General features: G+C 33.1%; 27 protein-coding genes and 7 long non-coding RNA genes across 84 annotated transcripts; 18 read left to right on the top strand and 16 right to left on the bottom strand.

Moving 5' to 3' along the window:
- Nucleotides 1–874: 874 nt before the first annotated feature.
- Nucleotides 875–11,428, top strand: LOC107998335 (protein phosphatase 1B). 4 transcript variants are annotated; one of them, XM_062075597.1, is made up of 7 exons: nt 888–1,057; nt 1,591–2,516; nt 3,153–3,270; nt 5,442–5,553; nt 5,835–5,889; nt 9,257–9,332; nt 11,052–11,428. In XM_062075597.1, coding segments are annotated over exons 2-7 (1,176 nt in total). In that variant the 5' UTR covers nt 888–1,057; nt 1,591–1,703; the 3' UTR covers nt 11,054–11,428. The 4 variants fall into 4 exon arrangements, with proteins under 4 accessions (XP_061931584.1, XP_061931583.1, XP_061931581.1 ...); XM_062075600.1 differs by lacking the exon at nt 9,257–9,332 and having other exon boundaries at nt 875–1,057; XM_062075596.1 differs by lacking the exon at nt 11,052–11,428 and having other exon boundaries at nt 9,257–9,549.
- A 1,166-nt stretch (nt 11,429–12,594) lies between these two features.
- On the bottom strand, nt 12,595–16,370 carry LOC107998336 (beclin 1-associated autophagy-related key regulator). 2 transcript variants are annotated; one of them, XM_017057537.3, is made up of 10 exons: nt 16,187–16,326; nt 15,757–16,069; nt 15,388–15,493; nt 15,152–15,233; nt 14,846–15,083; nt 14,574–14,755; nt 14,344–14,500; nt 14,066–14,242; nt 13,857–13,986; nt 12,595–13,774 (listed from the first exon to the last, which is right to left on the bottom strand). In XM_017057537.3, the coding sequence occupies exons 2-10, from the start codon at nt 15,954–15,956 to the stop codon at nt 13,610–13,612; spliced, it is 1,437 nt and encodes a 478-aa protein (XP_016913026.1). In that variant the 5' UTR covers nt 15,957–16,069; nt 16,187–16,326; the 3' UTR covers nt 12,595–13,609. The 2 variants fall into 2 exon arrangements, with proteins under 2 accessions (XP_016913026.1, XP_016913025.1); XM_017057536.3 differs by having other exon boundaries at nt 15,757–16,370.
- Nucleotides 16,371–18,291: 1,921 nt separating this feature from the next.
- On the top strand, nt 18,292–22,149 carry LOC107996527 (probable cleavage and polyadenylation specificity factor subunit 2). The gene is made up of 10 exons (XM_017054603.3): nt 18,292–19,103; nt 19,181–19,340; nt 19,454–19,805; nt 19,884–20,194; nt 20,280–20,539; nt 20,626–20,811; nt 20,892–21,261; nt 21,509–21,703; nt 21,782–21,919; nt 22,013–22,149. The coding sequence occupies exons 1-10, from the start codon at nt 18,955–18,957 to the stop codon at nt 22,103–22,105; spliced, it is 2,214 nt and encodes a 737-aa protein (XP_016910092.1). The 5' UTR covers nt 18,292–18,954; the 3' UTR covers nt 22,106–22,149.
- Nucleotides 22,150–22,296: 147 nt separating this feature from the next.
- Nucleotides 22,297–24,637, top strand: LOC107996534 (uncharacterized). The gene is made up of 2 exons (XM_017054614.3): nt 22,297–22,455; nt 22,673–24,637. Exon 2 carries the CDS (start codon nt 22,769–22,771, stop codon nt 24,065–24,067), a length of 1,299 nt encoding a protein of 432 aa, XP_016910103.1. The 5' UTR covers nt 22,297–22,455; nt 22,673–22,768; the 3' UTR covers nt 24,068–24,637.
- LOC107996579 (NSFL1 cofactor p47) lies at nt 24,446–26,588 on the bottom strand. Of its 2 annotated transcripts, none has more exons than XM_017054697.3 (5): nt 26,448–26,588; nt 25,601–26,033; nt 25,233–25,521; nt 24,946–25,149; nt 24,446–24,867 (listed from the first exon to the last, which is right to left on the bottom strand). In XM_017054697.3, exons 1-5 carry the CDS (start codon nt 26,547–26,549, stop codon nt 24,738–24,740), a joined length of 1,158 nt encoding a protein of 385 aa, XP_016910186.1. In that variant the 5' UTR covers nt 26,550–26,588; the 3' UTR covers nt 24,446–24,737. The 2 variants fall into 2 exon arrangements, with proteins under 2 accessions (XP_016910186.1, XP_061931579.1); XM_062075595.1 differs by lacking the exon at nt 26,448–26,588 and adding an exon at nt 26,417–26,433 and having other exon boundaries at nt 25,601–25,936.
- Nucleotides 26,448–38,496, bottom strand: LOC114577363 (dynein axonemal heavy chain 7-like). Its single transcript, XM_028666105.2, has 2 exons — nt 36,399–38,496; nt 26,448–34,307 (listed from the first exon to the last, which is right to left on the bottom strand). The coding sequence occupies exons 1-2, from the start codon at nt 38,494–38,496 to the stop codon at nt 26,944–26,946; spliced, it is 9,462 nt and encodes a 3,153-aa protein (XP_028521906.2). The 3' UTR covers nt 26,448–26,943.
- Nucleotides 38,497–38,862: 366 nt separating this feature from the next.
- On the top strand, nt 38,863–44,342 carry LOC107996576 (spliceosome-associated protein CWC27 homolog). 2 transcript variants are annotated; one of them, XM_017054694.3, is made up of 8 exons: nt 38,863–39,546; nt 39,763–39,972; nt 40,045–40,245; nt 40,416–40,555; nt 40,627–40,881; nt 40,985–41,143; nt 41,237–41,790; nt 41,967–44,342. In XM_017054694.3, exons 1-7 carry the CDS (start codon nt 39,505–39,507, stop codon nt 41,754–41,756), a joined length of 1,527 nt encoding a protein of 508 aa, XP_016910183.1. In that variant the 5' UTR covers nt 38,863–39,504; the 3' UTR covers nt 41,757–41,790; nt 41,967–44,342. The 2 variants fall into 2 exon arrangements, with proteins under 2 accessions (XP_016910183.1, XP_016910182.1); XM_017054693.3 differs by having other exon boundaries at nt 41,237–44,342.
- On the top strand, nt 42,491–54,139 carry LOC107996573 (uncharacterized). 2 transcript variants are annotated; one of them, XM_017054688.3, is made up of 7 exons: nt 42,491–42,633; nt 44,644–44,861; nt 44,988–45,169; nt 45,275–45,422; nt 45,511–46,269; nt 47,105–47,334; nt 51,427–54,139. In XM_017054688.3, the coding sequence occupies exons 1-7, from the start codon at nt 42,600–42,602 to the stop codon at nt 51,572–51,574; spliced, it is 1,719 nt and encodes a 572-aa protein (XP_016910177.1). In that variant the 5' UTR covers nt 42,491–42,599; the 3' UTR covers nt 51,575–54,139. The 2 variants fall into 2 exon arrangements, with proteins under 2 accessions (XP_016910177.1, XP_016910174.1); XM_017054685.3 differs by lacking the exon at nt 51,427–54,139 and adding an exon at nt 48,208–49,506.
- Nucleotides 53,926–57,316, top strand: LOC107996577 (uncharacterized). Of its 2 annotated transcripts, XM_062075594.1 has the most exons (4): nt 53,926–54,067; nt 54,622–54,849; nt 55,441–55,652; nt 55,888–57,316. In XM_062075594.1, exons 1-4 carry the CDS (start codon nt 54,065–54,067, stop codon nt 56,588–56,590), a joined length of 1,146 nt encoding a protein of 381 aa, XP_061931578.1. In that variant the 5' UTR covers nt 53,926–54,064; the 3' UTR covers nt 56,591–57,316. The 2 variants fall into 2 exon arrangements, with proteins under 2 accessions (XP_061931578.1, XP_016910184.2); XM_017054695.3 differs by lacking the exon at nt 53,926–54,067 and having other exon boundaries at nt 54,145–54,849.
- On the bottom strand, nt 56,877–59,918 carry LOC107996520 (serine/arginine repetitive matrix protein 2; the record flags this gene model as incomplete). The annotated part of the gene is made up of 4 exons (XM_017054595.3): nt 56,877–58,137; nt 58,212–58,465; nt 58,712–59,013; nt 59,398–59,918. Coding segments are annotated over 4 exons (1,752 nt in total), but the record flags the coding sequence as incomplete, so codon positions are not given.
- Nucleotides 59,096–66,884, bottom strand: LOC107996575 (uncharacterized). 3 transcript variants are annotated; one of them, XM_028666106.2, is made up of 10 exons: nt 66,743–66,884; nt 62,076–62,348; nt 61,634–61,897; nt 61,307–61,476; nt 61,110–61,181; nt 60,733–61,019; nt 60,433–60,594; nt 60,258–60,368; nt 59,971–60,155; nt 59,096–59,903 (listed from the first exon to the last, which is right to left on the bottom strand). In XM_028666106.2, exons 2-9 carry the CDS (start codon nt 62,169–62,171, stop codon nt 59,971–59,973), a joined length of 1,347 nt encoding a protein of 448 aa, XP_028521907.1. In that variant the 5' UTR covers nt 62,172–62,348; nt 66,743–66,884; the 3' UTR covers nt 59,096–59,903. The 3 variants fall into 3 exon arrangements, with proteins under 3 accessions (XP_028521907.1, XP_016910180.1, XP_061931576.1); XM_017054691.3 differs by lacking the exon at nt 66,743–66,884 and adding an exon at nt 64,084–64,386; XM_062075592.1 differs by lacking the exon at nt 66,743–66,884 and having other exon boundaries at nt 61,634–61,909; nt 62,076–62,214.
- Nucleotides 66,885–67,221: 337 nt separating this feature from the next.
- Nucleotides 67,222–84,195, top strand: LOC107996574 (putative ferric-chelate reductase 1 homolog). Of its 2 annotated transcripts, none has more exons than XM_017054690.3 (12): nt 67,222–67,363; nt 73,847–74,169; nt 74,626–74,717; nt 77,088–77,247; nt 79,628–79,825; nt 80,000–80,095; nt 80,493–80,646; nt 80,726–80,952; nt 81,773–82,013; nt 82,104–82,216; nt 82,845–82,958; nt 83,046–84,195. In XM_017054690.3, exons 1-12 carry the CDS (start codon nt 67,354–67,356, stop codon nt 83,184–83,186), a joined length of 1,869 nt encoding a protein of 622 aa, XP_016910179.1. In that variant the 5' UTR covers nt 67,222–67,353; the 3' UTR covers nt 83,187–84,195. The 2 variants fall into 2 exon arrangements, with proteins under 2 accessions (XP_016910179.1, XP_016910178.1); XM_017054689.3 differs by having other exon boundaries at nt 80,490–80,646.
- A 635-nt stretch (nt 84,196–84,830) lies between these two features.
- Nucleotides 84,831–250,159, top strand: LOC107996592 (pikachurin-like). 3 transcript variants are annotated; one of them, XM_017054734.3, is made up of 15 exons: nt 84,831–84,987; nt 86,408–86,692; nt 127,920–128,036; nt 153,068–153,312; nt 155,634–155,937; nt 203,650–203,851; nt 211,559–211,703; nt 224,235–224,421; nt 230,990–231,129; nt 235,732–235,955; nt 240,224–240,473; nt 242,115–242,398; nt 242,616–242,861; nt 242,989–243,092; nt 244,203–250,159. In XM_017054734.3, exons 2-15 carry the CDS (start codon nt 86,578–86,580, stop codon nt 244,349–244,351), a joined length of 2,712 nt encoding a protein of 903 aa, XP_016910223.2. In that variant the 5' UTR covers nt 84,831–84,987; nt 86,408–86,577; the 3' UTR covers nt 244,352–250,159. The 3 variants fall into 3 exon arrangements, with proteins under 3 accessions (XP_016910223.2, XP_028521923.2, XP_016910224.2); XM_017054735.3 differs by having other exon boundaries at nt 84,837–85,329; XM_028666122.2 differs by lacking the exon at nt 242,989–243,092.
- A 1,266-nt stretch (nt 250,160–251,425) lies between these two features.
- LOC107996519 (sorting nexin-29) lies at nt 251,426–262,651 on the top strand. Of its 5 annotated transcripts, XR_009829938.1 has the most exons (13): nt 251,864–252,402; nt 252,930–253,192; nt 253,531–253,832; nt 253,910–254,035; nt 254,111–254,357; nt 254,423–254,552; nt 254,638–254,879; nt 254,956–255,171; nt 255,251–255,407; nt 255,497–255,637; nt 256,158–256,297; nt 256,422–259,055; nt 262,242–262,651. XR_009829938.1 is itself a non-coding variant. In XM_062075851.1 (12 exons), the coding sequence occupies exons 1-12, from the start codon at nt 252,400–252,402 to the stop codon at nt 256,504–256,506; spliced, it is 2,052 nt and encodes a 683-aa protein (XP_061931835.1). In that variant the 5' UTR covers nt 251,426–252,399; the 3' UTR covers nt 256,507–262,651. The 5 variants fall into 5 exon arrangements, 2 of the variants coding, with proteins under 2 accessions (XP_061931835.1, XP_061931836.1); XM_062075851.1 differs by having other exon boundaries at nt 251,426–252,402; nt 256,422–262,651; XR_009829939.1 differs by lacking the exons at nt 256,422–259,055; nt 262,242–262,651 and having other exon boundaries at nt 251,862–252,402; nt 255,480–255,637; nt 256,158–256,190.
- LOC107996598 (protein FAM117B) lies at nt 259,442–268,175 on the bottom strand. Of its 2 annotated transcripts, XM_017054742.3 has the most exons (9): nt 266,758–268,175; nt 265,601–265,761; nt 265,332–265,429; nt 265,021–265,160; nt 264,768–264,934; nt 264,450–264,579; nt 264,014–264,094; nt 262,699–262,834; nt 259,442–262,435 (listed from the first exon to the last, which is right to left on the bottom strand). In XM_017054742.3, the coding sequence occupies exons 1-9, from the start codon at nt 266,996–266,998 to the stop codon at nt 262,255–262,257; spliced, it is 1,335 nt and encodes a 444-aa protein (XP_016910231.1). In that variant the 5' UTR covers nt 266,999–268,175; the 3' UTR covers nt 259,442–262,254. The 2 variants fall into 2 exon arrangements, with proteins under 2 accessions (XP_016910231.1, XP_016910232.1); XM_017054743.3 differs by lacking the exon at nt 264,014–264,094.
- Nucleotides 268,176–271,319: 3,144 nt separating this feature from the next.
- Nucleotides 271,320–279,013, bottom strand: LOC107996604 (tripartite motif-containing protein 2). Of its 10 annotated transcripts, none has more exons than XM_028666103.2 (12): nt 277,780–279,013; nt 276,401–276,547; nt 274,723–274,885; nt 274,466–274,639; nt 274,186–274,389; nt 273,876–274,124; nt 273,577–273,763; nt 272,993–273,429; nt 272,724–272,906; nt 272,524–272,631; nt 271,634–271,772; nt 271,320–271,564 (listed from the first exon to the last, which is right to left on the bottom strand). In XM_028666103.2, exons 1-12 carry the CDS (start codon nt 277,797–277,799, stop codon nt 271,326–271,328), a joined length of 2,250 nt encoding a protein of 749 aa, XP_028521904.1. In that variant the 5' UTR covers nt 277,800–279,013; the 3' UTR covers nt 271,320–271,325. The 10 variants fall into 10 exon arrangements, with proteins under 10 accessions (XP_028521904.1, XP_061930571.1, XP_016910244.1 ...); XM_062074587.1 differs by having other exon boundaries at nt 276,274–276,535; XM_017054755.3 differs by having other exon boundaries at nt 276,401–276,535.
- LOC107996532 (chymotrypsin-2-like) lies at nt 276,145–282,888 on the bottom strand. 3 transcript variants are annotated; one of them, XM_062074592.1, is made up of 6 exons: nt 281,902–282,888; nt 281,627–281,786; nt 281,294–281,543; nt 281,026–281,163; nt 280,898–280,933; nt 276,145–280,554 (listed from the first exon to the last, which is right to left on the bottom strand). In XM_062074592.1, exons 1-6 carry the CDS (start codon nt 281,951–281,953, stop codon nt 280,405–280,407), a joined length of 786 nt encoding a protein of 261 aa, XP_061930576.1. In that variant the 5' UTR covers nt 281,954–282,888; the 3' UTR covers nt 276,145–280,404. The 3 variants fall into 3 exon arrangements, with proteins under 3 accessions (XP_061930576.1, XP_016910100.1, XP_016910101.1); XM_017054611.3 differs by lacking the exon at nt 280,898–280,933; XM_017054612.3 differs by lacking the exon at nt 280,898–280,933 and having other exon boundaries at nt 282,683–282,888.
- A 136-nt stretch (nt 282,889–283,024) lies between these two features.
- Nucleotides 283,025–287,442, bottom strand: LOC107996560 (DNA polymerase iota). Its single transcript, XM_017054670.2, has 3 exons — nt 287,106–287,442; nt 286,737–286,913; nt 283,025–286,619 (listed from the first exon to the last, which is right to left on the bottom strand). The coding sequence occupies exon 3, from the start codon at nt 286,528–286,530 to the stop codon at nt 284,833–284,835; it is 1,698 nt and encodes a 565-aa protein (XP_016910159.1). The 5' UTR covers nt 286,531–286,619; nt 286,737–286,913; nt 287,106–287,442; the 3' UTR covers nt 283,025–284,832.
- Nucleotides 287,443–287,930: 488 nt separating this feature from the next.
- Nucleotides 287,931–292,737, top strand: LOC107996561 (E3 SUMO-protein ligase PIAS3). 3 transcript variants are annotated; one of them, XM_017054671.3, is made up of 9 exons: nt 287,931–288,742; nt 289,693–289,859; nt 290,105–290,203; nt 290,356–290,497; nt 290,610–290,900; nt 290,982–291,083; nt 291,197–291,437; nt 291,514–291,930; nt 292,045–292,737. In XM_017054671.3, exons 1-9 carry the CDS (start codon nt 288,719–288,721, stop codon nt 292,251–292,253), a joined length of 1,692 nt encoding a protein of 563 aa, XP_016910160.1. In that variant the 5' UTR covers nt 287,931–288,718; the 3' UTR covers nt 292,254–292,737. The 3 variants fall into 3 exon arrangements, with proteins under 3 accessions (XP_016910160.1, XP_016910162.1, XP_061930574.1); XM_017054673.3 differs by lacking the exon at nt 287,931–288,742 and adding an exon at nt 289,975–290,012 and having other exon boundaries at nt 289,764–289,859; XM_062074590.1 differs by lacking the exons at nt 287,931–288,742; nt 289,693–289,859 and adding an exon at nt 289,990–290,031.
- On the bottom strand, nt 292,563–296,237 carry LOC107996562 (acetylcholine receptor subunit beta-like 2). Of its 2 annotated transcripts, none has more exons than XM_017054675.3 (12): nt 295,916–296,237; nt 295,592–295,749; nt 295,483–295,527; nt 295,314–295,423; nt 295,016–295,196; nt 294,711–294,867; nt 294,510–294,637; nt 294,258–294,433; nt 294,015–294,167; nt 293,828–293,940; nt 293,353–293,465; nt 292,563–293,203 (listed from the first exon to the last, which is right to left on the bottom strand). In XM_017054675.3, the coding sequence occupies exons 1-12, from the start codon at nt 295,965–295,967 to the stop codon at nt 292,997–292,999; spliced, it is 1,593 nt and encodes a 530-aa protein (XP_016910164.1). In that variant the 5' UTR covers nt 295,968–296,237; the 3' UTR covers nt 292,563–292,996. The 2 variants fall into 2 exon arrangements, with proteins under 2 accessions (XP_016910164.1, XP_016910163.1); XM_017054674.3 differs by having other exon boundaries at nt 293,828–293,952; nt 295,916–296,220.
- A 97-nt stretch (nt 296,238–296,334) lies between these two features.
- LOC107996518 (nephrin) lies at nt 296,335–715,812 on the top strand. Of its 12 annotated transcripts, XM_062074575.1 has the most exons (24): nt 296,335–296,565; nt 297,504–297,960; nt 298,250–299,370; nt 329,978–330,161; nt 330,437–330,539; nt 330,906–330,976; nt 350,988–351,038; nt 351,140–351,308; nt 396,709–397,204; nt 649,476–649,608; nt 660,848–661,056; nt 664,175–664,291; nt 669,027–669,230; nt 669,728–669,879; nt 670,536–670,680; nt 676,393–676,523; nt 680,499–680,658; nt 694,606–694,899; nt 697,508–697,828; nt 704,017–704,358; nt 710,830–711,117; nt 711,362–711,456; nt 711,768–712,040; nt 712,474–715,812. In XM_062074575.1, the coding sequence occupies exons 9-24, from the start codon at nt 397,099–397,101 to the stop codon at nt 712,549–712,551; spliced, it is 3,048 nt and encodes a 1,015-aa protein (XP_061930559.1). In that variant the 5' UTR covers nt 296,335–296,565; nt 297,504–297,960; nt 298,250–299,370; nt 329,978–330,161; nt 330,437–330,539; nt 330,906–330,976; nt 350,988–351,038; nt 351,140–351,308; nt 396,709–397,098; the 3' UTR covers nt 712,552–715,812. The 12 variants fall into 12 exon arrangements, with proteins under 12 accessions (XP_061930559.1, XP_061930561.1, XP_061930555.1 ...); XM_062074577.1 differs by lacking the exon at nt 350,988–351,038 and having other exon boundaries at nt 704,017–704,328; XM_062074571.1 differs by lacking the exon at nt 350,988–351,038.
- Nucleotides 484,803–485,659, bottom strand: LOC133666065 (uncharacterized). The gene is made up of 2 exons (XR_009829620.1): nt 485,192–485,659; nt 484,803–485,119 (listed from the first exon to the last, which is right to left on the bottom strand). It is a non-coding gene; the product is annotated as an uncharacterized LOC133666065 (long non-coding RNA).
- LOC133666064 (uncharacterized) lies at nt 512,677–515,949 on the bottom strand. Its single transcript, XR_009829619.1, has 2 exons — nt 514,245–515,949; nt 512,677–513,725 (listed from the first exon to the last, which is right to left on the bottom strand). It is a non-coding gene; the product is annotated as an uncharacterized LOC133666064 (long non-coding RNA).
- Nucleotides 521,568–554,389, bottom strand: LOC107996568 (uncharacterized). Of its 4 annotated transcripts, XR_009829617.1 has the most exons (7): nt 553,052–554,389; nt 552,202–552,962; nt 549,302–552,107; nt 548,996–549,119; nt 543,816–544,492; nt 539,144–539,870; nt 538,922–539,063 (listed from the first exon to the last, which is right to left on the bottom strand). It is a non-coding gene; the product is annotated as an uncharacterized LOC107996568 (long non-coding RNA). The 4 variants fall into 4 exon arrangements; XR_009829618.1 differs by lacking the exons at nt 538,922–539,063; nt 539,144–539,870; nt 543,816–544,492 and adding exons at nt 521,568–522,725; nt 536,410–536,536; XR_009829616.1 differs by having other exon boundaries at nt 548,996–552,107.
- On the bottom strand, nt 574,683–642,903 carry LOC114577367 (uncharacterized). Of its 4 annotated transcripts, XR_009829613.1 has the most exons (6): nt 642,678–642,903; nt 610,616–614,926; nt 610,063–610,199; nt 576,681–576,969; nt 575,990–576,573; nt 574,683–575,927 (listed from the first exon to the last, which is right to left on the bottom strand). It is a non-coding gene; the product is annotated as an uncharacterized LOC114577367 (long non-coding RNA). The 4 variants fall into 4 exon arrangements; XR_009829612.1 differs by having other exon boundaries at nt 574,683–576,573; XR_009829614.1 differs by lacking the exons at nt 574,683–575,927; nt 575,990–576,573; nt 576,681–576,969 and adding exons at nt 595,082–595,875; nt 595,952–596,858.
- Nucleotides 715,813–719,321: 3,509 nt separating the features above from the next.
- LOC108003943 (kinesin-related protein 4-like) lies at nt 719,322–769,338 on the bottom strand. Its single transcript, XM_062075579.1, has 9 exons — nt 766,258–769,338; nt 765,484–766,155; nt 736,494–736,546; nt 736,334–736,403; nt 732,119–732,171; nt 731,959–732,028; nt 727,744–727,796; nt 727,584–727,653; nt 719,322–719,357 (listed from the first exon to the last, which is right to left on the bottom strand). The coding sequence occupies exons 1-9, from the start codon at nt 769,336–769,338 to the stop codon at nt 719,322–719,324; spliced, it is 4,158 nt and encodes a 1,385-aa protein (XP_061931563.1).
- A 1,278-nt stretch (nt 769,339–770,616) lies between these two features.
- On the top strand, nt 770,617–784,678 carry LOC108001411 (uncharacterized). 2 transcript variants are annotated; one of them, XM_017062407.3, is made up of 9 exons: nt 770,617–773,623; nt 774,489–774,711; nt 775,662–776,148; nt 776,589–779,309; nt 779,614–781,489; nt 781,802–781,915; nt 783,161–783,372; nt 783,639–783,674; nt 783,763–784,678. In XM_017062407.3, exons 2-9 carry the CDS (start codon nt 774,671–774,673, stop codon nt 784,069–784,071), a joined length of 5,796 nt encoding a protein of 1,931 aa, XP_016917896.3. In that variant the 5' UTR covers nt 770,617–773,623; nt 774,489–774,670; the 3' UTR covers nt 784,072–784,678. The 2 variants fall into 2 exon arrangements, with proteins under 2 accessions (XP_016917896.3, XP_061931554.1); XM_062075570.1 differs by lacking the exon at nt 770,617–773,623 and having other exon boundaries at nt 773,683–774,711.
- A 279-nt stretch (nt 784,679–784,957) lies between these two features.
- On the top strand, nt 784,958–788,025 carry LOC108001412 (uncharacterized). The gene is made up of 5 exons (XM_062075572.1): nt 784,958–785,454; nt 785,789–786,095; nt 786,749–786,904; nt 787,074–787,229; nt 787,822–788,025. The coding sequence occupies exons 2-5, from the start codon at nt 786,048–786,050 to the stop codon at nt 787,966–787,968; spliced, it is 507 nt and encodes a 168-aa protein (XP_061931556.1). The 5' UTR covers nt 784,958–785,454; nt 785,789–786,047; the 3' UTR covers nt 787,969–788,025.
- An 8,202-nt stretch (nt 788,026–796,227) lies between these two features.
- On the top strand, nt 796,228–802,191 carry LOC108001423 (probable cytochrome P450 6a14). The gene is made up of 5 exons (XM_017062424.3): nt 796,228–796,736; nt 797,496–798,018; nt 798,222–798,443; nt 798,652–798,903; nt 799,017–802,191. Exons 1-5 carry the CDS (start codon nt 796,398–796,400, stop codon nt 799,187–799,189), a joined length of 1,509 nt encoding a protein of 502 aa, XP_016917913.2. The 5' UTR covers nt 796,228–796,397; the 3' UTR covers nt 799,190–802,191.
- A 732-nt stretch (nt 802,192–802,923) lies between these two features.
- Nucleotides 802,924–848,645, top strand: LOC108001403 (hemicentin-1-like). Its single transcript, XM_062075568.1, has 10 exons — nt 802,924–804,028; nt 804,160–805,347; nt 836,203–836,547; nt 837,840–838,151; nt 838,618–838,769; nt 838,867–839,011; nt 840,105–840,398; nt 840,586–840,975; nt 841,770–842,087; nt 846,319–848,645. The coding sequence occupies exons 2-10, from the start codon at nt 805,263–805,265 to the stop codon at nt 846,870–846,872; spliced, it is 2,595 nt and encodes an 864-aa protein (XP_061931552.1). The 5' UTR covers nt 802,924–804,028; nt 804,160–805,262; the 3' UTR covers nt 846,873–848,645.
- Nucleotides 813,683–817,493, top strand: LOC114577966 (uncharacterized). The gene is made up of 3 exons (XR_009829890.1): nt 813,683–816,608; nt 816,936–817,139; nt 817,274–817,493. It is a non-coding gene; the product is annotated as an uncharacterized LOC114577966 (long non-coding RNA).
- A 4,420-nt stretch (nt 848,646–853,065) lies between the features above and the next one.
- Nucleotides 853,066–856,259, top strand: LOC108001326 (uncharacterized). The gene is made up of 3 exons (XM_062075578.1): nt 853,066–853,129; nt 855,654–856,003; nt 856,103–856,259. Exons 1-3 carry the CDS (start codon nt 853,066–853,068, stop codon nt 856,208–856,210), a joined length of 522 nt encoding a protein of 173 aa, XP_061931562.1. The 3' UTR covers nt 856,211–856,259.
- Nucleotides 856,260–891,544: 35,285 nt separating this feature from the next.
- LOC108001316 (uncharacterized) lies at nt 891,545–895,105 on the bottom strand. Its single transcript, XR_001766673.3, has 5 exons — nt 894,999–895,105; nt 894,856–894,921; nt 894,209–894,321; nt 894,042–894,073; nt 891,545–893,959 (listed from the first exon to the last, which is right to left on the bottom strand). It is a non-coding gene; the product is annotated as an uncharacterized LOC108001316 (long non-coding RNA).
- Nucleotides 895,106–897,303: 2,198 nt separating this feature from the next.
- Nucleotides 897,304–899,865, top strand: LOC114577983 (uncharacterized). The gene is made up of 3 exons (XR_003698514.2): nt 897,304–898,170; nt 898,446–898,602; nt 899,701–899,865. It is a non-coding gene; the product is annotated as an uncharacterized LOC114577983 (long non-coding RNA).
- The last annotated feature ends 33,599 nt before the right edge of the window (nt 899,866–933,464 follow it).

Below are 933,464 nucleotides of genomic sequence, written 5' to 3'. Positions count from 1 at the left end.
CAAATGCCAAGAATATATTACATGTCTACTTTTTAATATTTAATACAATTTTCAATATAATTTTGTAAAATATATTAAAATATTTAAAAAAGATTTTATTTATATAATTAAAATATATAAGTATATATATAATATAATATTTTCTATATTATTTTCTAATTTTTTATATCATAGGATATCAAATTAAAGTACTTTTATTGCCCGCCATTTTTATTATAAAAATATACGATTATGTAGTAACATTTCATGAATATAAGATCTATTTTTATAAATAGCAAGGGAATTTTTTCTTGACACAAATTCAAATAATTTATTTAAAAAAAAATTCATTAAAATAAATCGTTTATATAGAAACAGTAATAATTTTTTAAATTTTATAATATATTTTATATCTATGATATTTAGATAATTTTTATATCTATGTATTATCTACATTTATGTAATATATAGATAATTTTATATAATTTTATGTAATAAAAAATAAAATTATATTAATTAAATAATAAATATTATTATAAAATATAATTTTTTATATAAAATTTCCGATATTATAATTAAGCCAATAAAAATTCGTTAAAATATATTTCAAAAAATAAATTATATATATATGTTTATAAAATTTCGAAATTTAAATGAGCTGCGTTTATAGACTATAACAATATTGATAAACGCAATAATCAGTGACAGTATAATTTATCATCGACAAAAACTTCATGTTTTTGTTTATATACTTGTTAGTGAGAGTTAATGCTAGTATCGCGCGCGAGTTAATTTTACTTCAGGATCTTATATGATTACCCAGGTTTGAGCGGAAATCGTAGGCTTTTGATTGGCGGATTATGACGCCACAAAGCATACTATTAATAACCGACGCATGCGCAGAAAATTACCTAGTGTATATCCGTCATTCATGCAAGTCGATTTCGTTGGTTCTGTGTGTTGAGCCTAGCAAAAGAACATGGTGATAGTGATATGAAACAAGTCTATTAGCAATACCACGCTCTACACATATATATTTTCGCGAAATAACGATGATATTTGGTCACGATCTTCCTACGTAAGTTTCACGAATATGTAGACTGAGGTATAAACTATTTTAGTCGCAAAATTTGGCATTGCCAAATAATTTCTCATTAGAATCTGATACAGCTTACGCTCGTGAAATATTCCATTTCTGTATTCAATTAATTTACAACATTGATGAGGCTACTATAATTATTATATACTGAATGTAGTTACATATAATTCGAATGTTTCATTTATGTAAACGTTACCGTGTTTCGTTTGAAATATTTGTATGTTGAGATTATCTTGTACGTTACGTTAGATATTGGAATAATGTTGTATTTTAATTATCTTCTTTCTTTGCTTAAATTAAAATTATAATTATAACACAAAATAGTGTTGTGATAAATTTATGTTATAAAACGATAATCAGAAGAGAAATTCTAAGTAATATTATAATATATACAATAAGTTAAATGTGATATTGTTTTTTTGCTTCCAATTTAAATTTTCATCTAGAAATATTTAATCTTAATTCTCTATAAGAAACTAAAGATTTCTTTATCTTTTTTATTTTAATTTTAGGTAAAACTTAAAAAAGTGTCATTTGAATGATCAGTTAAAAGATGCTGATCAAATAATATCCAAAAAGAAAAACAAATTGATTGAGCTAATATAGCAATTACTAAATAAATACTATGGGGGCACTTTTGGATACTCCAAAAACAGAAAAATATAATGAACATGGTTCTGGCAATGGACTACATTATGGTGTTGCCAGCATGCAAGGATGGAGAATGGAAATGGAAGATGCTCATAGAGCAATAACTGGTTTAAAAGGTGGTCTCTCAGATTGGAGTTATTTTGCAGTATTTGATGGTCATGCTGGTGCATTAGTATCAGCTCATAGTGCAGAACATTTGTTAGAATGTATAATGCAAACAGAAGAGTTTAAAGCAGAAGATGTTACCAAAGGAATACATTCTGGCTTTCTTCGACTTGATGATGAAATGAGAGAATTACCAGAAATGAGTTCTGGAACAGAAAAATCTGGTTCTACAGCTGTTTGTGCATTTATATCTCCCAGAAACATATATATTGCTAACTGTGGCGATTCTCGAGCTGTACTTTGTCGAGCAGGGGATCCAGTTTTCTCAACAAGAGATCACAAACCTGTCTTACCTGCTGAAAAAGAAAGAATTCAAAATGCTGGTGGTAGTGTAATGATTCAAAGAGTTAATGGAGCTTTAGCTGTATCTCGTGCATTGGGAGATTATGAGTACAAAAATTTGAAAGATAGAGGCCCCTGTGAACAGTTAGTGTCTCCAGAACCAGAAATATTTGTTCGAGATAGAGACGATGAACATGATGAATTTCTAGTTTTAGCATGTGATGGTATTTGGGATGTTATGAACAACGAAGATCTATGTAATTTTATACATTCAAGGCTGTTGCTTACAGATGACCTAGAAGCAGTTACGAACCAGGTCATAGATACCTGTCTGTATAAGGTAATGATATCTAAAATTTTTTATGTGTATTTTTTTATAATAAATTTTTATTACTAAAGTATAAATATATAAATTTTAAAAAATATACATTTTTATTTTTATTTATTTTTTTATTTGTTTCAAAATTTAAATTTTAATCTTAGAATTTAATAATGATAATGTGATAAATAAATGATTTCAAAAAAATAAATTATTTTTCATATTAATATAATTAAATTTATATATTAAATAATTCATTTCATAAATTTTTAGCTACAATTACTTAATATATGTTAAGTTTTACATAATATTTTATTTTTATTTACATATTATATTATATACTATTTCTTTTTTATGTATTTATTGAATAGTTTTAATTATATTTGATTAATAATATATTAATATAATATAATATAATAAATAAATAATATATCAATATATACACCAAAAATATATATTAATAAAATATATTTTATTAATGCATATATCAATCATATGTCTAATAATTATCAATTATCAAATTTATAAAAAATTTTATAAATTTTTATAAATATATTTATAAATAAATTTATAAATAATATTAATTAAATTGTAAATTCTATTTTTTTTTATTAATAACTAAAAATATTTTTTCAGATTTATTTTTATTTGTTGCAGGGTAGCAGAGATAACATGAGTATAGTTTTGGTAACATTTCCTGCTGCTCCAAAACCAAGTCCAGAAGCACAGAAAAAAGAAGCAGAGCTTGAAATGGCCATTGAAAGGAGAATCAAAGGTTCATTCACATTTCCATATTCACATCAATTATATTCTCTCTGTTGTTGCATTAATACAAAATCACAATATCATACACATACTTGACATTCTAATAGCTCTTAAGTAGAGCACAATACTTAAATATATTATTTAATAATTTTAGTACAATTCAAAATACAATCATTATAGTAGTATAAAAGTTACAAGTACAAATATATTATCAAATTTGTATTTCTTACAAGTTTGGTATTCAAATTTTGATTCTCATTTTTTTAATATCTTTAAATATATTTAAAAAATATCTTTTAGATATATCTTCTATTTCATATATAAAATATATTAACTTAAAATGAAAATATTAAAATATAACAAATATTTCTATAGATATTAATCTGAGTATGAAAATACGTTGTTTATCTTTTTAACAAATCATTACTTCTTATAATATAATATTTTTAATAGATCAATTATTTATTATATACTATTTAATGATGAAAATATTTTTATAAATATATCACATATTTTTTCTAAATACTTCTAAATCTATGTCATTTTAATTGTCTAAAAAAAATGTATATACATATATATACATATATATGTATACATATATATATAAATGTTTATATTAAGAAATGTCAAAAATTTATTCTTATGCAATGAATTATTTTATTATATGACTTATATTTTTAAATAATTAACATTATTCCTTATAAATTTAATATTTATAATTACTGAATATAATTTAACAGATAAAATTATAAAAAATATATAATATAATTAATTATGTAAATTGTGTATATTACTAAAATAATGAGTACATTTATTATTGATACTCTATTTGTCATATTTGTGCAATATAAAAAAATATTTTCAGTATAAAAAAAAGATCAATAAGTAATATTCAAGTAAAAGATGAAGGTTTATTTTTACAGATATATATTTGTTTTATTTTTAATTCTTTATTTATATAGTATATGAATAAATTCTAATTTTTTTAATATTTAATTGTTGATTTATATCATTATATTTTAATATCAGAATATTTTTTTCTTTTTGTGTGTGTGAATTTAAAATATATAAAATACTTGTAAATCTAAAAAAAATATTTGATACAATTTTTGTTTTAATATTCATTAAAATATTGTAAGCACATACTATGTATAGCATTTTTGATCATTATTATACTATCAATATAGAATCTATTACAGTATTATTAGATTCATTAGAGTATTAACAATTGCGTTTCTTATTTAAATTGTTAAATAGATAGCAAAATTATAAATATATTGGTAGCATCTATATGTAATGATAATTTTCTCTCTGTGTGTGCTGTCAAATTGTATTAATTGTTTTTCCTTTAAAATTAAACTCTTTTAACATCAATCATTATTTTTACTCAAAAATGCATTCCACCCTTGGAGTTGGTATTCTTTTAAACTCTTTTGTAAGTAAAATTTTTATTCAAAAGTTGTTTGTTCCTCTTTCAAATATATTTAAATGCTATCACAGGTAGGTGAACATTTTTTTTATGAAAATTTAGAAATATTTTACCTATTGTATCTTTTTTTTTTTTTAATAATGCATTTCTTATGGAGGAACATTGCAACAAATATATATATTTTTTTATATGTATATATATATATATGTATGCATATTTGCGTGTGTATGTATGTGTGTGCATGTGTGTACATATATATATATATATATTACATAAGATTATACAATTCCAATGGTGGATAAATCTAATAGAGTTATTAAAAATATATTTCTTTACATAATCTATACACAAATAATATAGATACCAATGTATCTACTTAAGACCGGATTTTGTTTCCAAGATTTCCATAAGAAATGTAAGAAAGCACTAATTTTTCCAGTCCTAAGTAGATGCATGTATTTGTAGTCATTTTATGTGTTTATTATTTATTTCAATAACAATATATTATAAAATAATAAAGTTATAACAAACAATCAAAATTTTTACCATATATCAAGTACAAGAGTGCATTTGATTTTTTTTAAACAATATTGATCAAATGTTTGCTGCACAAATATGATAGTATATGCACAATATGTTCTAATAATATAGTAGATAATATTTTTAAAGCAGATATTTAAAATAATGATAATTAAATTATAAATAATTTTAATTACTTAATAAATTGTAATAATTTTTTATTATATTTATAGAAATAGTTGCTGAACAAAAGGATAAAAATGAATTTGATTTTTTGCAACTGTTACAACTTCTTGTGGACCAAGAATTTCCTAATCTTCCGCCTGGTGGTGGTCTTTCAGCCAAGTATGTATATTTATAAATTATTATATTTTTATTCTATCATATTTTTCATTTTAAGTAAGCATAAATTAAATATAAACTCATATTAAAGTTAATGTTTTTGATATTAAAATTAATCTATTATTTAATTTTACTTCAAAAATTGAATTTCATTTTCTCATTTGTTGTTTTAGAATTTTATCTTATTATAATTATATTTAAATAGAATTATTTATAAAATTATATTTTAAATTTAAAAAATTATATTAATTTTTAGTATTTAATAATTATATTTTTTTTTCTAGACAACCTTTCATTGAACAAGTGTTTCGAGAAGTATGTCCCAGCCGAGCGGATAGTGTAAGTCTTGGATACGATTTCCCTTCGATATAACTAACCTTTGACTTTTTTGTATACTGCATCAAATGTACAACTGTAATCATTAGACATGTTCCATAATCATATAACGATGCAGAAGTTTGGAAATACGTTTATTTTATTGATCTCTTTTAATGTAAAAAGAGATTCATTTTTAACTTGCAAGAGAAGTACACTGATATATTATAAAGGAAGGATATATTAAGGGAATCCTAAACTAAATCTGCAAAACATAGGCAGATTTTACATTCTTGCAGTGCGTTATTGTTGGTAAAAATAAATTAGAGTTTAAAACTACATTTAAAAATCCTGATACATTCACCCATTCAAAGAAATAAGTACATAATTTATATTTCAAATTTCTAAATAATTTCATATATCCAATGATAATAAGAAATGTTAATTTTGCATTTGGAATTACTTATTTAAAAAAATATTTTAAAAATGTATTCATGATATTTAATAATTATTATTAAAAAAACATATTTCTTTTATCAGTTATATTTAAAGTTTAAATAACAAAATTAATTAATAATATAAAAAAGAAAAATAATTTGTTTTGTATTGCCACCTTTCTGAAAACATATTATAGATTATAAACTGATTAACAAATGTTAATATTCAAACAATATTTAAGCACTGACAAATATTTCTTGATATATTTCATTATATAATTTGAAAAAAAAATATGAAAAATGAACTAAAAGTATATCCTACAGCTAATTCTAATCAATATTGATATTGATGGTTTTCATAATTATCACTATCTATTGTTGGATTTTATAAATTCTTCATCCAAGGAGTAAAAAAAATTATATTACAGTTATAAGCAGAGGATTTAAAAATATTCTATCAAGAACACATGCATATAAATATACATATATTCTATGAAAAATTAGATAATGTGAAAATTTTGAAATTTAATGCAATAAAATTTAATTAACTAACTTTATGATTTTATCTTCAATTATATCTTAAATTATTTAATTTTTTTATATTTATTGATTATATTTTTTCTACTTATATATACAATATATATATAATATAAAAAAAAAGATTATTTTCTATTTTTAAATAATAATAAAAATAGAATAAAAATAATAAAATTTTATCAAAATAATATTATATAAATTTAAATTATTTCACAAATCTAGTTTTTCATTATAATTAACACTTGATAGAATATTTATATCATATCTTCTTGCTATGTTGATAAAAACTGCATAATATTACTATAAACAATTATATATTTTTGTAGCTCTAGAGAACTTGCGCTCAGAACAATTACTTCTTAGGTCAGTTTTTCATGCTCTTCCTTAATAAGTTTTAAGTATAATTTATAGCTATTCATTCTATATTTTGAAGTCTCAAATTTTGTCACGCGTTAGAAGAGTAGAAAAACTGATCATTTAGTTTTAGAAATAATATGTATATACATAAAAATTATGTCCAGGAAATTATGTATCAATATTTTATTTAGATCATTTTAAAAATCAAGCAGTAGGAATATAATAAGGAGGCCTTGATTTCAGTTTCTTTAAAAAAAAATTATATTTATATTTAAATTACATTATATATATTTAAATGTGAGACCAAACTTGAATTGATAAATTTAAAAAATTTTAATTATATAGAAATTATATAAAATAATATTAGTTAAAAAAAAATTAACATTAAATGTTACATGAGTTATAAACAAATAAAAATCATTAAGATGCATGTTTCATTATATAAACATAAATAATGACAAGTAAGTAGTACTTAAGATATATTACCAAAATAGCATTATTGATTTCTGAAGACATTAAATATAATAAATAATATTTATATAATATTTCTACACAGAAATTTAACTGGTTAATGAAACTGCATATATCAGGTAATCATATATTTATTTTTATATCTTGTTATGTGATTAATTTTATACCTTCAAAAATTTGTGTAACAGAAACTTGTCAAGGCCATCCTCAAATTTAGCATACATATACCAAAGTATATATTACCGTTCCTGGTTAAAAGAAAGGTCCTGAAATTAACAAACGTTAACAGTCTATTATCGTTTTAAAGTAATATATTAAAATAAATAACAAATCCCTTAGAGTTATCTCCTCTATTTTTACTAATAATGAAATATGGAGTGTATAAAGGTAGTAACATATTTTACTGATATCTTAGACCATTTACTTTTGTAGGTTTTGCTCAGATATTAATTTTTATTTTGTATATTTTTGAAAATGTTAATTAGTCATTGTGAATTTATGACAAAATATTGAAAATATACAAATTTATTCGTCTATAAATAATTCAAAATAAAAAATTAGGTAGTTAAATAATATATATACATAATAACAAATTTAAAAACAAAAAATTTGATTATTATCAAAATTCTTGTGTATTTTTAATTAAAAAGTAAAGTATTTTATCTTGATAAAAATTATAAGTTTATTATTAATCTTTTATTGGATATCATTTATTTAAATATTAATAATAACAAAAATAACAGTATATTCCTGATAATGATAACAATGGTTATGAAAATAAATCCAAAGTGCATTTTTAACACACGTGTTTCTACTACTTTTCTTTTTCTACTTGTAGACCTATTTTGTATTCATTCGTTCGTTCATTCATTCATTCATTCGTTCATTCATTCGTTCGTTCGTTCGTTCGTTCGTTCGTTCATTCGTTCATTCATTCATTCATCTATTGTCTCTCTCTCTCTCTCTCTCTCTCTCTCTCTCTCTCTCTCTCTCTCTCTCTCTCTCATTTGTTTCAACAATAAATTTATTTTGCGTTCTGTATTTGTTAATATTAATATATATAGAATATTATATTAACTAATTAACTAATTAATTATAAAATATTGTTAATATTAATATTAGACAGAATATAGGGATATCAATTTATAAATATGATAATATTCGCATTTATAATGATTATTTATTTTTTTGGTTTCTGTATACTTATATATTTATAATTTTTTTTGTGTGTTTCTTCTGATTTTGTTTTTAAAAATATAATAAAATATACTTGCATAATAATTTTATAACAAAATAATAATATTTACTTTAAATAATCAGCATTTAAATATTACATGATGTATTAAATGAGCAGAAGTAAAATTTCTTTAATATTTGTACCTGAATTATTTTCTTCTTCATATTATTGTAAATTTCTTGATTTCGTTTAATATATATTAATATTTTAAATCATACAATATTTATTATTCTGATTTTTAGATCTTAAATTACAAGCAAAACAATTTCTTTAAAAATTTTATCATAAAATCATTAAAAATTCATCTTTTTATTATTTTATAATCCTTTTATATCCTATTTTCATTCTTCAGATTACATTTCAACAATACTCGAGTCCTTTCCTGCAGTCCAAGTTGAATTCTCCGATTACTGATTTCAATAATAACTGTTAGTATTTGAATCTAATTATATATATTGCATAATTTATTTTACAAGATAAAAAAATGATTGCAAAAATAAAAGATTCTCTTGTTTTAAAATAACATCTAAACATGTTAAATAGATATAAAATGATATTGCTTTCTGTATTCTAACATTAACATCTATCAATAATAATATGTATAAATTAATAGTACACTTGAAAATATAAAATTCCTACATATTATATAATCTTTTTCTTTTCTTAAGGGAAATGCTTTTATTATCCGCATATATTTTGTATATGTAAATAAAAACAATCCTTTCCTCATTTTTCTGAACTAATAAGATTTCTTCTTAATTTTTACAGTGTAGTACTTAATGCATCATACAATAATTTTGGAATGCCACATGCATTGTGTAAAATTATCTATTTTAACTGCAAATATCTCAAGATTTTAATCGTTAAATTTATTATTTTATTATTAAAATATTATTATCTATAAATATTCATTTAATATTATATACATTTACATAATTATATATAAAAATTTATAAACATGTAAATGTAAATATATATTATATGCAAACAACAATTAAAATCTTGAGATAAATATTTTATATTGAAAATTTTGAATTCAATAAAAAAAAAAATTACAATTTTATATGTAATGCAGTCATATAGATTTATTGATCAAGATTATTTATCTATAATATTGTATATAATATATATAATTAAACATATATTTCACGAATTTAATCGTTATTATAAGTATGTATGTTTTGCGAATGTTTACTTTTATTGCTAAAATTTTTTTTTGAATTTTAAATAATTGACATATTTTATTATGATTGGCATTTTACAGCTTTTAATATTAAAAAAAATTTTTTTGATATATTTATTGTCATTTATTGTTATGTATCTCTTAGATTACTTTAAAAAAAATTAATTTAAAATTTTTATTAAATATTAAAATACAATAATTTAAATATTTATGCAATTTTGCAAATGTATTAATCTAAATAATATTGTTGTTTTAAATTTTGATGCACAATTTTTTTTATTAATAATAAATAGTTTTATATGAGAAATAGCAATTATAAATTTTTCTAATTTTGAAATTTGCAAAATTTATTTTCTATTAATTGTGATTGTAAAAAAATTAATATATTAATTTTAAAAATACATAATTTTTATAAATTTTAAATAAAAAATCAAATTATTATTATTTGAAAATTTAATAAACAAACACAAATTGATTTCATAACTATATTTATATATATATATATATTATAAGATATTTTTAATCAATTTCAAATACACATTTAATCTAAGAGATAAAAAAAATTTTTTAATATAATTTATTTCAACATTTGCTATACTTTCTAATATTTCAAGGTAATCATCTTTGTTTATATCACTAGTGTAAGTATATAATATATTTTTAGTTAATATTATCTATAGTTATTTACTATTTTAATATATAAATATATTATTTATATTAGTTCAGTAATGAAGATTTTAAGGATAAAATATTTAACATGTGTTTATTATAAAATAAAACGGTCTATAATTTTATATTTTTTAAAATTATAATATAAAATAAATAATATTTTATTTCTTTATAAACAAATATTAAGAAAAATATTTTTTTGTTTTTTTTTTTAAATTAACTTATAATAATATTTTATTGTAAATCAAATATATGTACATAAACATTAAAATACTATATAATGATATGCTTACAGAATTCTCAAGCCACTTAGTGTACACAATATGTATACAATTTTATACATGTGATATACATTAAAACTGGTGAACCCAAAAGTCATGAAAATGAGATACCAACCAACAAGAACTACTGAGGAGTACTACACGAAGAGAGACTGAGGAATGGTGTTACAGGCATATTTAATTTCTAATTAAATAATTTTTGGAAATTGCATTGTAATACTAAATTCAGTTACAAAATTTATTGTACAAAGCATTTTAATTTTTAAGTAAATATAAAAAAATCTGATCAAGTTCTCTATAGCAATATATTATAGGTTTTTACTTTGAATATATAATTAATGTTGTATATTATTATCCTTCTATTAAATAAATATTTATCAATTATATTTTATTAATTTTCTATTATTTATACATTCCAAAAATATACAAATTTATTTAAAATTGCATGTTGCACATTCCATATTCACAATATATATATTACTTAATATTAAATTATAAAATATAAAATAGAAATAAAAACATAATTTATTTGTGATTTAACAAATTAATACATATTGTTTTATATAATATATAAATTCTATATAATTAATTTATATTTACATTACTTATTATATTAATTAAAAATATTTTTTTGTTTAAAAGAATATTTTATATATATAATTGAAATTTGTACATTTTTATTTTAATTGAAGTACATAAACTAAAATATGTTATTGAATTTTTTAAATTGAACAATTATAAATTTTTTATTGATTTATAAATTTTAATACATAAAATTTTGTAATAGTATTCAATCATAATTGCATAAAACTATTTAATCAAATATAACTGTATAATTTTATTTTTTTACATGTAATTGAATAATTACATTTTATTTTAGATTTAATGCTAGAAGAGTTAATTTTATTTTCATACAAAAAAAATTCAATTATTAATAAATACACAATTATCATTACTTAGTTATTATTGTAATTTATTTATTAATAAATTACATTGTTTAATTTTTTTTTAAATTAATTTTTATATGATTGATAAAATTACATTTCGTTCTTATATATATATATATATATATATAAGATATTAATAAATAATATAAAAGTTGGTATATAAAAATATCGATTGAAAATTATTTTTTAAATTATAAATAATTTAAGTTTATTGATGAAGCCAAGCAGACAGAACGAAATATGACAATATATATAATGAATAATATAATAAAAATAGAATAAAATAATTCTATATTTGTGTTTTTTCGTCTAACTCAAATTTCAATTATTAATTTAATTAGTAATTTAATAAATAAACTTCAACATTTTTGCATATCAATTTTTATATTTGTTTTGATCTCTAAAATTGATTTTCCAAAGATTTTACGAATATATTCTATATAACTTATGCATGCCAAATAGTTAATGATTCTAATTTTACAAAAAGAAATATTAATTAATTAAAAAAAATATAGATAATTTAATATAAGAATTAATACAATACTTATTTTTAAAAAAATACAATGGTATAATTATACTATGTCGGTGAATTTGTGCTTAAATATAATAATTACAAGTTATATTTTTTTTTATTTTTTGCTAGATTTACATAATATACTTTAACAACACATCAAATACAAAATTTGTTTTAATGTTATATATGTTATTCTTAATTTTAACTTAAATTAAAAGTCATTAATCCAATACAACCTTTTTTACATTCATATTATATATTGTCAGATATGAAGTGTTTAACAAGATATATTCTTTGACATATAATCAAAAATATATATGAAATATGGTATAATCATATTTATACAAAAATGATAACATTTTTAAGATATGATTTTTTATCAGAAACATTATACCGTTTAAAAAACATATTTAAATAGTTTTAAACATAGTTTTAATAACAAATTTTTTGATTTATCTAATTGTATATATTTTATAGTAAACCAAAATATTATTTACCTTAAAATGTTATATTAGAATTGTTTGATAACTTAAAAATACATAGATAATATAATGATAATAATGACACTATTAATGCGAGGAAGTATTTTATGTATATGTTAACAAATACATAATTACACGAAGTGCAGTGAGTATAAAAAAGGCAGTCGTTTTAAACTCACATCTTAATAATGAATCGTATTAAACAATTATTATTTGAAAATGTTTGCGTTTGTTTGTATGTGTGTATGTGTATTCAAACATTTGTTTGTACACTTACAAAATTTGTACCATAGAATTACGATCTATTATGAGCGTCCTAAAAATATTTGGAATTATATTACAAGTAATAGCACAAATCAGTATGTATTGCATAAATAGTTTAAAATAAACTAAATCGTCAAATCTTACAAAATTTGTTATCACGGAATTAAACTATTTCATGTATTATATATAGTAAGTAATAAATTCATATTTACAGTATATTATATTTTTAAACATTCACTCCTCAACTTAGTGTTTCACATTTTACAAAGAATTATTAATTTCTTGTCTTGTCTTTTCTTACATATGTTTTCACATATGTAAATACGATTTGTATAAAAAGAGATTTGTTATTTAAATAGAACAGTCTATTTATTTGTCGTCCAACCACGCCAAATAGAAGCTATACTAGCTGCTGCACTCGTAACTAAACCTCCAGCAACACTTTGATTCACTTGCATACTAGATGATTGTTGACTAATCATTGCACCAGGGATGGGAACTACCATTTCAGGACAAGCAACATTTGGAACCTAATAAAAATAAAATATTTATATAATATTAAAATATTACATTATATAATAATCATTAATAAATAAATAAAATAAAACTCACAGCCTCCCAATCCCAATTAAAAGTATCTTCTTCTTCATCAGAAGCAGAATCATCACTATTTTCTAAATCGGGAACTAATTGACTGTGCAATTTTGCTACAATATTTGAATCTACTTCCATTGGACCAATTCTATTTCAATATATAAAATATATTATTATATGTGTGTTATTGTTATATGTTACAATAACAATAATAAATAAATATATACCTTCCAAGATCACTAATTTCTGTATTGAGCAAGTGCATTAAGTTTTGTAAAGTATGCATTGGATGTAGAACTGCAATTTTAGTATTTTGTGTAAAACATAAATGTAATACATTACTATTAAGCCTTGCTACCTTTTTGGCAAATTTTTGATCTGACATTTCATTTCCACAAAATTCTCTAAAAATATTTAAAAATTAAATTTTTATAAATAATTATTTTATTTTTATTTCAATATTTAATGCATTTGCATAAAAAAAAATGAAACATTTTTCACATACCCATAAGCAAGCTTATATGGTAATCTTACATTAACGTAATAAGCAATAATATTAACCAACTGTGTTGCATATGTTAAAGCAGCACTGATATTGTATGCTGGATTGTGCATTGCAGTCTCTTTATTTGCACCTGGAACTCCATCTTTGTTTGCTGCCACTAAAAAATATGCTTGATATTTATATAAATCATATAATTCATTAAAAAAATATGAATCAAATAATTTATATACCCCATAAAGAATAAGCACTATAATCTCCACTTCCTGGTAAAGTTGGTGCAATTATACGGTGCTGAACTTCTAAAGCATTTTCTGTATCATTAATCCATCTACCTCTAACATATGATGTTCCAGATGCATCTGCCAGTGCACAAGTTACATCTGAACTAGTATCTTCCTCACTACTACATAAACTAAAAATAAGTAAAAAATATTTTTTAATAAATATTTTAATATTCTATAAATACTAATAATCTTTTAAAGATAACCTAATTAATTATTACCTTCTATTAGGTTGCACTTTGGATAATGGAAAAATATATTGAATCAATTGTTTTGCAGCAGTTCTAATGACTTTTTTCAACTGTTGTCTTTTCCTATCTACTGCTTCCTTTTGTTTTTCTTGTTTTGCTCTTAAACCAGTTACATATCGATGTAATTTTTCAATTCGTTCTTCATGTCTAGGTAATCTAAGAGCTAATTGAGAGTTTACATCTTTCAGAACATTTAAACGTTGATTACCTATGCATTATTAAATTTTTTTAAATATACCTATTTTCTAAATATTAAAAATATTAATAGAAATATACCTCTGTTTATACTTTGCCTTGTTTCATTTACTAATGATTGAAGTAGTCTAACTCTCTCTTTACAAGTATTTATATCACATATCTACAATCCAAAGGATAATTAAATATAATAATAATAATAAAAAGGATAATTAAATATAATAATAATATAAAAATTTATGTAGTATTTATATCTTTCTTTAATAATTATTAAATAATATCTAAAGCATTAAATATAAAATAAAAATATAAAATACCAATTTATCCCTTTGTTTATATTTTTCAAGAGCTTTTACACATTTTTCTTCTAATTGAGCTCTGGCAGCTTTCAACCGTAAAAGTCGCAATTGTTTATCTGCAAATCTATTTAGATGTAAATTAGAATAAAATATAATTTTTTATTGATTACTTATTAATATATATTTATTAATAAAATAAATCTTTAATAAATAAGATATTTTAATAATTTTCACAATAAATTTTCTTTTATGATTTAATAAGAATAAAAATTATATTACATTCAATAAAATTATAAAAAATATTTAAAGAATATTTGATGCTAAATAAAATTTTAATACATAAAAATAAATGGTCATTAAACATCTAAATTATAAGTATCTATTTACCGTTCAGAATAAACAGAAGTTGAATGAATAAAATCTCCATTTTGAATACACTGACGACAATAAAAAATTCGACGACTATTATGGCACAGTGGGCACTTCAATAGATTCACGCTTAAACGATTCGAAACGTCTTCCAATTCTGACGAAAGCTGAAAATCTGCAGGTGCTGTACAGGACCCATCAGAACTGCTTGTCGCCATAACCAAGACCAAGAACAATAAGCTTTCGTTTGTCTGTTGTCACTCATCAGCTGATCTGCTATTTACTTATAATCTCCCGCCACTTTCTATATGATATTGTTTTCATTGCATATCTGTATTTTTATATTTATTCATATTACATACATAAAATCTAATTTCACCCAAAATTTCGTATAATTCGATGAGTAATTCTTAAATTATAGAAAAAACAAACTTAAATCTCTACTTACGTATCTTATAGCTGTACCGTGACAGCAATCACGTTGAAAAAATCCCGTTATGCTATAAGATAAAGAGAGAAAGAGACAAAAATTGAACATATAAATTTTAGAAAGATTTATAAGTATAATTAAAATGATAAGTATAATTAAAATGATAAAAATTAATTTAAATAATATTAAAGTTTTATTTATTTCAAAATATATGAAAATCATTAACAAAAAATAAGTTATTTATATTATATTATATTTATTTATTTATTCAAATTGTATATTTTATGTTGATTTTTAATTATTAATTATATTTGCTAAAATATATGTATATATTTTTCATAATTTATACATTTACAATTATATAATTATAAAATATTAATTATAACCACAGACTAGATATAGAAAAGATTTATCATCCAATATATTTTTATGTCATATAATCCAGTGTTACATACATAACATTTATTATCATTCTCTCATCCGATATTATCGATTTAGAATAGAAAATATAGAAAAATATGAAATAACAATGTAAATTATTGTAAGAAAAAAATTATGATTGAATTGTAATAATTAATTATATTAATTTGACATAAAAATTATTAACAAAATATCGATCTAGTAATATAAAAAGCATATGATTCTATATAAGAAAATATTAACATTTATGCATCTATTTAAAAAAATTCATAATATCAAATACACTTTTTTTAAAAGCATTTTTTAACTGTTCAATAGTATTCATATATAGTAATAAAATATTTTTGGATTATTTTATTTAATTCATTATGAAACTTGCTACATATATTTACTTATTCATACTTAAAAAGAAATATGAAAATATATATAAAATATGTTTTTTTTTTCATTGAAAAAAATCTTAGATCTTTTTCATTCATAAATCTATTAGAAGTATTATTTATTCTTACAATTTATAAAATAAGAAAAGCAGTAATGGAAAAAAAATAAAGGTAAAGCAAGAATTAATTATTAGCGCCATCTCTTTGATATCAAAAAATTTTTATGCCATCTCTGAAAAATATACAAACTTGAAATATATTGAGCATTCAAAAGATGAATGCAAGTCATCAATTTTATATCTTTGTGCATAATTTATTTTTTTTTCTTTATATTAGTTTCATTTGTTAAAAATAGTACTAATTCAAATTTTTATATTATTTCTATTTTGCATTATACTCTATATGCTTGTACTGTAATATAAATTGTAACAAATTTGAACTTGTGATAGCTTATATATATATATATATCAAAAATATCAATTTTTAATAACATAATATATATTTGTATTTTTATATATCATATATATAATTTATAGAACATATTTTTGTCTCTCTCTCTCTCTCTCTCTCTCTCTATATATATATATATATATATATATATAAGTATATAAAAACTAAATATATAGAAGGTAAGTATATTATTTTTCATAATTAGAATTAATTAGAATTAATTAAAATAATTAAAAAACGAGAAATGATACCTATTACTAATAAGTTAACTTAAAGAATAAATATATATAAAAAATAAATACATCAAATTTCACAAAAATTTTCATGCTATCTCTTCTAAATTTATATTTTCCTGAAAAATCGAAAATTTGAACAAAATTTTTCCAAAAAATTGCATGCCACTTATTTCTCGTTAAATTATATTTTCTTAATACAAAATTGTAAATTTTAATAAAAATTTTTTAACATTAAAAATTTCAATTTTATATTATATAAAATATAATATAATTTGAAAAGAAATAGCAAAATTTTTAAAGAAATCTTAAAACTTTTTATCTAAATTTTTGATTTTATTATTTAGAAGAATATAATTCGAAAAGTTTCTAGTATTTCTAAAAGTAAAATATGATAAAATATGATTTTTTATATACTTATTTATGATGAAATATTTACTATGTGCATATTTATTTCTTGCAATAAGAATTATTTTATTGTAAATATGAAACATTTTTCAATAATTTTTTTAATTTTAAAGAATTTAAATATATTGATATAGTTGTTTATATGATTTGCTTTGTACAATCGTTTTTTTTGTAGAATCTGTGATTCTACACTAGCTATATTATATACCCATAGTTATATTAACTATCTATTTAGTATAATATATGTAGTATATACCCATAATATCCATATAATAACTCATTTCAATTATTATTAATAATAAACATTAATTAATAATTAATCTTAATAAATCTTGTAAAATTAAGTTTGAATTTCAATCCAATAATATTGCATGTGACAAAAATAGCAAAAAGATAAGATAGGTTTAAAATTCATAACATAAAAAAACTATTTTTTGTATCTCATCTGTGCCATATAATAATAAGAGAAATTCATTCATAATCTATATTTTATCTATTTCTAACTCATATAACATTGACATTATTTATTTTTTTTTATTAGAAAATACTGAGATATTATCTAAAATTCTATTGTACCGTTTGTTGATCATTTTTCAAACTTAAAACATTTTAAAATGTTTCTTTTTAAAATTTTTTTCAAATACTTTAAGTAATTAAAAATAAATAAATTAATCTTAAACAATATAAATATTATCTTTTAAAAAATATTTGTAATTTTTTAAAAATCATAAATTTAATTTTAATTGATTAAAAATCAAAGGAATATAATTATAAATAATAGGTTAAATTGTAAATATGTTTTGTAATTAAAAAATAAATTAAATGAATTGAAGATATTATATATATTATTATATATATTTTATATATATTTTAATAAGTGAAAAAAAAAGAAACAATGACATCAATTATAAAACTTCATGCTGTTTCTGGAGCTATGGATGAATCTCCTCCTTGTTATATATTGCAAGTTGATGAATTAAGAATATTACTTGATTGTGGATGGGATGAAAATTTTGATCAAGAATTTATAAGAGAATTAAAACGGTAGATAATTATACGATATTTTAAAAATTATAAAGTAAGAAATTTAAGAATAATAGTAATATATATTATTCTTTTAGACATGTTCATCAAATAGATGCAGTTCTCTTATCATATCCAGACCCATTACATTTGGGTGCTTTACCATATTTAGTTGGAAAATGTGGTTTAAATTGCCCTATATATGCTACTATCCCTGTATATAAAATGGGACAAATGTTTATGTATGATATGTATCAGGTATATATGTATCTTGAAAAAAATTTTAATCAAATTTTAATACTTTTTATTGCTTTTATAATTTCATTAAAATGAATTACACAGAATAAATTATTATTTATATATTTTTGTAGTCCCGTCATAATATGGAAGATTTTGATCTTTTTACACTTGATGATGTTGATGCAGCATTTGATAAAATAGTTCAATTAAAATATAATCAAAGTATTTCAATGAAAGGAAAAGGATATGGAGTTACTTTAACACCTTTACCAGCTGGTCATATGATTGGAGGTACTATTTGGAAAATTGTGAAAGTTGGTGAAGAAGATATAATATATGCTGTAGATTTTAACCATAAAAAAGAACGACATTTAAATGGTTGTGAATTAGAACGATTACAAAGACCATCTTTATTAATAACAGATGCTTTCAATGCTACATATCAACAAGCAAGACGTAGAACCAGAGATGAAAAGTTAATGAGTATGAAAATAAATTTTTATAATTCTATTAATAATATTTTATAATTTATATTACTTAATATTTAATAATATTTTACAGCAAATATTTTACAAACTCTACGTGGAGGTGGAAACGTTTTGGTTAGTGTAGACACAGCTGGCCGTGTATTGGAATTAGCTCATATGTTAGATCAATTATGGCGCAATAAAGAATCTGGTTTACTTGCATATTCTTTAGCTCTTTTAAACAATGTTAGTTATAATGTAGTTGAATTTGCTAAATCACAAATAGAATGGATGAGTGATAAATTAATGAGAAGTTTTGAAGGAGCTAGAAATAATCCATTCCAATTTAAACATTTACAATTATGTCATAGTATGGCAGAATTAAATCAAGTTCCTAGTCCAAAGGTTAGAATATTTGTTATAAAATTATTAATTTATATGAATATTAATAAATATTATAAATGAAAATAGATTTATATATGAATTCAAGGTTGTACTTGCAAGTACTCCAGATATGGAATGTGGTTTTTCAAGAGAATTATTTTTACAATGGTGTGGTAATCCCCAAAATAGTATTATATTAACTAGTAGGACATCACCAGGAACACTTGCAAGAGATTTAGTAGAAAAGGGAGGTAATAGAAATATTACATTGGAAGTAAAACGAAGAATAAAATTAGAAGGACTTGAGTTGGAAGAATATCAAAGAAAAGAAAAATTAAAACAAGAACAATTGAAACAAGAACAAATGTATATAATTATAATACATTATATCATAACATAAAAATTGATATTTATAGATATTATTTCTTATTTAAATACTTATTATATTTCAGGGAGACTGCTGATGTAAGTTCTGAATCAGAAGATGAAATAGAAGTTGGTGGAGGAAGAGGAAAACATGATTTGTTAGTAAAACAAGAAAGCAAACCAGGTTTTTTTAAACAAAGTAAAAAACAACATCCTATGTTTCCATTTGTAGAAGAAAAAATTAAAATTGATGAATATGGAGAAATTATAAGGTATTTATTATATACATTTATAATATTTTAAATTAATGATAAGAGTATATAATTTTTTAAAATATTTAATTTGTGTATAGACCAGAAGATTATAAAATAGCAGAAACTATGCCAGAAATAGACGATAATAAAGAAAATTTGGAAACAAAGCAAGAAGATACTGCTCATCATCCAGAAATACCTACTGATATTCCAACCAAATGTATCCAAGTTACACGTACAATGACGGTTAATGCTTCTGTTACATACATAGATTTTGAAGGTAGATCTGATGGAGAATCATTACAAAAAATTTTAGCACAATTAAGACCAAGAAGAGTTGTATTAGTTAGAGGGTCACAAAGAGATACTGAAATTCTCGCTCAACAAGCGCAAAGTGCAGGTGCACGTGTATTTATTCCAGGAAGAGGAGAAACATTAGATGCTACAACAGAAACACATATATACCAAGTAATTAATATTTAGTTTATGTTAATTTAAATAAATGCATTTTTATATAAATGTATTAATAATTTTATATATTTTATATAAATGCATATAAATGATTACATAATATATTATATAATTATATAATTTATATAAATATATTAAATTTATATAATTTTATATTTTATATATTATATAAAATTATTATATAAAATTATTATTTTATTAAAATTATATAATAAATATAAATTATAATTTTGTATTTAATTAGGTTCGTTTAACTGATGCACTTGTTAGTGGTTTAAACTTTTCAAAAGGAAAGGGTGATTCTGAAGTAGCATGGGTTGATGCAATGATAACTGCACGTGATCAAATATGTCGAGATGCTGTTGCAGGTACTGAATCAAATGATGCAATAGATCAAAGTGATAAAATACTCACACTGGAACCTCTGCCATTAAATGAGGTATTATAAAAAAAATAAATAAATAAAAATTTTATATTTACAATATAAATGTATTATGACTATATTTATGATTCATAGGTGCCTGGTCATCAAACTACATTTATAAATGAATTAAAATTATCTGATTTTAAGCAGATTTTAAATAAAAGTAATATTCCTTCCGAATTTAGTGGAGGTGTTTTATGGTGTTGTAATAATACTATTGCTGTCAGAAGGGTTTGTATTTAATCAATTTATTTAATTATAATTATTATTAATGATATAATTAACTGATAAAATAAGAATTTTTTAAAATTTAATGTTTTTTAGCATGAAGCTGGAAAAGTAATATTGGAAGGTTGCATTTCAGAAGATTATTATAAAGTACGTGAATTACTGTACGAACAATATGCAATTGTATAAATTATTATCTTTATACTATAATAAATATAAATTTAATATAAAAATTTATTGTATCTTAATTTTTCTTATTACGTAAATTATTCAAATATTATGTTAATGAGACAAAATAAAGATATAGAAATATTAATAAATTTAATTCAAATGAATAATAAATATTTTTTATATATATATTTTATATTTCGATCATTTCAAAAATTGGCGCGAAAATTTACTAACCTCATACTTTTCATTTAGTTATCGAGCATTTAAATTAATCTTTAGTAACATTTTTTAACGAAAGTTATTAAGATTATATTCTTAATATTAAAACAGTGTAAAAAATATAAATTTGTTAAATCATAAATTCAATGGTAAATTATAAATTAAATTAAATTATATATGAAATATTTCAAAAATAATATACAATATCTCAAAGTCTATCTCAATATCTATAATTTTTAAATATATCATTTTTAATAAAATATTTAAGTAAAAAAATTTAAATATATTATTTTTAATAATAAATTTAAAATTATAAAATTCATATAATAATAATATCTAATTATTTGAATAAAATTTTTGTTTCAGAATTCTATCAATGCCTGAGATAATCTAATAAATTATAAAGTATTGTATATTAATTGATAAAATTGTTTTATCATTTCTTACATTAGATTTTGAAATATGCGAAAATACTATCAAGCTGCACTTGTAATAATTGCTATAATGAGTCTTGTGTCTTTATTATTTTATAGACATGAATATAACAAGTTAAGATATGTTTTAGAAGTTTTTAATTATTTTGGTAAGCCAAATCAAAAAAATGAAATAAATTGTACAAATAATATACCAATATTTACAAAACTTGACATGAAATTTGAAGAACCACTTTCTTCTTGGCAAAGATTAGATAATGATTTATATGTTTATTCTGCATATAATATACATGATAATGAAATTCAAGTAATAGGTTTTGGTTCATCAAATAATATTAAGAATATACAATGTGCAATATTATTTGAAAATGAAACTAATTCAGTTTTAGGAGATTTTAGTTATCTCTTAATTGATGATAATTTAAATATTGCAAATATTGATAAAAATTTTAATTATAATGGATATCATTTTTATTGTGCATACACTAAAAATAAAATACCAATAGGAATAATGTTTTTTATAAAATCTAATTCAGATCTTAATAATGTGCCTATATTACCAATAAAAAGTCAATCACATACTTTAAATTATGCTAATACTGCAATATGCATTACACCACCATTGACAAAACCAATACAACCATTACAAATGATTGGTTTTGTAAAATTTCATGATATAATTGGTGTGGATAATTTTATAGTATATGATTTTGGTATTCCAAATGAATATAATAGTAAATTTAAAGAATTATCTAAATCTCAAAACCCATATTGGAAATTTACATATACAGTAGTGCCATGGAATTTTCCTTTTCCCAATGCTCATCCTACTATAATAAAAAACTTGATACAAGCAGATTGTTTGTATCGTACATATAATAAAGTTATGTATATCATTATATTATCTTGGGATGAATACATAGTTTTAAGATATCATCATTCCCTTACAGACCTAATGAGAGATTTTAAAAGATCTAGATTAAAAGCTGACCGTTACAAATTAAAGACATTAACTTTTTGTACAGAACAAACAGATAATCTAATCAATAGAAATGTAACATTAATGATATTTAAAAAATTACATTATGATTCAAGTATTCCTGATAGTCAACCAATTTATATCTATAATATGCATGAAGTATTAAAAAAAAAAAATATATATACACGAGCGATTGGAAAAGATTTAATTACGTTAAATCGTTATCAATATTGTTTCGAAAAATCAAATTCAGAAACAAATGTTGAAGATACTTCAATTTTAAGATTCATTGAAGATATACAAAATTCACAATTTAAAAAATTTATATTAGAAAATAAATTCTTTTAGAAAATAGCAAATGATTTAATATATTTATAAAATAAATTTAATTTGAAATTTAATTTTAAGTCTCATTTATACATATCATATATAAATGAATATATAAAAATATAAAAATATCATATATATAAAAATTTATTATATTGCATAATTATTGATTTTTCAATATTTATGATTTATATATAAATATTTTTTCCTAATATTATTTTTTGTATTAAATACTTTTCACATGGCAATACATTTTTTTTAGTTTAAATATTTTATTTATCAAAAGAAATAGTATAAAAACATTTTCATAACTTATTTAGTACTATATTTAAAAAGAAATTTTATATGTTTATTACTAAGTGCTAGTTATTCACACATATAAAAATTATATATAATAAATACATATAAATTGAATGATTTTATTGCAAACTTTACAAAGGTTTTGTAATTTTACTTTATATTAATTGAAATTTTAATAATAGATTTGTTTTTAATAAAATATTTTTTGTATTAGAAAAAATAACATTATACAACAAAAACTGTACTTAAAATTAAAATAAACGATAGTAAAGTGCCATTCAATTACTAAAATGTGTTGAAATGTGTTTTTCAAATATTTCAATGTATATTTAAGAATTCTCTAATCAATACATCACTTAAACTTCCATAATTAAGGCTCTAAAGAAGACATTTACTTCAGTCGTTGAATTATTGTTGTATTTTGTAAACCAGCTTCTTCAATAGTTTTATCTTCTGTGAGTTCCTTAGTAGGATACATTGTTAATAAATTAAATTCTCTCATAGCATATTGAGGTCTCATACTAAGAAAAGATTAAAGAATAATATATAAAAATAAATTAATTTTGTTAATATGAATGAAATTATATGAGAAAGGATACGTTATTATATATTGCCTCAAATCATTAATAGTATGAGTTAAATTAAATTGAGCTTTTACACTAGTCCCATCAGCAAGACGAATTTGTAATGTTGTCACAGGTTTTGATTCATCTAAATTTAATTTTTGTTTTGCCTGAGATTCATTTGCTGCTTGATCTGCAAGATCTGTTGGTATTGTCATACCAACTGTAGCTGGAGAAGGACTAGAAAAGAATTATCAAAAATATATAAAAAATAATTTTTCTAAAGTATACTAAAAAATAATCTTTTCATGTATATTATGTACCTTCCTAACATATGTCCTTTTCCACTAAAAGCTTTCACTTTAACTTTTGGAGGAACATATGTTTCATGATGATGATCTTCCATATCAAGTCGTGCTTCAGTACCTTGTATCTCTTGACGTATTTCTGCTGGTATTTCACCTCGTTTTATAGTCTCAAGAAATTCTCTATTTTCTGGATCAGTATACAACCGAAGTTCAGAATCATTTATAGTAAATCCATCTTTCCATAATTTCAAAGTAATTAATCCAGAATTTGTCTGTTGATTATTAGATGTTGTAGCAGTAACAACTGTAAAAAAAATATTTATTTTAACATAATATAATTGTTAAAATAATTATTTACTTTATTGCAAAATAGTTTCATTTACTTTCAGTATCTGAACTAGTTTGACCTAATTTATATCCAGTACCACTAAAGGTATTTGGTCTTTGTTGTCCACTTGGTTTTGATTCTACAGCAATTGATTGTCTCTGACAAGATTTAAACATATCACTAACAATATCCTTTTTCTTTCCTGGTCCTAGAATTTGTTGTCCAGTATGTTCAGAACCACCAGCATAAAATGCTTGACCTTCTTCATCCTCAGGACTACTCTCTCTATCTTTAAGATCACTAAGCATTGCAAATTTAGATTTTGGTTTTATTTTTTCTTTTGATGATTTTCCTTCCATTTCTGATGATTTTACACTTCCTGCGTTTTTATCTGAAATATCAGTACGTTCTTCTTCTGATGTACCTTCAGTAGGTTCATTAGACAATGAAGGTAAAGCAAGAGGATAATAAAATGTGTCAAGAGCAACCTAAAATATTTTAAATTGACAGATATATTAAGATATATATAATAAAATATTTAACAATAAATTCTATGATTAATAATTGTTAAAGAATTAATTTTATGACAATTAATTTTTTTTTAAATATATTAACAATTTCTAAAATAAAAAATCTAATTACTTTAATTATATCATTGCAACATTATTATTATGTATTTATATGTTGTGAAATATATTTTAATTAAAACAAGCCTTTAAAACAGTAACAAAGCAATAGTTATGCTCTAAAATATTATTAAAAGTACAGAATTGTGAATTGTAAGAATATTAAAATTTAATAAATTTAAGGTTACAAAGCCAATATTAAAGATCAATAAAAAAATATAATTATAATAGTCTAAAATTATAACCTTCGTATTAAAATAAAATATGCTGCCTCACCTCAAGCTGCCAATTAGATAACTCAAGATAAAATCGTGCTTCTTCAGGTTCAACCCCAGTTGTATCTATAAATTGCGAAACTAACTCGTCATGGTTCTCCATTGAAAGGAAATATTAAACCACTCGTAATATATAGCAATATATGCTTATGATAATTATTGTAGCTTTTAAAATCCTTCTTGTAATAATTTCCTTTGTTCAGTTAATTCAACTTTACGTCAATTTCTTCAATTTACCTGTCATTCCTTCCATTTATATGGAACTGAACCGGATATATACACAGTGAATGAATCCGCGAAATGTTTAAATATATATTTTAATTTACTTTTAATTTTTTAATTATTAATTTAATAATTATTTTTACAATTATATCATTTTCATATAATTTAATTTATTTTGTTTATTGTATTTTAAATATATTAGTAAATATTATTATAAAAATTATACATATATATTAAAAAAATTTTTTTTTTATTTTTTATATAATTATTTAACATTATAATGTATGATATTTTGGTATATGACAAAATAAAGCTGTGCCGCATTTTATAAAATGAATTGGAGATATATTAGTTTTCAATGGTATGCTAGTTATATAATTCTTTGAAGAAAGTTCAATACTATCAATATGTTGACCAGCAGTTATATAAATAGGACATATATATGTTTCTTCTATATTTTTTTTTATTCGTGAACATTTAAGATATATAGGTGGCATATTTTGCCAGATTTCATTTGAAAAATTTTCGACTAACATATTTTTTTCTAAACTCCATCGACCACCACATATATACAATCCACAAATTAAATATGTATCAACATCTTCTTCGATTTCTTTATTCGTTGTTATTTCAAAATAAAAAGCAATTTCTTCAATAGGTATATTATACTTTTTAGAAAATGTAAGTAATATTGCAGAAAGAAACATTTTGCAATTAAATAATGCATCAAACCAAATATTTGTAGGACGTCCTTGATTAATCCAATTTTTAATAAAATTTGAATGTTTTAATAAATTATCGATGTATTGTGCTAAATTTTCAGCAAAAATATTGATTTGTATCTTTTTCCAAATTTTTGGAATTTTATTTTTATAGATTTCTTCAGCAAATTCTTTTATTGAATTCGTAAAAGGAAGATAACCATTCAATGTTAATTTTAGAGTATTCAATGTTTCCATTATAATTTTTAAAATATGTTTTAATGACTTAATTTCATAAAGAAGAACTATTTGTAAATATTCTTTAGGCATAGAAGTATATTTTTCTTCAATTTCATTAATTTTAATCGAATCATATAATTTATCACTAATATCATTGATTAAAATTAATATTTCATTTTCATGTATTTGTTCATCTAATAAAGAAATTGGAAAATTTATATATGAAAGAAATGATACCAATTCTTTAGCTATCATAGTATTTCGAGTAATAATACTACTTTTATTATATTCAAAAATTTGAGATAATAAATCTGATGGAAATTTCTTAATATGTTCAATTATATGAAAATATTCACATCTTTGTGGTATTAATTTTTGTATACTATTTGAATGCATATATTGTCCATTTTCAATTATGTTAGAATTACAATAATCATTTAAAAGATGTTTTAAATATCTGCTGTCAAATTCATCTTGAATTTTTCCTCCATAATTACATTCTCCAATAAAATATAAAAGAATATCAAAAGGTACATAGTTTGTATTATTTATGAAATTTTTTAATTGCATAATAGATATTTTAAGATCAGTATGTTCAAAGATATATGGTACATTCCATCCTTGAATACTAAAATATTTTTTTTCTTGTATAATTACATGAAAAAGACATATTCCAAAAAGAAGTTTTAAAAAAATTTTATCTTTCCCAGGACAACCTTCAAAAAATTCTTTATTTATTATAGGTTCACATTGATAAATATTCAATAATGCTTCTTCGATATTTAAAGGATAATCATGCATGATTTTTATACTGTTTTGCAAAATATTAATTGGAAATTTGTTCGTACAATAGCTAGATAACCATAATCGAAAATTTAAAGATACATTGAAAGTGCTACAACTTTCATAAATTTTTTCAAGATAAGATATCCAATGAGTTACTAAATGACAATTTTGTAAAAACACCCAATTTCCCTCTTTCTGAGCTTTTTGTATGAGAAATTCAGCTTTTTCTTCTTGACCTTTACTCATAGATAAGGAAATAAATTTTGATAAATAGCCTTTAGTTTTTGCATATGTAGAAATAAGAGCTAATGGTGTTACACAAGCAGGTAAAATAAATAGAAGTGGAGTTAAATAATTAGATTCTGCATATGATTGAGATATTTTCATTTTAAGAGAATAATTTTGTATATTTCCTAACATATTTTTTATCATTTGCATAATTTGTATTATAATCTTATCAGGATGCAAAATTTTTACAAGAATAAGTTTTTGAAATGTAGATAATGTACTATTCCAAGGTTCTGGTATCAAATGATCTTCAAGTGATTCAGAATTATAATATTGTTCCCAAACTTTATTATTATAACAAAAATCATCTGCAAGATTGAAAAAAGAAGGAAATGTTTTACTTAGATTATAAATATTTATCCAAGTATTATATGGAAGCCAATCAAATTTAAAATTTGGAACTGTATTAATATGATTTATGCTTGGTCTTATAAAATATTTAATTTCTTTTTCAGTTGTTTGTTTATTATTCAATAGAATTTTAGAACATAATAAGAAAGAATATAATATTTTATGTTTTTCTGATAAAGATCTACAAATACTTGAATAAAAACTATGAGTAAAAGAAGATTTCAAATATTTTAATCGCTTTTCAAGAATAGTACTCTTATTTGAATCTTTAATTGATTCTCTATATAGTTGCATAAACCATGCAAAAGAGAAACGATACATATGATTTATATATGGCAAAATATTTAATATATCAAATAAATCTGCACAATATTTAACAAAATGTACATAAGCATTTCGAAATTTATTTATTTTCATTGACATTGTTTTTGTTATTTCTTGTTTTTTCATAATACTTAAAAAAAGATTTTTTGATGTATCTAAACTTTTTATAGCAATTTCATCTTCAAGAATGTTTGTTGTTGTAGAAGATAAAATGTTTAAAATAATATCTTCCTGTTGCTTTAATACTTTTATATTATTGGCATCTTCTATGAGTAAAGCTTCAAATTTTTCTTGAAATTTTGGCTTTTCTTTGGAAATAATAAAATCAAGAAGTCTATCTTGAAGAGCTTCATTTGTAATAGAAAAATTAATTATTGTAAGTTTGCTAAATGTCTCATATGAATATTGAGGATTGAGCAATCGCGTTGTAATATATAATCGAAAATCAAAAGAATATTTTATAATACCAAAACCAGTATCTAAATATGAAAATTTTTCAATATTGTAAATTTTTTTTAAAAGAAAAGGATCTAATGATATTTCTAATTCTTCTCCTACATTTTCAATTAATGTAGGAATACCATTTTCAGCATTATATTGAATAATTGATAAATAATTAGAATCAGTAAGTTTAATAATTTTAAGATCATTTTTTTTTTCAATTCTTTTAATCCATTCATTTGCTTGATTTTGTGAATCAATAAATAAAGACCATAATTTGGAATTATTCATAATAATTGCATTTTCGACTGAAAAATTATTTTTAGGTAAACCTGAAAAATACCAATAATTTATATTACTATCTTCTCCAAGCATATTTATTAAATTATAATTTTTACTATATGATATTTTTATATCTTCTATGTATTGTTTCCATTGTTCTACAATTTTATTACGAAATACAATATTATATGATGCTATATAACTTATAATTCCACAAGTTAATATCATATCTCCCACAAGATTATCATAATTTGTTTTAAGATTTTCTGCAAGTTGCATCCAACGATCTTTTTCTCCTTCTAAACTTGTTATTAAATTTTCTGCTTTATGAAGTTTAATAGTACAGTTTTCTATTTCTTTTTCTAATTTTATTTTTTGTTGCAATGTTTCTTGAAGACTATTATTTAAATTACCAAGTTTAACATTTAATGTAGAAAGAGTTTTTCGTTTCTTATTTAAAAAAACTTCAGCTTCATTACATTCTTTTTGTGCAATAAGCAATTTCTCTTTCTTAGGAGCAACTGCCTTTGCAACTTCATCATAAGATACCATTGCACATACCCATTTACAAAGACCTTCTGCAGCACTTGATGCTTTAGCAACAATATGTGGTTTAAAATTATTATCTGTTATATATGTTTTTTTAATAATTTGTATAATATTAGATGAAATATTATCTTTATCATAGTCTTTCAAAATTTGTAAAAAGTTCATATCACTTAAAATGCGTTTACTTGGACTCCAATAGTCTACATATTTTTTACCTGTAATTGTATCAATAGCTCTATCTGGAGGAACATTAAGCATCACACATATTGCAGCCATTACTAGTTTAACAGTATCAGGAGGATTTTTCATAGATTTAACCAATGTAATATCTGTAGGTTTTAATGTGTTTAATGCAGCAATAGCATCTTCTAAGATTGGAATTGCTACAGCTAGATCAGCTTCACATTCTAATTTCAATTTTGAAGCAATTTCTGTTTTTTTATTTGCTATTTCTTCTTCTTCTTGTACAACAGCAGTTGCTTTTTCTATACTAATATTTTCATTTTCCACTTCTTTCATTGTAATAATCATTTTCTGAGCAGATGATTCTAATTGTGGTTTTAATATTGTTAATGTGGTTTTCATTTTTTCTACTTGTTGGGCTGCTAATTTTATCTTTTCTAATCCTATTAAATATCTATTTTTCATTGTAATGATATTTTTTTGTTTTTTACATATCAGATGAACATATAATTTCAACATATGTAAAAATGTAGATAATGTAACATGAATTTTTGTACCAGTTTCTTTATAATATATAATGCTTACTTCTTCTGCATAGTTATGTAATTGTATGCAAGTTTTAATTACATTTGATTTTATATTTTCTTCAATATCAATATCTTGAATATATTTTAAACCTATTTGCATAAGTGTATCTGTTGGCCACATTTCATACCAATTTAATGTACAATATTTTATTAATTCTGGATACTTATGTAAATATAATCTTATTTGATTGTTTGTTGTAGCAAAACAAATTATAATATGAAGTTTACTTTTACATTGCTCTAAAAAATAATTCATTACAGCACAATTACTTATTTCTTCATTTTTATTCTTATTTTGAGCATGTAAACGTATCATTTCAATAATATTATATTTTTCTTCATTAGAAAATAGATTAGGTATTTCTCCAGTAGCCAATAAACAACAAATATCATGAAGAAAATTTTCTCCAATTTGTTTATCTTTTAAGAAAAGTGTAAAATCTTGTTTTAAGTTAGCAAACTTTTGTAAAATCATTTTTATATCTTTTCTCCACATTTTAAAATTACAATAAGAATGTATAGAAGGTTCAAATAATTCTTGTTGCTGCATATAAGCAGCAAGAGTCACTAAGGATTTTCTCCCAGATCCTAAGCTAGAAATGATTAATAAATTACTACCTGGTATGATCAAAATTCTTGAAATTTTTATCAAACATTCTAAAACATATTGTGATATTACAATATCAATATGTTTTTTGACATTAATATTATTATATTCACTTAAATAAACAATAATTTTATTTTTTAATTTTTCAATAGAATTAATTTCTTCATATTTTTTATTTCTATCTTTTTTTGTATCTATAAAAGAACCAAACATTAAATAGTAAAAACTATCTTTTGTAATTTTATTATCAAACTTTGGTAAATAATCGAAAACTGTTTCAAATGAATCTTTAAAATATTGTTTGCTAATTTCTTTAATTTGTAGAAAGAGCCATTCTTTATCATTATTATCTAATATTCGATCACCAAAAACACGCCATATTTCATGAGCCCAAAGCCGCATAAAAGTAACTTTAGTTTCTATTGATTCTTTTTGAAGAAGACTACATCCATTGATAACTTTAGCTATATCTCTTATGCTAAATTGATATTGAAACTTAGTAGGTATTGGTCTTAAAATTTTAATTATAAAATTATACATATCAATTGTAGCATTAGTTATACTAGTTACAGTACTTAATATATCTGCAGTAAAATAATTTTTTTTTAAATTATTAAAAAGTACATTCGAAAATATTCTAAATATAGTATCCACAGAAGGTTCATACATAGTGTACAGATTAAAATATCTTAAAAATCTAGGACATATTTTAATTGTGGTATTAGAAATAATTGATAGTGAAAACATAATATCATGAATAAAAATTTTATCAGGTTCATTAATATCATACAAATAACCATAATTATGATATTGTCGAATAAGATCTAAAATATTATTTATTTCTGATTTATATTCATATTTTTGTATATTAAGATCCTCTATAAAATTAACACAAAATTGATTTTTTGGAGGTCCATAATGTTTTTTCCTAATTTTATTTAATTTTGAGATTAATAATTGCTGTGTTTTGGCAGCTGTACTTAAAGAAATAAAATTAAATAAATTGGAACATATTCCTTCTGGTAATTTATTTTTTAATAAAATTTTTATTAAATAAGTTTTTCCAATAGATACATTTCCACAGATAATAAAAGGTTTTTTGTATTTTATATGTTTTAAAATTATATGATTATATTTCATTGTATTAATTGTTGGTACAAAAATTTCACTACAATCAGAACTTTCTAAAATTTTTTCACTCTTTAATATATCAATATTTCCCCAATATTTCCAATTACCAACACCTTTAAAGATATAAAAATTATCTTGTATTAAACCTTCATGAGGTAATGTTACTTCAAAATTCTTTATTATTTCTGGTTTTGGGTATTCTTTGTTTATTCCACTCCAAAGTGAAATACAAAAATTATTAAATTTAATATGAGAATCTATATCTAAATTTCCTCCTAATCCCCATATTACAGATAATATAAGTGCAACTTGTGCCCATGTTAAAAAATGAGTAATTTTTTCTTTTTCTTCTGTATTTTCTGATAGAGCATCTCTTAAATACATTTCAAATAAATTTAAAGTTGATATTACATAATGTAAATGACTAATAGCTAAAGTTACAATACAATTTTTTTGAATAAATTCCAAACAAGGATTTATTATCCAATCAAAGAGCTCATATAAAATTTCTTCATATTTATCATAAATATTATGCTTAGAAAAATATGTTTTAACATAAGGTCTCCAATCAATAGAATTTGATTCAATATAAATTATACCACAAGTTGATAAAATAGCAGGAGAAATATCTTCCATACTTATTGTTTCAAAGATAATGGATATAGAATTTTGCATATTAATTTTTTCATCTGATGTTAAATATAATATTTTATTTGTATCAAGAATTGAATATAAATTTTCAATCCATATAGTATTTAAAGATCCATCAAATATTATCCATCTTTTATCATAGGGATCATTTTTGGAGAAAGAATTAAATATTTTAGAACATATTCCATTCTTCCAAATTTTCATCTTTTTATCAAAATAACCAAAAAGATAATTAATATCAATTGTAGTTGGAATTATTGTTTCTATTTTTATATTAATACCAAATTCAATACCTTGTTTATATAAGAATTGTAAAACAATTTGAAGAATATTTAAAATTTCTGTTTTTCCAACAAAAGGATTGCCAACAATCATTAAAGATTGATGAACATGCATTAATTCAAATACTTGTATAATTTTAAGTTTGAAAATATCATGAACATAAATAGATTTGGATATACATACATTTTCAAGAGTTTCTAAAAATATTGTATAATTAGGAGGCAACAGCAAGATATCTGGAAACATATAGTGAATTATATTTCTAAAAATATGTATATCTATATTGCAAAGTTTTGGAAGATTAATATCAATTAATGAACGTAAAAGTAATACAATTTCATTTTCATCTGGAAAGTTTCTCTTTAAATAAATTATAGTTTTAATAATTACTTTTATAGAATATAAATTAAAAATGTTACATGAATGACACCACAATTGTTCAGAAAATATTTTATATAATGTAATTAATTTTGAAGCTAATAATTTTGAATTAGATATACCACCAGAAAAAAGTTTAACTTCTACAATTCTATTCATATCTGGTATCATCATAGATACTGATCTAAATAACACTTTTAAATTATCTGGTAAATTAGAATATTTAAAAAGATCTAATTTTGTGATAATACAAACATGTCCAGTTTGATTTATTTTTAATGAAGAACCTTCAAATATTACGACTTTTAAGTTTGTTGCTATAATTTGAAAAATAGAAGTAAGAGTTTGTGTAATTCTTGATAGAAAATCAGTTTTTAATGTTTCAAAATTTTTAAAACAAAGCCATGCTCCAGAAGAAATGTATCCCTTAAATATTTGAGATAAAAAGTCATAAGATATTATATTAGTACAATTAAAAATATGAAATTGTACTGCAATAGCTTTTGCTAAACTCTTAATTGTTTCTGATTTTCCTGAAGCAGGTGGTCCTACAATAGCTCCAAAGAAATGATATTTATATGCTTGCATAAGAGTATGAAAACATCTATCTGTCAAAGGAGTATTAATTATACATTGTTTGTAATAACTATATTCATATCCATATTTTATAGTTATATCAAAGGTTGATATTTCTATACAATTTTCTATTAAATAATATTGTAACTGTGCAATCCATTCAAAATCTGTAGATTTTGTAATATTTTTATCTAATAATAATTTAATGATGTCTTTTTGTTGAATTAATATAACAATTAAAGTCATTAATAAATTTCTCAATCTTTTTATTGAATAATTTTTTAATTCATTAATTAAACTATTTAAATGATTAATATATTTTGAATGTAAAAAATTTAAAACTTTAAAATCAAATGATATAAAATATTTGTATATTTCACTAGTCCAATAAAGCTGAAAAGAACAAACAATTGCCATACTTGGAAAATTTATAATGCTATTGTATGCAAATGTTTTATTAAATATTTTATAACATTGTAAAATATTATTTTTTATTGTGGAATTTATTTCTTTTTCAAAATATGTCAACCATTTCTCTTCATGATCATATTGTATATTAAGTAAAATTGATTTCTCTAAATGTAATTCTTCATTATAATCACCAAAAATAGAATAAATATAGTTTTCTTTATTAATTTTTATTTTTTGTATATTTTCAAAACATTTTTGTATATACATATTTGATGTTTGTAAACTGTAAGGTTTAAATAATATTTCTTCTATTTCATTATCAGAAAGAAAATAAAATCTTGGAAAACATAGTCTTTTAGTTTCTATATAATTTTTTAATTTTTGATATATACATTCAAGTGTTTTAATAATATCAAATAAAGATTTTGAAATTATTGTATTATTAATTTCTGCAAAAATGGGAGTTTTTGTGAGTTTATCTTGAATATTTTTCAAAATTTCTTTGGTCTTTTTATATAAAAAAAATTCTTCTGATAAATGTACTTCTATACTAGGATGACAAAAAGTAGAATTTAAAGAAAATAACAATATTTGTATATAATCCCATTGATTAATAATTTCTTGAATTTTAGTAAGAGATATAAAAAAATCTGTCATTAGTGAAATTATTTGTTTAACAAAATTTGAAGTTTTCATTTCTTCTATTATTATAAGATGATCTTCTAATAGTAACTCTATGTCATTTAAATTAGAAAATATATTTATTCCAGTTTGTTTATCAAAACTTATTTCAAAAGAAATTTTATTCCATTCTTTGATCATTTTCATTAATTTCTCTTGCATCTCTAATTCTTTGTTAGCACTTATACTAATAGCTTTATATTTCTCAATATCATTCATTAAATTATATGAGATAATCTTTCTTAAACTGGTTCCTGCATTAGGCATAAGATTAAACTTACATATTGCAGACATTTCTATCCAATGTCGTTTTTGTAAAGCCGGATTACACATACATATTATTAATGGTAGATAATGTTTAAAATCATTTATACTATTAAGTGCTTGCCAACATAATTTTAATGGTGCAGGTTGTTGCATTGGATCTGGATCATCTGCAATTCCAGAAAATTTAAAATGTTTGTTCAATGTTGTATCCATTTTAATCTTTATTTTAAATGTTTTGTTCATTTCAGTAATTTTTTCAAAATAATTCAATGTTTTGCTTTCTATAACAAGAGTATCCAAATATTCAAAAGGGCCGTCTAACCATACAGAATGATCTCTTTGCCATTGATAAATAATATAAATAAGATCATAAAATGATATAATTATTTCATGTAGTTCAATCACATTTAAAAACTCAGTTTCGGAAAATTTAAATAATGTTTCTTCTTTATTAATTTTTTGCATTTCATAATTAATTTGATTTATTTGTTTAAGAAGATTTTTATAATATTCAACATATTCTTCAATTTTATTTATATCATCCATATTATTTAAAACATCAAGTTGAGGAATAATATTTTCAATGTTAATATTTAGGTTATTTATTCTTTTTTGTATATCATCTTCTAATTCATTTTTCATTGCCTCACACAAAGTATTACTTTGTTTAAATATTGGCTTAATTTCATACAACCAATTAATAGTTTTTTTATTTAATTGAATATGATTATGTGATAAAATTGTTATTTCTGATAATATGTTTAACATATATATTGAATACTGTATTTTATTTTCTAATTCTTTCATTAATATTTGTGATGCATATGAAATATAATCAATTAATTCAATTAAAAATTGTGGATTTTTTGGTATATTTAATGCTTTTGTTTTTAAATTTTCAAAATCTGAACAAATGGTTTGATTGAATTCTTGATGGTACATAATAAGTTTATTTAGCAATATATTTTTAATATCATAAAATTCTTTTTTTAAAGATTCTTTAGCTTCGCGTTGTTCTAATTTTCCTACTATATGATATGTATTTTCTATCATTGCATTTAATTTTTTTAAATAAGTGTTATATTTCTGTATATGTTGAATATATAAATCAAAATCTATTTTCTCTGATATGAATGATAATATTTCTTTTTTTAAAATAGATGTAGAAGTAGGATAAAATTTTTCAATTATATTTTTTATATGATTGTTTATACTTATAAATAAATTATCTAGAATAATTTGCAATTTCTTATGAGATTCTTGAATATAAGAATCTGGTAATTTTATTTTAATGTATTTATGTAATATTTTTATATTAAACCATTTCTCAAATGGTATTAAATCTTGAGCAATTATTTTAATTTTTTCAATTATATTGTGATATACGGAAAATATTTCTTTAATAGAAGGACTAAGAAATAATTGACCATCTTGCATAATTAGTTGAAATTTGATTTGAGGACAATATTTATTACTCATGATATTTAATATATGATCGATAGATCGAATCATAAGATTTAAAATTTGTTGTACAAAAACATGTGTTATACATCTTATAATGTTAGGTAATTTTTCTTTATTAATTTTTTTTAAAACTTTATTTTTTACGATAGCTTTTAATATCTCGTTATAAAATTGATTTGTTACTGCCAATGATCCTTTTTTTATATCATTGTTGATCGTATTTTGAAAATCAGTTAATGACATAAAACCAAAATGGTGAAATTTTTTAAAATTACAAATAATTATTGGAAATTTAACTTGTGCTTGGTTTATAATAATTTTTATTATATTTAAATGGAGATAATATTTTTTATTTAATAATTTACGATGTTTTAAAAAAATATTATTTTTAAAAATTTTTTGATCATCTATAAATTTGTAATTTGTATAAATTATCTCAGGAAAGTAATTTTCATTCTTTTTATGCTTTGATAATATAATTTTACTCAAAAAATCTTGCATATCTTTAATATATATATCTTTTACTTCTTTTAATATTGATTTTATTAATGAAGAATATTTCTTTTTATATTTATTTGGTAATAAATTTAAAATATTCATTTCCCAATCAATAGGAAATTCCTTAAAAAAATTCAAATACATTTTCATTTCATCACTTATTAAATTATCATTAATAATAAAATATTGATATTTAAATTATTTAAATAATATATATTTACCATATTTATATCCATGTTGCACATAAACGTATAATAATAATAAAAATATATATATTTTTTAAAATTTAAGTTTACACAGTGAAATGGACAATAAACTCATACTGTGGATAGAAAATGTTTTATCAATACTTAAATATTAGTGTATTTTTTAATAGATATAAGTGTTATTAATATCGTTATTGAAAAATATTTGATAATTTATGATTTCTAAAAATTTGTTATTAATTATTATATTAATTATGAAATTATTATAAATTTATTATAAAATTTAAAGTAAAAAATAATAAATCTTTATAATACAATACTTTATTATTCTTAACCTTAAAATATATAGCATACATACATTTTGATATTTTGAATAATATAAATAATATTAAATACAAATATTAAATACAAAATATTAAATATTAAATACAATAAAATAACTAAATTAATTAATTTAATTTTAAAATAAATATTATATGAAAAATATACATTGCATATTAATATTATTAACTAATATTTAACTGGTTATATTGTATATTAATATAATATATTAATATTTATCTAGATTTATCTTATATATTAATACAATTAATGTCAATATTTAACTATGATTTATTTTATAAAGATATTTTAAAATTTTATTTATAGTTCTCTTTCATGCAAAAAAATATAGTAACATATACGATAAATACATTTTTAAATACTATTTCAGTTAATGACATTTATTAGCTTTATACAATATTTTTATTGATAAGAATTTTACGATAATTTTCTATTTATTATGTTATTACATTAAGAAACACATTTCATTCGTTCATTTGTATAAATTAGTATTGTACGTTTATATATATATATCATATATATATATTATATATATATATGATTAAAAATTTATTATGAAATATTTTTATTAAGAAAGAATTGTTTTCTTAAATAAATAAGATTTACAAGTATGAGTAATATTTATATACAAGAACCACCTACTACTGGTAAAGTAAGTATTAATTCATGATATTTTAATAAATTGCATATTTGTTTTTAAAAACATAACCTATATATATATATATTACTTATTTATTTTTGTACTTCTATATTAAATAATTTATAATTTACATAATATGATAAATTTTATTTTATAAAAATATATTTCATATATTAAAAAATACATGTATTTTTTAATATATATATTTATTACATTATATTTAAATAGGTAATGATGAAAACAACTGTTGGTGATATTGATTTGGAATTATGGACAAAAGAGGCTCCAAAAGCATGTAGAAATTTTATACAATTATGTATGGAAGGCTACTATGATAATACTATATTTCATAGAATTATTAAAGGATTTATTGCACAAGGTGGCGATCCAACAGGTACAGGAGAAGGTGGTGAAAGTATATATGGGCAACCATTTAAAGTTAGTTTATATATAAAGTTAAAATTTTATTTGATTTATTAAAAGAATAACTATAAAATATATGTGTATTAGGATGAATTTCATACAAGATTACGTTTTTGTCGACGAGGTTTAATTGCTATGGCTAATGCTGGAAAAGATGATAATGGTTCTCAGTTCTTTTTCACTCTTGGTTCTACACCAGAATTACAAAATAAACATACAATTTTTGGAAAAGTTACTGGAGAAACTATATATAATATGCTGAAACTTGAAGAAGCACTTGTAGATGAGGTGAATTTAGTAGATTTACTTTTTTATAAAAATTTATTATATTTTTATAAATAATAAATAAATAATAATAAATTTTTTATAAATATATTTAATATAATTTTATTATTATTATTATTATTATTATTATTATTATTATTTAAATATACTTAATATAAATATAATTTTTTTAGGATGATAGACCATTTTATCCACCAAAAGTTATAAAAACAGATATATTGAACAATCCATTTTCTGATATTGTACCAAGGATAATAACAAAAAAAAGTGAAGAAATAAAGGATAATTCAAAAACTAAAACAACAGGAATAAAGTAAAGAGATAAATGATTATTATATTTCATTGCATTAATAACATTTTTTATGATAAAATCTTTTATTACAGAAATTTTAATCTTTTATCATTTGGTGAAGAAGCAGAAGAAGATGAAGAAGAATCTGTGATATTAAATAAAAAATTTAGTAATAAAGGCAAATCAGCCCATGATCATCTAACTGATCCAAAATTAAGTGCAGAACCAGCTATTGAACCAACTGGACCTCCAAACAAAAAAAAAAAGGAAGATCGTAGTAGTGATTGGGAAAGTGATGAGGAAATGAAAACTCAAGAAGAAATGGAAGTTATAAAAAAAGAAAAAGAGTTGAGTTTTATTTATGCTATAATTGTGTTTTATATTATGTTTTATATTACATATGGTTTATATTAGATATGAATTTTATTTATAATATTGTATTTTTTTTAGAGCAATGAAAGAAAGAATAAAAAGTAAATTGAGAGATACGAAAAAAGAATCTAAAAAAATAGAAAATTTTAAAATAGATGATGATGAAGGTGATAAGGATATAAAGGATGATGAATATTATCTTGGAAAGGATAGAGATGAAGAACGTAAAAAAAAAGTGTATGTTTTATATTAATATTTTTTATAATATTAATATTTGTTTATGATTCATATTTAAGTATTTAATTAAATATTATACTATTATATGTATAGAGAAGAAATAAAAAAAGAAATTCGGGATTTAAAACGTGATGTTAAAAATGAGAAGAAAGCAAAAGAAGAAGATAAAAAAATGAAAGAAGTCCAAAAAGAAAAGAAAGAAAAAAAAGTAGAAATTATGAAAGAATACATAGATACTCAAGAAAAATATAAAGAAGCAAAATTAAAAATACCTAAAAAAGGAAAAAGCCGTGAAGACTTTACAATGGAATTATTAAATAAATTTAAATCTAAACTTCAAAATGCTAAAGAAAGTGTAAGAGAAACATCACCAAGTCCAATAAAAAAAGAAAATATTAAAGATGAAGATTTTGATCCAACCGATGAATCTTGGATGGTACATGCATTACATTGTGAAGAAAAAATACCTGTTCTTGCTAAAGATGCGAGTACAAAAGATGATGATTGGTTTGAAATTTATGATCCTAGAAATCCACTTAATAAACGACGAAGAGGAGAAAAATCGTCCAAGTCAAAAGATAATAAAAGTAAACGTATCGTCTCTCGCAAGTAATCATAAATAGTATTATAGAAAGAGAACATTATATGTAAGTATAGAAGATAATTCAGTATAGAATATAATATTTTTACATAATTTTTTTTGTGTACAGAATTATGTGTGAAATATATATTAAATATATCTTCTTTTTTTAACAAAAATTGAAAAATATATTTATTGAAAATGTTTTCAAACATTAATTTTTTTATTATTTTTAATATTTAGCATTTTGTAGCATTGTAGTAACTAAAAAGAAAGAATTACATATATTTCTCTCGTATCATTCCGTATGATAATGTTTATCACACTTTAAGAGATAATTTCAATATTTTGATGGTAAAGATGGATAACGATGTACCGTGATTTTGAGCAAATAGATGTATAGATCATAGCTTATCCCTGGCACAGTAAAACTTGATAAGGCACTGATACAAAGCATGACATATTCCTTTACTGATTCAGTTTATCTGTTGACGGCGAACGATACACATCGTGCATTTATATACGTATAATTTTGTGATCAAATAAATAAAATTAACTAATGAATTATATATTTATTAAATATCAAAGAAAGTAAAGTTAAATAATTTTTTTAAAAATAGAATAATTTAAATAGTTTTTTATTTATAATAAATAAAATAAAAATTAAATTTTTATTATTAAATAATATTGTTTTTTATAATCAATTTTTTATAATCACGTTTTTTTATCTTTTTTATCTATCAATCTAATCTAATATTTTTATTAATAATTCAATGAATGATTTGTGCTTGTGCGTTTTATAGTTTTTAACATTATTCATATTATCGTGTGAAAATAGTGATTTTAAGTGTTTTATGCCGCGCTTCTTCAAGAAAAATGCCAACGACGCCATTAAAAATAGATATATTTGGTACGCTTTATTTTGTTTATATATTTTATCAATCATTTTTAAAAATAATAATTACTATATTTCTTGATAAAATATTTCGATTTTATAAATTTTATAAAATCATTGTCTTAAAATAAATGATTTATCGTGTATATGTATTTATCATTTATTATTTTTGAAATTTAATATATTGCCAAGTTAAATTGCGTATTTTATCTACTAAATCTTTTATTATGTAATAACTTCTTACGTTTTTCTTTACCACGTGGTGTCATGAAATGTGCACTTTACGAAGTATATATACATACTATATCGTAGTAATCAAGTAGTAGAGCTTTAAGCACAGAGCTTTATCAAAATCGTTTTAGCATTGATAGGTGAATTAACTAATTATACAATTTGACAGTATTTATTTAAACCACTGTAAGTAGCCAGGAAATATATTGTCCTTTGAAACGAAATACATATAACACATTCACTCTTTAATTGTATATTCTTCTTTAATGTAGCTCATTTAATTGCACAATAATAGCATAAATAATTCTTTCTTGTGATAGAAAAAATTTTATCTTTAAATTTTTATTTCTCTCTTTTAAATCTATATAAAAGTTTTAATATGCATGCACCACAATAAATAAGAATAGTATTGGAACAATTTGATGTAAATAAAATACACAGATGTGCACTGTAAATAGCGTAAAACTGCGCCATTTTTTATCATTCAGTATATTGAATGATAATGATTTTATCGAATATGATTCTTTTTTATTCTATATATTCAATAAATAGTTATGTATAACATTCGTACATTTTTAATTACGTAAATAATATCAATATTATTCTTGTATATATATATTTTATTTTATTTTTATTTTTATATTTATTTTTTTATATTTACATATAAACGTATAAAATAAATTAATTTTTGTTATTTCTCTTCATAATATATTTTATATTGTTTTTATTTTTATTTTATTTATTTTATATATGAAAAATGATGGATTTTTTTACAATAAATTAAATAAAATTCGAAATTACAATTATGTATTCTACTTCTATATGTTTGTTCATAATTTATTCGATAATTCTATTATAGATATTATAAATTTACGATACGAATGTATGTCGTCATAATTGATTACTATTTATCGCGAATGTATTCAAAATATACTTTATTTGCGTTGTTAAAGTCGGTCTCAATAAGATAGCGACTTGAAATATTATATAAATTGTTGTTATTCGTCGGCTTCGTATCAAAACGTTGCATTTTTAATTGTAAAGAAAATCATGGAATTTTTCATTATCTCTATAAATTGTTGATTTTACGTATATGTAGAATGTTCTGTAATTATTTAAATAATGAATCAAAAAATATATACATATATGTTAATCTTTTTTGAACATATATCATAAAATCGACAAAGAAAAAGAATTTATTATATTTGTTTTATGTGTTTAAAAATATATATTACGTTACAATCTTCATAATCATTTGCCTTCAAAACCATTTTGAATTTTTAAATAATGATCAAACACAAATCAAAAATTATATATTTAATACAGAGTTATAAAAATAGCATATTAATATGCGCAATTATTATACGATGGAAAGAAAGAATTACAAAGAATTGTGCGGTGTAATTTAGACGTAAGATATTTTGATATCTAGTTAAATTATTTATAAATACTCATGTATCATAATAAATAAATAAATGAGTACTTTTTTCGAATTATTTATTTATTTACCTTTATATCAAAAATGAATTTTATAAATATATAAATATTTTATAAATTTTATAAATTTTAATAAATAATTTTAAGTTTTTTGGCAAAAAACTATTAAAAAACTATAATAAATAGAAGTATAAAATACAATATATTCGATCGTAATTAAAGAAATTGTAACATTTATTGAAGTAGTTTAAACATCATTCCTGCATTAATCGTTTTATTTGCTGCTATTCCTTTTTCGCAATTAATTCAATCAATAATTGAATCAAAAAATTCTTATAAGAGTTTTATAATTCGTAGACGACGGTGTTCGTCCAAGAGATTGGCAACCACGTAGATCTCAGTACAAGGTTCCTCTGAGATTATTTCGATTGTGTTTATTGGGAATGTTTCTTCCCGCGATATTAGTAGCAGTGCCGATGTACTTACGATATCGTGTCTATTCCGAGCAACTATACCCTTTAACCGTCTCCGATCAAAGGCTTATCGACGCAAAAGTATCTACTACTTGGTGTCAGGTACGTCAATTTTTTTATTTTATCTCCAGATATTTTCTTCTTATTCCGTTTTAATCCGTTCTACGCCTCGGTTGAAAATTTGTAAAATAAAATACGATTATCAATACGAGAAACGATTCTTCGCAGAGTCAGATGATCAAAGTTAATACCACATTTAATGCCTATTTGATGAATGACGAACCAAAAGTGAAAAACGAATTCCTACCTGTCTCTATGACGAGACATTTGATTTTAGAGGACGACATGAAGGAATATTGGGGTTTCTATCTTCTTCGGGGTAGCAGTGTTACCGTGTCTACTTGCGTGAGGTAATATAGGTGATAAAAATAAAAAAGCAATCGCGTGTAAAATTGGGAGTATTGATTAAAAAAAAAAAAAAAAAAAAAGAATTAGATCTATGGATTTTATGGTAGATGGCCTGGCGCTTCTTTAACCATGATTCGTGGCCACAAACATCTTCACGAATGCGCATTCATCGGGGATGATAGTAGCGAAGAATTGGAGGAACTTTTGGAAGTTGCTAAAGAGACTGGTTTTCTTGCGACGAACAATTCGTTTGAGGTAATTTCATTCTTTATTCGCGACATTGTCGAGATTAAGGAGAATGAAGAAGAGAGAGGGAAAAGTAACGGAGAAATTCGTTTCGTAGAACGAGAGTCCTAGCAACGAGCCGGAAAAGATGAAGAGGGTTCAACAAGGTGTACAGTTTCATCACAAAGATCATCTCTCGAACAACTCGAAACATACGATGAACGCTATGCCGCATCATTACAACAGTCACGAATTAGATGCCAAGGCTATGAAAGTGATTCTCACGGAACTTTTTGCCAAAACTCTCGATACAAAGAAGAAGCAAAAAGAGAATCCGCACCATCATTACGAAGGTACTTTCGTAGAAACGGATAATATCGATAAACCGCCTATTCAATTTTCTACCGATACGCAAGAGGCCAGAAATAAACAAATGGAGAATAAATTGATTAAAACTTTCGAGGCAGTTTTGAGGAGGCAAAGCGTAGCGAGTACCACGGCCGACGATACTGGTGAATTAATAAAAAAGCATGGAAAGTTTATGCACAGAGATGTTGTACGAAACGAGACGAGCGAAAAGGAAACGAAGGAAATCGAGTCTAAGGAGCCAACATCCGGGGAAGTGTTTCGAGATGTTTTGGAAAAGATTAATTCGTTGGGTTATCGGGGTAAAAAGATTCTGAAGAAACTGATGGACGAGATCGAGAAGAAAGGTCCGGAAGGGGAAGCTTTACGGCAGGCGGTGAACAAGACGATGTACGATCACACGCTTTCGAATGCTGAGAAACGCAGAAGACGAAGAGACCTGGTCTTATCCTCCCCTCTTCACAAGGAATTAACGGAGGAGGACGAAGATGACGATGCAGCTCTCGAAGAGGTAAAACAATTTGTGTTATCGATACGTATTTAGAAATCTATTCGATCGTATATAAACATTTTTTTTTATTAGGAAGATAAACTTTAAACTTTAAAGAGCGCCATTGAAGATTGTAGGAAATTTTCCGCTAATAAATAAGCGGCGGCAAATTTCCATTTTGGCTCCAATAAAAAACAGCTGCAAGCATTATACTTATTACGTTACGATAAGGTTTCGGAGCAATATTAAGTACGAAGGAGTGTGATATCGTTTAAGCGTTGACTTATGCTTGGATTAAATTTAGTTCGGTCGTTAGATGGAACATTATTGTCAATTCTGTAAATATTTGGATGTCAGACTATCGATAACTATCCAATTTAGATCATAATTGACGTTTTATCGCGCGCATGTACATAGTTAGCAATATACGTTATATTTGTATTGTTCTCATTAACGATTAGCAAGCCATATAATTGCTCGATCTGCGATATCTCTTAATTACTCACGTGGATTTTCATCAGGAATGTACGAGAGTTTTCTTATCGGAATATTTTCGAGGCAATGCTAATATTTGTATCAGGGATACTTTTGCTTGGGAACGTGGAAAAAGAGAGAGGACGAATCTTCTTGTTTTGAAAAAGTATTTTCTCGATATGCTTTATTGTGCAATATCAAGGGTGGAAAGGGAAAAGAATGAAGATTATAAAAGGATTAGGGAAAAGACGGATATTTGTTTCGTAAGAGGATAATATGATAACGTGATTTTGTGATATCGAAAATTCGATTGATTAGAAAATTCTCTACGATAGATTAAGATTTCTAAATTATTTCTATATAATATTTACTTGCATATCAGGATATGTTGAATCCGGATGGCATAGCCGAGGACAGAGGCACCGTGAACGAGACAACGTTGAACGATAGAAGCAATTCCGAATTTTGGAGCTCGTTCAGCAGTTCCGAGGAACGGCTTCTTGATTGCAAAGGATTGATTCTAAATTTACCTTTAACACCACATAGACAATGTACTCCGAGACACGAGAGCGAACATACGGTCGCTTCGTTTGCCAACACGATTACATATAGGTATATATACATATAAACTTTTATAAATATTTATGAATACTTGAAGCGATAACAAAGATAAGCTTTTAATTCTTAAAAGATAAATAGCTATTTATATAATGGTTCATTTTTGAAAATATTCGCCAAACCCGATGATATTATTTTTGAAAAGTAAAAGTGCTAGTTTTAGTAAGTTAGTTAGTTAATAAAACTATTAATTTTTTTAATTTTTGCTTTTAATTCAACGGATTTATCAATAGTTTACAAATGATAAAAGCGTAGTTTCGAGGACTTTGCACTTCAATATTTATAAAGATATATAATAATAAAAGTGTAAAGTGGAATGCGATTTAAAAGAATAAAAAACAGAAAAATGTTAAATAAACGTTAACAGACACTAGATAATGTAATAAAGATTTTTGATAACAAATAATATAAAAAATATATAAAATTACGTAATAAAAATCTAAAAGTTTTAAATTAAAAAAAATGTTGAATAGTCTGTGACACGTGTTACAATTACGTATGTACATTTTTATACGTACATACATAATTGATAAATTATTCAATGACCTTAGTGAAACTTGGATCTCAATATTATACTTTATTACACTTTTTTAAAATTTAATCGTTCTTTTTTTAAGGAAAATTTAATCATATGAAAAATAATATAGAAATATATAGATTTCGATACTTGACTCAAGTGATTAACGATCTTATAGATTTTAATATTTTAATATATAGATATATATAAACATGTAAATTGTGATAAGCATTTTAATTGCGATTCTCATTCTCTCAACATTTTCTCAAACTGTTAAGCATCTGCGGAGATAAAACTTTAATAGATCGATGCGATTATATATCAAATATAAGCATCAAATATATTTTCAGAGTGCCTACAAACGGATATTATTTCTTCGTGTTCAACTCTGAAAACGAGATTCAACCCAATTATCTAAGGGTACGATTCGATCTTTTGAAGACAGTCTACAACATCTCGAACCCGGTACACGTCTGCAAGAATAGCACTATGGAATGTTCGTTGCCTTTTAAAATCTTCAGTAATGAGAGGACTGTGTTGGAATTGCCGTTGAATGGCAATGACTCATTATGGAACGAGGAATACGTAGTGGTATCCACGTGTGAACCAAGAACGTCTATTTATTTGCTATGCATTATATCGGTACCTTTGCTTATCCTTATATTTGCATTTCACTGACAACATGACGAATCGTGTGAGGAAAAGGACAGTATTTTAATCTCACAATAAGAACACTCGCATAAAATGCTCACTTGTAAATATTTTTTAAGATTAAGATGCGAAGACAAACCATTGTTAAAATGGTGATAACGCGACAGTATTTTTTTTTCTTTTTTTTTTTTTTTTTGTACGTACCTTTGATCGGCGGCTATACAATGCTTTATTGTATATTTAGAATCTATCGATAATTCTAACGGACTTTTTACATCACAGAAAATTAAAAAGCATCATGATTTAATGTAGAAGTATACATTTACATCAAAGATGCATATAAATAATACGAAAATGACTAATAAATTGTTAATGGGAAATTAATATAGGCATTTGTTAATATCTCTTGACATTTATGAGATATGTTATAAACATATATATATATATTGTTAATAAAAAATTAAATTTTTATGTAGTATCTGATAGATTAGGATCGTATGTTTATTACGTCAATAAATAGTGAGATATGTTTTGACTCTTTCTTCTTATCAGCGACAAAAAATCATTTTGCTTTATTATACTTTATTTTTTTCAATTAATAATACAATATGATCGATATCGGTAATTTTTGATCAATTTGTTTTCTCAAGTGTTAAATTACTAGTCTGCACAAAAATTACCAATCTTTAAATCGATTATTCTCAGATAAACGGAAAAATTTTCCATTGTTTCAAGTATCGTATCGAATATTATATACATATACATACATATATATATATATGTATAGATCTAAATTGTTTATTCGATAATCATTTATCTTATTTATTATAGTCTAATATATTGTAATTTATATATGTATCATATTAGAAATTTTGCATAATTTATAAATTAGCATCGCGATTCCTGTTCTTTATGAGATTAATACGCAATCGATACAAATATATAGAGAATGTAGAGAAAATTTATATATTTTCAATAAAAAAAAACGAAAAAACAAACCATATAACCGAAATATTCCATCATTCGTTCCCATTTCCAAAAGTACGATCGATGAAGGATAACTTGGTATAACAAAATATAGGTTCGCCTGCATAGAAATAACCGAAGTAGCGTGACCGAAACTGATGCTAATTAAGGATATCAGGATAATCCTTTACCTCTTTCAACGTCTTAAAAATTAATCTCCTATCTGTCCTTCTAATCCGTCAGATTAATACTTCATGCCGATGCAAGAGACTCCCGACAACTTGACCCTACGATTCCATCCCCGTGGGGGTGAGGGAGGACGATTCTGGGGGTTTCGAGGGCGGAGCATCCCTTATCAGCACCGAACACTCGTGCTCCGCGCAGCCTCCGTGGCTTCAATGACTTTTTGAAGCGAATTCACCGACTCACGGCCTCTCGTTCTTGGACGTGGACGTCCTTGTTCGATACCCATCTTGGAATATTACCGAAGGATATTTTATCTTTTTCTCTTCTTGTAACAAGAAACTCGATTTTGATAAAAAAGAAAAGAAAAGAAAATAAGTTTGTCTTCTTTACGATAGCAGCTTTCGTAAGCTTTGACAAGGTAAAGGGATTAGAACGGAAGACTCGTGCAGAAAGGAAGATCGATCGCATGAAAATGTTACATTTTTAGAAGAATTTATTTACAAGAAATTTCCATATAAATTCTTGACTGAATTTCTTTGGATTTTTTAATGGATTAAATATTGATATGGATATAAATATATTTAATGTTTCAGTTATTTCCAATAAATTGATTCTTTCATTTTTCCCTTCCTTTAATTTCTTGTGTACCGGAACTTGGATAATTTCGAAACGAATCAACGTTTGGAGACGCACGTGGAAAACAAACACTAATAATGGAATTAATATAGGGCGGCTGGTTGACAGCGATAACGAAAATTGATTTCACCCTCCACCCTCTGCCCTCGTGTTCCTGAGGCTCGGTTTGGTACGGGGGTCCTATTTGAGCGTTGACGTTTCATGGGACACTGCGCAAACCGGCCGACACGCCTCTTTTCTATTAGAGCGGACTGCCGACGATAATTCTTCTGGCTCGTGTTCGACCATATTCCATTCTCGGTTAGATTTTCCATGCTACTTCAACCGATATCTTATAATAATACGTATACAGTTCGGGATATCACCGATAACACATTATCTGCGATTTTATATAATACACATTCTTGTATTACAGGAAGAGGAGAATTTCACTGTCGATGATTAATTAAATGATCGATTTAAAATTATATTTATATTTATTTATAATCCGAGTTGAGGAATTTGGATGTTGGAACGTGACAGTCTATTTTTCCTTTCCAATTTATACAAAAGAAAAAAATTTATGTAACTCTGTGTGAATGGAATGTCAAATATGGATTTTTTTCAAATAATTTTTTTTTAAAAAGATAGACAATAATTTTATCGATGCTCGACCACAGGGATTATACTTTACAGGAGATAATGCTAATACTTGATTCGTATTCGTCGGCACGCGCAAATTAAGCCGTATGTGGGAAACCGCTACAAAATGCATTCCAAATGATTTTTCCATCACAAAAGAATTTATCGAAATAAGTCTTGAGCCAGCGTTAAAATCAATCACAGCGAGAATCAAGTATAATTTATATTTTTCTTAACCTTGTTTTGCATAAATTGTAACGGATATAAGAAATTTGCTAACAAATTTTTATTTTAAAATTACTCATTGACGGACGATGAGTACGATTGAATTCAAATGATTCAGAGATCATAAAACAAGGATAACGTTGACTAAGAAATTTGAAGAATGATGATTGTTAAATAAATACATCGGTGAAATGCACGACAAATATAAAATATCCATAAGAAACGAATTTATCTTGTGTATCAGACATTATTTATTCATATTTTACCACATTTCTCTGTTGCAGAAATACCATATGCGGCCGCAATAATGGATCAACGAAGAATGAGAGAAAAAAATCACCCCTCAAATGGGGTGGCATCTACGAACAAGGCACGCGACTCCATTCAAGGATAAGGCACGTGCCATTTATACGCTTTTTATCTTCAGATTAAGGTGTCAGATAAAGTTAAAAAGCGGGATCCTAATAACGGCATTAAAAGATATACCACTACGCATACGGTCTTAAATCACGCTCTTAATTCGTGAGATCATTTTTTTTTTCCTTATAATCGACATATTTCTGGGAATTTTCAAAACCGCAATTGATATCCCAATTTCTTTTTTTTTTTTTATATATATATTAACAACAATAGCTCAACAAATTGCTCGAGTATCTATCGCAATGAGCTCTTTGTTCCATCATCTGGTTCTATAACAATGGATAAAGAAAGAGTTTCAATGAAGTCGTTCTTTTGTTATCGGTGCGTCATGTGCATAGAGGCTCATGACTAAATCTATCTCCACCTTCTTCCTGTTTCATCCCGCTAACATCTGACTCCAAGATGCCTCCTACACAATTAAACAGCAAATAACATCAGACCCGTGTCCTATCTAATCGCGAACGTTATCAAAAGTATACCGAAGTTCATTTTTTCTTTCTTTCTTCCTTTCTTCTTCTTCTCTTTTTTTTTCTTTTCGTCTTGAACCATTCATCTACGTAAACATTCTTTCGCTATAATGTTCTTTACACGAATTAAATCATTGATATTTCAATAATATTGCATTCAATAACACAATTATCTAGATTATCTAACAAAATATATTTATCCACAAACTAGTACGGTATAATAACCGGTCGATTCTGTGAAATTATACAATTACATTATACAATGATGCAACGTGACACGTAATTGACATGCTAAATTACGTTCAATAATTTATTGCGTACGATGTTTAATTTAATCGTTAATTTATCTATAGTCACTTCGAGTTTAGACGAAATTATCTAGCTCCCACGCAGATTGGCCGGTAATAGCGCTCGAATGAACACGATCGGAGATTTAATCATTTAATCGGGATCGCACGATGACACTCTTCGATTCATCCCGCTGGAAAATCTGTAGCACCCTTCGGAGGTGTCACAATAAAACAGCTCGTGGCTGGTGGCCACTTGACAACTAGGCTAGGGGCTTCTCAACCCCTAATGTATATTAAACAAGGCTCCTCCCTCTCCCTTTTTTTTTTACACCTCCCCAGAACCCCCCGTTGACTCTGCGGGATTCGGCTAATAAGAATCTAATTGTTTGGGAACTTGGGAGAAAGAAACTTTTCCATGTAAAAAAATTTTATCGCGGAGATATTTTTTTTAAATATTAAATTATAATTGGAAACTTTAGTGTGCTCAATGTAGAATAAAATTTTCACACGTATAAACATCGATTCGATCTTTTTCTCTATTTATATTGATTTGTTTGTTGTTAATGTTATCTTCAATTTCTTTCGTGATTAGAATGATTTCATAAGTGAAAATATATGAAATCATATATTTTTCTTCTTTCTGTTTATAGAATTGAAAAGAAAAGATGGGTTTGTAGCAGCTACATATATTTAATTATAATAATTTGATTCAAAATGAACGAATCTAGAATAATATTTCGAACAATTTCTATAATAAATATATTAAGAAGTGGTTGTCTTATTCCACATTCATTTATAAGACTATTCTAAAACAAAATTTAATAAATTGAAGGAATTAACGGATAATAAGCAAGGCATCGTTTACAAATATAAACAAAAGCAGAAATAATCTATATCAAAAACCGTTGAATCGAGAATTACACATGTATTGACGGTCAAAATTGTTTATTTCGAAATTGAAACATTATTTATATTTATTTTGAATTTTTATTACACTTATTTTATTGATTTAGTTTTTCATCTTTCCAATTATTCTATATAATAAATTAAAATTTCAACAAGTTGTAACAAATAGTTCCTACTATATCACATTAACATTAATTTTCCTTGAGAAATTATCCCTTTTTTTTTTTTAATTATTATACATTATAGAAATACCCTATAAGATATGTGTTAGAAAATACGTTAAAAGATATTAAAAACTTTTTAGATATTATTAGAATCGCAATGAAAAGGAAGAAGTTTCGTTTTAACCACGAAATAATTAAGTTACGTAATTTTAATTCATTTTTACTTTAACACCGTTAATACAATTTCATGACCATAGATATCTACATGTTCCAATAATTTTTTTCATAGTGGAGCCGTGAACAATCAATATTTCTTTCTTCTCGTCCTGGTACCTAGGGGTTTAACAGCGACCTAAGGGTGTTTGGGGGGATGCTGGATACGCATGGAACAGTATGGGACGGTCCAGAGAGGAGCTCCACCCATGAGGCCTGCGCTCCGCCTTCGCAAAATTCATTTTCTCGGGGGTTGTACTACACTTTCTATTAGTTAAATCGTCCCGTTTGAACTCGCCAGTCGGTTTAACATCATCAACGATCGTGTCCTTGGCAAAACTGTTGACATCCTTGAATTCTCGTAGTCAGTTTTAAGTTAAAGTGACAACGTTATATCAACGTATCGCGCATCCCAAATGAGACAGTGTTAAGGTGAAAGTGAACTATAATCGACTTTTCAAAATGGTAAGGATCTATCTTATTAACCATTCGTTTCAATAAATATTTTACGAGTGAATATTTCGTAAAAATTATTACGAATTAATTCTTTTTTATTGTGATTCAATCTTCCGAAAATGTCCAACCTTCCAGTGTGTTTTCTTCAAAAAAAAAAAAAATCTCGAAACATTGTTCATCAAGACGCGTGCACCGAGTATCTTCTTTCTCTTTCTTCTCATAAACAACGAACGAATGTTCGAATTAATTGTAAAACATAATAATATAGCTCATCAACGCCTATTGGCCTAATGAATGTCAGGGACGAAAGCTTGGAGAGAGGTTGCGATAAGAGCATCCTGTAGGCGCCTATTTAATCTAATTTTGTTCACGATAATTCATCCGGATTTCCCGCATCTTTTGTCACCCATCCTCTTCTCTCTCGTCTCGATCACATTTAACTCACATCGCTCGTTATATCCAACTCATCGAGCACGATCGTGCAGGTTTCGAAGGTGCGACGCGAAAAAGTCGGGACGAATATGATCCGAGCGAAGTCGAGACGATTAATTAATAAATTGCAGTCGATGCTGACGTACAATGGTTGTGGCGGAGGCACGATAGAAACGGAGAACGGTTCTCCGGCAGACTCGCTATTGTCCGGTGAAGGAGAACTGGCGGAGGAAGTCGGCGATTCCCCAGGCACGTCGAGGGACACGGAGGAGGAAGCGACGCTCTCGGATGAATTTTATTCTCATGACACCGACGAGGAAGAGGAGCAAGGAAAGAAACGGCGAGATCGAAACAATTCCGTGAGCAAAATTCTGATAATTGATCTTAATAGCTGATGTCGATGATTATTCGATTATTTATTCGGATCGTTGTGCGTTTTGTGAAATGACCGATATTCCCAAGTGCGTGAAATCAATTTAATAGGCATTGCGCGTCGATTTAAAGATAATTGATATACGAATTGTGTATATAATTGTAGTTAATTGTTTTTTGATGATAACAACGCGAATTGGTTATTGGATACGTGATAACATCGAATTCGAGTGATTTTATTATATAGATTTAAAATTCATTGTGGATGTAAAAAAATAGAGGTAATATTAATAGAATCTTTTAAAAAGATTATGTCCTGATTGGTGAGAATTCTGATTGAAAAATTTAAATACAAATATTAAAAATAGAGGAGTTGTAATTTTAATTTTGCTTTTCCATGGACATATTATGAACATTTTTAAACAAAACTTCGATCGATATTATTTTTAAGAGAATCGTAAACGTGAAATGTCTTATTAAGAACTCGGTCATTTTATCCGCAACAATTTATAATAATTTTTAATAAAAAGAAATTGGAAGGTTGAGCTACATTCTTAAAATTAGCAATAATTTCGTAGCTAGATGGTATTTCGTCTTCCGGAGGTGGTCTTCTTGGCTCGCCTACATCTCGAGTAGGGACTCTGGGTGTTCGAAAATTGTTCACGAACAGTCGTGAACGTTGGAGGCAGCAAAATGTTAGCGGAGCTTTCGCCGAGCTTAGAAAATTAGTCCCTACACATCCACCGGACAAGAAATTGTCGAAGAACGAGATCTTGCGTATGGCGATTAAGTGAGTTTTAAAACGAATCTAATGAACCTCTTAAACAATGAATAGATAATTCTTCTACGTGACTTAAATACGAGCATGATCGCGTTCAATGACATAAATATATCTTCGTACAACATTTTTTTGAAGATCTTACTCATATGATGAATTATTTAACAATTGTCAAAAATAATTTAGTTAATTTTAATTTTATATAATATTTCCTCGCAAAACTCTCTAAAAATTCCGTATTCACCAGGTACATACAGCTGCTAAGCAACGTTTTGGAATGGCAAAAGGCGCAAGAGCGAAACGAGGGGATGCAACACGAGGTCAGGATAAAGTGCGAGCCCAATCTGAACGGTCAAAATTCAACGAGCCATCACGGAAAATCGGCAGTATACTTGAAGCAAGAGAAACAAATGAACGAAAATCAGGCATATAAACCGAGCTTCACCAGCCAGAAACAATTACAGCATACGATTTCTCACATTGTGTGTGATAAAAATGGTAATAACTTGTTAATGATAGCGCCTTCTGGCCATAATGTACCGAATTCTGTTTGCAAAAAAAGTATAACACCATCAATGACCGTTGCGCAAAATTCTCTTACGGCGAATCCATTGAGCAACGGAAGCCTAACGCGACCCCCTGGCTCACGATCTTCGATTTTTCCAAAGTCGTCTCAGATAAACGTACAGGTTGTAAGTAGCTCGAGTATTTTGACTTGTTCAAGTGTGCCTGTAACGAGCAACGCATCCACCATTACCGGAAGTGTAGCAAATTGCGGGCAGAAGAGGGTGTCGAAGATCGAGAAGGAGGAAGAGGATCAAATGTCCGGGCAAAGTAGAGATTGCAAAGGTTTGCCATCTCCGGTGCACGGTGTGCTCACTAGGAAAAGAGTGAAGGTGACGTTCGTTAAAGAGTCGAGTTCAGGGTTTCGAAACGTGGAGAGGAAGTAAGGACGTGCATATGAATTCTTAGGTATAATTCTTTTCGATCAATAGAAATTGTTTCTAACGAGAAATGATCGATCGAATATAAAGTAGTTTATAATTTTAAGAGAGAAGTTCAATTTTGAGACTTCCTGTTGTAAAAAAATTAAACTTTATTTGTTCATTATTTGATTTAAGAGAGCTGATTTAATATTGCATAATATTTTAACAATGCAATCTTAGTTAGATCGAATAGTTTTATTGAATAATTTTATAGATTGAGTGATAGAGTCTAAGAATCTTTAACTTAATGTTCCTTTGTAATTAATCATTCTTAAAGAATATTTTTATTAGTTATTGAATCGTATTACATGATTTGTATGTACGGCACATTAGGTATATTTTTTTAGCTACACTTTCATAATTTATGTTCAATTGTACGTCCTTTCAATCGATCAAACATTATTTATCGAAAATTTCGGTTCAAACTTTGCACGAGATAGCGATACATGCATTCCTTTCGTAATCATAATCGAATGATTCAACAATGTCGCTACAAATTATACAATGATCCTTTATATATAAAATATCATCTCCGTACAACACACATATTAAATTTGACACTGAACAAAAGGGAAGGATTTTGGGTGCTCGTTAAACTTTCGATTACGTGTAACATTTGATTAAAATAATTGCCTCGGTAACGATCACAGGCTAACGAAATAAATGATCCATGAAAATTCACCAAACGCACGTATTATTTTTTTTTTTCTATCTACCTTCGACTCTTTCACAATTAAATTCTTACCAGCCCCAAAATCGAATGTCAAATCCTCGTTACGATCGATGGAATTTTATGAACACATTTACATCACGAATGAAAAAGAAATTCTGGAAATTTACGTCAGGTACACTTTATATCTCGTACTGTCCCTCTTCTGGCGTTCGGATATCTGTTTGAGACGAGCAGCCGCGTAACGATCGTCGTTCCACTCTATCGGTGGGACAGGAGTCGATGGCCTCTCCTCCGTTTGACTGAAAGCCCTTCGTGGCGGAAGTTCCACCATTTTTCTGTTGCTTTTACAGTCCACGCTCGCTCGTTTGCCGGAGTAATTGGCGATGCTAGCGTAACTCGCATCACTCGCACGAGAATCTCTCTTCGTGGGAGTTAGAGGAGCCACCTCGGCATAGCTTCCCCTAGATTTGCTGCCAGCATCCGAAGACCTCTTCTTCTCACCCTGGGATCCACTTTCTCGCGTGTCTTCCGTGCGCGTCGATCGTGTCGACCGAACCGAACTTACTGTACGCGTCGATTTTATCGAACCCTCTGTACGAGTCGATCGCGTGGAGGCTCGACGAGATATCTCGTCGTAGTCGTCGGAGTAGGTTCGTCTCTCCTTGATCTTTGGCTTGGCCGTACCAAGATCCTCGCTGAACCGAAGCTTGTCGTTGAATTTTCTTAAACGTTCCTCGTATTCGCTGTTGAAAGTATCGCTACCCTCTCGATGCTCCTCTTTCTTTGACGTTAATTTAGGTCTTTGATGATCCGTCGATTGAACCCTCGTGTCTTTCAGCTGCGGCATATTTTTAAATGTAAAGAAGTTGCAGGGAAGAAATATAAAGAAGTCACAATTTATATGATTATCACCTTGTTCATCCTATCGTTGAATTCTAAATCCTGGCTATTTCTACGAATCGATAGACTCGCCCTCTCCTCCTCGCTGCTACTTTTACTGATCCACGTGTTTCCACGCCGAGCGTTCGTCGCCCTCTTCGGCCACTCGTTCTCCGTTTTGAAATCGTACAGATCCCGCATGCGTTGAGTGAGCCTTTTGGATTGCTCGTTGGCATCCGGGGAATACTTCGTCGACGATGACAACTCTCGATTCGACCCCGTCTTATCTGCAATTAGATATGTAAAATTTAAGAATATTCGGAACAACGTCAATTACTTCTGTTTACACGAGGCAAATATTTTATTTATACATCTTGTAATATACAACCAGGTATTTGGATAAACAATTATTACACCGAGATACACGATTCGCAGATTAATAAATTATTGTTCATTCATCGCACGATCATCCGCAGAGATATAATATTTTTTAAAAAATCGTATAGCAGTAGTATATAAAATTCATTGTTCACCTTGTTTTTGGCTACTTTCCGTGTCAGACTTGGACGCCATTGGCGCGAATTTTCGCAATGGTTCCCACTTGGGCGATTCTGTTTTACATTTTTTAATCTGGGAGTTGTCAGTCGCGTGACACGCTTCCGCCGCGGAAGGCTTTCTTTCCGGGTTCATTCGCGGTATCGGGGATGGAGACGGATTCTTGACGAACGTCATCCATCTGGTCGCGGCGTTTTTCGTGATTTCGCAGCTGTTGCTGATCCTTGCGAATGGAGATGCATCGTAGCGGAACCTTGAGGTGTTAATTTGCGGTAGCCACCTAAAGGTATTTGGTATCAGAAATCCATTGTCGAGACTCGATACATTTGTTTAAGCGCCAGAAATGGTCAGTTAATCAACGGTTTTCTTTTTTTGTTTTATTGCTTTTTTTTAATATATATATATATATATTTTTATATTTACCGAACAAACGAAAACTGCGTTTTGTTTTGGCATTATACATTTTCTATCCACACAATGACCAACATGGAATTATTATTATTATTATTCTATTTACATATAATTTGCATGACGACATAGTTAATCTCTAGTGATCGATTATTACAGTTAGTGCAACGTTTCCGGTACTTATCACGAGTGTACGCGATCTTAATTCATTCATGGCATCGGTTTCTTTTTGACTAGGAAAATGTGCTCTGTCAACCTCGTCGCGATCGTTCTGGGGTCGCTGCATTCCGTATTCCTTCGTTCCTCGACCAGTTTCTCTTTCTTTATATGGGTGACGTCCGCGCTATGACTCCTGCCGGCCGTCTGCCTGTACGTGATTGGCGTATCGTTTTTCTGCCCTTCGGAGCCCTTCGTCGATTCTTCCTCCTTCGTAGGAGATAATTTCTTTGGCGTGCCCTCGTTCGTTTTTCTACCGACATCCGTTACGATTTCCTCAGCCTCGCTCGAACGTCGTTTCTCTTCGTCTCTCGATGGCTGCGGTGACTTCTTTAATGCCGGTTGGATCCGCGTGATATTTTTCGGCAGTGGTATCCACCTGGAGGGATCGAGTTTGCTCGTGTCCGGTATCTCTGTGTGCCTTCTTTCCTCGACACGTCTCTCCGTGTATTTCTTCAAACAGTCTACATCTGCGCTGCGACTTCTTTGGCTACGAGGAGATCGAGATGGTCTTCGTTGACTGGTGCCCAATGGGCCAGCCCTTTCCTGGGTTAAAAATCTCCGTTATTACTATGCTTGCTTTAAGGATAGTTATCCATTAAGAATTATTCACCTAAGCAAGATGCAACTTTGCGTAATCCGATATGTGCAAAATACCATGCTGGGCAGATGCAATGTGCAAGCTGGCTCCGCATGCTCGAGGATTTATTCTGAATGTGTGTAATTCTGCGACTTGTGTACTGCACGCTGTTGCAGTGTCCCCGCTAGATGATAATTTTCTAATCCAGAATTCGTTCCCTATAATTTAAACGACTGATTTTAATAAATAAATTTTGTAAAAATAACCTTTTACGAAATATTTTTAAGGATAGTTTTAATTAAAGTAAACTGTTGTAAAACCTGGCAACGCGTTTCCATCCCATGCGTATGTGACCACGAGAAGTTTGTTCGTGTCCGAGGGTCTGGTCAATTTGCTGTGAGGTTCTCTGAGAGCGAAGTGAATCTTTATATCTGAAAGATAACGCGTCGATTATTTGTAACGATTGAAATGAACACGTTAAAATCATCAACGAACCTCCGAGATAGTCGCCGTTTTCAGCGTCGCCGCACTTTTGCTGATGGAAATACGCGAACATTATGTCCGATACGTATCTCAGTTTCTTATTCATCTTTCTGAGAGCGATCTCGAATGTCTTTAGGAAATATATCTCTTGATCTTGAATTACTTTCCATACACCTGAAAATATTTTTTCACGCGTGGAAATTTACACAATTATTCTATAACGGATAATAAATTATGAATATTTCTACGAGGTAAAATAATGTTTCTTGTAGATTAAATTTCTTAAATGTAAATGGGATACTTTAAACTTACCCAGCCCAAAACCTACGACGTGTAAGAAAGCAGTTGTGTTTTGCTTCTCTGCTCGTGTGTTCGCTTCGAGAAGTATGATTTCTACAGTGAGCAGTGTTCTTTTCATGTAATTTTCGATGTCAAAAACTGTTTGATTATTTATCGAAAGATATCTTTTGTTGTCTTTTGCTTTAAGTCGCTTCACCGCTTCCTCGTAGAGCGGATGGTATTCCTCACCATAGAATTTCGCCCATAAAACGCGCAATTCGTGCTTTTCTTCCGAGCTTCCACTTGTCTGCGACCCATATCTATTGGACGTACAATCTTTTATCAAGTACTTTACAAAACATTTTTGTATTTTAAGATACATTCATTATAATAAATTTCAAATAGCTCACCCATTGTCGACGGTGTTTTGTTGAGGAGTGATAAGAATGTCTTGATATTCCATAACGCTTGGTCGTTCAAATCTGCAAAAAACAAGGCAAAAGAAGTGAAAAATGCCATCTTTTGCAAAAGATCAAAACGCATTTATATTTAAAAGAATTCCAATAAGCATCCAATAGTTTTGTTAAATAAACATATAATAAAAAACCTTGATCCCACGACACCTATAATGACTCCTCTCGGCTGTACAGAGTCTGGATCGGTACTCACGACGCCTTCATTGTCTCGTGAACCGTTGTTTATGAATTCCGTGTGGGAGGACATCGCCATCATCGCGGATAATTTGATCTCGTCGTACGATAAACATTTCGTTAATACCTGTTGGCAACAAATTCATATATATATATATATATATATGATCAATTTTGTATTATTCTCAAAATAATACAGAATTGTTCTTTAATACGATTGAAAGATACAATACAATATTTAAATATTCGTTAAGAAATTGATACAAGTATGATAGATAACTAACCAAAGGTTCTTTCTCTTGATCCGTTCCAACGTTCTCCCATCCGTTCACGCCTGTTTTGCCATCGATTAGTTTCCACGAATCGACAGGCTCATAAAAATGTACAGCTCTCTTCTCCAGTAAACGATGAATAAATTGCACCAAACCCATATCCTTGTACATGGCCCTCTCGATTGCACTGCCGTATAATCGTTTGTGTTTTAACCATCGAGCCAGTAATGGTAACATCGCCTCGTGTATCAAAGGGTACACCGAATTCGCGTTCATCTACAATTAAATCTGGGACCTCAAATGTTGAATTTGAAATGAAATTAATGATACTTAGAATAAGCAACTTAGGATATGATTTTATTACAAAATGTATGCATATGATTATTATTAATTGTAATTCTTTTATATTCGATGAAGAGGAAAGGAAATATCTAAGAAATTTTAATCGTCTAACCTCGAGGATGTTTGTGCTAATTCCTCTTTCTTTCAGAGCGGAACATCTTACGGTGTTAATTGGAAAATTTATAGGAAAGGCCTCGCTTCGTTTCATGATTTGTGTCAGGGTCGTAGGTGTCGATGTCGACACGTCGATACATCTTCTCAGAAGTTCCTTCGTGTCGTCATCAAAAGGAACACCATCCGGTGCTCCAAGCGTATTCTCCCACGATATTTCCGGTGGTTCCTTCAACAACGCCTGTTGACGGGTGTCATCCACTTGTGGTTGATTCTGTGAAGTCGTATAAAATGAAAAAAATCGAGAAATATCGAAAAAATTAACGACGATTTCTAAATTTTTACTTCGAATCAATACACTTGAAGTCTATCAAACAGGGTTAAAAAAAAAACGGTTCGAGATAAATTTAAAACTTTATATATATAGAACGTTGATCGACGGAATCCCTCGATCAAAAGATAAGATAAAATTTATATGATAATAAGATATTCTCAATATCTATCATATTATAGAATTAAGAAATAATAATTTCCAATTCAATCTTTGAAAACGACATATTCACTTTTTTATTTTTTATATCGCTTATTATTATATATATTAATGAAAATAAGTTTCTTCTTTTCAAATTTCTTTTTCAAATTGAGAAAACTCTCCGTTATAAATAATTTAAAAATATCTTTTTTAACAAGTATCAACTTAATAGTTAGCAAATAAGAAAGTGAATAGAAATTGGGACGTTTACCTTACATCGCGACTTGTACGGAATAATAAAGGATCCTAAGAAAATTTACTAAAAACTAAAGTCGTGTTCTATTAATACAAGCGCTGATTAGAGCAAGGACGCGATCTCTTTGATACTTGAGCATGAAATCCGTTAAGTAGCGGAAAATGTATCCGTTCACCCTAGCGAGTTACGTTGAACATGCTCCCAGCCCCCGGCAACCCCGTAACGCGAAGTTAACTTCATTTTTCTGTTTACCGATTCTGCCACCTGAACGACAGGGGTGAGCAAGAATTAAGGCTAGCCCGTGGCCATGGAAAAATCGACTCAGCACTAATTTTTTATATTTTCTGGTAAACAATTGGTTTCATTTTGTATCCTTATTTAACATGTATTTATAGATAATTGTGAAATTATTTTATAAAAATAATATGGAATGAAAATGAAGGATTGAAAAAAACTCTTCATGTAAAATTTCATTTTATTGATGGTTATTATTATGATGTTGCTATTTGCTTGAGATATTAACTCATCTCCATTCTAAGTTAATTAATCATATAGAATGAGGAAATTTTAATATTATTTCCAAATAAATTGATGAACTAAGATCTTTCTCTCAATTATCTATTTTTATAAATTGAAATGCAAAGTTTTGTTACACTTGTTCTTTTATTTTTGGATTTAAGTAATTACTAATATACATTTTTTTTAGATTTATTATTTTGATTTTTAGAAAAAAATAAATAAAATCTTCAATAGAAGAATATTTTAAAAAATTATATATACGAAATTTAAAAATTTAAGTTTTTTTTCATAAAAGTAAGAATAAATGATTAATTAGAAAATTGCAATAACTTTAAATTAAATATATGTGCATTAATATGCTTCATATTAATTGGAATATTGAGATATCATTAATAAATGTGTAATATTTATTTATATACATATTTCAATTATTCAAATTGAAATTATCGTATTCAATTATATTATCCTATATATATATATCTTTTATTTATAAATGTTTAAAAAACTTACTTTTATCATAAAGAAAAGAAATAATTATTAATAATAATTTATTAATATTTATGTAAAAAAATAATATCTTCTAATTATTTTAAGAAGAAATATAGAAATTGAAATTGAATACAAAACACTTCATATTTCATATTATTATTATTTTTACCTGTATTAAAATAATTCGGATTTGTAATATAGTTGATTTTCGTCAATTTTTCTTAAAAAGTTATACAACAATTTAATAAATACGTCGGGAATACAAAAACTTACCCGACGTATGCAACATGCGAATAGTGACATGTCAACAGCTTCGAAGACTTGTTGCAATAACGTATATGATCGGTAACGGAAAATTTCGTCCTTGTCGATAATAGAATACAGTTTTTGAACTATTTCATTCGCGTTTTCCTTTGAAATACGCAAAATGCTAGATTGAGTTTCGCGTTAGAATTAAAAGATGCGTCCGCATGAGACAAGTCGTGAAAGGAAACTTGTTCGACTCGCACGATACAAAATACACATGCGTAACTTGTGTATTTTCGCGCTCGCGCACATTTCTTCACAGAATGGAAGGCTTAGGTATGATTTGCGGGAAATTAGGATAGATTGATTTATCAATCATTTGATCTTTTCAAAATTGCTTAGATAATTAAATGTCTAAGTAATTGTAGTTTATAAATATTGAAAAAACAATAGAAAAAATTTTAAATTTTAATTTTAAATTTTTAATAATGTAGAAAATATTCATAAGTGAAATTTGAATCAGATCTCGCATGGCCTATAAGTTCCATCTATCGACAACTATTATAATTATCAATCAATAGATAATATCACTAGTGAACATACCGATAGTTTCAATAAAATCGTTATCAAATCTCTAAAGAAATACCTTTGACATTCAAAAGATGGCACTAATGATCAATTTTTACGCTATTTTTATCTATTTTGCTTCTATCTATGGCACTCTGAAGATGGCGCTGATTTTCATATTTTTATTCTTTTTGTTCTCTTCTTCTATTTATTTTTTTTTGTCTATATACTTTGTGAAATTTACATATTTAAAAGATAAATTTTATTTATTATCTTCTTTTCATGAAATTGTTATATAACATTTACAACTAACATTTATTTAATTCCTAGTAATATATATATAAATTCAGTTTATCTAAATTCATTTAAAAAATCTCATAAATTGATATTATTGTATTATAATAAAAAATATAAGTATAATTTTTAATTCATAAATAATTCAATACATATTTATATGAATCTGTCACTACTACTTATAACATTTAAAAGAACTATGAATCCAATATTTATATGAGAATATTTAGAATATATAAAAAAAATTATTTTTAAAATCTGTTAACTTTACTAGCTTTTGTGATTTCACTATGTAATTCACAAATGTAATTCTTGTATTTACTATTTTAAATTGTAGAAAGCATTTTTAAAAAAAAAAAGCATTAATTTTTTTCGCGATCGGTATTTCAGAACATAAAACACAGTCATTAGATTAAATTAGATTTATCCTTTACATTCTTATATCCTTCTTTGCGCTTTCATTAAAAACATATTTATAGATAATTGATTTTTATGATTCTTTTAAATTAAATTTTATATTATATAAAATTTATAAAATATTATATGATGTATTATATTGAAATGGTATATATATATATATATGAATTGCAAATATAAACAATTTTGTATATTATTATAATATTATTATATATTATAATTTTGTATAAGAACAAACAATGAAAACTTGCCTGAAATCAATCTTTCGTAAATATTCCTATAAGTTTTGAAGAACACATCAACTCGAATCAATTCGCATGGTATAGCAGAAATTTTTTGAGGTCGACATAGTTATCGGTTGAGAAATAGAAGAAAAGTATGCAATATACACATAAGCGAACATAGGACATTACGAGGGGAGAGGAGTTTGTTGGGAAAAAAGAGAAGGAACAAGAAAAATACGTCGATAAAACTGAGGTGAATGCTGCACGGTGAACGTACGGTACGCCGAACCCCCGTTTTGGAGGTAAGTAGTTAGTCCCTCTCTCTTTACAACTACTCAGGGACGGCCCAAGACGAGTGTGTTTGAATGATTTCTTAAGCAAGTACGCTGAGAGCTTACTAATTATTCACTGCTGGGCATAACGGGTTTTTTAAAAAATTTATTTCCTTCGAATATTAATAATTTATAACATTTCAATATTTTCACATATATATTATTATAAAATAATTAAATTAATGTTAAACAATAAATTATATTTAATTGTGAATAACCTAAAATAATTTTATGAAAGTATAAATTCAATGAAAGTATAATTATATTTTTTGATATTAATTTTTGTATATAATATGTATATAATATAATTTTATTTATATGTATTTATATTTATATATATATCTAAATTATTTGTGATAATTTATAGGCTATTGGATGTCTGTCCTCGTGCACTTCACCTTGATATTTGATACTTTCTTTGTCAAAGATCAAGGCACGGCATTTTAATATGTCGCACCTTTCTTTTACTATTCCCCCAGAATAAAACTATGATTCTTAATCAACATTGCAGAATGTAAGGTAAATCTAGATGTAATCAAATACTTTTGTAACGTTTTTCAGCGTTTTTATTAATATTTTGAATTATTTAAAACAGAAAATTTGATATTTAATAATATTTATTTTTTTCTTGTAAAAGATACTTGTCAAAATCAAATAAAATAGATAAACTGAACTCAATCTATGCATAGAAAGGAAAATTGAAAATATTACTCATATTTCTCTATTATACTTAATTATTATTTTTCTTCCTTTATTTATTACTTAAAAGTTAAAAAATTTTGTGCAGAATATTAAAGTCGGAAGAAGCGTGAATCGATTGTGTACAATGAGCTTTGTATGCTAGCTACGTACCTGATGTAGTCTCACGGGCGAGGGCCTTTCAACTCGATCCGTATATTCACTATAGTCTCTCGTAAGGTGTGGTTCTCAGCGTTCTGGTCAGAACTATGCTCGTCCGGAATCAACAAGTGCTTCTCGAGACTACGTCGGGAAAACACTTGACCTAACTGAACTTAGTGAATACCTTTTTCTTCGTAACGTCGTGTGCAAGAGAGAATTCGAAGAGACCGCGCATAGGTGGCAGAAAGAGTCACGGAAACTGACTGTGTATATAGATCGATGTGAGTTCACGATCTTGAAAATAAATATTGTGACATCGGTTCGAGTTGATCATAAAGATCGATCTTTCCGTATTAAGATTCGATTGCTCAAATGCGAGACCGGAATCGCCGACATTATGTGTACTTCGTAGTGATCAATGACTGGATAAATTATTAGTTCTTCTACGTCGAGATGCATTTATGACGCGCGTGTTCTTTCGTCAAGATCGACAAGAATTCTATGTGTATACCGGAGTTACGCTACACGTGACTTCACGCCTTGCCGACCGCGTGTTTATTATATTGCAAATATAATTCAATAGCCAGTGTAAAATTGAAGTTGACGAGGGAAAATCATCAACTATGAAGTACTGTAAGTACCAATCTTCAATTATTTAGTAATTAAGGATGTGAAATAAGAGAAATGTTAGATGTAGATGTGTGTTATATTTGTGTTAAAATTATCGACTGTACATATAATGATTCTAATTTTCTATATCTATCGAAAGATAGATTGTTCTCTAGAATCATTTGTTTTTAGACTTCAATTTATGATTCTTATTTATTTGACAATTTATCCTATCGATGATAGATAATATTTATTAATAGAAACGTTTAATATTATTAAACAAATTCAGATTGCGAAATATGTGACTTTGAAAGAAATAGATTTATATTATGATCGAAAAATGAAATTTTGCATAGAATTTATTCGATGAAAATCAAAATAACTGTTGATAAAATAAAATCATAACATAATTATAGTCGTACTTTATTCTAAATTCTATAAAAGCTGTTTAAAAAACAAATTTCATGATACACTTGTCACTAGAATGCTTTTATATTCCTGTACGTAGTATAATAGAACGTTTCATCAAAAGAATGAATTATTATTCGAAATTGATTTTATTTTAATACATAATATATGTTTTATAATTAATAAATAAGAATTACGATAATTTTTTAGAGAATTAACTTTATGTTTGAAAGTTAGTGAACTTTGTCACATTGGTAACTGATTCTGAATCGATTATCGATAGATACTGTAACGGATTAAATTAAATCGTTAGAAGTTCTTCGTAATAACCTATTCTAAAATTTTGAATTTAATTTAAATTTTATTTTTAAAATATTATTTATTAATATACAATATCAATATATATTATATTTTAAAATATTCTAGAAAAATTTTTTTTTGATTTAATTTTTTAATATACTTAATATTTAAAATATACATTTTTTATACGTAATTTAATTCGTAATTTATTTTGAATTATAATTATTTATTTATAATAATTTAATTTATCATTCATTTGAATTTATTACAGAAATGAATATCTTAAGCATGTTAAATGTTAATTATTATGAAATTTATTATTATATTATTATTATAAATCAGTATAAATTCGAAATAATATTCGAGCTAATGTTTTTATATTTGTTAGTAATATTCTGTTAGTGATATTTTTTAAATGTTTTTATATTTGTTAGTAATATCTGTTAGTAATATTTTTTAAATTTGATTGTATAATAAATTCGTTTGCGATATAATGTATTAACATAAGAATTTTCGAACAATATTAGATGTGGGGAATTTCTAGAACAGGAATGCGGATATAATAAAAATATAAAATAATAAACCAATATATAATTTGACATATTATTGTAGAAATCTACTCAGTTAAGAATTTCTAGGACAGAAGAATAACGTTACTATGGTGATTGGTTCACCAAACACGAACATTACAACACCATTCTATCGAAAAATATTTGAATATATGCATACAAATTCTAGATAAAAAAAATTTGGTTGGAATATATAATATTTATATTTGTAAATATTTTTTCTTTGAAAATCCGAATGAAATGGAATATTTAATTTTGTATTATATTAATAAAAAAACAAATATAACAATAAAAATATTTGTTTTTATTAAAAATCTTAATTAAATTTGATATGAGACATTTCATTATAAAATAAAATTTTGTATTAAAAAAATAATTATAAATATTTATTCCAAATAAAATAAGATTTTTAATAATTAAAATCAATAATTAAAATTAAAATATATTTAATGTTATTTTGTTTATACAAATAACATATAATATATAATAGCATAATTGACTCATAGTACAATATTCCATCATGTATAATTCATGTGTGCATGATCGTATCCTTTGATATGACTAATCGTATGTATCTTCGTATTCTTATTTTTAGGTTTTCGTATAGGGCAGTGTTCTCACATTACGAAAATGTCGAAAATGATTATATTTTGAAGAATATATAAAATATATTTACTTGCATATAATTTTCTTTTTATCCTTATGTATACATACATTTATCATTAAGTACGTAATAAATAATTTATGAAGCTGGTATAAAATATAAAATTTATAAATTAAAAAATATAAATATCGCATAAAAATATATTTTCACATTGTTATTTTTATTCATTCAGATATTTATTAATTAAATTCAAATATATTGAATTTTATCATTTGAAAGTATTATATTCCAAATGCGAAGAATCTTTATTCATAGAAACGAGATATAGAGGTAAATGAGAATTTAAATATTAATGAATTTAAATTATTTTAATTTAAAAACATAAATGTGGGCAAATATTTTTTGAGGCTCATTACAATCCTGTCCAATTCACTTTTGTTTTTATTTCAGATTATACACTTTCCATAAATCATATCGAACAATAACGAGTATAATAAAACGAACGGAGAGGGAAGAAAGAAATTGAATTGACGTCTCTTTTACTTCAGAAAGTACCAATAGAAATTTCCCCTCGTCTGGTTGCAACGGGATCGAACGAAAGCGCAATTCTCTGGATTAACTCGGTCACAACATTGTGCATTCTCTGACAGGCTTGTTGGCTATACGGTCTCTATTGCAAACCACGATTCATAGATCGGTGCGTGAGCAGCGTTCGGTTATTCACTCGCGCGCGCGCGCTTGTACATCGTGGAACAAACCGCAAAACGCGGGAAACCTTGTGCTCGTTGTTTCGAACAATACTATAATGATACATGATAATAGCCGGCGAAGCGTGATTAGCGTGCTTCTTAAATTCCTCTATCATTCAAACGTTATTTTTAATGAATGGATTTTTATTCCCTGATTCCCCCATTATAACCGTCATCGAAAAGAACAATGTCCCTGTTTAAAGCTATTGTACGTAACATGCGTGCATCAGAATGTTCGGTGCATTTTGTTTTGTGACAAGGTGATATTTAAAATATGTAAAAGATAATATTTAAAATACGTATTCATCGCGTTGCTCGAACGAAAATTTGTTAAAAATTTAATTATCGTGATAATATTTGTTAAACATTATTAATATAAACTGTCAAAAATTGAGGACATTGTAATGTTAGCACGTTGGTAATAATTTATGTATATTTAAATGGAAATGTATTATGTTTATATGTGCATCAATTTTTTTTTTTACTTATAGTTGAGCAATTACATATTCTCAAGTTTTCTATTTACATTTTATTACAAGTTCAAAGTGTTCTTTCTTCATTTCCATTCGTAAGAGAAAAATATCTCTTATTGAAAAAATATGCGAATAAGATATTTATCATTCGTTATTATATGTAATTAAATATACTAAAAACTTGATAATTAAATGAATTACACGTTCAAATAACTACACGTTACTAATGATGATGGAAAAAATTTTGCTATTGTTTCAGAATCAATGTATAAATCGCAATACAATTTTAGGTATAACAATAATTATAAAATCATATTTACTCGTACACACGATGCTTTATAATGATTTTTTTTTCCATTTAACATCACATCAAGTATATAAGCTATATTCCATTGTTGTTAGTATTAGAAATGCTCATGACAATGCAGACTCATATTTATGCTTTTATAATGTGTGTATTATTGTGTGTGCATTACAGTGTCAAAAGTCAAATGGTCACGTGTATAAAAAAAGATTTCATTTCAAGATTTCATTTTTTGGCCTAAATTAAAATATTTGTTGAGCAACGTAGTGAAAAGATCCGAAAGTACATAAACAATAGTTTTTATATTGTCACTTTCATTGTAAATTAAATTCGTTAGATGAAGTATCATGCATGAACAAGTTAAGATGTCTTTGTATTATATATATTCAAGTTTGCTTGCAGCTTGGAGATTTCTCTTTGGTTTCACTCAGTGGAGATTGGACCGTTGAAATATTAGTGGTAACAAACTCTTGCTTACTTTCGAGTTACGCTTTCAAAAATATAAATTCAAGAAAATATACATAAAATAGATCATATTTAGATTATAAGATTCGATTCTTGAACTTGTGGAATTTTATATCTATAAAATTTATGACCTTAGATTGATAGGATTCAAGAGTTTTGAGCTTCAGAAATTTCAAAAAATTTATGGAAGTTTTTGAAATCTTAAATTTTCATTTTCATTTTCTTTCATGTTGAAAGATTTTTTAGTTACTGGAACTTTTAAAAAATTCTGTATTATTTGATGTTTCGATGATATAAACAAATTCAAAATGTTTCTCTGCTCGATTCAAGAAATCTTAGAAATTTCTCTAAACTTTTAAAATTAAAATTTTTAACATCTTCATATTAGATCCCATTAATTTGGAAATTTTATTATGATCCTTATTATGAATCTTTTCTACCAAGTTAAATAATTTTAAGACTATTTTATATTATTCTGTTGTGTATTTCAGATTATTCTAGACTTTTCCCTTTCTAATGAATTCTTAATATTGGGGAACAGGTTTATGTTATGTCGTGATTTGTTGCAATAGCGTAAATGGATCATTAGACAACCATCGATTTTGTCTTGATTGTCTCTTGACTGCAGATATAAAATAGCTTTCATAATTGTCTCTAAAAGTACAATTGTTCTTCTTGATTGCGGTCATTTGTTCGATATAATAAAATTGTAAGAATACGATTTCTTCGTAGATGAAGAAGGAAGAATCGTGAAAAACGTTTTCAATTTAAAACAATGTGTATAATGAGAGCTTATTATATGATTACATCGAATAAGATTGCATCTTCGTAAAATTTCACTTCAAGAATTATTCGCATTATCAATCGATTGAAATATTATATGTATTTGAACGAACGCAAAAAACATTTGAAATTCAATTAATTGAACAATGAATTGAAATTAATCGTTTCATTATTTATCTATGATGTAGAGTGAATAACTAATGAGTTAGTACATAGTTGTGCGCAACCCACTCAAGATGTTGACTTTCACCTATTGAGCTCTACTATGAGATTTCATTGCTTGACATCATGTCGTTTATATTATATAACATTTTAATCATATCCCACTGTTGTTGAAACATTATTATAAAGTTGTTTGACAAAAAAATACGATTTATTCCAAAACGAACAATTGAGGAAATTTTGTTGAAGTAGATCAACGTGGCATTTATGGATTTGCGTTTTGCGATTTGCTTTGTTATTATGTACCATAATTGCATCTGAACAGCTGAAACTATGACCACGATAATGTTAAACGTATAAACGGTTACGGCAATTGATAACCAGTTCGATGCCCTGTGTATTCTATTCTTTTTTTTTTATTGGTCGAAAAAGAAATTTCTAAAGCGATCCCATATAATTTAATACAGGAAAGCACGAATCTTTTTTATTTTCCCTCTGTTTAAACTCTTTTCTCAATTTCTCATTTTATTTTACCAGATTATGGAAATACTTGCGAGAAAGCTCGCGTACTTTGTTTGTAAGGATAACGTAGATCAAAATTTCCAAGCTTTTAGAGGGAATCTGATTAAAACCTGAAAAGTGCAAGTTCTAGTTTTTAATCTCGCTGCTCATTTCATACTTCATTCTTTCTATATTTACCAATTGATATTATGAAAAGCTCAAAAACTTTATTGCAAAGTAACAAAAATATGTCTAAATGAATAGTAAATTTTTATTCTTCTTTTTAGCAAACAGTATAAAATTTGTACTGGTTAAACGCTGGTTATACGCAATACTAGCTAATTAATTTACTTAGAGAGGGAATAGTAGGAAACTCTGAACTAATTTAGAATGATGACTAATACGTTGCTGACATTTCAGTATTAAACTATTGCAAATGAATGCGGGTAACGCACATGGAAAAGAAGACATATTTATAAAGTTATATCTATGATCTCTCAGCACGCAATAAGCACTTTATTAAATGATATAACAAGTTTATTTTATTATGCATATAGATATTCTTGGAATGATATCCCTGTACATGGTATTCTCTTCGCAATTATTCCTTGGCCAGGTCGCGTAAAAAGCAGATTGAATAATGCGTATTCGCCTCGTATAAGGACAGATCGTCGGTAAGATTCGTTTCTCTGGAGGGACTAGTCTTGTGAGTTTATGCGTTCGCTTACGTGATGCTACTTTGATGTTCGATCATTAGTATGAAATCGATCAGGTCGAAATGAAAAGTCAAAAAAAGGAGAGGAAAGAAACGTAGAAATTGAAATGGAAGCATATAAAGTTTAAAACATTTTAACAACGTTTCGTGCAAGAATAGAAATATCAAGTTACGTTATTAATTTCTATAATTCTTCGATTATTTATTCCTGCAATATTACTAATATTACAATTTAATAACTTGAATGTATTATAAGAAAAAAAATTTTATTATCTTATGATATTAGATTAGATTAGATTAAATTTAATCTATTTATCTGAACGGGAATTCCCTTATTCAGCAAAAAATTTAATCGTCAAAATATCACTTATATATATATATGTGAACTGTTCCTATAATTAATAGTTTTGTTACATTTTACATTGGAAAGAAGATCGATGTACGAGAAAGATTTGTAAAATTCGTGTGTTACAGTAATGAAGGGAACGATTCTAATTTTTCTAAGTGTTCTCTCAACGAGAACGATGGGTTTGCCAAACGGAGCACCGGTAGATTCATGCGAAGATCTGTTGCCTCGTCATCCTGGAGTTACGAAGCAGGAAACTCAGCCTCCTCCTTACCAAGTTTTACCAGCTGCTGGACAAGGTAGAGTCCGCTTAATTCTAGGAAGCCCTCACGGTCTTGCCTACGAAGGTTTCATGATAGTTGCACGTGACTCTGAGACCGGTGAATTCGTTGGAGAGTTCGCCAACTTGCCCGATTCAGCAAAAATCGTCGAGTGCACACCAGGTGTAAAGGTAAAACCGCATTGTTGTTTTGTACGCGTAAACTGTTTTCGAGTTAGTTCTAATAACGTATAAAATAAATAACAAGTAACTAATAGATAAGATAAAAAATTTACAGATACGTATTTGACAAGTTTTTGGTGTTTTTTTTTGTTTTAAATGAAAAATTTATTCAATCTTTTCGATATATTTTCATATGTAAAATTATTTTATTCTAATGATAGGAATAATAGTTATAATAAATGAGTGACCTATCGATCATTTTATCGATCAATATTTAAGAGGTAAATAGTTTTTAAAGATTCGATACTATTTTTTTCTGATTAGAAGTTTAATGATTTGCAGAATCGTGCGTTCGATCTTAGTTAACAAGCTCCTCAAGGCTGTTCGATTGTCATGAGTTTTCCGAAGGACAGAAGCAAAATGTTACACGACGATTAAATAGTTTTTTCTTTTTCTTTTGTTAAGAACGCGGTGACTCATACGAATACCAGCAAGAAACACAATCTTGAATTTGATTGGGAGGCACCTGTGGATTACGAGGGCACTATTGTATTCAAGTGAGTATTGAATGAAACCAAATTTATCAATTTACTTTTGATTTAGTTAAAATTCTCACTGGCAATTTTTTTTTTTATTGAAAAATGTTTTGAGAATTTCGGCAGTGATTGATTTAAATAGAAGGTAAATCTTAATAATATTCATATATTTAAATAAAATGAACTTATTTTAGTTTTATTCAATAATACATTCTATGGTAAATGTATCATGACGATAGTTGGGCGAGCAAAAAAATAATTCATAGGAATGCGGAAGCAAGGTGTATCGAATCACAAAAATCATGTGGTACTTTCACGTTAAATATTTTTATAATATTATTATGATTTCTTTTCGAAATCAATTTAAAGATTTCAATGATATTTCTATCTAATTTTAATTGCAATTATTGAATTGTCTTTATTTTTTTTTTTTATAAAAACTTTTCATTTCTTTTGAAAATATTATCTTTAATTTATAATATATTTCATTGTAATGGATTAGTCATGCTTTTAACCAGATAAGAAGTTATCCGGTAGAGACTTCTTATAAAAAATTCATTCACAGAATATCGATGAGTCACTTTATCAATTTTTAGAATAGAACTTGTGGTTTTAGGATGTATATTCTCGTTCATAAATATATGAATATTTTCTACTTCCAATGAATGAGTGATATGTGATATATAAATTATATACGATGTTTTTTTGCTAAATTATTTAAATTTTAAGAAATTAATGATTAGAATATCAACTAAAAGTTATAATAACATATACAACAGACGTATACATCAGAAAATTTTTGATAACATACTTTCTTGAATATAGTATAAAATAAATATATAAAATTTAATGGAATTTATTAATAACTTTATAACTTTCTCTAGGTAATTGTCACAAGAAAGATGTCTGCACGCTTATGAACAAGATATATGTATGTATATAGCGTACGCACGTAATATGCTACTGTCTGTTCGCATATGAATTACGATTAGGAACGAACGTAGGTAAACCCCGTGCCTCGTGCTACGGGGCTTACCTACTCTCGTGCACGGAATACAATATAACGTGCATAACGGTGAACTGCGAAACGGTTTGGACATTCGTTATAAACTTTTCCGTTGGTAATCGGTGTCATTGATTATTCTTGAATGTTCAATTAATATAGGGGATAGCGCGGGCTCCATTAAAATCTTCAGAAATTTATATCGATAGCCATAAATAATCATTTATTCTATTTTTGACATATGGTATTATTCACTTATTTTTGTCGTCTCGTTATTTTCATTCGTTGATTCATTCGTGAATTCGAAACTCATTTTTACTATCGAAATGATTTTTCAACATTACAAGCTCGCTCGTTATTCGTTCTCAACATTGTTATCTTTTGTTCCCACGCCTGCTACTAATGGGTTGCATCACGTTGACCCGGAAGATCGTAATTTATACACGTTATCTGTCGAGATGTTGGAATCGACGTTCTTCTATCTCCTTTTTCTTTTTTTCTTGTTGTGGAAACGTAAGGAAACGATTACATATTAGTCGTGGAACATCACGAACAAAGCAAACTCGAGATTTTTCAAGTTTTACTATCTTCTATTCTTTTGATATAAAGAAAAGACGACATATGTAATCTGCGAATGCGATTATTTTTAGATTAAAGACTTTCCAATTTCACTTGATATTTCATTGGTATTCAAAAGTTTGCACGCCATTCATTTACATCCAGAACTGTTTACTTAAACTTTCAGACAGTGGGAACTGTGAATATTAAACAAAAGATTTCTATACTTCAATGGATCGGTTATTAACCAGTTACCTAGTTTCAGGTGTAAATAAATAGTATAAGATATATATTTATTACTTTAAATTCCACGAAAAGAAATGAAAATAAACTCGATAAAAGCTGAAGGAAACTGATTAATACACACGACATAAATTACCATTCTAAATACCCAATAACAACAACAATTTTTCCGAAGTAATAACCATTAATTCTCATTAAAGTTTTACTATACTATTATTATTACTACTTATACACTAACGCAATTACTGCCGTATTAATGATTAAAATGATTTATATTGCAATTAAGAAATTGAAAGCGTGGAATATTTTCAAATATAGATAAAATTCCTTGTAAAATGACGAAAACTTTTGTGATTGATGATACATGCTTCCGTGCATCAAATTCACGATATTTCTTCGATCCACTTGTTCAAAGAACCAAGATACTATCTTAATTAATCGCAATCGATACAAGTGTACCATATCCTCGTTTTCTATCAGTCATTCATACCTCGTTCAAATACTCTTATTTCCCTTCCACTTTCCACGGATCGATTCACGCTTCTCTCGTTCATCTTTCATGTCTGATATTTTCCATGCTTTTCTAGGTCCACGATCGCGCAGGATTACAGTACCTATTGGGTCGAAGTAGAATCGCCGCAAGTTAACGTTCGCAAGCGATCCATCGACGTATTGACCTCATCTACCTCGATCACCACGTTGAGAACAACCACACCGCCCTATTACAGCCCGACCGTCGATTACGAAGTAAGTATTCTCCTATTAAGTCCCGACTGCTGATCACGAGGCAAACGTGCTTTTCACACTCGATAATCATAGCCACGACCGATCATCAACTGTGCACAGGTGGGAGGAGAGACAAAGTGAAATCGAGCTGTAACATTGAAATATTCAATCCTGTCTCTTTGATGTCTGTCTGTTTGCGAATCGTGTCTGCATCTTCGAACAGCAAATCCTGGCACGCGGATGATTGGTTTCGAGTTGTTCGAATTTGAAGAGAAATTTAGGAACGGATTTCACATTCTGCTTTTAAATCGTTCTTTGAATAATGTGTAACCGTGTTTGGAAATCAATTAACGATCTCTTATGACAAAGTATTTATTTTTTAATAGATTAAGAAAAAATTAGCAACAATAATGAAGAAATATTGAAATATATTATACAAGCAAAAATAAAATGAAACTTATGATTCAATCGAATATTTTCAGATCAAATTATATCAGATCAGTTTCGATTTCTAATATAAAATCCCGCATATTTTAAGATAAAAAATGCGAATAGAATATTTTCCTACGTATTTAATGGAGAAATTTGAGAAATTCTTTGAAATACCGATTTTCAAAGAAATCTATAATGAACAGATTTCACGATAATTAATGATATTTATAAATCAGAATGAACGCGGATAAAAGTACGAAGATATAATTAATCAAAAAACAAGATATAATTAATCAAAGAGCAAATTGATAATGGAAAGGGTATAAAATTACGAATCGAAAGTACATTCGTGTTTCGACGAATATTGGCTTGCAATGTGCGCTTGCACATATGTATGTGCATACATATTACGTATTCATACACGTGCACGCTAGTTAGCCTCGCACAAATGCATAATTTCCATCTAGCGGGATACGCTCTCGGCTTTATGCTTTATGTACTTTCGCCGTTCACTTTCGTGTATCGGACGATCCAACCGGGCCCCGTGATTTTTGCCAACGTCCGCTCCATTGTCGATTTATTTCCACGGGACTTTATCTTCGTTCTATCAACGCGCCCGAGGACTAAAGTGGGCCAATGGCGAAACGGTGAAACGCCGTGAAACAAAAGGGGGGGGACGATAAACGACCAGAGTCGTATTTTAAACGATTCGAATGAAACGTTGTACTTCTCTTCTTTTTTTTTTTTCCAGGATTCTACCTCTGGATATCGAACGTGTAAAAAATTTGTTGAGTGAAGAAGAATGAAAAACTGTGTATCCTCTAATATGGTTACGCGTTTGCCTTATTTTTGTATAAAAGTAAAATAATCACGAGTCTAATTAAACCATGTGCACATTTAACACTTCAAATTCTTTGGACACGTGCATACTTGTAGAGTAAATTCTTCGGCACAACGAGATCAAACGAGAAGAGAAAGGGGTGTGGAAATGCATCAGGAGTGGTAACAAGTCGGTTGTTGGAGTGGCAATTATTCTGTTTCGCGAACTGTGTCTAAGTTGAAGGCCGGTCGTCACACTTGCTATCTTTCCTCTCGAGACTTCGATCATTCCGCGCCTCCTTTGTTATTCCGTGGCCATTTGTATTGTATTTACTCATCGATGTCTTTAAGAGCTCAAGTGTTGAATGTTGATTACACTACGTTTCGAACGTCGCATCATGAATGTTGTTGTTTACTCTCATCGATAATCTCGGCTCGAGTATCGCGCACCTGTGAAGGTGCAGAATTCATATAACACCTCGATGAATGAAAAGATACAGGTCGATGTGTTTTTTTAGGTATCGTCCTCGATACCGGTCCGCTTTCCAAACGAGATCGACGTGAGAAAAGATGGCACGCGAATGAATTCATCAGTTTCTCCCTTGGAAACTTTATTGAAGAGCTCCCTGAGTGACTGAAACTACTCCATTAACCAGCTACGACGTAAAACCACTTCTCAGCGCACATATCGCGGTGTAGGATTTCTCGTAGTAGAAATATCTTGTTATTTTGGATGAAAATAAATCTTTGGGAAATCTGTCGAAAGTTTCTCTTGGCAGACCAGATCATAATGCGGTTGAGGGATACGTTTGTACAAGGATCCAACAGAAGTATTAATTTTATGCGTTAATGTTTATTCATATACATTACGTTGCTTTACTTTTCTTGGATTATTGGATTATATTAAAGATAAGATAATTGTATATATCAAATATCTGAAGGTTATCGACGCAACGAACTTCTATTTCCACGTGGAAGATTTCTCTTAGTGAAATTGTAAAAGTTATCTGAAGTAAAAGTTAATCTCCATTCTTGATTCTTCTTGTACTTCAGGAATATTGTTTTACTGTTTGCACGATAATTTATTAATTTACTCTGTATATTCATTATGTAAAAGTACAATTTATCAGTGTAGTTATTTATTTTTCAGCCGACGAAGACTGAGGATCCCTTTTATTCCGGATGTGGTTCAACGAAAAATTGTTTCGGTACTCCATCAGGATGCATAGAAGAAAAGAATTGTATCGCGGCGGTGACAGTACTCGTTCATGGAGAGCGATATCTGTTTGAATTGCAAGCACGTGACAGTAAATACGTCGCTGTCGGTTTATCTGATGATAGTAAAATGGTAAATTTTATCGATAATAGAAATATTTTTATACATGGATTACTAATTTTATTTTTCACTTATCTATCTTGGATGACGTAATTATTTCTGATTAAGAGATTTAACGACCACGTACAATTTCAATTAACGTAATTTTAAAGTGAATGATTATTTAATCTTTCATATATATCGCAGGGCGATGACAGTGTGGTTGAATGTGTGAACGAAGAAGGAGAAATTGGATTACACATGTCTTGGAACTCTGGAAAATCGAATATACGTCAGCCTATGGTGCGTATTCCACTATTTATCATATTTATGGTGCAGAATACCAAATGTTGCATAATCATACCAAAAGAGAGAAATGAATTTTATTCCGTAATTAATTATATTTAAAAAATTTGTTAAAAATAAATTTTATATTAATTTTATTTGACATTGAAAACATATTTAAGGACCAAAATTAACACGAAAGAAGAGATTTCTATTCGTCTATTAATATCGAGGTCAATATTATGCGAATATATGAAGGTGAAATTAATAATACGATCTTGATCCATCGAATCTCGTGGTGGTGGCTGACTTTCGCTTGTGCGTAATATAGTTACCAACCAATCATTCCTTGATCTGCGGTTTATTAGAGAAATCCATCATGACCTTGCTCTATTTACGATTTCATTTGCAGCAGGAAGGAGCCGTTGGATTGGAGGCAAGTTCGATCAAAGATGACGTAATCTCGTGCAAATTTTGGAGAGAGAAGATGACTGTCGTTCAAGGCCGCGAATATGATCTCGTCAATACACCGTACAATCTTCTTGTGGCTTCTGGTAAAAATTTAAAAAGTATGCAACGTTTTAATTTCGTTTAAAAGTGTATACAAGTACACGATGAAAGGAAATAACGTTTAAAAAAAAATACTAGCTAATGGTGTCGGATATCACGACGTGGCACGCGACGCTACGGGTGGCGCAAAGTTATTATCCGACGTTGGTGATTTTACTACGGCGAGCAACATCTTGATTCGTGTTCACGGTGCTCTAATGCTAGCGTCTTGGATCGGTACAGCGTCCATTGGCATGCTTCTTGCTAGATACTACAGGCAGACATGGGTCAGCTCGCAGTTGTGTGGAAAGGATCATTGGTTCGCCGTAAGTATCCAATTTTTCCCGTAATCGCGTGCACGAAACAGAAACTGCCGGTAAGATCTCGATCCAGTGAAACTAACGACCTCAGGGTTGTGTGTGATGGCACCTATTTGGTGGGTCGATGCGCCTGTCTGTGGGTTCATGAGTTCGATCGAGGTTAATCGGAGGAACCACGAATAGAAGGGCAATTTGATAATGTCGCGGAGTTGCTCTTTTCGAAAATTAACAATCGACGCATGGTCGCGTGATTGTAATTTATATCGAGTGCATTAATCATTTTATATAATCAGATTTTAATTGGGAGACACTGGAAATTGTACCGATCGTCGTGAGAATTGTTTGCTTTGTGACGTACAGTCTGGATAATAAATATATTGGTAATATTTCGTTCATAATCACGAAATGACAAGAATTAAATTGCCATCCTGTGATTCCTGGAAATTCGTTAAGCATATCGATTTTATGCGATGATTGGATATTTTTAATTTAATGGATATTTATATTAATATGGCTTTTACTATGCAGCGCACGTTATATTTTTTAAACAGTTATATAGTAGCTGTTATATTTAACGTTGTTGAACTCGAGAGTGTAAACGTTTCAGAAGAACACTTAACTTTGGCTAATATCCAAAGATAATATTGAACATATCTTAGATAGTTGAAGGATACTTATTAACTTTAGAAGATTATTTAGTATCAAGTTTTAGTATTCGTATGAATATGATAATATCATCGTTTATTTTACCATTTTTAATTTAATATCGTACTTACTAAATATTAATTATAAGTAAAATATTTTCTTCTTTTTTTGTTTACTCAAGTGGCATAGATTTTTCATGATATTGACGTGGTCGATGACTATTGCTGCCTTTGTAATAATATTCGTTGAATTGGGTGAATGGAGTTCCGAAACGATACACGCGTCTTTGGGATTAGCCACCACGATTTTAGTTTTTATTCAACCATTTATGGCAGCTGCAAGACCTCATCCAGGAGCACCACGAAGATCTCTTTTCAATTGGGTGCATTGGTTTGTTGGAAATGCGGCGCATATCTGTAGTAGTAAGTCTTTTTAATTTTTGAATACTGTGTTTCGTTTTTTCCCCATTATTTCTATTAACAATGGATTAATCATTGAAATTCCTTTTACAGTAATTGCAATGTTCTTCGCGGTTCGAGTGAATAAGGCCAAACTCCCAGAATGGGTAGACTGGATTCTGGCCGCCTACGTAGTATTCCATATTCTGACTCACCTTATTTTGACAGTAAGAATGATATTTGATAACTCTAAAGTAAAATTGTTTTATATCTATTTGATATATATGAATTTGGTAGATATATTTTAACTACAAAGTATGACCTATTTTAATTTATATTATAAATGAATATTTTGAAAAAATATAATAAATTGATTGAAAAAAATTGAAAAGGTCATCAGAGTTTTACGAATGAATGAATATATATGTCAAGATTTGAGGTCAATTATATTATTCTTAACAGATTTTTGTTATTAGTCGTTCTATTAATCTTTTTTCAAAATATTGCATTATTTTTTTTATATATCATTTGAATTATAATTATTATATAATATTCTTGCTCCAATAATCAGAAATTCATTGCTTTAAACATTCAATCTATTTCTAAAGAGATTAAATTTCATATTAATTCACGACTGATTATTATTTTAGAGAAATCAGTCTAACTTCTCTTTGATCTCATATGTAATCCATATGTAATCCATTTAATATACTTCATGTTTGATTATTACTGCTGAAAATCTTTTTAATTATACAAGAGTGAATATGAGACATTCAATATTCTAATTGTAGATTAGTTCCTATATTAAATTGATTATTTAAAGCATTATTAACGAGGAAAATCAATATATTCTAGTTCGTTGGATGTGCCTCTGATAGACAAGCAAGTCAAAGGGTGAATTCATTTCCGATGAAAGATATGCACTCTCGTGGTTCAATGGTCCATCCAGATGCAAGGCAGGATGCTCCTGTAAGTTTCTTACTAATAAGAATCGGCGTGATGTGCCAGGAATTTCTGAAAATCTTCAGCGGATTCATTTCTTATTCTGTTCAATAGCATGCTGGGATCAGAAAATTTATCTTTGGCATATACTTTGTTGTAATCATCCTACTCGCTGCGGCTCTTATTGTAATCACGGTATTGGCGCCTATAGAAGAATCATGGACTACTTTCACGAAAACCATAAAAAATTATTAAGCTGTTATTTAAGCTGATATTTAAATTAAACATGAGATTTGAATTGTCATTATGCAATTCAGTTGTTGTGTCAACAATATATATATATATAGGAAGTTCATTATTCCGCGTGAGTGACTATTTATACGTAAATAAATATAATAAAATATTGAGTCGAAAGAAAGTTAATTATTGTTTACAGGGAAAACTTCAAAGCGTGAATATATAGTAATATATAGGTATATATTATTTTATATATTGAATGAGAAAAAAACATATTACTTTAAAAAAGTAGAAATGCGCATTAATATTACCTTGTTACGAACGAAAATATAATGAATATATGTATCAATTTCTTTCATCGACTCAGAGATCTTCATTCACTTCTAATTTCTGTTTTCTCTTACTTAGTAGACTGACTTTTGACAATTGAATAAACGTTCGTGCAAATTATTCGTACAAATGTCCGTCCAAAATAAGAGTATATATGGTATATATGTAAAATATAAAAAATTATATTATTATTATAATTATTATTATAATATATTTTATTTCTTTTTTTTTTTGAAAAGAAAAGAAAAGTATAGTTTAATGATATTGTGTTCGCAATATATACTTATTGTTAGAAGTTCTTTAAGAATGTTGTTTGCAAGGTGCTTTTATATTTAAGTTTTTCTTCGATAGGATAGTACATAGATTATCTATATTTATAATGTAACGTTTACAGTATTAGCATATTTTCGATTTTTACACATATTTAGATTTATTTTGTACTACGATAAGTGTTGTTCTATACATAATATACAGACAAAAGTTTGTGAAAGTATTATGGAATTGCGCTTAATTAACCAGTATAACAGTGTTTTTCGTATGTTATTGATTGTTAATAAATAAAAATATATACAGAATCGCATATTGTATAAGAAATAATGTAACTTGATGAATTTAATTCAAAATTTGATTTATATTTAATGATTACAGAAAAAGAATTTAAGAAAAAAAATAAAAGTATTCTTATTATTTTTCTCAACGTGCAATATTTTTTAGTCCTATCACTATAATTTTATTTCGTTTTATTCTTTCTGATTTTCGTCGTTTAAGTTTTCTACTGCAAAGATTATCCGTTTATCGTTAAAATCCTATAGAATATAAGGTAGTGGTTGAATTCGATTAACTGCAAGAGGTTGTTGTTAATCGGTTTAAACTGAATTTAAATTAATGATAAGTAAAAGTCATAAGTCAAGCATGTTATTTATTTCATCTACATTGAAAACCTTGCCATTATCTTTAAATCTTTTTACTTCTTTCAAATTGAAAATATCATGTAAAAAAAAAAAAATCTTTTACAGTAAATTTTAACATGTTTTACATTTTACTATTAAGCTTGATATATATATAAATTTCGATGTACATATTTCCTATAATGATAATAATATGTTTATAAAGTTTTTTTTCAATTACATATATAAAAAATTATATATTATATAATTGATTTTTTTCTATTCTCAAAAAATTTACGGTTCTGAGTTCCGATCGTTTGAGGTGAAATGTTTTCAAGGGGTTAGTAACGCACTTCAAAAAAAAAATGGCGGCCGATCGAAGGCGGTGGCGTTATGACGCATGCTACACGGCCAAGCTCGGCGTCCCTCGGCGGCGCCACCGTCGACTAACCCCCGCAGTTCGATTGGAGACACCGGCCGGCATCGACGGCTGTTGTGGAGCTCCCTTCACTTTCGTGTTCGCGCGTGTGTTAAAGTATCTTTAATAATCATAGCTTTCTTTCTTTTGTCTTGAACAACGATCGTGAGATCATTCTTGACAGGTACAACGTTTAAACGAATGTTTCCGATCGTTACTTTTTCGTGTTCTTTTCCTATCATTCTTCTCTACCTTCCTTTTCTATCGCGGTGAAATATTTCTTTTACGAGTGTCTTTAATAAGCTATCTTATTGAGTTTTTCTTGTAATATATTAAATTAATCAAATAATCGTAAATATATCGCGAAAAGTGGTGTATATACAGTTTATTACTTTCTGTGATTTCAAACGTTCGTGCCGTTGTTCGTGGCGTTGTCGATCGTATTGCGTAGTTCCGATTCGTGTGACATAACTATGGTTTCAAGCAGTTCAATTGTGGTCATTGAACTATATGAAGATTAAGGAAGGTAGAGAGTTCAGCGTCTGTTCGACATATTCGATAGTTTATATTTGAGCTTAAATCATCCGGTAGTGTCAAGAAGAATCGCGTCGGAATAAGATAGTTATCAATTTTCTTTCGAGAAAAGCTGCCTTTGCTACGATCTTCACCGGGCCTGCTATTTAAACTTTCTGCTTTTAATAATGCTTTCAAAATACGTTATCATAAAAATTGCTATGATTGGTATAAATAAACAATAATTAGTTATTTAAATATATTTTCCATTGATTTTTTTCCTTTATTCTCGATATTATTCTTGATATTATTTTCGATATTATTCTCGATATTATTTTCGATTTATTTAAAATTATATATATATTTATTAATATATATATATTACAACTTTAATAATATCAAAATTAATTTTTATCTAATTTTAGTTCAAAATTGTATTAAAATTTCATTATTTCTTTCATGTAATTTTTTTTTTCTTCTTTTTTTCACAAAAAGTATCTCTCTTTGAGTATAAGATATGTATATCGATCAATATCGATGCAATATCGATCAATATCGATATGCATACGTAGTGAATTTGCATCGGATATCATCCGGGAAAATAAAGACCGATCATTTGCCGACGGGTAACAAGTACGACAAATATAGGTAAGAGATCTCATTATACGCACAATTGAATGTTAAACTAGACAGTGACATGAAAAGAGCTCTCTACCAATAGAGGACACACGGTACGAAAGGACATAGGTTAAAAGTACGCGATTGTGCTATGTATTAGTGTACATTCACGAGTAGCTGGCCCGGCATGCTTCGGCATGTATACACACGCTGAAAGTGGAAGGCAGACAATTGTCCACTTTTTACGCCGTAGCCGTGTTATTATTGCCATATACTCGATACGATATATGTCTCCTTGACACGACCTGGTAGTTCTCTCAGAATGTTTCGGTTGTATACGTTCGTGTTTCGAGACACTTGACCGAGTGCCTTCGCATTGTCCATACAAAAGAAAAAGAAAGAAAAAAAAAAGTGTTCCGCGCTACCTAGTGTTATTATACAGTGATTTTCATACGCGTTTTTTTCATTTATAGAATCAATTCGAATCGAGAAGTGTCGCTGATCGATCGAAACGCGATATCAGTGTGTTCTCTACGCGACGGTGAACTCGCGATTAATCGATAGTCGATCGAGAAGTTCGATTTGCGAGAAATGCGAAAGTGAACACAGTCGGGGCGAACGCGTGCATGTACATCGCAGGACGATGGCTGAACTTCGTGTTTATCGGTTTTTCGTGATCCTTGTTCATCTGGCAGTTGTCTTGGTGCTCGCTCAGAATCCTATCGAGGAGAAGACCACATTCGAAGCTGCTTTTCAAGGTAAGATTGTAATCAAGATTATAATTAATCATATTTATCGAAGTCAATGCCGACCGCCGACATCTTTAAAGATGTATTCGATCAATTTGGAGGGAATGCATGCATTTCTATTGCTTATCGATTTATGTTTTACTTTTTCGTTCTTAGTAGAGTATATATTTATTATTCGAAAGTATACTTGTTTATTTTTGATATGATGATGATTTAATTATCAAATAATACATAAACGAATCAAAAACGATTTTACGTTTTATTATTTTGTGGTTATATATTGTCAAGTATTATGGCGCGGGAAAAAGTGACATCTAAAGATGGCGTTCGTAATTATTCAAATTTTTTAAAAATTCTTTATTTGTAACTATTTAATTAATTTTAAATTATAAATCAGATAAAAATAGATAAATATGCACGTTTTTATGAATATTTTTAATTCTTATAAAACTATATACGTTTCGTATATGTATTATTTAATTTTAATTTTAGTTATATATGACTATATATTTTTATTCTTTTTAATAATTATAATATATAACATATATTACATATAACATGCCAAATAATTTGTATTTAGACAACAAATATATTTATAAAGCAATAAATGCTTTTCGTTTTTTACAATCGAAACATTTACAATCATAATTAAACAAATTTATGAATAAAAATTAAATTTTAATTTTTAATTTTTGTCGTGTGGAATTTTAGATTTCATATGTTCCATTCCACATTTTGGAATTTAAATTGAAAATTATTTTAAAAATGATGACTATAGTATATAGTAATTTTTTCAAATCGATATCCTTACAAGTTTCAAATTTTCTCTACATATTACATCGATACGGTATCATAAATTTTCAATAGAATGTAAAATAAAAATTAAATAGGACAAAAAATTAGGTCAAAAGGAATTAACGTTCATCAATAGTCGATTACCTTCGTCAAATGGCAATTCGGTAATAGAAGAACAGATAGTAATCGAAGCGAAAAATAAAATTTGATGAAATATTGCGTTTATGCATACGTGTAATGTTCACGTTTAGTGAGTTTCCGTGCTGTTAATTATTACTGTAAATTTTCCCGGTAAACGTTTCAATACATTGAATACATTTGTATTACACTCGAAAATTTATTTCCATTTCATCGAGTGTTTTTATCGACGCGATGAAAATTTCAACGATGCTCGCCCGAATTACATCCTCCGTCCACCCCCTTACCATTTGTCAACGTTGGCTTTATCCATTCGGGTAACATTTTTATAATGCGTATACGCATATCCTTCGCACATACACCGCCGAGTCGAAACTTAATTAACGTTTGTATATTTGTGTACCGGGTTTTGTCGGTTGGCAAATGAATCCATATCGACAAAATCGACTACGAATGCATTAGCAAATTTTCGAAAACTATTTTGAATACGCAAATCTCACTTTCGTGGGCTATAAATATGTAGTTGCGACAGAAAAAGCGTTTGTCATACGTAACATTTACCATTTCGAAACATTTACAATCGGAAACATTTTCAATACGGATACGACGACGTTTTCATTCGTTATTTATACGATATCAATTCAACGAATATTCTGAATTAACTTTTTTGTACACACGCGAATGAAATAAAAATCATATTATATTCTTAGTCGTCTCATTAATGAGTTTATGATACGTATGATATCTTCGTTCATATCTTAAATTATTGACTTATCCTCGAGCAATGTTCAACCAACGGATTACAATTATTTCTGAAAAGTAGCCTAACAATACGACACCGTATTCACAAATCCTAGTAGTAGTTTCAGACGAATTAACCCACAAGAGAGGGGTCGGCCAAGAGTCGGAATTAACCCTCAAGATTAGCGAGTGAGAATTATGTCTCGAGTTAGGTTTAACTTTCTCTTGTGCGCTATCTTCACCACACGCACATCCACGCATTTCGCGTGACGAACAATGTCGCATTTTCCGGTTCCGGCTGCGCGCGATTTGAGCGCGTGCACGCGTTGCAATGGTAACGTGCCAAGTAACATGGCACGTTGCGCTAATGTTAATGGCAAACGGTCGCACAGGGGATGGCCGCTCCCTTTGCGAGATCTCCGTGGACCCATTTGCTAATAGCCAGAAAGCAATTAATATCACGGTCAGTTACTGCCCTTTAGACATCACGGATGCGTACTAAGCTGTTTAACGAACACGACAAGTTTCCCTTAACCTAGAAATATCCTCCTTGAACGATAATTGTGAAATATTTCATCTTTGTATTGCGATGCAATTCGTAACGAATTCATGGACGAGTATAAATTCCTTTCCTCGTTATAGATTTATTTGAATTTCGATTCGAGAAGATACGGAGACACGAATATTGGCAGGATTTTAGTTACAATTTCGTTTATTCGATGAAGAATTTATTGAATGGTGGTGCTTGTGTAGAAGATTCTTTTTTAATCGTCTTCGAAATTGCTATTAGATCGTTCGAAAATTAATCGATCAATTTTTCGCGGTACGAATTTTTTTTTATCTGGAATAAAAATCCTTGCAATTTATATGATTATTTCAAAGTAGTATATAAAAGCTTAAATATTCTAGGATTTATAAGTTCTTTAAAAAATTGATTGTGCTTGTTTACGAAAGAAAAGATTAAATGATTAAAATAAGCATTGAATTCGTACATTATACAAGGACTATATTATTTAAACTCGATTCCTCACGGATCTTCATCCCGTTTTTACATCGGTGAATTCCTTGGACGATATTCAAAATCATAATTAAATTCAATCCTTGCAAGGAACCAAAGTACGTAATTCACCGGGCACTGAACTTGGAAGGAAAAACGATTTCCTCCGCTTTCAAGCCCCGCTATCTCAAACAATCCAGTTGTACAACAGAATCCATTTAGAAAGCGAAAAAAGGGCGGTTATTTCGGACGAAAAAGGGGAACAAAAGGCTTATCGAATGGCCAATGTATCTTTAACAAGAGAGTAACTCGAGGAATTAAAACGTGGTGAAGGAAATCGCGGTGGAAACAATACGAGTTAGAAAAGACGCATTAATCCGTTCATGTATTTGAGCTACGTAATTCTCAATAGGGACAATAGGGAGAGAGGGAAATGGATTAACGATCGATCGATCTCCCCGTAAACAAAAGCGAATTATGCATTCTCAAGTAGAAAAGGCGAGACACCTCCTCCCGTCACTAACGAATTTCCCTCATTTCCCTCTCCTTTGCTCCCGTTTCTCCTTCGATCCTCTCTTGCACCTACTTGCTTTCTCTCCTTCCCTCGTAAAAAAGACAACCTCGTCCTCCCCGAACATGACTCCCTCCCTTTTTCATACCCGTGCTTATTTTTTTTACCCCTTTTCATCTTGGAGAGGAAGGTTGCTTGGTTGCTCGTCATACCCCCTCCCCTCCCCTCGGGCGCGAGAAGCAATCATCGGCTCGCAAATGCACTCGAGGAGAGTTCCATCGGCGCCGCTGATAAAATCTCTTATGAGGCTGCCGATCGAAGGCGGCGATAAAAATGCAGTGGCGGAGCCGAGCCGAGCCGAGCCGAGCCGAGTCGAGTCGAGTCGAGTTATGGGAAATTTTATACGGTTCCATTTCGATGAATAGGGGTGAAAAGGAAGACTATTCGCGGATTGACGAATGGATGGAATGCGGCTGGGAATCGTGGAAAAAATCGTGAAAATCGTGTTTCGGTTGGACGAATTGGTGAGATTCGTAGATTTGAACGTGGAGATTGTTGTTGGGCGGGGATGGAACGTGTGGAGGAATTTATCGGACGAGAATGACCCCGTCTGGGGGAGAGGGTTGAGTCTAAAGTAAATTGGAGGTTTCTTGGTTGTTGGGTATGAAAAGGTTTTGTATGGGATACATGCTTGAAAAAGTTATTTTTATCTCGTGGAAGTGGAGATGGGTATTATTTTTTTGAGATTTTTGAGACCTCATTGTAGATTTTTATGATTTGTATTTTTATTTTTGTTGATTTTTTTCACTTTAGCGTTAATTGGAGAATGGAATAGAAGTTTGATATATATATGTATAGTCGAAAGAAGAAATGATAGATTCATAGATTAAATTTTTGCAGATCGTCATTGATGTTCTGTCATTCAATATTTTTAGCATACTCAAAAGAATGGTAAAAATAAATATTTAATCCCGAATTAAGATAAAAAATTTTGACGGTATGGCATTGATCGACACTGTCAATTTCATGACGTAGATATCGAATTTTCGTAAAAAAAAAAAAAAAACCAAAAATATGACTTATATCTTTTTCGTGCAGTTTATATTATCTATCTACATACATATACGTTTATAATTGAGTAACTCCAAAATAAAATACTCGTCTATTTTTTTACGATTATATTAGATGTGAATCCTTTTTTTTTCAAACATAAAAATAGAAATTCTTCGAATAGAAAACGAGTGTTCGCGTTTCAGGGTATTCATAAATGAAGATTAATTGAAAACTCGGTCAACCATCGTATTTTTTTACAGTTTGTAAACGTGTTTCCCTGATTTCATCTCGCCAAGTCTATAAATAATCATACCAACCATTTAATCAAGTGGAATTGGAGTTTTCCCGAATATTTCACTTGATTTTATCGAATATCTGTCTGCATTACGTATATTTCTCGATGGAATATTTAGAAGCAATAAAAATGTAGGGAGGAAAGAAATATAGACGAGACGATACGAGTACGATATTTACGAACCGTGCCACCGGAGAAAATCTGCCTTAGGAGAAATCGAATCGATTCCTCGATGTTACACGTCAGCTTTGTAATTGTACTTATTGCTTATTCCATTCTTCGTTTTGATCGACGTATCGATAAAACTCGAAGTAAAAAGCGACAGAAACAAATTTCCCTTATAAAAAATTCCAAAGTAACTACTTATCGATCGTTCGCAGCTAAGAAAATCGAGCCTTTTCGATATTTTTGTTTCGAGATTTTTTTTTTCACTCATTGAAAAATATTGCAATCAGTCTCTTTTCGGTTAACGACGGTGAAACGAAGAAATTGGATTTGAAAAAAAAATGAATGCTTCTCTCGTCTCTTTGATAACGTTCCTATGGATTCTTCGATTCTTTGTGCACGTTATGAACAGGACGAGTGAATAATGGAATAGGTTGTTCTAAGAGAATTTAAATTGCGTTCCGCTGTTTCGCGTTCATCACGAGCTTATAGTCGGCAACTCATTTGACCTTAACATGCTTGCAGAGAAATATACTTTCGAGGGGAAGCATTCCTAGAGTTGGAATCATTATGCCCCTAGTTTTCCATGGAAATATTCCATTTCTTCGAATCCATCCGAATTTCAAATGATGTAGTTCAGTGAACTGAAACATCATCAATATCAAATAATTACGAATTGAAGTAGTCAAATACGTATTAGAATACATTTTTTGAAACTTATATATACATATCTAAACACTGAATTATTTTAAGAATCGTTCAAATTTCGATCCGAGATATGCTCAAAAGACAAGACGTAATATGTTGAAATTCGAAGACCGAGAGATCTGGAAGACAGTGTTGCAGATTCGAGGGAAAATATTTGTTCGGGATAATTTCCAAGGGTTAATCCATTCCAATTATTTATAAAGCACTAGCGATCCGAGCGTAGGGGGAATGCGTGATTAATGCCTCTATTCAATTATTTAACACATCATCTCGGTTCGTTTGGGTCTATTTACGATTCAACGTTGATTAATGGCTTTGCACCGCGGATGCGTCGGCCCACGTATGGGGATCGCATCGTAGAAATACCTATTAATCACACCAAGGATTGTCTATTGTACCGAAACAACAGTTTGCGGGCCGCGTTTAAGTACAAGCTGATACTTGGGACGGCGGGTGCACAGGTGGCACGGCGTCGACAATGCGATGCGTGGGCGTATTTGTACCTGCAGCCAACTTCAACATCATGTGTGCATTCGTACCGGTCGAGTCAAACAGGAAGCCAGGTCGAACTTAAGGCAACGGTACACAATTTGCGCTTCTCATGTACTATGCATTCGCAAGCTTGCCACACTGTATACACGAGTATAACTTGCGTGTGTACCTTTTGATTGGTTGATTCATCTGTATACTATATATATATATATATGTGTACGCGTGGCGATTAGATTGTGCTATCGCTTTTTGTCAAGGAACGAATCGAGGGGATGACTTCGTTAACGACACTCGATTCGATATTCTTGCTCGACGTATTTAGAGATTGAAATTCGAAATTTCGATTGATTTAATAATGTTGATAAAATCCTCGAGCCCGTTGGGAAATTATCCCGTTTGAAATCTTGAAAATATCGGCCAGATCGTTATCGTTTCGATTTGAATAGAATTCCAGTAATGAAACGGATCTAATTCGAGCTCGATCGGTGTAACGGTTATCACCGTGGAAATTAAAGGTTATCGTATTGCCCTTATTGCATCGTTAATAGTATTACTTTCAATTTTTCTTAAACCGACAAAAAAAAAAAAAAAGAAACGATTTAAGGGATCAGATTTATTTTAATTTTCATTTGGATGTATTAATCTAAATCTCTATGGTCAAAAATCTTCTATCCTGTAATATGTAATCTTCATTTCGCCGATTTGTCCGAATTACCCCTTAATCGTTCAAATATTCTCGAAATCATTCAGAATGGGGCCACGCGTCGAGATTATTAACCATGCAATGAAACACACTTTAATTGCACATATTTATCGTGTATTAAAACGCTTCTCATCGTGGAGCAGCCGTGTTCATGTACCGGGTGACGAGTTTCGCCTCGCCCATTTGAATAATTTCACAGTTATTACGCGATAGACTCGTTCAACCCTCCTCCCTCCTTGTTTTATTATCGCGCTTCACGAAAATCGGGCTTTTTATCCAACCGTGCCGGTACGGTTTCCATACGAGCCATATTTTCCAACACGTCGAATTATTCAGTTTCGAAGGGTAAACGGCCGGCGGACCGGTTCAGCGACAACGGGGCATCGTTTACACCCGGCTGGATCGTCGGAAAATTCGATCGATATAAACGTTCAACCGTCCTTTCCCTTGCCCGGAAGCGGTCCGTGTCGTTGTTCGTAGCCTGCAATATTAAATGGGAACGCAACACAAGTTTTCGCGCCCCAATAGGGGGAAAATCGAAGCCACGATATTTTTCGCGTGTTTTCCCTTTTATTTGAGCGAACAGCTAAATGTCATTTAAGAAAAAATTGGTGTAGATTTAATAATAAAAATATAAGAAAAGTTTTTTTTTTTAATCTTCAGGGAATTTTTTTTATATCGAAATCGGCTAGATTTATCTTTGCTCCCCTGGAAAAATAAAGAAAAGGGACGTGAGAAAGGAATCTCGAGCGCAGTTATTTTGCAAAAGCATTTAGTTTAGAGTGACCCTAGTCTACCGTGGAGGGGAATAGTTAGCTTTTAATTACGTCCGAGGATCCGTTTAATCGCAGAGAGGAAAAATATATGCGCGCGGTTGTGAAACGAGGCAGTGGTGGTATTTGAGAAAAGTCAGCCGAGCCTCAACCGTGAAAGGGAAAGGGTCACGAGATTTGCGTGAATAGAAAGAGTTTAGAGTGGCAAAATTATATTTCACAATTATATTCAAATTATTTCTCTTCTCTCTCTCTCTCTCTTTCTTTCCTCACCATTTTTTTTTCCACAAAAAGCACAAGTAAAATTCGCCCACAGTTTTGTTCTTCACCCTCTTCTCGTATCTTTTCTATATTTGTCTTCTTTTTTTTTTCATTTTCCTTTTTTCCTTTTTTATGAATTATTCCAAAGAAAAATACGGTCGTGGACAAGTGAAAAGTTTTTAAATCGTTTCGCGGTAACGAAGGAGGGGGCCGAGTTGTTAATACAAAAATGGCCGAGTGTTTGTTTCACTTTTTACAATTGATTCACCGCGTTCAAAGCGTATGAATGAAAAATAAACACTCGTTAGAAATTTATACCTTTCGTAATTTCCTTTCGACATTTTTCTCGGTGCCTCGTTTGTTGTATTTTGCCACTCACTTCTCCGCGGCGACACCGTTTCGTGATCATTTTTTCGCTTCGAAATAACCAATGAGTCGCGAGAGCACAGATGTAAAAAATGTAACGGTGGCGTGCGACGAGAATGAAAAATTCACAATTTTTGATACGTACTTCGAAACATTGCCTATCCATTAATATCCCTTGAATCTTTTATCGATCCATCGGGAATATTTTTTTTTTTTTTTTTTGAGTTTACTATTAAATACACTATTGGAAATTCGATATTGCGTTTACATTGATTTTATTCCGTAATAGATTTTTATTTGATCCACGTTTGTTAATATACAATGCGATTTCATTCTAGAAAGAGGATAACATTAATTCAATTACGTTAATCCGTACGAAACAGATTATTAACTTTGACTTTTTTAAAAAAGATTTATTATTTTTTTTTTCACGAGTATAATTCGATTCAATCGAAAAAATCGATTACTAAAAATTTAATCCTTCGATGCCATTCTTCCTTTGAAATCCCATCCCCAATTATCTACAATATCGATACATCTCAATCGATGATCGGCAAAGTAATTTGTATTCCATTCTTCGATGCTTCCTGATTTCTCGTGACATCCTCTTTCATCCCTTCGCTGATAAATCTCGTGGCGGAGAGGAGAGAGATAATCTCAAACTTCTCTTTCGCTCCATTTTTTTTTTTTCCTCCTTGAATTTTCGCCATCGACACCCATTTATCCCCTGGAATCGAAGAAAACGAGGCTAGACGAGTAAATAAACGGGCGAGAATGAGCGGCACGGCGATGTTTTGAGGTAATAAATGTCCGTGCCGTTTCGTGGACAGCCAATCTTTTTCCTTATTTCGTTGTCACGCGGGGCCCTTGAAAAAGCGCAATATCGTTCGACGTTTAATGCGAGCATCGGTTGGCGTGTAATTAAATAGAGAAGTGGAGGAACGAGCGTACAGGATTTCCAATTAAATTCCAACGTTATACGATACTTGGAGGAGGAGACGCTTTAATCAATCGTACAGGCTCGCATTTCTGTTGCTTCTTCGCGTAGGTAATTAGATATTGATTCGTTTACGTTTGGTTCATAAATTAGATAGAAATGAAGATTTATCGAGTGAACTTAACGAATAATTTATTGGATTGTGTGCGTTTGATGTACACTCGCATTCGAGTCTAGTTTATAATTTAACCTTATCTCGGCCACGTTTTTCCAACTATTCTAATTGCAAAGCTTGCGCGTAACGATTCGCCAACTAATAATTAGAATTTGTAAGAGACTTTTGTCAAATAATTATTATAAAGTTTTGTACCTTAATTATTGAACTTGTTACTATCACGTAAGAGAATCTGTACATCAGAGTATTGGAGTAATTTATTATTTATGTCGATTGTGCGTTCATACGATCCCGCACGAAGTCGTGTAATGCGCATTTCGAGATCGATAAAACCTTGCTCTTAATATTTCAGCAACGAATCTCCCTCGTCAAGATCGATCTCTGTTCGATTTGTTTTCCAATTGCGCCGTTTCGTTCGAAAATCTGGTTCGCCTGCTGGAGAGATTTTTGAATAATTGCGCGACCGACTCTCGTTTCCATTTTTATCCAGATAAATGCCGCGCTGTATAATATTCTAATTGAACCGATCTGACTGCTCGAATACGCGATCGAACGTGTAATTAAGTCTATCGCGGCTAATAAAATATAAATCTGATGGAACGAGAAGAAAAGGGGGAGAAAAATGCATCGGATCGGATCGGATATCGAGTAAGGATCGATTCAATAAGGAATATACATTCTTTTTACCTCTGATTTCGATACACTCGCGGGTGTAACGCCCTCGTGCATGTAGGTTATTCCATTCAGTATCTTTTTCGGGCGTAGTAATATCGATTCTCGAGCGAGGAACACGTCGATATGTAGCGTGGAACACGTCGAATACGACTTCAGAATAGAATATTACACCCGTTGTTAGAGAGAGAGGGGGGAGGGGAAGAAACAGTCAGATTCCTCTCGCCAATATTAGCATCCACGTCGGAACGAACAGCTGTATAAATCCAAGAATAAATGTAATTCATCGTGTGTATAACGAATTCATTTGTGTTCAATTTTTCTCAATCTGTGCCTCGTTGTGTTAGAAAATGATTCTCAGAAGACGTTTATATACGTAGTTATTATTCTTTTTATCGATCGAAATAAATAAATTATTCCCAGAGGATTCGACCAATCTTGCGAATCGGAGTTTCGTTAAAATAACAAGAATACATATTCCTCTTCAACGTTTCTCGAACGATTAATAGTTAGGCAGTTGAAAATATATAATCGAAATTTTCCGTTGCATTTCCATCAGCCAGTGGCTCGTTTTCTCGTCCATCGAGCTGGATTGGCTTGGTCGAGAAATGTAATTCGAAGACAAGAAACGGAAGAAGAAGAAGAAACACTTTTCTTTTTTTTCTTTGCGCAGATCCATCGATCGGTGGAAGGAAGAAGAAGGTAATGACCAAGCCCTGCGCCGATCGATGGCCCAGACCTCGTTTCTTATTCGCCTCGTGGAAAGAAACGAGTCCCAAGAACCCAACTTTCCTAACTCGATCGGTCGAAACTAATAGAAACTCGATGCGCCCTGCGGATAAAGAACTCGTCCTCGAGGAAAGTAATGAACCGTGTAGATAGATATTTGTTGTTTCACCCCGATATTCCTTGATCATATGATGGAAGATCCTTGTCAATTTTTAAACGCGTCCAAGATGTTGGATAACAAATAACAACTATTTAAATCTTCCCTGCGAAATTATTCTGTACATATTGAGGTATAAACTGAGGATGGATAACAGATGCATTTATAATTCACGATGTTTCGAATGTTGGAACCATCGTCTGGAAGGAAAGTTGGAGGAAACTTTTTCCAACTACGCGAAACTATATCTTCCTGTCATTCTTCTGTCACGGAAACAATTTTAGTTCCTCTTACCATTTCTATCTTGAAAAAGCATTTTGTAAGTTTTAGTCTCGAATGTAATTTGACTGGACGAAAAAGAGTATCTACTTCTAACGATTATGTTTCCTGTTATTAATCCATTTATTATTTTCGCAATGTTTCACTTGGAAAACGAAGAGATTAATTCTTTTAAAAACAATTTAGCATATTTTCGTTCTACATTTTCGAATGCATTATTCGGAACACGTGTCTCTTTCATACTCGATGTATATTTTGTCATACCTTTCTTTGTTCGAACGTTGTCCATTGTCTCCATTATTATCTCTATATATATGTACACCGACCACTTTAAAGAATATATTCATCTCTCCTACGTGCATACACGTGAAATCCTCTTATTAATCAGCCATTGACCAATCAAAGAGTTGTAAATTAAAATTCTCTACCCTGTAACGCGATATTAAATATTAGACACATTAGTTCGACAATGGAAGTGTAAAATATTCGCCGTGTCTCTCAAATTCGAATCACGAAAACAAATCTGTGATTTGTGTCCCGTAAGATTCGTAAAATATGTAATGCAATGTCGGTCCCCTCTCCCCCCATCAAGAGTAATATTGAGGAAATATTACAGAACGAAATTCATTACAGACGAATCACGAACATGATACGCTCCCTCGAAGAATCAATTAACGAGATCCATTCTCGACGCAGGAATTAATCGAATCGAGCTTTCGACCATTGTTGTTAAATAGAAACCGATGAATTTCCGATGAGAATAAAAGAGAAGCAAGACAAAAACAGGGAGTAAGAAACGAATGAAAAATTCATCGTCTTTCTTCTCCCTTCCCTCAATCGATGTACATCCTTTTGCCGGTTAATTAACGCGATTCGCGAGAGTTTTCGTTTCTTCGAAACTTGCGGGGTCGCGGAGGATGGAAATTTGCCCGTGAAAAGGCGAAATTAAGTGCTCCATCCGCGACTGTATCTCTCCTCCGTTCGTGGCGTGTTCGAGGTATATAAAGACCGTCGGATGAAGCGGTTTCCGGGGGTTGATTTCGGGCGCACCAGGATTTATATGGCCTGATGAAAAGTCTTAAAATTCGAGAGCCGAACGACGAACGTGGGTCGATAGGAAAACTACCGATCCTGGCGAGGCGTTTAATTGAAAAAGATGAAAAAGTCACCCGTTGCTGGACGAATGATCAATTGTAGTATATAATTATTGTAACATAGTTATCGAGAATTTTGTATAAGTTCTTTGATAATTGTTAAAAACAATTTGAGGAGGGGGAGAGAAGGAACGTTTCATTTTTGGATGCATATGAACGTATCCTTTTTGTGCTTTGGAAATATTTTAATGAATATTATTATAAGGAAAATTGTGCAAGATTAAATAAATTTAGAAATTTATATTGAATAATAACGCTTTTTTCAACTTTGCTGTACTCCGTTTATGTTTAATAAACTTGATTTTCCTAAGTATTTAAGCTCTCGAATGAATCTTAGGGTAAAAAAAAAAAGAAAGAAACTTGGGAAGTTGGGAAGAAGAAGTTGAGGGAATGGAGAAAGTTGAGAATCTAGTAAGGATTAATAGAGCATGTAGGAAAAGAATTAGTGGAGACAAGGGATTGAGAAGTTCGATTATGAGCGCATTACCTCGATTCTTTCTTGTGTAAAAAAAGAATTTTATTTCTCCGATTAATATCGAATTAGAACAACCAAGTAAATTATTAAATTTAACGTAAACGATACGTTCGAACAGAATATCGCGTTACTTCGAATTACGTGGACCGAGCAGGGTCCATAAATTTTGATGTTGCGTATAAAGCTTGTAAACAGGTATAATAAATCGGTCATTTTGCATGTAATGCAATATCAGATCTAATTATTCCTGTCGTTCGCAATGGCAATTATATTTTCTCATCATATTTAAGCAACATTCTTCAACGTTTAAGCGATTCTTTCTTCCATTCGATGCAGTTTACTCTTTATTATTGAAACAAGTTGATACATAAGAACCACTCTTTTAGGCTAACGACGTGTATCGTTTTAAAATTAATTAATGCCAATTAATGGAGTGTCAGCTCCAAGTAGATTTAACGGATTAAAAATTTTAAGAGTTTTCCGCTTTAGGCTCGATTACCAATCGTGAAAATTTCCAAAATTTCTTGCAAACTGCCTAGTAAACCTACTAAACCTACTGAAGAAGAAGTTGAACTCTCGAACTTTGGATAATTGTAAAAATCGTGGATTCTCTGCCAGGTTTTCTTTAATTCCAGCTTCATTAAGGTTTGGTATTAAAGAAAATATTTTCTTGTCTCGAAATGTGAAATTCTCTCGCGTCTGAAACAATCTTCTATTATTCATCAGTTACGTGGAATTATATCAAATCAACACTTCCAATTATTAACAAAGAAACGAGAGACACTGATAGATTCTTCTTCATAATTTCCAAAAATTCACGCCGCGTATCGTTCGACTTTTGTCCCATTTCTAGATAAAAAAGCAAAAAGGAAATTAAATTATACCTTACCTTTCAAACCACCCTGCTCTACCTATTTACGTTTAATTTTACAATTTCACGGGTTAAATCGCGGATTAAGAAAAAGTAATCGACTCGTTGTCGAGTTCCGAGTTGAACTCGAAATCGAAAACGTGCCGTTTACGAGAGCTTTTCTTCTCGCGCGTACACGAGCAACTTTCGGAATCGCGTTACGGAATAAACGTTCACGCTTGCAGTTTGCGCTCGAACGCTAGTTGAATTACGGCGTAAAGGAAGGGTGGTGAAACGCGAGGATCCGCGAGGCGATGGATTTTCGAATTTTCGACCGAGGATAAAGCGATAAACTCGCGGTGACGCGGTGTCGCAAGAGCTCGTCGAAAGCGAATTACAAACAAAGGATTTCCAGGAATCCAAGGATATGCGTCTACCTTCCATCTCGTCTCGAGTCAATCTTTCATTTATATCGGATGATAAAACGTTTACAAACGTGTTCGAAAGACGTTCGTCTTTTGAAATTATCGTAAAGCGCGGGTTGTTGAATTAATCGAGAGCGACTTGTTTTTCGCCAGAGATGGAAAATAGGGGCGGCGTTGAATTTAATTTTCGACAGGAAGCGTGTCAGATAAGTAGGAAAATCGCATTACTCGAGGTGATTGCTCGAATATATCGTTGTATTATTAGGATCTTTTGACTGAAAGTTTCCAATTAAAATCCAGATTTTTCTTCCGAATCCGAGGAAAAATTGTATTAATCACGCATTATCGACAAATGATCACCTTTCTGATCTGATGCATTCGAGTAAAAAAACGAAGAAGAGAACGAGGAATTCGGACACTTTTCGCCGTATGAATATTTACGAAAGCGACGAGTGGTCGCGTATTTTTGTATATCTCCGCCAACAATCAAGTGGAAAGCTTCTTCTCCCCATTCTCTCCACTCGTCCCTGTTATTCTAATTTCCCAGGCCAGGTTAAAGGTAACGATTCAAATGATAACGAGAGGCAGAAGCCTCTTTATGCAATAATATTTCTCCGAGGACGGAATTTTAATGGAGGGGGGATGGAGCTTTCTTTATTTACAACCGCGACCTACTTCGATTTATAAAAGGCGGCACTGGGATCGCTCATCCCGGCCATTAGCGCCAGGTAATTAGACGGGCTGGCTTCCAGTTTTCACCGCAACGACCAGTAGTGTAAAACGCGCCAACACCGGGGTTTACCTTATACAAATGTCGTCTTATCTCTGCTTCGAAAAAAATTACGCCGCAATTTGTGAAAATTCCGGAGAGGAGAGGAGCGGCGATTTAACGGGGGGCGAGTTTAATTTGTCGATGATTAAACCGGATGGAACGTGCCAATCTTCTTCCTCTTTTTTCCTAATTAACGATCAATTCTATTCTAATATTCGAATAATATTTTTGAAATTTCATCGAAGGAAGCTTTCTTTGTAACGTATGATTTTAAATTCTCTTCTGCGAAACTTTAAACGAATTCTACCTTCCTTTTTTGCTTACGAAATTGCTTTACAAATTTCATTATGTTTTTAAGTATCGTCGAAAACAACGCGGTCAACGAAGGCTTGCTTCTCTAAAGATAGAGAAACTGACGGGATCGCTTTTTGGTCGCAATTCCAGGAAATGTCCTCGAATTAAAAAAATCGACGCGTAAAAAGTGGAAATTCGAGGGGTCGAAGAAAATCACGTCGAATCGGGTATCGACATTCTGCGGATGTGTAATTGATCGCGACATTATTCCCACCAGTGCCACCATGTATATATATATATATTTCTCTCGTTCCTCTGGGGATTCTACTCCCCTCCTCTCTCTCTCTCTCGTTATAATTAGAGAAGATATTTAATGAAACTCGACGGAAGTCGATCGCGCGCACGACGCATGAAAACGATTTTAATTAGTCACCGCGGGGTGAAACTGGCTTAATTTTGTACCCCCCCTCCTCCCCCACTTAACATCAAAATTGAGCAACCATCGTGACTTCCAGTCTGTGCCTCATTAAGAGAATTCAGATCCCAAAGTTTCTTTATCCCGCAATTCCGCTCTTTGTTGTTACACGGAATGAAATTCGAAGCCGTTTTCTTTCCCTCCTCTCTTTTCTGTTGTACTAATTGATTTTCATCGCTTTGAAAATATAACCGAGTTCCAGCTAGTGTTATCATACCGATGCTTCGTTACTGATTTAAATCGCCGTTAATCCCTTTGTCGTGAACAGCATTTAATGCCTCTTTGATCTCTTTGTGAAGATTAATCGAGGATTAAGGATAATTATTTCGTCGATTTTTCATTTCTGTTAGTTTTTTTTCGAGAGTGAAAAGGGGGAAATACGGAGATTCTCGAGTTAAGAAGCGAGTTGGAGGAGGAATTTTTAAGTCGAATTCTTTCATATCTCTTTTATTACTATCTCGTTCAGACACGCATACGAGTATGAAAAGATAATCGTCGTATGATAAACATTGATTTCACGATATAGTCGAAGGATTCTCCTAGCGAGAGTAGATTTCAAGAGGCGTTTTCATTTTCGCTGTAAGAAAATCCAGCCATTCCCCATCGAGAAAACCCCGAGAATATTCGAAGCAAAGTTTTAATCCTTGTATCGCGTGTCTAATCCAACGCCTGATCCAACGTTTTCACCGTAATCTCGCTAAATAATATATACGAAGCTTCTAAACAGGCACGTTAACACAGTTTACACACGGGTAATATCCGGGACGTGGCTCCACTCGGACGATTTTCAACCATTCGTATCCACGCGCGCCACCTCTTCTTCTATTATTCTATTCAGCCCCGTTTGCATATTACGGATCATTTATATGCATACACGGGGCACACGCGGGCGTAAAAGACGCCACGGCGGCGGTTGCCAAAGCTCCAGCTTTCCACCTCTAAAAACCGGCCACTGTCGTTCTCGTTTTCGTTTATAACGCTACCATTCCCATATCCATTGCCCCGATGTCTGGCTCCCATCCAGGCGAAATGTTGCGGCAAACGATCGAAAGTAAGGCGATAGCGTCGGTGAATTTAACAAGCAAGGAGCACCCGGTTATCCCGGCTGGGGTTAATGGGTCAAAAATTTCGATCGTATTCCTCCGATCGAAATTCCCTCGCGATTCTCACTCGTCCTTTGAAGGCACGGGGCACGCGAGAGGGTTAAGCCGGTTAAAAATCGTTCGGTCGAGAAATTTCGTCTTCTCTGAAACGCTCAAAAGTGCCTCCCCGACGCGTCACCGCGTGAAATCGGTACGGTCATCGGCTCCGGAGGGGTAATTAGCCGATGCGACCTTTTACACGTTCGGCCACGTGAAGAATAACACGGATTAATAATCGTGGAGGGTATTGGAAGGAGAGCGCGGTATAACAGCCGGCCAACTTTATAATGGGATACTGTGCAACCGTGTTGGACGGCCACCTACAGCTCCAGGCCATCGCCTCTCCCTCCGACGAATGAATCCTCCCTCCTAGCGGTGATGCAAGTATTTCTCGATATTCCCTCGCTTCTCTTCGATGGAGATAGAGTTTCTCGAAAACTCTCGCAGAGAGTGGAGGGAAAGAAAGAGAACTTCCTCGAAGGAGGTGAAACAAAAGGAAAGAGGAGGATGAAAGAATAAGACAGCCAGGAGAGATGTCGCCCGAAGCGGATTGCTTTCAGAGGGAGAACAGGCGTTGACTTGCCAAGGATGCGAAACAGGAAGGGGAAATTCGGATCGGGGGAGGGGAACGAAATTGGAAAACGCGACAGGCCGAGGTCTGACGGTTGCCGCGTCTGGGACAATAAACGTTTGCGCTCCTCTTTCCCATTTTTCTTCGAAGGAGCGCAGGGAAGGGAGGAGCAAGGATACTCGCTTCGGCGACAGGGATGAAAGCGACAGGAGGGAATTCGACGATTCGAATTCACGGTTCAACAGAGTGTTTAATTGGGCTACGATGAATCAGTGAAGTTTGTTCAGTCGTGGTTTCGCGTCGCGCTCGAAACGGGGAGAGAAACGCGGAGGGAATCTCGATCCTCGGCCGCCACCCCTCTTCAACCTGGGAATCGATCCTTGTGGCCGATTACGAGGATATACGAGCTTGATTTCTGCCCCGTATCAAGCGATATCTTATCCAATGGAATTCATTAATCTTGATCTTTCCGCGGATAATTGCGGACCCTCTCTTTCTCTTCCTCCATGTTTTAACGAGATTTATCTGTTATTTTACGTTACTCGACGCGTCCCATTTAAAGGCGAACTGTTTTCAATACCGGACTCGTCCAGTCGATCGAATTAAATTACTTTCTATACCCAATTTTTTGTAATCATTTTCCTGTTGACGCTTCTACCTTCAGAATCCACTTTCTAACGTTTGTTAATATTTGTCGAGGGGGTTGAGAAACGAGGCGTGCATTTTTTCTCGAGGATCCTTTCAGGATCTCTCGCAATACGAATTGCATTCGAAGGAGAGAAAGAGAGAGAGAGAGAGAGAGGAACGAGTACTTTGTATGGAAGACTGACAATGAGAGAACGAAGTTTCAGGTAGTCGGTTGTTCGTGCTAAAACGTATGAATAGCGCCGTGAAACACGGCCCTCCGTTTCACCCAAAGAAACCGTACAAAACGTATTTATACGCTGGTGGAACAATCGCAATAATCCCACGTCGCGCGGCTATATTACTACACATGTCGTCTCCCTTTTCTAGCGCGCACCATCTTGGCCAGAAGTATGCATCGTGCACACACACGCGACGTGCACGCAAGTTGAAAAGAACAGTTAAACACGGATGCACGAGCGACTTTTTACAACTATTTGTTAACTCGAAATCGTTCGTGCCGGAAAACTTTTGAGAAGCGAAGCTGGAGGGGTGGCTTTGTTTTCCCACTGTTTTCTCTTCCATTTGTTCTGCGCTGTTTTTATTTCTCTTCGAGATATATATATATTTTTTTTGGAACATTCTTCGAACGTCATCCAGCAATTTTATCGCAACTTTTTTTTTGTTTATTCGATATCTGGAAGTTTAAGGGATCTTGATTCTTCAAATGGGATGTTTCTCCTGGTTTTTGTTGGACGATAATTTTAATGTTTGGTATTTTTAGATGGCTTATGTGTTTATAAATACGAGTCAACGTTGCGGAACGATTCCATTTTCTGTAAAAAAGTTAATAGCGCGAAAATCGTTTTGTCAATTAAAACGATGGAGCGGTGATGATTGACCGAATATTTTATGCTACTCTATTTCGAACCAGCATTTCACATCGCGAAATGAACTTTTAAATATAACGAATGATTTATCGAATGATTGATCTATTTTTCGATGCTAAAAATTGAACTGTTTCCTTGTGTTTGAATTATATATATACTTCTATTAATCTATGATTGGCTGGATAGGGGAAACAGAAAAGTTCGAGTTAAAAATCGGTGTGTTTGATCAGAACGAAAGTGAGCGAAATTTGCCGGGGGAATTTGCCTTATCGAAAATAATTCTCCCTTTATCCCTTTATTTTCACATTATTTTATATATAAAGATTCGAATATTATCGATGACATCTCGCAACATGAAATTGACACAGCGATACACTTGCAGTGAAAATAATAATACACGGCCTTCCCTCCCTTCCGTCCTGTTACTCGACATCGATGAACCAATTTTTTTCACGTGCGCCGTGTGAAATACGGCAGAGGGATGCGCGCATACCCGGATATTGGAATTTTCGGTGGTTGTCCCGTTCCGACTGGCGGTACAACCATGAAAGTACGGTAGATAGAGATGCGACGAACCGCGTGATCCGATCCGATCCGCTCTGCCCGATCGAGCCTCCTCGTCGGCGATCCTTGCCCGCTCTCCATCGATCGTGTATTCGGGCATTGGGTTAGAAATCGGGTCGATTTAACTCCTCCAATTTAATAAATTCATATACCGTCGATCTTTCGTTAATTCAACATGCGATTATTTAAATAATTTGCGAAAGAGTAACCATTTGTTCGAAGACAAGATTCGATGAACTCGTTCAAACATAAAAATATAAAAATGGTTCAATAAAATCTGTAGATACGTTAGTTAAAGATGGGATCGTGGAATAAAACTGGAAAAGAATCGGTGAAGAATGCTTTGAATATGTACAATTTTGTTATTGGTTAAGATCCTTAAGATCCTCGGCCTCTTGAAATCTCATGCATAAAGTCACTAGGATCCTAGGGGTTACTAGTCTTGCGTTTCGATTTTTCTTCGTCGAATAAGATCGACATCACATTCTCTCAATATTCATAAATATACAGAGAGCTCGATTAATTTTCAACTTGGCTGGTGTCGAAGGGAGGGTGGAATTGCAGGGCGAATGCTCCTCGAATTTTAACGGTCGACAAATTGTCTTGATATTATATTATTAGAAAACGTCGGGTTCTTTTTCGTATATTTTTTCTTCTTCGACGATGGAAATTCATGGAGAGATTGGTAATTATTGGTGAAACGAGGCAACGCGCTTGATTAACAGCGTTTCTCCCCTTTGTTCGTTCCTTGAACGAGGATGAATTTAAGGAGCAAATTAACCGTTTGATTATCGGAGACTGAGTTTTCAGCTCCCCGCCATCTTTTTATTTCCATTTAATTAATTTATCTATCTTTTCAGCGATTCGAAAATAACGGAGTTTTATATTATTTATACGCAAAAGAGATTGAAATGCCAGTTGAAGTTTTATAATTTATTCCAACGAAGAGAATAAAATATTATTCTTACACTTAATCAAAGTAACAGAAATCATTTCGTACTCCATATTCTTCCAAATCCAAACGAATTTAACGAATCCACGAGAGCCAATTGAGAGCCAAAATATATTCGTCGTACTCGCATGTCTCTCCCTTGTTGCACAACGCGTGACAGAAAAAAAAAAAAAAGAAAAATAAAGCGTAACCAAGGAACAAAGGGAGCGAAGACCTTAATTCCATCGTCAAACCTCGCTTCTCTGTAGTGGGATTGTCTCTTGCAGATAATCTCTCGCAAAAGTCGGACCATCCTCGATACGAGGATGGTCGTTGTTAAGCAGTTTAGAGGCAGAGGCGTTCTCGAGTTTCATTGTTCCTGAAGATCTCTCTCTCTCTCTCTCGTGTTTGTCCTCTGGCTTTCGCCTTCTTTATTCCAGTTATTCCCGAGCGAAGATCAAATGTTGAAGCGAAGGGGGGGTCCAATATAGGAGGAGGACCGTCATCACCGAAAATCCACGTGTCGAAATATTATTGCACTCTGCCGAGCGAGATTCCTCGAGGATTTTTATTTTTGAAACGGTTTCGAACCCGATTCTCGCTTAAACGCATGGAATGTTGGATGTTGCGTGTAAAAGTTTCCAAGATCTGATCTTTTGACGTTACGAAAGTTTATGTAAGGAGATATTGTTACGTTGGAGACGTTTAATTTATTAAATTAGGCCTCAATTTGTCGGGCGTTATGTAAAGCTCCATTTTTAAATCAGTTTAATTATATAATACATTGGCAAGTTTTAGTAATTTGTTTTTTAATAAATATGGAAAAATTCTCTTCTCCAAGTTGTTATATGCAAAATCGAAATCGAATTTTCGTTTTTGAACAAAATTGAAAGGGATGGCGAGGAGATTGCCTCGTGGATTGCTCGCGTGTTTCCTTTCTCCGTCCTTATTTTTGCCTTGTTATAACTTCATTTTTATCGGACGTACGTATTGGATCTCCCCTGACGTCTCAATTTGTTTCTTGTTCTTCAAAGTCGGGGCACGTCCGACACGTATTTCACCACAGTAGAACAGCTCCAGGCCCAATGGAGTTATAATAAATATATTATCGAAACTGCGAGCATCAAACTTTTCTCGCGTATAATTCTACGTATATTTCGTCCCAATATTTCTATTCTTTTCCTTTCGAAACGCGATAAATTTAAACGTTTGAAAATTGTAATAAACGGGACGAGCGTAACGATACATTTTTCCACTAGTCTTCAGCCTTTATCCCTCTCTGTTTACGCAAAATCCTTTCAAAATCTCATCTCCCTCGATAAATTTTAATCACTGTCCAATCACTCACACCTGTAGCCACACCAATTTCTATCTAACGAGAATCGCGTTTACACAGCGTTTACAAAGCAACGCCTGTTACACCAATAAGATCTAAAGGATGGAAGCATCAAAACAGAGGACAAACCATCCAATTTTCACACCCAATAAACTCTCACAAATATTACATCTCGAACGGGATATCCACGTCTTGGACGATGCACGAACCGCCAGGGATTTCCTCGCGATTCATAAAATCCTTTTTAACGACGCTCGTCGATATATTCTCTCGTTCCGTTCCCAAAGGGCATCGTTGACCCGGATACGCATATTTTCTCATGTACATCGACAGAGGTAAAGATTCGAGGATGACCAATCCGCCCTTATCATCTTCTCAAACGTGATATTCGAAATGATCTCTTGTTGCCATCCAATCTATTTGATTAATAGATAATCGTGGATACATGGCTATTTCGATTTACCGTCGTTCTTGTTGTAATTTAGAATTATATCTATATTGATTATAAAAGTCGTAAAAGGGATGGAAAAACGGTTTTTGTTCTTAAGTGATCGCCCCTTAATTACGAACTCACGGTTCATTGGCCGTGAATTCAGTCCTAGAGGCTTAATGCGCGACTTTTTACGATCGATTTCTACCTTCCTTTTTTTTGTGTCGCTCCGTTTCAAAGGATCGTTGAATATCGTTATTAATGAGAGTAATTTGAGAAGGCTAATTTGTATTAGATCGAGTTTATCTCGTGTCGCTTCCTGAAAGAATTCAATTATGATGTTACGATTTAAAAGGATCGTATCGATTTTACCAAAGTGTCTCAATTATTTATTCATTCTTTTTTTCATCCGCGAACAAATTTAAATCTTTCCTCGTAGAAGACGGAAATTAAATAGAATCAGAGATTTTGTGTTCGAAAAATTATCTCTTTCTTTAATTTTGCGAATCGATCGATATCATAAAAATTGCATCACAATTGTATTGGAGAAGAAGTTCAGCATCGATATCCGATAAAAGTCATCTGCTTGGTATTCAATCCTCGCTGCGTTATTATTTCCTTTGCGCTTTCCTTCGAGTTTTCGAAAATAAGTAAACAAATAACTGGAAGAAATATGAACGGAATTCGAGCATCTTCGCGCAAAAATTCACACTGTTCGTCGATAGATTTATTTATTCAAGGGTGAACTGGTTAATTATTCCACAGCCCCCTTTTCGATTCTCTTCTCCGCAGAAAACGCAGACCCCTTTGGGAGACAAGGTCAATCTTGCTCCTCGTTTTCCAAGGCGACTCGCGTCTCCTTTCATCGGACAGCTGGCCGGAAAGGGAGGGCCTCGACGCAACAAGTTTCGAGCAACTTCCGTTCCACCGCGCCCACGATGAAAAGGAAAACGACCGACAGACACTGCTTTACACCCGGTTAAACTCATTCAATCGGGCTCGAGGAGGAGCTTCGTGATCCTCTGAAAGTAACGCGTTTGTAAACAGTCAAAAAAGAACGGTGATCTCGAGGAATGCGAATTTTCCAGTTTGCTCACAAATGACAAAAAATTTCATAATTGAGTTCAAGTATCGAGAAAAATTGTAAAGGCAGTATTAAGTTGTCAAGTTTTGGTCGATCGAGAAAAATACAGATTCGAGTCGATTAAAATTTACTTTTCTCGTAATAATATCAGATCGAACCCTTTTTATATTTCAAGCGGGTTAATAATCTTCGAACGAATCCAAATCTCAAATTATCTTCCACCTCGGCTATTATCGTCCTCGAAAATTTCATCAATGCTATTCTCGTTTCATCATCTCAATTTTCCAATCTGGTAATACGTAACTAGATCGCGAGGATTTATCTTTAAAAACTTCCCCTTTATTCCCCCTTTTACTCAAACGCTTATTAAACGATTTCCAACTTTTCCCTGCTTTTCGTTATCATTTTCCAAGAATTAAATACACACCAATTCTATAAACAATGCTCGAATCTCAATAAACAATGTATCATCGACTTCCAAGGATCCAAGGTATCTTAAATCTTAAAATTTAACACGAATGTTCAAAGAATCATTTCCAATTCGGATAAATAAGCAAATTAAAGAACAAATTCGATTGTAAACTCGACGGAACACATCCCATGTATCTCATCTCATCGAAGCGTGGCTCGAGGGATCCACTTTGCCAGCGTGAAACGCGAAAAGGATTCGAAGCGGAGAGGCCGATGGATAAAAAGCAGCCGGGTTTAATGGCCGAGCGGACTCGCGCGAGCCAACGACAGTGGCTGTCGTCTGTTTAACATGGATCGATAGTCGGTTTAGCAGTCTCTGGCGCGGCGGTTACTTTCTCCAGCGTTGGTCAGCGTGCAATTAATCACGCTGACGTTCGTTCGACTTCTATGGAACGTGGTACTTTCTGTGAAAACGTTGTCAAGTCTTTTAAGCCGGGGAAAATATATCGTCCCTGCTCGACGGGAGCGTGCATCGGCAAGAACGGCGATTTGTTAGTAGCCTTTTTTCTTCTCGAGGGAGGAGAAGGCGTTCTCCACTTTGACTTGGCGATTCTGTTTTCGTTTGAATACCCGCTTTTGAAAATGGTATGCACGGTCATTATTCGGCGAATTTGAACCTTTTCAGAAAGGATGATATTAGGTTCTTTTATTGATATTATTGAATCGTTCGTAACTTTGATTTAAATAACATTCCAAGCTCGGATATTAATATCGGATGAATTTAATTTAACAATGGAATAATGAGGATCAAACCAACATGTCCTCGGGATATCGATCGACATTATTTTTAATATTACACATGATATATGGAGATCTTCTTATGATGTCTATTTAGAAAATTTATTTTAGACAACTAATTCACGATATCTTCTCGCGACACATCCCTGTTTCATTTCGCGAGTGTCATGCTTTTTAATTACAGATATTAGTTCCCTCCCCTCTTCTAATTAAAAACTAATTACTCAAGGCTGGATTAAGGCTGAGCCTCAACCATTTTCTCCAGACTATCCACGTCATCTTTCCTCTCACATAAACTTTCACCCCGCATTTCTTTCTCCCCGAAAATTATAATTTTCCATATTTTTAAAAATTAATCTAATCTCTCTCGTATTTTATTTCCAAATTAGACAGGTATTCTTTCCAGAATATAAGTCGCAGTGAATATCCCTTTTCTCCAAGTTCATAAAAATTTATACAGTTGTGCGTGAAGAAGAAAGATGAGAAAAATCATTATCTCGCGACAGATACGGAGTCAGCGTGATGAAAGTCACTCTAAAGTTCCTCCAATCATCTGTGAATCTCCCATTTTATACCCTTACTCGTATAAGGATCGATGATAAAATTTTATCGACCGATAAATCGAGAGAGAACGCGTGCCGCGCAGAAATCTAATCCAATCGAATCCTGGACCATTCGGTTTTTAATTTCTTTCTTCTCTGGAAAGATCAAGGGTACAACGATGATTGCAAAGGTGTTACACTGTTTCACTGCAATACTTCTCTTGCATATTAATTCCAAACTTGATTAAAATTTGCTAACATTTCTTCATTCCACGAGATTAAATATTTTAACATTGCGTCTCTTAACTTTCAAAGTAAGATTAGAAAACTCGAATAACGTTTCTTTACTGGTCTAGAATTTTTTCAAACTGAAGATCAGATTCACGACCAACGTATTTCAACTGAAAGGAGTATCAGAAATATTAATCAATAGATAATTTTTATCTTTTATCTTCAAAGACAGTATATCTCTTGACAGCGATCGATCATCCTTTTATTCTCTTATTTCTTATACTTCTGAGTGAATTACCTTATTCTTCCATTCGAGATGTGTGTACTCGACACCAACTTTGCGCATTATACAAAAGTGAGACAAATTTCCGTATGGCTTCTCGAGGTTTTCAATTCTCGTGGAAACTTTTGCTTCACGCTCGGTATCTTCCGGATCGTATCTTCTTTTTCTCTTTTTTTTTTTTTCCCCTCTCCCCCCATCGTAAAGAATCTGACGTAGAAAAGTTTTGGATTCGCGCGAGTTCGAAATTTTTCAAACATCGGTAAACTTTGCCGGAGAGAATGCGCGCGAACCTGAAATATCCACGAGTGAAAGACCGCATTGTTCTCGTTTTACGGGAAACAAATTTCTAGGTTTTACCTTCCCTCCCCCTCTCCTTCCCTTTTTTTTCCTTCTTTGTTTATTCCCCCATTTTTCTCTGCTATTTCGCGGTATTTTTGACATTTCGCTCCACCGTGAAACACACAATCTGTCCGGGAAAAAATAACTGGATCCATTTTTTTGTTTTTAAAGTTGTTTAATTGCTATCTCCCACTTGTCACTGCCATTTTCGAAGATTATGCTTATGGAAATATCGATACTACAGGATGCTACAGTGTCGTAAATATTATTTTTTTTATATAGATTTATATTGTAGGTTTTTAGAAATGTGATATTTATTTAAATGTATTTTTTTTTATACCTTCCGTCGTTTACGATTTATATCAATCTAGTAAACAAAATAGTAATTTCAATCGTTGGGTAAAATATTTCTCACAGTATAAATTGTTGTCTAGTAAATGTAAATTAAATATTTTCGAAATAATTTATATCTTTCTCCCAAAAAGAAAAAAAATTCATTTCTTATTCTATTTCGAGTTGATTTCATTTCAAATACTTTTCACAAACGTAGAGCACGTCCTTTCTTATATAAATGAAAGATCAACGGATTATTCTGTCGGATTACCTTTACGTTCTAATCTCATTCGTAAAAAATCGCCTTCGAACGATCAAATATTCCTCAACCAAGTGCAAGTCCAGTTGCAAACAGGTATCAAGATTGACGTGTCAATTTATCGTATCCGTGATGCACGCACGTGAAACGTCGAAACAATTATCCGCAATGAAATATAGAGAACATGCGATGAAATTAAACAGTTTAATCTTTACGAGTTGGGAATTCGAGCGTGAATCCATATTTCGAGCTATCGTCGAAAATAATACGGTGTCGTTATATAATAATTAGGGATATAATAAATAGGGATTTATTATATAATAACAATGATAGCTCCACTTTGAACGTCGACGGTATTAAAAACGTATTTACAACGGTATTCGAGTAATAAGCTAAATAAGAAGAGAGGTCGAGTTAAATAAAACGAAATAGAAAAATACCTTCTCGAAACCTATATATAACGTTCCACCGTTTGATTAAATTATCCCCATTTATCCCTAACTTTCTATCTTCCTCCATCGCTTCGTTCGATCGAAAACCAATCCAGAATCATCATTCTTCGCATTGCTCGCCTCTGCAAAGACAAAGCAGAAACAATCATCGTCGACGAAACACACCGCGCGGATCGTAAATATCGTTGTGGCCATTCCCCACAGAGGAAGTAGAGCGTGACATTGGACCGATTTTACCACCGATTTCGGATCGTCCGTGCAATATTCACGTCACCTCTTTCGAGCCCTGGCGGGGTCGTGGCCAACCCCTTTCGGCGATTAACGCGCGCTAATGTGACTTGTTGCGACGATAAATCATTCCTCTTGGATAATTTGAACCCTCCCCTTCCACCCCCCCAGTGACGGGTCGCAGAGGAATCGGATGGCCGTGGTAAAAAAAAAAAAAAAAAATATCGGAGAGACGCGCGGAATGACTTTATGACGGGGATAATTGGGGTGGAAGTGGAATTTTGAACAGCGGGGGCGGAGGGTGGGGCACGTTTCGCAATTGAGGTGGATTCGCGAATTGAAACGTATTTCGTGGGAAATGAGTTTTTTTTTTAGATTCGTGAAGGGAATTGAGGTTTTTTTTGTTGGTAATTGAGCGGAGCAAGGATAAGTGATACATCTTTAATTTCGTCGAATTCTTTGTAATTGGAGATAGATTTGCGAATTATTCGACGAGTTTTTGATGCTGGATTGTTTCTCGAATTTTGTCACGGAACAGAAATGGGATATTTTTGTTTTAAGACAGTTTTTTAATTGGAATTGTTTCAATGGGAATATGTTTTTAATTACGAATTTATTTTTTATGATATATAGAAGTAGTTAACAAAATTATGCGATTATGTATTAAGGATAATGGGGATTTTTAATTGGGATTGGCTGCTTCAAAGGATGAACAAACGGGGAACAAGAGATAGCACGAATGATAATTGAAATTGTGACGAGTAAAATTGACTTTAGAACTTAACAGAAGATAAAATACTTTTCTTGTTTGTTAAGAATAATGCTTTCCAACCATTTCGTGTCGTGACCTCGTTCGTAATAGTCAAGTAACATGTAAATACCGAATATCTCTTCAATGAATCTTTTCACGAGAAGTACTTTCAATTAAGAATAATCAGTGGGTCGCGACCCAGAAAGAAGATAAAACATTTATCATTTTATGTTTTACAATAGAATTTAAGGCAGGAACATAACCGACGTATAACGTAAATTCATAATTGAGAATCGTGGAAACAATGTAATACAGGAGATTGCATTACATGCATATTTGAAATGGAAACGAAAGATTTTGCTATACGTAATACGTGTGCAGTTTAGATTCGAAATTGAGATTACTGTGTGGTGGAAACAATACAGATTTGAAACTGGAACGATAACGTGTTTGGAAGTATTCGAAATATTTGAGTTTGCGGGATGTGGAACAGGATGTGTTTGTTTAATAATATATATTATGTGGTGCAAAATTGAAGAGGGTAGTTAAATAAAATGGATCAAATGGATGGAGAAACTGAAAGATTTTAAAAGTATCTTCTTCTGATTAAATGGTTGAAAGAGACAAGTGTACGATTCTCGTATCGATACTTTCTTCCTTGTTGAACGTCGTCCTCGATATTTTTAAAATTTATTTGTTTAAAACAACACGTGAATTTTGTTGTTTGTTGAACGTTCGTTCGTTTGGTACAGAGAAACGAGTCAGAAAAATTTTCTAGCAAGCAAGGGGGGAAAAAACTTTTGTCTCTTTCAACGTTGTTTAACAATTACGATTGCAAGAGGAAATATAAAGGGATGAAAATTCCGGGACAATCTCGAACGATAACAAGATTTCATTCAAAATTTAATTGGCTTATCCTTTCTTTTTTTTTTCTCGAATTCGTCTATGATGGAATATAACGCGGTTATTGTTTTTATTTTAAATTTATTTAAAACCTGATTATCCTACCCTTTCAACTCTTAGATCGATACTCGGTCAAACACATTTTTCTCTTCTCTTTTTCTTTAGAATTTTGTCAAGCATGCTGAGCATACAAACGATCACTCATTCAACGTACTTTCAAAAATCTCTTCAGATTTTATTAATAATATCGCTCGAGTACTTAGGAGAATTGAAGGAGAGAAAAGTTGTTGCTTTCAATTCATCATTCCGGTTCCAGTTGGGGTAAATCTTATTCCTTTATCACAATTGACATCTTTATTCTACGGTCGTGTTTCGGATTGATTCCGATAATATTCTTTATTATCAAATTTCAATGTTGGATAATAATTATTTCGCAAGTAACAAATAGCCCGTCTTTTACTTCAAGTTTTAAAAATAGACAAAAATATTTTCCACTCCAAATTTTGCCTCCTTAACGATATTTCCAAATGTTGTATTGAAAGAAACACATTGGCAAAAGAAATAAAGGCAACTTCTTATTCAATCAGAAAGAAAATTGCGATGGCTCGAAGGTGGTAAGAGAGGAAACCTTTTCAGTCGTCTTATCCAACGTATTAATAAATCCCTTCTCGACGGAATTAGCTTATCCTCTTATCAAATAATTATTGCACGGGCAAACAACCAGAGATGTTTGTTCTTCCTCCCCTCGCAAAGCACAGGCATTGCAATTTCACGAGATGGATCGATATCCTGGTAAGGAAGCCGAAGTCTCCTCTTCCTTTTTTCAAATTATTACAAATTCATTCCTCCTCTGTGACATAATATAATAACTCATTAATTCTCGAATCCATCGATGACACGAAAGCTTCGTCCCATTCAAAGTATTTACCCGATTGCAATTGTCCAGGATGATTATCGATATTCAAAATTTACTCATACTCCCCCGACAAAAGTATATTTTTATACATTGATTAATAATCGAAGACAAACATTTGGTTTGCCGCGTTTGCACTTCAACGGAGTCGGAGGATTATTCGGGAAATAGTCGTAATTGGATACGCACGATAACAAATGGATAATGATAATTAATATAACCGTTTATGAGAGGCAGAAATCCTGATCACCGATAATTTACCCCTCGCTTTTATCCACAATCCTTTCTCCATCCCTTTATAATAATTTAAACTATTCGAATTGGAACCAAAAAATTCTTAATTCTCCAATTTTCCTATCCGCAGACTGCGAGTGATGATAATTTCACGCAAATCGAGCAGACTGTTGTTGTTGAATCCATTAAGTTAACGCGATCAGAAACTTAATTCTACCACGAGCCCTGTCGCAATAATTTCACACAATTCACAGAGTTGTCCAAAACGGTTCCGGTCCACGCGATTCCTCCACGGTTCGTCGGGGATTTCCCCCTGTAATTAAAATAAACGGTTAATTAGCCGTGGAAACGTGCATCCTCTCCTCTATCCTCGCCAGACGAGGATCTGCACTTTTCCAACCCGATCCTCTGGTCGAAAGAGCAAAGGCCATTTTGCCACTCCCCCCACGTGTCCCCGTTTTGTGCCGCGCCAGTGTCCTCGCACTTGTTGAACCTCGTTAACCCGAGATTCGATACGAGCATTGAATCGATCTCTTTTGCCGCACAACGTTTCGAAAAATTAGTTATTCTAGAATTTTATTCCTCGATCGTGGCACGTCGTTCATTGATCATTGATCATTATAGAAGAATCTCGTTTGCTTTCTGGATTAGTAGTTGCATATTTGGATGAAATAATATGCAAATAGTAAAATGGTAAAGTTGGAAGACGGATCGCTGGATTATGTAACCTCTGCTCTGTTCTTTCTTTCTTCACTCGAGCTTTTCACCGTGCGAGCGGCTTATCCGTTTCATTTTCAACAGCTGGCGTATGTTCGATAGGGTGGGGGCCGATTCATCGTTTCGTTCCGCGCCGGTGAATTTTTCACGATCGCATCCACGCGTTTCGCCACGTTCCTCGGATCGCGAGGCAACTTTGCGCACGCACGTGCGTGCGTCGCACATGCGGGATACGCGACACGACGCGAGAATCGATCGGGAACAACGCGTGATATTACGGATGGTGGAATTGCGAACTCTGCTTGAAAGACCCTTTGTGTCTTTAGTTATTAATCAATTTGTTCGATAAAGTAGGATAAAGATGGTTCCAATTTTTTTTTAATCTTTTTTAAATACTCAGCCGCGTAATTATGTACTTTTAGAGGGGATTTTAATTCGTTTAGAAATTTATGGAATGATAGGTAAAAATATTCGAAGAGAATATTGCGATATTTAATTAAAGCGAGTTGGACAGATTGCTATCTGCGATTTAATTGTTCTTGTTTCGGTTTCATCGAGATAGTTTGAAAGTTGAAACGTCGTTAATGTGCTTGATTGTATTGAATATTAAGATGACGAGGAATATTGGCGTACGAAAATTTTGTAATAATTTAATTTTGCACTGGAAGCAAATGAAATGGAAATGAAATTTAATTTTCATTGAATACGATTGAATATATCAATTGTTTAAAATTAAAATTATTAAACTATACAAATTAAAATAAAGGGGATGTAAATTTTATTACACATTGTTGAGACATTTGATCGAAAACGTTGAACAAAAATTCGTTTACTATTATCGATACATTTTTGTCACAACAACGTTCCTTATTATTTATCAATAATTGCATCAAATTGGAAAATTATTTCATATACTTGTGAGAAAATCCATTCCTCTATTAATTATATAAATCATCCGCGCGAGAAATGGATTTTTTTTTTTATTTTTTTAATTTATACGAAATTTTTATTCCGATGGATAGATTTTTGACATTGCTCGTCACTGAATTTCAATAACAGACGGCCAACAATAGGGAGGAAAATATTTTCAAGCATCGATGATAATATTAGTCGATGCAACTTCGTGACTAATTTGTGTATCTGTCAATGAACTTTTGTAATCAAATTTCGTACCTTTTGCATCGATTATTGATCGTATATCGACAGATTTATATATAATCAAAAGATTCATATTTAAAAGCGAATATCAGCAATCTTTGTTTAAAAAAGAAAAATCGCCGACTGATCCTCGCCACCAATTTTCCACAAAAAAACAAATCGATCAATTATACTTCATTACCAGAAATCACGATTGATCAATTTATTATCCAGTAGTATTATATTCGTGATATAAAATTCATAATTCCAATTATAATCCCGTATAAAGAAAAAATCGATATTTTACCAGTTTGATATTCCAGAAACGTTACATTCAACGTGGAATAAAAAAGAAAAAAAGAAAGAAAGAAAGAAAAATAAGTAAAACCTATCGTTAAAAGATTAAAGGATTCTCTTGATTTTATCCCAATTTTATAAATTTTATAAATTAAATTACCGCGGGTAGAGAATATTTTTTTTTAGAACGAGTTGTAAAAAAAAAGCTCGAATCCAGTATTGTTCCACGATCCATTCGGAATACAAAAGTGGTCCTCGTTTGCACGAATTCGAGAACAAATCCTCGTGGTGGAGCGGTTAATCGCCGCACGCCTTCCGAGATCCGGGATTAACGATCTGAGGTTCTAAAACAAACATTCCGGCTCGTCACTGTGCCAGTGGTACGTATATGACGATTGAACCCGTGTCTGACTTGCGACGCTCTCCATCAGGATTTTTCTCGTTTATCGCGGCCGGATCCCAAAATAAGACTCCTAAGTTTTATTTATTTCGGGTCCAACAATTCCGTTTCTATTCTTTAAACCGTTGCTTTCTTCTTGAATGGAAGGAATTGAATTTTCTTGGATGCTTTCTTCTTGAATGGAAGGAATTGAATTTTCTTGGATATATATATATATATTTTTTGATTTTCGCTTCACGAGGATTTGATCATTTCTTATTATAAATTTGTTTAATTAATCGTTTATGGTATTACCGTTACGTATGCAGATTGTAATAATATAAATATGAAAATGTGTTTAGATTTTCACTCGTACGTAATGAAATTATCATAATTTTATCGTCATTAATGAGAGATTAATACGAACTTAAAAAAAAGCCTTCCTTTTCTCATCTCCTCGATCAATAATTATCCTTAAACTACTCGAGCAAAAGTGCACATTGCGTGGGTAACATCCGGTGCTTAAAACTCTAGAAACGCGGCGCCTCGTATTCGAGAGATTTGAGGATTGCAGAAAGCTCGTGGGAGTACAGATCTAAATTCCGAAATTTTGCGCTTTCGTCGCGTAAGCTGATTACAGGCTGCCACCACCACCACTGGACGAAGCCGAAATTTGCAGCGAGGCTTCGGTGTTTAACCACCGATCGATATCATCCCCGTTTCCCGATACACCTGTCGACCGTTCCGCGCGAAGGAAAAACAGAGCGACTCCTCTCTCTCTTCCTTTTTCTTTTCCATCCTTGGAGGGTGGATATCGGGGAAGAAAAATGGAAAGGGGAGGAAGAGAGAAATAATAAAAAGAAACCGAAACTAATCGACGACGGCGTCCATCGGGCGGAGAGTTTCCTGAATTTCGCCCGATTTCGAAATCGGACGATACCAGCAGTCGTTTGAGTGGTAGACGACGTGTCCGAGAGTAGCTCGTTGCTATAGAAACCTACTACCCCCCTGGTTGTGGTATGGGTGGCGGTGGGCTACGTCAGAGGTTCTCAAAACGCTGTGTGTGGATTCTGCATGTGTATATGGGGTGGCGTGGCAAAATGACCGGCGGAAAAAGTGCGGAAATGCGATGAAAGGATGGGGCGGAAGAATGCTTGGGGCCGAAGGTGACAAAGGGGCGAGGGAAAACGAAAGGGGAAACGGTATTGAGAGAAGAAAAAAGCGTATACCAGGGAAGGCTGTACTCGATTTTTTTCTTCAAAGGGTGGATTATTTTGAGAGTGTTCCTTTCGTTGATAACTCGTTTTTGGATACATTAATTGGAAATCGTCTCGAGGAATGTTCGTTCATGAAGTTTGGATGGGAAATTTGTTCACGGGATCTATATTCTTCTTCGTTCGAATGCTTTAAAGATAAGGGATGAGATGTACTGACGCGGAGGAGCGTACATGATGGTGTACATGGTAACGCTTTAGCGCGGAGGCCGTTGAACTTTGGAATGCGTATAACCTCTGGTGCTCCACCTATATATCGATAAATCAGATTCTCTATGTTTGTTTTTATTACTATTATTGGATTGATCCGCTGGAAATATCTACAGTTGTTCCACACAATCGTTTTATGGCGCGATGAAATACATTTTGAATACGTTTCGAAGGGACGAAAGCGATGATATTATAATTTCGAAACTTGGGCGGACAAAGAATTCCTCGATTCAAAGGAAAAAAAAAAGAAAAACGAAATTAAGAATTATTTTCGTTCCAATATTATCTCCATTCAACAGCAAACACCTCCTTTCGAATAACACGTATCAAACAAGCATCCAATACGTCCGGACCCCGTATAATTTTTCTATTTATAATCCGATATCGTCGGAGAAATCAAATGCGCCCCCCTCCCCAATCAAATCTTTCCAAGAAAATAGCAAGAAATATCGAATGCGGGGGCACGTACGCCACGTATATATTCCTCGGTGAAGAACTGGGACAAACTAGTCAAATATCCGGCGGAAGTGGCAGACATTTCCTCGAATACGATGCCCCTTCATCACCGTGCATTTCCCACGATTCGATGAAATTCCTTCGGGAAGGAGAGCGGGGCCGATCGATTTTCCCCTCCATAAAATTCCATTCCGAAACCGAGCTCTCTTCCAAACCTGTCAATGGTAACGATCACGATGATCTCTCCCTCCCCTCTTCGAAAATTCGACTCGTCCTCGTCGCGGTGGATAAAAGATTGGGCGTTAAGCCGGTGGAAACGATGGATCGATTTCCCCGGGAAACCATTGCCGGCCAATCTAAATGGAGTAGGGACAGGAATGGATCGTCGTGGACTTATTGTTAGAGTGGCTTTTGACCCCGAGGCAACTTCGTGTACCGCGATAAACCCCGGAGATGGAAATCGGAACCCGTATTTACGGATGCGATGCGGAATTTGTTCCCTCGTAAAGAGGCAGATCGACTTTCCTCTATGCACGTCCACTATCCCCCTCGTGTTTCTAGTTCTACCTCTACTTGTTTGTTTAACCCTCCTTGCTTGTATTCCTTCCAGTTTATATTTCTTCCGTTTCCCTTTCGTCCCTCTTGTGCGTGGATTCTCGTTTTTCGATCGATTAGAATTGGAAAGAGTTAACATTCGTTAATTTAGCCTGATTGGAGAGAGAATGGAAATTGTACCAATATACTTTCCTTGATGTATTTATTCAAAGAATCGTTCCTTGGTGGATTAATAAATTGATCCGCAATATTATAATTTAGGATAAATGTGGAAAAAATAACTCCATTTAGCCTTTGATGGGTGAATGCTTTTAAAGAGCCATACGAAAATATTTTTTTCTCTTCTCCCGTTTGATTTCTCGTTCGATTTGCGTTTCGCTGCCATTTTTTCATATACAGTTTGAGCGAAACAGGTCGTTGAGCGTGAAAATTATGGGGGAATATAAATTTCACGGGAAATAGACACGGAATATGTCTAGTTGACATTCTTGTCGATGCACATTGGGATTGATTCGTCGTGATGGTAACCCATTCGAAAGATTGAAACTTTCTTTCCCCCTTTTTGTATCCTGATTTCATTTCATTTCAATCGAATCTTTTATTGGACGAGTAATATTTGAATATAAAACGACAATTTTCTTTTTGCACGAAAAGGAAAAGAATATTTTTATCATTGGAAAGTTTTTTAAATTCGTCTCGTTCTGATACAATAATCAAAATATCGTTACCTTAAAATACCTTATAAATGATTCTCGTGGATGGAAAACAAAAGGGAGCATCCTCCAAATATTTTCCTTCGTTTTATTCGAATTCGACGACTGATTTAGATCGAAGGCTATTACCTCTTGGATGATGCATCATCATTATCGCTAAAATGTTGTCTAATAAAGATGCATGTGCATTCTTGTTGCCTATTAATCAGATTCCTGCGCAGGACGTCTCATTACGAGTTAGGCGACACAACTGGAGCAGCTTTGGGCGCGTTTACACGCGTGTCACTAGGCTAATGTGGGTTAATCAGCGCATCCATTCCACGTTTGCCTCTCTCTGACGTTTAAACTTGCGCGATGATCCAAACCACTCGAACCACTATTAAAAATATTGGACGAACTTTTTGCGTGTTTGATGAAAAATCTTCTCGTTTTAACTTTAAATAACTTTTAAAAACGATATCCCCGAGACATTCTCTAATATGTTCTAGCATAATAAAATAATTGCATCGTTGTTAGCTGAGCGAAGTTGTTGATATACGAAGAGAGATAAAATTGTTTTTGAATGGTTTTCGTGTATTCACCAGCGTGGAAAATTTAAATCGGGCTATCAATGGATTCCTGGACACGTTTGAGCATATAACCGGCCTCAGGATGGCGATGTGAACATTCATGGAACTTGGAGATTCAATACATACGATTTCGGGCTGTTGATAGCCGATATGACCAATTTCGGTCCCCCGGGACTCGGCATAAACGACCAGAGGTCTTGTCGACCCTGACGCGACAGATGCTGGACATTGGGAACGCGATAGCAATAATTCTAAATTCATAGGATCCGATACAGACGATTCCGGATGTGCAGATTGATCTAGGACGAACTTTGACAGAGAGAGAGAGAATCGACAGACTATTTCGATTACGTAGAATCGAAATTTAGACGGATAGATGGGAGATAGAAATCTTGGAACGTGATTAAATTTGAATAAATAAAATCTCACGATGCTACATTTTTATTGGAATAATATTATTGAATTCTGAATTTGTATAAAGTAACAAAGTAAGATTTGATAAAAGGTTTGTTAATTATATTAAAAAAAAAAAAAAAAAGAAAGAAAAGAGAGTCGATATAACAGTGTCGAATAAGAGGATGTCTGCAAAGACATGTCAGAAGCAGAATTTAATCATTCCAGTGCAATGGACTTTAATTATTGTACGCGATCAAAAGCCTTTGAGGCCTTTCAAAGGTTTCGCCAAAGTATCCAGGAACTTGGTGGTTTCCAAAGATGTCTGAGGATATTACGATATCTGGGGACCTCGAGATGGCTAGGCTACCCCCAACAAACATCTTAGGATGTTTTGAGGTATCGGGATATTTAGGATTATTCGAGGATATCCAAATCCTCGATTTAGGACAATTTAAACAGTTTCGATATCCAGTGATATAAGTGCAAGAGGAAACTTTTGAGATTTCAAGAGGTATTGTCATCGAATTTCTTTAAGTCTTCGAATAAGACTTGCCTCCGGCTAGTCTCCAGAAGCTCTCTCCCCTGAAACCTTCCATCGAGGCCTTTACAATCCCTGAAACCTTTCCAATGCTCTGGAACTGCTATCTCACAATTTGCTATTGTAAACTTGAATATTTTAATCCTTTCTTCGATCAAGTTATCCGGATTATATGTGACATTTTCATGTCAAATTTTATCTGTTCTGATATAATAGAATTTATTTCTCATTTCAAAGAGAAATTCTTCTTATTTTTTAATCTTTATTTCACGCATTTGTTGTGATTTAAACGATAATGAATATCTTCGAAATACGAGTCTGAGAAAAAAGAAAAGTAGCATACGATGTCTCTCGTACCGTTTTATAGCATCTGAAAAGAAATGGCACTTTTAAATCCTAGGGTTCCAAGCAAATTTAGTTCACGGTAATATTTTAATATAAGTGGTACGATACAAAGTACAGCACCATCCGTGAGAATATAAAGAATTATTGGATCTCGCTAATTCTTTTATCGTAATTTTTCATCATAATTAAAAATTTTCATTAACCTTAATGACTATATATATATATTAAAGAGAATCAATTAATTGATAATAATTTTTTCCAGATAAAATTTATATAATTGTTAATCGATTAGATTGTTATTCTTTGTTATTGGATAAAACTTTATCGATTCCACTTACGCGATGTAGAAATTTTTAAAATTTTTTTACATTACCTAATTGCAAGAACTCAAAAACTGCGTCCCTTTTTTGCTACCAACTTCTCGACTTTCAAAATTTAATCAACTTAAATAATTTCTATTTTCAAATTACTTCTGTTATTCTCTCCATAAACTCGATCACAAACGTTATACTGTTGTATAACCTTTCAATTTTTCCTCGGATGAAAAAGTCAACTAGAAAAATTTTGCTAAAATTCCAAATCCCTCATCACGTTGATCCCCATCGCTTTAATTAACGTTGATTGATCTAGTAACTTTCCCCAGATATTTCGAGAGTCAATTAGAAAAATTGGAACAGTCTCGAATAAAATTCCAAATCTCTCATTTAATCTTACCCCTCTTCCATAAATTTAACCAAAACACAACCCCCGTCGTGTAACAACCAACGTCGCTATAACTCCTCTCTCGTAACGTGCCACGCTCCTATTATCCATTTTCGTGTTTCCTAAAAAAAAAAAGAAAAAAAAACACGTTCCCCAGTTTCTCGCAAAGACCTTCTCGAGGCGGAATGCGGGTCACGAATGCACACACGAGGAAGAGAGGGGGAGAAAGTTTCGCGGCGTTTACACGATATTTCTCACACGTGGGAATAATGGAAGCACTTGGCACGAGTGACGACGCAGCTGACGTTAATTATCCTAATGAATGAGAATCCCTCCACCTTCGTGAAGCAGAATCGGTTCACTTCCTTCGCCGACACAGTAAAATTCTCGAATCTATCGGAGGATAACGCGTGATGATTACAATCTGTTCTTAATTTTAATTTTTATAATTAAATCGCAAGTTTTAACTCTCGTGATTTAATTTTTATTTATTAAAAGATGTATTATTCTGCCAATCGTGGAGACCCTAATTTTGCGATTTTGTATAATTTCGTGTAAAATTTATTGTACGATTGTTACACGCGAAGATAAGAGTGTTTCTCTTATTTAAAACGAGCAGACAAATTAATCAATTTACGAGGAACGCTCGTTTACCTTCCATATATGTATTTCCAATTATTTCAAGTAATTGCATAAAATTTCGTTCGTACGTTAAACGTGGAAAATTCGTAATCTTCCTTCCAATGATCGTATCTCGTTGTTGCTTCCACTCTCTCGTTGTTGTTGCCATCCGGCCCAGTTTTCCCCGCACTTCTCTGGACCTTGGCTGAATTCGAGGAAGAGACAAATTTGGATTCGAGCAGGGGGAGGGGGAATGACGCGGCGATAGCCGAGCGAGTGGAAATGTTTGAACGAGTTGGAACAATGGGGAGAGGAGAAGAATGGCGCGTGACACGGAATTTAAGGGAGTAATCTCCGAAAATGTTGCCGACGGTGGAACGCGTAAAAGTAATCACATATTTTCTTGTCACTTTTTCTTTCTTTCTTTCTTTCTTTTTTTTCCCCCTTTTTGTTAGGAAAATGAGGGTACGCACAACCTTCGCCTCGGTATCGTTTTTTGCCTTACGGCTTTTCTCTTGCAACGCGACTTCTTAACGCGAGAATGCGATCCTCTTGGGTGGATTTTAATACGGAGCGTGAAGAGGATTAAAAAAAGTGGAAAACGGGATATTCGGTAAACGATGTGTGTATGCGAGGGGTTGTTTTTTGTATTTTCTTTTTTTTTTTTTCTCAGAAACAGTTTTGTGGTTAACGAACTTCTTGATGTTATGAAATTTTTTTTGTTGAAATTTACGAATTCTGTGTTTTCTTTTTTTTTTTTTTTGGAAGAATTAGAGAGGTAATGAAATTATTAGGCTGGAAAATGTAAGCCTCGAATAAAACTTGAACTAGTTTCCTCTCCGCTGCGTGGCGCGTTTAATTAATTACATTAATTATTTTATCTCTTGTCTACAAACTTTCATTATTGCAGAATAGAAATTCTTCTTTGATTAAATTGTTAACCAGATGGGGAACTTGGAATTCTGTTATTTGGAATAAGACGGAACTTTGAGGCAAAAATGCCAAGCTTCGAAAGAACGTTCAAATTCAAATCCTCTTGAATCTTTGTTCGCAAATTATTTTCACGCGGAAACGTTTCTCGATCTTCCGAATTTTAATTTTAATCGAGAATAAATCGACGACAGTTCGAAATATCAATCAAACACGCGCGTATACGTATCATTTTTCAATCAAGATCAATTTTAAATCACTTCCACGCTCCGTAACTATTGGTGATTCTTGGAAAGTTTTTGGGTTTATCGTTATTTATTATGCGAGCATGGCGAAAGACGAAAGGTGGTAAATAACGAAAGTTATTTCAATGTAGGGGGCCGTAAAAGGGATGCAAGAGGGTTGACTCGGAGCCGGAGTTAGCGAATGATCCATTTTTCTTCACTTCGCGAATTTATGGCGCATTTACGTGGCCGAGACTTTTCGAATAAATCCACGGCCGGGGATGATAATGGAGAACCGTGGACCATCCCTGATCCCGTGGAAACAATGTAAAAGCCCGGTAAAATCTTGTAAACAGAATTTCTGAAATTTCTGAATCAGCAAATTTATAGGAAACTCGCAGAAATACTCGAAACGCGATTTTATTTTAAGATCGAAAGGATACACGATATAATATTCTTAGAAAAAGATTATTCGACAAGAATAATTTCGATAATGGTTAAAAATTATCCTGAACTCGGAGGAGGGTTCCTAATAATCGAGCAGTCCATCTCGAATTTATTAAATCGTGTTTCGGGGAAGGGGTTAAAGATAAATCTCGGCCATTTTCTCGTCTATGCCAATGGAGGAGAGGAAAGCGCTTCATTTACCTTTGAATTATTCCGTCGGAACGCTGGCTCAGCGTCTCTCCCTCTTTCCGCCTCGCGCTTTAAGGATTTTCCACCAACACCGGAATAATTCACATCTCAACCGCCAACTTCCTGCAGGATTACAATTTCCTGGACGATCGTCGATCCCCGTATCCTCTTACCTCCTCGACCTTTATCGTCCTCCCAATTCTCAACCATCGTGAAGATACGACGATGACCGTCCTCTCCAGTGGGGGAGGGGAAGCTCCTCGATCTCGCCGCCAGGTGTGTGATCGTGAATTCTAGACTCGTCTTAAATTCAATTGGATGGATTCGTTGCGCGGGAAACAGGATTAACGTGAACTGGATATGGGGGTGGACGAAGGGGAAAGAGACGTTGTCGAGGGCGGAGTTGAGTTACAGTTGTTTTTTCCAAGTGGGAATTTTTTAATCTGAGCTTTCATCTTTCGACCTGCGCTAGCCTTCGCTACAATATTTCCAATTTTGTGGTGTTTCAATTGTCTTTTCTTGCCGACTCGACTCGAATTGTACAAAAATTATTACCGATAATTATAAGCGAGGCACAATCCGTCTAATGGCGTTTTCGTCGTGGAAGATGTTTTATCGTGAATCTAATTTAATTACTCAAAGATCAGATTATATATTCTCCTTCAATTTCTCTAATAAAATAAAGTCGAATTCAATTCGTCAATTCTTTAATAGTATCAAATGTTAATATAATTCATTCGTACATTCGTAATTAAAATTTTCCAACTAGATCAGTACTGACTATAGTCTCGGATTATTAAGTTCAATTTTCTAATTTCCAAGCAACGATCACCTCATCTTTTCGAAACTTTCAATTCGTATCCATTCGCGTCTAATCATCTTGCCTTGCATTCCAGGAAGATGCGGCCACGGGTCTCCCTGCGAGCAACTCTGCTACGAGCTTCACGATGGGATGTACGAGTGCGATTGCAAGGACGGGTACATCCTTCATAAAAATGGATACAGCTGCGCCGGTGAGTTCACCTTCTCTGCTTATAATTCTCCTTTCTTCGATTCGTCGAAACCTCCTGAAATTGCTTCCAAGTGAAATTTCGTATTTGAAAATCTGTGAGAGCAAGGTGGAGCTCTCTATATTTATTAAATTCAATAATATTTTATTTCTTTTCTTCTTAGAAATCTTAATTAGAGATAAATAGAGATAGTAATTCTTCTGTGGAAGATTCTTTTTTTCGTATTTTGAGATTTAATTAATTATACTTAAATAATTATCCCCTCGAAATGTTACGTAAGCATCCAGGAAAAATCCTTCGAGCGACGCGTGCCACGCTTCAGACTTGATATCGCGTCGCGAGGATGGATTTTTTTCTCCCCCCGTATCAAGAGTCTCTCGACACCAGGAGAGGGGTAACAAGGGAGAAAGGGTCCATACGTTGGGGCGGGAGATCCGTTAGGGCGCGATAAACGCACGATTCGACGTTCAATTTCATCGCGAGCCTTCAGTTCGTCTCGAGACGCTCGACTCGTGTTCCAGCTTTTTTCCTCCAGCTTATCCCCGCAATTCAATCCTCGACAAAATCGTATACAGAATCGAATCGTGTTCCTCTCACCCTCCCGTGGAATCTCTCGCGAACGATTGTTCACGATTTCTTCCCCGCGCGTATAAATTCGTTTTCGTTTTCTGCTATTGTCGAGGATAATTGACGGAGAAATTTTCCAAGCTATTATATAGAAATACACGGGAATTCCGATAGTGTTTTTCGTGCTGCGATGTATCTTTTATCTCTCAACGTTCGGCGAGTCGTTACAAATTTTTGGAATTTCGAAACGAAGTTCTCGAGCATCTTTCGAATCGGTTTCAGAAAGTTCCGAATTCTTATACGAATATTAAAAATTTCAAATCTAATGAATTTTCTCGCGTCTCACCCTCCCGTTCGAAAGTTTGAATTTTTATGAATTTCAAGAATTGCGAATCTGATGAAGTTTTCGTGTTCGCAAACTTCGTTTTTCTGCTTCGAGAAAAAGGAATATTTGCACGATAAAATTGCGAGCACAGAGAGAATATTTTTATATTTAGAGAGTTATTTGTTTGAAGAACGAACGCAGCAACAATGAACGCGTTAAATTTCTAAAGAGATATACGAGGGAAGAGTATCTTGTACTATAGCTTATTCCACGTGGACATGTTTTTCGTCGGTGCGAAAAGAAATTTAATGAAATGGGCGAAACGTGGAAATATCAAATTAAAAGTCGGCTTAATTAATGTAGTTTTAAAACGAGTTTCCGTTGCTTCGTCGTAAACGTTGTTCCCTGTTTGTATCAAAACGAACGTACCATCGATGTAAAAATCTCTCCTGAAGAATATTCCTGATTTTCTAAAGATAAAACTGATATTTTCAAATTTTTAATTCATCCAATTTAAGTCGGTGAAACAAAAGGTTATCGAGACGAGATAATTGTGTTATTGAATTCGTAATTTTTTCTTTTATTAAAATTCGAAGAAGTAAAATTAATTAGAATTTTAGATATTATTTTCTCGATGAAATAGGAGAAAACACGAAATATTCGAGTTTTAATGCTGTTACGAAAAATACTTGCAGTTGAAAAAAAGAATGAAAATTGAGATTTCGCGCTTCCATCGAAATTATTCCGTGGGAAAATTTTTAATAAAATCAAAATTTTCGAAATACGTGAATTTCCTTGCAAAATAAATACCTCCACGAATACTTGTGCGATTTACTTCTGTACGCACCTAAAAGTGAACCAATTCCACGATTTCTATTTAACGAAAGGAAATTCTGGTAAAATTATTAATTCCAACAGAACAATTTTCAATCGTCGTTTGATTATTCATCGATTCCCATGCGCAATAAAAAACATTTAACGCGACGACGAAGGGTAGAAATGTCTTCTCGGCAAAACCAGTTGAAAGCACGTACTCTATGAACGTGCTGCAATAATTCACTCGTCTCGTCGCGTTCCGTTTTGGCGAGAAACAAGAAAATTGCGGGGGTGAAGTTACGTTGCTTGGTTATTATTAATAACGAACTCGAAAACCCGACTGCTTCAGCTTCGTTGTCCAAAAACGATCTTTTCTCTCAAAGAAAATCGGAAATAAACCTTCGGTCGACGCGAGAATTATATCGTATTTTGGGACGAAAAACTGACATTTCGACAAGATTTCGCGCAGCGTAAGTCAATATCGTTTGATGATTTAATCTAACTTCTATTTAGTCTAACGATAAACCAGTGAACTTGCCTTAGACAGACTACTGCTTAAATTTACTTAATAGGATCAGTAGTCTGTTCGTAGCTCCTGAGAATTCATTGTTCGAAGAGTTTAATATTTAGTTGTTCAAGAGAATTAGAATCGAAGAATTATCTTTTTGAAACCCAATTTATTCAAAATATTCGATCTCGAACAATTCCCTCTCCTCGAGGATCCCAAATAAAATTTCCCAGAGTTAATTATTCGAAGTTGTTTACACACAGCAGCCAGCCCCGTTTCGAACGAACTGTTGGAATCGCATTTCCCGTAAATGCATAAAAATCCCCGGCACAGTTTCCAGTGGCGCAATTTCAATATTCTCTATTTACCAAATGCATATATGTACAAATATATCGCGGTAATACAGAGAAGAAAACGCGAATCAAAGGGGAGGGGGAGCAGGCTCGTTCGCGCGTGAATTGTGCAGCAAGCAACGTCGTTTTGCAAACCGGTTCAAAGATCAGGCAGCGTGCACTGAACGCCGTCCGCCTTGATGCGCCTCTCGGTCTGCCCGCAACTCGGCGGAAGTAGTTACAGCCCGATGGCCCTGGAGGAGAGCGTGGTCGTTGGCTAGGTCCTTTGATGGAAAGGTCTGGTTGCTCGTTCGAATCGAAAACGAGCCGCACAAGTTCGAGGCGGGTTCAACAGTTTGGAAATAAGTAACCGAGTTTCTGGATTAGATGTTTTCAAATGTGAAATATTGAATTACACGAGATCGCTCGAAAGGAAAGGTACAGACGATGGATTTTAGGTTGAAATTATGTATGAACGTGCCGAATTTGTGGATACGAGGGGAAAGAAAATACGAATATGCATAGAAATTTTGTCTTGTTTTCTAAACGCTACGCCGAATATTTTTCATAGTATCACAAACGTAACGTATTCGATGGATTATTTTCGAGTAACGAAACTTTCGAATATCGAAAGCACGTGCTATTATTCCAGGAAAAAAAAAAGAGAAAGGAGTGACTTCGAATTTCTTTCCCTTCCAACGCCATTCCGACTTTCACGAGTATCGAATACATCAATCTCCACGAACGTTCTCCGAATTTTACATCCCTTTCTGCCTGTCATCCCTTCGAAAATACGAAAATTCCCTCGACTCTGTTACTCGTGCAAACTCGTCACACGCCCCTCGACGAGGAGCATTCCATCCGGACGATGGTGGAAAGATGGATCGCGTTTGTTGTAGACGAGCGAAAAAAGAATGAAAAAAAGAAAAAAAAAGACATTCGAATCTGTCTTGTACGCGGATGAGGGGAGGGGAGGGGTGGAGAACTCAAGCGTGGAGCCTCTGACAAGGGATCGTTGTATGCATATATGATACGTACGCGAACGGAACCCCTTTTGCCCGAGCAAATCGACTCCGTTTTGCACGTTCATCGCGCCACGCTCCCATTCAAATAACTGTGCACCAGGCTGCTTACTCACGCCGATACGGGACAACGCCATTGAAACTTACACGGCGCGGAAAGATTATCGGAGAATCGTTTGCTCGATCGCGATCCAAAGCGTTGAATATTAGATCTGGCGAAATTATTCTTTGTTACTTGTGTTTTATCGATGAATAGATCGAGATAATATCTTGTTTATTTTTGAAAGTTAGAGAAAAGTGGAGTTAGAATAATAAAGTTCGTCGCAGGAACCAAAAAGGGTGTACATAATCGATGAAAGAATTACTTTGTAATTTCTCTGATTTATCTTTTCTTGTAAAATCATCCCATGAAGTATAGTTGTATGTAACTATAATTTGAATATCTCTTTTAGTATAAACGTAATAGCTTGTGAGATGCAGACGAGATCACGTAACCCTATATGCATTAATCCAATTCAAAAATTCAAATATTCTACTCGGAATAAAGTGATAGCTCGTTGGCCTGTCTTTTTTTTCCACGTAAAATCATCCTTTTTGAACGATATTTCGTTCAGTCACGAATTTGAATTTTTTACATCGGTGTTCACCTCGAAGAGAATAATTTGAATATTTTGGAAAGAAGTTGGAAATTAGAAATTTTATCATTCGAAGAAATATGCGTTTCGAAATCAATCGTATATTCGACTAATTCCAAATATATGTAGAAATTATAATATTATAGAATATTAGCCAATTTTCTTGGATATTCCATATTCCATATTTTTATTATCCTTGTTTCTCGGGTTACATTATTCCAAATATTCCTATTTATATTATATTATATTACTATGAATTATTGAATAGGCTAATAAAAGTCTGTTCCACCGTCACATTCAATTCCTTCCCAAATAAAACGCCCCACTTTTCCAACACATTTAATTCCCTTCGAACAAAATAACCTATCTTCTCCATCCAGCTCAAAAGAGACAGTTCCACACCACAAAATACCATCATTTTTTGAAACGCTTCCCTATTCAAACAATTTTCTCACATTTTCGAAAACTTCCAACGATTTTTCCCTTCCGCATTTTCCAATGGAAACAGCGATGCAATCCTTCAGAAGCATCACGGTTCTAAAGGGTTCTAAGCGACGTATTAACGACACCATTCGATTAATACAGACCATCCAGACGATTCGACTCGACGTCGAGCAAGAAGAGGCAAGCTGGAAAAATAGTGAATATGCAAGCACGACACCTGCTAATGAGTGCACGTTGTCCTGACGACGACGTAGCAAGGCCACTTGACGCCATCCAGTCGAAACGCGTACAATGCACTTGGTCCACGAATATATATATATCTCTTTTTTCTCCATTTTTCCTCTCTTTTTCTCGTCGTATCCTTCCTGTTCTTTTATTTAACGCCTCTGTTGGACCTCTATCGTGTCGTTAATGTATAATTCTAAGGGGTGGAACGGGGTGTTTTTAGCTCGAAACTATGTGAAGGGTGGATGAAAAGGGCGAATTAAAGGGTTGTAGATTCATAGGGCATCGAGAAATTCGTTTAAGGGGATTCTGTTTGCCGGGTTTGAACGTTGCTTGGAAAAATTGTTACTGGGATTTTGAATGTAAAATTTTTCAACATTGTGAAGAATGATATGGAGTAGGTTTTTGAAGTTTCTGAATGCGTTGAAGCTAGAAATTTTTCGTATTTCGAAGTTTTTCGAACAATTATTCGAGTTGATTTTTAAATTTTCAAACGTTCAGAGGGAAGAACGTAAGAAAATGGAGGAAATTTTTAGTTCGAAACGGTTGTTATGCAAAATTAAATTTTGGCAGAAAAATTTATGTACTTTTTCCAAGCAAACATTAAGACGCGTTTCCATACGAAGGGTTGGAAATTCATAAATGAAATTGCCTGGATATTCGAGTTACCAAAGTTGCGAAGCTTAAAAAATACGACAAATGAGAACATTTTTAATTTCAAAAGATTGCGTGTAAGATTAAATTTTAGAAAACCTTTCTACTTTTTTCGCGCGATATTAGGAAATTAAAAATATCACGCATTCCAATTTTTTTCTAATAAATTCTTTCTAAAAATTTCAATTTCCTTTCATAAAAATGATAGATAAAAATCACGTGGATAAACAAATTCTTACGTTTTATCATCGTTCGCGAACAACGTCGTTATAATAATATTCTCCACGTAAAAACCCGTCAAACTTTTTTTTAACTTCTCGTAACACGTCTGCTGTTTCTATTCTCCTTTTGTGCCGCGAATTGTTTGCGTAAGAAGTCTCCAACGAATGAATAAACTTTGTTCAATAATCGAACAAAAGAATCTAGACGGATGTATCAGTTTTCTCGAGCGAGTATCGTGTGGAATATTGGAAAGGAAGCTCGACTCGCGAGCGAAAAACTGGCGAGAAAGGGGTGAGAAACTTATTTACTCGATACTATCTCCATTCGTGATAATCCAAATTCGCGTGAAACTCTCTTGATAACGCTTCTTATATAATGTACTGCGAGCATTTCTTTTTTTTATTTGCCGAATAATTAGGCATTTGAAAATTGAGAAGAAGATTTTAGATAAAATAGAATCGAGATAGTCTCGAATTAAATTTTTCATCTCTTTTATTTTCGAGATTGAATTTTTTCTCAATTATCTTTAAAATATTTCCAAATCCATTTCGATCGATAGTCATTCGTTGCGTTTAGATTTTTCCGAACCGAGAAATTCTACTCTTATTAATAATCTTCTCCAAGGCGAAATCGATTTCATTTTTTTCTTAACTCGCCCAATCCGATCCGACCAACTCGTCACGAGAAATCTTCGTTCGAAAGTTATAGCAGAGGCTGATAAAATTACAGAATTTCAAGTCGGATTCGAATCTGAGCCTAGATTCAATTTCATCGAATCCTCGCGGAATTTCGTTTCGAGCTTCGATAACGTCCCTTCCATATCGGAATCCAAAATAATAGGACGAGTCTCTTGGAGGCAGGCTCTTTATAGAATCCCGTTAAGTGGTTGCTGTATGACGACGACGAGTCTGAATCAACTGAGGATATTATTCTCGATTTCCTTCAAAGTTTCTTCGATTAAACATTGCCTTCCGCTTCCTTTCGCTGTTAATTCCAGGGAAACAACGAATTTTTCAGATAATGAAACGATCCATCCAACGAATGCGATTAATTATGCGCGACATATTTATTCGCGACATTGCATTGGAAAGTGTTTTTATACGTGGAATTGTAATTGAAAGATGTAATGTTCTTGTAAAATAACCAACACAGTGGCATCAAGTAACCGATTATTATTAACGTTTCGATAATCACTTGGATTCATTCGTTCCGTATTCACGAGGAAAGGTATCGATAGATTTCCCTCAAGTGAAATTTCGATCCGCGGAAACAAGGAGGTTCCCATGAATCGATCCAGATTAAACTACATCCAACGAAATTATTGGATTCGTACCGTGCCGGCTTCCGTTTCCCAGATACTGTTGCAAAATTATGCCCATGGGTTGAACCGGTGATAAAGAGGCCGGATCGTATCCTGCCTCGGATCGAACATGCCTCTCGGCTTAACGGTTAAATTACTATCTCTCGAGGTATGGTATACACGCGTCGTACGTAAACGATTACGATTCGCGTTGGTTGGGGCTGCGAATGAAGAAGCTGGTGTCGACGAAGGAAAAATTAATGATCCCCTTAGCGAATTAATTATTTCGTTGCTTGGATCAATTTTTTTTAGAAAGAAATTCGAGAATATACGCAGAAATATAATCTCTTCGTGTTTCTTCGGTTCTGGAGTTAGCTTCGTTATTAGTTTATTGTGGAGGAAAAAATGGAAATGTTTCTTCTTATCCTGGAAAATGTAAGAGTTAGTTGGGGGCATTGTTCTTCGAATTACAACTCGGGGAAGAGTTTTTGGAAATTATAAGAAGATATTATTAAGTTATTATTCTCATATTGGATCAGCTAAAGAGAATTGTTCGAACATAGTCATAGTTCGATTCTCTTAGCTTGAGATTTCCCTGTAGAATTTATCATTTTACGTATCGCACAATTTCATTGAATCCAATATAAGAACAGTTTAAAAAATATTTACTTGGCAATTTATAAAAGAAAGTTTCACAGAAAAGCCCAAGTCACCCTCAAATTTGCGAGCAGAATGAATTGTGATCAGGATTAATGGAACGAGTTTCAACGAAACTTTGTTCAAACCTCATTCACACACACCCAACACTTGTGATCATCCAAACATTCGAAAACAACAATTTTCAAAGTTGAAATAGAATCCGATCAAACTGAATCAGACATCGGGTATTTAATTAACAGAAAAAGGTTCTGTTGCTTTAATTAGTATTCCAAATGCCGACGGCGATAAGTTTGATCCAGTAGCTTCAACCGACGAACGCCATTATACACACATACACGTACGCCTCCTCTTTGATGTTCGATCTCTCGTTTCACAAGCGTGCCCCTGCGTTTTTTCAATCGATCCTCCTCTTATTTTGTCTGGCCCCTTCTACCCTCGCTTCATTTGCCCTGACCTTCGACTCGATTAGTGGTTCATTAATCCTTCCATATCCGCGACTTCTACGCGGATTCCTTTCCCCCCTCCCTCCTGTTTGCACCTTTGTCCGTGCTTGGAACGTGCCACGCGACGGCGTAATTAATTTTTCACCCTCCTCCCCCTCCTTTTCCTCCGGTTCCTTTCGTCCCAACTGATGAAATTTTAATTGAAAGTCCAGCTAGAAGGAGGAGACGGAAGTTCCCATCCATTGGCGTGTTGCGTTTTTGTCCCTCGTTTTCTGGAAACGAAAATTTTGTTGGAGGATTGTACGGCGCGTCGTTTGATCTTGGTTAGGTTTTAATTAATATTCCATGTACCCCTGCAGAATGTATTCTCTCTTTCTCCGGTTTTACGTGCTTTAACGTTAGCTTTGTCGCTTTTGTTGTCGAAATTGAAAATTGAGGCTTGGGGATTAGTTCATTGGCCGCGGGAGGAAGGCGCGAGAAAATTGGTTTTAGAATGAGTTTGAATATAAATCGTCGCGTGGAGTAATCTGGAAAAAAATGTGTTTTAGTAAAAACATATTTTGTTTAGGAAAGAGATACGTAGCAATTGTAATTGAGGGATGGATGATACAACGAGAATGAAGTTCGAGGAAGAAGAAATCGGGAAAAGATTCATCATTCAATAAAGGAGAGGAATGGACAATTTCCAGAACGATAATTTTTTTTTTTTATTCGCTTATATCGATCGTTCGACAGTTGCCTTTCCTCGACGACAGGCAATATCGATAAAAGACAATCGTACATACAGCGTAAAATGTTTCTGGTTGAGAGTGGAAAAATAAATGTTTCACAGCGAAGTTATTTGGGATACAGTTTTGTAGCAATGCGTTGATTGATTTCGAGTTTCGAGAATTGTGAATTGAAGCGTTTGCTGAAATTCGAGAATGAAGTGCTACAGAACGAAATACAGTGTATTTGATATATAACGGAATCGGCAATGTGAAGCAATTCGAACGTGTTAGTGTTTAAAAAAAAAAAAAAAATCAATCGCTCGTTTGAAAAAACACGCGAAAAATTTTTCGAATAGTATTTTCGAAATAAGGATTAAAAAGATCCGTAGAAGAGAATCGTATTTTAACGATTAAAAGCGAATATTTGTCCGGTATATTATGTAATTCTATGTCTTTGATTATGATACGCAATTAGAACGAGATCCTCGAGATCTTGAATAGGACGTTATCTGTATTATGTAGATGTAGACCGATACCTCTCTTGGAAAGTTTCCTAGAACGGTGTTGGTATATACGCAAGGATATTAGTACTCCAATTAAGATTTCTCCGGAGATATCTTTCTTATTAAACTTTCTTGTTTATATAAGTTCGAATCAGAAAAGATTTCAATTTTAATAGGTTCGATTAACCGCTTGCATAATAATAGTCATCGTGTCATTAGAAATTATTTTGAAACTATATATATATTTTAGCGAAATTTATTATTTTTCTTATTTTTCTCTCGAATCTACTTTCGTAATTTTGTTTGAAATTAAAAGATAATTTGATTAATATAATTTTCATCTTTTATACTTTTATATCGATAATTTTTCATAAGTTTTCCATTCTACTTTCTTTTCCGATTTCGGAGTGAAAGATCTTGGATTTTTAAGAGAAATTATTTTAAGAAGATCTTAAATAATATTTTAAAAAAGTGGCGTAGCTAGGATACTTTAATTAAGTACGGTTCCATCTAATCTGTCCATCCATCTCTCAATACGATTCCTCCGTGAATATCAGAGGATATACTCTGGGAGCAATGTTGAGATATAATCCAGTACGTATCCATCGATTAAACAATTAGATCTAAAGGTCGAACGATAAATATTTGCCATAGCGGAAGCGGCAGTGTTTCGACCAGTAGTTGGCATTAATCACCCAGCAATATTTGCATAGCTTTGCAACGGCGAAGGCGCGTTTCTGCCCCTCTCTGTCACTTTCATCCCTTAATGAAACGACACGATAAATTATGCAAAAGCAAACGGCGCAAACGAGAATCGAAATCGAATTATCTCTTTTGACTCTTTCCGAGCAATTCTAATTCTAAACTCTCCCCTATTCGTCTATCTCGTTTATCCGCTTAACTTTATTTAATTATTTATACCCTCGTCTATTCTTCCTATCTTAAATTAAATCATAGGGATTGAAATTATTTGAATTAAGAACGATGTGACAGGATGAGATGGAAATTGGAAAATGTTGTTTCGATTTTCTTGTGATTATAGCTTTCAACAATGATGATAATAATTGACTAGTGTTTCTAGGAGACGAAACAAAAACTGAATTCATTTGTTCCGAGCATTTTTTTATTGGAAAATTCGACGATAACCGTGTCACGAATGGTGAGAATATATTTTAACGAGTCTTTCTGAGAAACGATGGTCTTGATTTTTTTTTTTTTTTTTTTACCAATAATGAGGAATAAATTTTACGTATCGAGACATCCGCAAATGAGAAATACCTACGATGGCGTTCATTTTTAATAACGAAATTGCGGCCAACCTGGGAATCCAGCCCAGTATGGGCATCATTTCTAAATCGAGCCGGCAATTGCATTCCAATCGGAATTGTCAGAGCATCTCGCATACCCGATCGATTACCAACATCCTCGCCGCGAAGTTTCAGAAATTTTTGAATATAATCGTCGCGCGACCGCCGTGTCTTAACTATGTCGCGTGTTAATCCGAATATTTCTTCGTCTAGGAATTTTTCTTTGGCAAAAATCGAGGAATGGAATAAAAAAAAATTTGTCTCTTTTTTCGTATATGCTTTCTTTTTTCTTGCTTTTTCAGTTCAATTTTTTTTTTTTTAACGATCTTACTCCAAGTTTCCTTTCGCTTCTTATTTCTTCGCTCAAGGATTCCTCCCTCCTCCCTCCCATCTTTTAAACTTTTTATTCTCCTATTTTTTAACAAGTTTCAACCCCTTCTTATTATCCTTTTTACTTTTTTACTCGATACATTAAATTCATTAGAGTTTCAATTACTTTTTTCTCTAGTGACTCTTTCTCAGTTTAATTTATGATTATTTTAAAAATTCTTGCCTAAAGTTTTCGAAATACTCCTCCCCCAACTTTTTTTCCCCTCGACTTTTTTCTATAATTTAAAATATCTTCATTTTTTCTCTCTCTCTCTCTCTCACTACATTCTTAAAAACTTATTCTCTTAACGAATAATCACCGAGCAATAAACATTTTACAAAAATATTGCCCCATCTTCCGAATTTTATTCAATCTCCGCAAATTTATCCTTCACAAGCGTAAAACGAATATTTCCGCAATATCTCAAATTTTACACCTCGCACATCTGCTCGCGCGCCATTTTCAAAAAAGCATCGCGCTTCCAGCTGCGGTGTTATGCACCGACTTTCACCGACCGAGCTTCACCCCGTGAACTCCCTCTCCCAATTGTTTCTTCCCTCGGCTCTCGTGTTCGCCGCGTAGCTTCACAACCGCCAGAATTTATGGGCAAAGTTTTCGCGCACGTAGCCTCTCGAAATACGATACACCCCTTTTGCATATTCCACCCTCCCTGCGTTTCTAGCAGAAAATTCGCGAGAAAATTATTCTTTTCTTCGTGTCCAGTTTGTCCCATTACGAATGAAGAAGTTTCGTTCATCTCTTCAACCGAGACGTGTCTCGAAGGAATTGCGAGAAAGGGAGATCGGATATTTCGTTTCACGTTGCTAAGTATTAAGGGGTGAGATTCGTTGGGGGTATTGGGGGGTGTATTGATTTTCGAATGAGATAGATTAGAGATTTTTGGATTATATGATACATTTCAAGTTTCTTCTGCGTGTTCTTCAATGTACTTGAGATTGGTAACGCGATGTGGGGAGGAGAATTTTCCACGTATCCTTTTTTTGTGTATTATACGTGTTCACTCTGTTGGAAAATTAACTCTAAAAGTGATCAACTTGCGTATTCCCGTGTGCGAAAAAGGATTTGTAATTATCATTAATTAAACGCGTTACAGGGGGTGGGATCGATCAGTGATCCTGATCACTTTTCACTTCCATTAAATATCAATAGTTTCCCTTTAACGCGTGCAACGTGTTATGTCATGTTAACTAAAAAAGAAAGAAAAAAAGGATTAAATATTTAACGAAAGAAGTGAAAACTAGCATCGATCCTGAAATATTAATCCTTTGCGAATTTCTCTAGATTATAAATTAAATATAAATAATAAAGAATACGAATATATATCGTTGTATTTGAAACTTAAATTTCATTTCGTCTTAACTGTAATTTGGAAAGTCGTTGTAGCTGCGATATCCGAAGGGTTAAAGGAACCGAATCCACTCGATTCTAAATTTAATACACGAAAGTTGCATGCATTTAAGGAGGGGCCAGCGAATGCGAAGACTCGATTCGTCGTCGATGGGACGAGTTTTCCAATTCAATCCGTCGAAATTCTTTCTTTTTCCACGGTTGTTCGTGTTTAAAACGATTTCATTCCGCAAAATCACCGATACAAGGGTACAATTTCGTAGAATGGAAGGGAGCCATCTTTAAACGGGAGAAAACGTGGAGGGCTGCTTACTTCTCTGATGAAAGCTCCTCTTTTTACAATACATATGTGTCGAATCTCTTTGTTGATTAATAAAAACACTCAGCGGTTGTTCGTCAAGTCTATTTCTGACTTTTTGTTTTCTTTTTCTTTCAAATTTATTCGAATCACGGCTTTCGATGATTCTTTTTGGAAATATCTTTCATAACGAAGATAAATAATTTGCAAACCTTTGCTTCATATTTTTGCACGAAAGCCAGGGGCACGATAGAACAATATTGGAACAAATAATTGTTGAACAATCTCAAGTAATTGAACTAAAAATCATCCTTTGGTAATTACAAGTTGCATTTGAATTATTCTTGGAACGATTCTAATTAAAAAGATTATTTTAATTCGTTTAAAAAAAATTTTAAATAATATCCATTTCTTCTTTGAATAAATAATAAATAATAAATTCTCATTTTTCGTCGTTGTTCACTGTTGAATGGTACATTTCCTTTATCTAACACGAAGAAAACAGGTGGATATTTTAGAATGTAAATTATATATATAACACGTAACAAATAATAGAATATAAAGTTGTTACTCGTATCGGATTTTCAATACGATGAAATCACATTGTTGAACTAGTTCTCTAGTATCCAAACATGTTGTTTACATTGTCTAATTTGTAATTCTTTCGTGTTATGTTCGCTCATGTTACTATTAAATGTAACAAGCATCGCGATCATACAGCAAAGCTCGGCGATGTACATACATGTATTGTTTTTTTCCAGCATATTGTGTTAAATTACAATTTATTATCTTTAAGTTTCTTTCCATTCAATCCAACTAAAAATTCGGGATATAAAGAATTTAAGATGTTGATTATAATTTTTAATATAATTTTTAAACGAAAATTATCGCGATTTAATTAAAAATAAATTAAATGTATAAACAGACTTCATCGAGAAATATCCAATTTAATCCAAAATAATTAAATTATCATTATTATAAAAAGCACAATTCTTTTTCAAACCTTCAACACAAACTTCAAATGCACACGTGCATGCAATCTCCACTAAATCGTCGATTACAACAAACTTGCCACGAACCACTGATTATAAATTAAACGATATATATCTGTCGTTTAATTGTCGGGTTGAAACGACGCCTGATTCGCGTTTCTCCCTTAGAAAAACCTAATTATCCAAATTTATTTCGCGGGAAGCCTTTTACGAATCGCTTGCAATATTTACGCAGCCCCACAACCACCTCGAATTCGCCGATCTGCGGATGGCCGCATCCTACCTTTTCGTATTCAAATCCGGTGTATTACGCGTCTGCCAATGCATACATGCCCACGCAACACACGTTCGAATTCCTGCAATTTTAATCCACCGCTCGCTGCATATATTTTTGACGGTGGTTTCTTTCTTTTTTTTCATACCGTTTTCGAAAGATGATTTTAATATTCCCTCCTAGATTTTTTTTCTTTTTTTGCCATAACTTGTGCGCACTATGGAAAAATGGAAAAATATTCCACCGTGTGTTTTTATTTTATTATTCTTTGCGATGATGTAGCTCGAAATATCGATCTTGAATACATAATTAACGTACAGTCGGTTTATAAAGTATTTGCTCTTCACTTAATATCACGAATATCGCGTAACGTTGCGAATATGATAAGGAAATCGCGTGGAATTTAATCGCGTGGAATGGAATCCGCATGGAAATGAAAATTTCGAGAAGAAGGAGCGATTGCGCTATCCAAATTTTCTGTCGTGTTATACGGAAAAGCAGGAACGATCGATCGCTCTCGGTTTAAATAAAGGTGTCGGCAAGCGAGCGTTCGATTTGAATTCAATTTAGAAACTACATTAATCTCAACAAACGTGCAAATCCTAATCGAGTCCCTGCTCCGAAAGGATACTAAATCTCACACAAGCCGGGTCAATCTCTGAAGTGTCAGGAACAATCAAACTTCGTGCATTAACAGTGTACCTTGTTCCAAAGTCAACTATGCTCGCTGCGAAGCGAGTTGAAATCTCGTTGAACCTTTGTTGAATATTACTCGATAGGCCGATCAATCTTTCCCACCACGCAAATTTTCTTTAAAATTTATCGATTCCTGAAAATTCCAAAATTTCCCAATTAAAAACAATTATTATTATCAAATAATAACATAGAATTTATCGAAACTATTACGATAAATATTCTGAGTAAATATTATAAAGCGATTGATAGTTTTTAAATTTTTCTAACAAATATAGCGGTGTGCAAATATTTTTTTTAATCACTCTACAGAGTCTAAAAATGCTGAATATTACTATCTCTCTTTTCTAGAAAAAAAATATTTACCTCAAATAAGACAGAATTTCCATTGCGTAATAAATAAATATTTCAAAGATGCGTAAAAACAAGCCGAAATATTTATTCCAAACAATTCAATTCCTTCCTTCCCCCTCCATTCAACCTAAGCATCAAACACCCCAATGAAACGTCCGGTGAATTGGATCCAACCCCCGTCACGTCCACATTGGCGCGTCTCTGACCGAGAATACCACGATCGCGCGGCGCTCACCGATAATAAACCAATTTTCGCCACGGTCTTTGTGACCTCGTGTGCTTAATTTGCCCGGGGTCGGTTCATTTTCCTGTGCCGAAGATTTAATCGACCGACAGAGGGAAGGGGAAAGGGTTGGCACGAGGAAGCGGTCCAACGACGACCGCATCCCTGGTTGTGTCCTCCACCGATATAACAACCCCTGGTATCCGCGACCCTGTTACTCGACGTGTCGCGCGCACCAGGGGGGGGTTAGGTGCTAGGCCGTCAAACTCATTTGCGGATACGCGTGTACTCGTTCCGCGGTGAACGCCGGTGAACCACGTAACACGACCGCGAACCCATCGAACCGATTACCCTTATTCCAGATTTCCCAGCAAAATTTCAACGATTCGAGTTAAGAAGAGTCAAGGAGATTCGATTGGCGATTTGTTCGAGCGTTGGTTGTTTTGATTAATTAATTCGAAGGGGTCGAAATGAATTGAGATTGAAGTGATCTTCGAATTGTGCAGTTTCAAATGTATATTCGTTCAACATTTTAATTTCGTTGAAAATTTGACGTGAAAATTCGCGTCTTCTCGCTAAGCCTTTGCCTTCTACGTTGTACTAACACCGTAATTAGCTTCATCAGGTGTCTGATAACATTCTGATACTCAACCCCTGATGAAATTACCAACTGCAATGTTGATGAAACGCCAGAACACCCTTGTAAGAAGCTTATGCCAGAAAGCTTCTAACAGTCATGAATGCAAGCCATCGATAGAATTTGTTAAGATGTGCGAGAGAGATTTACTCGATTGATACTTTATTAAAAATTGCAATAATGATATCCAGATTGTTTTCATCAAGTGAAACATCGAGATTATTGATTTTCCAAATGTAATAATCTGGTATCTGGAGGCTCCCACATCAAAGAAAAAGGAGCACTAACAAGGAGATTCCGTGGCATAACGCGTGTAAACCCCTTGCCCGGGGCTCGCAGCCACGGCTTCCAATAAGATTTTCATATTTTCCCTATGGGTAAATCGTTCATCGAAAGACGAAAATAAATGATTCTATTTGTTTTCCTCGATTAACCGAACAACCATGTAATTAACTGAAATAAAATGATGGAAACGGAACGAAGGAAGCACGTAACTCTGCCAACAATACATTCTCAATGTTCAGTCTCACGAAGAGAATTTCATTCCCGATACCATTGCGCACGAAAGTTATACGAAACTCGCAAATCAAACGATAAACCTCGTTCACTGGAATTCCATTAGCAGTTGTGTTCGAGGGCGACCTCGCAGAGCGGGGGCGAAGTTTTATCGCGATCCAGTTGAAACGCGATTCCACTTTTCATCCACTGCTTCAACATGGTAAATTTACCGAGGAACAGGACGCGATTATCCGTGGTTAATTGTTCCCGCTTCAGTTTCTGCAAGTAACGCATTCATTCGCCATTTCGAAGTAACTTTCGAAATGGTGGAGAACATCATCCGCGGGCTGATAAAACTGATATCGCGAGCTTTAACGAGGAGAGGTCGCGAAAATATTCGAAACTCTGGTCGCTCGTTAAATCGAATCCGGACTTGGCTGGATTATGGAACGAATTATTCTCCTCTTGTCTGCTCTTGACAGCGAGATTGGAAAACGAAGGATAAAGATTATGACGGGGATAATTGATATTTTTAACATTTTTACGAACGCGATTTAATTAAAATACACTTGCTTGTTCGATAAGTGGAAAGGAATTGTATATTTTGTGCTTATTGTTTGATTCATTAAATCTTTTAATAAGCATATAAAGCGTGTTAATGAAATTATCTCGATTAATACAAGAAATGTTACGAAATTGAAGAAATCTTAATTGCACATCTTTGAATTTTATTTTCTCTGTCCAAGAACGCGTGCAATTCTGTTTGTTAAAATATCAATCTATGCAGTCGCTTGACTCAGAGAGCCTTATATTTCTTTTACCAAACCCAAAACTGTTGGAAAATATTTTCACACAATTGTTACAACATCACATGTTATTATATGATAAAGAGACTCATTGATAAATTCGATTAACAAAAGCAAAGGACATGTTCAAGTGACGTATATATTGCGACAAATTTGAAATTAACGTTGAATCATTTCTTCCAACTACGAGATATTTCGTTCACACAAGTATGTATTATAATTTCCAGCTTGGTCTCGAACGAAGATTTTCCCATTTAACAATAATTCGGATAAAAGACAGCCTTCCTTTGCCTTTTCTCATCTTCTCCATCCATTAGAACTCCGTACGATAAATCGCTCTTGGGCCATTAATTTGTCACGAGCATATCGATCACCGGCTGTCTTCGTTTCATTCCGCGAATTTTAATGCTTAATGAAGATTTCTTCGACCCTGTTGATTCTTTGAATTATCGCATCTTTTATAAAATTAAAGAAAGGAGTACTTCTTTCTTTCCTTTCACTTTTCGATAAATCTCCAATTTTTCCCTTTCAATCAAATTTTCTACGATGGAATTGTCGTGTAAACTGTGTCGTTAGAACTTTTTATAAAATTGAAAAGAACGATAAAATTTGTAATTATAAAAGTTTCAAATCTCTGAAAAGATTAATACATATATAGAAAAGAAAAGAGAAAAGCAGTGTAAAATATTCAATTTTATATATACTTTTCAAATACTTTTTCTATCTCTTCGTCAATCTACCATCCGGATAAAAGTCGGACAAGTCTAACTTCAATATTTTCAAAACTGTACCGATATCTTTAATAATAATCCTCTTTCTCCTCCTGAAGAAATATTTTCGTATTACGACGATCCTCTTACGTACCTCATAGAATCCTCCTCAGAGATTCTCTTCATCCAGTGTGGGGCAAGGAAAACCAAAGTTACATCGTCTTTTCCCCTGTTACGCTACATCGAAATTGGTGGTTGTTCAAAATCAAGCGCGACGCGTTCGGTTTACAACAACGTTTGCCGAGTCGTTTTCGTTCACGAGCACTGGATACACGTCGTGTCACGTTTGTGAATGCATTTGCATGCCGGTTAAAGAGGGCGCGTATCAGTTGCTCGATCTGATTTCGTTCCAAGTCGAAGCGGGTCAAGTGAAACCATTCACCCAAGGAATTCGACGTTGTATCGCATTCGTAACCAGGATTGTTAACTAACCGCTACTCTTCCATACCTGAAATTGTTTAAAATCGGAGAATTTGCAATTTGCAGTTATCTCCAATCGATACACCGATTCTACTAAAAGTAATAATATTCCAAGTGTCGAGTTAATTTCTTCTCCAATGTTTGCTCATTGCCTCTTAAGACAGTTTTCCATTTTTTGAAAAGAATTTTTCGTATGAACGAATCATTATCGTGATTCACTTTTAAGATTCGTCGTCGAGTTATCTCGATCGAATTGAATTTATGAGTTAAACCTGGATGCACATTTTCAAATATCGAAATAAATTTGTATAATCCGAGAACTTTGTTGCGTTACTTTTAAGACCACACCTCGTCGAGTATTGTTCGTCGTTGGAGGAGGGGGGTAGGGGAGAAGATCGGCAAGAAAGGTGAAAGGGGGATGATGAGTGGTGCAGGGTTTCAAGGAAATGCGATAATTCTTCTGTTGAGGGGATGGGTATTAATGGGATGAAAAAGTGGAACGTCTTGTCGAGGGTGATTAACGGGGAGGGGGAGGGGGAGGATGGATTTTGAAACTTGATAATAATGGCGATGCTTCGTGAGTTGTGGAAATACGATCTCTTTTTATCGTGCGTGTTAATGATAGGGGCGACTTTAATATATCCACGATACTATTCGAGGGATTTAATAATAATTAATTTTTAAAAAGAATTGCAAGGGATGTTTTTTCTATATATTTTTCTCACGCTCTCGTTGGAATTTTTGTTTCGTGGAATTAAATAGTGGCCATTGTCTTGTGCTATTGAACGGTGAAAAATCCGCTTATAACAGGTACTAATAAAATACCATGGGATTCGAAGCTCTATTGTGTTCCTTTATGGGAGAATTCCGATTGATAATGAGTTTAACGGTGAATGTACGGGCGCCGATCGAGTGTGTTTTGTTTATTCTAATAACGGGTCGAAAATAAATCGTCCATTGTGAAAATGGTCGGAGAGTAAAAAAATTTGATGAGTCCGCTTTTATCGATTTCTCTGTATTTCGTAGCTCGCCTAGCAGCTGGAAATAGAATAGCCTCGTTAATATGTCGAATGATTCTCAAAATGTGAAAAAGTTGTATAAATTTGGGAAAAGTGATCCTATATTAATCCTCGAGATCCTCATTTAACACGATCGAACGATAACGTTGCCACTCTTGATTTCGAATGAAGAACGGATCGAAAACATTTTCTGCGCTCTTTGTTTATCGTCGATGAATAATTCCACATTCATCCATTCCACGATTACGTCTTCAATTTTTTTACTCCCATTAACGAGTTCTACTCGGCCATAATTTAAGTGCCTTCTCCCCCTCCTCTGACACAACGATTTACCACGTCCACAACCGTGATAATGGTAAATTATATCCGCGGTTGATGCACAGCACGCGCCTATTTTCTCGCCTCGCCTCGCTTAATTGTAAATTTCCCTTTGGAGCAACGCGTTAAATCTAGCAGATAAGTAATGCGCCCATCCGCCGTTTAACTGTTCAAGGGAAATTTACCGTACGTCTGTTTCGTAAATGTTTCAATTAAACGCAAAGTATCGAGCCACGGGGTGATGCGTGTCACGATAATTGACAAAGATGCGAAAAGGAGTGGTTTATTTTCCGCGGCGAGATATTTAAAAGGAAAAGAAAACTCTGTAAAATGCAAAGTTTAAAAAGTCTTTGGAAAATTGGAAAATGGAAGAAAGAAATTTCTATTTACAGGAAATAATACAAGAGGATAGAACAGAAGATAAATTTCGGAATTCGAAGGAGACGAAAAGATCAGACGTTTTTTTCACTGATTAAATTAAAAGAAATTCTGATTAGATTATTCTACCAATCTTTTCATTTCGTGTAAATTATTCTGCCCCGCGATGAAAGAATAAAAGAAACGTTAAACTTTGTGCTCTGGAAAATCTGTGATTGATATGTGAAATATGGAGATGATAGAAATTGATGGAAACCAGAGGGGGAAGAAGAGGAGGAGTTTTGTAAGTTATCGTCATGGGAATGGAAATTTCGCGCGAATATTCAAAGCGGGTGGGAAAGTTTGGAGCGTTGGGAGTATGAAACAAGGATGTTTGTACTGAATGTTTGAGATTAGGGTGCGAAAAGGAGTGCGTGGCTATCCAAGGTTTGGGACGAGACTGTCTGTGGAGTTTGCCTGGATTAAATGGAAGAAGGGGAGAGAAAACGTACGGATGGAAAACTATAGTTTATATACAGTTTGCGTAGCAGATTATATCATATATCGATTGTTGTATCAAATGAAAATCTTCAGCTATTCTTTTTTTTTTTTACAAAATCAAAGAAAAAAATTAGGAACATTATATGGAACTGTTACAAACAATATTATTCAAGAAAATTGATTAATATGGCGGAGTGTATTCATGAAAAGAAATGGAAATGCATTGAACGGCAAAAAAATTCTCGACTCGAATTCTCAATTTGCCAAGGATTGTTTGAGGAAAGTGTGATGAAAAACGTCACTCAACCAACACGTCCACGTAGTTTCGCGAAAGTTTGCGGACAGGTTATATGCGGATCAGCCTTGAAGCACTAACCTTGTCACTTTGAAAGAGAAAGATATTCGAGACGAAAAAAGAGGAAACGAAGCTAGCTCGTAACAACGAACCTTGGCTGCCTCTCTCGTTTTAAATAAGTACTCAATTGAGACGACAAAATGTGAATTCCCTTCGCGAATTATTAACATGTCGAATCTATTTTTTCTATACAATAATCGTCTCTATCTCTCTGCTTTTTCCACTTCGAGAAATAAGTTATACATAAATTCTCCTATTGTATTTCATACACGGCCTCAAATTCGAGCCAGTGGTCAATTATTAAAACCGTGCGCGAAAGGAGAGACAGTATATCAGGTTGAAGCCCGAGGAGATGAAAAGGAACCAGATAAAAATGGATCGTCGAGGAGTTTTCATCTTTCTCGACCACTTCTGGGAGAAGCTGTTGAAATTCATGCAAATTTTACGAGCCGACTAAATGCACCAGATTAGCCCTACGCTCGAATAAACGTCAGCTTATACACGCTGGACCGAACGCTTTCCCCGAAAGATTATCGTCGAAAACTCACCCCTGCCGCTACTTTGGGATCACAAACTTTACCCTCTCCCCTTTTCTTCCTGCGACTCGACTTTCTCGTAGTCGCTCGACTTATCCATCGACGCGTCTGACCATCGATGGAACTTTCCACTCGGGATATCGAGAAAAGTCGACAACGATAGCCGATGATCGTTTCCAAGGTTATTGGCTTCGTGATTTCAACACTGTTTCGTGACAACGTTTACAGTTGTTTTTAATTTTTCTTGTTCCTTTTATGTTTTTGTGTACGTACGAAGTCGCGTATTCTTTTTACGTTCTATAAAAGAAACGAGTTTCATCTCGGAAAATGAAAGATAAGAATGGTATTTTGGGTAAATTCTTTTTTAAACTTTTGACGGATTTAATTAATGAAAGTCGATATGGAAAAATTTGAAACAAGTCACGAATTTCAAACTTTTTTCAATTTTCATATTTCCGATTTCGGGTTTGAAATAATAATCGAACGTGAAATTTCGATATTCACGAGTTATTCGAGTTTAAGAGAGAACTGTGTATCCCCGATTTTTATTTTAATTTCAAACTTGAAATATCGAAAACACTCTTAACACTCCAATTCCATTTTATCCCGATTGTTTCCTTTATCGTCCCGATTATCTAAGCTATAAAAAACGAATCCAATTTTCGTCGACCTCGTTCAGCACAAGTTTCCAATAAAACCGATTCCCATACAACTTGTACACATCGTATCGCGTTAGTTTTAACTCGAACAACCCTGCAGTTTCGCCATTCTCGAGGAGAGGAACCTCTCCCTTCTCTCTCCTCCAACTTGCTCTTATAACGCGAAACATCCCATTCTACGCTTTGCCGGCAATTCGGGACAGAAGAGAATTATCCTTAATTCCTCGCAGTCGATAACACCATTTTGGAAGTTGGAGAATTCCTGTCAGACTTTGTCGCCTCCTCTTTGCAGATTCGAGCTGTTCCACTCTTTGTTTTCACGAGACATTGTTGTCCGGTGGAAACAATATCGACGTAAAATTTCCATTTAAGAGGGTTAAATGCTCCCGAAGGGGGAGATTTAATTGAGAAATCATTCGTTTCTTCTTTCTGCTCTTTCTCCGTGAAACGAATATTAAGTAAGATGTTTGTATCCTTAAAATGGATAAGATGGATTTTTTTTTTTAGTTTGTTAATTTTAAAATAATCTAATAATCTTTCTAAATCAATTTTCAATTCGTTCTTCGCGCTATCAAGTATGAATTTTTTAAGTTAAATCGAAACCAAAATTTCGGGAAATAGATTATTTCTTATTATATTTTCCAAAGTTCGCAAGTTCGACGAATTTAAATCCAATTCACGTTTCACGTTTCGAAACGAATTATCAACACTTTATTAATAAATTACGAAAATATACGACGTAACACATATATTGTCTCGATATCGTTTCGATGAATTTCTTATTTACGAGGCAGTTTCTTATCCAAGAAACTCGTATAAAATCGATTTCTCGGGAAGATAAAACTTTCGACGCTTTTCTTCTTCTACTTCCTTTCGTTCGTTTCTGTCTTCCCTCTTTCCTCTTCCTTTTTCTCTTTCCCCCCTCCATTACATTTCATCAAACGGTCACGCTCTCGAGCAAGAATGACAGAGCAAATAAATTCGTTCAGGTAGAACGAATGTTGCAAATTGGAAAAAAATGACAATCCCTTTTTAATTAACGGATGCAATTCTCATTAATTCGTCGCGATTTTGCGCGCCGTTTATTTATCGAAATTAAAACGCGTTTCGTTAAACATCCCTCCTCTGAAAGCAAACTCAAAGCTTCCCCGGAAGCGAATCAAAATCGAATTCGACACGATATTTCGGTGGTTAGAACGGAAGAGGGTTGTTTTCGGGGGTAGTTTCAGGCTGTTTCTGAATTGGCGAACTAATTGTAGGAGACTTGTAGACGGGCGTGGATCTTGGAATCGCTTCAACGGATAGAACACCCTGGCCTCCTCCTCCTTTGTTTTATGGCTTTAATCTCTTATCCTCGGCAAGGAGGAGGGAATTATTAGAAGAATTTTTCATCTCCTGATGAAATTAAATTCATTAGGAAGATTCCGTTGAGAAGATTGAAGAAGATAATTATTATATTTTTTTTTTACTTCTCGGATCTAACAGGTATCTATTTAAATTGTTTCCTTTAAATCGTGGTTTTTGGGAGGAGCTCAAGAATTATTTAACGGGATTTTCTAATATTCTGATAAATATTATTACGTATCCTGGCAGACTTCGTAATTCATACTTTTATCATTCTAGGAATACCTCGAATCACATATTAAGAGGATCAAAAATTAATCGATCATCGATCATACAATACAATGGAGAATCTGTGTCCTCTTTTATTATTCGATTAAAAAATTCTCATATAAAAATATCCAAATACTCTCGCTCAGGATAATAAAATTCTTTCTATCTTTGGAACAATTCGTTGTCCAGGTTCCGTGCAAATCGGCTCGATCGCCAAGCCAATCGAGGGGATCCCAGTGATTTCGACGAGTCGAGAATGTCTTTGGAATGATTCTTTCCCAGACGATTATTCGAGGACGATTGTAGCAATTAGTGCTTAATTGCCGCTGTGGCTAGAACAGTCCTCGAGTCCTTTCCCCCTTTCTTCTCAAAGGGGTGGGCCATGATTTTTCCCTCGATTTATCGTGCACAATATAGCCGGGGTTATCCAGGATTGTTCGTAAAAAGGGGCGAGGACACGCCGTTAATCCGGCCACTTAAAATTTAATAAGCTTATATCTCTCTCTCCCTTTCGTTCTCTTTCCCTTTTGGCATGGATGCAGCGTTCGATTTTAATAATAATTTTGCGTTGAAGAGATCGGCTCATTGCCGTTTTAATCCTCGTCCTCGAGGATAGTGAAGGACTTTTCGAGAATTTAATACCTTCCTTCGTGACGAAGAGGTGATCGAATGTCGAATTAATCGTCACTTGAAATAATTCCGAGAGAAAGGATCGTTTTATCCAAGATCCAATGATAAAACTCGTATACGTTTTGTATAATTGTAACATTCTCTCTCGCATTATTTGGTGATCAACGAAAAATTTAATCGATCTATTCGCCTGTTTATTCTTGGCCGACTGTGAAAGTTGGAGATTCGCCACTTTGCATATTGACGCAGCATAAAACTACGAATGAATTTGGTTGCTTGTTTACGAATCGAAGGATGCGTAAATTAGTCTTTTAGATCAACAGAAATTAACTTAATTAAATTGGGAAGAACGAAAAAGCAAGACACTCTTCCTTTTTTCCCCGCTAATTTCTTTCCTTCGATATTCTTCGTTTTCGTGGACCTTTGGACGCTCTGTGGAAGGAAAAGAATCACATTACACATCACAAGCTTCGAGATTATATTATTAGTTGAAGAAAAAATTACGTACCGTGATGTTCCATTTGCTTTTTAACAAAGTTCTAGATATACTCGATATTTATTTTGCTAGTAATTCTTGAATTAAACTCTTTAATTCGTATATTACACTTTGCGGGAAAATTGTCGGGTCAACAGGACGTGGGTTTTCTTTAGAATTGTATTTTGTTCCAGAGCTGAATTCGACATCGCCGTCGACAGGCGAGCTCGGCGAGTTGGTGGAAGACGTGGAGAACGATGAATTAAACAAAGACACGGACGACGATGAAGATGCCGTCGAGGACATCCTTTATATGCGCGGTGCATCGTTCACGATACACTTGGATCCTCCGCCAGAAAATTCCACCACGAATTCCAGCAAAATTATCGAGGAAACTAGCCCACCCGTCGATCGAGTTGAACTACGAGCCACGTCTCAAGTGTGTATAATAAAATTCTCCATTTTCAGAATTAAACGAATAATAAAAAAAAAAAAAATGGAACGACGTAATTTCGAGAATTCGATTCAATAAATAATAAATTAGTTAATAGAATGAATATCGATTAAATCGATATTGTATTAAATTATTAAATTGGCAAAATGTTCTCTAGAATTCGATGTATCGAAGGATTCGTGGATTGTATAACTTTGTCACGATTACGATCGTTTTAAGGAAAATTTGTATTTCGAACATTGAAATAATAAATATTGGCTATCATCATTGGAAAATAATAACATATTCAAATTTATTGTGTATGTAAAACTTGTTCTATTTTTCACTTCCATATTTAGTTTATAAATCGAAATCTCTGTTTACGTTTCACGAATTATAAGTCACGATACACGCAGGAAAAAATTGTTTTCGTCTAAAAATGCTCAAAGCTATCTCTCTCTTTTTTTGTCTTTTTTTACAATCCAGCCCGGATTTCTTTGCATCTATCTCGAATGATCGATCCAGCAGCCGTCGATTTATCCGGAAGCGTTCGAAACGCAATTTCACGAGTTGTTTGTCATTCCATCCATGTCTCCTCCTTTTTTCCATTTCTTTTTTCTTATTCTTTCCTTGTCCTTTCGTTTCTTCCCTTTTTCTTTCGTATTCTTTCTTTTCCTTATAAACGTGAAATATCTCTTGGTTTAAGGATTAAGAGAGATAATTGGAAAATTGTTATACCGGATGTTCGATCTTAACTCGCGTCTCAATAAATACGATTCCCTAGAAACCCTGAAAATTCGCAATATCATCGTTCAATGTAAGAATATTGATTTTTGGATTACGAATAATACAAAAAAGAAATAGATGGAAAGGAAATAGCGTAATATTATTCTCCGACCGAATTTTTAATAATACTCGAGAATTATTGAGATTACTATTTTTGCTCGTTTAAGCTTCATAAGCTGGATATCCGCAGTTAGAAGAATAATAAGAATTGAAATTTTTTTATAAACGTATCGCTACGCAAAATGATATATCTTAATCGAGAATAGAATTTTTATATGTAGAAGCAAGTATAAATAACGATATCTTTAAATATAAATGAAATATTTACGTAAAGTTAAATAGGTCAGTTTGGTTAGTCGAATATATGGATTCGTGAAATTTCGGGAAATTAGAACGCTCGATGAATCATTTTCAGTTCCAATATTTAAAATAACATCTAGAAATATCTATACTCTTACGTTCCAATTTCTTTTTATAATTAATATATTATTGCATCGCACGTGCCAATTGAATTCAAAGAAAAATAGAAGAATAAAATATTTGTTTCTTAAAAATTAGAGAGTTATGATTTGATGCTTTCTTCCTAGAAAAAAAAAAAAGTCTCTCAAATCATATTTTATGTCCACGTTTCTATTCGCTATTCTATCTAATCTCATTCTACTTAAAAACGGAAAAAAAAAAGTAGGATTGTTTTGGAAAAAAAAATTGTGCTCGTTTCTATGCAATCCGGACTTCTTTTAGCCTGATCTTCCGGATAAAAACGTGCAACAGGTCCTTCGAAAAATCAGTTTCTACTCCGTTTCTGCCATCTCTCGAATTTTCTCTCGACTAACAATAAGGGGAAAAAACTTCCTATATTTTCTTTCAAATCTGCACCGACAGCACCAAATAATTTCCTCTTTCTATTTCTCTTCTAGAAGAAATACACCGGTGAAAATAATTTGACGTTTCGGTCTTTTCTTTTTTTTTTTTTTTTTTTTCAAAGTTATATCAACGTCAAAGAATTGATTTCCTTTTTTCCTTTGATTCCAAAGATGATAAAAATATATCTAAGCTTTCTTCCATATTTCCTTTCAAATTTACATTAGCAGGAAAAACAATTTTCTTTGCTTGATTCTCAAAGCCACGTAAAAACTTGTTGCTTTCTTATTTCTTTCTCTTAGAAAGAAAGACACAATGGAGATATATCAATAACTTTCTATTTTAACTTCTTTCAAAGTTATAGTATATACTAGTATTAAAGAAACGGATACTAGTACCAGAACAATTCTCCTCTCTCTCTTCTACATCAATAAAAGAAAACACTCCAGTTTTACTATAACTTTTTCCAAACTTGTACCAAGATTAAAGGAAAACCTTTCCTTCTAAAATCCCTAAAATTAAAATTAAATCAAAAAACGACTATTTTCCTTTTATCCTCGAATCTAACAATCAGCAGAAAAGAAAAAGAATAAAAGTAGAAGCTTAATTTTCCAATCTCCAAGACCAGAATCCCCTCGAAAAGCAAAACCATTCTATCTAAAATCACCCGTTTCATCCAGGGCCCCAATTTGGAACAAAAGCTGCCTTCCACGATGGAGAGCATAGTGAGCACGGAGCCAGCGTGCTCGTTAGACTGTGGCCCAGCCGGAAACTGTTACATCGAGCAGAGCCACGGCGACGACGTCGATCTGATCGACGACGACGACGACGACGACGACGACGACGACGACGACGAGACGGGGGGCGACGCCTCGATGGCCATGGATCTCGAAGGGAACGACGTCGCACCGAGACGGAAGCAAGGGTCCTTCAGGCAACGGTGTCAATGCCCCCTGGGAAGGGGTGGCGATCGATGCCAGCTCGGTGAGTGATATTTCTCGATATTTCATTATAATATAGCTCGCGTGTCTTCCTCCTGTTTTTCGTGCGTTCGAGGATGGGAGGGTAGAGTAAGTTGGTCGAGGGTTGGGACCCTCAACGCCCTTGGACGAGAGCCAGTGTTCTTCCAGACTCTCGAGATTCATCGGCGCGCGACGCTCGAGAGATCGATCGACCCTTCGAGGATCTCGAGCTAATATTTGATTATTCGACCTTTTTGCCGGATGCTGTAGGGATTGTAAAGGATCTAGGTCGAGATTCTGTTTGGGTTTCCTTGTTTTTCTCTTTGCCTCTGATAATTATCGATGCTTAAATTTCTCGACAAGCCTGATATCGTGTTCGATTTCTTCTTCGTGTCGCTTCTTTAAATTTATGAAATTGTCGAAATTTGTTAAGGAGTCCTCTGTCGATCTATACAGATTTGGGAGGCGGATCATCAGGGGTGGGAAAGGGTCACCAGTTACTGTTTGCACGCGTCTGCGAATTGGAAATTCAGTTCACTGGGGTTCCTCGCAACACTTTGATCTTAGACCCATTACTATCGCCCAAGTACGGATGACACAATTCGATTCAGGCCAGGACCATCGTGCAATTAGTGTTCCACCGTGGTAACGCAATTACACCTTCCCCTCGACGTTTAACTTTGTTCTGACACCCCTCCGCGCCGATCCGAGAGATGATCGTTAAAAACGATTTTCTAAATCAATACCTTCCCTCTGCTGTTCTGGGAATATTTTTCTCCTTTTTTCTTCTTCAGAAATCACTCATATTTTGGTTAAGGTAGCGAGGATTTAATTTTCGATTTTCGACGATCGAGGAAGTAGTGGTTCTTCGTTTCTTTGAATTTCTTTTATTTGTAGTTTTCGTGGAAATTCGTTCTATTTTCATTCGATTTTTTACTCTTTTCTTTTCCCGCAGTTTTAACTTGATTGCAGTTTATTTGAATTGGAGCTTTATCGGTTGAAGATGCAGTGGTTCTTTCTTTCTTCCAATTTTTGTGTCTATGACGTATTCGATATGGAGAAATAGTGATCTTTTTATCTTCTTCTTCGATTTTCATACGTAATAACGTGTATCGAATTATTTTCACCTCGTTGAAAATTGTTGAAAATTGTTGACTGGAGCCAATCTTTTAGAGTTAAAATTAGAAATTGAAATTTTCTTTTTTTTTTTGATTGTGATATCTATTCATAACAATTATTCACCAAAATTCACGGCTATCTTTCACTTTAAATTGTAATGTTGCTCGATATAATAATAAAAAAAACGTTTAACTATAATTTTACATTAAATTTATCTTAAATTCTTTTATTCTGGAAATGTCGATTCCGTTTTCACAGGCAATACATTTCGATTGGCAATAATTCATCGAAATTTATGAACGCGATTTAATCCGGCGATTTCTTCGTTAAAAATTGATTTGATTTACGAGAAACTTTACCCAAATTATTCTTCTTTTATATCGAATCGCCGCGTGTCGATTCCAGCTTTACGAACGATCGATAGACCTTGCTTTTACGAAAAAAAAAAAAAAAAAAAAAAAAAAATCGAATATCATAGCGAATAATATTTTTGCTTTTGCCGAGATACGACTAATTTTTCTCCCTCTCAATTCCGGTGGAAAGTCCCCGATTGGTCGCTGATTCATCGCATCGATACCGTGATAAACAGTTTTATTTCATCGAACATCGTTATTCCGTCCAATATATGCATTTTTATTTTTCATGCTGACTAAAATAAATGGCAATGCAGATTCCTAGATAGGATCATGTACGTACATAAATATATACGTTTGCATAGAAATTTTTAGACTAGGAGAAAAGTAAAAAAAAAAAAAAAAAAGATATTAGATACATATTCGAGTTTGCTCTCCAAATTTAAACCATTTATTGGTTTATCGAGCAAAAGAAAAGAGGAAAAGAGGAAAGAAATAATTCGAAAAACCTTATTTAATCATTTCTCGATTCGATTAAAACAAAAATATTTAAAAATTTAAATATAATTAAAAAAAAAAAAAGATTGGAAATTTTAATGTATAATTCTTGCCGAAATTTTTCCTTATATTAATAACAGGATATCAGGATTGATCACCGAACAATTTATCGTTGAACCGAAACAAATGGCCGGTTGAATTTCCAATGAATCCTAGTTTGCTTATCATTTATTTATTTTCCGCGACGTTTATCGCCGAGCAACGAGATAAACGAAAGAGAACGTATCGGCGAAAGCCGGATGAAGCTTGAAAGCACGATAATCGATGAGGTGAGCGAATTCTTGCCATTCTCTCTGAGAACAACCCGCCAACATAAGCAGATGATCCCTCGATTCAACCTTCGATTTGTATTTTCCCCAAATGCATTATATGGAAATTATTCGAAATATATGAATCGGCATAGCGAGCGAGTTGTAATAAAATAAAATTGTATTAAAATAAATATATCCAGGAAAAGATATTTCGTACGAGAAATTTTGTGGATGTGGAGGACGTATGATTTCGTTTTCGAAATTAAATCATAGCGTGGATTAAAGATTAACTTCTTTTTTGAATATCTTCTAAAGATTATCTTGTTCGTGATTTCTCTCTACAAATGATTTAATGATTTCCTTTATTTTATAATATATCGATTTAATAAATTGAAAAATTTTTTTGATTCCATTTGGAAAGATAAAGTTCATATGCTCTTCATGAAAATGCATTTACAAAAGGAAATAAAATTATCGAGTTACAACTCTTTTTTACATATCATACTCTTTCATCCTCAACATTTTCTTTTATACGAATAATTTTTTAAACCACTCCGTCATTCACTTTGTATAGTATATCTCGACCGATCTTCTTATGATTTTTGTGATATTTTTTCAACAGAGAATAATAGTTAAAAATATATATATATATTCTTGTGGGACATGTACACGAATAGTCTTGATGTTCACTGTGAATCACGTCAAACGAGATTTATTTATCGGCTCTTTGGAACCGCCAGGGGCACAATTTCTCAGCAATGACGATCGATAAGCTGACGAACTAACGGCTATCGTCACCGTATGAAGATTTGTGAGTTTTCCTGCCGTTTATATCGAGCGTGGAAATGTTTTTTTTTTAGTGACGTATGGTTTAATCGATATCTAGAATATCTTTTGCTCTTATAATTTATATTATTAAATTGCTTCGTGTCGGTATGGAATTTTATTATTTGATTTTTGATCTTTAATTTCTGTTTTTCTTTGTTTCCACAAAGGTATGAATCATGCCAGATTTTAAATTGTTTCTTTCTTCTTTGTAGAATTTTTATTTTATATTTATTTTATATTTTATTTTTAAACCGTGTAATAGAGTAATAATTGAATGAAGCACTGAAACGAAAAAAGGAAAATGTTTTTATTAATTTTAGTGAAGTTCGTTTCGAATTATGCTTCGTACGATTTTTTCGTGATATTGTTCCGTAGAACTGTAACGATAAAATCATGAGTGATATTCAAATATAAAAAAATATTCACATTTTTTGCCCTCTCAAGTGGTTAAAAAACCGGTCCCACAATTTTTTTTTACCAGATTTCGATGGTCCACCTTCCAAAAAATAACTCTCCCGACAAAAAGTTGGCAAATTCGTTTGATGGTGGTTTTAAAAAATCGGAAAATTCGTAAAAAAATTTATCAAAAAATTCCCTCGTTGATACAACCAATAGGCCACCTCTCTGTTTCTCGATCGCCTAATTTTAATTTCACCCGGAAAAACTTGATCCAAGCAACAATAAAATCTAAAAATATCACAATACTCGCTAACGAACGCTATCTCGTTAAGAAATACCGCAATTTTATTCCATTTTTTTTTCCCTCCCCCTTTTTCTCTCAACATGCGAATACATACACAACTGTTCAAATCATCTAATATCAACAAACGAAACGAAGTTTGCCCGCCTTTATTGGCTTATTCCGAGCATCGGGCTGTCTCTCTCTCTCTCTCTCTCTCTCACAGAGATTCGAAATCACGGGACAAGGCCGTACGGATCCCATGGCGATCCTTGAACAACTGAATTCCCTCGAGGGCCCAAGGTTCGTGATGGAGTTGGGCCGGGATTTAATGAAACTACAATTTATTTGCGTTAAACTGTTGTAACGACTATGAAACTCCTACGGCAAATATTTGACAAACATTAGTTCCAACTTTTACCCTCCTCTCCCCTACCCATGCACCCCCTCGGCTTATTTAATTGTTGACAGCGGTGTATAAATCACGAGTCCAGGCTTACGACAATATATGGCTACTTTTCTGAGAAACTCCTTTCTTATATATTGTATTTAGAAAAGGAGAAAGGGGTAGTTGGAAGGAGAAAGCGTTAATTGTTCGAGCGGACGAGATTCTTCGAATTCGTTCGAATTTTCAAATTTGCGGCGCATGGAACTCGGGGATTGAGTAAAAATTATTCGAAGATGTCGAATAATTTAAATAAGAATCGAGCATCGTTTCTTTAATTATTCCACAATTTTTTGTTCGATTTTTTTGAACGTGCGAGGAGCATGACGACGTGTAAAAAAATATATAGAATTCACCGCGGTTTGAATAATATCCATGATGGCCAGTTATAGTCGTATTGGAAAATCTTATTGGATGGAACGGGATTTGTTGGAGATCTATTTGAGCGCGCCAAGATTTTTCTTGCATTTAAATTTGTTTCGCCCTCCTTTCTTCCACTCCGAATTTAATTCGAGCGAATTAATAATTTAAGCCATGGTTTAATTCGAAATTCTCCGGGAGAAAAAATATTATATCATATCGAGCGTGGGAATGAAATTATTGATGGAGGAAAAACGAAACGTTTATCGTTATCTCCTTTTGGGAAAAATCGGAAATAGTTTTATCAGAGATGTCGATTTATGTGAGTTAAATATAAAGGGATATATAAATGGGATTGAAACCCAGAAATATCGGAATAATTGAATGAATTTCTTCTTTGATTTACCAAGATATCAAGATTTTTATCGTCGTTAATTGATCGAAGAAAATAACAGTTATATAATAAATTAAATTCCAACAATTCTTTTTATCTTTCTCCGTGAAAATTAGAAAGTAAATTTCTAAAAATAATTACTCGTTCCCAGTCTCGTTTAATTATTCTGTGAATCTTTCTTACGTGAATTTGATCAAATCCAAATTTAATATTTCATGAAACTGATTCTCTGCTCTGAAATGGATAATACAATACAAGACGAACCATTTTAAAAACAATCAGATTTATTTCAATCACACTCACTACATCTCTTATTTTATCTGTCAAAACCGGCAGATACAAATTATTAATTAGATTCGCTTCTCAACACTTCTCGAACTTGCCTTGTCAAAAAGGAAGTCACACAATCTCCTTCTTCCATTCCCCTTTTAATCATCCATCATCCTCATCCAAAATGTGATGTGTACTTTTGCGCGTACTTTTGACACTTTTCATCTCCCCGAACGTATTATGCCGTCATGGAGATAATGGTTAGCATAATCGTGTCGCGCATAATCTCTCTCACTCAACTCGATCGTATCGCTCCCCTTAAACTTAACCTTAACCCCTCTTTGCGACGTGTCTCAAACAGGTTTCGCACGATGTGCAAGTTGGTTTAACTCTTGGAATAGTAGACGACATCTCCGGGGATCGGGAAGCTATCGAACCGTCCATGATCCGAGCCTTCGATTCGTCACACGGATATGGAAATCGATCGATCGTTCCAAGATATTAATCGAACCAGGAATCCAGAAACCGCGGGTCGATTATTATAGTTTCTCCGCCCCAAGGGGAGTCGAGTTTTTCAATTTTAGAATTGGTAGGTTGTTTCCTGGATGAAGGATGTTTGTTTGCTCGGGAGGAGAGATTGATCGGAGATTCGAGGGTTTGTTAGCGTTTGATTTCGTGATTGGATCTGCCGATTTTTCGCCATTCTTTTATTATTAATTATTAGATACATTTTCGTTTGCTATGTGACAAGAAAAGAACAATACTTAGCTCAATTAAAATAATTAGAAACATCTTTCTTTTCGAATCGTCCTCCTGTTATCCAACAAACCTCTCCTTTCTGGAAAAGGAAGCGAATTCGAGAAAGAACGTTCCTCTCACATTCATCCTTAAAAAAAGGTATCTGAATACAAAGGACAACAATTTCACAAACCTGTATTGGCCGATAAGAATTATAAAGAAGAGGATCTCTTTCTTTCCAAACCCTCCTCTCCAATTCGAAGAAAGCGCAATTACCTGTCTCGAGCTCGTCGTCGAATTTCCACGAGAAGAGCCGATAAAAGAGCGAGTACAAACTATCGAGCCGTGGATATTGGAGGAAAAAATCCTACGTGTGCACCGAGAACGGAGAGAGGAGTGGATGGGTTTCCGATGGCGGACAGGAAATTGCGTGGATCGACCATAAGGCAAACTTTCTTCTCTCGTTGTTGAATCGAGCAAAAGGAAAGGAAAAGTTGCGAGCCAATCTTTTTTTTTTTTTTAATCGAAAGAGCAGAGCTTTTCTTAGGAAGATTCAGACCAACGACTCGTGGAGTACGTACATCAATTGGATTTAGTCCTATTCTTATTTGTATATTACGGATGGAATTATAATATTTTTGATCGAGATTTGTGAATTATTCCCTTCGATATCTTCGAAATTGCGAGAGAAAAAAGAGATAATGGAAGCATGAACGAATTCGGGGGGGGTCCTGAAACAGAGAAGAAGAGATTAGTGAAACCGAAAGTGAGATCTATTTCGCGAAATTGCATCGAAAGCGAAAGTTTCGCCTCGCGCGAATCGTTCGAATAGCTCTCGCGATTAATCACGTACGTATATAATATTTAAAAACTGTGTTCACCGCTGTCCATAACGGATAAAAAAAAAAGAAAAATGAATATTTTATTTCACGCGTAAAACTGTCTTCCAAAATGACCATGCTCCCGTCCAAACCAGAGGCGGACAAATAAAATTTCCGCGCTATATGATTCGCAACTTCAAACGTCCCATCGAGCCCCTAATTGGCACCGCAGGACGTGTCCGGAAAATTGGATTTTCCACGCGCGTGTCCCCGAAAAACGAACGCTTCCACGAGGGGTGGACAGTAATTAATCTTTCCTGTGTCCGAGGCCCTGGCCTCGAGGACAAAACCGGCGAGTTTTGTCTCAACGTGTCGAAAACACGGCCGGGAACGACAAAACAGAGAGAGAGAGGAAGGGGAAAAGTTCGGTCGATGGCTTTTCGAAACTGGATGAAAATCCGCGTGCAGAAATCTCTCGAGTTTTCGAAACTTTCGAAGGCAAAATATCGGAGCATCGCTTCGAGTTCTAGAAATCTGTTCTCGATTCAGTCGCATGCCACTTTTTCCCCTTATTCTCGAATTGTTGGAGGGGGAGATTGGGAAGTAAGTGCCTCGATTTGGGAGGGGAAACTAGATTATCTCGAAGTTCTAGGGATGGATGAACGAAAAGTCTACGAGTCCCTTCCGGATTTTTAACGACGAAGGTTTGAAGATAAGAATGGAAATCTTTATATTAAATGGATTAAAGAGATGTATAATTCAATTTTCCAAGTTTCGTTCAAAAATTTCCTACGAGAAGATTGATTTATAATTTCCTTCAAACACACTTGCGTCCTCCTCTTTGACATTCTACGTATCAAAACCCGCTTGCATTTCTATTCAACAGTTCAACTTCCAAACTACCTTTGACCACGAACAAACGCAAACGCCAAAGAGAACTCTAAATAACACACGCAAGAGTTATAGCAAAACTGCGCTATGTATTATACACACGGATACGAATTCTCAGGAAACTAGTCCGCCATCGAACGAGGAGCCAATTAGCATAGCTGATTTAAAAAAAAAAAAAAAAAAACGGAACGAACCAATTAAAAAGAAACGGTAGGAAGTTTTTACTCGTAGCCAGACGGGCATGAGAAAAGTTTCCAGCCGACACGAGGGGACAATTAAAGAGACGAATTTCACCGAGGTTGGCCATGCTTGGATGGAACAATGCAGTTGCTTAATAATTTCCAAAGGTACGGAGGGAAAGAGAGAGAGATATCGAACAACTTTGATTTCTCTCAGTTTGCTATTTTCGGCTTTCTGTTCACCGATCGAACGTCTCGTTTCGAAGTGAAAAGAGACGGGATGGGGGTTGAGGATGGTTATTGTACAGCACGGTTCGTTTCTTCGATTTCTTCGTTCTTCGATGCTTTCCCTCTTCGTCGGAGGTAGGAAAAGTTTAGTTTCGGTCGGGGGAGGGGGAGGAACAAGCGATGATGTCTCGAAAGAAATATCGAAGGGATGGTTCCAAAGGGTGAAAAGTTGGGCGTTACGTGTTCGCTCGTTTGGAGTAACTTTTTTCTTTCCTTTTGTAAAGTGTTGATAGAATTTCGTGGAGAAATCTGAAAATTATTCAAGCAGAGGATTAATCTTATTTTGTATTGCAATGTCCAAATAGAGATATACAGAGATTTGGATTCGGCCCTTTTGTTGGAAATATTGGAATGCCGGTTCGATAAAATTTTCCTGTAGTTTAGTTGATTAAAATGATTAGGATAGCCTTATGAAATGTTATTGCTGCGATAGGCAAGAAAATTGGCAAAGGCGTAACGACGTGTGTGAATAGAATTCTTGACTACGAGAACGATGCCAGGAGCTGCGGTGGTCTCGAGATAACGAAAGGGTCCAACCACTGACGCCTTTCCAAGTTTTTTGTACTTTAATTTTTTTAAAAAATGTTTATAACTTCTACTTGAATTATTCAAATAATTTCGAATTCTACTATCTATAAATTCATATCATTTTCAAAAATAAATTCTTTATGAGACACTTTTATAACATTCTTTCTCAAAAGTAGCGAAAGTTATTCGTATATTCTCAACCTTTTCCTCGGAATACTATTCTCTAAATTCTATCTATTCATCAATTTTCTCCATTTCCAAGATTCTTTCTTAAAATTCGAGAAACATTACAAAACCTAACCTACCACTTCCAATTTTCGAATCCCAATTTTCACCTCGCCGATTTAAACGATCTCTCAAGATGCTCCTCCACTTGGGGAGGGGGTACAAGTCGCCCCGGCAAAGTTTCAGAGAGCTCCCTCGAGCGTTTCGAACTTAAATCCGGGAAAAGTTGGGACCCCGGAGAATCTGGCCGCACCTTGAACGCCACACCGGAATTTCCTCTAATTGTCCTTTCAACGGGGGGAGGAAGCGAACAACTTCTGGAGCATGTCCAACCGATAAATGATCCGTGACCGGCCCTCAACCGCCCCACTAATAAGTCTAATTCGATCGATTCGGGGATCCCCTATGCAAATCCAGGGCGAAACAATTTCGAGGGGCTCGATCCAAAGTTCGACGAGCGTCCAAGCACCGATTTTCGATCAGAGGTTTCGACGACGGAGGGAGAAAGGGACTATCTTTTAACCGCTTTACGAATCATTTTCGTGCCCCGATCAGAATTGGAAACTTGGGGACGATTCTCGACAAAGGGATGACAATTAGAACGTTCCATCTCTCGATTGTTACTTCGTTCTTCGGAAACGAAGCATGTAACACAAGTTGTTCAAAAAAGTTTTAACTTTTTTGGATTTTGAATATCCATTTAAATATTTAATAATCATTAAAAATGATTATATTAAGTAAAGTAAAATATAATTGTATTTCTCTCGCAAATATTCTTATTAACACGAATCTCTTGCTCTTGAAACTCGTTCAATTTTTCGATTACATATTTTTGTTCCCGAATGTTGCTCAATTTTCAAGGATAAAAACAGTCGAAAACGGGAAAATTGAAACGAAACTGAAATGAAACAAAAAAAAATGAAGAAGAAGAAGAGGAAATATCCAAGAATTTCACCCTGATAAAATTTATAAAAATAGTTTCAACGATCGCGCTCTCTAGTCTACATGTCTGTTGAGAAGATTCTTCAAAAAGTATTCCGTTCAACCGTGATAAAGAGGCGGAAGACATCTCGCTCATTGATCTGTTTACATTTACTTACTTACGCAACGGATTCGCGGCAGGGCGGAGACGCCGTGAAGAAGTTTCCAGGCGCATTATAGCGTCCGAGGAAACTTTCCACCATCTCGAAATCCTCTTAAGATCTTTTTCGGTTCTACACTTTGTTCTACTTTACCGTTCTTCTCCGAGATCTCTTCCTTCGACGACTAAAATGTTACCCTCCCCCTCCCTTTAAAATCCTCTTCGACGTTACAACGATACGGGAAGAAAAAAAGAAGAAAGCAACTAGGAAATAAAACAGTCCGAGGGAAAATAAAATTCGATCTCGAACGAAAGTTTCAACTTTCTTTTCTACATTTCTTTGCTCTCGCGTATATTTTATGTATTTCGCAAAAAAATTAAGAAGAATTAAAAATTCTCTTTATAGTTATAACGTATTATTGCAAGTATATCGAATAAAATTTGAGATTTATAATAAGAAATTTTCTTCTCTGCCAGTCCAAGGAAAAAGTTTCGTTATCGTTGCGTGTTATCTGATCTTACGCCAGGCATTCTAGATTAGACTTATGACTTCTTCCTTACTTTGTGTTATTCACTTCCTGTGCTATTTTTCTTTTCACGTCACGTAGACGCTTTTTCCACATTGCAAGATAAGTTGGATAGGAAAAAGATGTCGAAATACACGCTCTGTGGATTTGAGCAAACATTACCTTTTTTAACTTGTTCCTTGTGCATGGCGTAATATAATATTCTATAATACAATGTATCGTAGAATGTATTATATTTTATATGAACGGTGTAGATTCTTTAAAAAAGTCGATTTAAGAATCTTTTTCATCAACACTCTCATCGTTAAAAGAGATAATTTAAAACTTTATTCAAACTATAATCTCATCCTTTAAGAGGATTTGAACGTAAAGCATTAAATAAATTAATTCTCCTCTCCTTTTTTATATATTTTCTTCTTTAATATATATCACGTAAGAAAATACACAGTTTCGTGAATTCTTTTCAACATATCCTCGATGTGTATTATTACCATCAAATTAATTAAGCGAAAATGTGTGCAGAAAAATAGCTTGCATAGACAGCAAATTGATGGTTTTAACATCCATTAAACCTTAGTGCGTGACACTGGCACAACATAGAGGCAGCTTTAATTTTGCAAAGTGCGGGACAGTCATAATTTCGAAATAGCTCGTCGTCCACTTCCGTGTAAAACGTATGTCGGCTCGACTGTGATTCACATTACGACTGAGACACGTCTGAAACGCGGTTGAAGTTTTTACACGAGTCCCACATGTTAAATAGCCCGTTCGAATCATTCATCGACCGTTTCAAATTTCTACAATTCTTGAAAATTATTCAATAAACACCTTCCTTGGGATTTATCTCTTGCATTTATTTCACGTACTATGCAATGTATATTTAATACATTATAGTTGAAGAGGAAGAAATATGGAACGCTAAATTTCCACAAGAATAAGATAAATATATCCATTAAAATTAATCACGTTTCATCATCAGATATCCAGAGATCGAATTCGATTTCTTCCGCGATTTAGTCCGATTTCTTCGACTCCACGTGGAATCGCGCGAAACTGGAGCACTTCCCCTCTCCCCCGATCTATTACGAGTCCATTTACCTCGAGAGGAAACCGTCACGGAAGTGTCGAGGATGGAACACCGCTGTTTCCGTCCGCCACCGATTTGTTGCCTCCGAATGGCGGACAGTCAATCGTCCTTTCCTTTCCACCTGATTCCCTTTTGCGGTAACACAATTTCGACGCAGAGTTTCGCGCGTGTATGTATGTGTCTCTTTCTCTCTCTCCGTGAGAGATGGATGGATGGAGAGGGGGAGTTGGTGTTTTCGAAACGAGTGATACGAGGTCTGAAATTCGGAGGGGAGCGATGGCCGAGAGCTCGATCGATAACAGCGGGCAACTGTTATCTTGCCGGTATTAATGTTGATCTTTGGTGTTTGCTAATTTAGAGGAGGGAGGGGGAACACTCTGTCGCCTGTAACGCTTGTTGTAATTGCGTGGACGTCGATCGAACGATGAAAATGGCTGAAAATGGTGGACCAAGAATTACTCGGCGAAGGGGTGTTTGCTTTTATTCTTCTTCTTCTTTTTCTTTACTGGAAAATTTTCTTTGGCAACGGTTTTTTTTCGGGGTTGCGTTATTAAGTTTGGAATTAATTTGTTCGATAGTTTCCTTTGATTTCTTTTTTTTTTTTTTTTTTTAATATGTATTCATCCAAAGTTTCCAGGAGAAAAATGTATTCGAACGAGATTCTGGGGTAGGATTTTTTTTAATTAAGGGAAGAAGTTTGTAGAAATTTGATAAATAATTAAACACTTTTACAACTATGGATTCTTTTTGTCCCTGCGATTATTAGAAATATTGTTATTTAGATAACGATATAATTCTATCTAATAAATAGTTTCATATCTTAACCTAAACTTTCAGATAATACTAATATTTCATTATTCAAATTACAATTCACTAAAAAATACGTTGAATTATTTTCAACGTATCATCAACCATCACTTTTTTCGTATAAAATATTAATACAACCCTAAACATTTCTCTTTAAACGATGGTGGCAAACGCGTGTTAAAAAATATATTACTGACTGTTTCGATTTTATTGGTTCGATTCTGACCCCGACCTAAGAGGTGGAAAGTAACGATGTAATCGTGGGTCCTCGTAATTGTATTTTCTTTCTGGAACGGCTAGAAGTTAAGGGAATTCTTTTGCACTTTTTCGACTTGGGAGAAGATTGGCCGGAGATGGACGGTGTCCCGAGGAGTCGGTTGAAATTTTCAATAAAGATGGAAATGAGAAAAGAATAGAAGAAGGGTTTGGAAACTTGGACGGTTTTATATGCGAGCTCTGAGCTATCATGTTATAGTTAACTTGGTTGTTTATTGCACGCGACTATCCATAGTTATGGAATATAAAAATTCAATATCCGAGAGGTTTATGATATCTAATTTAAATTGGAAAGAAAAAATTAATCTGATATTTTAGCTACTTAATACTATATTAATACTAATATTAAACACAGCATGTAAAACACGGCTTGTATTTAATAATCCTCTCCCGTATCGACAATAACTAAAATTAAAGTACGAATTAAACTTTCGTTGTTGAATTATAATCCGTGATATGAGTTTAATTCCATGAGCTGACCATATCAGTAACGATACCATTGAAAATGAACGTATATTTTATAAACTTATATCTAATCCTCGAATCCAAAGTTTAATATAAAAAAATAAACCAATAACCTTTCAATGAACAAGATTTGCTTCTCAAATTTCTCACGGATTGACAAACTGTTGATATTATTATTTTCAACGAGACTAAATTTCAAAAAAGAAAGATAAAAAAAAAAATCGACGATTCGAACGAAAGGAATCTATGGAAAGAGCAGAGATAAAAAAGTAGAAACATTTTTCCACCGTGAAACACGAGAAGCGGGCAGCAAAGCCCACGATATCAAGAATGATTTCGAGTATACATCCATAAAAATGGCCACCGCCTGTAACAAGATTGCCACTACTGCGCTTTTCGACTCGAAACCGATTTATAATCCCCGAAAGGGCGAAGTTCGAGCGTAGCTCGCATTAGCCGCAGCGACGAGTAAATAATTGTCCACGTTGAAAACGTGACGGCGTGTTCGGAAAAAAAAAAAAAAGAGGACGCGGCTGAAGTTACAGTTTCATTACAGTTGGCCGCAGAACGGTGAAGTTGAATTATCGCCGTTGAATTTCCCGCGACAAAACGCGTGGGCTCCTCGCGAAGACGCGCGCGATGCGAGGAACCGTGAACCGCCTGTTATAAATCAGTGGAATTAGGTCGAGACGAATTTATGGCCGTGATTACTATGACCGATCGTGTACAAGTGGCATACACGAGCGAGAACACGATCCGGGAGGAAAAGGAAAGAAAATAGAGGATAGAAAATAAGTAGTTTTTACGGGAGGAATGGGAAAGTTTGTGGCGCAATTTCAATTTAATTGAAATTGTATTTTATGCGAGGGAAATTTTTCTGCCTTTCATTTTGAGTATCGTCTAAATGGAACCCACTGCGTGGACGAAGTGGAAAATTTGATTTTGTATAATAATTTAAATCGAAACTCAATTATTCGATAATATTTGGAAAACGATAGGTAGGATAAAGTAAATTTGTACTTTGTATCTTTGTGATTTTTTTCAAGGTAATTTATGAATCGATCAATCTTCGTTCTTAAGTTGCGACGATTAAAATAATATTTTTTTCGCATCGTATCTCTTGAATAATGCGTTTTTATTTACAATAGTCGCGATAATAAATTAACTTGTAATTGTTTAGATTAATTAATTTGTTAAAAATATAATATTCTCACGAGGAGCGTCGACCGACACGTCCGCACCGCTCCGTGTTCGAAAGACGACTACGGTTAAGTCGATATTTTGAAAATCGACTTTGTCGTTTCTCCGCGCCGCGGTTCGCATAAACCATAACATTCCATTAAATTATCGATACCAAAATACGTTTTAATTTATAAATTATAAAGTGATGTCGACAATGCATTTATCTTAACAATATTTTGTTAAGATGTTATTAACAATAATGTTTATCTTAATAGAACAACATTATATTTTTTATTTTATTTTTTATACAATATAAAGGAAAATTAATAATATTTGACCGATAAATAATGAAATATTAAAATATAAATAATATAATCTTTTTTATTTTTATATAAAAATATATATATAATTAATAATAGATAAATTATAATTTTATAATAGTAGAAAAGAACAATTCGCGTAAAATTTTTCTTTAACTTCGCATATTAATAAAAATTATTCCACTTTTTTTTTTTTTCGTAAACAATGCGAAAAAGCTTTCAGTGTCTTTTTCGTACAAGGCAAAAAGAGTCGGAATTTGCTTAATGGAGGCCACACTTGAGCTCTTGATCTCTAGTTAACCGGCGTGAATAATCAAAAACGGCTGACGAAGTCAATATAACGGGAATACTAAAAGATTTGAGATTCGATAATTTATTCATCGATATTATCCATCGTATTCTCGATTCAGAATCGTCGTTTTAAATTGGTCGATCATAATTTTTCAAATTTTTATAAATAATTTTGGTAAGACGCTCGTTAAATTTCCTTCCTCCCGTTTCATAAATTAAATTCGTTCATTATAAAACATCTGATGCTTTGAAATATCGGTAGGAATTAAAAAAAATATAATAACAGCTCTTTACTACTATCTTAATAAAAAATTAATATCAGCAATATCGAGAAATCGTTCCTCAAATTTACGAATTTAACTGACTCACACCTACAAAAAATAATTTCAATTCCTCACAATTGCTCTTTACCACCTAAGAGACCTCGAATATTCAGCGAAATAAAATACGAAAAAACAAACCATCAAGAGAGTCATCATCGAAAAGGAAGAAACCTTTAAAAATCAGACGAGCTGTAAAGAAAATTAAAACGCGTGTTCCACGTACATAAAACGGAGAGAAAAATCGAAGGGACCTAGGGGTAGGGATAAACCTCTCTTTCTCGGGAATTTTCGTGATAACATTATCAGGGGGGAATTATCGATAAGCCGGTAAGCTTTGTGCGTGCCGTATCGCTGGTTTCGATGAAAATGGTAATAAGCCGGGCCAAGTTGGACGTAGCGGGCAATGGAGTGCCGCTTTGGACACGCGAACTCGTGAAATCCCTTTGGTCACGGAACCCCTCCTTCTTCGCGTGTGATAAATCCATGCACAATTCGGTCCGCCTTCTGGAATGGCACTTTTACGGAGGCCACGTGAAACGAAAGGAATATCGCGAGCTGGATCATCGTGGATCATTGGAAACTCGTTGGCAATTTTTATTTGCCTTCAAAGTATTCTTCGTGTAAGGGAAGGGGGAGATGGAAAATCGTTCTTAGAGGAATTCGATCGAGGAGTTTAAAAGTTTAAAAGGGGGAGTGTAGGAGTGTCCTCGAGATTGTTAGATTTCGTGGATAATTTAATGGATGATTTCGTTGGATAGGAGCCGTTTGGGATATCGTGAATATCGGGTGTTGAATTTCTTGGGTCGAATTGGGAATTTTACGTTGGCTTTATTTGAAATAAATATTCATTATTCCGGGAATATTTAAAGAGCTGTGTCTTTAAAGAAAAATGAGTGTTTAGATGGAAGTAAGAAATAAAATGGAAAATAATAAAAACATCAACTACTTTTATCTAATATAAATAATATATATAAATATTAAATAAATTAGAAACAATTTATCTTTCAATTCTCGTTAAAAACGCATCGAAGCATCTTACCCTCCAAACCATATCAAATGAAACGAAATATATGATTTGTACGCTCAAAACCATCTATTCACCGTCTCCCCCCAAAAAAAGACGAGCGCAAAAGAAAATAAAGGAAAGGAGAAAGAAACGATGTTTCACGACTCCATTTCGCGGAGGAAAGAACTTTTGCGACTTACCAAAAATGGTCGAAAGAAGAGATTCGAACGAACGAGGGAGGGAGAAACTTGTTCGTTATCACGAGACGCTCGTAAACGTCCGCCTCCGCCCCCTGTGAAAAAATACAAGGGGCGAGGTGAGTTACACGCGAGACGACGGGCAAAGGGGTGGAAGACCCTTCTTCTTCTTCTTCTTCTTCTTCTTCTTCTTCCCCGACGCCGATACTTAGCCTCGACTTTCGTACGTCTTCCACGGGGAGGAAGGAGGGAGGGAAGGGGAGAGGAGGAGGAAGAGAGGGAGGGAATGAAACGGTGTACGTACCGGCATGCGGCGTTGTAAAACACGCGCGGAACCATGTTTTTTCCACGACGTTTCGCGCGATGAAAGTGGCCCGACTGCCAGGGGCGCGAGATACATCTAGACCCTTGGAGCGGAAAATTGAAAGGACCGGCTTCCTCTTCTTGCGCCTCTTTTTTTTTTTTTTCTTTTTGAAGCCCTCGCGATTAATTTCAACGCGCGAGGATTGCTCCCAAGCGGGCACGAATTCATGTTTTTTCGGCGTGTAAGGTGAACGATAAATAGTGGCGTCTGTTTTTGGTTTCTTTTTTTTTTAATCCGAATTTCCGGGGATGGAAATTGTTGAATATTTTCGAAAATCGCCTTTTCTTGGTTGAGGAGATAATTATTATTTATTCTCTTTTTTTGAAATACGTTGTGAAAGATTGTTGAATTTTTAATTCTTCGAAAATTTTATTTCGAAACTTGAATTAGTCGTAAATTTATAAAGTATATATATTTCGCGGAATTTTATATTTTTTAAATGATGTTTGCCGACATCGAATCAGTATACTATTTTGCTAAGCAATAGTGTATTCATATCGTGATTCCATCGCCTGTATAAAATTACTGTATAAAACTTGGCATCGGGACAAGCCGTCGGTGCAAAAGCATCTCAAATATCGTGAGAATCTCGAGAGGGTTGAATTAGAAAATGTCAGGGAAGATTCACTGCCAGCTCGGAGAACAGAATAGATACCGCAACTGTATCCTTCGAAAATACGATCTTTCTGGTCTTGAATTTTAACCAATCCTTCGTAGATAATAATCAACCCGAATATCACTCTAACATACTCGAGTACAGTATAAATTGGAAATTATTCTTTACTCTCTTGTATAAAAACTTCAAAATTAAACTCGTCCTTATTTCTTTCGCAATAACGTTTGACAACGGCTCAAACAATACAAATATATATATACGAAATAAAATAAAATCGAATCGATCGCATATTCCCCGCGTAGAAACCGCAAACAATAAAACTTCTACAGCCTCGATAAAGCTGAAACCAGCCATCGAGTGACGTAAAATCCTCGACATCCGATACATTCACCCCCGAATCTGCATACGTTTCGATCAACCGAGCTCTCCGAACGTGTTCCAAAACGTATCCATCCCCTTTTGCCCCACCTATCTCGAGTCCTTCGCCCCTTTTTCTCTCCGTTGTAACGATGTAACTTCGCTACTGGGCGCGCGCGTGCCTAACGAGCGGGCAAGCTGGAAGGGAGAGGAGCGGTCCTCGCGCTCGTTTCGCTCTGGAAACTCCGTGGACGATGCGAGGGTAATTTACCGAATAAGTTGGCAGCCGTGCACAGCCAGTGGGAGGTGTAATTGCGCGACACCGTTTTTCCACCCCCTGGAAACCAGGCCTGGACTGGTGTGAACGAGGCCCATCTCTTTCTCTCTCTTCAACAAGTTACACCATGTCCTTCTCCAGGGGCAGCAGCTTGATATAAGTTTTTGGCCGAGCCTTCGGGTAGTTTATAATCCCTCGGGTAGTTTATGAAGCCGCAAGGATAATCGCGCGTATGCCAAGGGAGTTGTTGATATAATGGCGAGGAAACTAAGTTGGAGGCTTGATTTTTATTGCGTTGGAATCGAGGGAGGAGTTTTATGGATTCTAAGTGTCGATTGGATTTTTTAGAAATCGAAGAGGAGATGTATAGTATCGCACGATTGAAACAAGATTCCCATTCAACCAACTCGAAGTGGCATCGATCCTTTAAAGTTGACGTTCCGTACCCTTTAGATTCTCCAAGGTTTGCCCGAAATACAAGAGGAGGAAGGGCGACAAAGAGGTTCGGAGTCATCAAAGCCATCGACCCTTCACGGTGGTTGATTCTTCTCGTTGCCACAATACGAGGCATTGTTTTTTCGTTGAGAAAAGGCAGACACGATAACCGGAACATTCAGGAGGCCGCCATTGTCGCCGCCTCCGGTGTCTTTTTCGCGCCCCCTCCCCCCTTTACCACTTGCCGTTATTCTCTGCGGAGCCCTCGATTATTTTCTATTCAAAGCCACCGAGTTCGTCGAGCCTCGCGTATCGCCCCACGATGTTCAACTTCCTCTCTTTTCAAACGTCTTCCCTTCTCCTCCCTTTCTCTTTCCCTCTTTTTCCTATCTTTCTCTCGGCTAGTTGCAGCCATCTTACACGTTGTCTCGTTTGAATATCTTTCGAAAATGTGCAACATGAATTTCTCTCTTCGCATTTTCCCTACTTTTCTTTCATTCCCTTCTTCCCTCCTGCTCCGTTGACCCACATAAGACGCGATACCGAATTGAAACGAAGATTCTCGGCTTTGGCTTCCATTGTAGCGTGCATTTCTTCCGGTATCGTGGCTATTGGTGTCTGTCGAAAATGATAAGATGAATCCTCGGAATTATTCCTTTTATTTTTTTAATAAGGAAAAAGGTGTTTTTCTTCTGTTACGATATGTATCTTGTAACATTTGTGGATCGACCAATTTGGTATTTTATAATTTACGTCCAGTGTTGATACGAACGATCGAAATTTAAAATCTTCTTCGTATTTCAATTTCACTCTTCGATAAACCGTATTCAAAATTCATTTCGTGGAAGGAACGTTTTCAATTGAACAACGTCAGGATTCATCCCACCAAACTCCCTACGTGCATTACATCCATAGATCACTTTCCGGAATAGGAACGAGTCCTCTTCGAAACCAAATCCTCGCGATCTTAAAATATCGAGAATCTTAAAAACGGGAAATCTCTCTTCTCCAAAACTCGCGTCTTCCAACTTTCAACCCCCTATCTTTGCAACATGACGAAGTTATGTGTTCTCGACGCCACGTCTAGGGAGAATCTAATAAATTCAAACGAGGTCTGCGATCCCTGTAACTCGCGAAGGAAGAGGCAAACTCATTGCCAACAACGACATCGTTCTATTCTTACTCCCTCGTCGAAATAACGTTTGCTTTTTGTGGGTGGAGGAGAAAGAGGTGGCATAAATTCCCCTCCAACGTTCTTCGAACCTTTCGATTTCTATTTCTAAAGCTTGTACCGTATGCCACGAAATCTTCGTCATCGTTTTACCGTATTGTTTTCCACGTTTTAAAGGGCCAACCGACTCAAAGGTCGGCCATTGTTGCGACTTTGTCTCCCTGCAACGATCTTTTCGTCGCGAACGATTGCTACTTTTCGTGATTTATCTTCTGTTACTGAGATTATCCTATTGGGATACATTTCGGAATCTTTTTCAAGATTAAAGATGGAGTTATTGGCTTTCTTTTGTTGAGGAAAATTCGACAAATTCGAGAGTAAATTGAAAGCAAATGTATCGAGCGTGAAAAGGTAAAATCGAAATTAAAGATATTCTGAACTCTTGATCGACATCAGCATTTAATTCACTGTTTAATTCTTCCTTAAAAGAAAAATAACTGTGAATTTTCAATACTCACGTGCATCAGATGACTGGACAAATTTCTTAATTCATTTACAACATCATTTTCAAGGCGGGAAATCGGCGAGATTCGCGCCGGTAATTCGTCGGAGGATATTCGTCGCGAGAAATTTCATTCCGCGAGATTTCAATTCCTCCCCCTCAACCCCCGACGGAACTTCGATTGCTTTCATCGAGCCTAACTTCTGCCCGAGATATGTCTCTATTTATGCCACCAGTCCTCCTTCCTTCCACCCTTCTCCCGTCCAATATATGTAGATTCGCCGTAAACAACGCCAAGTTCGCCTCGCTGGAAATTTTCACCCTCTCCAATCCGCGAAAAGTTGAAGAAACCGATCTCTCTGTCTCTCTCTCTTTTTCTTTCTTTCGTAATTCAAAGAAGGGGATCGAGAGTTATTACAAGTCACTTGTTGAAAGGGTTACTTTTTCACCTGTTCACTTCCCACGCCCCTCTCGAGGGATTATCGTGATATTTCCTCGTCATAGCTGCCTCTCCCAGAAATCTTGCGAAATTACCGCCCATTCCTTTTTCGTGGAACTTCTCGTGGACGTATTGCACGTTGGGGATGGAATATTGGCTCGAGGGCGGGGCTATTTCCCCGATGACTACTTTGGAGAATTATCGTCGCGAGGTCGATGGATGAAACTTGGATCGAGTCGATGTTTGTTATTTGTTATTTGCTCTATTGTTGTTATTTGTCGCCCCCTTCATCGGGGGATAAGTTATCAAGGATTGTAAGAAGGAACGGTGTTCGTTCTAATTGGCTTAATTAGAACCGTTCCCCTGTTCAACGAAATTTCTGTTTAATTCTTCAGCTTTGTGCCCCGTACTTCTGCCGGTGTAGTGCTGAGAAAACCGCCTCAAAGAAACTTTGCTTTTAAGGCTTCGAAGTTCCTTGAATTCTGAAACCATGAAGCAGCCCCTTTGCACCATTATATTTAAGCCCTAAACTTCCTCTCTTCAATTTCTTATTTTATCATCAACCGGGAGAATCCCTTGTTTGGTTCGATTAAAAAAAAAAAATTTCATTTTACGTCTCATCTCTCTGAAATTTTTATTCTCCTCTGTCCTTTCTCTCGCTCTCCGATAGAAATTTTCGTTTAAATGTTGCCTACGAATAATATGTTGATCCATAGCGTGTATGTGCACGAATATCAAAACAGTTAACTGCATACATAAACATAATATCCTATAGTATCGAGAGGATAAACACAAACAGTCGACTATATGCTTTAATCTTACTCGCACATATTTAATATCCCTCGACTAAGATACATCATTTCAATTTCAAAACTGGTACATCAGCTCATAAATATACGACGTTGGAATTTTGAGCAAGCAAAATATGACTTAGATCATAGACTTCTTCCTTATTGCTTGCTCCAAATACTGCAACCCTTATTAAAACGAATAATCGAATAGAAGATCAAAGCCACGTATCTAAAGAGTAGTAAAATAAATCCATACTTAAAAAAAGATTACAAATAATCACCTAATAATTCACGAAACCTTATATATAGAAACTGTATATATATAAAACTTTGATTCTGCCAAGTTCCTCGGTTGGTCCCAGCGTGACTCTCGATGCGTCTAGACGACTCCAAGGACAGGAGGGATGCGGGCCAGAGGCGGTCTGTTGGAAAAGAAAGGGGAAGCGTGGACAAGAGGGCAGCGGGTGAATGACCTCTTGCACCGGTCACTTCCTGCCTCGAGTCGTTTCCTTCCAGTGTGTATAGAGCCCGGGTATCATCCGGTAAGCTGGAACAATTGCGATCGTTCGTGGGTTCGACAGGTCGAACGAAACGAGTACGAAACGATACGTTCGTTGTTCGTTCTCCGTATTTTGTGGATTATTTCGTGCCGGATACAACCAAGTTCGTGGCATTGTGCCCCGCCGCATTATTCAGATATGCTCGTTCGTATGAAGCGTTATCTGGTAAATGAACATGGAACGTAGCTGGTTATATCGTGAGTGTTATTCGCTCCACGATCGTGATCCATTGTGCTCGGGGATGGTGATAGGATGTATGGAATATTTCGGCTCCTTTTATTTTATCGCGTCACGAGTCGCGAGAGAATTTATAGTTTCGTTTGTTTTGGTTTTTTCCGACATCCAAAAGTTTTTAATTTTACCTGGATTTGGATTAATTTCTCATATCGTAATAAATGAAAGAGGAAAAAAAGAAATTTTTGGTAATTTAGTGCTGTCCCAACAGGAATTAAAGTATTTAGATGATTAGCAACGTATCATGGATCAAAATTAAAATTAAATATCTCAGTTTTATGATCTTTAGGTTTTATTACATTATTTATATATATATATTATATTAAGCGCGTGTTATATGTTATTTTTGTTGCAATATCTTTTTTCTTTCCTTTTTTTTTAATGTATGAATTTAATTCAATTTATTATTTTGTAAAAATGATCTCTTCGTTCAAATTTTCGATCTTCTAAGTTCCAGATCAATCAACTTAATATCAAAGTGTCGAAGGAATTATTGATTTGATTTATTGGAATATGTACGATTTCTCGAACTGACATTCATTATTAAATTTCTACTTAAATCTGAAACATGTTATGACACTTCGCTCGTACCATTCGAATCTCGTGCATAAAAATCAATTTCCATTTTTACTCTCAATCGAAACACAATCTACCACGTCTTCCATTACGAGCGGCTCTTCCGTCAAAATTCTCGAAGATCCATCCTTTTATACCCCTTATTTTCAATCTCAGTTTCTCAAAAGGGATCACGTTAAGCCTCTCGGACATCCAATCTCGATCCATGCGACCTATCCTCCCGCGTCGCCTAATCATCGTAACTTCCCCTCTAACGGGGCACGTGCTTCCTTCTTACGCCAAGGAATTCGAATGCTCGAAACGTGGTACGCGCCGATATCCCGACCGCTGGCTTCTCGTTAGGTCGGTGGATAATTAGGGGCGACGTTTCGCTCGCAGCGGTGCGCTTCTTCTTCTTGCGCCAACGCATCCGCCATACAAAGAGCCGGGGCTCTTTTCGATTCGACCGCTGCACTTTTTGCCCGAAAACGCGTCAGGGTATCTTTCTTGCCCTGGAGGCAAGAAGACTCTAATTTTCGCTTCGAGCTGGAGGGGGAAATGGGGCGCGGACGCGGATGGAATTCTTTTACACGGGGTATGGAACGAGACGAGGGAAAAAAGGGGGTCTCTAAATGCAATTTTAAATTAGACGACGGAAATTCGTAATTGCGAGTCCTTGCTCCCGGTTTATTATTGCGTTTCTTCTTCTTCTTTTTGTTTTTTTTTAAGGGAAATACAGTTTGGATCTCGAGACGTTGAGTGGAAAATTGATTCTTGAGTTTGTAAGAAAGGAGTTTTTTTGGTAAAAAAAATTATGTTGTACGTATTAATAGCGGTTTCGATTAAAAGTATTCGATTCAAATATATAGAAGTAATTGATTAAATTATTTCGTGTAAAATTAACTTGATTTCTCGACTCGAACGTAATTAACTTTGACAGGGTAAAATATCTATCAAGCGTGAAATTAGTGTATATTGTACACATAACAATATCGTGAATTTCACGTAACTATCGGCGCATATTTCAAAGGTATTAGAATGATACGAGTTGATGATGACAGCGTTATGAGCTGATAACACGACAGCATAGTAACGCCTATATATCGCTACCCTAGAGCGTGCACTTAACGAGAAAGACAATGTTCAATATGTAAGATATATGTGTAGAAGATCATGTACGTACGTATAGAACACTGTGATAAAGTTCGTCACACGTTTATGGTTCCAGTCATTCCATTTCATTCCACATTAGCCACTCATTCTCACAAGTGATATAAAATTATTGATGGATTATAGCATATTATTTATTATCTGTAGATGAATGTATTTTTTATGTATTTCAATCTCGCTATTTACAATTTTTACGATTATTATTCTCGTTTTGCTTTTTCGTACGAAAATTTCCGACATCGAGAAGAAGAGGAAAAATAAAGAATTTCCTTAAAATATAAAAAGGATCTCTTTGAAATTCTTCTCCGAGAGACACTTTGACGTAACTTATTACGCTTTTCACAGCAATTTAATTTTTTCCCCCGCGTATTAAATCCTCCAAAAATTGCGAGATTCGGTCCATTTCACGAAAGATCGAGTGAAATCGTTACAACGTAATTCAATTTATCAAAGAGAAAGTCAAATTAAACCTATTCTCTTCTTCCTCCGTAAATAAAACACGCGATTTTAACTTTCTAAGTAATAACTTTTCGCTGGTCTCGACACGGTATTACACAGATTTTCTCTAGAATTTTCTCTAGAACATAAAGAATCGTTGCCACGAAGCAAGTATTACCGAAAGGAAACATTTATGAATACAATATGGCGTCGTTGTAGAAAAGTTGCAGCGGCTCCAAACAACTTTTTCGTGGCAACAAATATGTTTGAAACAATATGTTTTCAAACTTTGCGATATTTTATGATTTCCCGTTTTACCTCGTGCAAATAAAATTAATTTTCTACTTAACGACAGAAAAGATGAAGCGAAATTACTCCTGCAAATAAATAATTTGTCTCCCTCCGTGCAATGAAAATCTCCCTCAAACAAGGGAGAGAGAAAGATAATAAAACTGCGAAACTGGAAGGAAAGAACTGTTGCAAACTGTTCTAAAGAAGACGAACGGGTGGAACTGTTCTAAAGACACGAAACGAATAATGGAAAACGTCGTTCCTTCGTCGCTTGGTCATTACTGGACGTCGTGGAACGCCAGTTAGGGGAGAACCGACGACGACCAATTAAATCGCCGGCAGGATTGGATTTATCGACAAACGGGCGAGCAATTACTAACATTTAAACTTGACGAGGAGGGGAGAGAAGCGGGGAATGCGCGCGAATTTCTCGTTAAAAGGCGGGCCCCATCTGGAGAAGGGGGGAAGGGGTAGCTCGTTCGATTTTAATCGCGCCGCTCCCGTTTATCAAATTTCGCCGAGCCGGCCAATTTGCGGTTTCCTTGGACCAAGTGGGTGGGGACATTTTCCGGTCTTCTGGGACGTCTGGAACTGAGATGTCGGGGATAATTGCTGGGAAAATTGTTGATGGATTGTGCATTGTCTCGCGATATTGGAAAAGAAGTGACGACGTAGTTGCAAGGCTATTGATCGAAAATGCTAAGATCTTGCGTTCTGAAGCTCGAGAAATCGAGTCGATGGAAAGTTGTGTGAGAGAAATTTGTGTTGGTATTGATTGATTTGAACGAATGGATTATTATTTGTACCGTCGATTGAAAGAGGAAATTGATATATGTGCCTCTTAGAATATTTTAAGATATCATTCGTGCAGACCAAATGCGCCAATTGAATGTATATGTTTCACTTTCCTCTCGATCGGGGAACAAACGAGGCTGTCGTGAACATATTGCCTTCACTCGCACCTGTTCCTCCTCCTCCTCCCTCCTCTTTAACGTTAGAATCGTGTCAGAAACAGGAAATGCAACCACCAGAACAATGTGTCTTCACCTCCAATTGTACTCTCTCTCTCTCTCTCGATTGAAGGAACAATTCAATTCGGAACAAAAGTGATAAAATTGATTTAAGAATCCACAAGAAAACCAATTTCCTAGCAGCTTCGATTAAATAAACTGAACGCATTGTATCAAGTTAATAACATATTCTTAATTAATCTCAGCGTACTCGACGTAAGACGTTAACCAAAGACGTAAATTCGTTTAACCTGGCATCGTAGAAATCGATGTTTTGGCCGTTGGCCAAGCAACCCGGATAGTCCTTCGGGAGTCGGTGAAGTTTGCGGCCATGTCGTAATAAGGGCATAGGATACCTGTCCTCCAGGACAGATCCATGATCCAGTTCTCGTTCCAAACCTCGGCCATGTTTCTTTTTATAGCCAGGAAGCTGTTCAACCGCACGTTCGAGAGGTTAGGGAATAAAAAGCTACGCTGAGCTGGAAGACAGTTAGCTTTGACAGGACTTAAAATCTCGTTGAGGGCCTGTGAAGGTGGAGGGTTGTTTCGCTGCACCCTGCAAAATTACATTATGGAATTATTCTTTTTTTCCCTCTTTTGACTGAGAGATATTTCCCCTTTTCTTTCTTTTTTTTTAATAATAGGAAAGTGAGTTTAATTGCCACGATGAAAAAATTGTATTTAAAGGTTTCTCAGCCTCTGTGAGAAGTATCACTCTCGAAATAAAGTGATGTAATTAAGTAGCGTTCGATTTAAGTCCGTTTATAAAAAACTCTTCACCCATTTTGTTTCATTATCAACCACTGTGAGGGGCAATATTCTTTTTAAAGTTAAGTCGCAGTTAGAGGCGTTTCTTTTAGGAAAGGAACCGCTTACGATGGCCTCTAAAAATCGTATTTCCATGCTGTCCAACCTATTATACCCTGCGTCATAATAAGGGTGGTAATAAACATGGTTTATTGCCCCGCCGTTATTATAACTCGCCCCTCAACTACGCGATGAAAGTTGGTCACTGTTGAAACGAACGGCACATTAAAATGAAAACGTGGCTTCGAAACATAAAGGGGGAAAAAATGTCAGAGTACGTAAAAAGCTGGTCGTAAAACATAAAGAAAAAAAAAAAATGAATAATAATTTGAACGTTTCTCCCGAGATATTTAAAATAGAATGATTATAATTTCAACTTTATCAAGTTCTCGACAAAATTGGAAAAGAAATTTTGAAAAACATTTTTATAAATTGGAATAATTTCTATCGACCTTAGTTCACGAGTTCCTATAATAATATTTAATTAGATAGTGCAATTTTATAAAAGAAAAAAAATATATTATCGAAAAATATAATTTCAATCGAGTAATAACACGTTTCAAAAGTCACGTTTTCAATTCTTCGCCACGTGATAATATAGAAAACGTACGTGAACAATTTGTCCGTATATTGGAACAAGCGTGTGTGGATTTTGCTAAGCTTGTTTCCCAATGCAAAACGCGAGCTGGAAAAATGATATACGGGTACATGTGCAGATGTAAGATAAGAACTGTTTCGACCGGTGAATCCACGAAATTTACCCCATATATTTCCGTGCGCCTCGATAAACCCACCGATTTCGTAATCTCGTCCAGAATTAATCTCGATCCGTCTCGTAAAATTTGTACATTGTTTCTTTTCCTTTCTCGTATTTTTACACGCGTATCGTTCAGCATACGCGCAACCTCTTTCTCGTGAAAATACATAAATTTTGATGAGTCTCTCTCTCCCTTCCGATTTTTCTTTCACATAAATCATCCTTCTAATTATCCTGTCATTCGTTTTAAAATTTAAAAATTCCCCAACCTGATTTCTCGCCAATCTTAAATAACTAAAATGAAATATCCTTGACAAATTACAAACAAACGTGGAGAAAACGTATATAGAATTTTAATCACTTTCCTTACATGTTTTCGAAAGTTTGACAACATCGGTGTCGTTTTTCTCTCTCAATGATAATACAATAAAAGAGAGAGAGAGAGATGATGATTTTATCAACGTTAACAATTCCACATTCGCGCCCCTCATCCATCAAAATTACAACGACACGCGACTTATCTTTATAAATTCTCCTTACGCTCGGCCATCGATCCATCCTCGCGTTGATACGTTCGATCCATCTTCCCGAATAGAAAGAAGTTAGCCGTTTGTCGAACAAATTTGACACGGACGAGCTGCTCGGTTCGTTAAAATCCCTGGCAAAAGAATCAGCACCGTTCGTTAATCCCGCAGTCCGCCTATGACACTTAACTATTCCGGGTCGTGAACGACTTTGGTGAATGAACTGGCAACGAAACGAACTTCCAGACGAGCTTGTAATAACGCGGGAATAATTTGAAAATTTTTCCTCGTCTCCTCTTTCTATCTTCCTCCTCTTTCTTTTTTTTTTTATTCAGCAGTATCTCCGCCACAAAGGTTAGCGACGAAACTTTTTTCGACGACTCTTTTTCACGGCGCGTAACACGTTGCTCGAGGAAATGTTGGAGAAAGTGGAATTGGTCAGTCATTGTCACGATGAGCAGATATCCGCATCAAAATCCTGTTGCTTTTTATAGGATATTGTGATCGTGTAATGGATGTGTTTTATTTATGTACGATATGTAAATGTATTACAGGCGAAATTGGAAAGTGATTAGATGAAAGTATGTATGAGTTACAATTACACGGCGGATATTAATTTTAACTGTGCACATTTTTAATCTGAAACTTGTAAATATAATGGACTCGATCAAAAATATAAAGCGTTTCTCAAAGGAAAAGAAAAAGTGGTAAACGAGATAAAAGGAAAACACGATCACATCCCTTTTAATTCGACGAGAAACAAGAGCTTGTATTATTTATACACATCGGGTCCGGGCGAACGAGAGCCGCAAGAAAACTCGATTTGCCGGAAACGTGACTAAAGCTAAGAAAAACGATATTAAGTGGCGCTTCAGCCCTGGTTACCAGCGTTAACTCAATTTAAAGAAACGCGAGCACCGATGTCGTTAACCGGCAATGGGAGAGAGAATAATGGCGCGAAGATTGGGGGGAGACGCGCGCCACTTTCGGCCTAATGCAGTTGAAAAGCGCACCCTCCGGCGTTTTCCTTGCCGTTCGACCCTCTCACGCTTCCACCTTTGTTTCGAAAATTTTCAAACCCGAAAAATCGAACCGGTTCCAAAATTTCCCTCCCAAATTATATAACGATTCTTTCTCCCTAGGAAAATTTAATTGTGAGTTTATCTTCTTGTTAAAACGCCTCGAAAAATAATTTCTCCTTCAAATTTCTTCCTTCTTCCATTGTATCTCACGTTCCACTATGTCGGTTTAACGACAGAAACATCGTAACTTAGAACCCTACCTTCCTGTAATTCTATATAATTGAAATAATTTGTGGCGTATATGCTTGTTGTTTGTATATATGCATATTCTGAAGAGAAATTGCGCAAAGTACACGTCTCTACGTTATCGTTACATTGTCATTAACGAACGGAGGGGGAGAAAAAACGCGGTAAATTGCCAAGGCAAATGGACGAGAATTCTGGGAAATCGCGTGACTCGGCCGCTTTCGAAAGCGTATCGACGAAACGATTATCGCACATACGCATGAGACACGTTTAATACGGGAGTTGACATACGTAATTTATACAAGAGAATTCGCGGTATCTGTTTGTGAATAGCGATGGTAATTTTTTACTCGACTATTCGTTGAATTTATTCTGAACATACTTCTACTACGTAATGATTCATGGACCTCAACGCACGTCCAATTCATTTTCCAAGTATCCACGTCTGCCGAAGCGAAAGAGCATCCGACACACAAAAAAATAGAGAAAGCATAAATAAAAATTGCAACTTTTGGACAGTCACTGATTTCACAGATGCACAGCTCTGTGGCGGGACGAGTCTTGGATCCTTGATTCGAGCGAAAGTTCGCGGGAAATAATCGTGGATTCCCGTTGAATATTTATGGAGAGCCGTGGTTCCAGCCCTGTCTTTCGCGACGGCCTAGCGGCAATCACGAGTTTTCTCGTCTGATTGCGAGAGGGAACTGCTGTGTTTGTGTTTGGCGAGGATCGATCGAACGAGGAGTTCCCCCGAAGTAAACAAATCAATTGGAAAATTTTTGTTTCCGATCTGATATTAATGTCTATCGAACGTTAAGTTTAATATAAATAGCCAATAAGAGGAAGAACTTTCTAATATATCTTTCCTCCGTTTCATCGTAAAATATCATTTCCCATCGTTCTAGTGACAAACGCGATCCACTATTCCCCCCTATTACAAAAACCCCCTATTACTCTTCGTTTTCTCTCTGGTTCTCTTCTAATCACCTTCCATCGATCCACAAAATCCCCGCAATATTTACTTGCGCCCGTCGTTTCAACCCAAAAATCCAGTAGCCTCGCAAATCCATATCCTCCTGAAAAAAAATTCTTCCACACGCGTCACAACGCTCTCCCTTTCTGTCCTCTCTCTCCTTTCGCATTACGAGGATCGTGTTTCCCTGCTGGACCCTCGAGGCGAGAAACCCGAGTCGGCTCGTTGGCTCGCGTGATCTCGAACTCTTCCAAGGAAGGGGGCGGGGAAAGGAGAGGGAGAAAGAAAGGGGTTTAGAAGGGGGAAGATACAAAGGATAAGAGGGACGGCACGGCGTGGCATTGTGGCCGGCATAATGCGGCAACGCTCGTGCAAACACAATTTGTCGCGTCACAGCGGATGGTCAATCGATTAGGTACGTGATGCAGGCTGCGCCACAGGTGCATGTGCAGTACACGCGGCTCCAGGATTACGCTTGTCCCAACGACGCTCACAGTGACCCGTAACTTCCACATCTAACGATGCATTGTTCTAATTAAACGTTTATCCGCGTCACCTTTGCGTATGTAATAATCAATGTCTTCTTAGTGAATCTGAATGTGGAACTTACGTATCGGCTGGAAACAATTGGTGGTGATGGAAATAAGTTCCACGATGCGAGGAGATTTTACCTTTTGAAAAATAATCAACGACCTCTTCTGTCGCGAATTATTATTACATCCATGCATTAATTTTTTTTTTAAATGTGTATTTAAGAAAATGAGCGTTGAAAATTTCGTTTCGAATAATGGAGTATCTGTTGATCATTTTGGCGTCGTGATGAAACGTTTTTAATTTCCAAGATCGTCTCCCCCTTTCTTTCGCGCGACATTGGAGTAGTCTCTCCAATTGGGATAAATACGAGGTGTAAGCTGTCGCGTGGGATCGATTTCTTTTAATCGATATAGAATCTTTTGCGCGTGTCTGATAGATAATACGACGCTTTAAAAAAATATTCTTTCGTTTATCAAATTGCCACTCTGCATTATCCCGTACAAAGTCATAACATACTTGCAAAAAGAGGCGAAACCTTTCTTACACCTTTCTTTCTCTCTCGATCGAAAATTTTTATTAACGAAACTACGTAAAGAAATGACGCGAGTGATCGAATCTCTTCTCCTAATCGAGTTTCAAATCTTTGTAAAATTTGATCCCGGTCAGAAATCTGGAAGCTTCATAAAATTCCCTCGCGCGCAACAACCTATCACGTTCCTCTGAAAAGAAAAAAGAAAAAAAAAAAAAGAGGAGAGCGCGGCGGCGCTTTCCAAAAGCGCAAAAAATTCGCCCGGCCAGACGGCGGCCGCCGCCCCCCGCCTCGTTCCTCTCAATTTTCGCTCTTCAACCGAGAGGCAGCGAGTTGATCGCGTTTGTTTTTCCTCGTTACGAGGCTGGCTCGAGGGGCGATGCGCGGCCGGGGGGAACACGCTCCAAGGGGAAAAACTTGGAAACTCGCCGCTTTTTCGAGCCATCCACGCGAACTTTTTCGCGCGGTGCATCGTTCAAACGCAACTGGTGCGGCTTCTTGGCTCGAAGGGGAATATGAAACCGGAAACGACGGGTTTGGTCCACCAAGAACGCGACCATCGGGGTGAAAATTTATTCTCTCCGACGCGGAAACTTCGTTCCGTTTGGTGGTACTTTTTTTTTTTAAAAATTCGTCATTGATCTCTGTCGATCTTTTTAATTTTTCCACGATGCACGATTGTCCAATAATTTTTTTCAATAACAATTCGAGTTTGTAAATTTTATATGTATATATTTTTTTATAATTCATGAAGCAGCAGCTTATAAATTTATGGAATATTAAATTTGTTTATTCTATATAAATTCCATTTCAAAGGATTATGAAGTTATTCACGTTCCTGTGCATTTTTTAAATTTTATTTAAGGGATGGGAAACGTTTCTATCCATCCTATTAGTCGTATTTTATTTCTTTTTTTTTTTTCTTATCGTGTTCATGCCTTCATCGTTACATTGAACTATATTGGAACTCTCTCTTCCCCATTTCTCATGAACGAGTAATCCATCAAGTTGCCGGCTCGACAACGACAACTCTACGTACACTGAGAAACGCGGCATTAATCGCGAAAAAACAAATTCCATTTTTTAAATCAACACTGTATCGTGTCTCGACGTGATCCCGGATGTATGTCAGAGGACGTAAAGAAGAATCTATCGTGGAAAATAATTAGAATTCTCTTTGTACCATCGATACGTTCTTTTTTATTAATTCTTAAAAGACTTATGATTATTTGCACGTTTATTTCTCCCAAAGTATGTGTCGATGTATAAATAAATTGTATAAATAAAATTAGCCACATATATTCGACTCTTTTTCCTTGTAAAGAAAATATATCGATACTGAACTTGTCAAAAAAAAAAAAAAATTGTCAACTCCCCTTATTTTCACTCACATCCACTTTATTTACGATTCCACTTCATTCGCGTCACAGTTATCCGCAAATAGATCGTTTGCATATTTTCACACCGCGAGCGTAAATAAAGAGGCAGGATCGTCTAACAACCGGTCATACGTAGAATTTAAATCGACTTCCTTTCTCGAACCGATGCGACAAATTAAACGGAACGTGCCACGTGGACGACGTGACACGTACTCGACGAAAAGTCATGAACGTACGTGCCCGTGGAAAACGTACAATTCCCCCTCTTGATTGCAAAATCGATATCAAACGAACAGGCGACCGTCCACCACCGATGTTTCACCGTTTTCCCTTCCGACGATTCGCGTCCAAACGATTTCGAGGCGTTCGCCGTGTGCCGTTGATTCCGTTTTAATGGCCAGTCACCATACATCCCTTTCGTTCCATCTCGTTGTTAATTAAATTTCTCCCTTCCCGCGAAGAAAATTTCTCCCCCGTCGTCGTATCCCGCGTTTTTATTAGCGACGACGAGTCTGTTTGCTCGAATTTATATTTTGGTCCAGCTTCTTTCTATTTCTTTTTTTTTTCTCTCCATCTTCCTTTGCTTTTAATCGAGAGACCGCTGCTAATGAGGGCGATTTATTACGCTCTCTAGCGCAGTTTGGGGGTAATTAGGGAATAGATGGGTACGTGTGGCTTGCGAGTTAATTAGATTCGTGGTGGAGGGGGATAGAGAGGGATAGAGAGGGTTCGTGATGCTTCCAGATTGATGAACGTTTGATTTTAGATGCTCGTTTCTTTTCTTTTTATTTATATCGCGTTATCTTCAACCTCGTTATTCTTGCGTCCTTCTCGTGGATTTTTGAAAAGTTTGTGATACTCGCCAAGATTTCTACGTGTCGTTTCTTCTCGATTTAATTGAAAACTTGTTATTATTTAATATAACACGATAATTTTCTTCCCTTTCGTATATAAAATATTATTCAAAAAATAAATATAAATTAGAGAATTGTAGCTGACAATGAGTGGACAAGATATTAGCACTCCTATTATATTCCAAGAAAAGCTGAGATCGTAGAAAATAGGATAATCCTAAGACACGTTCCATTCGTTTCAAGATTTCCTGATTTAAACGGATTAAACGATCCCTGGATGATAACAATAGAATTAAAGTTACTGTTAATGTATCACTCGAATTGTACGAGTTTGCAACGTGTTGCATCTCAAAGGGAATAACAATAAATCCACTTTAACGAAGCAGGCAGTTACGTCATAAAACTCGAATTCGAGGTAATCAACAAGGATCGATTTGAAAATCGAATCAAAGCAATCGCAATTTGTGCATTTGGCGACGATCCTCGTCGATTCTACCTTCCCATCCTCCTCCAAACCAGAGCTCGACGGATCTGCAAACGGGTACGATCCAATTTAACCTCGAATCGTTACCTAACCTATCCAATATCCAGAGATAAGAAACTTACCGGAAGAGAAAGCCGGATGATGATCGCCTCCCCCTCGAGATCAATTAACGGATAACAGTTTTTGCGTTATCAAATTGGGGTAATAATATAATATTCGGACGGGTCCATGTTCAATCAATAACTCGAGCGGGATAATTGGAGGCAATAATTTTCGGTGGTGTAAAAGGGATGGCGTGTGTTTCTAATGGGCCATCGATTTGCACGGTACGATTATTGGCGGTGTTCGTGTCACGGACCGCCTCCAACCAGCCTGTTAATTGTCAGACGCGAGTGGAACTAATTATGAGAGATTCCGGCTCGCTTCGATGCGGGAATAATACTGATAACGCTTGTTGTTCGTCGTCGCCCGGCCCAAGGAGATCCACGGATTATCATAACTTTCGCCTAGTTTTGTTTATTTTGTTCCGTCGTGTGTATACGATTTGCGTTCGACCGTGGGAACGATGAATAATACGGGAGTTTAAAAGGATATTATTGGGCAGATATATATTTTGGAAATTGGTTTAAAAGAATTTTCTTGGAATTTTTGTGAAATGGAGTATCTTTTTAGAGAGTTACAAATCCCATCAAAGATTCATTTTATACAAACTTTTAAACTTTCCTCGAAGATTATTCTCGCAAGGATTATTCTTGACATGTAAAAGAAAAAGGAAAAAGTAGGTTTGACCGTATCGAAGATTTTATTCCCGAAGGATAAGGACGAGAGGTATTATAAGGTTTAACTTTCGAAAACGGCGATGAAGTCGGATTTTTGTTATAAACCTAACTCACGTCGTAAAACTTGACACGTATTAAAGTCCACCTGTCCACTGCCTGATCTCGGCATTAAAGATGATTAAAATCGTCTCGTGGACGGAATAATAGCGGGTTTCTTTTATCGAAGAGGTGAGTGAATGGAAGAAAAATGGTTCAAAATCGAAGAGGATCGATAATTGGACGTGGTCGAAGGTTTGGCAGTTGGCCAGAAGAAACTTTTTTCCGGTCAATTTGAAGTTATTTTAGTTGTTTCGAAATGTAAACCTGGGAAAAGGTTTTCTTTGCTCCGAAGAAAATTACATCGCAGACACGTATTCGGTAAAAATAGGAAAAATCCATCGATAAAAATAATACGATTTTTCGAAAACATTTTTTGAATTTCATAAATATAAATTTTAGAAATTGCAAGTTATTTGACGGTCTGTTAGACAGAACTGATGGAAAAATATAATCTACAAGATTCGTCCAGGAGGCCAGGCACATGTGTTACACATATGCGAGACGTAAAAAAACAGTTTGAGCAACAGTTTTTTCCTTTTACCAAAACTACGCGAGGAATCTTCCATAGAAATTCCAATTTTCGTGAATGAGGCAAGCTTCGATCCACCATTCCTTATTTACGCTTTCACCTCATTCCTCGTGCATGCCTCGCGATCCAAAGATAATTCCGCAGAATATTGTCGTCCATGATAAAGCCATTCCACAACCTCGATTCAAAAATCTAGGAATCGTGGCAAATAATTAATCTGATGTTTCGTGGGTCGAGCGGGTGAAATTCTAACGATATATAATTCCAAATCGTCATTATTCCAATCCTGGAACAAAATTTTAAACATTTTTATTAGACTAATTGCCCGATACGCTCGATTAAGCCTGGCCCACTTCACTTTCTCACGAGTTAATAATTCGAAGGGAATATACCCCTTTGTCGCGATAAATCTTTTTTAAACTCCAACAATATTACCGCCACTCCATTTCTCTAAAATTCTCTAATAACCTCAAGAGTGCTCGTTCACCCTCTTTTCTCAAACGCTCTTCATTCACACCCCAACGCTCGTCCACGCCCTTATCCCCCTTCCTCTCGTCAATCACGCCCGTTTAAAAGCCAAAGATAATTAAAACCTGGCGCGAAAATGCGAAATTCAATTCGATACAACATCATATCCCCTTCTCCGCTCCTTGGACGACCCCGGAAACAAAGGTCCGGGGAGGGCAAAAGTGCACTTTCGCGCGGGGGGAACGGGGCGCAAACACGTTCAAAACCATTATCAACCCCGCCGGAATAGGGTGGCATTAATGGAGGGGCGACCCTTCTTCGCCTGGAAATATATCCCACGCTCTTTTTCCGCCGCTGCATTTTTCATTTACACGCCCCCGCGACGTGAACACGTGAACGCGCGGCCACTTACTCCCCTCCTCCTTCTCCTGGACGGATCCACGCTCCAAGCACGAAACTCGCCAACCCCCGTCTGCGTTACACCCTTGCTCCAGAGTTGCTGACTCCAACGCGCGTGTTTTATCTCTCGCGTTTCAAATTTCTTTGTCTTCCGTTGCTGATCGGGGATGCGATAATTGGATTTTTATAATAATAATTTTCGACTTTTCGTCGTATTCGAAAGGAGAAAATCCGCTTTGCACTCCAATTGATCGCGGTATTTTATCGGACGAATGGAGGAAAAGAAAGAAAAATAATTCCTTTTCTGATTTATATAATTGATTGTAAATGTTCGATTGGAACGGAGATTGTTATTACGTTTGAATATATATATATAACGTAAAAATCAATGATTTCAATTTTGTTTGTGTATAAAGTGCTTTAGAAAAGTAATTAACCGGATATTAATAATCGATAATATCGAATAAATCTTTCGGTTTTGGGCATTAACAATTTTATTTTATAATCTTGCATCGCAGTCACGTCGATGATAAACATCCCTTGTATGTTTTTGGGTCTTATAAGCGTTTTAATAAAATGAGGAAGGGTTTTTGTAATTCTACGTACGATCAGGGATAAGATAATTCCGTACAATTTTCTCTGGGGAGGGTTAAATTAACTCTGCGTTTATTTTAGCCAAAAATTAATCTCGATCTTTATTAGATTTGGATTTCCTCTTGGATTCCTTTAAATTCCATCGATTCACACACTTTATATTAAAATTCCTTTCTTACGTTCTCCAAAAATACATATGATAAATTTTCGAAAAATTTCGCAGAAATGTTTTAAGGCGCGTTAATTATTCACTCAGGTATTTACGCGTTTGGAGGAAGATAGGGTTAAAAGGGAGGCGAAGTAATCCGGATTAGGGTGGCGCGCGTAAAAATGGCAGGCGCATTGTTTAAATTAAATTGAGCAAAAGCGGGAAATACGAGGAATCCTGGAATAAGAAAAAGAGATTGACTTTATTTACTGCCACGCCGGTTTTCGAGAATCGGTCCCCATTTATTTCATACGCTTTTTCCCCCGTCTCTTATTTCGCCATTTCCCTCTTCAACCCCCGTTATAATTAATTTTTCTGGATTTTCCGCGTGTACACCTTACTTATTCAAAACCCTTTTTACAAATGTCCATGATTTAACGGTTTTTCAACCATTGGCGTACCGAATCTTACTTTCGTGGCGAAATAAAGAGCAGAATATCGAACGTAGCGCATCATTTTAATATCGCGTTAATATCGTCGAGGAGAGTGTCGAACTTTGATTTTAATTTAATGGAAATTAACTTTCCAAGGTAAACACGTGTGCTTTTATCGTGTCGTATCATACATTAATAATACATCGTGCAGACATACTCGACAGATACTAATATGCAATTTTATTGTTTCGAGTATAATTAAGCTTGAAATTTATTTTCCTTTTCGATTCGTTCCTGAAGGATTGATATTTAAATTTTGACCTTGTGCATTATTCCAATGCACTCGTGATGAATTTATATTTCATCAGAGGGGGAGGAAAGATGATTATTTCTTTTTTTTTCTTTTTTATCAAAATTTAAATCTTCTTATCCTGCTGATTCGACGCGGTGCAAAGGGGCATTAAATTCATATATCCACGTAGGCGTCCTGTAATCATAGTGTATGCGGTGTAATTTTCGATAAACCGGCTAATTTGACGCGCGTGGAGATCCGATCGAAACGAGAAAACTCGTTCCCTGGCGGTCTCGCTTTTGCATAATTACACGTTTCCATCGAATCGTTACTTTTCTTTTATATATATACACGTTGCTCTCCAGGGTATTTTCCCCTATTAATTCGTACGTATCGAAGCTGTCAGCTAATCTCTTTCTTCGAAAAGTGGGGGGAGAGGGAGAGGAGAAGAAAATAAGGAAAAAGGATCGAGAATTTTCATCGAAATAAAAGAAAAAAAACTATAATTATACCTTTCCTTCTCGAAAAGGAAAAGCTTTCAGACGTTCAACAACGATTCAAACTGACGATATAATTGTTATACTTTTCTCCGTAGGAGAAAAATGGAAGGGAAAAAAAATAAATAAATAATAAAGAAAGAAGTCTCTTTCGACGGAGCAAAAATCGAGGTTCAACTTTGGCAGCTGTTGCGTTAAAAGTTCTTCGAAAACAGTCGAAATCGAACGAATTCCACGTTGTTCCATCGATCTTCCACCCCCTCGTTCCCCTTATTCCTTTGCACATCCGGGAAGATGAACAAAATATGCTCTTCCGCCGAGATGCTTCGCGATCATTTCATTCTGTTTCGCAGAGCGGTCGGCTGCGTTTCGACCGATGTTCCTCGAGGAATAAAAGGGTGACCAAATTGCTGGCCATACCGAAAACCGATGGAATACATCCTTGTGAACGTTGGATATTTTTCTTGGAACGAGATTGTCGAGCTTTGAAAATTCTTGCATGCAGACGGTGTCGAGAGAAAGAATAATTGGCCTCTCTTTACTGTTCTATAGGCGGAGGGGGTTGTAAAGGAAATTGCGGACGTTTGAGAAATTTTTTTCAAGCGGATGGATGAATTGAAATTATTCAAAAGGGGTGGGATACCGATACCTTTCGAATCGAAATGGAAATCTTTGCAAGAAAAATTGGATTCTTTCTACAAGAGTGTAATATTTTCAGGATCATAAAGTTTAATTGTCCGTTTGTCGTTGACAAAAATCAAATGATAATGATATTATCCCTCATCCTCGTTTCGTTCTTCCTCGTGTTCCAACAATTGAATGTCTATCCGCAAATTCCAAATTCCCTGTAAAGAATGCAAAACAATGGAATATCTCTAACAGAACGAGAGTTCGGTTAACGTGGCGATTTAAAGAGCGATGTATACGGGCAAACAAAAGGGCGGAAAATAAAGAGAAGAGAGAGAGAAAAAGAAGAACGGAATGTTGGAAAGCGCGAGAAAAGAAACGTAACGGGTAAACTGAGCCGTATAAAAGCGGCCGTTAAAACAACCGAGGTAGAGAAAATCCCGAGACCACGGTTGGAAATACCGCAGACCGGAAGTAAAGAGTTTCGAGGGAGTGGGAAAGGGCATGCACTCGAAGAAAAGAAGTTGAAACAGAGGAGGAGGCGAAGAAACCGGTGGAAAGAAGCGAGCAATTAAGGGAAGAAATTGACGGAGTAGCAACGTCGACCGCAACGAATTGGAGGAAAATCAGAGAAGGGAAAAAATAAATAAATAAAAGAGAAAGAAAAAAAGAGGAGAGAGAAAAGGAAGAAAGCAGAGACGAATTTTATTAACATTCTTCGCGACGCGAACGTAAAACGATGACGATTGTTTGTTTAGTTTGCGAGGAGGGGATCTCTTCGTAGCAATAATTTGCACAAAGGCGCCCCTCCCGTTGAAACGATCGATCAAATTGGATGCACGTCGTCCTTTTCAAGTCGTGGGGGACGAAACAGAGGGGGAAGGAACATCCTCCTTGCGATTTATACACTCGAGACAGTCTCACGCCCCGATGAATCTTAAATTGACCGCGGTTTCGTATCGAGAATCGTATTAACCGGTGGAACTTCCGCTTCTGCTCGACTGTGTCTGATAAACTGGGACCGATTCGCATGCAAATGTGTATATACGTGTATATAACAAAAATATTCGAATATTTACATTACTGAATTGTGTGAAATATAAGGATTAACTGAGATTGTTTTCCTTTTTTATATTTGAAATGTAATTTTTGAAAAATATTTTGTATTAGAATGTTTTATAATTTAAAATTTTACTCTGTAAAATTATAGATTTATTGAAGGAATGAACAAAATATTGAAAATTTAGAGCTTGGATTTCTCTGCTCCATTTTATTATACTTTATATGAAATAAAATTATATAAGTATATGAAGATATACTGAATACATGCGTGTATATGTAAGATTATTATTAACATCGTATAGAATCTTTTTTTGTCTTTCTTCTTCTTTCTTTTTAGAGAAGGGGAAGGGAAAAAGAAATGAGGGAAGGTTGTTGAGATCGTTAGAGCGAAACGAGCTGAAAAAGATAGTCGAAGCAAATATTCTAATGAAATTATTCGAGAGATTGTTGAGATGCTGAGAAATGTACGAAAGGAATGATACGAGAGTAAGTTTAAAAAAAAAATATATTTATAAAAGATTTCATAGCTTATTGAATATTTTTATTCCAAAAATAAAGTTTTGATTTTCACAATGAAATTGACAATTGATTTTTATCGTTCTTAAAAATTTCTCAAATCTCTTATTTCGTAAAGAAATATTAAATTTCGTCTGGAACGATCGCGAAATGGTTCAAATAATGGTTCGATGGATCTCGTATTCGACGATATTATATTTTGCGATATTATATCACCAGATGGAAGCTCGATCAGCGATACTTCTGTTTGGCATAGCTTGCAAACCTACACGCGCGATAAATCGCGCCTCGTGGCAAGTGAAGTGGTTAATTGAGGCCCCAGCGAGGAACTGGTTTTGGCGGTGGGCCAAAGTGACTGATCATACACGTGGAACAGAAAGGTTACCGATCCCGTCGACTCGATAATTTCGATCCTCTCTTTCTTCCATTTCCCTCCTTTGTCGCATCTTATTTCGAGAACGTGTTATTATGTCCTCTGGACGGACGATAGTGATTATCAATTCGACCTAAGTTTTATATCGAGTTTGGCGTGTTTGGAATTTTTTGGGAGGGAATAATTTATTCAATCGTATTTTAATATCGATTTATAAATAAATAATGTAACGAGTTTTGGAAAAAATGAAATAAGGTTAATAGGGAAAAAAAATCTTCAAAGTATTCTCTTTAGAAGTTTGCATAGTTAATCCAACGTTTCTTTTGCTTTTTAAAACGAATTACAAAGTTTCTTCAAAAGGCCATTAACTGTCTAACTGAGAGACGTTACTCTTAATTTTGCTCATAATTTGAAATTTTGTTTTTAAACTATGAAATTTCACGAAGGATTAAATGAAATTTGCTGACTTAAATATTTTAAATATCAGAACACTTAGAACGTTTGTTTAAAATTACAATTATAAATGTGAAAGTGATTAAACAAAATTTTTCGAGATTATAATATATTGGGGATATTTCTGGGGCAGAAGATTTTAAATTTTCACCATGGAGAAGTAATTTCAACAGGAATTTAACGAAAATGATTTGATCAATTATAAATTATGGAATAATTAAATTTTGTTGATCAAAAACTCTTTGAATTATAAAATTTATTCATTCTGTTCTCCATTTTCTCTTATTAAATTAAAATACATAACCAATTTTCTCGAATAAACTACATTTAAACGAATCTAAATATCAATTAAATCCATCTCTCCAACAATCGAGAAATTATTCGAAAAAATATCGTGTCCGAAAATACGCATAGTTAGAATTGAATTTTCAAAAAGCTGTAAATAATGTCTGTTCAAATCATTGCCTCAAGCGATCGATCCTTTTCATCGTTTTATCAAGAAATTATTTAATGTACGAAATATTAGATAACGAAAAAAATTGTGACATTTTTTCGCCAAAAGAATATATAATAAAAATAAGTTTTTATTTACTTTGCAAATTTAATTTAAATAAGAATTACATATATATATAATCCAAAGAAAAAAATAACAAGTAACAACAAATAAATTGAACAAGAAATTTTGTGATAATTTTTTCACAATAACTATAACTAAACTCAGAAATAATTTTAAATTTCAATAATTATTTGCAAACTCTACAATATAAGTTTACGATAAATAATTCTTTTATTCTAACATATTTCTCTGTCATAATATAAAATTTTCTTTCTAATATTTATACAGAGATCGAAAAAATCTTGAAAAATGAGTCGTAATTCTTCACAACTGTTTCAAAGCTTTCGTAACTATCGTCGTTAAATGTTTATTTATCAGAGGGTAGAAGAAAAGCATCTTCAGCAGAAAAGTTTCGATGAATCCAGCTTGCTGAAACTTTCATGTCTTGATTGTCCGTTGTTTACCGTGGTCTAAAATGGCTTCAATATTCGCGTAAGTCCCATGGGGGATGCAACTTTAGGTAAGAAGCTTTTACGCGAAATTTGCGGCTTTGAAATTTTTCAAAAATTCACCAACTCCTGGTCGAGTGTCTTTCGCGTTTGATAAACGCGATAAACGTTATAAGGATCGGACAATGGAATATTAAGCCCATGAAATTGCGATGGAAACCGAGGGTGTAAAATATTAGGTCATCCCCCGAGTAATAAAATTTTTATTCAGAGTCGAGGATGAAATGACAAAGCTCCTTGCCACAGGAAATTTTGTGAAAGATGATACAGAGGATGTTTATGAAGTTTGACAAAAAGATGATAAATAATTATGAAAATTATGGAAGTAAAAAATTTTTTTGCAAGAAAAACGAATCTTATCTTTGTTCTTTTTTTTTTCAATTTTTTATTATAGAAATATATTCTGACATTTATAAACGAAATAAAATCAATTAAACTGCAAAGAAAGTTAAACGTATATTTCACGCATATTTATTCATAATATTAAATTTTAATTGAAAATTATCCGCATAGAAAATATTTCTGTGTTTTCAACAGATGTATATATTAATTGGAATAATGTAGATTTATGATTTCACATTGGTTTGTTTTTCATTTGGAAATAATTGAAAATTAAAATGAAATTATATCTGCGATATTATGGAAAACAAAGTGTATAAAATAGTTCTATATTCCCAGCATATAACTGAAATGAAATTTAAAATATTTAATTGGTTTGTTCTTGATTTAAAAGAAAAATCATTTGGGACATAAATCTTATTTAATTCAATGGAATTGTTGATTAATTCAATGAAATTAAAAATGAAGTATGAATATTAAACTGGTGGACTTGTTGATTCGGTGAAATTTACTTGAACGTGTAATAGTGTCATAATTTGGAAACAAGTTTGTTTAATTGCAACAAACTTGAAAACTACAGTGTGTATACCCCGTAAGTTTCTCAGGTTGTTTGCGTTTGCTTTAAAGCTTTTGAAGTTATATGTAACTAGAATATTGTTAATGGAATGAGCAATCTGCAGCGAGCTAGCCAATAAATAAAATATTCGTCAAATATCATAGAAAATTAAAAATTCAGATTAAAAATTCGATGCAAGCAGTTATTTAAACCTCTCCAAATACTTTGATTAATTAAATTTAAACGGGATACAAACGTTTTGAAATAAAAATTATGTTGCTTCGCAACAAATCTTAATTAAGAATCGAAGATAACTTTGAATCGACTTAGAATAATTTTTAAATCGACTCACAATCATCAACACACCAGTAACATAGTTACAAGCAATATTTTCCCAGAAATGATCACGTGATTTACCTTAAAACTCGTTCAAATCCTATTGAAATTAGGAAATTTTTAAACCGCTATAACTCCGAAGATAATGATTTTTAATCGATGAGTCGAATACCGTTAGAAACGGGGAACCTTCCACTTTAAAACCCTTTTTGATTTATCTCGATACGACTTCCGGTTGCCGAGATATCGTCGTGTAAAGAGAAGTGTAATTTTCGATCATTTACTATCGCCGTCCTTATCGTTTACTCGGAACTCTCGCTCGCGCCTCGTCTCACTGACCTATCCCAAACTGCAGACAAGCGTCAGACGCGATTCCTAGAAATGCAGTAGTACTCGTTTCCAGGAAAAAATATAGATGGCGCCTCCGTTCATATTTCCGCACCATTTTAAGCGCTACGTGGATACTTTCAACTCTTATATCTCGGCAACCGATTGAGATATCGGGATAATTCAAAAAGCAGCTTCAATTGCGCGTTTCCCTCTATTTTCCAACAGCATTTCGATGACAAAATTTTTAATTCATTCCCGTGTTTCTCACGTTAAAATATCGAAGTTTCCGATTACGATTACGAATTTAAATTTATTCAATTTCATTCGCTTTTTATAATTATTATTTTAACTTTATAATATAATTTGGATTGATCTCTTTTCGTGGAAGGGGAAAAAATGACAGGAGGATACCGACCCATTGAATTCGTGGTAGGTCAGTCACAGGTATTTCGTGTATTTCGTCGATAAATGTGCCGTGGCACGATCACGGAAGTGTATCACACGTACGTGATAACAGTGAGTTTCTGTCCAAGATGCGATCTTTTCGCGCAAGATAAATTCTCTTTTTATCGCGTATTTAGATTAATATTATCCCCAAACGCGGGATTGTTGAGGGAAGAGGAGAAGAATTTATCGATGTATATATTAAAGTTAAGGAAGATCCAATGAAAGTCGGGGAATAATACCGGTTGAAATTTTTTCGCGCCACCGGAATACAAATAACGCGATTTTCCGGTTCGTTATCCGCCAAGTTTCTATGCATGTATTATAACGGCGACGTTTCTCGATCGAATTTCGAAATCTGGATGTTCCTCTTTATCTGGATAATATAATTTGCTCCATAATCGACACGAAGGATACATCTTAATAATTCTTGATTTTAATACAAAGTAGAAATTTACTTTAAAAAATATCCTCCTTGATCTTTATCACTTTTTTCCTTTCTTTTAAATATTCCACATCGAAATTGAATATCGAAAATTAATATTGGAAATTATTCTTGTACTAGTAATATCGAACATTGGAAATTAATGTTAAATATCAATATCGAGGGAAGGGAAAAAACCGATTAAATAATGTAATCGTCCATTATATCAGAATTTCAAAGGCAAATTTAAAAGCGTAGCCGTCAAATTTTCGCCCGTTGTCAACTTCTCGCCAAATTTTTGCAGAATTTAAAAGAAAACAAGCAACGACTGACTATTTTCTGAATGCGATTCAAAACGAAATCAAAACGTTTCGCGGCAACAAACAAACCAATCGAGATCCAGTAATAAACAAGTGAATAATTCAATCGATGTCAATAAACGGTCGGATTAAGCGGTTTAAACGTATAATGAAGTAACTCGAAAACGTTGAAAATCGTGCAAGCAACAAATGTGTCCAATTGTAATTCGACGCAACTACTACAATTCGAAATCAAAAATACACCATTACTCGCTGTGACATTTTCGTTCTCCGCGTTTGATCTCGTGTAAAGAAGTTAATTCGAAATAACTTGAAATTGAAAAGCGGAGAAAGAGAAATTATCCAATCGAATTGTTCGATGTTATAATAAATTTTAGAAGCAGAGAAATTGGTAAATCGTTAATCCCCTGTGCTCGAACACGAGATACTCGTGACAAAGGATGATATCTGAAATGTTCGCGCGAATTCAACGCGGTTTTCCCGATTCTTTTTTTTTTTTTTTTGCCCACGGTTTTCCACGACACTTTTACACAACCGTTGTACGTGGAACGATATCACGTTGCAGCCTGTCGACCAGGTTCTCCAGATGAAAAGACAATTCTCGCGACATTTTTCATCGGATCCGCTTTATCCGTTAACATCGAATTATTGCAAAACAAAGCTTTGATACTTTTTTATTGCCATTTTTGCCTCCAACGATTTTTTCTTTTAAATTAGCTGCGATTGCGTATCTCTTCTTTCAATTCTGTTAGCTCGTAGCGATTAGCCTGTGGATTTTTTGTGATGAAGAAAGAATTGAAAAGAGATGGAACTTTTATAAAGATTCCTCTCATTTTCGCGATATATACGTATTCTACAATTTATAATAATACGTTCTACTGGTGAACTTTAAATAATAAAAAATTGTATATTCTTGTTTACGATAATAGAAATAATAATAAAATAATAAAACAGTCTCTCGACACGTTTGCCAAATGTATATCAAAATTTATTTTATTATTCGTCCGTTCAAACGAATAGAAATTAAAAAAAAGGGAGAAAGAGAAATTAAAACGTCACAATATGAAATTTTATATAATTCATTTTAATTAACCGTGTTATTGAAATATATATATATATGAAAAATTTCATTGTCCAAATTAAATTACTTTTTCTTTCTAATACCGTTAAACAGAAATACAATTTCCAAGAAAGATAAATGCGAAAATGAAATTTCGCTCGCACGATATGAAATTAATCCTGTATCCACGCTTCTCTGATTCCCTTTCAAGTCTCTTACTTTGATTCCACCACGGGGAAAGGTACAGAGGAAGAGGCACACTTTCCACAGATTTCCATAGGTGAAGCTTATTGAAAAAAAAACTTGAGAAAATAAATTTTAACGAAATCGTATTAATAATAATCCGCATAAGTTATTTTTGATACGATCTTTAATCTACATCGAGTTAATTGCAACGAACAACTGCCAGATCCATGATGGCGGTGGCCAATTAAACCTGGAAATCGAGTTAACCTCGTATTCTTATTTCCCTTCCCGGATATTGACTTACCTGAGATAAAACCGCGAGATTAAATTGACTTAACTCGCTCTCGTCCTCGAGCACTCGTGTATCAAATACATTTACATCCTCCCTTTCGCTCTAAACGTTGTAACACCGTGCCGTGGAAAACGTACGGGTTCGCCATCGAAGGAAATTCGTGAAGGCCGAATTTTAATAATCGAAGCGAAAAATTAAATTAATCAAATATCTTCATCGTCCACGATTTCGATCAAATCAATTATTCCAAAAGTTATTTTTGTATCAAGTTCCAACTTCTATCTATTTAAAGTGATTAAAATTCTCCTTTTTTGAAATAACAATGTGTACAAGATTTATATAAATTTTGTCAAAGTTTCCTGAAACAAAAATTAATTTAAATAATGGAATCATGCGAAAGTTTATTAAATTATGTTACAAAAGGTAAGTTTGTTTATTAATAACAATTTCATTACTACTACATGTCGAGTATATTTTGTTATAAAATCGAAAGATCACGAGCAGTTATTCCATTCCTCTTATGGACACAAGTTTTTCCATTCCAGGATTTATAGGCCACCCTTCAAATTACGTGTACGACGAGCACTAGAGCACCCTTCTTTTTTCCTGTACTATACTGTATCCTTTGGTTGGATCTGTGTTAGCCAAGGTGAAGGACGTTCCACTATCCTGTCTCAGAAATTCTCGATTCCCAGCTTTTCCTCTATTCCACCACCCTCGAACCATATTTCTTCGTTCCCTCGAATGGGCGGGGACGAAAAAGGGAACGAAGACGGAGAGGTTCTGTTTTCGCAGTCCAAGGTTTATCGATATATGGGGCAATTAGTTTGAAGGGGATAAGTGGGTAACGAAATATGGGCCACGATTCGAAGCAACCGCTTTGTTTCCAATGTATCTGGATACTCTGGCTTTTATTTACGTTCTCTCGAAACGAGAATCGTTTCTATCAAGATTTTAATACCAAACTGAAAGAAAACATCGTATTATTTGACGTATGTACACAAATATTATACCTTCCTTTGTGCAATGGGATATTTATTCAAATATATTATCAGTCAAATAAAAGATACGAGTAGGACAATCGAGGAAAATAGAATGAAATTATTCTTTAAGAATTTAATTCTCTGTCCGCTTCGTTTCTCCAACGAAACTAAAGAAATTAACTCTAATTAATAAAATTTATTCTGAGATCCGCCAAGAAAAAATAAGCGATTTTGTCAACTGTCAATCATTATCGAATCTATTAAACATTAATAATAACAACAATTAACTTTCTAACGGTGGAAAACTTTTTACTTTTGCAGAGGCCGAGGTAAGATCGCCCAGGTTCACAGGTTCCGGTTGGCTTGCGTTTCCCGCGTTGAAGGCCGCATACAAGCACGTCCAGTTGGAACTGGAATTCCGTCCCGAGGCGTGGGATGGTATCTTGCTTCTGGCCGGGGAGAGGGACGATCTTCAGGGTGACTTCATGGCCTTGATTCTGCATCACGGATTCATCGAGTTCAGGTAACGATATTACGCCTCCTATATCGCGTATAATTCGGATAAAATGTAAAATAGCTTGGGTGGAAAGTGGATTGCTGATCGATCGAAGTGTGATTATTCGAAAGGGTTGGTTGAAAAATGGGAAGAGGAGTTTGGAAAGTGAGTTAGGAAGGTTCTTTATTACCCTGTGCGGTTAGGTGAGTGTATTTCTCAAGTTTGAGAAGGATACTTGATAATTTGCTTTTTAAAGATTTTTTAAAGTAGTTAATATTGTTATTATACAAGTATACGTATAACTTCATTATTATGAAATTAAAAGCGAGTAGATTGCGGGTATTTATGCAAATTTAGATTTTTATGCGCACAGAAATGGAACTAAAAATACGTTTCACCCTTTCATCTCGTACATTCTGCAGAGCATTGTACATTTTATTTAAATTTCCACGATCTAGTGATGAAAACATATTGTACATATTTTTTTAAGTACCCTGAATTAATTAACCATTAAATCATTATAATTCATTTCCCATGCAATTCTTACGAAATTACATACACCTTCCTCCCTCCATAGATTCTACGAAAATTTTTACAAAAATTTAAATATCTCGATTTATTTGTTAGAATCAATAGCCATTGCTATCGTTCGATTTAATAAATTTGTAAATCCGAAAGGTTAGTTTAGAACAGATGTATCGATGGAAAGTTGATCGATAGGGGGAGCACAGCGAATCGAACGGTTGGCCGCAAATTGGGTGCATCCCTGTCGATGACATATATCACCAGTATTATGCCAACTTTCCATAACTTGCCTCGATATGGCGGAAGTTTGGTCGAAAACCTCATTGCCCTATTAGCGGCGGGACATCAAAGGATTCGCGCGAAACCGCGATTTGCTTCAATTTACCGCGAGACACGTTTCCCTATCGGGAGGGGGAGGAGGAGCGCGTGATCGATAAACTTGGACGAAACTCGACTCGAAGACACGCTGGTCTGCTCTCGAAGGGTTAATTTTCATCCTTGAGACGCCTGTCCCTTCTCCATCGCGTGTATAACGGTCCTTGATCCACTCTCAAAGGAACTCTTTTTGAAGGCAGAAAATTAAAATTATTTTTTATTTTAGTAAAGAATCTATGGAAAAGAATTAATGGGGAGAAGACGTTGATATTGTGAAATTATTGAAATTTTTTTTAATTAGACGAGAAACGAAGAACATGATTTTCGTGGGATTAATCTTCGTTTAAAGTTTCGGGGGTAGTTATTTTAAAATTTATCGTCTTTTTTAATCCTCTCTATATACAAACAGGCTCGAAAAGTTTAGTTTGTATTTATCGTAGCGTGTTGCTCGTTGCGTGCTTGCACTCTGCTTCTCAGCGAATTTTTAATTATCTTTGCCAGAATTCTTCTTTTCGTTTCTCCCGTGCTATATGCATTTTCACTTAATTATATAATTATTACATTACGATAATAACATATGCGGATATCAATGCAATGCGTACAAAATTCTAATTAGCACATATTTTCAACTACCGCATAATTCAACCCCGTAATTTATACCACAAATTTTGAAATATACTTCAAAGTGTTATTAATTTAAACTTGCAAAATTGATAAACGAACAGAACAAACAATATTTAAAATTAGATGAAATATCCCTAAATAAAATAAAATTTACAAATTAAAATTTATCAATATCGTAACATTTTTAAGTATCTCGTAATAATTCTACTATAAACTTACACTTAATAATAAATTTCTCGACGTATATATTCATCACGAGAACTCAACCAATAAGTAACAAATTAAAAACTTATCGTAAAAATTAAAAAAGCCTTAAAATTCTCTCTTAAATGAATTTCATCTCGTAGGAACAAACCTTCTTAAGATCTCGCTATAAAGTATCGCGTTGATGAACTTGGCCGCCACTACATTTTCTTAATAAGCGAAGAAGGGACCGAAAAGAAGTTTTCCCGGCCATCTTTCACGGTATACACTCACCAGCAATGACTATGTGGCCATTTTGTGGTGTAAATTTGACGGGGCCATTAATTAAGGATTCCAGTTCGCGGCTAATTTTTCGTTTACAGCTTAATAACTCGTGGCGACCAGCCGATTTATGAATCCGGAAGTTCGACTCGTGGCGGAGATTGTCCACGTCGACGAGCCGTGTTTTTATAGTTAATGTTGCCCTTTACCTTCCCAAGTTTTCATTACCATGGCCTAAAGGGCCACTTTGTAAAGTTTTTGGCGAAACTTTTTCGTTGTGATATTTCACGTTTTAATTCCACGTCGTGAGTGTAACAGCAAAGTTGGAAGAAATATCGTGGTTTCATCGTTGTAATTGAAATTGTGAAAGAGAAAATATTCGTCAATATATTTTAATATCATCGTATAACATTTTTGGGGAGGGGATAAGAAAAATATTAAATAATTTAATAAATTTATCCGTTGCTAAAAATTTCAATTTTCACTTATTTATTGAGAACTAATTATTCCTTTTTTCTTCTCTTACAGAAAAAATTGATATTATATTTGAATATATTTGATTTGAACAGCTTATGAAAAATAATATAAAGATAGAAAATAATAGCAGACTAACAACGTGCGTAATGTAATGAAAAAATATAAATGTACGAGCAACGAGTTCTAAACACGCGACATGTTCTTTTGTTTGATCCGTCTTTCAATCTTTGTATCGTTTTTTCATTGTCCCCTCAACACATATGTACATATGACACGTGTCATAAAAGAAAGTTGTGCAAGCCATCGAGAGAATAACGAGAGTCATTAAAATAATCGAGAGAGTTGCCATAGTTTTTAGTCGCACTTTAGTCCGCTCGTTAATGCACTTTGTAATTACTGAATATTTAACGTTACGTGCCATCAACATTCATTCATAATAATAAATTGTTATTTATGGTCCATAATATTTATCTTCTTCCAATATATATATATATATATATAAAAGTATCTTCAAAAGTATACAATTTAAAATTTAGAATTGTAGAAAATATCTTATAGAAATTTATAACAATATATAAATACGTCTATTGCGTTTTATATATCATAATTTCAATATCAACTAGCATTCAATTTTATTATCAATAAGCCTTTGTTCCGTTAAAATGACGAAGCCTTGAAATATGTTTTCCTCGAAAACGGAAATTTCTATTTAATTATGGAAATAATCGGGCCGAAAGAATAAAAGCCTCGTCTGAATGTAATTTATTCAACGATGCCGTGATAATCGTTCGCCGATTTCATTTCCATAATTCATTAACCGTGCGCCAAATGATCAGTCGTAGAAATTTATTCGCACTGGACAAACATCGTTCGAATATTAACCAGTCAAAGAAAAAAAGAAAAATCTCTAGTCTAGAGGCTAAGTACTCGATCGAATTTACTTTCTGACTCTGATATCGATCTTTACAGAAACCTTTTGTGAAAATCAATCTTCGAAAAGAAATCTTAAATACGAATATTACATTGCTTCTAATTTAATCGAAGACTTTGCAAAAGAAAATTATATATCTTTTACGTTACCAACATTATTTACATCTAATCCCAAAATATTCCATCATCAACGTATTTTTTTCAAATTACATCATCGAGATCCCTTCGAACGAATTTGAAAATATTCCCCGCCTAATCCCAATCGAACCCGTCGCTCTGACGACACTCGGGTTACACCACGATCATCCCTCCCCAATTCTCAGTACGTCGCCACCGTAAAATATTTCCTTTCCAAGCGTTGAGAGATGGCTGAAGATTCGCTTTCGGGCGAAATGAAATCTTCTCGCAAGTCAGCCGGGGCTGAAATAAGAAGGAGAAGAAGCATGATCCTATATCTGTGCCCGTGTAGTTACCGTTCGCTTTCAACGCTGGAACAAAGTCTCTCGCCACCCGAGTTTTCCGGCTTACCTATCCAATCTGAGTGGTCTTTTCTTCGGTTAAGCCGCGTTCACGTAACCCATCGTGCTCTGTGTCTTTCGACTGGGGATAAAGAGGGAGAGAGGGTGGAAGGCTCAAAGAATCACTTTCACGTACACGGATGTCCGCATTACGGTTACATGCACGGTCGAGCGACGAGCGCGCTCGAAACGGAAGTAATATCGCGTGAGCCCGAGGATCGAGACAAAAATAGGAATTGAGTCCTGGACGGTGTCCAAAAGATTCTTTCGAGGGGACGTGTGTTCCCGTTTTCTTCTCGATCTCGAATATGCGGGGGGTAAGTAACTGTTTTCAACACTTGACCCGTTAAGGTTTCCAAAAAGGTTTGGCTTTGATATTGGGTATATCGATGTGAGATATCAGGTTTAGGTTTTTACTTTTGAAGGATAGATATACTTGTTTTCCATCTTCCGTTCTATTCACGATTAAATTTAATTCCCCATTTGATTCTCCCTCCGATTAGTTTGATTAAATATATTTATAACAAATTTCCATAGAATACAACGCACGTGTATTTTCTTACCGAATCGTCTTTCGCTCAACAACAATCGTCTCAATTTCGTTCTTCGAATATCGAACCCGATAGCGAACTACGTGACTTTTCTTTAATGACAGCATGTGCATCTAAAAATGTCAAGTGCATCTCGCATGCTGGGGGTCACTATATCGCGAAGAACAAGGCCAGGGTCACGATCCTCGTCGTCATCTCCCCGAGGGAAATTCTTAATTATTTCACACCGGGCGAAAATTGCGTCACTTTTTTCTTTTTTTTCTTTCTGTAAAGATAAAAATCGTTATTTTACACTCCTTTTATTTTTCCAACCGTATTACATTCACGGATGTATATATATATATATATATATCTCGTAACAATGGCCGAAATTGAATTTCCGTTTCGGGTATCGTCCGTCGGCTAATCGGCTTTTCTCGCGATTGCACCCTCGAACACGCTAACTTTCATCGCGGTTTAAATTGTTTTAAATACCGTACTTGTGATAATAACTCGTAGATGGATATCGTTTATGAATATTTTTTTTTGTTAACGTATATCTCGCTGAGCGAGAGAAAGAAAGGAAATTTTGAGATATATCGCGGGAGGAAATTGCAAAGATTCTGCTTCGTTAAGCTGCTCGGGGATGGATCGTTACGGGATAACGATTTGCAAATAAGGCGAATCGTTTACATTTAAAATGATTTTATATTGTTCTTCTTTGTATCTCGGGCACACGTGAGCGTGTTTGCGTTTGCAAAAAATTGTGTAAGATATTTAAAATTTCGGAATTGTGATGGAATGCGGTTTAAAAAATTACGCGCACGATCGATAGAATAGAACGGGAAATGATAATAATATCTATTTGATACAAATTCAATCTTTCCTTGAAAGTTACAACATTGATCTGTTCCATTGTTAATTCATTCAAACCTGATTTATCGAACAAACATGGAAAAGAGAAGAATAACAAGCCTTGATAAAAATTTCGTTTGTATAATTCATAAATGAAATGAAATCTACTATCGTGATTTAATAAAAAAAGAAAGAAAAAGTAAACACTCGAGGATGGAAAAGCAATTTTTGCGTAAATGAAACGTAAACTGAAGAAGTGTTCGTGGTGAAACGAAAACGTGGTGCCATTATAATTCTTAGACTGAAATCGACGAATTGGCGAGCTGCGTGTAGAGGGCGAGCTTTAAAACTTGAAAATAGCACGCGCGTGCCCCAAGCAGCATGCTATTAATTACGTACTTCGGTTGTACAGGATTTACGCTGCAGTCGGCATAACTCGTTAAAATTTCTCATTACCATGTCGTTTACCCTCCGACAGTGATAATTACCGCAACTTAGAATCCAACCCTTGCCTCTACTAAGCACGACCCCTTTTCCATCCTTCGTTTCGCTTGGAACGAATAAATAATAAATAGAATGGAACATATATGAGAAGAAGTATAATGGAGGTAATAATAACTGGAGGAAACAGAATACTATAATGAAACAAAATGAATCTTTTTTAAATAATTAAATTAAATTAAATTATTAACATATTTAAAATTACTATTTTTTTTCCCGGAAGGAAGTTATCTTATTGTTAATCTTGAATATATTATTTTACAACTTTCTCTCTGCTGCATGGTAAAATGATTTAATCCTAGTCACAACAAATATTATCTGTCTTACTGAAAAAGATACGCGAAATATTTTTTAATTTATAACATTGCATGATTGTCGTTACATAGCTTTGCATATTTTTCAAGAATTTTGAATTTCTCTCTCCTCCAAGTTAGGTAATGGTGAATTATTACTTTCAGTGCAGTACGGCAAAGTTTCATGTTACCTTCGTGGTCGTTAATCTCACGTTTACAGACACTGATTGACATCCCCGTTATGGAATAGTTAATAGATATAATGCTTTTTCATTTCCCCGTCGACGCGCACCTGATTTTCCGTATTATCCGAGGGGACGAGGGAACCGGAAGCGGTGTTTAAGAATGCGACGAGATTTCGAAACGAGAGATCAACTATTCTGTTCGTCGCTACATTGAAATTGGAAATGTTTTGTTCATTATGGTAATCAATCGAACGATTGTGAAATGTTTTCGATCGGAAAATGTTTTTGGGATAACAATTGATCGTGTGTACCTTATTCCAAATTTTATTCCAAATGAGCATATGAATAAATTATGAGTTATGAATTTTCCAAGCCTTTACGAGTATTCATGAAATATGTAATATATATTTTTCCATGAAAGTTTAATCTATTGAAGATTTTATTTATCCTCGTTTCCTCTTAATCTCTAATTTCTGTGATTTTTATTTATAATATTTTTATTCCCCATTATCGATTCCCCAGAGGAGATAAAGTTTTATTAAAAAAAAAAAAAAATATGAATGGAAAATATAAAATACTTGAAATAAAATATTTTACGTGTAAAAAAGAAAAATGTGTAAAAAAATATTCTATACAAATTTTATAAAATATACGTAATAGTCAATTCTTTTTCGATTTAAAATATTCAATGTGAATGAAAAACATATTTCAGAGAATAAAAAATTTAATCGTCTATTTTTGTTATTTTTTAAAATACCTTTTTTATATACTTAATTTCGTGACCTGTTCCAATATAAATCGATTTTACATTAATTTCATTCTAAATCTCGAATATTTCAATTCGAAATATTCAAAACTCTTGAAAGAAATTTTTCACTGTATTATTCCGTAAATAAATTTTTTTCTTTTAAACAAACGATTCTCGACTCGATGAATCCTTACAATTCAAGATATTCGACCGATTTCGTACGTTTCCACGTTTCGCGGCGAACCAGACTTCCTGCTAGTAGATGAATGGCATTGCGTGAACAACATGGAAAGCTTAAATTGGAAAAACCGAAGAGAAATATTAAAGAGGGAAGAAATTTAATGGCAATAATCGGATAAAATACCAATCTTTCTAACGATTGTTAATAAAATTCTTAACCTTAAATTATTAATCAGCATACTCTCGCTCTTATATTTTTCCATTTCTTTAATCGTCAAAAATATTTCATTCGTCATAATTCGTTCCACTTTAAAGTAAACGATTAAATTATTAAAGCCAATTTCGATTCTCTTTCTTGCCTCGAGATAAAAACACTTCAAAAAATATTTTTAATTATTCATTCCTGTACAAAATCAAAATCTAGACCATCTTTTCATCGATCACAATTCCCTTTTTAACCTCGCCTCAAAAAAATCATGACTCCATAAGCCGAAAGGAACTAAGCCTAATCCAGGTATTTGTTCGAAGGTTCGATTGTGGGAGCGGAGTCGGCACAGTGAGGAGCACGCAAACAGTGAGGTTGAACGAATGGAACACCCTGACTGTCTACAGGCATCGATGGGACGCCTGGATTCAGCTGAATCAAGAGAAACGAGTCGAAGGAAGATCGAAGGTAAGAATGAATTTTCGACGGGGCGCGTATGTAGCCGAAAAAGGGAACGATCGATTATCGATGAAAGGAGGAGGGGGAGAATAGATTTGTCGACGTGCCACGCAAATACTTAATCGCGGCCCCTCGATTCGAATTAGAATTATCAGGATTTATGCGGGCCGGAATTGAAATCGATGACCGCCTATTCCGAAAACGGACACGTTCGATTAATGGTTTCGTGAATTTGGTACGCCTCTGACATCGGAAATTCAACGTTTAGAGGATGATTTGGAAAGTAGGATAATTGTGAGGGGATTAAAAGATAGGAGAAACAAGGGAGATAAACGAGGAAAATGTACGAGCAGGATGAAAGAATTACGATGGTTTGGATGGTTGTTAATAGATTATTCGAATAATTAAATGAACGTGATACGGTGTTCGAGCATTTTATAATTTTAAAACGATTCGAAGAGAGACAAATTGAAAAATCGATTCTCTCTCGAATATCGTAAAGCAATTGTATAATAAAATAAAAAAAAAATTAAAACTAAATTCACACAATCTGCACGATCTCTGCTCCCAATATCGAATCTCTAAAATCACAGTGGTACTGCGCACAATTTCGGCAAACAGAAGTTATTAAAACTTGGCTCACCGTTAAAATTTCATTCTGGGACGAACTTCAACCCCTCTTTCGTCCTCGATTAAAATTCATGATCGATATCATAGAGCGAAATCCCAATGACAAATTCTCATTGGCAGTTATAACCGGCTTGTCACGGATTGTTGCACAGCCGACGTTGATATATAAATCCGTTTTTCCCTCGTTCTCGTAATTTTCCGCCTGTTAAAAGGCGGCGTCTCTCCTCTTAGACATCTTCCCCCTTTAAAATTCCGGGCCGGCTGACGTCTTTGGTCGACGAGAGACGAGCAAATCTTTTCACGACTCCGCGCCGACGTCATCGTTATTCACATGCGCGCAATTCCATCCACGATACACGTTTCTCGCCGAGAAAAACGTTATTTTCCAAGGAAATCGACTGTCTAACGACCAGCCAACTCCTTCTTTCCGAAGAAACGAACTTGCTCGCATTAATTATCGCGTTTCTTTCGCGCGATTCAACGTTCTTCCTCGATTTCTTTTTCTTTTCCTTCTTGTTGCGAGAGTTGCTATCGATACGGGAATTATCGTTCAGTGGACTCAATGCAATATCCATTAGCAAAAACTCTCGAGAGGATAGTTTTATTTATAAGTGTGTGTTCGAATCCTTTTAAGGTCGAGTTAGTATTTTATGGTAAGGGATCGAAGAAAGAGAAATTCTTGAGTATCGATATTTCTTATTCGGGACGATTTTAAATTCTAACAGGAGAAAATAAAAAAACAATATTATTTCGAATCGCGAGGAGAAATTGCTCCTCTGTTTCAAGTTTGTATAAAATTCTATTCCATTTTTCCTATTCCATACAATGTACAAAAAGAATTCAATAAGAAAATCCAGAAAGAAAATAGAAAATGGAAAAGATATTCGATCTAAAATATCGGCGCGTTTGGAGGAATCTTTCAAAGGGATAACGAAATAAAAAAAGGAGAGAGATCAAAATTTCGAAAGAAACTTAAATAACCATCGATCAAATTAATTATATCTCCTTTCTAAACTTGCGAAAATAACATATTCTCTACATGTGTGTCAACGTATACCAAACTATCCTTACCGATATGCAAAAGACCCGATCGAATCAGATCAAAGAGCCAGCCTTCTCGATAGAAGAAGACAAAAATGCAATGGTCGATCGCATTGGAAAATTGACTTACATTGAGCATTTTCTCGTGGATGAAAGACAAGCCCTCTCGTTTGAAAAATACGAGAGGGAAAAGAAAGAAAGAAAGAAAGAAAGAAAAAAAATAATACTCGTGAAAAGAATACGAGGAAAAGAGAAACGAGTGTGTGTGTGGAACGAGAAGAAGGGAGGAGAAAAAGAAAACAGAGGAGAAGAGCAGTAACGTTGACCCCGTGCAATCGCGAAAACCTGTGGAGCACGGAATAAAACCGAGGAGTGACTAAGTGCAGGAGCATGATTAAAACGGGGAACAATAGATGGCACCCTGTGTACGTTTGTTGTTCGAGTCGGAAAAAAAAATTTCCTAGAGGATTCAACCCGCGTCAAAGATTTTCCGCTGTTTGCCTCGAAACAAGAAGGTTGTTGGAATATTACTTTCGATCGGTTTGAAAGCGACAGGCCGCGAATTACCCGGCCAAATGGAGCGTGAAAACGAATAGAGACGTACATGGATCCATTCTCTCGCGGACGTGTCCCAAACCGTTTGATCAGGCGCCAATTAAATGGCCGCGTTTAACGCTTCGACAATCGCTCGAATTATGAAAGAGTGGCTCGCTTTGCGCGCTCCCTCGTATCGTTTTAATTTCTGGATTGAATTGGGTAGCTCTGCGAGTCGATTAATCCATGCTTCTTAATTAATGTTTCTTTTTTTTCTGATTTTAGTTCGAGATTGAATCGTTTTTCGATAAGAATAATAAATTTTGTATTAGTTATTGGGGGTTGTTAAGTTTATTTTTGTTATTTTTTTTATTTTGATAATTCGTCTCGCAGGAGAATATTCTATTCGAGTTTGATTGCGACAGTATATAGTGACGTGTGATAACGTGTGCAAGTATTAAATCGTAGAAGCACAGGAACGAGATAATTAATAAGTGTAATGAGTGTACATTGTTTAATTTCAATACAATCAACGCGAAATTGGCATCGTGGAAAATGGAAGAATAATAATAAAAAAAAGAAAGAAAGACACAAATTAAGGTAACGCATTATAAAATATACTCTTGCAAAAATGAAATTCAATTCTTAAAAATTCATTATACGAAATTATACGCATGTAATTAAATTCTGCTAAAAAAGAGCCAATCGAGCTTTTAAATAGAACAGTTGATAAATTAATTAATTCAAGAAAAATATATTTTCATATATTAAACCATGTTACCATATTCTCGAAAATTTAAAAACTTGTGATAAAATCCTCTACCCTTTCTCTACTTATCTCTCTGTCTTAAAAAAAAGAGAAAAGAAAAAAAAGAAATTCATACATCTCTATCATTTTTCCACCGAAATTCTCATATACCTCGTATAATATTTCAAGAATATACGATGTTGTACATCAACGGGGGTATCCATTACTTCGCTTATTTGCCAGAGGAGAAACGCAAGGCAAGGGACGAAATCTTGTTCTTCGAAAATAACGAAAAACTAGACTAATGTCCATTACCATTCCCTCTCCCTCCTCCCCGCAAAAATGATCATCCCACACGCGACGAAATCTCCCTAGATCGTACCCCTCATAATACGATCGCGTGAAAGGTTGATGCATTTTCAACCCTCTTCCCGTTACATTTATGGTCAGACGTATAAAGACAGATGGCCGGCTTTGTCGACGATGAATAATCGAACCACGCCCATCTGGCCACGCCGCACACTGTGTGCAATCAGTAAAATGCTCCTATAAAACAGTTTGCTCGATTAAGCAAATTCACCGATCGCGACGTCGTGTTTATCGATTTTCCACCCTTCTTTGTACATAAGGCTAATTTTATCCTAATTCACGTACGCCGGATATAATGGAAATTGGGTCGGTGTACGACGTTTGTCGCGTACGATGTTCCCATGCCTTTTCATCGAAATTTTCGTGACTGTTCGCGTGACCAACGCAGTGGAAATGGTCGATCAAATGGTTGATTAAAATTTAAATGCGATTAGGCGCGTGATAAATTTATTATCGCGTTATAAAGGACACGTTTCTTGGTTATTAACGATAAGGTATCGTCAAAGATGGGTGGGTTTTATCGTTGCGAAATGGTTGAAAATGGAGGTTGTTCTTTAACGTGTAAGGGACTTTGTTCGATATAGGCAGAAGTGATAAGTTATGATTGATTACAGTTTCAACATGGGAGGAGATATGGGAGTTAATAATTGTTGTAAACAGATTGCTTAATAAAGGATGAGAGAGTAAAAAATTCTTCTCGTCGGTAATTTTAATAGTATTTGAAACTACTGTACAATATTGGGAATAAAAATATTAATACATGAATTAATGTGCTATTGGATCGTTATTAAATCATGAGTAACGTTTGTTTTAAATTTAATTTACATTATTTAAATTTCTCAATTTTACATTGAATTACATATTTTACGAGATTAAGATTTCAATAAGTACATGTGATCACAAGTTAACAATCTCAAACCATCCAACGATTCTAATTAAGTATTAAAATACGAAGCTAATCCTTAAAGAATAAAACGAGCACATATAATATAATATAATTTTAATAAATGTAAAAAACTAATAATTCACCGGAAAAAACTTTCTTCCTTTTATTTCAATATTTATTACCTCCAAATATTTGACTATCCGCGTATTTTTTGTTTTTCTTTTTTCGTTTATTCTCTTTCATTTTCATTTCATTTCAAAACAACACATTTACCATATAACAGAGATACATTTGCTTCAAATTACACCGTGAAACTGGCATTCTACTCTCGAATTAAAAGTCTTTAAAAGCTGCCTTACTTTCCAAACCTCCGTCTCTTTCTTTCCTCCATCAGTCGCTCCTCTTTTCTTCTCCCTTCGTTCTTTCTCTCTCTCTCTCGACCACTCTCATAAGACTTGCAAATTGTTTCGTAATAAGTTAGTACGCCGTCTTCTTCGCGGCGAGAGAAAAGAGACGCTACTTTCTTCGACGAGGGGAAGAGTGGTTTCGAGTGCTCCTTTTTAAAAACAGAGCCAAGTTCGTCCACGGCCAAGTTTCGCGAAACAATCGGAGAATATTGTTTGGTCACTGCGAGAAAGAAATCTGAGACTTGGCCGAGATATCGCGCGATTCTTTCTCGCGCGAAAGAGATGCCTCTTATCAGTTAATAATTGTACATTCGCATGGAAAAACATGGTCGTTTTTCATTTCTATTTAGACTGAGAGGATCCTTTAGAGCCTTTTATAAAGAGATTGGATTGTTATTATTTCTTTTTCCTTTCAGCAACATCCAATTTTATAAATTGCTTTCAAGTCATTGAATTTAAGATTAAAGAAGCGATATATTCGTTATATTAATCAATTATAAATATATATATATAAGTTTAAACAAGTTCATTGAATAATTCAAAGTAACGAATAATTTGTTCGTTTCTATTGATATTCCTATTAATTCACTATTTTTTTTAGAAGATATTCTCTTCGTTAATAAAAGTGTATATAGTTAAATAAACAGTTAAATAAGAAATAGAAATTCATATGTGACTGAACAAATAGAATAGGTTAAAATATAATCAGACGAGTGGAATAAAGCTCTGTACAATGGCTGAAAGAGAGGTGTGTATAATCAGTTTAGTAAAACATATAACACAGAATTAGAACAGTAGAACAATTTGCATATATAATCAGTCAACTAGAAGTTACGTATATTATCAATTTACCAAATTGGATAATACGAGTTCGCAATACAGGATAAATTCATAATATCGTTACTAATCAATGAACGTAATTATTTTCATAAAAATAGTAATCAAAATATATTTCCAGAGAACGAAGAATGAAAAGAAATTATCCCGTAACGTCTATAATTTGAAAAGAAAGAAAAGTAATTAGTTTTATCGTCTTATTTTTACATATTTATATATAAATTTTTCAAAAACTATAACAGCAATAAAAATTTTCATTCGAAAGAAATAATCATCATCGAATCATCCTATAATATTCTTCCCATAAAAATCAATAGGAAAAATACTCGAAATTAATTTTTAATCGGAAAAAAAAAAAACTTTATCCCAGACACGTGATCGAAAAAGACGTTAATCGACGAGCGGTTTCAAGGATCAGGCCACGGCTCGAAGACAGACCGTCCGTTTTCCCAGGGGAGGCGAGTTTAATTACCTTTAAAATCGGTGGACATCGCCGGCAAATGGGTCCGCGAGCCGAGCCCACTTTATCCCAAAGTGCCATTAAGTACTCGGTGTCCTAACGACAGCGTCGTAATTAGAGGAGCCGAGATCCCCCTTTTTTTCGTCTTTACTTCCGCTTCTTTCCACCTTTCTCATGGATCTTCTTCTTCCTCTTCTTCTTTTTTTCTTCTTCCTCGTTTTTTTATTTTTTTTTTTCTTCTTCTTCTTCTTCGGCGACAAAGTCGACTCGGCTCAAAACAGAGGAGGAGCCCCTTCAGACGAGTCCCTTCTTTCTTTCCTCCACTTTTCTTGATATTTCACCCGTGTCTTCCGGTATTCTTTCGCAGCTGATTCGTGGAAATTTATTTAATTGTAAAGAGAAAATTCGAAGAAGAATGTTTGAATAAAGATTTGTGAAAGATGAACCTTTCAATTCAATGTAATGTATCGATTCTTTTGGGATAGAAATACAATTGGGTTTCTTTTTATACGATTCACAGTTACACGATTTTTTAATACGTATATTATATTACTGATATTTCAACATATTTCGTTTCATTTTGTTCGCATGTTTTATTTACTTTTATAAATATATTTCAAACAATTTTAAAAAAGTATTTTTTTTTATTTTTCCTTGACATTTTTATATGTTTGTTAAATAAAATGTTTTTATCAAATGCATTTTAAATTGTTTTTTATATTACTTTAGTTTAACGCAAGTTTTATATTTCATTGTAAATTAATTGTTATATAACTTTTTTTTTACATACTACGCATTCATCCTGCAAAATCCAGATATATTAGATAAAAATTAACCGTTTAACCGTGAATAAAAGTGAATAAACAACGATACGATTAGAACACGCAAAGATTAGAATTATATGATCTTGTTTTCGAAAATAAAAACTTGTAGCACTCTGTGATGCATTCTAATATAAAAATTCAAAAATTAATAAACCTGTTACTCACTAAATCTTGAAAATATTTATTTTTTCAAATAATTAAGAAAGATATAGCATATAATCTTTTTAAACTTTCATCTCCAACTAGTCTTAAATAATTATTCTCAACGCAAAGTAAAACGAGTATATCCCCTTGAAATCGTTTGATAATGAAAATTTCTCCCCCGCGATAATTACATTTTTAAACATTCCCTCGACGAAACCAGTAGCTCGAACGATATCTTTATTTTGCCTCTGTTGACCGAATAATATGAGCTGTAATAATCTGCTCTGGACACAAAGCACGTTTTCTTGACCATCTAATTTTCCCGACTTTGTAACGGGTCGGAGAATAACTGGAACTCGTCGCAGTTGCTTTAATTTGTTCCCACGTTCTTTATTTTTTTCCCCTTCTTTTTCTAACTAGACAGTGGCTACGTTTGCACGAGAACAAGCAGAAATGAGATTGTAAAAGGGTACGTCAAACGTCTGTTTTCCGCACGACTACGATTAAACGTTGATATTCTTCATTTTCATCACGCTTCAGAAAAATATATTTCTCGCTTCGTTTGATCACGTACTTTATAATTTCTTCGGTTAATTCTTCAAAAAAACCTGCTCCACTTTCAACCTATTTTTATTGGTCTTTCAATCCGTTCGTTCGTGTTCTCTGAAATGGATAACGGATAGATAAAAGCGATTGAAAATTTCGCGAGGCAAACTCAAAACACGTAGAGAAATTTTCGAATTTTCAATATATCTCCTACGTTCATACAATTCAAAGAGGAAGAGACACCTCTAATCACGAAAAAGGAGTAAAAGATAAAAGAAGAAGAAGAATAAGCATGAAGCGCGATACATCTGATATTTTGACCGCGAAGAGACCGAGATTAGTTGATAAAAAGTTCTCTACCCTCGTTTTCCGCGCGCCCTTCCGTAAAACCCTCGAAGTCGTTGAAAATTAACCCCTTCTCTCCTCCTCCCCCATCGTGCCAGTGGGCAGATTAACCGCGTCTGAGGACTACTGTCGTGACGAGCACGGTAAACTCGGTGTTCCAGAAAAGAATGGAAAAGAAAAAAAACAATGAGAAATCGGATTTCATCGTGTCGTTCTCGCGAAATCGCTTAAAAACCACGGATCATCCTCTCTCTTCAACGACCACGTACCTGTCCCTCGACCCCAACTCGCGGTTTCACGTGAAAAACTGGGTCTCTGGATCGACTCTGGATCGAGGAAAGGATAAACTAAATTTTACGTTGTTCTCCAACTTTCCCCCCTCCTGGTGAAGAATTCTTTGGGGAAAAGGGGAGGAAATGCGTGATCGATGATATTGGGTGGATAAAAATAAGACGGTAAATTGGAGTCACCTATTGGAAGGAAGAGAAAAAGAATAGAGAAGGGATGAAAATTAATTTTGAATCTTGAAGCTTGATATCGGATGGAAATCTCGTACGATTCGCCTCGAATTTCTAATTAAGTGACTCATTAGACAGGATCAAATATATTTCCAAATATAATTTCTAGAACGCTGCTTCATATTTTTAAAGCTTCGTGTCGAACAATACGAAAGATTTATCAGATTTCAAAAAAAAAATAAAAAAAGTGAATATCTCGCCCGGTTATTAACAGAATTTCCCGCGTGATAGAAGCACGAGTCGCAAAACTTTTCATCGCGTGATCGATACAATGAAACGGAAACGGGAGGAAGGTGAGAGGAGGAGCTCCGTTGATCGCATTTCCTCCCCCCAAAAAACGTATCCTCTCGCGCGAAACAATGAAACCAGGGTTGTTAATAACAACGGCGAGGGAAACCGTATTTCCTGCCGGATTTACTGCGTCTTTTTTAAAAAGGGCAAAAGCAAAGATGCAAAAAGGGGAATCACGCGTTTTCGGAAATGAATTTTGCCGACCGAACTTTCGGCGAGGAGAAGATCAAAGAGGGATCCGGTTAAACCGGCGTTTTTGAAAGAGCGTATCCTTTCACCGTGGCTGGGAATCTCATTTGCTCTGATAGGCGTGTGCATTTCTCGTGGTGGCTCGATGTTAATCGTGGCCCGTTTCGCTTTCATTGCGCGTCAATAAGCGAGATTTCATCCCGCCCTTTTCTCGCGACCTCTTATTTTCGTAATGGCGGAATCGTAACTCAGCCGAGTCCATCTCGTGTCGCATTGAAAAGATTCCGTCACTTTTTTTCAAACGAGTTGAAACACGAGTTTTTTGAAAATCTTTTTTTTCTTTTTTTTTTTTTAGTATATGAATTTGTCATTTATTAATCATTTTACGATATATATATCAGGAATGTAACGATATACGTTTCGTAATTGATGGGAAAAGCGATTGAAGAAAGCTTTTGTTCTTGATTCTCTGCGATTTTTGAGAATCGTTGAATTAAAACTCCAAATAAACTAATCCAGAGGGATATCTAAACAAATGGAGCATGCTCGAAACTTTTATCCATTTGACAAGCTTAGTTCGTTTTTTTTTTTTAAGAAAAAGAAGAGATTCGGTTCCGAAAAATCGAAGTTAGCGAAAAAGTTTCGAAGTAGGACAGGGATTGGACGAAATTAAAAGTCGAAAGTCAATTACGAGTTATCATTACAGGTCGCGTTACGAAAGAAAAATGCAAGGATTCATTCCAGTTAAAACAAGCATTAGTAAACTCTCTCGTGATAAAAAACAGAATTTATCGCAGCTTTCTCCATTTCTTTTTCTTTTTTTCTTTTTTTTCCAAAGTAAAAATGTTTCAACTCTTTGTTTAATACATTCGAGATTCGTGCAACATTTGTGCACCGTGGATATTTCCTATTTTATAGCGATTGATGTACGCGATATGAACTTTTCCAAGGAACGTGAAAAATAAAAAAGAATTCTCCGTATGATCGATTTTCGTTTTGCCCGAGAGTATCTGTATAAATGTCGTCGTTAGTATGCACAGCCATTTCGAATCTTGTAACATCATTTTTCATCATTTTACGATTGTTTTTTGTAGTTTTGCACGGAAAATCAATATCCACCCTCTTCGATTTTTGTCCAGGTCTCGATCCAGATGTATTAAAGACACGAAATATTAAAGATGATTTAATCTGAACGATACGATTTCGAAACGAGATATAAAGATATAATTAGCTCGGATTTAATGAGGTTTTATCTTTAAATTTTATCCCGTAGAAAAAATTTTAAAAATTATTGATAAATACTCGAATTTCCATTAACGAATGTATTCGATCTTATAGGACAGGTAGAGATTGAATTTAATAAATATTCAAAAAAGAAGTTGAATATTTCATCGATGCTACCTCTTTGATCTACACTAGACTTTCTAATAAAATTCCTACATAACTACAAGGCTCTATAATTGGTATACGATCAAAAAATGACCAAATACCATTGCCATTCTACGTGTAAAAATAAATTAAGAATTTGCCATATAATCGAAAAATAAATCTCCCTTTTCAAAAAAGGGAAACTAAAAATCGAAACTAGAAAAAGATTACCTATCTCAAAATTTTTAATTGGAAAAATACTCTTGATCTCAACAAAACAAAAGATTCGATCAAAACTTCTTTTCCGCGCTATCGTATCAATCGATAGGTCTTTCCACGAGTTTTCCAACGAGTAGAAAAACCTTTTAAACGATCTTACAGATGATTCCCAGCCCCTTAAAGTTGCTTCTCCCAAAACTTTCGAGACTTCTGTAAGTGCATTAACTTTGAAGGCTGAGGGCTAAGATTTGTACATGTGTACATCCATCTCTAGTTCCACCCTTTTGCTTGTATATCACGATACGTACACAGAGATACGCCCAACACCCGCATAAGGAGGGATGAAAATACAAGAAACTCTCGGCAGATATATTATTCAGACGCGAGGTGGTTAAGCAAATATGGGCTACATTGGGTGCATAATCCACGTAAATTGCTGCAACACCTATCGTGTCGATGCTCGGTTGAGATGTTCCTTCTGGATGTTACGCATTATACGTGGTTACTTTTTGGGAACTGCGTAGGAACGAGTGCCTATTTTGGATGAAACACGATACCCTCGAGAGAAGTATCGTGAATCGCGGCAATTGTGCGATTTTCGAGAGTGTTGAGAGTGAGTTAAGATGTTTGGATAGGGGAGTTTATATAAGGGATTCCAAGATTTGGGCAAAGTAGTAGAATTTTTGAGGGAGGATATTTTTTTATGAAAAAAATGCCTTCCCTTTGAAAATCTTTTAGTGGAATTAGTATTTTGCTTTCTTCTCCCTTGTCCTTTCTCTCTTTCTTTATTTATGAAAATACAATTTTTTTTTTGGAAGATGTATCTTTGTATCTTAAAAGAAAAAAAATGTAGGGAAAATATTTTTTGTTTGGTGAACGAAAGAAGATTTTCAAGAAGAAAGAAAGAAATTTCTTGAACAAAGGAATACGTTTCTTATAGAAAAGAACAAAACTTACTGAGATAGAGATTTTTCTTTTGTCAAAATAACTTGTTTAAAAAGAAGTAAGGAAATTCTCCGTTTTGAGAGACTCTTAAATAAATCTTTAAAAAGAGTGTATCGTAATTAATCATCTGTGCAGGTTCGATCATTAATTACGTCGCCATTAGCGAATCTGTTAATATAAACGTTTATTTATTTATTCTTTTTAAAATATTATTCTTCAAATTGTTTCGAAACTTAACGAGAATTCAAACTTTTCCATCCGTGAATTAATTTTATATTCCGCGCCGAATCCCCCAAATTTAACGACGTTTCACAGAGTTTAATTTTACAAAATTTCCAACTGTTTGAAAATTCAGGCGAATAGGGACAATTGGTCGATTCATTGAAATGCGCAAGAAGTGTGCCAAATCAATTTTATTCATCGCGTCAAGCACACTCGATTTGCCGGAAAGATGTAACGTGCATAGAAAGGCGAATTTAACCAATGTGAAATGTAACTACGAAATTCATCGAGCTATCACGAAGTCGAATGCTTCTCCTTCCATCAATATTAACACGCGTCTCTCGCCGGTGCTGGAATCGAATTCCTTCGTAATTACTTGTTCCTGTGAAATAATTTCCCTATCTACAGGAACAACTACGGGATACAACGGGATGGAAACTGCTGGTATATCTTGGTGAATAGAATACATACTTCGCATAATTGCTTGATGATACGTCGACGTAGAATTTACTTATTATCAAGAAAAATTAGGAAAAAATATTTTCATATTACTTGCGAAAAATGAATTAATATCGCAACAATGCAAGAAACAGACATTTTTCTAGATGTATCTTTGCCAGTAATTATTACGTATTATTCTCAATTACGAACAAAACAATTCCTCAAATACTCAAATGCAAATAATAAAGCATAACAGTATCAAAGAAAAAAGGAAACATCCCTTAAATTCCTCATTTGCCAAATCCCCAGAATTCTCAAAACTCTTTCAACAAACAATCTTCCCGAAAGATCGCTCTAACCTCAAAGAGGTGGAAAATTTCGTTGCGAGGATCAGACTGAAAAAGAGGAAAGAGAAGAAGAAGAAAAAGAAGAAGGAAAAACAGAGAGAAAAGAAAAGAAGACCGTATTCGAAACTCGATGCGAACACAGAAAATGGATAAAGATTCTTTTTTTTTTTTTGGTAGATAAAAATTTTCCACAGATGCGTGAACCAGGTCGTTCTGGGTTTGATTGCAGGGCTTGTTTGCGAGAATTACCTTCCGCGAGCCATTATTCGTCGGCGGACCTGGAAACACAACCGGCCTCGAGCGACTTCCGGTGAGGACCGGATTTAAGGGTTGCGTCCGGCATCTGGAAGCCAATGAACACCGTTATCGCTTCCCTCTCGCGCCACAGGGGGATGCTGCGAACGGTTTCGACGTGGGTGAGTACAATTGATTAAATTGTTTTTTCCGGATCTGGAAAAAATATTGTGATTTATTAATTGTGGAATTAATTGTGATAATAATTTTCGTGACGATAACTTTGAGTAAAGGAGAGAACTGAATTTTGGAAATTGAAAATTAAAAGGATTTTTGTATGAAATTTTAGGAAATTGAAACTTGTTACTTGGTATAATTATATTTGATGTATCAAGGAAAAGTAAATTTTGGGAAGGATTTCTCATTTTGAAGTGAATGTTAAAAGCGGTGCTTGTTCTTTGTTGGAGAGAAACGAATTTACAGCTACAAGGGAGATCCGGGTTCTTTTCTAAACTTTTGTTCGAAACAGTAACTCTATGCAGATTTTAATTTTCTCTCTTTTTAAGAGTAAAGTAACACACTTCTTTAATTACGTGTTGCAAACATGAAAAATGCATGGAAACTCTGATAAGTAAACATCGATTCCTCGCACCTCCACAGATTCCTAACACAAGCAAAACCATTGGTCAAGACGAAAAACGTCGATTAAACTTTCCACGTTTTCTTATCTCGATTCGCGTTGAAACGGTGTGAGTGAGAGCCGGTCTATCGACTGTCAAATCTCCATTGAACCCCTTCGAGGAAATGCGCGTAATCCCCTGAAAATGTAATCTCATAGAAGATAAGTTGTAAGAGCGTTTCTAGATTTCCAAGAGGCCGATAAACGTTCGACCACTCTCCACGTCTCTCTCGAACGAGGATAGTGCAGAATGCATCAAAGGATCAAATTCCTCGGGACCATTTTTTGGTCGTGGACCAGTGGTCCACTGGTTTAAATTCCTTGCAAACCTTGGAACGTGGGGTGTCGTTGAAAAACGAATCAAAGGGAGAGAGGATTCTTGAGGATGATATCAAAGCAAATCGTTTCGACGACGTTTTCTCCATTCGTTTTGTGAACACTCTTGGAAAATATTCTTTTATACTTTATTTCTCGTGTGTCTAGTTGAAGAAACGTGGAAGTGATTGATGAATTTCTTATTCCAATATTTGTTTTTATAAGTATTTTAATAAAGATAATTGTTACATATATCTTATATTTTTTTAATTTCCTTTTTTCGTTTGTAAGATTCGAGAGTAAGAATTAAGATTTTATTAAAAATTCGTATATAAATTTTTCTCTTTTTATATATATATTAAATCTTTCGTATTTGGTAAAATTTCAACAGAATTCTTTCCGATATTTAATATAATTCTCTCGACACATTGGTCAGGAATCAATGATGTAACGTGTAAAATAAAACGTGACAAGCTGAAATCACTTTATCATATTGATTCGCGGTCATTCGTGATTCGAGTAATAATCATAACGATAAAATACCACAATCCATAATTAGGAACGCTGAAGTTACATTTTGTTTGGATGGAGAGAGCCGCACGATATCGGGTGCTCGAATTAACCTCTATATCGGCGAACACACAACAGGTGTCATATGAATTTAGTTAGAAAATCCTCCAACGCACGCCGTATAGGATCCTCTGATTTAGTGGAAAATGTATTCTCGTTCATTTCTCTTTTTTTCCCCCCTAAATATCAATAGCAATTGAATTTTTAAAAAATGAAAAAATGAAATACATTTAGACGAATCATGGATTATAAAATATTCGAAACTTGTGAAACGAAACGAGTTGATTAATAAATAATCAAACAGAGATCCGATTAAACGCGAATCGATATGGACAATTTCTGATAGTGCAACACGACATTATTTCGATAATAAATTAGAGATACGATATTAACGAGTTTTAGAAGTGCGGGGTGGATTCAAAGTTGAGAGTATTGGGTTTCATTAGACTCGAAATCAACTGAATCATATCCCAAAGGTATTAAATTCTATGGAGTTTGAATCGATAATATCAAATCTTATTGCAGATCCAATTGAACGTTAAAATTCTTCTATATCTCGAAATCAGTGATATTTCCAAAATTCTATACTAACTATTCAAAATCAATAAATATCATTCTTATATTATAATTCCATGAAACTTTAGCATAGTATCGATGAATTTGAATTGAAGAAATAGATAAAAAAGAATCGTATTTCCCAAAGCGTATTTTAAATCAAAATAAAAAATATATTGATAAAATGATTTCAAATTATTTGTATTTATAATTTTAAACGAGGCTAATTTGATCAATCAAATGAATTCCTGATTTAAACGTTGATCGAACTATTGATTCATATATTACATTTTTATTCATATTTCATTCATTCTCTATACTTTTACTATCAATTCTCTATTCATCCGATAAATTAAAATAGATTAAAATATATCTCATTTTTAATTCATTTAAAAAAATTCGACTGCACCAAGTTTAGTTCATAAATCACGACAAATACCGAAGAATAAATGATCGAATTTCTTCGTTCCTTGAGGATCATTAATTAACGTAACACCGGAGAAAATCGCAGAGAATTCATTTGAGTGAAATTCCAATGCCAAGAGTGTGTTTTCTGTTTCTTAATTAAGTTAACGACGAAAATCGAGAGAGAGGGAGAGAGAGAATCCAGAATCGAGGGAATGGTGATGTAAATCGAGAGCTACGCGTTAATTATCAAGTGTTAATCAATTATCCACCGCGGTATCGAGATTCCTTCGACAACGAGGGCCATAAATGACCTGTCACCGCCATCGTTTTTATCACGTGTGATATGAACCTGAATTATACGAGACTACATCGTCATGAGAGAATAATTAATTGATGATTATCGTATCTGTTAGAGGTAAAGGCTGAATATTTAATTCTATTCTCTTTGTACGCTCTGAATATACTTGATTATTTTTGATTAGAATTTAATTGTAATATTTTGTATTAGAATAGATTCATATAGGAAATATAATTTATATTGTCAAGTTAAAAGGATTTGCATTGATTTTATTTTTTTCACTGATTAATAAAATTATCGTGATCAAACAAAGCAATTTTATATTTAGAATCGATGATATTAATTTTATACAATGTTTTTTTGTCAATCACGTAAAGTAACAGATATTATTTCGAATGATTGATCTATAATTAATCTATAATTAATACATCCTTTTCTGCATAATTGAATCTCAACATAAGAAATTCAGCGAAAAAAAACAAGGTTTGAATGAAAGTGAAACGAGCACCACTTAAGAATGGAAAATCAGAGAAAAGGGAGTTTTTAAAAATATATAAAAAAAAAACTCGTCGTCATGGAAACGACGAAAAATCGATAATATAGTAAAAATAAAGATGTACGATATTCCAATCCCATAAAGATGATCTCGCGAAAGAACAAAAGTTTCTTTGATATAAACTTCATCTCCTTGATCGAATTGCCTACACACCGAAATATAATTCAAGAAATAATAAAGGGAAACTTGATTCGATAGATAACAATGAATGAGTTAGACGATTTTTAGGGATAAGTAGGAAGATGAGGAATCGAGATTATTCGGTCGAGAAACCGTGCAAATCGAAGTTTCCCAATTTGCGAAGCGTTATTCTCGTTTTCACCCTCTTTCCTCGTTCGTTTTTCCTTCTCTCTTTCTTTTTCTCTTCTTGCCTCCACCCCCTCGAGGAAATTCCCTATGCATTAGTAAGTATAAACGAATGAAGTTCGAAACGTAAACGCAATAAGTTATCGAGGAGAATGGAAGGAATATTCGTGAAATTTTAAACGGATGAGAGTGGATAAAAAGAAATGAAGAATAAGGAAATAGTTTCGTACAATTTCATTCTGAAATTTCTGATACACCTAGTCTGTATATGATTCTGTTTCGATTTATTTACCTGAACGAGAAACTGGAATCTGAATGGAGAACTGTTCATCAGTTATACGATGTGGTTTGTTTTGTTTCGTTTTTAATCCAAGGATGATTAAACGAAAGGGGTAATAGAAAAATTTGAGTGAAATTAAAATTGCAATATCTGTGGTATGGTTTTATACAAAAAAAAAAGATAAAAAAAGATAAAAAAAAAAAAGATAGAAAAAGGATTATATCCATTTTCAATAGATATCTATCTATTAATTTGATATGGCTTTGCACAGAAAGATTGAAAAATTTTAGAAACATATCCATTTTCAATAGATGTATATCTATCGATTTAGAATATATCTGAATTATAGAAAAGAAAAAACATTTTCAGTTATTCAAATAAATATTTGAAAAATTTTGTTCTTTGATTGATAAAAATTTAATATTTAATATTAGAATATAAAATCTAGTTAAAAAAGAAAAAAATTCCAATCATTTTTGAAAAAAATGCATAATACATAGTGATTTGTTTCTTCCTTTCTTTCTTTTTTCTTTTTTTTTTTAATATTAGTTTTTACATCCAACGATTAAAAAATAGAAAGGAAAAAATTCACGAAAGGAAATTTTTATCAAAGGATTTTTTTCAACGTTGATAACAATTCAATACGTAAAAATGAAATGCTTAAAATATTTTTAAAGGACAAACAAAAATTCGGCATTGTTAAAAGCGAGATATTTATTCGGGAAAAATAACTCTCTCTTCCGAAAAACGTTCCCTTCATTATGGCGACCGCTTTTCCTTGTAGTACCGTTACGTATTCATCGAGGCAACTCGTTTCTTTGACAAAGAAATTTCCCTCTTCACTGCAATTTTTCGAATGTATACCTTTTACCGTTTTCATGGTATCGCATCATTGATCTCGAGTCACCGAGTTTGAGAAGTTCCTCTGAACAATTCCTCTTTCCCCTCCCCCTTTTCTTCAGGAAATCCTCGACGCGAAAGTTCCTAGACGTTATTAAGCAAAGTTGTAATCGAGATAAAAAAAAAATTCTCGGGAAAGAGGAAGAGAGAGAGGGAGAGATAAAATCACCATATCCGACTAGATAACTGAATAGGAAAAAATTCGTGATAGTATAAATCTAATTTGCTTTGAGAGGTAACAAAGGAGGGAATAAAAAACGAATTGAAATCTAAAATGAAAATAAGCACATCGCATTAAAGAACATGGAAATTCTTTGGCAATCTTCGTACGTGATCCGTATACTGTTGAATCAATAAATGAATCATGTATCGTGTACATTAATGAAAAATGAACAGTACTTTTCTCAAAATTTTTAACAATTGTAAAAATAAAACGTTCTACCTACTTTTTGTATTCTCAAATTAATTTAATATCTACATATTATATATCAAAAAAAAAAACGGTATTATTTATCGAAGAAAAATAAAACAATCAATATCAATGAAGAATAAAGGAAGAAAGGACATAAAATCAGAACGAAATTTTCCTCCACGTCATTCGCACGGTTTCATCGTTTCCGTTATCGATAGTTACGAATACCACGCATTCATCATCAGAAGAACAAGAGAGAAAACTCGTCGAGGAAGTTGTCAGTTCCCGTTATTAAGCGGAATCGGGAAGAACAAAAGAGAAACGGGGAGAAAGAGTAAAGTCTATCGAAGAATTCTCGGTAGATCTCGATTTAAGCCAGATTCACGAGGGATCCGCGTGAGTTGACGACCCGATATAAAGAATGGAGCAGGAAGTAGCCTTCGAAAGGCGGTTCGAGGACCGTGGCTTCCTCTCTCTCTCTCTTTCTCGTTCAGTTCATATCGATCCCGCCATCTTAAGGTGGAACGAATTGAAGAGGAGACAGCTTTAAGGTCAGAAACATAAGTTTAATTCCTGGAAAATCGGAGATTATTTCGAGAAACACGTAGAAATGGAATATATATCGGGCAATTTTAATTTGTTGTTGCAGCTCACGTGGATTTTCAATTTTTATTTCGAGATAGATCGTTCCTCGTGAGGATTCCGTAATTTCAATATATCGTAGTAATAAAATATCGAACTTTACAATCGCCTATAAAAATTGCTTCCTCAATTATTCGTCAAGTTCGAATTTCCGAACAAAGATCCTACATTTTGCGTTCACCTCCATAAAATATTCCATGCGTTCCCATATTCGTGCTTTATTTATTCATATCTAAATTGCGTCACTCGACTCGAGGGAACAGAAGCGCAACAAACGCGTCCACGATTAATATTACCACGTCGATATTTCTCCGGTCGAGGAATCGGCACACGTAGCGGCGATCGATTTTTCGAAACTCTTCGCGGCCCAATCCCAAGTCTCCCGATAGGGAAAAGAAAACAAAAGAGGAGGAGAAGAACAGGGAAGGGGAAAAAAGACGGAAAAAGAAAAGCCTCTTTCATTCGTCTGAAATTTCCGATAGAGTCGTCGAACGAGCGCGGCGGAAGATAATTTCGCAGACATCTCACCGATTTCCGGCTCCTCACCGCCGTCGATACGCGCGGAACGAAGAGAGCAGAAAAGGAGAGCCTTCGTATTTTCGTCAAATATTTACACCGACGATACTGTCGACGGGTACACGAAGCCAGAACCCCCCCTCCATCCCCCCATATTTTTCGATCGCGCGTATAATAATGCAGGCCGAGGCATCCACGTCGATTTTATCGAAAGATTTCTCGGTGTACGTGATTCCATACATTTGTCGTATCATCCACGTTGACAGAGCTGATCGCGTGCTTCATTGATCCGTCTGATTTATTGTCGTTTCAGAGGAATGCACGGCGGACAGATGCAGCAAGGTACCCTGTTCCCATGGCGGGAAATGCTTGACTACCGGAGGCGACACGGCTGTATGTCTCTGCCCCCTCGGATACACCGGCGACTTGTGCGAGACCAGGGTCGATTTGCAGGTAAATGTTATTAAATGATGCGTTAAAGGGATGGACGATGCATGGGATATTTTAGTGTGAGATTAAAAACGTAGAAATCTATTAGCATTGAAGTCAGTTGATAACACGCTGATATATTGAATGAATTTTTAAAGAGTAATCGATAGATAGATTCGTGCAAAGATATCAATTATCCATTTGCAAAGCTCCGATTTCTTATCAAAATGTTCGTAAAATCAATATTCCAATTTTTCTTGTGCTATGTATATGTAATCATATAATGAATATCAACGAATGAATATCAGTTTCTACGTGAAACATTTTATTTATTATGACGCATTTTCAATATGACAAAGAAATCCCCGATTTCATCACTCATTTATTAACAATGGAAATTTAAAAATGGCAATTTTAATATATATGGTTTTTCAAAAGAAGAAAAATTTCGATAGAAACCTGCACAACGACAAGAGATAAAGATCGAGTAAACTTTTGACAATCCCCCCAATTTATTGAATTAAATTAAATAATCCATCTTCCTCGAATATATCATTTCATCTCAAAATTTTCCCAATTTTTTAAATCGATTTATCCTCTCTCGGTTCCAGAATGTCGAAAAAAAAAAAAACAAGAAAAAACGAAAAAAGGAAATCGAATCCGAAAATTGTTTAACCATGGGAATTACCATTTTTCAAGAACGCCAGTAACAGTATCGCGAGATATCAAACGCGGTAGCATTGAGTGAAATTACAGTATCGTAAATTTCAATGGTAACTCGTTTCCCTTCTCGTATGTCGAAGCCACGAACGATTAACTGTTACGGGCCGCGATTTCAAATACGGCTGAAACGCTACCGATTAATTAAATCTTGGCCAGGCTCACGCTCCCGTGCCCCGTAAACTTTGCATTTAATCCTTTATCGTGGCGCGAACCTGCGGTCACGTCGTCCGCGTGCTTTTGAAGTAACCGCCGATAACCTCTCTCTCAAAAAATTCCATTGAAACGCGTGGAATAAAAGGGAAATGGTAATCGAGATCCGCGTTTCTGTTTGATTTTCGTACGCTATTTTGTTTATCCTGATTATTCATATCGGCCGTATCGTTCCTTTGTTCACCTCGTCATAATTAATATAATTTTTACGGGCAATTCTTTTATGTAGTTGATTATAAAGCAAAATTATGGAGATTGAAATTAAATTTAAAAAAAAAAAATATGATTTATACAAGAGACAACAACAAAAGAGATAATTATACTCGTTTGCATTATTTATCGCGAGAGTTCGTTATAGAAATATTCCGTGCGTTTGATAATTTATAGTTTTCCATCTATTAAACGTACGTCGGATTGGCAAGATTCTTTTCGTGATCGCGTTAATTGTTATCAATCGTTTTAATCCTGCCATTTCATAAATTATAATATACGTTAAATATCTTGGAAAAAATATCATATTCGATAATAAAAGATGGTTTAATCCCATCGGAATATATTCCTAAGTACGATCAATGAAAATCTCTCTTGGAGAGATCGTCTCTAAAATACGAGGAACGATTATGTAAAACCGTGAAAGAGACCGTGGAGAAATCGCGGTGGTATCGGCCTCGATAGTAAATCGTGTGCAAAGTATCACGGTTAATTACATCTTGCGCGGAATACTAAGGCTTGGAACAGCCTGCTGCTCGATTTCGAGCGAAACGACCAGATCCGGGATATTTTCTACCGAATTAAACGGAAACGCGTTCTTTTTTTCTTTTTTTTTTTTCTTCGCTCGAATCGAAATTTTCGACAGAAATTTGCCTCCCCTGTTTCCTTTTTTTTCCCCTCTCCCTCCCCCGTTTTTTTCCACCCCTTGTTCCTTTATGATCGCCGTTTCCACGCTGAAAAGTTGGAAAGGGAACCGAGAATAATACCGATCAATTTGTCCTCTCGTCCGCAGACTGCCACTTTGCGTGTGCACACACGTGTGCATCGAAATACACGTAGGATTATACGTACGAGTATATACGTATCCGCGTGTATCGATTATAACAATGGCGGAAGCATTAAAGCGGGTCCGTAAACGCGTCGAGTTGCATCTGATAAAATTACTATCGGGTTGTCGGTCGCTATTACTTCCGAAACGCTTGAGCAGTAATTTTAGCATCAACAGATGGATACATGGATAAAATTGGATATTAGTTTCATTTTGTTCCGTTCGTACTTTATTTATCGAGAATTTATTATTTTCTATCCATTTATGATTATTCATCGATTGAACGAAAATTTAATCATTATTTTAATATTTTATAGTTTTCTATTTATTCTCATTCTTTTTATCGACTACGTCAAGAATATTTTCTTAAAAATTTCATCTTCAATTCTTCTTATTTTATCCAACACTTTTTCGTTGTTTCACTCGTTATTCACCATCATAAATCATAAAAATTTCGCTTATCTCCATCTTTATTCTCATTTTAGTGTTCCTTCTTCAACGAGCATCGTGAAAGATAAGGAAATTTCTGGTTTTGACAACGTAGTTGCTAAAGGAAAACAGAATTCGCTTTTTACGAAATAGCGAATATTTTATATGCAAAAATATATCAATTGTGAAATGTCAAGTATAAAATATTGTGGATAATTTTCTATAAATTATAATTTTCTCAGATTTAATTAATCAATATCATCCATTAAATTTTGTTACTTGTAATCAATCAATTATTAAACAACATGAAATTCGTTGTAATTGAATGTTAACTAGATTACAAATTGAACGTTAACAAAGTTTGTAATAGACACATCACAACTTCATTTATATCCATTATTCATTTCTTTCATAAAATTCTATTAAACTTGGAAAAAATAAATTCAACTCAAAAAGTAACGAACATCTATATTCGCATAAAATAAATTCTCTCTCTTTCTTCTTCCATTAATTATATTTCTATCTTTCGAATAATATTAAGCAATATTTAAGCATCATAAGCAATCAAGATCAAATTCCACACATCCCTGTATAACTCTTCATAACTCCACATTTCATACACTTTTTTCACACGAATTTTCATATTCCACATTTTCACATTCCTCCATAATCCCTCCACCATTCGTTCTCACAATTAACCCGCGTGAAAGAGAAAAACCCAGGAGAAAAAATTTCATCCCTCCTTGCCCATAATCGTGTTATACCCCTGGCAAGCGAGTTTCTTTTTATCGACGTCTTCATCCCAAGAAGAAGGTAAATTTCACGTGAACATCTTTTCGTGTTCCCTGGTCTCGTTATAGCGGCGTGTTCGGGTACATTTCTTCGAATCCGTGGCAAAGCGAGGCGTGGGCGCGCCGATGGGATTTACGATGGGGTGTGTAACGATGGTGCAACGTTTAATTTACTGTATCCTACACTGCGAACCTTCTTCCTGTTCAGTAACCACGTCATTTCGAAAATTGACACGGAGAGATAACGGGGAAAACGATGGGGGGGCTTGGACCGATGGGAAATAACATCGTCGGCTGACTTCGACGGTTGGAAGCCTTGATTTTTTCCGTCCATCGAACGATTTACACGTTGTTTTTCCTTACTTCGCGGTTTTCACTATAAAGAAAATGATAAAGGTTAATCCATGAACGTTTCTCGAAAATTTTCTTTGGAAAGTGAATGATTTTTATCCGATGGAAGTAGAAAAATTTAGGCAGGTTCGAGGTTCATTGAGAAATTATTTGGTAATGGATTTTAAGTCTTTTGAAATATTAAAAAAATCTTTTTTCCCTTTGTAAATAAATTTTTGTTTGGATAAATATTTATCGTCCAAGAACACTATAATAATTCGGCGAATGAAATTTTAAAATCTGACTTGCGAAATCATAATTGTTCATTGAAAAACTTCTTCCGGTGTTGACTAATAAATAAATTTAAATTATGAAATTAATTTTGTTCATTTTTAAATTTTTTTCGATTTTGTGATATATGACAGCGTATTTAAAAAGATTATTCTTGGATAAATGAATCACTAAATTTAAATAGTGGCAAGTCAAATAACGTGCCAACTCGATTTTCTCAGCTAACAAGTTAACGAAATTACCTGTTGCAGTCTGTTCATAGTCAATTAACTGTTACTTAATCTTCATCTCCATTTAAGTCTATCTTGTCCTTTATCTTTTCCTCTACGTTCTTCTTATCTATTATCTCATTATAACACGTAAATATACTTCTCTTCACAAATTGCTATGACACTTGCTACTTTTTAAAATAGGTAAATTTCTTTTATTTTATCATTAAACTTTCATTCATTCAAGGCAAATAAAAATTCATGACTCGTAAGAAAACTTATCACATTAGCTGCAAGATGATCAAGCTTTTCAAAAGATGATCATTTAATTTTTTTTAGCAACGTCAATTTCTTCACAATTTGTTCACAGATTTACAATATCATTGTAATTGTTAAAATTAAGAAATTAAAACACTCGGAGATAAACGAAGCTCGATAAATAAAGAAGAAAGGATCATTTTCTTAACCATTTACATCCCTTTTTCCCTTCCATTTACAAGAAAAACAACGATTCTCTCTGAAAGGATCAGATTCTTGGGGAAAGATCTCCTCCAGGGTTGAAAGTCCGTGAAATAACCGTTACGAATGAATTGTCTGGTTACAGGTACCTTCGTTCAATGGATCCTCTTATCTGCGTTACCCTGGATTGGCCGACACGTCGCTATCCTGGCTGGAATTGGCTGTCACGTTGAAACCAACTGTCGCAGATGGAGTTATACTTTACAATGGCCATCACAGCGACGCCACCGGCGATTTCATCGCGTTGTACCTGTCGTCCGGCCATGTTCAGTTTACCTTTGACCTGGGAACAGGGCCAGCCAGTTTGAGGTGAGCTCTCCGAAGAGTGAAATCTTATTCCAACGTTCACATACGAACCTTAATTCGAATCCGAATTTCATTTATTTCACTCGAATGAAATTTCTAACGAAAATTTAAATTAGAATAGATCGAACTTTCTGACCGATTGAATTTTTACATAAACTTGATCTCTTATTACGTATTTTGGCGAGGGAAATTGTCGATGGATTAATTTTTTTAAAATTATTATGCGGATGGAATTGTTGGTTGAAACAAGTCTGTCACAAAACCAATGAATAATAAAGCCAGACGATTAAACTGTTTCAGCTTGAAAACAAAAAATGCAACAGTTGTGTACGGGCTTTGTGATATATTGAAGCAATTAATAAAAACACGATACACGCGTCAATAGAAATGTTAACGGGGAAACATCCGCGTGATTTACGAAGTTCAACAGAAAGAATCAGCCCTTTATCGTTTATCTTTTTCTATTCGGGAAAAACTCAGATTCAGAATTCTGACAATCGATTATATACGAACATATAAATACATATAGATACACACGTGTGTACGAACCGTTCCTTTCAATTTCCTCCGCAATTCCTTTCAATCCCAACTGTGTCTAATTGATCGTTTTCATGCTTGCCTCTCATCGAACGTTTTCAACGGATGAACGGATATTGTAATTTTATCGGGGACTGGTGCACGAGGTGAAAAAGGGAAGTGGGTCGGCCAGTTATGGATGCCTCGTTCCCGCTTGATTGGATGGGGAAGCGTGTTTTAATTTGTTGAAGGCGGTGGCTTGATTTGTGGTTGAAGTAGTGGCGAGTTAATAGACTTTCCAGGAAATAAATTTAGGTCTTTGTTCTAGTAGGTCTTTTTCTTCTTCTATTAAACATGTTAAACATGTTCAAGGATCTCTTTTTTGCAACAGTTATTATTAAACTTCTGATTATCATTTTCTTATTCTATCTGATGATAATCTTGGTCTATTTGTCTATTCGCTTAATTTGTTAATTTATTCTATTAGTCTGTCCACGACATTTATTCTATTTATTTGGCTATTTTATTGTCTATCTTATTGTTTGTCTCACTATTTATTTGTCCACTATTTATGTGAGGAGGCACAAGTACTAGATACTGGGTATTTGTTTTTAGTACCTGAAAATTAGAAACAATTAGTATGATATTGTTTGAGGAAAATATTAGTAATTAACGAGCTGTTTTATTTATACTCTTTATTTCTATCTAAACTATTTTTCACGAATAATTACTTTCTTCGTTATTTCTTATACCTGGAATAAAACCATCATTTATTTCCATCCATTTTCAACCGACTTCCAACGCAATTAAAATATTCAAGCTTCCGTTCCCCCATTTCTCTTAATCTCCTCCAGTTCCTCGATTCGAATCTATATCTCCCGAATAGTCCAGTGTGACCAATCAAAGTCGATCGAGCAGCGACGAGTGAAAAAAAACTTGAAATACATAAGAAAAATAAGAAAAAAAAATAAATAAAGTATCATACGTACATGATTATTTCCTTCGTTCGTACATGAACGAATGATTATCTGTCGCTTGTAACGTAGCTATATAACGAATTTATGCGCAATGAGATCGATTAACCAAGCTCGATGCTGGTGTCGAAAGAATCGACCGATCGTTTAATCCGCCCTATCATCGGCTAACGATGTATCGATGTCGATCGGCCTCATCGCGAATTAAACCTCTGAATATTCATGATGGAAAATCAGTGCTCGCAAACACGCCCTTCCATGGATCAGAGATTCTAATCAGGTCCCGGTTAGCTTATCATTTTTGTTGTTTCCGTTAACTTGGAATTAACTCTCTTACCCTGATGGAAAATCCTTAAGCGAGATCAGGAGGATTGAATTGGAAATGATTTAGAATATTCTCTTATTGGATATTCTACGTGTACATAATGCGAAGAGGGTTCAAAGGAGGATAGTTATAGAAGGATTTAATTTTGTATTCGTATAAAAAAGTTTTTATTTTACAATGAAGAAAATGTATATACGTGATTCTTTCAATATCGTAATAGAGAAGTTTATATATCTCGAAAATAAGGATGGGATAGAAAATATTGCAGATTTTAATTAATTTTATTAAAAAAATATATACATAATGTAAAATATTCATATACTGAAATTTCATTAAAAATTGAACTGTCATAACGATTCCGCGCGTACATCGACAAATACAATGGACAGCTTTCATTTTGCAAGCATTTCGACAATTAAATTATAATATATAATAACAGAACGTTGTTTCTCGTCGATACAATGACGATGGATATGGAAATTCGAGATTCTACCCAACGGAAAAATATTTCCCCCGTTAATTAATCCCGATTCATTTAACCGAATACACGGCTCGGCCATGTGTTTTTACATTGATTCGCGAAAATCAAACATCATTCTGTTTCACGGAGGCAAACGGACGAGTGTTTACCTGCTTTATGAAACCGATCGATAAATAAGTTTTTTTTTTTTTTTTCTTTTTTTATTTGCTGTCGACAACGTTTCGTCTCGACGAAATAATATCCGTAGGCAAACTTCATTTGTTGTGGCCAAGCTGGATAAATCTTGAAGCCATTATTTCTTTACTACTCTATAACGTGCGAATCCAAAATCCTCTCTCTCGATATTAATCAGCCATCGATATTAATCAATCGGATACAAAATTTTGGTTTTTTTTGTTTACCAATTTGCAAAATTGTTCAGAGGCGGTATTTATTCAATATATATATATATATGTATATATATAAAAGAGAAATCATGATCGATGATGTTTACGAGTTGCAAAAGCTTTTTATATTTAACGACACACGCAAACATATTTCGATCGGATTAATTGGCAAATATAAATATTCAACGACAAATATAAATATTATTAATTGTACGGTGCAAAATGGTGCAACAAGCTGCTTTAATGTTGCTCCGAAAATTAGCTTCATCCGTAAATTTTGCTTATAAATTATCAGATTTCTTCATATGTTACATGTTACGATAATATTACATTAATAAACAAAACAAAAATAGAATTTACTGCACGATTAACATTATCGTGTTAATGTTAACTCGTATCGTTTACTTGAAATCTTGAACTCTTGAATAGTGAAATTTTTCCGAATATTAATTGGATAAATTAATTATCAAATACAAATATTCGACGATGATTTATATCGTTTAATAAATTTTGTATCAGTAATGTTATCAATAATGCAAATTATTATAACATCAGCTTTATAATTAGCTATCTTAATCTAATGGCGAACGGCTCGTTATTCATCATCAATTGTCCCAAATTAATTCTCGTTAAATCTCTTTTGCCATTGTGCAAAATTGTTAAATAATACGTTTATAATGAAAGCATCAACAATGATTATAATTCACAAATCTGTCACAATATTATTCTCAAAAGAAGCGTAAGAAACTCATCGATCACACCCTCTTCAAATCCCTATATTCACGAGCACGTTGCTCTTCCGGCCATTAAGAGGCTACGCAACATTTCGATTCTTTATTTGAGAAAGAAAGTTTCCCTCCCTTTGGCTCGTGAGACGGATTTAATACGCGACTTTTCCACCCTTCACGATCCTTGATGTACCCTTCAACCATCGAAATATCATCCGTGAGCAAACTTCATTCCCATTCACGACGTTTGATCGGAATTACGGCGGTGAAACTCACCATTCTGACTAGTTTTTCCTCTTTCCGCTGAAGATTCTTCCACAGTCGTGTCACATTTTATCATGGCGACCAAGAAACGTCGGTTTCTTCCTTTCGATTTTAAGTAGCACAAAATCCTCCCCCTTTTTCTATCGAAGGATTCTTGGATCGCGAGAAGGATTTTAGTATTTAATATCGTAATATTGCATCGCATCAAAGGCCATACGTATATCAAAAAAGTGAGACGGTTTATAATATATGTTTCTTCGAATATAGTCTCTGGAAAATTAATAATCCATGGATGATCTAAATCATTATATTTATTCCTTATACATTCTATATCACGTATAGTTTCTAATTTTTTTATTAACAAATTGATTATTACTACCATTAATCATCCGTACCAATCCTCCTTTCCTATTAAAGATGTTCGTACTCGAATAACTTTGACAATTGACCATTGGCAAAGCCAACTGAACATGCATGCGCAATTTGTAATGCGTGTACGTTAACAAGCAAAGAAAAGGGAAAATTCTACATCGAAAGACACGTTTCATTCCCGTCACCATAGCGTGTTAATGGTATTCAAACGATTCACAATTGCAGAAGCGAGAATCCTGTTCGTCTGGGAGAGTGGGTGGAGGTTCGGGTGTCGAGAACCGGACGTTTGGCCTCGCTCGAAGTCGAGGACGACCCCCCGCAGGAAATCCTAGCCCCGGGCGCTTTCACACAACTGTCGTTGCCGTTAAATCTTTACTTGGGCGGCGCGCCATCCACTGACATGTACTCCCCGAAGATGAAAACGACCGCCAGCTTCGTGGGATGCGTTCAGACGGTCATTTTGAATCGTCGCGAGGTAAGAAACTTTGCCGGCACGCGCTCTTATATGGGCAAAAGCCTTCCAAGATGCATTTAGAAAATTGGAATTCTGCGGGAGTAATAAATGTTATTAGATAAGGAGCAGGCCGGGAAGATGTGAAGTATTACGAAATACCTTGATCATTATGGAACGTTTCTTCGTAAAAATAAATAATGAATTTCTTTTTTTTTTTTTTTTGTTAGGGTCTCGCGTACCAACTTTGGCATCGTGTTTTGCCATTAAAAATAATGGAAATACGGCACGTTAATAAAGGTTAAAAGCTCTATTAAGTCACATCATGCAAGATATTATACGTCGCTTCCCTTTATTTATTAATTTATTTCCTCGTTTCTTCTTCCACCTTTTTTTTCCTTTCCTCCTAACTAAAATGAGAAATCACCATTCCTCCTCTCTCATCTCTTTCCTTCCCTCCTTTTTTATCATCCTTTTTTCTCCATTTTTATCACTCTTTTCCTCTTCTCTATAATATCTCTCTCCCTCTCTCTCTGCTTCCCATATTGATCACCCTATCTACCTTTTTTATCTAACCTTTTTTCCCTACTTTCTCATATATCTTCTTTATCTCTTCCTTACCGTTCTCCTTTCCATTCTCATCTTTATCGAACACTTTTCCCTTCTCCTCGTTTTTTCTTTTAATTGATTTTCCCGCGAAATTTAAATAACTCATAAATTCATGAATATATTCTACGTCGATGTTGGCACGTAACTGTATGTCCAACTCGAACCAAATTGTTCTAGAATGGATAATTATTGAATTAATATACAACTTAAATAGATTTTCTAAAGATTATCATTATGGAATTAGAATGTAAACGGTTAAACAATTTTGGTATAAACGAGAAATGCAATTAGATATCATGAAAGTTGTTTAGGAAATAGCATAGTCAGAAATTGTATGGGATAAGTGGCGTGGAAGAGAGTTTGATCACTGGACTGGTCAGTAAAACAGGTCAATGCTGATGCGGCGAGGAAGTAGTAGTGGTCTCCCTGACTAGACAAGTGGTATAAGCTAGAAATTGGTCAGGAAAGTAGAATGGACAAGTGGTACAATAGTGCTGTGTGTGTAGCTATAGAATAAGTAGCATAGGTCTACGTATATATAGTCATTGCACAAGTTGTATAAGTCCTAAGTGCACAGCTATTGGAGCTAGTAATATAGGTCTACGTTCCTAACCATTAAGCGATTATAGGTCTGTGTGTACGATCATTCTCGATTCCTCTTTAAACATTCGTGTTTAAAACAGAGAATTAAAAATATACATAATCGTTTCAGAATACTTTCTCAAACCTTTTCACTTCTACATCTGGTAGTCTTCATCTGAAATTCCAATCATAAAATTAATTATGAAATTCTTATAATAATTGTAATAATCTTGTAATTGAAAAATACAGGTCTGCGTACAACACCATTGCATAATCAATACAGATAGTACAAATCCATAGATTTTCTAGACTTTTCGAGATGATCATTAGCACGGGATCGTCATTATTCCCACAGGTTTGGTCGATCGTGGTTGCGGTCAAACTGCGGCTCGTCCACGTTCGGGGGATCATTCGTCGTGACAAGCTGTCGCGGCCGTGTTAATCGTCATTAACAAAGCGATTACGTTTGCACAGATCGGAATCCTCGCCGAGGCTTTGGGCGGGGTGAACGTGGGCAATTGCGGACACGCGTGCGAGGCGAGACCGTGCGGAGACGCGGAGTGCCGCCCGCTTCGGGACCGATTCACGTGTCGTTGTCGACCTGGCATGCCCCATCCCTGTCCAGCGCCGGACGACAACACGATTTTGGACAGCTCGCCCTCGAAAACGAACGCTGCCACGCGGTTCGAGAGATCCGTGCCCAGTTTCTCGGGCAGCGAGAGCTATCTCCACTACAACGACGCGGACACGATGAAAAGGTGGGAGAAGATGCAGTGTAAAATTCGGATTTTCGATTTCTCTTCAGTGGAACCATTTTTATCTTAATTCACGTACGAATCAAGAAGAAATCGCCTCTCGACGCAGTCTCCGTTTCAACCCTGTTTAATCCACGAAGAAAGAAGCTGCTTCTTTCTTTTTATATCGAAGGGAAATATTCGCGTCCTTCTTAACGCGAGAAAAAATTATCTGTTGCAGGATAATAAGCTACAGGGTGGACATCAATATGAGATTCAGGGCGAGCAGCAGTAGCGGGCTGCTGCTTTGGAGCGGGCGACAAGCGGATCCGCAAGAGCAAAGGGACGAGAACGACGATTTTCTAGCCCTCGGATTGGATCGTGGCTATTTGACTTTAGCTTACAATCTTGGCTCGGGCGAGGCTGTTCTGCGGTACAATTTAACGAGACTGGACGATGATCTATGGCATCGGGTCCGAGCAGTGAGGTAACACCTTTGCGAAGTTTCTCAACCGTGTATAGAAGATAGTTTTCTTTTCTTCTTCTTTTTATACGACGAAAACTTTTTAATCGAGTTCCAATGTTTTTGACGAAATCGATCGATGTTCCTTCAGGAACGAACAGTGGGCGTCGCTTGTCGTCGACAGCGGTACAGGCGTTTCCGCGTCGTCGCCTGGACAGCTCAGACAGTTGAACACTGACACGGGTCTTTATGTCGGTAAGTGAAGCATTTAAATCGATAAAAATGACTATTTGATCGCGGGTGATCTTCTTTCAATTTATCTGACATGATTGGTGATCGATTTCTTTCACTTGTTTGAACATGATTGGTTTGTTTTATTCGTTTAACCATCGTTGCGTCGATATTGTTTCGATACTTGTTTCGTTATGATCGATCCATTTTATTTGTCTTATCATTATTGATTTGTTAACTCGTAGTATTTGATTAATCGTGATTATCGTATTTATTTTATCTTAATTGATTGTGTTAGTTGTTGAATTTATTGGTTTGCTGCTTGTTTGATTATGATTGAGTTTCAAGATAATTTGAAGTGTCGCTTTTTTGCGAATTTATTAGTAAAATAAATCGCAAAAGATGATTTTTTCTTTTTCTTCGTAATTTATTCTATCAATTCTTCTTAATAAATCTCTTCTTACAATCTGTTTGCTTGTAACTCGAAACGTCAATCTGTCTTTTGAAAAATCGTCGAATACTTCAGAATATTTCGAAAGTTGTAAAAAAAAGTTCTTCGAACATTTCGGTTTGAAAATCATCAAGTATCAAAGATTAACTACTCGTAAGTTTCAACACCGTCAACTTATACATCCAGCTTTAGCTGTCCTTGAGTTATTACTGAAATTACCAAGTGGGTCATCCTCGAGAGCGCGTTACGAATTCTCGCCAACTTCCGCTAAGCTGTTGAACTCATAAAGAAACAGCTTGATACATCGCCGTACTCTCAGGAAATTTATAGAGGCGTATTCTAATTCATCAAACACGCCGTATTTACAACGTTCCATTAACTTAACAATCAAACATAGAAATCTTTCAGAATTACCCTCACCATTCCCCAAATTCATTCCTTATTATTCTTAAATTATTTTTTAAAACTTCAAAACAATTTAAATCTTCTCCAGCGCAGTTTCTTTTTTTAATTTTCACTTTATGTCAGGAAAAGAGAATTTTTCCCTTTGTTTCGATAAAATTTACACCGAACGAATGTAATAAAAATTGTCAGCCTTGAAAAAAGAGAAACTATAATAATTTCCATTTGATTCTTTTCGTATTTTTCTTAAAAAATTACAACTTTGGTAATGTTTTTGACAGGTGGCGCGCCGGATATCGTGAGGACAACGGGAGGAAGATACGCAAAGGGTATCGTGGGGTGTATCAGCGATCTGGTCCTGGACTCGGACTTCTCCGTGGCGTTGTCGTCACCGGGACAGGCCACCAACACGCACTCGTGCATCCCCTGAAAGACATCCGTGCCGTCCGACGTTAGATGGTCAGGTCCGCGTGGACCAGCGCTTAGGATATGAAAATGCGTCACGATGAATAGAAGCTGGCCAAGCCAGAGAGGATCGTTGCCCAGCGTTTAAGGCTGAACCGCGGCTGCCTTGATACGCCTTGAACGCTGATCACGTCTACGATTTATACACACCGATCATCATGGATTCATCATTTTTGTACAGACTTTCATCAACGATTAAAATTCTCCCCTTCGAAGGGAACGATAAAAGGAAAAAGAAAAAAAAAAGAAAAAGAAATGAAAAATATATATATATACATATAAAAAAAAGGAAAAGGCTAAGGAAAATACAAGAGCAAAAAAAAAAGGTGAACGAATGAGAAAAGACTATATATCGTCGCGTCGAATAATAAATAGACAGCTTACTGTAAATATTAAACGAAGGGAAATCTATCAGTCGCCTCACGATGATATTTCCATTCCGGTGACAACTTCCTGTCTGCACAAACACACCCTCGTGTCTCGTCGACTACTCGATCTCGGGACGATATCGAGAGCTTATTATATCATTCGATTATTTAAAAAAAAAGAAAGAAAAAAAAGAAGAGAAATAGAAAGAACGTTTCCAGCTTTTCCTTATTCCCTGTGGTGTTGCGTTTCGAACGCGAATCGATCCAAAACGCGAATCGAACGATGTCGAGATACACGATCCGAGTTCCTGAGAATCGTTCCTATCGCGCGTTGGACGGAAGTTGTTACGTAAGGAACGTGTGTCTAGTCACAGCCACGGACTGTCTCCGGCCGGATTAAGAACTCGATGTGCAGAGCTCGTCTCGAAGACGGCTTTATGGCCTAATAAGATAAGAAAAGTAGAGAAGAAGTAGGAGAAGAAGAATAAAGAGAAGGAAAAAGAGAGAGAGAGAGCATAACCCCTCAAAAGCGTCAATTTCTCAATTAAGCTCTCCGACCGGATGCCACGCGAGATCTTTGAATTGCGAGGCATTTTCGATCCCAGCAGATAGGAAAATATGAATATCGAGATGATTATTACAATGTGATTCGAGAAAAAAAATTCAAATCGAGGGTATCGAGGCACCTTAAATACGTCCAACCACACTTCATACGCGACAGATCGATTCTTAGATCGTTGTCTAAGATTTTCCACGTACATTTCTTTTCCACGATGGTTGCAAAATAAAGCGGTTTAGCAACAATTATTTCGTTTCTCGTTCGAGCGAGCACGCCTCGAACACTCGATAGGGAGGATTAGATGCAGAACAGAACGTTAAATCAATTACGAAAGGTACAAGAAGGACCAAAAGCAATTAACACCTTTAAACAGGGATGCAAAGGTAACTTGAATTCCCGAAGAAAATCGAGTGCTTATACACGGTGAAATTGTAATGCCTCTTTAACCAAGGGGTTATTTTAACCAAAAGGGCTAAATTTCTTCCATTCGTTAGCGCGTTTCCAATTAATTAATAAACATCTTGAACGATTGTATACCGCGGACGGAAATATCCAATGGATGAAAGCCATTGTTATATTTAGATATTTTTCGAAAAAAGAATAAAATGAAACGTGGCGAGGAGGACATAATAATTCAGAAATAATTTTCCCCGTGTATAATTAAGATTTTTCGAAATTTTCGTTGCTTTTGCATCCGCTCGACACGCACGCGAGATGAAGAGGATCGGCATCGTGCGTGCAGAGAATCTGCACGCCCGTGTTTCACAATAACCACACTATGCTTCGTAAGGTACTTCCGTAGCTGGCAGTGTACGCTCCTCGACGTTTCCGCTTAAGAAGCACCGAGCTGCACATTCTAACGGTTAAATATCTGTATAAAATGTAGCAACTTAATTACGAAGATGTCCCCGCATATTTTCTTAAATTCAAGACAAGACTTTTCCGCACGATCCCGAACGAACGGATCCAACGTTGCACAATAACCCCTTCGACATGATTGAAAACGAGAGAATAGTAAAAGGAAAATAAAAAATAAGAATTAAAAATATAATCAGAGATTCAAGTCACATTTTGTTGTCGACGATCATTAAATTTCGAGAAGAGGATTGATTGTTTTATCGATAACTCTACAGGTTGAATTGATCAGGTGCTAAATCCTGGTCCGATAATCCTCGATCAACCGTTCCTATATATCTTGCTATATTACAAGCCCTAAAGAAACAGTAGAATTGGCTTTTCCGTGCGAATCGATTTGACGGACAACGTAACAGTTCGCCAAACCGAACTTTATTTGGTAATAAAGTTTTACTTAAGAAGAAGTTATATACGTTATATCGGCAAAACGATTCAGCGCAAAACTGTGTTTGTCGATAAACGTCGAGTCTTTGTGTCGAATGGGTTGAAGGGAAGGGAGAGTCGATCGGGATCAAAAGGTCAGGTCAATACGTATACATGTCATATCTTAATAAAAAAAAAAGAAAAAAGAAAAAAAAAGGAAACCCTAAAGAGAGGAAATAAGGGTTAAGGAGATAGATGGGTATACACTTTGATTTCTCCGTTTTGCACGGGAATGATTTGAACTCAAACACATCATATAAAAGCAATCGGCTGTAGTCAATTTTGTACGGATGTTATTTTTCTTGAAATTATATAATATGAAGGAGATGGAGAAGGGAGAGACGAAAGAAATATCAAAGATGAATGGTAGTTATGTAGGGAAATATAATATAATAATAATAAACGATTATTCGTGAAGTCTAGCGATATAAAGCACGAGGTGAAAATATTTTAGCCCAGCCTCTCGGGGACACACTCTTTTACTTCGTTTCTTTTCTTACTTACTTCCTTTCCTTCCCTTCTTCCTTTTCCCTCTTTCCTTCCTTCCTTCCTTCCTTCCTTTCTTCCTTCCTTCTTTCCTTCTTTCATTTCTCTGCACAATTTTTAAACAACGTCGGTGTATGTGTCTGTGCGTATATGCGTGCGTGCGTATATGTGTGTGTGTGTGTGTGTGTGCGTATCAATCTCTGAACGATCCTCCAAGCTTCGTAATACGCTTGTATAAACTTTGTTCGTGGAGATCGTTTCGCGACGTTGCTGAAAAAAAGAAAAACAATTTTGTACAAAAAAGAGAAAATCTTGCGGCAATGAGTAAAAAACTTTTGTGCCACGTGTAGAAATTTCCATGCGTTTTGTTATTTTTTTTTTTTCTTTTTTCTTTTCTAATATTTGTGCGTCTCGCTTCCATCCTAGTATCCACGCTTGAAAACAAGGTTCCTCGACAATTTTTCACTATTAGCGTGTAACCATGCGTATTTTTCATTTCTCGATTATTATCATGATCTTTAGATCTCCTCGTTTAAATATGTTTAAAGATTTATTTCTTTTTTCCTTTTTTTTTTTTTTAATAATATCAGATAATTAAGAAACTTAAGGATTAATGTTAACATAGCATGTATAATTTGTTTTCTATCAATTTTAGTTAATTCTAATTCTTTTAATATATTATCACTTATAATTATTTCCTTTTCTATAAATTAATTCTGCGATACTTTTTGTTCTTTTCGATTATACGCGTTTTTTTCTTCTACATTCTTTCTAATTTGTAATAACTGATAATATCTGTTATTACAATATGTTTTATAAAACATGTTATGTAAATTATTTTACGTTGCCTTGCGTCTTTCTATAATGTTGCGTTTACGCAAATTTTATATATTATTTTAATGAATTTGGCCTTTATTAGGAATCATTGAGTAAATTAACTCTTAAACCGTTTTACTTGTATCGATAAATTGTAGCGTATCAGATTCTATTTATTGTACGTTGGGTGGATACATTAGATTGTTTCATAATGTTTAATATTTAAAAGTTTTAATAAACGGAACTGAAAATGAATATATTACGTTTACTATTTTCCTTTGACCAAGTGTAAGATATAATCTGTTTGATCGTGAAACGAAGAAGATTTTTGTGAGACAATCTAATGATAGAACCAGAAAAGTTTATGCTATAATGGTGTTTTCTTCGAGATATTTATATACTCAAACGTTAGTAAATTTCTTAGATAACTTTAACGAACTTATAAATCTTTGTCCCTTAATGTTATAAATCTTACGATTTTCATTGATCCTTCTAAAGAATCAAAGGGAAAAGTAAAAGTGTTTCTTTTTTCTTTTTTCCTCTCTTTCTCTCGTAATATTCTCTGTATCGTTTTGTACAATATCTGTCCCATATTTTGATATATTTATATAGAAACAAGATGCTTAAATTAATAAGTGAATAAAAAAACGTATCGTTACATAAAATTATAATGTTATATAAATATATCGTTATTTTTATCGTTCGTATCTTCATTTTTAGATCATTTCAAAGGAAATTAATATTTTATTTCTACGATAGAATACGCATACGTTGTGAAACGACCAGACGATGGTTGTATGAGTCAACAGGTCGTACAAAATGCCTGATATAATTCAATAATGAGGATTATATAGTATATTCGAATAAGGCTGAAGTGAAAATCGTACTTACATCATACTAAATTTGAATGTAAGAAGATTAAAAAAAGAAAAAAAAGAAGAAAAAAAGAAAAAAAAAAGAAGGAAAGATCGCTGGATATCACACCTCAAACAAAGCGAGAAGAAAAAGAACGCTATTATTAAAAACAAAAAAAATATCATATACATATTAATATATAATAGATATTATATTATTACTAAATATTATATTAATATATGATGCTATATATTAAATATTTCTATTATGTCCGTCTGCAAAGTCTATTAGAAGAGTCTATCCTGTCAACCTATTCTTGCGACCCATGTGGATCTCCTCGAATATATATGTATATACATATATGTAAGTGTGTGTATGCATGTATGTATGCATATAGAATGGTCGAAAATGAATTTTTCATATTTCGATGCTGCAAAAAAAAATAAAAATAAAAAAAAAAGGAGCAAAAATTGAAAGAAAGTCGTAAAAAAAAAAAAGAAAGAAAGAAAGAAAGAAAGAAAAGATGATGAAAGAAACGAGCACACAAAACGAGACGTTTGATATCGAAAGTATATTAAAAAAAAAAAAAAAAAAAAGAGGATAAACGATTCTCTCGCTCTCTCACTTTGGACAAAGAAATTACTATTCGTGTAGTATAATTTCAATGATGATTAATCGTGCGAAGGAGCTTATCGAAATCTGATCGTATCACGCAATTGCGCACAGAGAATCACTTCGTTAGGATCGTGCTATCGTGACACTTGTACATCTAGGTTTATAACTTTTTGCATCGTTGTATTTTCTCGAGAAAGGAATTATACCTTTTGTCTCATTACTTGCCATAAAAAATAATTATCAAGAACATATCTTTATAATTAATTAAATGATAATGATTCATACTGTTTAAATGTTTTTTCTTTTTGTATTATTAAAAAATAGGAAATATTTCAAGAAACAAGATTTCATTCATAAATTTTTATTGCTTTTATATTGAATAAATCCTCTCTTTTTCATTAAGATTGAAAAAAATAATTTGATTGGAATGAAAGATTGATAAAATAATTTTATTAAACGTTTGGTAAATTGTACGTTTTGTAAAATTAAATTATTTATAAAAAGGGTTAAAAAATGATTAATATTCGAATTTTCATATTGTTCTCTCAACAATTACCAAACAAAATGAAACAATTTTAAAGTTAATTTATTTATTACATCTAATGCAGCGCGATAATTTAACGAAATTGTGTATGTATATGTTGAAACACGCAGTGGTATAAATTCATATGAGCAAATGTGTGTGTCTCAGCCCATGTTGTCGAAGTATCAATAAAAAAGAGATTTTGTAAAAAAACAGATTTATTTCCCTTTTCAATTCCTACTTTTTTCTTTTATGATATTTGTTAATAAGTCGTTTGATTAATTTATTTAATTGGCAATGCCTTTTTTTTAAATATTCTTAGTCATTAAATGAATATATAAATATACTCATATATGAATATATGAAAATTTTTATATATAGATAAATATATATATTCTATTAATGAAGTAATAGTAATTATTTTAGTTGAAAATTAAATTTGACACCATGTTCCATAATTCATAACGTATACTACCTGTAATACGAAATTATGAACCGTTTAGATAGCCGTAAATTTACTTTCATTATTATAAAAAAACTTATAATTCATTTGTAAAAATCTTATTCAAATTTTGTTATAGTATAGTTATGCGATAAAAGAACATTAAAATATATATTATCATTCATATTATCAAGGATTTATATAAAATATACGATAATATGTATAAAAATATACTACGTTTATCTTTTATTAAAAAAAATAATGTCTTTTAGAGAAGACATTAAAGTTTCAAATGATTATTTCAAGTGATATAATATATGTTGTCGCATACATTTGTAATGTATTGTATAGACAAGGAAAGTAAATAGTGAGAGAAGGACGGAGATAGCTTAAAAATTATGAAATCAGCGCCATCTTCAGAGTGCCGCAAATGAAACACATGAAGAAAGGACAGAAAATAGTTGAAGAAGGATAGAGATAAAATAAGAATTTACTATTAGCGCCATCTCTTGAATATCAAGAAATATTAAGTTTGAGCACTCTTCAAAGAGATGGCGTTATTAGTTAAAGTCTTTAAATGTTTCAAGTTTCATTAAGTTTCAGCACTTTTCAAAGAGATGGCGACACTAGTTAATGTCTTTAGATAATTCTAATTTCATTAAGTTTCAGCACTTTTCAAAGAGATGGCAGCACTAGTTAATGTCTTTTACATGTTTCTGACATCAAGTTTGAACATTTATGGAAGAGATGGCGACACTAGTTAATGTCTTTTACATATTTCTGACATCAAGTTTGAGCATTTATCGAAGAGATGGCGGTACTAGTTAATGTCTTTTATATGTTTCTGACATCAAGTTTGAGCATTTATCGAAGAGATGACGCTAGTGGTCAATTCTTTATTTTCTGTCCTTTTTCTATTATTTTCTATCCTTTCTTTTTGTGTTTCATTTGCGGCACTCTGAAGATGGCGCTGATTCCCATATTTTTATACTATCTCTGTCCTTTTCTTAGTATTTATTTTCCTTGTCTTACTAATTAGATAAATTGTAATGACAAATATAAACACTTGTGACAGTTTATGAAAATGTTAATATATATAATTTACATTGCACATATATTGGAAAATTGCTTCTCAGAGAATATCCAAATAATAAAAGTTTTGGGAAATAATTAATATTATTTTTATTGATGATATTTCTTGCAATTCTTTCAATAATCAATGTTCTATGATAAATCTGCATTTTATAAATAATAATTATAATTCTTACGTCAAAAATAATTAACTATCACGTGCTATCTCTATATTAATCATAAATTTAATTATAATTTTTTTCTTTGCAACGCTATTATATTCCATTTTGAATTGATAACATGATATATTACACAAGAATAGTAACAATGACTATATAAATAGCTTTTGGATTATATGATACAAAAATGCATTGGATAATAAATCTATTTTATAACTAGTTTGTGGTTATACGTTATATTTTTATTATATTTCTATTACAATTCTATATCACAAGAATATTATCATATATTTGTGATTAATTAATTAATCATTTTATAATTATAACATAAGTGTTCGTAAAATCAAGATTACAAAAGCTGACAAAAATGTTTTTGAACTTTAAATTCCTATATATTAAAACTATAGAATATCAACGCACTATACTTAAAATTGTCGACAAGCAGTCACTTTTTCTATGCCCATTTTATATATAATTCACATGACACATCTGTGTTCAAGGAAAAAGAACGAAGATGAGGGGACTGTTTCCGCCCCTAAAGTTTTTCTACTATATAAATTTATATACTATTCGCTAGAAAAATTAAGCCTTTGTTTATTGTCATGAGATAATTATAATATTATAATACTTCTTTGACAAATTTTGTACATATAACAATTTCTAAAAGTGATTGTATATTTATGTACGCTTTTTGTACAACTCTTTTTAATTTTAACTACGATTTGAAAGGAAATTAATGTGATCTTTACTAATTTTTACTCATGGTACGTATTTATTTTTTATATAGTATCAAATTATCATTAAATTATAAACTGTCAATATTATTTTCACAAATTAATTAGCATTTTGTTATACAACACATCCTTTTAACTAACATAATTAATAATTAATCATTATATTAATTGTCGAAAATACCTGTAAACTTTCTTTTGTGTACTAAAATGAAATTGCGTATTATGTGCGTAGTATATTATATTTAAATGGTATATATATAAGAGGCATATATTTAAATAAAAAATTGATTTAAATATATATAAAATATAATTATTCTAAAAAATTATTTGAAATTAATATGATATAATAATTTATATCATAATTTACATATCTGATATATATAAAGAAATATTAAAAAATATTTTATTTATTTCATTATATTTTAATTATTTAATAATTTTTAAAATATATTAATAGGATTTTTTATAAAATAAAAAAAAATATATAATTGCATATATATGGTTAATTTTTTGATAAATAATTATATATATATAAACATGTAATATACATGTTTTAGGCTTTACGTATGATGTCAGCAATAGTGCCAAGCACACATAATATAATTGATTCTAATCAAAGTTATGACCATGCATCAGAACGACAGAAACTGTTGGAAAATTTATTGGCTTCTGCAAAAAAGTGTCATATTAGATTTGGTGGGCGTACTGAATTAGCAACTGAATCAGATATATGTGTCACACAATTATGTCATATATTTGAATCAATTTTTAGTCATGGATTACGTACAAACTGTATTGAAAAAATTAATTCAGCTTTAAGGTAAAAAATAATATATATGTTGTATTAATTATAAATAAATTATATATATATATAATGTTATTAAAAAATGTTATTTATTTAATCAAGATATCTACAATATGTACAATATTCTATAAAATATATAAAATTATATAAAAATAGTATTTATTATATTTTCTCAAAATAATCTTGATATATTATGATAATGTGCATATAATCATTTATATAATGATGTATTTTTTTTATATTTTATCATTTCAAATATAACTATATAGATATATTTGAAAGATAATCATATATGATAACTAATAATATAAAATATGCTATTATATTATTTTTTATTATTTATATTTCTACAGGCATGTTTCAGACATAGTGTCTGGTAGTAATACAAAATCATGTAATACATCAGATATGGCATTTTGGCCTTGTATAAAAGAACAATTAACATGGCATGAACAAGAACGTTTTAGTGTATTGAAAAAGGTTCATACAGATTATGGCAGAGGTAGAGCATGGCTTAGAGCTGTTTTAAATGAACGTTCTTTAGAACGTCATTTACATGCTATACTTGATCCTTCAATACTGTCTCCATTTTATGAAGATTGGGCATTTTTACTTGATCAAGAACGAAGTGCTGTATTGCCAAATGTAGCAGCAGGTATAAAGACATTAATTTTTTATCATAATATCTTAATTGTATAAAGTAATTAAATATCATTTTGAAATATCTATTAGGACTTGGTAGTATTTTATTTGCAATTAGGATAGATAATGAAGAATTAGATAATAATTTAAAAGGCAGAGAAATGGATAAACAAAAGGTTTCATTATCTGAACCAATTATATCATCTTCAATACCAGGTAATTATATCTCTTATATTAAATATATAAAATTAAATATAATTTTTATACAAATATAATGAATGTCTCAATTAGGGCCTACTTCAAAACAGAAACAAAGAAAAAAAGTGCCAATCCATATAATTTCTTTTGATAATGAAAATGATGAACAAGAAAACACAGAAGTTTCTATTTCAGTTAGTGCTCCTCCAACTTGTCTCAATTCTCCTACAGTAACATCAACAAAAACCTCTACATCACATAGTTTAGTTTCACAATCTCAAATAGAAACAAATAATATCACTACAATAACAAATAAAGAAAATTCTGATTGGGAAAATAAGTAAGTAAACATATTACTCCATACTTTCAACTTGATGTTTTAAGTAATAATATTCACTATTTTAGTGAAACCTTTGAAGAAGAAAAAATATTAACACCAATCACAAATTCTGGAAGTATGGGTGGACTTGTTCCTGTGTCACCTTTAGATCAAACATTAGATGATATGTTGATAACATTACCAAGTTATTTAGATGTATGTTTAAAATATATTAAATTTTAATATATTTAATTTTTAATTTAATTTATTATTTTTAATTCATTTTATATTTCTTATATAGGATTCATCTGAAGTTGCAGAACCTGCAATAGAAGCTACTGAACCTTTTATAGATTTGGATATTCATACAAATAATGATAGTTTAGATATTGAGACATTACAAGTTAAACTTTTAGCTATGACTGAAATGTTAGAACAGGCTAAAGAAGATGCTATGACTAGTAGGTTACAACTTGGTCGTTTACAAAGACAACATCAAAATTATCTTGAAAGACATGAATTACAAATACAAGCATTAAATCGGTAAGTTTCTGATTTTGATGATTTTATTTTATCAAATAGAAAGAAATTATATTTTAATACAATTCTAATTTAATAGAGAAAATGAATTATTAAGACAACAATTACGAAAATATGTAACAGCAGTACAAATGTTAAGAAGAGATTCAGATTCTACTACAGTTTCTGAAGAAGATCCATCATTAGATTATCATTATGAAGCTCAACAATATGAAGAGAAATTAATTCAGGTTGCAGATATGCATGCAGAATTAATGGAATTTAATGCTAGATTAACTTTACAATTAAATGACAGGTAAACATTATATATTATTATTATTATAATTATTATTAATAATATTTATATTTTATATTAATATTTTGAAAAATTACAGGGATAGGTTAGTTAAATTATTACAAGCTGAATTAGAGTGCCTTCGGGGGCCTATAAATGAAGATGATTTACCATTAGAACCACCATGTCTTATACATATATGGATTCCATCTGCATTTCTAACTGGGCAATCTTCTGATATACATCATGTTTACCAGGTGAATCTAAATTAAATATAAAAATTTTTAATATAAACTAATTCTAATAAAATTATTATCAAATGTATCAAGTTTATTAATTGTTACAGATATACGTACGTATTAGAGATACAGAATGGAATATATATAGACGATACGCTCAATTTCATGCACTTTATAGAGAATTAAAGAAACATGATGCAATTGTTACTACTTTTGAATTTCCACCAAAAAAGACAATAGGAAATAAGGTATTTATATATTATATATAAAAAAATTAAAATAATTATAATATTGTCTACTTAAATGGTTATAAATTTATTATCATCATCTACTGAAACTTGCTTATAAAAATATATTATGCTTTTATTATTTTAAGATTATTATAATAAAAAATTATTAAGATTTTTACAATCAATATATCTATATACTAATTTTCTATTTGTATTTTTTTTTAAGTATATGTATATATATATATATATATATATATATATATATATTCCGTAAAATAAAACACAGAATGCAATATTATCTAATTCAGTTTATAAGATATTTTGTATTATTTTATTTTCTCGATTTTTCATTTAAATCTTGGATACATTCATGGAACAATTGAAAAATTGTTTGATATATATATAAACAGAAAAATTGATTTGATATATAATATTCAATTCCTGGAAATTTATTTTTCGATTTTAAATTGTGATTAATGACCATTTAAGTGGATATATAGAAAATATAAAAATTATATTTATTTTTATTCTTATCTAGGATGCTAAATTTGTAGAAGAGCGACGACAAAAATTACAACAGTGGTTAAGACGAATTGTTGGAAGATTAGCACAATGTTCTCCAGCATTTGCGTCTAGACCAAATAGACAAACTCTTATATCTTTGATGCCTTTCTTTGGGTAATTTATTTCACAATTTTAATATTATTTAATTTATTTATTAATTAATTGTTTCTAAATTTTTTAAAAATTGCAAAAAAATCTTGATAGCTTGATTTTATTATAAAATATTACCTTCTTTTAGTGATAATCTTAATACTGAAGATTCGAAAAAAAACAACTCTGCAAGAAATACATTTTCTTCTTCCCCTCAATACATGGGTTTATAATTATTAACATTTTTTTTTATAGACAATTTGTATATATAAAAAATCTTTCTAATTTAATGTATAAAATACTTATGTTGTTCTATACATATATATATATATATATATATATTTATACATATATTATATATATTGTTGATAATTGAAGATACGAGCATATGCCTGTATGTATACAAGTATAATTAATATACATTGACACATGCTGTTTATAGCTGATATATGTATAAAAATAATATGTAGTAAAAATAATTAAAAATTAAGTCTTTTTCTACAAAAATATGTATTATTTTTTTTATGTGAACATTTATGTGAAATATTGTTTAAAACTTTAATTTATTTAAAGAGAAACTTAATCCTGTTTTTAATTTTCTAATGAGATAAAAAATATATTTCTTATATATTGTATAAATTTATTATATATCCTATATTTTAGAATAAATGTTTGAAAATTAATAAAAATAATATTGAAAATATTATAAGATAAAAATAAATGATTTTTATTAAAATGTATATAAAAGATATTATTTGATAAAATGATGAAAAAAATTTAAATAAAAAAAAAAATAATGCAAAGAATATAAGAAAAAGTGTTTTTATAATTAAATTATATAATATCGTGTTCAATCTCGTTTTCTAAAAATTTTATTCATGTAAGGCGCCTTAACAGTAATATAAAAAGGTACACTTTTCCATTTATACTTTATGATAAAAATAAAAGTGCATATTGTTATTGGAACAAGTACATACAGTATTATGCTGGTAAATAATACAACTAATCGCATATAAGATTCACAGGTTTAACAAGTTGCATAGGAGTCTCACTATGGAGAGGTAAGATAAGAAAATTTTGCAAAAAACCAATTATCAAAGAATGTATTCACGCATAAATTTTTATTCCTTGAACGTGACGCTTATCAAATAAATATATGTTATAACAATGAAATTTCAATCGTAATATGAATTAGTATTTGTACTGAGCGACACAAACTGGATTTTTTACCTTTCCATATTGAGATATAAAAATTTTTTGTAATAGCAAAGTTTATCGAATCATTAATATAATCATCCTTAATACTTTGACTGCCGAATGTGGAACCATAATGTATTTTTATTACAAAGGAACCAACGATACGTCCGTATATTTGTTATATATTATAATACATTTGATGACGTTGCAATAAGAGTTTTATATTGTAGCTCATGCAAGCAACAACATAAATGACAAATATTTATTATCTTAAAAATTGTAGTCGCTTATACTTAATTCGATACAAATGTATCGAAAAGTAAGACATTATTGCATGGCAGTCAATGTATTAATTGCAATTACATACGCTTTAAACAAATCTATGGAATCTATACTTATAGCGCATCGCAATCATAACATCATAATCATAGTAAGTTTTGTAACATAATGGTACATGATTACATTACTTATAAAATTGATTATAAATCAGATACATTCATTTCAAGTTGATATTATATAATATAATAATATTCTGCTTGGAATAGGGAGAGAAAAATAATCGTATATATTTATTAAATAAGTTCTTAATGTTTCGATAAGAATATAATTCAATATTTAAATTTAATGGACAAATATAATTCATTAACAGAAATATATAAAAAAAACAAAAATTACTATTGAAAGCAATTAAAATATTTGTAAACATGGATTATTAAAATTTTAAATATCAAATATAAATAATATATAATTATAATGATAAAATATTCAAAAATAAGACAATAATATATCTTTTATGTACTAAATCTTATATTTTAATTTGCTTTTATATTTTGAAATTTGATAATGCACGAAAAATACAATATATAACTTATCACTTAAAGAGTATTTTATTCCGTAGAAAATATAAGTTCATTTATACATATAATATTCATGAAAGTTTATCAAGATTAAAGAAAAAATAAATCTCGATCTCAAAAAATTAACATACTTTACAATACTGATACACGGTACTTATTTGAAAAATGATAATAGTATTCATTAAATTGTATTAATTTCTTAATTTACGATTCACAGAGATGCGTGTGACTATTATTTAAACTTGTCAAGATAAGCAAAACATTAAACGAATAAGGAACAAACGACAATAAATTATAAAATATGTTTAATAAAATATAAAAATGAAAAAAAAACATATAAAATTTCGAATAAGATCAATAGCTTTGAATATTTTTAAATATAATCATCATAAAAAAATCTTTTAATTAATATAAAAAAAAAATAATATTTACTATGATTTTGACAATTGCATTGTGCCGTTTGGAAAAGGAGTCTAATCTCTGTTGACTATGGACAGCTCGTATTATGGTAATTTTTTATACACATATTTTTTTAAAGTTCGCATTGATCCACAAGTTTTTTTTCGTTCAACGAACTTTCGCGAGACGCACGAAAAGTACAGAATTCGTTGGCCTTAGTCACTACGTTCCGTACAAAGATTTCATCATAAACTGTTTTAAATTATTATTTACATTCACTAGCTTTCTTCGCTGACTAATTTTGATTTAGCCCTAGGACAGACTAGAAGGTAGATAGATCCTTATGTATAAATTATTGATTTTCGATGTACCGTTGAGAATTACTATTAGAATGTTCAAGACTGCATGTAAGATACTCTTTATAAAATATAAAAATTTATTTTAAAAAATGATCCATTTCATTTCATAATTTATTTATTGAAAAAATTTTATATATAACTGAACTTCAAAAAATATATAGTAAATTTTTAATAACATAAAAAATTATACATTTAAAAATAATTTATAATTTTTTTAATATAAAATTTATATAATTAAATAATATATTTATTCAGAATATTATTCAGAATATATTTATAAATTTATATATAATATATCATTACAAAAAAAACAGAAAGGTTTTGTATTCGTCTGCTTAAAATAAAAAACGATTAAATAATATTTTAAATATTTATTAAAAAATAATGAATAAACGCTGCGTTTAATTTACGAAATATATAAAATTTTCCAAAATTTCTCTTTACAATTTTTACGTAATAAAAAATTTAGACTGAGCATCTTACAAATCTCAACAATCTTTGTATTTTTTCTTGTTATTGTGCGAGATACTACAACGATACGTTTGGACAGTCCTAGGGATAAATAAATTCGTAATTGACATAATCATTTTGCCATTCTGAAGCCTGCTCAGATTTAGATATGTAAAGAGAATGTACCGAACAGTAGTCACATAAGGATCATTTAGTTAACGAATTAAAGAGTACCTATATTGTTTCATAGGTATCCGGAGAAATTTGAGCCTAATTTTATTTAACTTTAAATTTAGGTATATCCAAATAACAAGTAATCTTTAGTTTAGCAGTCTTTACACACATTCCTCTGTTTGTGAAATTGACAACAAAAGCTAACAATAATGATAACACATTATGCAAGTACATGAAGGTTAAAAAGTGGAGCCTCATGAGTGTAGTCAAAAATAATAAGGCTAGCTTTCTTCTAAAGTAATTTTCTTTTTTGCTTATTAGTAAAAGTATGAAACTTTTTATTCACTATGATTAATACATGTAACGTTAAAACATTTCTTTTCTCTGTTTAAGTAAAAATACGCCAACAGATGAAATACATGATCGATAAATTTTTTTTCTTTTTTTTAGAGCGCCTGCAAACTTTACGTTTACATTCATGTATTTTATAGCAATGGGATAGATGTTATTTAGGTCCATAGCGAAAATAAATAAAAGAAAATCTTCTTAAGCTAGATAGCAGATTAGTTTTGTATTGTATACTTGTTAACTAGCCAGTGCATTTTGTATATATCCTGACTCTCTCATTAACCTTCCTGTCTATTTAGCACACTTTGCCACGCATTCTAAGGCATGAACTTTCTAGTGAGCTGGATAAAAGAGAGCATAGACCAGTGTGCCAGGTACTTTATGTGTTAACATTTTTCACTGTTGTAGCTAGATACAATATAATATTAGAAAGTATATTACTATTGTATTTAAAAAACTGTTCTTCCCTGCTCTTGATCTTATATTAAGATCCTTATTCCTCAGACCATAACTATAAAATTGTTTGCAAAACGTTTTGTATTAGAAAGCAAAAAATAAATTGAACTTCTTGAGTGGCTATGTCTGCATATACTAAATAATAAGTTAAGCCATCACACAAATAACTCTTGATCTTTTTTTAAAGTAAGTAATTTGTTTATATAAAAATTATTAACAATATTTGATATTTCTTTGATTATTTTTATTGTAAAAACATTTAATAAAAGAACTAACAATTGATAATTATTAACATAATAAAAAAATATTATCACAAATTTAAATAACTAAATTTTAAAGATGAAACTCCAAATACTTATAGTATAATATTTCGATAATAAAGTTTCATTGTTATTCGCGGATGGCTTAATCAGGATTCTGATATTACAACACATGCATACTTATTTGTATAGAACGTAGATTATAAATTTGTTTACTATGATCCACGTTTATACAAAACCCTACACGCACACCCATACTGTGCCAAGTTAGGGAGCCATTTGTATGCACATCTGATACCACACTGGCTAAAGCACATGTCGTTATTTGTTACTTCAATCAATGTTTAATTTTACCACTTGTCATATTTTTACTCATTACATTTCCACCTTATATCATTAGGTTCATTCTATCATACATCCATCAACCTGTCATTGCATGCTGTATTGGTTGTACATATTCAGATAGTAAACTAACATAACATATTAAATCAAAAATTTTGTAACCCTATGGTAATATAATTATTAAACAATAGAATATACTCTTGCAATTAACTTAACTTCCATAAGTTGTTTTATGACACTGAACACTATAATTGAACAAAGTGCTTGTTTTACTTTCAAAATAGAAACTTATTGCCTAAGAGACATTACTATAAAAAGAAGCTATGCAAAAGTGCACATTTGTACACGTAATACAAAATAAACTATCGTGACAATTAATTTATGCTTTATCTTACATACGCGTTCTTAAAAAAAATAGTAAAGAATGTACGTGTATAATTCTAAGAGAATATAATTCTAAAAAATAATGTACCATAGGGATACATATTTTCGAGCTCCTCATATAATAATAATTTGAATATTTTTAGCATATGAGTAATAATACAAAACGATACAAAATTCTAACGAGTGTTTTTTGTTTAACTATGAATTCGAATTATTAAGTGATAAAGATCTAATGAAAAGTTTATAAAAGGGTACCGGTGTACATATCCAGGCACATGTACCCATTTTTTATCTGTATAATTTTGTTTTTCCAACAATCAAATTTAATACTCTGACATTTTGAATATTTATCCCTGTATACAAAACTAAAGTCGTTTAGCACATTTTAGCACTAAATTTAGAATACACAATTTTTATTAGTCTTTCTCCCTGTAGAACACAATGTTCATTCCTAAATGTCGTTTTTTAGTTATCACAAATTATTGTTCCTCGTATTTATTATTGTTTGAAACATTAACGGAGCTCAGATGCTTTCAATATTTTATATCAATGCAATTATAACTTTTTAATTACACATTCACGATGCCCGAACGAACATTGGGTCGCACTGGAAACAGGCTGTTTTTCGGTAACTTTTCTTTGTTGGTATAAGCTTTCATATCAAAGTAAACCACTTTCTACCCATGAGGTCATTAAAAAAAAATATATATACCAATCGGGTTTGTGAACATTATTCTGTAAGGTAAAGAGCAGGACTATGGATTTGGAGGAGGTGTAGTTGGTGTTGTATGCGAAGAAGGTGATGCACTGGCAACCATTGTTGGACTGGCTGGCTGTTGTAATGGCAGGAACGCTGATCCCAAGCTAGGTTTTAACTGGAATGCTACACACGGCTTTGGGCAATAGTCTAATTTGCTCAAGTCTATCATGGGTCGCCTATACATACAAATATAATTGTTTCAATAATGTTAAAATATTTCTCTGAATAAAAAAAATAATCTTAAATATTATTAAATAAATTTTAATTTAAACGAATTTAAATTATTTTTTCTTGAATAATACGAATTATATGCGATTTTTAAATGAGATATGTATAATTTAATAAAAAATACGTAACAAATAAAATTTTTATATACATTATTACAAAATAAATTGCCTATATTAATTATTTTAATTTAAAAAGAAAACAACAAAATTACCTGGCATCCTCTACAAATTTGAGATTGACTTTCTCACAGCCATCAGGTGGTTCTCTTGCAAGGAACCTATTAATGTGAGGAGAGGTGCCAAGACGTCCTTCTCTATCTTGTTCAGGAGTTGAACCACGACTTCCACCTTTAAGATAAATTACAATATCAGAATTAATAGTCATATAAAATTAATGCATAAATATATTGCATATATCAATTGAAAAGCAAATACATCTTTAATTCATGCTTTTAATAACATAAATATGGTTATATGATTTATATATTTAAAAATTCAAAAAATTTAAAAATTCATATAAAAAAATAAAAAATATAAATATGATAATTTTATATACTAGACAAAATTATTTTATTCGAATAATATACATATATATATATTATATAACTTATTAAAAAAATAATACATATTATATATATTACTAAAAATATATATATATATACATATTATTATATAAACATATAGAATATATAAACAAATTTGAAAATTATTAAATGTTTTATATGATACTTGAATATATATAATTATTATTATGAATATAAATATTGAATATAAATATTATTAATTTAGAATTCTTTACATAAAAATTATGAATTAAACAAATTGCTATAAATCTTAACTTAATAAATTTTTTTTTATCATGCAATTGTATACTTAATCTTATTATTTTTATATTTATATAAATGATGTAAATTTATTTTTTAATAATAATTTAAATAAAAATAGTTACAAATATTAAATTAAAATATATATAATGAAACACTTATAAAATCAAAGTATTGCATGTGCATGCAAACATCAATAGAATAATAAAGGATATAACAAATATATTTTAATTTATTAAAAATAAATTTGTTTAATATATAATATTATATGTATTGTAAATATTCAATTTGATATTATTCTGTGAAAATATATTAAAATTTTAATAAATATAAAATATAATGAAAAAAATAATTGTTTAAAATTAAAAAATAATCCTAATTTTGTTATTAATTTTCATATTTTTTATAAAATATTTAAAATTTTATATTTAAAAAAAATAGTTCATGCACATATTTTAGATTAAGTATAAGTATGTATATGTGTGTACGTGTATGTGCGCGCGCGCGTGTATGTGTGTATATATATATAGATATATGTACGAAATAATAAAAAATTTATAGATAGATATATAAAAATCTATTAACTATATGTATATGAACATTTAAAAAGATAAAAAAAAAATAAAAACAAAAAAACAAATATATTTGATTAAAAGGGATTTCATGAAAAATAAAAAGAATGTTTCCGCAAATATGCGCCAACCTTGTAAGAGATCGCTAGGCGGACGGGACGCATCCATAAGACCAGGAATCAGCGGAGACTCAGAATTCCTAGATGGAGGGCCTGTCTCAACAGGCACACACCATAGTTAGTCTGTTATTTATAGTGTTACCAGTAACCAGAAATACTTCACACGCATATATATTTATATACTCTTATTAAAAAAATAAAAATAGATAAAATATTTTTATATTTTTCAAAGTACAAAAAAAAACTACTTGAATTATAAATACTAATAATAAATGTTGCATATAATTATTAATTTGATAGTGTTAATATTTGGATTAGGTTTTCATAATTTTTCAACATAAAATTTATATAGTTCGCATATTTTCTAAAAACACTTGACTACTTCATAATCTAAATACTATTAAATAATATAAACTATATTAAATAATATAGTAAAATATAAACTTACCTGAAGAATAAGAACTGGAGGGAAGGTCAGTAGCTGGTGTTTGTGTGTTCACGCTACGAGTAGCCCTCAATAAATCTGCTAATGGTGCACGATGACCTTCTGGTGTAATTTGCTCACGATATCGCGCATACTATAAGAATAAGTGTATATTTAAATTAAAATCAATTTTTAATATTTCTGAATTTCACTTTAAGATTATTTTAAATATATTATTTTATTCATCATATATCAAAATTATAATAAATAGATTACATTGTTACAAATAATTGTTTATATTATAATAAATAAATATTATAATAAATATAAATAAATACATACTTTATCTTCCACTGGATGATCAGGATCACTAGGGTTAGTTGTGGATTTGAGAACTAATCCTTCAATTTCTTGATTTAATCCTTCAATAGAAGAACGCATTGGAGGCCTCATTGGTTTCACAGGGATATTCATAGGACTTGCCTTTGTACTCAAACCAAATTGATTGTCTGGTACAATAATAAAACTAACATGTCAATCAATTCTAGAAACAAAAAGATTTCTTATATGAGTCCCTATTCCTAATTGAACTCACGTATAGACGTTTGTGAAGCAATACTGGGTAAAACTGTATGATCTGCAGGAAAAGCTGGCGGTGGTCCACCTGGCATTATAAGTCCAAATACTGCTGTTCGTTCTCTACTGCTGGTGCCTTCCTTATTTGTACGTTGTAACCTATATTATATATCTTTTTTTATTCAAATAATATAAATATATATAAATATCATGATAATATGTTGCATAAAAAAAACTATATTTTAAATCTATTAATTATTTTATAATATAAAATTTTTCATTATCATTTAAAAAATAAAAACAAAATAAATTTAATGATAATATACATACCGGTGCCTAAAATACTTTTCCAATTTTTCATCAGTGGTTGTTTGTTCTGTAGGATGACGTGTGTGTAATTTTCTTGGTTCATTAGACCATTCTTCTGTCTATAGAAAAATAACTTCATTGATTCCTATACTATAGATATGATATAGAAGATATGAAATATCATTATATTGCATAGTAAAATATATTATTATGCCAATATAATGAATTTTTTATAAAAATAAAAACATTAAATACAATTAAATAAATATTTGAAATAAAATAAAATTTACCTGTGTAGATTTATCAACCAAAAGAAGACTGGAATGAATGTAATATGAATCACGAGGCCATTGTCCTTTCAAATAGATTGTATCTAATGATGCTGTCCTTCGAATATTTTGGTTTCCACTTAAACTTTCGCTGCATCTTCCACTTAATGTTTTTGATTTTGCTGTGCATGACAAAAATTTTAAATAAACATAATTCTTATGAAAGATGTAATAATTATTACAGGAAATTAAATAAAAAATGTATTGTTATTGTGTATATATAAATTAAAATTGGATTATGTAAACCAGAACCGGACTATGAAAAATATATTCGGTTGCTGGATAAAATAAATAAGATATAAATAAAAATTGAATAATAGGATAAAGGAGAAAATAATAAATTTTTTAACTGTTTATTGTGGAACCGATCTAAAATTTTATATTCGGTTACCGAATTATTTATTTTAATAATTATAAATCTATAATTAAAGAAATCAGAAAAAGATTAGTTTATTTCCTATGACATTAAAATATTGTATATGTATAATATATATATATTATATATATATATAATTTATTATATATTACATATTACATTTATCATTGTTTAATCCATTGATATATAATATTATTTATTAAATATAATGAAAGCAATAATGCATAATTACATTTATAATAAGTAAATTGTTTTAAAACTGCAAATTAATATAAATTTAACGTGCTTAACTAAATTTATTAAATAACATACAAAATATTTAAAAATTATATAGATTTAGGAAAATTTAATATATCACAGAACTTAAAATACATATAACATTTTTTATCTGATATTTTAGTTATAATATTTACAATCAATTATATATATGACATGTATAATATAAACAAATTATGTGGAATCTTATAAAAATAACATTTAAAATGTTTACAAACGACAAAAATTACGATAAACTTGCAAATATAAAATCGTTTAAAAATTTATGCATATATAATACACAATAAACATTTATAGTTGGTTGTATTCTGACATTGAAAAAAGGAAATGGGAATAAATAATAGTCTTTAATCAAGGATTCAATCAGAGGATATGAAAAAAATTAAAATGACAGACACAACAAAGTGTAGCGAAAGATAACAGTGTATAGTAAGTACGTGACATGTAGAATAGTGAACGTAAATACCTTTGTAAGAGAGGGAACCTGGGCTTCGTTGTCCAGAGGAAGAAGTCTCCGGCGAGATGCGGGCCCGCCACGCACTCGCATTTGTTGGCGATACGGTGGGACTGTTGCTATTGCTCTTCCTGAGACTGCTGCCCTGCCGGCCTTGTCTTAGCAGCGAGCTTACGGGTAGAGTCGCGCGCATTGGGCCTTGCTTCGATGTCGAGCATGGCGAGGATTTTCGCATTCGCTGTGATCCCGACATTTTGTCATATAGACAGGTGGCACTCGGGCCTTTGATGCTGGTGCGTTTGGTACACTGTTTCAAATATGTTGTACTAAGGACGGGGCGCCGCGGGCACCGTTCAGGGCACGAGGCCTCCGAGCACCCGCGACTTTGTCGCGCACACGCGGCGACAGCAGCGGTGGTGCCGACAGCAGCGAGGACAGATTTCAGAATCGTTTATAATATTTGCCTTCTCGGTGGCGGACGAGATCTCATCAACGATAATGGTAGCAACGACGATAACGGCGCGACGAATTCACCAGCAACTACGACGAGAACGTTGGTAGCGGCGGCGCGACGACAATGCCCTACGCGTCTTGTCATTTGCAATGTTCTGCTGCTGCCTCGGCACGCACGTCACGTGATCGTCCGTCCCGGCTGGTCATTGGTGCAACGTTAGCCCGTGGAGCGTCGTACTACGCTCACCCGTGGGGGCCGCGTTCCATTCACTACCACCGTAGCACCGTACCTAGCGTCCTATCGTTTTCTCACTCTCTCGTTCTCTAATTTTCTCTCTCGTCTTCGCGCTTGTGCAGTGGCCCTCAAATTCGCCCTTTCTCAATTCCTTTGATGTCCCGTCGAAAATGTTATTTAACGGTTGTTCTTGATATTCGTGAATTATTAGTTTTCTTACAAATGTCACTTAGCTATTAATTTTATATTGAAGGTTATACGAATCATTTTAAACACATTTTTTAGCACAAAATCACATTTCAATCGAAAGGATGTTTTGGTGTTCGTGTACGACGTGCGCAACTCTGCTTATATACACCTGCACGACACACGTATAGACCAGTATGTAGCGTCTTACGTTTCACGTTATGTACGTAATGGAGGAGCACAAGCCGATGAATAGCGTGTGTGAATAACTTTCGTGTACGGAGCACGTACTAGCACAAGCGTAGTATCCGAGCTTACGTTTTTCAGCTACGGCGCGTGCACGCTACATTCATTCGATACTCTCGCTAGGAAAAATCTCGAGATAATCGTTTCAATTTACTACTATCGAACCGATATTTACGCGCGAGATTGATTTCGATGTTATTGATAATTTTAAATTTTTATAATTTCTTTAATTAAAATTATTATTTCAATTACTTGTATTATATTTATCATATAAAATTATTGAATAAATAAAAATTTTGTTTATTTTAAATGATTTGTATTTTTTTATAAATATTAATTACCTATTCCTAATATTTAATAATTCAGGATAATAAAATTTATTTTTTATAAATTAAGTTCATATATTTATTTACATATTGTACATTATACTATGTTTTTTTATTACATATTTTTTTTAAGTGTTACTATTGATAACATATGACTAGATTAAATAATATCAAATTTAAAATATTGAAAAATCAGTCAAATTTTTAATGTTAGTAAATATATATATATATATATATATATATATATATATATATATATATAAAGTTAATATTTTAATGAAATATAAAATTTTTGTTTCAATTAAATATGAAAATAAAGCTAAAGCAAATCCTAAAAGCATCGATTTATGTATGACATATATTATTTATATATAAAAAAAACTATAAAATAATATGTAATTTAAAAAATATAAAATTATGATGTTAAAAGCATATTAAGTCACTTGTCATATGTTGTCAGCATAAAAATATTAAAATTAATAACACAACTTTATATTATATAACTTATAACTTTATATTTGCATGGAAATTTGTTTAATAAAGGCACTGCCATGCTTGTTTCTAAAAATTAATGACATAATATACTTATAATTAATTATACTTATACACATATATGTATGTATATGCATACAATATTTGTAAGTAATAATAATGCTGAATTATTTTGCAAAATAATTTACAGAAAATGCTGTATATCAATTCCAAAAATAATTATTTAAAATTATAATATCTTACAATTTAGATAATTTTTCTATCATTCTAGTAACATACTAATACTTATAAAAACAAAAATTAACATACATATAATTATTTAAATAATAATAAAAGAGTAAAAATACATTTGTGTATGCATTAATTATTGAATGTTATATATCTTTTCTTAGCATTAATAAATGAAATTATATTTATTAATGAATGAAAAACACAAATATAATGACTAAATTCATAAATTTAAAATAATGAAATATTATATATAGTATATATAATATAACAATATTATTCTTATTTAAAGGAGTTTGTTTCTTAATTATTAGAAACAGTTGAACACAACACTGACATCTGTTTTAATTTGTATGTCAGTCCATTTAAATTTACATTTATTAATCAATATTAAAAAAAAACTGTCTTTTTTCTAATTTTTTCTAAATATTTTTTTTCTAAACTAATTTCTAATATAAAGATAATATATAAATGTTAAAATAAAAATAAATTTTAAGCTTTAATTCTAATAAGTAAAGAAAACTAAAAATTAACTAAAGTCTTTTTTTATTGTTTCTATCACAATAATCAGTTTTATTGTAAGTTTATTGAAAATTCAAAGTTTGAATTTTTTATCTAAATTTCTTTAATGCACCATTTACAAATAAAAAAATTGTGATTATATAATAAATAAATTTATGCATAAATTATACATTGATACTTAACATTATAAAAATGATATTTTTTACAAATATGTAAAATATTATTTGCAATGTAATAATTATAATAATTTATACATAAATATATATATATATTTATTTATATTTTTATATATTTATGTATAAATGATATATATGCATAATTTTATATACTATACAAAATTCATTTAAATTCATACAAATAAAATATATTGTTTTAATTTGTAATAATACTGGAAAAATATTAGCACACAATATTAAGTTATTTTTATTTACTTATTATAATATGTATTATTTATAATAATGAATTTTTAATAATAAAAAAACAATTTAACTTCTAAATCAAAAAAATTTAATGAATATATTATGACAAATGCTTTGAATGATAATCAAAAATAAGTTAATATTCATAAGAAATAATTTTTATAAAATAAATGAGTTAAATATTGAGATGAACATAAAATATAAATAAAATTTAAAGAATATTTTTTATCATCATTTTTTCACATAAGATTTTTATACAAAGCACTTTAGATATGTATATATATGTATATATACATATACATATATATATATATGTATGTATATATACATATATATACATATATATATATATATATATATATATAAATATTTAAATATTTTTTATCAATTTAATATTTATAAAATTAAACTTTGCTTTTTATTATAAAAAATATTACTGATCATTGATTTAATGAAAATGATACAAATATATTTTTTAATATAAAAAAAAAACTTTAAGATATATTTAACAAATTGAAACATTCTTTTTTAAATTTTTATTGAAAATAAATATAATTTTTATTATATAATTTAATTTTATATTGAATGTTTTATTTTTTCTTTTTCTTTCATTTATAATAAATATAAGCAATAATTATAATTATATTAAATTTTTTACTAATTATGAAGTTGATTTCTCAATGATGTTCTTCACAAAATATTAATAATATGAATAAATGTAAATGATTTTTTTTTTAATAGATTTAATTATAAAGAAAAAAATTATTAATATATAAATTAAAAAATTTCTAAAAGTATTCTATATTAGAATTTGTAAATAAGCGGAACCCTTTCGTTTAACATTTAAATTATTTTCCCACAAATTCCTTATATAGATATTATTATATATATGAATTTCAAGAATTTATTACTATATTTATACAATAGGTTTTTTGAAATATATGGAACTCTGATGACAATTGTCATGAATTTAAATTATGGCAGTGAAAAATATCTATTACATATATATATATATATATATTTCAAAATTATTTTAAAAAAATAAAAAAAATCACTTTCATTATTATTTAGTTAATTAAATTAACAGATACAATGATACAAAATTCTAAAAATTATATTATATTAATTAAATCTGTTTTATTTTAAGAATTATGTAAAATTTAAAATAAATAAATAAAAATTTTTGTTTTATATAAATGTTACGTACATATATATATTTACACGCAATCTATATTATTAAATATCACCAATTTTTCTTTCAAATAAAGAAATTATTTTGATTTATCCAAATCAATAATTTCAAAAAATGATACACAAAAAATGCAATAAAAATTAAAATTATACATAAAATCGTAACAAAAGTCTTAGAAGTAAATAATTTAAATTATATTAAATGCATATTTGGTATATAACTGCAATGTATGAATGATTTTTGTGAACATATGATAAATTTGATTTCAAATCAACTTGTTTTTACCAATATCTATATTTTTTTATACAATCGTTTCCCAAGTCTACAACTACTAAATGATTATCAGGTAGTACTGCAATACCTGAAGGACGTCGTAGTTTTGAACTATGTGAATCAATTTCAGTTAAAATATTACCTCCTCCTAACTTTAAAACTTGGATTATACTGCGACCTTTATCGGTACGAGTACCAAGTATTCTGCCTTCTGCATCAACAGCAAGGCCTCCATAAGTACCTTTTCCTATAATATATGAAATATTAAATATAGCACTTAATATAATAATATAATAATAATGAAAATGCATGTTACCTTTGCCTTCTGAATAAATTTCTTCAGAAAAATCTCCTTTAGCAGAAAATACTTGTATACGACTATCAGCCACTATTATTTCACCATTGGGTCCAACAGTCACAGATGTAATTAATTTAAATGTACTTCTTTTTCCAACCTATTAACATTTTTAAGATATATATACACATAAAAGATTTTTAAAATTTAATATATAAGGTGCTCATTTTATCTAAATATCAGTAAAATATTTTTTAAAAAAAGAATATTATGAAAAAATGTTTTTACAAAAATTTTCTGATAAGAAGATATATTATGCAACATAATATAAATTAATGATTTTTCTATAGACTAATGCATAAAGATCAAATAAAGGTCAATTTTAATTTTTAATTAAATGATACTATATAATTTTTATAGCATTAATTGATGCAATTTGTTATTTCATATAAAAAAAATATTAAACTTCATGTTAAAAAATATAGTTTTTAAAGATTTTAATTTAAAGAAAATATTTTGGTAATTTAAAATAAAATTATATCAAAGACAAAAAAAGCATGAACAACAGATTATTTTGTATATTTTTTTGTTTTTCACATGATAAATTTTATGAACTTCAAATTATATCAATAATTTTACAATATAAATAATTTAATTTTTTTTTTTAATAAATTGCATTGATTAATGCATTAAAATATATAATTCTATTTAAAAAAGAGCATCTATCTCCAAAAAAATTATTTATATATTACATAATATATCTATTTATATTAAACAATTTTTATAAAAATATTTTTTTTATAACATTCTTTATTTAAAAAATATTTGGATATGATACAAGAGAAAAATATATGATAAAAGAGAAAAATAATAATTAATTATAAATTTAAAGAACCTAAATATTATCCAACCTGAAAGAGAATTTTGCCATCAGAATCAAATACAAAAACACAACTTTGACCATTATCTGCAACAAGTATATGGCCATAACTCCTGTCAACTGCAATATCAATTGGTTCCTATAAAATAAATAAAAAAAATAAATATATTAATATGAAAAATAATTAAATAATAAAAGTTATTTTATAATACTATAGAAATAAATACTAACTTGAAATGCATTATGGGAAAAAGATTTAACAGTATCTCCTAAAGAACTCATTTCAGTTATTTTACGTGTCCTCCAATTAACAACAACAATACCTTGTTGAGAAATACCAATCCCTGTACAACTACGTCCTTCTAGACCTTCATTAGTTATATGCCTTTGAAATTCTAAATCACAATTGAGTACCTAGAAATATAATATAATAAAATATGTAACAAAATATAAGAATTTAAATACTTATAATTTTAAATAAATTAAATTTTTTAGTATACTTTTATTCGTGAATTCCCAGTATCTAAAATATATATCATGCCATCATCATCAACAGCAACTGCTACTGGTTGATGAAATTCATCTTTTCCGTTTCCTCGTCTTCCATATATCTTAATAGGTTCATTATGTTCAGTTGCATCAAAAAATAAAGGATAATCTTTAATAGGCCGCTCAAAAACTGATAACTTTAAAATATAACGACTTGCAGATGGAGGTCGAAATAGTACTTCATATGTACCATTTTCTAAATCTAATATTTCAGTTTCAATACTGGAACTTTGGTTTTCTGAATGGATACTATCAGCTAAAGTTAATTCTGCAGTGATAAGATCTCCTCCAACATTTCTAGGATGTCCATGGTAATCAACAGTTTCTACTACAACAGCTGCTTGTAATTTAACTATGGCAGGATCTTTCAATCTGGCCCTACATAAACCTGTTTCAAAATATATATTATTATTTTAAATATAATATAATTTTTTTTATAATTCGCAAGTTAAAAATATAAAGCAATAACATTTGCATAATGATTAATAACAAGTTTGAAGCAGGTACTTTACTGTATTATCAATCCTCAGGATACCTGGCAATGTTGTACTAGAACGTACTCTTCCCAAGTTATTAAGAGCTTCCTCTAGTTGAGAAAGAGCATTATTGTGATTAAATTCAAAAGTAATAAAAGCATTTTCTTTAGGTTCACTAAGTGCTGATGCCGCATCAAGTTGATCAGATAAACTACCAATTCTTTGTGTAATATTTCGAACTTCAACCTTTAAAAGAATTATATATTATTTTTTATTATATTTATATAACAGGTAGATATAGTTGTATATTTTAATCCTTATTATAATATCATATCCAATATCTGTACTAATATTATACCTGATATTGTAATCCTTCACATTCTCCTTGCACTTTATTTTTTTCAGCTTCTATTAGAGCATGTTGTTCTTCTAACACATGTTTCTTATCTCTTGCAGCAGCAGTAACAGCTGCTTGCAATTCTGAACGTCTTCTTTCTATTTTTGAAATAATTTCTGCAAATTCAGTATCTACAGCATTCAAACATTTTTCTGTTGAAGCTTCCAAACGTTGTAATTCTGTACTTACAGAATCCTGGGCTTGTGTTAACTAAATATAATAATATTCCATGATTACTAAATTTCAAATCATGATAAAAATATATTATTACCTTAGATATACATTCATTAGCTTTATAAAGCAAGATTTCAGACATTCTTTTTATTGCAATGCTAAAAGGTATGATAGTATGCTCAGTACATCCTGGTGATGTTCCTGCATGATTGCCACCTGTACATACTGTACAAAACACTGTATCACATGTTTCACAAAATAATAATTCTTGATTTATATGAACTGAACATTTTGGAATAACCTGTAATAATAAATAAAATTTAATATAATACTTAATATTCACAAGAAAAAATTATATAAGAAATATTGTTTCAAACCTCTCTTCTTTGTCTAGACATAAGATCAAGCAATTGATTTACAAGAAAACTAGGTGGTAAAGCAGGAACTCCACCACGAGGAATTGTTATTAATTCTCTACAAATAGGACATCGAAAAGCACCAGTCTCACGAGTTTGAGATGCAGCAATTCTTGTTAAACAATGTAAACATACCTGTACATGTAAAATGTAAATAAGTTATAATTTAAATAACACAAATGATTAAAAAATAACTGTATATTAAAAATAATATTTACAGTATGTGAACATGGTAATAATTTTGGGGTATGTTCTCCACCATCATAAACACAAAGACATGTACCACATGTTAAAAAACTTTCATTAAAATCTTCATAGTTTATGCTAACAGTTTCCACGAGCATAGAGCTCATACTAACCATCCTCTCCCCTAGCCGTGTCCTGTAAAATATAAAATAATTAAATTTATAATTGTAATTAAATAAAATATAAAATAATGTAAATTTTATAAATTTTTTATGAAATAAAAAATTTGTCTTGATATAATATAATATAAATAATATTAATAAGAAAATTTTATGCATTTTTTTAAATATTATTTTTGAATAAAATATTATTCTTTATATCATATATAATCTCGAAAAATATAAATAAAATCAATAAAGAAAAATATATTTATCAATTATAAAATATATTTATTTATAATATTAAGTATTATAAATAAATATGATTCAAAAATAGAAAAAATAATTATAATAAATTTAAATATAAATATTATTATAATATACTCATGAAAGAACTTCTTATATATATATCAAAATTCATTTTTTAACGCTATATATATTCAATTGTTATGACAATATTATTTTCCTAGTTTATAATTTCATAAAAATAAAAAATATATAGGGTGTCGCAAAAATTTATCTATTTATGAATTGTGAACGAATAGATACATTTTGACGTTCACAATTTATTCTAATTGTTTGACTAAAATAAGTGAACAAATACAAACAGAATTTTGTAGTATTAAATATATTAAAACAAGTTATTTATAAAAACATTTGTTGAATAATGAACTCACTGTATAGCTAAACGCAGTGCCTCCATAATGGAGATAGCCCTGTCGTTGCTTTGAGAAATATATACATCCGTTACATTGCACACGTTTTAGCGAGGTGTCGATGCACGCTTGGAATATATCTCTTTCTTCTCGTATAAATTTTCATTATCAAATGAACTTAACAACACTAATAAGTTCAATAAATGATTTTTGTATAAATTACATCTTTTAATTTCATGCTGAAGAATTTAAATGTCAAAATATATCAATATCAAAAAGAAAATACTGTTTCCAAGTGCTATCGAAGTAAGGAACTTTCTACATGCAATTTTTTTTAAAGATATTTTCAAATAAAATTACTTGATGCATTGTCTTTTTTTCTTTCTAAATAAGTATTAATAGCTTTAAATACAATACACATTCATATAAAATGTTATCAATGAACACAACACTTCTTTCATAATCTTTGTCATAAAAGAACCACCAGGTACAAAGCATATGCCGATGTATATTCTTTGTCTATATTTTTTTCTAATACCTATTGTCCCTGACACGGAAATAGTTGTAAAGATGAATTTTTTTATATTCTAAAAAGCTTACTAAATCGTAAATTATATTAAAAAATAAATGCAAAGAACAATTTTGTTAAACTTCAAATTTATTTTTATTTCACTTTTAAAATTGTTTGTTTTTGCAAATTTTTAGTATCATTTTAAATGTTTATTATATATGTCACTATCACTTGCAATATATCAGCGGAATCACATACGTGCCTACCCCCTTGAGATGATAGCAAAAACACTGTCGAAATTCGTTGCTCTTCTGTCGCATTTTTCCAAACAAATACAGACACGGACAACAACGAACCGCATCAGCTGCGGAGCGCAGCGACTCACGTTTTACAGCTGCGCACGTTCTCGCCTGCATCCACAGCCGGCACCACTACCAGGGACGAAATGATAAGTATATTATGCGGGTGCCCGCGGCTACGATCTACCAAGATGTGTTTTTTCCTTTCTTCATTTATGTTTCTGCGAAAGTGTCTTCAACCAATATAATACTATTCTTATACAAAATAAAAACTACAATTTCAATAATTAATTCATCTGCATCATTATGATAAAAACAATTTCCTATTTAGAATTGAACTGAATAGATAAGCGCATTTTTATGAAGAATATGATAAGTAGATAACATTGACAAATGCGTTATTTTTATATATAAATTTTTATAATTAACGTAGGACAAATAAGCATAGCGTTTATAATGCAAGAGTAAAATGAAGTTATTTTGTTAAAAAATATTAAGTTAAAGCATTAGTTAAATATTGTGCGCAATATAATACGTCCCTGAGTATTGGCGCACCATCAAGCGTTTACCACAAGAGTGAGAAGAAATATAAAGGAGAAAGCGATGATAAAGAAAGAGAGATACACGCGTCTCCTGAAGGGTAAGGAGACGTACAACACCAACGACAGATATACTATACAAAGACGGAGAAATGCCTGGTATGCTTGTGCGAGGTACACGGTTACATAGTCGACTGAATTGTCTACTGCGCAGTCGCCCATTAAAAGGTGTAGCATCTGATGCTTTACTTACGTGCACTTGCTACAGCCGGCTCTCAACAGCTGTACGTTTTCTACAGTCACGAATTTCATGTTTTTATAAACTCTCATCTATATGCAGCATTACATTCACTTTATAATATAGTTTTTAAGTGCTCATGAATTCAGTCATATATGATTATTATATCTGATTAGAAATTTGTTTTATTGAAAAAAATAATTACATTTTTAATGAAAGTCACAGAAAATATATAATTAAAAAATGAAAAATGAAAAAATAAAAATTTTATTAATATTATCAATTTTTCCAAAAAATTAAATCTGATTTCTATTTATCATATATATTTATTAATTTTTACAAAAATTAATACAAAATAAATATTTAAATTTATATCAATTTATATTTATTTATAATTTATTTATGTTTACTATGTATATATTTAAATTTGTTTTTGAAAATATTTTATATTCTTTTTTTAGTTTTTTATAATAATTATATTATATTTTATAAACATTTTCATATTTTTATTTAAATAAAAAATGAATTTATTTTTATATAATATTTTAAAACAAAGCATTAATACATATTTTTATCTTCATTTTTATCAACCCTTAAAAATACGAATCACATACTATCATGTAAACTATATAAATTTTTATACTATAAAGGTATACACATTTCTTAAAAAAGTTTGTCACATACTTACATGAATGGACAGCAGCTCATGAAGCTTCCTTTGATAAACTCAGATGATAAGTTATTTTTATACAAGCAATGTATTGGCGCGATATATTATTTATGGCGTCCCAAGGATCTTACACAGGCGTGATATGCACACTAACAAAGCACCATGATACAGCAATTTAAGTGTAGCAAGATCTTCAATATTATATGACTGTTTACAACAGCATTTTCCAATGAGCCTATGTTCAAATACTGAACGTCTGATCTTTTATCACAAATGAAAAATGCCGAAATATAGTCATTTATATATTTTTTACTTTATTTATATATTTTTAAAACATTTATATATTTTTTACTTTAAAAGAACTTTATAACATCAGGATATAAAAGCATTAACATAAACATATACGTTTATAGATTTTATTTAATATTCGTTGTCATACTTCTAAACAATAAAATTGATGAATATTAATACATCCCCAATACATGAGCCAAAACGGTATTAGTGTTGCATCGTTTTCTATATTATATTGAACAAATAGATTATACCAATATATTAATCTTTTTATGCTCAATTTTGCAATTTTGGCAATCGTGTCACACATACAAATTGTATTTTGTACACACGATATTTTTTTCACATTTAGTTATTAAATTATTTTATTAACAATATCTGAATGGAACAAATTCATAGTAACTATATTTTTATTTGATAAAAATTTAATAATAATGATAGATCGGCATTCATTATTTTTCTCACTACAAACACCGAAGGTTTAACCACTCTTAACACAATCCCCCGAGTACAGTTTCTACCGCGCTCGTATTTCTCTAGTGCAAACTACTAGAATGACGTTGTTCATAAGACGAAAGATAAGGATAGCGATATTGATTTCAGATAATGTACATTAAGCTCCAGCAGGTGGCATGGCCACCGATTCTCGTCTTTCACACCACGTTTTCTCAGAAAATGATACGAATAGACATGGCACTGAGAAATCGCGAAATACAAAAAACAGGGGATGAAAGTACATCCTCTAAACTGTCCTTACTCAATTGCGCATGCGCACTGTGATTTGGGTCATACATATGACAAATGGACATTAGTTATATACATTGTAGAGTTTTCTTTCTTATTTTGAATTAAAATTAGGATTATTATTTATCATAGTTTGAAAAAAATTACTATATCAATATTATATCAATTTTAAGTTTTATACAATTTAAATATTGGCAATTTGATATAGAATATATGTTTTGTAAACATTGACGAGATCGGGGTAGTAGTGCGCATCCTTGGCCTCGATGTTGGCAATCTTTGAATAAGTGCTACCAGTGGTGTAGTCAAAAGAATTTCTAAAGCTATCGTAATATTTGTTAGATTTTGTTTGCAAAAAAATTTTATTATTTTGATTGTTTTATTATTCCATTATATAATTTTTGACCAATATTTAATTTAAAATTAATATTTTGTAAAATTATTAGAGAAACAGTTATTAGTTAACATCTTATAGATATATAAGATTTACATTTAAAAATGTTATTATGTATAGTATTTTTTTTACTTCTAAAATGATTTTTAATACATATATAGTTCAAGCATGCGCTATTAAAATCAGGTCATTCGATTTGGCCGAAATTGAAGATTTTTTACTATTCTAATATTAAATTCTTATTCTTTTATTTTTTATTATCATCGATTAAATAATTGAAATATAAATAATGAAATAATTGAAATAATAGAAATAATTATTTTAATAAAATTTTACATATTTAATTATATTTTTTTGAAGACTGAATATATAAAATTAAAATTTTTATTTTTATAATTATTTTCGTTGAATATAACCTTATAATCTTAATAATCTTTATTTTTTTTTAAATTTGTTAAATCCATTATTTTTTTATATAAAACTATATACATTTATGATAATAAAAAATAAGATAACAAAAATAAGAAAACAAAAATATGTATTTTGAATCGAAATTTAAAATTGAAAAATATTATTTATATTAGAATTTATTAATATATTGCATAAAATATAATATAATATGATATGCATAAAATATAATAGTTCATTTAATTTAAATTATATTTATAAAAGATCATATTCTTTCTCAAATAAATATTTTATATATATGTATTTAAGTGTTCTATTTAATTCAACACATTAGATATGCATGATATTAATTCATTACAAAATGTAAAATTAATGTCACCTTAAAATGCATCTGCATAAGCGTAGAATATAACATGTACAACTTAACAATTGTATGTAAATAAATTGCAATTTAAAAAACATAAAAAAATAAGAATAATAAATTAAAAATAAAATCAAAAAGGAAAAAAAAATTATTTTACAAATTGACGCTTTATAAATATAATGTAATTTCTTTGATTATTAAATTGGAATACATATGTTTAGTCTCTTTTCAAGATTCATTTTATGATTCTTAAACTACTATTTTTCTCTTTAAATATATTTCTTTCTCTTATAAATATATAGTGTTTAAAATAATTAAAAATTAAATAATTTTTAATTAATGAAATGATTTATTTTATATTATATTCAGAAATAACGATTGCAGATATATATGTAATCCATCATATAATATTCATGTAATTCAATTAAATTCAATTATATCTCTAACTCTTATTTTCTATGTGATCTTTGATCCAATCAATATAACTATAAACGCGAGTGAAGACATCCGGTTGACCTCTTGCACACGGTGTTCCCCAGGATACTACTCCGATTTGTACATTATCAGCAACTAAGGGTCCACCAGAATCACCCTGTGATTCAAGAATAAATCATTTAATGCGTATAATGTTTATGATATTATGTATATTATTAAAATTATTTAAAACAAATCTTTTATTTATAAATAAGATAAATTAATTATTGCATATCTTATAAATGTTTGTAAATGAAATTGTAAATTAATGTCATAATATCAATATAGAGATTTAATTAATTAAGTGTAAAAAATTCAATTTGTACATCGAATAAAAGAATAAAAAGGTAATGATTTCATTTCATTTTATCGCGTAAGAAAGTTAAGGGTGCGCCTGATACATCCCGCATAGTTAATATAATTCTTTTCGAACTAGGTGAGTGGGACTCAATGGTGCTCACTATTACGCTTTCATCGACACGGTTTTCGTCGACGGACTACAAATAAGAAAAAAAAGTGCCGCTTTAGTTAAGGGATCCTTTGACATGAAAGAGCCCTCTTCTCGAGTACTAGACGTGAATGCACTTACATGACAAGCGCCTTCACCCCTCTTGTTAAGTGTGCAGATATTGTCATTGGTGACACGGAAACTGACATTTAAACATTGTTTTTGATCGATCACATTCAATTGAATGTAATATAATTCATTTGGCACTCGTCCAGGATACTTTGTGTATAATTGGTATTGTGATTAATTGCCATTCAAATATATAAGGGGAAAAAAAACATATAAGTACAATGATAATAAATAATAAAATAAAATTGTAAAATTATAATTCATACAGATCAATGCTTACGCTAGTGGTTCCCCAACCAGATAATACAGCAGGATAATCTATTTTATTGAAGTTTTCACTGGGTAATTGAATAGGCTTCACTTTATCTCCGAAAACGATATTTTTATCTAACTTGATCAATCCAATATCATTTCTGATCAATATAGAACTGTATTTTGGATGGCCAATTATTTTTTCAGATTGATAATCATCACCGCCTTTGTCTAAAGTATTAGTACCCAATACGACGGTTATTGCTGTATCATTAAAACTAAAATAATCGATAGATAAAAAAAAAGAGGAAAATCATTTATTTAGAAATATAGAGTATATAGAAATTTAATTACTATCAACCTTGATAAGCAGTGAGCAGCTGTCAGTATCCATCTTTCATTTAATACTGATCCTCCACAAAAATGACGATTTCTATAACGAAGTGAGGCTTGATAGGGATATTGCCCATCCTTTGCTAAAGAACCACCGACGATTTTTGGAACTTCGTTTATGTTTGCAGCTATATTTAATTATGTATAAATAAATGGATTAATTTAACACGTCAATAATTTTTTTAATCAATTTTTACAGTTTTTATAGTGTTTTATTTTTTTTTTTAAATAAGAAATTATTACCTGATGCTTCAAATATAAAAATAACAATAAAAACATTAAAAAATAAAAACATTTTAAAATTGTAGGTTTTTTGTGACAACAAGGTAAACTATCAACTTGGCATACTGGACATATTTGAGGAGTATTTATACCTTTAATGACCGTGGAAATTAAAGATATGCCTGGACAGTATTTAAATTTAGGTCAGATATTACCTAAAAAGCTTATTCAGATGTATCTCACATATACTATGATAAAAACTAAGAAAACTCATGTCGTTTATTTAAGAGGAAAACGATCCTAGACTAACAATATTAAAAATGTATTCGTTTATCTCTCAATGGGGGTTTCCTAATTATGGCTCAACAAAGAATAATCTTGCTATTTTTAGATAACAAGTTTGTCTACCTTATTTTATCTTCAGTTTTGTTTTATTTTCACCGATATTGTCCTCATTTTAAATTTTTTTTAAATTGTATTTTTTTAAGAATTAAAATTTATTTTTAAAGAAAATTTATTAAAATTATTTTTATTGACAGTTACAAAATATTTGAAAGCTGACGTAATTCATGATGTTATATGTCTGACTAATCTTGAAAGAATTAACATAATAGTTATAAATTATATTTGTACAACAGAATTATATTTGTACAACAAGTTTCGATGTACAGTAAAAATTATTTAGTTTATTCGATACCTCGATGATTCAAAAGGGATTATTTAAGGGTCTTATTAAACGAATGCGCAAGATAATTTAAAAAGGCATAAAGCTAACAATTTATTCCATTATGACATGACTCACCCTGATTATGTTCCATTCGGAGATGGTGGCTGGGTGATTGGCCTCATTCAAATTACATAGTAGTGGTAAGGGTCTAATTCTGTCATCACACACGAACGCACTGTGCGCTTAAATTAAATTTGTATTATTAAATATTATTATTATTAAGATAATGTTTTTATTATACGCATAATAGCATATATAAATAAAAATAATTTTTTTTTCAATATCGAAATTGTATATATAATTTATTTCGATGATTTAATTATTAATTATGATTCAAAACAGATTAAATATATTGTGAAATAGATAAGGAACGAGGAGCATTATTCAATAACAATAAAAAAGAGAACAACAAAATCGTACAATTTGAACTTCCTTTATTTAAATGAAATAGAGGTAATATGAACCGTCGATGTAATGTTGTTTATACAAAATCAAACTCAATTTCATTTTATATTCTCTGTTTTTAATTCTTGAATATTATCAATTATTTGAGAATTATCTAAAAAATGCAAACTATTGCGTATTATTCTTATTAATTAGAACTTCAACATTGACAAATACATGTGAATTTCGCAACTGCTCATATTCCTCGTTGCATATATGTATAAAATATTCATGTATTTCACAACCAGAAGTTAATAATCAGAACTATACCGCTTCTCCCGTGCATATAAGTAAATAAATAAACATAAAAAAAAGCTTGGTCATAAGTAATCATTTTTATCGCGTATATATTTCTTTATTTTGTTATTCGAGCTTTATGTATATATATACATATATATATATGTATATATATATATATGTATGCATGTGTATATATATATATATATACATATATATGTATATATAGAGTATATGTATATACATACATATATACATATATATATGTATAAATTGTCCATATCCTTATATAAGTATGATCATTTACAAAAGCTACTATTACAGTATCACTTGCCAGTGACCACGCTTTAATGCACGCTTATTTTTTCGGTAAATCGTTTAAAAGTGAACTTGTGTAATATAATATTTGAAATAGCGTGGATCATAGGCTTATTTTTTTTCTTTTTGTTTCATTTGTGTTCGTTTAAACGTATATTATTGACCTTGTACCATATCAAACCAATAAAACCTTATGATTGTCTAATATTCTGAATGTAACTGTATATTATAAATTGTGCCTTCTCATTCGAATGATGCTCCTTACCAATAGTATTTTAAGAGTGAGTGAGTATTTCTGTACGGCATGTCTTTTGTAACATTCGTTACATATAGAATAACATCGATAGTATAGTAAAAATATAAACATTATTTCATTTTGTTTTAAACATAAAAAATCATACAATTACAATTTAATAGCTAATACATACAAAATTAAATGCCAGCACCCGTTGAATGAAACGGATTTCCTTTCAAAATGTATAAATCACACACAAAAAATTATTAAAATTTAAATGAAAATTTTCTTTTCTGCCGTTGAAATACTCATAAAGACGTAATAAAAAGAAATTATATGGAAAAAGAAAGAAAAAAAAGTAACGAATTAAATAAATTTTTAATACAAAAATATTTAACTTACTTAATCTTAATTTTTATTCAGTTGAATAATATTAAACGTTATTTATGAAAACATACCAGAATTAAAGATCATATGCACATGGAAAATGAAAATAAAACTTACTTTATGCTTTTTACCTTTGACTTAAAATAAGAATTAGAGAGAATTCTATTTGAATAGGAATACTTTTAATAATAGTCAATTTATATTTTTATATTTTTTTTTTGACTGTTGAGAATATTTTTTAAATTTGAACTAAAAAATCCGTCTACTCTAATTTAATCAAACAATTGTGTTTGAATTGATCAAAGATAAATAAATAAAAATATGCTTTAAACAAATCATGCAAATCTAGTTTAGGTCTTTTTTAAATGATGATTAATGAAGTAACCAAAATTATATACGATAAAGTTACTTTGTATTAACATTCATTTAATGTAAATGTTGTAGAAAATATGTATACAGAAGATTAATACCCAAAATCGCAAATTGATTTAAAATATTTAGTAACTTAAATTCATAATATCACATGGTGCTGCCATCCAATATTGTAGGTGTGTAAGTGTATACAGAATGATGGCTATATTATATTCTAGGCTATAAAACTCCGTCACTTATTGGCTATAAAGTATTTAAGTATATTATTGGGTTTTGGTTTACTAGTTGTCGGCCAAGAACGGGTCACTTCTCTTTGTATATCAATGGGTAAAGATTTAAGAACAGCTGCGTCAATTTTTGGAGACAGTTGCATTGGTGATGAAGGACTAAGGCGAAGATCAGCCATTTCATTACTTGGAGATTCTCTGCGTCCACTTAACCATACTTCCAATCTTGTTTTTTTTGGTAAAGGTTCTATTTCATTCAATAAATCATCGTCCGTATTCTGATTGTTAGTACCTATTGACTTCGAAATTGGAGATGAAGTGGTACTCATTGCAGAACCATCATTACTATCTTGATTCACACTCATTGGCGATCCGAGATTAATATCGGAAATACCTTCTTCTGAGCTTATATCTAAAACAGACTGAACTGCAACTTGTTTTCGTAAAAAAGACGTAATACTATTTTTTCCGGAAGATCTTTCTTCGAATTTTGTGAAAGCAACTCCTAGAAGAGTTAAATGGAATGGTTTAGAAACATCAACAGTACGATGAAATAATTTCATTGCTAATGTCAACATTTTAGCATGATCATAAACACCAGATTTTGAAGAAGGCAGTAAGTGTTTTGGTAAAGCACATTGCCGAGTTTCTCTTTTACCCGAACTTGATTTATTAAAATCATGCTTTCTAACTGTTAATCTCATAGCAACTGGGATTCTTCCATCTTCCATGGCTAATTCTGTTAATCTTCTTAAAAGTGCTCCTAATCGTGATTCTACTTCTGCTACTAATGAAACACTTTTGAATCCATCTTCTAAACCTATAGATTGTTTTTTCCCTGTTGGTTTTACTACAGTTTCATCAATACCTTCAGCATTATCTTTTAATTTTCTTGCCAGATCAATGCCAATTTTCATTTCTAAGGTTTCTAAAGACGTTTTGCGTAAATCATCTATTGTCTTTATATTATTAGACATTAATAATTGTGTAGTCTTTTGTCCTACACCTGGTATTTTAGATACAGATCCTATATTAGATAATAACATAGGAGCACTGCATGGAAATATAAGTGTTTGTTGATTTGGTTTATGCAATGATCCTACTAGTTTTGCTAAAAGTTTATTATGTGCTATTCCTGCACTGCATGTAACATGCAAATCTTTATAAATTCGTTCTCTTATTTCTGCTGCAATTTTGGAAGCAATAATTAATCGAGCATGACAACCACAAGGACATTCTTCTTCAGAAGCTCCAAATATTTCACCAACTGGATTTTCATCTTCCATGGAAATATTTATATTTAATTCTGAATTATTTCCAGAATTCATATATTTTTGTACAATAGATGTTACATCCATAAAGTTATCATCAAAACCTAGTCTTTCAACTAATGGAGTAAACTGATGTAATATCTCCAATATTTTGGCAGAAAAGTGACGATAATTTGTTAAATCTTCACCATTTACCAAGGCCAGCCCTGGGCATAACCTTAAAGCTTCTTGTACCGACATACATTTTTTAATTCCATATTCTCGTGCTATATAATTGCTTGTCACTACCATATTTTTTTGTTGTACTCCTAATGGTTTATTTTCTAGCTCTGGATGTCTTAGCATCTCTACTTGAGCATAGAAACAATCAACATCTATATGAATTATAGTTCTTGGATGTCTTATAATTGCATCAAATTCAATGGAATCCATTGAGGTCAATTTACAAATAATGTAATACACTATTATTCATAGAATCTTTATTACATAAATATTTTATTTAATATTTTAACATGTATAATCTGTAACAATAATAAATATTTAATTAATATTAAATAATAAAAATAATTAAAATAACTAAAAATAATAAAAATAATTGATTTACAAATAATTATCTATAATGTAACAAAATTTATTACCTTTTTAAAAAACAGATTTGGTTAAAAATATATTTTTAAATGCATATTTTCATATTACTTATGATATTAACAAAGAATAATTTTCTTTCTGTTATTAACACACTTTAGCACAAATTTATATAATAATTTCTGAATATATAATTGTTTATTTGTCGATATGTTTAATTAGATGTATATCTAAAAAATAGGTTAAGTTCTTCAGTCAAAACATATAAATAATTTATTGTTTTTAACTTACATATGGAGGTATATAATTGTATAATTAATTATCATTTTTATTCTTAAATAAATTAATTCGGAACACATTTATTAAATTACTTTTATTTTATTATATTTTAGAACTTTCTTTAAATTATAAAGTAAGGTTACCATTATTTAATATTCATTTGAAAGATATATTGTCTCACAACCACGAAGAACATTAAAATACAGAAATATTTTTATTTTTCAGAAATCCGTTAGATCATTAAATAGACATCAAATTGTAACTGGAACTTTTAAAAACACGAATATTTCACTTCCGAAATTCTCAGAAACTTTGTATAAATTTCATTGAAGAAATATATTTTTTTACGGCTGTTAAGTTTCGCTATTAACACGAAACAAAACTATCGTAAAAACTAAATAGAAATTTGTTTACAAACTGTAATGCGACTAATTTATTTTTCACATGGTAGCCATGTTTTGAATTGTCATAGTATATCTTTCTATATATTACATATATATATCTATATATTTATACATATGCATATATATATATATATATATATTTATACATATGCATATATATATATATATATTTATACATATGCATATATATATATATATTTTTATACATATGCATATATATATATATATTTTTATACATATGCATTTTTATACATATGCAATATATATATATATATCATATATAATTTCATTCTAAATTTGATACAAATAAATGTTTAAAATAAATCAATACATAATACAAATATATATTTCCATTAAAGAATATTATGAATATATATAATGACTCATTTTCATGAGTTAATACACCAATGATATTTAAAATAATATAAAGAAATGATTGATGACAATATGTAGATAAAATCTACAGTAAAACGTATTTTTTCCCTAGATATAATCCAATCAGATTGTACATCATCTAGTAAAAATCTATTACGAATATAGTAAAAATGAATTACTATAAAGATTCTCCAGAAAATTTTGTAAGTTTTATTTTACATCGTTCACTCGTGTCTCTATATATGATTGTGATTCTTTATTATAATGTGCATTTTAACAAAATTAAAGAACTTATTATAAAATCTAAAAATTATTTTATATTTTTAAAAGTGTACATATCATAATAAGTTTTTTATATTTTTATAATATCTTGTAATGTATTGCATGTTAGTTACAAAGTAATGCTAAAAATTTGGTTGGATGTTTGCAATCTTATAGATGAAACATAACCAGAACACATTCAAAGATTTTCCCACTTATGTAGATTCAATTGAAAGTTATAAGAACTATTTAAATTCATAACTTTTAAAAAATTTGAATAACTTGCTCTTTTTCTAATATTAATAGATAATGAAATTATTTTGATATTGGAAAATTATTGAATTACACAAATTAAAGTTGAACAAGCCAATGAAGCGAAAGCAGCCATCTTGGAAAATCCTTTTTCGCATTTCGAACGAACGAAGTGTCAAATATCGATAATTATTTCATCTCAGACGACTGAACTAAAAATTTTTACAAGAATTTTGCTTTCTTAGAAAAGTTAGATTTTTTAAAGCGATCTCAAAATTGAAATGTAAAAATTAATTTCGCGCCATAAAATAATATTATTCAATAGTTGCATTTAAAAGTAAGAAAAATATACAAGCGAGTTGCGATACAAACAACTCGAGTAAGAAAGGGGTAGGAGAATTTTTCTATTGAAAGTTGGAAATAATATAAGCAAGACGGCTTCGCAAAAAAAATCGTCTAAGAAGATGGCGGAGACCAAAGAATTAGAGGTGAGTGAAGTATTAGAAGTGGTGCAGTGCAGTTAGACTATGTGTGAAATTTTAGAGAAAAGTCGGCACGTCTGCATTGTGAATTTGTCGTGGTTATATCCGGGGTATCAGCGATTTATGATTTACGTCGGTGAATTGTATTACTAGACGCCTAGTACACCTTTGAGCGCGTTTTTCTTCATTATTCTTATTATTATTTTCTTTCTTCAGTGAAATATTAAGATTAATCAATAGCATTTTTTCTTCGTTATATTGTGCTTACAATTATGTTACGTTTGCTGAATAATGCTCTCAAAACACGTCCATATCTTCGTAATCACAGGTAACCTAAACATTTACTTTTTATTAATGATTTAAAATCATTCTCAATATTTTTGTATGATTAATTTCATATATTTTAATAATTAATAACAAAAATTTGAATTTTCTGTAAATATTGTTGAATAAATAATATTATTTATGATTATAAAAATAAATTTTATTTTATTATTGTGTAAATTTAATATAAATTCTTATTTAATGCAATATGGATATTGATAAAAATATATTAAATGATTTTTATTAAAATAAAAAACTTATATCTGATATGAAGTATGATCCTTATGTCTGAATCTTCAATTTTATTCTATATTTTTACAATTATATTCATATAAGCCAATATAACATATAAAATACAAAATAAATGTTATATAAAATTTGAATTATTATAATTGAATATAAATTAAAATATTAATTCTTTTTAATTATATATATATATATATATATATGTATATATACACACATATATATATATATATATATGTATATATACACACACATATATATATATATGTATATATTTATTTATTTATTTATTTATTTATTTATAATATATATTTTTCTTTTATTAAAATAATAAAATTTTTAGGAAATATATTATATAAAATATGCATATAATTTTCTAATTGCAGAATATGATATTGAGTTTTCGAGTGTCTGAACTTCAGATGCTTCTTGGTTTTGCTGGTAGAAATAAATCAGGTAGAAAAAACGAATTACAAGGTCGTGCATTAGAATTGTTACGTTTGAGGTCTCATCCAATTCAACTCAAAATACGTGAACTATATAAAACTATACAGTGAGTATGAAGCTTAATAATGTTAGTAATTATTTATTTGATTATATTCAATTATTAAAAATTTCTATCATGGTTTATTAAATTTTTATATATTTTATTTGTTTGTTTATTTCAGTAAAATTGAAAAATATTTTTCTCTCCATATCTACTATGGTATACTATTATTTTTATAGTAAGGTTGTAAATATCAATGGATTATTAAAATAAAATCTTTATTTCATTCTTTCTTTCAAAATTTTGTTTAGAGCTGATCAATTAGCTGCACATCAAATGTATGGTCAAACAGGTAGTTCTGGTGAGCCACAGATAGATCAAAACATGCATTCCAGAAATTATTATACAAGGTAAATACATAGAGCAAATAGAATATATGAAATGCAAAGAATATATGAAATGCAAAGAATATATTTTTAATATATATATATATAATTTATTATATAAATTAGATTTGATAATATTGTTTCTTTTCTATTTTCTATTTTCAATTAATATGAAGACAAGCTATCAGTCAGCAACAACAATCACAGTCTTCAGTTTCTAGTGGAAAAGATTTGCCACCTGCTCATCAAGCATCACTACCTCAAGCACCTAGAACTAATCCAGTGTATCAATCAGGATATACTAGTGTAACACCACAAGTAAGTTTTATGGATATAAATATTTATATAGTAATCAATAGATATATTCATGTATTAGTCCTAAATAATTGCTTTTGCTTTTTTAATTTAATTTAGAATATTAACATTTTAGCAAACAACAAGTGCAGCTTACAATCCATATCCATATACACCAAAAGTTTTACCATCACCATTACAAATTCAACCCAGAAGTCAGTATCCTGTTCATCCAGATGTCAGACTTAAAAAGCTACCATTTTTTGATTTATTGGCTGAGTTATTAAAGCCATCTAGTCTAATGCCTCAGGGGTCTATGCGACTTCAAGAAAATACATTTATGTTTCATTTAACACCACAGCAATCAACAGATGTAGCAAGTTCGCGTGATTGTCGTGCAGGAAGTAAAATGGATTATACAGTACAGGTACATTTTGAAAATTATTTTTTTTAAAACAATATTAAATTTGTATGGAATATTTTATAATTTAAACTATGATTGTTTCAGATACAAATGCGATTTTGTTTACAAGAGACTTCATGTGAACAAGAAGATTGTTTTCCACCAAGTATTGCTGTAAAAGTTAATGGAAAATTATGTCCCTTACCTGTAAGTTTATAAAGATAAATATAAAAAAATAAATATAAATATAAGAAATATATAAATATATGAAAATATTATTAAAATTAAAATTTTTATAAATAAAATATTTTTTTTTCCAGAATCCAATACCTACTAATAAACCCGGAGTAGAACCAAAGAGGCCACCAAGGCCTGTTAATATTAGTCCTTTAGTTAAATTATCTCCTACTGTAGCAAATCAAATTCACGTAACGTGGTCGGCTGATTATGGCAGACGATATGCAATTGCGATATATCTAGTAAGAAAACTTTCAAGTGCTGAATTATTATCAAGGTTAAAAAGTAGAGGTGTTCGACATTCGGATTATACAAGAGGTTTAAGTAAGTAGTTGTACAATTAGAATATTTTACAATGCTGAAACTTACTGATTTTTATTGATAATTATGATTTTTCTAGTTAAGGAAAAACTTAACGAAGATGCAGATAGTGAAATAGCGACAACTTCACTTAGAGTATCTTTAGCTTGTCCATTAGGTAAAATGCGAATGAGTACACCATGTCGGGCGACAACATGTTCGCATTTGCAATGTTTTGATGCATCATTGTTTCTTCAAATGAATGAAAGAAAACCAACATGGAATTGTCCAGTTTGTGATAAACCAGCGTTATATGATAATCTCGTTATCGATGGATACTTCCAAGAAGTATTAAATTCTAAGAAATTATTACCAGATGTAAATGAAATTCAATTATTGCAAGACGGATCTTGGGAAAATTTAGTTTTAAAAAAAGAAAAGGATAAAGAGAAGAACGAAACAAAAGTTATTACAAATTCGCAAGATCGTAAAATCGATGTTGATACAGTTGATCTTGGTGAGATTTTATTTCTAATATGTTTATAAATATCACAAATTTAAAAATAAATGTTTTTATGTTGATAAATAATTATATAATAATTATGTTTAATATAATCATTTAATTGTTTAGATGAAAGCAGCCTTACACCTCAAAAGGAAAAGAAACGAGCTGTTGTGATTGATTTAATATCAGATAGTGATGATGATGATGAACATACCACACCGACACAAAGTACAAAAAAAATTGCTAGTGGTACTTCTTCACCAAAAAAATCACAAACTAGCTCGATTAGCAGTACAAGCGAATCGCCAGAATTAATGATAATCGATTTAGAGTAGAATTTTTTGTATTTATTAAATTTATTATTATCAAATTGCCAAATTTTAAAGCAAATATGCAATTTTGTACAGAAGAAAAACTAAAAGTTTAATAGTTTTATGATTATCTTACACAAAAGTTACTGTATAGTAATAAGTATAATTCATAACGTTTTTACTTTTGGTACTTAAAATTTGACAAAAATAAGCAAAATATTTTTTTTTATATATGTATAATAATCTAGCATTCCTTCATTAGATATGTAGAGATGATACATTATTTGTTTGATACATTATTTAACTCATAATGTATAAATAAGATCAAATTAATTTAAATAATAAATTGCTTTATTATACTTTTTCATTATCATAATAAAATCATATAATTTCGTCTAAAATAATAGTCATTTTGAATTTTAAGGTTATTTTGTAATATAAATTTCTTATTAACTTTAATGTGTAAATGAAAGAGTGAAATATAAAATGTAAATACTTGTATTACAAATTTTAATATAATTAAACCTAAAAATTTTTTTAAAATTGCTTTTTTTAAATAAAATATTTAGTTGTGAATATTGTTTAATTTAGGGTTAATAAAACTGTTTAGAATATATTTGATATAAATTCTGTGTTTATAAAAGTCAATCTAAAATTATAAGAAATAAAATAGATATAAATAGAATATTAATGATTTAATATTTTTATATTATATATAATCTTTTTACGCGTATTATACGTATTATACGTATTATGAATTTCAAAATTTATCCTTCTGGAGAAATTTCTATATTTGGATACATATAATTGCGAGGTGATATTCCAGAAAGTTGTTGGTCCACAGGCTCTCTAGTATCATATAAACTTGGTGCTTGAAATATTATGCCAAGTGTTCCTGCAGTACATGCCAATGTAAAAACCCAAAGAAAAAGTCTATCTAAAACCATAGCTACGAATTTCCAATCTTCTATAACCTAAAAATGTAAAAAAATATATAAGGAAAAAATTTAGAATTAAGATATAATAAATATTTTTTAAAGAATATAATTGAAATGTTAAGTTTTTTAAAAAAAGTATCAAAAGTAAAACATATGAATACTTAGACAATATGTATTCAACTTACTTCATTATCTTTGTCTGCATTTTTTATATGTTGAGCAATAAAACGCACACCTTTAAGAGCTGAGATAACATCCGGAGATAAATATCTTGGGACTGTATTTTCACTATCAGTGACTATAACAGTATTTTATTGTTAGCATATATTTAAATACATATTACATAATATTAGTTTATTTATGTAATGTGAGACGCCATGTATAGAATATTGAATTATCGAATTATTTCATTATTCTAATATGCAATTATTTATTCTTTTGTTGCCATGTAATTCTTTATATGTATTGTGTATTTTATAAATCAAAAAATACTGTATATTCATAATATTCATGCGAGATTATTCAAATATCAATGCACTGATATAAATTTAATAAATAATTTTATTTTAATTTAAATTTAATAAATGATTTTATATGATATATTATATTTACATTAATTATTTACATTAATTACATTAATACATTAATTTAAATATTTACCTGATGCATGTGGAATATGTCGAGCATCATCTTCTCGTATATTTTTATATTGAGAGGTAACACTTTCAAATCCATCAGGACTTCCTTTCAATTCCAGTGGATAATCACTAACACTATCAGGAAAACTGTAATGTATATTTTTGAAATTTTTTCTACTTAAAAATTGGATAGATATTAAAATATTTACCTAAAATCTATTTCATTAGTATATCCGCTATCCATATATGTATCATCATATTCTGGAGTTGAATATGGTGTTCGACGCATCATTAGAATTCGCGGCATCCAATTTAAAAATACTTGTCTAACCCATGGTGACATATTATGTGTAGATGGAGATCTATATAACACAATTAAACATGATTTTAAATATTTTATAGATAAGATAATTAATATACACTATAAAATTGATAATATTATTTTAGATTACCGAAAATGGACATTTAAAACACATACAGTAATCCATATCGACAAAGTGACTAAAATCATAGTAAATAATAAATATTTTCCTAAAAGTGGTATAGCCAGAGATGTTGGTGGAATAATTTCGGCTAATAATAAAAAGAATACTGTCAATGAAAGGAGAATGGAAGAACATAATGATACCTGTAGAAATTAAATATTTTAAATAAATTTATGGAATATCTGTTTATTTGTCTATTATACTTTTTATAATTCTTACTTTTTCACCCGAATCACTTGGTAGATAAAATACAAGTACTGTAAGGAATGTAATACCCACGCAAGGAATTATTAAGTTAACTGTATAGAATAATGTTTTTCTTCGCATTGTAATATTAAAGGTGATATCTGTGTAAATAATTATTAAAATGCATTTATATTTTATAATATTAATATTATAATATTATAGCAATTTATTTACCAGAATAGGGTTCTGTGCAACATGGATAATATTCTTCATTTCTCGATGCTGGTACTTCTAAAATGTCCCATTCTACTGATAAATAGAAATCGCTTAAATCTATTCCTTTTGCAACTAAATTGCTACCTGCTTCTTGTTTCATATGTTTTAAATCTACCTATTAGTAAAAGTCTTTACAAAATATATTTTCAGTAAATAATGTTAATGTTAAGTCAATTATTTATTAATCTCTTAAATTAATTTATTTTTATTTGATTTTGATTAAAAAATATTCATCAATATGAATAATATTTTTGAATTATAACCTGAGCGCCATTGTAAGTCCATGAACCGAATTTCATAATACACGATTGTTCGTCGAATGGGAAATATTCTACATTAATTTCACAAGATGATTTATAAATTGCGGGCGGTTTCCAAGATACATCACCAGTATATTTTAATGTAGCTTTTGTCATAAGCGTTACTTCATAATTACCATCAGCACTATAAAAATTATATTTAATTAATATTTATGTATAAGTATGAATTTCCATCAAATTTTTTCTTATATAATTTCATGTACTAATTCATTAATAAATTATAATATAAATTAAAATTTACTTATTATAGAGGACAATATCTGGTAACCAAATATTTTCGGAAGGTACATATAGCATTTCCACGCCACCGTATTCTTCTGGATTCCATTTTAGTTTATAGTCATTCCATCTCTGCAAATATATAAAATTTATAATGAATGAAACATATTTATTTTGATAATTAATTTTACCTGTTCTACCCAGACATTGGTGGTCATCACTTGATTTTTTAAATTCTGTAAATTTAAGCAATATCATTAATATTACTTTATCAAAGAAAAAAATTGTATGATTTTATACCATTTCAATTAATTGTGATAATTTTAAACCGAGTTGAACTGTCAAGGTTTCGGTATTGTTCATAACAGGTCGTATAAGTCTATTATAATTCGATAATAAGTCATCATAAAGTCTCTTTGTGTCAGGATTTGCTTCGAAAATTTTCAATCCAGCAACACCTAAATGAAATATAAATCTTTTTTGTCATTCTACTTTTTGTATAGAAAACAATCGAGTTTAATGTACTCAAAGTAAATGACAAAATAATACCTAAAGTACAATAAAATTTTTAAAAGATTTAAATGATTCTCAAATATTTATGATAAAAAAAGATAAAATACTTACTGTATATAATATGAAGAGTATTAAAAAGAACACCGAGTATCAATATTCGCATTTTAAACGAAACTATTTACAAATTTATATGGAGTTGAGATGGCAATGACCACTCCCAATAAAAATACGTTTATCTGCCAGTACTATACAATAATTTTTAAGTGTAAGTTAATAAATATACAAAAATTAATATTATAAATATTTATCTTATTTAAGTTGGACATAAATTGAAAATGCTATCAATAAAATATGAATAGTCTGCATCTCACTGGACCAAAATCGATATCCGAAGTTAGCGCCATGACACTTGCTTCAACCTGTATTTCAATGTACTTTGTGTATTACAGATTCGCATATCTGCGCATGCGTATTAATGACGCGCGCATATCTTTTTAAAATCGCATATATTTAGTAAAATTAGTTAGTAGCAAATTCGTGTGCATAAGTGTATATATGTTTTATCATTCAAATCTTTGTTTCTTTTAATTTTCACAGATTTCACATATTTAATTTATATTTATATTGTTTTGATGTGTTTTTAATGATAAATCAAACAAAATTATTAATTTTTTACTTGTGTATTTTAATTAAATAACAAATATTAATTTGTTTGAACAGTTAAGGTTATATACGAGAGAAAATTGTACTACTGGAAAATTGTAAGAATAATTTTTACATGTATAATATTTTTATTAATTTTTATTAATTTTTCTAATAAAATCGCATGATCGTATGCATTGCTTCATTAAAAATATAAATCTATCAATCATAACAATGTCGTATCTAAATTTTAAGATAGATGGTTTCTTCTTATAATTTGTTACCGACATTTTATAAACCTTATTCATCAAGTAACGCACTCTATATGAGATTTCGCGAACATCTCGATGTTTGGATGCATTTTCATAGTTCTAGAAAATTATTCTCAGATTGTTTGTATGAAATGGTTGACAGTTTGCTGTAAAAATTATAAAAAAATTTTAAGTGGTATTTAGAAACCAGTGTAAAATTGATTGATAATAATTTTTCTTGTGATTATATGATAATCATTACATTTTGGTTACACTTTTAATGCAATTAGAAATGCATTTTCTTAATGTATAATCATATTTACCAAACATAATTTTGTAAAGAATATTTGTTATGTTTTTTTTTATAATTTATTTCATATAATTAATTTTTTATTATATCGTCTATTAATATTTTTTTTAAAAGTATTTTTGTATATGAAATTCATAATGATTATTTATAGATATTTAATAGTTTGTAGATTGCTTATTGGTTATGTTCAATTAATATTCTCTAATAAGAAAAAGATAATCAAAGATAATCTTCTTAATAGAAAAAATTATTTAAAAACAATGTAAATAAATTATAAATAAATAAATTAATAAACAATGTGAGATCAAGTATGTGTGATCTATAATAATATATAGTGAATGTTGGAGCATTTGGAATAATTCATTAAGTAAATGAGTTATAAAAAATTCTAAAAAATAATAAACATTGATAATAAAATTCTTGTTTTTTTTTGTTTAATATTTCAAAGATTTATCCATATAGCATAAATTAAAGTAAAAAATTATGTTTGTTTTAGATGATTATGTCTAGAAAACATCATAATTATGCCAAAGTAATAAGTGCGAAAATGTGAAGTACTATGGCCATATTTGAAAATTATATTTGAAACGGAGATGTCTTCCTCAAAAATGATATCTGTGGTGTAACAATCTTAGGATAATCGATCTGAAACCACATAACAGCATACACGATTATCGATCAAGGATACGTAAACAGGGATACATAGTATAGTCATGCACACGCTGTGACCAGGCTACTTAGCGTACGTTTGTTTAGTACCTTTTACGACTATATCGTCTGGGCATGTGTTAGGTTACGAAGAAGCCAGTGTCTAGCGTATAGCTGAGGGTTGGATGGCACGGCGCCATACTTCGAGAGGGTCATTTATAACTGTTATCGTGAGACTTACTAGGCCACTTACTACTTCCACTATGTCTATTCTTCATCCCCTCTTCTATTTTACAGAAAGAAACGTAAGTGCAAGATGCACCAATCCACCAAACCTGTCGGTCATTCTATCACAGCTTTTTATTCGATTTTCTATATTGCGCCAGAAGATAGTCTTTGAGTAATGATAGTTTTATAAAATCGATAGGTTTTCGAGATATTTGTTTTATAGATTTGTCAAATTATAATTTGATAATATTAAAAAAAAATTTTTATTGTTTCCTTAATATTTTGTATTTTATTATTAATTTTTACATATTCTCGATGTTTGAAAGAAAAAAATTTGTAATTATTTTGATATTTTGTGTTTTACAGTTAATTTTCTATAAATGATCTATTCCTTTCTTGATGGACAAAAAATGGAATGAATTGAGACGACATATCGTGAATTATTGAACTAAAATAGAGTAATTTGTAGAAATATAGAATTAGAGTTGTTAGTTGTATTGTTTTCTTTAAGTACAAAATCATCAACAATGACTTCGTAGTTGAGAAACTATAGAAAAGAAGAAGATTATTTTATGTAAAATATATAATTGCTGCCGGGCCAATTACAAACCTGTTTTCATTAGCTTTAGAACTTGTAACAGTAATAGCTGTGCACACGATCCTAATCCTTTGTTCTCGCAAAGCAACTTTGAGTGGTGAACTGACTGAACTTTGGACACATAATGCTTACAGTTGGTAATATGCTAGCATTACATAAACCTACGTGATAACTATGCGTAGATAAATTTTCATCTTTAACACTGCTAAGTATAATTTCTGTCACAATGTATATGTAAGTATATTTTCAATTTACATTTACCATAGAAATATATTAATTTTAATTAATGACATTTAATTTTAAATAGTATACGAGTTGTTTAATAAATTATAAACAACGAAGATAAAACTGGTAACATCTATTGAAACTCTTCATGTTTATCGAACAACAAACGCAGAATAGTCGATATCACTTTTGTGGTTATTCTGCAGATTATAGCGTTTACAGAATTTTATTTATTACAACACGTGAAACGAGGAAGCATCGCGACATTGGTGTTGCAACTAACAGCTGGTCATATTGGGGACATTTCTCATCGCTTTTTTGTCTGTCGCTTAGAGGCGTAGCACTTAATTCTAATATGGAAATATGTCGTGCACTCCGCAAGCCGACGATTAATGCGAATAAATCGATTTTTGGCGTAGAGGTACGACGGTTGCCGCCAAATCCTGGAAGCTACGCCAAGTGGCGGAAACACGAGAATTCCATCTGGATTTACTAAGATCAGTGCCATTTAATGTGGGGCTCGATAAATCCCTTAAAAGCTGGTGGTCCGCAAGAAGACGGCGCATTACAATTTTCCAGAAAGGAGAGTGGCGAACGTCTAGAAGAGACGCAGACAAATCTGCAAATGCAAGGCTTCAGGTGCCAAATGCTTTCATCGTATAACGTGAGTAACTGCTATTCTTGTTTTCTATCGCAATCTATGCGAATCGCGAGAGCCATTCGGAAGCAAAAAAATACGTGTTCCATTTAAACTGATCGAAGTAGTTTGTAAAATGGATATGAAATGATTTTAATGAATACATTATACTATATATACATACATATGAATATATTTCGAATTGGATTAAAAATAATCGAGGAAACTGAATATGAATTAAAAGAAATATCTATACATTGATTTCAAAAATCTATAATAATATTTCAAATCTGACTAAGTATCTTCGATACATTATCCAATTTATTTTACACGCTTCTTCAATTAAAACTACTGTTTTCAGAATGTTTAATTTGCATCGAATCGCTCTGTGTTTGATTCAATCAAACAAGAGGATTCAATCAAAAGTTTTATGCTTAAATATAAAACAAGCTGTTTGCGACAATGTTATATCATGTTATCGTAATTTATTTTTCACGAATATATTCACGGAAGTCGCGCAATATCGATGGAGAACCAAGACGGTGGTTATCTCTGGTCAGGATCGTTCCCGTGCAACGTTAGTTAAACGTCGTTGCTTGCTTATGATTTCCATAATTCCGCGCACTTCGTCCGTGGCAGGCTCTAAAGAGCCAATATCGAGCAAAGTAGGTGTGTACTTTAATTACTAGAGATAATTACGTCGTCACCGGCTTCACTGAGGGATGGAGGTTTACTATGATAACAGAGTATCCAATATCCTGGTGAGTTACGAACCAAGCACGATGCAGTCTCCTGCATATGTATTCCGCACGTACGCACCCTAGATGTATTTACTATCGTATGCACGCCAGCACATGCCATCCGCTCGCGTTTGACCTCCATCCAGTTATTAATATAATTATCTTCCCGATTATTGTCTTACATTGCTGCATTTACGAACGTACGATATCCGCATCTATTTCTCTATCTCCTCTCCTTCAATTGAAAATTAGTATCTTGTCGTATGTCTCGAAGCATATCTGTCGAAGCATATCTGCGAAGATTAATTAAATATAACCATTTTATCCTTTTAAATAACAAATTTATAAACCGTACTTATATCGTTCGTACGAACTCTCTTCGTTATGCTTCGATGAAAGATTCCGTACGTCCACTTTATATGAAAACATCGATCGAACATCTCGCATAAGCAGGCACGTCGCAATTGTCCTGACTGGGGAGACGATAGAGTTGACAAGGGAAGATCGCAAGGCGCGGGGGAGTAAGAATTGCGGCGGAGGGAATTTTCGGACATGATATGGGGAGCGGGTCGTGCGAGTATTCCCGCATGCGACGACGATAGGTCGAAACGGGGGTAGCACGTCGGAATAATTTATTTAGCTCGAGCAATGTAATAATGGCGGGGTCGCGCCGAGTGCAAACTGCAGAACGCGTTCATTACTACTTTAGTCGAAAGTGTATGGTGTGGACAAACGGTTGGAGTGAGGGGTTGTATCGGGAGAAAGAGAGAGAGAGAGAGAGATGAGGAAAGGGGGATGGAGCCACGCGGTATGGAGACACACACGTGTACGGTGGTTAACATCGTGCCGGATCGGTATGAGTCGCAATGTGCGGTTTACCAGACGGCGATATTACCAACGTTAGATACACTGGTCGTCGGCCGGCCCCGAAGGGGGTGGACCATAATTTTCGATTCCTGTTAACCGTGTCCAACTATTTTTATTGCAACTCGGGAACGATCGTATCCGCGTCTACGTAGTATTTTTTTTTCAACCAGGAATTTTTTTCCATTTTTTCTTCCTTCCTCCTTTCTCCTTCTCCTCTTCCTTCTTCTTCTTCTTCTTCTTCCCTCCTTTTTTCTTTTTCTTTTGGGAGAAAAACCACGAGGAATAGATCGAGCGGAGGGTAGCGCGCAGTCGCAAGTGTTAGTTACCACGGGCGAAGGGTGGAAGAAATTATGTCCCCAGGGGACGTGTTTGAAAATTGGAAACGATCGACGCAAGTTGTAATGCCCGTCGAACTCGGTCTCACGTCGACCGATTCCGGATCAATTTATTTTTTGCGGGAATTAGTATCCGTCGTCGAGACAACCATCGTTTCTTCGTCCATGAAACGATATATTTTTAATCGTTGAAACGGTTGCTTCTTTGCTCTTCGACTTCTTTCAACGATTTCTCGACATAATGTTCTCGGCATAAGCTTTTTACCCACGGAAAATGATCAATGTGGACGTAAATCAATGTTAGATATAATTAGTCTCGGTGCTTGTATCTGTATTCAACATTTTTTTTTCTTTACTTAAGAGAGAAAGAGAGGAAATTATGTTAAGAGATACTATTTTATAATAAATTACAATTACAACTCGAGGGGTGCAAACGAGTTTTTCTATCACGCAGATTCTTATCGTTTATCGGGATAGCTCACATATCTGGATACTGGATATCGCGTTTCCGCGGGTTTACTCTCTAATCACATCCGGTTACTTAAGAGCCGCGCTGTAATTCTTCGAGTTCGCGCGGTGCAATGGTCGAGCGGGACAAAAGGGTGAAACTGAAAAAATAGATTTATTTTTCTTTCCGTGGACTCCTCTGTCCTCCATAGATCTTCCCCTTTTATCCTTTCCATAGTATAGCCAGAAATACGGTCGGCTACCCGCGGAGGCCGCACTATTTATAACTTCGACTCATTTTCCCTCATTGCGCGGGAACAGCGGGACCCGGATAAATAATTGTTTTTAACCGAAGTTTTATTGTGCCTGTTTCTGTAAACCTGTTTCTGTACAAATTGCGCGATGTACAAAGACACGTACCGGTTAAAATGAATTTATGGAAAAATAAAAAAGGAGGAAAAGGAAGATGTCGGAAATGTGTATTTGAAGAAATTTCATTTCTTAAAATCTTTTAAGTTAAATTATCTTGAAATAATCTTAAAATGATTCTTAAATGACGTTCGATTTCGTCGAGACGAGTTTTAATAAATCCTAACGTGTTTTCATATATGCTTTTAAATAATCCTGAATTCTGATAACTTTTTCATTCCAGAAAAATCTGTCTTCAAAATAACACTTTGATTATTTAAATGCTCTTTGTATATTTAATTTATTTTGAATTAGCTAAATATTATTCGCCTTTAAATGTCATAAGAATTCGATCTATCGGTAGTGTTCCTTGATCGTTATTTCAGCTACATGTTCCATAAAAAATAATGTCTGAAGCGGTTCGAACAGGATGGCGAACGGGTATTAACGATGTAAACGATAATGTAGAACATTCTCCTGTGATTCTGTTTCACGTTCATTTGCATGGAGCTTAATGCGGGCGCCGATCGTTGTTTTACTGCAGACAATGAATTTCAAATCAATTTATGCAACTACGATCGCAACCTTCGTGTAACTCATTGACGCCTACCCATAAAACCATCCACCACGTTTATCATCCTAATTACGCTAAGCGTAAATTTATTCCCGCGAATAATATTTATCATATCCTCCCTCAGAATTAACGTCATCTCTCTAAGTATTTTTCTATATTCACTACATTTTTCGTGACTCGTGACAATAGCGCAATTTATTTTTTATTATTCTAAAATCCTCGTATACGTAGCGTGGCTCAGAAACGTTCATTAATCATTCATGACACTTTATCCTATCGCATTTCGATTCTTTTTTATTAATCAGATAATGGAATATATACACGACTGAAGATTTTCACGATCACAGTTTTCTTATTTATTAATCAGATAATAGAATATATACATTAGATTTTCACGATTAGCATAAACAGTTTTAAGAATATTAGAAATGAGAGAGTGTAATTAATTTTTTCTATCCTCAAGATATCTCAACAGATGCTCGTCATGTAATGTGTTATGTAAGGAAGCTCGATGAATTTAACGATAGTGATAATAATTCTTGCTAACATCATTAGCAACACTATTCATTTTTCAATCAGTTTTCCAAACTCCTCTCCTTTACTTTCTCAATATTATTTACTTAAAAACTTTCCAAACTAAAAACTTCTTCTTGTTGGAGTTTGCTATTGAAATTCGAGTGAAGCACGCGTTAACTCGATAAAACATCGCAGGATCTTTTGATCGAGACGAGAATTTTTTTCTCAGATCGATACAAACGATAATTGCACGGTCGAGGGAAAAGTGGAACTTTTGGGAACGCGAATCAAACTTGTTCACCGTTGTATAAACACATGCACAAGTGTAATACGTGATAGCTTGGTTGATTCATGCGCCAAAGGGAAAGAGCGAAAAGAAGCAGCGAGAGAGGCAGGCCGGTAAGGAAGTGGCGCGCTCTACCGGAAGTGGATGAATTGGCTCAAAGGCGATATGGTCTGAAAGCTCGAAAGAGGAGGATCCGGCACTCAGGGCGACATAGATTATTCATGTAATTCTGCACTCACTTTGCCTAGCGATCGATCAGTCACGGAACGATGCTCATCTGAATAATGAAATTCGAGGATTTCTTGTGTCGATGACGCGACGCCGACGTCGGTCGAGCTCTGAGATTTTTCGAGTTAGCCGGGATATCCTTCCTTTCCGTGATCCGGGAAGAAGGATCCGCTGCGTCCATTCGCTTTAAAGCCGACACGTTCTATGCAAAACGACGCTTAAGAGCGTTACGTTGGATGTAATATTTACCATGAGAGGGCGAGGGAGCATCACCGGGCTCCGGAGGGGAAAACAGGACACCGAGTCTCTCTGAGAATTTTCGAGTACTTGCTCACTCGTTCTAAGATTATTCTCGAGTACGCAATTTCGTGGTTATTACCAAGAATTTTTCTCTTTTCTTTTTTTAAAGATATTCGAGCTTCTGAAATTTTTAATGGATTATTCTGAAAATTCGTGACAATTTTTTAACGCACGAGAAAATATCGTATCTCTATCTAAAACTTGCCTCAAAGGATTTTTCCACGATTTTAACATTTGCAAGAAACTGTTTGTATATGACAATAATAATAATTTCCTTTCTTCTTCCGCGCTTCTTCTTCAATATTTCAAAAATAGTTTCAGAATCGTGACTCATGTATACGTGTCCGAGCCGACTTGCAAGTTTAACTTGCATTAATCATTAATCACGATCTTCCTCCTCCTCCTCCTCTCCTCTTTAACGACACGGATATCGGGTATATGATGTACGACGACCGATTAATAAAAATTACTTGGAACGAGGACGTTTTTCACCTATTAGCGTTATCGTTAACCACCCTCAACCCCTCACACCCCGCCCTCGCGCTTGATTTACGGGCTGCCAATAATTAAGCGCGATATTTTCCAACCCGTGCACGGGGATCGTAATAGCGATTTTCTTTTCGAAAATCTTTTCGATAGGGATATAAATTATCATATCCCGTAGAACTGATTCCCACCGATATGATGTGTTATATATTGTCGCGTGGCATAAGGTTAGCTCGATTTTTCTCTGATCGATAGGGTCGTTTACATATTAAACAGGGTGAATTTACGCGCGCCCTCACGACTTGATATCGCGATATACCAGTCACCTCGTAATTCGCACGCAGGTGTTTTTGATTCTTGCGGCGCGAATATGGTCTGCCCGTGTATTTTCCAACCCCTCTGTGCGCGCACACGCTTACGAGCAACATGGTGACACCTATGCACACCGTATACATTTATATATATATATATATACGAGGCCGGGACGAGTTTACGCTTTTTCTGTCTGCGTATATTGGATTTTGTTCCGGCGTATTTATATCGTTGCACGTTGCCGTCTGAGCTCGAAACGCGATAAAAATCTTGAAAGCTGCGCCACTGACGTGCCGTGAAACGTGTAACCAAGTATGAAGCTCGACGCTAGGAGATAAAGTGGTTCTTTGGGGGACGGGAGTGTATTAAAATTGTTAATCCGTTCGTTCGAGCGGAGAGCCGTGGAGAAGAGGAAGGAATGGAAAAGGATTTCTTTTTTTTTTCTTTTATATGGATATACACGATGATGTGACGAATATATGACGATTCGAAGAGATGATTTTTCAGAGATATTTTTATTCCATTGGTATAATCTCTTTGAAATATTTTTACGGGAAAAATTTTGGGTAAACGTTATGGAATTGTAAATTCCTCCCTTTCCTTGGGACGGTAGATTTAGGAATGGTAATGGAAATATTGCAAAAAGTGTTGAATCAATTTGATTGAAGTTTTATGTACTTATCCTATATGGAATTATCTACGGTTTCCTGATATTTATCTTGAGAAAAGATAGCAGTTCCGATGGAATAATCCGTCGTGCTGAAATTTCGAATTTTTATTATTCTGCGAGATTCTCAATATTCTTTTTTTTAAAATTGGCTGTGAAACTAGGTTCGCTTGATTGTTTTAAAAATCGATTAAAATTAATAATTATCCGAAACATAAGTAACATATTACTCGTATTATTCATAGCACTTTAATGAATATACATAAATAGTATACTTATAAAAAAATCTCGAATTCGAACGAGAGATTTCGTTAAAAAATATCCGAGTTATTCTCATAAAATTTTTCCCAGCCGACTAGAACGTAAAGCAGCAGGGGTACGAATGGGACAATCCCACCCTCTTTAAACTTTATCTCGCTGTTTATTCCAAAACTCTCTCTCTCTCTCTCTCTCTCTCTCTTAATAATATACTCGGTTAACTGCTATCTAATGCAGCACTTTCAGTACGTAACGATTACTCTTAAAAACACTCAACCGCACGTACCCGCCGCGGCCACTTAACTAAATTTCAACCGCGCGTACGAGTTCCTAGAAACCCTTATTTCACAAATAATCCGAGCCACCTACCTTCCTTAATTATCCCACGAGGGATCGTTTCGTTTCGTAAACTTTGCCTCCCCGAGATTCCTGGGGGTCGTAGGCCAAGGCCTTAAACTTAGAAACGATCCACGACGTTGAAGCGGGCGTTCAATGCGATCAAAGCAACGTTTGATTCAAACGTGCGTTCCCCAATTTCAAACTCTTTCTGAATGTTCGATTCGAACCATTTCTCGGCTTAAGCGTCCAGTGTTCGCAACGCTTGGGAAAGATTGGAAGGGAATTCGAAATCTAATCTCTTCTGACAAACTGTCTGTTCCACGCGAGATGTGGAAATAATTTGGAAATTCGATTTTCTCATTTCACTATTGTCCATTCGCCTATCCTTAAGCTATTGTCGTTCCATCTTTTATCTTGAAATTATATTTAAAATATTGTGAATAATTTGTATTTGATTAAGATTCGAGTATGAAAGAATAGAAAGGAAAAATCTTATATTTCTGCTAATCTTATATTGAACTGTAATTTGTATCTCGAACAGGATGTGATATATCCTTTAACTTATCGCTTTTCGATATAAATACTTTGTTATAAAAACACAAGTATATAGAGCAATTAAAATACCAATTAAAATTTATTACGTTTTCCACATAATCAAGTCGCATATTTCTCTTCGAAATGATCTATTAGCATCATCGATCATCTTGAGAATCGATTTGGACATCCGGCACACGTTCCACGTGTCAGGGAATAAAAAGATTCAAATTCTCGGAACAAAACGACAGACATCGGTCTCGTTCGGGGAAAAAATTCTATACGACGGCAGTAATATCGAGCAGAGGACGCGTCAGAAATGAAATGTCTCCGGCATTTCGTCTTGTATGGGGAGGAGGCATTCAGAGAAATCGGCTCATTGGTAGCTCGAGATGGCCGTATTTTGTCTCCTCGGATTTACGTGTAACAGGATGCGTGACTAGTATTTCATACTTATCGCGTGCTCCAGAGGAATCGATATCATTTATTCGATCGACACCTGCAATCCATCATCTTTCGTTTCCTTTTGTTCTCCTTTTTTTTTCCATCTCTTTTCTCCTCGTTTCTTTGGAGGGGGCGAAAGAAAAGTTCGCAAGTTCGATCGTGCGAACGATGGGCCATCGACAAAAGCGGTGGCCCATCGAGGCTCGTTAAGTCGCGACATCAAAGCAGCTTAAATTTCGTTTCGTTGCATCGAAACGACGATGGAATGTCGTCGCGGATGAAATAAGCGTATCGAGAAGACGCAATTGAAACGATATTGGAGCCATTTTCATTGGGAAACGTTGTTAATACTGACGAGGGGGATTACTCTTGTAACTTGCGTTTCCATATCGCGTTTTATATAAATTATCGAAATTGGCCATCGACCGAACCGCGGAATTTGAATATCAACGAGACGTTGATGGATAATCCATCGTGTTACTTGATATCGTTTCTTTTCGAAACGAAAAGCTGATTCCATTTGAATTTTAAACTGGCGATTAAATGGAAACACGGGCAACGGAATATTAATGTATTTTGCGGGGAGAAAGGAAATAATTGAGAAGAAATATTGCGAGGAAAAAGCAATATTTTTAATTTAAGAAAATTAAGATAAAATCCTATCGAGTTTAATACGAAATTCCGGTATACATTTATAGAATTAATAGAACAATTGTTTGTTCTAACGAACGCACTCATTCGAGAAATAACAATTTCTAAAAACGTGTTTGACGTGGATGATTATAAATTTTGTTAAACTCGTTCCATTTTATTTTCGCATATTTTCTCGTTCGATGCATTAATCCAATTGCGTGTGATCGAATCACGATCTCGAAACACGCTTGACAAGTTCTATTTCAACGTTCAGATATCATTCCTTTTCTATTCTTTTCTTTTTTAATTATTCACAGTCACTATATCAGCCTCGAGATATACTCCGGTGATATTTTAAACGGATCAGAGTCGTAATTAAAAAAGGAAAAGCGGATGTAACCGAGAAAGCTTATTTCTTCGCGCGAAATCTCCGGATGTCTTGGCTCAACTTATTCTGCGGCTCCCCTCGGTATGATAAGTTCTCACCGTTCCCCGTTTCACGGTGTAATAACCATTTGCTCAGTTCCTGGGCAGTGCCCATTCCCATGGACGAAGTAGCAACAAGATTTTATAGCCGGTCCCCCGGGGACCAATGAGATTCCTCGACCTCAGGTCTGTCTCTGATACCGAGAGGAAAAATGTCCAGACTTGTGCACTCGAGACACGATTTCTCCTTTCGTTTGCTTTCTTGTAATTCGATCAGTTTGTTTAGTAAGTAGGGTGCAAATAAATAATGTAATAATAATTGGGATGATCAGTGATAACTAAATTATTGATTAGCGATTTTGCAAGAAAATTTTGCAAGATTTTATAAGTTTGAATTTTAATAATATTTCTGTATTAATAAGAAACAGATCGATTCTTTTTTATCGATTATTAATATTTATAAATCTTCTTATTTAATTGCCATCATTTTCCATATTCGACTCGATGTTATACCGATAAGACTTTGAATTATATTCCAAGTGATTCGAATCTTTTGTTTGAAATATTTCAAATTTCATCAATGGAATGAGTAACTGGATATCGTCTTCTCTTATTTTTTCAATAATTATCTCTGTCTCCTTATTTGAGTTTCAAATAGATTAAAGAATTTAAAGATACAAGTCGGAATTTAAACGCAAAGATTCGAATTGTTGCGGATCGTGTATCTGTTGAGTTTTCTATGCTTTCGAATTCGATATTTTTCTACGCGATTATCAATATTTTCAGTCTCCTTTTTCTTCAATTCGAAATTCAAATACGTCCAGTGTATCCGTTTTGACGAGTTGTCTGAGTCAGCGTTCATTTACATCCGAAAAATCCCATTATCGTAGAATCCTATCCTTTCTCGTTTTTGTTCTCTATCGTTGTTATAGAGAATTTCTTCTTCGTCGTTGGAACAACGGTGCGCGCAAAATTGTATCGATCAACAGAAACGTCACAACAAACTTCTCACTTGTGCATCGTACATCAACGTAGGAAAAATTGGATATTGTTTTGCATAAATGTTCGACACAAGTTCCATATTAAGAGAAAATGAAGAGAACTGTAGAAAATTGTATTAATTGTAATTAATTAGACCAAAATGATGGATTGTCGATTTGCTTTTGCATTTATGTATCCTCCTCTTGTATGGAAAAAGATATATTGATCAATTTCTTTTGAAAACACAAGTAGACTGAACAAATATTCCATTGCAAATATATGGTAATATTTTCGATAGTTTGATCGATGAACTAAGTGAAATGGAAAAAAAAAAGAGAGAAAAAAAAGAATGCATTTTTGTCGAGATATTTCTCAGTATTTTTTTCTCTCGAATTTCGATTTTTGTTGTTTCATATCCCACTAAATTGAACCTTCTATTTTACATGCTGTTTATTTAGTTTATTATCGATATCGTTTTCCTGGAAATAGGTTCGATAAAACTTGTGCATAATTAATATCTCGCGCACAACTCGGGCCTTGTCACGCACTTCGATAAAGTGTACATGCATAGTTCGTCGATTCGTCGATCGAGGCAAGATAAATGTATTAATCTGGAAATAAAATCATCAACAACAGAAGAACAATTCTACTCTCTTTTCACGTAACAAGAAGTTGTCCCTTACTCTCGCGGAGTTATGATCGGAGACACCGCTTTTCCCCCCTCCCCCAAAGTTCCATCAGAACCGCGGCCAACCCTGTCGGTCGGCCCCGACTGTGTAAATGACAAGAGAGCGACGGACATTAATCTTTCGCGCTATCCAACTGATGAAGTGGCAATTTCCTCCTGATAGTAAGAGGAAATAGGGTCTGCAGACCAGTTGATCAAACCCCTGGAACAGTAACCTCTCGGCTCCTCTCCTGTTCCATCGTGCCGCCTCAGTTATCCAATAGCTGTACTAGCGTCCACCAATCGATGGCGCCTCCCCTCCCCCTCCCCTGCACGCACCCCAACCCCCCGCAGCTTCGTACACACAGATACACAGTTGCGCGGAGAGGAGTCACAGGCGGGTGTATAGTCGCGGAATGGAAAGTGGACTGGATTCGATCCATTCTCTCTGTTCCTCTCTACGCTTCCTTCTCTCCTCCATTCTATCGGCCGTTTCGAGTTCTAGGAGATGCGCGCGCCAACCTCATCCACTGAAAGAAGATGATCGTTTAGAAGATACTCAGGCGCCGGCTAATGGTTTCGTTTTATTAGCGTCGATTGGCATTAAACGGATCGCCTCTCCCTCCCCCGCAGTACGTTTCGCGGAACGACGACGACGACGACGTGGTGGAGAGGGGAAGAGTAAGTGGGCACGGTTACATAACACGTGACGGGAATGAAATATATATATATGATGGATTTTTCGACGGAATATAGGTGGAGTTATTATATTATTTCGTGACGAAGATGTTAGGTTAGGTTAGGTCTGATGGTCGGGTTAATCAGGCTGAAATCAAGCTTGTAATTAACTGTATAGACCCGATAACTCGTGGGGGATTCGTGGATCAGCGCTCTAGAAGCGGAAATATTGAAGTTTCGGCGCAAATTATTGTTGTCGGTTGGGGCGAATAGGCGCTGACGTATCCACCGGCTATCTCGATATTTACAGATTGTAATGATTCGATCACGATTTTAAACAACGGACCTCGTTCTCCGAATCATTTAGACCGTTTAACTCCGTCCAAATATTTGACCAGCCTTTCATGGCGCGAACGCGCTCGCGGTCGAGTCTATTAATCCTTAATCCTTTCCCCTAAAAATTTTCTAAAAAGCTTCGTTCGAAAATGTCTTTCAGCTCAACGCGAATATTATCCGTGAACAGGCGAGAATTGCAAACGTCGTCACAATATTCCTACGATTACTTAATGCTTTGTTCTTTCCTTAAATAAACACCTTTTTCTATCCGCTATATAATATATATGTATTTTCGATGGGGGGATATAGGCGAAAGAAGAGGGAGAGAAAGATTGAAATTAATCCATTCCCACCCCCAACACATAACTTTTTTTATTCGTGGCACACAATCGGATTACGCGGTGTCTAGCGTGTCGGTGTAGGCATATCTCAAATCTCGTAGGTAGCAGTTTCGAATGGATTTCGTCGGCCTGTCTGCGCCGCAGGATCAGTTAAGGGATAATGGGAGTTCGGTTGGAATTTGTACGTAAACACGAACCAACACCAAGCAACACCAACCCTGTCCTGTGCACCTGTGCAACACCGAGACGATAATTTTCGGAAGCTTTTCTAAACGAGATTCCTGCCGATAGAAGAGCAGTTCCGAGCCTCTCGAAAAGTGGAAGATCGATGGAGGCAAAACACCGGCCATTTTTTTCGACCACTTTCTTTCCTTCTCCACTTTTCTCCCCCCTCCGCCACGGAAGAACGCGTCGACGTGGCGCTTAAAGAACAATATTTTCGCTGGATCTGTATAACCGAAGGAGAATACGTTTATCGAATTCCCAACTCCATTCTCTTGGCTCATTCGTTTGAAGTTTTTCCCACCGTCTGCGAGGAATTCTGTACACCGGGTACAAAGTAAAGTCCACGAGGAAAAATAACTTTTCCTCGTCTACCGTCGTGTCGACGCCCCTCCCCTCTTCCTTCTCCTCCTTCGTTCCCCATATTCACTTTATTTACTCATCCTTAGAAGAAGAAAGAGGGAACATTGGCCGACCAAATATATAGTCGTGCCTCTTTTCTGAAGAGGCATCCACGCGCCATTCCAACGTTAAGCTTTTCGTGATATGTGTGTGTGTGTGTATATCCCGTTTGCCCAATTATGGGCCACTTCGTGGCTCCATTATCCCCGATTGTTCTCCTTGAGAGAACAATTTATACAACAGCATTATACCGTTATATTTTTCTATAATAAGCTTTATCAAGCTGATACAGTGGAAAAAATTCTTCAACGGATATTATTATTCAACGAGTATTCACCATGTTACGTTTAACGTGCATTCCAATGTATCGTTCGGTAAATACACAAGCCGGGGGCTAGTTTAATTGGGGTAAATAACGTAGCGATGCTCAACCGGGAAATGATTTCGATGTACAAACGTGTATCGTTCCTTCTTTATAAATATATATCTCTCGATTATTACGAGCTGGGAGATTGCATTTTTTATGTCCATCATATTTTAGTCTCTTATCCTTTTTAATGCCGTTAGCCAATGCGGAACGGTCGGGGAATTAATCGAGCGTCAGGGATTGAGTGGAGCGTTTAATAGGGTAATACCTTTATTGACTGTTTGATGCCTTCAAATTGACGGAAACCACGCCAAGGGACGAGGTTGTTTAAGCTCCTCTAATTAGCCTGACCAATGTCGAATCGTGATTTTCATTTGTGATACACGAGTGGAATCCACTTTTATAAAACGTACGATAAGAAATTTTGTCACAGGGATCGTTATATCTATATCTGATATTCTTTATTTCAATCTCTGTTCAACCACGACACGAATCCATTTTTCAATTTTACGATATCGCGAAAAATACGCGGAGTAAAAATTTTAAAACCGCAACAATTATATTCTTCTTTAGACGTTTATTCATCTTTAGAATGGAATAGATAATAGAAAGAAAGCCGTCCGATTGAAATTATTTCGGCAAATCCTTCCCAGGAAAATCTTTTTCCCCCGTCGTCGACGTGATCAGGGATTCAGAATTTAGGATCACGTTGTCAAAAAGTTTTGCTCATGCTTTCGACTGCACCATTGGGGCCCCGGCCACCGTTAGGCGAGCGAATGGCGAGCGTTCATACGCGGGCAGATACTAAATTACACCGTACACAGGATTTGCACGGGCGCTCGCATTGAGTAACATTTTCCCCGGAGTGCATTTACAACGGATATTACATCGAACCGGCAGAAAAACGACCGCGGCTACAACGCGAGATTAAAAGCTATCGCTCGTCAGTGTCGATGAACTCATTTTTCCGCCCGTTTCGTACGTACATTCGTTCGTACTTTCCCCTCTTTCTATTCCTTCCTTTGTTTTCCTTTGTCCATTTCCTTCCATCCATTCGTTTTACTTACACTCTCCACTCTATAAATATTTGAATATGAAATATACGGAGTACACGCGTGAGGACGTGTAATCCAATATCATGCAAGTATTCGATTTAAGCAATGGTCGAATGGAAAAAGCGATGTTCAAAGGGATGAATTGTGCTACGTTCGATAGTTTCATAGAAAATTATTTCTCATTTTTTAATTTGCAATGTTCGTTCATATTTAATAAGAGTGAAAGCAATCTTCAAAGTTAAAAACAATTATCTTCCGTGAACAATTTGTTTGTCGAGTTTATTAAGAATTACTTGTTTCTTATGAAATAAGATAAAAAAGATAATAGTTTTCTTTGTGTACGAGTAGATATATTTCGAGTTTTAATTTTTAATCGAGTTTAATCGTGTTTTCTCTGGTAATATCGCATGCAACCTTTCGGTTTTTACATTTTTGATTCCGTTTGTCCGGCTATTCGAACATGTTGTTTTAATTTCAGAAGTATTTCTTCTTCTATTTACACGGATTTACATGTATGTAAATATATCACGGATTTGTGAATTTAACGCGAAAACAATGGAAAATTAAAATCGATCGGTATAGCGTATCGAGGATGCGAGGAAGAAGTTCTGATTATCTTCGTTACATCTTGCTCCGCTAGATGTCACCACGGACCCTGTTTCGTTGTTCTATTCTTTTTTTTAAATGTATCTCTTAGCTAAATCTTATCTCTTACTTGGAATTTAACACGTATTAACATCTATTACAGCAAAATCAACATCGTTACATCTTGCTCCGCTAGATGTCACTACGGACCCTGTTTCGCTGTTCTATTCTTTTTTTAAACGTATCTCTTAGCTAAATCTTATCTCTTACTTGGAATTTAACACGTATTAACATCTATTACAGCAAAATCTACATCGTTACATCTTGCTCCGCTAGATGTCACTACGGACCCTGTTTCGCTGTTTTATTCTTTTTTTAAACGTATCTCTTAGCTGAATCTTATCCCTTACTTGGAATATAACACGTATTAACATCTATTATAGCAAAATTGTATAATTTAGATATATAAATGTAAAGTATTTTATTTTAAAGAATTCGTAAAAACGCTCCACGTGATATCTTCTCATATCTTCCTTCTTCTTTCAAAATTTATAACAAAGCTCTGTAACAAATTATTTCATTCCTTTGAAATCAAGGATCGAGAACAAAATACGAGACAAAGTATACTTGAATACATAAATCTTTCAAATAAAATTATCCTTAAAAATTATTTCTACATACAATTCTTAATAACTTAATAAAGAAAACCTTTACTACGATAGTTCCATGTAATATAACACTATACAAAATCGTCGCAAACACTGGTCGCGATTTTATCCTCTCCAACCATTTTATTTCTCTCTTATTCCTTTTCTCTCGAACGAATCAACGATACTCCATCATCCGCGTATCTAATTGCTAAACCTTTTGAAAGTTGTTTCGATGTGAAAGACAAGCTCGTGTTTTTTCTAACGGATGTTGCAATCGCGGACGGCCACGAGACGGTTGCTTCATCTCGGATAATAAATTGCACCCGCAGGGGCATATATCGCGACGCATGTGCGTGATACACGCGTGTATTTATATTACGAAGTGAAATGCACGCGGATCGACTAACATATTACGATGGTAACGGCGTTACAACAGGTATTGCGCGCCGGATGTCGTTCTCTGCCGGCATTTCCGTGTCGCTTGAACGAGCAACGTGAGCACATTTTGCACGGCTCCCATTCAATAAAAATGTCTGCGCGTATTAGGCTATTTCAGAATTGTCTGGTAAATCTGCGAATAAAATATAAATAGAGCGTGGGGAGAACACTGATAGGAGTTTTATGGCTAAAAGTCAATTCAAAAATATTTGATCGAATTATAAGCATTTTTGTGTTAAGCAAGATAGAGACAGCTCGCACAACTGTGTCGCAATCTGTGGGCAATTGTAAGTGCCTCGAAAGATTGGAATGAGAATTAGAACGAAGCACAAGTATTGATCAAAAGGGAATATTTACACAATGATAATCTCAAATTATTCTCAAGAGTTCCTCTAGTTTAATTCGAATCGTTAAAAGTTGAACGAAATTTAGCCTAGAGAAATTCGTATGTATGTCAAAATTGCTCACAATCGGGGTTTGCCTCTCGGTTTTAAAACCCATTTAACTCGGTTAAAATTTCAATAAAAAAAATTAAACGAGAAATTGTTTTTCCTTTTTTTTTTTTTTTTCCACCCAATTCACTCAATTCATCTTCTCTGAAACGCACGGGCGATACATAGATTTCAGGTAAACGAGGCGGTCTGCCCCAAAGCTGCAGACACGTGTTCGTTAATTGCGATCTTTTTATTCCCACTTGTCTCACGCGACGCGTCTTCCGCTCGCGACCATCATCCCTGTTAAAACTCCACTTCCTACCTCATCGTACACCCCTTCCCCTTCCGCTTTTTGCTCGCGACGAAGACTGTGGACACGTCCTGTTACTAAGAGAAATGCAGGCAGGCGACAAGTAGTGTGTGAAAGACCAGCCGTCGAAAAAAGCACGTCATTCGTTAAGGATTCTGAGCGTTCAACGGGTTGAAACGAAATTAATGCTCTCGTCGTCGACTGCGCTGCGAATCGGGCATCTAGTCCACTATGCGCGCTTTTCCTTTAATCGCGTGTGCATTCGCGTTGCACACGCTTGCGTTATTTTTATTTTTCCTTTTTTTTATCTCTTTTTGTATTTTTTTTTCTTCTCTTTTCTTTCTCCCTCGCCTGTCCTGTTTCGTCCCAACACTGGCTTTGCTTTTTCTTCCGTTTATCCAGGCCGAGCGACTGACGCTCGCTTTCTGAAATACGATTCTCCAACACTTTATTATACTTATTGGAACGATGCTTATTTCTAGTCTCTATTTCTAATCTCGCTCTCCTCTTCTCGTAATTGGTAAGTTTGTTAATGGCAGACGTTTGAGAGAAGGTTTATAGATTTTCGAAATAGAGAAATTCTACGAATTTTTCTTTTTAATTTTCTAGGAATTTAAATTTGGATCCTAGAAGAAAATAAACGTGGTTATAATTTAACTTATTAAGTGCGTTTTAGTATTCCATCTTCGATTATTCAATTTTAATTCTTAGAAATGGATCTTCACGTGTCGTCTTCGTTCGCAAGAAGATGGAAATTTCACGCGCGAACAAAGGATGAATGCACGATACTCGACAAAAGCTCCCTACAGAAGCCTCGGTCCATTCGCCCCAAATTTTTTTCTTCCCTTCCGTTCCTCCTTTCCTGGAGGTGTCTCCACGCCAATGCTTGTTCCCTCGTCGAACGAGGCCAAAAATCTCGGTGAAATTTATCTCCGTTATAAATATCGATGATTAATCGTGACCACGAATACGTTTGCGCGGATTTCGAGTGGCACCCAGCCCTCTGACCTATCTCGCCAAAGCTGAAAGAAGAGAAAGGGCTCGTGGATCATGGGCGCACAATCGACGTGGCCAGCCCCCGAAACGTTTCATCGAAATCCTCGAATTCGTTTCGCAAATACTCGCTGAAACCTCGTGTGTGGTATTTGCGGTATGAAATATCTTTTTTCTTCAACGAGGGGGGGAGGAAAAATGTATTTCCTGGCGGAGAATTATAACATTCCTATTATCCAGTTGTGTAATTTTTCAAATTCTTAAGGAACGAGGGAAATCTAGAATTGGATAAATTTCGAAAATTTAAGTATTTCATAAAATTCATCAAAGTTTTAAGTTATTTCTTTTTTTGATCGAAGAAGTCGAAACGTTTAAGGGATGATTCTCCAAAAACAAAATAAAATATTCTAGACTTTGTTTTTTTAATCATTGATGAGTGAAAATGAATTAAAATATAGAATTCGATTAATCCTTATTACAATTAAGAAGATTTTAAAATTATACATCACAATGAATTTCGTTTCAATTAAAAATTAAAAAAGGAGCATCGGCTTCATTAAATATCGTTCTCGGAAAAAGAAAATTTACCGTTGATTCATCGCCCCTCGGAAAATTTTTCCAAAAAACCTCGAACGCCCTAAATTCGTAAACTTGTCGAATGATTACGAATTTAAAACTTACCGTTATTCGTGTCAGGACGGAGAATTAGTATCCCGAGGATTTATCGAGGCTTTAACAATTTAATATGTAGAAATTTCTGCGCGAAAACGCATCGATACGGCCAACCATTCCTCCTCCTCCTCCTCGTACCCAATTTGCACACCCAGCGTAAAATTTATTCGTTCATCGTAATAAAATTTCGACTGCAGGAGCTCCGCTTTTTATACGTGTAAATCGTTTCACGATCTATTTTATATATATACATATATATATATATATCGTAGGTTCTTGTTTGAGGCGGTCGTAACTCGGTCGAAGAGTGATGAAGGCCTTCGTTAATGAAACCGACATCTTGATTAGTTATTTGGCCCATCCTCGATACGGTTGGTATACACGTTGTTCGCCCATAGAATTTATTGGCTTGGTCCGTGTAATAAATCAAATTCAGGCGGCTTAGCGTGCGCTTGAAAATCGCACGGCCATTAACGAATTTATCTTGTATACGGTATTTACATTTAATAAGGGAATTTAATGCCTCCTCCGTCGATCCGGTATAATGAAACGTCAAGGCCAGTCAGCGCCTCGTGAATTTTTCTAAACCGGGCTCTCGCCCATGTAAACGCATACATATGGAGTGCGTACGTGGGAATGAAAGGAGGAAAATAATAATTCGCAAGAGGGTCGCTGAGGGAAAGAAACGAGAAAAAGAGTAGAGTGAAGCGAGGCGGGTACAGATATTTCTCAGTTTGAAATTAGAAGGGTCGAATGGGCGGGAATGAGAAAATTTGAAAATTTCTCTTGATACTAAAATATGAGAACGTGTAATTAACAAATTACAATTAAAATAAAGAATATAAAAATAAATTTAAATGAATCATTTGCTTTCTAAGTTTCCATAATCCAAATAAAGTTTCGACTAATTGGAGCGTTAAATATTGTCAAAATAAGGGTCGAAAGATTCGAAATCTTACAAATTAATTAATTCAGAGTGCATAGCGTTCGAGTACATATATACCAACCAATACTATTCCATGTATTAATTTGTCAATGCGTATATTTTTCACTCCTATGTTTATTCCACGGTTGGATGCTGGACTATTAATTATCATTAGGGAGTTTCATTAATAATCGAAAACGAAGTGTGACAGCAGAGCATATCGGTGGACATCGTTTCCCAGCGCAGGCGGAAAGTTATCGCGGTTTGAATACTTTTGACACGTTGAACGCAACGTTTCCGCGACAGCCGTGGCACAATGAAACACGTAACGAAACACATTCGAAACTTTGCTTTCTCGAGCGACGTTCACGCGTTTCATCAATGGAAACACGCGTATCTTAAATTTCACCCCAAAGTTTTTTCCCCTCAATTTCGAACGATCGATTTTTCCATGTAATATTTACGCGCACATCGCGCCAATTCCTTATTCAAACGCCGAAAATTCTTCACAGTTCGAAGGATCATGAATGGGGAAATATTCGAGTGTTTTCGTGCCCCGAGCATGTTCTTCATCCATCATGATCCGTCTTCCAGAGATTCGTGTAAAATTTGCTCCCATCATACTTTATTCATACTTGATTCATATCGAAGGCGAGCACTAGTTTTCAAAGGGAGCCAGCACGTTGCTCGACGATCCGTATCAACGATTAAAGGCGTGACGTCGGGAACGCGAGGATCATGTTATTCTCGAATTTTCTCGAGCGAAAGAATCTTCATCTTTCTTTACACGATTAAAACGAGAGACGAGTGAAATCGTGGTTGCAATCTTTATCGAGCGATTTTTAGATATTCTTGTTTCCGAATGGAAATCCTTAATGGGGACTGTTTCTTTATTTTATTTCTTCGTGCAGGCGCGTATCGCGTGATAAACGGAAATTGGATTAGAAATTGTAAAAAAAAAAATACTTGACTTGGTGTTCGCCGTTCACAGTTATCTATATGGATGAAAGGAGATAGGAATAAGTTGTAAATGCAAAGAGATACGACCGCCGTACCGCCTTTCTTATTCGCTCGACTAGTTTGATATCTCGTGTTGTGCAACGTTTCACGGAGTTCTATCTATTCAGTCTATCTAGTAGCGATCAGTCTTCGATGATAATTATAGATCGATAGACGGTGCATGGCGCCACGAGGGCTATTTACCTGTCAAACCAATCAATGCTCTGGGACGAAAAAAATCGAAATGGATGTGGGAGAAGCTGAGAGATTCACTCCATCCTTTTAGAAAATAATATAATTTATCGACTATTTGCATTTTTCCATGTTTTAACGTTTATTTAAGGCGTATGTAATCTTTTCGAATACGAATTTTTATCGTAACAATATATAATTTCGAAATCAAGTAAACTTTTATTATGTTAATTACCAGATTTTCATTCATTTATTGAGAATTTAAATGCAACAAATGAACAGAACTCGTATAATATTCAATATATATATGTATATAAAATATCCAATCCAAAATATTCAATGTAACATTCGATGTAAATGAAATTTTCATTCCATTTTTTAAATGATATTATTAATTTACCTATACAAGTATTATATCAGTTTAGAAAAAGAAAGTTATCGAAAAGGGTATGTAATTTGCAAAAAAAAAAAGAAAAGAAAATGATAATTTCACTTTCATCACACACATAAAAAACAATTCCTAAATATCCATCCAAGACCCAGAATATTCTCGACTCCCCCCGTTGAACTGTTAACGCTTTTCCGTCAAAGTTTCCAAGTATATGCTATCTTCTCATCCTTGCTCCTTAATACATATTCGTCCGTACATTCGCACGGAAACTATCGATCGCTAAATTTCATAACCTCCGTTAATCCCGTGCCAGCGACCGATCCACCGAACTCTCGAGGGATTCTAAACATCGGAGAAGCGGGCAAAGCGGTTTCAACGAGCTGTCCGACATGACAGAGCGAAGGTCGTCATCGAGCGGGAGATCTCGATCGGGCAGAGATCGGCGAGTAAACGGGGGTGAAATTTAATAACGTTGGTTTCCGGGTTCTGGGTCGGGAACGACCGGTTGCTCCCGACTCGCTTAAGCCTAGTTTACATTTGGCCAACTTTTAGTTGGCCCAAAAGAGCCAATTCATTTCGAGTTGGGCCGAGACGAGATTGAAAACGTTTACATTGGGATGATTTTCGTTGATGATTCTTTTTTATCGTTATTACGTTGATGCAATTGGTCATCTATTAATTTTTCCAGATTTAAGAATATAGATTTGAAAAAGTGTGGGGGAAGGGAAATGCTTAGATTGAAAGGAGGATGCGAAGATAATTTTCAAATTATCAGAAATTAGACGCAACGTTGGGGGGATCGGGAAGAAAAGCTTTATAAATTCTTCCAACACGGGTTTCCCGTTTAGTTCCGTTCATTTTTCGAAACTGTTTTTTTTTTCAAAAAAGACTTTTCAAAAAGATGTGAATTATTTCTTCGAGAATTGAACACCGGGAGGGAAAATTTTAAATAAGAACTCGACAATTGGAGAAATAAAAATTCCACCCTTCTCCCTATCGCGATACCATCAATCGAACAATCAAATTTATCTTAGCTTGATTGAAATTTAATTCACACGGACGATTTTGTACTCGGGATCGATTAATTTGATTGACCAACAGTCGCTTAATGTAAACTCACCTCAAACGAGGCTTTAATCGCGAGGAAAATTGGTTGATGAGGAAGCTGCGATCCAAAGGATCGGATACAAAGTTCACCTCTTCGGATACCATCAAAAGGGCGTTGATCATCAAAAGCTCGTGCATTCCCCTACGTTTCATTCGCCATGATTTTCGGCCGTTCCTTCGTCTGTTGCTTTGCGCATTTCGCCCGTTATGCGAGCCTTGGTAACGTCGACGCGGATAATGCCAGCTAAGGTAATAATGCTGATGCATGCTAATGGAGAGCGCGATAGTAACGATGGGGAGGAACCCAGGGAAAAGTGGTGCTCGTCATACACGCGAGGGCTCGCGCCAATACGAAAGGATAAATCGATTCGAGGTCGTTTTGGGCACATATATATATTCTCTTATTCTTCTTTATTTCCCTCTTTTTTCTTTTTTCTGTTCACTCGTTTCCTTTTTCCATATTTCCATCTCGTTCGATGAGGGAATTGGCGCGAGTTTTCAACTCGTGTAACCGTGCATTCGAATAAATTATTTTTCATTTGATGCGTGCTTGTTCGATATTTTCGAGCGATCGATCGATCAGGCTGTCAATAAAAAGAAAAATCCTCTCCTCTGCACTTTGTTTCTCTCTGTCATCGGCCATTTCCCTCCACCGTTCTTTAATGCCTTTTAGCGCTTTTCGAACGTGCTCGCGCTGCTTTTTAATTCGCCGTTTGCCGTTCCTCCGAGTGCGAATTTCGGGGGAGGGGGGGGATTTTTTCCTTCGCCGGCAGTAATGTTGCGAATTTTACAAGCGTATTTCACGAGCGTTTACCATTTTTACGTGGCTGGTTTTCCATACTTTTTACACGAACGAGAATTCGTACAGTTAAAATTAGAAATTAGAAATTCGTAATTAATACGATTCGTGCGAATGTATCGTGGTTCACGAATCGAAATGTGAATTCATTAAGAGAAGAGAATATAATCGTATATAATCGTTTAACGAGCAAGAATCAGGTATATACGATGACTCGATTATCTTTTTAATTTATGAAACAACTTCCTTATAGCATTGAAAATGCGTGATGCACATACATTTAATTATCATTTAATTATACATCGAAATCATCAATCATGAGATTCCTCCATTACTTTCCCTACGAATGAACGTTGGAATATTTGAAACCTTTTCCTTTCTTTTGTCAAATTATATTACACTTCAATGAGGAAACAATAATTGCATTTCTCTGTTTCTTTTTTTCACGCGTGGCAATGCATTCATCGCAAGTGTTAGATGGATGCAACTGCGACGATATTCCACGTAATTTTCGAATGGAATAATCTGATCGGACGAATGGATTCAGAGCGACGTTCTTCGTTAACAGGATGCCGGAAGATTATTTATTTCGTCTATCCAAAGCGCTCGATTCGATTCAGTTTTACGGATATCCGGCCGTGTCTGCTGTTTGACGAAGCCAATAGAAAGCCAACGTCGCGCGAATTATAATGTATCTCAATCTTCGTACGTGCGGTTTCAAATTTCCCGCGGAAAAATATTTTATGCGATATATGTACATAATTCTACAATCATTTGCATCGAGATAGGGATAATATTTTTATCGCGTTTTTCGTGTGGTATCCGTTATCCGCAGACGCGGGATCTCCAGTTTAATAAATTTCCTCTCGCGAGAGGAAATCTTTCGATCAAATATCGCCGCGTTTTTCTTAGTAACAGATTGCTTTATTATCTTATTATTATTCTCGTTCGATTTTTCATCCGACGAATTAATATCTGTTTATTAATTTGCTTGTCTATCGACGTGTTAGGGGAACAATTTATCAAAAATTTCGTTATTCGATCACAATAGAAATTTCTAATTGAAATTTATGGATATCACGACGACGTATTTAAATCTATCTTAATTTTCAAACGAAACTATCGTGTATTCTTCTTAATGTTCTGATATTATTTTGATCGATAGAATTATACAAAAATATAGAAAGAAAAAAAAGAAATTGCAAGATTTCATGAATTATTATTATAGCTCATATTACTTTCCTTACACGACGATAATCAATTGATCACAATTCCCTTGCGTCTTACTTGCGGAGAAGGAGAAGAAAGAAAAAATTTAGAACGAATATCTGTTATATAACAGACAGTCTTAAATACCAGAAGCGAAACTAGTTTCCCAACAATGCTCATAAATTCACGTTTGCGAAACAACGTCTTGCAATCTAAGTCGGTCCACGTGACAGAGCTTGATGATGCAAGTAAAGCACGGGCGGGAAGTTTGCGAGCATCGAATATATATATTTCTTCAGGGCGGCGAGAGAACACGCTAAAAGTCGATCTCGGGATATGCCTTCGTCTTTTATTAACGCCCTGTGTATCGCGCCAGCCAGGGGAAGAGGAGAGAACAACGTCGAGTTTACATAAGCTCGCGATCACGAAAGTAATAACGGATCTTCTTTCACTTTTCAGATAGAGCTGATAAAATTAGATTGATAAAATCAGGGGAAGAGGGGCGTTTTTAAACTAGGGAAGCTCGTAGAAATTTTAAATCTTTTCAAGGTGGATTAAGTGATATAAGTAGAATTTATGTCGGGCCGGATATCTGAGAGGGCAAATGAAAAGGAATTATCGTTAGAAATATGGGAGGATATAGATATTTATTTATGGCCGATTTATTAAACAAATTTTGCGCGTTCAATGGAAACTAGAAAGAATGATAGGGATCGATCAACTTTTTGATCGAATTGAATATGTTTTTCTATTTTTGATTTTCAAGATACCAAGATTTTTCTAATTTTTCATAATTCAAAATTAAAACTATCGTCCTTTTTTATTTCATTCCTTTCTCGAATAATTTTATTCAAGGCTTTTGTTCCTTAATTTCTCACCGTTCTTGAGAATAAATATTTTTATTCGCAACACCATTCGAAATAGCAGCGGTACATCTTTCAAACGTTAATTGGATCTGACAATTTCCCCGCTAATAGCAGTAAGTATTCGAGAAAGGGTTAAACGATGAATCGGAAATCGATAAAAAAGGAAAAGGATCGCACCGTGGCGGGTAAATAAAAACGAGTGCAAGATAGAGAAGGGTGATTAGGTTACGATATAAGGGACTGGAACAGAGAGAGAGAGAGAGAGAAAGAGAGAGAATGCGAAACGGAGGAAGAGATCAGAACACAGAAAAAGAGTGTTGCTGAGGCTGGTTTACGTGATCAGAATTAATCACGGTTATTTATTGGACGAATAAATTTCCCCTCGATCGGTGAATCTCGCGTGTCAGCCGCGCACATTTCGATGCAGCTGCGCCACTAAAAATGAGAAAATGTGGAGAAGATGGCCGAAACAGAATAATGCGGTGTATCCAACGGTGAAGCATTCATTTTTTCCACTTGAACGTGTCTCGTTCCATTTTTTCCCTACTTCTCTCTCTCCTTTTTTCCTTCTTTTTTTTTAACCTCGTTCGTGTCTTCGAGGCTGCACCATTGGAATTGAACGACATTAGATCCGTTTTGGATTGGAAGCAAAAAAGGGAGTCGTGGCTGAAAAGAGGCCAGCAATTAATGCGTCTGGATCTGGAGTGTAATGCCCGTTAAAGCTTCTGTTTGATAATGAAAAGCTTCCTGGTCGTCGACTCTATAACAGACTTATTTCGTCAATGAAAGAATCGTATCTCTGTCGCAAAGATATTCGGGGTTCTCGTTCTGTAAGTTCGTACCTTTTGTAAATGGTCTCACAGTATTTGTTAACAACGAGTGTTGAATTTCGAAACGAGATTATTTATCCGTTTCATCCTATTTTGGCGTTGGTTGATTAAAATTTATCGTAACGCTGAGTGGTTTATAAGGATGAACCACAAGAAGGAAAGAGGATTTGAATTATGTTCTATGTTCTAGGAATCGTATTGGGATTATATTTAGTTAAATTAGTTTAAAAGGATGATCAGGGATGGAATTAAGGTAGATTTGATTTGGAAATTTCCTTTCTAAATATTTTATCACGATAAATTTCTATGGTATTGTATAACGAAATTTTTTTTTCAGAGAGGCATTGTCGTTTAATCCCTGGTGAATCAAACGCGTGTACGAGTAAAATATGATTTTGTCCACTGGAATTTGTTTGTAAATCGAACGCAGACAGATATTTATTTACAATTGACGTGAGATATTCCCTGTCGAACGATAAAAAGGGATTCTACGAATTCTCTTTCACTTTGACTCAAACAATTTCGTTCCTATTGTCAATGTAAATTCTCTTATCCTTCCCTTAATTTAGATCATCAACGATAATTCAATTCTAAGATTCTATAAATCGATTGTTATTATAATTCTAATGCATTAAAGATTATTTTAAACTGTTATAAATAAATTCTCGAATCGATGCATATGTATCCTCTGCGCGATGACATCTTTTGCCAGGGAAAATCTGGTAAATCTGATCGGCAGTAATGCGAATCGTAGCGACAGTTGTGCGGGTGGTGGCCCACGCTTCGTCGCACAATAACACTGATTTACTTACGTGCTTTAACGCGCGAGTTTTCGCCATCCAAGAATATTTATTGCGGTGGCTAACGGTTTGGATTGAATTATAATGTTCTGCTATGATGTTAGCCGCGCCCTTTCTGCTCGCTTAATCCCCGCAATTCGATTCTATTACGCGTTGATGGGCTGTCTTCCACGAAAACTATCGTTTTTCCGGTTGTTTGGTTAATTTGATAAAGAGATTTGCTACGTGTGCCGAATAAAAACAATTATTATTGTTTTCTTTCTCTCGAATCGACGAGAAAGTTTTTCGACAGATTTCTCAAACGAGCGAGTTGAAAACTCAAAACTTTATAGCGAGATTGATCTAAATTTGATTATATTATGAGGTGTTAGGGATCGAAGGAATTTCGAATACGGAAAATGTGTAATGTGCACAATAAATAAAACAATCTGGTATTCTCAAGTATATCCGCAATATTATCGAGGTCTCTCGACTTGGTTCTTCGAAATGCAAAATCTCTTTTTTTAGTTTATCGAGTCTTATCTTGTGCAAGATCTTTTATGTAAGAAGAGCGTATATACAAAGACACCAACTGTTTTCTCATCAACGCGGAATATTTGAACAATTCTCCACTGTCATTGAACGAAGATGAAATCGATTCGTCGAGAGCGATGCATTCGCGATTCACTTTGCAAATTGAAAAACCTCCATCCTTTTCAGATATCTTGTCAAACATTCCCTCATCGATACCTTCGCCTGGGAACCGATCTTAAAGAAAAACTTTAATGAGATTCTGATTTTACATTCACAATTGTGAAGAAACAAAGGAGGAACATCTCGTTAGTATCTCTATACATTCACCAATTCGCAACCGACCGTTATAAATTATCCATCTGTTATTGCGTTACATATAAATACGAATAATATTTAATTATTATGAAAATATCTCCTATCATCGGCCATTTGGCTGAAAATCAAGAGAGAAGAAAGAATAGGACAAGATTATTCAAAATTTCGAGCTTGCTGTGGTAACGAGCCTTCGTTACCACACGCGTGCGCTGCGTTTTGTTTAAATGTCTGCGTTTGTACAGGCTAATTTAAACACCCGACCATTTCTTGAATAATTAAAAGAGAAACCGGCCGTCCCTTTATTAGAAAGTTAAAGCAGATCGCGAGATTCCCCGCCTCGAGATTCCTCGTTAACTTTCTCATTGACAAGCGCGAGCGATAATAAAAAGCTCGATTCCTCCCTCTCTTTCCAAACGAATTCGAAGATGATACTTCCTCGAGTATCTCGTTCGAGATATTTTCTCGGTTGGAAATGGCGCACGGCTTCCTCTCGGAAGCGGATCCTCCTTAAATCGCAAACACCTACTTTTCTTCCTTCCAGACCGGGCAATATTACACTCATTAGTCCCCATTGTAGCGGGAAAATCCGGTAAATTGAGATTTTATAAGTCGCAGCCCTCGCGCTTTGCCCGGCGATTCCCCGCTTCTGGACGCGTCGCAAATGGCGCGCGTTGTTTCCATCGTGTGGAATAGTAAACTTCGTTTAATGACTCTTTCCTCCCGAATAAGAATGGAAGAGAATATAACGTAAGGCATTGCTACGTTACGGCGTTGTTCGTATCATTCGAATGATTTTCATTGCGCCAAGAATGCGCCCAATCTCTTTATTTCTCTAGGTCAATGTATACACCACGATTCATAGATCTCTCTCTCATGGAGGGGGTCTGTAATACATGCTGGAAAATAAAATCGTGTTTTAATTTTTAACTATTTCTATATTCTATATTCTCAAATTACAACACACAGGCATATTTTTTACTTACTTTCTTCAGGCCTAGACTCGTGCCTGATGAAATATGGATATACGTTTCGTGAATCACTCTGTATTATTATCTCAATAGCGTTATCGATTTAATGGAATTCGGAATTTATGAAAACGAGGTCCGCTCGATCGTTCAAAACCAGCTATATAAGACGATTGTGTAACCGGTTTGTTCGAGAGTTGCGGATCTGCTCTCGATGTGGATTGGCCGTATGTGTAATTGGATAATGCACGATGATTTTTAACGAAATATCTAGAAATATATATATATGGTTAATAGAACGTTCTCTTTATCGCTTTTTGCTTCGTGTCGTTTCCGAATAAACGTTCCAACTTGTCGCCGGATTCGTTCGTCACGCGATTTCCGATAACGTGGTTGCTAATTAACGGGTTAACATTCGACAACGTGGCAGGAATGGGACATTCGTTTGTGCCATGGGTTACAAGGCCTTGATTGATATAGTTTCAACGAAATATTAACGAATTTTATTGAATCAATGTTCTTTTCTTTCTAAAATAAAAAATAACAGAGAAATTATGTGTTATTTATAATCACAATAATTTTAAGAAATCGTTCCAACCGTTGAGATTTAGCACTTTTCAATTTCGAATCCAATTGCTCGACACAGGATGAAAAATCGAGTAACAAGTTATTCGATCTCCTGTGCACTCTCTGCAACGAAAGAATAAATTGCGCGTAAGAATCAGGTGCGGGAAACTTGTCTTTAATACAAAATGGTCAATCTCGGTTACATTTCATTTAATTTGTGCCCAACTGGTAAACATATTTCCACCAGGGACGCGTGGTAAGCTTGCAGTGCTCGGATCGTCATTTTTCTCTACGTCAGTTCGCACAATACCTTCAAAATACCCTGCTGGTATTCACGAAAAAACGAGTGATAATTACCTTAACTGGTTACACTTCGTACCATTCTGGCCTGCTTTTAAAATACGCCATCCTATATCGCTCTCCTGGCATTTTTCAGTCTCAGCGAACGTTAGCCGGCAATATAATTTGCATTTGTTCCAACTCGCGTGTCCTTTCTTCCCTTTTCCATTTCCTTTCTCTTCCGTTCTCTTTCACTTTCCACTCTTTGTCCCTCGTCCAAGAACTTTTCACCACGGCACCGAGATTTGTCACGGACGACATTTCCTTGGGCGACAGTTTAACCAAAGTTCGATTAAGGAATTTCTCGGGGACATTAGAAATTTCGAATTCAATGTTTGAAGAGATAAACTGTTGTTGAAGAGACCAGATTGCAATGCGACAAATAGCCGGCGTTTCTATGTTTTCATCTCCTATAATTAACGAAAATATACAGAAAATTAATATTACATTGATTCTTTCGTGCGAATGTTCAGATAACAATTGGAAGTTCTATTTATGTATTTACAAGAGTTGAAATCTGACTTTTAGATTTATATTTAAAATCAAGGAAAACGAAGATATTTTATTCTTTCTTTGTGTGATCTTCATACGTTCGCTACAACTATTGTACAAAATTTTTCTTATTGATATAATACATAATTCATAATACATAATCAGAATATTATCGTAAAAGCAGTATTCTTAAGTTCCGTTTTCCAAAAAAAAGGTGGACACCTTTTTAAGAGTCAAAGATCGTTATTTGACGGACGCGATTATGTCCAAACAGTTGAACAATCGAGTTTGCAAACTATACAGGCCCTACTTTCGATATTGAGTTTCGTTTGGTACTTCGTGCCGTGGAGATTCGAACCTGGGAGTAAGTAGAACGGCAAGCTTCCCTTTGAGACCAGCGTTGATTCGATCGTCGGTTCGAAAATCCCGGCAGACACACCGAAAGTATATTACCGATATATATCATCGTACTTAATACTTTCGCGCGTGGAGCACGCCGAGTTGGCCGACTTATAAAGTTACAAATTCCCTTGGTCTTCGAGTATTCGAAGGGAATGTCTCTTTAGACTGTTCTCTCCCAACCTCCTCCCCACCTATCCCGTTTCTTTCCCCTCGTTCGACACAAGCCCCTGCTTCTAGACTTTCCTCGGCCGATTCTTCGAGTATGATTTTTTCCACACTTACCCTATCCCAGTCACGAAAAGGTGCTTGCGTTTCTTTCTCGACGTCTGAAATATGGACAATCGTACTTTAGTCATGCCCACCCCGGCATTCATTTTTCTCGGCCGGCTGGGAGTTTTACGGCACGAACCGGTGTTCCTTTTTGACAACGAGTCGGGCTATCTACAACAGGCGAATCGTTTTTAAGAAATTTTGCGAGAAAAATTGTTTTGAAATTATTGCAGGATTCTAAAAAAGATTCTTAAATTTTCTATTTTGAAGTGTTGAAAGTATTTTTCATCTCTTTTTTGTTTTTATTTATGAATAATTATTATATCTTTTATGTATAAATGATACAATTATTTGGTTGACATGGTTAAAAATGTTGTATGGATGATGAAGAGTAAATAAAAATATTTGTTATCCAATCTATTTGTTGGTTTATATTTTTTATTTATTTATTCATTAAATTTATATATTATATTTATTTTCTTTCAAAAATATTTTCAATTTCTTTAAAATTGAAAATTCTTTAGTATTAAAATGAATTTTAATGATATATTTATTTGTCAAAATTATAAATATTGAGTAATTAAATGATTATTTTATTTATTATTATATTTGTTTTTATAATTTCTATAACTTTTATATTAAATTAATTTTAATAATTAATATTTATTTAATATTAATATTTATTTTCAATAAACAAACTTTCTGAAATTCTAATATTATAGGAATCCATAATTAATGCGTATTATATAATATTTAAATTTTCGCGCGGTTTGAGCGAATAAGGAACTATATTACGCTAGCCAATTAGAAGCGTCCTAGGCGAACCTGTGGCGCGGGGCGTCATTCTACTGTCGAAAATCATCGTGACAAGGTGCGTCAGGTCGAGTGCGAAATTTTAACTGCGCAGTAAGTAATTTCTAATAATTTTATTCTTATTTTGTTGTTCAGTTTATATATTATTGTTAGCTTTACTTATTTAATAACTTATTAAACATTGTTAAATCAAAATTAATTAGATTTTTAAGTTTTTTTGTACTTTTTCTTTCAATTGCGCATCTCGCTATTGAGGTTATCGGTAGTTTATATGTCTTTTAGTTAAAATTTCAATACTTTTATTGCTTATTTTAATTTATTTGTAATTTTATACATTTTTTTCATTACTTTTAATTTTATTTGTGCAGATTATCGTTCTGTGAATTGTAATTCTTGTGTTCTGTGAACTGTGACTTATAAAGGAAGCATGCATATCTCATGACGATTTATAGCCATATCATGACATATCAGGTAATATTTTACTTTTTTTACAAGAAATAAATGTATTTAGAACAATTTTCTATTGTTTTTTTACTTATTTATTAAAATGAAGAATACAATAGTTATTAGCTCTCTTAGTTATTAAATGTATTTATTTTTCAACATTTCTTATTATAAATTGTATTTATCATGGAAAATATTGCTATAATATATATATTTTTTGATATATTGATAACTTTGTTAGGTTTTTTAAAATACATAAATCTTATATGCTTAAAATATTTGAAATTTCATATAATTTTTATTACATACTTTTTATCTTCAATTTATCTTCTTATTATCTATCAATTGTCTCTTCTTTTTTTATTATTAATCCAATAAATAAATTTGTTTCAGATATTAACTCGCAAGAAGCATTTTAAATAAATACGAGAAAGATTTGGATTCCATCTGAATGAAAGGAAATGGTAAGTCTATTAAATACTTTTGTTTTATCATTAATTCTTATTTATTATTAACTCTTACTTATTATTAAGAGCGTTATAAGATTGATGGGAAGAAATTTCTATTTCTTTGATTAAAACTTTTAAAATAAGCTTTTATCTAAACGAGTTTAGATAAGTTTTCTATGCAAATCTTCTATACAAATTTTTCTATAAGTAGAAAATAGATGTAGATAAGTATGTAGATAATAAATATGTAATAAACTTTTAGATTTCTGCCAGGTAGGAATAAAAAAAAATATAGTTTCATAGTCATAGGCAGGAATTATATTTAATTATATTGATTGATAAATAAATATTTAATCAATGAATTTAAGCCATAAATACATATCCATCCATTCATACATATCCATTAGTAGAAGCACTTACACAAAATACTGTCTCAGGTCAGAGAGAACAAACAACAAATAACACTTTGCTTTATTTTCATTTCGTTGCGCAAGCGACAATCCAATGATATACACATACATACACATATATCTCGTGTTTTCATCCGTTAAAATCTTTTCGAAAGATCAAGTATCCTAAACGTTAGGAATTCATACGAATTTTTCCACGATGACAACCGATCATCTTACCGTGTTATTCCTTAAACCTTCAATTTATATAGCTCACGGTATACCCGGTTCAGTTGTTAGTTCCATACCAGCCTCGTTTCCGTTTGTATTACTCCGGGTATATACACTTCACCCTCGATTCCATCCCTTTATGTATCCTACGTACTCGCATAAAGGCACTCCATACACGTACACAAGTCGGATACACATGTCTTCCTTAGCCGAGTTGGCACACATTTACCCGCCTGTATTCCCAGTCACGGTCCTGATTAGCCTAATAGAAAACACAAACACGGCCTTCACGTGTATCATCGATATATCATCCTTACCATCCACGGTCACGTTGAAATTCCACCACTTCCATGGAAACCGGCTGAAACTGGCTTGGTTGGAAAAAGAAAGAGAAAGGGAAGGGAACAAAAAAAAAAAAAAAAAGAAAAGAAAAAAAAAGAAATGGGCCGAAACTAGGCTAATATAGGATGAGACGTTCGTTTCCTACCATTGACACGTTATATGGAGGCACGTGGTTCGATGGGAAAAAACGTATCGGCTCACGTAGTGGCGTGAAAAAGGGCGGAATGTTATTCAACCAGGGCAAAAACATCTCGTATAAAGATTCTTCGCGAGAACCTGCGTATCCGGGAGTTGGGGGTGTATCTGTTAGGATAATTCTTTCCGGTGAATCGTGTTTGCTTTGAAACGACTCTGGGATTCCTGCTACTCGAGCAGGCCAAACTGGTGGGCTCTTTGTCACAAGGGATATTATAAGCTAGATATATTTGGATTTGTAAAATCGAAAATTAATCAAGACAGTGGTGAAATCTCTTTCTTCTGGTTTTCATTCAACGTTATTAAATCTTGATCGGATGATTTGAACGATTTTTCTTGAAACTTAAAGAAGGGTCTGGTTGATTTATTTAGTTTCATTATACGTATGAATTTCTCCACTGTCTAACTTTGAACTCGCGATAAAAGTAATTGTCGAGGGGTCAAGACCACCATCCTCCTTTCGCGATAATTTTTTGAAAATGATATAATTCACACTCTCATACATTATCGTGCTACTTCCTTCGGAGGGGATTCGTATTTACGATACGACTGTGCAGGTGGTTACAATGGGCCCGTCGGACCATTGTGACCAATTCTCTTTAGCCCTCCGTCGAAATAATTTCATACCTCTTCGAGAGAGGTAAATTGTTACAACGTTGCACATTATCCGTCTGCGTGGATTATTATACTCTACCTTTCCACCCTCCTCCTCCTCCTCCTCCATCTTTTCGCCTTCTCTTTCCATCTTTTTATCCTTTTGTTTTCCATCCCTGCCATTGTTTCAATACAATAGCCTCCGTATATACCTCGGAGTACGTAACGAATTTTTATTTTCTTCGATATTATTTACTTTCTCGAAGAAAAAAGAGAAAGAGAGGGAGGAGAGGGGAGAGAGGAGGGATGACTGGATGGAATATTTCAACGGGGCAAACAATTTATCATTGTGAGAAATCACGTAATGATGCTTTTATGCGGTGCATCATAATAAAGAACTGCGCGAGAGGATAATGCGGGAGAGGGAGAGGGAGGAGCCGTGGCCCGGAACGGAAATAAATAAGGAACGTATACCAAGGCATGTGGTATTAGTCTCCGTTTATTAAATAAAGTTATAAGCGAGTAGGGAAATATTACGGCGCTGTGAAAAAAGTTTCTTTCCCTTGAAACGCGCGAAATTCGAGAGAAATACTGCGTGTCACGCGACAATAGAATCTCGGGGAATTGCGGGGGAATAGAAAGTTTCGCTCGTTTCGTGATAAATACGAGGACTATTTTTCGACTTTGTGGACGTACAACGCGTGTCTCTAACGATAATAACGATCGTCGTAGCGAAAGGGGAAACGAGGGACGGGAGGGGAGGGGGAGAGTGAGCGAGAGCAATTCAGAAAAGTTCCCGTTCGCGAATTATTCTGAAAATTATTTTGTTGACGCGACGGTGAAAAAAGAAAAATGTGGAAGAGAATGCTAATGGAGGTATTTCTATAGGAAGAGTTAGATGGAACTTTAACCATTACTCTTTGATAGCGGGCAGTGATGATCGAGCAATCGAGATATCCTCATCGTGGATATTTCTTTAAGTAATTTCGTTATTGGATGATAACAGGCTTTTGAATTTTTTATCGAAAGTTTCAAAGAGTTTCGTTCGTGCATTATGGTCTCATTTTTCTTCTCTCTCTCTCTTTTTTTTTTATAAAGAGTATCAAGACGGTAAATACCATTTCTCTCGTGTCTCAAATGATTCAAATTTAGATTCAAATGTAGGGGATCAATCCGAGCCGATTTAAGCTTCGTAATTGGAAAATTACGATGAAATCACTCTCGTCGAATACGTTGTTTCATATCGTTAAACACCTTTGAGACAATTTAACGAGCAATTCATCATGGCTCGCGTTTTCAATTTGCGTCATTCAATTTTCAAAGGAGATAAGTTTGCCCATTTTCATCAGCAAGTGACAATTCGAGCGGGCATAAAACGGGCGAGAGGTGTTGGAGGGTGGACAAGATTATCCGAGCAACGTCGTTACTCGGAGCGTTTATCCGTGGGGTCGTAATTTGGGAAAACGTTCGTTCCTTTGACACTTTCTCCAGGAAGGGTCAACTGCGCGAAACGCTCTCCTTCTACCTTTCTCTCGCCACTTCAGACTCTTAGGCTAATAACGGAGAGTGGAACGTGAGCGAAGGAAATGAAACTACCGGACCTCCCCCACGGATGCGTCGAGATTCACCTCGGCACAACGTCAAACCCTCTCCAACCCCTTTCTGTTTTTACCTCGCTCGCGAGCCTTTAAACGTCGCGTCGTTACGTCCCACGTTGCATTATCAAAATTTCATAAACGCTCTCTTTATACACCCAGAGCTCCACTACTATTACTACTACTAATGATTCTGATGACGCGAAATTCTTCCTTTCGACGCGATTAATCCGAATTTTTGTACTGCATTGTTGTTACAATATTATTATTCTTATAAAATAATCTTTAACGGTGCAAGATTTTTTTAAACGTTCATCGAATCGTTGAAATCAAACGGGGGATCGCTGATCTAACCAAGAAAATATTGCGAAATTCCGCGTTAATGCCATCCTGGGATGGACGGGATGGTATGTAACAACGAGGCGAGGGGTGTCAAGAGGGGAAGAGGAACAAATGGATGGAAAATTGAAGAGGGCGGATGGGAGGGAGAGGGAGGGTAGAGATATTCTAAAGAATTCTATCAATCAATCACTGCCGTATTCTGTCCGAGCTCCGGGTTGCTCTATGGATGCATTATTAGAGCGAACGATCCCGCCCCCGATACTTCTCTTGCTATTCAAATATTCGCGAATAATTTTATCGTAAATTTTTGAACTTGGCGTCGAATACCCATCGGGCGAATTGGCTCCGGTTGCTCGGCAAACATTGAACTATTTGATATAAAATACTTATGCTGGCTCTGCCATGCAATTTTCGAAGAGTGCTGGAAAACACTGGACCGAACTCTCTGGGTCTCTCTCTCCTCTCCTCTTTTATTTTCCTACGTCGCGCCCTGTATCCTCCCTCTCCCTTCACCTCTCTCGACCTTCCTCTCGCCACCCTTTATCCTCCGCCATCGACGAATTCTCTCTCGGGGCGGAGGCGGCACTCTCTCCGCATTTCAGACGGTGGCTCTGGGATACACGCGCCAATCTCTACCTTCTTTTTCGACGAAATTTAAGGCACACCGCAATTCGTCGGATTTTTTGGTCCAATTGCTCGCCGCGCGAGAAACGAAGTTTCGTGAAATACGCTTCTCATAGCTCTGATTGCAATCGCCGCATGAGGAACGCTTGCGAATCCATCCCCCTCCCCCGAATTCCCCTGTTTATTGAATGAAACGTCGAAATTCCACCGTTCCTTTCCTGTCTTCCTTTGATTTCTCCCCCCATCACCGTTCGTTCGGGGAAACGGTGGTCGCTCTTGATCTTGGAATTAATTCGAGATTAATTTCAGGAACGGAGGAAACACGTACGCGGGAATTCACTTGTGTTATTTCGATGAATGCTTCTTTTATTCCACACCACTCGATGTTGAGTGTATTTTTTTTTTATTCGTACGTGAAATGTTTTAAAGAATCATTCGAAATCTTTTAAATTTAAATTTCTCCTATTCTCTGGGGATAATTGTTAATTGTTCTTTTGTGCAAACGCAGAGAGATCTTTTCGACTTTCGATGTTCTGCTCAACATATAATTTTTAATAAGGTTTTAAGATTTATGATATAAGATAATTTTTGAAGGAAATACACGAGAATGTGAATTGGGATCCATTCGTGGATTGATAATCGGATCGATATCGTAATTTTAATTCGTTCGGCTCATTGCTGATGATGTTTAACATCGTCATCGAATCCGTGTCGACGACCCTTGGGAGTCGTCTTCTCCTGCTATATCGCTATCGAATCTAACTACTCGATATTTGCTCCCGACGACTCGTGTATATTATTCAATTTTTCCATCGAGGATTGCCATAATAAATGCATACATATATATATATATATATACTCGATAGATGTTATTACTTATTAAAATTGTTAAATTTAGATTACAAATATTACTACTACTTAAACCTATCATCTATCCAAATTTTAATATTTTCGTATTTTCCCACTTCGTAATTCTTTATCATTTTTATTCCTTCTGCACCTCATAAATTTTCACCTTCTGCATCCTTTAAATCATTAATTAACGTACCCTAGAAACGATGGATCCGATGTTTAAAACTTTGCAAAAAAATATTTACAATAACGACGAGACAGGGTGAGAGCATTGGACTACAATGCGTAAGGATATTTGGCCGGTGGTAGGAATTGGTCGTGAAGTAAATTAGCGAAGCCTGGCAAAGAGCTAAATGTACCCCATTGGCGTAATTTTAAATTCATGGCCTGGTGCCAATAAAAATGGTCTGAACTCGTAAGAGTGAGGGCGAAAGGGACCTCGATGAAATAGAACTGGCTACTGAAAAAGTTTCTCTCGCTTCTTTTTTTCCTCTTTTTTCTCTCCCCCTCTTCAGTTTCCTCTCTTCCCAGCTCTTGTTATCCCCTCCCCTCCCCACCTCTCTTTTTTACCCCTCGTGCACAAGCGAATATGCACTCATCCATCCATCCCTTGCTTGTTCCCCGAGATGTGTTTGTACACACGCGAGTTGGAAACACGTGGTTCGGTCAAAGTGCGATTTTTATGGATGCAATTTCGTCCTTTATATATACATATATACCTTTCCACTCGAACCCGCCCTATGACACTTCACCACCTTGTACCCGGCGAAAAGGGATAATTTGTTAAAAGCATCCCTTTTTTAGCGCGTGTTACGATAATTTCTCTCTTTCGAGATGTAACGTTTTGATTATTCGCGCGAAAGAATAGTTTTAGTTATAGAATCGACATTTGCATTTTTAGATTAGAATGTTTATCGTGGGTTTAATTATTTTATGTTAAATGTATCTAATTAAGGGATTTCTCGTTCACGAGTCATTTAGATTATATATGAAGTTATAATTTGCGTACGTCAGAAATGATCATTCATCGAAATTTTAGTATTTTTTTCTTTTTTTTCATTTTATTTCTCACTCACTATAAAATATATTTCACAAGTTGTGTACGTCAGTTGCTATATTACAGTTTTTCCGTCCTGTTACGCGAAATTAAAATATTGATTTATCCAAATTTTTGACGTGTAATGTAAACGTATACGATACGTCGAGTCATTGGATGATGATTTTAGCCGATGCATCGGGATGTCTCGAAATTTTAGAATCGAAGAGAAGACAGGTCAGGTTTTCTTAGAAACTATCACCGTTAAATTCAAAGCTCTTCTATTTATTATCTTTCCTCAGTCTTATTTTATTTTTTGATCTTGACAGTACTTGCTTATTTTTCCTCAACACACCTTCTAACCCTTCTTTTACGATTCCTCTGTCTAACTTCTCTTTCGTTTTGATTATTATTGCTCGCCTCTTTGCTTGGCGAGACTCACACCATTCACGAGTCAAGCCTTCTCTTTGCACTCTTAATTCTTTCCCACTTCTCCGTATCGCGATGTTTCTTTGATTCTTCTCGTTTACATTTCGGTCATCCATCGTTTCCTTTTGATCTTTTAACATCTTCGACGATTCCTCTTTCAACTCCCTTTGACTGATCCGACAAACGTTTAAAAGTGTCGACGAATTCGATTTCTTTTTTTTTTACCGCAAAATTTTAACAGCATAAAATGTAGAGGTAGCGAAAAAGAATATTTTCCTCCTCCCAAAAAGAAGTTGTACAAATAATGACCAACTGACTTCCACCAATCCCTTTTCAATGTAAAAATCCTATTTCTTCGTCACCTATCCATTCAAAACGATCGCCACGGAAAAAGAAATTAACGATTCCCGCCTTAAATCCTGAATCCCACGAGAGGAGGAGAGGAATTGCCTAATTGCGATGCATTAAATCGTTGCACTTAACGAAGTTCCCTCTTCCCTACTCTTTTCCCCCGGAAGTTGGAAAGTAAAAAGGCGATTACGCGTAATATTAATGAAAAATTGGCACGGTCGAATGGGGTTTGCCTCCAAGTCGGGAATTTCGCCGCGTCAAGCATCGCCATAAATGTTTGGAGGGCAGTTTGGCCGTTGTAACGAGGACAGGGGAGGTGTAAAAGTTACGAATTGTGGCGCAACGAGGAGGCCCTCGTATACGTTTCCCGCGAATTTCTAAGTAAACCAATTTGGCTTTCTGCAATGCGGTGGCAAGCACGATCGAGGCAAATGGCACTTTGCATTTGTAATAATGTACTTTTTTTTTCTTTTTTGCAAAAATACGGCGATGCATTTTATCTCATTCCTCGAGCTCTCCCCTTCCATTTTTTCCGCCTCCTTTTATTTTTTATTTAGCGCATAGGCAACGTGTATTCCTCGCGCGAATTAATTCGCAACGATAATTAAATGTCGTTAGCACTCGATAAGGGAGCACTCGAAGAGAAATAAAATTCAACGAGGGAAGTAAAGAGTCGCGAGGGAAGTGTATATGTATATAGGATGAAACTGGAGTAACCAGAGCCGCTTTGATAATTTCGTAAATGGTAATTTTAACGAAAATTGGTTCGAAACGAAGTACGGGTACCGTTATTTTTCAAATTTTTCTATTGTTATTAAAATCCAGTGCGAATCCATTGATAATTTTAAAATAAGAAAAAGAAACGATCATGGAAATTGTAATTGGAAAGGTGTTAAAATATTTGGCCGATCTTCATAGAAAAATATAAACATTTATATTCGTATAGTAATTTGATTTGACAAATTTCGAACAAGTTTCTTTAATTATTTAATATTTATTTGAATCCGGTTCGAAGTTATTATTGTCGTATTAAAATAAAAATATTGCGATTATTTGTCTCGTTTTAACGTGAAAAGAAGATGCATATGTATCTAATCCAAGAGGGAAAGTTTAATTTGATTCAGAGGGAGGCGTTCATCTTGTAAATAAATATTTATAAAATATAGGACAGGGTAGATGGATGGGAAAATTCAAATAATCAGGATGGATGCATAAATTAACGTGGCTCGGTGTAGTTTGACGGTGTTAAGAAGATTAGGAGCGAAAGGATTAAAAGGATTAAAGGCTTGGTGTCAGACGATATTTCGAGACGGTTTCACCGACCATTCTTGAGTTGAATGCAATTTCACTCATATTAAACATCAGCCCCCGTCCGAAATGAAACGTAACCATTTCCTGCATCGCGACGGCACACGTGAATATTAAATTACAAATGACCTCTGAAATTTTCGCGATTAAAGCATTAATTATATTCCTTAATTGCTAGCGTGCCGCATCGAGGCCACTCTATCCCTCCCTGAAATTTCGTTTTCCATTTGTCCCTCGTTAACAAACACGGTTGTAAATGATTTTTAAAAAGTTCCTTCCCGGGAATATATCAGTTATATCAGTGCTGTGCACTGCTCGTGGATAAACAAATGGTGGACAATTTTTACTTAATCCTTTTTTTAATATTTACTTAATATTTTTTTTTCATAATAATTAAACAATTGCTGCTTGGAATATTGAAATATATCTTCTCGATAAAATTCTATAAATTATACGGAATAATAATTTTGAATGAATACGAACAATTCCTAATTCCATACGATCCAATATTCGATTATTATCGTTAAACGTTGAAAATTATTTAATCGATTTTAACCCAAACTCGATGCAACTCGAATGCATCCGATTTCACGCGAAACTACGAGAAGTAACGTTGAAGAATCAAGTCGAGGCACGATCCGGAAACGAGACGGTAGAAGCCGGTTGTTACGCGGCGGAAGAAATCTCGGCGAAGAAGTTCGATCGTTGATCGATGCGAAAGTTTCGTGCTCTCTCTTCGAAGCAACCGTCTAGACGTTCTAAAGAAATCATCGTACTTCTTCTTTTCGTTTCTTTCCTCTTTTCGTACGAATGGACGAATAGCTTGATGCAGATGGAAAAATGGATCACTGTCAATAGTCACGCCGTAGAGATTTGAGAGGAAAGACAGAGCAAGCCGTGGTCGAGATAGGGGAGATTTAATTAACGTTTTCACGGTGAAAACGTGCAGAGAGACAACGAGCTAGCCGGCAAAACTCGTTCGTTTTTGCTTGTTAACGTCGCAAAACGCCGCGATCCACCACTTTGCTTTTGCTCTTGTTCTCGCTAACGTGAATTCTCACGACTTAGAAACTGTGTTAGCCTCGTTAACCGGTTATGGTTATAAATCTCGTTTGGTCTGTTTGCTCGGGACAGCGGGATTCTTGGAAGAAAATGGTGAATAATATATATCTTTGTATTGTTCTGTTTGGCTGATAAGTGGAATTGCAATTGGGAGGCTCTCGTTGTTTCTTCTCTCTTCGAGTTTTGGGTAACGCTGTTGAGGATATTCTATTCATTCTGTCTTTTACTTCAATGCCATCTTTAGAGATCGTTTATAATGATTTAATCAGAGAGAAAAATAAAGAAGAAAGAACAACGGAGATCAAATTAGCGCAAGGAATAAGAGGTAGAGATTTTTGAAAATCCTGTTTTAGATTTTGATCGATGAAAAATGATCGTTATAATGAAGTAAATTGCGAGTGTAATATGAGAATGGATTCACATGTGATCAGTAGTTTCGTTAATTAAACAGGACTTGGCAATTAATATCATTCTGATACTAGAAATATCTTTCAAATTTCTATAATATCTTCCCAACTAATCTCTTCCAAACTAGAACTCTTCGCTTCAGATTTTTCCATTCAAATTTTTATACCACAATGGTCCCCCAACAATAAAATACAGACATTTAAAAAGAGAGAGAAAAAATCTATCAACAAAATCATCGTAGCACTACGATGGAGGGAAAAAAAGAAAAAAGGAAAAAAAATCTCTTTCCAGCTGTAGCGCGAACTGCCCCCGGGCCATTTCCTAGATGTCACTGGGATTGTTTATCGTCACGCGCGGTGCGTATTGACAGAAGCATGGAGGCTGGCTGGTAAAATATCGCTGCAAATTGGAGCAGGCGCACAATGAGGAACCGTTTAACAATGCGTTTGATTTGAATCGAAACGTCATGAAAATAATCACATCGCTGGCCCGTCCGGGAGACGCTCCAATTAATGGCCGCTCCACCACCATTCAACCCTCTCTATTCACCTTGTGTGTCCCTCCATCCATTTCGCGCCTCGATCTACCTCGTTCCTTCTCTCTTTCTCTCTCTCTTCCTCTCCTTGTCTCTTATCTTCCGCGTTATCGGCCGCTTTCTCTGACCCGCTCGCGGTCAGACGACGAATTTATCGGAGGTAGCCGTGCAGAATGGTCATGCATCTGGCCGACCGAATGCTTTGTTCGAAGGGCAAACGTGGAAAATGAAGCGTTCATCGGCGGTCGCCGATGCGACGCCCGCCACAGAACGGCCTCCTCGTCCACGTTTCCGTCCCTATTGTCGCCTTCCTCCTCGTTCCACGCCTTCCTCTTCGTATCCCCTTTTAGCCACCTGTTTGTTGCTAACCGACAGAGGTGAGAAAATTATGAACCGAAGTTCTTCTTCTTCTTCTTTCTTCGAGATTCAATCACAATTGCAACAGTCGTGCAGTTGCAAGATAGAGGTTCCCTTTCTTCGTTTGTTTTTCCTGTTAAATAGGTTGTTCTTTTTTATTGGTTATTCAGAGATTATTGTTGTAAATATTGTCTATTTCGTATTGTATTGCTCGTTCGAGTTCGAATGGATAGATGTGAGTCAATGGTTGAGAGATAAAACGTGGTTGGTTCCATCAAAAGGGGCATTCTTCATCTTGACGTGTTGGAAAAAAGAGAGCTGGAGCGCTAGTCGGATCAGGATCTCGTCATCATCGGAAACATCTAAATTATGCTTCACGCATACTTTTGTTACCCACGTGTCCAATGATGTTGCTCACGTGATCCGTCTTGTCCCTTCAAAATTCTTTGATGTGATCGTTTCCTGATTATGATCGATAAAATAATTCTCGCGATATATTAACTCGATCGAAATCCTTCGACTCGATTCTTCAAAATTTACCACTTTGCATTCAAAGTTATGCAACATCATATACGTATATATTTTTATAATCGTATAATGAGTCTCGTCAATGGTTAACAAAACGAACTCTTCGAGAAGAGAATAATTTAGAATCAAGTTTGTCGCGAAATCGTTTGTCTCGTTTCGAGAGATCCTCGATCCTTCGGTTTAAAAGAAAAGAAAAAAAAAAAAAAAGGAGAAAGAGTAGTAGTCTGCCCTGCTGGAAGCGGAATAATTGGATTCTAATGAAAGAACTCGTCGAGCATAATGCTATAACGATCGTAAATCGGTTATCCAGAGAGAACAAGAGGGAAGAAGAAAATTGATTTAAAGGCGTCAATTGGAAAAATTCGGTTGCTTTCGATACGATTCTTTTTTTTTTTTCTTTTAGTTCACGATTATTTCTCGATTCGTTCCTCTTTAGATCAATCCCAATTAACGCGTCGATCGACGATCTTCAATCAACATCAACCGAATCGCGCGATCGATCCTCGTTCCACGAGTTGAACTCGTGATCCCTAAAAAAGATCCTCGAGAATCCTACTGGCACGAGGAATCCAGAGGTGGATTTTTAAGGAAGTGGTGGTGGAATAAGCGGATTTCACGGTGACGAGAGTTTAAGCCGCGTAGGATCGGGTAATAGCGTCTTGTAAGCCGACCGGACTTTCCATTTTTGTTTCCCCGTTTATCGTGTATCGTACAAGCCGTAAAATTGTCCTCGAACTAGCCGTGTCGACACGCGAAAAAGAATCGTGATGGGATGAAAGGAAGAAACGAGAGAGAGAAAAGGAAAAGGAAGAGAAAAGAAAAGAGAAAAAAGGAACTCGAAGCGTTTCGTACGACGAAAGGAACCACCGACGATGCTGCCCCGCTTTCGATTACGATCAAAATAAGGGTACACGCGGAACAACTCTTTGATTAGCCGCGAGATCATCGGGACAACGTTCGTTTATTTCTAAGCCCCGCAGATTTTTCGGCGAATCAGCCACGGGTAGCTCGAGCCACCTGACTCTCCGCTCTGGCAAACAAGAAGACACGTAAAAACGGGTTGAACTGGATCTCGAAGTCGGGTGAAATGGGAGGAGAGAATAATTGGATTATCGTTGCAATCGCTGCGTCTCTGTTAGCTTTCTTGCTAGAGAACGGACGTTTTTGCTTCCAAGAGGTTGATATTAGTTGTTTGATTGGATGTCGAGCTGTGAAGAAAATCGTGGGGAGTTTTTTTTTTTCTTTTCTCTACATTGAAATTTGTCGATCTTTAATTCGATGTAAAGATCGAATAACGTGAACGATTTGCATTTAATCGAGAATTATGATAATTTTTATTACTTACATTATCCCTTGATTCCCTCTTAATTATCGTGTTTTGGGAATATATATGTATCATTTGCAATGTAAAATTCAATGTCGAAATTCCTGGAATTCTCGATTTAACTGTAATTCCTTTGCTTGCGTTCATTCAAGCATTTATTCTGAATAGACATTCCTAGAAGACTGGAGGACAAACTGAAGTTTGGAGTACTTACGAGCTCTTGGTTTCATAGCGTAATCTCAAGCACCATGTTATCGTATCATGTTATGTTTAGACTATGTCCATAACTACAGACACACTTGAGAAAAATACACGTTTCCAGTAAATAAGCATTTTATTAATTGAAGAGCTGAAACAAGTGGCACAAGTTAAATTTAAAAATTGTTAGGGGAAGGAATATGTTATTCATTAATTTCTATATTTTTAAATTATAATCAATTTAATCGTCTTAAAAATTCAAAGAAATTACGGCGTTTATCATCGTATCAACATAAAATGTACATGTTCCTCTTCCATTGAATTAATAATCAATTTTTTAATTTTTTTCCCTGTATTTATATTTTCGATTTAATCGCTATAATTACACCGCTGTATCCATATTACCTTATAAATTATTAATCGTCGATATCAGTATCAATTTCTTCGAATATATACGATATAAAATTTCTTCGAAAAGCTTCTTCTTCATCGCCTTTATCACGAATAAAATTACAAAAACTAAAAGTAGCAATCCAAGTTTCAGCAGTATCGAAGTTCAGCCCTTGATTTTTGTGATTCTCATGAACGAGCTCTCCCCCTCGTTGGCAGCAATAGGGGTGAGATTGAAGACTAAAAAAGAAGGATTACGTAAAAAGAAAGGAGGCTTTCCTGGCTTGACGATTCGAAAGGATACAAAGGCCCTTTTAATTCACCGTAGGGAACGAACTTACTTTTCTGTTCTTGATGTCAAACTCTTCTTCGATCCCTCGAATTGATTGAGGAGCAAGAGAAAAGAAGGGAAGGGAGCTCGTTTTCTTAGATAATTGTAGTTATAAATTGAATATATTTAATTTGTTATTAAAAGTAAATTAGTGCAATGTAAAATATGATGACCGATTCTGCAAGGGAAGAAAGACAGATTTGATAAGTTTCAATTGTATTGTGGATAGCTTATGGGATTCGGACTCTCCACGTGGAGATCGTAAATGTCGAGAAAGTTGTTGGAAAGAAGGAGGCATGAAATAATTGGATTAAGGTTGGATCGAGGGGATGATTCTAGATAGTGATTTAACGTCCAAGGACAAAGATTCGTAAAGTAAAGATCATATGATAACTAGCTACCTTTACACATTTTTAACACCATGAAATATCGTCATTCTTTTAACATAAATTTAAAAAACAAAGTTCTCGTTCTTAATTACATCCCAAACAGTATACCTGGTAACAAGGAATCGTGCTCGATACTATTGACAGCGCATAGAATTAAGGATCTCCATCGAGATTTCGATCGACGTTCGAAGCAACGAGGAAAGATTGTAGTTTTTCGTTTCGATACGTCGAACCCGGTTCCAACTCACATAATAGTCGAGGGTGCTCCAAGTTGGCGCGAAAAAAGAAAAGCGCGAGCGGATCGAGCGGAAAATAATTGGATTTCCGGGGGAGGATGGGGTCGTAATAATCGTGGAAAGAAAAGAAACTTGGACGTGAAGGGTCGTTTGAAACAGAGAGTAACAAATTGAACGAAGCCAAGGGATACGAATGCGACGAAAGATGAACTGAAACGAGGATAGAGAGAGGGAAAGGATATCGCGGCTATTCGAAAACGCTCGTTTACCTTTTCATTTACCCTTCGACGGAGTGATCGTTCATAATCGAACTCGTCTCATCCTGTTGTACAATAGTAGATCCGAGGACGACTCATTTGTGCGCCACACTCCGCTCTCGACCCGGAGGAAGCTGTAAATAATTGGATTTAACCAGGCCGGAACCGGTATTCGCCGTACAGTGTTATAATGATCGAGAAATAAAAAGAAATGGAACGAGAGAAAAAAAAAGGAAGAAGAAGAAGAAGGAAAAAAAAGAAACAACAGAAGAATGGAGAGGAAAGTGGAAGCCGGTCTTGATTTCAGACTGACGTTGGGGAGGGGGGCGATCAAGATAGGCAGGGGGGGATAAGGAATAAAGAGAAAGAGAAAGAAGAAGAGAAGCCCGAGGCGGATCGAAACGTTGAATGCAAGTCAGTCGACTGCTCGCTCTCATTCCAGAATCTCCAGTGATTACTTCTTTTTCCCTCACCTGTCTTTTACTCCACCTTCCCCATCTGGTCCGCTCTCTTTTCTTATAATTTTCCTTTCTTTGCTCCCATCCCTCCTCTCCTCTCCTCTTCCGTTCCACTCTCTCTCTTCTTTTTATTTGCACAGCTAACGCTTTCCGCGGTGGTGGAGAACCCTCTATCTCGTCGAATTAGTTAATTTTCTCACGGCAAATGGGTGTCGTCGGGTTGAAATCGTTCCATTACCATCTCGTTCCATTTCTTCTTGGAATCCTCACGGTGTTGCTCACGATGCATTATTACATCCACGATATCGAGACCACGTTTCTCTTTTCTCTCTCCCGATTTCTTTCTCATCGTCTCCTCCTCACTGTCTCTTCACACGTCGCCATTTCAATTTGCTACATAAATTAGAAATAAAAAGAATCGGTTAATAATTATTGCGCGTCGTGTCATTTACCGACGTGTTTTAATTATGGACCATGTTCAAATTTCTTTCTTTGCATTAAAATTGCATTAAAATTGTCAACAAGCATCCCCTACGTATAATAATTTCCATATATCCCCAGAGGGATTTAATTTATATAACGTCAAATAAATTCGTTATATCGGATATAATTTTATTCCCATATAAAGAGTGTCTTAATTCACAAGTCAATCTAGCTCTTCCACTATTATCTCTCTCCCTCTCCCGCGTTCTAACGCGTTTGCAATTTTCAATTCAATGACCCGCGTGCGCGCCATTCCCATCGCCCCATAATTAATCGCATTCATTCGCCGGGTTTTTATACGCGGCGACGCGACCTCGTCGGGTTGCGCACAATACACGCGAATGGCGAAAACTCAACGGCTATATTATGGCAACAATGAAGCACGCTCACCTTTTATTACAATAGATAATGAGTTTGATATAGGAGGCCATCCCTTCCTCTTTCAAAATCCCGCCGGATTTTCTGCCGCGGAGTTAGGAGCGGAGAGGGAGGGGGAAAAAAGAAGAAGAAGAAGAAGAAAAAAAGAGAAACTTATGACCGTTATGAATAACAGCTGGCCAAGTGGAAGGGGGATGGGGAGGAGGAAGGGGGGATGGTGGTGGAGGATTTGTATCGTGCTTGATGCACTCGCATTCATAAAGATTACCCGAGTTTTAATGTTTCTTCTCGTTGAAAAATCTATTCGTGCCTTTTTAAACAACCGAGCTGTGCTACCTTGTGCACACAAGATGGCAGGGAGAAAAGAAAAGAGCCTCCCCCCTCCTTTCTTCCCCTCGTCGAAAGCGTTGAAAGGCGACATAAATCGCGGAACTCGCCGCGAGCCTTTAATTAAGTATATGTAATAGGGTGTAAATCCATTTATCTGGCGCCCCTGGGTTTTTCATACTGCTGAATGCTTGATTTACCTTAACTTGAAACTTGCTGCTTGCCTCGGCTTCTTGTTATTCTCGAATTTACTTGATTAATTAATTTCGTGATGTAGTAATGTGCGGGTGTATAGATAGATTGGAATTTTTTCCATACGACTGAACGATTAATATTCGCGATTATATGTACAAGATAACGTTGATAATAAATTTTGAAATAAATTTTTTTATTCATTTATCTTTTTCGAAGGATACGTTCTCCGATATTAATTGACGTTTAATATTTTATTGTATTATTTGATTGACGATATTCGTGTAAATCATTGATTGATTTGAGAAGTTGCAAAAATTGAGAAATTGAGAGAATTGGATAAATTTTTCCAAATTTTCAATAATTCCTTTTGTTCTAAAACCTTTGTTCGTTCAATTTCACTTCCCTCCCAAAAGAATTGCCCTGTTCTCGATGTCACAATTTCACTCATTTCCATCCAACGTATAATTTTTAAAAACCTTCTCTGTAATGCGTTTTTGACGTAATATCCACCGGTAGGACGGAAAAAGAAAGCTGGGAAAGAATGTCGGTCATTAGTCGAGCAATTCGTTCCTGCGGATGGGACTGATGATATTAAAGAATAAAAAAACGAGAAAAATTCAAAAAAAAAGAGAATCGAAAGAAGGGCAGAAGATCGAAAAAATGGAGAATGGATTGTTTATTCCATTATGCGTAGCTCATTAGGGACCTGAATATAACTCACGAAAATTACGGTTCTCAAGACGTCCGCAAGATGAGCTCTACGATGAATATTTCATATATTCGGAAGTTAAAACGACCATCATTTATTTACCTCGACCAATTATTTTTTTATTTTTTATTTTTTTTAACGTTCTCTACGTCGAGACCAAAATTAACGCGTGTCCCTTTGTCGCGTTATTTACACGTAGGTGAATAATTAATGGAGCTGACTTGATTGGCTGGACCTGATTGGCGAAGTTTCATTTTATAAACGGATGAATTATCGATACGCCTGAAGCGAAATCTTTCGATCGCTAATCGCAGCTGTTGCGACTGTTTTAGGGATCTTTAATGCTAACAGAGCCGAAAGGTATTCGGGCATTTCGTAACTGCTTAATTAAACAAGCAGTTTTTTTCCATTTTTATTATTATAATAGCTTTATTTATTGCAATATTTTGAATTAAAATTGCAATTTTAATTTTTTAAGTATAATAGGAATGATGCTGCTGAGCTAGACATAGATAGAAGGATCTATATTGTGAATTGTGTAAAAGGTATAATATAAATGTCTGTCGATATTTTAAGTATATACGATTTAATCTTTAACAATGTTGTATTTGTTGCAAATTTTAAATCCATTTGCAATTTCTGAAAATCCCTTCGACTTAACCATTCCTTTTATATAAATATATTCTCTGACCCGACCTCCGCTATCTCGGTACCTAAAATAAAGGTGAAATGTATTATCAGATTTCGCATTCGTTACGTTTTTCTCCCCCACTATTAAAACTAAAATTGTCATATAAATTGAACCAGTGTTTTAAATACGTGAATGCATCAACATTTCGTTTGATTTCACGTACAAGATGAAGATATGATCGTGTACCAATTCTGAATAACGACGAGCAATCTCTAAACAGATTAAACATCGGATTGGTATCTTTATAAATATCTCGATAACGACATTTGGCTAGATATTAAAATCTACAATTTCGAAAATCTGAATATATCATATCTTCAATAAAATACCGCATAAGTAAATGTGTATTTCAATTTAGATACCTCTATTTAACACTTGGATTCGAGATATTCACGCTATATCGATCCCTATGCAATCCACTACAACTTTCTTCCCTTCAAATTCATTCCAGTAACCCACTACCACCACCATCACCACCCTATCGGCCACGGTAGCTTAATCAAGATTCCGCTCTATTACGAAATCCACGTTCAAGCCTGGCGCGCGATCGTTAACGTCGACAAGAGCACGTTCACCCACTATAAACTATTGCCGCAATCGGCGTCGTAAGTCCACGTTTCCCTCGATTGTCCGTGCATACGGGATAGATCCGGGCGGAATGGAGTCGTCGGGGCCCGCAATTGAGCGTAAATCGATCGTTTCGACCGTTTCGTTTTCAACGTTTATCAACCGCGACTCTCTATATATACACACGGATGGGAAAGGAAGGGGGAGCAAGGAAGTCGAAGCAAACGAAAATCCTTCCAATATCCGCAAAACCGAGGATGAAACAAAGCAACGGCGCATCCTCCTCTATTTGACCAAGAAGTCGGTGCTCAAGTTAACGATAACGAGCCCCCTGGCGGTGTGTTATCGTTGCACAGAGCCTCGTGCACACACACGTATTACGCGCGACGATGTGCGTGCATCAGCATCTACCTCGATGCAACGGCTAAATTGTTCGTTATATTAATCCAAGCAAGTGCAACGCTTGCTCCATTGCAGCGGGCGGATTGTTCGACCGTGTTGTTTCCAAACGTTTGTGTTTCGCTCTTCTTCCTAGGGACCGTGTATTCATCTCCGCCCCCATTCACGCCGCTCGGGAGGGGGACACGCGTTTAATCCCGACACGCCACCTCATTATAATCCCGTGGCTGACCAATAACGATACCCTCGATTAAATGACCAACGATTTCACGGCTCCAGACCATCCACACGCGACGCATTAACGCGTGTCGCGCTACGGGATTAGACTTCCGGCCGCACTGCCACTTCTAACCACCGTCGCGCACGCCTGTCATATCCATGCTGGGATTACGTAATAATCGCGATTTCCTATTTCGTCGCCTTTCGTCCCCTCCGGTTACCTGGTAATAACTGGTACTTTGCCCAAGATTGGGAGTAAGTGGACTATTAGCGGACTCGATGCACTTGTAGCTTTGGGGTAATTTGCCTTTGCCTTGTGCCCAAATTTGCTGATGGAAGGGGAGCAGGGATGTGAACGAAAGGAAAGAAAAGGTATTAGGATACCGATTTTTGTTTAATTTTGATTCGGTTTTTCAATCTTTCTCTCGAGAAGGAGGAAGAATCGTAAGAATATCAGGAACGGGGAGAATTGTTTTCAAGTTGCGTCTCTTAATATTTAAATTATCCGATCTCGAGATGAATCGAAATCGTCGAAGAGACAAATAGAAACGAGAATCTCAGCGATAAAGGAATGATTAATTTATGTTAAGGAGGATCTCAATCGGAAAGAGGGATCATTAGTAGGCGGGTTGTTCTCGTTGGAGGCAAGGGAGCCGATTTTCGGTCGGCTTCCTTTGGAGAATTTTCACGAGGGATCCTCGGAATCGCCTCGAGTTATTCTCGCTGCTTGAATGCAGGAAGCTCGTATGCATATGAACTATCCTTATCTCTATCTCGATGCCGCTCATTGGACAGGAACTCGTTTTCTCGATAAAGACCGAGGGGTGGGGAGAACAAGTCTCGGTTCGTATAACGCTTTCGTAAATAACGCGATGACTCGATCCATTCGCGATAAACTTTTAACGTTTAATGCGTTAAATTCCGTGAATGTACGATCGTTTTCGAGATTTTAATTTTGTTCGTGTTATAGCAAGTTTTGAGATACGAAGAAGTACCTGTCATTCGTTCTCATTCGGAATATTCCTCCATTATTTTTAACTCGGTCATTCGTCGAGTAAAATTATATATATGTCGAGAGATACGAAGACACGCTTTGACGTATCTTTTTTTTTTCGTTTAATCTAATATCGTGATTATATATAAGTTTCGTGATTATATCCGTTAAATTATTGTAATTTTAATTTTTAATATCGTTGCGAAGAATTATAATAGTACTTGTTATCAAGTACTTCTGTTGGTTATAATTCTATGCTATTCTAATTCTTATTCTTTTTATTTTATTTTAATTTCTTTTCAGGAAATTCTCTTAATTCAGGGATTTCATTTGTTCGTTTCAGTAAGATTTTAGGTAATTTTATTTTCTTATATTGGACAAATTGTGGAGGACGGTTAATAAAATCATTAAGCGTTTAAAGTATAATTCCTAAAATAATATTCCAAGTATTTTAGGCTAGAAGGCAGACGCAATAGAAACTTTGGAAGGCAATACCGGAAGGCGAAATGTGCCTAATTGTTTTCTTCCCATCTATTCATCTTCTCTTTCATCATGCCAGAAGCTATTACGTATTGCAAAAACGGGGCAAGATGTGTCTCCATCTTCACGGATTCATCATAACGGGTGAGTTTCTGAGACAATTTATTAATATTTATTTAATATTCGTTTCGTTTTTAAAACATTTTTATAATATTTTCATCGCGAAAATGAAATATGGATATAAAATAACCAATCTTTTAAAATCTTTTAAAATCGATCCTTCGGGAAACAAAAAGTCAAAGAAAAAGTTCAACATGATTTCCTCGTTTTCTTTTTTCTTCTTTTTTTTTTTTTTCGTTTAATCTAATATCGAGAAAAATAGGAAAGAATCGTTGAGCTTCGATATCGGTTGATCATAAAATACTTTCGATTCGATTAAGAACAGAAACGTAGATACGAATTCAGAGTGATGGATTGAAACTGTCATTATACTTGCGAATTAAATCTTTTAAACAATGAATGTATTTGGATATAGATCGATGAACATGGCGATAATTGATACCTTTTCGCATCGACGTGTGAAATTAATGCCAATGCCAGGACGTGATTGATAAAAAGAAAGATTCTAAAAGAATCTCACAGCTTTTCCATTATTAACCTCATAAAAATTAATCACACACTGGGAAAAGGAAATAATCAGAAAATTTTTCACCAAGAATATCATATAATTTGATACTACTGATTTTTGTCAGACACCATATTTCACATTTATTATGAATTTTAATATCATTTTTATAACTCGAAACGATTAACACAATTGATTGACACAAATATAAAATATCTTCTCCTTTCTGTTTCTCGTCGACTCATTCGATCAATTAAATTCGAACATTTCTCCATTCAATCTATTAACAATCCCACAATAGCTTCAGCGAAAAAAAGTGCACGTGTTTTTTCCACTCCTTTCCCTGATTTGCAATTTATCGAATGCAACCTCATCCCTCTCTCTTGATATCATCCCAAAGAGATTACATAACTTCGACGCATCTTTAGATATTTCAAACAAATTAAAAAAAAATTAACACACCGCGTACATAACGTACATTCTTCTCATTCCAATCCGAATCGAGAAAAGAAACTTTCGAAACTTTCGTTCAGAGGCTAGTTAAAAAGTAATAGTGGACCAAGGTTTGTTCCGGAGAAGCATAATAAAGCAGGGGTAGCGCAACGTGTTACCCTTTCTAACGAAATATACATGCCCCACTTTTACGATCCGCGCCCAGTTTACGTCCTACGACCCTACTTCCACCGCCCTTTTTATTCTCCCTCCGTCGCGTCCGTCGCAGTTTTGGGTCGTCGCGTTTTTCCAAACCTTCAATCCCTCTCCCCCTCCCCAAACCCTTTCCCGTGGAACGTGGTTGCCGAGATCTTTGTCGCCGGTTAAACGATGTCGCTCGTTCGTTCGTTCTCGTTCCTGCTTCTGTTGCTATTCGAGCCTCCTCCACGCCGTACACGCACCCGTTCGTGTAGCTAATTTTACTGGCCGGTATCGGGTAATCAGAGGTACGTTCCAACGTGTTCGAACGTGATTTAAACGGAGGCTGACAAACCAATGGCGTATAAGTTTGGGTTGCAAATGTAGGAGAGGAGGGGAGGGATGGTATTAAAGAATCATTCGTGTACACACACGGGGAGTTGGGTTTGTTGCACACTTTGTTGCACGATTTAGACGATTTTCTGCTGGTTGGTCCCGTGACACGGATTAAAATGGGACGAATTCTGATTCTATTACTTTCCTCCCTCTTTTTGTTAGTTTCGTAATTTACTTGCTATTCTTTTGCTATTTCGCTGCTTTAATGGATCGCGCGGTTTTGAGAGCGTATTCCGGAATTGGAATTGGTCATTTGGATTTCGTATCGATCAACGAAAATTAAATTTAAAATCGACCCAACACCATGGAAACCTGCGATCGGAAATAAGAGGGGATTCCACGTGGTGTGGAAAAGGTATAGGATTGAGGGGGGAGGGGAAGAAATACAGGAGGATAAGAAGTCCATCGAAATCGATACGGGCACGATCAAACGTTTCAAACGGGTTGAATTCTTGCCGGTCTCGATAGAGGCAGCAAGCCTTTTAGAAACGACTCATAGAGAAACGTTGGAACGGAGATGCGTGCCGTTTCTTTCAGCGTGCGCGGAATCCGATAAGACGTCTCGAAGAATCCGTGTACACGAGCCACCACAGCCTCTCCCTCTTCTCCGATTTTCCGTCGAGAAAGAGAGAAACGTCGAAATCGGGACGGTTTTGGTGGAAATTTCTCCGCTGGAAAGAAATTCGATCGTTCTCTGTACGGGCACTCACGTACTCACCCCCTCCCCTTATACGAGACACGTATAAACAAGGAGAGGAGAGGAAAGGAAAGTTGGATTCACCTACAGAAAACGGTTACACGCGTGTGCGTATATTAAACGTATTGCTGTGTCGCCATCCACACGTACCGACGAGCAGCCTTTAAAGAGAGGATCCTTTAAAGTCAACATTCTTCTCTTTGGAAGTGTTCTCTGTGGAGAAAGGGATGTTGCCCGATGAAAATGCTTCCTTTCCACGGCAAACCGATCCCGGATGCCATCACCTTCGGTATTTTGATAAAGGTGGATCGTGGCGAAAATTCTATTACTTTTCCTCTCTAATTGTTCTCGGTTTAAGGAGCAGCGGTTCTCCTTTTGCCTCGACGATTAAGTTGTTACTTGATCCTTTTAACGCGTGTATTCTTTTGCGATATTCTAATATTAATCAAATAGTGAATCGAGTGACTTTTTACTTAGGATACATTGAAAACTAGGTATGGATAGATTAATTTTTATTATCGACGTAACGATTTCCAGTTAATTATCTCACATTCGAATTTTGATCGTCGTTATAATATACGTATTTAAGTTTGTCCGAATGAAGCGGCGCGAGGTTCGTCTTCCAACGGGATAATGGAGTCGCCCAAGGGTGTATTAATAAACATTGCTTCCAACCACCCTCGTGATTCCATGCTTCCGCGTAATTGTTGCGCGTTCTATGCGGTTCTTGCCTCGTTCGCAACAACAAATGCATCCGGTGAACATGGTCGGTGATTGTCCTTTAGCACAACATACGTGGATCAGCCGGTGACATGGTAATCGTGTATTTTCTGAGAGAACTGAGAAATGGATAGCCCATCTGATCCGTTTGATTTTGACGGGTCTATCGTCGGATCGTAGACTAATATCCAAGCAAGAGACGTCGAGCTTCCTCTTTTCTTTACATGTTTTTTACATTATAAATTTATTCGAAGCGCCCCAATACTGTCTAATCGAAAATCTAGACGAATTTGATTAATTTGATGATTAAAATGTTCATAAATAACGACGAACGAAAACGCTACTTTTTTGTTAGATTTCGTTTTTAAATAAATTATTGTTGTTATAATATTACAAATAAAATACACGTATTACGAATTTCACAATTTCGAAAAATAATGCGAGATATGCCGGGGAAAATTGTCATAAAACGAGACAAAGGACAACGATCGAAATTATTCTCGTCCACTTCAAATCTAAAATACACAAACACAAATTCCAAATATACAATTCGATGATCAAGCTTGAATTTCTGCCAAACACTCGTCCCCGTGCTTCATTCTTCAAATAAAAGAGCGAGAGAGAGAGAGAGAGAGAGGGAGGGAGAGAGAAAGAAAGAGAAAAAAGAGAGAATCGGGGGTACAGGTCGAGGGTTGTATTCGACCTCGACACGAATCACAGAGAACGCGGACTATTTTAATGATTTTAATGAAGTAGTTTATCTTCGCGATCGAGTGTTCGTACGCAACCTCTCCCGATCGGATGAAATTCGTTGTTCGTTGTTCACGGCGTGTGTCGATTGTCATCGATTGGAAATCAACGTTTCGTGGATTCGAACGAGAGAAATTAAGTAGTCTTAATTAGAATATAATCGCGAGAGGGTGTGCCGAATTTCAAACAAAAGGAGAACGATCCCAAGGTTTTAGGGTGAGAATCGTGCTATTTTTCAACGCTTTCTGTTTTTTCAAGTGGCGGTGGAAGACGCGTTGATCAAATTCCGCCAATTCTCTCGAGACAATGCGTGGAATACGTGATTTCTCCCGGGGAGGATGTTTTCCTTTTTTGAGATTTGGAAAGATGTGTAAATGGTAGAGGGATTTAGGTGGAGGGATATTAAGAGGGGTATTAAAAATGATAACGATCTATTTTATTATCAGGGGCGAAGCGTAAATTCAATGTAGAATATTTAATATTGCACGTGGAATGTTCAATTTGGGAGTAATTTAAATTTAAATTCGATTTAATTTGGTGTTTATTAATTTAATTTAATTTGCTTGTAATAAATGAAATGAGGGATTTGGTAGAAAATGATAGATACAAATGATGGTGAAAGAAAGATACGAATGTAGTGGGGTAACAAAAGTTTGACAGTTGTAAAGGTTTTATAGCTCCAAAGGGAAAGAATAAATTATCGAAACGTAAAATTCAGAATTAATTTAAAGAATTATTATAATTCATAATCATATTAAAAGTAATTTCCCTTCAAATCCTTTGATCCTAGTATCTAACATAAATTAAATAAACTTTTTTTTTTTTTGGTATAATCCTCCATAAAAGAGTGTCGATCGCGAACGCCAATCGGATTTTACGTTTTTGGATTTGTATCTATACTATGTTGTGATTCTACATAGCTATATATATATATTCGTGTATATGTATGAAATTAGATTTATAAAGGATTAAAATGTTAAATCTGAAAGAGGATTCGAAGGATTTGAAGAGGTGGAAATCCGAAATTAGATTTGTTAACGTGTTGTGTGAGGATTGCCCAATCACTGTGGAATGGGAATATTGGGATCAGATTTAAATTCGAAACAAGATTTCACGGAAATCAAATCTATTAACGAGGTTGCAGATATTTTTCTTTCGTTCATGCTTCAATCCACGTTACAAGGATATTCCCTTTTTTATGACGATGAAGATGTTGATAAAAAAAAAAAATTGTATCTTCCGTTGCACGAGTAATGGAACAGAATGGTCCTTTGATCACGTGATAAAAATATCTTCATTCTAAAAAAGAGGGATTTTTTTAAAACTCGTTTATCGGATACGAAATTCCTTTGACTCTTCTAATTATCTTTAAATGTAAGTCGGCGCAAGATAAAAATCTCTGGCAATCCCGGCTTATAATTAAAACATATATGAAAAATAAATGTGTTTGCTCTTCAAAGGAATTAATAAGACACGTGTAACGTCTTCATTTATTTAAATGGAATGCCATATTCTTGATTTACTTTTATATCCTTTCATCTATCATCTTTTACGTCCTCGTTACTTTCATAATTCATAATGCTTCGATTAATCTATTCATTTAATCTTTCACGTTTAAATATTTCCGCTATATACTCTGTTCATTACAATTTTTAAAATCCCACGATTTCTGTGCACATACACACCCATTAAAGTTCAATGAATAAATTCAAAGAATCTTTGAATTCTACGCTTTCGTATAAAATATTGGAAGAAAATTGATGGCTCTGATTGAACAAAGTCGATATTTTTTTCCCCCTCCAATTAGAGAGAATTAAGAAAAACGGGCATATTTCTTTAACGACTTTGTTTCTTTTCCGTTTAAATTTCTTTTCACAATTATTTTCAAGCATCTAATTTAATCAATGGATTCGATACGCGCTTTTTTAATAAGATTCCGTATAGATTGAATAATAAAATGATGTCTCCGTGTGAAACGAGTAAATGTTCAAAATACAAGTCGGATAGAGATTGATGTTTCCAAGCTGTGTTGAAAAGCTTAAAGCTTGCAGCGTATTACAACGTTAACAACGCGAGGACACGAAACTTCATTTCGAAAGTAGAACTTCTTTGATAATTTCCCTGTTCCAAGAACTTCAAACCCAATGGAGCGTGTTTCAAAAGTAATCATAGTAGTGGTAGTAGTAGTACAGTTTCGAAATATGTAGCATGATTTGGTTGTACGGCAAACAGAAAAGACACAAAGGAAGACTAAAGTGTCGGTAAAAGGTAAGCAAATACGATTCCATTGCTATGAAAATTTAAAAACTTCTCGTATCTTGTGTGATCTTACGTCAAGATGGATAATCGACTGTTCTAATTTTAAGATGCAATAATTTTAGATACAAAGCAGTGTCTAAAATTGAACAATGCGCACAACGAATGTTTATTTATACGGAGTGAATGGAATCGTATTTGTAACGCGGGAAAAAATATTGAAACTTTAATTTCATCGGTTTGAATTTTCTTATGAAATCGGGGAAACTTTTGCGACTGACTGTATACCACTGTACGCTACTATCTATCACGTATCCAATTATAATATTCCATTAAATTTGGAATTTGAAATTCCAATCCAATCTGTTTTATGTAATAATTTATATAATAAATTTGCATTATCAAATAATCGAGTTACAATAACATTATAATATAATCACAACCCGAGGAGGGGAATTTCAACGATCTAAACGATGCAAAGCAGATGCATCTCTCGTATAAAAGGTTTCACTTTTATCTATATCTTTCTCCACGATATTCTTTCCACTTTCACCACTCGTGAATATAAACCACTCGTAGCTTCGATCGTTTCAATTAGCATCGCGAATCGTTACTTTTCTCGTCAATTCGTTCTCTGCCTCGATTTCCGCTTTCCCAAAGTTTCTTTCTTTCTTTTTTTCTTTCCTCTCCTTCCCCTATCTGGAAAGATATAAAACGATAAAACGATGGTATTTAACGTCGTGTAAAAAGGAAACTGTTTACGATTACGACGTCGCCACGCGCCTTTACGACGCATCAACGTCGAAGATGGCACTTCGATTTCGCGTTTTGATACTCGTCCTCCGTTAATCCTCGAATCGATAGATACCTCTGATCTTCGCGACGATGTTCCAAAGCAATTTTTTTTTCGTCGGTGAATCCCTCGATTCGAAATATTTTCTGGGAATCGAATCGATGTTAAATTTCAATCTCTCGTGCGCGCGAGAGATCGTTGAAAATGATTTTTTGGAAAAAGAAGTATTCGTTATTCCTTTTCTGATGTAGCTTATACTATTTTCTGTTGGAATTGTTGAGAATTCTGTCGAGAATGTACGAGGGAGGTAGTTTTCTTCGAATTTGAAAAATGCACAGTTCATCGCGGTATCTAAATATCTTAAGCAACCGTGGATGTACAAAATATCTGTCTAGCATAAGTGAATAAAATTTCGAATCGTAATTTATCTTACTCTTAATAATTTTTACGTAGAAAGTTGATTTTTTGTTCTGAAATTTTTAATTGATTCCTCTTTATAAATCCAGAGTGGATGGATTAAAAAATATAACTCGGAGAGGTATTTTCTGAAACAAGAAGAATTCTTATTCATTTGAACGAAGGAATGTTGGAATGTATGGTAATATAGGCGGTCGATGTTTGATCGAAAAATTGCAAAAACTCAGATAGTCATATCGGTACGTATCGATGAACGAAAATTTTTCTCGTCATGTCGACCCGCAACTCAAAGTCGTTCCAATCATCGAAACACTATATTCTGTTAGCTGACGTCAAGAGAAGCATACTGGCGCAGAAAAAGCTGCAGTTACCGTATAAATTTTCGAAAAAGTTTCGGCGAAACGAACTGGTTATATCGGACCAAACGTTGGATCGAAAAAAGAAAAAAAAAAAAGAAAAAATTTTCTTTTTTTCAATGTAACCTCGTTTTTGTATTAATCTATGGTATATGGTATATTCGATGAACGAAATTAGACATTTTCTTTGGTGAATAAAAGAGAAAAAAAAAATCTCCTGGAAAGAAATTAATATAACAACGTTCTTCTTTCGTTTCGTGATCCATAATTCGAGAAGGAGGAGATTTTACATCGAAAACATTGGAGAATAACCTACGATATTTCGATAAATTTATAATTGTAACTTTTTTTTTATATCTATTAATCCTTAATAAAATAAATTTTAAATCTTTCGTCAATTTTTGCCGAAAATAATTAAAAAAGGAAACTTCCGTATAAAGCTTTCTATTCTAATTGTAATCTCTTCTCGTTACGATAATAAGATCTGATTAAATAATCGTTCTAATTATAATCCATTATTATTATATACACGGTTCGCGATATTTAGTTATCATCAACTTTTAGTATCGAAATGTGTACCTAAAAACAATGGAAGAATAACGTGCAATATTTATAGCCAATTGAGCGTGAAAAAAAAAAAAGAATGAAAAAATTGTGAGGTGCGCAGGTGCGTAACATAACGAACGGTCTTTGCCACGGTCTTTCTCACAATTCTACGAATTTGCTAATTACGAAGCTGTATTCGATACGTATCGGATTACTTTGAATTATGATACAATTACGTAGCACGCGATCCGTATTTTCCGCACGATTTTTTAACTGAAAAGCTGAAAATATATGTTTTCAACAATATTTATTCCCATAACGAAAAACGGTTATTTATTAACGATCGTTGTATCGTTACGAATTAATGACCCGAAAAAAATAAATAAAGCTCAATCTTCGAAACGAACGAATCGACGAATAATGTGTTTCTTGCTAAATAAAATTGAACACTCTCAGAAGATAAAAAACGACGGATATAGGACTTGCTCACCTTGAAGAAAATTTAAACGGGATGAGATTTTTAATCCGTCAGGCGAAAGTATTAAGCAACAATTGCGAAATAATTTTTCCCTCGTCCGCAAATTCATTAAAACTTGTACGAGAGTTAATAAGGGGATGAGAATGTTTTCTTCCGTTTCAAGTACGTCAAGTTACCTCCCTGTAAATTAAACTTATTGTATAACGTGAAACATGTTCGTGCCACGAGGAGTAAAACGTATACCTGTGTAGCCCGGCATAACATTTAAAATTCTCTTACGTGTATCTCCTCCCCTAATCATACTTGCAATCGTACAAACCGTGACGCCTCCTTCACGCCGTGACATAATAACGTCGAATCTCGGAGGAGTGGAAGATAGTGGTCCGTCTTGGATTTTCGCAAGTTCATTAAAGTTGAAAAGGGGTGGACCAGAGGTATTAACGACACGACGAGTTGCGTTGGATTTTTGCCGAATGGCGGAAACAAGTTTCTTCTTTTTGCGCCAAACAACTCTTGTTTTCGCAACTTTTTTCTCTTCTTCTGGTTTTTTTTTTTTTCCTCTCTTTGTGATCAAACTGTGGCGTCGGTGGTGGATCATCCGAGCCACCGGAAAAAGATAAAGCGGGAAAATTATTGGATCGAGAAACGTGGCGAGAAGCTGAGTTCGCGAGATTCAACGTCGTTTTCGAGTTTAGGTTAGATTAGGTGGAGGAACTGTGTGGAGGATTTGCTTCACGTTAACTTTCGTTGTACGGATTGAAGGGATTTTTACGATGAAAACGAGTCACTTTTTTTTATTTTGTTTGATTTCTATAGATAATTCTATAGGTGGAAATTATCGAAAAATATTATCGAACGATAATCGAGGAATATGTGAAAAAGATGTGATTTGATATTTTATATGAATCTTGAAAATAATTGGATACGATTCTTCTTCTGATTTCACTTAATGCTATAAGTAATCTAGTTTCATAGGATATAATTTTCTTCTCCCCTCATATTTTTTTTTATTTTTCATAAGAGAAATTGCGAGGAACCGCGTTATTCGATGAAAACGTGGAAAACGTTTGCTTAATGAGAAACACCGCTTTATTGCTACTTTTACAGAATTGCCCCGTTATTATTTCCATTCAATTATTATTTCTCATTATACAGAACTTCAGGGAAACACACAGTGATAAAACCGTGTAGCTTTCGAAATCTCTGAACCTATTAAATCCAACGGGCATTACATGGTTATTACACCGATGCGTGTAAAACATTTTGATTCCATTTCGTAGGGTGGTCGTTTAAAAGACCAGTTTTTAGATAGATCTTTGGCCACGAGTGTTTACGACATAATTAATTGCGAGTTCCAAGGAATATTCATTCGACGCTTATGAAAGTGTCTCTGATCCGGAAACTAACCGAGGACTTTTATTAACATTATGTATAAAATTTTTAATACCGTTGTCCCTTATAACGAGGTGAAGGGGATTAAGTTTTTACGAAGTATAAGTTAACTTCTTTTTAAATGTTTTCGTAATTAACTTGAATTCGCCTAGAAGATAAAAATATTCTCATTTAAAATCCTCCCCCTCCTTTTATAATTTCGCTTAATATTTTGTTAAACAATATTACATCACGATATTCTAAACTCCAATTATTGTTATTATTATTATTGAACGAAAGTTTTGACGAACTGTACGAGATAAGAAGCGCAATTGTATCTCTGTTTCGATTGAAAATACCGATCGAAGAAACGAGATGAGATCGCGCAAGAGTTTTGGACAAGAACGTTCGAGAGATTAACATAAAGTCGAAGGCGGGGCAAGAGGATTCTCAATTCAAGTAATGAAAGTATCCGATACGGGATAAATAGATACGTCAAAGCGTGCAAGAGATTGAACAGAATGAACAGAGAAAGAAATACTCTCTTCTAACTGGGATGTCAAAGACTTCTTAAAATCTATCGATACATCTCGAGATGAGTTCGAGATGTCTTCGAGGTTTCGTTTCGTGGAAATAACACTTTTGTAGTTTTGCGGCCAACTTTTTCTAATACGTTCTTCAATTTTATCAATCTTTTATTTGTCTATTTTTTTCAACAGTAACAGACTATAGACAAGTATAACACGACACGTTTCTTTCGTGTTTTGATTTAATTCTCGAGATAACGCGAAACGAATAATTGAAAATAGATTTTCATTCTTTATTCACGAATGAAAGTCGCAAATCTCCGCTCAATATTTTAAAACTTGTATTACGGAAAATGATATTTAAGGAGATATAACAAAAAGGATCGATTTTATTATTAACGATTATTTAAATTATATTAAAACGCGAAGAATTTACTTTCCAAGGATCTTGAGGAATTTAAATCATCGTTCGATTAAAGGAACGTGATCTTCATCTTCCGGAGAATAATATTCTCGCAGCTATTAATCATCGTTATCCGTTTAAGTTTATATACATACACGACGGAGTTTCGCGCGAAAGAAAATTGTGGTGTCTCCAAGGATGCATCGTGGCCGATCTTCCCTCCCTTTTCCATTTCATAGTCCGTGGATACGCGTCGAGCTCAATAAACGTAATCTTTCCAATCACTATAAACACGAACGCGATAGCGACGTTTCCTAAAGTATCAAAGCCCTGTTTTCGCCTCTTTCTCTTTTTACCCCCCTCGCTCCTCTCCCTCCCCCTTTTCACGAATTGCAATAAAAGACGGGTATAACAATACGTGTCGCGACAGTACACAGATGTGCACCAATCGTACCGGAAACCGTTTCTGCCGTCGTTTGCCATCGCTTTGAAAACGCGCGTCGAACTTCGGGACGAAAAGTTGCGAAGATTCTTTCAAGCCAACTTAAGGAAAGGCGATGAAACTTTATTTTTCAGGAGGGGAGGGAGGGTCGCTAATAATTCTGTTCCCAATGAAATTTCGAACGATTTACACGGCCACGCCCATGCGTTTCCGAATCGAGAACGACTCGATACAACTTGGTGCAAGATTTTTCATCTAAAATACCCTTCCAGCTAAACTCGATCGATATAAATTAAAGGGAAGGGTTCGAATTAATCGCATACGACAGTTTCGTGTTGGAATTTCGTCAAAATATTTCGTTGCACGTGAAATTTCAAGCTCACAATGACTCCGTCGAGAAATTAAACCCTCGACAACACGAGAAATACGAGCGCCCAAAGGATTAACCCCTATCCAATCTAATCATAGAAACAATCAATTACACACCTGTTGTGTATCCTACCTGCTCGCAACCCTCTTTCCTTTCCTTTCCGATTACGAATTCAAGGCTCGCTTTTTGCCAGAGGGAAAACGTCCACTCCCATAACTGCGAAACTGACATTGGTAACCGATTTTACGTTTCATTGCGTTCCTCTCTCTTCTCTCTCTCTCTCTCTCTTTCAACGTTATCAACGATCTTTCCATTCTTATCACCGCGTTACATCGCCTCGCTCTCTCGCGTGCACAAAACGCGGAGGAGGTCGTTTTCCTCTCACCACTCGATTCATGGTGGTGGTGGAACAGCGTGTGCTCGGACACACGGGGTGTGTAACACGAGTGTAAAGTTGGTTGACACTCGCATTACAGATAGGACTTTGCATTCGGATGGCAACAGAGAGAAACTACCCTCGGTGAGTTTTGCTCGGTGGTGGAATATAGCTTCGGGGCTTCTAAGGTATCTGGTTGGGGAAACTGGTTGTTCCCCGCTGCAACAGGATTTGTTCTGGCGAACTTTTCTGCACGAATTATATTCTCTATCTATGGCATATTGTGATTGATTTTCGAGGCATCGATGACTCGACTTCTCGGGCCGTCAATTAAAATAAAATGTTCCGTCGTGGGTGGAATTAGAATTAACGAGCTTTGGCTTCGAGGGATTCGATTCATGGGGAAGGGAAGAAGGAAGGAGGATCGAGAAATTGTTCGATTATCCTCTTTTTACCGGGGAGAGGATTTTAATATACGGTTCTCTATAAGTTTTTCAATAAGTAAAAGATTGGAGAGGCTCGGACAGGTTTGAAGCCGTCGATTCTTCTTTGTTCCACAACTGTTTTACGCGTGAATCGCGCAAGCTTATCTACTAATCCACGCCATTTCAATCATCGCCGTGAAAATTTTTCCCGTGTGACGTATCAAAGACAGATCTGCACCGGTCGTGACTCGCGTGAAATACGGATGACAGAGTGTGACGAGCCGTAACTCGAATCCACTGCGACCGTTCATAAAAATGAATAAACTTCACAGATATCGTTTCCAATCGTTTTAACCGGGGTTATAATTCACATTCAGTTATTGGCCTATGACTTCCTTGAAAAACTTCCTTTCCGGGGGAAAATCGCAGTCGATAAATAACAACGACAATCGATTTAAATATGTGAAGATTCCGAGGGAATAATTAAAGATTTTTGGAATAATTTTAAAATGAAGGAAAATCCATCGTTGTTATGTTTATTCGCCATTATTCTGTCATCGGCTATTGTTCCAAGAATTCCCATTTGATTATGCGTTAGATCTCCGCTCGATAATTCTTTGAATTCGTTGGTCCGTTTTTGTTTTGCGACGCAATCGGTTTCAGCTTCGCGCCTCGATAAACCACGTTCAACTTCCGTCCTCGATAAATACTCCACCCACCGATCGTGGAATAATAAAGTAGCGAAAAAAGATGGAACAGAGACGAATGGATGGGGAGGGAGGGCGGAAAAAGAGAGAGAGATTCTATGCATCCACGTTTACGAGTTCCAGCGAGAAATAGTTTCTTTTAGGATTTTATTGTTTGGGGCATCCTTTTCTCAATTTAATTTGTAATTTCGATGCGATTGTTGATAATAAGAGTCGAGGAGGAAACGAAAATTTTTTTCTTTTATAGATTAAAGATAACTATGTTCGTCGTTTTGAGAATCGTAACGAGATATTGGACGTTATTTAACGTGGAAGCTACATAACGTGCATATATTCGTATTTCCAATATTACTAGCAATTAATATTATTAGTCAGAATATTATTCTCCTGCATACAAAAGGGAGATTATACAATATTTCCGGTAATTTCATCTATCTATTGTGTAATACGAAACGATCTCAATTAGAGAATCGCATAGAGTTTATAATTTGATGAATTTCAATAGATGTTTGTTATTATTGTTACCTTCATTTATTTTGCAAATATATCTAATATCGTTAAACGCGTTCAACAAACGATTTCTTATAATCAAATCGAAACGTGAAACGTATATTTCTTTTTCCGAATATATTCTCATTCGTTTCGTCGTCATCGTCATGAATGACGCGTTCATTTCCTTTCTATACGTTTTTCACATCAAAGTGCAGGCCAACTTAACATTAAAATTACGTAATTATCGCAATTCCACGGAGACGAGTCACTTTATTTTTCGTTCCATTCACCCGAGTTTTACGTATCGATTGACAAAGATATACGAGAAGATAATTCTTTGGACGAGTTTACCTTGCCGCTTATGAAAGTATAATTCTTTCGAATAACACGAGCAATCTTCAGACAGTCGGTCGAAAGGGGCTTATATTTCAACTCTGAAATGCGGTGGAAATTTTGAACAAAGAGGAACAATGTTTTCATCCGTGTATGGAGAGATCCATACACCTGGATAAAATAAACTTGATAAAATTCAAAGGATTATTGGTTGCAATTAATCTTTATGAATACAACCCGAGAAGGAAAAATTTACGATTGCCTTGATCGTATCTTGGATCGAAGAAAGTGAAAAGAAATTCACCAAGCTGTTATCTCCATTATCGCCACCCGTTCCATGTTATGAAGCCGCGTCATGGGCGCACGTAGCAAATTAACCTGACCAGAATCGTTCCACGAACATTACGGTTAATTAATCCGACAGCTCGATAATAGGTTGAACGGGCGCGTTTGCGAGCCCCAGAGGGGGCCATTCCACAGGAACACCGACACCTCCCCATTTCAAAATCGGCATTCTTCGAGCAGAGCGCATAGCTGTCACGAGTAACAGCTCGTTCGGTTATATTTTATAACCCAGCGCGTGTCGATGCCGGTGCGTTGTTACACGGCAAGCCCCTCCCTTCCCCAACCTGTAATCATCGCCTACCATCTATCTATCCGAGCGGCGCCGTGGAAGAGAGCTGGAGAGGCGAGATGGAATGGAAGTAGGGACAGTTATATACGCGCCGACGGTAAATACACCCGCTTCTGCTATAAAGTCGTTCCTCTCTCCTTCGTTTTCTTTCTCACCGCCATCTTTTCGTTAACGCTCAAGGGTGCATCCTCCGATCCTCGCGAGGATAAGGAAGACCTGAAAGAGATGATAGGGTTGTCAGTACGTGGCAGTTTTTGAAGCGTCTTCTCTTCTGATATACAATAAAGAAGATACGTTCTCTCCTGCGACAGAAATTTCATCCGAATTCGCGCAACTCGAACTGCTGCCTGGAAGCTGGGCTATAATCCCATTACGGTGGTAACTATTTAGCGCCAGGGAGGAGCGAGCAACAGCAGCCGTTGCTTAATGAGCGCTAGGTAAGAAATTTCGAGGGGATGAAATCCGTCGAACGAGCAATTTACGATAATATCGGGCGGCTCGTTGGCCGCGTCTAATGGAATTTCGGAAAGGGAGATTATCGTCAAGGATCATGGCCGTTCGCTTCTGATATTGAGTGGAACGCTGCTAATTGCAGGATCGTTTACGTGTTACGCGGTCAGATGTGTTCCGTTTGATAGGCTAAATACCGGCTCGGCCGAAACGTCCGCAGGAGACGACGCTATTCCGACGGATTTCAAGGAATGGCCCCTGTGAATGAACGGTTGTCAGCCGATATTCTCTCTCCCGCCCCCCTCGTAGAAATGGTAACCGGATGGTCCGTTGATTACCGTCATCGATCCGACCGTCGTATCTATCTCGGCCGTGTAATTTCGCTCCGCGCATCCACTCCATCGTCGTCTGCTTTTGACAATCGGTTTCGTGACGCCATTGTTTTCTACGCCGGCGAACGTGAACCGATCGCACGCCGAGAGGATGGATTCGAGCTCTCGACACACCGGTGTTGCGAGTCGAGGAACCAGGAATGAAGGATTCCACGGAGAGGTGTCGTTAAAATTAACCAGATTTTTAATACCCGCGTTACGTTCTGCGTAGATAAATTCGTTATAAACGAAGTGAGAAAAACGCAGCTAATACGTTCGGGAATCGAGCGAACTGGATGCAATTGCAGTTTAAAGGGGAGGAGGGCGTTGGAAGGATCTGATTACAATTGCACTTCTCCCACCATCTTCCCTTCCCCTCTCAATTTACATTTACCATCAACTTGCAAATTGTTCCAATTTACCCTCCACTGTGAAAATGAAAACATCACGCGTGAGGGTACATAGAAATTCCGTGTATTACCGCAATTCGAGGATTACCTCGTGGCGCGCTAACGAGCAGTCGATTGTTCCCCCAACCCCAGAAACTCGATGCCCGAAAAATTTCGCGTCCACAGGGTCAGCGGCAAGAAAAGAAGTTTTGCGTATAGGCACCGTGAAAAGGTGTTCGATTCGGGAGCGTTTCATTTTTCCTCCCCTCGCCAGAACCAGGAATTTTACGTCTCCAGAGGCAGAGGCATTTAATCAGCTGGGGAGAGGGGGCGAAACGGAATTCAGCGGTGCTTTAAAAGGGCGCTCGAGGGGTTGAACGAGGGTCTTTCGCGAATGTCCGAATGGCACGAAGTGGTGCAGGTCCATGGATGGCGGCGGGCATCATCGGTGTGCGGCTTTGGCCGCACGGATATTCGATGGGTTGGCGGTGGCCAGTGCCACTCACGGCAGCTTTGTTGAATTTCACGCCATTTGAGTAAATGGGCGAGCTGATCAAACAGCACCGATATTTTGTAGACCTATCCTCGCACCGCCACGCAACGTCAATGACACGGCCAACCTGGTATCAATGCCAGCAACGACACAATGTAGAGGTCTTGTTGACGTTTTACTCTCTCTCTCTCTCTCTTCCTTTCGATGCTCACGACTCACGGAATCGGTGTATTAACCCTGCTGGTTTTTCTCTCTGCGCTGCGCTTTGCGGCGATGCTCGAATCGTGCTACCAAGTTTCACACACACACACACTTTCATAATTACTGGTAGCGTCTCGATTCAGGCCAATCTACAATCAACGGAAGCGTCGACAAATAACGGCGTGACAAACGCGATACCTATTCCCTCTATTCTGCTTCTCTCTCTCTCTATTCCCGTTCTTTGGAATCGAGTTAATCGTGTGGTTCACGTTTTGTTTCACAGAATAATTAGTGTACGTCAATTATTCTTTCTTATTTTAATCGAATTTTAATTTTGGAAATTAAAATTTGGCTTTCTCGATCTTCCTTGTACCTTCGAATTTGTGAAAAGTAATCGTAACGAAGGAGGACAAAAATTCGGTTCAAACAGATTTGTAGTTGTAAACGGAAATAATCGACAGTTGTGTTTGATCGAGGATCGGTAGAATCGTTGCTCCGATAAACCGATGAGTACAGCGAGAAGATGAATAAAAGTTGGCACCGATTTACGATAGGAGGAGGAGATGATTAATACTTGCGGCGTGAGCCGTGGATACGACGTGGTGTTGCGCGCGAATCCGTGATTTAAATAATGACAATAACCGTCGAATAATTATGGCGTATAATTGCTGGTATTGTTCTAGCGATATAATATAAGAGAGGCGGAAAATCGTGTTCGTATGCTGTGAATCGATGACCGCCTCCTCCGTTATAATATATCGATTTTCATAAATATTGTGCCGTGCCTCGTTGTTGCGACATTTCAAAGATAGGCAATCGTTCGAAATCGATCGATCCACGATGGAGATAGAGTCGCGTGGGATATTCAACGGTATTTATACCATCGCGTGTATACTCGAGGAAAAAGGGAATAAATTATCAGGAGAAGGAAAAGGAAAAGTTTAAAAATAGATTTTGACGTTTCTCTTTCCTCAAATTCTCATTTTGATCTTCTTGTTTTTTTTCATTATTCTCTCGAATATGGTAAAATTACATTATCGTTTCATTTTCGTGTTTGATCAAAGCTCGCGTTAAGTGTAGTTTGATACGAATACGAATAAATTCTTAGGTGAATCGGTAATATAATCCTCGGTGGGATCCAATTTCGGGTCATGATATTAAATCTTCGTGTTAATATTGAAATTATGACGTTTTGCAATAATCTGGATCCGGCCAGATCAAATTAGTTCTATAAATTACATCGCCGATTTCAATGCCGTGCCCGATTTCATTGAATTCTAATTGCCGAATCAATTAATTCCCTCCGCAATAATTTCTTCACCTGTGTGCAAACAGGCGACGAAACGTGCCCGCACCTCCCTCCAAATTCGCAAAATCGCCCTCCAATTTTACAAATCGAAATTATACGAACGAAACACGATCGTTCCACGGCTGTGCATTTCTTTCACAGCCAATTATCCCTAGTTATTGTCGCTGACCCATGTATTTTCGAGATATCGTCACAACCTCGTAAAAAAAAAAAAAGAAAAAGTTAAAAGTAAAATTTCAATTTACTTTTACAAATATCTCGTATTTATATCCCAACTCTTAATTCCCCCTTACACCCAAAAAAAGCGGCTGTTGATCAGAGACCAAAGGTTTTTACCTGCTGTAGATTTCTCGTGCTAATGAGCCGTCAACCTCCTCTCACAAAACAGCAATCTTTCCCCCAATGAATATTAGTTTCGTCAGATTCCATCGACCAACAGGTTCCACTCTCTTCATCCGTCCCTTCTCCCGTTATAAATCAGGGAAACTGTTTCACCCAATAACGAACCTCGTTGTAAAGTAGCCAATAACAATTCGTCAAAAGAAACCGTCGAGTAACAAAACACGAATATTCCTCTTATCTGGATGACCATTTCGATCGGATCACCGGAGCGGCACGCTTGAAACTCCTCTAATTAAACGATCCTCACGGTTGTATCAATGAGATGTCAAATAGACCTGGCAACCGTAAAATGGATAAATTATCGCGAAGACGTCGTTTTCGTTTCGAAACGTTCCACTTAACACGCCTGTTGACGAGATCGATGAGACGTAAACTGACAATTCGGTTTACACGAGACTCATTACAAAGGATAATAGTTGGCAGGCTTGAGCAATCAAAGTCTGAATTATGGGTTAATCCGTGGAATCATCGATGCGATTATTAGTTCAGCTAAGTGAGCGTTGCTTCGCTATTGTCTTCCTCGGTGGGGAAGCGTCGTGGCTTCGAGGTGTTGTAGAGATTTGAAGGAAATATTGGAAAGTTTATCGATTAAAATATATTCTTTTCGTTTGGATTACATTGGTTTTTCCCAAATTGTTTCCCCTATCTCGTTCATTCGATCGAATTAATACATTTGTTGGTGAATTAATCATATTTTCGCATAAATTGTGAATAATTGTGAATAATTGTTGCAAATACGAGTAATTTTTAATCAATGGAACCGTGTATATTTCATGTCGGTGTTGAATGTCGCTTTTTCAAATCTGATAAATAAATCAAAAACCACATAGACCGCGATTTTACACCCTCGAAACAGCGTGAAACGTTTTAAAGCCATCCATTTAACATTTCAACCTTCCCCCAACCTCTCGATGGTGTTAAACCAAAACCGCTGTTATAGTTTACTTCCTATACAACCGGAGCCTATATAATCCACTCGTGAAATAAGGCTCGAATTAAACGATAGAGATCAACCTATTTCTCACCCCTTCGAGACAGCAATTTTTCTCGTCGAAGAATCGATCCAGGTGTATCATTACCCCGTAATATCGATCCAGCTAGATATAAATTTCCAGATCACTGCCTTGCCTTTTACATTTTTAATCATTTGATGAAACTTGTGTGTACAGCCTGATTCAGAAATATATATATATATCTCCACATTATCGATCAATTGTATATTCATCGCAAATGAGCAAATATTTATCGATCGTTAAACGATCCATTGTCGTCAAGAATCAACGACACCTTGTAAATTAACATTTAATACCGAATAAACAATTTTCTTCCACGAATTCTTCTTTACATTGTAACGAGACGATTCTCCCTTTATTTCTGAAATTATTCACCATTTACATATTTTTATATGTAACGACGAAAATATTCACCTTCTAATATTTTTACCATCGTTCAACCGGTGGAGAGAAATTCAAGTGTCCGAATATAGGTGAAAAAGTTTCTGGAAGGAACTCCTCGATCGAATCGTCAGCACTCGAGAGTTCCCTATCGGTTTATCGGTTTCACGCGATACCCCTCGAGCAGGTTTTTCCTTTTTTTTTTTTTAAGGGATGAAGGCAGGCCCGATTAGCATATTACCACCTGTCTTTTCTTAACATCTCGCTCCGGAGAGCTCCGTGTTAAGCGGCGCTTCGAGCTACGAGTCCAAGAGTTATCTTGCGAGGACGAGGATAAGTTGGCGTTTATCTCGTAGCAATGGACCTTCGCGAAATTTATTATTACGTCGGGTATCGCGACTGCGGGGATGGATAACGGCGAAACCGTGGTTGGTCTCTCTCTCTTTGAAATAATAAACGGGCTGATACGCGATAGCTCTGCTCACCCCTTCGAACGATCTCGGTTTAAATTACCGAAAAATTGATATTTTTTTTTTCTTAATGGACTTTCTTTTCGAGCTTTTTCCCTTCGTTCGAACTGCGACCGATTTATCAACGGGGAGGGAGGATAGATGGATATTATCCTTTTTTTAAATCCTTGTTGACGATGCAGAATTTAAATTCTTTTAGATTATTCTTTTCAGGATAGTTTTAGAAGTTTTGCGTTTTAGATTATATAATTGGGATTTTTTTTTTTTAAATTTTATGTACCGTTATGAATTTAAAGATTTCTGTGCTGTATTTATCGTTCGAACATTATATATCGTTGAAAAAGTGGAGAGGAGTATAAATAGTAGCGAACGAGATTTGTTGAATTATATTTATTAACCCTGCCAAGCATTTTGAGATAGATTTAAAACGTTCTGTGTTATATTTCGAAGATAAATCTCACCGCTTATTAAGCAAATATGAATATAAAATATTTGATATTGGAAAATAAATATATCGTATAATTACATTACGCGTATAAAATTTTATACGTATGAAAGTTTAAATCCACCACGTTTTTTAAAAATCCACCTTTTCTCTTCCTCGTCAAATAAGAGTGATCCTATTAAACCTTGATACGCGTTTCTTTTTTCTTTTTTTTTTTTTTTTTTTTTCAAAAAATGAAACCTCGTGGTAAAAGAAAAAAGAAGGGCAAATAATTGTACGGGAATATTTGCATTGCGTAACACGCGTATGTTCGTTCTCTCCGTCGAATAAGTCACGATTTAAGAAAAAGAGAAGAGAGAACCGGTTTTTATTACGCTTTGGAAAAGTTTACGAATGCCCGGAGCGATAGAATTTTGATTAAGCTCGACACGGCGCGCAGTTTCCACGATGTATTCCGCATAAAGTAGCGGTTTGATTATTAAACAAGCTTCACGTAACTGGAGGAGAGACTGGCCGCGATAAGATAGAGTAAGCTCGGAAAAATAACTCTTTTGGAAAGAACGTCGAAAGAGATCATTAGTCTTGGAACGTCGCCCCGACTCTCCTCGGGTTATCAATCATCCTATGCGCGCAACAAATATTCCAGCCACCGATTCTAGCTCGCGATACTTTCCATTTGAATTAATGGTTTTGGTAAAATCTTTGGTAATAATGCCTTGAAAATGTACGCTGTATGCTCGATGCCATTACCGAAGAAATATTCGATGGATATTTTTCGAATCCAAAATTTCACAATTGAAATTATCACGTTTATAACGACAATTTTTAAATTTTATCCACTAATAAATTGGAAGAGACGCGTCCCCTCATTATACGAAGAAATTTAAATAGTTCCAAAGGATCTATCTCCCCGTTATCTCTATCTCGATCGCTGTACAGATGCGATCTTCTAGAATCTCTTGGAAAACAAGCTCGAAACGTTCGAGCAATTCAAAGAGCGCGCGGAATGGCGCGCGCGTGTTCTTTAATCGAATGTCGAGGTTTCGAATCGGATGAATTTACCATCGATCGGAGAACGATCGAGCAATAACCTCCCTTTTCGAACGCTCTCCCTACAAGATCATCGTGTCCCCTAATGTCAGCCTATCACTTGGATCGAGCAACCGGCGATACTCTTTAAGATTCCTTAATTAAACGATCTGACAGCTACATTACTAAGATCTCGGGTTATCGAGGGCCTCGATCTCTCTAGCGCGGAACCTTCCTCTCTCTCTTTTTCTCTCTTCCTTCCTTTTTCTCTTTTTCACTCTCATGAATCGGCTGTCCGACCAGGCAAGCGATTTCTGTCGCTGGACGACACGCTACTGAAACCCTCTTTAAAGTCCTTTCGCGACTGTCTCACGAGCGGCTGATTCTTTTCATGGGTTTCGTTAAATTTCCTCGTCCGACATCTAACCATCGTCGGTTAGCGGAGAGAAACAGGAGCCTGACACGTGTCTAAAAGATCCTTTTCCTTTTTGCTAAAGTTTGCAGCTAAATTTTTAAGACAGAGAGTAATAATTATTTAACGTCGAGATAATTCCATCTTATCTTACCAAGCTTATTCAGAACAATTAATTTCTCATTAACTTAGAGAAAGCTTTGTTTGCTTGGAGGAACGATTATCGTTGTCGTATTTTGCATAATCCAATCCTTCGATGTAAAGATTCCTCACGCTTCCACGAGATCATATTTTTATTCTCCAAATTCGTTTCCATTCTCGATTGGATCCGGCACGTGATCCAAGAATCGAATACGAGTCGAGCGAAAAAAAAAAAAAAGAAACCTGACAAACTTCTCGTTTATTTATCCCATCAGGCGCGGGGATAACGAGCAAAAATGGATTAATGAACCGTTCGACGGCCACGGAATACTCTCCTTCCGTCCACCGTTAATTACGATGAAATTAATTTCTTTTTACGGCTGCGGCTCGTTGGAATTATCGTTGGTGACGATTAACTTTTTTTTTTCTTTTTTCTTTTTTTTCCCCCCCAGCAGGTAACGAATAAAGGCGGAGGGGGATGGGGAAAGCCAATCGTCACGGTAATGTGAATATCGGTGGACAATTTTATTTGGTTTGCCAGGGGAGGGTGTATACGATTCAACGGAATCGCGGGCCGTTGAAATGGAGTTAGTAGGCTCCCTGCTACGGTTTTCACTTTATCCGTGCTCGAAACAATGAAACGATCGGTGTGCAGACACGGACAATGAAGGGGAGGGATGGGCGGAGGAAGACGCGAGGAATAAAAAAAAATCGTTTATCCATTCGGTGGTCAATATCCCGGCCACTGTTACCGGTACTGTGCCGCCGGTCTTTGACAGATTGAACGTTTCCAACATTTCTCGTCGCGTATTTTTTAATCGACATCTCGGAATCGGTTGAACGATGGAACGCCTTGCTTCGAATCGAGGTCCGAATTATCCCGAGTGAAAGTAATTTTGTAATGGAGATTAAGCTATAATTGACTTCGCTCGTAATGAATAAATATCTGTTGCTCTGCCTTTCTCTAGGCTAATTAATTTTAAAATTTGTTTTAGAGAGGAAAGAAATATATATTTTGGAGAAAAATTAATCGATACAGTCCCGCGAAACGTACGAGAAATGATTTTCCATTCGAAATTCGAGAGGGAATATCTCTTGGAGTGGATAAAAAAGAAGGAAAGAAAGAAAGAAAGAAATTCGCGATAAAGGAACACGTTAGAGTGGAAGAACAGAATCGAAGCTATGTTTTCCGCGAGTTCTTGAAAAACGGGAGCAACCAGAGTGGTAAAACATCATATCGGAATCGGCCAGTTGGCTGATTTCTGCGGAAATCGCAGAATCTTTCCGGTATTAAATCGAAGCACGTTTCTTATCACGCGGACCATATTCACCGTTGGAACGCATCTGCAGAGCCAGCTAGTTTCGCACGAAAACAGATCCGCGACACTATTTTCGAACCCCATTCTTCTGGTCTCGGTTCCGTGATCTCGCTATCTTCCCAAGGATGCTTCCCATATCGGCGGCTGCACGTACCGATGCTTCGATTCCTTTCCCTTCCCTCTATGAAAATTCGAAACGCGTGAACAATTCTTTTCTTTCTCCTTTAATATTTAAATAAAATTCGAAACTCTATACGCATATGTTAATTTAAATTACAATTTTCTCTGGAAATTCTCTGGAAGATTTACTCTGTCGATCGTTAAATTCTACTTACACAATATATTTTTCCCTATCCCTTACTTAATCTCGCGTAGAAAATATCCCTCTGAATATCAGCAGAGATATTTTGCAAAAGAATTATAAAACAATTTATAAACGATTTAATAAAATAAAATATTCGTATATAATTAATGTTAAAACAGGTCAAACTCCCGATCAAAAAATAATCGACAATGTATGAATTTAATATCTTCGCTTATTCAACATACCGAATTTCACCCCGATTTATACACCCGAAAATATTCCCATTCGCCTGGAGCGATGGCCGAAGGAACGCGTTAAAGAGAGAAAGAAGTGAAGCAACCATGGTGGTGGCGGGTTCCACGCATTCGTATTCAATAATTCGAATAGCGAAGTGATTAAAACTATCCACAGCCGACAACACGTCGCCCCGTGTAATTACCGTATCTCCCATAAATCATCGAGCTCGTGTCAGCGGTTGTGTGTTAAACACACAAACCGTGCCCCTCTCGAGAGGAACCCTTCACCGATAATCGCTCTCATGTGTTCGTCCAGGAAAAAAAGAAGCCACTAGCCTCGCAAACGAGGGATCGATACCCTTTACTTTTTCCGTTTTTTCTTTTTCTTTGCTCCTCGAGGATGCCCGGAAGGTACAAAGGGTGATGGTATATAGCAACACCTATCGTCTAGGCCCTCGAACACGCGATACCCCGCCATGTTAATCAGCCAAAATCCCTTCTTGAAACCGGTCCCTAACCACCGAGTGTAAACGTAATTGTCGGATGATTGGCGGGTAACGAGGTGTTTCGAGGGGGGTTGTACGAGGGAGAGAGAGAATTCGAACGAGATATCTCTTCCTCTCGCGAAGAGATGGTTATATTTTATTCTTGGCATTTTGAAGCAACAAGCACTTTTATCTTTCAGTGAATTAGCGTACGCTCTCTCACGAGTTGTTATTCAGATTATATTTTAAAGTCTTCACCTGGAACGCAATTGTTAATTTCACGAAATTCACTCACAAACGACGTATGTGGCGTAATTTAAGCTTACGGATACTTCTCGTTCGAACGAAATTCGAACGAAATATGCACGCCCACTTCTTCCACGCTACCACACCCTCATTCCTGTCCAACCCCGGCATTCGATCCCGAGTCCCCGATAAAATAACAGAATAATCCTCCGTTATATCGGCGGGGGAGCGGAGGCAACGGCCTCTGGCACATTCAATTCCACGGAATCTCGTATCATCTGATACACGTTTAATCTCTCGAGTGGAACAGTGACTCAGAATAGAGAGAGAGAGAGAGAGAGAGAGGGAGCGAGAGAGAGCTAGGCTTCTCCTAGAGACAGAAATCGCTCGTCTGAATCGTGAGATCCGTGGTGAAATAGGTTCGATTGGGTGGGAGGGGGAGATGGAACACGGGGACAGAGTGGAATAACGTTACTTTCCCAGCTTTCCACCGTCTAATGAGCCGAGAAGTTGATCCGTGAAGAGGGTTACGTATAGGAACCGATAGAAAAAAACGAGCGGATCGATTATGCGGTCCGGAATATCGTTTCGGATACATCGAAGGGTGATTCGAGCGATTTCTTCTTCTTAATCCTTGATGTAAGGAAGATTTGGGCAACGGTGTCTTATTGTTGGACCGATTGGGTTTGATCGATCTCCAAGGGTGGATAAGATGTGCTCGTGATGACGGCTCGAATTATTTTCTTGGTGGAGCAGAGGTGGTTAAGTGCTTTGAACAGGATTATAAATTTAAAGGAATTTGAATAATTAATAATTAATGGCTAAATTAGGGGGTGGGAAGGTTTTTTGGGGAGGCAGAGGTGGTTTTGTAGGAATAGAGAGGATCCTCTCCTTTGATAATTTCGAAGTTACGTAAAATATTTATCCTTATGAATGTATGCAAACATCGTGAGTCGGGGTTGGAGGCATCAGAAACTTTTCCATAGAAGGAATTCCTGTTTCCTGTTTACCACGGGATACGATTTCTCTTCGTTGATCTAATACCATTATCCACTGAACGATGGCATTATACCGTGTATTACATGTTATACTTCCATACACAAATTATTTCGAGAAGCTAAGCTTCTTGTGATCGAGGACAATATATATCATGGCTCCGTGACTACCTTATCCTAACAAACAAGTCTAAAGAACGATAATGGCTTGGTTAAATTTGCGTATAAAGTTTTCTCTCTTTCTATGGTATATATCGTGAAAGTTAAAAAAAAAAAAGAAAGAAAAAAAGAAAGAAAATACACGATGGAAAGAAATCATTAATATTAACGAATTCAATTTATTCAATTCAAAACTTGTCTTTCTTTTTTATGATCTTGCAGAGAGAGATCTTGGATTCATTATAAATTTTTTATATTTTAATGTTATTGAAAAGAACTCGATAAAATTGTTCGATATTACTCTTAATGGATTTATTAAATAGTTTATCAAAATCGATCGAATCTTGGCATAGTTTAAAATCTAGAAAATACTTGAAATGTTCGACAACGAGAATTTCGACAACAAAATTTTTACAATCGATATTTTAGAAAAATTTATAGGAAGAGATAGCGAGTTTCCTTTTACATTCGTATCTTTGATATCACGAAAAGATTTCTAGATCTCTAGATTCCCAAATATCATCTATCTTTTAAATAATTTTTATCGTCTAATCTTTATCGAACATGTTCTCTGATAAAATAAAACTAGATCGTTTATACGTCCGCGTTGAAACAATGTTTATTCTGGTGAAAATATTTATGAAAAACGATTGAAACAATAGTACGTGAAAAAAGACAGGAAATAATAATAAATATATATATATATATATATGGAAATATATACGCTTGATTATATTGTCCTTCGCATTTCTCTGTTATTCTTTACCCTTCACCCTTTATGTGCGGTGTAAACCCTTTTCTCGTCGCATAATCCTCGCTGTCTAGATACGACTTCAACTTTATTCTGTCCGACACAGGAAATCGTCGAATCGAAATTTTTATCCGTGTATACGATCGTTAAACACGCGACAGTTCGTTCAACCATCGCGAGAATTATTATTCCCCGTGGAATAATTAAAACGATACGATATATATTCCATCCGATATGGCCATCATCGAAATGACGTTTCTAATGCTTCTGGAAAAATGATAAATTATTGTATATTTATGTTTGAATGAATCGTCGCAGTAATTATTATTAAGATAAAAGTGGAAAATTTCGTGTCCACTTGCGTGTTGGTCACGATTGATTTTTTTATTCCGAAGTATACGAGATTTTTGTTTCTCTTTATTTCAAAAAGAACCGATCCATTTTGTAAAAAGTGCGTAAATAAATAATGGAATGCTGTGAGATTTTTGAACGTATCTATTTTTTATGTAACTCACACTGGATTCCGAAAATTTAAAAAATTTGTCGAAAAACCTGGAAATAAAAATGATCCTGCGTTTCTCTCTCTCTCCTTTTTTTATTATTAAACGCTTCTCAAACATATATAAACCAAAACCGTCGCAGAATCGGCACATCTCTTTGTTAACATCATCATTCCCAGATATCAGCGCGAATTCTCCCATAGAAAACCTAGTTTCCCCGTTTCTCCCCCCAAATAATAATCCGTCAACCACTCATTGGCGCATTCGATCCTAGATGGAATCTCGAATCGTCTGATATACGCTTAATCCTTGAAGTGGAACAGTGACTGAGCCACCGTTTCCATTGAATTGCGAGGAGAGACGAAGAGAGAGGATAGAGAGAAACAGAGAGAGAGAGAGAGAGTACATAGGTAAAGACCGCACCGATAAGACCGCGAAAGATCGAGGGAATACAGAGAAGACAGAAACCGAGGGGATAGCGAGAAATCGCTAACCAAGAAATCGTGGAACAAAGACACTTGGGATGGAACAGAGGCTCGAGGTCGAGAGAGAAGGAGGAGGGAGACGTGAAAGAGGAGACGAGGGGGAAACAGAGAAACGAAGACGACGGATTCATGGCGTATACGGGGGTTGGAAAAGGGGGTGGATTCTCCAATAACAGCCGCCCTCGTATTTCCTTCCATCCGGAACCGAAGGAAACTCACGTCGCTGAAACGGAATCTCAATCCTGGGTTAAGAGAAAGAGGGAGAGAGAGAGCGAGAGGAGGGAAGGACGGGAGAGAGAGGGACACTTGACTGATATTTGCGATGATATTCGCGAGGATTGTTTAACGATAAAGAAGGGGTGGGCTGTGTGTATGCAGTCTTGCTAAATGCATCGAATCAAGCCTTCTTGAGTGGATTTTTATTCGAACGTCAAGCGAGCCGACACGTACCGGGCCTGGAATCCAGGGAATCCTCACGTGCTGACACGCGGCGATGTCGGCTGGGTGATTTTTCTTTTCTTTTCCTTTCCTTTTTTTCTTCCAAGAGAAGAATCCTTCCTTCTGGCGGGTGAAGATGGTGTTTGGATTAGAAACTACCGTTTGCTCGTTCGAGAAGTTATATTAAAAGTTGTATCGAGGGGAAGTTTGGAATTATGATGGGTGTGGATAGTTCCTTGCGCGTTCCAACTTTGAAGAGGTTTCGGTTGAAAGAGATTGTTTTAGAGAATAGGTTAATTTAAAGATACGGATATATTATTTCCACGTGTTTCAGCTGGTTTTCATTTTACAGATTTTGCGTAAAAATTTGCATAACGATGTTGATGAATGTTAATAATGTAATTTGTAAATTCATGACTCATGAATTACAGAGTTTTGTAATAGGAGATTATTCTTCATTTCGGATTTTACCAATTTGTTATTCCTAACTTGTGCGGAATATTTTTTTCTTCTACTTAACCTATAGAGATACGCATAGAGGCAAGTTCTTCATGAAATGAACTCGGGATCGTAAGCATCCTTCAGGGTGACTCTATCTCGTAAGATTAAGTAGACGTAAAAATTAATTAGCTCTTTCGGTGCTCTCTGTTTAGAGGATCAACAAGAAAGTGGTCGAGAAAAATGTTACTGATGAACATCTGTTTTATTGATGCATCGCTTAATATCATGGAAAAATATGTTAATCTAATCATCGCGTTTAGACAATGTCTTTAGAAATACGTGACGATCGATCAATTTGTATTGCTTGTACTCTTATAATAAATGAATAAAAATCGGAATGATTTGAATTACTTGCTTCATTTGAACACAACGAGTCACGAAATATCTTTCTTTTCTTAAATGGAAATTTAACTTGAAAAATTATCGTGATTCTTTTAACGAAAGAAACGTGTTATTAACACAGATTCTTTTTAATGCTTCTCATCTAACAAGCTTATTTCTTTCCTCGAGAATTCTTGTCATCTTCCATTTCTTGAAAGTTTCGAAAGAAACTTTTAATATAATTTCAAATTGTATCGATTTTCGATCGAAGTTAAAAAAAAAAAAACAAATTGGAAAAATCCGAAATCGTTTCAACAACAACGGATTCGTCCGTGCTAATTTTTAAAAATTAAAAAAAGAAAAAGAATTATTTGTATCTTTAGGGAATTCGAAAATTAATTACAATTTATTCAATGATGAAATTGAGAAACTTTTAAAAAATAGTGTCGAGCAATTTATCTTTCGAAGCGTTAAATTCAATTAAATTTTCCGATTCCATAGCCAAAATACCGTTCCATTACAACCCGGTTGCTGAAACATCCAAAAATCCGCATTGCAGCGAAAATGATCGGTATATATACATTATACAACAGGTAAAACAAAACGTAAACTTAGACTTGTCTCACGATTTAGATTATCTCGCTCGAGATTACCCATTTCTTATGAAATGAGTTTCGAGTTTCCAGCAATTTTCCCAATTCATCTCGCGGATGGTTAAAGATCTCTATTCTGTGCAAATTAATTTACAACGATCTTTCGATCATTATTTATTTCATCGAATACGTAATCGGAAGTGAATGAAAAAGTTTTTCCTCTTTTAATCATCGTTGCAAGCGATTTCAATCATGTCGATCGAGAGAGAGAAAGAGAGAGAGGGGAGGGGGGGAAGAAGTGAAAAAAATATTCGATTGCACGAAACGTTGGGTTCTGCTCACTTCCAAATCATCAAACCTGCAACGTAGCTTCTATTTTTCACGTTCTCTCGCTTTCGCCTCGTCAAAAATTCATCTTCTCTCCCCTCCCTTGTTCCGTGTTTCGCGTGTTCCGACTCGGCCAACCGAATCCTTTAATCATGTCCGCGAATTTATGCGGAACCAAACGGAAAACAAAATTGGATGCGCTTCGTCGCGGGGATTTCTGAAAAATAATCTATCCGCCGTTGAATAGTACGTAATAGTGGAATAAGAATGTATATACTAGATCCTTGATTAGGATTTAAGTTACTTAAAATTCGTCGAAATTGGAAAATCTTCTTTCGAGGAAGAAGACTTATTAAAAATTGAAGAGAAAAAGCGTTATGTTCTATTCCAATCTGTCTAATATTTCAAGATATCCGGGGATTCCGAAGTTGGAAGATCACTTTCTCCGTTTCTTGTAAAAAACGAAAATAAATCAAATTCTACGAAGTTTCTCTCGAAAAAGATATCACAGAAAATTTCGGCTATCGTCGAAGTGAAATAAAAGAGAAAAAAGAAAGAAAACGAGTTGTTAATTATTTAACAAGCTGTTAATCCGCCACGTTCAATTTCAAGATAGATGATGAAAGAAACGGGACCAAATCTCGATGTCACGAAACACATAAATCGTGGATGGGCCAACATCTTCCTATCATTCGAGAGAACTAGTGCGTGTTACTTGAATACCGATCGGTATAGCGGCATAATACCTCTGTCTACATAGCCAGGGATCAGTCTAAGCGCATTAAACTCGTACAGTGAAACGTATATAAGAGTATTCGAGGCAATCAACCGATCGGCCAGCACCTATCTACTGGTTAACACCGATCAACGGTGTATTTTCTACTCGATCGTTGGATTAGCTAGTTCGATTAACCCGAGCATGATGTTCGTTCCTTGGGAAGATTGGGAAGAAGGAATATATGTATAGAGGATTTATTAATTATGAAATATTTCGATTCTTTAAGAGAAGAATTAGTATTAATTATGTATATGTTACGTAAGGTTTGAAAATATTTTTTTAAACAGATGCGTCCTTTGATAAAATTTTCGGGGTAAGGCAAGGATAATTTTCTCAAATATATTAATTTTGGTAATTAGAATTTCTAGAAGTGGATTAAGAGTATTAAGGATACTGAATATTTAAAAGATTTGCAAGATATTAAAGAAAAGATCGAGGAAACATAACCTAACAATTACAAGCTCTTCAATCCCTCACACGAAGAAAATTATGGACAAATATTCGTGTAAACAATTTTAAGTATCGTAATTTTTCGACCAAAAACTCTTCGATTAATCTCACTGGAATATTTCTAACGACATTTTAAATTTCCCCCCAATAATTCTCTCGTACGTCCGGTTCAATGGCATCAATCTTCACGAATGTTTCGTCGATATCTACCGTTTCTTTCCCCTGGTGTAACACGGTGTCGTAAACGTTTGATGGACACGGGAGCCATCGGCATGGACAGAGATTTCCATTCGTACGGGTTGAATATGGGTAATCAGAAGGGGACGGTCGCTCAGCGTATACCGTATCTCGCGCTTACAACAATGGGAGATCATGCGTGGAGGACCTTCTTACGAGCGCTTCGAAGGACTCGTCGTTCGTGCTCCCGCTGTGGTCCATGAGCCGCACAATGGGGACAATGACATGCATTCTCATAAACTCTGACGCGGAGACTGCAGGATACCGTGGTCCGTTTCCCGGCTCTAGATACGTATTCTTGGAAAGAAAGGAATTTTTTTTTACCTTTTCCACCAAAATTCCGCTATTTGCTTCGTTTTCCTTTTCCTTCCAAATAAGAAGACTTGGTTTCTCAGGTATTTCTGGTCTGCCTCGATAGCTTTCATCCGTCATTCTCTCATGTGAATTCTGTAACAAATAAAAATTGTGACAGTGTTAGTAGAGAGGAATTCACGATAGGTATTTATATTCTTATCAGATATTTTCAAAGATTAAAAAAAAAATCAGGCTTCTTTTATTATTAATACCTTTTTACTTTATTGTTCGACCCAATCTTTTTGCTTCTTCCTTGAAAATCGAGTTCCTAAAAAGAATACAATTTTAGTATAATCTTAAAATTAGTGCAAGTTCTTTATTACATAAAAGAAATTCACAAAAGAATTCATTCGGCAAAAGAAAAAAGGATACTTCAAAGCGTAACCTTGAATTTCAACCCATTCACCATTAGGAATCTTCACAAGTGTATATTTATCTTGTTTGGCCTTTACAAAACTCTTTAATCACTTCATAAAACGCAAACGAAAAGAACAGACCATGAAATGGTCCATTTTTGCGCTCCGCTTTTATTGCCACGATTTCGGGGCAACATGTCGGCCAAAGCACAGAAAAAAAGGAGCCAGAACTCGCTGTTAGGACAAGACAAGAAAGAGCCGATGCTCGAAGTCGAGTAACGACGCTCCTCGGCATATACATCATCCTGGCCGCGCTTACCTCGGATCACTACCTCTCTTAATTCTCTATGTATGTATTCAATTATATTTGAATAATTGGCCACCCGACAAGTTGTGGATTAAGCAAACGAGACGTTTTATGCGTTTTGTGCTCGGATCGACTTATGCTGCGGCCAGGAAATTGAATTCGTTCGCGTTTTCAAACATCAGCATACGTTTGCCCGCAACGTAGGAAAATTTCTTCGTATTATGCGTATTGTGTAAGTAACATTTCCGATTCTGAGATTCGATTCGATGTGTTTAATGGTTGCTCCAAGGTTTCGGTATAATCAGCTTCTGACTTTTAACGAGGATAAAATATCGAAAGCCAGCATTGAAATGCGATTCGAACGGAGGAAAGAATGTTTAAAGGGTTGTACGTAAGGTACGTAATTAATATCCTTATTTCCTTTACTTTGCGTTCATCTTTTAATTATTTCAATTGTTATAATTATATAGATTTTCTTCCTTCCATGATATTTTCTTTCTAAAAAATCTACTCATTGAATATATTTCTTTCTTATAAGTTTTTTTTATTAATTTCATTCAATTTTCTTCGCATCCAACAATAAGCAGAGATCAAAGCATACGCGTATCCCCTCACGCATCATGTTATACAATATTTTTAACGCAGTTCCTCCACGTTTTATTGGGCTCTGTCGGATATCTCGAAGGCGGGCACAGAATGTCAATAGTCATAATATCAATATCCTCTTCAGGTGGTAGGCACGGGCTCATAAGCTCCGACAGGCAAATCTCGCGAGACCACCTGCTGGTTTGACGCTCTTCGAGCACAGAAAGGGCACCATCTTCCTTCTGTCGTCTATGATGCAGCTTTCGAACGTTCCTCTTTAATAATCTTTCCTCGCGTGGTAATACTACCGTGCATACTTGCGGCGAATCGTGGTGCTCCGGCCTTTATTCACGGGAGAAAAAACACTTACCGGCAGCTGGCCCCTGTGGGTGCTTTTCTTGCAGACCGGGAATAAACCGGAAGGCAAGCAAGTTTAAGAAACTTAAATCAATAAACCGTGTGGACATATGGAATTGTAACTTATGTTACCACCGTTTACCGGCCCATTTTTATTCCACGCCCACGGAAGGGGTATCGAAGGATATCGTAGGAAATCGTGGAAAACGATCCCTTTCCTCCCCTCCTCCATCCTTTTTTCTCTTTTTTATTGAATTTTATTCGATTTAAAACATGGGAACGTGTTCGGTATATATTCCCCTCCCGGCAAATGAACGACGTGAGAAGGAATCGTGAAAGAGATTTTCTCTTTTTCTTCCCCGTAACAATGGCTTTCCTTCCTTTTTTCTTTCAAACCGTGTGAATGGCAAGGTGGTTAAACATCCGTTTCGACATTCCGTATCTTCATTTCCGATCCAGTTACTCGTTTAAAAAGTTTATCCAATAATAGTCAAAATCAATTCTTCGAATTAATATGCAATTTTCGGAGGTTCGTCTATATTGAACGACATTAATAGGGATTGTCGTGGCAAAGCTTGATCGTTCAAAGGCGACGTGCAAGGTGAAAATATTCACTCCGATACCCACCCCCCTTATCGATGTGTACACACAGGAGAGGGATGATATCTTCTCGATCCACTCGGTGGGGGTGAAGTGCATGCATTCTCATAAGCCGCGACAAGCAAATCTCGGTGTATTCGCGGAGAAGACGAGTGGGAATCTCCGCGGTTCTTCCGCGAAGTGTACGTGCCCGGGATATCTCGTGTATCGCGAAGGGGAAACCCTGTTTGGATAGATCGCATCCACTGATCGTGATATTTCGCCTGTGTGACACGTGTAATCCGAACGACGATTTATTTATAACGCGTTTCGTACCTAGCGACGTTGATGCGTCGCTCGGTTTCTTTCGCGGATTTGTCAGCCCATGAATAAAAACGAGACAGTTGGACGTGAAATCGGGACGAGTTTCGTGGTAGGGTTACTTACGAATTTGACCGTTTCTTCTTCAACGATCGGGGAAACGATGGACGATGGAGATAGATTTTGATGGAGGACGATACAGGGAATTTTTAATTATTATGAGTATTTTTTCCCAATAATTTAATTTCCTATTGAATTTTTTTTGGAGGGTAATTAATGTGATAGGTGAATTTTTAGTAATTTCTCATTAGTTAATTAATCATTAATGTTTACGCGTCTTAATAAAGGTTTTCATGGTTTGACTGATGATGGGCATGTTTACGTATAATTTGTACACAGCGTATGACGTTCTCAGCATAATATCTCTGGGCTATGTAAACGTTGCTTTCAATGAATCAGACACGAAGATCAGTTGGTAAATTATTCCCATATTCACATCGTCTTATTATCCTTTAATTATTTTATCTTGTAAAAGAATCCTTCTTATTTGAAACCATCTATGTGTACGTATTAATTTTTCTAATCTCTCGATGACAGTTTTTTCTTATTGTTCGTTACTTCGAATGGAGTTTAAAACTTAGCACGAGGATGACAAGCGCGATGAAAAACAAGTACAAACGGTATTGCCACGGTACGGATTTCACGATCCTCACGGTTTGCCAAGAATTTTCAGGCGAACGACAGACTTTCCAAGACAGAAACGGGAAGTTCGCGAAAGGAACGGATCCGTGTTTCACGCTCGAGAGCGTTGAAAACGCGTCGGGATAAGGGGTTAATGAAAATATATTGCCCCCAATAAGGCAAAATAATCGCTCGTTCAATTCGTTCTCTCCTTCCTACCTACCCAATTCCTTTTTATAATATTATCCGACAATAAGATCCTTATTTACCATTCTCTCTTTTTACCTGTTTATTATATCCTCTCTTATTTTCACCCTTCTTAATCTCTTAGTTTCTCTCACATCTCGCAAATACTTGTTTCTCGTCGTGCCATTTTATTCTCATCCTAATTACGAACGTACCGAAATCGTAACTTTCGCGCGTAATTAAAACGAGGCGGGTAAATAAATTGTAAAACAAGAGAGAGAGAGAGGAAGAGAGAGAAGAAAGAATTCGTTGGCATGTTCGTCCGACCGAATAATTTTTCGAAGGGCCTTTCATTGTACGCGTGGATACACGAGGCGAACCCTTTTTGGTCGCATTACTTGCGGCATTTTGGTGTTGCGCGATAAAATAAAACATTTCGCGAAATAACGAGGCCACTGATGCGTCTATAAAAAATATATAGGCGTGACGTGTAAAGGTATTTGTACATGTGTGCATTCGCTCGCTTCCGTCGAGTTGACATCGTGAACGAACATCGGTGTAAATTGAACACATGTTTTGCATTAGCGGTGCCATTTTCGCCTATATATACAGTTTCACGAAAAACCTACATTTTCGAACAGCCTCGATACATTACCGCATCGAATCTGCGCGCTAGATTATTCGACGAAATGTCGATCGGGGTGAAATGTTATCTAAACTGGACCATTGATTCGATGGAATTTGACGAATTACGCGTATTCTACAAAATTGTTCTTGTCTTTTTGGAATGGGACAAGAAATAATGATGATCGTGTTATCGAATAATATAGTGTATACAAATATTTTCAGAATAATTATATACAATAATTGATCAATTAATAATAGTGAATTAGAATCGAGAGACCATAATATTAAAAGTTGTAGGTATTCTCTTGCATATATAATAATTTCAAATTCATTCCCTGCATTATCGCATTTATTATTCTTATTCGCGATATTGATAACTTATTGCAATAGCATTAGTTTAATTATTCAAGGGATTCCAGAAATAGTTGTATTGCAGACTAATTAACAGATGATTTGTTTATACAGATGCAAGGTTTATTGAAAATAATATTAACATCGGATAACCACACTCATTGATTGACCTGCATTCGATATACGTGGTGTTTATTACTGTTTAAATATATTGTTATTATTAAAGTAATTAATTCTCTCATTAATCAGTCAATCATATAATTAAAAATAAAAATTATTACACGAGTTAATGATCAACAATTATCCGTTGTAATTCTCCACGCCTATCGTTAATCAAAACAAGCCTTTAACTTTCTTTTCAAATCTGATTCAAGAAAACCCACCTTAAGTCTGACTTTCCACAAAATAACAATCTCTAAAAATCCCTTAGTGCCGATCTTCAAACGCGATCTATCGAGCATGATGCAATGTTATCCCTTATATACGAACATTTCGTGTTGTACGTGGACCAAAGTGGAAAAGAGCACATGCATCCTCATAAGCCGCGACAAGGAAATCTCGTGGCTGGAGGCGGTTGGGCTGGCCACGGGCCCATCGGTCTCTCGGCTGCCGTGTCTTTGCCTGTATTCGGCGTTCGTGTCCGATCGGCTCAGTTCGGGTTTTTCCGGGCGCGCTCCGTCAGTTAGGCGGCGCGCGCCTCGTGTCCCACGGAACGAGTCTCTCAGTGATTACCGTGCAGTCCTTGCGACACGATCTCAAGCTTCCTGTGTTACTGGTTTGACGACAAGGGTTGATCGCGCGCGAGTTGTACGAATACATCGAGTGACGGTGAAAGATACAACAAGTATTGCGAGAAATCGTTTTCTTACTCGTTATCCTTCGCGGCCGAGGAGAAATCGAGCGTGCGCAATCGCGCGCCGAATCGAGTTGAATCGGAGTATATAAAAGTGATCAAAGTGAGACAGAAGTTTTCGGTTATTCTTCGTAATTTTGCATGCGCCGTGACGTATTCCAGAGACATTTGTCAAACTTTTCGCGTATGGGACAAAGAAGGAAACGTGGAAATCAGTTGACCAAGGACGCATTCAGGTTTGTTCGCATGAAATCGCGGTAACATTGTATCACGTAATATCGCGCTATCTCGCGGGATAATGGATCAGTCGCGTGGCGAGGGGTGATGGACAATAGATGGACGCTACGTGTCGCTGTTCAACCGACGGATCGCGAGAATAGTATGTGGTATACGCGTGTGTCAATCGCGCGAAATCGATCGTTCGAACTTTTCAACAAGTTGTAACGCGCCGACTAAATTAATTCTCTCTTTGACGTATTCTCGGTCGAATTGTGCTACTTGTGTGTGCGTGTATGCTTGAAAGGACCGCGATGGAAAGGTATTTTATTGAAACGTTTCGCGGACGCGAAGTTTAACGCGAACGATGCTGCCATTTCGGGCTCTAGTGAATTTTTGCTAGTGACAAAAGAAGTTCATTCGGTAAATTATCCAGTTAATTGGATGGTAATCAACAGATCGATTTTGGAGGAGCGTTGTTTGAGTTGACAGCCTTTGAAAACAAGTTGAAAACTTTGGAAACTACTGGAAATTGTGTAACGTGGTTGGACGTGATTGTTGATGCCTCGACTGTTCTAACATTCCCAGAGAAACGATCGACTTTGCAAAGGAACAGGTAAGCGCGCTGTTAACGCCTCGAGAGAATTCTAGGAATTGTGTATAAACTCTTCGCTATGAGGTGATCGAGGTGTTGTGTATTTCATGATATCGCAAAATGCTCAAGGGAAAATGACTGTTAGCTCCTTTTACTTGGAATTTTGTTGTTTGGTTAGATAGGTTTGCTTTATGAGACAAAATTGTTCGATTGGGATTTTTTGTGGTTAGTATTGATCTTCTCCGGCATTGTCGAAAATTATGTACAATTTTTTCGATTTTATCATTTAATCTATTATATATAATATATGAAATCTGAGTAGTCAGGACTCTTTTATTAAAAGGATAATAGGATAAAAGGATATTTTAATTTTTCATTTTGGAGAATTAATATAATCAAATATGAAATTGAAACAAGCATATGACGTGATAATTTTTTTTTGTTTTTCATTTATTTAAAATGTGCAATTAAAAAATTTTGCATTTTTATTTTTAATAAATTGACATAATTGTAGAGATGTTTATTATTACTTTTCTTTTATTGATTACTTTCACTGCCAATATTATTTTCCTGTTCTACTATTTTTTAATATAATTAGACAATAATTAATCAATCAATAGTTTCATCATTTTTTATTCATATAATTAAAAAATATTTCATCTTTCAACTTTGATAACATTAGCACTTGATATTTTCATAATATTTCTTTCATTTGTTTGGTAGTGTAAAAGATGCCATATCTTTTAACTTCGATTAACTGTATTAATTTTAATTTTTCTTTCAATTATTTGTTAATCCTTTCATTCCGGTGCATGTACATACAAGTATATCAATTAGATCACAACATTATCAACTAATAGTTTAACTAATAGTTTTAACAATTAAAAAACGTAACAGATTTATAAAAATATATCGGTTCGCAATATTTTATTACCGCACTATTCTTTATCGATCGAAACTATTGAAACAAAATTCCAAAATTTATATCGTCGCGAAAATTCGAGCAACATGGAACGAGCAACCGCCTCATTTACCACGTTATAATATACGCATCACGCTTTAACTATGCGCAAAATTCAAGCCAAATTACCACCCTGAATATCGCGTTCGCGCCACTTATTATAAGGATAGCTCGCCTAAGAACTCTCGTTGTTCGTTCTGTGGTTCGAAATCTACTTAAAACTTTGTATCCTCGAGTGAATGACCACATAATGGTCGACGCAATGTCGGCTAATAAGACGCGCGCGAAACGCGAGTGGTGAAACAATGGGGGAGAGGGATGAAACGCATAATGCCGAGGCAGATCGGTCGGAAAACGAGAATTTTCACGAGTTCGAATCGCAAGAGGAGCGACGAACAAGGTTGAAGCGTGACTACTTTTCGTGAAATCCTATGTAACAAGATCAGAGGAAAACTTTAATTACTTGGGAATTATTCGAGATAATCGATGGAAACATCTCCTGGCCGAAACAGAGAGGGATTTTCGTGATCAGGGGCGTTGTTAATTGGGTAAGATCGGGTTGCCGGTCTCGTTTACACAATAAGGTGTCGATCAGTCGGAAACAATCAGCGTTTGAGTAATAACAGGGAGGGCGAGAGAGACGGACAGATAGATAGAAAGAGATAGAGATAAAGAGAGAGAGACGCGTTCCATTGGAATCACGTCAATGGTAGAGGGTTGGAGGCGGTGGAGGTGGCGAATTGAATAAGGAAGAATGGCTGTAATTCACATCGGTCTTTCTGACGTCGCTTCCGCTTTTCTTTTCGCGCTTATTCATTTTTACAGCAGTTGCGTCTGATGCGGCGCAAAAGATGCTCACGACCCAGTTTAAAAGAGTCGACGAGCGGACGATGTAATTATGATTTAGCGTGCTATTTTTCGTTTCTTTCCCACTTCTATTTTTTCCCCTCCCTCTCTCTTTCTCCGTTTCTTTTCTTCCGCTTCTCTCTTTCTTTTTCTCACTCCTCCAACGAGGGGAGGGGACAAGGTTGCTCAACGAAAATGGGGAAATGTCTTTCCGAGCGTGACAATGAAACTCGCGACAAAACCTTGTCGTTGTTGCATCCAAACTCTCTCTCTCTCTCTCTCTCTCGTTGCTTGAGCGTTTTTTATCCGTTCTTGTTGGGGGAGGGGAGGTAAAATTGTTTGACGTTCGTACGACCGTTTTCCTTTTACTCTCGCGCTCGGTTTCTTTCCACGTGGACGATTTCGGTGACGAATTCTGCCGCGTTTTCGAATTTTCAAACGTCGTCCTTAGGTCTCGATATTTCGAATATGTATTGGCTATTCAAGCCACGAGGGGGAAGATTTAATATGTAGATTTCGCGTTGTCTTTGAGCTTGGATTTCGATGGGGTGGTATTTGGAGAGTAATTACAGTTGAAACCTTAGAGAATGGAGAACCGTCTTGGGTTTCAGGTCCTTGTACGGAGCTCTCGAGGGTCTCGTATTGTCCTTTGATCCTTGTTAAGGTTAATTTGGAATTTAATTCTTCATCGGATTGTGCGAGATACAAGAGTCTCGCGAGACGTTTATTTAATTCGTACGTTTTTTCTTGGGATATAAATTTGAATTGTCCTTGCGAGAAGAAGAGGAAGAGTTCTCGTATTCTCAAATTTATTAATCTCTCGAGGGACCAATTTATTAAGAAAATTAGAGTAGGATATTTATATTTTCACGAATCGTGAAACTTGAACCAAATTTTTCTTTTATTCTTGAACCAAATGCAGACATTCGTACCGATATTTCTTCTGAAAAGATTCCGAAGGAAACTTGAAATTAATTTTCGAAGAACGGTTGATCGATCGATCGAATTGTTCCAAACTTCTCCCAGTTTCATATAATAAACATGAGAGTTGATGAAGAACATTCGGGAACCAAATATCTATTCGTTTGAAATGAATATATATTTAAATTAGCATTTCTTCTAATCTGAATTGTCAGCGTATATATAAACAATCGGCGTAATCGTGCTCGATAATGCAAAGCATATGAAATCGTTACTGTTTCCATATTTACCGACGATATTTCCACGAAATTCCACAGTCAGATAATTGAAACGCTTTTAAATACGAAGCTTCGATTTAATGAACGAATATCATCGCATTATCATCCCGATCGTGTTTCGATAATCGATACCTCACGCTTAATAAAACGAGGACGGTTCATTTCACAAGCGAACGTGAATTTTGACAAAGGAACCGCCGCTCCAGTAATTTTCTAAATTGGACCCCTCCTCGGGTTTGGCTTTTCGAAAAGCGGCATTCGTCCTAAAAGAGGATGACTCGCCACTTCTTTCTCCGATTGTTCGCACGTTGGATGGGGTCGATACCAGGAAATATACCGTTACATGCTCGAGGAGGGCAAATTAGACACTTGTCGCACGGTTAACCGGCAATTTTCATATAGGAGAACCGCCATCGAGGATTTACAATTTGATGGTTGCAAATAAGAAGGAGGGGATCCCTTCGAAGGACACGGTCGTTTGTCGGTGCAGTCCTCCCGGACTGAAATCCGGTGATTTGCACAGGTTTGCGTTTCAGATCAGAAAGGGATGAATGGGTCTTCCGTGATTTCTCACGTGTATTTCATTATGGTCTTGTGTGATTTCAGTTTAGATTGGTAAATTTTATTTTTTTCTTTCCAACACGTATTCGAGGCTACAACGTTATTTAGGCAAAAATGATTCGATATAGGAAATCGGTGGATTGTATGACTTTCATCCAAATTATTTTCTTGGCGATTAACCGATGTAAAAAATTATTAAAAAGAGTCTAAATTATTACGATAAGAATCGTTGCTCTTCCCAATTTCTCAATTTTTCGTTCATTTCAATCTACGCAATCACTTATCCTAATTTGCACAATCGTAAAATAAATCGCGTAGAAATCGATAACAGGAGGGAACAAGGATCCTTTTCGCGCGATTCATTTACATCCCTTTTAATATTCGGCCAACGATTCGGCGAATTTGAGGCACGTTCTGCGTGCACTGTTGGCGTGCCAAGGCTCGCGGAAACGTCGTCGTCGACAACGAGGACGACTGGTGTTCGGGATGACGACGACGGGGTTGGCCCGAATTCGTGAATGAGGATCGTTGTCGGAAAGCGCATTAAAATTCCAAGAATATTCATAAAGGGCGCGAGAGGAGAGAGCGAGCGAGACGCCGTCACAAAAGATGGAAACTAGGCGCTTCCTTTTCCTTTTTTCCCTCCCCCGCGCTCTGCGAATGCAACGTCAGTTGCATTCGGCGGAGTGCATATCTGGCGCAATCGAATTCGACCCATTGTCGACCGAAACCATCCCCTTTCGACGCCTCTTATTGCGCTTATAGGGGAGGATCGGGTGAAGAGAGGATCGTTAAGGTCCAATCTCAACCCCCTCGAGCTGACCGCCGAATAGTTGCACGCGCGTCGATGCATTTACATGGAAATCTCCAAACCCACCCTTCCCTCCCCTCCATTACATTCCGCGCATTATGACGTTTCCTCGTCCACCTCGTGACCTCTCTTAAGAATCCTTGGAATTTTGTTCTTTCCTTTCGAGGCACGCCGGTTTCTCGTTTTAATCTTTGATTTTGCGAGACGAGAGGGATGGATTTATCGAAGCTCGGATCGGAGGCGAGTTTTGAATTTCAGTTTTATTATAGGTAATGGGATAATTGTAAACTCCTGGGTGAAGAAAGATGGGGTTTTTTGATGAAAAATTAGATTCCTTTTTTTAGAAAAATATTTGATTAGATGACAAATAGTAGATAGAAATTTTGAATGGAATGGAGTTATACAGTCAAAGAGACAATGAAATTATACAATTCACAAGAGATCTATAAAAAAGTTCCGAACACGTTTAGAGAACGAAAGGGGGAGGAAGAGATTCTCAAACACCGCTTCGTGAAAAAAAAACTCAGCGTTTATCGTTTTCTAAATTTCAATATTCCCAAAATATCCGAGGGGAAAGCGCCTCTTGACACTTTTCCAAGCTTAGTATCGCTCTAACTACACCCTAAACTCTTCCAAGCCGAATTTCCCTCGTACGCGCGATAAACTGACGACGATCCAAGGGATCCGAAAGCGTTGAATGTGAAAAAAAAAAAAAAAAAGAAATACCATTCAACGACGCAACCATTTTTCGAAAAAGCGGACTGGCGAAAAACCAGGACGCGATTACAACGAATGCATAACGTCAGCAAGCGTCACATAGGGGGTTGAAACCGGGATAGAGAGTTGAAAGAGGAGTGGGGGGAAAAAAAAGAAGAAAAAGGGACAGGTCTATCGTCTCGTAGCAGCGGCAGACTGCAATGGGCGTGCAATCGCTGCTGGAACTTGAATACGAGCCCTTGCACGCGCGAGAAAGGAAAATCAGCAGAATGGGATTCGTGCGAGGGAGAGACATCGGTCGAGAGAAGAAGGGGAGGGAAAGAACGTGCGAAAAGGGCGAAAGATGGCGCGGAACAGCATTGGGGTGGATGGGCTTGGTGAGCGCGATCGAGTGAAATTTCACTTGTTAACGTTTTCAGCTATCAACGTGCGGCTGATATTTCGCCACGCGTCGAATCAAAGGACTCGATGCGTGATGCGAATCTCGCGATAACGAGTTTTTTTTTTTTGGTTCTTTTACCAATCGCGCTATCTCTGGAAGCAGAGAGTCGTTCGTTAAGAGTTGAATAGGGATGGGAAATTAAATATTTCGTTGAACGAGAAAGATTTCATCGTTGCAGTATAAATATTTTAGAGAGAGAGAGAGAGAGAGAGAGAATGAATAATTTATTTTTTTATAGAATCGTAGAAATGATTTATGTTAAGTAAACACGTTAATTACGCGTTGAGTTTCTTTTGAACGAAGGCGCTTTGTATTACAGGGGCGGGGAAAAAAATTGTTCGTTAAATCAAACTGGAATCGTGACCAGAGAATCGTTTTCTCCGGAAGATTCGATGTTTGAACTATTCGATGGTTCGTTTAAGACTTTGATTTAAAAAGGTCGAAGCCTCGCGTTGAATTTCGAATGGATCGATAAGCTTCGCCAATATCTGACGAAGTTTCGCTCCTTTTTTTTTATTTCTTTTTTTTTTTTTTATTTAAATTACTAATTAGTACACGCCAGTAATGCTTTTGTGCGCTTTTTGGACGAGTTTCATTTTTCTACCCTTTAATTTCTAACTCGTGTACATTCTGTATATTCACGAATCGTTAACGCACAAAGTAATCTCGCTCACTCGTTGATCAATCGAGTTTCAATCCCGACGGAAAATTCCCTTTCTCATTATCCTTAATCGCGGAATTTCCATCGAAGACCGAATTTATTCATTTCTTCGACGAGGATTCGATGCGTTTCCAACTGGACTTTAATGTATCGGCCCTCCCTTTAATTTTTCTGTTCTTGTGCGAAGAACGAGTCGAGCAACTTTCTTTTGAACATAGTGAAGAATTTTAATCAATTACTTGTCACTATTGAGAATAGTTTTAATTTTAAAAACGTGCAAGGGAATACTTCTTCTTTTCTCAAGTTTCATCTTAAAAAAAAAAAGAAAATAATAATTAATTAGAGAAAGAGGTATAAAAAGAATTTAAACATTTCATGTTCAAAGAGAGAATAAATTTCCATTGGAGATTTCTGTCTCTTCCTTCCGAAATATTAATTAGTATCCGCTTGAAATCGTTCTTCCGTTTTATATTTTTCTTATAGAATGTTTTTTTACATTTTTCTCTTACGAAAGTCGCGAGTTCCCGTTTAATACGAATCTCTGGAATCTCTGGACGGAGAAACTTTTCCAGTAACCGAATCCTATTGTCCTATTTAATAATCGATGAAATAGTCATAATAGCGGGTGAAATCAAATTAAATTCACTTTAATCGATTCAAATAGAATTTAAATTCAATCAGTAATAACGTTCTTCCACATCTCCTCAATGCTAAAATTTAATATTCTCCGAATTTAAATCCTTGATTTAATATTTCCCAAAAATCTAATTTTCCGTTAATATATTCAATTTCCTTTTTTTTTTTTTTTTTAAATCAATCATTCAAGATTAATCACAGATTAAAAGGAAACGAAATGAAAAAAACAATAATAGTCAAAAATATTGCAAAACCGATAAGACAATTTCACGAATCAATAGTTTTGAAAGGTACAAAGGGAATAATTCAAAAATCCGCAAAAATATCGCCAAAGACATTGCAAAAACTGAAAAAAAAATGTATAGTCAACAGAATGAGTTGCATGTACATAGAACGATTTTTTTCAGTGGAAAATCTCTTTGAAGAACTGAGATCAAACTTCAGAATTTTGCTATTTTTTCATGTTTTGAATACAATTTTGCCTGCGAATATTTTTTTTACATCAGAACGATGAAAAAAAGAATATACTAAACCCGAATATACTAAACTAAAATTTTATAACATCACAAGTTTTACTCTATTTCGCACCGTCATAAAGTTACATTTAAAAAAAAGAAAAAAGAAAGAAAAGGAAAACATAGTCGAAATCTCAAGGATTGATTTATCCCTCCAATCTATTGTGTCTTACACAATCACATAACAATTTCGTTTCGTTGAAAATTGAATTAATTTTACAACACAACATTCTAATAATTTGCTTCATCTAACTTATACGACTTTTCTGATCTAGAAGACACAACCATACGGTTCAATTCCATACGGTTCACGACACATTAATCAATCGAATTTCATAGTTCAATCGCATTCATTCATTTCAACTGATCATCGATTCCAGCCTCATCCTAGCCTCTCGTTCATCTTCCCCTTTATCTCTCCATCTATCTAACCGATTTTCTTTCGTTGCAAGGTGACGGTGGCGGGAACGAGCAACGTGGGACCGCACGGAGGAGGAGGTGGAAAGGGGGATTCCCTTGCAGCAGGGTTGTCGAGGAGGTGCGTCGCGCGGAGAGGGTGGCGGAAAAGTCGCAGGAAGCCGTTTGGAGAGAGGGTGGCGCGAGAAGGGAGGAGGTTTGGAGAAAGGAGGAGAGGAAGGGCGAGAACACAACGCAGGCTGTGTGTGTTTCGTCGTCGGTTTGTTGTGTTGAAGGAGAAAACGGGAAGAACGTCGTTGAAAAGAAGAGAAACGGGGGAGAAAGTGTGTGGGAGAAAGAATAGGAATAGAGAGGGGTAGGAACGTGTGCCGTTGACGTGATTACGAGTGACGTGACGTGACGTGACGTGACGTCGAGGCGTCGAGATGCTCCTGGATGAGATGGCCGCCTCCGTTCACACGCTGCTGTCACTACTTCTCGTCCTCGGTGGTTGTACGCTGTGCAGCGGCAGGATCACGAATCAGGAGATAGGTGAGTGGAAAAATACTTTGCTACCTCTATCGAGGAATCCTCTTATTCGTGCCGTCCGCGACGACGTCCTTTGACGTGTTTCATTTCTACTTCTCCCCTAAAAATTTCCAATATGAACTTGATAATTCGAAGAAAAAGTAATTTTCGAATTTTCTTAACCGAATGTTGAAGTTTCAAAATATGATTTTAAATTTTTGATTAGTAATATATAATATAGTAGGTAGGTAGTAGGGTGTCGTAAAAAGTTGGAAATATTTTAGAATCTGGTATAAAGGAGCAAATTTTACCTTTACTGTTCCTATAAATAAATGTTCAATGAAGTTGAACTTGTAGCTCTTCTCTATTTTTCATAGCTGTTTAATGATATTTTAGAAATTTTGAGGATGACACGTGAAATTAGGATTTTAAATATGTAACTAATAATTTTCGTGCATAAATCTTGGCGGTATTTCGAGTGTATAAATTCTTGGAAAATTTGAACAGGATGTTTCCAATTAAGTATATCTTCTCGTACTTTGATTTTGAATCGTGTCGAGTTTAATAGCGTTAGAGAAATATTTGAAAGTAAATTAAGTGAATTTAATATATTTCAACTCGAGATATTAACTTAAAATATATTTTATATTTATAATTCGTTATAGTAGTTGAAATATCGATAAACTTTTTACCTGTAGATTTCCATGCAATGACCTTTAGATAATCTAAGATTATATTACAGAGTTCTCATATAATAAGTTACAACGTAATTTATTTATATAAAGTTTACAACTTTCTCGCCTGTATTTCCAACAATTTCAAATTCTCTCTCTCTCTCTTATATTAAATCATTCAAGGTCATTGCAATTTCTTGGATACGTGAATCAAATTTATTTCTCTTGTATCATTTCACTTTTCCAATCCTGAAAATAATATTTTTATAAGAAGATTTTCGATTTAGAAATATATTTATAACAAACATGCATAATTAGACAGAGGATGATTTTTATATCGAGTCAAAAATTGTTAAATTGTTTTTAGAAAACAATGATTAAATCACAATCAAAATCTAACCGTTCGAAAAATTACAGATATAACAATACTCGTAATTTTTATTTTTCAAAAATCTTTTCCTCCCAAACTTTTTCGCCTAATCTTCCACGCGTCATTAATCTCGATTATGCATTAATTTGCATCCGTAAAAATCAGCGCGAGAAATTACGAACGACGACAACCTGTGGCTTCCTTCATAGCGTAGCTTCATTCGCCGATCTCGGGGGTAAATAATTAACCGAAAAATCAACTTCGAATAATAGCTAGGCACTTTGATACCGTACCTAATTAATTGTGTGTGATACATCGTTGCTGGTGCGTTTCTCGCTTGTATATAGCGTTTATAATTGTGCCAATTGGGCCGATGTGGCACGAGGGTGTTCAACAAAATTTCACCCTTTCCTTTCCATCTATCTTTTTCCATCTCTCGAGTACATATTTGATCAATTAGCAAATGTAATGAACGTATCCCATTGTTTTATATCTTCCCTCTTTCATCCAATGGGTTTAATTTAAATCGTTTTATATATGTATTAATTTATTCCAATCCGTTTTGTGTTTGCTCGCGAAATTATATGTAAATACGGTCATTTTTTTTTCTTTTATTCAACGCAAGTGGAATAATAATGGAGGATGAATCGTGAAAAATCGTTCGCGTGAAATATCAGAGAAGTATAATAGAGGAGAAGTTTTTCTCTTTCCAAAAAGACGAGGAAGAAAGGTGAATTAAATATCGACTCGAAAACAGCTAGTTTGTTACGTGTAATAATGAGATACAAGGATTTAGCAAGATTTTTAATAGTTCATTTTATATATATATATATAAATCTGCGGGCAATGCAACGAGGAAATACAGATTTTCTTCCTCGTGGGGATTATTTAAATTCACTTTTAACCAAATTGGACGCAAATTCGAATTTATATTTAATTACTCCACGCGGAATAAAGTTGCGTAAATATGTTTGGTAAATGAACGAATTTTGCACTTCGATTTATAATTGCACTTTAATTTATAAAAAACACGCGAGAAAACGCGTCGAAGAAAAATTTTGAGGAAATTTTAGAGAGGGGAAAAAAAGTATGTGATACCACGAGGATAAATTATGCCTGGTAGCACTGGTGATAAATCTTCCTAGTAACGAATGTAGTACACGGTACCGATACAGCGTAGCCGTGCATAAATTTAAGCGTTAAGTGATGACATCCATTAATATAACCACAAGGGATGCATGCGTTGTAACGAGGCCCTTTGATTCATGTTTCCGTTTATTAAACGCGCATCTCAGAGTTCAAGGTCATTTCAATCCAATTCCAAGGCCATTTCAATGCAGTTTCAAGGCCACTATAGATCGTTGAACCCCGTCTAGACATCGATGCTACCAATGTTACCAAGTTCCTTGCTAACAAGAAAATTCCATTTCCATCTTTTTCGTGTCATAAACGTTTTTCATCCATTGAAAGGGAAACTTTTAACGGTTAAGAAAAATTTTTCACCATGGATTTTTGAAGAAAGACAAAAATTAAAAATCGGTTCAACAAAAATCTGCGTGAAATCTATAATTCAGAATTGTATAAATATTTGAAAACTGCACATAAAAGAAATATCCGCATCGCGAATCCGAGATTTTCATAAATACTTAAAAAATATTTCTGCTTTATTCAAAAATTTCCTCGGAACAATATTTTCCCTGTTTGTTAATTCAAACGCTCTCGCGAATTACAACGAGCAGGAAATTACCACCCGGCTAGCTGAATCGCAGCAGAAAGCGTTAAATTTTCTATGCGCGAAACAGCACACGCCACGATCGTTAATAACTCCCCCTCCTCTCCCCCCCCTCCCCGTGTTTTGCACGAGTTGAAAACTGCCTCACTCGACGAAGACACCGTGACAAATCTGTTGCAACGATTCGAAGGCTACAAAGCGGATCGAATGGAATCGACGCGGGCGCGCGGTGACGTTTGCGGTCGGAGTGAAATTCGCAGGATCAAAGGCGGTTTTCGCGTCCCTGGGGGCGCGCTCGATTCGCTCGTAACGTCATTTGCCAAACAATCGGGCCTCCAACGTAGGATACTGCTCCGTTTCGGCGCGGATTCGCGGCGAAACGAGCGCTATCCGAGGCACCGCGTGGCCTCGTTAGAACCGCAGTGGGGTAAACGAGTTAAAAACCTCTCCCCCCCTGCTCATTTTCGTTCGCGAGCAACGAAATTACGCGGTCGGTGTACGCTGCGGTTTTTCCCGCTATAGGCGATTCAATTTGCGCATTAGCCGCGAATTGTCGCGCGATACCCGCTCTTGTCAATAAAGCGGAACGAAAAGAAATTAACCCTTCCTTTAATAAACCGAAAGGGCCTTTCCCCTCCCGATTATTCCAACTGTTTGAGAAAGATTTTTCCCTCTTTTTTTAAATAGGACAGAGTTTTAAAACAGCGGAAGAACGCGATAGATGTACGTTACTTTAACGAGAGGGTTGCCGAGATAATGGATGAGGGGGATGAATTGAATATATTCCGAATTTAATTTTAATTCGTATTGATTTCGAGTTGAAGAAATCGTATTTTTACCACGTTGAATTCGAATTGTTACAAGCATATGTAGAAACCCGCTCGTTAATCATTCCTATAACCTCTTCTCGCAAGAGCCCTCATCCCCTGAAATCCCTAAAAGAGAAGGCCCGTCAACCGTATCACGCATTACTCAATCCAAACATCTCCATGACACAACATTAATCTCCGCCTAAGATCTATCGGGATCATCGTCTTACGCAAATAGACGAAGCAGCCAACTTTACCTTCCTCCCTCCCCCCAAGTAAGCACCTTAATTAACCTTAACACGATACCTAGCTGATACGATTTTAATCGGTACCTTTAATTAACGAAATGCCTCCAGTTTGCGTTCCCTTGGTCAAGTTGTCTAACCACCTGCTCGATCAGCTCGACCAAACTTCTCTCTTTATCTTCCCTCTCTCTCTCTCTCATCCTCCCTTCCTCTTGTATACTCTTGGATTCCATTGGTTTTCAAGCCTCGTGGCCTCGTAACCACCGCGCCCCATCCTCTCCCAGGACCTCCTCTCCCTTCGCGCCTCGAGGAGTCGTAATTACTTCCGTTTCGCCCTCAACGTTAAATAAAACACCCCTTGTCGCTTAATCGTCCGCTCGATCGTGCATAATCGACTTCCTTCTCGCGTGCATTCGATCCCTTTGAACATCCGAGTACACGGAATGGAATTATGCAACCCGCTCGCCTCTTTCCACCTCCATCTTCCGTAGATGAAATTAGCTCGTCGTGAACGAAACAAGGATTAATTGGGCTTGATTCGAGTTTTCGCGCACTTTGTCCTCGATCGAATATATTTATTGTGCTTAGTGTTTCCTAAATGAGTGGCTTGTTTGCCGGCCAGGCAGAGAGTAACGTAAATCTTGACGCGTTCAAAGGAGCGTAATGGCACCCTGTGGTGTGTGGTTAATATAAAAGAAGGGAGGGATTGCAACCAGGGTAGAGTGCAATGCGACGTTTCACGAGGGTTCGAGCCCCTTGCGCCTATTGTCAACTTGCCTTTAACTTGCTATGCTTTTAGCACTGGTTAGATTTAGCTACTTTAATTGCTTTGGAGGGAGAGAGAGAGAGAGAGAGAGAGAGAGAGTGAAAGGAACGCGTTTCGGTGGAGTTTAATCTCGCGAATTAAAATTAAAGTTAAGCTTTATGGCTTTTCAGCTTTCAGCTCGGCCTCGTCACATCTGGAATGTAATTATGGGAGATTTTGATGTTGATGTTGTAAAACGTGAAGTTAATATGCAGTAATTTCTTTTTTTAGAGAGAGAGAGAGAGAGGATTTAAGATGATGAGTTTAGGAAAAAGTGATGCGAAAGTAACGAAATTTCATTTCTTTTATATTCAAATCAAAAAACAAAATCAAAATTTTTCACGAGAATCTCAAAACCCGACCTTTCACCTTTAACAACAAAGTTCTTTAAAGTTCCTTAGAAATAATTCAAAAATTTATAGAAATATTTTGAAAGAAATTTCAAATCCTCTACGCTTGTCCTTCTCTGGACGTGCAATCTTAATTTTCCGCGCAGTATCCTTGACGAGGATGGGGCTGCATTCGTATATTAGCCAAGTTTTTCTCGTTAGACACGTCCACATCATCATCTCAGAGGTATACAGCCGAGGGAGTCGGCCAACTTGCAAATTATTTGAACTTGAGCCGCATCGGAGCGAAAGCTTTTTGATCGTAATCTTTTAATTACGTCACGAGAAGCAGAAAGAGGGTTGTAGGCGGTCGAAAGGAAATAAGAGAAAGGAGAAAGAATTTTAATCCACCGGTGGAAACAGCCGCAACCACTGGAAGGAAGCCGATCTTTTTGTTTCGATGGAAACCGTGACTTCGTAGCTATCATGCTCGACTATCTAAAATTGGGACGATCGTAGGGAATGGATCGTGGAATGGAAAAATTACGCGTGAAGATAATCATAATTAATTCATTTTTTTCACGAATGGAAGCTCTATGAAATGGAAGCTCGCTCTTAGACGAGATCTAATTGCTTGTTTGAAAACAATTGATGAATTGGTGAACGTGATATGTATTTTTCTTTCCTTTTTTTTTAAAGAATTAATTCTGTTCGCCAAAGATTTAACGTATTGTCTTGTTGTCTTATTTAATAAAAAAATGCTCGAGAAATCAATAGGTATATGGATGGTCTTGTGATTTTGTGGAATATAACTTGGGATACGTTGAAGTGAGTAATCAGTCATGTGTAACTTGAAGGAATTTTAGTTCGTTAAGGGGTTAGTATAGTTTGCTTGTGAGAATTGCTAGGGCTTTCACTCAATGACTCGTAGGGTTTGATTTATTTGTCGGTGTGGACGGGTGTTATTAGTTCTTTGGTTGGTTCTATGGTTGTTAGAAGGTTTCAGAGGAATGGAAAATTAACACGTTAAACGTTGTTGTACTTTGAGATTGAATTTGGATTTCCTTGTCTTCTTGTTTTTACCATAACGATTTCGAATGATCGTAAATAGTATTACGTAAAATAAATAATTGAAATTGTAAAGAATTTAAGGAAAAAATTGTTAATATCGATTGGATCAATTCTTTGAAAATTATCTTTAAATATGAAACTCTAAATACGAAAAAACCAGACGTTCTCCAAAATATTCTTTCGAAAGCAGAAACTTATGCACACCGTGTCGTTTCGAAAAACGAGAAAAATCATTTCCGATCCGCTCTCAATACGCGTTTCGATATATAAAAACCGCCCCGATCCCTCCATTCCTCCACTCCTCCCTCACCCTTCTTTCACCCTCTTTAATCCCGCTTTCGTCGCGACTGCACGCCATTCTCAAGAGGCTCGAATCAACGAACCGTGGCTTCAAGCACGACTTTCCTTGCGCTTCGTAGTCCAGACTGTAACTCTACTCTACCGGGAATGACTTATACGTTCGGCCAGATCCGATTGTGGTCAAGCCTGGAAACAGTTTTGCCGTTTCCACCCGGCCGAGAAATTTCACGATATAAAATCGGGAAATATTTGAGAACCGTCGTATCGGAAAGTGGTGGTAATCGTGCCCGGTTCCCTCCCTCAGCCGACCAATCGTCCATTAATATCGGCGCAAAACGTCGAGTTATGATTATCAACGCGATAAAAGTTTCAACGCGTGGCCGTGCGTGGATTTTACGAGTTTTTCGAACCATTTCTCTTCTTCTTTTGAGAGGAGGAGGAAATCGGAGCGGAGACGTGTGCGCTTCAAGAGAGAGGTCGAGGATCGTCGAGGTTGATTGGTTGTTCTCCAAACTATGAGCGGATTATGGTATCGTTGGTAATTTGAGCGCGGTTTTGCACGGTAAATAGAGAATGACGGGAATTATACGGAGGCTTGTGCAAATGTGTACAAGGAAGATTGAAGTATTTAACGTGTGGAAGGACTTTCTTCGTCCTCGCGCGATGATTTGTTTGAATATATAAAGCGTCCCTCTATCTACGTGCGTTGTTATCTGGTGTTGGTGCTGCTGCTGGGTTAATTGAAATCGTAACGAATCGTCACGCGCGATGGCGGTGAAATTACATCGACGAGTGTATGTTTGTACAATTAACTAGGCCCCCCCTCCGCCCCCGTGTACGTGTACCCTGGAGCATGGATTCTGGAAATCGTGTGTTTGACGATGTGATCATTCCGTTTGCTTGGAATTTGATTTTACAGTCGATGACGGGTAACTGCTTATTCCTCTCTAATCTCTCTAGCTTAATTAAAAATTCTTCGAATATATTTTCTCTTTTTTTTCGTAATCGGTACGTACGAGAGGAGGAGTGCAGTGTACAAATATTTTCGCGTATAAAATTATTACTAGCGATATCTGGAAATATCGAAGATTTAAATTGATTCAAATTCCTATAATCTGTAAACGTCAACCTCGATGATATCGTTGGCATTTCGTGTGCTCAACTTTTATCGGCCAGAGTTGGGAACGTTTAATACGAATTTTAAATTATCACTCTCGGTCCTCCAGATTCGCTAGATGTTTATCGTATCGTTTAATCTCCCCCTCCTCCCTAAAAACTCGAGGGAAACTCGCGCCTGGGTTGGTTAAACGAAAATTGAATAACGCGATACACGATGAACGAGTCTAATTTAATCGGACGTAGTAATTTAGCAATCCGGTGAATGATTAATTCGGGGAACGATTTAATTCGGCTACGCGTTGATCGCCCGCGCTACAAACTGTAAAATATGTAGGACGTGTTTAATTACAATTATCGAGGATGGGGGAACGAATATTCGCGTTTTCGCTTTGCGTATTTCATGAAGGAAGAGGGAGGGAGTCGACTGAGACATGGATCCCGTTTACAGAAACTGATATTTCTTCTTGGGTTCGGTCGGGAAATCAAAATACAAAAGCACACGTGACAATATCGATATGAAACTTTTTATAAGAGCAGGAATTTCAGAAATATTTGAGGATTTCTTTCGTTCCGCTGTGTTGTTCCACGAGCACGTGGGGGTGGAAGGTGGAATATATCAAATATGAAAACTTTTCAAATATATGAATATGTGCGAAACGCGAGATATGAGCGATATGTCTGCGCGATTTTTCGTATTTATAAAAATTTCTTCGCGATGACGTTAACAATTTTTCCACGATTTTAGATAGTTTAATTCCTTGTTTTCACGGACGGTTAAGTTTCTCGTTCGTTCTCGTGTTAACGTTCGGGAAGGATGCAGGGTAAAATGAGTTTACGATATTGAAAAGATATTAAAGTTTCGTGCAATATTTTTCGTTGAAAGATTTATTTTCTTTTCTCTCTCTCTCTCTCTCTCTTTCTCGTTCTCTTCTCCCTCGAATTTATTTTATGGATAGGTTTAATGTTAGGGGAGAATGAATTTGCGAAAATGGTTGAGGTAATTTAATTGAATGTTAAATTTGCACGAGAGAATGTTGTTTTAATAGCTTTGGACAATATTCATTCTGATTATATTCCATTTGTCTTTTCATATTTATATAAAATTTATTATTAAATTTATACTCCACCGAACTGATTATCAAGATTCACGTATAATGCTTTAATTTTGTTTTAACAAGCATATTTCGTTCAACTTGTTAATCGAATAATCTAATCATTCGGATGGAAAGTTTTACTTGGATACATAGAATTAAAAAAATTCCTTTTTTTAACGATTTATCACGCTCGATATTCACTTCTCCATATCCAAGTTTTTCGTTCTTCGAATGATTAAAGGTAAAAAAATCCTGAAAGAAAAAAACTCTTTGTCATTTTTAAACGAATCGTCAAATGATAAAAATGATAAAACACGCACGCGCAGTGCAGCCAACCTCGCCACCTCGAAACGTTACCAATTCTCTCCAGGCCAACGCAAGCCATCCTGGTTATTTTAGGACATTATAAAAGTATGTATAATCGTTGTACGAATCGAGGACGACGATTTTCCAGTTTTTCCAGCATAGTTTCGTAATTAAACGTCGACATCAATCGACAGTAACGAGTGGTGGCCAGAAACGAATTTGCTCTGGGTCGTAGGAAAAAACGATGGAGGGAAACGGAAAAAGGAAAAAAAAAATGCCGCGATCCCCACGAGAGGTGGTAGTCCCTGCCGTTTCAAAACAATTTCCAGTCTGTCGTGCGGTCTTTGCAGCACACGTCCATCGAATTAACCGAGTAATCTTGCCGAAAAAATTGTTTCAATAGCATCGATTGGCCCGGAAGTGAACAAGCGGGACAAACACACAAGCCGGGAGGGAAAGGTCGGAGAACACGGTCGAACCGGTGGCTGGTTTCCGGTAAAAATGTGTCCCATCGATCCGTTAAACTTGTCGAGTTGGAAAAGTTTTTCAATCGTCGTCCCCGTCGTCGTCGTCGTCGTCGTTGCCTCTTCCCGCCACTTCTCGTCGCCGCTACTTCCAACGATACGATCTCGCGTTTCCGCGCGCGTCTCTTCGAAACGTACGAGCGAGTTTTCGACTTCGATGTAACCCCTCCCCGGTCGAAACTATCACGATCGTGTGACGGAAGGATATAGAAACGGGGTATAAAACAAAAAAGGAAGAAAAAGGGGAGAAGGGGACGAGAAGAGAAACAGAAGAGGGATGGGCGTTGCTCTGATCTCGTGCCAAGAGAGGAGTCCACTCGTTCGTTCTTTACGTCCACGAGCACGACGTAAATATCGTTTAAACGATGCTCGTATCTGGCCGGCTACAAAAGCTCCCCTGTACACAAAAGGATCCAACCTTTGGGATCGTGGAAATACCCCGAGATACGTAAGAACGCGTTCGACAAAAGGAATCGTGTCGAACAATCGCGAGTGGATATATGTATACACGTATTCGAGGAATGTCCGCCGATTTTCCATTTGGGAGGAGAGAAATTCATATTTCCTCGGGGTTAATGGTATTTCTTGGGGGAGGCGCGAGAGCTGGTCGATCGATTGCATCGATCGTTCGTTTAGTCGTTGTCGATGAAATCCGATCCATCGATCCATCTTTTCGTAGCTTTCCTTTCCTTTTCTCTCTTTCTCTCCTGTAATTAGCTCGAGCTCGCAGAGAGTGTGTGTTTAGTGGATTCTTCTCGCCACGATCGTGCTCCAGCAATCTTCCAATGCGATGCGGCGTTTTCACGCTCAAGTTCCATTCTTAGACTTCTTTCAACAAAGAAATGGGATCGTTCTCTTCGTTTTTCCCTCCCCTCCCCTCTTCTTCTTTCTCTCTCTTTCTTTTTTTTTTGTTTGGAAAACAAAACTCACCAACTGGCTCCTCCTACTCCTTTCTTCTTCTATTGTCTATGACTCGTTTTCATCCTTGTTTATCGAATGAATTTTTTCATTGGCTCTCGTTTTAATAGAACGCGTTTAGAGAAAGAGAGAGAGAGACAGAGAGACAGAGAAAAAGTAGAATTCAGGCGGCGGGACTTTTTAGGCCATTTTTTCCTCCCTCACTTTTTCTTTGGAAGCATTAACGGGAGACGAGCGCGGAACGAATGGCACTATCGATAAGACTCTTTTGTGGATGAATAGGGGGTGAAAGGGGACTGTCAGGAATTCACGACTAAGCGCGGGGGGCGTAATGAAATTTTTTCGACGATGGACGTCTTAATCCTTTGCGTTGGACCATCGATTGGAATCTTTTCGATTTTTCCACTGTCATCGAGGTTTTCTGTTTTTCTTTTCTCTTTTTTTTTTTGTAGAGATCTATAGCGTTGAAGGGGGGAATAAGGGTTCTTTTGTGTACGTACATTGAAAATGGAATTTCTATGGTTCCTTTGATGACCGCTATTACTATTCTTTTTTTTTTTCTAAAACTTTTACGATATTGAAATTAGAAGGTGTCGTCCTCTCCATCGATCGATGCTATTAGGATGATGTTCGATGGAAATGATTTCCTTAACGAAATTAGATTCTAGAATCACGAGATGAATATGTATAAATAAAATCGAATCGAGAACTTCGAGCAGGTAATAAAATTAGCATATGACCAAAAGATTTTCAAAACGTTTATGCTGGGACGAAGATTTCGTTCGTCAGGAAAAGGGGAATAATTTATTTTATTCTAAAAAAAAAAACTATACATAAGAATAAGAAGATAATTACCTGTTATATAATATTCCACTAAATTACTTGATTCGATCCACAGATAAAGATTGCCTGTACGAATTAAAACGTACGTGGGCATCAAAAGAACGGATCGATGAATATTAAATTTAAATTAAAGTTTCACGATTACATCGTTGTCACGTTTATATATATATATATCCTCATTAAATTTATCCCGTTTAATTATTCCTCGCAATTTTAAACGGATGCCACTCTCGAACTAAATCAGACGTCCCGGAAGAGGAGATTACCGGTCCACCAATCCCCGTCAAACGAATCCGCTGTAAAAGTCACGAAGGATCTCCAGTTGGACGAGTTTCGAGCTCGAACATGATGTCTTACCTCAAAGATATCCCTTCTGGTCTGGATTCCCTCTCGCAATTAGCCGTGGCTCGTAGCTACAATGGAGTGCGTTTATTGGATTCCTTCGGGCGCAATCGTTCCATCCGGGGAGAAAGATTTCGAAGGCTCTCTTCCTTCGCGTTGAGCGAAAGGAATTCGAGCGGAACGTAAGGGGAATAAAAGAGGGAGGGAGAGAGGAAAGGGTGTACAGGCACGCGAGTGGTCGAAACCCGGGGGTGGGGATGAAAATAGAAAGAAAAAAGGAGAAAAGAAACGACTAGAATCGACTAGAACTTAAAAAGAAGAAGTTGGAGTAAGAAGTGGAGAGGGAAGAAATACGAGGCGAAACGAGAGAAAAATGAAGAGAAAAGGGAGGAAGAGGAAGGATATAGTAGTACGAAGCGAGAGAGAAGAGCTCAAAGGGGAGGAGGAAAAAAAGGAAGGGGGGGAGGGAAACGCGACATTTTTACCGTTCCAATATATAAAATGGGTTACGATCAATTGAACCCGCCGATATTGAGAGATACCCCTGGCAAAGGAATGCGGTATATCGGTTGTACAAGGCGAACGAGGAAAACCGATGCTCATCGAACCTTAAAATACGTCCTTATCATATTGGCTTGCCGCGCCCTCTACCCTCCTAACCCCTTTCATACTTCCGCTTTCCTCACGCCTCCGCTATACAGAGAAACTCTCTGTGTCTCTCCACCCTAGACTGCGATTTCTGCGGCCTGCAGACCATTCAGCTTCGCGCGATTCCCCCCATATGCACAGATAGAGAAGACCGAGCGTGGCGCTGCAGTCGCAGCGCGTTACGCCTAGGGATCCCTAGCAAGCTGCCGCGTCTCTTTCCCTTTCCCTCTCTCTTTTCACCCACCGCTGTTTCGCGAAACGTACGGTGCCAAGAGCCGAGAGCTGAAATATTTCCAGGACAAGGTGGTGCTGGTTGAATCTCTCTCCCTTGTTGGTGGGGATGGAAGCGGAAAGAGGAAGAGGCGGTGGATGGCGGTGGTTGCGCGAAGCGTGGCGAAAGTAGAAAGCAGGTCTGTGTTGGGCGCGGGGGAAGGTGGATAGGGGGTTGAGAGGTACGGAAAGCTCGGAGAGAACTGTAACAAATTGTCATTTGCAGCGCAATACTCGTTTTCGTCCGCACAATAATCCAGCGCCGGTGTAGCAGGCGTTGCTATACGTGCTCTTGTAGGTACAGGGCGTAAAATGCGGATCCCAGTGTCTAAATTAGACGTCGTTGCACGGATCGTGGCACGTGTCTGCGTTTAGAATTCGGCCAAGTTTTGAATCGTGCGTCTATCGCGGGGAGGAGTGAGCAGGGTATATTGTTCTTTGGGTCGATAGAGGGAGGCGTGTTGCGTGTTGACAACGGTAATGGATGGATTCCACCTTGCATCCAATTATTGTTATTTACGGGCTTGGAAAGTGGCGTGTACGAGACGAAATTTTTGTTCAGTTACTCGTCGTAGCAATAATGTCAATAAATTCACAAATATTATAAATCTGGGATGACAGATACGAGTTAAACGTAATTCTTCTTTTCAGCGAACAATTTGGTTTCCTTTGATCCATTCAACCAATGCCAAAATAAATCGATAGGCAAGGAATCGATATCAGCTGTTATTACTTACATTAAATTAAGCTAGATTTTTTTCAATAGATATATCGATGGAAAAGAGTTTCTCTTGGTTCAGTATTGTGTTCTAGGTAAAAAGCAGTCGGTCTTACGATATCCCTTTAAAAAGGGAAACATTTTGCTCTAATAATTTAGTGCGAGCGAGGATCATTTTCTGGAGTTCGCCGTACAAAAGAATAACTTAGTGCGGCTTGAATGAGCCCGAGTTAAGTTGAAAGTCGGGTCGTTATACTTTTAACGAACTGGATTCAACTTCCACGTTAACTTGCCGAAAGATTCTATGCGATTGGACATTATCGTTCCTAACGAAACTCCTCTTACGAAATCCGAACAAGCTTGATGAAATTCTTGAAAATCGGTCAAATTTAAATATCGTTATTAATTTCAAATCCAACACGTGTATAGCAGAAAAGAGAAAAGTTGTAATTACCTGGAAATTATAATTTCACAACGATCACAAGTTTCACAAACCTAACTATTTCTATACGTATATAATTGTATTTATATAAAGAACACGAAAATACTGTAAATTTGTATTTTATATAATTAATGTAATAAGATATATTTATTTATGAAAGAAAAATACGACAAAACTTCCAACTGTTTGCTGTATTTTTTTTTTTCAGTGAAATCAATTTTGAAATTCAATACGCTTTCAATCCAACCTCATATTACAGAAACTGCTTTTTTTTATTTGATCTCGAGATGAAATATGTGTTGTTTTTGCCACTCTTTTAAACATTTCAAAAATATTGATTGTCATACCGTTCGCTTTATAAAACTTTGTGGATTTATATTTTGAAAAGGATTTATGTCTTTGATCTAACCCATTGTTTTCCCTTTTCAACTATGTCACGTTCAAATCTTTTTAAACAGGAAAAAAAAAATATATATATATATATATATAAATCAAATTCGATATAAAAAAAAAAGATTTGTCACATTTTTCTTGAGAGATATAACTTTTGAAAAAAAGTTATATAATAATAATTACCACTTTCACAATTTCGATTATTTATTTACTATCTTATTTACTATAATTAAATAAAATCTATATAATCTGCAATTCAGATTATGCATACATTTATCCATTGCTTTATAACATTTTTTTTCATTTTGATTAAATTATATTGTTTCTGTAATTTGATCGAAGAAACATCCTGCATATCTAATCAATATCTTATCGGGAGTTATATTTCTTCCTTTTTTTTATATCATATTCTTATACTCTGTAATTTTACCCGAATGCACGATGTGTCGATGGTTTGCATTGTACTTGATAATGTTTGTGAAACGAATCGTTGCGATTTCTCATCGATGATGCTCCAATAGCTTTGTGTTTCCAATAGTTGCATATCCGTGCATATTACGTTATTAGAAATACAAATCTGCTGTAAGGGTCTACGTAAACGTTGCGATTTTGCGTCGATGATGTTGTGCGAATCGCGATTAAAAAAGGGAAACGATTTGTGTAGAACGAAAAAAACTCACTTGAAAAGAGAAGTTGAGCCCGTGAAGTTGTTGCTACTTTATATATCGGTGAAGTGTATGACTCTTCCGTGAAACTTTGTGCAATTTTTATTTCACTTTTTTAATAACGAAAATATAAGCGTGACTATTGCGTAATAATACAATAGAGAAATAGATATCTTGGAAAAGGGATTTTATTCGATTAACCTCAACGATTCTTTAAATTTCCAAGAATTTCTGATCTATCTATAGCTATCTATAGCTTCGATCGATCGATCGATGTTGTCAAAACAACGAAACAAGCAAAGAAACAATCCTTAAAGTTGCGAATCAAATCTATTTTCTAGTCGTCTCGATCCATTTTAATATCGGGGAGATGCACAGAGGATTCTCCGGAACGAGGCAGCGCTGTTCATTATAGACGCTTATCAGAAACGAGAGTATATAATTTCAGCTGAAGAGGCAAGTTTCACGGGCAAATTACATGTCACTGCGGCCGTGAGATACACTCAAAAGTATATACGTGTGCATACGCGCGTAAATACGACGATATTCAATGGAGGTGGAGCGATGCCATGATAGTGCAATATCTTATGGGACCATCGTGCAAACCCTCTTGTTTCGAGCCACGACTGTCGTTCCACTCTTCGACCCGACAGCCTTGGATACGATGTAATAATCCATGAGCTCTTCTGCGTTAGCCACTATGGGCTGGAATTAACCTTGAATTTTCTGGAAATGTTATTTAATGATATCGAACCTGCTAGGATATTAACGCCGCGTTGAATCTTCTATTTTTAATTCTCATAATCCCCCTTTTCAAACGATATTTCTAACAAAATAATTTAGTAATCGAAAATTGTACAATTTCGTCCAATTATATCTTCAAGCGATTTGAAAAGATTTCTTTGTTTCAATTTCAAGAAAATGGGCAGGTCTTGTCAAAATATTTTTCCAAACATTTTGATTTATAACGATTCATCCAAGTTGGTGGAAAGTTTGTGTAATGTTTCGAATATTTTTCAAAACTTGTCGAAGATCACTCGAGAACTGTTTTGAAAACTAGCGCGATTTTCCAAAGTCCGATGAAAAGCTATCCTCGACTCTGAGGGACCAAGACTCTTGATAGGTAGGCTTATCGTGGCTCTTGCCAAGTGTCTCGAGGGCTGTTGCAACCCTTTCACGTTCCTCCGAAGGCTTATCACCGATCTTTGATGAGTTTCGATCGTCATATTCCTCGAGTATCTTCGAAACATTATTATCTGATAAAAAGGACTGGTAAATTTTATTGAGAAAATTAAATTTATTTATTATTATTTCACTCACCATTTACCATTTATGCAAATCAATTTTTTGTTTCCCTTCCTTAGAAGAATGTTAATATTATCACGCGATATTAAAATTTATTATAAACTGGAACGTAAAAACGTTTCAAGCGTTTTTCTTTTAAACTTTTAATCGAAGAAAAAACTGATTCGATGTTAAGTGATTTTCCCCTAGGGATAAAAAAATTTGACAGTTTGATTAATACCCGATGTTCGTGTCCAATGATGATTTTGTTTTGAAACTTATCTCTTCTGCTAATACACGAGACAGGTCTTGATATGTATATTAAATAACAATATATAGACATTAACCAATAATTAATTACCTCAGTTTTTTTGAAGAAAAAAACTGACTTTTGATACACGAACACGATAAATTTATCGCGTCCCTAATCTTTCCTTCTCGTCGAAACACAATTTCAAACAAGATTATCGAATATTTCCTTCCATTATTATTTTTTTTTTTTCTGAAAATTCAACAGCAGCCAATGATACGAAAATAACGAGAAATATCCCGAGAGAGGAATAAAAGCGTTGAGACGAAGAATAATCTATTTTCTTATTGAATATTTATTCCCAAGGATCGTTCAAATTAATTAAACTAGCTAAGAGACGCAATCGAACAACGATATCTCCATTCGAAAAAGAAATTTAATCCCGAAAGGAACTAATTGGTTGGAACAGTGTCGTTAATTGGTTGGGCAGAGCCGGCCTTATTGCCGCTTAAATAACTTATTATTAATTAATTCTAGTAGATTCATTCCATCGTTCGACACGATTTCTATTCAAAAATTTGTTTACGTTCGAACTGATCTCTCCTCGTCTCGAGGAGAATCGCGATTGGAGAATCGGTCGATCAAGAATTTATTTCCCGGATTCCATTTATAAAGTTTATAAAGATTCGCCGGAGCTAGCTCTGGAATAGCTTCGATATGTGCGCGGAGTTTATCGGCGATCGTTTCGAATGTAAAATCGCCAAATTAACGATATCCGGTAATTTTCAATTCTAACTATTATTATGCACGCGTGGAATTCAAGATAAATATTTTTTCAGAATTCAATCGAAATTCTCGATTATCGATCAATTATTATTTCATAAACATTAATTCTTTTTCACATAACTCAGAATAGAAACGTTCCGGGATGAGATCGATAGATTCACTCTTAAAGCAAAAGAGCCAAGTACGAGAACAAGTTCTTGGATTGATAACGCAAAGTTTCGTCAAAATCTGCGTGTTCCCTTCAGACCTGAAAAGCAGAGCACAATGTTAGAGGCAAAAATTAATATTTTGTCGAACGAAAAGAAAATTAGAAGACGTAAGAGAAGGATCGATGTAAAATTAAACGGCAGAGTTAAACGAAATTATTTAAATAATTTTTATATTAAAACATTCTTCGAATCTCTATTCCAAAACATCCACGAGTTCCCTTGCTCGACAGAGACAAACTGAACTATAGTCCAGATTCGTTATACGCGAAACTCGAGCGCTATGAATCTTTGTTTGAGCCACTCGCGTGACTTTCTGCGCGGGGGGTGTCCTCATGCAAGTATAATAATCGAGAGGATCACTCGTGTTCACCGGTTGTCTTTTGCCTAAGCGGTTCAACGTTTTCCAACATTTAACCATTTCTGGCTGGCCCCGATTCGCCATTTTGCCGAACTTTGTTCGCGCGAGCGACGATTTCTGATGGGATGGAGATGTGTGCCGATCTTGAATGGGTTTTGAATATTCAATCGTGTTCGGTGCGGAAGTTTGCTCGTGCATTAATCGTTTTTAGTGAAAAGTATTGTAGAATTCAATTCACAATTTTGCATCAATTTTCGATTCTATAATTCCGATGAAGAATAAGAAGAACGTGAAGATGATACAAATTGTTGAGAAGGAAAATATCGGATGATTTAGATTTTGACAGGTAAATATTGAACAATAATGTATTATTTTTAATATTTTTTAAAATAATTATTTAGTTGATTTAATGACTTGTTTAAAATTTCAACGTTGGATATATTAAGTTTCTTTGAAAAGTTAAAACTTTCTTTGTATTCGCGGAGAATATTTCATGATAAAAGTGAGGGAGGAATTTCAGAAAAGTGAAAATTATTGTTGGAAGAAAGTTCGTAGCACGCTATCGAGAAACTTGATCGATGTAATTGCCTATAATTAAAGACGATACTTGCCCCAGACTTGAGTTGTTAGTCTTACTTTTGAGTGGGCAATATTTCGTGTTATTCTCTTCCTCGGGGAAGTTTGATCGTTTAACCCCATTCGATTAAATTAATTTCAATTCGTTTTTCAAGTTTTCGTTATCAAATAGAAATATAAAAATTTATTAAAAATAAAAATTTTTACTCCTTTTTGTAACACGTCTTAAAATACTCAACTTCAAGTAATTTTCACTCGGATCTTCTTCAAATGATCCCTAAAAGGAAAAACACCAGTTCGATTAAGAATAATTAAAACAAATTAATCATTAAAAAACATATGAGAGTTTCGTTGAAAGTATGAAAGATCATCCAATTTATCAAGCGTGGTCGTTGGATCTTCAGAAGTAAATCGGATAAAACCATTCGCAAATTGAAAGGCCGCGATTCCTGCCGTCTCTATTCGTATCTGAAAGATACTTAAAGAGGATAATTTTTAATTAAACCTTCTTTCTAAAGCTTCCTTCCCGTTTGTCCGTTTGCGAAAGTTAATCGAAGAAGCGTTCGATGGATTCGAACGCACTTTTTCCCCTCCCTCCTCCTTTCCATTCGTCCATTGATCCGATGAAACTTTGCAAAAAGAAATCCATCCATCCAGGAGTAAATTATAATCGATTCATTGTTCGTGAAGATTTCCATTTCACTGTTCTTTCAAATTTCGATCGATCGATCGATACGCTACGTGTCGAAGTTTTCGCTTTTCTCCTTACAATTTTATCCCTTCCAGATAATTTTCATTTTAATTTTCATTATCCTCGAAAATATTGTAAATGAAATATTGCTTCGTTCACGAATTATTATAGGAAGAGGAGTATTTTATGATAAATCGCATTTTTATGAAATTATTCATTTAGGATCATTTTGCAAAGTCTTATGTTTCCTCTTATTTTTCAGCATCTTTTTTAATAAATTTATAATCCCTATGTAAGGTTGCATTCAGAAGATGTTATTACCATGTTTGACGCCAAGATAATGAAACTTTGATGAAACGAGGTATGAATATTAATGAATCTTAAAAATCTTCTTAAAAATCTTCTTAAAGATTACGCGTGTCTTTCTATTCCAACTAATATCTTTTCTACAAACTGTTTCTCATCTCATCGGGAAGAACAGTGTCTTCGAGTCTATTTATCGTATATAATAATTTAATAAATTTTTCTTCCTCTCCTAAATATTTCTTCACATCTCCATCGAATGCAAATTGAAATTCGTTCCAATCTGAAATATAATCGAGCATGTTTAACGTCGATTATATTTTTGCGGCGAGCAAAAAAAAAAAAAAGGAGGTTGAGGGTAAAGCTCGATCGTAAAAGCGAAATCGAAGAATCGCTCGTGTTCCGACATTGTTGATTTCCACATCTCTCGACTCCTCATCCTAAATAAATTCAGGAATATCAGAAGAAGTCGCGAACGAGGGGGAGAAGTGATCGATCGAGATTGTGTATAACAAATAAACGATGGATTATTAAACACCGATTAGAGATAAATTACCACCAATTCGAAATTGGATCTCCCCTTTCTCTTCCTTTCTTTTCCTTCTTTAAATATAAATCTCTCGTTGAAATTAGAACAATTGTAGCGATGAGTGGAATTTACTTGGTGAAACATTTCTGAGGATTTTGCTTTTTCTTTTCTTTTAACAACGAAAGAGCGAGAAGACGAGAGTGGAGAGGGCCGTGCTGTGCAAGCACCCTTGAATTTTCGTTATTCATCTTTATTGTGGGCAATAATAATATGCATTGCGAAGAGGAAATTAAAAAGTAGATTTTTTTTTTGTAAAGACTTATACATCACTTTCACATCTCGATTATTCGCTTCAACAGTTTGTTATTCTAAAATTAATAAATCAAGTTTTCCATTATAAAGAATTCTATCAACACGAATCCCTCTTGTGATTAATGATTAATGTAGGGGGATAATCAATAGCGTGATATTCGAGCAACTTTATTAGAATTTTGTGGAATATCAGTGATGTGGCCCCGTTGCATTACTCATACCTTCCCCACAATCGTCTAATATACATAAATTTCAATTCTATTAAAACTTCTTCTCGAGCCGTATATCCGAAGACGCGTAAGAAATCGCATATCTCACCATTCGTATAAGTAGAAGCTTATCCTCGTAAAAATTTTGTCCCCCTCCCGAGGAGGGGATTTCCACTCGTTACACTGCCGAGTAGAAGAAAAATTAAAACGATCTATTTCATGGGAACGATTTCCATCGTTCGTTTTTCATCCTCGTCGTGTCACGAATAAGCGGATGTGTAACCGGTTCCAAGTCGATAATAATTTCCTTTCGTGTTTATCTCCGGGCTAGTCTCTCCTCGATAAGAGAAAGAACTTGTTCTTTTTCCGACTAATTGTTTCGCGTGTTCTTCTCGTGTTGCGAGATAATGATATGTTTTTACGAAAATATTCCAGTAAAAGGGAAACGTAAATTACTTATTTAGAAAAGAAATTCTTCTTCTCTTTCAATCTTCTCTTACAAGTATTTTAATTGATTCAGCTCGATTTTCCTTTTCCTAACATATTTGAAAATTATTTCCATCAAGTTGTGCAGCGATGCATCCTGCAACATAAAAGTATCGTTAATTAGTATAAAATTTTTCTTTTGCAATTTTTCATTCACAAAAATTTAAGTTTCATCTAACCTTACAAGACATTTTAATAATCTCAATTTCTCTGAAACTTTCATATATACGATAGGAAAACGATAGTAAAAATTGCATAATCTTTTCGCTTGTGATTCTCAACAATCTTATCCCACGATTTATACAAAACGAATTAAGATGAGGGTGAATGATAAAATACTTAGAAAGAGGGTTTTAGACGGAAAACTTGGCCACAACAAAAGTTGACGGCCCTGTTACGACGAGAAGGTTGAAGCTTCTACTAACGACCGGCCATAATTAGACTCCATCTCATTCCCGAGAGAAGTTTCGCTCGTTCGTCGACTTCTCGATTGCTCGAAAGACCCCTCCCTCTCTCCCTCACCCCCTCCTTCAATCTTTGCAAATTGAATCGTGTGCTGGGGGCGCGCATTGCACTTCCGGTTTTCGAGGTTATTCGAGGAATATCGGATCGGTTGTTGTTCCAATTTCGCGTTACCAGTTACCGGCAACTATGAGCTGTGGTAATTATCGTGGGTCAAAGGTCGATCTTGGAGCTTTTTCTCCATCTCGTTCGCTTCCCTCCTCGGAGGAACTTTCGACGAGCTGCAAAAGACATCGTTCATCTTGTTAGAGTTTCTAGACGTTGATGATAATTGGGGAATGAAAATGCGAATATTTTTACCTTGGGAGGATTCTTATGTCTGTATTTATTCGTTCGATACGTTTTTCTTCGATACATTTTCGAATCTTTTATATTGTATTATGATTTGTTAAAAAAAAAGGATTTTGTTCCTTTGAAGGATTCCAATTTAATTGTAATTTTGATATATTGTTTAAATTTTAACAATAGATGTGAATGTAATGAGAATGATTTATGCGTTATTGTTTAATTTTATTTACGTTGCGAATCGAGGATAGTACTTTAAATAACAACAGTGATCGCGATATCGAATTTAACAAAGGGAGAAATGATAAAATGACCAGATAATTCATAGATTTCGAAATTCACAAAGAATGATTGGTTAAAACGAACGATTACGAATTTCGTCAGCTATGAATTTCGATTCAATTTTATGCTAATTTGTTTCAAAGTTACGCGAATTATCTTTCATTTCCGTCACAATTAAAAATTATTCTTCTTTATCCAACATTTTCGAATCAAAAATTTCATTTTTTATTTCTCTCTCTTTCTCTTTTTAAAATAATATCCACGTACGTAAAATTTTGCGATCCACGCAAACCAACTGTATTACACATTTAATTATAAAATAGGATTTACAATATCAAAAGAAGAAGAAGAAGAATTAATAAAATTTGTTACGTAAAATATGTATTTGCCCATTACACGAAACAACACTTTGTGACAAGTTTTAAACCGGTTTCCGTATTTCTAAATTAGACGAAACGTAATTTAACAAGGTCGATATATATCATACGCGATTCTGTTGAAATAGGAATTAATTCCGATTATATGATGATTAATGCGTTCCCAAGTATAACTCAATATTTGCATTGTCACGTATTATTCTGCGATAAGTTGAACAAGAGGGATGGCTTTGTTTAAAAGTCGAAACGAATTTGAACGAGGAAGGAATTATTTTCAAATTCTCACTTTTATAGTTAAGAATTAATAGAATTTTTAGAATCGACAAATTATATTACGAAATTATAGATAGAGTATGAAGGAATTCAGATAACTGTGCGTTCTCTTTATTTCTTATGGAATTAACAACATTTCACCAATTTAAACTTTTCCATCGTACACGATGAAATTTTTTATCTATAGTTTATAACTGTGCATTTATAAGCTAATTTTTATTCTTTACGAAGTAGCTCAATTCTTCGTTTCGTTGCGATATCATTTTCACTGAATTTTTGTTCGATAAAGGTTCGAAAGGGTTACGTTATCGAAAATTGCAAAAATTGCACCAATATTCCCAAATTTTAATTCAACACATACATAAATTTTTCCTGTTCCAATTTGTCTACCTTCAAATCCATCTTATTCAAATTCAAATTCAAAGATTTTCCTGTTCCATTTTATGACGACTCGCAACGTACTTTTGAAAACAAATATCCAGATCTTGCGAATGCGATAAACAAAAATTGTATAAACACGTATTTCCCGATTTGTCAATCTCTCAAAAGTATAAACGAATCCACAAATTCGACGTATCTTTGCTCGAGGACGAGCAATTTTCACGACCATCCGCGTTCCACCTGTAATCCACCCGACTGCGCCCCCTTCTCCAAGCTCATTTTCTATAACGGTTCTTCGCAAATACCACCCTCTCCTTTATGCAGTCGACGACAGCCGCGGGAGCGTACGTAATTAAAAACTTAAGTATAAGTTTCGGGACGGAGTTTCGCAACGGGCATCGTATAATTTAAACTTAACCAACTGCCACTCTTAGTTTGCCCACCCTCCTTCCTCGCGTGTGTATGTGTGTGTTGTACCAGTGGCATAAAGTGGGAAGCGTTTCTGAAGGCAATAAACACTATTTACTTGCCAGGGTGTTTGCGCATCCGCATATTTAGCTGCTTGCATCTTGCCCGGAAGCCGAGTCTAGCCTCAACGGCGAGGGGCGCCTCTTTAAATCTTGGGAAACGTGACCGATAAAAGGAGCTCGATCCCTGAACTCCTTGTTTGCGCTTTATATTTATCGCTATGTAACTTCCATTGTCACGGATGATTTGGAAAAGCCGTTCCTCTCGAGACATTCCTCCCAATAATTTCCAAATTATTTCAAGATTGATAAAGGGGTTTTAAGAAGTTTTTCCTGAACGAAAATTTCGTACGATTGATAAATATATCCATGCTAAATATTCTAGCTAGATAAAAAATTCGTGGAAACTTAATTGAAGAGTGTCATAGGATTTTAAAGAATCTTAATAAAAAGGGGAAATATATCGGGGAAAATAAGGTATTTCTGAAAATTCTGGAAAATTCGATAAAGGGTGCTCGTAAGATTAACAACTTTTGATTCAAAAAGGGGAAAAATTTGGAAAATTAAAAGTTGGAATTAAAATTCGTTATGCTACGAAGAGGAAATTAACTGCACGATGCGTCGTAATATCGCATATTACGATGTTAAACTTACATTAAAGTTCGAGGATATTAATAAATTACCGGGCATCAATAAACGATCGAGAGGTTAATGCGCAAACCTTTAAAAAAAAAGGAGAGTAGGGAAACTTTGCCCCGGTTTGATCGTGTCGTTCTTCACCATGGCCATTCGTATCGTTGCTCTCTCGAAGCCACTTCCTCCCTCAAAGTAGGGCTGTAAGAAAGTTTTTAAGGTGCTTTAGACGGAGCGAAGTACGTGAGTAAGCTCGTAACGCCGTTTCAAGGCGTTAATGGACCGGGCCTCGGCTTCCCAGACGTTTATACAAAACAAAATTTGAAAATCTCGAATCTCGTGATTTTTGCCCGACGGAATATTATGTTATTTATATCAGGATCCTCGATCCGATCCATTCCCGATCCCCATTTCTCTCTCCATATATCTTTTTATTCATTAAGAATATCCAACAAGTTCATTAGCGAACTGGGTTAAATAAAAATGTAACTATCTTTCGTCGGGAAAATAACTTTCTTGCAAATAACCTTAGAACCCCCTATCGTTACAAGTTTAATTTACAGCTATACTGACGTAACTTTGTAACTAGAGAAGAGATCGCTAATTTTCCCCACCGCGTTGCAACTTTCAAGTTTGAAATTCTCTAATTATCATACCTTCTATTCCTTCTGGACAGTACACGATTTAACTGCGATTAAAGTTTTAAATTTTCCGTCTCTCGTTATACGTATTTCTATAAAGATAGGTTTGATATATACATTTTTTAAAACGAATCTAAATCGAAATCTCCTAGATTACCCTAATATGTAAAAATGATAAATCCTTCTCCATCAACCAAGAATAACATCGTAAGAATTGAAACAAAATTCTCACCTATCCAATGTTAACAAGATCTCCCTTTGGTTCCGAAGAAACCAAGAGAAGAACGAAAGAAGGATCCGTAATAAGCAAGAATGGAAGAAAAAAAATTCGCACAAAGGGAAAATTTCAAAAAGGAAGGAAGAGGGAGAGGACAGGTTTCTTGGAAGAGCGTAAGAAAGACAGGGCGTGGATTTAACACACCAGCCCTGGTTTCAGTTGCCAGAGAAGGAAGATAAAGTTTGCTCGATGCCTGCCTCCGTCTGCAAAATCTTCAAGCTTTGGAAACTTGGTCGAACTCGTTCCCACACCCACGCGCATATCGTTGCACGTAGCCTAAGCGGTTTACTTACACGCGCGCGTGTCGTCGAGGCCGGCTACAATGGCGCGTGGTGGTAAACTAGCGGCAAAGTGTGTTTAACCGGAGATTTGGGATGAGAAACTAAACGGAAAACGTCGAATTCCAATTCCAACCCCCTCCTCGAGCAGAAGGGAAAAATAGAATCTGGTATACGCTCGCGTCGAAGGGAAGGGATCGTTTGATTGAATTAGACTGGAATTCAGATTTACAGCGACAGCGGGATAAAATGATCCGCAAAATAGGGAATAAACGTTAGCTGTTGTATGTAATGATGTTAGTGATATTGATATTGGGAGGAGGGGGTTGAAAATAAAATTTTCCTTAAATTTATTTTATAAAAATAGAGATTTTTTTCTTCCTAATTTAAATATCTTTTAACGTTTACTTCGTAATTGGGGGTTGAAATGTATTTTATGTCCAGATACGAAAAGGAATGTAAATTATCCCGTATTTTTGCCCCCTTTTTTGTAATTTAAATATCTTATTTAAATATCCTTCAGATCTTCCTGCGAGGTTGATATTTTTGGGATAAAATATTTCGCGTTTATATATGTTTGGAGTGAAAATAAGAATTAGAGATTACTTTCTTGGAATTTCGCGCGAGTAACTTTCTTCTTGTGAAATTTATTTTTAATGACAAAGACGGTTAATTTTATCTCCTTGATTACATATCTATCTGCTTAATTCTTACGTCAAAATAAAAATATTCCCCGAGAAATATTTGCGATTCTACGTTCGCTCCAATATTTTCCATACATATTTACCAAGCAAACGTTTGCGAACTTTGATACGGAACACGTTGAGGCATTGTTGATCCTTCGAATAGCAATCATCTTTGCATAACATTATTATTTACCGAGCCAAACGCTTACACCTTTTTCTCTTTCGTATATATTTAAAAAAAGAAACGAACATTCGCAATAATCAGACTGTTGCACTATTTCACGTTAGGTAAAATAAATTATCGACACGTATAGAGAGAAACCAACAATATCTCGACATTTTCTTACGCGAGAACGATACCATAAATTTCTCCCAAAAAATCGTATATACACTTTTCTTCCCTTTCCCCACCAAAGATATTCCGCGACAATAGGAAAGAAGCAGGTAAAAAGAATCGGCGAATGATATTTCATCGGAAACCGTCTCGTTTCTCACGATCGTTGATCGTTTCATTTTCCCTCCGCGATTTCTCCAATAATAATACGTCCACCCATCGGGAACGAAAAAAGGGGGAGGATTGTTCCACGGATAGATTGTCAATTGTGTCCTGCTGTGTGACATAATTGTTGCCACGGCCGCGCAAAAATCGAATCAATTTGGAGGACGAGGTATATACGTGTCCGGCGAAAATGAGAGGAAAAAGGGGGACGAAATGGCGAGGAAGGCAGGAAGGATGGAATCAGCTGGGGCAAATAAAAATTTAGCCCCTGCTCGATTCCTTGCCTCTGCCCACCACCACCTGTGATGCTATCTCGATTAAAGAGAAATGCTCGGGAAGAATGTTGGCCAAATTCGATCCTTTCTTCAACGGTATTCTCTCCGTTCGCGTTATTTTATTTGAAAATTTTTAATCGAGAAACGTTTCGTGAAAGTATAAATCTACTTAATGATGTTGAAATACAAATATATTAAAGAACCAGCCCTGTATCTTGACAACAATTCGATTTTACGTAAATATTTTCAGTGTAAGCAACGACAAATTTATTAGACTCAATTTTTCTTCCCTCCAACGAAATTAAAATAATGAATTACGTTTAATTTATCTTGCATCGGACATTGAGAGAGAGAGCTATCAATGGTTTACTCCGGTTCTACGGTTATGTCCTAACACCCAGGATATTGAATTCCAACTTTCCTGGCAAAAGTTTGAAGCGGCGCGTTGTTGGCAGAGAAATTCATACCTAAACACGTTGTTCCCGTTTCGGGGAATGCGCGCAGAGGCGAGAACAGGCGCAACAATAAGCATCTCGCTCTCTTTCTCTCTCCTGCCGATGCGTAATTAGTCGCAATTAGGTCTGGAAAGTTAGTTTTTCCGGAGCGGCGTTCAACGAGGCGGATCCACCCATTTTCGAACTTTTACCAAAATAGAAACCGGGAAAGTGGAAGTTGGCCACGCCGTGGATAAGAACTAGTTTTGACATTAACAGCTGCGTGCCGGCGCCGCGATGCCGCTTTTTCGTTTCGGTGAAAACTTGCCGCGTCGGAATTTCCACGAATAAAAACTTGAATGGGAAGAAAGGGATGGCAAATTCCTTGGGAAATATTCGAGTTACAGGTGAAAGAAAAATCGTTAAAGAATCGCTAAAGAAGATTTTTCTGTTCTTGATTCTGTTCTTCGTAATCTATATATATATATAATCTAATCAATAGGCACGCGATATCTCCTTAAATTTTTCTTTCTAACAAAATTCTTTGAATTATCACGCAGCATTTTGAGATGACGTAGAGGAAAATAATTAAAAAGCTCGTGCTGTGTTTGATTTGTTCCATTTAAAGACGGGTTCGAAGGCAGGTCACAGTTATATTTCCCGTGAAATTGTATTAAAACTTGGCTAACAATTCTTCGTAACTCGGTTATCTCCGCGAAACAAATTATTTTTAGAAGTTAAGTCAGAAGCGGTCTTATAATACCTTGATGAACTTTCAACTTGTTTATCCTCCAACCTTCCCTGGATCCGCGTCACGTGAAGTTCCATTAAGCCGAGCTTAATTTCGCGCCTCGTTTACAACGTTTCCCAAATTTTTGTTGTGTGCAAATATTTCTGTCGTCCCCCTCCTTTTTTTTTTCTTATCCATCCTAAAACAAACAGACGAAGATTGAAAAGTTGATCGCCAAATTCACTCCCTACGAAAAACGGCGGAAGGCAAAAGCGATCGTTGCAAGAAAACGCGTATAAACCGTGGTCGCGTTGATGAAACTTCAACGTCGAAATTAAACGCGATAAACACCGTCTTGGCGTCGTGGCGTTTTATATAAACGCATACCGTCGTTAAAATACGCCCCATTCTCGATAGAAATGCTTCACGGTTATGAGATGTTTCACCGGTAACGTTTTCCACTATACAATCTCCACGATCCGAACATGGCTCCCCGCGAACGTTTCCCTTTAATTAAAACCGTGCCTGCCGTATCGAATTTTCCTTCGCCGACGTTTTCCAACAGAATCTTATTGCACGATCGAGCTACAATTTCGTTGTCTTCCATTCGTTCGAATTTTTGTTTCGACTCTCAAAAATTTATATTATGTATTTATCGATCGATCGGTTTCATTTCATTCGCCTTCCAGTCGAGTTATGTTGTACGAATTTTTCTGAGAATCGTTTTCATACATCGTTCTATATTTATATCACGAAATTATCACAATTAAACTGATATTAATTAACAATAGAATTTCAATATCGAGGAGTATTGTATCCTTCGATTAACTCGAATTATCGAGACAGGATTTAATTTCATCGATACTTGTTATCCCGTCCTATTATCTTTGTCAAAATTTTGGAAGGATTTTGGAGAGAATCCCACGAAGAAAATTGATAGATATACCCATTTCCTTGATTCCACGACGGTCTCTATCCGCGAATCAACGCGAACTCCGTTCCATTTCAAAAGAACCCCTGACAAGCTAATATGCCACTGTCACGGATCCCGTCACGCTCATAATTTGACTGTTTACCACGAGCCTCATACATGCGTTTGCATAGTAATGCGACGACATCGCGTGGCCGCCACGCGAAATGGCCACGACGAAAGTCAGTCCGCCACAGGAATAAATCCTGGGGCCGCCATATATCAACCGGGCCTCTCTCCATTTCCCTCGTAATTTATGAAATTTCCCAGGCGCCGGTCTAAATTCTGGCTAAGAAAAGAGAGGGTGAATAATATACGTGTGTACATGTTTTGCCGGAAGGGAGATCCTCCCCTACATATCGATCCTCGAAAATGTGTGCCGGTTTTACTCCACGGTTTTATTGCTTATTATCGATCTCTATGTGGATCGAAATTTGACGATTAAATTCGAATGTAATTAAAATTAGGACAAGAATTTGGAATTTTCATCTTCTGCGTATATCATTAATTTCTTAATACATTCCAAATTTTTCTTGTATTTAATTTACCATCTCGTAGCCACAAAGGAGCGTTACCACGGAAGCATCACTTGGAAATTTCGAACACTGGTTTCGCCACCAAGTTCTTCCAAACTGCTCGACCATATTCAACGGTGTTTAACTTGGTGACTTTCTGCGCATCAAAGCTGCTGAGGTCTCTTTAGACCTCCGCCAACAACATATGAATACCGTGTAATTAAAGACCTCTTTATACTGTTGAATAAGTACAACGTGTATATATATTATCTTCCAATGCAATTGCACACCGTTATACGACGTTGGGTTATCCAACCTAAGACACTCTGCGCGATGAATAGATCGATAATGCCGTATACGTTATCGAGTTCTATCTCTACGTTACGCACAGGAATTTCTATTTACATATCTGAATGCTCGATCTTCGAAGCTTAGTAACGCGTAGATAATCAGAAGTTGTAGACAATCACTGTACACAGTGGGAATGGTCTGTGGATCAATTAGATGCGAGGAACGAACCCAATTGAATGTATTATTTTGATCATTATCGTGTAAGTGGTTAACTTTTAAGCGGAGGCATTGACGATATGTTCAAGATGTATGGTAATTATCAGTGATTAGTGGTCTCATTACTTGAAAATTGTCTTCAACGTATGACAGAACACGCAAAACATTGGTAAAAAGAAAAAGGCGTGACTTGTTGTCAAAGCGGCAAAGATTGAAACGAACCACTTTTCTCCTCGAATACATCCATTTCTTATATATATATATATATATATTCTACTCCACTGAGATGAATCTGGCGAAGCCAAGACTTAACTTTTCGATGAATACGATCTTCCTCGAATTCCTCGGCTTGTTAGTTACGCGAATCACGTTTTCACGCGCGTTTAAGTTGTCGTCGATGGATATTAATTTACTACTTTGAAACGTTGCAGCAATATTTACAGCGTTTAACATAAATTTTATCCATGTTAATGTACTCGTAAGACACCTTTGAAAGGATGATTGATGAATTACAGAGGCCAAAATAAAGACGTATAAAAAAGCTGGTCGAAGCTTATTTATTGAGATACCAGTAACTTAAAATAACTTGATAAATAAATTAATTGATTGATATTTTTGCCTCTAATTTAAAATTCTACAATAGATTATTAATCTTCTAAAAAAGGAAATTCGAAATCGAATTTTTTTTCTTCTAAAATTTTACCTACGAGGAAAACTGGTTATTTTTGAATGATGTTAATACCGTTGATTTTACATATTCGTGATTAAATTTGATTATCCTGCTGAGATAAACCAATATCGAGGATGAAAAGATTAAGAGATCAGAAATTAATTTGGCGAAAACCACCGATAAATTGATCGATACTTTAATATCGTCTTTCCTTCCAAATCGATGATTCCATGCGCGAAGCTAAAGCGTGACAGATTCGAGATCGGATTCAGCGGTGGACCAACTTTCGCGTTGGAAAAAAGGATGAGCACTTGCCAAACGAAACCAGTTGAACGGCTTTATCGTGGACGCATCGATCTTGGTATCGTGTCAACGATCATTGGAGAAAAAAGTAGATGAAACGAGGAATAATAGGAGGGGTGGAGAGATCCTCCCTCTTCCCTTCATTTAATTAACCGGTTGATCGCCAGAGTAGAAATGAGCGCTGTTGACGAGATTGCGTAACACTTCTTGTCCTGTACTCGTCTTTTCTTCCATTGTGCTCATGCTTGTTCTTTTTCTTTCCATTCTTTCGCTTCGATCGGAGTTAAATTCTCGCGTGATTTATCGATGCTATTTTTTTTTGGTCCAAGACGTTCGTGATAATTATCAGAGAGTTTGTCACTTGACGATTTCGTTCGGTGTGGGATGATAACGTGGCGTTATCGAATAATGATTCTTAAGAGATTCTTTAATTACGGGAATTATGTATATCTCGAGGAAGAAAAGAGAACTATTTTATATAATAAATTATATTCATTCGTTAGAAAGTGAATTCTGTTAAATTCTCTTCAAATTTCCTTCATTGTTCATTATAATAAGAATTGGTTTTTCAAGAAACCTCTTTGCGATGGAAAATTATGGAAATTATACGTTGAATGACTTTTTTAAAATTGAGCGGAAAAAGTTTCATTCAAAATGGATCGATTAAAAAATTCTAAATGAGATTTTTTTCCCTCGGAAAAAAGGCATAGAATTTCACGATAATGAGAAAACGGTAAAAGAAACAGAACGGACGAATTAATCGTAGCGAAAAGTTGGCGATTAACCTCCTCCCCGTAACGATTCATTTTCATATATTTCTAATTGTCCGGAGCCATCCCTAGAAATTACCCCCAGCGAAAAATAATCCAACTTTCCACAACTTTCCATTTTAAAAACTTGTTTCGAAGTAAAGAAAAAAAGAATAAAAAGAAAGAAAAAACCCGCGCACACTTTTACCTCACTCTTCCAACCAATTTTCCATCCCTACATCTCAACCATTTTTGCTCTTACCCAACAAACTACCCCCATCTCCCAAGACACGGATTCCACCCCGATGCAACTGGAACAATACATACCGCATTCCAACTCGGCTTGTTACCAGAACGAATAAACGTTGACGTTACAGTCATCCACAGAAATATTCGTGCATTGTTTTGCAAAGAGATTCGCGTAACACGCAAATTTTCATTTCAAGCGTGTATACGAATATACGCATTTTATCTCCTCCAATCTTTATCAAGTGTTACATTTATGATAAAAAAAAGAACAATCCTTGATCGAATCTCAATTTTTTCCCGCTCGAGAATTATTTTTTCCGATGTTACAGAAAATTAAAACGAAATTTTTCTCCTCCTCGTTTATCTCGATTCACATCGACGATAAAAATCCTTGTTATCGAACTCGCACAATATTGTACGAACTTTTGCACGTCTCTATTCCTTCAGAAATTAAACGTGCACGATACGAGAATATAATGATTAATCTCGGAATAATTGCTCACTATTTCCAACTGCGTTAATAATTAAGATTTAATAATTAAGCGTCGTCGAGGCGTTATTCTTCGCGCACCCCCGTGTCGTGAGGGGGAGGTCTTGCGCTCGGAGTAGACCCTCCATTTGTCTGGAAGACGTGGATCCGTGAGCGCTCGAAACAATTCGTTACACTTGAAATCAATTAGGGCAAAGTGGTGGTAAGTGGGTAAAAGGTCTTAGCCACCTTGGAGGGGGGAGAGGGATGGTTTGAGAAATGACGTTTGTCCCTCCCGTCGTGGCCGGTTGCGAGATCGTTCCGCTTTAACGGTTTCGGCTATCTCGACGGCTATTCTTCTTCCCCTTTCTCGGCCGTGTGCAATGTGTAAAGGTTCAACGAGATTGTGCTTTCTCAGATCTGTGATAATTTTTAACGGGGAGGATTTGAGCGCGAGGGGATTGGTGTATTCGAGCGTGAGTGGATCCTATCTCCTGAAAATTAATAATAAGAATTTCCATGAATGTGCATAATTAAAAAAAACGTCGCTCACCCAAGGTTTTCAAACATCTTCAAACCCATCAGCTCCTTGGTTAACCAGCAAGTATGACGAAATCGAAAGAGGAATTGATTCCTGTCCTCGCTTGCGTGTAATATTTGCCACCGACTCTCCTCCTTCGCCTTCCCTGATTCGTTTCCACGAGATTGTTTACCGGAAAGTTGAGAAAGCCTTGGAATTTTCGAGATCGTGGCCGACTTCGATAGTCTTCTCTCGATTTATGACCGTGACACGGTCGATCCTTGGAAAAGTTGGACGCGGTTTGACGAGATAACTTGCGAATGCTCGCCGATTTGACGCCGTTACGGCCGATACGATCTCGCTTCGTGGATGGGGATAGCTTTTCTTTCCACCGATTTATCCCGATTCCTTGCCACGATACCCTCGCGTATATACAACACGCGTAATGATACCTGCCCACGCCACTTGGGAGCAAATTCACGTTCAACCACGGGTAATTTCCTCGATTCTTACTCGCGAATGGTTTCCCGTGTATTGTGCACGCGTGGCCGATTAACGCGGGGCCTCGTTTTATTGCAGGCATTCGTGAGCTAACATCGCGTAATCGTCTAGGAAGGAAAATCTGCAGGGAAGTTTGCACGGAGAGATGAGATTCTTAATGAAACGTGTAATTTTCATATTGGCGAAGGGATTCGGGCTTGCGGATAATTTTTGTTGATAATAGTTGATAATAGCCAGTCTGTTGAATTGTGCAATTATCAAATGTACACGATATAATATGAATACGGTACAAGTAGTTCGATCCAAATCTCGAGTTAGTTTCAATCTCACTCAAGAGACTTTAATGTTAATCAATTAGAATCGTCTATACGGATTATATTATCATGCAACAATCCGATTCTTCATTTTTTCCTCGAGAAGATGTTCAATTTTCATTTCAAAAGTTGAAAAGTAGAAAGAATTCATTCGCGTCAAAAATACAGCAGCGATTCCTACATCTCTCCCCCGCTTTAAAAACGTTCCTCCATTTCAGGAGGACCGTAATGGCAGGACAACGTTCCTCCCCCGTTTATGTAACACAGCTCTCTCTTTCCCCTGGGCCGTTTAATCTATTTACGCTTGTAACACGGTGCGCCGCGTAAAAAGCGGACAGCGCCGCGGTTTGCACGGGGAGAATCGCCCCATGGCATTCAACCATGTCGCTTCGCGCAATTATCCCGTCGTCGACGAATTACCATGGCGTTTCTCGTTTCGAATTATTCGCGACGAAGGCGCGTCTAGAGCGTTTAGAGCATCGATCCCACCCAATGTTACAGCGCATGCTGCCTCGAACCAAGTTGGCAAGCATTCGTGACGAACGTCTGTTAACCCTTTAACGACACAGTTTCATTTGCGGAAGATTCCTCGAAGAGACTTCTCTTCTTCTTGTTAATCGTCCCTTCGTTGTGGAAATTGTTATTATTATTCCGTTACGAATCACGAGAGTGAAGTTTTGATACTTAGAATCCATCCGGATCTGAAAGATATTCAAAGAATTAATTGAATTCTGAAAAAATTATTACGGTTATAAAAATGCAACGAGTGAAGCATATACGCGAAATTGGAATTCAATGGGGAGGAGGAAATTGTTTGGGGAAATACTTGTTGGGAATAAAAATTTTTATTTCATTTATTTTCGCGAGTTAATCATTTTTCAATTATTTTTATACTGTTATTATTATATATATATATTTTTTCATGCAACTGACAAGAAAATTTGATGTGTACGAGTAAAGTAAAGTAAAGTAAAATGTGAATATCCTATGTGTAAAAAATTCGTTCTGAAAAATGGAATTTCCTTTGAAATTATTCTTTTTCATTTAACATTTATTATTTTTTTTTTAATTATAATTAACAAAAGATATGGCTTGTTCAAGTATGAGCTGCACGTACTTTGTATAGGCAGGTTCGCTTGTTCACCAAACACACCGAGAATCTTTATTACTGTTTGAATTACGTTGTTTTTGCAACTGAAATAGCTACCGCATGGTATCTCTATCGCGTTGGAAATAAAAGTTTGCTGAAATGCATGGACTTTCTCGAGAAAAGAGTATGTTAATATCAGCCAGATAAAGCTTGTTTGATTACGGGCAATATGTATTTATGGAAAAGTTTCGAAATCTTCTTTTTTTAATTATACCACATAGAATGATAATTGATAAGAATAATTTGAAGAAATAATATAAGAATAATATTTCTTACAAAATTTATTTTGATCTATTTGTAGAAATATTAATATTAATCGTCTTAAGCTTAATCTCTTATCATAATGTTGCATAGAAAAATGTTTCGTTTTTTATTTCAACTAAACTTTTCGTTCTTTCTAAAAAATATTCTACGAATTTTTATTCTACGAAAATTTTAAAAAATCCTGTAACAAAAACCTGTGAATAAGTTTAAGAATCTAGGAAATCCTGTGAGAGAAAATTTGCTATATAAACTTAGAAAACTAATTAATTATTTATTCAGTTTTAACGAATTATATACTTTTCTCGTAAAGAACATTAACTTTTCTTTCCAAACAACCACATTTCCTCTATTTCTTGCCTTAGATCGCATCGTCACACAAATTTCACTGAAATCAACCATTCAGCTTCCGTCCCTTATGAAACGCATCAGTTTCCTTATTCACGAATCGTCTCACGTAAAAATATCACTTTTGATTAAAGCTTTCATATCCCATAACTCCATATATATATATATATATCTTCTCTTCGTCCCGAAGGCAGTCGTGACGATTTTATTAGGGATCGCGATATTTGTTCCACGCGAGGACAGCCAGGAGTCCCTGGCTTCGGATATGGTGTCCCCGTAGGCGTCAGCGCGTTTTCACGATTCGGGGTCCACACCGATCTGGCCACGGATAATGCAGCCTGGGACGCATAACAATAATTCTGTTAATAATGAAATACAAGCAGGGGATCAGGCGGATATTTTAGGCGCGCGTGGCCGAGCAATCTGATAGAGCTTTAATTCCGTTTACACCGTAATATCGAGCCGCGTGTTTTCGAAGCCTAAACGATGCATGGAATTACCGTGGAATGTGATCGGTCGAGCTATGCGGCTTCATTACCGCATTAGCGTAATTAGATGTCTATTACAGATCGGTCCGTACCGATCTGTGCATGTTTATAATTAATGCCGCATTAAACGCGCGGACGGCATCTTCTAATAATTGAGACGCGATCGACAGATCCCCGCCGGGATCGGCATAGAAATGGACATATCTACGAAGATTAGATAGGTATCCGTAGAATATCGTGGAAACAGGATTCAATCAGTATGATAGAAGATGTTAAAGGGAATTGTTTCCGTGCAATGGATATTTTTGTGAGATATTTTTGTTTGTCGATTGTAAGTATATTATATGTTGATGAACTATTTACCAAAGGGAAGCTGTTTTCGAAGTTTTCGAAGTTTTTATCGTTTGATTACTAATCTTCGAGCGAATTGTTCGAGTCCAATCGAGAAAAACCTTTCTGTTCGACTATCGCATTTTTATCGAATTAGAAAAATTCGAATTCACGATCAATTCAAATATTTCCCCTGTTTATACTTTCGCACTTGGCCCTTCGAATTCCTCCATGAAAAATTCCACGGAATCAAAGGCGAGTCGTAGAAATTTTTAAAAGGCACTGAATCGATGTTTGAACTCCCCTGTAAAATTGATCGTCGGATTCGCGATTCCTCGGACGCAAAGAACGTATCGAACGCGATTAAATTTTCACCGCGGCGTTCCGCTGGTAAAACGATCGTCGTCCTTCGTGATTTATTCAATTTTCATCCGACAATCCGCATTATGGCGCATAAAGGCGTGGTCGTACGCGTTAGATAGCCGCGTATTATTCCACCGGGGCAAAACTCCCTCCCTCCCTCCCTTCCTATCCCTCCCTCTCTCTCTCTCTCTCTCTCCCCTTCTCTCCGGACAGTTGCGACATTTAACGAAAACTCTTCCGCTTTGAGCTTTCGAACGGAACAAAGAACGAAGTCAATTAAAGTATTCTTATCATAGGATCAAGCAACTCGTTCAAAGTACAAGGCGAACGTTTCTTTGAGATCTCTTTCCCACCAGTTGTCCGCGCGTACGTTTTAACGAGACTCCTCTCCCTCTCCTCCCCTTTCTTTAAAGCTTTAAAAATACGCCTCTCGTTTATCGATCTCTCTTGTTTTCGTTTCGTTTCGTTTCGCGAGTGGTACTTTTCTTGGTACGTCAGACTGTTATCACTGTTAGGAGGAGGCTTAATTGAAACGAAACGAGGAGGGAGAAGAAGAAGAGAGGAGGAAACGGCGCGCAACGATCGTTGGATAAGATAAATCGAAGATCCGACGATTTTTCTGCCGTTTCCAATACTGTATTTTCCATCGACTTGCTTCTCTTGTTAACTGAGAAAACGCGGAAGCAGATTTCGATCGACAGAACGTGGTACTGGAGGAAAAAAAAAGGGGAGGGGAGAAGGAAGATAGGTAGAGAGAGGAGGAAAGAGGGAAAAAAAAAATACTTTCTCGGATGTTCTATGCATTCCAAAGAAGTTCATCGCTACTTCAACAATTTCATTCCTCTTTGAATCTTGAGATGTTGGATGAAGTTGTTCAACTTTCATCCACTGTGTAGACTACCGAGTTGCGCTTCTTTTATTATCTTTGGACTGATTTAATATAGCGTAATTATTATGGAAAAGTTGTAACTCGCGATATTAAATAGAAAATTCTATTTTTAAACGTTTCGAGGAATTTTAATAACGAATGGATCGTTTAAAGATTTATTTACAATTAATGGAATTATTATTATCTTTTTGGAAAAAACAATAACGTTTAATAATCTCAAAAATTATTCCTACGATGAAATGAATGGTATAGCATCGCTTCGTTTTTCAAATATATAAAAAAAAAAAAAGAACTTCTACAAGTTCTAAAAATTCTCCATAATCCATACTAGAAATAGATCGATATCGATGAAATCAATTTACGCTTCGATTATCCATCCTTCTCCCTCACTCTAAAATCCCAAAAACACGTTGGGCCATAAATTTCATTCTCCTTCTTGGAGACTGCAACGCCCCACACGGCGTTTATTAATCGACCTATCGCCGATATATTATCTTAACGTCGGAATATATTATCTTTAGGCACGGAATCGGCATTGAATAATTATTGCACCACGGCAACTACCGGTTGTTTGGAAACGCGTTACATCGAAACGCACGGTGCGGCTCGTTCGTCGTAAAATTATCGTGGGCCGTGCGATAATTATCTGTCGGCCGTAGAGCATTTTTTAAGAAGCCTGCCCCTCCCTCGAGTGGCCAGCTCTCGTGAGATAATTTCATTAAGTAACGCGAATCGCTTGTTCAACTCTCGGCTAAGTTGATTTTGGACCGGTGTTTAATAATTGCGTAAACCCCTCTGTTGAAATTATATCGTAGTAATTAGTGTATCGTTATTGCTGCGGCACAATGCTGCGAAACAATGCAGTTAATGTGGGTCCGATTGTGCAAGGGGAAAGCAGGGAGATAATTTAAACTAGCAGCTAGAATTCGATACCGTATTTTATCGAGTACGTTTATTAATTGGTTGATCGTGAATTTCTTAAATGTGAAGAGGATGGATCAGAAGGATGGAGATGGAGATTTTCTCTTTAATTTTTTTATCAATTTAATTTCATCTTTATTTAGGATAAAGCGTTGAATCGATATTATTATTTGGAATCGAAGATTAAGGTTAAGTTGCTTAATTTTCGAAGATTTCATTTTAGAATTGTTTTAATTCCTTTAGATTTTTATTTTTTAAGGAATATAGAATATTATGAAATTAATGAAAGTTAAATCCACCTGATATTGTGGTCACCTGCAATTAAACTTGTGCTAAAAGGTTAATATCATACGCTCAGCGTTTCCATAATTGGAAGAAATAAATTTACGTATAAATTTTAACTTACACTCCTACTACTACAACTGATAAATTAAATTGTAATATAATGGAATCGTAACTTAATATGGCTCGACGTAGATTTTCATGCAAATTGACTCTTAATTTCATTTATGAATCTACACCGTTGCATCGTTACGTTTTTGCAGCAATATTCAAGATTTAAAACATCGACAGGACGAATGTATAATTTTCAATATAAAAAAAAAAAAAAGAAATGCGAGAAAATATCGTTTCATTCGAAACATATCCCACGTTAAAAATAGAACAAAATTTATTAACAAAATTTCTAATATATCGAATTGCAAATTATATACAAATTTTCACCAATTAATTTCCTTCCCCAACAGCTATCACTCCGAGAGACATTACTCGAAACAAAATTCCATCTCTTTTCACCCTTCAAACCCTCGTATTCGAATCAAACCATTCGGTGCACTCAACTTTCCCCGAAAAACACACAGTTTTCAATCGATGCACGAGCACTCAGTCTCGCGATTAGACATCCATTACCAAATCGACGCCGTCCTCTCGAGTGTTACGTCATCATGTACACCAACACCAATGCCCGCATTACAGAGGCATTCCATCAAAAACCATCCCTCCGATTCCATCAAATCACGAGCCGTTTTTATCCATTCTTTTTCTCTCCATCCATCTCTCCTTCGCCACCAAGAAAAAAGAAGGGAGAGGATACGATAAATAAAATCCACGATAATTTGATCCGGGAAAAAATTACGTATGGGATATCGGTGAATTTCCATGCGTTTACTCACGAAACGGATAAAAACAAGGATGTGTGTTCTCCTCTTTTAATTAAAATTAGCTTTATCCGCTACTTTTTTATCGATCAATAATCTTGAGTCTCTTTTTTTTGGGAGGGTTAATGTTAAAAAGATTCTACCTGCCTCGAAAGAAAATGACGAAAATTTCGGTTGCTTCGAATTGTTAAATAATGATTAAAGAGGATAACAATATATTTATCGACTAAACTCTTCGACTTCTGTTTTTGAAAATTACGTCGTTCGAAAGCGAACGAACGACAGTGGTTGGCGCAACGTTCGACAGGGGTCAACAGGGGTTGATTCGGATTGACGAGGAATGAGAATTGACTTGGAAGTTACGAGTTGTCGGAATTATTTCGATCAGTTTTGACCACCGATCAGCGTTCAAGAGAGCGACTTGTAATATTACACTTGGGCTAAATTTTGAGTGTAACTTTATCGATCCAAGTTATTGGTATATTTCTACTCTCCTAGCATTTTGAGTAGATTGAATCGGTGATGTATTTGATTGTTGGAGCGATTGGAAAAGATTTCAAGTTTTCCAGACTTTTTTTGCTTTCTTAATAAGTATTCAGTTTTATTGGGAAAAGTGATATTTTGATGGGAAAAAATAGCACGGGATTTAATCCTTTGATTGTGTATAAAAATAGGAAAATTTCAGAGGAAATTATCTGAAAAGTGAATGTATAACGAATTGTTGTATTTAACGGGTAATTGATGCTAATTGTAAGCCTAATAAATTCTAAATGCTTTATTAATAATATAATAATAAACTGCCCACGTTACACACGATACCTCAACTGCATTATGCATAATGTATTCATCAAAATTGTCAAATATTTGTATAATTTCGCGAATTATGGCGCTAGGATATTCAAGGAAAACCTTGAAATTCAATTCCACGTAATTTAAATTGACACTCAACTATTTGTATCGAATTCAAATCGATCGATTTTTATTGCCATTAATTCAATTTTTATTATTCCTTTATCGTGCCATAATTTCGCTCCTTCTTCGATCCAATTAATTTTTATTTTAAATTTAAATTATTATTTTTTGAACGTCATAAATGATTTTTTCTAAAAAGAGAAACCTTCATCGAATCTCTCTTACATACAAAATAAATATTTCTACAAACGAATCTAAAACACATCCACTAATGGAACAGCCACCACGGTTCGTCCACTCGAATAAATTCATTCATAAGATCGAAAGAACAGTTGTACTTAAATCGCCGATTCTTCGAAAGAATTATCAACAAAAAACAGGTATTGCATCACGTTGGAAACAAAAAAGAAGAAAAACGTATATATCGCAGCGATGAAACTCGAAACGAGATCGATAATCGCGGTGTAACGCTCGCAGCTTGGTGAACGGCGCGTCATTGAAAAAAGCGGGGAGAGAGAAAGAAAAAAGAGATTTACGGCGAATAGAATGGCTTTATTCGAAGAGTGTTTCGAAATTTGACGGCTGAATGGAGGCTATAGCGAGGAGATATTCCATTTCTAAATGCGACGACACTCGAGCTGTTTGCTATCGCGCGATACGATGGAAAAAAATGCGGTTCCACCCCCGCGCAGGGGGTGCTGACAAGATGTTCACGCCGCGATTCGACGATATTCGTCCATTTTCGGCCAACCAGGCGTCGAGAGAAACTGGCTGAAATTTCACAGGTTATTCACGCGTAATTTAATTCGTTCCACCATTGAAGTTATAACGCGAATCGTGTATACACGATGAATATACAGAGGATTGATGTTCGAATCGATAATAGGAGATGTACTCGAAATTGTAACTGGAAAACTGGAGTTCCTGAGAATTAATTGATTTCGCATAACCGTTCAAAACGAATGATTTTGAATCGTTTAAATCCGAAATTATTTCAATCATCTCTGTTCTAATTATATTCTGTGGGAACAGTTGTATCAGAATGGTTGCTTGTTTTATTATATTAATTTCATCGTGCGTATAATTTCATTTTGTGAGAAACTTTACACAGATTCAACTTTTTCTTCAAGATATTTGGGAAATCTTTAGAATTCATGAGCCAGAGAGAAAGGAAGAAAATTACCCCCTTTTTTCTTTTAACAAAACGAAGAATAATCCATCAGCAATAAAAACGTAAAACGATAATGCCGGACTTAAAGAGTTTAGATTAAACTTGCGAGAAAATAAATCTTGATGACTGACGTATCGTTAATTCAATTTGAGGGGAGGAAAAAAAAAAAAAGAAATGCATCGAATACGTATAATGCAGCAGAATTTTTGAAGCGTTTAATACTAATTTCGCGCCTGTTACGGGACGCAGCAATATGCCGGTAAAAAGTTTCGCCTCCATTTATCCAGCGGGAAAAACTTTCTGTAACGCTTGTTCTCGAGAACTCGGTTAACGTTTATTTTTGATTTCCGTTATGAAACGGATATTAAAGTAGCGGGGCGGTTTCCATATAAAACACGCGCGGCCCAAAATTTATTCCCCCGAGACCTGTCATCGCCGCGGAGTACAACGTTGTTTATTATCCCTCTGGCTGGGATAAATTCGTCGAAACTGCGTTCAAGCACGGCCCACGCGGTCTCGCGATTACGAAGCTTTTTTGCGGCAAGGGTGGATCTTTTAAGAGGAAGACGGAGAGATGTCGAGGGATGAAAACAGATACGCGCGAGAATCGGTTTGGTTATGGAGCGATGATGGTTGTGGAAGGTAGGTTCGAATAAACGGGATGTACGATTTTATTCCGAGGTGGCGAGGTTTGTTTCGCGTTTGTTACGCGGATATTTACACCGTTGCTCGTAAATATTGCGATACTTGTGGCGAAAGTGTTATGAATCTAGAAAAAATTTTTTTCAAGCTGTAGAAGAAGTTGTACAACGAAAACTTGTGTGCTTTGGTCGTAATGGATTACGACGCGTTGCAATGTAATTTAATTCATTTCCGCAACGAAAGAACTCTTGAAATCTATCGAGAAAGATAATAATTTTAATTCGTACGGAAACGTACGACTTCTGATTTCCCGATTCACAAGGATGAATTCATATGCGCAATGAATATTTTAGTATTATTTTCTCCAATGAATCAATGCACTGAAATTAAAAAACACATTAAAAATATCTATATTTCTTCATAAAAATAATTATTTAAATAAACTAGAACGTACCATTTCTATATCAGACGCAGAATATTCTTAAAATTCTCCACGACTTTTAGGTTCTACCTCCGGAAACTCGAGCGAGCCGTAACAAATCGGAATTCCTCGAGGAGTGGAAACGTAAAATCGCGATACGTGACGATCGAAAAAAGGCGTTGGGCCGGAAGTTGGCCAGCCCCTCTGAGGTTCTAATGGACGATCGTTAATGGGCGAAGGGGGGGCGTTAATGCCGTTTTAAAGGAAAACTGCGTGGCCACGAGTGCTTAATTCTCCCTTAGCTGTCGAGGTCGAGGTTTTTCGGTGCTCGCCTCCCGTCTTCTTTATGGCGACTCCATGAACTTGGGGGAAGAAATTTAATCCTCTTCTTCTCACCTACCCCGTCTTTCGCGCGTTACCTTCCCCCCACGCTCTTTCTAATTTCACCCTCCGCGTTATTGAGAAGGATCGTAATAACCTTCCCCTTACGTACGTTTCTCTCGATTCATTTTTCCTTTTTTTGCCCATTTCTTCGTTATTTTGTTAACGTCCATCATCGCGCAAGATAGAATCTATTTGACTAATTGTTGTTTTGCGTCAGCGTCGTTAACTTTGATCTGAAATTCGAAAGATAAATATGAATGTGGTAGAAATTAGAGTGGATGTTATTATTCAACGAGAGATTAACGGAGATTGTTCACCAGATATTGTAGTTGAAATATTTTCGCGGATGACGTTGAATCGAATGATCACGCGATCTCGAGAGATTTATAAGTTTTTCGGATAGGCGCACAAAGCGCTGGTGATTAACAGATTTTTTTTTTAAGGCGACTCGAGAAACGAGTTTATTCAAGCGACACACCTGCCGTTTGATTATTCGAATGCGCGAGGCGGAGATTTTTCAGAATCGTGTCCTGTCGGGTATGGACATGCCCGATCACACGAACTGGTTTTTGTGTCCCCCGAATAACACAGGAGAATATCGTTCCCATTACGCTGCTGTTTCGCCAAATCTGCACGTGACGTTTTCATGTATTTTTCCCCGTGATTTATCAGCTGGTACTTTTAAATTGTTAACAAAAAAAGGAGGAAAAAGTAAAAAAAAAAAAAAAAAGAAAGACAGGAATCGAAGAGAGGACAACGTCACGTATATTGTTTTCATCCATTTGCAATTGTTACGTAGCGATTCGAGTGTCGAATATAACGTTGAAGTGTCGGTTCTGGTTTTCTCGCTCAGTTCAGTGGAAGGAAAAGAAAGAATTTTCCGCGAGGGTGGATAAATTTAAATTCGTGGGGGAAAGTTGAAATTTTTAATTAGGGAGGAAAAGTGGTGCTGAGATCACTTTGATCTTTTCTTGTATGTTAGTGGAATGTCGGAAGGAAGCAACAAATTTACGATGAGAGATGAAAATTGTGACGATGATACGCGCAAAGCCGGAGAAATTATTGATGTCGTGGATCAAAAGGATCAATTTTATGCGAAGAAACTTTTATCGTTGCCGAATGAAATTTATATTAGAAATTCTTCGAGATCATTGCGATTGAAAGGTGATAAATTGAAATTAAAGTTACACGATAATTTAAAATTCAATTCCTATTCAAGATTTGAATATCCAAATATCCAAATCTTCATTGGAAACCAACAAATTGATAGAAAATCTCATCGTTCCCTCAATCTCTGCCAAAGCATCGACACCTTTATTCAAAAACACGAAGGGGAGGAGACTCGTTTGGGTAACACGAAGACCTCTGTGATTCCCTCTGTGCCTTTTTCCAAAGCACCGTGTCTCTTTTCAAAAACGGCGATACAGAGGAACATTTCGACACCCTTTCTCGACTCCGCGTGATCCAACGATCGAGATCTCGGCGCTTTCCAGACTATCTCTCTCTCTCTCTTGGATCCAAGTAAATTTCATGGATCCAGGAAGGCGAGGAAAATAGCGGGAAAAGGCCGGAGGAAATGTATAATCGTTTCTTGAAAATAAGATGGAACCTCTCTTCCGGCTTGTTCTCTAACGATCTCTTTGACTTAGGTGGAGCAAGGTAATTTAATGATTCATACTTCGTTCCGCGCGCTGATTTCACCTGCAGCCTGGGATAGAGGATCTAATTTCGGATATTTTCTTCCATCAGCTGCGCTGAATTACGGCTCGTTATCCGTGTGATAGGAGGGGGCTTTCGCAAATTCTGATTCACCGGTTCATCGTCGGCTAAGTGGGCGAATTCATAAGATTGAAATTGATAAGGGGGAGGGGGGCATAGGTGGAAGGGTTCTTGAGAATTGTTTGCAGGGATGTGGGATGATTCGTTTGAGGCGGTTGCTTTGAACGTTTCTTGTTTGAGAGACGTTGGATTGCTGGAATTTCGTTTGTGCGTTTGAAGGGAAATTGCTTCGTTATTTTCTTATACAAAATAAGAATCGTATGTTTGTTTTACAATATTAGAAATTTTCCAAGCTCCCTCTTATCTAGCAAAATTTTTCTTTTTTGAAAGCCGATCTTTGAATATTTGAAAAGTTCCAATTGTCTAATGAAGATGATCGAAGAACTGTTCAAACTGTTACGAGAAACACGGATGATGATATCAAAAAGACGGCTTAACCTAGTTCATCTAACGTTAAATCTTCGAAGATGATCACAAATCCTGGAACGAAACGAAGTGCAAACGTCGCGAAGTTTGCCGCTGGATCGCGCGGATTTCACGTGGATTGGGTAAGGTAAGGAACCAATTAAACTGGAAATCGTGTAATAAAATGCAAACGACGAGTGGGCAGGAGCAATTAAAGGGGATGAAACGCGCGATAAAAAGGCAAACTACGGGTTGACGCTTCGGCCACTCTGATTTAATGGTCGCCAAGAGAGTGAAGAAGTGATTCAATTTATTACATTTATTTTGAATCATCTTCGTGCAGGAAGAGAGAGAAGAGAGAGGGGAAGAAGCGTGATAAATGAATATTTAATAACGAAAAATTGATCGCGAGGTATATAAAATAAAATCGTACAGTAAAAAGAAAAAATAATTAATAATACTCTAAATAAATCTCTATTTCTAATTATCATGCAACGATTAAGGGAGAATCAGATGGAAAATAATTTAACAACCGAGCGGAAGGTTCTTTTTTATCGATGCAAAAAAGCGAAGAAGTGGCTCGCATCGGAGGAAAGCGACGCGTCAAAAGCGGAGGAGTTTCTTTTTTTTTTTCAACGACTTTTTCCAGCACAAGAATGAAGGAGGGGGAGAAACTTTGGGGAAATTGATGGCGCGATGTACCGCGACGATGAGAGGGCGCCGATCTTTCCCCGGAAATCCGGAAGAAATCTCGAAAAGAGGAGCGACCCACGAAAGTTCGGGTCAGATGGTTCCGTTCCCTGGCTCTCCTCGAGCTTGAAAAAGTTTCCACCGAGCCAGCATCGGCGATTATTCTAATGAAAATGGCGGCACGCGATTTCCAGCGAGTGTTTTTCTCTAAACAATCGCGAATACGTGCGATGATCATAATGATGGATCGTGTAAATACGATGGAAAAAAAATCGACGGTCTTTCGTTTGTAATAGTTCTCGTTCCATTGTTTTCGGCGGATAATTCGAGTCGCCATTGAATTATAAAAAATATATACGCATTTTTTAATCCTTATTGGACGGGATGCGCATCTCCGATTTCGTTGTGAAAATTTTAATTATCGGTGCTCGAGGGTGGCTCGCCCGTAATCCGCCCGTTTGAAGATAATTCGAAAAGTTTAATTCCACGAAAAAATTGTTTTTTGCGAGGTAAAAATATTATTTTTAGTCGGGAAACACGTTTGAACGGATATTAATAATATACAATAAAAAGGAAATTTTTAGAAAAGGAGGATCCAGAACATATGCTTCTTCTAAATCGTTAAGATAAATTTTCTCTTAGAATTCTATTAATTATTTAAATTATTCCCCTCTAAGGAAATTTGTTGACTCACTTCTCTTCTACAGATCATCTTCAAATATTTTTTAACTCTGTATTAAAATTCAGTTCAAAAGATCAGATCGAGTGGAAATAGAAAATATTTATTCGAAGAGATAAACTTCCTATACTACACGTTGTGTTAACTGGAATGAAAACAGTGTATCGTTTCACAAACGTGCCGACTGCAAGTAAAACGTCACGTAGGTTGGCAATAAAAGAGCAACGATCGAGAGCCGCCTCTAAATAACAAGCGCACACGTTCCGAAGTATACGAGCCCTTAAATTTTACCCGTCGACTTATATATATAATAAGCCTATCAGAGTTTACGGCCACCCGGTATTTGGAAATTATATCACGGGTACGGTTAGTGGATAGTGCAAAACCGGCTATTTCGGATATAGGGAAAATTTTACACCGGAGTCGTGACTTAACTTCGTCTTGGTCCTCTTGAAACGGGCCAAGCTTGGAACAGTTTGGAAAATTAATAATTTCTTTGGTCACGTTCGTCGTTATCCTCGTCTTTTCTTTTTTTTTTTTTTTTTGAACGAATTAAATTTTGAACGAATTTTTTTTTTTATTTTATCCGATTGAAAATAATGACAAATAAAGACACGGTTTCGACAATCGATTTATGATTTCAGGATGTAAAAGCTCAAAAGAATACGTTGGAATGAAAATCATAAAATGAAAATCGATTTTGATTTTATACATTTATGGATATAATAAAATTTTAGAATAATTCTAAATAAATCTTTTTTTTAATATACATATAATCCAATTTCCATTAATTGAAAATAATACAATTGATAACTATTAATTAAATATTCGAAAAATATTAAATGAATAAAAATAAATATTATCGTTTCATCATGGAAAATTGTAATCAATTTATTTGAAATATTTTTCGAAAATAAATTATAAAGTTTCGTTATTTTATACATATATATATCCAGTATTATTCTCTTCAATTAAAAATAACTGGAAATTTCGAAGTTATTAAAAAGAAATATATCACTTCAACATTTTCTCTTCCACCGAATATTATATTAATTTATTCGAAAGATTACTTTCATGGCATAATAAATCTTTTCACATTTACCTCGTTATCTCATCCTGCTTTTGATTTTTGCTTTTTTTCGATCTATCAAAGGATCAAAAAAAAAAAGGGGGAGGAAAAAGAGAGAAGAAATAACGAAGAAGCAATGACGTTACTCTCTGAACGTAACGGTTAGAATTTGCCCCTAACCCGATTCAACCCAGAAAATTATTCGTGGCCAGTGAATATCCATCAACGCCGGTCACCGTAACGTCCGCGATATTTATTTAACGGTTAGGTAAATTTTAATTAATCGTTAATTAATCTGGCCGCCAACTAATCCTCGAAACTGTGGCCATTCTATAAATAAATTCCAGCGTGGAGGTAAACGGTTTTTTCCAAACACCTTTCTCACGGTGGATAAATATATATCTTCGAACGTGGGAAACGGGTATTAAAAGTGCAGCAATGCCGACAGAAATCGATGGAAATAACAAAGGGACCTAGAGATAGAGGGAAACGTAAGGAAAAAAGAGTGTGAAATACGATAAAGGATTCAAGCCGCGATTTCTCGACTATCTTCGACCAACCTTCATTGAGAAAGATTTTCGGCTTTTCTCCTCCATTCTTCGTAGTTCGTTCGTTCACGATTTCGTTTTACGATTACACACACACATATATATATACATATACATATAAACTCGTGTATCTAAATTTTACATCTTATATTTTCGAGTGAACGAAGAAAGTGAAATCGATTTTTACACGTAGAAATATAAATATTTATACTTTTTTTGAATTTTTGATCCGATATTATGTTCTTATATATCATATTCTCTGATTATATTTCTTCATAAATATCTATCGCGTAACTTGAAACGAATGAATCCTATTAAAATTAGGAAAACTTTGAACCGCTATAACTCCGAAATTAATGATTTCCGGTCAACGAGTGAAGATTCGTCAGAAGCGCGGAACCTTCCCCTTTAAAACGCGTTTTCATTTATCCCGATACGACTTCCGGTTCCCGAGATATCGTCGCGTAAAGGCAAAGGTAATTTTGAATAGTTTACTATCCCTGTCCTCGTCGTAGACTCGGGTCGCTCGCTCGCTCCTCGTCTAACTGACCTATCATAAACTCCAGACGCGATTCCTAGAATCGTGGTAGACGATTCCTGGAAGAAATGTAGGTCACTGGGTCGCGGATTCATTCATAATCTCCGCGCAATCTCAAGCAAGTGAAAACTTCGAGCCTTTATATCTCGGCAACTAATTGAAATATCGGGATGAAACAAAAACGAATTTCAAATGGTATGGTTTCCTCTGTTTACTGAATGGATTCCAGTTGCAAAATTTTTAATTTCTTCTCGCGTTTTTTTACGCAATAACTTGAAGTTTCATTTACAATTTTGCATTTTGCCATTTTAATGAATTAATATGGTGGCATGAATTTATTTTATTTCGTTTCGTTTTATTAATTGTCAATAAAGAACGGAATCGAGGAATTATCCCTTTTTTAATTCTTCGTCTTATTCTCACTCGACAGAATCGTTTCAGACGAAACTTTTCTACACTTGTGCATTTGTAGATATAGACTAAACACGGAAAAAGGAGAGAGAAACATCGGATGGAGCACTGCGACGATGGCAATCGGCGATTTACGACGAGTTGTTAGCGGCTGATGTACGTGCAGCTGTGCAGCTTGTATCTCGCGAGCTTCTGCAGTTTCCCTTGATTGTTTACAATTAATTTGACCCGACAGTCTCGTAGCTGGCCTTAACTGGTTGTTTCGTTCCTCTCCTCCCTCGTTTCTCCGTTTCCATCTCTAAGAAGGGTTTGTTTCACCAAAGAAAGGGGAGGATTTCTTGGTTGCATTCTTTTGTTTACTTTCCTCTTCTCAATATCCATCCCCTTCTTAGCAAATCTTCTCGTTTCATCGACGATGGTTAAACTTTCTTTAATCTTAGTCTACGGATCGATCGATCCCGCGTTTCATTTCCTATTTTTGAATGAAGGGAACAAAATCTTGTTCTTTCGAATTTTCCATTAAGAAAAATTTTTTATCTTTCCATAGATTTTAAATTGTCAACGTAGGATTTTCTATTCGCGACCAAGAAACGTTCTTTATTGGATCTTGTTAGAAATGTTCCAATGTTTCTCTTTCACGTGGTTAGGGAAGAGTTTGGTTTTTATTACGTTCAACGCAGACTGTTTCGTCCCTTTTTTTTATCTCTCTCTCTCTCTCTCTCTCTCTCAAGCTTGTTAATGTTAGCGAGCTTTTACATTTGACTTTTTTAGAGGCAACCTCTTGACCGGGTCTTTGTTCTTAATGTCGAGAAAATGATTTGGCTTCGCTACTGTTTCGTCGAGGAAAGCTCGACTTTCGCTTTCTATTACTGGAGGAGAGTAAAGCTTTGTTACCTAATGAAGGAAGGGTTTTAAACTTTTCGTATTATATTTAAGGGGAGTATCTTTTATGTTTCCATTATCGATGGAAATATCTACTTTGATGTCTTAGAGGGAAAATTCTATTCTTGAATTCGATGTCTGAAGGATTTTTTTCTTTCTTTTTTTAGAAAGAAACTTACTTTCTATTATAAAAAGAAAGTTTGATCTAATACAATATAATTTCTTCTCATTCTTTATTCTTATAAAAAAATCTGTAACTTCAAATCCCTTGAGAGGATCCACAATTGCCCACTTTCTCGTTTTTGCGAAATTTCTATTTTCACTTTTTATTGAAATGTCTTTTTGAAATTTCGACGAAGAAAATTTCATCTCTATTTTTATTTGAAATAATAATAATTTTTCTCTTCGCTCATATGTTACAATAAGATTTTATATCGTAATTTTATATTGCATACATTTTTTTACAATTTTAATTTTATATTCTGGAAAATAATGGTGCATTATATTACATTCAATCTTCAATTTCCCTTCTCTTTACCACGAATTTTTATTTCAGTTAATTAAGAATATTTCTATCACCCTCCTTTTGATAAAAAAAATAATTTATCTCGTTTTATATTTTAATCTAAACATTTCTTCTCGTTATTATATACTCGATTAACTATCCTATATTTCCCCCTTTTCAACAGTGTTTCGTTTTAGAAAAAAACGTCTCCTATTTCCCCGTTCCCTTCTGTCACATGACGCCTACGAGCGCACGAGTTCGAGCTCGCAGATCCATGCATCCACAAGGGGAGAATCACGGGTGATAATCACGAGCTTCCGGTACGCTGCGTTTCGCGCGGAATTGCGCGCGTAAACCAAGCCCTGTAAACCGAGCCTCGTGGCTTTCTCGTGTGTCGCGCAATCAAGGATTTCTGACAAAAGACCTTTACACTTTTCCTCGATATCCGTCCTTTTGTTGCAATTAATTCCCCTCTCATTTTTCTCTCCCTTTTCCTTTTTTTTTTTGATTTCTTTTTTAAAGGTCGTTTTGAATATCTTATCACGTCGAAGAAGAAAGAATTTAATAATCCATTCACGTATATTAAATTTAAGAATTTATCTCTCTGATTAAAATTTCTTAAACGAATAATGCACGATAAATAAGGAAGAGGCAATTGAATTTCAAATTGTTCTTTCGATACTTGAAATTAATTATCAATCTCCCTTCGCACAGGTGACTATCAATTCCAAAAATTCCTATGCATTGATCCTTTATTCGTTCCCCATTTTTCAGCGATTCCACTCGGAACGCGCAATTTTTCCTCGTAAAAAAAAAAGAATCTTTCTTCGATGGCGCGAAATCTTCCGATTTTGTATACCGATTTTGTAATCCCTTTGAAACACGAGGTATCAGCGGAGGAATAAACAGATCCAGAGAAAAATAAGGGGCGAGGAGGTGTGTGTGTTCACGCGCGAATACCACTTTCAAGATCGGCGAGTACCTTTGGGAAATTGGTTGCGCGCCTCTCCTCTAACTTTTATTCTCTCTCAGGGACCGACGACAAGAAAACAGCGCAAACTGAGAGCCCTCGCTCTTTCTTATCTCGGTACACTTGCTCCTTCCCCTCCCTCCATCTTCTCAATTTCCTCGTCCATCACCCACTAACCCTATCCCCCTTTGTTCCATCGACTTCTTCCCCCTCCTGTTTCCCTTTTTCCACTCGACCAACGGTCTTCTCCGTAGGTCGTGGGTCACCCAAGGCCTGTTTCAACTCTTCCTCTTCCTCTCGTTTCCACGATGCTCCTCTCGTTGACCTTTTACCTTCTCATCGACGAGTCCCGCGTAAATCCCCTTGGTTTAGGTCCTCCACTCGACAAGATTTCATTGATTCGATCGCGACCGAGCAAAGTGTTCCTCCTCCCCCTCGAATCACTTTTACTCGAAACTTTGTGCTTCCTGGAAATTTTCTGATTACCACTGCGGATGCCTGTTTTATTTTGTTTCTCTCCCTTCTTTTTTTCTCAAGTTTTACTCTCTTCGCTTTGGTATCTTTTCTTTTTTTCTTTTGGTGGGCTACTCTTCTCACTCTGCGGTTCCTGTGGTTTCGCTCGTTCGTGTATACTTTTTTTGAACCCCCCCTCCCCTCTATCGAGTGATCCTCCAGAGTTCGACCGTCCTCCTTGATAATCTTCTCTTGCTCGTCGTTTTTCGTGTTGGTCGTTCGTTCTTTGTGACAGGAATTGCGGTAAGTGTATCATGGAGGAAAATTTAATTTTACGAGGATAAAATTCTCGTGTTTGGATTCTGGAGGCTAAGAATGCTTGCAAGGAGGTGTTTAATTACTGTGAATCGTCGATTATTGAAATTATAAAGATTGATTTTAATTCGAGAAATTTATTTTAATTACGAATTCAACGAATCGATTTTTAAAATGTTAAAATATTCGATGCGTTTCGATTAACAATTCGATCTATTATAGTTTTGAAAAGGAATTTATTTCAGGAAAAACACCTGTGTCGTATTTTTTCGAATTTATGGACAATTTCCTCCTCTCTAGCAATTAAACCGACCATCTTGGAATTTAATCTCTCTCCCTCTCTAAGAGAAAGAGCTTCGCATTTGCGTTAGTTAGACTCTATTTTCAGCAAATATTTCCTCGTGTTTCCGAATTAAATTTAAACTTTCCATTCGAATTAATTATATTGTTAAATAATTCGATTAATCAATGCCAATTAATTATCCAAAATTTGTGGTAAGAAATTCGAAGCATTCAACAATTTAAAAACTTGATTACCAATCCAAAAATATCTTTTCCATTTTCCGATCCAACTCATAATACTTGGAATCTTTTTTCAAAAAGGTGAGACCGATTCGCGAATCATCGGAGAAAGCTAACGAGAGAAATTTAACCGGAAGTTTAAAATAGATTAAATTTCCTTTCCTTTAATAGCTTAGCTTCCTCCATCTTTTAACAATTAGGGTAGCTTTAATACGAGTATCGCGAATTCTTCCACCACCGCGATTGAAATTTAAAATTCTCCACCTTTCCTCGTGTCTCTTTCCTTTCATCGATCGATCATCCTCCCCCTCTCTTTTGGAAGAATCATCATCGACGTACAGTTAACTTCCTTTCACGAAGTTAAGTGGCTCGTAACTCGGCATTAACCGTGAAAAAAACATGGCCAAAGCGTCAGCTTTTCTATGGAATGGATTAACCGAATTACGCAGAGAGGATGGATTAGGGATTATGGAGGGATGAAACAACGGATATCGTTGTAATTTATTGTCAAACTAAGTATTTTTTTAAAATTAGATTCAACTGTTTAACATTTTATTTTTATCATTATCATATCCACATTCGTTTGTCCAAAAAGGAAAAGTTGTATTCTAGGAAGAGTAATAAATGAACCGGCCGAGTAATTTCTAATTCTATGAATACCATTAATTCACGAGAGCTTAGAGAAGCTTAGATAGTTCGTGTACGTACATCCACCATGCTAAGATACTACATTCCGTTTCCTATTATCTTGCATTCACGAAACGAACTTGAGCAGTTGATATGCGCGCCTATTTTTTATAATTGTTGTCGGGCTTCATCGAAAGTAATTAATTAGAATTACGTTCCTTTCGGACTGTACTTGAATATATAATACATAGATTATATTGCTACCGTTCATTAAACAATTTCACCTCATACTAGATCACGCCTGTTCTCGCTCCCTCCACGGGGACACGCATTCCAAGCGCGTTTCTCGCAAGTCTTCCTTTGACCTGATTCCTATCATGTCCTCCTCCAGACCACGAACTTATCGGAATGTCCTATTGATGAGATCGCTAATAAGCTTATAGTTTTAGATTCCTAATAACCTAATCGCTTTTACCCTTTTTTATTTCAGGTATCTCGTGTATTCGTTTAGATATCGCAAAATTACGTATGAATGTAGATGTGTCATAAAAAAGAAAAAAAATAGAGAAGAAGAAAAGAGGCGAGCCATCAAACAAATTCGCCTCTGGCATGTTCCATTCGTTTCCATCGGCAATTCTTCGCCGCACAATACGTCATTCCTCCTCACCGTTCGAAAGCGATCGAATCCAATTCCTCGCTCTTATCCCCGCACAACTATTGGGCGTATATATAGGAAACAAATGGAAGTAAATAGAAGATGGCCTACATTTTTCGAGAGATGGTTCGATCACGCGGAACAAGCGCGAAAGGAAAGTGAAGAAAGAAAAAAGGAGAGAAAGGAAGATTTTTCCTCGAGACGACAGGACCGGCCGGAGTGAATTTCCAGTAAAAATGAGTGGCCGACCCTCGCGAAGAAGAAGATATATAGACACCTGTCCGCGTGCGCCGCCAGAATATCGCGTCCCGCGGCTTAACGCGCGACCATTGTGAAGAAAGATGAAGTTTGTTATCTCTCATCAACCGACCTCCACCACCAACTTCGCCTTCCTTTTCATCATCCAGATTTTTCACCGCGTCCCCGTTTTTCCTTCCATCGAGACAAGCTCGGCAAGTTTCTCCTCTACCTTCACTTGCTTCCTTCCCTTCCCCTTGTTGTGGACCGAGGGATTCAACAACTTTCGAGAGGAGGAAACGTTTGCGAGAACGCGACCAGTCCAGTGTCCTCGAAGCGTAAACGAGAAGACGTCCACTTCTTCGAGACGTTTCCTCCTTCTTCTTGGCTTTCGTCGAGAAGTTTACGGGTCGGGTTAATTGGCGGGAATCGTTCGTTTGGAAATTTTCTGGACGGGTTTTTAAGGCAGGTTTATTTAAGGGATTGTCTTTGAGGCGAGGCAAACTTTGTGACTCGTCCTGATTGGCGGGATTTATCAAGCGGATTATCGAGGGAGTCGGTGTTTTCGTTTGTTCGATATTTTTATATTGGTTTATTGGGGTGGATTGGAGAGGGGGCGAGTTTCTCTCCCTTCTGTTGGAACGTTTCTTCATAAATTAATGAAGAATTTAATAGATTTGAAATTAAGTATTTGGAGGTATTCGAATCAGGGGAAAGGAAGGGAAAAATTTAAGGGAATTTTAAAAATTCGGAATTCGTAATGGCATTGAAATAATTCGTGTAACTTTAAATGTTATTATTTGTTGTGTATTTCATAAATTAATGAAGAATTTAATAGATTTGAAATTAAGTATTTGGAGGTATTCGAATCAGGGGAAAGGAAGGGAAAAATTTAAGGGAATTTTAAAATTCGGAATTCGTAATGGCATTGAAATAATTCGTGTAACTTTAAATGTTATTATTTGTTGTGTATTTTGTATATGAGATACGAAGGGAAAGAGAGGAGATTTAATACTCGTTTATTGTTGTTCAACGAGATTAAAGTGGCATCATAAAATAACTCGACATTACATCTCGAGCAATTATATTTTTATAGGGATGAAATGAAACGCAAATTGAGAATTGTGTCACCCATTAAACCATTACCTGTATTTTTGCATCCCTATATATTTTTTCATCTTCCACGATTTAACTCCAAAATGACTATCTAATTTTTTTTTTATTTTCCTATCTCCTAAAATTCATCCCTCTTAAACTTCGAAGCTCAACTTTTTGATTCTCACAAAATATTAATATTAACGAAACCAATAACCTATTCCGATATAACCTTTCATCGACTGAAAATCTTAAAAATGGACGAGTCCTATTATAATATACATTTTCCTAAACCTGATTCAATTTCCTCATCCTCACGTTATCCTCAAGTTTTCTTTCTTTTAACTCTTTTAAATAACTTCGTTAAAAAAAAAAGGAAACAAAAACGAGACGAACGTTTTATTCATTATTCGGTCCAGCAATGGTGCACCACTTTGGCAGTCTGGATACACTTTGGTGGGTAGCTCACGCGAAGGGAAAGTTGGAATCGAGTTTCGGGAACAGGGGTGGTCGCCGATTCAGTAGCGGCCTCTCTAACCCTTTTCATCTGGGCCAGAAGTTACACGGGCGCTTAATGGCGTGCCTTTTAGCATTCGCTGCACAGGATTATCACCTGCCTTTGAGCTTGTATATAATTCAGCGCTTGCGGTCTCTTGGCAAAAGGGTCGTTTCGAGGGGGCGGCTATTAGCGACCTCTAACGCAGAATCGGCTACGATGATGGACGATGCCCGAGTTGTTATTTGAATCGGTACATTGATCACCGCGAAATGTACGGCTTTTTGTTACGTTTGCCGCGTTATCCTGCCGTTCACTTACGTGGAATAATCTGTACAGATATACACAAGGGTGTTAATATTGTGGTGAGAGGAGATCGAAATAGAAAAATCGATATGTAAAAATTTAAATTTACGAGATGAAACAAGGTGAGAAAGATAGAATTGTCTCAATTTATTTCCAAAATTTGAATTATTTATAATTTAATGAATAAAGAATTGATATTTTTGCGAATCAATTTCTTGTTTTGTTGCGTTTTATTGAAAATTTACAAATGCGACGACTTATTTCGAGCTTTCTCTAAAAATTTCTCGAAATTTTAAGTATGCCGTGAATTATAAAACAAAAGGGAAATAAATTGAGCATATCATTCTCCTCTCGATAAAAACTTTCCGATACTTCAAACACTTTGTAAATTGTATATAAAAGTAAGCGAATATGCATTAAACAAAACCCACAATTGCCATCAATAAAAACCTTTCGACGCTCGAAGCACTTTATATAAGAGTATAAAAGTAGCGAATATTCATTAAACAATGGTGGGTGCTATTGATTTCGATCGAGAAAAAAAAAAAAACTCTCCTACTTTTTAAAACACTTTGCAAAACACCACTCGTGAAACTAAATATTAAACAAACTACGATTTTATTGTTTCCATTAAACAATTTACACTAATAATCGCGATAATTAATTAATTTATAATTAATTAACAAATTAATAAATTTATTATAACAATATTCTTACGAGGAGCGTCGAGCGACGCGTACGTATCGTGCCGTGTCTCGAGAACGAATAAACGAATACATTAAATCGATGTTATGGTTATGAATGACAACCGATTGTTATTATTCTCCGTGCCGTATTATAATATTTCACGCAATGTTATCGACAATGTTACGCGTAATAATATTCGATAATACGCGCGACAAATATTTAAAACGCATAAAAAAAAATATTTCCGATAAAAAAATATCCATCATTAACCCCACATCGCAAAAAAAAAAAAACCATTGATCACAATCGACGATACGTTATATCGATTAAACATTTTTTAATTCGAATCCAAACATCCCCCCTCTCCTCTCCCTCATCCCGAAGATTGATCATCCCCTTCCTGTTTGCGTCACGGATCTCGAGCCGTTTCTCAATTCGCTCTCAACTCGGTGGAGTATCGTTCCGTATTCCGGAAATGTTCACCTCGTAAAAAACGTTAAGCAAGCATTCGTTACGGTCGAGGTTAACTCTCATACAAAAATGAATCTAACGTAATCGTTTCCTGGTCGTTCCCTGTACAACCACGCACCTTCTCTCGTCCATTAAATTTGCATTTCCCTCGTTACGCTTTGGCCACAGCGTGCCAGGGGACGGAGGGGGGGTGGGTTCATACGAATCGCAGCGTGTACATCATCCGCGTGCCATTATCCGGCTCACGAGTGAATCAATTGAAGAATGTTTCCATTTCTCGAAATTGGGACAATCGTGAAAAAAAAAAATGCAGAATATTATTAGAAGTTTATGGATTATTCGATTGTATAAATATCGCGATGTAGTTCGATTTGGTAATTATCGACAACGACGTGTAATTTATGGCGACGTTGGCACGCAATTTGTAATCGATCGAGGTGTTATCTTGGCGCTCGTCGGCGTTTGCAATTAAATTTTCTTGACAATATCTCTACATTAATTTTCGCCACGAATATTCCCGACGCCTTATTTGGTGAGTGGTTGCCGTAGCGTGGAACCACTGGGAGTGGGTAAATTTAGGGTAATTACCAGTTGGTGTTGATTCGATTTTAGTAATGAATGGGAGAAAGTTTGTGTACATTAAGATACGTACGTAAGTTGATGCACGGGAGGGGATTGTAAATGAAAATTTTCTAAATAATAACGATATATTTAAAAGATGGATTTCAACGAAATTTTTCAGTTGAGAGATTTTTTAAGATACAGTTTTTATTTTGTGTTCAAATACGAATCGTGAATACCATTTTTATCGATTTTTAATCGAACTTTATAGTCCCGTATATAAATTGTGTATAGGAACAAATTGGGGAAGAACTTATAATTGCTCTCTTTGGGATAATTACATCGAAGCTGTGATGAATACTTCAAGCATCATCGATAGTTTACCGTTAGTTAGAAACTATGTCTATGAATACCCCGCCCACCTTTAGAAAATCACCTTTAGAAATCGCACAACTTGCTCGCTCCACAAAATTACCCCTCTTCCCGAACCGGAATCGCGCTGTTCGTCAAATAAACAATATTCACACGGCGTGTAACGCACGCTGGTGGAGAATTTCAATTTCTTCCACGAAATTAATCATCCCTCATCTAAATCACGCCTTGTCAGAAATCGCGAGCGAATCGGGAGAGGGATGAATTTCCTCTTGCTCGATTTAATAAACGTCGCAAAATCACGTTTGAAACGCATCACGTGCATCGAGCCACGTTGCATAATTCGTGGAAAACAAATTAGCCCGATCCATTAACTCTGCGGGAGTGGGAAAATCGGACGAAACACAACGTCCAATAATACAGGAAGGCATAATGGGTCGTCGAGTTGGCTGCGGATGACAGTCTCCTCGGGAGACTTCACCCTAATATATCAGCGTCGTCCTTTAACCTCAAATAATTGTACGATGAGCCTCGCAGGCATGCGCCTCCCTTGGCCCTCGGTTGCTTTCGAAATACCTGACTGGTATCGCCTGTATGTAGCGGTAATTCATTTGCAAACTCTCGCGCTCTGCACGCCAGTTCCCCTCGGCATACCGAGGAAAATTCTTCGATTATTGCCCGTCGACCACGGGGGCAAGGAGGAGAGGGGATTCTTTCGTCGGCTTTTCTCCTTTATTCTTTTCTTTATTCAATCGAGGACCGTTCCTGAGCACCGTTTCGATATGGTGATGGTTTCGTGATAGAATTTTTGTTGGCCGGATATTTGGGAATAGTCGAACGTGTTTTATGGGGGCGGGGTATATACGATGTTCGTGATGTGAATGAGAATAGGCGGTTTTACGTGGAAATATTTGTAAAGAATTGTTTAATTTATGGACCCATTTGATAAGTCGTAAAAGTGTATTTTCAATTTTTTTTTTTTATATAGTGACATTCAAAGATCTCTTTTTCTTCAAAGGATATAAAAATATAATTCCTGCAATATAAATAAGTATAATAATAAAATTGAATGTCCTGATAAATTCGTTTCAGAAGAGGTTGTTAAAAAAGATATTTAATTTTTAGCATATAATCGCAAATCCTGTCACAATATCGCGAGATGTTAATCAATTTAATTCAATCTGTTCGCAATACATACGGCCAAAAGTACGCGCATCTCATTTGAACAGATTTAATTATCTTAAAAAACAATTCGGGTAAATTGAATCGATGGTGAATTTCCATTCAGCGGACTTGAATTTATCGCATAGCGGATAAGAAGTTTTACCCGTGTTCCTCGAATTAACATGAAGACTACTGAATAGCAACCCAGTGGAAGGAACCCAGGAACGTTCTTCCTGGAAGAGAAAACTTTAATTCAACTTTCCTCCGCACGACCTTATTCACCGAATGTACGCGTAACCGAGGGAGGTGCATAAGATTTTTCCAAGAACAATGGAAATCGTTTCAATCGCGTCTCGTAGGACGAGGGGGATGAATCGGGGACAATGAAGAGTCTCGGACTCGAGCAGCGTTGTATCGACCTCGTAGAAAGTATTTAACGTCCTCGTCGAAGGGAGGAGATGCAAAAATCCCTCGAATCCTTTCCACGCGATATCAGTCAGAATTGTAAAAGCGCTAATTTCTCTTTTCTCCTATTTAATTCTCCGTGAAGTAACGACACGCGTAATTGAAACGCAAGATTATATTATTCCGTACACGTAGTGGGCAAGTCGCTGATTATGGAGTCGTTTACTGAAAAAGCATTGAATAGGAATCCGATACTCGATTCGATGCGCATACAGAAGCAACAGGGGCAGATGAATAGTTCATTTGAAAAGAGGAGGGGAAGTAAGCGTGGGGTAAGAAAGAAAGGGGAAATTCATTGCTTTTTTTCACGGTTATTTTGAAGTGAAATCTGGTTAACTTTGGATTTTGTGCATGCGGTGTAACACGCTTTCGAGTGGGAGACGGGAGATTCTGGTGGTATCTGTCAATGTCCTGGGGATGGTGAATAAATTGAGTTTCGGAATTGAGTTGTTCGATATTATGTAATACTATGGTCGGTTTGTAAATAAGAAGGAGATAGGAAGGATTATATAGGATAGATTTTAAATGTCAGATAATTATTTAATTCTGAGAAAAGTATCTTATATTTTTTCAATTCTTTGATTGGCAAAGATTTAGATAGTTGGCTGTAAAGGGATAGTATATACGTTGAAAGGAAAATCGTTTTATACAGGGTACCGATAAACTCGAACGAGCAACATGTCTGAAAAATATCTTCTCCGTATTCAATCATTTAAGGATATGGTCGAGGGACAACAGGAGCAACTGCTTCTTAAACGTCCTCTCCAAACAGCAACCGATAATCTCAAGATGCCCATAAAGCGAAGCCAACGGAGAAACTCTAGAGAAATCCGATAACCCATTCGAGACATACACAACCTATCTCGAACCACCAAGTGTTTCATCCAAGTGTGTGTATATCGAAATCCTCACTCTCTCTCTAAAAAAAGGGGGGAAAGAACAAAAGGAGAGAGGAGGAGAGAAAGAGAGAGAGAGATAAGAGATAAAACTTTATTGACTGTTCAAATCGTAAAACAATGCAATTTTCGAGTGGATATCGAGTATTAATAACAAGAATCGAACGCACTACTCCCTTTGCGTGCTATGAAACGTTCGAAACACTCGTGGAAAATTGCTTTTAATGATAGGGGATTACCTGTTCGAATAACTTTAGCAAGGAATTTAACTGCTTAAAGTTTCATATATCGTAATACTTGTTGAAACTTCCTCCTTTTCTCTCACACAGAAAATAATCTCTTATTTTCCCTTCTTATATTTCCTATACGCATAATTGATGAAGATGTAATCCGTATGGATTATGAAAATCGTTTCAAATCACCTATACATTTTATTTCTCGACGTAACATTAAAATATATATTCACTTAAGAAAGATCATCTTATTCCTTATTTCTAACTCTTAATTGAATCAATATATCATCACTCTACAAATTACAAATCCTTCATCACGAAAATGAAATATTCCATAATTTTTCCTGCACAAAGCACTTCTTTACTTCCGTGCTATCGTTATCATTATCCACCCAATAATCGAGATATATCGAGACGATTATCTTCCACTATCCTTTCATTCGATTCTTAAAACCCCCACGAAATACGGGAAATTCTCCAAAATCTTATTTACCCGCGCGAAAACACGGGGGTGCACCCTTAACGAGGATTGTTGCCCTCGAAGAAGGGAGCTCTTCTCGAGAGAAGAGAAATTGGGCGCGTTAGCACAAAGGGGGAGGTCCGTTTGACCGAGAAAAGCTCGCGTCTCTCGCCCTCTTTTGTCTTGCGACCACTGCGCGCGCGAGACACGCGCGGCTGGAATCGAACGCCTTCGGCTTTTCATCGTTTCCCATCTCATTTCCGCGCGGCTTATCCGATCGGGGTCGCGCGGTTTTATCGCGAGGTCAGGATCGGCCGTGAAAAGAATGGCGGCCATAAACCCCCCCGTGTTCTCTTCATTGTTGAAGCGGAACGGTTGACGCGCCCGCTCCGTAAATAAAGCTCCTGTTCTGTTACCTCCGCCTCGCGGAACGGAGATCGAGGCTATCGTGGCAGGGTTTTAAAAAAAATTATTACCTCTCCCTCTCTGCAACTCTCTTCCCTTCTCTCTCTCTCTCTCTTTCTCTCTCCCTCGACGATCCATCCGATTTACCGCCACCAGTGGCCGCGATTTGGCTGAATACACCCACCCCCGATACGACTTTCCATCCCTCGTCCGCGTGTGTGCGAAGATAGATAGGGATAAGCCGTGTACGTGTATACGTGGTGATCTTCCCTTGGCTGGGTAAATCGATGGCCGAAAATTCGAGTAACAGGGGCGCGCTCATAAATTCACCTCGTCGGATCCCCACTTCGATTCATTTAACTCCTCGCTGCTTTATGATCGGAAGATCCGGATTTTTGAAACTGCGGAACTGCCTGGACCCCGTTGGCCGGGATTTCGTTAAGTCGTATTGTTTTAATGTTGGCCACGATAATGTTTGTTGGGTAATTCGGAAGGATGAGGAAGTTCGAGCAGTTTGGGAATTGATTAACATGTTATGCGCGTAGATGAACTGTACGATAGGGGGATTTTTAATTTTAAATTTTTATATTTTTGAAATGAAAAGAGATTATTGTAGTATAACGCACTTTTTCTGGATTGATATCAGTGGTAATACGATTTAACAAAATTACGGTTAAAGTTAATTGATAGAGTTTAAAATTCATAAAGGAAAAGTAGCATATATTTAGGATAATAATGGGAAATATAAGAGCGTAGATAAAATGGAGATAGAAGCTGGAGAAAATTGATAAAAAAAGAATGCAATTATTACCAATATTCATTGAACCTTCAATGAATATTCCAATAAACGTTTCTTTCGGAATGATGCACAAATAAATATTGTGCATACATAATCGAATAATAAATTGTTAATTATTGCAATTACGTTTATTAATAAATGCAAATACGGGATCAATGATTCTTTGTTTCAACGGTGTAATGTATAGAATATTTAATGATTTTTGTGATGTATTTTTCTTGCGTAATACGTTTCACATAACACATATTATAATATGGTTCGAATGTTATCTGACAAATGCAAAGTTTTATTAACCACATAAGGAAACGATCGTTATTTCAACCACCATAAGAAAACGTTAGGTATGTTACTTGGCCCGGAAAACGCCGTTTGCCATGGATGGTGTGGTTTTAAAAAGATATTACGACCCTCCGAGCGATCCTCTACGATCCATTCGACTTATCATAACGACACTTCGGTTATACTCGTATCATATCAGTTATGCTCGTTTCAAAATATACCTGACAGTCTTGACGACACTTTTTTCGTAATGGTTCCCTTTTTTTTTAACGTACTGTGATTACATGTTTACGTTCAATATATTTTTCCAGATTTTTCTAGCTCTTTATTCTAAAAAATAATAATTTATTACACGGTAAATACTATTGAAATTAACAAATATGGTATTTTTAAAATGTTTAAGACGATTTAAGAATAAAATTATTGGTGTTTAATCATTTTTTAAAATAAAAATTCATAAAAAATACTATTTCTTTCTTATTTCTTTACTGTGAAATCGCTAATAATAAAAAAATTAAAATAAAATAAAAAAGAAAAGGAATAATATATTCTCAAGAATCGATCGTTCTTTGTCCGATCGTAATAAAAGCAGTTTGAATTTGCCGCCATTTAGGATCGAAAAAGCGCGTCAACAATGTCGAATTGAATCGGAGAAAACGGAAGAAAAAGAAAGGAAAGAAGTAACGAGAACGTAATTTGCGCAACAATGCCGATCAAATATATTCAACAAGCAGGCAAACGGGCGAACAATGCCGGTCACCGATCATGGAAACTTTAATGCGGTTGACAGAGGCACCAATTTGCCATTTTATATGCTCTCTGCGAATAATGGGTATTGTTCGCGCTCGGCTATCAGAAAATCATCTTCGTTTGGTGGCGCTCGCGTTTCATCGGTCCGCCATGACAGTATGGAAGTTTTCTACGATCTGTCATCGACTGTGTGTTTCTCTGTGATTATCATATTTTATTCGTGCTTATATTTAGTCGCAAATCGGTTTATTCATTTCGTTTTCCGTATTATTCTTTTGTTATATATATTTTTTGAAGGGTTTATTGTTTATAAACGATTTTGAACGAAATAAAGAAAAAGTGAGGTTGTGTTTACTCATCGTGGTACACGTCACTGTATATTTCGATATTAATAAAATCTAATTAATTATAAAATCGTTAGTTAACGCGATAAATTAAATATAGAGCTAATATATTCATACTATCAGTTCTTTATACGAACTTAAAAATATGAAAGTATACTCTTATATTGTTAAACTCTTATGACGATAACGAACAAATGTTAATATTGCGTTTCACTTTAGTTATAAATACAAAATGGCGATGTTAAGAGAATCGAATGCTTGATTTGAAAAATGGCGAGCATCATGGAATTATTGTAGATAAATGCAATAATGTGAGTAATAATATTAATATTATTATTGCTTATAATCTGTTATGTTATAGGATAATATCATATATCTTTATAGAAAAAAATATTATTTATGGCAATATTACATTTAACTTTTAGACATTAAAATCCTTCTCTTAATTAATTAATTGCTACGTGGAGCATACTTTCATATTTTTAATCTATCCTCTAATTGTTTTCTTGTTTTTATATTTGTACATATTATTATCATTGCTTCTTTATAAATATACAATTCTTATTCAGAAATACTGAATACTGTGTCTTTCCCAATATATTAATATTTATGTATCTACTTTCATATTAATAATTTTTCTTAAATACATGAAAATGCCAAATTTATATAGTATTATATATTATATATATTTATATAATAAAATTTTTATTACGACTAAAATTGGAATAAGTATTAATTATTAATTATTAATATCATAGAATCAATGATATAGGGAATATATGTATATACATATATGAAATATGTTTATATAAAGAAAACTTTAATTGCAAAGATACAATAGTTATAGTTTACAAATTATAAATTGGAACATATAATTAATATTATATTAATTAAGATCACGGAATCAATGATATAGAGAATATATATGTATATTCTCTATATCATTCATTCTATGATGTTAATTAATACTTGTTCCACTTTATAATTTGTAAACTATAGCTTCGTAATTAAATTTTTCTTTATATATACATATATATATTCTCTATATCATTGATTCTATGATATTAATTAATGTAATATAAATTATTTGTCCCAATTTATAATTTGTAAACTATAACTATTGCATCTTTGCAATTAAAGTTTTCTTTATATATATATACATACATATATTCTCTATATCAATCATTCTATGATATTAATTAATATTTGTTTCATTTTATAATTTGTAAAGTATAGCTTTGCAATTATATGTATATACATATTTGAAATATGTATATATAAAGAAAAATTTAATTGCAAAGATACAATAACTATAGTTTGCAAATTAGAAATTGGAACAATTACTAACATCACAGAATCAATAATATAGAAAATATGTGTATATATATATATGAAGTATGCATGTTTATATATGCATATTTAAAGAAAAATTAAAGATACAATAGCTATAGTTTGCAAATCATAAATTATATAGAATATATAATATAATATATAATATAAATTATATAAAATATATATTAATTGTTATAGTTGAAGTGTTCATTACTTATCAACTATTATTTCACGATGGAACGGTTTTAAAAAAAAAATCTAACCATAGAATAGATAAATTCATTTTACAAACGAAAGATCGATTTTGGAATTTCATTATTTTAAGTGAATTTATAACAATTAATATCCCCTTTCTCGTGGAGTGTCGCATTGACTCGGAATCTGTACACACGCGAAACGAATTTGACTCGAATTTTGATCAGAATTAACGTGATTTGCTTTATCTATAAATTGAAATGTATTTCATGTGAATCAAGTTGTAATTTCGCCACAAATTAAATCGCGTCTTGTTTACATGAGTAATTGAAATCGGATTATATCTCGAAACGTAACTACCGTTTTAGCACGGGTCCACGAATCGAATTGCATTTTAACCACGTAGCATTTCCGGTGTAATTATCATTCATTTGTATTTTGACTGGCATTAACATTAATCCACGTTTCCCTCTCATCATTACCTGTTACCATCGCATCAGTTGAATTAAAGTTAACGGAAAATCAAATTGTAAAACTTTATCCATTGTCGTGATTGGAGTTCGCTACTTGTGATTTGACTATATTACAATAAATTACATTATATTACGCTAAATTATATTACTAGTTGATGAAATTGTAAATTCATTAGTTAATTTTAATAAATTCTCCGGATTCTATCAGATTACTGAGAGCATATTAAAGATAATATATCAGAGAGTATTTCAGGGAGATAAATATTTCAATGAATATTAGACACATTTCGATACGGTAAATCAAATATACATTCTTTTCTGAAACATTTTGATGATTATTTAACAGTTAAAATATACAAAATTAAGGTATTAAAATAGAATTTTTTTTATTCAAATATTTTAATATTCTTCTCTTAAATTTACGTAGAAAAAGGGAATTTTGATAATATGGAACGATTTTCAATTTTTTTTTCTTTATTATATCTAATTTCACCTGATTCTTCAGAATGAAAGTAATACCTTAAATAACATTTTGCTTACGAACCTTCTTAAATTTTTGTACATTAAATTCTAATTTTCGCGATATCAAAGGATATATTCACCAATATATATCTAAGTCACAATCCCTTCCCGTACTCATCTCGCTCCTCGTTATTCATACGTCGAAAATTCCACTCGCTTTCGAAATGCAGGAAATTCTCGTCACTAAAGCCGGAGAATTATTAATTATAGCCCTGTGCTGTTTGAAATTGCACGGAACACCGGTAACGGAGAACTGGTACGATTCTATTAATTATCCTCTCCCCCTCTTTTTTTTTCTATCTCAGATTTCGTGTCATTGAACCGCGAAACCAAGCATAATTATAACCGTGGCATTCTATTGTGCATTCTATTGTGTTGTACCTTCCAACTTGTGACGCTTGTTAGATGAGATTCGAAATCGGATTCGAAGCTAGCTCTCGTCCTTCCGCGTTTCCAAATCGGTTCGATCGGAGCCAAGATCCGATCGAGCCGGTTAATTAGAAGATATTGAACCTGTAACGAGCGCGATTGGTGTTTCCTCCACGACACGAAGAAATTAATTGTCGCGGAACTCGCGGCGTATCGCGAGCGGAATCGTGACTCGGGTACCGATTGCAAGGAAAATTGCTGGTATTCGCAGCTCGCGCGTGGAAATTTCCTTCCTGAATTCGAATTCTTATTCGATGTTTGTACTAGAAATATTATCAAAAGAGTTGTATTCGATTTAATGCTAAGTTTTTCATTCCAAAACTAGAAAACTAGTTGGTAATTTAATATCGTAAGATTTTTGAAAGCTTGATCAAGGTTTTGATAAATGGTAAAAGGTTTTTGGGACCTGTTGATTTCGAATTGTTGATTTCCTTAATAAAATCGATAATTTTTTTCAGGAATAGGTAGAACTGTTATCTTACTATTTTAAATTACAAATGAAAACAAATCATTGTAAACGGAATTATCGAGGCCATGGAAAGAAAGATGATGGTTTTCTAAACGTGTTGATCGGTATTAATATTCGATCTTTTCGAGGATTTTTAATCGCAGGGTTATTCTCTCGATCAATTTTACTCAAATTGCCGAGATGCAGGGAGTAATTAATATCGTTTCTGTAAAATGGGTGGCAATTTATTCTATCGTGTTCATCCATTCACTCGAATAATTATATCATGCAACGTTAATTATTTGCTACGTGTCGCCATGCTTGAAACGACATGGATCGATTAAAATTCCTTTTTATGCAATCGCGTTTAATTTATTTCTCTTACGAGATGTGTCATCCGTAATTTCTTTCAACCGTTTCATTATATCGCAGTATTGATATTAAGTTAATATAATATTGATGTATATTCTTAAAGGAGTATTAAATTTTTATAACATCGGTTGATTGATAAGTGTAAATCGTATAAATAAAATCACCCATGAACAATAAAAAAATTCTAACATATTGCGTTCTACGTGTTACATACGTTGAATTTTGCAATTTTTATTAATTTAAAACGAATATTAATGTTTATTGATAACTTATAAAATAATTGTGGGTTTTAATTATTGCTTCAAAGAAGAAACGTATCTTTTGTAGATTTTCTGACTTTGGTGTTACCTGTAATATAATAATTTTCACATAGCATAATTGAAAAGGGAGTAAGTAAAAGCTAAAAGTTCAAATCCAAAGGTACACATAAGTCTGTTAAAATTCTTCGATAAGTCACCAAAGTTTTCTTCTAAAAAGATCAAGACTACGATAATTAACATTTCTATAATACTATAATACTCAGGAAGTTATTAATAAATTAAATATTTAATCCTTAAAACCAAATACAAGCAAAACTTCCATAACCAACCCTCCATAAAATTCTCCCTCCATAAAGAAAGAGGAGCAAAAAAAAAAAAGAAATATAATCCTTTTTCCTTTAAAATAAAACAAGACATAAAAATACAGCGAACGAAGCACAAATCCACCATACCTATCTACCCATTTACTAAACTCTCCATCCACCATTCGCACACCCTTATTACCATAGAAATCACTGCGCAATAAACCAACCCTACTTCGACTAAAAAACCAAAACCAACCCTACCATCCATCCAATCTCCATCCCTCATCCTTCCAAACTCGAATTCCAAAATAACACGATCCCATCCACCACCCTCAACATCCCCCCAACCCAAATAGATGCCAATTATCGGTTCCGCTGATTGAGGATGTAAGGACATTAGCTACTGGCGGTAAAATATGAAAATCATCTCGTTACACGAGCCACGGGCCGATCTTGGCCGCCATTAAGCCGGCAACACGCGGCACCCTCTAAAACATTATCGCGTGGCACCGCGCGTACGCTAATTTCGGGGTCGCAATCTGCATAATTCGGTTACTGCAAACATCCGGATCGCGCGTTTCGTCCTATTTCGTTATCTACGCGCCCCTCGTCGTTCTTATCGAACGATACACCAAAATTCCACGATCCGCGTGTATTCGTACACCAGCCGCTCGCAGAGCTGATTTTTTCCCCCAGGTTAATTCCGCTTAATATCCGGCGCTCGTTCAGAGGAGCCGATTCCGTTGTCGCTTCGAGCAAACGTGTAAAATACCGTGGAAAGTAATGACGCCAATTCGGATATCGCTGCCCAGGGAACCGGGCAACGTATTGGTTATCCCTGGTCCAGGATAAATCTTTGAGAGTGGAGGTTGTTACGTTGTTCGTTTCGAATAGATTTTCATGCGAAAATGCTGGGCTCCTTTTCGGTTTTAATTGAGGAAATTTTCAGTTTTAGTGTTTTGGGATTGTTTTCTTTCTTTTTACTGTACGTAGGATAATCAGAATTATTTTCTTAATTGATAACAATTATTTTCGCTTTAATTAGTCATCGATAAAGATTATTAATTTTGGCACAGAGTACTGTAATGTATTAAATACAATTCCACGTTGTATAAGAGTTTCTCATAGAATAGTCAAAGCAGGTTTTTCATTTTATTGGGACGATTTATCGAAGATATGAAACCGTGCTCCCCGATACAAGATGAAGTTGGAACGTGTCGTTGCAAGTTTCTCGTGATCGATAGAGTCGAACAATTCTGCTAACGTGGTTTCGATGCGGGCGCGTTCGACCTAAGTAGACACTGAATCGACTCAGACGGTTGATTGATTAAGTTTAAAGAATCACTTTGTCGGAAGTGATGAACGAAGAAGTTGCATAATACTTTCTTACTTAGGTGCACGCTTTCGGAAAAGAAATTGCTTATTTTCTTCCTCTTGCGCGTGATTAAACTTCGAGACTTTCTTGTCTGAAAAAAAAAAAAAAATATCAGTGAGAAAATATCTTTGGATTTGAAAAAAACAACGGAGAGTCTATATTTCAAACCAAGCTATACATAACATATGAGATACAAAAATATGGAAGAAGATATTTATAAGATATTTATAAATTTTGTCTCGAGGGAATTCGATGCTGCAATTCGAATAATAAATTTCAGATACTATTTCGATATTTTAACTTTTGACGTATTTCTAGCGAAGCCAATATATAAGAATCAATCTTCATAATATATTAATTCAAAATTACTTTTACTTTTTCTTTAAAAATTATGTTTCCAAGTGATCAATATTTGAATATCTTGCGATTGTGATAGTCGAGGCGACAGTAATTTTCAAATCATTTTCCGGATATCGTGAAAAACAAAGAAATCGAATTTTTCCCCTATAAACATTTCAAAAGAAAGATCTCTTACTTACGTATCCATCCATCAAGATCAAAAAACCATCTCTTTGTACGCGCTCTTTACAATTGCTACAATTGCTTTAGCACGTTATTTTCATTGTTGTTTCCAGAGGCATTGCGCAACGACTGTGTGTTCCCGTGCGATTAATTATTCCACGTCGAAACTTTCCTCCAGAGGAAAAATTATCTTAATTTGAAGCTTCTCGCGGGCCAATTAAGAGTCGCAGTTTCGACGACAGTAACTGGCGAAGTATCTATTAATAGGCCTTCTGAAATCGTGAAAGTTTCCACGTGGCCTACCTGATGAAATCGCTCACTCGTTGAATTTGCATTTCACTACCGTTCAATTTACAAGCTCTCATTCCACTGAAGATATATATATATATATACATATATACTCGAATAAATTACACTGCCTTTTATTTGCTCTTTTTTTTTTAATTGCTCTTTTGTCACCATCTTTTGCATCTGTTGCAGCTGCAGTTTAAATTTCATACAACTTTTTATGAAAGTGATTGGACAAAGGTAGATATTTTACAAGTTTCGATCTCCGAAATTTATATCTCTTTTCTAATACGTTTTCGAATGGAACATTTATATTCATTTTTGGAATACGAACGAAATAGTGTATTTAAATATTCTTAAATTTTTCCATTAAAAATATATAAATACACGCAAGGATAATACAATAATCTAACAATACCGGTGTAATAACGGACAATTTTTTTTTTTTTTACCCAAACATCTTTTATATCATTCTCGATTCCATTTCGTTTTTCCATTAAAAAATTGATCAAGTTCCAACAGAATGTGACAACAGAATTTTTGTTAAAATTCATTTCTATGTTGTAGCTTTTATAGAAAATATAAAAAAATCCTTTTATCTATCGAAACGAGAATAAAGTCGGAGCTTATATGTATATATATATTTAAAGGCGATAATAGGATTAATATTTATTTCCTTTAAATTTTCTTTCTTATTCCATTATGCTTTTTACCTTCTCACACGAATAGGAAGAAAAAATCTAGACACGCGCATAATACACACGGTTTAAAACGATCACTATTAGACTCAACGAAACATATTTATCTTGCTTAACCATTTATTAACGCGTATATTCTCGTTACCGTACTTGATTTTCCCGATTAATCCACTCGGCAGTATTAAAGCCTTTCTTCGAGGAAACAAAAGCCTTTCCCCTTTTCAAAAAAGCAGCTTCATCAACTTCATTCTTTCATACCTGTTATAAAACGCGGAAATAAACAATTAACGATCATTGAATCGTGAACTAACGTGGATTGGTTGCGTGGTGAACAATGGGGGTGGTCGAAATAATTTCTGAAAAACAATCGAAATATCCGGAACGAAAAATCAGCTCGACCGATTCGTTATCGATCCCGAAATCGATCGTTTCATTATCGAAGAGAATCGAAGGGGGATTGAAGAAAAAAAAAGAGGGAGAGAAAGAAGATTAAGAAGAGTGAACGAGGATCGAAATCACAATGCGGTGTCGAGGGGAATATTTGCGTAAGGCCGGCGTGTTTCCCTGCTCGTAAGTGAATTATGCAAATTAAATGCGTGGCAACAGGGCGCGTACTGTTCAAGCTTTGAAAATATTCGCGTGAAATAAGCGATTATTCACGAATTATCCTGCAATTTATTAGAGCAACCGTTGAACGCTCGGTGGACGCTTCGTTTTGCCTTTATCTCGAGCAGTTCTGCGTTTATGAAAATTGGGGATGAAGATTTTCTTTCTTTCTTTCTTTTTTTCTTTCTTTTTTTTTTAGAATAATTGTGGATTCGCCTCTCTGCTACCATGTAAATGGTGAGCAAGTAAATTTACACGGAAAAGTAAGACAAAAATGTCTAGAAGGTTTTTTTGAATAGGTAGATGTTAAAAATATATATATTTTTTTGTAGAATGATTTTTTGTAGGCATATATTCAAAAGAAGGATATTCTTTAGTTTTGAAAGAATCGATTGTAATGTAGATTATCGAATTTTTATTTTGTAATTATTGATTTTCGTGATACAAGAGATTGATCATCCATTTATTTATTTTAAGAATTAGATCCAAGCTTAGATTTCCAATTAATTCATTACTGTTCATTCGTAAAAAAAAAAAATACGTGTGCGAAGAATTAAGATATAAATTACTTAAAACTTATCAATAACTTGAAAATAAATACGTACTATTTCTTTCCTCTTCGAATTACCTTTCTTCTATAATTCTATCAACCATCCAACAAGAAAAAACAAATAAAATCATCGAATCCAACAAACGTCATCCACGTTAACGAGCTCGCATAACAGAACTTCTTTGAAACCAAGTTCTTTCCTCAACCAGGGCAGGAAAATCTACTACTTTCTACTGGTTTCCATTACGTCTCTCAACAACAAAATCTCCCAACCATCCAGTAATAACCCACGTTCAATCTCTCGTAACGGATCGTCCAAACTTTTCGAATAAAATAGAAACGAATATCGATTTGGCGACAAGTTGTTAATAATTGAAAACTTATCCTTTCGAACCTATTTAGCATAATCACGTGACACCTCCGCTGTGAAACAGAAGAAGTTTGCGCGACAGTTTACAAATTGAAAGCCTATCAGGGAAAACAATAATTCATAACGAGGCGAAGCAAAGGCCCCGCCACCTCCCAGAAGCTGCCTGTTAGCTCGACCAACCACCCCTTCCTTTCCATCCCTCTCATCATTTCGTTTCACCGCGAGCTACGTTACTTCCGTGACAACGTAATCCCTTGAAATCCGGTTTTCCCCCGCGGGAAGAAGAATGATTTCCATAAACCTTTTAGCGGGAACGGGAAAACAGAATTAGCCGAGTTTCGAGGCGCAAACGGGCGACCCGGTAAACGAGAAACCTTATTACCGGGGAAACGTATCAATTGCGCCGGTCTTGTGTCGTGATTTAATTTTAAATTGGCCGCTCTTCGTTTTTCTTACGAGGTTGAAAATGCATATTTCCTTGTCATCTAAGAAAAAGAGGGAAAATTAAAGGAAATCGAGGTGGAAACAAAAGTATAAGTATGATAGCTCAACAGATTTGTATGGTTATTTTTCATAGGAAAATATAAATATAAATTTTTGTTCAAGAATCCTTCGGTTTGCCAGATAATTCTTTCGATTTGTCAATTTTGTTCGAGTGAAATCTCGAATTGGTCGAAATCTGAAAAGAAATCGAAGGGGTTATTATCGAGGAAACTTGTTGTTAATTAATTTTATTTCAAATACCAGGTCCAACTTTTATTAATAAAAGTAGAATAGAGTTTCGTATTGCAAGAAAAGGTGAAACTTCACGATAAAAGTTTACCATAGCGCTCACACTTCTTTTTAAGTGCGACTCTTCAACTTCTAGTTTCTAATTTTTACGTAAACCACTCGAAATAAAGTTTTTCTCCTTTACTTCTTACTTCATCTTCCTCCACTTTTCAACTTCCAACGGCCAAGATTCCTCAATTTTTCACGATAGGGGGAGACTTATTTACTAAAAACATTCTACATCCATCCCCCACAATTTCTAATCCTTGAAATATTATAATTAACCCATCGATCAACTTCCTTCGGATGCTTCGAACTCTCTACCTCGTCCAAGTTCTTTAATTTTTGACATGGAGGACAAAAATAAACGATCACCGTTCACTCTCAGGGAAACTTCGATTCACGACGAGATTCTTAGTCGATCGTCGTTTCATCCGAAGCCTTAATCCTTGGTTTGGCCTTCGAAAAGGGCAACGATACAAAAGAAGCCCACGTTCATCAGCGGAGAAGGGTCGATTAATTCGATTAATTCAATCCCGTAATTGCCTCTCATCGATCCTGTCGATTGTATCCAATGTATTGTGCCAAGTTCCGTTTTCATTGAATTCTTATCTTCGAAGAGACAGTCCCTCCCGATTCTTCATCCCCTTTCCCTCGAACTCTGAATCTTTTCCGACCAGTTTCTGCGACTTGGAAGATTAAGTGCTAGATTGTTTGCTCGATATCCATCGTGTGAACGTATTGTTCCGAATCTTTGGTTATTACAAAGGATAAGGATATTGGAATGGATATGCGAGTAGAATGGGAGAACCTTTTATTGGATTCTATAGAAGGGATGCATTGAAATCGCGAAAAATGGAATTGATTGTAACTTTGAAGTTAATTAGTGGATTATTTGGTCCGTGTGTATCGTGCAAATAAATTTCCATGAGTTTTTTGTGAGAATATCGATTATTTTATTGGGAAATAGAAGTATTATGGTATCGAAGAAGATAAAATAATTTATTAATGATAGCTTATAATGGATTAATTATATGATGTATATTTTTCTTTTAATCAGTTGGATTACGAGATATAATGAAATGATGGTAGTTGTATAATATTTAACAAACTTGTGCTTAAATTTAATAATACACAGACTGTGTATAAAATTCCAATATTTCAAAGTTGGTAAAACTCTTTCGTAATAAATATCTAGTACGTTGATATCGTTTGTGTAATTGGATATATATATATATATGAAAGTACTTGAATCGATTTGATTGTTTGGAATTGATAATGGATTACCAATCATAATGAATGGATGGAATATTTTAACAGTATTTGTTCAAAACAATTTTTCGTGAATTTTTTAAATTCACGAATGCGAATTTTCGACGAGTTTCCTTTTATATCACGGAATCAGTTTATAGAAAGGCAAATAAATCGATCATCCACGAAATTCTGCCTGGAAAAATACTCTATATTTATTCAAAAAATAGAAATCTTTCATCAAGAGAAAAAAATTCAAAGAAAAAAGATTTTTAGATCAAAATTAGTCAATCCAAATATAAAACAAAAGAACAGATTTATATTTGAATTGGAAAATTTATAGTTGCAATAAAATGACTCGAATTATGAAATTTAAATTTTTTAATTTTGAAGAAAAAATATAGGGAAATCAATAAGAATTGCAATTTTTAATCTACGGATTCATATTTCCTAAAATTAGTTTATTTTATAAAATGGAAACACGAGTGGAATGTGGAAAAACTCTGAGGATTACGATATTATACATTTTAAAACTCATATTACGATTTTCGAGGGAAATTTTATTTAGAAAAAAAAAAAAAAAAAGTAATAAAACTGTAAAACTTTTACATTAAAAGTTATAAAATTTAAATTGTATCAAATTAAAAAAAAGTTGAAACGAAGTATTTTTAGAATTTAATATTTTTTTTATTGCAAAAAACGAGAATATTTTTTTTAATCAAATTACATTCACTCGAATCTTTTCATACAGATACGAACAAAAAAAAAATATACGTACATCGACACGTAATTACCAAATTTTCTCCGATATCTTTATCAATAATCTAATCCTAATTCAATAATCTTTCACGCAAAGTATCACGTTTTATCACACTCGAATTATAAACAACTTTGGATCAGAGAGATGTTTAATTCACGACGATCTCCTTCTTAATAAAACCAACGCGAATATCATCACGAATCGCTATTGCTTATCAATCCAAATGAATTTCCCCGATGTTCCACGTGGTTAAAACGAATACAAACACCATCAAACCTTCATATATATATATCCTGAGAGGACAGAGGGTATCTGAGGAGGGGTGGAAAGCTTAATTGACGAGGAAGGCGCGAAACGTAAAGTGCGCGTTAATTGCCAACATCGGTAATTACGGTACTCGAGGGGATGGTTGGCATTTGCCAAGCTTGGGGCGAGGGGCTTTTATTCTCTCCCCACGGATTCAACGTTGTTCCTACTACCGGTCTACTTCGTAAAGGATCGTCGATGATATATATATACAGCTTCGTCGAATGGAAAGCGTCGAAAGTCGAGGACTAACCTAGATTTCAATGGCCTTAAAAAACAACTTTCATCCCATTCACGATCATTTTGTCATGAGGAACAGCCTCGTGACAACCGCTGGTTTTCGCCTCCTAATTGCTGCCGCTTCTGCCATTACCATAACCGTGTTGACGATGGCCGTGGCAACGATTCACCCCGTTCTCACCCCTCGACTGTCGCGAGAGTGAAAAACCGTCGTGGCACCGGTCGTCACTCCACCGGCTGTTTTATTTTTTCCGCGTAAATGGCTGCGTAATTAAGCCTCCACGATCTTAGCTTAGCTTGTTGCTCCTCTTCGTCGGGACAATCCGTGCAGAATTGAGATGAAAAGTTGTATTCAGTCTTCTGGATGAATTTGAAATTCGATTGACGGAGTTTCAATTGAAACTCTTTTTTTTCTTTTTAATAGTTGGTCGATTCTTTCAAAGTGTAATATAAAAATTTATTTTTTAGCGGCTGAAGAAAATGGAATCACACGTGTGACAAAGATAAAGCTATAAACTTCAATTTCTTAGGAATATTCAACAATGAACAAGATTTGTATATGTATTAATTTTTATATCGAAATTGAGATTTGTGATTTTAGATCGTCATCGTTCAGTTTCGATTTCTTAATAATCCAAAAAATAAAACTTTCTCCAATTCCTTACCAACCCTTTAACTGTTGGTTCGTGCATTTACGTGAACCGGAGTTTCGGTCTTTTAATTGGAAACAAAAGAGAACGGATATTAAAGCTGGCAATCTTCTTTGTCAGTCAGGATTCCCTTTGGAAAGTCTACGGGAAGCGTCTTTCCTTCTTTTGGATTTTCTTGCTTGAATTTTTCTCCTTTTTGCTTTCTTTCTTTCCTTTCCTTTTATTTTTTGTTTATTTGCCTCGTCTATTCGATGAAACGATTCTCGAGGAAATTGCAACGAAAATGTTCGATTTTTAATTCGAGCCGAGCCACGTACTTATCAAGTTCCTCGATTCTTATAGAATTGCGACCGAAAATAATGCTTTCTTGTTAGGCGATTGAATCTTTCTCCTTATTATTTTTATCGATTCGAATTCGAAAGCAAAACGAATTCGAGAGAATATATTCTCTTGGAAAGATTCCCTCCTCCTTCCTGTCAAATATAAATTACATTTCGTTTAAACTTCCCCTCAAAATACGATGACGAAGAAAAAGTAAGGAATTATAACATGATTAATTATCCGCAAACGAAGGGAAACGTCTTTCCCAGAAAACTCTTCCCCATTTATCCATTCAACGTCCCGTTGACACGGTTGCAGAGTACAACGCTTTTCCAAGGAACACCTTCAGTAAATCTCACTTAGCGCTCGCTTATTAGAGGATCGAGCGAAAAAAGTCTTCTCCACACGGAACTGTCGTAATTGCTGGGAATTAGATCGGCTTCAACGTAGGCGAACAAGGAAAAAAAGAGGGGGGGGAAAGAAAAAGAGAGAGGAGCAAAGAAAAGAGGAAGAAAAAAATGAAAGGGGGGGAAAGGAGAACGCCAGGGGCACACGTCTTCGTGCTCGACGGCCACTTGAATGAACTTGTTAGCTGGTCGTTTCGGCCGATTAAGCGTAATTAAGCCTATAATACGGTCAGACACGAAACTGTCGCCAATGGTGGAACAGTTGCTCGCTTCATTCACACGAGCATCGTCGTCGAGCTTGAACTTGGGTGGACACGAGGAGAATTATTTCAAGTGTCGTTCGTTTGATGCCTTGTGAGAAAGGGGAGGGGATTTGCCATCCGTGTAATTAGGCTGGTTGGTTACAGGGTGTCGAGAAATCTCACGATGAATCTCATTAGGGGATGATCACTAACTAATTTTGTTACTTGTGTACGTGTATGTTCAAAATTTTCCTTTTGGTTTTATTTATTTGTTTGGTAAATATTTTTGACGATAAAGATTGTAAAGATTTTGGAATTCAAACTAATAATACGCATATTAAATAATGATGGTTTAATTGGATGTGAGAATTTTTTAGTGGGAAAATAAAGAAATGAAAAGATGTGTAACTTATTGTATTTAATATTCGATAATAATGGTAAATACATGGATCTGGATTATTGAATCTTTTTTCACTTTTGTCCTGCACCAAGTTTCCTGGAATTTTGCACGAAGAAAATTAATTACGGGGAAATTACGTTGCTCATAAAAGTTACTTTTATAATAAAAAAAGTAAACTGTAGACCATCGAAAAATTTTTTATTTATTTTCCATTCTTAGACGAAATTGTTGGCCCAGGTGAATTTACATAAATGAACACTTGTTTAACATTAAAACGCTTTTGTTATTCCATTAAACTTATCCGAAGAATATAGAATATTAAAACATAAAACAACACGATCTTTATTATTTTAATTCCAAACTGATAATTAATATTCAACGCTCTTAACAGCATAATATATATATATATAATACAAAATAAAGAGAAAAAATCCATAAATTGGAATTACAAAAACTAGATAGATAAATTTAAAAACATGGAATATCAAAATGCATATATGAAACAATACATTCTGTATTAATGTATTTCAAAACAGTTCATTAATATTCAACGTTAAAAAATTTCTCAACTATATTAAATAAAAAAATAAAAAACGTAAAAAACAAAATAACAGAAAGAAGGTACGTATAATATATATATATATATATATAAGAATAACAAGATAGAAAGTGTCAAAAACGCGAATTCCTCTAATTTTGGTGTGCTCGTTCAAACATTTCATCCATTTTCCACCTTACAAGCGCTCCAATTACAAACGTGTCACCCAGGCCAAGGGGTTAAATGAACCATGTCGGATGAAATATTCAACGAAAAAGAGAAAAAAAAAATAAAAAAGAGAAAAGAAAAGAAAAATCCTGCCCTTTTCTCGGTCGAGTTATGAAACGACATATCCCTCCTTCTCCATCCTTTCTCGGCCACGCTCACCCTTTCTCTCGTTCCTCGTAACGCAGGTCAGAAAATTAACAACGAACACCGAGAGAAAGGATTTGCAAAGGGTTAACCTAGATTTCAATGAAACCTTTGGTTTAAAGCGACCCCTTCGCTTGTCCACATTCACCCCTCGTGACATTCCTCCCTCTAATTGCTCCGCGGATTCTGTCCGTTTCCTGGGGATGAAAAATTGCAATCTATCAATTGTATGGTACTCATTTTGCATCTTTTTATTTGTTATCTTAAATAGTGCGGATATTCCACTGCGTTGTTCTTTCGTTAAACGACGACTTCTTCAAACTAATGCGACGATTTCACAACAAATTGATGAATGTCTTATTGATTCGGTACGAAGAAGCAGGTTTTATTGCCTCTTCAAAGATAATTGTGTCGATGCTCTTAATTGTGATCGATGTGCCCCTCCGAGTTATTCGATTAACGTTGCGGCCAATTTTTATTCTCAATTTATCGAACTTGTCAGCCGCCTGGCGTTTGTTTTAGCGATCTTCTTCTTCTTCTTCTTCTTCTTTTTATTGATGGCGAGAAAATAAATTAATGGCCAATGGAGTTTCGAGTGGTGCTTTCATAAGTGGTGCAGGTTCCACGATTGTTATACAATCGTCTCGATGATGCGCGAAATTTTCGCGAATAAAGCAGGTTGTTTCGTGGAGTTTGCAAGTTTTTCCATCGCGATATTTATCGCGAATCGATGCAATTTTACCCGCGCAGAGTCAACATAAGAGAAGAGGAGATGGATAAATTTTATCCTGGGATAAACCTACTGAATTTTTTCGCTACTTTTATTCGTTTGATTCTCATAATCAAAACGGAAGAATAATTTCATTGTTTGTTCGAAATAATATCGCGTAATTATACGTAATTGTTAACGCTTTGCGATTTTAACGAATGATGTATTTTTCTCCCCCTTTCTCTTCTTTTACATCCATTCTTGATTCTCGCGTAAAATAAAATTTGTTGGATAATTTCTCTTTTTGTTTAATCCCTTTTTATTAACCTTTGACAAAGCTTCCATTATGAATGGTATTGTTTGCACGTGAGAGGAAATATAATAATTCCATCGTCGCAATTTCTTTAAAGAATTTACCCAATGTATTATTTCCAAGCGAAATAAAGGGGAAATGGAATTTTGTCCACTTTAATTAAAATGTATCGTATATGAGTAAGTTAATATGGAACAATATGTCCCTTTGAATATAAACATCAGGCGCCAAGTTATAATCAATAACAAATGTTACGAATATATTTTCTTTACCTTAATTACTTTTTGACGAAACGAATTTATATTAACAACCGAATTTTTGTGAAAATTCAAATTCAACGGAACACGGGGTGGAAATATCTAATTAAATTCTTAAATTTTAACACGTCTATACGCGCAATTAACAATTATGAATTATGGATTGTATGGAAATATTTATGGAATATGTTGCGAAACATTTTATAAATTAATCTTGGCAAATTTTCACAAAATTAATTCTTCTCGAATTAATTAATTTTCATTTAAAGACATTATGATCCAATAAACGGACAATTTTGTATAACTCGATGATTTTTCTTCGTGATTTCTATCTACTTTTTTTCTTTATACTATTTATTATACACGAAAAGATCCCCTTTTCCCGATGCAAACAGATTTAGTGAATTTTCTCATCTCCACGCAATTGAATTAAACATCTCGATTCGCGGCTCATTTTTCCCTTCTTTCTAGAAATAAAAACTCGCGAAATATTCATCCAACCGGCCCGTTGAGCCGAGTTGAGAGATATTCTCCATCTTGTGAGAATCGTCTGCGAATTTCCGCGAGACGGTTGAGAACGATGAGCTCGAAAACGAGTCTTTTAACGTTCCACGAGTCTTATGCACACTAGGGAAATGATGATATTTCATTCCACGCGACGATTGGTCCACGACCACTCTTTTCCCTGTTGAAATATTTCGATATTCTCCTTTTATTCTCCAGCTAACATCGATCGAGTAAAAAAATGTTTGATCAACGAGAAATTGAAGTGTCTATAATTTAGAAAATTAAGATATTATTCGATATCTTATGCATTTATTACGAATACCTTGCGAAATAAAGAATTTGAAACAGGGTGTATAATAAATTCATTTCACGAGGACGATATTTTATGATCATAAAATATCCCCCGTTCTCCTCTTAAACTTAAGAATCAATTATTTACGCGAAGCAGTTGTTACAGTTGAAGATAAAATATTTCTTCTAATTCGTTCTAGTCGTTCGTTTTATACGAATTTAAAGAGGATAAAACATGCAACTATCTCTGTTTTATTTATATAAATTTTGTTAACTATCTTCGAATTATAAGATAGATATCGACGAGAGATCACTAAATTATTCGCAAGTGAAAAGAAATTTTCACTGGAAAATTGCGCAAAAATTCTACAATCCAAAGTTTAAATGCTTTCAAAACTGGATATGTAAATACATTATAATTCGATTTTGCACTCACTTTACTCGTCACATCGACTCAATAATAATTTCCTCCACTTTTTCATCCAAATACCGAATAAAAGCAGAGAAAAGAGTGAGAAGAAAAATAAAAATGAAGAGCTATTCATCTTGCAAATAACGAAAAGAAAGAAAAGTTGAAATACTCTGTAGATTCATCTTTAATATAGCTTTCTTTCTTTCTTTTTTTTTTTCACGAGATCTCAAGAAACTTGGAAGCTTAACTAGCTATGCAGATATCGACGGTTCATTACCGAGACTGTCGGTAATTAGATCAATCGGCTTGGATCGTTAAGAAACAAGCGGTAATGGCCGACAAAATATTTGTCCACCGGCCAAACTTCAGAAAATCGGTCTCAAAGGAATCGCTTAATTACTAATGTCTTTCTTCGCGAGAGTTCCTTTCTTTGTTCGCCAATGATCAAAGCGCTCGAATAAGAATTGAAGAAATAAAATGGGGAGGAGGAAAAAAAAAAGAAGAAGAAAAAAAGTGGAACGAGACGAAGAAAACGCAAGAAGCGGTAAAACTGTGTAGAAAGTAGAAATAGAAATACGTGTTGGTGGTGGTTCGAGAAAAAGTTCCAGGGAATTATTCAACCGTATGATCGCTTGAGGAACTCGCTACGAATTCATTTGCAGGGGTGCACCGCCATTGATCTGTTCGATGAGGATCGAGTTAATGAGTCGCGAGCCGAAGAACAGGATCATCTACTTCGTCTCGAATTATCGTCATATTTTAACTTTTAAGCACAGACCAATATTGGTCGATCGTGGCTACTTATTCTTTATTTTCCTCGTGATTTCTCTTTTCTCTCTCTCTTTCTCTCTTATCCAAAATAAAGTCGTTCGTTTATCTATTATTTACACGAATATATAATGAATATTCAATTTGGTTTATTTTTCTTGTTTGCACGTGTATTGTTTTCGAACGATTTTTCATTCCGATGATCAAGATTTCACAATTTATAAAACAAGTAAAAAAATGTTGATGCCAGTATTGCGGGGATATATATTCTTGATCCGTTCAAATAACTGTCCAAGTTATCTCAGTATTGCTTAAGCTCTGCAGCTTAGAAAATCTCTCGTGATATCTTGATATTAGAGTTCGCGAATATTAGCCTCTCAAACCTGGCGAAAGGTAATCTCTATTATCCGTACATCTACTTCCAGCTTATCAGATTTACCAGTCTTTTTTTTAATCGTCTTATTAAACTCGATCATCTCAGAGACGATTGAATTTCTTAATACCTGTGTCCTCCAAAAATATAACGTCCATCATTTGCCTCTCGTGGCAATTAAAAGACGAAGATGGACAAGAATCGCAAGAACGTCTCTCCCTCCCTCTATCGATCTAAATCGAGGAGATCCGACAAGAAACAACGCGATAAAAACTCGTCCTCGTTCTCACTCACATACAACCCTCTACCCTTCTCCCTAGTACCCCGGATATCCAAGAAATCCTCGTCGAGAGTTCGCGAAAGCTGGTTCGAAGGTAAGTAGCGGCTTAAAGGAACGATTCGAGGATAAAATCAAAGTTGAGAAAGAAGGAAACGGGAGGGTTGAGGCGGTGGAAGAGTGCGCGCAGGGAGAGGATGACTCTTGCGCAGAGGAAGGAGAGATCCGCTTTTCCATTGGCGTGCTTAAGCCAGACCTAGGAAACGTCTTAATTGGGGCTTAAGGGCAAAAGAAACCGTGGGTCACTGTATTACAATCGGAGCCGGGCTACACAATCGTCGATTTCATTAAGCTACCAACCGCCTCTCCAACCGGCCACCGTCGTTTTTCTCCTTCTCTCTTTCTCTCTCCCTTTGCCTCCGTCCAAGGTGGGAAGAATGGGAGAGGTGGACCGCTCATAAATACCTGGCGTCTTCGAATATCCCCGCTAGGGCCACTTCCCTGCTCGTTCGGCCGGGTAACAATGCATCCATTGAAAAGGTTGAATGGCCAAGCCTCGGTTCTTGCGGTTCTCCAGAGCGAGGAGGAGGAGGAGGAGGATGGTCCAAGTGGCGGCGGGTTGCCACAGGTGCACGAGCGAGCGGATCTTGGACGTGTCCGGGGCCAGGATGATGCACGGCCAGAGGACGATACCTCGTGGAGGAAGACGCTTGCTGGGTGAATGGGGGAGAGGTGCCTGTGTGTAAACACCGCCACCGATCGAATGGGTTCTCCTTTGGTCCGGTTGGGTAGGGCTGCTTACAGATTCGTGAGGAGCTGGTTGGTGGATGTTTTGGCGGATGGAATTTGGATTTTAGGAAAGGGTGTAAAGGTGTACATGGGATAGCTCTTGATGAAGTGGTGTGAATTGTAGATGGATTCTTGTTTTTCTCGAAAATTTTAGCTCGATATCGGTTAGAGATCTTGAATATTGTGGAAAGAATTCTGTTTTGAACTTTATAAATTTAAATTTTGTTTCTTATAGATACGCTTTAAGTATTCAAATTTGATAATCTTCCGAGGATCTTTATGATATTGAAATAAATTAATATAAAAATAATGTTAATATCTTTTCGATGGTAAAATTATAATCGGATTTTTTAATTTATAATTGGAAATATCATTTTGTGAAATAAATCTCGAGATGAATCGATCGTCAAAATTGTTTGCCACTTAGAAGATTAGACATCTGTTATGAGTGCTTTAATTCATTCATTTTTTCCCTTACAAATTGTAGGTCTTCTCAACATGAAGATGCAGATGAAATATACTACGTGGACCATGAATTAGTTCAATCGGATCCCTCGATATTTATATAGTTATATTCTCGTTCGAATATTCGTTATCTTAATTGATGCATATACACGAGTCGGGCAAAATGTATGAATATTCATTGTCGAGATCACAAACATCCTATTTATTATTATCCGAACCGTATAAATCTGCAAGTAGTTTTGAACTCTCTGCTTTTTCTGCGTAATTAATTCATTTTCACATCCATGGAAATTTTCTCCGTAAACTCGTTGTAAAACTTTATCCCGTCGAAACATTCTGATGTTTAATAATATTCACGATGTTCGTTCAATTTTTTCAAAACGTTTCGTTGGAATATAAAGTTTGATTAGTTGTTTGATTAGTTATTCCGATGTTTTACCTTTTGGAATATATTTAATTAATAAATTAAATTAATTTGGAATAATAGAATTTCTATTCCAACTTATAACATTACTTATTGTTTCACGTTATTATAGTAATCTTATTTAGATAGATGTAAGATCGTCTTCTAAGATTTTTCTGCTGATTTTCACATTCTTTTTATCATCATTAATTAAGAAAAAAGATGGTAATCCACGAATCGATGAATTCTCGAGTAAGAAACATTCATGGGACGCGAAGAAACAACGTCTTAAGCGAATCATTCGGCGAAAAATGCTGCCACCCTTTTGTTCTCACGCGATTCTTCTTTCTTTCTTTTTTTTTTTTTTCTTATTACGCGATCAGATACCAGGAATGGCAAATGCGGGTAGGAGATGGAAAGAAAGGGAAGCCTATGGGGAAAAGGACAAGATGAAGCGGTGGATCGCGAAGAGAGAGAAAGAGAGAGGAAGAATATTGCGTGAACGAGGCTGTGGAAGAGAGAAAGGGCGAGACGAAGAGGGATGGTGAATTTAAAAAGGAGGCACAGGCTGTTGGTGGAGAAATTGAAGGACAGGCGTCGGAGAATAGGCTGAAAGTAGTGTGCTAACAGCTTTGATGATCTTTCGGCTGATTATACTGGGTGATTCGTTAGAAAAGGAACAGTCGAGTAAATCGAATCTTTATTTTCTTTCTCAATCTCATTGTACATCATCGCATCCAGATTTAAATTTAGAAATAAAATTTAGCTTTCGATTTTTCGATAGAAGATTGCTGACAAGAGGAACACCACGTTCGTTTATTTTATCTGTGATGATTGTAAATTGTACGCACGTTTCGCGAGATCGATTGTCTAGTTTAAAGAGATTTTAATATCAAGGGAAGGAGTATTACAACGCGGTCGGATTATATACTTGGCTTAAAATTCAGGAGAGACTTCATGCGGAAAGGCGAAATTCCCGTGGGTGCTATATCGTCAGGCTTATAGCACGTTTCCCTGAACGAGATATGAACTATTCCTTGCAATCGATATTTCATGCATATACATGTGTACACCTTGCTAATAATTTTACCAGTAGCCTCGTATAATGAAGAATTTTACGTGGAGGGAATATATCACGAATTCGAATTACAAGCGGGATTCGAATTAAATAAGTTAGAACAAGGAGTAATATTTCCTGGTTCTCTCTCTCTCTCTCTCTCTTTCTTTCTTCGAAATTCAAGAATATTGATAAAAAATTGATAAAAAGTTTTACAAGGTGATAGAAAAATGCGAATATTAATATGTATTGAAGAAAAGGAGCGACGTTTTGCACCCCTTTTTCCCAGTTTTGGATTCAAACGATCGTAACATGGATATCGATGCATTTCCAGAGAGTTGTAAGTTGTTTTTCCTGTCCCGTGTCAACCGATCCATATATTAATCCTGAAGTCACGTTTTGCGAAAAAGTCGGTGTCGTACCTCGTGGGATTTCCACCTAGAACTTTTGCGACAGAGTGACGTAATCGAAACCAACTTGCCTCTTCGTTTTGGTATTCTTTCCTTGTTTGGTAATGTATGGATGGGCAAAGATCAGTCAGAGAACTGGATAAAATGTACAAGAATAGCTAGATGAAGTAGGATAGTGCAAAATATTTGATCTTGTTCCCTCCAAACGTTAGAAACACAAACAATTGCGACTTGTGCGAATTCGATGTTCAATGCATCTTGTGCAACGACGATTGTACACAAACAATTTACAAAAATAATCGTTCCTTTCGTAATCTTCCGCCATAGAAGATAGGAAGAAACAAGATCGTCGTGCATCAAACGTAAACGTTATTCCGAGTATCGAATCTCGCAAGCCACTTATCGATCGATCATCAACGGCGGCGAATAACAATCGAGGCGCAGCAAGATGATCGAGCAATTAAACCGTGATAGTTCCCCCTTCCCCCAGCGGGTCGTAAATTGCTCAGGTGTCGTGCAATTGTATGTGGAGAGGCGGGCGGCGCTTCAATCGAAAGTTTCGCATCGCAGAGATTCGGAGTCCTGTACTTCATAAATCAGTGCCGCCTCGAGCGCGAACCCCGTCCAAGATCGAAGGATCGTATTCTCATGCTAAACAAAGTAATCATGCGAGCCATTCGTCAAAGCACGGGGAACAAACGGGTCCCACTCTCGTCCGAATTCCAAAAACAGCAGGCCACCGCATTGGCCCGGATTCAACTCGGCAACCATCCAAGCGAGGAAGCGAGATTCTAATGAGGCTGAGAGAGAGAGAGAGAGAGAGAGAGAGAGAGAGAGAGAGAAGGGGGGCCGATGGCACGGGTCCCTGGTGCGCAGATCGAGGGATCTCGATATAATACGTTCGATTCGGAATACTTCGTATGTCCACGCGTGGCAGGATCCTTTGATTCATGAACGAGTCTTGTGTATATTATTAGAGAAGTATTAATGGAAACGTTTTGATATTATACGCGAGAAATTTCGAGACAAAGTTTGTTGTAACTACGAACATGTGTTCTTTTGAAAAATATTAGAGGTATGGAATATTTTTGATATTGAATTATTGAAAGTGGAGCCAAATTTCGAGATAGCAATATAATCAGATTTGAATCACGAAAATTTATCCGATTCTAAAATGTATCAAGGAAATTGTGAGATATCGAACTGGAGTATGATATACATAATTTCTGTTATAATTATTATAACAGAAATTCAGAAAAAGGATTAAGAAATTTAAACCATTGAAAATGGTTTAAAATGTACGAAATTATCATATCATGTTAAAGTATGGATACTCAAATGATCGTGATGTAGCGAGGTTGTTTTCTAAATGTGAATTATCACGTAAGTGGTTTTTTGTATGTTTGGTTTAAGAGAATCGTGTAGAGTAATGGTGGTCAGCAAAGGAAGAGAGGAGGGTTGAAGTGGATAGTACATGTGGACTTGTCAGTAATGTTATTTAGAAGGGTCCCTGAAGTCGTAGCTAGGGATTTGTCTGGTGTTACGATGAAGGATTCAGTTTCTTGTGACTTGGTAGAGAGACTTTTGTTGTTTTTCTGTAAAAATAAAATGTATAAAATATCCGAATTTGATTTAAATGTTATCCAATTTTGATTAAATTTTTCAATTTCTTTTGTCGAAATATTAAAAACTTTTTTATTTGTTGAAAAAAAAAAGAGATCATAAATATTCTATGACAGTAACGATGTTAATTTTTATGTAACATTGTCCAAATATGACGTATCAAGTTTTATATAGTTCCTATTGAAAAAAATGTTTTTCGTATTCTGCGTTATTTCGTGCATCAAAATTATTCTTCATTTAGCCAACGACTGACATGCACGAAATAATAAGCACTAATTGGCCGTGTAACATGCGTTTTTACGTGTCACAGAGAAAAAATTCGAAACAGTGAAAATGTTACGTCCAGTCGTTTAATTTCTTCTGAAAATAAATATTCGATGAAAATAATTCCACAATAATTATACAAATTATTTATTCCTTGATTCTTCTTACCTCGAGTATCTTTCCCATAGTTAAAATGGAATTGAATTTCAATCGATAAACCATCCTATATCCTTCAGCTTGGATTATTCGTTGAAGATGTTTGCTTTATCGTAAATCACTCAATTGTGCTCCGTATTGCTTTCGTTGGTTATTAAAGTTGGATTAAAAAGTTCGATTTGTCGAATATCTAAAAAAAATTGTAATGAATTAGTTCAGAAGAGAAAATTTTAAATCGACATATTATTTTGACGAATATTGCGAATTTTATTTGTATATTTTCATCGAAAATTCTTGAAAACCATATCAAGATCCATACTCTTCGCGCATTTCCCTAAAATCAAGAACTTAATCCAAATCTTTCGAACAATGAGATAACGTTGATCTAAATTCAAACAAATATCTAAGCTTTCCACCCTGATTCTTTCTCACGAACCTTTCCATCAACTTTTCGAGACTCGTGACGAGCGTAAAATTTACAAATGTTCTCTGTTCACGATATATCTTTCTGTCGTCGGGAAAAAAAATGGGAGCAGAAATATTCATAGAGCAGTCAGGCTTTTCGAACAGGGGTTGCGCGTATATATGCGCAGTATTGGACTGTTGGCGCGTTTTCGTCGCCCTTCGTATTTCCTATTTCCGTTCCCTGATATTATACGCCGTCACGTCTTAATAAATTTACGACCCCTGCTTCGATTGCTTGCGGCATTGCCCATTTTAATGTCGAATTCGTATGGAATCAGAGAGAGAGAGAGAGAGAGAGAGAGATAAAAAGAAAGAAAATAAGATATTGGAAGGAGAACACATTGTATGGAATGAAACAAAATAAATTCTAATAGTGGGGGGAGAGGAAATTGATTTATGTAGTGGTATTTATTTATCGAGTGATTAAAATTTAAAATTGGAGCAACTTATTTTTTTAAGAACGCTGGAGGATTATCAAAGGATTATTTCTGTTAATGTTTAAATGATAAATTCTTAGTAAAAGAGAGAGACGATATGAGAATGTGATGAAGAATTCTAGCAATTAGAAATTTTTAAAAATTCTAACGATAGAATGTTTAGGGGAAGGGCAATAATACTATAAATAAAATTTTAGTATTAAAATAAGAAGGATGTGGAAGCAGAAAATTGAAATTCCAGATGTAGAGAAAAATAATATAAAGAAAACCATAGCAATAAAGAAAGCAATAGGAAATTCCACAAGCATGAAGACGACGGTGAGAAGGATAAAAGTAACAATAAAATCGTGGGAGTAGCTACAAAGGGAGAAGAAAATAACGTCAATGAATTTCCAAAAAATGAAAATACAGAAAATCAAATTTCCAACTATTCTCAAATACGATATAATCTTTAAATTATTAAGATATCCGATTAATCAAACGCAACTTTTGTTAAATAATTTACTAGGAAGAAAGGTAAAACGGTAAATTAAATTGCCTTGTTAGCATTTATTTTTTATTAATATTATTCTATGAAAAGTTAATTTCAATTTAACTTCGTTCAATTTGTTCAATTCTATTAATATTAATCTTGAAACAATATTCGACGTCCTATCAATAATAATCATAGTTAATCGACGAAGATAATTAAGATAATTTCGAAAACTGTTTACCACTCTATATATAACGCGACGCAACCGAACTATTATGCATGGTTGGTATACATATATGCATTAAATTCCAGACTTGGTTAACCGGTTAGTTATCTAGCTGGCAGGATCGAAGCCACTCTGCTCTCCAGCGACACGCGCCGCCGCTTTTTACGCATTAATCTGCCGCGATCGATCGTTTAATCCGGATTAGAGTTACGAGTGACACGGTTGGAATAAGTAATTGAGCGCGATCCCGCCGGTTGCAATTTAATTTCTACGTTACTTGCGTCTTCTACGCAGCTACGATCCTCAATCTCGGTCTATATATCTGGGACTATCTCTGTTCCATCCTCTTGCGAAAATTGCGGATTTGGAGATGCTAGAAACGTCGAAAGGTTAATTAGACTCTGCTCTGATTAGAGATATAATTGAGATATTTTGGAAAATTATTTTCTATCTTAAGGTGTTTAGGATACAGGTTTATATGATTTTGATTTACTTTCAATTGTTGCTGATTTTTGGAAAATTTTTTGGTGTATTGTTTTCTAATCTATGGATCTTTCAAAACAACATTTGATATTTCATAAACTAATTTCATCTTTCGATATTATATTTTTTTAAAAAGATGTATAATAATAGTATTTTTATTTTTGTTCCAGGTAAGTGCCAATGAAGAGCTCTGCTTCCATCTCACTTTCAACTACTATGTAAGTAATAGTAAATTATTTCACTGTAATGGAATTTATTTAACGTTGAAATAATACGATTTATCGTACCATTAATAATTTCATTCGAATGTAAAAGAACGCGGGTTTCTGCAATTATTGTTCGAATCTTGCGTTCCTAATTTCCTTGAAATCGAAGAGAAAAGAATTAATTAAGAACGTATCGATGCACGGACCAGTTAATTTCGCATAGTAGAAATACCAGAAATTCTTGTTCGGAAATTACTTTCTTAGTCCTCTTCTAGAGTCACTTAAAACCGCATTGGAAAAATTTAACGAATTACTATATTTATTTCTTTACTAAATTTGTAAAAAAAAAAAATCCAAAATACTTCAATAAATTAATTCTTCTCTTCTTCTAAAATATAACTAATTGATCTTAACAAACTATCAAATATAATTACGTAAATAAAATGACATTTAAAAAATTCAACGAATGTAAAAAGGTGTAAAAACATCCCTGATCAATCCGCTTGATTCGCGTCAAATAAAAGAGGGAAGGGAAAAAAAAAAGAAAGAAAGGAAAAAGAATTAAAAAAAAACTAAATCACGAGAAAATTAATTCTCCGTCGCATAATTTGCTCGTAAAGGTAATTTTCTCCCGGCATGAAACGCGATTTCGCTAATAGTTCCTTTCACAATCTAGCCGTCCAACCTTGTAAAAATTTCATCAAAATTTCAACGTGTGCACGTTCAACCTTCCTCTTCTCGAAATGTGGCGAGGGACACCCAGCTACGTGGAAAACGAGGCCGGGATGCATACTCTCGTCTCTCATTTACTTAATTATACGTTAGCCGATAAATCCGGTAATTATCACAGCGCGTGTACGTACGCACGATGCGGGGGAGGGGGCGTTGTTTCGCGGATTGTTTGCACGAATAATTAATTAGCCGAATTTATCCGCGAGATCGATTCGAGCCACGGGCTATCCAAATATCAACAACGTGACACGGCATCACTTCGGAAGCGTCGCGTCGTTTCGATGTATTCCCAGCCATCGTTCCGCGTGAGATCGCATGTCGAGTATGGTTTCCTGCTTCGCGATCCTCCCCCCTCGCCTCTTTCAATATAAGGTATTGACATTCTCGGCGGGAAGTTCGGTATCGAAGTTGGATATTGGATGTCTGCGATGGATTCTTCGTGGAAGGATTGAATGGGGCGAGGGTAACGGTTGTGTGAGGGTGAAGGTTTTCGAAGGGTGAGAAGAGCGTTTGGATTAGGATAAATGTCGGGAAATTTGGAAACAGGATGAAAGGGTATTTCGAAGGGGTTCGGGCGAATTTTATCTCTTTTTGATGCAAGTTCCGAGTTTGAAAATGGATATTTGTGCGTTTTCTTTTTTTTTTTTAATTGAAAAAAGTGCATAATCGAAGATTTAATTATCGTGAAAGTAGCAATAGATAGTTTAGAAAGTTCTAAAGTCAGTCTATAATTTTTATTTCGCATTGATTTATTAAGTATTATGCGATGTAACACGATGAAAGTGTGTACGTTCTATCAATTGTTTCCAAAAATATTTTTCTTTTTCTGGTTGTATCTTGTTTGTTGTAGCTTTAGACTAGATGAAAAAGAAAGCTAGTAGATATTTTTTTCTTTGGTAATAAAAAAAAAATTTAAACAAACATGCGATTAATTCAAACACGCTGAGTGAATACGAGATCGAGAGCGATGGTTTCCGGCTCGTTTCATTCGTCCACTTCTGGACTTTTCCGGCGTTATTCCATAAATTTATCACGAAAGGGAGGGGGAGGGTCTCAGAGCACTCCTTTCGTCTGGTTTTGCTCTTGTTATGCGAGGATATCGATGGAAAGACAAGGTCTGGCCGGGGCAAGATAAATTCGTTCACGGTTGACGCGTTAATACGTCTAGATGGTCGAGCTCAATGCTGCATGCAACGCGATATCGAGCCGAATGAAAAACAGAAGGATCAATGTAGTGTGATAATCTTACGATGTCAACGTGTCAGGTGAAAGGTCGTCCAAGATGATATATTCGCTCTTGTAGTTCGAGCTGGAGATTTTCATTGTCCAGCGTCCAATTTTTTTTCTTCCCCAGACTTTCCTTTTTTTTTTATTTTCAAATAGCGGGAAGAAATGATCGAAATAAATTGTGAAATTCATATAGCGTGGTGTACAAGGAGCTTCTTATTCATTCGTGATTATTTATTAATTAACTGTCGTGAATAAGAAGAGAGAATTATAAGGGGAAGAAAATAGTGAACATTGGAAGAATAAAATTGCGCAAACGAAGTAAACGAAGAAAATAAAATAGAAAAATTAATAATTGTATGACTCACCGAGCTCTATTTTTGTATTTTCTTTTACTTCAAAAGTGATGAAAAATAATCCTAATAAGAGAAGTACTCGTACAAAATAATTAATTCTTTAATGAACAATCCATTGCTTAAATAATTGCCATTTTAAATGTAATATTCTTCAAACTTGGCTCTTCATTCTTCAGCAAAATTCAATAAAGAGATCCTGAAAAATTGAGAAACTGAACTTCGCATCTTCTATCTGATCACGCAATTACAGTTGCACCAAGATATATAGTTTGCTCAATAACCAATTAAAATCGTAGAAATTGGAAGTTGATACTTGTGGAATTCTTCTGTTGAAAGAAAGAAGAAAAATAATAATAATATTGAAAAGCGCGAGGATTGTGAAATATTTAGTTAGGGAGATTTAAAAAAATTAATTAAAAAACGATCTGAAATAATAAACTTTCCAATTGTCCACTCATTTTTTTATTTTCTTTGTGAGATAGATTTATTAGAAGATTAGTGGATTTGATTTAAATTTATTTGGATAGATTTGTTGATGAATTCGAACGGAATGGCTTGGCCTCTTATTAATTAATTTCCCTCGAATCTCGAAATGTTCGAAATGAAAATGCAAGCGATTTATGGCATTTCTATTAAATTTGCAATTTAAACAAGATTTAAAAAAGATTTCATTATTTTAACAATATAGAATAAAATATCAAGCCTTAAAGGAATTGGAGGATTACACGATATCTTTGAAATTGAATCGAAAGTTGGAATCTGAAGTCATTTAACTGTGATAACGTTACTATTGTATCGGAGATATAGGTCAGATCCGTTGTGGATGACATCTCATGTAATTTCGATTCTAGCGAAGATACAATGGGTTCATAATCGGATATAGTCCACAGCTAATTTACTATTTCTCATAGTTGAATTATTATTAAAGACAGCCATTTCCATCAAATCTTTGGTCTCGGTTCTACAATGGCTTTGATCCAAACTTGTGCACAGTAGACAGAAATGCAATTTCATATGAAACGAATAGACTGTTAAATTACGTTCCCGTTATGAGACCTCTTGCAATACAAATAAACCATTTTAAAGTAATGTATAATATACCGAAATGAACATAGAGAGATCAATTGAAAAGAAATTTCACATTTTTCCAGGAATAATTTCATAAAAACTATTCTTTTTATAACACAATAAGAATTCCAAAAAATCACAATCATTAGTCAAGGAAGATTAGTAGAAGTGATTATACGAGCAAGCAAATGATCATTAGCGCAAATTGCGAGTAACCATCCTATCCTGTTTCATTCATTAACAGCGGAACCCATTAAAATGTTTCGTCTTCTTTGTTTCGTCCCAAGATAAAGAATAATTCTATCACTGGAGAACAAAAAAAAAAAGAAGAAGAAGAAGAAATAAATAAATAAATCATCATTGGATTTACCAGAGTTCTGGAACACACCATCGAATTCCAGAAGAATTCCCCTTCAACCTTCGCATCCCTTCGTGTAACCCCATGTATCACAAAGAACTTTCCACACTCGTTCGAATTCGCTTTGCAATCAATTGCCGCGAGTTTACCTCCGTCACCTGTTGTACGTGGTCGCCTTACACGTGTCTTGAATGCGATATCTGCCCGCTTCCGTTCCGATTGAACCGGCTAGAGGGCGACACGTGCCGCTCAATCCTCGGGGAAACAAAAGCGCTTTTCCCCACCCCCTCTCACGGCACGTCGCTGTCGAAGAATGGATGACCGTCTCGTAAATTACGTAGTAGGTGTATGTCGCCCTCGTCGGTTACGTTCGAGATATTGGTAGGTAGGTGGGTTTTGTCGAACGAGAAGGCGGACAAATCATGTTGTCGATAGGGCGGCGTCGGGCGGCGTCGCGACGCCTTTAAAACCGGGTTTGGCCTAAGTCCAGATCCGCTTCCGGGATACGCGCGAACGGCCAACGTTGAACCGGAAGTGGAGGATTCACGGCTCGCCGCGACACGCGTTACTGCGTGGCGCGAGCACGCGATTTTAAAGTTTAAGCGCAGGAAACGGGGGAATAAATCGATCGTTCCGCGCGAATATATGAAACGAATATATTAGGGGAAAGAAATGTTGAAGGTAGAAATATATTGAATTTGTAATTATGCTCAAGCGTTTTTGGCGATATTAGTTTCTACAGATTAAATATTGTGGATTTATTCGTGTATATAAATATTTGTGCTCCTAAATTCGGATTGTTTGCAATTGCTGAAAATTTGTGTCTCTAATTAGTGCTTGTTTTCATTCGATATGGTGGAAGAGAAATATAGAGGTTGTTTTGAAAATAATGTATTTTTACGTTTATTTTAAAGTACGTTTCATATCTGAGCAAATCAAATAAGAATAGAAAACAAGAAGATTACGGATTCAAAGGCAATAGAAGATAAAATATTGATGATTCTTCAAATATATATCATACGTCTGTTATAGATAAGCTCTTGCAGACATTTCTATTTTTTTATATAATTTCGATTTTACGGAAAAATTTATAATTCTTTAAAAAAGATATAACCAAAAATCAGAAATATATTCAGTCTGAATTTTTGAAAGGGTACGGATATGCATTTATATTTGAACTTGTTCAAACGAGGAATATTTTTTTTAACGCTCTTGCACTCACTTCATAAAACTTGGTATTTTCAAAGAAATAGCTCTCTGATCGGGAAGAATTTAGAACTTACCGCCAGATATAAATTCCTTTTTATCGAGTGTATCGTACCACCTTACGTGGCTCGCCCTCGACTTAAATATAAATTTCCTTTTATGGAATTGGCACTGGCTCGGGTACGTGAGTACGCCTTCCCTCCCCCCTCTTTGGGGAGGCTTTGCGTAAATCCAAAAGATTCGTCCCCGTCGTGCATTCGAAATTAATTTTCCATCAAAGAGGAAAAAAAGAAGAAGAAAGAAAACAGCAAAAAGATATATCCACAAATAAATTCTCCTCTTATATCGAATTATATTACACCCATACACATTTACGTAACAAACAAATATTTCCTACGAACGAATATACCCACGATTCGTTCACGATTTCCTTAATTCGTTCTCGTCCGAATTGGAACGAGAAGGACCACGAACACGAACGAGAACGAAGAAGAGAAAAAAGCCGATAGAAAGGGGGAGGCACACGTTCGAAAGCGCGATCCCCTTTTCTAAAGCGCGCGATGATTTTCATGCGGAAATTCGATCGGAACGGGGAGGAGGAATAGCGGGCATAGAGAAACAAGCGTCTCGCCAATCGAGGCAGTCGATTCTGACGCGCAATCCTCGTTGAAATTAGGTTTTGTCGTAGCTGGCTGACGTCCCCGTATTGACAAAGAGAGGAGGCTAGGAGCGAGAGCGAGTGGCGCTAGACCGAGAGGAATGGAAATGGCGCGATTGGAGGGGTGGAGGGGTGGAGAGACGGCGGGGGAGGGGGAGAGAGAGAGAGATAGAACAGACGTTTCGACGGGGGTTGGAAGGGGAGGGCGATTGGAGGGGATGGGATACAGAGAAAGAACGGAAAAACTCAATCTAGGCATAAATCATGCGATATCGATTTCGCTGCCAACTTTCCTCGCTGCCGCCCCCGACATATCAGAGATTCATCCTGTGACGCGGCAATAACATCTCTCACCGGCATAAAAATTCAACTATACATCAAACTGTCATATATAGCGCCGTATTTGTACCTATCTCGCTGATATTTCCTCCGTTCCACCCTCTACCATTCTCTCTCTCTCTCGTTCTCGTATCTTGCCAACCCCTCCCCCTTTTTCGGATATCCTCTCCTTCGCTCTTGAACGATCGCGTACACTCTCTTTTGTATATATGTATCTTATTTATATATATGTGGATGTTTGAAGATACGGAGAGATTTGGATGCTAGTTTTGATAGATCAGCTGGTTTTGACCATAGAGGTTTTTGATGGTTTTGCGGTGTGATACTGCACAAAATTCGAAGCATTTAATGAGGAATCCCGCATTTGGGAATTAATGGAATTTTCGTTTAAATTAATTAGGAATGATGATATATTATACGTTATAAAAATGATATTTTCTTTGTATTCGAAGTTGCTTGATCTATATCGGTTCTCTATATCTTTCCTGTAAAATTTAATCGATATTTTAATAAAAGTACGCGAGATTTCTTGTCCCTCAGAATTCTGAATATTCAAACGTTAAGGAGCAAAAAACAAACTCGACGAACTTATCTAGAAAACTTTTGATCCGCAAAGCACGCACAAAGATTGGGTGCACTCTGTCTCAGCCACCCCCAGGCGTTTCCTACGTCTTTTTCTCCCCGCGAACAAACATCGCGACTTCACCTCTCGTTTTTCTTCTCTTTCTTCGACCATTTCAATCCTCCTCCCTCGTTCTCTCTCTCATCCCACAATCTTGGACAAGTTTTGCGGTGGTCTCAAGACTTCTTCATACTCAATATCTGCGATTGTAAGTTCAGATACCGGTCAAATTCCCAGAACGGAAGCTCCACTTGATCGTATCCTAGACGACACTGCATATATCCACTTCCTCTTCCTCGATTCTTTGGAAAATTTCTCGTTTTTGGGCTCGAGTGTTGCTCTGAACTGAATACTTTTCCGCGATTTCGAATTTGCTCTTTTCCTAAAAAAATTTTTATTGTTAATATAGAATTATAACAGATTGGAGCGATATGGAGAGTGATGAAAAGGAGAAAATATCATAAGTTTCGGAGTGTATTCGTTGAATTAATAAGATTCTGATAAAGATGGATTGAAATATTAATATTTTTAAATCGATAATTAATTTTGAATCTCTCTGTGAAATTGGAAATTTTAATTAATTGTTAATTTCTTAATTTCTTATTTATTAGAACTCTTTTCCTTTTTCTGACGAATACTATTTATTTAAAAATTTTTTTTTATCCCTATATATAAAGTTTCAAGCATTAATTAATATTCACTTTATATTGGAGAATAGTTTCCATGATGTAAATTAAAGTGTCAAAGTAACTGATTGGAGTAATGGCAACCAAGAGTTGCATATAACATTTTAAGATCTTACAGTAGGAACTTGGCCAAAGTTAAGGGTAGTTTATTAGTTTTGAATAAAGTTTCTCGCTTTTGTGCCTTCAAATCTTTACCAATCCATCCAATTCTAAGTAGGCAAACTTTGATACTACGTATGATAGTTGGCTCAAGTTAAAAAATAATTGTATTTATCATTCGTAATTTAATCTTTCTCTTACTATTATAAGAGATCATTAAATTATCATTTTATTTGTAACATTATTCCGTGCGCAATAATATCCCATATAAAAATAACCAATTCGAATTGATTAAATTCGAAGCCAAATAAATGAAAACGAATTTTCCTAATAAATTTTAAACTCAAATTTCAAATCTCTCTTCGTGCTTCATAATTTAATTTTCCAGGAAATATAATCACAAAAGAGTCATGTTCAAATGTTATCGATCAATCGTCACAGTCTTGTTTTATCCTCGAACAATCGATCAAGGAATTATAATAATAACGAACTTCGATTTGACACGAGTTATTCTTTACTGGTTTTGTAGTTTCACAATACCGATACTCAGTGAACAGCTAGAGGCTTATATCGATAAAACATCGGTCGACCAGGCGATAAAGTTGAAAAGTGCATGGGACAAAAGTCCTTTTTCTAAGATCCGCCTGTTCAGTGATGTCTTAGAAAGAATCAAAAGAACAAGTTTTCTCCAGGAAGTTTCACAATGTCGTGTATGGTTTCACACGATGCACAAGACGATGAAGAAAAATATCGACAGTTTTGACAGGATAAATCGTTTCACGAGAATATAAAAATAGCGATCGAAATTCTGTAACTTTTATAAATTAATTCGAAAACTTTTATTATCGATTTAGATAGAAAATTCCTAGATTTTAGGATCAGAATCCTCGAGATTGAATATCATCACCTGTAATACAAACGAATTATCTTCTCATTTGTCGCGTTAAAATCCACCAACCTCAGATCCAACACCAACCAAATCCAATACAATCCTATCTAACCTTTAACATCCCCAAACACCCCTCAAAGTTTCGATTCAACAAATCGATCCAGTTCAACCAATTCTCACGATAATTCGAAAATACTTGGACACGTTCTTTCGAACGAAATATGCAAACGAGAGTGACGGTCGATTTGCCGACGAAACCGATGACCCGAATCGTATCGAGCATTTGGATCCCTCCGATATTCGCCCTTTCTGATATCATCGAATCGTTCTCCCCTAGTGTTGTTCAGAGTCTCGCCTCGTTTACATTCCTGGCCTGTGGCAAAACTGTGTACATATATATATATATATATACATATACATACTCGAAGGGTTAAAGTTTGTAATTTATTAGCTTAGAACGAAGTCAATGGGCCGAGGAGATCTGATAAGTTCTCGACACTTGTCGGGAAGGGGTTGGTTCCGTTGAGGGTGGTTTCCTTTTTCCAGGGATAAATTAAAAATTTAGGGGCCAGTCTCCCCCTGAGGGGAGGGGGAGGAGGTAAGTGGCTCGGGAATTCTTGGCTCTGCTTCATCGTGGAAAGTTTTCGGAAGAACGATGAACCGTGTTCGAGGGGAATATAGGGTTTCGCGAGGAATCTCGGCGATCCGCGAAATTTACAGATTCGCTCGCGTTCCTGTTGTTGTCGGACGGGAATAGTTGAGATTCAATCTTCGAACGATGCGCCCGCTCGATACATTATTATGGGGTTGTTTTAATAACTTCGCGCATCTGAATATTCGCACCTCGTTGGATGCCTGTCTCTATTTCGTCCACCGCAGTAATTTCCAATGTTTCTATTCTTATGTTGAAATCGCGAATTAAACGTTAAGAAGCAAGGAAAAAGTAATATTCCTCTTCTTGAATCTATTTCTTACATAAATCAGGTGATAATAAAGATACAATACTTTTGAGACAAGTTTCAAAAATTTATTAAGAATAATTGTATCTAGAAAAGTATTGGAATGTTTGGATCAAGTAAAAAAATATGTAGCTGTTTTTTTAGTTTATTTGACGTTTGTAGTTTAATTCGAAATATTACAATTCATCAGGGAACAAAAAAGAATGTTATTCCTTTTTCATCTTTTCTTATCTTTTTTTTTTTTTTTTTTTGAAAGAGTGTGGATGGTTTTTCATTTCATTCGTTTCACGTTCATTATATGCGTGACAGGAAAACTATTTTTTCAAACCAAAATTTACAAGTATTGTATTGCGCTCCACAATTTTTTTAATTTATTTTGTATTCGTAACTAACAATCTTAAGTATTGTTTAATCTTTGACATCGATAATCTCTTGTAGAAATAATAAATATCTAGAATAATTCAAGATTTGTACATTAAATATAAATATATCGATCATTCGTAGGAAATCTCTTTTATTACCTCTTTAATTTTTTAAAACGGTAATGGTACTTCTTTAAATGCGCTCTCGTTATTTCTTCATTTCATCTGGAACACAATTTTTTCCATTTCTTGTTACATTTGTAATACAGAAATAATGAGGACCGAAGGAAAATCTGTCAAGTGACAGATTTAGTTGATCCTTTCCGCTCCTCCAATTTAACGTCTCATTAAATGTACCTCCGAACGTTTCCAGAAAATCCTTTACGAACGATACGGAGACAAATGAGACTACGCTCTATTAATTGTCGTCCCAGCACGAAGAAGCCATGATTTGCACGCGCTGTTTTCCACGGATCGACGGCGAATCGACCTCGCGAATACGTTTTTGGCTCGCAAATATTCGTCTGCTGGATATATCGGGCACACGTTCCAACACGAATGTGCCCACCGACGTTTGCAAATGTTTGTTAGAAACCGGCGTTTCATGGATACTTGTCTTTATGAAACTAGCGTGCGGTTACACGAGCGTTGAACAAACTGACATTCTATGAAACGCAATATTGTACTACATTTATGAGCAATTATGCGAGTTATTGTGTGTCTATTTCTAGGGAAATAGTCAGTAACTTTGATAATAATTTAAAATAGTTAATACTCGCGAAACAGTAATATTTTTCTGTATTAATAAAAATGCGGATGTTTATCGAGATAAGAAACGAAGATTAAATAGAGATTCCTTCCTTTATCCTTCAAATATCGTATTTTTGCGCATTGAAATTTTGCATAAATGCATAAATACTCGGCATTACTTTATGAAACGTCTATAGTTAGAATATATGTTATTTGAATAAATTTCAGGTAGCCGAAGTAATGATCGTGTCTCGAATATTTTATAAAAATTATGGATGCGTTACACAAGCAATTGCAAATGTCACAGGATAAATATTAATAAAACAGCCAGAAAATTTATCGAAATTTTCCAATTATTATTTCTGGTACTCGAGCAAAAGCAAGAGGAGTGGTAAAATATTAGAAAATTTGCTTGATATTTTTCATAAATTCTTGTATCTCTCGCTTAAACATTAGAGTAGATATTTAAAAATTAGGAAATTCCCTCTCCTGACCCTAAAAATTTAAATTGGCGATTATAACGTCAAGAAACAAGAAGAAGTAAAAAGTCGCGGTTGATTTATTTTTCAATTCTCGTTTCGTTTCGATGTTTACAATTTAAGTTGATGTATCACGCTTAGAATTCCTAGAACAGAGACGTGATACGATATCGAAACTCGAGTTGATCCTTGGCCCCAATTCCAATCCTTCTTTTTTCTCGATCGGCCGTTTCCTGCTCGCGATCCGGAAATCGTTCTCCTCTTCGTTCTGGAAGAAGATCCATGCGCGGCATCGATCGATTCACCCCCTTGGCCGTGGTCGACTTCTGATTTCCGCGTGTTCGAGAATAATGATCGCCTCTCTCTCTCTCTCTTTCTCTCTTTTTCCTTCTCGTATTGCTCGTCGATTTTAATTCCTCCTTTTGTAATTTTCTGCTCAATTGTGCATCCTTTTTATCCGTCCTACCTTTGGCTTTTTTCTTTCTTTCTTTCTTTTTTTTTTGGATTGTTAATTTATTGGAGATTCGAAAAATCTCAGGGTTCAGGGATGCGGATAGATAAGCGTGGTATCTTTTTCCTTGTATTTTCACTTTCTGATTCAATTTAATCGTGCTTTCCTATTCGTACGTGTTTGGTTTTGGTTAATGTATCGAAGATAAAGGGGATAAGTTAATGGTAATTCAGATTATTTGGGTTTTTTCTTTTATTTATCTATTTAGATAATTAATTGTAATTATTGTATAATTTCTTAATCTCTTCTTCTTTATAATATGTTGGATTAAAATTTTGGAATATTGTGTGAAAGAATAGTAAATTATGGATGGGCAACTAGATTATCTGTCATGTTGAAACGAAGGTGTAGCTTTTTAGGTAAATTGTATATTGTTTCATTGAAATTAATGTTGGGGAATGACAGTGTGAATACTTTATGTATTAATCAAGAATAATGTATGCTAAAATTGAAATGTTTCGTTGAAATGTTAATTAAAATTCAGAACCAAGATCTAACAGATTAAAACGATAAGATACGATTTATTGAAATTTCTTTTCTTACTTATTGTTTAGCGTAAAATTTATAAATATATTATTATAACATTAACAAATTGTAAACATTAATATTAATATTATAATCTAACAATGTAATTTATTATTAATATTATTCACGTTACATTAGGCCAATATTTATATTGAATATTATTACAAGAATACTTAATAATATTCGTATTTATTATTAAAAATAATAATTCCCTGTTACATATAATTAATAAAATAAAATACAATTATACGCAAAATTTGAAAAATCGACACAGATTGATATTTTCCCGTCAATTAAAATATTATATTAAAAAAATTTATCGTATCGACAAATACGACAGTTTCCAACGTAAACGATCCCAAAATTCAGCGAAAAATCAATCTCTGCACTCTGACAATATCGAGTTTCCAATAGATACACATGATTTCTCCTCGTTCGAGCATATTTTTCCCTAAACCACGACAGCATCGGTTATAATAGCGTATAAAACGCGTAGAGACGGGCAAGAAAGGTGGAAATTTCGCATGCACGCGTTGAATCCGTTGAATCGCGAATATCGAGTGAGAAAAAGAAAAGAAAAGAGAGGGAAAAAAATAAAAGAGAGGAAGAAGAAGAAGAAGAAGAAGAAGAAATGGATATCGTATCCCCAAGGAAAGCGATAGAGATATAAGATTTTTAGTTTTCCGTCGCTGGTCCTTTGGTTTCATCTCGAAAGTTGAATTGCAATTCCATCTATCTTTATCTGTTTCGTCGGGAGTGCCTCTTTTCCTTCATGATCGTCCTGAATAAAAGAAACGACACGGGAATATTACAATTGACAATGAAGTGGTTCAAAAATAAATGGGATATTCTTTCGAATTTATTATTTTCTTTCGTGGCTTTGAATCTTTTTAGACTTGAAGCCATATTTCGTGGTTTTGCATATTTTTTTAATGTGCGAATATTTATTCGAAGATAAAGAAAAGAATTGTTTTGGTTGGTGGAGAAATAATTTAGCAATTAGAAATAAAAGAAATTCGATAAAATGAAGATCTTGGATAGGAATGGAACAAACAAGAATTTATATTTATTTACAATAAATGTGATGCATCGTCAAACGGATCAAACAATCAAAGTATATGTTGCTTGATTTGTTTTTATCTTTTTATGTATCTTGCTGGAAAACAAAATTGAAAAAATATCGTTATTTATCGAATTCCATGAACAAAAATCGAATTTATGTCATTATGTCAAACTAAATCACGATGCGATGATAGTCGTTTCGAAAAATAAAGAAAGGAAAAATGTTGAAAATTGTAGTCGACAGAAATATCGAAAAGTCGAAACATTTTTTGGAAAAAAAAAAAAAGATAACAAATCGATAATCCACATCAGATACAAATATAATTTAATGAAATTCTCTTTTATTCGAATGAATAACTAGGAATATTATTTATGAAATTTATGAATTGATATCTATTTTTTAAAAGATAAAGCGATCAAATTAGCATTTCTGATTGAATAGAAAAACATTTGAAAATTTTACTTAATTTAATATTTATATCGTATCCAAAAATATTTGTTAGCTTATTTTTATATTTTTATATATAGAAGCATCTTGTGGATTATCATGAAACATGAGATTTAACAATGAATCGTGAAATATAACGTAATATATAATGAATTTTCCCATTTAGTGAATTTCACAGTAGCTGTTATTTGGCTACAAAATTATTCTTTGAAATAAATTATGTATATATTTTTTTTTCTCGGTAATTCATTATCCAATATAATAATTTGTGATAATGAGATTTGCTATGAATCTTCAGCACTTACTAAGAGTATTAATAATTTATTCGAATTAATACAACGAATTATGGTAATAATGATAATTTATGATACATTTGATAATTCCCAATGAAATTTGTACATTTCAAAATAATCAATTATTGAAATAAATAATATCATTCAATACTAATATACAAATATATTAATATAATCACAATCTTAAATATTACACGAACTGTACCCATTTATTTTATTATTCATTATTTAACACGATTGAATTCCACCAATACAAATCTTACTACTCACATCTACGTGTTCATTGTTCTTTCGAAATTTTCGTTGACGTTTTCAAAATTTTTAACGAAACGATATTCAATTCCTAATTTTCCTAGAATTTTTATACTGGATAGCCAAATACTCGATTTGATATTCATCAATAAAAATCACTCATCAATCAATTTTCAAAGGAAAAATTTTAAAGGCAGAGAGACAAATTCTGATTCATTCAAAATTCATTCATCCAAAATAGATGAATGAATTCGATAATTTATCTCGAACTTTGCCAAACATTCTGTCGCGCCGTTAAAACATTAAAACACGATACACGGGATGGTGGAATGTGGGAAAGGGGTTGTTGCGATAATTACCGGTGTCTTAGAAATTTATCTCGCAGCGAGAACTGATTGCGAGCTGTGTAAAGCCACGGTCACGATGGCAAGCTGTGAAACAGAATAGCTAATTTTACGAGGTAATCGTCGCTGGAACGAGTTCAAACTACGAGCGTAGTTTCCACGATGCGAACGGATATAAAACTCGCCTGTTTCGCGCCTCAATAAATCATATTATTTTACCGTGCTTCTCTCTCTCTTTCTCTCTCTTTTCTCTCTCTTTCGTGTTGGATACAACTGGCGGTAATTTCTTTGGTGGGAAAAAAACGAGGAGGAATTTTTAGAATCGCTTTAGCTCGTTGCAACTTCGTTTCTGAGGAAAAATTGGAAAGTTGAAGATCAGTTCTTGGATATTTTCACCTATGGTGTATATTTATTGGAACGTTGGAGGGTGTAAGTTGGTCGAAGATAATTTTATCGAGAAAAAAAGGAAGAAGAAGAGGAGATTTGATTTTGAAGTTTTCTTTATATCGTGCAAGTTTGTGATGATGATGGTGATTTGTGATAAGGGTGGAATAAAGGGGAGATTAAGTGTAGGGTAATATTTTCGTGTAGAATATTGAGTTTCGAAAGCTGATTGGAAGTAACGCGAGTATCTTCGTTAATGAAGCAAGAAAATGTGCGAGTAATGTAGCGGAATAATTTGAAGGGAAGCTAGAAAAATCATTAATTCTTTATGTTGTCGTATTACAGGATGAAGGTCATCTCATCCGATGCACCCTTAAATTATTCAACATATAACAACGGAACGATTCTTCGATTAATAACAATTTTCACAAGACTCGGATAGCACGCGTCTTATTATTCATCATTACAAGATCTATTTCACGTTCCAAAGGTTCAATCATGAACACCATAATACCTCGCTGCGGTGTAACTAGATTTCCAAGCAAACAAGTTCAAATCGTGGGGAACTCGATCGACTCGAAACTTCCCGTCCCGATTCTCAGTTCTCAAAGATAATCTATTCGTGGCGAATGATGGGAACAATTGCTTCCCTCCCCGTCCAACAACCCCTCCACGACGAAGCGACGAAAATTAAACTCGAGCTTACCTTTCGAGCCGATCTTTTTCGTCATCGTGACTCGTCTTTATGGATATTGCCAATTTCGTTCGCTTTGTAAAAACGTGCCCAATGTTCATTACGACGCCGCGAAGGATGAAATTGCCGAGATGGATGCATTAAGAAATTTAGAAGAAATTTAGGAAAGGAATTCTTAAGAGAATGAACTTCTCTTCGATGAAAAACGACGAATAAGTTTTGTCGGTTTAGATGTCTGTGCGAATTTTAATTATTTCTTTCTTATAACTCTATCATTTTTACGATATGTACTCGAGAATACAGTTTCTCTTTTCCTCAAAATAAATTAACCATCATTTATTACTTTGTTCCATTCAAACAAATTTCATTGTAGGCCTTCCAGTTTTCCAATTCCTCGTTCGTAACGAAACATCACGAGAAGCTTTCTTATCCACTTGCTAAAACTTCCCCCTTTAATCTTGTAACGTGAATTAACAGGAGAAAGCCCGTCCAACAAAGACAAAGTATCGAAAATCTTTCACCGACCATCCCCCTCCTCGCAGTCATTCTTCCATCAGCCCTCGATTCTCCCTATTTTCCCTTAGCTGGCGGAAAATTCGGTGTAACCAGCTCGTGAAGATACATTTTTCCTCTTATATATATATATATACATCTCTAGGTTTCTTATCCTCTTCCTTATTTCGGAAAACGTAATTTACCTGGCACCTGTTCGCTCGGTATCGTTCGCCTCGGCCAAGGGTAAGCTCCTTGCTAGCTCATCGACGCGAAATGGCCCTCTTTTGCCCATTTTTCATCGTACATATCGTTCCTCGCCACGTTTTGAACTCGGGGAGGTTGGTTTGGAACCCTATTAAAAAATTAACAGGCGTGACAACGTTTGGGAAAATAGGATTTTCCCCATATTTACCGATTAAAATAATTTTAGGATCTCGGTTGGAAATATGGCAATATTTTCTTTCTCCCGTGAAAAATATCGAAGATTGTGTGTATCACTATAATTCTCTATTTGTCGAGTATTTCGTTTATTTAATTTCTGCGTTTCGTCGCGTATTATGTTTATCTTTCATCCGTTATTGCCATTCGACCACGTGTTACATTGTTTGTTATGAGTGGCACGAATTTCACGTTGCTTCGAAAATATTAATTTTTGCGCCTGTCATTATTTACACTTCGCCTCAATTGTACAATTTATACCGAGCTGTATGTATTTTTATATAATTTAACGAACATTTTTAACGGATCAAAATGTGGGAGTTATCAGTTCCGATATTCGTACAAATAAATTCATTTGCCTGTGAAATCTTGCACAAACTCGTACGAGTTGATACGTGTAGCAAAAGTTCCTTCCGGTCATCCACGTTCAATTCTACAAGATTGATATTTACTCCTCTGTATCCCTGATGCAATGGATCCCTGAGGCTCAGGATATAATCCTTGGGAATCCGGGATGCATCCCTTCAAGAACAGGCATCGATACGTATATCGTTTCGCTCCTCCTTGTGAAAACATAGCCCTGAAATTATACCAATTCTCGTCGTTCCATCGAAATAACAAAACTGTAGGTCGTAGATAATCCTGACCGTTTCAATTGCAAATGATTTTAATATTCCTGCCGTTTCCACGTCCTCGTAAAATGTTCATTCTCGCAGAGCAATTATAGATTTAACGGAGCATTGGGTCCATTCGCGAACCGTTCCCATTCTTCAAATGACTCGACGTTAACGCGATTTATTTAATCTAACCCCTCGTTTAATTCTTGCCACACGGTTCTCATACGCGATTATAATAACTTTTTAATTATTCGAAGATCGAAAATATTAATTAACGTTGTATAATTTTCGACTCGTTTTAAGATTTATTCTCTACAAGTAGTTTTATGATTTAATGGATGATTGTTTTAGTTCAAAATATTCAAGGTAGAAACGTCTCGAGGGCAATATTTGCATACAGATTTCATAAGTTTCTTTTTCGAATAACACGTTAATTACTGGTGATTCTTCTTGAGAAACAGTTAATCTGAAAATCAATTAATTTGAATTAATATAACAATGGATAGAATTTTCGAGTAACTCACGTCTCGTAGAGAAAGAAAAATTGTTCCTCTCTCGATGTTCATCGAATCCAATCAAAGGAAGATCGAAGAAGAATCTTGATAGAATCTTCGAGTGGCAAGAACTGTATTAACTTCTTTTCCTATTCGAAATTATCACCCATCATTTTCCACCACTCACTTGTCATTTACACGATTCGCAAAACGAGAATCGTCGAGCAGATTTTTGATTCGTTCGTGATGGGGCATAAATTTTCGTGGCCGTCTAGAAACGGAATAAACACTTAAACATGCATCAAGCGCACTCGCCCAAACGGGCCACGCGACGTGTATTTATATTTTATTCGCGTATCTCCGGCAGATACGACCTCGTATTTTATGTATAGACTGGTATAATGTTTGCTGCGTTTCGTTCTGTGATGTTGCGCGAAATGTGGACCACCCGCATCTCTGTCGCTGTTTCGTGTAACTTTTCTCTCTCTCTCTTTCTCTCTCTGTCTCTTTCTCTCTTTGATTCGGTGGATTTCGTTCCTCACAATGGGAGTCGCGATCTGGATGATCGACTTGTGAATTTGAAGGTTGTAGAATCTTTTTTCTTATTCGTCCCTGTTATCCTTTTAGAACTTGTTATTATTATTATTTTTTTTTTTTAAATAGAATAGAATTCTATATTTATTGTAATGTTAAATTGAGAGACGTGATTTTGGATTATAGAGTAGATTTATTTTTCTTGTGAGAAGTGACTTTATAGTTATATTTTCCCTTGGAATTGAATTAATGCTTCTTGAGAAAGAAACGTCGGAAGAAAGATTCGGAAATATCGAAGTAGAAGAAAAGTCAAAGCACAAGATAAGAGATAGTTCAATGGGATTCAGGTTCTAAAAGAAGGTCAGCTATTTGAAATAGAATCAGTCGGAAGATACTTATTTTAAATTACCTATACTTATTTTTCCACCATTCCTCTCTAAAATTCAGTTCCTTAATTTTATTTATCTCTTCCAAGAATAAATTTCTGAAAAGGGATATGGATAAACTTCTCCAATTCATAAATTCGTATTTTCTCCATTTTCTTTCTTCATCCTTTTTTTTTCTATTTTATTAAGATCAACACAAGTGAAATAAAACTATAATAAAACGAAAAAGAAAATAGACAATACAAAGTATCATTTAATTAAAAATATTGTCTCTGATGTAAAGAACTTGAGTACATAATAATGAAAAGTTTAAAATGTAAAATTAAATTAAAGTCAAGGGAGAAAGTAATAAAAGTAATAATGATTTCACACTTTATAAAATTGCACATTTAAAAGATATATACTTCAAACGTAATACAAAACGTTATCGGGAAGATGAAGTAAACAAAATGTTTCATAAAAGAAGTACAAATACATTCTTAAAAATTTACCAAGCTGAAATCTTTACTGCACCCAATAATTTTCGAGCTGAAAAATTTCCTCGAAGGAGTCGATCTGGTTGATTTCTTTCATGCTCGCAACACTATAAAAAAAGAAAAATATTGTTATTTATTTAATTTTCAGTATTTCCACGTGAAAATTCCTGAACCATAGAAGTTCCAATAGAGCCTCTAATTTCTTTTAAAACAGGTGCTCCATTTTATACGATACGAAATCCCATAAGATGCAAGGTCTATGCTATATAGACCTCGTTCGTGATAATAGAAAGGAAGGCGTGCTCTCTCGATATTGCTCCTGAAGGAAAAATCAATCGAGCGATCTTCCCTCTTTATTTTCTCTTTCGCTCCTCCACTTTTCCTTTCTCCTCCCATCTCATACCTCCCTTTTATTTCTGTCCTGTCTTTGTTTATTCGATTGCTTCTTTTCCATTCCGTTATTAATACCTTTACCTGCTCGCGTCCCCCTCCTCCGCGTTTTATTCCCCCTTTTTCCTCCTGGGTGCAGAGCCTCTTCCCCCCGTTATTTTTCGTTTATGATAGGATTTTTCTTGTTATCGAGGCTTTTCGCTTTTCTCTTTGTATCCCATTCCATTATTGGCGGCTTTACTCCTCCTCCTCCCCCTCCCGCAATCTAGACTCTCCGCTTTGTTGTTTTCCTTTTTCCTCCATTCTATTGTTTACTCGATACTTCTCGTTGCGTTTTCAGTTTCCTATATTCGTTTATCCGGTTCTTTCTTCGCCGCCTTTACCGATACCCCCCGCAGTTTCTTTCTTATTCTTGATTCTAATTTTTTTCTGCTATTTTTATTTCGTTACATTCACGTCTCTCTCTCTCTCTCTTTTATTATTTTTTTCTTCAACCTCTTATTTCATCGCATGCTTTGCAAGGAATTCTTATTTCTTCGTATTTTTTTCACGAAAAATTAAAATTGTTTCGAATTGTTTCTTTAGAGTCAATGGTAATGTAATGTTAACTTTGGGATAATTATGATGAAAATAAATCTGTTTTATCTTTTTACATGATATTTGTTGTATTTTTCCACAACAAAATAGAAGAAAATTCGATATTTTGCTTTTCGAAATCGATTCTTTTAATTCGACTGCTACCTTTAAAATTAACTCTTCCCACGCGTTGATTTAAAACTCTACACGTACGTTCCATGTTCCTTTTATCGATTTTATCACGATTGATATCTCGTGTTACGTTTGGATATAAATTCAAATTGAAAAATAATCTAACAATAAATCTCCATTCGAATCTATTCTCGATTTTTCCAACTCTCCCAATAATTAAGAGTAATCGAATATTCCCTTCGAAACTCCCCTTAAAATCCTCCCTTTTCCGCATAATTTCTGCATATCCTTCTCTTCCACTCCAATACAATTAAATATTGATCAACAAAAATACACCCTCAAACGATTCTCCAATTTTCCTTTCTAACAATTTCTCCATCGGATCTATTCGGAACCAGATATCGATCCCCGACTTCCGACCATGCGTCCCATCCCCCGATCCATCCTCGTTTTTCGCCCATCCCCGTTTCCCCTCTCCCCGTACATCCATTCGAGTGCATTTCTCAATTATGAGGCAACCGTAGCCAACGACGTAGCGATTCACACCCGTGGCGTTTTCCGTCGGTGAGGATCGATCATCCACCGCCACGGCTACGTAAATACGTTGTATTTTCACCCTTTCCCCCGAAATTTATTCTCCTCCCTATTTTCCACGTCAATCTGTCCCGGCCAATTCTGTCGGACGGATGTCTTGACGCGCATCGGCCACCGACCCCGATCGCCATTTTTGCCGAATCCTCGTCATCTGAGGGGGGGAGGGTGAGGTGATTCGATTAAACTCGTGGAATCTGACGGGTTCATTACCGATCAAATCGAGTTGTCGGGTTAAATCGGCAAGCTCTGCTCGATTGCTCCTTAATTACCGGGGGAAACGTGTTTAATCGTTCATGTAATTTTCCATCCTGGCCCCACTGTGCGTTCAATTTACGTTCCGCGGTTTTCAAAAGTCGATGGTTTCTCATGGCTGATGGATGGGAAACCGAATATTCACGAAGTGGGAATAATAATTTGCAACGTTTTAATGACGAATAACGGTGTACAGTGAATATAGAGGGTTCGTGAAGTGGAGGGAAAATAAAAGAGAATTTATTTGGAGATCCTTTTAAATCGATTTTTAATCAATTTTCGTAGTATTTCTTGTCTCAGTGTGAATTAGTTCGATCGTTGTACTTATTTATTTCGATATTAAAAAATGTTTCAAATAAATATGTTGAATAGGAGGATGTAAATTTATTAAAAGTCAACTTCACTTTTTTAAATAGAATCATTATACACAAAGTATTTGTAAGCAAAAATTTTTGAGCACTGGATGAGGTTGATCTTCGAGAAAGAACGAATAATTAAAATATAAATCTTTCTATTTAAACCATTTCACAACGATTAACCACGATATTTCCTTTCTTCTTCCGTTCATTTTGCATTAGAAAGAGAATGCGTAACGGAAACAAATAAAGCGAAAGTTTATTCGTATCCATCATTGTTAAAAAGTGGATAACGGAAGGGGCGCTTTCGAGGAAAAGTTTTTTATTTGCAAATCAATTTACAAAAGCATCGAGATGCCTTAATGGACCGTTATCTTCCATTAACTTCCCGCGCAGAGTTTTCGTTGTAATGACCCGAGCTGGAATCAGGGGGGCCCTCTCCTCGAATCCAAGCCAATTTTACGAGCTGCCAACGTTTCCTCTGCGCCGATTTTCACCGAATAATTCGTTTCCCGATTAAAATCGAAAGGATCCAATCGTGACTCGTCTACGAATTCGCCGAGAATCGATCGAGACGATGAAATTGATATTGCGCTTCGAATACGATAACGTTTTCTTATTTTGTGTTAGATCTTAAATATCTGATTAATTTTTTTATTGCTCGTTCGAGTATTATATATTATATTTGGAAGAGAAAAAAAGAGATAGGAGGAAATTAGATTTTCAAAGGAATACAGTTTGATAAAAAGGAGAGAAATTTAAAGAAATAAAAGAAGGGGGAAATCGAAGAAAATGAAAAGATACATAAGGGGAGTCAAAACAGTGAAAAAGAGGACGGAAGAAAGATCGATTGAAAAAGCGGTCAAATGGAATAAAAACTCGATAAGAAGAAAAAAGGAGAAATAAACAGAGATTACAAAAGAAAAATCGAAAATAACTAAAAACAGATTTTTAAAAAAACTGTAGAAATCGGTTGCAAAAGAAATTGAAGAAAAATACATCTTTATTTATCATAGACTTTGATATCCCTTTTCTTTTTGTTTAATAATTAATCAAATTCTGAGAGAATATAATTTGAACAAATGCTTAAAAATTTTTTAATATTTCAATACAGGGTCGAAATATAACAAAATATATATCTTACAAATCATTCAGATTTTTCGAGAACATCCTCCATCGATTTTTCCTCGAACAATAAATAAAACAATCTCGTGCCTATATACCTTATCCACAAATTGAGACTTATAAAGTTATAAGAATTTATAATTTCAACGCATGATTTGACATAATAACGAATCTGACTAATAGAGGTAATAAACGATCGAAGAAAAGAAGAATAAAAGGGAATGCATTTTTTACATGCATCCACAGAATCTCCATTGGAATCGGAAAAGATCGGCCGATGAACGTTTCATTAACGAAACGAAAATTCTCGAACGCCGTGTAAAAAGCGCATCCACCGCAAGATGATGCACAACTCGTTAACCGGCCAGCTGCATCAGGCATTTTAAATATTCCAGGCAAACAAAACCTGGTTATTCGCACCGTTAATGGCGGCTAACCGGTATAAAAGCTGCCCTCCTCTCCCTCCCTCGTTGACACGATCGTCGAATTTATTTCCACGGTACGGGAAAGAGACATATTTCACGGGGTTGGTGAGGGTTGACCGGGGAGGAAAAAATTATGCGCTGCAACGGGTACTTATATGGACGGCTCGTTTTCCGGCAAATCGACCATGCATGTGGTGTTAATGACATGGATGGAAGCTGTGAAATTCGTTCGGATTCGATGGTTCTTTTTTTTCTCTCTCTCTCTCTCTCTCTCTCTTCGATTTTTTTCCCCTCTTTTCTCTTCGACGATGCTGCGTCGCATTTTTGATGATCGTTTTGAGCAAGGTTGAAATGGTAGTCGGGTTGAATGGGAAATGGGGATTTGAATGAGTGATTTGGAGATATCGAGTTTTAGTATTCGAGTGAAATATGAAAAAAATTTGTCGAAATGGTTTTTTTTTTCGTTTTAACATGTTGTTGTGCGTGTGACATTTTTTTTTATTTATGGATTTGGTTTATTGCAACGAGGAATATAAGTTTGCAGTTAGTTATTATTAGCATCTCTCAACGTTGTAGAAAATTTACGACTTTCTATCTAATAAAATTTGTTATTTAGATGCGAGGTAATAAATTTCTTGTGGATTTAAAATGTTTTTTTTTTTTTTTACTCTGTAACGATCTGGAACGAATGTAATCAATTTTCTTTTTTTTCTTTTTTTTCCTTTTTTTTTAGGAATTTCACATATAGCACATCGTTACGACAGAACATTATTCTTCCCCTATTATTATTTAAAATATCGACGATTTTTCAAAGTAATATTTCAAAATTATGGGATTCATAAATTTTCGATTCTTCTAATATATATATAAAATTCACATTACCAATGAAACCAATAAACTTCATCCCAAAAATTTGCCTCCATTCCAACTTAATCATATAAAAATCGCGTGGATTGATCCATCATCCTTATCACCAGCATTGAAATTCTCCCGATGTAAAAATTCTCCGACTATACGCGACATCTGAATTATTTATAAAACTGGATACGCTTAATTCGGGCTTCATACTTCCGGGCGGATAGCGAGAGCGGAAAAGAAGAGCGAAAAAAGAGCGGTTGGGTGGAGGAGAAAACTCGTGAATTGCGAAACGAGTTTGGTTAAACGAGTGACTTATGGCGTGCGCGTATGTATTTACCTGTAATCAACGATATGACAACGATACGCAGCGAGGAGAGAAAAAGAAAGGTAGAGAGAGAGGAGAAAGAAGAACAAACGAATGGAATTAAACGGAGGAGATATAAAACGAGAGAGGAAAAGAAAGAAAGAAAGAAAAAAATGCAAAAATATCCAACAAACAGGACAGGAATCCGAACGTGGAACAACGAAACTCAACCGAGCGGGGAAGCAACGATGTAATGCGATTTTTAATAGAAACAAAGGCAACATTGATCCACCACCGTGTTTAATAATATTTGCATATTTCCCCATCGTTGTTTAAACACGCGAACGATGCCCTTAACCGTATCGTTTTTTTGTTTCTCCCCCTTCGCGTTCTGTTTTTAGGCTGAAGCGGTGGTGATGGTGGAGAGAGAGAGAAAGGAAAAATTGGGAATGGATCGCGTCGATCAAATAACGCTGACGCGCGAACCCACGGAAATGACGACGGTCAAACATGGTCGGGCAGTTTGCACAGGACCGAAACGTTTCGTTGAATCAACAAAATAATCCTGGCTGCATTGAGCCCCGATGACCTGGCCCATGAACTGGAACATCGTAATTCGCGCTTTCGATTATTATTATCGACGTGGCTAGACGAATTCAACGCTTAGCTCCATGGTGGAAAGGTATGACGGTGTTTATGTCGTGAAGTGGAGTTGGAAAGGATGTTTGTTGCGGGATGAACGATACTTCTACTGGCTTATTAGATTTCGAGTTTTGTTGGAATGTAATATTTTTTGATGTTCGTGAAGAATTACAACGTAATATTGGTTTGAAATTGGAAGTTGTTTGATAAAGAGTCTCTATCTGTGTTACGTTTATAGGTTGAATAGAAATTTGATTAAATAACACATTCTATGTCGTTCATCGTTATATTCTTTTTTCCATGTGAACAGATTTAGATAATGTATTTATGTTCCAATTCCAAATAACATGTTGAAGGTTCGTATAATAGATGGAAATTGAGTACCAATATTCATGGAGTTTAATTTAAACGAAACATTCTATACATATATTATACATATATTTATATGAAAATAAATAATTTAGAACATCCGTTTATTCAATATGTATTCGATTAATTATTTATTACAGAATCGGTTATAATTGAATTGAAAAAGAAGATGAAAAAATATTTAATAATATAACGGATATAATGGATATTAATAGGAAATTTTTATCGAAAAATATGAATTAAAAATTTTCACTTCGTTCGAAATATTTTTCAAATTGTCCAATTATTTTTACCTAATTTTTCTACTTATTTATTCCTTTTTACGATTTGTTAATTTTTACTTTTTTCCTTTTGTTTTTGAAAATAAAACGAGACAAACTTGTACCCCTGTCATTTTATTTTTGATTAAATGTGACTTCGTTAATAATAATATGATGGTTGAAAAGAGTTTCGAAATTCCATTTTATTGTAATGATACAAAGGTTGTGTAGTCAATTTGAATACAATCAGCACTTCTCACAATGAGAAACTACATAATAAATTATAACATCATATAATTTCATTTAATAACAGTCTCCAATTCCATATTTCTGCCTTTGCTACGTGATATATTGATTGAAATTCTTGCATGGAAAAGTAATTAATACGAAAACTAAAGAAGCTACGAATCGAAAATCATATCAATTTATTCCTCTACTTTGATTTCACGATTAAATAAATTTAACGATATTTTACCTGATAATTTCTTCTTTAAAGACATTATTCTCTCATGTGAGAGAAATAAAAGTAATTCGAGACAAAAATTAAATTACCAGTGAACAAATTTTCATAGATATCGAAGCGATAACACTTATTAGAAAAATATATCAATCTTTTAGGATCAACGAGAAATAGATAAATCCATTCAAAGGCTATAGCAATTTCCATTCGTTAAAAATCCGGTATCTACGTCGATAAAATGAATCGAACCGTTACTGGGGACATTTTTCTCTGACACGGACACACTCGAAGACGATCGAACGGGTCACGTCGACTCGACATCCATCACGCCTAATGAATCTCATTCCAGTTGCAAAAACCAACAATAACGCAGGTCCCGTGTGCTTCTTACGAAACGATCCTTCATTTTTTACGGAATTTCGAACGGTTGGGTCCCTTGGGTAATCGCGCCACCCTCTCTAAGAGGGACGATTTTTCAACCCGCTTCATCCGTTTCTCTACTTATTTATATATCCCTTCTTCCTCCTCGATTGAAACGTAATTTCAATTTTCTCGATCCGATATCCACGTTCCTAATTTTTCGCAATATCTTCTCTCTGATCATAATCAGTTGAAATCGAGATTTGATTGAATAGTTAGAACAATCTATACACAAAAAAATATAGTACAATATTTAAAACATTTGTTGAATTATACGTCTGTACATTTTAAATTAAAACGATAGATCGTTACATTCATCACGAAATCACGAGTAAAGCTTCGAATTTCCACCTGAAAAAAAAAAAGAAATGTAAGAGTGGAGTAAAAATTTTATCATCAAAATAGAAAATAGAGGAAGCCATTGAAATCCCTTTTTGTTTTATCCCGATATCTCGAACGGTTGCCGAGATATAAAGATTCGAAGACGGTGCAGAGTTTATGAATGAGCTCGCGACCTACATATTTTCCTGGAAATGCGTACTACGCTCTTCCAGGAATCGCGTCTGCCGCTTGTCTGGAGTTTGGGGTAGGTCAGTGAGGCGAGGCGCGAGCGAGAGGTCCGAGTAAGCGACAAGGAGGGAGATAGTAAACGATCGAAAATTACCCTTTCCTTTACACGACGATATCTCGGGAACCGGAAGTCGTATCGGGATAAATGAAGAAGCGTTTTAAAGAGGAATGTTCCACGCTTCCAACGATCCCTCGTTCATTGACCGGAAGTCATTATTTTCGGAATTACAGCGATTCAAAGTTTTTCAAATTTCAATAGAGTTTTATGTTTATGTTGTAAGTACATGAAAGAATACTTACTTGATTGATCTTTGTTTAACAATTTTGAATTTAATTGTAAATTAATTTAAAATATTCTTTGGTTGAATTGAATTTTCATTTATCTTTTTAGACTTTATTTTGCGAATATTTTAACTATATATTGATCCATATATAATGAAAATTCATTGTTCCAACATCTTGAGTCGATCAATTTACGATTCTTCTCTATTTCTGAAAGCAGATAAACCTCGAACAGACATACAGCAGCTCGATACGGATTACCAGGATACTACACCTCGATTCTCGATGTCGAGGGTTGGTCGCGGAATAAATTGGCCCAGCTTGGATCTAATTCTCATATTTCATCCTGTCCCGGTTGTAACGTGTAACAACCACCGCTTCTCACCCCATATAGAAATGCAGCGAGTTATGTGATACTCATGGGGTTTCGTTGCCGCGACTTTTGATCTTCCATAGACGCAAACATCGACACGTGTCACGTGCACAGAATAAATCGTTAGAGATGCTTGTTCAAAATCAATCTTTCATTATTCTTTTTTTATTTCCTTTATTTTATATATATATATATGATTATTACGATGAAAGATTCTTCTTTGTGCTTTGATGCATGGACGATGAAAGATATCTTGTTCTCTATTCTAATTTGGAGAATTAAGTATTTTGAAAGAAGTCAAAGTAAGATTATGATAGTTAGGATTCTAAATTCGATTCGAAATTCGAAAATTGGAAAATAAAATCGAAAAACTCGAAGATTTGAAGGCTAAAAATTATATATTTGTTAGATTATTGTATTTTTGTTTGAATGAGAGTTGTCATTGGAAGTTTCGTAGATTGAGCAAATATAGGAATTGATCAATAACGAAACTAAACATAGAAAACTTTTCTCTTTATTCTTCCTAAAAGTTCGTCTATCTAGATTTCTATTCTTTCTGTGCTTCAAGGATTTTTTCTTTATCAAGACACGTGGCTCGCGCGAATATGGATGGATTCTGTTGTCTCCGAGATTCTTCTCTTTCAGTATTTTCTCCACTTTTATCTTTTATCTAATTTTTATCTTTATCTACTGTCGTTTCTCTTTTCTAAGTCCTATTTAAGCTCAGCAAATTTTTTTCTCAGCTTTCTTTTTTCCACCGTAATCCTGTGAAAATCAAATAAATCATTAAAATAAATTTAAAAATACTCCAAGTGAATAAAATTGATTATTAAATTCATTATTTCAAATTAAAATGCTGGAATAATAAAAATACGATAGAAAATAAAATAGAGAAATTTTTTTTATATATTTTAGAACCAATGTATTTGAATTATTCATTTTAAAAAATTACATGCATAATTTCGAAATAAATTTATAAATGTGTTAATTGTGCGATTACAAAATTTAGAAAGAAAATTTACTTTGTTTGAATAATAAAGAAATAATTTATCGTTATCTCTATAGTGCACAGACATTGAAAAATGTCGCAATTTATTACACGACATTCTGATAAGAGACTTTCATGATAAAACTAGAAAGTAATATTAAAGGATAGTTTATATTTATTACAATTTAATTTCCATTAAAATCCTATCCTAGTGGTATACTTGTGAAACAGAAATATTAAATTTAAAAAATTAATAGGTGGAGCCAAAAATCTCTGTGTGAAAAAAAATATCATTAATTTTCATTCCGTTCTCCTGTACTTTAATAAATTTCTCTTTGAAGAGCTAAAATGTACTACTAAAAGAAAAAAGACAGTAGATAAAGGGGGAAGATAGAGATAAAACATATTCTGATATAATCACAGATAAAATTGTAACCATGCTACTGTAATTATTACTAATTATCCTGAACAATGCTTATAATTTTAATCATTATGATTTATTAAATTAATTTAACAGAAAATATCAAAAAATTAATCAGCTTGAAATGAGTCCAGAATTCTCATTGTAAAAAGGTAAATTAACGAAATTTATGTATAAAGGAAAAATGTCTAGAATATCAATTTAAATTTAACATTTTTCTCTGTAGCGAAAAATTTAAAAAAATTTAATAAATGACGATGAAAATTAAATTGAATGTCCAAAAAAAGATTAGGTAAAATTAGTTTAGTAAAAAAAAATCTCATATAAAAGAGCAACATATAAAAATATAATTAAACGTATCCGAAACAAAACCACGAATTCTTCTCAACTGAAAGAAAAGTTGATAAAAAATTAATAGAAATTCAAGAAGTTAATTATCTATTGAAATCGAAAGAAAACATTCTCTGCGAAACTTCCAAAATAATTCAAATCTGCAACAAATTTTTTAAAAGATCAATCGTCATGATCATTCTCTTCCTCCAATCTAATCGTTCGAAAAAATAATCTTAACAATCCTAATAAAATTATATGATAAAAGAATGCAAAGAAGAAAGATAACGCGTTAATTAAGAACAAAAAGAACAACGAGAATTATCATGAAAAATTCCTAAAAAAAATACACGGGAATCAGAGGTTTAAAATACAAATACTCGCCGTATTCACCTGACGTATTCAACCCTTCCGGAAGCTTGACGATAACGTCGAAGCGGATGTCGCTGTCGGTCGCAGTACGTTCACGTTCCACCCGTCAAATTCGCCTCTATCAATGGGAAATGTAAATTTACTGTAAATGACAGAAGGGCTGATAGTCGGGCCGATGATAATTATAGCCGACGATGCAACGATCCGCCCGTGCAATTTCACTCACGGTCTGCAATCCATTAAAATTATCCGGCGGGGCGATCAGCGGCGTGTTCGAGCGGACTGCAAGAGTACAAAGCCGCGCGATTCTTTATCAATGGCCATTTGCACGCGAAACGGCAAATTATAAACGAATGCATCGCGTATCTTAAAGAGGACGATGCTCTTCATCATTGGCGAGAAATTTGATAAAAGACGTCTCCTCTGATTCGAGTTGGTAATTGTTATATCGGGTGTCGAGCATTTTTGTTAATGGTGTTTTATTTTATTGTTTCTTCCTCTTTTGAATTTGGAGGTAATCGAACTGGAATGGAATATCGAAACTTTTTTAATAAAATTCTTATTTCGAATTTTGAAAATAGTTTCCTCGTTGAATTTATGAGATGAGGTTTTGAATTGAATCTCCTTTCAAATTAAATTTAAAATGAACGAATAAATTTTGAATTAAAAAATGGATGTTGATATAAGATATGCATCTAGATTTTACAATGATTATTAAAAAATAAAGAATAATATGTAGATTCATTAATGAGATACGAACTAGTGGAGGACAATAAGGATTGTAGTCACGAATTAAAGTTACGATAAATAAATAGAACGTTTGTGATAAAAATTTAATTCTTCCTCTTTGAATTATGAATAGAAAAAATTCTAATGTTTCTTAAATCAATATAATCGTTAATGTATATTTAATATTTTAAAAACAAAAATAATTTGATCTTCAATTAAAAATATTCCAAGAAAAAAAGAAAGTATATACGAGACGACAGTTCGTTATTCGAGTGCAATTAAATAGCAATTTCTACGAGAAAAATTTTATTTCTGCTTCTAGTGAAATTGGCCGAAGGGTTGTTGTTTTATTTTCTTGAATTAATTAAGCATCAAGAAGTGAAGGAGATACGATACAAGGCAGCTCATTGTAGTGTGAAAATTAAAGCTGCACCGAGAGTCTCGAAACGATTGCTCTGTATATTCTTCCTGTTTCATTACATTAACGCGTTGTTCCGTTTTCCTTGGCATTTAAATACGTCGTATTTTTACTTGAAAGATGCCGGACTATTGTTCTTTCAACCCTTTTGTAACTGGAGGCTGGTCGTTGAAGAGGGAGAACTTAGTCTTTGAAATAACTCCGGCTTTTTTCTGCTCGATTGTGGTCCACCGGCGACGAAATGCGTGTAATTAGTCTGAACAATCGTAGTAATAGGAGTTTTGTTTATGTTTTTCTTTTTCTTACTTCCTCTCCCATTTCTGGAAAAAAGTTTGTCAATATTAATGTTGTAAATATATATGTCTAAAATGTTTCAAATTTTTCTGAATTTTTACCTTGTCAAATTTTCTTCGTTAATTTAAATAATTCTTTCTTTTTTCTTTTGTCTTGGAATTTAAATATTTATAATTTGAATATGGAAATTCTTTTCAAAATTATAAGTTAGTTATACAGAGAAATTTAAAATAAATATTAAGAGGAGTATTGTTTGAGAAGAAGAAAGGAAGAAGGATTGAAAAAAATGTTAAAAAAAAGGAAAACTTGGAGGGTAAAAAATTGTTTAAATGAGTAACAAACTTAAAATTGGAAAGTGTTAAAAAAAATGGTGAAGAAAGGTGAAATGTAATGTTAAAGGAAAAAGTAAAAAAAAATGAACTTGGTTAAAAAGGAAATGTAAACTTGTAAAGTTAAATGCAAATTTTTGCAAACAAGGAATCTCTTTGTAATTCAATAGAAACTCGGTAGAAAAATTCAAAATTTTAATTGTTTCATCCCAAAGAATTTCCATTATTTAAATATGAATTTTTCGCTACAATGTAATTTTCTTTATCATATTCGAAATATATCATCGTTTATTCAACTTTGAAAAGAATTACGAATCGATTTCCAAAATTCATAAGATTCGCGTGTCGCAGTGCGGTGAAACGTTTCGCTTTTCTTTTCTCTCTTCCCCTCCCTCTTTTCACTCTTTCTCTCCTTTCTTCATCTGTTTTTCTCCGATCTTAATCTGAACATCTTATCTAACTTTTTAATGGTATATCGACGTTAGATATAGCAAAAACTTTGAAATTAAGACGAATATCCCGGTACTTAGAACGTAATTCAGACAAAGTTCGAGTGGCTTCCATTTTAATGACTATGCTATTTCAGCACTACCGGAAGTGCTCGATGACACGAAACGATGGTAATTATTTGAATTATTATTTGAGTTTCGGGAAATTTGTTTCATTATTCAAAATCATTTTTAGATATTAACATTTTTTCAAATAAAATTTGTTTACTAATAATTATTATATCGTTTCATTAAAAATATCTCCCAAAATTTTCCATCGAATAAATGTATCTTTTTTATTTTTATTATATTAGAATATTGTATAAAAAAATTTTAATATATCTTGTTTTAAATAATTTTTTGAACGAAAAATTGTCTTGAATTAAATGTTAAGTAAAGAGAGTAGAATTACATTTTATGTAATTATAACAATTTGGAAAACGAATTGGCGAATGTCTCTTTTCGAAACTTGTTCCTTACTAAATTCATATTAGTACGCGTACAAAATTTATTGCAGGAAGAATTCATTCTTCTGGCAATCAGCATGCAATACTAAGTAAGACGCAATTGCTGCCACAACGCTTCCATTCTCAAAGTTTGTGGCAATAAAGTTAGCCAAGTTTAAGCTTCTCTAACCTAAAGTTTCCTCGTTTGTCTACCGTAAAATGAAGAATATTATTGCTATTGTATCTTTTTTTTTCTCCCCCTATCTTGTGAATAAATTACTTTGCATTTTAATATTATCGCAAATAAATTTCTCTCTAATTAGAAAAAGTAATTTTTAATATCGCCCCAACGAATATTAGCCTTCCCCCTCAAAAATATGATAAAACCTAGATTAAAATTTGATGCAAAATTGTGTGAAGTCTTTTTTGATAAATTTTAAAAAAGTGCAAGGGAGTAAAAATATCGGATACAAAATAATGATTCTACTTACATTGTCTATAATTATTATAATTATTATTACGTTCAAAATTTAATTTAATTAATAATATATTTTATTATACTTATTTCCTTATTTTCCATCTCTTAGTTTTTAATTACATTTAATCTGAAATTGAAATTTTCATATGACACTAATCAAATAATATCAAATATAATTATAAAAATAATACTTAACCAGCTTCAAACTTTATCGAATCCTCCATAAATTAAATTTCGAGAGCTTAGTTTTGAAGCTCTATATGGTTTCAGAGTTTGTAGAAATATAATCCCCTTTTATGAATCGTACGTCGTGAAATTTCTCATTGAATACCGAGACGAAACAAAGTTGGGCAAATGTCTTAAATGGTAATCACGATGGATATCGAGGTGAAATTCGATAAATCCAAGAAGAATCCAACGTCTAATGTTCGCACACGATCGATACTTCTACATCGAGGGATATACAAGATAAATTTCCTTGGTCGCTTCCTCAAGATTTACGCGTCACGTTTCTTGTTGAAATACAATATTGCAAGAATTGAGAATCGTTTCACGCTGTCGATAAAATTCATTTCACAAAGGAAAGTGGATCACGGAAATATAACTAATGTTATATTTAAACTGACAATTTGATATATTGGAAAAATTTGTTTCCAAGTTGATTTCATTTTATAAAAATATTCTTTATAAAATTACAAAATAAATATATGATAATGGAATATATGTTGCAATATCGCGAGAAATTTGAAGAAATTGTTGTTAATTTGAGAAATTTTTCAAACATTTTTAGCAAAGATAAAATAAGGAACGAAATAACAATAATAAGAAGATGATTCGACGATGAATCATGATGATCTTAATCTGTTCAATATCCCATTTAAACCGCGTACTAGTAAACAGAAGTTGTTTGCTGGCTTCTGAAAGCCAACTTATTCCCCATCGATCTTAATCTGCATTTAGTCGGACTGTTCGAACAATTGGAATGTTTTGATCCCACTTTGGTGGCACGTAACGGCAAACCACGAACTTCCAAGAACATTGGGATTCCTATACACAGCTTCCCTTCTGCACTTGTACAAGATGTTTTAATAATTATATTCATCTTTAAGAAAAAACAAAAATGAATTTATATACAAAAAAAAGATAAAAATTTCTATAAACTAATAGAATTTACTTTCCAATTTATTTATTTATATTTTTTTTTAAATTTATAATTCAACTTTTGATCCTAATAGGATGGAAATTTTGAGAAACGAAAAATAACAAAAAAAAAACATTAATGAACAATAATAAATTTGAGAGAATAAGGAATAAGAATTATTGATTTAAAATAGGATAAGATAAAGTAAAACGTATCAGATAATATGTAATGGAACGTTCGGTTAACAGAATAATAGAGCAATCTTGCTAGAATGCAGCTAATGAAAGTCTAGATAACGGAAGTTCCACTGTGTATAATAGATTCCAAACGATCTACAATCAACGTTGCACCCACCCTCGACACGTTGCGATCTTATCAAAAGAGCAAATCTTAATAACCCGTAGAACATTGGGAAGTAGTTGCAACTAGATATGCAAACCTTATCTCGTACATAGATCGACAGAATTGGGACATTAATTACCCCATTTGATATAATGGAGATATAAAATAATTTCTCGATTGAATAAATAAGACTTTAAAAGTTAGAAATTTTTTTGTGTATATTTCCTTCTTTCTTTTTTTATATATAAATATTCCAAAATGAAAATACTTCAGAAATGTTCCATTTATAGTTTTTCTTTCTTATAATTTTCTTTTTACGCTGTAAAGCTTCGTTATTTTATTTCGTTATTAGTTTGAATAAAATTTAAAAAAAGGAATAAGAAAATATATTAGAATCAAGTTCGAAACGCTCGGTACACTCGAAGAAGACGCTATCAACCGCGTCATAATTGAGTTGTAAACAGCGGGGGCGACATTTAAATCCGGGTGAAGTGCTCGACCACTTTGTACATCCTGTCCCACTCGAGCACCCACGATGCTTGAATAATAAGCTGCGCCTCCGCCACTCAAACCGAGTCTTAGAGTTATTAGAGACACTCGAGGATAGATTAAATGAACGATGCCTTGTTCAAGAACCCTCTATTGAGCCCTTTTGATCGACGACCACTGATACGATCTCTTTCCCTCAAGCCGATCTTTTGCTGTTAGTTCGGCTTCTTATTTTCCTTGGTAAAACGTGGGAAAAAGTGATGGGCACGTGAACGTTTTTTGTAAGATTGTTAGATTGACAGAGGCTTTTGTTCCGGAGAATCTTTTGTGAGTATTTACTGGATTTTGATAGATAGAAAAAAAATATAGCGTATATATATAATTGAAAAGTAAAGTGATTCAAAGTAATTTTGATTTTAAAAGAAAAAAATAAATGTAAATAATAATTAATCAAAATAGAAAATTTAAATATACAAAAATATACAAAATATCCAAAACAATACTTAAAAGATCTCTATTCAAATTCTATTTTTCTATATTTTTACCCATCTTTTAATTTGCATAAACATGTTGCAGATCTATTCAACATTACTCCAGAATAAAACAATTATTCCATTCCTTAATCCATTGAATCTCCAAATAAAGATTATCCGTTACATAATATGCAAGATCCTTCTTCTTTCTTTCCTTTTTTTTTTTCCACCTATCTTATCCTTTTCATTCAACATCTCTCGTGTTCTCGTTCAATCACTTGCTTACTGACTGACTCGACTTGTTCTCCGATTCATTCACTCGGTTGCTCATTCAATCCGTTATTCTCCAGCCCTCTCCTCTCGCTTCCCTCTCCACTTGATCCTGTCCCTGCAACATGCAAACCAATGCAAGTTAGTTTAGGATACCAGTGTACAGGTGCAGAAGCAGAGGCCTTCAATTAGTTGAACGGATTCCGGCTCGTGGTCGGCTATGTAATTAGAAAAGTTTATGAGTCATAATTTAATTGATATTCCGGTTGCACTCAGCTACAACCATGGTTCAAAATCGATTGGAAATATGTTGGAACGTTTATTGGCTTGTAAATTTTTACTTGACTCGTGATTAATCTTTGAAATCTTGGTGGTTATTAATTAGAGTATGGATTTGATTATAAGAGTTCTGAATGGATTTACTTATTTTAATTGATTTTTACTTGTTTCATGTATTGCAAAATTTCTCTCAATACATGAGAGGAAATTATCAATATTTTTTTATAGAAAGTGCGAATTGATTAATTTTATATTAAAATATACAATATTTGTGATACATTGATATATTTAAAAAAAATAGGACAATTACTTTGAGAACAATGTCAAATTAATATTTTTTTAAAAACTATTGAATAAATAGTACAAATATAGTAATATAGTAATATAGTAAATTGATAAAGATAATTGGTAAATTATATGTCAAGATTGAAGGATGGTCACTTAGTACTTTGAATTTTCCTGATATTAGATACTAAATGAGTTTCGGAAAGCCGATGTCACAAGGTTTACAGCAAACTATCTTGCATAGGTGGTGCTTAGAGATTATACGATATACTCTGGATCGTCATTCACAAAGCGCCATTTACTGTAGCTACGAAATACTATATGTACTTCCGGAAAATCGAAGCTGGTAGATCGTGATATTACATACTAGTTTATGGTGTAAACTTATCTCATAGGAAAGTGATTTAAATTTTTTAGCAATATCAAAATTCTTTGAATTTGAAAATTTATTCCAAATTAGATAATATCATTGTGTAAAGTAAAATTAATGATTAGATTCACTTAATTTATTTTTCAATTGAAAATTTTAAAATAAATAAAAAGATTTAATTGAATCGTTATAAATCATCCTCAGAGAAATTTAATTTTTCTTTATATAAAAATTGTAGTATTGATCAAGTATATAATGTTTTTACTATTTTTTTAAAATTCTAGAATAAAATAGGAAAGAAATGTGATTTCTGTCATTAACAGGTTTTCTATTATTTATTTTATTGTTTCGCAAAACTTTCACAATTTCTACTTTTTATATTCAATCTTTTTTTTAATTTCTCTTTTTTCACTCTAATAAGTTTCAGGCCACCGCCGGTTTTAATCAACTGCATCCAACCTATCGCGTGATTATTCGTAACACAGAATCGCAGAGTTTCCGGTCTGTGCAATCAACGTAGCGCAGATCTAGTGTGAAATTAAGCGGGGGAGGAGGAGGGGGAGAGAGGGTTTACGATTATTAACGTGACTGAACGTACATTCCCTCGAATACTCTTGCAGACCAGGGTTCACAAATCAGTGATCCAAGACGTATTCTCGAAACTCATTCTTTATTCCAAAAGTTTTTCAATCTTTCCAACGAGTAAAATTTTTTGATATTCGATATTATACTTTATGAAAAATGAAAAATAACATTTTTGCGATGGATACGATGATATTATTTTAATTTAACATAAATTTTTCGATAAATTTCAATGATTACGAGGAATAACACGTACGATATAAAATGTGTAGTATTATTAGTCTATGTGATTTGTTGCACAAAATTTTTCTCACTTTGTAAAATCGTAAATTGAACGAGCATCGAGAAAATAGCGTGGCATAAAAATTAACCAATAAAAATTTCGATAATTAAAAATAAAACATCAAATGTGTGCAAATATTTTTCATCGCGCGATATGAATATGTCACAAACGCCTTTCCAACCCAATTATCGATTAATGAATTTCGCAACGGATAATTCCAGTTGATTCTCATATATCGATCTCCCATTTATTCTTGCAGAATATCGAATCATCTCGATAGCTTTGCATTATCAAATTATCCGGACAGATATATAGAGGCAAGATGTATTTTAATTGCAAAATTACATATAATTTTTAAATACGATAAATTTTTCTACAAATATTTTCTCCAATTCACTCGGATGAGAAAAATCACGTGTTTAATAGATTTCAAATAATTCACCGATCGATGTAACATTTTCAACTCGCTATTAATGATTCCTTGATTTAAATTTATTTACATTCAACGATATCCAAGTATCATTGCAAAGTCGATGATATATGTGTTAGGATACTTATTAAGAAATCGCATCAAAAGCGTTCTGCATCATATTCCAACGAATAACGATGCAAACTTTCAACGTGGCAATTCCAAGTTCTCTGTCTTTCAACTCCCTTCATTGTTTCCCTTCTACGGATCATCTGCGGCGAGATTAACGACCCCACTGAAAGCGTATCGTATATTTTAAAGGATCGAATCGACTCTCCCGTGTTCTTTCGACGGGCCACTTTGTTGAAGGACTTTGTTGCAACAACGTTATCTCCTCTCGAGTTCCAGCGGATAAATAGAAACTGATCGAAAGGAATGTTGGAACAAAGTTAAACATTCATGAAGGATGAATCGATCATTACGGTCGGATGTGAAGTTTCGATATTGACAAAAGGGAATGGTTAATGAAAGTATTTGTTGCTTTGTACGGGAGTTGCTTGACGAGAGGAAAATATTTTTTCCTTTTTTTTTTTTAATCGACTATAATCCGTTTTATGGATTATACGGCGGTTTCTCTGCTCGGCTCGATAATGAAAGATATTTGATCGTTTCTATCTGTTTTTATTATTTTATCTTTTCTTTTCACGATATTTCTCTGTTTGTTATTGATAGAATTTTTTTTTTATTAAATATGGATCGTTTAATTATATATGTTATTAGAAGATTTCTTTTTCAAATGTAGAAATGCATTTGATTGTGTTATAATTAAGTATCTTTTTATTAATCATAGCTTGTAAAATTCGAAATTTAAATACACAGATTTTATTATTAATAAGTAGAATGGAATAAAAATACTTTTCGTAATCGATATATATATTAGAAAATTACATCATTTTCAAATTCCTAAATATAAATCGAAAATTCACTCTTCCAACAAAGTTTCATCGTTTCAAGATTTTTTCAAGAAGCAAAATCGATCCTCTTTCACGAGGGTGAAAGGATAAATTACACCAGGTTAAATTGCGCTATAATGCAACAGCTTGGTTTAGAAAATACCGCGCTATAAATTTCCAGATCCGATACGCGAAATTTCAACGGGGGTGCCGCCGGAAATGCGTTTTGTAAATCATCCCCGGTGCCGTTCGTTCGCTGTTTAATTTGTTACGGGGACGCCGGATGCTCGCGAGTCGATAAAGCATTCGATGAAGGAGAGACCGTGGCTTTCGATTCTCGAATTGGACGAAAAATTACGAGGAAGGGGTTGAGCAGAGATAAAGGGAAGAAGTATGGGATGCTGGGAACGCATTTGGGGGTTGCTTGGCGCGAACTCGGCTCCTGAAACGCTTCTGAATCGGTGGAGGGATGAAATTCACTTTTGATATTAAATTTTCCTGACATCGAATTACCGTTTTTCCAGATTTTTCCCAGATTTTTTTATATTTTTTTCAACATCTGGAATTGGAAAAGGTTGGATTGGTATTTCACAAATTTATGTCTACAAGTAAATTGTAAGAAATTTTATAATAATGTTTATTGAATATTATTTTATCGATTGTAAAGAAACAAATTATTGTGAATTGAAGTATATTTTAATTCAATTTAATAATTGAAAGTTTAACGCAATTTGTAAAATACAATCAATATCTTTTTCAAATAATTTCTTACAATTAAAAGACATAATAATTGTAAAACTGTAAAATCAGTTTTACCAAAAACAAATATATTTTTAAGTTTACCGAGAAAATACACTAATATTTTTCCATTTAATATTCTCCCTTCCATTTCTAAACAATTAAATCACCTACAACACAAAATAATAATACATTTTCAAATAACGAGTTTCTCCCTTAAATCCTTCTAAATTAAGAATATAATTTCCCGCTTCGATTATTATACGCGATATATCTCGTGCATTATTTTTCCCCTTTCTAACATCCAAAGAAGAAAAATCTCTCGTTGACGAGCTTTTTTTCGCTTAATATCGGAAAGCGGTGAAAAATCGACGGGGAAGTTAAACAACCCCCTCGATCCTCGATCACGCAACGGATCAAACACAGAATCAACAGAGATCCCAACAACGACACACTGTCCGCCCACCCTCTCGAACCCTCTCGATCTCTCGCGGATGCGAGCCAGTCGATCCGGACGATTAATGACAAAACTTGAAAATCGGTCGATCGGCCGCGATCTTGGCGGCCCGTGCCTGCCGTTGACACCCTGTCATCGGCCGTCGCGTGAAATTTATTAAATCGCTTTCTGATCGCACGTCACACGATGAGTCCAAGCGCCAAGTGTGCTCTCCCGCGCGTCATATAACTCACCGCGCCGCCGACTTTTCCGCCCTTCGATCCTCGCGCAAGCCCTTTCCACGCCTGTTATCTATTTCCCGACCGTTCCCTTTTTTGCTCTCCTCGACGATGCTCTCCGTCCTTTCGTTTTTAGAATATCGAGTTAACGCTAACCACGTTAGGTTATCGATGTCGAAGTGGTTGAGAGAAGGGTGAAATTTGTGTTCGTGTTGATATTACTTCTTGTGCAATAAAGAATTTGCGTTTAATCGAAGATATGAAACTCGTTGATAATATTACGACTGTGGCAAATCGGCCAAAGAAAACAATTTCCTTAAGATATTGAAATTCGGACGGAGAAGAAGGATTCTGCCTTTCTTCCTTAAATGTTCTCAGATCGCGGAACATCATCATCGAGTCAATTTTCGGGATTGTAACACAGTTGTTCACGATATTGGCCGCTCTTTTGTTCTCGTCCAATGTCCATCAATCAACTCGCGCGCGTTGGAAGTAAATAAAGCGAAATTAACGATATTATGAGCGTCATCGATAGCACGGTTACGAAACTGAAATTTGAGAGAAAAGGGTGTCTCTAATACGATAATGAGAGTAACGAAGTCACTCACATTCTTCGAAAAATCTCTTTCTCCTTTTCCATATTATCTCCCTTTCGTTCTCTTTTTTTAAATTAATTTTCAGTTTCGAAGAAGAGCGCGAGATTATAGTATTTCACAATATATATGTATACTTTTTTGTAGAAAATGGCGTTAACGTATTGGTAGCGGAATTGAATTGGAAAATAGCGTGTCGTTCGTGCACAATAAAGGTTTCTTCGAAAGCAGTTTGGTTTCCGGTAATTGAGAAACGTTTGACGAGAGAAAATTGGCGATGAAGTTAGTTAAAAATCAATTGGCTGCGTGGTTACCTTTGAATGATATTGTGTGCGTTTGCACATGTATACACATTCTTCTCTGCTTTGATGATTTCAGCGAGGTTTAGTTTGTTGCCGGTAAAGGGAATGGCAAGGTGGAATAAATAAATTTGAGAGGAGGAAGCGAAAGACTGGAGATGAAATCGTCGAGTAGTTGGAAATGGAGTGGTGGAGAGGTTGTTCTAACGCTGGCCTTGAACGATCGATTGATTTTCGTTTCCTTGTTATCCTTGTCCTCGTCCTTTTTCTGTACAATTTTGTTTTTGCAAAGATATAATTTCCAAATATATTTTTTTTCATAAAAATTATCGTATTTTTATGTAATCACGAAAAGAGACGTTGGCATTATTTACCAATTATGATGAAAGAAAATCGTTGTTTCGCGAAAAGAGAAAAATATAAAAATTTAATGCAATATGAAAAATGGAATGGAGTTTTCAATTTTTGCGGATTGATTTTCAACGAGTACAAAAAAATAATAGTAAAATGTGCGTACAATATGCAAGGAAATTCGTAATGAACGCGCTGTTGGTAACATTTATACGCAAAAATCAAATATCTGGAAATACCTTCTCTTTTTTAATATTTTTCAACACATTCAATGAGGATGACGTGAGAATTTCCTATGGCATAAACGCGTACGCGTCATAAACTTTTCCAAGAAATGTGTGAAAAATGAAAAAAGGTTCTCTCCATATCCGGCTTTCCTTTTACATACACGTTCAATATAAGTGTTACCAAGTGTCATGTTATGCAATTTCGAATTTCGTTGCATTTTTCGCCATTCATTCCTTATCGAAAATCAGTATCCGTCTTTCGATCCATCGACAAGTTTCCAATCGTGCAAATATTTAATATATCTACGGCTCAGATGGGTCAATAATGATCCATAATGATTGGCTATTTTTTGATCAACGATTTTACGACAAATTTATTTCAAAAAAAAAAATAAAAATTCATAACGTATATACGTATATACGTGCCATAGAATAAAAAAATTCTCGCAATTCGTGAATATTGAATATATTCCGCTTTATTAAATGCTTATAAATATCGAAACAAATTTCATTTTTTTCACTGCATGCACATCTCCAATTAAAATTGTTCCATCGTTGAATAGTTGTTAACCAAGAGTGTCGAAAAAAGGGAGGGAGAGAGAAAGAAAGAGAGAAAAGTAGCATAATAAATAAAGGGGCATAGGAAAAATAACAATAAGGTTGTTAATGAGGGGGTTGAATGGAATGCAATAACGTTGAAGTTGGGCGGAAAATAAGAAAAGTTAGCAACCGTGGATGAGATCAGGATAATAAGAAAGCTAACGAAGTTAGCCGGAGCGTCGTTAAGGCGACGATCTGCTATTAAAATCCCATCACTGACGTTAAGGATATTTTTAAGGGAAATGATAGCCAGTTTTTTCGACAGCCTTCACGGATACCAGTGGATTCTGAAAGATGGTGCGCGAAATTCTTCGCGTTGGCTCGTATAATTGATGAGGTTAGGGGGAATAATGATTACGATGGCTGAGAAGGGGGCACGTAAAACGTGGACGAGAATGGATAATTAAAATCTCGATGTGCTCGTATTGCTTTGGTAATTGGACGTTTTATTGACTGACGAGATGTAATGCTACGTGAAACTCATATGTCCAGTTTACTCGTTAGTTTTTTGAGATTGTAATTAAGTCTCCTTTATTTTACATTGAGAGATATGATAGCTTTATTGAAAATAAATAAAAAGTGGATCGATTGTAGTGAAATATTTTTTCGACTTCGATAAAAATATATCATTATTTTTCTATTCGAGATACAACAAATATTCAATGATATCGAGTGTGATATAAATGATAATAGACAATCTTTATTGTCATAACGAAATCAAAATCATCTTGGATAATATGTTCTCTTGATGGGGAGAAAAGTTATATTTATTTTTTAATAATAAAGTGAAGGAAACGATAAGGAAAAGATTTTTATATCATAAGAGACACTCGAAAGGAGAAAATCTAGAAATCTGATATTGAAATGCAAATCTATCATAAATCTCTCAAACGTGTCACCAAGGACCAGCTCCACATCACATGCAAGCTCTCTTACTTTTGATTTACGCGTCTCAAGTAACTAAACGGTGCTCATTGAATTACTTTCCCAATAATTAGTTCTCCAACTTTCGCCAACTCATGCATCATTTCGATTTCATTAATTTCAACAATTCTAATCCTACGACTAAAATCATATGTAACCAATTGATTCTAGAAAAATATTTTTTTAAAGTAACCATAGTGTACAACAATGTAACGCACGCTTAATAATTTTTAATCAATATTTTCTGACAGTTTTCTTAATACAAATATATAAATGAGACTGTTCGATATAAATATGGATTACTTGAATTTTTTCCATTTCATTATTCGTTTAAAGTTGTGTATTTGCATTCATAATTTCTTTACTTTTCAATACCCGTTCGTCCTGAACAATTTTAATAACGTTCTCAGCGAATTTTTTTTTCCATAAACAGGATTATTGTTTATTTCCGAGAAAATTAAATTTAAAGATATTAAACGTACGTCGTGCATTGATTTCAAAGCGTTTTTATACGTACATATATGTATATATTTATAAAACAATAAAGAATAGAGTTTTCTGTATCGTTTCGAGGCAAAAGATTTAGTACACATGGAACCCTGAGGCATTAAAGCTTTATCCTGTTTCTCAAAGAAGAAGGTCAGTGGTAAAGTGTATATTTAACCCTGGAAAAACAATTTGACGATGAAATATATTACATTAATGTAAATGTGGAAGTTAAATCCTCAACTTTGAGTAGGTTAAAAGATGGAATTGCATAATTAATTGAAGGGAAGAGTTACTTGTATCTTCTTATGCTAATTATAATTTGACAGATTTACATAATATGAAGGATTTTAATTTTTTTTGCAAACGAAGCGAAATTCTAAAGACAAATTTTTCACTGTGCTTATTAATCGTAAATTTGAATATTCACCGAAAATTGTGGTACGCTCATAATAAAAGTTTCTTTATAATGTATTTCATAAACAAAGTTTGAAATAAATTCTGTTAATTAAAATAATTATTTAAATATATCAGTGACACGTTCTTTATGATACTTGAAATAGCGATTAAGTCGATTTTCTTTTATGAAAATGGATTCTGTTTTCAATTTTTAACATTTAAAAGCCATCGTCGAAGGAAATCGTATTATCGCGTGTGACCTGAATACATTTTTTATTATTATTATATAAATTTTTAAGACAAAACGATCCTCATACACGATACCCAATAAATAAATTTTATAATACATAATTCTCCAAAAAAAGAATTCTTTTCCACGTAAAAATCTTCGAATTATCGCGTCAATTTCACACAAATTCATCGGGAATAATTCCTATCGAAAGATATGTAATCAACGTTCGAACGTAAAATGAAGGGAAAAGAAATAGTTTCCATAAAAAGAAAAAAAAAAAACATCACACGCCAGATCGAAATCAAAATCGCGTTTTATCAAAAATACGATATATCAAGGAAAAGTTCATCCACGTGTCTGGAAACACGACGACCCTTTCTCCGCATTATCTCCAAGATTATCTCTCCTCTCGGAGGCAGGGTGCAGGACTTAGAAATTATTCGTCAGTTTGAAAGAGCGCGGAGTACATTCTCAAAAGAAAAGATCCACACGAGAGATCCGTTTCTCGCTTCCTGCAAACGATCCAACCCCCTCCCCCCTTTCCTCGAGCACCAACGGCATAAAGAAGAGAAAACAGGCCGCTTACATCGTTCTTAATACACGTATCTATGACGCGAGCCCCGTGTTACGTGAACAGAGTCGAGGGGACTTTCTTCCGTCGCGAAAAACCGGGTTGAGAGGAGCTCAAGAGGGTGTATCCCGTGTATCCTGTACAAAGGTCGGGAAAGGAGGAAGAGGAAGAAGAAGAAAAAAAAGGAGGACCGAGCGAGGAAACATAGAGAAAGAGAAATTGACGTGGTGGTAAGTGGGTGAAGTTGAAGGGACAAAGATGAGATGGTAGAAGAAAACTTGGAAGGGAGACACGTAATTATGCGAGGGATGACATTAAAAACAGAAGAATAAATATAATCAAATAGAATGGAAATGTACAGAATAATCTTCTATCAAGTATAAGCTGCTTCGAAACAAAAGATCGAAGAAAAAATAAAAAGACGAAGGATTTAAAAAAACCAAGAACAATGAGAAAAAGAAAAATGCGAGAGGAAGACGAAAGGTGTAGAGAACAAAAGGGCGGAGCGCGGATAAAGAAAGGGATGGAGAGTAAAATAAATTGCTCACGGCATCTGGTGGTAACTGGGAAAGTTATCACATGTGCCGGCTTCTCATCGGCACGTACCCTTGCCGAATTCCTCGTCGTTCCCAACTTTTCTCCCGCTTGTACTTCCGCTTGACACCGGTCATAGAGAAGGGTCTCTCGAGTACGGGACAAATCTTCCTTCGATGGGGAGGAACCGTTCGATGAAGGGGGGAAGAAAAACCGTGGGGAGAAACTCTGGTCGTGATTTCACTGAGAACAAGATTCGGTTTGCAACGATGTGTCTTTCTTGGATGCCTGTTTGCAAAGATACGCGGTTACGATGGGGTTGAAAGAGATCGTTGTTCGCGAGCTTCGCATTGTATTTTCAATTTTTTATTTTGACTCGATTGTTTTCCGTTTCTTTTTTTTTTTTTTCTTTTGAAAAGTGATCGCAGCGGTGGTTTTTATTCGGATATGAGTGAAGTTTGGAAACTTCGATGGATAGAAGAAGTTGTTATTTTATCGAGGAAAAAAAATAATAAAATTATTCCTCTATTGATCTTCCAGTTAACAGATAATAGATATCATATGATAATACGTATTTGGAATATCCTTATATATTCTTCCCTCAAAAAATTGCAGGACAGAATCGATGATTAAAGCGGCAATTTAAATCCGTCTCCTTTCTTCCACGCTTCTTCACAATCTCCTTTTTTGCCTCGCTTCGAGGCAAGGTGGTAAAGTATAGGAGATTGGTGAACTCCTCTTTCGTAAGAGGAACGGTCTATTCCAAGGGAGAAGAAAGTTTCAAGTTTTTTTCACGCCTCATATCGATAGAAATGATTTATGAATTTGATATTTCTTTTTTTCTTCCTTTCTTCCTTTCCACCCTCGCGGTACTGTATTTTTCTTGCGTGGAAAGAGGCTTTAAGCGAATATACGAAGGCACGAAGATGAATGAAAGCTATGGAGAAAGTTGGAAGCGTTAAGGATAATGGATAAGCGATGGATTAATGAATCGATCGTTGGCGAGCTTCTTTGGCGAGGTTTGTTTTAGAAAATTGATCCCTCCCTCTCCCCTTCATTTTTCTCCTGAAAATGAGTTGACAAGATCGTGAAGGGATTTTCGTGGATTTAGATGTTTGCCTTGTTACTAAAATGAAATTGGATTTTTTTGGATTATTAACTTTGCCTCTGTCGAAAGTTGTTGAAAAGGATAGGATTTCAGATTTTTATGTCCAATGGGAAATTTATTTTATCCTTTATGGAAATAGATATACGTTTGGATTTTTAACATTTTAAATCTCCTCGCGATTGATAAATAAATATGATTTATCCTCTATCAAGATGAGATGTTGTAATTTTGAAATCCGTAGAGATCTAGAATAAAAAAGTAAAAGTTAGAAACTAGTGTTAAGAGAGAGGAATTATTGTATTATGATAATCTCGTAATTTTGTCTGTTTTAGGTAAGTTTGAAAGTAAAATGCTCATCTGCGGTAATTTCAGAGTATGTAAGTAATAAAACTTGTAAATAAAATATTAAATTTTTAAATATTTCGCGGAGGGAACTAGATATATGATGAAGATGTTGAAAAGAGATAAGTGTGTAACTCGTAATGACGAGAGAGTGATATTTTCTGTGAAATCATTAGAAGCTTGGCTAGGTTGAAGGCGCAGTAACATTATTTCTCTTTGGTACTGGCGAACTATGCTCATTCTGAAATTCGTGCAACTATGCCGCTTACAAACACAAGGATAACACGTATACTAGATCAAAAACGTGCGCGGTATGAATATAAAAATATGAATATGAGAATGAATAGAGACAAAAATTTAAAATGTTATAGCTCTGCCCATTACGAGATGTACCGTACCGTAGCATGAAAAATTACGTCCATTATATTCATTTATAAATTTTATAAACGCTCACGTTCGCCCTGATGTTATTGTTTCATCTTCTTTATACTTTTCATTATTAGTAGCGATGTAATAAATGTATTAAACATATTAAATGCGACGTTACCTGTATCTTGTTTCTTGTTTCAACATTAATTCTTATTTCACGCCGTTCCGGATTTCAATTTTTACGTTATATTTTGTTTGGCGAAAAGAAGATAACGAGAGATATAAAAAAGATATTTTTCACAATTTTAATATACATTATCCGTTACGTGTCTAATTTTTTTTCCTCTTAGATTTTTTTTTATCGCTTCGTTCCTTCTTCTTTCAAGTTAACACTCTCCGTTCAATGTTATTATAGTTGTTCTCTTTTTCTCAAATGTTCTCATTTTCGTCATTTCATCATCTATCGAATCTTTCCAAATTGTAAAAAATTACAATCTTTTCCTTTATATTTTCAATTTTTATCGTTAATGGATATCACGAAAGGATCTCGAGTCGTCTCAAAACACTTTTATTCCCGATAAATGTCTGAGAAATCTAATAAAAGTCGGCGAGAGTAACGAAAATTCCAGATGTTCCCGTAAATTCGACTCTCGTAAAATAATCATCGATATTCGAGGTCGGCCTCCCTTTCGCTCTTTTACGATCAGATTATGTCCAGGGATCAAGTTGGGTCTTTACACGCGTGTCGATCGTCCATCGTCAGTCAACAGAGATTTGTCCGGGTTTGTCAGTCCATTCGTGGGGGTTTATGATTAATGAACGCCGTGAAAGTTTCATATTATCGTCAAATGGACGACATTAATTGTAACAAATCTCCAAGTAGATTTTGTGCGCTTGTTATATTCAAAAAATTACATGATGCTCTCTATTCTATAATGAAAGTTCAATGTTCGAAGAAAATTATATATTTTGAATTGTACGTACTTTTTTCCAGCAAATATATTTTATACAAATTATGTTATTTCGTAAAGTTAATTGATTTGTCCTTCCTTTTTTCCTTTCTTTCTTTTTTTCGAGTGTTGAAAACTTTTTAATATTATTTTTGATATAATCATACATTGGAGATCGATGTTACACGATATTCTTAAATTTGTAAAATTAATTGAAATGCAGAAAAGAGACCAATTTAACATCGACACTTCGCTATCCTCTTCTAAATTAAATAGAATAACTTTTCTCTCGTTCACCAAATTGTTTTTAAAACTACCCCTTATTATCGGAATAACTTAATTCAAAATCAAAATTTCCATATTTCCCCAAATACAATCTCCTCTTCTAACCCTCCCCTAACATCCTTATATCCGATTCACCGTATTAAGTCCAAGAATCAGAATAAAACAATTCCATCTTTCAAACTTCTTCCCACTATCCTCTCTGGATATCGAGATTCACCACGGGACCGGAAGTATTCATGTCGACTTTTGAATTTCGAGGACTCGATTCGTAGATCGATCCAATCACGAAATTTCACTTGAACTCGTACCCGAATTTCGTGCTCGTTTATTTTTATTTACCACTTCTCTCTCCTTGTTTTACATATCGCGCAATTTTATCGAACGTAATCGATCGTTCTCGCGAGTCTAATGTTCGATGGATCGAAGAGAGAGTTGCTGATGGTTGGTTCGGTTTGCTTGATTTATGCATGCGTATTATTAGGAAATAGAAGAATAGTTGAAATATATTGCTGGAGGCGAGAGTTGATTTTATCGAATTTCTAAATTTAGTTTATTTTTATTTGATTGCATGTTGTGAATACGTGAGATTAAAATTTGTAGTTGCAGGATAAATTGTTAATTTTTACTGGCATGTGAAAATGTTAGAAATGTATGTATGTTTTAGAAATTGTTTTGTATCAATTGCTTCGAATAATTTCGAGATATCCTTGTTTGTAGTAGAATTGTTTTGTTGTGGAAAGTATCAGAAAATACTTGGAATGTGCTAAGAGTTTCGTGATTGTATACAAATACGTTTTGGGATAAGAAGATTAAAGTCTTGGAAGTTTTGCTCAATGTGCATGCTCAATGGAAAGACGAAAAGTAGAAAGTAGTGGACTGGAAACTTAAGATATAACGTGTCTGATTAAATTTCTGAAAAATAACAATTTCTTTTACAAAAGATTATTAAGAAGATTACCTTAATTGAATTAATATTGATTCGAGTACACTGGAATTTTTCTCTTCTGGCATAATTAATAAAAAGAAATAAAGCAAAGTCTTGAAGTTGATAGAAAGAAAAATTTAGAGTTCCTCCTTTGATCAACCTACAAAAAAAATAATAAAAATTAATAATTCAGCTTCTCATTAAGAAACGAAAGAAATATACTCAATAGTTGAGACTTTTAAACCGTTTGACTTTCTGTCAATCCATTCCTCTCAGAGATTCTCAATCTCCCATAAATGTATATCATTCGAAACTAAAATTAAATTAGTTTAAAATTAAAACTAAAAAATCTTTGCTCTATATATATTCTTCAACTTGTGACTCACAACTTTTTTAGAATATAACTTTGAAAAGGACTGTTCATATTTATTTCTATCTCATACAAAATTTCAGGATGAAAAGGATTCAGGATGATTTATTTATTTATTTCAACATAACAGCTAAAACAAACCAACATCCAATATTTATTAATTCTAAAATGTCTAATATTTTCATTCGACATTTCATTTACCTTATTAAAAGTATTTTTATTACACAATCACACATAAAAAGAGCTCTCAAAACTTTCACATCGAACCTCTCTCTCCGCCTTAATATAAATTCTTTCTTCCCAAAGAAAGCGTTAAAAAGAAGGTGGAACCGGGTTGGTGAGAGTAGCAAGAGTAGTTAGCCGATGTAAGTGTCATAATTTCGGTTGGCGCACGGTCGAAAGGGGCGGACGTGATTACAGATTTATCGACTTAATTTTTCCCCGTCTCGTTCCGGCCATCGTCGAAAGTCGGTGCCACGTTTGTCCGGCCATCGGCCGAACAAACGAAGGAACAGCCGTTTCGAGGGAGGGAGTTGTTCTCGAATCGGTGCTCTTAAAAGGAGCGCGGATTGACGTACCGGATGTCGAGTTTCCTCGGAAAGAGCACGCGCTACCCCCGTGTTTTAAACGGTCCAACGGGTGGTCGTTCCTCCGGAACGAGGGATGGTCGACAGGGGAGAGGGATGGCGGCCGAACGACCGGGTATAAGAAGGTCTTGGGGCGGGTTGAGAGGGATGAACGGACGTATTGAGAATTGGGATGGTCCAAGATTTACGGTGAAAAACTGGCAAGGGGGTGGAAGGGAAAATTTTGTCCCTTCGACTCGTTAATTGAATATTTTTGTAGTTATTTTGATGGTTGAAGGAGCGGGGAGGAAGGTATTCTATCGATGGAAAAATAACTTTAAATTGAATTAAATTAGAGTGGAGATGAAAATAGATTAATTAAAGAACAATTGTTCTCGAGAATTTGAAACAAAGATTGTTAGAATCCTAGATTTTTATGAATCATTGTGGCATAGTGAGTTCGAGAAATGAGTGGAACGTATGAAGATTTACTGAAAAACCATTAGTGACCATCTGATGTGTTGATTGAATATTTTTATTCAATTTATTTTTATAGGACATTTAAAATTGGATGAAAGTAGATTTTTTAGAATTGGACAAGTTGAGAGATTGTAAATGAAAAGTAAGTGTGAATCGAGGAATTAGAAGAATGAAGATTATAAGAATGGATTTTTAGAGTGGAAGTGCTCGAGTTGATCGTAGACGAAAAGTAGATTGTAGAACGAAGATTATAGGAACAGATTTTTGAAGTACTTTATAATACCTTTAAAATAATATAGTTTTATCCGATGAATCAGGGAATAATGGCTGTAGAAATAAATTTTTCCAGCGATTCTAATCATTTTAAATAATGTGTTTTATCTATTAAGAACATCTTATGTATAATAAATTGCTTAGAATTATATGTAAAGTAATACAATCTGCTCCATCGCTTTCTTTCCAACTGCATATAATAATATAAATCGTGGAAAATTTTTTTCTTGTTCTCTGTTCAATGTATTACACGACAAAGATAAATAATCAAAATCTCGTGATACACGTAACCAAATAAGTATGAATAATAATAAAAAATATACTTCAAATTCCGAAGAAAAATTCTCAAATCTTCAAAGGCCAAACTAACAACAAAACAAGACCAATAGGAACTAAGTTACAAAGGGATTCTAGAAAAAAATTCCTATGTTTAGCCTAAGACAACCCTAAGAAAACTCTAAGATGAAAACATGATGTACTTCCATGCAAATTCATACAAAGCCCTTAACAAAGCCGAAGATGCGGCAAACCAAAAGATAACGAGCGGCAAAGGAAAAAGAAAGTTACGCGGAAACAGAACATATTTCGAGAAGCATACTCGAGAAGAAAATGGTAGAATTTCTTAGGGAGAGATAAGAAATGTTTACATGGAAACGCATATGTGGTTAAAGTTTGCTCTAACATATGCATTCGTTACAATTCTATCCTGTGCGTTGAAATTATCGAGTATTTTTATGAGTGTAAAAATTTTGGTTCGATGTAGGAATCATTACAAATTAGAATCCATTTTAACTATCTTCTTTTTGCGTCTCCACAAATGAAAATATCTATGAATTGATATTCCTTTCACGTTTCTATTCATCATTGTCTCCATCTTTCATTTATTTCTCTATACAGAAACACGTTAAATATTAATACATACATCACCAAAAAAAGATAAGAAATTTTTAAGCAGGATCTTCTCGTGTTTCTTCTCAAATTATATTGTGTACAAATATCTAAAAAAAAGTATGAAAAAAGTATTAGTACAGGAAAAAAAGAAATAGATAAAATATATAAACAAATATATTAGACGTACTTGAGATGCCATCTGACAGCGAAATCTCATTAAATGACAGCCTAGAATTCCCAAAGAATTGATGTTTTTCGCAAATGTGACACACAAGGGAGGATCCATTGACTCCTTTCATCCGACTCGGCTGTCCATTTCCATCCTCATGAGACCTCGTAAGAAACCTTTCAAGATTATAGGACTCTTTTTTTTTCCTTTCTCTTTCTCTCTTTCTTCCTTGTCGTGACAAGCCGCGAGCATTAATTTCGCCTCATCCCGGGCCAGGATTTAGTTTTCGCGGTTTCACTCGGGATAATTCTCGCGTTCCTCGCGATTGATGCGCCCCAGAAGATGCTTCTCCATCCCTTTTTACCACCTCTTTATCTCTCTTCCCCCTGTTCGGCGAAACCCTGGCGCGACTCTTTTTGCCAACTTTTCCCCGGATCCCTCTTTGTTCCACGCCCGGCAAAAAGCCTCTCAGGAGTATGAAGCTGACTTTTTCACGGACGAGAGCCACGTATTAATTCTACTTTCCGCGATGGAACGCTGCGAACGTCGATGGGGCTGGCATTTTTTTTTTTTTTTCCACCACGACCGATCCGTCGACCCTCCAAGGTTTCGCAGTCGGAGGAACACTCGACGTCTGTGCCGAGATTCCATAAAAGCGATTATAGAGAAGTTCAAATATAGGTCTGGTGGGTGGATTTTTGGGTCAAGTTTCGTTATCATTTGTACAACAACAAAAAGTTATTCCCTGGAAATGGAAATTAAAAGTAAAAATCGAAATCGATGAGGATAAATGAAAATGAATAATTTCACAACGAGAGAATTGAAATCTTTTGATAGCTTTGATATTATTACGTGGAATTAGTGTCTCCACGTTTCTCCACGACGTAGCTTTCCAAGAACGCGATCAACGAAGAATTAATTCAATTCTCGATCCGGCCGAAAATTTTCCAGCGAGGATGGGTAGACGTTAAAACGTGGGGTGGAGGGAACGAGAGAACGAAACAACGAAGTCCGTGAAATAAACGTCGAAATACGGAGTAGTCGGAGGCCGCGGGAACGCATAAATCCGTTTAAAGCCTTTTCGAGCTTGGTTCGAAAGTTGGAAGGGGACGGAGAGATTCGGCCCCCGTAACTCGCGTAAATTTCCATCGATTCGTAAATCTCGGAAATTAAGCGCGACAAAGCGAGCCTGTTACAAATACTAAAAGTGCTCCACCCCTTTGTTCGATCCTCCAGAGGATCTGAGAGACTTATTCCAGTTCGACCGTGCTTGTTTTCCACGTCGAGTTCCGCGCTCGTAAATACGGAGAGGAACTTTCCACGTTCTTTATCCATTCCCTTTGCACGCGTAAAAAAAAAAAAAAAAAGTAGAAGACTGGATCGACGAGTGACCAGTTAATTTTCTGATCTAAAATGGATTTTACGTAGCAGGTTTTACGATTCATTAAGGATAGAATTTTTTTCTTTTACACGGTAAAATAAACGATTTCCCTTTCGTTTAGTGATGATTTCCGGTGCCGCGAGTCATTTCCAGTTTTTTGCATCGAATCTGGTTTGAGAAACTGGTTTTGATGAGGAAAAGAGATAAATCGTTTTTACGAGAGATTTATTTTAATCGAAACAAGTTTAATTATTTCTTTTAACGTGTAATGATTATTTTTTTTTAATTTTTTTTTTTTTATATCGTAACTTGGATATGAGAAATATTCAATGAACGTGGTAAGAATATACGTAGATCGAGTAAAGTTCTGATGATATTGCGGATGAAATTCTCATGTGAAATATAAACTGTCAAATTGAAACTGAACTTGAATTACTTGTCAAACTTATACTCGTGTACGTTTCTTAGAGTTGCTTGTAGTTTGTAAAATCTTGTGATAAAATCTGTCAAGGAATCTTGAAGATCTGTAAATTATATTATTCAATTTACACGTTTTTATATTTCCATTAATATTAAATTTTATTTCTATGTATACTTTAAAACATTTCGCACGAATATTATACGATAAAAGCACAGATTTCTAAAATCCTTTTCTCCCAACATCTAAATTTTCCACAAATACCGATCCTCGAAAAAATTCACACAACTTGGAGCATATCGAGCCACTCTTTCCTTGTCTCTCTTTTTACTCTCCTCGTATCGACATAATTCACGGTAAACAAACGGTTTCCTCGCGCTTGTCACGCGAGGAAAGCGCCATTGTGTGTCCTCCTCAACTTTTATGTTCTTTTTCAATCGACGAAAAAAAAAACCCCTCTTTCTCATACTCGTTCACCCTTGGAATTGAAAGCTTCTCAGCCGATAAATAACTAGAAAGCACGTTAATTTCAACCCTTGTTCTGGTCATTAAGCGAGATGATGCGCGACATACAAGCATTTTTTGCCATTGGTACAAAACTTTACTGACTTTTTTACTTTGTTCATTCCCTCTTTCCACTCCGTCCCCGCTTTATGTCATTCTAGTTCGTCGTTGTTTCCGATTTCTGTCTATTTTTTCCCTTGATCCATCTTGTTTTTGTTCTCTTATATTCTTTTTTTTTTATTATTGTTTTCTAATGTCTTGATTTATCTTGATGGTCTCGTTGATGCAAAAGATTACTTTAAATGAAGTTTTCAAATTGTGTTTGCAATAGTAAATGAATGTTTATATTATAGATAAAGCATTGAGAGAATCTTAATATTTGAAAATTTAAATTTAAATTTAAAATTAAAAAAAAACGTGTAGTTGAAATATATAAATTTAAATTTTGAAAACATTTAATATTTAAAATTAAAAATTTCTTTTATAAAATCAGATAATATCTTTTCTACTAATTTAACCTGGTGCTTTGCCTAGTCTCTGCTGGAAAACAGTCCTATGATATGCAAAAATTTATATATTTTATTAAATTATCTGCACGAGTACACATAAACATATATATGTCAAATAACTTCGTTTATTAAATTTTATTCATAAGAGAGAGATTCTCTCTTTCTCGAAAATTATACGTCGCAAAATATATTATATTATATACGCATATTATACATTACTTTACATTTTAAAATTAATTTTATTTAATAATAACGTATGTCAGATAATTTTAAATAAAAACAGAATATAGCAGACAAACCTGACATTTGTTGTGATATATTTCAGAAATTTTAAATTTATGTTTCAAATTTGTTACCTACAATATTTTTCAATTATTATATAAATTAAATCCAAGAGAAACATCTTGAGAATGAGAATTATAGACTGATTTTGAATAATTTTTAAAAAAAATTTTACTTGACTATTAATTTTACTTATTATTTTTACTTTCTGAACAATGCATCTCAATGACTCGATCTATTATTATATCATAAACAAATATTTCCCTCTTATACCTGAAAATATTATTCATAAAGTTAATAACAATCGGTTTTTTTTTCAATCTGTCGACAAAATTGATTAAAACCTTTTCCAAAACGGTGATCGAGCCAATTATCAATTCATTCTCCTGATTAACGATAATTTCGTTAATTAGAGACGGATGTGGATGTAAGGATGGAATAATTAACACGGAACGAAACGATATCCGTCATGTTTGCGGAAAGCCAAACACGATACGAAAAATAACGAATTACATTGTGCATCGCTGAATCCAATTTATACTTCTCTTTCGTGCAAACTCTCCTTCCTTTTTTGCATAGCATAACAGGTCATTGTTATCGTGTGTGCACTAATTAACAAGCAGCACCTTTTGTCCAATGTTCAAACAGTTTATTCTTTCGATCGATAAAAGATTATATATATATATATATATTCCATAATCGAAAAGCAATGATGAATTTTTATAATATTCGTTTTAATAGTCCACATATTAGATGACACTATATTGCACATCTCTCAACGAGAACGAGTCCAGTTCCTTCGACTGGTATCTAAACCTCATCTTGTTTGTTCCATTCGGGCAGACAGAGGCAAGAGGCCTGAATCACACGAGCCGGAAGAGGCTTTCTTGTTGAAATTTTTACGAGCTCTGAGCATCAAGATTCACAGGAGGACAAACGTTTTTCGCGAGTGTCACGCGAAAAGCGCCATTCATCTCGAGCTTTGTTTTCAACCCTCGTATTCTCCTCGATGACAACCTACCCCTTCTCTGTCCGATCCGATGGCGCCATGAAAAATCCGCCACGGGTACAGATTCTTCACTCGACCGATTTCATTTCTCATCGTTAACGTTATCTTCATCTCTTGGTTGCTTCTTATTGAAAGCACGCGAAATGAAGCTTGGAAAAATGAGTAGGTTAATTTAAATTTCGTCAGGAAAGTTCTCAACAACTGATTAAGATGATTCTATTATTCTCTAGATCGATAGAAAAATGTATAAATATATAATGATATAATGATAAGTTTTAAAATTTGATCAACGACAAAACAATTTTTAATTTTCATGAAACGAACGACTGTTTAATATAAATTATTAATTATTGCTTCTTTGTGTGAATTCATACAAAAGATTTGATTGGAAATGAAATTTTTATTACCTCTTTTTCTCATCCATATAATCATAAGATCAAAGTTTCGGAAGGAGAATAATTTAATGTACAAATAGTGAATAAGATTGAATAATTTGATTTTCTCTTGTTCCAAATTTTCTTTAAAATCTAGAGATTACAAATAGACACGATGCGAAAGAAATTTTGGAGAAAAAACGAAAAACTTACTCGGCAACAATACAAATACACGTCGCTGATGAAGGAAAAGAATCGTGAAATCCATCAGAATGATATTTCAGCATGATTCGCAAAACCGTAAGCGTTCTGAAGTATTGTTCGCGGGTGTTATTGATTTCCGGGTCGCAAAAACCGATTCACTGGATACACAAATGGCGTCCAATCGAAGACAGAAGCCGGAATCGAGCAGTGATTGATGATGCATTGGCGCGAACAGAATCACCCTGGATAAATTCTTCACGTCTCACGCACTAAGTGAACCACCCCCTATTGTGAGAGAGGGGTCATCGAATAAATTTTTATCAGGAAGATTTTTTCGTTATGAAACTTGAAGAATGATTTCAAAAGACTAACAGAAGTTTTCTCAGACAGATCTGCCATTTTCATTTTTCTTGAGTTTCCTTCCTTTCCTGAATATTTAATTAAATATAGTTCCTTTGGTTTGTTTATTCTTCGCTTCCTTCCTAATTTCCATAATTTCATGATCATTTTCTTTGTTGTCTCGATCATAGGATATTTTATTCTTTCGCTCAAAAATTGTTTAAAATTAATTCGAAATTAAGCAATGGTTTTCTGATTAAGTATCGTATAAATTAATTGAGCATTGGAAAGTTGGTTTACAATAATCGGATTGCTCTTTATCCATAGGGAGGAAACAATTTTTCATTCTGAAACAAAAGAGTTAAGAATTAATGAATCCTCGTATTTAGAATTGTGAAATAAAAATTTATTTTCATCGTAGACGGAATCATGACAAATGTCCATACTCATCATTTCATTCGTCAATGAAAGAAAACAATTTTTCTCTACAGCATAATTCAACGAAATATCCAGCCAATGTGCGATCCAGTATACCATCAAAATAATAACCAATCCTATTTGTATTTATCAAGCGTAATTTCAATTCTCAGAATTCAATTATACCAGTGATCGAAAATAATCTTATCTTCAATCATTACTTATTCCATGTCAGCCGAAATGAAAATAGTTTCTCTTTTTCCAACGTCTCGATCCCCATTACTTGGAAACTTGAAGACGGAACAGAAAGAAGAGGTTGGATGTATTTTTGACGGTAGAGTGAGTGTCCCAAGGAAATTGACAGTTTCGGCCACGGTGGCCGCCAGTTCTGAATAGTTCTCCGCGCGAAACCGCAGAACGAATACCGACACGGTTACGATCACTGCATCAGTTCCCTAGAAATGTACTTCCGGCACGTCCTTCCGGTTAATCGGACAGTTTCGGAATTCGTTCCAAATAGTTGTCGAAGAGTTTCGCGGGTCACGACTACCGGTGACCAAACGGATTTTCCAAAATCGAAAATGGCGAGCACGAATGTGTCGCCCCCTCCCTGTTCGAGTACATTACGAACTTCGTTTCAACGATTATGATTCGTGATAATTCTCAAGGCTGATGGATCAACGATTCAATAGACCAGTGTATTCAAATTTTCATCGAGAAAAAAATCGAAGTCATTTTTTATTTTATCTCAATTTTTTTTAAACTTTATAATACACGAGATAAAATTTGGAAAATCGTCATTTGTAAATTTTATAACTTCCATTATAAAATCCACGTCGATATCGCGTATGAAAATTGATTAATTGACAATTGATATATGATTCGTAATTACGCGTTTCAATCGCATCGCAAAATGAATCGCGATGAAACACGATGAGACATCGCTAAAAAGAACTAAAATTACAATTTTAAATATGCTCGTCCATCGATTGGAAAATCACTCGGCACGAGAAACAGCGTAAAATCGTGGAATTCGAGCTAGTGATAAAAGCGGTGGTTGCACAACTAAGCTCGATGGAAAACGATGCGCAAATATTCGCGCAAATCGATCAACGTGTCGTTTTTAATTGGCCAGGATCGGTATGTGCCTCCTCGTTTTCACATTACGTGGATCATCAATAAACCTCGATTTGAACGCGGCACTCTCATTTCTATAGCTGCATGCATTTGACGTCTGTCGCCATTTGGGTTTGGATGTTACCAGTCGATCTTGTTCCTTTCATTTCATGCACGATTTTCAGTGAGAAATAATTATTCGAAATGATTTAGAATATAATTAGCTCGAAGATTTTTTTTTTTCTTTTTAAATTATTATATCCAATTTTAATTATAATTTTATAAGAAAGAGAAACTGAATATTATCTTTTAAAAATTGAATTTTAATATATGTTATACTAGGACAAATAATAAATATATTATTTTCCTAAATTATTAATTTGCATTATTTTGAATAACGAATAAGTTCAACTCGGCATTAATTGTTATCAGAATCATTTTTTATTAAACTGTTCTTCCGAATCTATTTACTCGAAAGAAATTGCATTAATTATTATCGTGTATTATTCGACGATGAACAGCCTCGTGTTTTTATACGATAGATATTGCAGAAGGCTGTTCAAGCAATTGATAAATGATTCAAGCAATTTTCACTTTGTTTTTATAATTGCCACTGAATATTTTATCTGCCCTTCGCTGATGTTGTTACAAACCGTTGTTAAAGAAACGATATCCAATCTATCTATCGATCACAATACGTTGAAAGATAAATTAACCGTAAAATAACTTGTTAAAAAATTACTGTCAATTATCGTTATACATTATTAATGACAATGAATGAATTATTACGGGGAAGATATTACTATGCGATTAAAAAAATTTTAATTGAACAATCAGTTTATAAATTTTATTGGTCGAAGAGAAAACTATTAATTCAAAAATATTTTTAAAATATTGGAAAATTGGAGAAATTGAAAATTTTATTTTGATCAGAGACAAGTAGCATCACATTTCAATTATTTTTATCATTGTGTCGTTATTTATCCGCCTCGTTTAGGGTTGTTCTACTTAAAGTTCTAAGTTAAATTCGTCCAATTTAAAAACTCTTTACTTCCGGTCGATTAATTTACGACTTTTTCTCAAGTATACCAAGAGCTTTTATTACATCCCACTATCTGTCTCTATTTCCTTCCAATCTACTTCCAACTGTATTACTTAGGATAATTCTTGTCGTTGGCTCCGTTTCAGACTGATTTAATCGCACACTCCTCGTTTAAGTTTGAATCAACCATTCGTTTCACTCGAAAACATTCTATTTTGACCACTTTGAAATTTTTCTTGTTCGTAAGATCTTTATTTACGACCATTCTCTCACTTATATTTTTTAGTTTAATTTATCCATCGATTTTTACAAATATTCTATTTTTCTTCTATTCCTAGCAGTATATTTTGCTCATAAAATTTTTAAATTCTTCTAGTAGAAATTTCATGGAAATTTCGAAAGCTGTCTTTATTTTAATTACGATTTAAATCTAATAATTCAATTGACTAGAACTATTAATTTTTTTATAATATTCTTCATATGTATTAATCTTCATTCAACTACTTCATATTTTCATTAAAATCATCTGCATATTTAGGAACACGTAAAATATTGATTTCTTCCTTAAATAATTAATAATCGATACGATATAATAATGCACAATTTCCTTCGTCAATTTTCCTTCACTCCATCTAACACTATTCACGATCACTCAACCATGACTGATCCACGCCCGTCCCCCTTTCAAAATTCATCTATCTCTCCTTTCCATCGTTACACATTACTGCATAGAAAACCTTTAGAAAATTATTTGCACCTGGAAATAACCGGAATCTGGCGCCAGTAGCCGCATGCTATAATTTCTCAGCGTCAGATCGGCTGATTAGTCGACCAACAAAAAATGGACATACCGAACGAAACCGTTCGAAATTGGCGATCAAAGTTTTAATTTTTTACCGCGTGGACGTGAAACAGTCTTGCGTTGGAACGTTTCTAACGAGACGTGAGATCGTTCCTTCGAGTAATTATGCCGGAAAAAACATACCTGCATACCTGTTCGAATGGCGAAAAGTATAAGCCGTGTCGAGGTGAGACAAATATTCCAGCGAGCGATAATATGAAATTAATGTGACGTCTAAGCAGCTGCACGCATTAACATTCTTTATTTTATTTTAAACGAAACGAGAATTTTACGAAGATTAATTGATAATTGTAATCGATATGATCGAAGTTTGATGTGAATAAAATGATGAATTAGACGAATCGATTGATTTGATAAACTTGAGTGAAAGAAATGGGATTCGAAAGTTGTGTCCAACCAGTTTAAGATTAATTTAATACCTCTCTACATTTCTATTTTGTTCAAAGATTATTCACTTGTTTCCATTCACATCAATTTCTACCATTCTCTACATCTTACATTTCACTCAATCCCCTCACTCATTCTTCTAATTTTCATTTCCCACTTCACCACTCCCTCCATATTTCTTCCAACTTATTTCGAAGCACGTAGAGCCACCAGTGCCCTAATTTTTAAGAAGAAAATTACCTGCAACTTACGAGCTCGCCTAATCTCACCATTCCACGTTTCCCGTACACTAACTAATTCGTAGGCGTGCCACCTATCCTGGAACCTAACTTACAAACAATTTTACCCCTCGTCCCATCTCTCCACCACTCCGATTCACATACATACACATTCATCCCTCTTTCACGATTGTTTCCCTTCTCCTTCGTTCCAAGTTTTCTTTCTTCGCATGGAGGGGTGGAAACGAAATTGCCTGCAATTCGTGACAACTTGTCGGGCTTCTTCTTATGGCCGTCTCATGATACCGGAAGGGAAGGTGGATATTTTTATATGGTCGCGAGGCTCGTTCCGCCCACGAAAATAAACGCGTTCATGGATCATTTCGGTGAGTGCGTTTTTGGAAAATTTTCGAGCTTTAATGCGCGTCGCACTCTACATCCAGTGACAAATGTTGCCTCCAAGCATATTGGAGGGGGAAATGTACAGTGAATGGCCCGGTTGGGAGGAGGGGAATTTTTCTGTACACGATGAAAATTTGTAGCTACTTTCAAGCGGGGATTTTTGGACAATCGAGATTGAGAAATTGCGGTTCCTGGGCGGAGATCGAGGTTTCTCGAAGGGATTTTTAGGGATGGTGGATTCGAGGCGGTTCGTGACTCGAATTATCGAACTTCGAACTATGCATTCGAGGAGAGATTTGGAATCGAATGGAAAGATAGAGATGAATTAATTTCCTCACCAAGAATTTACATATTCTTGTATCAATTTGTTTCTTAGATTATTTCCTTTTATTTTTACTTTACTTACTTCTGGAAGATATTACGTGGATTTATGAAAAGAAATATGATTTCAATTCAGATAAATGATAGTTGTTTATTCTAAGTTAATTATTCTTTCCAAATTTTCTATTCCCCTTCCAAATAAAATGAATCTGAAAATGAAACGACAGGAATTACTAAATCATTACTAGATTACTTGAAATATATTACTACTTTACCAAATTATTATTAATCGCTATTCACACAGAAACTTAATAATATCTTTATAATTATATAATCATTAATTAATAATTAAAAATCAATCTTCCTCGATTCCTCAATCATAAAAATGTACCAAGAAAAAAGCAGGACGAACGCACGTCTGTCTCGTCCCGGCATTAGAGCAACAACCACGTTGAAAATCACCCTGACGTTAATCCTTCCGCGTGGCTTCGTAAAAAGGAGTCGTGGAAACGTGGCGATCCCTTGACAGAGCAGGGCTTCACAGGTTCGCCGGCGTGTTACTCCAACCCCGGCGCTTTCTCGTTAGTTAAGATTATACAGAGTTGACTGGGAGAGGGAGAGGATTAACGCGAAGTCCCGATTCCTCTCGCTTTGAGTCTCGTGAAAACTGAACAAGCACACTGCTAAGCCGACCGGATCAACCGATCCGCGAGTGCATCAAGGCCGGATCGATGCCCGACTTCCGGAGATTTGAACGCTTGGACAGGCCTGGAGGAGAGGCCAGGCCTGTATTCGCGATAATACCGCCCGGATAAATATTTATGAGCGATTCTCCTTGAGATAGGCCGCTGGATATTCGATGGTGAGCACCGATACTTGCAAATTTTCTCTTGTTCCCTTTGCACCGGCCAGTTGGATTCGAGGGAAAGCCGGTTCGAGGCCTGTCGCGATGGAGGAGAGATTGATTCAATACGTGGATATTTCGAAGGCGAATTTTATCGGTTTACTCGAGAAATCGTGGGATAATGTTTTAAAAATTATCGAATAACTCCGAGAGAAGTGGGCGAGAATACACGAGGAGTTAAAGCTTATCCTTAGTAGTTAATACACCGAGCAACTTCCTGCTTGGATTCGACGCTTATTATCGTTCCTTATTATGGTTATATCATTAACCCTCCGGCAAGTCATTAAATCGTTCTGGTAAACGATGTTTTGATCATTTCCAAGAACCTGAAATCGTTGAAAATTATGTATAAAGGCTATAAAAAATTCTAAACACGAACTAATGACTGCATGCAAATAAACTACGATAAGTAAAAGTTTCAATGTAAAATATTTTGCATACCTCGTATACTTACCACGAAGATTACGTGGTAATTTTTAAACCTAGAAATTTACAATATTTAATTCTTAAAAAAAGTGAAACGTCAAACGTATATTCATTACTGAAAAGGATCTTATTCCTCGCAAAAGTACAGAAAAGTAATAAAAATAAGATCACGAGGGAAGAAATCACAGAGAAGGAAAAATAATAAAAATTCCAACGAAATTCTCCACCCTTCATCACTCTATATCAATTACCGCCATTCAATCATCTCTTTCCCTCCACTTCCCTCGTAAATTCATCCTGGTATCACGTTGCCTAATTGCGCAATAAGGATCCGCCAGTCGCGCGTAAATTAGGATAATAAAGCCGGATACACTGGACACTCAGTTTGTAATTACACGAGGCAGGGTAATTTCTGAATTAACCGGGCCAAGTTTCGGCTCCTTTATGAATTACAGACCAAGCCTTTTTTTTTTTGAGGTTTCGTACCGATATTTCGTTAACGATCGTATCGATCGATCGGCTCGATCGCGCGAGTTTTGCATAAGAATGGGAGGATTGGTCCGAGACGCGGCAGGGAGACGATTCTATTCGGACGATAAAACGCGTCGTTTAATTAACCGTGCCGTGTAAGTTGCACCGTTTAATCCTGAGATTCTTGTAATTTAGAAGCATCGAGTCGTAAAGAGTAGCGGAAGGGATTAATTCGTTTGTTGGACGCGATTAAGTCGAATGTATGGCGGGAATTTTGAATCGTAGGTTATGGCACGGTTCTGAAAAGAAATACGTGTTCGTTTTATCGATGTGATATATATGAGAATTTCTTTTCTTTTGAATTTTGGAATTCAATGGATGAAACCTTCGCTTGGAAATTTTTCCAAGAACTTTACTTACGGTGCTAATGAAAATGGTTTATGGTTAAAATTAACTTTGATAATTCTAATTCCTTTTCATAGCATTTTTAAATTATAGGATCAGATACTCTTCGAAGATGGATCTCGTTATATTGTGAAGTTAAGATAAGGGTCGTTTATGCCGTGTCAAAAAAATTATTAACGAGACAAGTAACGTTCTACAAGTGCATTTTAGTAAAATTCTCGTAACCATAAATCATCCAACGCTTTGAAACTTAGCACGGTGAAATTTTGCACCTACGTTAGATATTGCTCACCGTTAGAATATATATTAGAATAATGAACGATGCATTGCATGCATGCTAGATTGGATTTTATAGTAATTATTGGTTTATATCATAACTTCGAGTTTGCGAGGTAATAGTAATAGTTGCACTACGCACGATTGCTACTTTGTTGGTTAACATTAGATTTGAATTAAGCTTGGGTAATTATTACCCTGCAAGGATAAGAAATTTTTTATCGATAGTTAATAACGATTAAACATTCGGTAGCATGCAACCATCGTACAAAGTACTATAAATTTTTTTTTTAAAATGGAAATTGAAGGAATATTTTGCATCGAATAAAATCTAATATATTTATTATCGTGCATAAATTTCCTCGAAAAATTGTTTAAAAATTATACAACTTACGACACGTGCAACGATTAATCTCACGTTAAACCAGAAAAATCCGCTTGATCAAAGTCATTTACATGTCACACTATAATTTAATAATCTTTAATCTCTATTTCCTATCTGCATAATATAACAATTAATTTCTTCGAATTTCAGTCATATATTACAATTCTATACCCGTTCTTTAAGAAAGTCGTATCCTTTCTCATGTAAATATCATTTATAAAAGCAATTTCCTCCAATCTCAAAGTACTATTACATTAAATTTCCAACGCGTCTAACAGTAATTCGCCTTACGTTGTTATAGTTTATTGCACTCATCATTAAAAGGAAAATCTGAAAAGAAAAAGAAGATCATGATCATTAGCAATCACTGTCTCTTTGAAACGAACTTAAAACATCCTCTCACACACAATTGTGATTTACTTACATATCCTTTGAAAATATATCTATACTTTGGAAATATGATTAAAAATTATATGAAATTATATTACAGGATACATTTGATCTTAAAGGAAATTGCATTCAAATTGTTAAAAGGTATTGAAACTTTAAGACGATATTAAATTTTCTCTGAAACATAAACATTCTTTAAAATTGAAATTTTGTAAAGCAATATATATCACAGATGCGATTAAAGAATCATTTGTAAGCAACCGAAATAATTTAATTTTGAAATAAAAAAATTATTTCAATTCGTTACTTTCGATTTCTCGCCAATGCATTAATTTTCAAAATTTTCATAATCACATTCGTTCGAATCTCTTTCCTTATTATTCTCTTTGAAATACTGGGATAACAAATTATCAGTATACGATAAATCCAACTAAGCCTATCGAAACATACCGGATTTACATACCCTACATACAGGATTTGAAAAATCCAAAATCGATGGGGGATGGGTACCTGAATGGATGAAATCGATTACAGGAAGAAATAAACAATTCCGGAAGCTGGGATCTCGCGAGGGACGCAATGCAAACAATCATCGAGTGCCTGGAACACCATTTAATCCCGCGTAATCCCCAATTCCGGTCACGCGAGCCACCGCGTGAAATACTATCGTGCGTTGTAATTCACATGAACGAGATAGTTGTAAGGTTCCGGCGTGGCAGATTAGAAAATATAAATCGTACCTCGAACCCTCTATTTCTGACTTAAACGAGTCTATCCCAGAAATGAGATCCGAACCTGGAAATATTTTAAAATTTTAATCGTTTTATTTTACATGATTTATATATTTCAATAAAATTCAATAAAATTGAATCGATAATACTTACGTATCATTTATTTGAGGTATCTTTGATTTCTTATTAATAAATTATTTATTTTTAACATATATTAGAAATTTTTTTGAATTCATGCATTGATGTTCTAAATCAATTTTTACTATATAAGCTTTCCTTAAAATCCAATTCTACTTATTTTTAAAATATCTAATTGATCTATAATAATACAGATAGAAAAATGTAAACTATAATAGAACTATAGATATTGTAAATTTACCTATAATATTTCTTCTTTCAAAAATCAACTCGTTGTTTCGAATTTTAACTGATTTATAACAATAGTAAAATAAAGGTCGAAGCTTAAGAGATCATGAATATCAAATTTATCCATGGAATTCAATTTTATCTCGGAAATACACTCTTTCTTTTTTATTCTCCTCGCTTCCATATCATCTCGAGTCATCGAATCCCGCCCTTTGCAACACATGATTCGCACCCATTTCTACATCCATTGCGCGAAATATTTTCACCATGCACGAAACAGTTTTTAAGAGAATTCCGTCCGTGTTCGGAAATATAGAAATACAGTAGAGTTCTATACATAGCTATTGTAAAACGTCCTAGAAAACGATATCCTACGTCGTCGAACGTTCCAAATGATTTTTCGATTCGCGTACGATCCTTCCGCACCGGAATTTCAATGAGAGATCGAACGAAACGGAAGAAAAGAAACACTTTCGTCGTTCCGCGTTTTCAAAGGGACACGATAAAAAAAAAGAAAAACGAAAATTCGTTTAGATCTAATTGCAAATCTAATCGCAAATTAGGATCCCTTCGTTTTAGATTTTTTTCGTATACTTATATTCGCGTATTGCTTCTTGAATAAAAATTTTAACAAAATTCTGACGACGTATCGCGACATCGAACACTAATCTTATACAATAATTTTGAAAAAAGTAGAATAACAATAATATAATGATTGAATGTATCGATATCCATCATGGAATGTGACTTTTTAGCTCGATCTCACGATTTTCCTCATAAATTGGGAAATGAAAATTCCGGAGAACGCAGGATATTGCTATATACACGCATATGTGTATACGAAAAACTTTTTTTTTTTTTTTTTTTTTTTTTGAAAAAAATTGGTCAGAGACTTAACTGCCGCAGATAGGAATAGTACGCGAGTTTACGATAATAAAGATTGAAAACGTATTGTTTGGGAAACTGTTTGTTTAGGAATTATATTGTACTGGTGGACGTGTTTTCAAGCGTGAGAACTTGAACTAGATAAACAGAATAATAATTCCATTTTATATTTGATGATGTTACACGCGATGCAATATTAATCGGCACGATAAACATTCTACCGCGATGATTTCAAACACTTTCGATCTCTAAATTTTAAAACGAATATATCCACAAATACAATCCAAAATTTCCCCAATCCTTCGCAACATTAATTATTAACCGATACCCACCTACAATTCCTTCGCGAAACTTTCCCAATCCATCTCAATAATCCCATCCGAATTTCAAATCTGGATCCAGCATCCAGAATCCCGAGTCACTGAACCGTAAAATCTGAACCACAATCCACAATTTTCCTCCACTATTCTTTCTCGTCGATCACTTCGGAGTCTCGAGCCTCTTCGAGGGTGCAAATTATCACGCATCCCCGTAGACTTCTCAGACTTTCGAGGCAGTTACATCCCCTCCACAGGGAACAGGGAAAGTTTCATCGGGACTTGGCCTTTTGTCGCCCCTCGTTCCGCCATTGTCTACACCCAAACCCTCGGTAAAATCGTAGCTTTATTAAATCGGACACACGGCCAGAGAAGCTGTAAGTAGGGTGGCCGTGCCGGGCGAAGCGTGCCATAGACGCAACGAGACTAATTACCACGGATGGATGTGCCCTCTCGGATACTTGCAGCTTTCCACAGCCCTCCACCCTCTCGAGTTACTGTCCTCGGTCTGCGAATTTATAAGTTTTTCTTCTATCTTCTTGTTATCCTTTTTTTTTTTCCCCTCTCTTAAAGTAGCACGCTTACACTCTCGTCCATACAAGTTGTTATAGACAAGTTTAAAAGTTTCAGAAGATCCTTTTCTTTCTATAAAATAAGTTGTATACGTGAGAATCTTAGAAACAAATTAGAATTATGAAATTACGAAATTCATTCCGGATGGTAGTATCATCATTGGTTAGCGGAGGAGCCGAAGTCGCGGGGAGGTTCCATTAAAGTTCCAGGCCTGGAAAGTGATCGTCGCCGGTCCATTGCCGCATAAATTACGTGTTCGATTTTCGTGGCTGCGAAATTCACGATCCAAAGGATTTAATCTATAAATTTTCGAGAAGTAGGCCGCGTGAGGGAACTGGCTGGATAATTTGTAATCCCTTTCTCCCCAATTCTTGTGGCGATCGTAAGAATTTTATAAATTAATGATGTAAATTATTTGCTTGTGTAACTCATAATCGAGAACGAATTTCGAAAACCAGGAAATCCACAATTATATTAATAATCTCTAAAATGTCCATTTCAAATCTTTAAAACGCGTTATATTATAATTAAAAAAGGATTTTACACGTTATTTTTTTATATTCTTTGCGAAAAAAAAAAATTTTTCCATCTCAATGATGCCTTCCCGAAAATATCCGAAATTCTCTCGATTTAAGTAAAAATCAATATATGGCCAATTCACTTACATCACAGGAAAAACAACTCCTACAACGTTTGATTTATTAAAAGTCTAATAAGTCCGATATTTCGAACAACCATCGATTTTAAAGCAAAAAACAATTCGCGTTGAAACGAGAGAATCAAGGAGGAGGGGAGAAAAAAAGAATATAGCAGGATGGCAATCGACGTCCGGATTAATCGAGGCCATAAATTCGTCAGAAAGTGCTTATTAATTTTTGCCGAAACGTTGTCTGGCGTCGATTTAATACGATTCCCGGGGAAAACGATGGTGATTCGGGGATTGATGGGGCGCCGTTAGAAACACGGAACGGTTTAATATTTCAAGAGGCGGATGGAAATCCGACGACATCGAAGAATTTTAGAATTAGTTTAATTTCGGATCATGCTCTTCAACGCATCGAATTTTCAAGCGGATCGAATCGACACTCTTTAAATTCTTCGGGCTCGTAATCTTCCAATCATTTTTCCTCTTCGAGTTTAAAGAGGGAGAGGTGTTATTTTATGAGAGAAGTATCGGAAAAATTTTCAATTTTTATTTTTAGACGTGAAACGTACGTATTCTGAATCAGAAAAATATCGATATAATTGATCGATACATTGAATTGATCAAATGATATTACCTATTATCATGATATAATTGTTTAAATAATTTATTTTATCAGGTAGATAAAATATTATTTTGAAAAGTGTAATTTAATGAAAACAATTTGTATCATTTTACTTCTCTTAATGAATAATTGATTTTATTATTATTTTAGATTTGTAAAAATTCGAAATAGTCAATTGCTCGTATATAAAATAAAATACCGACCGAAGTATGATTAATTTTATATAAATATTTTTCGTTGAATAATGAATTAAATACTTTACTTCCTGATCTTAATTTGATATTTCATTTATATAAATAACGATATTTGGGAAAATTTTATAAGTTTACTTGACTGTTATTCTGTGTATTGTAATTATTTTTCGTAATAAAATAATGAGAAATTTGAGAAGTACACGATCTGATATTCAATAATGTAAATAATATGTTTCAAGTAATATTCGAGTAACATAATTAGTTAAATTAAAATCAAGCTCGTGAAAATATTACGAGTGATTTTCCAGGACACGCTCGAATAAATTTAGAATCATTTACTACTTATAATCTTAATAATAATGAAAATAAATAAATTTCATTCGAAATATTATTCCATATTTCAATATTTGTTACATTTTTAATATTCAATTAATTCCTCTTTAATTTCTGAGTACTATATAGTTTCATTCATAATTATTCGAACGAGACAATTTTATACATTTGGTCTCATTGTAAAAGCTAAATAAAAACTTCATAAGTATTCAAAAATAAACTCCTGTCTAATTTTTCACAAAAGATATACACTGTCCAAAAATTTAAAATTAACACCAATCACTATTAAAAAATATCAATACTAATTTCACTTCTACAAATCTTACACGAAAAGATTTTCTATATACTGATGATAATATCTTAATCTGAAATTTTTGAAAGAAAAGATCATTATCTCTGAATCAACCAATGAAACCACGATCGAAACAAACATCACTTACGACTCCTTACACCCTTTGAATCCACATCACACGACCAACCATGTGATAATTTTATTCCTCATGCTGATTCCTCGTCCTCGTTCCGAATTCGTCCTCCCGTTTCTTATTTAACCAAGAGACGGCGCACGAAGAAGCTAGGACAATCTGAAACGATCGCTCATGAATAAAACAAATCATCACGTTCAAATTGCCGAGCCAATAGAAGGGCGCGCCATAAATTTTCATAAGCTCATCTTTATTAAACCGCGCACGAGCCACGTCAACGTCGGCAAAATGGCTTATTCCGCGCGAGACTTCCTCCTCGCGAGCATACGAGCGTGCACGAGCTGGATCGAGACTCGATCTCTGCTAATATTGCGTTTAACGAACAGCCGCCGGCAAGTTTCTGCGACGAGGAGCGAGATTTCGAATGGAATCGAACGCGATGTTGAAGTTTAGCAAAGTACGAAGAACTTGGTATTTTGGAGAATCTACTACTGGGTCAGATTAGGTTTTGCATAACGTCGATGATCCTTTTGATTAGGCGGAATTGGATCGTTACCATGATCTTTCGATACGTGGTTTTCCGTGATTCTTGAAGTTTCTCTCTTGGAAAGTTTGATACTGAGATTTAGATTTCGATTAATTTCGTTGTTTGAATCGCTATTTACTCGTTTAATTGATAAAATATTTTTTTATCTTCCTATAATTGTTATTTGGTATATTTGTTGTTCTATTTATGTTCTTCGTTATACATATGTTCTTCACTCGGATTTTTATTAAAAGGAACTGAAAATTTTGAGTGTTGATATAAAAAAATACGGTATAAAATATTACAGAATAGGTAAGAAACTCACCACTTGGTGTAAACGATTCGAATCCGTGGATGGCGACCCCTGATCCGGGGTCGTCACATCTTACACCATGGAATTTCCTCGATTCCTTTTTTATTATTGCTTCCTGTTTTCTGATATGAAGATCCTCGATATTACAGGATTATTTCATAAATCTTAAAACCAATATTAATCAAATAAATAATAAAACAATTAATTTTTAAATAATCAATTTCAAAAAAAACGATACAATAAAAATGAGAAAAAAATATTAGGTTAATATTAGACTAATTATTCATCGACTACAAGCATCGAGAAATTTTTTATACAGATATATTAAAAATTGTTATCGGTTTAATTCCGTTTTTTAATTGCCTCGATAAAGTTAAATAAAATTTCTCATGAATTAAAGAATGAAATAAACGAAAAACGAGCGATCGAAAATCGACTTTACGCGTCGAAATCTGTTAACAGACTGACGAGTTTTGTTTTCAATTTATGTCGTTCCTCTGTCGGTCGATATTTGTTTATACTTTCCCCGATTTCTATTCCTGACTCAATGTTTATATTCAAACCTCGTATATTATGGTTTATCAATCGACACAGTTACGGATTAAACATTCGAACGACAAATTTTTATCGAATCACCACAGTCACTTTTTTATTGTTATTATTAATTATTATTTTATTATTATTATTAATTATTTTTATTTATTGCAAATTTTTGTTAACATATATTCGATTGATAAATATAATAAAATAAATGAAAAAATATATAAGATGGATATTATTTTTAGATTTAAAGAAAATTAATCTTCTCACGATCGATACTAATTCATTTACGAACCATGTTACTATATAAAAAGTAATTTTCTTCCAAAATTATAGATCATTATATCTAAACGAATTATTAATTAAAACGAAATATTCATTAACTTTACAAAATGTTGAGTAATAAAATTATTCTGTTATATAGATGAATATTTTTATATTATTTATATCATTACTATTTCAAGTTTATTTATTTTAAATGAAATTCAAATTTTATATGGCGAAATTATGTTATATCACGTAGATATTTAACACTCCTTTTAACCCAATTTTAGCATTCGATCGCATTATAAGCTTTTACAATTACCTCATTCATTATTTCCCATATTCAAAATTAGGAACATAATATTACATATAATTACATTAAAAATTTAAAAGCCTTAAAAGTAATTATGAATTCACGCGTATTATGAATTTTATACCGTATCAAAGTTTATTTTTAAATCGAAGAATTAAGTTTTCCATAAAAAATACAAATTTAATTCGTTTCTTTTTTTATTAATAAATCGATAAATTAGTAAAGAAATCAGTGGAATCAACAAAAACGAATAATATCGATCGTTTTTAATTCTGTTTGATGTTTCGCTTTCAGTTTTATAAATTAAAATAAATCCACTGTAATGAAGAAAATACATCCTTTCGTTTTAATTAATATTTTATAAAATCAAAAAATTATTAATTGAACATCTATCATAAAAGTCAGTATCGATCAAGAGGCAGTGCTAGTTTATCGCTTTATCATCGATTAGCATAGCTCGATTTGCACGAATGACGAATTAAAATTAAAATTCAATTTATTTTTCTCTTTTTCCAGTCGAATTATTATTTAAATACCTGGATGACATAATGTTTTATAAATCGTCGAACGTTTAGAGATTGAAAATTGCACGCTTTTAATAATTGCACGAATTTTGAATAATGATAAATTTTCTATTCGAACGGAACGTGTGACAATTCATTAACGTTTAATAAATTTTCAATATATCCAATGAATTTTCGATGAATTTAATGAATCAAAATTAAAAAGAAAATATATATTATGCAATGTATCGAAAATAAATAACATTTATCATAAAATATAAAAACTTAAGTTTTAAAATTACATTTAAAAAAAAGAAAAAAGAAAATATAAATCGTTATGAGTTATTTTGTACAATAAACATTATCTGAATAACCATCAGATTCCAAAGAATTTCATATGCGATGATTTAATGGATATCGAGGAAAATCCAATTATTCAAAACGAACAAAATCAATCGACAGGTAGCGGTGAAAAATCTCAGAGAAAGCTGATCCTGTTTCATCATCATGGGTACGTGACACGGGACGCGCGACACGAATACCTCATTATGCAAATCCTCCTTAAATCGCGGCCGAAACAGCGTTCACGCGGCCGCCATCGAATCATGGTTAACCACAGATATTCCGCGTGTGTTCCTTTGAATCGATCGATTCTCTATCCAGTCGATCAATGCAAGATCATCAATGCATGTTTTATCGTTTACCTATTCAACACGCCCTCATAAGCCGTCATATCTCACTATTATCGAAATTGCTCTTAAAATCCCTCTTAAAATCAATCCTGATGATCGATCATGAATATTCATGATTCTTTTTTGACAGAACTCTTTTGAGTAAATAAATTGAAAATACTTTGAAAAGATCGTTTATGAATGTAATTCGATATTTTGGAAAGTTCGATGTTAAAGAATGATCAAGATAATTTTGGATAAAAGATAATGTAATGTGAATACATAATTGTGAACGAAACGGATGAATATTCTGTATTTGGTGTATGATTTGCAACGATTTAAAATTTCAAAGATTAAAATACTTTTTGAAATTTCAAAGTAATAAAAAATTCGATTGAAGAGATGTTGATTATGGATACTTAAATAATTGCATGACAAAAACCTATAAAATCGAAAGAGATAAATAGAAATTACAAAAATGAGACGTAAAATGACCCAAAACTAATCTTTTCACATCAATTAATGATATTTAAAAATATCAAAAGAATAAATATTAAACATATATAAAGAATGACAGATGATGTCACGAAATACAATCTCGACAAACAGGAAGAAAAAGGAACTAAATACATCGAATCAAAATTACACTATCTGCTATACCAACAAGAAAAGAGAAAGTTGCGATGATAATAACTAAATGTATGTATCCTATGGAAAAAAAAAACTGAAATCAAGTCCAAAATGGCGCGCTCATAACACGTTGCAGACATCTGACTACCGGTTCCGCCGTAATTGCACGTTCGAATGCAAAATATCAGGGAGCCCGAGATCAGAGGATTAAACCGAAGTTTCCCCGTAATTTCTCATTCCCGTGTTACAAGGAGGGGGATGGATCGTGGCACGTTGAACGCAATTACGATGTCAAAGAAGACGCGAGAGTCCTTGACGGAAAAAATTCCAGTGGGCCAGAGAGAAATAAAAGAGGAGACGGGAGCGGAAGTTGGACGTTGTCGCGGAGGAAACGGCTCCTAGAACTTTCATTAGACGAATCAGAACCCGTTTCCTAACCGCGTTCCCAACGGAAAGTTCGGAGAATTTTGATGGAGGCTGGCACAATGAGAGAACTAAAAACCGGAATCGGAGATCTTTGAAAGAATTTCGATTTAAACGATTTTAAAAATTTTCCCTCTTTTCCTTCTTCCTTATTGAACATCCAGATTCGATTAGATGAACAGGTTTGAGATTAATCGTAAAAGTAGAATGAATTTATAATCGTTAATTTAAATTCACGTATTACATTCGATCAATTCTCACGATCTTTCAATATCTGGTACAACTGAAAAGTAAAACATCAATATAATTCCTTTCGTTTAAATTTCGATAAAAAAAACAACGAACGATCACTTAGATCACTCAGTCTCGTAATTACTTACGCTCTTGCATATTTAACTTTTCATTACCTCGATCCGTTCCCTTTCTCATTCTCCTTCCTTAAAAACTGCCAAGACAGACGTTTACAGACATCAATGAAAGCAACGTGCAAACAGTAGCAGAAACGGGAAGAAAAGGTTGGAATCCCTGCTCTAGGAAGAAAAGAAGAAGCAAGGAAGGATTACGAGTACATCAACTCGCTTTACAGTCCCCCCTCCCCAAAAGGGGATGGATTATGGCTCGGCCACGAAGGCGGCGAGTTTCTCGCTCGAACACTCGGGAGTATAACCGAAGAAAAGTTGATTGAACGGGACTTCTTAAGGAAGCTCTTCGACGCCATTCAGTTGCCCTCGATGGCCGCAATCCACGAATAGCTTTGGGAAAATTTGCCTGATTCGAAATCCGTCTCGTTCGCCACTCTTGTTCCCTCCCTTTCAAATGGATTTGCTCGTGGCTATCGTGGAATGCAATCTCGCGGTAAAGATTGGCGATTAAGGGTTATTATTCGCTCAATGATACGAATGTTTTCTTTATTCTCCTTTTTCCCTTCTCTTTCTATCTCGTTTTCTTTCGTCGGGGTAAAGGTCAGATAACCGATCGAATCGGATTCTCCCGATGCAAATCTCAAGTTTCCGGTGTGGAACGACGTGTCCCTCTTTCTTCTCCTCCGAGTTTCATCGCTTCTTAGAGAGGATTCTCGATGGAATCGCGCTAGTTGAGGATCAACGGAAGAAAGAAACCCTGGTCGCGCGGTTTATGAATAGTTGGCCGAGAATCGAGACGAGAATTGCGATGATGATTTTAATAATTGCGAGATTTAAATTATCGCAACATTTTTTTAACGCAACGCGATTCACTTTGAAAACGGAAGAAATGTTAAAAATAATATATATATATAAAAATCCTATTCAATCGCTAACAATATTTCAACTCAGCTTTACATCGTTCGAATTCCAGAGAAAATAAAAACGAATCGAAAGCGCGATAAGTATCCCCCTTCCCTATTTACCGAAAAGGTAGCGCGTTCCGTTAATTCGGAAACTAATTAAAAGGCAACGATAAACACGCTCGATTCACCGGTCCCATTATCCTAATGAAAAATACGTGGCGTTAAGTGTTGGGGATGGGAGAGAGAGGAAATTACTCGGGCCAAAAAGCGTGTCCGTCTCCCTCCCTCGATATCTCGCGTTTCAATTTGCCTCCCCTCCGTCCCTGTACAAGGGGTGGCCTTTCAATTTTTTCCTCCGTCTAATAAAATTAACCCGTTACGCGCGATCGACCAGGTTAATTTCCGAGCGTGGCACCCGTTACGCCGCGCACCATCACCAATTTTCCACCGCGAAAAGAAGATCCGCCCACGCGCACCCCTTGCCCCCCCCTCAGCCGCGAAATTTCATGCCGTCCAATTAGCCGCGAATCATTCGACCTGACCTATCTATTATCCGACGATTGTCACCGGGCTAATTCGCCGGTTAATTCGTCCCCGTCCCCGTAATTATGGCCTATTCAATCGCGGATTTTCGTCCGGCATGCACGATTTCACCATCGGCCGCCGTTTCGAGGACATAGAACAATTTATCGAATTATCGAAGGATACGAAAGGATTCGAATCGAAAAGTGCAAAATTCGATTTTCGCGAAATCGGCTAATCCGCGTAGATCTTCCTGATCGATGTTTCCGTATATATAATAACTTTTGATCTTTCAAAAGTGCCCTGTATATAAATTAATTTTTCCATGTAAACGATTTATGCTACTTGTTTGATTAGCATCTACTCGAATCGAGGCGTGAATGTGAAATGAAATTTTAATCCCAATCCTTGTCAAGACAATTCAAAAGTATTTCACATCTGTTCTTTACTCTGTCGAGAATCGATACACAAATCATAAGAATAAGAAACGAAAGCAAAGGTAATCTCTCTCTGATCCGAAGACGTTGATGTTATCACTCGATGATAGGAATATGTGTGCAGATCGATCGTAAGTGCGAGCGAGGTAACCGGCAAATTAGTCGGCTGACAAGCGTTGGGTAATAGATGCAGGAGGAAACTGAAACCGGATGATTCATGCTTGATTGGACGGCGGGAGACGGTTGGTTGGCTGCCACCAACAATAGACTGCATAATTCCCTCGAATGAGATATGTCTGAACGGATTCGAAGGCTTCTGCGGGGATATCATACGGCCGTCATTCATCCCCCAATTATTAGAAAAGAATCGTTGCCGCGCGACGATCCTGGCCATCTCTGACCCGCCTAATCACGCCGTCATTGTTCGACCGATCAGCGATCGGCCAACCTTCGAAATGCGCGCGCTTGATGAACAAACGAAGACACTAATCACGTTCAACCTAACCGAGATGGACGTCCTCTCCATAGATGGATTTGTGACTTGTTGACTCTGCTGTGTATGGAGAGGCGAGAAATGGGATATAATGGGAAGATAATGGATGGCGAGTGAGTCGTATGGTTACGGATGTATAGTTTCTTTCTCGATCGCGCGCAATGGCTTGCGTCGGATCTAGGGACTTGGATTGGTTTGATGAATTTGTTTGGCTATGAAATGGGTGTTAGAATAATATATCTTGATTTTAATGCACAGATATATAACATATAACGTAAGAAAGATTTAGGAAGACCAAAATATCTGAAAAATATAATACGTTCAATTCTAATAAAACCCGTTTTATCGGATAACGTCGAATCTAAACAAATGATTTATTTATTTCCTTTTTTTTTTACTATATAGTAGAATTTTGGAGAAATATATGTATCTGTCCGTAAATAAATAACCCAGATATGGCCAATTAACGAAAGCCTATTGTAACGAGAACGTTAAAAGCGCGTACACTCTTCGTTTCTCCTCGTGTTTTATAAAACCTCGCGTGTCATAGAGCTCGCACTTTTTAAACGAGGCTCGAGGGGATCCGTGGAGGGTCAGTTAGTTTTCGAGTCGATTACCATCGGCTGACCATCGGGCTGTGCACAAGCATCGGGTAAACTGAAAATAAAAGGGATTCGATAGGCCCTTCTATCGCTTGGCCCCTGATTCAATTTCACTGTTATCGAATCAGAGGGAAAAACGAGAAACAACACGGAGGAGAAGAAAGGTCGTGGCCAACGACAGTTATACGCACGAGGGACGCGTCGGCATCTGTGGTCGAGTCGCGTTAAGAATTGGTAATTCGCTTGTATCTGATGTTCCCCCACACGGGCCGTTCTCGTAATCGAACGTGGCCTCTGACATGAGAAGAACACGGGCCATTCCTTTTCGACGACACGGAAAATTTCGAATTATCGCTATAATTGAAGCTATATTGCAGGAATCGGTGCATCGTGGCGGAAAATGGAAAGATATCGAGGTTCTTTGATGAGTCGAGTGCTTATATAAAATTACAATTCTATCGTGATAAAGGACACGATATTTTGGTAGAAAGATGATAGTAGTAGTATCTGTGGTAAAAAGAAGTTTCTGTTTTCCATGTTGTAAAAATTTCAAATATCAAACGCAGAACATGTTACCACTATCACGTGGATTAAATTTACGACACGGACGTGACTTCGTTGATGCTATTAAGATTTAGAACTTGTGCGCCCCCTTTCCTTGAACCTTCTTCCAAGGTAATTATTCACGAGCGAGAGGAGTGGCAAATAACTCGAATTTGAGATTAAATTAACTTAAACGAGTTATTTTATAAGCCGAGATACCAATTCTTTATAATTTAATAAATAATAATAATAAAGTGAAGAATATCCTTATAATATTCTATTTCAAATAAGGCTACAATTTTTTAATTTATCCAAAAACTTCTCTATTCCAATTTAATTATTCAGAATCACGACTGATCTAAACTGAAACTATCTCTTCCCAAAAAAAATATAGTAAATGAAAAAAAGAAACGCCTAATTATGATCTTCTATTTCGTCGGAATCACGAGGCAAAAGCAAATTTAATCTGCTAGAATAATTCAGGGAGAAAAGTCTTGGCCTCTGACTAGATTCAAATATAAACCATTGCAATTAGCTTTACATGAAACTTTGCAATGAAGGCATTAACCGGTCACAGACCGGTTAGTTTATACCTATCTAAAGATACAACTGTATTTCCGTTTCAATTTCAGGCGATATTGAATGGAAATCTCATACTCGTTCCAGAAACATGATGAAAATTAATAACTTATATCATTCTACCATAGTTTCAATTTAATTATAATTTAAACACTCTAAGCTACACTTTATTACGTATATGTCTAATCACTTTATGAATAAAACACAAAGGAAAAAAATTATTTTACCAAAACTTATTGGGGAGATAGAGAAAACCATGCTATTGAAATCACTTTTTGTTTTATCCCGATATCTCAATCGATTCCCGAGATACAAAGACTCAAATTATCAACGCTTGAAACAATGCTGGAGAGATGAACGGATTCGCAACTTAGCGACCAACATTATGTATTATTTCTTAGAAATACGAACTACCAGGAATCTGTTATTTGTCTACAGTTTGGGATAGGTCAATGACACGAGGTGGAAGCGAGAGGTCCGAGCACGAGACAAGGATAGAGATAATAAACGATCAGAAATTATCCCTTTCTTTACGTGGCGATATCTCGAGAACCGGAAGTCGTATCGGCATAAATAAAAATGCGTTTCAAAGGGAAAATTCCCCACTTTTAACGACGTTCGACTCGTTGATCGAAAATCACTATCTTTTAAATTACAACGATTTAAAGTTTTTTCAATTTTATATAATAGGGTCTATTCGAATTCGAAATCGTTGATTATATTCCACAAGTGTGTACTTACTTGTGGAAAATTTATTCACACGTCGATTTGTTCACTTCTTTTCTTTGCACAATCAATCGTGAATATTCACATTTTCGGAACAGTCTGATGTTTCGTTATTCGTATAAATTGCCAGCTCCACCCTTTACCTCGTCTAACTACCCCCTAGATCTGCCTTCTAGAGTCGCGCACACCCTTTTATTTCTTCGATCAATCTTAGTTTTTGCGCCACGTGTCTCCTCCCGTTTGGAAAATCGACTTCGAAAACTTTTTTCGTCCCCGAACTCATGATTCCACTACCCCATCCACTTTACCATTTAACGTCCAATGGCGTATACAGAGTGTCGGATTCAGCTCGTAAATTTGCGCTTTTTTTTATCTTTTGTATTGATTACACGTTCAACTGTATCAGTGACTCCTTCTTGTCTATTGACGAAGATAAACAGTACTTGTTCCTGCAGTAGCTGGTGTTATTGTTATTTTATTAGCTGATCTAGAGTTTGACACAGGGTTGATGCTGTGGTATGATTAGGGTAGTTGGATCGTTAAGGGAAAAGCATGTGTAGAAGCAAGTTCAGCAAGTTATGTAAGAACCATGTCAAAGGGGATGTTACCATGAGATATAGTGTCTTAACATTATATACTGTCCTTTACGAGTCTCTGAATACTTAGTTATCTTGTATTCTGGATAGAGATAAATGAATGAAGTAATTACGTAATAAAATTAATTTCTTTTTCCATCGTAAATTGATAGGGGAAAATATGATATGTTTTCGAAGATTTAATTGTGTAAATGTTTTTTTGATAAATATTATGCTCAAACTGTTAACAACTGTTTGTGGAAATTGTGTATCTACATGCATGAATTTGTAGTAAATAAAATAAATATTAACATATGTGGTTTTTTCTTACTTAATATTTAAATAATCCAAATATTGATATTTGCTTTAATATTTCTGCTTCAATTAGCTGTTAACATTTGAATAAATAATATTTAAATATCGCAAAATATTAATGAATAATATTACATAATTTGTTGATTTGTTAATTTAATAAATGAATTTATAAATGAATAAAATTTGCAACTATAAATTTCATATAGAATACTATTCCCATACATTTTAAAAAAGCATAAATATATTAATAAATGATAATAATTAAAACGTATATAACAAGAATTTCATCACATTCATAAATAAATTTATAAAAATTATTAATTTCCTGGAGCAAAATTCGGATTTGTACACTAAAACTTAACCAAAATTTAAAATTCAAAGAAAAAAATCACCCGTTCCTTTCCTCATATCAAATTTATTCTCGAAATTACGCGCTCGTTTTACTTCCATCCCCTGTTTCCTCGATATTCCAAGAATCAAATTTTTCTCGTTCCTCGCTATCTACCCCTTCCAATCTTCTCACTGTTCCTCATTACATTTTTTTCCCTCTCGTATCTCTCTCGCGTCTAGCTCACTCGATATCCATATTATTTTTCATTTCTCCAAATTACTTTCCCCCAACGAGCGCCTCTCCTTCTTCGCACCAACGTGTCGTTTTGTTTTGTTCCACCCTCTTATCCTCCCACACTCTCCACCGTATATTTTACAACCCCGCCGCTCGTGAAAGGCTTCTTCCTTCTTTTTTTCTTTCTCCCCTCTCCTTTTTCCTTCCACACTGGCGGAAGAACGTTTCAGCGTAAACACGAGGAGCATCGAACGGCCTTCCGGCGTGTAGGCGTTGCGAATAACGCTTAACGCGACGAAGGCGTCGTTGAGACGCCGAGCTATACACGCCTAACTACCCTCTTCACCGTTTCCACCCCCGCCGCTGTCGCGCTTATTTTTATTCTCTGTATTCTCGTAGAAATCCACACCCTTTTCATACCTGCCGTCAAGCGTTTACGACGTTCCAACCTGTATTTACTTATTTCCTTTTACGAGAGAAGAGCATCCTTTCTTGTTTTTGTTTTCCTCTCTCTCGAACAGAAGAAGGGGGGAAGTAAAATTTTCTTTGCATCGCGTCTTTTAAATATTTTATTATTACGTTAGTTTTGGTTGGAAATAAAAAATGAGATTAAAGGTTGCGAGTGCAGCGAAAAAAGGAGGATGTTTTGCACGAAGTAACTGAAGTCATAAATTATTAATTTTTTTGGAATATTTACATATCGGAATTTATTCTTAGGAAAATTGGAACGATATTGCCAAAGAATAATATTAAGATATGAAAGAAACTCTAAGAGAAATGGCGTCCAATGATCGAAATTTATCTCCATGATACGACGATTTTTAAAAAACATTATGCAGGAAATGAAATATTTATAACCTCTAAAAAGAAACGTTTCTGCATTCCTCTTCGTGGCGACACCTTCTCATGCCAAAGACAAGCGGAATACCAAAAATTCGACCACCTATTTTTGAACCAGCTTACATGAGAAGAAGGACGATCCTCGAGAAAGCATAAAAACTCGAAAGAAAGAAAGAAGAAGACAAGCTTTTCCTAGTGTCACGTATTGGGATTGATATTTAATGTGACCAAGGCGTTCCTTGGAGACGTCACTTTCCGTACTATAACGTCTCTTCGTGCTTATCATTATTTGTCCTCAATCTTTCATCGTTATCTATCATTGCACTACTTTCCTTCGATCCAAGTCCTCTCAGATACCAATTTCCACCATAAAGCAAATCTGTTTTTCTTCTTATACGACATCTTGCTTGGGTCATTGTTGGAACATTGTTCCTCTTCCTTTTTCTTTTTTCGTTTTTTTTCCATTGCAAGTTGTTTTCCACCTCGTGATTCTTTCATTCGAACGTTGTCCACCCAATGTCAGAACAAATTCTTCCTGTTTAACCACGTAGTAACATGATATTATTGGCCTGTTATCTTTTTCTCTATTATCGTCTTGCTCTTATTTCTTTTGATTTTTCTGTCTCATCATTCTTGACTCTCTTTTTCACAATATTTAGTTATTTTTTTCTTTTACAATCTTTGACTTCTTCCCCTCTCACTGTCTTTCTCTTTTATCTCATTCCCTTTAACTATTTTTCTTTCATTCTCTCACTATTTTTAGTCTCTTAATTTTTGATCTTTTAAGCTTTCATTCTCTCCATATTATCTTTGAATCTCCCTCTTCCTTATTTAAATTTCATTCTTCTCGATTCTCTGATATACATCCTCTTTCCCATTATTCTTTCTCCTGTTTACTGTTGACCCTTTCTATCTGTATCTGCGTGTGTGACCCGAAACATTCTCCTTTCTATGCCTTTTTCTCTTTTTATTTTTTTCGTAATTACACAGTCTCCTCCCTCAGCGAAGGCTGATATGCGTCCGACGTCCATTGCTTTTTTCCTCTCGCCCCCCAACAACCACCCACACCACTCCCACCCTGATTAACTCCGCCGTATCCAACAGTTTTACCCGACGAACACTTCCGAGTTTACTCGGACACTTTCCTTTTTACTTCTATCCTCGCCATCGCCGGATTATTGTCCGTTCTTCGCCCTTTTTATTGTTCCGTCGGTGACGGTTTACGCTCGTATGGCCTTGTTGTAACTCCTCTCTCCCTCTCTTTCTATAGATTTTCTCCATTATGTTTCTCCTCTTTGTTCTTACGTGATATCTTCCCCGCTTTTTTCCCCCAACCTGGCTCCAAACTTCCATTTTTAGGCGTGTGCCTTTCGACTTTGTTGTTACTCCACCAGTATCGCCAACCAGTGTCTCAATTGGGAACGTTTCTTTTACTCGAACGTGGCAAAGTAAAATCGTCGTGATATTTCTTTCGCTGATCCTCTTTGGCTGGCCGCATTTTCCAGCGTTTTCTTCTTGTCCCTCGTTTTTTTTTCTTTTAACACGTCTTAGACGACTCACGGATGAATAAATATACCGTGAAAGATGGTTTAAAGGGTGTTTGAGAGAACGAAAGGAAAATATTGAGACGTTTTCAATATGATAGAGAAAAATTTTTACGTATCTTTGTAGTTCTACGTATCTTTGATTGCGAATATAAAAATACTTATTTGTCAAAGTTTGACAAAATTATAAAAAGTTTTGAGAAATTTAAGTTTGCAAGAAAATTTAAACAATACCTTAACTTCTTACTATAAAAATATTCTTCGTGCAAAAGAGAGAAAAATAATTTTTCGAACAAATATAACAGCAGAATATAAATGTAATCAAAAACGAATGTACTGTCTTGTTTAAAAAACATGAAGATGATTCCCTTTCAAAACTTTTTTTCATCTCTATATTCCTCTCTCATATTGCAAATCTCGATGAATCTCGATTATTTTTTCGATTTATAATGATATATAGATTATATATGACAATATACATAATTTCTCTTTCATGAAAACCTAACAATTTTGTTTCAATGTTAAACGAACGTTAAACGTCTAGAGATTATTTTTACATTTGTTTCCCATCCTCTAAGTATCGATTGCCGCATATTTGTTTCCGGTTTCTGTATACTCGATCGTCGTTCACGTTTGTGCCTTTTGAGTTTGTTTCGTATTACCTTTGCGAGAGAGCAATTTTTTGGTCTCTGTAAAGAGATACGAAGCGGATATGGAGCATCGTTTGAAGAGAAAATATAGGAGGAAGTTTGTGGTTTCGATTTGAAATTTACATATGTATCGGTTATATAGACTTTACCAAGTATTTTTTTTTTTTGTTTTTCTAAAGTGTTCCCTTATATAAAAATTGTGAAATTTTCGTAAAAATAATACGCGTTTAACCTATATTAATTATTTACTATTATATCGTATTATGTTTCTCTTCCTTGCATTTATAAAGTATGAAATTTTAAAATGAAAACAATAATAACACGGGAAATTTTATAGGTAAACATATTTTATATTTTCACGCAGAAAAATAATATCACAATATTGCTAAAAATTCGAATAATTATAATTCCTTCAGTTTGTAATTTAATAAATTAAAATTTCATATACGTACGTGATGATTATTTAAAAAAAATGAATATTTAATAGCATTTAACGGCAAAAATGAATATTAATTATAATTAACAGGAACGTAATTAATTTTTAAATCGAAAACATAATATCGTATTATCATCTATAAAATATTCAATGCGTACTACACTTGCCTCTTACGAATGATAGATGTAATAAAGAACTATCATTAATTGATCTTAACATAATGCATTTAACGTAGAGCATAACGATGACTTGTACAATAGCTAAACAGAATAATAAGCGCTCGAAGGGGTAAAAAAAAAAGTAGAGATCGTTGGGTTGATGGTATTCACCCCCTCTTAGTTGTTTTCTTTTCATTGATTATTCATTACGTGTCCATCTTTCTCATCATTGTACACATTTCTTCCTTTACTTTTAATGCTTCCTCTTCTTCTCGCGTTAATATTTAATTTTTTCGCGAATTGGCCTCCATCGTTTCATCCCCATTTTATTTATTCTCGATATTTGCTATTTCCTCGCGTTTTTCCTTTTCCTCTTCGTTTATTCACTTGATCCTTTGTTTTCTTCGATTCTTGTCTATCTTTGTTCAATTTTGTAAAAATTTACGATGGAAAAATAATCCCTTAAAAAATAATTTTCCTTCTACATTTAAGTTATTCGAACATTAGATCAAATAAAAGTTCATTTCTCAAATGATTGATTTCCCACATTGAAATTTATAATTAAAAGAATTTCTAATGTTGAGAAAAACTTTATATACCTTTTATGTAACAATAAACATTAGAAAAATAAAGATTTTTCAAAAAACCCAAAAAAATTTACATTTCCCAAATCTGCACTAAATACGTATCGTGCGAAAAGAGAAAGGGAGTAAAAAATTTAACCACTTTTATAACTTTTAAACTTCATCGATTATCCGCACGAAAGGACTAAGAGGATAAAATAAGGGTGGAAATCAAATGAACAAAGGGCGAAGCGGAGTGTGCAGGCCTAATAGATCACGGCTTAGCGAATTGCCACATGGATCGAGCCGAGGCGAAGTGAAAAAGTAACCCTGCATTGTGAGAGAATGTATCCTGGTATGGAGAAAAGAATACACGAAATTGTGTAAGGGTTGAAAACGCAGGGGGAGGGTGGGAGTTGTGGCGAGCGATAAGTCGTGGAAAACGAACTAATCAAAGCATTAATCTCCTTTACGCGAGGAGGCACCGGCTAACGCGTATATATGTAAATGAATCTAATTCCTATTCTCGGTGGCTTCGGTTGGAGAATGGTGGTCGTAAAAATGTAAATCTTACTTTGAATAATATTTTCCGACTCCTCTGCCCCCTCTGTGCGTGTCTTCGAGAACGATGGTCACGGGGTGGAGTAAGAAACTGGGTTTACTGTTCAATAATTTTTATTGTTGATATAATTTCAAAGCTTGGTTGTCATGGTCCTGCGAAAGATATGATGTATTTATTTAACAAGGAATTGAAAGATCTCGAGATATTTGCGATGATTATAAAGATCAAGAAATTGAAAATTAATGATAATAGTTGATGAAGAATGAGAGATTTATGGATTTATATTTTGTAGCAAAATTGGTAATTAAAATAAAAGAGATAAACATGTAAGATAGTACAATACATATTTCGGCTTCTTTCGAAATTCCACTAATCAAAATATTAGTAAAATATTAAAAACTGCGTTTATCAGAACTTTGAAACAGAATAAAAAAAAAACACGAATTTTCCACCTATGAAAATTTTAATTAAATGTTAATTAATTACGATGAAGGGAAAATCGTTAGAAAAATCGGATTAATCAAAAGCGTTATTAATGACGAATGAAGCGGAAAAATACTTAATTCGGTTTTCTTTATTTAAGCGGTGTTCGTGCAGCTTAGCCATCCATGAAAACGGAAGCATCCGTCTTTTGTACTGAGCTTTTGATTGATCTACCAAAGCTCTTCCGTATTGTATCAAAGATTTCCGATAAATGGGTTGCCGTTAAAGCTCCACGTCTACCTCTTCTTGCATCCTTCCATCCGGTTACGAAATATCTCTTCCGGTGAACTTCGAATAGTTTCGTTTGAGATAAAAGCTTCTTATTCTCGTATTGTTTTTTCTTAATGTTAATTCATTTTTCACAAGAGAATTTATTAAGAGATAAAATATGTATATTAATGAAATTTATTGGAAATGAAACTTCTCTTGGTATAATTAGAACAGATTAAAATGATAAGATGGATCAAAGGATAATGAATTTTTAATATATACGAGTATAATGAATATTTCAATAATGCAATTCATAATTCACAATAGGTAAACTTTTCTTTTAAGAAATTTTTTCGATGAAGGTATTTATTGTATTTGCAAAGAAATAATTGTCGTGTTTAATAATTAAATTAGGATGTAAATTTTGCGCAAAAGAATAATCGTTTGAAAATTGTAAGTTAAAATATATGCAGAATAAATTGAAATATTTACCGAATCTCGTAAATCTAAAAACAAAAATTCCTCTTCTGCAAATTCTAGATAAGTATCGATCCAAAAGTATTATCATTTTGTCGCGTTTTATTATATTTGAAAGATTAATTCGAATTATTTTACTTTAAAATAAGAAATTCGACAATTATAGATGCACGTTCGATTTACGCGAGAGCATTAACCAATCACTTCTCGAATCACGTACTTTATCTTGCGATGCTCTTGCTAAATTTGCGGCTACGATCGAACCGAATTACACCGAGAAACGAACAGTAGAAGTATTCAACATAGCTAATACAACTGAAAGCCCGTATAGAAACGGGGTTACAAGCTTAGCAGAGGCTTTCGTGCGTTTAGTAACGGCGTAATCCTGCAACCGCGTGAATCGTTGATTTAATGTAATTTTAATGAATGCGAATTTGTAGGGATTCCTGTTCGCGGTGCTAGCGTACAACGCATACTAATAAACGATGAAATTCCTCTTGAAAATAAATTGCTACTACCTGGCTGGATAATATGGATATTCTCGAGGAACGCAGCGATTTTTCCAAATAATATTTTCCATGTATTTTCAAATAGGAAAAAACTTGGCTTGAATAAATTTGTTTAGCAGCGAAACAAATAATAATAAATTAATCGTGAACTCGATTTATAATTAAAAATGAATAACAAAGCTTCTAGTATCTCAACATTCTATTTCCTTTCTGAAAGTTCAAACAGCGATATTTACAATAACAATAACCATACAATAATAATTAAACGAAATAATTAAAAAAACTGGAAAATGGTATTTGTAATATGGTCTCGATGTTCGAGGTGCAAAATAAATGTAGCTGTGAATTTCAGCAGAAAAGATCAATTTTCCGCATTTCCAATGAGCGAATAAAATAAAATTTTACTCTTAAAGATGATAGAAAGAGGCGTGACTCGAATAAGAAGATTAGAAAGTAAGTTAATTAGAATAATCGAGGATGGTTGATCAAGTTTGAAGAGGCAAAAGGTGAAATGGGAGAGATCCGAGATTTCGAATCAGAAGCGTTTGAAGGAAACATTCGCGGACGTACGTCTGCATAAATTATGCGAGGTCGCCCCGGATGAAAGTAATTAAGAGGTCTGAAAAAGAAAATTTTCCGAGGGACATAATTATCTTGACCCAGTTTCCGGTTCCAATCTGCGATAAATAATGCAACTATCTTCCCCGGTGAGGTGGAGAAAAGGAGAACCTTCTTCCTGTCGTCACGTTGCTGCGCAACGATCGAACATCCGCAGTGATTCTTTTCCCCCAATATTTGAGAACATATTGCTGCGGAAACCGGTAATATTTGATTCTCACGATCAAGGAAATGTTTCGGGAAATCGAGCTAATATTATTAATAACAGAGTTGTCCTTTTTTAAAAAATACCAGATTAATCGATCTATTTGAAATTGCAAAATTATATTGGTTGATAATTTTTTAATAATCAATTCGATTTTTTCCATTCATTCGTTATTTGTTAATCTATATTTCTTAAATGTAGATTTCCAATTTTTATGAAAGTTACAATACACGTTCTCCAAAGAAATATTTATCAAATATCGTTGAAAAATATAAATTATAAAAGGAGTAATTCGTATATTTGCTGTAAGAGGAATTTTTGGCCAATCTGCATACTCTGTATGCAGAAACGTCTCGCTTCATTTCCGATTGATGTTTCGTTTTAACTACTGTTTCGTTATCGCTACAGCTGTTCTTTTATGCGAAACAGGTGTGGCCATGTCTATTGGACCAAGTTCCGATACAAAAGTCATCACAGACGATTTCTCCGAAGCTCATTAACCTCTTTGATCAGCTAATCTTGCTCTCGATAAAATTCTAGCTCCGTTTCAATCGAATCTTCTTTTTATTCTCAATTGATCTCTAACTTCTAATTTTTGTTCTTGTTCTAAAAACGTATGTATGAATCGCAATAGATGAAAAGGAGACTGATAAACACTGCTTACTTACCTCGCTCAATGATGCTTTTATCAATACAAAAGCTTGTAACTCTTTCACAATTTTACAAACGCGAAAACAATTCTACCGATTCCATTTCCAAATTCCACCAAACTCCAGTTCTATCGAATTTCTCGCATTTAATTCATAACGCCACTTGAACGCCCTCCAACCAACCTAACATTCACATAGAGACCGCCCAACTCGAATTCTAACATCTACTCCTCAAATCCCATTACACCAACTTCTACGCCACACCTAGATCGTCTCCACACCGATCCTCATCATCTTCCACGAGCTTCATTACGAGCAACATAAATACATTATCCGTGAATCCACATATCAGTCACGTTCCCTAATATCATTACCAATATATCTCCCCCTCCCTTCTCCCTAAACAACTGCCAGTTCCAAATCCTCTCACACCGACGTGTAATTCGCTATATTCGACGAAATTAATCGCGACGACAAATTTCACCGCCAAATTTACCCGCTTCAGGGTACGAGCGTGGATCACCTTTGCCGCGCGAGAAGGGATAGAATCATCATCGATCGGCCATTTCCATCGCTCGTGGCCATTTTCATTCGGCATCGATCTGGAAATTAGACTAGTAAGTGACGTTTGCCCACATTTGTTCCGCGTGTGTAACTTTATTTATGGGCTTCTTGGCTGGCCAACGGTCGTTAGAAACGTAATACGTACGCGTGTATCGAGAAACGTGCGGAAATTGCATCCGAGTCGCTTGGATATCCCGTTCGTTGAAAATTAGTTTCGCGCGATCGCCGCCATTGTTCACGGTGGCGCTAGGTGGATATCCCACATACGGATACCAATTGCGTTGTACACGTTGAAATTTCGCGTGGGTGGTGATTGAATGGATTTGCACGGTTGGCCGAGAAAGTATCCAGCTGAGCGGATATTTCGTACTTTGTTCCGGATATATCATTTTTCACTGTTTCAAGAGAGTCCCAGGAGTCGTCTTTTTCAGCACCTAGAATTGATGAATTCGTTAATGGCGAGTCTTTTTTTTTTCTTCAGGATTTAAAGAGATTTAGTTTGGAAAACAATATATACGATTTTGTTTGTTCATTCTGTAATGATATAATAATTCTTATAAATTTGTGAAAATGTGACAGGTACTAATTTTCTATTAAACCTCCAATTGTTGAAAATCGTGCAAATCATCTCTTTAGAAAAGTTAATAATTCCCTTTTATTTAATTTCATTTCAATCATTTACGTATTTAATACACTTAAATCAAGAAAACCAATTTTGTAATTAACCAATTTGTAATTAATCCGAAGAAAATACCGAACGATGTGATATTAATTATTCCATTTGTGAAAAGTAATTATTCTTGGTAACCAGAATTAAATATTTTTCAAGAAATAATCAAATTCAAATATTCTTGAGATTATTATCATATAATAAACATAAAGGAAAAAAGTGTGCCTTCTAAGTCGGTAGAAAAACCACATCGAATTAATTCAATCACTGTTTCTACAGCATGAACTTCCATACACCGTTCCACGCAAAACAGTTCATTTGCATATTCCGGCATCCTTGGCCACATGATTACCAGAGCAGAAGCGGCAAAATATCCGTCGTGCGCAATGAATTACATCAAACACCAACCGTCACAGCAATCGTCACCAGCAAGGTGACTCTGTATCCACGAACATGCGTGAGCACAACGAGAACTCGCGTAACGCACGATTTTTATTTCTCTCTCTTTCTTTCTTCTTTTCCCTTCCACTCAAAGTTAATTGCGCTCTTTCAGTCAGAGGCGAGCGTCGATTGAAATTTAGCGAGGATTCACGCATTCAGACAAGATGCGACAATCCGGTCGGACCGGTCGTTTACATATATTATGAGCTTTTTCACGCGTTCCTGACACGATTTTCACCAGACACAAAGCCAGCTCTCGCCACGTTGATAAAAGAAGCGTTGCTTGTCCTCCTCTTCTCTCGCTTCCCCCTTCTTTCTCTCTTCGTTCCTTTTTCTTTTTTCTTTTCTCCTTTCTTTTTTTTCCCCCCTTCGCACGAGCAGCCCTTCAAGTCGAGTGCCGAGTCGAGTGAGCGAGCGAACGAAAGACAGAGAGATAAGAGGTAAACGTTTTCGGAATCTTGCAGCCCTTGTTCGCCGAGGTGCGAAGCCTTCTCTCATGGCTCCTTCAGAAAGAGCACTGGCTGACGGAAACATAAATTTCAGAGATCTACCTTCCCTCCTCTTCTTTTTAGTTTTTCCTTTCCCCCCTTTTCTTGTTTTCTTTTTTCTTCTTCTTTTTCTTCTTTTTTTCTCGTTTTTCGAAGATAGAATACTTTTGCAGCATTGTCGACTTTTCGTCGCGGACAGCGACGCATTGTCGTCCGACACTGCAATCCGGAATCGAGGCTTGATTTACGGGCAGTTCGTGACGGTTCGGTTTCCATGGATTTTCCTATGGAGTGATATAGCTCGAGATTTTTTTTTTCCACCCTTTTGTTGCACTCTCGATAGATTCCAGGATATCCCTGTGTTTCTTATTTCGTGGTGTAAGGTAGAAAATACAAGTGAAGGGTGGAAAAGTTTAGTTTGTGAGGGATGGTTATTTTTTGGGAACTTTTTGAAAATGATGATTTATTCGATCGTGATTTTATTATGGATTTTATTTGGTATTTGAATCTACTTTTTTTTGTTTAATATTTTTAACGATGTAGAATCTTGATCAAATTAATAAGAACATTTTTTGTTAGGACACAGAGTTTTTTAAATGTAAACTGTATCCTTGATATAAAATTTCTGATAAATATTGTAATTCACTTCATCCGGGATCAAATACGATTTAAATGAAAAAAATCTCAATATTAAAAAATGTCTCATAAGGTATTTCAATCAATTTCAAGTTCTATGAACCGAGCTCTCGCTGCATTAATTAAAATTTTCCACCAAAAATTTCATTACACAGAAAACTGCAATTTTTATTCGAAAATATTACACTTTCCTCCCTTCTTGAAAACAATTTCACATTTCTGAAAAATCTTTAAAAGTTTTAATTATATTTTAACTATTAGAGAACGGTATACACCTGTCTCTCGTCCAGAAAACATTTCTGGAAACGAAATTTTTATTGCACAATGTATTCACCATCGTCCGACATCGTTTAGAATAAGAAAGAGCCGAGGAAGATCCTCACCCCGTTTCCGCTTTAGTTACGTTATGATAAGCATCATTTCGTGAGGCGAGCTGACTCGAGAGATCTCGGAGAGGAGATCCGCCTCTTGTTCCGCTTCTCCTCGCTCGAAACGCCATGAAATAAAGCAGCGGCTGTTCATAATCACTGGGAGTGCGACAAAATGGCTGATGAACTTGAATGGAACAGGTGGTCGGCCGTCATGGTTCACTCCGTGTATTATTATGCATTTAGAATGCCACAGGATTGTGCTATCCACTTTCTTTCTTTCTTTCTCTCTTTCTTTTTTTTTTTTTTCTTCAATGCGAGGTTACGATATTTTATCGCGTATATTCTTCTCAAAATAGTGTGCTTTGCAATGGGAATTTAGGATTGTGAGGATAAAAGATCCTCTTTATGCGAATAGAAGGTTTTATTCAGCTTAGGTTATTTATTTTATTCTTATGACGTATTTATCTTCGATATATGTAGAGTTAAATTATTGAACTTGTAACGAGGAGGAAAAAGCATTGAAATAAATTATTTTTATTCGTTTCGAGATACAGAAAATTTTAATTGTTATTAAATATTAAATAATTTATTTTTTTATTGTTTAATAATCGCGAAGAAATCTATTTATTCAGAATTTTATTAACATGCTCCAATAAATATCATAGATTTTTATACGTTTCTTTATTTTTCTGTTCACAGGTATGTATAAATTTTCAACAATTCAGCTTCCAGCATAAATTTTATAACGAGAAAGTATTTGTGAGTATACGTATTTTCCACTAAGAGAATTCTTGCATGCGATTAGCAGAATCGTTAAAGCAACCTTGTCGAAATTTCATTTTTCCTTTTTTTTTTTTTTTTTCTGTAAAACTTTTGTGGTTCACCGTAAAAAGTGTTTGTTTGAATTTCGCGACTAGGTTTTGGTTAACCAGATACTAAAACGACGACTAAAACTGAGTGTGCCGCTTTATACACTGTTTCTTGTTGAGTAAAGAAAAAGAAAAATGAATAAAAAAGAAGAAGTAAGAATATTAACCAGAAAAGTAAACTTATTAACGAAGAACTTTGCAAAACTTCATTATTCCTCGAGGATATTGTAATTTTTTTCTCTTTTTTAACAGTTTATAATTTCTCCTTCCTCCGTCCTGAATTTCAAGGGATCGTGAATATTTTTATATATCTCCTGAATAAACGTGCATTTATTTATTTAACTTTTTGATTTTCTTATGCTAATTTCCATTATCTTATCACATTTATTCCCTTCATCACTCTCATGTTTTATTTAAGCATTTTTATACACGCTTCTCTCTCTTTTTTTTTTTTTTTTGTATTTCATTATATAAGCGTCGTTACATTGAATTTCGTCAGCGCACAATATTCAATCCTGTTCCTCGTTTTTCCCCTTTCGAAACATTATAGAAAATTAAGTCATAGACATGCAAATTGATTTGTTCAATTTAACTGATCAATTCATCGACTCCAACGAGTTGAACATGCAAACGAGATCGAAGCAATGCCACCAAAGCAATGTCACCGAAGCAAAGGAAACGACTGACAAACGTTTCGCTTCGAAAATTCCACCAATCACCTTACATTCTTTCTCTTCTCTTCAATCGCTATTTTCTTCTCTCGCTATTTGATAAATTTCTAAGAGAAAAAAGTCGAAAAGGAAAAAAACAAATTCTTTCATTCTCTTTCTTAAACTACTCTTCTAAATATAAGAAGAAATCGTGCTTGATAATATTAATAATTTAATTACATCTTTCATCATATTCGATTCATCTATACATTTTGACATTTATATAGAAATAAATGAACAGATCCTTTTCTTAAATTCTACTAAATATCTCGCATATCTCTTGAGATATATATAAATTATTTTGTTAAACTCGTTAAAAGAAAAGAGTATCCCAACGATCAAAATCGATCTTCACAATTTTTCTCGACTATCGATAAAATCAAAATTCTTATCATCAGAAAGCGAAACATTCGTCGAAATTTTACACTCTCTCCCTTTCTCTTTTTCTCTTCGACCCTCATTCCCGAGGAGCAATTTAATCTTTTCCAAGACAAACCGCGGGAAAGAGGAATCGCGATCGTGTCGCGACACCGATCTTCTCGCCCCTCGACGAGGAGGGGTGAGATCTGGCCGAAAAAACCGGGTTGTGCCGGGGAGATGGCGGCCTTCGAATAAAAAATTCGAAATTTATGCTCCTTCTGTGTTGAATACTGACGAGACGCCCGGCGGGGGGATAGATAAAATGGGGGTGAGTTAAAGGTGGAAAGATTCGCGTCATATTTTTCGGGGTGAATCGTGGGACCGGATCTACATTTAGCGTCGAACCCAACCCCATCCACGATTTTTCTTCGAAAGAGTTCTCGCCAACGGGCTGGAAGATTAGGGACGAAGTTGGGAAAGATTGGGAATGGTTGAGCACATTTTTGCTGAGATTTTTCTTTTCTTTTCTTCTCTTTTTTTTTCTTTTTTATTTATTAAATAGATTTTTTCGGCGAGAAAAATTCTATGCGAGATTGAAATTTTGATGAAGATTTGGAGAGTTGAGGAAGAGGTTTGCAAAATTCGCATTTTTTGATAAATCTTATAATCGTTTCCTCAAAGTTTAGATTATTTTTCGGTAAATAAATTTATTTATTAGATATAGTAGATATAAAAAATTTTTTAGATAAAAATTCGAATCTTCTGATTTCTTTTTATCGATTTATCACAGAAGAGAAATTTTCTATCATAATAAATATTTGTAATTACAAATTACTATTAACAAGAAATCTGTAATCGATATCAAGCATCTGTATCGGTTGGTAATACAACAAAGATTAATTCGACTATAATTACATGGATGGAACGAGGATTGACCATTTTCCCACGTAATTGACAACATTCGACAGATAATCGGCATAAAAATAAAAAAAGAAAGTAGGCGAATAAAATCCAGAGCAAGAAATATCGAAAAAGTTTCGTCATAGGATGATTTCGTGTTTTGTCACGTGCAACGAATATTCTTGTTTGTTTTCTTTCCTCTCAACTTGTTTCACCATGCAATGCTCGATTCATCGTTTCTTGTACTTATTTATTCAATGTTTCAAAGATTCTTCCAATTCTTCTTTTCTTTCAGACGAATTATATTTATGAATGGTTTCATGCTATTATTTTATGTTATTGGTTGAATATATATGGGGGTTTTTTGAATATAAATGTGTTTATGCTTTTTTATGAAACAAATAGTTTTTCAAATTTAAAAATATTTCAGATTTATTCAACAATTAAATTCTGAAATTGGATTATAATTTTATTTCCAAGTTAATTGTGTTCATCTTTTAAAAGTCATTAAAAAATTCTTTGTGGCAAGGGTTAATAAAAAGTAAACAGGTGTACAATTACTATTTAATTAAAGGACGCTTCTTATCTGCATATTATATGTGTAAATATATACAGAAGTCGCTAGCGAATTCTCCAAAGGCTTTACCAAAGAAAATTTTGTTTCAAAATTGCTATGACCTTAATTACCACTGCACAAGAGGAGAAGTATGAAAATATGAAAAAAATCATGCGAATGAATTATTTAAAAAGATCAAAGGATTAAAGAAGTAATGAAATTGCAATTTCATTTTCTTTTTTATCATAATCCCTTCAATATTTAATTGTAAATAATAAAATTATAAAACTTCTTATACGTGAAATATTTTAAAAATTAAAGATTCAATGGGAAATTTAAAAAAAAAACTCAGATTTCAACTCTTAAAACATATTACTATTCTATTCATAAAAGTTCCGAAATTTATTATACAAATAATAAAATTTTATCTTTTTTTACATTTGCCTCGTTTATATAAAAAAGAAACACTTGCATTATTTCTTCATAAATATTCAAAAGAAAAAGAAAAAATAACGAAAATCAAAATTCCAACCACGAAAAAGAATCTCAAATCATTCCTCTACCCCCTTTTCTAAACACTATTCAAAATTGATTACCAAAAGAAAGGGGAGAATCAAGCCATCCCTTCAACTGTTTCCCAAACATTTTCAAACAACGATCACAAAGATTCCCATCGATTTCCCATCGAACGCTGGAAAATTAGAATTGAGGGATATTCCCAGAAATCAGAAGATCGACAATATCTGTTGAATTCAATTTGCCAACCGCGTTTCGGGGGTGATAGAGTAGATTTTCACAAAACTTTAGATTATGTAGACCATCGGATACAGGCTATTCCCGTAGAGGAACGAAATCACGCGGAGGGGTAACTATGAAAATTCAAACTACGTCAGCGTAATAGACGACAGAGTTCGCCCCAGAATTACGCTGCATGAACAGAGGGGGATGAGGATGGGTGCGGGTGGAGGAGGGACAGAGTCTGCAAACAGTGGCGCAAACAGTGTGTACGGGATCTTATAATCCGTTCGTCTTTTTACTTTACAATCTCTGACACACGTGTACATCTATTCTGTGAATACAATGGGTACTTTGGAAATGGGGGATGAAAAATTTAAAAGTGGCTGGAAGTTGTAAAGCGTAGAAAGAATGAGACTCGGATCGAGTACGGTCCTTGTTTATGGAATCTAAGTTAGTTATTGTTGGATTTGCCTTGAGGGTAAATTTAGAGATGAAGAAAAAGTAAGTTGGAATATTCACTTCTGTATAATTTAACTTAATGTTTTTTTTCTTTGTATCTGTTTTAATATATATATATTAATTCTTGTGCGTATTCCTTATGAATTTACTAAGCAATGTTAGTCTAAAAACGAATTAAAAAATATTTAGGTATAATAATGTAATATAGATTAAGTAAATATGTGTAAAGTAATATATAAATGATAAGTTGTGAATTAACGTTTGATTTTTAGTAAAACTTGTATAATTTGAAATTTTTTTAAAAGAAGTATGAAGAAATATTTTTTAAAATCATGAAAGTGATATAAAGTGAAGATGAATATTTTTTATATAAACTTTTATTCCAAGAGTAGAGAAAATGTTACACATTTCTGACGTTTCAACATAAATTTTATGTTACCTCCGTAACATAAAATTAAAATCTTATTCATCTGATGTCAGAATTTATTTTAATATCCTATAGAGTATATTCTACGTGTCTGCTTTTCATTTTAAGACAAGTTTAAGATTATTTTATAATTACGTACTGTATTATAAATTAAAAATTGTATGAAATTAAATTTTATTTGAAATATTATAAAAAAAAAAAGTAGAAATATCTATACATTTGCAAAAATAAAAAGTGAAACTAGACACGATATCTTCAATATTGTTTTTAATATTTTTAAAACAAATGTAATGGTAATTTATTTATCTAATAATTCCTAGTTTTACATTACATATCTATACTAGATATCTATTTGCGTGAATCGAAAGCTACTTGATTAAAATCCCGTCAAAATATGTTTCTTAGTAAGAAAAACGATCCAGGTAAAAGCGAACAAATTCAGATATAACTAGAAATTATGTTTTTCACGTATTTCACAATATCAAAGTACGTTTTTACTTAAAATTCTTTCATTTTAAGAAATTCTTGCGATATTAACGATTCTAACGAGCTTACGATATTTTCCCTAAGAGTATTTTAAAATGGACCTTCTACCTTTTACCCCTTTCAACAACCAGCTTCATTAATCCAAATTCCTATTTACAACTTAAAATTTTTCCATAACGTAAACCAAAATATCATAGACCTCATTAACAAATTTTCAATCAATAAAAATATAACAATAATTCTAAAAATATTTAACAAATACTCACGAAATTATGTGCCCTCTCGCCTACTTTAAATCGCGATAAAATTATATCTTACAGTCTCGCTTACACTTTTGACTCGCATTTCTAAAAAAAAATCTTTAATCCAACCTCGAGGAGCATCGTGTCGAGCGCAATTTAATACCAGCCGCGTTTCATCTCGCGATGAAACACAGATCACGAGCGTGTGCCGACTTTTTCCGCCGTTGAACTGTTCAGACCCGCGCAAACAATGCACCGCTCGATCACCGCGATTCGACTCGACGTTTTTTCATTCTGGTTCACCCCCTCCCCCCTTCGTTCTTTCTTTCTTTTACCATCTGATGTCTCTCTTCTTCACCCCCCTTTCAACTGTGCACGCGTGTTTTCGAATACGCGTCTATTCGTAATTTCGTCGATACTCGGAGAATTCAGCGAACGTTCGCGGAAACGAAGCGGAAGCTCGATCCTCTGGGAGCGTAAGAAGCGTAATCGACCTAGTTATCGTGCACCACGGTTCGATCCTTTCGAAGAGCTGATGCGGAGAGAGAAGTGCTATTTTTTTTCGTGGTTTTGTTGTGCAAGAGGAACAGCCGGAGTTAACGAGGCTCGAGAATTAGTTTTTGTTCCTTTTTTTTTGTCGAGAGGAAAGATTTTTTTTCTATCGTGAAACTAAGATTGAATATATATATACAAGGATGTATAATAATTCTAATATTTGTTGTAATCGATTTACAATTTTTTTCTTTCTGATCGTTTGCAATTAAGTTTATAATTAATATTGCAAAGAGAATGATAATTTTTTATGAGAATTTTAATACAGATTATTTGTTCGTATTAATATTTTTATGTGTAGAGATCAAATATTATCGAATGATGTTAAATTGCATTGCCCTTCTATGGAATTTATATTTCTGCAAAATGGAATAATGAAATTCATGAAATATAATATATATATATATTTGCAAATTTCAATAGGATGAGAATATTAATAGCATATTTCGTTATAAAATTTCTAACGGAAATTTATTTCTCTATTCTCTCTTTCCCTAAAATTTATATTTTCCTATTATCTATTAATAGAATGAAGCTGAATTATAAATTTTATTGTAGAAAAATAAAAATTGGGAAATTGCAATTAGTCAGATTCGTTGATTATCTTACTTTTTTTATGGAAAAAAAATTTAATCCTCTTAGAATCGATACTGAATACAAGGATAGTACAATTTTAACGTAGAAATTGTAGATATTAATGGTTTACTTCTTTTTAATACGAAATATCGATTTATAGCGATTGGATTTTATGGAAAAGACAAAATAAGTTATAAATTGATTACATTGCAGACTCGTCCACTATGAGAAGATAAATTATTTGTGTGAATATGAACAATCCAAATTATAAAGGGGATAATAGGATTAAAAATACTCACACGTGTTGTTTAATAAAGGAACAACAGTCCCTTTCATAAATAACCTTATTAAAAATAGACGACTTATTACAACGTAATCCTATTATAAAAAAAAACCAGGTCACGCAATTAGCTTCATTCATTTAATAATCTCACACATAAAATAAAAGGAAATAACTTGAATTTGAATTGTTTCTATTATTCTTCAAATTAAATAATACTCATTCGATATTACATCTAATTTTTAATACTATTTTTTTCTCTCTTCATTCAAACCGATCATACAGTACAGATTACATATTTCAACTCTCAAACAATTCAACCCCTTAACACACAACGATATAATAATACACCAACTAATATTTACGACAATGATAATAAATTAAACGTGACAATAAATTATAAATAGATTGTGCACAGACTTGTCCAATACATATATCACACGCATCTCGTTATCGAGAAGAATATCGAATGGACCATCGATATTTTTTCCCCCTCGATGCACAACCAGCCCCCGAAAATGATGAATCGCGAATAATTATCTCGCAGCCGTTTATCGATAATTGGTCGAGATTTAATACCAAGTGGCTGGCTTTTTCGACATTTCCGGGATCCGATTCCCACCAGTTGGGGGAGGAGTAGCTCTTCTCCATCGGCAATCAATCGACTCGACGAAACAGGGGCGAGAAAACGCGAGTCTCTCTGATATTTCTCGATAATTTGTCCCATTCCTCCTTTTCACTCCACTTTTCCAGCTCTATGTTTCCCCCTTCTCTTTCTCTCTCTCTATTTTCCCTCTTTTTCCTCTTTCACTTCTTAGCTTGCTCGTCGAAATCACCACGGAATTTTCTCGTTGCATCGATTCGCTCGACCAATCGTTTCCCATCCTCGCTCCCTTCTTCCTCTCTCGTTTTATTTTCTTCTATTTCCTCTTTCCTCTCCTCCACCGCGGTTGCTTTTTTTTTCTTTTTTTCTTTTTTTTTTTTTTTGCGTAGTTCCACCCGCAGCTTCGAAAACGACACCGCACGCCGCGAGCATAAATCGATGGGGACAGAATTCATCGACTGCCTCCGGCCGGCGCCCTTCGGTAATTTGTTGAGAGACCCACCGTGTGCATCGTGGTTCGTGGTTGTCGTGTGCGTGCGCGGGTGTAGGTCGGTAGATTTGTGTGCGGTTCGATACGTGCAAGGGAAATTTCTGTCGGGGATAAATGTGGGGAGAGGAAGAGGGAGAGGGAGAGGGAGACAGAGAGAGGGAGGGAGGTTCTTCAGGTTGACACGTGGACAACGGTTACGCGTGAATTATGATTGATCGTGGGAAGATGAAGTATGAATAATTTGTTGCTTTTAACCTCGTGACGATTTCCTCCTCCTTTTTTGCTTCGAAATGGATTGCGAATTTTTTTTCTTCTTTAAAATCTTAGATATTCGAGAAAATTTAATTTAAAGGAGAATTTAATTTTTTCTTTCTTCTCTTTTTTATTTAAATTTCCGTTCTACGGATGAAACAAATTCAGAATCACTGTTCATTCATCAAATAGTAACGAAGGAAGGAAATAATTGAAAAGGATTTCCAATCACTTGATCGATATTTATTCTCGTCTCCAGCATCAGAATGCTGTCAAAGTCATCGATCGAGAAACGTTGTATCGTTTTCACGTTCCTCCTCCGTCACATGCCGTATATTTTTTAAAATATTCGCGATAGCCTGACGTACAACACTGGATTTACGGCATGACTCAAAATGCAGAAGGACGGACGAAAAATAAAAATGAAATAGAAAAAGAAAAAAGAACAAAACGGGGGATGCAAAACGCTAAAGTCGCGTCTCGTATAAGTTACAACCGGTTTCGTATAAATTACAATCGCTCTATGGAATTGCATGGATAACACCCGTATAACACGGTTCACACTCTCTCGCGCGATAGCACGTTGTAACCGTCGAAATTTCAGAGCACATAATTTAATTAGGGAAGATAACGAGACGAGGCGGAGCAAGTCGGTACGATTCCGTTCACGTATACGTGGTGTACGCGTGATTCTAACCGCGTCATGCTCACCTGGATCCATTAACGATATTCATATCATTCAAAGGGCGAACCGTTATCGGAGAGGTTCGTTTAAATCGCCATATCGAGCCCAAGAATTACGGGTATCCCGTGTATTATCAGACGGCCGCGTCTGAATGGCCGCACGCCGTGAAACCTAATGAACTTCTACGAAATTCTCTCTCTCTCTCTCTCTGCATATCTACGTTAAAGGGGTATCTACGTACACGAGACGATAGTTTGAATTGTGTAGTTCTGCGGCGTGAATTTTGCCGATGAAACACGAGAATTCTGTGAGAGATTGTGATGAAGCTTTTGATTAATAACCCACTTGCAGTCGAATTTTTTATTTTTTAGTTTTTAGTGGAAAAGAATTTTTAACAAGCAATTGTTGATTATTAATGATAGGAATGCTTTTGTGAAAAAATATATAGATATATTCCTCCCTGTTTCTTTCTGAAACGATAATTTAAATTGTATTATAATTCTACTCGATGAATTTGGAATGTTTTTTTTTTTCAAATTAAAAGAGAAATAAATTTCTCTTCGTTCTTTTCGTTATATCTTTCTTTATTAGAAAAATTATCTCCGTTTTTGTGAATGTGAGAGGGGGTTGAAGTCGCACGTGACTGCAGTGCAGACGGCGGAACGTGCACGCATGCGCCACCGGAAGGCATTCGCTTCGTTCACGTTGGTCTCCTGTCTTTGCATTAGATTCCATGCATGGTCGCATTCTGGTTGCTCGAAAAGAAGACGCAATCGAGTGGATCCATATATTCGGACAAAATCGACCGAGATTCGAATGCTGCGGCATCTTTTAACCCTTTGTTGTAACTTGAGCACTGTGATCGTATTATTGGAAATTGAGTTTGATTATCTTCGTTTTTTGAGAAATTTTTATCAATGGATTTCAATCCTTCTAATATTTCTTTGATTTAATAATAATGATATTTTTTGACCAGCAACTAATCGAAGATTGATCCGGATGTGGACGAAAATAAATGTTTCATTATTTCCTTTTTCCTTTAATTTCTTTTTTATATATGAATGAAACATTTGCTGATAAATGATATTTCAATCGCGTACAATATAATCAATGTTTCTTTCAAATCAATTTTCTTCTATGGAACGACAACGAATATTATCTTTAGAAATTGTACGATCAAACGAGTGAGGTGAGCTTCAATGAATTTCTGAAACTTTCCTTCCAGAGTTTACACAGAGCATGCCACGAAACTTTCTGGAATTCTATGCATGCAACATTCTCCTTTTTCAATAAATTGGAAAACAGTCTTGGCACAGATACAATCCGTTTGATGTACAAAGAGAAGTCGTAGATTCGATTTCGTGAGAAAAAGAATCTTGGAAAGGAGATAAAATTTGCGTGAAATTGCAGTTGTATATATATTTTTCTGTAAAATCCTAATTCAAAATCTTGTCAGATTATTAGATACGTTTAATTTATAATTTATATTTTATTATTCCGAACAAATTCGACAACCCTCTCCTTTGATCCGTCGACCCTTATTTTCCTATCCACTGTATCTTGCTAAATGTGTGAAAAAGAGACGGAGAGAGAAAATGTGGTTTAAGGGTGGAAAATGTGTTCTATTGTGTTCCGACAATAGCCAGGAATGCTTCGTGGTTTCTTTTTTGGTTCTCCGCTTCTCGAATAGTAAATGTTGGAATTCATTTCGACTCGATATAGATATATACTTAAACGCGAGGGTCGGCCGAGAAGGGGTGAACTTGCCAACTAACGTGGATAATCTGAATTTATACAATTGCAGTGGTTACATGCAATTGTATAAATGAGAAAGAGGAAGAATATTTAATGAGAAAATTTTCAATTGTAATTTGAGTGCTTGGAATATGTTAAACTTTTGTTAAAATGGAAAGATATTATAGTTAATATAGAAGTAGAAATTTTGAATTGTATTAACAATTTGAAATTATTTTTAAATCATAATTTTCATATTTACATAATTCAGTATCTCCTTAGTTTGAATAAGAATCAGAATTCGTAGAAATAAATATATCTCGAAATGAAAAATATTTTAAGAATCGTTCGAGCAATTTTCAAAATTTTGATTTCAATCTAATTTATTCTTAAATATTTTCAATAAAATCCAAAAGATAAAATTGTCCACAAACATATTTACTCTTCTAGGAACGGATGAGAGAGATATCCCTGTAAACGATTTGCATTAAACGAGAAACGTATCCAAGGCAATGCGAATCGCCGCTTTCGAATCTCCATGGAGGTCAGATTTCCCGAGTTGCAAAGATCGTTCCTTCCACGAGAAACATTTCAGTGGCGCATATATTTGAATTCGACAGCGATAATATCGCGTTTTAATTTCTATCGGGAATCGTGCACAACAGCAACAGCGTTTTTTTTTTTTTTTAAATCTTTTGCTTGCCCATTTCCGTCCAGGCCTGAAACCGTAGGATTCTCGAACAAGGATAGCTCTGTGTATTTTAAAACTGCTCGCTATAATCCTTCGATTCGAGCTTTTGAATTAACTATGTTGCTCCTCCGTGGATTTATTCCCTCTTTCGTTCATCTTGGAATGAGTATGCGAAAAATTATTTGATAGATTGTTCCGATTCTATTGTATTTTGTTATGTAATAATGATATTTTATTAAGAAATTATTAAGAAATGAAAATTGAACTGTTCGTAACTTGTATTTTTAATTGGACCACCACAATATATTTTTAAATAATTTCACGTTATAATTATACACAAGTGAGACTTGTATTTATATTATAAGCTCATATATTGCCTTGAGATATCATTGATTTTATAAAGTATGAAAAATATAATTAATCCTTAAGATAGCACGTGTACATATTGAAGTAGCAACAAGTAATATTCTAAATTGTACAAAATATATAGTAAAGTCCCTTTAAAGAAGCTATCTTAAACAAAATAAATTATTTATGAATCAAGCTTTCAAAATTTTTTCAAAATCCGACTGGAAACGATTTATTTCTATTCCATCGTCGAAGCAGTCTTCAACAAAGTTTTAAGATTAAAACAAAGACAAAGGGGTGAAAACTTTTGGTCCGCAACTTTTGGATTACCGAATTCGAGCTTTGATCCGATTTACAAAGAATGTCCCTTAACGCTGTAATTAACTTCCGGCGCCATGGAATACTTTCCCCGCAAACAAGTCACGTTTCAAGACTCGTGCATCGCATTCAAATTCAACCACGGCCGCATATAAGTGGCTCTGCGCCCTGAAATACGAGATCGGGTTGGCGTCAGTGCGGAGAATAAAAAATTACCTCGCTGACTTAGTCAACGCACATTTTTTCAAATAATACATACATGCACAATTAGATATTCCCCGGACAGTATTTATAATTTATGGACACATTTGTTTGTATATTGTTGCTGTTGTCGAATAGATGGAACATGGGTGGAGAAATAATATATCTTAATGAACTTTATAGATATAATTTTATTCGCTCTTTCTTAATTGCTGCACTTGTTTTTTGATTGAACGTTAAGTATTTTGCGAATGAAGATTCAACGTTTAACGGATTGATAATCATAACGATTCAATCGAATCTTCATCTTCCTTAAAATAGCGTTTGTCTCCTGTTTATTATAGTGATGACAAATTGATATTAATCACATTAAATGTAGAATTAAATGGACAATATCACTCGAATAAATGGATTTAAATCTTCTGCCATACACACTTTTCCGTAGCATTACGCATGCTCGACACTTTTTCGAGAGGAGTCAACATTTCCAAATAAAAAAAAGAAAGAAAAAGAGAGGAATTCGAAATCGCACTTTCTGAAAATTCTGAAAAATCACTCTTCTCCAGATAAGGGTGCGTTTTTTCGCACGGATTTTCGTGCTTCGGATGGATCGATCGATTGAAAAGCATGCACGGAATGATAGACGAGCATCGGTCGACCGACGTCAGTTAAACAGGCGTGACAATGGCCACTGGTCCCCTGTCATCGTGCGTTATTACGCATAAAGGTGACACGCATTCAGGGCCCTATCGAGAAAAGAATTCGTCGGGACGGCCCACCATCACCCTCCGTTCCCTCGTGCCATTATTAAATTATAAACGCGTTTCGACCTATCGCCGTTCCATCTATGCCCGGAACCGATGGCCTCGCTTCCGTCACCCCCTCCGAATTATCGAATAGAATAGAAATCTCGACGGGGGGAGGCTTCCTGCGGACGTCGAAGCGAGATGGAACTTTTCTACCTCGCTTTAAACTCGTTTTCACCGATGCATTGTGGTATTTTTGAAATGGTAACGATGGACGAGTGACGCGTTGTTGATTGTGAAGAATTCGAGGGGGTGGGTGATATATCCGAGATATTTTTATGGAATTGAGCAGGGATTTTTCAAAATTGATCCGTTTAATTTAAGGGAGTTAGATTTAAATTAATCATTAAGATTAATGATTTAAAATATTCTATTATTTCTTGAAATTATAAAAATCTCCATAATTTCACACATCAAACTCGATAAGAATTTGAGATCGCATCATTTCTCCAACAAGTACACGAATAATATTCCTTAACATTTCACTTGGATTTGCTCTACGTTCCGACATTTAAAGATGGAATTGGATTATCTCCAACCGTATAAAAAACTCAATCTATCCCTACTATCCCTCTTTCGTTCCTCCCACATATTTAATCAACTTTATCCAACTTTATCCAAAAACAAGACAACGAAAGGATAACAATCAACCGCGAACCATCCAGTATTTCGATCAACGATCTAATCACGCGTTAAACGACGAATGAGATCTCTCTCGGGAAGATCGAAACTATTCCTATACCAATTCCAAGGCCTGTTGATTGAATATACCGAGCGGAATCGTTGTTCCCTTGATTTATTGGCCGCTTTAAGGACGACCGTGGAACCGATTACGTGGCTATTTCGGTTGTGGAAGGAAGGGGAAAGAAACGGGGCGCAGGTGAGAAGCGATTGAAAAAGAGGGAGGAAGAGGGTTGCGGGCGTTGGAAGAGGATAGGCGAAGGCCACGATCGATGGAATCGTTTGAGAGGCGAATTATTTGCCCGGTGCATCGTGCCACCGAGCCTCACGGTCCTTTGACCGAGGTTCCAAAGTGAGGTTCCGGAGACTATCGATGTCAGGATATAAAGTGACGCCGTTCCTCTTCGATCTTCCCTCCCCCGATATTTAGATAACGAATCGGGCTTAAAATTTCATTTATCGTTAAGAATCTTTGTTGTGCGTATCTTTGAAACCGTTGATTCGTTTAAAAAATATTATCCGTATACTGTTTAACGATATTATATTTCCAGCAAAATGATTTCTTTCATAATTACATTGCACAATTATATCGGTATTTCGTTATTTATCTTAGAAACAGTATTTTGGGGGCTTAAATTTGTATTGATCGTTTTGATTGCAAAGAATCATTTATTATTGATCCTGTGTTATTTTTATTAGAAAATTTTCTGAATGGCATAAATAGCAATTAATAACAACAAGTTTTCTAATAACTATGTAAATGATAATCTATTGTAATAAATAAACTGATACTTACATTCCTTCTTCGTATCAAGCACGGGGAATCCATTCTGATCCCTTCAAAAATCGATCGGCCATCAATACCAACCCCGAATCGCGACGATTATGCGAAATTACACGGGGAAAGAGGGCTCATCACGGATACAACGTCATCCATAAACTTCTATCTTACATGATTAATTAAGCGACGGTCAAGCGTGATTGAACAAGTGCTCGGGGTCAGGCCAGGTTAAGGGTAGTAAGGGGAGACATTATGGAACCGTTAGCTCCCGGCATGAGGCAACAATGGAACGCTTCAACGGGGGCGAGATGAAATTATTTGGTCGATGCGCAATTATTGAGAGCTGCTTTGTAACGCATGCTTGTATCCCGCAGGCGTTGCACCCAAGTGCGACCATCATCGGGCCAGGAATATTGTTCCGGGTAAATTGCTCTGCGTCTAAATTCGATCCTATGTCTAAATAAGACAAATCGTTAATTCGTTTTCAATCAAATCTTACGCGAGGATCTCCTTTTCCTCAATTTATATCGGTGGATGAATATTTATAATTATGGATGTGCATATCTTGCTTTCATTTCCTCTGCTTTGTTATGCCGAGTTTTAATTAATGGTTGATTAGATTTTTTTGCGATGGAAACGTTAATTAAAATGATCGTTCTCTGATACGATGTAATTGAATTAATCGTAGAAGGGTTTGATCATGAATTTGACGATGAAAAAGATTTTTGTAATTTTTGAATCAAATATATCATATTGAAGAGAACTCAGGAATTTTGAATTAATAATATGATACGTATCTGATAATTTGTAATCAAAATTGAATAATTTTCAATTCAATTTTAAATAAAAAATCAAAGTTCAAGGAATGAAGTTTAGGAATATACAATAGTTTCAAATTTATCTTGTAATAGAGATGAAAAATTGAAAGATCGAATTTGAATTGTCGCCTTGAATTTGTCACTCCATTTTCAATCTAGGAAACTAATTAACTCTTTAAATCGTAATTTTTTACGCTTAAAAAGAAAATGGGACAGTGCATGTTTCGAGATCATTAGTCATTCAGAAGTGAGAAAATGAACGAGATATATTTTTGTCGTCGGTTCTTGATTAATCGATCTTTGATTGAATTTTTCATTAACGAATTATCGATGCTTTTTTAATTAATCTATTCAAAGGATATTGGGAACATTGTTAAACATTTATAACGAATTTTATTTTGTAACATTTATCATCTCGTTCAGATCCATTATACGCTTGTCTATACATTAAATTGTCGACATAAAAATTATCCATTATGTTTTTGGAGAACGGTATTACAATAGTTTTTTAATTCATTTTTTATTTTGTATCTTTTTTTTTATTTTTAATTGGTAGTGAAAAAAAACATGTCAAAATTATTTTTTGGAAAAAAAGATATTTTTATGGTAAATATTATTACACGATCCCGTTTTTTTATTAAATTTACAAAATTGAAATTAAAAACTTTTCAACAAAATTTACTCGATTCATCTCCCTGTCAGTTTGTACAAATTTTTTTTAATAAAAAATATCTGAAAAATAAAAGATTTTATTAGCGATAAGTAAAATAATGGTGAAAGTTATATTTTCATACGATCTTGTACGAATGGTTCTAAAGTTTTGATAGTAAAATAGGATAACGCGTGGCTGGTTGAAGACGTATCGATACTAAAGTCCTGCTATCGTTTAATGCTCGAATTTACGATTCCCTTTATATATTCCTTTCATCGTTTATACTTTATATTGTCGGAGGAATCTATGCTATATCTCAGATCGAAGCCAGATTTGTTATAATAAAATTACTTTTTTATTCATTACTTGTATTTTGAAGCTTTTTTTATCTATCTAATAGAAATCTGTTTATTCATATAAATTTTTTATATTAATAAATAAAAAGATATACTAAAGATAAACTATCAATTATTCCAAAATTAACTTTAAAAAGTATCAAACGTTAACATTATTCAAATCTAAAAAGAAAAAAAAAGAAAAAGATTAATCACCAATTACCTTCAAAGCAGGAGAAACAATGAAACATCAACTCACCAACTCTCACTCAACCATTAAACTCACCCCAATGAGAGAGCCAGAGAGCGTCGGTTTCCGGCCATCCATGTCCGGCGTAATAAGACACGGCGTGCGCCCCTCGAAAATTGGCACTTTTCGCGTACATTTAACCCTTCCACCGCTCTTGACGCAACGTTTGCACGTGCATAAAGGCAAAATGAGCGAGCGTTGGATCCGTCAAGTGATGGTTGCCGCCGCATATGCCACCCCTTTTCACTCCCTTTTCCAACAACCATTCTCTCTCTCTCTCTCTCTTCATCCCTCTCTACCACCATCCTTCTCCCATTCGAGCCGAGCCTTTACACCCCAGCCTCCCGCGAATGTTCGACGGCGATTCTTTGTTATCAAACGATGAACAGCAATGAAAATAAAAAGCCGGCCCGGCAACGCTTCCCGAAACCGACCAGGTGTTGGTCGACCCCATCGACAATGCGCACCAGTTTCGCTGTTGTAAAATCGAAATACGCGCTATTTCTCTTCATTCATCGTCCCTTTCCCTCTTGCTCCTTTATTCGCTGTTTCCTCTTTGCCGCTGATTATACCACACTGCCTCTGCACGATCCCCTTTTGACACGCGGCTCGAGCTTGTTGACATAAAAATGTCAATGCTGCCACCCCTCGCCGGTTGCACGTGGCCGGCCACCGTGATTCCGGGACTATTTGTCGAATTTTCATACACATTGGGATCGGTGGAGGAAGTATGTTGGCTGAGCATGAACGATGGGATTTTGAGATAAGGGAGAATTATGCCGGGAAGTGGATTGGGCGTGTTTTAAGGATGGTTTTGTTCGGATTTCTTGAGTATTCGTCCGTGAACAGGAGATCCTTGGTCTCGATGGGCCTTACATTATTCGGGATAATGCAAGCTTTCGCACTCGTTGAGCTCCTGAAAAGTAAATCGTTGTTATTGGTTTATGTTAATTGTTTAAGATAAGGATATTTGGATGAATTGTATGTAACACGGGATATTGGAGAAATTAAAATCGTAAAATTGTTAAAGTAGACTTTAAAATGTTAACGATGACTGATCCAATTCTTTTTAATTTGAAAAAATGATGTGTTGCTGAAAAATATGTTATTTGATGAAGTAATTAGCTTGCTAATTTTGACAATATTTTAAACAATTTATAAAATGATAATTCAAACCTCTTTTATTTTTATATGAATTCTTCAATTTATCAAAAGTACATACGTAATCGATTCGATATTGAATAGTTCATTGAAAATTCATCGATCATTTATACATTTTCTTCTATTTTATCTATCATAAATGAATAGGAAAATAATTCCGCAAAATGATAAATGTAAAATGTGAAGAGCACAGTATCTCAAATATTACGAATAAGAATGATTTTTTTGTGTCATTAATGCTTAAGCGTTTCTATAAACGTAAGATAGAAGATAATCTTCACATCTCGAAAGAGCTTTTATAAGTAGAATTTATTTATAAAGCTTTTATACGAATGAGAGTATGAGAGTGCATCGTAGTAGAGTATTTATCTTGATATTACCTTGATATTGTATCGTTGAAATTGTTCTTTATATCAACGAAACTTTCATTTTTCATATAATTATCATTTATCTTATGGATATGCAACATGTATCTTGAAATTGAAAAAAAGCAGAAGAAAAAATACGTATATTTTACTTAAGATATTAAAAGAAAGTGAAAAATAAATAAAAATAGAAATTAAATAGAAATTTAAATAAAAATTTTTAATTTTCTATTATTTTCTTCGATATTTAATGATTTAAAAATCGTTTTAATTGTTTTGTTATTAAGAAATAATTAATGAAATCGATCAATATTGATTTTGATATATTTTTAAATATTTTGAATGTATCTACAATACTAAATTTTAAGATTTTAAATAAATTATAATCCATGGAGTAAAAATCATTACAATAAAAAATAAAAAAATCACAAACGAACTCATTTCAAAGGAAATAGATCAAGAAGGATCCTAGATTTCGTAGACCCTTGAAGTGGTTCAAGCTCTTCGTGAACATATCAAACTCGAAGAGGTCCTCATAGTCTCTTTCGATGGGAGCTATGCGATAGAAATCTTTCGTGTTAAAGTAAATAGCTGAAAAATGGTTCAATAGTTCATGGAATAGTTCTATTGAAAGCTGTTCAATAGAAGTCTTTTCTGTTGAAGCTATAAGAGAGATCTGAAGACGCAAGGGAAATCTTCGTACTTTATAAATTCGAATGAAGATTTGTATTCTCAAAAAAAAAACCATACTTATCATACTATCAGACTCTTTATTAAAACAATATAAAGAATGATTCATGTGAAAACAAATATCTTGGAAATGAATTTGATATTTTTCTAGAAATAAAGAAATTGCTATGTATGAATTAACATTTTCTAGGTTTTGAATTCTTTAACCACTACTCAAATTGATTTATCACTACGGTTTATTACAGCATAAATTTTAACTCTGAAATATATAGAAATTGGATAAAAATTAATAGATTACAAATAATTTGATAGTATATTGTTATACCGATTTTTACTGTTAATTAATATTCATCTCAATAATATAAATATTCAAAACCTATCTCACAAAGATTTAACTTTCCACATCCACATAAAGACATCACCAAATTGCTACTCAAACCCAACATCTCTATTCCGCGAAGCTTCTCATATTTAATTATCCCATCTCCCTAAATCAATATCCCTAGAGAAATACCAATTAAACTTGTCCATTAAATATCTCCATCCAATTCGAAATTCGAAATTCTTCGCGAACAATTGTAATCTGAAAACTACCGTTCCCACCGGAAACGAATCCAACTCGTTCTAGGAAGGGGAAGGCGCGCGAAACCGGAAGGCGATGTCGAAATTTTCCAAATACCCATTTGGGAATGCTTACTGTTATTAGGAATTTCCTTGTCTCATTACAGACGCATGCTTAAACACCTCTCGGTTTCCTCGAGCCATTCCGAAATCAAGGCGCGGCTCCTCCTCCTCCTCCTCCTCCCTGCCAACCCTCATTTCCACCCTCCTCCACCCTCTTTGTCCTACGATGTCTCACAGCCTCGTAACTTACCTTGTACCCGCGTACTTAGAATCTCAACACCGCGTGCAATTTCAGGAATTAGGAAACTCTTGGCCCGTAACTCGATTGGAGTGCATTCGAATTCGCGCGTTCCATACCCTCTTCCGGTACACACGCTCGTGCGTTGCGCTCTCGCATCGAGTTGTACGAGTGGAAAGATCAGTGTCGGATACAGCTCTCTCGAGACGATTTTACGATTATCTCTGATATTTGTGAACAAACTCGTGTTTTTATTACGTTCTTCTGGAGAGAGATAGAGGAGAATTGAGGGGAGGGTGGGAATTTGAGCTATGTTGGAATTATGCCTTCGATTTGAGGATCGAAGTGCAACGAGATTTCTGATTTGATTTGATTAAATGCGGATTGATTAATCGATCAATGGGAGAATTAGGCAAGGAATAATATTGTATGGAATAAATATTTGTAATATTTAATTCATAATGAAGCTTTCGGTTCTTCTGTTTAAAATATAATAATTAAGGTAGTATGAATGAAGATTATTAAACGTTTAAGAAGGTATTTAATAGAAATGAATTTGTATAGAAAAATAGAATTTTATATAATTTTTTCGATGAATAATCCGTCTTCGTTTCAATCGATACAATATTGTACTGAAGATATTTTAATATTTTCGAATATTCTAATAATGTTGGGCTTTGTGTGTTCATTTTGATACGTATATGATCAAGAGCGTATTTATCGTGTGAGGTCTATTGGATTTAACCCTTCAACTGCAAGGGGCTGCGCTGTGTGTACACGCGTGTATATATACATATGCGATTCAATGAGTTTGTTCCCCTCGTTTTATGCTCGGCGAATTTGCTCTAATTTCGCAATTAGAGAATGCATATAAGTTTGGATTTTGAAGGTAGCTGCACAAACGTATTTGTTCTCTCTCTTTCTCTCTCTGGTGGAATATAAAATTTCGTTTCGAATAAAAATTAAATGCGATTTAAATGAAAAGTATTTGCATGTATTGTTATTTTCGATGGTATATCAATTAAAATATCGAAATATTAATAATCGCGTTTTATATTAAACTTCATACTTTGTGATTAGAACTCGGTATTGAAAGATTTGATCGAGTGAAATATAGAAGTTGAAATAACTTAATTACACTTCGTTTGATTAAAAAAAAAAAAAAAAGAAGAAAAAAGGAAAATCAAGATTAAATGGTCGATTAGTTAACTTTTTTTTCGATAAAAGGGAACATTGTGCTGTGATTTCGTTCCTGTTTGTTCAAGTATTCCGAACAAAATGATCAAAGCGTTTAGTAGCTCGACTCTCGGGAGTATGGCTGAATAGTAACAATAAAAGAGAATAAACGGTTGATTGGAAACGCAAGGCGTATTACACAATCGAAAGAATAACAGTGAAGAATAGTATTGACTAAAAACAGACGGATTTCAACTTAATTTGCAACATTTCTTCCTCCATTCATTCATTAACTATTTGTATAATCTTAGAAATTGCTTATTTATTTTTTTGTTTGAGAATAAAATGCTCAAGAATTATTCTCGAAGATATTTTTTGCAAAAATATCCACTTTCGAAAATTTTCAAAATATATTCCTAAAAATAATTAAAACGAATAAATTGTAATAAGAAAACGATTCTGATGTATTTTACGAAAGTACAATATTTACTGAAAAATAAATGGAACGAGTTTAATCATGTTTATTGAATGAATAAAAATTCTGTATAAAAATATTTCTTTTTTTATACAGAACTTCATTTTTGTAAAACAAATATGCAAGTTATAACATCAAATATTTTTTTAGCTATTTCGTTTCAATTACATACGTACTTTATGATGATACTTGAGCAAATATCAAACAAATCTGTTTTAAATAACAAAATTTCATATTAATCGAATAATTCACGTATAAAAATATATGTATTCTTCCTCGAAATACGAACATATATTTATATCCCATATCTATTATACATTAATTTTCTGCAAAAATTGAAACGCACTCTTTGGAAACAATTTCCATTAATTTGCTTTTGCTATTTCATTCTGACGATATTTTATAGCATATGGATTAAAATGTTATCATCGAACTAAATATAATTAGAAAAAATTAAAAAGTAAAAAAATAAAAAATATTATTTCTTTCCAAATCAATTATGCCAAAATTATTTTCACTTACTGTCACAATTAATTTTAAAAGTAATTTTAAAATTTTAAAATAATAAATTATTCTTGATATAAAATTTAGTGTGTAATATTTTAATTCTATTCAATAATATTCAACTACATTTCATCATTTCTCATTTTCCTTCTTAGAAGAGATTTAAAAGCGTTAAACCAAATCGAATATAAGCTTCAACCTGAAGAAACTGTTCCAAGGATAACATAATCGATCCTTCGGGTTAATAACCGTTGTTCGAGAATCAACTCGAAGCTGTTGTGTTTCCTTAACAGTGCACCCACACTTTGTTCTGATCCGACAAGTAGTTATCGGCTACCCCGTTGCGACGACGTTCATAAATCACGTTAAGTTAGTTTTACGGTGCATCGATTATTATTAAGTATTATCGAGGAAATGATTTACCATCTTTTACCAAGCTTTTCCTTCTTGGTTAATTTCTAACTTCTTTGATTGATCTCAAATCCCAAAGAATGATAATGCCTCGAAGATGTATACCTTCAGTACATATATATATATGTCTGAATAAATGGAGAAAACATACTTGCTTTCTATGCTTCTATGAAGACTTTTAAAGAAGAATCTGTAACATTTTGAAATTAAAAGATTCTTGGATATACGCTAAAAAATATTTACACATTCTTGAGATACTCTTGAGAAAGATGTATTGGTAATAATCTTCTTTTTTTTAATTCTCACTATTATCCATATTATAAATTACATTTTAATTATATTCTTCGATAAAGAAAGAACTTCCTGAACCCTTATTATAACCTCAATATTATATAAAGTATCATAAACATTAATTAAACTTCCATTCAATTCTCCAACGAAACTTTGAATGGCTCGTCTCACGTATCCAATATCACATTATACACAGTACACGGTAATCGTATGCAAAGTTTGAGTCAAATCACTGACCCGAACACAGCAAGATCCCAGGAGCAACGCAGTTCCAACGGTACATCCTTAACGTTAGTTAATTCCTTTCGAGTCAACCCATCCATTTCTGAATCTACATCCCCTCCCCCCAACGTTTCTCGATCAAATATTTGAATAGACATCGGCAATGTAACGGCGGTCAATCGCTAATGGACGACAACGATCGATAAAATTAAAGCTTAATACGGATACGCATAGCGCGATGCTTAATAATTATCATTGGCATGGTCGTGTTTCCATTAATCGCGATGCACGTTGATATTGATTAATAATATCCTCGATGCATACTTCAAATGATCGTGCTTTTTTTATTCTTCTCTTTGGTTTTATTTTTAAAAATTTTTGATATATTGTTTCGAGTTTCTTTGTGCTGCGATTTAAGAAGAAAAATTTGATAACATGGAAATTTGAGAAATCGACGGTAATATAATGATCGTTAAGATTAAAAAAAAAAGATTTGAATTAAAAATAAAATTATTATTCTTATCTTGACTTTGATTACTATATTTTTGTATCAGATTCAATTTTTTTTTGTTAAATTTTTTTATACATAATTATTCTTGCGAATAATGATCTGTAATTAATAATTTATTATACGGATAGGGTTTAATTTAATGTAATTAATGGTGTAACCATCATGGTTAACGTTAATTACTTTATGATAATGTGTTATTGTTTGTCGTTTATTTATTCATATTTCCCTATTGTTAAATAATTGCATTGTTATTTAATCAAAAGTAAATTTGGTTTACATGAATTAAGTAGATAAAGTAAATGCAGGCTGACCGCATTAACGTGATTATGAACTCATGAAAAGCGTATAAATAATGATTTGAGGCTATTAAGAATGTACATATACGAATTCGTATTTAAAATTTATTTTTCAAAACTTTTATTAAGAATTATACTTTATATTTCCATGCTCCAATTTTTCAGTTTCAATAGATATTCTCGAATTTTCCCAATTTTAAATTTAACCTCAATTAAACCTCAATTTCAGATATAAAGTATTTTTTAAAAATTTAAATTTGAATATTCAAAATTAAATTATTATTAACGTTCGTATTTAAATATGATATATTTTGGACATCGAATATTACTTATGTCCCACGAGACAAGTTTAAACACGAGCAAGGCTCAAAATTATGAATTCGCGGAAATAATTCCCATTTCATAAAAATGGATACAAACGAGAGGGATTAAAAGTCTGACTTGGAAGTCACCGAGATCAAATTGATCACCTTTCAAGCAATTATAATTTTAACTAACCCCAATTAGCGCACCTTCTTATCCTCTGTATTTCTCACGCTTTCGTTCCTTCAATTATCCTTCACGGTTCTCGATTCACGTACATCGTTAAGGCCAATTGTAACTATTATTACCCTTCGAAGAAGCAGCTCGTAAACCGTTACGCACTTTCGACCGTGCAATTTTTAATTAAAACGCTCGACTACATCTTCGACTGAAGAAAGGGGGCCGGTAGACGGTTGATAGAATTACCAAGAAACAGAACGGCGCTTCTGAATATCAACTTCTCAGAGGCGGGACGGAAAATTTGCTTAACTCCGTTAATTTCACTTCGAAAGTCTACGCTACTGTTCCTGATACTTTCGCTTCGCATCTTGCGATAACAAATTAACCCCTTCGACGACACGTACGTCCATTCCTTCGAGAACGCTCTTAAACAGAGATGATAAAGATAAATAGCGATAAGAATTTCGATATTTTATATTTATTATACATGGTACTTTTATTTTTATCTTGACACATTGTTCATTTTAACGAATTAATGGAAATGTAAAATTTTTATGTAAAATTCGATTTTTTTCGAATTATTTAAAGAATCTATGAATAAATGTTAGATTATTTTTCGATTAACGAGAGAAAATTTAGTTTTCGTATAGTATTAATATTCCGGAAGATAGGAGTATTTGCATGGAAACGAAAAATTGGAAAACGGCAATTTTATTCGTCACTCGTCGATTTTATTCGTTAAAGTTGGAATTCGGATGAGAATATAAAAGAAAAAAAAAATTAAATAAAAATCTATTTATTTTTACGAAAAATAAAAAATAATCGCGCGATCACGTATCTGTAAGTTTCGTAATCAACATTCTGATAATATAGCATCAGTACAATTAAAAACCATATTATTATTTACGCAAAATATTTTTATTGAATATTCCATCCTCAATCTTCCATGAATATTTGAAATTATTTACATAATATCAATTTATTAAAAAAAAAAAAAAAATGAAGCTATCGAAGCATGAAAATTATTCTTCACAAAATTCACAATCAAATTTTCTCCCCATTCAAAATAAAATTATAAAATTTGAACATATAAAAATAAAGATAACTCAACATCCAATCATTGGATACATATCTGTCCAATCCATCAAACTCTTTATCACAAAAACTCAATTTTAAACTAATAATCCACCAATGAAATATAAATTCACACTTCAAACTTCGTCGTCCCAAACATAAAACGGCACGTGTATCGGGCACACAACTCCACCACAAGTTGGAAATCGAATATTTGATCCGTTAACGGGAAAGTGATAATCGAAACCCGGATGGACAGATCGAACATTGGAAGGGGAACATTGGAATCGTCTCATCCTCTCGCGATTTCAATCAAATATCTCGAAACTCGGTTGGCACGAGCGTCTTGTAGAATAAATTCGTTCGTCTTTGGATCGTGTTTCCAGGCCGGAATCCTTACGAAAGTCGTAAACAACTGCGATCGGCGAGGACCGTGGCGGTCAGTGGCACCGGTATCCGGAACGTTTCGGATGGATATTGTGCAAGCACGAGTGTGCGATTGGGGTGGGTTCGACGACAAAGCGACCCTCTATTGGAGTTTAGTCTCCAGTATCGAAAGTAAAATTCCTTGCAGTATCCTTGATCCCATTCGTCTTTTTCCAACAGGGTGAAAGGGTTGAAATAGGAAATGGTCGAATACGAGATGTTCGGATGGACTTTGTCCTTTATGAATTTATTTGATATTTGATATTGGACGTCTGAATGACCAAGCATATTGATCATTTGTAAAAGAAATGTAGGAATGATTATAAATGTGGTTAGAAAAATTTTTTAAGCGATAATTTTGTTGCAAGATAATATCTTGAATTTTGTAATCTAGTTTATTTGACAAATAAAAGAAAAAATTTCGAATTAATCTCTTATTCTCTTTTACCTTTTTTATACCTAAATATGTTTTAAATAAAAACATATCAGCACAGCAATTAAACGCGAGAATCTTTCTAATATACCATTTTCAGAGTTGTTCGTTTCAGTTCGTTTATCGAGGGATGATGTTTACCGTGATACAAGAAGACGGCACGAACGAAAGTTGGTTCTTTTGACGGGTGAGAGTCTAAATCTTATTAGGCCGAGTTATTTCTGATTGGCACTGGGGGTGTTTGCTAGCCGACTTTCGCTCGAGACACTCCCTGAAGGGTCACGGTGCAAATTGACATATCAAAAGGATCGTTGTACGTAACGATGATGATATTTAATGATACCCTGTTTGCACGATATTTTCTGAATTAGTAGCACGTTTCTTTGGAATTTTAGATTCTCTTTTATTCCGTTCAATGTATAATTTATATTATATTTAGATTGTATTATCATCATTTGTTTATTCTTGATTTAAAATAAATATTATACGAATCAATTTTCGATTTTCGATTGTTTTTTTTTGTTCGCAATATTTTTAGAATATCGAATATTTGAAGACTGATAAATGAAGTTTCGTTTGGTTTAATAAATTTTATGGATTATATGTATATAGATCGAAAATATTTTTATTTATTGTGAAAACATTACATTTTTCTGTTGAATATTTCTCATCTATTCAATATTCAACGATGCAGAAACAAGATTAAATATGCGAGTATGAAAAAAATATAATTTTCTATAAGTTTCTTACAAATTTAATATCTATAAAAATGTAATAACACATCGCGTTATTTCTATTAAAAGTTAATCGTAAATTACGCTTTCTTAATTAATTTTTCGATCATTTCCCCAACCCAAGTAATAAATCTTCACATTTCAAATCGGAATGAGAAAAGTTTACGAAATCTCCTTGATTCAATTAATAAGACAAAACTGTGTATCGAAGTGTGTAGAAACTTTCGAGTGAAGAATATATCGTTGAATTTGAATATCGATTTGAATAGATTAAATCGAGATTTAACGTAGATTTAATCTGGAGGAAATGACGATGACGAGTTTCACGGATCGAATAATTTTATAGGTAGATTCGAAAGACGGTTCATCGATTTCGAAACGTTCGTGTCCCGCATCAAACGGTAATAAAACCGTAATTACACCGATTTGAATAATAACGCGGACCGTTTAATATCACGTTCAACGATGACGTTATGTTAATAACGCGGACTAGCGAGCGTGTAATCCGCTCCCGAATTTCGTTCTTTCGCGCGTGCTGACTGTTAATAAGGCGTGTCAACGGGAAATTGCCAACGATTGAAATAATTGAGCCTGTCGTCCGTGTCGTGGTTCCGGCCAACTCGACGATTATTCTGGAAACGTTGCAGTTTATTATTCCCTTTTACGAGATGGTTCCATCGTTCGCTCGATGAAACATCGAGCTTCGTTTAACTCACGTTATCATATTTTATCATTTGTTCTTTTTTTTTTTTTTCTGATATCATAATTGATATTCATACAATATATATTGATCGATAATCCTTTTCTCCTCACATGTGTAAACAAATTTATTCTTTGTTATTCTTTGCTCGATAATTAGGATCATTATTGGACGTTTTAAAGTGAGTAAGATTTTAATTTTCGAGAAATTTCATGGCAAGGAACGATTTCAATTTCAAGGAATAATTAAAAGTATAGCTTCTAAAGAGATTTTTTTCGGTATTAACAAAGAAAGAACATTTTTTAATTTCATGATTTATCAATACACGTGTTCTTCCCTAAAAATATAAAAATAATTTGATCAGATTACTTTGCAACAGAGCCTGATAAAATTTCTCTATTGAGTCTAAAGTTGAAATTTAATAATAACAATCCACTAACGAGATTTTTGTCATAAAAATGTAAAAATATATCGCGAAACACTTAGATACCAGACTATCGAAAACAATTAGCGTTAAAAAGATCTTAAAAATGTAACATCTTTGCGGAAAAGGAGGACCAAGAGGTTCTTCCGGCGGTAGTTTCCGGTATAATTGGCGAGGATAAAAGCGCCGACACGCGATTCAACGAGAAAAGAAAGGTAATCGCTTCTCTCTCCACGGTAATAAACGAAACGTCTGCAATTCCTGTGTAACGTTATCACATGCAATAAACGCGATAATTCGGTCGCGACTGCACGACCAAATTATCGGCTCTCGCGAAATTGATTATATGCGCTGGTAATTCGACTTACTCGGCATTATTCGACGATGAAAGTGTCCTCTGACTTGGAAGGGAGAACAGGAAATTGCTTTGTTCGTGCTTCTTTTATTTAGCCCGTAGTTTAAAATTGTTATTTGACAGAAGAATAGATTTTTTGAATTTTCTTCGAATTATTATTTTTATTTTATATTACAACTCTTCTTTATTATTATCCGTTCTTTTTTCTTTTGAAAGGAATTTAGAATAGAATTAATCAACCAACAATAAATTGAATATATCTTTTTCACGTTTAAAATTTTCATAAACATCCATTATATGCGAATGTATCCACGAATAATCTGTTAGGGAATATCATTAGACGTGAATAAAATTCGAATAATTTTAACATAAGTTTTGTTTGTACTTTTCTGTTGCAGGTGAGTACCTCCGGAATGTTCTTCTCGCGGATGATGAATATAAATTCCTCTGCATAAATTTTTTACCTTCCCAGGTAAGTGTATTTGCAAAGAGAAACACAAATTACTGTGATCGAATGAATTTTTCTTCTATCGAGAAGGAATAAATAGGAAAATTTTTTTTATACAAAGATTCTACGGGCAAATTTTTCACTTTTCCTTAAAATTGTTACAAATGTATCTTTTCGCAATTCTTCTCTATTCCTCTCTTTAATACGACCCAACAAAAAACACTCATCCGTCAGTCAAACCCCTACCGATCACCAAGATCGATGCATTAAACCTCTGGAAAGGTCCATAATGTATCTCCACAGATCGTGCATCTTGGCAGCGAAGGGGTGACACATTTGCTGGGATTCGAGCGTCTCGAAGAAGAAGGCGTCGAAAGATTTATGCACGGATGCTATGTATATGCGTGTATGGGCGCACTCATACATCAAGATGTCTTAAAGTGTTGGAGTGGAAGATAGTTGAAGGGTGACCGGGATAGAAAATATCTGAATTTCACGATAACCCCGCGATCCACAATGAGAGCTTGTTTCTTTTTCTTTTTTTTTTCTTTTTTTCTTTTTGCGCTCTTGGATGATTGATTAATCCTTGTTTACGTCCATGAACTTTCATCCACCTTCTTCGTTCGATTCAAATTCCCATTTCTATTCCCTTCGTTCGATCCGCAATTTTATAGAATAAAATTATGAATCAATCTGAAATTTGTGAATGAATTACTCTTTGATGGATGTGATTCTTTCAAATTAACTATTGAGTTATTCTGAACTAATGTGAGAAATCTATCGTATTATTAAAAAGATAAATACATCTTCTTTAGTAAAAAGATTCCGATTTTCTGAATCTTCGAATTGAATAATTTTTGAAATAAAAATTATCCTATTTTGATGTAAATGATTTTCTAATTCCTTCAAGTTCTCTCGTAATCGAAAACCAAGTGAATACCAATTCAAATCTATTATTGAAAATCAAAGAAAATAATTTTGATACAGTTATATATATTAACATTATAGAAGGTAAATAATAAAATAATTTCGAATTAGTATAAGAAAAAAGCTTCCTCAACTTTCTTCCATATTCCTTGCACGATCTCAATCTCTATCTTTTTACCATTCCTTCCCACCATCCTCCGTCCTTTTCTTTCCACATCTTTTCTTATCCAACATCCATTCTACTCGTCGAGTAGAATCCTCGTTCAATTTTTGCGTGCATCTACGTGTGTCACACCTTTTTGCAACCCGGGATCGCATGCATAATTAATTTTTCAAGCTTTTTTTTCCAACGGCAGCCTCGTCATCGGCAAAGATTCGTTTCGCCGACCATGTTCGAATAATAAATTAATCGCGTGTTTCGGCCTCTTTTATTCCTTGCGGGCCTTCTTCTCCCGGTTATCGGCGTGTAATTAGCCGCGGCTCATACGTCTGTTCTTTTAATCCTCTTCGATAGTTTAAGAGTTTTTTTTAATTTTATTTTTCCATTTTTATGGCGTGTGGAACTGATGAGGGCGACACAAAGGGGCGCCTTGCTTCGACTAATTTTTTTTTTTATCATATTGTATTTGACTCGTTGATATAAGAATATTAATATATGCAAAATATGTATAATTTTTAATAAATAAAATTAGATTATTGAAGTTTAACTTGAGATAGTTTTTAAGGTTCCACGTATAATAATAGATTCTTTTGTATTTTTATTTTAAATATAATTAAATATTCTTTTAAAATTAATTTTTAAGAATGTTTTCTTTTCGCTATTTCCATAATATACTTTATGATAGTAACTTTGAAATTTGTGTACATCGAGTAATATAATTAAAAGTTCTGTTAAATACCAAGAGAAGTTAGTATAACCAACTGAAATTGTATTTCATTTGCATACTGATTCATAAACATAAACACAACGCACACAGGATAATATAGATAGTATCGGTGAAAGATTTCTTCTATGATATTTATCTTTTAAGAACCACTTTGTATCATTAATTTGCTGTTACAGTTAAATTTTCATTCGCGAAATAAGAGAATAAAATAAGCAAATTTTGTTATTATAATTCGGACGAACAGCGTGGATAACTGAAACTTTACCTTAGTTATTTCAAATTTAATTACGCCTTCTCGGGATGATTTGTTTTTGATTGAAAACACCGGTTGTTTCATCTTTGCGCTGGTCCACATCACGTAAGGAACCTCTTGCTGTTTCTTAATTAATGCGGCTTTCAGAACTGTAATCAATAAACCGTGCTTATAAATTTTGTGCGATTTATTTGAAAGGGGGAAGAAGAAACAAAAGAAATGAGAAATGCAATTTAGTATGCGTGAACGAAAAAAAAGTGAAACAGATAATTTCGAAATATCGTAAAGTTATTACTTTTAATTATTATTAAAAAATGGAAGATGTTTAAAGATTAATTGATTTATCAGACGAAATATAATTTCTTAAAAATTTGGTAATAAAGAAAAATTATATCATATAGTGATGTTGATTTATGCTGATTTCTATGTAAATTTTTTAAAAAATAACAAAGTTTCATAAGAATATGATATAGATATTAATAACGTGTGTTTCGTGAACAAAATATTCTCCACTGAATAAGAAATTACTCAAAGATGAAAAATAAATTTCATCAAAACGACTCACCACATAAATTCTCCAACACCTACTAACTTATGCATCCTCATAAAATTCCTCCATTCTACCCAAATTAACCAGTTGAAGCCAGCCAAACCAAAATAGTTCCATAAACATGTATTCTCCAGAAAATTTAAACAGCAACACACCGTAAACTCGAACATACACCACTTTTACTGTTCAACTCGCGTTGAACAAACGTCTAATTTGATCAAGGCAATTAAAATGTTATTCACCCTCGTTTAACTTCCTCGAATAACACGATTTTCAACCGCAAAAGAAGTGCTGAAAACCAACTTTGGATCCTTTCGACAGCTTCTTTTTATTTTCCTTTTTTTGCACGTGTCCTCCTTTTCCCTCTTCCTCCAATTCGCCATTCTCTGCTCGTTCGCTTGCTTTCTTGCTCCTCTTGATAGAATGCATAATTAATTTGTCGAGCTGGGTGTCAAGTACAGTCTTCTTGGCGAAATCGCCACGATTAGAACTAGAGTGGATTATGACGCAGCCTATGTCACGAGGTCAATCTTGGCAAGAGATCTCGAGGACTCTTTGATGATGTGATCTTTAGTGTGACTTACAGAAATTATTGATTTTTTTTTTCTTTTTTGCTATATGATTAAGTTGTAAGGTTTCGTATTTGATATTATTTTTATTTTGTCTTATTAGTTCTTTTTTCTATCTCTGTGTTATTTTTATATTCTTTTAGAAATTATATGTTTCATACAATTTTTTTAATCTATCGAATCTCTTTCAATTTCTTAATTCAAGATTTATAGTTTTACCAATATCTTTGGAAAAATTCGACCAATGAATCTTAAGTTTCCTTTCCATCTTCTTTCTCTCTCTTCTTATTATACTCGATCTTAAATTCATCATAAAAAATTCTTTTCGTCGATTGAAGTTTTTATAGTTCTCCATCATGAACTAATCGCATTTCGAAGATGGTTCTTCGAGAAATGAGCAGGTTTGGAGTTTACGTTCACTTAGCACGATTAATCCATTATTTCGGATTATCCCGTATCGTTTTTTTAATCCGCGACGATAAGTCTCCGTGAAAGTATCGCGTCGATGCCACCCATCGTTTAATAAATTAAGTTCATCGAGCTGTAGGAACATTCTGAATAAGTTAAATATTCCTGCTCGATGTAATATCCATTTGGTACACAATAATCGGCGAGATTAATCTCGCCTCGATTTCGATGAAAACGAAACGGGGTCTCTTAATGGAAATGGTTGGAAGTTTCTCGGTTTTAATATGAACACGTACATATATATTTCGAATATCATATCAGAAAGATGCCTCGATTTATTGATTCCATTTAAAAAAAATCTTAATATCTATTTTCTTTAATTTATTATCACAGAAAAATTCGATTTGTAGAAAAGAAAATCCAATTAATTCGAGGCAAAGTTGATCAGAATGCGTTGATGCAGTGTCTTTCTTCTTTAATAAAGTATTATGCTGTACGATACAGAGTAGAGATTCGTATACAAGAGCTTAAGTAATAGTAGACAGCTGTTTTTTAATTTGTAAGTGTGCTGTGCGAGTTTCATAAACCACAATGATGTGACTCTTGTTCGATTTCTTCTATTCTTTTCCAAGAAGGGATTGCACGTGGCCTGCTAATGAAAAGGACCCACATAATCGTGGTACCAGCGGATCTTTAGAGGAGGGTTGAAGAATTGAATGGCGTTGGATAATGATTTGACACTATAAATTGTGCCTATGTGGGTTCAATAAATGTTGTAGATGTAAATAGGATATCTTACGTTGAAATTTCAATGAAATTTTGAGTATATTAGAATTTCAGAGTCCTCTTGAGATAATTGGGGTAATATTATTAGCGAAATTTGGTAAGTAAAATAGTTTGATGGCAAAGCAAAGAAGTTTTATTTATAAATTTTATATATTTTCTAATGGTTGTTCTATTTGATGCAAAATAATTGCAGAATGATAACTTGTGATTTATCGATTTAATAATATTATCAATTAACGAATTGTTATTCGATAATACTAGATATTGGAATAAAAATATCAAGTTTTGCAAACTCAGCACTGAAAATATTATCTTTAAATTTTTAAAAAAGGTTTTTGTCCAGTTTTTTATAAAAATATTCTAATTTCGACGTGGTTGCATTCGTATATAAAACAAATATATAACAAAGTACACCGAGAATAATTTTAGAGAATAATTCCGCGAGAAATACACGGAGAAGATAGTAACCTTAAAAATTTTCATATTTTCTTCTTTTCAGAAATAAAATTTCATAATGTTACGAAGGACAAAATAATAAATTTTAAATTAAATGATAAATAAATAATAAAGAAATATGCATTTCCCTTGTAATTTTTAATAAGGAAAAAGAAATAATGGTATCAGAAGATATTTAAACGAGATTCCTCTTTAAGAACATATCTCTACGATGAATCAAACATCATTTAAAAGATGCAGTACTAATTAAAAGATTTTTGCTTTGACTGAAAAATGTGTTTTCAAACATCTTGCAAGATATCTTAATTAAGTCGGCAAAAAGAATAAAGAGATGAACTAAGAAGAATGAGGTAGCAAATATGTTATATTTTATAATAAAAGTCGTGGATAATTTCATACTTGATGAATTTTTTTATTTTCTTGGTATCGATAATGATGAAATTCGAAAACTGATTTCTAGGGATTAAAACAAGAATTAAAATTATAAAATGTATTAGTCAATCTTAAGACAAAAAATACCTATGAAATTTTCTCTAAAATTTAAAAATTTTTACAAGACAGAAAATATCAAATTTCATGCACGAGAAAGAACAAATGAAACGAAATTTGAAATTGCGTGAATTCGCATCAACGTCATTTAAATTTTTATGTAAATTATTCTCTTTATTATTTTCCATTCTCGAGAAGGATGAAAAAAGATTTTCGAAACAATTCATTCGATAGACGTGTCTCGAAGGCTAATTCCCAAAAAACGTTTCGAAACAGCAAGAGGCAGAGGTTCTCTACTTTTCGACTTCTTTGAGCAAGCGATCACGATCCGTGAACAAAAGATCTGATGACTGACAAAGCATAGTATCTAAACGTAATGGGGTTACAAGATTCCCGAGTGAATATTTCTTGTTCCTTTTGAAGGGGAGCGATCATCTACTGCTTTTGCTCCGGCACAGAGAAACCTTCTTGATATAATAGCGAATCCTCACAGATTTCCAGCTTGGGAATCTCATTGTTCCGCCATTACGTTTCTTTGATTTGACCAATGATGAATGATAAAAATACTTCCATTCTTTCTTTTTTAAAGAAACACAGATGTAGTTCAATCTCCAATAATTAAAAATCATCGATTTAATTATCAATATTTAATTACTAATCTCGAAAGCTTGTTTCTTCAATAACCTTATTGATTTATTCATAAATCCCTTCCCTCCATCCTCCTTGCCATCTTCCACACCTCGTCATCGCTGATTAAATTCGTTTTGGATTATTTGGTGCAACGTATCGATACGCATGCTAATTGATAATTATGGCATTCGAACGTGCATAATTCGTAACATTTCCGGTCTGAGACACGGAGATTGGATAACGAAAATCCGCTAATTCGTTAAACCCGGGAGACCAGAGTCCTTTTGTTCCCGATAAAAAATTCAACCCCCAATGGAAATTCCCCGATTCGGTTCTCGAAGCAGAAGGGAAAGTTTTAAGCAGGATCTCGGATTTCCGCGATGTTTCTTCGGACTGTCGACTGTCGGAGTTCCGAGAGGCGTTAACGGCCGAGTGTCTTTCAAGGATCTTCGCGCGGAGATTTTGACTTCTTCTCTTTCTCTCTTCGGGGTGAAGTTAATTCAACGTCCATTCTCCCGTAGAACATCGAAGAATCGTTGTTCACCGATGTGCGATTAAATTCTTGCACTGTTTTCTTATTTATGTTTCTTCGGGAATGTTGATAAAGGGGTGAAATTAATTCGATGCTCTCTTCTTATATGAAAGATTGGTGTTTCTCTCTAATTTTCTATCGATGTTTCTTCGTTTTTGTATCTCTTTGGATTTGATTTAGAATTTTGATATGTTTCGAAGCGTATATACGAACGTAAGTGTTATTTAATTTTGAACAAAATTTGTGTTAATTTTAATCCAGAGTCGAGAAGTGTGGCCGTATCGTAGAAATTCATCTATATTACGTGCATTTCGATCGTATATATTATTCCATAAAAGCAAATCGTGTTCACACCACAATATGCCATCGACATTCAAAAAAGCGTTAAAAATTCTCGACTCGAATTCTCCATCGCGCCAACCGCATAAAAACTCGCGCGACAGAACCCCTCTCTTCCTGAAAAAAGAATAAATAAAGATTAAAAAAAAAAAAAAGGGAAAAAAAAGATCTCGCAATTTCTAGACAAAGGATTATTGATGCGAGAACGTCGACGTTTCGATGCCATCAAAGAGCGATCAGAAAGAAGAATTCGTAGATCACGTGGATCCGCTCGAATCACGAACCAGCGCCAGGGGATGAAAAATTCGCGTCCCGTTACCCCCTCGATGCGACGATAAATTGCGAGACTTTCATAGGGAGGGGGGCCAATTTCGCCGCTCGAAACAACAACGAACGCACGAAGAGCGAAAAAAAAGAAAGAGAAAACGATAGAAGAGGAAGAGAGAAAGAGAGAGAGAAAGAAATGGAAGCAAAGAAAAAAAACGGATAGTTGGAAAACGAGGGTAAAGAGGGAGAAGGAAGAGGAAATTGGCGTGGATTCGACGTGACGTTAATAAATCCACGCTGTTTATCTTTTCGATGGAACGATAAATCCCGATTTCTGGATAATTCGGATATTAAAATTCATTAGATACGTGGATTTCGACCGATTTACACGATCGATCGATCGATCGATCGATAAGAAAGTGGAAGAGAGATCGAAAGATGGATCGTTGATAAAAAAAAAAAAGAAGAAAAAAGGAGAGGATGATTCATCGGACGAGGAATTTCGCGAATATAATAAAATCAGGCCGGTGTTTAAATTCGTGGAGCGTTAATGGAAGAACAACAATCCGAATGATAATCGTCGCGTCTCCCCTGCCGGGGAGGAGGGGGAATTAAACCGAAAAGAGGGAAATTTTAAATGGTGGCGGGGGTGAACACGATTAACCCTGGGAATAGATGAAACGAGGGCAGGTATTTAATTTTCTCGTGGCTCGTTAATAACTATATGAGTATTCGTGGAAACGAGAATTGCGATACGACTGTGAAATTGAAGAAATCTTTCTTTTTTGATGGAGATTAGTTGTGGAATTGTATTGTTTTTTTTTTTCTTATTTTTCTCTTTTTGAGATGTAAAATATACGAAGAATCTATAGGTGGTGATATTTTTATTAAAATTTTTCTTCCCGTTTTTCGAAATAATTGTAATTGATTTTATAGCATTTTGTGATAGATATTGTTTCAAATTTCCATTTTTTAAAATATGGACAAAAAAGAGAAACTGCAGAAAATGTAGTTAAATATATTTAATAAATGTTATAATGTTATATATTAGTTAAAAAGTTGTTAAATTTAATTTAGTTAAACAAGACAAAATACGTGAAAAAGTATTTTAAACTTTATATATTTAAATAAATTTAAATAAATATTTCGATAATAAAAAAAAGAAATTAAAGAGAAATATTATTTATGATGACCAAAAAATTTTCTCTCGGAGTTACATTTTTCAACATTTCAAAATTATGGATGTTTTTTAAACGAATCTCTACATTTTCACGTCCGATAAAAATTCAGATTTAATTCAAAATCAACCGGGCTCACAAACATAAACGTAAAATATAAATCCAAACTCATCATTTCCAAAACAATTGAAATCTTTCCTTCTTTCAATTTTTCTCGTGCAATTAAATCCTCCGAAAATACCATAAAATTCACCCCTTGTGGCGAATTCGATTTTTCTCTCACAGGGAGGGAAGGAAAAAGGAATCCAATATCAGACGTTCTAAATCTAAAATTTTTGCTCCAGAATAACCATATAAAAATAATTTCGATGGTTCCAGTACACGAGGAAAAGTTAGGCCATTACAATTTTTCGCTGATCGCGAGGAGATAAGGATAAATTCTGGTTTGTCTGTGTTTGAAACCTGGGACAGAAATCACAATTCCAATCTCCAGATTACATGGTCCATTACCGTTAACTGTACCTTGAGATAATTATTCATAGCTCAATTATCCAAGAAACATCAGGATTGTTAACAAATATCTTTGTGAAATCAATAATAATTTATACGTAAGAATGGACGATCAATCTTTGTGATATTTTTGTGTAAAATTACTCTTCGATGAACTCTGCAGCACAACTTATGCAAACTTATCAGAAGAATTTGAAGAAGTGTGCCAATGTTTCGTGATGTATAAATATTTAAAAAATAAAAAATTATCGTAATCAAATCCTAATTTTAGGCAGATCCTGTATTCATCTCGAATTTTCAAAACATAAGAAAAATGAAATTCTATTAAACGAATGATCGATGGCCTAAATGACTGGCGTTAAAGAAACACGAAAAAAACGCGATTTCAGCAAATTCACCAGCCGGCCATGGTCCATGAGTAATTGAAATTTCTCGAAACGGAACGGCTCTCTAATAAAAGTTCCGAATAAAACGATAGCCATGGGCGAACTTCGAAACGAAATTGAATAGATACAACAGACTGCGGTTGGTTGCTTCAAAAATCGTTTGATATGCGCGAATATTAAAAACGCAAAACTTGCCGCGGATATTTTTTTTTTCAATCCTTGTCACACGTGGTCCAATAAGATGAAAGATGGATCGCGCTTGTTTATGTAAATTCATTATTTTTATATGAATATGTTTTAGCAATATTGAATCGTTGACAGGATTCCTCTCAGAGGGATATTAAATAATAGAGCTAGTGTTACAATATTACTGGCCAAAGCTGATTGGAAACTATAATTATAGAAATTAGGGTAGTTGGAAAATATGTTTCTTCTTTTTATAAAACAGAGTTTATAATCCTCTATTTTATCTTATTTCCTAATTTTAGGATAAGATCTTGTACTTCTTAAACATGGAGAACTTTTTTTATTTATAATCGTTTGTTTAGCTATAAACTATTTCTCAAATAACGATCACTTCTTCTTCTCATTCGTTCAATCCTGAATCATTAAATGAATCACTGAATGATCCTATTAAATTTTATTATTGACAAAAGTATCAAAAGTTTAGGTAGCAGATTAATTAAAATGAAAGATAAATCTTTCTGATGATATTTCTCATTGAAATCAGGCTTTTTGAAAGAGAAAGGAGAAATATTGACAGGGAAAATAATTGGAATCTCTTGGAAAATGGCTGTGGTCGTTTGATAAGGTAATTAGAGGCGCGATGATTATCCTGGCGAGAAAGAGATTGCGCTCGACTTTGTGTTTTCTTGAAAACCGGGGGAAGATCGCGCCAAGAAAGCTTTTAGGGATAATGGAGAGGATAATGGTTGCTTTGACTGTATTTTGAAAGAAAGGTGTTCTAAAACAGAACGAAAAGATAAAGTAAATTTTTGGAAATAGAATTTCATGATAAATTTTTCTGTGTTTTTATTACCTCGAGATATTTAAATTATAACAGACTTGTGTCTTTGGTCCACGTTATCTATATTTTGAAAATTTACTAAAATTAAAGATTATTTATTGATATATGTATTTCGTTATACAATAGGTTTTTTTTCGTTTAATTTAAACACGATAAAAATGTTTAATTTGTCGAGGATTTTCAAATATATTCGATCATTATTCATCTCAGTTTAATATTTATAAATGTATTTTGGATAAATACAATTATAAAAATATAAAATGATTATTTCCAATGACCCGAATAAATTCGATGCCGAAAAATTTAATATGTGTTATGCTTGCATTAAAAATACATTGCTTTATATACAACCCATTGCACAAAAGAAATTTCTTATTGGATGACAACGGAAACTAAAAAAAAATGGAATCAAAAAAGCAATTTTCAAACAATAACTTTTAATTTGGAGATAAAAGGCTCTTTTCTATATACATTTTTTTCTCATCATGTTCGATAACTGACTGGAAAAGAAACGTGAAAAAAAAGTCAAACCTAAAACGCTATAAGAATCTCTGTTTCGAATTCCAGTTGATTTTTCCCTTTTTCGAGTTGGAAATAAGACACGTCGAACATGATCAAATCGACACGAGAAGATCTTTAGACAGTTTAATATAGCATTCGAGCTACGAAGCACGTCGTGAACGAGGAATTCGAACGAGGAGTGCAACGTTAACTAGATACCACCTGAGATAGTGTAGGAATCACGGCGGAAACGAGTCGTGAACTAGGGAAATGGAAAAGGGAAATGAGAGTGGAATGCAAAGAGTTTAAATAAATAGAAGAAGGGAGACTATGAATGAAAATAAAAAAAATGATTAAAGAATATGAAAAAAAAATGAGGAAATAAAAGAGAATGAGGGTAACAATGATAGAAGAAAATGTATACCAATTACAAACGGAATTAATCAAACGAATTAATGTAAAAAGAAAAAAGGAATTAATATATTTTATCTATAAAATAATCGTCTAAAAGGAGAATAAAAAAAAAAGAAAATAAAATCGGAATGTAAACGGTAAAGTGGAAAAAACATTATGAATGAAAATAAGAAAAAGAAAAAATAAAGTACAGTATTAATTTACAATGAAAAGGAAGAGAAAGAGAGGGGGGAAAAATAAACAGATGAGAGAAAAGAAGAAAATAATAAGCGTATGAATGAAAATATGAAAAAACACAAAGAAACATAAATAGAAAAAAAAATAGAGACAAACAGAGAGAAAAATAAAGTATAAGAAAGGGAAATAAGAATGAATATTGTACAATGAAAGGAAGAGAAAAAGGAATGAGATGGATATGAAGAAGAGTAAAATTGAAGGAAAGAGAAATAGAAGTAATGCGAAACGATCGGCAAGATTTGCCAGTCTTATTCGACAATTTACATTCTATCGGCCGTAATCGATTTATAAAGCCTTCGAGTCTTGAAATAATTATGGAAATGTGAGATTCGCGCGGGACGTAACCAAGCATCGTGCATTTGCTAAATTACCGCCATCATGAATTAAACATTTTTTTTCCCTCCCTTTAAACCGATCGAAATAAATCTTCTCTACTTGTGAGATGTGTTCCTGGTTCGATTATGGTTCGATTATAGATTTTTTTTTCTTTCTTACGATCTTCTTCTCATTTTTTTATGAAATTTATCGTTTTTGGAGATGAAGAGGCGAGAAAATTCCTTTTTGAGAAATTTAAATCTATTTTGGATCACAACGCTAATTTTTATTATTTCTGCCAATACTTTAATTCATTTGATAATTTCAGTATTTTAATTTTCGATATTTTGTTTTATTTCTGATCCCACGTTGTACGATGTTTTCATCGTTGATATTTCAATTTTCGAGATTTTAGTTTTGGACAGTTTAATTTTCGCGATATCTCAGTTTTCCATATTTTCATTTCCAACATTTCTGTATTTTTTCAATCTATATTCCTATGTTCCGATTTTCGATAGATTAGTTTTCATCAATAACTTTAGCACGAAATTAATAACAGTAATTTTTCAAATATTTCAAACTTAGATTTCGATATTTTAAAATCCTCGATACCTTGATACTCTAAATATTTCAAATTCTCGAAATTCTATAGAAAAATTCAATTTTATTCTGATCGATCGCAATCGGAATACGATCGAGGCGGTTCAACACTCTGACTGAAAGTGTTTCCATGAAATTCAGACGAGGATAAAATTAGTTTTCAAGTTTGAACAATAAATATATTTCGCAGCAACAGTTTCTTGCTATAACACGAGTTATAACAAAGTTTGAAGGCAGAAATCAACTTGACGAGCTTCTGACTTAAACTAGCGACTGACGCGAGCTGTGAAAGTGAAGTGTTTAGTGGGATGAGAATGACCTTCTTAGTTACTAAGTAAGTTGGATTTCATAAGCCAAGTTTTCTAGACCTTGCCAGATATATGAGTCTAGTTTTGCTCAAACTTAAATTTCGAGATGATGCATACAAATATAACGCTTTTAATGAAAGGAATTAAGAAGTAAGAACGTATTCTAAAATTATATGAAATAAATTGTTCATCTTGTGTGAATCTTGGATTAATTGGTTTAAATAAACGATTAATTTCCATTGATAAATAATGACAAAATTTGTAATTATCAATTATTCGAAATTAATCTTAATCAAAATGGTTAAATTGTTTACAATCCTGTTTCTAAGTTTCACACAATTCAATTTTTTCATTAAAATATCCTTACCCTCGTGTCATTTTTCAATCTCTCACATTTGTTCAACTGTAAAGAAAAAAATTCAAAAGTAAGATTCCTTGATTGACTGATCCTGTGGAAAACCTCTGGGACAATAAGATTTCTTTCTCTGTTCCTCTTCGTGTTCATCCTTCTAGTTTCTCTTCTCTCTTTCTTTCCAACTTCGAAACTGGATCGCGGAAACGAAATGTGCCATGCCGTTGAATAATAACCGTACTAGCTTCCCTTCTGGGATTCGACAATTTAAGTTCGTTTTAAGTTCACCGACTCGATTCTTACGTGGAACCGTAGTTCCACGATTCGAGAAAACTTGGATTTTCAGCTTAAGTTTAATTTTTCAAGCTTTATTAGCTTAGAATTAACAAGTAAAAGAAACTTCGAAATTGAGCTAAATTTGAATTTTTTTTTTTTTTCTTATAAAGAACGAAGTCTGTGCAATTTTTAAAATTATACATTGTAATTTTTATTGATTTATCATCGAGAGAAAAGAAAGGTTTTAAATAAAATAATACTTTGAATAAAAAAGAAGGTAAAAAAACAATACACTTCATTGAAAAATAATATTAAAATTACTTTGAATAAAGGAAATATTGTTCACTGATTTCTATGAATTTAATATAATTTAATGCCATGATTAATTTCACAATTTTAAATCTTCACATTAAATATCAAAATTAAAATCAGTGAGATGTATTTCTTTTTTATACGATCACTTAAAAACAATCAATATTTACGTAGGCATTAAAGCTGTACGTAACGCATCAAATGAATTTATATCAAAGTTTCGTTACTTATGGTCATAATAATGAAACAAATTAACATTCTTTCCCAAAATCTTCAATTTTTTTACAGGCTTGATATCCTTAAAAAGAAAAAGAAAAGAAAAGAAAAAAACCCTTAAAAAAATTAAGAATAAAAAGTATTTTTCTCATTGTTCTTGTGAATTTTATTCACAAAAGTGTCTTCGTACCGTGCACACTGGTAACGATTCGAATTAATCCGTACGTAACCCTGTAACGAACATGGAGGGAGGAGGGACTAATTACAAGACCTAATGGCCGAAGTTGGCACAATTACTCAGAAACGTATGCCACGTTTAAACCAGAACGTCAGTGGTGCGCCCGTTCCCTGGAAAATATGTGCGGTCAAAGATGAAAGCCGCAAACGGGGAAGAAAGGTGAAAACGCGACCAAAAGTTCGTCGAACAAATTTCACCGCGGATACCGGTAACATTTCATCCTTCCAATTCGAAATTTCATGTGATATTCGCAGGGAAGAATTCTAATGCAAGAGATGAAAGAGGATAAAAAAAAAGGTAGAATAAATTAGCATAGTTCTCTCCTCACTTTTTCTCATTTTCAGTTTGTTCCTTGTTGGATAATCAAAGTTTCATACTGGAAAAGAAAAAAAAAAAGAAAGAAAGAAAGAAAAGAAAATACAAGAAAACAGATTTTTATTCGGTAATGTAATTATTCTTATTCCGTGGAAAAATTATGAATATAATATCGATTTTATAAAAAGTTGTCATTTTGAGGAACTAAACAAATTTAGATATAAATAGTTCTCTATTTTATTATACATTTTTTTCTGTCAAAATTTTTTTTTTCCTAAAAGAAACATAGCTGATTGAAACTATTCGAGCATTAAATGTTTTAATCTTTGAATAGAAATATATGTCTGCGAAGACCCTTTGTGTCTTTGAGAATTTATGCGAAGGAAGCAGGATATTTTCTTTAAAAAGAATTTATCGGGTGGATTCTTTCGAGAATCGTTCGAGAATCATTCGTTATTCGTTCCGAAGAATCTACTAAAAGAAAAATTCAAAGATCGCGGAAATCATGACTAAATAAAAGGCAAAATTGATTTTTCAAATAATATAGGATATGTTTTTATCCAGAACTTATGACAGATACTTACATCGAAATCTTTTATAATATATAAATATTGAAATAAATAATAAGATTTAATAAGATTTTTCATGTTAATATAATATCTTATAATTTTGTTTTAAAACAAACATGTTCTAGTTATCATTCCAATAATATTTTCCTAATAAAAATCACATTTTATTTCAAGGATCCAAAATAAAATATCAATCCTAAAAGTACCAGTCCAAACCTAAAAAGTAATCCCTTGTATAATTCAGAGACAATTAGATTCGAAAAACTTATTTATTATCTGATTTAAAAAAAAAAATTTACCATTCATAGAAACAGAATTGCATAAACATTCTTCTAAAATATAATACCTCATCCATCTCCCCCTCACTCTAATTTTCACCCTTGTTTCAACGATATTTTCGCCCGCCAAAAGCTCCATCCGCGTAAATTCAAAAGAATCCAGATCTAACGCGACGATCTCGCTGTTTTAAGGTCGCTACCACTTCCATCCCCTTCGAGTAGCCCCCTTCGTCTATCTGTTCGCTTTAATTGGGATCAGGTCGGCAGCCACTCGACGCGAGACAAATGAAAGAGAGCGAAAAGGAGTGGAGGGTGGGCCCGAGTGCTCGCACGACGAACGAAACTCGTTCTGCGGATCCTCGTTTATTCCGTCGCCGCGTACCCTCTACTTTCGAACCGTGCGTTTTCAACCCCCTACGCGACGCGCAGACACTTTCAAACGCGTCTTCGTTAACGCTGCGACTCTTCTGATCTTCACCTTCGTCGTTTGCGGGGGTGTCTATGGCCTTCGAAATTTGTACGACGCGTGTGACGGCCTTGCATGAGGAGGGTGAAAAAAAAAGGGTTGTCTACCAACGTGGAAATTAATTTGTTTCGAGGGATGCATTCTTCGAATTTTCAGGTCGCTTAACACGTTCAATGCGACGATATTTTTGTGCTTTTAAACATTGAAATCGTTTATAAAAAAAAATCTTTGTATATTCTTTGAGAGAAGAAAGTAAATTGGATTATTCGATAAATTAATATCAAAAAAGATAGGCATACTTCTTTTTTATTATTCTTTACGAGAAGAAGAATCTTCATCTATCTTTTTTTGACAATACACTGTTTTCTGCTTCTTCTTTCTGGGACAGCATATTCCTTTTGTCTTCTTAATCTACAAGCTTCCTTCATCTTTTTCACCGTTATAAGAATATTGGAGAATAAATGACCTTGAACCATGAATACATTTTAAATTAATGAGGGAAATCAAGGGAGAACTCTAATGAAAGTGTATTATATAGAGGAGCATAAAATGATGATGCTTAATGTTTTCATCTTTTTTCCTATTATTCTATACTATATATATATGTTTTGACATACATATTAGAAGTTTCTACTTTTTGTTGATATAATGCAATTACAAAAATGAAGATGATTTATATTGATAAAGATTATTTTGATTCTCTTTTAGATTGAATAAACAACGTTATATTCGAAAATGAGATTCGAAAATCAATTTAAAAAATTTGAAAAAATTGATACACTGATCATAGTCTTGTGATTAACACAATATTCTCTGGTCAAATATTATCAGAATCAACATTCTTCGATGTTTAAAATTCAGGGCTAATTCGAGTCCAGAATTCTCAATCTCGGAAACTTTCCTACTCCTGAAACCGCTAAATCGATACTTTTAACCTTTCCAAACATTTTATCAGAACTGCAAACTAATCCTCTTCACACAATCTCTTCAAGACAATCATTTCTATACGTGTATAACTTATCGATAAATTTAATAAAATTCATACATAACGTAATCGAAGAGATGAAATTTAAATTTGTTTTCCACCCACTAAATAATAAAATTTATTTCAAACTGTAAATAAATGAATATCCATAGCTATTATTTTTGTTCCAATTCTAATATTTCTATAAGTATGTGATTAACTTTCTCACACAACTGTTATTCAATTATTTCAACAAAATATTATTTTTATTTTTTAAAAAATATAATCTACGTGTAAAAAGGGACTAAATTTCCCATTATTTCAATTATCAATTTCAAAACAAGTTAATCAGTATATTAATCAATGTTCTCTCATCGAAACAACAAAATCTACACGCAAACTCACTCTTCGCAGATGTTAGAGACGTATCGTATCGGGGTCAACAAGATAATTATATGGATTCTCACGTGGATTCTCGCTGGAACGTTTTCATCCGGTTCCCTTCACGTCGAAACTTCATCAAGTATTCGCGTTTCCGACGATTCGTTAGGGAGGAATCAAACAGACAGAGGATATAGATCAACGTCGAGAGCATCAATGGATCATTGACCGAATGATCCAGGAGACAGAAGCCAATAGATCGATTAATAACGATAGGTCGAGGTATCGAGCTATGCGAGAAACAGGAAGTAGGAGGTCACGCGGCCGGAATAAGCAAACGTGAAATGTTAGACTATGGATCCTATGGAAATAATTGTGATTGATTGGGAATAATTTTCTTTTTCTTCTGATTCGTTTTAAACGTGAAATGATCAATAAAATAAAATTCGCTTAATGAAAGATTAATTTAAATTTTTGTATCAATTATTATTAAATATTACATTCTGATATTAATAATTGATTCTAATGTTACGTATTTAATTTTGTATCGAAGTAAATGATTTATTTGTCAAAATTTACAAAACATATTTTATTCATCTCGCGTTTTGCCACGGATCATGAAAATAATTAAGAGGGTTGAACAATAGATTTTTCTCTTTAACAATTAATTTAACGTTCAACCTTTATTCAATGAATAATTCGCTCGATAAATTTACGAAAGATTCTATCTTTGTCGTGTTTTGCCTTTGTTTCTAATTATTCATACGTTCAAAACGATTATCTAGATACTGTGGAAACAATGGGATAAATGAATAATGAATCGAATAAATACAATCTGTTGCCTTATGACGATCTCGGATATTCGATCAAATAAATTGGCGAATATCGATTTGGATATACGTACGTTTAAAAATAAATAATAAATGTGGCAACAAGTTATTAATTAACAGTTTTGATGGATGTTTTGTTAATGTTGAAATTTTCAATTATGTAAAAAGAATTTATTGACGTTTCGTTTATTAATTTTTGTCAAATAAAACACGAAATACTTTACTCGAAACTTTAGATGATAGAAATATTTAATAGATATTAAAAAGAAATTATTTTAAAATTCCTAAGTATTCTAGTATTTCAAAATAATGAAGACAAGTCTCTTTTTCGAATCTATGAAAAATCACTGGTGCAATTAAATTTAAGCAAAACAAAAATAGAGCAAATTTCAACGAAAAATTCCTTCTAAATTTCTTCAGCATCTTTTTTCCCCCTCACGACAAAGAGACGACAAAACATTCTTGGTTACTTAATAGTACAAATTAAACAAAAATTTCCTGACAACTCCCCAAAACAAACTGCCCAACGAGATTATATTTCTTCTACAATCCAACCAAACAATCAAAATTAATTAAACGACCTTAACGAGAAATTCTTTTCGTCCCGAGTAAACGATACACGAAAATAGCGATTCTACTAACGGTTAAAAAAAAAAATCCAAAAAATAAAGAAAATGCAATAAAAAACGTGAAAAATGCGTCGTATGCGTCACAGGAATATCGAACGACGAAGCCAAAAAATTTGATTTTGAACCGATGGTTTGCAATATAATCGTTCCGATACGCGCTTTGATGAACTTTTCACGAGGAGAGTACACGTGGTTTTATTAGTGGCTGTAACTTTATTAGCATGAACTTTGGAATAGTAGGTCGTTGGAGGGAGACGAGGAATAAAAGAGACATTTCGACATTTCTGGTGTTCTATGGGATCCCGCGAGGAATCATTTTGCGGTATTGTACGGGTGCAATCGAGAGAAAATGGAGGAATTCACCTTGGATGGAGAGTGGAGCGTGTAGAATTTAAAGTTCGGTGATTGGAAGAGCTATTGTTTGGAGATTCGATGGCTTGTGATGAAAATTATGTCGATAGGAAGATGGTTGATGATGTGAGAAAATTTTGAAAGTTGAAAGTTTGATGAGTTGACTACGAAGTAGACGTTTGAGAATTAAACGCGAAGAAAGAATGTCTTAAAAAAAAAAAAAAAAAAAAAAGATAATTTCATCTTTTTCGTTTCATTGACCGATAAATTTTTTCTCTCTTTTTTTTTGATACAAACTTTTAGCCAATACTGAAATTCACGTGCTCTGAATGAGATGGAAAAATTATTTTTTTTTTTATATCACGAAAAATTCCGCGAATAGAACCCCCTGGATAGTTTCAGTTCGCTACATAACGATTTTTATATACTTTGAGGAATAATTTTGGAATATTTTAATTTTAAGAAACTTTTTGATTGTAAAATGTAACTTAGATAATATTAAATATATTTAAAATAAAATATGAAACCGCAAGGATAGTTTAATAAAGAAGAATAATTTTAAGACTTAAAATAAAATTTTGATAAATCGAGTATATATATATAATTATAATCGAAGCTTCATTTTACAATTTTATGAATTCAAATATGCAGTATACTAATTAATTATTAAATAATAATTAGTTGCTCTGCGTAATGATTGTATTAAATATTATATATTAATAGTTATTATATATAATCATTGGATTAAATATTAAATAATGATATCCTGTATGATCGTAGCATATTGAAATATTAAGTAGTACACGTAATATAAATTTTTAATTTTTAGTTTTTTTTTCTTCATTAATTTCATATTACGTCACATGCATTATTATTAATAAAAAAAATAATACCGCAATATACATTTACGATGTAAATTATTCTTGAAACTGTTGCTAAAATTTCATGGAAAGATAACATGTTAAAAATATTCTCCTTTAAATAAAATTGTACAAAACAGGATTATAATATTTTACATGTACACTCATGAATTTAATAATATTCCGAATCTATAAATTTATATAAAAATCTTGCACCTCGTATTACATTCGTATTACACGATTGGTTTTACAACGGGGAAAGAATTTTGTAATTATTTCAGCATTTTAAATAGCACGAGACTCGTTAAAAAAGTAATTTTCTTCCGACTTGATTAATATATGATATTAAGAAGAATAAATTCACGGAACAAACTGCTGAACTACAACATGTGACTGCGAAATAACATCAGCTTTTCTTCGCGTAAAGTGGTGTCCGCCTATAAAGCGCAGTCTTTTCAAATCCCTTGAAAGAATAATATTTCATACTGATATTTCGAAAATAAAATTTAAAAAAATTATTTTAAATTTTATAGCGATCTCTTTTGTTTTCGTATATTAATTAAAATATATAAAAGATAACATTAATCTACGCAAGATAATGTTAAATTTTATTTAAAATTTTTATTTTATTTTATTTCAAATTCGATCATTGATCATCGATAAATTCAATGTTGGTAAATCTATTGGTGATCATAAATGATCCCTCCCCTATGACTAAAAATAAATCTTATAATATTTGGGGAAGAAAAACAAAAATATATATGATTCAAAAATTAAATAAAATTTAATAAAATTAAAATGCTGTTTTACGTGTCGAATGAAAATAAAATTATCAAACGAAAAAAAAAAAAAAATAAAAATTAACGATGATTTATCAATTGTTGAATAAATTTCAACGATAATACGAAATTCTGCGTATTTTATATTGCGGGGAAAACATCGATCCCGTAATGTATTTGCATGGAATAACGCGTTAAATATCGTGAAAATTTACGAGAGAGATTGCAATCAAGGGGAAAGATGTACTTAACAATATTAGCTCATGGCTAAATTACATCGGACTTTATTGCTAATTCGCTGTTTGATTATTCGGTAGTATGTTAATCAGGGTTTCAATCGTATATTCCATAAGCTAACATACGAGTCAGCTAAAATCGTAGATAATTATAGGTTTATTAAAGCGAATTCCTTTGTCCATTTGTCGAGTTATCTTTTATCGATATTTTAATTCATCGTTTTAGTTTTTGTTATCGATTTGTTTACTTATTAAACCTAAATGTTTTTAATTTTTTATTTACTGCGCGTTCACTCATTTTTCTATCTATACATACCATTATATATCGCATAATATTAATTCAAGTATCAGATCATAAATTATAATAATTAAAAAATAGGAATATGAGAGAGAATATAGAATAGTCTAATTATTAGTGTACTACTTCATAGGCGCTATTTGAAGTCCTCGTGTACAAGCCATATCCATAACGAAGTATACCAACGTTCATCGATATTACAACTAGTCTCTTCAAAGGATGATATATTACAATTATATTACCTGGATATTGTCAACATCAAGCCTGACACGCCCTGTGTATCGATCTACCAATAATCTCTCATAATTAAATATGCGTATGCGACGATTAAAAGAGGGAATCATTGTCTAATATGAAATTGATACGATCGAAGCAGAAAAATTAAATGACAATCTTAAAAATTAATAAGTTTGGCAAGGCGCAAATTTTTACAAGACTCTAGAGAAAATTTAAAAAAGATGCTATAAGAAAATACAATTTTTTGAACAATTTATCTATGTGTTTTATCTAAGAGATTGCTCAGAAGAGTTACTTAAATTTAAATTGAGTTAAGATCGAGAATTCCATTCGAATGTTTTAATAACTGGAATAAAATTTATTTAACCTTACCAACTAAAAAATCAATATCGACCAATCTTCACAGGACCAATATCAACACATACGAAATTATACGTATATTTTCTCTTAAGAGGAAAGCATCTTCCGCAAAGGATCGAACAAAAATCTCGTCGACAAACACGGGGAGAGGAGAGATGAAAATGCAGGAAGGGGAGGAGCTCACGCCAGTGAAGTGTTGCACGCGCGAATCGAGATAGAACCCACGATGACAACGGTGGGTACGAGCACGAAAACGAAGACAGAAGGGGTTGGAAGGAGGAATCAACGAAGAGTGGCGTGAAAACCTCGTACGATGGTGGAGAGAGACGGGTTGGGGGACGAGATACGCGATACAGTGAGGGTGAAATGAATTCATATTTACGGAAGCTGCATGCATATGCGGAGCTTTAAGGTGGGTTTGCAGCGCAAGATAGGAGACACGGGTGCACAGAGCAGCCGTATCTGAGCGTGTAACACGAGTCGAGACTGGGGCGTACTGTTTGGGCCAATTTCATAAGATTCAGCCATTTTGGGGTGGCGAATTAGGCCACGAAATAAGACTGGATTCGCTATTTGGGATAGTTGTTCGTTACTGAAGAATTAATATAATTGATGTAAATGGATTTTTTTGTAATTGTAAAATAAAGTAATGTTAAATTGAAGAAGAAGTTTTGATTTGTTGTTGATTTATATTGAAGATTGTTAATGGAAGGGATGATTATTGTGCAAAAATTTGATGATTCTTCGCAGCATATAATTATATTCGTATAATATTTTTATTATAAAAAGTTAAAATGAGCTTTTCATTAAGAAGTAGAGATTTTTGTCCAAAATTTTCAGCCAATCTTCCTTGATACATTCCCTGTACAATTAAAAATTTTCAGTGGAGAAAAGGAATGAACAAGCGACGAAAATAAAGGATATTATTCGTGTCGGTGTAATTGGGATTAACCTTTAATCCTGTTCTAAACGACCAGAAACGTTAGTGGAATATGAAATAGAAATGGAACGTGATAAAACAGAAGATTGACGTAGAGGAGTTCTCTTTAAATTCATTAGCAAATGCCTCACTATTTGAGAACAGTCGATTCCTTTTTTTTCTTCCATCAATTTTTCCTCCCTTACTTAGTCTAATTTACTTGACATACTGTGAATATCCGTTTTTTCAACGAATGAAAATAACGAGATTAATTGATTTGCAATAACGATAGTAACTAAAGTATTCTCCTTCGTTGTTCAATTAAAATTAATATAAAATTTTAAAACGACAAAATTCCAAGACAATGCTGGTTCTATCTAACCTCTAAACGTTCCAAGCTAAAAAACATAGCTCGTTAATTTCAAAAATTATTCGTCACCCGAATAAGCCAAGTTCAATTCCTAAGAAGACGTTGTAAACTTATTTATTAGCCTGCACACTCAAGGAAATTAAATTTTCAATTGCGACCACAGTATTTTCAGTTTTTGTTACGTTATGTTTACACCTAGAATGTTTTTACTGATAATAAACGCGATTATCGATTCAAGATCTTGTAACACAAGCTTTTAAGTTATCGTTATAATATATCTAAGAGAAATTCTACATTGTATGGTGTAATCTAAATATAGATCAACAAAAAAAAATAATTTACTAAAGACTTTGTAATATTTTAAAATAAGATTCTTGTGGAATATTTTATTCTTTTTTATTCTGTGTGAAAAATTAAATTTTATTTGTATATATAAAATACAAAATTAAAATAATTTCTCTAAAATGAATCAAATCTCCTCTCATTGAAAGGTCTTCAAGCAGAGAAATTAGACCACTAGTTAATAAAATTTCGCAATTTTCGATGGTGAAATAATAAATTTCAAGTGATGAATTGCACAAGTGATTTATTTTTGTTCGAAATTCCGATCTGTTTAAGGCAGGGAAAAACGTCTAGTCCCTTTCGTATACTGCTCAACCACTTCCGTTTCACGCGCAAATGAAATTGGTTTTGTTTAGCTGACAATCACGACACGTCGATGTCGTTATCAATTACAGATAGAACGATTGTTTTGTTTAGGTAGAGAAAAACCGAGTGAGAGAGATTTTCCAAGGCATCGCCGGAAGTGGTTGATCGAGGGTGTAAGAGAAACGAAGCTTTTCTGCGAAGATTGATATTAATGGGGCAGGGTTTGAGGATTAGGTTTTGGTTAGATTCAATGAGATTGAAAAATCGAATTCTTCTTTCGTCTTTGTGTGATAATAAAGTTTTTATAATTTAATTTGGAGTAATTGTTTCGTGTGATACGTTAATATTTTTACATCAGTAATGTGTTTTCTATTAACATATTAACAAATACCTTTTCAATAAATTTTTTGGATACCGTGTAACTTTTAAATCATCACATTGATCATCTTAGAAGCAAGAATTAGAATTTCCAGAGAGAACGAGGTCGAATAGTAATTTGGAAATGCTCGAGATATATACGAAGTGTATATAGATTGTTGAAAATGTATACAAATGAACACAAATTAGCCATTTATAGGTGTTTCTGAACATGCAGTTAAGACGATTACGTTTGTGATATAATGGACCTAGTTTCGGTACGTTCTGTGTTCATCCGAAATAAACTTTCTAGGAACAATGGAATTGTTATTTATGTTGCTTGTTTTATAGATTGTATCATTATTAAAAATACTTTTGAAGATATAATTATTTAATTCATCTCTCGGAGTAATTTTAGTTCGTCTACCGTGATTGTCATTTCTTTTTAAATTTGATATAGTCACGAGAATTGTGTTTAATTAAATTAAAACGTGAAAAAAATTAACTTGAAGAAACTTCATTCATTTTTGTCGTATTCATTATTTAACCTCGTGCCAGCTTACACGGCACGTTCTAAAGAGAAAATTAGTTTACCTCAGAAGTCAGGGGTGGTATTAAGATCAGAACGAAATGGAAGTTTGTAGAAGTTCGTATTAATACGCTTGAATCCGTTCAAATTTCTAAAGATAGCTTCTGTAGAATCTTGGGAATAAGCGAACTCTAAGCTATATACTAAGTGTATTTCAACTTATATTTTAAAATTATTCCATTAATCTCGAGTTATTAGAATTATTGGATTTGTTAATGATATTATTCCCCAACGATGTAACAATAACATCGTATCGAAAATCTTCTCGATTAAAAAAAAAAAAAAAAACGATTCCCAACTCAACAATTCCCCGCACAAAACTCGAAGACATTAATACATTCGAGAATGGATCGTTAATCACGAATCAAACGAATATCCAGCAATCAACATCCACTCAAACAAATAACCAAGCTCGCGAGCGGAACACGGAACACAATCATTCCAACCTGGCACAAAAACCATACAAATTGCTTCGCACACCTCTCCAAGACGCTCCCTCGAGAATAAACCACCCATTCTGCCCCCGTCAATGGACCTCTCTGGCAAAAATATCGCCACCGTCAACGAGCCACGATAAAAATAATAAATAATACGCATCCTGGCGCGATCATTACACCCCTATGTTTCTCTCATAAAAGAAAGAAGCGATAAAACAAATAAATAAAAAAAAAAAGAAGAAGAAGAAAAGGAGAGGAAAGAAAAATAGAATTAAAAAAGAAATTCATTCCACGAGCCAGGAGTGTACAAGCGTGTACACGCGTCTCCACGCGTTGAAAAGCGGAGCGTTAACTGCTGATAGTCACCCTCGCAGCGACAAAGTCGGGACAAAGTAGTCTCATTGTCTCCGGCGTCCGATTGTTTCGCTGATCGTTCCCTCTCCTTCCCTCCAAATATCTCCCATCGCCCGTTCCAACCCCCGTGTTGTCACCGACGACGCCTCAGCGCCCTTCTATTTTTTTTTTTTCCTCCTTTTTTTCCCCTTTTTTCGCGAATTCTAGCCACGCATATGGCGTCTGGGAAGATGAAAGACAGAGGACACGGCCTGTTTATTCTGCGAAAAATTTTTCTGCGCGATACTGCGTGCCATATGCCATTAATTCGAGCCATTCATCAGCATCACCCCAGGTGTGTCGCGCACGCCGATGCAATGAGGAATTGTCCCTGTCGTCCTTCTCCTCCTCCTCCTCCTCTTATTCCTCGTCGAGGTGAATTAATGCATGCCACTGGATTTTAATCCGAAGGATGATGATGGATACTGAAACGATCTCCCGTGAATTTTTCTACGAATTGATATTATAAATGTGGAAATTGTGTGATTGTATTTGATGTAGAAGGAAATATTGATATCGATGCCTAATTGCAATTGGTGATTCCACGTGTAAAAATAAAGTTTTTCGTTTAAAGAAACTATGTTTTCGAGAAAATAAAATTTAAAAGAATTTGGCTAATTATTGACTGGATAATCAGTGAAAGCGAAAATAAAACAAGATGGAATTAACAAATTGTAATTAAATATTAATTTGTCCTTTCTTATAAGATTATATGAGGATTGCTGAAATCGTGTAATTTTTCTATTCTTCTCCAAGTATTATTATGATTATTATTATGTTACGACTGTTCCCAACCCTTTTCCTTGAATTTTACGAACTAAACACGAGTTTCCACCGAGTCACTTGGTTCCTCTGCTATTGTTCTCGAAGATTCTGCTTGCTGAATTTAGAAACGACTACAACAATACTACTAAATATATGTAAAAGAAGCTTACAATTTCGATTTCTTTCGTGCTAATATACAAAAGATATTTTTATAAATCTTATAACAATTCAAATGATTTAAAAAAAATCATATCACTTCTCCCTATTTATATCTTTCAATCCTCAACAAAATCAACAAATTCCAACCGTTATTATACCGTACATTATTATTCGCAATACCATCCCCTTCAAACAAAAAGAAAAAAAGAATCTCGAGACCAAACAATAAAATAAAAACTCGCCAAAAAAAAGGATAATCGAAGGAAGAGACGAGACGTTTAAAAACGACAAAGTCGTTTAAACAAGCAATCCCCTAACGACCCGAGGCGGCATAAAAGATTTCGGGAAAGAGGCCGCGAGACATTACCAGCGGAGGAAGTTGAGCGTCGGAGGCTGGAAAATAAATAACCCCGCGAATTACAGTATCCGCTAACGGGCAACTTAATTAAACCGAGCGCGGGTCCGAGGAAAACTCCGAAAGTAGGCGATAAGCTGTCCCCTTGCAAATAAAGCGAGCATACTAGAACAACACTGCAGAAACCCTGCCCCCTCTTTCCTTCCAACTGCATATTACACAGTGCGGCCATTTATATATGGCGGGGAACTGTGTTCTTTAAATAATTAAACGAATGCAAATATCGAGAAACTTTGGTGTTGCTCTGCGCGTGTATGCTCCTCCTCCCCGTGGAAATGGATAGAGGTTGGATCATGTTATCTCACCCCCGAATTTTTGAAACTAATCTTTAACTGCTTGGGGAATTCTGGGGTGAAAAATAAAAATCTAGCGTTACGGGTTATTGTTGTAAGATTTTTATATAAAGCTTAACGAGACATTTAGCACTGATTGAAAGCGAAATTGTGAATTTTTAACAGATTTGACGCATCAAATATCGAGATGTGGCTGCTGGTAGATATTGATTTTTGAGCAGCGGCGAAAAATACAGCAAAATCCAAAATGGTTGATGATAATACTTGTATCGAACTCGAAAGAATAGCCGGATAAAAATGGAAAACCGTTCATATCATCCCATTTATAAACAATAATGTATTCATCGAAGATTAAAGTCGTCATAAGTCAAAAGATAATACCACGTATTTCATTTAAATCGTTAAAAAACCAAACTCGTTTGAATACGTTATTTCTAATCGATACTTTTTTTAATTAGAGCTAAAGCTTATTTGTGACACGAATAATTATTAATCATGTGCAAATATTATGGAGTAATATTCGACTGAAGGGGCAACGGCGCGTAATTAATGGGTGAAAATACGCGAGACTCCCTTAGCGAGGGAAAAAGGGATGGTTTTAATCCACGACATGTCGTCTATCGGGTACAAAGTGTAGAAGACTATGGGTGCAACCAGACGTCATCCGTAGATTAAAACGGCGTGATATCATGCCTCCAATGTAAAATTATGGGAGAAAGATACGCTCTTTGAGCGATGCACGATGTTTTTCTTGCCCGGTTTTCTTTGAATTTTTCTATTTTAGTTCCTTTTTTCAATTCAATGATGCATGATGAGGAATTTCGAGATCAGATTTCTTTGATGTAGAGATGTAAATAATAAAGGGTATAATTTCTATGAATTTCTAGTGAATTCGTGTTTTTAGATTGAGTTGATTTGTTTTTTTTTCCTTTTTTTTATAACTCTTTTTGATAATGTAGATATTTAAAAACAGCTTATTCATATTATATACTTCAATTAAAATAATATAATATTTTTATTCATACCTGTTATTAAATATTCACATTTCATGAAATTTTAAACCGATTTATTAAACAGCTTATATTTTAATTAATATTTTCAATTCCCGTATACACGTGTGTATCCCAAAAAGGTATACCAGATTCAGAATTGAATCAGCCTGACATTTTTCACAATATTTTCAATTGCCACTTATATCTATATATATTCCAAAAGCTTGTATTACGTTCAAAGCTGAAAACGCATTAACGTTTCAACTTAAATCACAAAAATATACTTAAAATATACATTATTCCGTTTCATTCCTAAATCAATCCATCATTAATATTCTCAATCGTTAAAAATATTCTAAAGGAAAAAAAAAAAGAAAATAAAAAAGAAATCCAATATTCCAAGAATTATTCGCGGGATGGTATACAACTATTCCTTGTGCAAGCATCGAACGTAGATATAACGCGAATCGGACAGGTAATTAATAATGTGAAGTAACGGGTGGCGAGGCGTTTTAAAGGGAAACCGGTGTTGGATAAAAATGAAATGGATATAGGGAGAGTGAGTGACGCTTTATGCTCCTGAACCGCGGCTTGTCTTCAACGTCGACGCACAAGACATTCGAGGATTATTCAAAAGCGACACAGTGCAGCTCCCTGTCGCTTTTACGATGATAATATTTCAACGGTACGTCACTCGTGTTTCTATTCCTTCCGTCGTTTCGAGGATAAAATAAGTAGTTGCTGGGCGGAAAATCGCGAGTACGGCATGATTTCATGGAAAATCGAGGGGAAAAATCACTTTATATTCTCAACGAGAGCTTCTTTCGATATCATAACTCCTATATGATATTGACGAGTTGTTTACGGTTTTGATATTTATTTTATTCACTTTTCGACTCTATTGGTTTTTTATTAGAATATATATTTTTTTTTTGATGTGAAATTGAATTTTTCAAGGGAAATTCGAGAGAACAATCTTGTATTCTTCGAGTGTAATCCTTCGTTTTGCGATTTTTAACGATCTTGTTTAGTGAGGAACTTCTTTAAATAAATAATTTATAATATATGAAAAATATACATGTATAACGAATTAATTTTCAAACAATTTCAGATCAATTATACATATAAGAGCCACTCCTTTGTTGAATTTCCTTTTTCTCAAATTCGAATTCGAAACAAGTTTTATTTCCGCAATAGTCGCATCCAAACTGGGTGTTTTCGCGCGAATAACTCTTTGAACCATAAATTAACCGATGCACGAACGCTTTTGTTCGACATTATTCGAACGGGATTAACTGAAATGTCACAGCTGCGATTACAAACCGTTCGATCGAGCGTGGATATCGAATGGGGCGATCCAACGAAGAAAGGAACCGGCTCAACGACTGGTCATGAACACGTATTACTTTCGATTCTCGCGATAAACGCGCGTTATTCAGTTTACCTTATGACTGTGCTTGTACAGTGCTTCCTCCGTGAGAGAGGAAAAGAAAAAAAAAGAAAGGCGTTAAATCTCGATGCAAAATCCTTGTTAAATGGATCCTGGCAAACAATGGGTGACGTTAATCTTTTTATATTGCTACGAATGTATCGGGCTTCGTGTATAACATTGCTTCCTCGCGTGTTGAGAGTTGACGTTTATTACTTTTTATTGTATTATATTGAAATTTTACCTTACAATGTTGTTCGATATCGTTCGTTCAAAATTTTTCCTTTTATTTTTGAGTATTTGAATATAATTATATCCTTCTTGTACAACTTCATTTTTCTCGCGCATGATTATTCTATCTTTCGATTTTTCAAATTTCGCGCGCAGAAATATTAAATTCCACCTGTAAACCATATCTCTTCGATTCCTTCATATGATATTCCTTTCAATATTCAGCACTCTGCACTTTCACAATCGTACGATCAGAGCTTCCTTAAGAATCGATCCACCCTCAAGACCCACCATCTCCTATCCACCCTTTCAAATTTCGCGCGTTTCCCCTGCGGGTCCCCGCCATCCACGGAATAAAGGATCGCGGAGAGATCACCCAAATATCCTTCCAGTTCTTCGCCTGTCTAAACGGACCGAGCCGCAACAGAAACGTTGAAATCTCGATGGCGGAACCGTCCCTCCCGAGGGTATATCCTGAGCCCTGGGCGACGTGCGTACGCGGTGCACACGACTTTACTTACAAGTGCTCATACATATGTATCCCATCAGCATGCATATAACATCCGAGTAATTAATGTATGGCTGCCTGCCTTCCTCTCCGTTTCCCCTCTTTCTCACCCTCATCCTGTCGGTGATAAAGTTTTCGAGTCATCCTCGAGTTGGAAGCGCCTCTCCAACTTCTCCCATCTCACCCTCTTTTTTCTCTTTTCCCGCTTTCGAGCGTTTCTCCTTTTGTTCGCCTCTGCCACCACTTCCCTCTCTCCCTCGTGGTGCGACCACGTTTGGTTATTAAATTTGAGACGAGACCGGTTTTCAGGGATCGTCGCGATTCGCCACGAGGTTTCTGCGTTTCTTTTTTTCATGCGCGACGGGATGCGGTGTTAATAACAAGGGATTTGTGAAGAGTTCGAGGGAGAGGGGAGGAGGGTTGGTTGGAGAAAAACGTTGGGTGGCTAAGTCTGAAACGAGATAAGGTGGAATTAATTAATGAGGACAGGATTTTTGTTACTTTTGTACCGAGTGAATTGATTGTTCGTGTTTCTTGATTGAAAATTGTATCTTCTTTGAATTGATTTAGTCACGATAATTGGTCAATTACTTGTCAAATAAATTAAATATTTGAATTTGTTATTAGGGGAGCTAAATTTCTTAGAGACTAACATAATATGCTCGAGTTTAAACTTCTCTATAATTATAATCCGAAGAAGATATACAATTTATCCCATAAAAATTTTCATTACTAAGAGATTGGAAAAATTTACATCGATTCGATATTATTCCTTGAAGAAAAATGATGACCAACACCACCCCATCTGATTCATCAAAGACTCTTCATCCGAAGATGAAACAATATCCGATTGAAAAAGCAAGCAAATTCTATCTCGAAAGATACTCGAGACCAAACCGCTTAAATCCACGTACTAACTCTCGTTCGTGTTATTCACGAAAAGCCTAGATCACAAAATCGCGTCAGAAGGCAATACGCCTCAAAGGACAAGCATAAAACGCGAGGAGTCCCGTGATTCGTAACAACGCAATCAAAACGCTTTCAAGACTTAAAGCACCTGCCCCCATCATCGTAAAGCATCGTACCAATCTCGCCATCTTCGAAATTCACCTTTCATTTTTCCATTCGTTTCCACTCCACTCCGTCCCTTCCTCCATAAAATCCTCGGCAAATTGTAACCGATCGCAAATATTCGCGGAGGCGCGCCTCTCCACGCTTATTGACTCTGCAAATTAGTAAGAAGCAGCACTTTACGACCTCCGCTGCAACCTCGGGAACCGAAGGCATTAAGCTTTCTAGAGTCTAGATCTCGACGAGGGTTTGCATAAAATTTTCACGATGGAGGGCGCGTTGTCGATCGATCGACGTTGGATCGTTGATAGAGCGGGATGCACGGTGCACAGGTGCATCAAGTATTAGTTATGTTGTCATAAATACAGCGAACCGCGTGATTTCAATTCCAGACGAGCGGCTAATGGACGGGTCGGTTGGTTACATCCACGCACTGTGGAGGCAAACATGACATAATTAGTCGACGTGAATTAAGACGTGGCTTGCGGCTGCGCTAGGCATATGGTATCGCCGTGTACGATACTCAATTTATGCGAGTTGAAATGTATAAAATATCAAAGATATTGCAGCTTCGAGTAATTTGATTGTATTGTCAATTGCAAATATATATATATGATAAATTGTGGATAATACTGATTGAAGAAGCTATTTGTTGTTATGAATCTCTAAAAAAGAAGATATCAAGTTAATTAAAGATCAAGATTTACTTTTTCTTCTTCTTCTACGAATCTATCTTACTGAATTTTTATTTGTTTTCTGTGTTGGATTGAGATAATTAGCTACTATGATCACGTTTACTAAACTGTTATCCTATTAAACTCGAGCCAACCGATTCTCCGCATCGATATTCAACGGGAAATTAAAAAAGACTATCAATTTTCGAAGCCTCTATTGTCCTCGACCGACCACCGTTCTTTGACCAAAAATTCTCCGAAATACCAGGGGATATTTAGAAAAGATCGTGTAACGTACTTTCCACAGTCACTACAGGAAGAATAAACGACTGGTTTTCAATAACCTCGCCTCGTGAATCCGTTCAACCCTTTCTCTTCCTCTATTATTCCCTCCCTCCCTCTCTCTCTCTTTCTCTCTCTCTTGCTTCTTCTTTCTTTCGTCCGCTTTTGCAGTCGAACATCGGGCACTGGTGGTTTCTTTTTTTCGCGGATTCGCGAAAAAACGGTCGTCTGTGGAAAATCGAGGCACCTTTATCCCGGCCACCTGCCCGATCTCCTCCGCGGAGGCTCGTTTTAAATGTTCCTCCGCCATTGTTTGCGGCAACTTTCAGCCGCTTTTACCACCGCAAACAACCATTTTCATTTAGTTTTCTTTTCATCCGGCCGATGCGCTAAGTGAATTTTACTGCCCACTTCCATTTCGCTCTCCTTTCATTCCTTACGCGTACCTCTGACCCTGTTTGGTAAATCTAATCCTTGCTTTTCATAAAAAAAATCCTACCTTCCCCGTTTCTCCTGTGCACCATTCATTCCTCTCGTTTTCCCTTTTTACCCTTTCTTCCCACGAATTTTCTTCCGCTTTCTCGTCTGTTCTGTTCTTGCTAATTCTTGGTCGCGTTCCAATTTTTTGCTTCCCTGATAGATTGGTACATATTTCTTGCCTCTTAGGTTCGATACATTTCTCTCTTGTTTCGTTTGCGTTTCTTGTGTTGTTGGATTTGAATGGGTTCTGAGCTTATTTTGTGAGGCTCTGTTCCCTTTCTGCGACTCTATTTATGATCGTTTTTCCTTTTTCTCGATCCTTATTGCACGCGTAATTTCTCTTGTTTTCATTTTATCGTGTATTCATTTTACGTTCGTTTAACATTCGTAGAATAGGAATTTTAAAACAGAGAACGTGTTCGACACACGATAAAAAAGATATTTGAGAAAAAAGAAACGCGAGCCTTCTTGTTTCAATCCTATATATCAGATTAGTATTGAATATGTTAAATCGCAGAATAAATGAAATTGTAGAAGGGAAAATATTAAATTAAAATGTTCATTGGAATGAAAAAGATTTCTTTTCTAAAATACTTGAAAGAAAAGAGAAATGTATAATAAATTTACGTGACGCTATTACTAAAATTTCTATCGAATAAAAATTTCTGTTAATATCGCCCAAGTACTTCGATAAAAAAAAACAGGTTCGTGAAGTTCAGCACATATTTTTTTTTTTTAAATTAAATTGTACGATTTCCTTTAAAAAATTCATAAGAAAGAACTAATTAAACCGAAGTTACGTCGCTACGACAAAATAACAAGAAAGCTACATTGAATTAACATTAAACGTTACTGAAATAAACTGCAAACGTAACTTTCTAAAACTTTTTCCAACCCTCGGTTTTCAATTCCTCGACCTTCCAATTTTTACACTTTAAACACTCGGTCGTATTACGAAACGTTTAAATACATGGAATATATAACGCGGCGTGACCCCATTTCTCTGTTAATTGTACTATTTTTATTACACGGGACCACTCGAGAAACGATCTTTTTCACCGATTGTGGTTAGGTTCTAACTTTTCGATTCGTTTCACTCCATTCCACTTCTATTCTCCTCGAGAACGAAAAAGTTAATCGCGCAACGCTGTCAGACCAATCCTTTAAATTGGAAACAAAAACGGAGGGAAGAATAACGAAACGTGGAAATATAATAATAATATAAAGAGAAAAAAAGATTGGAGAAAGGAAAATTTGTCAATCATATATTCGAATCTAACGCATGGCATGTGTGATGGATTGGAATATAAATAAAAAAAAAAGGAAAGATTAAAAAAGAAAAAAAACAAAAGTTCCATTTAAAATGGTTTTCTGGTTGTGATTTTCGCGGCATGATTTTATTAATTTTGACATCTTTGAAACTGATATTCAATCCCATATATTTATCTCGGTGAAATCAGAGGGTACAATTTTAAATTTTTGTCGAGGATTTTTGTTACGTTTCATAGTATATAATTTGCAGTATAAATTGTTATTTTATAATTCTTCCAGGTGAAGTTTGTTATAAAGTTTAACAGAATTCTGTTAATATATTTTTATATGTTCAAAAAGTAAATGGAATTTATTTTTGTAACGTATCGAATTTTTTGAAATGTATTTTATTGGTTTGTTTAATTGAAATATATACGAATAATACTCTTGGAGAGTATCAATTATTTTTTATCGATTATTCATTATATATATATATATATCGAAGTTATCACGATAGAATAAAGATATTAATAAAAGATAATTCACTTACTTTTTACATTCAATACTAATTTCATCATAAAAACCAATTCAAATCGAAAATGTGAAATATATATTATGTAAATGTGATTTAATTGATTAATTATATAAATTGTAATGTAACAACGCATATATATATATGTGTGTGTGTATGTGTGTGTGTATATGTATGTATGGATGTGGTGAGTGACATATACATGTATATGCATATGACATACAAAACTAAAGCAAATTAATAATTATCATATCATACATCAAACGGATATTTCAAAAATCAGCGAATGGATTATTTCGGAATGCAATTTCAAGACAATATATTCAATATAAAATGGAATAAAAATATAATGATCATAAAAAAATATTTGCCTATACTCTTACCTTGAAACGAAGCGAATGAATTTACATTCTACATTTCACTTTACATCGCATTGATATCAAGTTTTCAATCACATGAAATTGTTAAGAATCACATCACACATATTTCACTCAATTGTACAAATATTTATTGAACAAAATACCTTATTAATATGAAATATAAAAATGAGAAAAGAGTCACTTCAAATCGTCACACGCCGCCATGATGAACTGAACCTATATAGTGTGTCCCTCTATGAAACTAATTTTCATAGTCGATAATACAGGGAGACGTTGTTACTGTCTAAGAAATATCACTATAGTCTAGAAATATTACTAAATGATATAAAATATAATATTACAATATTATAATAAATAATTTTTGTATATTCACTGTAGATGATACAATATTAATACGAGACGATATTTATGGAAAAAAATGAAAATAAAAATAATAAGAAATGCATGCTGCTGTATCGTAATTATTAATATCAGGATTATTTACCGATCGAAAAGAAGATGTATACGTATATCATACGTACATACGTATACGTATATATGTGCATACGGCGTGTAATTGAAACATGCACGATTTTCAACGTTATCGACAATTCGAGAAAACCAGGCATTAATAGGTACTTGTGCGGATCAACAATGTAATCGATTTTCATACTGGGTCGGTGATTTAATCGATAGTATCGCCTACATGCCGATTACTGCATTAACAAACACGATTACCTCGCGTCGACAATTAATGTTTGATCAGTCTACGTCCTTTTAAACCGTTTCGTTCATTGTGCGTTAAAATCATCGCGAAAGGATCGGATTTTCCCAGTTATCGATTCTCCCTGATGCGAATCGCGTAAAACCTCCCCCCTAGGAATTGTAAGTGGATACAATGCCGGACCTCGGTGATATCCCAAAACGAAACGACGTACCATTCAATGTTTCGCGCGCGCGTGTGTGTTCATTGAAAGAAATAATACGATGTTTATTTTCGAAGGTACGGAATTTCGCAGGAAATTGCGATACCGAGCAGATTAAAAGTAATTACAGATATCGTGAACGATGTAAAATTTCGAATGAAATTGAATTCCACGTTGCGATATTGCATTATACGTATATTTTTGTAAAGAAAATGGAAAATTGTTCCGACATTCTAAAACAAAAGAAACATAAAATGAAACATAAAAATTAATCTCGAATTCTTATCTTCTTCATTATACATACAATTTTTCTTAAAATTATATTATATCTCGCGTTCCTTTATCTTATCTTTCTCAAGGGTTAATTCAAAACGTCGGTATAATACATGTAATAAATTAATTTCACACGGCATAATGTACACGACACGCATGAACAATAAACCAGATCCATGGGTCAAAAACCGGCCACCCGTCGCGAGAGCGATAATATAAACCGTAGCTTCCTTCAAACACCTCCTCCCGTATTTTCCACTCTTTATACCAGCGTAACAATCGAACATTGTTCCCTTTGTTCCCATTCGAAGCGTAATGCAGCAGGATTCGAAGCAATTTTTCACTATCTCGTCGAGTAAATTAAAATCACCATCGTGGCATAAAACGGTGCGGTCATCCCCGGCCTCGATTCCTCGACAACCCCTCGAAAACATTTGTCGCCGGGTCGAGAACCTCCCTTTGGATACGTGTACACTACCGGTTTTCATCCGAAATGTTAAATGGTTCGTAAGTTTGGGCCCGTTGCCATTTTCAATATTCTCTGAATCGAGAATATATATATATATACCGAAGAACAATAATTAATACAAGAGAGCCATCGATTAATCATCCTTTCTTCGTCTCATCCCGCTGTCAACGACAAATTTTACGCCCTTCGCGAGAATTATCGCGTTTCATCGATTTTATCATCGTTTCACAGGGTGTGTTGGATATATTTGTGAGAGCTTCTATTTCACTTACACGAGCACGGTTTTGATCGTGGAAACAGAATTTTCGAATGGCCGGTTTTGTACGTTTCATTATTTTCGATTCGAGGCAGGGTTTTTTGGGGTCGCGGCCGATTTTTATCGTGTCCTTTTGTTCGCAACCTTTGTCCAGCCGCGTTTTTCTAAAAATAAGCGATTAAATACTATGTTTTTTTTTTTTTTGAAACACGGATCTTTTTGAAATCGTGAATTTGTTCAAAAGTTTAAATTAATTCTTGCTGATACTTCGAAAATGAAACGTTCATTTACAACATTTTAAAACAGACGAATGTTAATCTTTATACGTACTTTTGAATAATTTTCAAAAATTCAATTTACAAAAGGAGAATTAAGAATAATTCTTATTACTTATACAAACATGAATTATAAAATAACATAAATAAAAAGAACTTAACAAACCAACAATAGAATATATCTTTTTCAGTGAACGAACAAATTCACAATTATTCCAACAAGAGCCGAGAAAATGATAAATTTGAATAAAATTTAGAAAGCAAAGTAAAATAAGGATATATATTTTCAAAAATCGATCGATAATCAATAACTCACAGCCCCGTAAAAGATTCAATCAACCCTATAACATCATTATCACTGTGTCCAAGAGGAATATATCCAAGAGGAGGGGTAGTTTCGCTCGGTCGCACCCTGTCCTCTATTAGGATCGTTCGTTCCAGATTCCTGCGATCGACAATCGCATAGACGCACCGTGCCCAATGAGCACGTACACCTCGGATCGATTCCCACACGTATTATTAACACAGGTAGGAAATGGTGGCGCAGGAAACTTGGTGCGTTTTAACGTTTGCGGGCCACGTGAACAAATAGCCGGCGCATTAAAACACGTTTGCATATTCATAAGCGAAGGAACGCACTTAAGCGAGTTAACGACTCAACGAGCGGCTGAATATTCTTGACAGCCACCCAGTTGCGTTTTAATTAACGTTGCGAACCGTTGTTGACTACTGGCCATCCGTTATGCGTGCAAATTATCGATCCTGCACGGTTGGACCGCGAATCGTTTATGTTTTCACGCGTAACACGAGGCTGTTAATGTGAATCGAGAGGCGGTGATAAAAATGACCATTGTTTCAGCATTGTTTCGGTAAAGAGATATTGTTTAAAAATTTCAATTATTTTTTTTGCTTGGTAAGTTTCAATTGCCCGCTGTAAATATATTGTTTGTGGTAGTTAATTAATAATGTTTCGAGTTAAAATATTTGTTTGTGGTAGTAAAAGTGATCAGTGATTTGTATTTTTGAAAAGGCAAAAGGATATTGTCCATTATTTTGAATTTTTTTTATTAATATTTATTAAATATTTATTATAGATATATTATTTATAGAAATAACGTTTGAACACGTAGTACAAAAAGAATAATATCAATTGTAATTCTTCAATAGAATAAAAGATTATTTTTAATTTTTAATTGATAAATTTCAATTTTTCTTGGTAAAATAATAATCATATTGAACAATTGCTGCGAATAATAATGTATTTCGATATACAATACGGATGTTATAATACAAATTGAAAAGTTTATAACAAAAATAACAGTCATCAAATGCGAATTATTTATAAATTATAGAAGATTTAATTTATGAAGAATATATGTATTTATAACACTTTGTTGTGTACATAGTGAATCGATACAGAAGAAAGAAGACACTTAGTTTTCATTTTATTGATCGGATATTAGAATTCCAATACTATCTGAACAGTCGATCAAGAGGACGTACTGAAACTTTTACGAGACGCACTCCAATCTAGTTGCACAATGGCTTCGAAAATCTTCTTTAAAAAGATTTTACCCTTCTTGCGATTCAACAAAATTGTACCTTGCCACTCGATAATATTATTGATCAGCATGATATATCAAATTCTATTTAAATATTTTTATCAAGAAATTTTAACGATATAATTTAATTAAATTTCAATTTTCTTTATTAAAATATTCATATAACTTCTGCAATGTGTTACTGCAATATGTAACGTTCATGTAACATGATTAATGATTAATGATACGTATCAAATAAATTTATAATAAAAAAAACGACTACGATAAAATATAGAAAATTGTCTTTGGAAAAAATGTCAGACACAAAAGTGGCACAGGTGATAATTCGCTTAACATCATATTTCAAACGCGTTACATTCACGTCTTTCGTTCTTGTCTGCATGATAAGTAGAGAAACGTTCTATCAGGTAATTAATTGCGCATAATAGCCATCGATTAATCGGTCATTCTCGTCTATCGCTGACCTGAAATCCGTCATTGTCGGCGTTCCGTGACAAATCGGCTGTATCGTCTGAGAATACCGCCCTGTCAGAGATAGGAATTTAAAATAGATAACCGCAGTAAAAATAATCGAAATCTTGAAATGGTATTATCTTCTCTCAAAGAAATAGCAAATTTCGAACATTATATGTATATATAAATTTTTGTTTAATTTATACAAATAATTCTAAAAGATATGAACGAATAAAATATTTCTAACAGCATAAAATTCCTTTACAAATATCAAATACCAAATGATGCGAGTTGATAGATATTTCTAACGTTACTTTCTATTTATAAATGAAACGTTATTTCCTATTCCGATACATTTGTCCATGATATTAATTCACTATTCACTAAATTCACTATCTTCTCAAATCGAATATTCACTCATATACATTTTTCCCACGAGTTTCGGTCATGATAGTGGAAAAGGCAATACAATTTCCGATGAAAAAAACCAGGAAACGAAATTTCCACCCTTTGGTCTCATAAATAGTCAATTTGGTAGTATTTGACATGCCATTGACACGTTTCAATATTCAGCCGATGGATACACGATATCGAATTTGTTATCGTGTTTTGGATACGTTTCGTTTTTTCCCTCGATGGACAAAAAAAAGAGAGAGAGAGAAATATTAGTCTCACTATAGGAGCGTCAAATTATTGTAAATAGTTGCACGGTACAATTCTCGTGTTTTTTTAATATTTAGAAAGTACACCGTTCAAAATAACCATTATAAAAGTTAATTGAAGTTTTTGAAATGACAGAAAAATTACGTTCATACGTTTTCATTAAATGACTGATTTGTAAAACGTAATGAAGTTTTTTTCAGTAATTTTTTTTTTTTTTTTATTTAATTCGAATAATATTTTCGGAGCAAATATATTTTCACTCGGTTACTTGTATAGACAAATAAGATAAAATAAAGCGATGAATAATTAAGGATGATTAAAATTGAAGCAAATAAAAATTGATACATATTATTTAAAATGATAAAACTCTGTAATTAGTAGTATCATTTGTAAAAAAAATTTTTGTTAAAAGGTTTTGACAAATGGAATTAATTAATTAAAAATTTCTTGTTAATTATTCATTTTTTAAAATTTATAAATTAATATCAAATAAGTATTATCATTTTTTTTTATTAAAACTACATTACTGAAACGTTATTATAAAATGGCCAATAATGTTTCCACGTGCTAGAATTCTTTCTTGGCAATGTTTATGCAAATGATAAAAGAGATAAAACGAATAAAAAATGTAAATTAATACGTCTAATTGTCATTAACAAAGTATCTTGACCGTATTACGTTACACTTAGCCTCTATTCGCCCGTAGTCTTATTAAGGAAAATTATACACATGCCACACAAAGTATAAAGAGACCGGTAGACTTCAGAGTGCCCCGGTTAATTGCTACAATTACGTTTGATTAATGACTCTAATTGCACTTTCTTTTTCATTTTTTTTTTTCCACCTCTTTTTCTATTCCTCTTTTATTCAATCCTGTAACGAGCCACGATATCGTTAGCTAACGTGAATCAACGCGGTTACCCGAATGAATAACGAAAATTAATATTCGACGTAACTCGGTAATATGAAAGATTTATTCATTTCGTGTAATGCAGATGTTTACGACACGAGCGTGAATACAGGCTGCATGCATGTTGTTGAGTTTAGAACTTTGGTTTAATGTTAGAAGTCATTTACTCGGATATAATTATCAGCACAGTTCTCTTGAAACATGGTGTATTTAATTGAAAATAACTTTAGATGATTCTGTCTAATTTTCTAGATTAGTTACACGCAATATATAATGTTTAATAATTAGTATTATATTATAAAAATTAATATCACCGTAATTTTACACAACGTAGAGAAAATTGTTTGCAAATTTTAAAGAATTAAAATTTATGAATGCAAAACGAATAAGATAATAGATTAGATTCTTATAATAAGTTGGGTGGTCTTTGGAGAAGAAATTTTAGAAGATACATTTTAATTGTGCAATCTCAAAAGATTGAAGATGGCAATTAAGGGGCGCCAAAGGTTTTGACAAATGGGATAATTACCGAGTAATATATTATTAGCGGTTGCTTGATTATATTGTTTTAAAATAATTTAGTACTTAATAACAGGATAATGATGAATGGAAAGTAGATTATATTAATTGAGATATCCGAAAATTTTTCTTAGAATTCTGACACAAATTTTTTATTCTGCTTCTTATATAAGATTAAATTTTTTTCAATATGAAGATGAACTTTCAAATTTCAAAATGAAATCATTTTTTTTTTATAATCACTAGTTGTAAATTTATCAAAAATAAAAGAAAAATTATACTCGTCAAAAATGAAGCTTTATCATCGTGATCAATAAAAATTCTCGTCACTTACTATTCGGATACTGTTCAGATCATTTACCTAGGAAAATCAAAGATAACGATTTCGATTGGACACGAAGTTTTATCGATAACTTACCACACGATAGTTAGTCAAACGATTTGACGCGAACTCCAGTCACGCTCTCCTCTTGTCATATGATGTACCTGACTTTCGGCTCGTCTTTGTCATTACAGTGACAATGACAGATGCGGAGGCAGTGGCAGGTGGAATTGCTCAGTTACCATGCGACGTGGAACCTCCAGTCCCCGGGGACAAGCTGCATCTAGTTATTTGGTACAAGGAGGAAGCAGACGCACCGATATACAGGTAAATTTCATTCTTGCATTCCTTATTCCCATTTTCATTTCGCATTCTTATTCCATTGCTCGAGCGAAAATGAAGAAAATAGCAAAAACAGGTGTACCTTTTAAACAATTTAGAGGGATTTTGATTTCTATTTTACACGTAGTTTTGTTTTTTGATTTGAAAATTAAAAATTAATTTTTTTTTTTTAATAAAATATTTATTAGTAAAAAGATATACCTGAGGATTAGAAGAGGAAAAAATCTATTTTGTTTAAATTGTCTTTTTCTTGAGTTATATACGTGCATATATTTTTAAATATATTTGCTGCATTTCAAATATTAATTATATATCCTTGATCTTTATGAAATTTTACAAATTTATTAATTATTTTTTGTTGATGTTACATCTTTGAGTTTTAAAAAGAATTTTCCCTCTCTTTAAATATTGTATAAAGTAAAGTCTTCCCTCTGAGCCATGAAAAAATATGAAAATCGTAAAGTCAATAAAAATAGATTTATCATACTTTTTATGTAGTAATAAAATACAGCAGGAGAAACATAAACATAAAACAAGCTTTCAAAATACATATAAATATGTTCTTTCTAAACTTCTAAATCAAAATATCGTTTAATCTATATTTTTATAGAAATTGGAATCTTTTCTAGCAAATATATATTTTCTGTATACAAATTGATGTTACAATTCTAAACAATTTCTTTAATTAAAACCTACATATATCGCTTCATCGTCCTTAAACTGCAAAATAACACTTTAAGTAAGCCTTGTACTTCAAACCAATCAAGTTGCCCTCGTAACAAGTCTTAATTAGAAGAACTCCTGCACTATAGCCTATAAAAAGTCAATCAACTATATTCAAGATCACTTTTCACATCCTTCATCCTCTATCTCCTTTCAACTTCCATTCAACCAAATTTTTAGAAAAAATTAACTATATATTCTTACCACTCCCATGGAAAGAATTTTTCTGCCAACTTATCATCGGTACAAATACAATTGCCAGAAAATGATTTCATTGTGAAAAGAGAAGGAAGGAAGTGTTTAGAGAACTGGAAGAAAAAGAAATTAGGAACAAATAACAGGGTGTTACATTGTATTATAGAATAGAGTACCCGTCATTTGTTCTTCCGCCTTCAATTTTCGTCTATTTTCTTCCACCATTACTTTTCTTCCGCTCTTTCTATAACAAGATCTCTTCCCTGGTCACCTAAAATACGAGAATTCGATAACAGATAACCGTAATCATCGTTCAAGGAACTAAATAAATAAATAAATAAATAAATAAATAAATGTATAAATAAAAATTACATAAAGGAACTTCAAGAAACGTGAAATAAATTCTTCGAACCATCTAGCAATCCTCGAAATTTAATTTAAATCTTTATTAAGGTGGAACGAGGCAAAGTGATGACGACGAAGAGGCAAGCAAGAGAATGCAAACGGATAAATAAATGGATGAGATTGGCAACGTTTCAGAGATTAAAATACCCTGGAACTGGAAACGAATTTATGGAAAATAATCCCGTTTTTGGAACGAGAGAAACATCGGTTAAAACATCAACGATTATTTCACGGAATGTTTCGAAGAAGAAATGATATGACGAACGTGAAACGAGATCAAAGTTTCGTCTCATTATGCATGTGGGTGGCTCGAAATTATCAGATACAAGATTTCCAAGTGACTTCTACGATTTCTTCGGTACACCGTGCTCCTCCTCAAGTTTCTCAAAATATTTGCTCGCGGTAAATAATTCTCCTCGCTCCCTCGCTCGGGAACATTGAATTGAGTAGCGTTCAAATCGTTCCTTTCCAGTGCAAATCTAAAAAATATTTAGAGAGTTATTGTACTGTGAGACGTTTTTCGAAGCATATTTTCGAAGCATATTCACATACCTTTTTTTCTATTTATCTCACTTTATATATATTTTACGAGAAACTTAAAATCTCGTAAAAGCATAACAATCAATCCAAATTAATATCTTGATTTCCTCATAGAAATTTTAAATATCGTACAATAATATCTTCGACAAGTCTCACGATATCCTGCAATAATTTCAATAATTTTCTTCTTGTAAACAGCGCGAATATACCGGTTGTCACGCATTGAAACGAGCGGAGAAAATCTCGGGTCGAAAGTGGAACGAAGCCGTTCACACAGTATCACAGGACGTTGACAGAATGAAACGTTCAGGGACGAGAGTATAAACGTCCTCCGAGGACCGGTTCGAAGATCCAGACCCCTGGGGCGTCGTGTCGGCCGCAAACCTCATCTTGCCCGCGGCCTTTTATACGGGACGAAAAGATTCGAGAACACACCTGTCCAAATGCACCGTGGATAATCGAGTTGGACTCGTAATTCGCGCCATCGAACCATGCTGTATCGATTTCGCACGAGTATCGGTCGTTTTTCTTTGCAGACTCGTCCGTGTTCCTCTTATTTCTCTTCATTCCTTTCTTTTCCAATCGTTCTTGTTAGCGATCTTACGACGTGGTATGGAGTTTGAGACAAGGAGTGTGAGGTTCTGATTTTTTTTTTATGGATTTGTTAAACAGATTCACTGCATGATGGATGTCATGTCAAGATATGATCAAGATATTTTTATGATTTATGATTTAAGATAATCGTTTGATCTTCTCAGTAGAATATGCATAAATTATGTTACAGTTACGTTACGGGAAAAAAAGTTAAAAGAAAGATTAAAGTAGTTTATTATGTGAAAGTTGCGAATGTCTCAATATTATGTCGCAATATGTGAGAGCAATGGATAGGAACATAAGATTTCAATGAAATTTTTCTTTATATTTTTTTTTTTTTAGAATTATAAATTTCAACAAATTAATTCAATAATTAATTTGTGTGATTGGTTGTAAATTCTAACGATCGAAAAACAATTTGTAAATTTATTATATATTTAGGTGAAAAAAAAACATGGTTTAAGAAATAGAACTAATAAAAATCCAAATTTTCGTAATTAAATTATTCTATTAAGTAAATTATCGACACACAATTGTGAATAATACAAAACTACAAGAGAGCATTAAACGAACAAAATTTCAAACTGCCAATAAATAATTATTCGACGTCTACGCTTCCAGCTTCCAATCTCAATTAAATTGCTCGCGTAAAAAAATCAAAATAATCGATAAAGTAATGTTCAAAATTAATTAATTCGATTGAAATTAATTCAAACTCTTTTCGTTTCAAACACGGAATCGCAAAATTTCGACATTTTCGATAGAGGGGGGGCTAATATTTTTCGCATAGGGGGGAGGTTTTTTAATCACCAACGATCGACAAATATTTGCCCGAATGTTTTCATCGAACGAAACCCGGATGATATTTTCGTGCGTTTTAAACGGCTTTCGGGTCAGATCGATTTTGTTGTAATAACGCGATAGGGTAAATAAGGGACAGGCTGTCGAGTAAAAACACGACAGTCATTTGAGAACCATTTAAAGCGAGCGTTCGTTCGACGTGTGACACATTTTTGGTTTCGAAGGGGTGAAAATTCACGGGTGAATTTGCTCACAAGACGCTCACCAAATGAGATTTATAAATAACAATAACGAGGAAGTAATATATTTAGAAATATCCTTTTATTCGGTTATTAAGTATTTACTTTTTCCTTTTTTCTTATCGTAATGAAATCTTAACTAAACTATCTTTTAAGAATTAATTAGTTTTCGCGAATATTTTCTAATAATTTTTTCATAAAATTAATAACGAGCCTCACTGTATATTCTATCACTGTAAAATCTATCCCTCTAATCTTGATAATCGCTTCTCGTAAATTAAAATTAAAATACAATTGTTGAATCATTTTTTTTTTCCGAAGATTGGAATTTTTGTCGATACGAAACGACGACACGTCCTTTGGAGAGGATGCAGTTCGCGAGAGGCAGGACTTGCGACAGGACACTTGTCAAATGAGCAGATTTATTAGTAACAATAAACCAACGCGCGCGGATACGCGTGACGTATGGGCGTTATACAATGTACAGCACAATATGATTCAACTGTGTGCAGAACAATGTAGAATATGGCGGGCACGGTTAGACGTTTCGTTTCGTGCGCCACGATAAATTGGATCTAATGGGTCGTTGTGTTCTTTTCGATGGAAAGATATGGAACCGTGAAATGAGATGGTAGAATTACGCGAGCGCAAATTGAATTTTCGAATTGCGTGTATATATTATGACGATGTGCGGGGGTGTAGAATCCCGCTAGATGGTATTGGGGCATATTGGTGCGAGATATAAGCGGGAAAGTGCAAACCTGGGCGAACGTGAAGTTACAAGTTTGCGGAATTGTAGAGAATTCGTAGAATTGTGGAATTGTGGAATTGTGGAAATTCGAGGATGAATTCGTATCGCAAAAGCGAGATACGATTGAATGAATTGTGGAAAATGGAAAGTTGGAATTGCATATATATATGTTGATAATAATTTGTGACAATTTTGATAGTAAAATGTTAAATTGTAATTGTAAAATTGCGCATTATATAATTTGTCGATCATCGTGATAATGAGAAAATTGCAAAATTGATCCGCCGCGTATAGGATTTTAAAAATTAGAGTATTGTGTTAAAATTGGAGAAAACGTTTGAATTGAAAATTGTAACAGGATGGAAATATGAAATTATGGAATGATAAAATTGCAAAGTAAAGGTATTGTTGAAATTTGAAATTCTGATATTGGAGAATTGTAAGACCGTAAGGCTGCGGGATTGTAGTACAAGGGAATTACAAATTAGGTTAATAGAATAAGAGAATTACAAATTAGCCTCGAAGAATTATAGAATTGCAAAATCCGAAAATAACATAGATGCTTGTGGCACATGCAAATTAAGAACAAGAAAATATGAAATCAAGATACTAATTAATAATAGAATATTGAACTGATTGCAAAATGGGGAAATTATATAACAGAATGATGGAATTACAGGATTGGAAAATTATTTCAATATTTTTACCATATTGTAAAACTCGATACTACAACGAATAATAGGAAAATAAATGAAAATAAAATTTCGGTACGCGAACATTTTAAAAAAAACCTAAATTTGCTAAATTATAGAATTACAAAATATGGAATTATAAATAACACAAATTAATCAAAAAGCATTATATTTAATAAATATTTAAAATAGAAATTCTACCCTTTAATTCTAAATAGGCAGAATTATAAAATAATTACATTAAAATCGTAAGAATTTTAACAAATAAATACGTATCCAAAATGAAATAGAGAATCTATATAAACATAAGATGTACGATAAATTTATTATTCAAACTTCACTCAAAATGCGATAAGAAAGATTCGATCAAATATAAAAGTACATATTGAATCTTTCGATATATGTTCTCTCTCTCCCCCCTCCCCCACAAGATCCCTTATTCTCAGAAGTTGATATCACGATCGCAGTTTATGCATAGAAACTAGGAGAAGCAGAAATCCCATCTTTCTCGCTATCGTTACAGAGGATCGCGTCCTCATCTTTGCTTCACGTACTATTTCCGTTGCCGCGTCTACCGCATGGATGTTCCACTTACGGTAGAACTTGGATCTAAGGATCGTGATCCCCGTTCTAAGTCTTTAAAATGTATGAACACGTTTCGAGTTCTAAAACAAAAATTGCACGTAAGATGTACAATTATAATTATAATGTTTGTAATGCTATCGACGAGGAATTGATAGCACGATTATCGCAAATTAATTATCGCAATTATCGTTATATATATTTTCAATCAATTACGTTTGAATCTTTTACTCGCGACTATAATAAGGCGTAAAGATTAAAATGGGCGAGACAGAGCGGAATATAGCGACTATAATTCTTATTTCCAGTGAACTCTTGCACCGTGGATGTCGATCGAATGGCTGGAAGGGCAAAGAGCAATTCATTTTATGGACCTGCTCGTCGGCAAGAACACTGCCGTGGAACATTTATGAAATTAAACGTGCTCTGCCGTAGAATCGACAAGAAAGAGAGTTTGTGTGACGAGATGGATAAAGTAAGAGAGTGTATGAAGTGAAATGTTCGACGTTTTCCTTCCGATTTATCGCGATATCGTGTTAAACGAAGCTGCGTATTTTTGAATATTGTGCGCTATGCGTTACAACAAATTTTAACAAACAAGGAAATAAAATCTAAATGAATATTACGAATATTTTTCAAATTATTAAAAAATACAAGTGTAAAGAAAGGAATGCAAAAGCTGATTCTCAAAAATTCTCTAAATGTTAAATGCTTTTCCAATTTTAAAAGATTACTACAATTATTACAAATATGAAATGGTATAAAAATATCTGTAACACGATATTCTCTAAACCGAGCAAGAATGATGGTATAATAATAAAATCGACTTTGTAAAAGTTGAAAAAAAAAATATTTCTCCAGTACTACTACTACCACTACTACTACTATTACTACTACTAGTACGACAATCGCATTACCTCGCGTCCAACTTTACTATCCGGGTATAGTTTTTATTAAAACTACGGCGAAAAGTCGGCCCTATTTTCACGAGAACGGTTGTATTTCGGCGGAAAAGCGAGTTTCTCCCGCGAGTTTATTTTACTGGCGCGCGAGGCGTGAGTGCGGTTTCCGGCCGGGGGAATTTTTATATCCTCCCCTAGGTGGGGGAAAGAAGGGAGGATGAAATAAAGAGCCCTCGCTCAACTTATATCGACGCGTTGCGCTTTTATTTCGCTTCGCCCGCGGCTTTGGACACGCAAGCAACGTTTGGACAGAGGGGCAAAGAGATTCCGAGATGAATTTCCGCCGTTTAACACTCGTCGAGTGGCTCTCGCGCGGAGACTTGCGGCTTTTTTGTGAATTTTTACCTCGCTATTCGGCTCTTGATTCCTCTTTCCCTCTCGATTCTTTTTTCGTTTTTTTTTTCTTTTCCGTTTCGTTTTTGACGTTTTCGTAATATGTCGTTGTTGATGGCGGTTGCGAGCTATTTGTGCGATAATCGAACGCGTTTCGAGGGGGAGGAAAATGGAAGGTTATACGAGGTAAGGTGTAAAAGTGGTTATGTACGTAGATGTGACGCAATTTAGACGGGGTTCTTTCGTGGTCGATCGAAGCATTGATATTTATAGTTTTAATAAAGAAATTGTGGAGATAGGTGTTAATATTTTAGTATAAATATTAAATTAATATCTTACATAAATGTAAAGTTGCATGTTCAACGTGAGATGAAAATAAAAATTTTGTTCTCTTGGAAATAAAATCTTAAAATATTTTCTCTTTTTACATCACTTGTTGGAAGAGGAAAATTAAGATTAAATAATAGTTTATTTACTGTGACACTATAATTTTAGTATCTCTTACTTTTCTAAATTCTAAATATATAATTTAATAAATTATTAAGAACGATATTAAGAAAATTTATATACACGCCGATCTTCATCCCGCAAGAGAAATATTTACAAACTCTTTAAAAATCGAGTTAACACGTTTTTCCATTCGAAATATTCTTCTAGAGGACTAAAAAGAAACTCCATTGATTCCAATTCGATTCAGTATGAACAGCGAATGTTATTAATTCTATCGAATTAGCGTTGCTAACGAAGTTAACCCGCTTCGATGCGAAGTCCGCGGAATTACCAAAGCCCGATTGAAATTAACCGAGTATCCAAATTCGATTTTTATTAAATCCAGTTCGTTCGATGTCGTGCCGATCTCACCATGCAAACTAATTACTTCGGTGTTACGCGTTAAAGTTCACGGTTAATTACATCCTAGCTGTCAAACGACCACTCTGATCAATCGGAAATCGCAACCGAAAAAACTGCTTGATTACTATCGTTTTTTTCATTTAATAATAGTTTGTTGAACAGGACATGTTGCGTAACTGGACTAGAAAATCTGGTGCGAATTAAATATTTCTAAGTAAAAATAAATAAATAAATAAATAAATAAGAAAGTGTGTAAATAAAAAATCATGGAAAAAATTTCTTCAATCTAGAAGAAATGAGAAATAAGTGAAAAAGGATGACGATTGCTTTGATCTCTTTAAGATATACGATCGATAGTCTCATGAATTTATTTAGTCTGCTATCGAGGAAGCAGTAATAGAGTAATAAAAGTATCGTAGAAACTAAATATTATTATGTAGCGAAGATGCTCGAATATCTCGCGTGACTTTGTGCTTCTCTTCGTTCCATGACATATTCCACGATTGATCGTTTCACGAGAGTTTAGCACAGCCAATATGAAAGTTTCGATGTACCGTTCCGTTCTCTCTTCTTTTTCCACTTCCACTTCTTCTGCTCACTCGAATCTCGAAGAATACTTTCGCGTCCATCCACCATGGAATAAGATTAGGCTTCGTTTGTGCGTTTCTCGAACAAGTTAGAAATTTTCTATTCTTTTCCTTACCAAAATCTTTGAATTTTTTTTATTATTTAATTTCTCTTTTTTCGTAGATACATAAACTTATATAATAATTTGATCTTTTTGATCGACAATAGCAATTCGTCATAACAATGTGATTTATTTTCTATATTTACAATCACGGTTTCGTTTAAGTTGTTAGGAGAAAGTGAAGTGAAAAGGAGCAAAAAAATCTCTTGCCTTTCTATTTCTTTTCCTCTATCGATAAACAAGCAAGAATTACAATTCACCTGAATCATCATGTATGATGTGTCCAATAAATATTGTCGTAAATTGATTTATGTCTTCGAAATGAATTATTCAATCCATCGCCCATTGTAATAACATTTCCTTAATGTATAAATGCATTTCGTTTGATTCCAGATTGCATTAGCGTTAGATTTAACGCTTTGCCTTCAAAAATCGATCATAATAAATCTTTTCTTCTTCTTTACAATTTTTGTCTGTTATTTCGATGGATAAACGATCAACAGTTAATTTATTCACTCGCGTGTAAGTTTTCTTGCACACGAATTTACACGAAATTCTTTAGCCATCGACCATTACGTGCCACGACCATTATTGTCCTGTCGTTCATCTTTCATTCATTCGTTGCAGCATTCTACTAATGATCTATGATGCAATAAATACATTTCAAGTAACAAATATGGCATAATTAATGATTTTATTGTGCATTTCATTATAACGTTCATATTTCAATGTTTCAAAAATTAATTTAGAATACAAAATTAATATTTATCAATTTAGCTCACGATCCTCAATTTTTTAAAATTCTCGATTAAAATTGCACATACATAATGAATTCGTAGCCGCAATGTAAACGACTCACGCTCTAACATACATTCTTAAACAAAGCTTGTGAAAAGAACACGATAAAGCCACGTTTCAACGTAAGTTTCTCCACTTCTGTTTTCTTTCTTTGAAACCGCTCTAGAACACGAGCCAAAACGTTCGAATATGTTTGCTCGCCGGGCTAATAAACTTGCCGCGCGTGTATGGAGCGAGCCAATGATCATGAAGAACAGTTTTATTGGCAAAATTGACACAGGCCTCTGCTCGAAATACCTCGAATTCCTGTTTTCGCGTGACTACGTTGAAAAGCTACGAGAAATATTCGATGTAATCGGAGCATGGAATCGCATTGTTTTCGCTCGCTGACATTACGTATTCTATCGGTATTTTTACACGTTTTTTTTTTATCATTAACCGATAGAATATTTGAATTTTTGATCGTGACAAAGTTCGTTGATTCGACAATGATTACTCGTCGAGATACTTGCTGATAAATATGTTTTGCTGATTGTGAAAATGATTCGAATGAAATATATTTGATGATATGTAGATAAGGGGAAATCATTTTCGAAAAAAATTCATTTTCACGATATGCAATGTAAAAAGAAGTTGGATATTATTGTATAATATTTATCGATGGACATATAGAATTCTGTATATATCGTATATGTAATAATAATTTGATATACAATTTAATTTTAGTGTATTAAATATATCATGATGATATAATGATACAATGTTTATATGATACAATGAATAATATAAATGAATAATGTATATGGAACTCTGTATATTATATCTATCGATTAATAATAAAGATATCTGTAAATATTTTTTCTAGCCATTGTGTTTCTATATATATAAATTTTTATAAATATATAAATTGGAATAATAACAATGCCCATATGTGTAAAAGTAATGTATTACAAAATTTAAAATAAATTTAAAATGAAGTTATTTTCAGAGATGTGTTTATATATTAATTGAATATATATTTCAGCAATTTTATCCAATGATCGAGAGGTTTTATTCGTGAGGAAATTATTTTAAGTTTCAATGAATTTTGAAATATTGAATTGTAGAAATATGTTACACGCGACGGGAACAATTGCACGTCATTCTGTATTTTAATATAACGTTTGCCAACGTACGAATACTGCAAATGCTGCCTTTAAAATGATGAACTCCTCTTGAAAATTACAGGAAACATGGATGGAAATTGCCAAAATAATGATTGTAATAATGCGTTTCTTTCGAAATTTGAATTTATGAAAATGATTTGGTTTTCTGATGATTTGTAACACGAAAATTAATATATCTAACAGCAAATATAACGTTATTCATAATTCCACTTAAATTTGCTTATTCTTTGGGATTTTGTTGAACAATTATAGATATATATTTTATATCCACATTTTTTATCTAGATTTTTATTTTCACAATAAAAAATACTATTTTTATTGCTTTATGAAAAGATTTAAAAATTCTTATCAAAAATTTCTAAAAACAAATTAATTTATATTATTAATTCTTATCTCCATTTGAATATTTAATATATAAATTTGAAAAATGAAATTTTCTATGGAACAAAGAAATTTTATATTACTTTGCCTCTGAATTTTTCATTTATAGACGATAGCAATCAAAATTCACATTCTACGCCATTTATATTGTTCTACCTTTTTCACGTTCGATGTTCAAAATTTGAAAAATTCCTTTTCACGTACACATATATCGATCGAAACACATTTCCCACAAAACAAGAAGATACACAAATTTTCATAAAAATTTTCAAAGAAACTTCGTATTTATTAATTCGTGGCAAACGTTATTCTTCATTTTACAATTCTTCTATATATACATCAAAAACATAAAACGATTATATAAGGAAAAACATTATGACATATTTCCATTATGATTTATTTCCCAAGAAGTCACTCAGAAGTGTCGTTTTCGATCAATCAACTATTGAAATTCATTTTCTTCTTAACCCACCCCTTTGCTATTTTTACCGTCGCATACTGTATATATTCGTTTATTTACAGTTTCGACACGAGGGGTCGAAGCAACCTGGAACAAGGGAAACACTGGCAGGATATCAGCCTCGAAAATCGTGCCTTCTTCAGATATTCAGAACACCCCGCGAAACTCATTCTCGAGAAAGTCGGTGAGAGCGATGCCGCCGTTTATAGATGCAGGGTCGATTTCAAGCAATCCCCCACCAGGAACAGCAAAGTGAATCTCACGGTTATCAGTAAGTTTTGTGTCATACGTTTTATATTCATGATTTTTCTTTATCTTTCTTCTTTTTCTTATTTATAATAATATACAATATTAATATTCTATTCTATTCTAGCGTGCAAGAGATTATTGTTAATATAAATTCAGTAAAATAATTTAATAATATTTTTAACTGTGATATATTCAAATATTTAATTATAATAATAATTATTCTATCTTTTCTTTTTTCTTGAGGAATAATTTAGACATGAAATTTCAAGGTAATCGAAATTTATAGAAACAATGTTGATTTTTAATTTATACAATGTTTTACTTTCTTTGATGTTTCGATATGATATTCAGTTTCGAAATGATTCCTTATTTATTTTTTTCTTCCCCGTTAATTCTTCTTCTTTAAAAAAATTTTTATTTTTTTCTTGAAACAAATCCCTCATTATATAAACCTTTTTTTTCGGTTTCACCTTACGATCTTTCTTTTATCGGCTATTTCTTAAGTCAAACTCCTTTGAACCCTTTCCTCTTGCATCCTCGACCGGATACGTATTTCGTCCGTCCCTTGTGTCTGTCCGTTTCATTCTCCATTAATCTTCTCGTCCTTCCATTTCCTCTGCTTTGAGTCACCTGCATCCATTACTTCCTCTTGACACGGTAATGCAATATCTTCGAGCTTTGTCTTTGCTCACTTGTTTATTACGCTTTCTTTTTTCCTACCATTTGTTTGCGTATCTGTCTTCTTCTTCCATTTTTCATTTTATCACTGACAATTCTTTTTCAGTTTTTGACTTCCATCTCATTACACACAGAGATTCTGTAATTTTGATCTTGTACAATATTAACATTTACGATTATCTTGTATCACATCTTTAATATCTTTTTTCCCCTCTATAATAATAAATATATTTTTCATGATTCTCATTTATTTTCGAATTAAAAATTTTTCACGTGTGTTCGTGAATTTTGTTACACATCGATACATCCTTCCCTTGTTTCTTTCCTTTGCTATTTAGTTTTTTACGTGCACACAAGGGTATAGAAAGTTGGAATGTTATTAGAGGAACATAAAAAGAAAATTTAAAAAAAAAAAAACAAAGTAAAGTCATTCGTATCGGTGTCACCAGTACAACCTCTTTTCTTGATAAATTTCTAAGTTTTTCTCTTATCCTCTTTTTCTCCTTTTTCTCCTCCATCTTTTCTCTCTTTTTCCTCATTTTAACAATTACACGTTTCTCGTCGAACAAATGAAATGATATATATAAACTAAAGTAAATTTTTAAAATTGTACTTCTTCTTTCTGTTTTAATCTTCATCGATTTTTTTCCGTTTCTTAATTTTCTTTCGTATGAAAATGTTATTTTTTTTTTTTACCTTGTGATATATGAATTCTAATTTTATAGAATTTCCATCCCTTCCATCTCTTTTTTTAAGATGAAAGAGAATTTAATTTACCTATTTTTTTCCTAATAACTTATAATTTTTTCCCTTTATTTTATTTATTTTACTTATTTTTTGAAACAAATGCAATTTTCTTTGCTAATCCTTATTTCGTATAATAATGCCTTTTTATGTTATTATACCTTCAAATTTCACAAAGTATAATTCTATTCTTCCTTGTTCCTTTCTCTTGAAATCAAGAAAATTTCATTTCCACCAATTTCTTTCGACCAACAATTTCCCCAATTTTCATAATTTTTCCCTAGATTTCAAAGATAAATAAATTATCTTTCTTCCTTTTCTCAGCATCGTCATTTATTAATTTATTTTTCATTTCGTTAAACTTTCTTCTCACGATAATCCTTTTTCTATTTTACTTAGTTCCATGTTATACAAATCACAATTCTTTTACATTGAGATAATTTATCTATTCATTTCTCTCTTCAAACTTTATCTTCCTGATAATTTTTAATAAATTTTTCACGTATCATATTCTAACTTAATATTTTCTTCGTTCTGCTTCATCGTTTTTATCCTCTTCATCTTTCTCTCTTTGATCAACTAAACATTCAATCCCTCTCTCCCTCTCTCTCTCTCTCTCTCTCTCTGATATCCTGAGAATTGATCAGGCTTTGCAGACCGCTTTTCGCGATTAGTTCGAACAAACAGAGAATGGATTCGGTCTTCTTGACCCGGATCTATCGTTCAGCAAGCGACGATTAAAAGGAGTTTTTTATCTGAAAGTCGTCAGGAGAAATACGAAATTAGATCGGCAATCTTCACGGCGTTCGTCGAGTCGAAATCGCAGGCATCGATGTCAACGATATCGATAGGTAGATTTCAATGCACGGTTTAAATCTTGTTGTCGCTCAAAAGAATTCGTTTTCCTTTTGTTTCCTGGTTAATCGACGACGAGAAATCTTTTTTCTCTCTTTCTTTAATTTTTTCCCAGATCAATATCGAAATACATTTATCTTTTACTTTTTAGATTCGACAAGATTAAAAGAATTAACGAATATACGTAATATCATTTCAAATATAGAACGAATATTAAGAATTTTTAAGAGAATTTTTATAAATTTATTCATGATATAAAACTGCGTAAAAATCATTTCTCTTACATCCAAGATTATATTTATATTTATCATCCACTACAATCTAATCATTATTAAATCGACGAAAAAGTTGTAAAATCTAAACGAATCTTTCGATCGCGCAAACATTCGCAAAATTAAGGAATAAAATTCCTAACTAACAAGATTACCATCCTAATTACGACGACACGCCGCAAAAATATTTCACCTATACCGAATGAAACTGATAAAAATTTCTTCATGCAAGAAAACAAGCCTTATCTCCACGGCCCCGCAATCTCCGCCCTCCTCGTTATAAAATAATTTACATACCACGCGACCACATTTCTCGAGCGCGCCACAGCGCGGTTATGAGGCGGTAGATAAGAATTGCCACCCCCTATACCGGTGTCCTGGGGTGTCTGTCGGACGACACAGGTCAGTAATTCATCGTCTTGCAAATTGATTCTTTCCTCGTTGTGGCACGAGACAGTCACTTCTCGGTCTTTCTTCGTCGTCGTTTGTTTCGCGTGGAAAAAAGGGGTGAGCATTGCGGGGTTAAAAAAAATAAAGAAAAAAGAAAAAGAAAGAAAGTAAGATAAACTCATCGTTACGAAATTGTTACAGTACCGCCGGAACATCTTAGCATATTGAACGAAGATGGAACATCTCATATTCCCTATTACATCCTGGGCCCGTACACCGAGGGCGCATCTCTGAATATTACCTGCGACGCTACTGGTGGTAAGTACTCGTGTTTCACTTACTCTAGTCTACCTGCATCTCTCCTCATTCTCTTGTTTCGCTCGATCGACGTCGAGTATTTCGAGTATCTGTGTGTTCTTGTGCAAACGCGTGTACGCGGATGTCTTCTCCAATTCTACCTTCTCTAACATTTCGATGTAATCATGTGGGTCTTGGATCACTATCGATTTATCGAGCCGTGTGCAACGTTTGCAAACACATGGTTTCAGCCTGTCGCAGCACTTCCGCTTAATTGCGCCGAGATCTTGAATAAATTATTTTGATTTTCGTGAAAATTTTTATGTAAATTGTTGATAATGTGTTATACTAATACAAGAAATAAGTTTTTTTTTGTGATGATTAAATAGAAATTGTTCTTCTTTTTCACGATCAATTACGAATAATGTCTTTCATTTCGTTAAAATATATTCTTTTTTCCTTTATATTGAAATTAATTAATATTTTCAATTGAGTGTTGAGGATGTGAGCGAGGAATCAGATATATGAACGTTAATTATTTCTTTAAGAAATTATTAATCATATGAAATCAAGAACAAAGAGAACACGATTTCTTTTGTAATTCTGTAAATCGTATTCTGTAATTATATTATTTGTATTATCTTACATCCCCTTGATATTCTCCTCTTTGTATCTCTATTCTCACCCCTTTGTTTCGTTCTTATCTCGCACAATTTGCTTTTCTGATAGAAGACATTGGGACTAACAATACGATATTCGATAGTAAGTCTATCTCTTTTAATTCGAAATTTTAGAATAATTTTGGATTTCGATAATGTTTACGATTGTTTTAATTGATCATATTATTTTTGAAATCAAGATTGATCAAATTAATAATAAATTTAATTTTACAGCAGTAAAAAGTGAAATAAAATTCCTATTTTTTCCTATATATATAATCTATTATTTTTAAGAATAATTTTTTTATATTGTAGAATAATGTGTTTATTAAAATTAGAATTTACAAATGTAACTCCACATACGAGTATATAAATTCATTCTCAAAGATTTTTTAACTTTGTGTTCCTTTTTTTCGCTTTTATATCTCTTTCTCCATTGTCTTCTGTAATATGTATTTACCATTTTGTTCATTACAATTTTTTCGATATAAATTTAAATTTTGAATATTAAAGCTATAATTGAACATTAACACCGTAACAAGTTACGTTAAAACGTATAAAAGATAAAAGAAAAAATAACGAGCATAAAAGTGTATTTATAAAAATTCCCCTTTTTCACTTCGTGTTACTTTTTAAATAAATAAAAACAAAGAAGAAGGAACGTTAACTTATTTCCTTCAAAACTCGAAAATCACTCGATTTCGCGCTTATTCGCATTGGCAACCCAATTCCTATCTAGCATCGATATTTTTGATCACATTCCATTTTACATTCGCATGCAATGCGATCGGTGCTTAATCTCTATGTAATACGAACGTCACACGATCTATGCGTGAAAAAAAAAAATTCCCATCAACGGAACAGCCGGAAGTTGATCGCTTCGGGGGAGAGAAGTATGATTAAAATGAAAATTTAATAGCACCAGGTACCGGTAAAGAAGATGAAACACACGGCTGTATATCGTGTTACGGCTCGTTGCTTTTTACGCGAATATAGCGTGCATACAGGGTGATTCATATGACTGGATAATTTATAAAACTGTTCGTTGTTAAAAAAGAAGAAATAAAATTTGAGCGATCTTAATATCCTTCTTTTCATTCTTTTGTTCTCCATCTTGTTTTTCTGATAGTGAAATTATATCGAATCTATTATTTCTGAATCGATTTAAATCTAATATGATATTCAATGGGATCAGATATTCTTGTACGTTCTTTTTCATTGTGAATGTTTCACGAAAAAGGATAAATGTGAAATGTATTCAAGAAATTACGTTATACAGGATGTCCCAAAAATGTGTAGAATGATGTAATTTTAAGCGAATAAATGTTTTCGAGTTAAAATATATTGGAATAATACTTTTCTGGTATTTATGCAGGAACGATTTGCATTCTACGAAGAAATAGAGGAAGGAAATATCGAAACCGAATTTAACTATGTCTAACTACTTGAAATTGTCTAACTATGTATGGAGTTCTACTATTCGAAAGGATTCTATTTCGATTGCTACGTATATGTACATTCTATGTACTTGGAAACTATTGCACGACGATTCTAACTCTATTTCGTACAATAGGATTAAATCTTCCCTGTTCAAACTTTTATTTTCTTTTCTTTTTTTTATTATACACTTGAAAGTATTGCATTATTCATTGTACATTATATTTTCTTTGAATTTTAATTAATTGATTTATTCAGTAACAGAATAAAAATCTGCACCCTATAAGTAGTATAAGCCAGTATTAATCAGCCTTATAAAAACTGTATCATTAACTTCAAAATATTCTTCATCATACACAAAATTTTTCACTTTTCAAGTCATATATAAGATATTAAATATAATTCTAAGTTCCTTGTAACAAAATTAAATTGAATAATTAATTTTTCTTATTAAAAATCTTAACGTGATATAGGAAATGTTTTAATAACCAAGACTACTAGACTAACTATTTTCAAAAAACACAATTTTAAACGACGATTAGACAAATTTATTTCGATCGTAAAGACAATCATACCTTATTTTTCAATTATTCGTTCAGAAACACAGAATTTATGACAGCCATTAGAGGCCACGAACATAAAGATTCTAAGAAAAATCTCCAATGCATTACGAGTAAAAAAAATTCTCTTATCCTGAAAGATGTATCATAAATTTGCCAAGAGAATCCTCAACTTTTTGTTCCATCCAGATCAAAGTACATAGATATGCTTGCCAAGGATATCATTCGCACGTCGACGATGTGAAATCCGTCGCAAACCGGATCTCGCGGCTTCCAAGAAATTTCCTTAGCGTTTATTATTTACGAGGAAGTATTTATTTATAGGAAACGGCAAACGGACGACTTGGCAGGCCATAATCCATAATGCCTCTGTCGTTCTTTGAACGACAAAATATTATTGCTGGTCGCGTGCCGTTTCCGTGAAATTATCGTTTCATATTCTTGTATCGTTCATTCCTACTGTTTGTCGCCATTATGTGTCGAAACGACCATAGAAAATCACTCACTGTGTAATTTTCTCTGTGCTTTTTTCTTCGACGAAGGAATTTATAAATAACAACTCAAATAATTGGAAATTTATTTACAGGAAGAGCGAATTGTTCAATTAGAATTAATTGATTATTAATCCAATTTTGAAGATATTGTCTGAAACATAGAGGAAATTATTGAAAATTGAAATTTGAAAGATATTCCATGTTGTTCTATGTTAACTAATAATATCTTCCACGAAAGAAAAAGTAAATCAAGTAAATAATCGACCAGAATTTTATATGCAAATATCAGAAACTTTCTTTAATTTAAAAACAAGTTAAATAATAATCACCGAATATTAATTGTGTAATGTGTTCTGTTAAAAAACTCGAAACACCATTCCGTCAATATATATATCCAGCAATCGAGATAAATACGAAAAATTAAATATATTTCGAGATCAAAAATACGACGGATGTTCCATCGATATATATATTATCGAACGTTTTGAGAATATCATGATCCATGATTGGCACAAATATTTCCACCTCAAATTTCATACATCCTATACGATATCATTCTCTGCACGTTGTTTAATCATTTCTGTATCCACGCGCCTTTTTTTTCAATACCCCTCTCGTTCCGTTATCCCTTGATTGGACCAACATGCGTAAACAAACGCTGGGAAAAGCTGAAATAAAATCACGAAAAAAAAAAAAGGAAGTAAAATACACAGAACCGGGTGGAGATCCGGTTTTGTGGTTAGACACGGGAAATATATCGGGCAGAAATTTGAAATTCCTATTTTCAACGCGTTGATTCGCCCTTTTAAATATTTGTATCATTCTTCTTGTTTGTCAATAGGGGGAAAGAGGAACGAACGTTCAAATACGGGAAGCGCGTTCGATATATTTTTTTTCTTCTTCTGTTTTCGGATAAAAACAACGGTCGAATAATCGATCTTTTCAAAATCGTATTATATGCAGGTATAAAAAAAATGATTTTTGAGAATTCAATGTCCAATATTGAAATGTTGTCGTTTTTTTTTAAATTCTAAGGAATTATTTGATAGAATTTATTTCCTTTTTTTTTTTTTTTTTTTTTTGAAGTATAAATAATTGACTTTATTTCTTGAAAATATACACGTTTCGCTATTCAGATAACGTCCATTCAATTTGCTTATAAAATATCACGAAAATCTTTTTTATCTTCTACTATTAATCTTATTTAAAAAATTCTTCCATTGAATTCCACATCGAAACTACATAATTTAATCTACAATAAAAATAGTTTACATCCTCCCTAATAAAAAAATTCATAACATCTCGAAACAAAATTTTTACACATCTTGTTTAACATTCTTCGATATTCTAAATATTTTCTGTAATATATCAGATTTAATTCGAATCATAGCTACGAGATGAACGTAACGAAATATATATATATATCGAGAAAAAAGGAAAAAGTCAAAGGAAAACGAGAAATAAAATGCATATACCGTACTTTTATCGAATCCTTTTTCTTTTTTTCGCGTTCGACGAATGAAAAGGCAGAAAGATAGTGCACAAATCGAAACCGGAAACGAATGTTTCGCTTACCATGTCGTTCATTCTATTTCGTTTCGTGCAGGTCGACCTCAGCCAAGAGTGACGTGGTGGCAAGAGAACGCTCTCCTCGACGACACTTACGAAACTATTGAAACGAAGAAGGTACGGAATGTGCTGCGATTGGAAAAGTTGGGCCGCGAGCATCTGAACACGGTTTTAACTTGTCAAGCTTCGAATAACAACATGGTCGCTCCGATATCCAGTTCTGTTACCCTCGATATGAATCGTGAGTATAATAATGTAAATTTAAATTTTTATCTTAATTTTTCTATTATACAATTAAACAGCTGTATCTAAAAATTTGAAAAATTTGTAAATTTTCATAGAAAATCGAATTAATTGAGAGTATATAATGATATGACAAAACGATGAATACTTCTTCATTTAAAAATACAACTTACGTAATATCTCTCGGAAAAGTCTACCATTTACCAAAAATCATTTATCAAAGAAAAAAGGAACGCGTATTTAAACAGTTCTTGATAAATCCGAAGATCAATCAAACCTTATCTATCAGTGCTTAACAAATAATTGAACGTTAGTTGCTAAAACCTTGTTTAACGTTCGAAAGTTTCGCGAAGTACTTTCCATTAACCAGCTCGAATCAGGAGTTAGTCGAAACGATTACTCAAACACTTCTATCGTTCTACAAATGTTATGGAATCCTATCTGGAAAGGATAGATCATTCGTACTCGAAGGCTAATGGATGGTACACGTTTTAGTGAAACCATTGTGGGTCCGTATGCAAGGGAAGAACCGTCCATTTAGCGCTGGCACCATATACGAGATCACTTGTGAAGTGGTTGGGGCCAGGCCGACGCCGAAAATCACGTGGTCCAAGGGTAGCACGATGCTGAGGGACGCCAGACAAACGGTAAGCTTGAACTACTGTCGATAATAATGATATGTTAGCACTACTGATTTTGATAATTGGATTTTATTAATACATAGTTAGAGGATTCTTTTCTTAACCCTTTTATTTAAGAGAAAAAAAATTATTAATTATTTGTACTATTAATATATAATTAAAGAAAGAATCAATCTTTCTTTATAATATATAAACTATAATATTTATAGTTTTCTTCTTTAGTTTAATTATACTCTCTAGAAATAGGAACCTCAACTTTAATAATCCTGACTTTGAAATATATTATAGAGCAGGAAATCCTGAATAATTGATGCATTTTTCCAAAACAATGGAACAAAAAATCGTTATTAAAAATAAATATTTCACTTTTCACGTAAAACAAATTCGAAATTCAAAGTTATTTAGAGATTTAATTGGGATATAAAGAAAAAAATGAATCCTTTCATGTTCCTTCCTCTTTCTCTTCGAGAGAGTCTATGGCCAATATTTTGGAAAGCAATAAGTCTCTAACTTTTCGCACTATCTGCCCGCTCTCGTTGACTTTCAGAGAGAGCTTCGATTCTTTGAATCGGCCCTAGGCATTTATTTTTTCTGGCGCGTGTATATGATAGGCGGGACCAGTTCGATAAACTGTTTTAAATTCATGAAAGGGTGTCCCGCAGATAAGCCCCGACAACAACGTCACCATCAGCGTCCTCACGTTCGTGCCGAGTATCGAGGATGCGGGCAAGTTCCTCTCCTGCCATGGGAGTGTGCAGAATATCCCGGATTCCGAGATGAAGGACGAGTGGAAGCTCGACATATACCGTGAGTTTGTTTCCATTGAAATTTTGATGAGAGATGATCGAAAATAGAGAGAGGTTTCTTTTCTCTCTCTGGTTTTGGATATTTTAGCACGCTTTTCTTTTTTATTTCGTATATTTTAATTCTGATTTGAGGATACGTAATTTTTTAAATCAAAAAGTATAATTGTTGATACTTATCATTTTTTTTTTGATTTATAATTATTTAAATAAAGCTGGAAATATGATGGAATATGTATTTGGAAATAAGATATGATTGACCAATACATATTCCGTTTTAAAATTTAGTTAGTTACCAAATTAATAAAAAAATTTATATAAAGTAACATAATTTTCGTTCTTAATTACACGATCATGATTCGTCAATCATCACCAACCAAAGTAATAAATTTTAAATAATTCTCTTACATTCCCTCGATAATACCAATTATCGATATCCAATATGAAAACATTAATTCGATTTTAAAATAAAATCTTGATTAACATTTATTAAATTGAAATACATATATAAGATTTAATTTTTTACTTTTCAATATACAATATCAAACTGATCCAAAGAAAGATCACTGACAGAGTCAAACAAAATAAAAAAAAAAAAAGGAAAAAAAAGGAACAAAAAGGAAAAAAAAATTAATAAAAGAGACAAAAAAAATCAGGAAATTTATCGACGATGTTTCTACATCGTGGTGAAAAAAGTTCCACGGGCAGATTTGAAAATGCCTCTGATTGGTTTCACCGACTGATAGAATTTTGGAAACGCCCGGTTTTTACAATGTGTCGTTCGCAGGGAAGCTACACCACTGTCCAATAAAAATGAAATATAGTTGATGAGCGATTTATTGCTCCACCGCTTCGAGCGTAATTTAATTCGCGTAATCGATAGAGCAACGCGTTTACGAGTGATTGTTTCGAGGGATGAAAATAGGTTCCCTGAACTTTACCCGTTTCTAATGCGAAACGCGTGTCGTCCGTTCTTCCAGTCAACTTTTCTGAGTCCGGGGAGAAGGAAAAAGGGGAGAGGTTTGTTTGGATTAATTAAAATTTTTAATTAATTTCTTCGCAGAACGCTTCCACTGAAAAAGTTGAACCTTGATCTAGAAACCGGTGTTAAATTGGATTCATTGCTGTATATACAAATAAACGCGAAGGATGAAGGTGAAGAAGTTGGAAATTATCGAAGCATAAGAAATCAAGAATATATCGAATATATGTCTTTTTTTTTATCATGATTCAAAACGAATTTATAGAATATATTGACATAAAGATAGGAATGGAATGAGATAGTTATGAAGAGAGATTAAAATGATTTTACGATTGCGATTTCAAATTTTAATTTTTGAAAATTGAGATCCATATTTTTCTCGACGATCTAAACTAAAAATATTTCAATTTTCAATCGCTTCGAATATTAAATTTTTCAAATTCCAAATTCCTCTTGAATTTTAAACTTTTTAAATTTCAAATTGTTTAATCCGACAAATTCTCCAATTCTTTTTTAAATTTTTTATATTTTAAGCATGTCGCGTATTTAAAAATACTAAATTTTTAATAAAAATATTAATCATTCAAGTTCAATTAAATCAAATTTCTATTCGTTTAATAATATCTTTCGATATTTTTCTCACTCGTCACTTCAAACGACAGTAGCTTCGTTCCATTGTTTTGTTATCCATATTATTGCCATCGCAAAAACTGTTTAGAATCTCTAGAACAGGTAGATTGGCACGATCAATGCACTCTCACTTCGCGTTCGTTGAATCCTTCCGTTTTTAAACGTTTCTTTCCCTCACACGACCCTTGTTCTGCATCGAATAGTCATCCTTCTGTAAATTTCCGCTCCACTAACACTCTCGCCACTTAAGAACCTGACGACAGCACGCTATTCCCCCGATGTGCAATCTTACAGTGGAACAAGCTTCTTGGCAGCCAACCAGAACACACTATAAACTAAACAGAAACGCTGGAACTAGAAGCAAAACCATGCCAAATATTTAAAAGAACATTCCCGATGTACGATTCGGCCCATTTATTTCTATTCTCTATTTTTTCTTTTTCTCTCTTTTTTTTTCTTTTTTTTAAATATAAATACACTTTGAAACGAACACTTTAAAATCTTGTAAGATGAGATTCAATTTGAGCGTACATTAATTTTCGTCGATTTAAAAAATTTTTTCCAAATTTTCTTTTTTCTTCTCAAAACAGAAAATGCAATTCTATTCTCAAATCAAATTCTAATGGGAAAAAAGCATTCATGCTTCTCGTATAAAATAGCAAACAAAAAGTTTAATTAATCCGCTGCAATTTAAAACGTTTCAATTTTTTCCTCCTCGCGATTTAAATGAATTCAATTCTGTGATTAAACTGTCCCATTATTTTTAATTATTATTGTTAATTATTATTCGATTAATGAAACATTTCTTTTGGAATTTTTTTCTATAATTAATTTACGCTATTGAATAATTTTATTTGCGTTTCGTCGTCTCATAAAAATAGTAGCAAGTTTTTTTCAACCCTTAATTGAGAGGATCTCGAGTAGTATATGATATTATAAGTGTCTCAGTAATCTTCATTTAAGAGCTTTACAAGTATAATTTATGAGAAGAAATTATAATTTTTTTCATTGGATTACCTACGAATCCTCCAGCAGAAATTTAACATATTCTCTCCTTATTAAAAATATTTAAATTTAATACTTTTTACGTTGCTACTATTTCACTTTTACTTCTTCCTACTATTTCACAATTCGATCAAAGATTTTGTGATCATCTATCGTTCATATATCCTTAAATTAAATACCTTTTAAATTATTTTTAACGTCGTCTCATCTTTCCTCGGATATAGAAAAGAAAATTTACTAATTCTTAATACCGAATCATTATTTTTCTTTTTTATAAGAAATCCGGATAAACTAAATGCATTAAAAGAATAAATAAATAATAAACGAAGAAAAGAAATATCAGGCGAGGAAAAGGAACGATCAAAAAATTTTTTTAAATTATTCCCCGAGAAAAAGAATCTTCACGTTCATTTCACACGTTTCCACGCTTATTTCCTCATCATCCCTAAACTCACGTTTCACCGGCAAGAGCCGACGAAATCGCGCATTCTCGCATCGAAATTAAAACTCGCGTGCAAGCGGAAGAGGGGAAAGACGAACTTATTTATCCAGTGGGGATTCTGTCAAGCTGAGGCCGCTTGCATTGGCTTCACGCTCGATCTCTCGCTCGCTATTAGCAAGAAATCCGCTCTCTTGTGGCTTTCCCTCGATATCGCTCCTCCTTCGAACAAGAACTGATGAGCGAAAAGAAGAAAGCGAGAAAAACCGAAGGGGAAAGGCGGATGAAATGAAGGAAGGAAAAAGAGGAAGGAGGAAAACGGAGAAAGACTCGTGAAAAAGCAGCCGCAATATCGATTCACTCGGTTCTTGCTTATGATTTCTCTCGGCTCTCTGTACAACTGTAATACGAATACACTGAAAAAAATCTGATAATTCGTGCTTTTAGCAAGTCAGTTTTATATATATATATATTTTCGACGATTTTATGTCTTCGGCGATTTTTTATCTCTCTGTTTTAGCTTGAAGAAATTAGTAATCATCGTATTTATCGAAGGAAACGATTTTTGAAAGAAATAAAACTTTTGAAAGAAAAAGATTCGATGGAAATGAAAGAAGATGAAAAGATGCTGTTTGTCTCGTATTTAGAATAATCTCTTTTCTAAACAGTGAGATTGAAACAAAAATTAGACAACAAAAGAGAAAGAAAGTTTGATGGAAAAAGCTGAAACTAGCCGATGAGATCGAATAGAGAGAATAAACAAAGAGAGGAAAACGAGTTTCATGAAGAAAAAGAGAAGAAGATTTGGACGAGAATGAAGGAAAGAAAATCGAGAGAACGAGAGATTCTTCGGTCATGGATCGGCATGTACCATTAATTTCCGTGGAGCTAAATCGATCCCTCGTTTCCTCTTTCTCTCATTTTCTCGTTGCTTGGTTGGGAAAAAGTTTTATATTGAACAATGAAATCACGGTGTTAATCCCCAACAACGATAGCAGGGACAACGGACCTGCATAAAGATCCATCATGGAATCGATCTCGGAGGTTGTCGCGAAATTTAAAGGATTGTTTCGCGCATTTAGAGCAATAAAAAGATTTTATCGTAAACGAATCAGAATTATTTACTTAGAGTATATTGAAAGATTTTCATATAAATATGATTTATATATGATCTCTATATGTGTAATAAATTTTTATGAATGTAAAAGACGATAAAGAATGGATGGAAAATAAATATCACTATCGAATATAAAAAGCCACTCTCTGAAACAAAATGTTTATTTTAATTTGTAGAATCAATTCTTCTTACTCAAAATCAACATAAAATTCTCAATTTACTCAGTGTGTTTATACTGCAAGCCAAGTTTTGCAATTGGATTAAATTTAGTTGGTGAAAAATTATTTTTCTTCTTATTAACTTCTTAACTTTAACTTATTAATTTAATAAGTTGCGACAATTTGCATACAAATAAGAAATGTTAGAAGAAATTTTTATTCAAATATTCAATACATCCGTACATTTATTTAAATTCTTCTATATTTTAATTATTATTATCCACAAGGCACGTCGATTAATTTTATTATATGTCTATATAAAATTTTGTGGTTTTAAAGTATTATAAAGTTTCCCTGTATGTTTGCCTGTAAATTTATTCTACAAATTTTTCAATATTTCGTTCCACAAACTTATGAAACCCTCCCCAACTTAGCATAGTTAAAGTCTATGAACTTTGTTGAGAAAGTATCGATATTCTTGACATTAAAACATTCACCCCTTCGAAAAGTGAGATCTTATCGAGAAAACATTGCATTATGAAGGGTGAAATATTGTTCCAGTTTGATCTAGTTAAACGATTTCCGAAACATGGCCAAGGGCTGAATCTGAGGAAAGATTAACACGGAAAATTGATTTTGTTGTTATCAGAGCGGGCAGTATTGCGTTACATGCAAATGAGAATTGAACTTGCTTACATTGAACAGTGTAATAAATGTTTATCGCATAAACACGATTTATCATATAAACGAGTATAATAATTCTTTATCTTGTAAACATTATCGATTTGTGAAACATTATATAATATATACACGTAAACTCAAGGGATAATATAACCTCTCTTTATTATTTTACTACGTTAACAATAAATATCATCCGATGGTGATGGTGATTGACGATCATATTTCAAATAATCTCTATTAAATAGAAATTAAAAAATTACACCAATATCTACTTGCTAATAACAATAATCACAACAATTCTTATTCGTTCTCAACTCTAAATCTACGTATACAGCCATATTTAATATTTTTCTCTCTACGTAGAACAATTCCAACAGCTCATAATAGAACAATCCAACTTCCAAGTTATCCCAGAAAATGCACCCAAGACCCCTATCACCCAAAATGAACCCTTCAGCACCCTCAACTCCTATCAACTCTACTCACAACACGAATCACTCTCATCTATTTACCATCCAACTCGCCAAACTCCGCGAGTTGTTACACATACAAAACAATACTACCCTTTCTTGCTCCACCGCCCTACTTACCTTACCTTCCATCCCCTGTGGAACACGTGTTCGCGCGTTCGCAGTTTCCCCCGAAACGACAAAACAGACGGTAGAATTTCTTACACAAGGAAACGACACGTTTCAAACTTTCAGACGAGCCGGTGGTTACCCTCGAGCTCGGCAGCAATTTGAACTTGAGCGCAATCCGCGAGGGTATCGACGTTTACTTCGAGTGCAATATCAAGTCGAATCCGTGGGTGTACAAGGTCTCCTGGCGGCACAACGTGAGTCCAAACAGCCACAATCTATGTATCATTCGATATAGACGACGATGGAACGTTCCCTAAACGTATCCGGATAACGAATCCGCGCGCCTGTTTCCGGGATCGATAATTTAGAACCTAGTTTCAAGCTTGATCGAGATAAAAGGGGAGGGGAAGGTGGCGCAGCTGTGACGCCAAGTTTCCGTTTAAAATTTACATGCTGATACCGGTGGAACCGGCGTGTAAGCGTTCTTTGAACTAATAGCCAACGTTCCGCATCGATAAGAAATTTATCGGCGAGCTTCTGGTACCGTTGAAGTAACCCTAAGCGTTTTAGGATCCTCCTTAAATGGGGTGAAGTCTTCTGACTGGGGGATACGATATAATAGGAAGCTCGTCAAGGGAATCGGGCGATGTGCACCGATTTTGGTTGAGGCTTTGTGGGTAGACTTGATGGGTGATAAGTGTTTTGGAACAGATTGATATAAGTAAAATTTGAGGAGGAAGATGTCTGGATTTATCTATGTATAAATATATACATATATATGTATATATTTATCTTCTTAATCTGTAATCTCTTGTAATTTTATTTATTTTAAATCTTATTACGTGGAATTTTATTATGTGGATGTTGATGAAATTTTGAGTAACGAATATTCAATGTGTCAAATGAAAAATATGAATGAATTAATTATATGAATTAATTTCTCTGTTCTGAAGAATTGAAATTAAAAGTTATACTTTGAATAAATGGAATAGATCCGTAAATGGATCCATGAATCGATATTATAGAACAAAATGAAATAATCAACGATTAAAGAAAAAGTATAAAATAATATTTATAATTATCGAATACAATTGTTCTTAAAATTTTAAATTGTAGAACATTTAAGAAATTATTTAACATTTCAGTAAAATAAAATAATATCGTAAAATATACGGTAATTTAATTAATAATTCAATATATTATTTAATTAATAATCATTAACAGAACATATTATTTGCTACGGGTATATGAATATTGCGAATATTCGTGTTCTAGGATTAAATTAGATTTCAAATTAATTTCTGTATTAAATATTATTTATACATTATATTATATATATGAGGATATTAAATATTGAATTTTATTAAAAATTTAATAGTTTTTTCTATTCCTAATAAAATCCTCATAAACTTTAATTTAAAAGATACTTATTTTATTAAAATTACGCGCTATATTATATATTTTATATAAAGTCTATATTTTATGAAAAATATGTCACGTCTTCCATTTCGAAATAAAATTTGTTGCTCAAATTTCTGGAATAAATGAACTTCGTACATAAATTAACCAATAATTTACATGTTTTACCATTCCATTAATTATCCAGAAAGGCTACATTAGATAATTATGAATACGTATTTGTATAAAATAAAGAAACTTTGTACATATATTAACCGATAATTTATAACTCGTTTCACCTAACTCGCAAAAAAAAGTTTTCCTTTCCAACACTTTGATACAAGATTCTTAAAATTTGCAATAATTTTAAAAATATAATAATAAAATTCAGAGAATATAAAATGCGACATCTAAAAGATAAATAAACCAATGCCATTCTTTCAGTTTTTTTTAAATAATTCAACAATAACTATCTCAACATAATAATCGAATGTTTAAAAAAGTAATACATTTTTAAATCAATTAAATATTTTCCCCTCCACAAAATTGCATCAACATCACTACATAAAAATTTCATATGTAATTTTCTATGGGAATTACCGATATTACATAAATCAATTGAAATTCCTATATAAATTCCCCAATGAAGTAACTAATTGTAAGAGAACTGAAGTCAATTGTCGTTCCTGATTGATCCAATGAACCAACGTGGAACATGATTGGTATCGAGCTATAGCAATCACAGTAGAGATTTGTTTAATGATTAGCTATTCCAATGAGTGGGTTTTCCTATTCAATATTAATCTGTTTGATATTGATATGTTCAATCTGTGGCTACTCACTGATTGGTTACGTGGGCATAGCGTCTCATTTATCATTATCAGTCTGAAAACGTTTATGAAGATCTCCATCAGTAAAATTTTCAATCGTAATCTTTTTAATATTTCATATATATACATAAAGAAGAAGAAGAAGAAAAAAGAACGTAAAATTCTGAATTTTTCTCTTTTTACATCCTCTCTCCGTGAATCATCATTATTAATTCCGTTTGCGTTTTAAGGCGAAGATATTCTGACAGTACAACCCTACAATTCCACACTTTAACGCGCCTTTATGTTTCATTGCCGCAGTTCCCTCCAATAAGAGAATCGTATATTTTGCATTACTACGTTTCATCATGAATATTTTAAAGTCAGATGTGTAACTTTATCTTCCTGTCCAGAGTAAAACAATCGTGAAATCCTCGAATGAAGAATAATTCTGATAAGAAAAAGTCTTTAGTTTATATCATCTTTTGTTTGTTTAAAAAAAAAGAATTAAAAATGATCTCTAATATTGATAAACGAGTAGCAAGAAATATTTAAAATTGTAATTAATGAATACCATATTATAAAACAATAATGAGGAACAACAAGAAGAGATATAAAAAAAATTTATCTAAAAAATTTTGCAGCAAAATTTTTAAATCTTTATGAGTATATATAATAACCTATTTTAATATTTTCAAATTATCGCTCATAAGCTTTTTAAAATAACTAGTATACTATATATAACTATGAAATAAAATCATCAAGGGGTTGAAGGAAAAAAAAACGTGAATATTAAAAAATTAATCTTCCCGGTAACAACGAATGCAACGAATTCTGACATCATTCTGACAAGGCTCGAACATTCCTAATACAAAATTCCTGAGCAAAGAAAGGAGGGTCGTTTCAATAGAATAATAATTTCATGCAGAACGATTACCTATCTCCTCCCGCGTGTTCTAAAGAGGTAGGGAGCTGGAAGATTTATTTTAAACGAATGCAGGCACCCGTTCCTTTGTGTCCGTATTGCACCAAGTTCCATAAATATTTCTTCGCACACCTCCGAATCATAATGTCATTGTAGTTCACGGGGGGTGCGCGCCCCTTTGTCGATCCTCGTTTGATTCGAGGACAAGCACCGGGATGGAAGATTTCCGCGGTGTGTTTGGGCGAAATTCAAAGGAGCCTCTTTTTGAGGAGAAGAAGAAGAAGAAGAAGAAGAAGAAGAAAAGACATCGTTGGCTTTGAGAAATTGAAAAACTGTCACCACTCTTCGCCTTATTTTTTTCTCCCTTACTCCTCTTCTATTCTTTCATTTTCCTCCTTCTCATTTTTTCGCGAAATTTACACATGAACCGGTCTCCATCGATCGATACAAGTATCAAATCCACCATTAATCATTCAAGAGTAGGTCGCGTTCGAAATTACCTGCATCCTCTTGTGGCTGTTTAGTCACTGTCAATGCTACTTTGTCATCCTTTCATCTTTTCTAACGAACTTTTGTTTCTTAATACGTGATTTTTTATTCTAATTCAATTATTCCAGGGTGAATTTTACAATCCTCACTCTGTTAGTCTTCGTTAACAAGAATTGATACAACTTTGTTTGCTTTTATTGAAGATTTTTTTGCTATAAATTTTCAATTCAATTTTTCGACAAATCTCATTGAAAAGGCCGCATGAAACATTCCTAAAAATCATGGTATGCAATATTTAATTTCCCTAATAAACTTGATAAAAAATTCACTTACATTTTTTAAATACATCATATGTTTAAAAATAAAAGAAACCAAAAAGTTTGATTGCGGTAAAATTCAGAACAAAAAAATTCCAATCATTTAAAAAAAATCATTTAAATATAGATTGGAAGATTAATTCAATACAATTTTATATCACTTTTCAATAATTTTCGTTTCGTTTCAATATATAAAGAATATTCGAACGATTCATCGTCGTCATTGTCGTTCTCGTTTTATTGAAAAACATTTTACGTGCTTGTTCATTCACCACGATTTTATTTCCACAGCGTAATCCGTTGTATCATAATCAAGCAACTGGAACCATAATCAGTAATCAAAGCCTGGTACTGCAAAGCGTGACTCGTAGTAGAGCTGGGATCTACACGTGTATTGGCAGCAATCAGGAAGGCGATGGAGAGAGCAATCCACTGAATCTGGACATCAAATGTGAGTATATTGGCCATTCATCTTGGTAGTTGCAGTTCTTTGGATGGAGAAATTGTATCGTGCTTGTTGCAGTTTGAAATGTTGAGATCATTAATTTTCAATTGATATCATTGGATAACCGTGATAATATACATTAAATTTAATTCTTTTAACCTAGGCTTTGAACGAAAAAAAAAAATACAAATTAAAATTTTTAAGATTTTTAATTTCTTTCAATAAGATCATTTAAACGAATTCGAAATATTAATACATGTTAATTTATGCTTCCTTTGTCGTGATCATAAAATCACGATATACATCGTTATACATCCTTTGTACGAAATAAATTATCATCTATCGTTATTGTTCAATATTAATTATGTAATTATATAATTTAATATAAATAATCAAAATTAAATTATCTAGACACGTACTTCGTTAAATAAGAATTATTTACAATTATTACGTAAAAATATCGTGAAGGAATTAAAATGATATATAAACGATGCAACTTCTAATTTTAATTAAAAGTCAGATACATCGGCATAAATGAATAAAACGATTGCACAAAAAGGGTTTTATCTTTGTCGCATCTTTTTGCCGACGTCTCTTAAAAACGTCGCGATGTAATAATAAAGGAAGGATATTATGAAAGTCCTAATTTTTCAAAATTTTACAGGGAATACGTTTCTTGCAACTTTGTTTCATTAAAAGTTTGCACAGCGATGTTACGAGCAAAATATTACCGCGACTCGATCTTTCCAAAGAAATTAAATTAAACGGGGGAAAAAAATTACTTACAAAAAGTTTACTCGTAGCAATTACGCAATGTAATAAAAATCTAATCTTAAAGAATACATATTAAATATATTTATATATCCTTTTTCTTTAGATAATTTCAATTATGAAAATTAATTGTAAATAAAATCCATCCACGATAATTCTTCTTTAACGATTAACAACGATCAAAAATTATACCCTGAAAAATTTAAGATTTAATAAATAATGAATAAATATTTAAAAATAAAGATAGAATACGAAATACAATCCCTATAAAATTCTATTACACAAATATTTATCGGAATAAATGAAAATAAGGATCAAAGTGAAATTATCAAATAATACGCGCATATTAATTCCTCCTTTAAATGGCAATCGTCGAAATTAAAGTTACATTTAATAAACCATACTTGCGCAATTCGCAATATCATCAAACATAATAGAATCTCGATAATCACGCGATTACACGAGATAACTGGAACGAGATTCAAAGAGCAAAGGAGGGGCATTTCGGTAATTCAACGATCCCGGAATGTAGTAATCCCGGCTCATCGCAGAAATATTTAGAAAGTAAAGTACGTTTCTCTAACTTCTCTAGAGACGGTATTATGTACAACGAATGAAGAGATTGTTACGATTCCAGCTTTGCGAACTTATACTCGTTCGGCTAAAGAGAGAATTGGATTGTAAGATGAACAGGGAAAGGGGATGGTTGAGAGTGTAAAGGTGGTGCTGGCGTGGCCACTAAAAGCATTCAAGGAAACCGACTCGTAACAACGTGCTTTTACCACGTAATGAAACATTTAACGAGAGACGCGTATAAAGCTAAAACCCCCAACGTCTATCACAGACGTCGTAACACAATGCAACGTTGTTCTGAAAGCAATATAACATTATTTTTGCGTTAACAAAATCTCCCTCGGTTCCACTTCAATCCGCCATTACTTTCATTTTTCTTTTTTTTTTTTTTTGACGAACAAAGACGGCGTAAATGAAATGCGCAATATAATTCCGCTTTGTAGTATTATTTTTTGGAGCTATGCAAAGCTTCAAAAGATTAATTTTGTTGTTTCGGAAACTGATCTGACGAATGGAGATAGTAGAGGGATTTTTTCATCGAATTTTTGTTAATTGAATTTCGAACGAAAGGAATAATATAATTTCCCGTGTCGCAACGTGGAGGGAAAGCAAGAAAGAAAGAAAGAAAGAAAGAAATCCTGATTTAGAGAAAACGGTACAGAAATATTAGACAATGGAAACGAGTAATACGATAAAACGAAGGACGAAGGCTGACACACGGAAAAATGAAATTTCCACAAGTGAGAATAGACGGATTTCAAAATGTTCTCGAACGAAGGAAACGCTTTCAACGTCTCGATAATCTTCTAGAACTAGAATTTTAAAGGACATATGTCAAAAGTTTAAAAATAGTAGTTGTAAAACGAAACTGATTTATGGAATTATCAAAATGAAAATATAACACGATGAATTTTACGAGTATCAAATCTTGTATAAATATAATGTCTGCGAAATTATAAACACTACTCCTCTTCAATTTTGTATTCAATGTAAAAAAAAACTAGGAAGAAATAACAAAAATGCTATTGAATCATTTCTTTTTTTTCTTTCGTTTCATCTCGACATATCGAAAGAGTGAAAAATAAATAACCAGCCATCTTTAAGTTGAAATACGATTATCTTCAGAATAAGATATTTTAAAATTTCTGTGGCTGAGCAAAAATAAAAATTGCAACAATTCTATCCAAACTATCGATTAAGTTAACCATGAATTTATTTTACAACGATTGAACGGTCAGGCGTTTGAGAGAATTTTCCGTGTCGAACTTTTCGATGACACGATTCGCGAGGACACGAAAAATAGAAGAAAGTATACTTTCCCTGATTTCAACTACGTCGACTAAGATTTTATCACATCCACTCTCGGGGATCGAATCATGGCGGTCCAATCCAACGTCGATTCTGCTTTCAATTTACAGCACTCCAATTTCAAATTCTCTCCCCGACGAAGAAACGTGGAAACTCTGCTAGGTTGTCCATTCGGATACGAACTTGGAAGAAGAAAGTCAAGATACGTTTACCCTTATTTTATTCGCATTGACTTCGTGATTTTTTTCCTCGAAAATTTTTTTAATTCAAAAGCGAAGATTTATGTTACTTTCAATTCCACGATTTCTAAGAATAATTTCAGAATTGGAATAATTTTGCGGAATTCTTGGAGCAAACTATCGATCTTGCTATCCATTTACAACGTTGGAAACGTAAAAACTTTCTTAGCTCTTAGAATGCAGAAAATTCATTGAATTCCAATATCAAAGTTCGTGTTTCGCGAGAGAGAAGTCCAAGTATTTATCCTAATTTCGCTCATCCCAACTTTGGCATTGTCGCGTCCACTCCGTAAACCGAACCTTCTTGTCTTCATCCACCTTAAATTTACTTTAAATTTTCTTTATTCAAACTTTGCTTCATTCAAACCCGAACTTTACAGAAAACGTTTTATCGAATTCCATTCTATTCATCTTCTACATTCACTCATATGAATCGGAATTTTAAAATACAATTCTTCTCAAGTCAGATCACTTTCGACCCACGTTTCCGACATTCAACGTCTACGACAACTCGGACACGAGTCAAAAATGACACTTTACGTGTCACCGAAGCGATACGATTAAACAACACACCCCTAAATCAATATATAAACGAAACGGATCCAAAGTATTCAAATTACGATCCAATCCCAACCCATTTCATCCCATCAAATATTACACCATTGTTCTCGCATTCACACGTAAATCACACGAACCGCAAAATCTCACGACGCCTGTACCAAACTCCTGCCACTCTCCCATTCTACTCCATCATGGGGGCGCAGATCCTCCAACCGCTTCCGGGGACCCGGGCTATCGGAAGGCCACGTGGCGCACACGCGCATAATTCCACACGATCCATCCCGTGCGTTTCACACACGCACACACACGGACGCGCGCACGATTCGAATCTCATCAAACATCGCGGCAGCCGCCTTTAACTGCCTCAGACGGGCCGTTTAACCCGGCGGACATGGGACGGTGCACGGTTACACGGGGCATAGCCGGTGAATTCCGGCATGTGTCACACAGCGGCTCGTCGATGGGCTCCGTCGCAGTTGCAGGCGTGTACAACCCTGGCCAGAGCGCGGTCCAGCGGATTAGCCGCGGCAGTTTAACCGGCGTTAAGGCCATTACACACCGATTTGCCCTGGCGACCATATGGACGCGCGAGGTGAGGCCGACTGTCAGTCGATCGTAAGTTACAACAGCGGGACTTGAGACACGGGATTACGGATGTAACGGTTGCGCGGGAATCGCAATGACGATGGAGGATGGATCGTATATGGAGCTGGAATGATAAATTTATCGAGAGGGGTGTGTGGAAAGAAATGGACATTTGATAATATATTTCATACGTCGGGCATCGTTTGTGAAGAGTATTATTATTTATTTTTGGAACGATATTAATTACGTTCAAATTCATCTGAATCGTTGGGGAAGATGTTTCGATTAAAGTTTATACGAAAGTTTTAGATAAAAGTTTTTTTTTTTCTATAATTGTGTTACCAAGTGTTCCCCAGAGACTCGTAAAAATCTACAAAATAATTTAACTCCGCTACGAGGAAATTATACGAATGAATTCGAGACTTTAAGATAGAGTTTCATAAAGTTCATACAATTTTAAGTTTTTTATATGTGATAGCGTAATTGCAGGAGAATTCATTAATACGAGGAATTTTCATTGTACAGAAATATATATGCGCAAAGCAGATAATTAAAATACAAGGACAATTAAAATGCGAGTAATAACTTTAAGTAGAATTATACAGCGAATGATCAGACACACGTTTCTAATCATTCCTACTTTGCACGTGCAAAGATATTAAATTATCATCTTCTACAATCTTTCTACTATAATAACGGAAGAAAAATTGGATCATCTATTGTAATTGATTGTACGAATGAACATATATCATACTTCTTATCACGTTACGTATCTCAAAAAAACCATCCTCCCCAGACGTTTCTAAATGTCATGAGACTCCTCAAACGATGCCGTATTCGTTGGAGACAGGATCTCCAACGAAGCATGAATCTGCAAGGCAAAGAAACAACGTTCCATAAGACAGACGCGTGGGCGGAACCACGTGTCAGTCTCCTGCACAGACATTAAGAGCCACGCTAAATCATTACGGCAGGTTTGGCGAGCGAATTTGCATAGGCGCCATATGTACACACATATACGCGGGAAAACGTGGTGTGACGTGAGACGAATCGACCGATTCGGGAGTGGCACGTTCCAACCACCCCCTCGCAACCCCCTTTCAATTCTACAACCGGAATTCCAGGCGGACGATATGTTTTTTGATTAGATCGTATCAATTGCGCTCGCTAATTGTTACATTCAATTATAACACTGTGTAACGAACCCACGACTTGCCGTTCAGAGACAAAAGTTTTTATTGAAGGTTGTGCAGAGAAAACGTGAATTTACGAACCGTATTGGGAAAAGTAAATCGAAGTGAAATCGTACAAATGAAGTAATTTATAATATGTCGTAAAAATGGAGCGTGCAAATACAGAAGAAAATATTACGTTGATATTATTTTGGCTAATTTTAATTGGAACAAATGCCATACACAAGACGAAAGAAATATTATATTTAATTTATCACAAGATAAATCTCTTGTAAATCCTATGTACAAATAGCGAGAGCGTCACTTGAGTCTAGTAAACTCATCAGTAGTGCCATCTATCAAGCTCGTGCCTTAAACTCCGAGATATTATAGATCAGAGAAATAATTTCTGCGTGTAACAACGTGCTAATATGAAACCGACGAATAATTTATTTTTGTTTTCACAACAAATATGAAATAACACGTTTACAATTATTCACAAAGACTCTCGATACCAAGAAAATGTTTAATCATCGCCAAATCTAATTTAACTCAATTACTTGTGATTTAAAATTGGATGACATTGGATCACAAACAACCAGCCTCGCGCAAAATCTTTCACTTCGATACAATCCGTACATCGAAACTGATCCGTAACCTCCACCCTTACGATTCAAACGCCATTCCCGCCACTTAAAAGCTTCCACGAGTCCCGTTAGATGGCTCGTGAATTAGCGTATTGCAACGAGCAAGCACAATTTGCCGGATGGAGGATCATTTCCGGGCCTGCAGAGCTTCCTCGATTCGTTCGCGTTTCCTTTTCAACCGGGGTCACTTCTCTATCGCTTTGTGCGTTTCGTCTAGTAATAATTTACATGCAAATGGAGCCTCGTAACGCCAAACCGGAGAAACAGGTTGAACGTTGAAGCGTGGAAAGGGCGTGGGGGAAGAGGAGAGTTTTCGGGCTCCATTTATAGCGGTAACGAAGCTTAAGATTTCAATTCAGTTTTAGGACACATAATTATGCGCGAGCGGAAAAGGAAAGCTTTCTTCGACGTTCCCTCGGTGAGATCTTAAGCCGCTTAGTTGCCTGTAAAATGGCGGACTCGAGGGCCTTGGGTGCGCAATGATGGAACAAAGAAAAGCGCGGATTAAATGGAGTCGAGCGCTCGCAGTGACGTTCAGCTCGCGCTAGAAAAGGGATTATTAAATGGGGCATAATTGTTGGATAACCGGCTACCGTGGAATTTCGGCCAGTTCTACGGTGGCACGACTCTTAAATCCGGTCATTTATTTATGCTCACCGACCGGGAAAGAAGTTTTGGGGATTATTAAAAAATTCTACGCGCAACGATACCGCCCTTTTGAAAAGCCAACGCGGGTCAAGCGGATTGCTCGTTGGAACAATACCGATTGTTTCGTAAACTGGATGACCAAGTGGCTCGGTTTGTTTTTTCCCCTTTTTTCATTTCGCGTAAATGTTCGAAAGTTTTGGAGCGAATGGTATTAATCGGTACAACTAATTTTAAAATGAAAATTTTAAAATAAAAAATTAGAAATCATTTAAACACGGATATATCTTTCTTTTTTTGTGTATAAAGTCTTACGTTGTGAAGCGGTTTATATCCAAGTTTATATCCATACTCTGAAAAATAAAATGAAAGAAAATCTTATTTTTGTTAATTATTATTTTTGTGTTAATTGGAAAATTGTGATAATTACTAGAAATAAAGAAATTCTGAATTTCTTCTATATTTTTTCATATTAAAGTTGATGTATCATTGAAATCATCGGAGCGATTCATATTTCAGTAGTACGAGTCAATCATTCATCCGCCACACACGATAATTCTTCTTTTTTTATTCAGCATTCTTAATACGAAAAATATCTTTTACATTATATACATTATTATATATTATAAGTTGGAAATGCTAATTCCAAGAGAAAATATATATTCTCTCAATAATTGAAATTCCAGTAATCGAAAAATCCCTTTCTTCACAAATATTAATCTCCTTCTCGTTCTTTAATCGATCGAATCAATGTGTAGAATAGAAAAAAAGAAAAAAAAGCCGGAAACGATTTTCCGAATACCGATGTTGCGCTGTCAATAAACGGAATCGTGGGTCGGATGCAGACGGAATGTGACGTTCTTTAAAAATTCACAGAACCGCAATGCGTCGCGACGTCTAACGCGATCACGTCGACGTCGTCGTAACGTCTTTAGACATCCAGACGGATCGATGTCCCCTCTGTTTCCGGATCAAGAAAAGTCCGAACTCACTGTCGTCATTCGATTTTCGTGTAATTGCATTTCTTTTTCCTCTTCCTCCCCCTTCTTCGAGGCGAGGGATCCAAGTCGTCAAGGGACGACGTTTTTATGAATGATACCGAAGGGCAACCACCTTGTTCTCGGCAAAATTTATTTCGAGGGTAGTTATATTCTCGGCGTATCGCGATTAATAATCGAATGGATCACGCCGTTTGAAATCCCGAGCGCTAAATGTTCCCCATACGATACAGACCGTAATTTGAACGCAAACAGGCACTTCGTTAATGGGCTCAGCCGTCAAATAAACCGCTCCGTAATTACTTTTCTTCAAACTGTACTGTCGCCTGGATTGTCGGTGAGAATATTTAATTCGCACTTGAGAATTGCGTCTACATTTTGAATTAGATTTCTTCCATTCGAGTTTAAAGAATTTATAGAATAATTTTAATTTTAATCGATATAACTATCCACCCTCTCGTCTAAAATCTTAGGACACCTCGTATAAATTTTTAAACACGTAATGAATTTTAAATATTCTACGCATTTTTTTATTTAATTTTTCCCAAATCTAAAACTAATTGCCGTAAGACTATTTATCTTATACCTTCCCCAAAAAATCGAGCTCCAAACTTCGTCTCCATTCTCCATTTGACCCTCATCCACGTGAATTCCAGTTCAAGAAAACCAATCTGCAGGCGAAACAGGCCCCCTTAAAAGAATTTGCGCACACCGGAGAAAATACGATGTATTATGGTAATCGTCGTAGCTTCGAGAAAATACGGAATCGAGGGGAGGAGGTTCCAATTCAATGATCCTCTCGGCCCAATTTCGTCCTCGGCCGCGCTACACGTGTTCGCTTATGCACATGGTTCGAACACACCCTCTTCTACCCTCGAACCACACCACCCTCTCCCTTCCCCTCACGAATTCCGCGCACGTACGTACTTTCGTGTAGTTTTGTACCTTTGCGCGTCGATTAAACCTATCCCAACTCCAACCCTCCAACTCCTCCCCTTACGACGGCGTATCTCCGCGTCGTTACACGCGTCTCTGTGCGCGAGATACCGAAAGGCGCCTCTCTCTTCCGGCTAATTGCCACTAATTCCGCTCAAACCACTTCGACCCCTCTTGTTGATACCGACTTACTACTCTCTCCGCTCTTGTTTCTTGCTGGCTTCACCCCTTCGCCACGTTGAGTTTGCTTTCCACGTTGACGCGGTCTAGGGTTATCTAGAGAGGGTAGTATCAGTTGGGTTGATCGGTGGTATGTCGGTGTGTTTGGAAATGCAAATTCAGGTGATTCTGTATGATAACGGTGATCGCGTTTTATTCCAGGATTATTCGAAAGAAGAAGAACTTTGTTTTTGAATCTTGTTTTATTTATTTAGAGAATAATAGAGAATTGTGAAGAGAATAATTGGAATTATTTTGCTCGAGGATCAATTCGTGATGATTAATTGCTCGACTTTTAGCGTTAAATTTCATTAGGGGCGTGATAGTGTATTTATTCGCGGGTTAGAAGATGTATTAATGTATGTACATAGTGTAAGCAGGCGATACTGTTGAGAGATGAGAGTACTATAGATCGTTATAATGAGTGTAGATAAGCTACCACAAGGCTTCATAACCGCGGGTCAATAATGTTAATAATGTGAGATTACGGATGAAGGAAATACTTTTGGTAAATGTTTGATCGATGTTCTGTGCGTTGATATTTTTGACAATTTTTATATCAATTTAAAATGTATAGCAATCCATATCGTCCATAACAGTAAGAAAAAGTTATTGAAGTAACAGGATGTAGTTCGATGTATTTCCTATCGAAGTTCCCTTTCTCGATTCGCGTATCAATATAAATAATTCCAAATTTATTTCAGCGCCGAGATCCATAATACATCCACCAAAGACGATAACACGATTACAGAGCTACTTTCGAAAGCACCATCGCCGTACTAATACCACCCCTCTCGCATGGTCTTTGATCTTCGGTCGAGCCTTATACAATTTCAATTACACGCCCTTATAAAATTATAGCCTCTTTGAATCAGATTTCAAATCATCGGTGGAAGAACTATTCTCGATGGACAAATTTTAAAAAATATATACATATATACACATATATATCTAATCTTTTCACAATCTTTTTAAAAAGGAAAACTTTTTGAAAAATATAATCCCAAAGAAGCTCCTTCATCTTAAGAAATATAACTAAATTCTGAAGAATATTAATAACGAACAAATGTCGGAAACTTAAAGGACGTTATATTTTTTTTCATTACATGAAAATCTTTCGAAGATTGATAAGAATTCTTCTCAAAGTCGTTAGCGCGAGAATTCGAAGATTAATTGTCCCTTTGATTGTTGAAGCCATGTATAAGTGGTTCCATTCAAATTATTCGATAGCCAAACGATAATCGATCAAAGATCCCATAAAAGACCGGAAACGTGTCGGGATGATTAACATTTTCAATGGTCCGCCTGCAGGAATGCTTCGACTTATCGGCGGGTTAGCGTATACGCAGATATCGGACGGATGCTTGTGACTCGAGATGATGCATGAACATCGATACACCGGCCGTTGCTAATCAGTTACACTAATTAACCATGTTAATGGATATTGCAAAGTGTCTCGAGCAAAAGCGGAGAGGGAGAATAAGCGCATCGATCGATTCTTCGCTTCGACGAGTTTTGGGTTCATCAATTTTGTTCAATGCGGATTAGGACCTTCTTAATGTATCATGTTGGGGGAGTTGAACAAACTGATTCAAGCGATAGCTTTTGTGAATATTGATAAATGTACTGAGAGAAATTTGTGAAGAATATATCGGAAATTCGGTGAAAAATCTATTATAAATACTTTCTCGCGATATTTTCTTGAATTTTTATGTATTTCTTTTTTTCTTTGATATTTAAAATATTGAAATGATTATTTAGTAGAATAAATTATAATTGAAATGAAATGAAGATCTATATCTATTAAAATGTAAGATATAAAAACTTCGTTGTTATTTAAATGCTTTTAATGAAAAATTATTTAAAATACTAATTATTTTGAAAAAGTATATTAAAAAAAAAAAAAAAGAAATGCATAATAAATCCGAGAACGTAATAAAAGATAATTTTCCCGTATCATTTTATAAATGGTAAAACGTTAAATTTATAAATGGTATCGCGTGTTTTCGTATTGTAAAAACTTACGACCACTTAATTTGTTGATTATGCAGATTGGACACGACTGAACATAATTCTGTTTGCGACAGTACAGTAATCTATTATCTACAGTCTCGTCGGATGACTAACAATCTGTTATTAAATCCACTCAACTAATAAGTTTGCCAAAGCATTTATTCTACCGGAAATATCGTTTATCATCACGTATTTCCGTTTCGGAGTTTAAACTTGGAACGAAATCTTGGCTTACATATGTTGCTATTAAAAGCACGGATTTTACTCTTCTCCCTGAATTAGCTCAATTAAATATTCTCGCCCTATTAACACTTTCGCTCTTGTTTCTTAAAAGAAAGAAGCTCAAGAGAACAAGGACTTACATACTCTTGTGAAAATATAATTAAAAATCTTATTAATATTTGACACGGTTCGATGGAAAACCCGAGATAAATTATTTCTGAAATTATTTCGTGTTATACGAATATTGTACTGTATTGTATTAAAAGAATTATTAATAAAAAAAACTTGAATTATTATAAATTATTCATTTGAAAAAAGAAAATAATTAAACGTAAAATTAAGAAATTATTAAATATTTAACAACGAAAAACTTTTTCCATACTATATTTAATGAACAATTTGATTAATAACACGTAGAAGAAATTCAAAGAAACTTTTTTAAAAGTATTCTTTAAAAGAATTCTCATCTCGAAATTGTTCTTTGCAACAACTTGCTTAAAAAATTCTCTCTGATCTCCCTTACTCTACTTCCGTTACCACGCTTTTTAAAACACTTTTGCACATTTTCATACAGATACACTACTGGAACATTGTTGGAATTCTGTCTTCAAACATCGCAATTACTCTCTCTCTTCTGATAAATTCTCTTTTACGATAAATATTGCATATCAGAATTATCTAATATCCTAGTTCATTTACTAAATCTATATTCTCTTCCCATTATCACATATTCTATACTATATCTTATGTTACATAGAATATCAATTTTCAAATCCTACTTTTAATAAACGTTCCCTCATATTTAAATATATTTAATTATATTTTGACAAAATGACAAAAATTTCAACAAATAATATTTCATTCTATCATGTTATCATCCAAACATGTCGATCTATTTTTTGACAAAACAATAAATTTATATCAAAAATATAAAAAAAAAGTCATGAATTCTTATCTAAAATTTAGAAACACTATGAATATTAAATTCTCTTTGTAAATTTCATATTTAATCAACATATTATTAAAAATCATCCCCTTAACATTCCCATAAAATCATAAATCAAATATCCTATCGATCTTTACTGACATCGAAACAATAAATTCGTATCAAAAACACAAAAGAATAAGGATCACGTAATGTATATCTATCTGCAGATTTCTTTTTACATTTTTCTGTGTTATTGAGTTTCAAACAGTTATTATTCCTCTATTCTATGATACTATTCTCATTTTTCTGGAACTGAATTAAGATGGAATTGATTTCTAATGTATTGTCATGGACACATTTACGAAACTAGACACATTCACGGCAACTAGAATTCCTATCGATCCTTCCATTGACAATAACAAATTAATGTCTGTCCATTAAGCATTAATGACGCATTGCCTATGGTCTTGGTACGTGCCAAGTGTCTCCGCTAACTATCGTGGCGATTTATGTTGCCCGAATGCATAATTCTGTCCCCGTTTAGAATAATTATTGCTAAAGGATGGACCAAGTTTTGTCGTGCGATTGCTTTATAATTCTCTTCCTAGTTCAGAAGTTTTGAAATTTTCTTGGGAGAATTTTTCTGAATAATGATTACGACGATACGAAAGATAGACAAGAGAAAGATAGATGTACAGAATTATAAAAGAAAGAGTTAAAAAATGATTTAAAAAATGTTCTGATACGCACGAATGGAAATATTTGTAAAAAAAATATTTTCTTTCGATCAAAAAGGATAAACGTTCTAACTTAATCATTTAATATTTCAAAAGCTTTATTAGAATTCCATAGATACTAAAAAGTTTTTCTTTCGAAGATATCTTTCATGCGCAAGATACAAGATGAAACTATTTAACTTCCTTGATAGTTCGATTCCATAATATATCAAAATCAAATAGATAATGATTGTAAAAATGCAAAATGAAATCAATTTGATGATTCATCAATTCTCTCTCTCTGTATTCTAATGGCGTATAAATTTTACTATATAACTAAAATATAATTAGAATCAACAATAATTCATAAACAAAAAGCAACTAAAAATCATCTTTTCTGAAATTATCTCCTTCGTCTAACAAATCCTCGAAGATCGATCGTTCGAACAGTTTCCATAATTGACATTCAGCTACAACGATGTCCACTGAGAGAAGATACCATGGATAATTTGACAAAAGATCCCATGTGACCTCAACTTCGAGACGGAAGTCTCTTTCGACTGAAATTCAATAATACTTTGTACTTAGAAACGAAAAAGGAAAGAAAAAAAAAAAAAGAACGTATAGACATCGTACATCAAGCTAAAAGAGAGATAGAATTAGAAGAATGGTATGAACAAAGAGGCTGACTTTTCATCGATTAGATCACTTAAGAAATTCTGTTCGATATTCGCCTAGTTAAAATGAAGAAAAGAAAAAGTTAATTATTAAAACTTAACGTTTCATTTCATGAATAAAGATTGCATTTGAAAATAAATACCTTTTCGACCATATACCACGAATATTTAATATAAATAGATATATACGTACATGTTATTGCCATGAAATCTAATGCTTCTGCTGCTACTACCTTGCGGTTGACAAGGATTTGGAAATGACGTACATCGATTGTATCATTAATGCTTAATCATGGATAATGTTCGATAATCGTGTTACCTTTGTCGAATATCAGAGAAGAGAGAGATAGAGAGCGAAGAAGATAGTACTCGATCACTCATCTTCAAACTCGTGGATCAAAAGCATGGATCAACTTGCCTTCCACCGTTCAAAGAGCCTAACGCTAAGTTCCAAGGAAATTTCGAGACGAGGAAAGTCATCGATGCGGATCATTGATCCTCCTGAAACAGAAACATTAATAATTCGTCAGTATTACATTTCCTCTTTCACACATTTTCCTCTCCTTTCTTCTTCCAATACAACAAAATTAACAAGAAGAACTAAAATTTGAATGTATCCCTGTTTATCTAAACAATAACTTGCGGAAAAAAATATATTTCATCCTCGAGTTGCAAAATTAAAATCTCACGATACAATATTGCTTAGGCCCCCATGTAATAGCATGATTTTTATTTTTTTCCAGTCGCCCCAATTTGTCATCACGGTCAGGTGAAGGTATTCGGTGTGGCGCGACAGGAAACCGCGAAGATACCGTGCGAGCTCGAGGCAAATCCAGCGGAAGTGACGTTTATGTGGAAGTTCAATAACACAATGGAGACGATCGACATACCTCAAGCACAAGTCATCAGCGAGCGAACACGTTCCACGGCCTCTTACACACCAATGACCGAGTTAGACTATGGTACTCTGCTTTGTTGGGGTACAAATGAACAGGGAACGCAACTTGAACCCTGTGTCTATCATATTGTCCCAGCTGGTAAGTGTCTTTTATATCGACACATTTAAATTTCTATTGTTCCATCATACACGCATATATAAAACTTTGTTTTTTCTTTTCGATAAGAAAAATCTGTAAATTTAATTATTCATCTGTGACAAAGTAAAAATGAATTATTTTTCTATGCTTCTCTTTAATAATATTCACAAGTTAAATAAAATACGTAAAATCTAGCGTCAAATGCAATAATCATTTGGAACGAAATCATTCAAAATCAAATCCTCGATACGCTATTCCACTTTCCTTTTCTCCGAGAGAATGCTGTCTGGCATCGAAGCAAAAGAAAAAAAGAATCAGTCTCGATTTCAAAGAATTATTCGTGTTAAAACAATTGGAAAGAATCGAGCAACAGGAATGATTTTTTGCTCGACATTAAAACATTCATTTTTAACGAGGATATTCCGGGTATTTCAAAGTATCCTTGTGCTTCTTCGGATAATCCTTTAATCCGAGGAAAATTCGCATTATCTTAAGAGCAATGCGCGAGAGACCGTTGAAAATTGTCCATCCCCTAAGAAGATACTTGCAAACTGGCTCGAAGTCACGAGACACTATAGCTTTATGGAAAAACTTCGTTTTTAATTATGTAACAATCCGTGGAAACCGAGGAAATTAAGATTTTAGTGTAAATATAAATCGCCAGGATTTACAAGGGTGGAGAGGAGAGGGAGGAGGAGTGAGAAGTAGCGAGGGTTGGTCGTTCTCGAGTAATCCGGGGAAAAGTGTCTCCCATGGGATGGTTGATAGACGTAAATTAGATTTAAAAAGTTTCCTCATTATGCAGATTAGAAACAACGACGGACGCCTCCGTAGCCGAATGTCCGTTTTCTTTACGATGATCCACGTTTTTTTATTTTTGCGATCTCTTATCGATTGAAAAAACTCATGTTAGTATTCTGTGTCCGAACGAATTACAGAACTGGATATTCTTGTTTGAAATCGTATCGTATTTAGATAAATTCAATTTCGAGGATTGTTTGCTTTTATTGGTAAATGGTAAATCTTTGAAGCTAGATCGAACAGTTTTTTAAATCGATGCTTTCATGTTTTATTTTTATTCAGTAATCTATTTAATTTCCTGAAAGAAATATATAAATATGTACTTGTCCATCCTATATATATATAAATATTGAAACGAATATTAAAAAGTGAAATTTGTAATTATCGAGAAGAAATAAAAACTTTTTAAATATTTTATGTTAACTCGCATGTGCATACGCACACACGTATTAATTTTATTGAAAAAAATTTCACGCGTTGAATAAAAATAAAACGAAATTGCAGCGTATTATTTATCAAAAACGGAATAATTTTCAGGATTTCGTTCGTTTCCAAACAAAATAGTATCCAAGAGAAACTAATTATTCCGAACTACTAAATTTCACTGAATATTTCTCATAAAAATAACACGAATTCTCGACAATTCTTCGAACGACATTTCATGTTGAAAACACCCACGAAAATTCTCCAACTAATAGTATGGCGTATGGAGAACGAGTATCCAGAGATACGACATCGTGGACGAAACGCGTCACTACGTGATGAACGCATTTTAGTACCAGTGGAAGGCACTAAACCGCGCGAACGAAGCAATAAAAAGCGCTATTAAACAGGGCATTGCATAAAATGGAATCGTTCACTTTTGGGGATTCGCTACTATTCCGAAACGAAAATCTAAACTAAACTTGTATCTGTTGATTAAAGAGAGCGTAGAAACACTATCGTTTGCGAGACAGCAAGTTCCACATCGGTTCGTACGTGAACGGTAGACGTTCGAAGGGTAGGGTACCCATCCTTTCAGTATTCCGTTCTCGTCTGGAGAGGACAGACGTTTGTCGTGATAGTTTGCCCAACTTCGAGTCGCTTCATCTCTTCGCCCGACGCAATCACGGGTCAGCTATGGGGAGCTACATTTCCAGGGTTACTCGAAGTAACGCTATTGAAGAATAGAGATAGCTTTATTACGTTTCTTTTTCGAGCAGAGAAATGGAAAGTCGGCGTAAACAAGTATTGGGGAGAAAACGTGATACATAATTTAAATCGTGGATATGATTTAGAAGATAAAATTATGTTTGTGAACCCTAAATTGTTTTATAACTCGAGTGATCGATATAACTTTTCAATATTGTGATTCGATTTGCACAGTAATGTTGATTCTCTAATCAAAATCATATATGACTTATTAAGATCTATCTGTCAAATTCACTGAATAGAAGTAAGAATATATAATATTAAATTTCATGATGATTATTGGAACATCTCGAATTAATTAATGAAACATCACTGTACGCAATATCAAAAATATTATTGATCAATATTAAATATAATTAAAGTTCCATGATTTACCAGAAGGATAGACATCTTGAATTTCCATCCCTTACTATATTATACTCATCGTTATTATTCTGCTATTCCCAGTTTCATTAAATGTCTTCCACCATTCATAACAATTCTCTCACCAAAAATTCCCTCTTTCATCTGGCCCAAAACTCCACAAAATGATCTCCAAAACATACAATACGCTTCCGGTCAACGTAAGCTGTCGAAACTTTCGAATCGACCATACTTACATTATTCGACTTCGCAGGTCACCCGGACACACCGCGCAATTGCTCTCTTTTGAACCAGACAATAGACTCGCTGTACGTGGAGTGCATCGAGGGGTTCGACGGTGGTCTGCCGCAGAAGTTCACGATACAGGTGGACCGTGATTCAGGAACAGGCAGCACATCCTCGAAACCGAGCACCACGGTTTACAATCAAACGAGCAAAGTGCCATCGTTCTCGGTCGGAAATCTCGAGCCGGGGACCACCTACGACGTCTACATATACGCGAGCAACAGCAAAGGTCGAAGCGAGAGCGTCCACTTCCGTGCAACCACTCTGAATCTGCCCGAAAGGCGAACAGGTGAGTTTTCAGATCACGAATTTCAATTCAATAACGAATATCGAAGAATAAACGAGCAGCCTACTTCTTATCTCACATCTCGAGTCGATCTGAACTTCGGATTGATCGTTGGCGCACTATTACGAGCACTGTCTGCTACGCTGCACGGGCCTTGCATCGTAGAGCTCACGCGATTATCTGTATTTCTTCTTCCCATTCTGTACTCGTTCACCCTCTTTCTTCTGTGTCACACCTCGCGTGGTATTCACTCTCATTCTTCCTGTTCTCAACATTGATCACACCACACCGCCAATCTCATCGATCCTGTTCTCAAGCTACATGTACACCACTTCGCTCAGACCTTTGACAGACCTCGGTTTAGAGATCCGTTTACTTACGATCCAACGGGCAAGAAACGAGCGAACGCTGCAACACACGTGTCGACGAGTTTTCCGTGAACCGAGTTTATATAACTGGGATATCCTGGGATGGTTACTTTTTGAATCAGGGCAACGATCACGTTGGGAAATAATTTTGAGGGTTAATCGAGGAAGAGATCTCGCGTCGATTTTTTCCCGCGATTGTTAAGTTTTCGCGTGGGGGAAAAGAGAAATGTTGATCTAATAGGAAATTCGAATATATCGAAACTTAAGTATCGTGTTTACATGTTTGTGAAATTGGAGATTACTGGTTTTTGAATTTTTCCTTTTGCATATATCATTATTCGTTTTCGAAGCTATGTTTGATTTAAAATTTTTAATAGATTAACACACCATACATACTTTTTAAAGTTATTAATTTCTCGATCAATCTCAAGCAGATCTTATTTTTCTGTTCACGTTTCATTAACGTCATCTTTTTGATTGATATCTATCACTGAACAAATAGATATAAATGAAATAATATTTAAGTTAGAAAAATATAAACAGTAATCGTTCATCTTATTTCAGCTCATCGTTCAATGTAAAACAGAAAGCTTATATTCACATATTACATTATGTCATTACACCTACATTATTTATCTCGTTTCAGCTCACGAAATAGATATCCTCACAACTGTTACACTATATTCTAACACCCATCTCTCGTCTCATCTCATTAAATAAATCCTACATATCACTATCATATTTTACGACAAATAAAAAAAGATTAAAAGCAATATCTTAAAAAGACATTAAACATTCAACAACTATCACTTAAATTTTATATCAAATGCGATAGAATAATTATTTACGAAAAAGAAGTCCCTATTGTATTTTCGCCATTGTAATTGTCATATATTATTTTAAGCTCTCATTCTTCATAATATCAAGTATCTACTATATATCCACGGTTTCAAGTATCCAAGGAATGGATTTGGAACTCATCCCTCGCGGATATAAGGTTCTCACAATATATCACTGTGGAAAATGGTGCTGTATCGCGTTGTAAACCATACTTTTCCCTAAGTGCCCGCGATGAAGATAGTTCCATTACCGTGATTGAACTGTCGTTTTACAAGGGAAAAAATGACAGTTCCCGTCGCGACACCGCCATGCTGCAGCGTTTACTCGGCCACTCTGTATCGTAGACGCGCGATTAAGCGCTTGACACCGATAGTTTCGATCCTCGATCACCACCAGTCGAGCTAAATCTACGGACTTCCGGTCCCTGTCGAACTCGATTATCGTCCCCTGCGCTCCGTGATCCACGTCTCTTCAAGTATGGTCGTATAGAATCGAGAAATGTATCTAACGCGATAGTAACAACGATGAAAATTATAAATCTTTTCTCGATTTAATTTTTTTTTCTTTTTCTTACTTTTCTCTCATTGGATATTGTCTGCTAGCATCGAATTAACGATAAGAATAGAAATTGATCGCCATAATTGATTTATTGGGATAATTAATTGACGGTGATGAATATAATTAATGGCTCGATTATTGTAATTAATTTTATGGCGTTCGTTTACGAATTTAATTAGACTGAATCGAATTCGATTCTCTGAAAGTACAGTCATATAGATGGGAATCGAACAACATTCGTTGCGTAACGATTATTATGGTTCTGTGATTGACAAGAACATTTGTTTCACTCGAATATCTGAAATATCTAATTTCCTTATATCGATATATCCTGCAGTCGTTAATAATAGAATAAACAATTTCAATTTTATCAGAAAATTCTAATTCTAATTGACTCGTCATTTGTTTTTGTCTATCGAATGCAAAATACTTAAAGGAAGAAATGTTTTATTAAAAAAATATTGATTTATATAATCGACAACAAAATTTAATCTCAAAATATTTAATTCACCAAATATAACACACGTCCTGAATCGATCAAATCGATCAAAATAACAAGTTGAAAAAGAATGATCGAATTAAAAAACAATTTTCCACGGAGAAAGAAAATTGAATAAAATATTTCCGCGCTTAACCAGACGTCGTATATACTTAAAGCGACATCACAATGGCGAACGGAGCAGACGAATTACCAGGGAAATTAACGAGAATCAGAATAGAAAGGTTGAGAGGGGGAAGAGGGGACACTAGTCTGACAAATTACTACTCTCGCTACTACTTTGCTTCTCCATGGGGTCAGAAGAGAAGGCGTGTACCGGAAAAGGAATTTCTCTTGTAGGCCAGGAAAATAATTTTGTCCCGGATTACGACTCTGTCAGATTGCTAGCTCATTCTTCCTGCTAATTGCTAACAATTAACCGTGGAACGCGGGGCCAGGCTGGCCGTAAACGTGGCCTGTGTACAGTATGCGTTAATAATGCGTGGCTAATTGGGGTTGCGGGGGTGGGCGATGGCCGTTCTCCTCTCTCGTCGTGGACTCGGCCTATTCTGTCCGTTGGCTAACTGGAAATTGGTGTATATCGTCCCTGACTGTTGGCTCGCGTTCTAATTGTATCCCTATCTTTTATGAACGTCCAACGATTGTGAGGTAAAATTTTTTTTTCTCGAAATTGCGGTTGATTAAAAGAGATTCTGCCCCATTTTAATAGAGATAGATTCTGCTGTTTCGTTGTATTCGTTTGTATTGGATTATTATGTTGATTTTTCATTTCGGTGAGATAAATAGTTTCAAATGGCTCGTATAAACTAACTTTTCGTACATTGAATTTTTTAAAGGGATCTAAAAAAAAAACTTCAATTTCTAAAATTATTATTCGTTATAAATGATAATTTTTAGTAAATAATCGATTTTATTTAATTTCTTTCGAGAGAATTTAACTCTGTGATGTCTATTAATATCAAAAATTTTGTATTTTGCTTAATTTGGATCAAAAATTTCCCATATAATAAATTCTCGAATAATAATTGTATGCTCCATTTCTTTGATGAGAAAATACGAAGATTTCTCGAATATTTTCTCAAAATATTTTATCTAAAAATATTTCGATTATTAAAAAGAAAAAGTTGTAAACTGGATAATATTGTTTGTTCTCGAACGAGTTGGTTGGATTTTTCACAATGGTATGTGTCAATAAATGTACCGGCAGAGTGTCAAGTAGTACGAGTCAATGATATATCTTCCTACTCTTTATGCAATTCGATAAAACAAACTTTATTCCTTTATTTCTATATTTCCTTTTTATCCTTTTTATTCCTTTATTTCTATATTTAGTTGCCGAGTTTTTTTTACCGATAATGTTACATTCTATCGATATTCTCGTTTTAAAATGCAAATGTTTGCTAATCACATTGATGGAAGACACCTCGATACAGGGATTTAACGGACGTTAATCGTAATCTCGACGTTTTTGACATATTTTAACTTGAATATTCTCGCGAATTCTTTTTTCAATTGAAAACTTTTTCATGTTAAAACCATTATTACGGTGAGACAGTTAATTTATTCGCGTATGAATTTCATTAACGATAATTGAAAGATCTCAATTGTGATATGTTATGAATTCATTTTAATCAATGTAGGTATTTAATTATTCTCTTCGTTTTCTTTTTCATATATCCATCATGTGTACGATAAATCATTCGTAATTAAAAATGAGATTACAATCCAGAAAACAGTTTCCACGAAATTTTTAAAATACGAACAAAATTCTTGGAAAATTATTGGACAATTTAAATTTGCACAAACTTTATAAATTAAAATTTTCTTATCTACATATTTTTCAGCAACGATTGTTATACTTTAATTATCACACTAAATAAAAGATGACACTTATATCTTTAAAAAAAAAATGCTGATTTACAAATGTTAAATATATAAAAAAAATCTGATTACCTAAAATTGCAATAAAATTTTTAAATTTTATAACAATATTTATATGCAATATTTATCTCTTTTACTATTAAAAATATCTTTCAAAAACTTTCATATTAAATGTAAAAATATTAAATAAAAAAATAAAATTTCTAAAAATTCTTTCCTTGATTCACGCCTAAAAATAAATATATCTATTTTATTCCATTTATAATTGTCATATTATTCATTTATAAGAGAAGAATTTTAATCTCAATTTATTAAAGGAAAAAAAAATATTACTCGTCTCAAAACATTGGAAAATTCCATCCATTAATAATCTCATTGAAATAACCAATATATCGAACGATATTTCAGGCCTATCTAATCAAAATTTCAATTCCAATAATTACAAGTAGTAGGAACGTATTAAACGAATTTCCGGTTTATCGAAGTAGTCGATATCGTTGACCAGCGTCGCTCGATTCTCGTCCGCCGGTTTATTGACTCGCACCCCTACTGCCTAACTCGTACCTCTAGGAGAAAGGAAACAGAAAGAGGACAGGGGAGAGGAAAGAGAGAAAGAAAGGGAGAGAGAAAAAGAGAGGAAGAAAGGGAGAGAGAGAAAGAGAGAAAGAAAGGGAGAGAGAGAAGAGAGGAAGAAAGGGAGAGAGAAAAAGAGAGAAAGAAAGGGAGAGAGAAAAAGAGAGGGGGAGAGAGAGAGAGAGAGAGAGAGAGAGAGAGAGAAAAAGAGAGGAAGAAAGGGAGAGAGAGAGAGAGAGAGAGAGAGAGAATAATAATAATAATTTTGTCTAGAAGTTCCGTGTGCTCTCGTTCACGCGTGTAAACGCTTCTTCTGTCGAATATTTCGCTCGATAAAATGGTCAGCTGGACCGTAATTCCGACACGAACTTACTTTAGCCTCGAAATGAAAGTCAGACGCTTGTTACGCGACGTGCAAACGAGTGGCTCGAACGACTCGATATCGATACCTGGCCTGTCCTCCCTTATGGCGGATATCGATTACACTTTGACGTTTATATTAAAACACGTTCGCGCAACGAATGAGAAACGTGGGACCGGAGGGTTGGTACGGATTTTTCGGGTGGAAACTCGATCGAATTTGTTCGAAAAAGAAAAAAAAGGGAGAGAGAGAGAACATTCGAGGGATGGTTGTTGCTTAAAAATCTGGTATATCCTTTCGCGATTTATTTGTAATATCTATTCCAAGTTTTTATCTTTTCAAAGATTGTTCTTTATTTTTATTTTCCATCGAACGCGTTTGATTTTTTTTTTTTTTTTAGAGAGAAGGGTTTGTTTTTTGATATAACGAACGTTTGTTTGATGGAAGTTTGGCAAACATCGTTGAAATGACGACACTTTTTTTTACCATTTAGTTTGTAAAACAGAATATAGAGACTGATTAAACATCGATAAATTTGATTATTGAGGTACCCTCTTCAAAATTTTGTCAAATTATATCACAATTACCCACAAAAATTATACATTCCGAATTGCAAACTAACTCTCAAACAATCGTCGAAGCTACGAAAAATCCCTTTCGCAAAATCCTTTCCTCCTCTGAAATGTTAAGAAGAGAGAATCGCTCGACAAAGAAAAAAGGAAAAAACGTTTGCCAGCGTTGAGCTCATCATCAACGCGACGCAAACGGAATACGGAAACGATAGAAACGCAGGACTTCGAAATCGTCGTCGTCCTTCGAAGGAAACTCGAAAGAAAGAAAGAAAGAAAGAAAGAAAAAAATCCTTTCGCGACACAACACCCTCGAAAAAAACTTAACCCAATCTCTCTCTTTGAACTCTCCCCGCTTAACCTCCCTCCCTCCCCTTCCCTAAGAAAAAATTCTACTAGACAACCCTTCCTTCACCCTCGAACGGGAGAAATCCTAACCTTCTTCATAAAATCAAAATATACTTCCCGTAAAAACCAAACTCGAGCGTGGAGGTAGCTGTAGAGGAAGGAAGCTGAGGATGGTGTGCCCGGTATGGTAACAGGTGAGAAGCTGGCGCAACCCCCTCCCCCGGAGAATTGTACGATCAGGGAAGAGAGTCGGACAACGGTGAGAGTGAGCTGCGCCGAGAGCGAGTTCATCGACCCTCGGACTGCCACCTATGTCCTCCAGGTCTTCGACGCGGACACCAGGCGTCTTTTGGCCTCCGCGACTAGCATGACGCCTAGCATGCTCGAGATCACCAATCTGCCCGCGGAGAGGAGTTATTCGGGCCTGGTTCTCTCGCTGAGGATCATGACGGAGCACGCGATGAGCGACGCAACGGTTCTTCACAGCCCGCACTATGTTCAGGAGGGTAAGATAAAGGAGCATCAAGCATACCCAGGTAGGGGCCAGAGCTAGTGTTCGATTTCGAGTCAGCGTGCGCCATCCGCGGACTTTAATAAAGTCTGTTGGGAACGTTGTGTGTCCAGATCACGATCCTTTTGTCACAACTGTCACAACCTTCCCTTTTCTGTAGGGGAATATTTTTATTTCCTTTCTTTTGTTTTTTTTTTCTTTGATTTTGTTATACAGGATATTTTTTTCTTTTGTTGGGATGTTCGTAGAAATGTAAAACGTTTTTAGAGGATCGATCCTCTAGAATATAAATATATAGTGAAGTTGTGCTAAAAAAGTTTAAAAATATCAAAGTATCTTGGGATCTAAGAATTTAAGAAAAATTATTTCATATGTTTTTTTTTTCTAGAATGATCCTCTAAAAGTATCCCATATATTTAGCAACATCCTGTTTTGCTTTTTTGATGAAATTGCGGATTAAGATTCATCAAGATCATTTTCGTAGAAATTTTGTAAATATTGTAAAGCGATTGAAGTCGTGGATCATCCTTAAACCATCCTAAATTTTTCATGCAATATTTATTTAATCACGGAAGATTAGTTTTCACGATCTTGAAAATAAATTTTAATAGATCATCTCGTTATGCTTTTCTTTTTTTAGAACTATTAAGAATCTCTACGCTCATTTGATATTCTGAACTAGTTGACTCTCGATAGGGAAAGATTCTATCAGAAGCGTCAAATCTGATTCAGTGGTACTCAACCACCGAACTAAATGTTGGAGTTACCGGCCATCCCATCTGAAATGCTTGCAAATTGAAATCCGATCAGAATTGCGTTCGAACTAGTTAGCCTTCTGGTTTGAGTATTGCTCGTCATCGATATATATCCAGCTCATCCTATCGATCCTGTTTCGATGTCTGACAGAGATCTTCGCGTCGAAGAACAATTCCTAATTAATTCCAAACTTCTATCACTCTAAGATATTTGATTTGCTATCGAAATTCTATTATTTCCTAATTTAAATTATTGAATTCGTCTTTTCTTTTTTAACATGACAATTAATCGATATTCTCTTTTTCTCCCCTTATAGATTCTATATTTTATATGGAAATTTATTTATTTATTTATATAGAAATATATACTAATTAATATAATACTAAATAATAATAATTATATAGAAATAATATATAGAATAAATTATATAGAATAAATTTATATAGAATAATAATAATATAGAAATATATAAACACATTTCGAATAGGCTTTACAATTACTTTATTTCCATTTTTCAATAATATCGCATTCCTCTTATTATTGTTTGATCCATGTTAAAATCTAATCCATGAATTATTATCACCTCAACTCATGTACAGTTTCCATTCGATTCTATTCAAACACAATTTCAAAGCTGCTATAGAAGAATTACATAATAGAACGCCGCTTAAGTTACTTAACACAAACGGAAATTCACAGTGAACGTATCCGCTGTCAGTTGAATTAGCTTTCGGCATTGAATCAGGCCAGTAGAGGAGCATCACAGTATCAAATTATGCTGTCAAACGTTGCCCGATAGCTAATCCAGAATTCACGATTACCTAACATAATCCAGACTTAATCTAGGATCATGCGGAGATCGGCCGAGCTGCCGTTTTAATCATTAAATCATTGGATCATCCTGGTAAATCCGACTGAAAATCTGATCCAAAATTAACGTTCACCTACGCCAATATTAACCAGAAACCGAAACTCGGCGTAAACACGGAATCAACATCATGTACAACTTATCGAAATCATCAGGCCTGCGCTTTCAATCAATTCTGACTGAGAATTGATGATGTATAATGATTTAAAACTAATCTCGATCTGATCGATGGATAGCCTTCCATTTTATCGTTAAACCGGTTAGATCATATAATCATGTCCATCTGATCGCGATGGGAATACTATCTGAGAATAATTTAGCGATAGACAGTCAATTTATATCGTATTATTTTAAAATGTAGAAAATGAATTTTGATTTAAATTTGATTAAAAAGTTACTTAAAAAAAGAAATTAAGTATTCGTGTGTATGATTTCTCTTCTTATTCTTGCAATATCAACATCTCAAAACTATCATTCTTTTTCATTTTCCAAAATTAAAACAAATTCTACAAAGAAAAAGAATCATCTCATCAATCATTTCGATCATAATCTTCTACATAATTCTTCCTCACTTATTATCGATTAAACATTATCAACGAAAGTTTCGACATCGTGATCATAATTAAATTAATAGACGAGCATCCACGTCGCGTGTCATCGGTTATTAAACGATCGCGTAGCCGTGTTAAAGTGAATCATAAACGGTCCGCGGAACGTGATCACAAAACGTCTTTCAACTAACCACGGGCTAACGCGCGGCCGCGAATATGCAAATGGACGTTCTCTCCGCGAATTCGTGGCGAAAGATCCCCACGTATACATCCTGTAAACGGTTGGTACGTACACAGAGAAGAGAAGTCGGGGAACTCCCGGTTCCAAGGGACACCGCCAAGGCAACCGCGTGTACGTGCGAACCATCCGGAGGGCGTTCAACCGAAATTGGTCTGCGGCTGAACACGATCCTCTGTACCATAAGATCTCGAGGAAAAGGAACGAAGAGGATGGAGAAGTCGATAGATTTAGTTCAAGGAAGGAAAATTTTTCTGGAAAAAATTGAGAATTTTATAATAAAATATATCCGGTTTTGAAGAAAATTAAAAGACTCACCATGAAATTACTACTTTGATTTAATATCAAATAACTTTCCTATCTATCGTGAAATTATGAAAGTATTGTAATGATAAAAAACGATTTTTTGTTGCCAATTTATAGTTGTCCGTTTTTAATCTGTAAATAATAAAAATATTTTAATACATGTCCTCGTAACAATACACTTATCAAGTTATCTCGAATTAAAAATATTCCCAACGGAATGGGAACCGAAGTAGTATAAAATTGTCCTCGAATTAACTAGTTTAACATCTTGGGAATAGCAGAGAGTGTAAATTCCCTATTCTTGAATTCGAACGACGACCGCCTCCTACGTTTAATATCAACTTAGAATCACAGGAGCAGAACGAGAGGGCTACTCGTTTAGAGAAGTTTGTGAATTTAAGTGGATTTTGATTAATCTCGAACTTGAATACCAAGCATAGTTCTGGACAGTGCATCTGAATTCCAGATTCATTTTCGGCGTAACGATAATTCACTATCTCTGCAAACACGACATCCATATCTGGATAAATCGTGTTTCATTGAGAAAAATCTGAAAATTATTGAAATCTGACGAAATCTTCATCGTAATTTCGAAAAATAATTCTATCTAAATTGCAAATAATATTGTAATAGAAATATAAATATATATAATATTCAGATATGGACTTATATAAATAAAAGAAAGAAAAAATGTCTTAGATCTGTACAATTCTCATCATATTGAAGATTTGATCTATTTTTGATCTAACATCATTCTAATATGATGTTTTTCCTATTTAGAATTTTCCTAATTTCAAAATCATACAGTTCAATTCAAAAGATTTTAAATTTGAATTAATTTGAAACAATAGTAAGCTAATTTTAATATTCCTCCAACATAACAATGAAATACTATCAAAATTAAAATTTTGTTAATTTTTCAAAAGAAAAGCTGGGAAAAAGAGAATATTATTTTGTCAATCTTTTTCGATCTATTTCCAACATTAATACGTTGTGGAATAAACTAAATCGGATAATTGGCGGTCGGGCAACCACTTACATAGATCAATTCGATCAACTGTGAGAACTGCATGACACAGACACAAACACGAATGGATGTGGCAGTGTTACACCGGCATGTAGATATAATCGATTAATCCTAAATTAGCCGGTTCGGTTAATCCACGCGAGACATTTGGCATCGAAACGAAATTAACGTTTCCAATACGCGATTACTGTCATTATCTTTCTATATAGAGGATAGAAAAAAAAATATTTAAAACCAATCTAATCCTAACTGACAATTATTACGATAACTTTATGATAATAAGTAAACAAAAAAATAAGAAAAAACATTAAGATAAAATAAATGTATCATAAGTATGCGTCAATCTATGAATTTTATATTTAAATGAAAAGAATATAAAAGATGTAGAAACTGTTGTATTTTTTATCAAAAGGATTAATCTATAGGAGTAACCTATTAATCCTATTAATCTTATTTTATTTTTGTAAGTACTACTCTTATGATATTTATGTATCATTTTCTTATTTAAATTATCTTCAACAGAGCGGGAAAAAATGATCTTTTTTTGAAACAAAAGACGGAAAAAAGAAACAAAAGACGGAAAAAAGAAACAAAAGAAAGGAAGAAAATATATTCCACACGATAGTAATCGACTTATCGTTTTAAAAATTTCAAAAAATGGCAACAGCAGAAAAGAATTGAAGGATTGAAAGGATTGCCTTTACGATCGCTCACGGGAACGTACATTTTTACGAACCACCTTTTACGACTATTTCATGATCTCTATCCCTTCTTTTTTCGTTCTATGATATCCGTGTCTTTCTGCGGTGCATCTCGTTGAAAATCTGTCCACGCTTTTAGAATGTCATCATTTATTTGACACGTTTCATTCATTCATTCGTCGAGGTACATTGAATGGTCCATTTTCGTCCTTTCATCCTATTGTCTCGAAAATTGTTGTTGTTGTTCGAGGGAAAACGATTTCCACACGAGGAACAGAGAAATTTCTCTATGGGGCACTTTGAGAGTGTGCTTTTTTCTCTGAAGAGATAACAGAGAGAGATTTCAAGGTTCTGTTCTTGTTGTTATACAATATCCAGATAATTCGAAATTTTAAAAATAAAAACTTGATATAATTGATATTAAATATATTGGAAAATTGTTTCTAATATTTGTTCTTTTTCTTTTTCCTATTTTATATAATATTGTTAGATCATTTTATAAGAATTAATAAAGAAATTCCAAAAAATTTCTATGAATAAAAAAAAATATTTATAATATATTCTCTCTTATTTTAATTTTTCTATTATGATATTAAGTGATTGATATCAAGTGATTGTATCTACAGAATCTTTTGCAAATCTTATAAAATGTGCCATTCTTTGAAACAAAGTGAGAACAATAATTTATGAAACAATGAAAAAATTTAAAGCACACTGTAACTAACAATGAGAAGAATAAAGAAACATAATGATGACGAAATATTTTTCTGCTTGCAATAAATGGCGCGCTTTGGCTTGTGATCGTAGATCTATGTTTATCTATTATGTAGAAACCTTGCATGTGAATGGTGAATCTTGCTACGATATCGTAGTGTGAAACATGCATAGATGATGCACAGCTTCTTTTTATTGCAATTCGATTTAATATTTAAATGAATTTTAAAAAGAAATTTTTGAAACATCATTTTATGAATCTTTTTTTTCAAATTAAAAGAAAGAATTTTTTGATAAACAAAGCTTTTTCTTATTTTAACCTGAAAACAAGTTCGTTCATTAATATTGTCGTGATCAAAAACGGTCAACTCTATGATGAAATTTCATTTACATAATTGTCGATGGTTAAATACGAAACGCATTGGACCATGCTTAATCAGCCCAGTGCTCGTTTATTACCGAGATATTAATCCATTATTATCTGGAATATGAAGGGGGAACGTAAATCAAATTGTAGCTTGAAATTATGCAAGCAAATGAATCATGATCGTGCCCGAGAGTTATTTAAATTCCTTATGTCGTTCATTTCATAAAAACTTGACTATTTAACACCGTTTCTTTTATCATAAAGAAGTTTTTTAAGAAATATATTTTTTTGTAAAAACATAACAATCTTACTAATTTCTAACATTTTAATATTAACTATACTTTTCGAAAGAACCAAAAAATTATGTTAGAACAATATTATAAAATAATGACATTCTGATATTTTAATTCTTGAACTGAATCTTAAAAAAACCAAAAACTTGCAAGCAGAATATTATATTAAAATAAGAATAAAAGAAATTTTATAATAATTAAATCAAAATCGAAGAAAAAAACTAACTACTATTCAAATAAAAAAAAATATTCATAATAAATTTTATCAAAAATTACATAATTTACAATTACTTTACAGATATATGATTTCAATTACTTTCATTCTTCAAACGCGCTTCAACTGCGCCTCTACTGTCTGACCAATAACTGACCCTATTCCACTCGATTAACCACAACTTCTATTTGTCTACTCACGATTATCTTATTTTACTTGTCCGATCAAGGCCTTCCCTATAATTTTATAACTACTTTTATAAAAATCCTGAAAATCCAAAAATCGTATCCACGACGAAAATCGTTTCAATTTTCTTTTCAACGATTGTAATCGCGATAAATCGTTTCTTATTATTATTCTTATAAGAATAATCCCGAAAAGAAATCCTATCGCCTCTCGAACAGTCCTAAGCAAAAAAGGGAAAAGAGAAAAATACTCATGGTACTTAACATGATTTTCAGCTCTCACGCCAAAGATACTGTCGCTGTCCGGACCACTGTTCGGCATGGTGGTCGGATCGACGGCAGGTGTTCTACTAGTGGGCTTCGTGATAACCTTGGCGGTGAAATTACGGCTTCGAGCAAGGTCTCAGGAGGACAAGGACTCTCACGACGACGGTGGCATGGCAAACCTGGCCGCGTCCGGTACCGGCAGCTCCTCTCCACGTGATAAATCGTCGACCCTGCCTCTCAATTCCGACAGCATTGAGAGTTTCGAGAAGGATCCAGATATAATTCCTCATGCTAACGGTGAGTAATTTAATAAGCATTCGATGTTAAGTCGATGGTGTACGTAAAATTGGGAGAGGGTTTTACTATTAATGAAATTTATTCCACTAAAAAAATTTATATTACTTCAACGACACGAATGTGTAAACATTTTATACGAATATCACTAAAAAATTGAACAATGAAATATATAATCAATCACTTCAACAACAACAATGAACTATTAGCCTTACTAATTAATTTCTTAAATTCCATATTTTCACAGAGAATTCTTACTCTGAATTGTGCAAGAGTACTTCACCACGTTATGTATTACATCAGCCACGATCGGATGCAAGTACTTTTACCAATACAAGCAATGTGAGTACGAAAATCTATAAAAACCCTTTATTTCCCACTACAAGCATATAACACATATGAAATGAAAAAAAGAAATATATTAAATCAAGAAGCTTAATAATTTGAATTAGAAATCTCTAGAAATTCCAACAAAACCCTAAATTCATATTTTAGGAAAATGATTTTAGATGTAATAAAATATATTTTACTCTATTCGATGAATACATGAATCAAAATATGAGGGAAAAAGAAATAAAAAACGAGAAAACCCGTATCTCCCATTATATTAAGTCAATAAATGATAATTTGCATAATCAATAATGATTTTGCAGGGATCAGAATTAACGTACGCCGAACTGTCGCTTCGGGGTAACCGACGAATACCTCCTAATTGTTATCAGCCAGTACAGGTATCCAATATTCAACGACCTCAACTGCTGCCTATGTCGACTCTGACGCGTAGGCAACCTATCCAGGAACCGACGATTTACGCGCAAGTCGCCAGTCATTCTAAGCCGATTTATGTGCCACCTCCACATCCATACATGAGTCGTAACAATGACGAAACCACGGCAGAAACTCCATTAATCGGACATGACAATAAGGTGACAATTAATAGATCTGTCATACCATTTGTTTTTGAGAATGAGATATCCGATGCAATGATCTATAATAACTCTATTTATCCCTAGTTATTTATTCAAAATTTTTAAAATTCCAATAAAATAATATTTTATTAATGATAAAAAGTTAAAGAATCATTATAATGAAATATCAAAGTTACACATTGATTCTTTGAAAAAAAATTCCCTTTGGCTAATCAATTCATATAATATATAATTTATATTTATATATATTTGGAGAAGAAGAGTACTAATGAAGTATAAAAAATATCGGTTGTGTCATTTTAAATCTATTTAATAATCTTTTCTTATAATTTTAATTAATATAATTCAATGGTAATTTAATTAAATGAAATAAATTTTATTAATATTATATAAAAAGAATATATTTTATTATGAATACCTTTATTTACAGATTACTACCATCAGCCAATCTGGTAGCTCAATATGGCGTACCGACACGCCACCAGTCTCAAATGCACCAACGACATGATTCTAAAACTTTCGATTATATTCGAAGCAACGTTCTACTCTTATAAACGTTTTTCCACGCACCGTTAATTACAAAAAAAAGTTAAATTCATTTAATAGAACAAGAAAAAAAACGAAAAGAAAAAGAAGACTACGATGTTTCTCGTAGATCATTTACGCGGAACGACGCGACGTGTATGATATGTTATCGTTAAACTTTCTCGTACATATGTTACAGAAGGTTCTCAATAAATAATGAACGATGAAAGTAATATAAAAACACACACGCACATACACACCCACCCACAAATGTTTGCGCGAAGTATAATACGAATATATTATATATGCTTTCCGAATGATTTGTGATAGAGTTATTATTGAAATACGGGAATGATCTCGAATCGCGATGTCTCGAACTTCTTGTCGAGATATCGAAAATTACGATATCTCGAATAGAAACGAATTTTTTGTTTCGCGGATAAAACAACCGATGGCGCGGTAATCGACAGTAATGGTTCTAATAATTGAAAAGTATTAATTTCCTTGATCCTTTTCAACCGTCCGTAAAAGAAGGGAAAGAAAACAAAATGAAAAAAACGATTGAAAGAAGAAATTGCAAAAAATTGTAACGATACAAAAATGTGTTCTCATTGTACACTTCGACTTAATTGGTAAGTGGAACACATTTGCGATACCACGAAGTACAATCAAAACGGCGAATACCTAATTGTTTTTTCGTTCAGTATTACATCTACAAAGTATAATTTGTAGAAATGCGTTAGAATTAATGAAATGATATTTATTTATACATATATTGAGCCTGCGTCGAAAGTTAAAACGTCTCGAGGTGTTTTTCCGCAGCTTAATTATTTATTGTTAAACATAAATGACGCGAAAAATTTCGTGTACAGATTTAGATAAATGCGATGTTATTATAACGATGTTATCTAATCATGAATAGAATTTAAAGAGAAAAAGAAAAACAGAAATTTTAAAATTTTGGAAGTGATAATATACACGTTTGTTGATTATATTAGATTCGTTCTATATGTTCGATCGTTGCTCATTTTTGAAGCTTTAACCGTCCCTGATGGAAAGAAATGATTCTTTTTTCTTAAATGGAATAGTTACTCACTATTTGCATAATTTTTGTTTAATCTAAATCATTTAACCTAGAAAATGTTATATAGTAAGGTGATCGTATCGTTACATTAAATAAGAAAAATCGCGAAAAAAGTAAGATGAAAATATGTTGAAATGAAATAATATATTGAAATTGTCTTCTCACTTCCTTTAAAATCGTTATAAATTTTATAATATATATATATAATCGAAACTCTATCACAAAACCAAAGTACCAATTTTTAATAAGATTTTCGAGCATAAATTAATAATATCATTATTAGCTATTAGTTATTAGCTAGATTTTTAACATTAATATATCAATGTATTAATATTAAGTTCAAAACTTATAATATTCTTAGTTTTGTATTATTTTCATAATAATATTTTTCTATATATACTATAAATTATCTATTTAATTTCGTATTAATTTCAAAGAAAATATTTTCAATATCTATATTTTTAATTATATATTTATCTACTTCGTATTTATTATACATCATATAATGATATAATTTTATAAAAAAAATATATTTGAAACAAAAGATATGATCACCCTACGTTATAGATGAGTTACCGACAGAAGATTGCACATTTGAAATGAAGAAACAACAAGTTTAACGAGAATAGATTTCTCGGATGTTAACATTTCATTTTTTTTAAGGATTTTTTAAGGTGTTTAGAAGACTGAGAATAGAAAAAAAAAAAAAAAAAGAAAGAAATGAGCAAAATGTGCAAACTTTATATTACGTAATACGTGCCATATAATTGCAACGTCAATTGAAAACGTTGCATGTCGAAATATTTCGAGATTGTTATATACCTAGATATTATATGCGTGACGTTAGCTTGTTTCACTTTTAATATTTTATGCTTTTCATTTTATTTCTTTATAAAATCGAATCATTTGTAAACAATTGACGGATTATTAAATTTTCTTTTAAATTATATCTTATTGTGATGCAAATATTCGTATATATAAAATAATTGTTATAAAGGATATAGACAAAGCATTCCATTATTTATGTCTAGATCCCATTTCTTTTACTGAATCGAATTTGAAAAAAAAAAAAAAAATAGTTGTTCAATCTAAAAAGTCGAATTATAATATTTTTCGGAACTCGCAAACGACTATCGATAATGTAGCATTCTAACATACCATTACTTTAGTCAACGACACTTCATATCTACTATTTACGTCTTTAACATCCAATTAAACAATTTCTTCCATTCCGATCAATTCTGAATTATCTATTAAGCTCGATTCACAACACGAATTTTATACCGTTTTTATATAAATCGAAAAACTGGCCAGAGAAATATTGAAGATCAGATATATATGTTTAGAAATGTTATGCAGTTATAAATCTGTTATGCAGAGTTAAATCTGCATAACTTACCGAAATAGTGTGTGAATAATAATGTAAAATAATGAAAATGTTGCTATCGCGGTACAAACTACAGTTAAGTCGATATTCGTTCGAATCGAATATATAAAATCGAACAATTCGACTCTCTTAACTGACGACGAATGAACTGTTCACGAAATTTTCTTAATAATCACGAATTGATCAGGGTTTTTGAGTAAGCATACGAAAAAAAAATTACACTTTCGGATATTCTTTAATGCTATCAAACTGTTCATGTATGCGAGATAGAGATAAAGAATGAACGCAATAGTGTGAAGATATGTATAAGAAACCAAGAAATAAAAAAAAATGACAGAAAAGTGGTGAAAAGAAGAAAAAAAAAAGGAGAAGAAGAGGAGAAATATTCAGTATTTTGTCAAAGATTCATATTACCAGTGAAATTAATGAAAGACTTTGATATATTGTTAGTATGCGTTGTAGGTTACAGAATGAATTTAAATATAAATATATATGATATATAAACATACACACCTATAAACGTGTGTATGTATAAAAGATAATTAAAATCTTATAATTTTAAATGACTTTTAATATAGGTTTACTTGTGTAAAATAAGGGAAAAAATAATTGTGCTCAATAAATTTCAATAAATAACGATTTTGCCTATGCCAATAACGATTATTATTGTAATTATTTTTGTATAGAGGAGTAAGATATTATCTAAATATTATAAATACATTATAAATATAATAGTGATTACAGCATATGTGTAATAAAAGTATTTAACATTACATATCATTGTCTGTAATATCCTTTGCCATTAATAGAATAATTCTTCCAAAAATAGTATTTCCAATTTTAACACATACTATTATCATCATTTTTCTATTAAATTTAATTAATAATTAAATTTTTAAGTTTCACTAAAAAAACAACACAAAAATAAAATTACAATTATATTAAAATAAAGTAATAATTGAATTGAAATACTAGCACAAGCAATAACAAATGTTAATAGCTACAACTTGCAATCCATTCTAAATGACCAAAGGAAACTTGACATTGAGTAATAAAAAAATTACTGGAAAATTTTCAAACATAACATAAATTAATAATTTTTCGAAGAATAACCCATAAAAATCAATTATCAAATCATATCACAAGGAGATAACGGTGCGGACTCCCAAAAGGAAGTAGAATATTTGCCTAACAATTATCACCTTTGCGAGATATGTAAATGACTTGAAATCAATGATGAAAAAACAATAAACCATAAAATAATATACATGGAAAACGTATAAACTTATTTAAATTCCATTAAACTAATATTTAATTATTAAATACCTATAGAGTGAATATCAAAAATATTCTCGTCTTATTTCAGAGAGAAAAACAAACAAAAAAAGTAACAAGAATGATAGAATTTGTACGTACTATTATATTTGTAATAATATCTTATTTTTTATCTTTATATCCTTTATATCCTTTATAAATATAAGAAGTATGTATATAACATAAAAATACAATCAAATAGACTATATTAAAATTTTTAATTAATAAATTAAACAAAAAAAAAATAATATTAATAAAATTAACGCGCCGTTTCTAAATATATGAATTTTGTAAAATAAAGATAGAGAAGGAGAGCAAATAATAAGAAAAAGACAGAGATAGAATAATATGAATAAAAGTGACTTTCAGCGCCATCATTGTGGAAAACGTTTCTATTCTAAAGATTCATGTTCCAAAAAATGCTCAAGAGATGTCGATAGCTCTCAATTCACACTCTACCTTACCTTTGGAAAAATCTTTTATCTTCAACAGATGGCACTGACAATCAATTCTTATTTTATCTCTATCTTTCTCTTATTAATTATCTTTATCTGTAAAAGGTTCGTTTGCGGCACTCTGAAGATGGCGCTGATATCCACATTTTTATTCTATTTCTATCCTCAAATTATTTCTAAGTTTTGTCAATACCATATTAATTTAATTTATCGTATTGCAATCGGAACTGATTTCTTAATTTTACACTTTCTGTTTTTCTTACTAATATTAAACAGTATTAATTAAAAAATTAACTGATAAAAAAATGAATAAATAGATAAACCTATAAATAAATAAAGAAATAAAAAGATAAATATGTAATAAGTAATAAATAATTAAACAAAAAAAAATTAATAATTAAATAACTCAATTAAATTAAATAAACGAACAAATAATACGAATAAATAAAAAAATAAAAATATAATATACACATGGTTATATGGATAATACATACATATATATATATACACACACACCCACACACATATATATATACATATACATATATATATATATAACCACACATTAATTTAATAAATAATAAAAATTAAAAATAATAATTTTGATTAAGACAAATTAAAAATTTAAAATTAAAGCAAAACAAATTAAAAGTAAAATAAACATTAAAATAAAAAGTAAAAAAGTAAATTAATGGAAATCATGTTTTAAACTGAACTGCAGGTGTGCGTAGTTCTTAGCTTGCCATCGCTTCCCAAAAACTATCTATGATGAAATATTTGTAAGATATTATTTTAAATAGAAAAAATTAAAAAATACATATAAATTTTTAAAAAATTTAAAAAATTCAAAAATTTGGAAAGCGATGCCAATTACCGGGCCTCACCCACGAGGAGGTGACTACGCATCGAGACCCACCTGAAAAAACAAAATACAAAATAACAATAAAATTTATATTACAGAAAGTATATATGCATATAAAAAGTATATGTAAATATACATTAATTAAAAAGTATACGATATATATAAATATATATATTAACTTAATAGATAACAAAAATTAAAAATTATTTAATTAAAACAAATAAAAAATTAAAAATTGAAGCAAAATAAATTAAAATAACTCAAAAGTTAAATTAAAAGTAAATAAAAAAATTAAAACTTAAATAAAATTCATAGTTAAAAATAAAAAAGTAAAAAAAATAAACAAAATAAATTTTAAAAAATTAATAAATAAATAAAAATGCAAGCAAGAAAATGATAATTAAAAACTGAAATGAATAAATAACATATAAAATTACCTTATTATTATAAATGTATTTAATATAATTTAGAATAATTAAATATTATAAATAAATGATTGAAAATTCTGTTAAATTTAGTTAAAGTGTTATAACATCGATGTTATTGCCACGAAAGTTCGTTTAGAAATGATCGCTCTCTCGTATTTCGCCTCGTATTTATAGGACGCGACGACACAAGTTTAACGAAAATATAATATCGAAACTAATTTCTCAAATATAATGATTAATATTTATAAATTTTTATTCAATTTTTTTACATTTAATATTTATTAGTGATCCGAATAATTTATTATAATAAAAAATGATACATTTTTTAAAATTAAAACAGCATTCGTTCCTGCGATGTTATTTCTTTATTCCTTTATCTATTAATTTATTTATTTATTATGCATTTATTTAATATATACTCGTTTATTTATTTACTTATGATATATGGGTTTTATTTACTCAACTACTTATTTTTTTATTTATATATTTATTTACTTCCTACTCTTTTGCTTATATAATAACTTATTTAATTTTTATTCATTTATATATATATATATATAAATGATATATATATATATATATATATAAAAATATATATATATGTATATATATATATAGCTTTGCAAAACGTTCAATCTTTGATCGTTGTGCAAAACAAAAAGCAAAAGGAATTCTACGGAAAATCGACAAGCCAAACTTGAAAATAAAAATTAAATTAATTGTACATAACACTACTTGAAACACAAACATATTATTTCTAAGATATATCAATATTTTATATTTTTATGACATAAAAGACAATAAATATATAAAATATCGATAATTATGAGTTTAAAATCAAAAATAAATAAATAAATAAATAAATAAATAAAAATAAAAATAAAATGTATTTCACAGAGATTTTTAGAAGTTTACTTAATTTATCGATCACTACCATTTTTAACATTACTATTCCCACTATTACTACCATGCAAGCATTTTCAAATTTATATTCTATTTTAAGCATTTCTACAGCAACAATTTTACAAGAAATCTACTTACATTCTAAAACGTTTAGAAAGATTTCCATTTAAAAAAAAAATTTCATGAACTTCATCGACTTTAAAAATATTCTAATTGCAAACATAATTTCATATGAACCTTAAAGAATATCCTTCATCTAAAATAGTTTCATACTCACGATATTTTTTAAAGGAAAATAAAAGATATATTGTAAAACAATATTAGTAAATAGGATAAACGATACGTGACAATGGTACCTGAAACAAATTTAAACATAAACAATTAATACAATTATACTCCTATAATTATTTATTGATCAATAATAGATCCAATTATAACATTTTCTTGAAATATATAAGTGTTGTCCGAGAGATAATATATCTGAAACAAACTTATAACTTATATAAAATTATTTAAAAGATTATTATACTAAGAAAAAAAAAACAATCGAAACATTATCATTTAAAACAATATAAAAAAAAATAACTTTTATAATGAACATTTACCATTATTGATCTCAAAAAATTTAGTAAAAAAAATTTAAATTCGATATTTCAAAAAAGATTAAGTTCTTACCAATGAGAAATATAAATATAAATACCATAGCGATATTTTTTGCAATAAATGCAACGATAATGAATGCTGAAAAAAGAAAACAATAGTACTACAATTAGTAGTCAGAAGGACTACTAAAATAAAATATTTTCCACTCGATATAAACCCGAGCAACAAAACCGCGAGTGGAATATTCACTTTGCTTCGCAACACTAATTATACTAATATTCTTTTATAAAATAAAAAATTTTTTAAATCAACCGCGATGAGTGCTTCATTATATTTGAAATGTTACTAATTTACAATGAAAAAAAAGAAAAAAAAAAAAGAAAAAAAAAAGAAAGAAACATTGAAAAAAAAAATGATCAATTATTTACGCAACAGTAATCTAGGCACTCAAATTTAAATAACGCAACACTATTGTCGAAAAATCAAGTGCAGTCTCCTTGACTGCTATATTGCAGCCTTCCTTGACTGCTATCTTGCAGCCTCCTTGACTGCTCTATCGTATAATCACCCTAGTAGCTTTTTTAGCCACTCAAGATGATTCAGGAACGAACAGGAACATGAGTACTTCCACAATTCCAATGGAAGAAATTTGGGCATTCAATATTCAACGCAACACTACTTGAATAAACGCGATTACTTATCAACGCAACACTACTTTTAAAAATGAATTCAATCAAAATTATTATTTCTGACTAAAGAAAGTGTATATAAATAATATTTAATAGTTAAAAAAATAGTTGGAAATAATGAATTTTAATTACAAAAGATAATATAAATTTTATTATTAGATAGTTTATAAAAGCTATAATATAAAAAATTTATAAAAATATAAATAATTTATAACAAAAAACCGTGATAATTTATAATTCGCAACACTAATGCAAACGCGATTCTCATTTTAACGCAACGCTAATGCAAACGCGATTCTCATTTTAACGCAATTCTAATTCAATCCGTAATTAATCATTCGCAACACTAATAAAAAAATCGCGATGCCCATGATGACTGGATTTGGATGATGGGCCGGCATGCAAATCGGCCAGACAACACAACAACAATTACTACATATTACTAAAACGAGCACAATGACAAAATAGTAACAATGACTTCCCATTCTTTGGACCTAAAAGATTCAAAAAATGAGGAGCCATTCGTTGCAGCCCTCTTCGTGACAGTTTGTCGGGCCTCTTCGGTCTTCCTCCTTCGGGCGCAATGCCCGCTGAAACTTAAATCTAGGCTCGAGATTCACTAATCGTAAACCAAAGAAAAAAAGAAAAAAAAAAAGGACTAAATCGCGGAAGCTAAGTGCATGGACGACCAACGATCGCAATGATCATTCTCCGTACATGCACAGAATCTCGGGCGCAACGTTCGTTTCGAAAGCAAATCGCGATCGCGACCACGAAACTCGAAAAATCGACAAGCAAAGCCAGAGACGAATAGCATTGTCGTCCATTCGATTCAGCTTTGCCCTCGTTTTCTCAAATTTTATTCCCTGAAACAGATTGTCACGCGAAAACGCGCCTACCCGACCAGAGACTGTGACAACCTGCCCGGCCCTACCTACTTAAAATTAACATTCGTACCAGAAGTATACTACCTATCCTACCTAGCTCTATATTTAAAAATGGCAAAGCAGGCACACCAACACACTCATTCCACGATTCTCACACATAATACTCGGGCGCAAAAGCCTAAACTAGGGAAACGTCCCGGGACGCCTCCGACACCCGAGCTTGGCACACTACTCGCATACTCTAACTTTACGTACCATTTTCCTGAAATCGACTGACGATAGCTAGTGACCATTGCGTGAAAATGCGATAAAAACGCATATATTTCTTAAATTTAATACATATATTTCTTATATAAATTTAAATTTATTAATTTAATTTAATAATAATTTAATAATAATATTATTGAAATTAAATTTCAATATTTATTAATGAAAAGTATAATAAAACTATTTATATTTTAATTTTAATTTTTAATAATATTATAATTTAATAATATTTTAATTTTAAATATACAATCAATATTTATTAATAAAAAGATACACCTTTTTAGGTGGCAATTAAATTTGATATAATTGCAATTTAAAATAATAATAAAAATTATAATATCCCGTATAAATTATTATTGAAAATTGAAAATTGTAAATAAGAATATCAATAAATCAGTCATGAATATCTTAAATGTTTCAAATTATATTGCATGAAATGATATACGAAACGACGCAATTCCACAGCCTAACGACACACACAATGTGGAAAATACGTCGTGCACGATACACTACGCATCGTCAGTCGCTGAAAAATTATTATTATGAACTTATGAACTATGATCATCATGCCCATCGCCTTTCTTTCACCCAAGTAGCACCTGGGCACGTGGGTGAGATCCTGGCAACGGACATGGAAAGGGTTAAACCTGAAAATCCTGAGCTAAAAAAAATATTAATGTATTTATTTTCTAACGGATTAATGTTCTTTAATTCAATATTTGCTTACTTTATTTCAAACTGTATATATTTATTTTAAAGACTTAATTGAAATTATTTCATTTTCATTTATGCCAATATTAATTTTTCTTTCAGAATACATTTATACATTTATATATATACGGTTCTTTGTTATTAATTTTAAGAAGAAAATATATTTAAAAATAAGAAATTTATTTATATCAATTAATGATAAATTTATGTATGAAAATTAATAATAAGAAATTGACTTTAAATGGAATATTAAATAAAAATAACCTCAGGCGATCTCTTCATCAAAGCATGTTTTTAAAAATATAAAACAAACGTTCAAAATTTTCTGCTCTGATTTAGAAATCTACCTGTCGCGAAGTATCTTCTTGCACATAATATTTCATACATTTTTTACGAAGAAAGAAAATAAAATATCTATTTATTATTTTCATATTTCAAATCATTCTTAAGTTTATAATAACAAATCAAACATTGAAATATTACAAAAAAAAAAAAAAAAAATTAACAATTGTTCATGTTAATAAACAATAATACATTATCAGTATTATTATATAGCAATTGATATTTCTATTGTAACGAAGTCGGAGGATATCCGACTTCTATACTACAAGAGACTCAATTCATATCATTTCATCATCATTTCATTTTCATTTACGCGAATATTAAATTATTCTTTCAGAATACATTTATACATTTATACATTTATATGTATATGGTTCTTCGTTATACGATTCTTTACTTAATCATTTATATCATTCATAATAATTAGATGCAAAAATATTATATTGTATAAATATGTTGATTAATATAAAATTAACTATCAATATCATCTTAAAAACGCGACGTGCAAGAAGATCTATCCTGATCTAATAAATAAAATACAAGAAAAAAAAGTGTTACTATTCACGGGTATAATTAATACCCGCGGTCATTGTGCTCGTGCAAAAATCTACGTATACAACCAATCACTCGTGTCGATTCGGATCTTTCATCCTACGACATGATTGAATGATCGGAGGAACATAAATGCATGCGACTCACCGATAGATGCGAAGAAGTTTGCAGTGCCGTGACCCATAGGATGTCATCGCCAAGTAGGAGGAAATGAAATCTATATCAAAACACGGAATATCATAATTTAAATACAATACTCATTCATTTAAAAGGATAAAATAAATGAAAAATATAATAAAATAATTACCTCTTCGCGTGATGGATGACCGCTTTATTCCCTGAGAAGCACTGACTCTACCCTATACCGAATATGAATAAATAAAAACTTAAGAAAATTGAAAAAAAATTATAAATAAAAAACTCGTTATTATCGTATTTGATTAATTTATAATAAGCGAGCAAACACTGACTCTAATTTCGCGATTATAATGAATAAATTTAATTAGAGCTATTATGCTCTAAAATATCAAAAAACTATTACGAGACAAACACTGAATCTACCGACCGCATTGCGCGCGGTCACAAAATCATCTGAAATGAAACTATATTATAACAAAATAAAAGAGACATAAAAACGACAATAATATATAAGATAAATGATAATTGACAATTCTCAATGGTACCTGAAACAAAACAAAACAAATAATTAATAAAATTATACTCGTTGTATAATTATTTATTGAACGATGATAGATTCAATTATAACATTTTCTTGAAATATATAAGTGTTGTCCGAGAGATAATATATCTGAAACAAACTTATAACTTATATAAAATTATTTAAAAGATTATTATACTAAGAAAAAAAAAACAATCGAAACATTATCATTTAAAACAATATAAAAAAAAATAACTTTTATAATGAACATTTACCATTATTGATCTCAAAAAATTTAGTAAAAAAAATTTAAATTCGATATTTCAAAAAAGATTAAGTTCTTACCAATGAGAAATATAAATATAAATACCATAGCGATATTTTTTGCAATAAATGCAACGATAATGAATGCTGAAAAAAGAAAACAATAGTACTACAATTAGTAGTCAGAAGGACTACTAAAATAAAATATTTTCCACTCGATATAAACCCGAGCAACAAAACCGCGAGTGGAATATTCACTTTGCTTCGCAACACTAATTATACTAATATTCTTTTATAAAATAAAAAATTTTTTAAATCAACCGCGATGAGTGCTTCATTATATTTGAAATGTTACTAATTTACAATGAAAAAAAAAGAAAAAAAAAAAAAAAGAAAAAAAAAAAAAGAAAGAAACATTGAAAAAAAAAATGATCAATTATTTACGCAACAGTAATCTAGGCACTCAAATTTAAATAACGCAACACTATTGTCGAAAAATCAAGTGCAGTCTCCTTGACTGCTATATTGCAGCCTTCCTTGACTGCTATCTTGCAGCCTCCTTGACTGCTCTATCGTATAATCACCCTAGTAGCTTTTTTAGCCACTCAAGATGATTCAGGAACGAACAGGAACATGAGTACTTCCACAATTCCAATGGAAGAAATTTGGGCATTCAATATTCAACGCAACACTACTTGAATAAACGCGATTACTTATCAACGCAACACTACTTTTAAAAATGAATTCAATCAAAATTATTATTTCTGACTAAAGAAAGTGTATATAAATAATATTTAATAGTTAAAAAAATAGTTGGAAATAATGAATTTTAATTACAAAAGATAATATAAATTTTATTATTAGATAGTTTATAAAAAAGCTATAATATAAAAAATTTATAAAAATATAAATAATTTATAACAAAAAACCGTGATAATTTATAATTCGCAACACTAATGCAAACGCGATTCTCATTTTAACGCAACGCTAATGCAAACGCGATTCTCATTTTAACGCAATTCTAATTCAATCCGTAATTAATCATTCGCAACACTAATAAAAAAATCGCGATGCCCATGATGACTGGATTTGGATGATGGGCCGGCATGCAAATCGGCCAGACAACACAACAACAATTACTACATATTACTAAAACGAGCACAATGACAAAATAGTAACAATGACTTCCCATTCTTTGGACCTAAAAGATTCAAAAATGAGGAGCCATTCGTTGCAGCCCTCTTCGTGAGAGTTTGTCGGGCCTCTTCGGTCTTCCTCCTTCGGGCGCAATGCCCGCTGAAACTTAAATCTAGGCTCGAGATTCACTAATCGTAAACCAAAGAAAAAAAGAAAAAAAAAAAGGACTAAATCGCGGAAGCTAAGTGCATGGACGACCAACGATCGCAATGATCATTCTCCGTACATGCACAGAATCTCGGGCGCAACGTTCGTTTCGAAAGCAAATCGCGATCGCGACCACGAAACTCGAAAAATCGACAAGCAAAGCCAGAGACGAATAGCATTGTCGTCCATTCGATTCAGCTTTGCCCTCGTTTTCTCAAATTTTATTCCCTGAAACAGATTGTCACGCGAAAACGCGCCTACCCGACCAGAGACTGTGACAACCTGCCCGGCCCTACCTACTTAAAATTAACATTCGTACCAGAAGTATACTACCTATCCTACCTAGCTCTATATTTAAAAAATGGCAAAGCAGGCACACCAACACACTCATTCCACGATTCTCACACATAATACTCGGGCGCAAAAGCCTAAACTAGGGAAACGTCCCGGGACGCCTCCGACACCCGAGCTTGGCACACTACTCGCATACTCTAACTTTACGTACCATTTTCCTGAAATCGACTGACGATAGCTAGTGACCATTGCGTGAAAATGCGATAAAAACGCATATATTTCTTAAATTTAATACATATATTTCTTATATAAATTTAAATTTATTAATTTAATTTAATAATAATTTAATAATAATATTATTGAAATTAAATTTCAATATTTATTAATGAAAAGTATAATAAAACTATTTATATTTTAATTTTAATTTTTAATAATATTATAATTTAATAATATTTTAATTTTAAATATACAATCAATATTTATTAATAAAAAGATACACCTTTTTTAGGTGGCAATTAAATTTGATATAATTGCAATTTAAAATAATAATAAAAATTATAATATCCCGTATAAATTATTATTGAAAATTGAAAATTGTAAATAAGAATATCAATAAATCAGTCATGAATATCTTAAATGTTTCAAATTATATTGCATGAAATGATATACGAAACGACGCAATTCCACAGCCTAACGACACACACAATGTGGAAAATACGTCGTGCACGATACACTACGCATCGTCAGTCGCTGAAAAATTATTATTATGAACTTATGAACTATGATCATCATGCCCATCGCCTTTCTTTCACCCAAGTAGCACCTGGGCACGTGGGTGAGATCCTGGCAACGGACATGGAAAGGGTTAAACCTGAAAATCCTGAGCTAAAAAAAATATTAATGTATTTATTTTCTAACGGATTAATGTTCTTTAATTCAATATTTGCTTACTTTATTTCAAACTGTATATATTTATTTTAAAGACTTAATTGAAATTATTTCATTTTCATTTATGCCAATATTAATTTTTCTTTCAGAATACATTTATACATTTATATATATACGGTTCTTTGTTATTAATTTTAAGAAGAAAATATATTTAAAAAATAAGAAATTTATTTATATCAATTAATGATAAATTTATGTATGAAAATTAATAATAAGAAATTGACTTTAAATGGAATATTAAATAAAAATAACCTCAGGCGATCTCTTCATCAAAGCATGTTTTTAAAAATATAAAACAAACGTTCAAAATTTTCTGCTCTGATTTAGAAATCTACCTGTCGCGAAGTATCTTCTTGCACATAATATTTCATACATTTTTTTACGAAGAAAGAAAATAAAATATCTATTTATTATTTTCATATTTCAAATCATTCTTAAGTTTATAATAACAAATCAAACATTGAAATATTACAAAAAAAAAAATTAACAATTGTTCATGTTAATAAACAATAATACATTATCAGTATTATTATATAGCAATTGATATTTCTATTGTAACGAAGTCGGAGGATATCCGACTTCTATACTACAAGAGACTCAATTCATATCATTTCATCATCATTTCATTTTCATTTACGCGAATATTAAATTATTCTTTCAGAATACATTTATACATTTATACATTTATATGTATATGGTTCTTCGTTATACGATTCTTTACTTAATCATTTATATCATTCATAATAATTAGATGCAAAAATATTATATTGTATAAATATGTTGATTAATATAAAATTAACTATCAATATCATCTTAAAAACGCGACGTGCAAGAAGATCTATCCTGATCTAATAAATAAAATACAAGAAAAAAAAGTGTTACTATTCACGGGTATAATTAATACCCGCGGTCATTGTGCTCGTGCAAAAATCTACGTATACAACCAATCACTCGTGTCGATTCGGATCTTTCATCCTACGACATGATTGAATGATCGGAGGAACATAAATGCATGCGACTCACCGATAGATGCGAAGAAGTTTGCAGTGCCGTGACCCATAGGATGTCATCGCCAAGTAGGAGGAAATGAAATCTATATCAAAACACGGAATATCATAATTTAAATACAATACTCATTCATTTAAAAGGATAAAATAAATGAAAAATATAATAAAATAATTACCTCTTCGCGTGATGGATGACCGCTTTATTCCCCTGAGAAGCACTGACTCTACCCTATACCGAATATGAATAAATAAAAACTTAAGAAAATTGAAAAAAAATTATAAATAAAAAACTCGTTATTATCGTATTTGATTAATTTATAATAAGCGAGCAAACACTGACTCTAATTTCGCGATTATAATGAATAAATTTAATTAGAGCTATTATGCTCTAAAATATCAAAAAACTATTACGAGACAAACACTGAATCTACCGACCGCATTGCGCGCGGTCACAAAATCATCTGAAATGAAACTATATTATAACAAAATAAAAGAGACATAAAAACGACAATAATATATAAGATAAATGATAATTGACAATTCTCAATGGTACCTGAAACAAAACAAAACAAATAATTAATAAAATTATACTCGTTGTATAATTATTTATTGAACGATGATAGATTCAATTATAACATTTTCTTGAAATATATAAGTGTTGTCCGAGAGATAATATATCTGAAACAAACTTATAACTTATATAAAATTATTTAAAAGATTATTATACTAAGAAAAAAAAAACAATCGAAACATTATCATTTAAAACAATATAAAAAAAAATAACTTTTATAATGAACATTTACCATTATTGATCTCAAAAAATTTAGTAAAAAAAATTTAAATTCGATATTTCAAAAAAGATTAAGTTCTTACCAATGAGAAATATAAATATAAATACCATAGCGATATTTTTTGCAATAAATGCAACGATAATGAATGCTGAAAAAAGAAAACAATAGTACTACAATTAGTAGTCAGAAGGACTACTAAAATAAAATATTTTCCACTCGATATAAACCCGCGAGCAACAAAACCGCGAGTGGAATATTCACTTTGCTTCGCAACACTAATTATACTAATATTCTTTTATAAAATAAAAATTTTTAAATCAACCGCGATGAGTGCTTCATTATATTTGAAATGTTACTAATTTACAATGAAAAAAAAAGAAAAAAAAAAAAAGAAAGAAACATTGAAAAAAAAAATGATCAATTATTTACGCAACAGTAATCTAGGCACTCAAATTTAAATAACGCAACACTATTGTCGAAAAATCAAGTGCAGTCTCCTTGACTGCTATATTGCAGCCTTCCTTGACTGCTATCTTGCAGCCTCCTTGACTGCTCTATCGTATAATCACCCTAGTAGCTTTTTTAGCCACTCAAGATGATTCAGGAACGAACAGGAACATGAGTACTTCCACAATTCCAATGGAAGAAATTTGGGCATTCAATATTCAACGCAACACTACTTGAATAAACGCGATTACTTATCAACGCAACACTACTTTTAAAAATGAATTCAATCAAAATTATTATTTCTGACTAAAGAAAGTGTATATAAATAATATTTAATAGTTAAAAAAATAGTTGGAAATAATGAATTTTAATTACAAAAGATAATATAAATTTTATTATTAGATAGTTTATAAAAAAGCTATAATATAAAAAATTTATAAAAATATAAATAATTTATAACAAAAAACCGTGATAATTTATAATTCGCAACACTAATGCAAACGCGATTCTCATTTTAACGCAACGCTAATGCAAACGCGATTCTCATTTTAACGCAATTCTAATTCAATCCGTAATTAATCATTCGCAACACTAATAAAAAAAATCGCGATGCCCATGATGACTGGATTTGGATGATGGGCCGGCATGCAAATCGGCCAGACAACACAACAACAATTACTACATATTACTAAAACGAGCACAATGACAAAATAGTAACAATGACTTCCCATTCTTTGGACCTAAAAAGATTCAAAAAATGAGGAGCCATTCGTTGCAGCCCTCTTCGTGACAGTTTGTCGGGCCTCTTCGGTCTTCCTCCTTCGGGCGCAATGCCCGCTGAAACTTAAATCTAGGCTCGAGATTCACTAATCGTAAACCAAAGAAAAAAAGAAAAAAAAAAAGGACTAAATCGCGGAAGCTAAGTGCATGGACGACCAACGATCGCAATGATCATTCTCCGTACATGCACAGAATCTCGGGCGCAACGTTCGTTTCGAAAGCAAATCGCGATCGCGACCACGAAACTCGAAAAATCGACAAGCAAAGCCAGAGACGAATAGCATTGTCGTCCATTCGATTCAGCTTTGCCCTCGTTTTCTCAAATTTTATTCCCTGAAACAGATTGTCACGCGAAAACGCGCCTACCCGACCAGAGACTGTGACAACCTGCCCGGCCCTACCTACTTAAAATTAACATTCGTACCAGAAGTATACTACCTATCCTACCTAGCTCTATATTTAAAAATGGCAAAGCAGGCACACCAACACACTCATTCCACGATTCTCACACATAATACTCGGGCGCAAAAGCCTAAACTAGGGAAACGTCCCGGGACGCCTCCGACACCCGAGCTTGGCACACTACTCGCATACTCTAACTTTACGTACCATTTTCCTGAAATCGACTGACGATAGCTAGTGACCATTGCGTGAAAATGCGATAAAAACGCATATATTTCTTAAATTTAATACATATATTTCTTATATAAATTTAAATTTATTAATTTAATTTAATAATAATTTAATAATAATATTATTGAAATTAAATTTCAATATTTATTAATGAAAAGTATAATAAAACTATTTATATTTTAATTTTAATTTTTAATAATATTATAATTTAATAATATTTTAATTTTAAATATACAATCAATATTTATTAATAAAAGATACACCTTTTTTAGGTGGCAATTAAATTTGATATAATTGCAATTTAAAATAATAATAAAAATTATAATATCCCGTATAAATTATTATTGAAAATTGAAAATTGTAAATAAGAATATCAATAAATCAGTCATGAATATCTTAAATGTTTCAAATTATATTGCATGAAATGATATACGAAACGACGCAATTCCACAGCCTAACGACACACACAATGTGGAAAATACGTCGTGCACGATACACTACGCATCGTCAGTCGCTGAAAAATTATTATTATGAACTTATGAACTATGATCATCATGCCCATCGCCTTTCTTTCACCCAAGTAGCACCTGGGCACGTGGGTGAGATCCTGGCAACGGACATGGAAAGGGTTAAACCTGAAAATCCTGAGCTAAAAAAAATATTAATGTATTTATTTTCTAACGGATTAATGTTCTTTAATTCAATATTTGCTTACTTTATTTCAAACTGTATATATTTATTTTAAAGACTTAATTGAAATTATTTCATTTTCATTTATGCCAATATTAATTTTTCTTTCAGAATACATTTATACATTTATATATATACGGTTCTTTGTTATTAATTTTAAGAAGAAAATATATTTAAAAAATAAGAAATTTATTTATATCAATTAATGATAAATTTATGTATGAAAATTAATAATAAGAAATTGACTTTAAATGGAATATTAAATAAAAATAACCTCAGGCGATCTCTTCATCAAAGCATGTTTTTTAAAAATATAAAACAAACGTTCAAAATTTTCTGCTCTGATTTAGAAATCTACCTGTCGCGAAGTATCTTCTTGCACATAATATTTCATACATTTTTTTACGAAGAAAGAAAATAAAATATCTATTTATTATTTTCATATTTCAAATCATTCTTAAGTTTATAATAACAAATCAAACATTGAAATATTACAAAAAAAAAAAAAAATTAACAATTGTTCATGTTAATAAACAATAATACATTATCAGTATTATTATATAGCAATTGATATTTCTATTGTAACGAAGTCGGAGGATATCCGACTTCTATACTACAAGAGACTCAATTCATATCATTTCATCATCATTTCATTTTCATTTACGCGAATATTAAATTATTCTTTCAGAATACATTTATACATTTATACATTTATATGTATATGGTTCTTCGTTATACGATTCTTTACTTAATCATTTATATCATTCATAATAATTAGATGCAAAAATATTATATTGTATAAATATGTTGATTAATATAAAATTAACTATCAATATCATCTTAAAAACGCGACGTGCAAGAAGATCTATCCTGATCTAATAAATAAAATACAAGAAAAAAAAGTGTTACTATTCACGGGTATAATTAATACCCGCGGTCATTGTGCTCGTGCAAAAATCTACGTATACAACCAATCACTCGTGTCGATTCGGATCTTTCATCCTACGACATGATTGAATGATCGGAGGAACATAAATGCATGCGACTCACCGATAGATGCGAAGAAGTTTGCAGTGCCGTGACCCATAGGATGTCATCGCCAAGTAGGAGGAAATGAAATCTATATCAAAACACGGAATATCATAATTTAAATACAATACTCATTCATTTAAAAGGATAAAATAAATGAAAAATATAATAAAATAATTACCTCTTCGCGTGATGGATGACCGCTTTATTCCTCTGAGAAGCACTGACTCTACCCTATACCGAATATGAATAAATAAAAACTTAAGAAAATTGAAAAAAAATTATAAATAAAAAACTCGTTATTATCGTATTTGATTAATTTATAATAAGCGAGCAAACACTGACTCTAATTTCGCGATTATAATGAATAAATTTAATTAGAGCTATTATGCTCTAAAATATCAAAAAACTATTACGAGACAAACACTGAATCTACCGACCGCATTGCGCGCGGTCACAAAATCATCTGAAATGAAACTATATTATAACAAAATAAAAGAGACATAAAAACGACAATAATATATAAGATAAATGATAATTGACAATTCTCAATGGTACCTGAAACAAAACAAAACAAATAATTAATAAAATTATACTCGTTGTATAATTATTTATTGAACGATGATAGATTCAATTATAACATTTTCTTGAAATATATAAGTGTTGTCCGAGAGATAATATATCTGAAACAAACTTATAACTTATATAAAATTATTTAAAAGATTATTATACTAAGAAAAAAAAAACAATCGAAACATTATCATTTAAAACAATATAAAAAAAAATAACTTTTATAATGAACATTTACCATTATTGATCTCAAAAAATTTAGTAAAAAAAATTTAAATTCGATATTTCAAAAAAGATTAAGTTCTTACCAATGAGAAATATAAATATAAATACCATAGCGATATTTTTGCAATAAATGCAACGATAATGAATGCTGAAAAAAGAAAACAATAGTACTACAATTAGTAGTCAGAAGGACTACTAAAATAAAATATTTTCCACTCGATATAAACCCGAGCAACAAAACCGCGAGTGGAATATTCACTTTGCTTCGCAACACTAATTATACTAATATTCTTTTATAAAATAAAAAATTTTTTAAATCAACCGCGATGAGTGCTTCATTATATTTGAAATGTTACTAATTTACAATGAAAAAAAAGAAAAAAAAGAAAAAAAAAAAAGAAAGAAACATTGAAAAAAAAAATGATCAATTATTTACGCAACAGTAATCTAGGCACTCAAATTTAAATAACGCAACACTATTGTCGAAAAATCAAGTGCAGTCTCCTTGACTGCTATATTGCAGCCTTCCTTGACTGCTATCTTGCAGCCTCCTTGACTGCTCTATCGTATAATCACCCTAGTAGCTTTTTTAGCCACTCAAGATGATTCAGGAACGAACAGGAACATGAGTACTTCCACAATTCCAATGGAAGAAATTTGGGCATTCAATATTCAACGCAACACTACTTGAATAAACGCGATTACTTATCAACGCAACACTACTTTTAAAAATGAATTCAATCAAAATTATTATTTCTGACTAAAGAAAGTGTATATAAATAATATTTAATAGTTAAAAAAATAGTTGGAAATAATGAATTTTAATTACAAAAGATAATATAAATTTTATTATTAGATAGTTTATAAAAAAGCTATAATATAAAAAATTTATAAAAATATAAATAATTTATAACAAAAAACCGTGATAATTTATAATTCGCAACACTAATGCAAACGCGATTCTCATTTTAACGCAACGCTAATGCAAACGCGATTCTCATTTTAACGCAATTCTAATTCAATCCGTAATTAATCATTCGCAACACTAATAAAAAAATCGCGATGCCCATGATGACTGGATTTGGATGATGGGCCGGCATGCAAATCGGCCAGACAACACAACAACAATTACTACATATTACTAAAACGAGCACAATGACAAAATAGTAACAATGACTTCCCATTCTTTGGACCTAAAAAGATTCAAAAAATGAGGAGCCATTCGTTGCAGCCCTCTTCGTGACAGTTTGTCGGGCCTCTTCGGTCTTCCTCCTTCGGGCGCAATGCCCGCTGAAACTTAAATCTAGGCTCGAGATTCACTAATCGTAAACCAAAGAAAAAAAAAAAAGGACTAAATCGCGGAAGCTAAGTGCATGGACGACCAACGATCGCAATGATCATTCTCCGTACATGCACAGAATCTCGGGCGCAACGTTCGTTTCGAAAGCAAATCGCGATCGCGACCACGAAACTCGAAAAATCGACAAGCAAAGCCAGAGACGAATAGCATTGTCGTCCATTCGATTCAGCTTTGCCCTCGTTTTCTCAAATTTTATTCCCTGAAACAGATTGTCACGCGAAAACGCGCCTACCCGACCAGAGACTGTGACAACCTGCCCGGCCCTACCTACTTAAAATTAACATTCGTACCAGAAGTATACTACCTATCCTACCTAGCTCTATATTTAAAAAATGGCAAAGCAGGCACACCAACACACTCATTCCACGATTCTCACACATAATACTCGGGCGCAAAAGCCTAAACTAGGGAAACGTCCCGGGACGCCTCCGACACCCGAGCTTGGCACACTACTCGCATACTCTAACTTTACGTACCATTTTCCTGAAATCGACTGACGATAGCTAGTGACCATTGCGTGAAAATGCGATAAAAACGCATATATTTCTTAAATTTAATACATATATTTCTTATATAAATTTAAATTTATTAATTTAATTTAATAATAATTTAATAATAATATTATTGAAATTAAATTTCAATATTTATTAATGAAAAGTATAATAAAACTATTTATATTTTAATTTTAATTTTTAATAATATTATAATTTAATAATATTTTAATTTTAAATATACAATCAATATTTATTAATAAAAAGATACACCTTTTTTAGGTGGCAATTAAATTTGATATAATTGCAATTTAAAATAATAATAAAAATTATAATATCCCGTATAAATTATTATTGAAAATTGAAAATTGTAAATAAGAATATCAATAAATCAGTCATGAATATCTTAAATGTTTCAAATTATATTGCATGAAATGATATACGAAACGACGCAATTCCACAGCCTAACGACACACACAATGTGGAAAATACGTCGTGCACGATACACTACGCATCGTCAGTCGCTGAAAAATTATTATTATGAACTTATGAACTATGATCATCATGCCCATCGCCTTTCTTTCACCCAAGTAGCACCTGGGCACGTGGGTGAGATCCTGGCAACGGACATGGAAAGGGTTAAACCTGAAAATCCTGAGCTAAAAAAAATATTAATGTATTTATTTTCTAACGGATTAATGTTCTTTAATTCAATATTTGCTTACTTTATTTCAAACTGTATATATTTATTTTAAAGACTTAATTGAAATTATTTCATTTTCATTTATGCCAATATTAATTTTTCTTTCAGAATACATTTATACATTTATATATATACGGTTCTTTGTTATTAATTTTAAGAAGAAAATATATTTAAAAATAAGAAATTTATTTATATCAATTAATGATAAATTTATGTATGAAAATTAATAATAAGAAATTGACTTTAAATGGAATATTAAATAAAAATAACCTCAGGCGATCTCTTCATCAAAGCATGTTTTTTAAAAATATAAAACAAACGTTCAAAATTTTCTGCTCTGATTTAGAAATCTACCTGTCGCGAAGTATCTTCTTGCACATAATATTTCATACATTTTTTTACGAAGAAAGAAAATAAAATATCTATTTATTATTTTCATATTTCAAATCATTCTTAAGTTTATAATAACAAATCAAACATTGAAATATTACAAAAAAAAAAAAAAAATTAACAATTGTTCATGTTAATAAACAATAATACATTATCAGTATTATTATATAGCAATTGATATTTCTATTGTAACGAAGTCGGAGGATATCCGACTTCTATACTACAAGAGACTCAATTCATATCATTTCATCATCATTTCATTTTCATTTACGCGAATATTAAATTATTCTTTCAGAATACATTTATACATTTATACATTTATATGTATATGGTTCTTCGTTATACGATTCTTTACTTAATCATTTATATCATTCATAATAATTAGATGCAAAAATATTATATTGTATAAATATGTTGATTAATATAAAATTAACTATCAATATCATCTTAAAAACGCGACGTGCAAGAAGATCTATCCTGATCTAATAAATAAAATACAAGAAAAAAAAGTGTTACTATTCACGGGTATAATTAATACCCGCGGTCATTGTGCTCGTGCAAAAATCTACGTATACAACCAATCACTCGTGTCGATTCGGATCTTTCATCCTACGACATGATTGAATGATCGGAGGAACATAAATGCATGCGACTCACCGATAGATGCGAAGAAGTTTGCAGTGCCGTGACCCATAGGATGTCATCGCCAAGTAGGAGGAAATGAAATCTATATCAAAACACGGAATATCATAATTTAAATACAATACTCATTCATTTAAAAGGATAAAATAAATGAAAAATATAATAAAATAATTACCTCTTCGCGTGATGGATGACCGCTTTATTCCTCTGAGAAGCACTGACTCTACCCTATACCGAATATGAATAAATAAAAACTTAAGAAAATTGAAAAAAAATTATAAATAAAAAAACTCGTTATTATCGTATTTGATTAATTTATAATAAGCGAGCAAACACTGACTCTAATTTCGCGATTATAATGAATAAATTTAATTAGAGCTATTATGCTCTAAAATATCAAAAAACTATTACGAGACAAACACTGAATCTACCGACCGCATTGCGCGCGGTCACAAAATCATCTGAAATGAAACTGTATTATAATAACGGAGGATCCAAAAAAAAAAAAAATATTTTCCTTCTCTTTTCTATCGTACATTTATTTCAAAAAATGTTACCATTTCTTCTTTTTAATTACTTATTAAGACTTATTTTATTAATTTCAAATATTAATATTTGTAGTAAATGTTCATTGTAAAAGTATAAAATATATTTCGAAATAAAATATATTATGCAAATGCAATCGAATAAAAACAAAATAAATACGTACAATACACAGGTGAAAAATCATACTATTTTTTGAAAAATATGGTGATATCCGTATTGAAATTTTTCTCATCTTTGAAGTTGGACAGTAAGTCATCTAATAATCTGTCCAAAAAAAAGGAAAGAAATAAATAATATAAAATTTTAACAAATAAATACATAAAATATATAAAAATTAATCGATCATATTAAAATAAAATAAAACACAAGATACCGTTTATATCGTTTTAACAAGTCATAATATAAACTAACCCGGATTAGAGCCGTCAAATAAGAGAATAAAGAAAATACGAATAATTTAACTTTTCAAATATTAATAACAAAAATTTCAATAAAAACAATATACTACGCAGCAAACAGGCCACATTCATTTTATATAGATTGGGCGAGTCCATTTTTCCTCTAGGGGAGAATGGAATAGTCCAATCAATATCAATATCGATACCACAATGACACGCCAATTTATATGAAATAAAATTAAATATTTCAGTAAAAAAAACATATTAATTAAATAATAATATATGAAAAGTAAATAATATGTAACTATAAAAGAAAATATATACGTACTACGCAGCAAACAGGCCATATTCATTTCATATAGATTGGACGAGTCCATTTTTCCTCGAGGGGAGAATGGAATAATCCAATCAATATCGATAGTACAATATCGGCTCAATTTAGATGAAATAAAATTAAATATTTCAGTAAAAAAATATATTAATTAAATAATAATATACGAAAAATAAATGATATATAATTAAAAAAGAAAATATGTACGTAATACGAAGCAAACAGGCATATTCATTTCATATAGATTGGACGAGTCCATTTTTCCTCGAGGGGAGAATGGAATATTCAATATGAATATCGATAATATAATGATGCGTCGCAATTTTGATGAAATAATATTAATTTTATATATTCGTTTTAATCGGACGAAAGAATTATAGAAGTCTATTCTAATAAAATCTACGTTTCTTAAAAATAAAACATCAAAATTAGCTACGAACCATGTTAGCATATGAATGTATAAATCATTTTTCCTTCAATTCCGACAATCGAACGATAATTTTTCCAAATAAAAATAAAAATTATAAAACAAAATGTGTAAAAAAACTATCATATTAAAATGAAACAAGAAATTAATTCCAATTAAGGCTCAAACAGAAATGAATTATTACGACGCAATTTCGACGGAATAACGATGACGTCATAATTATCGACGAAAAAGAAACTCCCGATAATAACTAATTTCGTTATTATAATTATAAACAAATAATTAAATAAACAAAATTCATAATAATTTATAAAATTTGATAATAAAATATGAATAGAATTACTTACTGCGTAGTAGAATCACCGAAGCTAGTCGATCAGCCAGTCACATCACAGAGTCACAATCACACGTCCTTTCACGATGACTTTTCACAGGAGACTGACCCTGCCCCACCAAAAATCCGCCAAAATTCTCTAAGAAGCTCTCTGATTGGTTGACATCGTAAGCCACTTCGATAATCGAAATCGAGTGGAAAATTAATATATCGCATAATATATTTTAATTATTTTAATTAATAATATATTAGAAATAAGTTATTAATATATTTATATATTATTAATTTTTAATTTATAAATTATTTATATAAATTTTATATATTTTTTTTAATAATTTCTATATTTATTGATTTATTTACCGATTATCGATTAATCGATTTATTTATAATATTTTTATTTATTTCATTTATATATATATATATATAACATATTAATAGCAAATTATTAATATATTTATATATTATTAATTTTTAATTTATAAATTATTTATTATTTATAAATTTTAAACTTATATATTTTATTTTACTAATTTCTTTACCTATTACGATATTTACTTATCGATTATCGATTTATCGATTTATTTATTTATACATTTTTATTATTTACTTTATTTATATATATATGTATATAATGAAAAAAAATAAATGCATTTTATTTATTTTCCACGTTAATACTATATTTAATTATTAATTTAATTTATGCTTTCCTATTTCCTTTAAACTATTGATTTATATATACATAGTTTTCTATCCATTTCCTCTTTAGTATGTACCTTATATATATATATATCAATTTGTTAATTAAATCATTTTTCCACATAAAAATATCAATTCATTTATTGCTCTTGTCCATTTCTTGATCTTATTGCTATATCTATGTTCATTGTTCACTGATTTATAACAATACTACTTCTATTTCCACATCAATTTATCAATTTGTTTATTCAATAAATTTTCCACATAAAAATCTTCATTTATTTATTGTTTTTATCCATTTATTGACTGTATCATTTAATGATATATCTATTGATTCATTTGTTCAAACTTTTTATAAACATTCTACTACTATTCCTAATTAAATCTGTTTATTGAATAACTTTTAAATTATTTTTCCATACAAAAATCTTCATTTATCTTTTCTCTTAGTCCATTTATTGATCTCACCATTTATTGCATTTTATTGATTCATATGATTACTTGTGTATAAACAATCTATTTGTATTCTCATATAAATTTATCAATTTGTTTATTAAATAAATTTTACAAATAAAAATCACCATTTAGTTATTGCCTTTGTCCATTCATTGATCTCACCATTTATTGATTTATCTATTGATTCATTTGTTCATCTATTTATAAACAATCTACTTCTGTTCTTACATCAATTTATCAATTTCTTTCAATTTTCATTTTTGTTTATTAAATAATTTTTCCAAATAAAAAATCTCCATTTAATTATTGGTTTTGTCCAATCTTTGATCTCATCTTTTATTGATTTATCTATTGATTCATTTGTTCATTTTTTTATAAACATTCTACATCTCTCCCAACATCAAATTATCAAGTTGTTTATTGAATAATTTTTCCAAATAAAAATCTCTATTTAATTATTGTTTTGTCCTTCATTGATCTCATCTTTTTTTGATTTATCTATTGATTCATTTGTTCATTTTTTTATAAACATTCTACATCTATTCCAACATCAAATTATCAATTTGTTTATTGAATAAATTTTCCAAATAAAAATCTCTATTTAATTATTGCTTTGTCCTTCATTCATCTCACCTTTTATTGATTTATCTATTGATTCATTTGTTCACCTTTCTATAAACATTCTACTTCTGTGCCATTATCAATTTATCAATTTGTTTATTAAATAATTTTTCCTAGAAAAATATATTTATATCAATAATATTAATATATATATAAAAATCTTATTCATTTTTTCTTTAGTTCCACTCATTGATCTCATCTTTTTTTGATTTATCTATTGATTCATTTGTTCATTTTTTTATAAACATTCTACATCTCTCCCAACATCAAATTATCAATTTGTTTATTGAATAAATTTTCCAAATAAAAATCTCTATTTAATTATTGTTTTTTTCCACTCATTGATCTCACCTTTTATTGATTTATCTATTGATTCATTTGTTCATTTCTTTATAAACATTCTACATCTGTTCCAACATCAATTTATCAATTTGTTTGTTAAATAATTTTTCCAAATAAAAATCTCCATTTAATTATTGTTTTTGTCCACTCATTGATCTCACCTTTTATTGATTCATTTATTGATTCATTAGTTCATCTTTTTATAAACATTCTACATCTGCTCAAACATAAAATTTTCAATTTGTTCATTAAATAAATTTTCCAAATAGAAATCTCCATTTAATTATTGGTTTTGTCCAATCTTTGATCTCACCTTTTATTGATTTATCTATTGATTCATTTGTTCAACTTTTCATAAACATTCTACTTCTGTTCCCACATCAATTTATCAATTTGTTTATTAAATAATTTTTCCTAGAAAAATATATTTATATCAATAATGTTAATATATATATAAAAATCTTATTCATTTTTTTCTTTAGTTCCACTCATTGATCTCACCTTTTATTGATTTATCTATTGATTCATTTGTTCATTTTTTTTATAAACATTCTACATCTATTCCAACATCAAATTATCAATTTGTTTATTGAATAAATTTTCCAAATAAAAATCTCTATTTAATTATTGCTTTGTCCTTCATTCATCTCACCTTTTATTGATTTATCTATTGATTCATTTGTTCACCTTTCTATAAACATTCTACTTCTGTGCCATTATCAATTTATCAATTTGTTTATTGAATAAATTTTCCAAATAAAAATCTCCATTTAATTATTTTTTTGTCCACTCATTGATTTGTCTCACCTTTTATTGATTTATCTATTGATTCATTTGTTCATCTTTCTATAAACACTCTACTTCTGTGCCCATATCAATTTATCAATTTGTTCATTAAATAAATTTTCCAAATAGAAATCTCTATTTAATTATTGGTTTTGTCCAATCTTTGATCTCACCTTTTATTGATTTATTTATTGATTCATTTGTTCAACTTTTCATAAACATTCTACTTCTGTTCCCACATCAATTTATCAATTTGTTTATTAAATAATTTTTCCTAGAAAAATATATTTATATCAATAATATTAATATATATATAAAAATCTTATTCATTTTTTTCTTTAGTTCCACTCATTGATCTCACTTTTTATTGATTTATCTATTGATTCATTTGTTCATTTTTTTTATAAACATTCTACATCTGTTCCAACATCAAATTATCAATTTGTTTATTGAATAAATTTTCCAAATAAAAATCTCTATTTAATTATTGCTTTGTCTTTCTTTGATCTGACCTTTTATTGATTTATCTATTGATTCATTTGTTCATTTCTTTATAAACATTCTACATCTGTTCCAACATCAATTTATCAATTTGTTTATTGAATAAATTTTCCAAATAAAAATCTCCATTTAATTATTGGTTTTGTCCAATCTTTGATCTCATCTTTTATTGATTTATCTATTGATTCATTTGTTCATTTTTTTTATAAACATTCTACATCTATTCCAACATCAAATTATCAATTTGTTTATTGAATAAATTTTCCAAATAAAAATCTCTATTTAATTATTGCTTTGTCCTTCATTGATCTCACCTTTTATTGATTTATCTATTGATTCATTTGTTCACCTTTCTATAAACATTCTACTTCTATGCCCATATCAATTTATCAATTTGTTTATTGAATAAATTTTCCAAATAAAAATCTCCATTTAATTATTGTTTTTGTCCACTCATTGATCTCACCTTTTATTGATTCATTTATTGATTCATTTCTTCATCTTTTTATGAACATTCTACATCTGTTCAAACATCAAATTTTCAATTTGTTTATTAAATAAATTTTCCAAATAGAAATCTCCATTTAATTATTGGTTTTGTCCAATCTTTGATCTCACCTTTTATTGATTTATTTATTGATTCATTTGTTCAACTTTTCATAAACATTCTACTTCTGTTCCCACATCAATTTATCAATTTGTTTATTAAATAACTTTTCCTATAAAAATATATATACATAAATAATATTAATATATTATTATTATATTATTAATATTAATATTGATATATATATAAATATTTCTCATATAATAATCTTTTTTTTTTCCCTTTACTTCTGTTTATTGATGTTACCATTTATTGCTTTGTCCATTGATTCATTTGTTCATTTTTTTTATAAACATTTTATATCTGTTCCAACATCAAATTATCAATTAGTTTATTGAATAAATTTTCTAAATAAAAATCTCTATTTAATTATTGCTATGTCCTTCATTCATCTCACCTTTTATTGATTTATCTATTGATTCATTTGTTCATCTTTCTATAAACACTCTACTTCTGTGCCCATATCAATTTATCAATTTGTTCATTAAATAAATTTTCCAAATAGAAATCTCTATTTAATTATTGGTTTTGTCCAATCTTTGATCTCACCTTTTATTGATTTATTTATTGATTCATTTGTTCAACTTTTCATAAACATTCTACTTCTGTTCCCACATCAATTTATCAATTTGTTTATTAAATAATTTTTCCTAGAAAAATATATTTATATCAATAATGTTAATATATATATAAAAATCTTATTCATTTTTTTCTTTAGTTCCACTCATTGATCTCACCTTTTACTGACTTATCTATTGATTCATTTGTTCATTTTTTTTATAAACATTCTACATCTGTTCCAACATCAAATTATCAATTTGTTTATTGAATAAATTTTCCAAATAAAAATCTCTATTTAATTATTGCTTTGTCTTTCTTTGATCTGACCTTTTATTGATTTATCTATTGATTCATTTGTTCATTTCTTTATAAACATTCTACATCTGTTCCAACATCAATTTATCAATTTGTTTATTGAATAAATTTTCCAAATAAAAATCTCTATTTAATTATTGCTTTGTCCTTCATTCATCTCACCTTTTATTGATTTATCTATTGATTCATTTGTTCACCTTTTCATAAACATTCTACTTCTGTTCCCACATCAATTTATCAATTTGTTTATTAAATAATTTTTCCTAGAAAAATATATTTATATCAATAATATTAATATATTATTAATATTAATATTAATATATATATAAACAAATATTTACATATATATATATATATATATATATATATATATATATATATAAATATTTCTAATATAAGAATCTTATTTTTTTTTTCTTTAGTTGTGTTTATTGATCTTACCATTTATTGCTTTATCCATTGATTCATTTGTTCATCTTTTTATAAATAATCTACTTCTGTTCTCACATCAATTTATCAATTAATTAAATAATAATTTATTAAATAATTTTTCCAAATAAAAATCTTATTTATTTTTTCCTTTAGTTCCATTTATTCAGCTTACCATTTATTGCTTTGTCTATTGGTTCATTTATTCAACTTTTTTTAAACATTCTACATCTGTTCCCTTATCATTTTATCAATTTGTTTATTTATATTATAACTTTTTTATATAAAAATATTCATTTATTTATTATTTTTGCCTATTTATTGATTTTATCATTTATTGATTTGTCTATTTATTCATATTCATATAATCAATTATTATATCGCATAATATATTTAATTATATTATCTGACAATACAATAGGAATAAGTTATTAATATATTTATATATTATTATTTTCTAAAATATATAAATATGAAATTCATAAATTACTTGTTATTTATAAATTTTAAATTTACATATATTTTTTTTACTAGTTTCTATACGTATTGATTTATATACCGACACTCGTTTTATCGATTTATTTTTTTATATATTTTGATTATTTATCTCATTTATATATATGTATATAATGAAAAAAAAATAAATGCATTTTATTTATTTTTTTCATTATTTCTACATTTATTTATTAATTTATTTTGTTATGCTTTCATTTAACTTATTGATTTATTTGTACATCTTTTTATAATCACTTCCTTCTTTGCATGTGTCTTATGTATGTATGAATTAATTAATTAAATCATTTTTCCACTTTAAAATCTTCATTTATTTATCGATTTTATCCGTTTGTTGATTTTATTATTTTTTTTATTATTTATTTATTTTTTTTCTTTTTTGATTTATTTCAGTTTTCTAGAGATTTTCTAAAGATTTTCTAGAGATATATTTATTAATTCTTAATTTACTTACATTTTTTATTTATTATTTGATTTTATTTCATTTCATTTGATTTCATTTTTTTTATTATTCATTTATGTATTATTGAACTTGTCCTTTTTTTTATTTCTCATTTTTGTTCATTTGAATATGTGTTAATCTTATTTAGTAATTCATGTTTTCACATTTATTTATTACGTATTTTTATTATTTATCTTATTTATTTATTTTTCTGGAAATTTTCTCCATTTTTCTCCTTTAGTTATATATATATCAGATTCTTTATTAACATCCATAATTCTTTTCTTTGTTTAAATTTATTCAATCCTATAACCTATTCATTTAGCCATTCATTTGTCTATTTTTTCCTTTAAACTTTATTTTTTTTTAAACAAATGAATAAATAAATCAAAAGATAAATAAATAAATGATAAAATAAATAAAAGTACAAAAATTAAAGAATGAAAATAAAATTTTAATATAAAAAAATTATTTAATAAGTATATTGACAAAAATTGATGATGAATAAAAGTAGATTAATTATAAAAAGATTAACAACTGAATCAAAGCATGGACAAAGCAATAAATAATAAGATCAATAAATAGAACTGAAGGAAAAAAAAAAAGATTTTTATATTAGGATTGTTTTTACATATATATATAAAAATATTTATTTATATATATATTAATATTAATATTAATAATATATTAATAATATTAATAAATATTATTGATATACATATATATTTTCATAGAAAAAATTATTTAATAAACAAATTGATAAAATGATAAGGGAATAGATGTAGAATGTTTAAAAAAAGTTGAACAAATAAACTAATAGACAAAGCAATAAATGGTAAGCTGAATAAATGGAACTAAAGGAAAAAATAAATAAGATTTTTATTTGGAAAAATTATTTAATAAATTATTATTTAATTAATTGATAAATTGATGTGAGAACAGAAGTAGAATGTTTATAAAATGTTGAACAAATGAATCAATGGACAAAGCAATAAATGGTAAGATCAATAAACACAACTAAAGGAAAAAAAAAGTAAGATTCTTATATTAGAAATAATTTTATATATATATACATATAAATATTTATTTATATATATATTAATATTAATATTAATAATATATTAATAATATATTAATATTATTTATATATATATATATTTTTATAGGAAAAATTATTTAATAAACAAATTGATAAATTGATGTGGGAACAAGAAGTAGAATGGTCATGAAAAGTTGAACAAATGAATCAATAGATAAATCAATAAAAGGTGAGATCAATGAGTGGACAAAAACAATAATTAAATGGAGATTTTTATTTGGAAAAATTATTTAATAAACAAATTGATAAATTGATATGGGCAAAGAAGTAGAATGTTTATAGATAGGTGAACAAATGAATCAATAGATAAGTCAATAAAAGGTGAGATCAAAGAAAGACAAAGCAATAATTAAGTAGAGATTTTTATTTGGAAAATTTATTCAATAAACAAATTGATAATTTGATGTTGGAACAAATGTAGAATGTTTATAAAAAAAATGAACAAATGAATCAATAGATAAATCAATAAAAGGTGAGATCAATGAGTGGAACTAAAGAAAAAAATGAATAAGATTTTTATATATATATTAACATTATTGATATAAATATATTTTTCTAGGAAAAATTATTTAATAAACAAATTGATAAATTGATGTGGGAACAGAAGTAGAATGTTTATGAAAAGTTGAACAAATGAATCAATAAATAAATCAATAAAAGGTGAGATCAAAGATTAGACAAAACCAATAATTAAATGGAGATTTCTATTTGGAAAATTTATTTAATGAACAAATTGAAAATTTTATGTTTGAGCAGATGTAGAATGTTTATAAAAAGATGAACTAGTGAATCAATAAATGAATCAATAAAAGGTGAGATCAATGAGTGGACAAAAACAATAATTAAATGGAGATTTTTATTTGAAAAAATTATTTAACAAACAAATTGATAAATTGATGTTGGAACAGATGTAGAATGTTTATAAAGAAATGAACAAATGAATCAATAGATAAATCAATAAAAGGTGAGATCAATGAGTGGAAAAAAACAATAATTAAATAGAGATTTTTATTTGGAAAATTTATTCAATAAACAAATTGATAATTTGATGTTGGAACAAATGTAGAATGTTTATAAAAAAAATGAACAAATGAATCAATAGATAAATCAATAAAAGGTGAGATCAATGAGTGGAACTAAAGAAAAAAATGAATAAGATTTTTATATATATATTAATATTATTGATATAAATATATTTTTCTAGGAAAAATTATTTAATAAACAAATTGATAAATTGATGTGGGAACAGAAGTAGAATGTTTATGAAAAGTTGAACAAATGAATCAATAGATAAATCAATAAAAGGTGAGATCAAAGATTGGACAAAACCAATAATTAAATGGAGATTTCTATTTGGAAAATTTATTTAATGAACAAATTGAAAATTTTATGTTTGAGCAGATGTAGAATGTTTATAAAAAGATGAACTAATGAATCAATAAATGAATCAATAAAAGGTGAGATCAATGAGTGGACAAAAACAATAATTAAATGGAGATTTTTATTTGAAAAAATTATTTAACAAACAAATTGATAAATTGATGTTGGAACAGATGTAGAATGTTTATAAAGAAATGAACAAATGAATCAATAGATAAATCAATAAAAGGTGAGATCAATGAGTGGAAAAAAACAATAATTAAATAGAGATTTTTATTTGGAAAATTTATTCAATAAACAAATTGATAATTTGATGTTGGAACAGATGTAGAATGTTTATAAAAAAAATGAACAAATGAATCAATAGATAAATCAATAAAAGGTGAGATCAATGAGTGGAACTAAAGAAAAAAATGAATAAGATTTTTATATATATATTAATATTATTGATATAAATATATTTTTCTAGGAAAAATTATTTAATAAACAAATTGATAAATTGATATGGGCAAAGAAGTAGAATGTTTATAGATAGGTGAACAAATGAATCAATAGATAAGTCAATAAAAGGTCAGATCAAAGAAAGACAAAGCAATAATTAAATAGAGATTTTTATTTGGAAAATTTATTCAATAAACAAATTGATAATTTGATGTTGGAACAGATGTAGAATGTTTATAAAAAAAATGAACAAATGAATCAATAGATAAATCAATAAAAGGTGAGATCAATGAGTGGAACTAAAGAAAAAAATGAATAAGATTTTTATATATATATTAACATTATTGATATAAATATATTTTTCTAGGAAAAATTATTTAATAAACAAATTGATAAATTGATGTGGGAACAGAAGTAGAATGTTTATGAAAAGTTGAACAAATGAATCAATAAATAAATCAATAAAAGGTGAGATCAAAGATTGGACAAAACCAATAATTAAATGGAGATTTCTATTTGGAAAATTTATTTAATGAACAAATTGATAAATTGATATGGGCACAGAAGTAGAGTGTTTATAGAAAGATGAACAAATGAATCAATAAATGAATCAATAAAAGGTGAGACAAATCAATGAGTGGACAAAAAAATAATTAAATGGAGATTTTTATTTGGAAAATTTATTCAATAAACAAATTGATAAATTGATAATGGCACAGAAGTAGAATGTTTATAAAAAAATGAACAAATGAATCAATAGATAAATCAAAAAAAGATGAGATCAATGAAGGACAAAGCAATAATTAAATAGAGATTTTTATTTGGAAAATTTATTCAATAAACAAATTGATAATTTGATGTTGGAACAGATGTAGAATGTTTATAAAAAAAATGAACAAATGAATCAATAGATAAATCAATAAAAGGTGAGATCAATGAGTGGAACTAAAGAAAAAAATGAATAAGATTTTTATATATATATTAATATTATTGATATAAATATATTTTTCTAGGAAAAATTATTTAATAAACAAATTGATAAATTGATGTGGGAACAGAAGTAGAATGTTTATGAAAAGTTGAACAAATGAATCAATAGATAAATCAATAAAAGGTGAGATCAAAGATTGGACAAAACCAATAATTAAATGGAGATTTCTATTTGGAAAATTTATTTAATGAACAAATTGAAAATTTTATGTTTGAGCAGATGTAGAATGTTTATAAAAAGATGAACTAATGAATCAATAAATGAATCAATAAAAGGTGAGATCAATGAGTGGACAAAAACAATAATTAAATGGAGATTTTTATTTGGAAAAATTATTTAACAAACAAATTGATAAATTGATGTTGGAACAGATGTAGAATGTTTATAAAGAAATGAACAAATGAATCAATAGATAAATCAATAAAAGGTGAGATCAATGAAGGACAAAGCAATAATTAAATAGAGATTTTTATTTGGAAAATTTATTCAATAAACAAATTGATAATTTGATGTTGGAATAGATGTAGAATGTTTATAAAAAAAATGAACAAATGAATCAATAGATAAATCAATAAAAGGTGAGATCAATGAGTGGAACTAAAGAAAAAAATGAATAAGATTTTTATATATATATTAATATTATTGATATAAATATATTTTTCTAGGAAAAATTATTTAATAAACAAATTGATAAATTGATGTGGGAACAGAAGTAGAATGTTTATGAAAAGGTGAACAAATGAATCAATAGATAAATCAATAAAAGGTGAGATGAATGAAGGACAAAGCAATAATTAAATAGAGATTTTTATTTGGAAAATTTATTCAATAAACAAATTGATAATTTGATGTTGGAATAGATGTAGAATGTTTATAAAAAAATGAACAAATGAATCAATAGATAAATCAAAAAAAGATGAGATCAATGAAGGACAAAACAATAATTAAATAGAGATTTTTATTTGGAAAATTTTTTCAATAAACAACTTGATAATTTGATGTTGGGAGAGATGTAGAATGTTTATAAAAAAATGAACAAATGAATCAATAGATAAATCAATAAAAGATGAGATCAAAGATTGGACAAAACCAATAATTAAATGGAGATTTTTTATTTGGAAAAATTATTTAATAAACAAAAATGAAAATTGAAAGAAATTGATAAATTGATGTAAGAACAGAAGTAGATTGTTTATAAATAGATGAACAAATGAATCAATAGATAAATCAATAAATGGTGAGATCAATGAATGGACAAAGGCAATAACTAAATGGTGATTTTTATTTGTAAAATTTATTTAATAAACAAATTGATAAATTTATATGAGAATACAAATAGATTGTTTATACACAAGTAATCATATGAATCAATAAAATGCAATAAATGGTGAGATCAATAAATGGACTAAGAGAAAAGATAAATGAAGATTTTTGTATGGAAAAATAATTTAAAAGTTATTCAATAAACAGATTTAATTAGGAATAGTAGTAGAATGTTTATAAAAAGTTTGAACAAATGAATCAATAGATATATCATTAAATGATACAGTCAATAAATGGATAAAAACAATAAATAAATGAAGATTTTTATGTGGAAAATTTATTGAATAAACAAATTGATAAATTGATGTGGAAATAGAAGTAGTATTGTTATAAATCAGTGAACAATGAACATAGATATAGCAATAAGATCAAGAAATGGACAAGAGCAATAAATGAATTGATATTTTTATGTGGAAAAATGATTTAATTAACAAATTGATATATATATATATAAGGTACATACTAAAGAGGAAATGGATAGAAAACTATGTATATATAAATCAATAGTTTAAAGGAAATAGGAAAGCATAAATTAAATTAATAATTAAATATAGTATTAACGTGGAAAATAAATAAAATGCATTTATTTTTTTTCATTATATACATATATATATAAATAAAGTAAATAATAAAAATGTATAAATAAATAAATCGATAAATCGATAATCGATAAGTAAATATCGTAATAGGTAAAGAAATTAGTAAAATAAAATATATAAGTTTAAAATTTATAAATAATAAATAATTTATAAATTAAAAATTAATAATATATAAATATATTAATAATTTGCTATTAATATGTTATATATATATATATATAAATGAAATAAATAAAAATATTATAAATAAATCGATTAATCGATAATCGGTAAATAAATCAATAAATATAGAAATTATTAAAAAAAATATATAAAATTTATATAAATAATTTATAAATTAAAAATTAATAATATATAAATATATTAATAACTTATTTCTAATATATTATTAATTAAAATAATTAAAATATATTATGCGATATATTAATTTTCCACTCGATTTCGATTATCGAAGTGGCTTACGATGTCAACCAATCAGAGAGCTTCTTAGAGAATTTTGGCGGATTTTTGGTGGGGCAGGGTCAGTCTCCTGTGAAAAGTCATCGTGAAAGGACGTGTGATTGTGACTCTGTGATGTGACTGGCTGATCGACTAGCTTCGGTGATTCTACTACGCAGTAAGTAATTCTATTCATATTTTATTATCAAATTTTATAAATTATTATGAATTTTGTTTATTTAATTATTTGTTTATAATTATAATAACGAAATTAGTTATTATCGGGAGTTTCTTTTTCGTCGATAATTATGACGTCATCGTTATTCCGTCGAAATTGCGTCGTAATAATTCATTTCTGTTTGAGCCTTAATTGGAATTAATTTCTTGTTTCATTTTAATATGATAGTTTTTTTACACATTTTGTTTTATAATTTTTATTTTTATTTGGAAAAATTATCGTTCGATTGTCGGAATTGAAGGAAAAATGATTTATACATTCATATGCTAACATGGTTCGTAGCTAATTTTGATGTTTTATTTTTAAGAAACGTAGATTTTATTAGAATAGACTTCTATAATTCTTTCGTCCGATTAAAACGAATATATAAAATTAATATTATTTCATCAAAATTGCGACGCATCATTATATTATCGATATTCATATTGAATATTCCATTCTCCCCTCGAGGAAAAATGGACTCGTCCAATCTATATGAAATGAATATGCCTGTTTGCTTCGTATTACGTACATATTTTCTTTTTTAATTATATATCATTTATTTTTCGTATATTATTATTTAATTAATATATTTTTTTACTGAAATATTTAATTTTATTTCATCTAAATTGAGCCGATATTGTACTATCGATATTGATTGGATTATTCCATTCTCCCCTCGAGGAAAAATGGACTCGTCCAATCTATATGAAATGAATATGGCCTGTTTGCTGCGTAGTACGTATATATTTTCTTTTATAGTTACATATTATTTACTTTTCATATATTATTATTTAATTAATATGTTTTTTTTACTGAAATATTTAATTTTATTTCATATAAATTGGCGTGTCATTGTGGTATCGATATTGATATTGATTGGACTATTCCATTCTCCCCTAGAGGAAAAATGGACTCGCCCAATCTATATAAAATGAATGTGGCCTGTTTGCTGCGTAGTATATTGTTTTTATTGAAATTTTTGTTATTAATATTTGAAAAGTTAAATTATTCGTATTTTCTTTATTCTCTTATTTGACGGCTCTAATCCGGGTTAGTTTATATTATGACTTGTTAAAACGATATAAACGGTATCTTGTGTTTTATTTTATTTTAATATGATCGATTAATTTTTATATATTTTATGTATTTATTTGTTAAAATTTTATATTATTTATTTCTTTCCTTTTTTTTGGACAGATTATTAGATGACTTACTGTCCAACTTCAAAGATGAGAAAAATTTCAATACGGATATCACCATATTTTTCAAAAAATAGTATGATTTTTCACCTGTGTATTGTACGTATTTATTTTGTTTTTATTCGATTGCATTTGCATAATATATTTTATTTCGAAATATATTTTATACTTTTACAATGAACATTTACTACAAATATTAATATTTGAAATTAATAAAATAAGTCTTAATAAGTAATTAAAAAGAAGAAATGGTAACATTTTTTGAAATAAATGTACGATAGAAAAGAGAAGGAAAATATTTTTTTTTTTTTTTTTTGGATCCTCCGTTATTATAATACAGTTTCATTTCAGATGATTTTGTGACCGCGCGCAATGTGGTCGGTAGATTCAGTGTTTGTTTCGTAACAGTTTTTTGATATTTTAGAGCATAATAGCTCTAATTAAATTTATTCATTATAATCGCGAAATTAGAGTCAGTGTTTGCTCGCTTATTATAAATTAATCAAATACGATAATAACGAGTTTTTTTATTTATAATTTTTTTTCAATTTTCTTAAGTTTTTATTTATTCATATTCGGTATAGGGTAGAGTCAGTGCTTCTCAGAGGAATAAAGCGGTCATCCATCACGCGAAGAGGTAATTATTTTATTATATTTTTCATTTATTTTATCCTTTTAAATGAATGAGTATTGTATTTAAATTATGATATTCCGTGTTTTGATATAGATTTCATTTCCTCCTACTTGGCGATGACATCCTATGGGTCACGGCACTGCAAACTTCTTCGCATCTATCGGTGAGTCGCATGCATTTATATTCCTCCGATCATTCAATCATGTCGTAGGATGAAAGATCCGAATCGACACGAATGATTGGTTGTATACGTAGATTTTTGCACGAGCACAATGACCGCGGGTATTAATTATACCCGTGAATAGTAACACTTTTTTTTCTTGTATTTTATTTATTAGATCAGGATAGATCTTCTTGCACGTCGCGTTTTTAAGATGATATTGATAGTTAATTTTATATTAATCAACATATTTATACAATATAATATTTTTGCATCTAATTATTATGAATGATATAAATGATTAAGTAAAGAATCGTATAACGAAGAACCATATACATATAAATGTATAAATGTATAAATGTATTCTGAAAGAATAATTTAATATTCGCGTAAATGAAAATGAAATGATGATGAAATGATATGAATTGAGTCTCTTGTAGTATAGAAGTCGGATATCCTCCGACTTCGTTACAATAGAAATATCAATTGCTATATAATAATACTGATAATGTATTATTGTTTATTAACATGAACAATTGTTAATTTTTTTTTTTTTTTTTGTAATATTTCAATGTTTGATTTGTTATTATAAACTTAAGAATGATTTGAAATATGAAAATAATAAATAGATATTTTATTTTCTTTCTTCGTAAAAAATGTATGAAATATTATGTGCAAGAAGATACTTCGCGACAGGTAGATTTCTAAATCAGAGCAGAAAATTTTGAACGTTTGTTTTATATTTTTAAAAACATGCTTTGATGAAGAGATCGCCTGAGGTTATTTTTATTTAATATTCCATTTAAAGTCAATTTCTTATTATTAATTTTCATACATAAATTTATCATTAATTGATATAAATAAATTTCTTATTTTTTAAATATATTTTCTTCTTAAAATTAATAACAAAGAACCGTATATATATAAATGTATAAATGTATTCTGAAAGAAAAATTAATATTGGCATAAATGAAAATGAAATAATTTCAATTAAGTCTTTAAAATAAATATATACAGTTTGAAATAAAGTAAGCAAATATTGAATTAAAGAACATTAATCCGTTAGAAAATAAATACATTAATATTTTTTTTAGCTCAGGATTTTCAGGTTTAACCCTTTCCATGTCCGTTGCCAGGATCTCACCCACGTGCCCAGGTGCTACTTGGGTGAAAGAAAGGCGATGGGCATGATGATCATAGTTCATAAGTTCATAATAATAATTTTTCAGCGACTGACGATGCGTAGTGTATCGTGCACGACGTATTTTCCACATTGTGTGTGTCGTTAGGCTGTGGAATTGCGTCGTTTCGTATATCATTTCATGCAATATAATTTGAAACATTTAAGATATTCATGACTGATTTATTGATATTCTTATTTACAATTTTCAATTTTCAATAATAATTTATACGGGATATTATAATTTTTATTATTATTTTAAATTGCAATTATATCAAATTTAATTGCCACCTAAAAAAGGTGTATCTTTTTATTAATAAATATTGATTGTATATTTAAAATTAAAATATTATTAAATTATAATATTATTAAAAATTAAAATTAAAATATAAATAGTTTTATTATACTTTTCATTAATAAATATTGAAATTTAATTTCAATAATATTATTATTAAATTATTATTAAATTAAATTAATAAATTTAAATTTATATAAGAAATATATGTATTAAATTTAAGAAATATATGCGTTTTTATCGCATTTTCACGCAATGGTCACTAGCTATCGTCAGTCGATTTCAGGAAAATGGTACGTAAAGTTAGAGTATGCGAGTAGTGTGCCAAGCTCGGGTGTCGGAGGCGTCCCGGGACGTTTCCCTAGTTTAGGCTTTTGCGCCCGAGTATTATGTGTGAGAATCGTGGAATGAGTGTGTTGGTGTGCCTGCTTTGCCATTTTTTAAATATAGAGCTAGGTAGGATAGGTAGTATACTTCTGGTACGAATGTTAATTTTAAGTAGGTAGGGCCGGGCAGGTTGTCACAGTCTCTGGTCGGGTAGGCGCGTTTTCGCGTGACAATCTGTTTCAGGGAATAAAATTTGAGAAAACGAGGGCAAAGCTGAATCGAATGGACGACAATGCTATTCGTCTCTGGCTTTGCTTGTCGATTTTTCGAGTTTCGTGGTCGCGATCGCGATTTGCTTTCGAAACGAACGTTGCGCCCGAGATTCTGTGCATGTACGGAGAATGATCATTGCGATCGTTGGTCGTCCATGCACTTAGCTTCCGCGATTTAGTCCTTTTTTTTTTTCTTTTTTTCTTTGGTTTACGATTAGTGAATCTCGAGCCTAGATTTAAGTTTCAGCGGGCATTGCGCCCGAAGGAGGAAGACCGAAGAGGCCCGACAAACTGTCACGAAGAGGGCTGCAACGAATGGCTCCTCATTTTTTGAATCTTTTTAGGTCCAAAGAATGGGAAGTCATTGTTACTATTTTGTCATTGTGCTCGTTTTAGTAATATGTAGTAATTGTTGTTGTGTTGTCTGGCCGATTTGCATGCCGGCCCATCATCCAAATCCAGTCATCATGGGCATCGCGATTTTTTTATTAGTGTTGCGAATGATTAATTACGGATTGAATTAGAATTGCGTTAAAATGAGAATCGCGTTTGCATTAGCGTTGCGTTAAAATGAGAATCGCGTTTGCATTAGTGTTGCGAATTATAAATTATCACGGTTTTTTGTTATAAATTATTTATATTTTTATAAATTTTTATATTATAGCTTTTTATAAACTATCTAATAATAAAATTTATATTATCTTTTGTAATTAAAATTCATTATTTCCAACTATTTTTTAACTATTAAATATTATTTATATACACTTTCTTTAGTCAGAAATAATAATTTTGATTGAATTCATTTTTAAAAGTAGTGTTGCGTTGATAAGTAATCGCGTTTATTCAAGTAGTGTTGCGTTGAATATTGAATGCCCAAATTTCTTCCATTGGAATTGTGGAAGTACTCATGTTCCTGTTCGTTCCTGAATCATCTTGAGTGGCTAAAAAAGCTACTAGGGTGATTATACGATAGAGCAGTCAAGGAGGCTGCAAGATAGCAGTCAAGGAAGGCTGCAATATAGCAGTCAAGGAGACTGCACTTGATTTTTCGACAATAGTGTTGCGTTATTTAAATTTGAGTGCCTAGATTACTGTTGCGTAAATAATTGATCATTTTTTTTTTCAATGTTTCTTTCTTTTTTTTTTCTTTTTTTTTTTTCTTTTTTCATTGTAAATTAGTAACATTTCAAATATAATGAAGCACTCATCGCGGTTGATTTAAAAAATTTTTTATTTTATAAAAGAATATTAGTATAATTAGTGTTGCGAAGCAAAGTGAATATTCCACTCGCGGTTTTGTTGCTCGGGTTTATATCGAGTGGAAAATATTTTATTTTAGTAGTCCTTCTGACTACTAATTGTAGTACTATTGTTTTCTTTTTTCAGCATTCATTATCGTTGCATTTATTGCAAAAATATCGCTATGGTATTTATATTTATATTTCTCATTGGTAAGAACTTAATCTTTTTTGAAATATCGAATTTAAATTTTTTTTACTAAATTTTTTGAGATCAATAATGGTAAATGTTCATTATAAAAGTTATTTTTTTTTATATTGTTTTAAATGATAATGTTTCGATTGTTTTTTTTTTCTTAGTATAATAATCTTTTAAATAATTTTATATAAGTTATAAGTTTGTTTCAGATATATTATCTCTCGGACAACACTTATATATTTCAAGAAAATGTTATAATTGAATCTATCATCGTTCAATAAATAATTATACAACGAGTATAATTTTATTAATTATTTGTTTTGTTTTGTTTCAGGTACCATTGAGAATTGTCAATTATCATTTATCTTATATATTATTGTCGTTTTTATGTCTCTTTTATTTTGTTATAATATAGTTTCATTTCAGATGATTTTGTGACCGCGCGCAATGCGGTCGGTAGATTCAGTGTTTGTCTCGTAATAGTTTTTTGATATTTTAGAGCATAATAGCTCTAATTAAATTTATTCATTATAATCGCGAAATTAGAGTCAGTGTTTGCTCGCTTATTATAAATTAATCAAATACGATAATAACGAGTTTTTATTTATAATTTTTTTTCAATTTTCTTAAGTTTTTATTTATTCATATTCGGTATAGGGTAGAGTCAGTGCTTCTCAGGGGAATAAAGCGGTCATCCATCACGCGAAGAGGTAATTATTTTATTATATTTTTCATTTATTTTATCCTTTTAAATGAATGAGTATTGTATTTAAATTATGATATTCCGTGTTTTGATATAGATTTCATTTCCTCCTACTTGGCGATGACATCCTATGGGTCACGGCACTGCAAACTTCTTCGCATCTATCGGTGAGTCGCATGCATTTATGTTCCTCCGATCATTCAATCATGTCGTAGGATGAAAGATCCGAATCGACACGAGTGATTGGTTGTATACGTAGATTTTTGCACGAGCACAATGACCGCGGGTATTAATTATACCCGTGAATAGTAACACTTTTTTTTCTTGTATTTTATTTATTAGATCAGGATAGATCTTCTTGCACGTCGCGTTTTTAAGATGATATTGATAGTTAATTTTATATTAATCAACATATTTATACAATATAATATTTTTGCATCTAATTATTATGAATGATATAAATGATTAAGTAAAGAATCGTATAACGAAGAACCATATACATATAAATGTATAAATGTATAAATGTATTCTGAAAGAATAATTTAATATTCGCGTAAATGAAAATGAAATGATGATGAAATGATATGAATTGAGTCTCTTGTAGTATAGAAGTCGGATATCCTCCGACTTCGTTACAATAGAAATATCAATTGCTATATAATAATACTGATAATGTATTATTGTTTATTAACATGAACAATTGTTAATTTTTTTTTTTTTTGTAATATTTCAATGTTTGATTTGTTATTATAAACTTAAGAATGATTTGAAATATGAAAATAATAAATAGATATTTTATTTTCTTTCTTCGTAAAAAATGTATGAAATATTATGTGCAAGAAGATACTTCGCGACAGGTAGATTTCTAAATCAGAGCAGAAAATTTTGAACGTTTGTTTTATATTTTTAAAAAACATGCTTTGATGAAGAGATCGCCTGAGGTTATTTTTATTTAATATTCCATTTAAAGTCAATTTCTTATTATTAATTTTCATACATAAATTTATCATTAATTGATATAAATAAATTTCTTATTTTTTAAATATATTTTCTTCTTAAAATTAATAACAAAGAACCGTATATATATAAATGTATAAATGTATTCTGAAAGAAAAATTAATATTGGCATAAATGAAAATGAAATAATTTCAATTAAGTCTTTAAAATAAATATATACAGTTTGAAATAAAGTAAGCAAATATTGAATTAAAGAACATTAATCCGTTAGAAAATAAATACATTAATATTTTTTTTAGCTCAGGATTTTCAGGTTTAACCCTTTCCATGTCCGTTGCCAGGATCTCACCCACGTGCCCAGGTGCTACTTGGGTGAAAGAAAGGCGATGGGCATGATGATCATAGTTCATAAGTTCATAATAATAATTTTTCAGCGACTGACGATGCGTAGTGTATCGTGCACGACGTATTTTCCACATTGTGTGTGTCGTTAGGCTGTGGAATTGCGTCGTTTCGTATATCATTTCATGCAATATAATTTGAAACATTTAAGATATTCATGACTGATTTATTGATATTCTTATTTACAATTTTCAATTTTCAATAATAATTTATACGGGATATTATAATTTTTATTATTATTTTAAATTGCAATTATATCAAATTTAATTGCCACCTAAAAAAGGTGTATCTTTTTATTAATAAATATTGATTGTATATTTAAAATTAAAATATTATTAAATTATAATATTATTAAAAATTAAAATTAAAATATAAATAGTTTTATTATACTTTTCATTAATAAATATTGAAATTTAATTTCAATAATATTATTATTAAATTATTATTAAATTAAATTAATAAATTTAAATTTATATAAGAAATATATGTATTAAATTTAAGAAATATATGCGTTTTTATCGCATTTTCACGCAATGGTCACTAGCTATCGTCAGTCGATTTCAGGAAAATGGTACGTAAAGTTAGAGTATGCGAGTAGTGTGCCAAGCTCGGGTGTCGGAGGCGTCCCGGGACGTTTCCCTAGTTTAGGCTTTTGCGCCCGAGTATTATGTGTGAGAATCGTGGAATGAGTGTGTTGGTGTGCCTGCTTTGCCATTTTTTAAATATAGAGCTAGGTAGGATAGGTAGTATACTTCTGGTACGAATGTTAATTTTAAGTAGGTAGGGCCGGGCAGGTTGTCACAGTCTCTGGTCGGGTAGGCGCGTTTTCGCGTGACAATCTGTTTCAGGGAATAAAATTTGAGAAAACGAGGGCAAAGCTGAATCGAATGGACGACAATGCTATTCGTCTCTGGCTTTGCTTGTCGATTTTTCGAGTTTCGTGGTCGCGATCGCGATTTGCTTTCGAAACGAACGTTGCGCCCGAGATTCTGTGCATGTACGGAGAATGATCATTGCGATCGTTGGTCGTCCATGCACTTAGCTTCCGCGATTTAGTCCTTTTTTTTTTTCTTTGGTTTACGATTAGTGAATCTCGAGCCTAGATTTAAGTTTCAGCGGGCATTGCGCCCGAAGGAGGAAGACCGAAGAGGCCCGACAAACTGTCACGAAGAGGGCTGCAACGAATGGCTCCTCATTTTTTGAATCTTTTTAGGTCCAAAGAATGGGAAGTCATTGTTACTATTTTGTCATTGTGCTCGTTTTAGTAATATGTAGTAATTGTTGTTGTGTTGTCTGGCCGATTTGCATGCCGGCCCATCATCCAAATCCAGTCATCATGGGCATCGCGATTTTTTTATTAGTGTTGCGAATGATTAATTACGGATTGAATTAGAATTGCGTTAAAATGAGAATCGCGTTTGCATTAGCGTTGCGTTAAAATGAGAATCGCGTTTGCATTAGTGTTGCGAATTATAAATTATCACGGTTTTTGTTATAAATTATTTATATTTTTATAAATTTTTTATATTATAGCTTTTTTATAAACTATCTAATAATAAAATTTATATTATCTTTTGTAATTAAAATTCATTATTTCCAACTATTTTTTTAACTATTAAATATTATTTATATACACTTTCTTTAGTCAGAAATAATAATTTTGATTGAATTCATTTTTAAAAGTAGTGTTGCGTTGATAAGTAATCGCGTTTATTCAAGTAGTGTTGCGTTGAATATTGAATGCCCAAATTTCTTCCATTGGAATTGTGGAAGTACTCATGTTCCTGTTCGTTCCTGAATCATCTTGAGTGGCTAAAAAAGCTACTAGGGTGATTATACGATAGAGCAGTCAAGGAGGCTGCAAGATAGCAGTCAAGGAAGGCTGCAATATAGCAGTCAAGGAGACTGCACTTGATTTTTCGACAATAGTGTTGCGTTATTTAAATTTGAGTGCCTAGATTACTGTTGCGTAAATAATTGATCATTTTTTTTTTCAATGTTTCTTTCTTTTTTTTTTTTTCTTTTTTTTTCATTGTAAATTAGTAACATTTCAAATATAATGAAGCACTCATCGCGGTTGATTTAAAAATTTTTTATTTTATAAAGAATATTAGTATAATTAGTGTTGCGAAGCAAAGTGAATATTCCACTCGCGGTTTTGTTGCTCGGGTTTATATCGAGTGGAAAATATTTTATTTTAGTAGTCCTTCTGACTACTAATTGTAGTACTATTGTTTTCTTTTTTCAGCATTCATTATCGTTGCATTTATTGCAAAAAATATCGCTATGGTATTTATATTTATATTTCTCATTGATAAGAACTTAATCTTTTTTGAAATATCGAATTTAAATTTTTTTTACTAAATTTTTTGAGATCAATAATGGTAAATGTTCATTATAAAAGTTATTTTTTTTTATATTGTTTTAAATGATAATGTTTCGATTGTTTTTTTTTTCTTAGTATAATAATCTTTTAAATAATTTTATATAAGTTATAAGTTTGTTTCAGATATATTATCTCTCGGACAACACTTATATATTTCAAGAAAATGTTATAATTGGATCTATTATTGATCAATAAATAATTATAGGAGTATAATTGTATTAATTGTTTATGTTTAAATTTGTTTCAGGTACCATTGTCACGTATCGTTTATCCTATTTACTAATATTGTTTTACAATATATCTTTTATTTTCCTTTAAAAAATATCGTGAGTATGAAACTATTTTAGATGAAGGATATTCTTTAAGGTTCATATGAAATTATGTTTGCAATTAGAATATTTTTAAAGTCGATGAAGTTCATGAAATTTTTTTTTTAAATGGAAATCTTTCTAAACGTTTTAGAATGTAAGTAGATTTCTTGTAAAATTGTTGCTGTAGAAATGCTTAAAATAGAATATAAATTTGAAAATGCTTGCATGGTAGTAATAGTGGGAATAGTAATGTTAAAAATGGTAGTGATCGATAAATTAAGTAAACTTCTAAAAATCTCTGTGAAATACATTTTATTTTTATTTTTATTTATTTATTTATTTATTTATTTATTTTTGATTTTAAACTCATAATTATCGATATTTTATATATTTATTGTCTTTTATGTCATAAAAATATAAAATATTGATATATCTTAGAAATAATATGTTTGTGTTTCAAGTAGTGTTATGTACAATTAATTTAATTTTTATTTTCAAGTTTGGCTTGTCGATTTTCCGTAGAATTCCTTTTGCTTTTTGTTTTGCACAACGATCAAAGATTGAACGTTTTGCAAAGCTATATATATATATACATATATATATATTTTTATATATATATATATATATATATCATTTATATATATATATATATAAATGAATAAAAAATTAAATAAGTTATTATATAAGCAAAAGAGTAGGAAGTAAATAAATATATAAATAAAAAAATAAGTAGTTGAGTAAATAAAACCCATATATCATAAGTAAATAAATAAACGAGTATATATTAAATAAATGCATAATAAATAAATAAATTAATAGATAAAGGAATAAAGAAATAACATCGCAGGAACGAATGCTGTTTTAATTTTAAAAAATGTATCATTTTTTATTATAATAAATTATTCGGATCACTAATAAATATTAAATGTAAAAAAATTGAATAAAAATTTATAAATATTAATCATTATATTTGAGAAATTAGTTTCGATATTATATTTTCGTTAAACTTGTGTCGTCGCGTCCTATAAATACGAGGCGAAATACGAGAGAGCGATCATTTCTAAACGAACTTTCGTGGCAATAACATCGATGTTATAACACTTTAACTAAATTTAACAGAATTTTCAATCATTTATTTATAATATTTAATTATTCTAAATTATATTAAATACATTTATAATAATAAGGTAATTTTATATGTTATTTATTCATTTCAGTTTTTAATTATCATTTTCTTGCTTGCATTTTTATTTATTTATTAATTTTTTAAAATTTATTTTGTTTATTTTTTTTATTTTTTTATTTTTAACTATGAATTTTATTTAAGTTTTAATTTTTTTATTTACTTTTAATTTAACTTTTGAGTTATTTTAATTTATTTTGCTTCAATTTTTAATTTTTTATTTGTTTTAATTAAATAATTTTTAATTTTTGTTATCTATTAAGTTAATATATATATTTATATATATCGTATACTTTTTAATTAATGTATATTTACATATACTTTTTATATGCATATATACTTTCTGTAATATAAATTTTATTGTTATTTTGTATTTTGTTTTTTTCAGGTGGGTCTCGATGCGTAGTCACCTCCTCGTGGGTGAGGCCCGGTAATTGGCATCGCTTTCCAAATTTTTGAATTTTTTAAATTTTTTAAAAATTTATATGTATTTTTTAATTTTTTTCTATTTAAAACAATATCTTACAAATATTTCATCATAGATAGTTTTTGGGAAGCGATGGCAAGCTAAGAACTACGCACACCTGCAGTTCAGTTTAAAACATGATTTCCATTAATTTACTTTTTGTTACTTTTTATTTTAATGTTTATTTTACTTTTAATTTGTTTTGCTTTAATTTTAAATTTTTAATTTGTCTTAATCAAAATTATTATTTTTAATTTTTATTATTTATTAAATTAATGTGTGGTTATATATATATATATGTATATGTATATATATATGTGTGTGGGTGTGTGTGTATATATATATATGTATGTATTATCCATATAACCATGTGTATATTATATTTTTATTTTTTTATTTATTCGTATTATTTGTTCGTTTATTTAATTTAATTGAGTTATTTAATTATTAATTTTTTTTGTTTAATTATTTATTACTTATTACATATTTATCTTTTTATTTCTTTATTTATTTATAGGTTTATCTATTTATTCATTTTTTTATCAGTTAATTTTTTAATTAATACTGTTTAATATTAGTAAGAAAAACAGAAAGTGTAAAATTAAGAAATCAGTTCCGATTGCAATACGATAAATTAAATTAATATGGTATAGACAAAACTTAGAAATAATTTGAGGATAGAAATAGAATAAAAATGTGGATATCAGCGCCATCTTCAGAGTGCCGCAAACGAACCTTTTACAGATAAAGATAATTAATAAGAGAAAGATAGAGATAAAATAAGAATTGATTGTCAATGCCATCTGTTGAAGATAAAAGATTTTTCCAAAGGTAAGGTAGAGTGTGAATTGAGAGCTATCGACATCTCTTGAGCATTTTTTGGAACATGAATCTTTAGAATAGAAACGTTTTCCACAATGATGGCGCTGAAAGTCACTTTTATTCATATTATTCTATCTCTGTCTTTTTCTTATTATTTGCTCTCCTTCTCTATCTTTATTTTACAAAATTCATATATTTAGAAACGGCGCGTTAATTTTATTAATTTTATTTTTTTTTTGTTTAATTTATTATTTAAAAATTTTAATGTAATCTATTTGATTATATTTTTATGTTATATACATACTTCTTATATTTATAAAGGATATAAAGGATATAAAGATAAAAAATAAGATATTATTACAAATATAATAGTACGTACAAATTCTATCATTCTTGTTACTTTATTTTATAATAAATGAAATTCATATTTTACATTTCTGATTAGATTTAATTTTTTCATTATATAGAATATTAATATATTCGTAGATCATTAAACGATCGATTGTTATATCGATTGATTATCGATTGATATACAATTAATTGAAGCTAATATTTAAGTTATAAACAATTAAAGTTTGCGACACAAAATAGAGATAAAGTAAAATAGTTCTATCTTCATCTTGTTTTGTCTCCGTCTAGTTTCATTTAATACAAGCTTAAATTGGTTATAATTTAATAAATAAAGTAGCTTAAATTTAACCGGTAATTTTGCATAACAGCTTCTATACTTGTTTTAACTTTCAGAATATATTCTTCATAAGTATTTCACGAATAAATTAACGCATTATATTTTGAGATGGTTTATTGAAATAATAATTCTATAAATCATATATAAACGACATATTTATATAATATTTTTCTTTCTTTCGTTTAATCAATAATAAGTTATTTGGATATAATAAAAGATATAATTTACTGCAAAGTTAAAAATAAGTATCCTCGAATTTCAATTATTCACTTGATAATCATTTTAACAGTCAATTATTCATAAATTATTGGCAGTTATTCATAAAACTCATATCGATTTCGATTAATATTAAATATTTTATCTTAATTTCTTTTTTTTTTTCTTAGTCAAATAATTAACATGATTACTCAATTCGTTATTATCTTTTGATAATTGGGTTGTTCGATAAGTAATTATTTTAATAAATATTTATAAATTTGTTACATTCATCTTTTATCAGAACGATGTTCGAAATATTTAGAAGAAACTTTTCGAAATAAATTAGTAATTAAATTAATTGGACCTTGAAGTTTTCACGAAACTTCTGAAAATTCTTTAAAACTTTTTTTACCAATTTAAAAGCATCGTGGAACTATGTATCAGTGCAGCTTATAGTATTGTTATATTAGAGATCAAGTGATTAATTATTTAGATTAGAAACTCGTAAATTTAATATGATAAAGTTATTAAAATTTGAAAATTTTTTAAACTTATTTTAAATATTACCTATTACATTTCTGTTCACTTCTTTCTCAATTTTCATCTTTATTGTAATATAATTCACTTTAATACAAATTAATTTTATCGATATGCATTAGCATAAAATTTATTCATGTCGTTTCTATATCTATTCTTTGTTCAATCGATTGCAAAATTTCTTCGTTTGATACGTATTTCTTCAAAAGTACCTTCAATTCGTTATTACCTTTGATTTGCATATTATCGCATAAAGTATATTTCTCTATCTTTTTAATTGCTTTCACGATACAATTTTCGAATACTAAATTCTTCTCCTTCGATTTTTGATACGTGCTGTGTAAATCGCTTATCTTTTGTTTGAAATCGGAATTAATGTTCCTTATAGTATACAGTTCGTTCTTCAAAGCAGCTTTCTCAGATTCTAACAGATCCAATTTCGCATTAGTTGTATTGAATTTAATCCGCAACGATTCCCTTTCGTCCCTCAGTTTCTTCAATTCCGATTTCAATGCTTGAATCTCGTCCGTGGCTATCCGTAGCTCTTTCTTCTTCTTCTCGTCTTCAGAGAAATTAATAATCAAGTTGCATCTCAAAGAGTTCACTTCCATTCTCAAGGCAATGTTCTCCACTTTCAATTTGTTCATTATTTCCAGTAATTTTTCGATCTCTATGTCCGACCCACGATTCATACCTTCGTACAGGCATAAACTCGATTGGTCTATGTGCGTTACCGCCTCTGTATTCCTCAAACCACGAGACGAATAACTGTTAATCTCTTTGTAATAAAGATTCACGATCTCCAATTTGTTCGAGATAGGTTTAATCGTCGTTTCATTCGTCTTTTTTTCCACAGCATTCGACTTTTGCCTTTGAATCTCTTCCTTCGTTTGAGTCAATTGCGTTTTAATTTCATAGTTTTGACTCCTCAAATTCAATATTTCGAATTTCAACGATTCATTTTCCATTATCAATTTCTTTATTACTTCTTTCTCCGGTATCTTTTCCTTTTTCGGGCGTTTCTCAAATTTCCCCTTTTCCATTTCTTCGTTTTGCTCGGTAGAAACTGACTCGCTGCCCGACGTGATTCCTTCCTTCTCCATCCTCTCCATTCTCAATCTCTGCAGAGCGTTCATATATTCTTTTTCCAATAATTCTTTCTCCTTCTTCAACGTGGTATTCATCAATTCCAAGATCTTCAACTGATTCTCTAATATTCTGTACTCGCTGTGAATTTCATTCAGTTTCATTTTCAACTCGTTGTTCATTTCCTTCAACATTTCATTACATTGCCTTAACTCGTCCAATTGAGTCGTATTTTCCAACTTCACGTTGTCATATTCCGTCTTGAGTTTATTCAACTCGACGTTGGAATATTCGTTTGTCGTTTTAATTTCCTTCAATTGATTCTTCAACGTCTGGTTTTCCTCGCCCAATTTGTTAACACGCGTTGCGAGGTCGTGGTTCTCCGACAAAAGCGTTTGTTCACGGGTTTCAAAAGCTTGTTCAAGGCTCGTCTTCTTCGCAGTTAATTCGTTGAGATCACTATGAAGTTTCGAATTTTCAACCTCTAATTGTCTTATCTTATCTCCAGTTCCGTCCAATTGCGACTTCGTCTCTTCCAATTTGATGGTTAAAGTTTCCTTGGTCACCTTAAGATTTCTCACTTCTTCGAGCAGATTGTTGCGCTCATACTTATATTTATCAATTTTATTTTCGAACATGCAACACTTGCTTTGAATGAATTCTAAAGATTTCTCTATCTGTTCCTTCTCTACCTTCAAATTCGTGAAATTCGCGTTCAATTGTTCCTTCTCCATTTTCAGATTCACCTTCTCGACGTCTAAGTCGACGTAATCTGATTTCAACTTGGTGATCTCTTTCAGCCTCTCGTCGGCGGTGGTTTTCTCGGCCCCCAATTGATACACCAGTATCTCCTTCTTCGATTCTAACTGAGCAACGCTCGACTCTAACTTGGTCTTTTCATCGGATAAATGTTCCAATTTAATTTTTAAATCGGCAATCTCTCGATTCGCATGATTGAAATCCTCCTTCGAAATTTTCAAGTTTACCTTCAATAACTGTATCTCGTTGTTCATCTTCTCCGTTATCTCCTTAAGGCGTCTCGCACTCTCGTTCTCCTTCTCGACGTTGGACGCTTCCCGCCTATATTTCATCCGTTCCAATTCGTTCACCTTATTCTGTAATTTTTCATTCTCCTTCGAACTGATCTGAAGATTCTTCGACAAATCCGCGATTTTCACGTTGAACACCCTCTCCATTGTATTCTTTTCGGCAAGAACGATCTTCGTCTCCTCGTTTTTCTTGTTCAGGGCGTCGCGAATTTTCTGCATTTCGTTCAACAACTCCTCTTTGTCGTCCTGAAGACTTTGCAATTTTTTCTTCGTTAAATTTGCCTCGTGTTTCACGTATTGCAGCTGCTCCAACTCCTTCTTTACGTCCTCGTGTTCGCATTGAAGCTCCGACGTCTTCTCCTCCATCACGTTCGTCTTCTCCTTCAACACTTTGTTCTCCTGTATCAGTATCGTGATCTCGTGGCGCGCGTCCTGCAGCGCCACCATCTTTTGTTTCAACATACTGTCCGCGTCGACTAATTCCTGGTCGAGGTCGGTCATGTGCGCCTCCTTGTTGCTCAACTCGGTCTTCAAGCGAACGATCGACTCCTCGAGCTGGTCGATCCTCTTGAACACGCTCAAACGATCGCTCGATACCACGATCACTTCCAATTGCTTGATCTCGTGGCACACTCTACCGACGAATTCCTCCAATTTTTCAATGTCCTTCGACTCGTTCGACTTCCCTTTCGAGCAACGATTCAACCTGTTCATCGCCGATTGTATCTCCTCGATTATCGCCTCGAGCTCTACTATCTTATTCAAATACTCGAGGCCCTCGGAATCGCCGATTTTATAATGCCTTTTCACGTGATTGCTCTTCAACTTGTCGATCTCGTTGTTGATCTCTTTCAAGATCGAGTCCAACTTGGAAAGCTGTTTCATGTATTCGTTGTGTTCCATCAGCTTCTCCGAGGTCCTGTGCTCCTTGCCGATCGATTTTGCCAAATCGATGTGCAATTGTCGCAAATTGATCCGCAACTCGATGATTTTCTGAATGTACATGAAACAATACGGATCACCGCCGCCAAGCAGAGCCTCGTGATCGTTCCTCAACTTGTACTTCAAGTCGTTGACGAAACGTTCCACGTTCTTCAAATTGCTCGACCCGATGCTCCACGAGCTCTCCTCGTAACTAACCTTGAACTTGTTCACTTCCGTTTTCAAACGTTTCGTCACATTGTCCAGCTCGACTATCCTCCTCTGGTAATCCATTAGGTTGCCGTTCTTGAATCTGAGCATCGCTTTCAACTTATCGATCTCCACGTAAAGATTGTCGTTCCTCATTTGGGACCTGTGCAAACGTTCGTTCACGTTCACCAACTCCTCGGACAAATTCGCTATAGTCTCGGCCACTTTGTTAACTATATCGGTGAATATAATCTCCATAGTGTAGTCGACCATCATGAAGTGCTTCAGCTTGCATTTTAAGTGTTCCACTTCCGAACTGTGTACATGACCCTCCTCGACCTCGTTCAACCGACTTTTCAGATACTGGATCTCGTTGTTCAAACGTTCCCTCTCCATCAAATACTCCTGCTCAACTTCCACGAGCTTGTCGTCGGATTTCCAATCCGTTTCCTGCGTCACGTACCCTTTACTGAGCAGACTCGATTTAATATTGGCGATCTCCTTCTTCAATTCTCTGTTGGTCGTCTCCAGTCGTTTGATTTCCTCTTTCTGTTGCTCGATCAATGGGTCAGCGTGGACCCCGCCGTCCGTCTCCCTTCCGGCAACGCGTAACGCAAGCTTCAAACGCCATATGTTGGATCGCAATTTCATGCGGTCGTCCCGCCAGTCTTTCATCTGCTTCATTATGCTGTTCAATCTGCACAATGTGGCAGCAGCTACTTCCGCTATCCTCGTTTTGTCTTTGAACACGTCATCGCTAGTTTGCTCGATCGAGTGGCAATTGTCGAGAAATTCGTTCATCTTTGTCGTTAGATTCTCGAGTATCGGTCGGATCGAAATGTTCGATTTATTATTATTATTACTTTAATTTTAATAGGAATTTGTTGAGATAATTGTTTATAATTCGGTTGGAGTTGTTTACGTAGAATGATTTTGTTTTTAATTGAAGAAGGAATCGGAAGTGCTGAAAGTTGCAATAACATATGTGTATAATTTATGTGATAAATCGATAAATTTAAATATTTGATCAAATTAATCCTGCAATGATTCTGTTCCTTCGAAATAATTAAATAGTACAGTATTTTTCACGGTATGTTGAAACTGTTAAAAATTCAACAATATAATTTTGGATGATTAACATATTTGAAGCATTGTTAAATAAATTTTATATTTGTAATATTTATGTTATTTTGGAAAAATATAATATGAAAATGAGTATCCTTGTGAAATACTTCAATGTATCGTTGCAGGATTAATTAATGCAGGATCTTTGTAAATTGGTATAATATTCGAATTAATTCATCATTTGTATATAACAAATCATATGTAATGGTATGAATTCTAAGAACTTATATGAGAATTTAATTTTTAATTAATTTTCTAAATTAATCTTGTACATGGAAAATTAAATGATATAATTATTTTGATATTTTGATATTAGTTATACATATTGTACCTTGAAATCAAACTCTGCACTAACATTTGTTAAACTTTTTTTTGCAGATTTAAATATAATTGCAGTAAAAAGATATTTCAAATGCCAGAAAGAATTATTATATTATTTATTGCATCTTTACGTATAATTTTCATCCTCTGAATGAAATTTTCATTTTCCTTGAAGCATATTACATTTTTACGGTACTTTTGAAAAAAATTTATGGTTTGAATGTTTGTGGTTACGTCACTGAAAATTCATTTGACACATATTTGTAGTTTCAGGTCGTAGAAATGATGCATCTCTTTTGTTTAGAATAAATTATAGAATAATATTTTATATATATATATATATACATACTTTTTTTAATTCAGCATCAACTGCAATTATTAGCTAATATTTTCTAGATATATATGAATATATAATGAATATTATTCATTTTATAAAATATTGAAAGATGATTTCATTGTCTAAATTATCTAAAATAAACGTATTGTTATTAAAAAGTAGATAAAGAATAGAATAATAACAAATTTTTATAAGGATAATTTATTGAATAAATTTCTTGAATAAAATTATCATGAATTGAAGTACAGAACATTTGTATTGATAATTATATTTATCTAGATTTAATCGTTTCTTTTTTCTTTTTTTTTTTTTTTTTTAATGTCAAATATTAGTTTTGCTACACTGTTTTAAATTTTCTAAATTTTCACTCTGCAGATTTAATTAAAAAGATACTCTCGTGTAATAAATTTACGAGTATAAGTAATTGAACCGAAGATAAATCTCTTTGCAATTGTTCGGAAACTTTCGTATCGTTGTATAAGTTTCTTAAAATTGGAACATCCAATATAATATTCTTAACGAGAGTTGGTGAATTGTAATTCAATTATCAATCATTTAAATTGAACGTGAATCAAAAGTTTCGTAGCTGTGAACTAACTTTTACACGAGAGTTTAACGCATATCGATGATTCGTTTTAGTAGCTAGTTTCTTGTTACATCAAATTGTTAATTAAAAAATATATAACAAAATTAATTATCGACACTATTCAAAGAAATACACATTTAATAAAATAATTTTACTAGTTCTAAAATAATATAAATAAATTAATCGAACGATTCAACAATCAATGATATTTCCATTCAGAAAAACTATCTTCACACTTTAAAAGAATTCTTTGCTCGTTTTAACCTTTGAAATATCGTTTAATCGAAAATGTTAAAATATATATATATGCATATCCATCCAGATGATTATTCAAAACTTTTAATACATGGTATCGTTATCAATAATCGCCTCTACGATTCCTCGCGTTTATTGGCAATTCAAGGGAATTAATATAAATTGTTCAACTTCTCGAAAGATCGAACATCTTTGCGTCCCTCCTCTCCGCGCTCAGTATACAAAGTTCTCTCTACGAAACTAATCACGACAAAACGGAATCGTCGTTCGTTTCATCCAAGTTTTTTTTCCTTTTTTTTTCTCCGGAAGTTTCACCCAAGTTTTATAATAAATATGTAAAAGTTAATATCGAGGCTTTTAATAACGAAATTCTAACGGAGGGCGCCCCCCTAATTTAATTACGCGAACATGGCGGAACTCCACGGATGAGGATACGATTCGAAAGTTTCCGGTTTCTTTCGAAACTTTTCGCCAAATCTGGATGATAAGTAACTGCTAAGTCGCGGACCAACGATTCCCTTTTTAACGAGACAACTTTCCTCGCCGATCCGGAAAGAGAGCTTTCCCCTTCGCGCCCTTTTAATTACATCCGCAACGTCTCCCGATCGCCTGTATCGGATGCACAAAGCGAAAATGGAAAGGGACTGCCAGTTTTCGAAAGATGAGCTCGGTTGACGAGTTGCATACAAACGGAATGTATTTTAATAACGCGGCTGTAATTAGATCTCTCTCTCGGAAACGTGTGCAACGTTAATGCTTAGATACCGGCAGAATTCGCAGAAATTCCTGAACCAATCTGCTCGAATTGATTAAAAAACATATTTCATTGTGTTTGGACGAAATTTTCATAAATTTATCGAGAGTATGAATATAAATATAATTTGGGGAAACGAGAATATGTAAATATAACGTATTTAAAAATTAGCGAGAGAATGATCCGGATAAGCACACGTGGAAATTTAAAGCAGTCTTGATTAATTATAATAAAGGATCTGTTCCTCGAATAATAGCGTTTAAAGGATTAACAGTTCATGGATTCAGATATTCGCTCGACTAAGAACGACCCAACGTATCTAATCAAATTATGAGATTACGTTCAGAAAGAATGAGGAATAATCAATCGCGTGCAAAAGAAAATATTTTTTGGCCGATGTTCTATAATTTAAAAACCGTGGCGGAAGTAATCGTAAATCGTGCTCGCACACCGAACCAGTTTCCCGATAAATAAATAATATCGGTGAATGAAAAACGTTATCGTACCTAACCGTCATCGAGATTTGAACGAATTTATTTACGCGGCCCCAATAAAACAGACCGGTCTGACGTTAAATCAGATTATCGATCTTCATCGATGACCGCGGTCGTGTGGCAGCAAAAGTGTGACTGCCGCTGTGAAATATACATCACCCTAACCTGGCTTCCTCTTTCGCGTATACACGTATCCAGGCTAAATGTTTTGTCCTGCGTTGGGGCAGTTTCGCGCTTAGGCGCGACGAACTGTCTATAATCGGTTTACGACCGTAAATTCGCTTACATCGATGACTCGTCCCCATTGGCGGCCGAGGAACAGTTACGTTACGGATAACCTGTAAAAATATGATACGGCGAATGGATGGAATGGGAATTTAGAGGATCGGGAACGAAGTAAGGACACCGATCGTTCGAATGCCCAAACGCGGTTTTACGTTCCTTTAAAAGTGGCAAGTCTTGTACCGTAACCGTTGATAATGGTCTTGATGCGAATTCATAGCCTTTTCCTTTATGAACGGACTTATGAATTATGTATTTTATTCAAGTCAAAGCGTTTATCTTTCTTGTCGTTTTTCCCCCTTTTTAACAATGTTTGGCCATTATCATCCCTCGTGGAGAAACTTGCTGCGAATGAACGTCGTAAGATTAAATACGGGCGCGTTATTTTAGTCGCCGGAAATTGAATGTTAAAATGTTACTTACGATGAATTTAATTTATAATTTTTTAATACGGGTATACTGCTACACTTGCATCGAATGATCTTGCTCGATACGTTTATTATAAATTAATCTTAAATGACCGAAATCGTGGAATTAAAATAAAAGAAATTATTCGAGTGGTAGATAACTCAAGGGGGGAGGGAATGATTGGTTAGAATAAATCAATCTATATATTAAAATTCCTTTTCCCTCAGCTTCTGAACCCGGCTCTCCGTTTCCTTCTTATAGGTACAGATCGATCTTAAAATTCTCGTCTCGGTTTGCAATTACGTTGAAAAACTTGAAAAGATTAGCCGTAGGATAATGGCGTCGTTGGAATCGGACGATTTCCCGAACGAGCCGTGCTGTTGCTGCAGTTACAATCCCTTCAAAGACACTTCCAAAGAGTCGGAGATCCAGGACCTCTCGTTTGCCCTGAGGAAGCTCACGATAATGAAGTGTCAGATGAAGAAGTGGCGAATGGAAAGACTTCAGCTCGAGAGCGAAAATAGGTCTCTGAAACAAACCCTCCAGACATTCGGTATCGATGTATGATATTTCGTATCTTTCCCATTCCCCCTTCCCCCCTCTCTTTCTCTCTTTTCCCTCTTCCTTTCTTTCTCTCTCCGCTTCGACTAGCAGGTGGCTCGCGCGAAATTGATTAATTGGAATTCTGTACGGATACCCTTTCGTTCGAGTCTCTCCTCGTTCCCTTATGAATTAGTCGTTTAGTAGGGGGTAGTCGTTCCGTGCAATTAGCGCTGCAAAAAGCAGAACGGGTGAAATTATACACACCGGGTGTCTCGTTAATTTGATTAGCTCGAAATTGTTCCCGTGTTGTCGACAATGCAAATTAATGCCTCGAAATGAATATTAAGACGCTACGGGGATTTATGAGCAATGTATGAGCGGAATATTTTTATAGATATCATTTCGAACTCGAAAGTGATAATATCGACAAGAAAATTGTATTATATTCTGTACATATGGATGGAATTATTCCGTGAAAAAATTCAAAAAATTCCCTCCCCGAAAAGAGTAAAAAAATAACGTCGATTAGAATAGAACGAATAATTTTTCTTACGTCTTTCCCTCCTATTTCCTTCAAAAGTGTAGTAATCTCTCGCTTCCACTATTCTTTTCCATGCTATTTACACAATTTCCCCCTATATATCATGGATTATCACACATTTATCCTACACATCCGGCTGGTAATAGCGATACAAACCGTCTCTTCGAACGGTAGATCCGAAGACTTTCTCGCTTCAAGGATTTTCGCTTGAAAATTCAGAGAGCTCTTTCTTCGAGCTGTATATCGAGATGTGTGCACGTGTACTGTTCCGAATGTTCCTAAAGATTAGATGTGTTTTTGTGTAGGTGTAAATGCGGATGAGATATTGAAGCCCGATCCACTGCTGGTGCACTCCCGGGAAGAAATCGAAAGGCTGCAAAATGCAAACGCGGCGCTCGAAGATAAAGTGAGGGATCTGGAGGAAACTCTCGCCGAACGAGACTGTTGCGACGATCCTGGCGCCACGATTTTCTTCCTCAGGGAGAAGATGAGATATTTTAGGGAGCGTTTCGCGCTTGAAAAGAAAGAGTACTGCTTGCCACTTTCTCTCCCTCGTAAACCTCGTAGATCTCGTTTAATCGTTTCCTATTCCGGTCGGCGAATTATTAGGAAAACGACACGGTACAGGGTGATGCGTTTCGGACGAATTTGCAAATAAATCGGCATAAGTATTTGTGTTTGTTCTAAAAGAAATTTAGAAATTGAAACGTGCTTTCAGTCAGATTTCTTTAATATTTTATAATTTTCTAGTAATGTGTACGGCGTATATATGTTATATATATTCGAAGAGTTAATTAATTAATGAATATTTCAATGTTTTTTCACAAGTATTGTTAAAATTTTTCTTTGGTGTATTCGCACAACGTTCTCGATAAATCTTGTTTGATTCATTCTTAAATGTTTGTATGATTTATTTATGGATTAGATTATGTAAGACGATTGATCTCTCAAAGCTTAGTTTGTGAATGTAATCATTCTTATATTGTTCATTGATATTCGATATTTTATTTCTCTAAATAGATCTATCATTCTTTATTCGCAATCTGTGTTTTTTATTTCTTTTTAATATTCAAATTTATTTACAATATCGATAATCGATGGAAAAAATATACCAAAATATTATAACCTGTTTTAGAAACTAATAAAAATATCAATTTAATTTTTCTTTTTAAACGATCCAGGATAGTTGATCTCTTAGCATATAGTAATACTTGAAAATTCAAAACGCACGATACTTTATCCCAAATCAAATATCATATTAACATAGAATTATCCATTTTATTTCATCTCCTTCAGATAAAATTCAAGTAAAATTCACTATTTTTCGAAACGATCGTTTCCTAGAAATTAAACTCTGAATCAAAACAAGCTGAATTATAAAACTTTAGACCGATCTGAAATTTAAAAAAAAAAAAAATCTCGCATCCCTTCATTTTTTCTAAAAGTGTCAAAGGAACTTTTTCGCCCTTTCTCGACAGATTGCGAGACATGATATCGGAATTGAAGTTGAAATTGGCGCGGACCGAGGAGGACGTCAGCTGCCCGGCGATACATCGTCTAAGGGCGAAGCTTCGTGACCTGATGAAAGGAGAGCCAATCGAGACGTTGGTGTCCATCTCGAAGAGCTGCGAAGATCTGCGTTCCGAGAACGAAAAGCTTAAGACCGAAGTGGCCGATTTGAAACGCGCGTTGGCCCTGTGTGAGCAAAAGATGAAAGATATAGAGGAGCCGAGGGAAGTGAAAGTGGTCGAGACGGTCACTGTGCCTGAATACATCGATATCGAAGATTTGTTGAACAAATTGAATAATTGCGAGCAAACGGTGGCCAATCTGACCAAAGAGTTGGAGGAGAAGAACAATCAAATCGATACGTTGAACAAGGAATTGGAGCAGATGGTCATTTTGAAAAGTCTGGAGGAGCAAATAGCGATAATGAAACAGGATCTCAAGAAGAAAGACGAGAAGGTATAGTGTTGAAAAGCACAAATGGTAGCAAACTTAATGGGGATGAGTTTTTCCTTTGCTGGCTCTTGATTTTTTTTTCTTTCTCTCTCTCTTTCGTTCTCTGTTACGATACGTTGAAGCGTTCGTTTGTCGTTTGAGATGGAAAGTTGCTAAGAATGGAAAGTGCAGGTAACAGGTTAATTAGTATTCAGAGACTTTTTTTTAGAGACAGAGAAAGGTGATGTAAAAAAGACATAGTCGGTGAAAAAAAAAGAATAGTTTTCTTCCTTGTATTTTCTTCTTTTGAAACATCAACGTAATGGAAAAGTTTAGATGCCTTGTTAACTTTATGTGTATAATTAATGCGAAGATTATACGATTTTCATTTGGAAGAAATATTAAAATCTTACTTGTTTATGATTTGTATTCTTTACAAAAAAAGAGACTCCCTCCTCTTTCAGATTTCGGATCTTCTGAACACGTTAAGACAATCAGAGATAAACTTGCTCGGTTTGGAAGGTTTGAAAGCTAAGCTGGAACACCTGGAGCCGGAATTGTACGAACTGAGGGAATCGAAAGGCGAAATAATGGAGGAGTTAAACACGATGCGCGACACATTGAAGGAGAGGAACGATCAAATAATACAGATATTGGAAGACAAGGCTAAGCTGGAGGAATATTACAAGAGCAAGGTTGAGGCGTTAGAGGCGAGGCTCGATGATCAGGCGAGTTTGAACGAGAAGCTCGAGAATCTGAGGAATGAGTTGGAGGAGCAAAGGATAAAGAACAAAGAACTCGAGGCGTGTTGCAAGGACATGGATGTCCTCGAGATGAAGCTATCAGAGTTGGAGAAGGAGCTGGAGGATAACAGAGGCGAGCTCGAGAGATTGCAAAAGGAAAATTTGGATCTGAAGAATGAGATAGAGGTGGAAAGGATGGAGAACGATAAACTTCGCGACCAGTTGGAAGAGTCGAAAAAGTTGAAGGAGGACAACGAAAATTTATGGGCTGAGCTCGAACGGTTGCGAGGCGAGAACGATGATTTGATGGGACAGAAGAAGGCGCTCGAGGATTTAAATAAACAGTTAAACGAGGATAACGAGAGCATGAAGCGAACGATGGGCAATTTGGAGACGCAAATCGACGATCTCTCGAATAAATTGAGCAACGTGGAGCGAGAACGGGACGCGTTGCTGGACGAGAATGAGAGTGTGAAGAGGGAGCTGGAACGAACGTTGACGGAGAACGAAAATCTGAAAACGGAATTGGACAAGGCCGATGAACAACTCGACAAACTGAAAACGGAGAAGAACGAGTTGCAGAGGAACTTGGACGCGATGAAACTCGAGAATGAGACGTTGAAGGAGGATGTAAAGGCTTTGAAGGACGACCTTGAAGAGTCGAAGAGAGAGGTAGACGAGATGAAAGCGGCCGGTGATGCGTTAAAGGATAAGGAGGAGTTAAAGGACGTGGAGTTTCGAGAACTGCAACAAAATATGCAGAACTTGAAGACCGAAAATGGCGAGTTGAAGAAAGAAAACGACGATTTGAAAACGAGAACTTCGGAATTGGAACACAAGTTGGACAACGCTAAGAAAGAATTGGACAAAGTGGAGTCGGAGAATGCCGATTTACGTGCTAAAATCGATAATTTGGAAAGGGAATTGGAAAAAAACAAGAAAGAGATCGAGCAATTGAAATCAGAGATATCTACGTTGAAGGATGCTCTCGATAAATGTGTGGACGAGATGGAAAAACTGAAGGTAGAGAACGAGAAGCTTAAGACGGAGGACATGAAGGTCGAAGCGACCTGGTTGGACGAAAATGTGAATTTGAAAGCTAAAAACACGGAATTGGAAGAAAATTTGGCCAGCACTGTAAAGGAATTGGACAAAATGAGATCGGAAAACGCCGATTTACTCAACGAGTTGAATCGTTTGAAGCAGGAATTGGAAAATGGTAGAAAGGAGATCGATCAATTGAAATCCGAGATAGCTTCTCTGAAAGACGCTCTCGAGAAGTGTGTTGACGAGATAGAAAAGCTAAAAACTGAGAACAAGGATCTTAAATCGGAAGTTCAAGGCTTGGAATCTGAAAGGGATCGCTTGACGAACGAAGTTGCCGATCTGAAACCAAAAATTTCAGAACTGCAAGAAAAATTAACCGAGGCTAGCAAAAAGTTGGATGAAGCGAAAGTAGAAGATAGCGATTTGCGTGCTGAAGTGGATCGTTTGAAAAAGGAATTGGAAAATGCTGGGAAGGAGATCGATCAATTGAAAACCGAGATGAGCTCTTTGAAAAACGGTCTTAACAAATGTGTGGAGGAGATGGAAAACTTGAAAAATGAGAACAACGAGTTGAAATCTCAAGTTCATGGACTTAGGGGCGAGGGGGACAGTTTAGCCAGTGAATTAACTAACATGAAGGACGAAAATTCTACTTTGAAAGATGAGAAAGATCGATTGAACAAGCAATTGGCGGAGAATAAGACGGAAAATGAAAGATTGAAAAAGCAGAATGATGAATTAGAAAGTGAGAATACGAAGGTAAAAAATGAGTTGGAATCTTGCAAGAATGAAAATAACAATTTGAAAGACGAAAATAACAAATTGAAGGACGAACTTGAAAAATTACAAGAACAATTGAAATCGTTGAACGATGAAACGAATAAATTAAAAAGCGAGCTCAAGGAAACTGAAGATAAAATTCAGATTTTGGAATCGCAGTTGTCGCGTGCACGAAGCGAGAACGAGAAATCGCAAAATGAATTGACGGTTTTGAGAAACGAGATGAACGAATTAAAAGCTAAATTAGATAGAGAAATGCTCGACAATACAAATATGCGAAACGCTTTGAAAATATTGGAGGATCAAGTGCAAGATTTGAATAAGAAACTGGACAACTGTAGAGCGGAGAACGACGATTTGAAACAGGAAAATAAAGATCTTAAAGCGAAGTTATCGGAGACGGGAGAAGTTGTATTGAATTTGAAGACGGAATGTGATAATTTGAAAGAAGATATTATCAATTTGCAGAAAACAATCGAACAACTGAAACAGAAAATCGCTGATCAGGAAGCGGAGATAGACCATTGGAAAGTGGAGCATTGTAAATTCGAATTGGATAATGAAAAATTAAAAGCTGATCTCGAGAAAATGTTGAAAGATTTAAGCGAATGTCAGGTAAAATAAATTATTTGCTTAGCAAGTGAATATAAATTTAATTTCATTTAATATATTATTATTTATTATTATTATCATTTAATATATTATTATTTATTATTGTTTATATATATTCATGGGAAATATTATATTTCATATAAAATATTTTCATCGTGACTAAATAAAATTTTTATGAAAATCTTTAAGAGAAAAATTTTCAAAATATCGATACGAGTTTTCATTCTTTCTAAACTAAAATTAATATTACACACTATATACATATCACATAGAAAACGTTTTCAAATTTAATATTAAATTTTTACAGACTGCGAAAAAAGCTATTGAATCGGATCTGATCAAACTGAAAAACGAGAAAGACGATCTGAATAAAAAATTGACCGATTTAACGTCGCAATTGGACCAACAGAAGAAAACATTGGAAGCGGAAAAATCGGCCAAAGATAAGAGTGATATACAAATCGCTTCCTTGAATTCCGAACTAGAAGCGTTGAAGATAGAATTAGAAAAATTGAGAGCGGATAACAGCAAGTACAGAAGCGACATAGACGATCTAGGAAAACAACTGGCATCGGCGAAGAACGAGTTGAGTGATTGCAGAGAGGAAATCTTTGTGTTGAAAAACGCCAATAGCGCGTTAAAGTCCGAATTGGAACCTCTGAGGAGTTTGAAGGATGATTACAATAGATTGACAACCGAATTGGACGGTCTGAAATCTGAGAACACGAAACTTCTTCAAGACAAGAGAAGTTTGGAGGACGAGTTCGGGAAATTGAGAGGAGAGGGTGATGGGCAGAGGGTGGAGATCGACAGATTGAAGACGAATTTGGACGCGGAGAAAACGGCCGCGGAAAAATTAAGATCGGATCTTCAAAGTTGCAAGACTGAAAATGATAAATTGCAATCGCAAATCAACGAGATGAAGAGGAATCTGGATAAAATGGAAACGGAGAATGATCGTTTGAAGAGGGAGCTCGACGAGTCGAAGAAGAAGCTCGAGGATATGGAGGCAAAGATGAAGTCTCTGGAAAATCAGTTAACGAATTTATCAGCGGAGAAAGAAGAATTGGTCAAGGAACTCTATCGTACGCGTGAAGATTTGAACAATCTCAGAAACGAATTGGAGAAACAAACGGCTGTCAAAGATACAATGGCAAAGGAATCGACCAATCTGAAAGAGGAGTTGAAAGCGTTGAAGGAGGAATTGAATAAGACTCGTGATGAAAATGACAAGCTGAAGAACGAGAATGACAAGCTGAATGCGGAAATAGCAAAATTGAATAAACAATTGGACGCATTGAAAGATGAAAGTGCGAATCTGAAGAATGAGATCGAGAATCTGAACGAGAGGAACACGGAATTGTCTAAAGAATTAACCGTGGTGAAAGATAATTTGAAGGGCATGGAGACTCAATTGAACAATCTGAAAAAAGAGAATGACGATTTGAAAAATAAAATCGATACTCTCGAGGACTCGATACAGGAGGTTGATAATTTGAAGAAACAGTTGGAAGAGGCTCAAAAGGAATTGGATAAGCCGAGCCCGGAATTGGATGCATTAAAATCAGTCAATAAAAAATTGCAGGATGATTTAGATAATGCGAAAAACGAATCGTTAAATTTGAAGAATGATTTGGATAATTTGCGAAACGATTACAATAATTTGCAAAACGATTACAATAATTTGCAAACTGAACTTGCTAATCTGAAAGAGGAGAGAGATACATTTAGAGAACGTGCTGCCGCGTTGGAAAAAGATCTGGTCAGGGTGAAGAGGGAAAATGACGAATTGAAAGATCAAAACACGACACTTAGAACAGAATTAGACGATTGCCAAGAGGAGAATAATAGGTTGCTTAAAGAATTGGAGAAGCTGAAGTCGGAGAATGTGAAATTGCAAGACAACTTGATCAATGCGAAAAGCGAAGCGGATAGATTAAAAGAAGATTTGAACAAATTGAAAAAAGATTATACCGACTTGCGGGTCGATTTGACCAAGGCGAGGGAAGACAGAGACATAAGAAAGGAAAAGGATATGGAGCTGGACAAAGAGATTGACGAGTTGAAGGCCACAAATGCAAAATTGAAAAGCGATTTATACGATTGCCAGAAAGAGAACGAAAAATTGCGCAAACAACTGACTAAATTAAAAACAGAAAATGACAAACTGAAAAAAGCTTTAGGTATGATAATTAATACAGTAGCGTTTCAATTATTTGAAATTTTCAATGCTGCAAATTTGGTAGCGACAGAGATCTATCTTTGCAAATTCGAGCAAAGATTATACAATATTAATAAAAAAATCGGGATGAGGATTTTTATTAATTCCACGTATATTTTTTTCTTCCTTTTATAGATATTGTATTTATTAATGTTATTTAGAAATGAACGAGATCACTCGATAAATTTGGTTTTCCAATTTTTAGAAAAATATCTCCAAAATGAAAAAATTATTTTCTAGGAATTATTCATTGTATATATATGTGTGTGTGTAGATAAAGATTTGGATCAAAAAGAGACAGAAATCGACAAAGACATTCTGGATGATTGCAGCGAGTATATTGAAGCAAACAAAATACTGCGGAAAAATTTTGAAAATCAGTTAAAAGGTATAAAGAATAGAATAAAGATTTCGAATGTGCATATGTTATATATGTTATAAGAATTTATTTTTGTCGCTTTATTGCTTCTTCATTATCATTATTAATTGAGATTATTTATAATTTTTAATCGTTCACAATATCTGATTCATTTGAATATAGACTCGAAAAAATATTTATCGTATGTACCATTATATTTCTTTTCTTTTTGTAGAATTATAGAGTTCGTTTTATAAAGTTTTCTTTTTATAAGTTAAAATATATATTCAAATCTTATATTTAGTTTCTAATTCTGTTAATTAATTCAAATAAAAACGAAGATTTTCTCTTTTAAAATTTTTAACATCTCTTAAATAGCGTTAAAGCAACGATACTATTTAAAATTTCTTCATTTTAAATATTTATAAATACCTATTTTTATCTTCTATTTTATATCTATTTTTATTAACGTTACCACGTACGTACATATTATAAATAATTTTTTTTATTGAAAGATAAAAATAAGAATTCATATATAGTTCAAAGTTGAACAATTTTTATCTGTCATTGACTCGCACTAATCTATGTGTATATACATATTACATGTACATACATGCAGTATATATACATATTTTGTACATGGTAATAAGTTTGACGTAATACCATGCTAATTAATTTGATCAGAATCGATCGATTAGGCGATTAGAAAACGTATTACACGTATTATCTTCGAGTGCGTGTAAGTATATCCATGTTTTAATCGCAGTTTACAATATCTGGCTAAACGTATCAGCATATTACTAGCTTAATATTACGAAGCTTATGATAAGACATTAAACGATCCTATGGTTCAAGCTGAAAGCAACAAATTATACACGCGAATTACCGGATGTACGAAAATTAAAAAAAACATATCGAACATTGAAATTATTAAAATTAAACATTGTATTGTTTGGTCGACTAAGAATAATAAAAAATAGGAGATTGTTATTCATATAATCAGGATAAAAATCAAAATAATAAGGAATAAAAAATAATTTAAGTTTTTAATGAATTAACATTTTGAAAAATAAAGATTTTAAAATTTGAGAAGATGTAATAATACAAATATTGTTTTCAAATATTTTCCTGTATCTTGAAGATTTATATATACATATTTGATAATAGTTTTACTTTTTCATTGAGTTACATTTAAAAAAATTATATTTTTCATCTTTAATTTCTTTTTTTAAATTATAAAATACAAAATATATGTTTTTTCCTTATTTAAAATAGGTGTACAACGTCTTCGAGATTACATTAATTATTTAGACGGTAAGGGTGCAGAACCTAAAATGGCGGATAAATTGGAAGAATCAGAAATGAATAATCCAATAAATACAACAAAGGATATTGAGGATTTGTTGAAGATGTCTCAAAATTTAAGTATCAATATTAATAAGGCGGAACAAGAAATACAAAATCTTGCTAAATTATTAAAACCTGTGGTATGTGCAATATTCACGATAAATCAAAAATTATATTTTATTTAATTTTATTTTATTACATTATATTTTAAATAATTAATAGTCATTTCAAAAACAATATATAACAATATAATTTACAAAATGACACATATTATTATTTAAATATTTAAATGTAATATTTAATTATAAAAAATATCTATTAAATTTATTCATATATTATCGATATTTACAATATTAAAAAAATATAATACATTTAACATATAATTTAATTATTTTGATATATTCAGGAACTTGGTGCCTTCGATCCTGATGGTTGGTTAAATGTAAGTGCAGAAATAATATTTCATTAAACATCATAATCTATGAATTATATATTCGTCTGAATGCCTTGTTTATCGCGTTTCATTTCAGTCGTTGACACTTACGCAATTGGCAGAACTTCATGACAAGATATGTGAATTGACATCAGACATGGTGCAACAAGATTCCAAAGCTGTCCCATGTGAAGCATCTCAACGATCAGAGAATTCGACGGATGTTTTGAACAAACGTATAGCTGCTTTGCAGAAACAGATTGCGGAAAAGCAAATGGAGGCAGGATGGAAGCTTCAGGAGCTGAAGAGAGCTCTTAGAAATGAGCAGGCTAATTTAATTCGATTGTCCAATGAGATGAATTTGGAGAGACAACGCAATTTTAATCTTCAATCTAGGATGGATTAATCTTCTTGTTTGAAGAGATGTAATTTTCTTTTCAAACAATTATGTTTTCCAAAATATTTCACCGATCGGCATGTATTTGATCTTTATTACTTATGATTATATCGATAAGTCTGTGTAAGTATGAATCATATATCATCAATTATATATCTGTACTTCGTCCAATAACATAGTAATCATCGATGTAAGTGTATATAAATGAAAAGTAGAGATTTAAATTTTTTCATACATAACTGTTTCAATTTTTCTATTTGTTTATACTTGTGTATATCTAGTAATAAATTTATAAATTCTAGTGACTCATATCTATAAGAAATGACACACACATTAAAAGAGGAGTCATACCAAACAATATTCCAGAAAGAACAGTGATTTAGAATACTTTGAAAAAATGTTCCTTTTGAACACAGTTTACTAAACTTATCAAAATAATCTTTACGTTTACAATTCTTTTACAATTATTGGAAGAGGTTTTATTCAGAATTAATGATGAATTATATTTAAGAGACTATACATACCTACATTAAATTAAATTATAATGATTTATATACAGCACAAACCATACGTATATATAACAATGATATATTTGGAATAAGAAATGATTATTAAATGCCAAACATCTTTTCCCTCTCCTCCTCTTATACGGAACATGTTTGCCAACACGTTCATATTTTTCAATCGTTCAAATCCATCCAGAATTTATCCAGAAAATATCGTTCTGGACAATCAAGCTGCTTCGCCATCGAATAAATTACTTCTATTCCAGTAATTTAATCGCGTCGCACCGGTTACATTCTAATTAATGAAGCGCGGAAGAGGAGAAGGAGGAAGAGGAAACGAGAGGAACAGGAAGAAAAACCGTGGCCGGGGCCAATAACGAGCAACGTTCTGGAAAACAGTTACGGCTAATAACGGCCAATAGATTCGGCGTGGCCGCATTTGCTCGATTTCGCGCGCGACAACGCGATTTCCTGTTTCGTTTTGTGCCGCGGTGTTGTTCGATCGAGATTAATTCAATTGCATCGTGGACCGCATCCACTCCCACGACTTTATCAGGGAAACGGTCGATGCGGCTCGTGCGTGCACACCACGGCCGGATACCATTGGCAAAGAGTACGCATATAATTGAAATGCGCGGCTAGATCAAGTGGTAAATGAATTGACGAAATCCATTTAGCCGTATGCCCGCTCAGTCGGAATTGGAATAAGCTCGTGAAGCGTCCATCCTTGTAACCTGGTGTATTATCGAAGTGACGCTGCGTTGACATATTCCATCCTTTGGAAAGTGAAGCGAGCACGTTTTTCATTTAGAAAGAAAATCTTGATCTTGATTGATTAATATCGAGAATATTATTCGATGGGTATATTGTGGGAACGTTGATACAGGTTCGTATTTTCGAAACTTTCTTCTCCATTGATCCTATCCTTTGGATTTGGGCACAATTCGTTTAGGAAATCTTGAATCGATTGGTCATCGTGATCGATATGAAAAAGTATGTATATACTTTTGACTTTAATATTGATGTTTTTAAAAATTTAAAAATTGAAATTATTATTTTTAACGATAATCTGTAACCAAAAGAATTTATTATTCGTAAGAAACTTTTTTCTTTGTAAAATAATTAATAAATTGTTTTAAATATTTTATGTTTAGAATTTTAGAAAATTTCAAAAAAATTCTAATAATTCTAATAATAATTTTATTTGTGTTTTTATGTAGATCTCACTTCGTGATTTGTTAACAATATATACATATATACAATAATACAAATAGTTATATAAAAACGAGATGTTTTAAAATGCTTGTTATTCTTTCGTGTCAGTAATTACACGAGACAATGATTTCTGATAAAATCACGAATCCAATCACGTTATATTCTCAGATTTTTTCCTATAAACTTAATAAATAAAAAAAAACAGTGTTTAATGATAAATTGAAGTACTTGTGTATCAGAATACAATACGTTTTGTGGATCAAAATGTTTTTGTGGTTGTTAACAGTTTGTATGTTACAATGCACGGTACAGGTAAATATATTTAATTAATTTTTTATTATAAATAATTTATACAATATATGTTATATAAAAATAAATTTCCTATGAAACATTATATTTTGTTAAAAAAAATGATATAGGAATAAAATATAATAATAAAATGTCAGTTTTTATATTTAATTTTAATAAAATATTTGATAATTTAAATTATATAATTTTTTTTTTCTTTTTTTTTATATGTATAATGTTGACAATCTACATATAAAATATCTATTAATTTCTCAATGCTTGATTGAAGTACTCCATTAAATTAGAATTATTAAAAATATTAAATTTTTGTTTCGTTTTTCATCTTGAAAGTGAACTATAAAACTTGATAATAAAATTTATCTATTACAAAGTGTTATATAATATATTTATAGATTTTTGTTCTGATACGATGATCATAAAGTATTTGTATTTTGTTATGTTTTGAAAGATCTTAAAATTTATATTGTTACTATAATTTATCACAAATATCAATGATCATAATTATTTGTACTATTTAAAAGAAAAGAAATATACTATCAAAAAGAAAGAAATATATTTTTTATAACAAAACTTTTATTCATATTTACATATTACTGTTCTAATAAAAAAATTTTTTAGTCTTCAATATAAAAAATAATTTTTATTATTGATAAAAGGCAGCTTACGAGATAGTGTTCGAAGATTCTGAATGTTTCGATATAAACGAAAAATATATAAAGGAATGTGAAATAAATATAGAATACGATAGTACATATGGATCCAAAATGATTTCATATCTGGAAATCCTTGAAATTCCTGAAAATTCTATCAAAGTACGTATTGTTACTCGTAATATAATAAATAAAAATATATCTTGAAAGGTTGAATAAGAAAATAAGATTGATAAATTGAATATACTGTAGCAAATTTTAATTGTATTTTATATCCAGATAAAAAATTATTCGAATCATTCATTCTTATCGTCATTTTTTTTTCTCATAGGTGGAAATTGATACGTTCTCCACTCAAATGGGTGAATATACACTTCCTATGCCACTTCGTATAGAAGGTTATTTATGTGACTTTGTAAAAGAAAAAGATTCTATGGGATACTTATTTATGAAGTCAGTAAATATAAACACTTGTCCTCCGACACCAGTATGTAAATATTTTAATTATTAAAAATATAAAATATATTAAAACATATATATATATAGAGTAAAGTATTAAAATTATAATAGAATCATGATTAATCTTTAATCTCAATTTTTTCGAGTTTATTGATACAAATGAAAAATGATTTGAGACACACAGAAGCACAAATATAAATATAATTTAATTAAATGAACAAAATAAGTATTCGTATGTAGATAGATTAGATGTGATTATATTGTCAATAAGAATTTTTTTTTATGTAAAAAAGAGAAACAAATCTGTATTCTATGACAAATTTTTGAAACTCATATTTTCTATTATTTATTATATACATATATTATATATTATGTTAGATTATATTTAAAAAAAACAAAAGAATATTTAATTTATTATATAATATTGTTATTTAAAAAAATCTATGTTAATTTTTTGGAATATTCTATAAACGAATTAGTTCTAAATATATATATTTTTATATCTTAAATAATAAACTATTATTATTTTATTATAATAATACCGAAATGAATACAGATTTTATATTATAAATATTTTAACAGGAATTAATTAACCATTATTTAAATCTATTTCATTTCAGGGAATTTACGAACAAGAAGGATTTGTAATTGACAATATGGATTCTTTACCACCTTCATTTCCGGAAGGTCATTATTTATTAAATTCGACGTTATCATTTAATAATATCGTATTATTGCGTATTAATTTATATATAAGAATATATTAATTAATTATCAAAACATAATTGAAAATATCAAAATAAATGTTCATTTTTAACAGCATACATTAATTAATATTTCGAATGTTTTTATTATCTTTATAAATATATAAAGATTTCATAGCATATTTGACAATAAATTAAAAAAATGCCTCGGTAAAGTTAACGATAGGTGTGCCAGTACATTTAATTACATAGTTGCGTGTTTGTAACGTATACTTGATAGAATTATCTCCAGCGATCAAGAGATTATTTTTCAGGATTAAAATAATAACAATTCATATATAATGGCATTATTAAATGAGTTATTATATTAGCACAAGATGGTGTGCTTATGTAAGCGAATTCAATAGAAATTGAAGTTATATTAATATTTCTTCGTGAATTTTATATAAATATTTTTTAATTTTATTAATTCAAGAATCATAGAAAAATAATTAAATAAGTTTGAATATTTAGATATTCAAGATCATTGCTGATAATATAATGTAATAGAATATTGAAACATTTTAACTTTATTGATTCATCCAACTTTAAAATAGATATTAATGAACGTATTTCATGTGAAAGTTTCGACAAGTTAAAGTGTATGTTTCTCGATTAATCAATCAAATGTGGCTTATGTAATTTTATTCTAATCTCACTATTATTTTATATAAGAAATGAGAAAAATTTACATGATAAAAATAATAAAATTATTTGCACACAGTGCAAATAAATATCGAACAAACAGTTATGCATAAGATACAAACATATGAACAATTATGCATACGTAGAGAACATATTAACCCTTTCGTTGTTGATACATATATTATGCATATATTTACGTACAACAAAGTCTTTCAATTGTGTACATGCATGACGTGTTGCGTTGGCACATTTGTGAAACATAAGTTAACAAACAATCCTACAAATTGAAATTGAACAATATAGAAATTGAAAAAGTTTCATCTCATTGGAACACTTGATTCTATCTGATTTTGGCAAGTTTGATAAAAAACATTAAGTTATATGAAAAAACTACTACGAGGATATACTATCATTCAACAAAATTATTAATTTAATTATGTGAAGTAATTATATGAATTCATGGTTACACGAACTAAAGATTATGGTTGTAAATATAATAGTTAAAGATTTGTTCGAGATTCTTGATTGTCATTGATGCTTGGAAACAATTTAATCTGGACAAAATGTGGTAGTGTTTATACTAATAATGGTCGTTTTACATCCATTCTGTGAGTACGGTTACTCTATTATGGAGGGATTTCAGGCACTCATACGAAGCAAAGCTCCGGATGTACCGTGGATCCACTGCATAATTCATGGAGTTCTGGTCTTGCATCAATGTATCTGGGCTCTTCGGCGAATCTGGACCTGGTACAAGTAGTGAATTTTTAAAATACAAAATTTATAGAAACTCGGTTACCGAAGACAGGACTTTTCGAAGTACTATTCGAGGAGATATGTGTGGAACGAACACGTAACTTTGTTCTACTAGCGTAATCTACCTTTGGTTGTCACATGACAATGTACCATGCTGTGAATTACAAGTTATGATAGAAACTTTATAACCTATTACGAGGTGGAAGAACTTGGAATATATCGGATACTAAATTTTTAACACATTATCATATATGCATTTTCATATCATATGATTATCATATATGATTTGTTTCAAGAGGTTGAATACTCTGAATGTTCTGTTTTGAAAATTTTGAAAATGTTAAAGAAAGATTTTAACATTCAGATGAAAAAGAAGAGACAATGATAAAGAAGAAGAGTGAAAATCATTATTACGATTACGTTTTCCTTCATTGTAGTATATAATGTGTAATAAAATTTCCTTTTTCTATAACATAAAATCAATTTGATTTGAATAATATTTAAAAAATATTTTGGAAAGAAAATATTAAGAAATTCTTATTCAATGATTTCTTTAAAAAAAGAAAATTAAGATATTTTGCAATAATATAGAGAAAACAAAATTTGACAATCTAGAACTATTAAACTACATATAACAAACAATCTTTACTATTAAAGAATAAATAATTGTTGCAAAATACTAAATAACATATAATGATATTAATGTTCAATCTATAGTAAAGAGATTTTTATATATATTATGTTGTTTAATTTACACTCATTGATAAATATATCATTAAATTCTGTTTAACTAACCTCGTGAACCTTTAGATACGCAATCGTATGTTGAACTAGTCCAAACCGATTCATCTTGTATTGGTACAAATAGTGTAATTTATCTTAAAATGAATGAAAGTTTATTTCTTTTTCGATGTTTATTATGATTTGCTAATTACATTACGTGAGGAATCTTTGTCTTTAGATTAATGCAGATATTTTTTCAACATTTGATCAACATTTAATTTCTAAAATATTTTATTCGAATTAAATATATCGTAATTCATGTAAAAACAGATTTATTTTGTTATTTTTAAAATTATTTAAAAAATAGGTCTTTGAAAAATTTTGATTAATTTTGACAAATTTGATATATTAATCTTTCTTCTATCAATCATAAAAAATATTTATTTATATATTTATTATCGGAAATATTATTACATTTTATCATACAAAGAAAAGATAGTTTTTATTTTTGAATTAATGAGAACAATAAAGAAAAATTCTTTATTATTTATTGTAATAAGAAGAATTATTATTCCTAATATTTTGATATGAAATTATAATTTTTTCTCAAAAAGAGATCATCAGAATGTAACATCTGATATTCATATCAAACTTTTCAAACCGGTTAATACAACTCGAATAGTATTTTTCCGTTACTGATTATTTTTATCAATATTTGGTACATAACGTACGCCTTATATTTTTGAACTATAATGTTATCAATGTTTACAAATAATATTAATATATTTTCTTCTAGAATAATTCGATCATGTCTTATTGAAAATGAGAAAAAATCAATTTTCGATAGTAAAAGCTAGTAATAACACACATAATGGAGCGAAAGTATGAAGACAAGGAGAAAAATATCATATAATTTTTTATATTTTTTTAAAATTAATCAATATATCAATTTTCAAATTTAAATGTTTTTGTTTTTACATTTTAGTTGCAAAAAAAAGAAAAAGAAATATTTTAGCAGAATGACAACAATTTAAAATTGTCTAAAAAGGAAATTTCATATCTATCTAATATCTTTACGATATATCCTATATCCTATAAGCTGGAAATATCTTTTAAAAAATTATTGGTATGTTTAATATTTTTGACTTATTTAAATTTCAAATCTTTTATGCTATTTTATGACGTTATAAAGGTATCATCCAAATATCCATTATAACTATATCTATAAATCCAAAAAATATAAGCTCATTAATTTTTAATAAAATGCACATTTTAGAATTAGGATGGAATGTTAAATTGTTTGTTAAATATCAATTTAGTGTTGTGTTTGAAATGAATGCAGCGAATATCGCATAAGTTGGTTGCTAAATGATACTTTACGTCTAGTGTATATCATGATAAATACAATATACTCCCTAAACATTCAGCGTGTACGTTTTATCCGCACTAAAAACTTATTTATTTCGTGCAATTGCAGACGATTCGATAAAATATTATTTACAGGGATAACGGATATAATCTGTGCCAAAGTGGTTTACGTGCAATAAATGATACTTTATCACAAGTGCGCGCAATTGGTTGAAATAAATTCTGTAAAATATTTTCCACTTGTTATACGAAACAGTATTTTATCGAAATAGGGAATTTGCATTGAAAGATAAAGTGGTTTCTTTTGCATTCGCGAAATTTTGCCAGTGTTATCGAATGTACAATTATATGTATAATTATAATAATAATACTATATAATATTTATATAGTATTTAAATGATCTTATTAATCAGATGAAAGTTAATACAATAAATGAATATTATAATATTTATACTGATTAATAGTTTGTATCGTAAGTATACATTATATTATTATAAATCTACTTTAATTTTTTAAATTAAATATTATATTAGATTTGAATTCATCGTATAATGTCTTTATACATATTTTGTATTATTGTTTACAATAACAATAATAAAAACAAATAACAAATTCATAAAACGATGTTAACCATTAATAGATTTAAATTTAAAATTAGCAAATATATTCTGACTGATCATCATATTATAGTACAATTTGCATACCATTGTAATTACACAATTATCATAATCACCTTATATATTATAAAAAAAATAAATAAATAAAATTAGTATATAATATTATAATGATACAATTCGTATTCGTAATAATTATTCAAAAAAAAGTTATCCAAGACTAATTATCATTTACATCAGGAAAATATTTGTTTATTTTACAAATTAAAAATTCCCCATACATAATCCTCGCCCGCGATTTCTCTTAGACGAATCATTGACGAAATTTCGTCCGCGTTTTCCACCTTTCCCCTTTTGTTTTTTCGTTCCACGCACGTACCAACAATGGGGACGAATTAAATGACAATGCATATTAATTAACCCCCCGGAACGGGAGAGGACAATCTACGATAACGATCTCGGTGGGAAGTCAGCCATGGCGGGCCAGGACAACAAGGGGCAATTAGAGAAAATCAATGTTGCACAACACGTTTGCATGTTGCATTTAATAACGGTGCTTGAGTGGAACTCGATTCGCCCTTTGATGGCATAACGAACCACCATCGCGCGCCATCGCGCTTTTTCCACTCTAAACTGCTCCGTTTCAACGGAGAAGGAAGACGTAACAACACGAAGCGCGTTGCTCGCCACCGGATTACTTACCCTTTATTCCTTTTATACCTCTTCGCTCTTCTCTCTTACCACCCTTTTTTCTTCTTTCTTCTTGTTCTTTTTTTGTTTTCTTTTTTTTTTTCTTTTATTCTCCCTTTCATTCTTATTTCCTCAGTCGAACCTGGCTAATTAAATGAATGCTGCGTCGCGAAGCGTATCGATTTACGTTACGCAGGGTTGGTCATTAAAAGGGAGTGCGAGCTGCTTTTTTCTTTTCCCTTTATTGCGCGGCAAAAGGAGTGTTTGATACTCGATTTTGGATCAAAGATTTTTATACGCGTATTTTTATTTATCTCTCAAATATACATCGATCGATTATGATTACATATTGAGGGAATTCTTGTGAGGATAAAAGTTTGTGAATGGGATAGAAGAGGATCATATTGATATATAAAATTGATATAAAAAATTTTTAATTTATTTTAGAATATAATGATTATTATTATTATATTAATTTAATTAATATCTTATAAATAAAAAATTAAGTAGTATATAAATTATCATTTGATCAAATTATCATCGAATAAAATTAAGATTTAAAAATTCCAAAAAATAGATATACAAACATCAATTTCGATTTTTAATAATATCATTATTATTATTATTTTAATTATTCATTAATTTCCTATTATAATATTATCTATTTTTTTCAATTCTAGCTCTTTAAATGTATAGTATGTGCTTTTCTATTAAACTTCTTATTTAATTTATTTTTCTTTATTTATTGTATTCAGATATTAAATACTACTTATAATGAAGTCAGATACAACAGGTTTGTGCAACATTCGATAAAATATATTCTAAAATAACATAATAATAAAATAATGTATAACACAATGGTATGTCTCCAATGAAATATAAGAAAAAGTACATAAAGAAAAAAAAATGATAAGAAATTTTTTTCTCTTGTATCTATAAATATCAATAAATAGCGGAAATATTTAAGTGCTTCAATTTACATTTTTTATTTTATTGTATATTAAAAATATACAGACTAATTAAATACAAAATGAATTAGATATATTTTTATTTCTAAATTGAAAGATAAATTTTATCAATGATATATATATAAAATAGAAATGAAAAAACATGAGATAGAACAAAATAAATTCTGTTTAAGAATATTAGCAAGTATTTTTTTTTACAATCTTCGTTAATCATTATTAAAGTATCACGTAATATTTACGTAATAATTGCCTTAATATTTACGTAATATTGATATAATTTTTTTTTTAGTTTTTTTTTTATTTTTATTATTTCTTATCTTTCTAAATGTAATTTTGCTCATTTTAAAAATTTCCATAACACTTATTCCTATTTTAAAAAATATATATATAGAAATTAAAATAATTTATATTTTATTAATTATAAAAATTGTTCAATTAATTAATCCTTATAATTTTATTTCTTTTGATAAAAGAATGTATCTTGATAAAAGAATCTATCTTTTATATAAATATCATTAAGAAATTCGACATTATCAGTGAGATATTTCGAATTTCTTTTAAATAAGATATTTGCATTTCAATTTTTTTCATAAATATTAATTATTATAGATATCTATAAAAAAAGCGAAACTTATTTTAATATTAACAATAACTTTCTTTGCGACAAGATAAATATATCTCTTTAAACAATGTTTACCAGACATAATGAATAGATGATAAAATTAAAGAATTCAAAATTTTTTTAAAAATATTTTTATTAAATATACAATTTTTATTTGCTAGATATATTTCCTGAAACATATTTATTATCAATGCAATAATATATCAGTATATATAATATATTATAATTGATTATTTTAGATAATAAAAAAATTTTGTTAAGTTTTTTTTATATAATTAATTCATAGATAAGATATATCAGTTATTTTCAATAATTGAAATTATTGAAATTAATAATATAAATAATATAAAAAATATTCTCAAATACTTATTCTTATATTGTCAAATCGTATTTTGTCTCAAACTATGAGATCAATAGATATAATTCATGGTTCTGCCAATTCATTGACCTTTTCTACTAGATGATGCTTGTTATAAGACGATACATCAAGAAGATCATTGATTGAAATTACGGATTATCATTGAATATTTTTGTCAATTGTGTATTCATCTTTAATATATTTACATCATTATAACATGGAATTATGCAGAAAAACAATATATTATAATATCATATCAAAACACGATTCTCATTATTTCTTATGCATTTTATATTCGCTATCACTTCGATAAATATTCTAGAATACCTAGAATATTCTAGAATATTTTATTAATAATATAAAATAAAAGAATAGTGCATTAAAATTTCATTTATCATCGTGTCATTTCTCTTGTTGAAAACATTGTAATAAATTCTTATATACTTTAACAAATATTTAAATCGTAGTTAATTATATGATATCAAAGTTTGAATTTTAATTCATATTGACAATTTGCTCAAAAATTCAAAGGAAATGACAATATCATATTTAAAATAAATATTTCTAAAATATTTTCTATAGTAACAAATAATACAAAATAATACAAAATCTAATTAAACATTATCATAATTGTTTAACGTTTAATATTTTGCAATCTATCTTACTTTCTTAACAAAATCGAATCGGTTCATCAAGCTCATTCAAAATTCACACATCACGATCGTCAATTTTACTCGATGCTACGCGTTATTAATACATTTCCCCCTTATCGATCAAAAACAATCTTTAATATTTCAGTAAAGTTCAACGAATATTCTCGAACGTATGAAATTCGTCGCGAGTCAGGGAAGCAGAAACATGAAATTATTCAAGAGTCGCCTATCAGAATCTCTATCGTAACCGAGTTCGTATATATCCTGCATCGTGGTGAACTATCAAAGGACAGCTTCAAGTAAATATCTAGTCAACTATCGCATGAGTTTACATCTAAGCAATTCCCAAATGCATATTCTTCGAGTATCTGCATTCCCTGTATATCTTTTCTTTCAGCTCAAGTACTGGTTCTTGTTGAATATAAATGATGTCCATTAAGAATCGGTTCTCCGATCGGGGCGAAGTATTTGCAACAACTTGTTGCCGAGTTATTTCGATATTGGAAATATATTTCTGAGGCTAAAAATATTATAATACAAACGCAAGAACGATTGTTTATTCAATATGGATATTCAACATGGACATTGAATTGAATGTGGAAATAGATCAGAGTCAAAATGAATAATCGCGTTTCGATCGTGGAATTTGTGGATCTAAATTTTCGAAATCAAAAATTTTATTAACATATTTGAAACTATTTATAAGATTTTGCAAACGTCTAGAGTCTACATGTATAAATAATAAAAGAATAATAAACATGATGGCTATTGACATTGTTTAGGAATGCTTACAATGAATCAAAATAAATACATCGTTTTTAAATAGAGCTATCGTATACTTCGATAAACTTCGACACTCGCCTATATTTAAGCTCGCACATTAGCAGCTTCGCATTCTTGATGGCATCGTCGAAGCGAACGTTTCATTAAAAAGATATTGAAGAATTGATTAAAATACTTTATTATTCATTTATTTTCTTTCTATTCTGTTCCATGTTTGTATATATATATTCAATCTTTGTACAGAAAATTTAAAGAATAAACAAATAAAATACGATGACTTGGTTAATGATAGAGACTGTTGGCCTAATCGCCACTATATTTTTCCTATTGTATTATTATTCTATGTCGAGGATGGATTATTGGCGGAAACGTGGCGTCAAAGGGCCAAAGCCTCTTCCGTTTCTGGGTAATTTCAAAGATGTGCTCCTGGCAAAAGAATCGACCATGGATTGTTTCGAAAGAGCGTACAAAGAGTTCAAGGATGAGCCAATAATCGGAGTGTATGGAGGTCATGAACCGTTGTTAATTTTAAGGGATTTAGATTTAATAAAAGACGTTCTTATTAAAGATTTCAACAAGTTCGCTCAAAGAACTCATGGTGCTATACGAGAGGTACGTATAAAACAGTATGTTTTAATTAGAATGAGTTATAAAGTTTTTTTTTTTTAAATTTTTTAAAGATTCTAAAATGAATGAATATAAAAAGTAGCAATAATTTTAATTTATATTGAATGTTCGACAACAATGGTTAAAGAAATTTTAAGAGATAAAGATGAAAATAAGATGAAAGTATAAAATGAAAATGATAAAAATATATTTGGAATTTTGTATTTGAAATGTATTTCATGATTTTTTTAAAAGTAATTATTATTTTCTTAACTATTAATCTCTACATGATTATTGAGATTTTTTTTTATTTTAACTATAATCTGTTCATTAGTTGTGACATTATTTAGACGTTAATTATTACATAATATAGTGACAATATCATATTACAAATCAGTGAGAACATTATGTAAAAGCATTTTCTATTTTTATAATAATTCTTTTTTATTTATTTTACCAATTTATATCTTATATATAATATATTTATTATATTTATTATACCAATTTATATATAATATATTTCATCATATATAGAATATATATAAAAAATAGAAAAAGATAATCAATATTTCTATCATTACATTTTCTTTTTCAATTATTATATTTAATTGTAATATAATTTTTATGAACATATTTCCTCCAAAAAGTTATAAAAGAAATTTAATATTTAAAAATGATTATAATTTATATTTTTATTCCACGTGAAATTTTCTTTTGTCTTCATCTTTCAAAGATAGATGATGACAAATTTTTATAATTTTCCAGGTTGAACCATTATCCGAGCAACTTTTCCGATTGGATGCAGAAAGATGGAGACCCTTAAGACTCAAACTTTCATCTTTCTTTTCGTCAGGAAAGCTGAAGGAAATGTTCCACTTATTCGTAGAATGTTCCAATAATTTTGAAAAGTATTTAGAAAAAATGGTAGAAAAAGGAGGATCGATCGAATGTCGTGACGCTGCTGCAAAATTTACTACTGACGTGATCGGTGCTTGTGCCTTCAGTATTCATACGAATGCACTTACAGATGAGAATAGTCAATTTCGCAAGATGGGCAAACAAGCTCTCGCTACAAACCTCCAACAATTTCTCAATGATAGATTGAGAGAATATCCCTTCCTATTTAGAATCTTTGGACGCTTCTTCGTTGATCACGAGGTCACTAATTTCTTTCTAAATGCCACAAAAGACGCCATAGATTATAGAATCCAGAACAATGTGTATTTACGAGATGTCATTGATATTCTGGCAGATGTTAGGGAAAATCCAACGAAATGTGGTCTTAAAGGTATAATAATTTCTACATAACAAAACTTTGAGATTCTTTTGTTTTAATTAAATCTTTGAATCTTTTTAAATCAAGAAAATAATACATAGGGTATGTGTATATTATCAATTAATTAATTTTTTTTTTGATGATGAAAAAAAAATATGAAGTTCTGATGGATTTTGAACATGTTACAGACTATATAATATTGTTTATTTTTGCAGAAGCGGACAATTTCCTCTTGACATCACAGGTTGTTCTTTTCTTCCTTGCTGGTTTCGAAAATGCTTCATTAACGATCAGCAATGCTTTGTACGAGTTGGCATGGAAGCCAGAAATTCAAGAGAAAGCTCGCACGGAAATAGTGAATGTTTTACAAAAATATGACGGAAAAATCACGTACGATGGTTTGGAAGAGATGAAATATTTGGAAGCGTGTATTTTTGGTATAATTAGTCTCAATTTTTAGAATAAAACATTATTCCATTATTAATTAAATGTATTATTTGATTATTATTTATTATTAATTATTAATTATTAATTAATTTTTAAAGTTAACTTTTTTTCATGCACTTTTGCGAGTAACTTAACTAATTATTAAGATTCATTAAATGAATATTTTACATGTGTGAATATTGTTTCTTTATTTTTTAGAAACATTGAGAATGTATCCAGTACTGCAATGGTTGTCGAGAGTAGCGATGGAAACTTACACGTTTACAGGAACAAAAGTTACCATTCCAAAGGATCAACAAGTCTTCTTGCCAATCTATGCTATACAAAGAGATCCGGATATTTATCCAAATCCTGATAACTTTGATCCTGAAAGATTCACCAATGACAAAATTAAAACTAGACATTCGATGGCCCATTTACCATTTGGAGATGGCCCAAGACATTGCAGTGGTAAGACATGCTTTTCTATAAAAATTTTTATTAAATATAGAAAATATATAGAAAATATCGAAGTATAAAATATAGAAAAATGATTTTTTTTATAAAAATATAAAATCTTTCAGGAATAAGATTAGCAAAGAAGCAATTAAAGATGGGGTTGGCCACAGTTTTATCAAAATTCAAAGTTGAAGTATGCGAGAAAACTCGTAAAATATATCAAAAAGACAAGAAACCACTATTTCTTCTTCAACCTGTTGATGGTATACATCTGAAAATATCAAAAATTTCGGTTTAAAAACAAGATAAAAAAATAAGATAAGTATAATATCTTTTTTTCTTCTTTTTATCCTGTATCATTTATGATTATTTGCTACACGATTATTGCTCAAGAATTAATCGAATAAAACATCAATCTCACAGCTATATCTTATTGATCAAAATTGTACATAAAATACAAAAATATGTATGAATATTGATTCTTGATAAATAATGATAAATAAAAAAATTGAATCGGAAAATAAATTTTTTTATATTTATTATCGATTCCAAGAAATTATAATGTTAGATAATAATGTTGTGAGATTAATGCTAAATTAACATAAATAATAAATTAATAAATAAAATGGTTTTATATATATATATATCGTATACGTTTGTACAATTCTATCTTCAGTCTAATAATTTTTTCGTAAAATGTAAAATGAAATATTTCATCAAATAAAATATTGATCATATTGTTTTTTGGTAAATATTCAACTTTTTATTGTTTCGTTTCGAATCCAATATTCAATAAAAAAGTCACTATAAACAAAGTTGCTATTATAAGTGGACATAATAAATGATTTTTCTTTATATCCTCTTTGATATAGTAACCGTATTCAATCCGTTCCACAAAAATTAATATCTTTCGAACATTGTAACTGTTATATTTATTATCGCAGTTATATCGACCAAGATAGGAGGATAGATTATTCCGAGTAAATCCGTTCTAAAACCGTTATAGTTTTTCAAGAATAAAAATCGTTAAACGAAAAATTCAACAAAAGATCGATCCAAAAGAAATCCATCGTGATTCCAATATTTACCTCGAATCTGGATCTCCTCGATCCCTAGAGTTCGATTCAAGAACGAGGATTTCGTGTCAGCAAATCCGATATCCCATCTAACTGCTTTCTTGGTTCAAGAAACTGCTTTGATAAACGCCATGAAAAATCTATTGTATCCTTGGATCCTTGAAATATTGAAATATTTCCCTTCACTGAATCGTACAAACGTATACTTTATCGTCGTATATTTCAATCATAAGTAACTTTTGAGTGTAGTGCCGTATTTTGATTTGTCGTATATGAAAATTTATAATATTGTAATTATAATCAAGCTTCGATAACCTGAATCACAAGAAAAGCTTCAAGTTACAAGCTCAAAGTTCGTCTTATCGAAGTTTTTGAATATGGAAAGTTTAACAAACATAGAAATTTTGCACAAGTGTTAATATCTTTCCAATTGTAACAGAGTAATTCGTAAGTGGTCTTACCTTGTGACAGTGACATGAATAGTCACAGTGACTGAGATAAAAAGGAGATGACATTCGAGGCTAAGGAGTTGAAACGAGCAGCTCTCATCACACCGTTTTTCTCTTTCTTAAAGCTTTCCTTAAAAAATTCGTTTGTTTCAGCTATTTTTATCATTCTCTCGTTCTCTCGAAACATGATATAAAATGCTTTTTTTATTTAAATATTGTATATTCATCTCTTCATCATTTTCTTCCTTCTCTTATTTATATTCCGTATGAACAACGGAAGAAAACGAATATTTTCAATTTTAATTGTGTGGTGAAATTCTATTTGTATAAGTATGAACATTCTTAACAAATAATTTCTTAATCACTGAGTTTAGTTCTACAGTCAAAGTAATTTCTACAATTATAAATTGCAAAAATGTAAAAGTTTCTTTAAAAAAAAAATTAAATTCTTCCTCTTACGTTTTTTTCTAGCCATCTTCTTTGATTGATAATTTTCTATATCGAAGTGAAAACGAATTATGAAAAATCTAGCATCTGTTGTATTATCACAATGAGATATCTTAAAATTCTCAGTACCCCACATCGCTTAGCCAGTGTGTATTTTGAACTTAACCCCTTTCTTAAGGTACGTCCTAGAAAACTTATTGCGGAAGCAATAAACTTCCTTCTCGAGCAGCCCATTGTCGACTTTTCTGGGCTTTTAGCAATCTCGTCGTAATTATAACGAACGTGCCACCTCCTGTCTCATTCAATGAGATTCTTTGTACCCACCTCGACAGATTATAATCGAAGGGATAAGGAATTCTTTTTTAAATCGATGTCTTCGAGTTTAAGATTTCTAAAGTGATATACGTTATTGTCTTGATAAGAAGTAAAGAAAATCATTTAAATTGAAATTTTTCGATATATTTTAAGTTGCACTTTGTTGTAGTTTTTATATCACCTTGATCAGAAGTTTTAAAAAAATATATAATAAATCAGATCACAAATATAGATAGCATACTGTGACATAATTTTTAACAAATATCAATTCTTGTTAAAAGTTCCTCTTAATAGCAAAATATGAAATGATTTCTAGCATACATTTTTACAATCATATATAAATATACATGCAACATTAATTACGTGATTCGATAATCAAAGTTGAAGAATTTGTTTGTATCTCCATGCTGTTCTCTCTATTTTTAGGATGATTTATAAAAAAAAAAAAAAAAAAAAAGGTTGAAAACGAAAAGATGGGGAGAGAGAAAAATGTTATTCCCTTTATTTACGGGTTCACGTCCGTGAAAAAAAGGCGAGAAAGCATCAACTCGCGATACATATTTATGAAAATGTTCATTCGAAAGTTCGACATTCAAATGGGACGGTTTTCAATTGCAGGCGGGAAAGTTTTTTCTCGGATGGATGGAAAAAGCTGGCCACTGTTTGGATAACGGCTGGCTCGACTTTTCCCTTCAGAAATATTGCAACATTTCGGGACATACGAATCCATTTTTGCCCTTTCTACCCTGTTTTAATAGGTTTCCAGGCTTGTGTTTGCGTTTCAAAGGGCGATGAAAGTTTGGTAAAAATCGGCTGAGCGTGGTGGCCCGCTGTTAAGTTCATCCCAATGCCGATGGAGGGTGGTAGAGTAGCCATTTCCGGGAAACTGATACATAGTTTGTAACAGAAAGAATTAATGGAAATCAAATGTTTGCTATATTTGGTTTTAGTGCATCTGTAAATTAGATAAATTTTAAGTTAATAAATTCGAATGATTATTAATTGAGATTAAAGCAAGTTATTGATACTTACTTGCAATTTGATAATGTAATTATATTTTTCATTTAGTGGAAGAAAATTATTATCATTTTTTTTTGGAGATGTAAATAATCATACATGAATTTTTATACTCTTTTAATAATATATCACATGATATTATTTTTCTAAAAGTGTTTCAAAGTCGTTTTTTTTAATTTAATCATTCAATGTGAAATATATGAATTCATATAAGCTTGTGTCGTATTACGAATAAGTATTTTTTATTTCACAGAATAAAGTAAAAAATAATTTCGAAAATCATGTTGATGCAGAAATGTTTCAATTATTAACTTAAATATATTAAATATCTATAATATTTTAGTCGTATGTTTAAAATAAAATGTTAAAAATATATTTTTTTAAAATCAAATATTTTTTCACGCTTTTAAACATTTTAAAGAAATATTTTATTTCAATAATACAGTTCTATTAAAAATTATTTACGAATTTATGCAGAGACTATTGATTGCTCGGGGCAAATGATAGATATAGAATTAAGATGGTTGAAAACTTTATATGTATTCAAAATTAAAATTTTGATAAACTTTGACGAAAGTTTACTCGTATTTTGTTAATTCATGTAGCAAGTTATTGATTTTCAATTTCTCACCTGTTATATTCCTTGTTTATATTCCTACATTGATTTATGTATATTCATATTTTTTACAAAATATTCAAAATGCTCGATATTTAGTTACACCTTCTTCATGTTACAATTGATTTACCGTTGTACGGTTTGTTTTACGTGTTGTTTTCATATTACAATAATAAATTTAAAAATAATAAGTTGACTAAGAGTGACATACGAACATATAAATTATCGTATATTATACGATATTCGTTCAAGTATTGCGTTGCATGGCAAGTAAATTCAAATAATAAAGCATGTTATCGAAGGATTTTAATAAATTTTTAATATTCAATGTTATCAAATATTTCGCGTATAAATTATCTCATTGTATAACGAGAATCACATTTGCAAAAAATTTCAAAACGAAATATTTCTGAAATATTAATCTTGATTTTTAGATCACATGATCCGTGATAAGCAAGATCAACGTTCCTCTCTACGTCGGTTCATCAACCTGATCATAACATGCACACACGGCGTGCGGTGCCCAAATAATTCGTAATCGATTTTAAACGTTTCCCCCCTAATTCGGTGGATAATGAATGAATAGTAAATACGGCATTCGAGTTTCTCACACCATTTTCTAACATTTGTCTGTTCACTGGGGGTTGAACAAGGGGAATAGCCTGTAGTGATCACAGCGCGGCAAGAGGGGGGTATGAAAAGTGGTCGGAGAATGCTTTAAGCTGGCGCCGAAGGGTGGCGAAATCGCACGAATCGTACCGAGCCGAACCGAAAGCTCGGTTGCCCCTGTCAGTAGGCCTGCCGCAACGCAGCAGTTAGCGCGCCTTCCACTACGCGCGGAGATTACGCGACTTTTTCTCGGAATTCTGTCGTTATTTATCACGCCTATACCTTATATTTTGCTACTAATATCCTTTTATTATCGTTCGTGAGCAAAGCAATCAGAGAAATAGATCGTTTCTGGCCCTTAAAAACTCGCGATCCATCATTCTCGTCGTGCACTGCATTCGGCATTTTGTGTACGCTTTTAGTCGCCGCATAGATCTTATAATTCAAGGTGGTCCCAGTGAATTCGACGAAAAACTAGGGCTCGAACAAAGGAGATATAATTAGAATATAATCGGCACGCTGGTTTACAAAAAACGATTGTCCTCGTTCTCGCAAGCTTCTCGGTGGGGCGCTCCGGGGAGGATGAGTGAAAAATCCATCGATTTCGAGTAAGCAAGTACTTATCTCTAATCGGTCCACGAGTTATCAGTTTTACCTGTAAAAATACCGTATAATAATCGTGTCGAGGATGAAATCGAGATTGTAACCATTCACTCGAAACGATTCACCTTCTATTCAGTGATCCTCGTCGTGATCGTGGCAAGCATCGAGAAGCTGTTGGAATCGGGAATAGGATGACTGCCGTACATCATCACGGTGCATGATGAAACGGCTCTGACGACAACCTCTCCGTGCAACCTCCGACGCGATAACATCCGATGGACCCTAATGACATCGGCCCAGTGTTATCGTCAGTATCGCCGGGGCCGTCTATTTCTGTATCGCGTCGAACTCCTCGCCCTACGCGGCAAACTTTCTTTGAAAAGGACCCAGGTTGCGTCGTTATTGGCGAACGATGACGACATGAGCCGCTCTGTGATTATGTGTAACCGCGTATGAGGCGGTAGAGAGAGTTAATGAACCGTGGACGGCGCGTACGATTAGCCGAAGCTCCATTAATAACCGACCAACGGGGTTTGTGCTCGCAACGGGGGACGCACGCAGTTGCATCATGCGAGGGGTGATGATCGGGCAACTTTGAAAAAAGACGAGCACCCTTGCCGGCGCCGCATTCTCGTTCGGACGTTTGGTGAATGAACCTCCCTTCCCCTTCGCATTCGATGCATCCGCTCGATGTGCATCGTGTAGGGCGCGCATGTGTACGTGTACGTGTATGTGTCGTGTGTGTGCGCGCGTGTACGTGACCGTTCGCGGTCACGGTAACTGAAACACGGTTGATCGACAGTTTCTCAGTTTACGAAGCTAGACATCATCGATTATTTCGAACGTGAGCAAAATAAAAATCCAACTTGTTCGTAACTCATTGGATATATTTATATGTATACATATATATACATAAATATATATTCGCGTGAGTTGGTGAAAGAAGTAGTAGGGGATCGCGGTGTGAAGTTACAGAGGAACGAGTGTAGTGTGAAGTTCGCGTGACTCGCGTCGTCGTCGTGGCACACGACGGATAGCCAAGTTGAAATCCCAGAAGACGGAAGAGAGAGAATCGGTTTGAGAGAAGTGAAGTTCCAACCCATCGAGAGAACTAGATTCATTGAAACTTATCAGCTATCTCGGCCAACTTGCTATCCTGGAGTTAAGGAGGAGGAAGATATTCGTGGGGGAGCAGGGGATTTGCCAGGACTCGGTCGTTCGGTTGCGCACGGTCCCAGGATGAGGGGGATGCTTTTGCTGATGAGCATGATGATGGCTTGGTTTGTCGCGGCGGAAGTTTTCCTCGGCGACGTCGACGAGCCGAGTAAGTGATTGAAACTTCTGATTTCCAACCGAGCTCACTCGGAGAGGAACGTTCAATTAAGATGCAAGAATAATTCTATTGTAATGTCGTCCATGAGTATTTATTTATTTTTGTGAGGAGATAATCATCGCGTTCGCCATATTTTCCTAACTTTTTTTTCGAAAGGGTAGGATATCGAATTTATTTGGTTGACTTTATGTTTTTTGGTTTTTGTACTAGTAACAGTAGAATGTAGATTTCCAAAATTGCTTTTTCTTTTATTCATTTGGATGTATGTGTAGCGATATTTGAACGTATAATATTTTTTGTACGTATAAATATTTTTTGTACGTATAGATATTGAATACCATTGTCTTTGAACAATTGATGTGATAATTTGGTATCGTGCTTCAAAATTTTCTTTTACGTTGCATTTCGTTGTAGTGTTACGAATAATTTTACTAGAAATACACTACAGTTGATACATGTGTAATTGATTGAAATATTTAAATTAACACGTCATTTTTAACACGTACAGTAACTTTCACTATATGAAAATTTTTTAAATATAAATATTAATAAATAAAAAATAATTATATCTATTAAATGTTTTTTCCAAACGAAACATATTTAATAACGCAAAATTCATTTGTAATTATTTATTATATAATTTTCGTTATAAAACCATATATTGTGGAAAATATTAACATCGTCATTCATTTTGCTTCTTGAAAAGCGAATGAATAAATTACTCATTTCCCTTTTGTAAAGGAATTCTATTATCCTATTATTCTATTGAACCTATTCATTTCCTCTTTTGAGGTTTAAAATTTTATCACTAACCGATATGAATAAATGAAACAGTATAGAATATAATATCTTCTTGCTTTAAAGTCTTTTATTATTCCTAAGAAAAAGTGAGAATATTAATTAAAAAATATATTGTGGGAAAGATATATTTTTTGTATATTATATCTACATTCTCTGAAAGTAATTATGTCATAAGAAAGATTAAAGATCAATTTTCTTTTTTCGAATTAGATACTTAATTTTTTTTATATTCATATTTATATTGAAATTTTGTGACACATTTCACTTTGTTCAACTTTTATTACCTTTAATATTACACTTCTTGGATTATTATTGATCTAATAGAATTTTTCATCGTTAATAAATTTCTTAAGTTTGATGATTATGAACCAGAAAGAATAGTAGTACATTAGAAGCTTTTACGTTTATTGAAACGTATAAATTTAAAGACCTCTTCCCCTTGTTGGCATCTCTTCTAAACAGTTCTTTTCAGATTTATTCGCGTTGTTTTATCATTCTAAAAACTTTCGAAGAATCCCATTATGCCCTTTATAATTCACACAAATCGTTGAACGTTCCACAACGATCATCGCGAAGACGATAAATAGAATCGACGATTTGGTATTAAAATTCGGTGGAACGTCGAATGGCGGTTCACCTCGTCGATAATCGCGTCGAGGGTTGTCAACTCCCTTCGTTGAATTGATCGCGCCGAATATAACGTAATCCGTCAAAACGTAACCCGAACCGAGTGGGATCGTTGCAATTACGGTTCCAATTAATGCGTAAAGACAACTGGCCACTGGTGTCAGTCATTCGTAATGACGCTGTCGGCGGCCTCATAATCGTTGTGAAGCATTTACGAACCTCGTGATCGAGGCGAGCGTGCTCGATGACTGGCGGTAGCGTCGAGAGGAAGGAAAAAAGAGGGAAGGCGCGTTAATTTCAGCGTGTTGGACGATTGATGCGATATATGCACGTGGACAGTGTGGAGAATTTGGCTGTCAATAGTTGTTTTGCGGCGGGCACTGCCTCGGTTTCCGTGCTCTACGACATTGGACGGCACCGCAACCCGTTTATTTAATCGATGCATTATGCAAATTGACATAACGGCTCCACTTCGGATGCAGTAATCGACCACCGTCTCTCGACTGATTCACAATGGGACAATGTGTACGTTGAATAATTGGCAGTAACGTGCTGCGGCTTCGAAATCAAAGCTACTGAACTTCCTGTCCGTACCTCGGGGGCTCAGAACGCGATGGACAGAATAGGTTCTGTTGGGTACAGATACTGACTTTCGCCGATGCCACGGAAGTTGGATTGTTTGGAATGTTCGTTTCTCGAGGATTAGGTTGGGGATGGTTTGGTTATATAATTGGTAGATTGCGGATGCTCTCCGCAAACTCCGTATTCCTTTTCAACAGGAAGAAAGGAATGGAGCTTTAACTTGGTTTACCTATTTGTTTCAACATTGAAATACAAATACATATTTTTCATATTATAGGAATAACGCGCGATAAAAGCCGATTTTGATCAATCGACATAATCAAATTCAAATTAAAAATAATTCAATTCGCTTTAATCGAAAGAATTAACGCGGAAAGTTTTTAAATCAATTTATAATCTTCAATATGTCGTTAATAAAATCGTTATAAATAATATTATCTCAGAAATAAATATATTTATCGCATAATTTACCTTAAATCTCGATTAATCTGTATTAAAATTAAGAAAATTTTAAATCGCTATAATTTCAAAGATAGTGATTTTTAATCAACGAATCAAGGATCGTTAGAAGCGCTGAACTTTCCCCTTTAAAATGGTTTTTAATTTATCTTGATACGACTTCTGGTTCCCGAGATATCGTCGTGTAAAGAAAAGGGTAATTTTTAATCATTTATGCTTCTCATCCTTGTCACTTATTCAGATCTCTCGCTCGCACCTCCTCTCGCTGACCTATCCCACACTCTAGACAAGTGAGAGACGCATTTTCTAGAATTACTGCGCTATTCCTAGAAGAACATAGTATGCACTTCCAAGAAAAAAAATATAGATAATGGCTCATTCGTAGTCTTCGCGTCGTTTTAAATATTATAACATCTTTAATCAAGCTTTATATCTAGGCAATTGATATCGGGATAAAACAAAAAGCAATTTCAATAGCATAACTTTCTTTATTTCTTGAATAGATTTTGATGACAAAATATTTGATATGTTCTCATGTTTTTTATATGAAAAGAGGAAGTTTCATTTTTGAACGCAACGATCTACATTGTAATATAAAGTATATAAAAATATAATTTAATACATGTTACATACTATGATACTTTTTGTATATTGAATATTTAAATATGTTTTTACAAAATCTTCAATAAATTTATAGCATTTGAGTCTAATAATTAAAAATATATGATCGAGGTTACTTTATTTATATTCATAATCGATATTATAAATTTTAAGTAAAAAATATTTTTAGGCTACAAAGAAGGTCTTTATATTTTCTACGTATTTTTATATTGATCCTCTTATGTACGTCATCTAGCTAAAATGGAATTCTTCAATATGTCAAAGTTGTAAAGGTGAAAATCTTGACAGAGTCAAAAATAGATAAAACTATTTTAATCATAAAGGAAAGTAATTCGAGACTCAACGTTCATTAACTTGAAGTTTTCAATACTCTCCCATTGATTTAAATTTTATTTCTGGAGATTAGTTTTTAAAAATTTCGAATTATTAAAAAGAAGAAAAATTAAATTTAATTATTAATTACACTTCCTGTAAATTAATACTTAATGATAATAAGGAAGGAAAATATGTATGAAAATTTCATTAGCTTTCATCACAAATTAATCGATACGTAACAAGATTTAATTAATTCAGATAATGAAGGTAACGAGTAAAATTTATAAGCATTGTATACGTGTATTAAAGGATGTTCGTCATCACAGGTGATTATTAGAGGAAGTTAAACGTACAAACAGCAATTAAATTGCACATATGATAGACATAATAATTAGTATATTATGCGTTAGAGGTTTGAAATACGCCTCTTTATAGATGCTTCAACATAAATTGCATGAAAATTGACACACCAGAGAATGAATAATTTCTCGATAGTTGAATTCATATCATCTCTATAACTTTGTTATGTGCAAATATAACTGTATTTAAATAGAAATCAAATACTATTTCTTTGCTTATTTTCTGTTCTTCATATTCTTTTGCAAATATCCTTTGTTTTAAAAAAATAATTATTATATATATATTTTTGATTTAATTTTTATATGCAGTATCAAAATTTTATTACAAGAATTGTTTTCTTTTATTAAATGAAAATATTATTTTTATTGAGTTACTTATATATAAAATATATAATATATATAAGTACTTATACATATTACTTATATATAAAAAAATTAAATTAATTTTAAAAATTTATCCAATAAAAAATATAGAAAAAAAATCTTGTTTGATTTATTAATAATAGAAACAGTTAAGATTCAAAGATTAAAAGATAGAAATTTACTATTACTTATTCTGTTGAAAAATTTGAAAATTATGATAATGTGATTATGATATAAATATTTTTTTCTAGCTGTTTATTCTGCAATATCTTCTTTTTTCTCAATTCACTGTACTTATGTTTTGGACCAATAACATTATACCAATATTCACTTTTTTTACAATTTCAAAAAAAATTCTTCTATCAGTAGATTGAATCGATAAGCAGAATATTTTTTCGAGCCCTTTTTATACACGGAATCATTTATCGTAAAGACAGATTATGGTACTGCATATAACATGACAATATGATGGAAGACCTATCCTTCCTCTTTACACAAAGTGTATGCAATGACTTAAGGGACGAGTACTTAGCATTCCTATCTGCCTTTTACGTTTGAAATTGCAATAAACTCACGATAGTACAATGCAAATAACGAAAAACCATGCAGAAATTCGCTGTTTCGACGTCTAGTTGCTAGATTTGAATATATTTTACAAAATATTCCGTAATTTCTTCTCTATAAGAGCTTGATATCGACTAATTTTCGACACGCGAACCATCTACGTTATCATGTACGTTATTCATCAGAATTTCATTACAATAACGTGGTAACGTTGTATATTTCAACAATGTTAGAATTATTAAATAGCCTGAATAATTTATTTTATTTCATATTAAATATATGTTATCTAAACATTCTAAGCTGAATATCAGTCCATTCATATGAACATTTTCATAATATAATTGAATATTTTTGATATATAATTAATAAAAAAATTAATTCATTAAGAAATTATTGTGTTGATAATATCATTTCGAAATTTTTAAATAATTTAAGATACATTGTTATAATCACTTTAAAGAAAATATTTAATTAAATCAAGAATAGACGGGGAAGAAAATTAATTAATTTATTAGATTTCTAATATACGAATGCTTACTTCGATATTTCACATAAACAATTCTATTCTACTATATCACTCTCTTTATAATAACTTCATTCTCTTTCATTTATTTCATTTACAATATATTTTTACGTTCATCTTCACTTTCAGTCTCATTTTCTACTTAAAAAAATACGGATCACGCAAATATAAGCACAAGAAATATAATACAATTGGAACAAAAGGTTGGCGCGCCATCCAAAATGTCTGGAACAACGTTCCACTTCCTGTCCCGGCATAAGCAGCGACAAATTTTAAATAAACGGGTGAAATAATTTCAATGGTTGGCGGACTTTCTATCTTTTAACTGCTTCCGCATCCGAAGTTTCCTGTCGGCGTGGCAACTACTTCGTAGTAGAACACGAACACCCGCGTTCCATAGATGTTCCTTGATTAGGAATAAAGAGAGAGCCGCGAGTACGAACCTTGGCGGAAGTGGTAGTGAATGCGCGGAAAGAGATGACGTTACTCGTGGGACGATGTTTGCGTGGTGCAACGCTGTCAGAGAGAGAAAGAGAGAGAAGAAAAAGGAAAAAAACAGAAGAAAACAGTTTGAAATATTTAATGCACGTTGGTCTCGACAGTGAAATCGAGCTTTTATACCAAGATTCGTTGCGTGAAAATAGAATTTACCGTAACGAGCTGCGATATCTTTTTTTTTTTATATATATATATACAAAACTTGTGCACGTTACTTCTTGTTTGGATTAATTGTTTGTACATACGGAACGCGAGTTTTAATCCGTTGCAATGGAACAGGTAAAATATCTTGACTTATTCTTGAAAAGTTTCCGTTGTAAATTAACGAAGTTTGCGGTAAAAATCTCTCGTTGCGATAAAAGTTATTAAAACGATGTAAGTTATTTCTTTCGAGAATGTCGTTTAATTTCTCTCTCTCTCTCTTTCTCTCTCTCTCTTCTGTTTTTTGATATCTCAAGATTTATCAAGATTTTACTTTACTTTATTTTGCTTCACAAAAATAACTTGGACGAGAATATTGTAATTTTAATTTTGATTTTATTCGAAGGGATGTTTACATTTACTTTATCAACGATGGACGTGATATAATAGAAACTTTATATATGAACATCTTCGAAGAATTTCATTTCTTGGGTAGAGCTTAAAATAATAGAGAATAAGTTTTTGTAATTAATGCATTAAAAAAGATTATTAATAATGATCATATCGAAATTATATTTTAAAGATAATTACGTTACAATTTCATTTTAAAAAAAGATATCTTTATATTTCGAAACAATTTCCTCGCAAAAAGAGTTCCATTCGATCCGATACTGTAAAAATCACGCAACCATTATTTGATTCGCTGCCCGTTTTTTTGAAAATAATAATATTGGTTCATATAGAGATGGTAATTTTAAGTGGTACACCATGTATGTTATATTTCGAGGGCGTTTTATGTACCTACAATTTCGCAGCAGTCACGCGTGTAAAAAACGCATTTTCGCGCTTCGCCACGTGATTTTTCGACCTGCCACAGGGTACGATTCGCGAAATTCAGGAGATGTACAAATGGTGTCGTCGATCGCTTTTACGTGATTTATGAAATTCGTTTTCGCACGATCATTTTACCTTGTGCTTTTTCACATTTTTTTTTTTTTTATTTTCCACGATCGATGATCATATTTCATATTTCATATCTATCGTAACGAATTTTGAAACATTAGCATCAAATGTTCGTCATTTAAAGAGAGACATTTTGATTATATTAATTTAATGAGACAATATGAAAAAAAATGGAAAAAATGAAATGCAGTTAATCTTTATGCTATTTGAAATCATTTGAATATGAATAAATTTTGTATAAAAATTAATTGGACAATGATCTGGCATATAGCGAACATATTAGGTAAATTTGTGAAAAAGAATTTGTTTAAATTATTTATGAAATACACTTTGAATTGCTTATATAGTATGAACTTCATAGATAATATAATTCAAACAATTTTTAAATTAACTTATTCTTTGTTATATCTTTTTTTAATTTTAAATTTTCAAAAATATCTTCATTTCCTTTGTTTACAACTCAATAATTAATTTAATTATCAAATTATAAAATTACTTATTTTGCTACATTTCTCTCAAATCCTGTCGAATAATAAAAAGAGATATAACAGAGAAAAAAGAATTGGAATAAAAAAAATAGTTTTATCACATTAAAATTTCTTTTTAAATACACTTAAATAATATACAAATCTGATATCTATCTAAGTAGAAAATATTTACATCTGTCAATGGTATTAACTTTTATCTCGATATTCTAAAAATCTCTGCTATAATCGCTCAGGAATACGACAACACTTTCAACGATCATTCTCTTTTCAGTGAAAATTATCACAGCAAGCGTTTCAAAATTCCGTAATAATGTAATGTAAGAGCGAGTTGTAACAAAGCCTATCGTTGTCGACGTTATTAATTTGCAAACTGGGCGAGAAAGGTGGCGGAAACCGATGAAGAGGTAAGGGAGGAGGAACGAGGGGATCGGTTCGTAAATCACTCCAGAGGATTTATTATCGAGTATATTCGCGAGGAACGGGTTGGTGCTCGACGACTGGAAAAAGAGTAACGAAATAAAGTGAAACGAAGGGGGAAGGTAACGCGCGAGGAACGGCGGGCTCGCTTAAAAGGAAGACGATAGGGTAACGAGTATGGATCCGGTTAGAGCATCGAAAAAAATGTCGATACTATTCGCTGCGAAAGCGATAGGGCAACAAACGAGGGGAAAAAAAAAAAAAAAAAACAGGGAGAACTCGATCTCCGTTTTCGTTCGAAAATTCGATTCGACCTGGACGAATGAGTTGGCGTGTCCGAAATTTTTCGGTGGAAGCATCGGTTGTAAAAATTCCACGTGAAATTGGTGCCAAATTGAGAATAATGCGTCGGTTTTGAAATGAATCGGTGTGTATAGAATTTTGTGATTGTGTTTTGTGTTTCTGTTTCGTTGTATTTTTAATGATCGACTCATTATCTCTTTTTGCAGCTTGATTTATTATAAAGGAATATTTGAAAATGGATTTTTTATGAAAATGTGTTTGCATAGAATTTTAATTTAGAAGAAATGGTGATTTTGTATATTGCATTTCATTGTAAAGATTTAAATTTTGCATTCTCTAAAGTAAAGCTTTAAATTTGTTTTAGAATTAAAGTAAAAATGTAACATCTGTAGACATCTATTTTTCGCTGAATTTATCAATTAATTTGATTGAGTATAAATTACGAGCAAATATTCTTATAAATAATGTTTAATAGATAATATGACGAGAATAAAATAAAACGAAAATTGTGTTGGAGAAAAGTTTTCGAGAAAAATATGTTCGAATGCCAGTCAAATGGATGTGTACCTGTCTTATTCCCCAGTGAATATCAAATAATCAATATCCAGAGAATTTTTCGTGAAAAATAAATGAAAAATGTAGAAAATTTTTTTCTTTAAAGCTTCGTTTTCTTTAAAAATTCATCGACTGTAAGTATTTCTGATTGAATCGTTGACTTTTCTACTTATAATGTATTGATCATCTCATATGATCATAAATTATTACCATTCGAAATGAACTTATTGAAATTTGTTTATATAAAAATCACTTGTCTTTGATTTGTTCGTATATTTTCAATTTTTTTATTGAACACGAATAAATGTAAATGTAAAAATGAAAATATTTATGCAGCCACCAGGACAAATGTATTGGAGACACGAGGATATAAGAACTCTACCCTTATTCAACATAGTCTGAAATATGTATAGTTTCCCCTATGGAAATATAGATAAACTAGAAAATTCTGCCATACATCAAATATCAATATTTTCCAAATATCGACACTTTCGAAGCAAAGAAATTCAAAGTTGTATATGACATGTCTATTTCATTTTATGACACGTGTATTCTATTTTATAAGGAATATAATTGTTAACGGATTAATTTAAAAAAATTATAATCGTCAATGAAAAAATATAACACGAATTAGCCGAAAAATTATTAAATGATTTGCATTATTTCTTTATACAACTCTTACAAATCTGAAAAAAAAATAGTTGGTAAATCAACTGTCGTAATATCTAAAATATTATCATAAATCATACAATGAAAGTTTACTAGTTTTCATAAAAAAAAATTCCAAGCATACAATCCTCGAGAACACTCCCTCGCTTATCCGCTGATAGAATAGCTTCTTCTGGCAAGTCGATTAAAACGAAATGCAGATTTGTCGACGATCGATCCCCGCAATAACGGCAGGATTTAGCTATATAGTAATGGATTTAGATAGACTTCGGAGTACGATGTCGAGTTTCGTTGCCAATGCTTCCCATTCGGCGGAAACTTTCAAAGGCAAACCTGTCTCTGTTCACTGTAGCTCTAAAAATCGATCCATTAACCGCCTCAAAAATCCACTTTTATCTGAGAAGTATCTCGTGCAGTGATATAGATCTCAACTTCTTGTTATATTGATTTAATCCTCGATATAATATATTGTATCTCATTTGACAATATCTAATAAATTCTCTGTATTTATAAAATAAATTTGGAATTATAAAGTTAATCACATCTGAACCGATTTGATAATTGTATTAACGTAAATGATTTACGTAAATCGGATAATTTCATCATTATTCAAGAATTTGATATGTTTCCGAACAAAAGGGAATATTAAAAATATTTAATATACATGTATTTTATGACGTTATATTATTATTGAATTTATTATATATCAATTGATTAAATATTCATATAAATATTAAATCTCGTATTATTGAATGGAAAAGAAAATGAGAATTCTTGAGTACAAAAAAGAACTTTCCAAAATAAAAAAAACAAAAAGAGATTCCGTATTACCTCCCTAATATATATTTTTATATTATTATAAAAATTCTTTCAATATTGTTTAACTTATACATAAGATAAACGTACCTATGTACACGTTTCATGTACTTCTTTACTTTCTTTGTCACCATCTTTCGTAAACATGTGTACTCTCTTCTGAAAACGTTATACGTATACACATAAGGTCTGTCGAGTCTTTGTAAGTCCTCTTACGCCCAACTTATCTCTAACAAGTCGCTATCTTTTCCGCTCCACATCTTCGTAAGGCTGTCCCACATTGTTCTAAAGAAAATATATTATTGATTACTGGAGCAAATTAATATCTTCAATCAGTATTTCAGAGTGGAAGGAAGACCGATGTCTATCCCCACAATTTATATCCCCACCTTGCAAAAATATCGAGCCATTCGGCCAACCTTCATTAATCTTTCATCCCCTTGATGGATCACTGACAATCGCGTCGTAAAAACTTCTCATTTCTCTTGATGAAAATTCTTAAACGAGATATATATTCTCATATCTCTTTGTAAACGTGATACTGATTTTTTTCCTTATCAATTTAAACATATTCAATTCTTCAATTTTATTCAGTAGTTCGATTCAGAGCCACAGACAATATATAAAATTCCAACCCTGCTAATTTTCTGCCTTTTACACTATTCAGATGCAAATGGGCTCTTAAAACTTAATAAATCTTATAATTTTATTTTTCATAGCTTTTCAGCAACGTTTCAATAATTCCCTAGCTTCTTTATATTCAGAATTATATGTGCTGTAATGTAACAAATTCTTGTTTTTCTATTCTCATAACTGCCCATAGCTTTATCCTTAGCATTATAGACGCTGTTATAAATTCTATACGGATCTTAAGATCTCTAATTCTTTGGTTTCTCTTGCACACTTTTGTATCCAGCATTGCGGCTACCTCGCAACATTGTAACCTCAGAGCACACTCCAAACTCATAAATTCCAATTTTCTCTGTTCGCAGCTCTATTTTCGTAATATAGTAGCCACACTAAAGTTTTGAATCTCCACTCCGCTAATTTGGCTGCCTGTACCTTTGCCCTTAACCGAGGTAACCCGTGGCAAAATGACAAATTGAACAACGGTGTCTAAAACTGATTATCAGATGGATCCCAATGGCGGCGCCACGTGTTTATCGCGTGGCTATAATTCCGTCCAGGGTGAGGAGAGTAAAGAAATTTGCATATAAAACAAGCAATTTACTCGGTTTCCATGGTATGCGGGGTTGGAGGGGGGATCATTACTCCTGCTTTGAAGGGTAATGGAATAATGCGGTCGCCTTGTGTTCGTTTTACATCGTTATACCGGTTATCGGGAATTTGCTTTGATTATATGGTGGAAACGCACGGCAATTTCGGCGTGGCTATATTAATAATTGAAGATAATGGATGAACATAGGACACGGCCGGCCGACGTTTTCGATATTTAATTTCATATCACGATGCTCGAACGGCTAACTTGCTCTAATCCTCTTTCTCGTGGTCCAGATATTTATCTATACCCAATGGATCAGGAATAAATCGTGTTGAATACAAATTGATCGTGCACACGGTTGATAAATGGTATTGTTTCTTGGAAAATGACGATAACGATTTATGGAAATCTATTGGCGGTTTACGATATTTTGGATGTGATAGGATAATATAAAATGGATGATTGATTTCATTGATTTCATAATAATTGGATATTGGGTAATTATTTAGATTGTCCAGTTAACTTATTCTTCAATATTTAGTACTTTATATATTAAAAAATTGTATATTTGTTATGATAATGATAAAATGATATAAATAAACAGATTGAAATTTCTTTTTCTTTTATATAGATGTATTTTTATCCCTAAAAAGGGAAAAGCTTCAAAAAACTGTTGTAACTGTTAAATTGAATTGTAAAAAAATTGTCAAAAAGCGCTGGAAACAAATCAAAATATAAATTTTCATTAATTGAAGCTATTTGTAACATTTGTGTTGCTTTTGTGTAGCCATAAAATGGATGAGTCGCCTTTATACGTATATCATAACGAATGAAATATATTTGAAATAGAATATTTGATTGTTTATTTGTTTAAAACTAAAACTTTATTGAAAATTTTTATTAAATTAATAATTACAATTATAATTTAGATGATATCTTAAAAGTATTTAAATATATACAAAAAAATTGTATTTTATCCCAAAAAGTTATAAGAATTTGAAATTGAAGACGAATATATAAAACATTTTCTTTGCAAAAATCTCAAAATAAAAATTCATTTATAAATAACAATTATGTATTTTTTAAAGATATTCTATATAAATTGTATATAAAAAAGCTTTACAAATTACGAACATAATTTTGTCATTACGTTACAATCCTTTATCGAAAAATACTTTCAACATATTGTCGCCTACATGAGAACAAAAGTAATTAAATCGAACATTCCATTAACGTGATTTCCCCGAGTGATTTTCCAGTATCAGTGAAATTTATAGTCGTTGAATAAACAGCCGTTGAAAGGGATTACTTAGGAAACGAGGTCGCAAAAATGGGACGCATCAAGAACACCACGTTTTCTCCTTACCAACGGCCGAAACTGCAACAAACCGTGAAACACAGTTCCCCCTCATTCTTAATCTACTTTCCTCTTATTCCACTTTTGCAAAGGACAACCGAAAATCAGACTCTAACTTCGACGTCTTCCCTTCAAATCCAATACGTTTCGTTTGGAGGAATCCGTCTCATGACAAAGTATCAAGTCCTCAACTTCCGCCGAAATCCGGACGTGTATTCCATCCACGTTTCTATTTTCCTGTGATTAATTTAATTCTCTTATTCGTCGTGTCGAAATTATTAATCTAAATTATTAATCCATGATCACGAGATTGAAACATATAAATGAGTTAAAAATAGACGCATTGATGATGATCATAGCGTTGCATAGGAAAATAATGATATGTGATCGTAATTTTGTTTATTAGTGAATCGATTAAAATTTATTCTTTGTCACGAGTGATATTGTACTTGAAAAAATCTTTGAGTTAATGATTTTTTTTTTATATTTTTAGTGAATATTTAATATGCATAAAGGATGGAAAAGTTTTTTAACATAATGAAATTTTCTTGTCAGAATATTTAGATTAAATTACGAGACATTCAAACTTGTATAAATTAGTGGTAAAGTAGAAATTATTTAGACGTTTCAATAAAAGTTTTCAATTGTGTATATAAGTTTTCGTTGCTTCTGCAACAAGATTGTTAATAAATTCAAAACAAAATTGAAATGCAACCTGCTGCGTGCTAAGACGTTCCATTTTGATCTATAAATGCAAATTACTCGTAAACTGTTCACTACTTACAATCTTCAAATTACAATATCCTCTAATGATCTTTTAACAAAAATATCTTGAAAAGGAAAACTTTTTGTAGAAAAAAGAATTAGGTACATCTTACATCTTGTATTATACAATTCCACTATAAAAAAAAGTTAGAAATTTATTTACGAAATCAACAGGAAAATTAATTACGTCCTTTCGAAATTACTTTATTCTTCCCCAGATGACATATTACAAGTAATTTATATTTACAGATTAAAATTGGGCAAAAAAATTTTTACAAATTTGTACTTTTAAAAAAAAATTCTCATCGGGCAAAAACTGAACGTTGATAAAAAAAAATCAATCAAAAAGCACGTCGTTGAACCATTCTCGCGTACAAAAATCGTGAAAATCTAAATATTATTCGACGATCGTGCATATACCATGAATGAGAAGAAGAAGAAGCATGGATAAAATGTTGCTCGACAAAAGGAAAAGCGTGGAATCCCGAGTTTCTAGTAGACGGGATGGAAAAATGTAATATGGATGGTGGCGCGTAAACGATAGCGCGCAAGCACGAATTGTGCGCTCAGACAAAAAGCTCGACAATCACGGGACGAAAGATGGAATGCAAAAAATTCTTCAACCGGTAAACGTCCTCCTTGCTCCGCCAAGAAGTGTCCCAACTGAGCGTCATTATTGCTTTGCATTTATAGCCTCATTCCGCGTCCCTTCCCCATTGTTTTCCTAGGGGCGCTCGATGGTTGGGGGAGGGGGATGAATAATGTTAACGGGAGCTCGTGGAATTTTCTCTTTGAGCGGAGTCATCGTGTTTACGCTGTTAAACGTCTGAATAAAAATTGAACGATTATTATTTTTTTGAAAATTGAGAAGATGATGATGGAAAAAAGAATTTATATAAATAGAGAAAGAACTGGAGATATTATTTCGACTTGAGAGATTCGATTGTTAAACGCATTTTGTTATTTGTAATTTTTATAAAGTGAAAAGTGCTATCCATTGTACATTTATTTTTATTGGAATAATATGTAAATTTTTGTAAATTTGAAAATTGTTGTATGAAAATTACAATGTGAATACCTCAATACTTATATAATATAAAGTGTACAATATGAAATCATTGGCAATTTCAAATTTTGATGTAAAATTATGTAGTTGCAAAAAGTGATGGGAATCTCATTTATAAAATTATTCATGATTGTGTTGAGCTTGCATGAATATATTAAAAAAATTCGCTTCGGCGTTATATGTAATTTTGTATTATATAATCTTTTATAGAATCTATGGTTGAATTTAATAACTCATCCCATATAGTGTAATTTCAACACTAGTTTTATTCATAAATAAACAACAGGAAGTTAATTCTATTTTTCTTCCTTATATTTTTTGCAAATTAATTTATGAAATACAATGTTTCATTGACATTAATCAATAAGTTCAAAATATATGTATTTTGTTATTTCAATATTCTTACGTGTAACAAATATTTTATTGCATGCAAAATATAAAAAACTGATAAAATTTGTTTATGAAATCCGTAACGAATCCGAGAATAAAGATAAAAAATAAAATTGAAAATTAAAATGCGTAAAAATGCAACGAATATACTATTAAAAAAAATGTTTTTTTTTATAAACAAAGTACGCAGTCGATTGAAGAGTATTATTTTTAAAATAATATGTTGAATTGATATATTTATTCTTTGATGATCAAATTTTTATTTAAAACTCCAATTTATTTAAACAGATACATAGCCATATATCAATATTTGTCAAGTAAAACGTTTCTCAAAAAAACCAATATATAGCTGAAATTATTTGCACATAATTTTTTAATGAAAATTTATAAAATTCTTGTCATTACGTGAATGTACAATACCTATCTAATTAATATGCTATAATAAATAATATAATATTGTGCAAATATTTTTTATTGCATAACAAAGATTATCATAAACAAATAACTATATTTTACAAACTTTCTATTTATTTATAAATTTTAGAAATTTGATTATTTATATTATATAAAGTAAGTTATGACGTTTTATATGTTTCATATTTATTTTTGATTCAAAATTTTTCATATCCTTGCCCTAACCATCAATGCCAATTCATCAGAAATCACGAACCGTGAGTAAAGCCAGTCAGAGCTTAGCCTCAGAGTTTTTAGAGAAAATGAATCCCAGTAGATAGGAATTGTTAAATGATCGCGGTGAGTAGACTTGTGGACGGCACGTTTTTCCTTTATCTTTTTCATGGGTCAGTTATATTTCAGTGTCCAAACTATCGGAAAAGCGATCTTAGATATCGAGATCGTTCTTCATGGATCGCTCTCGGTCTCTCGCTGTGCTATCTTTGACACGCTCCACTGTATTCCTCTTTCCTATCGTTTAGTCATCGAGAAATAGTCCTCGTATTAAAGATAAAATTGTGGCTAAAAATGCGGTGATTTCAAACTTTTACTTTTGATCGATGAACCTTTGTTGTTTAATCCTGTTTAAATTACTCCCTGTTTAAAATTTATTACGATAGAATAAAAGGATAGAAGATATTACGATAGAATAAGGAGAAAAAGAAATAAAAAAGAAAGAGACAGGAATAAAAACCGTTAAAGAAGACGCGTGAGTCGTGTGGACAAGTATTGGGCAATACGTGTAGAAGATTTACTGTTAAAGATAAAAAGTAGGTAAATGACGAGAAACATAAAAAGTAGAAAGAGGAGAAACGAACGCACGAATACCAATTTCAAAGACATTAATGTCCAGGATTATTAATGGAAATTATTAATGTGACAAATTCACGACGTGAACACGGTTTAACATTGTAACGTACACTAACAGTGAAATTATTCCTCTTAATCCATTTTTAAGGGAGTTTCAGTTTTTGCGTGAATATGAGTGGTGTCCCAAATTTAATTTAAACATTCATCTATGTACTCTAAAAACAACCAGTGGCAATCAACCGGTCTAAACGGTTAATCCTTCGCCTTACAATTTAAACAAAAAACGTTGAATATTATTATATCTCGTCAAAATGCAAAATTTTTCGTAAAATACGATAAAATTCGACGAATAACTTTCAAAATTTATACATCTCGATTACAAATTACAAAACTATCTATATTTCGAAGATATCGAAATGCTCTCTCGCATTACTTATACATTCCACACAATTCTGTCCCTTTTATTAACCATACCCATGGCATCACAGTTTCCTCCCTTTAAGCCGTTTATCGTTAAACCGTGGTCTCGTCCTGGCGACCGATCGAAGGATGAGATTGCCAGAGAAACGCGTCACTCGTGACCCGATAAAGCTGATTTTAGGTCGGTTGCACGGTGAGGATCTCCACCCCCATTCTTCCTTTTTTCCGCTTCCCTTCGTGCGCTTCCTCTTATCTCCAACCGTGATCCATCCCCCTTCTCTCGCGTTTCTGTTCGCGTGTGAACCAGCGGGAAAAGAGGATGGCCGGAACTCAATACGCGACTGATTGGCCCCCACGATTGTCCGTGGCCCGCGATTGTCTTCTGGCGCACGTCAAAGAGCAGATTTCTTCTCGAAAAACGGAAGAAACAGAGAGGAAATATGGGGGATGAAACGCGGGGAGTGGGAAGGAGTGGCGTTCCTTTTCTTACGTTTTATCCATTGGAACGCTTCTTGAGCCCGGATCTTCGCGCGTTTCATCCGGAATCAATGCTCGGTAAAAAAACGCTGTCGATATCAATCGCGTGATTGGATCCCATGAATCCGTGGACTTCTCGAAATAATTACGCGATTGTGCTCTTTCGTGATATCGATTGGTGACACGGTTTAAACGGAATGATTTTGAGCGAAGGATTTCAGTAAAATTAAATTTTTGTTAATGTTTATTTTTGTTAAAGTGAATGATTTTTATTCTGTTCTTGTTCCTCTTCGAATTTTTGTGAGAAAATATTTGTATGGTTTCAATTCTTAGGTAAAAATTCAGGAAGAATAGTTTCATTTGTTTTAAAAATTTTTATAAATTTCTTTTTGCTATTTTTAAATACAAAACTTATGTATTTGGATTAAATTTGTGTCGTAGCAATTCATTAAATGGATATTTTAATTGTAGTAAATAGTAATAGTAGAACAATTCAAGAAAAAGATAGACTACATTTCAAAAAACATAAATATTTTAAAAGTTTATCTGAATTAGTATTAATAATTAAAACTGAAAATAAAATCAACTTTCGAACCAAAATGAAATTAGTATCAATTTAAAGAATTATGAATAATTTATCTTATCTTAAATATATTTAATAAGAAAATATTCTTTAAAATACATTGATGGAATCATTACAAATATTTTGAAAATTAAATTTATTTTAAGTATTAGTATTTTAAGTAATTAGAATAAGGACGTTTGTTGTTTAAAGAGTTATAATCTCCTAGCTGTGTCATGTTATGATATCAGAGACTGAAATTGCTTTATTAGATAGCAGTATTACAATATCATAAAGTAGGATCTTTAGACATTTACACACCGCATTTCCTCGATTTCGACTAAAATCTCTTAATCCTTTACCTCTACCGTCTCCAAGAATTTCATGGTAATTCTTAGAAAGGTATACTCGAATTATTCTGGAACATCTCTAAACACAAAGCCACAAAATATAATGGATACTTATAATACAGTTTCATATTATTATACTCGATTTTATCACGTGTTAATATTCGAACTTTTTGTTTTATTCTTAATTGAAATTCGCGTAAATTTATATTTGAAAAACAAGTGGTATCATATCATCGTGAAAAAAGTGAAAATTTATTACAAAAAAAAAAAAAAAACATCCTTGTTTTATATCTTCATAAACGTAATATTTTCCTATCAATTTACAATATTGTACCTCCAACCATTGTACAATATAATTGGTCATCAACTCACGTGTATTAATTACGCGTATTGGACAAACAAGATATTATTTACATTCAATATATATTACGTTCTTTCGTGAAGCGTTCTGTTATTGATGTTTCAGACGTTCCATTCACTAATTAATTTCTAGTTATTATCAATTCATCATGTCAATAAATATTATTTCTTACAAACAGGGACTCTGTTTTCCGATGTTTTTAAATATCACGAAAAATATTATGAAAAATTGTAACGAATTTAATAAAGTTCGTTCATAATAAAAATAAAAATAAAAATAAAAGTAAAGGCGTGATATGAGGGAAATTGTGGATTGGAAAAAAGAAGAAAGAATCCCTTCCTTTCATTTTATCCCTTGGATCCGAATTCCTTTCTGGTTGGTCAGCCGGTTGGTCATCGACTTCCTGTAACGTCCCGACTTTTATACGTTTCTTGGCCTCGAATGTTCGTGAAGAAACATGGTCGGCATCAATCGTGAGGAACGAGCGTGATTTTCTTCGATGAAACGGCTGGCCAAGCCACGGAACCATCAGATCTTCGAAACAATGATCTACCATATATGCTTCTTTGTCATCGTATCCTCCTGATGGAAAAGGAAATCCTTGTTCTGAAAAGAGTATCCAACTTTCGAAATTCCTTTTGTCTTATCCAGTGCTACTCGATTTCTTTAACATGAATATATTCGACTCGAACTTTTCTTTGGATTCGTTTGAGCAAAAGAGTTGCTGGTTGGTTTATAAAAAAATAAAATAAGTTTATATTGTGATATGATTTTAAAACATCTATCTTGATATGTAGAATTATCTATTTTTGTGTTATTATTATACATATAAATATAAAGATTGAATTCGAACGAAAAATAAATAAAAAAGATGTTGATAAATAGTGCGCATGTGAAAAGTTGTTTTCTTAAATGAAATCTTAAATATAAACTTAAATATTTTGATATTAACAATTAATTCGATTAATCAATAAAAGAAAATTTACTACAAAACTTATAAGCTATTTTAAATGCGATCAATAAGCTTCAACAATATTTCAACGATTTATATTAGAATATTTCAATTTCGACGACCACTTTATTTCATTTTCTTCCAAATTCCAATATCCATTCGAGAAATTCAAAACCTTTGAAACTTTGTTGCTGAAAGAGCATGCGTAAAATATATACTCGATAAAAATCGATTGGCAAGTTTACCAACAGGTTAGTGAGTGGTATTCTTGAGTGAACAAGTACTTATATGCATTTGAAGAGAAATTCGTCGTATTATATACAAACATTATATATTTCTATTTTTAATTTTATTTTCACGAATAATCTACTTTTTATTTGAATTCTTATATTTTTTAAATTCATTTCTTTTTATTAAAACTTTTATAATTTTCGGTTTTCTTAAAACTATTACTTCCATTTTTTTTATTTCGATCAATATTATTATATTATATTCCAGATTAAATTATTATTTTCATTCCTCTGTATGATTGGTTTTAATTTCTTTTCTTTTCAAAATGAAATGCTTTGTATTATTTAGTCTGGATTTATCTTTATTATCATATATTTTTTTTAATCTCATGCTTCAATATGTGACAATTTCATTTATTAATGGAATAATTTGGAATATATATCTAATATTTTATTAAAGAAAATTTAAATTAATTAAAGAAAAATTAAAAATTTTTTAATATTTTTTCGTTCTTCTCGGAAAAGATAAAATTAACAAAGGTTTTTCATACGAATCTTTTAATTAATTTTTCACTTAACTAGCACAGTTAAAAATACATACAAAGAGAAAAGAATAAAAGAGAATCTTGCAAATAAACATAACCCAAATTATAAGATTATATAAGATTAATTATTTAATTAAAATATTTTTATTAATTTATTTTTATGTATTTATAATTAAATTTCTTTCGTTCTCAGAATTTTTTTATCACGAATATTGGATATCAATATATGAAAAGCTAAAATTATGATTGAAAATTTAATATAAAACTTTTATTATAAAATTTTTAAAAGAAATTTTATTTCCTTTATTTTATATTTATCACAGTGTTTTTACAAAAATATTGCTTCATATAAACATGATTCGTACCTCGTTTGCAACCATTTTATTTTCTACACGTATTCTGTATATTTTCATTTCTAGAAATATCCTCTTATTTTCATATATAACTTCCTTATCCTATTTTACACTGCATACTCGTTCTTATATTTTGTTTTTCGTGTATCTCTTATTTTTATCGTTGTCCTATCAGCTTTCCTCTGCTTCTTCCCATAATTCTTCTTCTTTATCACTACCTTTTCTTATTATTATCCTCCTTGTTTCTTTTAGTTTCATAGAAATATTTTCGACTTATTTTTTTCTCCTTTGTGTCACAGTTTTTCTCCTTGTTTTCTTATGTTTTTTTTAAAGTTTCTTTTATTTCTTTCCCTTTTATTTTATATTTTTTTTATTGTTTCTTTTTTTTTTTAGATTTTATACCGTACCTCTTGTATTTTTAACTTTTCTCTCTCTAATATTTTTTCCTATCTTTTCTTTTCTTTGTCAAGTTTGTTTTTTCTCTTATTTCTATTCTTCAAATTTTTCTATTTTCGTTTGTCCAGATATTTTGGTTTCGATTTCTCTTCCACGATATTAATCTATATCAAAAAATTAGAAAAAAAAATATTTCAATTGTAAAAGTTATCGAACGATAGTAACTTTTAATTATTAATTATTAAAAAAGTAAGGAAATAACAAACACTCGTATTCTCTTATTTTTCATAATCAGAATTACGTTAATTATATTTGTTTTAATAAAATTTAAATTAAGAATTATTAAATATTTTTTTTATATAATAGGCTTCACAGTTTGTTGCAGCAAATAGCATGTCTTTTTTTTAAACATATATAAAATTATAAAATTCAAGGGATTCGAGAATTCATTAAAAGTCCATATTCTTCTATCTCTCTTATTTTCTTCAAGATATTTAAAATCGTAGATTAAAATCGAACACACCATATACATCTTCTATCTCTCTTCCTCGATGCTCTTCCTCTCTCACCATTTTTGGTCCCCGCTCTTCTCTCCATTTTCCATTTGCCACACTGTCTCCATCGTTTGTTATCCGGTTCCTTGAATGGGCGCATATTCTAGTAGTACACTCAAGCATTGGCGTACCTTACGATAGAGGGAGCATATGTACGGACAAACATGGTTTCACATATCGTAAGTAGTACGACTATTGCATTAGGCAAACGGGCGCGAATACGTGCAACGTGTAATGTCTCGGAATAAGGGGATCGTATGATTCAAATTGACAATTTGAGCCCCTTATATCATCTCTCATGGCTTTAACCAGATACACGCCGGTTTATCGCCGACAAATGGCGTTATTTACTTATGCATAATTTCACCGAGAACGCAAAGTGCAATATCTGCTCTGAAAAGTTGGACAAGAATCAATTCTTGATTTCAATTTCAAAGATGGATATTATTGTGGATGTATCGAATGTAATAGATAATTAGAGGTGCGAAATTATGAATTTTTATAAATTTTTATAAATTCAAGAAGGAAAGGAAATTAAGAAAGAAATAGAACTTTGGATATATATATAAAGAAATTAATGCTTAATTAATTAATCTCCTACAGTAGTAAAAAATTTAATATCTTATTATATCAATGCTGTTATTACAAAAGGAAAAAATATCAAGAATAATTTGTTTACAATTCAATTTATCAATCGTAAGTAGCATTTAGACTAGTTGTTGATTTGTCACTTAGCCTAAATCGCTAATACATCATTGGACATCGTATACTATCCTCTCTAACCCCTTGTTCACGCGTTGTTTATCCAGCAACCCTCTATGTTCATCCCTTATCACAAACCCAACCTCAGTTGTGGACATTTCTACCCAATCGTAGACATATCCGGAGATAATATAAGAATATTTACAAGAAAAAGAATGATCATATGTGCATCATTTGAATCGGAATGATAAAAAACTTTTCTCCTTCTTTCACGATTGTTTGGAATCACAAAGGATTTAAGATTTGAAAAAAAATTGATTAAACTGGGTCAACTTTGATTAAAGTAATCAGATTTCGCGATAAAAATACTTAAATGTGATTGGAAAATAAATTGATGTGTCCTAATTTAATGATTTAATAAATATTCTCGTTGAAACAAAATTTACGTTTCAAAATTTGGAAAATATATCAATCTCTTTTTCACGAACTGTAAAAAAAAGAATCGAATTAAAAGTTTCTTTTATGAAACTTTCATTTCTTGAATTAGACAATTATCATTTATCATTCTTTGCCATCTTTTATTCTATAATATCCTCAACTATATTTAATGAATCTTTAAAGCTTTAATTTAAATGTACATTTAAATTGCTAATTAAAAAATGGTGACTAAAGTGTATATAATTTTGACTTTGCATAATTATTTATCAACATTCTTCGATATACCATATTCCATTTTTCGTAACACAAAAAACATTTCTCTTGAAAAGTAATCCGCTCCCGTTTTTATTTCAAGCATTCCAACCCCATAACTTGGAATTTTTTACAAGGGAAGCCTCGTGAAACTGGAGTATCGCCGATGAAAATCCTACAATACAAAATATCAAACAGCACCAACATCTCTCTTTCTCTCTTTCTCTCGCGTATTTTTCTCCCATCAACATTTTATGCATGTTTATACGTCCTATCCCGAGGCTAGGGCACAGAGAAGTGGAGGAAGGCCGACTAAAAATTGCCGACTGTGCAAGGGGGGTAATATGAAATTGTGTATCGCGATACCCTATAAAAGGGTAGCCTGTAAGTCTTTCGATCCGAAGTTGGAAACGGTGTATGCAGGCCGCCGCGTGCATAATGGCGGCGTGTAACGCGAGAAAGAGCTGGCACGCTTGATGCGGCGTAAAATCCAATTGTAACGGGGGTGAAACTGGAGAAGAGAGGACGAGGGGTGAGCGCAGGGAAAAAATGTGTCATACGTCGAAACGGGCCTGGTTATTCTCTCCTCCCTCCCTCTCCCCCTCGTCCGCGTTTACAATTCTAACCTAAAAGCCTTAAAGTTGATTCGTTCGTTTTTCATCGCCGAAGGATCTCGATTATCGCTGCACTTCTACTACTGGGTGCACCGACTTCTACTTTCGGGCATCGACCCCTTTTTACGCCTTCCGGGTGGAAATTACTCTGAAATTTTCGCGTTCCAAAGTGGCGAGCTTTATTTGACTTTCCTTTTAAATCAGCTATCGGCCGTACTCCGTTTCCAAGCAAGCGTGCGGGTTACCGTATGCCGATTGTTGACAATTTACTCGAGCTCGATGAATAGGAGAGGTGTATAGGAACGTACGATGAAAAGGGGAAGTCGAGTAGATCTTTGAGAGATTTTGGTACGTAGCGTTTAATGAATGTACCGAGTCGGGGCAATGTACTTTTTTCTTTATTAAATAATTTTTCGATAAAATCGCATTAATATTTTAATTAAATGCAACGACGTCGATATTCGTTTTTATTTAGAAATAAGAGATGGACAGAATTCTTCAGAAAATATAGTGAAATACAAATGAATAAATTTATGAGTAAATTTCATTGTATGCCTGTAACGACACACGCTCTTATTAAAAAGTTTTAGGATATTTTATATTTTTATATTATACATTTGAATTATATTGACTTCATGTAGCTTTTTTATTATGCAAAGTAGTGTTCAGGACTTTAATTTTATTTATTTGTTCATAAATCATAACAATATGTATGCTAATATGGAATAAGATAAGAAAATTTGAGAGCATAAATATGTTGATTCACAATTTACAGATATGAATGTTTTATTCAAATGGAAGGCAAACTTTTCAGATATCTGAAAGAGAAAATAAAGTTTTGATAGATATACTATATAATATTTTATTGTATCCTTTCCTATAAATTATACTCGTTGTTAATTGAATACGAAATTACATTTTATATTTTTTCTAAAAATTCTATCTTTCTTTATCTTTTTCAATTATTTCTTTTTTCATAAGGAATTATTATTACATTTAGAATTTTCACTATTAGGATTCCAATTATATATACTCAAATACATTTTTAATAAGAATATATCGCTAAGATGGCCAGCGTTTCTTGAATTTTCGTTTATATTGCACACGAGATGTTAAAACTTTTATGAGAAAGTGTGTCGTGAAGTTGCATTTCCAAACGCAATCCATTTATATAATGTAGGTTACGTGGAAAATAATGTGCAACTCTCTTTTAAAGAAATTTTAACTCGTAATGTTTTTGAAAAATTCTGTATTCTTCGAAATTCTTTATGATAAGTGGCCATACAAACTACATTCATTATTTCCGAATAGTGAAATTTTTGAGAGTTAAATGACTTTACAATATTCCATTTCGTAAAATTAATTTTTAAAGCGTAACAATTTCTGATAGCTACGAAAAAGAAAAAAGAAAACGACGAAACATTTTTATCACAAGAGAAAATTTAAAGAAATCGAGTGTATTTCCCGATGAAACTTTGGATGAAACAGCAAAACAATTTCTAAACTGAATTTTAAAATTGAAAATCTTTTTATACCCGAATAATTTTTAAAGTATAAAGTAAAATAAATTTTGAATACGCGTGAGATGGAATATATGGATGTGTATTACATCACTTTAATATTTATACTTGATGCTTAACTAAAATGGAAGTTATAAAGAGAATATGAAAACATAAGGATAATCCGTATGAATAACGTATTCCCCTTTCGATTGGAAATTGAAATGTAAAAAAATTCGCATTTTACATTAATAAAAAAGTATAATTCCTTCCATTCTAACACCTAAATTAGAACGCAATATCAAATTTCAAAGATACCACTTTAGATTCTGTATGCAATATCAAACTTTCACTTCATCCACTTTACCCTTATCCTTCTCACTCTTAAAAACGCAGAGAATAAACGCAGAATGCAATATCCATACAATTTCTTCGATACCTTTCCAATTATATTTAAAACAAAAATCATACACGTCCACCTTTAATTCCAAACCTCTCAACTCGATCTCTTATTCTCATATCCTCCTCTCCACGAATAACTTTGTCAAGGCCCCGCCATTTCTCGACGTGTTTGCCGTGGCGACGTTGTTTTCCAGTGCGTCGTTGGGGGTTGTTACCGCGTTTGCACAAATTGCGCTGTTTACACACATAACCGTCTCTCCACCACCTGGAACCAAGCGTCGTCGCCCCGTTTAAACGATAACAATCGCAAGAACGCGAGCGCCTTTTGCAGTCCATGGGAATTCCGATGGAATCGCTGGACGTGTTTTACGGGAATTCTCACGAATTTGCGATATCCATGGTGTAACTGCTCGTTATCGGGTCAGAGAGGCCAGAGGTTGTTCTTGTTCCTGGGGACGTGATTCGATATCGCGACGTGTTTTTACGCGGCTCGTGTCCCGACGACACAAAATTCAACAGCAATGGTAACGATATGAAATATGGATGCGGTTTCGAGCCGTGTCGAAAAGGAGCTGTTTTAAATGTGATATTTTAACGTCGTGTGAAAGAATGATGGGTTATTGTTACTTTTTTTTTTTTTCGTTTCAATTTTTATTGTGTTTCATTCGTTTCATTATGAGTTTGGCTTTTATGTCAAGTGTCTAGTTTCCGTGAATCGTTTCCCTTTTCTCTCTCTTTTTTTTTTTTTTCATTTTTGGAGAATTAAAAGTCGCATGAATTTTTGGGGATTATATGTAACGCAATATTTGATGGGATTCGATTTTCGCGAATCCTTCGATTTTAGAAAAGCCAATTCGCTGTACATACAATTGGTATTGTGAAAAGTTGCATTATATTTTTCATCATTTTTGTTCGTTTTTAAAATCGGAAATTCATATTTATAACTTTAATACGTTATATTGTACTATAAAATGTTAAAAACAGAAAGTATTTAAATCTATATGATTCGAGAAAGAAAAATATTCGTTTCTACTTTTCATTCTCCTCTTTTTAATTTTATTTCAAAGGTCTATAATGTATTAATATTAATCCTGATATGCGACAATACTGAAAACTAAATGCTTGATTCTGTGTTACTTTTTCTTTTAACCCCTCATTAAAATTATACCAATTAAAAAAAAAAATCAATAAAATATTCTTTCTTTATTCCCTCCTGTTTATTATATTTTGTTTGTTAAATTCTGGAAACACAGACAAGGGGGAAAAACCCTATTTATATTCTTCTATTCATTTATGTCAAGTCACATTTCGTTTCTTCGTAAACATTGTTGTCGACAACTCCCTAATTCCATTCGAAGTTCTCTCGAAATCCGATCAGGTCGATTTGCATTTCCGTCCTCCGAATAAGATCGCAACCCTATCCTGCGCACTGTGGCGTCTCTCGCGACGGTTTGCGCCTGTTGAAATCCTCGCACGTGGATTTGTACATACACAAAAGCGGATAATGCGATGCATTACCGATCCGCGACACGGGGTCGCGTTTGCTTTGAATAATTACCCGAGATACGACGTTGTAGCCGGATACGCCCTGAGATCTATGCGACTCCCTCAAGTAAACGTTCCAACCTGGCCAAATACGCGTGTCGAATCCGTGAACTGTTCGACCGTATTTGCACGTCGACATATGTCACGCTGATAAGACGGTGACCGGGTCTGTTTGCCGATTTATCCGATTTCCTCGAATGATAGAAGTTGCTTGTGTGTCGATGACACTTTTGATAGAGAGGATGCGTGATCCTTCGACGAGAAAGGAGACAAAGAGATGGAGATTTATATGGGAAAAGGATGAAGAACTCCTTAGAGTTTTTTTTAAGGAAATTGAGAATTTGTGAAATGTATTCAAATACACGAATCATTTCATTATTTTTTTTTCTTCGTCTTATTGTCAATCCTGTATGTGTCTTTTATATACATGTACATGATGCTATGTGAGATTATTGAGCCATAATTCTGTAAACTCTTTGGTACACGGTATGGAATATATTCTATATCATATAAATTCATGTTATATGGGTCACTGGAAAAATATGATACATTCTTAAACACCATGTATATTCTATGTTATACGTGTCCTTCGATGCTATGTTATAACATTGCCGTATTTCTTGGGTATATGGATCTTATGAATGCATGTTAAAGAAATCCTTATTATACGAAGATCTATAGCGTCTTTTTATAAATAATTTATAGTTTTAGTTATATAGGATATAACTAAATATATATTTATTTTGCAAAAGTAATCATTAAGTATCTTCTTCAATTCTTTATAATCTCGAACCATTGTTATTATCTCCAAAATCTTTAAATTACGCCAACTTCAATGGGATTATTTTTCAAGAACATATGTTAATTTAAAATATCATTTTTCAGAATTGTTTCAGGATTTTTTCCAAAAAAACTTTTCTATGAGACTCTCCATATTAACTTTTCTGTTTGCTTATATTTTTAGAAAGTTCAATATCTTTATCGTATTCGGAGAACAAAAATGTTAGATGGATAAGACTGGTCGAATCATGGTCAATAATTTTCTTTATGTTTTTTCCTCAAAAAACCTTAAACTTCGATTAAATCATTTATTGATCGTTTTCATGCATTTGCGGCTTGGTTTATCGATTTGTTTGATTTACATGAACATATTACGTAGATTATTTAGCGTTTGACGATGTTCTGTATTTGTCGAGACAATATTACTCGGTACCGTTGCTAACAGGTGTTTGTTTTGTTCGGACGAGAATTAGATTGGATCCAATAATTGGATATCTTGTGTTCCATGTTGTCTGCGGATAATATTGTAGTTTGCCGAGTTTGTTAAATAACGATTCAATGGATAAATGTAATAAGTTATAATATATATATCATAAATATATATAAAATAGATGTTTTGTGAGTAATGAACGTTTTTTCAGTGATTTCAAAAGAAGAGGGTAAAATTTAAGAATAATTTGATATATAGGAGTATATTTTATATTTTATAGGTATAATATGTTCTGTGTATAGGAAATTTTATAATCAGTTTTTATATAGATCATCGGATATACATATAGAAAAATATTATTCAAAATAATATGAGAACGATGATAATATCATTGTTTAACTTCGTAATCTCTAATCAATCCCTAATTAATGTGTTTCTGCTTTTCAATCCTTATTTGCTTATAATGAATTATATTTATTGATTATCAGATAAACCAAATTTAATTACGCTTAATTACTAATGATTGAATATGCATGTCAATTATATCAATAATATAACGATACGTTGCTATTTCTATAATAAAATTTTGATTTTATTAAATTTTAATTAAATTAGACATCTATTATTCATTCTTAAATATAAATAATTGATCTAGAAAAGATTTGTTTTCAAATGATAGAATATATTGTAAGCATGCTTCAACAAATCAAACGAGAACTATTTATAAATAGTTTAACTTCTATTCTCTTCAATTTAACGATATATATATATATATAATATAGATAGTTGTAAAATTAATTAAATACAAAATTTTTGAATTAATATAAAATATAAATGACGCAACGAAAATGTTCAAATTTATTATTAGATGCAAGATTATTATTAGAGAAGCTTAAACGATAATTAATATCTTCTGACATGTATTTTCCAGAGTAATATTAATCATTGTACCAAATTCTGCTCGCAAAGATAAAATTAGATATCTATACGAAGCTGGATTTAGTATCAAGATTAGATTAAAGTCTCGCTTTAAATAGGAATTTTAATACGTATTTATTCTTCGTAATATAAAATTAACCAAATATTATGTTACCAATTATGTTATTATTATATTACCATACTTTTCCTTGAACTTAAAAATAAATTCCTGAGTCTAGATACGTGAATCGTGATCAATTTTAAAAATTGCTTCATACAAATCGGCTAACTGTTTAATAATCACTCTCTGACTTGATTCTAAGAAAAAGTACCCATTTACTCTATTCCTCGAAATCCTTCCGAATATTCTTCCAAAATATAACAAAATAACAAATTTCTTTACGTCGCGAGCAACGACATTTTTTTAAATTTCACCATTCGAAGAACCATCCAGCAAATATTCCATCGTTATCGAAACTTCACCTCGCCCCTCCCCCATCCCAAACTGCTCAACGCTTTCCATTTCCTTGTCAGTTTCTTGCTTGTCGAGCGCTCGGTTCCGCGACGGAAAGAGCAACGAAAAAAGCGAAGGACATTCATGCAGCAAATCGATAAGGCAGCGCGTGATTAATCTCCGCGTGCAAACCAATTTCCCGAGTCATCGTTGTATCTAAGGTCGGGCGAGGGAAAGGATAACGAGCAGGGGGTGGCGAGGTGGCGAAACGATGGATGAGGTGACTATGAAAGCCAATGGAATCGCGACAACTACGTGGACCGGGGAGGAGGGACATAAATCGGCAAGTAGATCGATTAATTGCCCTCTCCACCCTCCTCCCACGCGCGCCCACCTACGCTGCACGCTTATCGCGCGCCCTGTACCAACTTTTGTTTCTCGGCCAATTTGCACTAACTTGGCTCTTGGTCAGTGACTGACTAAAACTGCGGTTGCGGTAAGAAAATATAGGGGAGGGGAGAAGTGGCCTGGATTCAGATACGTTCCTGGCTGGAAGTTGAATTAGAAAGAAAATCTATGAAGCGGCAGTGGTTTTACCCGGGAGAAGAAGGATAGTTTTTAATCGTGGTCGAGATTTAATTGCAATTGTTCCTTTTTCTCCCTTTGAAAAGGATTCTTCCTTTTCAAATTTTCTCTCAACTTGAGATCGAGTGAGAATTAAAATTAATGCCAAGTATTAAAGTCAAAAAAAAGAAAAGGATATTAGAGGGGTGAATGGAATATCTGTTTTTCATCTTATGAGTTATAATATGTTCTTCATTCTGTACTTTGATAACGCGAAAGCAACGAGGCTCGCATTAATATTCATCACGACTCGCCTTTATCGAGATATATCCACCAGCCGGAGATATCGATTGATAAAATTTCACGCGAAATATATAAGATCCTTTCATCGAGTCGCAGAATTTCATCGTTCTATAATATTTTCCAACGCAGAGGTTCATCTATGCATAAAATAAAAATCCGGTTACGGTGTTCAACGAGATCCCCGTGAAAAACGAGTGAAAATCGTTTACTTTTTTCCCCCCTGCGTTATTACATCTTCGCCCCAACGACGAAGCGAACGACAAATGACAAGAACTAAATCATCCCCTATAACCGAGTGAAAACAACATCGGCAAAGGGGACGGACTCTTCACCGCCCCTCGGCCTCGAGCTTAAAACGCGGAACGAAAGAATTAAAAAACATCAAACAAAGAGGGTCGTTGAAATCCCACTGTGTACATGGATAAGAGTTTTCCGGAGAAGAGAGTGTAACAGCTTTCAGCGCGGTGGCCATAACTTGGAAATCGTTGAAAGCGTCGTTAATAAAGGATCCATTAGATATTCGGATGCACGCCGTTTTCGAAAAAATCACCTTTAATCGCGTGTTTCTTTGCAAACGGTGACGCGTTTGGACGAATAATATTTCGGGTAATTTTTCAGTACCGATGCTGGATGTGTCGGCGGTGGCTGGTTTCAAAGCTCAAATACCTTGCGACATCGATCCGGTGAGCAGGAGCGAGGTGGTGAGCATGGTTTTTTGGTACAAAGACGAGAGGGGCGGCGAGCCGATATACAGCCTGGACGCTCGCGGCAAATCGATAGCTCAGGCGAAGCTTTGGTCAGATCCATACGTGTTCGGTAAAAGGGCGACCATGAGGACGAGCGTAGAACCCGCGAAATTGGAGATCGATCCCCTCGAGGCGGCCGACGTGGGGGTGTACAGGTGCAGGGTGGATTACAAAAATAGTCCAACCAGAAATCAGAAGGTTAACCTCACGGTGATAGGTGAGTACGCCCTACCTTTATATTTTCTCTTTCTTTCGCTCATCCTCATCCCTGTCCCCTTGATAATCAATCGCGATTAATTGCTTTCGTTCTGGAATTTGATGGTATTTGGACTGGTTGTCGTCGCTTTTAATTCCAAACTTTTCATTTTTTTTTAATAGAATCTCCTTTTCGATTCGTTTTTCGAAGCGTGTGATGAGGTTCGGTTTTGATACCTGTGATTAAAACTTCTGTAATCTACTGTAATATTGGAAAAGAAATTACATTCTTTATTATCTCGGTGGGAAGTAAGTGATGGATCGCGTAGAGATGTGGGAGTATTTGCTTTAGATTTAAATCCAGAAAAAAAGATTGATTAATCTTTGACCGATTAACAGTATATGAAGAAGAGAAAAAAGAGAAATATATCCATGATAAAATTGTTATGATAAAATATAAAAAAATAATGAAATTAAATTGTTGTTTAATCCATATTAAAAATTTCTTTTTTCCACAACAAAATATAAAAAGTTGAAATAATAGAGTTTCTCATAGAATATTGAATATCAAATTTTGATATTTCAATTTTCAATTAAAAAAATATTATTCTTGTTCTTTTATCATTATGAAATTAAAGTTGTAAATAGAGAGAAATTTTGTTCTTCGTTTTGTTCACGGTGGCACAGATTTTCTTTAAAAATTAACGATAAAACACGGTGCAATGGTATTATAAATGCATGGGACAGGATAATCTTTAGTTAACTAGTAAGAGCAAACCGTGTTATTTTAACTCATTACATTATGAATTTCTTGTTACGTTTGTCCAACGTGCTAACGTGATTTCAAATTAATTAATTGTGCAAGCTTAACAGGAATCGTGATATTTTCTTGCTGTTCTAAAGATTAAAAAATTGTACGTGTATGTTTTTTAAGTGACATGCGTTTCATGGGGCGTCGTTCTCAATAGTTTTATCATGAGAACACGCAATATATGCTTAAACAAAATTTGCCTCTAATTTAACACTGCTTTGTGACGATCATTTATACCGTTTAATTACAATTTATCTTCCTAACACATATGGATTTTACAGCTCCTTGCTTTTTGAACTGGATACAAGATTTGAAACAGATAATAAACAATATCTCATCTAATGCGAATAGATAAAGGATTGTTTCGAACAGATATATAAATTATTACCGAAAATAAATTTTTTTCGCGAGAAAATATCGCGTGCGTCAACTTTTATCAAAAGATTTAAAAGGAAAGTAAATATCCATGTTATATGACGTACATAAATCCACTCTTACGACAGTGCCACCAAACAAACCTGTGATTTACACCGGCGCCGGTAGAAGTTTGGCCAAGATATTACAGTCCTTCAACGAGGGTAGCGAATTGTCCTTATTGTGCGAGGTAATCGGGGGTTCACCACCACCGAAAGTCACGTGGCATTTCAATGGAGCGATGGACGACACTTACACGTTGGAGCATGGTGATATCACGATAAATCGTCTCGATATCTCGAACGTCACCAGGAAGTTTCTCAGGGCTAGGCTAATTTGCCGGGCGAGCAACACGCATCTCGTGCCTCCTCTCACTTCCGAGATTATTTTGGATATTAATTGTGAGTGAGAAACTGTTTCGACTTGTCAAATCTCTCTTACCGAATGTTTACTTCTCGTTAAAGAGAAGGGAACAACGACTTAATCACAGTTTAAAAGTTTCTTATTTGTTAATAAACTGCTGTGTTTATTGGAAACTTTGAGATGATTGAATATTGCATTGTATTTTTATTTTTCTTGTTATATCTGCTCTCAGAGTTAAATATCTACAAATCACGTTTATTAAATTTTTCAAATTTTATAAAGAGCTTGTCTGAAAATTCTAAAATTACTTTGCTTTCACAAAAAATATGTTTCGAAATCATATGTTGTTTATCGTTTTATTATTGTTGATATTCTGCATTTCACTGGAATTTAATAAAGAGTATATTTTCACAATTTCAAAAAAATCGAAATTGGATTGCTTTTGTATCCGAAACATTACTTTTTTACTCTGGTATCGATTCAACGACACCCTTCAAATTCCAGTGAAACCGTTGCTAGTGAATATTACGAACAAAAGAGCCCACTTGTCGGCGTTAAGAACGTACGAAATTGAATGCACCAGTTCGGGTTCTAGGCCAGAGGCTGTGATCACCTGGTGGAAGGGAAACCACCAGGTCAAACATATGGCCAGAAATGTGAGTATAACATTTTTGAACTTACGATTGCCGTGTTCTATTTCCACGATGTTTACACGACAGATACGCGTGATCTTAGATTCTGAGTTCTTCGTAGTTTGCAGATAGTCCGAACATTACGAGAAGCGTGCTGAGTTACGTACCCACCATGGAGGATGATGGGAAATATCTGACGTGTCGAGCAGAGAATCCAGTAGTACCTGATAGCGCCCTCGAAAATAGATGGCGATTATTAGTATATTGTAAGTGAAACAAATTTCATTCTAATCTTTCAATCCTATAAATATTTAAGCAATTATCGCAAACACAATGAATACTATAAAATCACAAAAATTTTAGATTAATATGATTTAACAATTCGCTAAAATTAAAATATAATACAAAATTTAACAATGATTCTCATGGCCATTCTGTAACACTGCGATTATCCAATTCAAATACAGAATTTCAAGAAATGGAAAAAAAAACTCAACTTTTTCGTGTAGAAAACATAAAAAAGAAACAAAAATTTTATCATCAAAATTCGTTCGAAAGATAGGGGAAACCATACCATTGAAATCCCTTTTTGTTTTATCTCGATATCTCAATTCGTTAGCGAAATATAAGGACTCAAAGTATCCATAGCGTTTAAGAATATACAGAGATTGTGAATGAGTTCGCGACCTACATATTTTCCTGGAAATGCGTACTATGCGTCTTTCCAGGAATCGCGTCTGTCGCTTGTCTGCAGTTTGGGATAGGTCAGTGAGACGAAGTGCGAGCGAGGGATCCGAGTAAGCGACGAGGACGGAGATAATAAATAGTCAAAAATTACCCTTCCCTTTACACGACGATATCTCGAAAACCGGAAGTCGTATCGAGATAAATCAAAAAGCGTTTTAAAGGGAAAGGTTCAGCGCTTCTAACGATCTCTGATTCGTTGATTAAAAGTCACTATCTTCGAAGTTATAGCGATTTAAATTTTTCCTAATTTTAATGGAGTTTAATCGAGTTTTAAAGTAAATTACGCGATAAATACGTTTATTTCTTGAAAAATATTGTTTCTTACGATCTTATTAATGTTACGTCGAAGACATCAAGTTGGTTTAAAAGTAATTTTTAATCTTTTGCTCGAAACAAGTTAGATCTTGATTAATTTAAACATTGATCAATAAAATCTTTATATTACAATTATAATATCAAGCAATATTATATATTTCACAGCATATTAAATTGATCGTTATTTTTTTATTGAAATATCAATATTTCTTTATCAATTTTGATAATATTGATTTATATTCACTTGAATTGTTATAACATTTAGAAATATTGATTCTCTGGGCACAAAATTCTCAGATTCACCAATAGTGACGATCAAGCTAGGTTTGAGTCTGAAAGCAAACGACATAAACGAAGGCGATGATGTCTATTTCGAATGCGACGTTCAAGCGAATCCGAAAGCGTACAAGCTGGTGTGGTACAAGGATGGGAAGGAGCTACATCAGAACATGACTGCTAGAATTTTTCTTCCCAGCGGGCAATCTTTGGTTTTGCGAAGCGTGACTAGAAATTCTGCGGGCGAATATTCTTGCATGGCTGTCAATGTCGAAGGGAAATCTACCAGCAGACCTGTAACGTTGGAAATAATGTGTGAGTAGTTTTATCCTTTCCTCTTCTTAAGAGAATATTCCTCTCTAAACAACATTGTGCGTCATTATTACATTTTCGTTGTCCCAAAAATGCAATTTCAATGCCTCCCAATTTCTCTTTGCTTCGCAATTTCAATCGTCATAATTCAAAAATGATGAACAACTTAAACGTCCACTTGAATCTTCAGACGCGCCTGTGTGCAAGGACGGGTCATCCACCCAAGTGGTCGGCGCCTTGAAGCACGAGACCATCTCCCTTGTGTGCGGTGTGCAGTCTAAACCGCCGCCCATCACTTTCCATTGGACCTTCAACAATTCCGGCGAGCTGATGAACGTGCCGTCCAACAGATTCACACCGGTGAAACCGCTCAGCCTAATCACCAGCCACTGGCACGGATCCAGGTTGAATTATACTCTGGCGAACGACATGGATTACGGGACGGTCGCGTGTTGGGCGAAAAATCGGATAGGGGTGCAAAAGACACCCTGCCTTTTTCAGATCATCGTCGCAGGGAAACCCTATCCCCTTCAGAACTGCACGGCCCTACAATCGACCGGCCCGTACGCGTATCGAATGGGTAAGTGATACTGGAACCCTTTTATCAACCTAAACGCGCCTAACTATGTCATTACGTATCCTCCTGTAGGATAGTATGGTAGCTCACAACTCGATAGACCCGGTATTGTGTTCAACAGCTTGTTTTCCGGCATACCCTCGACCAAAGAGAGAGAGAGAGAGAGAGAGATAGAGAGAGACAAGGTGTTCGACCGTGCGTGAAAACGATCGTGAAATTAGGCGATCCCCTTTGGGGATCGATTACCGCACGCTTCGAGGGGTAGCCGGTTTTTCGTTACAGGAAAGTGACACTGGGGATGGAGATGGGGACGGGGGATGTTTGGTGTTGGCGAGACGGCACGTTAAATGTTGTTAAAGGTGTTGCTTTCTAGGTTATTTTATATACGCGAGGATAACCTTTTCTTGCTCGTTTCGTTCGTTCAGGCAAATTGAGGAAAGTTTAAATAGAGTAATATGAATCGTTCGTTTGAAAAATTATAATTATCGTTATTTGTATATACTTATAATTGGGGAATAATTTAATTTTGGATAATGTATATCGTTGATCTCCGAGCGACGAAATTTGATATTTCTGAATAGCAAATGTAAAAGGAATTCAAATTTGCAGATGAAGACATGAATATAATATAAAGTATCGAAGGAATAAAATGTGATTTTTTTAAAAGTATTTATTCAAAAAGGAAATATTTCTATATATATATATCAATTAACCAAGAATATTCTATAATTATATTTCGAGTATAGTTTCAAGGATATCCTTCCTCGAGGCTTCCATCACGTTTTTCTATGAAATAGGTCACGAAGACTTGAAGGCTACCGACTCGAGGGACGCGGACTGGTTGATCGTCAGATGTTCGGAAGGGTTTGACGGCGGTTTGCCCTTAACTAATTACGAGCTGGAGGTCTACAGCGAGGAGAACGTTTATCACGTCAATACCATCTACCTGAACCACACAGAGAGATCCGGCTCGTCCGGTCCCGTTTTTGAGGTTCCTGGCTTGGAGCCTGGTCGTAAATACAGGCTTCATCTCTACGCTGTCAATGCAAAGGGTCGAAGCGATCCTGTGGTTCTTGAACCGGTCACGCTCAAAGCAGTCGCGATGTACACAACCGGTAAGTTCCTCGAATGTCTATTTCTTAAATCAGCATAAAAAAAGTGACGCATGCCTTTTTTCTAGAGCCTTCTTATCTGTTGGAACTAACTGTTATTAGTTTATCGTATATTCGTTGAGCATAAAGTATCAATAACAAGAAGAAGTTTAACAGTAGTAATTTATAAATTTTAAATAAGGGATATAAAATTGTAGAAGAGAAATTTATAATCTACGTATGTGTGATCGATATAATGTAATTGAACTGTGATAGTTTAAAATTTTTTATATATTTTTTAATAGCTTTTTAATAAAATTCAAAGAGAAGGAATATATTTTAAATTACTAAAATATAATACAAGTATACATGCTTTAATTAATATAATATAGTAATCTTTATATATATATATATAAAAGTATTTAAAAATCAGTAGAATAAAAACTCGTTTTAATTAAACTATAATATAATACTCTATCTCTTTTTAAATGATTTCGCGTTAAAAATTCTCTATTTGTTGAAGATTAAAAGATTAAATTTCAAATAAATTTCAATCGGGATGAAAAAGATTAAAAACAAAATATCAAGAAGGAATATAAAATAGAAAAATCAATTATGACGTAACAGTATCAAATTATTTCTAATTCTTTTTCATTTTATAAATATCAAATAATTGTTACAAATTCATTTCCATTCTCGCAAAACTCAAGAGACAAATATAATCACGAGGAATACAAAGAAAAAACCGTAAACATGAGGTTCTTTGCCAACAGGACGCAATGTTTTTTATGGATCTCAATTAGCCGGAATTGTATCACGAGTTCAACAACCCGTAACATTGCGTTCGCGTGGACTTATCTTAGGGACAAGCAATTTTCACGATCGCAATTATACTCGTATCCACGATAATTTCAACTTCCCCTTTCCTTCGCCTTTTTCCTTTCCGTATGACACGTTTCTTCGTATACTCCTTTCCACGGAGGCTGAATTAAAATCCCATAAAGTCTTTTCCTCGCTGCTGTCTCATTCGAGGCGCATTTATCGCCTTTAATTTCCATCCTCATGATTTATTCATGTCGGCTCGTGGACGATCTCGGCTTGTGTGTGGAAATGCTTCTTTCCCCACGTGTATGTGTGTGTGCAAATGTCGCGTGTATATGTACGTAATATATATATACGTGACACAGGTATTTGCAACACGAGCCCATCTTTGGATCTCGGTTGTGTACGTTCCACGGATAATGCGGACCTGGACTACCTCCAACCCTGTCCCCAATCTTTGAGAACCTCTTCGAAACCGTTTCAACCGGTTTTGCCGTGTCCTTACCATTTCATACTAATACGCGTATTCTCATAAGGAATTGAAGATTTTATAAATGCGAATGATCATATTGAAAATGAATTCGTTTAGAATTAGAATTAATGTGATTTTTTTATAATATAGAGTGGTATTTGAATGAAGATGTATTAATTTGCTTCTGAAATATGGAAAGTATAACAATGTGAAAAATGTTTAAAATTGGTTCGAGATTGATTGAGGATCGTAGCTTTGAAATTCTATATTTTTTAATCGATTAATAGAAATAGTATTATATATGTATATGTTATTCTTAAAAAAATATGATTTTAAATAGATTCAAGATAATAAGGTGTTTATTTCGTATTTTGAAAATATTTAAATTGCGTTTTTTTTATGTTATTAAAATTAATAGCTAAATAAGAATGTATTGTAATAATTACAATAGATAAATATACAATGATGAGAATAATGAAATTGTGATATTAGATTGATCTAATAAAATAAAACTTTTTTTCGAAATATCGTATTATTATCAAAATAATTTCTACGTAATTTTATCCGATGGAAATAAAATTTATCAGAATGATTAATAATATGATATTTCTGGAAGATAAATGAATTGAATAATATCACTTTGATGATAATATTTGAATTTATCAAAATTTACCAAAATAGTAATATTTTTTTTATTATATTTGTCAACAAATAATATGAATTTATGATATACATTCATGTTTCATTCAAGAGATGCATCCATTTATAATGAAATGGATATTTAACAAGTCCATTCGTAAAAATTGAGAATCCATAGTAGATGGTTCTAGATATAATATAACCATTATTTATGCTTATATCTTTCATTCATAATAATGAATTTTGTCACCGTAAAAATATACAAATTTTTCGAGGATACATAATATTTTGAAAGGCACAAAATATTATTTACAATTCAGATATATACACAAATATTCATTTTTCTCCAGAATTCAATTTATGATAAAACAATTATAAAAATTATTGAAATATATCGTATAGCCTTTAACATTATTGAAATATATTCAAACAATATAACTTAATTTTCACATATAATAATTACATCGCAATAATATATACGTATATTTATTTTTTAATTAAAAAATTTGTATATATATTACTATTCATTAATATTTATCGAGACTTTCATTATCTAAAAATATTTTAACGTAATTACGTAGAAGCTGTGATTGAGAGAATGGAATGCACAATTTAATCACATAAAAATCTCACTGAAAATGGAGACAAAAGTATAATATTGACAAGAGTATTCTATAACGACTAAAGAGAAATGAGATAATATTTATTCAAGAAAAAAAAATAAACACAATGAAATACTAATATAATTATTCTGATGAAACTTTGAAGATTTATAATCCATTTAACAATAGCTTCTTTATTATTGCAATGAAAATCATCTCTCAAAATTAAAAATATTTTCTGAAATTCAAAAATTATCAGAGTTAATAAAAATAACACGTGAAATAGATATTTAAAACGCTGTTTCTTTGCAAATATACTTAAAAAATTACAAGATTTCGTTATTCTTCTGATAAAACATTTGTACAATTCTTGTATAATCTGCATAACAAATCAAATTTACAACATTAATTTAACATTATTTTCTTTTAAATCTAATCAATCCTCTTTTGATTCATTTTCATCATCTCCTTTTACAAACAAATGTATCACGTAGCTTGGAGTCACTTTATATGCAAAAACAACACTTGCGATTCTGAGCTTTTCTTCCCTGATCTCGTTTAAAGTTAAACCGGTGCATTAGAAGTATTTACCCTGATTACAAATTTCCTGTAAACGTTAGCTATATACAAATCAAATTATCTCAGTATATGTTTACCTCGCAATGGATACGTACACATCTGTATCAGATGCGCGTAGGAGGGCGTATATATACGAAACGTTCGTTTAGCTAACGAACCAAAGCGCTTTCTGAATGCCAAAGAGCTTCGTCGACCATCGTCGTCCTCTTCCCTTTCTTAATCTTTGCTACCGAAAGTTCTTTACGTTTCCCTCGTGATCCGATAAATAAAGGAAAAAGAAAATCTCGTTTATCGGACACGTAAGATACTCTTCAAGATACGTTGTCGTTCAAGGACAAGTCACGTTCTATTTCGAAAGGAATTTGATTATTGACGATACAGTGTTTCATTCTGAAATATATTGCAAATATTCTTCGCTAGATTATTTACTTTTTCTCAATATTTTATATCCCTTTGTTCGAATTAATAAGTAAATAAAATCAGTCTTCTTCTAATATAAAAATAATAAGAATAGTCTATCGTTACTTATTTAAAAATACGTGTTATCAAAATATAGAATAAAGAAAATTGTAATAAAAATTCTTCAAGGAGTAAACGGCGATTTAATTATTCAGCAAATAGTTCAACTTCTCATTCGATTCAAATTATCAGTATCATAAAGAAGAAAGTATCTTCAAATAAAAAGGGCCGAGAAAGAGAAAGAGAGAAAAAAATAAAAACAGAAAGAAAAAACAACGAACGTGAAATTCCAATTTCGACCGAAAAACTTTCCGGAAGCGTAGCTAATTAAGTCGCCGGATCTCCATTACAAAATCCACCAAGTCTGGTCGAACGAGTCTTAATTACATTTCTAATTGCGCGAACGTAGCTGCAGCTTGCCGGGATGAAATTTCGAAACTGGCCGCGGTTCAATAACGAAATTCAATTATCCCCGCGAAACCCCTGCCGAAGTTACGTATCTGGGGCGACATCTATCGGTGAAAGAAAGAAAGAAATAAAGAAAGAAGGGCGCAAAAGGTGCGCGTTAACGATCGTCAGCGATTTTAAAAGCCCCGTTAACGACCCTTGGCGCAACGTATGTGTCCCCTCGCGCGATAACGATCGTGTTCCACGTCTGAGTCACGTTTCCTTCTGTCCCCAGATCGCGGAACTTCCGACGACAGTCCGGATTACAGCCTTCTGGTGGCGTGTTTCGCCGGCGGCATAACGGCCGTGTGCATCCTGATAGTGGGTATCACTCTGACCCTGTATCGTCGCAGCCATCCGTCGATGCAACCGATCAAGGCACACACGGAACTGGCGCAGTACGGTGGGGCCAAGGAGGACAGGGGGATGATGGGGGTGGCCCCGTCGAGCAAAGAGTCGGGGGGCGAGGCGAAGGGTGAGGTGGGGAACGATGTGACCGACGAGGATCCGGACGTGATCCCAAGCAAGATGGACAAGAGGCCGGATATATTCGAGCCGGGTTACGAGGCCGTGAAATCGGAGAGGACGAAAGATTTCGATCATTTGGAGGAGTTGGATTATCCGTCTCCCTCGTCCGTGCTGCATACGAAAGATTCGTGGATATATCCGAACGGGTACGTGAAGAAAGTGGAGAGAAGCTTGAGTCCGTTACGGCCGAGCACGCTCCCGGTTCATCGTAGCCACGATATTTACACGAGAAGTTCTCGCGTCCAGGAAAGCTGTATATAGATGGCTCCTAGGGGGTGGTTTATCGACGATCGTGGCGTTACGACTGATGTTGACCAAACTAAGAGGCCACGATTCGTTTTCTAGTATTGGATCGGTATTTCGTTCGAACAGTTATTAGTTTTCAATCGTCTTCGCGCTTCAATGATTGGTTTCGATGATTTTCGTATTCCTTTTGGGGGAAGAAGGTAGGTATTGGAGTAAACATCGTGAATTTAATCCTCTGCAACGATAAACGTCGCGTGATTCGAAACTCGTATCCACGCATACGTGTATTTTGTAAGGTTTATTTATTCGTTCTATTGTGCGTGATGTATTATCGAGTTACGTTACTGCATATAAAATGGCGCAACTTTGAAAATTCAAAAATTATTCTAGCGGCTTGTTGAATAGTTATTAAAATGAAATATAAATAAATCAGACTGGTTTTTAAATTCAGATTTTGATATAGTACGGTGAAAGCTGCTTGTCATGTTAATACAGCTTTTGGAAAAATATTAAAAAAATAAATAAATAAATAAAACTAGTGAGAAAAATTTAAATTGAAAGATCGAAAATCGCACTGACGAATTATATATAAGGAAAAGTTATAATAATTGTAATAATTATAATCTCGTTTCATAATGTGTAACGAAACTGTTTAATCATATTTTAATATTATTTTTAATAAAGTTATAAATATTGAAGGTTTTGTTAAAAGTTGAACTATTTTATCTACAGATATTTATTATTTTATATCCGGTTATTAAAAAATCAGAAAGCAAAAATAATTGGGGCAGCTTTAATTAGATAATATGTATATCTATTTTAATCTGTTTCAATCTGTATCAATTTATCGTAACTCATTTTATAATATTTATGCTTTAAAGTTAAAATGAAAATTTCAATAAAATGAAACGTATATATATTTTAATGGATCTTTCAGACAGAAATCGTAATTACTGAAATACTTTGATCATTCAATTTGCGTCGAATCTTTTGATTAAAAATTTTTAAAAATTCATCAAAAGAAATAATTTTAGCATATTTCGGATTCATGATTGATCACGAAGCATCATCGTCGGAATACCACACATTCGATTTTAATTTTATCATTTAATTTTCACTTATTATCAAATTCATAATCAAATTTCTAGGCTTCGATTCTCGGATTATAAAAATTAATAAACGATAATTTCTTTTCTCACGTAAAACGTTAGAGGGTTAAATAAAACGAATCGTTTGATGTTTAAGGACTGACGTAAAATTTTATACAATACCTTACACACATTTAAATGGAACAAAGAAACGACCGTGGCTCACAATTCACTGTCCTGTCCGCGAAACTACGATTGATTCATGCCAAAAAACGCCAAGCATGACAAACAAAAGTTTTGTAAATAGACAATAAGTATCGTTAAGATTCCATCCCGAACTGTCGAGGTCTTGATCTTATTTTTCACCTAGTTTTAAGCTAGTAATTAATCTTAAATATAAAGAAAAAAGATAATAAACAAAGAGGAGCGTCTTGACGATCACGACGTTTGTACATAGACAATAAATTTTCTTCCTTGAATGTTCGTCTCCCAATCGAAAAGGCTTCCCGTATACCGATGTCATCGTCGGTAAACGTGGTTTCATGTTGAACATTGTTTCGTGTGAATACTTGATGTATCGTGTGAGAATGAGCGCGTTTCACAGGCGAACGCGTTAACGCTTGGTCAATCAATTGGTCGAACATTTTAACGAGCATGTAAACGTTTGTATATATGAATAATAAACCTTGTTGTTTAATAACTTGAGATCGAGTTTTTGAAGAGCATGCATCACATGACGTTGAAGACGACGAGATATGATAGGTAAGTAATAGTTCTATCTTTAGTCGATTCAGTTAATCGATAAATTACGTGTATATTAGCAACTTTTAATAAAATTAATTTCATTTCCTTATAATTTTATCCTATTTATTCACACATAAATAAATAACACGCGCTTTGTTTTCACCCATCGCCACTCCTTCTCTTCGACATCGATCTTCGAAATCGATTTTCTATTCTTTCGTTTGAATGATTCGTAGATACGATCCATCTATCGATTGGCGAAAGATAATAATCATCAAACGTCAATTTTTTTGAATGGCAAAAAACAATTGGAAGAATACAGCTTTACATAAATTCGAGATGCAGTACCCACTTGACTGTTTCTCTTCCATTAACTGTTCGACGTTTTGGGATATTGTTGACTGATTTCAGAGGCAAAGGTAACGATTTGCTGGACTGGCAGATATTTCGTTAAGCCGCTTATCCCACAGCCGCGAATCTAGAGATCTCTCCCAGTGGCTCGTTTAATGTATAGTGTCGCGATACACACACGATTCACGCAACAGAGATTTTGGTCTGCACACGACTTGACGTTCCGACAGAGATCCAGACGATGATGGCCAACGATAAATCACATCGTTAGGACAATGTTCGTCCAGTGAATCTTGTTTCACGCTATCTGGAAATAAATTGCCGGCAATCTGTTCCTTCTACGGGATTCCCCGAGTCGGATATATCGCGCGATTTATCGTTTGTTGCATCGTGACGAAAAGGAAAATATAAATATGATAATATAAATAGGAAGTTGATAGAATTTTGTAATTTTTAAGCAATTTTCCGAGATAATACGTTTATATTCTTGTAATATAGAGTTTCAAGAATTCGTATAATTCAAAGAAATTAATATAAATTTGCAATATGAGAAAGAAGGATTTTGTAAATTAAATTTTGCATAAGTAGATTAGATTGATTGGGATTTAAATGAAAATTTTGATATAATATAATGATTTTAATAATACGAAGAATATTTTCTTTATAATTTTGTATAAATTAATAAAAATGCTACTTTTAGAATTTTAGATTGAAGAAAAATATCTATGATTAAAATTCCGCATTTGAATAAATATTAAGTGAATGGAATTGAATATAATACGTATAAGTGTTAAAACAAGAAAAAGAAAAAAAGAAAAGAAAAATTTTCACCAATGGCAATACTCATAAATAAACATTCTATTTTATTTAAAACTTTCAATGCGAGCATGCATTATTCGTAAACCTTTGTTTCACTGCGTGTTTTACGAGAACGAAACGAAATGTTTCATTAATTCAGGATTTTTTTTCATTAGCAACTTTATTAGTTGGCTTGTACCATTATCAACTTGTATCGTATACGAAACGTGTATTACAAACTCGTTCAGTCTTGCAATTAAAAGTTTCGTTAACGTTTCAAGTACATTAGGAGGATATGGCATAATTAAAGTTGATAGGATTAATTAATTTTTCAAAATATAATCTTCTTTTATCATCGCGATTGAGTACAAAATATGCACAATGGATGCTTTCCTCTATTTAAAAAGAGAAGCTTATTCTCTTATTTCGTTTTCTCTTAATATTTCATGTTGTTTCATATAATATTATTTATTTTAAATATTTGTGATAATTCTTGTTTGTCTTTTCTTTGTTGAGTGTAAGATTAATTATCTTAAATCTTTTTGTTGTTTTATTTTCTCTAATTAATTAATTTGTCAAAAATATGTAACAACATAATAATATATTTCACAGGAACAACATCCATTTCACATTTTTAAATTTCAATCTTTTACATCTCTATAATCACATTCGTTGTTCAATTTTAATTTTAATTTTTTTTTTTTTTAGAATGATTAATGATATTAATTCAATCAAAAAAAAATATTAATAACCATTTTCTGTACATCGAACTATTATTGTTATAAAATATTTCTAAATCTCATATGAATAACTCGGATAGATATAAATAATGGGCTTATCACCGACTCACGACAATATTTTTAGGGTAAATCAAGACGCTGATATAGCGGCTGGTTCTTTCATACTCCAAAATTTATGACGGACGCCCTAACGTTTTCGAACCTCGTAAATTCCGTTCTCAGCCGCGAGGAGAGAACCCAAGTCATGTGTTTTTCTTTTGAGAAAACAATTTTCTCGAAGCGATTAGTCAATGAAAATTTCTGCACATAGGTAAATCAGAATAACTACTTCAAATAATATATTTCAAATATTTCGAAATATTTCAAACAGTCTATGTTTTATTTCAAAGATGGCGTTTAAGTCAGTCTATAACTTAATAATGTCTATAATTCATATTTGATGATTCAAACAAACAACGAAGGAAAATTTAGTCCGTGAACAGGTTGGCCGAGATATTTCGCGGTCGTTGATTTGGAAATTTAATAAGAAACGAGGAGGAAGAAGGAAGAGGGGAGGCAAGACAAAGAAGGGAGGTCACCGGATCGTTCCTCCGGTTTTATCTCCGTTTCCATTTCGCCGCTTTCTCCTTTTTGCACTCTGTGGATCCTACGTCCATTCTGGCAGAAGACTAATATCCGTGCGTTCACATTAAAAACTTAATTATAAACCTGTACAGAGTGATTTGTTTCTGCCTCGGTGGTCGAGTTAAGGATAATGTCTTGATGATGATCATTAGAAACGTTGTGATTTAGTAAGATGTAATAGGGGACAGTTTTTATTCGAATTGTTGAATGAATGATATTTTAACTGAAAAATTATTATTTTATTTGTATTTTATTTGTATTTCATTATGAGATAAAAATATGAGGTAATATAATCAAATTACATTATATTTCTGCAATGTGATATTACTATAGATTTGTATTAATAAATTATAGATGTTCTCTTAATTAAGATGAACTTACGAATTTCAAAGAGTTTTCAACGTTTTCAGTCACGATTCGTAAATTTTAAATTCTGCTTTTCTCGATGTTCGAAGGAGATTTATCTTTTCATTGATGCAACTCGACTCAAAACTTCCCTGGACACCGTTGTTAAGGATTTGTATCAACTACAAAAGAGTAGACACAGATAAAGAGTGAGGATACACAAGGGAAAAGTCTTTCTTTCCTCATTCGATAAATTTCGACGTTAACAACGGGAGAAGAGCATTGTTGAATTCTTCGTGAAGCTCGAAATCGGAAATATTAAGGATATAAAATTGTACGATGCAATTTTGGAATGTTAAATTTTATGTAAAGAATTTCCTCTTTAAGAATAGATAAAAAAATATTATTATCTTATTCTTTCCTTTATATTCATATTAAAACAAAGAGATTTCTTGTATGAGATCTCTTACACTGGCAAATTATATTTTTATGGTTGGACAAATTATACGAGTCTTCTTTTAGTAAACACAATTATTTTAAAAGGCAACGTGTCGTTACGTTACCATTTTTCTTCAAATAGAACTCCACTTTGTCTATCTCGAGGAACATACAAATTTTACTTAAAAGGATGAATAATAAAAATAAAACGGAATCTTTTTTTTTTTTTCTTACAAAAATACATTTTTCACCAGGCATTCACGTAGGCGATAGACGTACTTCATAGTTATTTTTGAGTGTATCATCTATACATTATATATTTATTTTACTTCCGTAATCTATATACCCAAAGCTTTAGTCGCGTATATTCGAATACTCGTAAGAAAAATTGTATCTTCTTAGCTTCCACTAAGATGCAATATCACGTCGTGGAATAGAAACGTTTACGTGACTACAATTTTAATACTACATGACGTACGATAAATATTCTCTATGTTTCATACACGAATAAATTTTACTTTTGTGGCTTCTGATATCTAGAATTTCAATTGTCCCATGATCAAATCATAATATTTTATTGAATTTTTTTTATATTTAAATCATCTGAAAGAAGATTAAGATTGTTTTTTATTTATCTGTAAATATAAATCAGCATGAATATCATTGTATTCGTTGTGTATAGGAAGAAATTGATAAAATCTAATTTTTTTAAAATGAAATGATTTATAAATGGACATTGGGAATGCTAAATTTCCAACATTATCAAAATTACTTTTTATTTGATTACTTTAATTATTTTTAGCATTATTGTTATTTATTTAATAATGCTAATTTATAAGTAAAATTTATAAAATTTTTCTGCTGTTCTTTAACTTTTTTCCTTTCTATTTTGACTTTTCATATATAAATTACAAATACACGTTCACATATATTTTCGATATTCTATGAATTTGGTTGCAGATCAACCAACAGTATGTTATTTGGACACACATGTAAAGACGTAAAATTTCATACAGTCTATAAATTATTTCAGGCGTAATGTTTTAACAAAAAATATTTATAATTTTTTCTAACAAAAGTATGCGTCGAAAGAATCTTCCTACACGGAACAAGAATAAACATCCAGCAATAAAAAGAAATACAAGTAAGTGAACACATTGGAAACATATTAACCTATCGAAGTTTCAAAGTTCTTGTAACAGCCACGAAAAAGTTTAAAAATAATTAAACGATTATAACAATCGATTAATCGCTTCATATTCAAGCAAAATTAATACATCTTTGTTCATAAATTTGTATTTATTGTATTATTGTTTAATATGAAGAAAAAAAGCAAAAAAAAAAAAAAAGTAATTAAAGGTTAATTCGTATTAGACATTTATTCAATTAGATAATGTGTGAAAATTTATTTAAAACATATATCTTTAAACTTTTATAATATTATACACTAACATATAACAGTTTCAAAATTATGAAATGCTTTATTTTATTTTCTTTTTATTTTTCTTGATTTATTATAAAAGAAAATAACACAGGTTTATATATACGCAAATTATTTTTTCATTGTTGTATTTTCTCAAATATCGATTTTATCTTTCATTTAAAAAATATACAGGATATATAGGATATTTATTTTGCTTCTCTCAACATCATTATTTATGCAGATACAATAAGAAGACTTTTTTGAAACATTTTTTTTATGCTTTGTCATCATATTAATATCATTTTATTAATGCAAAGTCACAAATGAAACTTCGTCTTTCTATATAAAAAATAAAGAAAAGCATACCTGCGAAATTGCTTTCCGTTTTATCCCGTTATCTCAAACGATTACCGAGATATAAGGTTTTAAAATCTCCATAGAAAAGAGATTATGAATGGGTCCATGATCTATATTTTTTCCTGGAAATACATATTATAATTTTTTTGGAATAGTGTACTACTTTTAGTATACTTTTCTAGGAATCGCAATATCAGTGAAACAAAGAGCGAGCAAAAGATCCGAATAAACGACAAAGATAGAGATGGTAAACGATCAAAAATTATCCTTTTCTTTACACGACGATATCTCGGGAACCGGAAGTCGTATCGAAATAAATCAAAAAGCATTTTAAAGGGAAAACTTCAATACTTCTAACGATTCTTGATTCGTTGATTAAAAATCACTATCCTCGAAGTTATAGCGATTTAAATTTTTCTTAATTTTAATAGAGTTTAATCGAATTTTAAAGCAAATTAGCCGATCAACGTGTTTATTTCTTATATTACGTAATGGTATATAACGAGCTACTAAAATAATTTCCCCTTTTTTGATCGAAGTAAGTTAGAATAACAAATATTCAAAGATTTTATAGATCACTCTTATACATCATACTCATTATCGTTATAAATCCTACGAAACTCTTATTTCTTGTTTTTCGTTCGTGACGTTCGAAGAACGTCAGAATAGATAACTATTCCGCGTCTTAAGAAATTGTTCAGAGAGAATAGTCGCGAAGGGTGGAGGGATATCGCACTGTTCTTCTTCTGTTGAAACACTCGGCGAAACGCTTGCGAGGAGACGAGGAGAGGGAATGGTAGGGCGAGGGAGGTTGAAATCACGATAAAAGGAGAGACATAAGGGTTTAGATACCGATGGAAGGGTGCCAGGCTGAAGTGGTCTTGCACTTTACGAAATGAGATACACCCACGCCTATAAAAAGCCAACCACACCTATGTGTACGCGATATGCCATCCTGCGAGTCAAGGCTAGCGGTTTCAATCGCGATTGCGGTTGAAAATCATCGACGGTCCCCCGATTTGAAAGGAATCGTTTCGTGCTATTTTCTTCGTGGATCGCCGCTTTTCCTCTCGCTTCCAACATCGAAATGAAAGATTGTGCAGTATGAAAGGTGACTTCGTGCATTTCTTGAATATCGTAATGGGAAAAGTTTTCGAGGAAAGTGTCGCAGGCATTTTGATTTGGCATTTTGAAAATGTATTAAGAGATAGGGAACTCTTTATAAAAGTTTCTTTTTACTTGCACTTCAATTCGTATTGTTGTGTAAATGTATGAAGTATATTTTCACGCGGAAAAAGATAAAGTGACCCATAGATCACGATACGTATATATATATAAAGAGGATAAAATAAGGAGTAATGTGTACACGATTAACTGTATTTATATTATTAGTATTAATTAAAAAAGACACTTGCAATCAGTCGGAAAGGAAGTCAATTCTTCTTTTATTACTCAACTCCTCAGACACTAAAAGTTTCGTGTTACAAGTTTGTTTTAAAAAACTTCCACGATCTCGCGGTCTAGCTGGATCTACTCGCGTTCTTATTTCTTTAAAAACTTTTCCAATTCTGAAGAAAATGTATTTTTAATATAATAGTAAGGAACCAAAAAGTGCATAAATTAAAGAAAAAGAGCCACGATTAAGTCGTGAAAGTTTCAAGTATTATGAGATAACAGAAACTATAAATTATTATCTTCTCTGGAAAAAATATGCGTTTGAATTAACCACTTTATCCTTTGAATATCACTTTAATCTTTATCGATTCTCTATACAAATTTCGGAAGTAAAATTTTTTCATATCCATAAAAGTCGTACGAATTTTATTTGAAATGAAATAAATAATGTAATTTTTATTGAAATTAATATTTGAAAATTTCCTTCGATAAGAGATACTTTTAGATGAAACCCCTCTATTGAACCTCTATATTACTCTTCGTTATTACTCGACATCCACGCTAAACCCTTGGATCTCTTCTTTCGATCGTACAGATCAAACTTACATCATCTCAAAGAAGGCAGAGGCCATTCTTTCGACGGTTCTCATAGACATACTCGAGGAATCATTGGAGGATGCAAGAAATCTAGCGGTGACCGCTGGCAAGCACAGTGTGACCCATAAGGAGATGGAAAGGTCGCTGAGGAACCTCTGCCTGCGTTTGAGTACGGTGCCGGCATACAACGCGCGAATTGGCCCCCGGAACAACGACGAGGACAAGGATTCCGTCAATTCTTTCAAGGTTTGTCGAAAGGAGAAAGATAAAAAAAAAAGAAAAGAATAAAAATTTTCGCTCGAACATTATAGAAACTGGATTGACCCTCGTCGATAAACGAAATAGATTGTTTCAGAAGGTTCACGACGTCGTTGCAGTACCTCATCACGCGGTCACGGGGACTGTAGTCACAAAATAGTGACAATCTATCGAAATCTCCGTTTCCTTCGGTAATCACAAGCTGCCACGGTGATCAATGACGCGCCCAAAAACTTTCGTTAATGTACAATTTATCCCTTAAATGGTGATCTTTCGTTTAATCGATGTATCTCTGTATTTTATGGGAAATAAAAAATGTTTTGATATAACGATCGAAGTCGCGTGATGAATTTCTCTACAATATATATACGATGATAACAAGATTTTTTTTTGGAATTCGAGTGAAAGATTTCCACGAAGATGAAATTTTTGTAAGATAGAATTTGGGATAGAATCGTTTAAATTTATACCGAAGGAATTTCGAAAATTTTATCCCGTAGAATTCGAATGCGATGAAATTTTTAACGGAATTTGAATAAGATATTTCAGAATTGAATTTGTTTTAATCAGGAAACGAGTTTGAAATATAAATTTTTATAAAAAATGTAAATTTTTGTGATTGATATAGTACATGTATAACATATTATTATATCAGTTTGAATATAGTGAAATATATACAAGTTCTAATATTTAAATAATTATTTAATATCGTTCGAATAATATGTATAAATAATTATTGCTAAATTTCAATGCTGATATGTATTTAATATCAGTTACAAAATAAATAACCTGATAAATAATGATAGCGTATTTTGCATATTGCAAATTAATATTTCAAACAAATTAGTTATCAAGGAACGTTTGATATAGTCTAAAATCATAATGATTAGTGTACTCAATGTATATAATAAATTTTCGAACATACTAAATATTTTGCATATAAAGGATCCATTTTAAAATATATCTGACAAATATATCAATAAAATATATCTTAAATATAGGAATAGAATTTTATTAAGATTATTTATTGCAAATTGTATCAATGAAACCAAAGTATTTTTTTAATTATCAATATTTTTCTGATCTTTTACCTATTTTCCGATTCTTGTTAAAAACATTCTATACCATGAACATGATTCATCGTTATAAAACAAACTTATAGAGAGTTTATGCAAACGATTAATAAAGATTTTTCAGTGATGAAATGACTAACAGTTTTGAGAGTCATTTCGTTTCATGATAGTGAGCACTATATCCTGATATTTTTTATACGGAATGATGAGAGGATTTGATCCACGAAAAAAACAAATACGATAAAAAAAATATCACGCAACTAGAAAATATACGAAAACCATTAATATAAAAAAATATGTTATTCCTTTTGAACAATTTGAACTACATATCTCTTTTCTTTAATAGACGTATTTATCCTTTTTTAATTATAAATGTATTGTTCAACTTGCTTAAATCATTTTATAGACAAGATAATTATATCAAATAATGTAATTGTAAACGTTTTCATTCACGCTAACGAACGATTCACGCGATTACAGTTCAATTAAAAACGTAAAAATATCTTCTAAATAATTTCTCACCGTTAATAATTTTCATTTCTCATCGTACGCTTATATTCGAAGACAATATTATTGTCCAATTTTATACACAAAAAACTTATTTATCACTTTTTTATATCTCATTGTTTATCGTGAGTTACGAACACGAAACGACTGTGAAACATCCACGTTTCATAAATCCAGACTGACGTTTAGCGCACATTGTCGACTATAATTTTGAAGATACAAGAATTATAATATCAAGTTCGTATGCCTTAACATGGCTGAATCGAAACGGACGATCGACAGAATTCATTAAACGACGCGATAAAGCAAAAATAATTTCTCCATTGTTTTGATGATCACGATGAGTTACGCTATATTTTTGTCCTGTTTCTGGCTTTCCATGCAGGCAACCAGCCGATTTTCACGCGTCAGACCGTGAGTCATCGTGAATAAAAAAGACAATAGCACCCCCAACAGAAATGGATAAAATTGTATGTACGCGTGCATACATAGTGTGCCTGGTTTTTTCCGCCAAATAATACTATTGTGTTCTCTGATGATTAGGAAAAAAATATTAGATGAATATAATTTCGCGAATGTTTGTTAAAATTTTAAAAACGCGAAATAAAAATGGAGTGGTTTCTTTTTTGGTTTATTACGTACAAATTTATTTTCTCTCTTTTGTTTTTTATCCGTTGCAAGTATTTTGATTTTTTGGACTATATTATATTATGAAATGTATGTTTGTTTTTTTCGTTATCGTAATATTCTTTTCATTGAATCAATTTTCATTGATAGATATCCTATTTTTACTTCTATTCGTATTTCAAAAATAAAGAACTTTGAAGAGTCCAAAGAAATATTTCAATTTCGTTCTATCAAAAGAAAGATTTGATTTTTAAACGAGGATATATGGAATCAATAGTATTTTTATGATTTTGCTTCCATCATTTGTCAGCACAATTAAAAATCATGCAATGAGTAAGCTCTTCTACTGAATGATTCAATTTTTGTTTAGAACAATAAGTAAATGGCAAGACTTGATGAAAAATAAAAGAAATTAATAGAAATGATCAAAATTTCTTTCAAATGTAAAATTTTTATCCTCTACCTCATCGATCGCACTTGGAAGAACGACTTGGAACGAATTATCTAATCAAAACGTCATGTAATAGAATATTCTCTTTTTCAAAACGATGCCCCGCTGTGTAGAAGATTGAAATGAATCATTTAGCCTTTCCGCCGGGTAATTAGTTGCAATCGTGTTCTAATTAATAACCGCTTTACAGAAACGTCTACTTATGTAAGGGCATGGAGCGGCGTCAGACCAAACAATCTTCGAAGCAATCAAGGTGGTCCGGTTAAACCTGAAATTAACTGAAAACAAATTAATTTCAGTCTCACGCCGGCCTGGCCGTGAACCCTTTCATATCTAAAGACTACGTGAAATCCTGTAACCACGCCTCCTATGCTTTCTCTAAAATAATTACACTAACTTGATCAGATCCTAATTAAATAGTAAACTTCTCACCCGCATTTATCAACCGGCCAGGCCACCTAGAAATATCGTCTTTGATCTTTTAGATCCTTGGCAGGTAGCTCGTAAAAGAGCTGTGCTCTACGAGCTAGAAAGTATTTTCTAGGTATAATCGGATATCTCTTGAAAGAAAGTCGATACTTCTTTTATAAATTATTTTTTTTACTAATGATTTGGTTTTAAAATTAGAAATCATTCATTATTTCGAATAATTGAAGGATAGTAACAATGTTTGCACTGCATGGACTTATCATTTAAATTGGATGTAAATAATTGGATCCAAATATCTTTTAATGATACTTTGATATGTCAAATCAAAAATTTGAAAATAATTCATTTGGAAATTATTTGGCATATATATAATTACTTTCTACAGTCACTGAATTTAAAAATAAATAAATATTTACGAAATATATATATATAAATTAAATACATAACTAGTTATTGAAATTTAGGAATTATTTTTTTATTATTAAAATTACAAAATTAATTATTCCATCAGCAATTATTTCCAATATACTCGTCTCTAATAAAAATGACAAAGATATACAGATATACTTCTGCGCAATATTCTTTCCTTGCACACGTTCCAAACGTTTCCATTAAATTCCAAGACGAGAACGGGCGAACAATCAGTCTGCCGACAAGTTGTTCGATGAACCAACATTTATCGTAGCCGGAATGCCTTTCAAAATGAACTCGTACACCCCAACCCTAACCCCTTCTCGCCAGTCTCGGGCATCTCGACGCCGTCAGTCGCGCGTCGAAAAGTTCGCGTTCCCGAAATTCTTCAAATTCGTCAAGGCGGCCGGCCAGGCGAGCCGGAAACGAATTAATTTCGGCTTCACGCGCGGTTCATTCGAAATGAGTTTCCAGGTGGGTCCTAACCCCCTCTCCTCCTTCCCCCCTCCCTTTCTCACCCTATATCCCCGAGGGCTTCGTAAAATAATAACTTTATGAAGGCGGCACACGGCACGAAGCCCTGAATGAGACGCTTCGAGGCGGAGAAAAAGGTCGAGACAGAGAGGGAGCGAGAGAGAGGGGAAGAGAGGAATGAGCGTGTCGTGAGGTGAAAGAATAGGAACTAAAATAGTCTTCTCGCCGGCAAACGGAGAAAAACTCATTCCGTCTGCTCACCCGCAGCCCGGAGCTGCTCCATTGTGAAACGGCCAACTATTGTGTAGTTCGTGGTAACCGTGGACCACTGTCGTCCTCTGGATCCCCTTTCTCTATCGCACTTCTCTCCTTGCTTTCCACTCCTTTTTTGTTTCTCCCTCCCCCTTTCTTCTTCCCTTCTTCTCTCTGATCCTCGCCGTGTCGACCGTTTCGTCTTCCTCTTTCCTCCGCACCCTTCAACCCTTCGAGGAATTTCATCGACTTTCCTCGCGGTCCTCGTCGTTTCGTCGTCGTTTCCTTTTTTTCATCACGGCGTCGATTTTCTGAAATTGTCCACGACCGACGGCTATTTGCGACCGGAAGAGGGTTGATTGTCGCTTTATTGTGGCTGCTTGGCAATTCAAGATCAAATGAATTTTTGATCCGACGTTCCAGGAAAATTTCTATATCGTCGGTTTATCCAATGGATAATCTTCTGTGTGTGAATAAAGAACAAAGGTATAATAAAATAAATAACAGAATAATAAAGTTATAGTTTTCTTGTTTATGGAGATTTTTACAAGTACTAGTTTTTTTAGTTCCTTATCAAAAAATGATAAATAAAACAAATGAAAAAATATCTTTTTTGCGGGATTAAGCAATATCAAGATAGACGTTTTCAATTCTAATTTCCACCTTCTATTAATCCCACTCTTCCACTATTCAGAGCAATTCTTCCTTTTCTGTCATTAACGTCGTTTCTCTTTCCTTCGACTCTCTTATCGAGCTTTTCTTTGCGAAATTTCATCACCGATCTCCCCTGTTTCCATGAAAGGAGAGCAATTTTAAGGAATCGTTTGACGATTCGGCCGGCTGACGAAGAGAGGAAAAAGAATCAGGAGTGCAGAAACGGACAAGGACGAAATATACAAGATGGTAAGCTTAAAGGTGTAGAGTTCACGTTGGAAAGCTGTTCCCCCGCAATATTTGGAATATGAGTTCGATTCTTTCTTATTGCTACTGCTTTTCTCGAATAGTGCGCTTTCGTATCGTTCCCTGTTGCGTTGTATTATTAAATTCAATTTAATATTCGATATCTGATCAAAAGGAAAGCGGAGGTATCGTGGTACATAGAGTTTCCAGTGATGCTTTATCCGTTGGAAAAGTCTTATTGGCTGGTCGAAAAACCATTGCAATTTCCGGATGTAGGCATAAATAAGATTTATTTGCTGGAAACGATTGTTTCTAATTCGTGAATTAAGAATAACGTGCCGTACTTTCCTTTTTTTATTTTCTTTTCATTTTCTTTTCATTTCTTTCTTGCCTTTTGGAATGCGTTCGAATGTGTTAAAGACTTTTTCATGGTCGAATTAAAAAAATAAATTCATACATATATATTTTGGAGACTTAACTATCACTTGCCAATTAATTTCGTATTAATCTTGATTGAAGATATAGAAGAATATACGTTTGCTTTCTTGTAGAATTATAGGACAAGTTCTATCTTTATGGAAAAATTTCAGAAAATTTGTATTAAGGTTTTAATTTCAATGATGAATCATAATAAAATAAAACTAATTAATGATACATAACACGAGACAATTCGAAATTCAAATTAAAAATTTTCAATCAACTTTGATTTATTTTTTCTTGAGAAAGATTTACTGAAATTTAATACGAAGTAGATATAACGTTTAATTTATTACATTATAGGGCTAAAAGTTACTGTAATTTGATTGATGAAGTTGAATGTTTACTTTGTGTGGCATCCAAATATATGTATTCCACGAGTTGCTACTTTAAGTTGAGAACATTCGTAATGTAATTATATTATTTGTACTTCAATAATTAAACGTAACAACGTAACAATACGTACATCAAAGCGATGTCTCATGCATATTAAAATAATATCAACATTCGTCACATCGTAGATAAATAATTATATTGCAAAGTTGTTAATGCTCGTCTCAAAGGAATAATTCAAGTTCGTGACAAGAATAAACAAAACCAACAAAGATTTCTTTTCACAACATTATTGCAATTTTCCGCAATGGTAGAGATTAATATTTCTCCTATTTCCGAAATAATATAATTCGCAGTATTGACTAAACCAATGAAAATACGAAACATATTTTAATATTTCCAAAAACGAGCAAGATATTTTAAATAATAAAATTATACTACGACACGATAATCTCACTCCCACACGGGAAATAAGTACAACGATGACCTCGAATTGTTAATTAATCAATAACGAGTCGCGCCGACCGGTCGAAGGTTCGGCCATTGTAAATAATTAATCGATATCAATTAATTATCCGGTTGTATTTAGCCGTCGGCCATCGAGAACCAATAACCCCCGTCCCTCGTTTCCTTCAGCGCCTTCGATCTTGCAAAAAGTTCCATTGTTAATGAAATATTCCAATAGCTCGGCCTTACATTAACGAAGGGGGAGGAGGGCTCCAGGTGGAAGAGGAGGGTTGCAAGGATGGGCAGAAGAATGGGGAAGAAGGGTGGCTGTCACCGACTACGAGTCACTCGTCGGACTTTTAATTTCCCGGTGGGTTTCTCGAAAACTTCTTCCCTGCTACGAGAGTGTTCCTCGACGATCGAGGGCGTTGCGACGAAGCGGGCAACCGGAGGATGAGCGACTGCGTGAAACAGAAAGAACGAGGGAGGATGAAGGAGGGGGACGGTGGTGAAGTGGGTGATAGGGAGCAGGGTAAAAGCAAAGCTCGATATTCCACGGAAAATAATATCCGCGCGGATGACGATGATAGAATTTAGCCGGATAATTCGTCCCAGCCATCTGTGGTGAGAGATTCGGGAATGGATGCGCTGTAATGTGGCCCTTATGCTCGGTGCATAATGCAACGGCTCGCGTGGAAATGCTCGTGAGAACTCGTCGAAGTGATGAAGGGTGCTGCGGATGCATTGGAGGGATGTAGCTTACTTTTCAGAGAGGAATCAAGGTGCTTGAAAATGTATGGATGTATATATTAAGGACTTGGGTCTTTTGTGTCTTCTTAATTTGTGGGAAAAAGTTTGGAAAGGAATATCCTTTGGAGATATCGTAGATTTTATAATAAATCTAAAATTTTGATTTCGTGGAAAAATATTAATTCGGCTAAAAAAAAATGAAAATGAAAATAAAACACATCGAGTAATTAATTTTAATGTTAATGATTATCGAATATTATTTCTTATCATTTTTTATTATATTTAATTTGATCAATGATGAATTATGTAATTTTAAAGAGAATTTTTACTCTTTATCAACTATCAATTATCCATTAAATTTTATCTGAAATCGTTTAATTATTGCGAATTAGTAATGATGAAAGTTGGTAAGAATTTGAAACGAAATAATTAGATTTTATTAAGATATCTTTAGTATTTATATGAATTTATGTCTGATATAATTAAAAGTAAAAAAATTTTCTTCTCTATATTTTTAAACGTTGCTATTCTTTAATATGCATAATTTAGACTTTCAAACATCGAGAGAGTCATCATAATGCCAATTAAGAATTCTTAAAATTATTCTAGATTCTTTATTCAACTCCGATTCTGAACTTTTATCTTATAAAAAATTCATTGTACATTTGAATTCGAGAATATCTTTCCCCTAACTTTGCTGGAATAAAATTGAAAATTAAACGATTTTCTTGAAATATTTAAACAGACAAAATCTCGATATTGGGAGAAATTATCATTTTTATATTAATCTATATTATGATTAAATTTTAATCGTTTATAAAACTCGACTCGTCGAAGCAAGAAAATCCTATTATGATTTCCAATTTCCTCCATATTTCGAGGAAAAACATTGAGAGTGTTTCGTTCGACGGAACGAAGAAGCTTATCACGTCACAAGAAAAATACGAAGACGTTAAAATTAAAATCAATTTAATCTATACCGTAACACCTTAAGAAAAACCACAAATCGAGATTCAACGTCGTTCCATTTCCATTCCAAATCCATCGTCCGTACAGCTGGTACACGAAGAAATACACAATCCGGAGTTGGCGATGTTGCAATTACAATATTCCCCGGCCACCGCTCGCGTGGTGGCCGAGGCGTTTCCTGTCGACACGTCACAGGATAATGCTTTTAGTTACGGCCGCTAAACTCTTTATTTCCGCTTGATATACGAGTGGATTCCACTCCTGTGCTCTGTGCGGATTAAACGAGCTGGATCGGGCCGCGTCGTCAATGGACTTTCGTTTCGAGGATCCTTTCATTATCCCGGGAACACGGACTTGGGAGGAAGTCTGGCTCGAATGGAGGAGGGTTACGGAGGGCTGAGTGCGCGCGTGGAAGGAGCGTTGTGTTCGCGCGCGTCAGACGGGGGCGAACGAAACGAACACGGGGGATGAAAGGAGGGAGGGAGGGGTTTGGAGGCATTAGAAGAAACAAAAGGGGTATTTTCGTCGCGGTGAAATGGCCGGACTTTTCTCCCGTTGCTCGAGCGTGCTGCCACCTAGGGGCCACCTTTGTGCTCCCGTTCCCCGAGGATTAATGTCGCGCGGCACATTGCCAAAAGTGACACGGCTGACCCGCGCGCGATACCCGACACTTCGGTTTCAGAGCCGATAAACTTGGGAATTCGGGTCGGCCGGACTCTTAGCCGAGGGAATTGTTGGTTGCATGAATCGCAATATTTACGCGTAAAGATAATTCGGCTCGTGCCCGTAACGTGCTGATAACGTTCGAATTAAGAGGGCGTGGTGCGAGGAAGGGTTGAAAAATAGGAGAAATTGTATCTCGTGGTCTCGTGTATAATATAAACGGGTATATACCATTCCTTTTCACCGATAAAAAAGAGGAACGTAGAGGAGGAATACGATGAATAATGAAAGTTGAAAATTGAAAATTTTCTAATTTATGTATAATAATATAATGTACGATTACGTCGTTGTAAATTCCATGGATGGATAGAACGGCATTATTTTCGGCATTATTTTTCAAAATTGAAGATAAATACGAAGGGGGAAATTAGTTTTTCTCGTAGAGGGAATCAAATAAATGCGGTTGATAATGAAATTAAAGGGAGAAACTTTATATAAGAGAAAGTAATAGATAGCTTTACCAGTCACGCAATGCGAACGTGTGAACGAGCAGAAGAGGAGGAGTAATATTGTTTCTCTTGCGGAAAGTGATTCCTTTGGACGACCATCCCTTCAGCGATCTCTGTTATCCTTTGAATCCTCAACCCTCCTATTTGCTCGGAGCAAAATTGAAAAATTCTGCTACACGTTTCCAGATAATCCCACCATGCAATGTTTCCAACGCGAAAACGCTAAAAGTGTCCCTGTATTTTCATCTTCTTACGACATCCTATATTCTCCACTCGGTATTTCATGCTAAACGAAACAAAACAAAAAGAAAAGGAGGGAAAAAGAAAAAGAAAAAAAAAGCAAAACGGAAAACCTCGAGTGAAGAAATCTCGAGGAAAAGGAAAAATGGCAAGGTTTAAACTATGCCTGGTATAAATTTCACGAGGGAAAATTTGCCGACAGAACTCTTACAACGGAGAACGAGAAAGAATTCGATGTTTATTGAAATTTAAACGGACGTTAACGCGTCTCGCCATGTTATTTCCTTCGAATTTCGATGGAACGATGGTAATGGTCTCGGCAGGGAGGCGAAAATACGACCAGGCGGAGTGAAATACCTTTCTTGTTTGTCTCAGAAACCGTTTGCAAACTACTAGGTTCCTGGAAAATATAGGTGAAGCCGGAGGATCAAAGAGCCGCGTGAATCTCGCTTTCATAGGGTCACGTTCCCCTATGGTCGAATGAACGCGTTTCGCGTCCCTGGCCGAGGAGGAAGAAGAAACGAGAGAGAGAAAGAGAGAGACCTTCTGTTTCCTCCGTCTAAAAAATTTATTTCGTCTGCCTTCCTTTTCGACTGGTCGTTTGGATATGTAATTTATGTCACCGACTTCAAAATGCAAATGAACTTACAATGTTGGCGCGAATAAACGAGGAAATTCATTTTTCTTTGGGAAAAGAGGGGAGAGAGGGCATTTTTTAGTTTTCACTTCGCCCTGAGAAATTCTTGATCGCATTAAAACTTATTTTCTCCAGCTTTCCAACTATTAACCTACTTTAGTACTGATATCCGATCTCTAATTCAATCAATTATATTCCGCGGTTGAAAAAAATCGCCAAGTCTAAAAGCGTATCAAAGAATAAAGTGGAAAATATTTCACGTATTATATATGTCGCGCAAACAAGCGGGAGGATAAATGAAATTACGCGGAGAAGGAAACGTGGCGAAAGAAAACGATGGATGAAGGAAACAGGGCGCACACGCGATGCATTTGTATAATTAATTTTTCACGTGACTCAGACAGAAACGTTTTCACGGGATGAAAAAAAAGATGAACGGAATCGTGACACAGGACGCCACGTGTGACGAGATATCGCGCCAACTTTCCTTGAAAACGTTGCAGCAATTGTGCCCGGGCGCGAAAACAGGTGACTCGAAAGGCGCGGCCAGATTAGCGCACAAATGTTGCACACGATACGCACGCGAAAACGGTGGAAAAAGAACAAGAATAATTTTTAATGGAACACCGGGCAAACGGAGGTTTTGTTGCGAATTTTTAGTTTGCAAAACGGGAGGATGAATTTGTGTGAGTTATGCGCGGCAGAGCGCGAGGACTTTTTGAAAACATTGGAAACGTTTGGTGCATAGCGTGTAGTAAGCTGCACAGATATAAACGAAAAATGGAATTGAAAAATACGGATAAAATGGGAGTTGTTTTTTCAGATCTCGATGGTCAACCATAGAAGGGACTTTCAATGGGAATCGTCCGTCGTTTTGGAATAGCTTAAAGTTACTTTTTATTAAACAGAACTTGTTTCGTGTATTTTCATTAGACATGCAAGGAGTGCAAACTTAAAATGGGTTAAATTTGTTAACTTTTATGTTGGCTGTTATAAAAACACTGTTGAAATTACTTTTCTAAATTAAATTAAATTTTAATTTTTCGAACATTTTCAGTTTATTTGACGCTATTTACAAATATCCTTCCGAGATGTTAAATTGTAATTTTTTGAAATAATCGTATATGAATCTGAATTATACGTAAGTAGTAATCGAAATAAGGGAATGAGAATAAAAAAATTTAATCGAAAATAATGAATATCCAAGAAATTTGTTTCTTCAACATGCCTACTCTCTTCTAAAACGTATAAATATCGAATTTTCTCACGTATGCAGCAGTAATGTCGAGAGTCTTTCACGACTCGAATACAATCCGTGTCGGTCGACATAAAGCGTAGACAGCGAGCGTTCTAACTCGTAAATATTTTGGGACAATCTTGCAGGAGAAAAATAGGAAGGAAGAACGTGGCGAAACAACAGCACGAGAGTGGGCGACAGAAAGGAAGAGAAGGGTGAAATTACAGAAGCAACCGAGTCTCTTCCCAACGTTGGACCGAGTGAAAGTGACGTAAAACCGGGAAGGGAGTGAGAATTTCTATACAACATTAAATAATCTGTGAATTATACGAGAAAATTGTGTTGGCTGAACCGTGTGTACGTCGTGTTCTACCAACGTGTTGACAAGTTTCAAGGATCATGCAGAGACTTTTAAGATTTGATTTGATTTTCGAGGTCTTTCGAGGTCCCTGAAATACTTCGAAACTAAAGAAAACGGGTGTTGCTCGAATAACAAAATATTTAATTCCAGGCATTCACGGGCTGGCCGCGGTTTGTATTCGATGCATTCCAACATCGGAAGGGAAGGGAACGACCGTGTTTCCCAAACATCCCTCCACTACGTTCGCGGAAATTAATTTGCGCGCGTGCTTTCTCCACTGTGTTACTACTTTCTGCAAAGTATTCCGTACCCTGTTCCTCGGGGGCAAATTGAATGCCTGGATGTAACGTGTATGTTCGGATGAAAAGATTATATATCGGATGGAAAAATATGTACACGCGCGTAGCAAACAGGTTGAAAGAAATTTCACTATTAATTGAATTGAACATGGATTACAAATTATTCTTTGTGTTTAAAAAAAGAAATTTGTAGGAATAATTATTAGATGTACGGCTCTTTTATACGTTTACAAAATTAAAATTATCAGCAATCCTGAAAATTAATGGCTGATATAGTCTTTAGTGTCGATAAATCATAATACTCTGATATTTTAACGCCATATTTCAGATACATCGATGAAGTATCTAAACAGATTAATTTCATATTTATTCGTTTAATTACATTACTAATAAAGAATCAATTACATGGACTATACGATGATAACCGATTTCCTTGTTAATTTAATTAAATATAGATGCACAAATTTCCAACGATTTAAACGTGAAATTAGAATATATCACGAGCCACGAATCAAAATTATACATCGAATCAACGTCTAAACAGTTAATGAGCCATGATTCTTCTTCTCGATGATCAACATCAAGCTTCTTCCCTTTGATCACAGTGCATTAGCGAGGGCAGATCGTATCAAACGAGCAGAACACAAGCGGCCAGTTTTCGCGCCTGGCATCATGACGTCTTCATGGTCGGTTGCTCGTTGTTTCGAACAGGTTGAGCCTGACCCGCTGTCGCTGTGGGCTAACCTCTGTCGTCTGGAGATAAGAGGAATTCCGGTGAAATTTCTAGGTATATAGGGAGGGAATGTTTGCAGAGGCTGGTGCGGAGATGATGGAAGGGAGGAAGAACAACGCGATGCAGACTGACACTTCTACAAACAAGAATAACACTGCCCTCTCTCGTCCAGGGTAATTTGATACAGCAAGTGGTCGCGTTTCAAACAACTTGTCACTTAGAGGCCTTGTCGATGTACTTCCATAGCTTAATCCCTTGTTACAAACCAAGTTCCATTAAATTGGCATCTAAGAAGCGTATATTCGAGTTAACTTCCGTTTCATCGATCTTCTATGATCCTTCCTCGGATGAGAGATACGAAAAACGAACGAACGTGTTTGCAGTTAATTCGGTATCTTCTTAAATATTTCTTTTAACTCACAAATTTCTTCAAATGATCTAAAGAAGACCGAAAAATCATTGATCCTAAGTCAATGAAGTAAGTAACAATTTTACAAGTTAACGAAGCACAATTTGGAATTCCTTTTTCAATAGCAATACTTTGAAAGATTCAATAACCGTTTGAATAACGATTCCAAGTGTCGATAATTTATTACATATAAATCAAAAATAAATGCATACGTGTAATAAAATTCTTTATCGATCGGAATATCGATCGGAAATTTTTTTTATTCGTTTTATTTTTGACACGTTGAGATTACGTAGCTTTGATTTCAGCCCAAATACTCCGAACAACATATCGAAATTTCCATCACAACCGGAAACTCGCAACCTCCCGCGCGGATCTTTTGAATTTCAAGCACAACACGAACAGAAGGTAGTAATTAATATATGCTATGGTACAGGACGAACTCCATTGCGGCCTGGCACGATATCTCGACGAGAAGCCACGATTACACCAACTCGCTTTAACTTCTATCCAACTAATTACTCGATCCATAACTTTGCATTTATTATACCATAATTGGCAGACTAACACCGACACTTCTACTTTTCCCTCTGGTTTCACGCTCTGTTTGCATCACGAATTAAAAATCGATTATTATCCATTATCAATGCTTACGTGATTATTTAGAGTACGAAAAACAAATTTTTACTTACAATTAAATTGTCGGTTCGCTTATTATTTCAATTTTCCATTCAGAAATTCAGAAATAGTGTAATTAAAACTCGTATTAAGTAGACATCAAAAATTATTGTAATGGATTGATTTTTTAATCAATAAATTTTGAAAGAGATTGTTTTTTGAGAATTGCGTTGAAAAATTTTTCAAATTCCAAAATTCCTGTTATGATTCCGTCTATTTCAAAAAATCAGAATTTACTTATTTTAAAGATTTTACAAATTAACTCGTATAATTGTTTACACTCGTGACTTTTCAATTATATTTTTATTAATTCATTTTGAAAAATCTCTTTTAATGTGATTTTTTTACAGCAAAACAAAACGGTGGAGTACGCAAAAACACGTAGTGAATGAAATTCGCACGAAATTCCACAAAAAGCATACCACGAATTCGTTTCTCAATTGGAACTTCAGAAAAACATTGAGTACAATAAAATTCGCTTTGTCGTGTTTCCATTATACGATTAAAAATTCGAAAATTCATCATATCCACAGACAAAGCACACGATCGAATTAAACTATTTTATCCACCTCTTAAATGGTGGATAAAATATGTTTGCTATGTGCTTTGCAACATACTTACGTTACTGCATCCTGCGAAAATTCATTGACATTCATTTTCAAATATCCAGTTTTTCCAATTATATATATTACATATATTCAAACCAAACTTATATAAATTTTAACGTCTCCAAAGTTAGCTAGACATCACGCGAAACATTTCGATCGAATCTTCATCTCCATCTCCATCCACTGTATTTTCCACGAACTGTTCCAAATGCAACACAACTGGAGAGAACGTGGGGGAGAAAAAAAAACATGGAGAGGTTCGCGACGCGTTTTCTATAGCCGATTCAAATTATGCGATGGTCATTATGGTAATAACCGTTCGCATATCTCACCGGCTATTAATTCCAGCTACGGCATAAGCCGCGTATTTACACGCATCCCTGCAACGTTGCGACAACAACGTCGAGCCGTTGGAAAACAGCGACCCCGGCCGTATTAAAAGCCGGAAAATTGAAAGCGAAACACCGTAGACTCGGTTCGTCGTTCAATTGGAGAGAGACATGGGCTGTGAAATAGAAAAAAAGGAAGGAAAGAAATAAAATGAGATGAGACGAGAGATAGAAAGGAAAAAACGAATCGAGATAGTTGGACAGGGGAGAGGAAAGATGGAAAAAGCCGAAGGCAAAGAAGGGGGGGTTGAAATGTGAAAAAGTGAACGACAACGAGGAGGAGAACTCGAGGCATTTTTCGATCGGTATCTCGTAAACTTTAATCCAAATTTTTTTCAGTTAACACGCAGGAAAACCGACCGGTACTTCCGCGGTTACGTACCGGATACACGGCTAATGGGTTGGTTGCTTTCAACCGATGCTCGACGTTTGCACGATGCGGTTACTCTCCGAGCGTGGAAAGGTATCGAGGAAATCCGGGATTTTGTTCGTTCTCCCGGTGTATCGAGGAAAAAGTTGTCTATTTGCAAGCTTTCTAGGAACGTATATTCGTGGTGCTTTTAATTCGCGAAAGGATTGCCCGCGGCGGATTGTTACTTCCCTTTTTCTCTCACGGTTTTATCGGCGGACGTTGATGATTTGTGAAACGTTTTGCGGTGTTCGTGTTTTTTTTTTTTCTTTGGAACCGCAATAATACATTTACGTCGAAAAATTTATTTTGATCTTTATATATTACAAGGTTTTATATTAATATTAATTTTCGTTCGAATAAATGCTGTAATTTTTTTTTTCTTAATACGTGATTATATTTGAGAACAAATACGGTTGATGAATTTCGAGGATTTGGTAGAGAGATTTGGTACTCGAATATAATAGTTACTATTTATTTTAATTTGATTTTAAATCTAAGTTAAATACTTGAGAAATACTTGACGAATTTACTTAGGGAGATTTAGACGAATTGGAATTATTTCCAGGTTGTTAATGTTTAATTACAACAAGAATATTAAAGGGTTATTTACGTTCAAGAGAATATTCAGAGACTTATACTATGTAATTATTATCTTCTATTTCTTTTGACTAAATACAAAATTATGTTATGAAAATTTGTATTCTTCGTAGAGATTTAATTATATAAATAATCGACTCTTGATGATTCCAATGTATATAATATATAAACGCACTGTTTCTTTTCTCAAAAAATCAATTTAATACATGTACGAATTCGATGAACTGCAACGATTCAATAAAAAAATAAAGATAATAAAAGGCGACGACAATTTCGCGCAATATTACCCAATAGAATTGTCCAGAAAGTTGCAGGATTGCGGAAAACACCGGTGCCTAGCAGTATCAAGAATCTTGCTCGAAAACGGAGACGAAATCCGGAAATTTCACGAATCGAATTTCTCGGTTCTACAGAGGAGGAATCTCCGCTCGTAACCTCCCCTATTGCACAAACAGGGAGACGCGCGCAAACTGATCGAAATGGAAAAACCTGTTCCATGTACGAAAGCAATGGTGCAGCTAGAAAGCGTTTGAGGGTGTAACAAGGGGAGAGAGAGAGAGAAAAAAAAAGAATTCTTCCTGGCAGCCTCGCCCGCGTTCCTCTTCCCAATCTGTTATGGCGCCCTTCCTCGATCGCGTTCGCCTGGTTTGGTATCACCGCTTCACGCTACGATGGACACCGAAAATACGGGAGCGTAAGGGATGGAGAGAGAGGAGGACAGGGCACGGAGACAGAGAGGGGCCCTTCTCGCTTGCTTTCGACCGATCCGCAGGATTTCATACAACTTCCTGTTCGTGTGTGCGCGCCTCTTCTGCTTCGTGGCCAAAATCGATCGGCTATGAAAACTCCTCCGCGGTTGCACACCCTTCTTTTCTCGAGAATCCTCTCTCCTCGCTTCTTCCGTGCGCAATATTCATACAGACGTAGGAGGGTTAAGCCCGCCTTGGTAAGCTAGCTGGCCTGAATATTTCAGAATGCTACCTATCGCGGCACAATGGATCCTTAAAAATGAATTTCAACTTGGAGGAATTATGAATTGTTTGTTTCTGTATAGAAAGGTTGAAGATGGAGATATTGTATCGGGGATGCGGATGAAGGTTTGTTGATCGTTGCATCGCGGCCGTTGTTTACTCAACTCCTCGAGCTCTATACACGTGTAATAACTGACAAAGGAACATGTTTCTTGACTCCGTTGCGTCCCTCGAGTATTTTAAATGGACGTCTTTTAAGACATCCTCTGGGAATGCAAGTATAATTCGAGGTATAATGGGATTTATGGAAATCTCTTTGTCAGATTGTAATGCAGTAACGAAACTTTTTGACGAATGGAACGATATATTCTTCAAAATTTCGATATTCTCCACGATTCATCAATTCGTCTGTTCGATTCTTAGTTTTAAATCATATTACACGCATATTACATATCATATTACATATGAAATTATTTATTATTGTTATAAATTGAAACATGAAGAAATTAAATATATTATCAATATACAAAAACAATATGAAATATCAAGTATTTTATATTCACATTTGTATAAAAAGAAAAGAAGAAACTCTTCACCTAATCTCTATCTTTCGACTATAAATTCGACTATAAATCCATTCCTAAGTATTAAACTTCCAATACGTTATACCTGTATGAATAATCCTATTCTCATAAAAGTATCACCATATCATAAATCCTCATTATCCTCACGATTTACGAGCATTCGAATAGAAGGAACAATGCAGATTTACAAACGCGTGAACAGAAGTGAGGGCATTGGTTGTAACCAGTGATTTCTTCCGGTCGAAAAATTCCCGAGGAATACTTTTTCTTTCCAAGAACCCCCTCCACGCGAAGTGGCGAGTTCGTAAAACACGTTTATACAGGGGCTCGAGTAAAAAGTGGAGGGGTACCGGGTTCTTTTTCTTGAAAACTCGTTGTCGCCGTGTTAGATGCACGTCTCGGTGACAGTTTTGCACGTGCCGCATAAAGAGAAGTGTCTTTATCCGGCGAAAGCTTTTCCAGGGAATGCGGCAGCTTTTCTCGCGGCACGGGGAGGGGAGGGGGCGTGAAAAGAGACGACGGATTTTACCGCGAACAGCCGGTAAAGTCTCCCTTGCCTATCATCCCTCGTGCCGCTTCCTCTTTGCTTCTCCTTCGCCTTCTCTTCCACCTTGCCTCGGCTTTCTTTATGTTTTCCCTTTTCTTACACTGTCGTTTACCAACTACCCCACCGGGCTCATATTTTTGCTAGCAACGGAGGAAGGTTACTGACATATTTTTATGGAGTGCTCTTTGAGAGAGGGTGTTTGGAAGCTTCTTAACGCTCGAAACGCACGTTTTAATTGGTACGAATCGCGAATCCTGTATATATTTTCGTGACTCTTTGTAAAAGAGAGTAGCTTTAAAAAAACGTATCGCGTGTTTTTATTAAACGTATCAACTTGTACATGTGCATGTTCGATTACGAAGGTAAAGTTTAGTTTCTTTGGATAGTAGTATAATAATATTTTATGTTGTTCTTGAAAATTTGAACGAAAAGTTTTACATACGAACGATGTAAAAAGGCGAAACGTTATACGATAAATTTCTACATGCTATATATCGTTGTGCGAATTAATTTAAATATTGAGAAATTTTTACTTCGATGATATCCTTCCCTTTAATTCCAGCAAGCAGGCTGTAACATAATGATTTGTATTATGCACGAGATATTTGTTTTATTCTTGAATTTAAATTTATCTTTTGAAGCGTGACAGCACAGCAATTTAGAATCAACCCCTATAATAGAGTTGAACTTCGACAAATTCATTTCGCTAATTTAGTTTTCAGAAGTTTCTGAGAGTTGGCGACGATGTATTGTTAAGAACAACATTAACACAGATCGCCCCGGGTTATTTAATTTTCTCCGTACACGATTTACGTAGAAATTAAAAAGTTAACCGAAGGAATCAAATATCGAGTTATTTACATCAACTTTCTTTTCTCAGTATTATCAAAAAAAACTAACGCCTTAAAAAATTCTCTGCTTGTCTGTATAGGTACTATACAGGTATTTATATAGATATATTACATTTACCATTCCGTGTGTTTATATATCCATGTGTTTTATTTACGTTTCGCAAGGAAACAGCACCGTCAAACGATTTCTATTATCAAAGATAATTTTGGTCAGCGGCAATCGTTCGTGATTAAACTCTGATTGTTGTTTCCGCGGTCGGGTCCACTTCTGTTTACGCGTAACAATGGCGTTGTCCATTTCTCTCTGCTCCAACTTTGTGCGCAAACAACGGTGGGACGATCGTCGTTCCGGTTACAAATTAAAATTACACGGTAATTAGAAAGGCTCGTTATGCAATTAAAATGCGCTTGGCAAACGGCGTCCTTCATTCTCCTGGACGTTTCCTCCCGTTTCTTCCAATTACGCAGGAAGAAGCCAAGAGAACGGAAACGCGACCCGTGCGTAAACTTTGATAATAAATTCGCGGCCGTGCCGCACGCAATTTTCCATGGTTAATGCCGGCAAAGGCTTTTTCAACTTTAACGGGGACGATATTTTTTCATTTGGGACCGGCCATCGTTTCGCGATGAGTTATCATCCCATGGATGCTTCTTAGATCTATGAACGCGTATCGTGATCTTTACGCGCTTGTATGGGATAATTTATAGGAAGATAAAATTTTGAATGTACATCGGAATTAAGCATCTCTCAAGGAAAAATAAGAATATTTGGTATAATTCTTTAGAAATAATCGTGGAATAAAAATGTTGATCTGTGATTTATTCTTTTCTTTTTTTTTATTATTACGTGTAAAATTTATTTTATATTTATTCGATATGTTTTATCTATAACATAAAATTATTAAGAATGATTAATTGCAATTAATCGTAACAAAATTTGAGCGTAATATTTTTTCTGCAGAATTTAATCTTAAACAATATGAACTTTCAAACTTGAAAAATTCAAGGAAGAGACAAGAGGGAAAGGGAGGGGGGAGAGAGATTTTTCAGAGAACCAGTCAGCCAGATGGAAAAAAAAGATAAGATGCAGTGTGTTGTTCCGATAGGCATGCGATGCACACCCGGCTTCTCCTCGTTCGCCGCTTCTTCTCTGATTCGACAACTTTTCTCATTAAAGCGATCGATGTCGACCCAATTAAAGTTAACTTTCCATCGAAATAAAGGAAGTTCAACGCGCGCGAGAGAGAGAGAGAGAGAGAGAGAGAGGGAGGGAGGGAGGGAGGATGCCCCAGGGAGCCTGAAAATTTCTCTCCACCGTGATGCAGATGACGCGGCCGTTTCGAAAATATGGAAAAAGAAGGTGGAATTATTACCACAAAGGAAATCGTATTTCCAGCTTGTAAATCGTGTAATTGAAGAACCGTTTGAAAGACGCGTCCTCGCATTACCAACGTCCCGGCTAATCCGTTTTAATTAATTCCACCGTGGCTATCGTTATACCCTTGTCCGGATTATAATTAAAACGCGGCAGAATTTTCCGCGATTAAAAAAAACCACTCGTTGCACGTGTGTTATCATTTGAATGGCGAATTACTCATCGAGGAATCTCCATTGAGCAATTTCCACGATTACGTTCGTAACTGTGCTATATATATTGTTTGACGAGTGGAAGATTCTTTTTTCCTTTCTAATTGAATTTTATAATTGTTTAGATTATAGAAGTAATAAATCATATAGGTATCTATATCTGGTAATAATTTTTTCGGCCAAATATAACGATAGAAAATTCTTTTCCAGATGCAATTTTTGAGATATAAAATGGAATAGTAATATACGTGAAATATTTGAAAATTTTAAATCGCGATTGCTTGGAGTTGGAAGTTAAATTTCACTGGTGTCGTTGGATCTCTGGATGTCTGGATTATAATTAAAGCGAGAATTTTCCACGAATGGAAACCGCTCGTTGCGCGTGTGTTATCGTTTGAACGATAATTCGAAGAATTTTTATTCTCGTGACTACGTTCGTGGCTGTTTGATAGCGGAGGATTTTTGTTTTAATCGAATTTTAGAAATAATCGTTGAAATAAGCGATTATACGCGAAGAAGAAAAAAAGTTTTTCGCCGAACGGAACGATTCGAAAACTTTGGAAAATAAATGCTGAATTTTACCAACTTTTAACTCGTATCGTTGCTCGAACAATCGATTCGATATAAAATTAAATATAAAATATATTTTTCAGGGAACATGTAGCCCGTAAACAGTTAATTACGATAACGAGTTGATTCTGGATCGATTCGCGACATCTGTAATAATATCTCGTATCTATGTAATTAATTTCATTCACCTGGGACCACCAAATGGCTAACTGTACAATCGTATTAATGGGTTCATTAATTTTCTTAATCAAACGTTCAACTACCTATACCGTATTGCCAAATTCAAACCGCAGACCACATGTAAATAATTGATGGGTATAAATTGTTTTTACGCAGGTGTGAAACAATTTAATTTTTATTAAATAATAAAATCTCTGATTCACTAGTGACCAAACTATTAATTTTTTAACGAAAACTATGTAACGATCATTTCATAGTTTTGTACAATACCTCATCTAACAAAATATATAAAGATAATCTGAAAAATATAAAAACGGATGATTTCATAAAATTCGTATAATTTTGAAAAATAATTCACAATTCAAATATATTTTCGTTCCTTCCCGAATGTTTCCTCTGCGGCGCCACTTATTTTCACCGGTTAACGCAAACAATGGCTCGCGCGAAATTGTATGCATCGGCGACACCAGCTTAAATCGTTGAATTCCATGTTCGTTTGACGCCAAATATTTGTAGATACTATCATTGCAACGAATCTTATTTAACGCCTGTACATCTGTCGCATTTGCATGCGAAGAGTGGCACGTGTGTGTATACGTTCAGGTAATACAGCACGGTGGAAGGCACGCGCGCTCCAACGCTATATTCTTACTCATTATTCATGGATAACTGTGTACACTGTAAAGAGTAGATACGTACCGGTTATTCTGTGAACTCTGTTAGAAATTGTTGCGAGCGTATTGCTGATGTCGGCGTGATATTTTGTTGGAATTCGGTTGATGAAACGTATCGTGCATGAAACATTGTCTTTCAAACCGTTTTCAACAGATTCGTTTCTGAATAGTTTTCGTTTTCATGGAACGGCGCAGTGAAAGTTTTGAGAAAATAGGACGATATTTTCAAGCTCTTTTATGAATTAGATTTTTTTTTTCTCAATTTTTCGTGTTGATATTTTCGTATAAAACTTATATGAAGATGTATAAAGTTTATTATGATTCAATTAATAATAAAAACAATTTTTTTTAAAAATCTGAAATTATTAATTAATTCATGCAACATTTACGAACAATATTTTAATTGTTCTGAAAGTTTCTAAAATATCGTTTACGTAATTATTACGTAATTGCAGATAGATAAATGTGGAAGTGTAGTATATTCAGAATACGTGCAAGTGAAAGTAGACCATCTATTGTCAGACGCCGCTTTACAATCGATACAAAGAATCGTGTAACTTTGCATACACGTATATCTTATGATATTGATAATTTTTCGAACAGAAATTTAAAAAAGAAATATATTCAAATGTTCATTTTACAAAGGAAACATTTTCAAAGCATCGATATATTTTAAACACGCTTGATTTCTATCCAATAAAACTTAACACTTATTTTTTTTCATAAAATATCCACTATTTACGTATTCTATTCATAAACAGAAATACACGTAAATATAGAAATTGATCTAATCTCTGATGGCTCATGAGTCATGTAAGTCATACATATTTCATTCACTAGAATTTTATTCTAAATGTATTTAGATTAAAATCAATGTCGAACGAAATAAATGTCATAGATATTCGCACCGTTGAATCTGTTTTTACACGGGATATTTGCATGCATATTTGTACTTAAAAATCGCAATGATAGAATGCAACCACGATGCAGCGCACGTAATCATGTGGCGCATTGTTGTTCTAGCGGTTGATAACGTTGATTGATTGACCGTTCGGGTGCAAACTATATTTGTAATTTGTTTGCTCGTTACAATTCCCTCGAGTTCGCCCGATAATCGATTGTGGTTCGGCGAGTTCAATGTTGCAACTGCGGTTCACTTGTTAAAGGTAAACGATTGTTTTTATTTGTTAAGGATCGCGATCCCTTTGGGCTTTGGAATTTTAATTAATTGGTTCGTATGGAAATTACCGATTCCAATTAAATCAGAAAAATCGTAGAATCCAATAGTATTGGAGATATACAGAAAGTGAAAAATAACAATGGATGTATAATAAAACGACAACTGAAAGAAATAGATCGATGTGATTATATTTAAAATTAAATATCTCCAGAATTATTTTTCGTCACGGAATATCGCTTTGAACGAATGAATAATTTTTCACTCGTGAAAATATTCTCGAAAGTTTTCGAATAATTATTGATTTATAAAAATTTTGAATTTATTTGTGTAACAGAATATTGTTGACATATGATATTACAGTCTCGGTAAAATATTATATGAGAATAGTTGCTTGCTTGCTAGAGAAGAAAATTGATATCATTATCATAACGAGAACAATATATCAAACATCGAAGGTAAGAAAAAGCTAGAAATTGGGAGAAACTTTACAGAAGAAAAGAAGCGTCAAGATATTGGATATGACGTGAAAATTAAAAATTTATATTGTTGGAGAAATATTAAAATGTATACCATTATTTTAATAACAGCTTTTTTTATAGTCGAGATGTCAATATTTTATTTGTGTAATGGAAAGGACAATGTTATTAATTAAAATTTTTAATCAAAAATTTATATATATTTTTAAAGTCCATTTTGTAAATCTTTATTTATTCATTTTGTCACTCAAATGATTTTAATATATTATATTAAAATCGGTGGTGCAACTTGTTTATGTTTTGACATGATAGATTTATTATTATTTCAAAAATATCAAAGAACTTGAACTTTGTTTTATTAATTTCTTAATACCGTTATATATTTTAATTATATATTTTTAAATAACAACTTGATATTTTCTTCTTCAAAAAAAAATAAAATTATTTATTCTATTTCTCTGGATAAATAATTTAACATTCTTTTATAAAAATTAACGAAGTTGAATTTATTGATCGATTAATATTTGTGTGATTTCATTAAAAGAAAAAACAAACTTGATTTTGATATATTTTCACGCATCCACTTAAAAGAAAAAAACGAATCACATCAAATTACATTCCTCTCGAATCAATTCCTCAATATTTATCATCAACAAAAATTTCAAAATTATTTCGATTTCTAGTCTTGAAATATTTTATATTTTATATTAAATTATGAAAACAATCCTTGCCCAATTTCAATCATAAGACGAAACTATAATTTCATGATTTGATTGGCTACAATATACGTACATAATTACTAGAAATAACATTAGCATTCATGTAACTACTAATGGATATTGCAACAATATAGACAAATATTCTATTCTATATATAAATTAAAGAAACATTTCTTCTCCAAAAAAATTAACACGCTTGTTTTCGACACGAAACACATCTTCGATCAATAATACAGTCGTTCCCTGTGTCGCATTTAATCCCGCGGATCCCCGCGCGCAAAAGTAATCTCTCGCGCGATCATTATGCGTTCGAGATGGAAGTTTTCTATGTGAGGAAACAGAGAAGGTATCCCAGACGCCTGGGAGATCAGTTTTCCTCGTAATTAGATCGGGATTGAATTCAGACTGCTCGACGGACGATAGAGCCGGGGGTTAATCGACGGGCGCAAAAAAAGGAACGGAGCCAACAGTGGAGGGAAGAAGGGATGGGAAAAAATAGTTACGTCGACGGAGGCCATTTTGTCCCCGAACGACGGCCGAGCAATCGGCGGATCCATCGTAACCGAATAAACTTAACGAGCGCCGATACCGTGGCCGCGGTGGTCGCTCCCAAAACCAATTAGCCCCCGATATTTGATAGCGACGGATAATCGGTTAGTTAGTCGGACGACGCGTTTCACTGCTTTCCATCTCGTACGCAGGAGGATCGACACACGTGAAACGACACGATGATTTTCTGCCCGCGAGTGGTTCCGGGTTAAAGATCGTGTTATTGATCGTGTTTTTGTTTCTCTCTCTCTCTCTCTCTTCTCTTCTCTTCTCTATTTTTTTCGAAGGGAGAAGGGGGAGCAGTTCTTTTCACGTTCGTTCGATTTTGTTGCGAGTGGAAATAGTTGATAGGAGATTCAATCAATCGGTGTTTCTTTTTTCTTTTTTTTTTTGGAATTCGATACAATTGTTTTTGCTTTCGTTATACTTCCAAGTGTTACGACAAGTGTTGCGAAGTGTATTAGAATTCAATTGGTTTCGGTTCGTTATTCGATTATGGCTTGGTTATGTGTATAAAGGGATGAAGGGTGAGAATGAAAATGATTTAATTCGTTCATTTTGTTGTTTTTTGAACACGATAAACGGAATATTAATGAAAAATGAAACGTATGGAGCATGATTTATATCATAAATATATTGGCTACATTATATGAATTAAATAAAATAATTAAAAAGAGTTTCATAAACCTTTGTATATGTTTAAAATAACATTATTTATTATTATTTAAACAACTATCATTATATTTTATAAATTATTCACATTAACTATACTTATTTATTGTAACCAAATCATTGATCTCAATTTAATATCTCGTTCGCATATATCCGATTACTGAGATTTCACGTGTCAAATTGAACGGAGAAGTTTAAATGAAGTTTGGAGTATGCAAAAACGCGAACCGTCACACCGACACGGAAGATGTACGTATCTCGTTCTATCATTCTTATCGAAGGCGTGAATGTGGAACAAAAGCTGATAGGGTGAGTAACAAATGAAAAAGGGTGAGGGTGGCGAATGGGCGCGTGAAGATCGAAGACAAGGAAGAAGCTTTGGGTTACGAGGCACGGCCCAAAGTCACATCTGGTTACAGGCAATAAAAAGAGATTAAGAAACTTTATTTCGCTCGCCCCTCTGAAGAAAAATACCATTGGGGGATCGTTTCGACATTTTCTCCTCCTGAAAAGAAAGATCTTTTAAAACGCGGATGAAAAACATTTTAAGATCCTCATTCAAAAAAAAATGTATGAGGACGTTCATTGTAATTGGAAACAATTAATACATACGCAAGATACATACGTGTATCTTTTTTTTTTTTATGTATAGAGTACGTGACTTTTATGACGATTTTAGCTTTCAATCAACCACGATCCTTTTACAACGAAATGATTTTTTATTGTTCCACTGGACTCACGTTGAATGCTAGTGCTTGACGCGTGATTGATGAGACAGGAATCTCTGCGTTCGTATAGTTGGGCGTGAAGAGATATTGTGGAAAAAAATGTTTTTCGTAAGATTGAAGTAACAATGTTTGGAATTGAATCAAAGAAAATACGAGATTTTTGTGATTCGCGTTAAATATTAATTCAATTAAAAATTGTTTCTTGAAGGATCGAAGTAAAAATTTCTAAAATAATATTAGAATATCAATTAAGCTACGAATCAACCAAATTATTCTTTTATAGTTATATCTCAAACGATTCTTTCTAAACCAATCATCATCTGTTTTACTATTAATAAGCGAAACTTTTCAAAAGTATCGAGTATAAGGTATACAAAATTGAAATACGCGTAACCTTTGATCATCATATTGTAAAAAAACGAAAGGAACATTTGAGACAACCCGATACAATTACACAAACTTTTAAATTAGAACAATCTCCTCCACATTCAATCCCTCGACTCGAACACCCAATTCCAGCAGATTCATTAATCCGCGCTCGTACAATGTTAAAAATGTTCGCGCTCGAACGATCCGATCGATCACGAAGAAAGGAAGAGGCTCCTTCCTCTCCGGAGGCTCTCGCAATCGCCATTTTTACCGATTCCATTTTTCATCCCACGCGGTCCATTAACGTCAAAACAAGCGGTGCAACGATCGGGATTGCGACTAGCCTCCGCAGATAATAACATGTCCCAAACTTCTGCAAAGGAATCTGGTACAACGATCATCTCATTGAAAGTTTTTCCACGCGATTGGCCAGAGTAGAAGCCCTCGTTCCAAGGCAAGGCCACGTGTGTGCCGAGGTTAACCCACGCGATCTGGTGCACTCAACGATAAGCCAGATCGGTGGCGATACGACATCGATCGAAAAAGAAAAAAGAAAGAAAAAAAAGAATGTTATGTCGAGTGTAAGAACGGGAGCAAACCGAACGAAGCCCTCGGCATCGTTGGTGTCGGTTACGGAATCCGTAATATTGAGGAAAGACTTACCAGAGCGGATTTGACAGACGCAATTTAGCCCGGCACGGGGGTGAGGGGTGGCAAAGCCATTCGACGTATCATCGAGCAACGCCGCCTTGGAAATGGAGAATCTGTTCCGGCGTAATCCGTGAACGGATGAATCCCCGCTCTTCCGGAATGCGCTTATTGGCACATACCCTTGACTTCGTTTCCGACTAGTTTCCTTATCCAATTTTTCGACGCTTCATCGTTTCCACGGCTCTCGAAGGGAACTTCGTTTAAGCCGGTGATCGGCGTACCGATTACGTGGATAGAATGGATAAAATGGGGAAAGGGAGGAGATGCGATCATAGGCAAAGGGGGTTGGGGGTTTTAATTTATTTGGTATCGAACGTGGCCTTTATATCTTGAAATTTTCTTCCCGTGATTTGCCTTGGAATATGATGAATTTTAATTTTGTAAACGGGGGATCGAAGGGATGGATGCAGGTGTCGATATTCGAACTTTACTTATTGCAGGTTAAATTTACAGAGGAAGCTACGCACTGCTTGTCCTCTTTGTAATATGATGGGGAAAATAAAATTGTTTACTAGCTTTTTTCTAAAATTTTTGCCACGATTACTCGCGGAAAAATAAAATATGATAAGAAAAGTGTCTAATTCGAAGAAATAGTTTCTTTAACAAATTTTTAAATTTCTAAGAAATATATTGGATATTCTCGTATCAATTTAATGATAAGATATAGGATATGTTAATTTCGTTAATTAATATTTTGTTTGATTGAATTATTTCTATTACGAATTTTGTTATGAAATAATGCTAATACGATTAAATGGACGTTAAATGGAGGAAGAAGGAAATTTTCGGTATTAGTCACTGGAAGTGTCGTTTTTCAACGATATGACGATGAAAACTTCGTATGTCGTGTACATGAATGATGAAAACTCGGCAAAAAATCTTGAACATTAGTTTGGAATGTTGAACCCCATCTGCTGCATTTACAAGATACGCGTATATCATAGCTCGACTATCATCAATTCTGATCTTTATAAGACTTTCTATACCTGCAAGAAATTGAACATGCTATAAGCTTGTAGAAGCTGGTCCAAAGACGAAACATTTTTCAAAAAGGCGATCATGAAACTGTCTAATAAATTGCAAAAGGCTATGAAAGAAAATGCACCATAATTAAATTTATAAATTTATATAAATGCACAATGGTTTTAAAGAATTATAATCTCGATAACTATTTTGTTGAAAATCAATAACGAAACATTGTATAACGATGCTTCAACTAATTATTCAATTAAATTTTAATAAATTCTGATAATTTAATAATTTAAAAAAAGAAAAGAATAATATATTAAATATTTTCTCTCATAGTAACTGATAGAAAAGAATTTTTTTCTTATCCAAATAAAACTTTGGTTCTAGGAATATTAATAAAATTACGTACAAATGTTATAACCCTCATCTCCTATACATCTATATTTCGATTTTGATCCTCTTATGGCATTTTTATCTCTTGAATCGTTTAGACAAACATAAAAGGAGATGCGAAGAATATCACTCGAGTAAAAAAAATCTCTGCCTCGCTACGCGAGAGAAAGCCATGGTTTCACGCGTGACGATACCAGATTTATTGGCACGCGGTATATTTCCAATAAATCGTTCGGTTCTCGACGTAAACGTGTGCGATCTGTAAATATGATCCCAACGTGGCGGCACCGTGCGATCTGATCGAATTCGACGAGAGTTTTATTCAATAGGGAAAAACGGCGGACGACACGGGTAATCGTGGCAAGCGTCGTTGTTGTCATATTTCTGAATTGGAAACGCCGGAACTCGCGATTGAGTCCTCGGAACTCGGTGCTTTTCGCCCGATATTTTCCATTATTACACCGTGCACGAAGGTTTTCCATCGTTGGTGGAAAAAAAATTATACGACTTGGTTCGATATATGGAGCACACGACTATAATAATAATAATAATAATATAACGTCGATGATATACGTAATATTCGATAAAACGAGAAATGATTTTAATTAGTGAATTATTAAAAAATATATATATATATATTAAAACTTAAAATTGAGATCCAGATTTAATTTAAACATTGCTTATATAATATATATTTCTCTTTCACTTATTATAGCTCTGCTTTAAATGTGTGTCGTAAAAATAAAGAAACGATGAGAATATTTATCAATAAACAAAATAATTCCACGAATGTAATCATCGTCAACAGCTGGTCGTCGCGTATCTCATCTCGAACGAGAAAGGATTTCGTTCGTTCTTCCTTGCCCCGCGATCTTGGTACAAACTCGTTAGTCGAAACTCTCGAGAATTAATTCCATTGTAACTGCAAACGGGAGAGCTATGTTAATTTCAACGTTTTAACTACGATGACGTGCGTAGCCGATTTCGTGTGCGTGCACGTTTTCTATGCTTAACGTTAATTCGTTTCTCTGGGACTTAATTCAGTTTCGTATCGCCGCCCAAGGAATAACGCTTTGAAACTTTGTTTAAGGGAAGTTGAAAGACTGATTGTAAACCGCTGTGAAGTTGATCGCGGTGGCCGTGGTGGAAGATTAATGATTATCGCCGCGGTGGACGGTCGAATAATTTTCGATGATTGGATCCCGTTCAATGGAAATAGCGCGATAACAGTGATGATCTATTAATATTGTACGAAACCGAGCGTCGTCAATGGTAATTGCGTGGAAAGTAGATTGCACGCGTGATTGCTCTTCATTGACGAGCAGTCAATTTAATCGCGTGAATTCTCCAAGACTTTTTTTACTTTGAAAATTTCGTTCGAAGGAAATGGAATCGCGAGTTATAGAAATTTTGGATTGCTCTGGACAAATAGAGTTAGAACGAATCTGACATTTATAATATTACATTTAAAAACGTTTCTCAAACAAAAAATGTATTCCTTTAATATTTGATTTTTTCGCATGATATTTCAGCGTGGAAGTTGGATCTACTACTGGATCGTTCCCGATGCGATCGTTCTGTAAATAAATTATTTTTAACACGTTTACTATCAGATGGATTTTATATATGTCACACATAGAAACGGGCTTTCGTTTGTTCGGCACGATAAATTTTAATATAACGTATATGTATAACGTATGCATTATTGAAAAATAAAATTGTCAGAATGTTTTATGGGGCATTTCCATTATTTTGTATCTTTTTATCGTAGGAGTCATAAAAATTTCATCAATATAACCCTTTATTTATAATTTATAATTTAAATACTTTTAGAAAGTTAATTCTGAATGACATTATTAACAAGTTTAATCATTTTTAAGTTAAGAAAATACTATTTAAAGAAATATTATCTTTGTCTGACTCTTTTATCCAAGTATTTTTCAGATGCACATCTTTCGATCAATTTATTTCATATTTCATTTTATTTGGAATTTGGTATCGATTTCTGCAATAAAAATAAGAATTTTTTTCTTACGAAGATATTTAATGAGAATTTGTAAATACTATTTAATTTATTAACGATGCTTTAGAAATATTGCTGTAACTGGCTTATCTACGCACTTAAGAATCCTCAACGTCCAATTCTCGTTGTTTTGTCGGGTTAGAATAGTGAAGTGTCTTTTCCAGTTTCGTAGTTGTCATCGTTAACCGATTTTCATGCTCGTTCTTCCGGATTCCCTCGTAGGGAACTTCACGCACATACACACGATTCAATACGCTTCAATTCACATCCAATAATTGTTCTGCAGTTTGACAGCTATGTCCTTTCCAATCCATTCGATTTTTTTCAACGCCGATCAAGTGCAATGTGTCGAGAAGATCATCATCAATTAAATTTGACGACAATTTTTTAACCATCATCAAATTATTTTTGTCAATTATTCGTGCATGGATACGTGACATCACTTATCGATAATAAACTTAGATCAATTGTGCTTAGATCAACAATTACACATAGAACCATAATTTTATTAAATACACGTTTTTAATTATCGTTTATTTTAATTAACAAATTTAACCGGATATCAAATAATGTATAATTTTTAATAGCAAGAAAAAGTGAAATATATTTTTTGAAATAAATTTAAAAAAAATTTTTTACGTGGTATTCACATCGTATTATTCTATATATATATATCAATCACAGGAATCGATTCTTTTATTAAAAAATTATTTTAATAATTGTTATTTTGTACTTTTTATTTCACGATGCTGAAAGATACATGATTTTAATTACATCCTCATAAATGTGGCTCTCTGCTCGCATTTATAGCCCAACCATTCTTTTTCCGGACTTAGCTAAAACTGAAAAAGGTGAAAAGTAATGTCGTGGTTGGCTCAGTAAGGACACAAAAAATTAACTTTGAAATAATATAGTGGTTTGCGAAGAATTGTGCTATAAACTCTCTTTAAATTATTAAACTTCGCATTGAATTTATATAAATGTATACCATACATTTTAAAAAAATTGTTTACAATTTAAACTATAATCCAACTGTGATATTTTTACCTCTTAATTAGCATTAAAGATACAATCATTGTCATATGTTATTGAAATCAAGAATTTTTGATTTGATTTTTGAGATGCATAAAGATGGTACAAGATTTTCGTGTATTGTTATAAAATATATCATTAAATATAACAAAAATGACACTGCAATATATTTCAACGGTTTTGTTTAATAGGATCATAATATCATGTCAAATAATAATAAACATGTCAACGAATATTCACGTATGATAAATACGTAGGAAAAATAGATTAATACGCTTGACAAAATCCTCTCTGCTGCGTATGGTATAGGATAATACGTTATGTTTCTTATTTATAAAATATGAATTATGAAATACGTTTCACTAATAATGAAAAATATAAGTTGTAAAGCTTTCTAAAAAGTGCGTAGAATAACGAGTTTAACAAACAATCATACGTGCGTTTATAATACGTATAAATATTATCGTATTTATGAGTCAATATGATAATACTCGTTATAATATACGTATTACGTGATTGAATCATAATCTACTCGTATTCATATATTAATACAATTTCCACAATTTTTACAACATTACAACATGATTATATTTTTTACATCACGAATCATACATGTAAAGAGATCTGCAATAATTTCTGCAAAAAATTACAAGGTACGTGTAAAATTTTTCTTACACTCTGCTTCCAAACTATCCTATTTCTAAACTTCTCTGAACGCATCGTACAAACACATTCCGTTTATTTGAGTCTCGTTTATTTTATGCGTTAATATAAAACGATCAACGAGCATTTATTCATAGAGTGTAATTAACGATCACAGCTCTCAGCGTGATAAGGACAGAATGAATCTTCTCCGCAACAAAATGTTTTTGTAAGTAAGTTCGAGGCCGAAACAATAGTTGTCAAAACGGAAGTTTCAGTGTTCCGAACGAACGGTAGCTGGCCAACAGAACAGGTTCAGGATGTTTGGAATGCGAGGGAAGTCATCCATCATTTAGCTGTGTATAATTTGGGTTTGCGGGAAGTTGGAACTACTCGCGGAAGAGGTGATGCGGTCGCTGGTTAGTCGTAGGTGGTGCGAGCGAGAGACTTTATCAGGCCGGCATCCATTACTTAGTCGCAAGAGATTAGTCGCAAGGAACGTTCCTCGAGAATGTTATCGCGCTTAGCCGCTTGTTTCACAGCCAGATTACGAGGATCCCGTTTTTCAGCCCGTGTGAAAATGGCTGAATCATCGGACGTGCGTGAAATTTCGCCATGGCGATGCACGTGCTAATGACCAACTAGGATCAGACTTTGATTTTTTGATTCTGCGCGAAAGATAATTGTTATTCCTTCTACATAAACGCAAAAAATGTAAAAAGTTGAATAAATGAACTTCTAATGACGATTATTGAAATCGTGACAATCACTCGAATGGTAAAATTAAAAAAGAAATATTTTCATATAAAAAAACGTGAGATAAAAATTTTTTATATTATCAATACTCTCGCTTAGAAAATAGAGAAAAAGCATGCCGTTGTTGAAATTGCTTTTTGTTTCATTGTAATATCTCAATTGGTTGTCGAGATACAAGGATTCAAAGCATTTCTACAATGCTTATTGTTAGTGCAAATTATGAATGAAACTCGCGGCCTAGTGACTTATATTTTTTTTCCTGGAAATGCGTATTACATTTTTCCAAGAATTGCGTCACTTGTCTACAATTTAGGATAGGTCAGGTGAGTTGAAACGAACGAGGCAAGGATCGAAATAATAAATGGCTAAAAATTATCCTTTTCTTTATTTTTAAAAATTTTAATTTTAATTTGTGTTTAATTTAGTTTTAAAATAAATCAATTGTAATAAATAATTTATTTCTGGAAAAATATTATTTGTAATGATATCTTAAGTTCTTTGCTCGAAATTCTATATCATTTAATCAATTCTATTCATTTTATCAAGACTCGATATCAAAAAATTCGAGCTTTGATAAATTCTCAATTAAAAAAATTTCTTAACAATTCGAATTCATTACACGATTCAATGTATTCTTTCATATAGCGTAATTTTTTCAAACACTAAAAACACATTTGTTAGAACTCTCCAACTCGTTCACGCGAAGCTCGTTCTTTTCGTGTCACGTGATTTTACAAGTTGATTTGCAGTTATTGCATAACGAACCTTTCATAACTGACGTAATTACATTGAATAATGTTTCGGTTTATTGTTCGAGGTGCGACTACTCATGCAAACGAGTCGCCTCGTTAGAGTTATATCGCTTGCATAATATTTCGCTTGTGTTTCGCGTCCGCGCAGCAAGAAAGAAGACGCGAAACGCGTTTCGTAGTAACAAAAAAAAAAAAAAAAAAACAAACGAAACCCGATGATGAAAGATCTTTCATTCCGACCATTGCTCGAGCCACTCATCCCCGTTAATTGATTTTGCATTGTTACTCCATCTATTGCTATAATTACAGGCGGAGAGAAAGCTTTTTGCGATTTAATAATGAACAAAATTTTGCAACTATTGTCTGCAAGGGAAATACACGCGGGCCCCTTTTGTTGTTGGGTTTGTCGAGTGAGCTGAAAAGAAATTCTTCCCTACGAATGTACAAATTTTAATGAACAAACTTGCGGATCTGTAAATTGAAATGATCACTGAATTGGAAGGAATTGTAATGAGTTTGAATGGAGGTGGAAAAAGAAATGAAAGGTGATGTTGTGAAAAGAAATGAAAGGTGTTGTAATTGGTAGAAAGACGAAATAAACGGGATATAATTACGCGTTTAATTCATTTTTATGTCCGGGAATTTTTACGAATCGGTGAATAATTTGTTTATTTCTATCTTGTTTTATTAGTTGAAAGTATTATGGGTAAATAAATTTGTAACGATATTCGTTGAAATGAATGGTGCAATGATTATGCAAATGCGACAAAGATTATGCAATTTTAAATAAAAAGATCAATAAATATAACAGGAATATTAATTTTTCGAGTTTCTACTAAAAAAAATTAAAACTTCGAATTAAAGGTTTTTTTAAATTTTAAAAGTCAAAATAAACAAAATTTGAATTTTATACAACAGAATTTTCTATAAAATATAGAATATTGATAATATGATAATGTTTTCGTGATTATCTGATCAGTTAATCGAGTTTTCAAAAAGAAAAAGATGAAAAATAAAAATGTGAAAAAAAATCGTAATTGCTTTTATTCAATTGCACTTCTTCCTTCTATAGAAATACAGAGAAATCGTCTATCTTCTTCTTCTCGCTAATGAGATTTTGTTCCTGAAATCGCGAAAAATTGGATTTAGCTCTTCACGACTTTCAATGTTAGCTCTCAGAATTAGATCTTAAACTAGTGTCGTTTAGTATCAGACCAAAGCTGCACGTCTATGAAGTATATTTCATAAAATCCTAGAATAACGACAAATCTGAATAATATATCAACTTTATTATCAACTTTATAACGAATTTCTGTCTTCTGATTTTAGCCACACGCTCAAATTGTACACTGCTTGATACTCAAAATAAATATAATAGACTTTTTATGACCCAATACTAAAATACGTTTTATAGTTTATGAAAACTGTTTGAACAGATTTTGAATATAGAATAATGATAAATCCTTCTTGCGATGGTTTTGAATTTTTTAGTTTATTTTATTAATTAATGAGATTCTTCTATATTGTATCGTTGAATAAGCTCTTGAAACTAGAATTTTCGACAAGATAAATGAAGAAAATAGGAATATATATATAGAATTTTGTATTTCTATTGATAATTATTGTTTAAACTTGCATGAAATTGAGAAAGAAAAAATTAGGTGCATCATGAAATTACTAATTATAAGTTTTACTTAGAATTCTTAGTTTTTATTCTTTCATTATGTCTTTTTTCCAGAAAGAATCTTCTGAATTTTTAAGATTTATAATTTGAAATTATCATATTATATTATAAAAAATAAGATATTTCACGTTGTCATTGAATTGTATGTATATGTACAAGCTCCATAAAGAATACAACAGCCATTTGTAGGATATATTTATTATAAAATATATGTTCGCTTGAAGTGAATCAACATTCGTAAAATTAAATAAATTCTTCGTTCGTTAGCGAACTTCTACTTTCAATCACTCAAACATTTCATCAAATTATATTTATTTCTCACAATATTTTCTATATTTTTGTTTGCCATTTCGCTATATACGTTATCGTCATTATCATTTATCATTCGCTAACAACAAAGTTCTTGTATGATATTACATACCCCTTTCAACAAATATTGATTATATTTAATTATAAATTACGGATAATGATAATGTTATATATTTTCTGAAATAATATCACATATAAATTCACGCGAAACAGAATAAACATTCAGGATTTGATTTAAACTTTCAACGCTATTCTTTACAAACAACCTTTTTGGTCAAAAATATAATAGCATATATATTTTCGATAGGATCTGCGCGAAAGGGAATCGTTTCCAGTGAATTATTATCACCGTCTTACGATCGGCTCGAAAATGTACCGTTCTAGAAAATGCACCTGGGGACCAAAGCATGCCTTCCTTCCTTTCTTTCGAGATACACATTAATCTGACATTATATAGCCGACAGAGAGACGAACTGACACATTTATGACTGTCTGAAAGCACAATTTTTCGCTTAGATGGCTACGTATCCTTCCTCCTTGCTTGCCAACCTATTCTTGTCTACATAGTGTTCCGTTAAGTTCGTCAAATCCACCTGTTCACGAATTTATTCAAGCCATTTACATGATTTTTCATATTTATATGAATTTTTTCACTTTTGAAATCTATTCTTTTCAATAAAGATTGGTAAGAATAAAATTATTTTTGTGAATACAATGATTAAAATTGATATTAATATTAAAAGAATTTGATTATTAATCTATTCGAAATTAATAAAACGAGAGAAGTTATAAAATGAAAGACAATCATAGAATTTGGAAATTTTACAATCTTTAGCTTGAGAAATAAAAAAATATTTAATAAATAAAGTACTGTTTTGTTATTTCAGATAATTATTATAATACATATTTCATTAAAAATATTTTATATATTTTTAAATTTTTTTATATACATAAATATTCGAAAATAGATATAATTTTTAAAAATTTGAAATTGATATGAGATATTAAATGCAATTAAATTGTAAATACATACGTATAAATCTAGAATGCTTGGAAACTGGCATATTTAACAAATGCATACACGGACTTTATGCAGAAACGTATGAAAACCATTTGGAAAAAATATATGAAATCATACTGCTTTCTTTTTATGTAGAAGCATGTAATATCATACAAGAACCTTGCTTCTAGAAATATGCAACTCTATTACGAACAACTCAAATAAATATTTCAAGATTCTCATCGAAGTAATCCTGTTGCTTATGCAAAGAACAACAACTTGCAAGCAATGCCATTAATTTTTAAATTTAACAACGTTTTCACGAGGTATTTTTCAGTTCTGTGAAGCGTACGTTTAAATTTAACTATTTAAATGACTCGAGATAATTATTAATTATTGACAAGACTCAATAAAAATTTTTTGCCTTATAATATATAATAATATATAATCAATTATAAAAAAAATATGTAAGATTTTTAGATACAAATTGAATTTTTCTTAAAATTTATATACATTCAATGTATATAAATTCATTGCACGTGCACACGCATCACGATAGTTACATAAAAAAAAAATCCAAATAATTTTCAAAAGAATCCAATGAAATTGTGTCATTCGTGGATTCGGAGGACACGTTTTGCAGTGTAGCGCACGTCGATGACACCGGCTCGCGGACGAAACAAAGTAAACAGGAGAACAAGGAAAACCGAATAAAACTTGTTTCGTTCATTACAACATTTCTCGAGTCGGCTTGGTCCCGCGTGTGCTCTCTAATTTGCTACCCCACGCCGATCCACCCCCTAAGAGCCCTTTCGCTGCGCGCGCGAGCATCAAGTTAAAATCGAAACGGGTCGCGGCGCGCGTATTTGTGAAACGTGATTCGCTCTCGTTCGTGCACGTCGAGCGAAATCAAAGGGAGGGGGAATATATATCGATGCCAGAGCTGTAAATCAGTGGTATGAGAGTGGGAATACATAGGCGTGCAGAAGGGATGAAATGCTGCAATACGAATGCTAGCAAAGGTATTAACCCCAAAATTGAGTGGCTGTGGCCTTCTGCACGGAACGAGTGTTATCGGTTCTTCATTCCTCTCGATCTCTTCATTCCGGTAACCTCTTTGGAATTAACGTTGTAAGGGATACTTCTGTGGTGAAATTATAAAGTACATTAATTACAAAGAAATCAAAATTTTGATCATTATTATGATAATATTATTTGACTGTTACCATAATTACGTTCAATCCTTAAAGAATGTATTCTGAAAATCAAAATGTTGAATTATTAAAAATACAGTAATTAAAAACATGAAGTAAACAAAGTACTAACAATACACAAATTAGACTATAATATCAAATTCCACAAAATTAAATATTTATAATGAGACGATACGTACCTTTCCTAAGATTCCTGACAGTAGACTCACGTTATGCAATTAATTTTTTTTACCATTAAATATTAGAAGCTTTCTGATTGGTTAGAATCATCTATCCCATTCAAATCGACTGCCTAAAAATTATATAATTTATATTTAAATTTTTATAATTCTCACAATGATCAACTGATAAAAAATATAATAATAACACGTATGACAATTAAACAAGAATATTAATAACATACAAATTATATTACAATATCAAATTCCACAAAATTGTGTATATATAATGAGACGACACGTATTTGTCTTACAATTCTTGACAGTAGACTCACGCTATGCAATTAATTTATCTAACCATTAAATACTAGAAGCTTCCTGATTGGCTAAAATCACTTATGCTATTCAAATCGATTGGCTAAAAATTATACAATTTATTTCTAAATTTTTATAACTTTTACAATAATCCACTGATTAAAAATATAATAATAACGCGATTAAATATATAATAATAAATATATTAATTAAACAAAAATATTAATAATACACAAATTATACTTCAATATCAAATTCCATAAAATTATATATCTATATATTTATACGAGACGACACGTATTTTTCCTATGATTCCTGATAATAAACTAATATTATGCAATTAATTTTCTTACCGTTAAATATTAGAAGGTTTCTGAGTGGTTAGAATCATCTATCCTTCAATTAGATTAAACAATTGCCTGAAAATTTACAAACACTTTATATTTAATTCTTATAAGACTTACAATGATTTAATTATTAAAAATATAAAACAAACACATGTTAATTAAACAAGATTTCGTATTAATAATACGAAAATTGTACTAAAATATCAAATTCCATAAAATTAAATATATGTAATGACACCACATATTTTCCCTATGATTCGTGACACTAGACTGACGTTGCGCAACTGAATTTTCTACAACTAAAGTCAAGAAGCTTTCTCATTGGCTGGAATGGCTAATTTTATTTATTTCAACTTGAAAAAAAATTTTATATTTATCTATTTCAATTGCGTAAAAATATATTCAATTATTATTAATCGATATATTATTATAAGATTTAAAAAAATCTATAAATAAATTATATTTTTACGCAGTTGCAATAAATAAGACAGGCCCTTCCAGCCAATCAGAAAGCTTCTTGACTTTAGTAGTAGACAAATTAATTACATAACGTCAGTCTACTGTCAGAAACCATAGGGGAAGTACGTGTCGTCTCATTTAGATATATATATTTTGTAGAATTTGATATTGAAGTACAATTTGTGTATTATTAATATTCTTGTTTAATATTCTTGTTTAAATTACACGCGTGTTATTATTATTTTTAATCGGTGGATCATTGTGAAAGTTATAAAAATTTAAAAATAAATTGTATAATTTTTGGACAGTCGATTTGAATAGGATAAGAAATTTTAGCCACTCAGGAAACTTCAAATATTTAAAGGTAAGAAAAATTAATTGTATAATATTAGTTTATTATCAGGAATCGTAGGAAAAATACGTGTCGTCTCGTATAAATATATAGATATATAATTTTGTGGAATTTGCCATTATAATATAATTTGTGTATTATTAATATTTTTGTTTTATTAATACGCGTGTTATTATTATATTTTTAATCAGTGGATCATTGCAAAAGTTATAAAAATTTAGAAATAAATTGTATAATTTTTAGGCAGTCAATTTGAATAGTATAGATGATTCAGCCAATCAGGAAGCTTCTAATATTTAAATAAATAATTTTTAGCCAATCGATTTGAATAGGATAGGTGATTCTAGCCAATCAGGAAGCTTCTAGTATTTAATGGTTAGATAAATTAATTGCATAGCGCGAGTCTACTGTCTGATCGCAAGACAAGTATGTATCGTCTTATTATAAACACATAATTTTATGGAATTTGATATTATAATATAATTTGTGTACTAATAATATTTTTGTTTAATTAACACGCGTGTTATTATTACATTTATAATCGGTGAATCATTATTAGAGTTATAAAAATTTAGAAATAAATTGTATAATTTTTAGGCAGTCAATTTGAATAGTATAGATGATTCAGCCAATCAGGAAGCTTCTAATATTTAACGGTAAGAAAAATTAATTGCGTGACGTCAGTCTACTGTCAGGAGTCATAGAGGAAGTACGTGTCGTTTCGTTATAGATATATAATTTTGTGAATTTATTATTGTATTATAATTTGTGTACTATTAAATCTTTTGTTTAATTAACACGCGTGTTATTATTATATTTTTAATCAATGGATCATTGTCAGAGTTATAAAAATTTAAAAATAAATTGTATAATTTTTGGACAGTCGATTTGAATAGGATAAGAGATTCTAGCCATTCAGAAATCTTCTAATATTTAACGGTAAGAAAAATTAATTACATAATATTAGTTTAATATCAGGAATCGTAGGAAAAATACGTATCGTCTCGTTATAGATATATAGTTTTGTGAATTTGCTATTATAATATAATTTGCGTACTAATATTATTCTTGTTTAATTAACACGTTTGTTATTATTATATTTTTAATCGGTGGATCATTGTGAAAGTTTTAAAAATTTAGAAATAAATCGTATAATTTTGAGATAGTCGATTTGAATAAGATAGGTGATTCTAACCAATCGGGAAGCTTCTAGAATTTAACGGTTAGACATATTAATTGCATAGCGTGAGTCTACTATCGGGAATCGCAGGAAAAGTACATGTCGTTTCATTACAGATATATAATTTTATAGAATTTGATATTGTAGTATAATTTGCGTATTATTAATTCTTTTGTTTAATTAACATGCGTATTATTATTATATTTTTATTCAATGGATCATTGTGAGAGGTATAAAAGTTTAGAAACAAATTGTATAATTTTTACGTAGTCGATTTGAATAGGATAGATGATTCTAGCCAATCAGGAAGCTTCTAATATTTAACGGTAAGAAAAATTAATTGCGTGACGTCAGTTTACTATCAAAAATCGTAGGGAAAGTACGTGTCATCTCATTATAGATATATAATTTTGTGGAATTTGATATTATAATATAATCTGGGTGTTATTAATATTCTTGTTTAATTAACACGCGTGTTATTATTATATTTTTAATCGATGGATCATTGTGAATATTATAAAAATTTAGAAATAAATTATAATTATTAGGCAATATAATTTTTACGTAGTCGATTTGAATAGGATAGATGATTCTAGCCAATCAGGAAGCTTCTAATATTTAACGGTAAGAAAAATTAATTGTATAGCATGAGTCTACTATTAGGAATTGCAGGAAATATCCTCTCATCGTCTCATAAATATATAATTCTGTGGTATTTGATTATGTAAAAATTTATATATAGTTAATATTCTTATTTATTTTATTTATATTTTTAATTGTTAATTTTACTATAAAAGTTATATAATTTTACAATTGAAATGTATTAGATAATAGTCATATTTTAACACAGCTGAAATAAGTTATATAGATTACTCCAGCCAATCAGGAAGCTTGTAAAATCTAGTGGATAAAGGAATCAGTTGCATGGCGTCAGTCTACTGCCAAGAATCGAAGGAGAATTGCGCGACATTTTATTATATTTAATTACGTGAATTTAGTGTAATATAATTTCTAAGTTATTAATTTTTTTTTAATTAATGTGTTTAAGCATTTGTGAAATATTATATCAAAATTGTTTTTTGAAATTTTTTGTTGGTTATCATTGGTTATTGTATGTATTTAATAATTGCAGTAATTGATTATTCATGTTATAAATATTTATAATCGGATTTGAATGTTATTCTCATATTATTTTAATATTATTTTAATTTCATATAATTGTTTTATTGTTCTAAAATAATTTTTAATTGTGCAGATTACTTGATTATTGGAAGGTGAATGGCTTGGAAGATGCAATAGGTTATGAATACTTCACGTTCATATAAATATGGTAAGGATTTAATAGAAAATATATAATAATAAAAATATAAATAATTATAAAGTTCTTTCATATTTAAATGGAAATAGAAATAATTATATTAAATCATTCTCATAGATATTTCATTCGTATAAATATTTTTTAGATATTTCTATCCATGCGTATTGTTTTTGTTTTTATACCAGCTCGAGCTGGAACGTTTCTTATAATTGTACTTTCCTAGAAATAGATGTATTTGTTTTGTTTTACTATTTGCTCAAAGCGAAAAATATTTATAACCTTTCCAGGAAATGAATGGTTTCGTATTACGTTCAATGTTCCGAATTGTTGTCAAACTTCGAGCATGTAAGTCTCCTTAATCCAATTCAATAAACGAAATCGTGGCACGAGCTGCCATTTTGCTGTCGAATGTCGTGCTGTGTGGTAGCTTCATTTCGCTTTCAGGTATGTGACTAATATATAATATATAATTTTTGTAATTATTGTTTTCTTATTTTTTATTTTTCTTTATTATTATTTATTTATTACATTTATTGAATTATTTATTGATTTATTAAAACATATTATTTTTGCGAAACAATTTATTGAATTTTCTTTGTAACCTATTTTACTGTTAATTATTGGCAAAGATATTAGTTTTTAAAATAAGATTAATATTCCTTTGTTTTAATAGAATTCCAATTTCGTATATTATATATATTTATATTAAAAATTTGATTTTTTTATGCAAATTAATATTTGAACACTGAGACAACCTACAAAGTAGGAAAAAATTTTTTAACATTGATGTTTGCATTTTTAATAATAACATTTTATTTTTTTATATTAAAAGTATGTTTTTTTTCTTTTTTATTACTTGTTAGTATATAATAAAAAGAAGTTAGTATATGTAATACATAATAGTAAATTCAATACATTGATTATTAAAAATATTACTAGTAAAAAAGAGATTAGATAATTAGAAAAGATAAAACAAATATTATTATTTTTATGTTGAGTTATATTTTTTATTTTAAATAAATTAAATTTATTCTTGCAGCAATTCTAATTCTAATAAATAGATCTATAAAAATAGAAATTTTCTTTAATAAATGTTTGATAGAAGAAAAAAAAATATTTTACTTTTTTATTAACCCATCCTTTTTTACTAATACAACTTTTCTTTCAGAAAATTTAACCGCGCGTAATGCGTACATTTTAAATTGGTAGATTTGCTTTATAATAGTATTTTAAATAACTTTTATAGTATAATAGCTTTAATTAAATAGAATAACTATTCACGAATTTAGATTCAGTATTTGTTTTAATTGCAATTTAATAAACGCGTTATTAATCTTTTATTTTTTTTTTCCTTTTTAATTATTCGTTTCGAATATGTATTAAAGACAGTGCATTAACAAAATAAGGGAATTATCTATCAAATAAAGAGGTAAATATTTTTTATATATTTTCTACTAATTTATAATTATATCTTTTCTTTTCATTTTGCATATAATCAATAGATATATAATTTATTTTAAATTGTGATATTTTATTTTTTAGTATAGTTCTCGCTTCTTAATTCATAATGGTTGTGCAATAACTTTTCATGGGACATTAATAGCAGCATCATTAGCAGATTTTTCACATCTAATGGTGAGTCACATATATTTCTGTTTTTCCGGACACTCAATTATTCAGATGAAAGATCTAAATCAAATGACTGTGTATGTGTATATATATATATATATATATATTTTATATATGTATATATAAAATTTACGTATAATAATTATAGGTATTTATTATACCTATGAGTAATAACATTCACTTTTTTTGTATTTTATTTATTAAATAAAAATAGCATCTTCTTGTCATGGTGTTTTAAAATAACAAAGATAGTTAACTTTATATTATAAAGTTAACTATTTATTTATAATATTTATATATAATATTAGAGTTAGGTAGTTTTTGAAGAAATTATTAAATTTTTATATTATAGATTTTTTAATTGAATTTTGTAAAGCTTGTGTGTTGTAGAATATTCTATATTAGAAATACAAAATTAAAATATACTTGACATTGATGGAATTAAATTTATTTATAATTTAATACATGCATGTGTATTAATGTATGTTAATAGATATTAATTAAATAAATAAATATAGTTATAGATAGTAGAAAATAAATGGGCAAAGTAGTGGGACACTTTGAAATGATTTAAATATTTATTTTGCTAATTTTATTTATTTTATGTTGTTTATCAGTAACTTTTAATTTTCATGTCGAGGAAAATATAAAATGTTGATAGGAATTATCCGTTTTACTTTTATATTTGCTTCTTTACAATTTCTTTTATTATTTGTATAACGATCAAAGATTTGAAAATATTTTCAAGTAAGTTTTCTTTTTTGAAAATTTATTTAAAAATAAATTTTTTCATAAAAGAAGAGTGCATGTAGCATTGTAGTTATTATATATTTCTAATTTGTAGCAGTAAAACCTAAGAAAGTTATTGTTTAATATATAATATATAATTATATCATGTATAATAAATATTACTGATATAATTATATTTATAAAAAAATATGAGCTAATTCCTTACGTATGCATGGAAAAGTAGAAAATTTATTAAGGTGATGGATAATATTCTCGTTTCAATTCATTTTTTATTTCGTACTTTATGAACGATTCAATCTCGTTAGATATACTTAGATAGATTACAATATGTTAAATAGCATAAAATAGATTTTAATCTAATTTTTCGATATCTAATTTTAATCTAATTTTTTTAATTCATTTTAGATTAGTTCTAATCTAATTTTAGTTTTCATTATTATAAAATAATTGAAATCCTTCAAATTTGTACTCGGTGAAGATAAAATTAGAAAATGCAGTGTAATTGTAATATTGTAAATATTTTACAATTAATTACAATTATAAAACAATATTTGAGTTATAATTACGATTATGATTTTAAAGTCATTTATGAATGTTTAATATCTTGCTTAATATATAAATATAACACAAGATATAAACAGATATCGAAAAATTGGTGGGAAATGTTTTCGCGTATCAACTTTTGGCCCAGTTGGATAAAACTTGAACCGATTTCGAGTATCGTGACAACAACGCCAGAACATATGCCCTTATATCTCCGAGAGTACTTCTTCGACGCCCGTTTTCCCCTTACGATATAGAACCGTGCTCCTATCGCAAAATCCTCCGTTTATCCTGGCTGAAAACTTTTCTCACCTTCCTTCTGTTCGCATCTCCTTCGACAACAGTTGCCGAGTATTAGTAGGGACGCGGTTTCGAGCATCGTCGATGCACACGAGAGAATCGAGCTTATCGATACAGGTTGAAAACTCGTGTTACATCCGGTTAGAAATTTGGTTATTTCGTAATTACGTGGTATACTTTTCTTGGAGAGGATTAAATGAGAATAGACTTTCACCCCCTGCTCAGATAGCATCCGATAATTCTACTGTACTTAATTAAACTCGTCTTTTATATGCCTTTTTTCGTTGGGAATGGATTTACTCATATCTCTTAGAGAAATGGCGAAAAGTTTAATCAATCGATATTTTATGAGGGAAGCGCTTGGCTTCCATGATGTATAAGTTAATTGGAAAATTTTATAAATATTTTTGAGGAAGTTGTGAAACACGGGATTAGATGTTTATGCGAAAATCGTGAGAAATTCTCTAATTGTCGAGTGAACACATTCTAATTGAATATATTTAAAAATATTTATATTTATTAGAAAACGATGGAAATGATGAGAGGGTTGAAATAGATAAATCATATTTTATTTTATGTTAAGATTAGCTAATGTAAATTATCGCGTATAATATTGATAATCAAATATTTCTAATAAAATGGTATTTGAGTCAAAATAGGTTTAATTTATTATTTTCCAAAAAATTATTTTAAAGACTTTCACATTTTTTAAAAAAATATACATGTATATATAATAGCGTAAATTTCAAATAAAATTGGATTAAAATTGTTATAAAAAAAAAAAACTATTTTCTCGTTTCCAATTTCGGTGAAAAAACTAGTTTTCATTACTTTCAGAAGATCAAAACGATCGATCGATGCGTTTCGTATCGGCAATACATTCCGATTCACTCTTTCGAAAATTCCAGAAATGACGAAAAAGTTGCAAACTATCAGATGGTCGTAGATGTAATTGTTTCGTTAGCAAACGAAGTTTCAATCACATTAATTGTATACGATGGAAATTGGAACTGCATTCGTAAAATTTATGATTTTTTATTTGTATTTCAAACTAAATCAATAGATCTTGCAATCCTTGCAGTTAAAATCATACTATTTCAGTAAAAAAAAAAAATAAAGATAAATGAAGATCACAGAAAAGAAAGAAATATATAGTTTAAAAAAAAATAATTTATATTTATAAAACGAAACGAAAGAATCTTTTTTTCTTTCGTTTTATTTTTTCAATGTAAACGGAGATTTTTTTTATTTTCTTTTAACATCTATATAAAAATACATTATTTATAATATTTTTAATATAGTAATTAAAAATATTATAGATAATTTATATGAAATAAATTTTTACAATGCATAATATTTTACTATACATATGTATATATAAGTATAATTAGAACTGCATGATTTTTATCAGATGTAATTTCATTCATAATGTAAACTTAAATTAGTTTGTTTTACGACGAATGAGAATCAGCTTCGTGTTATAATTAGTAGAAAAACTCATGGGAAATTAAAAAGAGAAGAGAATTAAAAATCATATATAAATTAGAAATTTGTAAATATGAGAGATGTGACAAATTATAATTATATACTTTTAATCATTTCTGTTTTTGTATAAAGTATCTTTATAATTTGTAAGAGTGAATCGCACAACGAATATAACAATTATAAAGAAAAAAATTATAAAAATCCAAGGTACATCTTTTTAACAAGAAATATAATTAGCAACGAATTCTTGAAGATTTCATTTTTAACCTGATGTGAAATTTAATCAAATAATTCGGACGATAAAAAAAGAAAGAAAAAGGCTGTGTATATTCTCATACTAGGTTAAACGATCTCATTTTCATCGACCGAAACGATATGCAACAATCGATCGTTGTTCCATCCATTCGTCTCTGTCCACAAATTTCAATAACCATTACGTTAGATACTTTTTCCACAAACATTTCTGTTAAATTTAAATCTCGTTTTCATTCGAAGTGAAATTTTTCTAAAATAGGCACCATAAACTATTCTTAAATTCATCATTCCACAAATAAAACCTTTCAGATCCAACGAACGAAAGAAAAAAGTTGGACCCAGTTGAACATCGAAAAATAAAACATAAAGTTAGGCAATATCTTTTAAGACAGAGACATATCCTTAGCCTTAAATCTTCCACCTTTTCTTTGTTAATTCAATTTACCTTCGCACCACGTTAGAAGCATAGCACCCCTGCTACTTAGTTCTTAACTACTCACCTTATCCTTCCTCTCTGATCCTTGCACCCCACCCCTTGTCCCGCCCATTTCGAGCGAATACTCCAACTGGGCTGCACCACGTTTCTTTCTTTTGTTTTATCATTGAATTACGGCGCGTAGGGCATTAACATTTTCCCGTGATTATTTAAATTTAAGACAATCGTAGCCACGACTAGCTGGCTGCAGCTCCGCCAACCTTAATGCCGAACAACCGTGCTCCTCAGCCTCTTACTATCCATTGTATCGTCTCCCTCTTATACCCACGAAGAGCTCGGACGTTCCTTCCTTCGACCTCTTTTTCAACCAGCCTTAGAAAATAACGCGGCCTACTTCTTATATCCCGAATGACAAACCGCATCCAAACCGAACTTTCATCCGCGAATTTCTCTAATTTTTACTCCCTCTCCGATTCCGACCCCCTTTTTGTGCTTTTCTTATTCCGTGTCTTCTTTTTCAGTTTTCTCCGCGAATTCAGTTCGTAGAGATACCATTTACCGGACGATTTATTGGAAATTAAAACTCCGATTTCTTGCCTCCCCACCGTTTGCATGGAAGAGAGGGATGCAAAAAGAATATTTAAGGCTATTAAGTTTATCGGGCTATTGTTGGTGATTATAGTTATTGAGAAATTTTATCAGTTTTAGAACTTTTAAGGCAGTTTATTTATTCATTTTTAATATTTTAAATCGATATTTGGATATATTGTCGAGTTATAATTGAAATTTTCATAAATTGCGTATGTGGTTCATCTGGTACGATTCATGTAACTTAATTATAGGAAATCCTAATTATAGGAAAAATTTTATATTAAATTTTCTGCGATATTATAGGATCTGATTTCTTAATTTTAATCTAGGGAATTCTATCGGTAAAAAATACAAGAAAGGCAATTTTTTATTTATTATCAATGCCTCGGAACCTATAAATTTTTGTCGCGTCATTATTTTCTCAAAATAATTATAATCGAATTTTGATTTGAATGTAGTACAATCGTATACTTCAATTATAAAAAGATAGGAATAATCTTGAGTACAGGTACATATTAAATTCGTGAAACGTCTTCTTATCCTTACCTTTCTAAAGTTGAATAAAAAGATGTGTATTCGAAATGAATAATACGACTAATCTACATATATAGAAATATTAATAGAAGGGGAAGGATAAGATGAAGTGACAGTATATTATACGATTAAACAAACATGTATGTTGATGTTATTACAAACTAGAATATCATTTTGTTTTGACAACAGTTTCGCGTTGAAGCTTGGTAACTGCGCCGAGTGTGCTTTGTATTGGCAATACCAACTTCGTAACTCTATGCTACGGCTCGCTTACGCTCCGCAGATGCATTAATTTCTGAGGAAAGCGTGTAACCGTGCGCCTTCGAGCAACGTGACACGAATCCCTTATTCCAACTCTTCGTCTGTAAAGAGCAACGTTACGCAACAAGCGGCTCATAGATTCGCATAGATAAAAATGTAGATATAATTTTTCACGATCATCACGATATATTGAATTTATATTTTAAACAAATAGAGTAAAACGTATTTCCTAATTGTTTTAATCTCTGCTCGTTTCAAGCAATTGAACGTAAAATTGGAAATGAGTTTATGTAATACGATTTTTTTAATAGCTATGAAATTCACAAAGCGTCATTTCACCGCGATTCTTACGTTAACTTCTTATCCTTTCTATCTATGGCAACCGTTGTGAAAAGCTTAAAATTTCGAAAAGCTTCGCAGCAGATATCTCGGGAAGTTTTCTTCGACAAAAGTATTTCTACTTTATCGAAGCTCGTGCGTCTTGCTGAAGATGCAATTTGCAACGCGGCTGCATCAATATCGTTCATAAAGTTTCGAAGGTGTGCTTTAGAATTTCGCGGTAGTTCACCGTTGCTGATTTTTTTCAAGTATTTCCTCAAGGAAATTGTATTTACCCTGTGGTACATCTCGGCCACGGTGCTCCGAGTAAAAGTTTCTCTTCTGACAAAATCGTTGACCCGAGCACGAGCTATTTGCCCCTGGAAATTCGGTATTTTTATCGCAACAATTTCAGAAAACAATTTTTTCTCAGTGAAATATAAACCTTAGTAATTAATAGATAATATTTTTATTTCATGTTTACGAAGGTTACGAATTTGATTTCTTCGAATTTCGAAGCAAATTATAAAAACGAGCTTTCCTTGTTTAAAGATATTTTAGAGCTTAATTTTTTACTTCAAAAATTAACGAATTTTCTAAAAATTCTTAGAAATAATCGTCGATCTATTCGACGAGATGATGGAGATCTAACATATTATCGATTAAAATAAATATTTCAGGGTATGTATCAATTTCCAAGCAAGGAATAATTTTTAATTTTTAATTTTAACGTGAAAAATCAGGCTGCGTTCTCATTTACAAACTCCTATGCTCTTATTTCATCCTGTTTCGTTTAATGCTCTTTAACTGTTAATTTCATCATGCGTTTGTCGTCTCGTATATACAACGAGACCATTTTTCCGCATGAAATTCAGCTCAGTTCACATTACCATGATTAAACATACTGTCTCGACGCGAGTGTGCGTAAACCCATAGATTTTGTAATTGTATGCGAATCTCGGGGAAATCTGATCTGACTATACGCCGGTCTGATTAACGAGAAATATTAATATATTCAGGACATCCGTTGCTATTAATGTTATAATTAAAACCATGCGGGTATTGTAATTGTACCTGACCTATCGCGATTCATCCTCATACACTGTACACTATTATGCACGACAATGGGAAAGAAATTTCTTCTTTGAAGCCAAGATAATATAACTTTCTATAATTAAATTCGTAATTCGGATGTTGAGAGGATAGAATAGAAACAGTGCGGAAAAGTGTTCAAATATTACGATTTTAATCTCTTTAAATTTCTTCGAAGCTAGATTCTGATGTTTACGAAAGTTTAAAACCTTCGATATCGCGATTCTGCACGAACAAAACCGGCTTAACGTCTCATAATTTATCCGCGTTTAAATCCTCGAATCCATCTGTAAGACGCTTATCGAAATCATAATTCCCACTTTTTCCCCCCGTAAAAAGCAATAGCAACGCTAATTGAACGTGCAATATCAATTAAATTGCAACGCTGACCGCGCACAAATAATCCCATTAATCCCGCGACAAACGTATACACAAGCAATACAGATTTTATCTACTTCTCCCCCTTCTATCACGAGTCCCCCGTTTCGTTGTTTCGCGACCAGGTGCGCCCAAACGTATTAAAATATGTGGAAACTTTCAGGGCCGGGAGTTGAAAAAGATCGTGGATCTTGAAGATTACCGAGCTTGTTCCACTAGAGGGTTAGAACAGCCACTAAGTCACTCTTGACCCCCGTGCTACCTCCGGATGATGTACGAGCATAGTTTTCGACCATCCTTGCAACCCCTTTGGCCCGTCTCGCCGACAACGCGTCACTGTTTCCCCTTTTAACTCGCGACCGATATCCTCCTCCTCCTCCTGATGGAAATGGAGGGACGAAGAGGCAGGGATGCGCAACGTGTATGTATGCACACATCTTCTAATTGCCGCATCGCCAACAGGGGAGGGTGGGATAAAACGTGGAGCGCTAAAAACCGTGAAGGTGGATCGCGATGCACGCAACCGTACACGTACACAACAGGCTGGACAGATTTACGTTTCTTTTGATGTTGCCGAACAATCACTATAAATCCATTCGCGTCCCCGTAATTTCTCCGTGACCGTTTAAATAACTCCCTCTTCAACAGCCTGGCGTCCGTTTAATTGGTCTCGGTCGGGATCGATTCGTTACACACCTTCGTTATTATTCGTATATATATATATGTATATATTTGACGTTGAAAATTCGTTTCGCGATTTCTTCGATCCCGCGGCGAGAATCCTCGATCGAGGGAATTAAAACGTTATTATTAGTTATCGACGGGCCATGTTTATCCAATCATCCCTGTTACCTTTTCACCGTTTTCGTTTCTCCTTTTATTCACCGCGTGGAAAACGGTTTATTGAATTCATTAATAAGCGAGCCGTGTACAACATCGTCGACTGGTTTTCGATAACGGTGTTGCTCGCTCGATTTCATTCGCGTCATTTGCGTGGTTTGTCGATAAACGAAGGAAATAAGAATGGGATACGGTTAATGGGCGTCGCGCGTTTTAAAATCGTTGGGACTCGAGCGCTTGAAATAGAATATTTATAGATAACGATTATTGTACGCATCGCGATACCTATCAATTATTAAACTAAATTATACGTTTTTAGATGTAAATTTTGAATATTAATTTTTTCTACGAACCTTGCCTTGAAGTGTAAGAAACATCAACGAACAGTTTTAATTAAACAATTACTTGTTTAATAATAATGATCACAATTTCTCTCCTCCGCGTAATTAATTCCAATTAATTCTATTTAAATTCGTTATAAGATAAATAGCAGATACGTTCAACCAGCACGTTAACATATGTACTGGGAACGAAACTAGGGGAAACAGGTTAAACTCGGTCGTGTCTTTTCGAGCCGTTCGTAATCCTAGGTTCGTAATCGTAGACGAAATCTGGATTGCGTCTAGCTTCGTCTAACGAGGTCATTGACGACGTGTCGGTAGTTTGAACACCAGATGCTACGAAACGGGATTAAAATAGTTCGTCGGTACAAAAAGGCTAAGGTAAAGGGTGTGGCTTGGATCGTGAACGAGCCACTCCTTTCTTCTTCCGCGCCTCTTTGTCGCTTTTCTTTCGTCAAAAATGTGCACGCGTCCGTACAACAAGAGACACGTGTCGCGAGGCTCGTTAACGTCACTCCAACCGAGCTTATGCATAATTATCGAGAAGCCTTTGGTTATTTGTCTTGAACAAAATTGCTTCGAGCATACGAGGTTGCAGACTTGGGGGAATATCGTATGGTTTTATTAATAGACTCAATTCTGCAAGATGGAATATATACAAATTGTTATTTGAGTTATAAAACTTGTCGAAAGAATTAAATTATTCGAGTACGAAAAATAATTTTTAAAAATTAGTGTACAAGCAGATTAATTAATTAAGTAAGCGAATACATTAACATTCTGTTATTACATTTTATCATATGAACGAAGTTATTCGGGATACATTGATCTTTGAAAATTATCGAAATCGGTGAGACAGGTATCTCCTTGTAGGCAATCATTTATTTTTTCAATGAAATTTCAAATTAATTGACATATCGTTCTAAATTATTTCAAATGGAATCAGTGTATTTCTTCATAAAATATTTTAACCAATTGATCCACATTTCATATTCCATACTTTTCCTCTAATATCGTATTATCCTAATTTTAAATTCTCCGAGTTAAATAATTCATAAAATCATCGCTTATTTAAACCAATTCGGAAAAACCATTGAATCCGGATCGTTAAAGGCACGATCGAGATTGGAACGAGCGATGAATTCGACAAAACCGATGAATCTCGAGTTAATTAGCGATTAAACGAAGTCTCCGCGTGCCTAATCGACGATCTATGTCGATTGTACAGGCGTTATTAACGAGGCTGTGTGTTCGTGGTTGATCGGCCATCGTGAATCAGGCCGGCGTCCAACACGTCGTTTCATGGGTATCTCCCTGTGTCCCCGGTTTGTCTGATTCACGCACGTCTGTCAAAGCAAATCAGGAAGTCGACGCGTACCCGTGGCCACGAACCCTATTGAAGAGGGACACGCTAATGGACGTACGTTTACCGAAGATCGAAACACCGTATGTCGACGATGAAACCGGTTCGCTTCCTGTGGCGGATTTTCGAGAATGTACCCTACCACACCGCCCATACGGTTTTGATTAAACATGCCTCGGCTCATCCACTCGCTGATGTTATCACATCGCTGGGGATCGGTGAATTCGAATTTATGAAGGGTGTTCGTGGGGATCGTTCCGTGTATTGTTTCATCCATCATCTCTGATTCGAATTTAAATATTTGGAAGGATATTTTAAATCCTATCTTTTATACGATCGTGATAGATTTAGACAGGGACTTTTTTCCATCATTGAATTAATATTATTGATGAAATTTTGGAGAGTTTTCAAATATCGGTTCATTCATTATCTCGGCTCTCCAAATTTAAATATTTGGATTTTGACTTGACTATCTCTTTGAGGGATCCTTTTCTCACGATTGGATTGATATTATTGAAGAAATTTTAGAAAGTTGTAGGATATATTTCGTAGTTGCGAATTTATACTTTTGGAAATATTGTAATGCTGCGGTAGAGAATTGGAAAACTCTTCGCGTTAAATTTATATTATTGATTAAATTAGTATAGTATCGTTGTTTCTATATAGACTTGTTGGTACATTTAAAGTGATGCTATTTGAAACAATATTGAAATTATTATTTGTTATTTCCAAATATAGTGATTGAAATTTTATTAATGAGATTATTTAATATTTGATATTTTACGAATCAATCGGTCGAGGAAAATTATATTACAATATTAATATGATAGAGTAATATTAAACTTGGTAGATAGATTTTAAAGATACCAATTTCTCGATAATTGAACGAAATAATAATCACTTAATAATTATTAAATAATGAATTAATTACTAACTCAGTTAAGATTAATTAATTATGAAAATTTATCAATTCGTAATAAATTTCAAACCGATAAACGATCGTAAATAACTTATTTTACTTTTATTGCACTCATATATGTAGATGTATTATTATCAATTGAATTATTAGTCGGGTTCATAATACACTATTGTATTAAATACTTGTTATTTACAATAAATGTTTAAAATGACAGCTTTCCGGATCAATTCATTTTGCTTTTGTTTTCCCAGAATCCGCGATTATTATTAATGCGTAATATTATAAAATATAATAAAATTAATTTATGTAGTCGAGTGAAATATTAACGCGATGCAGGTAATTTAAAAGGATATTTTATCGCATAAAGATATAATATACATACATGTATGAAAAATGATGTATCACAAAATATCATTGTTAGGTGTCATCGTTTTAAAGAAAATTAATTTTTCATAAAATGCCATCGTATAAATTTTCCAATAGAAGAAAATCATTATTGGTTTATTTTAAAATTAAACTGCGTATGAAAAGAAAATACGATTAAAATATAATGTTCCGATATCGAAAAAAAATGATAGTTAAGATATTATATTTTAAATTCAAAAATCACGTAGTTTTAAATATAATACTATTTTTATATACACAATTTGTCATAATGAGTTGACTGTAATATAAATATAATACAATATTGAAATTTTTCAAAGAAGAAAATAGATAAAAATATTTAAATTTGTTGTCGATAATATTTTAATTTGATTTCATTTTCTTTTCATCGTAAATATTTTCCCATATGTCTCAATTTTCACGAAAATTGATGACACGTGATGGTTTTGCCATGAGGCAAAACATGAATAATCTCTTGAATAACATGCAAAAAAGGAAAAGGAGAGAAATCAACTAATTATAAGGTTGTGAAAAAATTCGCAAATGATGCCTACTCTTGAAAATACGTTTAATCAAGAAAATGAAGATTTTATCAACGAAAAAGCACCTCGTTTGATGAAATAAACAGGAAGCCTTTAAAAATATTGCCATGAGAAGTTTGATCGACTGGAGCTCGCGCATGAACTGCTCTTCAATCGGAAGTTTTCTCGTCTGCCAACATCCGGATAGTAATTAGAATCGCCTTCTCGATAAATCACACGGCACAGAGATCGTCGGTTTAATTACTTCCTCCTTCTGGACGATGTCAAAGCGTATTTGAAATGGCCACCTACAAATGTCACGAGTAACATAAATACTTTTCCTGCTTTCTCGATTTACAAACAAGAAGTTGACAGTCTACATGTGCAATTTACACGTATAAAGAGAGGTTCTTTTATTAATATCTTTTCGTAAAATCTACTTAATAAGCGTTGCATATCGTTATGGTTGTGGTATGAAAACGTTTAACGAGAATCCGCCTTACTTGAAAATTAATCTGAATTTATTTCGATGATAAAGCTTGATACACGATCGTATCATGTTCGATTTCGTGTATAATTTCGTTTTCCATTAAATTTTAGTATCAGGATAAATATTTGGTAAATCGGAACATTTGCTCCTGCCGGGAACCAACTAATAAATTAATTCATTAAATATTTTTTTTCGTTTCGTCAATTTTTTATATTTTTATCTTGTTTATATATAGATACAATTTAAATATATTTGACAATTGTTGAGAATTATTTTAACAATTTATATTTCTTAAGAGAAGTATCAACTATAATTATACAGTTATAGATTAATTTAGTAACTTTCTTATTCTCTCGTGTTAATTAATTTCTTTTTCACGTAACGTGTTGTTACACGTTTTCGAGAAGTCAGAAAAAAGGATATAATAAAATTGACGTTTAGACTGTTTCGCGAAAGTGCCGTGATGAGGGATAACTACTGCGGTTGACGTGTAACGAAGTAGCCAGATCGTAAGATTAACCCTTCGTTTCGTTTTCAATCATTCGATCAGGCCAACTGTCCATCATTTTATGGGTTAAACATTACCTGTTAATCCTACTTCTAAAAGAGCAAGAGTGAAGGGATTCGATCAAGTCTGTTCCCATTGTAACTCGAGAAGGGAGGAAGGGGATTGAGAGAGAGAACGGAAAGGAAACCAATCGAGAGGCATGGAAAGAGGAAAGATGGAACTTCCGATTATTACTGCAAAGACGAATGCTCGCAATAAAGTAAAGTACACAATAATAAACAACGATTGATGAGTGTGAAGATAAAGCGGGGGTTGAAACGAAGTGGCTACGTCACTTTTGAGAGAAATAAAGGTCGATCTTGGCTGGATTCAGAGCAACGTTTCCCAAAATTTTGTGGAACATCGGTTGAAACGATTTTGGTCGATGGTATGTGTAGATAGCGTGGAGGATTGTGGCAGTGTGAGATTTTGAAGAAGGAAAATTGAAGATGGAATACGATTGAAATAAATGAGGAACAAATTTCGAAGCAAGTGTCGCGACATTTCTACGAGTTTGAATATTTTATTCTTGGATAAATTTGTCGGAGCAGGGAAAATTTTAATTTCAGAATTTCAAAGCGATATTTTAAGATTAGTATGGTGATATAATAAAAGCACTGGCAGTAGATATTTATTATATTTAATGTGTAATTAGTGTAGAAATAAAAATAGAACATTAATATTTGTACTGTCGGACAAATAAGAGAGATAAATTTACACATGCAAATATACAGAAAATATATCAATAAACGATTAAACAAGTATTTATTTGGTAGGAATATATTGGCTATTTCACAAAATGAAATGCAGTTTTAATAAATTTTGATTATTCTTAAATTATCTATCTATGTAAAAAATATCGTTTTGTTACATAATAGTAATAAAGATAAATTAAACACGTGTCTGAATTATAAATAAAAAGTTTAAACTTTGATATATAATTCGATGATTAACAATTGATAAAGAATTTATTAAAAATAAAATTATAAGGAACTTATAATGAAATAAAGTTTCATAGCGAATTAAATTTAAAATTTAACGTGATCTTCTTCCACTATTCAGGAATTTCTCAAAAAAGTATAATTTCATCTAACAAATTCCATTAACAACACCGTTCGATAACAAGGGAGAGAAAAATCAAATTATTCTATTTGGAGTATCGGCATACGTAAGATGATCGTTTCTAGAAGAAGGAGGGAGGATAGAATATTTTGAAAAGGAATGTTTAATATTCGATGTAATCTCTCCGTATTCCGATTTCACGTTTCGCAAAATCTGCGAAAGGGTCCGTTCTTTTCTTATTCCCGATGAAAACTCTTCCTCGGTCGATTTCCATCCGCGACGTTTTTATCGGAAAGCTTTCCCTTATCCGTGCTCTTATTACATCCCCAGAACGGTACACGCTATCTTATACAAGTGACAACCACACCACCATGTTACAATATGTATGTGTGACTGAAACCTAATCCAGACTTGGCTGTATTAAACGATGAAGTACACTGTCCTGTTCCCATAACATGATCCTGTGGATTATACCGTTAAGCGTAATTGTCAAAACAATTACGTAACACTTATCTGGTGATTTGATTGTGGTAATTAACATTAAAATTAATGGAAATGGTGGATTTCAAATCATTTTTTTTTATAATTTTTGGAAATATACAAGAAGAACTAGGAATAAATAACGAAATAAAGAATTATGTTTCATTCCTTTTGAAGATGACAATTTATTTTAGAAATTCTTTTTGTTTAAAAAATAAATAAATTTTACGTGTAATAAAATTTTTATGTGTAAAATAATAAGCATCGTTAAATATCTTTTTCTGTAAATATTAGAATACATAAACAGTGTAAAAGTTATCCTGATATTGATATTTAAAAATTTCAATATTATTTAGAAAATTTTAATATCTCAATTCGCGAAAACACTTTCTTCCTCGTAACCATGTGAAATTATGACGCCATGCAATCGCATGCACCGCAATTTACTTTCAATTTCACAAAATTGCAAGTTCCATATATTCTCCATTGTGATAATACGTGCGTATATGCGATTGTATGTGTCAAATTAATGACAATTATGTCGATATACGAACAGAGGTAATCTGGGAATACGAGCAGCGGGGAACGATCAGAGGTCTTTGATCCCGTGCACATGCAACCCTGAATTTATGACAAATTCGCCGCTATTAAAGGCCGTGATTTAAATCAGATTTTTCCTCGGTTTAAGATAAAAATAATTTTATCGTTCAACATACCTTCGTCCTTCGTAGCAATTAATTACGAATAACTAATATAAAGAATTTAAAAATTAAATATATCCTTATTGTAAATCCAATTTTTTCAATATGTAAGGGACACGTGGCGAGATAATATCAACGTCGAAAATGAAAAATAATATCTGGAGCATATTACTCACAGTACATATCTCTTTGCATCGAATTATTATACCTCGCCATTTGAGCGTAGACAATATCCTATTAATAATACCTTTTTTACAAAACGTATTATCACAAATGATTTAAAAATCGAACGAAACATATGAGTGTTTCGATTCGAGTGATTCAAAATTTCGTCATACACTCCAAGTGGTTCGAGATCTATCGCCTGAGGCCTATCGCCAGCTATAAGAGCTTTCAATCTCACCGTTTGCACGCAAGACCATAATGCTTTTCGAACACGATCCACGATCGAATATCAATGGGCATAGTTTCCTGTTCCTCGAGCAGCTGTTTATTATAATAAAGTTGTCAAAGGTTGCGTGTGGAGTTGCAATACGATGAAGGTACGATATTTCATGTATCAACGATCGTCTCTCTTTTTTTTTTTTTTTTTGAGATACATAAAGGGTCATAAACAATTTGCGAGCGTTCGATCGAGCGAAAATCGAAGAACGACAAATGGCGCGTACATCTGTTCCAAGTAATTTACAACAGTCGAGTCAAGGTGACGCGAGATCCTGAGATGTTCGAATATCGAACCATCCGATTTACAGATAGCTGGAAGGATGGATAGGGATGCATCTGAAATGAGAAGATCCGGAGAAAAGGTGAGAATGAACTTTGTCTGTGCAGAGTTTCGAATCTGATAAAAATTTCATGGATTTATTTAATAATGAAAGAATGAAAAGGTGATATCTTTGTGTCGAATTATATTAACGATGGCTATGATAGATTTTTCGATAAGGATAATATTTTAAATTCCTTTTATTTTTAATTTAATTTTACTTTCTTTAGTTATATTACTAATTTTAGAAACAGATGAATAATTATTATTTGGTTATTAACATAAATTATTAAATATAGATTTGACAATTTAAAATGAATTTGAAATCTTGTTACAATTATCAAAATAAATTGGTTTGGATTATGGATATATAATGGAGTAGATATCTCGGTATAACATAATTCAATATAAAATAATTTAATGTTATGTTTCATAATGAAATAAATGAGATAGATATTTTTCGATTTATTTTCATTATCATAGGAAATTATAGAAGCATTTCTTCAGTGCTATTATTGAAAATTATATTTCTTTTCTTCATTCTTGATATCTTTTGTCCTGAATTTTTCAAATCGCTTTTTAGTTTTTTAATATTAATTTTTTAAAAAGTACAGAAATAATTTTTCTTTTAAAATATGAACGAGATAACTAAGACGTGATAAGAGTTTCGATAATACACATCCTTCTTTCACTTCCTCATCATTGTTCATTCTCTTTTTCCTCACATTCTCCTGACTTGTAGTGTCGTTGTCGAGTACTAGAAGCTCTTCCAAAGCGTCTTCTACATCATAGTAGCCCTTGTTCCGTTGTTGAAAAACTCATTTCAAAAAATTCTTCTACATATACATCCTCAATTAAACTGTATATCCCGTATTTCATTATTCTTCGTAATAATAATTCAAATAATAATTTTATTCGTTTCATTCTCAATCGAATTCATCGACGAATTCTTCCCAAACGAAAAACCAAAGGAACCAAAACGAGGATCAAAGATAAATAAAATCACCAAAAAAAAAAAAGAAGAGGAAAACACAAAAGAAAGAAAAGACATCGCGAAACTATCTGCCGCAAACCAAAAATACCACATCCACCGAAAACCAAGCGCCGCTATCCCGTTCCCTCCAATCCCATAGGGAAGTGTGGTAGCCATTATTCGTGGCAATGGTGAACAAGTAAAAGCAGAGTGACTCGCGGGGAGAGGACGCACACACAAGGGTAGCGAGCGTGCTGGATAGGGGATATTCCTTTCATAGAAAGGGAAAGAGAGGGGGAAAAAAAGAAAAAAAGAAGGAAAAGAGAAACGAGCGAACGATACGCGGCGAGTTGTAGGTAGATAACGGAGGGGAGGGAGGAACGTGGTAAATGAGAATGTGTATAACGTCGAAACTGCGGAGGAAACTGTGGAGACACGAAGAGCGCGGGACGACTCAGCGTGGAAAGGGTAGAGAGACGGCGGATAGGGTTTGGAAGCTGGCAGAGTACACCTAATTAGTGCCATTACGGACCTACTGTTTTGCCAAATCGGCGCGGACTTAATATTGTCCGCGGGCGCGTGCGGCGCGGCCCCGCGGCCGATGGACGACAATTCTACCGGTAATTGGCGCATTGTACGTAACGGGGGACTGCATTCAATTAGTTTCGTAAAAAAGCGGAGCAGTCAGTCGCGGTAACGCCGGCAAATGAATAGAGCCTCCAGCGAACGAGCCAACCCCTCTCACCCCTTCCTCTTCCGCGCTCATCGCAGCGTGCGCGATCAATCCGACCCGGTATATGGCGGGTACACGAGAACACGGGGGAAAAGGAGGAGGACTACTTAAAAATCGCTCTTTTTTTATCTCGCCACCGACCGTCACAATGAATCCGCGCCACCCTCTTTGAGACAGCCGACTGATTAACGTGGATCCACGATACGTTGGTGCGCGGATGTTGGATGGTAATCTCTTCGACGACACAAGCACTCGATCGTGCTTCATCTATGGTAAGGGAATGGTTGTATTATGGTCCCGCGAAATCGTTCCCTTTTGTATAGTGGTATAGGTGGTGGAAAACTGGATGCGGATGTGTCTTTTCAATGAGGTTCTTGCGTCAGGATTTGCGACGAATAAATAAATGATTCGTTGTGTCTTAATAGTCGATGCATCTATGTTTATTTCTTTGAGCTAAGTTAATGATTATTCAATAATTGAACGAACGAAAGTGAATTTGGAATGAAATAACATAATTCAAAATATTGATTTATTATTCCATCGTATTCTGTTGAGAAAAGGGAAATAAATTAAAATTGAATTTTTTATAATTTAAATGTTATTCGCGTGTACAGAACATTTCCATTTTCTTAAAAAGAAGGATTGATGAAGCAATTTTCAGAGATCAAGGATGTTCCAAAATAATCCAAGGATTCATAGACAACGAATTTTCGTAAAATTCTTCTCGATTGCGATGCGTTTTGATGCATTTAAATAATGTTATTTATTCGGGGAACGGCGAAACGCTAAATAGGCTGCAATAAATCCACGATTAACCAACGGTTCTCAACGAATGTCACTATGCAAAGTATGCAATTGCAGCAAATACGGATGTTGGAAGAAGCGTTGATGCAAATTCTTTCTCATCAAGACGTACAGCCGCCGAGAATAAAAGAACAATCTCGAAATGGAAGACGATGAATACGTTTCGCGAGTAATTTTAATCTACATGTGCCATTCTTTAAAGAACTCAACGAAACCGCAATGTCTTGATAACAGACGCATTCGAGATATTTTTGTCCTCGGATATATGATAATGATGCTTAAATCGTAATCTTTGTAGCTTTTTAAACTTTTTGGAGTGCAAAAATTCTACATTCTGCAAGAGATTGGAAGAAAAAAGCGTATACATTTAATATCAATATATAGATATTCCAATACATCACTTTATTCAGAAATGTTTAAAGATTCGCTTAGAATGATAATGAAAATATATTTGAGAATAAAATTTTCACTGATACCGCGTTGATAGTTCGTTTGCACAAAAATATCAAAACATCCACGTTCACACCTTATTTTTAATGATTCGTGTTATTTTCCTTTGCGTACGAAAAGGCGTAACATCCTCGTTTCTCGACAAGGATGCGAAGGATTCATTCAACGTGACAACAAACACAGTATTGTTCTTCATCATTGGCGATTTAATGCCTTATAGCAAAGTCTCTCTGGTCGTTTTTTGATTTTAGTCATCGAAGGGATGAGTAACGGGGGATCTCTTACTTTCCTGCCAACTGATAGGCGAACGAACTTTTATTCCCACGCTTACCACGGTTCAACTCTGTAGAAGTACAAGTCTTATCTCTTGCCGGTCCGCGAGAGCCGACTTCCTCCACCATCTTCGTTTCCTCACCCCATCTCACGCTTTTCTACTTTTCCATCCAGCTCACTTTCCACCCTCGCCGGCAAATCGTTCCGCGCTTGTTACAATAACGTCACGTAGCTCCTTGCTCTCGTTCCCTCTCGTGGTAATTGCGCCTGATTCCTACGGGATATCGTTCCCTTGGCCTAGAAAAAAAGTGTTTTAGCAAATGTACCGATGGATAGAAATGATACAAGATGCGAAGGGAATTGAGATTTGCAATCCTTTATGTTGGATAAATGGTTTCAGACGACGCGCAAATCCGTGTTTCTCGTTTAGATTGGACATTTATGGGTAAAGATAAAAAAAAAGAAAAAAAGAAAACGGAATAATATAAACGTAATTACTTGCAAGAAAAATGTCTACTGTGTATTCGAGGCATAAATCTCTGAATTGAACAAAATTTCATTCTTAGATAGATAAAATTTTTATAGTTTGAGGCAAGATTTACGATTGGTGGAAATTATTGCCGGAAAATTAATCAAAAGGGAGGGAATTTTAATATTTCAACGAGTTTTCGGAATTAAATTATATTTGAACTTCGACTTTACTTTAAATTTTACGCGATCGTTGATTAAAAATTTTATCGTTAAATAAATATTTTAATTTTTTACCTTGTAGATGAATATTTTATTTTTTTTAATCACTCGTAAATAATTGGCTCTTCGAGCTTTATAATAGTCAACAAACAGTGTAAAATGAATATCAATCTGTCAAATTTTATTCCTGTCATAAATCCTTCAATTCCTTCAATTCTCAAGGCATTAAATGACAATATTTTCTCTTTTTCTCTCTCCCGCCTAATATTTCAAGAAAAACAACGATGACACGTAAAAAAAAAAACGATCATTTTGAACAATAATCTCTGACACACAGAGCACAAACTCGGCGATAGACGGCCACTAAAAATATTCGCCGGAAATCTCGGTTGTCGAGCGGATTCGAGCGAGCATGGCAGCCGTTTTTCTGAAAGCTTGCCTCGAAACGCGGAACAATTCCAGCCTGGAAGCACGATTCATCTTTGAAGGACGACTCTTCAACCGAATATATATCGCGGGCGTGCTTTCGACAGCCGACGACACCTGCGCGACGATTTTATTTTGTTTTTTCTTTTTTTCTTTTTTTTTCGTTTTCTTCTTTTTATTATTTCCCCGTCCTCTCTCTCTCTCTCTCTCTCTCTCTCTCTCTCTCTCTCTCTCTCTCGGTGTACGAGGTGGGCGGATTCGTTGAACGTAGCAGCATCGCGTCGAGCTGTCGTCATATTGCGTTGGAACAACGGTTTAAAATAATTTAGAAGCACTTCGTGGAGGTCGAAGAGGAGAAGAAGAAGAGGAGAGGAGGACCGGACGTCCCCGCTATTCTCGTGACCATCCTGTCGACGAGAAAATAATGAATGTAGGAGAAGGAAGAGAGGATCGTGAGTAAGATAGAGGACAACTAGATCTCAACTTCCGCTTCTCGATCCTACCGTGTTCTATTTTTTTGCGATGTGTAGTTGCACGGAGTGAAAATAATGTTTCTATCGGCTGAAATTTGCGATCAAACTTTTTGCCGGCGAAACGGCTGTTTTTGCACGATTAGATGGGATTTTATGGGATGTTGGGGGATGTTTCGATTAAACGTGTTTTCGAAAGAAACTTTACTAATGTGACGATATGTTTAATCTTTCGCGATATAAATTATCTTCACAGATTTTAAGCTTGGCTAGAATTTTAGTTTCAAGTTTCATTTTATTTTTTTGGAAAAATCATTAGATAGGTGGTTTCGAATAGCTTTATTTTTTAAAATGTATTGAATTAATTGAAAGCAAGAAAATATTTTTCGACAAATATATTCTTTAATTTGGTTTTGCTTTAATTTGGAATCACGTTAAATTTAGAATAATATTAAAATTTTTATTTTTCATATTGAATACGAAGAAATTAATTTTAGTTAATAAAAATTGATCGAAATCTGGACCAATTCGTAAATTGATTTATCAAAGATATTATTTGGTTCGTTTCAGAATGTAACGAGAATATTAAATAATATAATTAATTCCCTATTCATTTTATTATTCACTTCTTTCAAATTAATTGTTTATACTGCGTATAAAATAAAAATGAGTTCAACTCAGCTTATAATAAATTATAATAAATATATAATTTTACGGATCACAAACACGATTCAGAATGAAACGATAAAATATTTAAAAAATCGTAAAATATATAAAATTTTTTTCCTCAAAATTAATTGCTTATTCGCGACAACTTAAAACGATTTAATTACACAATAATTAACAATGTAAAATTTTTTTCTTTTTATAATTTCTACATTACGTGAAACAGTTCAATTTTTATCATTTCAAGTTTAACGATGCACTATTTATTTGAAAAGAAAGAGAAAAGGAGAAAATTGTACCTTATGGAGAAGTAACGATGTACTAAAAATTGCCGCTCAGGGAATTGCTTGATTACTTAGTCTTGCTGGAGATTTATTTTTGCGTGAACGAATTTGCACTAAGAAAAAAAAGATCGCGCTACGTTAACCATGCTATCTGACCTGGAAAGAATTACGTGAGTTAACATACAATTATAAATCACGCGACTTGCATTTTTCTATTTTCATTGAATTACATTAGAAAAATTTACGACGTGCGACTTTATAATTCTTACTATCATAATTGGAGAAGAAAACAGTAATTTAATCTACAAAAAATAATATAATAACACGAAACGTAGAAAATTTATTTCTTCATCAATTTTTTTATAAATACCAAAAAATGTTTAAATTATTTCTGTTTCTTTTCTTGTATTTTAATCAGATCAAATACATTTTATGTTTAAGCATTAGTATTTTACAATATTATTACAATATTTTCAAAGAATTTTTATTGTCCAAAAAATTTTTCTTAAATTTTAGGATAGTAATCTTATTCCAACTTATAAAATTATATTTCATATTCCATATCTAATTTATTTTTTTCTTCTCATTATAAATACATATACATTAATTATTAAGCACTAGTAAAATTAGTATCATTACAGTTTTAATTATAATCTAATGAAGCTCAATATACATTTCCGTGATATAAAATACTTTTAAACTACAATGGATTCGCCAGAATAATACTAGATGGAATTAGAGAGGTTTCTCTTCGAGCAGCGCAATCTTTCTGTTCCATTCATTCGTATTTCAGTCGCAATTAATTTTTCATTAGAATGGGAATGCTCGCTTATCGGGGAATACGGTCTCCGTGCAAAATAAATTTCCTTTTATAAATCGATCTATATTACCCGGTACGTATTCGCAAAAATCGCGTCGTTTACAGACTACTTTGTGGGGGTACTATATTTATTTTATATCCGGCGCTTGATAAACACACGTTTGCATAAATATCCGGGGAAACGATCGGCTCATACGGTGGAGTTTGTCCGATAAACAGATGTCATTTGCAATTTATCCATATTAACCATTAAATCTGATCGCGACAGTAGTATAATAAACGTGCGCAGTGGAGGATTCATTTTTCAGGGTGCACTAAAAGCATTAGTCCCTAGACGGATGATTAATATCCTATCCTTCGTATACAGCGCATGCGCGTACCTCGATTTCGAACTCGATATCTCCGCATTTACACTCGATTTAATTCCTCCCGTTTGCTCTTGTCCTAATATTTAATGACGCGCGTACATCGAGCGAGATAAATTAGTATGACAATTTTTTTTCACAATTGATCGTATGTTAAAATTGCTGGTAATTCGAAATTGGATTAATTCTGCGTGAAACATACCTTGAAACACTTTCATTTGATACTTTTATGTACAAAAATGAAACGAATCTTTGGAAGATTATTTGGTATTTCGTAAATATATATTTAATATATGTATATTAATATTTTCGCTGGAAATATTTCGAGAGCTGATTCTATAGATAAAAACGAGTACAAAAGTTGGTATATGAAATATTTCTTAAGATATAAACAATTTCTTTTCGCGTTAAACGAAACAAGACGAAAACAGAACACGATAACGATATAATAAACAAAGTAGTTTCTTTGTTTCTTTGTTGCTCTTGTTTCTTTGTAGTTAAATATAAATAAATGTGTATCAACTTTTATATTTGTTTTGGTCTCTTCAAAGAATCGATCCTCCAAATCCTACGAATATATTTAATATCTTCTATTAATATCGCATGCATATATGAAATATATTTTCCAAATATATTTTCCATATATTAAATTTTTGAAATTCGCCAGAAGTTTAATAATTTAATACCGAAGAAATTTGTACAAAATCGTATCAATAATTAATTTATAGAAAATTAATAATAACAATAAAATCGAATAAAGTACGACTAAATCAGAATAATAAAAGAAATTATTAAATTCTACAAATTATTCAAATCTAGAGAATTGATACGATCAAAATAGGTGCGAATAACTTCCTCCCCTCCCCAAGAAACTGGATCAATCCCTGATAGAGAGATAACCTTCCATTTGAAATTTCCAAGCTTACCTTTCTCTCTTGGGTTTCTTTCGACGGAGAAAAGCTAACTGTACGTCGATCCACTGTCACGTCGCTCTGTTTATCCTTTTCCTCGGTGTATATCCCTGAGCGGAGCTTTACATCGATCCCTCCACGTTCGTCGCGACTCTTTGCTGACTGAATCGGAACAAGACTAACAGCATCTCAAACAATGTATCCCGGGTGTCAGAGGTCCAGAGCCGCAGGCACAGATTTACCCAGTGTGTCTACGGAATAGGTGTATCGATTGTCGTTCAGGCGACACGCTAACCTCGGTGTTAACCGCCCCGTTTTGATGCATTGTCTCCCCTATCCGCCCTGTGATACGGCGAATTCTAAGGGAAAAGGATACATGAGTAAGTATATAGGGATAAAAGCACGTTATGACGATATATAGATTTGAAATCTTTTTTTTTTCTTTTTTTTTTTTTCCGTTACAATTTCGTCCTTTTGTCATAGTGCATAGCAATTCGAAAAATATATGTATTAAATTTATAAATAATTATATTTTGATCAATTTTTATTATTTTTAAAATTATAAAGTAAATATATGATGTATATTTTTAATCCATAGTGTTCCATAGTTTTCTTATAATTCTTTCATTGTCGGTGTATGAAATATCGTTTCTCGCATCACGAATAGTAATAAACGCAAATTAATATGAATGTTTGGATTTTTATATTTTTTTAGGAATTTTAATAGCGATTAAACATGATAACAGGATAAAAACATGAATTCAATATAATTAAAATTTTCTATATCTTTCTTCCATGAGATTTATCAAAAGAGATAATAAGAGAATTACGTGAAATGGTAAAAGAAATTTTTTATACACTTGCATATGCAATGTTATATTAAATAAAGTTAATACTGTTTTGTTTTATTCAAAACATTGTTAACAGAATAATATTAATATTGCCTTTATGATATGAACAATATCGTGAATTGTTTGACTTCAACTGACCACGAGAAGCGTAACAGAACAGTTGAAACACTTGTATCTTTATTATTTTACGTTTCTATTTGTTCGTTTTGCTGAACAAACAAGTTAGTTTTATTTTCTCGAACTTCAGAGTATTGTTTTGGTCTTATTATTTTACGATTACACGTTTTACGTAATAAAACATTATAAATTATTTTCTACCCGAAAAGAAACGTTTGCTAAAAATCTTCCTGAATCCTACTGAATTATAACTCCTAAATATAAAATTGTGAAACTATTGACGTGAGGATTTAATAGAACTTTAAATTATTATCATGCCTATTATTGTGCCAACATTGTTGAATATAAATGAACAATCAATGAATTAGCAGAACGGGGATCTGAGATTTCAGCCTTATTTGGCCTATTGCTTATATTATTGGAAACAAGCTGTAAGACAACGAAATTAGCAGAGTGGAAAGTTTAATTTATTGTTCAGAGGATAAAGATAGAGATATAATATAGTGGAGGATTGAGATTTTAGGCCTTACTATATTCCGCTCATGCTGAACAACACTGTCGTAAATGAAGCAACTTCGCAGAATTGCTCATGCTGTTTGGTATGTGCAGTCGTCGACACCGCATTCTACGCACACGTACTGCTTAAGTCATCCACTGTAAGCAGATTAAACAGAAGATGTCCGATGATTGAACAAGAGATCCTAATGAAAGCAGATTGTATTGTTACCCACACTATTCGATGAGAAATTTCAATCCGTTTACACGTATTGCAGCTCGTTTAACAACACGCTCCATTCAGCTGATTCTTCAATAAGCATTCATATAACTTCGTGCTAATTGGCGAAGCGAAACGTGTAAATTACCGGCAAAAATGCAATCCCCTGTATTGATGGAGTTATCGTACTTTCTCCCATCTCACTGAATCTGATGAATGTGAATCGTTAACGAAGAATGGGGCATTAATTCGAATCGTGTAGATGCCATTTCCTCGATTTCTCGAGGATACGAGCTATCGCACTTGTGAAAGAGAAAGGAAAAAACATATTCGCGCTCGTCTTGGCCGCGAGAACCCGTTAAAACATTTTAATTTTCAAATAATCATAAATGATAATTGATTCGAGTTTTTCACAATCCAACAGTAAATGTAACAATCGATCGAAACGAATCGGATCGAATAATTGAAGAAATCTGTATTTCTCCAAATTTTAAACTTATCCATATTTACAAATTTAAAAAACTTTGAAGACTTAAGCGAGCCAATCACCAAATAAAATACCGCATAAAATGTAAACGAAGATCGATACGATATAATTAATCCAGAAGGAGGATCCTGCAACAAGCGATACGTTCAACGAGCTTGAAATGAACGAGGGAATGCATTTACAATACTGAGTGTACGCCTCGAAAATAGCACCCACGCAAGGCGAACAGAGTGGCAGACGCAAAAACAAAAGGGCAGTAGTGGAGACGATACCGGTTTCCCCTCGAAAAACGCTAAACGTCCTAATTGGCGGTGTTTAGCCACGCGGAGGCGTGTATTTTCCACGGCCATTCATAACCTCTTAACGCGATTAAGCAAGACCGAACTAGCTAAAGAGCAGAGAGTGAGCCTTTCCCTCCTTCTGCTCTCCCTCCCCCCCTCCTCTCGTGTGTTGTTCGCTTTAGAACCGGCGGTGTATTTTTGTTAGGAAGGATTAAGTCTTTACCGCGGAAGGGAGGAGGGGGGAGCTGGTCATGCGAATTAAAGCGGGGTCGCCCTGTTATCCAAGGGTGGCTGGATTAATAATACCAGATTGCGTCACGTGTCTGCCGGCATCGAGCATTTTACGTGACCCGTGCTACGATGGAATGTGTTATAAGATTGGGTACTAAACGAAACGAGGATTATATTTTTTCTTTTTTTTTTTTTTCAGTATGAAGTATGGTTCTTTTTCGTGAGAAGTGAGATTAATGTTTGTTGGGTGATGGTGGAATGGTAGAATGATAATTTTCACGAGAACGTTGTCGATTTAATTCATAACTTTTGATGAATCGAGTCATAAAGGATAGAGATGAATCTCAGGGATATTCGTTAAATTTTGATTAAATGCAGAAAGAGGAACAATTTTTTGCAATATGATGAAATGTGATATAAAAAAGTATGTGTCAAATGAAGTTAAGTAAAAATTAAACGAAATTCGGCAAAGTTTTATCATTCAACGTAGATTTCTTATCAATAAATATGATATCTCGTGCAAAATCGATTCGAATTTCTCTATTCGATATGATTTACTACGCAACAAAATCATTAATTATCCGTTTAATCCATTATCGTGGTTATATTCGATGCGTTCACGTCGCTTTTAAAGTCGTAGGATATCATCGTCTCCCATCAGCACTAATTAGCAGGCAGGCATCATTCGAATTTTCCATTAAGAGACGCGACGAACTCAATTTATGAATGTAATAAATGATACCGCTTTTATCTCAGGCTATTACGATAAAGCCATTATGAATAATCCAGATGAAATGCAGGACGGTCAAATTATTTTTCATTAATAGGCTGCCTTTATATTTTAATATTGGAATGTTTTTTACGGACTAATCTGAGGAATCACATGCACTTAGCGAGATTTAAATAATTATTGGAAACTGTTACTTGATCATCCTGCATTGAAATAGAATCCAAGGATCTTGATAATAATTACTGATACTTTGGGATGGTTTTAATTATTTGAATTCGATAGATTGATGTCAAAATTGATATTGCTCTAGTAATCGAGATTTTAAGTATTCATTAGTTAATGATGGGTAATTATTATCTAAGAGATATAAATTTTTGAAAATTAAAATGTGCAAAGTTTTCTAAAAATAATGGAAAGAAAGATATTTTGTAGAATTCTTTTAATTTTAATTTTAATTTGTAAATCAGGAGAGAAAGTTAAATCTATTTTTTGTTGATCTTTTTTGTAATTAAAAGTGTTTTTAATATGTCAAAATTATAAAGATGAAGTAATAGGTAAATTAGACAAATTCTAGGATATAATTAAATATCCAGATGTATGGGAAAAATTCAGTTTTTAAAATTATTTTCCTGTAGAGATTAGAATATTTTTCTTCTGTGATTTTCATTTATAATGAATTTGATTGCAAAATATAATTCAAATATAATTTCATACGATTGTTATATATTTTGCTCGATTATTTTATCCTGATCGATATTTTCAGTTGTCATTTCTTTATTATCTTTATATCATTTTATTAAATTTATCAGAGATTGTAATAGAAATAAATTTTCCAAAAGAAAAAATCATTTTCATTTTTAATCAGGTTAATTGTTACGCAAATATAAAAGGACAAATTAATATGTGATATATTTTCATGATCCATATTGCTTTATACATATATCTTTAAAATTATATGTATAAAATTGAATTTGCAATGAAATTGATTTACTTTACTTCAAATTATTTTGCTTCTTCGATTTTACAATCAAAAAATTATAAATGAAAGAATAATTTTCGAATCATTTCAATTAAGTAATTTATTTTATTAGTTATATTGTTTTCACAATGTTGTATTTCAATAATTCTCGTCGAAATATTTGTTAATTTGTATAATGAAAACTCTCTTAAGTTTTAAAGAACGTGACAAGACTTAATTTAACTACTTACTTTAACTATACTAATTGAGTTTGTCCCCGAAATAATGTCAGATAAAATAATCAGAAAATAAACATCGAGAAATAAGTCTTTGAGATAAAAAAAATTGACATATGAATCATTTCTTCCAAAAAGTATATCCATAAATATTTTTAATTAATATTTCTATGTGTACATTCTCATGTTATCGTTCTTATAATATCTTCACGTTACATTATGCTTCCTAAAAGAGTCGAAGCAAATTTGGTACAAAAAGTCATTGTTTGCATCCATGAGAGAAATTTTAATAAATCATTAGAGTAATTTTAAGTTCGAGAAGACTTATTAGGCGGATTTTACATCCGTTATAAAATCTAGAAACGCGTATCCGACTCTTTTATATTTTTTTCGTGCTCGTTAAGAAATTTTTCCTTCGCGATCCGCGCATTCCTCATCGATTAAATCGAAAAAAACTTTCGCAGTTATCGAATCTCAAACATTTGCCTGAAATTGAACAAAAACTGGCGATATAACGGTCTACCCAGTTCGTTTTTTCTATTTTTTGAAGCAGCGAATTCCAAAAACGCTGATATTATCAAGAACAAATTTTACATCGTGAAAAAGAAAATTTCATTGTTCGTGGCTACGAAATAGTCATCGAGAGAAGCACGAACGAGGCGAAAATAAAATTTTATAGAAATTCAGAGAAGTAATTTGCTACAATGAGTAGAAGAAAAAAACGAAAAGGGAAATAATAGATTCTTTTTCTTTCGATCGAATTGAATTGTGATAGAGATTTGTATATTGTTGTCGAAAATTGGGATCAGTTTCGTTATTTCTTGTATCTAAAAATGTACTTGTTTGTGTATAATGGAAAGGAAATAACCTGTTCATTATAATGACGTTATTCTTCAAGTAGGCGTATATGAAAAGCAGGATAATAAGGTGTCTAACAACGTATAAAGTAAAAAAGGAAATAGTTTCGTGTAGATCACAGTCACTATCATGTCACAAGCTTATCATCTTCGGTCTAATGTTGATGATGATGGAGTAACTTCCTGTAATTTTTAACAGAATACATAGAATATGAAGAAGAAATTAATTTCACAGAGTTAGAAAACTTTTATTGATCGCAGTGAGAAATCTGTGAATTTAATATTGTGAAAATGATTCGTTCTTTAAAAAATTTTCGATATTAGGCATGTAATGTGAAGATACTGTAAAAATGTTTTAAAAGAAATGGACGATAATCGTTAATACGATTAAATTTTTATATGTTGTATTTATTTTTTACTTAGTATGGAATTGGATATAAATATTGAAAATCCATTAAATTTTTTACTTTCGATCTTACTAGAATAAAATAAATGTTTAATTCTATTCAATTTTCGTTAATTCAATTACGTATTTATGATTCGTTAGATTAGAATCTGTGGATTTCGTGAAATTTGATAATAAAAATAAAATCTTTAGAATAAAAAAAAAATTAATATTTACTAAAATAAATATTTACTAAATAAATACGTATTATAATAATATTTATAAATTATTTTGGAATAATCTTTCAGGACAGAATTTGTTATGATTGTTTTAATTCAAATGTCTTTATTATTTGATTGATTTTCTCAGAACTGAAATCATCTTCGTGCTAGTGAACTTAAAAAGTTTATTTTGATTGGAAGAACTTCACGTGAATAGAGTTTCGGTTATGTAAAATCAATTCAGTTTATAAATTTAAAGTTAGAACAAAATTATGGTTCATGCTTGTTGTAAAATCATACTGATATTTGAATTTTGTATTTATAAAATTGTATTGTTAATCAGTATAAATTTTTAATTCAATATTTAATTATTTGATTGATTGATATTTATAAAAAAAATATCGTTCAATTTAAATTTGTTCGATTTAGTTTGGATTTATTATTATTTAAAATTAATGTTTAAAATTTTCAATACATAAATAAATAAATAAATAAAATACTTTTTGCTAATTTTGTTTATATGCAAGAGGATACTCGCCAATTTTTGATAACGAAGTGTGTTACATAATACCAAAATATATCGAATGGTAAACGAGTTCAAAGTTTAATTGATTTTAACCAACTTGACAGAGAAGAAATATCTAAACGATAGCTTTCCGTTAACAAATGTTGACAGAAATCTATATCGAGTAGAAAAAAAAATTGAAATTGATTTTTGAGGCGAGAAAACTATTTGTCAGCTTTATATAACTAAACGTTTTTTTGATTTTAATTTTTCGAGATAAAATCAATCCTATTTTCCTGACATGAATGTCTTTAATATTTAAATTTTCTCGATTAGTTTTCTATTTCAGAATTGCAATTTTAAAAATAGAATAACAGATAAAAAGGAATTATGAAATCGGGCAAAGTGTCATATATATCATTGTAGCATTGTATCAAATTTCAAAATTTCAAAAATTTATTTGATTTCGAATTCAATTCATTTTAATCTCAAAATAATACATATTTTGATAAATATTTGGCAAAATTTACGTATACTATAATTTAGACGGCGATAAACGAAAGATTAATGATGATACTTAGGTTAAAGGACCGAATGTTCCCATTTCAGCGAAAAACGAATATTTCATATATTACAGGCAAATACAAATTTCAGTAAAGCTATTAGCTCAAAGTGTGCTGGGGTAGGCGCGTTTCCACAATGCATTACACATTGCAATAATTATTCATCGTTACTGCAAACGTTCATTTACGCGCATATGCGGTCACATGATCGACGTTCAACCCCATTGAAACACTTCGACGAGTACGGTTAGCTTGTTTCTCTCGCTTTGTATTCATCTCATGTCTATCCGTCAGCGTCTCTATTTAACTAATTTCTACGCGCGTATAATTCGTATTTTATAATATAAAATTTATATCAAAAGAATCATTCATTTATTTTAATATCTTATGTATAATTTATCAGGCTCGTTTTGCAAATTTCAATTAATATTACGAATAAAATTTTACAAATCACTAATTACAGATATTACAATTACCAATATCAAGGAAATGAAACAAGTATATATTTTCAAATTTTAATATATTGAAGTAAATTTATAATCATCGATTATCATCGAATATCATAATTTATAATTTCTAATATAAATGCCAATAAATATCAAAGTATTGCATTTAATTTTGATATCAGAAGATTTACAATGATGTTTATGGTTCGAATGATGGCCATTATTCGATGATCGCAGTATGATAGTTGATGACAGACAATGGTAATCCATGGTTGATACATAACCACTCTCATAATTATGGTGGTTGGTTGATGACAATTGTACTTGATGATAATCGATAGCTTATCTGTTCTTAACACGTTTAATAATAAAACAAATGGAATTCACAAATTTAAATTTTAAAAATCTAATTTTTAACATGAGCAAATTTATTATAGGATGTTTGTATTAAAATATTAAGAAAGATCTTTACGAGTGAATCTTTTTTTTTATTACGAAAGAGATAGGTAATTTAGATAATTAATTTATTAGATATTAAAGAAAGAATTAAAGTCTAGGATATTAATCTTTTGAAAAATTCGTTTCTGTTATTTTGAATATTTATATCTAAACATTCTAAACAACGCATTGTATTTAAGTGTAAAATTAAAAGTCTCTGGATAATAACTTTTACACTTGAAACTTGGAATACAATACAGTGATCAATTTGCTTGCTGATTCGAACGAAATCTTCAAGTATGGTTAAGTGAAACATTCGTGAGGAAAGAATCTTAAAGAGTGTTAATAATAGTTTCATGATTTCTCAATTTTGATGGTGCTTCATGTCGTTTATAGCCATCGTTAACAGCCTGCTTTTAGTGTTAATTATAATGGATCGGTACTTTTGGTTTTAAAATGGACTTCAGACAATTATCGTTAAAAGCAAGAACCAAGAACAGAAACTTGGATGGCTGCGTTTCTTAAGTCCATTCTATCATTAACCCCAGTTCGTGGATAAATTAATATTATTTGCGAAGGCAGTTGCCTGCAAGAAACATCAGTAAATTTGCGTAAATTAATGGGAACGTTATTTACGTTAAAACTCTTTAAATGCAAATTCCTTTTATCCCTTAAGTGAATTGGTGAACATCTATTTATCTCTTAATATTCGCAATACTTAAAAACTTGTAATTATTTTTCGATAAAAAAAGAAGAAAAGGAGCAGAGAAGCAAATCAATTCAAAAATAATAATATCTTTCAAATCGTTTCTCTATATTTTTCTCTATATTAAATTATTCGATTTGATTATATACGAACTGTATATTGCAAGATATAAATTTAATCGTAAACATCAAGAAAATGACTGCAGTGATTATAGTTATGATAATTATACGATAATATATAATAGTATCAGGCATTTATACATTATTCTATCATACTTATTATATAAATTCCATCAGTTGTCAAATATCAAGAGGGTTTAAAATACCATCAGAGATATCATATTACACATTCAAATAGGATTTGATATCGTATGCTGCATTTCATTTTGTATGTAGGATTATGATTTTCACGTGTATCCTGTAATAAAATTAATGAGAGTGGAGAATTAGGGTTAGAATAATTTACGGATGCTAAATGTTGGTGTACATACGTAATTAATTTCAAGTCCTTTGATTATTCAAATCCTAATTTCATAATTTCTGTTTTCATTAATTTTCATGTTCCAGGTTCATCATTGCGTCATTTATCATTTCATATCTTCATCGAATATAAAGTTCGATTTCACAAAGGATTGAATTCTTAAATAGATCTTGATTGGTACAATATTTTCATAATAGTTTATAATTTTTTAAGTTTTTAATTTTTGTAATATTTAAATACATAATACATAATTATTATTATTTTTATTATCTTATACGTCCGATATGAAACGAAGAATCAATTTTTAAACTATATTTCTTTGCGTGAAAAAGGGGTAGACATTTACCTGATACCGTCTCATTTTAGCTAGCTTAGCCCGGGATACTTTGACCTACCATTCAGTTTCACAGCTCGTTCCAAAAGTACGTGGCTACGAAATTCGGCGTTACGTGACCAAGATGTACTAACTGAACACATACGTGTTCACATATGTGATAACATTTACCTCCTCGTTACTTCTACTTTATACCTATGATATCTTCGAGTTCAAGAATAATTCCATTTAATCCTTTCGAATTATTCACTTAAACGTTTTACGAGGTTTTGGGACCTTTTTATTTTCAGATATATTTTTTTTCGTTCATAGAATTCTAAATTTAATTATAGAATTATCATATAATCATAAAATGATTGAATAATTATTTATTTATTTCGATTCGTTTTTGTTTAATATGGACACATGTTATTTATAAACAAAAATTTCTTTTATTAAAATACGCGTAGGAAATTATAAATCGTGCATAATTTGTCTGACAATATATGTGACTAACAGTTAAAAGTGTCACACCTTTTTTTAATTATTTATAAGAAATTCAAGACACTGGATTTAAATTCGCATTTACGGGTAATGTGTTTATTCTTATAATTAATCGTTAATTATAACACGAATAATCTATTTTCTACCAAATTCTCAGAAATCTATCGTTTACTTACTACGGATTATGAGTTCATAAATTCGACGTTACAACAGCTATGCAAGCAATATTCAAAACTACGATCCGCCGTTACGGAAATTTCATTTAGCCACGGGTTAATCACTATTGAACACGTGTGACTATGGATTCTATATAACGAGGAACACCGGTGAACACATGCGTTCAAAGATCCGGTGTATGGAATTAGTATCCGTTGAAATTGTTACGCATTAATTAAAGTGTCCTATACGTTTGTCAGAGTCAAGTATATACTTTT

The sequence above is a fragment of the Apis cerana genome, linkage group LG5 (assembly GCF_029169275.1).
Source record: "Apis cerana isolate GH-2021 linkage group LG5, AcerK_1.0, whole genome shotgun sequence".
In the NCBI taxonomy this organism is placed as follows: domain Eukaryota; kingdom Metazoa; phylum Arthropoda; class Insecta; order Hymenoptera; family Apidae; genus Apis; species Apis cerana.
Note: the sequence above shows the minus strand (reverse complement) of the source record. Positions and strands in the feature narration are given on the sequence as shown.

Excerpts from the sequence above, each read along its gene's own strand:
- LOC107996604 (XM_062074585.1), bottom strand. The coding sequence starts at position 277,183 with ATGAGAGTTTATAAAAACATGAAATTCGTGACTGTAGAAAACGTACAG. Across the intron at positions 274,125-274,185 it reads CTAATGAATGTATATCTAAG|TTAACACAAGCCCAGGATTC; the intron begins GTAATAATATAT and ends TATTATATTTAG. Across the intron at positions 271,773-272,523 it reads ATGGCAAAATTCTCTTTCAG|GTTGGAAAAAGAAGTACATT; the intron begins GTTGGATAATAT and ends AAATGTTAATAG.
- LOC107996560 (XM_017054670.2), bottom strand. The coding sequence starts at position 286,530 with ATGGATTCCATTGAATTTGATGCAATTATAAGACATCCAAGAACTATA.
- LOC107996579 (XM_017054697.3), bottom strand. The coding sequence starts at position 26,549 with ATGGAGAACCATGACGAGTTAGTTTCGCAATTTATAGATACAACTGGG. Across the intron at positions 25,522-25,600 it reads AACTAGTTCAGATACTGAAA|TTGTTACTGCTACAACATCT; the intron begins GTAAATGAAACT and ends TTTTTTTTACAG. Across the intron at positions 24,868-24,945 it reads TTGAGGCAATATATAATAAC|TATGAGACCTCAATATGCTA; the intron begins GTATCCTTTCTC and ends ATCTTTTCTTAG.
- LOC107996577 (XM_017054695.3), top strand. The coding sequence starts at position 54,580 with ATGATCCGAGCGAAGTCGAGACGATTAATTAATAAATTGCAGTCGATG. Across the intron at positions 54,850-55,440 it reads GGCGAGATCGAAACAATTCC|CTAGATGGTATTTCGTCTTC; the intron begins GTGAGCAAAATT and ends ATAATTTCGTAG. Across the intron at positions 55,653-55,887 it reads ATCTTGCGTATGGCGATTAA|GTACATACAGCTGCTAAGCA; the intron begins GTGAGTTTTAAA and ends CGTATTCACCAG.
- LOC107996562 (XM_017054674.3), bottom strand. The coding sequence starts at position 295,967 with ATGCGAATATTGATACTCGGTGTTCTTTTTAATACTCTTCATATTATA. Across the intron at positions 295,424-295,482 it reads CCAATGTCTGGGTAGAACAG|AGATGGAATGACTATAAACT; the intron begins GTAAAATTAATT and ends ATATATTTGCAG. Across the intron at positions 293,204-293,352 it reads ATGCAGACAAAGATAATGAA|GTTATAGAAGATTGGAAATT; the intron begins GTAAGTTGAATA and ends TTACATTTTTAG.
- LOC107996527 (XM_017054603.3), top strand. The coding sequence starts at position 18,955 with ATGACATCAATTATAAAACTTCATGCTGTTTCTGGAGCTATGGATGAA. Across the intron at positions 19,104-19,180 it reads TTTATAAGAGAATTAAAACG|ACATGTTCATCAAATAGATG; the intron begins GTAGATAATTAT and ends TTATTCTTTTAG. Across the intron at positions 20,195-20,279 it reads ATCAAGTTCCTAGTCCAAAG|GTTGTACTTGCAAGTACTCC; the intron begins GTTAGAATATTT and ends TATGAATTCAAG.
- LOC108003943 (XM_062075579.1), bottom strand. The coding sequence starts at position 769,338 with ATGAACGAATTTCTCGACAATTGCCACTCGATCGAGCAAACTAGCGAT. Across the intron at positions 732,172-736,333 it reads AAACTTCTTCGCATCTATCG|GGTAGAGTCAGTGCTTCTCA; the intron begins GTGAGTCGCATG and ends TATTCGGTATAG. Across the intron at positions 719,358-727,583 it reads AAACTTCTTCGCATCTATCG|GTACCATTGTCACGTATCGT; the intron begins GTGAGTCGCATG and ends AATTTGTTTCAG.
- LOC108001403 (XM_062075568.1), top strand. The coding sequence starts at position 805,263 with ATGAGGGGGATGCTTTTGCTGATGAGCATGATGATGGCTTGGTTTGTC. Across the intron at positions 805,348-836,202 it reads CGGCGACGTCGACGAGCCGA|TACCGATGCTGGATGTGTCG; the intron begins GTAAGTGATTGA and ends GTAATTTTTCAG. Across the intron at positions 842,088-846,318 it reads AGTCGCGATGTACACAACCG|ATCGCGGAACTTCCGACGAC; the intron begins GTAAGTTCCTCG and ends TTCTGTCCCCAG.
- LOC107996598 (XM_017054742.3), bottom strand. The coding sequence starts at position 266,998 with ATGTCGGGATCACAGCGAATGCGAAAATCCTCGCCATGCTCGACATCG. Across the intron at positions 265,762-266,757 it reads AGGTTCCCTCTCTTACAAAG|CAAAATCAAAAACATTAAGT; the intron begins GTATTTACGTTC and ends TGTCATGCACAG. Across the intron at positions 262,436-262,698 it reads AAATTTGTAGAGGATGCCAG|GCGACCCATGATAGACTTGA; the intron begins GTAATTTTGTTG and ends TTGTATGTATAG.
- LOC108001412 (XM_062075572.1), top strand. The coding sequence starts at position 786,048 with ATGTTTTTGTGGTTGTTAACAGTTTGTATGTTACAATGCACGGTACAG. Across the intron at positions 786,096-786,748 it reads TGTTACAATGCACGGTACAG|GCAGCTTACGAGATAGTGTT; the intron begins GTAAATATATTT and ends TATTGATAAAAG. Across the intron at positions 786,905-787,073 it reads TTCCTGAAAATTCTATCAAA|GTGGAAATTGATACGTTCTC; the intron begins GTACGTATTGTT and ends TTTTTCTCATAG.
- LOC107996518 (XM_062074576.1), top strand. The coding sequence starts at position 397,099 with ATGCTCCTGGATGAGATGGCCGCCTCCGTTCACACGCTGCTGTCACTA. Across the intron at positions 664,292-669,026 it reads TACCTGCGACGCTACTGGTG|GTCGACCTCAGCCAAGAGTG; the intron begins GTAAGTACTCGT and ends CGTTTCGTGCAG. Across the intron at positions 669,880-670,535 it reads TGAGGGACGCCAGACAAACG|ATAAGCCCCGACAACAACGT; the intron begins GTAAGCTTGAAC and ends GGTGTCCCGCAG.
- LOC107996519 (XM_062075851.1), top strand. Across the intron at positions 254,553-254,637 it reads CATTACCAAGTTATTTAGAT|GATTCATCTGAAGTTGCAGA; the intron begins GTATGTTTAAAA and ends TTTCTTATATAG. Across the intron at positions 256,298-256,421 it reads TCTTTGATGCCTTTCTTTGG|TGATAATCTTAATACTGAAG; the intron begins GTAATTTATTTC and ends ACCTTCTTTTAG.
- LOC107996592 (XM_017054734.3), top strand. The coding sequence starts at position 86,578 with ATGGCTGAACTTCGTGTTTATCGGTTTTTCGTGATCCTTGTTCATCTG. Across the intron at positions 155,938-203,649 it reads TGGCGATCGATGCCAGCTCG|AGGCCGAGGTAAGATCGCCC; the intron begins GTGAGTGATATT and ends TTACTTTTGCAG. Across the intron at positions 203,852-211,558 it reads CACGGATTCATCGAGTTCAG|GTTCGATTGTGGGAGCGGAG; the intron begins GTAACGATATTA and ends ATTTGTTCGAAG.
- LOC107996573 (XM_017054685.3), top strand. The coding sequence starts at position 42,600 with ATGCCAACGACGCCATTAAAAATAGATATATTTG. Across the intron at positions 42,634-44,643 it reads ATTAAAAATAGATATATTTG|ACGACGGTGTTCGTCCAAGA; the intron begins GTACGCTTTATT and ends TATAATTCGTAG. Across the intron at positions 46,270-47,104 it reads ACGATGCAGCTCTCGAAGAG|GATATGTTGAATCCGGATGG; the intron begins GTAAAACAATTT and ends CTTGCATATCAG.
- LOC107996561 (XM_017054671.3), top strand. The coding sequence starts at position 288,719 with ATGGCGGAGACCAAAGAATTAGAG. Across the intron at positions 289,860-290,104 it reads GAACTATATAAAACTATACA|AGCTGATCAATTAGCTGCAC; the intron begins GTGAGTATGAAG and ends AATTTTGTTTAG. Across the intron at positions 291,931-292,044 it reads TGTTGATACAGTTGATCTTG|ATGAAAGCAGCCTTACACCT; the intron begins GTGAGATTTTAT and ends TTAATTGTTTAG.
- LOC108001411 (XM_062075570.1), top strand. The coding sequence starts at position 774,473 with ATGTGTTTTTGTGTAGGTGTAAATGCGGATGAGATATTGAAGCCCGAT. Across the intron at positions 776,149-776,588 it reads TCAAGAAGAAAGACGAGAAG|ATTTCGGATCTTCTGAACAC; the intron begins GTATAGTGTTGA and ends CTCCTCTTTCAG. Across the intron at positions 781,490-781,801 it reads CAAACTGAAAAAAGCTTTAG|ATAAAGATTTGGATCAAAAA; the intron begins GTATGATAATTA and ends GTGTGTGTGTAG.
- LOC108001326 (XM_062075578.1), top strand. The coding sequence starts at position 853,066 with ATGCGTCGAAAGAATCTTCCTACACGGAACAAGAATAAACATCCAGCA. Across the intron at positions 853,130-855,653 it reads AGCAATAAAAAGAAATACAA|AGATACTTTTAGATGAAACC; the intron begins GTAAGTGAACAC and ends TCCTTCGATAAG. Across the intron at positions 856,004-856,102 it reads ATTCCGTCAATTCTTTCAAG|ATTGTTTCAGAAGGTTCACG; the intron begins GTTTGTCGAAAG and ends TAAACGAAATAG.
- LOC107996534 (XM_017054614.3), top strand. The coding sequence starts at position 22,769 with ATGCGAAAATACTATCAAGCTGCACTTGTAATAATTGCTATAATGAGT.
- LOC107996532 (XM_062074592.1), bottom strand. The coding sequence starts at position 281,953 with ATGTTTTTATTTTTTAATGTTTTTATTGTTATTTTTATATTTGAAGCA. Across the intron at positions 281,544-281,626 it reads GCTGCTCACTGCTTATCAAG|TTTTAATGATACAGCAATAA; the intron begins GTTGATAGTAAT and ends CGATTATTTTAG. Across the intron at positions 280,934-281,025 it reads GGGGTGAAGGCGCTTGTCAT|TCCGTCGACGAAAACCGTGT; the intron begins GTAAGTGCATTC and ends TCTTATTTGTAG.
- LOC107996575 (XM_017054691.3), bottom strand. The coding sequence starts at position 64,113 with ATGTCACTATTCGCATGTTGCATACGTCGG. Across the intron at positions 62,349-64,083 it reads TCGCATGTTGCATACGTCGG|AATCAACCACAAGTGGATGA; the intron begins GTAAGTTTTTGT and ends ACGACTTCACAG. Across the intron at positions 60,595-60,732 it reads CGTCGTAGGTTTTGGGCTGG|GTGTATGGAAAGTAATTCAA; the intron begins GTAAGTTTAAAG and ends AAATATTTTCAG.
- LOC107996574 (XM_017054689.3), top strand. Across the intron at positions 79,826-79,999 it reads TATCTGATGATAGTAAAATG|GGCGATGACAGTGTGGTTGA; the intron begins GTAAATTTTATC and ends TATATATCGCAG. Across the intron at positions 82,014-82,103 it reads TGCGGCGCATATCTGTAGTA|TAATTGCAATGTTCTTCGCG; the intron begins GTAAGTCTTTTT and ends TTCCTTTTACAG.
- LOC107998335 (XM_062075596.1), top strand. The coding sequence starts at position 1,704 with ATGGGGGCACTTTTGGATACTCCAAAAACAGAAAAATATAATGAACAT. Across the intron at positions 3,271-5,441 it reads CATTGAAAGGAGAATCAAAG|AAATAGTTGCTGAACAAAAG; the intron begins GTTCATTCACAT and ends TTATATTTATAG. Across the intron at positions 5,554-5,834 it reads GGTGGTGGTCTTTCAGCCAA|ACAACCTTTCATTGAACAAG; the intron begins GTATGTATATTT and ends TTTTTTTTCTAG.
- LOC107996576 (XM_017054694.3), top strand. The coding sequence starts at position 39,505 with ATGAGTAATATTTATATACAAGAACCACCTACTACTGGTAAA. Across the intron at positions 39,973-40,044 it reads TATATGGGCAACCATTTAAA|GATGAATTTCATACAAGATT; the intron begins GTTAGTTTATAT and ends TATGTGTATTAG. Across the intron at positions 40,556-40,626 it reads ACTAAAACAACAGGAATAAA|AAATTTTAATCTTTTATCAT; the intron begins GTAAAGAGATAA and ends CTTTTATTACAG.
- LOC108001423 (XM_017062424.3), top strand. The coding sequence starts at position 796,398 with ATGACTTGGTTAATGATAGAGACTGTTGGCCTAATCGCCACTATATTT. Across the intron at positions 796,737-797,495 it reads CTCATGGTGCTATACGAGAG|GTTGAACCATTATCCGAGCA; the intron begins GTACGTATAAAA and ends ATAATTTTCCAG. Across the intron at positions 798,019-798,221 it reads AACGAAATGTGGTCTTAAAG|AAGCGGACAATTTCCTCTTG; the intron begins GTATAATAATTT and ends TTATTTTTGCAG.
- LOC114577363 (XM_028666105.2), bottom strand. The coding sequence starts at position 38,496 with ATGAAAATGTATTTGAATTTTTTTAAGGAATTTCCTATTGATTGGGAA. Across the intron at positions 34,308-36,398 it reads GATAGAAATGTCTGCAATAT|ATATCTTGCTGTTGCCTCCT; the intron begins GTAAGTTTAATC and ends ATATGTTTCCAG.
- LOC107998336 (XM_017057536.3), bottom strand. The coding sequence starts at position 15,956 with ATGGCGACAAGCAGTTCTGATGGGTCCTGTACAGCACCTGCAGATTTT. Across the intron at positions 15,234-15,387 it reads ATAAACAAAGGGATAAATTG|ATATGTGATATAAATACTTG; the intron begins GTATTTTATATT and ends TTTGGATTGTAG. Across the intron at positions 14,756-14,845 it reads AAAGTGCAACCTAATAGAAG|TTTATGTAGTAGTGAGGAAG; the intron begins GTAATAATTAAT and ends ACTTATTTTTAG.